Source organism: Osmia lignaria, chromosome 15 (genome assembly GCF_051020975.1).
Source record: "Osmia lignaria lignaria isolate PbOS001 chromosome 15, iyOsmLign1, whole genome shotgun sequence".
Lineage (NCBI taxonomy): Eukaryota > Metazoa > Arthropoda > Insecta > Hymenoptera > Megachilidae > Osmia > Osmia lignaria.
The window spans coordinates 7,417,106-8,557,252 of NC_135046.1; the positions used below are offsets into that span (position 1 = coordinate 7,417,106).

Consider the following 1,140,147-nt stretch of genomic DNA (forward strand, 5'->3'; position numbering starts at 1 on the left):
CCGTCAGAGACCCTCTCTATCATCGTTCACCACGGGATTCCTGCCGTGATTCGACCCCGCAGGGTTATATCTTCTGAAAATGATAAAGAAGAAAAAAGATAACGCAGAGAGCGAGCGAGGCTTCCTTCTTTTCAAAAGGACTATCATTTTGGAATTGTGGAAGCACCTCAATATTTTTTATCCCTTTCGCGTTCGCTCGGAAGAATTCATAGTTACTGAAACTCATTAGAAATCATCCCCTTTTATGGGTAATATTCGAATTCCACGAAATGAAACTTAGGTTAATTTACACGATTATGCAACTGAAAGCTCGTTAAGTTATTTATTTAAAATTTGATCATCGACAAAAGGGAAGCGAGCTTTAAAAGAGTAGACAAACTTGTCAGCTGTCCGTTGCAAGAAACAATTTACGCAACGCGTTCTAATGAACTCTAAAAGATCATATCCTTGCTCGTAGCGGGGGGTACAGTTCGCTTGGTTTTCACTCATAAGCATTGTGTCAGCGTAAAACGTAGCCGCACGAGCAGCGAGGAAAGGGTCGTATCATCTCCAATTCGGTGGAGCGAGTGCTCGAGGGAAAGGGCTATCCTTGAACGTCGTAGCGTGACTCGTACGACTGATATCGGCGCAGAGTAAAGGCTTTGACCGAGGCTCCGTATGTAAATATACTTTGCGGCCTTCCCTGCAACGATGCCTACACGCCGCGTCCCTGGACAAGGGGTTCCCTATCGATCTACCTCCAGCCGAGTCGCTCGAATCCGGTGAAGAAGGAAACAAGCTCGCCCTGGGTCCGCTGAGAATTCGACTCGGATCAACCCGAACGCGTTATCTTTTACCCGCAGTATCTTATACTACTTCCTCCACACTTTGAAGATTTTTTCAATATTTTTGCTACTTTCCAACGGATATCGCGTAGTTTCAGTTACATTCGAATCGCCGATAGTTTGAAACTCGTCGACCAACGCAGATGAAACGTTGTTCTGGTCCAACGATTCATGGGGGCCGATTAAAATTAAACGAGGCCAGCCAATCGATCGTCGGGTTTTTCGCGTCGAAACTCGGCCTTACAGCGTCGATGAATCGCGTCCCATTTACGGTCAGTTTAGAGCAAACCGGACGAGGGTCCACGCAAAGGGCTGAAAAAAAAAAGGAAGAAAAAATAGGAGACGACGTACGTATGTAGCTACGTACATTCGTCCGTGGACGAGGAGGGTTTGGTGTATCCATCTGGAAACGTTGGACGGCCACGTTTTACCCTGCTTGCGTCATTACGTTCGCACACTTTCTTTCGCACTTCCGTCTAATTGCTTTGCTTACGCGCGAAGAAACGGGCATACGCGGTCACGTGCCGGTGGTCTTCTATTACTTGGAACCGCAACGCCGGAAAATCTCGCTCGTTTCCCTTTGTCGAACGCAAAATCGTAGAAACGTACCTTTAGTTTCGCTTCCCTCTATCTAATTTTTCTCCTCATCTACCACTGCTCGTGGTTGTCGCGACGAACCTACGACTCGCATCGATCGTTTCCTATCGTCGAAATGGATCGCGATTACTTTGACACAATGGAATTTCGCGCGATACGAAACCTATGCTACGTACACAGTTCGCACGACGATTAGTCGTACTTAATCGCGAGATGACCGTAACTACCGACGTTGTCACCGGGTCAAAGGACAACGAGAGACTGACTGATCCACGAGCGGTGACCGTCGCTGACGACGCGACGCGTCCTTTGGCAATAAAACTTGACGCACCGTCGGAACAGAAGAATCGCATCCCAACAGTGTGTCACGGCTATAACTATGTCGGGAGTAACCGTGACGGGAGCGGCCTTCCGGGTGAAACCGGACGTTCGTTGAAGTCTATTACCTGGCACTGTTTAACATTGTGCAATAACGTCGTTCGAAGAGTTTGTTGAAATTTAACTGGAACTCGAAGAATGGAAGAAACGGGATGGTATTCGTTCCGAGTATACAGTCGCTAGAGAAACGTACCTTTCGTAATGAGTTATTATTTTTACAAGTGATGCGTTTCTTAATTGAAAACGAATGAAATATAACGAAGTAAAAATAGTCTGCGTAAGATGTGAAAAGCATGTCAAATCTGAAAGCCGTCCGGGTAGATTATCAATTTTGATCTAGACGCGATTTTCTCATCTAAGCTATCTTTTTTCGTAGCTACTTCATCTCTCCCTTAGCTCGCATCGTGCATTTTTCGTTCGCCCCGGACGTTATCCACTCTCCGTGGGTAACTTGTTTATTATACGAAGCCGACGTCTCGCGTCTTAGCGATTCAATCAGGAAGCGTAGAAAAAAAGTATTTTACTTGGCCTGGCTGCCGCCTCTCAGCTGAAAATTCGTTAAATCCGCCGGAGGGATGCTTGTTACGGGTGAACAGAAAGTTGCTACGGTAATTTCTTCATTTTCTCTCTCGGTGAAACGTGCGTTAACCGATATCGTGAGAGAAGCGAGTTAATATTACATGGTAATCAAGTGGAACGTCACCCTGGCCGTTTTCCGTCGATCGTTTAGCGAAAACGAAGACAGAAGAGCGGGATTGGTCGAGGGGCCGAGAAAGATGGTAATAGACACACTGCCGTCATACACACCGTCACAAACTTGACGACAATAGATCGAACTGGCGCGAATGGCCGGCAGGAAGCGCTTCCCATTTCGTTTGTGAATAGATCACACGTACGAGCTAACACGTTTCCAGTTCTTCTCTGTACGTCGAACGAACGTAGCGAACCGGATCGCCCTAAAACCACGTTTCTCTCCAACCTATGTCGTGGAACAAAAAAATCGGTCACTCGATTCGATCATCCACCGCCATTCACACACGCGGCATTCATAATCAAGAACGTCGCGTTTTTGTTCGTCCATCGAAATTAATCGTCCCTCTATTCTCTAATCTCTGATTCGAGCACGTCCTTTGTTGCATAAGACTGCGATCACTGCAATGATTTTGCGTAACCTACACTTGTATGCGAGACGCGAACTGAATCTTGATCCTTCCAAACATAGTCACCTACCTAGGCCGTTGAAGAGCAACGATTCAGAAGTGGAACCACGGAGAAACGGAGTTTTTAAATGCAAACTTGATCGCATGAATAAAAGATTTCGGGGGTGGTTGCAAATGCACGAATGCCAATGCGATCCGTTTGCTAGCTTAACCGCGCGACGGACGGTAATTGTCCAAGTAGAACGACTAAAAACGTGTTTTACAATCGATCTAGTCTTTCATCGCTTTACAATTATTACTCCTTTCCTCGTCTCGAACTCCTTGCGTTCAAAGAGTAAGGGAATCTATAAGGGTCAATCACCCCGCGCGATCCTCGTGCTCGAGTGACCGCGGAGACGAACCGAAGGTTTAAATTGAAGTAATTAAAATCCAGTCATATAGGGGGGTCAGAAAGTTGGCTATTGTCGGTGGAGAGCGTGTGCCTTGTTAAATTTCTCGGTCGAGCGCAGGTCTCTATTCCAAGTGAAGCGAAACGGATGGCCAATGGCCAACGATGACTATCCGTCCTTCTTCCTCTTCCGCCACTTTCCTCGTCCACTTTTTTTCGGTACCCTTTCTGCTTCTTTTTAAGGTCTCCTTCAACCCGCTTTCTCGTCGCCTTTTCCATTCTCCTTCCTGTTCCACAGCGGACAGTATCTCATGGGAAATCCCTTGAAAAGTAAGCATAAAGACCGACGCAACGAACGTACAAAAGCGCCACGATAGACGATGATACCGTGAGAATCTAGTTGCTCGATTTTTCGAATTTTCAAGATTCGTTTAACCAGCCACGAGAACGAAAGAGTGTACCGTATTCGCTTATGGCGACGGGACGATAAATCGTAAATAAGGATAGTCAGAAATTCTCGTTGCTTTTTCACGACGATTTTCAAGCGGCAAGATTATGATTTCGTGTCTTTGCTGTCGTCGCCAGATGACAACAGGACAAGTCGGCTCTCGCGATACATTTCCAATATTCCTCGACGTCTCGTTTGCATTATGTCGCTCGTGGAACTATTGACATCGACAACAACGAGGACGATTCGTTCGCGGTCAAAGGAATCGGTAGGATTGACATCGGACCGTGTTATTTGCTATTTATTATCACCACTCTGAATGCGTGTCTCGTTTTCATTTTGCCAGGCTAAAGTAGACGAGCGTTTATAATCGCTCGAGTTTAAAATAGAAAATGTTGTTGAACTCTTTCATTTTATTCCCTCGTATTTGTTCCCTCCTTTTTTTTTTATTTTTATTAACAGAATCGCAAAATTTTACGTTAAACGCGCGAGTTTATCTGGGGGGGTGATACGAGAAGATGATACACTCTGTGAATATTATTACTCTTGGAATATTTCGTTTTCCAGGCAGGTGGAAATACGCTGGTCGCTCGATATTCGTGCAAATAATGATACCGAACGATCCGTCAGAAATTCCTCGCAGCCTGTGCGTTCGCGGAGGCTTTAGAGGTTAACCCCCTTCGTTTCGTACGCAAAACGGGGGCTTTTGACATCGTGTCATCGACTGGTCGTATCGGTTACACGCACGCATTTGGCTCATTTATAAGCGAAACGGAGGCGAGAAATTCAGAAATGCTAGCCAGTCAAACGGCCGACCGTTGATTTTTGATGCTCATTATGTATTCGTCCGACATTTACAGCGGCGCAATCAGATACAATTAAAATGTTGATGCGTTACCATTCGATTTAAAGCGTTCAAATAAAGACATGCAAGAAAATATGAGAATTCCGGGGAAATTGAAACTTTGTTATATTAATACATCGGAATAAAAAGGAGATAGATAACCTGGAACTTGTTGAACAAAGTAGTATAGCGTGTACAGCAAGACAGAAAGGGACAAGAAACAAAAAGGATATTTCAGTTCAGGAGGTTATATCAGCGCTGTCTGGCACTCTGAAGCTCTTAATTTCATTAATATCCAGCTCGAGATGCGCGAACGCTTCGTCGTCCTCTGTCTGTTTCAGAGTTATAGCATCCATTGATACGATTTTCTTCAAAGCTTCCGGCTGAGGAATCTGTAACAGCGGATAAGAGGATTTCATTGTATCCTTGCTGAATATTATAATACTATGGAAGAAATAGCTTTGCCAGCGATGGTTAATCGAGAAACGAATACATTGCTTCGAAGCTAAATTAGACAATCCGGCAAGATCTTATGGTTTAATTGTTGCCACAATTACCGCTGGATGCTGTTTAAGCCATTCGACGTATCCTCTCACGCTTCTTAGATGAGTAATATCCTTCCAAACTACGTCCATCGTTTCAAGATCCTTCGGCACGTTGTCGCATTGCAACCACCTTCTCTCCACCTGATTATTAGGTGGTACAAATCGAATATCCCAAGGTATACTAGTCCCGAAGGCTTTTATTTTCGCCGGTTTTTGCTCCGCTTTCACATCTTTCATAACGTGTTTCCTCGTCATGGCGAGCTTACTCGCATCGGGGGAGTTCCTTGTTAAAGCCACAGCCGTAGGCACCACAGGCATTTCTCGAATCGATACCTGTTTAAGTATGGCCAAGAAATAAAATATGCTAGTGTAATTAACGCGTTAATTGTCGTGAAAGTTATCGGCGCCTCAAATTTCAAATAATTTAATAATTAATCAAACAATGAAAAGGAAAAATTTGAATAGCAATGCTGTTATACAAATGTAAAGCTTAAGTCTCATCATTCGTTCTTGGTGTTAATTTGACACATTTAAAATAAAAATGAAAAAGTTCTTTCGATCACGTATCTTTACGTTTATTAGTGGAAATTCTCTGGTACTACTTTATATTATACCATGGAACCATGTGCTTCTAATGCTGTTTCAATTATTCGAGAAATTCAAGCATACCACAAAAGGTTCTACGGTTTTCCAGTCCTTCTTTGACATGTACAGCGCCGACTAAAAAACGAGCTCCCTGTTATATGCACGAAAAGCGACCGAGCACAAATGTATACAGTGCACATTGTAAAAAAAGTAGCGTGCAATGCATCTGTTAACAATGTGAATAATCCCATTTCTGAATGCTCGGGAACTTCACTTTTTTATATTCAACAAAATATTAACTGTATACCGTTCGATTACATTGCTTTTTTTTACCATTGTGTTAATTTGACACCAAGACCGAACATTAACTGGGTACGACATACTCGCGTGTGTGACGTGCGTTTAATTAAAATTTGTTATTAAAATACTACCGAACGAGCGACCATGTTACGTCGCTTTATTTTCAACATTCGCTTGGATATGATGTACCCAACCTCACCGGCTTAAGAAATTCCCTCGCTAATGAAAAGAAACAAATCAAACTCTCGAGTGAAAACTATCATGAAAGCAGCACGCAGGGAACGTTTACTGATATTTCTCTTTAACCTGCATCGCTTTGCAAGCTTCCGCGTCGAAATCGATTTCAAACATGTCCCAGAGAGCCTCTTCGTCGATAGTCTTATCCGTTCCACCCAAGGTTTCGACCCACTGGCAAAAATCGTGAAATATCGTATTCATCGTATTTTCCGCCCTCATTTTCAATGTTGCGTCTGGATCGTAGCCCTCCATGTCTCGTTTCTTCAACGGACGCCACGTAACAACCTGTACATACGCGAATTTTATAACCTTTCCCTCTGATTGATTTCCTTGTTGCTGGATTACCCTGGCTATCGGCACGACATTACACCTTGCGTCTTGGTTTCTTCATAAATAGAGCGTAAGGATTGTATCTACGTTGACCGAGTTTCTCCTTGTCACTCAGCGATTCGATGTCTTTCAGTGTCGGTGGTTGCACCTTGATAATTATAAAAGAAACTATCTTTAAAAATATGTAACAAAATGGAAAAACTTGTTAAAGTATTAATAACAAACTGATTAAGTTGCAACCATGAGTTAAAAAAATGATACAAATACCAGCAAGGAGTCATTGTCGGACACAGTCCCATCATCGGGACGTTGCTGATCGATAAGACTCGATTTTCTATCTTCGACCGAGGTTCGTTTTTTCCGATGCCATTCCGGCAATCCCAGCACTGGCGCAATCAGATTGTACGATTTTAGGGGCAAGATTCGGCGAAGGATTCGAGGGTTGCAACAGATCGGCTGATTCGTGGAGAAAAGTAAGTCAGAGGGAAACTTATCGGGGTACAAATAACGTTTAGAATCGACTAACAACCTCGTCAGCGTCGCGATCGTTTTTCTACGTTTCTTTCCATTCAGTTTGTCGTTTTCTGTCGACTTCAAAAGACGTTCCGAAAACTCTTTGCACAAGATTTCTAACATATTCGTTGACGATGACTCTTCAATATTTCCTAACGCTCCGACGATCTCATCTGACTTTGTAAGTGGTAATTTTGAATCAGATTTTGAAAGAATAGCTTTCAACTCTTTTATCGTATCTTCTGACACCTTATGAAGAGTTTCTGAATTGTCAGACTCGAAATCTGTCGATGTAGAAAAATTTGAGAAACTGAAACCTTTTTTGAGAATGTGCTCTTTCTTTTCTGGAGGTGTTTGCATTTTTTCTGGCGTCAGCTTTTCCAAAACGGATTTTGCTTTCATCAAAGGAGGCGGAGGTTTCCCTTCTTGGAGAGTATCTTTTGATACAGATTCTGGTTTCTCTTGAACGTCATCGAGATCGTCGATGGAAGCGCTCTTCTTTAAGGATGATGACTCAAGGCGAGCAATTCGATCTTGCAGGGTGGTCGGTTTTCTGTGTCTCAAAGCTCTTAAGGGTTCTAAGCTGGGTCTGAAAACCGTAGGGGCATGACAGGGTACCAAATATTTCGGCTTAGCTTGCTCGTCGCTGATTGAAATGACAATCGAATCGTCCTCCTCGGAGCTTTCACTGCGAAACGAAGCGAAAGGCTTCGCTTCGATATCCTTCAAATTTTTCCAACTCGAATCATTCTCTTTAATTTTTTTCATAATCGTTTTACACGAGATTCCCGAATCTGTAATACTCTTCCGTTCCGTCGTAACTTCAACTATCTGATGTTGTTCTTGAACAGCTTCAGCAACGATTTGACTTTCAACAGCATTATTCTGCTCGTCAAATGTAACATCGTTGCATTCAACTTTGTCATTCAACATTCTTTCGTTCTCGAGGTTTGCTATGCTAACAGAAGTGAAACTGCTATCCTCCGACGAATCGCTAGACGGTGTTATGCTGACGTTTTTTGAGCTTATGATTCTTTGCAGAGCAGTCCTAGGAAAAGATATCTTTCGCTCTAGCGGAGCTTCAAACGATCTGTACATGCACGGTAAACACCTGTCGCAATTCTTCCTTGGAAACCCGGACAATCTTGGAATCGACGCTAAGACACGAGCGGAAGTACTCTCTCTGCTTTCAGGATACATGAATTCAAGGCTAGGTCCCGACGTGTAACGAGATTCCGAGGGAATCGTCTTTGACGTTGCCTGGTCCGATTTCAAAGTTGCTCCTTCGACATCGGTACCCGTGAATTCTGAATCCTTAATCGACTTTCTTTCCGTGTCCTCACCGTACAAAGATTTCTTGCTGTCTTGTTTACGTTCTTCAGCATCCACCCTCTTAAGTAGCTCCACTTTTTCATCCCCGTTCGTAGATGTATCTTCGCTTAGCTTTGGAAGTGACTTTTCAGATAATTGCTCCATTATTTTCGGCGTGAAGTTCAAGTTTTTATTGCTGGTTAAATGTTTGAGCGCTTTGTAAGCGAAACGGGTGGAATACCTGAGGGAAACTCGATCTGTTGGCAGCTTTTGATCTTTCGTCTCGTCTCGACTTTTTGTATGCTCGCGTTCTTCAGTGTCCGTTTCCGTAGTTTTATTTCTGTGACGATTCTTCCAAGACGTTGCAACTTTTTCCGGGATGTTTCTCTTCTCTAGCAATTTTAAATGTTTCTGTAATTTATTCAGCGTTGACTCGATGCTCGATGTCGCAAGAAACTTATCGAGCATCGGAAGAGCAGTAGAATCAGTGGAACTACTTTTGCTCGGAGCTTTCGATTCATTTTGAATACCAAAAGAAGCACGAATATGGTGATCCACTTTAACGGGGAAAATCCTATCGGAACTGGGTTGAGGACCCTTAGTATCTAATTTTGGGATTCGTACAACTTTAGGCAGCGAGCACCCTCTATCTGAAATTTTTGTCGAAGTTTGCAATGGAGTTTTTAACGCTGCTTTTGGAAATAACTTTGTATCGTTGCAGGATAATCTATGCAAAGAGTTTTCGAACGTTTTATTTTCGTCTGTGTTAACGTGAAACGAAGAATCAAAATTATATGCGTTATCAATAAGGTTTGTATTAAAATCAGGAAGTTCGGAATCATTTTTTGAAATGGAATGGTAGGAATAGCGAAGAAAAGGATTTCTTACTACGATCAATCTCTTCTCCTCATTGTCGCAGAATTTCTTCCAATATTCATTCGATTTTGGAATCGGTTGCTCCCATCTATCAGTTGATGAGTTTTCAATTATCCATTTACACTATCAAAGTATTATTATACGATCCACGTACTTGGTTCCGGTGATTTTTACTCTCCTTCTGTGATGGATGTTCTCCTTACATTTGCATTTGGACAAGTCACCCATGTTGCAAGAATTTCGAATAAGACCGATCCAGGTCGTGACAGGTTTGTAGACTACATCGTGACATCTACTGAGCTCTGCTCTTCCATGGAATTTCGACTATCGATCAAACGAATTTTAACCGAGTTCAGGACATGCGTACGGGGTAGACGTTACCCCTATGTTAGGGGTGCTCGAAGGGTTGTTGGTAAAAATGGCAATACCGTGTGAGGGTATGTTCTTTGAGGTTTCTATTTGATCAGCAAGCGTTTAATACGATCTTCTGCAGTAACAGTAGATTTTGCATTTGAAAAAGAAATACTGGATACTTAGATTTCGTAGTTTACAATGTTAGATAATTAGAAAGTAAATTTCTGTAAATAAGTTTAAGTAGAAATGCTACAAGGTTCCACTTTACCTATTTTTTAAAATTCAATTTGTTCTGTTAAGTTTATAATATGAAAATATTGCATGAATCCTATTTTTATGTTTCTTTAATTTTAAACAATACCATAGACGCCACCTATCAGAGCGCTTATGAAAATAACGAAATAGAAAATTGCATTTTTTCCTAAAATTAATAACTTTTATGCTTTATTAGAGCGAGTAAAACTTAATTATAGCTCAATTAAAGTATTAAAATTGATAACTGAAGAAATTACACATCATTAACACTGAAACTGAATGCGTAGCCAATTTGAATTTGTGACGCGAACGCGGGAACTGCGCCGGTGTTCTGCGCCTCTGCCGCTGGCCGTGGAGCGTCGCTACTGCAGTCGCTTTCGGGACGCCATGCTGGTCGGTACGGGAGAAATTCTTCCGTCTAATCGAAATCGAAATCGGTCATTAGTGTGTAACGAGCGTTTAATAAGTGTGTAATATTCAGTGATGAGTGTGTCATTATCTCATTAGTATTTCACGCGTGTATAACATTAATGTTTTGAAAGATCTGGAAAGAAGTAGTAACGATAGTATGTGGTACCCACGCTTCCATTTTTGTTATTAATCCATGCTCTATTACTATACCTCTACATGTTATTAAGCTTTGATACGCTTTACTTAATTATCATTTATTAAAGTACGCCGTTCGTGTGGAATTATTCGAAAATCAAAGTGTATAATTTGGCGTGCACGTCGCGTACGTTAGCATGTTCCCGCGAAAATGGAAACGTCACACTCGTGTTCCTGGTAGTTTTGGAGTTCTCGTGGAACATTTTGGAGCAGTGCCCAGACGACACCCGACACACTGGTAAGTACACATTTACGTATACGACAGCGGCGATGCGTGACAGGTATAAATACTTGCAAACGATGTGGAAATTTCGGTAACATTACGGTTCGCTGGTCAAGCGGCAGTAAATGGCGGATCGCTTGGAAGCAACGGTGATAGCGTTACGATCTTGCTTCCGGCGTCTCAGCTGCCATCGTTTCCGGCTGAGTCGCGGCGCTCTCTCGCGTTCAGCGACAGGGAAAATGAGACGAAAACGGGCAGAGATTAAAGAGACTCGTGTCAGATTTACTTGTGCGCTGTAACTCTCTTGGTAATTCTATTTAAATGGGTAAACAGATTATGCGTATAGAAGGCGTGACAATTAAATTTCCAAAGTAACTCATTTGTTACTAAGTTTGTAAGACTATTCTTTGCAAGTATTTCATATCTCTCTTAAACTTAGATTTCCATCATATTTCAATTACGTGATATACTATTTTAACGCAATTCAGAATTCTGATCTAGTTTTGGTATATGTACTTGGTCTATTACAGTTAATACTGTTTGAGGCTTTCGACTATAAGCCTTAAATACTTTGGCGATCGATTGATTAATTTAAATTGACAGTATTAATTATCGTAAGCCATCAGAGCAGTCTACACGTAAACGTAGAATCTCGCTACGTAGACAGTATTTGTTTTCAAACACCAAGTTTGAGATTTAATTTGTTATTCTATCCTCGTCCCTTTGCATACCAGTTTACAAAGAGTAATACCAGCGATAAAGTTTCTTCTTTCCCTTTCGCACCCCTTACTTCCAGTACATTTTCAAAGAGTAATTCATGGTTAACTAGTCTTTCGTCGGACGTAAGTTCCATTATATCCGAGAGAAGGGTTGACGAAACATTCACGAGGGAAGGGGACGCGAATTGGCTCGCGATCGGTATTTTAACCCGGTCTCATCTATCGGTCAATCAATCTTCTCCATTCACTCGTTCATTCAGGTGGTTCGGCAATTCTCAAACGTGTCGCTGACCAAGATCGATATTTCCAAATTCTCGTCCGCGGTATGTGTATATATATATATATATATATCATCAGGTCTTTGATCCACACCGGTGTGCGCAGTGCGGGACTACATTGGAATACGTGCTGGAATGAGTAATTCGTGGTTCGGCGGAGTTTGACAGTTCGCTAAAAAGCTCTCTGTACCCGTAGGAGGTGGCTGGCAGTCAGTAGAATGCGTTATGCCGGTGTATCGGTGGCCGTGTCCGTGTACGTGTTCGTGTGCCTTCCCTGTGGCCAGGATTCGATACGGGGCTCGCGTTCTAATGCCGTGTTCACACTGGTCCACGCGGCTAACCGCAAGGAGGCCATTAGCGTACGCGAAATTCCACGATGGGTTCATCTGTTTCGACGTTTTCGCGTCCTTGTTCGGATTGTTATTTCGTTGCATTTCGTCTAGGTTCTGTATGTGCATGTACACGGAGGCATGTTCGTTGCTGAATTATTTTCACCTGGTGTGTAATTAATTAACAGCCCCGTAACGGAGCCTGGGATAATTAAATGATGATTAAACTAATACCCGGCGGTCCGTGTCAATATTAGCATGGTCTAATTAATTACCAAGGTAACTGTCGCTCGTTACGTACAGAGGACTCGATATCGCATCGATCAGTATTTTCGCGAAAGACACTCGCTTTCGGCGAATTTACGATTAGTGTAACGCGCCTGATGGCTAGGGTATGCCTTCAGAGAAGGAGTCGAGTGTTTCGTGAGAACGCGGCTTAAGGCTTGTACGTCGGCCGTAGATACGCGTATAAGCGCGCGTATTAGCGCGCGTCCCAGCCTCTCCGTGAATGCTGAAACACGGGCCAAACGCTCGGCAGAGGGATCCTAGGAATATTAGAGTAGCGAATGTCTAAGCAGCATCGAGTGGGAACGAGGACGTTGCGAAGTTAGTTTGGCGAACCCGATGACAACGATAGCGAGACGATGAGATCGTGTTATCCGTGAAATGACATTCGTTTCGTCCCGCTTTGTTATTGAATAAGCAAACGAGTTACGCTCGAACAGGTAAAGTTTTCACGCGAGAAACTTTCTATTCTTTACCCGGTTGACTTTCCGCGCTCTTCGATTCCGAAAACAAAAATCAACCAAGACACGGGACGTGAAGAGGTGATTTTAATTACCTCGGTAGTAGGTCGGCAGCAGTGGAAGCATCCCTTTAATTAGAATTTATCGTGGAACCGGGACGGTGTGACTGTTATCGAGGGAAAAGCGTGAAGAAAAAAAAATTGTTGTGGTTGAAAGGTTGGTTGAAGTAGTTAGCTGAAATAAAACAACGAGAAAGTAGAGGTAGCCGGGTTTGGTATGCGATATTACCGTGGGCTCCGAGTTAACGTACGGGGCTGAAACAAGGTGAGAGCTTTCGGAGCTCCAGGAGAGCTTTAATTTAACTGCTGCATACGTCAGACATATTAAAGATACTAACTCTCAGACTCGTGTAGACCTCGTCGGTGTTAACCGGTCCGTAGCTTCTTGAAACTGCCTCTTCGAACCCTTTATGAAATTTTACATCAGGCGCCGTTACCAGAACCACCCTCCTTGTCCGGTGGCTTGAAATTTTTTCAAGTAAGCCATGCTATCGTGCCGTTTTATTACCGAGTTCAGCCACAAAGACTTTGCTTCGTTACGTGCACGCAAAGTGGATATCGTTCTTTTTAATTGATACGATACTTTAAACGAGTTGATTAGAGCTTTCGTAAATAAAGAGGAATAATTATCGGTGAAGGAGGTAAATTGAAATTTTTATCCGGAAACATTATCTTCACGCGTATTTTCTCTAAAAATAAGCGAATCATTGTTCAATTTTTCTAAATTCCAATACGATACTATTGTACTCGAACGACATCTCGAACAGCCTAACAATCGTCGGATGAAGAAAGAAAAAGAAGAGTTGTTAATCGAGTCGAACTAATGGTTATTCACCGCGCAGTCGGTAATTAGAAGTTCTCCGCGCTAATGCTAAACCGATTGAGACACGCGGTTTGCTCGTGCCGGTATGCACAGTCTGGCAGAACAAATTTGGGAACAGTAGTCGGTCCTTTCTAAACGAGATTAGAAAGGTAACTTTGTTCGCCAATCAGCCAGCTCAAGAATTCCAACTGTACCGAAGTGGATTCCTCCGGAATTAAGGTTGCTCTTGTTACACGCTCCGTTTGTCTCGATCGAAATAATTCGTTGCAGCGAAGGCGAACGGAAGTAAGGACTATCGCGTCGCGAGTTCGATTTATCTAGCTCCCGTTTGCACAACCCTTCTCTGTTATTTCTTACAAACACTTTGCGCCTCGTATTCACCGTGGATCGGCAATTTGGTAAGCTGTCGCGTACGTTTCATTGATCCTAATCGACCACGTTATTATAGGATCCTGGCAGAAATTAGGTACCTTTATCGCGGCGTCGTCCATAGAAAAGGTAGGTAAGATCAGGGAGTAAAAGTTTGGCGCGGGTCATAAAGGAGGGGGAGTAGGCGGCTCGATTATGGAAAATCCCTTGGTGTCTCGTTGCTCGCCTCAGATATTGTCGTCTTATTACCCCCTGTCCTCGCGTACATCCGAGACATAGCGAGCGACCGGACGTCTTACGCGGATCCATGGGTTGGCATGCTTGCAAGTGGAACAGACAGGGTGTTCTGGCTAAGGGTACGAGGGACAGAGAAGGAGGAAGGGCTTGAAGCAGAGGACGAGCAGAGGAAACGGGGTGGCGGAATCAGAGGAGAATGGACCACCCCCTGTTATCAGCTTGGAGCCAGCCGCCTTCCCAAGCCGACAAATTACTACATCCCCACCATTGCTATTCTGCTACCAAATCAAGCCCTATACCGGACACTCGTGTCTCTCCGTGACCTCTACTCTCCTCTGAAAGATTCACCTATCCGATGTTTCAACCACCAACTTCGTGTCATCGCGGTTACGTCGAATGTTCGTTGGAGACGTGTAACAATCACGCTTTATTTCATCCAAGCTTCTTATTTCGGGATGGTTTAACCGTTAACGTTGTAAGCTTCTAGGCTTGATAGAGGAGTGTTCCTTATCTATTAAGGTACCCGCGGGAATTGGGTTGAATAGTATCGATTACCTTGTTCTATGTTTTGATAGGGAGTCAGGTGTAATTGTGGTATTTCTGGAATAGGATTTAAAATAGAGAAACGAGGGGAAGGTTTTGAACGGTCGTAAGAATTAAGGGTGGTTATCTGAACATTGTAAAACCGCCTGCAAAACAATCCGTTTTTCTTCTTAAGTAAGTAGAACGGACGAAGGGTTTGCATCTTCTCGGTAGCAGTTGTGATTTGCAACCGACAGTTTTGCTCGTCTCATTCGCAGCGTAATGGAACGTTCGTTTCCGTAACAAGAGGAAAAACGAGATTTCCAGCGACAATGGAACACCGGTAATCCGTCCGCCCGTGTTTTTCTTTGTCTTTGCGGATTACCAGTATGGCCGAGACCCATCTTGGTATCCGGTGCAATTCTCCTCGCGAAACTCGACGGAATTTTTCAACCGATAACGTATCGTTAATAAACTCGAACCATTTCTCTCGTGTACGGAGATGGAGACATCCGGTCGCGCGCGCGAGAGAGAGAGAGGAAAGAGTAAGGGGATTAGGGGCGAGGGGTTGCAAAGAGAGGTATGCGGACCAAGGTGGGATGACGTAGAAACATATGGCCGCTGATTTATAAAGGAAATAATTTCGCGAGCGCAATTTCTTAGGTCGGGTATGCGGCAGCGTACAAGCTGAACAGCTATGGGGGCTCATCTACCGTTAAAATTCATTACTCCTGCTAAAAACGGCCTTTAATATCGACCAACGTAGCCGAAAGGTTCTTTTCTTTTTTTTTTTTAGTCAAACATACTGTCCTGACTTAGCGGGAGCTGGCTTTTACGCGCGTATCGAGCGGAGTACGTGAAAGAACACGATACTGTTATAGACTGTTCGCAGAATGTTTGTGTTACGTCCTCGCAACGAGATGATGTGTATTTACGCCGTACTCTGCTCGAAATTACGCGAGAGAAATTGTTTCTCTTTTTTCCACCCGCCGTCACTGTACTTTGGTAATTCAACCGTTTCGGCCGCAACCAGAGCGTCCGCTGTCCATACAATAACTCGGCCGGCTGCACTAAAATTTTTATCGTTCCCGACCAAGTTACGGCAGCCGGCAAGGATAACGAACCAGCTTCGCTCGCTACTAGCAAGCTCGTTCCCCCCTAGGAAACGTTTTCCCTAGGAAAACGTTTATCTTGCGAATGCGTCGGCCAAATCGACCCGCTGTTCTCGCGCGATATGAAATTGTGGGTTAGAAGACGGGGGATGTTTTAATTTTCGAGAGATTCGGTTGTCGTCGAGCGAAAAACGCGTAGCAATTCAGCGGGATTGTCAGTTCAAACGTTTGCCTTCGTGTGCGGAATAAAGACTTTCAAAGCTTTCTAACGGCTGAAAATATTTGCTTTATCAATAGGATCGAATTAACGTAGTATATTGCACGTGGAATATCGCGCTCGGAAAATAAAGTGTCCTTAACGTTGAATTTTTGTTGAAATACTTAAAGTCGCTTTGGACGCCTCGTTTTCGTCCTCGTCACCCTGAGACCAAACAGACTGTATTATAAAAAGGATAACAAAATGGTGAGAGGAACGGGCCAAGGAAAGGAAAAAAGTCGACGTGGACTGGCGAAAGACTGCGGAAAAGAAGGAATAAGAAAGTTGATGAAATATTGGAGAGCGGCTTAGGCGGGACAATATTCTGTTGTAAACCGTTCCTTTCCCGCGCCAATAGATATCGCTATATAGTACTCTACCTGTTCCCCTGTATCTCTTTACCCTTCTTCTTCTACTTCTTTCTTTGTTTCTTCGTTGCTCTCGGTTCTTCATTTCGCTCGATTCTTTCGACTGGTGCAAAATGAAAGACCGTTAAGGAAAATCGAAAATTGAACGAGTAAAAAGCGGTAAGAAGGCGAATGCACAATTTACGAGATGCAAATGTAAGACGATAAAATGGTGGTCGGTTAGGAGAAGAAGGAACGAGATAGAAGCGTCTGTTGGTGCTCGAAAATTTCGAGCACGTTCCTTTTCAGTTTCATCGTCGTCGAACGGACACTCGATTATAGATCGTTCTGCTGTAATTTCATCCGTTTGTCGAGATCGTTGCCGAGTGTCTGGAGTACCATTCATCGGTACGACGATTCCCCTTCGATTTGCAATAAACGGCTGGACATCTCTCTTCGTCGTTCGTCCGCGACGATTCTTTCCCCGCAATTAAATCGCAGGGAAAAATCTCGGGCGAGACAAAAGGCGTCCGGCTTCTACATTCCTTCTTTGTAATTTGCTCTCCTCCTCGGCCCTCTTCTCTTTCGACGAACGAGGATGATGGAGGACCACTTCGAACGAGAAAAGAAAGTCCTTCGAGCTCGTATTTACGTGCCAGTTCAGCAAAGTACTAGTCTTACTGGTAACACCATCGAACGATCAAATGTTCCTCGAATCGTCTCTAGTACCGCGACAAATCGCCCCGGACCTTTCACTTTTTTATCCTGCCTCGAAATCATCGAGGTGGTTGACAAACCTGGCTAGTTAGCCGGATAATTAATTAGAATTTTATTCGAAGACGAGGTTTTCGTGAAATGTTCCCCGCGTTTCCGACGATTTTCATCGAGGTCGGTATGAAAAATTCGAGCCCAACGATGTCGACAACTATGAGGGAACTTTTGCATCCGGAGTTCGTTACTCGTCCTCTCGTCGACCAGCAGAGATACCGAAATTCCTTCGCATAGCTGACGAGAAGAAGAGAGAAAGAGAGAGAGAGGGAAGTAGGAAAGAAATAACGTACGACATTCGGCCGGGGTGACGTTTATTAGACATTAAGTAGTAATACCCGCGAATGGGACGGACGGGACTAGCCGGGTAATAAGGGTGGGCTAGGAGAGCCGTCATACTAATTGTAGTAATTCCGGCATCCACTTTGGATATTTAATTAAGTTTCCGCTGACAAGCATCTACTTAGTGGGGAGAGGCAGGGCGGTTCTTACATAGCTGCGCGCTTACTACTCCCTGCTTCCATCAACCCTCTGCTTAGCTACCGTGTAACCTACCGACCTGCTTAACTGCCGCCTCGAAACCTGCACCGTTCACTAATTATTTAGTATCTCCTCTACCTGCCTGCCTCCATCGCGGAAGAAAGAACGGATTAAGCAAAGTTTATTGCCGGGTTAGCTAAATTGTATCCCGAATCCGCCGCGTTGAACATTTATCACGGCTAAGTTGAAATTTTCCTAAAGTTTGTTCGTCGAAAAGTTTATATAATATTACCGCCACTTTGACGGCTGATTTCACGCATTCGTAGTTTTAACGTTTAACATTTCCTACCGCTGTTCTTTATTTCAAAATTAATCATTTTCTGACAGTCAAACGTTAAAGGCTTGTTCCTAGGAATATGTATCACAAAGGGGTCATAATTAGTCTGATGATTATAACAAGGTAGTTCTAGGTATTCCTACGATCATTTCCCAGTGACTTATGAAGTGTAGATACTGAAGCGAGGGCTTACGACGGTCGTCGACTAAATATCACGACAGACGATCCTTCTCTCGAGCGGTCGAGATGGTATTCCTTCTATTATCTATTGTCAGGGCCAAGATTTTAGTAGGGCAGTATATAAAGGGGGCTAGACATGAATGCGGTCTCCCATTCGATTCCGTAAAGTATGAAGCTATCAAAGCCAATGGTCCGAAAAGGGCCGGTGCAATTACCAATAATTCTTTGACATGCTTCGTCTACGTTTCTTCTTTCACTCGAAACATTTTCGTTGGCCTGGCCTACTACGAATACGTCAGAATTGTTCACGGAAATCGAACTGACCCCTTGGCCGCGTAATAAATGCAGATGCTGTGCACGCGAAATTTTTCTACCGATACGACAGTGGTTCGGACCATTGAATCGTACCGAATCGGATCGTATTCCATGTTCCTACGAAAAGAAAAGAAAAGAAAAGAAAAATATAATGACGGGCAGGGAAATGTTGCTTCACGGGCTGGTAACCGCCTCATGAATTCCTCGTTTCTTCGCAAAATAATGATTCCCACGTTTTCGAATATCAGGGACTTCCATTTGGTGGACCGATCGGTCCTAGGGAACGAGCACCCGACATTCAAGAAGGACGGCACTCTCTTTTCGCTTGGATGAATTTCTCCAGTTAAGTAATCCCTGCTCGTGGATTCGGAATAGAAACAGTGCGAGCGCACGGATAAGAGGGATAAGGATCCTCTAACACCTCCTTTTGCTTTTCCTTCCGCCCTTCCCGTTCGTCTTTCTACTCGAACGAGATCCTTCCTTCCTTGCTTCTTCACGTGCAGCACTAAGCACGCTAGCCTTCCCTAGGGAAAAAGGGCAGAAGCCCTTCTGTTCTTAATATTTTAAAGTTATATCCTGGCATAGTTAAGGAAATTTAGAGTGCAATTTATCCTTCGTCGAGTTAAAATGTCAGCTGTTTTTAGTTTATCCGCACAATGACCTGTAGTTGAATTCAGAAATAGATAAAAAAGAGAAATTGTTTTCGAGGAATTTAGAGAACGGATTATTTGAAGGGAAGGAACGTATCGATGGGAAGAGGAGGATATCGATGGAGAATTAAGAAGACACGTACGTGTTCGTTCCGTGTATTGAGCTCTTTCATCGCTAACAATGGCAAGAGGACCGAACCATTCACGTGATCACTTTATTCGCTTATTGAATGCAGCACGACGTGTGCGCGAGTGTGCAGGTACATATACCATCGCGTGTCATTACCAGTCAGAGGAATGCTATTCTTGTCCCGGAATGGAATACGAACCAATGGAAATCTCTCATTGGATTCGTTCCGATTCATAATTCGGCCTGGTTAAAATCAATGACATTGATCAACAAATATCTCGTGCATTCTGAATATTATATAAGCAATCATTTTTTCATTAGCACCTTGCAAATCAACTAAGATCTCTTTCGGTCATCCAATTTCTGTCAGGACAATTTTATTCTATTCCTCGCAATCTCTTTACATATTAATGAGAATGAGAAAACGTTGGTTGTTCTCAAGAACTAAACACGAGTCGAATAAAAAATTCATTCGATACTTTGATCAAACTTCCTTACGAACCAAGCAAAGTTTAAATAAGAAAAAAAAAGAAGGGATAAGGAGAAAAATAAAATCAGAACTTTGCAGTTACTAAAGTTCACTTGTTAGCTGGTAAGGTAGGACAAGCGATACCTCTCGATATCGCAAGCTTCTCGTTGTTGAAATAAATCTAGAGCTAATGCGATTTGTACATCGAAGCGAGAAGGGTCACTGAGGATGATCGATAGGCTTGCACGGATGAGATAAGAGAGATCCAAGCAATTTACAGCGGAAGACTTCTATTATTTGAACGTCGAGGAAGCTGAAGATTCGAAAGAGATTGCGAACATCTTCTACGAGTATGCGATTACCCGGGAACAAGAAGACGAAGGATCGGACTTTCAGAACCGATAAAATTGATTTCATTGTTCCCCCGGTTCTGTGGCGAAGCACTTAAGAAGAATATACCGCGAGATTACTAAACGAATTTCAACTCACCCCCATACCCGACCACCCCCCCCCTACCACCAACGTTTATCGCTTAACTTTCCACCTTTCTAGTTACGAACTTTTCCAGAGATTGTTGCATACAACTGAACGAACACCGCGTACCGTAAGTTGGCTGCTGCGTAATGGTGGCTCGTTAAACGCTTTTTCGAGCCACTGCATGAGAGCGTAGAGTTTCCCGGTGAATACAATTTTTTCTCGACTTCCAAGCACGCGTACGTCTCAGATCTATTTTTAACTCTTCTTTTTCCACGATCGATAGAAATTTTTAATTATTACGATAAAGTTGAAAATTCGATGATGTTGGGTCGTGGTAATCAATAATGTAAGTAGAGGCGGTGGAATTTAATCAGACATTACTCGGTCGCGGGAGTCAACATTTTTAGTTAGCGTAAATTAATTAAAATTATTAAGGATACCATCCTTAATGATTGCTCTGTTGATTGCTTACTGTTATTAGCGAAATATTAATAACATTCAAAAAATACTAGCGCAGGGGGTTAAAGAAGCGTTTGGAAAACGAAGATTAGTCTCGTGGAAAAACAAAAAGTACTTTGAATCATCGTAGATAGAATTAATTATAGCTATTACGCTCGTGTCGGTCGGAACGAGGTGTACCAAAGGGTGTGTACATCTAGGGGTACAAATGCGACGGTCCTTATGTACGTACAGGCTCCTCCTATAGTCATGCTAAACAACGGGGCCAGCTCGTGCAAGGGAGTTACAAAGTGACGGTGGCGCGTGTTTGGTGTCGGACGTTGGACGTCCATGAATAATTAATTCGTTCGTTTCTCTCACTGTCTGTCGGTTGTTAACCGTTTCTATCCACTCACGTTACCGTTTACCGAGGTACTCGTTAACAATCGAACAGTATGAGCCATATTATTTTCGATCGAATAATTTCCGGGATAACCAGCCGAACGATTGATTCCAGCTATGAAACGTTACACGAGAGAAGCCGTTCAAGTGAGTTTGAATTAATTAAGGATGCTCGTTCGTTCACGATGAAAACTCGCTGGAATTTTCCGAGAACTGTCGAAGTTTCCGCGTACGTATCACCGTTGTAAACGGGCCTGGTTGCTAACGATCACGATTAATCGACGAATAATTCCAACGCGTCTTCCCGGCGAATTGCGCGATTAATTATCCCTCCTTGACGGGAGTCTCCTTGTTTCTCTCGTCCTATCGAACATGGCTACCCGTCGATCGAACGCGATCCAATATGGTTTTCCGTGATAAACGGCGATTCTACGGGAAGATAAAAGCGTCCTCCCGCGTAACCGCAAGCAAAACGGTATCCATAAAAAACGGGACGGGAGGCGCGACAAATCTAGATTGAAAATTTTATTCTTCCAACGGGCATGATCAAGCCCTGTGCAACATGGATTACGGTCATCTCGATCCGAACCCGCGTTGATATATCGTTCGACGATGAAATCGTTCCCGACTGTTGGATAAAATAATAATTTACGATCGTTGCAGCCGGGATCAGTGGTAAAATGATACGTTTGTCTTCCCTGACGATACGTACGTTGCACGGTTCAACTAGGGAAACATCGTAATGATGTTTCACTACCAGAGTTGTGTAACAAGATTCGTATTACACCGAAGGAAATAATTAGGACAGCATGTGCATTGAAATGATTCTATCTTTTGTTACGATATACGTTAGTTCTATTGAAACTGTGAAAGTTACCCGTTTGATAGAAACATATTTAGCGTAGACCGTCCCTTTTATCCTGGATATTTAATTTGTACAATTATAATTTAACGCAAAGCATTTAATTATGATCTTGACATTGCAGTGAAGATAATTTGATTTAAAATCTAAACGAGTATAACATTAATGAATTGCTTTTATGCAATTATGAAAAATTCTTAATGAAATTTGTAATAGTACCACGGAGTTATCAAGAAAATTTTCACGGCAAAGAAAGGTAAATCACGACGGGCAAGTTGAAGTATCGCGCGTTAATTATGGTTACGCTTGAGAATTAGCATTTCGATGGTGGTGCAGGAGTCGAGCGGGTTCCGGTGAAATTTCAAATCGGTCGGCTACAATTTGGACGAGCATTAAGCACCGTCGTATCATGCATAATGCACGGAACATCGCGCGCCGGCTGGCCTTCCAAATATAAGTGGCTCCGCTTGGAAACGCGAGCTTTCCTTTCGTCCCGCTCCATCCGGTCGGTGTTTCCTCCGTTTCTCTTGATTCGTCGTCCCGGGCGCTAAGCACCTTGGGAGAGAACAGACGGAGAAGGCTGAACAAGCTGGATTACGGATTAGGATCAATTTCGAGTAGTTCAGGGATATGCACTGTTTCATCGTGCGCCACCGAATTCATTCTCTCGCGCTTTCCCTTCTCTAAACGCGGCCACGATTTAAGCGTCGACGCTGGATGCTTCCTTAAATCAGCTTGATAGCTCGTCGCAAGCTTTCGGACGGAAACAGACTGACGGGGTAACAATTTGATACGTCTCAAGTCCTTTGTCTCGAGATTTACTTTCGCAAAAACGTTGTTATTCACACTGCCATTTATTATAAATACAACAAAATAAAATTAAAAAATAATTTCGACGTACTATAAGCTATTGACCTCTGTCAATGAAATCGTTTAAAAGTACAAACCTCGCAAACGCAAGGGTTGTTTATCATTTCGCGGGTAAAGCGTGTAACCAGCGGCGTTAACTGAAATCGAAGTGATTTTACGGCGACTTGGCAGGAGGCGTTCATCGATCCAGACGAATAAACTATCGGAATATTGAAACATCGCTTCTCTGTACGGGTTGCGTGGTAATCGTTCGTGGATAAACGTGCACGTGCACGTGCGCAAACGTTCTCATACCGTTGCCACGTTCTTAGCTCCTGTGTGCGCATACACTGCCATAGTCAGGAGAAAAGCAATCATCTCGGCCGGACGCAATCAGCCTCTAACACACATTCCATCGCGTTCCACACATGCTGCTGGCCCGTTCCGTTTTCGACCTATCTAAGTCGTCTCCTATGGGACAGTCGTTATACACTGGGCGTTACTCACAGGCGTACAACTCGTGATCAAATTTTTTTTTTTTTTGTTCCATAAATGTCGAGACGAGGGAGGACAAGATTAGTTGAAAAATTAGATTAATAGCGGATCCAATCTCCTTTATTTTCGACAAGGATTCTGAGGTGCTTGTTTGTACAAGATCATCAATTTCGAGGTTGTCGTACGTTCTGTCAGAAATTTTCGGGCGGGACTCGAGGAGGATGCGATGTCGTTAGCTGCGGAAACGGCTTGCGGCCTGGAACGAAACGTTTCCCTTCGCGGTGGTTTACGTTGTTTCGCTGAAAAGCGGCGAACTGATGCCTGACGCAAATACGGGATGGCTTGTACGCGGGGCAAACCTGCTGGTAAACTTTGGATGACGGCAGTTAACCGAAATCAGGTGGAATCGATTATAACGGTCGGATCGTTGCCGCGAGATAGCACGAACTGACAAAAGGAATTTAATGGAAAACCGGTCGTGTCACACCGACGATACGATTGCCAGCTTTCGTTACTCGTTAACTCGAGTTCCTACGAAATCGACGAGTGGAACAGAGAAATCGCGAAACTTTTTGCTCGACTTGTTAATATGCAAAATTTCTGGAGGAAACGGAGAGAGGGTTCTGCCGGATGTCACGTAGCTGAGTTTCAATTTCCGGAACGCGACCGGTCTCGTAAGACGCGATGAGAGCCTCTGAACCGCACCATCTACGACGATGCTCGTGTACGCTCGAAATTGATTGTCACTGGGTCGAAGGGTGGCAAGATGCATGCCGGTTCCTCGCGCGAATCGATTCTCGGAGCCGCGGGAGGACGAGGGTCGATCGCGGGCCAAATATTACGGCCACCTCGTAACGATAGTGTCGCCGATGCGATGGTATACCACCACGATCGTGTTCCCCTTTTTCTAGCGTTCCCGACGCGGAAACGACGTGACCGGAACACGCTCGCTTCTGAAAGGAAGGGCAGCAAGGAATTAATACCGCGCGTCGAAAGATGAGAAACACTCGGTTTTAATTTCGCGCCGGCGAAATGAAACATCGATTTCTCGTTTTTTTACCGCTCCTCTCATTTTGCTTGTGCATAAAGGACGAATAATGAATTGCGAAAATTTTCCGTGGAAACATTGAAAGTTGTGCCTTCGCGTGTTCGCGATTAACACTTGATATTTGAAAAATATTAACAAAGTTAACGCGTTTCCTCTTCACCGGTTGAATTCGATAACGTAGTTAGGGCCTGTCTGTCTTGGCTGTTTATCAGCATCGGAAATAGCTGTCCCGTTCGACCATAGCCCTGAGCCAGAAAGGTCCAATTCCTCGTAGATCACAAATAGTCGGCGGTATAGAGAAGGTCAGCCGGAAATTTGGAAGTTAACGTAGCTTTCGGGGCCAGGGTGCAGTCGGTTCACGGACATTGAAAAACCGCTGGAAACGCATAATTCACGGTGGATTTGCGATAAATCCAAATCGATGAACGGCATAATACGGAGATCGGTTAATGGATGAGCCGTTGAAGCTAATTTGACGCAGGTACTGGCCACGTGTGCGCTCTATCGTGCATTTATTACTGCAAAATGAAAGTATTATACCGTAATGAATAACGAGTGAAAATCATCCGATGAAATTTTGGTATCAAATTTTATCTTTCAAGTCCGATTAAAGTTTCATTGATTACAACCAATATTCGTTTACAAATACTAATTGCGGATATTTTCTTTCAAGCTTGTTAGTTCACATTCGTCTATGCATGTATAGAAATAATCGATAACTCGGAAAAATGTTATCAGCCCCTTCACTGTAAGATCCTTACTTCGTCCTCAAGAATATGCAGTAACATTCAATGGTACCCGTGCGGTTACCCTTTTTGTAACCATTTCGTAGCGAGATTCAGTTTGCCTTTGTGGCAATTTTAATACAGACTCTGAACCGCCAGGACAGTATCGCGTCGCGAAATAGAGTGCCCGGTGAGTGTGCGGGGTAGATATCGTGTAAGTCGGACTTAAACCTCTCTTCGCCACTTTCGCGGGACAACTTTCGCCACGAACGAGGGGAACGAGCAAGAGTTCGCTATGAAGTACCTCTACTTTTCGTTTAAAAAAATCATTTCTTCTTTTGTCCGTTGCGTTCGATCGATGATACGCTTGCAAGAATTGAATAATTTCGATTTTCTTTTTTCCGGATCGAATCTTATTATCCGTTTATCCGGTACGAATGGGAGTTTGCAAACGCGACGCTTCGTAATAATCTATTTTATCCTGGACATGTATAAACGGTGTTCGCCATTGGTCGTTCCTTTTGATGGATTTGACACGAAGCAGGTTAATAGACAGCACGTAATCACGTGCTGATCATTATTCAGCCCGTTCATTGCGTTATCGTGTCTGTACCGATCCACGATTCAGTTGCCCGGTATCTCACACGTTATCTACAGATATCATGGCGCCAGTAAAAGGGGTTGCTGTTACAGGTTAACGTTCTCGTTCTTCCTTTATCAATGTTCGATGGTAGCTAATTAACTCGCGATTGATTCACTCATTTATTCTATAACGTGTAACTTTGTTTAAAAAGTATCACTTCTTCCATGTTATAAAAATTTCCTAGACGATTGTTATCATTCTATTCAAACAATTCTCAAATAGTGGTTTCTGTTATTTCAATTTATTAATTAAAATAACGAAAGGGCAAGAGAAGTTGAAGCTGTTGGGGATCGCGAGTAAAGAATAAGAGTATCTCAATGTTTTGATCAGTTGGTCTGTTTGCATCAGGCGAGAACTTTTCGAAATAGGTAGAAGGGATTCGGCTGGCAGCAATGTGTACGTACGTACATACGTATTAGACACAGATAGAGGCTAAAATAGCGGTGTACACCACGGAGGTTCGCATTGTTGTTGAGGTGAGCTCGCTGGTAATGAAAAGAACTCCAAACTCTGTCTCTCTGTGCTTTACCCTTTCTCCTTCTCTCTTTCGTTATTTCCTCTGCCACGATTTCACCGTCTCTGTTCCCTATGTAACTGGCGTACTCTACGCTTTGCCCTATTCCGTCTTTCTTTCCCTCTTTCTACCGGCATTATCCCTCGTAAAGCCCGGGGAAGAGAACCGAGTACCTACTCCCGCCTCTCGTTCTCCCGTTCGGCTCGGCCTCTTGTTTTAATCACGGCGCCACAAAGTACGCCATTGTCTTCCTGGTATCGGTCTGAGAAAGTATCTCAGGAACGGTACGTCCATCTGTATGCGCAGTCCGGTGAGAGCAGATTGTAGAAAAATCCGTCTGGGAAACCGCTTGGCTCATCGCCGAGGGTGCACCTGTTTCCTCGCCACTGCTAATCCTGGCCAGATCAAACATAAAAGGGAATCCGTCCTACCTACCTACCTATCTATCGAGAGTTTCATTAAATTTTCCCTCGTTTCCCTCTCGTCACGTCTGTTAAATCGACGACAAAGATCAACCAGCGTGCGCGTTGCGCGCTTTTCGATCGGGTGCGTGTCGCGAATCCCGATACGGCACTCTCCGGTCTATCGCGCGTTAAATCAACGAACGAATGAACGCAAAATCGTGAACACAGATCGCTACGGCAAATATCGACTATACGTGAGGTAAAACGTAAACGTGGCATGAAAGCTGGACGAAAACAAGCACGACGAAGCCGTTGAACGATCTCGGACGATCGCTTCTCGATTCGGGCCTGCTGAACGTTCGATTACCGAGTGCTCGTTTACTCGTCGAATTTCTCGATGAAGCAACCATGAGGTCTCTGCGTCGCGTCGGTTGGCTATCTGTCACGAGAATTATCGAATTGAAATTCTCAGACCGAACCGTGTGTGTTCAAGATCGAACAGACTCTTCGCTACTAATAACCAAAATTGTGTAACTAATCGATTAAAATTCGTTGCTTTTTATCTTTCGCGTTTTGCTTTGAGCTTTGCTGGAAGACTGATCAAAGTTCCATCGACTTGCCGTTAGAAGTAATTTGGAGTTCTTTTTTTTCGAGGAAACGCAACGAGATCGTTGCGCTTCGATCATCGGTGAACGAGGAACATTTTTTTGAAAGTATTAAGATAGCAAGTTTCGCTGGGAGCGTTCGATTATGTGGCGGCAAGGTAACGGGAGAGGCAGCTAGATGCAAGATTCGGAGACAAACGCCTTTAAAGGAAGTATCTTCGCAGTTGGTGGGTCGAAAGGGAAGGAGGGGCGAGGCACAGGTTGGATTGGCGAGAGGGTAGGAGAGGACAAGTAATTTCCTTGGCGGAGGCGTGAGAAGCATACCGAAGGGATGGGTAGAACGCGAGAAGGTGGTCCAAACTAAACTAAATAATATTGATGGCCAACGGAAATTGAAAGCCGTTAAGGTCTTCAGCGTTGCGGTGCGAAACGGCGCTGCTGCATAAATAAGACGACGTGCATTAGGATTAGAACAGTGTTTCTCAACGTACGATGAATCATTTTTTCACCCTTCGATTATATCGAAGAAAATCATTTGAAAACAGAGGTAACAGAACGAAGAGAAGGCAGGATACTTTGGAGCCGGCGAGCCGCAGACACATCCAAAAGTTTCTCTGAACAAGGCTGGAATCGTTGATTCATGCAAATTCGACGTAGACGTATAGCGTAAATGCTGAAAAATGGTCGGCTTAAAATATGCGAGAGTGTACGGCCGGCGATAGGTGAAATTCTAGCTGGCAACACGCGTAATAAGTCGGCCGATGTTTCAGTCGCTGTTCTTTTTCTTCGTCAGGTCAACCGTGAACTCTCTCCCAGTCTCTACTCACCAATCAACAGTTTAGCTACGAACTGGGCAATTCTCTATTGCCTTGGCGATAGTTGGTCCCGCAATAATTCACCAAGTAAATACAGAGAGAACACAGGACAAGGAAATGGTGTTACTTTAGGATCCAGAATATTCGTTGTTAAGGTGCATCTCACAGAAGTTTTATGCAATAATTTCCATATGATTCAAAGTTGCCATGATGTTTGTGCTTGCAAACACTCGCCAACTATAAAGCTTCAAGGATTGTTCAGAAAAAAATGTCACCTTTATTTCTATGCAAATGTGGAATTAATATTTTATATCAGCGACCCGAACCACGTTTATTTCGTAATCGAATAATTATCACATTTTACGACGCGATCGATTGCATCGAAAAAGCAGGGATTTTTTGTTCATCAACAGGCCGGTTAATTAGGAACGTTCGGTTAATCGGCATCAAATGCTTCGTTCACAAAGATTATTCCCCGACTTTCATCGGTCGCTATATCTGGATGTATTTCACAAATTTTGTAACGATCAACAGGTTACGAATGCGCATTTACATTGATACTCTGAATATCCCTGGTATATCGGGTAGCCAAGTTTTCCAATTAATATTCGACCTCCGTTATCATATGTATTACTGTTTAATATTAATTAGAGAAGCGATTCGGTTGCGGTGCAAACAATCGCATCGGTGCGAGGCGAGGTTTCGTTTGCGACGCGTTTTCGTCGCTGGCTACGTGATCCGACGCGAGGTTCGCGTACGTGCTGCCTCGAGATCCAAAGGAATCTCACAATCAGTCATTCGAGATATCGTTTGGGCGCGACGCTGAAAAGGGAGAAATCTCGCCTTGGCTTCATTATCCTAACAATGGTCGGGGCCGTGGTCCAAAGCGCAACCCTCCATAGCTTTCTTCCGATTCGTACGCTACCATCGTTCCTTCTTCCTTCGTCGTCGCTTCTTCTCCGCGTTTACCCCTCGAGCATCGAAAACCATACAGACTCGTACCGTCTTCCACACCCCGAGAGAACCCCTCCCGACCGGCCGATGCACGCATAATAGCGGGCGAAGCTGTGCCATAAAACGGTATCCCGTCATAAAGGCCTCTTCAATCCGAGAACGAGAAGGAAAAGGAGAATCGAAATGAGAATGCTGTCTATCCTTTAACCCCTATTTCCAATCCCCTTCTTCCTTTCCTCTTTCTTTCTTGCGCCCGTTTGTTCGTTCGATTCTCTTCTCCTCCCTTTTTCCTGCTTTTCATCGCTGCGCTCGCGTCACGATTCTGCTTCGGCTGCAAAGGTGGCGCAGGATATGGCATTACGAAGAAGCATGCAGGTCGAAAAAAGAGAAACGCGTGGAGATGTGTAACGCGGTCGAATGAAAAAAAAAAATATCAAAGGAAAGGGTAGGAAACATAAGGGAATTTTTGATCTTTCAGCGAGCTGATAATTTTAGTCATGAGGCTTTCACGGACGTGTCGCGAATACCGTCGAGAACTTGCCCGTTCGTAAGGGGAACTTTGTGTGAGAAAATGCGACGTTCAAAGCGTTTGGAGAAAGTTGTTGTCATCCCCTATGGGGGTACCACTCACGAAACCCTTTCTCGACGAATACATCGCTAACCGCGGAGGATTTTACGATGGCGGCACTCCATTTTCGTATCGACGTACGGGATATACGCGTCGTGCGTTGTGTTTTAATTCCAAGCAATAAAACTGTCGAAGATGTATCGCGATACTGAAAGGAGCTCGACAATAAACGCCTGATAGACAATGGGACACGTCCTTCAGGGTATTATGTCACGAACGAGGGGAGATCAATTTTTATGCAACCGGATAGCCGGATTCGCGAGGAATAAATTCAGTTGGATGGGTTTGAGGCTGTAGGCTCTCGATACAGATCACTCGGTGTAAATGCCGCAACCTTGTCCTTGTCGTGTTCGCAGCACGTGATAAAAAGATCCTGGAATTCGAGGAGAGACGAATAGGCGCGTACATCGACGCGGAATCGTAAGAAAAGAGGAGAAAGACTGTCGTAGCATCGTAGATAGGGAGCGACTTACGAGCGGCTTATGTTTCAATTTGTTCAACCTCGAATAAAATCGCGTTTTACGAGACATCGGGAGACACCATCGTTCACCCTCGTTCTCTTCTACGAACCGTGAACCCCATTTTTTCCTCCGTTAATAGAGCCTCGTTACGAGCGACTACGGTGGAATCCTTGAAATAAATTCGACTGTTAATTGTACAGTAAATTGATCTACCTACACTTTGTCTCTTCTCTTCTCGCTGTTAAAAAATAAACAGTCTCGTTTACGAGGATCTTTTTATGCACGGTTGCACCAGTGCAGTATCTATTCGAAGAAAAAATCGAAAGAATGACGTTGGTATCGCGATAATTCGGTGGGCTCTCAATCGATTCGAAAGTTTATCGGGTCATCGAGTGTCGATAGATATTTCGGTCGTCGTCGTCCATCATTATGAGAATGAACAAGTTGCTTCCGGATGACATAATCGTTCACACTAACGAGGTGAGTTCGAGATGGAATACGAGTCGATACGTCGCTGACAAAAGGGGCAAGGTAAAATCTACCTATCTGCGATGGAAATCGTCTAACCGGAATTCTACTCTCCTCGGAATCTACTCTGAGAAGCGTCGTTCGAAACGATCTCGTTGCGATTTGGATTTCCTTGAATCTCTCGTAAGATTTCGGCGCGGCAGGAGCGTAGTGTTCACGCGAAGAAAATGAATCGCGAATCGGAAACGTCGGACGGGGTAGTAAGCGTATCTCGTGCGAGCAATCAGCGAAAGGAAAGAAAGAAAGAAAGAAAGAAAGATAATCCACGCGATCTCGTAGGCGAAATGCAAGATCGTGGGGATCGTTGGCAGCCCGAAGGCATCGTCGATGATCGGGTCGAAGTACTTCCGTTTCCGTGGCTCCGATACGTATCGATATTTACTTCCCCCACTACAGATATCGTGCCAGTCGTCACGTGTTCATTCGTCTGGACAGATTTAGACGCGAGAGAAACGCTCGATCAATCCGGCTGCTGTTCTTGCATTCGATTTTTCTACCTGTCTATTTCGACTGCGAAAGGGCTTTACGAATCGAAGAGGGAAAACGGGAATGCGAAATGGACGTAAGAAGATGAATACATTGTAGGGGAAAAGAAGGGACAGGATAGAAAACAGAGGGAAATGTCGATCGTGTACTCATCGTTTAACGATTGGCATTTTCGAAACGGCATTGTTTCAACACGAACTGAATCGTTCTCCGCCGCAATCGGCTTGCACTGCCTTCTTCTCTCGATCCCGATTACTCGCGTACCATTTGCTCGGTGATTTAATCGATCGAGCCGAGTGAGACGTTCGAACGTGCTCCTGACACAAGCAGATCGATCGTGTAAGAACGCGAAAACGGTCGTCTTCAACAGGTACATACACATACCTGTCTGTCACGATTTGGCCAACGTACGAGCTGGATTTCGAAAAGAGGATCACGCGCGTTGCAGGGAAATCGTTAACGGGTGTACGAGCGGAATAGAACGAGATCGATTCGCTACAAGCACGAGAGAATCGAGGCAGAATAATAACGAGATAGAATAACGACGTGGCGTGTACGCGCGTACACTACATTCTTCCTTCGTGATCTGGATCAACAAATTCCGGTAACGACGTACAACAGCGACATAGCGGTGCGTGGATGGGTTTCTGTTTACATCTTTTGTGTTTTCGAAGTTACAAGCCAGACAACAAAGTACCTTTTCGGAATATCGCATAGGGGTTAATAGAATCCGACGTAGGATTGACGATATCGCGATGGAATTTATTAAACAGCTCGAAGATACGATGCTCGTCTAAGCGCGGCAAACGAAAGGTTGGAAAGTAAAATGTGGATGATAACGGGGAAGGAAGGAAACAGGTATGGTCCGCAACGTAGAGCGCGCGAACAGTGAAACCAGAAAGTTTATGGGGAAGAAACTACGGGGGAAAAGTCGCGCCGATGCCGAGCAAGAAAATGTCCTAACACTGTGTTCGCAATTTTCTTATTTAGGTGACAATCTAGTTTATCAGGCCGGTATTAACAGTTATTATTTAAAGGTGACGTAGGATTCGTTACGATGCACCGGATAATGAAACTGGGACAATTAAGGTTGTTAGGGTAAAGATAAATCGAGAGATTCTTTTTCTATTGATTTCGTAATTAACCCGTATTTTTGAAGAACTATATAGAATAGTTATCACTGAGATTCATTATTCAATTGGTATTCTCAAACGTTAAGCGTGGTCAATTTATAAAATTCAGATTTATAAAATTCGAGTGATTAAATGGCTAAATAAGAGGTTGGGTCTGTGAATGTAAAAAAAATCGCCTTTATTGATTCGGTTTATTTAAAGATAGTTAACCAGTGAAGTTGTTTAATTATTAACAATAATCAGTGATATTTAACAAAGCGACGTTTAAAACATTTAAGCTTTCAATTGAAAAGGACACGATTAAAAATGTAAAATAACGCTAGGATCGTCGATGACTGATGATGATACTATTAATAAAAGCACTGCAACTATATAAATATGAGGAAATATTTTGCATCGCGATATTTACCAAGTGTTCTTCGTCAATCTGCTTGAATTCACTCGGCTAAATACTCGACTAAGTTCGGTGCCAAGTTGGAGCAACGGTAGATATTTGTTGCTCGCATGATGCCATCCAGAGGAGCTTATCCAGACGAGAAGAAAGGTATGGCGATGGTTGAGTAGAGTGAGGAGAAGGGACAATGGTTTCACGGAGAAAAGAACAGCGATAGTCTATGATAAGAGATAGGAAAGTGGAGAGGGACGGCTAGCGTTTAGCGAGCAGGGAAAAGAGAGGCGGCAGAAAGGACGAGAAACTGTTGGAAAGGAACGGTAAGGGAAGGAAAGGAAAGAGGGGAGATTGGAAGGGAGAAGGCGTTGGTGCATGCGCAAGAATTTCACACGTGAGCCCGCGAATCCGCGAGAGGCTCACCTCCGGCGCTAGACGTCCTGACGGTTCAGTGTCGTGCGCGATTTCGTACGCGACGCTTGCCAACTTCCGGCCGTGACGGGCTTCCTCGCGTAAAGTCGATCGTTTTCGAGTTCCCGAGTCGCGATCGTAAAAGAAAAAAAACACACAGAAGATCGAGAGAACGATTCGTCAGTGAACAATGAGGGGATCGCTAGATCGGACTCTGGTTCCGGCTTCGTGCCTCAAAATCTACCACATAAAGATTTTTTGATTCGCTTATCGATGACGATCAATGATTTTTGAAAAGGAATCGTTTATTCGACATGAAACATTTCAAGAGCACCGAGCTCAACTGTGAGCGATAAAAAAAATCTATACAGAGAGAGAAAAACAAAAAATAACTTGATATAATTAAAATCGTTTGAATAAAACTACGGTAGTAATTTTTCCATTAGAGGAACAGTGGTAACTGGTTATTCTGCCGGCTGAACTTGGACTTCTCGCGCAGCTAATCGTTCTAATCGAACGGAAGCCGTGGCTTCCGGTTGTCGGAAGAGTACGCGGGAAACCGTGTCGAGGAAGAACTGTCGGAATGCAAGCTCTAAATTTACTGTTCGTAGCACGCTTCTGAATCTAATACGCAAGTTATTTCGGGGTCGATAAGGTCGTTGGATACTTTGGTAGCCGGTTCTCGTCATTATCTTCATCGTGGTGCGTATATCGCGCGGAGGAATTATATCCGGCATTCGGCTGATGGTCCGCAAATAGCTGGACACGGTGGAGCTCGGTGGTATCTAGTAGAAAAGTCCTGTGTGTGCGGTGGTACACGGTGAAGTCCTGGTCGTAATGACTCGTAATTGCACGAAGGAGGAGCGAACGTCGAGCTGGAACGATTTAAGGAACACCTAGCGTCACCCTTCCGCCCCTCTCTGGCTATAATGATTAGGTGCACGCGACTTCAAGGTTTAGTCGGTTGAAGTGTGGTGAACCGGGGATAAGGAACCGCGATGTTCCCTATCTGAATACGATTTTGCCAGCCGAGATAGGTTATCACCAGGCCAGGCCAAGCCAGTGTCCTACGTAAATTACAGATCAACCGAGTGGATTCACCGAGATTTAATTAAGGAGTACGTGTCAGTTTTGCGCTAGCGTTTCCTAGTCGCTCGACACGCGTTCACCCCCCGTTCTATTTTCTCTTCTCGTTTCTTTTCCTTTTGCTTTTACGTCCTTTGCTTCTTCTCGAACTCCTTCTTGGTTCCTTTTCACTCGGTCTCGCGTCGCGTGTCTGGTCGGGTTGTGGTCGCGCATCATTCTCCTTAATACCCGTCGACGACCCGTAAATCCCAGTGAAAAACGTACTACCTTCTCGTTCCTTCATCCTCCTGTTTCCACGCCCTCGTCCTTCGGGCTCGTGCACCTCTTTCTCTACCTCGATGAGCTTTGTCCTCGCGTTAACGAGCTCGATTACGCTCGTCGGATCTTTTCACGAGGACGTTCGTGTTCTCGAATCGCTGTTCATATGCCTCAAACGTCGTCCTTTTCACGATTCATGATTTCCTCTTTTTATCTTTACAAAATCAATAGAAAACGTTATTAAAACTAAATTTTTGAATATAATCGGTATCCTGCGTTTAAATATTATCGTTCAGTTAATGGCTCGCTAGACGATCTTTTTTTTCATCAGGTTCAAAGCTCGGCTAATACCGCTCGAAATTGCGCGCTCACATGAACGAGACCGAATGAATAAGAGATACGTTGCAAAGCATGAACTCTCGTTGAAAGATACGTACTTGGCTCGGGATTCCTTCGAAAGCATTCATCATTCCTCCTGTAACAGGCTTCATTAAACCGGTTGAATTTGTTTGAATTCCGTTTCGCTGCCGCGGTCAAACATCCGGTGCAATTGAAATTGAACGGAATAACTTTTATGCCCGGCGGACACGCGTGTATTCGCTTCCATGAAAATATAAATTTTTCTTCCGTGCTGGAAGAGGCAGCACGTTCGAACATCCACGAACCGACGATCAATTTGAACCTATTCGTTTTGCTTCCAGGCCAACATGGACACGTCGCCAACGCTAAGTATCGGCGGCTCGAGGGCCCGTGCGGCCCTTTTAACTACAACCGGTAGCGGGACCGGAAGTGCCGATAGACGTGTTGTCTTTTTAGCGAGTCAACCGACCGTTGGGAGTAGTCACGAGACGAAGACCTGGCCTCATCATTGGTCACCCCACACGGTAAGTCGTTGCATCTATTTTTTATTCGTTAACCCTTTGACTATGCTACGTTCCAAAAGGAAACTTAATATTTTTATTTTATTTTGTACAAATTAATATTAATGGATATGTGAGAGCGTATACGTACCCCTTTCGCGGTCAGACGGTTAAATACAATTGATTATGTTTTATGTAGTTTTAATATCGAGAAATAGGTTTGAATATCGATACGATTAATTGCCAGCTTTTTTGCACATCGATTCAACTGTAGCGTTTACAAGGATCGTTGGGCAAATGACCGCTACTACGATCAGCGTCGCTCGAACAACAGTTTAGCACCGTTTAAAAGTATAAATACTGATTCCATAAAATTGTTTAAACACGACTATTTCATGGATGATGACAATTTCTTGATTGATACGTGGAACTTTTACGAGGCATGGATTTACGGTTGACCGCATGTATGTAGGTCATCGACGGGATGAAAATCAGAACGATTGACCTATCGACACGTTTCGGTCGGCACAACCGTTCGAGTACGCGGAAATATGCGGCGTGTACATGTAACGGCGCGACACGGTGAGATGGATGGCGGATCCAGTGGTAATTGATGCACGGACGCTGACGCTCGAGATCATAACGTTCAGAGACAGCCTCGTAGGTGTTTTGAACAATGGGGCCGTGGTTTGCAAGTGAAATTCTCTTCTTCTATTTTTCCAACCCTCTCGTGTTCGTTGTTTTGCCAGAGAACTCTTATAGTCACGCAGAGAACGTTGCTGGAAAAATGTTCGGAGTCTGTTACACTGCGAATATCTTCATTTGTTTTTTTCTAAACAATATTAATTTCATACGAATCGTAAGAAAATAACTCGATAACACAAGGAAACGCTACAACTCGGTTCTTCGTGTAAGGGTTTAAGGATGTAATATTTCTTTGTTCACAGTGGTTGAACCACTGTACTGCATTTCATCCATGCTCTCTTATAAATAGTTGTACGTTACTTTATTTCTCAAAATTCAGAAGGAAATCTCAAGAAATACGAGCTAGAGGAGAAACCATTCTACGATACCATCTCGACTCTTTTCTTCTCTCGCGTATGTTTTCGTATCAACAGCACGGAAGACCTTTAGGTTCGTATGTTAGATGATTCACCTTATACATATCCCGCATATGATCAACGTACACCGTTTGCACAGAATAGGTGAAAACGATGAACCGTATTCAAAATGGCAAAGCAAAATCACGATACTAGAACGGACCCGTATACTCGTTTAACCATGCGACTGATAACAACCAATACGCTAAACCTTGTTTGATTAAACTCGAGCCACCGATTCGGTTTTCCCGATCAAGTACCCTGTCCAATTAGAATATGCTGATTCCCTTGACTAAACGTCAAACCTGGCTCCTTCATCGATTTTCCATTAAAAAATACGCTCAATAATACAATCGTTACGATATAATAAAAAATACTTGAGCCCGTTTGAAATAACCTTTGTCGTGATATTATTTCAGAAAGCATACTTTTCTTCGGAACAAATATTTCTTTTATTCAACGTTTTCTTGCTTTATCGTAAACATAACAATCGGTGATTTCAACGTTGCAGTTTGCACGATTTTCTTCTGTAAACGGTTCAAACGGTGGAGTTTAGTTCGGACTACTGTAAACGATATCCGGAAAGTCTGATATAGCCGGCTGACATGCTGATTAATTTAGCAACGATGAATACCTAGGCCAGTTTCAATTTCATCGTGCACGTACTCGTGACATAGAGACGTCTCCGGCAGATTGGAGACCTTACCAAAAGTACAGCAACGGACCGTGCAGCTTTTGAAACGGTCCCTTGATTACCCAACCGATTTCTCTTTTGCTTTGATTTCTCTGTTTTGCGATACGCCCGGAAAATCATAGAAAGATGGAAACACTGGTGGATGAAATAATTCTAGTTGTACGCTGAAAGTTTCACGAATTAACAATGTGCAATGTAACGTAGCGTAAAGGTTTGAGCGTAAGTAAAGTTGGCAGGTAAGCATCGGGTGAGAGGGTAATCTTGAACCGGGCGTAGCTTTATGTGCCCCCGTTCCCTCGCAACTTGACCAACAGTATATACGATGTCATCAGAAGTCTCCGCTTAACCTATGGAGAAATTTGCATAGTTATTCGCCATACAGGACGAAGGTCGTTACTGGTCAGCCTGGAGAATTCCAATGGCAAAATTGGCTGGCTCCGTAGTCCGGTCCCTCGGTCACAACGCGTCGGGGTAAACTTTTAATGGCAAATTTGTTGCGTATACCGATATTGGTGATTATATAGGTGCATCATTTTTGTTTTAACCTTCCCCTGTATAATTCGACAAACGAGTTTCGAACCGTTATTCAATACGCTGTGGTCCGATCGTGTTTTTGGTTACGCGTCGAAATGGAATAATATTGAAAATTCATTGTTCCACCGAAGGGGTGAAAAATTTTCCTGGAAAAATGGTATTTTCTCGTCCAGCGCCTGTATATTGTATGTTATTCCTCTGTCAAAGGGTACTTGTACATTTACGATGTTTCTGAAAATATAAATGTGTAACGTATCTCGCTAATTGGAACAAACAAACGATTCAAGTTACGGCCGTGCGGCGAAAGATGCGGATAAAAGTTCGACCCCTGCTGTGCGTTACGAATCATAGCTGGTTGTACGGAAGGAGGGCTTGGTATCGTGTACATAGTTACGCAAACACGAGCATGATAATTAAAGACAAATATTGTTTGCCAGATACATTAACGAGATAACGCGCTTTAAAGCGAAACGTATAAGCTTTGTTCTGCTAATCGGTCATTAACTATGTAACCGTAACTTCAGTTTGTTTCCTTTTCATCGTTTAATCATTCGCGCTGTCTGTTGATTCCTTCGTTATCGAACGAAACAATTTCTTGGTGTGAAAATAATTTCAGTGACTAGGTAGTTTTGACTCGATAGAAATCGTTCGACAATCGTCCGCGATTCTCATTTGCTCACCCTCTTCAAACGCTGTTCTTCTATCACGTTCGCCTACTTTTTTCCACGACGATTCAGCTGGAACGTCAATGAAAGTTCCGATTCTCACGAGTAAAAATTTCCGAGTTTCCGCCACGGACACGAACTTCACCGCACCGATTTCCCTGCGCTGTAAATCAGGATCGTTCGATGACATTTTTCCAACGACTGTTCTCGCCGCCCCTCGTCCCGTCATCCTCTTTCTTTCCGCGATCGCGAATATTTTTTTCCCTCCCCTTTTCACAATCCTCTCATATCTCTTTTTTTCTCGACCCTAGGCTCGAGACTTCTACTCGAGCTTTCTCTCGTATATCCGTCCACGTCCATTCGTATTCCATGGCCCGCTATATCTGCCGGTATCAACTGTTTTGTCAGTTTTCGCCGCGACCGCTGGATGAATGGGTCTTCTTCTTAAACTTCTTTCGCCCGCTGCCACGGCTGCTGCTTCTTCGTTAAAATTATCGGCTCCACACAGTGTGCTGTCCTTCGGGTTATATCGAGCAGCTGGTAATGCAAGAATAATAATCCTATCTGCCGTGCAAATCCGTGCTGAAATTTTCATTTATTCCAGCAAACTCGGGCAAACGTTTTTCGAGTAATTTAATTGATAATCACGAAGCAAGTTTTGGGAGAACTTACAATTAAGGAGAGCTTAGGGACAATCCAACGTACACACCTTTTCTGTAACACGTTCCGCCTAACTGTAGCTCGAACTCGAGGGTAGGGTTAAACTCTTACTTGCTGTCACTCTTTCGAGGATTTTATTCCCTCACCCGGACAATGGGAGAGCATATATCCAATGCCGGAGAAGTTGGACGCGCTCGGCTCGCAGAGACAATGTAAGGTGTACTCAAGTTGATCGAGTTGCTGCGATTTCAGGGGCGTTGATATACGGCCGTCTATTTATTTGGATCCCGGTCGAACGAAAGGCCAGCCTGTCCTTCGTACAACGTTGCTTTAAGTGGCAAAGCTATATACGCGAAGTTCGTTCTTGACAAGGAGACCGGGGGACAAGGGTACTGAATTAGTGCCAGACGAGTACAACTCGACGAGATTGATGATTGCCAGTCGCGTTGGGCTCCTTCCCGGATTAACCGAAGGAAATCGACGTGCCTCAAACGGTGTGAACGTCATGACACTGTCGAACCTTTTAGAGAAGTACAATTGCCCACTTAATGGCTGTCGATCGAGCGAAATGACGATTCGAATATTATATCGCTTTTGGCTACCCCGGATCAGTCGTACAGTTGAGTTTGTAAATCAGGCGTATCCAAAAGATTGCTTTCAAATATTTCATACTTTGATGTCAACAATTTCATCACGAATACCTACCATTCCCTCGTCTGATTGCGTGATTTCGTTAATTTGTTGCAACGAATATTACACGTATTTACAATCAATTGTTAATTCAATTTTCCGCTATGTTCTTTTATGTTTCGAAGCTGATCCTTGCTCATTTATCATGCGTTTTAACACATACATCATCCCCGTGTATTCAAATAAACAAATAAATAAATAAATCCTACTGAAGCGAGGTATTGTCACGCTTGAAATTATTCAACGAATTTAACGCACTGAATTTCGACATTTTCCATCGCCTTTGAAAAACAATCGAAACTATAGTATTCGATGATTCAGTATATTAGCTTCAAAATAATTGGGTAGAGTAAAAGAGTATGTATTGAAAGGGGATGTGCCGGTGAAATCAAGACGATCCTCATAAAGGGAGTGAAAGATAGAGAGGGAAAGTTATTAAGAAGATTATAGACGGATCGTTGCTCAAACTTCAAAGGGCCAATTTCCATTCTCAATTTGCTTCGCGGGACTGATGAACCAAGAAACCGACTCATTCTACTGGTTAGACCATCGCGTATTCTTCAACGCAGAGGTAGCCCATTCAAGGTTTTCTTTCATTGCCAGTTTACGAACGGTGCTAGATAAAGGGTATCGATATTCGCGACATATTTCTCGAAACGCGTTAATTTCGCACAGACGGTCGCACATAAAGAATGAAGCGTTTATGACGCGATATCTTTTTAAAGTTGAAGTATAGAGGGGTTCCGCGAGCGTGAATGCGTTATGGTGACGTTATTCGAGGCGATAAAAGGATCAATAAGAGGAGGAAGACATCGGTGTTCGCCGCGAATTTAGCCCCATCGCGATAATAATGGTACAAGTTTATTGCCACCCGGAAAAAGAATGCAAGAGCATTGTTGTCACCGCGTAATTTCCGGCCCCCTTGTCGAAGTTTCTATTTTCATTAACGCGATCGTTTAGGCAGGCAAATGCGTTCACGAGGCTACTTTATCGCATTTTTAGTCTTCTGCATCAATTATACAGTTTAGAATATTAAAAAGAAAAAAACATGATTTGATTAAACCAAGGAAATAGATTCAAATGATTCAAACGCACAGGTGAATGTTCCTTTCAGTTCTGTATCGATAGAGGTTGAATAGAAACGCAATTTACGGTTACATACGTATCTGAATGAATGGAAATGAAAAAATAATAGGGAATATCGATGAAGGGCGCGGTTAAAAATTGGCAATCTGTTTGACTAGGACGAGCCGGTAATGCGTAGTCTCTTTACGTTCATTGGAGCTGGTACGAACTTTACCCAGCGACAAACGCTTCAAAGTGATTTATTAATGGGTGTAACGTGTGCGTAGCAAGCAGGCAATAGCTGCGAACCCATGTCAACCAGCCGTGCACGGTACACTCGGAAGAAGTATTTTTTAACGAGCGCAACATTTTCTTTTTACTACTTTGCTAACGACTCGACCCGTTGTAAAAGGGTAGGGGGTGAAATTAAAAATGACTTTAGCCAAGGAATGTGTTTTTCTCCCTTGGCCGGCTCGTCGGAAAAGAAACGTGTACCTAGCTAACAACGAGAAATAATGTTCCCAGAGAAATAAGTTCTGGAATAATTTCTCTCCATTTCCAAGGATCACGGGGCGCCTCGTTTTCTTTTTGTTGAATCCCGCGAAATTAGGCTTTCCGATTGCTTAATTTACGATTCCACGGAGGATCTCGCGTTTTTCCATTTCTCCTTTCATATTTTATTCGATCGTACGCGTCTAACCGGAAGCACGGTCGAGTTTCAACGGAAGTTTCCCAACCGTGAGATCTCAACGGTCGATTCTTCTTCTTCTCGTTCCGAGGAAAGGCTGGCTGTCGCGAAAAAACTCGATGGATCGTAACTGGTGCATGCACGTTCCGCGATGCAGCGACAATAATAAAGTATCCGGCCGAGGTGAAGCCCGGAAAATAGGCATCGTAAACTGAATTCATCGCCTGGCTATGCGCACGGACGTGTCGTTAACGTAGCCGGCCCATTACGACTTACGGCTACCTTTTCTGCTCGCGCGCAACGCGAAAACCTCGCGAAACTATGTAGTTTTAAACGGCCCTCCAGCTGCGATATTCCGCTGCGAAATCAACTTTGAATTTCTCTCGGAACGAGGGATTTTCGAGAGTCGCGCGGTGCAGCTTGACGGAGAGAGCGTACGAGTCGATCGGTGAGAAATAGTTGCTACGGTTTAGAATTACAGGAAAGCGTTCGCTATAAAATAGATACGGAAAAATCCATGGTTTGGCTTTTTTGTGTAACCGACGATCGTTTGCGTTCTGTCCACGTTCTATATTTATCGCTATTCAAATCCGTGTCCATTGTACAGTTACGTGGTAAAGGATGTTTGATACAGTGTTTTAGTTTGCCTTTAGACTTTTAAATTTTAATCCAGAGAATTTTTTCCCAGATAAATTGTTACACTGATAGTAGCAAAGTTATCGATCATTCGTCTGTGAATTCGTTCGGAACAGCTTGAATATTCGAAGCGTTTTGTCGACTCGTAAATTATTGCAACATTATAGACGTTCGGAAAATTCGTCGGTGAGGTAGCGCGAAATTTTCGGCAATTCGCGTGAACACGACGACCACGAGCCACGGTTCGCAAAATGTATCGTTAGCGTATAACCGAGCATACAGGAAGCAACAACGGGGGCGCAGCGAAGGGGAAAGGAAGAACGACAGGGAACATCTGCCGCTTCGTATCGCGGTTAGGTAGGAACGGGCGAGTCGTTAATTTCATTTAGCGCGAACCACGAATTCGATTAACGTCGCTGCCTGACAATCGAAATGATCGTCGACACCTCGACATTGGCTTCCATCGAGCCGTCTCTGCTCTCTATCTGGCGTTACCTCAGGGCCTCGTGAACCTGATATTCGCAAAATGTTCTCGAAGATCTATGACGTGTGTTTTCGCATCGATACGAACTAATTCGATCATTAAATGTGATGTGGAATAGTTATTAATAAGAAAAGTATCAATTCTGGTAATATTAATATTGTATCTACCTATCGGATTAATATGCGCATAGAAGACGAGTAGCTAAAGGGTTGCAATTTCTCGAGGAGTGGAAAGACGATGGTAGAACAAGGTACAAGAACGTAGGAGGAAGAAGCTATTTGCACGGGGTGTGCTTCTTCTGTCGCATCCGCTTCGGTCGTCTGGAAAGCGGGCCGAGTCGATCGACGCCGTGCTTGACCCCGGAAGACGGGTCGTTAATTTTTTACACGGTCCGACCAACAGGGTGCTGCAATGCAAGCCGTGTTGGCCCTCTTTCACCTGCCGTGAACCAAAGTGATTAAAGATGCACATGCAAAGTCCTGCGCGGCGGACGCGGAGCTACCGCGCGAAGAATTCCAGCTGGAAACCCTATACACGAGAAGCGCCGTACGTACATACAGACGGTGTTCGATGCTGTCGCATAAATCATTCGGCAATTTGAAACGGGGCTGAAAAGAAATCCAAGCCTCGCTGGCCCGTGATTAATTCCATTCGTTAAGCATGGATGAAGGTTGCTCGATGGATTCGGCCAATTCCGAGGATGGGGGATGAAACGGTACGAGTCACGATACGGTACTCGAACGCAAACGAGCATACTCCAGAGAGGGGTGCGAGGAAGCGGAGATAACCGCAAAGAGGGAAACATATCGCGCGAACACTGGATACAAGGATGGTCGAAACACTTGGTAACCGAACGATTTTCTCTCGTTCCGCTCGGTTCGCGATTCCAATTTCGCGCGTACTCGTCCGATTCTATCCGCCTCGATCGTTTCTTCGTTTCCCCCCGTTCATTTCTTCGTTCGTCAAGCGAAACTGAAACTTCGTTCGTTCGTTCGTTGGTGGTTGCTGACTGCAATTCCACCGAGGTATCCAACGAACAGGAAACGCTGGTTCGATCTCGACCTGAAAAGGGGAGAGAGTTCGACAGCAAGTAGTTAAGTAGCAGCGAAGGGTAGTCAGGTTTAAGCGCCACCTGTGCTTGTCAATTAAGTTTACGCGTCTCTCAGCCCAACATTGTGCAACCCGCCACCCACTTTCCACCATCAACCTTAGTTATTCTCGCTCCCGACACTCGAGCTGTTTCTCTGTTTCCACCCTTCGCGTCTACAACCCTTCTTCTCCGTATTCGATGCTATTGCCCCTTCCTTCGTCTTGGTACATTTTATTTCTTTTTCACCTTGTCGTTTCGTTTCTGTAACCGTCCTCGAGGTTCGAATTATCGACCAGGATCGCGCTATTTTTTTCATCATAAAGGTGAAAATTTCTTCATTTCGAAGAGAAGTAGGCTGCGTTGACGTTCGAGAAACGCGTTTACGCGCGAACATAAACTGTGTAACGACGCACGAGAACAGCTGAATTGCTGCTAGGTTTCTGAGTAAATTGCTCATATTTTTACTTACCGAGACATATTTCAAGAGATAATTTTCATACAGAATAGACGAGAGTATTAAATTATTTAGTAAGAATATTTATGCTTTGCCTCGTTGTGGTAGTTAAGAGCTTTTGCTTTGAATATAATTTGTAAAGTTTCTAGTCTTCTTACGTCTCTGATATTTATGGTACAAACATCCGAATACATTTCATTTAACTGAGTGTTATCTTCTCGGTCAGCTAGCATCCAATTCCATCTACGTTATGACTTCTTGAAAATTTCACGCTCTCTGGAGAAAATATCGTTTTTCTTTTTGAAAATGTTGGATGAATCAGCTTGTCCTTCTGCGATTTCTTCTTACTCCTCTTTGTGTCTTTCGATAAAAAGCGATTGATGAAAGCAAGTGCGATCAAGCACAATGGGCACTGCTTCAAACATTTTATTCTTAAAATTTCTACATTTTGAAAGCTTTTGAGCAAGTATGTGCATGCATCGTTAGCAAATATACCCACTGCTTCATTGTCTCTTTAAAACAGTTCGCGCGAGTATAAAAGCTGCCATTTCCGTAAGTCAACTCGAGCCAAATCGTAAGATACGCGTCTTTTACGATGCGACGTACCTTTTGTATCACCCAAGTACGTACCAAGGTGGTTACATGTTGTTTAGCACTTGATACCGCAACTTTTCATCTCGAGGTATATGCTTGCGTGAAATATGATCCCCTCCAGCTGTATGTGTTGTCAGGTAACTGATTTTTATAGGGTGTAAAGACTCGTGATCCTCGAGTTTTGAAGCGTTTTTAAAATAACAGAGTTCCATTCTGTAGATTTTAAACTAAAGAATACTCGATCTAAATCCATATTTTAAAAAAATCTGGCAGTTTAATAGACAGATATTGTAACGTCATGAAGGACAAAACACGGTGGTCTATAAAGGATGTTGTTTTCCCGAGTCGAACGATGCAGCTAATGTGGTGCGTATTGTAGCTGCGGCATAATGGCCAGCAGGCTGCATCTCGTTTAGTTTAGCGCGACAAGCTGGCTGGCTGGTTGGTGTGCTTGTTTTCTCGTTTGCCCGGTAGTCGGAGCATTCGAAAAATCGGTGTCTGTTATTGCCGAACCGGCATGTATGCACGGTGGTTCTATCCAGTCGCGTGCGGTCTGCCTCGATATTCGGAAAAATGCACTCACAGATATTGCGCCGACACGAAAGTAGCGTTCGTCCCTATGCGGCTCCTCCTCCATGGCTGAGTGCACCGAATTGTTATTGCCGAACAATCGATTTCTGATTCCAGCAGCCGCCGAAAGACTTCTCCCAGGACGGTCCTCCGCCCCCTCTATGTTTCCCTTTCCGATTAGTCTCTTTTCTACCCTCTGTTTCTTTCGTCTCGTATTGCTCTTCTTTGCTCCGCTTGTTAATTCCCCCTTGATATTGCTCCCTATTATTTCCATCAAGAATTAATTACACCGCCAGATCAGGTTTCTTGATTCATTCAAGAATCGTTGCAGCGAATGTAACTTTTTTTAGCGATTGAACAAGTTCGAAACGTACGCGGGTACATTCATATCGTTTAACGTTGCAGTTCCACCCTGTCGGTTTACCCATTTCGCGATGGTTCGTAATCAAAGAGGTACGGTAATGCTGGTAGTTACGATGCGTATTACATTTTAGTTAGTGATAATTCGGGGAATGGAGATTGGATATTTTAAATTCGCGTATTATTCTCTTTATTGAGATTTAATATTACATAGAAAGAGAGAGGCATCGTAATACAATTCAAAATATTCAAATTTCTAAAACAATAATAACGTCAGAAATATGAATATTCTGTCGTCAATTAATGTCAAGGCAATTTCACGCGTAACAAAGTGAAATTCTTGTAACTTGAGAATCGAGCGCAACAAAATTGCCAGCGAGCTTGCTGGCTCGACAATAACTACGTATAATTAATTAATTAATTAACTAATTAATTAATGGACTTTAGTGTCTTTAATTACGACCGTCTTCGACTCAATCAGTGGCACATTGAAGAGAGGAAACGATGGAACTGGTGAACCAACTAAAACGCATCGAGTGTATTCTGCTTTTCGTTTGATTTCAATGCGTTCTAATTGTACTGTTTAATTGAAATGATCAATATTAATTGAACGTTGTTATTTGCAAGTACACCGATCATTAGAGACATTAATTCGGTCACTAGAGAAATTACCTTAATTTACCGGTCTTGTATTTCAGTTACGATGACGGTAATTAATTATATATTAGGAGGGGAACCGAGTGCCTAGTTTCTAAGCCACACGAGGGGACATCAGGGTAGCTGAAAATCTGATAATCCGTTGCCCGAGGCACTGGCAAATTGGCAGCTTTCCTAAGATACGGATTTTCCCTGGCGTTTAATCGAGTCACGTGTAAACAAGCGTTCAACTTATCTGCCGACGTTGGCGAGTGTATCGCACGCGAGAAATCGAAAGACACTCTCGTTCGAACGGCAAACTCCTTCTCCAACCCCTACAATTCTGTTCTGCTGTTCTCCACTTTCTCCGTTGCCGCCACGATTCTCTCTTTCTGGTCCACCCTTTCCGGGCCAAGTCGACAATCTGATTTATTTACATTCGAGTAACGAGAACACCGCGGCACGATCGATACAGTTCGAATGTATGTACACACATTTCCACGTGTACTTACGTAATCGTTCCTCCTAATGCGATATGTACGACTGAAAGTTTAATAATTACGAGAGTTACGAGAGATTTATTATTCATAATATTTATACAACCTGTCGACTGCTTTTCACCTTCTGTTTCATTTTATCGAATGAAACTTTGCGGGTAGTATTCTATAGAGGTAAAAGCCGGATAAAAGTTACAACTCGTTACGATTTCAAGTGAAACTGTGTACCTGTAGGCGAGTGATCGGTGACACGCTCGCTCGACAGAGTGTTTCGAATGCCAGTTAACTCGTTCTCGCACTCTGTACTCGGATTTCGCGAAACGAACAAGTTACTATTTGTTCGCAACGCGATCCTCGTTTCGTCAAAAAGAAGGCGCGCTATCAGCAAGGACGAAAAATATCGATGGCGTGAGTTCGTGTATCCCGCACTTTAGGTACGATCAGCATCAAACTCGATTTCGCTTGGATATAAATCTCGGAGGCCCCGACAAGGTGTATCGTGCCTTTCCAGAAGGTTATAGGAAGTCTTCGTGCCGGTTACACGGTGGTAGTTGTGGCGTCGAAACGACACGAGGCAAGGGGTGAAAGGAGAGAGAAGGATGGCGTTGGAGGAGGAGGAGGTGGAGAAGAAGAAGAAGAAGAAGAAGAAGAAGGGGGAGGGAGAAGAGAGGGTTAGGAAGCGAGCGTACGAATATAGATGGCAGGTACGTGTTGTCCTGGGCGACCAACCCCTGAGCTGCACTCGACTGATTTACTACCCTCGGCTCTCGGGGTATCGGATTCGTCGAAGGTCCGGTCGAGAGGGTGCCAATCGAAAGTTGTATTAAAACGACGATGCCTTACACGATACGCGACCATGGAAATCCTTCTTCCGCTGTCACTTGTCGGCCTCCCATATAACGAAACCGGGGAAAGAAGTTTTTCCACGAGGGGAAGTTTTTTCTGGTTTAGACGATACGTCGTCGCGATCTTCGTCTTCGTGCACGGGGTTTTATTGTGAGAAAACGGATATGTCAAACGGTCAGCTTCGACTTCGCGAAAAATCGAGGATGAGAATCTTTACGACGGTAGCCTTTGGAAATACTTGTGGACGGTGAAGCGATAGTCGAGCAAAAGAATTCTTTTTATTTTTCAAGTATGCTAATTCATTTTTTATTAAGAAAATTTTTATCTCAAATTTTTATAGAAAATAAATTAGATCGTAGTCTATTTGAAGGAACAATATCGCGGGTCATTTCGAGAGGAAAATACCCGATCGCTTTGAAAAGACAATTAAATCGAACGTTGAAACGAGCTTACGTTTGTTAACGCTTCTGAAATCGTAGCAACGCGAATGATCGAACGGGGCGAAAAGGGGCCAACCAGTGTCGTTAAAAATTTGCGAGCACGGTGCAGATAAATGGCGGCGATCTTTATCGCGGCTTGTACAGCCGGCTATTAACAACCACCACAAAAACCTGCAATCTGAGGTCGAAGACAAATCGCACCTCGTTGCGGCTCGATCTTCTGTGTAACTTGACGTAACCGCCATTTATTTGCTGCTACGGTTTTACGTTTCACAGACCGAAAGGATTCGCGCCGGTCTTACCGTAGACCCGTGTCGACGAGATCACGATGCTTCCGTGGCTCGTTGGTAAAAAGATATTGCGGATAGTGGCACGATACCTACTTGTTACAGGAACGTGCCTTTTTTCCTACAACGGGATGAAAAGTAGACATTTTCTTCGAAAGAGTTTTTAACGGTTAAAGGGGTATACATCACCCGAAGTATTTGAGAATAAATGAAATTTGAAAAATTCTTTTATTTTCTTGGTACGAAACAAAAAGTATAGCGCAATTTCGTTCGACCAACATGGCATGAACGTCTCAATAACGCGTTCTGAATATTATACGGTTCCCATAAATAAACTGTGAGACGGGAGCAATGAAGGCGTCCCGTTGCGACGAAATATCGTCCTGATATAGCTTCTGCCAGCGAAGCCAGATTAGAATTCGGATGCAGTCGTGACCTTAACTCCCGTGGGATGTGCCCTCGACGGAATAGGCCGACAGGAAAGGTTCTCCGAGTAAGGTCAGACGTATTACAAAATTTCCACGACCCAGAAGTAGGAAACATTCGTAGCGGTTGACCTTTCGGGTAAGCTCGTAAATAAATCTAGATTTATCTTTCGCCTGCCTTCGAGGCTTCCACGTCGATCCGAAAAAATCGCCAGTCCAAATAAAGGGCAGATTTATCTATTTTCAAATCTATCCATACTATTTTTCTCGAAGTTGTCCGAAAGAATTCGTTAGTCACTTTCTATTTTACAAAATCAAATATTAAACACAACTTGTCTCTCGTCTGTCTGCTCTTTGTTCCTGGTTCGTAGTTATCTCTCGAAGAAGTTTCGGAATCGGATCGTCCCCAAGGATGAGAAACGACGCTCTTTCTCGTAGCCATAGCGTCAACGCAAACAAAGAGGGAGATAAGTATACGTATAACCCTTCATCGGAATGGATTTGTTGTAATACCTAAACTCGAAAATTTTTATACCATCTGCATTCAAAGATTCTACATTCCAAAAGGTATTTTAAATGCAATTTGTCAACTAAAAGAGGGTGAAAGGGATAAATCGAGCCGAAGTTATCTGGATAGAAGGGAAAAACCGCGAATGGTTAGTCCGTTGGTGTATACCTGTGGGAAGCGACAAGATCGTGGAGGTCGGTGTCAAAGCAAGCCAAAGAGGATGCTCGTTGGTACTCCTTTGGAAGTACGCGCATGTCAGGAGTCCGGTCACGTTTCGGGATCCTGGCGCGAGACACGAGTGCACCTCAACCTTTGCTTTCTTTTTTTTTCTTCTCCTACACCACCTTTGGGCCTTCTCTCAAAGTGTCTAGGTGTCTACTGGTGTTCTCGTTTGTCGTGGCTGCATCCGAAATACCATCGGAGCAAGAAACGACGTTGCTTCCCTCCCCGGATTTCCTCGCCAACTTTGGGATACGTTAAGTTTCAGTTTCGCTGGCGGACCAAAGTTTCGGCCGATAGAGAGGCAGAGGCGGATAGTTCTTTCTAAATAAAATGGAATCACGTATCGCGTGTTTGGATTGTTTCGAGCTCGTGATCGGAAAATTCTCCACTATTCTGAAGGAGAATTTGTCGGAACATCAATTACTTCTTTCGTTCGTTAATTAGGAATTAAATCGTTCGGTGTAAAAATAGGATTAATTGGGAACAGAAGGTAGAAATAAATGTCTATTAATCTATATTGATTATAATTAATCTATTATTATATTATTAATCTATATTGATCTCAGTTTGTTTATTAAAATACAATTATAATTAATCCAATTAACGATGTATCGGCTTCGATTCTTATTTCTTCGCTTCCATTTTAAAACGCAGGCACGATGAGTAAGCTATATCCATCAGTAACAAAAGAGACCACGAAATTACAATTCAGAACGGATTCATACGTTGGACGAGAGAAATAACCAGTTTCGGGTAGAATGAATAGCGGCGTTAATTTAGAAATCCGGAAAATAGACGTGGAGCGTGGAGGAGGCTGGGAAAGTCGAACGGTTTTTGGGAAAACAAGGCCGGCCTGCTTGTTCGAGCGGTTATTTAGTGACGCTGGCCGGCCACGTTATTTGAACGGACACCCTCGGTTTGTTTAGCATTTTACAACTGACGGGTCCGCTGCTCGCCGCCGCAAATGTATACGTTAGCGCGGCAAATATCGTGATCGTTCCCCTATCCTCCTGGCCTCATTTACAAAACCTGCGATCGCGGTTAACGGGCATTAATAAAACGTCGGCTCGATAATTAGCCATCTCCGGGTTCTTCAATGAATTACGCGATTGTTCATTCTTTCACGCTTCCACGAATTGATAGGTGTTTGTTCAACTTTGCGAAATCATATTTTTTATTTGCTTTCACTGATTCAAATTCGTATATGGGGATGTACAGGTTTTTGTACGCAATCGACATACACGCTTCGATGAATCGGAAAATAGAATGCTTTTATTTTTTGAAACGATATCGACCACTAAAACGAACTAACTAATTATTTTTCGGTATTTTATTCAATAATCGAACTCAATCAAACATATTTTAGATGCAATTTTTTCATTTTGCTACTGAATCGTTTCGGAGACGCGGTCAGGATTATATTAGAATGGATCAATCGTTCCGATAATGAAATTACCGATCATTGTCAGACTGATTCTAGTGATTAGTTTAATCGTGCTGGTTATACGATGAATTGAAAATGATAGAACTTTATAGGATGATATTTAAAGGGCACGAAATTTTCTGTTCGTGTCATCTCATTGAATTAAAGACGACACAACGTCCGGTGCACTCGTTACTCGGTTCCAAACTTAGAAATGCACTTAGCGAAATCGAAAAGCACGTTCCCAACTTCGTGACTCTATTTTGCTGTTACTTTTCGTTTGCTCTTTCAGCGACGATTCCCTGATAACTGAACGAACGAGTACTTCTTTCTTTGACCTATGATAAGAAGTTCGATACCATTGCTGGAGTATCTTCGTCGACTAATAAATAATGGATAAATTTAATAATCAACATTTTATTATGATTTAATTTCGGTTCGACAATTCATTAATCCGTCAACCCTCGTAAAACCTGATATTCTGCAGTAATAATATTAGTAAAATATTGAGAATTAGAGAATTCGATCACCAATCCTTTCAGCTTTCGTAATTTGTGTATCGATTGGTTCACAAAGTTGAATAGTCCTCTAATTCGGGTCATCAACGGCGGAGAAATGGTTGGATTCATTCGAAGTTTTTCCTCTCAAATTGCATGAAAATCCTATTGGTCGATCGTGATCGTAGCGGGACTCCTATTATCCCTCTCGATACGAAGTTATTCGCGTTAACATCGTAATCGATTGAAGGTAGAAAATCACGACTGAACGATTCTACAACGTGACTGTTGTCTCTGGAATCGCACACTATAAACGTTTCTCTCGATCGCGGTAAACAACGCGCAACATCTGTCAGTCGTTGGAAAAGCGGGCTCGTATTTTACTCGGAAGTCGATGCAACAGTAGCCGCGTTACGGGTTTCCTGTTTTCCATCCGGTAGAAAACGAAAAACAAAAAAAAAAAAACAAAAAAAGGAAGACTCGCGACGACGAGAAAGCAGGGGCGAGGGGATGGAAGTCTGTCGATTCCATCAAAGGGCAAAGGGAATCGCGCCTGCCCTTTTCGAATGGGAACGATTACGTCCGCCGGGAAAATTTGACCGGAAACTCGCTGGTCCGGCGCGGCTGTCGCGCGACAAAGAGGGTGCGCGGGAAAAAAATGCGGGAAAGGTAGAGAACGAGAAGGGACGGGTAAACGAATGAAGCCAACTGGACGGAGGGGAGGGAAAAGAGCGAAAAAAGGGATGGTGGAACGAAGCTGGAAATGAAAAAAAAGGATGTCGCCTCGCGGTGGACGAAGGATTGGCATTCACGGTTAGTGAAGCTTCGCTGGTCGCGAATGGAGGAACGAGGTTTTCGACCGGGGCTGGAAAAGCACCTATCCGGCACGGTCGGTCAATTTAAACGGAAAATACAAAAAGTAAATTAGCCGAACAGAACGAGGGTTCGGTGGTTTGGCCGGCTCGCTCCGCCTAGCCGAATACTAGCTGCGCGTCACCTGTGTCGGATCGTGCGGTACCTGCGGTTCACGGATTTTACGGACACCCGGTATATTATTAGAGCAGTACACAGGCTGGTATAGAGCACAGGGGGTATACACGTGTGCGTGCCAGGATCAAATCACCATACGTCCTGGTGACACGATATTGTTCCTAGTAAAATATAAAAAACAACGACTTGACGCTAGCACGAGGTAGCAGCAAAAATAAAAAAATAACGCGCTTTAAAACAGAAATATCTCGGGGGCTGACAGGGATTTTTATTCTTTGCACGAGCTAATCGTCGCACGGTCGACGAACGGGTTAATAATTCGTTACTCTGGCTAAAATCTTCGGCAATGTTTGTCCCCGTTGTCATCGGGCCGTTGGTTTCCTGTTAAGCACCAGCCTCTCGGAACTTCTATTCACGATATTTCTTGGAGCGCGAGGGATTTTATTAAGAGGGTACCAGACATTAAACATACTTCTTGTTTCCCCTTTCTTTCTTTGTTCCTGCGAGCGTACTTTGTTCTCTGTGAGAAATTCTCTTTTTCTTCCTCCTTCTTTCCTCCCTTGCCAACCTGCCCCTCCGTCTGTTCCCGTTGCGGAAATTTCACGATGCTTTCTTTCGTCATAACCAGGTTGCCGCTTCGATTCCTATCGTTCTCGACGACAGATACAAATTTCTCGCCCCTACGCTTTCATCCCGTCGCGACAAAATGTTGCTGGGTCGCTGGAAAATAGATTACTCCTCTCGATTCGCGGATGATCTACGCCGGCGTTTCGAGGCTGCACGGGAATTCGTTGTGGTTATTATCGTCGAATCGGAGTACGCGAGCAGAGTATCGATTCAGCGTTTTCAATATACTTTCGAAACGGCCGTCGATCTAGGATTAGCTTGAAAACCGTTTAAACGAAAAATTTTTCCTCGTCCTCCCTTTCCATCCTCCGCGTATTTGCCATCGAACGAAGTTTAATATTCTCAATGTAGAGGAAAGTGGGGAGGTTTGGGTCAGTTGGCTTATTTCCATTTTTGTTACGCGCACATCATTTTTTTTCCACAAATATATTATTTGTTGCAGCAGCTGCAGAGGCATTGGAAATTCATTGAAATTATAATGTCGAAAACATTTTTCTAGTTCGTTACAGTTGGATAATTTTGGCAATAGATTGTTGTAATTTTTTTTTTTTTCATTTCGTTTTTCTTTTCACGATGCAAATCACCGATCAATGATTCTGGCTAGTCTGAAAATCCCTCAGGTCATGGCGCATATTCCACGGAGCGTTGCAAAATACCCGCAGTTCTCGTATGCCGTGGTTGTGCGGCGGCCAGGCGTGATTAACAGTCGCTACCCTTGCGCTATTTCGTCTGTGGTTTGCTCGTTACACGGCTGCCATATTTATATTAAAATTCACCAGCCACCAGGAAAGAGGGAGTTTAAGAAAATTCCAAGTGTTGCTCGAGTGTTATTTGTCAAAACGCCGAGTCTTTTGTCAAGTTGAACGAATGGATTCTTTTAACAAGAAAAAGTAACGATACATCTAACAGAGTTCGTTTATATTTAACCCACGAACATTATTCTTGGAGTTTCCTATCAGTTCGAAAGACAGGAAAGACTTCTTTTTCATTCGTCTGATCAGCAGACGTTATAATGGATTAGTCTTTGGTACAAGAAAACCTTCTTTTTCCCGTTCCGAAATCGACTTCCATCGACTTTCATTGACATTAATCGGCTAGAGAGCCAATAAGAGCACGGCCATTCCTTCCGATATGATGTTCGCTGGTATTTTATCACCGACGTTCGGTCCCTCCCTCATGTTACAACGATCTTTTTATTATGTAAGGAACAAACGGTGATAATCGAGAAAAGCGGTGCGAGCGAGCCCGCGAACCGAGCCATTGAGAAAAAGGAAAGGTAAGCACTTGGGCGGAGTAGTTTTTGAAAATTTATTACGTTGCTTCTTAAGCATTGGTAACCGGCAGACGCTCCCGTGGAATATCGCTGATTCATCGATATCGTAAATAGAAGTTTAATTAATTCGCCGCTCGGTTAACCCGGCTGACAGGTCGACGGAAAGGAGAGAAGATTGGGATTACGTTGGCGGTATAAGGGCTTGCTTTAAGCTGCCGGTAATATACCCTGCCTCTTATGTTCGAACCAGTTCGAGAAGGTTGTACGAAGTAGCGGGGTCAGCAGATAGAAGCTAGATCGGATATTACGTGACGGATTTCCTTTGCGTTCCCTTCGATCAGTTTAACCTTTTCGTTGTCGAAGATTTTCACGCAACAACGCGTAAGCATGATAAAATTCATTGAAAGATATAATAAATAATATTATAAAACGAATTTTCGGAATTAATACAGCCGCGGATAGCAACGGAAAGGTTAAGGTTCCCAATCCAGAGATAGAGACTGGCGAATACGTAGTTGAACCGTGACGATAAAATCGATAAGGACATTTTGACGCGCGTGACCCCTTTCCGTCAGTCAAATTTATCGTCTTGGTATTTTTAACAAAGCCATAAATCACAGCAATTTTTAATAAGCCCTGAAATTTATGGGGTAGAATTAAAACTAAATATTGGCACGGTCGGCAACCGAGCCGACCGTCTCACGGACGGAGCACGGTTACCTCTGGTCATTTCACTTTTTGCTGTTTGTACAGAGTGTCCAATTATTCAGCGACATTAACGAAGTTACACGATCGTCGTTATACTGTTTTGACGAGATTAAATTAAGGATGAATCCGTTCCACGGTCTCTTGGGTAATAATATTTATTCAGTTAACTGCCGTCGGCCATCCAAGGTTCTCCATTATTTCTCGAGACAAATGGTTCGCTAAGAGAGTAGTTCATCTTTCACCGATAACCTATCTTTACGGACGTACAGTTGATCAATTTATTCTTTTATTTATCATCCAATACTCTTAGCCCAGCCCACATTTCTAGCGATACAATCGAATTAGAGGAAGCCATGGCTAAATAATAAGATAAGTTTTTGCAACAAGAAGGCAGGGCTTTGTATCGTGTCGATTTGGGGTTACAAATCAATCAGAGTGTAAAAATGAATTTTATCGTATGAAATTATTTCTTTGAGATAATTTGCTGATCAAACCTTCTTGAACAATCGCAATAGAGGTGGGATTGTTTAATTGGTCCCGATAAGTCACAACAAGATTGCTGACAATATCCGTACAGCAGGACCAGCTACTCCATTCTTCGCCATCTCCGAACGTTCTCCTCGAATTTACGGTGTGACTCGATGCCGCGCGTAAATCTCTGCAGACACGGTTCGTGGGAAATTGGAAAAACGGTTCCGCGATTGGTGATTCATTCGGCCCGAACGTGCATCGATGCATATTTTAATGACGAATGGAAAGACCCGATCGTCGCTGGTTCTCCGACAAATCCATCCTCCCGCGTTTCGTTACTTCGATCTCGTATTTCCTATTTTTTGTTTTGTTTTTTATGTTCCTGTCATATCAAAACCACAAATTTTGTTTATAAAACGCTGACAATCGTTGTTATATAAACAGAGACAAATCGGAGAACAAGATTGTCTTTTGATCCGTGTGTCCGTTAACCGGGGTTCAATTCTACACCTTGGCGGACGATAAATTCGTTAACACGGTCATTTACACGCGAGGAGCACCGGTAATACTGTGAATCGCCGATCGAGCACATATCCTAGCCACTGTGTTCGATGCCGGCTTATTGTCGTCGTGGTGCGCTCGAGTTAATCGATAACTGGGCAAACCGTGTTCACAGAGCATCTCTAATATTCCCATTGTCTTTGAAATAGACGTCTGTGTCGATCTTCGGTGAACTAACTTTCTATGGAGGAAGAAAAGGACGAGGTCGGAAGTTGGCAAAGTAAAGTTGGTCCTCGTGCCTAATTTCCTTCTCGTATCGTTGTGTTACGCGTGACAAACGCGAGCCTCGTTTCCTTACTGATTTATCTGTGTACAAGCCATATAATATAATAGAATCCGATATCGTCTTAGCCTAAGTTTCCAACCGCATAGCGTGCTCATGATTAATCCCAGTTATGCGACGGCATCGAGGGAAGGGGCCAGTCGTGAAATCATCAGGAGGCTTCGCTCAACCAACTTCCGTCCGTATTGGTGGAAGAAGCGATACAGAGAGACGGTACACGATGCAACCGTCACGTTGGTAAACTTCGGAGTTGGGACGAATCTGGTTGCCGACATTAGTTGCCTGATGTCGCGATTAAGCGTTGCAATAAGCACCTATTTACCACTGGCGGCGCACGGACGTACATCTTGGACGAGGAATTCAGTCACGTTTTCCAGTGAAAAGTCTCTAGATTAATGTTTCGTGAAACAGGCTCGATTTATCGTGTTTCGAGCAGACAATCAAGTCGATGAAATTACTCGTTTACGATTGAGAGTCATCTGATTAAAAGCTTCTTCTCGATCGTTCAACGATATGTCGTCAATAATTCCAGCAAGCTGGAACACCACGTTCGTAATAGGAGAACGAGAAGGAAAAGAAGAAGAAGTTAATTATCGATCGAACGTACAAGAAGAGGATATTGAATTAATCTCGATCGAGCAACGTCTGCAAAGGAAAGATCTCGAGTAGAGAAGTCGCGTTTCGCGACACGGGGCAAACTTGTCGCTAGTAATCTCCAGATTGCAAGGTAGAACGAAAGAAGGGGAGAAGAAAAGTGAAAAAGAAATAGTAAGAGAGGTTTGAGAAGGGTGGAACGGTAGTAGGAGTCTATCCGTAGGAACGTGCGACTAAATGAAAGGAATGTAAATCATAAAAAGTTACGAGCTTTTAAATCTCCTACAAGGTGGTGCACGTTCGCTTTAATTACCTTACATCTCTCATTCCTCCCTTGGCCCCTTCTCCAGCGTCGAGGGTAGTTCCAACCCGGGTCCCTTAGAACGTTAGACAGAGTCCGACTTCCCTACCTTCCTTCTCCTTCTATTTCTCCATCTTTCTTCCTTTCAAACGAGTCCTGTCCTTCTTACACCTCTCATTTGCATTCCGCGAAAACCAGTATCTCCTTCTCCTCGGTCCTCTTGCTATCTCCTCCCTGCCGTTTCACCATCTACCGAAGCCTTCTCTCACTCGTAGAAATTTCCTAGCCGCGAATAGATCACCTTCAGCCCCGTACGCTCTTGGGGATAATTAGCTACGTGGTCGTGGAGCACTCACGTCCTGATATGCGGTGTGTACCATAGAGGAAAAGGAAGGACGTAGAAGTCGCGTCGTGAGGGTTAGGGAAAACGGACACGAGATACGTAGCAATGGGAAAGGAGAGAAAAAGGGAAGAGCGAAATAGGCAGGTAGTTGGAAAAACCATACGTACATCTTCCAGCTACGTTATTAACGCCATCGTCGAGGGATTTCCTGGCAAATGCTGTGCAACGAAGATATGCAATCTTGCCAGACAGGGGTGCAACCAGCACGCAGAGGATTGCTTTCTAAGTGATCGTGAGATAAGTGAAACGTTCCTCTCCATCACGATCTCTCACCCCGCTAAGGAAATAACTCTTCTTTCTTGATCTTTTCCGTCGATCCAGTTTATTCGGTGACCGAGCTGTGTTCCTAGTGTTTTCCTCATAGAATAGAATTTGCGTACCTTGCTAAAAGTTTCGTGACACGAAAGTAATCGCTATGGTATGTTATTTAAACAACAACGTCCTCGTGTAGTGGGGTTAATTAACGATGTTTGGCGAGGTGGTTCAGAGGACTCGCGTCCGGTAAACTCTCCTCTTGCGTTCAGTGGCTCTAGAAGCCTCGAGGGAGCGAGCAGCTACCCTTGTTTATGTTACGAGGGATGTTCGGGAGGGTAACGCTGTCGGTGTCTCCAATCGGGCATCTTCGAAATTTCATGATGTTACGTAGCATGTTTGCCGACACGTAGGCGAATTGCTTCCCCTATCACTCGCGAAAAGCAACTCAACAAATTTCCATCGAACCACCACCTTTCTTTTCATCCATCGATTGCTGCTTTCCACATTTTTCTCTCTGCTTTTATGAACATCGAACGAGGCCGAAGGACACGGAAGGAGGCCCGATGAAAAATTTCCAGCGATATTTCGTAAGGTTCGATGCTACCGGCACGATAGTTTGCATTTACTTGAGCTGTTCGAGAGGAGATGCAGCAAGGCTCGCTTGCGTGTAATACATGTGATATATAAAGCGTTGTAATACGTTACGGAAATGGTAGAGCGAACGTCGAGCTGGATGGAACGTACGTACATACGTCATGAAGTGACAGGCGGAACAAATGGAATCTGAACCAGCAATCCCCGGTGTAAACTGCTTGTGTATTGAAATCTACTAGACGTCACATACCGATGATCTAATAACACTAGAAGTATCGAACAGTAGGGATAGACTCGTCGAGAAGATCGAAATTATTTCCAAAACCCCAGTTTCATCATTTTATCTCAAAATATGGACATCCCTTCAAACTTTCTTTCGATAGAGTATGTAAGCAAAGTTTGTTCAGTATGATTGCCAGAAAGCAACCCGGAATATTATACGAAAAGAGGCGAATCAAAGTCGTAGTTTGGACGGAAGTGACCTCGTTTTTCGATCTTGTTCGTATGTAGGTTATCCACGGCTTCGAATGTAAGATCCGTCTTCTCCGACTGTCTTTTAATACACTTGTATCTATTTGGAAGCATGGATTCTAATGTTCCTCTTCTTTTTCGTACGCATGTCCGTGGCTGCTACATTTGCTATTAAACAAACGAACGGGCAGGGAAAGGGGTAAAATCGCAATGCGTGCATTCGTGGTAAAATCACAGAACCGCAATATACGATGGAAAAACTGTTTCAACCGGTGTGTTTAAAATTCTCGTTAAAAGCTCCATTTATAGATGAAAAGGAATTTAAAAACAACCATGGAAAACAGGAGTACTCTTTTATTTTGTCTTTTTTTTCTAAATTTTAATTTAAATATTATATGAACAGGTACAAAATAAAATCGTTCGATTCGCTCGGTCGACGCTTGCCAACATGTAAATTCAATAACGAAATAATGAATCGGCTTAAAACGCGTTACAATACAAGCGGCAAACAATCACGAGTAGTCCTTTTGGACACAATAACCGCGTTGAGAAACAATTCCACTTGTGGACCCTAATACAAACCTGATAAACTCTTTCGCTTTCGACGTCATGAAAAATATTGAAGGTAAACTTTCAGACGATTTCGATTTATCGACAGATGAAAGTTTAATTTCTAATAAACGCTTCTTTTTGTTTCAAACACGGCGATCAGAGAACTCTATTAAAGTGCGTATCTTTGCAATCCCCCGAGCAGACACGTATCTAGGGGAGGATTGAACAATTGTCACGAATTAGCGAGGAAATCGTGGTCGACGAGACAATGGATCGCGAGCCGCGACACCGCGCCGAGCGTATAAAAAGGATGAAGCTTTACGGAAAAATATGTAACTTGTTGACACGGCTGATCCCTCTGGGCCAGAATGTGATTATGCAGTCAAATGAGATTGTGGCATATGCATGAGCCCACCCCTGGTTCTCCCTTCGTGTCCTCCACCCGTCCCTTCTCGATTTCACCCTATTCGACGCTCCCACAAGTCACTCTCGTTCTCTCTTGCACCGTTTCGTCTTGTCATACCGTTTGTCTATCCTTTTCCGCTCGTTTGCGCATTCGGTGGCACCTTCGTGTCGGCGAACTCTTAACGACGCACCCAGGTGTCGTTAGAACGGTGACGATCTATGCCCAGGACTTCCTTCCGAAGAATCCTCAACCATGGTTAAGTTCGGCCTGTTAAGTTGCAAGTAGTTTCAGAAGGGGTTACAACATCGCGACAGTTCATTATTACGAGAGCTGTGCACGGATTATATGAAATGTTTGGTGCTTAGGGTGCGTTGCCTCCACTTATCTTACAATTAGAAGCGGTTACTTCGATAAAGAGGAAAACTTGAGTAACTTTAGTTCAACGATTGTTGCAAATCTTCGTTTACGTCTTTCAAATTTCAGTCGCTCCTACCTTTTGGTCTCGTCTCATATAGCATGGAATACATAGTTTACGATATATGCTATATAGTATAGATGGTTCAATTACCCGTAACAGAGAGATTCTAACAGCGAATAGGATTTCCATCGACGTATCCGATTGGCTCGTGTTTTCCAGACTGCATTCGCGGAAACAAAGGTAAACCATGATTTATAAGACGCGACACGAACGCGAACGTGTTCGAAGACGTAAGATGGAAGAAGGGAAGGGAAACGAGGCGAGAGGAAAATCGCATTCGTATCCTCGCGTCCGAAAAGGAGAATCGGTGGAAGCGAAGATACGGTGAGAAAGGAGAAGGAGGCTTGTCACTTCGTGCTTTCATTACGGTGATGTGTCATTGTGACAAACTTACGTGTATCCGTCTGATACGCGTACTTCTGTATTTGCAATCTACCTGCTATTTTATATTTATACGCTGCTGGCTTGATAATTCATGGAATTTCCGATGAACGGGCGAGAAGAAAAGGTAAACCTTGTTGTTCTAGAAACGAGTCGACCTTTACTTTTTTGCTAATTTCTATTGCATAGTATTAATGAATTAGTAATTGCAAGGAATTTTGATCTTTGCCGAATATAGAAGAATCAACGTCACTTTGTACAACTGTCGCGATGTTATTCCAAGGATATATTTTGGGAAGGGTCAGGAGGCCATCGTTCAGACGACGTTCAATTTCTCAGGAAAACAGCTTCGAGAACGTGCCGGATTATTTTCGACACGAGTGTCGTCATTTGTTCGGATTGTCTTGAAAAGGTCTGCTTTCGTGACGCGGACAGGTTATCCTGGATAACGATATAACAGCCAGCATCGATCGAGTTAATTTAACCGATCTGATTTTACGATCTTGAGATTCTTAATTGGAGAACACCAGTATCCCTGGTTGGATCGTCGGAAATCGAAACTTTGGCCGGCCAGTCTTTGTCCATAGTAATGCTGGTAATTTCGGGAGTTCCTCTTGAGCGGAGAGGAGTATACCGAACGAGCAAGAACTTGGCGGGATTCTAAGCGTGCCGACGCGACGCAGCCGCATTATCTAGCGAAGCGAGTCTAAAGTCTTCGAGATTCAAGACGATTCCTGCTACAGATGACTTAGGGATTTCCACGCGACGCCTTTAGTGTCCGTTAGCCAACCGGTCTACGCTGGTATTTCGATCGATCCTTCATCGAGGGACCCTTCATCCAAATTGGCATCGAATTTCTTGTCCCTGGTCTAGTTTCGTTGTTCACGGTCATGAATCAGGACGCGTTTCTTCGGAAGTTTGCCACCACCGTTTACGCTGATTAACTCGAAGGCTTGTTATTCCGCATGAACGAGCTTCATTTCGGTAGTTATTTAGATTATGGACGGCACCTCCGATTTCGATGATTTTTAAATATGTCGTAGAAATCAACATTTTGAACATTTCGAGATATTTTCGAAAAACTGTCGGATCCATTACATTGAATTCTGCCAATTCCTGTGCGTCCCTTAATTATTCCATAGGTAACGTATTCCACTAAAATATTCTAAAATATGTCTAGCTGTGAGAAGGAAATATTTGTCACGTCCGGTTGGTATTACGTCTGTCGAAAATTTCATAAATAATATAAATATGGAACGACATGGAACCATTGACAATAAAATAACGCGATGATTCCCATTTGATCCATTGTTTCGCGGTGCTACGTAAAATCCAACGACATGGAGATATTCGTTGCCGCAACAAATGTTGCCATCGGATTCGCGGTACGTGATTTCCGAGACAACCCTTCGTCTTCTGCGCTGACTGCTGTTATGACTCGTTTTCCATTACCGTCACACTTTGACCGTAACAGTAGAAATATCTACGTGTAGTCAGGCACCTGTACGTTGATCGAACGCTGAAACCAACGACGTTCACCTTCCGGGACGACCTCGCGTACCAGTCTCACCTCCTCTACGTGCACGTACATGTACACGTATACGAAAAGTTTGCAACGTAGCTTGCTAAACACTCGTTCGAAAGTTTGTCGGCTGCAGGTTGTCGCGATGCGACGAACGTACGCGTCGTCGCGCGAAAGTCAACGAAGCGCGAACAGTCGCGAACCAGTAATACGATCTAACGCGAAAACTTCCGGCAGCGGAGTTTAATCAACAGAGGATCGGGCTTGATCAGGTTGATCGATGCGCTTGCAACCATAGAAGCCGGGGCGCGTTTTCGTTCCCGTTTACAAATTCATTCGCGTAGCCAATAAACGGAGAGAGTACCGCCCTCGTTTATTCTCTTTTCGCCGGTTAGTCGGTCACTACAGCAAAGAATGGTCCTCTGTAGCAAAATTTCTCCTCGAAGAATACATCGGGCACGCGAGGTTCGGTAATTAGGAAACCCAGAAGCGTCTGATTACCACGGAGAATGAGCACGAACCTTCCGCGAGGGAAAGAGAGAAGACTTATGTAAGGGTAAGAGAGACCCGTTGAACCGGGAACAGATTCTGTGCCAGTGAATACGGGCATATAAGAGAGAACGGGGTTGGGATTTGGGATTCTACCCGAAGAGAATACCAATAGCGGTTTTAGCCCGTGCTAGATATCCTGGATGGTAAATTTACGGTCAACGTCCAAGTGTTATTATGTCGACTGTTCGATTGTACGTACAACGGGTGAAAATACGGATTGCAACGAAATTTATAATAGTTCGTATACTACATCGGGCTATTGTTTTGACCCGGACTATCGTTCCGCGTGTCTATTTTTATCATATTTCCTAGCGGCCACTTTACGAGACCGTATTCGTTGTTTCCGTGGTTTCAACGGCCAACGAAAGTTGGATAACTGATGAGGAAACCTTTAGCTGATGTTTTTTTTCGGGGTAGAAATCCATTGGTCGATGTTTTTCTTTCTCTCGTTTCTCTATTTGTTCATTTTCCGATATTCTCTTGGAATGTGCTTTCAATCCATATCGACGGATAACACTGTTTACCATTGAATTGATTACTGTCATCTGTTAGAGATGATTTTTCTCAGAGTAGAATGAAAATTGTGCGCCAACGAGACTGGTGTTTGTTCGTTTCCAAATCGGTGAGTTTAGGAAATTAATGAGCAAACTCGTACTTAATTTCATCGTTTATCGATTTTATTCGTGCTCGCGTACGATTTGTAGGAAATCTCGAAGAAACGCATCAGAAGACGAAGTGAAAATACTGTAAGGGGAGGAGCAGGATCATCCCTGGGGAGAGACGACGAGTCATTTCGTACACAAGACCTTTGAGCCCGGCAGCGAGGATGGATACGAGCGATATATCGGTGCGCCAGTTTACATCGCGATTCGCAAACGATGTGCATTACTTATGCAGAGACGCGTTCCGTCTCTTTGATTTGCTCGGGGTTTTCTTTTTAAAAACGTCGCCATCCACTTTCCGTACGGACCGAGTGATTTTTTTCCTTGCTACCGAGATGATAAAATTTCGTTACACGAGAAACAGGTCCTGTGAAACGATCGAAACCACAAGATACGGCGTTTTAAATCCTCGAAGGCTTGATCGAAAATTGATTTCGATAGACGTTCTGTTCAATTCACAACGCAATTTGTCGCCGTTCCACGGAAAGAAACGTGCGAACGTGCAAAATGCACGCTCTGCGACGATAAATTAGGCGGTTGAATAATATATAAGCGTTCGTGAAGTAATAAAGAGGTATCGCTCTCTCGTGTCAACCCGTTGTCAGTCGATTTCGCGAAAATCGATTATCGATATATCGTTTTGCGACACCCTCTACTTGCTGGACTAACTCTTCATTCCTCTTTGTCGCCGTTTTTTCACCCCCTCCTCGATGCTCTCCTGTTTCTTCTTATTCCTTCCCTTATGCGAATTAACGCAACAATGTTGATGAAAATTTTCCCTTAAAAACATCAGAATACGAGTATTTGGAAAAATGTCAGCGTGTGAGGTGTTCCCGTAGCAAAAAGCACGAGTTTGAGAAGGTGATGTAAGAGTGTGCGATTCGGCAGGTGTAGTTAAAGCTAGACGAAGCACGAATGTAGGAGTGTCGAGGCATTTCGCGGGGTGGAAAAGTACGCAAAAGTTTACTGCTGATAGAGTAGCGCATTCTTCGATTCCGACTTTACGGTCAAACAACGAAGCGACAGTAGCACTCACTGCCGGATCTCCTCGCCACCCTCTTCTAACAGCCCCTACCTCTGTCTCCCGTTGCGCGCGTTTGCCATTTCTCGAATAGTGCCGTTCCTCTGGTGCCATGGCGTCACCGCACCCCAAACAACCGGAGCCAGAAGTCTGTTTCATGATATTCCGATACGCGAAACGAACTGAAAGGAATCGAGGCATTTTTCGTCCGGAAAGAACTGCCAGTCTGTTATTCCTTCCGCCCGTACGACTCACCCCTGACCTATCCGCCTCTCTTTTCATCCCGCACGCTCGTCCGCGGCAAATTTACCGTTCAGTTCGTCGGTTTTGCGGCGTATATCGCGCGAAAATTCCCGACAGTCGACAGAACCCGCCGCGTACCGCTGGAAAACTTGTTCCATCAAACAGTTTTATTCAATTCGCGAAATGGTAACGTCCTATTGCAAAACGTTCTTACACTTTCGAAATAAGAAGGAAAGTTTCTGAATTCGGTATAAAAATTTCGAATAACCGCAAAGTCCAGGAAATGCTTAGATCAGGTTTTCCCTAAATTCATCGAAAATCGAAGGTGTACATAAACACCGATCGATAATTATGCAACCCGTTAATCGTTAATTTTATCGACGAACTGGGCCAAGCTGTGCCAGTTTGGCAACAATTCGACGATCTAAAGCGGGCCATCGTGCCAACAGCTTTACCGTCGAAGCGGAAGTAGTATACACGAAGTCGCGCGTACCGTATGTTGTAACTAATGAAATATTAAGATGACGGCAACGAGGAAGCGCAAAGTACGTCTGATGTAGTTGCACCATTAGCACCGGGACACGTTTAGCGTTTCAATGGGGCCGGTGAGTAGCGTACGCACTTAGCCTCCCTTATAACGCTAAACAATGGCCTGACGAATTTGCCGTGTTTATCGGGAACATCGTTTTGCAAGAAGACAAGACTGATCGGTCCAACTTCATCAATCTTCAATTTCTCTTTCGGATGTACGGCATAGGTATTATCATTTTTTTGTACTCTATACGACGCTTTTAATTGATTTTAAAAAACAGTGGTCGGTTTTTTTTCGCCAACCACCGGAACCTACGCACAAACCAACTTTTCACCCTTCCGTTGTATTGTGTTATTTATTGGATTATCTGGCGCGCGTTATATTTATGAATTTAATATCGAGCCCTGTGTTACGAATAGACTAAAACAAAAAAACCAATTGAAACAGCAACAATGGAAAAATATTGTAGAAAAATAAACGGAAAGAAAAGATGGAAACAATAGAAATAATATACGATAACCAGGATTTGAATTGATCGATGTTAATGAACGATTCGAGTGAATGAGCTTAAAAATTTGAACGCGAACCCGACTAGGGCAACGATTTAGAATAGCTATTCAACGTAAAAAGCTGCAGGATTCCCTCGGCCAACGGACTAAGTCAATAATTGTGCTTCCGTCAATGGCGGTCGGCTGGCATCCGGTTATTCCAGCGACGGGAAAAGTCTGGTCGGACCGCGGGGTGATTAACGCGGTTAATTTGTTGCAATTTGACCCGACTAGCGGCACCCTCGATCCACGACGATCCTCCCTTTCACCCTTTCTACCAGCCCTTCCACATTTCTACCCCTTCCACGCTCGCGCTCACCCTCTGGTTGTGGAGCTTCGAGTCGGACCGTGTGTTCGTAAATAATTTATGAGTCGCAATTGTAATTTCGTATCGGTCGTCGGTGAGCCGGTAAAACGCGCGCCACCAAAGAAGATCGGTCAACTAACAACGATCGAGTTGATCCGATCGGACGTCTCGATTTTCAAGCGTACGATGGCCAGACGTTCGTTCGTTCGTCGGTCGATCGACAGGAAGGAAACGATCGTTCGAAAGACGAAGGCTGATAGACGCAAATGTACGATTAAATCGGGACCGATACCCGGATCGATTAAACGGAGAAGAAAATAATGGAGCTGGAACAACTCTGATGCAACGGATCGGACTCGATTCTATTCAACGTTCAGGGATAATAGATTATCAAGTCGTCGATTCGTAGGGAGAATTTGTCAATCGTGGGTCAACTTGAAATACGACCCTCCTAAGCACTGTGACACCTTTGGGCGTGCTTTTAAATTGGATTTGATTCGTCGTACGAATACAATTGTTTCCCTTTTCGTGACGAGGGTGACGACTAAAGATCGAAAGTTTGTCGTAGTTTCTTCGTGAAAAACTTTCCACGAGATAAAAAATAAGAAACTTTCCTCTCTACGAGTTTTACGCTGAAATATTTATTATCTTTTTATTAGCATCGTCGAGGTTCATCTCGAGGCTGATAGAGGAGGAGCGTGCGACGTAAAAACGTCTCGTTTAATAACGGCGCCGTCGTTGAATATCAAGTACATCCCAGGAACTTCAAATAAATATTTTATGAAACGAAGAAATTCTGCAGTCGGTAGCGAACAATTGGATTCGGTTACCCGCGGACAAATTGACGAAAAGAGAACGGAAGTAGGATCGTCGAGGTCTCTTTAAGCGTTCTTCGACCGAATCATCGATCCAACGTTGGATCTTTAATTGCGAAACGTTAATTCCTGCGTTCTCCGTTAGCTTACGTAGAAACCTCGCCAAATCCTTTGGGAATCTCTTTCCGAGGCTCGGATCGAGCGTAGATTCGAAGTAAATCGTAGGAAAAAGGGGATGTTGGTCGAAAGTAGGAAGGAAAGGTAAAATCTTCTCACGTAGTCGAAAGGAGAAAGAGACAGGATCGTAGAAACGATCGTAAGAAAGGGCCCGAGTTCTCAGGCTCATCTTTGGCATTCCTTTCGTTGAGAATTAACTACCAAAACGTGCCTTCCTCGTTCTTTTATCTTTGCAGCTAAATACCTCGATGTTTCGTTATTAATAAGGAGACCAAACGGCATAATAAATGTACGTGCACTATCTGAAAACGGAATTCGTGGAATCGTTTTCGTAATAAATTTTCATTGCGCAATCTCTCGTATTTAACATCACGCCTTCCGCGTAACGAATACTCCCTCGGCTAGTTGCACTTACGTACTGCAATTTATCAGTTTCCGCTGAAAGTTGGCTCGTTTTTTGCCTAGCTAAGAGAAAACCTAATAGTTTGATTGTATTACCCTTGATATCGTGTAACTTTTGCGAATAAATCTAACCATCCAACTTTAGCGAATGAATTTTCCTTTCAGCCTCGAACGACTAATTTTACTTTTTAATTTAATCTGTAAGCTAACCTGTTGGCGAAACAATACGTGTCTCACAGCTGTTTGTTTTTTTTCTGCTTTTCTCAACCAGTTCTGACTCGCAAACGCCCTTTTGGATGTAAGGGATGATCCTTAACGTGTAACTCGAAACCCCGTGCGTGAGCATAAGGAAGGAGCCGGACGAAGACAGCCACTTAATCCGTTTAATCCGGCTTACGAGAATACCACTGGTTATCGTGAACCCCTCTTCGCATTACTTATACCGACTATCCAGCCGTTTCAAAATTCACTACCAACCGTGTACTTCCGGTCGCTTTTGCGGAACAAGGAACGACGGAACAAGGTAACACGATTCCATGTTCTTTTATCGATCAACCCTTCTCTCACTAGATAGCCGTACACACGCACCATAGCGTAGCGAATCCTCTTTAAATAATGCAACCCCAAATTTCACTCCACCATTGCCGCATGATTATTCGATCATTCAAACGGAATTATCGGCTTTGAATGATCCTTTCTACCACTTTTATCACAATTTTCATCGTCACCTATTATAATATGCAATATTAACTTTGTTAATAGAGCAGGCTTGCCTTTCTTAGGTTAGATATTTTCTACCCTTATGAAACTTAACGGAAACGTTTTACCATTCTCCCCGTAATTATTGCGAAAGTCAATACGTGAACTAATTCGAGCGTGGCTATTTAATGCAAATGGCTGACGGTCCAATATCAGGGGTAAAAGGTGGGCTTCTTTGACCAGCATAGAGGCTACGGAAGTAGACTAGTTTGGAATGGATGAAGGGACGCGATTGGTCGTGGAGCAGAGATCTACAGGTTCATGTGTCGTAAAGCTTGGAGGTTGCAAGCCCGTAAGATAGGCATTAGCATGCATAGGTTGGCTCGACGCATTTAGCAAACTATACCCCTACCCCCAGCATGCCGTTCCCTTCTACGCGTCTTCTTGCCAATGCTGGCCAACTCCTCGGCTTGGTAAGTTCACTAGAACGAGAAGCACAAACCGAGGGTTCAGTTACAATATAGGCTGCACCTCCAGTCAGACAGACTTTCATCGCTTTTGCTCCTTGTCTGACCCGGCTAGACTCTTTACTTACTCGAGTACGCGTACATTTTATGCTTGTACAAGTACGAGCAACGACCGTCATCTCTCTCCTCGCTTCTCTCGCTGGAATATCTGCCGCCTTATTAAAGGTGAAACGTTTTGTCAGAGTTTCAACTACCTAACTCTGTGTTCCTTGGAGAAACGTCAAATCGGGAATCGACTAATTCGTTAATCTATTTCAATTGCAAATTTCACGCTCGTGATTCGAAATTTGTGAAATTTAATAGAGGGTTTCTGTTCAATCGCACAGCGGGAAGAGTTTTTTTTTTTGATCCATTTGAATGGATCCATTTGAGCAGCTCATTTCTTGGCATTAATCACAAGACAATACAGATTTCGTCGATAGAAGCGTATTTTTTTCGTCGATCTGATCGAACAACGGGAGGAATAAAACAGAAGACCGTGCGAACGTTCTGTGGCGATGAATCAAAGTCACCTCGATAAATCAAAAAATTTCTTTTCCCTTTGTTTGCCAGCCGATGCATATCCCACCGGATGTCATCCGTCGAGTTATTCGTGACATCGATCCGTGAATATTCGAACTGGTGGCAAGCACCGGCTCATAAGGCTCGAGGAAATGTAGCCGGGTAACATGTGCGGTATAATCCAAAACTGCTCCCGAAGGTGCCATCTTAACCCAATTTCTACGCTGCCTATCCTTACTTCGGGCTGGTTATTCACTATTTCGGTTCTGCCCTCCTTTATATCCTTACTCCATTCCCTGTGTGCAGCCACGATGTTATTGGGTGGTTGCTGATGTGGCTTTATCCTGCGGTTCGCAAGAACCTTCGACGTTTAACCAGTCTATTATGAATCTTTAATGATTTTAATCTCCTGATGGATATCCATCTACCTGTGTACCCTTTTATTAGAAATCGCATAGTTAAATCTTTGAACGATCGATCAATTTTTCAATTCGCTAGTAATTTTTATAAATAACCGTGTTAACATACTCGAAAAGATCCAAGTAACACGGCTAGTTACCGATGGTGCAAAGTTTTGCGATTGTTACGGGTGAGCATGATATAAGGAATGAGACGTTATTAGGCAGTTATAGGTCCCCGTAGGTGCATAGGTGCGTGTTCTAGCAAGTTGAGACGTGCGGCTAGTGTTCTTACGATAGTGTGTACGTGCTCATTGTGGCCGTATACGTGAAACTAAGCTAGTATGCTAATAACGGCTTGACTCCGAGTGGACCCCATACATAAAATCTCACTTGCATTACGAACTTTGAGGCTGAATAATTTTCCTGTTTACATTTTCCTCGACAATTAACAACCATCTTCTCGCTTCCTTTTACTGCTCGAAATCACAATTCGTTGAAATTTTACACGATTAAGTAATGAAACTTAGAATAGAAACGAAAATTTCGATTAATTTAGATTTGTCCAAGGATATTTTCTTGGAAGAAACGTGCATTCTTAAAATTCCGCAAAATTAAGCGTTTCAAGTTTAGAAGATAATTAGGCGTACAGCTGATTACATAATCCAGTCGCGAGGAAAAGTTGGTCCGCGAGGAACTAGGTTTCCATGTTCCCACGGGTGTTTTTCGAACATGTCACGGTTTCGTGTACCCTCGGGTACACCGCCCCGTGCTTTCCAAAGTTGTCGGGAAACTTTCGAAAATAATTTGTTCGATCGCTTCCTCTGTGTTCCGGTGTTCTGAATCGCGGAATGTGCAACGCGTGGAAAAGTCGCGAACCCCTGGCAACTTTGCTGGCAGTACACGTGTCGAGAACTGCGATTCGGTTTTGTTTATGGCGCGAACTGCTTCCTGCAGCCGTATAACTTCCGTATATTTTCACTTCGCCGTTTACAAATTTTCTTCTACATCGAACGATTGAAACTTTCATTGATACTTTGCAATGGTTTCATCTTATCCGCGGCAATTTAAAAGCGTTAACTAGCTCGTTCCAACATTGAAACTGGAAAACATTGTAGCAATAGAGTGAAACGTCATTTCCAGTCTGTGTTTGCCAATAGAAGTCACCGATAGAAGTGGTTAGCCGTTAATCCAGTCGGGCAAGATGATAGATCGACACGATGATGAATGCGAACGAGCGATCGACGAGAAACGTTCGCGATCGGAAATTGTCACTTCCGTCGGACTAATGCTCTTCCGGCAAAGATAACGCGGCCCGTTACGTAATTCGCCCGGAGAATGATGAAGTTCTCCGCGACTTTTCTCTCCTCGAATAGTCGTTTAACCGTTCGTGATAATTTCCAACGGCACGTTTTATCCGGTTGTCTTGCGCTCTTCGCGTCTACTTCTTCGCGGCAATACATTCGTAATTCTCGTTGCGGCATTAAATATTCATCGGTCCCGTGGATTTTCTAGCCATTCTTGCAGAAGTCCGGTATTTGCGAGGTTACAGCACCTTCGAATCGGAACGGAACATTTCAATTTCCGTTCGACGCTACTAGAAAGACAGTCTATAAATACCGAGGGCTATTAAGACTCGAAAAGACAATTTACATTTTTCTTTATTTTCCATCACGGAGAATTACGAGTGCTTCTTTTCATCTAAAACGACTGTGTAAGTTCCAACGACTGCATCGAGTCCAGCGACTCATTAGCGAAGCGGAAAAATTTCTCGTACACGCGCGAGTTTGCGACTTTCCCTGTTGGAAATCAATGGTACGGGATCGCAGGGGCGAGAAGCTGAAAGGTTACATACACATGGTTAGCAGGTGCTCTTTGACCGATAAACGTTCCGAACGCAAAGCGAAAAAGAAGGGAGAAAGAACGAACACGCATCTCAAGATTCGCAAACATTTCAACAAGCGAGCAAACGTTTTGCAACTCGAACAGGGTAAATTGTTTCTCACCTTTGACGTTGCTGTTATATGGTTAAACAAGAAAGAAAAAAATGAAAGATGGAAACACGAGGGGAGAAAAAAAGAAGCAAGATTTTGCGAGGAGCGTGCATAAGCGGGTAAGTCGGACTCGGTCGTAATTAAGGCAATTACCAGACTCTCGACCGTGGAAGGCAGCCGTGAGCTTAAGTACTTCTCGTATGTGCCACCTACACAACTTACAATGTTGCAATTATGCGAACCAACCGCGCAAACCGCGGCTATTAAAACGTCTGCAATTAGTTTGACACGAGGCGCACGCATCCTCGTGATCGCAATTTATTGAAGAACCACGCTTTTCCCGAAAAAACTTGCCACGAGATCGTTAAATAATTTACCTGTTCTTCGATCAAATTTCCGATGGATGAAATTCCCGTGTAAATATTCAAACACAGAGTATTTTTCACCTTCGATGTCGTTTTATTACCTGAACGGTAAAAACACCAGGTACGGTGGATGGTACAGAGATTCGTGGAAAATGCTCTTTCAAATTCGAATGAAACAAACATTGCCGTGTGAAACAGCGTTAAAAGCGCATTTCGTTTATGCACGAGGACATTGCACTTTTAGTCAATTTAGAACAATACTGGATAATTTTCCTATCTGTGCAATGAGAAATGCATTTGTTTACTTTAACTGAGCACTCTGCGTGGCTGATGCTTATCCAGCGACGACAAACACCGTGGTCGAGGCTTTTCTCATGTCGATCTTTAACGCATTTGCTACCAGTATTATATTATCGTGTTCATTAGCAACGCTCCATTCGTCCATCATAAATGGATGTTCTAAAATGAAATAATATTTTACACCCAGATCACAGATATTTCGAATTTCTAGCGTAATTTCAATAATATTCGCGACTCTGTTTACTTCGTCACACTCTTTGACTAAATTAAATTCTTGGGAACGGTTAATTAGTTTGTATCAAAGGTTCATACGCTCGTAATCACAGGAAATTTGAAACAAAGCCCCGAATGAAAATAAAATAGTATGATTTTCTCTTGTACCACAAATTTCGCCGCACCCTTCGTATTCTCTCTGGTAGCGGACAAAGGGTTAAAATATAGTTGAAAGCTCCGGTTTCTGTTTCGAAACGACGTTCTCTCGCTCCACAGAGAAGAATCGTTAAGTGTTGACCTAGATAAGCGTGGCGGTCGCTAATTGTTCTCCTCGGCCCACCGAAGAACCGGAAATTAATAACGACGATTACAACGGTGGCTGGGTTTCTCTTTAAAAGCGCGTATTCCCCGTAGCTACGTTCGTCCGAATCGGGGATATGAATTCGTAAAATGAATCGCTATTTGTAGCCAGTCCGTGCTAGCGCGGATAACTCGGCTTGCTCGAGGTACAAGGAGCGGAGTCGAGGAGAGGAGAGCCGAGCCGAGAGCCAGTAACGAGGTAATTGCTAAAGTTTATCTCGGCGAAGACAGCAAAAATTAATTACAGGCGAATAGCTCGACGTTCACGCTTCAACGTTGCCTTACTTTCTCCCGTTGTACGTGTTACAATCCAACACCGTCGAGCATTAACTCTTAGCGTTACCGTCACAGCACGGCATCGAGTAGAGTTTGCAAATTTCACGAGAAAAATATTCCCCGCGTAATTTTGTTGCTACGTAACGTTTCGGGTAGATTTTAATTATGCCTGTACTCTGACAACAGATAAATAAGATTTAAACATTTCAACAATGAAAACTACCCTTACTGACTAGAATGGTGTGGAGATTCGTGAGTACGCGGCGTTGTTCACAACGTATCGCGAAGTCGTTTAAGCTTACGCGTCGCGTTAAAGCGTAATCGAGCAGGTTCATCTTGGCGTGGAGTGCAACAGGAATTAATTACAGGTGGGATAACCAACCCCTCGTATATTCCATTACGTTCCCTTTTCTTTGGACGCATTACCTTCCAAACAATTCTCCGACCTGCTCGTTTCCATCTTATCTTTGTCTTGTCTCCACGCGTGCAACTTTCATTGTCTTTGTCCCTGTTGCTACCTCTATGCCGTCTATTTTATCTCCGTTCCTTCTTTCTCTATTTTCTTCTTCGTCTCTTACCCTCTGCCAGTCCAGCCCTCATTTCCTCTTACAGCTTACATGCACCTTTTCGCTTCCCTTTTAGCGGCCTTGCCGGTCCTTCTTTGTACTTCCGTCTCCTGTCGCCGCAGGCATTATTTTCATCGTTTATTTCCGTACAAATAACCGGTAGCTTGACGCGGACGCAAAGGGAAAGCGACGTCAAAACGGGAGGAAAGTTATAAAAGAAGAATGGGAGAGAAAATAGAGAGTGGAGCCGGGTTATACGTAATAATTACGCGCAATTACGCACCCTACGCTCTTCGTGAGAAGATTAACTAGAAGAGGTCGTGACCAAACCCTTGACTTTTCGAAACTACAGATGGTGGGATAATAATTTTGGTATTTTAGAAATTTTCTCTAATTCCGGCCAATTCTGTCGATTGATACCACGGTTATAGCTTTTTCTCTTCCGTTTCCTTTTCGATCGTCCGTTTATCAGTCCATTGTTGCGCGTACGTCAAATCACGCGAGCAATTAACATGGACAATTGGCAATTTGGTTAATCGGGTTGTTATCTCCGGGACGCATAACTGTTTTCAGTTGCCAGTGTACCGACGCGCCCTCCTCCCGTACTAAAAGAGGGTTATAAATTACGTTTCGGTTATGTTCTTGTGACGTAATTGTATTAATTACATTTACTTGCGTTTCAATTACCAGCGGTACAACTAATTATTTCGCGTGCACAGACTGCGGTGGGAGCTGCGTTTAATACCGCGTGCCGAATCGATAATTAAACGTCAGCTGTAACTCCATTGTCGACTTCCGGTTTCGCGCATTCCCTTTATTTATCCGGCCGATCAGCTTTGTTTGTTGGATTATTTTCACCCGCCTCCGGAAAGCGTCGACCGAGAAAGAATCCACAGGTACATCGCTTTCCACCTCGAATATCTGCGCTTTGGGAAGGTGACGCATTTTGATTGCCAATCCGATGTCATCAATTTAGTTATAAATTTCCGAGGAAAGCGGAGTGCCAGATTGCCGCGAAGGAAACGTATAGGCGCAATTTTTCTTTAATTAATCGCGTGACGGGCCAGTAGTCGAAATTTTCTTGCACGATCGACCGTTTCACGACAGGAATTTGCCTCGTTTGCACGAGTTTCAACGTCGCTTTACACGTATTAACTATTCGTTAGCAACGTAGTACGTTTTGTAGCCTCATTAGCGAGCGCTACGTACAAGCGTGCACGCGCGTACGGCATCGAATTACCGAGCACTCGTGCGGCTGTAATACAAATTGCATGAAAACTGCAACTGCAACTGCTAGGCGCCGCGTTTTGCAACTGCCACTTTGTCCGCCGCGACGAAATACCGATGCGAACTCGGTAAACGCCAGCTGCGAATAAGTTAACGACTCTGACACCCAAAAAATTTGCATACCCGCACGATTTTTCGAACTTTCGACCGCCTCGTGGGCTCGAAAAGGGAAGAGGAATTCGTTATTTCTCACGATACAGAAATTATCGCGAGTAATTGAGAGAGAAGAGTTTTAAATTGAAAATGAAGGAATCGCATTCTAAATAATCGGCATTAAATAGACGCAGCGGTCAACGTTAATTCGAATCGATACTGATTCATGTGGAAAAGTGGTTGGTCTTGAAACCCCTTGGCCTCTGAATCATGGATATTCTCGCTTCAAGACTTTCCTTGGCTAAATGATTTAGCTTTTACCTGGAAGAGCAGTAATAGTCCGTAAGTAGTTCGGACGGGCGGGAAAAAGAGTCGCAAAAGGGATGCTGGTGGTACCTATCTCTCGATGGGAAAAGAGCTCTCGCTTTAGAGGAAAACTCGAACCCTCGAGCTCATTTGTGTCCGTCCTATCCTTTGCCTCACTTTCTATCGGAGCTGCCTTGTTGGTAGCACAGAGGTAAGCAAATCCTGGTTCAAAGATTCGAAGGCTTTTGCATATCGAGCGACGCTAAATTTTGGCCCTTTGCTTTCCGAACGTGTAGCTAACACGTAAACGCAACAACCGACGCGATATGAGCGGATGATACGATGCACAGTATGCTCGAAGAAAGTGTTCAACATCTTGCGTATATATTCTATTCATGCACCGATCCTACCGAACAGCCAAGCTTCTTTCCTGTATCATTCTATAATGTTGAGTTTGGTTCAAAGGGCGCAAAGGAAATGTATCGTATATGAAGGATTACCAAGTTTGCGTTTCAAATCTCGAATCTAGATGGATTTCCTCTGATACATTTTATAGAAAATAAGGTTTTGCAAGGTTTTAAAATTCGAAGAATTTTTCTAACATTTATAGAAAAACTTCTCCGTCGAAAACCTATCCCTAATCATAAGATCGTATCAACACATTTCGCTAAGAGATTCAACGCGGTAAGAGAAGCAAGCCGTTTCCGGTAGTTGGCGCAGCAACTTCTGGTTGCGTTAGTACACGAAGAGCAGAACTCAGGCACGAGCCAAGGTGTCGGTTGTTTGGCTAGGGAGGTATTAGGTGCTATCTAACGCCAGCGTGGGGGTTTGTCGAAGAGGCCTGTCTATGTTTCCTCAAAGTATGTATCTTGGGTGCTCTGTGTACGAGGTCGCGTTTGTATGTATTATTCTGTGTACTCGGCCAGAATTCGGCGTGTTGGCCGGCACCCCACGATGTCGTTCGTCAGTGTGCGTGATCGGTGAACGGATATACTCGTACACCTACACTCTCGAACACTTGAAGGCGCACGCGTGTGCTCCAAGGGATGCTAGCAATTTCCCTCGTGGTTGTGTACATCGATAGCGAGCCACAGTAACAGAGCCCTGTTATAGCCAGATCGACTCTGTTCTATACACGTGCACGTACACAAATACAGGGGGATATACAGGGTGCCCGATGAGGAGTTTAACCAATTTCTTCGACATCTTTCTACGATTATTTAAAATAAGAAATCTTATATGTGATGTAAGTTAGAAAATTAGAGAAATTAAATTTTTATTTCATTTTATGGTACATTGATCTATAGGTGGTTAAAATTTGTTGGATTTCATATTGAACACCCTGTATAAAAGCGATAGTAGCAGTGGTTAACCTATCTGGTAGGGCGTGAATAGAGCGTGCCACGGAGGCTACACGATGTCGGACAGAACCTCTTGCTGGCCGACACGAAGGCGAAAGGGGATCGTTGAAAGGGGAAGCAGAATGTAGGAAGACGTCTTGAAAAGCTTGACCCCCGGCGAACAATCGCCTTGAACTCGCTACTGGTCGATGCCCACCGTTCGATGATTGCTTGGATTACATTGAAAGGAGTGCAACAATATTGTGTCGTGGACAAATATTGATAGGGAAAATAGAATTCTTTCATTCTATCCGTTCTTCTTTGCTTAATTCCACACGAATAATTTCTCTTTTATCGTTTATCAACAAGTGATCGATTTATTTATTTCAACTGTTGATTGATTTAATTTTAGTTTAGTTTAGACTATTCTCAATAGCAAACATGTAAAACAAAAAAAAAAGATTCATTCTGAAAATACAACGTCAACAAGTAGGAAAACAGAAGCTTGTTCACTGTAAAAATCCCTAGAGCCACATAAAATCCGTTCACTGTAAAGTGGACAAACGGAAGACAGGGCCAATGGAGGGACGTCGAAATTGGTACGATAGTGACCCCCGCTTTATATTCCGCGTAGCGAACGCTGATGCAAGCCTCGACCCGGTGTGCGATCAGCATCGCTTCTACAAGATTTCCACCCCTATCGAACGAAACTGCGCCGGGCAAACGTAAACCAACTTTGATCCTCGTCACTCTCTCCCTTGTTCACGGCGCGCTGGTTTTATTCACACTCTTGAGGGCTGGCACGGACGGACAGCTGAATCAGACATTGTTATACATGGCCAATGTGGCCAATTGTAAACGTCTTGTCCGAGTAACATCGGCTACACGAAAACCTGCACCTCTGTTCCATTCCACTTTTCAAGTGTAAATTGCTTCGAATTCGAAGAATACCCTGGAACGCGAATCAAAAGGATTGAACTAGATCGAAAGCTTTTGTAGAAACGAAACAATGATGACTCAGTTTTGAACGTTTAAAATTGCAAGAGAATTTGATCACAAAGAAGTTTCACGAACCGGGCAATTATTAATCAAACTTTGTGTTCTTCGTTCGTAAGAAGAATCCGAAACCAATTAACAAGTCTTTATGATGTTACTTATAGTTCGTATAACTCAGCCTTAAAAGAATCATCCACTGTTTTCTTTTTCACGAGCAATTATTAAGAAAAGCTGAAAACTTAGTCGATTAAAGTTTTTGCAAGTCGAATATCAAAAAGTTGGGAAATGAAAGTGGTGAACGATCGGAGAGGTCAATTTTCAATTCGCTGCAGCGGGTTTTGAAGGGAAATCGACACGCGTCAACGTATCCAGCCGCGTAATGCTGATCAGAGATCGAATAACCGCGTTTAGGCGAGCGTCAAATTAATCGCGACGCACCGCGCCGCCTCCTGCCTCACGGAAAATCCATTATACCCTTATTCCGTGGGCCGGTGCACTCGCGTCCCGGAACGGTTAGCGGAAAAAGGAGCGGAACGAGCGCGAAAAACACTCGCGAATAATGCCGCGATGCGAAATGCACGGTTCACCGCGCATAATTACGAGTACACGACACGCCGGGAACCGGGGTTCTGGAATTATTGCGAGACCGAAACGAGCATCGCGTGGATCTGAACGAGAGGGAAGCAAAATTGTGATGAAGAAGACCGTGGATCGAGAGAGTGAAAAATGAAAAGAAGGAGGGAAAACGAAAAACGAGCAACCAGGGAGCCAGGGAAAATAATAATATTCGAGGCTTTTGATTCCCCGAACAATTAGCCAGGGTACTCGAGAGGCCAAACAGTTTAAATCTAATAACAGCGGCTCGACCTCTGCCATCTTATTATCCCTGGCCCGATTTGCTCTCCCCTCTTTTCTGCCCCATTCTCTGTCCTTCGTCCCTGTTTTTCTCTGATAAAAGGGGAGTATGGTAATGCTCTAATGGTCTACACTAAAAATATGTCATTTATCAAATTTACTACAGCGTTTGAAAATAGTAATTTTACTCCACTTTCCTCTATTTCGGGCAAGCGTTTCTCCTTTTAAAGATCTTGATCGCGTAAAGCGTAGATCGAATTATTAAGGCTATTTGAAGAATATGCTTCACGGTTATTTTTACGCGATTAAATTGAAACGGTGCATTAGCGAATGCGAGGGGGGTGCATTTAATGGTGGCTTTGCGACGTTTCGTCCATTGTTCACGGGCCTTTCATATCTCCGTTGTATTTGGCGGTGGATTTATAGCGGCAAGTATAAAAGTCTTCTCTGTAATGACAAGCTGCAAAAAAAAACTCTGGTGGTATCGCGTGATTACGAGAGAGATAAAGTTCTCGTCGATGAAAAAAAAAAAAAAAAAAAAAACCAAAAAAAACACGAAAGACAGGGAGAGAAAAAAAACGGGGTTCGAGGCTAGCGGTGGACAAGGGGGTAAATAAACAAACAAACAAGAAACACGGGGGTGGTTGGAGAAAAAAGATCCGTGCCAATGACAGTTCTGACACGAGATAGTGGATTCGATAATCCGTCGGCTATTGAATGGCGAAAGCTGAAAATAAATACGCGCAGCTTTCCCCGAACGAAAGCTTTGTTGGCCGGCGAACCTCGCCTCGAGTAACACGTACTCTACCCGAAACGTCGAAAAGTCAGAATTAAAAAGAGGCCGTTTGAAATGTTCGTTTCTATTGTTCGGGCGATTCGTCCACGCTAATTTGTCGGTTCTCGTGGTAATGAGTCCGTTTAATTTTCCGATCGCAAACTTTTCATTCGCCATCGAGCGGCGACGAAAGAATGAAACGGAACGCGTTGAAAACAATTTCGTTTCGCGTTGTGCTCCAGTTTCCTTCCGACGTAGCTTCTCGTAAATTTCGAGTCGTGTAGGAAAAATGTCGGAATTAAAACCGCCGTTACGATGAAAAACTCTTGCTCGTACACCGAGACGATCAAAATATCTCTCGTTAAATCGTTGATCGTTCTTCAGGCACAACTCTCTTCTGCACTTTGAAAAGTTGAAGAAACCGAGGCTAGGTAGAAACCGCTCGTGCAATCGGTTCTCTCGTTTAAAACTGAAGTTCCGCCATTCTTCGAATGGAACTTGAACGTTTCACGATCACCGTTCTACTCTTTATTGCCAAAACTACGCTCAAACGTAGGAAGACATGTGGAAACAATTTATTTTCAAATCTGTGTTCTCGTTGATAAATGCGTTAACAAGCGTATAAATTATAAATGGTAAAGGTAAGAACGTGTTAATTAGCAGAAATCAGCACATCGGTAAAGTGATAAACGTCGAAAGTATGCGTCCCGGGATGATATGACGATGATGAATACGGTGCTGATCTTCGCGGATGATGGTTCTCTCTAAGTTGAAGAGTAATCGTTCGTGACGTTTCGAGGGCGGTTAAAGGGTGGTTCGCGGCAGAGGAGAGTGAGAAATTAGGGAAGGTTTAACAGTGGCCACAGCGTGGCGGACCAGGCTTTAAGTGATCATGGATTAGCTGCAGCAAGAGGAAATGTAGCAGCGAGGGGGTTGGCAGTGGCGGGAAGCAGTGCTTGGCAAAACCATGCGCCAGCCAACTAATTACTATGGCACGGGCCACCGACGGGCGGTTAGAGAGCGGGTCCGCCAGCTTCAGTCGTGATCGTTACGGCCATCCGGCCACGGAGGGTGAAATTCCCGGCGTTTGCCAGCTCGCCAACGAACGAAGTCAATGATGGTGTACTTGCGCTCGTTACGGCATCTACCTAATGGAAGAAGTTTAAATCGGCGTTACGACTTGCCTACCAGCCAATCAATTCTTGCCTCGGCTATTCTACTCCGAGTATATTGGTAGAAAGAAACGTTCCGCTTGTAAAAGTAGAATTTCTCCTTATTATCAGACACCGCCAGTCTCGACCTATGATTTGAGAAAAATGTTAAAGTCATTACGTTCCACGAATTTACTTCAACGGATCAAGCATCTGACTCATATAACGCCCGTCATTTTTATGTTCGTATTTTGAGCATCGTTGCGCAACAAAAGGTTACAGAGGGAAAAAATGTCAAGGATAGGATCGGTGGTTGGATGAAGCTGGCATTTACACGGCTGTTTCGGAGTCGTTCAATACCCGAAAGGTAATCAAGCAGCCGGATTGAGAGTGTGCAATATCGCCGGAAAGAGAAGCGGGACAGATAGTACAGAGCGTGGGCGAGCCGAAAAGAAAGATTATCGTCGCTTACTCGAGGAGCAGGGAAAATGACTGAGATGGTGCTAATTAACCAGCTCCGGAGTACTCTTCGGTCTCTGACACGAAGGCTTCTCCTCAAAAGATGTTTACGCCGTGAGAGGATGCTTTAATCGAGTTGAAGAGTAACCCAATTAACTCTCTCTTCCGTTACTTCCACACTGCGCTTCCGCCTTCGCCTCTCTCAGAGCATCCCACTTTCTCTTACAATCTTTCTCACTTTTCGTACCTACACGTTTTGCTCCTCTCTGTCCCGTTCGCCTCCGTCAGTTGGCAAGGTTTGCTTTCTCACCGCGAACATAAACGTCAACCGGCTGGTGCATAGCTTTCCCAACGGGAAAAAACAGTTTCCTTCGTTGGCTAGACACCTGAATTCCCTAGGAGCCCGAGATTTCGCTCGATGTTGACGCGACCGGTGACGGGACTAATTAATTCCCGTAATTGAAGGCTGCGCCTCTCTGACGCGACACTCGCTCACGGAGAATTAGAAGTGGTTTTCGATGCTTTTATATTATTAAATCTCCGTTGCTTCTATCATAAAAGTTATTAATTCCTTTAGTAAGTGTTCTTCTTTTTTTCTTTTTGTTTTGAAAATTGTCATGGTATTGCTTACCGTGAACTTTGACGAGTAACAGAATTCAATTACATTTTCGAAACATCATCTACCAGAGTAAACTGATGAGACATTACAAAATGAAATTGAATATGCTGTGTAGTCAAAAACGACAAGTTGATCTATGTAGGTAAAAGAAGGATAGAGAGGAAGAAAATATTGCATCAACGTTCCATGGAAAATGTATACGGAACCGTAAGCACGGCTTTCACGAGTAACGAAAAATAAAAAATGAACAACCCAGAATAATTAACCTACTCGTTCCTCCGTGATACTCCACTGATTAAACAAGTCTCTAAAAGAATACGGGAGCCCCGGCTAACTCGCGGTTGAAGCGAAAACGCGTTTCGTTGGGAAACTTGCTCCATGCCCTGCAAGGAATGCAATAATTATAATTCTCAACGAAATTTTTCGGTGTGGAACGTTTTCCGTAACGTTATCGAGCGAACTATCTCGACTTTTCCTCGTGCTCGTGTTTTCCGAAGAATTCGCACGTTTTCGCCTCGAAACACAGAGCGCACGGTTAATGAATACCTCGGTTAACATCGTGTTCGCGATGTTCCACGCTTCCGGTTCATAAATGTCACGTGGCGTACAATTTTCGCTGTCACGTATGCGAGTTTCGCCGCGGAACGCGCCGCTAAACGACGAGCCGAAGCTAGAATAGTGTTTCTGAACTGCCATTTAGCGATTCGTGAACGCGTTTACCTGCGAGGAAAGTTTCGATCGATCAAACTACCGGAAGACTATAAATTTTCGAAATTTTATGCTATTCCTCTGGATATTATATTTGTTGACGTACGAAAGTCTTTCATCCGGAAATCTGTTCGAAAAATTGTGATGTCATTTTGTAAATCAGGAATCCTAGGTGAAACCTAATTGAATGTATATCTAATTAATTTTCATTTGAAACGTATCTGACAGTAAAGGGTTAATTAATTGACTTGTAGAGAAAAAACGTGTGCTTTCGTGAATACACAAATTTCCAATAATAATTACCACCGTGTATTGTGGTTGCGATTGTATACTTTTCATTTTTCCTTTGTTTCTATTTTTGTTGCGCTTCTCTCCTCTATTTTCACGGTAATTAATAACCTTTCATTCGTGACGTTTATAACGGAGATAGGAATTGTACATTGTTGAAAACAGTTGGTCGACGATATTGTAAATTGTTCAATCTTTTGATACATATTTTGTATCTCTCTCGAACTTTAACGACGAACGCTCGAGTGTAAAATTTGTACAATTTAGATGGATTTCCCGATGATATGAAAGTTGATGGGTTAAAATTACTTCTGACGTAATAATTGCACTTCAATTTCAGTCTAATGAGATTTTTTATCGGATGGTAAGGTTGTTTAGTGCTCTGTGTAAAATTCATGTACTTTAATTAGAACAGTGAATAGCTAGTTGAAAAAGAAAATCGTGGTTTTGGAAATGAAACGATTAATTAAATTGCGGGAAATACGGCTATGCGTCGAAAATGTTGAGAAATATGGAATAAAACGTGTAACACTTCACTCGCCCGCCGGATAGGGTTCGAGTTTTTCAGACGAATAATTTTAATGAAAATTCGTTTTTACTCCTTTCCAAACGACCGTAGAAACTAATTTTACACAAATCGAAAAGTAACATACATCCAGCTTATAACCAATTTATGAGGAACATAATGGTGCAAATTTAATTCAATTCTCTTTCATTAAATTATTTCAATAAAACATAAAATGTTTCAATGAATATTATAACATGTTATAATATTAAACATAAAATTATATTCTCGTAAGCTGAAAATTCTATTCAAAGTCAAAGTTGTATTTGCCATTCTTTTCGTGTCAACAAATTTTTATTCAAAATCAACACGAACTTCAACTCCTTTTCTCACCACTTGGGGCGTTATTTTTCAAGCTTCTGCTTCAAGCTTACACCGTGAAAGGTGCTCGTCGTACACATCGATTGTTTGTCAAACAATGTCTATCGCTTTGCCTTGGAAAACGGCGTTCTTGGTGAAAAACAACGAGCGAGATGACTTGTCCCTTTCCTCGGATTTGTGACGTCTCCATTAACCCTTTTGATGCTAAATACTTTTGATAAAAGTTTCGAACGTTCCTCGAAATTTAAGTGGAAAAGCTCGAACAACATTCTCTTTGTAGCAGAATGTTAGCCTGTGTCTGCGAAAATGAGAGATTTAAAGGGCAACTAATTGCCAAATTAACTGAAAATTTCGTACTCCGTCGTTGCAGCATTCGATGACGGGAACGTTTAGTTCGCAAAAGGATCGTTGCAAACAAAATTCCTGGCCCGCTGGTTATGATTTAAAATGGAATTCGAGTGACGAAGGGAAATCCTTAAAGGAATGCAACGATAATTTCGTTACAACTGTAACGAACGCAACTATATAACACAATTTTAATTGATGCCAACCTGTTCGTCAACCTACGAGTTTCCTTTCCTGTTCGTGATATTATTAATTTCGTAATAATATTCCCTGTTACAACGCGTACTTCGCTGGGTAATATAATTTTCATTTATTCAGAATTTACAGGTTTAACCTTTTTCGTAAAATACAGAATGGAAGAATAGAGAATCGAGTGGAGAGAAATGAGACTTTTAGTATTATTTCAAATAGATTTAGCACAGCGAGTTTTACAAATTTTAAAAAACTTACTGAATTTTAGAGTCTTGCTCGCGTTCCGGTTCACTGGAACTCACTCCAGGACGGTGTTGAAATAAACTTCACCGCGATCTTCCATCGTCCCTTATCGCTTAGATAACAGAGTTTACGCGAAGAAGCGGTCAGCCGGCATAATTATTCGGCGGCCAGGATGCGTGAAAGGGGTTGGAGGCGTTAAGGGTAATCGGCTATTTGCAGTAAAACAGGGAATCTTGATAACGCGGCGTCACCCGCTGACGCGAAATTCTCCGTGAAGCTTAATACTTTCCCGTAACCCGAAATTATTGCTCGGTACGTCAGAAAATTGAATGAAATTGGCCGTAGTTTCGAGTACGTGGATGAAATGGATTGTGTTTACGCGATGAGAGGGGAAACAGAGGAGAAACTGAGAGAAACACCGTTACCGTGGCTTAACCGAATTGCGAGTAAAACGGCTACCAGGGTAACACGGTTATACCCGTTCGAGCTTATCGTCTCGTGACTTTTCTAAACGCACCTGGACCCCGAGCTACGCCGATTAACCCTTTGCACTCGAAACGCCAATCTGCCAGCTTCCGAAACTTTTCCATCTCCGTTCCATACGTGGACACAATTGGTATTACTAACAAAATTGTTATATAAAACATATAACACGCTACAATATCGAACTACTGAAACTGTACAATTTTCTTATACGTTTGATAACGTTACATTATATTTTTTTATTAACTTCCAAGAACGTTGAAGAAAGTGAATAACTCAAACAGCAAATTAGTAGCATATTTTCAAGTTCAATTTAAATCGGGTTTCGATCTCTCCAGAAGTGTCTGATTCGATCCAATTACCGTTATCAATACTTCGACACGTTGCAGAGACAAGTTTCCTCATTCAAAGTACGCGACTAGGATTTCCCTCTTCCCATCGCGCTCGCTCATACACAACTCCATCATTCCATCCGATCGTTTACGTCCATTTGCGATTTCCAGTGCATTCATTCGAATCGTTCTCTTCATTCATCTTCTACACACAATCTTTCCACTCGCTAACCGTACGGTCTATTATGTGTAGAGCGCTGTCCAACAATTAGCGCGTGTAATCTAGAAAGCATTTCCTTTATTCTTCCCGCATGAAACTTCGATCGATCTCAATCTATCAGGTGTCGATAACAAGTGAAATGTACTCGAATTAATCAAAAGAGAAAAAAACTGAGTGCGTCGCCGAATTTCCGGACGGATCCCAGCAAAATCCTGAAGACAGAGGAAATAATGTCCAAGTCCAAATTTGATCTATCCAAGTTCCATTTAATACGCGAAAATCGAACGCGAAAGAAAGTCACGAAAGAATTAGTTTCGAAACGCAGCGTGTAGCCGCGTAATCGTGCGATCCCGTTAACCTATTGCGAGATCCGGTCGTCGCGCGGATAGGGTGCATTACGAGGGGTGCTCGCGTAATCTTGGCATCGGGCGAAATGGGAAAATAATGTCGGCCGTAAGTGCCGGCTAAAGGGCCAGCTCGTAATTACTGTAAAAACGATATGATTATAGGAGAACCCGGTGGCAGCGGGCTAGCACGCGGTCGCATTAACCGGTACGCCCGCGATTCTCTCCACTCTGCTCGACGACACACGCTGTTAGAGGGTGTACACCCGCGTCTACAGTTACGCAGGAAAATACTGTTGCGGTGCTTCGTGCACGCGCCCTTCTTTCCCGGGCGCTGGTGTGCGCGGGCATTAAAGTCGGCCCAGCCTCGGCGATTTGTAGCTGTGCCGGAGTTATGGCCAATAAACTACGCACGCGAATATAACGGGTCGAATGTGCGGGGAGAAAAAGAGGCCAGCATATATACGGAACGCGAGGGAGAAGAATAAAGGAGAGGAAAATAGGGGTGGAACGACTAAGGCTGACGGTGGTCGGGCCCAGCCATAAATGAATATTTAATCTATCTTCTCGCGTGGATGTAACTAATTTGAAAGCGCCACGAGGGCGGTCGACCTCTTAAGCGGTGTGCTAAATCTGTGAAGTTCGCGCCTCCACGTGTGCCAGCACGTACCTCGGCGACCCTTCGTCGCTGCGCAATCTACCGTCCACCATTATAGCGTCGGCGTCGATTAACTATCTTATTATTAAGTGTAACCAATCCGTTAACCTCTTGAAATGGAAACAAATTTTTTACGAGATACAAATAAAACTGTGCTTATCTATAATTAATCGACGAGAAGGGATCGGGAATGCGTGTGGTGAACGAGAAGGGATGCGTGTGGTGAACAGCATGGACAGTCGGGATTATTTTAGCAAATATTCTCGGTCATTAAATTTCCTGGAACAACTCGGTACGTGTTAATAGAAAGGGAAGCTTATCTTTTTCCGGGGGCGGCCATTAACGAGTCTCGTCGCGTCTGACGCTTGAACAGGGCCGCGTCGAGGTTGACGACGAAAAACGTACAATAAAATAATATCCCTCTTAATGGCGCTTAAGTAAAACGCTGCTCGGACGTTGCAGCTAGCGTAGAAACGAGTCGCAAGCGTTTCGTCGAAACGAAATTTCGCCTTCGTCCGTTTCCATTCTTTCTCTTTCTCTCGCTCTTTAACCTTTTACCGTTGGTTGGAGTGCTATTTGCCTAGGAGTCAGCTTCGTAAATTCTGTTGCGCCCGGAAACATGCAAATATTGAACGGGCGGCGGCTAATGTCTATCATCTGACAATGAATTTCGCCTAATGGAGATAACCAGCGGGATTCCTCGGGAAACCTTAACCGTGTCTCGCGACGCGGAAATCGTGCCGGTGATTCTTCGAAATATTCTACGAATCGGAGAGGAAACGAGTCGTGAAATCGCGGAACGCGAACGCTTCTCTCATTATTGCTGCTATTTCGACTGGAATCACCGCGTGTCGTGGTAATTGGAAAGTTTCTCGGTCTGTTCGCAAGAACGACGGAAGGTTGGATCCTTGGAAAAGGGATGAACGGACTTCTGTGCCGAGAGAACGCGATATCGCGTAATTATTGCACAGTTTCGTCGCTAGAAACTGCGCTGAGATTCCTTTGAAGGCTGCCGGAAGTAATCAGAATCTTGAATACGGTTTGTCTAATAACTCGTGGCTCCAAAAGGTACGGAACTAGTAGACGGTTCATTAAGTCTCTCGAAAACTTGCCGCCTGATTAAGATGCTCGCCAAAGCTGACACGGGGTCGCTTTGTTTTTGCCTTGACCAAACATCGAACGCTCTGTAACTGGCGAAATAACTCCGTGGATCGATAGAAACTAAAATCTACAGAATAATAATTAACCGAATAATTTTGACGTTTTACCAAATTACATATTAATAACAGCGGTATTTAGTGTTGATTGAAATAAAGATAGGATTCTTTTAAAATGAAAATTTCTAAGGGTCGTATATACAGGCTTGCAAACTATGCTGCACCTTTTGCCTCGGTATAAAGGCTTTGCATTTCATTTCCATGGAATTTTAGTAAGAGAATAGGTAGGCGGATTTCTAAGAAAGAAGGAACGTATACTCTCAAAAATTTGTTCAATCAAGGTGGTATTTTGTACATGAATAAGTTTTGCTAAAAACTAGCTCTGGAATTTTTCTTAAAGGATGGAAAAACGAATAATAACGCGGTGAATCATTCCTGTGTTGACGTAAAAATCCTAGTAATCAGTTTCCAACAAACATTTCCAGTAACGATCGAACAAAAATTACAAATGTACGCTCATTAAAATACAATTGAACGACAAACATTTCTCAACCACCGTCAACTCTCGAACGCCTCTTTTCTTACGGGATAAAAGCTATTTGTTCTCTCTCGAGAAAACGCTGCTTTTCTTCGATTCTTCTCCTTCTTTCACTCTTTTTTTTCTCATCATTCCTCTTTTCGTCGTTTCAACACGATCGCCGCGTTTTTTTTTCCCGTGGAAATCCCGCAGGAAAGAGGGAAGGATGCGACACGAGAGAATAAAATTTTATTGACCTCCATCGCGAACGGACTACACCGAACGGAAGGGAGACTTAGACGATTGAAAGCTCGCCGTGAAACGACCAGCAAAGTCTTGATATTATGTATTATGTATGCGCCTATGCAACGGCAGCTGCACTTCGGCACGCGAGTCTTGCACGTACCAACGATCGACAATTTCCTAACGCGAACTTGTGACCCTTCGAACTTTCGATCCGACTGATTTTCCAACGACTCGCCCCCTACTTTGTGCACCCCTGCTTCCGTCTAGCGATGCGCTATTCGCTCGTACTTGCATTTATGTTCGCGTCGCGTGTGCAATATCAGGAGTAAAAGCGGTCCCCGGCCCGAACCAAAGGCGTCCGGGGAGACGAAACCCTCTCCTCCTCCCCCTCCACTAAACGCCTACACATCGCTATTTGAAAAACAATACCGTTTATTATAATTCTTGTGAAATCGATATCGTTCAATTTTCAACTTTTTTGCAATAATCGGGGTGTACGTTTCAATAGTGAATATAATTGATTCAGTAAAAAGGGATTGGCACGTTGTTGGTAGCTAGCAAATACGGTAATTCCTATGAAATTCAAATGGGGCGCGATTAATTTTCACCACGTTTTCGAGAGGAATAATCAAAATTTTCAGAAATGCTGTATGCAAAGCAGTCCACTTTGTTCAACTACCACTAGCAAATCAAAGCGAATCTTGTTCCTATTCTTCTTTTTTTACCAAATTTGTTTCATCTTGCATAGAAGAATCTTGTTGAAGTTCACAGCGTTGAATTTGCGCGTTTCGAAGAAACTGAGCCAATTCGTGGGAAGGTGGGAAAATTCTTGTAAGGGCGGGGTATAACAACGCGTACCCCGGGGAGAAAAAAAGTTTCCACTAAGTACGGTTAAATAAATCAGCGGCGCGTTGCGTGCAAGCTTTAAAACGAGTTTTTAATTTAAACGTATCCTGGCGCAAATACGTAATTTCCATGATTTAGCCGCGCTCCTTTTTCTGCGCGTCGCTCGTTCATTTTTTTTTTTCTTCGTTTCGGTGAATGAAATTAAAAATGAATCTTTACACGGTACAAGCGAGCCGCTTCACTGCTTTCCAGAGATATTTCGAATAACAGGCAACCGGAAGCAACTATGCAACCGGATGATTATCTAAAATTTGAAATTCTTCATCGTGGAGGTATTATTACACTAATTAGGCTCTCGAAAAATGTTGTCACCATAAGTGAGAGAAAATTTGACGGATGTAGAGCGGGTTAACGGATCGCGAACGTCGCATTTGCAATGAAATCGATGGCGGTTTTAGCGTAGCAAAACGAACGGAATCGGAATGGGGGAAAAAGAAGGAAGAGGCTCACGCGTGTCCGTGTCGTATGGGCAATGTAATTTGCAGTTACACGAGAATCGAACAATAGAGTGAACCAGTGGCCGCGGGTGGGCTTCTAACGATCTAACGGTGGAATCGAAACGCGAAATGTTAAGCAATTTCTCCGGCTGATTTCAATTTCAAATTAACGCGTTCGCCATGCAAATGAACGTTGCCGATCGTTGCCGCGTCAATATTCATCGACGAGCGTTAAGCGGTTTAGGATTTTTTGTTTTTTATTTTCATCCGTTCGGTTCTTCGAGCAGTCGTCGGTTCGCGAACGCGATCGGTCAACAGCTTCGACGAAATCGTTCCGTTTCCGTTACGCTTGCGAGACGAGAGCCGATGATTCGCACGACCATCTTAATTAACATCGAGATTGACTCGAGACAACTGTAATTAAGACGAACGTTCGGCTTTGAGGTCTTAGCAGTCGATCGACGAGAAGTGTAAAGGAAGAGAACACTAAACGAAGACGGAAGAGGATGGAACTGCAGAGACGAGCAACGGTACAGAGAGATCGCTGACTTATTTGCATGTAATGGCTCGAGTCTGACTCGATAACGAGATTCAACGTTGATCGTCTTGCGGGCTTGAAATGGTGCTTCGTCTTTCTTTCGTTTCGATCAACTTTATTTTTAATAGCCTGCCTAAGATATAATTAATGAAAGAATTTAGAAAATGATAGATTTCGTCCCCAGCGTTGGAGTAAGGGTGAAATCTAGAATCAAAGATACTTTAAGTATAACTCGTAACGAGAGTCGATTCGCGTCAGCAAAGTTTCATGTTATTTTCTCCCAATTAGCGCTTAAATCCTTTTATCGTTGCGCGGTTAGAGAGAGGTCGTGGTCTAAGATCGCGGAACGGTTCATTATGTCTCTGCTCGCGTTTTTGAAGCAGCGCGCTTTTCATCCGGTGATGTCGAGATCTCAAGCACCAAATCCGATTTAACCTTTTTGCGCTTTTCCACTCTGCCTCTCCCGTACCTTACTCGCTCTCTCTCTGAAACACGCGGGCACAAAAACAGCCGAGAAAGTTAAAAAGCCGAAGAAGCCCGAGTCCGGGTGAAAGAGAAACGGAAATCTGCATGAAGTCGAGACTTTAAGTGGGTCCAGAACGAAATTCATCGTTGGAATCGAGAATGAGAGAGACCGAGAAGACGAGGAGAGAGAGAAAGAAACGAGGTTGAACTCAAAGAAAATCGTGATTCGCCCGAAGGAAGAGCACACGGCTTCTGACTTTTTGATTTACCATTCTACGTCGTGCCTTCTTCCTCTAATCGTGTTTCTCCGTCTTTTTTGTTTCGTCGCTGTCTTTTTGCGTGTTTGTCGCTTTTGTCCTGCGTCCCGACGCCGTTCTCGTGCTTTTCACGTCGAACGCGACGCGACGTCGTCGTCGACAGACCGACAGAGCAAAATCCTTCCACTGGAGCAAGAAAATAATTAGACCGTCGAAATTTATTTTTCTTTCTCGTTTCTAATTTTTTTTCTTTCTCGTCTCAATTTGTTTTCTGATCGACGCAGTTGGATCGTTCAGGGCAAATTTCTCTGATTTGAAGGGAAATAAATTCGCGTAAATGGAAGACGCAATTTATCATTGATGATATCGGTCTGATTGGCTGGAACTACCGAGTCCCAGGACTAAGAATTAATTATAAACGATGCAAGAGAGAAGGGGACTCTTATTTCCTTTTAATAGATCGTGTCAGATGTAGGGAGATGCAAAACGCGGAACTTTCAGCACCTTGTTGCTAAGAAAAATAACTATTCTTGCAACCGAGCGTTTCGAGATCTTGATTATAAGTTTCTTCAATTTTGCAATCTGCGAAAGTTTCCTACTCAAGGTGGGAACTTGAAACCTTCCATGAAATATATCCCTTGATGATTACACAAAATTATCAGTAATCTTGCGTGGAATTAAAAGCGAAATATCGAGAAACGTACAATTGGACGTTTATTGGACGGCGATCCTTTGTTCCGACCAATGTAGAATATTTTTTTAAATTGCATCGCCTGTTTGAAATATCGAAAACCACGAGAGGGGGGGGGGGGGGGGGGGGGCGGATATTTGACCCAGATTGATCTCAAAGAGCATAGATCCAAATTGAATGTTCGATCCAATAATCCAATCAATCCTTGAACTTTCCCCAAACGAATAAAAGATTGCTCGACCAAAAGCTCAATATTTCTCCATAAATTTGTTCTCTGAAAGTACGCGATAGACAAAAGTCGATATTCCAAATCTACTAAAAGTGTATCAAGAAGAGAAAGCGAAATAGAAAATAAAAAAAGAAACCAGAAGATAGAGAAATATACGAGGTACACTATACATTGGACGCAGCAATTAACCGCGTAACGATACACGTTGCGTATCTCGTATTTCGCCTTTTCATTCGACCTCTCCACCCCGGCATGGCAGTCCGAGAATGGCTTGGTATCCAGCGAACGTGACTCTCATCAACCGAAGGTGCCCATAGAAATTCCCGATAAACCAGAATCGAGCTTGACGCTGGCTGTTTATAATGGATGCGAGCAACTCTGAACATCCTAGTATCGCGCGTACACTGCCGGCCGAGCAAAACGCGTTTATACTACTAGTTTGGCGTGGCTCGACGCCGCGGTCGTTTCCTCGATCGCAGCTGCGTCGTTGCAGTTGGCGAGGTGTCGCTAATCGAACCAACGCGATGGAGACGCTCGTATTTCACGATATCGAAGTTGCCTTCGTGGTTTGCCCGTTAATGCGTCCGCTAAACGGCCCTGGACGATCATAAAAATCGAAAGCTTTGGACAGTAACGCAGATAGGTGGATTGAGAAGGATTCGTCGTGGGCTTTCGGGGTCAGGAAAAATTGCGAATGGTAAAATGTTATAAATATCGACTGGCAAATGAGGTAAATGAAATTTATTGCAGTAGCGTGGTTAAAGTTTACTTTATGGGGTTTCAATGTTTCGAGAGAGCGGAAGGACTCCCTCTTGGGAGGTACCTGTCTTGGGAATAGCGAAATGGAGATAATACGTTCATATAGTGCAGTAAATAAGGATTAAAATTCAATGAACAAAGAATATTCATTGAAATATCTGAATTTGGTATATTTCGATCCGAAAGAAATTGAATTTTCACAGCTCAGGCTACAGATAATGATGAAACATTTCGAAATGATCATTTGTTGTCGCCTCTCTCAAATGATCGCAGTAGTATTACTTGCTAACGAGCGTGCGAAGCATCCGCAGAATGCCAGGGCCGCGTTATCGTCGCGCACGATTCGCGATTCGAACGCATTCATAATGGAGTCGATCATTGCGGACCGTGTAAATTTCATCGTCATTAGCTGCATGTATATTCAACGGTGGTTCGGCGTCGTAATTCATCAGCCTGTACCCGAAGCCACATTGTCGACCATAATTCATTCGTATCTTCGTTCGCATAAAATATACATCCGCGAATGGAAAGACTCGAAGACGTTCCTTTCGCGAACCAACACACGTACGGGTTTTCATTGAACATTTTCTGACTACAAATGCCAGCTACAGAGATAAAAGATTGTTCTTACCTATAAAATACATGATCCGCTTGAATATTTTTCAAAATTTCACGATGCTTCGGTATTAGGTTGAATAGAATGCGACAGGGAGCCGTAGATCACCGTAACGTTTTGTATTCAAGGTACACACGGTCCCCTTGCAAATTTCATTCGATATTTATCAACACGTTAGGTGTCTGTTCGGCATTGAGAGGCGGGAGTTATCAGAGATAAATTAATTTGTAACCCCCGGAGCTTGATTAGAAGGGTGGAAGCGAATCGCGGTACAGACAGCTCGGTAAGCCCCGATGCTACGTGCCTGCGTCGCGATATAATCATTTCCGTGCCGCGTTTCCGTTTCCCCGGGCCAAGCTAACGCAGCCATTTCATCAACCACGGAAAGAGACCACTAGACGTTTCGACGTGGATCATCCATCAATTGCGTCTGCGTATCGAGCCGTTCTACTGCTTGCAAAACTGCGCGCAACTACGAACGATACGCGGCACGAGGACAGGCACGAAAAATTGCGGGTTAGATCCGTCACGAATTTGTATCCATTACGGACGGCCCGTGTCTCCATTCATTATCACGATGCACCCGTGGATGTGTTCCTACCAGTTATTCGTTTCCCTGATTCTTCTTTCTTCAAACTGTTTAAAAACAGTTTCTTTTATTGTAGGATAGTGGATCATAAAATCTCACATTATTTTTTCAATATAAACTCAATGGTAGAACTGTTGGATCTTATTTTGAAAAATATTTGCGCATTTAAAAACACGTGGTTACACGTAAAAGACGCGAAAGAAAGCGAATTTAAAATGAATTTGGGTCAGCGAAGACTCGACTCTGTCATTCGAGGATTAAAGTAATCGTAAACAAGATGGTAGATTGCGATGGGCTGGCTGCAAGCGAAATTTGTCGCGTGAATCCAAAGGAAAAGCATGGTGAACGGGTACACGGGGAAGGGTGTCGAGGGTAATCCGCGGTGTTTAACGAGTGCATCGTATAAGAGAGAAGGCTGTTCATAGAAAGCGTCTCCATGTCACGTAGTCAATAGCCTCTAGGACGCCGGTGGCACGTGACAGCGTCAACGTGTCAACCCCCTTTATGCTATATTGCCCAGGCATTATGCTACTGTATTATCGAACCTTCCTACAACTACAGCCGCACGTGCCGCGTTTCGGCACATTTCTCACGTACCTGGCCCCTGCTGCGCGCGCGTCCTACACTGATTTCAATCCGAACCGGAAACGCGTCACAGACACACGTACACATACGGGATACGCGCATATCTGTCACCGGTATCGAGGCGATCGGTATCTAGAATCGTATTCTTCTTTCCGCCCCGTACGTTTCACCCTTTGACGTTTCGAAGAAAACGACGGGGGTGTTTCATGGTACCAGCTTCCCCTCTATGAAATTTCATCTTTGTTACCGTCTCGTAGCTGCCTCGGGTAAACACGATGATCGACACGGATGTGTATCGAGACGTATCGAGATCGTCTAGTATCTGATAGGAACGAAGTTCAATCGATCAGATTACTGGAGCATAATTCCAATATAGGATCGACGTACTTTTCCATGGAAAATAGTATCTCGATGGCAGATCTTTGCTTTTAAAAGTTGTTCAATATATGAAATCGCTGTTATTAAAAATATAGTCAGTCGTTCATCGAAAATAAAAAAAATAGGAGAATTACAGTGCACAGTTTCATCTCGAGTGACGTAGTTGCTCAACCTGCTGGTGCAAATATTTGAATAGCCACGGCGTTAACGAGTCCATCGAATTTATTTGGCTTCGCAGTCGCGTCGCGGCGTCACGGTCCCGATCGAGCGTGTATCGCGATTGCCGTACGACAACTGTATTAATTGAAGCGCTTAACCTTTTCTTCTCAATTATTCACGATACAATCGGGGTTCGCGTGACGAGCGAGTCGCTCGTGTGAAACTCGCTAAAATATGTAGCCACCGCGTAATGAAGGTATGTTTAATAAATAGCTATCCGGAATCGTGTCGCTTTCACGGCGTTTCGACGCGACGCGACGAGCTGCGCGCTGACACGCAAACGCGTTCGAGAATTGCGAATGCAATTTGTGTAACTGTTTTGATGTTCTTTCGTAAAATTGTAAAATTGATCGAGTTAATAAATTAGATTCCTTAGAAACTCAATTACCGTTTATGAAAAGTTACCGCGAATTTAAAACGGTAGACAAGATGTTGAAACGCGGAGGTGGATTGAGAAGTATGAACTTCTTCATTTGTACCTGCACTCTACTTCGAGAAGCAAACAACTGACAAAAGTCAATAACGCGATACGAAGCGAAAAATCAATATCTCATTCGACCAGATCGAGTAAACTCATCACTTGAAATTACTAGAATGATAAATTCAATTTCCGTTGCTGTGTAAACGTTTCCAAACGTAATATTAATTCAAATTATCGTGCTCTCCATGTTTCCTATACTTTCCGCGACATTTTAAATTCAACCTTTTCACGAAGTCTTTTTTCTCAAACAGCGACATAATTTTACCAACTTTTTCCAGGAACTCCTGACTCTTTTATCAACTTTTTACTTCTCCGTTACTTTCAATTTACTATTTTCTTTAAGAACAAAAAACGAACTGTTACTTTCTTATATATATAATTTTTAACGCGTTAAATGCCATGGAGGTTGGTACCCGTAGACTTCAAATCAGATTTCGTATCAGTTCGATCATTTCGTTCGAACACTTTCGAAAGATTTATTCCTCGGGCAATTTCTTCGTAGCCTACAGCTTTTTACGATTCCGCTGCAGCTGTTTTTCTCCGAGTCGCGTTTGTCTATTACCCAACACTCTCCTCGAGGAGCTATCGCGCGTACATTAAAAATGAATGTCTCTTTCAGTGCACCGGCTGAAAGTAGGCAATGAAGTTTCACGCATGAGTGGAACGTAATAAAGCAGGTATTAGCGTGGATACCGGTGGCTGGCGAGAATAGGCCAGCACCGTTTTGGTCGGTGGCGTTCTGCTTCGCGTAAACGGCCACCGACATTATTGTGAGCGGTGTAACGAGAGTGACCGATAAAAATATCGATTCGAATTTAATCCGCGGCAAGGTTACGCTCGATAGAGCGGAAAATCGGGAAACGCTTCTCACACCGGTTTCCCAACCCTCTCGCGCCCTCTTATCCACCTCGATCCTCTAACCGTAGAAACTTGCACGGACGTAAACGTTTTGGTTAGCTCATTTCGAATGAGATCGATCACGGGTTTTCAACGATCGTTGTACACTCGATAATCGAGGAAAAAATTGCTTCCATTTGAAATCGTGCAGTTTCACTCCGTTGAACGTAACAGTGTTATTAGGCTGAATGAATTTTTCGCATGCTGGTAATTGGCCAATTAATTGTAGACGATGAGTTTAGAACTCATGAGAATAGCATTGGATTAGCTATATAGCTTCTATATAGAAGGTGGAGCGATAGTTTTGAGAATCTGCCAACGCCAATCAGAAAAAGAAGGAAATCAAAAGAATATAGTCGATAACAGTACGTTGTCGGATATTTACCCCAGGATATTTACCAGTTTGCCGATTGTTATCTCGCCTGGAGGCAACAGTTCATTGGAAAGCAGGTCGAAACGTAGGACGTGTCGCTTGTCGAAAATCAGTCGACGTTCCCTCGAACACTTCGGTAAACACTTAGCCGGGTTTCCTGCGGATGCCTTTCGCCAACAGCGTGTCCCAGGATCCCGGAATTACCGTGGGGAGAAGAGAGAATCCTAGCAAGTAAACGCGGCCTCGCTTGCAATCTCGACCGAGCTCGGCGGCCCATATTTTCGAGACGACCATCGGGAGTTTTTCGCGTTGCGGGCCAAAAGGCGACGAGGAAGCCCGAACGACGATCCCGAGGGAAACAGAAGTGGGAGAGGAAATCCGAAGGAAAAATCTTGGAGCCCGCGGCCTCTGGCATCGGATATGTATGACGTCACCTTACCGATACGTTTCGGATTCGGATCGCCGATGTATCGGATCGAGAAGAGCACCCGTGCGTGATCGCTCGAATCCATGGAGCTTTCTTGATATGCATGTATACCGACATACGACCCCCGATGCACTTCCACCCTCTGCTGTTATCGTCACCAACCAGTCTTTCCGTATTCCTTGACTCGTGCGTTTTTTACAAGACTATTCTGCGGTTTGATGTAGTTTGCCACCCAATCTCGGCGATTCGTCTCTTTTGGGACTTCAATATTTTTTTTATGAATCCTTCGAGCTGAATACTACGAGTATCTCGTGATTAAACGATGACGAAAATAAGTCGCGTGCACGCAGAAAAACAATACACGAGTTCTTCGCATGACCGATTTATACCGTCGCTACCGCGAAACGTCGAATCTCCTTCGTCTCCCTACGTAGGTGCAATTTCCCGTATGATTTGTGCCCCCTCGGATAAAAAGCTGGCCCGTAAACTACAGTTGTCTTCATATATTCCGGAGTTTCTGGAGCGTCGCTGGCACTCAACACGCGGCAAACACGGCGAATTCAGAGCAAAGAGGAGCGTTAATCTTCGTTCACGAGGAAATGTTCGTAAGAAGTATTCTAGTTTTTCATGCTGATGTATACGATACCGCCGACCCCGATGCACGAGCTCCCGAAACCGTGACGATAAAACGCTCCGCGTAAACCCTTCTTCCGGCGATGCTCGACAAAGAATCGAAGAAACGTTCGAAGGATCTTCGGTAAAAAATTTCAGACCCAATGAGGGGAAAAGGAATCGCTAAAGTGGGGATGTCGGTGGGCTGATGGTGTAAGTTCGAGGAACGACCACGAAAGGTGTGCAAGGGGGAAGTTAGTCGAGCAGGTGCGTGACGAGGAGACATGAACTCTGACGTTGCTGAATAATGGGCCAGGACTTTGACACCGGAGCCGTTAGCTTGACTCGGGTGTAACCCGGTATGCCGGCTAAAGCGAAACCAACAGAGAAAAGAAGTCGAACGAGACCCGGTTGAAAGAAGAAAAGTGTACGATAAAAAACTGTAAGGGAAGAAGAAGAGAGATCGCGATTCGATGGCGAGGCGAGTGCCGAGATACCGAGCGAACACCTAGAGAACGTGGAACGAGTGAACGTGATTTATATTCATAAGTTTAATACGAAGCAAGTTGCAGTCACGTCGCTGTGACCCTCTGCCAGCCACATAATTTATGTATTCCTCTTGTGTGCCGACCTTCGAGGGAACGCGGTGTCAAAATGAAATCGAAAGGGTGCGACTTGTCGTCGGGTGAATGATCAAAATACACGTCAGGATAATAAGAAACACGTTCTACCTACTTTGACGCGTAATCAGATTCTTCATTGGTATTCCAAGATTTTAACTTCTCGACGGTTCTTACGGGTAACCGCTAGTCTATGGACGCAATAAAAAAAAAATCCACCCCTTTCACGTGTTTCCGGGAAGCGCGCGCTGTTAATACCCTCCGCGTGTCCAAAGGCGGGCTCGACGCGTTGAAGTACACCGTGCTCCATACATTGTGCAATTTATGGAGTACTAGGGGTGTCGAGGCTCGCCAACGAGCAGGTATCAAAGACGGACAAAAGAAACAACGAGGGTTAAGGGGCGAGGACTAGGCAGGGTATAAAACCTTTATACTGGAAAGTCCCTTCTACGTTCAGCTGTGGTAACTCGAGCGGCTGCCGTTTAATTACGAATTCTAAAGCTTCCGCTTCGCCTGTTACCGAAACACAGCGGCGTTTGTTTGTCCCGGTCTTATTGCCACTTTTACGGTCCACCTTTCGCTGTCTTTGCAATGAAATCGGTTCCACCACCCTTGTCTCACCGAAAGTCCCTATCGTTTTTCGATGATTCGTCGCGAACCGGGAACAACCGCGAAGAATTATTTCAGGAGACTTTTTTAAATGTCTGAGTGTCTTCTTTTAATCGCAGACGAGTTTTTATCATAAGAGAAAGCACTCTTCAACGTTTTGTTTTCGGGCTTTTCAAGTACGTATAACGAGCAAGAGAATGTTGTTATATTTTATTCTTTTATCTGTGTTTATTACTTGAAGCATTTTCTAAAAGACGCAGTGAACCACGATTTTATTCCTCCAGAATTGTTTAATTTTTTCCTACAGAAGGTAGTTTTGTAGGTCAGCGAAATAAATGGCTATCCGATAGGGCAATATCTGGTGAATGGACGAAGGAGGAAAAAAAATTGTTCGACGGAGCTTTTTAAATTTATTTCTTGCCCTGTGATACATAGCCTCGATAAAATTAATGCTGCCATTTGAGCAGGAAAATTTTGATTCCATGTATAATATTATACATATGACTTCACTACGAGTTCCTTCGCTCCAATTTTCACGTATAGCGGTCGTATCTTTTTTAAATTTTAATCAAGCGTCGTTAACATTCCAATTCGAACGAGCTGAAAATAGATAATTAAACAGCGTTGGTGGGAAAGCAAAAGCCAAGCCTCGATCGATATCGTGACCGAACCTATTCCCCTAATTCGGTGAGATTTATCATCGTCGGTTCAAGTGGCCGCTTTGTACGATTCTGAACGGTCGTTGGCGGTCGTGTGATAATTACGAGGTCGTAGATCGACTACTCGAGCACGGTCGAGCAGGCCTACGAGCACCGTTCGAATAAGAAGCGGAAAGCTTTTCATCGGGTGACGGGAATTCCGGTCGTCGCTTAAAACGCCACGGCGAAATGTTTAATTTACCTGCCTTACTGACGGCTAGTCTCGAGCTTCCGCTTTCCAGTCGTGAATATTCGCGAAACTCCTCCGCGCTCGTTAAACAGCCGAGCGTAATCGGCGATTTGTATAACCTTAATGACGACTACCGCCCCACTTTCCTTCTCTTCACCCTCTCATCCCCCGCGTTTCAGCCTTCCTCCTAGCTAGCTTTCGTTTGCCTCGATCGAACGACCGGTCACGGCACTACTTTATTTTTAATTAACGTAGTTGCCCGTTACCTTGAAGCTTATAATGCAGCCTCGTTTCGGCCGAGCAAAGCGGAAGGGAGGAAAGACAGAAGTAGAAGAAGAGGAAGAAAAAACGATGAATGGAGAAAATCGAGAAGAAGAGGGTGGCAGAAGGGAGGGTTGGAGCAGAAAAATTGTTGAAACGTCGACAGCGACGGGGACCGTTTAATCGAAAACTTTACGAGGAATTCAGAGACTTTTTACAAGCGTACGCGCGATAAAGCTCCTCTTTTTCTAGCTTCGTCTGTTTTTCTTTTCTGCCCCCTTCGTTTTTTCCTCCAGTTGGCGTCGAAACCGTTCGCTACATAATTAAAGGCAGAGAATAAGGCCGCGTATCGATGCATAATGCAGCCGCGTCGCGTGCAAATTCCTCGCCTTTCCTCTTCCCCTTTCCGTGCATCGCGTCCTCTTCTCGTCGAGAAAAATATACGAACGCGGCGCATAAAATACGAGTCTTTCAATGTCGTACCGGGGAGTGCTACTTAGCGGATGCTACGAAAGATCAGTGCTTCAACTTCCGACTATTTCTTTCATTCTTTCCTCCCCTCGCTCTCTCTTTCCTCGCAACCTCTCTCACAAACTTAGTTGTTTTTCCATCTTTCTTCGATTCTCTTTACCCCTCGGCTTCGATCTTCTTCTCTTATCGTTTTTATTTTTTCTTCTCTCCCCCTCTGATCGAGCTTTCTTAACCCTCCGCGCCGGCAAGTTGGAACGCAAATGGGAGAGTGAACTTGACTAAAGTTCAATATGCGGCTAGTACGAGGAAAGGATAAGGAGAGTCGGGTACAGGGACGAAAGTTTTAAGGTTACAAACTTGCTGAAACTCGTTGGCCGACAGTTGGATTGATTTTAATATCGACTTTGTTCTCGAAGTTGACTACTGGCCCGCTACTTCCGCGGTTCCTTTTTCCCTCTTCGCGGCCATTCCTCGAGCGCGCATCCTAAGACGGTGTCAAAGAAAAAGACTGCCATTTTTATACCCTCTTCCCGCCGGATATCGAAAGTTGCTGCTCTACTGACATCCGTCATACGGGTCTTTTCTCTTGCGAAAATATTAATTGCCGGACAGAAAATGGATTTTCGACGACCTCGAGCCGCGATTACGTCTTCTTTCGAATCAGTCACCGCGAAAGCTTCTCAGTCGAAATTCCCTGTCCAAAGTAGAACGGGTCGACCGTGAGCCTTTTTCGAGTAAAGGAATTCCTCGAGACCGGTGGATGAACATCCACGATAGAATTATTTATCAAGTTACTCTTGCGTCTGTGCCGGCGAACGAGAGAAAAGAGGTCGGTCGAAAATTGGAAAAAGGTTGAACTTGATTGTAAGCTTTAATGGGAAACATGGAGAAGTCTGATGGTAGAATTTTTTGGGTCGATTTAAGATTAGTCTGTAGTGTCAATTAATTACCTTCTAAACCGTCTTTTTATTCCATTGCTACAGTTACATTTGTTTATTTCATCGTACAATTCTGTTGACAAGTTTAATACCCACGTATCCGCGTTTAATAATTGAATTATCAGCGATACCGTTGCATAAAGAGATTTCCAAAGTGTCCATACAAATATTTCATCCGCTATATTTCCACCGGCAATCCCATGTGAAAAACGTGCTCACACGGTTCCCCATAATTTAGTATGTATCGTTACGCTGTCTACGTTGCAATAGCAATCATTCCCATAACAGTTCACGATCGTTTGCAATTAATATTTCGAACCGGCCCGACTGGATATTACTTATTAATTTGATGCACTCGTCAAATTATTGTCGTTCCCGTGCGCGTATTATTTTAACAAATTACGTCGAAATTACGTTCGTACTCGTTAACGAAGTGCAACGGGAAACATGTTAACTATTAATCGATCGCGTGCTGTCAAATCAATATCATTAACTAATAATGTGATATAGAATGACGCTTTTGTTTATTGCAATGCCTCGCGTCAATTTGATTAGTGGCTCGTGTAAACAGGAAACGATGTAGGCTTCAAAACGGACACGTTGTGTAATGAAACGCGACTTTCATCCCTTCTCTCTGTGTTTTGTCAACTAATTCGTAGCAGAGTGTCAACAAGTTCACTACTGTCGCACACGGGGCTATGCTCTAGTTTCTATGTTTATTATTTCGCTATAATGCACTGAGAAGTGTTTGCTGAGAATAGGGGATGAAAACGAAAGGTAACTTGATAGATAATACTTTGAATTATGCTTGCTATATTAGACCACGTGAATTATTAAAAATATTTAAAATTAATATCTTAATTTTCTTCATTTTTAATTATCAAACCAAATTAAATTCCAAATAATTATTATTCTATTATTAATCTAAACTTTCGGTCTGCTATCTTTCTTTAATTATTTCATTACATTAAATCTGTGGTGCCGGTTACCGGTGACTCAAGCTAGTCAACACGTTCAGAAATGAAAACAACGTCCCGACGAGAAGAAGGGTGCAGAATAAATAGAACGAATGATCCTAGGAAAATAAACCTTCGTCGTGTTTAAAAGCAGAGCCGCGTTATTCCGGAAGAAATTATTTCTAGCTGGAATGATAGCGAGAAGTCAAAAATCATCTTATTATAATTACAAAGATTTGATTTCTAATTATGTCCTCGAATTGTGTTCGATGTTTGCTACATCAAAATACATGTAAACGTCTGTATTCTTCAACTTGGAAATTATTACTGGTGCAACGATTGAATCCCGTTTGTGTATCCACGGATTGGAAAGCGTTGCCACGGTGACATGCGACGAAAACGGAAGGAAGTTTTGATTAGTTGCGGATGGGATTGACGAGGAGGAGTAGGAGCTACAGTACTCCGTGGCTAATTCCGGAAAGTCGAGCGTCGCTGTCGAAATTCGCTTACTTCCGTCTGTTCCGCGAAGATCCTTGGGTTTGTAAGCGGAACGTGTGTCACGGTTTGCTTGTGGCAATTACGTGATTGCGGCCGCGAATGCACCGAGTAACAACGATTGTTATTACGAAAATGGGAAGGGTAACTGTTTTGAGACTATTATCGCACCAGTTACACGATCGTCTCCTTCTCTTTGCCTTTCGTCGGTAATCGCAGCCCTACGGACGTCATCGTTAATCTAGTAGCGAGTGGCTTTCGTGTTGAACTGGTTTTAATCGCGATCACGATACAGTCGAAAGTGATTTCTTTTCTCTCTTTTTATAATATTACGGTATTTGTTAATTCTTATCGAACAGATTGGCTCATTTTTGACTCGGTATCTTTGGAGTATCGCGATGTATTTCATTTCTCTTAGCAACGGCAAGCGCTATCTGAGCGTGGAAGGTCCAAGAAGGAATTTAAGTAGAACGAGTCAACGATTAGTCAGACGCGACACATTGAACGTGATTTTCAGCGATTTACTGTCAAAGATGTAACATTTTGTTATTACATAGAAGTAAAAAAATGATATTTATTATAAAAATGCAGAGGTATATCATAAAAATAAATCCGAAAGATGGAAAAGAAGCGATACAAGCTTGAGGATAGTTGAAGCTGTTATCCGTAGGAAGCTCGGCAAGATAAATTGCTGTTGCGAACTATTTGAGCCTCATTTAAATATCAAATTATGTGAGGGCAAGGGGATTATCGCCCGTGTCTTGGCCAGAAGACACGTGTCGGCCAGGGGAACGGTTGTTGCACGTAATCTCACGGAATAACCGACCCTGTTGGCTTATTTAAATACAACATCGAGTACGGTGTAACTTTCAAATTGGATCCATCAATTGTCCGCCGTACGGGAACGTTGCTAGCTTTTTAGGGAGCCTATGTTACTTGTACGTACAAGGGCGAATATCGAGCCTGCCGGTGAACTAATAGCGAATCGGACAGAACGAGGCATAATATCGTCGAAACGAAGTAACGAGTGGCTCCTTTAACCATTTCCGTCGGTAGATCCGGCATTCGAGGCACGCGCCGCTAACTGAATGTATTCAAATCACAACCGGCGTACCGGGAAGGCAAGAGAAATAGTTTCAGCCCCTCCAGGCCCCTTCGCCAGCCTTTTCTCGGATCGTACGGCGGACTGTTTAGCCAACCCTCCCACGACGGTCTGTCCGTTCCGTCGACCTCCTTTCGGCAGAGATGCCGCACCACCAGCCCGTTGGAAATCTAATAATCATGAGACTTCGTTTCGCAAGGCGACAATCTCGACGCCGATCGAGCAAACTCGATTTTTACTCGTAATTAAACTCGCTTCCTCCGACACGACGTGTCCCGCTATTTCTCTACCTACCTTGCCTTATTCTATGCCGCTTCCTTCCCTTCGCGTCTAGTTTCATACTTGAAATTACGACGATCAAAGAAGGGTCTTGAAGTAGGCCGTGCAAAGGCCGTGCCGAGCGAACGCAACTCGCGTACGTAAAACGGGCATTAACTAGGATTTCTTACCCCCACGGTTTACCTACCTTCATCGCGGCAATTTCACCTACTTTTATTGCCTTTCGCTAAACTTTTTCGCTGTACGAAGTTTTTGAGATATTGTCGGGTTAGAAAGGGTGTTGGTAAAGAAAGAAGGTATCATCGCGATATACGGTTTAATTGCTGAATCAATTTCCTCTCCCCTCGAACTCGTTCTTCGTTTCAGCGCCGGATTTTTCCCTTCTTCTTTTTTCTTTTCCTCGTTCTTCGGTTCCGTGAAAGCACGGACCGAGGGATCGATCGCGGTATTTCTTTCATTTTGAAATTACCCTCGACCGACGAGAGAGAAATCTGGGTCAGGTCTCTGGAATCACCTGTAATACTGGTCTTGCGCTCTCTCTTAAGTGCAGACACTGAGAATAAATGCCTTTAATGGAACGGTCCTCCTTTTGCCGGTGCGATTTCTCCTTAACGTTCGCGGCAAACCAAACCCCTTCTTCGGCGTGATGCATGAACGCGGCGCGGAAAAGAAGTATAAATTACGCGGTTTCAACCGGGTTAACGGCTACGTAATCCGAAAGGCATTAGACGAGCGCTCCGGTTCGCGTTCGCGCGCAAATTAATTTCGTGTCGGGCCGCGTGTCGTCAACTTACAGCGAATTAAACGCTGAAAATTCACCCCTCGCGCTCGTTACCGCTCAACTGTGAACTTAGAATTTATGCTCGATCAGGAAACGTACACAGGATGTTGTAAATTTAATCGTTTTAATTTTCACCACTTACGCGTTATAAATAATATTCTTGTTGTTATTAGATCGAACAGAAGGATATAAATTATTTGAAATAAAAATTCGATTGCAATAGCAAGCTTTCGATTCGACCATTTACGAAACTAACACCGGTTCGCGTTAACGCCTCTAACCGCGTAATTGTACGCTCGAGAAGAACGTAGCCGACAGAGTGCAGCCAGCAAACGACGAATGTGCTCGTTGCCGCGGTTTGACCCCATCCCCGTAAAATTGAAGCAGCACATCGTGGAGTGACCGGGGAAGGGTTGAAACGAGCGCGAAACGAAAGTTAGCCAGAACGGGGGTCGAACTTTTTCACGCGATTCTATCCGCAGCCACGGAAGTGGAATCGTATTATCCGCCGTACGTTTCGTTTCTCGTTTTGCCTCTCCGTTCTCTCTTTCCACGTTCCTCGTCTGTCCCGTCGCGCCGGTCGACTTCTCTTTCTTGACGAGCGAACCTCGTAATTCACACCGTTTGCGAACCTTCGTTCCAGTCGATACAGATCGATTCCGGCATCGGGGTAATTCCCCGGCGGCACCGTTTTTCCTGACATTTTCCTAAACCGTGACGCCACCACGGTAAATACTCGTTCACCGCTAAACGGTTTTTCCGCGTCAGCCGCTCGAAAATCCGCGATCAAACGACGCGAAACGGAACAAGAGAATTTGTCGCGAAACGTGAACGCGTTTGTTGGAATTTCGTTTGTTGTTTCGTCGAGGAAAACTTGCGTGCACGGAATGTTAATAAACAGCAGGGGGTATGTAGTGTTCGCTGAGATAAGAATAAATACAAAATATTTGTATGAACTTTGAAAATCTTAGGTATCGGTACCTACATCTGTGCTCATCGAGGATTAAAATACGTAAAGGGGATGACAGATTTTGTCGCAAAATGTACGGATACATCGCGTGTACGGTTCGGGGTAAACAGTGTAATACAGGAGTCCGATTAGGGAAATTATGGATCCTAATGGACTAATGGTAATTACATTCCAAGTACTCTCGTGTTACCGTTGCTCCCTCTTGCTACAAGCCTCTTATTTCCTCTCGCCACCTCTCGCTTCCTTCTTCTCTCCTTTCCTCCCCGCTCCTCTCTCAATAACGTTTCCGCCGACACTTACGGATCATTAATAAAACTGGAGACACCTCGAACCGTGACATACTCCGCCCCAGGTGTATGAATGTAGATGCGGGATGCAAATTCGAAACCCAACGTCGAGTAAACAGCAGGAGGTAGGAGAATTTGCATACACGGGGTGTCCGTGCTAAATTGATTCAGTCCCCTTATCTCATAATCATTGATGATACAAAAAATGTTTTATATGAAAATTGCATAATAAAATAGGGGATAGAGTAAGGAACGAGTTGTCGAAGGGAAAGTTTCTCAGTCCCAGAGTCAATATTTGTATTAATATAATAATGTAAAAGATGTCGTTTACGAAAACTAAGAAATTCGAGTTATGATCGTGTCACTTCCACATCGGCACCATGCAGAAATCTTAAAAGAAGGAATTTTTCTTACGACGCTCCTTTCGTCTCATCTCACCGCTCTTCCTTTGCCCTCTTTGCTCCGTCAACCCGCCCTTTCCTCTCGATTTGCATACAAGATTGCGCATGATGCTCTTCGGCACGGCACGTTCCCTCTAACTCTATCTCCTTCAACCCTCGCTTGCTTTCATCCTCCTTGTCTTGCTCTATTTTTTTCCCAAGCATAGATACTCTGTCTCGCTCGAGCTACCCTCTATCCCTCTACTTGTTTCCGACCTCCCTCCACCTATAAATGCCCAAAGCTATCGAATAACGTGACAAGGATTTTTAAGTCGCTACACGATCCGTTCTGTCCTCGAGTTCACCCTCGTCAGGCGGCAACGAGCGATTGATATTAGCGTTAGCGGCGATCGCGTTAGCGTCTAGATCGGATTTCTAGTCGTCGTGCTCGTTTTTCAAGCGATCCAGGCGAAGAATCTTAAGGAAGTTTCTTCGTCGAGTTTAATGGGACGGTGAAACGCGTGCGAGCTGCTAAGTATTTTACGTACTTACAGGGGACAGAATTTTCTGATAAAACTTGTACTTTTCATTCGAGCAAAATGAACGATCTATTCGCATCAGAGTATTTCCTTTCTGTTTCTCACTTGTATTATAATACAATTATTGATCCGTTCGAATAGATTACCTATCTGTGTACCTCATGTTCAAAGCGTTTGTGACATCTTATACTGAAAACGAGCAGCAAACGAAAATTGCGTTTCAATCAGGAGGACATTCCCTACATAATTTTTTAAATTTTCGGGTTCAGGATCATTCATTGTAAGTATTAAAAGTATTCTGGAATTACTAAGATTACAAGAAGAAAGAACTTGTCCAAAGCGAGAAAATGGTAGGAAGTAAGCATTGTGGTACAACGTCAGTTCTCTCGTTGAAATCGTTTGAAAGGAAAGGCGAAGGCGATTCAGGAGGAGAATCACGCATACGAGGGACTTCTCGCAAAATGGCTGCACAGCCGTGGAAAATATCAGTCCGCTGATACGGCTTTCTCGCGTATTCTGATTTATTCGTTGAACTCCGTCGGCTGGTTTTTCGTTGTTCTCCTTCACTGCTGGCGCGAGTTGCACGCATTCAACCGGCTATAGTACAGGGCTGTCAGGATGGGCAAACAAAGTATCGTATATCGGCTACGGTGGTGGCAGATGCCGCGAGCATAACAGAACCCCTCTTGCTGCTGCTCCACGCAGTCTCAGCCTTCCTCTTGGCTCGCCTTCTTCGTAAACTCACGATCTTATTTCGCGAACAGGACGAGCGACGCCTTTATGAAAGCTGTCGAGCCTTCGGTATTAGCATAGGAAGTGAGAGGCGTCTTTGCTGACGACTTACGATGCCCCTCTTATCCCTCTTGTCTTCTTCAGCCTTCCTCTTTTTCGATCTCGAGAGCTCGAGAGGACCCCAAGGCGAACGAAATTAGCTGGTTTTATCGTGCCTCCTTTAACCGTCTACTTTCATCCGTGAACGAAAACAGCCAAGAAGAAGTTGAACCGGCCGCATGTATTTTTCTTCTCGCTTGTTTTTCGATACACCAAGAACCTTGCCTTTCATGAATATTTTAATATAGTTTTAAAACTGTTGAAACGTGATCGTGGTTCTTTCGAACATCACCTTTGTTGTAGCATTTGTTAATAAAACTAGACGCGATTACACTTAACGTCGAGGTAACGTCTTGATTTATCAAGACCCAAGCTTTCCACTTACGTTTAAAAGAACTGATACACTTGGAAATAGAAAGAGAACGGGTACTAGGACGAAACAGCCTCTCCAGGTGCGCGAGCTTAAAGATTAATCGAGGGGGTACGGTTGTACCTGTTGAATTACAACCAGAGTATTTATGGGCGAGACGAGGCCGTGCCAGAAAAGAGCGCTTAATCGCGTTCACGGAGTCGTAAAGCCAGACGTGGAAGCTGGCACGCGAGGATTGTATTAATACGGAATGCCGGGGGCTCCGTAAACCGCGCTACTAGTCGATGTTTAAAATGTAAACTTCTGGCGGCAAATGCGCGTCGAATTCTCCAGCTTCGTCTAGAGTTCTTCTCTGCAGACTCTCAACTAACGCTAAACTCAAGAACCGAATTCCATTTCAAGGTACTAGTAGATGTACCCTTTTCAGGAAGAAACTCGAGTTTCGTGCAACTTAATTTTTTATCAAGAATATCATTCTTATGTGTATGTACGTTAACGGTATCTGTAGGCATTGATGCAGTGAAAATTGCTACAATGCGAAATGCGAATTGAAAGAAATAATAATCGCAGTTACAATCAATGCGGTTACTTTAATTAAAATTTATTACGCGACGAGGATATTTCCGTATTTGATAGTGATGTCAGTGAACGATGAAGCACCTGATTCCGCGAACAGTAAGTCAGAGTCTTAATTGCTTTTCAACTGTTCGCATTAAGGCTTGTTCTTACAGGCCCCTAACCATCCATCTGCGCGTTAATGAAAAAGACCGCGTGCACGCCCCGCGGCTTACGGACGACTGATTTTTTCTCTCTGTTTCGTATAAATTTAATTACCGCTAGGTAGATTCCAGGTTGAAATATGCACCCCCTTATTAACGTGTTCCATTAATCCTCACGTCCCAATGGAAGAGATGTCTCCACCTCGAAGATACGTTCACGTCGGACAATGCTTGAGAGAAGCTACCCAGTTTTCGAGTTCCCCTTTCAATTAATATTGATTTTCCTCGTTCGGAGATATGCAGAGTTTTCCTATAGAAGAAAAGAAATGGGTGAAAGATTTTCTTTTAATTAAAACCTACTTTCATGTAATTAATAATACCTCGCGTTCTTCTGCAATCTTTATCTTTCGTCGTTCGGTTCCCTCTTAAAGAAATATTCATTTCAACCAATAAACAGAAGTACTAGAATATTCTGAAGAAACAGGGGGTGTATCGTTACCGATAAGAGATCTCGTTAAAACTGCGAACCCTTAGGTGCCCGCCTTAAAGGAGTCAATTTTCCGCATCGAGACGCCCGGGACATGCGTACGGAATAATTTCCCTTACGACTGGCACTGTTCCACTCTCATTTCCCGTTTGGGAATCGCCCAACTCCTTTTCTCCACCCCCTCCCGTTTACCGCCCCGTCGCTTGTTTGCGACGCTCTGGCCAACAAGCGGAATTACCTCGGGCCGTTCCGAGACGACTGGAATTCCAAAATACTCGAGACGCCTACGCTCGAACAAGAAGGAGCTCGGTAAACGCGAAAAAGCCCTCGATAAGCAGTCTCGAGTTGTTAATGCGAAACCGATCGAGGGAAAACGACGTTTCTCGGGCCTTGGTTGCGTTACAAGGAGACGCGGGTCGCCTGGTATTTTCCGGCGAGTTCACCCCATTAAACATTTTTGCTATCTCGCCGGGATCGCTGTTCGAGGGTAGACACGAGGCTGCAGAAAGAGAGGCAGAGAGGAAGACGGATCGAAGGGTAGAAAGAGAGAGGAAGTGTATAAGCGAGAGAAAGGGAAGGGGTGGTTGACTCGGTAGGGGTTGTTCGCTATCTAGACGTCGGCACCTGTTGCTTTTCCAGTCGGCTCTACTTGTTCCTCTCTCCCGCTACTCGTCTCCCCGTACCTTCTTCTTTATTTCTTTTTCTCTTTCATTATTTTTCTATTCTCCGTTTCAACCGGTCTCCTCTTCTTTTTTTCCCCTTCTGCCCGTCGACCACCCTTAGAAATTGAAACGCGTCTCTCGAGACCACTTACCTGTATACGCAGCTAGAATCGTCGTAACAAATGAAATTGTATGCTTCTCTTCATGAAATTCGACAAGGAATATGAATCTTTTGAATGAGAAAATAGAGGTGTAATACGGCCTCCTTGGAAGTACCATTTAATTTTCCCTTCTGTATTCGCTTTCATTCGGACCGGTGTACGAGTCGTCTCTCGTCTGACTAATGGTACACCGTACCTACTGAATCGTTTGACCGCCAGGAGCGATTGTAGAAATTAGAAATATACATTTTAAAGAAAGCGAATGCGTTCAACTCGGAAAGGAAACAGACCAGTTACTCGTGTTACGTGGGAAGCAATTTTCATCGCTAGATGAATGATGACACGTACGTGTATACGCGTCTCGTTAAGGGGTATAATCCGACGCTCTTTGCACCGGCAGGCGCAATAATCAGCTGAGGGCTCAACATTGATATTACGCGTCCTATATTGCGGTGTACGACGCGCAGATAGTCCCATTCAGTGGTACGAGTCCTCCAATACAGAGGAACGCCCAAATGTATTAGAGGAATACCATTGTGACGTGGCTTGATTATGAGGCTCGTAGCTCGGCTGTCGCCTGTCCTCCTCGCTCCTCGATTGCTCTTCATTCTCCATCTCCTCTGTCCCGTCTACGGCATGTTCTACGAGGGCTCGTATTGCTCGCGAGTAGGCTATGAGCCCACCGGATATCACCGGCGTTATCTCGATCATTACGTAGCGGCAACAAAGGAATCGATAGCTACGTTGATCTTGGCAAATGGACGGGTTACTACGAACGGGAAGTTTGCCTTCCCATTATCGAAACTCGATCGTGGCTCGATTTTTAAACCTCCCTTCTGCTCATGTTCGAACGTTAAATATTTGAGAACGCGTCGTTTAATTTACGCGCCACGATTAATTTGATGCTTGTGAAAAATAGATGGTTCGAATACCTTGGAAAAGATATGTAAGCTACAGTCTGTGATATGCTTCGCGAAAGTGGATTGATTGTGAATTCAGTGCGAAGTAGCCACTTGGGACCAATGCCAGTGCAGTGAATCGTCGATCATTGCCCTTTAACGGCTCGGCCAGACGCGTTGCTCGAAAGGGACGCGATAAGGATGATAAACACAATTTACTCCTTTTCTGAACTATCGAGAGAGAGAAAATGCTTTTCTTGTTTTAAAATTCACGAGTTAAGCGATCACCCAACAACTAGGTCATTTGGAATTTCAAATTTACGACGAACGTAATTTACAAAATTGCTTGGAACACGCGGTGATTTCGAATGGTTGTCACGACCATTTCGAGCTTATACGTGGCGAATGAATTTTAGAGTAGCGTACAGAGGATAGATATACTGCCAGCGTGTATAATGGATAGCGTACATGTAACACTACCGTGGTGAATCATCGATCATTGCCTTTTAATGGCTCAACCTATGCGCTACTTAAAAGGGATCGTGACACTCTATAGGGGATACGTCTAAGATAAATCGTCGTCACTGCCGGCTTAGAGTCAGCTGCGCTTTAGCACATTTCAGCGAGGAGAATTTCTGAGAGGCTGTATTATAGTTCTATGTACGAGCTTTACAAGTATCTCTGTCTCGTTCTATTTCGTGTTATTTCATTTTCATTATTTAAATAATCGCCGAACAGTTCGATAGACACTCTCAGAAGTTGCTTAACTCGTTACTAGTAAGGGAGAAAGCGGCTTTCTCGAGCAGCCGGAGGGGGATCATATCCACGGTTAGATCGCGTCTCCTCGAAAGGGATAAGTTGAAAGATCGGGCCTCGTGGAACAAGAAAACACTTAGGAAAGGAAAGGATGCCGAGTGTCGGATAGTAGAGCAGATGAGTGTCAGGGATCGGGTAGAAAAGAGACAAAGGGCGAGGTGGTAGATGGTTAGAGAGAGAAAAGATCCCGGGGTCGAGATAGCAGCGGGTGGCTAGCAAACGAGTTTCGTCGAGTTTGGACAAGACTTTAACCGTTTAGCAACGGCGCGTACGGGCTGGTTTCAACCCTGGCTGAAAGTGACTGGCGGCAAGCGAGGAGCGTTATCTGATGGTGGTGAACCGAGCCGGTGTAAAAGTGTTGACCGAACGACTGCTTTTAACCCCGGGTGCCGCGTGCACGAGAGACCTCTTCGAACCGAGTAAATACCTGGTGCTCGTTAAGAGAACCGCGTGCACCGCGTTGCATTCCACTTATGACACGGCGGGATTAGCGCGCCAGCCTAGCTGACTGCCATGCCGCTTGCCTGCACGCCGATCTCGTCAAAGTTCTTTGTGGAACGCTTTACACGCGTCGCGAAACCGCTAGGCTGAGGGTCTGCGTTGACGAGGGCAATTCGAGCGTTTACGCTGGCTTGAAAATCTCGACCCCTCGTAGAGTTATCGTTTCTCCGCACTGGTTCAGCACTCTTATGAAATTCGTTCGAAATTAATTAGGAACGTGTAGGTAAATTTTACCTCGTTGCTTCTTCAACTGTACGCGGAGTGAAGGTTCCGTTTCTCTTTTGTTGGTCCGGAGGCTGACGAAAGTCGTTCGAACCAGCCGCCGGGTCGGACTTTCGCGGGGATTAAACGACGCCAAGAGGGACTGTTAGAACGTAACGAGTGGCAGGTAGAGAAGGAGAAAGGAGAGAAGTTAGGGGAGAAGCAGCGTCGGACCAACAGCGGGTTTGTTGGCAAAGAGGAAGAGCAGTCACGAAGCGGCTATAAATACGCTGCGCCACCTGCAGCTAACGTCCACCTACGTACCGACCAGACAGAACCAAATCGTGCCTAGTTGTTAGGCCGGCACGAACCGGAAACACCGACCCTCTTGCCCGAATTACCGCGCGAAACTATTTTTCTTCCGACCGTTTACACACGAAAGAAACAGAGGGTAGTAAATCGACTTCGCTCAAGAGCAGTCAATTATTTCCTTACTACGTGAACGTACGTCTCAATTGTCCAGCTGCAACGTGTTCGCCATTTCAAGAATCAAACTGATAAGAATGCGATAAAAACTTACAGACAAGCGAGTAAAGTACGTGACGATTTCTTACACCGTCATGAATACTTTCCAAGTGTCGTGCCCCGAGTGGTATTTATGATTGCTTAATAAAATTTACCGAACGACCACAGTTGGGGGTTCGGGGAAATAACAAAATTAGGTCGATTCCCGAAGAGGCAGTGGATAACCCGATAAAAGGCCGCGTTAGATCAGGCCGAAAATCATTAAGATATTCATTCTAAATAAAGTTCTTTCTTGCCGCCCGCTCGAAGTCCGATGAATACTAATCGTTCGATCACTCCCGAATCCTCAACCTCCCATAAACAATTGTAAACCCCGATGGGCGCAATATAGGGTCGCGTACCTCGGGAATACCTTCTGTTTTACACGTAACGTCTACGGAAGAGGATCGCGCTGATCAAACAACGCGATAGCGAAACGAAGCTTTATTTTATTCATCCGCGGAATGTACGCACAGAGAATTGCGAGGCAGGTATCGCCAGTGATATAAAGTTACTCGATCCTGTGTGCTGAAGCCACAGTACACGCGATATCGTCTGGCTTTGGTTGAAAAGGATACCATGCAAAAAAAAAAGGAAAGAATAGAGGGACCAGAGAGAGATAGCGGGAAACGAAAAAAGCATAGGATTTGATATTCATTGTGCAATGATATTAAAAGCAGCGGATATCCGAGCGAGCAGTTGCCGCGTTCAAAAAAAAAAAAACAAAAAAAAAACAGCTGACAGAGACACAAGCTAGTACCCTTTTTTCACGCATCGCCTTTTAAATTCGACACCCTTGAGCGCAGATTTTAAGCAAACAAATACCTATCGAATGTATCACGGGCGAACGGGTGCGGAACGAAAAGCAAAGAAAAAGAGAGCATAAAGAGTGTGGCACACAGAGAGGAAAAAGAGAGAAAATAGGGTGAGAGGGAGGGTGGGATAGGTGCTGGGAGTGACTTGGTACGCGGTACAAGGGCAGTTTACTACGAGCGTGTTAATTAAACAAAAAGCCACCCCCGTATACCAAGCTAATTAGAGTGGCTCTCTTAACAGCGCGAGCGCGTTCCTCGTTTCAGAAATATTTTCCTTTTGCATCCTCCGCGTGAGACCAACTTTCCCTTCTTTCCGTCCGCCTACCGCTGCATTTTCCTTCCACTTTTTGCCGCTTCTATTTCCTCTCCCCCTCTCTCTGTATCCTGATTTTTTCAGCCCACTTTCTTTATTCGCCAGTTCGTTCCACGGTATGAACATTCGAAAGTTGGTCGCTCGTACCGCAGCGTATTTTTTCAGACGTATTTTTTCTCGCAAAATTTATTCTAGAGGAAAATACAAGAAAAATTTATCTTGAAATTTCCAACAGAAAAAGGTAGTTCGTCAACGGGCGAAGCTATTCGATCTACCGGCGCATCGCGGCGGACTGAAAATTCAAATCAGCTCGAACCGGGCTGGAATATTAATCGAACACGGATCTCGGTCTCGTCGCGGCCGAAAATCGCGATCTCGTTACCCGCGCGACACGTGAAGCGGGAGGATTAAACGAGTCGCGAGCCGTGTGCCACGTTTTATTCGATTCCAGCGGGTCCGGTCTCACGCAGTGGCAGATTTAGGGCGAAAACCGACCGACCGCGATTAGGATTCGCTAACGCAACCGCAAACAAACACTGCGGTCGAAGCGATGCGGAAGAGAGAGAGAGATAGGGAGAGAAATGAACGAAGAGGGAACACGAGAGCGGCATAGTAACGGTCAGTGGAGTAGCGAAAGGGCGAAGGGAATGGCAGAGATAGTTGAATCGAGAGAGAAACATCTGCGATCGGATTAGCGGTGAACAGTGGCGACACTTCCGGGTGATTAGGCTGATTCCGCATCCACTCTAATCCGGCGCTTACAACGCTCCTGTTCGATGCACTACCAAATCTCTGTTCGTATTCGCGTTACAGTTTCGACGCGCAATCTGGTAGTCTTCTTACTATTCCTTCATCTTCTTAAAGATTTATCATTGTAGACCTTCAATTACGTAATTGACACAATACAGTTACTATTCGATATTTCATATTTTTATAGTTATCTAGAAGTGAGAATACTAAAATTTAGAGATATCGATTTGGAATTGATCGTTGGTTCCCAGCAGAAATTCATACGAAACGAGCGATAAATCGGTATGAAAGCAACGCGATGTCGTGGCAAATTCAATTTTCTCCTCGTGGAGGAAAATTTTAGCATCGGACAATCGTCTTCCTGGAGAGAAGACACCGATGCATTCCGAGCGAAAATAGCCATGCAGATATGCGAGACGAGGAGGTTCGAGCTGTCTCTAGCTTGCTTCCAAGCGTGCACTCTGCTTTCTAGATCTCATCATCTGGCACCTTCTATTTCTTCTTCTTATTAGCGAACTGCTGTATACCGTCAGATGAATTTGTGGGATGGGCTACGAAACTCGGACAAGTATATTAAGAGACGTTGAAATATATTTACGCTAACGCGTAAAGACACCTTGACCAGATAAAGGTTATTCGTCTCTCCGACGAAAGATCTATTCAGAACCAAACAATCCTATTTGTCACGAAATTGTTTCCAAACGCGTCAGTAACGGAGTGACTTCGTTCCGACAAACTTCCACGGGTCATTTTGTCGCGCGGCGTATTTCGGTACACGGTCTGTCGGTGCTGTTTCCATTCTCCTTCCTCGTCAACTGGATCCCCGCCTACACACCGGCTCCCGTGTTCTTCCTCATTCCCGCGTCGAGCGTCCGCCTAGACGGCCAAGATAAACCCGGCGATATCGTATCTCGAGCCAGTTACTTTGCCGAGACAAAACGCGACACGATTTAACCGTCCCCCGTCTGTGAGAAACGTTTGCTCCAATCAAACCGACACTGATTTCCAATCAATCGAAAAGCGAATTATTATACGTGAAAGGATTCTTTGGTGAGAGATTCGCGAAGCACGTGCGATCGGAAAAATCAAGAGGCGACAGCGAGGCAGTGACCCGAAGCTGCAGGATGAAAGTTAGCGAGCGGATTACGAGGTAAATGTTTGCGCTGCAGCTGGGCCGGTGAGCCGCGAGAACGGGATAATAGGCGGAAATCGACACGGGGGAATTGCGAACACGTGCGACTCGTGCAAAACGGGTGACGTTTCCTGTTTTTCTTTCCTCTGATAACAACGCGCGAGCAAGAGGATTGTTGCGATATTCTGCAAATTAGCGAAAGATTGAATATTGTAATAACGGCCGTGACGTAACAACCACCGCGAACGATCGTTTAATAATAACCGCAGCCGCCATTCAATTTCCCTGTGAATCGAAACAATTATTACCATCCGTGACGCGAGTGGGATACCGATAGCCAAGTGGTCGAGCCACGGGCCATCATTGTCCCCAGAAGTGTGGATATTTCCATAACGATTAATACGGAAGCCGTTAAAAATCGTTATCGTTGTTATCGCGATTCAGAAAACGTATAACTTTGATCACGAAACATTTATATCCTTATAAATTTAATTTCGTCAAAGCCACGTCGTGATAACCAGATGAAATAACGTTCACCGGAACGATACACTTATTTCTCGGGGTTGAGCCCCTGCCAGCGGAAATCGCGCGATAAATCGTTTCGCGGAGTCGTCGACGGCATCGGCCGGCCATAAAGCCGCTAAAGAAGACCGACGGTATAAGTTCCTCCACCCCGTGTCTCCCCAACTCGCATTTCCATAGCAATATTCCGCGAATATCGAGTTCATAGTTAACGTCACCTAAAACGACCGAGGTAGCCGAAGCTCGACCGTTCGAAACAGCGGCGTACGAAAGCCGGAGAAAAGCTGAAACGGGGATATATCACCGTACGTTGGCGGCAAAGTAACGAGAATTTATGTCGATTAGAGGGACGCGAAAAGAGGAGAGAACAGGGAAAGGAGAAGAGGAAGAATAAAAAAAAAACAAATGTCAAGGGATCGGGAACGCGGTTGGGTTCGCGGCTCCTGGTTGATACACGTTTCCAACGGGTCGACTCTCGCGTCGTAAATTTCTTCGTTAGAACCACGATTCGTTCGCGTTGCACCGAGAGCAAACAAGCGGAGCAGAACGGGTTATCGACGATGCAATTATATCCCCGATCGACGGGGACGGCTGCACCGTGGCGCCAGTTATTAGCGAAATGATACAATTATCTTGGAAACGATTAGTCCTTTCTCTCCTTTAACTTTGTTCGAACTCCCTCGAAATTTATGTTATCTGACCAATCGATAATATAGATACGAGAATTTTACATTTAAAAAAAAACTTTAGTTCATGCAGACTAACTGGGTATTACCCGCGTCGAAATTGAAATTATAAGCAATTACAAATTGAAAAATTTAAAAATCTAAAAGCCCAGTAGATGGCTTTTTGATTATTTTTCGACACGAAAAATTCCAGTTTTCATGGTGTACATCTATGCTTTGTATATCACACTCGCCAGAACAACGCGATCGGTCAATATCTATCAATCGAGCTGTCAGATGAAACGATAAATAACGAAACAATTTCTAACCAGTGGTTTTCTGCTTTTCAGACCGGGAACAGTTACAAATCGCCCGAGGAGTCGCCGCATTCGGAGCACAGCAGATTGAGGTGAGTGCTGGCCTTTTACTCCGTTACTCGTGCTAGTTTAATTACGTTTCCTCTCAAATAGCATGCACCGTGTAAACCGGAAATGCGTTGAATTTTCTCGTGAAGTATTAGCAGTGTCTCACTTTCGAGGACTGCTAGTAATCTGTGAGAAATAGTACATATGACGCGTTCGAGTCGTGGATCAAGTTATTCGAGGCAATTATCTGGTCAACAATATGGGACCAGAGCTATGAAATCGATTTTATTCATCCCGAAATCTTTTGGTCTAAATTTGTTAAATTTAAAAAAAAGAAACTTTGGAAGACAGAAATCACAGGTTTGAAATTCCTTGTCGCGTATATGGAAAAGATAATACTTTCCTTTCGCTTTTCAATATCGAAGACAAAACAGTGGAAACGAGTGAGAGCAATAAACGTGGCAGCTAAAAAGATGGGACGTTATTTAAAATTGAAGTCGAAGCGCGATTCTGTCCCATAAAGATGAGAGGACGGAAAAAATATCATCGCTTTCGCATTTCACGCGAATGGCGGGAAAGGATTTGGCCGGAGCAAGGAAATCTCATCCACTATACGTTCAATATCGGTTCTTGCTGATGACCGAGTATATTCGCGTCTCGTAACTGTGCTACCCGTTCTCGGGGCCATTTTCAAAATACACTACTAGCTCTACCATTTTGCAATATCGCCGGTCTTCCACTGCCTTAAATCGACGTTTGAACTACAAAAATGCTCGACAGAGCTGAGGTAAAACGAGACCTGGAACTTGTTTTATTGAGATGTTCTACTTTCCACGGATCAAACGATCTGTTCTTTTATTGGATTCTAATCCATTACTTGTATCCCCGGATTATCTGGCTACAAATAACGTTATTCGTACGTCCTTCAAGTAACAATTAAATTAATGTTCGAGACAATTGAAAAGTATTAAATCGTAGAAAAAAAGAAGTAATAAAGTATCGAGTCACGTAGCTCTCCTAAAGGCACTATTGAAGTCGGCGCGATTTCCACGCCGATTGCAATACTTTTAATAGGGAATCGTGGCTTTCGTGTCGACGGCGATGTAACTGCAGCGAAAGGGCGAGCAGACGGTGGCGATTATCTCTCATTACACCTGCGATTCCCAGCTGCAATGTGTTCCAATTAATCGCAACGAGCGGTTCAAGCCGGGACGAGCAGGGGGAAGGGGGAACGAGGGAACACGGCTGGTCAGGCGTGGCACGAGACGCCGGAAGTTACGCGAGTCCCGGACGTCACGGATTCGAACGGTGTTCGCGAAAAGCAAAACGTGATCGCGATACGCGTATAGAATTCCAGTGTCGAGTTTCCCAATGGCCGCTGTGCCGATTAATCCTGCGCCTCCGATAGAAAGGTAATACGTGCGTGGATGTTCACGTTCTGATCCTTAAAGGGTGGCTAAAAATTGTTAAAAATTTTTCAAATGATTCGTCACTTATTATTTTAATATTTATCACTGTAACGCTTATCATAATTTTAATCCGTTAAACGTCTGAAACAATCAACAAATCAATTATGTGCCGTTTAGTATTCTTCTGAGTTCAATCGGTGAAAGAATCGTTGAAAAACAATGTGTTGCGACAGTAAAGGATCACGTTCGAATTCGAGAAGTAGCGAGGGTAGGTAAAATATCGCCGACCAACCCCTTCCGCCACCGCGTCGTCGTCCGTGTGATAAATGGACGAATGAAAAAAAAATGTTACGAGTCCGTGCGATTCTTTCTCTCTACCTTTTTCTCTCTCTCTCTCTCTTGACGCTTCTTCGACTCGCAACGTAGAATTTTTCATGCCATCGAGCAAGGAGAAAACGTTTTGCACCTTCCAGCAGACTCGTCGGTAGGACTATCTAGCAGCTCCGTAGACACCGAATTGTTAAATTCAGGTTACGAAAAATATTGGGTTGTTCAGAAGGTTTGTATTGAAATTTAGCAACCCATACCATTGTCCAAGGTCCGTGTCTATCTCGATTTTACCATCGTCGCATATTCCATCGATGCGACCAATGCAAGTCCAATAGAAGCGAATCAGAGAAGGCACGGGTCGCATTCGAACGACGATTCGGAATCAACCGCGAGGCGTGAACGCGTGAAATTCGCGGTGCGGCGCGTAAACGTCGTCCATTCGGTATTTCAATAGAATCCCCGTCGTGTCGTTCTGGTCCTCGGAATCGTTGAACGAGGCCAGGTTATACACGCCGTTCGCCATCCATCCTACCCTTTCCCTCGTCGAATGTATCCACACACCCTCGGTTCGCATTCGTCGAACGAGAGAACTGTTCTTTTCGGCATCGTTTGCGACACGGTTCGTTTGAACTTGGCAAATGACTGGCGGCAGACACGCGGGTGCTAAATGACTGGCAGACGCAGGCACTCTATCTTCGTGTACCGACACGTCGTGAAACGATCGCCTCGCAGCTGCATTCGAGCCGCTTAAGCGCTCGTCCGCTCAATCTGACAAGCGATTAATTATGAACATGCGATTAGGCATAGGTTTCGGCTGCTTGTCGTCGACGTATCGGTAGCGAACCGGCCTGGAAAGGCTAGGCGCCGCGGATCCTCGTGGAGACCGAGTTAGTTCCTCTAGTGGGCACGTCCACGCAGCTAGGTAATTGGCTCTGCCAGGCTGGGAACTTTTAATTGGCCGTCGACGAGAACGAAATCCCCTTTTTACATCGGTTCGATGATTTTTTATCCCCGTTCGGCCGGAAATTGGCGCGAGAAATAATCAGCAATCGAATCTGACCAGGAAGGTGTGATACACGGTGGTTGATCGTGGGAATGGTTTGTTTTGTCGCAGCATTAATTATATCAAGGGGATTGTAATTAATATGCAATTATTGATAACAATGCGAGAGGATAATGTAGAGAAAATTTCGGGAATATTATTTGCTGGATTAACGGATTACCATGCGATCTCTGCCGGAACGAACGGAACAATTATTCCCGGTTTATCGATTATACGTTGGTCGTGTAACGCCGTTCCTCGTTATAATCGCCTCGAGCGATCACTTCTTTTCATTTTTCTTTCTTCTGTCGCCATTTCTTCTTTTTTTTTATCTTTGAAATCTCGTTAAGAAAGCAATATTTTTTCGCCGGATTCGAAAGTGTCCGCGGCGAGATTAACGAATTTCATGGAACGAGCCACATCTCCGCAACGCACCGATGAAAAACGATTTCCTTGATCCTTAGATACGGAAACGTTGGCGCGCCTTGAATCCTTGTCGGAGGTCGAATTGAAAGAAAATACTCGGACTGTTATTTCAATGGTACCGCCTCGATTTCACGATACGCCTCTGATCTCGTTTCGATCCATCGAGCCGTCGATTAAAGCTGACGTCCTTAATGAGCGAACGCAGCCTCCGTCGATCGAACCCCGTTTAACGTTCGCGTGAAACTCAATTGGCACGTTGTAAGAACCGTACACACGATGCCGTGTTTAATCATCCGTTTTTCTGTATAATCACGAAACAAGCTCGCACGATCGACGATAATTGAAAGGAAAAACGGTTTCCGAGCCAAACGGAATAGCGATGAGAAAAATAATTATTCCTCGACACGGTGCAACAAATCGAAATTGATGCTTAAGTTATAAAAAGGTGTACCGTGTCAACAATATTGTTTGAAAATGCAACCGATCTCGCGATGTATCCGATGGCTAGCTGCCAACGTAAATCGGGCAATTTTCGCCGCCATTCAAATGCTCGTCGTGTTTCGAGCGAGCAGTTTTTTCCATTCTCGTGCATTATTAAAATAGCAATTAACTCGCTAAACGACCAGTTGGTAAGTTCGCGTGGTACAAGGACTCGGTGAGCTTGTACGTGTGTACGTTGTCGAACAATAAGCACGGACGGGCCGGATTTACCCCTCGAAACCGAGTGCTATGGCTTGTTTCCAAGTTAAACTTGGAGACGTTCTCACGAACACGGCAGCAGTAGCACGGATACCAGTATAAACAAAACGTAAATTTAGGCCGCATAAGGCGCCTCCACTTTCTTTCCACGAACCTGAAATCGCTGGAATCGGGCTTACGGTTATGTTATGTTTCCTTCGATCGAAAGTCGTTCGTTTCGGATGTTGTAGACTGTTTCCGGGACGTCTTGTTGCGGCTGTTGCTTGAGATATTGAATTTACTTTGCTTGCTTATTGGAAACGTTTTGCTTTCGGTTAGAGGACGTACGAGATGGAAATCGTACAAATTGTTGTAGAGATTTACGAACATTTTATTCTGTATATTTGAAAATTAATGAATATTGTCAATTTATCATCAGAATCGTAATATTTCAATTTAGCAACGAAAAATCAATTAATGGACTACTGGTCTGTAAATCCTCTCGATAGACATAAGTGATATTAACATATTTTGTTGTGTATCAGCAGAAATTGAAATTATATTAATCCCAGTACAGCGTAAAATCAATTTCAGTAGAATTTTAATCCCGTGTAATTTTCCTCGAGAACCAATCGCGCGCGATGGTTGCGAACGCGCAAAGGGTATTCACGTTCTGGAATTATTATGCAGAATCCGTGTTGATCAACGAAATAAATTTTCGAAACTGAGCTAGTCGGTGTTTCGAAACGTTCTGTGCCCACGGTTCTTAAGCGGAGTTTAGTTTCTTGGGCGGTAAATTTTCATTAGCGGAAAACAAATCACGCTCTTGGGGCTTCGCAGAGTGCTGTTTTGCTTGTTCTTCATTAAAGCAACAAACAATACCGCCAACTTTCTCGCTGATATTCGTCAATAAAGTTTCGCGTCGAGTTCAATGTGCGAAAAGCCGAGGTTTCTAGTTTTCCATTTCCTTTGAAACGCTGGTAAGTAGACGCCTGACCAATGGGAGACACATTCCACTTGCCAGCGTGAACGATTGCACTTGAAGAACTCCAGCTTTAAATTCTAATTGCAGAAATATTAAAGTTTTGATTCTCGAATGAATTTGATTACAAATTATTTAAAATAAAGCGGGAATATTAAACACCTTGAATCTTAAAAATTTGGATCGCATAGTTTCTTAAGTTTGATAGGTCGTACATTTTATTAACAAAGTCATTTAAAAGCTTTAGAAAGACGATAAAGATTAAAATTGTTTCCGAGAGTATCACGATATAGGAATGAGAAGAATCGTACTCGAAGCAGGCTGCTGTTCGAAAGCTCTTATTCTTATTTCGTTAAGTAGAATATGCCTGTTAACTTTTAGACAACAATCCGGAACCGTGAGCCACGCAGCCGAAAACCTTGTGTGTTTTCAGTGTTGCGTTTCACGCGAGGGCCTGCTGAACGACTTAGCCGAGAGTTCCAGTTTATCGCGAAAGGGAACGACGGTTTCCAAGAGTACGCGTAATGAATCACAGAAACTTCGTCGAGTTATGCATTTCCACGGCTACGGGGAACTTTAAAACCCGGTTTTATGGAAGCCGAGTAGTTAGCGCATTTGTATCCATTGAAACGAGCGCACCGAGCGCGATCTCTTTCATCCTATCATCCTGACAAGATACATTTGTTGAACAACTTTAAACTTGGTCATTAGAACAAAGATTCTCGCGATATCGTTACTCATCCGTGTCTCTGTTTAAATTTTATGCTCGCGATACAAATGTAATCGTGTTGCGGCTATAAAACGGCTAATCTTCTCCTGCGAAAATAACGTAAAAAATTGAATATGAAGATTCTTTTGAAATAAAGTTTTTCAGGTCATCTTTTAAATCCTCGAAGAGCTATCAATTTTCCCGCGATTCGATTGAAAATTTTGACCCGATGTGTACGGAATTCAGTTTGCCCCGTTCGCCAACGGAATTCCATACAGTGAACGAACCGGGGAAAGTTGTCGCGTTCGTGGGTAATGCATCTGGCAAATAGGAATTCGCCCATAAGTAAGGTCAACCGTGCCGTGGAGTCTCGCGCGCGCCTTTTCCCCGGCAAAGACGGGGCGAAACTCAGGGAAACTTTGCGAATAAACTTTCCTCTCGCGAGAGCGGAGCGTGAAGAAGGAAAAACTGACAAGGAGAGGAAGGAAGAAGATAGAGGGGAAGGGGGAGAAAAAGCTATCCGGCCTAGTCGACGACGCGGTGTCATCTTGACGTAAAATATGGATTATTCCGGACATTTGCATTCGGAAAATAAGCCGACGAGCCGGTTGAACGTGCAACGAGATCTCTTCTCTCCCCCGCCTTTTTTTTCTCTCGCTCTCTCGTTCTCTGTTCGAGCTGGAGAAACTTGTCGCAAAAGTTTCGCGGTAATTATCGAATCGTTTGCCAATTCATCGGCAATCGACGCGAAAGCTACACCGTTCTCTCGGCCCGTTCGAGCAGGAAAATAAAAATCCGCCGGTTTTCCCTTGAAAACAACTTTCTTCCGAATACTCGAAGCCCTCCCGTATCCCTCTCTCCTCTTACTCGCGAATCTTTTCAACGGTGGTTCCGTTCAGAATCGAGGAGATTCCGTAATTAGATTCCTTGGAACTGAACGTCGACCATCGTGCTGCCAATGTAAGCTCGTAATCGGCGACTGTGAATTATTCTTTTAACAATGTTAAATTATTCAAATGGAATTGAAATTCTATCTGCGATAAAAATCGAACATCATCGGTTAATTATTTTCCTGGCCGGCGATGTTAATCGATCGGAATCCCGGTACTTTCGACGACGATCCGAAAATCCGTCTACGTTAGGTGGCGCATGGGATGACAACGTTAATCGATGCTCTCTGGCGTGTTCGGTTCGAGATATTATTATGTGGACCAGCCTGGTTCGCGATCGACACCGATTGACGTATAGAATTTATATCCTCGAACGCGTTTGCGAAGAGATCATCGACTAATCGTTATCGTTGACGACAGCCGAGAACGACCAGGACAAGATTGCATTATTTGCGTGCTCCGCGATGGCCTCTGTTTTCCGAAACGATTATTTCGGTGGTGCGCGATTCTCGACACCTGTTTTTCCCCTATTTCCTCGATTAACGCAGTCAGCCGGTGCTGGACGAACGCTAAGCGAACTGTCACGGTTCGTTATTTTCTTCCTCGCACTATAGTGATTCGGTTGAACGTGGAACGTGTACGGTGTGATTTTATAGAGCACGAAGGGGATTATTGAAACACGAATTTGGAAAATATGATAGTGGATCGAGTACTTTGAGACTGGAGAGGATTCGATTGAATTGGAAATTAGGTTTTCACTCTTCGATAATGAACACAATTGATTTCAAGAATTTTTTAAATCACAAATGTTTGAAAAATTTTACAATACTCGTATTAAGGGTCGAGATTTCGACTGAAATTCGAACTATTCGAACAATGAAACTCATTAATAAAGCACAGAGGATCGTTCGGTGTCGTTAACGAACGGTTACTATTTAATGTAAATGGCATGCCCAGTTAAATTCCACTGGTAGGGCAGGCTGTTGAAGAGTGGCGTGCATAGCAGTGGTTTCTACGAAGTTCAAGTAGATTTATGCCACTGGCAGTGTATCTCAATTAATTCTACCAGGTATGTATTTGTCGGTTCATATTATAGCAGTCGTCGCGTCAAACGAGCAACCCAGGCCGAGGAAAAACCTTCGTTAACATTTCAACCATCGCGATAACGAGCCAACCAGCGAATGTTCCTTCTCCACTGACTGATTTACAAGTTCGATGAACTTTGCCGAGATTGATCTTTAAGAACCGTATTTCTAAACTTTATAAGTACTTTACCGGTTTAAAAATGTAAAGACGAAAGATTTAGTAGGGGAATGAAAAAGTACTAAAAAACTATTCGTTAACATAAAGTTTGAAAAACTTTTTCGTTTTTCAATTCGGCACAATCTTACGGCGAGCTTTTGTGTCGGCAATCGTGGCCTCTTTTACATTTGGAATCGTGCCATCTAGAAACTGCAGCAGCTGAAAAAAATGACAAAAGAAAATTTTTTTTCCGTACGAACAAAATTGGCAAATGTGTTGATTTAAAGTTCCCCTTTATTATAAAAAAAACAACCCTTCAAAATTCTCACCAATTGTTTCCAATTCAAAGGAAGAACACGTTGCTTCTCCCGAAGGGCAAGTTTCGTCCAGTGATGATTCCTTGTGTTTCGGCAACGCGCATCTAGCCCGTCGAGTAATATCGATACACGAAGAAAGGAGACAGAGGCACCGGAAGCCGGTACAGGTAACCAACGAACGAAAGAAAGAAAATGGTAGCGGAGGAAAGAGTCGCGGTCTGAAGGGAGGGTTTCAAGATAGCCTCGGATAGGCGCTTTGTGCGAAAATGAAAAAGTCACGAAGGCGGAAGGTAAGGGCGCGCGCATGGAGGTACAAATATACGCGTCAGGAGACAGAAAGAGAAATTCGTTGCACCGGGGGCCCGACCCGATACCGTACGTCGAGAAAACGTGCGCCGAGGCCTGAAATCGATGCTCCACGTCGACGTTTCCAAACCTTTCTCTTCCTGTTTCTTCTCAACGTGTAGGCAAACAGTCGATCGATTCTACGGCTATCTTAGACGACCAACCACCTTTTCATTTTATTTTTTATTTATTTTCAAGATAATTATTAACACCCTGCGCTGAAATGTCGCATAACGTTTAAATGTATTTATCTTCTTTTTCTACGATAACGAAATTTGCTGATTCGTGCCACCGGGTAAAGGATGAAAAGATCGGACGAGAGAATATTTTACAGGTGGCGGGACCCTTTGATAACCTATAGTATGCAATCGCTATTTGAGTATCCAGCGCGTGTTAAAAGGCTTCGCGACCCCATGAATATGCAATGTTTCTCTACTTTCGAGTTACGCGTTCTGCGTTCACAATACATGCATAGGGACAGGGAATAAAGGAGGGTTGCCGCTGTTTCCATCGTGTTCATGATTTTTTCTTACGAGCCACGTTCTTTCGTATCAAGAATGCAAGGATTCCTTGAAATCGTTCGGTAGAATGCGTGCTCCTAGTTTTTCATCGTTCAATTTAACAGAATGACTGTTACAGTACACGACATCAATTTTGTTTTTCAAGATTATATCAGCGACTTCGTAAAAATTATCATAACGTCGATTTGTCAGCAGTTTCTCTAAAACACCGTCGAGTGAATTTCTGAATATATATACTGGAATATAGATGAGGCGACGCGACGTGAAAGAGTCTAGTACACGATGCACCAGGTGTTCCTTCCTTTCAATGCCCCCTCGTCGTCGAACTCGAAGACGAAAGACACCATTGCGCGTCGTTTCTTTCCTCACGCACGATTCGTGTTTCACAGAGCGTTCCCGTTTGATCAGAGTCAGATTTTTTCGCCCTCGAATAACATCCACAAAGGACTAGTTTGCTTTCCTGCTCCCGTGTTACGACCGCGTATCCTTCGCAGACGGTTCACGGAGAATATAAAAAGAAGTCGCGAGACAGGAAGACCTCAATCAGCAAACACACTGTCGAGACGTCATGAATATCGGGAAATTGGAAATCGGTTAGCCCCTGGGATTCGACGACAGCTCGCAGCCCGCTTCTGGCGACGGTTTTCTTTGGTTATCGTGCCCGAATCCCGAAGAAATCCTCGCTAGACGTCCTGCGAGGAATCCGGAATTAACGTTCTTCGACTTTCTATCCGTTTCTCCGTCTCTTACCATCGCGTTGCAAACGTGCCCCGCCGTTAGGTCGCTTTCGATATTTGCGTTCCTCGATTTCATCGTAATTGTACGAATCGGATTGGATAAAGAATCCGACGGATTCTAGCCGCGGAAGGAAGTTCTCCTTCCTTTTCGAACACGAACGAGATTCCTTCATGAATGTAGGGAAACATGGAGGACTTAAGCGAAGGTACTGAAGCTTCGTTTCACGAGTTTCATTTTTCTTTTTTTTTTTTCTAATTTTACGTCAATGTTTCATTTCTGTTCCGTACGATCGACGCATTTCTCTCCCGTGTCGATTTACCGAACAACGGAGAAAGATCCTGCTGTCTGTATCGCGAAAAATAGGAGAGAAATAAATGGTGCGGGATCATGGGGTTGCGTAGAGATGCCAAGGAAACGAGGATGGAAAGACTGCATGTTCGGGATCATTGCTAGGAAGAGTAGCTTCCGTTAAATTTATACTCTGCCTCTATTCAGACACGATCGTTTATATTCCAGGAAATAGAAATTCACGTTCGATTCGCGTCAGTCAGACGTTTGTTCGACTCGCGTACACCCAGGTTCGGATACTACGATCCGACAGGAAACGTACGTGGAACATGTTCCTGAAGTTTCGTCTTAACCAACGACTCGTTACTCGCCTCTCTGCAAGACGATCGCTTTGACTTTGCGACCAACTTTGGAAGCGCAAAGTCGAAACCATCCCGAACGTTGTCCCGCGTATCCTGCACCGTTTACTCGAACTTTCTCGCTATGGGTACATGCATAGGGCTGCTTAAAGTGCTCGAAAGCGAGAAACTGATTTGTATTTAACGCAGAATGTCATTAAACCATCTAGGTTTGTTGTTGAAAATTGATTCAGAAACGATGAGAATTCATTGAATTTACTCAAAGTTTAGCGGCAATTCATCGGCATAAATTGCAAGTTTTTCATTTATCCTAGCTTATATTTATTACCTCCGTTTAATACTACGTTCGTGTTCATTTAATGATCCACACCTTGAACATTTACTCCCGTATGCAACAAGCATCCCATATATACCTTACAGCGGGTCGTATCGTTCCTCGCAGACATTTCCCCCCCGATCTTTACGCGCCGACAGTTCACCAAGATGAATCCCGCGAACGATACGGTAGATCTAAAGTCGAAGCAACGCGCAAAGCTGCATAATGGTACACGTCCACGAGAAACGATCGCGTGGACGATCTTCGGCTGGGCAAGAATCCCTTATTTCTTGCTGAACCTTGGGAAGACGTATTCACGAAGCAGAAGGACGATGGAGAGAGGGTAGTCGCGGACGAAAAGGTTCCCGTGGGGCTTGCATTATCATGCCGGGGCATTAGGTAGTTTGTTCGAGGCAGCAAAATCCTTGGCGTGTATCGCGTACGCGTACCAGTATTCAGGTTTACACGTGTATACGACGCGCATTACGTGCGATTTCTATGGGAATGCGGCCAGCGGGGTCGGGTTTGCATTCGAAAGATAACCCTAAATGCCCCTTTCACGTTTTCAACCCCTTGCCTCTCGCCACCATTCACCCGCTCACCGTCTTTCTCTGTCTGTCCCGGAGTAACGATGTCATCCGCAAACGGCCGTGCAACACGGTAACAACACCGGCTCTTGTATCAACAGGACAATCATTTTCCAGATAAATTGTTACCGCTACTACAGATTTCCTCCTCGTACCGATTAGATCCACGTGGGACCCGGTCAGATTTTACGCGACACGATAGCATTACAGCTGGAAACACGAGGGTTGCTCGACAAGACTACAATCGACCCTGATCTCCTCCTCTCACTCTCTCTCTGTCTCTCGATTTGCTTGATTTTAGACGTGGCAATTAGTGCAATTTACACTGTGCAGCAACAGTTTCGCCTGACAGGTGTGTAGAGGTCGATAGAAAAGAAATAGGGGAGGGTGGTGTTGAAATTTATTACAAGAATTTTGTTTTCAATCTCTTATGAATTTTTATTGGCACTAATTTTTTATGTAATTTTCTACTCCTCTAAGTTGAAACAATGAAATAATCTGGCTATTATCTGCGCCATAGTTTCATCGCGAAAGTCAATTTCATCCAGGACGTTTACGATGATTTCGGTTGTTCCTGGTGATTGATGGGACAGTGTTCATCGACTTACATCAGCCTGTCTGGGAAACTTATGAACGTTTTCCTGCTATTACACTCAGACGATATTCCTAACGGATGAATCGTGGCAAGATGAAACTTTGTTACTGCTAAAGCGTGTTCACTGCTAATGTTACTTGTTACGCTTACAAAGCACTCGAGCTGTCTGCGAAATAAGCGGAATTACACGCGAGTATGAATTTACCGTGCAACGTACGCTCGTTGTCCGTCAACGTACCATTTACATTTCGTTTCGCATTGTGTTCTAAGCAGCATTCATTTACGTTGAATTCATCCGATCGAGCAATTAATAGTTGTCGTCGTTCCAAAACTTTATTTCTTTAATTGTCGACCGTCTATTACCATGAAATTACCGAGTCTCTCTTGCAGCGAAAGTAGAGCACCGTGTCTCGGATCGTCGATGATTTGCACACTTTCGAACGAGTGGCTTTCAGTTTGCAAGCGGTACACGTTTCTCGGATAGAAATATTCGTTTGCTTGGAAAAGTTCGAATTTTCACCGCCTTCGTTGTTGATAGCGACGAGGGTCGTACTTTCGAGAGTTTTCGAAAGAACAAGGAAGAAATTAGTTTTTAAAGGCACTCGGAAACCAATGTGCCAGAAGTAACTCCGTATCGCTGAGAAAGTTCTGTCCATCGTTGAACACGGAACACTGTAACGCTTCTTCTCGAAGAAAGGAGTTCTAAGGACACAAGCGTGACGTTCTCGGAAATCAGTTAGCCGATTAGTTTTCCGAGGGTCGTCGAGAAGAATTTTCTCAAGTCGAGAACCGAGCCAGACTTCCAGCAAGCTTTCATCGGTACTTAAATGTTCGAACATGAATCGATTAATTTTGTGAAATCAACACGGGCTATCCAAATAATATTAACGATTCTAATTAGAGGGTAATCTGAACTTTGAGTTATAATAAGTAGGAAAATTACGTTACAACTCCAACTAACTCTAACAGAGTAGTAGTAGCAACGAGTATATCTCAGCCACGGCAATCCTTCAATTATTCCTTAATCACCCTTCAACGTTTCACGTCCACGTTGCTCCCGTTCGCAACTCGCGCCGGGAATCGTCGAAACGACCGATCCATGGTGTCTGAAGGTTATAAATAAATAAGCCAGAAGGAGGATGCTCATTTTTCAAGCGGTTCCAGCCTGGTAACGGGAAACGCTTTCGTCGAGAATTGAGTTAAGCTCCCTAGTCACGACGAGCCACGTTCAAATGGACATCATCAACAATGGTGTTGATACCGCTGGTCTTACCGTGGCCCCATAAACTCGAGACAAATGGCATTTAAGAGTTTATCGTTTCTGGGGTGAGAGAAGACAGACAGGTCGCGAAAAGTGGCGGAGTTAAGGAGAAAAGTGGCGAAGTTAAGGGAAAAAGGAACAAAAGGTTAATGGGTGACGAGTCGAAGTAAAAGACTCATGAAAAGAATGAAACGCGGAACATTCGATGATAGACAAGTATGATATTCCTCAGTTCTTTATCATCGAACGTACGTACAAGGAATTTATACCACCTATGCAAATCTTCATTAACATTTTTATGAGATCACGTAACCTGTCGCTGCGAGATCTTAGGATTTCCTTCGTCGTGTGACGAGCTTTGATAGTGAAATGTTGAATATACTAATCTTGTGGATCTTTGAACTCGTACATGCAAAATAGTATATGTATCTTGATACTGAAGTTGACTTTGCATATAGTCTTAAAATATCCTGTGCCCCAATCTTTAATTTCGCAATTTTCTTGTCGTGTAACGAGGGAAAATAATTTATTTATCAAATTTCACTCAGCGAATCTTATGCTGTGCCTTTGAATTACGGTTTACCATAACATTTCACAAAGGAGCATTCAAATCACCATGTAAGACCGTAGGATTGTCGGAGACGGATGGATGATCTCATAGATCAATTCTGCCCTTTGACGAAAGCCCCTTACTGGATTTTGTGTCTCTCCAAGCCGTGCATTGTATTTTGTGTTGTGTTTGTATCAGAGGGTACATTATGTGTTACGCAGCCTAAACTAGCATTTGTGTATACTATGATAATATGAACATCTGGCTTGCCGCAAACGACGCTACCGGTCAGTTAAGTTTGCCTGTTTTGTTTCCAAATTTTGCGGTATAATCACACCATCCGCCAGAGCGTTGCAAAGACCTCCCTTAATCTCAGTTATGAATTGATACGACTTTCCTTAAGCTTAACGATCAATTAAAACGACGGTAGGTAATCTCACGGGAGAGAAGATCAAATTAGTATCTAAGAATGAACCTACTTATTCTGTAAGGAACCACTATGGTACAACATTCATCTCTCGAAACACGTTCACTGTTTGAAGCAGAAAAATCATCCTCGTTGCTCCGTCTTGACCTCGTGACTTTCGTGGTTCTAACACGCGGTACATCCGACCAAAACGAGCAGCAGACTAACATCCAGAAGCGAAACTTTCCGGATCTCCGGAGAACGAGGACGAGGATACGTCTGTACGTCGTGTATTTCCTATTCTCATGGGTCTGTCTTCCTCTATTTCCCTCTTTTTCTCGAGCCATCCTCTTCCTCCGGCACGACTTTCTCTCGATTTCAACTTTACTCCGTCGTTTAAAAAAGAAGACAAAATACCGTCACGAAAATGCAAGCTTCGTATTTGACGTTTGCGAGATTGTCGACAATGATGCGTAACGACGCGACGTCGCTTCAACGAAAGTGGAAGAATGATCAAATTCCGAGACACACTGATACGGGAGATTCACAAATAGAGGCGTGCAACCCTGTGCAAACGTACATACGTTCCTTTTTCCTCGAACCTTTTCTTACCGTTCTTCTTCCTCTCGTCTTTGTTTTCTTCACGGAACTGTTCTCCCCGAGTTTTCAACTAAATAAACTGCGGTTTGAAAGAGTCGTCGTCGGTGGTTCGTTTAATAATTCAAGTGGATCGAGTGGCGAACACCGTCCACCGAGATTTGACTTTCCACTCGTTTCTTGTCGCTTCAAATTAGAGGCGTTCCTTTGTCTGCCTTTGTTCCGCTATGCTCGCGTGACTCTGTGTTTTATATACTTTTTTTTCGAGAAAGAAAGAGAGAGAATTTGCACGAATGCCGAGGCGATGCATGCTTAATCACTCGTTTGCCTCATAGTTTCGTGAGGTTCTTGTTGAAGAAATTGATTAATCGATGATTTAAGATACCGTGACTTTTTGCGGAAATAGAAATTTCTGCAATATTGCATAAATTTGCATTATATGATGAAAATCTGACGTTACAAAGCGACGCTGGGCAGCTTCTCTGAAAAATATATCAGGGTAATTTGCTATAAATGCCCGTACACCTTTTCGTTAAATCTAATATTTTAACGATAATTAACTGGAGCGGGTTAAAATAAAGCCAGGTTTTAGTTGCGTTTTATATAGAATATTCTGTTGAAAACGTTCATTTATGATAGCACAACATTTATCAATGACAAGCGGTGAATAGGTGAGCAACAGCGCGAGAAAGGGTAAAACAGAAGACGAGAAGAGAATAAACGATCCGTTAGGCAAAGTCATCTTCATCGCTCGAAATTCAAGGCTCGTAAATTTTCGTGGTTCTTAATTAAGAGGCCGTGATTCCCCCGGAACGAGGTACCACGAAAATATGGAACGACTCGAGAGTCTATTGGTAAACGTTGCTCGTCCCGACCGCATTCAATCCCGATTCCGTGCCTCTAAATAATTCGGGAACGGAAACAAAGCGGAGGAACGGGGAGGTTGGTTCTTTGGCGGTGCCGCGTGGACCATTAACCTTTTAAAGAGTTAACGAATTTATACACGCCACCTAATTACTGGTCCGCGCCGCGCCACGGGGAAAATAAAACGTGGCTTCCGGTAATTGAAAGGCCGACCAGGGAATACGAAAAGCAACGGGAAACATTCTGTAATCTGGATTACACGCTGCCGACCGACCACGATCTTTATCAGTTTCCACTTAATGCCTCTGCCGACCACAGCTTTCTCTTTCTTTTATATAAAATGTCGCGTATTTATATTTAACACGCGCAGGAAAGTTCAATATTCCGTATTCCGAAAGGACAACAATAAAATGACGAAAAGTTACGAAGCATCGGTACAATGTAATTTTGTGGGTAATTGTTGCGAATGAAAAATCGACAATCTCGACTAGTTAACTCGTAATAATTGTTCGTGGCCGAGAATGAAAAGAAGGCTCGATGAAAACTTCTCGACTTTTCATTGGGAATAATTGAAAGTCGCATTGGTTCGATGGAAGAACACGTTTTATCCGACGAATCGTTTTCGAGGCTAGCTCGATTTCAACCGACCCTCGACGTTCTCCAATTATCGGTGTGCTTACAAAGGGGGTCAATTCCTCTCGCGATTACAACAGCGTTCGCGGCGATTTACGCGCGGGAGCAAACATTTCAACGATATTTCAATAAGCATACACGACCGATACCAGCGTTATTACCAACGCTGCAATGATCGGCGAATATTGTTGATGCGACGCCGGGAATGGATATATGATGTTTGCGGGAAAGATATACGTTGCTGATGCTAATGAATAGTGAAACGGACCAGCTGAACTCGATTTACGTGTCCGACTACCCTGCTTGCTTTACGTATACAGATATTATTTAGTCCATTGTAACGTGGAGTGTGGTTTCAATGGGCACATTATACGTAACGTGATTTCAATTTTAAAAGAAACATATTTGGTGTTAATTCGGACATTTCAACTTGCTGAACGGAATACATTGATCGCCCTGATCGAGGGCTACTGACACAAAATAACCAATAAAGTGTGAGAGGGTTCCAATCGAACGTTCCATTCGGTACAAAGTTAGACAGTAGAATATTTCGCAGTGTGACAGGTGTGTTAAGAGCGTGTGTCCCATACCCGAACTTTTCGCCGTCACAAGAGGTCAGCAAACGGAAAATCTAAACTCGTTGGAACGAATAACAGGTTGATCGTCGTTACAATTAAATCCTCCACGGAAGTTCAGTCATCGATAAACCATCCTCCGAACGAACCTTCGAAAATCATACATTTTTCAACGATTCAATATATACAGCCGATCCATGATATCAGCAGTTTCGCGAAGCGGAGTAATAGCAACGGGTGGTAACGGAATCGAATTATCATCGAGAAAGCTAAAGTAGCCGGAGGAAGATCGTGGCCACGTATCGAAGCATAGTAAAAACGCCGCGGGTGGTTCGCATTGTTGATCATGGTCGGTGTTTTTTCCCCTCTTTCCATGGAAGGTGGTCGGGATGGTTGGTGAGGCTGATAGCTCAAAGGGAAACAGCTCATCGCCTTTTCTCTTTGCGACGGCGCGGCGTCGAGTAAAAGAGCACTTTTCTATTAGCCAGGCACGCGCATCTATCTACCTACCAACAACGAGAAGGCTCAGGTATTTATTTAATAAAACGCGTCTGGAAGAGGCGAACGATGCACGGGAACGGCGGAGGAGAAAACAGATTTTTCAGATAAAGGGAGAGGTGAAATCGTGATGCCGGACAACGGCAACGCCAAAGAAATTCCCCGTACCTTGTAATCTCTTTACCTAACCTCCTCTATACACCGTCACGTTGTTTCGAAACTTTGATACGCCTCCCCTTTAAATGGCCACTTTTTTATGCAAGAACGTTTGCAGAGGTTTCACGAGAATGTTCACCACGATCAAAGACCAAACAGGGCTACTGATCGTAGTTTTAAAGTCAACGCGTCGTGAAATTCTTTTGACAAATTTTTTCACCAACACGATACTTGTAGAGAGGAGTTTTGATAACAGTGAGCCGTTTAAACAGAGGGAAATTACGCGAACAATGAGTTGACTGTGTTAGACCAATTAATATTTGATCGTACTTGTGAGCTTGTAAACGCAAAGTGGATGGTAAAAGGCTGGTAATTGGAGATAATTTATCGGAGATGATAAAAGATTCGCTCTGCAAATTTGTTGAACCAAAATCATCCGAGTACATATTCGAAAGGGCAATCAAAGATGTACAGATGTCGAAGTAAGTTAACCGAAGAACGAACAGGAGGAACAGAAGGTATGTTGAAAACGTTAAGAGAGGAAAAGATCCGTTCGCCGTGAACGCTGAACCGAACAGCTCGACGTCGCTTTTATCCACGACGAACAACGACTTGGCTCCACTTTCAGTCGGTCGAGTTCGCGTTCCGTAGCCATGAAAAGGCGTCGCGGGGCTGGGACGGGTTTGGACGTTGCTGGAATTTGTCCGTTTCATTTACCACGAGATATTTTCGGCGAGCCGTGGAACAGAAAGGAGAGGTAAAGAGCGGCCCTGGTCGTACGAACGAAAGTTATATTGCATTTATTGCGAAATGAAGTTCCTCGAAAGCGGCTATTCTCGCCGCTTTTGCCAAACCGACCGGCCAACCATCCCTCGACGACGGACTTTCCTCGCTACCAAAACGTTTCTGGCGTCGTCGATACGAGACAACGAACTTCTCTTCCTCTCTCTCTTCCTCATTCCATCTCGATGTTACTATCCTGACCATCCAGCCTTCTCCTCAATCCCTCGTTTCATCCCTTGCCTCGTCCACGGATACTGTATGGCCATTGTCGAGGTTTTCATTGTGCCACGCAGAGACGAAGAAGAGCACTGTCCGAGAGTGGGTGGTAGTTTCTAACGAATTGGTCGGCCGGAAACTGTCCTTCGCCCAGAGCAACCTGCTGGGACCCCGGCTAAATAGAAGGCTTCCTCCGGGATCCGGACGTACTCTGCTATTCTCTCTTTTCCCTCTGCTGTTACCCTTTCTTTCTTTCGGCCTGTCCCGATGGCGGGGCGAGAGACCTTTCCGGTAGTCACGAGAACTCGAATCCCTCGCGACTTCCCACGGTTGTCTGGCTAGAAAACATTTCGTCCAACCATGCTACCGCGCCACTGTTAATTCTTTGTTTGGTTTGTTAATTAACCGATCTTCTTCCAAAGCATTTTCAAGCGAAAAATACTTTCTTTTCAAAGGAACCCGCCTCCAAGATTAATAGAAAAGTAGAAAAAATATCTTACAGTGTACAAGATACACTATCACCAGCTATTTACCTCGACACCGAGTTAATTCTTCGAGCAACAACACTGGACCTCTTAAATAATCGTTTAAAGGCTTCGCCGAAGGCAGCTACTTTTTTCCAGGAGAAACTTTAACGACGTCCTTCATCCACGCCACGCCGCGCCGTCAACGTGGCTCGCCAGTGCCGATAACAGATTTAATGGGCTCGATTTCAGCGACCCTGCGAGGAGCAAGTGTACACACGAGGACGAGGACGCTTAGTGGCTTGCCAACGACTTGTCGTCTCGTCGTCGCGGCGAACAGCCAGCCGAGGGCTTTAGAAAGTTTCCAAAGGCGGGAATATTAGTTCGGCGCCGCGAGGGGCGGCGAGGTTGACGCGACGGATAGAAGAGGATCGAAGGTAGCTGGACCAAGGCGAAAATTGAAACGTCGTATAGCGGCTCTTCTGGGCTTTCGTGGCGCGTCCGTTAGAGATCCCAGAGGTAAAAGGAGGCAGGTTTCGTATCTCCCTTCCTCGATGGTTTCTTTCTAGCCGAAAGAGTAGAAAGCCGGTGTATTTTGTCGCAACACGGGAGTAGTTTTAGCCCTATCAGGAACCGCCACTCTTCTTTTCGTTAGGTGTCAGTGCGCTAGCGCGGTATTGGCAGATATCAGGCGGATCCTTAGCTGGCACCCGAAAGCCTAGCAACCGATAAAAGGCTCTGCGAGATTTCGAAAAATACGTCCAAGAAACCCACGCGGGGGAATTGTTACCAGAGCCGGTCTACCTCGACGGAATTCCGTTTCGAAATCGAGCCTCAGATTCGCGAATCTGGCTGTCCTTGCCTCCTGCTGAAATGTAATTGCTCTTGAGCGTTCTCCAGAAGATAACTGGTTTCGGCGTAATGGACCGACTTCTTGGCTCTGTAACACCGCTTCCATAGCGTCTGCTGCTAGGTATCTAGTCTACTTCAATGACTTCCTTTCCAACTAAAGCTTCTGTTATTCTTACTGGTCGTTGAACTTCAATCAGACGTTGAAAGGTAAGGGTGAGAACCAAGTGCAAATCTAATATCGGATAATCAGAGCTTCAGAAACGAGTGACGATAAGAGTGTATGCGATGAGCAAGAGTTTTCAAGGACACAGAGAGTTCAAAGACGTTATTCAGCACAGGAAGTCAAAGAATACTGAGGTTCTCTCTCTATTCCTATGATTCCTCTACTTCGAATCTAATTTTCGAGATGTTCCTAGCTTAATTCTGCGCTGACACGTCTATCAAGTCGTGTACGAGTAAATTAGCATAATTTCATATAATTTCACGGGAAGATGGTTCATAGGTAAAGTTGTTGAGAGACAGGTAGCTTATGAAAACTAACAGTTCGAATTAACATAAAAGGTGGTAAAATTGATAAAGTGTTGTGATACTGTATAAAAATTCATTCCTCTGAAATTGATCTAAACAAACTAAACGGGTCGCGTCTTATGAAACACAAGCTAGGAAATGGGAGACGAGCAAGACGGCTTACTCTGCAAAAGGAAGTCGTCTAAGTAACAAAGTTTAACACGATACACGTAACAGCGTGATATATGCCATCAGTTGCCTCGTAACTCTCATCCACGGTGTATTCCATGGGGTTTCTCGAGACGTTGCCTCGACGATAATAGAATCACCGTGCACTAGTTGCACGGTTTTACCACGACAAAGAATAAACACACCAGATCGACAGAGGCTGAGTTAAGGAAGGTTGGAAAAAGATAGATAAAGCAAAGAGACAACGGAATAGCGTCGGTGACGAACAAAATTTAAGTCGAATCCTCTTTGCAACCAAACTGGCGTTCAGCTCGACGAGTCAGGCCTAGAAAATCGAAAAAAAAAAAATCCTCAGAATCTTCTCCCTTAAACAAATTACACGATTTCACGTTCAATTTTCTCAAGCCATAAGTAGAAGTAATTACGTGCAAATAGTATTTCGGTGGCAATGTACACCCGACGAAGAAATTTCCCAGGGCAAAAAGAAGGGCGCGCAATTTACCAACGGCGTGTCATTCTTTTCGCTAAACAATGTGCACGCGGACCATTGAGAGACACTCTAACCCGTCCTCGTTAATTTTGCTCAATTACCGTTACGCTGTTGTATAGCCGTCAACGAAGACGTACGTTCCACCGAATGCTGGAAGAAGCGTAGCAAAAAGTCGCAAGAAAACGCGTGCGAAGATGGTGTAGCGGCAATTCTTGGCTGCTCGTTGCGGCGGTTGAATAATGTATCGCTTGAAAAGATCTCGAGAAGAGCGTTTAGTACTCGACGTACGTTCTCTCGTTCTTCGCCTTGAAGCGTGTAAGATGTCACGTTGAGGAAAATCAACGAGTCGTGATCTCTCACGGTGTTAATTCAAAATAAGCTTTTCAAACAGAATTTCAACGCAAGGGATTTAATAGGGTCATCCCTAAAATTCTTTCCGTCACGGTTTTCCTGCGCAAGCAGTTTAGTTGATCGTTCATCTACGGTGATGGAATTTCTGGCGGACGATGGGTGCCGAATTGCCGTAGATAATTAAATTCTATCCACGCGGAGGGAACTTTCTCGCGGAATAATTCGCATTCTGCAGGTCAGTCGGCTGTTAACTTAGCTTCGTTCGCGAGCAAGGAAAGCCGGCCACGAGGGTCGCGAGCGGAGATAAGACGATCAGCAGGCTTGTTACACGGGAGGACGGAGCGAGGAACCGTATAATCCGACGCGCGACAACCAAAAGACTCGATTAAGGGAAATCGAGCAGACACGGCGTCACGTAGAAGAGAAGCTGCCATAGCGTACACCCAGTCTACGGAGACCAAGTCCATCGGAGAGACGAGAAAATCGGCTAGACCGTTACCGAGCGAACCTGCACAACCTTATCTTCACCGTAGATACGTGCCTGTCGGATTAACGCATTACGGAAGTTCCGCGAGAGCTCGGCCGACCTAACAGCCAAGACCTCCGACTGGTGGCAGGCTGCCCTGCTGAGGTTATATACCCACGAGGATCCCAACGCGTCCATGGAACACCGCGCACCACCTCTTCCAGCCGATGCGATGCGATGTTCGCGCGTACGCGAGCCGAATCTTGACATTCCACGCGAGGTACTCGATTGTTGCAGTCTTACCTGCCTGCTTCGGCTGTCTTAACCTCGACGATCGTAATCCCAGCTACGCTAACCATCGAACTCCATTCAAACAGATCGCTGATGGGAAGGTTGATCGCGCAAGCTTTACAAGCTTTAGGAGAAAGGTATTTACATGAAGCTAAAATGTCACAGGGGTAAGGGTCCAATTCTTTTCTAATAGGTCCACTGCGTGACGAAATACGCGAACGAAAGTAAGACGGTCTCATTCTGTCGTATTTTGTTTCCTTTGCATATTTCGTCACACAGTGGGTCTATTAGAAAAGAATTGGGCGGTTTCCCTTGCCCCCGTGACTATATGTACGTGTCTCGGTATATATCTATTAGATGCAAAGAAACTTTTGTTTCTATTTAACACGTTCGTTGCCATCGTCGAAGCTTCGTCGACATAGAATGGGATAACCCGTGGTGCAACCCGTCGACTGTGCTTCGACGTTGCTGGTAGGAATGAGGATATAGTGGCACACAGCATGTCCCTAACATTTCCTGGGTGGTAGCGAACGTGTTAATTATTTCAACATCCATGTGATTGATGTTTTCAAATGTCAGGTGAAGCAAGGAAAGGGGATGGAACGCACAGTGTTGCGTGTCGACCGTTATCTCCTATTCGATTAGTTCCTGATAAAATGATTCCGAAAGAAATATTCGAGGTTTCGCTCTAGTAATCTAGTAGGACTAAACTTTTCCAGGTAAGGTCAAAAGTAAAGGCGGTACGGGTGAAACGAACAGCGCGAGAGCTAGAGGAAACGAGGAGGTTGGAGAGGCAGAAAGACAGAGCGACAGAGGATCGAGCAAAGCGACATCCGAGACGGAACTCAAACATTGGTGTAGCCTCCGACTCGTGCCCTCCTCTTCTGGGTTTCCCTCGTCTCTCGGGCTGTTACGTGTATACACATACTTAGGCACACATTTGCGCGGGCACACCGCCGCCAAAGTCAAACTGTACCGCCTCTCCGTGTCCCGCTAGCTTATATTATCCAGTTACCCGTGAGGCTTACAAGCCAAACAAACGAACAGATAGCAGTTGGATTTTATGATTACCTACACTCTATTCCTTCCATCCCTTTTGATACCATTTCCTTCCCTCCGATTGTCGCTTCCTTCCTCCATCCTTTTGATTCCCTTCTTACAAGCCACCACCGAGGTAATCTCTGAAGTGCTACGGCGAATTAGTCGTTTTCTCGGTACTCGCTGTAAGAAACATTACGAATTCATCGACAGTTTTAACTATTTTGCGGTTGGGAATCAGAATTTGAATCATTTATCAACACGTCACTTTCTGATCACGGGTAAAGCGAATACGCAACGTTGCTTAATAATAAATCAACCCCCGACTGGAGCGCTGTTTTCTAACGCCATGAAAATGAAGGCTTAGAAAAGGTATAAAAAATTTAATATGACAGCTAATATTTATATAAATTTTTGCAAATATTAATAATATATCATTCTTTATTGCAGAAACTGGAAATATCAAATATTTGATGTAGACTGTGAAAAATTCGCAAAATTTAATTAAAAATTGTACTCTCGAAACATTCGCAGTTCAAAGTAATAATTCACTTGGAATTTCAAAGAACTCTCCTCTAAAAATAATTGAACGTATATGTTAAAAAATTTCTGTGAATTTATAACGACGATATCTCAGAAACTCATCCGCCTCGTGCATTGTGAAATTAAATTAAAGGTAAAGGAATTATTCCGTGGGCGTCACGTACGGCCGAAACCTCATTTTGGAAATGTTCTTTCCACTCATTCCGCGAAAACATATACCTTTGTAACTGTTACGTCGTCACATAATTCTTTCCTTAAAATTATTATTCCATTTTCTTAGAATTACACGCTTGTGCACACAGTACATCCGTTTCTGCTTTCGACGGAAACTTTCTTTGTTAAAGATTAAGGAGACCATCCGGGATAGAACGTACCCTTGCAAAATGCACGATAGCGAGAGAATTCGTCGTGACTTTGAGGAAAACTATTCGCGCTTAGTTCTAACTCGGCCCGTCGTACCCCAGGGGTCATTATCTCTCTACCGCAACCACCGGTCCCGAGAGTGTCCCGACTCCGTCCTCCGTTGCCATCTTCATGCATTGAACCTTCAAACAGAAGATTAGTTTGCAGTCATCCGTCTAACTTGACCGTCTTGTTCCTTCAACTAGCTTATCTTAATTCAAAATCTTTTCGTCAACTCCAAATTCCATCTTCTACAAAAATTATTCTCCATCTCGCTTCCCTCCGAATAACGAATCACCATTTCCAAAACTACTCTTGTTAACCTTAATTTAAGTTAAAAATTTCCATTCGCGTTTAATTATAAGGTAGCTAAGAAGATCAATTGGTTTGTTTTAAGATGATCAGAAATTACTCGACGCGGCTAATTAAGTAGGATCAAAGTTCTTCAGCAATCTTCTCCAGCCTTATTAACTGAACATTAACCTCGTTTGGACAGGGGTGGCCGCGTAAAGTGGCGGTATCGTAATTCCAAATTTGACCGGAGCGAAACTACGGTAACAGTTGGAGCAGGTGGTGTCAGAAGTGGGCTAGTCGAGCGGGACCCCATCGAGTTAGGAGACAGCTGACCCCAACTCACGACACGGAATCGCATTATCCGTCAACCAGCGACGCGTTAGCGTTCCAGAATTGTACTCGCATTGTGCATCAGCCGCTACCGGGCAAACTGGACGACAATCCGTTTAGTCTAATTCCGTCGGATGCGAACGTAAACTCGTGCCAAATTAATCAAACGTTACCCTCCCCCTCTACATCCTCCACCTACCCCTCCTCCTCGCCATTTCTCCACTGTCTCCGAAGACGTTGGCCGAGTAAACTTTTCCACGAGTGCCCCGTCTCCGGAACATCGTTCTATCTCGAACGGTACTTACGAAGTCGTTTCTTTCGCTGAAATTATAATTACAATTACTCGAGTTAATTCGCCGGAGGCTTGAGCTCCGCTCGAAATTTGTAATTATAATCCTACCCGTGGGAAAACGCTTTGCCCGTGGTTCCTTTAATGGACGACCTTAAATCTTCTCGTAGTTTTCTCGTGGCTGCTTTTACTTCTTTTATCGCTATTCTTACGATGTTCGTCGATCGAAGCTGATTCGTGGGGAATGCAGAAGAAAAAGTCAACGGTGATTTTTTTTTTTGTAAGACCGAGGTTTGGTCAGAAAATTATGTCGCGTTTGTTTGTATTTTAATGCGAGGATCGGGTAATTAGAACACGCTGGATTTTCGGTGGTATTTAAGCGGTACACAGTTTGGCTAACGTTATTTATTTGGACTTGTATCTAAAAAGAAGGCGATTTTTTTTACACTGCACTGTTCAGCGATCGAACCCGTATCCATGCAGGACGAGCATTTAATATTTCCTTTACGAGCGGACACGATTCCATTAGCAAAGTTTCGGGAACTGACGCCATGGCCAAGAGGGACCGACCTGTTCGTTAACGCTCGCTGTTTTATTCATTCGATTAGTTTCACCGACGAGTAAAGGCACGACGTGGAATTTTCCATGTACCAGCTCCTCTATTCCTGTGTGTGTGTACTAGTCATGTACGCGAGAAATCGAACAGACTGTGCCATTTTCGAATTAATAGCAAATAGGTTCGATTCCGGTAGCTGTTGTTACCAATTTCACGAGATGTTCGAGGCTCGTCTAACTGCTAACTTTTGAAATTAATTTGTTGAATGAGAAGAGTTGCAAGAAATTTTTAACATCTCATATTTAAATAATCAAAACTTTAGTCGACGATTCAAAGTGTCAGCCCGTAAAAGTTGTCGGGACAGCAGCAGCAAATAAACCCCGTCCATTTTCAGCATTCGCGAATCCGTCTCAGCCATTTAACTTGGAAAAGGATTTCACTCGCGACACGATCGTTCAATCGGGCAGGATTTAACGCGTAAACTTCGTCGCGATGGTGGGAAAGGACGAACGTTTGGCGAGGCAGGGTGGTGAACATGCGAAGAGGGAGGATAGGTGAATCGGAACATAAAATATTGCTAACCGCCTCGCGGCCGAATTTAATTCCCCGGTCTGAACTCGGGAAAACGTCGAGGGGTAGAGGTACAGGGATTGTCGAGGGGTGGTTCGTCGAGGAAAAGAGAGGGAGAGGTGGTCGCTGTGGTGCTGGTCTCGTCGAGATAAATCTTCCTGTCGATGGCTCACCACCGCTCGGATTAGAGTCTACATTTGCACCTACTCTACCCCGTTTGCTCGCCCTTTTCTCCGCCGCCCTCTTTCTGATGCCTAGAAGAGAAGCTTGCCGATACGGCCAGCCGTTAGCTCGCACCGTTCGCGAGAAAAGACCATCTCATAAATTCGCCATGGCTCGTTATAAATTCAACCCTCGTACACGAACAGCCAACTGGCGACGAGTCTTGGAGGTCAGGGATAGACGACGCTCGATTTGAGTAGCTGGACGATTGGATAGTTGAATATTATTCGTCTTACATGCCGTGATTCGTTGGTGAAATCGGAGAAAAATAAATCCTGATTTTTTCTTTCAAACGATTATTTCGCATCAAAATATTTCTTCAAATGTGTCCTCCTATAAAAAGTTCGACCAACCTCATAAAAAGTAAACAACAGAGATAACACAATCAACGATAGTTACCAAAAATGTTCTCAACTCGTGTACGCCTGGTGTGCGCACATCATTTGCACGTTAATTGAAATTTTAAGGCCGTCCCTCGATGACACGTAACTTATTCGCAAACTACCTTTAACTAGCTATCACACTTACGGTTTAACGTTCGTTATGAGGCTCCTGTATTACCTACAAGAAATTCAGAATTCTCCATTAAAGTGTATTTCAAAGGTTCAAGGGGAGTAAAAAAATTCTCAAAGGTCCTTTATTTTCTAAAACGATCACATATGACAAATACAAATGCAGCCGTTGTCAGAGCAGTCTGGACTCAGCAGAAGGTAAGATATCTTGGAGATAACGACCTGCCCTCGATATAAAGTGAACATCAAGCGTGGAGTGTCGGAAAACGTGGGGTTGCGGTCTCGAAATGGAAAATGCCAAGCTCCCCAGTTGCCCAATGGGAAATGTCAACGACACCAAAGGCAAAAGTCAACGGATGTTCCGGTGTACCCCGGCAGAGAAGACGTCGTCTTTCGTTCTTCAAACAAGTGGAACACTGTCCTTATTTCACAAGAAGTTCACCGTTAGGTCTATCTTCATGACTCAAAAAAATTGTTATACCTCGCCTTGACGTTGAAGTGGGAGTGCCTTGGAAGGGCTTTCGTACTTTATTATTCATGCTACATCTGAGCTGGGACGAAGATTGAAATTACCCTTCGTCGTTCGTTCCCACGAAGCGTTCCCAGCTGGGATGATGCATAAATTAAAATGGCTGGAAGATCGTTTGATATTATGCAGAGCGTTTCTTGGCACGTCAGAAATACCGATGAGGATTTACACAGGAAGTGTAAGGCTGTTCTTGTTAACGCGCATTCGAATTCATGTTGTTCCAGTGACAGTAGAAAAGGAATCGATCGGTCGACATTTGGAGAATCGAATTCGAACACGATACTGTTCGAGTTGTTTGGATTGTCGATAAACTCCTCTTCTTTGATAATAATACCTGAAGAATAGTTTATTTCGCTTAACTGCTTCAACCTTCACAAATTTTATTAATGAATTATGAAAAAAAATTCTTTCGTACAGGGTCAATTTAGCAATCACCGTATGAAACACATGTAACACGCGGGTAAATCGAACAGACGGAGAAGCTTATTTTTATTTCCCGTTGATTCTTAGGGCAAGGGTGAGCGAAAACGTGGGTTGCGTTAGGGTAGGTTACGGTCAAAGTCGAAATATCGAGTTTGGTGAGAAAAGGCGGCCGGAGGATAAGAACAAAATAGGGGGTGGAGAAGGAAAGGAAAAAGGTAAAGGAAAGAGGAAAGGATCGTCCCTAATCCGTGAGATCGAGCCGGTAACGCGATCAAAGCAGCTCCCTTCCGGTCTCTAAACCGATTTCCTTGGATTCGTAGAAACCTACCACGTGGGTCGATGGATTTTCCTTCACTCGCCCCGAAACTTCCTTTTTCCTCGAGCTTTCCATCCTTCCCCTGACCCTTTCAACCTCTTCCTTTTCCCTCCAGCTTGATATCAATTACTTTACTATCTCAGCGCCTGGTGATATATGTAACAGAATAAAGATAACAATCTCTTAAATTTCGACCGCGGAAACGAATGTTTCTATAAATTTGATCGGATATCGGCTTTCGTTACGTTTATTGATCATTGTTTCGTTCCATCTCTGTAATTGGTAATTTACACCAGATTCATTAAACCGTTAATGGAAGAGTGCTTTTTGAACGTTATTATAATGGAAAAATAACCGTCGATTAAATCGACGGCAATAATTTTGCTTTAAACATTCAAATACTTATGACTTTTGAACGGAAATGTATGGTGTACATTTCTTTTTCTTATTACCATCAATTTATATCATTTTTGAGCATCTCTATTGAAATCGTTTAATCGTTTTATCAAAAGAGGAAAAGAATATTCGAACATTTATTGTCTACACTATAAATCTATTTCCACGAAAAAAAAGAGATTTAAAACGCGTTTCAAACAATGTTTGAACGCACGTCGATCAAGTTTAGCTTCGATTCAATTTTAATACGCTGAAATGGATTTCAAACAACCTCGAATCGAAAACAATCGTTCGGATTTCATGAAATTTGCTCCACAACGCCTTTGGCTATTTACCAGATGTTCACTGTCAAACAGTCCCAGGGTTTTTCGAATTATCTCGCTCGACCGAAAGGCGAACAGCCGCGGTACAGCTTTTTCCTCGCGGCTCAAAGATTCTCCTTGGCATAAACAAAAGCTCCCGAGGAAGTTATGGCGCCGAGAGTAATTGCTGTCCGCGGAAAGATCAAAGGGCGGAGAAGTTTTCAAATTTAGATCCGGCCGACCACGAGTAAAAATAGAAAGGAAATGAGGGTGGATCTTGAACCACGCGGGAAATCTTCTGCTCGGTTTCCGTGTTCCCCGCGATTATTTAGCCGTTCGAGCAGTTTCCGGACGGATATCAAAAACTTCAAGGTAGAAACGTCGACGATTCGAAAAGTGTCGTGACTCTTTGCCCAAGCGATTCGTTTCGACCCTTGTTCCTTCCACGTAATATCTTTAATAAATGCACGAGGAGAAACCTTCACTAACGTAGAAATAATATGAACTTGTTTCGCGATACTTGGCTATTTATCCAAGCACATTACGAGAAGCAGCATTTTTCATTTATCTTACGTTTTAGTTTCCCACGTAAAATGCATTTACCTGCATAAAAGTTCATTTACAAGTATTTACTGCAGTTGAAAATTTTTTACCATATTATAGGAAATTACTGATGGTGTGGCAAAATTGGTGTGACGCTTATAATAAATTCTCTGAAGGAGCTGCCGCAAGAAATTAATCAAAGCTGTGAACAAAGAGACTTTGTAAAAACACACGATACGACTGGCATATAAAAAGGGTTCGACGTACCATATTGGAACGAGGAGGAGGGTCGAACGCAATCGAGCACCGTTATTAACATTGACAGGTCAAACAATACGATGACAAACAATTTTACTCGAAATTTGCTTCTATTCGTTGACTCGATCGAGCAGCGATATACCTACCGACTGCGAGCAACGTTTACCTTGGGGATATTATAATTTTCATTATACGTATTTTAAAAGAGGACTGATAGTAATTATTATTAAAGTCAATCCTCTCTTTCCCTCTTTGATTTTCATTGCATTTGCACATTTCATTTAATTCCGATTGACGATGCGAAAGACGGGGAGAAAGGTTCGATCGATCGACGTGGACTATAGACGATAGAGGAATGACGATGATTGATATTAATGACGGGACTAGGCTGGCCGGAACGAAAACGAGGAGATTAGGCCAGCTTGGGCTGGCGGGTTTGTATGCGGGCGTTAATAATCGCTGCACCTGCCCTTTTAATTTACTTGGTCGGTTGTTTCATCGATAAATCGATGATACAGCCGAACGATTGCCCTGTAAATGCTTATCTCGCCGTTAAACATAAACGTTCTAGCCCGCATCGTCGGATTCGTTGCCGCGAATGGGATCGGAGACAACCGATGGGAGATCGTTCGCGATAAAGTGTTTATTTTCGCGATCGTGTCGATGCTCTTAATGGATAGGCCGTGTGGCCCAGTAAATCACTGACGAATTCGCGTTTCACGAATTCACGTGAATGAGAAGCCGGCGTATTTCACGCGGATTCTCGACGTCCACCAATATGTCACGACGATCGTCGCGAATCGACGAGATCGAAATGGGATTTTTTACTGTGATTTTCGCTTGAAATATAGATACCCATAGATCTGGAAAGTTCTTCGGGGCTTTTATGGAATATTATTTATCCGTTTCCTCGGTACAAATTGAGTGAATTATGCGGTGACTCGAATTCGTTTTGACGATCCAATAAGAAACAAAATTCTTTCAAGTTGCATTGATTACGTTTTCACATTGAGAAAGTGACAAAATATATTTTCAGAATAATAGCAAATAGAGAGGTTGACACGATGTCGAGTCCCCTTCTAGCAAGACCAGTCGATGTTTGATCTCATGATTGAATCCTACAGCCAATAACTGACCACCCTTAAGGGGTTTTCCGAGACCCTCGAGAAATATCCGATCCCTTGATGTTCTGATTCCAGCAGATTCTACTCGTGTCCCATTAACCCCAGGATAGAGAGATATCGAATCGCTAATACGATCAGAACACGAGTGTACAATGTATTTCGTATCTGTGGGCTAATCTTATAATTCGGTAGTGACTCGTTGTCAACGAGTTCACGATTAATCATTAATAAATTTCTATTGAAAATGCGAATTGATAAGGTGGGAACAGAAATCCTCGAGGAGGACGAAAAGAATTATTACGGGACACGCGAATCTGACAGGATCCTTCGTAATTGCTCGACAACGATAATCCACTTTGGAGGAAGACAAGCACAACATTGTCGAATATCAACTGGCGCAATTTTATTTCAATAAAGTGGCCGATGCGGTGAAATTGAAAACGTCGAAGAGGGGTGAACTAACCCGAGAAGGGTAAGCGTAATTTCCGTGGCAAACGAGACGAGGACGGTCGTACTGTAAACGTCTGGCATTTTTCATGGAAATTGCTCGACAATTTCCGCGCTGTCCTGCATTGGGGGAAGAATATCTGAAAAGAAAGAAGGTGAAAGAGAACGAATGGAATAGAGGAGATGTAAAAAGGGCTGGTAGCCAAGCCGCTTGCTTTTCGATACTATGACGAACGAGTCTATTAACGGCAATTTCAGTTAAACTATGTTTGGCTTGTGGCAATGGCGCACCCACCGCGAACCGGAGCCACCCAGATGCCGTGCACCACCACTACCGAATAAGAACCTCATCGATGTTACCAACCGTTTCTAACTAACGTTCCAAATCATCCCGTTCACACCCTTTCGTCCCTGCAAAGACGCCACACTCCTGCGGTTTTCGACTAACCGCCCGATAAGCTCCCAGCTTTTCAACAACAACGCCGTCAGGAAAATAATTAACCTGTATGTTCTTGAGCCACCTACCCTGGACCCTTTCAATCCACGATTCGCTTTCTAGTTAACGCGTTCACGTCGGAAAACTCATGCTTGTGTTTCCATAATACGTCCCTGCGTGTCACGTTGCTCCTTTCTGAAGTAAATTGAAACGCCTGTTTCGTAATTATTTCGTATAACTAGGGAGTTTAGCAAAATTTTTAGGAAGTTGAAAGGTTTTTCTGTAAACGAGAAAAAGAAGTGTAGCTAACTTTTCCAAAGCCTCGTTTAACGAACCTGGAAGTCCTCTCATAAGGATCTAGGAATTACATTAAACCGGACTTTACACAGGATAATCACGTCGAAACGAAATTCCCTGGGGAACCAATTAATCGCTCCACTTCTTCGTTTAACCCGCATGCGTGTTTCAAACATGAACATCCCCCTACCCTTGTTCCCCTTGACGCTTGCTGAATTGATTGCATTACGATGCTCGCTTAAATTACCCGTTACGACGATACGACTTTAATCAGTTCTTTTTTAAAACGACTGCATGGTAATTTTGTGAAAGTAATTTTAATCTTTTAGTACTTTAGCATCTTCCTTTCATTTTTATCGTAGAATCGTTTTTTGTTTCGTTAAATTCACTGTGACACGTTTCGCTTAAATTGAAATCGAAACACTAAAAAACACTGTAGTGTCCTGGACACCTGTCATTCGCATCCCATGGAAAAAATTCTCACCCCTTTTATTGGAATATTTCAGGCATAGGCATTGCGTAATCTTCCTGTGAAATCAAAAATGATAACACTCCTTTCTTATAAAATAAAGATATCATAAATCAGTATGTTTTCATTTCTGAAATATTTTCATCTTCTCCATTGCTCGAAAATTTATCTCGTCCCGGGCTTTCGCGTGTCTCTCCCCTGAACACACACATAATTCCACGGTGTTCCGTGCTGGTAAGCAGCTCAGCATTTCGTTTGATTCGTTTTAAACAAAGCGCTATTTGTCACGGAAGTTGCGCTGCAGGTGGACCAAGGGATGCGACGCCGGACGACGGAAAAAAGAGCATGCAACACGGTCATACGTTAGTACAGTGATAATTTCACGACTTGCAATGCTCTTTGAGCTCAAAACTGTGAAATTATTGTGGTGACTTCGCGTTACATTGAAACTTTCAGAGCTCGTTTAACATATCCTCCGCGTTATTTATAATCCCACAAATATTTCCACCCTTAACTGCAGTGACTCATAATTGATGCGTTACTATCTTAATATTTTAGAATTTTCCTCTCTTTCGTTTGAAACTAACTTTTCGTTACACTGCAATTTGTTGAAGAACACGAATCCTTAGTAATTAGGCTGTCAAGGTCTGTTTGGACACCGGAGATGATTATTGAAAATGATGATTAAAGAGCATCGTTAAACGCAATCTGCGACGAAGGGTACATCTGCGGCAGTGTTTCTATAATCGCTAACTTTCTGCAGTTCCTCTCTAACTCTTCTGTGTTCGTCTGTTCTCTTGTTGAAAATCGTGCACTTTCTAGCCCTGAAAAGCAAGCTGGCGAGTCTCTTTCCTCGCGGGGGCTTATCTTCGGAGCTTTTAATTTCGAGCGACCGAGCTCTTTATATTCGCGAGAGGTATAATTATAAGCAAGAAGGCAGAGGGGTAGCATTGAATATTTTAGCCCTAGCTTCTCTCCTTCCTCCTCGGTGTTTTTCCTTTCCCCGCAGTTGCATTCCCTCTCGCTTTGAAATTTTATATTATTACTACAGTTTTTGGTACTCTAACCTTCTGGCCTATCTATGGCGTTACAGAACATTTGCCATCAGGGTAGATGAGTTTGTTGGATTTCTAAAGAACCGTAACTTTTTTGAATTTGAGTTACGATCCCTGGTAGGAAGTAGATTGGAAAAAAAAAATGCAAGTAAAAGGCGATTCGTTCAATTCGGAGCAGCGAGAGATTACGGAGGAAAGTTACATCCGTTATTTTGCGGTCAGATTTACATAAGTCTACTCAGGTTCTTCCTCATCTATTTTTTTCTCGTTCCTCAGCCTTCGTCGCTCCTTTTAATCGACCCCTTTCTGTTCGTTCATTTTTCATGCACGCGCTCGTCTACCACCGCTAATTATCTGCCATTTGATAATCCTCGGCCTCGCCTCCCTCTCTTTTTCATTCAACATTTTATACGGTGAATTTTATCGTCCCCTATTTGCCACGCTAATTTCGGATTCAGCCTTTCTTCCCGCGCGCCGTACGATCGAGCTTTATTCAGCTCCATGAACAAAATCTGATCTCGAGCGGACCGGCGTTTTCACTTGATAAAAAATCCGCTCCACGTTGAAGGAAATGGAGTAGCACGAGGTAGGCGGATCTTGGAACGCCGGGCACGTATGAAGGAACGGCTCGCGTTTCAAGAGCTGCAGGCTGAAGATCTTGGCTCCCTTGTTTCTAGTCGTTGACCAATTTTCAACAGCCGGTCTGAGAGAGCGTAGCATAAATCGTTGATAAATCATCGGAGTGGAAGAAATAGCACGGTAATTACCGCCTTATTAATAGCTGGAACAATTGCATTTTTGCAGTTAGTTTCGCGCGCGTGCATGCGTCGACGCTTAAAAGTTCCAGCTCTCGTTTGTCGCTGTCAAGGAAGTAGTCAAAGAAAACTCGTAGCTGGCGGAAAATTTATGCAACGCGTGTAAAATGAAAAAAGGAAAATTAGAAGAATTCGCAAATGATGCATGAATTTAATAAAAGGAAATCGATGTCTGATTTCAGGATGTCTCGAGGGCAAACAGGCTGGGCAGACGAGCCGTGCACGTCGACCGGTGGCCGGAACGTGGTTAGACAATCCGCGGGACCATCCTCGAGAAGGACACCTCCCCTTCTCGAGGACCGCACTTCCGGTACCGCGTCCTGCAAGGAAGGGCTGAGGTTAGGCGTGTACGGCTGGAGAAAGAGGTGTCTCTACTCGTTGGTGCTGACTTTAATGATCATCGTGATCCTGAACCTGGCTCTCACAGTGTGGCTGCTCAAAGTCATGGGATTTAGTTCCGTAAGTATTCTATAATTTATTCTGAAACGTGAAAAATTTCAAAGTACCCGAGATACCGTTTAATTATTTCTTTCTATAACGTACACCAACCAAAATCATATACCATGCACACGCATCATTATGGTATAGAAATTTCAATGTATAGCACACTCCTTTCTGTAGAGAAAAGAATTAATATTCAACTCCTTCCCCCTCAACGAAAGCAGCGTTTTTTTCCACGGCGAAAATTATTTCCGAAATTGCGAGCCGTGGTTCTTTGTAAAACACACCCACGGTCATTTTCCCGGACCTTTGCAGTTAGCCGTAGCTGCTTTTCGAGCACGACGTCGCTGTACCGCGCGTCCATTCGCGTTATTTCCTGCTGGCGCGATGCTGCCACGATCGCTGACTTTGATATCCGGTAAGCAGAAACAGAGAGACGTAGAGATGCGCGTACTCGGCTGCGAGGCTCCCGAGTGCAACGCGCTTTGGATATGCAAACCGGCTGGCAAACCGTCATAACTGAAAATCCGTGGCTGAGCAGCTTTTGTTCGGTAATGAAGCCCGATCCTCCACGTAAGATCGTTTCGTGTTCTCCGCCCCGTGATTTCCGCTTGCTAGTCGATGCAAATATCCCAAGCCACGTTTGTTACGTTCGCTTGTTGCATTTATAAGATATCATACCCGCATTAATATAGACATGGAAACCCGTATTCGGATTACAATTGGTCTATATAATATTTATTTCATTACCGAATACAATTACCATACGTTTAACTTCCTTAAATAAAGGGGTGAAGCCCTGAACATATCCGGTGTCTGACCAGTTATAGTTTATTCTACTGGCGCTTGTCGTTCGAAACGTTTGTCTTCATTTCTATCATTTATTTCATTCTTCCTATTATTATTTTTCGCATTTTGCAGTATCTAGACTTCTCTTAATTAAGGGAAAGTCTATTCACCTTACCAATTCCGAAGGCAAACGGAAGGAGACACATTCTATAATTCGCCTAAGTTGCACCCGAGTGTATGCGGATATTAATCGAATCTACCGATAGAAACCTTGTCACAGTTACCCAAATCGTTTCCGATTACCGAATGCTTGAACTTCGAGCCAGCGTCATAACTTGAACGCTCATTAAAATCACCTCTTGTCAAGCGGCTGGAAATTATAATAGTTCTCGCGGCAACAACAGAGCCCCGTTCGTTTGCTGGAAGATAAGATTGAAGTTGCTAGGTCCGCGAACGGAAACGAGAAGCGAGGAGAAACAGGAAGGGGCGGGAGCGATAGGGCGTGTTGGCAAGCTGTTTAATATAATTCGTTGTAATTAGAGGAACATCGTTACACCGGGGTAGAGAATCGTCGTTCGCGCTTCTTCGAGCAAGGTGGCTGGTTTATAATTAACCAAGCCTGGCCCGATGCTAGAAAAGAAGGGCGCGGAGGGTTCGTTACGGGGTGGCAGGCCTGATAACAAGCTCGCCGAAACGAGGCTGGTCGTTAGAAAAAGCCACCGGCCCACCGGTGCTCGTTGTTTCATTATCGTTATTGCCGAAATCCGGCCGCGCAAAACGCGATATTTAATGGCGTTGAGTAATATCGTCCGGAGAGAGAGAGGGGACCGCGTTACCTTTCGGCCCCGACCGCCGCGGATTTATCGCGACCGCGTGCGAATGTCGCGAGCGTAATTCGACGGTTGTGTAATTAACGCTGCTAACGTTTATGCGGAACAGAGGGGATGCTTGATCAACGAACGAGTTTTAATGTGAAACGATAAACTTCGTTACCGGGTCTCTCGTGCAAGGTTTTATTTTGACCAAATTATTGAAAACAGCGTCACTATTACTGCTCTAAGTTTTGATATATGACACTGCGCGAGTACGTACCGCGAAACATTGTCTTTGAGTGGCACTTTTAACATAAAAACAGAAGAATGTTGAAATTTTAAGCTAGAATAGGAGCGAAGAGTGTAGAATAAAGCAAGACGTATCCTTTTGGAAAATCTTCTCACGAAAACCATTGCGACCACTGATATGGTTACTATCTTACTTCTCCATAAGATACCAGCATAACCTTGGTGATGGGCAAAAGTTGAACTGAATATAAAGCAGAAAATAGAATTTATAAAGGAGAATGGAGTTTAGTAACAAAATGGAAGAGAGAAATCAAAGTTCGAGGAGAATTGATATGAAAATTCAAATTCAATTTCTAAGAGAATTTTGTTAACGACGTTGATTCTCTTGTAAAATCATCGATTCCAGATTGAACGGAATCCATCGGGAAGCCAGACGAGCTACCAACAGCACCTTAACTCTGTCGATTAAGGTAAAGACGATGGAGAAATCTTTTTCTATATCACACTCGAACAGCATCTTACCCGTCTATATCCACCATTATCGAATTTATTTGAAATCGAAAGGAGCTGCTGCGATCAGGCGCAACGATCCCCCGATAGGGGCTAAACTCGCTGGAAATTGAGTATCAATCCGTAAGTAAGGAGTCTGCGAGCAAGCAAGGATACCCCGTGGGAAATGTAAGCCTCCGTCGCTTCTTTCTCCTTCGTCGTTCGTCGTTCTTCTCGCAGGCCATCCCGAGCTCGGTATCTCGCCAGTTTCCCACACGTTTTCGCTTCGTTCCTCTTCTTTCTCTTCTTTTTTCCAACCGTATTCTTTGCTTTGCTGTCACTGCTCCTCGAACAATCCCTCCTTGACGCGACACGTGAGTAATGTGTGTCGTTTTCCTGTTCGCGAGTCGTAAATAAAGCGGATGTCCGGGATCAGCGTCATTGTGGAGAGAAAAATCGTAAAGGAAATGTATTCCTTTTTAATGAGGCCAAAAATGAAGATTCCACTTTTGCTTTTGTATTGTGATATCGCATTTGTGTCATACTTCTAACGAGATATACTTGTTAATATCATAAACTGATATTTCTGAATGATACACGTAATCAGTTTAAATTAGAGTTGAATGATTAATCTTCTTCATCTGGTTTCTATAATGGATCGATGCGAAATGTAGAAGACAGCTGCCTCTTAAAATTGAAATCCAACGAATCGATATGGAATGAAACGAACCGTATGGCACTAGTATTGTTTCATGGCTTTAAATAGACAAATTTGATTTGGGCGTGAATTAATCTGTCTCCAGAAACCCATATCGGACGCTACGCGATCGATCACCGTTTATTTCGCGCTGCAACAAAACCGTGTTCCAAAAAAAAAAAAAAAAAAAATAGTGTTATACGGTAAACAGAAACGGAAAATCGTTGGATGGGACGATTTTTATTAATGCTTTATTTAAAAATCAATCTTTTGAAGTGTAATTACTCGAAGGTACATCGAGTAATGTTGCGAAGCAGCGAAATCAATCATCGAGCATGAAATGAAGTCCCGTAGTTTATAAAAATCGCCTCGGTAGCTGAAAGCAAGCAAGGATCGAGCGTATAGATCTGGAATTTCTCGAGACGCACGGCTGATATCCAACCAGAAATTCCTATCCGAGCGAAAACGCGATGCACTCGCGAGCTAGGAAATATTTTATGCCCTCCGTGTCTCTCCCCTTCCTCTATGCATCCATCCTTTATCCACCATTCTTTTCCACCTATTCATATTTGATGTGAGAGTGCCGACCTCCGCGTTCGCGAAACCCTCTTTAACGTGGTATCACGAAAACCCAGCAGCTTCGCTCGATCCTTTTGCTAAAGGAACAACGTCTTCCAGAAATTAGATCGTTTCTTTCGCTTAAGAACTTTCCTACCACGTGAACTCGTTTTTCGTGCTCGCAAACTTGTATTTCAATTAATTATTCCGAGTCGAAGAATTTTGGAGACCATTTGAAACGGAATATTAATGTAATCGGCAGATCGATTGATTGATCAATTTGATTGATAATTTGTGGTTGGATATCAATTGTTCGTGATACTGGCGTTGGTTACTTGAATAGAGGATAATTATCAATTACATAATGATACGAATAGATCACTGAAATTCGTATTATAATTATCTCAGTAGGTAATTCAAAATAATAAAGTGAATTATTAGATTGAGAAATGAATCCTTGATATCTTTAATAATCCATATTACTAGCCATTGTAAAGTAACAAGCATAAATATATGAATGATATTTGTGTTTGTATCTGTGTCGAGTTGTTTGTATCTCGACAACGAATATTTTTAATTAACAAGAATATCACCCTTTTTTATGCAACGTTACGTGGGCTGTTGTCATTTGTATAAGTAATGTTTTTAATTACACAACAGCGTCGGGCTTTCAAACAAAATTAATATCTTAAAAAACGGTCAGTTTGTTGAATAAATGAAAATAATAATTTTTGAGTGGTTGGAGGCACCGCATGAATAATAAATGAGAAGATTCAGAGATTAACAGAGATACTAATAACATTTTATCCACTTTATAAGTTATTTTTCCTTCCGATAACTAAATAATTCGGTAGTTAAATTTTATCGATGCCTTATCTTTATCTCCTATTTCCCGCTCATCCCACAAATCATAAAATTTTGTTTCTTTGCATCGCGGATCTTCGCGATACTCGAGAAACAGAATTTACTGCGCGAATTCTGTCGTAAAATTCGTTCGGTAAGAACGAAATTCATAACTAGCAGCGTTTCCAATATCTTCGACAGATCGAAAGGTCTTACGAGATCTTCGATTACGAACAATATATAATATAACCTGAAACGTTATGTCGGACGGCACCGTATACAGATACTATATTGGCACTAACGGCTTACGTATACAGGCCGTACCGAACAGATTCCCCACCTACCTAATATCGCTCCGAGAACCGACCCCTATAACCCTGGTATCCATAGAGAATTCATCTATATACGTTCCTTTATATATTGCGACCGGGAATACTATCGACACATTAGCTTCGAGTGTCAAGGTGAGGCTCCTCTCTTTTCGTCTTACTACTTTTCCTTCAATTATTCAATTAACACGTTGGCTGTCGATTACCAACGACGCCGAGATGTTTCAAATCTATTGTATACTACAGTATTAACTTCGAACAATTGACAGAAAGATAGATACAAATCCTCGATCAAATCGATCGATTGGACGTACCGAAAAAACCACAGTTTGTCAGGATGTAGGTATAGAATTTGGTTTCCCGTTCTACGAATGTTCGCGAATCAGTCGGATCAATCAACTTGTACAGATAGAATTCGGAATTTCAGCAAGTCACTATCCGCCAACTGTCAAGAGAATTTCGACGTAACCATAGTACGGGGTAGCAAATTTTTTTTTTCTCCCACATTTTTTCATCGTCTATCCAATTATACGTCGCGTGGCCAGGTGGCGAATCGATACGGGACGGAGAGGATGGGTATCGGGAGGGTGGAGTTAATAGCAGGCAGGAAGGGTTGGGTGTCGATAAAAATTCGGAAACAGTTTCCGCGGGTTAAATAAATGATGAAAATTTGTACGCGTTCGCGTGGAGAAATATGAGCGTTACACGGCAGGTCGCCGAGCGAAATTCTATTCGGTGCGTGCAATAAAGTCGGAGCCGCTTTTACGCGTCCCACCCTTCTCGCTGTTGTCAATCGATTTAATCAATGAAATAACAGCCATTGTTTGGGGGGATCGCTGTCCAAACGAGGATTTACAAAAAAATTCGCTGCCCATTTCAAGTGGTCAATATCACTCGCTACCAGAGAGAGGGATCATTTGCAATATCAAATTTCTCGCGAGTTTTCTTCTAACTGAATTAAATATAATGTGGTCAAAGCGTTGATACATGTATTTAAAAAGTCCATACATTTTCTACCCTGACTATATCCTTGGGTCTAGAGTACAGACACACTAGATCGTTGGACCGATGACGTAATTAATAGATCCTAAATGAAAGCCAATCTATCCTTCTGATCTATACAATAATAGCTATATCACAGTTCGCACAATGGATCTCAGGTGAATAGGGAGCAACTTGTCGAGCAAAGGTCATCGGACATTGGGGATCGATATTGATTCATCGGAAAAGTTGTTGTACCGGGCAATAAATGCGTGAGAAATTGCTGGCCAACCCTGTATACATTACATATAAGCGGTGTGTTAGTATTAAAGGATATCTATTATAGCGGGCGGCTAGCAAGTGCAAGTGCAATATACCGGGCACGGCGCCATGAATTTTGAGCGTACACCGGTGCCATAGTTGTTGGCCGCTGGAACGGGGTCGAACAACGGACAGACGAGTTTATCGTTCCCAGGGATTTTAGCTGGAACCCTGCACGAGTTCCTTTCGTAGGTTCAACCTGTTCACGATAACATTTCGCGACTCTTGACAACTTTTTAACCACGTTTCTAAAAGGAAACTGTTCTACATATAACTCTTTCAAAAGGAACATCTTCTGTAGTCTGAGACGAATTTAAGGGTCATTTTTAGAATTTGATTAACCTTCAAATCCCAAATTCTTTGATGCGCTATCTATTGAAAGAAGCTGAATGTTTGGTGTTGTCATGGAGCATCGATGTTCCAGCAATAAAGGAAGGTAGACTTTTAACCGTGAAACCTATTAGTATCGGCGTTACGAGAGTACTAAATCAGCGAGGCGGCATTATGAAGCGCATCAAGCGTAGAAATTTATTGGCTGGTCCGAAATAAAGCAACCGGCGAGAGCGAAGCACGTACGAGCTCGTTGAAAAGCTAGAGAAGTCGGGTTATTAAAAATTATAAACAACACGGTGTCGAAACAAAGTTTGGATACCGTACGTCTCGCGCTGCATCGTTTCATCGACGAGCTATTCCCCTGCTTTTTCGCATCGTCTCGTTTGCCGCTCGTTTAAAATCTACCTTTCTACTTTCCAGCATTTTCTTTTCTTTTTTTTTCATTCGCTCATTTTTAATCCCCCGAAGAGAGAGAGAGAAAGAAAAAGAAGAGAAGAAGGGTCGCGTTCGGAGGAGGTAACCCGGTCGCCGAAAGAGAAGATTCTCTGTCTGGTCGCGGCCGCGGATAGGTACCTTCGAGGCAGAGATTAATTAGAGAGCGAAGAATACAATAAATGATTATAGCGAGGAGAAGAAGAAAGTGGCAAGGCCGGTGACGGAAACCGAAGAGGTCGAGACGAAGGGAGAACGAGACACCTGGAAAAGGCTGGAGCATTATAAAAGGAGGATGCCAGGACCGAGACTGTACCGGCATTAATGATGCCCTTAGGGTGTCCCGTCTCCTAGCATCTTCTTTGTAAATTATATAAAGAATTGTTCCCGTTACAGTAAAATTGTATACGTTTATATGTCTATATTTATAACGTATATAGATGAGATATTATATACTTTCATTTAGATCGCACAAATACACGTATAATAGACACGTACGTGTATGTAACGTTATAAATAAGGATGAAAAACGTCGAAGACAAGGCAGCTTCGTATCGGTTACAGTCCGCCTCGTTATCTTAAGAAAATGATCTGCAAGGGCCGTTCATTATAGAGCACGACCCTTTCTTCAGGCTATCTTTCAGCTTCTATTCTTCCACGAATACACACAGAGGATACACACAGACACATAGGGCGCATCACGAGTGGAGAATTGAAATGCGAATAGAGAGTACGGGGGTGCCGATACCTACCCGCGTTTCAAACAATGAACATCGCGATTGGTTTATCAATAGATTAATAATTCATTTCCCGCCAATGGTAATGATAATTGCATCGTTTCGATCCGTTCGCCCGCGGAAAATTGATTCGACTATTAATCGCGATGGTGGATAGAAAACAGAGATTCGTTTGAATCCCGAACAAAAGTGGGGCTTTATTTTTCCTTTAAATTTAACGAATTTAATATAATATAGGTAGTTATCATTGTTTAATATCAGAAGATCATGAACCGGACGTCGTTTCTTTTTTGCTTGCGAAGGGAAGCGAATTAATCCCGGTCGCTTGAGCAGCAGACGCCACCGGGGAGCAGATATTGCCGTGTTCCAACCACGAAATCATACCGGACGTTACTAAATCCCGGATACCGGTACCGTCTGCCATCGGTACACTCCGCGATTTAATCCTTGCGCCGTACGCGACGTAAAACAACACGAAATTGCAATGTCGTCGCGGTGGCAGAGAGTCGCAGGGGTGGTCCCGTTGGACGGGAGGGGTTGACAGGGCTACGAGTCGGATTACTCGTGGCAAAAGTTAGGCGACTCCTGTCCAGCTCCGGATAATTACGTGAGGTGCATTAACGTGGTGTACGTACCGGCTGCATATGTATAATTACTAGTGCGGTTTACGAGCGCGTGTTCTACGAACGAGAGCCTTCCTCTCGAGGGTTTGCTTGCACCTCCTGTACTCAAAACGCGTTCGCTTTTCCACCTCCCTTCGAGGTCTCCTCTCTCGATACCACTACTGGCTAATACTCGATATTTATATATCGAACAAACGACCCTAGAATGTAGACGAGCTAGATGATACTTCATTTGGTAAATAGAGAATGAATCTGATACTTTATCCCGGCTGAAGTGCGACGGAGCCGTTATCCCGTAACTATGTTTTGGTCGAAATAAAAAAAATGTTTGCATTGTTAGTTTAAGAGATATAATGGCCAAGTTAAATTAATTCCATTAAATGGAACTATATATATATTTTTTTCAGATTATATGATAATTCTTTCCAAGACGAATTTATCAAGCTTTAATGTATACACCGGATTTTAATTAATAACGTTTACAAATTTACCGATTTTCAGTGGAGACGTCTCGGTTCGAGGAGCAAGTCGTAAAAACGGCTCTATTGTTGCAGTAAAAGGATGGTGAAAAATATTAAAGGAATTTATTATTAAAAAAAACAAAAACAGGAAACATACCTTGTTATGTTGAACTTTGCGTTGAAAAACAATCGTAAAATACACTTACTGTACAAGACGGTCCCTAGCCAGATGGCAAAGACCAATAGAGCTAGTTAAGTTCCTTGAAATAGAGTCCACGTTTTCCGGTGTGAAACTATCTACCTTCCCCAGTAATTTCTCTGGGAATACTCCAGAAAACAGCACAAAATTTTCGCAATTGCGAAACTCATCCTACTTTAGCAACTTCAGTTTGTAATGTACCGGGCTAGTAGAAGGATCCAACCACTGACCTATTTTCTCACGAGCGTGCATAGATAAGTGGTAACAATATAAACTCGCTTCGATAGAATTTCCATCGAGCATATTTCGATCGATCATCAAGAAAGAAACAAACAATGTGTGCTAAATTAGCCTGGCCGTGTGAAACGTTGTTCGAAAGCTATAAATAACACGCTTTGCATTAATTTATGGTCGGCGAGCAGCACGGTCCGTAGGCGTCGTTACGATGATATACGCCTGCACGGGGTGTTATTTGGATTTCATTACGCCCCTCACCCAATTTTCCTTGTGAGCACTTTGCTCGCCCAATGGGGACTCCTAAGAATCTCGAGTAGATGGGATGAAATATCACCTCGTGAATCGTTGGTGACGATGTTCACCCTACTCGCCATGAGAAGCGTATCAACATCAGTTACGCATAAATTGGCTCATTAAATTCTTACGACAGTTATGAAATTATCACTTGTTTGAAATTTGAAATAAAATAGAATTGGAATATTTCGTGGCTGGCCTATTTCTGATCTACCTATTCAGATTCACGGAAATGGCAAGGAAGCAATTGAACAGGACCCAATAATCGCAGTTACGAAAATTAATCTATGGACTCGCGATCAGTTCGCTCGCGAACTTTAGTCCATTGTCGAACGAAATTAGCTTCGATTCTCGACACGTTGAATCGAATCCAATCGACCGGATCGTTGTTTCGCTGTTTCCTCGACCGTCGTTCGCGCTCCACTTGTTTTATATCCTCTGTCCGTTCCGACCGATGCGTCTGATTAAAAGCGACTAGCACGCATCGTCGACCACAGAAACAGCAACTTCATTTTTTGCATAGTTTTTCTATAAAATAACTCACAGCAATTTGTCCCGAATTTGAGCATTACCTTGAAAATTGTCCAAATAAAATAAAAGTTCTGGAAATCAACGAATAGGCTGACCATCTTTTCTTTGCTAAGAACAATAGCCTGGAACTCGCTTGAAATGGCCAATCCTCAATCGAAACTTTATCATAGAAGCTATGTATAGGCAGTGAAAAGTTCAACGACATCTGTCCTTTTAGCTTACCGTCGTATAGCGGTACGTTCGCTATCCCTTTCGTACGACGATTCTAAAAAGAAGCCACTGCTATGACCCTCTCGACGCCATTGGGGTTTACGGTTACGGTTAAGTACAGAGCAAAAGAGATCGTATCGTTTTCCGAACGATTTGGCTAATCGAGTGGCGCAAGGAAAAGAGCCGCAGCGATGCGCGTCCGGGCCAACGTAACCGCTTCCGGTTGTGGGAATTTAACTTTGTTCACTCGAGTAACAAGCTATACTCTCTAAAGCATTTTTATCCTTTTGATCGTTTAGCAAATTGCGATTCTACCGCTACAAATTGAATCTTTTTTCCTAATAACTATACATATATTCGGTGTACCATTTTTCTGAAGTTTAATGAATAACTAAAACGTTCGTTAACTTTGTACGAAGATCTTCGACCATATCAGTGAACTCAACGACCAAGAAAAGTTAACCGAGGGTGAAAATTGAAATGGCTAACAAGAAACTAACAAGGAACCTGTTCCTTTTTCCTCTGATAATGGCTACCGTGATTGTTTTAATTTATCACGTGGTTAAAAATTCATTCGAGATCCCAGCAAACGGAAGATTGAAAGTTGCTGAGGGGGATGTTATTAGATTGTCGAGGGTGTGTTATCGATTATTTGTTTCGTAGCGCGTTAACGTGGAAGCGAAGAAGAAAGAGGAATGGAAAGTAAGTAGATTACAGAGAGAACTTTGTTCTCTGTCGAGTTATTGGAAGCGAACGAAGGATTTGTCGATGAAACTCGTGAAAACGTATTTATTCGTTCTTGTAACCGATGGTGCTTCTTTTGATTAGAAGGAAAACTCGTTGGAAGAAACGAGCAGGTAGACAGGTGGTTTGAAATTAACCACGAAAATTAGAGGCGTGTTATTTCGCTGGACGCGAGAGGAATTTTTTGAAGAAAGGAACCAAGAATTAGCTGGCAGACGAAACAAGCTCGTAGAAAATAATGGTCGCTTGAAATGAAGTTTAAAACCGACCTTACCGGCTGGTGAAATTTTCAGAAACCCCTTGTGGATTATGATACATATTTAACAATGAAACGAACGCAAGTGTAGTAATATTTTTCTCCCATTTAACGGAAATAATAATTTCGGAAATCTGGAACTGACCATGTCACGTGTTGTCCATGGGATTCTGGTTCACGATGCACCCCCTCTCTGATACAGCATGGTTTTGGCAGTTTTTAAGCCGTGTTAAAATTTCCACGGTAGAATGGCACGCCTTTAGCAACAATTTTTCTTTTTTTTTTCATGAATTACAACGCAAGAGATATATTTTGATATAGTTCCTGGGTACAGTTCAACAGCGCGAAATTAAATACCTACCACCGTCCGACATTGCCATTTCAGACAAGGTTGAATAATAAACGCGATGATGAGTTGCGCGCCGAGTTGTACATATGTACGTACCATCGTGTCTGCTCGTTTGAAATATCTGCCGCATAATATCGGAACAGTAGCGTAGGCAGAATTTTATTTCGATGGGGTACACGGCTAGAAAGAGGAGGGTAGCTAGCCGTATCATCGAGTGTATCGAGCGGAACGAGAAAGCTCGCGCGAAGAAACTGCCACGGGAGCAAGACGCGAGTAGAAACCCGCCATAAAGTAGATACATACATTGCGGTTGCCGTTCGTAGTCGTCTCATAAACTTGGGAATATTCTTTCGTATACGGTTTTATCCGGTCGCGAGGCAACGTAATTTTCAGGAGAAATTCAATTTCGCGTTACATTAATTGCAGCCAGAACGTCGGAGCCGCCTTCTGGCTCTTGTTCACCGTTCGTTCATCCTGTATGATCGATTCGTTTCTCGACGAACGTCGATAAGCGTGCGGTAATTGCATTTCAAGCATCGACTTATCGTACCCAATCCCCTTCACGATCGGTTGAAAAAAAGAAAGGGAAGACGAAGATCGGTCGGAGTTGAAACGTCGGCTTCGAAAAATCCTCCCTTTGCCCTGATAGAACACTCCCTACATTGGTTTCCGATGATTAGCCACTCGATTGGAAGCAATCGCCACGCGCCGATGTCCATCCCCGTACTTTCCACTTATTATACTTGGGCAGACGCCAATAAATCCACGCTAGCTGATCCAAGTCAGATCAAACAACGCCTTTTGCAATTTTTCTGCTTTTTCGACGATACCCATTTCACCGTGTAATCTGGGAATGATCGAGACGCCCGGTTTCAGAGGTTAATTAACACGTCGAAGCTGTTGATTGTATATTTTTTTAATTTTTATTATCATAAAATATTTTATGATCTTTCTCGAGATCGACGCTTGCTAATGTTGAACACGAGAGGAACAGGGCATGAGAAAAGGGAAACGGAAGCTTAGTTAGAATCGCAGCGAGCGAATTTTAATGCGAGCCTACGGCTTCTATTTTCCATCGACGATCATCCGAGTCGACCCAGAAAAGCCGCGACGAAGAGGCTCGTTTATTTCCTGACAGTCATTTCCTCTCCTTTCAGGAGGGAATCGGCTCGCTGAAGGTGGTGCCCGGAGGGATCGAGCTCAGAGGTCAAGCCGCCGTTCTGGATGCCCTGGTGGCCTCCAGCCTCAGATCCAGACGAGGAAAGAATCTGGTTCTCGAGTCTTGGAGCAACTTCACTGCTTCTGCTAGGTCGCACGATGGCCGACTACTCGCGCGATTCACAGTTGGTGAGAATAACAGCCTTTCATTTATACTTTCATTTAAAAGACAATCGTTTCAGCTTGTAGTTCAATGGAAGAAATTTCACTGCAAGAAAGTACCCTTTACCTTTGATAATTTATATCTGCCATGTCTGAGACGACGTACAGTAGTATGAATTATTAAGAATCTTAATTTATAACTTTTTTATCCAATGTAATTTTAACAGCATTCATATTGGTCTTTCCATCTTCATGTTTTAATTATTCCATCCTTGCAGTAATTGACATATTGAAATCAATACCAATTTCGCCCATTTCCTATATTTTAAAACTTCCCATTTCAATTACGCTTAAATAATGGATCGTCACCACGTAGAATGACCTCGTCCGTCTTATTCTTGTCCTGTCAATAATTGCGCGAATGCTATTCCTATTATATCTGACCCGAAATTTCGGCCACGAATCCGACTTACTATTATAAGACAAGGTCGATACCGTCGATCAGTTTGAATCTTCTAACTAGGATGCTCGGTATAGAGTCGCTAAAATGAATTTGAATTTCAACGCAGTGATAAGAAACCAATGATAAAACAAATTCCTGAAATGTGTTACACGATAAAGATAAAAAATTGTACCGCGACGATCATTATCTTCAAAGTCCTTTCGCTTGAAAAACTTTCAAGGTAAACGAACACCCCTTTTCTGTAATGGAACCAGATATTTTGTTTCGTGTCCTCGCAGGGAACAAAAGAACAAAACCGAACCTCGATAACGCACACCGTTAAATGTGTCTCTGTTAATGGACAGGAACGTTCCACTTCCAGTTGCATCGGCTTTTTTTTTTTACGGCTATGAAACAAATCGTTCAACAATCAACGGAGTTGAAGGTACATCGTTGTCGATGACAATCAGTATTCTAAACGCTCCGTGATCGTGAATAAAAGTTATTCAATTGTCGGAGAAAGACGCGAGAGAGATTCTTCTGAACTGCCATATCGTCTTGTATAATTACTACCTTTCAAACGACAATTGATCGCTTCTGCATTGCACAGAAATAAGGCAGAAGATGATAAGCTAGAACGCTTCGTATCTCTATTAAATATCTTCGACGAGAACATCGAAACTCTTCGGCGATTCAAATTAATTCTCGGTTGTCTGGCGCGTGAATTTAAACGCAAGCAACGCATCAATTCGAAGCACGTACAATAAATACAGGAACAAAATGCTCGTTTATTACCGTCGGGACACTCTTAGTCCATTATCCCCCTCAAACAATCGGTAAAACACAATTCTTGATCCTCGTCAATTCACCGGTCTTCTTCGTCTCCTCTCCCTTTTCTACGAGTTTCATTGAAGAATTTCATTTTTTTTTCCTCCTGCCGCGTTGACAACGCTCGTTGAAGGGAGAATGGTAGTGGATGAGTGTCTTTTGTCCATTTCCAGGTGAAGATCGCGTGGACTGTGTGTCGAGAGGGTTTCGAATAACCGACCCTCGAGGAGGAATCCTCTTCTCGGCGGACAGGGAGCAGGTGGTGGTGGGGGCGGAAATGCTGAGGGTAACCGGTGACGGGGGTGCCGTTTTCCAGGGCAGCGTTCAAACACCGTTGGTCAGAGGGGAATCGGGTCGCGGCCTCAGGTAATCAGAAAAAGACAATTGTTTCTCTTTTGTTGCTTATTGTACGATTAATCAAGAGAATGCTGCTTTTGCTCAGAATAATTAGACCGGTTAAATTAAAATATAATTACAACTTTTGACATTCTAATTTAAATTACTTCACGTAAATACTTGACACAGTCACCCATATACGAATATTTTTTTCTCTCAGACAGTAGTTGTTTTTGTTCTACATTTATTCCGTGCCTTTCTAAACGTGGATTTGACCCAGTTAAACAAATCTCTGGTACATTTTCGATTGGCTTTCTCCAACGTCCCGATAATCATCCTCTATACAGTGGTGGATGCAAACGTGTACAAATAACTGAGCGATTCGAGACGTATTCGATGCTCGTCGACTATAAATAATCGAGCAGGTACTCACACGGGATTAAACTCGTGGTAATGCGTTAAGCCTACAACACTATTCGAAACCGGTCCCAGCTTACGATCAAACGAATTGTGTAATCCGTGGTAACGATTAATTAACCACTTCTCGCAACTATATATTTCCTCTATACTTTATCAATTTCCTTATTGTCGTTTAATGAAAACGATACATATTTAAAGTTTTAATTTTTTCAAAAATTGCGTTTATTGTTTAAACACGAGTTAATAATTTTTCGATATTCGAGAGTACTCTGAACGCGAATTGTAAACAATCGTGATCGAGCATGCTCTTCGTTAAAATTTCAAATAAAATCATCGAGCTATTTGGCTGGGAAATGTCGGTGGCTTGAAACTTCCCGGAAGTGGCCGCGAAAGTAGCAATCATCGCGATCCTAGGAAACGTTCCAACAGGGTGTGTATTACGAGGCGGAAAGTCGGGAATTTTCTAAGAGGACGAAGCGATCAAAGACGGATCGAGCACCGGTACCGCGGTTATTGATAGTGTCGGGCAATTTACAGACGGATTTACGATTACAATAAAACTTTGCTCGCGCGGAAAATTATATTCATAGGATTGGATTTATGCCAGATATGAAATACCGAGGATCCTCGGCCGTGCTGGCGGAGCTTGCAAGCAATAGGTCGGCGAACAGGGGGTTGAAGGGAGGAGGTATCGGAAGAAAGGCACGATCGAAGACGCTGCTTTACCACTTCTTAGAGAGGAGAATCGATTATTGCGAGTCTGACGTTGCAGTCGACTCAATTCCGTATTATTTTGTTGAACGATATTACGGACAAAGCTCTTCTAGACCTATTTCTTCCTTTCCAGCTGCATCTTCGTTTCCCAGTAGAATTTCTTTGCTTTGCTCTCTTATACATAATAATTAATCCTCCGACAATGTAATCGTGTTAAAATTATCGGTTGCAGACTAGAGTCAGCGACCAGATCCTTGAAGATCAGCGCTCCTCAACGAGTGGTGATCGAATCATGGGCCAACGAAATATCAGCTTCCTGTCTAACTGATTTGAAGCTACAAAGCGTCCACGGTGCCATCAAGCTAGACGCAAAGGCTTTGTTCATGAAGGGTCTTAAAACAGCCAGTCCGAGCCAAGGGCACTCGTCGAGAGAACAACAACAACAACACTCCTCCAGGACATCTTCTCATCAGAATCAAAGGGACACGACCATTTATCAGTTATGTGCCTGTGCTAACGGCAAACTGTTTCTCGCTAGATCCGAGGGTACCTGCCAAGCGGACAAATCAATTTGCTAATACCAGACATTCGAGTAAAGCAACGTTCAACCTCGAAGAATCTGATCGAGCAAGATCAAAGACACTAGTATCTACGTGAGAACGCTAACGAACGATGAACTGGTGACGAAGAAAGTGTTGCAAAAGTAGAATCCATGCAGGTGACGGTGTACAGTAGTCGAAAGTCCCGAGATCGCCCAAGGCCTTTGCTTTTCGCTGGTGTTTTCGTGTTCTAGAGGAACCGCGTTCATTTTCTTTTTTTTTTTTTTTTCAATCTCTTCGTGATCCGAATGCGAACAAGAAACAGAACGTGTGCTCTGAGATAGCTCTGAACATATCAGTTTCTTTGAAGGACGCAGTAGAAGTGATCCAGGGTGTTAGAGTTCTTCCAAAACAGCCAGTTAATTGCCTGAATTATCTTGTATATCATTGAGAAACTGTCCAATTATTATTGGTCGAATAATGGCTGGCAATCGAATCATCACCTCGTTCCTGTCTCTCCCTGTTCACTTAGACTGAATCGTTTCTACGCTACCGGGTTTCTTTGCGCGAAATTACGCGCGGCCAGTCGGTAGGCAACGATTCGCAGTTCCTTTGAACCAAAGCAATGAACGATAAGCGTTGATGCGATGAAGAAGTGTGCGAAACAAGATGGTAAACCTTGTCGCGTTTAGCTGCATATGTCTGTTCGCTCGGTTCTGAGTACACCGATTAGAGGAACGTTTATTTTGGTGCGTGTTTTATGGTAAAATGGAGGCGCGAGTGTAGTTCATTGTAAAAGGATCAGATTGTGATCCAGCTTGTACGCTGTACATCGGCCATGTCCATCTATTTATGTATGTGGCAATAAAGTCGTTATTGTTACTATTATTATTAAATGCTGCAACGTCATTGATTTCCTCGTTTGTCTTGGAATCGAGCCGACCAACTGGGCTCTGTATTCGTCGCGGATACAAACAGGTACGTTTATTAATACTTGAATCGTTAATTTGTTGCTTCCGGTGTAGAAGAGCGCGACGTACGAATAGAAAGCAACTTGTATAGATTTCCAATGGAAGGAGTGTCTAGGCGCAGCCGCGAGTCAGTAGTACGATAAACGATAACGGAAGCGAAATTAGGCGAAACGAAAATAGTTTCAAGGGAAGCCGATCTCGCTGCATAATATAGTATATGTCAAGCCAGCTGACAGGTAGCAGGGGCAATCTCACCTAGTAGCCTCTTAAACGGCTCTGACGGCAAGGTAATTTTCTTGGAATTCGAGATTAAAATTGCATCCAGGCTAGAAGGGAACAAAGTGCGCCCCCAGCCATACCGAGGACGGGGGTTGGAACGGAGTAACGGCGATGGGGGATGGAACAATCTAACAAGCAGCTGCGAAAAAGGTGGGGCACGTCGTAAGCGGTGTGAATTAGCAGCAACCGAGTAAAAAGAAAAAAGAAATACTGGTCGGGTGAAAAATGCCCCTTAAATCCCTTTGCATTACCCTAAGACAAGAAGTATCCCGCTACACCGGCTGAAAATGTTCTCCGACCACCGGTTCGGTAAATTTCATCAGACCTTACGCAGGCCTTGTACCCAGTTCTCTCTTTTCTTTTTTACGTCATACCGTCCGAGTTCTTTCTTTGTGTAAATTGTATTCCTTCAAGAGAAATATTCGTCGTAATGAACGAGCTGAATGGCACGATGGAAATTAGCTAGTATGGAAATTAACTATTTATCTTTCTTTCAGTACTTATGGTCAAAACAATAAATTAATTTAAAATGTACTTAGGAACGGATCCTGATTTCAAAGCAAATAATATGCTGATAATTAATTATAATTTTATATTATGACCATAATATCAAACGTGCACGGAACTGTCTCCTCATTTTAGTATCTTTTTAAATCATAACAGGGAGTCTGTGACAATCTCCGCAACGCTCAACGCGTTAATTAGCTGACCAATTAAAAACTCGGCAAATGATTTCAACCACTCTTTGTATATTCAGGTTTGTTAACGTTTCAGACCTTCCGTTCCCGTGATAAAAATTGTGCAGCTGGCGGAACGAAGTTTCGATATTTCATCGCGATGAAAGTTTCGAAAATTTCTTCTTCGCAAAGAATGATTAGACGCGGGCAAGATTTCCTCCGAGCATCGTGGACAGGCGTGGCTCGGTGTTCTCAAAGAAACGGGGCGGATAATTAATCTGGAATCTATTCAGGGGCCATTACTGTGCTCCGACTCGAGATTGATTAATTAACCGGCAGCTTTGTTTATATAGTACCAAGGACTATTAACCGAGTGCTTCGCCAGTTAAATTACTTGCGCGATGCTCGACTGATGCGACACGGTTGCAGTTTTCTGTTCACTCGCTCGAGCTAAGGCGGTTGCCTCGCAACCCTCCCCTTCACGAACAGGGGACGAGCCTCGATGTTGCTAACCCGTTGCAACCTGTCAGATGGATTCTGTGAAGCGTGAAATTGTTGCACGTGGCTGATAAAGCTTTAAATACGAATTAGTGGCACTCGTGCCACGACGAAACCTGCCGCGTTCCGCCACCGTCATACGGGACGCCTCTTCCGCGCACGTGCGCGCACCTATACCTCTGTAATTAGTAGCTGATTTTCGGAGCCGTTTCAAGAGGTACACTCGTTCGGCGACCACCGATAACGCCGTAATTAGTTTTACCCGTGAATCCAGCTAGGTTCGTTGAAAATCCACTAGCGCCAGGGATGTCCCGTTGGCTCGTTGCCCGTTACACGAATTTATCGAGCTCGTAAAGGGAATGTAACGGGGTAGGGAAAAGGGTCGGTTAGAGAGGAGATTGCAGCTACCTCGGCGACAACCAGACAGTGAGGAAGATGTCTTTCGAGGAATATTGAATATCGAATTAGAATACTCGGCTATCTTTAGGTGGCCTGAAGCGTGAGTAGTAACTTGGTCGTTCGAGCGAAGTGGTCGAATTGAAATTCTCTGATGTTAAAAGGAAAAATGATCTTAGGCATCTTCGTGGTCTTCTTCTTAGGTACAAGATTGGATAGTTTTAAAGTTGTTCGAGAGATTCGACAAGCTTTTATAAGATATTTTGTAACAAGTAAAGTGATATGTTTCCTGTTACAATAATCTTGAAAAATCTTGGAAAATCGTGGGAACGTATTGCATTCAATATATCACGATACGTTTCCATTAAACATCGTAGAGAAGTGACATAAAAGAATAATAATACATCAAACATCGTGAAGTAGACGAATAATAATATAAATTTCCTCTGAATCGAGGGTTCGTGTGACGAGAAACGAGACGAAGTAGAAACAAAGGGAACGCTTTGAAGCAGAGAGGGTAGGTGTGAGGTAATTCGATGAAGGTTCCCAGAGACCTCGATAACGTCGTCATTGGCTGGTGTGTTTGTTTAAAGTGTAAATGCAAATTACGGGACCGCTATAACAGGTAGTTGCTTCGCGAGCAGACACGATGGGAACCGGTGGGAGGGTGGATCGAACAAACGTTTGTAAGGAGATTGTGCCGATGGGTAGGGGATGTGCGTTCAAGGGGAAGAGATTGTCTTGAGATCGAAGGTTGAAACACTCTCACCCTGAACAGCTCTCTTGCTCTCCGATCAGACCCGGCAAATGGATAAATTACTCTGCCTTTTCTCGTGACATCATCAGGAACCTTGTCAGCCTTCGAGGTTACCTCTGTCACAGCCCTTGGAATTCGATTTCGAGCTGGTGCACAAGGATAAAAATAATATTAACTGTATTCGATAGAACAGAAAGAACAGTTTGAAACGAGTAATTCGTCTTGACGTTTCAATTCTCCTCTCCAATTTTCTTTTCTTGACTTATCAAAATACTACTCCATATCCGGACCAAATAAACACTATAGAATAAAGAATAATTCTTATTCTATTTAATTTAGCCGACGCATTCTATTTAATTTGTTTCTTTTATTTAATTTTGTCGTTGTAACAGAAACTTCCCAAGTCGTTTTCTCCCTGTTTTTTTATATTTTCGGAGCAGAGTTGGGAAAATGGGACGCGATGAAAGATTCACAGGGATCCGTACGTTCCGTTGCGTTTCCAAGCGACTCGTAACCATTCGCTAAGTTGATGCAAATTTCACGAACAACCCGCTGCGGACAATTTTAATCAAGCGAATAAAAGAATCGACACGTGAACGAATTTATCATTGAATTTTTCTTTTACCTCTAATCAGAAACTGATCCAAATAAGGAGAATCATCTCCGAGAGTTATGCAACTTTCAATACATAATTTAGGATCAAAAATATCCTACCACTTCAGCAAGTTTTTGGAACCCATTTCTGCTTCAAAGTCGACAAAATACACGCCGGAAACGCGTTTGGTTCGCAATGTAAAAGATTAACGAAGTCTCGGTATCGAACGGACCTGTAACACGGGTCAGGTTGCGGCGTTCAAACGTTGCTCTTCCTTCAAACATTCAAGGAGTCGATGGGTCAATCGAAAATTTACGATTCTCCCTATGTTCCGTGAAAACTAAGCTCTCTGTCCTAGGTAGAACCAGCAACGTATTCTGGGCCGATTCGATACAGCTAATCCTGGTTTCTTGCAACAAGGTAGACAGGATCATCGTTTTATCCTAGAAACCTAGGGAACTCTTGTAAGAAGTAACCACTACAATCTTGCTTTCTTTTAAATAAAAATTATGAAAGATAACGGTTGACATTATTCGTCAACCAAAATTTACATTTTTAATGAGAACCAATATCTCCGTTTGAATTTTCAATTTTGACTCACTTTCAGAAGATGGTCCGAGTGGTGGAGGGTGAAGGCAGTAATGTCGCGTCTAGAACGTGTTTATTTGGGTTCTCAAATATCATCTTCTTGCCCTGATGCCCATCCCTGAGCTATAAGGGTAGCGAAGGATGCTTAAAATAGGGGGAAGATCAGTAGGGACGCCGTAATGGTGGCTAAATTCCTGCAACGACCGGATGCAATTTAATGCCAGTCGTCGTGGCGCTATCATCACCTCGCTGATGCAATATCTTTCGAGTTTCCGGCGTCTAGTTAGTGCGGAACGAGCTGTTGATAAATCTCTCCCACCTTCGTTCCCGGTGTCCTCCCCCTTTCGCTACCCATTCCTCGCCCACCTATGGCTTTCCAGGGACTCTTCCACCTACATTTAACCACCCATCGTATGCCAACCGTCCCGTACCCCTGTGCCTCGGTATGTGCAGGCCATTTCTCCGCCGTGGAATTACATCCCCCAAATTGTAATTTTGTCGGGCACCACTCTCTGGCACCACCCGCATTATTTCCCCTACTCACACTCTTCCGACCCCCGCTACCCCCCTTCCCGCGCGTTGGCAAGCCCGTTTTGACTCCTTCAGGGTGAGCCGTGGTGAGCGCTCTCTTTCCAACGGGGTTCGTTCGAAACGAGCGTGGAAAAGGAGCCGGGGGGAAAGTTCATCGAGCACGGAACGACGTCGTTCCCTTTGCGTGACACGTGTCTGTGAATGAGCATCGATTTCCGGTTGCCGCGCCGTCGGGACCACGTTGTTTCTCCGGCGCTTCGCTCTCTTTCCCGACAGATTGCCACGTGGAAAAGGGAATTAGCTGAAGAGGTCGGTACTTACAAAGACGGGAAACTGAAGACTGAATGGAGTAAAGTGTTCAGGGAAAGAAATAAATAGCCGCGAAGAAGACGTTGATCGTTTGAGTTAATTACACTTGGAGAGTAACGTTCATTTGTTTTTAACACAAGTGATAGATATCTGTCACTCGACCAACTTGCTACTTACAATTAGCAAAATTGCCACTTTAGACTAAAATATTTACACTTCCCTTGGTTATTTTAAATTTAGTTCATTGAGTGTTTTATACACTTTAGACATTTCTGGTGTAGATCAATGAAAGTAGGTAGGAATCGTTTAATATTTATAGCAACTATTTCCTACTTTTTTTTCAAATTAAGCAACCTTATGTCAGGAAAAGGAAAATTGAAAAACAAGCCGGTGAAAGCATCTAAGGGGACTTCAAAAGGGATCCCAAGATTAAACTGGTCTTTAAGGATTAGCAGTAAGAGAAGCTTTAACGACGTCATTATGAAATTAATTATTAAACCACACCGATAATCGTCACCGGTCATAGAGTAGCCCTTATCCCCTTTCAAGTCGACTCTGTGAGGTTACGGGGCAAATTGTATTGGATTACCACGAAGGTATCTGATGGCTTACTCTATAGAACCGCTTACCACCAAGTTAACGTTCAGCGACGCGCTGTGCTCTTCGAAAACAATTATCCGTCTTTCAAAAATGACGATTAATTCGCCGAGACAGATGTCAGTTTAAATAGAGAACGTTTAATTGGCTTATTTTCAAATATGCAGAGGATGAACGAGAACAAATTGAATATAATAAATCAAAATCCAATGGATTTAAAACGACAATATAATAACAGAGATCTTAACATTTGAATTTTAAACATTTTGTCGTCTACAAAAACTAAAATCCCTGTTTGAGCCTTTTCTGAAATACTTACAAAGCTTAAAATCCTCATTTTAATATGCCATCATTATGACCATGATTTAGCGACTGTAATTTATTTAGTAGGTGCTTAAAACTCGGACAAACATGGAACAATCGTTTGCAACACATCAAAGTCATTAAACGAAGTTTTGTTAGCCGTCGCTGAAATTCCGTCGAAGCATCGAAGGAATCGTAATTGCATCGTCGTCGAGTCGATCGAAGATCGCGCGAACGACAGAGGTAGATCGTTCGGCAAACATCCGACTTCCGGAGAATTCGCCGGCTGGCTAGATTTTATGGCGATCCGATGGCCGTCGCGATGCTTCCGGTGCGCACCTGCACTGCCTCTATCGGCGAGGGTGCACTGCACCGTGCTACAGCTTTAAAACTTTCGCGATAATTAACTAAACTAATTAACGCCGGCGAACGAAACATTGACATCTCGGCAGAGTGACAGCGCAGACGCTGGATGAGACGGTAACGTCGCTGGTAGCCTGATAAATTCACGAATAAAGCGGAAACTTTCACCTATAGATCATTCCCATCTTTCCTGTCCTCGTTATCCTAGCGTTCTCGAATACGATCGAGCGTGTAACTTTTCGTACTTGAAATTCTCGCTCCTCGTTTCGATGAAATAGCGAAATAGAAAGTTGAAAATTGTTTCTTCGATCTAACCGCCTCTACGGTTCTGCGCAAATTAACGACGAATTTGGAATATTAAAGTAGGCGAATGAAACGAATCATTTTGGTTTTGCAAACTCGTCAAACGTTTGACGATTCGCTCGGATGATGAAGATGAAAATACACGGGACACGAAAACGGGAAAGGAAGAAATAGAAGTGGAGGCTATGAGGACGTTAACGGCGTTATTAGTTCCATTGCGCGAACAGAAATGAGACGAGAACGTCGAGAAAGGAAGAGGAACTGCCGTTTGAAATCGAACTCGATCGTACTCAATCAATCAAACGAAGGCAAATCGAGTCGATGGAAAGAAAGGGTGCCCGGAAGTATAGGGTGAAGGAGTGAGAACAAAAAAATAGAATAGGACGAGGAAGAAAGACAGGAGACGAGGGAGAAGCATCACAAATCAGAGAAACGGTGACAGTTAATTCATAACTCGCAACCCCATGGCTCTTTCGAATTCCCCTGCTGCTTTCATCCCCTCCTCCCCCTTTCCAATCTGTGCACCCTCGGCAGTTGCGTGCAACGTATGCACCTCAGCGAACACCCTTTCCGCATTAATACACGCCGAAAGAGCACATTGTTGCACTTTTGTCCCTCTCTTTCTTTTTCCTACCTTCCTATCCTTTTTTTTTCTCTCTCTCCATTTTTGTACCTATTTTTGTCGTTTCAATTTTCTAATTTTACGTCGGACTTTTTGAATAATATTTCTAAGATAGATGGTGTAATTTAGAAAGTTGAATGACCGCAATAAAAAAAATACCATAAGACACGTGAACTGAAAGACGAGACGACGGTTAAGCAGTACTGCACATCGTCCAACGAAAACGAATTACGAAAGCAGTTTAGCCCTGTATCTTTCTGTCGATCTGCACGCCTGCAGCCGTACGTACACCGAATGGGCGTCCATAACTCATTTACATTAATACAGGCTGAACACGAATGTCTATCCTCGGATATCATCGTACGCGATAAAAAAACGATGGAAAATGAAATATACACCTAGCGGAACTGTGCCACCGCGTATACATCACGTCTTGAAGTACGATTGCCTTCCTCGTGCAAACCGCGACTTTATTGCCGCGAGTATAATCGCGTTTTCTCGTCCCTAACGATTCCTCCTGCTGTGATTAACATCCATGCTAATTCACAGTCGTGATTTACCTTTCGTCGATCGTCGTCCACCCTTTACGCCCGAATATTTCTGAATAAAAGAAACACGACCGCTTCTTTTCTTTTCCAATAAACATCGTTAGTGACGAATAATTTTCTCATCGATCAACAAGTCGAAACTTTAGAACTTTGTCTAATGATACATTTCCATGAAACGGAAGTTGCCCTAATCCAGGGACCGGTAAGTAGTCGGAGGCAGCACGATACCCTTGAAATATTGAACAACCATTCGGTCTGGGGAATACTGAGCCCAGATGCGTCACCGGTTCTAATTCACGCTCGATGATGAAAATCAATACGATAACACGCGCGTACCTACTAATAAGAAACAAGAGCTACGTTTCCTGTACAAGTGACAGGTTTCACGTGGACCCCGGCTCCGTTAATCATCAGCCGGGATTCGAGTAATTCGTCTAATGACCGGCTGTCGAGCGCGATCCAGCGATGCGCGATTGCCGGTGCTTTAAGGGAGCCTAATCGATGCTTGATAGGGCAACGTTATTACCTAACGGCAACCCTACGGACCGTGTCATTATCTTCGCCGACGCCATTACGCACGGTGCCACCCGCCTCCTTTCCATTCGATTCGCGGATTATGCCGTTGAATCACGCCAACTGGTCGCCGATTCCAGGAGCTGTCAAGCCGCCGTTCGGATTAATGGACGAAATTAAACTTACCGGCGTGCTGAAAGAATGACAGCAAGGAGAAATGGCCGGTTGGCTAGGGACGTATGTGGTAGGTGGAAATGATTGTTGCCGAGCCGAGTTAATAACGGAGGTACACGAGTTGAAAGAATGGGAATAGAATGGAAATGGTTCCCAGTGGGAAGCCGAACGAGAAATCACGGCGCCTGCTCGCGATCGGATATATTCGAACAGGTGAATATCTCGTAATCAAATGTTCCTTTCATCCTACCTTCGATTTTATGATAACTTAAGAGCAGTTTGAAATAGGAGATCCATAATACCTCTTAAATTTCATCCTTTCGTTAATCCAGTTTCGTTTCAATCACGTTGAAACAACCTTACTCGACTCTCCAGTCCTTGTTATTTTGGGATTTTAATTTATTCACACGTACCAGCCGCGAAAGACAGCGAATGGAAGCGGACGGAGGAAAGTGAAGCGATACGAATTTTCCGGCGGCACTGGTTCCCGAGAGACGCTCCCCGTGCGTCGACGAGATCGAATGCTAATTCCTTTAGGCGCCCCGGGGCCGGAAATTTGAACGGGATTAGGACGGAACCGGCCGCCTCTCCCCGAAAACGTTCCCCATGAATAACAAAAAAGCAGACCGTCCTACGCAGACCCAACGTAAATTACCTATGCGTCAGCCACTCGAAAGGGGATTCAATTAAGGAACATCCTCCTCGCGATACTAACGATTTTTCTCCTTTCACCCTTCAGGCTATCACCGATTATTTCTAAGTCTCCATTTCCCCAGTTTCTCATTCTGATTCCGAATATCAATTCTGAACGTCTCCCGTGTTCCGTGATCTTAAATCGATTTGCAAGTATCAATTATACCTTATCACGTCCGCACAATTACCTGGTAATCCCTTGGGTCTCCTGTCCGACGTCCACCTTCGCCGCGGCGGCATCTTTCTCGCGTATTTCCCAGTTGAAATCCTGGAGGAAAAGGGGCCGCACGATTCCGGTAACGGATTCGTTTGCTAGGTACGACCACGCATATAATGATTATTCAAATCGTCGCCAGGGGATGTCAGGATTGTGGGTATCGAGGGATCCGGAGACGACGGTCGCGTGCGAGACGCGAGCAAAGCCATCGAAAGGTGCTTTCGTGCGAAAGAGAAGAGAAATTCGGTCTAGGAATCCAGTGATCTGCGGTGTGTGATCCAGGCCATTAGGCAAAAGCTTCTCTCAGTCTCGTTCACCCTTCACCCTGTTTCCCATCCCCCGTTTGGTAGCTCTCGCTGTCCCGCTTCAGGCGTCTGTTCGGCGCGATAACTGAAAAGGACGAAGCGCGCGTTCCCGCGACGGTTTTTGCACACGGAAAGCTTCCATCGAGCTCTTCGGACCTGCTAAGTCGACCCTTGCAATCCCTGGCACGTGCGTTTCGAAGATTCATCCCCTTTCTTCGAGGCTACGATGCCTCTCGCCTCGTTACACCCTCTACACGCTCGGTAATCGCTGCCCCACGGAGATTACCCTTCTATCTACGCTCCTGCTACCAGAGTTCTCCGCTTTTTACCTCTTTCTGACACCGTCTTTTTCGTCGACTGTTTGAGATGCTCCTGAATTCATGGGTATATGCTTAAGCAATTTCCTTGCGGATGGAATTTATTATTTCGAGGGTCTTTGTTAGTTTCAAATTCTCAGAAATTCTAAAGAAATTCAACGTTACCGCCATTTCTTTGATTCAAATTCCCCGAACGGATCTTTAACTGAGTGTAGGATAACGTTTCAAACAGACCACGTTAATTATCTGGTGAATTTATTAAACGTCACTAACAAACGCTTCAAAGGGAATCGTCGTCAAATATCCGGCTTTTACCTGGCGCTGGTAACGCGATACGTAGACAAAGGTGATTCCCGGTAGCCACGTCTCTTTCCCCGGAGTATACCCGTTCATACGTGCGTAAACGATCGTGAACAAACAATTCTTCCTTTTATTTTTTCATTGCATCCCCTTCCGTTACTCCGTTGTTTCTCTTTCTCCCTTCCTGTTCCGCCTGTAACCAACTCCAGCGGCTTTTTATTCTGCAAACTTACCCCCGGGCCACTCGCGTATGCAAAAGAAAGTGAAAAAAAAAGGCGTTTGGTCCCTAATGAACGGCTCTCAACGCGCGAATATTACGCGTGTAAATCGCCTTATCGTTCGAACGACGACGGAAGCTTCATTATCATCGTCGATGTAGCCGCTGGCGCCGCCTCTTTTCATCGGGGAACGATATCAAAAGTCTTTCTTTGTTACACGTAATCATTAATACCGCGCCGTGTTTTCTCTTTGTGAGCGTTGCCAAAATTGGAAGAATAGAAATGAGCGAGAATAGAGGAGATATTTCTTGGAACAATGTGGTTCGATGGTTCTTAATCCTTTCGTTACGCTTGCCTCTCTCCCGAAAACTGTACCCGTACATTTTTGTATTAAATTACCTAACTCGATATTCAAACGTAAAACACAATGGTATTCGAATGAATAAATTATTTTTTGTTATTAGATTAAAATTAATATTCACCTATTTATGCGTGTACACCCTTGATTACTTGTGACCTGTTCAAAATCACATTATGTAATTGGCTTTAATCACATTGCTTGGTGATTCTATTGTTCTGAAAATTATACATACGTACATACATACATTGGTTACAAGTGCATATATAATACAATTTGAAAATGAATTATGAACTAAAATTCAGATTAACCGACAGTTGGTGTTCCATAGGTATTTATGTCAATACTACTGTGCGGACTGCATTAAGATTAGCTATAATGCCTATTGTATTGTCAATTGCATTTACGAAAAAAATGGAAAACATTCTCTTCGTTCCCTTCTGTTTCTCTTATTCCGTCACTGCATAATGTCCAACATAAAATATTCGTTTCGCAGAATTCTTCTTGACTTCCGCTAATTTCATCCCCAGTCAGAAATTCATGGGAAACAATAATCCAGAGACAGGAAATTCGTAATTATTCCAAGAACGTTGGCTCGCAGGTGATTCGTCGACGAAGCAGCACGATAACTACGGATTATTCTCTTGATTATATTATTAATACAGAGGAAGGAAAACGAAGCTACGTTTCCTCTGAACCACCACTCTGTTTCCTTCTCGTTTCCGAACCGTCTACATTGTCATCAAGGAAAGCTTCTTAAAATCTCCCTCTTTATCCCTGATCGCTCTCTGTTAAGACGGTTGCCTCCACGCCGTTTTCTTCCTGGAAGGTCCGGCAACCTTATAATCCCACCATATCCTTCGTCAAAGGGATCTTCTCGAACGATGAAGATCGCGGATACTCTATCGACGCAAAACGTCTCAATAACATCGTCCGTATGCTTTACGATCTCCAGACGCCGTTTTCTAAATGACGTCTGAGTTGCGAGAAATATCGTTATCGGCTTTGTCCTTTCTATACCATGCTTTAAAACTAAAGAAGAATGTTGATCCGGAAGTGAATACGAGATGTTCTACGATTTTCTTTAAGAGGGTGAATACAATTACGATATTTCGACGAAATGTGTATAACTTTCCGAGAATAGGATATTTGCAACACGGATAATTTTCTAACTTTTTGATAAATCGACGTTTAAATTCCTTTCAGATATCGGTTTAATCAAAGTAAAAAATCACACGAACCAATGTTCGTCTGGAACAACGCTCAAAACGAACGATAGAAGAAACAACAGAGACACAGCGAAGCCGTTGGTAAAAAAATACGATTGAAGCATCAAATATAAAGGTCGTTTCGCTTCGATCGGGACACGAGCGTTGACACAAATATTTTTTTTTCTCTGTTTTGTTTTTGTTTTACCGTTTCTGTCATCGTGGCTGCAACCCCGCGGGGGTTAAGTGGCCGAAGAGAATTTGGGTAGGATCTGTGGCCGAATATAACCGCGATCTCGTCTCCCGGTGTTTCACGGCTAAATTGCCGTTTCACAATTGGCAGCCCGTCAACGATTCGATGCTCGAACAGATTCGACCACTGTTATCATTATATGTACGCGTACCGGCTGGATGTCTGTGGTCAGCTGATACACGACACTGGACCGCATAAGCCGACATATGGATTTTTGTCATCGAGATCGCCATTGCACGTGATTCCTATCCGGAATGACGTTTCGGTTAACGAAACGGCCAACAACGGAATCGACAAAAAGGACATCGAGGTCGAAACACGAATCGTTACATCGGATTTACGCGGCAAACAATTCGTCTTCATTTTGAAACGATGGAAAGAATGTTGAAATCTTAACAAAAAATGTATGAAACCAAAATCTGGGAGCATAAAGAATAAATTGGACAGCTGATAAGACAGCCGTTCACAGTTCAGAGGCTAAACGTCCCACTTTACTAACCAGGGAAAGCAACGACCGTCCCTTCGTCCACTTTTTCACCCGCCCTCAGTAATTATGAATTGCTTCATCGCGGATGTTCTTCAACTTCGACGGTCCCCTAACGAGTCGCTAAACGCAATTCCGGGATCGCGATGGTCCGAGGAGTAGCCCGCTTTGAAAGCAAACACTCGCACCCCTTCAAAGATTCATGGAAACGCTTTACCCCCACGGCGAAACCGCCATCGCTCTCCGGCGTTCTTCGCCGAGAGATGCCTGGACGATAAGTCAAGTTTGCGAAGCAAAATCGAGCACCCTGAGAGCTTGCCGTTTCGGTAGGGGTGTTCGCAAGACGAGGCACAGAATTTAATAACCATAGGTTATGACGCGGGGGTAGCTTCGTGTAAGACATGGATGTAATCTTGGCGGGGTAACTCATACGTTACCAACCGGAAGACACATTCCAGCGTCTCTAACAAACGCTGCCAAGCCCTCGGCATGCACTGTCTGCCTACTTTACGTCGAACCACCGCCATATAAGGGTGGTTGGGAACGGCGACATAATTCTAATTTTATTGCCAAGCCAAGATGCGGCTTGCCGAGCTACCTCACGAACGAGACCTCGAATTTATGGGCAATTTTTCTTATTAATTTTCATAAGTTCGACATGTCAGCCGACGTTGCGACAAAGCCACCATCCCCCGCTGCCTTCTCAATCCCTTCTTCGTTGGAGTGCGTCGGATACGCTCAGGCTGACGTGCTGAGATTTTTCTCCTCTTTCTTCGAACACTGTCGTCTATGCCTTCCTGAAACTTATATTAAAACCGAATCTCTAAACTTCAACGATTCTATAGAGGATAAAAATATTTCTATACCTCTGATATTTTGTGGCTCTGCACGATCATCCCGGGGTGAAACACACGTTGAGGGTACATTAAAAAGTTGTTTGGTATCGAATGAATTCGAGGAATTTGTAATTGACGCGTTAACAATGCGCCATTGTGGACTGTTGGGAAAATAGGCGGAGGAATTTCGTTGGGGATGCTTCGCCAAATTTGTGCTCGGTGAAAACTGGACGCATTGTTTTAATCTTGATGAATTCTTGTAATTCGAATAACAAATTCTATATAGATACATATATACATATTTGAAGGAATAACATTTACGAGTGCATAGAATGATTTTGTATTTGAAAGATTTTAAGTATTTTTAATTGCATCCTCCAGATACAAACGATGCGAAGCAATCGTGAATCCAAGAAGGGACAGCAAAGTGGAACGGGTCGTTCGATTGATAATGAACGATCGAAAAGAAGAAAGTTTCGCTTCGATTCGTTCCCGTGCATTTTTCCGTGGCGCACGGATTCGTCGAACGCTTATGAACAAAAGAAGCCGGAGGGTAAGATTGAAGGGGATGAAATTTTTCGGGCACAGTGAAGCGGAAAGAAGCGTCTTCGACGTTTCGAAGTAGTAAATAATGGAGGGTGACGAACGGATGGCTACGGAGGATGCGCGAAAAAAGAATGAACGGACTGAGTGAAGACTGGGGAATGGCGTGGGGGAGGGATGGGAAAAATAAAGGAATAGAAAATTGCACGATAAACTCGTGCCACCGTTTCTACCTTAGCATGGTAAATTGCGAATAAACAGGCGCGGACGGGCACGAGAGAATATTTCGCGTAGCTATGAGGAATTCGCCAAGGATGAATACCTTGAAATCCATGCGGCACGTAATCGAAGCGGGAACTCGACTTAATCAATTACGTTATATTAACTGGCGGTCGTGAAAAATGAAATTTCCTTTAGCTGCGGAATACCTTTCACCGCGAAATAGAAATTCCCGTTTATTGCGTTCGTGGCCCGTACACGGAACGATCGCTTTTGATTCTTGGAATTCGAGAACTTTGCATATTCTTCCGGAGAACTTTCTCCCGGAAATACGCGAATTTTCATGATATTTAGAATACCGTAAGATGCATAAACAATGTTCAAATTAGATTTAAATTATCACTATGTATTTGCGATGGGTAGGTTACACTGGCACTCGAAGGAAAACTTCATTTACATTTGGCAACAACTATAATATGGATTAATTGCTGGCGACATGATGGTTTAACAGACGTTCGTGAGATAGAATTTAACCACGAAAAGACTGGCCAATGTTTAAACTTGGCCGTTGCCATTCCAAATATTCGCATTTCATCCTTTGATGTGACGCGGTTTCGCGTGTAACCGGAAGCCCCCTGTATTTGCCTCTCTGTCCGTACAGTTAACGGAATCAAGTATCGTCGAATTAACCATAAGTGATAAATACGAAAATTTTACACGTTAAATATACGCTGATTATTAATTCAATTCCGGTGTAAAATTTATATCTCGTTTCTTCTCTGTTTCATTCTTTTCTGATATGGATACACTCGAGTGATTTCGACAAATTGATTCGAACATATAAATTTTCCCAAATAAACTGATTTTATTAACTTCGTTTAATTTGATGTAATTGTATAGAGAAGAAGGTTTTAAAGTTTGATTTTTCTGAAGGAAGAATAAAAGGTTGCTGATCAAGGAGATAAAATGAATCTCGAGCAAAAGTTTGAAGTTGTGAAACGCCAACGGAACAACACAGTTGCACTGATTCTCCTGTAGAATATTTCGGGTCATTTAACGAATTAACAATTATAATCTCTGGTTAGGATTCTTGCCATTACCATAAATGACAATCAGCAAATCAAGAGTTTATCTAAATATCCAACGAAGAAACCAGTTTCTAGAAAATCAGATATATGAATGAATTATTAATGATGAAAATTATGAAATTGAAGAATAAAAGATGATAATAATTTTTTGTATCTTGAAAGGGTAAAAACTAAAAACAAAGGGTTGTTGTTCTGCTTTATCCGAGGGAACGGTTACCGATTGCAAGTTCAAGTTCACTCCATCTGTAGCAATATGATTCAACCCTTAGACATTTATTCGATACTGTTTTATCTATCGTAGGAAAATCACCTTTGCTTACTGCTTATCGGTTTATCCGGGTTATTTCTTCCCAAAATGGCACTTTGTAGAGGCTTTGTAGCCCCTCTTTTGTCCAACGAACTTTTTGTCAATTATTTTGCATTACTTTTTCTTTTACATTGCGTTGCCGTCTTCGTTTCATTATTCGTCCCATATTTCGCCTTTCTTCGGTTGCCAACAGCACACGGTCACCCATCTTTGGCGTGATCACATTTTTATACTGGGATAAAGCAGATGGAGCTCGTTCTGGTGGCACAAATTCAAAATCTCTTCATAACAAAGGACATATCTAGCCTTATTGAATCTATAGTTCTGGTACAACTAAAGAAACTTTTCTTTTCTTTTATAAATTATATTGTACTTAATGTACTTATTTTTGGTAAAATTCAGTAATGTATTTGTAGTTTTATTTATCAAGTAAAAATAGTATGATGTATTATTTCGAGAGTATCAGTATAAAGGAAAATGAAGAAAACAAAGACATTAGATTGAATTGAACAATGTCCATTATATTATATATTTTATTCCCACATACACACGGCACGTTGTGAACCTTTTCTTAAATATTAATAATATTATCATAATAATAATAATAATCATCGTCATTCTCGTTATCATCGCAATGATAATAATTTTAATAATAATAAGTAAACAATAATAAACATAATAATGTGAATTCATGAGATATATTTATATTTATGTATATATATATTTATAATAAATCATATAGTAATAATCATCGTATTATAATATATATTTATATGTACAGAGGGGTACAATATTATTATTCTTTATTAGTTTAATATTTATAATCGCAATATTATATTTATTTCTGTCTGTATACATACACAATGAATTAGATTATCGGCCCTTTCTTACGCCACACACACGCGGCGAATAAATTCTCTCACTTTCTATCTTTTTTTGTTTAGCTTGTTATCTTTTTTTTGTTTTTCTTTTTTTTAATCATTTTGTTATCTCCTGCCTCCCGGTTTTGACTCAAGGACCGCAATTTCGTCCTTCGACGGCGCATCTGTTCACTACGCTCGAACATATTCGCGGAAGAAAAGAGCCACGATTTTCATATCCTTCCTTATCTCCTCTTTTTTTTTTTTTGTTACTTTTCTCACTTTTTTTTTGTTTACCTCCATCGAGAAAGGCGTCGTCGAGTTAATTCGAACAATCTCGAATACGCAATCGACTATACATTTCTCTGAACGCGATCTCGGTACAATCCGTGATCGTTTTGCTTTATCTTACAAAACATCCATTATAGTCTGGCGGCTTTTGGATAGAGAGTCGCGCGTTGCTTGCTGAGCCAAGGTTGCAATGAAAATTCTTTGTTTCTTTGACAATTTCGAATCACGATTAATTTAAACAATTTATTGATTACGCGATAGGCAAACACACTCTCTTATTTCTCTATTCATTTGTTCGTACGTCTTTTCATTATTTCTCACCTTCCGTTTCGCGTTCGCGACACGAAAACGCGCGGCTCTTTCGCCAGCAGCGCGCCTTTCATAAATATTCTGTACAACGTTATAATTATTATAAATTATCATTATATCTTATATAGAGCCTTACCGTTACATCATTATTATCGGTAGTGTAAAATTGAAACCTTTACGTACTTATGCAGATTAGACATTAACGTCTGCCGGTGATGACTCGCCCGCAGCCGTTCATCTTCTCCCACTTTTTTATCATTTTTTTTTTTTTTGTTTGTTAATAATTACTTATTTACCATTTTTTTTATCTGCTCATTTTTTTCCCTCAATCGATACATAATCGTATAATTTATTATGTTGCTATACGTATTGTAGTCGTTTATACGATTAGTAAGAATATGTAAAATCGGTATCTCGTCTTAACTCCATGGCTTTGCACGTTTAATTCAATAAATCTCGTTTAAGCATCCACATAATTGTTTAATATACATAGAATGAAAAGTGATTTATTTATTGCTTGTTATATTGCAAGTTTCCTCATTGCAAGCTGTACCATACCGCCGAGCTTCCCTTCGTTCTTTCACGCTTTGCCGCCTTTGCTTGGGTGTCTCGCGAGGTGTCGTAAAAGATATTTTAAAAAACCCTTTCTTCGTACTCCGTGTTACAAAACACAAATAACCGCAACCCCCGGAATTCGTAAAACGTTGTGTAAAACAGAACACTCGGTGTTCCCGGTTATTCCTCGCGACAACAACGAAACATATTATCACAAAAGGTAAGGACCACTACGAACAGTAGAAAGCGAACGTCTCTAAAAGTTTCGAATCAACGAAAGTTTCTTTTCAGACTTGGTTCACAGACTTTACAGAAAGGACGAATGAAGATGTGCCTGTGTATCGGTATGCTCGAGTGCACGATAGTTAGTGTATTTAATCAAATTAACGCAGCTTCGATAATTAGATTATTCGATGAAAAATGAACAGAAACGCTAAGCTACGAAACGATTTTTAGATCTGATAGCGAAGAATTTTTAGATCTCGATTTGCGAAGAATCGGAACGCAAACAAGAAAAACGAAAGAATCGTTTCCCTTATCACTTGCCACCATTGATAAGAGGTTCTCGAGGATTCGCAATTTCGATGACAATTACCGTGTTATCTGTCGACCGGTATCACCGTTCTAGAAACGTAACAACTTTTGCTTGACCGATTTGAACATACTCACGATGGGACGGCGAATTGAACCGAAAAGCGATCGAGAAAGGGATACGAAGCGTTTACCTAACAGTCGCTATCGAGTTTTATTTTACGAGTTGCACGAACAGGTACCGAACATTTGCAATAAAACTGGAACGATGACATAATGGCTTGTACGAAGAATATCACCGAGGAACATCGTGTGATCGTTTTGTAAATGAACGCGATAAGACGCGAAAAATGTAGAAATAGTAGGAAGAAAATTACAAATTTAGTATTATTGAAATTGCTTGTTCGGTAAGCGATTCGACTGACCCATGTAAAAAATCTAACACGCCAACAATGAAATGTTAAAAATAATAACCAATTTGAATTGAAACATTTTTACTGATATTTAAGATTGATAAAATTCAAGTTCGATCGATTGAAAATTTGGTACAGATATTAAAATGGAAAGAGCAAAAACTTCGCTAGACGATGTTTAAAGCGAAACTTCATCGAAGCTCGTGGCTATTTGACCCATTTCTGCACGCAGGAAGAATATTTAACAGATTACAGTGTGTCTGTCCGTTCAAACGTGTGCACGTATAATTACATGATTATATACTTATCATAATGTTTATGCTTTGCGTGCGCTTACGTATATAATATGTATATAATATATACATATATGTATGGGGTTATGTTCACATTTCGTTAAGCTGCAGCACGAAGAAATCGAGTACGGACCGTCCATTTTAATTGTCTAAAACCGAGTGTAATGTAAATCACGATGCTTCTACTTAAAATTCTATTTATTCTTATTCGATGGCTCTGCATATTTTAACACTGGCAACAGAATTACTCTCATTGGCATTCATTTTTTTGTTTTTTTGGACGAGCCAACACGATATCCTCGTGTCGCGTTTAGAAACCTGAAGAAACGAAACGATCACCTCAAATACAACGACGGATTGTATTTGTAACACAGCAGGTTATTGCATTGTGACAAATGGAAAAATGGCAGAAGGACGACATTACAATAATACTAGCCGACGATAACTCGTAATAATAATGATCCACGATAATAACTATAATAATCGTTATAATATAGAGCAACAGAAAAGAGAAAACAAAAAATAGAATAATATCAATAATAACCATTTGTAATAATGATAATAAACGAGCTCTGGTAGCCCACGTGTTCCCGTGACGCGTGAATAAAAATAACTCCTAGGTAGGATAAGTTCACCCTATAAAACATAGCTGCGACGTACCACATGAAATAACGATCACGATCGATCAATTATATTACAACTGACTCGAAACTGGATCGATCGAATCGTACACCACGTTCGAGCGCTTTTCTTTCTGTGCCGCCAATTCGCAAGGCCGTTAGAAACAGCTAAAAATTCATCGAAACACCGAAAAGGTAGTACCAGCAAATTCTAGCCACCCTCGAAGAGAAAAGCGCTCAGACATCAGGTGCAGGGTCGCAACGACGATCTTCTCGTACGCACGAAAACGTTGTTTCGAAAAATTGTCTATCTATCTACGGACTTCTGCGAGTTCATTCCACTCACTCCCTCTCTCTCGTTCTCTAATGCTCTTTTACTCTCAATTTCTCTCGCTCTCGATCCATTCAAATGGCGCACAGAGCGACGGGGATTCCTTTTTTTCTTCTTCTTCTTCTTCTTCTTCTTTTTTCTTTTTAATTTTATTTTTCGAATATCGTGGCATCGCGTCCGCGTTTCCTCTGTTCCGCGTAAAGATAGAACGCATCGTCGCGTGCTCCTGTCAGCTTTTAGTTGAGGAAACCAAAAACGAAACGCGCAGATTCGTGTCGCACAGCGAATATACGCTAAACTAGCCGTTCTAGGAAACATATCAGCAGTCAAGAAATAGAGGGTGCGTAGAAAGTTATCGAAGGATCGATATCGACGAATCCGTGAGACGAAAGTGAAATTGATTCGTTTTCCTTTTTTTCTTTTTTTTTTCTTCGGATTTCTTTGGAAAATTCTCTTCTCTTAATCGTTCGTTCCGTTTCATTTGTGTACGTATACCGATGTGTTCTTGATCCTGTACTTAATATTCGGACGAGTTCGCTCGGTTGTGAAGTGTACAATTGTTCTCGTTGTATCGTAAGAAAACTTATAATAGAGAAATGTCTTTCTGTGTGTGCGCGCACGTGTGTATGTATGCGATACAATAGTGTTACTCGAATGGTGATAGAATTAAAAACGATGCTCGTAAAATCTAAAGTTTCAATCGATTGGGCCACTCTAGTCGGTTCCAAACATGGAACTGTTTAATCGTTAACACTAATACAAGACTGAACATTGTTCCAAAAATGATGAACGAGACCTTGTACGCGACTATTGCTGTTTGAATTCAAGCGTGAACATATCGAACTTTAAATAATGTTATGTTCGTATCATTTTCTCATAGTTTTACATCTTTCCGATGCGTGCCGCGGTTCAAACGCGCTTGATTTTGTCGAGTCGTATCGCTCGCGACGGGTCTCGTCGTTAAATTATTACTCGATATTGCTTTATTCTTTACGAAAAGTCGTAGGATCGACAATTTGGAGTTGCATCCGTGACAATAAGGAGCAACAACAACAAAATGAATATGAATAAATGACTGGTTAACTCGCACCTCGAGTGCTTTAAGTATCGTTAAATGGCTGCTATTTTTACTGCATCTTCACTTGTCTTTTTTGTATACGTATGTGTCGTACCTTATATTATTATTTAATCATTGTGAGGGATCTCTGTTTGTTCGTGTGATTCTAATCTCATTTCACCGTTCAATCACGGAATGACAATAATCGATGACTTACTTGATTAACATCTTCCTCGCACTCTCTTTACAATATGACCTCCATTTCCTTTCTCCTAATCTCTCCGCGCTGTATTAATATATATATATATATATATATTTTTTTTTTTTTCGGTTATCGTAATTATTACTTATTACTTATACGCGTGTATATTTATATTTATATTCATATTTATATCTATATTTATATTTGTGTATACATATATATATATACACAAGTGTATGGTGTCTGTACGTGTGTCCATTAGAAGTGTACAATGTGGAAGTGTGAGCATGTAAATTGCGCGCCGAGTGATCGAGCTCGGTCGATGAGCGTGCGACGCTTTCGAAAACTTTTGTATTTATCCCCCTTTATTGAAATTCATTCGTCGGGGGGTGAAAAAATGTCTCCCTTGTAAAAAACGAAAAAGCATCGCAAAAAGAAGGAAACGAAGACTGGACTGCATCGCACAACGAGCTCGTCCCGATCGCATTTTATTTCTTTTTTTCCCTTCTTTCTTCGAGTCCTACCTACGTACCAACCCTTGTTCTACCCTCACCCACCCCGGTTTGCACAACCCCCTAACCGCTCAGTTTTTCCCTCACGATCGGTGATGATCATCGAAAAATTGTTCAGTACAATAGTATATTAGCTTTTAAAACATCAATAACTATATATACATACAAATGCATAAAACAATGTCTCAATATAATATTTGTTCATCTTCCATAATCCTCATATTTTTTATTTTGTGTGTTTGTTATCTTAATTAATTTTATATATATATATATTTATATAGTTGTAATATATTTCTTGCCTTTTTTTTAATTATTCAATATGTATATTTTTTATATAGACGTAATATTTCAATATTAATGTATTTTTTTTTTTATATTTATAAATATAAACGCGTGGACTGCACTCGCATATATTTTGTTTGCTCTTGTCTCCTTTTTCTCTTCCCTCCCTATATAGTCTCGCGACACCCCTTAACTTTTTCATTTCTATTTTGTTCACTTTTGCGTTAGCTCACGTGTATATTGATCGCAGTATTCATTTATTTCGTTTTTTGTTCTAATTAATAATTGATCGTAGATCTCTTTCGAATATATATTTATAGATTTATATATAACTCTGATTCAGAGGATCCTCCTTGTTGAAAGTCGCCCGAGTTCCTGTCACCATATCTTCTGCATCGATCAAGCAATTTCAAGAATAAATAATTGCAGAGAAGTAACTATAAAACATTATGTATCACATTCGATTATTATTCACGCTGTAACAATAACATTCAACGTCAACCGAAACTATTAATCTCAACAGAGATGATTATTTTTAATAATTAAAGGAAAGGTGAAATCGTCGTTAGGAACTCAGAATTCTTTCAACAAACCTCGTTCATCCTAACTGCGAAAAGTTACAACTTATATACTTAAAAACTTTGTCTTCTCCGTTCCTATTTTCTGCATATGTTTTCTATTTTGCTGTTCTGTTGCGATCTCGCGCGTCAGCGTCCCTTAATCCTACGTACGACGAATTTCATTATACATTACGTTCTTTGAGCTGGTGTTACATCCTCGTCTATGTGTTTCCTGGCTATTATTTTCCTTCGCGTTGAATCCAACTCTTTGTCTATTTGAACAATTAGCGCGGTTTTGGAAGCGTTTCTCACGGCTATTCACGGTTTGCCCAACTCATTAGTTCGTCGAACGTAACGAAAGATCTTCAAGAAGCTACTGAATTGACTGCGCGTTTATCATTTGTTATTTCACCTGAAAAGTAGCCTTCATCTTATGAAATCCACGCAATTGTAGAATATCAAAAAAGATCAGAAGATAGAAATTTAATTCGTTTAAACAGCAGTAGCTTATGTGGTGTACGATCAACTAATAGAAATTCAATCTTTATCGCGTCACACGATTTTTTTCCTGTTACTCGAATTATCCCCCAATGTATCAACCTTTGGTCCGATACGTACACAATTTTTCTTTTTCTTTTTTTTACACGCGTTTATCGTTAATTCTGGGGCGTAACGAAGCAGCTACCATTTTGTTTCGCTTGCAAGAAATCGGCATCGCAGCATCGGAAACACACGCGACCGCAGTTCGTTCCACCATTCGTTCCCACATCCGGGGTTGGTGATTCTTCATTCTCATTTTTCTTTTCCTTTCAACATTTCCAAAACGAACGAGATCACTCGCCGTGCACGTACGGGTCATCAACTTAAAAGTACATAGTTTATTCGCCCTATAATTTAATTGTTATATATTATTTTCTTTTGTTCTTCGATCATTATTTGCCATTTAATCCTTTATGGTCATGACGATGTATTGCTAACGTTCGTAAGAATTGACTCATTTATTTATTCGGTTTCATTCGTTCATTTCATCTTCAGTATTTTTTTTTTTAGCTTTTTGGTATTTTTTTTCATTTGCGTGCACGCACACCCGCGCACAGGAAAACAAAATGGCCGCCGTTCGACGTGACACGCGTCCCAATTAAAGGTCATCCCTTTTTTTTTTTTTGTTTGTTTACCCTGTTGTTGAATACAATAATAACCGTACTAGAATTGTCGCACGTGTAACCGTCGTTTCGTAATTATAATTAATCGCTCGTTGATTCTCACTTGGTGAATTGAATAACAATAATAATAGTATCGTAGGGAACGGGATTGATCAACAAAATGTACGAATCGGTACGCGAGATTGGTAACGCGCTTCGACGGTATCTTGTTCTCGTCCGGAATCAGGAGGGTTCCGGCGTCGCGACGTCTCTAAATCGAAACTGCCCTCCGACGGCTACAAAGTCTAATAAAAGTATTTTTAGCAAGAAAGAGCAACGGACCATGACTCCCTGTTTCCCGTACGATATTTAAAAACTTCACGGTACGCTAAACCTAAATCAATGACGAATAATCATTCTCGCCGTTAGCTCGTCCAATTAACGAATACTCGAAGCGCGAAAGAACGCAAGAATTTGGTGTCCAGTCGTTCCGCGATTAAGGCTACGTTACACGATATAATGTTTCTCTCACGTCTACGTCTTTCCTCGCTAGCCCCGCTTAAAATTTACCATTTTTTTATTTATTTTGTCGCGAAATGGCATTTTAAGATGACCGTGTGTTTAGTAAATCCTAAATGTGTCTTAAATAAACTCTCTCTCTCTCTCTCTTTCTCTTTCTCTCGCACACACATGTCTCTCTCCCTCCCGTTCTCTCACACATCCGGATAACAGACGCACAAAATCTCGCTTCGTGTCGGAGTACCGTTCATTTTTATTTTCTGTAAACGTGCTCCTCTCGTTTCCGCTTTGACTCACGCACTGGGCGCATTTAATTGGCGATACGCGATCTCGCCGTTAACTAACGCTCTGTACATATGCGGACGCACGGTATAATAATTGCATACACATTTATTATGTATGTATTTAATATACTTTTCCTTATTCTTTTAATGTATCTTGTTTCGCGTAACTTCATAGTTTACCTATGGCTCCCTCACCCGCGGTTCTGTGTTCTCTGTTCCTGTTCGTGTAGGTAATTCGTTTAAAAAGCCGCCGACGCGTGTGAAAGCGTGCGATCGTTTTAGGCGTCTAAAACGTGTGTGACAGTGTATTATGTACACGTTGCACGTGTACGTGCGTGTGATTTTTTTTCGTGTGTCTGGCGGTGTTGTATTATACGGTGAACGTGTACGAAATGCGTGTCGATGAACGTCGGGTCATATCCGGCTGACTCCTCCATAGGATCATGCATATACGCCGTTATGGTAAATCAATGATACAATAATTCGTGTAAGGGTAATATGTATATATGTACCGTGGTTAATGCAAGTAATCGATTGGACAGCTATACAATAGCCGATGAAATTCAACGGTCATCGTTTCGGCATCGAACGAGGCCAGACTTTCGACGATAAAACGCTCGGGACACTTGCTCGATCCCCGTCTCGCGACCCTGTGAATCTAATTAAAAATCTCTCCGTTTCGATGACCATGGCTTGCCTTTCCTTATCACCGATCATACGTGTGTATCGTCTCGAAAGCGAATCGCAAACGGATCTTCGCCGATCTGGTCTCGAAGTTTCGCGTCTTCTCTGTTTGTTCCTCGTGCGACAAGCAATGCAAACAGTTTCGCGTCATCCGTGCAACACGCGTCCGTCTACGTCTATATGCGTAGCCTCGCTCTCCTCCCTCTTCGTTCGTCTCCTCGCGTCACTTCCACGTTGCGCACCCGGGAAAAAGGGGAAAAGTGGTTCGACGACGCCGGGGCGAGAAAGAAGTGCCATTCCGGCATTCAGTCGGCAAAGAGCACGCTGACAAGTGGCGTACACGCGCGCGCGCGCGCGCAAAAAAGAAAGGAAGAAAAGAAAGGGGTGGAAAAAAGGGCGAAGCCACTCTGGCATGCATAGTGCCCTCATCATCTTCTCCTAATCCCACCCAACCGCCCTTTACACATCAGGGTTTCAACTCCCCTGTTGCAGTCGACTCGCGACATGCAATTCGCGACTCGCCACATTACTCGGAAAAAATCTCTAACGCTTCTTCCCCGTTTCCACGCATGCTTAGAAACTAAAAAATCCTCAGACAGATTCGCCTTCTCTTCCCGGGTGCGAACGTGTACGCGTCTAATAATTATATTTTTTTTTTATTATTTATATTCATATTTATATTTGTATTTATATTTGCATTTATATTTATATTTATATTTATATTTATATTTATATTTATATTTATATATATATATGTATATTGAGTGAACGCGCTCGTACTTGCATCGCGCACTCACTGCATCCATCAGTTTGTTTTTTGCTTTTGTTATTAATCATTAGAATCCTCATAATGTTTTATATATATATATATATATATATATATATATATAATAACCAGTAATCATAATAATCGTGTGTAAGTTGGTATTTCTTCCTCTGCGTTCGTCTGTCTCTTAAATACTAAAGATCATACGTTATCGTCTAATATTTTATCAATTATTTATATATATATATATTTATATTTTATATATAATATTTTTATATTCTAGACTTAGTCGCTTAATTATTTAGCAATTAATAATATTAATTTAATTCATTATTATTAGATTATTTTTTATTAATGTCGGAGAACGGGCATCAATACGCAGTTTCGGCCGTATCTAGCTGTACGCAGCTTCTGCCCTTCGAAATTTCTCTTACATTCTCTCTCACTATCCGCCATTTTTGTTTACCTCGCAAGCTTTCTGGACGCGTATCGGATGTACAATTTTTACCTTCTTCGTATTCTTTCTATTCTTTTACTCCTCTTCTCTTTGTGCTTCCCTATTTTATTTTTTATTTTTTTATTTTTTTTTATTTTTTTTCATTTTTCCCTGTCAAACTGCCTTCGTCTTTGATTTTGTCGTTTGAATCGTTTGAAGATCGTGTTACTTTTTCTTGATCGGTTACATCGTTGACTATGATCGGTCGCATCCGCAAGCTCTACCGATGAAAACCATTATTCTTCTACCTAAACACGATCCCTTTCGCCCGATGATGGTAAGGTACGTGATGGTCATCCTCTTCTGTCCAGAGATCGTTCATCGTGCAAAATTTGTCCAAGGCATATACATCGTTCATTGTACCGTCAGTCGACCGTGCTGCGCTCTGCCCTCTCGTCCATCCTGATGGAAAGAAAATTTGCCTCTGTTAACGACGTACTGCGATACGATTATAATAGAAAAGCCATGATTGTGAACTTAGCGCAAGCAGATCGTGTTAATGTTCGAGTGCTTGGACGTGAATGACAAGCGAAGAGGAAGATTCTGTTGTGATACGTTTAAGTTTTTTTAATGCGTTGACTGCCATACGGAATGTTATCTATTATTTCTGTTATCCATCATTCCAAGTACCTAGCAAGAGTATCTCTAATTGGATAATTCAAAGAATTTCTAATAAGACATAAAATGGATTCTTATGGAAATCGAGGCATCTTTCACGTATGATACAGCAGTCAACGAGTTCTTTTTTAATTAAGAAAATTAATAAAAATTCACCTGTATCACGAAAGCGTTTCAATATTTCAATTCGTTATAGGAAATTAATTATTTCACAGAAACTTACAAATGTGAACTGATGGAAAATATGTTTGAACGTGTTTGCGTTGCTACTAAGTGAAATGAAAGATTTTTCATTACCGTATTCGCAAGATAATGCGCTAAATTTGAAAGAAAAAGACAACAGGAAACATTATATCAATTTTTCGCTGCTGTTGATTAAAGTAACATGAAAGAAGCGATGAAAGTGCTTAAGTATTACACACTATTCACTTATACTTTACAACAGTTCGAATTTTATATCATAAGGTTCCTATAGCGAGCGATTGAAGCATATACTTTTTTTTAATAACATGAGATATTTAACATAACGATAATAGATTTGACATAAAGAGTAAGGAAATTTGATTACGTACCTGTTATTAGGTCTTAACAAGGCTCAATGGTAGCCATTAGTGAACGCCGCTGGTATTAGAGGACCCTAAAACATGAGGTAAAAGATTTTTATCTAAATTCTTGTACAATTTCATTTAAAGAATACAAGGTAAATTACTGAATATCCTACGTTGGTTTTCTTTCCAATAATGATTAAACTACGTGCAATTGCGATACTTGATCCTAGATATTAGCATCGTTGGGTATTGAAATTCCGTAAGTATCAGAAAGGAAAATATAAAAAAGAGAAAGGAAAAAAAATACGAAATGCAAAGTTAATAATGTATCTGCAAACTGAGAAGCTCAGCGTTCAGAGCTGTTTTGCAATCGAAGCTGTAGCAACATAAGTTAGAAAACTGTAAGAAAATAAAACTTGCATCATACTCTCGAATCTCTCAACTCCTTTCCGTTTTCTTTTTTTTTTTTCAATCTCATTTCAGTATCTTTCTGGGTTACATTTAATGGTTGGAAAAAGTATCACACACAAGTTTAATTCGATGCTGTTAGTACGGTTAGCTGTTGGAAAAGTACTTCGTTCGATCTGGCTCCCTCGACGAACGAAAAGTTTAATTAAAATCTTGAATTCTGTTCCATTGTGGAAACAAATGAAAGTGTTCAACGGATATCAAGTAACAGAACCGACTGCTGCAAAATGGTAATTTTTATTTCCTTTTAAAAATCCCGTGTCTTATTTGTTGTTCGTCGTAGTTTGAAACCGTAGAACTTTTTTTTCGGATATCAATTTCATTACTGAATTATGTTTTAAAAGAATTCAGAGAATGTTTGGAATACGAAAATCACTATTACACTTTCCCAAGAAAAAATCAGTTATAATAATAAGTTTGCAAGAATTCAATATTAACAACATAAAATTTTATATGTTTTTCAAAAGAAATGTCGATTACCCGTTCTGAACGCTCTCTTGAAAGAATTACATTTTTAAATGGATTATTACACTTTTATCTAGTGAGGTAACTAAAATTCAAGTGGTACGAGTCAACCATTGATCAGACTCCGGCCTGTTTGGTGGACTGCGTATCCTGAAGAAGTTACATAATTTTATTTTTATTACTCAAGTTAGAAATATTTTAAATACTATAAAATGGAGCTGAGAACTCAAGTGCTGATCGGTTCTTCTTCATCGAAGGTCAAATCCTTCATCTCCGAAATTGATAACCGTAACCAATAGAGGACTCGTACCACTCGTATCGGTCGACAAGCTTGCTGGACCTATGACGGTGTGAAGGGGGATCGTAGAATGGACTTACGGGACTGTAGTTGAGCGGGGCACGGGACACGGCGATCGCAGGGAACGCGGTCGTAGGGGGCTGCGGGCTAGCTGCGGCCTGGACGTAGCTGGCGACTGCGGAGTCAGCGGCTGCAGCTGCTGCTGCGGCTGCGGCACTTGAACTATACATGTCGATGGGGCCCGGCGAGTTGGCCGCAGGAAAAGATCGGCCCTGTGGCCCACCATGGCCGCCGGCCGCGTGCGGCGACGCCGGCGGAAATCCGGCCTGCGCTGCGGCCGCCTGGTAGTTGTTCATCACTGCAACGAACGCGCCTTCATCTTTAGCATTGTGAGTGTGCTACCACCCCAACGCCGGCCAAACGATTCTTAACACCTTGACTGCTATTAATCTAAAACCATCCTTACACGGCACGAATAACAATTCAACGTTGGATGATTTATGAAAATTTTTATACAATTTCAAGATGATTTCCGCAGCAGTCAACGTGTTAATTGCACTGCTATGTAGTCCTTGTATCTCTGACTAGAGGTTGCCAGAACGACAAAAGGTGTTCCCCGGGCACGTATCGTGTTAGACGTGGTGGATTCTTCGGGGAGGTCTGTTCGACGTGTTCACGAGAGAAGGGTTTCTAACTGTTGGCCGGCGAAACTTTGTTTGTTTTTCGAAGATAGAAGCGATCGAACGGGACACTGGGTGAATTAATCGTGAAACGGATTGGGATTGGACTCGACAGGTCCGAATCGTTTTCACGACCCCAGTTTCGAGGGGAAAAAAACAATGGAACGAACGATTCGATGGCCGATTTCGAGATGCTTTGTCCCGGCAATGTATCTTTATTTTGCTCGAACACATTGGTCGTGCTAAATGCTCGAAGTTTCTGCATGAAACAATTACGAGCGTACAAGTTTGGATAACCGGGCGAACAGGTTCCGAGTGTCCAGCACTTGAAATAGATTTAAAAGAACACGTACAATAATTGTATGTAGAGAATATTTTCAACAGCTGTATGTACAGAAATTGGGAAACAGTGTATGCCTATGCTACGATAGAGTATTAGAGATAACATTCATCAAACATTAATAAGCAGAAAGGAATGTTAGAAGGATTAGAATGGTATGTTTTTAGTTGAATGTTTCTGCGTGTCATTGTTACGGTATGAATGAACATCGAGATCATAAACTTGTTACCACATAATTGTTTCAAACAAATGCAAAAATGATCAGCCATCGGACAAACTGAATAAATTTGAAACGCGATGCCGTATAACTTGTATGTTCGAAAAACTCGTCAACAGCATGCTAAAAAGACAAACATGTGTCAATCAATTGATCTTACAATCATTCAAAACAACAAATAATTGAACCTCTTCGTTTCTACGCTTTCAAAATGTTTACAATAACTATAATATCGCTACATTTACATCCTGCTATCTCGAAACTTATCGAATCTAACTAATTATTCTTAGTATCACTAAGCACGCTTTACAACTTCAACAATAAACTCACGCAATTATCGTAACTAGCTCTTCTGCGCGTGTGTATATCCCGCAGCTTATAAAACGTTCGAATAGCAAGCGATATATTTAAACTTTGATCATTTATAAAAATAAAAAATAAAATGTTCAATCTTTCCATTTGTACCTTTTCCACGTTACATCAACGAAGACACGAATTACACATCGATAAACACTGTACACATAAATAGATCCACAGACAGAGAGTAATAACAGCAACAGGGTCCCTCTGTTGGAGACAAATAATCGTGACACACGTAAAACATGAAAGAAGCAAATAAAAGGAGACACTCAATAAGCGGATTACAAGACAGCTTTGCGCGCAACGAAACAATTGTAAACCGCCAGCACAGATACGATGCACACCGCACCCGTCGTCGCCAGGACAAGCAACGCAATCGCACAAGACGTCAACGATGCAGATTCTTATGAAATTTCGTAGGATGTCAGAACCTAGGCAATTTTAAGAAACATACGTTTAAAATTTGGAAAAATATAGTTGAGTACATTTGGGTAGTAGAGTGTTTCACTGAATAATGCTGAGGCATGACACCATGATCATTATGGAATGCAACCTTCCACTACCCTAACATACCAGACTATGGGGTTTTCCAAATTTGAATAGGCGGTTAAAATTATGATTATTATAGATATAAATTTTGTGATCCTGCGAAATTTCATTGACATCAAAGAGAACCATCCTTCGTTAAATGATACCGGAAGATGAACGACTGCGATAGCGAAGAATGGGGTACGGAAGAAAAGTTTAAGTGGAAGAAAAGCGCGGGAAACGATCGCGCAGAAGAAGAAAACGAAAATGACGAACAGGTACTGAATAGGGGGACGAAGAACGCGAGGAATTTGAAACTCGCTGGAAGAAAAAGGCGGAGGGCGAAGTATGACAAACCGAAAGCGCTCGATGTACAATCTAAAACCCCATTCGGCTTTTAAACTCTTGACAATGGCACCCGGTTACTTCCGCCGGTTCGTCGATGGAGGCGGGGGCAAGCGCGATTCAAAAGTTTGATTTATTTGAAAGGAGATTGCGAACGGCACGGGGACGGGATTGGATCAGACCAGAGCAAGAAAAAAATAAAAGGGTTGCAACGGAATCGGTGCCGTCTTTTCTTCCATGCTCTATGAATTGCTTCACATTTCACCCTTTACCTTTGCGAGAATCTTTACAAGATGCGTTGAAAAACGAAATCTGGCTAGTTTGGAAAAATTAGCACGAACTGTTGGATTGTTTTATAGAAACAATGTTTAAGAAGCTTGGTTTTTTGACACAGGTCTACGATAAAAATAAATAATATTTTAATATTATTATATTCTTCTCCAATCCGTTAAAATTCTGCAGATTCCAAGCTATCCAGGAAGAAATTGAAAAAGCGAACGAATTAAACGTGATTCCTATTGCCCTCTGCCATTTTAGGTTATTTCTCAAAGCAATCGAAGAATCAGTACCAGGTTCCTTGGAGCAAAATATCGTTCGACCAGGGTAATCATATCCAGAGCTAACCTTTGCGAAGTTCCATGAACATGGACGAGTCATGGTTCGAAGCGCGTTCACCACTCAAAGTGTACGGAAGAGCCGAAGCAAGGCTTGCAATTTGTCATTACGGCGTAATGCAAAGCTTGTTTCTATTAAAGCTTGAGAATCCTATCACGAAAGAGGATTGAATTACATGAGTTTCAGTACCGTTGCACTAGGGTAATGCCGGATTCCGTGTTTGGTTATATCGTTACGTCTCGATCTAACATTCACGGAGGCCTTGGTAAGAAGACGAACCATCATCATTTCTCTCTCTCACATACACACACATACACACTCGTTCTTGTTGTTATACTGCTTTCGCTGTATCGCGTGACACGATAATGAAAAGCTATCAAGAATCGGAAACCGTGCGACGTTCCCAGCGAACCTATTGGCCGTGCATTCTGACGTGTATATGTGTTACGGTACCGAGCATGGTTGATTTTCCTGAGGAAAACCTCCATAACTCGCTATGATATTCAAGATTATTAAATCCTACACATAAAAATATTAAAAACTAAGTTTGAAGGTACTAAAATTAATTTGAAAAAAATTAATACAATTTGCAATTATTAAATAGTAGAAGTATCAATAATAAAATTGAAACACGAGTGATGAAAGCTCCGTTTCCTACATCCTCATTTTCCCTAAAGAAGCCCACCATGCTCGGTACTGTACAGTCTGTTACAATAAGAGCGTAGTCGCCCTATCTTTTTATATTCTAGATAAAAGGAAAATATTATAAACGTTTATCTCTTAAGTAACAGACTGTACCTATGTATATATCGCATGTACATATTGTATACAGAGACCTGAGACACTCTTTAAGATGCGAGACAAATTAAGAAGAAAGCGGTAGGATCGAAGCCGAAAAGAAAGGAAAACTTTTAGACGTACCAGAAAGTGCTTGCGTGAGCAAGGGCGTGTTGTTGTTGGGGGTGAGCTGTCCGTTGGTTAGATCCACTGAAACATAAAACTCTGATCACAACTGCTCCGCGCTTGGATCGTAGACGCGTTGTGCGAGCGCTTCGTTCGCTACGTTTCTTTTCTTTTCTTTTTTTTTTTTTTTATTCTCGTTTACCGCCGCTCGGTGAAGGTACTGTCGTTGCTGATTAAAGGAGGCAAAGAGAGAGAGAAAAATAATATATAAACACACACACACACTCGAGCGACGTCAAAGTGACGGCCGAAAGGAAGACGACAAAGACGTGATTTTTCCGTGTGTGTTGCTTTGTCAGGATCGTAGATCCTCGGTGTACATTGTGCCGATGATCGAGAGGAGCCCCCGTTTCCCCCAGCTGCCTCGTTACTCATTTCCGATCCACGGATTAAACGCTCTCTCCTTTCTTTTATTCGTTCGTCTGTTAGCCCCATTTTTTTGCTCGCGATGTAGGCACGATGATCGTCGTTACTCTCTGTTACGAATGCACACGGCTGTGCGAAACGTTCGAAAACGGGGTCGATGCTGTCCATCGAGTCGATTACAGGGATTTGTCTCCTCCGTTTGTTACGTGGCGCGATGTTTACACGAGGATTCCTCGAGGCTGCGCTTCCGCTGCTGCGGAATATCGCGAACGCGTCAAATATTTAGAGCCTACGGTTGTCGAACAACGAGCAGTGTTTCTCGTTCGAACCGCGGATCAGTGAGACGAAAGAGCAGTTTTTCAGGGTTGAACGAATTCGCGTAACGCGGTGCTGTTCAATCAACGATGGGCAATGTTGAATAACTGAACAGAAACAGAATGAAAGAAGAGACAGATATGGCGCGAAGAAAATTGAAGAAAATAACGGAAAAACAGATAGAAAGGAAGAAGATGGCGTGATGCGTGTTTCCAGTCCAAAGTGAATGTCGACTTCATACATTTCTTCCGGAGTGCAGCCCGTTGGACGTGTTGCATCGGTGTCTCCGTATACGCGCGGCTTGCGTTCTCACTTCCGGTTCCGTGGTAGTACACTGCCGGCACTCCTGACATTGATAAAAGAACAAGAAGAGAGCTGAGAATGTGGGAAAAAAAACAAAAACGGGGACGAATTGTGACTAGTGAATGAACTAAAAAAAAAATTATAACGATGCTGATGAATTAAAAATAATGCTGACACGATGAATTCGTCATCTTTGCTTCCTGAAGAATGAAGTTGCTTACAAAAAAATATTTCAGGTGTCATTTCAAGTTCACTTCGCATCATTGGGTCGAAATATGGAACCATATGGAGAAATTTCCGTTAGATTGAAATTTAAGGAAATTAATATATACAGAATTTATAATTTATCTAATTAATAAAGTATCAATTAATTATCTTTGAAATATAACATCAAATGAAATAAATTTCGTTTATACGAAACAATTAATTGTTTCGAGCATAGAATCCTTCAAAATTACAATTTAATTATGATCCGTTCTCTAATAAAGTATCTCAGTTCATTAATTAAACTAATTATTGAGCATGAATTTATATTTATTTGTATGGTAAGAAGTAATATTAGATCATATGATTTCATAATTTAATTATGATCCGTTCTCTAATAAAGTATCTCAGTTCATTAATTAAACTAATTATTGAGCATGAATTTATATTCATTTGTATGGTAAGAAGTAATATTAGATCATATGATTTCATATTCCTATCCAATATTTCAATTTTCCCGGAAATCGTTTCAAATAAAAACTGAGTGAAACTCAACAAATCAGAGGAAGTTTCGAATCCAATGAATTTTTCGATAAACGTTCATATAACAACAAAACGAAACTATCCGATCGATTTTATCGATTCAACTGTCACGCGTTAGTCAATGCAGATTGTTCGACGAGACTATATTTTTATTCGAAATTCGTTCGGCAAAGTTCCAAAAGGAAAAATAATCAGAATTTTCATCGCATTCGCAGCTTTGCAGAAATGGTCGACGAAAAATCGTGAGATTCTTTGAAATCGACAGAACAGAGAACCGTCTGTGCTGTTTTGTATTTTCCGTGAATACACGAACGTTTTGACGTCACGCTTTCCGTGATTTTTCTTCTTTTTTTTTTTTCTCTGTTCCCGAGGCTCGCTTTTCCACGAAATAAACGCGACGTTGCGCGAGCACTTAGCGTCTGCAATCAAAGAAAAAATATCGCACAAAGGATCCCTGTAAATGGGATAAAGTCGTGTCGTGAACGCAAAGGCCGTCCATCGAAAATGGCACATCGTCGCGGAAAGAACGTCACGGGAAACGGAGAGAATAAACAGGACACGAAGAAAAGACGGCCGGTGAAAATGGGAATAACATTCAACGAACTCCAGTCGGACCTGTATATGCAATGACGATGAAACGACCCGAGTCGTTGATTCGAAATCCGAGTGAATTTTGCAAGGATCGAGGAGGATTGAAAAATAAATAGGGACAATAGAAGTTTCAGAAATAGCTGACCAAAATTTTCAAGCGTATCTTGTGAATCTGAAAATACCTTTTCAAGATCAAATACTTTCTGTTTACGACAGAATGATGCACAAATGTTTGATTAACATATTCACTGCTACGTGGGTCATTAATTAACGGAATTACAAATTTAATGGAATTAAATTGTTTTTTCATATACTTAATATTTTCAAAGGGTGAATAAAACAGAAGAAAAAAAATATATATATACTGATCGAATTGAGTAACCTACACTATACAAAGATTTTGAAAAATCATAACTAGCATTATCCTGAACATCCTATGTATTAGAAAATGAAATAATCATAGTCTTAATGAGCATTTTCACCATGGCAGTGAACGTGCTAAAGAAACTATTAAAAAGAGTTTAAATCAAAATCTCATTAAATCTCAATATCTAAATCAAACTATTCGACAGAAGTTTCTAAATATCAAACAAGAACTGAATCAATTAACTTCAAAAAATCGTGCATGTAACTGATTATCATCTAAATAAATACTATAATTAAATGTTCCATCGTAAACCAGAATTTGTAAAGAATTTGAAAAAGAAACATTTACAAATCCATGCTTATATTACTTATTTTAACTTAGGCATCTTCGCAGAAAATCTATGTATACGCTCTTTCGGTTATCTATTTCTGTGGGATAACCCGTATACTGGAGATCTTTTCAAAGCAAGCGTAGAAAGTGTGAAATATACATGAAAGAAAAGATCGATGAGAGTATGTAGCTGAAAGTTTCTACGTAACATAAAACATTACGATACATTGCTAAAGCCAGCTCCAGGTTAATTAGGTTAGTGGTTCTGTGAATACCGAGCTTAGGCGATAAATAGATAGCGAGACTATGGGGGCTAAATGAAATATTGCCAGCCTTATGGGGATCGAAAGAGATGATTTAAATAGATTTCTCGAGGTAGCGGATCGAATACATTATTAATTCAAAGAACGGACCTGTTCGGATCCTATTAAGCATAATAGGTAACCGTGCAAAAATTGTATTATGAAATTTTATAAATTTTAGAAGCTAGAAAACAGACAAAACTTTAGTAATTTAATTTTAAAAACAATGCATTGTCACAACCCTTAAGAAATAAATGTGCTAATTCTATAAATTAGAAATACAACGCGACAGCATTAATAGCACGAAACCCCATAAAGGTTCGAATGCTTCGAATTTTGCAGAAGAAAAGAATCACGCTGGAAAAGCGTGAAAATAGAGAGTTCTCATGGTGGAATCTCGTTCCAGGAATTGTAACCGACGGGACTGATAACGCGATAGCGTGAGAGGGTGAACGAACCATAAATCGCGGATCGACGTGATTTGTATGGGGTATCACGTCGCTTAATGGTGTGGCTTGTCTCTATCGGGTTCTGGCCGGAAGTTTCGAGCTACTGCAGCTACAGAGGAATATTCGCCGTGTTTCTCTATCGCGTGACGATTTACGTGACTTCATATCTTTTTCCCTTTGCGTGGCGAACTAGATATAGTGTGGTCAAAACTGGTTGGTTGCGAGTATCGTTCGACACTGGATTATGGGATTCTCAAGAAACGATAGAACCTATAAAAATAACACAAAATCGCCAGAAGCTTTTCAGAATTCTTTAACTTTCTCCAAGATGTTCCACGCAGAGCGAATCCTATGATAGCGAATTTTCATGTCTCTTGATTCGATTAACTGATAAAATACAAAATTCCGCTGGAAATCGAGGAATATGCAATATGACATTGATAGTGGAATCATTGAATACGTAATACAATCATGAATTGGGAGTTTTAAATTATTCTTCAGAGAAGAAGGCAAATCGTTCTCGAGAAGGTCGATAACTTTAAGGGAATGCTTCTTAGCATTTTATTCGAAAGAAAATACGTTTGCAATATTCTAATTAATTTAGCGATCATAAATATTTCTATTTTTAGAATTGCAATTATTACTTTTAGGACTTGTTGCCTCTCGCTTTGACCGGAGACAGCAGCCTCGACTCGTACAATTTCCTGTCCGGATCTGGTTTACACTTTTCTCCGCGATTAGAAAAATGGTATATCGAAGCTGATAGAAATCCTCGAACAATAGAAGCTCGTTGGTGGTGCAACTTTGAGAGTAGGAGTGGTAAAGGACGAAATCGGAGCGCTGTCAGAGGGATGACGAATGAACCGGAAAACCTCGCCCGCAGACGTTTATCGGACATTTCCGTAAAAAGAAAGGCGGCCATGTGGCGAGATGGCTGGAATGGTTTGAAAGCGTCTGAAATTCGCTGGATTGCGACTGTCGATATACCCGTGGGCCAGTGTCCAAAAATGGTGGCCGCGATGTGGAAGGCGAGAGGGAAAGGGAGAATGAAAAGCGCGGATGCCAACGTGTGTACGAGTATCTGGAAATTCTTAGAGGGCACGATTCGATCGTTTTCATCGAAACGACGGACCCGTAAAGATCTAGGCCAAGAGTTCATCTATTTCGAGTGTATCTCCAGCTGACGTAGATACGATCGAGAGTACGAACAACGGTGGGGTTGCGAGATCCACCGGCGTGATATGAAATATTGGCGGCCAAGAAAACCGTGACACGCTGACAGGAGAACGATTTCAAGCGGGCAACACGAGCTGGCCAGCCTCGTGTCGTTTCGCGAAGGCCAATTAATTCTACGATCCATTTACTGCTGACTCGAACAGCTCGAGAAACGAACGAGGGTGGTAAATGGGATTGCCTTTCCGCTGGGATTCTACTTCCAACGATATTTTGAATATATATTCCTTAAGAGAGAAAAAATAAAGCACCGACCAATTTCGAAGAAATTGGCCGGTTAATTGCGAGTGCTTCTGAATATCCAACTGGTTAATATTCAAGGAATTGTTAGGAAATCGAAAGATGCTCCGAAACGATGGAACAAAGTTCGACAATTTTTCGGTAGCAATTGAAATACAAATTCCGTTGATTCAATCGAATTCATGAATAAACTCTTTAAACGGATGAAAAATGGAAATCGATGGGCGCTATCGCGTATTCTTCCATATTCACGAAGAACGAAATTGTTCGTGGATCGATAGGAATCTCGGTGATTCCTAGAACTGAAGGTAAAACGCACGCGTGTCTCTCTCTATAAAGGAATATTTCTGTGTACCTTATAGCACGAGAAACCGAATCCTTTTATCCAGATAGAATAGGAGAAGATATGTGTGTCGGGGTACTGATAAAATACACGTCTCCTTGAATTATTGACACGAGTTAAAATGGGGATTATTAGTGATTCAAGCGAAAGAGAAATAAAAAATGAACATGGTTTATGAAATGATAAGAATATGATAAAAGTTCCCTATCGTCAGCGTCAAATTAAGGGGAGGTCCAAGGAGGGCTTCAGCCCTAGGGCCTCAAAAATCTGAATCCAGTCCTGATTACCGCTAGTGTTCCACGAGAAATCTTTCTAAAATCATGAATTTTTAATCACGGTTCAATTATTTTCACACCAAAATAAGCACCCAATGTGATCCGAGAAAAGTGTCAAGCGTACTTCGACGAAGCAACACACTGGACAAATCACGCGTTTCGACCAACAATCGTGTCGATTGTTAATGTTGGTTAACTAAAGTTGATTGACAGCGAGCTGTTAGCTGGTGCGCCCTCGTGCAGCGACGAGAACTTGAAGCGTCAACAAAGGAAACAATTTAAACAATGGTTAATTTGCATATCCTAAACTACACACACGTATCCAACGATAATACCGTTTAACAATCGTGAATCTTGAACGTATATATATATATTATAAGATAGGCATATATATTAATGGCGTAATAATCGAGTATCTTCAACGAGTCGAGAACTCTCTAAAAAGACTACGTACGCGTTCAAAGTGTCTCCACTCGGCTAAGATAAACTAATTAGCGTTCTAACACTAGCCAAGTAAAACTCCAACGGTATGTATATATATATATATATATATATAACGTGAGAAAACAGTAACAACGGTCGAGGTGACAAGGTGTTCAAAGTACTAATGTACCCAAAAAACATACTAGTCGCAGGTACAGCGGGTAATGGTCAATTACAATAGAAAAAGGATAATATATGTAATATAGATATAACAATGTAAAGATACGTATTAAAAAGATACGGACAGTTAAGTCTGCGGATATACACACGACACACAAAAGAAAGGTATCACTCTCATACTATCTACGCACTAATCTACTTTACTATTTAAGTTAAAACTAGAAACTATGGAGATAGAATGAAATCGAAGAACGCGATTTACCGATCACGATCTTCAACCTCGCCTCTCTCCTACTACTGTGTCTATAACCATTTAATCAAACTGAGACGACACTCAAAATTCTTGTTCAACGAATAAAGATACTGTTTTACGGCCGGTCGACGTGTTCTATTTTAAATTCGAAATTTTGATCTATATCCTAAACACCGCTAAGCTTGCCAACTGTTTTTGTTCGTTTAAGAATTTATCCAAATTAAATGGTGACACATCTAGAGCGTGAAAACAGAATTCTTATAAAAAGCTACATTTTAGTTGGCAATCTTTAGGCGTTAACTAGATCAATTACTGTAAAACTGTTAAATTACAAGAGTCAAGTTGACAACGAATCTCATTTACTACTGACTGCTTCTAACCAGAGACTATTTATATCCGATTAGCTCGATATTTCTAAGTTGTCTACGATATCGTACCACCACGGAATGATTTATTCAAATAATTTATTATTTTACAAAGAGAGACTAAAATTGAAGGAAATATGAGTTGTATCGTTTCATCGTCCCGTCGTGGTTACACTAAATATCTGATTACTATGATTAATATATAATAATAAAAAACCACTGTTTAAATACGACGACGTTTCTAAGAGACAGTAGGTTTAGGTAGATGGTAGATTACTCGCCCCTAGGTGACTGCATCTTCGAGGTAGTCTTCGTCATCGGTCTCGGCGACAGTCCTGTCCCAGACGTCTGCCCTCCTCTTTACTCGATTCGAATTTATTCGTGTCCGTCGCGGTACAAAGTGACCCATAGCCGGTGCTAAGCGATCCAGCGTTACGAACTGGGAAAAATCGCGTTTCCACGGTGCGAGAACAATGCTTCGTTTCCGAGGACGAGATCGAGCGTTTTCGCGGACGATGGAAGGGGAATGAACGCGTTACGAGCATCGAAAAAATCGTGCGCGTCAACCTAGACGATCGAAAGGCGCGAAAAAAGTGATCGATTTGAAACGAAAACGAATCGAGTTTCATCCGCACTGTTCGTCTATGGGTCGTGCGAGTCGAAAAAAAAAAAAAAAAAAAAAAAAAAAGAGAGACAAACAAAAAATCTTTATCCTTTTTAACCGTGAACTGATTTCAGTTTTCACTAGAACTACAGAAACATCGAGTAAGAACGCATGCATCGTGAAATTCGCGAATAGAGTCAGGAACAGGCCATGATTCAGGACAGGCCATACCTTTGTTACTCGCCGATGGAAATCCCTTTCAGCGTACGGAAAATACTCGAAGATGTTCCCTTTCTTGCTACACACGTATCGTACACAGAGATTGCTCGATGTTTTACGTCTGTGCCGAAGAAACAGGTCTAATAGATGTTAGAGGCTAAGTTCTAGTGAAAACTAACAGAAGCGGCATTTGGGCTTCTTTACTCGTACGAATAGTAAAACTGGAAGTATTGGATAGTATCTATTTACTATGAGCTAGGCAATCATCCAACAGTACGAGATACAGGATTCAATTAATATATATATAATTATAGACATGTATATGTATACGTGTTAGTTAAAAAAGTCTTTCGTTACCATTACTTTTAGGCTAGTCTAGACAAACTATAAAGAAGAATACCACACGTAGAGAGTAAAGTAGAGGAGAAATTTACAAGTTGAGATGGAAACTCTTACGCTATCTCTGTTGTATATATAAAAAGAAAACAGCCATTTGGAATAGTCAATTACACGGGAGTACCAACGCGTGTCTTCGTTTATCATTTTGTAATCTCTATAGAGTAACTCGAGTAAAATTTCGACCGTCTATCGCACCTGGGTCCACTTTTCATCACGAATCGGTGCAACGACGATAAAAATTGCGAGGACTCCCTGGAGAACGAACCTTCGAACGGCGGATGCTGGATTAATAGTGACGTACAAGATTGTTTCGATTAAAATTAGATTAAAATTAAATTTAAATTCCCCGCCGTTCAATGGTCAATACCCGAGGTTAGAGGATATCGGAAATGAAAATAGGCTCATCATCCTGTGTACGCGAGATTAATTTCAACGGAACACGATTAAAGCTTACCGACCAGAAGATATCGAAGAAGCTGAAGTGGAAAAGACATTGAAAAGGAAGTCAAGTTTCGTTGAAAAGTTTCACGAGTCCTGTATCAATTCGGGTAAACAGAAGTCGCTTGGAGAAACAGAAATGCATTACGAACAATGGAACGGGGAGGTAGGACGGTGGAGAGCGAAAGAAGAAAGAAGGGGTTGGCTAGGGGGTGGAGGAGATTGAAAATAGTCGAGGAAAAGTAATTCAAACTTTCGACGCACGGACGAAATCGTTCGAGGCGGCCGCCCCTAAATCGCTTCTTCGATACTTAACTAGTCGCGGAGGGTTCGAATCCTGTCTGAAATACTAATTATACCGGCGATTAAGAGGCAACGCGACGAGATACCGACGGAAGTCAGAAGTGAATAGATTTCGTGATAAATCGGTTCTACTACCGATTTTCTATTTTTATTTGATGCACATAATCTGCGTGGATACTGTCCAAGTTTTTGAATCGATAATAATTAGTATCTTGAATTTTGTGTAAAAATTGAAGATTGATGGAGGAGCGTGTTATTGTTTGAACAAATAAAACAGTGGTCGGAAAAACAGTCGGTCCACGAACGTCTCGATAAATTAAATTTAGTCGAGCTGCTGTGAAATATGTGTTTTCCTTTGGACGCGCGTGGAAAAAGCATGGAAGATTTCGCGATCAACTGAATCGAAAGGACACTTCGCTCGATGTCGACTCGGTTTCTCTCTAATGGAGCCGATATTAATATTCGTAAAACGCTTCGGGAACGACGAAAGTACAGGATGTTCTATGTAATTTTATAAATTTAGAAATCAAAACAGAATAAATCCAGTCGAAGTTTTCAATATCTCCAGTGGTGAAAAATGCAAAGTTCTGTTTGAACAAGTAAATTTACCGATAAATTCAAATATTCCTTTAGAAGAAATAACAAATTGTGTTAAAAAGTAATCTGCTATTCAACATGTAACAACTTGAGATTGAAATTCAGTCAATCTAAACTTCGCGACATTTTCGATCACTTTTAATTATTTTCGAATGATATTTCACTCCAATAGTACTGGACAGTCTGTACAGTGGGAGGCATTTCATAGCTGATTCTTTCTCGCGTAAATCAATGAATCGACGTTATTCAATTACATTAAAAATAAAAACTGGAGCAGCCCGACTTCCTAGCCGCTTTTCTCTTTAGCGGTCTTTCTCTTCCCCGAGTCGACAGAACGTCCGGGTGTCCGTGTCCTCCCGTTCGATTTCCGTCAAAGAATGAGGGAGCGACGCGCGTTTCCTCCGGCCGGTTGCAATTAATTTCTGCCGCGTTCGCGTTTCGTCGAGACACAGCCATGCCTCCGTTTCCCCATTCTTTTCCCATGAATATCCGCTCGAGTCTCGTCAGACAACTGACACGTCCTCGTGACGACCCGTGTTGTCAGCCTCGCTGACAAAATGGTTACAGGCGGAACAACGAACAAAACGGATGCACAACTATTAACAAATACGATTTTCTGTCTCCTAAGCATTCCATAAGAATAATATATAATATATATATAACAGTATATGTACCAAAAATCCTACCAATCCAATATAAAACACTATTGGCAACAATGCTCGAACTATGGGTACCTAAGACAACTAATTGGCAACAACGATTCGTATCCAATTAATTAAGAACAAGTAACGTGGACCGTGTAAGGGTTCGTGATCGTTTGATGATGTTTATTGATGTATGTGCATGTATGTTACCGTAAATATTTGATTGGATATATGATTCAACATCATTGCAAACGATTTCAGGTGATTTCAAAGCGATGAGGGTGGGCGCGTACGTTACCGCTGTACGATCGTTAAATTGAATCATTAATTTCGGGTCAATTCACGATCTGCATAGAGGTCGCGGATTTGTTTTCAGCTCCGGTAGAATCATCGAATGGAACCGATACGATAATTCCATCGTTCTGAAAACTATATTCCACTGGATGGAATAGATACGATATTTTTGAAAAAATATAAGAAAATTAGCGTTTTAATAGATATTAGTTTATTTGATCTAATTTGAAATAGTGTTTTCGAAAAATTTGGAAAGATTTGATAAATTTTCAATATTATAATTAGATTAGCAATTAGGTACTTCAACAGATTCGAATTTCCAAAAAGTGAAATCTTAAATTCTTTGTACCGGAAATTAATAACAACCGAGCCTCAGTTTTAATTACTTTCTCATTCGGTGAATTTTCTATGATTTAAACTCCGTACACATGCAATAATTACCAAACAAAATCTCCTTTGACAACGCCCGACGCGATTTTCAAACGAACGAAAAATAACATCGTTATAATTTCAGCCGGCTAATTATCCTCGTATTTCGACAATCAGCCGATTTCCATTGCACGTCAATAATTACCGTATCGATCGGGTAATAATGCCGCTATCGCGCAACGCTACTCGCAATTAAGCCAAGTGTTCTGGAAAAACTTTAATTACCGCAGCGACGCAGATAGAATAATAAAAATATTATAATAAAGAAAACATTTGGAAATTATTAATCGAGCAAATTCGAATCGATCAGATTGAACGAAACGGGGTTATGTACACGGGCTGTGAATGTGTATGCGAATGTGTAAATGTGTTCGAGGGTGTAGTAGTGTTTGTATACGTGGAATTTGGGTACGTACTACGTACTACGGATTACGGTTACCGTCAACACGAGCGAGAACACGAGAACTTGGTGGAACAACCTGGCACTTTGGGGTTGAAGCTTACCGGTGCAACCCCCGCTGGGGCTCACGGACACTCGGCCCACCCTTGGCCCCACTGCGCGGTACACGACCGCTCCTACTCAACAACAGACATCACCGATCTTATATTATGCACACTTTTCCCCTGAATATCGCGACTATAGAACTTCAATAATCATTTTATGCTAAGGTTAATTATGGAGAAAAGGGCACACCTCATAGATTTCATTGACTTTAGTATACGTTGCCAAGATGAACTTTCTGAGTAATTTCACTTATAATATACAAGGGGTAGTTAAATGAATTACTTAGAACGTTGCCTTTGACAAGATATAAGAAAAGGGGTGAAATATGCCCTTTTCCATATAATTACCATATTAAGATTTCGAAAACAATCAATTTTGTTGCTGAATCAAGTTCCATGAAAGAGAAGCATTTTTATTGTAATTAAAAGCAACCACTTCGCTTTTAAATTTTATAAATTTTAATTGGAATTTAGAAGACCTACTTGATCCAGCAACGTACGTTTGGAATATATAAAAATGACACTTATTCAGAGTAATTTATAAGAATTAATTTGTATTATATGTAATGATAGAATGTGAATTTGTTATAAGAGTGTAGTGTATTAAAGATAAATGTATCGATCACTTTGGGTGATGCCTAGCTCATAGTAACTCGAATTTGAGAAACAATATCCTATGTTAAAAGAAAGCTAAATGAGCTTTCTTTCATTACAAGCGTATTAATTTAAAAAAAATTATCAAAAATATAATTTCAAATTAAACTTTCCTTTCTTTTAACACAAGACAGTATGGATGTTTCTTTAACCCTTTTGAATATCATCCGTTTGCGTGGTAATTTTTATTTATTACAGACATTCATTATTTATAATCCTTAATCATTATAATAATAGAGCTTCAGCGAATCATTACATTGTGTCGTTAATATGTACGCACGTGTAAATAAACTTGTTCTCTCACTTTGCTCCAGAGAGCGATATATCTGATGGACATTAGATGTTACATTATCTCTTCTTTCATTTTTTTTCTTTTTTAACTTTTTCACCGAGTACCCATTGAAACGTTTACAAAACTCTCGTGACTGCAGAATTCCGCTTATCAATTTCATATCTCGTCTTATCGTTGGTGTTTATTAATAAATTGCCCGAACCCAGCTGGATGGTCTCGGAAAAAATTTCGTTCATCCCTTGACAAGCATCGTTTCCAAGGCGCATCGTACGTTTGATCGTACGGTGTCAAAGAAGAAGCGTCGTTTTTTCTTCTTGTGTCTCTTTTAAAAACTTTACATCAAGAAAGATATATATACGCGCATGTATAATATACAATTCTCGTCGGCCAAAGAGTCGAACGTTGTTTGTAAGCATTGGTAAGAAAACTTGAAGTGACTTCCTGAGAAAATTTTCGTGAATATCACGTGTTTCACCGCGATTATAATTAAAAATCAATTTTCAAAATTACAACGCATCAAACAAGAACATAGCAAAGCGTTAGAATAATAACCATACAAGGACGTCGAGAAGTTATTCGCAAACGAATGTGAAAATATATTTACAATATATGGGTGTACAGTATCGAGCATGGTAGACATTCTTAGGGAAAATGGCAATATAGAGAGAGAAAGGTTTACAAATATTAAAATTATAAAAAATGATAATTCTAAAAATTCTAATTTTGGAGATATTAATATTAATATAATAAATATTAACGGTGGTGGTTTCATTTTCTCCTATAATGCTATTTAGAAAAAATTAAATCACTTTAGAGAAAAATAATATAATTTTTAATTCAATATATAATTAAAAAAAAATATATTGCCATTTTTCCTTATGGAATCTTACCGTGCTCGGTAGTGTACAATGAACAACGTAACAAAAGTAACAATGATATACATTCATCGATGAAAAATTGATCGAATCAGCATGAAATCTCTATTTCTCCCATCGAAATCACGACACATAGAACGATTGAATCTTAAACAGAAAGTCGAAGGGTAAATTCGGAAACGGTTCGCGATACCCATTAAACATTTCAACATCATGGACGGTATAATGTTTTGAACGTTTTCCCCAATTTTTCCAACCGATAGGTGACGAGAACGACGCTTGTGTCTTCAAGTATTCTTACAGATGCCGTTTGTCAATTAGCACTTTTGCTGTACCTCGTCGACGCAAATAATTCGGTGAGCGCAAAAGGCGATGATTCCGGATCGGGCAACGTATTATAGAAACCCACGCGCGATCACAGCGATATAACAACAATCTTACGAATAGCAACAATCGGACCATAGCTCGATAACGTTAACCGCGTCGTTTTTTTGATCGAATATCGCGAAAGAAATAAATCAGCACCAAATTTCTCCCATCTTCCCTTTGTTTCTTTCTTTTGTTCAACAACAAACGATATAAGTAGCAAAAGATCGATCAAGGAAACAACGTAGAATCGATGAAACTTCTCTGCAAAACAGTTGCAATTTCTTCGTTTCGTTTCATTTCGTTTTCGTGACAAAGGGGGGGGGGGCGGTGACGTTAACGCGAGCGAACTATAGCCACGCATAAAAGTATCAATAATATTGTTTAAGCATCGTGTCGTTAACATATGTATAAGCTCAGGACAGATGTGTCATTTCTTTGGCGTCAGGCTTAATACGCCAGCGACCGAATAGTTTCTCCCTTTCGTTCCCGCAAAATCCTGTTCCCGTTTCTCTTTCTTTGCTTCTCTCTCTCCTCTCATCTCTTTTAAAACGCTTTCATCCGAGCCGGTCGCTGGCTCTATCGATAAATTATAATTCATGCAAGCGAGCGTTTAAAGACCTGATTTGCTCTCCTCGTGAATCCTCGCTTCTCCTCTTAACGTATCGGTGCAAAGGACAAGGATGGACCACGCCATCCGCATCCTCTTTTTTCTTTTCTTTCGTGCGCACCATTTTTGTATCCGTGTGTACCCACGTTAATTTACCACGTAGACAACTGATAACACAGTTTGCTTTCCCATTCGGGATCATACGATTTCTCATTCGTTAACGACGATTCGAAAACGCAACTGAATCGAAATCGGATCACAGCTTTCGCGAACGTGTGTTACTTTACTACAAGACAGGAGATTCAAGGGTAAAAGATATTAAAGGGGAACGATGAGGAACGATTGAAAAAGCAAGGCTAAAAAAGGACTCGCGATTCGATATTTCACGTGTTCGTGATTAATTTTTCTTATTCTAATTTCCAATTAATTATTGTCGTTGCCCTGCTCCCTGTGACGCGCGTTGCAATATAAATTGTGATTTAGTCTTTATATTAAATTATCTAACACAGCAAACAAATGTTATTTTCTTCATAAACGAGGCATTGTTAAATGTCACTTAAGAAACCAGATAGAACGTGATTGTTTTCGAAATTATTCACCGAGTCACGTATAATTTACTCGACATGCACGACAGTAGAAGGTACGGAAGCATTAAATTGCATTGGCTGTCGGATTAATTAACATCAAGCCTTAATTACTAACGCGCGTGCTTCGCGGGGGTTGATCGTTCTTTGCGGTTCTTTGCGCGACAACCTATTAATTTGTTTCTCGTTATCTCGGTTACACGGGTTGTAATTTAACGTTGTAAATAAAAATATTTCAATTTTGCCAATTTTACACCAATTGACTCTGCGAAATAATACATCAATGATTTCCTAATTTGAAACCTGGATAAATTAAAAAGAATTATCAATTAAAGTCTAATTCGATAAAAACGCGATCGAATCTAAAGAAGCAACGTTAATCGCGACAACAGCGAGCGTAAGGGGTCAGATACGTTCCTTTTTTTGCTTCTATCATCCTTGCTTCTGCGTTCCATTCTCAATGTTCGATAGGGAATTGGCAGGGGATGGAGGCCGAGGACATCGGACAGGCGTGGAAAGTAAACGGGAGAACGATACAAAAAGCACAATCTTCTCGTTAACTGTCTTTGGGCGGTTTGCTTCGGTGCAGTAATCTCTTCTACGAGGGTCGGTACTCTTTTTCTTAATTTTTTTTTTTTTTTTACTTTCGCCTAACTTAGCGGATGCCTTACTCTACGTTTAGCAATATGTAATTTGCTCTGGATAAGAGAGACAGTGGTATCACGACCTCAGCATCGTGCCGATTCACTATATACAACAGTTTTATGTAATTTTCTCTACATCTACGCATCTAGAAAAAAATAATATTCACAGAAATAATTTTAATCAAAAATTGATAAAAGTGGTTCCTATTATTTCACAGTTTCATAGAAACTCTAAACGTGGCTTAATCGATTAGAAACTTACATCAGACAGAAATTCAATAAAAACGGATGATCAGTTTGACACCAAATTAATGATAATTCTAATTTTAATGAATTTAAAAAATCTTACACCGGCAGGATACTTCAGCCTGATAACCCGGAAACGCCTATATCGTTTATATCTATACGACCTACGCTAAGTGTTCTCGATTAAAAGTGTTTAGCTTAGAGATTACATAGAACGTGACTACAATTTCAACCACTACAAAGATCAAACGACTACAAGAGAGAAACACGTTAAAACTTTCTTCCGGATTGACGGGGTCGGTGATAGAATTCGGATGGACAGACAGAAGAGAAGGACGGGGGAACGGAGTTCTTCATTCGGGAATGGAGAAAAGAGACAGAGATAAAGAATAGGGAGGCAGGGAATCGTCAATTGTGAACGTCGATCACGACCTATGCACAATTGTCTTCGAAAAAAAAAAAAAAAAGAAAAAAAAAGAAAAATGATTCTTCGATCATAGTTTGCGCACGAGTGTGTCTACCCCGCACTCTGCGACTACCTACTTGCGTTGTTGTACGTCATCGAACGGACTCGTTTCTCGCTTCGACACAACCTTCCCTCCCCCACACATACGCATGCACAATAACGAAAAGGCAAGAATAATTTTTCTCGCGCTAGATCGCTGATTATTACTTCCACGGGGCTATTGCTGGCTATTTGTTTGGCTGATTGACTAGGCTGTCGCGTGTACCGTTGCCTGACGTTTCAGTGATGAATATAATTATTTCACAAAATTTTCAATAATTTTAAATATCGTTAGTAATGATAAAATTTAGACGCGCGTATTCTAGAGTATATAGAAAATGAAAAGATTCGATGACTTTTAAAATGTCGACGATAGGCAACAGACAGGTTCAACCTGGTCATTGGGCATCCTAGATTCGGACGTGCGTTCATCTCTGTACTCTTTTCCGTTTACTCGTCATGGTTTTCCTCTCGAAGTGACGGTAGAGGAGTACATATTAAACTACCTACGGTGTCTACCAGTAAGAGAGAAGAAGAAGAAGAAGTTGATGAAATGGAGGGGTAGAAAAAAGAGAGAAGGTCGGCAGAGGGAGGCTTGACGTTTCGGGGAACCGGATAAACGCTCACGGCTCCCGTCGTCTCGCTAGCATCGATTTCTCTCTTTTCCCTTTCTCAGTTTCGGTGTTTACGTGTTTTACCCGTTTCTTTCCTTCCAGAGACTTTCCTTCGTTCCTGTCTGTTCGAACGTGAAACTTTTTGCGGAAAGCAACGCTGCACTTTCGCAACTAATCTTTTTCCTCGCATCGCAGCTAGTCTCGTGTGTGCGGTGAGCTGGTGGGCTCGTGCACGTTACGCGTGTGTACTTTTGTATATTGTACGTGTGTCAGCCTGTCCAAGTGTATTTTATATATATACAAAGAGACAGATATGTATGCAAGTGTGAATGTAAGGTGTGTGTAGGTACGGACGTGTTGCGTGCGTGTGCCGTTTCTCTTTTCGATATTTCTTGTGTTTTTAGCTGTACCTAATGGAATGGGGGTAGAGGCAGACGACGCTTTGCTTGACGGAGGACCACAGAGTTTGCCAGCCATGCGTCTGTGAACATTTTTCGTAACTTCCAGTCAAGAGATTCACGTAAGAAGAGGGTGTTGTTAATGGTGTTCATTTTCTTTTTCTTTTTTTTTTTTTTTTTTCATATTTATACATATATTTATTTTTATTTTCGCTCGTCGGTCGGTTTCTGTGTAGACGAGTTTTGACGGATACCGGCGCAATTAAGGGGCTCGGTGATTCGTTGTTGCTCAGCGTTGGGGAAGGCTCGCTGCGATCTTCGCTCGGCTTCATCGTGAAAAATATTTGAACAAACGAGCTGCCCGGGAACATCGCGCTCGTTTGGATGGCAGCATCTCGCTAACGCTTTCCCAACGCTTGCTACCCTGGAAATATCCTGACCGATCGACGCGTGACGAGTGTTTGATCCGGAAAAATGAAATTTTTTCAATCAAGATACAAATCAAAGGACCACCCAGCGTCGATAAGTCACGATCGGGTTTGTTTAACCGGCCGCAAAAAAATTAACGATAGAAATAGGGGAAAAAGCTTTGCTTTGCAGAACAATTGTAGTCGTTTCGAGCGATCGGCAAACGCGTTTTCAAACACGCGCTCGGCCAATCGCGGCTGAACAAAAGCTAGCTTGTCAGTCAAATCGTTTTTTGTAATTAGAAAGCGCCGCAATATCGCGTTGTTTGCGACAACAATGATTGTTTGACACCCGAAACACCCTACGGAAAATCGAAAACAAAAGGGAGACTGAGTATCGGCGATCGTATTTTCCCCCCCATGTGCGAAAAATAAAAAAAGGATTAGAGAGGCCGATCCGACGAATAACGTTGCGTATTACAATAGGCGATACTTAATTGCATTGATCAATGGCGGTTGATCGTCATCGTAGAAACGACTAATACTCGATCGACAATTTACAATACGATCCGTATTTCAACAAATATGAACAACATTAATTTACATAGTTCCCTTTGTATATTTATATTTGTATGTATATAATTCTTCTTCTTATTTATATGAATCGTGTATACATATATATTCTTTTCATGTATATATATATAAGTATGTATATTTTTGCGTGTACATGCCCTGAGTGTGTGCAATGGTAGCATATGTTTGCTTAGCATTGCAAGATCGCTGACTGTACAACAGAAAATAAATAAAACAAAAGTAATATTTAAAATACGAGTTAATTTCTTATTTCAAACCTGTAATTAATAATCTCGAATTTCAGATAAAATTTTAATAGACTAAGTGTCCAACATCATAGAAAAAGGATACAAAGACCACCACAAACCCTTAAATATTTCCCATATAAATGAATATCCAATCAATTACAATAAAACAAACTTTAACAAATTAAATTTCAGTTGAAGAAAACGATGTTGTACAGCCAACAGTTCACAATTTCAGCGCATTTAGCGTAAAATACACCAGAGTCGCACACTCACGCATCTACCGTCAATAAGTAACCGTATAAACGCGCGTATGTACACGCTGGTCCGAAAGCGTCTCAGGTCGCATAAAAGAGGTATCTCGCGTGCAAAGAGACACTTTCGAACCGCCTCCGTGTATTCATGCTATCTCGAACGTATTTGTACCGAACACGTACGAAGACGAGATTCCCTTTTGTCCCGAAAACGAGCGGACGTCGACGAGACGCTACGAGATCCCCGAAACGGCACGTGTCTCCTGTAAGCTTCGAATGTTTGAAATTCTTAGCGCGAACGCGGACCTTTCCTTCGAATTCAACAGCCGCATCGCGAAATATGTACAATCAGTTTCGTGTATACCTGTCTATGCGTGTATAATTACACAACGTGTGTATGGTACAACGGGGTACGTCCCATAAGAAACATATAAGTCAGTACAAAATATAATTCCAAGGGAAGAACAGAAAAAACGAACCGGGTTAACAGGAATAAATTTTGTCTGCTCGAGTAGCAGACAGGGTTGAAGATCGCGGGCTACGTGGAAATTATTTTCTGAAAGTATCGATGCGATTTCTTTACGAGATAACAGACAATACCAGTTTCACGGTGATCGTATAAGCGAGAATGAAAGAATGACTTCAGGTAGGATTGAACGAGTGAGAAATGAAAGGTGAAAAGAAAGCAGAAACTGAAGAAAAAGGAAACGTTGCGTCGAAACGTATCGTACGCGGCGTCTCGGCGTCGACGAGCGGATTTCACGAGAATACCGGTGAAATTGACGCCTGGTTCCTTCCAGGAGCGTATCGACGAGGAGGCTTCAGGTGCGAACGAGAGAAAGGGAGAAAAAAGGGGGTTACGATTGTTACGAACAGACCGCGCCACACGGGTAGCTGGATGGTTGCTACGAGACGCGAGGGGTACCGGGAGCCAGAATAACCCCCGGCCATCCCTCGAACACCCGTTCCCTCCTTGTGCACCATCCATGGTAACGGTAACCGACGATTTATTGCGTGGCGCAACGAGCGCGCACGGTAACACGTTACGGTAATGACTGTGAAATACGACGGTGCACCTCTCTCCTGCTGTACAACCCCTAACTCCCGACCCCACCACACCGGTACAGTTAGGTTACCAATGAAAGCACGGCACTTCGATTTGATATCTATGTACACTCGCACCACGTGTGCACCGATCGTGCATCGATGTGGTGTACCCGTGGAAATATCGTCGGTTTGAAAGATCGTTTCTAAAGAACCACCATCGATCTGCCTGGATTTCTAGTCTATCTCGACCACGATCTGATGGATGATAAATAGTCATGTACAGGTGGGAGTGTCAATCGAAAAGTATCTGCGATGATACGAGAGAGTAAGATAGATATTGGTACATGGGAAACGGAAAATTGTAATTCGATAGATCTATCTTGATGAAGGGTTTTATACTGGTAGAAAATAAGATAATTAAATAGGTGGTACTGGGGTTTCTGTGGATTTATAATAGAAGATTTAATTAATCTGAAATGATGTTATTTAATAAATTTCTACGACTACTTTTCAATGTATGAATATTCTAGAATTTAACCAAAAATTAAAATTAATCTTTTCGCACAACTTTGAAATAATATGGTTTCAATACATTATGCGGAAGGAAATTAATTATAAATCAGGAAAGAAAGGTGAATATGCCTTTTATGAGAAATCGACCTAATTCTCGGTAAAATATTGAAGAACGTTTGATTTTTGCAGAGAGGTGAAGCAAAGATAGTACATTTCGATAATTGACACACTGCATCTCGTTTATTTAACGAATTGAGGTAGCCATTAATTTGCCGCTGTCCGTTGAAAGCGGAAATTTCAATTAGCGCGAAGATTATAAGAATTAGGTTAATACGTGTTCAAAATTGAAACCGATTTACTCCGAATTTAATCAACTCTCGACGTTTCCTCGTTCTCCATACTCCCATGAATATTTACTTGAAACAGATATACGGTAACTACTCGGTATGAGGGTAACTACAGCTGCAACTGTTCTCTTGAAAACAGATGAAAAATATTAAATCATTTATTTTAATAAAAAATAAAAAACAGAAAGGTATGATTCTAATGAATTTTTATTAAAGTTGAGAGTGCCTGATCACTGCAGTGTTAAAACTAGCATAACTTTTTGTCATGTTCCAATATTAATTAAAATTTCAACGTTCAAAGGGAGAAGAGAAAAACAAATCTGAGTGACAAAGTTCTGACTTGTTCCTATTTCTAGAGGCCTGGCTAAAATTCATCCAAGACACTGTGAAAGGTTAATGCGAGACTTGTCTCACTTCAAACGCAAAGGTGCCACAGAAAAAGTAGAAGGAAACTTGTAGCGATTATATTCGAAGAAGTCGTCGTTACGTCTGTTCAGTGAAGCAGTATCGACCCTACGAGGAGTACGAAGAAACCTTGAGTCGCGTTTTTAATCACGGGAAGAAAGACGAGGTAAGCAGCAGTCGGGATCAAAGAAGACGTTAAAATCAACCGGGATTCTGCTACGTTTTATCAAGATATAAGTACTCTCATTCACTCACACGTTCTGTAAGAATATAATTATGACACCGATAATTATTGTCAAAATTAAGCATTTAATACATACAAGTGAGATTTATCCAGATTTCCACCTGTATTCCATAATGTTGGAGGTATGAATAAATTTGGAGAATTATGTTCTTAGAAAAATTCCTTCTTCATCACTTGAAAATGATTAGAAGAGTCATTTTATAGAAAATGACCCAATTAGTTTTGCTAAATATAATAGGTTGCATTAGTAGAGTAAGTGGCACAGTATTAGAATTGGTATACTTGGAGCAGTAGAGTTACGACCTTATTGTTCTATTCTATTCTATTAACAATTAGTTTTAGCACTTCTACTAGCACTAATATACTCTATCATTTACTCTACTAATGTAAGCTAGACCATACAGCGCTCAGCGTTAAATTACAAACGAAACGTTACCAGCTGCGCCCACGAGACAGTCGCCATCACTTATGGGTTTCCATCGACACGAAGAAATACTAAATTCTTCTGAAATAACTGTATATACACGCGTCCTTATCTTTCACGCATCTATAATCACGCTTAGAGCACCCATTCTTGTTCTACATTGTAACTAAGCACGCAAACTCTTGCACGCCCAAATTCAACACTGTTACATCGGTTCGATTTCCTTTTTCGATTCTTGTTTCGGATCTTTCAGTGACTCATTGCTCGGGAATGAAGCTGTGAAGCGACGTGCCTCCAGTGGATAGGGGCGGTAGTCCCAGGGCACCTGAAAGTACCACCAACCCCTAAGTCCCTAGTGTCATTGGACGCTCACAAATTTAGCTTTCTTTCTCAATCTCTCCACAGATTTTCTCCCTTTCTCTCTGGGTTCGATTTAAGACGATCACAACGCGTTCGCTCTTGCCACTTGTCAAAGTTAATTATTGAAAATAGAGCCAAAACCTGGTGGTAGATGCGGTTGACGCGTCGAAACGGAGAAACTGCGAACACGATGTACCATGCACTTGGTTATTCGATAATCGATCATCTAATTGTACGAAACTGTATCTGGCTAATCGAAATTCAGTTGAGAGAGAAATATAATAGGTTTGAATATTCGATGGCACTGAAATGTCTTCAACTGTCAGTGAATTAATTGTAATTCAAGATTACCATCATTTAACAGTGTAACACTTTCGTATGATTTAAATAATTACTTTAGTCTTTTACTATCTAACGTTAAATTTACCTCTTTTTCTATTTTTATATAAGAACCATAGAAAGGTTTTATTTATCTCCGATTGCATTGTAATGTAATGTACTTGCTCAAACTTTGAATAAAAAGCAACTTGTGAAAAATTGAAAAATTACTTATATCATTATTTCCTTTTTCCACGCGTCTGTTAAAATTCATTAATTTAACATTTCATATAAAAATGTGGCAGTGAGCGTTTCATTGTATCAAAAAAAATATATTTCCCATAACTTCATATTTTACAAATTTCAATATTTCTTTACACCCAAGAAAAATCATATTAATTAAACATCTATGCAAATAAGCCAGTGTCATTCACCTTTCCTATCCACTGAAATTTCCTAAAAAATTAGTCCACGTTCGAAGGCATATTTTAATCTTATTCAACGAACAAATAATAATCTATCCGAAACTTCACGGAAAATCAGCATCAACCCTCGTACATTTATTAAGTACCTTTTCCTTCCCACAAATTCACAAGTTTAGTACAATCTACCACGAGCAGTCGGACGAGAATCTCGGTGGAATTTAAAACCGATCGTTTCGATCTCTCCAGAAAAATCTTCTCTTGTTCGAGGAAATTCGTTCGCGCCCGATCGGCCAACCCTCTTTCGTATTCGCGACGGAGGGTGGCTTAACCAACGAATGTTTTTCGGACATTGGGGATATATGTATATACGGACGGTTTCAAGGCGGGTGGGTTTTCGTTTTACGGTGATCAATCATCGGCGGCTGTTATCCTCGTTTTTCCTCCTCTTACAGCCATGCCTCGTGAACCATACACTATCGCGAGAGAAGCAGAGAGGCGCGTGCTCCTCTCACGCGGACCAAGTTATTCAAATGCGTTAAATAGCGGGTAGCGAAGGAAATTGGAAAAAGCGATTCCGGCAAGCATCGAACGCAACGGTCCCTGGAGAAAGGTAAAAATGTTCGGGAAATGTTAGGGTCGTTTCGAGGGACGAGAAAAGGGAAACGAAGAAACGAGGACATGGAACTCTTGGTTCGTTGAGGGATGAGCCAACGTCCGAAAAACATTATGCATTATTTATGAGTTCTCTTTCCCGCCCGTCCACGCGGATTGTTCTAAACGATCGATGTACTCCGACAGGAGAGAAAGAAAGACACACAAAAAAAAGAAATATCGACTTTCAATTGTTTACGTCTAATGCAAATTGCATCGTCGTTCCTCGTCGTTAAACGACGAATCCTCCCTTTGTTTCTTTCTTCCGACTAATTTACACCCGGTCAACGTGCATGGAACACCTGTCACAGTTTGTCCGCCGATATTGTTACTCTTTCGCTATCTTCGTGTCATGCTTAACACAGAAAGGTAATATCGCCGGTTTTAAGGGTGACACACAAGTACGGGAACGAAGAAGTTTCAACTTCACCCTCAAAATTTCCTCTCGAGGTGGTCGCGTGGACAATAGAAAAAAGGAGACCAGATAGAGATAGAGAGAGAGAGACGAGCAAGATAGATAAATGGCTAGAAATGGACGAAAGAGAAGGGAAGAAATGGGCTAGTGAGAGCAACGACCGAGTGGCAAACAGAGGGCAAGGGTGAAATTACAAGGATCAGAAAAAAGCTTCTCTGAAACTAGTATTATACCTGCGAAAGCCCACTGCAGGGGTAGTGTGATTAGTATAATATAATTAATTTCTCCTTTCGAACGTTCGTTTCGACGCAACGTCATCTTGAAACGATATCCAAAATGTAAGTGAACATATACAATTAAAACAAAGAAATTAGATGTAAAATGGAACTGTAAATGAGTGATTAGTAATGGTTACTTTAGGTCGGAAGGCTGCTTTCATGACGCGTCTCACGAGCGGACTGAAGCGAACAATAAGCGTGCAATTCCGGCCCGTTGAAATCCCGTCTGATGGAGCGATGTATACAACGACATGCTCGAAACTCTATTTTGATCATCTTCGTCCATCACGGGCCGCGGATTTTCATTTCGAGCCCGAATGAAGGGCGCTTGACCCCGAAAACTTTGCCCGCAACTGCCTCCAATCAACCGGTTCGATTTAGATCAACCGATACCGAACCGTAGATGCGTTCATTTTCGAAATGTTTCCTATTAATTGCTCTAGCCCTGCACCTGTGTATATCCATGCGTGGAGGGTCAACCGCGGTGCGGTTCTCTCGTATATCGTTCGCAATCGAAACCCTTCCTCCGTCCCTACCTTCATATTAACAATGACATTTTACCCCGTTCCGCGATCGTGCAATTACTCTTAAATTACGATCGATTTAATAGAGCGACGATTTAAATTGGTGTTGCAAATTAAAACTCGAATTTATGTACAGCCGGTTTACAATCGTCACTTTCTCTAGAGCTCATTTTTGATACAATTTAGAAGTACATTTATTAATTGCACTTAACAATGATCGTGAATTCGTTCGGTAGAGTAGCCAATGCTTTTTTCTATCGATTAATTTCATCAAATTTTCATTCATTCAACGGTCGTTCGCGCGAAATTCTTCCGTTCGATTAAATCGATCGGATCCGATTCACGTTTTAACGATTCGTATAGAAAGAGGGTTAAGTGAAATTGATTAATCGATTAGCGGAAGCAATTTTAAAGCGTATCGCGGATCTCGGAGGCTTGATGCTTTGAAAGAAAATCCCGTAACGACGGGGCTGTTTGTTATTGACAGTCGAAGGCACGCGAACCTCTGCTATCGAGCGGACGGGGCTAAGAAACACGGAGGTTGTTTCAACGGCGTAACTTTTCTCATACATCAACCCCTCATTATCTTGTCCCAGTTCGGTGAATTCAGCCTTTTCGAGCTGAATTTTTGCATTTGCGAGTTTCTGCTTACCTAGGTGAACCACGAGAACCAGAATAACGTGAATTATGTTTGCAATTTAAAAGGCAAACGAGTTGTTTGAATGTAATTGTTGAAAGTAAAATATTAGTAGAGTCGTTTTATTATCATGATATGTAATTGCATTTGTGATCAAAATATAGTAACAGATTTTCTTCTTGAACTTTTAATATTTTATTAACCCTTTCACTACTAAGGGTAACTATAGTCATCTATCATTTACTAGTCACTGAAGACGACGCAGAGCTTTTTATAAGTGGAAGATAATGAAAGGGTTAGATGTATAAGTCAGAAAGCCATATTTCACCCTGAATATAGAACAATTTTGTAACAGTGGATTTAGATCGGTAAATGATGAATGAACACATTCAGAGAAGGTGACTGTACATACACTGACTTTACACATTCGTTCAAATACTTTGAAATTTTAAGGAAGGTGATAGTGTCACTTATCGCTTCTAAAATTGGAATGTGAATATTCAATTTACCATGTTCGTATACTCTATAATAATTACTTATTATACGTACCCATCAATTAATATAATGAAAATGATCTGTACAATATGGCATATTATTAAATCATTTGCCACAGCTATCATTATTTAATGTCGCAATTTAAATTTAATTTTGCGTTCCTGCAATATTATTATTATTGAATAAATATCGCAGTAAAGGGCCAAAGCGGTTATTTTATTAAAAATATTATTTGCTATATTCTCCAAATACGAGGAATTTAATTTCTGCAAATCTAAATATTGAATTTTTTTTTCACGATCATTGCGCGCAAATAATAAATATCATAAAGTTACAATTTTTACACGAAACTACAAAAATTAAAATTCATCTGGCACGAATTGACACGATCGTTTCCAACCAACGAACAAACACGGAACAGGGTAGAAAGTTCGCCAAGAGAGTATCTTCTTATCGCTACTCTTAAATCTTAAATTCGACAAGATTATATCGATACGATAACTTATACGATTTTGTACAATGTTCACCATTCCCTTTATATCGAGCTACGCTCGCCAACACGCCAACGATCGAAGCTTTCGAAAGTCACTCGATCGTGAAATCTTGAGCAGACGCTGCTCAATAATGTACAATGTCCCCCTTTGAGGACTCGGAGCGTACAAGCGCATCGTTCTCAAGGAACGTCGACCTGTGAAGTCGCGTAATATCTTATTCCCGACTATTGTCCAGAAAAAAAAAAAAATTCGTCACGAAAACTGTTTTCCAACAACTTACGTACCTTTGCTCTTCTAAGAAACAAGAATCATAAATCAGACGCGAACGAATGTAGCTCTATCTTTGCACAGACAAACGAATCTCGAATTTTCCTGGATACTCGAACTCCCATGAAATTATTCCGCTCTGATTATTATTGACCTTGTTATCTTGAAAAACGAGCTCTTATTTTCGTGGACGAGTTCCATCTGAAGGTTCCATTCGAGAGATCCTTGTGCTGCGCTAGATCAGAGGTTACTCCTCGCTTCGAATCAGACCTAGTTTTCATTAGAATCAGTTCAGACTGATTAATAGCCACGTTTGATTCGTGTTAGAACGACGACAAAGGCGGCGACGAGTAGTGACAACGAGAGCACAGTTAGTTGGTGTAGCAATGGGGGGTTAATGTGTGCGCATAGCTCGAGTCGAGTTGTTATTGATAGATAATAATTAGTTAGTTCACAGAGGCATGGCGTTGTAGAGGTCCAAATTAGGATGGTAAAAGAGCGGTGTGGGGGTGGGTGGATTATGGTGAGGTGCAGGCTGCGCCTGTATAAGGTTCAAGTTCAGGTTCAAGGGCGCGATGTGGGCCGCATTATGGTGGTTAAGGTGGTTAAGGCTAAGGTGGTTACCTGTCGGGTAGGGCAGTCCGAAACTAGGGTACCCAGAATAGCCGCGGCTTGCCGCGTATGCCGTGTACGCCGCCGCTGGGAAACCTGCGAACAAAATGAAATATCATGTCAGTTTTTTTTTTCTTTCATTTAGAAATACTAGTTTCAAATCTTGTAAGAGGACTAAGTTACTTTTAATGCTGAATCATCTGGGATAATCGGGTACTTTTGAAGTAATTCAGTTTACTAATTTCTAATTCTCTTTCTAATCTCAACTGAGCGAAGATTGCTATTTAATTTTCAATCACTGTTTTCATGTATCTACAGCCCATCCAACGAGACGAGACAGTAAATGCGTATAAATTCACGTGCTCGAAGCAGGCATTTGAAGAACTGGAAACAACTGAGCTTCGGCCCTGTGTCGAGCGCGTGAATTTGAAAACATATACTGACTCGTCTCGTTGGAGGGACTTGAACTTATTCAGCATATTGCAAAGGGCATAGAAACATTAATTTAAAATTATACCCACTTACACGTTTATTTTCTATCAACTACTATCTACTGTACGTCTTCTCGCGTAAAATACTTCTTAAACTAATACGTACCGTATTACCCTATACAATAAATTTAATTGAAAGCATTATGTTTGAATTCAAATTCATTTAATATATCACCTCTCTAATACTACGACAAAGTACACGCGTTATTATTGTAAAATTATCAAAAGATGCGTAATGAACATTTCCAGAAAGCTGAAATGTGAGAGTAACAAATAAAAGAATTTCCATTGTCTTCGTAATTGATCGACCCGTAAATATTACAACGATGTTCTTACGTCAAACGTGATTGAATGTTGTTACGGAACGGTAGGCATATCACCGGGCATTCGAGTCGTTTTGTTGAACATGTTCGTGCATATTTTATACTCACCATCGGGTAATCCTGCCAGGGACCACATAAAATCTATAAGGAAAAACAGATCACATTAATACCGAGTCGAGACTGATCAGAATATGTAAAAAATGTAGTCTTTGCATCTTTTGTCGCTCTTTTCCCTTCGTTTACTTTACTTTCTATTTTTTTTTTTTTTTTTTTTTTTTTTTATTGTTGCTTTGATCAGTTAGTGCAACGGTCTCGAAAGACTGAACAGAAATTTCTGCAACTAAGCACGAAGAAAAGTATCGGATGTGTTCTAAAATCGGAGTGACACGATCGTCGATGGGGATAAATAACTAAACAGAGTTTCTAAACTATCAGATGAAAAACTTTCTTGGGATTGGCTAACCGACGATTTCGCGTGCAATATTTTTCTTCGTGCAGGCGAAGGTATGCGTAGACAATTAAATATATTTACATGGAGACAAGTTAAGTATAAAGCGAAGCGTTGCAGAAATTCGTCGGAATAGACGATTTCAGTGTAACTGGATGACTAGGTTCAAACAATGAGAGAAGGATAAAAACGAAATGATTAAAACAGAAAGATTGAAACAAGAAACCGGATTAAAAGCCTTCTAGGTTAGATAGTGAAAAAGGAGAACAGAGAGTAATAGAAAGATAGAGACAGAGACAGAGAAATATAGTGTGGAATTATAGTATAACAGAAATAGAGAGAAAGAAAGGCATCCATGAAATTTCATAATTTTATACTAATTTAAAAGACCACACAACTAAGATTCTGACTATTTATATATGTATATCGCATCGACTATGTAGCGCATCGACTAAATTCTGTGACAAGGTACTAGTAACTACGCGCGGCCGAGGTGTTTCCAATCTACGACAAAATAAACCCTCCTATGATCTATGGTTATTGTAGCCTTCAAGGTATTGGTTAATCATTTACCGTTAAGTAATATTTGCTAGGCTGACTATATAGCTTATTAGATATTAACTAAGGATCAGTAATGTGTCGTGCGATCGCGAGGAAGATTGTGATGAATTTTCAAAATCGAATTATTAAACGATATAACTTTCTATTCGTATAAATTTTTGTAAAAATTTTTAGATTCTTCATTCGTTCTAACGCTTGACACATTATCGACACCACTACCACACTTAGATCGACGATACAATATTTAAAATAAACACCGACCACAATACTACACTACTGTTTCACTATTCTAGTGTCCATATCGACGCTGCTCTCACAATATACGCAGATGGAAAAGTATAAGAGCATTTATTCTAGCCATTAAAAGATACACTGATACATATTAATAGTATTAGTGATTTCGTACCTAATGTCTCTCTACCTGGGCTGGTTTTGATTACGTCAAGCACGCAACAACACTATCATTTCTCAGTGTGATATATTGTTTTCCTTTCATTTTTTTTTTCAGATTTTCTCTCATTTATATTCATATTTCTTTTTCTCTTGTATTAATTTACTCTCTTTCGAATATCCGTCCGATAAACAAAATGAAGAACTTCGCATTCAAATATTATTTGACGTTTATTTAAGTACCATATATATAGATATATTGATTTATTATATAACACGTAAATGGATTCGAATATTAGACATATACGTATAGATTAATTTATTTATATAAATATTTGTGATGTGCATATACTGGAACGTGTATGCATTTCTGTTGTATTTCGGACAATCGTACGGACTTTGTATATTTATTATGCATATATAATGATATAATGTACGTGTACTTTCTCAGATGCACACAAATCGATTTCACGTAGAGCAGCATACGTTTGCGTGCGACGTTAACATTAATAGTCTCTTACAATTTCGAGGAGCGTATAAAGATCGCTTCGCTCGAATTTACGATCCGAGTTGCTGGACGATTAACATTTACGTCACATCGATTGCTTTGGCAGCCTGCAATTCCATCGAGTGTTACTCTTTCGAAATTTTACGATTATGTTCTTTGATCCTTCCTCGCCGTCGGATGCTTCCCAAGAGATAGAGATAGATAGAGAGAGAGAGAGAGAGAAAGAATGTTGAGAGAAACATTTTTTGACGAGGAACACGAAAATTCGTTTCGTCTCACTTGTGTTCTTTTCTTTCATAATTCTTCTGTTTCTTTTTTTTTCTCTTTCTTTTCTTCTTGTTGCTTCAAATATGCTCGTACTTGCGTAGTGTTTGCGCCCGTCACTCTTACGGGAAAGGATAATAAAATACGCATGATAATATTTCTAATCGGGTTCTCACAATCTATAGGCGCAACGCTACGTTCCCCGTAAGAGAAACCAAAATCCGGCCCAACAAAGCATTACAAAGGTGAACAGAAAGATAAACCGCATGTTAAGATCTGGTCTACTTACGAAAATGACACTGTTGAGCCTCTCGGGCAAAGTACGTACTTTCTAGGACACACGTCTCACGCATTATTATTAAGGTAAATGATGCTAAATATATAGCTTAGAAGAGTTAAATACTATGTAAACGAGTAAATAGGGCTTGTTTCTCAGGGTGGGTGGTAGGAAGTACGGGTGGCTGTAAGGTATAGGTATAGACGGGTATACGCACGATATATATTTAGTATATATCCTATAGAAAGGTATAATATTACGTGTAACGTAATATAAACGTACTATGTAACGTAGCTTGTTAAGTAATAGGTACATTGTAAATAGGTCTCTTTGAAGCCGCTGATAATATGTATACATCGTGGAAAATGTTTCGTTTCTCTTTCTCTTTATTCTTTCTATTTATTTCATTTGAATCCTATAGAGATTGTTATTTATTAATACGAATTGATTAATTACGAAAGAGACGGATGAGATGTTCCACGATGAAATACCTAGAATATATTCTAAACTAACGATATTATAGTGACTTCCCAAAAAGCTATAGTTAACTAGTAGTCTCAATGGTAGGAACGTATACATAGTATAGTAATTTGTTAAAAATTATATTCGCTCTAACTAATTCAAACCTAGTTTCACCTAAAAAGTCTCATTAAGTAACTAAGGTATCGTAACAACACAAATGTTTACCTAATTACCTAGATATGTATATATATATATGTATAAATAGAAATATAGATATGCTCCGATATGTATAATCTGTAGTTCTATTACAAAAACTAGAAGGTTGTAATGCGGCTCTCACAAAATATATCGATATCAATATCAAATACTATATTGCGTTTACCAAATACGTAGATACAAAACAATATATATATATATAATATGTATATGTATATAATCTTCCGTTATCTAGAATGGATCATATATATAGATAGAATTTTTTTGTTTCATCTCCCTTTTCTTCTTTTTAGGTACGTCTTGTATATTCATATAATTATACATGTTAATATACGTAAATGATTACGCTATATATATGTATATAAATTCGCGCGTGCATTTATATACATACAGATAGCGCTTTGATTTCGCGTCCCCTTTTTTCTCTAGAATTTTATTTTTATTCATCTTATTTATTTCTTTTTGTTTTTCCTTTTGGTATTCTATCGTACACGCGTACACCGTACACCGGAGTACGTGGCTGTTACGTTCGATATTATGAAATTTCATGAAATTCATTGCGAAAAATACTCTGAAAGGCGCGACGAATGAGAAATGCTTATCGCCGACCATTTGCCGCGCGTTCTCGACGCGCTATCCGCCTTCACCATTCACGGATTATTTATGCCTCCCGACATATCATCTCGTGAAAATCAGAAATTCACCTTCTTCTGGGAATAATACACGGCGTGCCGCTACCTGGGAATGTATTCTCTCTTTATTCCTCCCACGTACTCGTACCTTCCTTTCCCATTTCCTTTTTTTTTTATTCTCATTTTTGTTGGGATTCTTGCAATCTACGATCTCGACGACGGGCGCCCTCGCTCTCGAAATCGAGCGAACAACCTTCACTTTTGCGCTAAATAAAGCGTAGGACCTCGACGAAGATCGATTTTCAAGATTTTATTTTCTTCTATTGCCGACACCATCACGTTCCCGCGAACAACGAGTGCTACCTTAAAAATCTCCAATTCCTAAGAGTTTCTCTAAAAATCTACGAATCAATTGACAATGTGTTGTCACGAACGCGAGTCGTTCCAGGCAGAAATACGTATATGTTCCGATCGTCTAAACGTCCTAACGTGTTTACGTATCCGTCTGATTTTATTCTATTTTTTGATTATTTCTCCTCCTCTAAACAGAGATACTAACAGTTCGATATTTTATAAGGTCTCGATGATTGTAAGTTGCAATCAGGGTTTGTTTTTGATTGTCTTTTTGCAAGCACTTGGCTATTCTACTTGATACTTTGAATGATTTTGTATTGTATCCTAGAGATACAATGAGATTAATTTATAGAGAGGAGGAGAGATTCTTGGAAAAAATATGTTCGATGTATCTGCTCACCGAAACGAACTCGTTTGCGTCTCTACAAATTTGAACACGTTCTTTTATTGTCCTACCATTTGTCTAGTCAACTAGAAAATCACTACCAGTCTTTTGCGATGCGTTTGTTTCGTTGCTATTAATACCTACATCTTTGGCTACGAGAAAAATCAGGCCGCATAGGTGACTAATCAAGTTCTCACGAACGTACCTATGATCAACTACTGCTACTAGTTTATATCTCTATTTTTTTATCTTTCCTTTTGTCTTCTCACTACGATCACAGTTGTACTGAACTGAGCTTCTCAAGCAGTCTCGCGGGAATTCGCCTATTCCCACACTCGGATTCCGGAAATATAAAGGAATGATTCCGTCTAAAGCTACCGTTATTGCACTTCTCGATATGTTCTCAATTTGCCGTCATGCCGAGTCGGAAATCAACTGCAAAACAATTTACTCTAATACTTTCTCGAAACCGAAGGCGACGAGTCTTAATCGAGGAATGTTCGATGTGCCGTGAAAGGCACGTGATATCTCGTTCAATATTACAAACACGATTTAAATAATATTTACAAATAAATACTATACAGTTAGAGACAGAAACGAAATATCGATAATCATCCAAACTATACGAACTTCCATTCACAAACCATCGAATTACATCTCTCAATTCTGAACGCCCTAAAAAAAGACTCACTAAAAGCATCTAAGTTTCCAAATTTGTACCATACTTAATTTTTGGCACAGTTTAATCGAACATCGCGACGTTCATTCCTAACCCAGACGTGACCGTACCGAAAAATAAAAAAAAAGAATGTCCTGCATTCTCCCTAAGTCCAGAAACTGAAGGTTAACGAAACGAGCAAGAAATTGTAAAAGAATCGCGAAGAACGGAAAGAATACTGTCGATCGTACCCCTTTACGTGGAACAGACTACTGAGGCCTGGAAAGGGGCGTGAGTATCGTAGGTCATAGACCGATCGTTGGTATCGGATGGTAAACGGCACCCATGTCGAGACCCTGCACTCCCAACAGGTCGCTCATGGAATAAGTGAGAGTGGCGGCCCGAGATGCTGCTGCGGCCGCGACCGGATGAGGCCTGTAGGAAGCCGCGGCCGCGGCCGCAGCCGCAGCAGCGAGTGCCCTCTTGACATCGTAGACAGCGGCGGTGGTAGCCGCGGCGGCTGCCGCAGGTGCGGTTGCGCCGGCGGCGTACTGATAGGTAGCGGCCGCGTTCGGTGCGGCGGTAGCGACGATCGGGGCGAGCAAGTGGTGGTGGGATGTGCCGGCGGAGGCTGCTGCAGCTGCATGTGCAGCAGCGGCAGCGGCCGTCGGCAGGGGATACGGCGCGTAACGATAGGTGGTGGGAGTGGGTGTTGCGACCATCACCAACTCACCGTATGCGCCTCTGTTGGCCGCTCGCGTCTTCGCCAGGTTCGTCGGGAGCATCACTTCCTTCGGCTGTGCTTTCTTGCACTCGACCTTGAAATTCAAGACAGACCTGTGAGTGAGTCCTGTTCGACCACTGGAGATTCGCTCTGGAATTATCAGGTTCTGGATAACGGCGGGAAATGATGTTTAGGATAGGGGTAGTATTTCGGATGGAGTATCTGAGATACGAAGATGTATAATCGTTGACGTTAGATAATAAGGAAACTAGTCATGTTCGGTATGGATACCATCGTAAGATTTTATTCCAATTTATCAGTCTAATGCAAACAGGGGTTGTTTTATACCGGCAAGTGGCCAATGCCTGAGGAAATCATTGTGATAGTAGATTACTGACAGAATCGAGATCGTCTAGGCGATGGATTTATAGGTAACTAGAAGTGGTATCCGGTAAATCCTTGATCGACGACGAGAGAATTTCAGTGGGGGGTTGACGACAAACAGAACTGTCTATCACCGTAGGATTCGTGTGATCTCTACTATAACGGACTTTCCAGTACCCGCTTGTCGTCTTCCACCATATGATCTATGGGACTAGGCTGCGGTGGTGCGCGTGTAAGTGTGTTCCACGTGCGTGCGTGTCAAACGCAAATAACCACGACAACCCTTCTCAATTATACGGAAAATTAATTCTGCTCGACGCCGTATCCGCAGACGGAAAGCGGAAGGCAAATATCGTTTGATACCACCTCTGTGGGCACGTGGTAGGGAGAGAGTACTCTCTTCATTCAACAAACAGGCTTTGTTGGCTGACTAGTGACTCACCATTTTATTGTTGATTTCGTGGAAATGAATCTCGCAGACTTTGTCGACCACGTCCTCGCTTTGAAACGTGACGAAGCCGAAGCCTGAAACAGAAAGAACAGATGTACATTAATAACAGATAATTAATTTTATTTTGTTCAATTATTCTGAAACATAGAATACTCAACGGATTGTTAAAACATATTTTCGAATTTTAAATTCCATCAAAATAATTTCAGATATTCAAGAATTAAAATTAATCAAACGAAGAAGATGATCGGACGAATCTCTTTCTACTGAAAGTCGTTTCGAATAAAATGGAAATTCTTTCCAGTCAGCGCTTCGGTGATTATCAGAACGAAACGGAATCTTGACCGACACGTTAAATACGTCGCTCGATCCCGACGAACGACTCTTTATTCCGCGTAATTCGTCGCGTTCAAGAACGTCCGAGTTAACGTAACTTCCACGAGTTCTCTGCCACCAAGATAACTATCCCGACGGATCTTCCATTAATTCAGCCGAGTCGGACGAGTTTCGTTTCCTTGCCAACCCTTCAAGCCGAGTCCCGTTCCACTCGAACGCGGTCTAAGCATTTCTGCTCGAAATTTATTTCGCTCGAAGAGGAGGAGGAACAAGAGAAGGAGAAGGACGGAGCAGACGATGAGCCGGCGAAGAGTCATAACTTAATCAAGCATCAAGGGTTATTAAAAACTTTGCATTGGTCTCCAGGTGTTTTAATCTCGCCCTCTTCGCTCCACCGACCGCCCTTCGCGTCGCCTCCTACGCCACGAATCTTTCTCCCTTTCTCTTTCTCTCGCCGGGCATAGTAATTCAAGCTCGAGTTCTCCGCCAGCCGAGCGAGTTATACGAATCCAGCGTGCGATGTCGCCTAAGATAACCGGTAGAAGTTAGTGCTTCCGTGCTGAAGCGGTCTACCAGCGAGAAAGCGAGCGAAACTACGCCGGCTGACTCGTAATTAAACACAGCCGATGGATACCAGAGTTGAATGCGAGTCGACAGCTCGCGATTCTTCGAGCGTTCTCCTTCTCTTAAATTTTACACCGGAAATGGATAGGGGTTGGCCTGAATTAAATTACGCTAGAACGAGCCGCCCACGACGACACGGCCGTCCAACAGTTTGTTCCTGTAATTAACGTCCATCAATCTTAATTTACCTCCTTATTTATTTACGCTGATTCATAGGTAAACTGATGGGTATCAAAATTTGCGTGGATAGAAATATATATATATTCTTTCTTTCACTGTTACGTTTTAAGAATATTAAATAAAATGAAGACTAGCAGATGCCATTTCGCTGCAAATAAAATAGTTACATCTTCCTCAAATATGGTATTTTATAATTCGGTCGTTCCACTTCCATGCACCTTATTCGCCATCATAAATTTAATATCTCATATCCAGCGTAAAATACGTATAACCTTGTAAATGATGTAAAATTAATTGACATAGTAACTCAAAGGGAGGCCGGTAATAATAACTGAGAAACGCAATATAAACCTAATGTAGGTATAAAATTAATTAAAGGAAGAATGCACAGATTGGAGCACCCATTGCTTTCAATATCGCCGAAACTGTGCAAAGTTAATCAACTTACATCCAACAGAACCGCTGCAATGATAAAACATCAAATACACCTTTTCATTCGATTATCAAGAATTGTACTTTGCTTTCAACTGTCATTTTTTACAATTCAATTTTTCTTTCACAGAACCCTCTTTATCCGAACGTCCTTCGCCCTCTGCAGGCACCTCTTTGTCCACAACTTACACTGTCTACCGTTGCCACGACCGTCAAGCTGTTCCACCGGCATGAAAAGCGCCAGTGATTAAGTTATAAACTTGGCAAGACGTCCGTTTGAGCGAAGAAGGGGCATACTTCATTTATGTAATTTATAGTACTCTGCCAGTCGGCTAACTCCACGGAGCCTGAGTACTCTCCCTGCACAAAGGCTTCCTTCGTCCTGACACCGGTAACATTTAACTACTTCCTGTTCGTATCTACTGGGCCTGCACACAACGTACGGACGCGAGGATCTACCAGAGGCGATCGTTCAACGTTACCGATATTATTCCTCTTTTAAAGGGCGCTCTAATATCCTACAGGATATTACGAAGTTGTTCTCCTTTAAGAGGTATTCAAAAGTTACGACTGAGACTTTTCAAGACGGGCCCGCGCCGTGCCGTTCGTCCGTTTCTCGCGCGTGGAATAAAGTTGGCGGCCGAGCGGTATGCAGCCTACAATGTATGCGAAATATCGCATGAATTTATGATAGAACCGACACCGCGTCTACTTGGCCAGGCGAAATGAAATTACATTGTCCTATAAATTTCATTCCGTGGCAGAAAGTTCGACAAGGACGTTCGTTGGAACGCGAGGACATTTTCCAAAACGTTTCTGGCAGGGTGTCGTTTCGAAGTAGCAAGAGTGCGATTCGTGTTTCAACGAAATAGCTTGATACCATGCTCGCGACGAGTCCTAATACTCAGTTTTACGCTTTACGGAATATTATTATCATCCTTCGGGAAATATCGACACGATCGAACGTTTATTTTTATCATTCAGCCACGTGTCGCTGCTGGAAGCGCCTCGTTCAAGGATGTTTTTAAGATCCCCCAGGCAGGAAAAGGACCATTGACTGAACCTTATAGGGTGGTAAGGTCAGTACGGTCAGCGATCTGCGAGCGGTCCAATAAATTTTGAAAGAAAAACTGGCTGCCGAGTTCGAATTTTCATAAGGGGATTTATTTTCGTGGTGGTGGGCTCTCGAAAACTCCATCCTCGCATCAAGGAGGTAAATGCTCGCCAATCGTCTATGCGAAGGGTTCAGAGAGGGAAGGAGATGGTAAAAGATGCGTGCTCAGCTGTCTGACCCCTCATCGGACGCCAGATGCGCTCATTTCAATAAAAAACACACCCCGAAATATCCTTTGCTCCATCCCATAACTGACCCCTCTTATCCTCTTACCTCACGAAACTTCCTTAAATGATCCATAAACGACCCCGTCCGTGTGAAATTACTGTAGACTTCTGTCTGTTATCTGACTATTTCGCGTCACCTTTTCCTACCCTACTCGGAAAATTATGGCTAACTTTATCAACTAGAGGAATCGAATGGAAATATATTTCGGTCAGTGGTATATTTTCAGGACTTAAGATAGGGGGCTACAATCCCCTAGTGCTTTCAAATCTGCCACTCATAAACTAAAAATTAGAATTGTTAAATAGCATTAATGTAGAGTTCGTGTCATGAAAAATATTGCAAGTACTCTAAGGATGATGACTTTTACTTCCTTTCAAAACTAGGTCCAACTCACAGGTCTGGACGAATCGTTTTCCAAGAAGAAGTCCAAGTGAAAATGTTGTTCATCGTCGTTTGGGTGAAGGTACTCGGTGAAACAAGCTTTCGAATCTGGCGACGAAGTTGGACGAGTATCAGCGACTTTCGTTTTAGGGTTAAATTCCCTTGACGAGAGGAAAAATGGAGCTTGATGGCTCCAAGTGGCAGGCGTTGACGGAAGAGAGCAATTCTTCCCTGTTCATCGGCCTTTCGTCTTGCCCCATCCCCCGTTCACTGCGCTAACTCCTTCTCCTTCGTCCTCCCCGTCCCTTTTTCACCCTACGATTCTCGAGCATAATGCGACCCCGCCATTGTACCAGTGGCCATGTTAACGTTTAAAAGCCACGCTGCCGTTAAGCGCGTTTCAGAATTTTACCGTCTATTGAGAATGGTAAAAGGTTTCTTTCAAAAGGCTCCGACTGCCAGAACGATTTGAAACTTGTAAATGGATACGGCTTAAACCATCGCTCTTTCTCTCAATCTCGTTCCATCTCTCCACCACTTCTGTGTCCTACCTGTTAGATGGCCGACGTCTCTGAACGTTTGTTTGACTCCGTTAATCCGACCACGACACGATTATCACTGAGTATCGTCGCATTTATGAATTTTACCGGATCTTCGCGGAGAACGATAGAACGACTTTGATGTCGGCTGCTCTCAGCAACAGGCTGAGTGGATCTCAGCGTCGAGTTTACGATTGTACCGGATTTATACGTCTAATTAAATTGAACGTGGGACGAAGGTCGTAATCTATTTCACAATTTTCTTTGAGGCGGATATTTGCCAAGAATTGGAAGAAATATCTGCGATACAGTGCAGTGTCTTTTAAGAGGTAGTCGTACGGCGGACCATGGAGAGAGCCCCGATTTCAATTTAATTTTGTATTTCATTTAATTTCCATTTTTTAAATTTCACACTGTTCCTTTAAAAATTATTCTTCCAATATTAAATATTAAAGAGCGAAAAATATCTAAAAGTTATTATAACGTTGAACGTATAATTTGTGATTATTTCAATTGAATTGTTGAGGATAGCAAAGGTAAGTACCAAATTTCCATTTCAAGGGGACATCGTTCGCACCGCGTAGATTATCTCCTCGCGTAATGTCGTGATTATTATAGATTGATGATCGCCCTGGATTATTGATTAAGCAGTTTAAGCGCGTGCTACCCAATTACCGATCGCAGTGCATGCCAATAAATCAAGAGCACGATCTACGGGTGCAGAGGCAATTTGTACGTCACCCTCCAAACCCCGTCTTGCTCCGAAGCTAATCGCTTCACGGCAAAGCGAAGATGGCCAAAGTTTCTGCAACAGTACTCACGCCGGAACGATAACATCGTTTCCGACCGTGTTTTCTTCGAGTTGGACGCAATAACGACCGGTGTAAACTGCAATCCTATACGAGAGAACCGATGGTTATCGTTGAAAAGTTTGTTCATAGATATACAGTCGTTAATTGCCTCTTTCGAAGTACTCTGCTTGGAACTGGATCGTAGAAACGCGAATCTCAAGAAGCAAGTAGTACTATGTCACGATTTTACGAATTAAATGTAACAAAGTTAATAAAGATTGAATTTCAAAGAATTCATCAGTTTTGTAATTTTTCGAAATTTCAAGCACATCTCTCTGATTGATAATGAAAAGAAAAAAAACACAAGAATTTGGAAGTTTCAATCGAAAAGCAATTAAAAAGTACGCTTTTGGTATCAATTTTGGAAGCAGCATGTTCCCTGTTACCCTGGATGTCGATTAAAATGAATAAACCACGATCCGATTTAGCGGCACGCCAGCCACTAGATGCTCGTGAACCGTTTTCCAATCCTTCGATTAGTTGCAACTGGAATTTCGCAACGTTAGAATTTCCAGGCGCTCGTTAACGGTCGCTCCAATCGCAAATTCGCGATCGCGAATTTCCGGTGCACTTGCTCGCGCTGATGCTCGGTGTACCGGGATTCGCGCCGGATTACCGGGACGGACGTGCTCCCTGTTCCTGACCAAACTTTCCGCGTGATAATGCGGGAAAGCTGACGTTAATTTTACGCCGGACACGTTAGGATGCGTAATTGTTATCGCTCGAACGGCGGGGCTATTTTCGATTGCATTAGCCCTGGCTCCACGTTTCAGGGAAAATATCCAGTATGTCGTGTAATAACCCAATAATTACTCAAATACAACATACAGTAAGTTATAAAAGCATTCATACTCTTTTCATTAAAAATTCGTTAACATAGAGTATTCTTAATAAAAAAAATACAAATTAAATATTTTTCCAAATTCTATAGAAATGTTATGCAGCAAGAATTTTTGGCACAAGTATTCCTTGAGAAAATTAATTTTGAACATTCGCTGCTACTATGTCATCCTGCGAAACTTTCTTTTCGCAAAATCAATGTTGACAACTCGCCAATAACATTTCTCTTCCAAAACTTCCTTCTCGAGTAAAATCAACGTTGAAAATTCGCCAGTAACATTTTTCTTACAAAACTTCTTTCAGAGACAATCACCGTTGAAACATACCAATAACATTTCCTTCGCGTTTGCTGTCTGGAAACTTGAGTATGATTCCAGCGAACTGGTTTTACGTTTCTACATATGTATTTCTAAATTAACAAACAATCTGCCATTTTATTTTAGTATATCCCAAAATTATAAACATCTTCTTTCCGTGTTCTAAGCCGACGATGATAATAGCTTGCTCCGATATTCATATTGCAGTATTCATGTAATCCAGCCGCCGGAAGCGTTATTCTGTCAGACGCGGTCTCAGTTCGGCTAAGTAACGAACATCAACTTGTTGATTTACAACGGCAGCCACGAAACTGTGGTTCCGAGGCGTTCGAACTCTCTCGGTGAGCCGTCGCTTCCTAATGGCCATCCTAAAACTCCAGAACACCGATGCTTCACCGTTTCAACTCGAGTTACATCGACCGATCTCGCGCGGCGTTTACAACCCTTTGAACACCCGGTTGATGTTTTCGTCGAGTTTGCAAACTCCTTTCACCATTCATCTACGATTTTTCTTTTCTCGCTGACTTGGCGAAAAAAATCGTGAAAACAGGTCGATGGGTATCGAACGTGCTCGCGCATTCTTTGTTGCACATTTTCACCGATTAAAATATCTTTGAATATTCAACCATGCAACGTTATATACAGGTTTATTCCAGTTTAGCGTGTAATCGTTGGATTGGATCAATAACGTTTTATCGTGTGTCGCAATTCTGCGGAAAATCAGCTATTTTACGAGTTAATTGCAAACAAAGGCAACGATAATTAGGTTAAACGACAATGTTATGCTAAAATCGTTGACTCGTTATCAGAGGCTCGAGGTGGCAAAGTTCGCCGAACGAAATGGCGAGAACTTTTTGATTCTTCCTGTTTCGAAAGATTCTCCTGGCACGGTTTAAGTAGGACCCGCTCTGGATTATCAATGCTAATCAAGGCGTTAATGCGACTTTTATACATTGAGAAGGATACGGTGCAAAAGATGGCACGACCGAGAAGTTTTCCCACAGTTTAGCCCAGTTTTAAGCGGTGTCGTTCCATTATTTTATATACACCGAGCCGTCGAACTTTTAGCTTCGCCGCGGCTTTCTTGCCCGATAATACTCGATAATGGAGCGACTCGATTAATTATTTTAACATCTTTTCGCTGGAGTCAACGAGCAACTAAATTGAGTTTAGACCGAAGGCTCTAAATATTCCCGAGCATTATTGTGTCGATTAAAAAGGAATTGTACTATCAACTTTTACGGTTTTATTTTAATTATTGGAAATCTTAAAATAGTTTCTAAACTTTACTGTTCCCCGATTTAATTAAGCTACGCCTTCTGTACCTACTTATGCAGCTGGTGAAAAGTTGAAAAATTATATAAAATTTTTTGTTGGGAGTAAAGATTGTCACGCGAAAGGTCGAGAAAACAAGAGGAACAGGCGAAGGAATTTAATTAATCACGGTTAATTAGATGTAAGCTTCTCGGCTTGATTCGGGCTCCTTTTTGCCGTACAGCTGACAGACTTCATGAGAGATACGCGAAACTGCAAACTGCACTTTACCACGTTTTGCAATTCGCTTAGCATGCAGCTTCGCGTTGCCATCAGCTGGCTGTTCTGTCTTATGCTTCCGTCTTTCGTCTTCTCTCGACGAGCTTCATCCCCCGTTTCTCGTGCGCAAAGCAGATTAAACGAACGAACCAAATTGAGGTACTTAAGTCGTCAGAAAGCAGACAGGGATAGAAAGGGAAGGATAGATGAGGACAGAATCGAGCGAGATAGAGGAAGATTAGGTGAAACTGTGCTTTTAAGTCGAGTTGCTTTATGAATAGATTCGTCTGACGCCCGAAACTTCAACATCTCATCGCTAACGATCAAACGAGACAAGAGAAAGAACTTAGGAATCACTAAACCACATGCTGCGCCAAGTTTACGCCTCGATGAGGCGAGTTTCGAAGCGTAAGCGCTTTGAAAGATTATAACCAATTCCTTCGGTTAATGAGTCATTGTAAAATTGCTATTCAAGTTAAAATTTAATTTTGATAGCCCCATTCCTAAATTCTATACTATTATTTTCCATTGTTTCAATGATTTATCTTTGCTTTTATTAAAAATATTTCAAAATAAAAAATCTAGTGTATAAATTTTTTAAATTTAAAGTTAAATATTATATTTAGAACTCCCCCTTAATTTTGAAATAGTAAATAAATAATATTTCATACACCAACGCTGTCAAATATTCCCTTATAATTCTAGCAAGTAGTATAGATCAATAATTCCACTGACACCGCGCTTGAATAGTCTTTTACATTTATCAGCTCTAATACCAATAAACTTATAACTTTATTTCAAGACATATAATTAACGAATAGTTAGATTTACGAGCCGATGAGCTTCATCACCGTTCAATCCCTTCAACAATCCTATCAAGTCTTTCATCCTCCCACAACTCACTTTTCTGCTCGACAGCTTGACTGATGAGCCGTACAACGAGCAACGAACGATTAATTACTTTCAACCTGCCGTCGATCCACGACGCTTAAATTTGGGCGTCGAACTGTAAGGAATTAAAATTCTTGACTTTCTGTTCTCTCCCAATTTTATCATTAGATATAATCGAACAGAGCATCGTGTTCCTAGACTTTCACCCTGTTTTCCAAGCTTTTATTTCGCTGGTCGAGGGTGACCGCGATTCTTTTCTCGAACCCCCTTCACTGCTTTTTCAGAGGGTTTCCACGAGGTCGCACAACGTCCCGAAACGTGTATCGTATTTGTCAGACGCCGGAGAAAAAAGGGACGAACTCGCATTTCTTCGTACGTAAGCCGTATCGCATCCCTGCCGTTTCTATCTACGAAACTATGGCGATTTATTATCGCTCCTTGCCTGAAAAGTAGCCCATCCCGACGCAGCTGTACGCAACTCTGTACACGTCGAACCATGAATAGCCACCGTTAATGGATGTCTTTCGGAGTTTTTTCCTTCCTTTCCCTATGATCCTTTCTTTGTTTGCTTCTCATTTTGTTTGAGATCTCTGTTAATCACCGCGAAGGATCATTAAGACATACGTTGATTAAATCTCGTCATTTATCATGGAAGTATTTGAGAATGGAACTGTTTTAAAATTTATATTGCGAAATTGGAGCAATTATGTATTTATTAAAAATTAAATTTAATGAAATATTATTACTTCAGAGAAAATAAATAAAGAATTGGGGTCGAGGTTACAACAGAAGAAGTATACTAATTACATGAAAAAGATATTATCGCGAATCAACGTCATCGCGTAACTTAAATGGAAGCTGATTTAATTAAGGAGGAAACAGTTTTGGTTAATGAAATTACTTTTGCTAATCTTGATTTAAATCAGAACTATTATTTCTGCTGGTAAGTCTGATCGTTTAACTCTTAAGCTCTTTCTTATTTATCCTTCACGATTTTGAGAGTTTCCATTCTATCTTATTTTTACGCCTGACATTTTATAAACGTTGCAGTTTATTTCTTCAAGTCTGTCCTGAAACTTTCATTCACTTTTTATTACACGGGAGAGGAAAATAACTCTTTTCCGTTTGAAAAATGACCCACTTAACACAGAAAATAACCATGGCAAAGAAAAAAAGCTGCAGAAACCATCTTCATCTGACAGTTTTCAATCAATCAAGAGGAGTAAACACTCAGCAAAACAGTCCAACCCCAAAGTGAGAAAGAGGGGGGAAAAAAAAGAAAGCAGAAAAACACTCGCGCCTTTTTATCATATTACACCGCGTAATAGAGGGTCAATTTAATTTCAAAGTCACGTCGCGGCAGAGTCCGCTAATGGGATTAAACGGGTTAAGTGTAAGCCTTCGTAAGCGGCACGTGTCTCGAAAACGCTAATGAAACTGCGAATTGAATTAAACTGAACATCCCTCGCGTTTTTCGATTCATTCGTTATCAGATAGGGGACGAAGGAGTGGCGACAAAAGGGGTGAAACGAGGGTGGTAGACAGATGCCATAGAGTCGTACAGTCGGACGAATTCTCAGAAATACCTTCTCCGTCTCTTGGCTTCGTCTCTTGCCATTGTAGCGCGTTGATTATGAGCAATAATGAGACGTTCCGTTCCGTTCCCTTAATCAAGCCAGGGAAAGCCAGCACGCGGCGTGTTCGAGTCGTCGAATGTCGAGCGCGATTCTCGATCCAGAGGTTCGCCCCCGAAATAATGAGTCTCGCAATCAACGCCCCGAGAAATGTTTACTCTGCAATTACCAGCGCAGCCGACGAGTCAGCTGTGAACTGGTAGATATGATAGTACCGTATGTACATACACTACAATTCAAAAGTATACCCTTCTATCGTCCTATTTCATCGTAAAATATAAAATTCTCAAAAAGGATACATTCGTTGATGATAATATTTCAATTGATGTTGTAAATGTTAATATAAAAGGAGAAATAATTCTATTATTTAGAAAATTAGTATTTTTAGTACTCGTGGGGATCACTGCTAATTGGCACATCTAATAACTGAAAGAAAAAAATTAAAAATAATTCTAGCAGTAATTAATATTGAAATTAATATAAAATTGAGGGAACATGTTTTGGCTGAATATTGCAATTTACTTCCTCAGAGCTAAATTGAATCAGAATCAGATTCACATTGGAATACCTAAGCTTTTAGACAAATATTCCAGTATAAATGATAACAGAAAGGGTTAGGTGCTCAATAATTTCTTCCTGTGCAAACTTTTCGATTCGAAAGGATCCCGTGTCATAAATTCCAATTAAAACCTCTAATACCTTAGCACAGCTGAAAATATACCCTCCAGAACATTGGTTACTATAAAAAAGAAAAAAAATCTGATCCGCTGCAATCCACAACAAAAAAGTTCGCAAGCAACGAAAGCACGATAAACTTGGTCCGCGCGCTTTCAATAAATCAGCGACGCGTCAGGAGGATTAAAAAGCGGCTCGGCTTCTAGCGCATCTTCCGATCCATAAATCGCATGATCCTCGATAAAACAACGCTGCTCCACAAGTTTCCCGATAGTTCTCTTTTCCCGTGCATTGCCGAACGGTCGATTTGTTTTTCTTACGAGGAAATCGTCGACGCGGCGATGGTTCTGCAACTTTTCCACCTTCGCTCGTTCGCCAAGGATCTCCATAAAACGAGCTGAATTCGGAGGAAAATCAACGGAGTAGCTTTCCGTCAGATTTGTAAGATCGTAAACCCCCGACCATCGTGACCCCTTATCGCATCGACCATTCTTACCCTTTTTCTTCCGTCCGTTTCTTTCCATCCCCCCGTTCGTCCTCCCTGTTCCCTCGTCTATCCGTTTTCCTCGCTTTCCTATCGGGCCAGCGGCGAACTTTTATTATGAAACAATAAAATATGTGAGAATCCGAGTTTCCCGGGGTCGAGCTTTGATTTACAGCCGAACTTTTATCGTATCGAGTCGGAAGAAAGAGTGGCCCCGCACTTCTAACCCGGTAATATTGCGGCTTGCATTTTACATTAAAAAGTTCAAGCGTTCTCTGACTCGTCGACGTTGTAGAGAGAACGCTGCTTCAAGTATGGAGAGAAAACGGGGGAAAAGTGGAACACCAAGAGTTTTGTCTTAACCGTAATACGAGTATGGTTTCATTACATTCTTTGAATACTTTGTACCTCGATTCAGTTACGGGCGTAATTTTGCAGAAGAATTTTTAAGAACGTATAATATTCACGAATATAAAGGTTTTGTCCTTAATTTTGAGATCCATTCTTTCTAAAATTAATTTAATTTTTCATTACTAATCGTAAGTATTATAAAATAATGATAAATTTTTCTTTCTCTACATTTCTATTTTTCCTAAGAAAATCTACACTGCACTGTACACAGAAATTTCAAACGTTACCAAAAACCCACTTCCCAAAAGTCATCACAAAGAGAAATTTCCAAGGGAATTCGGCTGTCCATACATTCGCCGCGATCAATCGTTTTATAGATTCTCAAATTTCTTCAATTCCCCGGTGTAACGAATCGCGCCCCGTCCCGTTCCTCTTTCCAAGACAAAGAAGATATTAACATTCCAGCTCGAAGCTGGAAAGCGCGGAGAGTCTTGGCGTGATTGATCGTTTCGCTTCGATTCATCGGATTTATCAGCCAGGCTATCCACGATATACTTACTTTCTTGCGCATCACGAGATTGCCCGCGTACTTTCTTCCCTTCTTTCTTTTCTCCCCCTGCCCCACCCCGTCCCGCGGAACGGCCCTTTATCGTCCGAGCATTACCAGGATCCGCCGCAGTGAAAAACTTTCCGGTTTTCACTGGGCGAATCGCGAATCGAACGCAGTGCCATATAACTCGATTACTTGGCTCGGAGAAGGGTGAATCGGTGGAAAAAAAGAAGAGAAAAAGGGGACAAGGGATGAAAGGGAACTGGAAACAGGGAGGGAAAGGTGAGGGAGAGGAAAGACGAGCAACGGGTTCAATTATCGGTCGTGGTGGTAGCGAGGACTTATTTTCTTCTTCCATCTTCTCCGCTTGCGATCCTCTTTCAGCGAGAAAGCAAGGTGAATCCAAGAGTTGCTCGCTACAAGCCCGCTTTGCGATCGCTGTTTTGCCAATCAGGAAGAGGGTAGATGCGACGAGGACGGTGTAGTTATTGTCTTTCAACTAAATGCTCGCCGGGTGGCGAAGTACGTCGGACTTCTATCGATGATTGAACTCGCGGCGAAGAGAAAGGTAATTGCATTAAGTTGAAACATTTTTGAGATTGTAAAGTTTATACCCTGAATTGTTACTCCGTTCGGTTCTACCCTCGCGACTGCTTTAAGTAATTAGAACACGAGAAAATACAGTTAACGAGCAAAATGAATAATCAGTCGAGAAAAAAAATGTTGATTGATGTTTGTTGAATATTTATCAGCAATGTATCGAGCAAATAACTTTTTATGAACATTGAATATGACTTTGAACTTTCGAAGAATGATAAAAATAACGTGACAGCTGAAACCTATCGTAAATGATTAATCAATTCTTAATTACCATACTTATGCATACACTAATTTTTTTGCTGTAATATATTCGTAAAATACTTCATTATGAATTCTTTAGTGTTTTTGTTACAACGATTCAAATAGAAATATCCATAGCAAATTATCTGTAACCTTCGTTTATTCATAAACTTCATTAATTCACCCCGTGAAAATTCCCTAAACGCGCCTTCGTTTACGCGAAGACGAGACCGGACGAAATTATTGGGAAGAGTAATGATCTTAAGTGGCAAGAAACAAAACCGAAAGAAGAAATATCACGTGCGTGAGATCGGTGAGGAAGCGGTCTGAGGGTGGAAGATCAAGTCCACAGGGGATTTCGAACGTAATAGAGGCGGATACTCGAGCGGTACGCATTATTCTTGTTACGGGGCTGAGGCTGAGGTTTATGGCGTGGATGGTTATAGTCTGTGATAGCGGTTTATGCCCCGCATCGTTGCTTTCCACGGCCTTCCAAAGTCGACCGAGGCCGCGAATTAACCCACCCTCGTCGCCTCGTTCAACCCCCTCCTTCGTTCCTTTTTGTCGCAACCGCCTGTCCATCGACATTTTTCTCCTCTTATCGCCGTGACTGCTGCAAGTCATACGGACATCCTCCACCCGCGTGGTACAATAAAACAAAAGTCCATCGGTCGTTACCCGCAAACCCCGTTACGGAGGCTCTATGTGTTCGTTGACGTAATCGGGAACCTGAACGATCCCTTTTTACTCGTCATTTTATCGCCCTCCCGAAGAGAATCATCGAAGACTACATCCTTGCGATTTTTGGTAACAAGCATTGATTTGTAAGAGAAACAATTTGTTGCGAATAATTCGAGGAACGTTTTTATAAAACTGCTAAGAAATTAAAAGTGGTGGAGAAAAATTGGTTATTTAAAATAAAGTCTTCTATGTTATCACAGGTTATTATTATATGAAATTAAATATTGCTTTCTACCCATGGCACGTAAAAAATAAATATCAATTGAACGGGTTAAGCAAATCCCCGAGAAATCTCGTCGTTACACGATTTCACATCCTGCATTATCGCAGTATACGAAACGGAGCTAATAAACAGCTGAAATATCGATATTCGGTAGCGTCGTTATTATTCACGATCATCGGCATCGCGGAACTAATACCACTCGTAATTCACGTAATTTACGTTATCAATTGGTCTGAGCCAGTACACCCCCGCGACCGGCTCCCTCCACCTGCGCAGGGCGTGTCGTTGATAATTTTTCCGACTACGTAATTTCCGTGCTCACCGATAAAACGGTCGTACATATTAAAGAGTTATAGGTAGTATCGAATAATAAAAGCACCGCGCGTCCTAAGCACCGTCGATTATTAATTACTCTGTGACTACGCTCGTTGGCTAGATTACACTGCGCCCACCCCTCGATGATAAATCAACAGCGCCGATGGCCGACGTTGTTTTTCCTCCCATCGAAAACGATTAAAAGCGGATTCAGGGCCAGAATTACGATTTGTGCCGGCAATAAACCGGTCGCATAATTCCCGTGTTTACCGGGATTTTTCGATTTCCAAGATATTTTCTGGAACAGAAGGGATGTTGCAAACGAAAACGCTTCCGTTCGTGACCGACCTCACCCTTCCCCCTTCGTCCTTTCTTGCATCCCCCTGCGCGCACCCCCTCTTTCTCTTGTAAGCGTCTTCCTACCAGCATCATTGTAACAGCCCGTAGGGCGGCATTACATTAGGCCATAGTGGCCGCAGTAATCTCAGCTATGTGTATCCATTTAGCCCCGGGGCACATAGTACGGCCTATCCAGTGTAATCCGAGCTTAATTGCCCGCCGAATCAATGCCACCCCCCGTATCCCCCTGCTCCTTTCATCCGTGCACCAGCCTGCCGGAACTCTGGCACTTATTACGCATTGTGCGTTGCCTTCGTGTGTGGCGTTCGAACAGATTGTCCCACTGAATTATAATCAATGGATCAATTTTTTATTAGATGGATTGAGAGAGAAACTTGGGTCTGAATAATGGATGCAGAAATTGTTTGATGCTTAAAATATCCCTTGAAATTTCTAATATTTCTAATCGTAGTCTGAATAAATATTTGTTAAATCTTAATGTTTCAGTTTTGTGCAATAAGCCTAATTTATAAAATGATAAATAAAATAATTTTAACTCTATTATTTTAAAGTTTCGAATAACGCATCACATTATTTATCATTTTTAATTAAATGTAATAAACAACCTCCTTATAGGTCATTTAATTTTTAATTAAATTGGAATTTAATTAAGAATCCTCTATGAGTAGTGTCATTCGAACTCGAACGGACAACAGTTCCTTCGACACTTGTTGCCAGCTGAAACGTCGACGAATGGAAACAACACCTGTTGCAGTAATTAATACGGAGTTTTATCAAGACGCGGTTATATTTTTACGAAACTCGACTTGTATAATTGCGCTCGGCCTGTGCTTCGCAACGTTATTAGCAGCGGAAACGAGGGTTGATTAAAAACGTGGCTTAAGGTGACGTTAAGGATGGTCGTTAACGTCTGGCCTGATGTACTCGGCAGGGAGACGAACGAAGATGGTAACAACCCCTTTGGGTGGTACGATCCTTTAAGCACGATAATACCCAACGATGAGCTCCCAGCGTACCTCAGGGAAATTATCGAATACGCATTCGATGATGGGATAAATCTCAATTGAGCGATCGGATACAGTCGATAGTAAATTGCGATCCACTACTATTGATTAAAGGACGGCGTATTTGGCAAAAATTTTGCAACTCTGGCGAATCTTCAAGCTCTCCACAATTTTAATAAAAATTAATTATTAATTTGAATTGAAACCTACTTTTGTTCATTTATCACCCAACAAATTGATTGATAATAATTAAACACTTATTGAACACTTAATACACTTTTCACACCCCTTTCATTTATTTTAAATTTTCCGAGACGCCTAATAAAATACCATAAGCAAATGATTATCCCATATCGTACAACATTTTCGTTCTCCAGTTTTAACCGACGGCCGCAGATTAAATAAAAGTGTTAAACAAAAGAACCACAGAGTGTAATAAAAACCGTACTTTGCTCAAAGGATGCGAACAAGCTCTGTCGGACTGCACCGCACTAAACCGCAGAGAACGAAGAGAACAGCGTCATTCGGCAAATATGGATAATAAATTCCAAACACGACCGCAGGGAGGAAGAAGAGAACCGGTGAACCTTTCAGAATTTAACTTTAGACGCGGTCAGGTTTTCCTGGCTGGGTTACTAGCAGTTGTACTTTATCACTCGTAAAATGCAAAAAATTAATAAAAGTGATAGTAAAAGAGGGACCTTGATACAAATGATTAATAGGTACCATTAATTAACAATATTAATAAAATTTACGAAGGATACATGGTAATTCATATGGTAAGCATTTTTACTAAGAATTTTTAAATCTTCCTATTTTCTCGTAAATCAACCAAAAATAAATAACGCATCTACGAAATTTTTTATCTGATAGCTAGTAGTAGTATTACTATCGATTGATTTACCGAACCCTGCACGACCATTTTGGGGATGCTTTCAATTAACCCTTCGCAGAGCCAGTGACAGACGAACTGGAATTCCACCCGTTTCTTGCCTCGCCTTGACAAATGGTCCTCTACCAATCAACCCCTCAAAGGGAAAGGGGGTGGTTGTGTTCGAGACGCGTATCCACGCAATATCGTGCGCGTAACTCTGGCAGAGTTACGAATCCGTTTGGCAGGGTACACCCGCTGATTCTCGAGGTTTTTTTTTCCTCGTGCTTTAAAAATCGCGTCGGAGGTATTTCAGCGACGTCGTTCTCCTCTGCGAATCGGTATTCGGCCGCCGAGCCACTGCGAGTATTCGCTAATTAGCGACATTCATTCGTCACCGCTGACAGACCCGAGTGATTACGTCGTCTGCTGGAATCAGCGCGATTGGGCACCGCCAACCTATTCGCTTCTAGCTGCGGAAAAATTGCTTGGCCGCTGTTAACCCTTCTAATTAATTCCCTCTCGTTTCTCGAATTTTGATCCCGCGAATCCCGTGGATCAGACATAGACACCGAACCAGTAGCGAAGCTTTTGCAAAAAAGATAAAACGAACAAAGGGCTGGACCGTGAAACGGTGTTATTCCCTTTGACATTTGACTATCCACGATGAAACCGACGCGACAGACGCATTTAAGCAACTGTTTATTAGTTACTTATGATTTATGATATAGAAAAAAAAGAATTCCGAATTTTCAAATTGTTTTTTTAATTACTTGATAATCAGAAATGTAATTATTAATCAATATTCCTTCTATCTTCTGACTACATCGTCTTTTAAAAAAGTTGCTCGGTAGCTCTCTTTTCAGTTCTTCTATTTATGCTGTGAACAATGCATTTATCTTCTTCACTTTTCCTTTATTTTCTCTTCCTTTATGTAGGAAGCAGATTTATTATACTGGTTTTTTCGTTGATTAAAAGCTCGTTATAAAAGGACGAATACATTTTTTTTGTTTGAATGCTTTTCTAAGAAGAATTTTAATACAGTTGCTTGATAAGAATAATATAAATTACGACGGTATATTGTATATTGTTTTGTACGATTTTAAATTTTGTATATTGAATTAAAGTTCGTCTTTTAATTTTCTTTACTAAAAACGAACTGCACCATAACGAAAGGGTTAAAAGCTTGCCAATGGTCGCGCGTAAGAAGGTTCGAGCATGAAACAGTTGACGCAACGTTCAATATTAACCGATATCAACCACGTGGAAATATTTGTCGTTCGGATTACACGGGTTGGCTGTTGCATCGTCGCAGCCATCACGCGTCTTCAGACACCGGAATTATTCATGGCTACGAAGGAAACAGTCCCTGAGCAGCGAGGTACACGTGACTGAAATGCTCAGCCAAATTGAAATTCGGTCGTGCCACCTTCGGGACGACCGACGAGTAAATCTGGAGCATGCACACAGTTGCATACACATACATTTAGGGAACAGGTACGGTGCATCATCTTGTTCCTGTTCCACGTGCATCGAGGCGCAACGGTGCTGCATCATGATGCTCATTTAGCCAACGATGTAACGTCAACCATGCAAGATGCGATTTCTGTTTTCACCGTTCTGCTTTCTTGTAACAGAATCTAACACTTAAGAATCGTGCTGATTAAGTAATTGAAATTTTCAGAAGAAAAACTGGGTCAATTGATAATTGCGTAAGTAATGATGAAGAAAGATTATAACTTTGTGTAGGAAATAATGTTGTTTATGGAAAAACTAACATAGCTGACGTGTCTGGTGATGCAAATTTAGCTGAATTAAATTTGCGACACAGATTCGAAAAGAGACGTGAAATTTAATGCAAAAAAGGTACGTTAGCACGAGGTTAATAAATTGACGAGAAACGTAAGATCGTTTCTCTCGCGCGGTAGAAACGTTCTGAGAGAAGGTTTTTAGGGTAGCACGAGTGGCAAGCTGTCAGGAAATTAACATTTTTTGCCATGCATAAAAGCTGCGGAAGTTAGCGGCTCAAAGGCCCGGAAAAGCCGTCGTTGATGCCACTTGTCGTCGACGCCGGTGTCGCCGACGTCGTTTCTAACGTCGACGATGCTCATTTTGCTGGTGTGACGTTCTTATACCTGCACAATAGCCGCCTGTTTCACACACTTTCGTATTCTCCTTTTTATATCAAATTCATTGTATCTACTTTGTACAAAAAAATGTTTCACGTTACAATGTATCTGTTTTATAAAAATAATCTGATTGCAAGAGATTAAGAATGCCTTCACCCGCAATTAATTTCACTTTATTTCATCGAACCTCGGCAGTGGAACGTACACCGCAGTATGAACGATTCAAAAGTTAAATCGCTGTAATTGTTTGCGAAAAAGTTACGAATAACGAGAATACCGTTCGCAGCGGTGAGTATAAGCTAAATGCTTCGCAAATTCGCATTGTTCGAGTCTTCTATAATTAAGCGCTTTCAAAGCGATAATGCGATTTCGATGAACGGCCATGGTTGCGCTTTCCAGTACTTCTTCTCCCTAATTCCCTGATCGAACATTCGCATAATTAAGCGTTCTATCTATACAACTCCTAAATCCCTTTTCGCGTAAAGTCACTCATTTCCAGAAAATCACCCAACAGTAGGAAATGTCAACCTGGCAATACTTGCGTGACAGGGAGCCGCAAAACTCGTGGGAATTCGCAGAAAAAAACGGGGGGGAAAACTCATGGGACTAGATCCGTGAGAATCCTGGGACCATTCCAGATGACATCGAGCGGAGAGATGTTCGGAATGGAGATCGGACAGTATTTCGCCTTGTTCTCAGAACCGTTTCCGCCTTGAGTGGAAGGAAGGAGGTGGGTGCGGGTTCGATCGTGTTTCCTAACCGTGGCACCTCTAGATCCCGGGATTATGCGGAGCTGACACGAGACGTTACTATACAGTTCGCCCGACGGTATAGGTACAACCGAGCCGAAGGACACTTCCGGAGAATTGTACACGGTACTAAATCCTACAGGATCCCCGTACCGCTTCCAAAAACCTTCGAATCCCTATTGAGGACCGCAGGAAGGTTCGATGGCAACTGTACGAAACCGTTGCCTAAGTGGCTTAGAATAAGTACTACGGATATCCCGGTCGCTTTCAGCTAATTACTTTCACGATTCACCGACACTTGACCTTTAATCGGGATCGTTGATGAAACTGAGTGATTCGTTGAGGTATAGAAAAGCACAGCATTGGATTATAAGCTTTCTGATAAATAAGGGTAAGAATGAGTGAGATATGAGAGAATTTGAGAAGAGACAATTCTATCAAATTATATGAAAACTACCAAAAGTAAAAAAACATAAAAATCCTTTTCTTCTATTTCTCATCGCAATGAATTCAATCCCAACTTTCTCTTATCATACAAACCACCATTTCAGTTTCACAAAAAGCCGCAGAGCTAAAAGAAAAACAGACTTTTACACCGTTTCTTGGTAAGCTGAATTCACGCCCGTTCTTGGCGGTCTTTTGACACCGCTAATTCATTTCTCGCTTAGCTGCCAGCGCGACGTACCAACTTTTGCAGGAAAGAAGAAACGAAAACCGAGTGAAAACCGAGAAATAATACGAGTGGCTCGTGAAAGTCGAGTCAACGTGATCGAAATCGCTTCGCGTGTACTCTTGACGTATCTTCACGCTTGAAACGTTCCGATTCTTCGCTGATTTGACAGCTAGAACGTTTCAATTGACACCGTTCCGTTTCCGGGAAAAAACACCGGAAGGCTTCGCTCGCAACACGCGTTGCCGCGGATATCCAAAGGAAGGACGATTGTGAGCTGAAATGGAAATCAGTCTCGAAGCCGCGAGAGCGTCTGGAGAGTAGTGTTGAACAAACATCTTGTTATACGTTCGCTGAATATCTATGCGAACAAAGGCACTAGGGGCTAGGAAGAAACTTGTTGGAACGAGTGGCTGGTGTTCGACGGCAACTACGAAACTCGGCGCCCGATTTCGATGGGTGATCATAAACGAGACACGGAAACGTTTGATATTCTCGTGCCCTCCAGTCGCGGAAAGCAATGGTTTATCGTAGGAATCATGTTTCAGCATTGAAACTTTCTGTTGGCTTCGAATTTGGTTCTTATAAAACCGTACCGAGAGAAAAACGCGAAATTTTCTTCCTGGATGATAAAATATTTTAGTCTGGATCAAATATGAAACAGTGTGGCAGACTTTAAGTTTGATGATCAGTAGAATTATTATAATGAAATATCATCCGCAACGATAAAATTGTTACGTCCATCAATTGAAATAAATTTCAAGAGAAAATATTACGTCGCTTCGCAAGGAATTTCATATTCATATGAATATTCCTGCTCTTCTCGGTAACCGAATACCGTTTGCTTCGCGTTCTATTCTTTAAATAGTCGGAGAATTTTTCTTTACAATTCATCGTACAGGGAATCAATAATCTATGATAAAAAGAACTTCCCTCTATACGTAGAAAATATAAGTCGAACGTATTCAACGCGTTTTCCACGCTGGAATAGGTCGAAGGAATGTTCACAGGGTAGGAAAGTTCTTTCCTCGAGGCTAAAGCACGCTGGCAGAGTTTTGTAAACTTTTCTATCGCAACGGTCGACGTGAAAGCGTTCGCGGGATTTCATGGGGCATTAGGCGAATCATTCAACAGCTGGCACTGGCGTCGAGTAATTTATATCCGCGAGTGCGCGCCGACGTAACCGGCCAAGATGAAGTCGACTGCAGCGATATGAAAATTAATGAATTCTAATTAACGCAACAATACGGGAATCAATGTGAAAGAGCAAAGATAGACGTCTGCCTTTCAACGTGCCATCCGATGCAATAATACCCCCTGGTATTTATATCACTTCGAATAATTTGCGTCAGCAAATAATTCACACCCTGAAAGAAGAACAGACCCGTCATCGGCCCTCGTCATTTATAACCGTACTCATTTTTATTCAACGAATTTGTACAAAAGATCGTAATTTTATTTCCCAACACGTTCGAATATAGAGTTCCGTTTAAAGTATCAAACGAACGGATTGCCATCCCCAGAAATGTCCTCTCTGTTCGAGGAAACCTCACAAATTTAACCGATGGCATTTTATCAAAGAATTTTACGAATGGAATAAAATAATTTTTAACAAAAAACAAATCTGACTTCGAAATGGACTAAAAAGCGTCAAATAATTTCTATTTCATTTATACCAATATTTTGGAATAAAATAAATTCGAATATGTTGGCGAGGAAATAGAACCAAGTGATACGATAAGACGAAACAGATTCTCGTTTAGCTATACAGAGTTCTGGGAGTCTATCAAACGAAATGACGTCTGTATCATTCGAGAGAGGGTTGGTAATCGGTTCCGGTATCACAGGCCAATCCAACGTCATTTAATATGTTTGTCGTGCAGGGGAAGCGAACGCGCCGCTCTCGGTTATGGTTTGTATGCGAATTACAGTCGAGGGATAATGCGAGTAGTCAGCTGTTACGCCAACCCCTCGCTTTATTGTATAGAACATGGCGGCTGCACGCTCTGCGATAGTATAAACAGTACCCCAGAGCTCGATCAAGGCATCTCTCTTGATAAGCAAATTCGCGATAAAGATTCATTATTCTTCTCTTTTTCTTTTATTTATTCGATATAGAGCTGATAATACTTTGATACCTTTCGTCGAAAATGGATATGAAAAATGATGCTTATTTTCACAGAAAAATAACAATAATACTTAACAATAACAGATAATGAAGTTAAACAGAAGAAATAAATGAACTGAATTCTCGACTAGAATTTAAAAGAAAAACAATTTCACAGAAACTTTTGCACAAATCTCTACCATCTTTCCATTCTCCAAGATTTATTCGAACAGACATTGTTGCTTTTAATTTAAATTGTTGTTTGTCTATGTCTATTCTTGCCGCGATGGCAAGAAATTCGAGCAAGAATTGCAAAAACATTTTCTTGGAGCACGCGATGATCGGCGATTTCGCAACGATGCCAAAACTTTCACGAAGTCAAGAGAAATAACCTAACAATCTTGATGCTACGAACCAGAAGGCGTGTAACTTGTATACTTGGCAATTTTCTTTTTCTTTATTCGCGCTGATTCCCGGACTGTTTTTCGAAATTGAACGGGCGCTAAAACGTCCCTTGGTGAGACGACAACGTCACGTACGAAGAGAACACGCTTCGCATGATCGCGCCGAGGGTCGAGGATGATTCGAGGAGGAAGGTCGGAGCCTGCATCGACCCCTCGCACGCGCTAGGGGAAAAATCCTGTTGTCAAGGGAGTGTAATCCAAAATTTCCGCTGCACGCTCAGGCTAAGCTTGCCTCTGGCTGGCGAACAGCCACTTTCCGTCCTACAAAAAGTACGTTTTCCTCTTGAGCCGCTTACAACGACAAAGACGTGGCCCATTCCGTTCCCTTTCTGTACTCGAATGGCCTTATCTTGGCCCGTGTTGGAGCAGCCTTTATCAGCCTTTATATATCAGTTTTTACCGGTACAGTTTATCCCTCGCTCGCTCGCTGACTGTTACAATAGAGATAGTAACAATTTCTTGTCGTTGTTATCGAGTGCCAAGGATGTTCTCGTTACGAGGTTAAAGAAATGCTTATTTTTGATCAAGATAAAAGAAATAAGGCAGAACTGGGACATGCTTGTTAATTTTGGTCAATTTTGTAATATACCGAAAGTATCTTTTTGTTTCTACTTTTTGTAAAATTAAATTGGAGGTGGTAGACAAATTTTCGGAACTCTATAATAATTTCAAGAAATTATATAAAATCACTGACGAAAATGTTTCTGTAAAACGTGTAGTTGGTTAAATATTAAAAGCTCTCTAAGGTATTCTAAGAACTAACCTTGGTTAAAGCGACGGACTAATTGTATGTTTCATTAATGTTAGCGAAATTTCGTTAAATTTACATGAACGTTCTCGTCTTAATTAGTAATTGCAAATATTGAAATGTAAATTTATGTACACTATAATATTTAAATAACGATTTGCAAATAAGCTAGTTACTTAAAGAAGAACATTGAAACATGAATTAATTATAAATTAAAAATATTATTTTAGAACATATCAAAACAGAAATTATTCATTTCTTTTGAAAATTTTGAAATAAAAATGTAATATTAGTAATTAGCACTCTGCAAATAAGTAATAAATGATTCATTTCCAGTCATCTGATTCTATAAAATGAATCATCACGAATCACGAGCATGTTTTTTATTGAGCATGTTCCGTTTTTATTGCAGAGCACACAAATGGTGTCAATATGTACAACAAACGAGGTTGTTTTTAACGAAACAGAATCATAAAATTCATATTTATTATTTCGAGAAGGTATCATAATCATTATTACGTTTTCCTAATATTCCCACAGCATCACCAGTAACAAACAATCCGTATTTGCTCTGTTCATTAACACACGAACGATGAAAGATACTATAATACGAACTCATTTTTGAAATTTCATGCTTGCAAAATTTTTGCACCGAAATATGGAAAAGTTGCTGATAAGATATTGGGTTAAGTTACAATGAAAGTATTTAACAAGTTAATTTATAATAACTTGGTCAAATAATTAAAAAATATATCATCACTCTACACTGCAATTAAAAAATCAATATACTAATTTACACGTTAACGTTAATTCTCAACGTTATTCAAATAAGAATCCATCAACTTATCCCAATATCTGGATAAAAAGCGTTCTCGTAATTAACTTACAATATCCTCCGGAACAATTACACAGGACTGAGCAAATATTTACCTGAAACAGACAAAAGCAAGCGCCTGGTGAGCAAACGTAGCTGCGAAATAGTGAAGAGCTCCGTTAAAGCAAATAATTTCATTGCCGGCTGAAGTTAAAGCCATGGCAGAATAAACGGATTAGAACAAATGCCCTTCTTCCACGAGCGTTACCCAATTCTCCGTTAATATCGAGGATACCCATCGCTGAATTTCCGTGGATACAGGCGTTTATACCGATTCAATGGGTTTCCCAGTTTTCTAGAGAGATAGATTGTAATCCGATAAGACCGAAAGGGCCACGTAGCGCACTTAGTATGATTAAACCTGAAGTGTAGCTATGGATATGGTCTATCTCCACATTTGTACACGAATCCCACTGCACACTTTTCCTTTTCCAAGCGAGATCCTACCAGCGATTCACTCGAGCGTTATCACGATTACATGTTAAAACGGTCATCCAACGGGACGAACAGACAGCCGGATATGCTTTCGTAATATCAATCGTTTGTTCCACTTTTCTCGCCTACAGTCTATCTTTGATATACTCGATTCGAGAAATATGGGTCGACGAAATGAGATTCAGGTTGCTATCGCGCAAACAACTATTTGTCCGATAAACGAGTTTTAATTTCCTTTTTTAATGTACTTTATAATTTCTCCAAGGATGACGAATGACGTTAATTGCCTCTATCATTTTTTTTCTCAAAGAAAACGATATTTCTCGGTTGATTTGATAACTTATCGTTGACAGGATGCGGATAGGATTGCATGATTAATCATTTACATCAGCGGTTTTCAATCAATGATACATGAGGCAGCTGCTCTAATTATTATATTTTCCTTGATGATACTGGAATTCGTACACATTTTTAGAATAATTTCAGAACCGCTCTTTTGATAATTATAGCCATCGCAGAAATATAACGTGGTCTACATAAGCAAAGACTATACCTTATGTACATAGGCCATGTAAATAAACTACATAATGAAATTTCTTCCAGTGTAAAGGATTAATAGCAGAGTGAAGCAGACTTAACATATTTTTTGAATTGCACCATCGTACGATCATTACGTGCTGGATGAAAGCAAGGGTTCCATCGTATTTTCTGAAATCAGCAAAATCGATCGAGCAAAGAAGAGACAAGGGGAGGAGGCGCGAGAAGAGGATCGGTGTATGCGCGACTCTTGACATAATTAGGGAGCGACTCGGTACTAATGACGTGAATTACACACTCGAAAAAGGTGGTGATCGATCGACGTAACGAACGTTCTCAGCGTGTTAATGTTTCACGCTTGTGAGTGAAAAGAGTGAGCCGATGACGTCATTGATTTCGGAAATGAGAGATATAAACTTTCGTAATAGGACACACCTTAAGGGACGCAAAGCAATCAAATTAAGCCTAAGTTTTATATGGCGTTGAGGAGAATTTATTTGTGATAACGGAGTGTAACTTTGAGCTCGTAGTAAAATTAATTAATTAATTTAAAATTAAATACAGTAAATCTATTAATAATCTTCGCTTGATTCAAATTGCAAGGAGATCACTGGAATCAAGCAATCGACAGGAAATTTCGAAATATCACCAGACACGAAGGGGAGACAGTTGGTCAGAGTTATCGTCATTTCCGAGTCAATTTCGATAATCGAATAATCAATGGAGCCTGGAATAGGTATGCCACCCTCGCCCTTCAGACTTTCGTAATTTCTGACGATCAGAATTCGATGAAAAATTAATAGCACACCGATGCCCGCGTCAATGTTAGAATGTTGCCACGGCGATGGTGTATGTAGGACTCGCGGGACGCGTGTCACGGTTTTATCTAGAAAATGAAGATAAATGAGACCTGCCGATTACCGACGCGTTAGAGGAGCGACGGTAACGCTATCAATTTTGGCCCTGATATCTTCTGTCCTCCGTCGATAGTCTTTCGTCGATCTCCCCGATCTTCCTCTTCAGATGTAATCTGGTTTTATTCCAGGGATAATTGCAATTTTAATTGAAGATCGACGAGCTCGAAGTAGAGTAAAATCGTTGAATAGGAAATAGATGAAGGTGCAATGAAGTACAAATAAGAAATTAAATCGAGTAAAGGTGTTCCTTCTTTTTTTCGTGTTTCAAATCGATTAAAAGAGAAGATTCTTTGTAAGGAAATATTTCATTAAGTGAAATTTATGCTTCAGCAATTATAATTAAACCATGGTTCATTAATTTTACTTGGCGTACATTTGTTTTTGTTAAAAAGGTCATCAATTAAAATCTGTGGCTGAATTGAAGAAGTTGTTGATAAAATTACATTGTTAAGAACAAGAGTCTCGTGTTTTGTTTGCGAAAGGCTCCGGTACTTTGTTCTCTTGAAAATTTACTTAAAGAATAAAATTAAACGTTAAGACGCGGACAAATGAAGAAACTCGGTTTTTAATTAATCTTGATACATTTTGTGTAAACTGAAGATAAAGTAGAAGGAAGTATGAAGAGCTAAAAGGCGGTAATGATGAATATAGAAAGTTCAGGATGACAGTATTTCTTCCTAAATTTCATTTCTAAAATTAATATTCTGTAACAAAAATATTCCTTTCAACTCTAAACTTATATCTATGGTCTATGACGTTAAAATATCGTTGAAATACTTATTTAATTTTTGAAGACAAGATTAACCACCAAATGGACCATCGGCTATTATAGCACAAAGCAAAAAGTCGGTTTTAATTCCGTCAAATTTCAGAGAGATAAGAAGATTATGTTACGGCCTGGAAGGCGTAGTCAATGGGTATCAATTAGTGTTCAGCTTGCCTCAGACCATTTAGGAGGAAAAGGTTAATGGACATAGGTATATCGGCTTACTAACGAAGAAAACTAGTATTCTCATCGGCGAACCTAAATTACTCGAAAGCACACCGAAGTTTTTATCATTTCGTAATTTATTGTCACACTTTCCCAATCACTCGATTATCGAACAGATAAACCGATTTATTTTAATTACCAATGCTTTTCGCACGAGATTCGCGCAAAGCACTCCAATTATCCAACACCGGTGCAACATAAGATGAATATACGGTTCGATCAGCCGTCAGATCTGCAAAAACTAGCGCGACTTCAATCTGGGTGACATTCATTAACGCTACTCCCGTTAATTAGCAGCGTCAATACGGTGAGGTCGTCATTACACTCATTGTGTTTTGATGAACCGTGGCTGCACGATATCTCTTATCGACCAACGGATACGGAAGCTCGGGGACTATCGAATTACGTAATTAGCCATCGACAGAGAACGAGAGAAAGGTGTCGACCGAATTATCCCGTCCACTTGTGACGCCATCGCGTTGTTTAACCTCGTCAGAATTCTTCGCGCACCGTTCAAAGAGAGATAGAAAGAGTATCAGCTCCACTTCGGTTGATTATAATTGTAACCCAGTCGAATGGAATACTCTTGTCGTCTATACCCGTCCTCGAACATATTGAATTTGATAGAGACTAGATGATAAGTGAATTGCGATGAAAACCAACCTGACTGATCAATCGGCGAGACACTCGTTGTTTCTATAGCGTTTCGATAGCTACTTGAAGAAGTTTTTCGCTTTGTGACGTGGACATTCGTATTCGACGCTTGTTAGGAACGAATAACGAAAGGCTTTGTTTGGCTTTTGAAATATGCCCTCTTTTTTCGGAACTATTCAATTGTTATCTCCTCGTTTTATGGATAACAATAGATTAGAATTTGCGTTCGAGTATATTCAAATAAAAGACACATTGTTCGACAAATTTTAAATGATAGAATTTCTGGATAGATTAGAAATTGATGGGACTTTTATGATAGAATTTTAAATTATAATTTGTTGTCCGATGAGGATCGAAATGCCCTCTGAAAGCGAATGGCATTATTATCTTTTATGAATGCACGATCGACTACTATATTTCGCTGATGCAGCTTTATTGACATGCAGGCCACAAGTTCCAACGATTACCACGAGATGGCACATGGGATAAAGCAAATTTGTATACATTCTATAGTTTCGCCATACGCCATATTGTGTTGCATGTCTTCTTAACGATAATATTCATAATAACGATAACAAAATCACTGTATTATGCTGGTGAAATTATCATCAAAAATGTTCCTGATTCATGGATATTTCTAAATCAATCTAAATGTGATAAACAGTTCATAATATGATTTATATATGTTTAAAAATTGCAGCTGGAGGAATTGGAATAAAATGGAACCTTTGCTTGAGATAGTTCAAGTTTTCCATTCATAATTTCATGCAATTAAAACATTATTATATGTTTTGTTTTTAGTTACATTGGATCAAAATAACGCAATAATGCTTCAATGAAATATTGAATAAATCACCATATACCACCATAATAACAATTAAACGAGGCTGAATTAAAATTTGCCAGTTTCAAAGGATTAACGGTGCAAATTTGATTGTATACGCGCGTACAACTACCCATAAACATTTCACTATGCATTATAGATTAATCGTGGATTAAATTGTCGTTGAGTACGTGACCTCGTTGCAGACACATATTAATTACACAATGCTCTTTCCGAGTATCACTGATTTAAATCTATCGATTTATCGAAACTGGATTCTGTTTCACCGTACTTTCACAGTTACATCTTTCTGTGTAAACTTTTACCGTACACGTTCGATCACAGAAAGTGTCGATTTACATTGAAATTGTTTTAACTTCCATGTTTCTTGCGCAAGAAAGAAAAGAAACATAAATTTAGAAAATAGAAGAATCATTGTAAATCATCATGTTGGATCCATTTCAAAAATATAGGACACTTTTGCGTTTACAATATTTTTAAAACTGATGACACGAGGTAATACGTTTGTCTGTAACGTTGTATTTCATGTAATATCGTAAGAAGCTAACATGTACGAGCTTTCTATTCTGGCACAGAGCAGAAGCGTTTTATTATTATACATCATATTGCGGCTTGATGTACGTAACATATGGTCTTAATCTCTCAGTATATCAGCAATAACGGGCTCGAAACTGAAAGGGATACAGTGCTGTATAAATCTCTCTTGAAATCCCATATAAACGACCAAGACGATATCCCGACCTATCTCGCAGCAAATGTTTACCTAAATCGGTAGATGATCATTTAATAAATCCATGTAGCTACTGATTAATAAATACTTTATATCATGTTTAATATTAATAACTGTTTACCAATCATTAAGTTGCACAATATTCCCTTAATAGAATATAATATTAATTTATTAAAGGTCTATTATATCAAATCAAAGATTTTATCCAGGCGATATAATGAAATTTATATAAAAATATTTATTATAAAATGAAAAGTGAAGTTTGGATTTCTATTTCTTACTCTTCCGCTAGATATTACATTTAAAGTGAAATTCTCGAAACTATCCGACACGAACCTCCATCGTATCCGGAATAACGAAGACGGAAAGCGATGAACGACCTCGAGGGAAACTTCCGGGCTCACGCAACGCTTCAGGTGGTCTAATGTCTTATCGATGGTAAATGTAACTCGGATAAGCATCCGAACTTTCCAGTATTAATCGCCAGGTGGCACGTGATGGATGCGATGGCGCTCCAGAAGGCTCGGATATTCTGGCGATGGTGCCGTCAGAGGTCCTTAATTACAATACCGATGGCCCTACGTCTAACGTTATACCTATATTCAGGCGAGCGTGTTATTAATCGCCAATTACTCAACCCGAATCTAACCTAATCCGATGTTCGAAACTCGAAAGTCATTGGCGAAAGCTCACCAATGTTGATAGGATAACGGGCTTTGCGAGCGATGACTTTGAATTTCCATTAAGGAAACACACCACCTTGGAAATCGAGTCGTGTATTGAGATTGAAATCTCAGTCTCGTTTAACTCGCTCTTTTTAAACGATGAAATTTCTTAATTGTTAAAATTAAAGAATGGACTACGTCCAATTTTTTCACGGAACGAGCAAACGCTATACGTCTCCCGGGGTGCATGACAGGAAAATTTATGCATGTCCATTTATGACGTACAAACTCGTTCCATTTTACCTATTCAACGAGGCAGCAAAAACAAAGACGATTATGACAACGCTTCAGAATCGCCGCTGTAAATCCCGGAGACAAGTTTCGAGTTTCTAAAGAAAGAATCTCTTGATTGTTCCGCGAAGTATTGTCTCGAAACTCGTTTCGCTGCGTCGCCGCGGATGAAAAACGGTCCCAGGTAATGAGAAGGCCGAAGTTGCCTGGGAATAAAATAAACTGCCGTAAAGTCGGGAAACTGCTGATCGTTGAGAAGCATTAAGCGTAACTTCGCGAAATTGTTATCGAGTTTTAATTGAGATTTCGTTACGATCCATGTGCGCCGATCATTTCCGATCGACAAACCGATACGCATCGAACTTCGATGGTAATTAAACTTTGCAGTTATATTTTTATCTTCGATCTATGAACTCGAGATATTCATCGTTCCACTTTTATACATTTAACAATATGTAAGAGTATTATTATTGTTTTTATCATGAAAAGGGTAATAAAAATTAATAAACCTAGATTTTTAATCTAAAGCACTGATCTAATATTTAAAAAATAAAACAAAGTTCATAATTAAATCTAAATTATTCCTGTATCAATGATTCACCATTGAAAATGTAATAACCAATAAAAATGAAAAATAGTATTCTACGAATATTCATTTCACATAATATGAAAGATCAAACCTTTCAGCAGTCTCGATATTGAGAAGAGGATTAACATAGTACTCGATCTATATTACCGAATAAAGGATGCATCTATCGAGCATCGAGTAGCATAAAGAGGCAGTATAATTGATACCCTAAATGACATCCCATTTCTGAATGAGCAATACCGTTGGTAAGCCAGTTCTCTGATGGTGCTTCGTCAATCAGACGACTCAGTCATCTGGACAAACACACCTCCCTCTCTTAATCGATTCACACTCGGAAAGACAAGGTGAATTTCAGGGACGACGTTCAGGTGAGAGAAACACCGGCAGAACTGGTTGCTGATGACTGGCCTTTAGCACTCCCCGAGTGGAGTCGAGCAGTGCAGTGCAGAGCTGAGCAGAGCTGAGCAACCAGCTGGTGCTCCGTCCGCTGATTGGTAATAGCAATTAACGTCCGGTCCTGATCTAACGGCTCTCCCTCTCTGTCTGGCGTACACCAACACGGAAACTGGTCGTGCTACATAGATCATTGTTGCACGAGATGCCATGGTTACAGGAACTCCGTCAGTCTGTGATGCACGAGGAGGAGGCTGCGGTTTCAATAGATGCCTGAACGTTGTAGCGGATTAGCATACTGGCGTCGACCACAGAGGAAACTGGGTTAGGTTTTAGGAAGCATCGCTCTATGGATCCCGATGAGGTTAGCTTCGAAGAAGAGAGAATGGGGGAGAAAGGAGAAAGGACCAGGAGGGACGCGAAGTACCTTGTCAGTGGATAACGAAGCCTTTTACCAGAACTTAGCCTCCAGGCATTCGCCTTCGTCCATTCTACTGGCTACTCTAAATTGGGGCTCGAGGATAGCCCGATGCAGATACGATCGACACGTCCAGGATCTTCTTGATGAAGTCCTTTCGAGGCGACCTTGACTAATGGCCACCGCAGCCTTGAACCGATGGACTTTCTACGTGATCTCGGCGTTACCCCTTCACGCTAACTACCACGGTTTACCACTCAGGATTTCTCAATAGAATTTCTCGAAAGAAGGTTATAAAGTTTAGCGAATCGAACAATAAAATCAATCTTACATTACAACATGATTTTGAGAATTAAAAAATTCTTCCAAATTTCCAAAAAAATTCTCTACAAAATTAATTCTTCCACAGTAATAACAACAATTTCATCGAATCATCGATTTCTAAATAAATTCGAAAACTGGGGTTAATATGAACATGGCTATGCAATCGCAAAAAGCTTCGCAACAATTAACGACGAACGGGATCGAGGAATGAACTTTAAATACGAATGTAAAAACGTTGAAAGACCCGAACCGCTTAGTTCGTACATGCTCTAATACCGTTTGAAATTCATTCCCGTAGTTTCGAAGTTAGGAAATCACCATTTCTTTCCTTTTTTTTTTTTTTTTTTTTCTATCCCAGGCAGGCTCTATGGTAGCTTTAACCCGGTTCGCACTAACGAGCAAACACAAGCTCCGTTCGTTTGTATGCAATCGCCTGACCCACTAACATGTCCCGGATGAACGTGTCGGTGCTTGTGCGAGAAGGTAAATGGTGGGACGGGCTTCAATAATGACGACAGTGGCCAGGAAGCCGAGCTTAACCAGCAACCAGATATCGAACGAGTTAACGATACGTTAACGATTCCTGACACTGCCACCATCTACTGGTGTACGGTGAACAGAAGCGAGGAACAAAGATAACGTGAACTGGGACTGATAACAACGAACGGGGATTAGAGGCCGCCTGACGTGCCGATAAGGAATACATTGACATTTTCCAGCAGCCTGCTAACCCTGTTCAGAATCGGCTAAGGCTTAGCCTCCAAGAAGACATATTCCCCTATTGATATTATCGAATTTCTAGCTCAAGGTTATATAAATCATTTTTACCACAGAAATGAATTTCTATTTTTTTAACTTGATCTTCTTGTGGATAAATATGAAAAAAAAAAATTGAAGATTTTGAAGATATATGGTACTTGCAAAATTAGGAATAAAGTGTTGATTTAATAATTTTAATAAGCGTTACTTAGGAAGATTTAAAATTGAATTATTTTTTCAAAGTATCTTATTTAATTACTCCATGTGGCGAGGTAAAATATATCAGCATTTACACATGGGTAATGAGAACTTTTACACACAGCTAATATTTCATTTCCAACTGTGGTGTTGAAGTGCTTTCATGTGAAAATTAAAAGTGAAGTCCAGTCAAGCTTTTTTATAATTTGCCCTACCATACATGTTTGCTTAACACGAAACAATTTCTCTCCAACGGACATCAATCATTCTTACACGCGGAGTAATTAGGGTCGTCAATTTTTCACTAAGATCATGAAGGTGAAAGCGTGACAGGAGACCCGAATCATTCCATGGTACGCAACTATTAATAAGCTCGAACGCGTCAAGTCGCTTTTGAAAGTTTCGATTAGGATCAGCTAGAGGTAAAGATCGCTGTGCTGTCTGTTATACACAAGTTCGTTACCTCCTGACTTATTATTTCCTCCTTTCTATCGTCCCTCTGGTTCGTTAGTAACTTTTCAACTTCGTTCTCCTCTTTCCACCGATGTATCTTCGTTTCCAATTACCGCGATACTTCGCAATTAATCACTCGATCGTTAGGTTACAACCGTCTCATTTAATAATGTCTATCCCGCAAATGGTACTCAATGAGCAAAAAGTAATACACCTACAGTGATTCATAATCAATGCAATACGAGGTTTCAACTAATTACTTATATTATATAATTTATCTTATTCTGACGTTCCCACTTGTATATAATTACTTCTTAATTATGTATCGAACATACAATCACAACTTCCGTACCATTTTTAGGACACGTGGTTATCCTAATCCTTTAGGAACTATTGAAAATTCAAAATTGATCATTTTCAATTATCTTCCTTTATCAAAATTCTTTCGCCCATCCACGTTCTCCACTTTCGTTCGAATTTCCATCGACGCTCAGCGTCGCTCGAGGGATCGTCTGTATTATTCACGAAATTATTCGACGCCGAGAATATTTCGTGTCGCCTTTTCGCGTCGGGTCTCTTCTGGAACACGAGAACACGCTGCTTTAGGGAAAAAGCTCGACAGGGTGGAACGCGTGCCGCGTTAATTATCAAAGGAGTCTCAGTCATCCAATTAGCTCGTCCCACGGGGATGACTTGGTAGCTCGCCAAAGTCAAACCATGGTCGCCATCTTCGCGTACGACTTTGAATTTGCATCATCAGCTTGCACGTGTGACTGTTCGTGTTAGTCTTTATCCGTGCGTCGGTGAAGAAGAGATAAAGATAGGGGCGCGGGGGAGGAGAAAGGATGAGTCTTCCGGGTCGTGGACGTAATCCTTTGCTCTACGGCTTAACGGGTACGGTAGACCAGGTCAAAAAGGGACGAGAGGAGAGAGTGAAGGGCGGTTGGTGGTGCTTGTAAACAGCTGAAACAGCAACCACCGATACTGATAGCTGCCCACCCCCTTGTTATACCTTGTGAATGGGTATTGGCTGAGACCGAAGCGTTCTCATAATTTTCACGCGCTCCTCGCCATCCTGAATGTTCCTCTGATCGTCCATCCAATGGATATTACTATTCTTCCCGTGCAATTCGCTACGAATTAATGTCGGTTAAATGTGGAACTTTATACAGGGATTAGATACGACGTATTTGAAGAGGATCCTCGTGACTCGAACTGAATTTAGACCGTATAAAAATAATAGCTGTTCCATTATTTCTGCTGAATCGTGCAATTTTATAGATTGCTCTCTATTTAATCTCTGGATTATTTTAATCGATTTTAATCGATAATTGTGTTTGCCTTGCAGGTTCAAATTCAATGGTGGTGCATTAGAGAAAATAAATTTTTCTAATGAAAAATTGAAATCATCTCTATTTTTTTCTTTTTCTAGGTAATATTGTAGGTACATTTATCATGTTATTATTTTTGGAAGATAATTTCTATATTATTTATGTACTTGATAAAAATATTACTACACCGTATCAGCAATACAAGGAAGGTTTATCGGTCTAATAAAGTATAGAACGTTAATGTTTCATACTATCTATTGCAATCTAAACTTTATGTTATAACAGTTATAAGAAATCGATTCTTACAGTTCCATATCAAGGTTCTGCGCGGCCAAGTTTGGTCGATACTCGGTACGATTATCTTGGAAATTCCGGGAGAAACAGCAGGTGTATCAACAGAAATGATGTCCTATTACGGAATGATATTAAATAACGATTGCAGATCAATCACGTTTACCTACTTCTCGTAATGTCTGAATTCACCATTTCACTGTCTCTAGTAACATCATACAATCAACGATATTGTTGTTAGTTCGTGACACGCCATGTACTTATACATTTTAGGTACTCGTATACTTCACAAAACAAATAGGTAACGATTTCAGTAACTTCGCATGGAATCAATGGCTCTTATAATTTATACCGAAAGAGGAAAATTATCTATGAAAGTTTTTATAACATGACAAAAAATTACTAATTTTTAAAATTGTAATTGGTATGTAATAGAAAAACAAAAATAAAGAAAAATATTACATGTCACAGAATGTAGAATCGCAGAGTTTTGATTCATCATTTACTCCATTACAAAGACACAAATTTATGTTTGAATAACATCGATACACCGTTTGATTTATTAATATTATGAATATATTATTTATTCAATAGTCCAGGATGAAAAGAACGGATCGTCAGATGTGTAAATATTTGCGGGAATTTCGTGCAAATTTTCATTCGAAATTGGAACGTAAAGGAAAACAGCAAAGCTCAGCTTCGTGTATTTTGAGCGCAATACAGAAAATACACGATAATTAAATTAGAAACGTCTGTTACAAAATAGAGAGTAAATGTCGAAGTAACTTTCACCAAATGCAGTGTCAGAAACACGAGATCTAGCCAGAAGTCATGTTCGTGTTGACTGGTCAGTATTAACATGCACATAAACTAATTTGGTGCCATTTTCCCGAGGGAAGTCAACCATGCTCAATATTGTAAACTCTAATTGAAACGTCACTGAATAACCTGATTCATCACAAAATCATTGAATCATTGATACTGTTGCGTCCATAAATAATTATGTTCCATTAAGACCGTTTGAATGAGCACATGATTCCCGAGGCTGTCTCGTGACACGAGCATTGAGTAAGGGTTGTTATCAGGACGGAGACGCGTGAACACGCGCATTAAGTTTAAATGTTGCTCACGAACATGCGTACGATAAGGGTGCTTACGTTCTCGAGGCCTGTTCTACAAGCAACACGTAGCGACAGGCTAACGGGGGCTATACACAGGGTCTGTAATTGGTCAGACGCACGTAGCCTAGTGCAGGTGTAACGCACGATCGCGTGTTATTTATTAACGTCCGGCGGTCGATTGAGATATCACAGATAGTGACAATTCAATATGGTTAATGCGCGTAATCAGGTAAATTACACCCCTTTCTCTGAATAACTTACGCGTACCTCGTTCATTCTGAACTGTATTTAAAGGGATGAACTGCTTTTGCGTTGTATCTACTTAAAAGTGAATGGTAATTTTATCACCATTTAATTCTATAGTGAGAGAAAAAATGAGAGGATGCGAAATAGGAAATTTCTACAACGTTGAAAAATTCAACAACACTGGAATAAAGGAGGAAATTCTGTAGATAAATTCGTTCGATTCGCAATTAACGTCTTCCGTCTTTGATTAAAGAGACTATCTACGACGTCGTTCCAGCAGTTTCGCTTGCCATGCAATTTTTAATCACCCTTATCGTTCGAGAAACTGAGAGTAGAGTAGGGAAATGACGGGGACAATTTGTGCTACAAATAGGCGAGGAATGGTACACAAAGTAACAAGAAAAAAATTAAGCGATCGCATTAATTGCATTCAAAGAAGTCGAGCTTTTTTGCTCTTCTTCCCCTTTCGATGGAATGCCAGGTGATAAAAGCCCATAATCCAAAAAATGTTAAAATCCAAAAATCTATTAATTGAAAATAATTATTATCGCCGGTGCAAACCTATGATAATCCCAAATAAAAAGCCATTTGATCGAAACGAAAAATCCCGAAATGACTGCGTCATTCGTTTCTAACATCGAGTCCAATCGTAGCGCTGTCGATAACGATTCAACGATATAAAAACGAATCACCACAATTTTTCATTGTTCATCGCGCAAAATTCACGGTATCGTATCGTATCGTTCCGTTCCGTTTCGTTTCCCTTCGTTTCTCCACCTTCCTGGAAACTATACACGTACATAAAACAGGATACGATAGCCTAATACGAGCGACATGATAAATCGATTTTTTCGTCTGTCACGGTAGCTAACCAAACGAAATCCATTGCGATTTGCTCTTTAATAGGAATCGATCTGACAGGAAAACCCGATTGGAAGCCGGTCGAGGAATCACGCGATGGATTTCACGGTACATGTTGACTATCCTATCGCATTACGATTAATATTTCAGTAGGAAATAGCCTGGCAATACCTGAATCTAGGTGGAGACGGTATATCCCGCCACTCCACCACCCTTTCGCGATCCCACCAACGTGAAACCACGTGTACGTTAATTGCCTCATTGAATATGAAACGGGCATCGATTTGCATGATGCCGATTGAAATTCAATATTATCGCCTCGGTCCTCAGAACACCGCTATCAGACTGAATTCCGCGATAGCTGGACCAGTGTGAGGAATTCCCCGAATAGTGGGTAACAATGGATATATATTGATCAAAAGTTCAATTAGAAATGATCGGAGTACTCAGATGGGGTAAAAGTTTGTTTAAAATTGTGTCCATCGAATTTCAATTTATTCTGAACTTCCTCTTAAGCATAGATATTAGAGTAATTAGGTAAGGGACAAATTTATGTAAAATTATGAATAAAAATTATGTTAGAATTAAGCAACCCAGACATTTGACATTTTTAATAAAACTAGGAGACCTGATCCATTTTAAATAAAAATCGTACAACTACTTATCCCAATACACATAGAAAGAGTAGAATATGAGAAAAATAAAATTTGCAAAATTATATGTGATTTTTACATTTTATATGTACGGTATCTCATAGAAGACCTAGGCGAATTTCAGCTTAGAAATTATGCAACTTTATTACCGTTAACCCATTACGAAACGATTCTAAGATGCCTTCACAAGTTACTAAGATATTGATTTGCATGAAGTTACGTGACTGATCCTGCATAAGCGTGCTTACATTAATATTTGACCGAACTTCAATTCTTAAACGTCAGAATCGCTTGAACTTTGACCGAATCAAAAAATCACAACGATAACCCAATTCTTTTTAATTCAATATTCTCCCTAATTTTTTAAATACATTTGCAGAAAAACGCATATATTGCAGGTCTTCTTTTATTCAGATAACTGTCAACCAGCTTATCAGCGGAAACTTATAACCTGTCGTTACTCCGATACGCGGGTTCGATGGACGTTAACTATTTTTACGTGTCACAGCCTAGCTCGCTTAACTTCGTCCTCCCGGTACGCATGTCAGGTGAAATTACTGTGGCCTGTATGATTTTAATCCGCGCTTTTGCTGTCACGTTACCGGTCGTTACCGGGCGACGTTACGCGTGAACACGCTCGCGAAACGATCCGCATTCTGTGGCCGTCGGAATTGAGCGGAGAAATTGTTCGCTCGCACGCCTTCTAATAATCGTAACGCGAACGTCAATTCGCGATTTCAGAGAACCGAGATGCTTTGTGTTCGAGCCCGTTCTCGTCGCAATACTGACATCGAGCTGGAAGCTCGCGAGTAATTGTAATTCATGGCGCGGTTTCATTAATGATGTGGGAGGTTAAAATTTTTTATTCGAAATTGAGAAATGGTATAATGACGTTTTGAAAAAACTTAAAAGTTTTCTGATAATCCAGAATAAGAATCGAAAGAATTTCTTCGTTATTACATAAGAAGCTAAGGAGGTGTAAAAATAATGAACTCATTAAATGGAGATAATAAGAAAGTACAACGTGGTTAATGATTTTGAAAAATCTTTACAAACTTTTAAATACCTCCCAAAGTCTTTAGAAAATTCTTCTGCAATAAAAAATAACGCGTTAGTATAACAGAAAATTCCTTGTGGAATAATTTTATTCTTCCGAGAGTTAGTGGAAGGATATGAAATACCTTCGATAGGAGATATCTATCCTCGTTTCCGAAGAAATTGAACGTCCATCGGAATAAGTTTCTGCTTCTCGATGCGTCAATAAGTAATATAGATTATTATTTGAATAAGTTATTCGAGGAAAGCCGAGCATCCCGTCGGGGTAAACTTTCAGAAATTAAAAGGAACTGAATCTCCTTCCGTCCGGGTCTACTAATCGCGAACATTTTTCTTCGGTAAGCGAATTCTATCCACGAATGCCTCGTCAGCTGGTCTTCAGCCACTTTATTATTTCGCGATAAGATTTACCTACTTTTCCTTCGCGACGAAAATGGAAAATTTCTTCATTCTCAGTGGACTCTCCTTTACATAACAAGAACTGCTAATTAACTCCTTTCGTACACCTTTAACGATCGGGCTTGTGTATCCTCCAAATACAAAACGTGTACGAGCATACTAATTACTTAATAAAGATACTTTTTTCAAATATTAAATTATGTTATATTAATTGTTCACCTTATATTATATTTGAAACCTTTTTAACAGAAAATCTAATCTGAAAATAAAATTCATTTTTCTATGAAAAACTTAAACTTCGTTTGAACTATGCGACGATAGTTCGAGCAATGACGCGGGAATCAGTGTCGAAAACGGACATGAAGGATAAGAAGAGTGAAGGAAGAAACGTAGGCAGCTGAATCCGCGTTCTGATCTCGCGGTTACGAATCTGTGGAGCAGGGAGATCGAGAGAGAGAGGAGGCAGAATCGGCGAATTGTTTTAATAAAGCAGCCACGAAGCGTAGGAAGGTAGTTGGATCCGGTAATTGACTTGGAAACTCACGCCCGTCCGTTGAATGTGGACCGTGGATTGGACCCGGTTCACGGGATGGGGAAAACGGTACGAGAGAAATATTTAAATTCCTTCATTACTCGCTCAAAGAATCGCTAATGTTAGACGGGATCGCGTGAAATATAATTATTCTACTATTTTAACAACCTCTACCGTTCACGCGGCAATCGAATTATTTTTCGTCTTCGGATCGAATAATCCTGACATCGAACTAATTGACGCCTTCTCGGAACGCTAATTCTGCATTCAGAATGAAACGACTCTGACGTAACTTTGTGAGATTGCGTGTTCAACAAGATTATGAAATCAATTTGAACGGCGTGTATGTGTGGTTGGTTACCCGAACAAGTGAATGTATCTTCACACGTTACACGCGCGTTGGCATTTGAGCTAACGTTGTAAATATGAAATATATAAAGGATAATATTATTTTAAAATTCCGCTGAATTTAAAAAACAGCATCTCTCATAAATATAAAAATACCTAATATCACCGCAGAACTTACCGCGATTCCTTCAAATTCATTTTGCATAACCACGCTCAACTTGTATCTCACCGCGTAATAACCTTCTTCATTCTGAAACCCAAGCTCTCGTACACGCGACTTAGAAAGCGTGTTTTCATCATAAGCCGGAACAGTGTAGCAACTCGCGCGCTACGAATTAGCCACAAATCGGGGCATTTCAAAAGAACGACGCTGAAGAAGAAAACGGTGAGTGCCGCTCATGGAAACTGGGTTACACCGGAGAGTACCCTTTGTCTCGCTATTTTGCACTCGTCACCGAGCAAATATCAAACGGTTAACGTTAATTGAACTCGGTACGGGTCCGAGGGTCGCGAGCTCTCCTTCCTGCTTAACCGTGGGCCGTCCTTGTTCGTCGCTGCTGCCGTGAACCACAAAAGAGCCACTCGACGAAAGAATAAAGAAAGGAAGAAGGAAACAAGCCAGCCGTAGAGAAATCGTTTCAACGAGAGATAAATTCGTTGCGGGCGACCGTCTCCCCACCCCATTCGGCTTGGACGATCGATGGTCTGCTCATTTTCCTGATATCCTTAAAGCTGTTCGTGTTATTATCATTGTTATCGTTATTCCCATTCTTAGCGGGGCCGTCGGATGAATGGCACTTGTGGATCGTTCCGGGAAACGAGAAACGTTGATCCCGTTTTAATCGGGTCAATTGTTTTTCCATGCGATGCAATTGTTCCATCAGCCTATAACCGTGTGGTACATCCACACACGTACAGGCACGTGTTTCCGGGATTTCAGCGCGGGCGCCATCAAACTGATCACCGCCACACCGAGTGCTATTGATTCTATTAATTTACTGGAGGGCAATCGATTACGCTGTATTGGAAAGTTAATTAAACTTGAGATCCGACGCGCTCCGCGAATATTCCGCTGACGAATAATATCTGGGGTTAACATCGCGCTGGGATGCGGCTGAAAAACGGACACGATCGACAACGATTTATTTGGCAAATTCCACCTGTATTAAACTTAATCCAGATAGTAGAATCCGGGATTACTTCTTCTCAGATTAAATTTGATGGCTTCATAGGTAGATTAAGTTGGAGAAACCTGTACAAAACCGTATACCAAGGCCTGTCAATAAAGATTTGTCATGAAACAAATGTTCTCAGTGAATTATTAATATTTTGCTTTCAATTATTTTGATTTTCTGTTAACAGTAATTAAATTAGATGATTGTATAAACCTTGATACGATTGTCACTTGCAATTTAATTAGTTTTTTCATACAGAAAGACACGAAATAATATTTATTTTACTTTTTAATTTGTTTCCAACACTCTTGTAACATTCCTATGGGTTTATCATAAAAAATAACCTAGTTTGTGTTTGTTTCATTTCTAAAGCTTTTAAAGTTATAAAAGTTTTTTCGTTCAAGCCGTTTTGCAACAGTAATTGTGCATTAAAGTGGAGCAAGTTCTTTTCATTTTTCTTGTATATTTTGTTCTATAGCTCCGAAATAATATAACTCTTATTATTAACCAATATGTATTATATTTAAGAGTGTCCAATGCGTGGTGATATATTCTCCAACCAATAGATAAAAAAAATAACGCCATAAAAAATAAATGAAGTTGTTAAATATAAAAACAGATAAAGTGAAAAAGCTCTTCATCAAATTTAATTTTCTCATCCTTTGATACTAATTTCGTGATATCAGCTGAATTTTAGTGATCATTTCAGCGCGATAGAAAAAATTCCAATTTGCCAAAAATACACAGCAATTTTTCTCTGTAATCTAATTTACTTAACCTGAGAGCAGGTTTGAGAGGTATTCCTCTGAAGGTCCGTTTAAAACTCACGACCTGATTGCATCCAGCCATAAATCGATTAACGCGATTTATTAATTAAAATCGTATTGCGGATATTGACGACGGTTAATCGGGACGAAAGTAATGATGAGGTATGCAAATCAAGTGAAACTGGTTGCAAGGGTGAAGGTAGACGACGGCATGGCAGAAGAGAAACGACGCGAGGAACGAAACGGGTTGACGATCGATGAAAATCTATTAGCGACGGAATCCGACGTGAGCGCGACAAATTAGAGAATTAATTGTATAAATCCCTTGGTCCGTGAAGTAGCAGGGAGGGCGAAGGGAAAATGGTACAGGGGTGCGCACCGTGGCAGGGAGCGGTAATCCCTTTTCGAATTTCCACGGACGATCTCAACCACAAATTGCCGTACAAACCGTCGGAAATCGTTTGCGAAGCGTTAATAATGCAATTTAATTTTAATAACGAGCTGTATCAGAGCGTTGCCTTATGAAAGACGAGCTGCAGTTTGTCCGATTTATCGGCCGACTTGAAAGGAAACCGTTCGAGCAATCTTTTGTTTAACACCTGCTGGTTGTAAACGTCTTAAGGTCTTTTGGTAACATATTTGGCAAAAGTTGTAACCCTGAACTTCATTATTTTTTTCTCGGGAACTGTTCAAAATATTTGAACACATTAAAGTGCATTAAGGTACTCATTAGCTGTACTTCATATATATATATATATTTTTTAAATTTGTATTCGATGATTAAAGGTTGAACAATAATAATTAAAATTTTGAGTGTGATTTTCATAAACAACACCTTGAGTTACATCCACCAAAAAATTAAGAATAACGCTGTATTATCGCTATAATAACGATGTGATAAAGTATAATTCATCTCCATGCCAACTTTATTCATCCCAACTTTGAATACACGAATTTCGAATATATTTGATAAAATCCTCCCTCTTAAGATGAACTTTTCACAAACTTGGTCTATCTTCAAATATTTCACGTTTCGTAAAATGAGCGTTCCCTGTTACCTCGAGCGATTTTCCAGCCTAAACTGGAGCTCGCTTCAAATAAATGGAAAACATTAATCAGAAAACAGCGGTTACAAGTGTCAGGTAACGTTCACCGTTCTCTCTCTCCTCTGCTTCTCAATCGAAGGAGCTTAGGGGGGTCTTGATCTCCACCCTTCGCTCGTTTCGCCATGAAGAGCCGAGTAAAGGGAAAAGGGGGAGGAAATTAATGCGACAGAACTTCAAAGCTTGGCATTTTGACTTGCAGCTTATGGCGGGCATAGGCAAGAGCTAACCGATCGTTGGTAATCAGTGTGCAACGTGTCCGGATTACCGGGAATGGTGAGGCTGGCAGAGAACGACAGGTCAAACGGGCAAGGGGTTAATTTGAGTTAATTCGCGTAATTAGTCGGGATAATTCAAGTTGCGAGTTTCCAGAGGAGAAACCAAGCGTTTTGCGGCGACGCTTTGCATCGTTCTCCGCACGCACTTTGACATGCTAAACCGACCTCTCTGTGCTTTGATATTTCTTTCCTAAAAAGAGAATCGAAGTAGGTTAATCCTCGGAACCGTTTCAGAAACGTTCACAGTCGATCAATATTTTCAAGATATCCTTATTATCCCAGAATTATTCTAATTAGGATATTATTAATACATGGCTATAAAATTTTCCACAATTTTCTTTTCCACTGTTTAATCAATTCCAAAGTATAAATAATATCTTACCACGGAAAGCGATAACGAAATCTCCAGTAGTATAACAACCTCTAACTTTCCAGTTCCTTCGAATTACTAATTAAAACGGTACTTGCCTCCTTTAACGACACAGATTCCAAGCACGGACCATGCGCCAGGTCGGATGAATATTACAAATTCGCTTCGAATAGACACTTTGCCTGTGCTTCCAACGTTTCGGTTAAGACGAATCGTTATTGCGGTCTACGAAATTACTCTTCAGAGTTAATGTGACCCCTAAGCTCGAGAAATGGGCTTTTAATACGAAGGTAAGGCATCGTAAAATCGTATTACGTGTCACTAGCCGCTGGGATTAAGGACGATCGAGCTTTTGTAATTTCATCGGCGACGCTGACGAGTAGCACGTTTTAAATGCATCGTAACGATTACGAAATGTATACATTGTGTCATCTCGGTCGTGGTTAAACATGGAGACGTTTTACGACCCTTGAGGGACGCAGTCTGTATGTACCACTGAAATGAAAAAAGAATGGTACTTTTTGCGACGTGTTAAACTTTACTGCTGAATTTTAAATACGAATGCAATTTTTTTCACATTGTTAGATTTTTCCTCTAGATATTTAGTTTTTAAAACAAATTGAACATAAGAAGGAATCTGATAACTGTTATTGTTCAAGATTGAAAAATAGATAAAAAGTAATCTGTTTATCAAATGTTAACCATGTTCTTCTGTACAGTGAAGACGATTGCAGCGAAAAGGGGTTGATATCATTCTCACGTCCTTTGAGTTTCTTGCACCGCACGCGAAATACGTGTAAGATCAAAAGTCAACGAGGTATAAGATCAGAAAGATGAAGGAAAACGTTGGACGCATAAGGGTTGAACAGTGAAGCGGAATGAATTGCTTCCGTGCAGACGGTGTTCTGTAACTGATAGCTCTGTCTTCATTTCTTCCTGACACGACGGCCCTGTTTCCTCCCCTTTTATTGTCTTCTTTGATTCTTTTCCACCCCACATGGTCTATCTGTATGTTTCTCCTTCTGACGAGAGGAAACCAAGGAACGATAGAAAATCAGGAAAATCCCTACGGAACTTTGGAATCCATTCGACCAAAAAGGATTGAAAGAAATTTTTTGTCTCGATGGCAAACAAGCCATCAGAAATTTAGGAAAATTTCCGGTGGGTCGGTAAGGACTTGGGACCCAATTAATTAAGGTCCTAAATAGAGGTAATGAAAACACTTCAAATCGGGATACATGAGGCGATGCTAACTGACGTTTTAATTAATCGCATTAATAATGCTGGTACAGTGAATTTGTACAGACCGTAGGAAAATGAACACACCGGGTTCTGGAATGAATCATGGATACGCATATAAATACTAGCTCGATTAGGCTTAGAAAGGAGCAGCCAGGTCGAATGCGTGTTTAATATGCAAATTGAAGAAATGGGATTGCAGCATGCTGTACGCAGCCCGTGATACTTTGAAGCCGACCACCGGTCAGGATTATATCCTTGCGAGCTGCCTATATTAATATAATATTATGCAAATCCACGGGGCTCGCCAATGTATCGAGTGCTTTTAATGTCCCTTTGTTTTCGTCGATACGCATCGGGATGATCCGCCCGTGGAACTTTTCGATTCTCCCGATCGACTGACTAAATTATTCGAGCAACGAATGAACCTGTCGTCTGCATTTAATTATTTCATCCGAGGCAAGTAATAATTGGGGCGACTAGCAGTTTCGTAATGAAATGAAATAAAATTGTAATATTGAATGTAAAAGAAACATTTCAAGTCTTAATAAAAGTATTAAGAAACTTTAGTCTACTTTTATTACATGAACTTCTAAATATCATAATTAATCTTGTCTGTTCACTGACATCCTAATCCCAGGATTCCTTTTATTATTGGATCCAAGGTCCAAAATCCCAAACTCGACCATTTTCCTATGACATTCGCCTTCAAATATTCGTCTTTTCTCATTTTTCATACAGCCAATGTTTTTTGCCTGGATATGTTTTTATTTCGAGGTATTGCCTTTTCCCTTTTTTACAGAAAATTTGTTTATTTTTATTCTTTTCCCTTTCATCGTATTGTAATCAGTTTTAAATATTCTTCTATCGATGCTTTTCAAAATATAGAAATTTTTAAATAAAATAGAAAAATTACCAGCACTGGGATATGATATTCAGTCTGAATGATCTCATAATAAAGAACAAAGTTACAAAATGCTTGATCTTTGACAATTCAAGTTTTATATCGTTTGATATTTAAACACAGAATACGAGCAATAAAATAAGTTTTGTTTAGTTGTAAGAGAAATCGCATAATACTCGTTAAAGATCGTAAAACTCGTTTAACCACTGGATTATACCCTCAGCTTTTACGATCCTTAAGCACTTGGAACGAAAGTCCATTCAGAAGTAGTAAACTTTTATCCATAACCGATCTATAATATTTTATTTCCTGTTAGTTCAAGGAAAATCATTAATAATATTCTTTCATAATTTCGAGGAAATAAAATTGTACTTAATAATTTACTTTCTGTATATGAATCGTATGTTCCTTCCACTACTAATATTTTATTTTATGAGATATTCATAATTAATAAAAATCTAATGGAGGAATTTAATATAATGGAAATCCTGTTCGTTTTTATGTTTAAAAGAAACTCATAAAAGTACCTCATCCATTTCTCCGGGAGGTTACTAAAGAGAATAAAAATTTTATTTCCTCTCGCCAAAAATAAAATAGCAGATCTAAGCAAGAAAAAAATTACGAGCAGAGCTATTTCTCTTTTCAACCTTACTTTCACTAAGTTTCAGTTGAATATTCAAAACTGTTTTACGTAAATTTTACCGAAAAAACCGTTGTGCATATATTCAATAAAACATTTTTATGAAATATTTTATTTCCAATTTCAAGCCGACTAGATGAACTGCAAAAAATTCAAACTTTAATCAGAAAAGAGGAAATGAATTTCGAGATGGTCAGGTCACCAGACAGAATCGACTCCGGTCGCGATTCTATGATTTATAATCCCGCCGTCTGATTCGTATCGTTCATGGCACGGCAGTGACGAATGTAGCCGGTTGTATCGAAAGGATCGAGAACGGTGGTCGACTGTTAATCGTAAGAGGAGGAAAAGTGAATCGAACAAGGTATTCGTCTTTGTCAAAAGCTATTTCGAGGCGTACACTGGCCAATGAGAAGAGTCACGCACTCGAAGAAAAGCGGAGAGTGAATTTACGCACGGTAACGAAACGACTGTTCCCGCATTAAGCAGTCCAAATGGGATTATTTCATGACGATCAAAATTACAGCCACCTTCTATTTAGTAGTCTTTTTTACGAGTCCCTTAATCCACGTTTCGAAAATTGCCTGACTTGAGCACTTGAAATCAGTCAGCCTGCTAGGGGATGAATTTATTTCAAAGACATCAAAAGAATGGCAAGATTTGATAACATAAAAGTACCGCTAAATAGCACTTATACTATGTCGATTTGAAGATTAAACCTTTTTTAAAAATGATCACGAAAGAATTTTATTAATGACCAATGATAGAAATTGAATAATTATCAGATCATTGTCTACAGTGCCTAGAGTAATTAATAAGATCACTTTTAGAAAATCAGCTACTTCCAAATTAATTTCCGTAAGTTTAACTCTTGAACAAAGGAGCTTGGGACAATCGTGACCCAAACTTACAAAATACGTACAATGAAGAGAATAAAATTTAGAAGATGAAAAAGATATGAAATACAAAATTAAATTAAAATTGTTGCTCTCTCCATGGTCCGTCGTACGACGGTTAATATATTACCTAATAACATTTTCAACACCTCCAGCATTAGAGTCTTAAGAACGTATTACTGAAATTGACCCATTTATAATTAAACTACAATTTGAAATAAATATATTCTGTGCTCCCACTGCAATGTAATTGAAACCGCTGATAAATTTAATTGCTCGAATTTCGTCTCGTGCTGAGAACTATCAAGCCAGACGTCGTAAAACTTGCAATCAAGCCTTATTAAAATCGTGGCAGCTTGCGAGGAGAAAAGAATGGGAGCCGTCATATCGCGAAACGAGCAGACGTGCGCTGATTTAAAGGCCGCCCCCGTGGGACCGGTGGCGACCTTAACTTCGTTTCAACTGGAGAACGGCACGCGCGCACTTTGCCGAATTTAATATGTACCCTGCGAGGGCAATTTTGACCACGGGACCCCGTGGACCTCGTACGCGGCTCGAAATATAGACAGGGGACGGGCATTTTCGTGAATCCCGCCACAATCCACGGAGACTCGTAACCCGAAAGCTCGTTTCCTCTTTGTGGCTATCCGTTGAAAAGGTCGGCGGACCGTAAAACAGTATCGAACGTGATTGAAACGCAAAGATCTGCTCCGTTTTCGTAGTCGAAAGGAAAAAAAGAAAAACGGGGCTAAGTATTTAATGGGATTCCTATAACGATTTTCGAGGTGTCATAAAATCTGGTTTATCAGAGAACAATTTAATTTATACAGTAATGCGAATCGAGCTATTAAATGAATTCTCAGGAGAGCAATACGTACGAACGATTATTCAATGTTGGTTTCAATAAAAGAAAAAACGAAGTTAATTTTACATTAAATGTAGCGAACCATCAGTGATGTTTATGTAAAATTTTGATTGCCTCCGGGTTAACGATAAAGAAATATATAGGGCAAAGGAGTTCGCAGTTTGGAAGGCGGCAAAGTCAAATCTATCGGTAGTATTTTACGGCTCATAAAACGTAGCGTAGCGGCAGAAAACCTTTCGAGGGTGAAAGAAATCGAGGCCAAGGGATTAGGTGTGGAAAAAAAGCTGCGCTTTATTGGGTGGCTCGTAAGCCTTGAAAATTTAAAGTCCTCCGGCTGTAGAAGTAATTCCGACCCTGTTTCGTCTTTTCTTCGTGCGTCCTTTCACGCGTGTAGCGTTTCAACGAGAAGAAAACGGTAAAGAACGGCGGAAAAATTTATGGGAAATCTTTCGAGTCGAGAACGTTTAATGACAACCTAACAAAACGGACTCTATTTTGCTGAGTGGTAAGCACGGTTTTCGATGTTTCCACCGGAAAGCACTCGCGCTTGTTCCTCCTACGCGTTTCACCGCGCTTCGTCTCGCTTCTACCCTTCTGTTTTTCCCTCGTTCCTCCATTCTCTCTCTTCCTCCGTCGCTCTTCGCGCCGGTTCTCTATCCCGGCGTAGCAGCCGAGTAATCCAGGAATAATGAACAGCCAGCTGTCACTCGCAATACCCGCCCTTCCAGCAAATACGACCCTTGACGAGTTTGCGCAACTTCTGGCCTAGCTGTTCTCCGCGAGAAAGATGAGAGAGACAGAGACAGATATCCGAGAAGAAAAAACTGCTGACCTATGATCGCTCCCGTGCACCACTCGGAAATCAAATTTACTTTCCGCCAGACTTTTTGAATATCCAACTTTTTTCAGCCTCACTTTAGCCCCGCGCGATTCTTCGCCGACGTAAATTCCCTCGAACTTGCGAAACGTTCCTTCGCGACGAAAAGTTTTATTGCATCGGTACTCTGCTAGGAGAGAATCAAGGTCGGTTTAGCTGGCATCGGAATTCCATTTAAGGCATTTAAACAACGTTTCGAACGTTCCTCTTAAGAGTTCCACGCAGTGTCTCGAAACGGTTCTATCTCCTCCGTTTCTGTGTTTCTACGTTTACTTACCAGAGGGGAAGTGAAATTACGTTCAAGATATTGTGTTCTCCGGTTTCATAAATTTCACTGATTAATGTGCTTCAATGGATCTTGCGCAACTATTCGAAGCAATTTCCGCCTCGTCTTTGTTCGCCCACAGTTCTAATCCGAACTTGTTTTGCCGGCAGTTAACGAACTTTTCATTAGTCTCGCTTCTGGCAACGCCAGCAAATTGCTGTTCTCGTTTAGCTTCTGCTCATTTTGAAATTCCATGCTAACCTCCCTTAGAGTCGTTAATATCGATAATCTTCTCGGTTACGAAACCTCCAATTACCTGTGAATGTTAATCAGAGCCCTGCGCCTTTAAATACGCTAGCTTAAATGTCGTCTCCTGTTCCTCTTACTGGAAATCGTTACACGTGGAAGTTCGATTAACTGGTCTAATAGACGGTATGGCGGATTGATTAGATCGGCGATAGTCACGTAATCAACTTCTGGAGGGAAACTCAAGAAACCATATTCGTCTATAAATTTCTACAAGGGCAGTAGTAAACTTTACATGCGCCTATCAGTTTGAAAGTTGTTTAAAAATATTTAAATAATTATACTATTGTAAAAATATATATGAATTTATGTGGAAGAATCTGTAGAATAATTTTTTACAAGAAGAAGTTTTGAAGCTTGAAAATTTTGTTTCTCAAATTGAATTTTTCAAAATCAAAGGGTGATAAAGAAGAAGAATTTTTAGATAAACAATAAGTATATAAAAATTTACAAAAATTACTTATTAGTTGTTAGAAAACAAGATACCTGTTGTACAATGTAATAAGAGTTTCAATATATTGATAATTAGACTTCCAACGTATTAATAACCACTATTATTATTAATCATCATGCTGTTACAATCTACTGTTGCAAAACTGTGCCAGTTTTTACCTAAACGGGACGATTATCTCTCGCTTTTATTTCGTTTCCATGGTAACTTTCAGCGAGCAGGTATAGAACGGAAGACTTTACATTTTCAAAGCTGGGCATAATTTTTAAAGCGGCTTAAACTTTTCGCGCACATTTTAACCTTTTTTTAACATATTCCAGATTTTCTGAACTTCCGCACGGATTTAGATCGAATCAATATCGAATATTTCAATCACTCTAATTTTTCTCTTAATTAGAAAAATTATATTAAGCTTTTCATATCTAAAAGATAGAAAAGTACATGAATGAAATTCGAGAAACGTAAATTAATATGAATTAACTCCCCTCTCTTTTTTTACTTCAATCCTGTATGGAATTAATTCGACCGATTCAACGATTCAATTTCAATCACGCCGTTATAACCGCGAATAATGAACGAGGATGCTGATCGCGAGCATCTGGTTTCATGCCGTGATAGCATTCCCTAAGCTGAAAATGATTGAGCATCTATCGCATATTGCTTGCAGCTAGCTCGACGAGGTCTCGTCAGAACCTGTTAGATAGTACTCAGGACTACTCAGGATGTTGTCGTCTTGGTAAAACGAGTCGAACAAGTGATCGATCTATTTCGACCGACGAATATACCTCGAGCCTCGATGCCGAAGATCGAAGAGTATGCTTTAACGAGGCGCTTGCAGTCGCGAAATGCAATTCCACGTGGAAATATTTGTTCCTCGAAGCTTTCAATTCGAATGGAATCAAGTCGGTATTAAAGAAACGACTTTTGAGATCCACCTAAATCAATACTAAAGTATATCTAAACGTCTAAAACATAAAATTATCAAACAACGTGGAGTATATTTTACAATTTTCATCTGTACCGTACCAAGAGCGAACGCTGTCCAAACAACAAGCAACTTGTAAATCACAGTGTCGCTTAAATAAAGCATAGTAGCGCGACGAATAATTCCGCATTTTATAACTTTCCTGCGAGAGGTGGTGGTCGTCGTCGTCGTGTTTGGTAAAACGAAACTGCGAACAACGGAGGAGCAACTTTTACGCCAGTCCACCGTCGTACAGTCGATGTTGAAACACAACAAACAATTTTTTTTTCGTCGTGCTTCGAGAGATTCAACGGGAAACCTCTTATTTCGTGCTACGTAATCAGTACGCTTAACAACGATTACATATGAAAATTGACTTCATCAATTTCTAGTAAAGCAAACTTTCGAAATGTCCACGAAAAAATCCTCGAACGATAACGAACCGATAACATCGAGCAGCTAAGGCGAACGAGCATCGTGTCGCACTCGAAGTCGTTCTGAAACTCGGCTCGGAATCCCCGCCGCACGAGTGTATCGCGAAATTGGATCAGCAAATAATCAGGAAATTAATTAACAATTCGCAAACACTCGATTCGTGTACCTCAGCCTATCTTCGTTCTACCGGTACATTATTTATCGATAAAACGACGAGGCAAAGATCGTTCGCGGGCTTATGGAAAAAGCAGCGCACGCGGGAAACAAAGAGGAAAGAGGAACGGACGTAACGTACATAGCGCTTATTTATCTGGCTGTTTTTCATCCACGGCGCGGTTACTTCGATACCTTGACAACGGATGACTCTCTGGCACCGTCTGCCACGCTTGACACAGATACACATCCAGCACACTTTTTAATTCTGTTTTAATCTCCAAGTTATTGCTACTCCAGCGCTCGCGCCTAGGCTTCCCTCCATTCATTTCCTATCTCAAATACACCGCATATATGATTCCGCGCCCGACGATGGAAATAATAGGCCGTGGCTCCATACATCCGCCTCTATAATGGAGTCGTTCGCTGATATAGATACTCGCGCGGATACGTGTCTCTTCCTTTTCTCTTGACGGCTGAATTTTTGCCCCGGCACAATCATCAATTCAAGAAATTTCGAGGAAACGCGACTCATTCTCCGAGTTCCGTTGTCTTGAACGGAACAATGCATCCGCGATGGGTGTCTGCTTGATTAAAACTCGGTAGGATTTGGCATCATTGCGGTATTATTTATTTCGTAATTTCATTTATTGTTAGATTCCACAAGAAATCATGTGATTTTATCGTAAGATAAAATTGGCGATTGAATGAATGAATTAAAATTGATTTGCCATTTTCAAAATTGAGTATACTCAACGCGAAATGTAATATAACATCGATGGCTAGCGCGTTCAATTTCCGTCGACGATTCCAGTCTCGTCGTGGACTTTTTCACCCCGTTGCATTAAACCCGCCTGGGGCACGGAGAGACGGAACCGACCACTTCACCCTTCGATCAACAAAGGCCAGCATCAACGAAGCAGGGGGCTCATATGTTCGGCCGTTTGACAGCGATGCGATCGGTTAAGTGCGCCAATCATTACCAGGGTGTTCGAGAGAGTCAAATAAAGTTCGGAATTCGAAACCGCACCGTCATACCCCTACGTGAAATTACGGGATCAGTGAGGGTAAAAACGAGTCTGTGCGCGGCGAGAATCCGCGAGCTCGTAATTTCACCGTGGAAACATCTCCAATACGTTTGTTTACCAGAATCTGGAAACTTTCACTCTGTTCTTTGAACTTAGTTTCTATGGAAATAAAATAACTTTTCATTCAGAAGTTTCAAAAGAATTTATGAAGTTGTAATTTAGAACTTGTTCAATTTTGGAAAAAGCCGTAGATTGAGATTAAGGAATTACAACAATGCACGTCTGTTAATTCCGTCGAAAATTTATAATTGAATTTGGAAATGTTTGAGGAGTGTAAAAATTTGGCGAAGAAAGTGAAAATTGATAGAGCAGGGCGTTTGCAGAAGGGAACGATTTAGGATTAACGCGGTACGCTTACATTGTTTACGCATTGTATTAGGCGGTAATTCCAGCGCACACTCTTCCATTTAATTACACTCTTGCGGCAAGTCTGAAACTTCTTCGAAAGCTTAGCAGGCTGCTCGAACATATTCACGATGTTTGTCTTGTTACATGGATTTGTCGAGCTTAACTTTGTGCACCATTCGCGTTGTCAGAAGTATTCGTATTCTTTCAATTAGTAAATGGACGCGTACGAAATTTTTAGAAAATATAGGTAAGCTTTATATAAAATTAAGAATATCTCTTCATCTTTCGAAATATAATATTTGCACCCATTACTAGAACAACGTCCAAGATCACAACTGGAGAAATAACCTGTCTTCTCTAAACCGCGCCAGTCGCGTCAGTTTCCGAAGTTACAGTCAGCTTTAAAGTCCGCGCGAGTAATACGTATGCCGGATCGATAGGTAGCCGTCTTCATCGTTTACGAACCGCGCCATATGTCTCGAATCTTTAGAGCAGACTCGAGTCTGCCGACTACTCGGAGGACGCTTCCAACTCCGGGGAAGGTTCGGTTCGAAAAGTTCTCGTGGAGCTCGATCGATTCATCGATTTCAGGGGAGCAGCACAGGGTCCAAGCCGGGAGGGACACTTACGAGAAAGCTTTGGCGGATAGGACGGACAAAAGCGGAATGCCTAAAGTCGATGCAAGTAATTCCATTCACCTGTAGCCGCCGCTAATCGACCAGCTTCCCGTGGCTTCTCGCATACGAACGCGAACCTAGACCCGATTACACGTTACTTCGAAACATTCTGAGCTCTATACTACGTACAGGCTGCGATAAAGGTAACGACAAGCGGACCAGGTTCGCTCGTGCGCGATTTCCGCTCGGCATACAAGCGATATACGGAGTCAGAGGATGACCATGGCCGACCTTCCTTACGACAATACCGGTATCAATGATCGTCATCGACGAGCCGGTAATCCCGGTGGCTCGTGTACAACCGCGCAGAATCGATTCCCGGTGAATAGCGGCTGCATACAGGAATACAGTCGTGTTTGGTAATGAATATTTATTGTTCCACGAGTCGGGACTTAACGAGAATCACAGCCGGTGTCGAGAATGCGATTCGGTACGCCCTACTTGCCGCTTTTCAAACCTCCTCACCTTCGACGCCTCGATTTCAACTGACGCGTTTCCTCCTCGCGACGCGGCCGGGTCTTTGAATTATTTAAAGAAATTTCATTTATCGCAGCATCGTGTATCTTGAACGCCGCCCTTATCTCCGACCCTCAGCCGTCGTCGTTCCCGTAGCTCCAGTTACGTCCCGATGAGCGCACACAGCGATTCTCTCTGATGTATCTTATTTTTCAGTCGCGATATTTTTCCTTTGCTCCGGTAAGCGAACCGGGCGCGACCTGCAGGCCATGTAGCTCGAAATGCATACATCCGGAACGACCACGCCTGGAGGGTGCCGGCGACGGCTGCGACGGGGTTGGAAAAGAGGAATTGCGCGAACCAGGACGACGTCGACGACGACGACGACGACGACGAGTCGAGAGGGCCACTTACGTTTGAATTTTAAATTCTCCCCTCTGGATGGAAGATTTTCTGGAGGCGAGGCATAGGGAAGCGGAAAGAAGAAGGACACCTCGGCGATGGATTAAGCTCGCCGAAGCACGAACCAGACGAAGGGGTCAAGTTGGCTCGGATGAGATCAGCATTCTGGATAGCGGCGAACACAGACGGACAGGGAAGCAATGAAAGACGATGAAAACGACGGAGGAGACGCGCGAGACTAGCAAGAGAGACACTTTTGCGACCTTTCGGAGCTCTGCACACCGCTCGAACCGATCTACTCATCCCTTTTCTTCTCGTTACACTGAGAAATCGACGTTCTCCGCTTCCGTCTCCTCTTTCCTCTTTTCCTTTTCCAACCTCCATTCCTATTCCCTGCTTCAACAGCACGCCGCCTCGTCCAGATTCTCCCTTCTATCATCTCTCTCTCTCTCTCTTTCTCACCGAGCGCCGCTTCCTTTCGCAACCCGCACTCGAACGATCCTCTTTTTATCCCTGTTGAATGAGCGCCGATAGATAGGGGCGGAAATTCGTGAGGTAGCTCTCCGATCCAGTGCTTGTAGGTCCACGAAATTGCAGCCGGAGCGGCTCAATTCAATCGCGCGAGAAACTCGCGCCACCGATGCTCCACGTGAGCCTCCGGGGAAGGGATGGAACACGATCTCGTAGGTGGAAAGGGGCTGGCAGCCCGACGAGAAATACGTTTACGTCGACGGGAATCGTGGATTATTCGCCGGATGAAACGGATTCGATAATAAATGTGCGTGATTGTGCGAGGCCCGTTGCGAAATGATGCGCGCCGAAAACGCTACATGAAATGCTGTTAAGGCGCGGACGAGATTGAGAGGAAAAATTGCACGGCAAGAGGGAGACCAGCTGCTGAATTGAGAGCGCGTCAGATTTGACAATGATTAAATCGCGGTAAAAATTTATGATCTCGTAGTTGAATTGTACTGTTAAGAGGGTTTCGGTGTATCCTGAATAAAGTGGAATGGAATGGAAATACGAGGATCCTTCGGTAAATAAAGAACCTGGAAACCTGCATTTGAATATAACGATTCAAATATTTTTCGACGCAATCTTTTATTACAATTATTGATATAATAAGATAGGGATTACGGTGGATTAACGAAATTTAACTTATAGAATTTCAGATTTTTCGAAATTAATTTTCTAAATCTCGGATCATAAGAAGGCAATAGAAAGTGAAGAAATTTACGCTACAGTATCACAAAGATTTCATATTAAAACGGAGAATCGGGCTTCAACATAATCGCGCGCGAAATGCGCGCTGCAACTGGCACTTGGTTAAATCGTAATAGTCCCTCCAAAGGAGAGCAACAAGAAAAACCGAAGAAATGAGAATAAGAAAGGCACAAGACGTAAGATCGAGTGACAGAAAGGGTAGATGGGTAAAAGCGGCTAGGCCGTCTACCGCGTTTCAATATTTCAAAGTCTTTCGGTCTCCCGCTACAAGGATTCTCTCCAGTTCGAATATAACATGGAGGACCGTTCTAATGCAGGTGACAATTGGAGCGTGTCGATGCAGCGTTCTGAGATTCCCATAATAGAATGGAAGGAACAGCATCCCCTATTCCGAGCATCGGTTTTCTTTTATACCGAAAACCGTCCGGATTATGTTTTGCATGCTGGATGTCGTAGCACGACAGTTGCTCGCTATCTCGCTGATAAAGTTTCGCCATCTTGTCGGTAGATCCGGATTTAAGGGAATCACGGTAGCAGGAGAACGTCGATCGCCGGCATGGAAACGCGAGAATCAATTCCGTCTTCGGGGAGGAGCTGTCACCTGCGTTACGAATGATATAATCTGTGGCTCCATTATTCGATACGAAGCTTAGATTTTACGAACTACCTCACTTTTCGATTCGCTTCAGACAGCTCACCTATTTTATTTGAAGCTCCTCTCCGAGAGATTTCATTTTTGACGAATAATCAAATTTCATGAATCGATTGATTCGAATTAATATTACACCGTGACTTTCAATAATAGAGTTCAATAATTCCCAAACAGTTATAATTAGCAATAATCGTAATTATAGAAATTTTACATTGCAGATAAAAATCAACAAAACTGCTTATTCTTATTTCTGTTCAATATTCCAGGAATTCTTGACAATTTCAATGATTGGATAAATCAATCTATAGCGCTCTTCTTGACGACCGATAAAGAGGAGCCGTTCGAAGCTGAAAGGACCGTCGAATTCAGTGGCCTGACGTCAGCTCTAGGAATAGCAAGTGGTCAATAATTTTCCAAGAGTCGAGGTAAAAGGAGGAAACGGAACTTTAAGGACGTATTTAGGCTAGATTCAACGTGAACCGTAAGCAAGCCTCCCGATCCTTTACGTAACATCTGCGACCGGCTACTATCCATCGTTCAAAAGTTTCGGAGCACTATCTGGTCGACTTCCATAACAGAGTTTTCGAAAGTTGTAACGACGCGCGGGAAACCCTATTCTGATAGTGTGCTTCAAGGTAGAGCGGTCGTTCCCAAAAGGCGATGCCTTACGAGTTTCTTTGGCGGACTGAAGCCCGGCTCGGAAAGGTGAAAAATTCTCCGCGACGCAAGATCCTTCATAAAAGACGCGATATTTTCACGAGAGCCAACCGTCGCATCAAGCGTGTACGCCGCGAGGAAAACTTTTTTCGACGCGCTTCGACGAATACTGAAATTTTTAACCCTCCGCATAGTTCAACCCTCTAACACTCGTGCAACAACGTTCCGAGCATTTGCGCGTATTTTAAGAGCGTGTAGCTTCGTTTCTAGTGATACTCGAGCCTTTATGATTTTTTTTCTCCTTGCCCCGAGAAGATATAAATATTTTCTGTGTTAAATGGGAATTTTTTTTTTTTTTTTTAACCGTCGAATGTAGGAGCAATCGTGATTCTATGAAAATGTATATAAGGATGCTTCGAATAAAATTAAGCACTCAAGATTTTTAATAAAACACTTTCATTATGTTGGAAAAATAATATGTTCAGAAAATAGGGATGAGTAGAATCTAAAATTAAATTCATTTTGTAACTATCTCAGCGATTCGCCCTGTGAGGGTCGGTGTAAATTGTTAACACACAATTTGTCAGCTTCTGTGAAAGATATCATGCAGCAATTTTTTTTACAAACTATGCGATACTACTTTTTTCCTGCAATTTATACACCAATTCCAATCAAAACAAATGGTACCACTATAAATGTTCAATAAACGGAATGCACTTCGATGGAGCCATAACAGGACTGAATTTACCTTGCAAAAATAGTCGAACCGCAGGTTCGGCTATAAATAAAGAGAAATCGAACGTGCGGTAGCCTTGAATGCGTTCGGTTAAATGATGTGTCTAAAATGGGCTATCAGGGGTAGTGAAACCAGTGAAATAAACGTTTATTGGGAGCGCAAACCATCTAAAGATGTCTTTAGAAATTTAATCAATTAATCGATTCTCTAATACCTACATTGAAATATCAGAAAATAGTAAAATGAAAACTTACTCACAGAAAACAGAAGGCGATACAGAAATCTTCACCATTTATCTTTTAGAATCTTAATATTACAAATTGAAGCAGTTGCGAGCAAAACTTAGACCATGCATTACCTTTTACCATGATATTCACGTTCTAAACTTCGCATATCAGATCTAACATTTTCGTGCAGTCGTACGCACAAAATCGCCAATAACTCGACATTACCGTTCCGTCGGGACGAACGTTCCACAGGGTTTATCGATCACCGCTACGCAATTACCAATCAAGAACCGGGAACCCGAAACTCTGGTGAAAATCAATCACGGCTTTCCGCTCGACTAGACGCGGACCGACTGATTTCGAGTCGAGCAGAGTGGCTGGTACAGAGAGCCGGTGATCTTAGAGGTTGCACGGGTCCCGGTGCCTTGAGAATCGGCGAAAACCGAACGGACTGCTAGAAACAGCTTGGAAACTATTTCGAACCGATCCGTGGGAAGTTGAGAGCGGGCACTGCAACTATTCGGCATGCATACGTGCCGAAGTTGGGCGGGCACGGTTTACCGCGCACCGCGCGATTTGGCCGGATCTCGAGCGCGAATTTCTCCTCGACTCGCGAGTTCCGAATCGTCTGACGCCTGACCCCCGGGATTACGTCAAACTGGCATAACATATCCGCCGCTGCTAGGCCGGTCTACCGGTTTCCAACTTTCCCCAAGTTCCGAGACTTCGCGGAGATTCTGCTCGTCCAGCCAGCAGGAAAGCTAGCCAGCCCGGAGTAATTGCATCCGCCTGGGACTCGGTATCCTCGGACCAGGAGCTTCGAACTTTCTCAGCTGGACTGAGATAGACGATAGACGAAGATACCACGAGGTGTAATCGAAATATTCGATGATATAAATCCTGGTAAAAACGACGCACGAATCAAAGATTTGGAAATGTGAAATGCTTTACCAGAAATTTACTATGCTTTGTTTGGCTAAATCTCATAATGGCTGAGCTAGCGTAGTTTTTGCGTGAGAGTGTTTTGTACACCCTTTGGCACGACAATACGAGACCACACACGGCTTTAATTATTCAAGAGCTTTTTCAATGCAATTCACTTCCCGTTAATTTGATTTTCAAGAAACTGAGGATCATTAATCTTACGCTATTAAGACGTTGAATGTCACAGTATAAATAGCCATATGTAGCATGGCACACGATAATATGGACTTTTAAAGAAATTAGGGTTAGAAAATGTAAGGTATCGTTTGAACAGTGAATAGTTTGCAGATTGTAACCAGTTCGAGGGTAAAATTCCTTGGTCTACCTTTCCACGATTAAATCCCAAATTTAATACCAAAGACACCCCTCTGTTACAACTTCTAAACAGGCTCAAGTCAAATAACCGTTTCGAAGTTAATGTTGGGACGAGAATCAACTCGTAAGACGTCGTTTGTATTATCTTCGTTTCGGCTCTCCAGAATTATCCTCGAAATCTTGAAAGGTCTCGAGAGTTCCTTTCTAATTATTACGACTTCTGCAAAATTCCATCATTCGAAATATTTCAACGATATCAAAAGGCTCTGCGAATCATCGCGTTTCGAGCAGGATATTCCCCATCCGCGTCGAATCGTTGCAGTCGTCGACGATTCAATGAACGATTGAAGAAGCTGGACGTTCCTTTGACGCGTGTTCATGCGCGAGTAAGCGAGTCCTTCTTTCGGTAGCCTCGCCGTGAGGCAATCAAGGAGGAACGGTTCTGCGGGAACACATACACCCCGTAAGAGAGCAATGTGCCAGCAATTTATGACGAGATACACACACGCGCTAGCTCGACCACGCTTTCCACGTGTAAATACGTGAACGAATCTCGTTCGTGTGGGTCGAAGGCTAAGGTACGGATCGCGGCATGCCTCAGCCTTATAGGTGCGCCCTCGCCCACACCCTCGCTCCCTGCTACGCCGCGTAAGGGTGGAGCTCACCAAGAGAAAATCCTTTGGCCAGCGAAGCTTGGATAATCGCGCCCTCGAGCTATAGTCGCGCCTCTTCACCGGCTACCACGGCAGAGAGAAGACACGCTTTGCTGCAATTGCAGCTTGCCCATCCGCGTGGAAATCATAGCTCGCTGCGGGACTCGAAATTGTCCGGAAACGGTCGGATTCTTCTTTCACAGAGAGACGACTTCTTCGAGGATTTTCGACTCGAAAGGCCCATCCCCGAACATCGACTACGATCTCTCGGTAATTCCATCCGGCAGCTCGTTCCCGTCCTTCTCGATCTTCGCGCGAATCTAAATCGAATCTCGAAGCTTGAAGTATGTTACAACCTTGAATCGAACCACAGACACCGTCGCGTCGTGGAATAAACGACTGCGAGGTTTTTCTATCCACGGAGATTTTTATGTCTCTGATTCAAGGGTAAAGCGATTACTTGGTGTTCGTAGAAGAAAAGATGTTAAACGATACGAGCTCGTGAAACGTTGCAACTGGTCCATTAAAAAGCCAGAAGACTGTAATTATTAAATAAATATTAAATAAATCATAGAAACAGATGATAATTATTGAATCACCCTCGTGCCCATTAATCCTGATGGAAGGTTTCTTCTTTTTTTTACAACCTGATAGAATCAATGGAATTTATGGTAAGCATTTCCCTACGTTATCCATTTACCGGGATCCTTCAGACCATCTCTTTCAACAAACGAGTCTTGCGTCGAGAGAAACACTCATCCTTTCAGTCGCTGAAAATCGCGACCCACATTTTAGCCTCTTCACGTAAATGCAAGGATCCCCTCGAGCTTCGAGGCAAAACCGGAGCTGCTCCACTTGAAATAAATCTCACTCGACAGGTGCAATACACGCGTTTCGCTCGACAACAGCGGCGAGAAAGGGATAGCAACAGGGGAACGAACGATCAACGAATAAGATCAATCGGTGTCCCGTTCGAGCGTTGTTGTTCGCGCAACGTTCGCAGAAAATCCGACGATAATCCCCTTAGGGGTCACAGGCCAGGCGGCTACGGAAATACCATATTGTGAAATCCGCCTGAGAGCAACGATGTTCGAGGTTTGAGGTTCGCAGACTCGACCGACGGGGATGGTATTGGATGTCATCGCGAGAGAGATTACGCGCCGCTTTGAAAGAGCCACCCCTAACTCGCTTCTATCCCCGTCGCTCTCCCTCCTCCCTTCCCGCACCCTCGCCGACCATTTTCTTTCTACAGAGGTACAACCGCTATTTCACCTACTCCTTTCCTCGCTGTCGTCCGTTTGCCAAGACGCGCAACACATCCATCCATCCCCTTTCAGTCTGACTCAACTCCCCTCCCTTTATAACGTTCGAGGTGGTAAGGAAACCCCTGCGGCATCGAACCCAGCCCACCTTTCATATCCCATTTGCCCCTATTTTTCATAAGCGATATTAGAATCTATCACCGAGACCCGCCAGCCACTCCACTGCAGAGCATGTTGGAAGGGTACCACTTTAAAAAAAGATAGAGAGATTCACGATTATCGCTAGAGTGGGGTGTCTCGATCGTTGACGATTATCGACCCCATTGAAGCACCGACGTGAATGAATCCCGCGCTACCGACATCGAGACCCTTGCCGTTCGTATTCTCCTTCCGTCTCCTTACTCTCTCGTTCTCGTCGTAGCAGAACCGCCGTATATATTACATTAGGAGGCTGATATTTCATTCATTCTACCGGTAAATCCCTCGACCCTCGATTGCCTCCACGATTCAACCCACTCGTCTCGCGAAGAGCAATTGATTTTACTTGGGTTTTGTTCACTTTTTAAAGAGAGCTGTGCCTATCTCCAAGAATCGAAATATTTTTTAGTGCCAATTCTATCTGGAAGGATATATACTTATCTTAAATATAAGGGAAACGAATTATTATATTCCTAATTGTACGCAGCAATCCTACATACATATGAAATAGAAATGAAGAACAACAGAAGTAACACGATTTTATTTCCCATATTCATAGTACTTTACCTGCGCTAATCTGATAAGAGAGGAATGAATATGCAACAAGTACGTTCGTACACCGTGGGATTGAACATATGTAACTCTTGCTTTCTATCTTGATGAAACAACCACATACACGCATTAAACAGGAAAGCAGGAAAAAGAAAACAGGAAGATTGAATAGAAAAATCAATTTTCTTTTCCACGTTCTTCGTATCGTAAGAATTTATGTATTCCTATCGTTGCTTATCTCTCAATCTCCGCTATCGTTTTAGTAAGACGGAAGCTTAGGGTGGCGCGCAACACATTCAAAACGATGTTCGCGAACGCAAGAAAGCTCGCGATAACAGATGGTGTTATGGTAATTTTATAGTCCCCCTTTCTTTCACTCGTTCATCGTTCGGCTTCTAATCGAGCCAGGATGAATTTACATTTTTCGTATTTTCCCCCGCGAACGGGGAATACCTTTCGTCGTTTGTACATGTACGCGGTCGGCATGTAAAACATCGGCAGTCTCGATTCCCGGCACGCGCCGCTTCTTTTATTCTTTATGTTAATCGCAGCTGAATAAAAGTCTTCGTAACCGACCGCCATGATCGAGCCATTGTTATGCGTGACGCGATTGCCTGAAATTCAAAGACTTTCGCCGCGTTTACCGCGCCTTCAGCCCTTGTATAATCGACTGTTAACGCGATCCTATCGAGAAATATTCCGTGTCCCAGAGGGGATGAGCTTTCGTTGGACTTTCAATTCTACTTCACTGATAAGGTGTCAAGAAATTTTGCACAATTTAAAGGGACCATCGTCGCGTTAATCTTCACCCATCCGTTTGATTTATTTGATCGATTTTAAATTTAACGATAAATTTTCTTAAATTTTAGGAGAATTGAAAGTTCTTCATAGTCGAACAGCGGGAACATAGTAACAGAATTTCCCTGTTTCATGGAAATTTTTCTGATAACATCCCCCGGTCAGCTTTGAACCGAGCGTAATCAATACCAAAGCGGTATCGAGAAATTTTCCCTATTCCATGGAAACGTTGCATGAAAATAGTCAACCACGAGAGTACGGCGTCAAAGCCGCAAGAAACACGCGTTAACGTTGAATCGTGCAATCACCGTCACGATTAACGCTTCGATTGATCGCGTTGTCGAATTAATGTTATTTATCTTCGACGTTCGTGCACTGGCATCGCGCGTATTACCGAAATCGCTAATTATAGTTTCGAGCCGGCTTGTTAATTACCAGGTCTGCGATACGCGCGAGCAAAATGCCAGTATTATTGACTCGCTAAACAGAGAATAGTCTCGACCATATTTTCAGCGTATTTGCGTGCGTGGCGAAGTTGCACGGCGCGTTGCACACATCGAAATTTTGAACGCGTGACGTCAGCGCTCCTCTTACGCGCGTTTCAACGATCATCGGTGATTAAACAGCAATTACCGGGCCGGCGAATCGAATTATTGTATCGCGGGGAGGGAATTCCCCCCACCTCCGTACGGTGAAAATTATAAATTTCACTCACCTCTGTGCCTGTTGGTCTGCTTGTCGAACATCAGCATGGCATCCTCGATCTGCAATTCGAACAGAAAAAAGAAATATGTTAATTGATGCGATTAAATGTAGAGAGATTGAAAATTTTTAACGCGACGAGCATTGTGCCGAGTTTGCCCTAATATCTGAAATATTCGAGCGATTTACGATGGCGACAGATATTTCTGCTTGAACGAGCAATGAAGCTTTTATGAGCTCTTTAATGCTCTACGCCGTGGATTGAAATTTTGAACTTGCTTAAGGGGTGCAAAATTTTTACTGCCTTTAGGAAGGTGACATGTGCAGACAGACCGGCGATTTTATACGATTACAATTTAAATAGCCGATAAAAGATTATTTTAACATTCGAACAGGATATGATGAGACTCTTTTTAACTGCTAAATGCGAAACTGTTACTATATTACAAAAAACACCCCGTCACTCAATGGAACATTGTAACATCATAAGTCAGCAGTGACTCTAATTCACTGTTACTGGAAAAACAACCCCTTCTACGTGTCAGGATTCTAAAATACCCCGCTGAAAGTGTTATGGATCGTAAACAACCCCGTGGAAGCAGCGCGAGGAAACTTGGGGTGGCGCGACAAATTTTTGAAGGGCGATCAACTTTCCCTGGTAAGGAAATTACTCTTACAAGCTTTACAATTGTATATAAACTCAACTTTGCTGAATAGTAAAACTACTAACAAATCTTGTTATCAATTAACACGTTAATAAACACATGGACTATGCAAAGTTTTCCTTACCTTTTCTTATAACAATTATTCAATTATACATTTAACACATTAAATCTCCACGATCAATTCATATAACGTGTTTCAACTTTGAAAAAAAAAAAAAAAGAAAGAAAAACTCAATCCTTCTTGAGTGGAACGTTAACCCACCCCTGCCAAGCGATGGGCAGAAGGGTGAAGCCCGCCAAATCGGAGATAGGATCGCTCGTATTCTTCCAGAAGGTACATGTGTGTCGTAAAGCACAGCTGGACCGAGATTTACGAAGCACACGGTCGAGAAAGGCGTAGCAAGGGGATTGAGAATAGCAGGAGTTGTAGCAGGTGGGAGGGGATGAAGGGGTGGTGTTGTCGGTAACCGAAGTGCGAGAGGTAGCGGAGAAGCGTAGGAGGCGGGAAGGCGACGCGACCGGCAGGATTTATGGGACAGGAGAAACAATAGGGATTACCTTCACCCCCTTCGCCGCCCTTCGAGTTCGTCCTCGCTTTGTTCCTTCCTGCTTCCTGCGAAAGGACCGCAAGCCCGAAACGATAGAAGTAGCGGCCAGGCGGCACGTGAAAACGGGTCGGGATTATTCCTCGGAGAGAACCACCGACGCGACGACCAGGAAAGGGGTGAAGAAGGATGAAAGAGTGTACCGTAAGCAGCGATGCAACGGGGTAAATATTAGATTATGCGATTAACATTCGATGGACTTCATCGTGAGGGGCCAGCTTTATCCCGTTTGCATCTGTCAACGCAGCGTAATTCTGTTTACCGTTTTACGTAATACGCTTCGCGGTGAAAGTAACATCGGAAGGTCGTACGTTCGAGGAGATAGGGTGGCGTTGATTTAGGACAGCAGATTGAAAATGTTGGTCAGCCGAGGTAAAGATAACCTACAGAAAAACGTTAGTTAGTGGAAAATGGAGTATACGAGAAGCGAGATTGATTGCTGGATACGAGAAAGATCTTATTAGAGTCGCGTAAATTAACGATTATACAATTTGTTATTAGACACGAAATAAAATTGAAAAGAAAATTCATAGTTCTACCTCAATATCTACAAAAATAATGGAACTGTCATAAATTATCATAAGCAGCTCAAACAATGTCAGAGGTAAAAAATTGTAAAATTCTCTCTGCCAAATCGTTTTGATATTTCTCTCCCCTCGGAATTGTCATGTTTATCACGTAGATGGAAATTGATACCAAACACGTTGGTACTTTCATCCTAGCCGTCGTCTGAGCCGTTCTCGACGCAGGGTTTCAGGACGGGTAGGGTTTGTTTGAATATCGTTAACTGTTTCGCGAACGCGTCGAGGGGAACGGGGATTAGTAGCGAAAAAAGAAGCGACCAACAGCTTGTTCCTAAAGATCCGCTTCGTTGAAGCTAACGAGAGAGCAGCCACGTGTAAGGTTCAGAGACATCGGAGTTGCTTGAACGAGGAACGATTCAAAGCATGATCGTTCTCTCCTACTACTTAATTATCTCTGGGGAAAAGAAATAATAAAGGCGGCTATCCTTTAAAAGGAAAGAAACGCGAGCAGAACGGGTTGCATCGCGTTCACGGATGACGATTATTCATCGGAATGATTCAGGTCCCGTTGCTTTGAGAACCACACGGAGCATAGCAAGGAATTGAGTCTCTTAGACGACGTTCGTCCCATTTTTATTTTCAAAAGAACGAGTAATATTATACGACGGAAAGAAGGCCAGGAAGAGAGAAGAAAAGAGTAGGACAGACGGACTGAAGCTTTTAATGAAAACAGAAGAAGCATCGCAGCGTAAGACTGACACCAGGGACCCCTCGCCAAGTCTTTCGCTCCCCCGCTATTTTTTTCTTCCTTTTCTTTTTTCACAAAGTCCACCATCTATCCATTAGTTCCTTTTTTCGTATCACACCTTTGTCACGGCATACGACCAGCCGCTGACAGTTAAATCAAAGCCTGAACATTCCTCGTTTGATACTTTTTCGAATTTTAGCCCCGTACAGATATATCCTCGCAGGTGATGGCCAGCTATAGATAAGACACCTTCGCGTGGGTGTTGTAAACACCCACGTATTCTCAAACTCCAGGGTGTACCTTGTGAAAATTTTAAAATAAATAGAGCGTGGGTGGCAAGTTTCAAACGGAAACGAAAAGCTAAGTGAAATACATAACAGTGTTGGAATTAAATTTGATGAACGCTGATGATAATTACAGTTAACTACAGTTTTGATAGTATTTTACTTAAATTACAGTTTTGATAGTATTTTATTAAACATAAAAAACTGACTGTAAATAAATTTTGTTTAAAAATATATCAAAATACTAAAAGGACTTTTAAATAATTACACGTTCGAATTATACCAGTTAATTGTGAAAATATTTCCAATAACGGATCTCTCAGTTGCACAGATTAATTAACCGAAGAGAAGCACAAACGGTGCATAACAACCTTATCAAAGCTGCTATTCAATTACTCCGCCCTTTATGAGAAAATAAAAATGTCTGCTACAAAGTGTATTTATACTTGCCGCCTGAATGAAAAAGCACAAGACAATAATGTTCCTAGTCATTTAAAATTCTAAAAGAATCAAGAGTTTTCCCGCCGAACATCTCTATACGGGCGTAATTAAAACTAAACAGTAGAAATGAAACAATATAAATTCTTAAAAGGCTTGATCCCTTTGATCATTTCAATATCTGCTTCGTCGCTCCTTGTTCCGTTGAAACAAAGAAGATTGTACCACGTTTCCCGACACGAAATTATTTCAACTTTTCTGCTCTTTTGCCTCTTGCCGGTAATGTCCTCAGGGCAAGAATTGCAAAACCCCTTTTCCGATATACTTTGATGTCCTCAGAGTTGTTCGACGGAATCACCCTCTGGCTTCGAGTCGTCGAAATCGATATTAATCTTCCTCTCGGACTGTTCCTCAGGATTTTCTTATCGCGCCTCGGTGCACAAGTTATTGCGTCCCCTTTAACCGACGATTATAGAAAACGTTTTGTCGATTTCAAGTTTTCCACGAATTCTGCAGCTGGTATTACTGTACGAGGTATCCGCGATACAGAGCTTCCCGATATTTGCATGCAGAACGAGCACATTAGTGGATTGAAAATTAATTACAAAGCAATCTTTATAACGAAAATTTTGGCTTGTTTGTTGGTACAAACGCATTTAAATCGCTGTTCAATTTCAGAAATATTGAATTTCACTCTGTTCCAGCTGTATAACTTGCGTATCCAGTGTTTAATAAAATGTGTGAATGGAAATATAATTTTTCAGAGAAATTCCCCATTGATGTTACGATTATATAATCGCGGTAATGGGAATAATTATCCTTTCAGCGAAGCAGAGTAATTAAAAATCAGAAATTCGAGGAATAAAAGGTAAGGTTGACTTTTCAGTAGTTATGCACTGTCATTAGTCAGACTCTATCCTCTTACGACAATCAAGTTAATAAAAACACTAAATTTCAACACAGTCATCATTATCTTGTTATTCCATGAATCTGTTATAAAAAGTAATTCTATCGCCTCGTTTTCAGTGCAATCCCGAAAGCAAACAAAATTAATCACGCGAAATAATTACGTTTAATCGGATTCGTAACAACGGCACAATTTCTTCGGAAATTCGTGAACGAGGAGAATCGACAGGTTATAGGAAGAAAGAGAGAAACGAGAAAAGGAGGATTGCTATCTCTAGGGAGCAATCGACTTCTGGCGAGTGGGCGAAGTGTACCTTATCACAAGTTCGATTCTAGCGGTGTTACAGCCCTCCATGGACCGTACTGCAGATTGCTGTCTTACCAGCGCCGCCCTTTCTACTATTAAACGGGGTTCCCCTTTCGCGAACACACCTCGTATCATTTCCCGTGGTACCTTTCTTCTCCCCCCGTTTAAACTGTCTTGTTCGCCGGACTAATTTGAAAGGGCGCCCGAAACTCGGTCAAGTGTGTACCCTTTACATGGCTGCTTTTTTGCATTCGGCCTTCCCTGACATTTATAACGTAGTTCTCGAGTATAAAGCATTACCGCGACTTTCAATTAGAGGAAGGTATAAGGATGTACGAGAATCCGATTCGCATATTGAACATACGTTAAGCATTATTAACGTGAAATTAATAATACTGAATAATATATTGAGCTTTATTAACCTTTTGCGAACTTTACTCTCGACTCTCGATTACGAATTTTACTCTCCATAAAAGTAATCAGAAATAAGGATCTCATGGTAAAATGTGTTAAAAAAAAAAAAGGTTTATTAACCGGATGTGCAAATCTCTCGTTGGTAATTTCCGCGATAAACTAAGCAAGTTCGCAAGATCTCGTGCCAAAAACGCTCCCATTTAAATCCCCGTTGTTCAAGAAGCCGCTGCGTCGACGAGATAACCTAACGCGATAATCGATTCCGGCGGGAAGACCGTAATTGCATTTACGGAGACGAACGAAGCATTCTAAAATAAACAGCATTGCCAGAAGAGGATCGCGCGCACTGCCGTCTCGTGAAAGGTTTCCCGCTCTTTTTTCTCTTTTTTTCTTTCTCTTTTTTATTTCGCCGCCAGCTCGTAAAACGATGTGGATTTAAACGAAACGATACCGATTTACCCCTCTGGTAACAGTAGCACCGCTACTGAAGCAGCTCTAGGATTTCCAAAGAATGCTCCCTACCCCACTCTAGCTTGCTCGTTTCCTGTTTCCCTCACTTTCTCTTTCCTTTTTCCTTCGTCCCTTTACGAACGATCGAGGGTAAAAACGAGCTACCAGCCAGGGACTTCGATGAGTTTCCCTTTTTACCCCGGCCATTTCGTGTTTCGCTGTTGCGCCCTATCGCAACTAACCTCTTCTGTCCCTGCAGATTTAGTATGCAACGAGCTGTATTAAATCTCGGTCGTTCGAGGGATTCCAGACTTCAGTTTCAGCCTTGTTTCTCCTGATTTTCCTGCGTGTTTCCCTGCCGGTTCATCGACGCGTTGCTTTTTACCGAAATTCTACCACTTTTTGGTTGGCTCGTTTTCACTTTGACACTATAGGATATTTGTTTCTTAGAACGTGTTTGACTATGAAATAATAGTAGCCAAAAGTAATGATTTGAAATATTTATAAAGAACTAATTATAATAAATTATAATAGCAATGAATGTTCGAAATAAATGTAAAATATTAAATAACACGTAAGAGAGAATTTCCGGAAAACAGAGAAATGTTTTCATAGCCAATGTTCAACAGGAAAGATTGATAGTCGTTGAATTTTGTATAGAAAATTTATGAGGCGAGAAAGTTTGGTCTCCGAGGAGCATGGTTACAATATCGCACAATAGCAAAGTTGATTCCACGTTTTAGAAATTGCCCCTTAGAGCCACCCTTGAATGTTACAACGAGTCGTTGGTATAACAGCGAATAATTTTGGATGCTGCATCTACCGGGATGTCTCTCGCGCACAATCAAGCGAATTTGGTTAGCGACACACTTTTGATGCGACACGTTGATGAAACGCTAATGGGATAAGCTTCTCGACAAGCGAAACAGAGATAAATTGTGCTTTTTGTGTGATAAATGTTGATATCAGTGAAATATTGACTTTTAAATTATAGAAGGAAAATTATAGAAGGTAGCCAGATTTTATCTAACGACTCGAAATTGAAATTTGTCTTCGAAAATTTTATATCATTACTTTGATTATAACCGAGAGATTTTCTTCTCGTATCTGCTTGCAGGATAAATTGGATGACATTTGAAGATTCGCTTACAATCTCTCATAGTTCTCCGTTTCCCGGAGGAAACTCCAAGATCGAGAGATTATTTACGTTAGCTCGTTCAATTACACGCCGCCTTTGAAGGCCATTAGCGTTAATTGAATAAAGTTTTCATCGGGGTACTATTAAATTAATACCAGTGCAATTAAAGTCAGCAGGGCCCGTTTTCTCGTGCGAGAAACGTATTTCGGTAAACCATTTTCATATCTATTCCCTCGGAACGTTCCGTCTTTAGAAATTGCACGTAGCATATTTATCAAGAGAATAATCCACGGATAATACTCTCGTTTCCGACCAACCATTCATTCCTGATCCGCCAAGGTTATAAGCGGGTGCAGCATTTAATTTATGCAAACAAACGCTTCGACAATTTCCTTTGGCCACGATTGCTTTCGTTTTCTCTGTTCTGTCCTTCGTGGCTCGATTAATTATAATTAACCGGTATAATCCGATCGATCGGAATAATAAGGGTTGCAGTAGAAGCTTAAAATTCTCAATAACGCGCGCCTACGAGAGTCATTGGTTAAATATCGTGCAACGAATTTGTTTGGACGGTGTACTGATTTCTGTACACCTCGTCGTTTTTCCTCTCTTCGACGGTATTAATTAGAAATAATAATTATCGAGAGAGAGAAAGAAGTTGGACCGCGGTCGGATATAATAATAAACCGTGGCGACAGTGAGGAAAACCGGCGGTTGGGTTAATTTGAGAGGCGTGCCAATTAGAATTTTTCCGATCGGCTCGGTAAAAACATAATACGTAATCGTGAAGTATGCAGTAAACGAATGAAAGAAGTTTGCGCGACCTTAATGAAATATATCCCGAGTCAACCGGTTAATTGCTATTTCGCTTGATTATTTGCTTTCCTGCCCCCTTTTTTCATTTCATGCCCCCTCATCACAAGAGGTACACCTACACGAAAATACAATGGGAACTAGAACATGAACGTATATGTGGTTAATTTTGTGCCCGTCTACGTGAAACGTAAATCAAACCCATTTTCTATACATTCAGTTGTTGTTTTGTTCACTATTCGCATACATTGTTCGTACATTGTATATGCAAGGTCGTTTGTAATTATTGCATAGAGAGAACATTCTAATTTCAATGAAATTATATAATTGTTCTCTGAATTAAAAAATTGTATTTCTATTGAGAAGACGAGGATCATATGCAAATTGCTAATTGAATAATTTCTATGAATTCATTTCTAAGTGATGATATAACAAATTTTAATTGTAATTTTATTAGCTCCATTGCGAATTTATGTCCATTAGCATGAAACGTATAATTGCTTCTCGCTGGCGTGGTAACCATTGTGACTTGTATACGAATCCTAATTGATGAATTGAGTTCATCTATCGCGTTTCTCGTTAAAGCTGGGTTTTCATTCAAAATATTCCGGGAAATATCCTCATTAACTTTCAACTACCTTCTGCTACGTTCTCAGGTAATGATAAAAGTCATAACTTTTGGCTGGCACTGTGACTTTTTTTTCAAGAGACACATTTTTTGTAACTTATTTGAACCACTATTTTAGAATATCTACAAAATAAAGAAAAAAACCTAATTTAAATATGAAAAATCACTAGGAATCAAATTTGTAACAATTTGGTAATGCAAATATAACTTCAGAACAACCTAAAAAGTTTTTGTCTGTACTTTCTTTAATCTTCCACGTTTAACCATACTTCTTTATTTCTCGCTGTTATTTCATTCTTTGATTGTGGCTTTAAAATCAGAATAACAGAATACAGTTTCACATAATGGAATACTTTCAATGAAAACGAAAAGCTGCCGTCGAAACATAGTAAACCTCACGTTTGTATTATTTTTCAAAATATTTCCATTACCCCATTTACGTTACCGAAAACTTCTCTCTAGTTTGCATATACATTTTTCCCTCTGAAAATAAAGGGATGAAGCGTAGAAAAAATATCAGATTCGCGTGAAATACACCGTATCCCTTTCGTCGATGGGTTATGCACCATCCCACACGTTTCCCTTTCTCGAACACGTTCGCCAAATATTTTGCGCGAGTTTGAAAACCGCGCGAGCTAGCGGATCCGCGCGGAACGAAAATTCGTCTAGCTGCAGCCGCGTTCGCGAATTAAATAGAAGCGAACCGTGATTCTTTCCTCTTTCGTCGTTGCGGAGAAGGAAAGGGTGGAAAAGGAAAAAGGAAAACAGGGACGAGCGTAGACGAGCCACAGTCTGGCCAGGTTAAGCAGAGAGCGTATGCGCATCTCACATAATTTTCCGCGAAAGTTTCCGGCGCGTCGTGCGCTTCTAGCAGGCATCGTTCGGCTTAAATTCATTTTTGAGCACCGAGCCGGAGGTCGGGTTTCCACATCTGCATGCTAGCCCCGTTCCGTTCACCGGCTTTTCTCGTTCACCCGTTCGCTCTTGTCCTCCATTCCTCTTCCGCCGACTTCATCGCTCCGCTCCAACTTGAAAGATAAACTCCGACTCTACCGTGGCCAGAGTTTTGCGGGGCTTTTTCATCGGAACACGATTCTCTTATTCCTTTTCTCCTCGTTGGTAAACGGCAAGCAAGTTACCTACGTCCCTACCTTGCGAAGCCACCAGCAACTTTTGCGAACAATCACCCGGAATATATGATTAACTTTTTCGCTACGGTCGACATTTTTTTATTTTGTTTCTAATTACTCTACAAAAATTTCCATCGCGAGTTTTCTATTTTGAAAGAAGTCGAATCGATCGCTCGTTGATTGGAAACGTTTCCAGTGACTCGAGAGTTGAATTCTCCGTCGATATTTTCGTCTTGCCTGAAGCAACTCGACGAATAATGATGCGAAAAGAAGCGACGCGTTGGGAACAGAGGCAAAGAATTTAAGTAGCTCGCAAAGCGATGCGAGCGTGGCAGGGTTGATCCGTTTATTCAGCGGCACGTAAGCCGACTCCGGCTTCCTCGTCGACACGAAGGGCACGCGGCAAAACTTTCACGGAAAATTCGATGTTTCGGGCAAACAAGTCACCACCGCGGCTATTAATACACGTCGTCGTGTCTATCGTTCGACTTCGGATCGATAGCCCTGTACCGATCGTTGTTCCGGGAATAAGGAGTCCTCCGGCTGAAAACCTCGGCTCGGAGGGATGCTTTTTCTCGCGGGGATTACTTTCCTGTGGCGGAGAAAACGAAGCCGGGACGAGGAAAAAAGAAGGAGGAAAAGGAAAGTTCGAAGCTTTGGGCGTTGGAAACAAGCTCCAACGAATCGTACACGAGCCACCCTTGGGAGTAATCAACCCTCGACTAATTATTCCGACGGAATTCTGAAATTTTATAAGAGCATTCGAGACAACGACCACGCAACCAACGAACAGAATTTTCGATTATTTTCTTCGACTCTTCGTTTTTATAGAAGAAACCCAACGCGTTGCAATTCTAAGGCAGTGAAAAATCGAAATTTTTCTAAATGCTTAAATTAAAAAGCTAGTTGTATAATATTGTGCAGCGTCAATTAAAAAATTTTGTTTCAAATTATAACCTTGCTGATCCATTATTAAAGACGCGGCTCGATTTAGATAAGAAAACGTAGAGGTGGTTAGGTGACAGGAGGGTTGTCAAGCAGAGCATAGAGATTTAATATCGCAACCGAGCACGAAGGATTCCTGAAGGAACGAGGGTAAACCGAGCTCATATTTCAGGGCTTGATACATAAGAATTCTATAACGAGTCAGCGGCAGCTTCGTCTCGCAGCTGACACCGCGTGACCTGCATTACCATATCCTCTGACAGTAATTGCTAGAGTAACAGCGTTTTCTAAACTAGAATAGAAGTTTAAACTTTGATGAAAAGCGTTCTATTCATGGAGAAACTATTAACAGGCGCAGTTGATGCATTTTAATTTCAATTCTCGATGCAATTACTTGTTACTAATCTTAGTTGATTAAATCAATTATTTTCTAATTTGATAGGGATTTTACAAGCGACCCCCAAATTTTATCAACAGTTTTGGATTCGGGATGCAAAAATACATAGAATTTATCTCTTTTCAATTGACATCTCGTTGGGACCCTAATTGTAGACATTTACCAAATATAATTCTAAAATATAAATAAAAACTATAATAAATAATAATGACGGAGCATCGCAAAATTACAAATTTGCATCATGTCAGTAATTATTAATAACACAGTTTATGTCTATATTAATTTATATATAATCCCGAAAAGTCTGTGTCACACAGCATTCAAGAAATTCAATAAAATCAGTATCGCATGAAATATGAACAAACAAAGCAACGCAGTAAATAAAATGAAAACCATGAACCGAAAGTTCAATCGGAGCTCAGAGTTGCAATGTTCACCGTACAGCAATTATTGAGCGTTCGAGCAACGAACGTGAAAACCGGATGAAAACGAAAATTAAAAGCTCAACGAAGAACCCAGCAATAAATTGCGATAGCTGGATCGAATGAAGCACAAGATTTTTTACGATCGCGAAAAACAACCATTTCAGAGCAATCCATATACGTATCCGTGCAAACAAATCGTACGCAGTCGAGATACAAGCTACCATTTTGCAGACCGCTAAAGCACGCAACAACAAACGCCATCTTTCTTTTTCGCCAACTGTTCACCGTTATTCACCGTTTTAGTTTCGGCTTCGAAACTTCGGCCTCGCGTAATTTGCACGCGTGCATTTTCTCTGAACAACGTATTGTCGGTGCGAGCATAAATAAAACCGGAAACAGTTGCCGTAGACTACGTAGGAATTGTTTATTTATCGACAACGATCCAACCAAACGCGAGCTTACCTTTTCTACTCCACGTTTTTCTCCACCCTTTCTCTGTTCACGTTGTTCTGCAGGGTTGGATAGCTAGTTCGTGACCCACGACGTGCCAGGCACCAACAACATCGCGAACACGCGGCATTAGACTGCTGTCTTATGTATGTATTTCACTCGGTATCGAACGAACGGTGTCCTAGAATTTCTCTTGTTGCGCCGCGATCTCGTGTTCAAGTGTTCGATTCACTCACGAGATGTCGCTGTTGCTCTCGTGACAATTTGATATAGAGAGATGTAGATCGCGCACGAGGAATTGGTGGGACGTATATACATATATGCACCCACGCACACACGTATATATGTATCTATAATAACTCGGATTGGAAATGAACACCGTTTGTTCGACATTACGAACACGTCTTGTCTCGAGAACGGCTCAAGAACAACTGAATACAAGGTCGCGCTTCGATACCTCTGCCGTCGCTCGCCGATAATTCGAGTGTTTATGAAAAGGGATTATCTCTTCCTCGATCGTGTTATTAACTCCGGTCTTTGTGCACGCACTGGTCTTCATAAATTCAGGAGCCTACTTCTATATTTTATACACCTTTTTTTTTACCGATGATTTTACTATTAATAAACTAATCACAAAGACGATTTCTTTATCAACAATTACTTCCTTCATAAATTCAAGAGCCTATTTCTATATTTTATACACTTTTTTTTTGCCCATGATTTCATTATTAATGAACTAGTTACGAAGATGTTTCCAACAAATATTTCTTCTATAGATTTACGAGTCTATTTCTATATTTTATACACTTTTTTTTACCCTTCATTTCACTATTAATGGACTGATCACGATGTTTACCATTTCATCAATTTCTCCCTTCGCCGATATCCAAGGGTTCCATGGAACGTTTAATTCCGTGCACCGTAACAGCCCTACCTTTTCCCCGTATGGTCGCCGAATATTCAAAGAGTTGTACGAATTTGCGTGTCTTCCGATGCTCGTCCACGTGCACACACGCCATGCCAGGTGGCGTGCACCGGAAGATTTATTTTATCGGATATCGTTTTCCGATTGACTTTCGGGCTTAACTTCCGACGAGAAGTAATGAAAGTTTGTCAGTCGAAAGTATCGTCATTCGAACGTTTCCCTTATCCGTGATTTGATCGGTTAATTCCCCGTACGACGTCGAAAGTTCACCGCCATTTATCGCCGACCCATTCGTCATGGTTTTCGATAATTTTACGGGGTAATTTTAGAAACTAAATTGGTGTCTTTCCACGACTCGAACTCCTAAAACTCGACTTATTGCCACGTTAATTTGAGAAAATATAAAATAATATAATTATCGAGTAACAGAAATCTGACAACTGGTACGATCGTAAAAGAACACGTATCAAACGTTTTCGTTTCGTTAACACCTGTTCCTCTATTTGAACGCACGCATTAACGACAGTTGCGGATGCAATTACGAAGCTGACGATGGCCGTGCACACGTTAGTTTCCTTTTTTAATATCGCTCGCTGTATACCGCTCGACAGCCAGAATAAAGTTTACAGCGCTGGTTATCCGGTGATTTTTACGATTCTGCGAGGATAACACGAGTGAACAAAAAAAATTCCGGGAACAAGCGTATATCGGGGAACAAGGAGGACAGAGAGAATCGTCAAAACTACGTAACCAGTGTTAAAACGTACAAACAGTGTTGTCGGTGCACTTTGATGAGCATCGTAAATAGTCTGGTAACGATATCATCGATTTTACAGAGCGAATAACAAGAGAGCCATAGGAAGAAATTTTATCGTGCTGTATTAATTTCCCATGTTCACTGTTTCGCAATGGTTTTGTAGGATGAGATTAATTATGGACTTGGAAATAGGTTGGCAAAGTGGACCGACCATACCGAGCATCGCGTAGCTAGCAAACTTCGGTGAACAGTTTAACCAATGTATATTAAGACGCTAACTTTACCACCAATTTGTACAAAGTGCTCGTAAACTGTGGCGTGGTACGTGCTGCGTGTGGATCGAGATCCTCCTTGCAGGGTTGCATTCGAAAAATCTTGTGGATGCCTCGATGCACTTCGGAGCTCCTTCAGCCGTTTAATAATTCAATAGTTAATCGTACAAACTTCAATGCTCGAGTCAATTTCTGAGTTACTGATGGTTGTTATGAAATTATGCGAACACCTTTACCGTCGTACAAAATTTGAAGAAAACTGTGTGTAATTAGATTCACTATAATTGAATTGAATTAGAACACGATCACTCCATTTTTAATTTAACCCTTGAACAGCGGAGCCAAATTCACAAAATATATACAAGGATATTAACCTAAAGTTAATCGTATAATTTTTAAAGGAACAGTGTAAAATTTAGAAAATGAAAATAACACGAAGAACAACATTAAATTAAAATTGAGCTTCTCTCCGTGGTCCGTCGTTCAAAGGTTAATCAAGTAATGTAATAATTGTTTTCTTTCAATCAGAGTGGTACCTTCTTTTAATCCTAATTACGCCAATTAATACCTTCAACCCTGTCCCTACATCCAATCGTAAAAACAGGTTGCTTTATTAAATTTAACACCTTCCACTGATTCTCTCGACGTGGACAACTTGATCGGAAGGAATCCGATTCTCAATCCTTATAATATCATCTTACCGACTGATACTCGTGTTCGGAGCGGACAGAAAGTCAGATCTGATTAGGGTGGCGGCGACAATGTCTCGAAGCTCGTTGGAAACGTCGTCATTGTCGTTGTCGTTGCCGTAGCTTGCGGTGATTTCATCGGGCGTCGTTAAGAGAGAAAGGGTCAAACCGAATCGAAGAGGGAGGCTAACAGTTAGGCGGCTGCAGTCTCTAGCCTTCAGGGGTTTCTTAATGCCATTACATCTGGTTTCGTTCGTTGAGGCCATGTTACGAGCTTCTGGCAAGCAAGAGTTTCCGATACAACGGTGCACTTTCTTCCTGCCTTCCAGCAGCAACACCTCAACGACGGTACACCGATAAACGAGTTATGCGACACGAGAAACGCGTGTCCCTTCTTCTGCGACTCGATTAGAACTTCACTTGAACTTCTAACAAAGGGTTTCCGCCAAATATTAGCCGTCTAATGTGTTCTTTTTCTCCGTAATAAACGTTCCAGGGTTGATATTGGAAAGTTCAACGTGATTGAACAAATTTAATTATGATCATCCAAGGCAATTAATTCGACACGTGAGATTTGCGTTAATAATTTTCACGATTATTAACAGAAAACGCATGGAGACGATTGTCCGATGATTAACGGCATACGCGATAACGCAACGTGAATTTCGACGATAAAAGGCACGAAAGAGCCGTAATTACTAAAACTTCTATTGAATAACCTCGTGCATCGTCGATTTAGCTGGCTCTGTATTGTGTGCATTCTCGTGTTTATGATTTGTTACTGTGAACGTCATCGATTTCTGCTCTATTACCATTGTTATTATTATTCGCTAATAACTTAACATTTATATCAATTATCGAGCCGTACAGAATTTATCATTCATCAGATCCGTTGAACCGTGCATTGTCAGTACAATTCGAAACGGTCTGCTGCGAAATTTACCACTACCCGTAATGCATTTATTTCATCGAGCTAAATATTGTAAAGAAACAACCACGTAAATGCATCTGATTGGATATTGACTGTTAAAAATCCGTACATGGACGATTGCTTAATAGAAAATTCGATTTTGACAGATTGATCATTAACAGAGAAGAATTTTATTTCCGGGAAAATTGGCGATACACGCCTACATTATTTTCAGCTTTTAATACGAATCCGCTAAATTTCTCTGGAGAGAAAGATTTCTTATTTTACTTAAAAATTCGCGCATCAATATATCATACTCCAATCGCTCAATTAATTTATCAAACTAAAAGGCATTCTCTTTCTGAAATGAACAACGTGCGATGGATTCGATACCGCATCCTAGTAGGCCGAGCCACGAGGGATCGACCGATCGACATGGAAAAGATGCAAACTGAGCTCCCGATAGTTCTTTCCGAGTTTTCATTTTCTTTGTTCCGGGGGATGGTTTATTCAACGTACGTCAACCTCGCTTGCCGGCACGGTAAAAGGATAATCGTGTCCTTGCCGGGCCGAGCTGCAAACACACGCGTTCCCGTTCCGTTGGATTCGAACCATAAACTATTCAGCATGCGACAGTGCCGTATGTCGAAGCGGGCCGTCGCTTAAGCAAAGAGTATTACGGATACCAGCCCGTCCTTCTTTCCGTTTCAACCCTTATCCCTAGCAACCGTGAACACGTTTTCGGCTTGTCACGCTAATACCACCTCTAACTTCTGAGTGAATCGCTCATAAAGCCTTTGCCTAAAGTCACGGACGATCGATAACTTGTGGCATGCATCCGATTATGCGTATACGTGTAATGGTAGGGTACACGCGTCGTGACTCGGCATCGAACGACGAGCTTCGGCCAGCATCCAGCCGGAAATCAAGCCCCGCTAATAATGACACTGATACCAGCAAACTCCGCTATATCGTGCAAATGCGTTCGTGTGTGCCGATGGATTGCACGCATTTAGGACGATGCGAGGTTGTCAGTTCGTCAGAATGCACAGCTGAAGGCAAATTAGAAACGATCGGGGTGCATCGAAACTAACGGGGTAATCGACGAAAGGAATTTTTCTATTAGGAAAATCTGACGAAATCTGGCTGGATATGGCAACTGATAAAAATGGTCGGTCGTACAACATTTACCGTTGACGTTAATGGAAAAACTTTCTAGTATGGGAATGCAATATTGCAATTTTGTAACGGATAAATTTGTAATAAGATAAACTCTTTAAACAAGATTTAAGGATCGGATAATGGTTATAGTTTTACGAGCGTCCGCGTCGATAAACGATACTTTACCGCTAGAAACGATGACTTGAGAATGGAAACTGGGATAACCGATGCATATAATAGTTAAATATTGAAATAAGAGGAAAAGTTTGGAGGATGACGCGGCGATGCCGTCGAAATATTGCTGCGAGGGATTAATTTTTACTGCGTCGTAAAATTCTTGGATGATAAGGAAGAGCAAAAGTATGGTGATTTATGTATGATACTCCGGGAGTTCACCTCCCTAATACTTTTCAAACCGAATTTCCAAGAAGTATGGGCCTTCAGAATTTATAGTCGACGGTCCTCGTAACGTGCGACGTAGCGTTGAAATGAAATTTTTTTAAATAATCAGACCGAACACTGGCTTTTATGAAAAATTTAATCTTCATATAATAATCTTTAGCTCTTATCTATTTTTTCTAATTAAGAAAACACGGAAATCTTTTCTTTTACTTTCTCAAACTTTTTCCTTGAAATATTAAAAATATACTTAAATTAATTAAATAAATTAAAAATTTTAATAAATAAATATTCATTACGTCAGCAGTCACCTCTGCATATGAATTTATCCTGGTAATATTTAATATCTTGAATAATCCATTTTATCATGTGTCGCACTAAATACGGTTAGTTCTACTGCGGCCATCGTATTAAGTAGTATAACGAGCTTATAATTAATTCAAAATAAACGTGATACTATAATGCATTTATTATTTGCATTGCTAGAATTCAATCCATCTCATTCAATATATACTATTTCCATGAAGGTACAGTTACATAAAATGAATTATAAATATAGGATACAGAATATTGAACAGAGAATTATAGATTCCGTCAGATTCTGTCAAATTACGTACAAGTATTTATGTGCATTGTTCAGCAGGAGTAATATCAATTCCCTTTGGACTCCGAATACATTTTTCAAGGAAAATTCAGCTCTTTTCTGTACCCATGTTTTACATATTCTTCCGTGCAAACCCAAAGAATAATTCTGGTAAAGCTCGAGACGTGATGTTTGGCGGAGAATAAAACGACGCGAAGTCGTGAATTCCGAACACACGAAATACGTACGTACATCGAACATCAAAGGTCGTAAGCGATAGATTAACGCGGCGTATAAGCTATCGACGAACGGCTGCGAACTCAGGGAACTTATTGGTGAACGGTCGGGTATAAGTGGACTCGAGGGGAACGCTACGAACGGGAATTTGGTCTGGCTCTACACCTCATAAATTTGAGTTATTCTCTCGACCCTCCCCTTTCTTTTCTCTCTTTCGGCTCTGACTTCGCCGTGGCGCCCTTAAGGATTCTTCAGAAAGTGAGTTATCGTCTCCGGCCAAGGCTCTTCCTTTCGTCGACGCCACGAGACCGTGAGCGTTTTCACGAGAAAAATATTAGCAATGATACGGCTGATATTTTATTTCGCGGCTTTTTGGCTCGCGACGTTCTTGTTATTATCGCTTCATAAACGTTGTCTCCAAGAATGACGGATATTATGTGTGGCCAATTGAGATAAGAATGTATGGAACCATCCGAAGATTTCGTGTCAACGAGGAAAATCGTTTAGCGTTTCAATAAAATTGAAATTTAAAAATGAATATTCAATATAATAATATATGTATTCAATTCTGCTCGCGCGAAGTGGTACTTTAATCAAAAGACATTGAAAAACAGACAGCGATTTTCTGATCATCAAAGTGCACTTTCACGGTAAGACTCGTCGCGAAATAGAATTTTCTTGTCATTAGCAATTTATGCGGTAAATGCGTGAGAAAGCATCGTTACTCGTCTATCGAATACGGAGCGAGTGCATCCGTCGTCGCGTCGTTATCGCGAAACGTCTAAGGAAGATGAATAAGCCAGCCCCCTCCGGCATACATCTAGAGCGCAGTTTCATTCTGAAATATGTCGTAGCTGTCACGTGTTCGACGGGCCGGGTGATTCTACGCGAGGCGCGCATTTAAATATGAAAGAGGGTTCCTTGAAAATTTAGAATTCATTCCTGGAAGCCCGACACTCCGAAGGAAATGTCCCGCGAAATATTGGTCAATGGAAATCGCAAGCGTACTCCACTAATGTTTCATGAGATACGCTTCCGACTTGCTCGAATTCCTGCTGCTTTAATTAAAATATTTACAAAGATGAACATTTTTGGACAGTTTCAGATTTATTATGCGAAATTTCCAATTTTAGGAACTGGATCTTAGAAAGGAACTTTCGAACTTACTATTTGAAAAAGTGGAGACGACCCTCACTTTTTTTATTAAAAAAGAAATGCGGAAGAAACAAATTTTCCAACGAATGACTAGCAACGAAACGAAAGAAACATTCCCCAGGAGCGTCGAGCGAAAGAAACGTTTGAAAAACGATCACGTGGTTAGAAGCGCGAGGAGGTATTCAGCCCCGATGAAATCTCGAAACGAGCGGATCGTAGCGTCGTGTTTGCCGATTGGAAGACAAACAGTAGTCGTGGAGGCTTTCGAAGCGCGAAGTTAAGTTGGTTCGCGCGAGCTGGAGGCGATTTCGCGAGCTGCTATTGCAAACTTTCGCAATCTTTTTAATTGTATTGCCGCGAGAGTCGGTGATAGAAAAGTTCGTTCGGTAGGCCCTTCGCACGGAAGCGTATATTCTTTTTCTCTTCCCTTCCAAGTATACTTTCCCATCGATCGGTCTGGCCGCTCTCTTTACCGAGCGTATTTTCTTTCTTATTCTTACAGACCGGACGTAGGTAATCCGCACGGAGTAAAATTGTCCCGCTAATTTTCCGAGTACATCGTCCGAGATACGATTCGAAGCTACGAAGTAGCGCGTTTCACGGTTCCTGTTGCCTCGTTGTTCCCGTTTTTCGAGACCTTGGCTCCCGGCTACTAGTCGAGTGCTTTATGAAGATTTTTATTACTGGATGAGCTTCGTTAACGTCAAGTACGGCAGAGTAGAATGTGTCGTCACGCTACTTACTCTTGTCGCTCGGCACAAGGACGACGTAGATAAGGGAGAACGACTGGAGAATCCAATCTCACGGGATACGAGAAGCTGGTGCCGTCGGTGTTTCATAGGATGAGTATCTCGAGGGTTGGCAGTCGACGTTGGGCTCCTTTGTCAAGATGGCGACCAACACCGGCCTTATTCAACGGCTTCATTTCGCGTCGTCTTTCTACCTCCGCGGCTTATCTGCCGCGTTTTCTACGCTTCCGGTTAACGAGCATCAACATTGCTTCAGCTTCTTTAATTGAAACTGCTTCACCATCTTACCAACCATTCCTTTAATTTAACGTTACGCGTTTCTATTTCCTTTTCGTTTTCTGGATTCTACCCGTCAAACGAGTCCTCGAAATCAACGTTATAGAAAAAAATTCCAAAGGTTGAATTTCTTGTTTCGTCTGAAGTTCTAACGAGCGTGTCGAGTAGCTGGAAACTATTCGAAGCCGGGATTTAATTGGTACGAAAAATTCTGCGAAAGTTGGACGATGTAAGGGTCGAACGTAATCCTGCTACTTCATCGAATATTCTTGACGCATCGTGCTTCTCAGTATTTCGAATCACAATTATACAATCCTGGAACTGTTAATTAGTTCCACGACAACTTCTCGTTTCGTTATACGTAATAAAATTTTCAACAGCGCATAGGAAGTTCGGAATCGAAATAATGTAACGTTGCACGGGATGGTAACTCGATTCGAAAGACAGGTAACTATCATTATCCGAAGAAAAACCCCTCATAAAGCAGTGTACGAGGGATATAGGAAAAAAGGAAATCCAGAAGTTTTGTAGGGGTTACAACGCCTTTGGCGATACATCACGTGGCAATTATAGCGTCATCCCTGGCGACATTTCGTCCCTTACGCGTTCGCTTTTCCGCGACTCGATTCTCCCCCATCAAGCAACCATCACCCCTGCTGCCAATTTCGTCGTCCAATTTATCCGCTCGTGAAAATCTCATGCCCGAGGCTCGATTTCGCAGGGAATTCGCGTTCATAGACGACGCCGATAATGCAAGGGTAATTCGCTTTCGATATTGCTTGTTGATTATTTTCCTAGTCCCTCGCGTGATATCAAGATTAGGAAAAACTTGAGAAAATCTGTTAATTGAACGTAAGATACACCATAATTTCTTAAAACACGTTAATTGTCGCGATAAACATGGATTTGAAACTCTAATTATTAAAAATTTCTAACTTTGGTATTTTACATTACAATAGTAACGAAACATTTCCTATTTTTATGGAAACTAAAACTCTGAGATGTTTCATTTTTCGAACCGGTTCAATTACTATGCTGCAATATTACTTACAGAACTCCTATTCCAAAGGTAATGTCATTAAGATCCTCAAAGCGAAATATCCAACAGAAGTTATTTAATTCATAAATTTATTTGCCAAACGTTTTACTTCGAACAGAACTCATCGACCTGTATAAACTTTCAGTTCCTCAAGAATCATCCCACATCCCTCGTATTCTACTCGAACTTGAAAACGTATCTCTCCCTCCCATTAGGCGCAAATAATTATCGTATGCGCGAAGATGTTCCAGGTAGAATTCGACAGCGGGACGAAATTATCGTCGCGAAAGTTTCTCGTGTTCGCGCAAACGGGGCCGATTAATAAACGCGCGAATCGACGACACGGTCCTTAATTCAGTTTGCGGTCGAACGTGCCTTCGAGTCTTTTCGAAGGTGGCGCAATCTCGGAAACTTTCGACGCCGAGTTTCGGCTGGTCTGGAAAGCGGGGGAGGGGGGGGTTGGAAATACGCGAAGGGTTACGAAGTGGAGGAGACCGCTTTTACCCTCCTCGCTAACGGTAACAGCTATCCTAGCAACACCTGTATCTCGTCGACACCTGTAGCGCACCCCAGCAACCATCCTTTCCCTTTCTCTCTTCCGCCCCTCGTTTGCCTTCCCTCCTTTTCCGACTCGCTCGAAACGAGAGCACGAAAGACGATGCCGAGCGAGGGAGCGAGAGAAACGACAGACAGCAGGGAATATAATAAATTGTGACCACGAGCAGAGAAACAACAGGATAATGGGAGAATCGGAGGATTATACGGTATACCGAGGGCGGCGCGAAAAGGCCATTCTTATACCTTTTTCGATCTCATATTCTTTATAGCCTCCCGTTATACGTACAATCTCTCTTCTCCTTCGTCCCCTTTTCCGCCTGTTTCTATGGATTTCCGCCTCCAGCCACCGACTACCGGCTTATACGTCTGAACTATATTCGTGTAAGTCGGTGAACGACGGCATTCAGAGCCGCTTCGCGTGTAACGCTTGAAAACGGATCGTACGAGACTTGTTAATCAGTGTTTGAATGCAATTAGACGCAATGACGGTGTATCCTCGTCCCGGCGAGTTAATGAACAACGACGGATGGAAGCTTCACGAGGAATTATTCGGACTGAATTAACACGGAAAGACGTCGAAGATCGTACAAACACGGACGAACTTGCATGTGTACGCGAAACGGTGTCAGATCTTTTCAGTGCTTCGCGTTACACAAACGCGATATCAGGAAATAATTAACTAAATACAGGATGGAATAATCGTATGGATAGTTTGATAGAATTTTTAAGTTTTTGATGAAAGATTGTTAAAAGTCATTGTAAAACAAAATTAAAATAATTACTTTTCTTTTCTAACTGTCCTACTTTTTTATAATAAAATCCATAACAAAACTTGTTTATTTCATGCTGTTACTATTAAAGCATAATTGCTATTGACGAATTTCACGAAAAAAAAGAAAAACAGAGAGAAGGGTGGAGGATCGAGTAAGGGTGGCAGAGATTCGACGGTCGCAGCAACATACGTCAAAAACAGGGTAACAAATCATAACTGGGTATATAGAATGGTAGCAGTGACCATTGGCCGCAGCGAATAATAGACGGGCATGGCTGATGTCGAGTATCGATGCGTCGAACAATCGAAACGAAGCGCAGCATGGACCGTGAAAGCGGACTTGACCATCCCCTGCCTAACAGAGAACAGACTGGGGATTGCGATCTCCCTTCTGTATCCTCCACCCATGTGGAACGCGATTCGATTACGAAACGTTATCCGTGTCCTTCTCTATCAGTTAGTAACTATTTCTCCTTTCACTTTATATCTTTCTCTTTTCACCGTAGATTTTTCTTCGTACCCATCCCACCCCCGTCGGTGTCTCCGAATTAAAATTCATTCTGATTGTTTCTCGATTTACGTTCGACTGTCTTAAGTTTATCTTCGATTTGCGTTCAATACTGTGCCTCTCGAATTGAATTTCGTGCAGGGATCTTTGCAATTTTCCAATACAATCGTTTTTATTAAAAGTTTCAATGTTATTTAAAATATTGTAAAATTAATGAATCAAAAAGAGATTTGTAAGAGCGTAGAAATTGAAAATTTTCGTTAAAAAATTTTATGAATTATATTATCGATGAAAGTACTCACAGTGAGGCAGCCACCACCTTTCACCATAATACATAACAATAGCTTACCTGAAACAGAAAAGATAAGAAATAGGTCATTTAATATGATCTAAATTATACTTAAAAGATTTTTGCAATTTAGATAATTGATTATAAAAACGTATGAGTACAGTTTCTGACAGAAGCAACTGCAGCGATAGGATTAATAATATAACTTAATCTTTCCAACTAAGAACCATCAAAAATATACTTATTTCCTCTATAAATTAAACAAACTTTCCAAAAAGAAACTTCAACCCAATATATTCAACATCAACCTATCTAACTTCAAATGCAACATCAAAATTTCCAATAAACCTTCTTAGTCGAAACTTCAGCCAACTCGTGGCAGTAGACGAGAAACTGAGGTAAGTATAAATGTCATCAGAATCGACGGAAAAGTTAGCAGCTCATCAAGTACAGTGCTTCTCGGGTTGCACACCGATGCATAGCGAAATATGCAAATGTTACGCAGCAATGGGGGCAGGTTATGCAGGGAATAACAGGCATAACCTTCGCCATTGGAGCGACGCAGAGTCTGGCGGGAGCGATTCCCCGTGAACCGGTTAGGTACGTGTCATTCGTTGCATGATTAATCGTTTAATTAGCGGCAGTGTTATGGCAGCATGGTTCCAGTCGGACCCCTATCTCCTGCCGGTTGGCCTGCACTGCAGCTACCCTGTCACCCCCGAGCATCCCCTTATCCCACGTCGAATACACTGAACCCTGGATTGCCTGTGGTTCGGCTGGCCTGGCTCTGCTTCGAGTACCGAGCCAACTATTAATCGTGGCACGGCCGTAACCTCTTCCGGCCCGGAAGTTGTCGAGCTGCACCACGCTACGGATGAAGTTGGACAGGAAAGACGTCACGCGAAAAACGGAGCTGAACGAACTCGCGACACGCTGGATATCCAGGCATCCAAGTCTTTCTAGAGGCTGACTAGATAAACCCGGACTGATTTCAAGCTTAAGCCTCCATTAATTAGAATCAATAGTAATGGAGACCCAATCGTGACCCAGGCTTATGAAATATATATGTTACTGGCAATGTATGAAAAGCAAGCAATGTATAGTATGCCTGGTATGTTTAGGTAAAGTATGAAAGATCCTAATTATTTTAACAATATATAAACTTTTCATAGGCGTTATAAAAATTTTATAAAATAATTATTCTAAAAATTAGTAAAATAAAAAAAACTCCTAAAAGCTGCTTAATTAAAAATTTTTGTTGAGGGGAAAATTAATGTTCTTTATATAAGGATTTAGATCGATATTGTATAGGCATTCTATACAATGCCTGCTTCTTATTATACATCGAATAAATATGGAATCGAATTTTGTAACAATTTTACAATGAATAAAGAATAATACAATAATATGAAAAAATCAACAAATTCTTTATCCATCCTGAAACTTCTATTGAAACAAATGGAACAATAGTGTAATAGTTATCGAATCCACAAAGAGATATTTGAATAGGGCGTAAGCAGAATCAATTAGAGCGTCACATTCGCGTGTTTAAACGCGAATCGTTAAAAAAGTTTCCACGTTTAACACTTGTTCTGGAATATCAAATTACGGGGGTACAGCTTTCACGTTCACCGATAAAACTAAACGGATTTTGTTTGCGCAACGTCAACAGACGAATCAATCGGAACAATAACTAAACGTTAAAAAAATTTACAAAAGCGGGTAGTAATCCGTGGAAAAAGGTCGGCCGTCAAACGTCAATCGAGTCTGATTTTTCTGGGAAAATCGTTTTCGGCGTATTTGGAAAAATCATTCTCCTGGTAACTCGTTTCGATAATAAATTTTTTAATAAATATCAAACGAAAACACGCGACGTTGTTCAATGAAATTTTATTAAAAGGGCTATTTACATTTTTAAATTGTTCTGAAGAAAATTGTTCCGTGAAATTGAATAAACCCTCGTAGAATCAGAGGTTTGGTGCATGTTATGTATACTCATTGACGGTTTAGCATTCGAAGCTTATCGAATTACGGAGACGCGTTTAATTGTTGCCCTTTGTTCTATTATTGGTTTCTGGTTTGTCACTGAACGCTCGATCGAAGCTCATTCACATACCTTCCGCTTGATTTCGAGGTTTCGTTATGGGTTTACGTGCTTCGATCGTTATTCCAAATATGATTGTATTCAAGCTTATTCTGAGACTTCTCAAAATGAAAAGATATTTTTCATACTTGATATAGTAATAAAAATCCAAAAGAATAATTTTATTTTAGCCATGGAATATACTAGCATAACTGGCTCGAATTCGTTCCTGAATTTTGCACTCTTGAAAACTTCCATAGCTACCGAACCATATATATTGCTATTAGGTTTATTAATGGACGTTTCGTTAACTGTTATACCCATCGTATCGACCAGCGGGAGCATCGTTTCGATTTCCAATAATCTGCTTTAATTAACATGTATAAATCTAGCATAGGGATGAACAATTTTCGATTTTTATCGACTCGTCGATGGGATTGAGCTGCGAGGAATATCGTTCGATGGCGTTTAAACGGTCGACTTGTCGTTATATCAATAACCAGGGTTAAATCGACACTATTTTCGTTACCGCGGAAAGTGGACGGACAGAAACGTGAATCGGCTTCGATCAAAAGAATACAAAGTCACGGACCAGCCCCATGGTATTTTTGTAATTAATATTTTCCCCTGACGGGCTATGAAAAATGAACATCCTGGGGACAAAGAAAAAATGTGATCGTTGGAAGGGAAACGATCAAATTTGACTGTATAACCAAGGATCGGTATTTTTAAATTGAGGCAATAAAATTAATGAATAAAGGCAGCTGAAACTTTTTCATAAATGAAAAATAAATTCGGATAATATGAAACCTATGTGTTTTTTTTCTGTACCATACCGTGCAATTAAATATGAAACGAATATAACATAAAATATAATTTTAAAAATAATTACATTATATTTTAAATTCATATTAGTTTTGCTTTCCAAAGCAGGGCATAAAAACGAAATGCTCGAAAATCTTTGTTCGCCACTATGTACACGAATGTACCAGTTTGTTCTGCAAAAACCAATAACTCCGCTTCTTCCACGAAAATCTCAAATACCGAAGAAAAGATTGCATCCACGAGAGGCTGTTTTGCATCAACGTTAAGCGGAGTTAAAAAATGAGCGTCAGCTTTTGCGACGGCCTGGTTGTTTGTCCAACCGGAAATTCAATCGACTTTAAAATTCGTCTGCCACATAAAGAGAGAGAAAAAGAGGATAGAGAAGGAAGAGAACGTCAGAAAGGAAAGGAAAAGGTCGGTGGACAGATGGGAAAAGAGTGGAAAGTTTTCAACGACGAGGATGGCGATCGATCGGTCGTAGAAAGGGGAGAGGATAGCACAAGGGGGTTGGAAGCACTTTGAAAATGCGTGGGCCATTTTTCCGTCATGACGACACCGATAATAACGAGAACGGGGGGGGATAGGGGACATGGCACAATGGCGATTACGATCACCGAACTCATTGTGTGCCGGTATTCCACCTCCGCGAAATCGTTCCATTTTTGTCGTTGCCCGGTTACGCTGACCATCCTCTCTAACTCTCTGCCCATTCGCGTAATCTTTCTGCTTCTTTTCCCTTATGAAAGCATTGACCATTCACGCATGCAATCTTCGTTTTCCGATAGATGGTAAACACTTTCAGCAGAGAGAGAATAAAGCGCTTCGAAGGTGGAATTCAATTGTTAATGAACCAGTTAAATATAATACAATCAAAATTAGTTTCGATTAAAAATTCGTCCAAATACTGCAATGAAACGCACAAAGATGAACACCTACGGTAACCAAACCAACTCGAATTAAAATTACGAGCAATCGATTCGATTGAAACGTTTAATTTAATCACGAGTGACATACTTTTGTAACAGGGCTATTTCTACCAGCCAGAAATTCGTATCCGAAACTCGTATTCCCGGTGGAACAAACGCGTTTAAACGTGTCATGTAGAAAAGAGAAAAAAAGAGCGGCTGATGGAAAGAACAGGGGGATTCGACCTAGGTAGACTACAGGGATGCTCTTTCGTATAAAATCAACGTGGTGGCAGTTGTATGCAAAAAATCTTAGAGACGTGTAACTCGTAACTAGAATGGTATAGCGGGTTGTTTTATTTGGGGGTACATGAATATGCACCTGGCCGTGTTGCTTGCAATTTATGTTACCGGTACAGACCGAACTAATTTCGCTAACAACCACATGGGATCAGATCGAATGAACGTCGCTTGTCCTCCAGGGAATCCATTGGCCTGCAGCTACAACCGGAAGCGTTGCCAATACGACCCCTCTACTTTTTGTTTTTATCTATCATTTTTTCTCTTTTTTTTTGCGGGGGAAGTTTCTGAACTATATTCGAAGCATCGAAGCCAAAACACATTGATATTACACGATTCGTATGATTTATTGGATTTCATCGACGACCACGTTAGTACTCCAGATAATAGTGGGTGCTAGATTAAACGGATTTCAGTTTTGATACTTTATTAGATCTGGTTTATTGCGTTTCATCGACGGCAACGATCGTCCTTAATCATTGGCATGCGATGAAGAACATTACCGTTGATGACGGTTCGACGGCACTGAATGTAAAAGTTTGCCGAGCCTCGATGTTCCCGCCTAATCGACTGACGTTGCACGCCTCGTGCGGGTATTAAAAAGCACAATTACCGGAGAATAAAACGTGGCCGAGCAGGAAGTTGCTCGTTTCTGTTATTTTCACGGACAGCTTTCATCACGGCCGATGGAATGGAAAGGCTGATTACACGTATCGATCGAGGATTCACCGGCAATCTGTACAGCTCAAAAGTTGATTTTCTCATTCAGGAAAATAGTTGAGCTTCATGGATAATGGGAATGAAAATGAGGCATATGAGGATAGAAGAAAAATATGAATTTTATCTAATTAGAAATATTTGAAATTATTGATAATGAATATAATGAAATCTAATAAAAATTAGGTGCCTAATCAAATTTTCAAAATAGGCAATGAAGCTGTTAAATATTAATTTTCATCCTTGTAAGTCATGTTCATGAATGTTCAAATAAGAAATTTTCTTGTTTATATTGTGAAATTCCATTGGTATCCTTAGCTTGATCTACCTGGAGCGTTGTTCATAAAAACAATCTTATCGCGCTCGTTGCACGCCATTTACGGGGTTTTACACCATGCCCTGCCTCGACTAAGCGATTCTCTCTATTTCCCCGCAAAATTTTATCGTCTCTTTAAAGCTTTAATATCAGGCCGCTTAAAACCGCTGTGTTTACAACAAGGTTGTGGTTCGAGCGGATTCAACGAAATAACTATTTGCACAACGGAATCAGCCAGCAACGAAGCGAGTTACAATCATCCTCGTCCTCGTCCTCGTCCTCGTCCTCGTCCTCGTCGTCGTGGTTGGTAATTACGCCGGTTGCTTTTGGGAAGCTATTTCGATAAGCTATTTCGGCCGGTTAAGGCGATCCAATTTTAAGTTTCACGGAATGTGAAATGCAGCAGCTGGCGCGAGAAACGTGCACTCAGTGCAAGCCAAGTGCCACTGGCACTGATTCTCTGCCTCTGTACTTTGAAACTTGATAAACTCGTGGCTCGATTATTGCGGTCATGTTTCTGATGAAGATCGATGCGATGCCTGGCCGAAATGCCGCTCGGTTGCACAGTTCTTGGGATTAGTCGGTAAGAATTTTTTGCTTTCGGTTCGAGCGTAAGTTTCTGAAAAATCCTTCACGATGGTTTGGAAATTAAAAATCTGAAAGCTTAGGATATTGAAATCCTTTTTACTTTAAAATGAAAATAATATGAAATACAAAATTAAATTGAAATTGGAGCTCTCTCCATGGTCCGCCGTTCGAGGGTGAAGACATAAATAGAGACCTTTTTCCCTTTTTTAAATTAAGAAATGTTTAAATAACCCAAATTTTTCTACACAAGTATACAATTATTCTTATTATCAAGAAAAATGAATAACAATTTTGTTCTGTAAAATGAAACTATTAAAATTACTTTATTATTGTATTTCATTAACGTTTACATCGCAGCAACTTTATCCGATATCAGTCTCCTTTCTTTAACCAACAGCAGCGACTTATTAATTATTTTTTTTCATACTGATACTTCGGAAAAATTTTGATTAAACTTTCAGGTACACCCTCCGCGCGTAATCACACTGTTTCTAGATGCAATTATTGGATATTTTCGTTGGTCGTGCACGTTTATGCAGCAATGGTATCGACCTCTTGGGAAGTGCATACCGCTTGAAATTTAATTATAACGCTCTAGAGGCACCCTGAGTTATCGTGTTGAAAAAAAAAATGGTTGATAACGACGAAGGAATATACAGAGGTTTTACTGCTACGCTAATGTAAGCAGGAGGGGTGTAAGTTGAGACACGAAATAGGAATACCATGAACATAGTTGCTTCTGCTTACCTATAAGGTAAGAATATTGAAAATGAATCGAGAATGGATCCTATAAATCAATTCAAAATGTTGAATTAATATGCATAATATTTCCACATTTTACTTTTTTACTATTTGCATTCTATTATTGGTATAAAGTTGAAATTGATCACATGAAAAGTTAAGGCATTGACTGTTAGCAAAATAAATGAATTGCAAACGTTTCCTCGATACAGGGTGGAAATTGCTGGCTCATGGATTTAATGGAAAAACGAAATACTAAAGGCGAGAATGACGATAATAGAGTTAACTTCGTTAAAACTAATTTAACTAGAAAGTTTGGAAATAGTACACAAAGTCCTTTTGTTGTAATACTTCTCATTTACTTCTTTGCTTTTGTTTCCGAAAAATTCATCGTCAAGACCGAGCTTTGTAGCGGAAAAAATGTGGTTCGGGCTTCGGTTTTAATTTCCCCAAGTTTCTCCTTTACTTTGCGAACCAATAAAGCTAAAGTTATAAATTAATAATGAAGAAACTTCGGCTGGCTTCGTCTTTCTCTCCTGCTGAATCTAACGTTATCAATTATCGGCTGGAATGAATTACCGTTATTTTTCGACCTCTTGTAAAAGTTTGTCGTGTGACTTTAACGAGCGAGCTCTTGGCTAACGAGTCCCTCAAGATTGAACAGAGAATAAAATGCTTCTTCGATTCTGAACTCGAAGTAACTCGAACAATCTTCACCAAGCAAAATCTTCCCTTATTTCAATGGTCTTTAGATTTTCTTTTTACATCGTCGAAATACATTTGTTACTTTCGTTTTTCCCACAAGTTGCTCCAGACTTTATACTTATCCCTGAAAGGGTTAAATCTTTCAAACTCTATTCCAAAGTAATATCGTTTGAACTTGAAATCTTAACGAGAAGATTAATTTTCTCCGGAATTTTCCTCTACCGGAAAATACCGATTTTCCGTAAGCGTGGCTGCGAATTAGATGCGCGTCGAGATATTTTTACCCGACGAAAGTGTAGGTCCGATATCGTCGACGGCGCATTCTCAGATTGGCTCGTTAAGTGCGCGACCTTCGAGGGTGCGACACGTGGGACGGCATTCGATGGATATCACGGTGCCACAAAGTGTCCTAAAATATCACGGACCCGGGGAGTTCTTGGCGGCGGGTCGGGTCGGGCAGGGGTCGAGAATTAATAGCCAACGACACAAATTGGACGGGGAGCCTGCAGCGCCGCGAAACGACTACGTGATTACGGGTTAATCAGAATTAATTAAGTGCCATGGCATGCGCGTCACTACTTCGTTACTGTGACGCGTCAAGTGGCACCCCGCGCACCCTACGCTCCCACCGCCGGCTTAGTGTGTGATCCTAATGAATGATATGCGCGTGCATGCTTCCGTTGCGAAGCTTCCGAGGGTTTAGCCGTGAGTAAGTCTCTCTCTTGGGAAAAAGCTGGAATAAATGAGCCGGAAGGGATAACCAGGGGAAACTACACCAACGAAGGGAAAGAAAGTGATTTTCTAACATTCGATAGCGAACACCGAGAAACGTTGCTACTTCATTAATGGTATTCAGTTCGATACGTGGTTATTAACCATTTCTCGTCTACCTCATGTATGGATAATATTTGAATTTTCATAGAAATTCTTTGATTTACCTAATTAGTAGCAAATTCTTAATACATAAATATTTGATGATGTCTGCATAAATGGATGTTGAATATTAAAATTCATTGATATTTCCATATTTCATAATTCGGATTGAAATTGAAGCAGTAAGTAGATACGATCATTCAGGTAATTATGATTCATTAAAATCCAAATGAGATCACAAAATAGATAGTGTCAATAACTCTGTAGCATTGAATGGTGTGATTATAAATATTAAAGGTTGGAGCAATGAGATGTTTTACTTGGAAAATTATATTTCTAACAACTTCTATAGCCACCATAGTACATCATAATGTACGATCCATTAATTGAGGGGAGTATGAAGACTTTCGCAACTCGCTGTACGTCACTATCCATTTTCATTATAAATAAAACTTAAGAATCATGAGTATCGTTTCTGCATGATCTAAGAAAAATATTGTTTCCATCTTTCAAGTTCATCGAAGTTCCAGCTATGGCGTAAACAGGAACAAGTAACGAGTGCTCATTGCCGGAACTCTTCATTAGACGACTCGAAAATTGACTTCACCGTTTCCACTTGAGAAAATGCTCGAGCACCAATAGCACAGAGCGTGTGTATATCGCCGTGTGCATCTCTAGAAGCACGGATTTCGAGCAAGACCTGGATTATGGGATTCGAATCGAGACTTCTGGGGTCAAGGGTCTCCTTGTACTTGAAACTACGATTCGCTTCTGACGATGGTAGCAGAGAAAGCGATGGGAAACTCTCGTTTGCCCAAGTACGATCTCAGCGATACGGATTTCGAAGACATATTTCAAATGTAAGAAAATCGTGAAGAATAAAGCAATATTTTATGATAATGAGGATCGTCAATATATTTCTTATTCGTTTATAACTATAATTCAAAATTGAATTTCAAAAGTGAATATATGGAACATTGATAGCTTTCATGGTGGCACTTTGGAGTATTTAGAATAATTTTAATAAAACCATTTCGTTCGCCTCGATTTTACGAAAACGGTACAGCAGCGAAACAACACATTTTGTAATCTTTTTCGCCAACAACGTGCAAATATTTTCTAGCCAGATTTTCTAGCCTTAATCCGGGGAGTCGCTCATTGGCCAGCAGCCAACTTGAACACGTACAGGTCGCATCGGGAATGGACGAGTACCAGGGAGTCACCTCGACGATGCCTAACAATGCCGTGGAAAGGTGTCTAATTAAATAAGACGCCTAGAAATACGCGGATCTCGCGGTTGCCTCGGCTAACAAGCCCTCCCTCTAAGGGGGCGTCGTCGTTGACTTCGTTCACGTTGTCACTGTTGTTGCCGGGTCAACCGAGAAGAAGCAGCTAGAAGGGCTATCCAAGCGGAAGCCAAAAGCTTCGTGTAATTGTAGTGGCGAGCTTACAGAGAGAGAGATAGAGAGTGGATCTTTGTGACGACGAGGATACGGATGTGACTCGGACCTTCTTATTTCTCGCCTTTTCTTTTCTGCTCGCCGATGCGGAACGCTTTGCTCGGAATCTAACAAGAGAAAGAGTGGATGGTGGTGGAGAGTTGATCGTTTGGCTAGATCGTGAGACGAAGATTGGAAGAATGAATTGTAAGGGAGCGTATACAAAAAGGAATAGGAAATTCAATCGTTAAAGATCATCAGAGAGATTAAGGGATTATTTTTTTACAAGTTGACACGAAAGTAACAAGAGAAATTACCCCCGACCACGCACCGCGATTTTGACTCGTTCGATGGAAGACTAATTAAAAGACATAAAAAGTACAATTTATTAAGTATCGCAATTCTTTATGAAATATTCATCACAAACGTTCGAGCGATGTTCGACCAAGAACATCATTTAATGAATGGAAGTACATTTAACGACCGAGAAGAGGATTCGTCTGTGTAACCTTGATGTCATTCGTTCCCCTTCGAAACGCGCCGTTACGTCGAAGGAGAGCCGTCATGGGGATGAAAACATTTCCTCGAGGGGTAAACCCGATACGCGTGCCACGGTGTTTTTACCTTTTGTTCCCTTTCGCGAGGTTTACCCTGCTTTTTCAGAGCGGGTGTAACCTACAGAGAGAGGCCGTTGTACACGCACGCAATCACGCGATTTCCTTGTTCGTCGGATGTGAAATCACGATCGCGTGGAAAGCTTGGATGGCCGGCAACGAGAGAATAGTTTAAGCGTGTCATCGTTGCGTGTTTCGCGCGGAATTAACGATACCATCGACGATGCCAAGGGTGAGAAAGAAACGCGATAAACATTTCCAGCTGATTTTCCACCGATCGTCCGGTGAACAATTTTCAAAGGTAGTTAACAGGACAGGGGAGGACATTGCGTTACGAAAGATTGCTTTCGCGAACAGTTTGCACGAAGATTATTCGCGCAAACGCACAAGAAGATAATGCGATAAAAGAGAGAAACCTTCGGAATTCGAGTTTCTAAGGAGATAGAAAACACCTTCGAAGAGCAGTCACCGATTCTGAAATCCGACTGTTGAAAGGACGACCGTGTTACGGCCACTTGCTACCATCTAATTCCGTAAAGTGATGTCTAAGCCTGCTATATGCGCCACGGAAGCCGAAACTCGACACTGACTGAATAATGCGAGAGATGTGAAGCGGAGAATCGTGCGGGACGTTGCAGGGAAACGGGGCAATCGAAGAACGCGGTCTGTCATTTGGATTACTTAAACGGTCTATCGTGAAGATCGATGATAATACTTCGCCAACGTCGCTCGCACCCTCCGGTATTCCACTGGGATTTTCAGGACATCAAATTCAATTTTCCACAGGAGAGTTGGGAAATGCTTATAGAAACGCTGCAACTTCCATGATTTAACATCTCAACAACAGAAATAATAAACAGGCTAATATTCATAATTAATATTATTATATTTTCCTGTCCCTGATGTTTTATTGAAATTCAATTACAAATTACTACTATCTATCAGGAAGTCTAATTAAATAAAAATCCTTTAAAGATTATTTCTTTTTCAGACTCTGAATACTCAATGAAATTCACAAATTGATAGTATGTGAATCTATTACCTTCTTTTCAGTTTCCCCACGGGCTGGAGACAATAATTTTCTCAGAAACCACCAATCGCTTCCACCGCCCTAAACAATCAGGACATCAAACTCACAAAAAGCGTATCTCGATTCCAATTCCACCATTCCCATCGAACCTATCCCCGATAGACGGGAAAGCGATTCGAAATAGCGTTGAGTAGTCGCTTCGTATGCATGGCATTTTGGGAAAAATTTAAGCCGACTACGTGAACCGAATCGGTGGTTCGGCGTGGCGGCACGTGTAACTGTCCTTCGTGGTGGAAAAATAAAATGCGAAAAGAATGCAAACAACGGGAAAGCGAGGTACACCAAAGTTGGCTGGACAAGGTCGGCTGGTTTACGCAAGCGTAAAAGGGGTGTCCTTCGTGCGAACGCAAAGTCGAGAAGGTTGCGGCATCCAGTCTGAAGAGCCTGAAACGAAACTGTCCCCCGCGGCGGCAGATTCCTTAGCGCCATACTGAAATTCCATGCATCCGGTAAGTACGCTGAAGGCGTCGCAGTGGAATTCAATCATTATGCAGGCCAGCCTGCCGTGCACGCCGCTTTACTTGCCGCCTCGCGCGCCGCGTCGCATTGTTGGTCAGCTCGTGATACAAGTTCCTCCGAGCTGATCCTAGCAGGATATTCCTGTCGTCGTTCCGCCGGCAAATGCGCCCAACGACCCTCGCGAGCTTCGCTTGGCATTCACCACGACACCACGATCGTGTTCGACCACCATAGAACAATACAAACGAGGGTTACCCATCTGGTTTTTATTTTATTTTTTTTTGTTGTCTCCCTCCCGTATAGTCAAATTGTATCTCGATGCGAGTCACGAGTTATAGGAACGCTGTTGCCAGTGACGTGTATCCAATCTTTCGACTCGTAATAGTCTGCTCTTCGTTGAAATTCAGGTTGTTACGTGATTGTAGTATAGCCAGACTATTTGGTAACTTCGTGTAATTTTTGGATTCAAATTTATTACAGAGTTGGAATATTTTTTAATTACTGTAAAGATAGGTTTACGCGTTCATGGAGATTGCACGATTCAAAGCTTAGTTTGCAGACTCTTTGAGTTTGTTAATTAATTTTGCTCGAATCGTCCAAAATATATTGCATAGTCAGTATCTATACTGCTTACTATTCTACAAATTAACAAAATGGGTTAAAATTGGGGAAAAAGAAAATCTTGCTTGCCGTTCTCGAATTTAAAACCTGAATTAATATGTATACTAAATTCGTGATCAAATAATCTTTTTTAAATGAAATAATAAATTTGAACTTAGTACGACGTCCAAATATCAATGCGAATATTGGTTCTGCACGAAATTTTGTGGTTTGGACATCGACAGAATACTGGGGAGTAAGAAAGTAGTACGGTCCGGAAAAGGATGTCGATGAACGGGCATGAAATTTACGCGATCTGGCAGCCGCGTTTCATAGCCACCTAGGAACGTGGCTGTGATTAACGCGCGCTTCGCTTCTCGGTCGGGCTGTGTTCCAGCATCGCCTATAATCCGCGGTTTACAGTAAATTCAACACGCGTTGCTGCCAGCTACGGTTATAACGCGCCTGCATTAAGGCATTGTACACCGCCCGTTACCAGGATCGGCAGTAAATTTTATTTTTCCGCTTATATTTCTTCCTTTCCTTTGGCTCTGCTTGCGCCAGACTCGATGTTGGAACGTCTATGACGCCTACCAGGCCGTGTACAAGATCACCTTTCGCATAGTAGTAAACGAAATTTTGTTTCACTTAATTCGGGAATTTGAAATAAATCCAAGTATACAAGCTTATAATGGGGATTGCTTTGCCAGAAATAATTTAAATTATACTTTGGACAATTTTTTCAACTATTACTCTGCTAATAATTAAGGATCACCAAAAATTCCTGACGACCATTTTAAATGCTGCTCTAAATATCCATCGAGCGCAAAATTCCCCACCCTATCGAAACCCAATTCAAATCAAAGTCATTTAACGATACCGTAAAAAAAAAAGCGGTCGTCCTACTCTGAAAACGAATTCAACAACGAGTTGCAACATCCCTTGGGATATTCGATATATCTGGCAGTAATCTAGGCTGTATATGTACACGAGCGTGGCCCCAGCGCGTCTATTGACATTGATGGGGTGACAAGGAACGGTGATGGGTGCTAGCAAGTCCGTCGTCGTTGGTAGGTCGAGCAGCTTGTATTAGTGGCGGCGGTTAAGGGAGGAAATTGAGGGTGTTGCCAAGTCCTGACATGCCTCGCTTCGATTAATCAATGGGAATGGCATTTCGGAGAGGTGCTAGGCAAAGGTGACGCCGAAGGAGGTGACGAGGAGGGCTCGAGTATATCTGGAGAAGCGACTACTCCTAGACGGATTGAGCGCGATGGAAAACGGGAAGATGAGGTCGGCCTGGACACTTTTGATGAATGGTGTGTACCATGGACCCCCGTAGGCTTCCGGTCTGTCATTTCTGTCTGTCTTTCTTCGTCTGCTCGTGCCTAGCCCACCGTCGCGTCGCGTGGGGTATTCATATCCAAGCGGTGAAACCGCTGAGACATCGAACAGCTAAGAAGCCATGACGTGAATTATCATCCTGTCCTATGGACGTCGACAAGCATTAGGATCGATTCGATTTAAGCCGAACGAGGACAGGCGCAACGCTACTGGAACATGTTCAATATTGTTGAGATACGAGAACGGGTCCATGGTTGGCATGGTAAACGACGTGGAACAAGATTCTCTCTAGCCGAAATCGTTGCCTGCTACAAATTTAATTGTGTCAATTGGCATTGTTGATGCGTTCGAAAATACACTCCGCGGAAATTATCCGTGGAAAGTGGAGCAGAGCTTGGAAATAGCAGCAACTAATATAAGAGAAATAGCTCTGCCATGTTAATTGTAAATATAATGGAATATAAAGAAGTTCAATTATCCAAGTACAACATCGAGAAATAAATGCAAAGGACAAATTATTCTTACACTGTTAAAGACACACCCTAGTAGGTACGGATACCCGTTAAAGGCAGTTCGTTTTTCGTAGCTGCTTAATTTTTCAGGCAACAAAGAAATTCATCCGTATCATTCTTCCTTTCCTGTAATTCACTACAGGACGGAGATTCCGGCTTCCTTCCGAGGCTACGTTTCTTTGGCTTATTGCCTCCCTCCCGGACGAGGACGATTCTAATTCTTCGTTAATTAATGGAACGACATCAGACGCCATGTAAGAAAGGAGAAGGGTAATACGGTTCGAGAGTTTGCTGAAAGGTGGCCTCCATTTATCACTGTCTAGGACAGAAGTAGACGGGAGGAAAATCGATCCCTTACGTGTCATCCTTTTCTCCTTTCCACTCGGTTTCACCAAAGAAGAAGTACTTCCGCGTACGCAGGGATCCGACCTAATGCTCCCCGCGAAAACTTATTTTATATATATTTTATGATAATTGCGTACGGCATTCCGCCGATTCAACGACGGGCATTCTTCTATGCCAGAAGCACGTACACGCGTTATCGTCTCGAAACTTAAAGTATTCCCGTCTGCTTTCGGCTATCGGGGAAGCATCCTATTTGAATATTCCTTGCGAGTTCGCGGTAGGGGGATCGCAACACCGTCTTCTATATCATGCCGTAAACAGAAAACTGGATGTTTGTAGCTGTGTTTCGAAAAGGGTGGATAAACGGTGGAAAATCGGTTCCATTCGCTATTAAATAATCCTTATTTCAGGAAAAATTAGTTTTCACGCTCGAACTAATATTATAAGAAGTGTATCAAAGTAATATAAATAGTAGTAATCATAATTATTATTAGGCGACCAAGGCAGAGAAGGGCGAGTGATGTACGAGGGGAGCTCTTTTCCGTTACCCGCTGCACGAATTTCGATAATAAAATTAAGTGATTAAGAAATTAATACCTTTTGAGAGAATGAAATAATTTCAATTACCACCACCTCTCCCTAATTACCTGTCTTATCAGCACCATACTCTCGACGGGCAAGATTAATTTTAAAGCAAAAATCATCTTAACTTGGCGTAGGTTTGCTCGTTAGATCCTCGGGCCAGATTGCTGTAGTACGTACCAACAGCAATATGGTCCATCATACAATGAACTCCATTCTCGGGCGCTACGAGCAAATTCAACCAGATTCTCATTCCAGTCTGTGCGCTACAGGCAACAGCCGGTTCGCGTTTCTTCGCTGGCCGTCCTGTTCCCTCTAGTTTCCTACGGAACATACAGGATAAACGGGCACGACTTGAACCTCCTGTCCGGCTCTACTTTCCTCCCTATACAAGCTGCGGTTACAGGCTCTCTATCGGCTATCCAACGCGCCGGCAAGAAATAGCGTCGAAGAGCGGAAAAGATGAAACGCGAGGGTGAAAATGAACAAAGGTGGACGAGAAAGAAGATCTCGTGTGAACGCACCCTTCCGTTCGAAATAAAAAAATAAGGATCGGTGGAAAGGTGGAGGCACGTGTTATCGCGAGTTTCCCGAGTTTTCTAGCAGTTATCCGGAGGGTGTTAATTACCAGGCCGTTCTAGACCGGTGAAAGGACGCGCTGGATAGGGAGAGCGAAAGGGGGAGAGAGGAGGTAGCCTTAAGCTATGGAAGCAACGAGGATTGGGTGGAGGTAGCAGACCCGACGCTAGGAAAGGATGGAGACTCCCGGGTGCGAGATAACGTTTTCAATTACCTGCAGGATGTGACGTAGTTATGAGTTAGCTACCTAGAGAACGACGGCAGCTCTAGCTACCCAGCCAACTGGTTCCAGAAGATGATGAGCTAAGATGGGCCGTGGGACGAGGAGGGAGGACGAGGACGCGGGGATAGAGGTAGATACCCGACGCTTGTATAGCGCGTGTCCCCGCGAGATAAACTAAACCCGATTAAAGTATAGTACACGCCGATGGTGTACATACACCAACCACGTAGTTACAGCGCGTCGTGGTGGTCGACTATAGAAGGTGTTTTTCATCGAGCATCCATCGATGACCGTCTCCCGACGAAAACTTTGCCTCGTTTCTCATCGACCCCGGTCCGGGACGCTCGACGAGACAGAATCTGGGTGAAAAATGAGAGGAAAAGGTGCGGAACCGATCCAATTAGCAAACGACTTTAATGCAACGGTGGCAGAAGAAAGGACCGGTCCCTGATAATCCTTCGGGTTCCATCTCCATCGTTCAAACTACTCTCGGTCTCGTCTCGCCTCGCCTCATCTTTCCCGATCCCTCGAATCCCTTCTTGCAGCCTCCTCGAGGGTGCCGCGAATGAATTTGCCGGCGGTAATTTTACGGCGACTACCTTCGGATGCATTTTAGTCGAGGATAAACGCGTCACCGTTCGCGATAGAGGAGGATAATCGCTGACTACGGCCGATGGCTTCGAAAGTCATGCCAGAATGCTGGTGAGGAAATATTGTCACTTCAGACAGGTATTTACTTCGACGTTCATTCTTTCCGACGCTCTTGGCGGTTAACGATGTGTACAGATTGGATAAATAATTTCCGGTTCATCGAACATAAAAATGTTAAGAACTTTAATCGAGAAATAATTAATCAACGAGAATCGTTCGTCAATTTTATTCCTACTCTTTGAAATCAACATTCACGCTTTAAGGACAAGCAGTCGTTTAGCAAAGCCGAAGGATATATTTTTTCTTAACACGTGCTTCATGTCGTTGGCTGCTGCCACTGACATCATATTTATCTCCTTAACTGCACGATTATAGCGTAAAAACTGGCAAGAGAGGAATGCCGGCACGCCGCCGTTCTGCCTGCCTGCCGCTCCCATAATGTATTATAATGTATACGATGGAAACTTCAGGCCGTTCATAATAATGCGAACAAAAATGATGCATAGCGACTGTTCCGGCAGTTGTTATTAATACGCCATCTCGGAAGATAAATTTTGCAGATACTTGTATGTGATACTCTACGCAAGTAGAATCAGGCGTACGATTGATACGATTCTCCAGGCACGGAATAAATGCTGATTGCAGGAGTACTTGGACGGCTTAATTAGCACATTGCAATTTTTAAATACTTCTCAGGGACGAGTAATGTGCTGTATCCTATTTAAGTATCTTTCGTAAAATTTAAAATATTCTAGTTATTAATTTATTTAAAATATTTGTAATTTTAATAATCCAAAGAATATTATTGCCTACTATCCTTATTTCAGTTGATTTAATAATAAAGCAAGTAAGATTAGAAAATTTTGAAATACTCCCTCAAAAAATGCTCTGAATATCACGTCGTGCATCGACACGAAGAAGGTCGACGTATGATCGACTTTGTACGAAGAGAATCGTTGAAAATCGAGGCCGACAGGAGGTCGAGCGTTCGCGTTTCGTGAGCCGCTCGCATCACCTTAATCAGAGAAAAAAGCAACCAAAGGAACGATGTCGGCCGAGGCAGAGAAGGACGAGCTGATGTACGAGGGGAGCTCTTTTCCGTTTTCCGGCTGCACGAATTTCGAGTTACGCGAGCGCCAGCAGAAAACTTTTCTCCGCCTTCAGCCGAGAGACTTTGCTCCGTGGGCTTTCGCAATTTATAACCAACCTAACTGAATTCAACGTCGCGCGGTGTGTTCTTCATTTCAGGCCACCCTTTTTAATCCGACCCGCGACCTATAATGTTCGCTTCTAACCACCGACGCGAGACCTTAATCGCCACAATGCTAACTGACACATCTGTCGCCTTAATTTGCTGACTTTACCCCGGGATGAACCCCATTTTTCGATTTTTTGCACAGATGGAGCTCTCTTTTCCACGATCACCTGAATAGATATATTAGAAAAAATCCTCGTGTTTCAGCACCTTCAAAACAAAGGACAATTGTACTACTCTCCTTAGCTCTAGAATCTTTTCTTTCCTAAGCTATTTTCAATTTAACCCTTTTTTCTCCAAATAGAAGAAGAGCCTAAAGCATCTTCGTAATACAGCCCACTGCTGTATCATCAGTGTTCCACTTATCGAATTCACAATAATGTCGGAACAGAACTGCTAGGCGAGATCGAGCACACTTCATTCTGGTGGTCGCAGGTTTGCTCCGAACGCGCAACGTGATCGCAATGTTCACGCCATATCGATCACGTAGCGCATGCAGATAGCCCATGCATACCGACTTCCACTTGCATATTTACAAACAGCAGACCGCAGCGCCGTCGCGCGCTGCAATAATAATGGCCCGTAACGAGTCGGAACCGAGTCCGGTTCCCATCCCATTATTAGAAATGTCTGTTGAGAAGCAAGCCAAACATTTCGAGACCCCCCGAACTTCAGGGCGCATACAGAGGTGGACAGAGAATTTGACTGGCCACTACAGAGGCACGAAAAGAGAATCAGAAAGTTACAGCTTACGTTTGTCAGCCAGAGAGCAACTTGCACTTCCGCTGTCGAGCACAAGACCCATCGCTAACAACACGTACGGTAACTACCTTTGTTCGACGCTACAAATTACGACGGTCCTTTTGGTCCGACCCAACCATCGCATAGTCGGACAACGAGCATCGCAAACCACACGGAGCTTCGAGCAGCTATAGCGTTTCTTCGTATGCAACGGCGATCCACAGAGGAAACGCGTTTCCCGTGCGTTCGGCAGTCCACACCGGGCACGACAGAAATTTATCCCTGTTTGTCGTGTTCGGGTTACGGCGGAGATGTCGCGGGGAATGGAACGAAGAAGGACGTCGCGTCCTCCGCATCTGCATATTTGGCTAAGGGTAGCTGCCGCGGCAATTGGAATTGCAAAATCGCAAATTGGACTTGTTCGCGGACCGACCCCTCGCTGTTCCCTCCTGATCCAATGGAGACGGCTGTTCGCGAAAAAGTATCCCGACGCTGATGCTTTTTCGTTACGCTTCTCGCGCGGCTATTTTACACGATGCCTCGTAATTTTTATCAATTGATCGTTCGATGCGCAAATAGTAATACATATCGATTAAAAAAATTTCAGTGTCAAAGAGTGATACGATCAAAGGAAATATCATCGTCGCTTTTTTTTTTACTTTAGCGTGAATTTTGTTTTTGTAAACGCAATTTGACGTTTAAACGAACAAATAATGTTACTAACAAACTGATCAAATTACAACACAGAACGCTCTGTAATTGATGGTACAACCAAAAAGGGGTTGATTTTACACGGAAAAGTACATAAATGATAATAGAATAAAATTTTCCACATGAACCTTTGTTTGCCTGGGTTATTATTAACTTTGGTATCAATTGAAAAAAACGTACTTCGAAGCCATAACAGATTTCCAAGCAGCAAACCTATTGATACTTGTACATCCAAGTCGTATGGAAACTTGGGAACTGATTTCGGTAAACTTCGATACCGTCGCGTTCCAAGCTTCTGATGAAGCTTCAGTATCGACGAAACCGTAAGATAATCAGTTTCGAAGTACATACGACTAACGCTCAGACCAGATTAAATTCGAGCCCTGAAAGGCTATAATATCGTGTCGTTCGAAACATAGTAACAGTAATTTCGTACTAGCAGCCATTAGTGTTAGTAATAATAAACATTTAGATATTAGTATTTTTGCGTTAAGCACACCTTCGATATCTAGCCTGTGTTTTATTTTTTTGTAACACAGGTATTTTAGACACTGTAGCTCTCAATATCTCCCAGGCAGAAGCTGGTCGTCGTCAGTGTATCTGCAGCGAGTATCAAAATATTTCAATATTATGCAACACATGTCGACGTGTATCGAGAAACAGCGCCTTTCTGACTTAGAAAGCTGGTACACGTTGAGAGAAGCTCTAACGTAGGGAAGAAAGAAAATACGAGATAGAAGGTTCGGAAAGAAATAGAGGAACGTAGGCACGGTAAGAGGGAGCAGAGGGCATGCAAATGGAAAGTTATACTGCAGAAAAACGAATATTGAATCAGCAGCTGGGTCGGTGGAGGGCGAGTCGAGTCGATGCTTGCTTTTCATCCTTGGTTCAACGTCGGTGGCAGGATTCCTGCGGAGATATGTATGCGGATATGTTTGCGGTTTTACATCGGCCTCTATCCGCCCCTCTCTTTTAACCCCTATTCGTTACGGAAGCGATCGACGAAACAGCACAAGTGGATATCGTTCTCTCCTTCGATATACCAAGGCAGACCATCGGCCAAACCAGCCGAGGGATACAAATATTTGCGCGCTAGGATTTGTCCGATTTGAAATTCTAACTAGCGCCGTGAATCTCTCGTGATTGTTAGTCAAAATTGTTTTTCACTTATGTACTTTATCGATCCTCCCACTGTCTGCGCTTCCCAATTGTTGGAACGGTCTTAGTTATCGTTTGCATTGTACAGCATAACAAAGTGTATTCCTCTCCTTTATTTTATCATTTTTTTATTTTTAAATTTTCATTGCTCGTTTTCGGTTCCAAATGTTTAAATCCTACTATTTTCAAATAAATGATTAGCTTAATGCAGTATCAAAATTGAAAAGATGTTCATTATCACCCTAAAGTACCAATCCCTATTCTTCGTGCCGCTTCTTTTCCAAACAGGCACTGTTAACACGAAGCAGGCTGAATGAAAGAAAAGAGCAGGCCAGTCGTGTAATAAGAGCGAATGGCGAATTGAAGGCAGTACTAACGAACTAGCGCGTTCATTTGAAATCACTCGTGCCGCTCGGTGACTTTTAATAAGGTCTCGTTAATGACGGGACAAAGGGGGCAAAGAAGCAGAACGGTAAGGACAAAAGAAATTTAGGCGAGTCACGATCGAACGCACGCGGCAGCCTAGTTATTCTTTGAAAAACAATAGATATAGGATGGGTGGCGCGAGCTAGGCTTGATCGATCGATCGCAAACACGAGCCAGCGGGTTAGGCAGCCATTGTAAAGGCAGAGGGAGTTCTCGCAAACGCGTGAATAATGGACACCCGTTTGATAAGAGAAGCGCTCGCGTGAGCCAGCTCGATTCGTCGAAGAGAGGGCGGGACAGTAAAGACAAAGAGAGAAAGGGTAGGATGGAGAAATGGAAAGATAGAGAGCGGAGGAAAAGAAAGAAGCGTGGAAGCAACCGAATTATTTATCGACGGAAAGGTCGAAGCTAAATAAACGTCGGGATAGCGGCGCCGATTTCCGCACAGCTTATCCGTCGCATTGCGAACATACCGGCTCCTCTCGATTCTTCTTCTATCCATGAATCACTATTATCTCGGACTAGCAACGACTTCTTCCGTTGCATCAGGATTTCAAACGGTTCTCATCGTTCGGATCGATCGAGAAGGAATTTCTTTCCGAATCATTGAAATTCAATGTTTGCGGTGACGTGCCTCGAAATACGAATGGTCAAAGAAAATGTTACAGTTTCGTTGCTCCGACGAGGAAATACACTTTATCCAGAACGCAACAGTGCCGCGACCTTTCGAACGAAGTTCGACTATAAATGAACTCGGTGGACCAGTAACCTCCGGTTACCTGACCTGAAAACGTCTTGTCGTCGAGCTTTCGCGTTCTCCTGTCGACTCAATCCCGTATAGCTCCGTGAAGGGTTTATAAAACAGCCAAACCGGAACTAAATAACGTACCGAATAACTTTATAAAATGATTTGAAACGTTTATAGAATTTTATCGATAAGTGGGTAGAGTTTGATTGGCTCGGTCAGAGGATCGTTCTGAACTTTCAACTTTTAGCTCAGTTCTGTGTAAGTGAGACCGTGAAGGATTTATAAAAACAGCTATGATAGAAGCAAATATACTGGATTTGAACTAAATTTTATTAATAGATAATTCGATAATTTTCAATTAATTTTGTCAAAGAACCGTCATGAATTTTTAATTTTACCCAACTGCAATTTTCGATGCATTAATTCATTTATTTTTTTTTAAAACGACATTGTAGAAATAAATAAAAGAAAAATTTCATATGATTTTAAAAAAGAATTATGCAGTACAGGGAATGTTCAAAATAGTACAGATAATTATCCGCGAAATTGCCTTATTGTACGATCGAAAAACACTCGACAATAGTTTCGCGATACACAAACATATTCGTTGGAAAAATGCGACAGAAAGAAGCAGGCGAAACAAGTAATCTTAAAGCGACGGTATTTCAACCGGAAGCTACTCTTCTTCCCTCAACAGGTCCTTCATCTGTCAAGGGAACAACTTTCTACTTTTCCTCGTGTGCTCTCCGTTCGCTATTCTTTAACATCCCTCTTTATACAGTTTTCATGGTTTCCCCGCGGTCGTGCATTCTGCTTGGCAAGACACGGGGCTTGCCAGGCCGAATATATAGCTTAGCTATGACCGAAGGCGACCGTTTCCGGCAGAAACCGAGCAAAAGTGAGAATATAAGGCGTTGCCTCGTGACTGCTGCTGCTGCTCCGGGCTAAAGGATTTTCCGAAATTTCCCGGGGGCCCTCTGTCTCTTTGCTTTTCCTTTCTCTCTCTCCCTCTCTCCCACTTTCAACTTCACCCTCACAACGTTCCAGCTTTTCCGCTAATATTTCATCGTAGCCGCACCAGCGTGGCAGCGGCGGCCATCTTGCTTCCGGGCCCGGGCGCGCCGGAAGCGGCCGGATGTGCCGCGACAAAGCGCCGTTGCGGAAAAATCACAGGACTATGAAGCGTGGATAAACAGAGAAGGAATAATCTGTGTTCTCGCCGCCATCCCGACGCCGTTCCGCCGATGAAAAAACACTGACGTAAAACTATATTTATGCAGTTTGCTGCTGGGATTTCGATAGCACGGCCAACTGATTGAGAAAGCCCGAACGATAGCCGATGGAGACGTTTATATTGCCATCGAATCGTCGGTGTTATTGATGCAACGATTATACACCGATTCGTGTATGAAAGATGCTTATTCCCTCGCACCGATTTTTCATGGAAATGTAACATACCAGGGTTATGGGTATAGCCGATTGTATGGAAACCGAAAATTGGCAAGGCAGTATGTCTATGTTGAATTTTGAGGGTGTAATAATTTTGGATCTAAAAAACGTGAATTTTTTAACTTTTCAAACTTTCCAATTTGTAGATGTAATATGTTTAATAGTAATGATGAAAATTAGAAGGCTGTCTGTTCGGTTCTTTCCACGGTTATGAGGAAAAAAATAATTACATTTGATCAAATGTTAACTTGAGTTTGCTTCGGAATAAAATGTTCTGTTCCATCCACCAGATAAATCTGATTTACTACCCCTGCTCTTCTATTTGTTTTGATCTTTGTAAAATTCTCTTAATATAACAGCTTTGACTCTCTGGAGAACTGCAAAATGCAATTATCAAGATTTTTCTGAATAGAATGAGAGTTTCTAAGAGGATGAAATTATAAAATTGTCTGCGAGTCGGTAAAAGGTTGTGGATTAAAACGGTCAATAAAGAATTATTAATGTTGCTAATAAAAAAAATTTCTGCTACATTGTTTACTCCATTTTAAATATGCAGGAAACTAATTTGAAGGTAATTATGCTATCAAATATTTATCAAGAATATAATTCAATACAAGAATGAAGTCCAGATCATTTTGAAAAAAAAATAAATTTTTCGTTTAGGACTTTTATAAAAATATTTTGCAAGCGTTTTAAATGGTGCAATGTTCTTTCGCTGACGCGGGGATGCACCTTTGTTAGACTTACATTATTCACCCTTCTTCCTTATTTCTTGCCGCGTTTCTTGAAGTAATTTCGTTAATACCACGCTGAATTCTCAGGGATAAGCAACCTCCAGCTTCAAACGAATTTTTTTTCTCCACACCCCACGAGAGAAATCCCGGGTCCAGTGCGACCAAACCGGATGGTTATTACTTAATAACTAGCTGCGTTTTAATTTGTCAGGGTTTCGCGGGCTTTCTCATCGTCGAGCTTCAACTGGGTCAACGTATGAAAAACGAGACAGAGAAGGATCTACGGAAACGACGGAGGAAGAGAGAAGAAAGAAAAAAGAAATAATAAAAGAGCGAAGGTAATAGAGCTCGCCGTTGTAATTTGCAGTACTCCTGGTTCGCATTAATCACGCTAGATTTAGCGAGCAAAAATGTATCGCCGCGCACTTATCGCCGCTTGTTTCTTATCACTTTCGCGCCGATGCACCCATCGTCGGACGAATGCAATTTTTGCAGATTTACCGCCTCTCTCCTTTCCTCTCTCTCTTTCTCTCTTCGTTCAACGAGGCGAAGAATTTATTTCGCCACAGAGTTCGTTACGTTTTCATTTTATTTGTTAAAGCGTAATGCATCAGGGCAACGCGAACGGGTCATTATATTCTGTAACAGAGGAAACGAGAAACAGGAAAAACGCGTACAGGTTGTTACTCGATAACAGCAGATTTTATTGCATTATTCCGCACTTGCCGGCAAACAAAGGGGCCAGTCGAAATTTGTTCGGGCGAGCCAGTACCGATTCAATTTACCCGCTTTCCCTCCTATCTTGCTTATCATCGGCAGTTTTTGAAGTAGCTTTCAATAGCGATAAATTGTTTCACGGTCTCGTCGGTTCTCCTGATCAAGACAGTTATTTAATTGTTACACGTAATCACTGACAGCTATTATCTCGCGTTGCAATGTACAGGTGCAATTACGGCACGATTCAAAAATCAAAATCCTTCAACATTTTGCTTCATCGGCGGAATTTTGTTCGATGCAACAGGAAAATATCTATGATGCTCTTTTATTTTTTATATAGAGTAATTTATTTTTGTTGATATATTTTATGGCGTATATTGGAAATCAAATCACTGTTACAAATTAAAACTAATTAATTCTAATTAAGATTCACGATGCTTAAACTTGAAAAAATTGCGAAAAATATGTCCACAATGGCATAATATTTCTTAATGGCAGAATGAAAATATTGAAACGTTTGAAGGAACAACTGTACGAATCCAAGAACGTGAAACGAAAAGCGAAATAATGAAAGATGAAGAATTACGCTATCGAGGTGTTTACAGCGTACACCCGTGATAATATAATCCAGCCTGCATAAATATGCATCCCGTCGAGTTATTACGCTTGGGAACTGGAACATTCCAAACGCTGATGAGTACGAGGAACCGCTTTGTTTGCAAGCAGAAACTTAACCCGCCGGCAACTAATCTTAAGAAGATTCAGCTGCGGGTTAGTCTTATGCAAAGGACGGTAGCATGAAGGGATTCTCTGTTTCTTCGCGTGGAATCGCGTCGGATACGCGTTCCTGTAAATATCCTTCAAATTACTCCTTAATTAGCGACCGAGGATTCCGACAAGTTCAACAGCTTTTCTCCTTCTAAATATTAACTCACTGAAATAGTAAACTACACAATTGTACGCTAGCATAAATTCGCTAAAATTATACTTCCGTCTTCTCTGTGGAAGTATTTGAAAAATATTCAAAATAACAAAATTAATTTTTGAAGGGGTGATTTTTTATCTCAAGAGATCATCAGTGTAGATGGAATGGAGCCATGAAATTCAAGATTAAAACGAATCAAGGATTTCAGATTGAAACACTAAACGGGGATCCAAGAATGTTGCGAATGAATTTACGACGGAGGGTAATCGGACCCTCGGTTTCGTCCCGATGTAAAATCAAGCTAGGGCTGCTGGATGCAGGATACGTCGGCGCTCGGCCAAGAAAATCAAAATTTCGTCATCCGGTTGTAATTTAAAGAACGCGACCCCATCCTCGTTCACTCCCCCTGAGGAGTGTACCAAGCCAGACTATTAGATTTTAACCTCATCTTCGACGGTGGCTTCGATTTCGCTCGACGAGCACTACCTCCGCTACGTCATATCCCCTGAGGAAACTATTTTTCGGAGAGCTAACCTTGCAACTAAATCGACCGTGATCGTTGCCAGAAGACGAATTTCTTTCGACAAAATGGCTGAAAACTGTTAAAAACTAAGAGAAGGTACGTTTGAAGTTTTCAAATTGCAATTTTCATTTAAGAAATTTGGAATTAATCTTTAATTCCACAAATTGTAAAATTGATATTGTCTTTAATTTTATGTTAAAATATTTGAAATTTGTTCATTTCTTTCATAATGTCCATAGAAAGCGACACACGTTTCGCACGAAATTATTGCGTTTAGCATATTAAGCCGTAACACTGGTCATTTCTAACCGGTTTAATTTGAGGGCACACTGGCCCGTGGATGATAGAGAGATCTCTTCCTGCTCGTAGCTTTATCCTGGGGACACAATTTTCCCTGTCATGAAACCATAAACATCCCCCGTCCACGAACATACCTTAGTCGGTCCCGGCTCACTCCATAATCTGGCCGCCGTTCTAACGCTGCTCCCGCGTTTCTAGCGCCATTTAGATAAACTCGTAATCTAGACGCCGTTTCCTACACTGAAATATTCCCCCGAGGGTGTTACGAACCACCGTCGTCCCCGTACACGAGCCAGGGGTGTGAACCCTTCTGCAACGGGAATTTAAAATCGATCCTGCTCGATGACAACAAGCGTAAACGTTCACTCGTGACAAGCAATTGCACTATCTACATACGAAACGATGAATTTCCGTCAGCGAATTTTCGAAATTATAATGAAAGTAATAAAATATTCTTATGAAACGGTGACCTGTTTCCATTAATTTTCAGCAAGGAATTCTATTATATTTTATAGCTGTTTTGGTTGATACGGGATTATACTCTGAAATTGGAATACTCATAGGTGAGGATAAATTTAATTTAAGTGCGAAAGTGTGTCAGAGAAGCGCGAATACCCATTTCGTAAATAGAATACCCATTCAACACATTACTAGATCACTCTGTATTCAACGAATTCAGACACGATGGATTTTCACCGAGTAACGTGAAAATCTACGAGTGGGCTGCCTTTTATGCAGTTGCAGATTAACTAACTTTAAAAACAAGAGGATTATATTAAATTTCTGGTACCGGTCCACTGGTGATTCTCACGAAATTCGACGTGTCGAAGATCGAACGCGTTTCGCGTACAGATAACACAAAGGTTTCGATAGTACGTTGCATTGGAATCCGAAAAGACGACGGATCGCAGGGAGACGATGCATCAAGCGTGCCCGAAGTTTAATTCAAGCCAGGAAAATATATTTCGCGACGTAATGTGATTCACGGGAAGTGTAAATCTGTCGGTTCGAGACGGCGAAACACGTAGCCTTAATGTCGACATGTTTCATTTGTTGCTCGACACCGAAAGGCGTGGGCGTGTTTCTTCAGGGATAAATTCAGCGAAAGAAATTTCACGCGAAAGCACCTGTCGTTCCCTTTTCTTCCTTCGAATCCCTACCTTCTATTTCCATTTTCTTCTCTTCACACGTCCCGCTTACTTTCCCTCCTTTTTCCTTCTTAATTTCCCGTTATAATATAGGAACGGCAGGAAAAAGAATTTCATTTTTTTTTTTTGTAGGAAGATAGAAAGACGGACAAGTCGAAGAATATGACTGCATCGTGGTCGGCCAATTTGAAACACAAATGAACGATGGCAACGCGAAAAGAGAAAACAGGAGATACACCTTTGCACGACTTTGTCGTTGCAACGAATTATTTGCATAAACAAATTTCGACGGAAGCGAATTCAACGTGCCAGAGTGTTTCGCTGTTCCAACTATGCAGAGCAGTCTCTCGTTCGGCTCTCCATCGTCCCTCGTTCCGCTCTGCTCCGCTCTTTCCCAGAAACACATAATGATTTCTGGCTTGTTACGCTAACTTATGCGCAATATTTCGAACAAACACGGCCATTTTATTTTCACCAACGTCGGGGATAGAAGTTCTGGAAGCTCGACCTTGTTACACGGTCTCGACACGGGCGCAGAATGAAAACCACCACAAGTGGAATTCGCGATTTTCGACGAAATTTAGAGATAACTGGCTCTTTCGTTCCTTCTCTACTTATTGATTAACCGAGAAATACATCGTTGGTTATGAGATTCGTGTGAAAGGAACGAGAATTGCTGCGACCCACATATTTTACTCTAATTTTCATTTTTATAACTTAATGCAAATAAATTTTGTTGAGAAAATTGCTATTGCTTTAACATGCATTATATTTGTAGTGAGTAATTATCTTTTTGCAAAAGGATAAAACTGAAAATCTAATATTCTGTTCAGCTATGCCCAAAAACAAGATTACTTATTATTTTAATAATTGTAAATTTATACATTTATATGAAAAATGCATTGTACTATCTAGTATTTTTAAAACATGATTGATAAATATCAATATTTTCCTATGTAATTACCATAAGAAAATTTTGTACATTTAATAAATAATATTGATAATTAAGAACCTTAATTATTATACCTGAAGCGACAAATATAATGAATTTTGATATCTATGCAATATTCCAAATTTGTTGAAACTGTTTCACTCTAGAATCAAAATTTAGAGGGGAAACGAGGCTGGTTCGTTGATTTCATCGAATCATCATCAGATACGATACATAGATACTAGCGAAACGAAAAGCACGATTGGATTATTCTATCGAATTATCACAGTCGAGGAAACACTATTTTGTACCGTAAAATTGCTCGTTTAGTATCGAGACTTCGGTTTAATCGGCCGGTGGTTCCATGGTTGTATCTCCTTTTTTGAGGACACCGATTGCTGGTGGTTTGGGAAGAGGAAACAGGAGGAAAAAGCGTCGTCGAAGCGGTCAAACGCAACGAGCGTCCGGAGCAGACGGTCGAATGGGCAATCAACGATCGAATGCTTCATGCGGACGAACCATTATTCGCGTCCAATCGGTATTGCAACATGAAACACCGACAATTGGCCGATAAAATCATTATACGCCTCATTACTTGTCAGCTGCAAACGTTCGTTGTCTGCCTTTTAATTTACAGTCGATCAGAGTGACATCCTTGCTCGTCAACATAGGATTTCTTTTCATTTTTAACCAGAACAATTAAACCAGCCGTCTTGTTCACTAATTTTATCTCGTTAATCGAATATCCAGCTTTATTCGTTGAATTAAAATCAATCTTTAAACCATAAACTTCTATACTTGTCGCGCGTTTCACGAATCGAAAGGAGCACGCATTTGATAAATTCCGAAAATTCCACATCTCGTTAGGTATTCAACAACGGAATTTTTCGTTTCATTTCCATTTCAGTTGTACAATTTCCAAAAGCACCAAAACAGAAATATCGATACTGTCCACAATGGGGTATTTAAATTAATTGTTGAACTTCGATTTTATCGAAATAATCTACCGTTTCGATAAATTATACTATTGGTAGAAGAATAAAAAAATATTTCATAAATTTCTTAACCCCTTCGTGTTGAAATAACATTAAACCTTCGATGAAATTAAAAAAAGATCGACTTTTGGCCAACTTTTCCATGCAAATACCTCGGTGGAAATCGATCGAACAGCACTATGCGAGCATAAATCGTGGCAATTGATAAATCCTTTCACCGAGATAAACGTCGCAGTAAATGTAGCAGTTATGTCGACTCGCTCTTTGTTTGTCGCGATATTTATTCGTTTGGCTGTCGGTGGCTGGCGATAAATCAGCATATTCGTCAGTCGTATTCGCATTTGGCGAATCGGCGAGAGGCAGCGTCGATAACGCGATTCCACGGCGAGTCGTTTCGACGAATCCCATTCCCACGATCGAGATGGATCGTCTTTTGCAACATTTAATGCACGAGGAATAGCGGTTCCCCGGCGGGCGGCCGTGCCTCCTCGTCGCGTAACTCGTAAACCGCAAGGCACAATACGTTCATTAATGGCATTAATGGATTCCATGCCCGGCACGTAATGCCGTCATTGAAATGGCTGGCGATCAACGCGAACGCTGTCGCATTCCTGCTGTCGTTTCCGATTTGCACGCGACAACAACATTGAAAGCCCTGCTCCCGGCTTTGCCGATAAAACACCGGTTGATGGCCGTCCAGACGATGGCTCGAGGTGTTTCGGGGGCCGATAAAGCACCGGTTAATTGCCGAATGAAATTAAACAGCAGTTAAACCCTCGAGTCTTGAGTAATTATAAGAAGTTATAAGATGCCTCCTGTAGTCTAACTCTCCTGTTCGCTCGCCCCCATCACCCTCCGCCCCTATATTCCTCACCCTATATCTTTCTCGCTCTGCTACGTGCTCCCGGTCTTACCACCTTCATCAACCCGTTGCACCCTCTTCTCTTCCATCCTTCTCCCCCCTTTTAAAGGCACTATCCCTAGGGGCCGTTAACTGCAATCAAAGTTAACCCGGAGTTATAGGGGAAAACTGCAGAGCGGCAGTTAATGTTTAACGGCACTGTTAAATGCAGGCTTTCGCTTTCTCTCTTTCCCTCTTTCGGCTCCTTCCAACCCCTTCTTTTCCCTGTTTCACGCCCCCTCTTCCCGCTTTTCTATGCTCCTTGAAGCCCGACGTTTAGGCCATTTCCGGCTGTGGCCGGGCGGAACGAGTGGCCGATTCTCCCGGAGGTCCAGATTCGACTTTAGTGCCTCGGACCATCCTGTCCACGCTAAGTGAACGACCATTTGGAAGATTGCACAGTCCTTACTTTGGCTGACCTACTTTGTGATCCGATTCCGTTTGACACAATGTCCTGCCGATTTTCTTCTGCTCGCTATACCACGTTTCCTAGTGGAAGGCTTGTCGATTAGCTCGCTATTGAATCCTCGAAATCGAATCTTCTTCGATATACCGGACGATTATATGGTTGGAGATGTTACGAGGAGATGCGAGTCGGAAAATGCTGGTAAATGTGTGAAATGGAGCTCTTTCCTTTTAAAGGGGAGCTCCTATCGTAGTCGGTATTAATTGAATTTTTTAATGGAATAATGTATTTGAAACCAGGTGGAGCAGTAACGGTTTGTGGAAAAACTTGAATAATATTACTATTATGATAGTAATAAAAATTGAAATCTTAGAATGGAAATCTAGTTATTTTTGCCCTTAATAATTATTAGCAACCGAAATATCATAGATCTAAATAATGAACGATTCAAGACGGTAGGAATTTCGCAGGAAAACGGAGAAACTCCTTAAAGGAGCATCGTGTAACTCGAAAACACATCGTTTCACCAGGAACAATCTAATATCGCACTCAACGACTTGCAGAGCGCAACATTCAAAGACCTAAGGAGATTGTCCAGGATAATTATAACGTAACTAGCAAAACGTTCCTCGCTATTGCAAACTCCCTGCTTGTCAGACTAAAGGTCCCACGTAATAACTTATCGCGTGCAAAATGCCGGGAATGCAAGCAGGTAACAATATTTACGGGCGTTCTCGAATATGCAGCGTCGACGGGACGACGATTCCGCGATGCAAAATTAACGAGGGGATAAGGGACGACCAGGCGGGGGTTGCCTTTTAAACGGCGCGAGTTCCGCGCGAAATGGGTTGCACGCCCTAAAACAAGGGAGCAAACACTTGCGCGATAAACCGTTACCTGAGAATGCAAATGACCATCGTTTACGCTTTACTCGACCTTCTACCGACTTCACCATTGTACTCGAATCGATTTTAAATGAATCTCTTCGACTGTTTCCAATCTCCTTTCATCGTTGCCTTTTGATGCTCCAACGAGCTTTTCAAGCTTGTCAGCAATTTATCATAAAAAGCAATTGAATATTTTTATTTCTATACAAATCGAGAATTGATTGTAGAAGAGATTTACTTTTGAAAGGTGCGTTCTGAGCAAGCGAAAACGATTGTATTTTATTATCTTATTTCTTACAGCCTCAAATTTTAGTGTGCTTTTCTTGAACGGAATCATATTATTTTCATTTTCTAAATTTTACGTTGCTCAAGGGACAAAGATGAAATACAAAGAAATCTTTTACTGTTATTGATGAAAATTAACGAAATTCATACATGTTAAAGGGTGAAACGTGTTCTTGGCAATGTTGCCGTCAACGCCGTGCAATTATGAATCGGCGTAACAGATAATTATGGTAATACGAGATTACGAATTAGCGGTAACGCAACGTAAATTTATGTAATTATTGTAGTAATGAATCTGCTAGCCAACATGACTAATGCAACGGATTTCCCGCAACGGACATGACAAATACGTAAATCTGTATCACGATAACTACTGTAATCAAGCAGCCCTGTTCCACGTATTGACGGCGGGCCAACATGGCAAGACCGCGAGAAATCGTTTCCGAAATTTCATTCGCGCGAAACACGTGCGCCCAGCTATCCAGCCTGTTATTCTCCATGTACACGCCAACGCTACTACATTTTACGCAATAAAGTACAGCGAATTAGAGAGGTGCTCACGCTACGTTGCTCTTTGAACGTGATATTAACAAACGAGATACCCACTGACTATGTTTCATCCTCGTCAAGTTTCGGATCATCCAAATTCTATCTGCAAATTGACATATTTTCTGATTTTCGACGAAATCTCTTGTTATTCTCGATACTAGATTTGCACGATTATTATATATTTGTTTGAACGCGTTGATAATTTCAAATTTAACTATAATCGAATTTGTCAACATACACTTAATTCATTACTCTGATAATTACCACGGAGGTACCAATAAACAGATACTACAAATTTAATTCGTTCAAATCATTGAAAGAAGAATAGAAGATTCTATTCGATGAAGTTATAAAAAAAATATATAAAATCTGTATCTGCAGTTGGAATTTTTGAAACACAGCTGGAATGTAACAATAAAAAAATCGACAGTTGCTTATACGTTTCAACCTCTCACGTCCTTGGTCCTCCTTTCATCCGCGAAACCACTCTTCCCCTGAATTTTCAGCACGCGTACTCGCCTGCACTTCTGCCACTTGCCCTCTCAGCTTTTTCCCTCTTGTCGCCACCGTCGCTTCTCCGGTAAGGCACGATGCATTTTTTTTTTTCTCTTCCTTCGGCTTCCGCGGTGCTCGAGCCACGGTGCAACGCAGTCTGTTGGTGATTAGTGTGCTCATTACGGCCGACGCTAATGATGCTTGCATCGCCAGACAAAAGCTGCGACAACCGAGCGTGTACGAGTTGCGAGCTGCGAGCACTGCCGCGACATCTCTCATCCTTTTTCTCCGCGTCCACCCTCGTGGAGTTGTTCCCTTCCTTCCCGCCACCCTTGCCGTGGGAACACGGGTTTCATTCTGAACGAGTTGTGCTGCGAGCTTTCTACGGCGTCGAACGGCGTCGCGACGCGAGGGCACATCCCTGAGACGTCAGATGCGGCGTGGACAATATTCCATTCGCGTTTGTGATCTTTTCACAGAGATTATACAGAATTTAACCCTTTTGCTAGTTTCGTTATCCATCCCCCCAGAACATGTCTATCTCCAAATCATTATCGGTCTTGAGGATTACGAAAACTAAGATTTGTGTAGTTTCATATTGAAAAACGAAACGAAAGTCGATGAATATTAAACGTGGATTTTGCATCCCTTGTTTACTGCACATCGAAGAATGAAAATGGTACTCAGAAAAAATACTCGCACAAAGGTAACGCGAGGAATAAGTGAAATACATGGCGCAAGCAATTCTCTGTAAAATGAACTTTAAGAAGCGAGTATAAGCTGGAAAAGTTAATTGCTCGCCGTGAAAAACAAATTCGCTTGGACTTCAAATTACGCGATTTATGAAATAATTCGCTCGAAGAGCCACAAGGCTGCCCCCTCCCCCCAACCAGGAGAATTAATAGAACAGGGTGTTCGATTGTACGAACTAATTAGAGAATATATGAATAGCGGGGGGAAAAAGCGCGACGCTTCAGAATGTGACACATTTTAATTTTGAATGCAACATTTTAATTGCGACGCTCTGAAGCACAATTAGGATAATGTTTTTAATTTTTCAGCCGGAAATTTCTTGCCGTTCTCACAGTTTCGGTCGAGCATTTTTAATGAAAAGGCTCTTTGACAATAGAATTTTAATCGTTATCGAATGCGTTCGCGCCTTTGTTAATTTTTATTAAATTATTCTTCCGCTGAAATTTCCGTAGTAATCGTCGCTGACTCGACGAAATGTCGGTCATTTTTCCCTCGCGCAATTACAGAATTCGCGTGAAACATTTTCCCCCGTAAAGAGCACCGACGAATTTACCGAATATCGAATTTACGGAAGAAAACGTTGAAACACGTAAAATCGTGTCGAAGTTTAGTAAATAAATTAATAACGAATAACAAGCTTCCAAAGTGAACGTCCCTATCACTACGGGGAATATATTTTCCGTCGATTAAACTACACGAAGTCAGCTTTCAGAAGCCGCAAGAAATTCAAGGCCGATGCGAGATTCTGTCAGCAAAGAAAAACGGGTCTAACCAGCTAAGGAGAAGAAAGCCGCTCGTCAAGGGTGGTATGAGAGGGTGATCTCTCTCTCTCGAGGAGGGGATGAGACATGCCACGTCGCCGAGGCCGTACCGAAACACGAGGAAATTAATAAATTGCTCAAACTTAAGTCGACCCCCTAAGTGCTGGAATAAAGGACCTTCATAAATTTCATTCCACGCGCCCCTGCGCCTACGCTCGGCCGGTTTCCTTCATCCCTGAAGAAGGAATGCTCCAGTCTCGCCGTACAGACGCGGATCTCCCTTCTCCTCTACCCTGGCTCGAGAGATTTCGAAAAAAAACCGAAGAAATTAGTCGAAAGTTCCGAGACGGAGGCGAAACGGTGATAAATAAGGGTAAGATAAGGTAATCGTTTTACACAGGTACAGAGATTAAAATCTCTACTGTTTTTTTGAATCTACGATTAATTTCGTTGACGAGCAGGAACAAATTGTTTCGCCTTTTCCAAACGATAAGGTAATTCGGGGCGTTGGCTAAGAGGATTGCCAACGGTTCAGGTGGCGTCCAAAAATGTTAATGGTAAAATCGATGGAAGGCTGGTCCCATGAGGCAATTAAACCTTGGCCAACCGACGATAACGGCGGATATATTACAAACCATTGGCAACCGACATATTTTCTCGTTACATCGGTTCTCAGCCCGGTAAGGGGGGAAAAAAATGGAAGTGGCAATTTTTTGCGAATAACGCCCCAATTGTTTCCACGGAACGGGTGGTAAGGTCGTCGTAGGACGGGCGCACAATGGTCCGTGATTCGCGCCTTATCGAAGCAGGGCCTTAATTGCGTTTTTATCGCGATAAAAAATGAATCAGGAATCGGACGGAGCGAGCGTTCGCTATCAACGCCGACAGAAACGGTCGCTGGTTTGGTTTGCTCGGTGTTGGTCGTTGGATGGTGGTGTCGGCGGATATAGAATGGAGGGTGACGGCGGGCGAAGGGGTGCCGGAATGAATAGCAACGTGAAACAAAAGCACCGGGTTACAAATGGCGTGTATTCGCGACGGCATTGTTTTAAATGGCTGTCAGACGCCTGGAATTTATCCCGTTTTGCTACGTGACAAGCGCCATTAAATTTATTTATTCATCCACGCAGGCGCGGGCCGCATTCGAGAAATCCCGCCGAAGCCTGCGGGTTTATGGTGTTCTACAGGTGAGAGAGGACCGCCGAACAATTATTAGCCATTCATATAAATGACCGTGCGCCATGTATGCCGTCCACATTATGTTTGCATTATCATCTACGTGCGTAAGCGTTTGTTTTAGCTTTGAAACTCGCTGCTTCAATTTTTAATCGCTTCCCTATTGCCCCTGCTATTCCATCTAGTTAATTAGGGCAAACGTTAATTTGTTAGCCTTGCGGCTATAATTATGACCTTCTTGTAGATACGCGAAACTAACAATTGTGTTAAATTTTAATAACGTGGAAAAATCAAATGAATAGAAACAAAAGAATATTAAACAACAGTGTTATACAATTGCGAAATAACTTGGTGATGATAAATTGAATGTTTTGAAGTAGCCAGCTTGTTTTTCAGGCCAAACTCTAATAGAAAATATCTGGGTCAACTTTGATCGAAAGATCTACGCTGAGAACAAACAATATACTTCTATATCAGAGTTAAAAGCAGAGATTCCGAAGAAATGGAATGAGGTGCGATAAGAATCTCGAGAAATATTAATTGGAAACATGTCAAACCAAATTTTTAAACATATGAAATAAAAGATTAATTTTCCACTTGCTAAATTGCCTATATTGATTATCGCAATTTTCTACAATCAATCACTGGAATTTATTAAACCTTAAATTTCTCGTGACACAAAACGTGCCGCAAATCCACGATAACAAGAATCGTGAGTCGAACAAGTAAAAACAGCAATAAACACGTATAGAATGAGTTACAAAGTGTCTCGGCAAAGTAGACGAAGACTTTTCGAATGACCAGATAAAAGAGCGACGGAAGATGAGGCAAGTAGAAAGCTCGACTCTCTTACTTTCGTCTCGTGTTTGACCAATAAAGTCTACCACTACTCATCCTTCTTTCATAAGCATCTACAATCTACCGCCACAGAAAAGCAGCAACTCCAGTGAATTCTTTTCCATCCTTAACGCGGTAATTATAAACTTGACGCGCTTCGAATAAATGAAGGGATCCGGGGACGATAAGTAAACGCAATACATTACAAAGCAAGTCAAAGTTTCTCAGCGAGAAGTCCCCGATAAAACGAAGCAATCTTCGTGCCTCCAATCGACCAATCTCGATGACGTAATTGCCTTTCAGCGAGCTTAGGGAAGCGAAGGGTAAACTTCCCGAAGGCTTCCAGGCCGGAGCCGGGCCTCCATCGATAAACGATCGCGCGGAAGCAAAGTTCGCTTTGCGGCGTGGAATTAAACGAGCTCGTCGAGGCGATAGTTCGAACGAGAAGGAAGAAAAACAAACAGGAAGGGACTGCTCGACCAATCCCGAAATACGTTAATTCTTCATTTCTTTATGTTAAGGTGATCGTTAACCAGTTTGCTATGAGACAATTCAATAGAAACGTATATTTCCTTTGTAAAGGAAAAGGGTGGAGGTTGTATTTTTAACAATTAAAAATAATTAAAAATAATTTTAATTATTTTATTTACAATTTTAACAAGTTGATAAGTGCAAATAAATTTGCTTTATGTTTTGCAATTTTGACAAATAATTTGCAGAATTGCTGCAACCTCGATAAGAAGGGGTTGGAAATGATCTATATCATGAAAAATATTCCTTGTAGAAAAAAAATTACATCCCCAATCATTACAAATGTAAAAGTTTCTTAATTTGACCCGAATGAAAAGTTTCTCCTCTCCTGTCAATTTCCTTCAATCGGAGTTCTCGATTCATTACTCCATGCTTTACGAATGTAAAACGAGGACTTATAATTCAAAAGGTCAACGATTAGCATTATCGATTACCAGTAATTGCGGCCGAGAGAAGTTGTAAAAGAATTCCGAAAGAACATGGTCGGGTATTGATTCTACTACGATAAAATTCTCGTGTGCAGTTTGTTTTCGCGAACTGCCGTCGAATGAATTGTCGTTTAAACTGCGAAAAGCGCATTACGCTCGATATAAAGCGGCATTTAATCCGTGAAAAAGCGCTTGTTCTTCGGCTCGATCAACAGGATGGATTTATGGAGCAAATCTTTGATAAGGTTCGGCTCCTCGATTGTGTTTGTCTTTGGAACCGACTTTGAAAATAATGTGTAAACTTCTTTTGAACAGAGAAAACTCCACGGTACAAATAATAATAATTTAAATTTATTATAAATAATAATAATAAATTTCTGTTATTATAGCAAAAAATTATTTAAATTCAATGAAAATTAGAAAATATTTAATAATTGTTAGATAACCATTTATGTAATTCTATAGGCGGAAATGTAGAAAATAATAATTTTGAATTCCAACCATCAATGAACGCCAACATTTCCCAAAGCAAACACAATGAATTAAACGCGTTCTCGCAAACAAACGAACATAAATAATCTTTCAAGTATCGCGGACCACTGAAACGTTTCCTAAGGGTTCTGTACACGTGGAAGGTAGTCCGTTTGCAACCCCATGATCACGCAAGATACACTGGTGCACGTGTGTGTGTGTGTGTGCCCGATCGTATCTCCGTATGTGGGTCAGACATAAAAGGGAGGAGAGCTGGAATCGTAGCTAGCAGGAAACTCTGCATTCGGAAACGGACGAGATTTTCAGTACAGAACGAACGAGAAGGTTGAAAAAGGCGGACAAGAGAGGGAAAGAGTTGGAAACTAGAGGTTGGGATGAGTCAAGAGGCTAGGCCGGAGATAGTGCCTCGCTCTGATATCTCAAATCCATTTCTGGCTCGTGCCGCGGACAACCGTCCGCCTGGAGATCTTCCCTACCACTTTTTCCATCGCTTTCCACCATTTTTCCCACTTTGCTCGTGCTTTTCTCGCACGCAAACGGCACCCCGGCGAAACGACGATCGAGAAACGAAGCTTTGTCGCGTTTTCACCGAGTTTTCCAACTAGCCTACGCATCGCGATTGTGCTCGGTGACGGGAAAAGGGTGCAATTTTGTAGGAGAATGTAAAATAATCTTCGAATTATTTTTTTCATGGCTAAGCTTGAATCGCGAATTCGAGTTTAAGGCTTTCATTACTGAGTTTTACGAGTGAAAATGGGGGAGGATCGTAAACTGAAGAGTACCCTTGAAACGTGATTTCTTATAAGGTTCTAAAGTTCTACTTTGTTAGCGAAAAAAGTGGTATGGTTTAAACTATTTCTCGACCCTTTGTATTATCTACTTTTGTTTAAAACTCAGAAAACTCAGCATAAATTTAACTATTTTGTAATAAATTTAGATTGATCATATTACTACTGATAAATATCTGGATTCATATACGTTGTTATACTTTTCCACCCTCTGAAATTTTGTTATTGCTGTGAATAAATCACAGGCAATCATTGAATCTCTTCGTAATTTATCACCAATGTACCTTTGATATTTCCCTTTATAATAAATGTATTATCACAAAAATATCAAAATCTATAATTTAGAGAAATCATTAACATTGTTTTGCGTGTACTCAAATATACCTCGAATTTGTAAAAATATTTATAATATAATTCTTCACAGTGAAATACAAAGGTAATTATGTTTCCCTGGTTAATATTTACGGTATCAGTTACATATTTCTCGGCCGTGTGAATTATATTCCCTCCGATAGGAGCGAAGAGAGGGAAAATGGCAAATCCTGGACATTATTATCAATTACCGAATCGTTAATTCTATTTACGTTATCGCCAGAACGTGAAACGATTTCGGGCGACTGCCACCATCCCATAAATCACGCTCAAGCACCATTATCTGTCTCATACACCGAACCCGATGAATCGCGACGGCTATTATCGAGGCGATAGAAGCTCGAGAAGTTCGCACAATAACGCATAATGGTCCGCGCGGTCTTGCCAAAGGTCGATAAAGGCTAATTAGCAGAAATCCGTGTCTCAGATGGTCCTTCTACCAATTCCTAATCACTTAACCGTTGAGAAGGGCGTCTCGAGTGGTTCGGAAAGTACTTCCAAATTTTAACACCAGGCTAACAGTCTGGTTATAAAACGAAAAGCTTTGATGAATATATATTTCGATTGTGTATATATCATTTGTAGATTTATACCTAAACTAATAGATAGAGATGAAATAAAAAAATAGAGACCATGTGGCATTAAAAAGTAGAAAGAAGGAGGAGCTAAAATTCATTAACAGATTATAGATAAATATTTATAATTAATTCGATTTTATCATATATATAAATTATAGATATTCGATAGAAAATGATACGAATGTATGACTATTGTAATATTTCAATGTAGATAATCAAAACTGCAAACACACACATTAAGTGATATTTTAATTAGAGATAATTTTCAATAATTAAACTCCATCCTGACTCAGAGTTACAATTTAAACAATGAAATGGAATAATACCCCGACAAACACTACGAACCATTTTATTGACATAGAATCAACATAGAAGGCTGATTGTTTAACAGTCCTGCCTGAAATTATACGCCGAAAATGATGGCCCTGTTAGAAGGGATCAGATTAGAAAAGCGACCCGAATTCGAATCGATCGAGTGCACATCATTCATCAAAAATTCTATTCAAATAGTAATATCCAAGCTGAATACGTAAGCGGAACGATCGGGATATTTGTGTTGTTATCGGAGCAAAAGCGACCGCGAAGTGAACGTATTAAAATCTCTGAAACAATAAGCGTTGCGAATCGCGTGGGACGATAGGGAGCTAGAATTGGCCCTGTCAAATTTCGCGTTCCGACCGGATTATAGGGCCGCACGCGCAGGAAATAAGCGGAACACGCTGAATTGTATCGACCGTGCCAGGTTCACCGAAAATAATGATTCGACGGTCTCGCGACAATGATCGCCACCGCTGTCCGCCCGATCCGTGACGAGGAAAAGCACACACGGGATGATTTCGGCCGCAATGACGAAGCGTTCCGACGCAATTCCACGCGACAAACTGTCGGTGATATAGGATCGTGGTATCGAACGCTTGTAACCGTACGCTAAACTCTCTCTTCGTGCTAACACGGAGCGTTTTTTAGAATTAGAAAATTTATTTAAAGATCCGTATTTGTAATTGGCAATAGAAGGTATTTAAATGCGATGATAAAAAAATGCATTAACCTCAGATCAGAAATATTAATACGTTGAATGCAATGGGAGTCACTCGGTGACATGCCTGAATATTAAAAGGAATCAATAGAAAAATATTATTTTAAATAATACTGCTATGGTACAAATAATGTAAAATAGCAAATAGAAAGATGGAAAATTAAAATTAAAAAATTAACTATTTCTATTCTTAATAATTAGAGCTTCGATACATCCCATGATAAATACCCATTTTCACTGTGGCGTTCAACGTGTTAATATCAATTATTATTGCTAATTGTAAGTACTCACCGGGCCGAACTGTTCGAAGTAGTTTTTGACGTCCTCCAGCGTCGTCGGTGCCGATAGTCCACCGACGAATATCTTCTTTGTCCTCGTCACCATCTGCAAACACAAAAAATTAAAATCGTAAGAGATCCAATTTTTTGTGCCAAAAATAACAAACACACAAATAATTCGAAGAACATTTATCAAAAATTTTGTTCACTCCCCAGATAAACGCAATGCAACTATATTGTTTCTAGCGCATCGGACTGCAAACACTTTAAATATAGAAGTCCGAATTTCGCAAACAGCTATTGATCGACGCGTTTATATTTGACATGAAAAATGGAACGAATAGGAAGGAGAAACGATATTTATTTCCTTCGGGAAAATACAACGCGAAACTGTTTATCATATTTTCAATCAATTCTGTTAACCGACCAGTAAAATAATTTTTATTAAAACAGCGTTCGCGTTGAACTTTGCAAACAGTTTAGAAAACAATTTGAGAGAACTTGTTTCGCGCCTCGCGTTATCACTGTTTTTATTCATTTCTGTTAATAATCCTTAAGAAATAAGCTTGCGTTCAAGATATATCCCTCCCTTACTCGATGTCCCTAAAACCAGAGCCAACAATTTTTCCTCGATGAAAGAAACACTGTGAAAAACTTTCCACTTTGATCTTTGGCAATAGACTCTTAGAACGATTGAAACTTTTGGACGTTCCGTGACAATTCCAAAGAATGCGGAACATTCCTTCTCGCAACCGTAACTTTACAGAAAAATTACATTTACACGTAACAATTTGGTCTTTTCAAGTTCGCGAACGTTTCCGGCTACGAATCGAGCTTTGTAGACAACCATAACGGTTAATAAATTGAAGCTTTTGCGGATACCTTGGAAGTATACTGGTGTACGTTCGGAAAATCTGTTTACTCGGTAGATTCGCGGGCAGAAAAATGCGCCGGGCATAATGCTCCTTTCAGAGCGTGTTTTGGGGAGGAAAAGAAGTGTAACGCGCTGGCACACAGAGGGAATATGGGAGAGACGGCTGAAAAATGGTACGGTCGCGGTTAAGAAATTGATAAGGAGGTTGATAAAATATGAATGGCCTGTGTCGGGCACACAGCGACGTTTCCACGGAAAGGATCCTTTCATCGACGACATTTTTCATATTTGTTCGGATCGGTAATGTCAATTCCGATCGTCGTCCTCCCGTGCAATGATTTTCTATAATGAAAGTTAAAGGAAACCTTGTTGCAATAAGTAGACCTTGATAAAATAACTGATACACCCTGTATATATGCCAATTTTTATACTTTGGACATCACATTTTTATAATGTAAAGTTAATTTAAAAGAAGAGGCGCCACTGTGTACGCGAAAGTTGATCAAACTCCTCTCTAAGGTTTCACAATCACACAATATCGAGGAACGTAATTTATTTTAAGTAAAACCCTGTAAAGCAAGCTTGCGCGATCTCTTTGCTTCGCTCGACTTGTATTTTTATCGGGACTCGAGGAAAACTGAACCGATGTAAGAATACAGAGGGGCGTGCTGGAGCTTCCATATTGAAAAGTTTTCCACGAATGAGGACAGAAAAGATATCGGGGGTATAGCTAACAGGAACGCACAAAATGAGGTTTCCACAACTTCCACGTATGATACGTTTTCAACTTCTCAAAATGCTGGTTGATGGATTTTTCTAAAATGGAAGGAACCTAAAACCTTCTTCGATCATTTTCAATGTTTGCATTCGATGCATCGTTTAACAAAATCTTTCGCATCGAGTAACGAAAAAATCATTTTCTTCAAATCAGAGGAACAGCATCGAATCGTGGCGAAACTAATTACCAGTGGTCGCTTGAATTGCGCGAGAAGATCGAGCTGGTAAAGCGGAAACGAGGAAAGAAACATTCGGAGGGAACATCTTAATAACACGATTGCGATGTAATAAAGCTCGAAATATTTCGCTGAGGAGAAGCTGTTCGCAAGAGCCGACTGCAGGGAAAAAGGGACAGAAACATAGGAAAGGATGGGAAAGGGTAGTGGGTGCAAGAGGATACATGATAGAAGGGGAAGTGAATAGAACGGAAACGGTGGAAGAGGTAAACTCTGGTAATTTCAGTGATGGCTGGGCTTAGACCTCTCTATATCCGGTGAGTAACGCAAACCCCTTGGCGCAAGTCCTTCCACCTCGTGGTCCTGAAACTCAACCCACTCATCTCTTTCTAATCCCGGCCTCTGGTTCACGCTCATCTCCGTGCCCCTCTGATTCTCATGGGAGACGGAGAGGATAACTCGCGAGCTCGGTCCGTGGGGCTGGCTAATCAGCGGAGTGTATAAAGTCCCGGGGATGAAAATAAAACGAGGCTGTATCTCGAAAATTAAATAAATGACTCGGCCCGATTCCGTCGGCGAAAAAGCTGCTGGCGAAAGAACTGCTGAGTGACAGACGAGGGATGGAGCGAGAGAAACGACAGGCTCGAAGAGGATCGAGATGGTTGCCGGCGTGGGAGGGGTTGGTCGGGTCGTTTGGAAGACAGAGGAAAGGAGAGCGAAGCAAACGTACCGAGAGATAGACGTGGATAAATAACAAGAGCGAAAGAAGGGGCAGGAGGATACACGAGGCAAAGGGGAACCACTTATTCGAATGAAGTTGCACAAGCGGCAGCTCACTTGCTTCAGCTCGGCCGGAAGTGCCGAAAGAGGGAATTGAAGTTTCCTGATATCCTCTGCTATTGCTATACCGCTATCCCCGCGGCTGTTGCTACCGGACGGGTCTCGGCCTAAGAGCCGGCTGAGCTGCTGAAATTTTATTACGCTTCGCTACGCTCGCTCTCGTTTCGTAATGAGCGCATTGTCGTGCAAACGAGACACTTCGGAGCAACGTTTGCGCCGCGATGCCCCGAGACACCAGTCAATTTCTTCTTTCACCGGCGAGAACTCTTTTGTCCCGATGTTGCAGGGACAGGTCGGACAGGACCAACGAGACAGAGAACAGGGGTCCAGCTTGTAATTGCTTCGACAAAGTTTCGCGATATTTAAGGAACCCGTTCCTCGCTGAACTCGCAGGAATTTCAAGTTCGAAAGAGGACAATCGCGTGGACCGGTTCGAGTACGAAAGAAGAAAATCGAGGAGATTTTGGACTGTCCAGAAAAAGAAAAATAGGGTTGAAAAATATATAAGTCATGAGGGACAGGGGTGAACAGGGAAGAGTCGTTAGCGGAGATAAGAGCGGATAGCCGTGGAATGGTAATGGAAACTCAGAGTTCCACTTATTATGCCGTAGCATTATGTAAATACCGGAAGACTATTACAATTTTACAACTTACCAGGAGTGGCTTTATAGTTTCATCGCCCGGGGTCCTTTTTCCCTCCTTCCTCCTGGTTTCCCTCGCGAATCGAGGAACCAGAGGGCTAACATCGCGTATGCGCTTCTATCTCGATTTCCTTCCCCTACTGTGTAAAATTTCTTTCGGCAAATATCGGAAAATCTCGGAAAATCGGTAAACCTTTATTTTGCCTGTATCTGATCAGATACGCCTGTTTCTAGTGCAACAATGAACCGTTTTAAATAAAGCTAAAATCAGCTTAATTTGTCTTCCATCGGCAATGATAAAATATATCACAGAGTGAAAATACGTCTCAATTAGTCCTCTGTAATCAAATGCTGGTAGAAAAATGAAGAAAGCGAAAGGGGAAAACGAGCAAGGTATCGGAGCAAGGGAAATGGGTAGAATAAATATTGGAATAAACGTTGGCGAGTGGGCGTGCCAGTTTTAGCAGGCCCAAACCGTTAAATCTGCCTGGAAAACACGGATATTGTCGCGTGGAATGGCAAGGAGAACGCTTTGCTCGTTCGCAATTATTGTGAAAGTTTAATCGGCCGCTATACGCCGTACTGATGAGACTACGAGAGCACGGTAGTGTATACGTGTCCGGTGTATCGCGGAAACTTTCGGTACCCGTATCGTTCAGAAAATGTTTCGCAATTTTTGTCCCTGTATCTCCGCAAACAGCGGCAACAAAAAGGAAACAAGAGTTGGGGGAAACAGGGAGAAGAGGAGCGCATAAACGACGCGATACCTTAAACGAGAACCACGTAAAATTATATCCAAAGCGATTTTATTTCCTCATTTATATGCTTTCTGAACACAGTGTCCTTTTAATCGCTTTGAATCGTGCTTCCTACGTTTTCTCGTTCGTTTTAATCAATTTTATGACTTCTTTAATGGGAAAAAGAGAAACGGTTCTGAACGTAAGCTTTCCGTTACACATTTAACTGTCCATTATCACAAATTATCAAATGAAAATTAAATTTTGTTATATCTCTAAGGATATTAAAATTTACCATACCTACGAGAACGTGCAATTCATTAAATCAAATATTTTCATATTTACCAAAAGATTGTTAATAGAATTGTAATTCAGAGTTTTAATTTACGTACATCGCAAATAACTCGATTTTAAATTATAATTAGTACCTGGTAAAGTGGATAAAAATAAAGTAAAAAAATTGTGTAATTTCGAGCGCAGTGAAAGAAAAATTTAATTTTATCTCGGTAAAAAATTAACAATTGCAAAAGTGTATAGACAACGTCAGGATTAGAAAACAAACAAGTGCTATTTTCTCGAGGAGAAAGCACAAAAGAAGCAACCTTCCAAGATTGATACTCCGTGACTGTTCAAAAAGCGTTAGAGGGAATAAAGGTTTGGGAGAAAGACAGTGGTTTTCCGAGAAGAGGCTACGGTGGGAAAGTAGGGCGAAAGGGCGGGAACGAGCAAGGCGAATGGGTTATCATCCCAAGGGTTACATGCTTCGTGTTGGTTATACGTGAAGCCCCTACGTTTCTTTTTCTTGCTTCCGCGGCCCATTTTTTCCCGATCTTGACGTATCCTTCGAGAACGACCCCACCCTTGTTGTGCGCGTCCCTTCGTCCTCTGCGACAAAACAGAATGGTCTCAAGCCATGCAATTTTAACATCCTGAGCTGTCTTTCTAAGTTTTATGAAGGAAAATCATCGAGAAAAAAGAAAATTAATTAACGATGGTAATTAAGAATTTAATTTTGAAGGGTACGATTAAATTCATAATAAATTGCAAGTTAACTGTTTTGAATTGTGCCTTCTTTTTATAATATTCTCGAAGAAAAATATTCAGATTTATTGAATATTCTTTCAAGATGACTTTCCACCCCCAACATCTCGCACGATTCCTCGGTCTCTATTTTCAACCTAGTGAGTACAAAATGAACCAAAATCCTGACCAATAATCCATATATCACTGAAAGGATGTAACAACATCTCAGTGTGCACGAATCCAACACAAGAAACATCAAACCCTCCCTTTGTTGCTCGGGTCTATCTTGTCGGATGCAGGTACAGCGAGGGAGCGTGCTAATTTCTCGCGTGTCTGACGTTTCGGAATTTAAGTTACCGGTCATAAATACCGAAAAGAGGTTATAACATGGGAGGGATGGGTTATCAGCCAGCGGACGGTAAGGCGCTCAACATTCGTCCGTGGCTCGAGGCATTGCTATCGCACTGTCCAGTCCTGTCCTACCTTACTCGGTCCGGCTTTACATGGTCGCGTTATACTGCGATCCTACAAATTCGCCGTTGTACCAGCACCCTCTTGTAGATTATACGCGCCGCGTGCATGCTTCGCATCGGCCGGCATACCCGGGCGAAAACCTTTTTTTCGCAATATTTCAACCCCGATCAAACTAATACGAGGTTTAACGAATTCGTACCTAGGATCAGGGAATTCAAATCGTTTCCACGCTCTCTTTTTATGGTCAAAAGGAATCCATCGACTCGTATGGAAGGCATTCGATATTACGGTATTCGTCGAAAATAGGCGACGATCCTTTTCAGAGGGTTTTCACGCGGAATGATAGCGAAATGAATTTTGCGTAGCGATGCTGCGCTTTTATTTTTTTTATTTTTAATGGCGAACAATAGCGATGCGATCAGTGCGGGTGTGCGTTCGTATCGAGTATCGGAATATGCAAAACGTATGCGAATCATACGGCACACGAAATAAAATGATATAGAATATTTCGAATATATGAGATGGAAATATGCAGAGTGAAAATATGTTTAGCACTTTAAGAGAGAAAATATTCTGCGCAAGTATATATTTGCATAGGTATCGGTAGTCCGCTAATGGATAAGCGTTCGTTTTTTATTTATATGAATAATCCACGTTTTCATTGATAGGTACGCAATTCTCATTGTCAGTATTATTTGCCATTTAAGTTTGATCAGAAGTAGTTAATTAATTCATAGAAAGAAACCGATGTTCGCAATAATTTTTCATACGTCTCAACAATATATATTTTCAATTTCAGAAAACTTCCCTGTTGCATGGTTATTTCTGAAATTGCAAGATAGTAAATTTCTTTCGTCCGTGTCAAGGAAGAATTATTTCTCTTCGAGTATCCGAAAGAGTTTCAACATTTTATCAGCAGGATTCTATTTTATTGTTAACCTCGACAAGGACTGATTGCAAACGAACGACCGTAAAGTAGATCCTTCGATTACGCGGAAACGAATCTGTAGGTTCAGCAAAATACTTCTTATCAATAACGTTGATGCAATAGTTATCATTGCCTTATATTAAACGGTCAGTGATCTCTTTTCCTCGTTAGTCGCCTCGTTCTCGGACCAAAACAATGAAGCTCCACCGGTCTGAATGGAGAACTCATCCCTCGCATTGTACTCCCTTTGAATTGTAATCATCGTACATCTGCTCGCGCGGCAGGACGTGAATGGGCCGAAAGAAAAGACGGGTCGCGGGACGAAGAATAAGTATTTTCAATGGTGCTGGGTTCAAGGTCTAACTAGATCGAAGTTGGCATTCTCTGCGAGAAAATTTAACCAAACTTCTGTTCGAGTTGCACAAAAGGTACCATACGGTTTTTAATCCTTTAATTTCAAAAGAATAGAAAGTCTGTTTTTAATAATGAATTTCTCATTTTGCACTCGAAAAGTTTCATACTCAATGAATAAATAATAAATTTCGCTCAAGTTTGATCAAATTCACTGATCTAATTAGTTGGTAAATTACTGTGCAGGAGGGACGTGTTATGAAGAATCAAAAGTGCGAAATTATGTGTTTTTTATTATTGTTCGAATATCTACAAGCGAAAGGCTATTTACTAATTGAATAGGCATTTCAACCGATTTACGTGCACGTGCCGTCAAATAATTATAATCCGGTCGCATCAAAGGATGCTTTGACGGGATCAAAATTATTCCCATGCTAGAGATTCCCGTTGCAGCGGGTTCATGAAGCGTGCCGTTCAATTTAATAACCAAAAGTTCGATACACCTTTCGCTATCGTCCTAAATCCAAGCCATTACATTCGCCGAAGCGGTTGCGATTTACCTCCTTCCTAGCTACTCCAACGACTTAAACTGTTGGACTTGCGACTTTAGGGGATTACCAGAGAATTTACCGAACTCCCGTTCTCGAGAACTCCCAACGTTTAAACTCCGTCCCGATTATTTCCGAATTATCTTTACGCGTCCCGTGTTACAGCTCCCGAAGAAAATTGCGTTATTTAGATAGGCTTCTTTAAACGAACTCAATTAAATCGAACTAAAGCCTTAAAGCTCTTTATCTTTCTCCAACGCGATTCATCTTCGTTTCACGTTTGTGATTACACTGAATTGAGGCTAAAAGTTTAAATAACTACGACCTTTTATCAAACTATAGAAAACTGAAGGATTAATTTTCAAATTTTATCAATTTAATATAAGATTCCAGGATTCTGAATGAAAATGAGTAATTATAGGTCATGTATATTAACAATTATTATAAAGCCGGAAAAATCACTGATATTAACTACTTGTTTTCAAAAGAAATGTTGCATTAATCAGTATTATTGTTTTATGGAGAAGAACAACGTTGATTGCGATTGTGATTGTTTTTAAATCAAAATGAAAATGTATGCATTTTTAATTTTTGAAGCTGGTAGAATTGTTTTCAGACGAATTTCATGCACCCTTCCGCAACCTAACATGACAAAAGGAAAGGGAAAAAATCTCGGCGCGTAGAAATTCCGCTCTTTCGGGGAAAATTCGATGCTGATGTGTCGGCTTTCGGCAGACGCGCGATACATTTATTGATCCTGTGGCATCAAACGTTTACGAGTCACTCTTTGAACGTGAAGATGAAAGCATCGACGCCCGACAAGTGCACGCGTGGCTTAAGCATGCTTTTCTATTTTTACTCTGTTCGTCTTTGATGCACATTATCAGGTCTCGCCTTTTATTCAGGCGCCCGAAATGTTCAACGCTCTTTTAAATCCAGCTCTACGCGAAAGTTGCATGTTTATATTTTCTTTCTAGTATAGTTGCAGCGATACTCTGTCAACTATATCAAATACGTAAATTCTAGGTATTATTTTTTCAAGTTTATTCATAAAAGAATTGGTAAAAATGGATTATTTGTTGAAATATGACAGGCATTTAATACTTTAACGACTGCACATTCATTGGAATTTAACCTTCCTTTTTGTATTTGCTACATGAGGATTGATCGAATTATATTTGAAAGTTTAAATTATCATACGATGTAAAATTACTGATATTCAAATTGTAATTAATCGATGAAAGATTCAATGTGGTTGCATATTTTGTGTAATCTGACTTTGGTAATTTGATATTCCTTAATGTACTTGATAAATAATTATTAATTGAATTTATTTCAGAGCTTAATTTATCGTATAAGGCAAAATTATTAATCTAATTTTCAGATTGTATTATAATTGGTACCTGATAAAATACCTATATAAAAATAAGGTACAGGGTAGTTATCATTTTTATTTTATGATTTCCTTGTGATGATTTAATAAAAAGTTTACATTGCTTACAACAATGTTTGTGGTACAGTTTGTAAGAAAGGATTGCTTTGGTATTGATCTTTACTTGCTCTATAGAATCCTTGAAACCAGGGAATCTTTCTTTGATAACAAAGAACTCTTAGACGTTCTACATTCAATATGATAGATATCGCTTTGGTCAGCTTTGTAGAACCTGTTTCGTAGGTTCAATGCGTTCGTAAAAGAAACGGAACCATTCTTTGACTCTATTTCAAAAGAAATGTCAAGAGAGAAGCATTCTACGTAACAATGCAGCTTCTGTCTTGAAATTTTAATTATTACTAACAATGACGGCATTTTGCATTCCAATGGATTTTAATCGAACAATTTACTTTGTTTCAATATTAGAAGTTTAATTACTGCCAAATTTAGTTATTTGAAACTATCCATTGATGGTCTCAACAGTGACAAATTTTAATTATTTCAAAGTATTTATAGATGCTCATAATAATGACCATTTGCAGCTCGACGGATTTTCAATTGAGCAATTTATTTCTTTTTCAGCATTTACAGTTTTAATTAGAGCTTTAATTTATAGTGAAATTTTAATGATACCAGAATATTTATGAATAGTCATAACAATCATTGAACTCTACATCAATGAAAAGTTTCGGTCATGCCATTTATACTATTTTTTGTAATTACTTCAATTATTCATGAATGATCTAATTGTACCATTTATTGGTGATTTATATTAAAAATATCTACCAGTTCGAATAAAAAGGGCAATAAATCAGCCAACGAGAAATGTAAAGTGCGTTCGTAAGAAGAGCGATCTTGAGGATCGATCGAAGATCGAATTACGAAACCGAAATGTCGAAATCGAGTGCACGTTCAGAAAATTCTCGTCGACCACTTTACGGCTCGTTGTCGCCGGAACTTACGCGGGGATGTACGCTCGATCGATCCTGCCGCGAGCGTTGATTGAATCGCTCAGGGTGGGCGCGAGAAATCGGCAGACGAAGAAAATAGAATCGAGATATCCCGGTGACCGAGTCTCACGAGTATTAGGTAATAAAAGAGGGTAAGTGGAGCTCCTGCGGGGCGGTTTTTATCGTCCTGCATGCCTGAGATTTCGGCGACTCGTAAAACTCCGCCCTAAAATCTTAGCCTCCCCTCTACGAAGGAGCTAGGCTATTTCATGAAATACCTTCAACTACTACGCGTCCTCAAAGAAGTTGTCTCCTGGAACAGTCGTAAGATTCTGTACGACAGGCTTCCCTGAAATTTCACCCAACTACGAATCACCCGTTTGCGATGCCACTTACGAAAACCGATTCCTTTCAGCGTCGCGCATACGTGATCATCTTCGGTAAGCGGAATTTACGAATTTGCGAGAACAGTTTTACGTTTAGAGGACGACGAGCATTTGAAACCCTGCACGAAATTACGATACGGTTACACTTAACATCTTCTTAATTTTTTTTAATATAAATTGGATGGAAAATATCTCCAACGAGAATATTCAAGAATTTAGGAGTGAACTGAAATTAGATTATCTCATATTAGAAATAATCGGACAAAAATTATTATTTGAAATCGAGTCTAGTGTTAATATTTTTTATTTAAGATTTATATTTAAATAAAACTTTGACGGTATAAAAATTGTGCGAGTCTAAAAGGTACAATTTTAGAATTATACTTGGAACGATGTAGTATCCCCCTGTTTGATTCACGATTCAATGAAGAGGGTCATTCTGTCCACACCTTTTTTTTTTTTACTATAATTCTAATGCATCCGGTGAGGACGTTATTAAAAAGACGTAAAGGGAGATCTCTAATCGTGTGTCCACATCTGTGGAGCACATAGAAATTCAATAACAACGTAAACCCGATCATGGTGGCTAGAAGGGGGTACATTCAAGAACTGCTTACCGTGTCACGAAACCGGGTGAATTGAACGTAAGGATACCATTGTGATGTCCCATTCAATCGCGTACAACAGAAACACCGTTAAGACCAGTTTGCACCGTTTCAATTAAAACGTAAACCAGCAATTCAAACGACATCAATTCGATATAGCACTGCAGCAATTAGATGCTCTGTACATAGAAACGGTTGAAAATGATGGTGACTACTATTTGTAATTTCGACCTATTTTGATTTTATTCGTGACTCATATATTTCCTTACATTTGAAGAAATTGTAACTGAAATTGAAAATTTTAATCAGAAGGAAAATGCAACATTTTGTATCATCTAATCAAAAATTTGCATAATTCATAATATGTTGCGATGTAATCTTTATCTCAGGAAAATTATCTGTGGATTCCGAAAATTTGATACGTTTGAAAATGCTGATATCGAATTTGATATTTTGAAACGGTTAAAACAATTGAAATTCTATAAAACTCTTTGCCGAAGCTACTAACGCAATGAAAATTAAATTTTCGATAGTAAAACATATCGATTTCTACATATAAGAGAAATTCTATTTCAGTATTGAAAGATTAAAATGAAACTGATACCTGAACGAATGAAACATCAAATGTAATCGGAACAGTGAAACATATGATTGTTTAATTTCTATTTTAATAAAAAATAAATAAATATGCAGTTTGAATATTGAAATGGTTCATCTCATACTTTTCTGTAAATTCCAAATTTTCCTATTATCACTTATAATAATCAATTAAATAAATATTTTATACTTCTATTTTTGTAAAAGTAACATTACGCAATCACCAAGGTTTGCTATGAAAAAACAGCCGTCTAATATGTTAGCAGAGGAACGCCATCACCGACACATTGTGATGCCGCGATGTTATCGCGTATTAACACGTCACATCGGAATGGTACGTGTCTACCTTAAATGAGGCAGGCTGGGAGGGGGTTTGATGCAATATGCATTTCCACACATTTTCCATCGATCGGTCGGCCAAACACAGAGAACTGGCAACCAATGATAACGTACGGTCCGCAGGGGTGTGTGTTGCGGATATAAATCACAGCACAATGCGTCATGTCACCGATCGTTGCGTTAATCATATACAGCCATTTAATAGAAACAAAGATCGAAAGCAAATGTTTCCGTTGCACGCGCTCGCTTTGTAATTATGCACGCGAAACTAACAAATCGTATCTGTCACATGCGTGCTAAGAAAACAGACCCGTTAACTGTCGAAGTGTAAACAGTAGGTCAATTGCGACCAAAATTTTTCAAATACTTCCACTAAAATTAAGTACTCAAATTTTGAAAGTTTAAAAAATGCAAATGAAAGAATGTAAAATTAAATTTAAATTGTCTGTAAATGTTATTATAGTCATCCATCATCGGAGGGTTAATGAAGAATTTTATATTTTTAAAAATCAAAGATAACGCAATTTTTATGCCCTTTTTTTCAGAAAGATTATGAAAACAAGATTGGTATATAGTCAACAGAGCACTCAGGTTTTTACCTGTATGAATACAGACACGTTCACCGACATTGGACTCCCGTACGGTACACGAGTCGTTAATTAATCCCTCGTTACCGTGCGTATGCTACAGCGAAGATCTGCGTTAACAGAGGTAACCAGAGGTTTGACCGTTAAATCGCGATTAAATACGCGTCCTTTTCCGTGCCTGTTTACGGTTGCGCGCAATGGATGTCATGTATCATTCTGAAAGATATTCCAACAGGTACTCGAGGCTGATAAAACATGGCACATAATTATGTTGCAAATTAACATAACTCGTATGTTCCGAATGGTATGATTTTAAATTAAGTGCGTTTCCCAGTGTGAAAATCTAAACTAACATAATTTTCATGGAAAAAATTTATATAAAATAATTATACACAAGATAAAATAAAATATATACTAAATACATCATCTTAGTTTGCTTTTTAATTTCTAAGATCATAAAGGAAATTAATAGAAACAATAAGTCTGCAAGCGATCCTACGATCGAACCATTCATTTCCTCAACGATCAGGGTTTACATCGAGGAAAGTGGAGGAAATTCGACGAACGAGTTAATTAATAACGTCGATACTGTTGATCACGCGTTGCACACGAGTTCTCTGACGTTGGAATTGCGTGTATCGCGGCGAAGAAAAAGGAGGAAGCTCGCAGGATAAGTGATGGTACACGAGCTTTGGAAAAAGTACGAGTATCGAATATTGGAAAAATGTTTCCCCTTTTGCGTTACGATAAAATAGCCCCGCGATCACGTTTCTTCTATATTCTCGTTACTCTTCCCGTTATCGTTCTCCGATCGCCGCAATCGTAGCCGAAAAAGAGAAAAAAAAAGGTTGCTTATAATTGTCGCGCGTCTCTCGCCATATCGTCCTGTTAATTAACAACGAAAACAATCCTTTCCAAATTTACGTTTAGCGATCCGTTGCTGTTCTTTTTTTAATCATTCGGATAACCAGCTCGAATATTAAGATGGCGGATTGAACGCCGTCTTGGAAAATTGTTTGCAACCACGGTATCGATTACCCTCGAAGCAGGCCGCTTGAATAATGCAATAGGTAATCGTTTGATTAATAATCCAACAAGCGGACGTCGACGTTTCTGTATTTTACGGGAAATTAGGGGTGTTCGTGCGGTGACGCGGCACGGTTCGGTATGAATAGTAATGTTCTGTGAAATCGGGAATGCGGTAAGCCATATTTATAATTGATTGGTAGATTAACGCGGTAATTGTGCGGTAGTATTGTGGCGTCGTTACGTTTGTATGTTTAAGGACTGACAGATTTTTCTGTCTGTTAAATATCTGATCATTGAATTATGAAGAAGGAGAATATTTACTTAGGAAGGAACAGAAATGGTAACGTAAATATTGATGGATCAGCGCGTTCATTTTGAGCCGAGTATCGACCGATGTGCTGGACTTTTGGATAAAAATAACAATCTACCAAAAATTCCTTTCCCCCCCCAAAAAAAGAGAAACTGTAATTTCCAAATTTAATTATCATCCTAATAGTAATTTAAGAGCCTCCGCATAATAATACTAAATTGTCACGCACTTCAATGTGTATGTACATATTATCTCATACCAAAGATCCTTTTTACTTTCCAAAATTTTATATTCACTCGTTCACGGTTAATCATTCGCTCGCATCTGGTGTTCGGAAGAAACAAATTCACTGTTCCCGAAGCAAGAAAAGCTTTGATCGGGTTGCAATCTCGCACCTTGGGAACAACTTTCGTCGACGTTTGCAGCGTGTTCAGCAAACACACGCGACGCCTCGCGGAATTACATTTCGCGTTTCCAAACAGGAAGACCGTTCGTAAAAAGTGTCAATCCACCAAGGAAGAAAAGACGTGACAAATATCGAATAGTAGAGGCTTGAAAACACGAGGAAACTCGGAGGCTCTCCCTATTTGTTGCGCGACGAAGGGACGAGAAACGAGCACACACACGTATGCACACTCGGTCGAAGGGATGGAAGCAGTCGGTCCGAGTCACCTACTTTTGCATCTCGCTCGTTTATCAACGGCACCAGAGGGTGCGACGTGTTGCAGGGATCTTCAGAACAGGGGTGGTTCGTTCATCGGACTCGACGGCCGGGATTTAAAAGCGTTTCGATGTAAACAGTCCTGTTACCAGCGAATTCGTCCACTTAATTCCTTCGAATGCTGACGCTTCATCGTTTCGCCCTTTCTTTCACGCTGTCATATGCAATTTTTAGGTTGCGTTCGTTAGAAATTTCGTGTTCGTCCCGCAGAGGTAATTAAATACACAAGAGGAAGAATTAGACGAAATCTCTTTCACGATGTTACGCTCTGAATCTTCATCGCAACACTTGAATTTCATCAACGACAGATTATTTTTTAATGGCTTTAATGAAAAGTTGGTTTCAATTTGCAATATTAAGACCTACGATTATAGGAAAATAAATTTGTGTTATTAGAAGACAAAAGAATTTAGAATAAACAAGTATAGAAAATTACGGTAATGTTGTATTCATTACACTTCCATTTCGCTTTATGATCAATTAAAGATGTGTTTCCGTCCATATCGCACGGAACGTGTTAATGGCTGACTCTAACAATCACCTAACGATACCTCACCGCAAGAACCCAGAACCACTAAACTATATACCAGCAGGACTTACCACGAGGTGAAATCTAAAACCGCAAGTTACTGTTTCGCCCACCGCAATGGCGTTCTTCTTTCGTCAATAGGTAATCTCCTAGCTGTTTTTATGGGGCTTCAGACTTCTCGTTTTAACAAGCTTTCCTACAACCCATCCGCATCAAGAAAACCATTCTAAGCAATGACGAAGAAAAACAACTACCTCGTAGTTTCATTTCTTCTCTACCTGAACACAATTCCATCACACCGATTGATCAGAGAAAGTGTTACTTTCAATAAACACTCTTGTACATTCATCGCGAAACTTCAGGAGAAGAGAAGAAAAACAATTTCCAGGGCAAAGTCGATTTCCCTCATCCGATTATCATCGATATCAAAGTTCTCGCCCGAGCATACTCCTCCGGAAAATGAGCGAGTGACGATTCGCGAAAGTGGTCGCTGTGAATAATTATTTGGAAAGCGGATTAACTTCTCTTCCGCTTCATCTGCTTACGACAAATCCTAAGTAGCTTGAACTCGGCGGTGAGACTGTGATCTCTCGATTCCTGGCTCCCTTCAAGGGCCAAGATCCACGGGAACACGTCGCGTTGTTTTAATTCGCCCCTTCTCGATAACAACCTTTCCCAGCCTTGTATATCCAGTTTGCGAATGGCCAGCGACCGGCACGAAATCCGCTTAGCTCCCTTTTGCTCGCGTAAAGCGGTGACGGAACAAGCAAGTCGAGCTTCCTTCGTCGTCGCCGACCGAAATATCATTCGCGCGTGCAACAGGAAACGGCGAATATCGCGCTGATCACGCTTAAAATTTTCCCCTTTTTTATCCGAAACTTAATACGGGGTTAAATTGAAAGACAGATAAAAAGCAACAGCTAAAAGAAGTGGGAATTCGGTACAACTGTTGCTTGTTTGTCTGACAACGACAGGGTGTTACTACTTATTCCTATTTCACGACACTTTCCATAACGATATCTTCGCAGAACTGCACACCAGCCTCGTATAATCGATTCCCCTACGTATACTCGTCGAAGGAGACTCAATTCCCTTTCCTATCTTTCGTATTCGACACGTATTTCCAGTCAGATATAACGGGATTCGCGAACAAATACGGCAGCCCGCGTTTCTACGATATTTTCACTTCCACAACCGATACGGATTCGGGGGTGGGAAGAAGCGCAAATCGGATATTTGAACGTTATCAGTTCTTAAGACACAAGGAAAGATTGTGTCGTAAATTTCAGCTCGCGCGGCTGACAGCCGGACGTCTTACTTTTTGTTTACCCCTGATATACGAGCGAATCTGCCGCTTCTAGCGACAACCCGATAAATATGTCGTCACGTGTCTGCTGGAAAGGATATGTGTTTCGCGCGACACGCAATCGTCACGAATGGAAACTAAGTTAGTCCTGTTGAAATTGAATCGATGCGGAGAAAAGGGTGGGGGAGAAAAAAAAGAGGAAAATTTGTGAATACTCGTGTGGGTGGATGGCGGAGAGGAAACGAACGGCGCGCGGATCGAAAAGATTTCAAGCAGAAGATCATTCCGCGCAATCATCAGAGCCGATACTCTCGACAACACGGTTCGCTCGGTGTAATAAAGTGGAATGGAAAAAAATCGGTCGCGACCTAAATCTCGGCCGCGTTACAGCATCTATCACTCAACGCATCAGCGAGCAGCTCGTTAATGATCGTTTTAATATATGCGATGCGGCTCGATACGCCCATGGAAAGGTTACTTTTTTTTTCCACCGACGAACTTATCGGCTCAGTTGGAATTAATTAAAAATCCCATCGACGGGGCTGTGTACTTTAATCGGGAAACGATTTTCATCGGGAATAAATTGAAATCGACTCGATGAACAGAACTTGCTGCTTGTTTAACGACAGACAGTATCGTCTGTCCGTGATCAGAGAGACACGGGGAGAGTGGGGAAAGGAACGACAAAGGAAGTAGGTTAACGTATTTAAAATCTTCGATACAAAGTGTCGGGATAGATATGTCCCAGAAAGAAAGGAAAAAGAAAAAAAATTGAAAGTAGAATCTCGCGAACGGGCTGAAACGCGAGATCGTTGAAACGAGCGAGTCGCTCGAGGAGAAATCTTGAGATTGCACTTGGATCCGCTCGACCGGCCCGTTGAAAGGGGAAAATAATAATTATCGAGCGGCGGTCGCGAAGCGGGAACTTCGAAAGTAACGATCTCGTTATCGTTTCGCTTGGAGAGCCGAAGGACTTAAGATAATAAGTTTGCTTGGGAGGGTGGAGAACGTAATAAGGAACTAGAGTGCGCTCTCCCCGGCGAAAAGGAAATAGTACTTCCTCCGTCTTCCGCCGTTCGCTGGACCACTCAACTTATTAATTCCATTAATAATTCCTTCATCCGATTTGACGCACTAACACGGCACCGCGATTCTCAAAGAGACCACGTCCACGATGAAAAAAACCCTACCACCGATGGAACTTTCGTGTTTGCGTTTCAACCGGCGGAACGAACCGGCTCCGATCTTGCTTCGTCGAATCCTATAGACTCTAATTTTTCTAGGGAAACCCAAGGGAAGAGAAATTTTGCTAACGTAAGTTACTAGCGAAGAGGAAGGAAGAATGTAACGGAGCAGGCGTTAGGGGCCGTGAAAAGTGCGACACATCAGAAACGATGCCCATCGGATGATGGGTTTCAGAACGTCATCTACACTGAAATGTCATCTACGCGAAACTTTTCGGTCACCGCACACTGTCCAGAGAAATAAACGGTGCAAGAGATAAGGGAAGCAGAGAAAAGGAGCGAGCGGGAACGAAGATCCATCGAGCCGGGTTACAGTCCGTCTTTGTCCGACGGATGACGTCCAGGATCAAGCTCCACCCACACACATGCCTGCAGCTAGCGCACAACGTATTACCCACATTCACTCACACATATGTACGCGTGTACGTGTATATATAGACGATAAATGGGAGCGTGCAAAAACGTCGGTACACCCACACGTTCACCGAGATGCACAACTTCTTCCAGGATGATAGGAGCCCCGTCTCCTTGCCCCACCATATGTATGTGTACGAATAATTGGAGAAAGATTTGAGAATGAACCACCGTACCTTCTCTGGGGTGATGAGCGGCGTGATGTACGTGGTGACCGCCGTTGTGTACACTTTTTGATGACTGCTGGGTGCTGCAGGTCACTCAGTACTGCCGCGAGTACCGAGTGCCGTGCGATCAAAGGTATAGCCTTTCTCCGCGACAGGAGAAAAGGAGGACCGCGAGACCGACGATGTCTCGTGTCACACGCCTCGCGCTTTCTCAGCACACACGCGTATATGAATCTCCCCACGTCTTAGTAGGAACGTGGACGTCACGATTGCTTCTCGTGACAGATCTCGATACAGCTGACGATCGCGCGTCGAGCTTCGCAGATTTTTCTAAGGTACACTGGTGGTCGACAACGATGACAATCACGTCGAATCACAGGTGGTTAACGAACGAACGCGCGATCCTTTTTTTGATTAAAGCTTGCCCGACGAACGGCTGGCATTCGCGCGCGGTTATACACTTGTCGCGTAATCGTGGTCGCTAATCGCGTTACACTGGATCCTACCTCCTGATCTCGCTATGTGCAAGCAAACGGCTAGGCCTCGAGTGACACACTTGCGGGAACAGCCGTTGACGCTGGTCACTTTCGAGCGGTTACTTTCCCTTGGACGTTCGTTTCGCGCGGTATTTCACCACGGGTGTCTTCGCGACGGTTGATCGAGCGTAATTGCGGCCGTTGAAACGGTATTATCCTGGCTATCCTCGTGCTGTCCTCTCGTCGTATGGAACGACGTAGGCGGATAGGAGAGCGAACGGATCGGCGAGAAGATGAAAAGAGAGAGAGACAGATACAGGTAATCCGTAGAGCAGAGAGGCAGGTGGTCGTTGTCGCGCTCCTTGTCGTCGTGCGTCGAGTTCAATGCTGTACGCTGTGATGCCGAGAACGGAATGGGGCGACCGTGGAAGCCCGGGCAGTGGAGCCGTAGCGAGGGGAGGTAGAGGAGCCGCGCGGATCCCGCTGGTGGGGTGCACGTTGAAGGAGCGAGGGATAGAACAGGGAGGGGCCCCTATCCCCTCGCCCTTGCTTTCGCCACTATCAGGTAACTGCTACCCCTCCGAGGCGCGCAGGCGCCCCCGGGGCGCTGGCGTCGCTCGAGGGGGATAGCGCCTCTCGATTCTAGCCGGAGAAAGCTCGCCAGTGCAACCGAGACGGAGACGAGAACAAACGAAGAGGGATTGACGGTGGAAGAGAGTAACGGAGAGAGAAGCAGAGGGGAAGGAAGATAGAACAGAGGTCTGTTTCTCCTTCTCGCTCATTTCCTTCCTTCCTTTGCGAGCACCCCAGCATCGACCGACCCGCCGCACGCCACGCCACGCCGCGTCGCGTCGAGTCGCGTCGCGCTACTTCGTCCCTGCTCCTCCTCGCCACGCCGACCCAACGGGAATACTTAATGCCAGCAGAGAGCCTGACTGCCTGACTGCTCCTCCTCGCCACGCCACGCTCGCTTGACGGCGGCATGGAAACACGTTAGAGAGGGAGAACGCTCGAGCGGCCAACGTCAGAGGGGGGTGTCGGTTTCTGCTCTCGCAAGTCGTGTTGCACCGATGCCGAAACGGTGCATTTTCGGGGCATGACTACTTGTTACGCGTCCGCGAGCTAAACTGCTGCCACGATTCTTTGCCTGAATCCCTGGGTCGCTGTCGGATCTGTTCGTCTATACGACGGAGCATTTTCAACGAGAAACCGAAGGGAGATGAACTTTTAAAAAATTCAATTCCGCGAACCTTTCAAACGAAACGTTCGAAACGTTCCAGTGCGTCGTTCGCGTTAGACTCGAGTAACACTGCAACTCCAGACGAGCACGAACCGTTTCTACGAACCGAAGCCTCGTTGATGCGTGCCACAGAACAGCTACTCTGCCGCGAGTCTCGAAGTGGTACGGCCTCGTGCTCGAGAGGCCTTTGGTCTGACCAATATTGACCATCACCACTTCCGTTGCACCTTGCGGCTAAGTCAGATCCACGAGCTCTCCCTCTGGCCGAAGGCCAGCCTCTTCTCGCGCGCGTCTAGCAAGCCGGCGTAAACGTATCCTACGCTTAACGCCGAAGGAAGGGGATAACCTAACCCAGAAAGATTTCATTGAGCCGCAACGTGACTTGGCCCGTTGCCAATACTATGAACGCTACGCACACCCGCACACGCTTATCCCCACTCGTTTCCTAGGCACGCGAGCCGACAACTCGTGAAAAAACAGACTTCCGGGAAATCAGTGTGTCACCTGATTCCTTCACTTTCGATGAAAATCGAAGAGGAGACTATCTTTGGGACACCATGGCTTTAAAACTTTACAATTTCACCGGAGTTAATTAGACAACTAGTCTATTCAATTACCGTGTCATTCATTTTGTAATTATTCATTATGCACTTATTGCATTTTAAGAAATTGATAAATGTTCTATTTCTTTTTTCACTTTCAATGTCGTTCAGCTTATCAATCAAAAGGAATTCCATTCATGATCTTTAATCTCGTCGCCGTTAGCAATCATAACCAGTGGAGGAACTCATCAGTAAACAATGCGACCAATAACTCGGTCCGGATTTGGCTGTCATAATTGCACTCAGCAACGTCGAGAACAATTGGTCGCGAAATATTGCGGAATAGGGTCGTGACCCGACCTTATTAGAAGTCCGTGTTGCTTGTTGTATAACGGAGCAACGGCAGCAGTGCTAGCGACAACGGCAACATCAACTTGCCATTCGGGGATGATAACGGCGAAGCAACGAGGAGCGGCGAGGTGAAAGGAGGTACTGTTGTATTCAGTATTTGGCTTATATCCAACGGGAGATGCTGAATGAACTTGGCGGGAAAATCACCACTGGCGTGTGCTTCCTTCTGTCGTGCAAAAGGCGCAACTACGACTAACAGAAACGACGTTGAATACCTCCGTCACAAAGGAGAGTCGTTTAAGGTCTGAGGACTTTGTAATTGCTCGATCAAGAATGTTGTTATACGCGTACCCTCCTCGAAGCTTTTATATACTGTTCTAGTCATGGTGTTACCGAGTGGCCAATGTCCCAAGAATTCCGAGAACCAGCGGTGGTATTTTTTTAACACGAATTTCGCAGATAGTATCGGTACACAATAATCGTTCTACACGGACGGTTTTAATTTACAAAGGGTTAGTTTCAAAGGAAAGGGTAAAAACACGTGTTGATTCTTCCTAGCAGTCTTATTTTCATGAGACCCCTTAACCTGGCAGAATTCTTTTAATTTTCTACTAAAATAATTTGCAAGCAGAATTTTTCAGATAAAAGATAATTGGAAGGATATTTTGACGCCTAATTAAATTGCACAAAATTAAAAATATACTTTCTACGTTTTACAAATTTCATTTCTGTAATTGAGTTAAAATGATCCTGCATTCTTCGTACGAAAATTATATCTTGTTTAAACCTTGTTTCGAAGTTCGACCAATAAAATAAACCTACGAAAATTTGATTAACTTAAAATTCAATTTAACCTACTTCAAGCTTATTCTTTTTTTGGAGAATAGGTACTTGCTGTCTGTTTCATGCACAAAATTTTGCATCGTGAGTAAGTGGACGCGAGTCAATGCTACGAACAACTCTCATAAAAGAAGATGAAATTCCACGCCGACCGTTCTTACATTTCGAGTCGTACAAAATTCTTACAGAGCCGGGTGAAGTAAACGAGAAAAGCTCCTCGACGAATGCCTGTATGCAAAAGCAAGCATTCTTTCACGGACTAAGGTACGTCATGAAATTAAAAATGTAGGAACGTGTAATAGTATGTTTCCACGACCGTGAAAATTAAAGAACAAACGTTGAGATACATTCTTCTTGAGTTTAGAATTTAAACGGTCGGACGTGATTCTGAGATCGTTTCAACATTTTTGCTGCAATTCTTATTTAAGAAATTGTCATCCGATAATGCCAATCGATGATCATCAAAGTATCCAACGAGTCAAATTCAATACCAAATTGAAAAATCTCTTAGTCTAGAACGTGTGTGTCCAAAGAAAGAAGCTGACACATTCTTCAAATTCTTCTTTTTTCAACAAAATACCGACTACCAAAAGCAACATCTACAGGAAAGATACGATGTACCTATCGATCAAAAGGGCAGCTTAACCACGGTTTCACGATCGAGCGAAAGCCAAGCACTTTAAACAGCTAAGTGCATTACAAAGCGTGACAAAAACCGTGCTCTAGCCTGTTTACGTAACGGTGGAATCGATAACGTCGTCTCGGCCGCGTGCTCGTGGAAACATAAATTATAAACGAAAAGAACAGTGGAAAAGTTTTCATCCTCCTTGATCCTCCCCCCCTTCTGCTGGCTCCGTGTTCGGTATTTGTCTCGACGACAGTACAAGGGCAGCATGTTTTCGTCGGCGATGAGGAAAACAGTCGCTGAGAGTTTCGAATCCCCCGCATATGGGATGAACGAATGGAAGAGACGGAAAAGAGCAAAGCGAAAGGAGAAGGAAGAAAGGACGAGAGGATGGATACTCGATTGGACCAGCCAACTGCAGCGAAACTCTTCGATGTCGACCCAGTTCGTCGTTTTCCGCATCACGTTGCTGCGCCAGTCGAGTTTTTGGTCGCGATTTTCGAGTTCGATACTTATACCTCAAGATACGGCTCATCCTGATCGACTCACCCTTTCCCTACCTACGCGTTTATTTTTTAACAAACCACTCTTTAGCGTTACATTTTCTTTTTTTTTCAATGCCACAGCTATACGTATGCACGCATAGTTCCTAGGAAACTCGGCAAAATTAAAAGACGTTAACAGAAACTCTTTCCAAACATTGATTCAACCCATTCCTATGAATTCCAGGGGCTTCAGTTTTTGGTTTCGTATTTGGATTTGTTGTTCGCGGTCTGTTTGATGGTTCCTTCGAGATCGCTCGAAGAAAAGGGAGAGTCTTCCTTTCCTAATCACGCTCGGGGTTGGACGGGCAAATAGCTTGAATCACGCGAAACGTTGTAATTAATAGGGTGCACGAAAACAAGCTAGAGTAGCTGCTCTCCAAATCTTTGATTTATTCTTTGAGAAAGCTTTGTATGAGACATTCTATATCAATGGAATGCTTATTAGCATTGGTGCTTATTTGTTGGCAGTAACCCAGTTTCGAACTACTCTAATAGGTATTTCGAAGATGTAAATGAGTCAGTGACGTTTAATCTAGAACACCATTTTTTATCAAAGATTTGTGAAAACAAATTTTATGAAGATTCATGCTTATGATAACTCTAATAATCATGGAAATCTGCGCTATAAACGTGAAGAAAGTTTGATGTGGAAGGAAATTGAAATAAGTAAGTAGAATAGGTCGACGCTTGGTCAGACGAGTACATATTTCGTTCTAAGCTTTTCGATTATAATATTTCTACTCAAAAATTTATATTTTTGATTGATAATTTAAAGTCATTTACCTATGAAAGTACACACAGGTAAAGTTTGTCATTAGAATCTCTCTCGATCAAGATCTGAGGTTGCGTTTCAGCAGAAGAGTTTATATTTGGCCACAAGAAAGAGCAAGCATTTCCCAAACATTTTTCGACAAAATATACAGATAGAGAAAGAGAAAAAAGGGGGGCGCCGGACGGTAGTAAAAAGCGAAAAAGGAATTGGCTCGGAGGTTGAAGTAAATCAAAGGAAGAAAATGAATTTTTATCGAAGAAAAGAGCTGCGCTCCCTAGAGTCTGAGGCGGCTCTTACTTCGCGTAGTTAAGTGAAATCCATGAAAAGTTGCGTGAGAAACAATACGCTTCCAGTCGGCCCCTTTTTCTCGTTTACGCCCTTAAAAACTATCCCCGAGAGAAGCGGACGGGTTCGGTGGATTTCTCGGGCCTTTTCCTCTACTTCTTCTTACCGAGCCCTTGTTTTTCCGCTTTTCCTCTTCTCGTTGAATCTTTACCAGGTGATTAATGGTATTAATAAGAGGGTTAACTTCATTGGCACGCCGCTGAGTTGCCGGGAAAGCACGTCGATTTCAATACCCGCTGCTTAATGGCTCCGTTACTGATTCTTTGAAAAGCTACCGACAACCTTTACCTCGTTTCTCTGCCTTCTTTAATTCAACCATTACTTCCACCACGTGTCTATGATTTACGTTTATGATTAGACGAAAAATTAAAGCCCAGAAGGCGGAAAATTATCGGGCGTCTACTATAGTTTGCTTGAGTTTCGCTTGCACTGCAACCTCGCCGTAGTCTTTAGAGATTAATGAAACTTTCGGCGAAGACCAATGCATAACGTAATTTAACAATGCAGCTGCATCATTTGTGTTTGCTTCGAAAAGGAGCTGGCAGAGGAGTAAACTAGGTGCGAGTATACACGCAGGTGTGTATCCGTGGCAGCACGAAACTCCGTAATCACTGTCGCTCGTTTAGATTGGTTTACACGTAATGCGTTTGAGAATGTAATGGCGTGTACACGATTAGCACGTGACCCGTGCATATTACTTATGGAATTAGGAGCGGATTCCCGGGAAATGCTTCCGACCGATTATCTCGACGTTTACGAATGAATCCAGGAACGAGCTTAATTTTAATTCATAGGGAAATGCGTAATCGTTGAATAAGTATATAATTTATAAAATTTTAGTTTGCAATTTGCAATAATAAATTACTCGAAATATAACAATTGAAAATAAATTTTTTAATTTTCATTACCTGTAGAGTCTGTATATTAGTGAGAAACAATCTTGCAAAATTATTCATAACTTCCAAGTAATAACTTAAATTTTCATATATTCCTTTGGCAAATTTGAAACAGTCTGTACTTGGAATGAATAAATACCCAGGTACAATGATCACCATCGATCTACCTTTTAATTTCAAACATCAATTACGTAGAAAGCACGTATTCAGCTCCTTCATAGTTGCGCTATAGTCCTAGCCCTTTTGTTCGAACAATCATCGATACGCGTTCCGCGTTAATCAACGAGGATTATGCGATTCGTAAAAGTAATTAGCGAAATGTAATTAAAAGAACGTACCGTTTGAACACGCGCTAGGAAATACCGTGTATATAATGTAGCCGCGTCGATAATTAACTGCGAACTAGCCGGTAACGATGGAAATTACGTGTTGCGAAATTTTTTTAATTCGTTCAGCGAGAGCAAGTTGGTCGACGAATTTTTCTCTCGATGACGGGTTTTACATTTCCAACCCGTGTAACAGTAAACCCAATGAAATCGTACAAATTGAACGGGAAAGTTCAGCTACACGATGGTTATATATTTTGCGGCGGTATATATTATTGGCAAGCACTTCTCGTGTAAAGTAACGCGCTTAATACACTCGTAAAACCATTACCCGAAAGCAGCAGCATTAGCTCGGAGATTATTACTTCCCATAATGTACGCGATATTCAATATTTCGACAAATAAAATATTATTTTCCATGATATTTTAGCGGTAATTCAATTATTATTACCTCTTCGTACGTCCATGGTACAGAATTGAAATTTCACTAATTCGATTATTCGATAAAATTGATTAAATTTATACTGTTCTGATTTTAGAACTTGATCTGTAGTAAAATTGAATGTTCAAATTAAGCGAAATATTTTTAGAATTTCATACGTTAATTACCGACGATATTTTACGTATTCTCTTGCATAAATTTATTCATCTCTCATAAATACACGAAAGCATTTTAACTGGAAATTGATATTTGTTCTTCATTTTATAATTTGAAACTCGTTTTCGTCGAAAATTTTATTTATTTTGACAAAGAAAATAAAGTTGAACCGCAACAAAATATCTACTGATATGTTTGTCACAAATAAAAAATCATTTTTAAAATTATTTGCTCGCTATAAAACTGTGGATTTTCGTATTGTAAATAGATCACCCAATTATTACTACCTAAGGAAATGTCTAGCTTGGCCTATGTAATCCAGAATATCGGTGTTATTTTCGCGGTTCCTCGGCCACGTTACTTTTCAGAAAACTTTAAAAGAGAGGAAGAGGAAGTCTCGTCTCGGTTCCTCGTGGCCGCTCTCGTCTCCGGTTTTGACGTGCTAAGGTCTGAACCTCTCGAAAACCTTTCTACCCGACACAAAGAGAACAGCAATGGCAGAGGGGTCAGGGACAAGGGGGAATAGGAGACCGAGACGGAGCCAGAGGAAGTAGGGGAGTCTTTTCGTAAGCGTAATGAAACTGCCTAGTAATCTTAGAAGCTGTGTACATCCCGTCTCACCTCGTCGCGGCAGTCAGCCGGGTTAAATGTCTTGAAATGGATATTCCTGCTGGTAGTAGAGGGTAGAGGATTCGGATGCACACCGGCGACGTGCACAACTTACCGTTTCGGATATTACCACGATGGCTGCAGCTTCAAGTCCCGACACGAATTTCGTGTCTCACCTTAAGGTCGACCGCATCGTCGCAAGAACGACGAGACCGCGTGAAGGAATTCTGATGTTCGCCGTTCGACGATTTTCCGTCTTATAATTATCGTTCATACACCATGGAATCTTCGCCGAGTAATTTTGCTTGAAACTGATGACGAGTGAAAAGTGCCGCGAAAATTTGGGGGGAAAATTTCGGGCGATTGGAAATTCTCGCGATATTAATTAATTAACCGCATCGTTATTCGTTCAGAAAATTGTATCTCCATTAAATTCGTAATTCTAATATTTGAATTTTCACAGGTTCTTATAGCATGATATTTTAAAAATGTTCATGCAAATTGTTTAATTGATTTGCAAAAATTAAGGTTGCAAGATATCGCGGAAAAGGCTAAAGTAGTGCTTAAAATTTTCGCATTTATTGAAGAACGGAAAGCTGTGCCATCAATGTTTGTGCAAAATCTCGTCGAATTTTCGTCCGGCGCATCGAGTAATTCGAAAACTGATTTTATTTCCGATTGTCTCGCCCTCCATCGTCGAATTCGTACCGATAGCCCAAGCAAAGACGGACGTTTCAGCGAGACAGGAAAGAGGGCGTGGACAACGTTCTTATCCTGCTGCACCACTTACGTCAGCACAGATAAGCGCCTCTATTTCCAGGATTAAGGATTTGACTGACGTTGTATTTTCGTCGCGGCATTCTCGGTTATCGGTGGCCACTGTCGGGGAAAAAGAGACTCGTCCGCGAAGAAAAAGGGGGTTAAAGGGCGGGCAAGGATGGATGAAAAGAGATAGCCGAGGAGGGAAGAAGAACTACCCCATCGAAACTCACGAAACATTATTTTCAGCCTGAACGTCACACGGCCCAGCCGGCAGTTAGATCGATAGATAGAGACGTCGGTCCTTTCGTTCCTCTGCGTCAAGGTGCCACCATGCGAAACTCGAATTCAAATATAGAAATGTCTGGCCCAGTGACATTTGGCAGTTCATATCAACCCCCATCGGGGGTCGAGGAAAGTCCGCCGCGCGGCATTCTCGTTACCGATACCAAAAGATCCGTCTCTTTCTACCCATCCGCTTGTCTTATCAATAATTTTTTCACAGGAAACGTAATCGTATCGCGACAAGATTCCGATCGTGTCTAAGAATAAGAGCTTGACACTTTCGAACGACCATCGACAATGTTTATGGGAAAAAAAGATGCTCGGTTCAATTTAAAATATCATTAGACCACTCACCCATCCGATGGACGATAAGGATATCTGTCGACGAACGGCATTCTTACCTGCAACAAGCAACATAACAGACATTTTAATTAAACTGGTAGAGAAACAAGGATAGAATAAATGATTAACGAGTCGATGTTTGCCAGGTAAGTATCTTTTTGTCGAACTGTCGATTGCTCTCCAACTGTTTCAGCCAATTTAACCGGCCACTCGAATTCCTACTTTTACGGTTGACTGTTTCAATAACGCGTCTTCGAAACTTTCCAATTGGCCAATTCCGCGAGCAAGAATAGGAATCTTTCTTGAAGTTTCCAGCTTTTCTTGACTGTATTAACGAACTTGGCTACCTCGAAATTGCACTTGCAACCACGCTATTTTAACCGTTTCGGCGTAACATTTTTCAGCTCGAATGAAAGTTTCGTACGAAGAAGAAATTCGTAGTTTAATAAAGTTGATAATGTTCATTTATTATTTGAACAGTTGCAGCAGTTAATTAAGTCTCACTGAATGAACTTCATTTATTACAATTTCCCATATTGCCATTCTGTAAAATGTTGAATTTTTTTTTCGTAAAGGAACTTGTATAGAATGTGGAGGAAGAAAAAATTCTACATTCAAGCAGAAGGTGAAAACGTTTCTGAGAAGCTCATAAAGCACGATCTTTTGTATAAAAGTTCTGTATTGAAAATATCAAGGTTCAAGGTATTAAGCTGCCAACTAAATTCATGACCTTTTGGTGTACTTCGCTTCAAAACCGCAAATTCTGCTTTAAAGCAAAACAGAACATACCATAAATATGTGAAAACACTATTGTTTACAATAATGCTTAGCTTGATTGAAACCCGTTTGTTGAATTTAAATAAATAATTATGCAGGAAAAGAATTCATTTTAAATTCCTTTTCGTATCAAAAGGAGAATGCAATGAAGATTTATATTTAGAAATTTTAATAATGTATGCCACAAAATTACCAATTTTTTAAATCGAATTAACAAAGTCACAAATAATGATAGCTACCGTCAAAATATTAAAACAGAAGACCGGAATGCAATAAATTCTCGATGCAAGCAAAAATGCAACAGTTGCATCAGGATCATGATTGTGAGCCAATGGATGCATCAATAACAGCGAAAATGTTAAATAGTGTTATCCAACAACTCGTTGCATCACAGCTCGCCACAATCATCAGGGAGCTAGTGTTCGTGGAGACGTTCGCATCGTTCGTTTATAGCGGTTTACCAAGGATCCCCAAGCGTAGCAGAATTTAACCTTGCCACGAATGGTAAGGAACGGTCCGAGCAGGTTGCGCGTGACTCAAGAGCGCATCTATATTCGGTGCGACGACAGCAAAAGTGCATCGAGCCGAAGCGAGCCTCGCCAAAGTGCGCTGTAGCCAATCAATCCGCTAAACGCACGTATTTATCCGCGCCCGTCGTCCGCGCGACGTGCACTCACTCGTTACGCTCCGAGATAAATTTGCCACTGTCTGGTTAATCTGATCCGCCGAACTGACGCTGTTCGACCGGAAACCGATTGCAACAAGACCCGTCGTTCAACTAGATAAAGCTTCGCGCTATTATTCCTTCGACCTGCACCTGCTTTCTTGACATCGAAACAATAGGGCGGATGTAAGATTATATAATATTAGAAAAGTATTTAGTCTATAATACTTTCTTTAGATTCTTAATTCTGGAGTAGTTTCCATCTCGAAGGCAGGACCAGTCGTTTTTCTTTTTCTTCCACTGAAGTTCAAGAAGAAATCGTACAAAGTGCTCGACCTCCGCGAAACGATATGCTCACATAGGAGAAGAAATTAAAGGACGGGTACTTTTTTCATCGGCAAAGATTGAAGTTTAAAGTCCCTTCTGAAAGTTTCGAAAGAAATTTTTCGGCAAAAGTTTTATTAGTTCCAGGGTAAGATGTTAGCTTGCAGACAGTGGCGAGAAGGGTAATAAGAAATTCTTTAAAAACGCTTCCCTTTCAGCGTTACTTTTCAAATTATGAAAAATCTACGGCACGGAAGCTGAGCAGAAACTTGTTTTCTTCGAACTATACAAAAGTTAATAGTAATTTTTATCTAGTCTATCGGATACTAATTGCATAGTGTTAAATTTTACCAGCTACACGGTCATCAAAGTGTCAGTTCATTTTTTTTTACATATAAAAAAACAGTGAAAGAAAAGAATAACTGAACGATCGAAGAATTCTGTTACACGTTGAATTATTTCCATAAATAAGCCAACGACGACCAGTCGAAGGTACACACTATGGAAAGATAGACACAGAGGCAGCATATGTCAGAAATGTCTACCAGTCTCCGCGGGATTTCGATCAAACGATCAACTAATAACCTGCCGAGGCTCTACCTTTCCCGAGAGCCGACCCGCTACTCTCAGCATTGGGAACGTGCTCGGTTTCAGGATAATCCCAGCTGCATTACCTTGATGAGCTCCAGATTCTATCTTCGAGCATGGCCAAGGTTCGCTGTTCGTCTACCCTCCGTGTAGTTGTCCATTACGTGGTTTTCGAAATACGTATTTATGCGTGCAACAGCGACGAATTGCATTGTTCGCGTTCGTTGAAGTGTTGAGAATGCGAAACGAGCGTTGCACTATATGAAAATTCGTAAATTTTTAAGATTCCTTACAAAACTGAGCAAGGTATTAAAAATGTTTCCAGTAGATGTGTGCATAGAAAAAGGGTTAAAAAGAAAAGACAAAAAATTACCCATGTCTAAGCTGTTCACTCTTCTAAATAAAAACGAAAATACCTGTAAAAGTTCCTTAATTCCGTAGAATTAAGTAGCGTTCTAAATTTATTCGAACAAGATGCATTCGTCTGAACGCTTGGATACATCAAGGTAGACACGAGGGGGAGAGGAAACGGGAAGGGCGGTAGAAGTAAGGTTGCATTGCGAGACAGGTACAATATCTCCAGGGAGGCCAAGCGTTTGGATGAAGAACGATAGAGAAAGAGAATCGGCGATGGAAACAACAAGCCGGTGTGCACTCTGACAGAGCTAATTTATCTTATATTGCTACTTAGCGAATCTACCGAGACTTCAGTATCCCAAGGAGAAGGGCGAATCGACTTCCGGTCAGGCTACGCCTTCCGGGGATATGGGATTTCACGGAAATTACTCTTGGTCCAAACAACACGACTAATCGATTCGCGAGACGTAGACGTAACGAGGGAGCTGCGCCTAGAATCAGTCACCCCCTTTTTGCTGTTTAATCGAGCAAATCGATTGGGTGAAACGGTACCCTGAAAAGGGACGACTTTCCTACACTGCCGGGTTGTATGGTCAAAGAAACTCCATGAAAATTCTGGAGATAATGTACTAAATTATCTAGCCTTTAAAAATTAGAATTCTCAGATGATTGTGCTCTCTGACCTTTACACGTCGAAAAAAATATTTTTCATAACTCTATTATATAAACATTAATATGTAAAAAGAAAGTATTTTGTACCTAACGTATACGTCTTAATAAAAGAAGAACACTGTATTTTTGAGGCTATTATAGTGTTGATCCTGTTTAAAGCCAGGGTGAAAATATGTTCATGGCTGAACTTTGATCCCGAAAGACACAGCTGTCGGACGCGAATGAGCTTTCTAATCTTGCTGAAATAGCGAGACGAAGGAGGGATACGTGCGAGAGGGAAGAGAATGAGTGTAACAGGAAGCAGAGAGAAGAGAAACGTTAGCGGTGGCGAGCTCATCTTAGTTGCTCGACTAAATCTCTCTGTAAGCGGAGTAAGCAAGGTACAGTGGCAATTCGTAACAACTATTAGCGAACCGACATTCATCTCGTTTAACTCGAGTTAGCGGGCAGGCGGCGTAAACCGGGTCCAGAGCCGTGTTAGCAAGCTACGTTGCTTAATGTGCACGCTGCCAACGAGAATCGCCCTACTAATTTATACCAGCCGATGCGGCTTATTCACACAGGCGACACCATTAATCAATATCGTTCATTAGATCGATACAACGGGCTAGCTGCGCCGCGATCAATGGCAAAACAGCCAGTTCGGTTACACTAGCCGGCCTTATAGTCGTCCTCCATGCCAGAGAACAGAAATAATTAAACTGCATCCTATCGAATCCGATGATATTTGCCCCGGCTGATTCGTTGCGGGCTCCAAGCCAATCAAGCACGGTTTCGATACTATCAATCGTTCTAGTTCTAATAAACCCTCTTACGGGTTAGTGGAATTTTTGTATGTAGGAATTTGTTAAAAATGAAATAAAGTAAGGAGAGAAAAAATAAGATTAATTGAGTATTTCTTTCATTACATCGCCATCTGTAATGACTGATCCTCTCAAACTCAGAAATAAAAAATAAAATTTGTACATGTTTCTAATTAAAAACATTCACTTAAATTCTGAAACATCTACACAAATTAATTTATCGTGTAACATCTATGAATTCAACATCGATGCTTCATATCTGCTGCGAAGCGTTCCCCCAAATAATAATTCTCCCTATCGCAACAACAACGTCCCTTTTGTCTCGCGAAGCTGCAACCGTCGTTTTGCACCCTTCTCATCCCGTTTCGTCCCTCTGACCAGAATTTCCGACGGCAACACGCTGTGTCGCTTCAGTTTTTCCGCGCGACTCGTGGGAATAAAGAAACGAGGAAAAGCGAAAGAACGGTAGCGATGGAGAAAAAGAGAGCAGGATCACCGAGAAGCAAAAAGAAAAAAAAGGAAGGAGAGGGAACAAGCGACAAACAAGGAAGCTAATTTCATCCTAAATGCTTTGCATTAGCGGACGAACTATCAAAGGCCGCTAATACATCGCGGTGGCTAGCATTCCGCGAGCACAGATTCTGCACGCTGAACATGTCCGCGCGGCGTATTATGTTATTATCCAAGTCAACGAGCGTGAAGCGGTCAAAAGCGGTCGGGGAACACCTGGAGAACCTACCTCTCGAATACCAGACCACCGACTGGCTCGCGTGGTTAGGGGAAGATAAGCTCGTTAACGAGTAAGTGGAATGGTGGACAAATTGGGTAAAATAAACGAATAAACGTCAAACGACTTTTTACGCATTAACCTTTGTTGAACAGTCAGTGGGTATATTGAAAGCCAGATCTGAAAGACTACTGTAATTATTTGACAAATAATTAGTGACAACTAACTGTATGTTTTTTTTGTTATTATAAAAGTGTATCTTTAAGACACTTGTTAATTAAAGGTAGAAGAAACCAGATTTTTCTGAAATAACAAGCTGTGAAGCACGGATCAAATCCAGCTCGTCCAATTAATTTTTTTAAGGTTTCATAATTATCGAGTGAAGGATGATTTCTTCTCTTTTGGATTCATCCCTATGATTCGGTATTTCTCGTCCTTAGAAACAAAAACAAAATGTTGATATATATAACACACCAGCTTCCATTCAGAAGCGGCAAGATCAAAGGAAATACAGAAACAATGAGCGACATTCTGTTTCGGAATATATTGTTGTTTGTATGGAGCCGCTTTACTGTACATTATCACTTGATTCGCTTTAGCGCCATTTTCGCTTTTGGGAAGACAATTTGGTGTTTAAATAGACAAATAATATAATAGTTAAATTCACCGAATTATAGAGAGAATGTCCTTAAGGAAGTCAATTACACGGATTATTTAAAAGATGAAAAATCATTATTTAATAGCCTAGAGATATATTATTCGACTGATTAGAGGAACTATGAGGGACTCGTCTCATTTATCCAGAATCAGTTCGTCTCGATGCTTTCCAATCGTGCTACGGATCCAAATTACCCTTGGCACACTCTCGTTTCCTCGCCCACCTTCGACTTTCCTTGCTTTTCGATTTTCAATTTACGGTACCAGACGCAACCCCGTAGATAAAGACTAATCCGTTCTACGCTTTTGTCGCAACTTCCCTCTGAATCGTTCCCCTCGCCATTGTTTCTCCTGCTCCGTCTTCTTGTTTTCTTCGATATCCAAGGATTTTCTTTCTCTTTCATTCTACTCTTCAGCTTTCACGACCCTTCTAACCCTTTCACTGATGTTCAAGAAAATACGATGAACTTGGTGACATAAAACCACCTTACGCGAACCGCTTATTTGTTCAGTAAATATTTTGTTTTAAATATGAAGTGATATTTCTTTTCTATAACCTGCTTTTAGTATAATTTTTATATTTCATTGAAACTTCACTTAATTTCTCAGACGAACGTGCATATTTACTAAACAAACTGCGCGTTTACTCTAAAATTAACGTTGGCTTAATAATTAGACTCCGTTAAAACTCTGAAGGTACTTCAAGTATCAGGAACGAAAAGATAAAGAAAAATGCTGCTCAAGAGAACATGGTAAGGCACCATAAATTCGTAAAATCTTCGTGACAAATTCACGTTTCAAGGCGATAATACTGGCAACGTATTCTCGCACCATTTAATCAGTGGGTGAACGTTATCTAGAACCGGCGTGATAACAGGCACGTCTACTTAGAGCTTTCTTGTATCGTGTTTTATTAGCGCACGCAGAGTGGTGTTTCGCAAATTTTTATTACTGTCGTTTCGTCGGTATGAGCGATATGTCGCAACCACACAATGCTAAAAGGCACGTGGACATAGAGATTCATTTTTGATGGTCAACAACCAACCAGCTATTTTATGAATTATTGTACGAATAATTTTCGTAGAATGAGATTAATTAACATGGTTTGCATGTTCTCTTAACATCAAGTTTGTAATTACTTCTTTCATTACAAAATACGATAACGAAGGTAAGAAATATTAGATAACGTTTATTAAAAGATGAAGAATAACAAGTTTTAAATTAAAAGATTTTATCTTTTAATTAGTTGTAACGGTGTCTTATGTTTTATGATTTCAAGATATTAGATAACAAAAAAGAAATTCCATAAATATTCATTTTATCACTTATTGTTAGAAAAATTTCCTAAAATTATGAATAAGTCGATTTTTTTTAAATGGTCAAGATTCTATGTTTGACTATGCCTTCTTTTCAAATAAAATAAATTGATTAAAATTCTAAAAATTTAGCTCCTCTTTTAAAAAAAATAATCATGGATATTTGAAAACTAGTAGAATATCCGAAATACCGTGCGCTTCGTATATCCTCCGTCGTTCCAGTTTTCCCTCTGAAAAGGAAGAAGCCGAACTTCATCCAAGTACTTGTAATTGGTAGGTACTTTCCACCCCCACGTGGCACCGCGCACCCGGTGGCCCAATTTAATATAACTTATGCATATTCAATAGTTTCCCAGCGGTGTCGCCGGAACCGGAAGGGGTTATGCACTCCGGCTCGGCTGACTCGAGATGCACCGGAAGGACAAAAGCTGGCCCTGCTCGGCAATTTCCTTCGGTTCCACGGAAAGTTCCCGGCTGAACTAAGTTTCCACCAAGTCACGTTGTACTTGACGATTGTGCCGCGATTTACCGCGACCGATCGCGACGCAGACTTCCGGTTCGAGTTGAGATGCTTCTGCTATCATCTCACGCGTAACGCAGACACGAGTGGTTCAAATCAAATTAGTTCAATCATTTCGTTTGGAAAATTGCTACCACCAAAAATTACAGAAAATCTGCCTTTCTATTCACGGATGCATTGCCACGTAAATGCATTGTTGTTTAAAGCACACATCGTAGAGAAATAATGGCAAGTATTTTATAGGATCAATGGAAGAAGAAGTATCGTATCAATTGTTTGCTTATTTAGTCGAGCGAGTCGCAAACTTCACACCTGAATGCTCTTTGAAACCATCGTTTTGTTTCAGCTGTTCGCATAATAATATAGCCGGCGATGAAACGATCCTAGCAGTCGTCGGCTGGATGACGATGAAAGCGTCGAAAGAGAAACATCCTTTCGCCGTTTCAGAACGTTATCGACTTTGCCGGAATAATATTCTTCGCGATTCTAGCGAGCGCAAAGTCCTGCCGCGAGAGAGGAAACATAGAGGAGGACGAGGCGTTCGGTAACTTTTCCCTTTATCCCGCTCATCCCGACGTCGTCTGCCGGGACCCGACAATGAATGGATGTCAAAAACGCGGCAATTAATTCAGCCCCGCGGGGAACAAAGGCGTAAGAATACCGTCGGTTGTCGTAGTACTCGAGAGAAATTCTTCTTCAACCGGGGAACTCGACGGACTCGAGGATGGAAGTGAAGAGAAGCACGTAAAGAAGAAAGGAGATAACTGGCAGTGAGGTAGCAACGGAAGGGAGGATACAATGGTTGGATCATCCAACTTTACTTTGCTTATTGTAATTCAATTTCACGGGGCGTCTGCTTGTTCCTCTGTCTGCTTATGTCCCCCCCTCTAACATTCGTCCCTTTTCGACCTACTGTACCGCTACGCTCTCCTTCTCGCTTGGTTCTGTATAATTTTCGTCAGACCATGCTGGAAAACCCCTATCGACCGAAATTCCAACGGCAAGGAGGGGGTGGACTTGACAACTGTTTAACATCTTCACTTACAATTCTGATTCCGTGGCAGACGTTGCGATTCCCGTACTTCCGTGAAATTATTCGTGGCTCGCGTATCCGAAAATCCGCTTTGCAAAAGTGCCTCGCAAACGGCGCGCCAACTTTTCGATATCTGATACTTCAAACGAGACGAAACTTCGCGGCAACAACACCCCTTCACCGAACGTTTCCTTACTTTGTATTTGCCGCCCTCGATTTATTCGTCGGATCACGCGCAACCTGTGAATCGTTCGTTTGGAAGATTCGAAAACGGTTGAAAGAGTAAACACATCGACGAGTAAAATGCATTTACGATATTGCACTTGGAACAGCGAGTTCCAAGACCGTAACGCGATAATCACGGCCAAGAGTTTGCGTTTAAGCGACGTTCCAAGTGTCCAAGTTGGCGTGCGAATCGGTGAAGAAGATTTCAGCACCGAAAACGAAGATTTGCAACTCTGTTTTTCGCGCCCTAACTAAGGGAAATCTATGGTTGTAATGGATGAAAATTGAATCATTTTAGAAGAAATTCAATCTCTACTTTTAAAGAATTCTTTGTAAGGATTGATGAGAATTATATGTAAAGATTTCCCACAAAAAGTCTTTAAAGAATTTCTGAAAGAAACGAACCACATTTACATATGGAAATGTAATGTAAATGTCACTTTTAAATTAATATTAGCGTTCAAAGCGATTGATTTCTACAGTTTTTCTACATCTGACTTGTAACGAAGCATTATTTTCAAAAATTATACTGAAATAAAAGATTTATGTGGTACGTCTGACTTATCATACTTTATACTACTTAAAATATCCCAGCCATGTACTCCTATTATCAACAACCATTTCCTCACCACAAAATGGAACGAGTCGATTTACAAGATCATTAAACAATGATCTGAACCTTTATATGGGTAATATAAACAATTTCTTTGAAAAAATTCTAGCACACAATATGAAAAAGAAATTCGCGCAATGTTCCTCCAACAAAAATGCAGGTGCAAGCGTGCGCCTACGTCAGACAAGTATAGTAAACACCGGTAAGAGTCAGGGCGGTAAAGGGTAAGGTGGTTGCATTTCAAAGCAATATCTTGCACCAAATTGTGCGCGGCACGAGGCATCCCTTCCTCGTTCTTGGTTCACCAACTGGGCTTCGTCTAGATGGCTTCGCAGCGATGCCACAGCAAATACGTGAATGTTGACTCAGCCAGCTATCAGACCCGCTACGCGCGCGCCTTATTCGAGCTGACTAAACATGCCAACTTAGATTGCCATAACACTGCGCGATGTATACGTCGTCGGAATCTTCTACTTTGCCACGACATCTGCGAAAGCCTCGACTCATCTTGTCATCCGTTCCGAGCACCTTCGAATCGTACCGTTTTTAATTATTTCAATTTTTCAAGAGGTAATTAATAACACGGGGACAGAATACGAAAAACATCCACAATCTTTAGGAATCAATGTCAATGGATGAGATATATTCGAATTTTAGCAAAATATACAAATTTCACGAAATTTTCTATAATTTTGCACAAAATTTGCCGAATATCCAAGGTTTATGCCTAATATTTTTTTGGCTAAATGTATGTAAAGAAGCTCTGAAATATTTCGCCAAGAAATTCTTGTCGTACCATTGAACACAAGAACAAGGAAAGCCCTACTTCATCCTGACATCGATTCATCTTGCCGCTCTTATCAAGCAACACCGTTTTGACTAAATTCACTGTGACGATTATCATGGACGGGCACAGTTGGCTGGCCTCCAGGAATGGTCGCATTATGTAAACAAAGACGAGACTACCGTCCAGATATGAATCACGTACGACGTTATATCAGGAATTACACGAGCACGTGACCGGTAGAATAGCTAGGGCTGTTCGGTGACGGATGCTTCAACGAAGCGTGATCGTTTTTGAGTCCCCGGAACTCCATTACGTCCTTTGCTAATCTCTCTATCCGTGCAAGTGCATTCAGCGCTCCGCTGGCCACGATTCGAGTTATCTGCGTTACACTTCAATCAACATCGGAACCAATCTGTGCATTTGCCTAGAGAGCCCTTTCGTACTGATACATCGACGACGCTATCCTTATATCTAATCGTTTCCTTTTGAAACGTTAAGCTGGCACTCGCAGAGGCAAACACTTCGTACAGGAAGACTTTGCATTATTCTTCTTGGTCGAAATTAATATTTTGAAAATTACTACTACAATCTCCTGTAACATCATTTCCAACTTTGCTCGACATCGTATATAAAAATGAACAAGAAATTAATAATTTAAAATGAAAAATAAATACTGATTTTTTTCACTGCCAGACTATTTTTCACGATTTTTATTAGACACATCATCGTGATCAAGAAAGTACCTCGGTGTCTAACGATGATTCCAGATCATAATGCGTTCTGAGCACGATCGAATGAAAAAAATAACCATTCGCGAGCATACGTGTGACCAATGTGCTCAGTTATGATTGGCAGAGGGTGACTGTAAGTGCGCGATATAGGATGCCATACGGCCGATCGTAAAACCAACGAACATCCAGGGATCTGGCTCCTTTTATTAGCCGGTTTATTACTTTAATATAATATAACCCGAGTCACACTGACTGACTGATCGCCTCTGGACATCCAGGCTTTATCTGTCGGACTTACCCTTAGGATCGTTTACGCGAAACATTCTTACGTTTCTGCGTTGTCAAAAAGTTCTAGCTACGCGATAATCCAACCGCTTTCGTCAGTTTTATTCCCGTCAAATATAAACCCACATCTTTATCGTGGATTCATAGATTCCGTTGATTCTATACACTGATTTTTTAAGGAATCAGGTAACGTTCATCTCGTATCTCACAGATTTTGACCGTGACGCGACGGCAGAGGTGTCCAGAGATGCAGCTGACGTTTCACACGAACTGTCCTCGTCGTACGAGCTCGCGCGAAATCCCAGACAGTTAATTGCGGTGTCCCGCAGACAAAATGCGTCCCAATTTCTGTAGCCGACACCCTGGAGCGAACGGATTTGGACGTTGCTCAGCATTATCCGGTCAAACATTTCCGATTCAATTAGACAGTGGTCTCCTCGAGACGTTGCCTTCTTTTTTCTTTGCTTTGGTGTTCAAGTAAACGAGTGCGACTTTTTATCTGATTATTGACAGTAATTTAGCCTGTTTTCATTGTTAAACTCCACCGCGATTAAAAAATGAATTGTTCATTTGATCAATTAAAAAAAATTTCGATTAGCTATTCAATTATTGAAAACACGAATCCCGTTGCTTTACAAAGTAAAGCAATATCCACAGAAAGCAAACACATGTATTTTTACAAATAAACAAAGGATTAATTTTCTCGCAACGAACTTCAAAGCATTGCTATCAATGCCGTTTTCAAATATTATTTCGCAACAGGGATACAGATTTTTCGCGCTACAAAGAATCTCGTTACAACTCGTCAGAGGAGTGTCTAGTTGAAAATAAAACAAAAACAAGGCTGTCGCGGCAAGCAAACCCAGGAAATTTGCGCGAACGAGCATTCACGCCCGCGTAGAGTGGCGAAACTTCTGCGGAAAGAAAAATTTTCTTTTCCCGCAATTCCGCATACCTCCAGTTATTTCTTCCTTCTTTTAGACCTTATACAGCGTATATTTCCTTCGGTTATTACATGCACATTCTATTACCACTTCTCTTTTATCCCTGTATTCGTGGCCCAACCCTATATATTATACCGTACATGCAAGTTTAACACCCTCCTTCGCCTCTCTGATCCACTATTCTCTTTCCATTTGTATCAGTCTGAAACCGAACCGGAGATTTAAGGCGGAGGGCACAGCATTCCATTGGGAAATACAGGATATCCGCTCAATTAATGCCTCGGGATCGAAATCTTACTATTTTGGACGCGTACCTTGAATCGATTCCATCAGTCCACCGAAAGAAATCATGAATGAATACTTAATGTAGTTCGATCACTGGCTCAAAAATAGACCTTGTTGTTTCTCTTGATACGTGTAAGCTCGAAGGTGTTTCTAATGTATAAAAAGGTAACAAATTTTATATCACGTGACGACTCGATTGGGAATTGCAAATAGAGGGAACTTTGGGGGATGCGAGATGAAGAGGGTTCGTTTCGTTTATTTGGCTTATTTGGTTGCTGATGAGATTCAAGATAGCGGATACTCAGATGGCAGATACGGGATCATTCAAGATCTAGTATCAGATCTGTCTTGTGTTGAGCTGAAAGTGACACTTGAGTGACATTCTACTAATTGAATAATAATTTAGAAGGAGACAATATATCACAAAGGAAATAATATATGAAACATCGGCACATTTGTTGAAATTAAATACACGCTTTTCCATCGCTCAAGTCTCAGCTTAATTTACCCTGTCCCTTTACAAAAAACATTCGATTATCAGATGACAGATCGCTATCCCGAAGGACAAACTTAATTACGCTTCCAATCGTACTCATACATCACGATACGCATCTGCAGGATGTACAATCAATTACAGCCTAATATTTCTCAAGCGAAAGCGATAAAGCTGTCTTTCTATTCACGCGAAAATACAACTCTAACTTCCTGATTCGTAACAAATGCTGTTATTCATTTTGGAAAGTTCTACCTGCCTCGAAAATCAGTATGAAAGAAAACTTTTCACACGATCGTGTGTCCCATATTTTCAACTTTTGCAATTCTGCGACTACTGTCACTATCATTTTAACCGATGTGAGCGAGAAGCTACTGCTTTGAAACCCGACATAGCAGTTCTGAGTCTATTCTACACATGAACGTCTTATCAAAACGACGTTGCATTCAGCAAGACCATATATTACAATAAATGCGTATCTACCATTTCTACACTTCTATAATCTACCATTATGAATTTCAATGCAAATTATCAGAGCTTTTATCAAATAAACGTACATACTAATCTATCTCAAAAATACTACAAAAGTCATTGCATACAAAGCGTTGTTCATAAATAATTGCACAAAGAATGATTGCCCCTTCCACAACCTACAATAATAAAAAAAAGAACATTTCGATTTATGTTTAAAAAAACTTTACTTTTCTTCACGTTCTCGTTTCTCCAACCATTTACCGACTTAAAATTTCTCCTCGTACCGAAGTCTCACGGCTTTCTTCCTTCTCTCGGAAACAATGAAACTCCCAATCGCATTTGCGATTCCCTAGCTTCGCCGTACCAGTTGAGACCCCGTTTTACTTTCTCTCTCTCTCTCTGCCTCCCGGTTTTCTCTCCCTTTTTCCTTCCTCGGCTCGTTTTCCACCCACGCCTACCGTCGCTGCCTCGAAAACGGCTCGCCTGTGAATCCTTTTACATTTTTATAAAGCAGCTTAATTCGCTGCCAGGCGAGATGGTGTGGCGGAGGCACGGAGCGAAACGGAAACGGGAGCCGCTGTGAACGAAACGAAATAGAATGGGATAGCAATTCCAAGCGCGACGGGGAGCCATGGAATCTATGTAGCGCGTACCGCGGCGAAATTTTGACGAACCATCGATCATTTTTTCATATTCGGACGCTCGTGTTTCGTCGATACCGTTCCACGTTGTTTTATTCATCCATTTGACTTGCAAATTATGAATTGGCTGCCCATAAATCAACGATTCCGTCTTATCAGACGATCCCCCTCCTTTTACCTTAGTTCTGCAACTTCTTTTATCTAGCCCTTCGTTCCTGGCTCCTACTGTGAACTAGAAAATCGTAAATTCAAAACTTTCTTCCTCATTTATTTCACTATGCGACAGTAACTGATACCATACACAAATAATAGAATAACGGAACAACTATTTTAGAAAATATTTATTAAAAATTATGAAGTTATAATTCAATTGTATTAAATTGTATCCTCAAGTCAGATTAAATGTACAAAGCAGGAAAAAGTGAAAGAAATTCTGACTTGAGTCACACATTACGGGAGGACAGCAGAGGTGGCCGGTAGAGGAAAGCCGGAAACGGAAGGCGCTAGGGGGTGGCATTCGGTGGGCGAAGCGTGAACATGGGAATGATAAATCGTGGCCGGTTAGGTACGTTAGCTACATACGGCGGCGCAAGGAGAGAATTATTATTGGGGAATTTATTTCACAGCCGAGAAATTATTGCCGCCATTATGCCAGCGAACGAACACGTGTTTTAACTGGCTAGCCAGGTTAGGCGGCCGTCCGTGCGAAGCTGAACGAGCTGCCGCCACGCTCCTCGGACATAATGGTCATTCCTCGGGAGCCTTGCGAACGACCACCCTTGTAGAATCCTGCCGCCCTGCTTTACACCCAACCCGACAATCATCGCGTACGATGAATCGGTCGTTTCGGAATGTCACGGTGAATATTTTCTAACCTGGTTACAGAAGTTATGTCGAGGACTTTAAAGGAATTTTCTCCTATAATTGCTGAACATAATTGTTTTTTCTTTTGTATATTTTTGATAGCTTTCGGGCTCTTGAAAATGTGTTCCTAAAAAGCTTGTTAAGATTGATAATCTTCTTTAATAAAATTTCCAAAACTCACACTGAAAGCAGGTGTCTACTTTAAAACACCCTACATAATTCCTTTCTTCAAGGATTTATAATACAAAGAAAAATTTAATTACTGTACTATATAAAACAACCGAAAAGCGAATTAACCTTTTGACTGTAAAGCGCTCCGGCAAAGAACGATTAGCATTTTGTAGTACGATATTTGCACGACGGTCACTGGGGATGGATAAAAGCTATCATTATATTCACTGTTAGAAACAAGCATGTAGTTAGCACGACAAAGTGCTTATTTAAGAGTGAGATAGAAAATTAACAATAAATCAATTTGTGCTTGGAATTTTTCTTAGAATATCTATTATGAATCGTTACCGCTGAAAGGAGCTTCAAGATTTTGAAAATTGGATCGAAACGATAGGATATGAATTTCGTTATCGAGAAGCGCGTACGGTCGTGCACCTTTTCGCTGCTTACCCTCTCTAATCAGTAATTAGAATCTGTGGATATACGTGCGTCTATCCCTTCGTGGCAGTCCTTCCGCGCCGCGTGCACCACGCCCTCCCCGTAGACCCTTTCTAGACTGCTGATTAATATTAACCACGTCAGTCGCGCTGTTGTGATTAATATGACGTATCGATCGACGTTATCTAAGTGAATAATTAATTCGAGATTATACGTGCAGTCGGTGCGCGTGTATAGTCGTTACGCAACTGGCACGTTCCTGTATCGTCTTGAATACACGTGTGTCCGCCTGACACAGAGTAATTCGGATTTAGGGTCCCTGTAATTTCACTGTAATTATTAGTGTAACGTACCGGTGCACTGTCGAGCTTCATTATTGTTATCGTCAATTGAATAACCATCTTCAGGACATCCTTGTTTGTTATATGTTATAAAACATAAAATAAAATTTCTTTTTGGATCGGGCCAGATCTTCTAGCTTTATTAAAAGTGTCAATAAAATAGGAAGCGATCTATGATGAACGAATTTTCAATTGACTACACTAATGACGAATATGTTAATTTTTGGTGTAACAAGGGAATCGCCGCAAAAATTTCAGGAACAACGAACGATGTTAAATTGGAACGAGTTATCTGGACGCGACGCAGGAGATTAGCGTAGCCGTATGGTTGAAGAGTAGATTTCAAGCTTCATCGAAAACGGGCCCGGCAAAGTGTATTCGACGGTGCTTTAGAGAGGCCTCTGGCACGCTGTAACGTTGGCGTCTGTTCTTGGGGAGTCGGTACGGTTCGGCAGTCGCGGTTTTTGAAAGCCCTTTGCACAAAATAGACGCGAGGTTGCACACGAAGCCGAGGTATCCGCAACCGACAGCGCAGTAGAGACTGCGGTTACCAGACCGCAAGCTACTACCACCTACGCGAGAAATACAGCAAGGGAAAGGGGTAGTCGGTCGAGGCACCGGTGATGCTGTAAACCCTCTAACGAGCTTACTTCCCCGTAATATCTGGGCGTTTTAGTTTAACCCGGAGCGTCAAAGATAAATTCGTTTGCGATTAATTCGCCTGCGCGCGGCCGACGACAGGAATTTCCTTGCTCGCCGAACGAACAACGTGTCTCGTTGCTCCACTCTTCGGTAATGATGAAACAGTCGATCGATTTAATTGCACAGAAATAAATAGTCCGAGTGTCAATTAGCAATTATTTTTAGAACGAGAACGTTCAACCGCAAAATATAAATAAATGCGGTAAATGCTTGAAAGTTTGAGAGAATTAAAACCGAAAGAATTATGCTTACTCGAGATTTTAATTCAGTCATGTCAATTCATAGCGAAATCTAATCGTCTGGATATTTTAACTAAATTATAATATATACCGGTAACACGTGCTGGAAACTGGGTTCAGCATGACGCTATTAAAAGAGCGTACTGCAGCTAGGAACAGACTGTGTCTAAAGAGTCGATGCGCGAAGCGTCAAGAAATTGCATGTTAGGAAAATTATTATTCACCGACGAAATGCGACCAGCTCGGCAGCGAGAACAACTTCTCGCAGCGTTAGATCCCTCGTAATTTCTTTGCAAGTTGAGGCGTCGATTTGCGACGGGCGAATTCGATTTCAAACAGTCTAGTCGAGGGTACGGAAGAAAGGAAAGGAATAAAACAAAAATAGAGAAGGAATGAAAAAAAGGAGAGAAACGTCTCATCGAACCCATAGGAATTCATCGACAATGGATAGACGGAAATCCCCGACCTCGGTCGGGGCGAGGTGAAAAATATCTTCGACGGTGTCTTGACTTTCGTGGCCCCTTGCTTGCGATTCGCTCGGCCAGGGAACCGTTGTGTTCGCGTACAACGGGAAATTGGCCGTAGAATATTTACGAGGCAGTCTCACCACCCCCCCCACGACGGCTTGAACACCGCCGCCACCAATACCGATACAGCTTCTCTGTATCCTAGACAGCACTTTTTGTGACCGTCGACAGACAATTCTAAGTATGCGCGTGTGTGTGGCTTGCACTCTCAGATTCGAGATTCTATACGACCACTACGGGAATGCACGAAGATAGCGGTGAATAAAAGAAGAACTCTTCTCTTTTACACATCCGCGATGGTAAGGTAAGAGTAGATGAAGATGCGCGGGGAACCGGTGCGTGCGCAAGAGCGCACACAGTTTCATACCGGGACGTCGTTGGCTGTAGCAAAAGGGAAAAGTGGCTCGCTGAAGGTAGGGGATGAAGGGCGAGGGTGAAGAAGGCGGCGAAGAACCAAAGTTACCGGGCGGGGAACGCAATCGAGTGGGATTAAACCTTCTCGATTGCTTCCAACTTCACGCGAGCTCTTCGTCCTCCCTTTCTCTCTCTCTCTCTCTCTCTCTCTCTCTCTCTGGATCCCTCATTGCGGTGAAAAGACGTCTGATGGCACAAGGGAGGGGGCGAGTCGAGTCAATTCGAGTCGATTCTATCCACCGAGCTCCTCGGGTTAATTGGACATTTTTTATTGTCAATTTGTGATTGAGATCACGACGGCCTTTGTCGCGCGATCCGATCCGAACGAGAGAACCCGAAATGGCGCTTTGTCGGGAGACTCGCATTAGGACACCCTTTGTCCCTTATCAGGGCGACAGCAACGCTGCACGGTTTCAACCTTAGAACAGTCGTTTTCCTTCCATCGCAGCCACCTTACGCGCTATTTTAGAGCTACTTTGCTAAAATCCCTTTTTTGGATTTCAGATTGAAACTGGCCAAGATTTTAAATACCTATAGTCATAGGACGTTGCTGTATCGAGTTTGAGAATTTCATTTTGAAAGTGATAGATTTGTTGTAGATTTTAGTTTTTATTAATTTTAGAATTTCACTGTATCCTTAACGTTTGATTTTCAATAAAATCACGCATACTCAGCTAGACATATATATTCCTGCTGTTCTTCGTCTCCTTTATCCTTCTCTCGACAAGATGCCGAGGCTGGCGAAAAATCGTGCGGACACAGTACCGAAAGTTTAGCTTTCCCGGAAAGGGATGTAGAACGGTGCGCGGAGGGCGGCGGCAAAGGAAAAGTAAGACTGAAGAGAGCGACAGGATAAAGCCGGCGTGCGCGCTAGAGGAACGAGTTTCCGCTTTGCTACTTTCGTCAGTGCATCGCAAACACCGGCGAAGAAAGAAAGATATCGCGGTGAAAAGGCGGAACGGCAAGGCGGGGGAGGGTGCCTGGACTCGCTTCACAGGTCTAAATTGCGGACTTTTTTTTTTCACATGCTTACACGGAGAAAGCCCTGAAATATTAAGCGTGCAATTACCAGACCCATTCACCGTGATGCAACGCCGAGACACGCGTCGGTAACGCACAGAGGGAAAGAGAAAGAGAGGAAACGAAGGGGGGGTTGCGAGGCGAGGCGTGGGTGGAAGTCGACGAAAGGGTAGAGAGGCACACGCACACTCTCGGTTCCGTTTCTCTGCCTCCGCCCCCTTTTTCTCTACACGTCGATTCAATGCGATGATAAAAAGCGTGCTAGGCAAAAAATGAAAAGCTTTTTGAGTCGACCGGGCTCGCTTGGATGAAGCGCGCGCGCTCGCGAACCTGTGTGCAGTGTCACATTGTTTCCAGCTTCGTTCACGATGCACCGCTATGCCACGCCGTTCGTCCACGCCACCCTCCTATCACCGAGTCGTCATTCAAGCAGGAGCTATTAAGCATATTAGACCCGCAGTCGACGCTGGAACGTACACGTTTCCTCGGCGCGGTATTTATTGCGCTCGATCAACACGCCAAGCCACGGGCAACGAGAACGGGAACGGGAAACGGCGTTAAATCGTGGCGACGAAACGCTAGTGGAAGAATTAAAAGAATAAGGGAATAAATAAGGTTGGGGCGTTCAACAGGTACAGAGCAGCGTACTTTTTGAATATTCATGAGGTGTCCATTAAACGCGGTGTAATTTGTTTTCTTCGTAGAACGCCGCCTCTGTGCACGGGAAAGTGATCTATATCGGATGCTCGCTTTTAAAATCCCGGCTTAAGTTCGAGAGGGTAAGAACTAACCCTCGTTTCTCTATCTTCTCTGTTATCTGAATTTTCCGAAGATTTTCATTCTCGCCGGGTTCCGAACTCGGGGCGCCTCGAATACTTGTGTCGCGACCGATCATAAATCATCGAATCTGAAACGTCGACGCTCGAGAAGTTGCACGCACAGAACCGAGCGTTCCGATAAAGTTGCAATTACGCCCGATGAAAAATGATTTCGCTATGGTAGGCCGTATTTTTCGGCCGGCACGTAAACGGATTTCTGACGTCGATGCTAATAGAGCGGTTTAAATGGAACGATGTTTTTACGAGCCACTTTTCCCTTCCTGCTAAACTTTGAACTTTCATTCGAATAGCTGCGCTGTACATAAATACGAAGTCGTATTCAAGGGTTGGGGAAAATGCAGGATGACCCTGAGCGGATTTAAGAATAATGGATCGCTCATTTACCTACGGTAATTACTGTTATCAACCTTGGTTTAAATAAGAATAAATGTGTATTCCAGGTCAGAGTGGCTGTTTAATTTCTTATGAAAGAAGATAAAATGAACACCAAGCAATAGTTCGTGTTTTAAAAAGGAAAACACAGATATGAAGTGGCATTTCGACTGCCAAATCCGAAATCGAATAATTCATATATTGATTTCTCTGAACCAAAATCTATCACTTATATGTACAATATAAAAAATAAAGAACATATATTTAAGAAAAAATAGTTGTGATTTTTGTTTCGTCCTCCACAGAGAATTTTCATATTCCCTTATACAAAACATCTCTCCTCCACCCCTAAACGCTAAACCAATTTTTGCGCGTCATGCAGGGCACGAAAGCAGATACTTGTGGTTTAGTGCCGAGCGTCGAACGAGCCGTGGCACGGCTCGAGTCGAGCGTAAAATAACGCTTTTAATGACGTTGCCGAAACAAAGGCGAGACGCGCGAACGACACCGAAAAATCTGGTGAGCACGTTACACGACGGAAGCATGATGGGGGCTCGTTTCACCGAACCACATCCAGGTGTATCCAGCAAGTGAAGTATCGCTACGAAGATAGCTGGCTCTCTTCAGCAAAGGGGGGAAAACGATGAAACGATGAGACGGGGCTTACGTGAACTTGCGAGAATTCGTGATAGAGCAGAAACGAGTATACCGAGGCGACGAGGGAAGCGTAAAAGTGGTGCGAGCGTTTGCCTATCCCACCTACATACGCTTACGCGTCTACGTGTGAGCGTCTCGATGCCACGAGTACGTGGAGCAACGGGTTTGGCGAGCATCACGTACACCAATACATTATCCAGCAGCCATTTCGGTGGCATCATGGCGTGGCTCGCCGAGTTTACGGGCTGCTCCATCACGCGAGAGCTTAGCTTATCTCAATGCGACACAACATATCTGAAGCTTCTGTCTCTACCCGGACCGAGAAACTACTGTCGGTAGCGACAGGTGGCAGTCGCACTGTGATTCCCGGTCAAACGATACTCCACCGAGCCATCGGCGATGCTCTGAAAACTTCTGTCAAAGATTAACACGACGATTCGTTCGGTTGTCCGAGGAGGGTACATTTACTCGAACAACGGGTCGGATCGTCACTCGTACCCGACCGTTTTACGGCGGGGATGTTTGGGCAACGGTTAATCGAGCGATACCTGGTATGAACAGCGATAGCCGAATGCCGCGTCTTTCATCCGCTCGCTTTTCCGCAATTTCGGTGCCAATGAGTCGAAACAGCGAAGCCGAGGGTGCGAGGAATTCGGAAAATTTGTTGGTTATTACTACCCCTCCTGGTAAATAACACTGGCGCGTGCATAGTTGGGATGTCTGATAAATTTGCTATTTACTATGATATTTTAAACGAAACGCTTGATGCGTTATATAAAATACAGTGACACTGTAAGTACATTCGAGAGAGGTTTTCCAGAGATGGCTATATAAGTCGAGGAAAAAGAACAGTGGGGACGGAGTAGGGCAATAAAACTGATCACCTCGAAATCCGCATGATAGGGGGAAAGGCAGAGAAGAGGCAGGGTAGGGTGGAGGCGCATTAAAGTGCTTTGCGCTCAGTCGAGCTACGAATTTCAATCTGGGGCCTTGAAACGATCGACCCTCTCCAGTCAGAATGGACCGGGATAAAAGAGAGATTATCGGTTCGTAGCTTTTGAAAACCGGAGCTACTGAACTTCTCATATCTACGAGTCCGGCGACGCTGTTAAGTGTCTCTGATCAAAGCGAGATACATGTTTGAGTATCTGGTTGAAAACGTTTTCGTTACTAGAAAATAACACTCGATGATGTTCTTGTCGGGCGAAGAACTTTAACAACGTTCGTCAGTTCCCGATGAAACTGTAACGATACCATCGAAGGCGTGTAACGATAAGGAGCATCACCTTTATCGTCACTTTTACACCCTTTCTCGGTGCAGCACGGAACGCGGTATTTTTCTAGCAAACGATAACATTACACCTACGGCTCTCCGTTACCTTCTACCCGTCCCGTAAGTTGGCAGCCATAAATGCACTCGGATCTTGCGGTATCTGTCACCAAATGGCGTGTATGATCCCTGACTCCGGCTGTAGAAACCTTCAGGGACGCGGAACGTTGTACAGACACTGGACGCCACTTACGACGCGCAAACATACCCAACCCCAGTCCGATCCGACCCCTTTTCCGAGCTCTTGCTACATACAGCCGGAAGGCTACTAGCCGTTGAAGAGAAAGTGGACACGTTAGACAGCAGGACGGAAGAAGATAGAGGTTGATGTTTCAGAGGAAGGTTGCGAAGGTCCTCAGGGTTGGACTGTGTCCACAAGGGTGCCACGGATGAACCGTTAAGGGAGGGGGTGTTCTAGAGTACACAGCCGGTATAAGTAACGAGCCGTCGCTTTGAATGACCTCGCCGCGTATAAAATGCATGGGATTTCGGCTCTAATGCCGGCCAGGGAGTTTGCCAGCGAGCGTATTTAGTCCCGAAAGATGAATGTAACAGGTCTCTTTTGACCCGCCCACCAAGAAAGGTAATGGGAGCCAAAAGTACCCAAAGGATGGTAAGCGTAGACGTGGTCCTTGCTCTACTCGGAATCACAAATTGGTCTTTCGGGACAGCTTGCCGCTGTCGCGTGATTCTCAGCGATCCTTACAAACCTTTTACGCTTTGACCTCGAGATCTGGCCTCCAGTGAATCTCGAGAAACGGCCAGCTGTTTATACATGCAGGCTCGCGAGAAACTCGAGAGTACTGACGTTGCGAGAGGAGAAAACAAGACCTTGTAGAATATTCGATCCGTGTATATCTAGCTCGCCTATCTATATAATAAAGGCATATAAACTGACGTAAAAGAAAACGAACGAACTGATGAACCCTACCTCGATCTTGAAAAAAAAGAAGAAAAAAAGGAAAAAGAATGGTAACCGTGGATCCGCGAGGGATCGGCGTCGATACACCATGAACGGCAACGACCAGTCGACTAGTTGGGTATCTCTCACTCGACGAAGGAAACAAAACGACTGCGCTGAAAGAAAGTACGTGGGTGGTTGCAAGGGCACAGAGGTGGAGATGATACTAGACGAGGAGACGAACAGAGAGGGGTGTACGTGGAGGAGCTGAACACCCTGGGGAGCCGGCAGCTCGTTACGCGAGACGTGCTACAGCTCTCTTTCTCCCTTCTATTCTCTCTTTCTCGGCTTTCCTTCACTTACCCATTCTCCCTTTTCCTCTCTCTCACTCTTGTCCCGTGATTCTCTCAAACCTTGATCCTTTTCCACATCTATCTCTATCCTGCTCTATCACTCTCCCCCTTTCTCTTTCTCTCTCTCTCTCTTTCTCTACTCTCGACGCCCCACGTTTTCGAGGTAGCACCGCTCTGAATAATGTCCCACGTACACGCTTGTCTCTCTATACGGGCGTATCGCTACTCAGTAACAAGTGGATATTATTCCGGCGCTGCTGATACTACCACGGACCGACGTTGGCCTTGGTTAAGGGGGTGCAACATTCACGGCGAATCCACTGTAGACGCAGGGGATGTGTTCGTCATCGTTTATGTTATCATTTCTCAAGTTCCTTTTTTTAACTACGCTATGAATTAACTATACTATATATGGAAATTTATAGTAGCATTCTATTAAATAAGGAGAAATCTCATTTTGAACCTCCATGTCTGACTAATAACGTGTCGCTACTACTTGAAAATATAATTGTTACTTGAACTGGTAACTATGGCGAGGATAATTCGAAGGTTAATTAAAGACAATATTTCATTGTTCCTCGTGCAATTCTCATTTCTTTGGTTACCTATACGCGTCTCTCTCGCTCACGTGACAACAGTGTACATTCAACGGTTCAGACAATAGGCGAAAAGAGAAATACAAAAGGAATCTAACCGATGAGAAAGAGGACGTTAAGGCGTTCCTGGAGGACTCGGTAATGACTGTCGCTACTTTTCCGCCATGTCGGAAGCGCATTGCGCCATTTCCGCTAGCCCGGAAGTGCGGTAACAAAGCGCTTCCGGCACGCGGTCTCGAGGAGGTTGTTACGACGGGCTCTAGCGCAGAGACACTCGGTGACATTTCAATGAACTTTGCGGCGCAGCCATTTTCTCCGTAAAGTTCATCGGGCTTAACATGCGTTTTGGGAGGGTTGACGAACTTTTGACGCGAAATTTCTGGCTTCGTTGAGAAATTAGGGGTGAGTAATATCACGGCCGGAACAACAGGACGAGAATTAGAACACTGGCTCGAGCACGTGTTAACATTTAGCAGTTGTACTTTAACTTTCCTCCAAGTGTCGTGAATTGTATGATTAAAATTATATTATCACTATACATTCATGATTTATAAAGGAAAAATCATTATTCTAATTGAATAATTAAAAGAGGAGTGTTCCTGCCAATTATGTTCATTTAGACATGGTTATTTACATCCAGTGAAATTTTAAAATAATTTTGTTATAAATAACAACCATCTCAACCCTTTGACTGCTATAGACGCACATATACGTCAGGTGAAATCAAATAAAAGTTATCAGTGCATATTACTAATTACACACTGTATGTTATCGTATTATAATGATATAATTAAATAATGGAAAAAAGGAATGAAAAAATAAATTAAAAAGAGAAATTATAATTACTCAGCCGTCAAAGGCTTAAGTACAGAAGCCCAATTATGAATCGTTTTTTAATAAATGGATGACTGTTTGTTTGGCAGGGACTATCATCGCGGCACGTTTACGTCCTCATCGAGCGTATATGTGATTCCACAATCGAAATAAAAGGAGTTTTCTTAAGAATGGCTATACGATGACATCTATTATAGCGCGGAGTTATCGCGCCAGACGTGGCAGTATCGTATCGTGAGCGCACCGCTCAGAGCAGTCGCTGGCAGTGCTCCCAAACTCGAAACGGAACGCGTACATTCGTATTACTTTTTCGAACGAGGTCCGTGGCGAACGAGAAGGGCGGTACGAAGAGGAACGAAGAGGGGTTGAGGCCGGTACCGTCACGATTTTATGAAAATTGCACCGCCCGTTCCAGCTGCCCCGAGAGTTCGAGCGAAATATGTTGTCCCCGTTTCGCGATTAATGCTCGTTATTTTATTTCGAATACGCCAAACGTTCTTTTCGTAGCTGGCCATGGCAACTTTTTCCTATTGTGGCGTTGATATTCGCGAGCGAGTTGCTTAACGGCGATTAGCATCGCTGTACCTTGTTTTCTTCAGCAACGATTTTTAGAAAAGTTGAATTTAATGCAGTAGTAGAAAAATTATTTAACGTCCACTTTTTGACAAAGGAGAGGTTCTGTATCAAAGGATGAAAACAGTAATTAAAGCTGGAAATACTAGGTACTAACTCTCGTAACTACGATACGACATATTTTAGTACAATTTTTAACGTGATATTCACTGTGTTAAAGTTCGTCAAAGTAGAAAAATATGCGCGCGTTAAACGTCGAAATTTCAATAAAATATCTCGCAACGCGAATGAAATAATCAATCGACTACAAATCCAACTAATATTGTCCGTCGTCCGTAAACCCATTCCGCGTAAACAAGCCTCTTTCAAAGATTCCAATACCGTGGAACGAGAGTAAATTTCCAACACCCTTCCCCGCTGATCGTATAATAGCAGGAATTGAAGTGGGGGGACTGGATAGACGAGCCTTTGCAACAGAAATAACAAAATTTTCATCGATGCAATCCGGCCGATCGAACGTGCGGCTCGTTAATACGCCAGATACGTGATTACCGGCAGCTGTGCTGAATCGTGATTTCCCGTTCAACAGATAATTTATGCGTTTCCGGCATTTGACGGCGAAATGAAATAAAATTGAAGTCGGCGGTGGTCGCGGGATCGCGCGCTCTCTTTTCACTGAAAAAAATGCAGAAACGTCGCCGCGACGAGACGAGCGCATTGGCGAGAGGGTTGAAAAAAGTCGGTAGGAATAAAAAAAAAAGAAAAAACGATGGTACGAGGTTCGACAGACGAGAGATCGAGTGGAGACGAAAGGGTGGTTTGGAGCCAGGAAAGACGGAAGAAGGGAAAGGGTACAATTAAAATTAGCGCAATTCAGTCACTCGCCAGTAATTCGTGTGCCCGGCATTTATATTATTAAGCCGCGCAAATTTCTCTCGCCTCTCCTCTCGCCCTTCTCCTAGTTACGCGCGAATACACACGCATACACAGGACCGTCCGCTACGCTCGAACCTTCCTAAATGTGTGCGTTGCACTCTGCCTCTTTCCCTTTTGATATCGTTCCATCCTCGTTCGAACCGGACCGTGTACGCTTCAGAGTTTCACGGCGAGCAGTTTCGGCCGTGACTAACGGCCCGTTAGACCGAGAAGAAAATAATTCCGGGTTTCGAAATGAATTACATCTAATTGCTCTTATTACGAGAACCGGAGAGGGCTCTTTATTATTCCCTCTTCAGAACGCGATCCTTCTCCCACTCCGTTCCATTTCTTTTTCACCGTACAAACCCCTTTTCTACCCCCCTTCTTTCGTTAGTCGACTTTCAAAGCTCGCGTCTACCCCTTAGCTACTTCCTGTCCGCAGTCTGGCTTATCTTTTAGCACCTGACTGTTCGACCAAAGGACTTCCTCATGCGTGAAAGGAACGGAGGAGATCAGGGGATGGTTCGAGCGTGACGATTGTCGTCTTTCGTGGATTCGCTGTCTTTGCTCTGTTAACTGGAGAATAGTTCTTACCTTTGGGTGTGTTCTCCTGGGAAACGCTACCTTCGGGTCGATCTGTAACAAAATGAAAAATTTATCTTAAAATTGATGTATTAATATTTATAATCTAAAATTTAAGTGATATTCTTTGAAACATTAAAAATTGTGTAATGTACATGATTAAAATCAAACTTAAGATTTCTATCATTATTTCAGAGCTATGTCAATTACTCATAACTAAATAACGACACGGCTAAAATAAATTGCATTATTATAAAATCAATTTAATTTAAAAAATAATCAAATATTCTAAATCTTACGAGAGCATTCTGGATCTAGAAACATGGAAACAAGCACCGTACAATAAAATACAAAGGAGAAGGAGGAAATCCTGAGAAGAAGTAACAGTGAACACCCATTACAATTAATTACCGAGTAATAAAAAGTAGGTGGCTGAATACCGTGAATAGTGCTGCGAAGGGGTTGCAAAAGGGATCTAACCGGTACAGGTACCGTTCGACCGAACCAAACTCTCGACTCTCTCACCCCTATTCTCCGTTTTCTACGTTCGCCCAAAGGGACGAGCAAGCAGGTCGAATGTAACCGCACCTTACGCTCCACGTGGCTAAAAAGCAAAAACCCATCCCGTAGACGAAGGGATACGGTGCCGCGAAGCCATGGAATTCCCTGTGCAGCCACGACGTAAATTTTCACCACGAAATCGAGCCGCTCGAATGCATGTTCCGGCTTCCCTCGTGGCCTTCCCTCGAACTTACGTGCGTGAAGCTACGCGAGAACGTACGTGATCGCAGAAGAGTCGTTTGGTCGAGCAGCCATTTGAGAAGTTCGGGCTTCGCTCGGCTAAAGCAGCCGAATCTTTGAGAACTCGAATAGCTCTAACCCGTGTCAGAACGGCTTGCATATTTTCTCGGCGTACAACACCGTGAACACGATAGTTCCACGGTGCTTCGAATAATAATACCATTCGAGAGTATTTTCAGGTTTAGTTACGGAAGGCAAGGAGAACTGAGAGTGGAGAATTTGCAAATCGCACGGAGGATGTTTAGGTGTTTTCATTGGTGATTGAATAAATTTCAAGCATATCTTATGAAGAAATGGAGAATTTCTCAAGCTTTTTGTAGATTGTAAAAGTATTCGTTCCATTTAAATAACAAATATTTCTGATATTTAACATTAATTTTATTTATTTGTAAAAATGGTTTTAAAGAAGTATCTTAATAAATTCCTTCAACTTCCTCGAAGTTAAAATGATTTAATATGAATTCCCTTCATTTATAGGAAATTTCATTAACTCTTAAAATATGTACATTTCAATTTATACATAATATATATTTTCTTGGCTACTCGTTTAAAATGAGATGCATTTTGTACTTTTAGATGCCATTGAAGATACCGTCGCTTAAATATATCTCCAATAGCAGTTTGAGGCATACATTAAGCATTTAATTTCCGACCGACTGTCGAGGACGCTGATTCGGCGACTTTTTATCAGAATTGAATTTCTCGTCGCATTTCCAAAAGTAGGTCAACTTTTTTGTCTTTACAGCGTCATTCTTTTTTTATCATTGTCATTCCTAGGTTACCCCCTGGCATCGAGGACAACTGACTTTATTTGTTCGTGTTTCAAGGATTCAGTCGAGGATGCACTCAATTTTTACTGTACAATAAATAATCAACTTCAAATTTTTTTGCTCTGAATAATTAAAATTATAGTGCATTTTTATTGCGGCACTTAACATATTAAAATTCCATTTTATTCCTGGAAATCACACATTAATAACCATGCAGCGTTGCTTTATTTTCTTATAATTTGACGGTGCTTTCAAGTCTCACTCTAGCTATTTGAAATTTTCCATTTCATGGATACTTTAGAAAAATACAAATGCACCGTTAATCCTCCGTCATGGGAAGATGATTTATGATAATCTTGCTTTCATGTTGGATCGGTTCGGTTTCAATTTTTCATAACCACCGATCAGGATCAATTGCCACGAAATCCAGCCATTCTGTACACGTTATTCGTGAAATCTATTCAGCTGGCTGTGATGGTGGTCGTCCCTGCTGTATCGAATAATCAGCGGTTTTCATTACAAATCCTTTCGACGTAGTAACGCGGTGCCGTAATTAAGATGAATGTCTTCCAGATAATCCGAAGCGTTAAAAGACGCTTCATCTTTCACACTGACAATGAGCCATGATAAATGAAACGTGCAGACACAACTACAGACGAGAGTGTTCCGTGTACGGGTTCAAAGGAATATTTCGCTTCCTGAGAGATAATTAACGTTTCGATGTTCTCCTGCCAAATTCAAGGAAACAGTTGTTCAAAAGGCATCTTAATTAATACTGAAAGGCGTTGAAAAGTTAATAACCCATCACCGCTCGTTTACATTTTAAGTGATGTGTTAATTCCTCGTTTTGAAAAGACGTACAGTTTTAAACAATAGAAAATATTCTTCTGTTTTGGAAATTCATTAAAAGAAAATTACATAATATTAAAAATTTAGCAGATATAGCACATCATGAATTTTCAGTCAACTACTATCAAATTCCACAAATTCTTTTCATTCCCCAAAATACTTATTCCGTCGTTTCTCTGGAGATGATCCCTTACCTCATCCCCTTTCCGTAGAACGATTTCCTTAAAAAGATCACGCGATACTCGGAACTTCAGCCTCCTCTTACGATAGGCAGGAGAAAACGAAACGCGAGAGGAAGCCACGAACGTGGTAATGGCAAGCAAGAAAACCCGCCGCCATCCCCGGTGTTCTCTCCGTCCCTCTTCTCTGCTCCCACGAACCACCCCGTTTGCATAATCCCCTACGGCGAAGTTCACACCGGTCGCTCGCACGCCCCCGAACGCCCTGGAGCACGTCAAGCGGCCCGACGTCGACAGCTACAACGACGCGACGAGGGTGGAGTGAAAGTATTTCGGGTTTTCATCGTGCCGCGCTTCTTCTCCTCGCGACTCGTGGAAGAACAGGGACGAAGAGGACGTGGTTGAAGGAAAAGAGGAAGAGGAGTAGCGAGTTTCGTACGGGAACTTCGGTATCGGCCCCTCCGGAGCAAGTTACGGCGACAAGTTCGTACGACTGGTCTAGCTTTGGATAAAATTAGCAGTTTTCTGAGGAATATGGTTAATTTCAGGGTAGAGATTCTTCGACGACTAAAAGTAGCGTTACTTAGCGGTTAAATTGATAATTCTCAATTTCTTGAATATTTTAAGAAGAAGATTCAAATTAACACACTCTCTATCCATGATAATTACATAGCTATTAATTTTTAACTTTTAATTTTTAACTGTTCTATTATTAATTTCCCAATACTAATCTGACATATAAAAATAACATATTTTCCAGTACAAACAAAAGGTGAATAAAAACTTGATCGATTGTAATCAAAGCGTACCGTATCGAACATCACCGAATGCCGATGAATCGACGTCAGAACACCTCAGCGTTCCCTCTGTATCATACGAAACACAATCAATCCCTGTAGTAACGTGCAATAACCCCGGAAGATACGACGTTGCGATTGAAATTTGTCAGGTGGACAGTGAATCGGGCTCGGCCAGTCGATCAACGAGATTACCCTCGACGTTCGGGGTTATTCGATTCGTTGCCGGCACGGTTCCGGCCCGGCCGTATCGCAACGAACGGGACAAAGTCGGAGATCCTGTGGGATAGGAGTCGAGAGAGAATGGTGGTGGGCATTACGGAGAAAAATCGAGAGGCTCGGAGCGATTCTCGCAAACATAACCCAGTTACCGGATATCGCGAGAAATGATCGGCCGCCGCCAAGGATCGAGAGGAGGCACGGGAACGTAGACGATAGAAATTCAATCTGGTTGGCACGAGTGGAAATTGGAAGAGCCAGCTATCCCCGACGGCGCGCTGGATGATTCTATGATACTTGAGGAAGCTCAACCTCGTGGCGGCCACATTTGGAAAAGTAATCCGTGACACCGTTTCCATCGCGTTCTCCCGTTCAACCCTGCTCGGCTCCCTAGGCGACCGGAAGCGGCCTCGTTGCCGGAGAACTCGGAACGGGCGAACTGCAAGCCACAGGATAATACGAATGAGAAATTTCACACGCGAATTCGCGGTAATTCCGGTGTAACTGAAACGCCACCGACTACCTTGCCGGTTAAATTGTTGCGCGAATCGTGTAAGTTGTCGACGAACGGGTAAACGGGCCTCGGCAACGACGCACACCGCCGTGAACATTATTAAACTTTATATTACGTACGCAACGAGAAGCGATTAAAAATGCGTAACGTCGTTGCCCGCGTAGCGCGGCCGCTTCGAATAGTGGTAATTAAGAATGTTAGCCCCTGTTGATGCGCTCGTTATCAAACTGAATTTCTATGAACGGTGTATCGTAAAGGGGCGCGAATGGCAAACGAACCTGCGAACTTTGACGATAAATTCTCGACGTTCTCGCACACTTTATGGCTGATCTGAATGTAAATGGATTTCGGAAACTGGATTGTAGCGTCGGGTTATCGGAGGAGACTACCAGTACGCGTAACACAGTTACTAATTACTCTTTGTACATCGGACGACACCGATTCTAGTCACGTACTAGCTGTAAATTCTACGCGAAGGAAAACATATTGCAGGAATTTGTTTTATAGAGAGCATTCAGTGCTGATCACTCTGTCGATACTTCACCAGCCGACAAGGGGTTAAAACAGATGGATAGGGAGGGAAAACGGGTCCGAGTGTCATTCAAGATTTAGCTTCAGTTTCAGTAAGATCGAAGTAAATATCAGCGAGCTACAAGTGGGAGATTTTCCCGCACTCGAGCAATTCTCTATCCCTTCACGATGCTCGTCTCCCTTCACGTTTTTCACCTCTTCCAATCTTCCATTGCTCTCTCTAATTCTATCCGTCCTGGCGACACGTTTTACTAGTTCCGAAAGTATCCAACAATTTTATCGTGTACATTATGGAAGTTGATAATTTTCTATTTTCTATAAAGAACATTTCTTTGTGCGATTAATAATCTATGGAAGTTGAAGTTGCATTTAGTCTTGTTTCTGTTTCACAGGGACGACGAGGAATGCAATCTTTTTCGAAATAGCAGATGACACGAATATAAAACGGCGTGGCACAGTCAAAGATTCTTCACGTATAACTTAATCCGTTTGTTCACGTCGTTCCCCCATTTTCTCCGGTTTATGTCAATGACGCGCATTTCTCGGCTGGTGCAGACTCACTCGAGCCCGTCTCCGCACGCACGCTGAATTTTAATCGAGCAGGAAAGACCTTCTCTTATTGGGTGGAATGCCAAAGTAATGAGTTTCACCCGCAGCACGACGTATCCATAAAGAAACGCGGCCGACGCCTGTGTGGAGAACGTTATAATTTTTATACCTGAGACTCGCACACCTACCTGGCGATATCGCTTGAGAACGAACTAGCCTAATTCACCTTTAAATACATATTTCTGAAATTAATATTACATTGTTGAATAAATGGTGTTACATTTTCATTCTGACTTCCTACAGATGTGATTAACTACTCTTCAAAGGAAGACATTCGTAACACGAAGTATCTGTGTATACGTTTGGCTGTGGTAATTAGGGCAACAGGACATAGGAGTGCCATATTTTAACGAGCGAAGCAATAGGCCTTTCACTTAGAAATTAAATTTAGTAATATCATTTTATACTTGTATCTATTTACCTTCATATCCTAATTGAACTAATATCTCTGATTATAGAAAGGTATCTAATATTTTTTACAGCAATCGTGGGTTAAAACAGAGCGATACAGAGCAGTTTGTAATTATAATAAAATTATAATAAAAGCTCGTTTCCCTGACTCGTGTTTCTTCTATTCAATACTGAAACACACTATAGTATACAATACTGAAAATTTCTACCTAATTACTCGTTTTTCCAGTCTGTATTTCCCCAGACCCGTCACTTGGTAGCTGTTTAAACCCAGCGCGCTTATAATTTATTTCTATTCAACCGACAGCCGCTTCGGACAGCATGGTATCGGAAAACGAGAAAGAAATCCAAAAAACAGACGGAACAAGGAAGCAGTAAATCGTGAAAGATTAAAACGAACGGAGAATTAAGAGTGATGACAAGAAGCAGAGGAACTGGAGACCGAGGCAAAATAAGAAATCATAATCAGAGAGACCATCGTATTTGATTATATTATCAAATTCAGTACACTGGATTTCTATTAAAAACAAGAATTATTTCGGAAATTGAATTTGAGATATTTTTATGCTGGTCAAATATTTGCTTAATTCGCGCTACGGATTAAAGATAAATAGACGAGAACGATTTCACGAGCCACCATTTACATGACGATTCTATCTCACGATTTCCCGTTGTCCGCTTGTTGTTGTCCGGCGTGGAAACGTTCTCTTTGATCGAGCTCCGTCTTTGTCGCTTATTTTGAACGCCACCTCTTTTCTCGCCCTCTTTTACGCCGCTTTTCTCGCTCGCTTTTTCCGTTGTTTTCCGCTAGCTTTTCCTCGTTATACGCGTTCACGTCGCGACGCGACCGAGTTGTTCACTCGTCCCGCGGATGTTGCGCTCCGATTTCACGAAAATCCGCGACAGAACGCGCAAACGAAACTGCCAGAGGAAGCGGCGCGGGACGAGAGGGACGAGGAGTTGAAACAGGGAATGGAAGATTTCATACACGGGGACTAAAGAAACGGAGCGCGAACCAGGCAAACGAAGCGTCTAAAAGGGAATCGGACATCGAAAAGGTGTACAAAGGGGGGGAAAAAAAAGCACGATACAAAAGGACAGAGAGGGAAAGAGGGCGGAGGAACAGGGATATGTAAGCCGGACAATACAGCCATTGCTTGAAAACTAGGCCAGAAACAATAAACCCGGGACTCCGGGATGCAGCAGCCCCTTTTCCTTTTCGTTATCCCCCTTCTTCGGCGAAAATTGAACTGCGCTATTAACTATTCAACGCTGATGATAAATATATTGGCCTTGGTCCGTTTTGTTACACTGCTAAGAGCGCAATGGCTAAGTAAAATTAAAATGAGAAGCGAGAAATATGAAAAGATCTGAGAAGGAAAGAAAGCATTTCATATAACGCACAAAATATAATGACAGCTTTTTGTTTAATAAAATTTGAAACAGATCTATGTGACATATCTAAATATCAGAGATTAGGCTTAATATTTTAATTAAATTGGTACTTTTACCAAAAAATTTGGAAAAATGTATTCTATAAATAAATTTTTTACAAAAAGTTTTTGAGATATTTATTCTCTACCCTTCAGATATTCAATTGTTATTATATGTTACAACCAGAAACGATTTTTATAAAGAACTAAAATTATCCTTCAGAAATGTACCACCATAGAATCGCGAAAGTACATCAAAGTTTTTCTGGTTTTCTTTTCATTAAAGAATACCTTCACCGGCTTAATGGAGATTCTATTTTGAAGAAATCATAAGTGGCTAACACTTATAAGAAGAATATCAAGCTTTGCTCAAGTCAGAGCATCAGAAGTTACATTATCTGCAAAGAAGACAATCAAAGAAGAGACATTGTGTCGGTAGATTGCAGACTTAAGTACGTGAAGTTGAAAATGCTCAAAGTTTTCTTACGAAAGTAGTAAAGAAGGTTTCGATGAGTTTTTCGTGATATTGTTCCTGCGAAGTCCTTTGGAACAAGCGATCCGAGTGTTTGCGATCCGAAGGACATACGAAGATTCTTCCAACAGTTTTCAATGATTACAACAGCTCGCAGGAGCGTGGACATCGGGAAAATACGGATTTCTCTTAACCATCATCGGAAGTACACGCAACTTGGATGTTCTTGCTGGGTCATAAAGTTTCGCGGTATCCTCGAAACTGGCCATAATGGCCGTCATGACTGTCATTCCTCGGTAGTTCGAGATGTCACCGGGATATAGTGAAACTAATGTAATGTAAGTTATTTGCTCTGAAATGGATTACGATCGGTTGAAGCAAAAATGGATCACGAGAGAAGTTTCCTCCTTCGAGACTCTTAAAGAAAGCCATGAAGAAATAACCAAACAGGAAGCAGTTTCTTATTTTCTAACTAATTATTAACATTATTCTATACTTCCTGTATCACTGAATATTTATCCTGGTCGTAGTAATAAATAATTTAAAATTGCAAACATCTCGAAGATGAAACTTACTGCAGCGAAAAGGACCTTCGGACAAAAGTTGGAACACCGCGTTGGAAATTTATGTCTATACCTTTACATATCCATATCTATTTTGCAGGAAGCTTGGCAGATAAATGTGAAATCGTGGTACGTCAGATCCGTTGAGATAGCATTCGTTAAATTTACAAACAGCTAACGACTCTATAAATTATCGAGCATCAGCAAAAATCTGAATTTACTGCATTCGCAATGGTTTGATTATTATGCAAGTTTATTTTTAACATTTTGACATTTTGACCGAATTACAGAGTCTACAAATTTTTCGCTCTGAAAATGGATGGCAGATAAAAATGGACTCGGTTCAATTTCGATTCGTACTGTCTTATTTTAACCAGCTCGCTGGATGATAATCGCATATTCGTAACTTTCACGGGAACACGAATGTTCGGTCGTCAGGACCGAGCGAGGCTTCGCGGTCGAGAAGAGGATCCTCGTAATTTTTCGCGATTGAAAGGCTCCGGTGTACGAAAAATGGGGGTGGAAAAGCGTCGCGTAATCCGGTTTCGTCATTTAGCAGCACCTAGCAGCTAGAATTTCCCGGGAACTCGACGTTCAGTTACGTTGTAGGATAAAGCGTGCCGCGAGACGAGGATTTTTTCCCTCGCTACGTGCAACAGAAAAATGGGAGCGATGAAATTTAGCTGCCTTCAAGAACGAACCTGTGAATCGAATGAGTGTAGGACAGCCAATGGTATGCTCCAATGCGAGCTTTTTCGTCGTTATTAATATTATAGAAAATTTTATTGAAAGACTATAATAATTGCAGGAACTTCTAAATAAAATTTTAGGTTCAAATCAGAATTTATAAAATCTCAATTTTGACTTCCAAGTCATACTATCTATCTACAGAGAATTTTCTGATTCTACTTTCAATATGAAAGTCCTCATCCTATTAACAAAATATCTTTACAGATTTCACGGGAGCGACTTAAAACGAGCATACATGAGAAAAAGCAAAAATAAAAGGTGCAAGCAATAGAAAAAGAGAACACGTTAATCGATGAAGCGGCACGATTTATTCCGCGGCGCAGCCAGGCGCGTTAGCCTGTTTCGATTTTTTCGCGCACACCCGGCGTAGTACAAGCAGCGAGGGAATTTTTAATAACAACGCTTGTCAGAAATCTTCTCGACAACGTCACCGGCATTCGGCGCCAGCCAATATCGCCCTGCGTTCGCTGAACGTTTTAGCAGCCGGCATCTGTCGACACGATGAACTCTCTTTTTACGAAGAAGAAACCCGGAGACACGTCGGAGAAACGAACGTATAACGACCGGTTGAAAGCGAAATGAAATGCTGCCTGTTAATCCGACTTTATTAAGAAATAAAGGCCGTGTCACTAATCAAATCTTTTTAATTCGTTTAATGTATTTGTTCCCTTTCTCATGTAAATCCTGAAAAGTTGAACGGGTTTGAAGGAGGGCGGGAGATGAAACGAGGTTTATTAGCCCAATGATATTTCAACGAAGATTAGCTGGATATTACGAGAAGCCGGGAAATGCTTTTCCACGGAGCCGCGAGTACGAGCGCGAATTTTAATTAACTATTTTCAGAATAAAAAGATATTAAAAGTGGAATTTACCCTGCCACCGGATGCACTGCAACCCCCGTTTCCTTATTTCACCGATCCCGATCCGCGTGTGTAATCTGTTTCATTATTATCGATGCTTCGTTTGTTTCTTCTGATTATTAATCTCGTCGTTTCAAGTATTATCTCCCATCATATTATTGGGGATATGAGATATTAAGGTAAACGATAAACAGCTTGGAATTAACAACAAATTGAACGTAGAGGAAGGTAAGATTGAATAATAGACACAATTACCTGCGGTAACTAAAAAGTTAAGTAAATTCAAAATTAACGATACTAATTTGTTCAAAAAGGATTGCATCGTATTATAAAAGAATTAGATGAATGTATTTAAATAAAACGAAGCAGAAAATAAATCTGCAATTCCATTAACCGTGTGCAAAAAGCACAAGAAAATCTCAGTGCAGCGATGTGTTTCCGGCACCGAATGAAAAATGCGAGTTAAACTGGACAATTAAATAAATTTTAAGCGTGAGTCGTTGCGATGCAATGTATCTTCTCCCGTTTAACCATTTTCACGAATATTTTATACTAAAGAACGATAGTGTGTTATAAAAGTATGAAAAGGTAACGTGTATTAAATAAAATACAGAAATCCTTTCGTTTAAGTAATACGATCAAAGAGTTAGAATGATAAGCAATGTAAATTTCGAAATTGAAAATTTTTAATAGGAACATTTGCTACTTTTACAAATTTAGTACACTGCAATTACAAGCTGATAGAATTACAGTAGTGAAAATTATTGGAATTTTCATTAATCATATTTTCAAATAATTATATCAGCAAAGAATTGTTAAAGAAAAAAACAAGCATCGTTTTGCTAAATTGCATTTTCAAATATGTTTTCATCCTCGTTATGTAACCAAAACCATTCTTGTTCAACGTGGCCATGGAAAATACCAATAAATGTATGGAATGGACAGATTAAATTGAAACAACGGTGGCAGGGAATTGTAACACGGATTTATTTGTACACATAGGTAATTGAACGTAACGTGCGACGTGAGAGGAAAAAGAAGGAAAAATTGAAATAGGTCACAAGCAAACGAATGACAAATTATCGAGGCTTCACTGCGACTGTGTTATAATTCAAACACTCTGTGAACACGATGGAATTTTTCAAACATAAACAAGTCAGAGGCGGATGGACAATAAAAGCAAAACGTCGGTCAGCCGACAGGGGAACGATCAACATAGACAACGACACTTCTTTTCCATGTAAACCAAACTAACAATTCATCTGTAATAATTCTTCCCTTTCCATATAAATATCTAGTGTCGTTGATTTTTCACACACGGATGAACGCGTACAATCAAATATAAAAGTTGTATAATTTAAATGTTTTATTTCAAAGATAATAATATGAAAAATTATTATTAAGAATTCTTGGGTTCCAGATGATTTTTATTTAATTTGATCTTGAATTAAAAAGACGATAAATCACTCGATGATCACAATAAAAAATCGGGACGCTCCGATTCTGTGAAAAATTATCGGGCAGGTCCTTGGATTAAAATCCCTGAAGTAGCGATTGATTCGTCGCTACCGGTTCCTGACAAATAAAGCAATCATTCTTAGGGAGCAATGAAAGACCTCGATCCTTGCCGGTGCATTCATAAAGTTGGCTTCCACTTACAGGATTTCGAAATCTCGAATTCCCAAGATTCTTCTTCCCCTGTTTCTTACTTTCTGATTCACCCTTTATTCCGGTCTTCGTGTCGACTTAATGAAACCCCTAATATTCTTCCATCCCACCATTCTCTCCTCGCCATCCCTCTACTCCGTTCTCGTCTAGATATTAGCTTCATCGGAGCGCCGACATTAAAGCGGCCACTACAAATTACTAATTAATGTTACGCTTGTTTCATTTTACAAGCGTATTCCACTCTTTTTCTCTTCGCCAGATTCTCGTTAAAACAAACGCCGTTGGTTTGGAAAAATACGGGAACGAGCGCGTGGCTGCATTTTACGAGAAAGTCGATACACGGAATTTAGTTAATCGAATAACCTTGCTACCTTGCAATTTATGCATCGTCAATTTGTTCAAATATCTTAGTACGAAGTTTTCCAAACTTTTCATTTTGAAGTTCAGTATTTTTTTTTTTCATCGTGTTAACATAAATCAAGTCAAACATTTTCAATTTTTTGTAATCTGCTTTGATACCAAAAATAAAAAATGTACAATCCTTTCGTTTTAGAATCTTAAAAAGACTCCACTGTAAGTGCATCTTAAAATCATCAACCCTTTTCTTAATTACGGTACAGATGTTGGGTCCGTAAAGAAAACGCGGATGTACATTTATCAAACAGCAGTAGCATAAAGAATGAAGGAAAGTACGTCGATAAATTTAAGCAACCGTGGGAGAAGGTCCTTTCTCTTTGTCTTCTGGCGCGGATTCAGGCGGAAACGTATTACGGGCACGCTGGAAACGCCTTTATACGTTCTTCTGGCACGCTTCATAAATATGCATCGTTCAGGGAGCAAGCGAAAAAAAAGGAACGACAGGGACACCGAATCGATTTCCCCGCTCGTGTGAATAACTTAAGCAACAGTTATTCCTCGCGGTCCATCCTGCGAGTCTCCGTAGGCAAACAATGGTGTTCCCGGTATCGATTTTCCTAACGTTAGAATCCCACAGATAACTTGTCAAGGGGTAAGCCAGTACTATTCCGGAAACGATCCCGAGCATTCGAGGAACTCAACGAGAGAAACTGGCAGGACACGGAACGGAGGCTACGAAACGGACAAGGAGGACGCGAACGGGGAACAAACGGGACGACGTGGGAGGAGGGAACAGTGACAAAACAATTAAGCAACTCATAACTGCCTTGCACAACCGCTCTCTGGACATCGTTCCCTCTGTCCGGAGTTGCGTCAAAGTGTCACGGACAACGAGGTCCAGCAGACCGAACTGAAATTGCTGCTTGCCGAGGCAGAGTGTACCGGGCATAATATCCCTTCACGAACTCGCGAGCCCCTTCGCGGAAGATGCAGACCGGCCGAATACTGAACTTGTCGAATAGTTACGACGAATTGCCACGAACTGGCCTCGAAATCATGGCAGACGTTGACGCTGAATTTACACCGCAGATCGACAGAACATCGGGCAGTAAATGGTCACGTTAGCTCCGAGTTGATTCGCTAAACTTTAGGGGGATGAATTTGGATTCTCAGGTACTTTTCGAATGTTGTCGTATTTTGTTGAAGACATTAATTTTGGAAGTCCTTTAATTAGATGATAATAATTTATAATTTATCCTTTCATTTTGATACTAAAGGACTTTATTCAAATTTCAGGATTCGCAATAACACACATTCTAACCGAATGAACTAATATTCGAAAAATTTCATTCGAGCGTTACAATTCAGAACGCATGTACAGAAGAATTCCCAAAAATTAAATTCACGCTGCCATACGCTCAAGCGAGCTGAAAAAGAATCAGCCGAGTGTCTACACCGAGCAACAGCGTAACAACACCGAAACAGAAGGAAGAAACAGGGACTCAATTTGCCTCCACTTTGTTCGCCGCTCGCGGGATGCACGAAGGAACTGCGTTGTACGAATGGAACGAAGGAATTTGACAAAGTTAAATCGAAGTGAAAGAGGATAGGCGCCGCGCAAAAGAGGGAAGAAGAGAACGAGCGAAGGGAAAAACGAAAGAGAGAAGCTTCGAGAAATTATCACAAGCGTTTCCTTCCGTCTTTTTCTCGCCCTTTCTTCGCCACCCTTGGTCCTTTTCACGCATGGACCGGTGGCTCGGCTGGCACGTCAATGCTTTCAGGCGATAAAGTGCTTTTCTTTACGAAACCACCATCCGTCGCACAAGCGCGGCCAATCAGGCGACAATGGCTCGTAAATTCGAGCCAATCAAGAGGGAAGCCGAGACGTGACCGCGGCAACGGTGCGATATTGCTTATGAATTATTTAAGCGGTCAGAATAACAATGTCCTTTCTCTCCTCCTTCGCTTCCTCCGCGTCCATCAGCTCCGTGATGTTTCTCTTTCTCCTAGCAAGTGTCTTCATTTTACACTCGGACGTTTCTTGAAACCTCGATCCATTTTACCCTACAAGTTCACGGTCGCGTTCACTCTCGTTCTCGTCCAGACAAAGAGCCGACGGGTTTAATTTATGAAAATCTCGTCGGATCTTCAGCAACGTCTTATCGGCTTACGTGTTTCCAATAACACCGGCAAGAAAATCGAGGGACAAGAAAACGTACTATGCAATTACCTGGAAGGCTTCGACTTCGATAATCGACAACACCCTTTCGAGTTCCCAGAGCCGTCCTACCGGACCACCGGCTGATTCCAAAGTCCCTAACTACTTACTCCGTGGGAATGTGTACACACTGTTCGATTCCTGCTTCGATCATCGCGCCTCGACCGTAATGGAACGTTGCTCAAGAGTGTACTACCGCGAAATTGATTCGCTTGTTACCCACTTGCCGCCCATTTGCCGTGTCATTTGTTTCTTGACTTTGTAAGTGACGCGGGAATTTCGGTGGATGCTAAAGTTTCTGAGATTGATCGACCTGTAGCGATAATTACCGTTTCCTTTACTTTGGAACAAAAGAATTTCTTTTCGTAATCTCGAACAAAAAAGAGCCTCGCAATTGACTTTCTTCGGATAGAAAGTTGATACAAGAAAAACATGTCAATTAAAAATCTACCTAAGAGGAACTGACTTGCATAAATATACAAGGGCACAATTTCTGAGAGAAATTTTTTTATAACTTCGTGATAACTTCATGATAATCAACGAGTAGACATAAATCAACAGGAATGAAGTCACACCTCGGAAATGCTACTATCTTTTTCTCCCGTCGATATCCATCTCATCCACGTTTCCATTTCGAAGGGATGAACGGGACACATTGTCGGCAGAAGCAAAGAACTCGAGAACTCCCTTATCACGGGACCACGGGACGATACTTGATTTATTATGAAACGAAGCCACGCTTCTGTTCTTCAGGCACCCTAGTAAGGGAGAGCCTTCCATCACGTGTCCGAGTACGATTCGAAAAACCTCTTCCTTTGAGTGACAGATTTCCCTCAACGAGTTTTTGAACGAGCCGGTAGACGAAAACACACCAGCTCTTCTTTTTTTTTGTAACCTGTCTCCCAGCCGTGGCACTCATGCGCAAAACGGGATAGATAAGACCCCACGTATTCCCGGGAGAGAGTGAGACCAGGGTGGGACAAAGAGACGAAAATAAAAGTACGTTCAATGATAGAGAGAGAGAGAGGAAGAAGAAGCTTCCTGTATGTACCGCAGCGGAGAGTGAAGTTTTACGCGTGTTTAATCTGGAAATGGATCGCTCGAGAATGTGGCGCTATGAGGCGAGTTGAAGGGACCGAGAGTTAGCGAAAAAAGGGATGCGAGCAGGAGGGTTGGAGGGTTGGAGGGTGGGAACAGTGTATGTGCCAGTCAACGACGCGCTATCTGTCTCCTCGTTATCCTTTTTTCCACTTGTATCGTGAAAACTGACCAGACCCGGTCTCTCTAAGCACTTTTTACGCTATGCTTCCGTTGAATACACACCGGTGAAAAGAACAAAGTGATTTAATTGTTCCTTTTCATTTCATTTCTGACACAATTGCGTTTGTTATTTTCACGATGCTACCCGTAAATCGTTCGTCGTTGAACGCGAGGGGACATGCAATCCCTATAAAACGATGTAACTTGTTTCGTTTGATACGAATGTGTCGATATATCGCCGTTTATTTGATTACATTCCGCTACGATTTTCAATAATCGTTTGAAGCGAACGTGGTGTTTTAACCGTGGAGTTGTTCAACGTGGAAACGTGGAATAATTGGGTTTTGTTAGGAACTAGATCTTGTAAAAAGTTGATTTACCTTTAAATTAGATTAAAATTAGAAATAAGCAACAGAAATGATAAATAGAAACACCCTACGGAGAGCTTTTAAGAACTCACGCGTGAAACTGAAACGTGACACCACAATCCCTCGCGTCTGCTTTGAATGGACCAGCACACACGTCTTGAATTTTTCTCACGCAATTAATTTACCCTCTTTGTTTTCCCAAAGCCTTGTCAAAGTTTGACAAGCTGTCATTCTCAAAGAGCGATTGCAATATAATCTTTGCCCTAAAGTAAACCAACCAACAAAATTTCATTCCCTTGTGTTAGAAGCAAAAAGTTCAACAAAACGCACGACAGTTGCAGCAAATTTACTACGAAATGCTGAATATTTCCTGAACTCGGTGGCATTTTTTTTGGTATTCCTCTTTTTTTCGCCGCAAGTAAAGTTATCTACTTTGGCAGCAATTTTCTCGAAGCGTGTGACATAAATCGCGGGTGAAAAAGCTAATTTAGTGGATAAAATTTGTGGCCGCTCTTGAAATAAAGCCGTGGGTCACGTCGATATATCGCGCTCGGCACACCGGGCCGCAGGCGGCTTATATATCATACTAATTATTTATATTTCATGCACCGCTAGAGCAGGTACCTGCTGCCTACAACGTGTACGCGGTATTTTACACTCATGATACGTCGCCACACACCATGTGCTGTGTGCAAACTCTATCCACGCATGGGCTGGTGACGTGCGTCATGAAAATATCGTTGAACTTCTGCTCATACGGATCACACGCGTTACTATTCCACTATCCGGTGGGCAGGTTAAATTTTAACGCGTCTGTCAGAAAGACTGGTCATTAATAACGGTTTACGGGCTCGCTTATCTAGCCGGTTAGATTATCGCTTATCTAACTTTACTTTCCATTTATGCCCCCAGTCTGACATAAAAATGAAAGACCGACCGATATTTCCACGTTTATTCGACGTTACGAGTCGTGACGACATTTTTCACGATCTAACGATTTGGTGGTCCATGTAACGTTTCAGCTATCGAATGATTTTTTTCAAATTTAATATTCAAAACTGTGTAATTCCTATGAATTATTACCAAAATTAGAAGTGTCAATAAAAGTCGTAATTTCTCCTAATTCATTTACCCTCAGCTGAAGTTTCACACCCTGTTTAAAATAAATTAAAAAAAGACACATTCTTTTCAACTATTATGTTTCAAAGTTTAGTTACTTCAAATTAGCCGAGCATCAAAAGTTAAATTTGAAACAAAAAAAAGAAAACCAATTTCATTCGCGATTTCTTTTGATGATTCCGAACTATCACAGTGGTAAAATGCATTCTCCGATAGATAGCTCGATGGAAAGCAAAAGTTTCGTCGTAAAATATTTAAGTCCCCGTCTCGATGTGATTTATAGGTAAGAGTAACTTTCCCGTCGGGTTTCCCATTTCGACTGTTCAACTGATAGTGACAGTTTACTCCTTGACGAGGAAAGGAATTGGACGGAAAAGTTGCTGTTGATGTTACGCGCTATTAAGGGGATCGTGTTTCCTCGATGCCGGAAATCAGAGGGAATGGCGTTAAGGTCTCCCAGGGAGGGTTTCCCGTTTTATTTTACGTCAGTTATCAGATACCTTCGAATATTTTCAGGAGTCTATTTTACGATCACGAAACGTCTACCTTTCGAGTGAATCGTAATTCGAACGAACCGAATTTATAGATCATTAATTCATCTATCTTTAATCCTCGAACGTTCAACCATTCGTGGAATATTTTTATTAAACCGTAATCAAATAGTTTTACCTTCGAACGAATATAAAATATTTCCAGAATTTAGCGTGAATTTTTTGAGCATTATCATAATTATAATTTACAACGACAACCACCGTAAAAGTCGACGTGGATTAAAATTCCAATTTCGCGGTGCTCGTTACGAGTGAAACACGAGGAAAAATTCACGCGGTCCGCGTAACACCCGATATTTGTAAATAAAAAGATAAATCACCCGGGAAATTCGGGCAACGGTGACGCGTGGGAAAAGATATCCTCGGAATATAAACTTATAAATGGTCATAAAACGCGACGCTGCTTGATTTAGTCGTACGTCCTTGGTATGCATCTTCAGCGCGGAAAAGAAAATGTTGCGGAGCGATATATATCCTGTCTGTTATATCTACGCGAGTTTCCACCATAAAAATGCCACGTACACTGTACAGATGAGAGGATGGCTACCAGTTTTGTTGGGTGCAGATCCAAACAGCGCGAGTTTCAAGTTGGATGTAAATGAGACTTCTCAAACAAACTGATGCTTAACAATTTGAGTAAATCACGTGGTTGCGGTGATTTCGCTGTTGTAACTGCGCGCATGCATGCCAATTTTTCTGTAATTTCATTCCGCAACAGCGAGATACCAGCCGTTGTAGTTTTCACTTGTTTTCGCAGTGATTACAATACGACGCTCATACAATGTTAGCTGTTAAGTTTTAATTTGATGTCTTAAAGGGATATCCTGGAAGGTACCCTTAATTTTTCCCAACAATGATACTTTAAAAATTCTTTTGAATATATTATATTCATGGTGCTAGTGTCGTTGATAACTTTCATTTATATCAAACTGAACAAATTCACCTACGCTCGATTAAATAACAATAATAGATTCATCTTGAAAACACATCTCTACCCGCGCAGCAGCGGCGCAAGTTTTTCAGAAATTTTCTTTAGTAGCAAGAAGACAAAACACATGGCTCACGGAGGAAGAGCGGAAGAAGAAGAGAAAAGAGAAAAATGAAAACCACCACCTGCAAAGGGGGTGAGAAACGAGGCGAGGGCTCGAGAGCGAAACGGTAACATAGATAGAGACAGGAAAAAGTTTGAATTCGAGAAGAAGAAAAAATGCAAGTGAGAAAGCCTTTTGGATAGAAGGTGCGCATGCACGATGACGTTGATAGGTTGTGGAGAAAGGGGGGTGGCAGGCGGAGGGGGAGGGTGGTAAGGCAGACGGTTTGTATTTCAAATTTAAAAGCATTCGACAATGGACGCTTCTCGTATTGTTGACTCACTCGACGAAGGAGAGAGGAAAGAAGAAAGAAACGCGTAGAAGTGTACGACTGAGCGCAGAGAGAAGTGAAGTGAAGAGAAGAGAAGAGAAGAGAAGAGAAGAGGAGAAGAGGAGGAATGGCTGGAGGAAGAGAGGAGAAATTCAAGGGAGAGAAGAAGAATCAGGGGTGGCTGGAGTTTTGTAAAGGACTGCAGACAATTTCCGCAGGGCTTAGTGGCTTCAGGCTCTCCAAATAAATTATTCCGCGGATGAGCGACGCTGTTTATTTTTCACCATTTTCCGAGCCACCAGCAATGGGTGCTCGAAGTGTACGTGAAGCGTTTAAGAAGCATCGGTAACAAGAAACCCTACGACGAACACGTAAAACGACGTTTCCCGTTTATCGAACGAAACACTCTCTATTCGAACTTCGACGGCTATAAAATTCTCAAACGTTTCTGGACAAAGTCCAGATTGTAAAATGGATTTTAAAATCAATTTCACGACGATATCGACTGGAATTCAACTTTTTCATGCTTCTTACAACAGTGTTCTATAAAATTGTATTTTAAAGTGAAGATTTTCTATGACTTTAAGAGTCTACTAAGCTTCACGAACTTTCTACCATTCCATTTAATTTTTCACCATCCTTAGAATTTTCTTTTCACACTTTCAACACATATTTTCTAATTCAAAAATTATATAGATATACGCAAAGAAAAGTATGCAAGTATTAGAACTTTTAATTGGCATATTTATTTTTAATAAAAATGTGTTTCCATCATTCAGGAATAAAAATATTTTAAAACTTTTCTGCAGCGATCTCTCGGTTGCAAAAGCAGCATCATAACTTTTACCATAGTAAAGAGAACAAATTGTAGCTTAAGACTTTGCCGAGGACACTGGACGAGTTAATTTCAGGCTCACCAACGCAACGATATACGAGAGCCGGGGAATTGCACGTACTTGACGAGTAAAATTCGACGAAAACCGATCGAGAGCCCTTTTGACCGTAGGCACGCATATATACATCACCTATCGATCCCATTTTTTTTTCTCTTTGTTCTTTTTCGATGCTCTCTTTTGCAGCGATCGTTACGTGAAAAGTGAGTCAAAGGTGTTAAACCCTCATTCTTCTTCACGGTAGTACCTACTCCATTTATTCGTAAAGCAAGAAAAGAGGAAGTGGCAGATCACGGATCTCCTTGTGAACTGTGTGTCGTCTCGAGAACCTCTGAAGTATTCGATTCAGAATATTCAGAAATGCGGGCCATGCTGACATTTTCAAAGAGCTTTGACAATTTCCCACCCCTTTCACGCCCTTAAATTTAACGAACCCTCTTTGTATTATTTCAAATCAATTTTCTCAGCAATATTCAAGATTAACCAGTTAATCTTTCAAATTCTTCAATTTCAAAATATAATATAAATTTCAAATGGGAACAACTTCGTGCTAGGTATAGGGGAACACGGAAACGATATTAACAGGGACATACTTGAAAGGGTAGCTGGAAGGGAAGTAATTTAAATTCACCTTCATTAGTCGACACGTGCAGAATAATTCGCTGTTGGTTTACTTATCGCCGGTTGTGTTAAAGAACACTTCATCGCGCGACACTTTTTACACGGTGTACGTGCAATGTAATATAGCCAATAATCGCGTTCTGCGTCGGGTATCGCGAGACACGAAAAGAACATGACACATGACATTGTACGCGACACGACGAGAGGACAAGTTCATTCGTGACACCTACACGTGTTGTCACACGACTTCGTATACGTACAACGACATGTGTATAAGCGTAACTACCCTTCCTCGAAACTCATTTCGGAGTTTACTAATCTAATTGCATACTGCAGAACAGGAAGAACGGGCAAAAGGGTAAATGACTCGATTGTAAATGATATTTCAACGGTGTACCAAATAATAGAAAACGATAGAATTAGCGAAATTAATTTACAACTATTTAAGATTTCTTTCATATCATAAATGAAAATATTCCAAATAAATTTTGCGAAATATGATTATGGTACTTGTAAAATGAAATAATGAAAATATAAGTCATTAGGGAAAAGAAACGTTTGTTAATGAGCTATTTTTTCATTCTGCCCTGTTTCTCGTACAAATAGTTCATAAATTCAGCTATTGTTGATACGCGTGGCAAAATTGAACAGATGGCAAATGAGGCTGCACCGTTGCGGCATACGTGATTCGTGGATTTTTTAATCAGAATCCAGGCCCGATTAAGCGCAATCTGACGGCCATTCTGATCGAGCGTAGGCGGGTGCTTACGCGGCAGCTTGCGAAATCATTGTGTTCCCGGACAAATAGAGAGAAACAGTGTAGCTATCGATTTGCGAAATCGCTGTTGCGTGCTTTATCGCTGATTTTCGACAATATTAAATGTTCTTGTCGCCTGTCAATGACATGTACACCCAACAGAAATATCCCCTTCGCTGTGTCTCTTCTTTTGCTACTATATGATAATTCACGAGGTAATTGTTCATATCAAATGTTCAGTCGCCATAATGGCTGCAAATGATATTCAATAATAAGTCAGGTCAAACGGAAGAAGAAACATACAATTTTACAAACTCAACATTAGATTCGTTGTTTAATTTAGAAAAATATTATTTTGAATATATAGATATTATAAAGATTGAAAATATTCTAACATATGTTTAATTGATTTATAGTTATATGAAATAAAGTAGTCTGTCCTAAAATCCTCATTCTGTATATTGTACATTAAATAATTTTAGAATTCCAGAAGAATGAACGAATATCCTTTCAGAAATAAATAGTTTCATTACTTCCAATTCAACGATACTCTCGATACTATATTTCAATTTCAAACTTCATTCTGAAATACGAATAGCTTGATCTCGATTACCTATGTATATCCTTCGGTATCGTCGTCGAATACGTGAACATTTTATCATGTTCATAATTCAAAGTAAATAAGAAGAAACGAAGGAGGGAAGTATCCTCGAGCGAAATATAAAACGACTGAAAGTCAGCGAAGTAGGTAATCGTGAATTGTGTTTGCCTCGAGTCCCTTTTTATTCAACAAAAGCCGCGACAAATTTCATTCAACGCGTATTTTTCCGATACGCTTCGAGACAGTAGCGAAGAAGCCGCGATGGAAGAGTTGTGACTTCCGGTCTGCGTCTCGATCCGCTTCTCCTCTCACGTTTTGTTTCGTTTATTTCTTGTCGCGCTGCAACACGACCCAAGGACCTCTCCAGAATTACACGAGAGCGTTCGTTAACACGGACGGGAACGAACGATCTGCTAATTAATGTGACGAACCTTGCCGCGCTTCTTCGCTTTCTGTCTCATCTTGAAAGTATATGATTGAAAAGAGGACAGAAAAAATGTAAACAGCGGGTAGTTGTACAGAGAAACGCATCTTTTGCAATTCACTATATGTAACCTAGAACATCGTTACTTTCGAAAGTAACATAATTTACCCTTAAATATCTTGAACATGAACTCGCCCTAACATAGTCACAAGAAGGAAAAAAATAGCTGTAAGGAGATAAACAGGAAGAAGAGAGAAGAGATAGGTTGGAGGGCTTAATAGGATGCGGCAGATTGCGCGCGCGCGCGTCGCTATCTCTTTCCTTGTGTGCTATCGAGGAGGTGTTAGACTGCGGGCGTAGCGTGCTCGCAATTTGCATTAGGCGAGCGAATTACGCGAAATTTATGTGAGTCTGGATATACCCATGGCAACGCCGCTGCTACGGTTAATACGTATTCAGAGTACTTACGGAAGCGGCCGCACAGTCGTCGTACTTATGGTTCCGTGGACAGCTAATGTCCGCAACTATTTCTCTCTGTCCGCCCGCTGCTATCCACTGTTATCCGCCGCTACCTTACGATATTATTCCCACCGTATTGTCTCCTCGAGAGCGAGGCGCGACAGCAACGAATTTGCCAAACCGTGCCACGTCCCGGCGCGGACGATTAATCACTGGCGAAAGCATCGTTCCGGTCAATGCGAGGACCAAACGAGGCGATTCGGCTGGATTCGTCAGCGTTCGTAATTGTCTAAGCACGCGTGAAACGACCGACCAAAAGTTTCGTCGTTGAAATCGTTGCCTTTCGTGACCACGTATGTTTACACCCGTCTCGTTACAACGAGAGACTACTTCGTACTGAAGAAGGTCGCTTACTTACACGGCAAACGAAACATTTGTTTACCCCCTCTTCTTTTCGTTTAAATTTCAACTACAACGGTGTCCTTTTATCTTTGAAATCATTTTTATATGTACAAATAAATGTAACATAATTACTTTATTTAGTCCTTATCGTTTCTTGATTTAATCGTTTAATTTTTATACTTCTTGTTATTAATTAAATACTCATGGTAATCCAAACCGTTTATGTTTTTGATTTTTTTTCCTTACTTTTTTTGTTTCGGTTACTGCTGACCACCAGGGCAGCGATCATGTTAAGATACGTTAATGATAATTAGGGGTTGATTAAACGGATGTACATGTACAACACGATCGCTAATTAAATGGCTAGTAGTATACCAAATAACGAATGTGATTCACGTATCTAAAATTTTCCTCTTTCGTCATCCATATTTTATTATCATACATCAGCCAAGATTTTCTTATCGTGCGTTCTGTTCCGGTATCCTCGAACGCAATTCCAATAACCAATCAATTTCTTGCGCTAGCAGGTCGAGACAAATATCGAGCGCAGGAATCCAGACACCGGCAATATTTATCTATCAGCATGATCAATTAACCGAGACCGCGGTGTATCAATTATCTCGATCAGGAACTACGCGACAGTTAATTGCTCTCGCGACACACATTTGATTGCGAGAATCGTGCGAACCGATTTTTCTCGTCCAGCTGTCTTCGTGCGGCAGACAATCGATACATCTTTCTTCGTTCGACTCTCGCCTGTCAGCTCTCTCGTGCCGCGTCTCATTACCTTTTTTCTGCTTGTCACTGTTTCAACGTGCCTCTCACGGCTCCGCGAATGGATATCGCCGACCTTAAGTGGTCGTTACGTACGGCGAACTAACGATCCCCTAATTAGTGCGTAACAGGACGCCGCCACCAAGACGTGCCCGCTTTCCAACAACCTACCCGCGTTCGATAAGTATCTCACAGCAACGTGCAAAAGCAGTTCGGACAACGGCGAAGTGATTACACGTTGCTAGGAAACGAAAAAACGATGGTGCGAGCGAAAATGCTCGAGACCTACCGACGGAAACGCGAATTTTCATCGTTCGCGAGTTTCTGATTACGAGCACTATTTGATAGTTTCGATAAAGATACGGGAAAATTATTTTTCAGTAGAACAAATCATAAATTTTTTTAGTTATAATTTGGAGTACTTACTTTCTTGCCGTCTAACTCGTGATTACCCTGTGCCAGCACTTTGTCCACACTCGCGGGATCTGCGAACGTGATGAATCCAAAGCCCCTGTAACATAAATAATTTTATGTTAGTTTTATAAAATGTAAAAATATACTTGAAACAATATAATATTTCAAAATTAACAAACAATTCCACGTATTACCAACCCTTCTCTATTTTCATAGAATGATAACAAGGATTACATGGCACCCATCCCACCGAAAGTTCACCCTCAACAGGATTAACAGCAGCCTGCCACGTAGTCGGCCGCTAGAATGCCGGACAAAAGTCACGACATCGCATTCACGGAATTATTTCGTTCCATGCAGTAGCTCTTTTTCCGAACCGGCAACCATGGCAAACACGAGGCGAACATATAACACCGGACAGAGTTTAAGGCAAGCGGAGGGCGAAGTCGGCCCTCGAGTGAAACAAATATCGGCCGGCGTCCGGTGCCATAAATTTCACGCGGGACACCGTGTACATACAGATATATTAAAAGATAGTTTGCCGAGGAAAGCGTAGCAACAGCGAGGATGGAACGGGTGGGCTGAAGAGGGTGGTCTGGCCAATCTAGGGTGGCCCGAGGAGGGTCGGAGGAACGGTGCCGGGTGCAGCCGTGTTACGATAGCGTGGCGAGGACCGGACGCAAAGCGGTTTGCATTTTTCATGCAGGCTCTCGGTGTGCAGTTATTGAAAATATTTACATGTTATTTACGAGGCATACATGCTTCAGGAAACCAAACGCGCCAATTCCTCCGACGGGTCTCTCTTCATTTCACCTCCGTTACGTGAGTTTCCCTCGCTTTTTCTCGAGAACGCTCTAGATTGCACAATTTTTCGAAACGCTTTTCTTTCCCTCGAACACGCGTGTGAATTGAATTTTTTATGGACTCGATGCTGTTTGTTCATCCCCCGTCTACGACTCGATCGTTTCCCCAACATCGAACCGCACGACTTCCATTCGTGTATCAGGTTCGAGCACGCGACACGTGAATCTACGAGGACGAGCTACGACCGGAATACGAGCGGAGGAAGCGTTAGCTCGCTGGAATCGGTGTCGCGTGAACTTTGCCCATTTTTGTCCCTCGTTCGGGGGAATTTACGAGCCACGGGACACGGTATCATGGATTGCCGAAATTGGCAGATTCTCCGGCTTGTTTGCGGAATCGAATGTCACGCTCAAGCTGCTCGACCGCGCAATCTGATTTACGCGGATCGTTCGGGAAAGGCGACTCACGTTTTGAACTGAATTTCTTGGCTTTCATTGTACAATTGTTTAAATGTAAATTTAGACGAAATGAAGCTGTACGTTATATAAAAATTTTGATGTAAGAGTATGTTTTTTAATCCTTATTAACAATAATATTTTCTTGTCATCTATATTAGTTATGATATGAAATATTTACTTTTGATAATAATGATTTACGCTACGAATTCATAATAAATTTAACGCATAATTGAGATGTCTTCTCACTTATTGTACGAGTATCGTTTATCATTTTGAGAAATCTTTGTTTCAAATTGAAATGCACTGACGAATCTGTTGATGTACCAAAGAGATTGCTTAAGCAAGCATTGTTCCATCAAAATTTCCGTATGTGTGCATCGTAGTCGAACCGGCTTTCATATTCAAGCGTTTACTTAGATTCATACTGTGCACACATATATCTCAACTGTTCAGCTGGTTACGTGACAGTTTCATAGCTTCCATAGATCCCTCCTTATAATAACAATACGCCCCCATATACATGTCTCTACTCAAGCAATAAATCTATTAGCCGTGATAAAGTGAGAGTAACTGGGAACAGTTGAATTTACACCAGCTAACTAAATCAGCTTACAATTACAAATTTTCACCACGTATGTTATGCCGGGCACAAATCTGTGTAAATGCAACCTCGCAACTACGTAAATACCGATTAAAACAGAATGTAATATCGTAACTGTTGAAAGGGTTGTAAATAGTTATACAGTAGAGCTGTACATTTCGCACATCATTATTTACAGTCGTGAAATAGCAATTTCAAGTTTCGATTGTTTGGAAAAGGTATTCTTAATTGAATACCGATTGCATTACTCATCCATTGCTGGAAGTTTAATTTTTTTTTTTCAAATTTATTTTAACACTTCGACTGCTGCGTTAAAAATAACAGAGAAGATTTGCGAAAAATAGAAACGTGAAATAAAAATTGTGAAACGGAGTATTAATGTTTGAAACGGAATAAATCCATCCACGTTTCCGATTTTGCTGACGATCTATCCGCGTATGGTTACGTTGCTCTAGTTCGCGTACGTGGATGCAGAATTTTGAAAATTCTCGCTCGACCGCGACCAGCGTCGAAACAACAATCGCGGCAAACGAACGCCGGCTGAGTTGGCAGTGGTCCAATCAACATTAAAACACCAAACAGAGCGATACCGAATACCGTGAGAAACATCGACGGTCCTCCATGTCCATGCATTTACAAACGTTTCTACTAGCTATTCTTGCACGTTTTATCACGCGGTGTTTATGACGTTATATACGAAATGGAATCACAAGCGTAGTGCTCGCGATAAATTTATCGATCATGTAATTTCACACAGGTTGCATCTGTTTCTCGTTGAATTCTAAAGTGACAATATGCAGCGCAATACCTTTCGATGCTTTACAACAGCCCTGAAGTGGACGCGTAAAGGATTCAATGCCTTTCGAATTTTACCGAGATTTTACTTCCTCTGTGATTCGTTGCCAATGGTGAAATTTATCTCACAATATTTTAGAACGAATTATTCAAATTTGTAAATCTGTAAATATTTTATAAAATTTCTTATAAAGCCTTGGTCCATTTGGTTGTAAAATTTACACTAATAATTCACATCGATCAAAGTTAATTAATTGAAATGAATGGTTGCATGATAAAAATTTTTCGAATGCACATTATTGCTGCTGAAAAACCAACGATCCATTTATCATGGCATTTGCTCAACAATAATCCCGTCGGAACCGTCATCGAAAAATATGTACATAGACTTCGAAATTGATCGTTTAGTTATCTCTCCTCGCCAAGTCACCTATGATAGTTACCTTTTCCGAGGCAAGAAAAAGTCGAGATTTCCCTGAATGACGAGGATAAAGGAGAGGCGTAGATTCATGGTTTCGAGTATCGTGGCCCGCCACTTGTCACTCGACCATTGTACGTGAATAATCTATAAAAAGGCTGAGTAGAAGGATGACGGCTGACGTGTCCCTTGTCTACTTGAGCACGGCTTCTACTTTAGCCAGCAGCCTCTTCGCCTTAGCCGCCCTTCTCTGCGCTCGCCTTCCTCTCTCTTTGCCGAGGCGAACCAACTACGGAAGAGTGTCACGCCGGGCTGACGTGGTGCATTTGTTTGTCACACCCTCTCTACCCTGTGGAAAAGAGCTCTCGCCTTGTAAGGCCAGCCGAGATGGATGGGGCGGAAGCGAATCCGCGGTGAAATCAGGTGAAGCCGCGTTTATTTGAACGGTAACGTTACGTCGGCCGACGCGATGATTGAACGATTCGACGAACAGAATGAAACTCGCGCTATCGTCGATGATGGAATTACCCTGGTAACGTACTTGGTGGTTTCAGAATCACGAGAAGCGGCGAAGAGTTACTTCGGGACTTAATAGAGATAATCTGTAAAGGATTTATGGATTATCCATCGGATGATCCTATTATTATAGGATTCATAAGGATGATCTACGGGAAACTAGATTTCCATCGTCATTGAATGTTGCGTTCGATTGCAAGAAACAGAGTCATTGACAATAGAAATATTTATCATTGGTAATACGTAATTGACAGATGACGAAGTGTTTGAAAATCGATGAAGTGTTTTAATTCGATCGTTTTTCAGCTGGCAGCCGACTGAGTTTTCCGATCTTCGACGTAGGAATTATGAACGATAAGTACAGCGTACTATGATGGAAGGATAACGTCATAATAAATCTGGAGAGTAATCTTTACGCCGAGATAATGAGATTTTTTATCACCTTTAGGCGAATGGAGTCTTTGTCAGAGATAACGAGCTCTGAAGCGACAGGAGAAATTATAGGCTAAGGAAAGGAATTTTACTTTAAGTTCACTAAATGTGAATAGAAAGAACCTTCGTCTTCTGCGAGGCCACGGTTCCGTGAACACCTTTTAATCTTTAAGTACTCATTGCTGAGTTTGATGCAGGGATTATTAATACAAAAAGCTGCGTTCATTTTCTTCCAGCTTCCCTTTCCGTTTACTCTGTTACTTTTACTCTTCTTATAATCCTTGTACAGATAAATCAGAATCTCTTCATTGCGATGGTACGTTGCTGTTTCTAAGATCGAACAAACGATATCAAACAAATTTCATCGTTCATTCAAAATAATCAAACAACAGAAATTAATAATGAATTCATTACCGGTGTCATACGATGTTTCATTAAATACCACTTCTCGACGAAGCCCAGTCAGTTAATTAAAAAATCAATTAACCACGATCGTAATTTACTCGCTCCACATGATGTTATGGTAAACAGGATGAAATAATTGAATGAAGAAGAGGAAATAATGAAAAGCAACCGTATGACAGAAATCGTGCGCTATCGTACCATGGCGAAAGGCAATGGTAGAGTCTCACACGGCGCGGCGTTGGAATTTACCGCAACGAAGGGGTATAGGGTATATCATGCAGGTTGCGAGCGAATACGAGTGGATCGCTGGCTGTGGAGCAAGGGAAAGGGTACCAGTGTATTAGGTGTATTTATGTAGGCGGTCTCATTGCGCGCGAAGTTACTGTAAGTACCAGCAGTTACTTAACTCGACAGTTTCTGCTATTGCAGTAACCGTGGCGGTAGCAACAACGACGGGTGGCATATACCTACTCGAGGAGCGCTGCCTTCCTTGTCTTGGAACTGAAGCTAGTTATGGATCTGGCTAAGGGTAGGAGTAACTCCGCGTAGCTTCTACAGGCACGATTCAAGAAACCATCTCCTTTTCCACTTTCCAACCCCTCCGAGCTAACCCTTGTTACGCCTTGGCCGGTTGCTTCGTTGCTCAACTATATGGTAACTGCTCTTTAACCAACCGCCTTAATCCGCTTTTCTCTCTCCGAGGCGAAGACAATCACCCTCCTGAAGGAACGAGTCCTTCGATCTTCCGTCTTTCGACTGAACCTCTCCGTTTCACTTCGTTCTTTCTACCATAGCGTTTCTTCTTCGATTTCCCGTTGGATTTCCTCGCCCCCGTAAACTCCTTATTTCGACGTCTACTGGATATTTAATCGCTGACAAGCGACCGTGAATTGATGTATGCTTTCTTACGAATTATTGCTTTAGGGTGAAGAATGGTGCTTTGTAGAATGACTCGAACGATAGTTATACGATTTAATAAAAAATTTTTGTTCAAACAATTTTGTACTATTTCTTATAAGTGTTTTGAAAAAGTCAAAATTTTCACCTTTTCTGAATAATAAAAAACAGATTTCTCAATTGGAATAAAAATAAAAGGGTTAACCAATAAAACATCTGAGAAGTGGATAGCTAACACGAAGGCCGTTATCAACAATAGTAATTCGGCATACTAGGCAGGCTCGCATGCAGATAACCGGGAAACGTAAAAACGTAAGCTGGCTAGGGGCAATACAGTCGCTATTATCAGGCCGGCATTTTGAATCGAATTACAAGAAACCGCGAGAGCGCGTAATAACGGACCGACTCAGCGTCGAGCAGCACGAGCTTTTATACACCCTTTCTACGTTCTCCCCCCCCGACTTCACCCCATTCCCCGTTCTCGTTCTCCTCGCCCTATCTCTGTCTAGCTCGCCTTAATGACCGGCTGAATATTTATAAAGTCGACATCGTCTAGGTGGTCGGTAGCAAGGCCGTGAAAGCTACCGCGTCCCATGGAGTTTCATTGTAATTGCCCTGTTCTTCTTGACTTTTCCTTGAAACGGGATCCCGTTGAATTGCATTATGCAAATCGCAATCTCTCTAAGTCACCTCGTCCGTCCGCTGCAGGCGGCCCGTGCGACGAGTGGCAGGAACGGGGCAGGGAGAAGAAAGAAAGGAATGGCCAGATCGAGGAGGAAAAACGAGAGGAAAATCTGGATGATCCGTTCCACTGGTTTCGCGATACCGTGCTACGTCTACGTGGCTGCTTCGACGGTCTAACGACAAAATTATGGTCCGCATGCATAATCGAGTTGCGTTCGCGAGATTCCAATTTTCCCTCTCGCCACTTCGTAATTAAGCTCGCCGGTTGGAAAGAAACCAAGGAAAGTTGATTTTCCTTTTTCTTTTTTTTGCGCGCGCGGGGAGGGGGGAAATCGTTTAAAACTACGACGAATTGTTAGAGGTTTGCTCGAAACGCGCGAAACGAGCCGGTGCTTAACATTACCGGGAAACTGTTTAAAGTGTTCTTAGAGATTGTATCGTAAATAGTTTCGCAAGAAGCGGTTTAAGACGCTCGGCTCAACGAGCTGAATTTTAGCCAGCTTGGTTTCATTAGACTTAGAGTGCTTTTTCGTATAGCGTGTTTGTACATTCAATTTGCAACTAGTATGAACGGCTTTATGCGGAATTAGTGAAAGCTCTTGTACCTGGAAAATTGTTAACGAGAATGGGAAGTAAAGAAACGTTTATGGAAATTGATCCAGTAAATACAGTGTAATCCTATGTTATATAGAACCAATTTTCTGTAAGATAATTACACCTTGCTATGAAACATTTAAGCTTTGATTGTTCCCTTCACAAACTTACGACAAAATGACTAAGCTGTTGATTCAAAGGGTTAATTATACAAATAGAAAGGTTGGTTTTTTAAATAATGTAATAGTTTCAAATATGAAAAATGACACGTGGGTTATATTAGCTATGTGGTTTACTTGATAAATTGTGGAAAAATTTTCAGTCTTTTCTTTCTTCTTTAGTGGAGAAGGATGAGACGGAAGGGCAGAAAACGAAGTTAGCAGGATGGAAAGAAACGAAAGCGAAAATTTGTAGCATTCGCTCGGAATGATGAGCGTACGTAATTTTCTAATTTTATTACATTTTTAACTCGTGACAACTTTTTCTTGCCGCTGGCAGTGCCAGGATGAGGGGTGCACGCAGAATAGCAGAGGGAAGGATATGAATATTCATCGGGCATTTAGGCCGCGACGTAACTCAATTAGCGGCGGAATAATTGTCCGCTGTCCGACACAGAGTACAGAACGAGCTGCTACGAGGAGAAATCCGGTCCACTCTCTATCTGATTTGCCAGCAAACTTCTTGAGCCGGCGAATCTCAAATATGATTTAGGAAAAACTCGTCTGGTAAAGTTGCGAAGCACGCACCTCCTATTATCAAATATCTCGTTCACCAAAGAGAGATAATTTCCAGGAATAAACGGAGCATGAATGATGCTCTAATTTTTACTTTTTCTAATATTGAAAAATTATTTTATTTTGACTTTAATTAATATGCATTAACAGTCGGAGGCAAAACTGATTTAATGAAATCATTTAAAAGATTATTATTTATCTACATATGTATGTGTATATAATAAAACAGAGTAACAAAAAAGCTCAACCTTTAATCAGAATTATTATCCTAATAAATCACCATATTTTACACTACAAAAAACATTATTTTACTAAAAATACATACATAAGGTTCATCGAATCGAGAGATTCAATTACTCTACTTTTCCTAATTACTGTTCTAGTTTGTAGATAATAACAATGAAACGCCATTCGAACGACCCAGAATTTTATCGAACAAATCTCGGAAAATATGATATCACGCGTCACTCTTCTCTTTCAACACTCGACTCCCGATAAATAATTAATGCCGGGGGGCAGGGCATTACAGCAATACATCGTGATAAGGGTGGAAAATTAATTTCATTCCCGGATTGTCACGCACACACAACCAGAGTCCAGTCGATCCCTTTTAAGTCCTGTCCGTCCCGCTATGCTGGAATTCGTTAATATTCATAGCTGCGGGGGATACTCGAGTCGGATAACGCTTATCTCGCCACTGAAATAACTCGATAGCCGCGTGATCCTGACTCGGCTCTTTCTCCCATCCTCGCTTCGATATTTTCTTTCTTTGACGCGCGCACTCGACGCGATGTTTTTATCTGTCCCTTTGCAAAGACACGACTGACTGAAATTTTTTAGGTCACCTCTGAATTTCCATTTGTCGAAACGTTTTCTCTCTGTGCTTTGTTAGCAACAAAATTTGACGAACGCTCGTCGAATTCGAACATGTTCGATTCCGGTATACACACTTTGTCCAAATTTCAATATGACCGCCTTTTCTACATTTTTTATTGACTTTCCATTTTGTGACGAACACGAAGACAGATGTATTGACAACGTTTGATAAAAATTTCAATCCAGTGATAGCATTCTATCAATAATAACTCCGTCAAAAAGAACAGTACGTTTCCATGTTGAATAAAATATAAATTGTAAAATTCTCAATTATTTTTTTCAATTTTTCTATGATAGAAATCGAGCTCCTTTGTAACCGAATACACATAAAAATCACAAACACAGTTGTCAACCTAATACAACCACAGGAATTCATCATAGAGTTACAAGTGGAATAATGGGTTAACCCTCCATCTGTCTGCAAAACCAACAGCAAAATATTCCACATCAGCTCAGAAATCGTGTAGTCGGAGGATTGCAAGATTTCAGGAATCCGGGCGAATACCGAGGATATCGTGAGACACGTAAAGAGCTAGGGGCAGAGAAAAAACTGCTGGATGACCACCTGTTGATGCGCTCCTGAATATTCGCTGTGCGTCTTGCCGAGTGATTATTGTAAATTTTTGGTACGTCCCCGGTTAAACGGTTTACAGTTCCCGTCCCGTGTTGAAAACGCGGCTAAAAAGTGATACACGCGTAGATTTACACTGTCGTTATGAGAAAATGATGATTGTCAGAGGACGGTGTCGGTTCTAACTTCCATACCGAGGAGGATCGCAATTTGATTCTCGAACACGGATGCTCGAGTGGAAGCGAAGGATTGAGAACGTTCCCAGGAGTATGGTCGAGTGGACGGATCGTTCTATCTATCTTGCCTTGCCTTTCTTTCCCCCTCTGACTCTTCTGGCTGCGACGCCCTCTTCAAGTCTCGAGCAGACACGAAGTAGCCACTCGCACGATTCCGCCCCGCTTCGAATTCAGTCACCCTCCTGATGCCAACACTTTGATCTCTGACTTCTCTCGTGAGAAACGTGCCTCGCTGTGACGAATCTCTCTCGGCTACTCTTTTCGGTCTCGTTTTTTCCCCGCTCCCCGATACTGATTAGCAGCATTTGAACACTTTGAAGAAAGGAATTCGAACCTGTTGACTTCTATAGATCCTGTAACGGATGATCGCATCCTTAACTGGAAATCTTGGATGATTTTCCTTGTTCTATTCGAAGCTCCGGACTATACGGTAAAACTACCGACTAAAACTACCCCCTGACGGTAAAAAGAATTGATAATAGGAGACGAAGCGAAGGGGAGCTCGAAGAATCGTGGCGACGCTGAAGAAGAAGGCGAAAGGGCAGACGAGACGCGTAAGAGACAGGGCGAAAGTAGAAGAAAAAAGGAGGTGGAAAAGGAGAAGAGGTTGCAGGACGGTGCAAGAGAATCACTTGACGCAAGAGAGCGAGACGTCGGGTGCTTGCATCCGGGGAAATGGAAGGGTAGGCTCTGGCTTCCGCCTGTCTGTTGCCATAGCGACCTCGGCCGCCCTTTAGCCGAGCAAAAGGGCCAGAGGCGGTAAATCTCTTGTACGTACAATAATCCTGCGTTGCTGCGGCTTGCCATTTTGCAATCCAACTTTGCATTCCGCCACTCCTTCCTTCCGTATTCGACACCCTCCTTCCTGATACCGTAACACTTCCGCCTTCAGGAAGTCGATCGTGTAAACGCATGGATGCAACGCATTGCTTTTTCTAAAGCAAATTTATTTTGTAAAATAAAAATTTAATGTAAGATTTTACTTGTGACTTTCCTGGTATTCTATATCCGAGGTTAAAAATCAAATTCCAATCTTTAATCTTCAAACTTCATATCCATCCTGAAAGTTTTATTGCATCACCAGTAAAATCATCAGAACCTTACGCAAAACCGAATGAACCGTATGAATCTACTTCCTCAATCCGCCATCTTAATTCACGAAACATCTAGGCGCTCCCTTTCACCGACGGCCGAATACGTTCCAGTTTCCGGCGGTAGAAGCGATTCGGAAACGAGGCATCGGCACGAGGCTCGTCCACGAACGGGAGCAACCCAATTCCCCGGGGGCGGGCCTAACACGAGGGGGAGTCTCGGTGTTCCAACACTTATGCGACTAGTGAAATTCGTCCGAGCGGCCTCGCCGTTCACCCTCCGGATGGCCGGAATGCAATTTTCAGATTCTCGAACGCGCAAGTGCTCCACGTCCACTTCACAGGGCGGGCCGCTTGTATAAATGCTCTCGCATAGATTCGGATAAGGACCGCGCATTCTGTCACCGGAAATGGGGGATGCCGGAACCATAGCAAACTCTCGCGAGAGCTACGAGCTGCATTAGCGCATACTTGGAAGCGTAACACCCTCTTCCTTCGCTACATTCTAAGACGCCACCTCCGTTTCTTCCTTCAATGGGCGATAAATATCGCGGCAACAATTTTCATTGTTTTATCTGACCTTCGTCCCCATGTTTATATATTAATTTTCAGCAAACTTTAAGGTTTTTATTGATACAGTATAAGCTCTCTTTTGTGATACATTTATGTCATATCTTATTATGTCATATGTTATTGTTTGCTGTGACTGACAACCAGCACATCCAGTGGATTACATCGCGCTGTTTTTATACAGATTGCTTTAATTCTGTCCGATTATAAAGGGGTATGTTTCGTGTCGAAATACGTGTACCGAGCTGTTAAATTATGTAATGAAAATGGTGTTAAGTGAAATCGCCTTCTATATTTTTTAACCGTGATGTTTATTGCAGTATTGATCGAACAGTGAAGCAATTTTTGAATTATTTTTCATTGTTTTATTTACCTGGTCGGTTTCAATGAAACATTACGCAAGTAATTTAAAATTCCATAGCGTTAGCGATATTAATATTTATACGATTTTTAAAATATTTATAATAAAATTAAAATGGATTGTGTTTTAATAATTCAAATATTTATTCATATTTTAACCGATGTAAATTCATTCTTGCTTCATCTCTAATTTCTTTACAGCTATATAAAATATAAAAGTGTTAATAATTTTTTATAAATTTCAATATTTCGCTGTGATTTTGAAGGATGCAAAAAAAATGTTATAAAAATTTATAAAGGAACTTGATGAGAAAAGTTCATAATGTGGTGACGTTTAGAAGGCTCTGGTGTGTCATAAGGGTCGACGGAAGTTTCGGTCGATTTGAAAAAAATGAGCATTTTATTTCTCCCCGCCTAGTGGACGATATTCATAAACTGAGGATAACGGTTGCACATATACCCCGAGCCCTCGTTTCAGGAAACGCGATAACAGTGTAGCGATGTGCAAAAAAGGTTGCCATGAAGCGAACCGCACGCAGGAAAGAAAAGCTAATGTTATTTCTTTTGGCTCGATGACTCCGGTTATTTCCTTATCTTGCCGCACATCGTTTCCTCGTGAAGCATATCTGAATATTTCGCGTCTCGAGTGTTGATACGCAACGATAAACATAATAATATCGCTTCCGTCTTTTGATATCGTTGCTGAGCACAGTTTATTAAAACTCCTTTGTATGCGCACTACGAAAAAACCGTATGACATAGTACCCGCGTTTTAGTTCTGTGCGACAACATAATATTTTTCAGCGTATAAAATTTTATAGGAACACCTTCAAAATTTAATCTAACCCTTTCTTTGCCATCTTCTTGCAGCAGTGTGAACATAAATACAGAATAAGCAAGAAATCTGAATGATAAGATAATATAATGAAATGATTTTTAAAGATTTAATATGAAATAGGCTTTTCTTAGAAATAGAAATTGAGATTTTTTGTAAAAAAAAGAAAAATAGATTTCGTAATAGATTCTAAAATTTACCCCGCATTTACGAATATTTAATAAAAGAAAGAAAGTATCGAGGGGAAACAAGAAATAGGTTACTAAGAGAGGGTAGAACTTGATATTCCGCAGACTTTCATCGGAAATGGATGATGTAAAAAATCGAATCGAACCACGGCACACTCATATATCGAAGTAAACTTTTCCTGCCTCGGGCATCCAGGATGCACTCTGTACACGCAGCATCCTTTTAAGAGGAAAACATTCGCGCGACACGTGAAAATAACGTGACGCGACTGTCACCGACACGTGTGTGTTTCCATCCCGCTTGATCGCCGCGTATCTTCGGAAATAAACAAAATACCATTTTCTCTCGTTTTTTAGTTTGAAACAATTTTGTTAACACGCGGCGTTGATTCATGTCACCCACTTTCAATTGCGTAAAATGCATCACTGTTTTCTTTGTTCAAGCTCGAAAAATGCAAACATGTTGACAAATTTCAATGAAAATTCATTTATTTATCAATTATTTCTATTACGACTAATATTGTTTAAAATTTTCTTTTAATTATTTAATTATATTGATTTCGTAGTGCAAATCATCAGTGCCTTTCATGGCAGTCAGTGTGTTAATTCTCGCGGGAAGTAGTAACAAGATGTTGATCAATCTCGTTGCAAGTAGTAATAGTGCGTTATTAATCAGCCGTGTAGAAAGTAGTAGCAGTTTATAAGTGATAAATCTCACAGCAAGTAGTAATAGCGAGACATTGATCAGCCCTGCGGCAAGTAGTTACAGTGCCTTGTTAATCATCCCCGTGGCAAGTAGAATCAGTACGTTATTGGTTAGCCGTGTGGCAAGTAGTAAGAGCGTGTTATTAATCAGCCTCGGCAATCGTACTGCAAGCGGTAACAATTCCGTTAATTTGCTTCTTAAATCAAACCCTTCATTATAATTATAAATAATTAATTATAAAGAATAAAATAATTAACACACTATTTAAATATATTTTTCAATTATAAATAAGTAACTATTTATACCAAGATGTGATCATGATAAATTCCATATGAATATTCAAATTTCTCAAATACTCAAATTTCCATATGAATATTCTAGCAGTTCTCAGGTATTCGGTATTAAAAAAAAAAGTAGAAGGAAGTGCAGTGTCGCACAGTGATTCTCTGTTAGAGAACCGTAATCAAGGTTTCCTGGTTGAACGCGATAAGCATTCGCTAACTTAATGGATCTCTTTGAGTCACTTTTTAATTAAGATCCTTAAACGTCGCAATTTCTTTCTTCGTCTGTTCCCTGTCTTTTTCTTTCTCTCTTTTACTCCTGCACGTAACCACGATTCTTTCTTCTCTCTCTTTCACGATTAAATTGCGCTGTTCCTCGAGCGAACCATAACCAAGATTCGCAGGAATAAAAGCTGCAAGATTCCGAGTTACGACCCTCAGCGGATATTTCGAGTCATTTTTTAATTACGACCACAAAACGCTGGGATTCTTCAGCTCCTCTCTCGCGCGACCCAACTGGATTACGCTTGTTTTCGGCGCGTACTCGCGACTGAGAGAGGAAAGCATACGAGGAATCACGAGTACGTCGCTGTACCTGCGATACCAGCCGCGACACAAAGCACTCTATTTGCATTTTATTGTTTAATATAAGTTTATACCAGCTGCAGAGAACCAGGATCGCGTTACAGCATAGGATACAGCGTTCGTGCAGAATGCAAGTTGCGATGCGTATTCTATCTACGTGTCTTCGCCTCGTAAATGCTGACAGGTATATTGTAATTTTGGCAAATAAGAACGAACAGCTTTCAGGGATGGATCGTAGGCAGGGAAATGTATCGTATTTGCTTGGCTGTAAACTCCCTCGGGCACTGTAATTTTCAAATGTATAACCGTACCATACGTTCAGAATGTAACATTTGTGTAATGCGCGATGTAAAAATTTCAGCCATAAAACGAAATGTGTCATTCCTGTTGTTTATGTTGAGTTTCCATCCTGTTTCGCTGAAAGTTCATTTAATACCGGTTGCGTTTTCCAACATAATTTGACTGGTTACGGAAAGGCGCTTTGTTTATTATAGCTTGTGGAATTTATAATTATGAAGTAATGAGTATACGAAATGTTTCTGTTATGATTTTCATGAATAATGAAACCAGTAATTATACAACATATTTTTCATTATTCTACGGGTATCCACAATGCATGTTTAATGATTTACCCTCGATACACCTACTACTCCTCTAACTTTTTTTTAGCAATATGCATTAACTTGAAACCTACGAAAACCGACTGTAATGCCACGATATTGATACACTTTTCAGCAGTTACCTTTACCTCTGTGAACTAAAACGGAGAAAACTTTGAAGCTCACCACCTTCAATATTCGAACATTCTTCAACTAGCAAGCACGAAGAATCCGTATTTCCAGAAAACTCGCTGCAGCCTTTTGATCTCGCCCGCCGTCCTACATAAGCGAACACTGATTTTCATATTTCCGCAAACTTTTGAATAGGAACAGGGGGGTGTAGTAGTGAATCGAGGACGCCTTCTAAAAACCTTAGGGTGGTCGGGCATACGTGTGCGCCCTCGATGAAAACGTGAAAACCCTATGAAAGAACATCCTCTCATCCTGCGTTCGATGCAGTGAACAGTTTATTACCTGCATGTAGGTATAGAAGTGCACGTGTGTGCCGTTCGCAACAATACGACGGACCGTGTACGCTTTCGACCCAAGGGACGCGTGAAACGTGTTCTACTGGTCATCATAAAAAAGGGATGCGATAATGTTACGATATAGACGTCCGCGTAATGACGTTCTTTTCACAGTAAATTAAGCGGCAAAAGAAGGGCTCGTCCTGTCGGCTACGAACCCCTGAATTTCTCTGTGAACGTGAGGATTCGGGCGGTTATGTGTGTGTGTGTGTGTGTATATACAGAGCATGAAACGGGAGAGCCGCCTGTTGTACGCGCAAGCTTCCTTAAGCGTTGCACAGAGGCACTTACGCGTCGCTTAAAGCAGGCATTACGAGGCACAATGGAACTGAAAACGAAGGCTGAACGGTCTATCGCCTCGCGTTTCTCAAGCCTTCTTTCGGATGGTGCTGAAAGGTTACTTGGTGATGGGTAAAAGTCACGAGGAAACGAGTTAAGGATAAGGCGAAAGGATGATTCGTGGCAAAATCTCAATTCATTGCCTTAAAACGTGTCTAATAGCCGATTATAATTTCTTTAAGTTAATTAGAATGAACGATTGAAATTTGATGGTACGCAGCAAAATGACTAATTTGTGAATTTTAATTAACATTTTGGGTAAGATATATTTTCCGATTTTAAGTCACACATTTTCCATCGATCCAAGGAATTAACAGGGAAATAGCTCACGAGTGAGGAGGTTTTTTGTCACGCAGGATCATCCTTTCGACGCAACAAATAACGGATAGAGTTCTCTGGTGCGCGATGTTCGCCGAAAATTGGTGGATTTACCTCGCTCTTCCTATCTAAATCTGCCAATTTCCAATGAATACAGCGCCGCCGGAATCCCGGATGTTTACTCGTCGCCAGCGGTGAAAAGCGACGACGTTGAAAATACAGAGAAACAGAAAAGCGTTGCAGTGACGGTAGAGAGACGGCGAGTCGACGTGGCGGGGAGGTATGAGGAGAAACGAAACAGACGAGCTGGAAAAAAGGAATAGAGAAGATGTAAAGGGAACGAAGGAAAAACGGGTGGGAGGATGGGGGTGGAGGAAAAGAAGGAGGAGAAGAAGAAGAAAGCGGATTCGAATCTTTACCAACCACTCGGTGAGACACCTGCAGGAGGGAAAATCTTCTCTGCCTTTGAAAAGCGAGGAAGTGGAGAGGTTTATTGAGTCCTGGGACACGTAGTCTCCCGAGGACATGCCGGAAAGTGCGAGTGAAACGTCTTCTTCACCCATTCGTCCCGACCTACCACGCACTACGTACAAGCAGCGCTGAGGGAAAGAGGAGAGAAAAGTGTATTTACTGCTCGTTGTCGAGAAAGAAACACGGGAACTTTTACCTTCTGGGGCGATTCTAAGAAAATACGAGCACTCGTCTGGCATGCGATTTAAAATAGAAGGGACGCCCAAGGGGGTGCAACGTAAAGCGGGACGTTGCAGGTAATTCTGGCGGGAAATGTGTGGCCGTTTTTTTGAACGTGCCAACGCGCGTGGATGATTACGTGAAAGAAATGTGAAATAAACGTCTGGGCATAAATGTTGGGAAAACGGAGATGTGCTGGTGTAAAGCGATCTTACGCAGCGAGTGCTGAAAAGAGAAATTTTTACTGAACTTTCGTAAACGAAATTCCCGTTGAAGAGTTAGATTTTACCCTTCTTGTTTTCCAATGGATTTAAATGTTCCTTTCTCTGTTTCGAAGGAAAGTTTCTGGTTTGTTTTCAAAGTTAATTGTAATGCGGTAATAAAAGAGTGCGGAAATAACTGCTGAACAAGCAACTGAATTTTATAACTTTCTCAATAAATATACATAATAAAAGGAACAACTTTTGCTGCAACCCTGGTACGAAAGTGTTTTGCATTGTAAGTGAATTACCGAGCATAAAAGAATCGAATTTCCTTTGAAATTTGTCGAAACGAATTTACTCCGATTGTATTCTTCCACATTTGATGGAATGGACGAAACCTGTTGATAGCTGGGACCACTTCCTGAATCCGCCAATTACCTGGACCTTGTTAAGCTCGCCTGTTTCATACACGAAGGTTGACATCTTGAAATAGCTAACGATCTAGTGACACTTGTGGAGTTCAAGAGACGATTTCATTGGTGGAAATAGAAATTTCACCAGGAACGTTTCAAGATCGTTTCATTTCTTAAATTAAGCTATCCACTTGCTACCTTGTGTACATATTAATTCTCTTTCATTTTTTAATTATCCGATAATATTAAATTTCTGATTCATTGAATGAATTGATATCGATTGGACTAATTAATAATTAAAAGTATGCTTGATTTAATATTTTAAAATACTGAATAAATAGAATATTAAATCAAGCATATTTTTAATTATTTTAAATTCTCAGTCATTGATGATCGACTTGGTGTAAGTGTGTTTACATTAACGCTAATTAAAAACTCAATCGAAAGAAGAATAAACCATCAAAACACGTCCATTCGCGTTTAGAAATCGTCGAACGTAGACGAAATGCGAAGAGCACGTAGAAAAACACCGACGCTGGTGGGGGCAGGGGGTGGCAGAGTGTGGTAAATACAGGCAGAGCCGAAAGTTCTCCAGGGGTTAGTGTTGGTTGGCTGACTGGATGGCTGGTTGGGCTGTCGGAACGTAATTGGATATAATTTTTGCGGGCCGACTAACCGAATTAGACGGCGGTGTGTTTGCGTTACTGGCGTTGCTGCTTCTGCTGGCATCGCCGTGAAATGGGTAGCGCGAGAGCAAAAGGGAGAGGCAGAGGGATGAAAAGCCCGCGGGCTAACAGCCGCCGCGAATTATTAACAGAACCAACGGCGTCTCCAGTGTGCGCCCTTCGAGTCACGCGGTGTGGCAAAGTAAATCAGCCCAGGGCGATCGCAGCCGAAAGAGGGAAGACTCGCACCTAAATAACCCTCTTCTTCCCTTTCCTACACCGAATAAATCGGGATGCGCCGAGTCGTCGGAGGATTACACCTGCCTGTCGGCGCCACGAGTTAACGTTACGTGTGTACCATGTAACGCGAATATCGGATGGAGAGTGTTAAAAGGATTAAAGTAACCATTTGGATGCAATAATGTTAGACTGTATCCTCAGTGATCCAGGAAGACAAGAAAAAAAAAGCTACCCTAAGTTACAGTGGGTGATCAAATTATTAGAGGCACTCGCATAAATTGACGATTTTACATATCATTTACATAAATGCATTAAAAGTATGCCAAAAAGAATTAAAATTGTGGCTCTATTTCTACAAAAACACGAAAAACTCATTTTTCATACCTTGGCTCTAATAATTTGAACACTCATTGTAATCTAATGCAAAACACATAGATAAATACATTTGAGTTAATAATAGGTAGAAGGTAAGAAATATGAATAACTTCATTTCTTTCGAAGAAACAGTATCAGGTATAAAACATTTTCATGAACAATTCAGCCTTATATCCCTCGTTATTAATGAATAAAGCTCGCTGTAAAGTTATTTATGCAATCTCCACGAGTCGCTTTGTACGCAGTAAAAATGACCTTAAACAAAAAGAAAAGAACAGCATCGCAATACCTCCTATTTTCATTTGTCATTGAAGTATGTCGTTTCTACGTTGAACTCTTACTCTCGGAAAGTATTTTCCTTTAGTACACGCGATAAATTTTTGCCGTCTCATTGGTCGTTTGTATTTCCAGCAGTATAACTCCGCTTGATAACTTCGCAGCGATGGCGATTTCGCTTTATGGGAGTTTAATTCCCGTCATAAACTGATTCCGTTTTACATCCGCGTAAATGCAAGATCGTGCGTGCTTCACTTTTCCACCCTCGCCGTTTTCACCAATTCGAAATGTCCCTTAAACCTTTTCGACGTTCTATCCAAATTTTGAAACACGACAAACATGTAATTTTTCAATATTTAGTTGAAATTAATCAACACGAGGACAGTTCCATGTGAAAATACAAAAGTCCTGAAAGTTCAAGGTTCATTTGCAAGAGGACAGCGGCGGTCTTGTAGTTATGGGATCTGATTGTGACAAGTTTCAAGTACCAGCCGATAGCACCATTCCAAGGTTACGGAGGCTCTTAATTGCGACGACCTCGGGAACCGTGGGAGGACCTCTCGAGTTACAGAGGTCGATAGCCATAGGGTCGTGGAAAGCAAAAACTCTCGAGTCCTGCTGATCCTTGCGAGAGGTGCCATTAATTTTCACCAGTTCTGAATGAAAGAACGAACTGAATAATGAACTATACGACTTTCTCGAATCCTTTTTCTTCAAACCAGAAGATCTATTTTTTCTAATTCATTTGTCTGTAACAAGATTTTGCTGTCTGGACTTTTATTCTTTTCAATGTAATACCTTTTCATTTCCATTGCTATTTATATCGTTGAAACTTTATATAAATTTTTATGAGATTAATAAAGCAGTCTCGGTTCGTTTTATAGCCGGCAATCGATTCTCGTGCCGTCGATGGGACACGAATTGTCTCCCTCAAGTCAGTGTTCCGCTCAAGGCAATCTTGGTCAGCAGAAATTTAATTAAGAAGCACGCACGTTAAGGAAACGCGTGGTCGTTTAGCTTCCCCTGTCGTACGCTCTTTCCTTCCCGGTTCATTTATCAGAAGACCAACTCCTCCAGGGTGCAATCCGTTGATTAGAAGGACCGTCACTAACGGCGATCAGCTTGTCCCCGAGGTTATGGCACACTTAGTCAGTTACGGTAACGGTAACGTCTCCTTAGTCAGGTTTCGAACTATACCGAGTCCGTTCAGTCGTGAATATTTGATGTTAATTAATAGGGCACAGATAACGTCAACTATTCGAAGATAGCCTTTAGTGGTAATTTAGCTATTGATTTTAGTTCGTTGCGGGTGAAGTGTATAATAGACTACGTAACAGCTACATGACAGGACAGATTAATTTCATGATTAATAAAGGTACGTTTTATATTAATAAAGGTTGAATAAAGAAGAATTTTAGATCACCTTCCTCAAGATAGAAAGATCTTAGCTAATGACACATTTGTTACCTACTCCATCACACAGTAGATAGAGGATGGAATCCTTAGAAAAAAGTTAAGTGAATCTGGAATGGCCATTTGGGGTAATTAGCAAAGCGCTTAAATCACCCGAGTAACATTGCTAGTTGGCAGATAAACTGTGCAGCTTGCGGGTACCAGATTGTTGTTGCTTCCGAGAAGGGCGAATCTGAGGAAGAGGGTGGCAGCGAGAGAGGGAGAAGTGCTGTCAAATTTGAGCATCTAATAGACGTGGGCGTTAGATGTACTGTTTGATGTACTGAGGTTCATAATATACACCTCTAAAGCGAAAATAAAAATAAGATACAGTGGTACTTTGGTATACGCCTGCTTTGGAATACGTCCTGTTTGGACGTGACAAATTTTTCTCGGTATACAACATCAATTTTTTCTGTGAATTTTGCATCATTTTTAAATAATTATCTCAGAGGAAAAATTAAATTAACAATCAACTGATTGATCATACAAATAAGGAAAAGGTTTGAGCCACGCATGTTTGACGCCTCAATGAAACTCATTGTCAGGAAAAAGAAAAGAATGTATCAAACGCGTCGAGTAAAATAGAACATGTGTCTGTGCACACGTATCGCTGTACCTCTTAACCCATGGGTCATAGAAAGCACATATAAATCCGACAGCGGTCGGTCGGCTAGGCGATCCGTGAGAGAGGGTGCATCTATCGCGGTAACGATATATAAATCCGCATCGGCGGTATATCAGCTTTTATGGTTGCGGTAGTTATTTACGCAACGGATAAAAATGCAGGTGGAAAATGGTCGTAAACGCGTCGAGAGGGTGGCTAGCGTACGAGCAGATAGAGTCGAAAGCGGATTGCCGCGGGGAAGGTGAAAGATAAAAAAAAAGCCGTCTGGGTAAAAGTAGAATTTTCCCTTTTGTAAGAAAGAAAGCAGTCTAAAAGACAGAGAGGAAAAAGGAGAAAGCGGAAAGGGTGAAACGATAGAGGAGAAGGGATGCAAGAGGCGATCCGCATAGGTTTTCGTTGGTAACAAATTTATACGAGTTCTCCTGATTTATTGGCCGCAAGTTTAACAACGGCCGATCGGACCGCTCCTGTCTACCTCAGAAAAAGGGGTGTGGTGAGAGAGTGGCTGCCGATAGCGAAATTTATGACGCGCTTCCATGGATCCCTGCATCTCCAAGTAACTCGACCATCTTCCACCGAGATACATGGTACACTCAGCCAATCATTGATTCAGCCCCAATATATGATCTCCGTTTCGTGCACACAGTGTATCATAAACGTTTTACGTGGACGCGCGGAAACTGGATATTTATCTTCTCGCGTTCGCGCAATTCCCTCGGCACATGGGGTAAAACTGGAAGCGTTTCGCCGAAACTTTCGAGCACGCTCTAACAATTATGAGAGTAACGTGTCACCTAAATATAATAAAGAGTGTCTTCCATTCGTGTACACAGCAGGAAATACGTCCGAAGTTTTTGTATTGAATAATTTACCGAGGTAAATTTTTAATTCCGCCCCCGGCCATGCGGAGTTTTATTTATTGTTAGCAAAAGTTATTTAATTGGCTATACGTAAGAACTGTCAAACATCTTGTATTTTACTAATGCACGATATGTTTCGCAACAATGCGCGATGATACGCGGTCTGATATACAGTCATAGAAACAGAACCGCAAGATGCACTTCAAAGATTCAACACGATGCAGCGAAACTTTCGCGTAAAAGTTCGCCACTGTTGAACGTGACTTCGTGGCAAATAATTTGCCCCGGCCTCGAACGGGAACCGTTTTGCAAATAAACGATCCTATGTTAACGGTGAACGAAATTGGTTGTTGGCTGGACGGGTAAACCCTGGCTGCGAGGGTGGGTAACGTAGACGAAAAAAGAATTGCCTCGGTTTAAACAGTCCGAAGCGAGGTAAGTAGATAAGGCGTGGCGTGGCGCGGCGAGGCGAGGCAAGGGATGCGAGTTGTTATTTCAGACTGCAGCACGACGCCGAGGTTCCTAGTTAAGAATTAGCAAAGTAATTAAGAGTCAGGAAATGGAGCAAAATAAGGCGGGGAGCTTATATCTGGAACTTATACCAAACTTGCCGGGGAAAGAGTCTAACTTAGCTCGGCCAGGGGAACGTGGTACGGCTCTTTTCCGTTCGAGAATCCAACAACCCTCCTTTCTCCCTTACATTCCCACAGTCCACCTCCGCTTTTAGCCAATTCCACCGCCATCTCCTTTCCGGTTCGTTCGTTTCCTACGAATCTTCGACTAGAAACGTCGGAACTTTCTTTCAAAAACTCCGAACGACGGAAACGTCGACGAGACGGGTGAATGACTAGCCAACGAAATTACCTGACGCTTTCCACCAGCCCGTCACCCTTTCTTTACCGCGGTTCACCGACGTTATTAATCAACCGCGTTCCTTCAATGCGAATACAGATTTTCGGTTCACGATTACGATTTCAGATTAACGTTTCACGCGACGATCTTTATCCTTTAAACAATGCAATTCAAATAAATTATTTCAGTATAATATCAACAATTTTATCTTCGCTGATTATGAATATTATCTTCAATTAGAAAGAAGAAGAACAATAAACAGAGTAATATCATCAGAAGTCATTAGAAGTATTAAAAGTAGATTAAAACAGGCACGGGAGAAACGAAGAGGAAGAAAGAAAGGTTTAGGGGGTAGGAGTAAGAATAAAAAGATAATCGGAATAGATATCAATGGCCAGTGGTGGTGGGACCGTCAAAGACATCTGGTGGCTTTGTCTCCGGGCCAAGACACGCCTCCTTTACGAGTTGGCTTAGCTCTATAAACGCTTTCCTTAGAGGCAATCGGTTCTCTTTCGCGATTTACCGTCCATCGAGGATGGTATCCTTGCGCCAGACAAGCAAAAGGACACCGGAATCGCGGCCGCGCCCTTCCGCAGCCAAGAATGTCGCGTGCTCGGAAGAAGAAACGACCGGGAAGGCTATTGGATGCAGCCAAGCCGGGCATGTCGAGAGCGGCAAAAAGGAAGAAAACCAGAACGAAACGGATGCGACATGAAAGGGGTGATGCTAGAAACGGGAACGTGATTTTCTCGCGTGTCGTTACAGCTGTTTGCTCGTCGCCACAATGTCAAGCGACTGACGTACGCTTGGTTAAAAGTGTCGACGAGCAAACTCGCAAACGAGATGTTGGCCAAATTAGCCACAGCTCCGCATGGTCACTTTTACAATTTATAATTTCCATTTATAATATTGAAATTCTATAAACTTCCGTGTAATATCTCGTACAGTTGCGTGTACCATTCTGGAATCTGAACTAAAGCGAGGGGCGGTTAAACGAGGGACATATTCCAGCAGCTATAGAACGAATTTTATGAGCAGCGCGAGTTTTGAAACTGTCTCATCGTCGATAACGGAGAATCGTTTCGAGAGGATACGATATATTCTATCAGTTGTTTCCGAAACTCCTGACATTCGGCCAAGTTTGATTGAAATTTGGCACCGCATCGGTGGCACGCGCGACACACTGCGAGAGCTGCCGTGATCTGATAAGAAGGATCGTTATTGCCGAAGCGGAGCGGCATCCGAGAATCCTGCGATTCCTTCGAGCATCCTTCGCCCAAAGGAAACGTCGGAAAAAAGGAAAGTAGCTGCGAAAGCTCGGGGAAACGAGAACGAGGAGGACTTGGTGTTCGGACGGGAAACGTCCTACGGTATGCACGAATCGAACAACTTTCGAGATTTGAAAACGAGCTGCCTGCAGAAATTCGATTACTTCATGGCAAGGCACGCGAAGGGTCCAGCAACGGAAACGAGGGCGCGTCTTCTGATTGGTCGAGTTCAGAGGAAATCGCCTCGAGATTGGTTATTATTACCCCGTTAACGCAGTTACCGTTGCCACCAATCGTGCTTTCAATCATCTTCGTTATCGAACTCCTCGCGACGAAATCACTCTTCCATTCCTATTCTCTGTCGTCTCTTTCTTTTATCGGCTGACGTTCATCTATCTCGCTCCCCCGACGGCCCGTCACCCTCTTTCTGTTTCGTCAACCCCATTTCCTCTCGTGTCTCCGATTATTCTATCGACTTTCGGCAACCTGCGAGCCTGAATAAACGAACCTCTCCTTTGATTATCGATTTACTTACCCCACCCCTGTATTTCATTGACAGTTTACACGGCTTAATGCGCCGCCCCGAGGAACAACGGCTGACTGTGTATTCTATGGGAATTAAAGCTCTAGTACATTAGTGTTGACATGGAAGTGTAAATTAGCGAGCTAAGAGGGATCTTTGTTTTTTCATAAATATTGATCCTGACAGAAGACTGTTGCACTCTTTCCAGTAATAATAAAGCAGGGAAATAAGACCATAAAACAGAAAAACCTACTTGTTCCATCAACTTTAAATTCTTAAAGAAAATAAATTAAAAAGAAGGAAACCGTCACGATCGGCCCTAGTGGTTAAAGCGACAAACATAAATTAAAAAGCTCCGTTCCAGTAGCAAAGAAAGAAACGTCCACGTATCTTCGCCATAGGTTGACCTCGTTACAACATCGTTGGCAATTTAAAACTCACCACGTAGTCATTCCCCATTAATATCGAAGGGCCCGCGTTTCCGTTTTCCCCAACGACCGACAAGGGGGGGCATGCGGAGGGGGCCAGGAGGGAAAGAGACAGGGACAGAGAAAGAGATTTATGCCCGGCTACGTGACAAAAGGCGACCAACTCGAGTCTAGTTTACAGCGGCGGCGTTGCGACGGAAATCTGAAATATTCAGGGGACGGCAAAAGGTATACGTGGGAATTCGAGTCTGTCTGCAGTGTGTAATAAATTGAAACGTGCATATCTCTGGAGGCAAAGCGTCGCCGTGGTATACCAACACGAAGCTGGTGAGCAGAGATAAGCAACGACGCGGTAATCCTCGGACACACTGTGTAAGTTAACGCTGGTAGACCTTGCGTGTTACATTAAAGTTCAACCGTGTTCAGAGTGTGAATCAGCCTTTCGGCTAAAGAAAAACAAAATTACGTAGAGAAAAAAAGAGACGGGGAGGAAGGGGAGAGAAAAAAGCGTGGGAGGAAAAGGACAGGTTTGAAGATAATTCAGAAGGGTTGCTGGTTTTAACCGGAGACAAGCTACTATCCGGTTAAAAGGTGGACCGTACGCTTAAATGGTCGGCGTGGTTACAGGACGTGGCGTTAAAAGGTGCAAATAGCCGAAAGCTTAAAACGCCCTGTCGACTTCGCGCGCAAGAACAGCCTTAACTGTCCCCTGAAAATATCCACCTGTGCGTGATATTAAAGTTAGGTCGCTGTTCAACGGTATAGGTGCCTTAGGGCTGGAATCGTGGGATGCCTCGAAACAAAAGGCATTATTACCTTTTTGTAAAAGGAAATCCCACAGTTTGTAACGATATAGTTACTGCAAGTGATGATAAGGTTAAAGCAATAGTGGGAAGTTATAAGGGTTGAAAATATAAAAGATTACTTCCTATATTCGTGTTATCACTTCTGTCATTGCTAGCCTGAGGCTTACATTCAAAGCAGACTGGGACCTTCTAAACCTCCAAGGCATCAGGTTGTCACGTCTGCCTTAAGGCATCACCCAGGAAGTGGGTTCTCCTCGTCTGATACCTCAAGGCTTTATTCGGGATGAATGTGTTAAGATATCACTGAAGTGTCTTCTGGTCAGTGGTCGATGTTTCTATTCACGACTAAGCTGACATGTGTACTTTGAAGAATATTTGGTAATAATTTCGAACACTTTTAGAAATTTTGAGATATAAACACTTTGGACGACTGTAGTTACCTAAAGTAGCAAAAGGGTTAAGTGGTTGGTAACATTTGTATTTCACGAATAATAATACTCTGAGTTATTCGAAAGATTCGTTAACATGATTTACTTCCATTTAAAGTAGCATATAAATATTCTAATCCTTCTTAAACTTATTCAACATTGGCTACCTTTGTAATGAAAGCTTAACCAAGCTTCGCGTGAGAATTACTGCACGGAACCAAATGAACAGGTTCTAGCTTAAGTGTACGTTAGCGGTTGCTGAATTAAAGAAGACTATAAAGTTAGTGAATTTATTAAAACAATAAACCGGGGTTTACGGGTTTCCGTTACATATTGAAATACGTCAACTTTGATTACGCAATTTGACTTGGTGATTTTATGGCTTCTCGAATGAAAATTTGAAACGATAAACCCGTTGAATTTGAAACGTTTGAAAACAGCAGAACTACTCCAATTTCTATTTACAGTAGTTTTGCGTAATTTTTGAGAAACGAACGAAAAACAAATGAATTCTCTGGATCAGATATTTTAAAAATAATTGAAAAAATGGTACCGTTAATTTCCTCTAGAAGAAGTATCTTTCGCGTTCACCTTACGTACGATCGCCAGCATCGAGAAGAAACGCAACCGATTGTTTCGTATCAACGTTGTCCAATTCCTGAACCCGAGCAGAAGTCTATTATTCTGTCAGAGAACGTCGATACTAATAACGACAGTAGCGACCGAGTACGTTGTCACAGAGGAAAAAGGAAGGCAGAACGAGACAGGATGATCTCGTTATAATGAAACAGAACACTACAGACCCACGATGGCCAGAGAACGAGGTGACTGATGGTAACAATATCGGTACGATGAAATTGAATTATAATTAGCCCGTTTCTCAGCGAATAGCGACGAGATAGCAATGGTCTTTTGTCCTCTGTAACGAGAAACGACTCTGCCGACTAAAAAAAAAAGAAAAAAACTGATACCAAATACATAGAGAGTAACAACGACTATGTAGTTTGTTTTATTTTATCGGCAAACAATGGAACAGACGGTAGAACGTAAAAAGCGTGCACAAACACGATATTCGGCGCATGAATAATTCGATGCTCGGATTGTACGCATTAGTTGGTGCAATCGTAAGAACTTCATTAATTTTCCGTTCATTAGTCGCGAAGAGGAAGAGCGAAGCACGCTTTAACATCGCATGAATTTGTGCATGATCAATATACAAAGGTTTCTTCGTTAATTAAATTTCGATACACGATATAATATTACATCTAAACAGATCGATTGTTGCTTATTAAAAATTTTCTTCTGTTTCAAGGCGATCTTCGCCTTTTATGTTTTTCAGCTGAAAGTGACCAAGGTTAAGACGAAACATTTCTTTACCCTCTAAAGGGGAAATTTATTTAATCGTTAATGGCTGGGACGGTTTGGCGTTTCGATAACAGCTTAGAAAACACTTAGCTACCCCCGGGTTACACGCGAACCGTCGTTAACTCGCGTTTGCCGGTTCCTTTACGTCGTTCCTGGAAAATGGACCCCCGTCGACGAAGGCTGCGACTTAGCGGGGACCATGAGCCGAGCTAGCAGCTTTCATGCGGCGTAATTTATTCCGACGACGCGGGCCGTTATCGAAAAACATAACTAATGTCCTCGTCATCCGCAACGAATTTTCGTCGGTGCCGTGGAAGAAAAAAGCGTTTTCGTTCCTCACCCCTTTTCCCTGGAACGTACACCGACAAGGGCACCGTCGACGACTTAAATCGATATCCAACGATGACGTGCCTCTCTTCTAGGCAAAGTCATCCTGAAGAAACGCTGGATAATTAATCATTCGGACGCCGACGAAGTTCGTGATAATAAACGCGCGAGAAGCCTGAGTGCGTGCGCCGTGAGACCGAGAGGAATAGATAAGCTGCGAGGGTGTGACACTTCCGGATAAGGTGACAATCAAAATGACGACGCGTATCCTTTGCAGCTCGATAATTAGTTTCCTTTGTTACACACGACTATCCTCTACCCAGTTACCTGCAGTCGCTTGGAAACCGAATGACACGAAACAGAAGATCGCACTGGGTCAAAGGTTAATTCAACGATATTGAGACTGTATGGAGAACGTTTAAGTAATTAGTGGTTTTAGTTTCATCGTCAGATTCATGGTTAAGACCTGTGTTTAAAATACAAAAGTATTCATCGAAGCTTGTAAAAATGATAGAGCCAATGCGTTATAGATATTGTCCCATTTTCAACGAAAAGTGCGAGCATTTCGATTAGAAATTATTTACTTTGCATATAACTCGATATCAGTTTGAAGCGGAGAGTTTAACGGCGTCGTTACGTTTTATAGAAACGATGATAGCAGTAAAATCGCAGATTCCTCGTGGCGTTATGGTCTAAATACGAGTGGAAATATAACCCTAATCGGCTCCGACGGACCCACGGGAGATGCAATAATCGCGAACGGTCTCTGTACGACCATGAATTAATTCCGCGAGGATAATTCTCCATTATTCAAGCCGCGAAATGATATTTCGATCCTACCATTGCAGTCGATCCGCCAACTCCCGAGTTTTTCCATGCTTGCATCCCGTTTCGCGTTTCCCCGTGTAATCCACGATAAAATTGTTCATGGCAGATCCATGAATTTTGCACAAATGCTATCAGTTTCTATACTTCTATGTTAAAACGAAAACCGTGAATTTATGAATAAACGATATCGTTTAAATTGAAATGGAAAATAAAAAAATTTAGCTGCTGTGTCTGAAAAAAATGAACAAGTTTGCTTGAATTTTATGAACACATCCGAAATATTGTATTCTGTCCATTGTACCATTTATGTATAAAAGTTAATGCGAAGTGTTATAAAATATAATTGCTTTATAATGTGATTTGTATGCTTAAAATAATTTCCCAAATACAATTTTGCACCATTCGATGACAAATAATTCCATTTATGAAACTAAATTTCTATCACCTTTTCTTCGCTCGCTATGATTCTTGTTACACGAAAGCAACCGATAGTTCAGTGGTACAGCAACGGTACCGCGGTTTTAATACCGCGGTTTTAATTACAACGAGCGGTGGAAACAGCGAAACAAGCGACCGTGGAAAAGAAGGACGAGACAGGAGCATAGTCGGTCTCATAAACCGTCGACGTCATTATGCTTTTCGCGGTATAATTTCTGTCGAAAGCGTCGTTGCAATCAGCGATCCTCGCGGTACGAAGCCAGGGGTGGTAGACGGACTCTGGGCTGGGGGTAATCGCGGGGCCAAACACGCTAGGGTTGATAGGGCGACCCGTAGAGGGCGAGATAAATCTCAGAATTTAATATCCTTCGAGGAGGTATGTAATATCCTCTAAAAGCCTTCCGCCGGCTTCCCCGATTTCACCAGCCCCGAGCCTATCGCCGCGCCGTGTAAAGCCACGTCCTTCCTTTCGTTTTTTTTTTTTTTTTCGCCTAAAATCGCCGAACGAATAAACACGCGGTTGTCGTCTTCAGGGTTGATGGCGTGTGTTGCGCCAAGCCGAGGCTCGAAAGTACGACGAAAGATTATTGATGGGCCCAGATAGCTAAGATGAAGGCAAGCGAATCACTGCCGGTGTAATTACGAAATGGCTGTTAGGACGGAACGCTGCCGTTATTCCAGCACGAACCGATCCATCATCCTCGCTCGCTATGGGGTGATGGGGCTGTAAACCCTCGGCCACTTTTTTTCTCCTCGTGTTCCCGGCTGATTTCATTCGCGCTTTAACGCCTTCCAGATGATCAGGGGATCGTCGATGTAATTACCATGAAGTGGCTTTCACCGTGCTGCGCCCATTTGATGCTCTTAAGGTGAATTCATTGTTCGCGGGAGGAACGGCGGGACAGCCGTATTGGGAATCGATTATAGATCACCGATGACATCATCGCGTCGAGACGACTAGGTGTTCTCAAGCCGGAAGAATCCTTGCCGTGACAATTACACGGCAAGAGCGTGACGACGTTTTAATTTATTTACCTGGATTCGTGGAGCGAACTGCGAAAGTGACTTTAATGCTCAGTCTACGGATTTTATGATCGTATTCCGTGATGAAAAGAGGCGTGTTGAGGAAAGTTCCTTGCAACAGTTCACATTCGGCAATCGTATACGATAAGGAAACAGTTATTGTTATAACTTTCACCCTTTCAGTGCTCATTAAAATAGGAGAGCAGTGAAACTTTTCTATTTAATATTTTACTACAGCTTGCCGAGTAGCTATAAATAATTGCAAAGCACTTAATAATGTAAAGTACAATGTAACATCATCCAAGGAATTACCAAAGACACATTCTTATACAATTATCGCATTGTATGAAGTTGCACCTAAATAATTTTCAGTAAATTGAAAATGAATTTTGATCGTCTTCACGCGACTCCTATTTCCAGTTTTAATTAAGATCCAATCAACTGGGTCTAAAATCCACCCACGAATCCGTTTCATCTGCTTCCTCGAAGAACAAGGAAAGTCCCGGGATTCTGTGCGCCGCTGAAACTTCAGCGTTGTCACCGATGGCGGTGCAAAGTAACTGCAGCAGTGGGTGACGTGTTATTTACCGCCTTGCTGCAATCTCAGTTCGTCGCTCGCGTTTCAACCCCTTGCCCGTCCTCTTCAACGATTTTCTTTTCCCATCTTACTGTGTCTCTCGCTCCCTTCGTCTACCCCTTTCCCTTCGAGCTTCATCCACTTCCGCTCGCCGTACCGTTTCACGGTTAAAAGTCCGCTGCTCGTCACTTGCCGCGAAGTCATCGCTCGCATCTCGCAAGTATCGCCTCAACGATCGTGTCTCCCATCTTGTCCCTCTTCCTTTCATTCTCTTCTTCGTAGAAGCCTTTGCACGAGCATAAACATAAGGCTTTCGCGAAGATGGCCGTGGAAAATATATAAGAATCCAAGTGAGAACACGATTTTATTAATAGTGCATTTTTTTTAAAGATCCACCAAGCAATGATCTTGAGATGGGACGGATAAATAAAAAATGTCTAGCATTCAAAGATAGTAACATTTAATTCGACACTAGACGAAATTTTCCAGAGAGAGGTAAAGAATCAAAGGAAATTCTAAAGAGAGGATATCCTTCAAATTCGTTCGTAAGCCTTGCAGAATCGCTCTCGATAGCTTGAAGAATTTTCAAGGCTCGCATCGAATAGCTGTAGCGCGGAAAAGAGGTTTCCCGGACCTACATTCATATAAATTTCAGAAGGCTGCATATTCAAGAGCTGTATTCTTTGAACACAGAGGTAGCCTCTTTTGAAACAGTATAAGCTTGAATAAACACATGGGGCTCACCTCAGAGAATTTTCAAGTATATTTCTTATTTTATTTTCAAAATCATTCACTTGCATCAATTGCTTTCGTTCCGTTGAAATACGAATTACTTTAACGATGAAAATTTTGATTAAGAAAAATGTCTCTTGGACGTTGAATGAATGGACGTGGATTTTTCCGAGATTTCGCTTCACTTCGCTGTTGGATGTGCAAAGGGAAAAGAAAATGGAACAAGCGGCGAGTTCTTTGTCGAAGTTTCAGATTCCAACGGAACGGATTTCCTAAAACTGTTTACCGTTGACGTGAACGTTTCCAAGCAAATAGCGGCTACACGGAAATATACTCGTCGCGTAGCGAAGATTAAACTTCGTCTCTTTTCTCGATCACGATAAATAGTTTTAACTCTCTATCCAAAATCCTGGCCGCGGCGCGGAAACAACGCATTCCCTGGTTGCGTCTATTTGCGTAACAAAGTGACTTTTTTCATTTGACGGAACGTCTTACTTTCGCGAGAGCGAATCGAGACACATCAAAGGGAAACTTTCTTCCCGCGGAATAAAGGAGGAATGTGGATTATCGTTCCTTTTTTACAAAGTGCCCGATATATTTCATCAGATATCTAAGTTTGCACGCCTCCGACTAAGAGCGTTTCGCATCTGGCAAACATTTTTGCTCCAGTCACGATATCTTTACCTTTTAGAGATTTCAATATTACTTTCTGTTATTCTTGGACGCAATCAAATTACTCAAAGTCAACTCTAGCCTGGATGAAAAGCTACTGCATTGCATTTCAATCAGGAAAATAATTCTATGAATTTAAGTCGTGGATGAAATATTAAAGTCTGTGGGAAATGACATTAATACAGTTCTTATCGGTTTCTAATTTAAAGAAGTTTCTTCCTGCATAAAATTAACCGAAAATTTTTGTCACATTTTCGTCGTCACGATAAAATTCACAGCAAGGTTTCAAATTGGAAACGCCCACGGTCCCACGAATTTCCCGTCACGTCGAACATTATAAAGTATTAACCGGGCGTTAATGTTTTAATGGTTAGCCGGGAGAATGCTCGAGGATCCGCTTGGTCTCCGAGCTATTCGCCAAAAACTGCCCGATAAAAGCGCCGTTATTGTTGCTCGGCCGAGCGTTAAAGTTCATCGGCCATACTGCAACAGTTTCGCTTCCACAAGCGGGTATAGCCATTTTCAACGGTTTGGAAAATGGATTCGTTGTTGCCAACCAATTTTCCTGCCTTTCCACGGTGTGTACACGGTGGTGCGTCTCGCGTTTTTTGACAAATTTCGAACACAAACGTGGCCACTCGACGGGAAAGAAATTGAAGAGTAGCGAACCTCGATGAAACCGCAAAATGTTTGTGTTATTAAATTTCTTTAATTAAACAGAGAAATTTTAAGAAATTTCAAACATTCATTTTTTTGGGTAATGTACCAAGTTCCAAGTAAAATAATATTTGAGATACGAACACGTTTTAATCAAAAATCTCTTGCATGCTTCTGTAATTTTTATGTAACGTAACTTTCTATTGTAAATTAAAAATTTTGTTCTTTGACTTTCTCACTGCGCACTATTGTAGCTTGCATCGCTGTAGCAAGTAGCTGATAGAATAACTAAACAAACACAGCGCTCCACAATTTCATGTCCATTTCCTTGAAAGAACAGAAAGATGATAAATATCTAATTAAAAATCGGCATAAAAATTCAGTTCAAAATTCAGCAGGGTAGGTCATCGTAAATCTCAAACGTTCGAGGCGAAAGAAATTGAACAGCAGTGGAAGGGCCGCACGAAAAATCAGGAATGAAAGTTCGATTGCCAGGCAGGAGCCAGCCCATCGAGTTCCAAAGTATGGCAATATTTTAAGCTTCCAAACTTTCGGTTAGTTCGATTCAGATTTCCGGCTAGCGATTCGTCTATTTTTCGACGCCATCTCGTCTAAACGATCTTCGCGGCGAAACGTTGCTCGCAGTAGATTAATCGTCGATCCGTGGACGGGAAAGGGGGTGGAGGAGTTTAGGGGGCGAAGAGAAGTTCGGCAAAGCTTTCAAGGATACTAGTAGGCCAACGAAGGAGGCAATTATCCTCGTATCGAACGTAGTCCTTCCGTGGCTGATTGTACGCGTGGCCATAGCAAGATTTACAACCCCTAAATCACTGCTCGGGGAGGAAAGTTGGAAAGGGCAGAGTAAAAACGATGCTAAGAGAGGGTAGGCACCTGAACCAGTGGAAAAGGGACGAAACGAAGGAACAGAATGAAAGTGCAACAGAGAAGAGCGTACATAGGCATACGGGCTATTCTTCCCAGCAATTTCCCGTCTAACGGCGAACGTTTCTACTTTAACGGTTCGCAACCGCGGCTTCGGCTCGCTTAAGCCTGGTTCCCAGTTACAAATATTAATTCCCAGCTTCGTACACCCTGGTTTCCTCGACCGACAAACCCAGGGAGGCGCTCTGCCGAGGCATCAAACGTTTATCACCATCGCTTATTTCAGGCGATACCAACGTTGCTGCACATAAGTCAAGATGATTAACATGAGAGGCGTGCGTGACTGCTTCTGAGCGACTCGAATTTATTCACTCTTCTCCCTCTCTGACCCCGAGATTCCATTTCCCGTCTTCCTCTTCCTGCTCTCGTTATTCCGTCTTCTTCGAATTCTTCTTCCAACCTACCCTGTTTGCATTCCCTTTTCGTCTTCTTCTTTAACCTTTTGCCCGCCACCCACATCGACCGCCAGTTAAGGTCATGGGGTTTAAACTGCCACGTGCTCGTCGCCAATTAGAGCACCCTTCTTGTATCGTAGGTACGTGGGTGTTACACGTTAAGAGGTTTTCAGGCAACTATCCAGTTTGTATTAAAAGTATTTATGGAAGATTTATATAATCGTAGTCTAAGAATATAAAATGATTCATTTTTTCTTAAAAAGAAAAAAGAACCATCTTCGAACTCAGTTTAATTTTTCCGTTATAAAAGAAGGAGACAAGATAAAGAGAACGAGTTACAGTGTACCCTCAAATCCCGGATAGTTCCATAATCCAAGTGCAATCTAGATCCTTTCCCGGAAACGGATGCCGGCGAAGCAATCCAGCAGCAGCGAGCGTCATCAAAAATCCGTTCCTCCGAATTCGTCACAAAGGGTGCACGGAGGTAAACCGTTTAATCGAGCACGCCGTACGAGGATTCTAATTCTCGCACAAAGCAGAGGCGGACGAATCGGTCGGCTCGAACTCGTCGGAATAAATCGGTTCGCCTCTCTAAACCCGTGTATTGCCGGTGTTTTCTCGAAAAATGAAATCTCGTTCATAAAGCTCCGTTGCCGTGGCGAGCCCACTCCGTGCCGGGATATGGAACTTTTTTTTTCTTTTTTTCTTTTTTTTTCTTTTTTTTCGACGGCCATTTCGATAACCGTTAATGGCGTATGGCACTTCATGCGCCGTATTCGTTTCCATGGCGTTCCGCGTCTCGTGTGCACGAATACGATAATTCCTGGCGTGCTCTAACACACGCGCGTAAATTTCAAAGGCTTTCCCAGACGCGACGAGAACGGTCTTTGGCCTCGTAAATACGAGCTGTCGCGAGACAGCTGCTACGCAACGAGAATCTCGTGATTTTCTGTGAAAAACTGGATAGGCAAATTTTCGATAGAATTCGTTCGCGATAAATTTCACAGTCTGACAGATTTTATGGAGCAACGAATAACAGACAGCACAAAGTTCGTCTGTATAATTAAAATAAATTAAAATCCTTGGATGATAGAACAGAATTTTTCATAGTATTAAGTCAGTGTATGAATTGAAGTTGAAATTTAATTTTAACCTTCATTAGAATAGATGGATTTTCGGCGGTCTTGATTGAAAATGAACGACAATCATCCTACGAAACGGGCATAGATAGATACTTAGAGCACACGTGTTTCTGAGGGTCTTTTACGAGCGTTTTACGCGACTTTTATACGCGTAGCAAGGATTTTGTGCATTGTAACGGAGCGCGATAAAACCGTGGGTTACCGTTTCGATGATAGAGCGACGCGTTCACCGCACGAACTTCATCAAAACTTTATTACTAGCCCTCGTCATTTTCGAAAAGCTCGTCCCAACCACTCGCTTTAAGCAGAAAACGCGACTACCTGTGAATTATGGATAAAGCTGCGCAAAGACCACCACTGTCAATATTAATACATTCATAAGAGGGAAGAATATCGTATAACGTTGAAATCACTGTCGAAATATGGAACAAAAACAGTCTAAATTTATGAAGATATAAAGTTTCTTTTGTTAATTTTATAATACCGTATTCCTGTCGAATTATTCTTATTATTAATTATGCAAAATTTGAAGCGTCCGTTATCAGTTACCACCAGTGAAATCAATGTATTAAACGAAATTACGTATTCATCCTCAATTCCTCGTAATACCAAACACAAACGGTGAAGATAAATCTTTGAGTATCTCGTATGATTTATCGTTGGATAAAGTCAAAGGTGAGAGACGAACGGGCGTGATAATCACAATCGAATTCTGCGGATACCTGCGACAACCGCGTACGATCTGATCGGCTCATCCCACCGCGGAATATCTGTCTGGTATTTGCTTAATGCATAAGCAATTTCCGTGTCGGAGGCGGCGCAGACAGCTTCCCATAATAACCCACTTACGGAGTCGAGGATGAACTATTGTCGTTCCCTCGGCCAACGCGATTTCGACTCACGATCGAGAGCTCGCGAGATCGCTCGAATCATCCCGGGAATCTTTTTCGCGGAAAATCCGATACGAGCCGACCTGGCGCGACGCGACGAACGGGGGAAAAAATGCGAATTCACGGAAACTTCGTTATGGTTGCCTCGAGGGAACCGCGACGACAATAAATACACGGTTAACTTGGAAACCGCGGTAGGGAAGTGGAGATATTAGATGGCATACCGCGAGCACGGATTTACAATGAAGTTTGATTGGCGTTTGACTATATCGCGATTGATAATAGGTGGAATCTCGTGTTATCTGATTTCTAAAGCACAATTCGATCGCTAAGATGGCTTATCCACGCGGTATACGTTGAAATTTGCCAGTCGGAATTGAAGCACGAACGACAAAACGAGAAGCGTTATTAGATATATGTATGCTTTCGTGGGAATTGACAGCAAATTGGATAACTGATATCAACACCTCCAGTGTTAAAGGTGAACGAATGAAAAAGGAAAAGAATAAACTATATTGTAATCCTTAGATATCATTATTTTTCCTGGATCAGTCAGTCTGCTAGTAGATCTACAGAAAAATTTTAAGAAGGTCTGACCAATCTTGTACTTATACTACTTCGAGCGTACAGGCTTAAAAATAGATATAGTCTTTTCGAATTTATTATGTATGTCACAGTAATGAAAATAATAAACTTTTAATACCATTACACTGTTGATTCCCCTTAATTATTATCAGTCTCATTAAATTAAAATTTTCCTCTTATTTCGTACAATTCTATGCACCGTTAATTCATAAATATGTACCTTTTTAAATGGCGGAATTTTTGTTGTAAATATCACGGGTATTTTCAACGATTCGTGAAACTTGATTGTTTTCTACGTTTTATACCCTGCAAACGCAATTTTTTATCCATTGTTTCATTGAATCGCTATACAGTTATTTACACTGCAAATAGCCAGGGAAAATGGTAGATTTCCCACGTAAATTATTCTCCAATTAACGTTTATAGGCAAACATTTCGTGGTGAAAAATATTTCAAATTGTTCCTGAAATACGTCAATTTTTCTACAAGAAGAAAAAGAATTTTCTAATTCAACGACAGTTATTTAAAACGCAGTTGATTTCATTCTTTATAAAATATTATGAACCTGACATTTAGCTGACATAAGAAACATTTAGAAACCTTTCATTATCACAGCACAGCCTCTACCAGAGTAGTAACATAGACGGCACGAAGTAATTTCCTTCTACTGTTATTTAGGAAATATTTAGATAGTAATAGGAACCGTATTCCATCGTACAACATTAATATTCCATTCTCCGGGGCTGTATAATTTACCCTGTTTTCAGTTGCGCCTAAATCTAGGTTAGCGATTCAGTGAAACAACCCTTTCATCTACACGCGCTGGGAACGGCGATACACGCGAACAGCCGACAATGCTGGATGAACTCAGACACGATCATCGTCGACACCTTAACACGCGTGCTACACGTTTCCTCGTATCCGTCCAAACAGCGTTATTGGACTGAACGCGACTCACATCCGGTGGCAATCCAATGAATCCAGATTATTCTCGCGAAGACGAGACGACGCGCGGTTTCCTTCGAGATTGAGAAACATAGGGGTCTATATGTATCCAGCTGAGGATCGCTTTCACGGGTCGTTGCGTTTCATAAATTAGCCGTCGGTTTCATTGGCCTCGAACCAGTGACGAATCCGCGAGAGTACGGTTCGCTTCAACCCACTGGACGAACCAACGCGTTTCACCTCGTTTCCAGCAAGCAACGGAGATGGATGTTGCAACGATGAAAGAAACAAGATAAAGATAGGTTGCCGGCACGAAGTAGGGGATCGTGATGAGCCGTCGTAATCATCGGCACTCTTTACATATGAAACCCGGCTGACTATCCGTGTTCATAACGCACGGATAGCTCATCAGGTAAATGCACGATCGATATCGCGGGGAATAGCGCGGGGGAATTGCAACTGCTATCTAATAACCCTGCAAATATCGTATCTTAACCTCCCATCCTCTCTTCATGGTACATCTCTCTCTCTCTCTCTCTCTCTCTCTCGATATGAATGTGTGTGCGACCAAACGAACGCAACCATCGTGTTTGTTCAGTCGATGTGATTCGTACCATAGTCCAGCCTGCCATAGTCCAGCCACCGATAGCAAATCGATAATCAATGAATCGACAGCTGGAATGACATCGTGGATGTTATACGCGTACTCGATCCAATCCGCAGCTGAACGCTGCTCCCAGCGTGCTCGGATATACGAAGCGCTGATGATTCTCCTTTAGATTCGCGATTGTACCGAGTTTCGTGTTAGCCGCATTCTCAGCTCGAGCAGATGAATTAATTTTGCTCTATGAATCGCTGCTTCCTCGCGAATTGAACAGTTTGGCCTGGGACGTCCCTAACTTTCCGACTGCCTTTCTCTACTGTGATTAGTTAGACTTTGTGTTTTATTCAAAGTGGACTCTGTCGTTCTACGTATTCCTAATGAAATACTTTGGAATCTAATTTTTGTTATACAATTAATCTGAGTGTTTCGTGAATTTTGTTTAAAATGAACTCCGTTATTCCAAAATAATAAATAGAAACACGTGCTGCAAAGCAAATAATTTTCAATGAAAATCACAAGGGTTTATAAAAGAATTGTAAAGAAAATTGCGTTACAACGCAAGATCGATAAAGCACACATCAAAACATCACTTACTATTTTCCCATATCGAACAGCAATTAACGAGTGATCGTTAATTAGCGTGAACAAAGTTTGCGTCACTCGCGAGATATTACGCTTGATGAATGACCATTCATTCGTTAATTTTAATTGCAATGTAATAACCGCAACGCTGATGCTTTCTCGTTGATCATTGCAATCGATGTGAAAAGCAAACCAGACACGTCCATTAGCAATATATTTCTTTTTTTTTCTGTTTTTAATAAATGAACGTGACCGGTGATGTGGAAACGAAGAAAGGAGAAACGTGGCTGCAATTTTCTATCACCGGTCATCGTTATATGCGTAATCAGAAATGTAATCAATGAATGGATAAGTTTCCAATGCTATGTCACGGGATGCACAACTGACCAGGCGGACAACGCTAATCACTCTTCGTAATAACAATCGTTGTCATCGTGTTATCTGCGCTAGCTATTATCCTACGATAATCACGGACATGATTATAACGTAGATTCGTGGCCGAGGTAAATTGCGGCGTGTCATTAGAGTCAACGCTTTACATTTAGTGATTTCATAGCTGGATGTTTGTGATGCTTAGTATTCAGCATGATTAACAATATATTAATACAATGCATTATGCTGTATTAATGATATATTATACGATTATAACAATATTACGTTACATGTGTCATGTAACTCTTATGAGTTATAAAAGATAAACAGAAATAATACAGATGAAAATTTATATTAGATATATGATAAATCTTCAAATTTTTCTATTTAAATTTTGCAAAATACTGAACCATTTAAATACAGAAATTGGATAAATATTTTTTAAACATTCTCAAATATTATAGAGCTGAGATATTCAAGTAACAGTGAGTAATTTTACTGGTTTCTAAAAAGAAATTTCCTTATCTTAATTTACTTAAATGGGTGAAATTCACGAAGATAAGCGACACGATTTCCGTCAGTCAGTGTAATCTCTCCTTGATTCTCCCACAATCCACAGCAACTGCTGGAGACCGTTTTCACCGACAGTTTACGAAGTCCTAGTTCATTATGACAGTTGGTGAAACCGGCTGGCGTATGCCTGACAGAGTCAGAGTCGCGTCCCAGGGGGGCAAGCAAGAGAATGGCATGCTGTCCGGTTCGCTTGCACAGCCAGATGATGTCCACGTAGCCAACGATTGCCACAGCCATCACACATTTCCCCATACGCACGTTATGATATTGCTATATTATGCTAATTACGCGGTGCCGACTCATGGTCAATGGTGCATACTAATGGCCATACCCGCGCAACGAGGTGCCGTTACGATTGATCAAAGCTGCTTTGGTTATGCTAATTCCGCTCAAGCTGGCAAGCGCGAGCCAGCAAAGGGAGCCGGCAAGGGAGAAGAAAGAGAGGGTGCTACAAGAGAAAGTAACAGCATGGGGATTTTGTAAAGTTCCTGCAATCGAGGGTTAAACGCTGTGTTACGATAAATGAAACGAGATTGTTCAGGATAATTCCTCGGGATTTTATGGATAATTTTCTCAGATTTGGGGAGAATTTATTTACAAGCAGAGAGTCTTACGAGGTATCTTATAGAAAATAAAATTTTATCAATTTAGGGGGACGTAAGAATACTTGGGAGGATTGAATGTTGAAATCCTTAGACAGATCCTTTTAATTTGAATTGAAACATGAATTCATCTTGGTCCCTGCGTGACTATGCTCCGGAAATTGCAAACATATTAATAGACAGGGACACCGGTAATCCAATGAATTTATAGTTAGGATCGAGCTTCCCCAGACGCGTGGTACATACTAATCCTAAACTGCATCACATGCCTCCTTGTACGCATCTATTCATTCGCTCAATCGCTATTAAGCCCTAGATTTATGTAAACTGTCCTACCAGTACTTCTGCAGATCGGAATCGCGTGTGCTTCTTAAAGCCGAAATCGTTACCATCGTTTCTAGAAAGAATTTCCAAGATCCGAAAACAATTAAATTCCTGACACTGCTCAAAAAAGATCTAGCCAACAGAGAACAATAACACGGTTCTTTTAATCAGATTCTTGATAAAGAAGACGATTCGAAACGATGTGGCAGTCCGAAGCCACCCTAAGAGATAATGGTCCAGGATAATAAATAATCTGGATTTCATTTGTCATGTGAAAGACGAAGGCGCGGGTATTAATAAAAAGGGAGAAAGTGATAAGACAACCCGACATATAGATTCCGTGGATGAAAAAGAAGTAAAGGATTTTTTTATAAAAATCTTCTTTTAGAGTTTTTTCAGTTAAAAGAGAAAATCTACAGGGAGAATACGAAAAGTTAGTATTACGTGTTCGATGTTATTTGAATTTTTAATTAACGTAATACAGGGAATAGCTTAATAATTAATAAGTCACTCGACGGAGGGTACAGAGCCTCTCAATGAACACCGCGTCACCCAGTCATTACTGGCTAATTGAAAATGATGATGACAGCAAAGTAAAGCCACTCAAGTTGAAACAATGCGAAGCACCGTGCCACTACGCGGCTTCCCCTAGCTGGGATCGTGCTCTCCTCGTAGTGTCGCACCCTTTACCACCACCAGCTTCCCTCATCCCTTCTGTATTTTTCCCCGAAGCAAGCACGAACGGCTGCCAGTTAAATGAGAAAGAATCAACGGCGATAACGTCAAAGAAGACAAAACCTCTGGCAAACAATGAACGTTGTCTTGTATGGTGCAGAGTGACAAGCTGAACCGAAATCTGATGTATTCGTGTTTAGACACGTGGACCTTGTTTGTATGACGAGGTGTACGTACGTTTGTATAAGAGATGTTGAAGAAATAAGAAACGTTTGAACAGTACTTTCTTAAATTTAAAAAAAGTAGTCTTTTGTTCAGTGAATGAGGTCTTTGTGAAAAGAAGCTAGAGCTCTACAAAATTATATCACCACTCCAAATTGTGAAATTTCAATATTTTTGAGTGAATCTGAAACTCAGGAAGCATTTCCATATTTTTAGAGTGCTACAAAACATGGAAATGCATGCTGAGCTCTAGAACCGCCTCAAAATTTAGATTGGACGTATACTTTTGTGGAGAATTGTATTGCAGAGAGCAGACAAATACTAACTGGAATTTTGCCAACATTTATATGTTAATTTATTTATTTTCAAAATAGAGACATGTTATATTCTCATTTCATATATTTTTCGATTATTGAATTAAGCGAATTCAGTTTTTGTAAGACACCTAATTTCTAATAAAATTATTTTATAACAATCGTATCGTCAAGTTTCCAAGAAGTTCGATGATTAACAAACTTGCACGAATATAATTAAGAGAACACGCCAGAAACCCGTCTGAACCGCTAAAACTGGGTATTTTGAATAAATTTCAGAGGGGCTCGTTTGGATTAAAGTCAGATTGGCCTACGGGACATTTCAGCTGATCCAGCGGTTACGTTATTTGAGAAAATTCCGAGGATCGATGGCCGCTCTTACAGGGATTTCTAAGGCAGGAAAGCTAGTAGTATACCCTATGGTCGGGCGTAATCGCGTTTACGGTCCTGGCTGGAGTTCGCGGAATCGGGCGGTAAATATTTGAAACGACCCGTCATTAGGCATTAGCTAAACTCCGCCAGCGAACCGCTCTTAAGCTTCCGGTTTCGAGGAGGAAATCCCATCCTTGCGAATGAACGCCATACATCCTGTAGAAGGGCGCACGTGCGTCCAAGTGGTCAACGCTACTAATGTTACTGTGGCCATTTAAGGGGAGTTACACGTCGAGAAGTCAATAACCGGTCGGTAGTAAAATAACTTTCGGTAAAATAGCCGCCCCACTAATGGGGATGAGTTTAAAACCTGCACTGCTACCACCGACGTGTTTACGGTTTAATCCGTCGACCACGATGAATTTTGAGCAGCTTCACCATTCACTTCCTCTTCTCTGAACTAGGAAATTTCGATTGAAAACTAAGATGAATTTCGAGCGCAATAATTCGTTTGATTTGATGAGCTTGCGGAACTGAGTTTCGCTTTACTTTCTAATCAATTTATGCAATGTTTGTTCTACTTCTATTTGTTGATTAATCTAATCTAACGAGTACGTTTGAATTTGATACAGTTAGGAATTGAATAAATGGAATCAAGTAGGAATAGGATCATATTCAATCCTGAATACACGATCAGAAGCTATCCAGCCATATGTTAACAGTTAAATATAGTCATGCGTAGTAATCACGCTATAATTGCAATTATTCAGATTACGATTTCCCAATTAAAATGTTCGCTACGTTATGTTGCAAATCTGCTACATAATACCTTTAATATGAAATTCTTGAAATTTTATATAATACTGTAAATTTTTAATAGTATAGAATTTCTTTTTAAATAATTTTCTCAAATAGAATAATATGTTTTACCATACTTTTCTAATTAAAATTTGATTTAATATTACTAATAATTAATATTATTGATTTGAACATGAATCTAAAATTAACAGAACTATCACTATGTAATAGATGGGAATGTGAATTGGTGTTACCATTATAACATATTTGTCGACTTTAAATTAATATTGATACCCTTCAGATAAAATATAGATCTTTTTTAACCTCAGATGCAATTATGAAATCTGTTTTAATTATTGATTAATAATTTCCGATTGGAAATACGAGTCAAATTAATCAAAATTTAATTACCACTTTGAAAGATAACTCGTTTGAACAGTTTCAATAACGTTGTATATTAGTAAATTTGTAATATCTCCTGGAATTAATACACGTCGATGTTTCATAAATTATATAAGACTTCACAAGTACTGTTATCATTTTACATTCACTTTAATCGTTGTTTGTAATAATTAATTGGGTAGGTACAATTTCATTGATTTAGTTCTAAAATTGTAATAAGATGGTAAATAAATTCATCCAATAGTTTCAACATTTTGAATATGAAAATATTCTGAAATACAACAAACTAGATAAAACTATGAAACGATACATTTTTATCAGTAACGTATCTCACACAATGCCCCAGTGACAAAAACGTCTTCTATTGTTTGTACATTCGTCGTATCTAGAGAAGATGAAGGTGGATCGTGAAACAGAAGTTCGGATAGAATGTTCCAACAGAGGAATATATCGAAAGAGAAAAATACAAGAACGCAAGAGCGAGGAAATAACCGCAAGGATAACGTAAGGGAAGGAAGAAAGAGAGGTCGAGGGTTAGACAGTTCTTGCACTGTCAATAACACTCCCCCGGGGCGTGATAGATTGGTCCACCCTTACTATCCAGTCACCATTTATCTACTTTTTATCCTACACTTTCGTTTTGTGGCCACCATAGCGGCCGGTCGGCAGTGTTTACCGTCATCGTGGAGAAGAGAAAACTAGCTCGTACAGAGGTTCTCCCCCACTTATCCTTCTTATTTCCTCGACATCCACGAAATCTCTGAGCTGATCTCCCATAGTCTACCAAAAGGATCAACGAGACTCCATTTATGGGAATCCGCAGGTAAGGAATCTGATTACATCGCGAAGCAGACTAATTTCCATCCAACACCCTACAACTTTTCAATTCGATTGTCTTAAAAAAGATATTACTTTCGCGTAATGTTTCCTTTAATATACGAGTTTGTTTCCTATCAAATAAAAAACTGACAAAAGGATAATAAAATAAAAATCAGGTCAGCTAACAAGGTAATACGGTAGACGAAAGCACTTCATCAAGGAACACTTGATAACAGCAATCGACGATCACTGTCCAGCTACTTTCAAGTTGTTCATAAAATAATGAAAATAGTTGGCCAGCACTTTGTATCTATTATGTTCAATGCCATCGGTGGCACGGAATCGGGGAAAGGTCGCCGATTGAAAAAGTTTCCAAGATCGTCAATGGCGAAGCTTTTGGGGGCAGCGGATAGATATCTCGGAAACATCGAAGGCCATCGGTTTAGAAAGAAAAGGAAAAACGCTGAGTGTAACTTTGCGAAAGCTTCCAGGGCGGGACTAGTTTCGATAGGAAATCGAAGCATATCGAGACCCTATCGGCGACCTGACCTCCACAATTATATTTAATTAAGAATGACTGGTCCGTTCTTTTCTGTTTCTGCTTTTTCCCGTCTTTCTTCTACCTCTTCGCAATCCTCCGAGACTTTTCGCATTCGAATTTCTCTCTGCGCTTGTATTTCGCATCAGATTAATAAAACCTAACGAGCCGACCCGCCAAGGTATTGCCAACCAATTACGTTATTTTCCACGACCGTGACCACTTCTATGCGACCCTCTGTACTACCTGCGCTCCCTCTCACATTCGCCCCCTTTGCACTCGTTTTTCTTCCTTTCCCAGCTTGTCGAGGAAAATTGGAGGCTTCGTATAAGGCTCAATTCATATTCAAACAAATTTCGATCATGGTAAAAGTGTCCCGGAAATAACGCTGTATTCGAAGCCTTTTTTTTTTTAATTTAAATCAACACTTTGACGATTGCATATTTAGAATTTCTATTGTACTGTGTTATATTTTTGAATACTACTGTAGAAATTAACGAAACTTTACGAATATTACTTCGTGAGTTGTTAATTATTCCATTGAATTTCTTGGTAGTTAGAATCTTACGATGAGCTGCCTAGACACAATCAACGGAACAATTACTTTTTACGCTACATTACCGTACAGAAAGAGGAGAAAATTCATAGCCTGGGCATTGAAAACGGCTGCTGGTTGTCGGCGTGCCGCCAACTTGATAATTGGAAATTCATGAGATTCCTAAACTAAGTTGTTCTAATCTATTCTGCCGCCTCTCGTATGGTCGGCTGACCTTTGAATACTGCTCGTAAACCGAGAAAGATCGGCAACCTGAATTATCCTCACCGTTCTGAGTTTCAGAAGTCAGTTAATCAATTCACGTTCAGAATATTTCATACGATTTCTATATGTACAATTCTACAGACAATTTTTCATGACTGTGACAAATAACTGTTTCTAGTTACGTAACTAATAAAAGAAGATACGGATGAAAATTATTGATTACGATACAGCAAAGAAAAATTAAAATATGACTTTAAAAATCATTTAAATTCACAGAAGATATTTAACTGGTGGCACAAACATAATCGTAGTCAAATCATGCAGTAAGATTCGACCAACGAACGCGATTAAAGGAGCGGTTTAGATGCATACAAGATTTACTGAAGCGATAAGTCTGAAATTTTTAGATTCTTCCCGGAAGAAAGATCGACCCCGGCAAAGTTAAGAACTCGAAAGGTACGCTGCAACAAGCAGCGATAATCTCGGAGATAATGGAAAGCCTGAGACCGTATTGTGTAGGTCTTAGCCCATTCGCAATCGAGAACAATGGGGTAGCTAAGGTTAATGACCAATCTCCAGAAACCAGGCGAAATTTCGATAGTCAGCTCGAAGATAGCTGGCGAAGTTGAGATGCATTTCAATCGACTCGTGAAACATTCGCAATAACGGAAGGTTCTTTTCAATTTGCAAATAATTTACATTCTTTTCAAAATTCGCAGCAGACGAATTAGTTAATTGAAAATTTCTTATTTATGTAGTCTTCTTTTGAAGAATTCTTATTTGCAAGACAAGTGTCGGCAGAATTATCAGTATATTGAAAGAGCATAATTTGCACCGTGTAAACTTCATTTGACTTCATTGCAATGCAATCTCGAAAGGTTCGAGTACTGGTTGCGTGAGCGTCTGTACGAATACCTGAATGTGGTTCGTCGTTAAAGAACATCCGACGATGCAGAAAGCGAAGGGAAAACGACAGAGTTATTTTGCAAGCAATCCACCCCTTTGTATACTCGGTTGCGACGTCGAAAGAACGATGTAAAGCCACCCATCATAACAGCACCGTTCGTGCTGAAAAACATCTCCCTTCCTTTCTTTACCTTGACCAACAACGGTGCAAAAAATTTGGAAAATATTTGCACAAAGCATTTAACTGCAGCGTAAAATATTTCTAAAATTCTCGAAACATTGGCAGAAAAATTTTCGCAGAAAGGGATGATACAAATTGTCAAGTTTGAAGAGCAAAGTAGAATTAAAACAAAAACACGGGTCGCGGATTTTCAACGTTTGCCACATAGTTGCATAAATGAATCCGCGAAGTTATCGCGTACTCTAATCGACATGATTCGAGAGAAATCGTGTAATTAAGCGTATAATTTAAAAAGTTCTTGATCCGAAGAGACCAATCGAAAAGAGGAAGCAAGCATTTGAACCAATTACCGCGAAGTTATCGTAGCACAGAAGGATCCATGAGTCAGGAACTCTCCACGTCGAATGGATCTTCCGGACAAGAATGGTCGTTGTGAGGAAAGTTCTAAAATGAAAGTGGACAGTGGATGAGTCGCGGGATGGAGCTTTAACTGAACCAGATCTCGACTTAATTCTCTAACGAGTGGCTCAACAAATCCGCGCTCTAGCAGCGGTTACCATTTATTGACCGTACCATTTCCCCTTAATGTTCCACAGGAACCTCTCAAGAAACTCGTGAAGAAAGGATTTATGGTAGCAACTTTGAAGTAATGGTTTCTTGTTATATACCCTCGGAATTTATAGAACAGATAGTGTATAATTTTCGAAACTACGATTACGAAATTCGACTTTCTTAAGAAACCTAATTCAGCCACAAGCATCTAATTTATCCGCGATTGAACGATAGCGTAGCGTTGTTTCTTCTTCAACTGCGAAACATTCGTACAGCGGGAATAAGGAATGAAAGAATTCCCTGCAATTCCCGAAATCGTCTTCTCGTTGGTCGGAATCGGTGAAGGAGCAGGCGCGCACGCGGCGCGAGATCGCGTGTTTCAGCTTCGATTTCGAAGGGATGGAAGCGGGTCTCGGTGCCAGCCGGTGTTCCTAGAACGGTTTGAAGTTGCTGCCGGGCCATTGGGTATTCATGAAGCCCCCCCGGTCGAAATTGAGAGACACAACGAAGCGTTACCGGGATAGGCGACCTATCGATTGTCTGGCAGTTACTTCGTCGAATACCCTCGTTTGCTTGCCCCTTTTCCCCTCGCGCGGATACCGATGATGGTAGAAAGGAAAACGTTGTCCCCATCCGGTAAATCATGCGACTAGCGCGGTATTCTGCGACGAAAAGGATGGATGAAAGAAGATCCCTTCGAGAGAACCAGCACTTGGACAATTACCATGCAAAACTGGTTTTAACCTTGCGAAATACGGCACTGTACGATCGCGTGCAACGTTCCAGACTACAAAAAAAATGGTGGGTTGATTATTGAATAAATAAAGTTCGAGTCTGAATACAAGAGTTGGATCTCCTTCAACATCCAGCACGGTCTTACAAAATTTCTCCGGCAACCAAGTTGCAATTTTCATATTTTATTAATTTTCACAGTGCACGCGAGCGAAAGGGACGAAAGGTCAAGCGAGACTGAAAACACGCGGGCGCATGCTTCGTAATTCGCTCGTTGTTCGTCGAGTTGCCACATTTTAGCGAAAGGTAAGTATAGAGTAGAATAATGTTGAAAATATAGGATGCTTCGTGTACGATATTGTTCATGCATACGAAAGTGGCAGTTGTTTTCATTTCACTGACTTTTTAAACGAAATATCAGTGTTTCAGAATGATGAATGTCAGCAAATATTGCGAACGACATTCATGGAATTAAACGACTAAGTGATCGCTGGCAGCAGCAGCTTTCCCACAGAAGAACGTTCTTATTCTGCAATCCCGATGTGACATTTACTATCAATTTACGACGTCGCGGGCTGTTAACCACCATTCCTGCCACGATATATTCGCCTCTACACGTGCAGCCGCGCCGCCCAACTGCTACACGCTAAGCTTCCATTTCATGTGTTAGTGTACATAAATTATTTTATTTGCAATAAAACAAACCGTGTGTGTATCAGACCGTTTATATTTCCCAAAGATAACGAGCATTTTTCTTTTTAACACTTTGACACACGCCAAATAGTACCATGTATGAGGGAAATAGAGTATGTCTGACCAAACGCTGACTAGTACTACTTAATTCTACCGTTTCAGTGAAATTGACGGGATTGATTCAACATGTCTGATTAACTTCGTCTTCGAGATACATATACTGCTCTTCTTAACTGTCTTAATTAACATTTTAACAAATGAAAAATGATAGATGGGATATTTTAATTAAAAGGGACAGTATAACTTTCTATTTCAAGAAATACAGCATGCAGAATTTTGTCTTACCAATTTGTAACAAAGTAGAAGCGGTGCTGGGTACCAATTCATTTACGTACATACCTGGAACAAATACGAAATATTTGTAAGATAAATAAATCCTTTTTCTAATTTTTTAATCAAAATTTATAAACAATAAACGACTGCCATTCAACAAAATCTATGCTATCGTACATTTTCACAAAAACTGTACGAGGTGTAAATTTTCTAATTTAAATCTTCAACGTGTTGCCTCATATTTTTAATGTCACGCTAAAAGTGGTTTTTTATTTCACTTTTCTTAATCACTCGACTAACTTAGTATCGTGTTACAAGGATGATGACATTAAAAAAGCAGTCTGTAGGAAGTAGCTCTCCGCGATGCATCATAAAATGAAATTTCCTTAAATCTATATAACATACTTTAATGAGACCTGTCAGAAAATTTACATGGAAATATCATTCAGCCCGTGGCACTGATGGACTATTATATCGTCGGTACTCTATTAGCTGAATTATCTCTAACCAAGTGTTCTACAACTGCGCGGCATTGTAACGAATCGCTTGATTAACGCTACAGTCTAACCGGCACGGCGCTATGTAAATGAGAACATTATTGCGATTAATAATTTTTCGAAATTAATTATCGTACGAGTTCGGACCGCCATGCGCGATTCTCTGCGTAACTGACGGCAGTGATTGATGGGGCTCCATTATGAATCGCGCTGTGAAATTAATCGCCTCCCCTCCCACCCCCTCGGTCGTTCCATCTCGCTCCTTCCCTGTTCCATCCGTTCGTCGGGTCTCACCCCATTCTTGACCACACAACGGGTTAGGAATGGACCGACGATGAATACGTGATTTCCAGGTTTGCACGAGTCAACGTACGGTGTTGTTGACACGCACCTGCCTTCCGGTACAGACGCCAGTTTCTCGTCCCTCGTTAAACGTTTATTATTCTCACCTACGCTTTTTTCAATATTACGTTGAATTTTCTCCTTAAAATTCTGGTAGAATTTCTGGTAGAACAACTGAGAAAAAATAGAAATTAAATGATGGAGAATTCCTTTCGGTAGAAATTTCAAACAGTATTGACCAAAGTGACGCCGTGGTTAAACCCATAAGCCTTGTAAAGTATTGATGGTTAGTGAGTAAAGGCTAAACCCCAAAGGGACTTCGACTGCAAAAGGTTCCAGTTCTGGATAACTTAGGGCAACTTGTCAAACATTACAAGTTTGTATTTGATGTGTAAATCTAGTTCACCAGTACGAAACTTAGTCCATATAAACTAGTATGCAACAATTTCAGCTTTGATTTCTAGAAACGATTGTAACACGTACTGTAAGCCTAAACCTTTTTACAGATAGTCATGGAACACATGATACCGCATCGAATCTACAGTTCTAAAGAAATAAAGCAAAATAAATCTTCTTGCTTTTAAGGGAAGAATAATGTTAACGTGCTTTGATACAATTTATAACAAATATATTGAACATTGTCAAGAGACTGCAGGCAAATGACAGTATAAAATGTACCCGGCCCTCAATATCAACCTCTAGCAACGCGCAGTGCCTAATAGAACTACACAAAAAAAAAAAAAATAAATTTGCAGGATACAAGCGTCACTGACGATGCACGGAAGCGGACAACTTTTTATCAAATTTTTTATAGCCGTCCAGTCGTGTTGCTAACGATAACCCTATCCTATCCGTGGTAGCGGGTTTCGTTTTTGGGACGATGCGGTACGATCGCGATACATCCATGGTATTCTAGCCGGACATTTGCAGGACATCGAAGCCCCTGGAGGGTGGCTGTCCATCGTGTCACGGCATGGGGCGAGTAGGCGGCAGCGAATTTCGTACAGGACGAGGCGGGACACGGGGGAAAAAGTGGCGGCAGAAGGGGGGGGGGGGGAGGCGATGGGCGGACATCGAGGGGTTGCGGGACTTTGGGGGACGCGAGAGCATTTAAGCGTAAATGGTTTTTGTAACTGGGAGAGCGTAAAATTGCCTAACCACCCCGTGCACCTCCTGGCGCTTTTGGACGAACTCATCCGCTGCATCCCCATCCTCTGCCACCCCCCTTCAGCTGTCCGCCCATCGGCCTACACCCCCGTCGACCCTCTCCCATAACCGACTCCCCTATCGCCGATTTCTACCGAACTATTTTGCCGCTGTGGTTGTAGGGTGGACAGATTGGCCGGTATTTTGTCGCTCGTGAAAGCGGCAATCCCCTCTCTACCCATCCGGCCGAACGATAAATGAAATTCGAAAAAGAGCAACCCCGACTCGCTGTTATCAGAAAGAACGGCTACGTAGGCGAAGACGATCCCGAGTTTTCACTTACAATTGAAGATAAAAACATTTGTATTAAATATATAGATTATATATTATTCACAGGGAATATATTATTCGTACCGCTACGCGGAGTAGATAAACACAATGGGTCTTCCATGTATCGCGATGGAAAACCAACAAAATGTTTATAACCGATCGTGTATATAATGTTTTATTCTTATTTTTATCTGCAAAATATACGTCCGTACTTTGTTTGGAAAAAACCCGGAATATTCCGTGTAGCTGTACCAGTTCGTCGATAATATAGTGAAATTCGATGTAGTGCAAAGTTTAAAGTTCAAAAGGTTATATCCGAATCGAGTAGATACGAGAAATGAATTCTAACGTGTTTAAATATTAATAAAGTATCTATATTGGATACCTCATTGTATGAAAGTAAAACTATCGTGAAATGTATTCATAGTGCAGATAACTTGACGGAAAATTTATGATAATTCGCATGAATCTCATAAACCGCACTCGGTTAGCAACGCTTCACCTCATCAGCGTTGGCCCGGATTCCCCTCGAAATTCAGTGTTCAGTTCATTAATCAAAGTCTCCGCGTCGATCGCAGCTCCTCGAGGAAAACACCTCGTCGTCATCGTTTATCCGAGACGGGTCCCCTTCGCAAGATCGACGCACGTACAGGCGGAAACAATTTTCAAAATGTAAGCCCAATAAAAATTCTGCGGTGAAGCTAAAGCGTCTTATTAGATAAATTTCCGATCCGCCTGGTTGTACGGAAGTTGTAGAAGATTACGAAAGACGCCATTTCGCGAGCCAATAGGGGAACATGACCGAGCATTACGGATTGCGTCCTCGTTCGCGCGCTCCTTTCCTCTTCGCACCATTTTTCCCGAATCGCCCTCCGTCTCCGTTCCGCTAGCAGGATAATCCGGCCGATTACGTTATGCTTAAATATTTATCGGGCTGCATTAGGGAAACATGAGCCCTCTCTATGCATGGGAGCGCAGCACGTGGGATCGCCATCCCTTTCGCACACTCCGCCAGCAGCCCCACCGCCTACATCGCCGGTACACCGTCGGGCTTCCTCTCCTGTCCTCCGTCGACCCGACCCGACCACCTATCCGCGCACACCCACTATCCAGCATCGGCGACGATGCCCACACGTACGCACCTATACCCGCGAATCGCCTACCACGAACCGGCAACTAAATTCTCGGCAACGAGTCCGCCGAGCATGCTCCCAATTACGCGGTGCTCGCGGTACGAAATTGAACGACCGCGGCGTTTTTCGACTCCTACGCTCATACCGACCGCCCTTCTCCGCGTACCGCTATGGGAAACAAATGTAGAACACGAAGACGGGACGGTTGGACTAGGAAAAGGTTCGAATTTTTCGAAAATCGTCTCGGACAAAAGCCACTGTATTGATATCTAATAGTTGAAGAGTTTAATGTAAATTGCATCCCCTTTGGAAGAATCTGGTCAGAATTTTTTAACATATTGCGGCTATAGGATGCTATTGGTGATATTCAGTGCACGTAAGGGAACATGGTATAGACATGAGAGATATTATCGCGATTGCGATACGCCGCGAAATGCCAGAAACGCGCGGCTCCCACGGAACCAGGTAGACACGTGGATAAAGAAAGAAAGGCGGACAGAGACGAAACGGTAAGGTCAGTGTACCGAAGAGTACCAGCCGGTAGAGAGAGAGAGAGAGAGAGAGAGACTTAGAATGTGTAGGTGTGTGGGAGAGGGAAGCTCCTGACTTATCGCCCCTCGTAAAGGAACACGGAGAACGGCGCGGCACAAATTCGGGACACAAAGCGGCGCCATTTCTCGAGGGCCTTTCTTGCTGCCGCTGCAGCGATGCCTGCTCGTCGCACGGGGTTGGAAAGCGAGGGGGTGCTTCACAGAGGGTTCTCGTAGGCGCGACAGGGTGGCCGTGAGAGGGAGCAGGGCTGTGCACCGCTATGTACCTTACGCTACAGAGAACGAGCGGGTAGGTGAAATCGAAAGAAGGACGAAGACAGCGACAGATGGCAAAGGGTGAGGGTTGCGAGTGAGACGGAGATAGAGAAAGAGGGATGCGCTTTGACCGTAGGTATTCATGAACGTAGTCCGCCTGCTGGATTAGCATGTGAAAGAACGCTTTGCTCGTCGCTTTCCATCCCGTGCCTTCCTACCTCTTTTCCGTTCGGTTCTCTCACCTATCGCCTCATATTTTTCACGGGGCCTCAGCTCCAACGGACCCCATATCCGTTTGCTGGCTTACATTCCGATTCTCTACTCTGCAAGATCACCCCGTAGACAGAACCAAAGGCAGAAAGAACGTAATACGGGCGACTTAATAAATTTACACTTTGATTAACGGAGCGTATCTCATGGATTATTATTGATCTACCACGAAAATGATTGAATCGACGATACTTGAACAGCTCATCGCATCCGCAACAGTTGCCATTGCCCTTTTATCTCTGAGCCTAGAACGTGTGATGCTTTGAATTTTTAAATTCCTAGCAAGCCGATGCTATCGTCAGTCGACGGATCCCGAAAGAAACAAGCCGCTCTATCGACTTCTTCGGGCGAGGAACGCGGCTTGAATGCAGATGAAGCGAAAAGAAGCGGTCGTACGACTTCTTCGGCTCGACGTGTCACTTTGTAGCCGTGGGTGTTCCCGCAGCCGGATCCTCTCGACATCGACACCTACTCGCATCATCGGTGCTTTAATCAAATTATGCGGCTCGAGCGAGGGCGAGCATGTCGCTAAGCTTTTGCACCGACCTAATCGAATGAGAGAGCTCTCGCAGCCGTCTATCCGCCTCGCACGCAATTCGGAACGAAGCGTAACGCTTCGATGTGTCTGCGTCTTGTTCGCGTGCAGATAGCAGAGAAGAGGCAGAATCGGCAGGAGGGAGTGTCCTTTGAGGATATTCATGAGAGGATTACCATGTGAAACGCCTCAGCTAACCTGAGCTTCTTCTCTTTTCGCTAGCTTTCCTCCTTGCCCCTCTGGTCGCAAGGTTTTTAGGCCGTTCTTTTCGAGCGTACGAGAGCTTTGGGAATTTAAGTTGTTCAGTTACCGAGACAATTTACAGCTCCACGCGAGTCTAAGCAGGGCTGGATCGTGTTTTGAGCAACCGGCTGAAAAGCTCTCGACGATCGATTCGATAAATTGCCGAGTATTTATCCCGAGGAAGCAACCCGATGACATGTTTGGCTCTGCTCGAGTGGACGAGAAAAGACGCAGCGGAAACGAGGGTGGAACGTAAGTCTGATGTCCGAACGGAGATTCAGTAACGAATGGAGTGGATAGATAGTTTCTCATCGATTGCCACTGAAGCCGAGTCAAGTATTTGCGGTGTACTTTCGCGTTTCGATGGTTCAGGTTACATTCAGAAATCGTTGTTATTCTCCCATTGATAAATTATATAATAATTGGTACTATAAGTTAAAACTCTATTTTAGAGAGTCATATATATATTTATCTCTATTATTTGTAAAGACATAAAAGAAGTTTATTCAAAAAGGTATTTTTATTTCAATAGAATTGTATACCTTTTTCACACCGTTTCACTTTTTCACTAGTTCACGAACAATCGATTCTTCGACATTGTATTTAAGAATCGAACAATCGAGAATGAAAAAGCATGTAATTCCATTCAGCACTTTGACGATCACGAAAAAGTGTTTGAAAATAAATAAAAATATGTATCAATTTTGTACTATATAACTTGTCACACAAAATATACTACTGTAGTCAGAGATAAATAAATTGTATCATCCACGTGTAGATTTTTTTCAACTTTCTTTTCTCTTTCCACTGTTGAAACTATAAATAAACCTTTATTCGCCACCCTCCCTTTTGCGCCACCATTTTCTTCTCTATGCTAATACCGTGTACTCATTTCTGCACGCAAAATTGCCGCACTAGCCCATTTTAATCTCGCAATGTCAGTCGTAATACCGCGACGCTATAAAAGCAGCCACGATACCGTCTACCTAATATCATTCGGCTGTTTATGCTAGAGCGTTAATTTACCTCGCAATATTATTACAGCCGTTGTCTCCCCGTCTCTAGAGACAATGATTATGGTCCCTTTTAATGGACAAGCTACGGAGGCGGGCGGTATCAAGTCCTTTTTCGTCAATCACGCCCGGAAAGAGAACACCGGAAGACATTCGGTCGATTCGAGCGTGATGAACGATGAGTTTTCGCTTCTACCTTATCAATATGCATTAGAGGAGGCTGGCCGACTTACCTACTCCACGTCGACTACTTTTCGTGCTCGCTCGTCAAGTCACAGTTTTACGGTCTTCCCTTCTTAAGACGAGATTTCAACGCTCTTCACTTGCCTAATGAACACCGGCGTTATGCAGATTGAAGCGCTAGCTATAAGCGTCTTAATAATTTGATTAAAAATAGCATTTGAAATATTTTCAACATTTTTTCGAAATTAATAATTAAATATCAACAATTCATAAAAATATTGATACGTGCTGATAATATTTTTGTCGCGAGTCGAATCGTTTATGGTTATCAAAATAATGAAAGGACTAATGGATTACTGATCCACCCTGTGTTTCAATCAAATCAAATTTCTTAAACTTTACACACCCTCGTTACGATTTGTCGGTGAATTGGCCTGCCAGGAAATAACGAATCACTGCAGGGAGTCAGCACACAGACGACGCGAAATTGTGGGTTATTACGTGTAATGGTTTTCGGAATCGCACGTCACAATTCGGCCTCTAATAGAATGGATCGAATGGGAGCCTGTGTACGCATGTGTTTGAAAGGCGTGGGTGTAACCGAGGAGTAATAGAGTGTACAAATAGCGGCTTGCATTCGTGCTAGCAGGATGGGACACAATGTGAACGGCGAAAAATAAAATTCCTCCGGGCAATTCGGCTTTTGATAGAGAAACGTTCGCGACGGAAATCGAGCTAACTGTTTCCAGACTACACAATCTGCACGTATATATTTTTCATTAGTTACTACCCGAACCTTTATGACATTTTTAAACTTGACGAAGTCTATTATTTTTTTCAGACAAATTGAAAAAATCTCATCAAGTGTTAAGGATTTTTTTTTTACATTACATAAGGGAATGTTGAGCTCACCTATGAATGAATAAAACGATGAAGGAATCAGATGAAACAGAAGCAAAAATGCAATCTCGTCTCATGAATTATTTAAACTCAGACATCTATCAATTCCCATGAAAGGAATTTCCTACGTTCAATGCAATCATCCGGCGAAATTTCAAGGAAAAGGTTACGATCAATTCAAAATGCCACTGTGAGCTATCAAACATAAAAAGAAGCAACATTCGCAAGTCAAAGCTAGTTCATTTATTAAATGGATTCACTTAAGGAAATTCTTCTCTGTTGCAAAGAAAGAGATGACAATTTCTTAAAAGTGATTGTCACTAATATTGTAGAGTATTTCGGGCGTTGTGCACCCCTTGTTAATATGCATTAGACAACTCGGCTCGATTTACTCTCTCATTGTCCGCACGCTTTGCTGACCAACCAGCCTCTTTGACAATTCGATTTACCTCTTATCACTTCGTTCGTCCTTCTTTCTCTTCCAGTTTCTCTTTCACCTCTTCTCCTCTATCAAGCTGTATTATTTTTCAGTAAAAAAAAAGAAGTCCAACGATCTAGCGACGAAAATTTGCGAGCTAAAGGACACCGAGCATTTTATTGAGCGTTATAAAGTCAAATGTGAGAAATCTTCCTCCGGCTAATTTCAAAAATCTCTTTGACTTTTCAGAATTTTCCCTATTGGCGATTTTTCACGGATGAAATTTTAGACAGAGGAATGTATAACAGATTTTAACGATTGCATATTTTAGCAAGGTGCCCGACGTTTTGTAGGAAACATTTGCTATGAACACTATATTTCACTGCTCATAGCAGCTCTATGGATAAACTTGGTATTAAAGTTTCAGAAACTGTCAGAGCTATTTTAGAGCTTTCACCAGCGAACAAAGGAGTCGATAAAATTCTTGAAAATGAATTATTGGAAGAACAATCAAACTCTCTGAATAATGATTAATTAACACTTTAGCTGCAGTGTCATCTATATCTGGATGACGTATCAAGTTCCCTAAGGATGTGCCACTAAAGAGACTAAAAAGGGTACACGAATAACTTCTAACAAAATAGTCAGGATCGATAAATCAAAAGGATGTTCCACTTCTGTAAGACAATGCAAAACCGTGCACCACAAATGGAATCTGTAAAAAATGACCGAACTTCGTTGGAAAACTTTAATTCAACCTTCATGTTCGCCCGGGTTATCTTTGTCTGATCATCATCTATTCTTGGCTTCAGAAAATTATTCAACAGATAAAAGTTTTCCAACTCGGGAGTTACTAATTTTTATAAAAATAGCATTCAACATTTCGGTTTAGATTGAAAAAGAGGTTATTAATGAAACTTTTCATGGTTACCTAATACTATACATACTATTAGTGTTAGAAACCACGTTTGCGTTAGTTGATGATTATTGCATAATTTCGTTCCGCTTTTCGCAGTGACCAACTGAAATTTCACTAATGGCATATCACTGTTTACTATTTCATAAATAATCTGTATCCAAACACAAATGCGATTTAAAGGCAACTGCTAATTATATTGATCAATTATCAACAGATTTTGAATGGTTTGTATTGATGTTAATGCTGGTTATCTGTAGATATTATTAATTTTAGAAAGACCTCTATGTGGATAATCTCATATTATCGTATTATGAATATTCAGTTTCTAATGAAATAATCACTCCAGATTGTAAGTGAAACTATGAAAACATATTTTTTTAACATTTCGTCCAAGAACATTACTATACCAATTTTAATTTCTTTTTAACTTAATGTCCTACCTTTTGCATTCTTTGGTGCAATATTAAAAAAAATTTCTCACTGTCTTAAGATGACACGTCCTGTTCCGTAACAATTCTCACAAGGGAGGATAAATTGAACGAGGTCGAAAATTCAGGGACACGTGTCCCGTTTTTCGTTGGGGCGGTCGTAGTTGGACACGAAAACGAGAACGATCATTGGAAATTTCAAGAGCGAGGGAAGAGATTATCTCGAAACTAGAGGGATGCATCTCGCGGTGGTGAGCTGAAACTCCGGAAGCCGAGGCGTACATCGTACGTCCGTTCGGGGTCTGGCTAACAGTTTCATTCCGACCAAAGAGCTAACGATCGAATTCCTTTTGTTGGTTCGTCGAGCGAGAGAGCACGGTGTAACTGCATTTCATCGTTTTATCCGAACGACAATTCAAGTAAAAAGATCCCAATCCTCGGGGCAGCAGTTTTCACTAACGAATTCCTTTTCCGATCGCTTTCTACCCTTGCCCATCGCCCTTCATAGCCGGACCTCGAGCGTACTTCTGCTCTTTCCCCTTTCTCTCTTCATCATCTGTTCACCTTTATTCTCGCTGGTATCTTCGAAAAAACCTGATGGATTAAACCGCAGAGAACTACAGCGACTGTTCCTAGCACGCAGCCACCCTTTTCCTCCACTGATTTTCTTGCCCTTCGGCTCACTGACCTTCCCCAGAGGTGGGTTACACCGAATCTCGGGGACATATCGCTTTATCTGCTCGGAGGAAGGGAAAAAGATCGAAGAGAAAGAAGTTCTGAAGGAGACACATCGAAGGGCTATTGGCTCGACCTAATCCGCAGACCCACTGTCCTCCCTTCGTCTTCAGATAGAAGACGTGTCCCCGATAGAAGAGACATCAGGGATGGAAAGAAGAAAGAGAAGGGGGATGAAGGATATCACGAATCTTGACCTTTAGACGAGTGTCACGAAGGAGAAATCAGCAGAAGGGAGAGAAAATTAAGGAGATAAGGGTTCGTAAAGTAACGATGAAGAAAGGTTCTTAAACATGTAGGAAGGATATTTCTCGACTGATACATAAAATTTTTAATTTCCATAATTAATCAACGTAGAATCATTCTTGCAATTTTCAAATAAAGCTATTAAAATCCTTCCCAGAAAACGTTTCTAATTTCTTTGAATCTATAAGTTTATCAATGGCAAGTCAATATCGACGAGTGAATGGTGCAAGTTTGAAAAGGACACTAGCCTCGACGCGACGAGTGGCCAGGATCATTGCGAACGTTCCTCCGCCGATTTCACGAACGAATTTTTCTGCAATTCCTCGCGCCGAGCATCCAGCGAAATCCTTGACAATCCCAAAGAGAAAGCTGGCTTAAGAAGAGCTTCCAGCGTGCCAGGAAAATCCTGGACATTTATGTCTACCGAACGTCGTCTTCGCACACGTATACAGAGCAACGAATTCCACGATACGTAGACGCGTATAGAGGTCCGTTGCGAACGGTCTCAGGGATATAGAACGGCACGTAAGGTCAATCCTACCCAATGGTTCCAGCAATTTTCACTTTGCTCCGGTTATGCCCACGTACGTTTGCCCCGGCTTCCTGTTTACCTTCTCGCTCCTCCATTCTCTCTACTTCTCTTCGCTTTTTAACCCCGTCTCTCTCAGGCTCTTCCAAGAATGTATACATCCTCAGTCACCGAGCAAGGAGAACGATCAACAAGGAGGAGAACGAAGGAGGACGGAGGAAATTTACTGACTTTAAGAATCACCCTGATTTTCCACCCCTGTGAAATTGCCTCGCCGGCGCACCTTCTCGACGATTGACAGCTACTCTTTCTCTCTACTTCCTCTACACCTCTCCAATCTACCTCCTTACGTCGCTCTCGTTTGCTCTGGCTATGCTCTCTCCCCGCCTCATTTCTTCAAAATTGGACGACCCCTGCGAAATTCGCAGTTCACCACTTTCTACGCTCCGTTCACCGTCCTATCTTCGCCCTTCCCGCGAACACTCGAAGAACCCGTATGCGAAGGGATTTTTCGAAGGCGAAATTTAGGGCACGCGTAAGGGTACGACGTGAAAGTCGTTTTCGAAGAATCTACACCGCTCGTGCAGTAAGAGTTGTGAAAGACGTCGCAGTATTCTCGCGTATAAAACGTTTATTAAGATCCTATGAAGTGAACTTTGCTCGAGGGAAATGGTGCATATAGGTAAAGTAGCAGCTGGGTGTCCATTTTTTCTTTTCTTAAGTCTTCAGCACCGATGTAAGGGTGAGATATACCGAACAATTTGCTTGCGATCGAAAGTATAGAGTTATAGAGGAAAGAGAAACGAACGATGGTGCACTTGCGAAACGGTTAGAGCGATGAGAATGTTCGATATAATGTTATAGAGTAATTTAGTTTTAATAAATCTTTTGTACTTCTTCGGTGAAGTATTCAACAACGATGAAACATAAATTTCAAGATTTTCTTGTTAGTCTTGCATTTCTTGCAATCATCTTATAAACATCAAATAATCATTTTCCGCGAATTCTATGCTATATTAACGTAGAATTTTTCTTGACAAGAAGAAAATGGAAAAGACTTGTACGCGCTGGATGACTCGTTTCCGTCTCGTTTGCGTTAAAGCGCGAAACAGCGAGCAAATATTGAGCGTTTTCGTTTACCTTCGTTTTGTTTATATCTCCGTCGAAAGAACTAACTGGCCGCTCCCTTAAATCCCGTCTACTTCTTAGCACGAAACGAAAAGCTACCAGAACTTCCTCAGACATAATATTTAACGAAAATCTTCCTAGCTTGTTAATTAAAACTGATCCAAAGCCGCAACTTCTGGATACCAGAAAAACGAAAGAACAAACTTTATCCTGAATCATGAAGAAACTAAAACCGAAATATAACTTTTTCCCTTCAAATACATCAGTAACATTTTCAAAGTAAAACATACAAATTAAATATAAAAAATTATAAGAAATTCTGAATAAAAACTATGTTAGAATTCACGTAGTTCGCTCAAATATACGGCGAAAGAAGCTCTCAAAAGGTGATCCAAACTGCTTTGCATCAGAAAAAGATTTTCTGGTACCTTGAAGATGGTCAACCCAGAAGGAATACAAGGATGCAGGGGTCTCCCCAAATGTCCAGGGCGGTTATCAAGTTTTCCATGCGATTCGCAACAGAGGTGAATTTTTCCGAGGGACGAAAGATGTAAGGAGGATGCCAGGCGGAGAGGAGGGTCAGGAACACGAGGAAAAGCGTCGTAACGATGCCAGTCTGGGCAGCGTCAGGCGAAGGTACGAACGAAGGAGTCGCAGAAGGTGAAATAGTAGGTGGAAAGGTTGGAGGAGGAAGCGTATTACCAAGTGGACGTCGACGAGCCGGCATGTCCCTGGGGACGCACGGTCAGGAATACGGAAGGTAATGGTGTCGGGTGTGCGCCCGGCGTCGGACGCGGCAAGAGTCTGGCATCGTGCCCGGACATACAGGGCCCTTCCTTCGTGACGAGCTTGTTAAATTTATCGAAAGCGTCAAATTAGGAGAGAACCAGACCAGCCGTCCTCTTCTCCGCTCCTTCGACCAATCCCACGTCTACCTCTACCGTCCTCGTCCGCCCCGCCTACGAGCTCGCGGATCCACGCTCGGACCTCTCTTGTACCTTCGAATTTCAAACGGACGGAAAATACTCGATCACGAGAGCAATCCTGCTCGTCTAATTTTGCTTCCAGACACACCTGGTCACGCGAGCATTAGCATTTTTTCGCTAGAAAATATCGCGAAGAATTGTAAATTTCAAACGTGTACAGAATTTCGAATTATAATAAATTAATATTCGACAGAAAAATTTGTTCTTTCTTTATTTATCCCAACGAAGAATCAATCAATTATTTTATATTGAAAATATTGATGCAACATTTATATAGTCATTTTGATTGAATTTTGAATTTTAAACTGGTCTGCCAGAAATGCTATTTTGCGGTGCTTTTATTTCATCAAATTGTGTCAGGTTTCACATGCTTCAAAATCGGTTATTGTTTGCTATAACTAACAACTAGCTACATTGTACTAAAAACGCGAATGAAGGATTTGTGTAGTTATTTTCATCAAATTGATATAGTAGAGGTGTTTTTGCGATAGTTTTATGTCATCAAATTATGTCAGCCTTTTTATGTTTCAAAATCTGTCATTTTATATGTAACAATCCTTTGTGAATACCTTTGTAATTTATCTAATGAAACTGGCTTCAGATTATTAATTGCCTATCGATAATGAGCTGATTGATTAAAAAGTTAAAAGGAAGATAATTTCAAAAATCAGCAATGACAAAGGAAATATACATCCCATTTATTCCTTTATAACCATGAAAGCAATTGGAATTTGCTAATAATAATATAACACGGAGTTTATTATATTTTACCTTTAGAGTAATGAACAATGTATAACATAAATTATTGTTATAAAAGCACATTATTTCCTGCAATAAGAGATTCAAAATTAAAAAATCAATTCGTAGTAATTTTATAGAAAATCTCGCGTTTATTGAAAATTTAATTACTTTGCAAAATTTTCATTGAATAAAAACAAATATTTGAAATCATATTTCAGAATTTATAAATCCGTATATATTTTTTCGCCGTATTCCGTTACATTGAAAATAAAGACCACGCGAATCATTCATTTTATTTTTCTCATATTACTTAGCGAAACCATTTCAAATATCGATTTTATATTGACATTTCACCCAATTGCGAATTTCCGCTGCTGACCAACGAAAATGATAAAATGAAATAAATTTCTTTAACATTAAATTTTAAATACGAGTCAAATTCTCAATTTTAATATTATCATTATTAAATATGAACCCTATTCCATTGGCTGAATTTTCAAATAAATATTGGTGTATAAATAGACCTACGATTTGGATACAATTTCGTATTATTTTACGAAATTTAAACTAAAATAATAAAAAAGAATTTTAATTGTTGCTATTTTCTAGATCCATCATACTACAATCTCCACCCTTTTATATGCATCTAACAATTATTCTCAGATTAGCGTACACCACTTGAAAATAAAAATAAAAAAAAAAAAAGGAAAATAGCAAATGCGTTTTCTCTTCAGAAAAGTTACAGCTCGTTCAAGCATGACACGTCCAGTTTTTATACCTTCAGTCGCACAAGTTATTAAATTACAGAAGCACCGTAAAAAAAATAGGCTGAAGGAAGAGAAACATAAAATACAGCTGATGTTTCGTTTTACGCTTCCCTAACGAACTCTGACCGTTCCACGTTTGCTCGTGATTTATGAAATGTATAACGAGAAAGAGTGTCGCGATTTTATTAATTAGTTGTTGCCGTTCTGAAATTATTTTTGCGGTTAGTCGCGAAACTATCGTTCGATCGGCACGTTTACACGTCCATTCGATCGGGCGAAGGTTTCGAAGGGCTCGAAGTATGCTGTCAGCGTCGGCTTGGTTATTTTATAAATTGTAAAACGTCACGAGTGAGTAGACAATACAAGTTACCGGACGTTCGCGCTCGCCCGGCCACGATGATTTATAATAATAATTACAGCTACCGCTCGTCCATCAATTTCGGCGTTGCTGTGTATTTTTAATGCGGATGGCCCCGTTCCAGGTAACTGCACGGCCTCGTATATCACCGACAGTTTTGTGCAAGCTGTTACGAAGCGGCAGAGTTGCGAAATAAAATTTTCCCTCCACTGAATCGTGGTGTCGTAGGGTCGGGTGTGGCACGGGATTGTTGTTCTTTTTTCTTTCGCGATCCCGTATAACGCGTTGCATATTTAAATTTCGGGCAGCAATAACTTTATCGGGAAATCAATGAGTCTCGTACCGGTAACAAGGAAATTACACTCTCTGGAAAAATTATGACACCGAATTTTCGTCGCATTTTCTACTTCATCCTTTCGTTGTTAGTTTTTCGTGTTTTCAATGACAGGAGGTGTTTCGCTCTTGTTTCTACAAAAGCGCATAATTGCCAGTCGAGGAATCACCGATGCGTTTCGCGCGAGCCGTCAAATTGCAGCCGATTCAGCAGGGAATGGCAGGTTGCATCCGCGATCCTCGACAACCGTATATTTACGTGCATCGTTATCGCTTAATCGCGTGATCCCAGAAGACGCTAGTGATCGGCACGCGAGACAAGATCGTCGGTTGGCCGGTCGTTAACCCTTAAACGACGGAAGTGTGTGTTGGATTGTCGTGAAAAGAGAACGTTTAACTCTTTTTTTCTATCACAAAAAGTAGATAAGTTATTTAGTTGACCTGTTTTATACACGTCATCCTCATAGGAGCTTTTATTTCAATTATTTCATTTAAATTTATTCAAAAATCTAATTCTCTTAATTGTCTGAGTAAAATAATTAATAAATTGTCCTACTAAATATAATTCTGAAAATACAATTCCCTTCAAACTACAAAACCCTTCAGCCACGATCATCAGCAACTATGAAATTCACGTCAGCCCTAGATTACAAATAACCCAATCACCGTCGAACAGCTATTAAACCAGCCAGAACGATACCTTTGTCAGGAAGCTACGGTTTCGAATTAATCGTGCCCGATCAGGTGGCAATCAGACAAATCTCCAAAGCGATCGTTCCACGGGCGAGCAGTGATCGGGGCATACCAGGACAGAGAAGAGTTGCCAGCTCGATGTCAGGTTGGCTCGCAATCTCCAGTGATCTTAATGAAATTTACGGTATCGTAGACGCCCCGATAAATGACCGAGCGTGGCAACAGTTGAATCGCTTAATAAGCGTTATTCGTGACAAATTACCGAGCCGTAATAGGTCGGTATGCTGGAAATCGTCGTCGCCAACAGGCAGAGCGGGGAACATGGCCGAAAAGGTCGGTTCGAGGTTGCCTTCGGTAACGGATTGTCGTGTTACTGGCACGACTAACATACGACACGAAACCAGCCATCAGGATCCACCGACTACGACCTGGAATGACAATAATTGATCCCCCATCCCTGCCACTTTCAACCCCCGCTGTCTCCGTTCTTCTTGCACCCGTCGTTTCCTCGTCTTCCTCTCTTCATCCAACAGATATCGTCCAACACCTTTCTCTCTCTCTGCTTCTATATACATCTCTCTGTTCCACTCTCAGCCGCTTGCAACCCGTTCCACGACGCTGTTGTGCCGCTCACGCTGGTAATTTCATGCTCGAACTGACAGGGTCGATGGAAACCACCAGTCAGAAGGATCTTCAAGCAAGGTGACGGCGCGTCATCTTTCATCATCTTGGCTAGCGAACAACACCTGCCACCACCGTTTCCGGCGGAAAAGCCTTGATTTAGAAAGCGTTTCGTCGCTTCGAAATCGCAGCTTTCGAGAAAAGCCTTCTACCATCGCTGCGACTTTGGAAATATAAACGAGGAAAAACTGAGTGAATTTTTTTAACGATAGAACGAAGGGCTTAAGGAGACAAGTACTAGTGTATGATACTCAGACTATCAAGTATTAATTAAAATTATCTATAAATAATTAAATAAAATCGTTGTCACTAAATTAAGTGAAAATTCATACATCAGCCAAATATGTGAAATATAAATACAATTCAGAATTATTATTTCCTTGTTTTATAATCATTTTGCCACTTAAGAAATCAATATTATGAGCAATATAGTTGTAATAAATAAAATTTCTTATACCATCCTCGAGTAATATCGTTGCTTCCAATCAATTTCCTTGCGAGCAGACAAAGTGTTTGGAAACGTACGGCGGACAAGGAAGCGAACGGTAATGAAATTTCGGAAGTTCGTCGGGATAATTAGTGGGATAATTCGGTCGGGATTAAATTGGTTGCCGCGTGTGTTTCCTGATCAGTCGCGTTCCCGAAGATTCGATAACGAGCGAAGGGCCTGCGACTTAGGGACCAGCCCTGAGGGAAATGCTAGTTCCTGGGTTGCGTCTACTTCGCCTCTGTCTGTCGACGATACACCTCGTTACGCGGATAATCACATTGTCAATTTTTCGTAGACGATAACCTGCTGGGACCCAGTCACGTGGCCGAGCCGACGAGACGCTTCAGAGATCAAAGGTCAAGGAAATGGGGAGAAAGTGGTACAAATCTTGCGAAACGAAGAAATCGCCAGCCTCGCGTTCATATTTCGCGAGAAATAAGATTGGGTGGAGAAAATTTAATAAATTTTTTCATGAATTTTGAAACCTGTACGTTTGATATAAGAAAGTGTTCAAGTGGTGTTAAATAAAAAGTATTTAATAAAATTTCAATTTCTGATATAAGATCCTTATAACGTGCTAATATATCTCTGAACTCAAATCACCACCCTTACACTATCAGCAAGGGATGACAATAATTCACCGTATCGGTTGGATGATAAGTTAACGTGTCGAACTCAGTTAATGGACAGGCCAGGAAATTACACCGGATGGTCAAATAAATCAGCCGCAAGTTCGCTAAAAGGCCGAAACATTGAGCCCTATTAAGGCTCGCCGATGGCCAGTGTTACAGGGTTACGGAAGAAATAACCCTCTCTATTAAGGGGATAGATGGCTGCCTTTGAACTTTACGCGTTAGAAAGCACAAGGTTGATGACAGGAAGCGATCAGAAACAGAAGAGAGAGTATTGGACTAACAATAACGATTAGAGACCCTTAAAGATAAAGTTTCTTGTGCTTTGGCGATTAATATAAAAAATGACATTTTCGGATAAACGACGATAAAGATTTAACAAGGAACTTTCATTTGACGCGTATAATACGTAAGGATGGTTGTGAACGTGGTTGCCGTGGTCTTCTTCGTTCGGCTCGCTTCCGGTTGGGGGCCAATACCTTAAAAGCATACCTCTTTGCCCCGCTTAACCCCCTAGCAACCGCTGAAAACACCCTCCGGAACAGTCACTATCAGATTCGAAGCCCCGGCGCAAGATAATCCTTCTCTTACATCTGCCTTGAACCTCTCCCTTCCTTCGTTCATCCTTCATCCACCTCGGCATGTCTTTCTTCTTCTTCTTCTTTCTCTCTTACTCGTACTTCCTTCTAGCCTTAACCGTCGCGTGTGAATCGACGGTTTTCGCTATCAAGCCGGGCTTATTCGCAGGAGATGGATCCAACCCCCTAACGCAGACGTGTGTATCACACAATTTTTCTACTCGTCGATCCAGCTTCACGGACGATCGGTTCACGATGTCTCCGCCACGCTCTTTTTCCCCTACAGTCTGTCTGACCGTTTCGTTTTTCCTCCCTTCCGTTCGACTCTTCTTTTTGCCCCTCTCTCCTTATTCGATCCCTCAAATTCCAACCCCCGTGGGACACACGTCACACGAGCAGCTTGAGTCGGCCAACCAGTCGTAACTTCTTTGTTTTACTGGTTACGAAAGTGTAAGAGAGATTGTTTCTTTATTTTTTGATAGTTTAGTTGGCGTTTCGTAATATTTAAAGGGGTATTTAACTTTTATTTGGATAGATAGCTTCCGGAGACCATTATTTTGTTTAAGTACCATTTTATCGAATTGGTAAGATAGAAGTCAGCCATCGGTGGTTCGCGTGGCATTTAACGTGTTCATTGCTTTTTCAAAATAAAATGAATACGGTAGTTTAAAATTCAAATGAACTGGTAAAATATTAGTAGATTTACCTCTCTATGCTCAGGCAACTTCATTTCTAGGTGAAAATATGCATCTACTTACTTATAGTTATCTTTAAGTAGTATAACTCAATAAACGGTCAGCCCTATAGTTTTCTAGTACATCATACTATCACTACAGAACAGAAAAGTTTTTATCTATTATAATATTATGTATTTCATTACTAGACAATATTTATGAACATTAATTAAAATAGGAATATTAAAAATATACTGATTATTAATCAATATTTTTAACAGATTACTCCTCTCACTCTAAATGAAAATTATGTCTGCCCTTCTAAAGATACCAACGCATGAAATTAATTAGAGTTATCAATTATAATCGTTAGCTATGATAACAGCTACGATCCTTCGTTCTATTGATACCGCGGCACCACTGATCGCGAATCGTTTGAATCGGTTTAAGCGGCGGTAACGGGCGTGTTAATTAAATTATTTATACACTTTGTCGCTGATAAATAGTGTCTTTGAGGGATCGTCGGTTGGCGTTAAATTTTCATTGAACTCGAATGAAAGTGGTAAAGTTCGGCGGTCGATCGAGCAGAGAGGAAAATCCATTAATTGTTACCAATTCGTTCACGGTCGAGAGACTTACCGCATAAAAGCGATTTCCCCACGGAACGAGGTTAACGGTAAATTACTTACCTGAAACAAAGGAAACAGAAGGATAATGATGAGTGATCGAATTACAAACATCGAATTACAAAATAACAAGGTCGACAGAACGTATATTAGCCGTTTTCCCTGAAACGGAACGCGATTCCGTCGTAATTAATGTATCCTTTAATTACTGTTATTCTTCCAAAGAGACTGTATTATAATATTAAAAGAGATTTTTTCCAATAATTTCAAATGCTTCAAACGTAACAAATAAATATTGGGAATATAAGATCCTCTTTTTCAAAGCTTTATAATAATTTTTCCAACTTAAAATGCTAGGAAAATATTTTATTATCATTTAACTACAGACAAGAGTCAATGACTTTCCAAGACGAGACTTAGAAGCATAATAGGGCTACACTAATACTTCAATTTCTTTACAGTTTCCTAATTTTCAACTTCTTAATGAAAACAATTTCTTTAGATAGTTAAAAATATATAAAAGGCCCCCAAGAATGAAATCAAACTGAAAATTGCTCGACCAATATCAACCGAGATCGTCGTTCGCGTTAAAATACGGCAGCCCCTCCGGGAAGAGTAAAAAAGAGAAGGAAAAAGTTAAAAAAACGGCGGTAGGCGTTCCGTAAGCGCGGTTTAATGATAGAGCATATTTCGTCGGCTACAAATTCAGCTTTTCCCTTCGACGACATCTCGGGGAACGTTTACTTTGCTCCACCCATCCTACCCCGAAACCTGCCCCCTCGAAAGCCAGCGAGAAACTCGAAGCTATTTTTATCAAAGGAACGAGGCGAGTGTCGCGGACGATAAATCATTCGAAGGTACCACCTACTGTATCCACCCTTCCGAGGCAGCTTCGTTTCGTGGCACGAAGTAACGAGTACCTTTCATTGGCCGCGCAGGACGTTCCGGGATAAGGTAAGAACGATTTTTCACCGTTAGCAACACCTGCGCTAAATGAATACGAATTGATTCAAAGCCACGTACCGGAATCTGTCTGTTTCATTCTCGGCGTAGCTACGTTCGTGCTCTCCTCTCTTTACCGTTCGTCCCAGAAATACGTCACCGGGCCAGACCTACATTTCTACGCGTTTCAGCGCAACCATTCGTGAATATGCTCGAAGGTATAGAACGCGATCCGCAATCTCGGTATATTAAAATTTCATACCGGATGCGTGAAAGTCAGAGAATTAAAGGGATAGAGGGAGAGAGTTAACGTCGTGCCGGCTATTGAAGGTGTTCGCGTGTCGACAAATCAAAGAGCGGGAAAACGTGAGCATGGAGGAGTGCTTTGATCGAAGGGAAGATGAAACGGAAAAAATAATGGCTGCAAGATGCTGGCTTCCGTGAAATCTGGGTTAGGAAAATCGTTGCCGTAGTTGACACCCGTTTTCCTGGGAATCTATCCCCGTTTATAGAAATCGGCTTCATGGGTATTAAAGATTATTTATTTTTTTTTGGGTAACTAAAAGTGGTATTCCAAATAGAATAATTAACGCTCTCGGATGACCTTTATAAAGATGAATAAATTACGCGAAAGTATTGAAAAATAAATTGCTACCGTCACAGTTGGTCCAAGATTTTTCCATAATACCCGACGCGCAATGTTGCGCTGCTCAAAGGCTCATTTCGCTAGGAAAGAGCATCCTAAAGCGGCGAGAATCATTTTTTTCACGAGAAGGGACTGTAGACACGGACCTACAACTATGGCCAGTAGTTTCACCTCGAATTTTCGCAGCTGCAAAATATGCTCACATCTGCGGGAAACTCGTACACGCATGTGCATATAAGGAATAATAAATTCTCGCTTCCATGGTCCCTTTTTCATAAAATTTGGAGGTACACCTTTCGCGAAACCTATTTCTTTTTTATTTTTAATAATATCCAGGTGAAAAAGATTTAGTCAGAATATACCTACAATAATTTCTATGGACTTACAATTAATATCTTTCTACGCAAATGACATAGTATTTCAAATTCCGTATAAAGTAATCCCAGTAGCGGATAAAGCGCGATAAAGATTCATGGTCGGGGTGCGGAAGTTTCATACGCAGAACGTTCCCGTCGTTATTCACCGGATGCCAAAAAGGGACAGGAAATTTTTTAATGCGTACCCGGGAATAATTAAAATGCAACCGGTATGCGTGTGACATTCGAGGCCCAATAAATCAGCGGCACGTTTTGCACAGTCCCTACCGTAAAATCTACCGGCCGCGTTATTTCCTGCTCATGCACGCGCCACCAACACGCTCCTGTTCCCTTAATGAAATTGTTTCCATTTGATCTTGCGGTTCGACTGACACGCTGGCCATCCCCGTGTACCTAACAACGCGTCGTCTCTCCCGATAGGAGCAGCAGTCGGTTAAAAATACATCGTAATCCGTTTCCGGCGTTAGTTAGTATCAGCCGCGTTAATTGTCAGCTTCGAACGAGCGAGTATCATAGCCGCCTCGTGGAAACCTCGCGTTGCCGGTTAGTTTGACGTTAAATAAACGGCCGCCCTTTGACGTCCAAAGTTACGTTGTACAACAACCGTCAAATAACGAGACAACTACAACTGCGGCTTGTCCCTCTAACGAGGCACTTCTTATTTTTACTGCCCGCCATTCGCTTATCCCTTTGACGAGTAATTCGTCGGAAATGCGAGAACCCGTGACGATTAGCTCGGCTTGCAACAACCGTCGAGTTTCATGGTTCTGTTACGAATGAACGGTTGAGTGAAAATGTGAAGATTGTATGATACGTAACTGAGAATTCTGGTAATAATTTAATGTTATGGTAAACAAATTAAAAACTGGAATGATAAATAAAATATTTTTTGAACGATTTAAAATAATAGAGGTTCTCTATTTTGGAGAAAAATCATGGAATATCAAGTTTGAGTTGTCGGCGAAGGAAAACTGAACGTTATTTTCCTCTTTGTACCCCTTACCAGCCTGTGTAGCTTTATATATCGTACGTTTAAGCTTCTTTTTACCATCGAAACGGTTCCTCGCGCTCGTACCCGAGAATATTCATACGCCTGTGGGAAAATAACAGATTGACGAGGCGTACACGAGCCAGCATCGAGAAATCTGGGCGCGCGTTCAACTTTCATCGCGAAAAATTCGAAAGAGAAGAGCTGGCTGCCTCTCAGAAAGATTTACCCACGAAAATCACCTTATTTCCGAGATTTGAAATCTGCTTAAAGGAAATCAGTGATTCCGTGAAAATATTTAAAATTGAAAATCACCGTTCCCATCAAAAGAAAGTTTCTCCTTTCGTGTATCATGTTGAACGTTTAAATAAACATTTGACAAAACACACAAAAGTTCCTATTTAAATAGCATTCAATCTAATGACCAGAACTACAAACTATTAGAAAACAATAGAAAAATATTATTTTGAATTAGAATTACTATGGTACTAATAATGTAAGATGACAAATCGAAAGCTTCAAATGAAAAATATCAAAATTTATCACTCTAAAATTTATTTATTTATTTTCCCAATGTATTAATAACTCGTATTATCGCGTAATGTACTAGGTATGATTGATTCTACCTTGACGGTCAACGTGGTGACACCTAGAAGAATCTTCTTCAACCCAACTAATCCAAACTTATCATCCCTGAAGTACAATAATTCCTCAAAACGTTCACAGCAGAATTGTTCAGGAACCAGGTCGACGTGTCACGACCCACATAATTTTCCCATCATCGATTATTTCCGAGTAAGGGGCTCAGGATGTGCCCAGGACATGGAGAAGCTTGTGCTATTCCATAAATCATCGTGACGCGTGCATAAACGTTTTCTAACGTCCAGGTCGGGCAAACGAAATAATTTGATAACTAATGGCCATTGGATTGCCGGTGCTCTCCACGGTGGGTGCGTATGACGAAAAGTATGAAGAATTTTCGTACGGAATCGACGAAGGATGTACCGAGAAACGGATAGATCCATCAATCTGAAATGGCGCATTGCGAATTCGGTTGTCATCCAGGGGTAAGGATGACTGATGGGGATCGGTCAGAGGCGTTAATGACGCGGGTTAGCTATTCGATGACCGACAAAACATCCCTCGTTAATGGATACCGTGTTACCGGTACAGATCGCTGGCCTGCCAGAAGAAAATGTTTTTCGTCGCTTCGAACCAATTGCTGAAATTCTACAGCCACGAGGGAGCGATCGTTCAGCTTTGAAAAAAATATTGCTAGCGTCAGAAGCTCGAAGTGTAGGGACCGGTTATTCTGTGAATATCACCGAAAAGGTCCCATCCGTCCGTAATGATTGACGAAGACTACTTGAACGAGATTCACGCGTAGATAGAGTTCGTGGAAAGATGGTAGGTTAATTGAATGATTCTTGAATGCTTCTTTGACGTTCATTCTTGTTACGAATGGATACAAATGATGGTACGCGAGGATGTACTGCTCTAATTGCACAGGAGTGGTTGTTTTGAAATGATTCCGCCGGATTCAGTTCTTTAGAAACTATCGTTATGTGAAATAATTTAAATTTCCTTTAAATAAATTTTGATAGAAATTCATCAACAATGTACATAGAAAAGTTACAAATTCCTGACTTTGTTGAAGCAATGGACCTTTCAATCTAAGGGTGGATGATTGAGTAACGTAATTTTTGAAGATAACATCAAACTGAAGATTGAGGTGTTGAGAAAAGAAAAATTGATGGGAAGGAAATTGCAAATGACAAGGGTTACCTAATTTATGAGACGAAATATGTTTTCACGTAAAAAGTTTAGTCTATTGAGAATTTTCCTTATTTTCTTCAAGAAAATTTATAGACGGTCTTCTAAGTTGATGGGTTATGAAATATGTCGTGCAATTGTCATGCATGAATTGTTACTTAATACTGTTCGCATATGTTGAATTTTTTTAAACGATCACGGGTAGGGGCAACATTCTTTTTTTTCGTATAAGATTCGTTAGGTAAGTGTAGGGGTAGATACGTAGCTCCCAAGGGGAAAAAATGGATGCTCTTTTATTTCTGCTTTAAGTGGGGTAATATATAAACGTCTGATCCTCAAAATGGGCTAGGTTAGGCTGTTCATATGTAACAGCATGTACTCTTCTTTTATTAAAATGCCTTCTTTTATCTTGAATAGCTAAAGTATTATATCGCAAAAATGTTCTTTCTTAGAAAAAGATAAACTGTCAAATGAAATAACTACATTCCTCTCTAATGCTACAACTATCCGTTAATAATTATAAAAATGGTAGTAATTTCTCTAAAAATGAACCTCAGTTTAAAATTAAATTCAAAACTTTTTCTATCATATAAAAAAACTTTGCCATACAGCGTTTAGCACTATAAATGAAACACCTTGTTATCTTTTCCCTCGAAGCAATAAAGTCAAGAAAGGAGGCGGGGGAAAAAAAGTAAGAGAAACCCAATTCGCTGTTATCGTGTAATACCGCGGATAAAAGAGAAGAAAAAAACCAGAAGGTACAAGAATTTCAGCAGGCAATTACAGCACGAGTTTACGGAAGAAACTTCCTTAATGCAAACCGTCACGAAACTTCAGATTCTCGGGATCATGGTAACACGATAATAAGAGTCTGATAATATACGGGCCCGACGGGGGAGCCGAGCGAAATACTCCATTAAGAGCGTATTTCGATAGAGGGTGACCGTTCAAAGGAGCCGATCCAGGTAAGACAAACTTCATCTGACAAGGAACGATCAAAGTCGAACAAAGCCAGGCAAAACAGCCATTGTTTCCTGATAACGCGACGGATCGAACCCATCCAGTTGAATCGTTCCCTATCCATCGATGGTTGACGTTGGACCGAGTCAGCTTTTGCTAGTCTCAAGTCAGCCCACGGAATCCAGTGAAACCTGGGACTACCTACTTTACACATTCATGAACTGGTATCAAAGGCCGTCAAGATCGCTGCCTCTGCTGAGTCCCGACAGGAATTGAAGCGAACCGTGTCCCGTATGTTTGCGGTAACCCTAAAACGATCGATCACCAGTGAGCTTACGAGGTGACGACCCAAGAATCAATGTTGTTCACGACAATACCACCGCAGATACCTACTCGTACACGTGTATCGTAACAGCCGTCCTACGACAGGCTATCGCGAGGCTACCGATTGATCAGAGTTACTTTTCCTCCAATTAAATTCTGTCGGTAGAAATTAAAATTTTTAAAGTATAATATAATCCTTGAACCTTTCAACAGGGAGAATATTGATATTGAATATTTAATATATCACTGAAATTTTCTCTGTATAAGCATAATTGTTGCCACGAGAACGATCGACGAAAAAAAAAAGTAATTTTTCATAGGGGAATGGTCTTCCGGCAGCGAAAACCGCAACTAGCATCCGCAATCACTTTTTTTCGTCCGGTCCCCGCCGCGTCAGGAATTTCTCATCGAAAATTCCACGCGACCCGAGGGTGGGACCAGAGAAAAAGGTAACAAAGGGTGGAGATAGGCCGATCCGCACACTTCGTTTCGCAAAAAAATTCGCCGGCCCGACGACCAAGAACGGGACAGCGAATGGAAGGGGTGACGGAGTCGCGGAGGGGCAGGGGGTGACGGAAAAACTCGTGGAAATTGCAATCGCGCTTAGGACACTATCGCAAGGTAGTCAGCAAAAACAAAGGCATTTCGGTGTTCGAGGGTGAAACGGACCAGTGAGGCTCGTTAGACGCGTGCTGACTACAGAAATGAAAACCGTTGACAGAGGGACGGTGACAGTGCTTCCCCTACGCGAGAAAACCATGGGGATTGGAGAACGGATGTGTAGATAAATGAGCACAAAAATTTGGACAAAGCAAACCAGCTTCGGCGCATACCGAGAATACCGGCTGAATTCTTCTGTTCTTCTTCGTCTTCTTCGAGACAACCATCCGCTTTGTCCTCGCTCGTCAACAGGGTGCAAACGATACTTAGGACGTAAGAAACCGGGAGAAGTCTCGGTCTTCGAATAAACGTCCTTATTTTTGTCGTCTAGCGCGACGAAATAAATGACGACACGGAAACGTACCGGTGAAAAATACTGTTAATAAATTATCCCCTGCTGGGTGCACCAAAGTACATATTTTTACCTTCCTGTGCGGAACTAATCATGTTTGAGACGATTTATTGGCAAGTTTGGATTCGCTAGAGCTGATAGAGATAATTAGTAATAATTAGTTCTCATGAAATAATATAACAAACTATACATCAAATTTCATCTCATATAAATCAAGGAATTAATTTTATTTATTAATCTAAACTTTAACGAAAGGTGAACGCGAGACTTGCATATTCGTGATCGCAGAACAGAGTTCAGAGACAGCTGGTAATCGATGGCGGAAAGGAACACGCGCGTATCTTCTCGAACGGACGATATCAAAGCGAGCCGGAGCGCATAAAACAATTTCTTGGAACAGATCGCATAAAGTCTCACCCAACTACCATAAATTTCTTTCCCGGTGCGCTGCAATGCTCCTCAACTTTCAACCGTTTCTACTAAAACCTTCGGGCCCCCTTGAGTACCGTGAGCTCTTTCGAGTTGCGCTCGCCGAGGATCGATCCTCGGAAGCATTCAAACAAAAATTATTTTCTCCGGGAACTCGTGTAATCGTCAGCGAGGCGAGCGATTCCGAACGATATTTCCGAAGCTTGATTCACCGGCGGATAGAAGTTCGCTCGGTTTCTTTTCCACGAATCGAACGAGATTCTTCGAGGAAAAGCAAACGTGTCACGCGCTTCTTCTGACAGAGGAAAAGTTACGTTTTCAATAAGGATCGAATCCTGAGCAACGGTCGTGGACCTGTCTCTTCAGCCACTTCAGCTATTTATACGTCTGGAATGACGTCTCTATGTATCTTATCAATAAATTACCTATTTCAAAATAAAATAAAATAAAATAAAATAAAAATATTTAAGAAGCAAGTGATATACAGGATACTAGAAAAATGTTAGTTGCAGATGTTTCTTCGCGCTACTTCAAGAAAGTATCGTGCTTATCAAACACCTTTCCATACACCGTTGTCCGTGATGATTGTCTTTTTTTTTTGTAGGACACCGCAGTACCTGGTAGACTCGTAGAACGAGGACGAGGAGGACGCAATATTCAAGCCCTTAGCTGGGAATCCGTAGGCGGCGTGCACCCTCTCCAACGCTTAGCCACGCTCTCTTCCTCTTAGCTCGTTCCAGCCATGCCGCTCAGGGCTGATCCATATGTAACACGAATGAATATTCAACCCAGCTACGAGTCTGCACCCACCATCGGCACCACCGCCATCGCCACCGTTTCCTATCGCCACACCATCGTTCTCAACGACGTCGACGTCGCAACTGCGAACCATCGTCCTGCTCGTTTCTACGCTCGCCTATCGCCTAACTACGACCTCGAGCTGCTCTTCAGCTTTCTCTCTACCTCCTGGACCCGTCCCACCGATCCTCTCGCCAACCGCAAGATCTTAAGTGCGCTGATAGCGCAAACGACGCGCTATCTACCAACGTCTTTCTTCTCTATCACCCTCCTACTACTTCTTCCCGTACGCGTCGTCGACGCGCTCTTTCCGCGCGGTTTCGTCGCCTCTTTATCCTACCTCGCGTACCCGTGACCGCTGAATAAATGGGAATCGCTGATAGAGATTGCCCAGCCGAGAAACTAGGAAAATCGAGGAGCTGAGGGTGAAAAGGTCGAACAGAGAGAGAGAGAGAGAGAGGACAGGGATTTGGACGTGAAGAAGAGGAAGCTGTAATTACGGAACGTCGGATAATTAGAAGACCGCGTTAATAGCGTAGAAATTAATAATTCAGATTCGGAGGAGTGCGAATTTTACTAAAGCAATTTACTAAACTAATTTTATATCAAATATTTTCTTTTTGCGAATAAGTAATTTTCATCTGCGACGTACATAATCTGATGCTAGTATGGAAATGAAACAAACGGAAAGCGACGGGAATACTAAGAGAGCGAAGACAAACGGCGAGATGTGATTTAATTGATTTTTTTAAGTCGGCACTCGGCTGCGAAGCCGAGGGTTTTACTCTGAACCCAGTCTGAAAAGTGCGGTCAGGGTAGAATTTGCATTGGTTTGCAATTCGTGGCAAACGCGAACGCCCGTAAGAGTTTTCCTCTATGCTTTCAGCTATGTAAATATTTCTTTGCCTCGAAGAGATACGAGATTTCCTCGAAGAGCTACCGCCAGATAGTGGCTTCAGCTTCTTTCCGTTCCTGTAACAACGTCAAGACGAATATGGAAGGTTGAAGATGAACAAACGCTCTTACCGTTTTACCTAAGATTTATTATTTTTCCTTCTTCCTTACTGATGATGTTCCTTAATGGCGTTCGACAACCTTGTTACGCGATATCAGCGAGCTTGTTTCACCAAAGAAGTCGGGTAAAGGAAAGTGAAGCGATTCTGCGATAAAACCTTACTTTTTAAAAGTGTATTCCGAGAACTTCCAAGATAGAATTTACTGCGATAACAAAAAGTGTTTCAAGATTGCAGGTTAAAGTATGAAATACAAGGTAGCTTTAAAATTTGAAAATCAAATGGAAAGATTGGAGTACTTTAATAAGATGAAAATATTAAAAGAAGAAATTAAGTTTTCACCAAAAGATATTTCAGTGAATCTCATCGTGATGAAATCTTTTATGGCGAGAATTCGCGCGTTTGCCTCGACTCGTAACACCTCGAAGAAGAAACTTCAGCTATCAGAATGCGCGTAGAGGTTTTTGATAGAAATCACGGACCATCGCTAATGGTTTATCGCTAAAGTTCCGGGGGTTTGCGTTAACGCGTTCAAAAATACTTTTATGCTGTTCACACCGGAAGAATCGGTATTTTCAAGTTTGCCAAACTCGACGAACGATCTCTCATCGTTAGCATCGAACCGTGAAAGAATTGGCTGCGCTTTAATCGCGCTCGCTTGGCTTAGAAAAGATAACACGATTGCTAAACGATCCCGTACCAAATGTGTTTACCGTGAAACTTCCCCGGTGAGAATCCAATTTACATTCGAATATCGTGTTTGAAAGTCGACCGACCGAAATCTACGAAGAAGCTGCTTTCCTGTTAGCCGTTTCTACTAACCATACATTCCCCCTAATGTTTGCTCCGTTTCACAGTTAGACGTTTGTTCAAACTTTCATCGTACAGTTCTATTTCCACGTTCTAATCCTTGCATAGGTGTCTCATTCAGCTTCCCCTGGAAACGTTTCCTGTACATTTGTTTCGACAACTGTTACCTATGCCTCAGGCGAATTGAAACAATTCTGTAACTCATTATTGAAAAATAGTAAATCAAAGAATTATTCGAGCACATATGGATCCAAACATAATTATCATAGTAATTTATAATTCCATACATATTGTATTATATTTTAAATACAAAACAGAGTTATAAATGTAGACAGTAAAGATTTATAATATATCCTTTGAATTACTTCTTTTCTCTGATTACTTCGTTTACTTTAAATTAATAATACTCTATGCAAACTTAAAAATTCTCCGTGCCGAAAGGTATCAATTAGCACTTGGAATATTTACTGATCATCAGAGATAAACAAAGTTCTTCAGGTTCTAAAATTATTAATTATGCAACAAAGTGAAAACGCAAATAACAAGTAATAAATGATACTTTGAATTTCCTCGCAATTAACAAGATATAAAATTTCGGTTGATAGAACGCGAATGAAGGATAAATTCGTTTAAGGAGAGCCTTGGTGCATCCGGTTCAGGTACTACGATGGCCATGACTGCAGCTTGATAACCATCGAGAAACTTAACCGGCATCAAAACAGAGCCTAAGCCTGACGCTCATAAAGGCTGTTCCCGTTTCTCTGCTGGTTGGCCAAAAGGCAATAAAGCTTACTGCTCTTAATGCCTTATTGACGCGCGGAATGTTTAGAGCCCTCCGTGGCATGATCCCTGTGCGTCGTGAGCCCTAAGTTTATTGCCTACGAACCCTCATCCCTGTCTACCTTTTCTTTATCGGTTACCTTCGTTACAAGACAGCTAGTGTAACGCCTCGAGCACCGCTAATTTAGTTTTACAGCGATGAATTTTTGTCACAATAAATTTGCTAGGCGTTATTAACGAATTCTTTGATTTTTATCGCCCTTGCACTTTGTTTTTGCTGTGTTACAGAGTTAAGTCTGAACAGTTTTGTATTTCTCATACTAGAAATTAAAAAATTTTATTATACAAGAGGAAAATTTTTGGGCAAAGACCTTAGATCCTCGTTAGACCCGTGTTAGACCCTCGTTAAACCCTTGTTGTATGTTAATTACAGTCAAATTATCTTTTCGTACCATATATCAAATTTTGGCGTTTCTCGGGAATTATTACCATTTTGGTGACTATTATTATAGTTAATTTCTTTGGATATTTTTAATTGTGACAAATTTTATTTTCAAACTGTGACTGACTATATGTCGAAAAAAGGTTTCGAACATTCATCACGGTGAAATTTTGTTAAAACTTTCACGACTTTCCTTCCTTTTATAGCCGTACATTTCAATACAGTATTTTTGTTCTTTAGGGAATACAACGTTGAGCTGTTTGCCTTTGTAAACAAGATTATCCAACACCTGAGAGATACGTGACTTCGTCACTAGGTATCGCTTGAAACTTATTCGCAAGAACGCATGTTTTGTGTCAAGGGTTTATTCGATTCTTTGACTAACCATAAACTCTTTTGGAAAGAACTCTTCCTAGTGTTCTCAAAATTTCATGTATTATTTATGTGAAATTTTTAGAGGGTAATAAATATACTCAAAAAAGCATAAAATTACTAGATATTCAAATAAGCTACTATTTCTACAAAATTACTAATAACAAAAGGACGTTCGTTTGATTCTGCAAAATTTTCCTTTAAAGAAGATACAACCTTCATTTCATATGTATAAACCACGAGGAAACAGATACGTGATTCTGCAAACCACATTTCATCATAAAAACAAAAGAACTGAGGATACTTCTAAATTATAATGCAACAAAAAGATTTATAGATGCAGTTGATAAAATGGTCACAACTTATACAACCAATAGGGAAACTGGCCAGTTGCCAGACGTAGTTTCTTCAAACATGCCGGATATATTAGCATTGAATTCTTGCATTCGTTTTTGCAAAATATAAAGTGAATAAATATATAAAATTCGTATCTAAGAAGCATTTTTAACAAATATATCAGACTTATTCGGAATTGATAATTTAAACAAAATATATTGTAATATGATAATATATCATATTTTATTATTTGCTCTATTTTTATGTAGCATAGCAGTTGTCAACTGCATTTTGGAAATTACTATTTTCATAATGTGAATTAATAGAACTTTAGAACTTGTTTAATTATTTAAGAAGGCAAGTAAAATAACAAAGATCGTAGACTCCACGAAGTTTGCGAACGTCAAAGTGTTAATACGTAGTTAAATTACAATTTTTTAATTAATTTCTATTCAAACTCGCCGTGAAATTTAATAAATTTTACGACGTTTACTGTACAGCATTCCACTGGATAATTAATTAACGCTGAATTCACTCTTTTCGTCATAAATGCGAGAATAAATTTTCTAATGAAAATCAAGTTTTCCTTTCTTACGAAATTGACGTAATATTTTTACTTGACAAAAGTTTCGAATATTCTGGAATATTCAATTAAAAAGCTGAATAATTGTCTCTTAAGAAAATTGCCCAAGATTGCCTTTTTTAAGAATCGTCACACCGTGGAGACCTCTCAAGTTTTCTGGTTGGATATTTCGGTCGAGTCGATAAATAAAAGCTCGTCTCATCGATTCCCCGTTCGGCATTTAACTTGCTTTGACGACAGGGTCCTGGCTTACGGAATCCTCAAAGCACGGACCGCGTACAAAGGACGCTTGGATTTCCTCTTTCTGGCGAGATCCGTCGAAAGAAACCGGAACCACCGCGTTCACTGTTCTACTCGCCTCGCCTTTGTGACGCAAGGGACGTAAATCCGTACTTCTTGAATGTCCGTTATATGGTCCAAGGAATACGATTGTTTCCAACGGAGCGGGGCTTTACGCGATCGCTTTCGCTCACGCCGGAACATTTTTCTTCTTTCCTTCTTAAACATCCTTTGTAAGCGCCTCAAAAGGATTGTTGTGCGGCGCGAGCTACATAGAGAGTAAAATAATCGCATCGATACCCGCGGAAAGAAGCGAAGTAATAGGTACGATATTTCGTTACGATCGACGGGGACGTTCGAGATCTTCTGAACAATATAATGATACCGTTCCTATCCCTTTCCCAAAGTCAATTTTCTTCAAAGTGTTGACAAAACCTGATACAGAAAATAAATTTTTACTTCTGAAAATTATTTAACAATAATTGCACGCATGATTACCAATAACGTTCTGCTGGGAGGAACCTTCGGTTTTGTCTAAAATCGCGGCGACACGATGCGGAAACAAAGCTCAGCCGTCGCGACGATAAAACAATTAAAACGCATGGCGACCTCATAGTTGTTCTTGCTCACAATCAGTTCAATGTACAAGTTAAATACTTTTCTTCCCATCGCATTATCTTTCGTCTATTTACCCGTCCAGTTTCGTCCGCGTTGACGCTGCAAACGACGCGGAAATAATTCTCGCGTGGCCGTCGAAGAAAAAAGGAACGACAAGTTTTGGCCCGCAAGCATAAATGGTGAAAGAAACGCGAACTCGGATTATTTGCCGGACACACGGCCAGCAGAGATTAATCGCCGCGTTGTGTTTGCGTGATACGCGGGAATTTTGTAACAGGATGATTGAAGTTGCACCGAATGATCGACTGCCGAGCCGGTTTTTGTCGCGAGCTCCGCTTAATCGGCAGAGACCGTGTGAGTTATGGGCAACATAACGGAGGGGAGGAAACGGTAAAATATTGACAAATGCGCGAGAAACTGCGAATAAATGCGGGAAACGGAGCCACGGTACTGTTTACACCGAATTTTTAGGCGTCGCGTCGCGCTAATGCGCGTTTAATGAAGTGAAATGCAGGATACAGGCTGAGGTAATTGCAAATACAAAGCACCTGAATAAACTGTCTGTCTGCAATGTTATAAAAAAATACTTCAAACAAATGTAATTTAAATTCAAAGGGAATTTGATAGCGAAAATAATATTGTTAAAATTAGGATTCTGAGAATTCCTGATTCTCCTATGTATATTGTCATTTTTCCCGAAGAAATCTACTTTGCTTAATACTGTAGAAGCATTTAAATAATTTACAAACGGTATCATAAAATTCAGAATTGATTTTCAAGCGTTTTGCCGAAAACACTTCATTCTTACTCGCGAACGGAAGTTGTAACTGTGCCGTACAACGGCGTCGCGGCGTCTCGTTTCGCGTTCGATAGCGTAACTCGATATCTCAAAATTTTATGCAAATTGGTGTATCGCCATCCCCCGGCCATCGCTCGAAAATTTTCAATTCGCATTGCAGTTGTATTACATGCAAATTAGTATTTAACAGAATCGTTACGTCACGGTCGTATTTCCTTCGATTTCACGCCCTCCCGCAAAAATACATTCGCGAACGTAATCTAGGTCACTTGCGAACAGAGACACTCATGTGTGTTTATACGGATGTAACGGCGAAACGGATACTTACTACGGATAAAAGTGGGCGGGGGGCCGCCACCGGTGGGCGAGTTAATATTTTACGCAAAGGGTCGAAAGCAGGGATTGCGAGGGGTAGCTACCACGAAATTGATTGTAGCAAATTCTTACACGCGCTCCCCCTTTTCGAGCTGCTTCCCTTCGAAGCGGTGTCGAGCTTGTTAAAAGTAGGGTGATCGTCGCAACCGCGTGCTCTAGTGAATTCTATGTTTATGGTCGCTATCTACCATTCATCTTGCTATCAAACATGCTGAAATCACGCGAAGGTATATTTAACCCCTTCCATTGAAACGATTTCTCACAGAAGTTATGCATTTTTAGTATCAAACAGAATCAACTTAAATTTGCCCAAAATTAAGAACAAATATTGAAAGGTTCATCCCCCTCCCTAAAAAAGCATCGCATTCGCAGTGTATATCTACTGCCACGTCATTTAACAGGAAATATAAGGGAAGAAAAAGAATCATTAGAAGTCACCACCCTTCGTATTCTCGGAAATTTATCTCCTATATATTTCATGCGGATCATAGTTTCGCGTGGATTATGCGCATTTATGAAAAGAGAAAGAGAATGATCGAAGGGCAAAAAAAGAGAGAAATTCGGGTACATTTTCAGAAGAGGTTTTAGTAATAGCTGGACAGCATATTTTCTTGAAACACGAGAATACTCTATAGATGAAAGGGGATGACTGTATTTTATCATCGACCATCCCTTTCGTCCCTTAAAGTGCGTTACTCTGTTATATTTTATTTACTTTGCAATATTTCTGACACAGCTGATTCAATTTTTCAATGTTATAGTCTATTAATATTAATAATATTATTTTAGTAAAGACTGTACAAAATGAATGCCTAATTAGAAGGTGGAATACGTTCGCAGGAGAAGCTCGTTAAGACGAGTTTCTTTCCACTTAAAAAAGAGAAAACAAAGTCTGACCTGTCCCTAATACTGTACTCCATGCTGCTGTCATACGCGCCATTCGTTATTATTCAAAAAGTAGTTAAGCGGATTTCGCAGTTGTGTTTCGGAGAAGACCCTAATGGCAAAGAGTACTCCGCTGACCACCTAGCAGCAACTTTCGCCTTTGTATTCTGGTCATTCTCTACCTGATCCTTTAAATTGCACAACAGAAAGCTGCTGAACTAAAGAGTTCCTCTGTTGCCTTGTTTTCTGAAACGAGTTCAATTTTTAATTAAGTGCTCGCTCGATCTTTACCTCATTCACTTTTTGCTAAATTCTCGTTTCAACTTTTTCTCTCTTTCTGTTACTGGATTTGTTGCAGCAAAAGAAGAAAGGAGTGCAGTCGTTTACACCTTTACCGTGATGATATACTTTTTTTTAAATTATTCTTAAAATTAATATTTTCAAAATTAGAATTTTGAGAACTTCCATACATTATTTAAATCTTAATATTTTTATGGGGCCTCTTTCTGTTGCATCGCCTTGTTACTGTTGTGCCCTTGACGTGCACATATATTTAAATGGCGCATCACCACCCTAAATGGTATCCATTTCGGTTTTCCTAACGTTTCTACCTTCTGTCTTTTGTTCACGATGAAAATTAACGCTTCGAATCTACTACAAAGTCGAACAGTTTCGCAAAAACTTTTCAAAGGTGTAGAAAGAAATAGGTCGTTGGAAGAGGCTTAAATGAAAGGGGTGCAGAAAAACCAATACGAGAACTGAACTAAACAAAAGTCGGATGTAAAACATGATGCAGAAACGAAAAGGTAGAAGGTTCTACCGATGAAAAGGGTGAAGGTAGCAAAGGGTAAATAACAGAAAGACTACAGTCTGTTAATCAAGGTAGAAAGTAAATAAAATGGGTACCTGCAGAACTTTGATGCTGCCACTAGGGGCAATACAGTATTTACTTCAGTATTTATCTGAACGAATGCATTAAGTGTTAAAAAATAATGGCCAAACAAATACTTTCTTCTTTCTCTCATTCATTCCGCAAATACTGTTTCAATACTCAACGGGATTATTTGGGACAATTTAAAAAATTTCTGTCCCCCTGTGTCATTTTCAATTAACAGCGCACCTCTACGATCTTCGTCGAGCTGTTTAATCGGGGATGCCGTTAATTTCATTTTTAACCAGTTGTAATGCAGCAATTACGATGGCCCCGGCTCATTTTAATTTACACGTGGCGAGCCGGCCGTTCGCAATAAACGTTTCACTCGTTTAATTTACAATCGCCGCTTCGTGACGCGCCCCTTTATCTCTCTCGAGGTGCGAAATTAAAATTTTATGACGTGCTCTAATTTCCATTAGTCGAATACGGTAAGTGCACGAGTCGTGTTGATCGAATGTTAGGCTCTTCAAATGTAACCCGTTAATCAAACATTGATTTAGGAAAGCCAGAGAGCAATGTTATCAGTGTCAATGAAAATGATGGCTAATTTATTTCTACGTGGTTTCATTTTCATTAAATTACCGTAGGAAAAATTTGAAAAATTCCTTTAGGTACCTTCAAAGGCTCTTTATAATTTATTTTTAAAATTCTGGTGACGGAGGGTTAAGCGTATCTTTAATATCTTCGTTCTACAAAATTTCTAATGTATAAAATGACTTGATTGTATCTAAAACAGCAAAGAACTTACTCATCAATAATTACAACGCAGATTTTCCAATACTTCAACTTCTTCTCGGATTTTACCGATAAGATCAAGGAAATAGACACTCTATCAGAATCTTTAAATGACGTGTTCTCAAACGTCCAAGAAAATTCCACCTGCATTTCGCGACCAGTTACGTAAGGAAGCAGGACAGGACATCGATGTTCGCCTTTTATGAATTAAATTGGAATCGAAAGGCGATAATTACAGCGGCTTAATGGTCGCTTTAAATACGGACAAGCACTCGATCCTTTTCGTTCTCTCGTTCTGTGGCACGGCGAATAATGTAAACTGACTGACAGACGAAGGAGAGACCGAAAAAGGGGTTGGGACATACAATGGCTTTCGATGCCTCGAAGGTAGACGATAAAAGGAGTTGGGGGGGGTCAGCAAATGGATCTCCTCCGCATCCCGGGACCGGAAATGAACGAAATGGCCGCTAAGCGAAAAGGGTTCTCTTCTTTGAACGGTTTAGGGATGGACAGAACGAGTCTCTGATAACTGTTGCGGCGTGAAAACAGAATTCTGATGGCTAATGTTTTATTCGAACGTTTATTCCTTTCTCTTAAAACAATTTGTCTATATTTATTTTGCATTTAATATACATTTTTTATTACTTTAATTATTGGGCAATATCTTGCAACATTAAAAATCAGTTATGGTTTTTTTTCAATAATTTTAGAATATAATTAAAGAAAAATTGTTAATAAAATGATCATCTTTGCAGTTTCAAGAAATTGTGTTTCTTATATTCCGTCACTAAATTTTAAAATCACTTTTGTTGATAAATTCAGAGCTAAAGAAGCAAAAGTTACCTGACAAAATATATTTGATGTCATTTCTGAGACTCGACTGTTCTTTTTTTATTTTATGAGACCACGACCAGCCGTTTTATGCACAAGAGGGGAGTAATGACTACAATAAGGCCTGAAGATGATATGGCATTAGTGTCGAGTACGATGGCTCGCGTATTTGTCAATAGGTGGCTGTTAATGACAGGGCGCCGTCCCTCGTCTCGTAATCCACCCCAGATCCACCCCTGTTCTACTCACCCTTCTGTGCTTCCCTCTTTCTCCCTCTCACTACTGCACGCTATCCTCCTCTTCCACCACGTTAACCCCATCGAACCGACTACTTATCTGTCCGATTATAATCCTTCTAGGTTTCAACTTATTAATTACGCCAATTTGAGGGACAGCTGTCGAAGCAATTTGCACGACCATCCCCTCGTATGAAATACCTATAATTATTTGTATAAATTTCGAATATTCTGCTATTTATAAATTTATTATTTCATTGAAGGATTCCTATGTATAAGTAAAATCAACCAAGTAAAAAAAAAAAAACAACATTTACCAAAAGAACTTCGAAAGAAGGCAGTATCGCGCGATACACATAAATTACTCCAGGTTTTACGAGTTATACTTGCAGGCTGTAAACAAACAACTCCAAGAGATACGAGTGAACTTTGACGGTAAGGAGGATCGCGAGTGCACGAAGCGTTACGTGTACGAGTAGTTAAACGAGAACTTTCTGCACGAGTGTAGGTGAATCATAGGATGCATCGAATGCATCGTGAAAGGAGCTGAAGAACAGAGTAAAGACTGAGAAGAGAGAAATGGATGAAACTAGAGAGAACGACCAACAAATTATTTTTATGAATAAATAATTAAAAAAAGGTGAAAATAAATGATAAAAAAATTATTACAAGATCCATCAGAAAAATAGATAAAAAGAATTAATAAAATTTTAAGAAAGTTGACAGAAGCTTAAAATGTAATTAGCGAATGGATAATATCATTCCAGTTCTAATTGTAAGAATAAATTCACTGCAGTTTCGTCCATCTGCACAAATCAGTTGTATGTTCAATCTCTTAATGCTGCAGTTCACACGTGTCTTCAAAAGTTATACCATGCACAATTGCAATTTCGCGTAGCTGACATTTACTTCTCGCCCATTCGTCCAGTCCATATAATCTTTAAACTATGTTACAACCCATGCTGGAGCGGGGACCTGTTACCAACACATATTTATCGTTCCAATAAATTTTCTGCCCAAGCATCTTGCTTGAGTTTCGCTAATATCCACGAGTAACATAAAAAGAGGATCAAGTACAGTGTAAATAATAGTGTTGGGGATAAAGAGAAGAATGCATGTGAAAATTACAGAAAAAGCGAAATAGACGACATAGAATATATTCATCAGGGTGATACCTATTTTCTATCTTTTCTTTTAGGATGTTAAAGCACCACTAAACACTTGACTCTAATGAAGCTAGGGGTTCCAATTCACCCCATACAAAAACCCTAGGTATGCAAATGGGTACACGTATATATTTCGACCATAAATAACGTCAAGTCAAAACATCATAAACACATTGTATATTAGATGACGTGTACCATTCAATTCGTTGTAGATGCAGCTCAAGCAGGTAGCTGCAACGACTGTATTGTTGCACCGCACCGCGTGCAGCACCCATGTGTACCACCATGGACCACCATGCACTATTCATGACCAGTTCGGCCAAGGTTTACCGGAACAGACAAACGTTTATATGTGTGTGTCTACGAGAAGGGGGAAAGAGAAGGAACGACGACGAGGAAATGTGGTTGTAGCAGCGTTCATGGTTTCCAGTATGCATATAACGTTACGTAGCATGCTATGGTGTACTGTCGGTACGGCAGTAAACACATTATCTTGGCTAATGAAACGCCATACGCGCTTCGACGATGTTTACGAGCGGGAGGACCTCTTCTGTTCGGACAGAATACGCGCTGCGTTAACTTTAACCGAGAATTCGGAATTATGGAGTTGAACGGTGAATCTGAATTTATAGGCAGACAAATTTCTCATCGAAAAGTATTCAACTACTTTTTCGTTATTAATAAGCTGTTGGCAGAAAATTCAATATGAAATAAAAATCTGTACATTGCGAGAAGAAACCAGAAACTTTTGTATAAAACGTAACTGCATTTCATTTCGAAGAATCCCACAGTAGAAGGGTTAAAGCTGCATCGCCGTTACATCATGCATAAACCATTCGAAACAAGTACGAGAGCAGAAGTTTGCTCAAAAACGACTCCATTTCTCGATAAGTATGAGAGTAACGTTTGGACGCATCGCTAAAGCAGGACTTATCTTGCAGGCATTTTCAACGGCCGAAAACAACCGTGTCTGTGATACATTTTTCATTTACACTCCGTTCTCGAGGGTCATTGAATATGAAATGAAAATAAATTCGGTGCCGAGTGGAGACAAGCCGAAATCCCTTAAGAAGGTTTAAAACACGCACCGAGAGTAGAGGATGCGATGGTTTCTCTTGCGAACCGGGTCAGAATGTGTTTAAATTCCCTAAGTCAGAAGACGAAGGAAACTTTGCCATTTGCTGTTCGCGCGATGCGTTGCAGGAGGAAAAAGAAGCCGTCTGGAAGGCGCGTCGTCGCCGGACGGATTCTCTATTTTAAAGAAATTCAAATCCTATCTGATATGAAACAGAATCAAGTACGCGGCGGGTGGTTGTCGGTCGCGTCGAAGCGCAGGAAGTGAAGGGGTGAGTCAGGGGAGGACGCATCGGGAAAAGAAGCTGACACGGCTGAATTGCAGAGCCAATCGGATAAGTGCATTCCTATAGAGCCGAGATGTCCCGTCCAATCAGATATACCGTAGTCTTTGACGTTTCTCATGTCGTATCGCGCGATCTTCCGCGGCCTCTTCCACCCTCGTCTCCATTTTCTTTTCGTTCCCGTTTCTCCCTCGATTTCTAGCACTCAACCAGGGAATCCTGACCGCGGTGCGGCGCCTGCCACCGATCCGCGAGGGCTCTGTGTAAAATGAGAAGAAAAGCCGCGGGAAATGAATCAAACGTCCCCGACGTTTCAATTATTTCTTACAAGCGCGGCTGGCCCTTATCTGCCGTCTTTTCGACGCCCCCTCCTTCCATCCAGCCACTAGACTGCCTTAACCGTGCAAATAAAAGGCGATTCAACGTTACGGCCGTCTTATTCTACGAACAAATGCGTGACTGCCTCGTTCGAGAGCCATTCGATGCTCAGAGTAGCTCGGGAAACGACAGGAACTGGTTCAAGGAGGATTACTTGACGAGGAGTGTTGATCGGAAGCTTTAAATCGATATTTGTTTTTCAAATTAACTATGGATACACATTTCTATTATATATTGAATGTCAATAGGTTCCTGCAGCATTCAAAATGATCGGAAACATAAGAAACTAAACTTTTCTGAACGAAAGATCACAGTATGGACCACGCAAACAGCAGAAAGCGAGAGGATACTTGAGATGCAAGATAGAAGAGACGATCGAGAAGTACAGAGATAGACAGAGAGATAAAGGGAGGAGGGTGCGGACACGATGGCGCTCCGTAGGTAGACTAATCGGATAATTAAGTTCTGCGAATTGGAAGGCCGTCGGCCACTGAAAGCATCATCGCTATTCTCTAATTAACGCCGCTAATCAGAATCGCCAGGGTAACGCGATTATCCTCGACCGGGCTGCTACGATTCCGACGGTAGTCTGAATCGACTGATTGACCGTGCCCGCGGAACCTGCTGGCGTCATCGGTTGATCGTAACAAGCCGAAATCATACGATGCTGCCTCGTAGTTGATATGAACGTTCATTATCGCTTGCTAAGCATCCTGCGCGATGCTTAATCGTATCACCATATTGCATAATTTCGAAGTGATCGCGCGATTTAACTCTTTCAACCCTCAGAAAATAAGCAAATCAAAATGTTAGAGCGTCTATCGTGTAATTGTTGGTATAAAAAAAAGTTACGATAATTCTAAATGTGTATATTTTTAATTTACGATCCCCTAATTAGCTTCTTTGGGGCGGTAGAGAACTATCTCTACCTCGCAGACCCTCGCAGGGACACAGGACGAATTCGGCCCACCCCTACACGATTACGTACCCCGAAGTGGGCCCCGAGTTTCTACCCTTCGTCGCCCTCGAGAAGAGAAATTAGAATCCAGGCGTCTTAGAAGACAATCCTTCAAAATAAAGTGGATACCTATAACAAATATTCAATACAACGCGTACAATTTATTTAGACCATCTCCTACACACGATAATATGAATCTACTTCTTACACTGAAGATACTTACTCACGTTTATTTTAATTTATACACGATCCAGCTCAGTGTGACGCGATCGAATATCGTTCAGCACACAGCCAGCGCATTTTGGTTGAAACACACCACAGCGAAAGGGTTAATGGGAGACGCGATTACGCCGGAAAAATGGTACTGTTCCATCGGACAGGAGTAGCGTTACGGCTCGACGATGCGTGTTATTGGCCTGGCCAATGAATTCCTGCACCACTTTAGACCTTAACAATATTGGAACCACTGCGGGAACACGTTCGTTGGTAACGAATGGTATAACGTAGAAGTGGTTAACTCTACATCACCGAAGTGAAGCACTTGTTACGTAATTGGTGAGATCGATTTGATTCTGATTAAAGGATCTACGGACAGAATGTGTGTTTTGTCTAATTGGAAGTTCAAGTATTATAAAGATTTAGCGAATTGTCGACGAACGATACGTTGCATTTTTATGTATAAAATGTTCAATTTCTTTTATATTATATATAAAAATTCGACAATCGAAGGTTTCCTTTTCAAAAAAAGATTGAGAAGAATTTATGTCGATATTCTGTCATGGGTGGACCCATGTAACTGTAAAAAAATAATTGTTGATAATTGTGATTCCACCAGAACGTTGTTATATTCAAAATACAAAACGTGCCACTCGATTATCGAGGCTTCGAAAGGCGGAAACAATTTGCAAGCAATTTATGAGAAGGAACGTAGGACTTGGTTTATTCAGAAAAATGAACGCGAAGCACGCGAAAGGTAGAAAAATAGAACGGGATACGGGGGAGGTGCAACAACCGGCTCAACTTGACGTATAACGCCGATGCGGAGAAAAAGTTTGGCATAACCGTGGCGCAATGTTTGCAAATGAATGAGTCTATAGATCAATAAATCGTCGACAGTACGAAAATCTCAGGCGCCTAAAACGCTCTGGGTAACACTCCCCGCATAAAAATGACTGCAATAAAAAAAAAAGAAACTCTTGTCCGACTGTGTACCACTTTCTGTCGATTCTGAAAACTGTGTCAACAAATCGCGTTAAACCAACTGACGGCTCTCTGTTACAACGATCTTGATGTGTATCAAATCAAGATTTTCTGTGAATATTGTTTTGCAGTTTCGTTTCGAACCGGAGATCGACAGCGTGGCCAAGCAATGATAAAGAGAAAATAAAAAGAATAGAAAAAAATAGGAGAGCGAGAAACGAAACCAATACGCATCTGGCGCGTTTGCTCAGTTCGGTTTGTCTACTCTTCGTTGACACAGACTCCGAATCCTCTTCGGTCGTACTAGGCGCTAGTGGACACAGAGGAAAAAAAGAGGGTTTATTTTTTCGTACAGTTTCCGCTGCCACGTTTAATTTATCCGTTTCAATTTCTCGTGTGTTTAAAACACATCTCTGCCGGTCCGCTAGCTTTTAATAGGCGTTGCATCGTACGAACGCGGTTGTGCACATTTGGTAATTAAACGGGATGGTCACCCCAATACTAAAACTGAAAAACGTTGTTTTCAAGAATGGAACATTCAAAACACGAAATCAATTTATCCTCAGTCATTCAACTATCTTAAAACGCGATAATATCATAAATTATGACATTTGTCCGGCTTTTCGGTGCAAATACCCCACTGCGCGACGGTCAATCTGCACCGAACCACAATACCATACATGTTTGTAGTATCAACGCATCCCTTGACACAATACCTCATGTGTGCATTAGTAATCTAGCCGGTCGATAAATCAGACCGATAATACTAAATATCTCAAGGAATAAGTCAACTCCTTATTAAGTCCAACCAGTTGCCGGCCCATTAATTTGCGCCGGAGATGGTGGACAAATTACCAGAAAGAAATAACCGCTTCCGTAAATAGAATGCGGGGAGCATCGATCAAGCAAGAAACCGGACGGAGAACAAAGCTGGTGCGATCGTAAATCAAGAACAGAAGCACGGGTTGATGGTTGACAGTTTATGGCGACTGTTAAGTTCCCGCGGGGGGGGGGTTCACGCGTAAACACTATCACGTATTTATGTCCGCCTGTCGTCATCGTACGCGGCAAGTTTGTGCGTTCACCGTGGCCAACACAAATTTCCTACTTCTCTGTCATGTGGCCCAACAATTTCCAAGCGGACAAGGGGAACGCTCGGCCACGAGTTAAGCAAAGGATCACAGAGGGTTGGCTGGGGGTTGGCAAGGATGTTATGACGTATTACACTGCGCCGTTGCTACGAAAACAATGTGATTACTTACTGTAATTGTGTGCAGCCTAGGTTTATGCCCGGTAACCGACCCCGTCGACTCGCCCTTTATCCTCCCTCTTGTGCGTCCCTTTTCTCTTCGCCGCCCACACCCATCCGAACCGCCGTGACGCGCGTTCCTCCGCTCACCGTCGCGTATAATGGAACTCTCATCCATTTTCGCGATACCTTTGTCTTTCCGAACACGCGAACCCAACCCCCCACCATCGATTCCTTTTGAATATTCTTCGGTGAAAATTTTTGCCACGCTCAGCCGGTTTTAATTAATCGGAACGCTCGATTTACCGTGCACGATTCGATGCCGTCGATATTTTGCTGCTGATGCCGGTTTTTCGTAGCCTTATCTTTGTAATTTGTTGAAAGATGCATCGTGAAAATTAGCTGTTCGTTTTTTGTATTATCTTTTTTCTGATAAACAGAACATAGAGCGATTTGATAAAGTAACTTTGGATTAATTAAAAAGTCGTAACTCCGGCGCCGAGAATCGAATGACCCCGCGGTCACGGAACATACCGTAATAGTAGCAAAACTCCGAGCCGAAAATTCACTGGAACGCGATCCCGCCAGTATCGTTCGTCGAAACCTACATTTTTACGAGTTCCCTTCGCGTCGCCGGTCGCGCTCCTCCCGTCGATTTAATTAGCAGAATTACTCCCCGGACAGCGGCACGAAACACGGCAAACTAACTTAACAACGGGTCCGCGGCAATCTATCCCACCAACAAGCTAACACGCTGATGTACGCGACACGTATGTACAGACACGGACAGCCTGTCTGCCAGTCGAGCTAGTTTGCAAATACCAGAATGGAGGATAGTTCTGGACGATGGTTCGATGGTAGAGAAGCGCAGGCTGACCAACCGGTTAAATGGCTAGGCCTGCAGCGTCCCTGGCACGCGACGCTTTTCGGCTCGATCGCAATTAAAACGTTAAGCCCAACTGCCCTTGCTAATTTTCATTGTAGTGTGGGAATTTTATGCTGGTTTGGAAACACCGCAGGCTGGCCAACGATAAAGTTGTACCAGAGATTCCAGAGGGTTACGAACACAACTGGGCCGGGTTAGGTCTGGCCGTTTTCGCATTAATTGTGGAATACTTGATTAATCTGTCAAGCTGGTAATTGCGCATTGACAAAATTAATCGCACAGACCTTGATTTATAAAATTCCATAGTGATTTAATTGAAATTTCACGAAGAGAAAACTGAATATTTTTTAAAATTTTGTGATTGGTTTAGGTACTTTTGAGAAATTTAGATAAATTAAAGTGATAAAATGTGATTATTGCTAAGGGTTCTTCGTCAATCACGTTAACGATCAATTAGAAATTTTTCGCCACCGTAGAGTAGAACGCAAGTAAAGATAGAGGTTGTACAACACGAAGGCTGGCTTGTTAAAGTTTCCAAGTTACAGAGTATCTTGCTCTCGAATATGTTCGTAACTCGGCACAATGTTCTTGTTTTACTCGGTCAGAAATAACGACACGAGTCATTAGAAGTTGTACGTACAATTTCCGGCGTAACTTAGCTTGCTAAGTAAGGTTCTGACGTTATGTGAACCCGCAATGTATGTATTGTACGAGATCGCTTTAGACTAGAAATTGACGATTAAATCCAAAAATTTGTATGTTGCGAAGGAGTTGATTACTTTCTAACGAAAATTACGTACCTAAGGTATTTAACTTCCAATTTAACACTAATATAATATTTCCTCCTTCGTAGTCCATTAATTAACGTATAATATTATAACTATAGAAAAAATAATTTGCTCTACAAAAATATCGTTTCTCAAAAGGTTAATTCATGGCCGACGATGAATTTCCCGAAGAAGAACAACGAATATCGTTCCATAAATCGTTGGTGTGCCATGGCCTTTGCAAAAAGTACAATCGTATAAATTTATCGCGTTCACGGTGGCGGTACGTAGGTGGCGAAGGGTGGCAGAAGGGGTGTAAAAGGAGGGACGAGGAAACGAGAAACCACGGTCTGGCATGCTCGATGGAGCGAACACCCATTAAATTTCAGACAGACCAGTCCGCATGATTTGCTTAATGACGTTGCCGACTGCATTCATGCACTCGACGCGTAACGATATGGTGGCGGTTGGTATTTTCAGGAAAACGCAGTTACCAGGTGTTTTGCCAGATGTTGTAGAATTCGTGCTAGTAAGATTGCTGCTTTTTTTTTTAGACACACCACGATTCCAGACTGTCTGCTTCGTCGAGTTTCGTTCCATTCGTTTCGATTTTAGTTATTCGTTTAATCGTGCCAGACACCTTATTAATATCGTGCCTTTAAATATGAAGGCGTAACGTAGTCGTGCGATACAGGAACGCGGTCACAGGTGTACCTTTCACGAGATGCAGTCGTTTAGTTGCATCTTTGCGCTCCTCTCGCGGGGAATTAATTGATCCCGAGGAATTCCGCCGCTTGATTAATTTGCGTTCTGAGTAGTTGGGCTTTCGAGCATTCATTTGTGGAAATCACGTTATTTTCATATCAAATATTACACGTCAGCTGGTGCATATTTTGACGGTGATATGCGAGTACAAATTGTAAAGAAATTATGATTAATTCGTGTTACGATGAATCTTTCACGTATAAAAAATAGATACCGTTCAAAGGTTCACTTTTACCAACAGAGAAACTTTTTTACACTGCAAAAATGTAATGAACACTCAACGAGTTAAAGTAGAAGGAATTTAGAAGAATTGTTTGAAAAGTTAAGCTCAAATATTGCCAAATCCTGGCACGTGAATCGCTCTCTGTGGGTTACAATATGCAAATTTTATTCATTTTTATCTTCTTATCGATGTTTCATATTTTCTGGAGAATAGCTAGCAGAGTTGAACAATATTTTTTATCGAAATTACAATATTAATTGTATAATTGAAAATATATTTATATACTGCCAACTTGGTTATATGTAGATGCAATTTCTGTTATCAAAAGTTGAAAGAATAAGCTGGTGTTTTTAATTTTCAATAAAAAGGTTTGTTAAAATTTCACCCACAAACGTTGCGGTTTTGTATAATTACGTTAACGCTGTGTAGCGTTTCTCGTTCGCGTACAGAGTAGTTCGTTTCCTGGTTTTCGACGGCGGGTCCATTAAAAGAGAACAAAGTTCGGCTATTCAAATGGAATATCCGTGAATACTCGGCGAGTCTTTCGCCGGGGTTCTATTCCCGAGATCCTTAATTTATAATTGGATTTGCGGCATTTTCCGCCTTACCGAGATGTCGGGTATTGAGGTCGACCGGCTCCGTTCCAGATTTCCCGTTGAAAATAACCAATGGAATTGCTTCACAGGTAACTGCACTCTAATTCAACTTAATTAGCTTAGCGACCAACCGCGACCAACAGTAACAATTGTACCGACCGATTGCTCAAGCATTATTGGCATGTTTCTCAGTTGAACAAATCCTGTGACAGTTTGCTTAAGATTTATTTATACATCGTTGGACAAATTTATAAGACACTACATATATTAACAAAATCACTCGAGTAAAAAATTTGTGAGATAATTAATTATATAACTTGAATTAATCGAATTGTAAATATAAATAAAAGATTGAAACTGTATAGTCTGATAATCCAATAAAATACAGCAATTTTCCATCCAAGGACTGCAACGGTATCATGAAAATTTATAACTTTATGAACACCGTAAAGAACTCGTATTCTCAAAAATGGTTCGTCAAATAAATCATCACCGTTTCGTCATTGCAAAGAGACGAATCACCAGACAAACTATGAGATTTACGGTGTTGCAGCGTATCCTCGTGGTTGACACCCCATCTGAGATCAGTATTACAGGAGAACGCTATAAAGGCACGTTGTTAAACAGTCGATAGCTTTGAAACGATGCACGGGGTTTCCATAAAGTCCCAACCCTCCTGCTCTATGATCCCAGCAAACTCTCCGTGGTGATACTCGCGGGAAATGCGAAGAAAAGTTTGCAAGTTTCGTGTAGCAATTTGGTATAATAGAGTATCGCGTTTAAAAGCGTATCGTATTGTGTACTTTCCCCGGGAAGAGAGAATATTCTGAGAAAACAGCGTCGAGCATAAAGCTCTTTCATTTCGTTTTTGCGGTTAATTAAATTGACCTTCGAATTGAATATTCCGATGAACTTGCTAGTGAATTGCGTTTCATAATGGAAACTAGATGCCACGTTGAAATTATATCCTGCTATATTTTAATGGATAATAAGCAAGAAAATTACGCGGATGAAATAAGCGCGAGGAATCTGCTCTATAATCGCGTGCAGCGGTTGCTCGTGGTAAACTCTTAATTTCCGTAGGGTTAAATTTAACAGCCGATGCGTGCATGCGTTATTAAACGCGGCTACATCTGCTGCACGGATCGTCGAAGAATAAATGAGGGTGGATATAAGGTAGGTACATACGGTTGAGCGAGGTCGAGATAGCACCAAGCCAGCCAGCGTGTTGTACGCGCGTTCACCGAGCGGACGAGTCAAGGGGGTTACGGGACTTGAAGGGTGCCTCAGAGAAGGTGGAAAAGATGCGGAGGTGGGTTAATGCGAGTCCGCGCGAGGACACCCGCTGTGCTCCGCGGGAGTTAACGCGGCAATCGCGTGTTCCCGCCACGAAACACGGAACACAGTCGAATGAAACGGCAGAAACAGAGTTCCAACTGACCAGAAGAACCTCTCGAAGAAAAAGCGGACCACCGTCTTATGTGATTTTCACTCCTCTTAGAAGCAACATAGGCCTTCCTCTAGTTTTTCCTGTAGAATGACTGGTATGGACACAATCACGCAAAGCGGACAGCTGAAGCAATTGGATGTAATGAATCTCAGAAACAGACGTCATTGAAGGCAGTTAAAAATCTTAACGATTTTAAAGTGTTAGATTCGTGTGGACTAGATGGGGATCCAACTAATGGAATTTAACCTCTTCGCCTATAATTCATTTCTTCAATTGTAAAATAAAAAAATAAAAATTAGACCCCTAGTTTAAGTACCTGAAGATGTATGTCATTGACTGCATAGCAAATTCTATTATCCACTGTCTACTATCCAAATTCTATTATCCACAAAAGAAGATAAAATGATCTACTTATCTAAAGAAGGCTTTTACTACAACCAAAACAACAAATAGAATATAAAGATACCAAAAGGAAATTGTGATATTGTTACAATCAATCTTCCTTCTAACCTTATCAATTTTCTCTATTTCTGTTCTGCACGTATTAAATGCATAATACGGAATCAACGAATTAGTTCATGGTCTGTTCGCAATCAGAAGTAACGAACTAGTTTCCACTCGAGTTATCCCGTCAACAACACCTTGCTCGCGACTAAAGTTTGCAATCGCGAAACGTATCGTGCAAGAGAAATCAGTTGTCCCACGTTTTATGCCTGCCAGTAACAGATACCAGATTTATGACGTTCCATTGCTGTCGCGAACTATCTAAGAAGATTATCGTGGCTAGCGCAATGGGGATATGATCACCCTTGGGACTCCTGCTGGCCAGATAAGACTTTCACGCTACGTTGATCCGCACGTTTTACCGAGGAGAACTCGTACCATCGCAACCCACACCTTTCACGCTCGCTGATAAATTACTCAACACCTTTCTCATCCATCGCTCCCGTGCTAGTTTCGAGCTCGCGCAAGCCTATCAACCGGAAAACCTTATAACCAGAGGCCAAGCTCCTTCGTCCTCGTTCAGGATAACACGGAAGAAGATGCTCGAGATACGGGGCCAACATGAGTTACATCACTCAAAATGACACGTTTATTACATGATTATAGTTTATCTTCTTTTGAATTTTTTAAAAGAATCCTCGCTTATTTTCTTCTTACATTTTACGCTGAAAGAAAAATGCAAACGAAACATATAAATTTTTCAATTCCTACTTCAACGTGCATAAAAAATAGAAAGCATTCTCATTAAATATCAAAGTAGGAATGCTTCGAAATAGAAAATGAAGATAGATAAAGTGAGACAGAAAAAGCACAACAGAGACGATTCAAACCAGGAGCGATGGTTTCCATCGTTGCAACGAAGTGTATGAAGATAGAAGAACGAAAGTTGCACGATGACGTTTTCATCGGCAATTGAGGGCTAAACTGGGACACGGGACAGGGAAGGAAGATCTATGATCTAGCAAGGACCTTAATAATCCCGATTCATAAAGCCTAGTATCCAAACCTCGATACGTTAGCGTCGACCACGAGTGGTCTGATAAAGAATGACGATCGTAAGGGAAGAAAGTTGCAGGGCGCTTATCGCCCAATAAATTCTACTTCAGCTGCCACCACCCCCATTTTCCACCCTCTCCTTCTTTCCCAGCCGTTTCCTCTTCCGTTCCATCTCGTCTCGTTTTCAAGCCCCGCCGTTGCAAAACCTGTGTAATTATCGTCGGTAAGTTCCAACTAAATTTTCCGTTAACGACGATTTACGATCGAATTAACAGATTGGCCGGCGGGAAGACGCCTCTGCAATCTCTAGTTTTCTTCTACCTCTTCTGCTTCGGGCGTCCCTGATGCGCTTCCGCTTTCTTTTCTCCCCCCCCCCCCCAACTAAAATTTCGTACAGCAGCGGGAAGCAAGTTTTCCAAGGAATTCGCTAGACGAGTTCGGGTTCGTTATAAAGCGAACGGACACGCGAATTAAGTCCGATTCGACTGTCGACTAGTCCCGTTGAATCTCCACTATCTTCCTTTGCAGCGACCCCGCTGTCGAGATGGGACGGGAAGGAGGTAATGGGATTTTCTGCAAGTAAGATGAACGAGCCTGTGATTGAAGTAATCGGAGAAACTATCGAGCATTCGCCGATTTTAAAATTGCTTTCTTGCTGACGGATAGCCCCCGATTGCGCGGAATTGTTCATGGGAAAATTCTGATCAGAGATCGTCAATTGTCATTCAAATTGAGGAACACGTTTTTGACGTAAAATGCTTTTTAATTACAAATTGATGCTATTCAAAAAATTTTAAAGAATAATGTGGAGAAAAATTATTTCCAACAAAATTGATTCATTTCTTCTTTCAAAATGTGTAATTCCATTCAAACCTAATCTACGTCGCTTTCAAATAGAAATCCACCTCTTTTATTCCTACAAAATGTGTCCCCATTTGATTTCCTGTAACTCGAGTAGCAAATAATCCAGCATCTCTCCTCTTTTGTCCCAAATAAAATTCACCTACGAAAACTAAAATTCACCGTGCGGAAGAATGGATTCTCGAGAAATGATTCAATAAAATCTCGTTTTGAAAATCAGTCTTGTTCTTCTATTCTACACAACGATCCCCGACGACTCGTAGAAATCAAAAGGAAAAACAAAGAACTGGTCGAAATCAGATGACGTTTCCAGGCCAACCAGCTAACAAATTAAGACCAGAAAGAAGACGTCATTTCTAAGTGTTTCCGATAAAGCGAGTCGTACAAGACAAGAGGCACCCCATTGAAGGGTTGAAAAAAAAAGGTAAAAATGAGAGAAGGAGGGATAAGGAGGAAAATGGAGGTTGGGCATCGCGTAACGGATACATCGGACTGAAATTGAGATTGGTTATCGAAGACTTCCAACCTCCTGGAAGTTGATGGGAGGAGTATGGCGCCGGCAGCGTGGCGGACGATGCGGTTGGCAGGGCTACGGGGCTCAAATCGGATAGTTTGTTCATTAGAGATATTTTCCGATCGCGAGAGAGACCGGCTGAAAGAATGGGCGAGCGTGTTCAGCGTGTATTTGTCTTGATAAGTTCGAAGCAGGAAATGAGACTGTCGATAGGAGAACGCCTCGTTCCACCTTTCCCTTGTTCTCTCGCTATCTCAGGCTCGTTTAGAAGGGGATGGTTAAAATCGCCAGAACTGAGGATTTCGATTCATTTAACGGCGGAATAACGATCGCTTTCAGGTACTTGAAAAGTACCGTTCTGCCACTGAGAAAACTTCTTCGAGATTCAATCGCTGTTCGATTGCGATTTCCACAACTATCCCGAGATCTGAACCGATCGTAAAAATCGTGGAAGCGCGATTTAGTGAATCGTCGACCACCGAACGGTATGACGATCTCGTCTAAAGGAAACCTTTCTTTCTTGTTGAAGCAACGCCACACGAAATCAGGATGGTTTCCGATGCCTTTATCTCGAGTTACTCGAAGACCAAACACCATAAGGGACGATCGCAAACAACGTTGCATCGAGGAAGCTCGTTTCGCGTTCCAGGGAGTTCGATACTAAAGTTAACTGCCTTCGAGCAGCCGGGATGTTTTGCGTGGACCGTTTTCCAGGCTCTGGTCGCTATCCAGAAGCCGCTGGTATAAATCGTATTTCGCGTCCCGAAGATGCGACTAGCTCGAACGAGACACTTTACCTTGCGGAGCATCGATTATGGAAGAGATAACACGGCAAATGGAGCACGACGGGGTGCGTTCGAGCCGGAACACGATAACACGAGAAGCGTGGACAAGCGGGTATCGATTTCCAGGCGATCAACGAAAGAGGGAGATGGTTTTCGTGAAGCTCTCGTATCAGCGTGCAAGATCCGTTTGACCTAGCACACACGCCGCCCATAGATCAAGCAGAACCCTTAGGACGAACCCCCGTGCCACGGGCTAACCATTAATTTACAACCCGCAGAGTAACCCCATGGTTCACCCCCTGCATACAGGATCCACGTCCCTTTGCGGCAGATATGAGCTACGACGTGCCGCTGAGGGATTCAGCCACCCTTGTTCCCCAACACTATAGCGCCGCGACGTTCCTCCCTCTCTCCTCCCTGTCCTCCTCGTTCACTCTTCCCGTCTGGACGACCCTTTAAGCGGCTTCTACCTGCCAGAGAAATTTCCCAGATCTCCTGGGAAGAAATTTAAATCTATCGGGGACACGTCCCGGTTAATACCGCGTAACGTGCTGCAGACGGGAAACACGCTTGTCCGAAAGTAATTGGACCATTTCCAGGGGTGAGCTTCTTACGCTCGTTTAACGTTTGATTATCCTGTACCGTCGAGATACTTGAATGCGATGAATGCGACGTTTAATAAAACATTTAGGAAACTAGATTTAAAGAAATTATAATTTCTCTACATTTGCCAAAATTGATCATTGAACCTTGAAAAATGCCGAAGAATAAAATTCACTTCCAACATTGCTCGATAACAACTTTCTATCAAATATTCAGGAAATTTCGATATTTCTTTTTTCTGTACACGTAAAAATTCCAACTTCTCAAGATGGTAACGTTCGAATCGAAGAAGATTTCCCAAAAGTGATCGCGAAACGTTCTCCAGATATCCGAAGCATGTTCACGACCGAGGTCCCTTTAGAAACGTCGAAGACTGGAATTTGTAATTGCCATTGGACTTCCGTTATCTGTGAGAACACAGAGAGGTTCGAGATCGAAGAAACGCGAAAGGAAAGAGGGTCCGCGTTTCGATTCTACGGGCTTTATATCCGCATAATAACCGAGTGTGAACAGGCACCGCTGTTGCTTTTGCTTTATAACTCCGGCTCAAGTAAGTTGTCCCGTGTTTCGTTTTGTCTCTTGCTCTCGCTCGTTCTCGCGGGAATGAAAGGAATGAATAATTAGAGAGAGAGAGAGAGAGCCAGGGCCGACGGTTGAAAGTTTCTGGCCAATTAATTAAACGGAGAAGAGCAAGGCAGCGGAGAGTAACCGACGCTAGAGCAAACGAGACAGGATAATTTAAAGAGTTACGCGACAATTTAACTGTGATTATCGCTGTACAATCCCTTTAACAACACGCCGTTATAGAAACGCGCCAATTAGCAGCGTAGTCTGGCGTTAATGAATTTCAGATACTGTGTAAGGTAATAGAGAATGCCGAGATAAACGTTCGAGGAAATAATTCACTGTTCGCCCGTCGCGATTCTAACGACTCCCAAGGATACTAATTATTCCCCTTGTTGCTCGATCATGAATTCCGTAATCTGATGTTACTCGCCTTCGTTTGACTATTTGTATAACTTAAGCTTTTTCTAAGCTAATTTCTGAATAAAATCAATCGCACGAAATTAATTCAGAGTATGAAATATTTCTTATCTCTCTCGGCTATAGTGCGATAAAAAACACTCTAATTGTAAGTGACAAAGGGAACGAACAGAGGATGACACGGTTTCCGCAATGACACAGCAACGCATAACGTGTCATCAAATCATGACAAACGGGATTCGCGTTCGCGATAGTCACCGTCTTACCCTTCTTATTCCCGTTTCAGTGTCAAGTAATATGTCAAAGTGTCCGGGACTTAATTCCCCAACAAGCGAAGCGTGATGACGGTTTTGGCGCGTCGAACATTCCTGGTAGTTGCATGTTTATACTGCGCTTTGATCACAAGCCATTCGAGGATACATCAAAAGGAAGACCGTCTGTTTCCTGCTTGTACGGCGTAAGCGTGAAGTACATTACGCTAAGTACGACATGACCAATGTAATGAATTACCAAGACAACGGTGTCGGTCTGGAACCCCTGATATTTGGAATGTCTGCTGCACAATAGGATAATGAGATGAATGAAGTTTAATATAATAAGTAGATAACTGCAATTTAACCCTTTCACTACGAGGGGCAATTATAATCGTTCGTTGCAATAAAAAAAATACGTGTTGTGATTCTTGGAATAATTTTTTAAATTTAAATTCACTAAGCAATAAAAGTGATTTTTCCAATTCAAGAAATATAAAAAAATAATGGAATTATCTGCATAATTATTATAGTGCAAATTATAATAGTTTACTATCGTACTCATAAAAACTTAAAGCAAGTTTCCTGAACTGTTGTTGAAACGTAACTGTGGCGAAGTGTATCGCGTGGTTGAAGGATTTCTCGAATGATATCCACTTTCGAAAAGCACTTTGCACTTCAAATTCAACCTATTCCCCTCGCTGCTGTTACACAACCACCTGTGCTGCCTCGACGCACCCTCGTCGTCGATCTCGCCCCTACTTTCGACCCTTGTCGTCGTGGCGTTCGTTGTCGTCCCCTCGTTTCCTCCACTTAAAAACCGGTAATTACTCTGATGCCAGTATTTAACGTTCGTATCGTCGTGTGGATTTTCTGTTTGCCAACGTTCAAACTATTGCTCGATTTCACCTTTTCTACCTCCGAAACACCTATTTTTGTTAGATCACTTCTAAGTCCATACAATCCGTGAAGCTGTTACAAGATTACCGAATAACACGATAACAGTTGTATCTGGAAACTTGAGTGGAACTTTGGGTAATTTGCATCGGTTGCTGAGACCCTATTAGGATGAAATTGGAGGAATTGTAGGGGGATCTGAATTAACAGAAAACAACTATCTCCTTGGGAATTTGAAGATCATTAAGGAAATGCAATCTACTGTAGTACATAAATTATTCAATTAAAACTATTGCAAACATGTTAAAATAATTAACATGCAGGGTATTCTAAATTTTTGGAGAAAATAACTAAAAGCCAGAAGAATGAAAAATTATATAATTTTGGTAAACTTAAACCAGAAAAGTATTTAGATCAACTTTTAACATCAGCAAACCAGTTCCAACACTAACAAATTTCTAATGTACTTTTAACATTTAAACAAAATGATTCAGAAATCAATTACAAGTGATATACCTTTCTAAAACAGATGTATCAATTTACAATCCATTCAAGTGATGTGTGTTGCATCTTTTCAGTAGAATCATCGGAAGAAACATTTCCCCCGCGCGAAATGAAAGGAAAAATTCCTATAGAACTAATATTTACGCGTGGATGATTCACAAGTTTCCTTGCTTCGTTCGATCATTCGAACAATATTTCCACCCCGGCAGAATGTTTCCATGCTAATTGAACAATCCGCGTGCAATTAAAAGGAACGCGGTGCGCAGTCCAATGCAAACTAAAAACGCAGTCGATGTCGGTGAAGAAATTTACAAAACATCTATCCTTCCGTTGCTTGAAATTCCTTTGTTATCAATGATTTCTAGGGAGTAAATGAAAAATAAGCTAAAACATTGCGATCAGCTGGACGAAATCGAGTTAGAAACATGGAGGGTGCGTTGTTTCGCAAGTCATGTCACGCGAGAGTCGTAATGAATACATTAGTAGGGTAATAAACGGTACAAAGGGATTATGGTTCCGAATAAAGTTGATAACTGCTCAGAATAAATGAAATGAAAACGCCTTCAAGCAATAATTAAATTTTTGTCAACAGCTGACGAATCATTTAACGATCCAAATTTTCGTATTAAAATTCAGGTTACATAAATGTTGGAAGTAAACCTTCGAAATTCTCGAAATCACTGAAATTTAATATTAGTATATCAAACGTCGGCTCAATGGAATTCGAAGTTGATTTTGCTGAAGTTAGAAAAGCAGGGAGAGAATCGCGTGAATGTTTGAGACTCTCGAGAGTCTCTCTGTAAAACGAACACGTTCCAGGTCTAAGGAGTCGCTGAGAAGCGTCGAGAGGGTAGCATTATTTATAGACGTGCCAATCTTCGTCCTGTCAATCATTCTCGCCATTCAGTATTAGCTGGTGTTCTCGTTCGCCTATGTCAAGAAACGAGGCAGAAATTCTCCGAAGTCACACGTGGCAGTGACGTCATCGGTATCCGTGAGAAGATTATTTTAGCTTCCTCGCTGAAAACGCGAGAAACAAGAGACTTCTGAAGATCGTCGATAAATCGGTGTTAGTTGGTGTGCTATTTAACATGCCCGAGGTTTGCGACCTTTCGACCATCTTGGATACCGATGCTTTTTACATCGATAAACTTCGCGGTTTTACCGACGACTGAATATCTTTACACTTTCCGTTTTGAACATCTTTATACGCTGGGCGTGTTCGAGCGTGTTGCACGCAATATTTCGTACTGAAACAGTCATGTCCAAAAGGCGCACGAATATTTGTCAACGCGAGCATGTACATGAACTTACAGTTATTTGTAACTTCTAGAATTAGAGAGGGTAAATTTTGAAGTTAGTTAAGAAATACTTATTCTATCTTTCGTTGCGGGTGAAATCCGAACCATCACTGGAGGCTAAGCAGCGCTAAGAAGGTGTGAGACGAAGGTCTTATTTGGTTGGGTGCTAATGACCCATGGCGACGAATTTCACAGGGAGACCACTTGAGTCCAGGCTGCCGAACAGATGACACCGATCCATAAAATGAAGTTATATATTCTACGAGATACATCAGTGTTTCCGCCGTTTATTTGTCGAAATCTTTGTCTTTCCTACACTTTGAAGATGAGACTATGAGGCTAATAATAAATTTGAAGATGTTAAAATATCTATGCTTACGTAAAGTTTATGATGGCATAGAGATATGTGTATCAATAGAAAATTTGGAAATATTTCATTCGAAGAAGAAATAAATTATTTAATATCCTTACATTGTATAGTTCTTATTTCTAACAAAACTTCCTCTGTTCTAAACACATCAAAGATTCACACTCCTTACCCCACATAATTTATTTAGAATATTACAACCCTATCCTGACTGTTCTACAAAATAACATAGTAAGCTACAAGCATCCCACGCACTACTCATAAACAAAGCTGACAGAAATACTTACTGTACTTTAGTATAGAGACTGCTCTTTCAATAACTTCAAAACTGAATGAAATACATGTGATACTTTTCCATGACAACCTTACAAGTGTACTAAACTGTAATACTACATTATGAACTCTGGTCCATAAATACAGAAATCTTATCACAAATTATTTTGTCTTCCCCTTTTCTGTAAATTCGACTCTACTTACAAGTATTGTTTCCTTTTTTTTTTTAATTATTCAATCAAATTTGAACCTAGTCGTGACTTATTCTCATTGCAAGGATCTTTCCTAAGTTGTCGCGCAATGCACTTATAGGCGTGCAACACGCGCAACGTATCCGAAGATAGTGGGGTCAGATGCGTTGGCCAAGAATAGACTTATCAGCCAGATAAATGTGACAACGAATGCGAGCTAGCTTTACCTGTACGACCCACGACGCGATCCAAAGCGCCCATTATTTCCTTTCGCTATCTACCGCAGATGCATCGCACTTACCAACTCGCCGCTCGCTGCACCGGATAGCCCGGTTGCATCTGTGCGCGAACGGATTTCGTGCCTGTTATCCCTTCCCGCATCTATCGCAGGACATTATCATAAACAGTCCGACCGACTCGAAAATAGGTTATCGGCTCGGCCTGGAAATTCGATTAGCAATTTCCCGGAGACGATATTCCTGCCTTGACGACCATTATTTGCTGAACACTGGATTCGTAAGCGCTTTCTTTCCGCTCTATAGATTCTTATTTAAAGTTTATACTGTTCGAGAAGAATCATTATTACGAGCATTGAATTGTTATATCTAATCGTGGAAGTTTTTAAGCTTTAAAATTAATTTGCAATCAAACTTTTAATTGCTTTAAGAAAGTGTCATCTGAGATAAAGTTCAATTACAGGTAATTTACAGATAACAAGGCTCTCATTTGTAGCAACACATTCAATTAGTCGATGCAGTTGACAACTGGTTTCTCAACTTTCCTAATATCTTCTTTTCGATCAACTTTGCAGCCATTAATCCATAAAACATCGCTGTCATTCGAGCCTTTATGACTCATTATCGCGATTAATGACGCGCGGATTCGGTGAGGTATTAAAACAACTCGCTATCGTCCGCGACGATTAGCATATTTAATAATCAGAAGTATCATTAAATATGCGCGGCTTGTACGATTGCAATCGAAAGGGAACACGAGCAGGCAAATGCAGAATTCTGTTTCGCTCCTAATAAGAGGTTTAGGAATTCGTAGTCGACGGTCAAATATTCCAGTTATTCAGAATCAGAAAGGAACGACGTGCCGTAAAACCACGATGAGATAATTGATCGTGAATACTCTCGCTTTGCTATTAAAACACTAAATGCTTCTAACATTGTTGTCATTACTTACCTTGATCGTCGCGTGGTGGGATCTTTCATGACCATGACTTCTGTGATGTCCCCATACTTGGTGAAGTACTCCCTGAGGCTCTCTGAAACAATACAACAATGTTCGTTAGTTTAGTTCCATTTCAATAAGTATCATAATCAGGCCCTAATAATTAAATTTAATTTATGTTTAAGTGTGCCACTTCAAAGTAGCGAATAAAAGGTAGATACATAATATTCATCAAAATGTTAAAAGAGAAAAGAATGCAAGAACAATGAACTTCTCAATGAGTTCTGCTTTGCAGATGATTTATTGCTGTTGGTTATCTTCGCGAAAAGGGGGTCCATTTTCGGAACGCAGCCCGGCCGAGTCACCAATTACATGGAACATAATGAAACTACCAGACCATTTCGTGAATCATATGATACGAGGAAAATTTACGAGTGCCCGTTTCCTGTCGGTTATCGGCAACACCACGCTCATTACCTCTAACCTAAAGAATAATTTTAGCAAATCAGTCGCTTGTGGAGAGTTTTCGTTGAACCACTACTGGTGTGCCATTGCCGGGGAACTGGATTTCAACAGTGAATAATCGCGAACCCCTTATCTGTTCCCCGTTCAGAATCGCGGACGTTCGCGAAACTGGCCAGACCTTTTGTGAATCAAAGTAGAAACGCCGAAGCACGCGAACGTAAATTCTTTATATGCTACGGAATGGACAACTAATTTCTGAGAATGGTAATTATTTCACCATTTTTTAGAACTTATTACATATGTAATAAGTTTATCCTTCATTTCTAAATTACTGTTAGAGACGATAGTTTCTCAATTTTTGATGCTGACGAAACATTTGCATTCACGCTGGGAAATATTGGACCGAATGCAATGTCGGGATTCGTTAATCCTAATTAGAATTATGAGATAACAATGTAAGTCGACGGCACCGAGCGTAATCCCTGCCATTTATGAACACGCTGCGTGCGTCCATGAGAGAGCTTTGGCTTAACTTAACACCGTAGAAAATTAATCGTGTCTGATAGGTTAAGCCGCGACCTGTAATTAAGAAATATCTCATATCGATTTTTGCTTGATACGAAATTTGTTCAATTCCTAACGCGGTGAAATTCGAGAATTTGTAGTGGAAATTCACGAGATATGTGAAAAATTTCATTCGAAAAGCGTACGAAGGGTGCAAATAATAACCTTGAACGAAAAAAGGGATGACGAATGGCGTGCAATTTTTTGATGTATGATGCGGAAAATCAACGCACAGGTTGCCGTTCTACATCATGTGTTATGTACAAAACATTCTCTGTTAAAAATGTACCAACATTTCCGTGTCATTCGTTCTCTCATGGATTACAGTCACTCGTGGAAGTATTCATAAATTTCATAAAAAGGTCATTTAGTAATAAATATATTAGAAGTTATATTAATATTTTGCAGGGCATCCTTTCACATGTGACATCACACGAACGTTTAACGACACGTGTAATAATTCTCAGAAAAATTTAATAAAATTCAGTAATTTATATCGTAATCAATTGTGAACATTGCCGAACACGTTCGCGCTATCCCTCGGAGGAGGCACCCTGTTGACCTCCTTTGTAGGTATATATCAAAAGGGTGAAGTCTGGCCGTAGGCCAACATGGACACGCTCCAAATATATATCTTACACCCTATCTAATTATACGCTATTTTATCCAGATCGTTGTGAAAAGCTCGTAATGCTCGGCAGTTACTTGCCTATTCGGTTGCGAACGGTCTTCGACTTCGATAAATTGCAGATACTCCATTGCGATATTCTAGTAGGAACAGTACCATGCATACATACGCGTTCAACTATTTTCCTTTGTTTATTTCGTTCGCGTTTAATGCTAAAAACAGGAGCAATCAGAAAAAGAAGAGTTTCACTTTATTTCTGCTCGAACGAAATCTTCAGGTTCGAACTCTCCTGTTTGAAACGGCGAGTTTGAAGCACTCTCCAAATTACAATCAAGAAGTAATGAAACTTCCTATTAAGTTAATGTTTTTACAGATATTCGAAGGAAAAAAAAATTACATTTCCAGCCGTTGCTTTCAGAAAGCACTCGAGTAGTCTGTAATGAATTATCGGGGGTATTTTATTAAATTTGATTGTTATGTACTAATGGGGAAAGGAAAGAGAAGGCGAAGGGTGGCAAAGTGGAGTGCTTATTGTTTATTCAATAGATGGCGTTAATCAATGAATTATTGGTGTTCCCAGGTCATTAGCCGCTGAACACAACCTGTTTGGTAACGAGCTGTTCGCATAAATTACATCATCCTACGGAATTAATTAGAGATACTTAATTAGTATTCTCGGAAAATTAAGATGGCTCTTCTTTGCCGGTAACTAACGACTGGTACCTAACGATGTTGAAGATATATTTAGAATATGCAATCAAATTGTTTCCTTCTTTCTTTTCGTACAAAATATTAAAACAATAAAATACAAAATTTCCTTAGAAGAATATTAAACACAGCTGAGTGTAAAAACATTAAAGCAACCCCTAGCGGAGAAGAATCCCAAGAAACAGAGGAAAAATGGATTTTCACTTTGTCATTTTTTCTCTGTGTTTCTTCTATCTACGATTTTATTTTGCATTTTTATCGAGTTCCACGACGAAAGACTGTTCGTTTTTCTAGACTATGAAAATGTCGTTAAACTCGAGAAGGTCAGGACGTTCAAGGATGCTCTTTTAATTTGTCTCGGATGCGGATTGATGGAAGCAATTACGTCGTTCCCGAGGAGACAATTTTAAAACGTTACCGTGACTCACGAAAATATACGAGCATTATTTCCTTAATTGTTCCCGGGTAGAACTTATTTTTCACGCGGGGATTCTCCATCGATGCACTCTTTCTTGTACCGTTCTATTCGACGCCATGAATCTAAAGGAAAAGCATCGTACTTCTTCTTCCACGAAGGTATTTTCATTATTACCGAAACAACAGTTCTTCTAATCGATCTTTGATGTTAACGAGTGTAGTTTTAAAAAAAAATTTTTACCTCGTAATTCATGCATTTAAATGTGAATAAATGAAAAACTTTAAATCCACATCTACTTCAAGATACAACAGATCAAACATCCCTTACACAACTTGTTACGATCATAAAAAATCATCTGCACACAGAAGCTCTTAACTCAATTCCATTCTCGAAACCCGGAACGTTTACGCGTTATTCAAGATAATCTCACGAGATCCCTATCCATTTAATCTCTGCTGCTCAGACAATTTTCAATTACAAACCTCTCCATCCACCGCGATCGCAATGCAACACAGTCGCCGAAGCTCATCATCCCACAAACCAGATCACCTCATCCTGGACTCGATCTTTAAACCGTTTAGCGATCGTCCGATCTCTTTCTCTCCTTCTGCACGCGGCACGGCGATCAGAGGATGAAAGAAAGCCACAGGTGTTCCCGACAAGCGACACGTTCGCTTAGCGATCGCATTCGCGTAGAAAACGATTTGCAATCGTTAATCTGGCGAGCATTAGCTACTCGTTCGGTACACTCGACGGGTATAAATAACCGAGGGAATTATTTTATCAACGGAGAAGAGGAGACGATAACGAGCAGCAAAAGGAAACGATGAAACACGTCGGAGAGAAACGAGCTAGAGGCTTTTCCGCTTGTACCGCGATTACCGAAGATAAAGTCAATCGCGTTACTTCGCGAAACACCTGACGCGCTCAACCATCGCCTGGGTTAGCCGGTGGATTCGTCAACATCTATCAGGCCTATCGTGTTTCCCGGCAATGAAATCCTTGAAATGGATGAAAGAGAGAGAGAGAGTAGCGCACGTCGAAATCGTAAATCCGCGAAGCGAGGCAACCGGCTGGACGAGCCAAATGGTACCAATTTACTTGAACGGCAGAATTATGCGAAAGGATGGACCACTTAAATATTTTAGGACTCCGTGACCCGTTAACTGTTCTCTATCGGGCTAATTTTATAAATAGACACGCGGTATCGAAAGACACTCGCGTTGTTAATTTCGCTAAGTTACTAAAGAATTTAAAACGCGTTTAGCAGCTCATAAACAGCAATGATCCGCTATTTATGAGAACTCGAATGTCGAGGGTTTCGATTCTATCCCGGTTACACTGTCACGAAAATACAGTCGCGTGTCGACCGATCGTTTCTCTTCCACCCCCTTTTTTTAATGCTTTTTATCCGCGATACGGAACGAATTACTTTGCCCAGAAAGTGCCTTTTCCGATCCGTGATTCTTCGCGTGCTCATAGTCCGGACGAAATAATTCAGCAAGCTCTCGGTTTTCGAGCGCTCCTCTTCGCGAGAATCACGGGCAAAGATTGCGCGCCGCGCTGAAATATTCAAATCCAGAGAGTTGCCGTGTCTCTGGCCGCGCTTCCCGCCAGCAATCCCACGGGAATACTACGTATCTGTCCCGAACGGATCCCCGAGGCGAGCGCGATGCCTTTGTTCCCCGTGAATTTTTCTCTTATTAAAAAGGTGTAATTTGACGAACAACGGGTCGGTTTAAGGAAATTACGTGGCACGGATTTAGATAAGAACGTTTTAATATTTCAACGGGAAAGACTGAAGGAGATGCCTAAATTTTCTTCATTGCAGTTACGAGTGCAAATGAACAGTTATAATTTTTCTTAAATTTTAGTATCTCCTTTTATTTAAGAAAAAATCATTTTTATATACTATCATACGTCATAAATGCATAAATATCTTCGGTTCAGTGATCGCAATTCTGATTATATTGAAAGGCTCTTGTAAAGTTTTATCGTATGATATTCGACTCCAATTGACTGTACACGACCCAATTCAGCCATCGCGTTTCACAAGATATATGCTCGTATTCCCGCGAATGTATTCCTCGTAAATCATCGATAACAATATTTCGCCGGAAAATTCACCTGTCGTAAGCGTATAACAAAGGGTCACGCATGATTCCCACTTTGCCGGTTATCAATCCTGAATCGAGCCAGGGAATACGTAAAACGGTGCTATCGCTTTCTCCATTCGTACACAATGGATATGTTGAAGAAAAGGGGTAGGTACTGGCGTTATTTCACGTCGCCTCCACACTCGGGCGCAGTTATCAATTCGAGAGTCTCCAAAAAGATTGCCCTGCAGAGGAAATTCGGAATTACCATCCAGCCCGAGGATGTTGGTTCACAATCTTTCCTTTCCTTTCGTTCCTTCTTTCCTTCCTTCCTTCCTTCCTTCCTTCCTTCCTTCCTTCCTACCACCTTCTTACCCTTCTATTTGCCCGTCCTCCTCTCGAAAGATCTTCCGTCTCGCATCATAGAGCTCGACTACGTGAAATCGAGTCCTCAGAACATATTGGTTGGTACTGTCGAGGAGCTGCAACCTCGGCTACCCGGGCGATAGTGAATAGAAGAAAAAGGGATGCCAGGGTGGTGGGTTTCATTTAAATGAGATCCAAGCTAGAGAAGTAACCAGGAGGGTAGCGAGGAGTGAAGAAGGGTTACACGAGAGGGCAATAGCATAGAGGCAGGCTAAGAAGGTAAGAAGACGGTGAAAAGAAGGGGATAAAAAAAAAAGAGATGGCAAGCGTTGGTCTTCTCGAGTGTTTTTCTATTCAGAGAGGACTCGCATAAAGTTCTATATACCGAGTTCTATCCCATTCTATAGCAAGAACGTGGATACCCTAAGAGAGTAGGGATAGGAGACGAAGAGAGAGGTGCGAGGGGTTGGTTTCTTCATTGAAACGAATGGCCTTATCCATTCCTCTCTCTCTCTCTTCCACCTTTTGTCAGTCCCCTTTCTCTCTCTATCATTCGCGATTTCCTCTCTCCCTTTCTTTCTTTCGTTCCTTTTGTCTCTCTGCTTCTTTTTCTCGTTTAGTCTTTCTCTTCGTAACTCTCGAACGCTTTCGGTTCTTTTCATACGATCTTTCTTTTCTTTCCCTCCGCTCGTTCTTCTCTCCTGGAGACCCGATATCTCCGCTAGGATTACTTATCCTTCGCCAAAGGACGCCTCAAGACTCAACCTAAAGCATCATTTGAATAAACGCGGAGTTACTGCGCCGCGTTAGGTCGACGCGCAGAACGGATAGATAGATAAATAGACGGATAGAGAAAGGGAAAGAGAGACGAGCGAGCGTGCAGCGAGTATATTAATGGCTCGAAATGTCCCCGGGCAAAAAGGGGATATTCTGCTCTGCGTTGCCCCGAGGAGAGCAGCCTCCTGCTGCTCTGGATAATCATTTCTTCGCGACGGATAGCGTGGTTCGTGATTGCGAATTAATCAATCGATCATCCGTTAAAAAATTGAATCATTTAATGGCGATTTACTAGGTAATAACCGGAAAGAAGAAACTTTCAACTGATAAAAACGCTCAAGTGGAAATCAAGTAGATTCAGCCGATTTAAGTGGAACGTATCGAGCGTCGAGAGGCAGGTAGAGGTAAATCACGATCTTCCGTGCTGACAGAGTTCAACAAACCCGGCCACCGGACGGACGGGCATGCTGGATTTCGTCGAGTTGTCCGAGGTGGACGACAGCAATTAGCCGACGACGCCTGCGTGTCGTGTACACCGTATAAACAAATAAACATCGCCTCGTTGGCCGGACTAGGAACGCAGCCAGTCACTTTACCACCATATCCGTTCACCTCCGGCTATATTCCTCGAGATGGCCAGCAGACGGCGAAGAAAGGGAGTCAGGGGCGAGGTGGGTCGACCAGAAACAGTTTCGCGTTGCTCTCGTTCGCGTGCCGGTCTATTTCGGCGGATACACGTAGCATCCCAAAAAGACCATGCTACGTACACCAGCCGGATTTTACGCCGGACCATTAACGTCGTTGTGGGTATAAACTTAGGACAATCCAGCATTGACCGCGTCACCACGAAATGAAGATCGTGAAATTTGCCTTTACTGATTCCACGATAATTACTGAATGGGTTTAATGGGACTCTGCGTAATCAGACACAAATGTTTCACGTGAACTCTATTATGTATGTAGGAACTATTAAATAATAATTAGTAACTGTCTATATTTCTGGTCTTTCTTTTTATCTTTTAAATAATACTGACAACTTTTATATTAATTCATGAATTCTAAAATATTACGTACTTTAATTCCTTGCATAAGACACTATCAACTTCCTATCTCGCTATATCTGCTAGAAATTTAAACCATCGTTACCATCCCTAAAAATTCAGCGATCCGTACGAAATCTGGCAAAAGAAGGAGGGTCTGTGGCGAGGGCAGCTCGTTGCCAGTGAATGGATGGAATTTAAAATAAAAAGAAGATCGCTAATATCGGTAATGGTAGAAAATTGCGAGCAGCCGGCCACCGCAAAAAGATAAAAGCATTCGCGTGTGCTTTATGCTCCGTGGGCTTTGGTGAACCACCGGGAAGACACATTAGTTAGTCATTTTCCTCGAGGGCCGATCTGCATAGCGAACGGGGAGGAGGGTCAGGGGGCGAACAGGGTTGCTTGATTTCGTAGGAGAATATAGGCTGGAACGTAGTAACGTAGGAGGGATGACAGAACCTGGAGCTTACCTGGCCACGAGCCAACCCCACTCCCAGACCCTCGTGATAGTGCATAGTCGGTGCATAGTGAGAGTGCATAGTCGGTGCACAGTGGGAACCCGGTATCTGCCCCTCCACTAGGCCGCATGGGTGCCCGCAATGCAGCTATGGCCCACCATCCTAATGATGGCAACCACGCAGGTACAAATCTACCCACACCCCCTTTCGCGCCCTCTCGTTCCGTCTCTGCCCTACCGTTCCTTCGCCAACCAGCGAGTCCCTCTGTTCGCGCGATTTTCTGCTGACACTTTGCCCCGATACCGCTCTTTGGCACCGCGACACTTCCGCTTTCGCTCATCGAACCCCCGCTCCTCTCTCGGCTAACTCTTTTTGCCTCGTCCACAGCTTTCGTACGGTATACCTCTCTTTCCAAACCGCTCTCCAACCGTTCGTTCATCTATTTGTCTGCTCGATTCCGCCATTCGTGTCTGTTTCGTGGTTAACCCACTTTCGACCCATTTTACCCCCTTCTAAACGGACGACGAATGTCGATTTCGTGCGATTTTTTATCAAATCTTTTAAGTACGATACCGACAAAACGAGACAAAAGTTACGTTTCTACAAAATAAAATGCAATATATTCTACAGGTAGAAAATAAGATAAACCACACGCATTCATTATTACAAAACGACGTTCTTGTACGAGGTTATAAACTTGATGTGTATAGTACGGAAGTTATTACTCTACGAAGTTCGTGTAAATTTTACAGAGTTTCTTCACGTTAGCGAAGAATTTCTTCACCTCTTCGAGTGAAGTTACTTTTGTATCGTAAAACTTTTGTTTTATAGTTTCCCACATATAAAAACCGAGAAGTGTAAGATCTAAATGATGAGCTTGAAGACGAAAACAATGATTCCCAACGTCTGCTCTTAACATTTACTCATAACTTTGTAACGAAACATTTATAGCCGACATTTTATTACACTCTGTCAGACCAGAACCCCTTTTATTTTTGAAATATTTCTTGAAAAATGCATTTCAATTAAAATACTTGGTAAGAAAATTCAGCAAAGACTCGATCGCTTAGAAATATAATTATTTAGTTGCAACAGGTGAACGAGACTTCCGAATTTGAATCGTTCCCCTGCAACCTGATCTACACGTTTCCTCTTCAAAGCGTATCTCATTTTACGAACAGGAGGAAACGACCGGAGGATATTTCAGTGGTGCATAAAATTGATAGGAAGGGTACGAAACCCAAGAAGACTGCCGGAATCTCTCGTATTCTCGTGTATCCAATCAGTGAACGCATCTGATTCAAGGCAGCTTATCCGTTTAAATTCAGTTTCCCTTATCGCAGATTTCCGTCCCCGAATCAGATCGTGCGAGCACCGCTGACCAAGGTTAATCCTATTCGTAATGAGACGGCTAAGTATCCGGTCAATTTCACGGGTCGGGAAAACCGTCAGCGAGGAAAAGAGGAGTCAAGCGGTACGGAAAGCGGCAAGACGAAAGGAGAAAGAAGAAAGATTTCGCTCTTGTTACTCCTGGGGACATCTTTAATTCATCGAATACGGATTGCAGGCTGAATCCTTGATGAGCTTTATTCCACATCCGTGCGCTCGAACTATTGGATCCGATGAGAGATTCTCATACGATAATGCTCCTCGCTAAGCCACTCTGTTCCACGTCTCACTTATACGCTCTCTCTTCTCCTTTCTCTTTCTCCTCTTTCTTGCACCGCCACCTGTCACGACCACCAACTTAAGAAGCTCCTAGCCGAGCTTTTTCGACTTCTTCGATCCTCCGCTTCTTCTCTTTTCAGTCCGACGATCGTCCGCTTTCCGTCCAAGCGCCAGCGTTTCGCTCCAATCTCGGACCCTCAATCCTTTCTCGTTTTCTCGCGGGAAATCGCGCGGAAAACTAGCCAGTAAAGATCCTCTGCTGCGCGTTTCCATCGGACGCTGCCCGTCCGTCTCGACCCGCTCGTACATCCTTCCTTTGCTGGACACTATTAAGGGACGGTCTACCTTCGGACGGAAATTCCAACACGCTTTATCTTTCATTCGTTGAATAATAATATTTTCTGGCAAAGTCAGCGGGATATTGGCGTTTAGAGATTAAAATCCTTGGACATTGAAAAAGAATCTAGGACGGTATGAATGAAATTCAGTTAATGATGCGAAATGGTAAACCGAGGAATTGAAACATAAAATTTTTAAATAAATTATCAAGGGAAATTTTGGAAAATTTGCAACATCGAAAGCTGTCATTGACGAAATTGTTTATCGCGTTGTTTTCTCTGTCCAAGCACGCGTTCGGGAAAAATTTTATAGAGACTCGCAATTTAACTCTTTCGCGTGGTCGGCCACGAATTAAAATCATAGCAATACGAGCGTTCATCGATCGAATTCATCGACCGACAAAAGCACGACAAAGAACGATTCTTCCCTCGACCGTGCAATATTTTCCAATTTATTTGATTCAACGACGAACCGTGTAACCCAGGCCAAAAGAATAAACGAATTATTACAAAACAATGCAATCGCTGTCCGACTCGGTGAATCGGTGACTTCGAAAACGGGACTACCGTGAATCAACCGGGCAAGCACAATGAAATGCTGGCAACACAGAGGAAAGCTACGGCATATTATATCGCGACACGCATTAAATGCTTCATCGTCGACAAATCCCGTTTCGCTTTCAAAATGCTCGTCTACGCTCGAAAGCGCGCCGTTACAACCCGAGTGAAGAACAAAGCAAACGAGCCACGATGAAATTCGTTAGACCAAACGGCGGATGGTTGATCCGACGGTCAAAAGTATATGCGTATTCGTGCCACTGGTCGTCTATAAATTCGTTGTTCGTTCGTTTAATCGTCGGTCAATGGGATGAAACAGAAACAAAAATGTACGCGTGGCCGCTTACGATTTACATCCGTTTCTATAAATCCACGAACGTTTGTTTTAAGCGCGGTCTGTAAATTAAAATACAGATATAACGGTTTTATTACTGTATTAATCTTTGCAGCGGTAATGACCATCGTTAATATGCCAACGATTAAAAAACCTAATTAATGATCAATGAAATTCTATCTTATAATTATTGATATTAACCCATTCTTATTCGCTATGAACTAAAGGTTACGGAATCGAAGGAATAAGCGATTTCTAGTAAAATACATTGAAGTAGATCGTCGGGAATAAGCAAGAGCGGTGAAATAGGAAAGAGGGACATCCGCAGGATATCTTGGTGGCTTCGATATTACACTCGTCCTGTCCGTGAAATATCCGACTCGGAGCGTAAAGCGTTTTTCGATTTTCAACGTCGTGAATGAACCGAATGGACTCTAACCCTGGGAAAAGTCGACGAGAGATTCGAGAGCTGCCCGTTTCGATACTCGACTGTCTCGGTTAAATTCTCGAGAAATCGACGATGGTTCACGCTACGATCGTACTGATTCGTTTTCTCCCCTTGCGATCTAGCGGTTTCATTTTCAACGGGACGATACAATATTAGCCCCGTAACTGACTTCGAAATGGTGGTATAGAGGGTTGGTTAGACGACACGGTGGACGGAAAAGCGATCGAGGGGAAGAGGGTGAAGAAAAAAGGGGCGCATACGGTGTGGCGCGACGGCAGCGATTGCAAAGAAAGTCTCCGGCGCCAAGGCCGGCTTAATAATTCAAATCTCTCAGTACTCGAAAAATTGAATTTAATAATTCAATCCAATAGGAAAGCCCGGACCGTTACGAGCCGCGGAAACCACTCGACCGGCAGAACTCGATCAAAAATGCAATATCCAGCTCGATTTCTTAATCCGATTTCACTGGCGCGCCCTTCGTTTTTATTTGCGTTTCAACTCATTCTGGCCTTTTCTCTCGTTTCAACTGCCACCCATCCGTTACCCTGTTAAATTATCCTCTCCCCGATAAACGCGTGTATAATTACAAAAGCTGTAACGATTAACAGAAGTGATATGAAAGTTTTAGAAATTAAGCGATTAATTTTCATTTTAAACACTTTTTCCGTATAAAAATATTAAGACAGCCTCTATAACGGGATAAATATTCGATTTTACGTTCCATTAGTCATTAATGGAGGATGCAGACATTCGTACCGATACGCTCGAATTAAAGCAACGTTTTGACGTCACCGATACATTGAATTCAACGAGACCGAACGGTCGGGGTTAACGGAGGTTAACTTGAACGTCTATGCACGGGTTCAACTCGACTCGTCTCTTTTTTTCTCATTCTTCAATCAGTACGGTATATCTGTTCAATATCGGTATCGCAAGAGTTTCGAATGGAGAATCGTGATCTACTGCATCATGTATTTAGGTTGACTGTAATGCAGAAACGATACTCCATGAAGGAACGTTTCATTCTTATCTTTTAGCTCGAATCTGATTATACAGGGTGCCTCAGTTAAACATCATGTTAATTTTGAGTAACATTAGAATTCTTTTAAATACAGTGAAATTGCTCCAAAAGAGAAGTACATAGATACTAGACATTCGTCCGGAAGAGATTCTGTCTCAAATGGAACTTAGATTTATGGACTTCAGTGTCATTAGACTGATAAATTGGGCCTTTTTGTTTCAAATTAGATAAAGATTCTATGAAAAACAAACCGTTTCAACCTAATTCAAATTTTTCTTTTCCATCTCCACCCTTCTCTCCTTCCTACCCACAGAAAAAACGACAAAAAATTTGTCGATACCAGTGTATTGAACATCAAATCCCTGCTCATTTCCATTTTCCGGCATCAAATATTCAAGTCAAATTTATCACCGTAATCGCTGGAATCCTGTCTCCCCTCGTGATCCCAAGCCACTGACTGATTCGTGGCTGGTAACAATCGGGGTATCCGATATAAATTTCCATTCGCGAATAACCAGGAATCGAATTCGAATTCGACGAACATCGACTCACAGAGCAGAAGGGCAAATCGAATCGCGTCGCGTGTCCAACGAGAAAGAAAAGGGGAAACGGTACTGTCAATGCCAGAAAGTATCGGCCCGGTGTCCAAACATAGATCACGTATAATTAGAAGCTAAGGGGAGGCCTGAACTCGCTGCGTCACGAGCAGAGAGAACTCAACGCGAGCTCGCATCGTTCGTGGACGAAACTATGCCAAGCACACTTGTGCAACGTGATTCGCGATCCGTTAATATCTGTGTAACGAGAATGCTCCAACGACAATGATGGAGCGATTCGTCCTGTTGCTGATGAATGATTTCCACTACCGATCTTGGTTATACTTTTCCCTCCTTTTTTAGATACCCTTTTCTTGAGCAGTACATTTCTTTTCAAGTAATTAAATAAGAATTTTGGTACACACCTATGAAACATGTTCAGTGCTTCGATTTAAATTGAATAAAAAGTGGTGCCATATTTTAATTAATCCACGCAATTATCTCCCCAATTTCTTCGTTATTTGATAAAATCTCTCAAATAAAACTTACTCCAAGTTGGAACCCTACCTCGAAGAAAACTTCAGCAACGAAAACATACGTAATCTACTTGACTTTATCAAAGAAACAAAATTAATAGACAAAATTTAATGAAGTAATAACTATTGTTCAACATCGCTAATAACTTTATTGTTGATGTGACGTAAAAATATTAGTTAAAAAAAGAAAACTTTTAAGTAGAATTATATATGTAGTTAGATAGATTGATTTTTGTTAAGAAAATCATGAAAGAAAATTCATGAACATTATATGAAATACCTGGAGTTTTTGAAGTGTTGAGGTTCCTTTCGAAAAATAGAATAGCAGAAATCTAATTAAGAGCCTACAGAAGTCGTCGATTCATAAAATGGTATAGAACAACTAGATTTAGCTTGGCGAGTGCGAAGCAATTCGAAGATCATTGCGATTTCTAGTGAACGATCAATTTGCGAGCCTCGAGGGGGGTGACAAGCTTTACCTTAAATAATCCACAAGGCTCGAAGCGATTTGGCAGCGGTAGAATTACGGTCTTTATATATAGAGGCCGGGGTTCGTTGATTAAGAATCGCGATTAGCATTTATTTCGGTCGTGTTTGGGCTGGATTCCACGCTGCTAAACTTGGCGTGGCTTGGTGGCCTGATGCAACCTACTCTATTAGCCCCGATAATCCTTCTGTGGCATGATAAAAAAAAAGTTATAAGCTTTGTTCGAATTTTATAACAGGTTGCTGGGTTATAGAACTTTAGCCAATTTGAATGGCAGAATTCTGATTATTCTGTGATTTTAATTTTCAATTCAGCTGGAGTAATCACAATTTTTTTTTTTTACTTTAGAATGAGCAAGGCCAGTAGCATAATTAACAGTTTGTGAAGAATTAAATATCAATTTCATATTAAATTCAGAAGCAATGCAACTTAAAAGTCAATCTTCTCATCAATATTCTCACCTTCATTTCAACTTGTTTGTCTCGATTCTAAGCTACGTGCCACGAGATGAGACGCAATCGAGATCGTTTTGAATCTGAGATATCAACAAATTGCAGTTATTAATCACTTTAATGTAATGTATCAGGGAGCGTGCAGTTATTACCACCTAAATACCACCGAAATCATGAAACTTAATAAATCTTCGTGGTTTTGAAATACGAGAATCGTATATCATTTTCTCAATGAAACGATGTATCCTTTTTTGTTGTAAGATATCATCGCGTGTATTATTTACTGCATTCTGTACATTCTGTGATGAAATTCTGGAGAAATTTAGAAAGCAAATTGAACTTTCAATAGTAGAAGTAGTATTCTAATTTTTAGTTACGTTTAGAAATTTAGTTCCAATTTCATTTTACATGGAATGCTAAACATAAAATTATTTTTATCGAAGAACTTAAAAATTCCATCACTTTGTTTCTTTACTAATTTCTCTATACATATTATCTTGTTCATTTAAATTAATTGCTTGTCGGTGTGTTTACAAATTCGAGGAGAAAGAAAAACAGAAGTGATAGATTGCTATAAGTGTGTCTCAATAACCACTTCCCGGTTGTACCAGGCGTGGCATAAAGATATATGTACGACTACCGAAACAAACGAGAATGCTCTCTCATCGCGTGCCTATTTTGAGTCGTTACAGAGCGTCCGTTTGAAAACATTCGCCAGCCATGAGTCAAAGCGCTGTTCATCATTATTCAAACGAAGCTAACAAAACTCTCGAGCAAAGTATCCCTAAAAACAAAAGAACAATTATTCATAAAACAAGTTATACCTACTTTTTAATGAATGCTTCATATTTGACAGTAATATCCCATCTAACGTCGATACCAGGGCGATAGGAAAGTAATAGAAAACAGAATTCATCGTTAAAATATGTAATAAATATTTTTCGAATTTAATTTAAATTAAAAAAAAAAAGTGAAATTAGATAATACTATAAATAAAAAAAAATTGTATAGAAGTTCAATCGTACGGTGTTCCATCAAACACCATCAAGACTGTAACATCCCAAGCCAGCAAGGAACCGGGTTTTCCTGTTGGTAGGAAACGATTAACCGCGACGAATGTACTATCGCGATTCTCCCTCTTTCACTGTTTTCATTTTCCTCTTTCCCCGGGAAAAACGAGCAAGAGGAAACTAGACAAACTTGCGCGTTCGCGTGCAGCGGTTTTAATTTCCAACGTATATTTAAACTCCTTAAGCCGGTTGTTTTTGCGTGCGTTGTCGTTCGGTCGCATCACCGACCCACGAGCATTTTCCTTTTTCTCCTCTTTCCCTCGTGTTTGCCCACTTTGGCCCGCGGCGAGCAAGAGACAAACTCCTCCATACGGAAAAGGAAACTTCCGTCCTGTCGGCGGAAATGAAACGTCGAGGTTCGGCAACCTCCCGGCGTAAACGCCACTGTTCTCATCTTCCTGCTGGAATTCTGCTTGTTCGCTCAAAACTACTCCCATTCTACGGTTTTCGATTCACCGCACCGTTCCGCGACGAAGCAACAACATCGTCCTGGTACTCCGTTAAAGAGAAGAAGACGGAGAACGCGGGGTATAAATTACCAAGGGATATTATTATCCACCCGGGGATGTTTCGAGAAAAGTTTGAACGTCAAATTGTAGAGACGATGATAGGTATTTTACAGACTCGCGCGATTGTTGATCTGTTCATTGAATTTTAACCCTTTCACTACTAGTTATCTAATACTAAAACAGATAATTCTAAAATAAATTTTAGAAATAAAAGCATCTACGTTCAAAAGATTCTCATTATAAATAAGACTTTATCCACAGATGCAGCATAACAATATAATCGAGGACGAAAAATTCAGTAGAAATGAGAAAATTAATTAGGGCGCCAATTAATTACGAACCGCAAAACTAAACAAGGGAACAGAAAACGAGGCGAAGAAGGGTCTCAAAGTTTGAAAACCGATGTACGAGTCGCTAAATCGTTTCTTAGATCGGCATTCAGGAACCGCGGAACGGAAAGAATTCCTAGCTTTCGCTCTTCTCACAATTTCTCGAGCAGAGCAAATAACGAAAAACCGAGCGAAAGAGGGAATTCGAAGCAGCGGCAGCGGAGAAAGGGAAAAAGGGCGAGAATGAAAAAGGAGCAAGAAACGGCGAAAGCAGAACACCGGTAACGACTAAAAGCCAGTACTGGGTGACGTGTATTCAAGAGGTTAATTCTTTCGTGGCGGTTTCGTAGCGGAACGAGGGCGTCGCAAGCTCCACGCCGCAAGTTCGAAAGCCGCGTCCCTCGAATAATGCAACAATCGTGTTCCAGGAACCTGAATCCCATGTCGGTGGCCTAACCGCCATCCCTAACCCATCGTGTGGATATTGTGGAAACATGTGGATGCAGCCGGAGCTGTACAACTTAATGTAACCACCTTCGAGATGGATTCGAACGAGGAATCCTTCGTATCCGCCCGTGACCCGGCACCGATCCTCTTCACCCACACGTCGCCTCTCTGTTCCAGTTCTCAAGCTTTTCAGCATGGCCTGCCTGATACCAGTCGATATCGTTCTATTTCTGTCACTTTCTTGCCGATACTCGCCCGCCTTTCACTTGCCACTATTTTTCTTCCCGCACTTTACTGTTTGTGTTTGCCGTCGCAGTAAATCAAAGCGAGCCGTGCTTGCGATGCGATTCGTACGGTTCGACTTAGTTTCGAAACCCGCCCCGCAACGAGTGTCCTCGAAACTTACAGGAACTGGGTTGCTTCGCGTCAAATCCTGCCAGATGTTTCGTGTCCACCGTGCTCGAAAAAATTCACGCTGATGAACGAGATCCAACTCTTGATTTCGAGCGACGTTACTGTCGCGTGTTTTTATTTTTGTCAAATTATTACGTTGATTCGAAGTTAAACATCGTTAATTTCTTAGAAACTTTGATGGAACTCGTTTGCTTTAGAGAATAGAACACGCTCCTCTTGATTGTCAGACAGTTGGAAAGTTCTGCAGTAAGTTTTTCAAGAAACTGAGTTTCTTGGAAGGGAATGAAAATTGAAGTTTAAATTATTAGCACAATCTCACGATCTGAGCCTAATGTTCCTTAAGAAGATAAGTTTTCGTAGTTAGTTCTACTTACGAATTATAGAAACGAGACCAACCCAAGATTCACAGGACCCTTATTAACTTTTATAACGACCACTTCAAAAACTAGTTAACCGATAAAGATAATTCCATTAAAAAAAAACTATTTCCTCAATCAATTGACAGAAAAGATATGAGCTACCGAAGAAGAGACATTTCAAATCGCGTTCCAACAGGTTCGATGTTTTACCGGAACATCCGCTGGCATTCGAGCTCGATTTTCCGTTCGGCTGTTCTTCCGAGCGGGCCACAAAATCGCGGTCCACTGCGGATCTAAGCCGACCAGTGTTTGACCCTAGCAGTGGGCAGCGAGGTTCACGAAACATACGAAATGTTTCCTCGTGACCCGACCAGCCCTCGAACCGCTACCTTTCACCGCCCCCTTACTTCAGGCCCTCGATTCGCCCGCAGTTTTTACTAGCCACGAAACCTCAAACGTACAAAGGCGATAGTCGAGCAGGAGGATCCCCGAAAGCACAGCACGCGGCTTTGACTCCGCTATGCGGGCCGCAATTCCACGACCACTCTCTTCGGTCATCCCTCACCCCTCTTCAGAGTGCCGCTACCGCTGGCCGAAACTCCTATCTAGCAGCAGCAACGATTCCGGATAGTCTGCATTTGGCCCACGCTCGGAAAGTTTTTCCAGCAACTTTTGTGCCTGTCCACGCTGTTCACCCTCGTTGGCAATGCGGAAAAACAGCGCGAGAGAGCTCGTCGACCGGCTCCCGAAGCACTAGACAAGCAGCGTTCACAGTGGCTGGCGAATCAGCGAAAATGTATTTTAGAAAGTCCACGCTGGACATGCTTTCATCCCCCTTGCCGTTTCTTCGAGTTCGATCGGAGATTTATTCAACATCGCCGGGGTATCCGTCGCGTCGAATTTCCCTGATGATCTGTCGGGTTTGTTACCGGTTTGATCATTTGTTGCACAGGACTGAAGAATGGGGACAACTTGTTACGGAGTAGATAAAATTTTAATTGTTTCATTTTTCTTTGATTATAGAAGAGAGTAATAGAATAGAACTTATCACAATTTTCAACTAAGTTTCAATTAATCACAATTCCACATTTTGCACAAACTATTGTGTAAAGTCTCTAAGTATCTCTATTCAAGCCAAAACGTTCTCATTCAACTTGGTTCAAAAAGTAACAAAACAATTCCGCAATACTCTATACTCTCTGTGCTGCACAAACATCTATTCCGCTAATTCGCGTCCGTTTCATATCAGAATAAGTTCATCGCTCTCGACGGAACCGTTTCCACGGAACGACCACGCTCTCTGTGGCTCTGTTTACGGTTTTCTCACGAAATAACTGCAGCAAACCGTTTAGAGTGACATACAGTCGGAGCCTGCCGCTTCCTGCGTCGCTCGTTTGTACGTTCTTTCTCCTCTCTAGGCGAATTTTATTTTTTTTTTCTCCAGCGTCATTTGCATTGTGCGCGTCGGTTGCGACGTTCGACGTCGCGACAATGGACGCGACAATGCTCGAGCGCGAAGCGACGGTTAAACGACGACCGAGGTCTAGTTCGAGCAACGAGGGTGAAAGAAGACAAAAAAAAAAAAATAAATAAAACGAACGGGTTGCAAGGTAGCGAGAAAAGGTAGAGACGGTGCGCGTGACGGAAGAGAAAATGGTGAAGGTTAAAGGGGCGACAGAGATAGGGTGAGGTAGATACGGTGAGCGTAGGGCGAGGGGTGAAACGTGTAAAAGGGGTGACTTTGCGAGCGATTGCCGGCGTGCAAACCAAACCCTAGCTGTCGCGAATATTCGACTTTTGTTTCCCGACCGAGGTCGAAGGGCGGCAGAAAAGGGGATGGAAAAAGGGTGGGCCGACCGCGCCGTTTGATCCGATTAAATGGCGTTTGATAAATTCGCGCGAGCACAAAACGGGTTACACCGACCGCCAGAGTGATAATTAAAACGTTGCAACCGCTCCCGCGAACATAACTCTTATTATTCCCTTCGGCTTTCTGCGCGGCCGATTTTTATCAGAATCCCCGGACTGGCAAACTGCGAATGCAAATATACGGGAAACGAAACGCGAATGACAAGAACGTGGAATTCCGATACTATTCAGATAACGGAACGCGTTAAAATTTAACGCGATCCGATGGAATTATCCTGTTACCGCGCTGCAATACGGTATGTAGAAGTTGAACAAAGTTACAGGTATCGATCAAAAATATGGGTCTGTCTGATTTATTATTGACACCTGAAGTAGAGAGACGTAAGGGGATTAGGCATGGGCTGATCATCCCAAGCCTGCATTAAAAATTAGCACTTTTTAATAGTTGATTCCTGACAAATTATTGTATCAATCAAATATATCGAGATGTCTGATTTATTATTGACTGCTGCAGTAGAGGAACGTAAAGAGATTAGATTTGAAATCATCAGTCGAAGCTTTGATTGAAAATTCTTGTTTAATAACTGCTTTCTGGCAAATTATTTTACCGATTTGTTAATATAATAAATTAAATATCTGAATGGAGAAATCCAAGCTAATGTAAAAAACACAACGCCTTTTAGTTACACTGAGATAAGAAGTATCGTTAAGAATATTCTCTTGTTAATCATGCTAAATATTTATAAAACGGTATATTGTGTTCTAACAAAAGGATAATTTAACAATTTTGCCTGACAATAGATCATTTTTACGAGGAGGTTTACGAAGCACATTGGACGGATAATTGGCTACAATTCGAACAAACGTGTACATTTCACGAATCTCCGTTATTTGTGTTAAGAAATATAGGGAAAATGTCGGGGTCCAAAGGACATTTTATGCAAGGAGAGCGGGAAATGAAAGAGACAGTGCAGACAATGAATCTCCATTTAAACGAGACATCAGATACCATTTCAGCAAGCATAGTTGTTAGGAACACAATGTGACGAAGAATTTATCTCGCTTAATTCCTTCAACTTCCGATAATCATTTCGTCGAAGCGACAAATTTTCCGAAACAATAGCAACGAGTAATCCACCTAATGATTATTTGTTTCCTCGCAGCTTTCAACTGTAATGTTGCTTCTTAGCGAATTCTGGCAGTGGATAAATATTTCAAATGAAATTTCAAGTGAAAAATTACCATTCAATTATTAATACCAAACATATCATAAAATACGTACCTACATCAAAGGATTCTCAATAAAATTTTCTAGTTAACTCTTTTTATGCGGTTTGCAGAATCCAATGAGTTTCAAAAATATACACTCAAAGGAACGGAAGATAAAGTACTGTTCTCAAAAACGAGAGGTTTTTCCTCTTAAAACACTCGACCACGTGTATCGACTAATCACATGTAAATGCGAAACGACCGCGTGTAACCACAGGGTAACCGTTACATCCCACAACTTTGCAAACTTTTAGTGAACCTACTCTACTCTCTACTTAACCCTTTTGCTACGGCAATAATTACTCAAAAAGTACTCCCATTATACGAACGTATATGTATAATACAATTCTTCCTACCTACCATAAAAAGTCATTCCAGTATAAATCCTAGTTCGTTGATACTTTGTACGTATTTAAAATTCTGGTAATTCTATGCTTCGTTTTGCGTACAGTAATGTGAAATTTTAAAGAAAAATTTCACGTTGCAAATAAAATTTTAGTAACGAAAGAGTTAAATATTTTTCTCATCGCAACACCAGGATAATTTCTCTCAAAGCGACTAGTTTACAATCCCAACTTGGCGAGAGAAAAGAAGGAAGGGTTTGACGAGTCACTTGCCATCGTTTCAAGCACAGGAATAATTTCAGATGGACAATTTGTCCAGACGAATGATTTACGAGCTCGGTAGCACGAACGGGAAATTATGGCTGATGGTATCGATACGGATCGCTCGGCATTATTCTAGGTGAAATGGAAAATGCGGATGTCGATAAAAATCTCTTTAAGAAAGCTAGTGTAACCGGACAGTGTTAATGACGCGATACCTGCTTGGAAAATGCAAATAAACTGCTATTCTTTGAAAGAGACGTGAAAGGGTATAGTGCAGACCAAGTGATAGATAATGAAAATGGTACGTGTCAAACGGAAACGTTGAGGGATCTCTTTCAGGGCATAAGAATGAGTTTGTTACTTATTATGGAATCAAATTATTACATTCAGAAGGAAATATTAAACTGGTGTATAATTATTCCCACTTATCTTCAAAGGGTAATTAATCATAATTAGATTTCTTTCTGATTTGAATTGCTAGTTTGATTGCATGATACTTTTAATTATCTCGAAATAATACATTTGTTCTTGAGCTTAGGTAGGGAAAAATAGAAATGCAATTACAGCTGTGAAAGAATTGTGCAACCCATTAGAGGAGAATGTATGAAATAAAAAAGAATTCAATAAAACTTTAAAATCTAAAAACTGTTCGAATCGTTTATATCTAACACCTCATTATACAAGAAACTGTATACCTAAACCAGATTAGCAACAAATTTCACCCGTCTCCGATCGTTTCGATGCAAAGAATAGAATACAAAGCGTGACGGTGTCCATCGATAAATCTACACCAGCGGCCGATTACGAATCGCCCAGAGTCGCATTTATCCCGGCGAATAGATCAGTAAAGTTCCCGAGGAAAAAAGAGAATCCCTAGTCCCTGGTTGTAGCCATGAAAAGGGACGAAGGACAATCCGGAAGACAGATTGGCCTGGAACAATCGTCCCCGGTCTCCGAAGTAGTTTTCCCTCCCCGGCTTCGCTCGTCCTTAACGACGCGTTCTTCGACTTAACGTATCGACGTAACGAGTCTAATCCGTCGGCTCGGTCCAAGAGCGGAGCCAGCCGAGACACCCCCTAGCTCGTTGGCAAGAAAATGAAAGAAAGGGGACCCGGTCCCGGGAGGACGCTCTGAATTCATCAGCCAACCTCTAATCTCGATATCATCGATAACAATGTCATCCGTGGACAATGGGAAAACGGATATTCGGGCCTCGGTGGCTGCTAGCGGCAGCTATCCTTTAGCCGGCCCAAGGATCGGGGATTGACGAGCAGTCCTTTCTCAAAGAATAGGATGAACCTCGTCCTCGAGGCTCTCTCGCCTAGCCTCCTTTCGAGTGGCGATTGTCTGCGTACGCGACCCTTGAAAAAAGGGCTGCCACAGGGCTGTGTTGGTGGGCGCAAAGAGCGCAGGGAACGGCACAGCACGTGCCGAGAATGCTTGAAAAACTAGGAGAGTATCCCTGGCGCGAGCGGGACGAGTTCAAGGGAAATTTATAAAGGCCTACGTGCTCTCCACCCGGCTCCTGCCTCTGTGATACTTTATGGCAGTGTTTTGTTTTCAAGGCGCGGGGGGGCGGCGACAAGGGAAGCCGGTGGACCTCTAAAGCGTCGCTCCCAGTCGGTTTACAGGGTTCATAAGACGCGACGTGAATTTCGCCGTGGCACTCTTGCAGGCCGTGCCACGCCACGCGGAGAGCAGCGCAGTTTATTGCACGCGCAAGATTCTTCGAGCTCCGAGGGACGCTCGTTTACATCTCCCGTGAAAAACAGCGCGCTGCATTCCAACGGGTGCGCCTGTAAATTAGACGGTTCCCTTTTCTTTTTTTCCACTTCCTCCTCCCGTCGCGCCGCGCCGCTCGCGCTCGCGAGATTCAACCCTCGTGTAAACATGCGGCTAACGTAATTACGGCGTAATAAGTGTCCCCCGGCAATGAGGGTAAAGTGATCGCGCGAAAATTCGCCGCCCCGTCTAACTGCGAATCGGGATTACTTCTGATTTATCTACAAGTTCTTCGAAAGATTGAAAAGTTCCTTTCCCTGTTCCTTTTTTCCTCTTTAAACGAGCGCAATACACGCCGAGAGCAATTAATTCGCAATCACTGAACGACTCGGAGGAAATTCAATCCTGAGACGCAACGGATAATCGATTCGATTAGAAAACTTTCCTTCTTATTTTTTCTCTAATTAAAATCCATTCTTAGCTAGCACAGATACGACGTTCCGAAAAATACGCTAATTATACCGGATGAATAAATAAAGTCAATCAAGGCGTAGAAATCAGATGGAAAGCTATCTTCCTCCGGTTTACGAAACGCAACTGCATTCCCTGGCTCGTTCGAAGTTACTTTAATACGGGTTATAAATCTCCGACTCTTTCTCATGTAAATACGAAGCTAACCAAGATTCAACCGGTCCAAACTCTCTCTTTTCCCATCTTCTTCCTTGTCCTCTCTATCCAGCGTCGAACATCGTTCTCTCGTCTCGCTCGCTCTCGCAACCGCCACTCACAATTACGCAATTTAACCAAGCATTAAAATGATCCTCAATTCCCCGATCTACTTAACTTCGTTCGTCTACCGCCATCAACCGGAACCCTTCTCGTAGATCCGTTTTCCCCACCTTTTCCCCAGCGAGACCGCTAAATTCTCCGTGCTATTTCGACGGATCGTGATGAAAGGGAGGAAAACAGAGGGCTGGACGAAGAGGGCGGCTAGAACGGTGGGAAAACGAGTCTACCCAGCAAGATGAATCTCTTTGATGCGATCTCCGTGTCATTGATTGTAACGATGTACGTTTCGCGCAAACGGGTAGATGTCACTCGCCATAATCGACTGCTCTTCGAGGGGAGATGAAACGTGATTTCAGTCGGCTGAGGTTAATTTCAGAGCGTTTGAGAGGCTGTTTATTTCACCTCGAGATAATGTTAATATAGTAAGTTTCAAGTTCAAGAATTGAATTTTACGTTTCCTTGTATATGTATAATCTGTAGTTACCCTAATTTAACCCTTTCTCTGCAATATACTCTAAATTACAACCTTTCACTGTAATTTGAAAAGGTTCTCTAATTAACTTGCTTAATTCATTTCAGAATTCTGTAATTATTATTTTTGGCTATTCTAATAATTTTCCTCTGCTTTTCCTAGCTCGCGTTCACGAAGATATCTAGGCAAATCTTTCGAGCAGGAAGTCAGAAGGAAGCCAGAAAAGCAAGACATGTTGGCGAGTCGCGACTAAGACTGATGATACCGAGAATTCGAAGATAATGAGCCAAGTGCTTCTCAGGGCGGAGCTCGCAATTAGAAGTTACTATGCTCTTACAATTTGAACAGTTCGCGGGAGATTTTAACGATTCGTTTAACCGCGTCGAAATTAGTTCACGCGTGAAGAGTCCGGTTCGTGTTCGTACGTCATGGATCGCCATAAATCCTGGGGGTTGGACGTCGTCATTAAAATACCACACGTTTCGCGTGTTTCAGGTAATTAATCCTGGATTTGTTTCTTGCGCGCACATGCGCCAGACTGATGCTAAATAAGCTTCGCGAAGAACAATCAACGTTTTATAGAAAAAGAAATTTGTTTCCGAAAAGGGATCACTGTTCCAAAAGCATTTTAAATCTCAAAGATTTAGGAAAATTGAGAAAAATATTATCGATCATTGGAAACTTTCGGGAAGAATACAAGGCTACCTTATTAAATTTAATTAGCACAGTTCAGGAATCCCTTTCGACATTGAAAGACCACGCGATTGAAAATCCAGAATTCCCCTCGATTCAGCCCAATTTCACGCGCGACCACAGAATCCGTAGCGGCATTGTATCTGTCTCGGTTCCGTCAGTTTTGCGGGAGCCGTGTAATTAGCCGATGTCGTAACGAAAGAAAGTGCACGCTCGGCCCGGTCATTCTTCAATTACGTTGCAAGAAGTATTCTTCAATTACCGGGCGGCAAGGTCGATCGTTCGGCCCGCGGAAAAACACGGTCGGAGCACGATGTAACTCGGATTCCGCGGCCGATGGCGAAACATCCTGACCGTGTCCTAGCCGCGCGATCAAAGAGACTTCCACCGACCAACTTAACAAGGCATCCGGTTAACGTAATGCTTTTTGCACTGGCAGCCTGTATGCTTGGCAGAGCGTGTCCGTGTATCCATGGCTACTTGTTGACTGTGTTCTTAACCGTGGCCGATGCAACTCCCACTGGCCGTCCGGTGAATTATTGTCCGGCTGTGCCGGAGGTCCTGCTATCTCGCGGACGAATCTGCGGAATTTATAGCCCAGAGCCGCGAATGATACGTAATTACGGCTCTTTACAGATATATCGAGCCCGAGAGATCGCCGGGATTGTTACTAGATAGGCCAATCCACCGGCGAATCTTTGTTTTCCCTCTCTTGCTTCGTTACGATATATCGATATAATCGATGATCATTGGGAGCCAGGTGGCGGGAAATCTCTATTGATGCAATGAACGTTTTATAACCTTGAAATTGCAAGTTGTTGTACGAGTCGTATGGGAATTGAGACGTTGGATACGTTGAAAGATGCTCCGGGCGACGAGCAATGATTTGTTGGATTCTTCACGCTTTGTAACGGGTCAAGCTTGACTTTGCTTGTTGTTAAGTGTCGGGAAGATTTACTACCAACGTTGAATTAGCCTTCGTTTAAACTTGGCTGTTGCGTAGGTACCAACGAACGGGACGGTTTCTTGCGATTGATACAATTTTTGATAACAAAATCAATGGCATTGAAAAATTGATATATGAATTCCATTTCTTAATATGAAATTTCATCACAACGTAATTATCTCGGTTTTACGATTAAACTTCCTTGATCAAAGTCACCTTATAATAGTTCAATTCCCAAGAATATGATTCTCGACTCTCCGAAAATTAACTGAATCTCGGTTACCTCTTAAATAACCTCTCTTTATCCTTGCAAGATGCAAAGAGCAGCACATTCCCGGCCGTTCGAGCGAATATTCCGCGACGGACGGTTAGATCAGGCGATTGCATGCATTAACGTCGGTCCGCCGCGGCCGCGAAATAACTCGCGGAGCTCTCTATTCATCCGCTCGTAATTCTGCCATCAATTTCGAGAGTTATTCGAGACTGGCGGTGGCTTTATCCGGCGCAGAGATCGGTGAGCCAGGTGGAGGGCGGCAGAGACGTCGGAACGTTCCTTATCGCGCCAGGCCAGTCGCCGTGCTATCAGTCCGGCTCTCGAGGCATAATAAAACCAATTAGGCGTGCCGCGAAAAACGGCTAGAAAGAAGGGAGACGAACGAGCCGGAAGAAAATCGGCCCGCACGATTGGCGCGACTCCAAATCGATTTAAAAACCGTTCGCTCGCGTATAAATCGCGGCTGCTGGCCGCCGCTGACGCGAAATCCCCTACGTTGGAGAGTCATTATCGCGGATCGAGCGGTGTAATGACAAGTGGAAGAGAGCCGGCTGCCAGGAACGACTGAGAAGGAAAGGGAGGCGGTGTCGGCCGGAACAATTAAACTCGCTTCATAATTTCTCGGCCGGCGTTTAATGAGAAATGCACGTTCACTGTGATGGATCGATCTACCAGAGTTTGCTCCTTCTGCTCGCGTGTTTAACGAGAGAGAAAGTAGACAGATCGACGGAACGCGTGTCCAGAGTTTTGCCACGCGAAGAGACAAGGTTACGCGATATCGTGCTGTCAGAAACAGGAACGAAGGTTACATATGCCAGTTAGAGGATCGAAAAGTTTCGCTGCATGTCCGTATGAAAATGGTTTCGTTCCCTTCCTCCCCCCTCGATTACGACCAGATTTAATGGGAATACGTCGAAAAGATCGGAACGGATGACTTTGACGAGACAACTGGCTAATTATTCACTCATCAGTATGCTTCCCGGCGATTCTATTAACCGCGGATTACCTTCCGACAAACTGGACTTTTAGCGCTCTTTCAACCTGGTAATCGACTTTGTCAATTTTTAAATCGCTGCTTAGATTCAAGCGAACCGTTTCATTTCTCGAACGATGTAATAGTCGAACACATAGAATTACAGAGTCACCAATATCATAAACTACTTCTGCATGATTCATATATCCGCACGACTGACGCTGCTTTCACGAAGCTATAAATCTTTTCTCCGTATGGATTCCAGTGTCTACCACATCCTGCTGCATCTTTCTCTTTGGTTTACATTTACGATTGCAATAAAAACAGTTTACCGCATCCGTTACAACACCGAGTAACACTTCAACGACCGCTATGTTTTTTGTTTAATAGTTCACAAGATACTTAGCCATCGTGCTCACCGGAGCCTCAAATTTTACGCAATTGAAAATTTGAAGTTATAAAATTAATCGATAGACATCTGATCGGTCATCCGTTTCCTCAAATTCCTCGAGGAAGAATGTCGATGGTCGAGAAAAGGAGGAAACTTTGCTGTTCGAGCAGCAAGTAGCCGCGTCGCGTCGTCGACCGCTATCTCCGGTGCTTGCTTCAAGGCTGCGCCATTGAAGACGGAGGAATCGCCACGAGAGGCGGAGGGACAGCATTGTTCTTCGAGGGTAATTTACATGGGCTCCCGTTTTTTTTCTCCTACGCAGCTACCGGTATACAATGATGCCTATGGCTGGACGGAGGGGCGAAAGAGAAGCGGTCGAACGCGAGAGAAACAGGGAAGCTGGCCAAAGAGGGAAGCAGAGAAACAGAATAGGAGCAGCGCGGCGAAACGAGAAGAGGCTGTTGAAGGGAGCAGGAGTTAAAGTAACAAAACCAACACGAGTAGGAAACCGGCGTAGCAGCCAGCTAGCCAGACGGCCGATTGCTAACCGTGAAGCCCTGCAGCTCGCACGAGGCTAAGTTTACTTTGCGAAACTTTCGCATGTTACACGAGGCTCGCTCGCCAATGACGCTTAAACTTGACGCGGTACATTGCAGTCGACGAATGCACGCACGTTTTAGCGCGGCGAGGCATCGCCGTGGCGGGAAGCGAAGCGAACTTTTTAAAACGGCAAACACTAACAACGTACAGACGAAAGTCACGAATAGTTGGCGAACAGAATGATGAATGTTCAACGAACCTTACCGAAACCAGAAGAATTTTTACACCGATCGCAAATAACGTTTAACGAACAGAGAATGCGAAGGAGAATTTCAACGGTGTTCAACTTCTACTGAAAATTTACAAACATTTCCTAGAAATATCGATGATTTTCAAAACTTTCAGAGCGATCAAGGTAACAGGAATCCGAAGCACGGCTTCGCGATTCGACTGCGATGCAAATGCAGAAGCGAGCTTCCAATTTCCATCGATGTTCCCAGCGACAGCCAGTTTCCATGGGTGCTAGCCGCGTTTTCCGGTGCGCGACTGCACACAGAGGAGCGCGAGCAAACACGCGGGTACACGAGCGGCCCTGAAGCTCGCGAGAAATGGAAGCGGCTCTGTACGCAAGCAACACGGCAATAAAGTTTATTGCGGGAATGCATTAGATCGAATTCGTTACACGCCTCCCCGTCAAGGGGTAGCCTGCAGTTTCGAACGTTCGAGGCTCGATAAAGCCGACCGAGCGCACTCGGAGTCGAATGTAACCTAGCTTCGTTTCTGAAGAATCGCAACACGCCAGGCAGCGTGTTTTGCGGCAATTCCACTTTTGCTTCGCCCGGCTTCCTCCTTGACCGTCCTTTTTGTCCTGTTCGCTTGTAGCTTCTTTAAACCCCCTCCCTTTGCATCGCTGCACGATACGAAAGGACGCGAGTTATTTGGCACCGATGCTGCTGACTTCGGTGTTCCTCGGAGGGGATACCGGAAACGTGCGACGAGATATTAAGACTCGAAATGGAGGACACGTTGAAAAGGTTGAGATGGATTTTAAGTTTTATTTATTCTCTTCAAGGTTGAATATAGAGTTCCTATATAAAATGTCCTCTCGATTATAGCTTGCTAGAAAACCGATTCACGGTTCCTTTTTTCTTTTGATTCCTATGCGACTCATAGGTACATCAGAGTAGACACGTTTTACGCGATTCCATAAAATCGAAGAGCTATTTCATCGGAACGATTTTCTCCTGCACACGGGGGTAACTACGTCGGTAAATTCTTCTTGCAAGGAGAACCGTCTCATATTGGATATCAATTCTTCTGAATTTTATTTTGTACTTGGATTTCTAAGAAGCTTTCGAAAGGAAAGACAGAAACGACTGCTGATGTAACGAACGAGCAGAAAATGGAATCAACAATCTCAATCAATCTTTCTTCTAGAAAGAATACATATTTTCCACGAAATTCACGTGTTCGAACGTTCGTGAATCGAACAATGGACGTTGAAAAATGAATTTTATTTAAAGTTCAGTATGCAGAAATACAAAGGATCATTCGTCGCGAGGAACGACGTAAGATGGACCAAGGAATCTAAACGTTTCGAGTGCAATTTTATCGTTGAACGAGTGATGGAATTCAACGATGGAAGAAATGGAAGGGGGTAGGAGAGCATAGGAGAATAAAAGAATGAGGTGGAGATGGAGGGGTATGGTAGGGTTGTACTCGGTATTGGGGTAGGTGTAGGTAGGTACTATGTCGGGGCATAATAGAATAGATAGCGGATAGGCGGGAAGCCAGGCCCGCCGGTGCTTCGGGAATACTTTACCGAGCGTATAAACGCTATTTATGGCTGCATAAACCAGCGATAGGGGATATATAATACAGTCACACACCTACGGCAGCCCAGGCTGTTTCGCTCTCCAGGTCGCGGTGTATCTACGTGTATCTGCAGAGAACGATCGACAACACGTTCCGCCTACTATCCCCGCCGGTTCTAGCCGGCACCTCTACTCTGCATTGATTTGCATGAGATTTCAAACAGGGTTCCTTCTTATAAATCTACCTCCACCACCCTCATCGACCGTGGCGAAAGGAAACGAATCGGCTCCCTCTTTCTTTTCCTCTACCCTCCCGCCGTTCTTTATTCCATGAAACGATCCGATGCACTTCCCTTTCCGCCGATGAAAACCCGTTTCGATGCCTCGAACGTAGCGAGAAAAGATTCAGGATAAATCGGCCGATTTCATTTTTCAACCGATACGGAAAAGCCCGCAGTTCAGGCGTTCATCTTCCGCGTAATCGTCCCGCATCACTGACCGATCTCAATCAGCTCGACTCCTTCGCAATTTTTCTTTTTAAAACGATTTTTCATTTACCAAATTAATATAATATTAATTCTATTTGAAATTCTATCCGTTATTAAATTGTAACACTATCGCAGTGCTACAAAATATTTAAAATGGTGGCAATTTTTATTAGGATTAGCCAAAAAATCATCCCTTGTCTTCGACCAAAATGATATACCTATCACTCACAAAATTCCAGAATACATATAAGATCATCGAAATTGGTGTAGCTAGTATCGATGATAGGAAATGTAAGAATGATTGGAAATAGCAAAGGAAGGGTTCCGCAACTGGCAGTTTAATTCTGAACGGGCCGTTCCGCGTTAACAGAAGCGAGGCGGAAACGAATGAGGGAGTTTAAGTTCGGCACGCGAATGCGGCTCTCATCAATCTATCTTCCCGAGCCGGCGTCTGACAGTCGTTTCGAATGCATTTAAGCCTCCCCTCGCGCTCCAACGGTTCTGGCTTCTATACAGCTGAGAACATTACTCGGCTCGATCCTCCTTACATGACGAAGTGATCTCGCTTGAGGAAATTGCTCCGCCTTCCTGCTATCCAGAGACAGACGGCTGCTGGATGATTTGTCGAAAAATTCCTCTCTATAGCCGCTGCCTCGTTGAAATCGAGCGGGATTTATTAAGACAAAATTACGTTGATGGTGCCCGCGAGCGCGTTCAAACAGATGGCTGATGTAGCCTGCTGACTTTCAACGAACAAGTTTCCTCTAGATTTGCGCAATCATCCAGAGGGAACAACTTTGCATCTTCTTTAGAAGATTATGTTTTCCTTGATTTGTTTCCATACTCGAATTACTCGTTACATATCAAGTCGGCACTTATATTTTCTTATTTAACAAATAGGTAAGAATTTTTTTTATAAAAAAGGCACAATATGGCACACAATGTCTAATTAGACTCATTTTCTAATAAAATTACCATCGATAGAAAAAGAAGCTTGCGATCTTCGTTTTATTCCTTCACTTCGTTAATCTATTATGCACAATTCTGTACACGAATTAGCTGAGCTACAAAGGAACGAAACGAGGAAGGTTTATTCTGTCCGATGGAAGGATTCCAAATTCAACTTCTTTCTCTCGGTTCGTTCTCTTTTCATTTCAAGTTATTTCTACAAGTTTGCGAGCGTACACAAACTCTGTGAATCGGGAGAAAACATCGAAAGGTTGAAAAATCATCGGCTCTGTTTGTAAGGGGATGAAATCCGTTTTCTTTGGATGGTATGCTTTTCTAATTGCTCGCGAAATCTCGGCGATGCGATGGTATCGATTCCGCGACGGGGAATCAGGTCAATTCGATGGAAAACTCGCGGCGTGTTAGGTCGATTAAAATCTCACCTTTAATTATTTCCGTTGCCAAGATTATTCAGAATTGCTCCACCTTCGAGAACCGTCGTATTTTCGCGCTTCGCCCCTCCGTCGCGTCTCGTCGCCCGCGACTCAATACCGATTCAACGCCATTATAATACCTAATTAGCCACTCGCGAGACTACGAGGCATTAGCCGACGATTCAGGGACTAGTTTCACGTCGACGACAAACTTTCACGGTGCAGCCGGGTCGTTGGCGAATTAATTATTTTGCGTCTTGCCTCGTACTGCCGTGATGTTTATAGACACTTAGATGCCGCCTTAGGAAACGTCGCGTTCACGATGCACCACTTTCAGTTTATTCCCTCTCGGGATCTTCGCTATTTGGAACTCCGACTCTCCGTCTTCCTTTTACTTAAATCTCACATTAATTTTATTTCGCCTAGCTTGAAGTAAGCGAGGCACCCAGATTCGTAAACGAGGTCCCCTGACGCGAATTTTATCAGCGAAGCTGTTAAGTCGATCACGGTGAAACGGAATGGAAAATATGGATTTTCTAGCATGCCTCCTTCAGATTCAATATCCTACTTCTGTAGGAATTTATTATTGAGAAAATTGCTCGTTGTAATTGTAAGCTTTTCAGTTTCTATCGTATTTTGCTGTTGAACTTGGTACATCAATGTTAGATAAACTTTGACTGTTCGCTTATGAAATAAAATTATTTAAATATAATTTCTTTGTTTTAAACAGAAATTTTCAAAATATTTTTACTTGTAAGACTATAATTTAATTGATACGACAAATTAAATTATAAAGAAGACGGTCCTTTGACTAAATAATGATTAATTTGCAGGGTTTCTTGTATAATTTTTGCACTGTATATCATTAATTCAATGAAACATCATTCTTTTAGAAAGTAACTATTAGCTTCATGTGAATAAATGTATAAAATACAGAAGTACGTTATTTAAAGGGAAAAGGCGAGGTTCTTGAATTGATTTCAGTGAATTGAATGAACGATGTTGTAAAAAGATTCTGTTGGATGTAATTGGATCTAATTAACGTGATCTTTCAGCGAAAAATTCGCTGATGCTTGTTCAACCTTATCAGACTTCATTTATTATGATTACGTCGCTATTCGGTACAATAATTATTGTACTACATTCTTAATATTGTTCGCCCCGTGGTATCTTATTACAACCATTATAAAAATGTTGGAATATTCAATTTCAAGAAGATATTTTCACAAATATGAAAAATAAAAAGTTAAAATTATGATCATAAGAAATAATAAGCGAAATTTTACGTCTGTTTCCTTTAAAGAGAAAACATTAAATCTAATTCAAAATATCGAACAAGGAAGTCGAACAATTGCGAGCTCGAAGGAAGCTCGAGTTGCGAATCACGTGGCGCGAATATAAATTAATATTCCCGTGCAATTCAAGGGTCACGGGGAAATAAAGCAACGTTGGCTCGTAACTTCTCAAGCGTCTTTTAATCGTCACTCGGTTCGCTAGTCTCCGCAGAATCTCGTGAAACGTGCAGAAGGACGTTTTAATCTCGACGGCCACTTAAAAACTCGCCGCATAGATCGCGTCCCTATCTCGACGGTCAGATCAGGGTATTCTAGGAAAGGAATAAAACTTCTATGAAATTTAATAAGTTCCTCTTGGCGGCGCTCGTAAGTTTTCCCATAAACGACGGAAACAAGCGCGGCCTCCTCTTTGCGCACGGATTAAGTCACTAAATTTAGGGGCGTTCCTTTGCATCCGTGCTCCACTCCAATTTATCTGCTTTACAGAATCTATTAAATTGGGCACACGATTACCCTGTGTAGATATATTTCGGAGGATCGTGCGTGCTAATCGAATATCCACTTCGTCGACTCTGTTTAATCGCGAGAAAAATTATGAACTGACTCGATCATTTCTTTAAACTACCGAATAGATGAGTAATTATAAGTAATGAGAATTCTTCTGAGAACGGATGACACTTGATTCTAGACAAACATAACGAAAAAAATCTTATTCGCGTAAAGAGGAGTGTTTAATTTTCACTTTCCACTGCATTCAATCTCCTCGTTCCTTCAAATGTTCCCAAAGGAGCAACCATTTCCCCTAAAATTTGATAACCTTCCGCTAGTCAAGACGTTCCTCCGCTTAACGATGCTGTTGCGCTAATTCTCCCCAGGCGAGAAAGAATGGCACGAATAAATAAGCGTAAGCCCGGAAGAAATTCGTGGACGAGCATAAAGCGTGTCGTGGACGTGCTAATGGAAAAAGGTAGCGAGTATTAGGAAACTTGTTCTAGGCAAAGCTGGCGCTGGCACGTTTCGGTACTTTCGCGAATATCTTAGCGAAGGAATGTGACGAAGTTTAAGCACATCCCGTGGCAAGAAGCTCGTAAGACCGTGCAGCAGTTAACCGAGGAATTAAGATAGTTGTCGAAGAGCCCTTGTTTTTAATAATAAATTCCTCGAGCACGCGGCGAACTCGAGTGAGAGACTTTATCTTTCCTTTCTCGCCTGAGCCGCTTTCCTTCTCGACCCCCGTTCTCAGCTTGCGAAGCTGTTAAACGGGAAGCCGTTTGTTACGTTTCCCGAGACCTCGCCGAGATTAACTCTCGATGAAGCATTCTTTTCCTCGCGGCTCGATAAAAAATCCTCCGCGGCTCGCGAAACTTTGTAAACAGAAGGCAAAACCATCTCGGCGTTCGACGATTCTTTCAAAGCGGATGGATTCAACGGAACGGTGTCGAGAATTGTGTTTACACGGAAGGGCGGCCAACGGAGAGAAATTAAAATGGAATTTCAGCTCTTACGTTTGCTCGTAAAATATTGAACCTTTTTATTTTTCAAGAGCTGCCGCATTTTTCTGCGCTTAATAAATTAGAGTAACGAGGTAAATGGGACCGCGATCATTTCAAAGTAACTGTTTGAGCAAACACATGGTAGATTTACGAAATAGCTCCATCCCGTCAGCCACTTATTACATCTTATATTTGAAACTGTTTATTATAGTGTTTGTTGCAAATGATAAAAATGAATTAAATGCTCGAGGTTAATTTCAGCTATCCATTCAATCGATTTCAATAATGGTCGTTTAAAAGGACACACGAGCCCTTAGTAACTTCAGCGTAACGGTGATAGGAACGGAATTCGGTATCTCGTTGCAAAGTAATCGCATAGTGTAAACTGCAAGGCGAGATAATACGTGGTTGGCCATCTCGTAGGAAACAGAACCTAATCCCGCGAACGCGCGTGACCGGAATGGTTGCTCGATTTTTCTTAAGCTACGTTGCTGCTGATTTTTCTTCCGTCTCCTTTTTTCCCTTTAACCGTTTCAACCGAGTCGCCTACGGTATTCGAGACGATTCTTTGTACTTCACCCTCCCTTCTCTCGCACCCTTTTATTTCTATCACCTAGAGAACGTTCAGTTCGCATCGCTATTAATCACCCACTATCACGCTCCGCGACATGTCCGAAGCGTTTGTATTCTAGTTGAAAAGAATAGGTCGAAGGATAGAGATAGAAACAGAGGAGATTGCTTCTCTGATTCTCTTTTCAAAGAGTTGCTTAGTGTTCGATGATTTCGCGAATGAGACATTTCTGAAGCAGCTTAATTACCTAGGCTTTCTGGGAAAGACAACGGGTTAGATAGGAGGGAAATAGAAAGAGGACCCAGGTGCGCATCCTAGATCACCTCGATTTCGCGGTTGCTTTGGGAAAATTATAGTCAGAGTTTGGGAAACAACGTCGACCTGGTTTCTCAGAATCTGTTAGATCTAAGGAGAATAAATGGGATATTTGTAAAATGAAATGTCAGATGCCAACCCCTTAAGTGAAATTCCAGGAGTCAGTTGCTGAAAATTTCATTAGGTAGAATTTTTATTTCGAACAAATCTTATCTATTATTTTCCAAATATTCCAACTTATTATTTTCTAAAAATTTCTCTATTATATTTTGAAGAATCTAAACGGTGCGAAATAAATTCATTTGTAAATAATTGCCGTAGAAAAATATTAAGCTAACAATATTCAACACGAGCAAAGGAAGAAAACAAGTGAAATATTGAAAATCACGAAGGAAAACGTAAGTTCGCGTGAAAATCGCGTTGCGAAAAGGAGGGCAAAACATGAATCGGCACTCGGCGATGGTGAAATTCACTATTCGAGGCACGATCATGAAAATAAAGCATACGCTCTTGAAATAAGATCAAAAGGCACGGTCAGAAAATTTCTAACGTGTCCAGACATCAAATTTTCTTCGTTTTCGTCTGGATATACATCGAGATACCCAAGAGGTCACCGTTCTTGGCTCTGGACCAATCGTCACGTCGACTCACCCGAATCGCGATAAGGTTTCTGGCTATGAGCGTGTTTCGCCCCTCTAAATGTCCTGTAGAGTTATTCTGGACATCACTCGTCACTTCCGGGAGACCGTGCTAGTCAAGGTACATCTGTCAGTTATAATCACCTGTACTTTGTTGAAAACTACAGGTCCGTCGACAACATGCCCTCTCAAATCTTATGTTTCTGCTACAGTTTAGCTACATTCTGTACCGAATTAACATTCAAAGTTTACTTCGTTTGTGTTTCTATTCAAGTGTAGACAATGTAATTTGATCTGCTTGGTTGCTTGAAATGACGAGAAAAGCAAAGAGGACATAAACACAGTAATCTTGACAGAGGCTATATGTTGTACCTAAACTTTGTGAACATATTCTAATTTTTTGACTAATTATTATCTTGACGTCATGAATCTTTTTCTAAAATTTACTGTGAAAAACGCTACACCGAATCAAAGGGGATAGCACCTCTAATTGAAATTAGAAAAGCATAAAAATTATGCAAAAAGAAACCTAAGAAACATCGTCTCCATGAGAGAGACTTTCAGGAAAATTATGTTACCTCGAGGAATCAAGCTAACGTTTCTGCATTCTAATAAATGCACGATCTAATTGCAGGGTCGTTGCAACGCGTGAACTCGGCTTCACTTAATATACGAATTCCGACTTGATTTATCGATGGCCTCTGCCACGGGGTATTCTAAGAGCACCGGTGCCAGAGGTGCTAGCTACTTTATTACGCGACGAGTGAGACCACTATTTAAGACAGTCGAATCGTAAGAAGAGTTCATAAATCGCGTTTAAATGGCCCGTTGGTACCAGGTGAAATATTAAAAGTTGTACATTAAGCAGATTTACAGGTTGCAAGGACCTCTGGATCGGATTAAATATCGATGGAACACTTAGGATCACGTTCTAAATGAATACCTGACGTTCACGATATTTATCACCCCTTTCGGATGGTTAATGTGGAAACATGCCAAATTGACGTGTTTTATATCGGGACAATTTGGCGAACGTTCGTCCCTTTTCTGCGATATGACGAACTAAATCACAGCTAAACTTTAACCAGCCTGGTACATTTAAATCTAGATAATTGTGGCTACTGTGACGAAAGATCGTTCGGAGAAGGAAATGCCAGAACATTGAGATTGTAAATAAATAACACTGTAGATAAGGATCCTTAATGATTAGCACATAAAATTAAATCTAAACGATCAATGACCCACCGTATTCATCTCCTAAATAGATTTCTGGAATTTTCAAACGAGTTTAAAACAAAGGCACCGTGTCGATAAGTGATTTCTAGCATAGCTGCTGGCTTTTTAAGGTGGCAATCGATACGTAACGTTCGTTTAATGAGTGCCATTAACGAGCTCGTAACCGGAACAGATCATTACATGTATCGTAATTTCTTCCCTCCAAAGGAGAAGAATTTCCATTGAACTTAACCACTTTCCGTCATACTGATCTTTTCGCAGACGCGGATCCATAAACTAAACTCCCAATTTACATTTCCGCGCCATCTCGCTAAGTATTCGCGCTAATGTGAACTAAATATTTCCATTACTAACGCTAATGCTTCACGCTCCGTCACACCTGTGTACGTTCGCGTCCTGCTTGAAATATTACCACCGGCAAGATACAATAAATTCCGCTTCATTTCCGCTCGTAATTCAGCAAAGGGAAGGCAGTTTAATGTAAAAAGGCTAAGAGGAAATGTACGGAAAATTTGGAGACTTTGCTCTTAAAATCTAACTTGTTATAGAATATTCAGAAGAAATACTTTTTTCATTTAACTATTCTTGAAATTGATAATTAAACGAACAGCTACCTTGCTCGCTACTGTAGCTATACATTTTAAGACTTTTTATTATACTAAAGGAAAAAGCTCTTAGTTTCACAGTTCGAGCAAGGAATTTACGAATTTCCTCCGCCAACAATGGCCGTGCCGAAACTTTTGAACGTTCTCAACTGTATAACGGCGTCTTATCAGCACGATCCACTTCTACTGACGCTTTCTTAACCGGATCTTTTGGTCGGCTTCTTTCGAATCGAGGCAAACCGAGAGGCTGCACGAAGACGAGCCACGGGTTTCAATTAACGAAAGACAGTGCAAGGCGTTAATCCAAGAACAATCGGTCCACGGGGCCGGCGATTAAAGGGGGCAAGTTCGACCAGCCGCGAACTTTGAATTAATTAAATTCCCGTAATTTCGTATCTGGTTTCCGCACACGTGACCCCGGCTAGCGGAAGTTCGATCGTGGAAAATATCGGCCTGCTGGGAGAAATGAAAACCATCGGGGTCGGATGAGATTTTGCAGAAAGTGCAATTGGCTCGCAGAAACATACAGATGATGTACCGTGTACAGAACGGGCTTGATCTCGAAAATTCGGAGACGACCGATCCGCGAAATGAATTGAAATCCCCGGCAATTAAGCGGAAATCGAGATTTAAATAATTTCACGTCTATCGTTGGGATTAAAGAATGATCGTTGATGTGGAACGAGCCGTTCACCACCGCGTAATATTCGATTTACAGACTGTCGATGGAAAACGTTTTCCAGCCGACCCTCCGCCCGTTCCCTGACATTTGTCATCGGTTCGCTCCTGTTCTTTTTTCCTCTCTGCGCTGTTTTAAACTCTAAGCGACGAAATTGATCAGTTTCCAGACAGGAAAATTATTCTAACAGAGTTTTATCAAGGTTGAAAATTATCCTTCCACGATGCAATCATTTTTAACCGCTTGAAGAATAATATGGTGAATTTTAAAATCGAATTATAATTTTATTTAGAAAATAAATATTAACTATTCAACGAAATCATTTCATGAATTTAAAATATCAAATATATTACTCTTCTGACGCAAATAAAGCTACTAAACTTTTTAATGAACAAAATATTAACTCTTCATTTTTAACGGGAAAATTCACCGGTATATTCTCTTCTGCTTCCGTTTTACCATCTATTCATTTAAATTTCTATTAAACGCGTAAGCTGTATAAATCGCGGTAAAAAATGAACGGAAAAATGGAAACAGTAACATTTAATTTGTCCGATTCCGACATTTGTTTAAACTCATCCACGAAATAGCCGGCGTCTCAGTCGCAATTTTCCATCGCGGAACTGTCCGCCGACGGTATTATTTCCAGCTGGACGTCACATCGAGAACACGATAGTCGCCGTGCACGTTCACCGGACGACGTGTGCAATTTATTCTTTCATGGATACCGACATGCATTCGGCCCTACAACACGACCGCGTCTTAATTTACGTAAATAACGTGGCCTGGCACGCTCTTATAGGTTCTTTGAAGAGGATTGCACCTCGTTGCGGATAGTTCGGCCAATGTTATTCCTCGACGAGTCTGAGTTTTAGTACCTCCGCAGAAATTACAAGCTCGCCAGAACCACCCTCTTCCTTTACCGAACAAAAACTACACCACCCCGTGCACTCTTCGTCGTTTCAGAGACCATAAATACTTCGTTTTCCTTCGTGTCATCCCTTTATATCCCTTATATCCCTTAATGTCGTGTGACATTGAGATTATCAACTTGAATTTTTCGAACAAGTTGAGCGAAATCCTGAATTATTATTCATTTTAGATTTAAAAGGTGTTCTATGTTAAGGGATAATACTGTACTGTAGACGTGATGAGGTGTGTATTTAATGAAGATTTAATTATTTATGATTTAATAGGTATTTTAGTACCACACCGAAGAATTTCCCTCTATTTTGTTAATAATTATCCAATTAGTAATTAGATGTTTTACCATTCTTTTCTTTAATGAATTGCAACGATTCCATGTAAACGGAAATGTTAAGTGCAATAATAAATTATAGGAGGGATAACCAGGTTGAAAGGGGAGATATACATGTTCATTACTTTAAAAGCAGTCACGTTGAACGGTCGGTGCAAAATATTCGTGCTTGGCGTGTTTCGTACCCAGACATGCCGAGCACATTTTTCGTGCCACGTTAATTCTGTGAATTTGTTACATTCCCGCAAAGAGTAGTTTCAGAAGCGCAGGTACATTTCGCGGGCCACTCAGACGTCGGAAAAATCACTCGGTCGCAACGAGGAAAAACAGAATCTAGCGCGCACTTTGTTATTCATGGTTGCTTTCAATCTCGGCCGAACAGAAGAACTTCAAAGAATTCGTCAGCCGTAGAAAATACCGGAAGCACTATTCGGATTAAAAGTAACCGCTGACGTATCGCTTTGCATCCTTCGAGAAGAAAAAATTTAGGAACGAAGAAAATTTCTTGGGAACAACTTTAGTTCTTCTGAAGCCAGCCATTTCGAATATTGGACTTACCGGAAAGATGTTACCCGATACAATTTTTCTTTTCCTTGAAATATATTAAGCACTGCAGTTTACAAGATACATGTCTGATTTAAACTATGTGGCATAAAGATTACAAATTGTCATTTTTTTCGATTTCCTTACCATTTGCAAAACTAATATTAATTTAATCTTCCCCTGAATGGTGATTTATCAACCAAATATTAAATTTTAACCAAATCGTTTATTAATTAAGTAGATCCATCCGAGAAGCAAAAAATTTCAACCCCAATCTGACTTCAGCAAGTCGATCGTCCCCACCTCTCTCCTTCCATACGAACTTAATTCTCCTGTGATTTTTCGAAAGCAAATTTTCTCTATTCCAAAATTTGTAATGCCCACGCGAGGTTCTCCTGAGCCGAGGGACGAGGTTCTCGTTTTAAAGGATGCGCGCAGCTGAGACCGCGTAAACATTCCGTCAAGTCGCAGCGTGTAAGATGTAATTCCGTCAACTGTCTAGTCGCTGCCAGCCGATGCCATGCGAACAGAAACGTCGTTGAATCTCGTTCGAACGCGCCATTCTTGAGTTATAAATAACCGAGTCGCGAGACGTGGAGCAGGTCCACGAGAGAGAGGATCGGAACGCGAACACGGATGAATATACAGGTAAAAGAAGAGGTGCCGGGAAAGGAGATGGGCGACAGAATGGACGAGTGAACCAGCCACCTGACCGCGTCGCTCATCTCATTGAGATTCTTATAACAGCTGCATCGGTCAATGAGGAGAATCACCTCGTGGATTGACCAATTGTGGCCCGGGCTTAAATTAGCCGCACCAATGACGGCGGCGCTGTTTTAACGTGGAACCGCTCGGACCAACCGTGCTCGACGAAATTGTTAGAGAAACTAGCCGTTCTGGCCACGTTTCACCCCCGTCGCCGTCCCGGCTGGCCTGCGTGGAAAATTCATTGGAACCGCGAGCGGCTCCAACTATAGTCCGCAACTTGCCTAACGATGCCCGATCCGGTTCACCGCTCGCTTGAACCGCTTTAAACGCTTCCCCTATGTTACACGCAATGAGCTTTAGATGGATACTAAGCGGAACTTGTATGCACGAAATATTCACTGTACCTACTGACTTTGTTTTCTGTACGCAGCTTTAGAGAACTCAACTTCGATCACTCAATGGTATAGAATTCCAAGAAGAATATGAACCATTGACACAGGAAATCGAAGTACTATATATTCATTGTGAAAACGTAAGTAGATTAGGGTAGAAAGCACTAAAGCCCAAGGTATTTTGATAATACCTATGCATTCTAACTGAAAAATTGTAAAGAGAAGACACAGATGAAACAGAGATTATGGATTAAAAAACAAAACTATGGTATAGCAAACGTGAGGTTTAGATAAGACTTGAAATTGAAAAAAATATTGTTCTGTAGGTTGTTTTGTAATTTAGATACATCGGATGAAATTGATGAATCCAATGTAACTACGCTCAGGCAGCAGAGGATTTTCAGCAAAAAGCGGATTTTTTGTTTATGAAAAACAAAACCATGCGAATTAAAGAAAAAATTGCTGGGATTAAAGCAAGGATATTTTTAAATAAGTTCGTAGAATCTACTGGATTTTCTACCGAATCCTCATAAATTAAAAACATGACATTGATTCACGCTGTCTGACATAGTAACGGTTCAAAATGACTAATTCAAACCTACATGATAACCCACCTTTCGAGATTACTTCTCATTCATGGATAATACCAGCCGTTTTTTGAAGCAGTAGTTGACCCACTTTTCAAACTACACGTTTCAGAAACAACGAATCATTACGTTTGAAAGGGGCTTTATCCACGCTTAAAATAGGACGGTATCATGTGGGATTGCATTTCAACGAAATATGATAAATTTCAGCAACACAATCTTTATTATTTTATTAATTCAACAACTGAAAAATCATACTCATTTCTCATCAAAATCCTATTAAAACACAAAATAACTATCATCGCTCACCAAATATTAATCCCAATTTATTTCAAGATTTACACGTATTACCTACTGTTTGCATAAATCAAAATTTTTAACCTTTCAGGACCACCCGAAAAAATGTCCAAATCCTCTGCTCATGATCCAGCTATATTCTCTAAAATCTCTGTACGTGTCGGATAGGTAACGACAATTAGGGGGGCTCTCCTAGAACAGAGCGAAACGAGTTGAAACGGTGGGCAGCGGAACGCGACGGAAGCGTAACGAACGGTGCAGCGGGGCCCAGTGTTATATAAATGCAGCGTTGCTAATGTTAAATCGCCAGTCTGGTAATTACATGCAAATAGCGGCGGGCACTGTTTAAACAGCGTTGCGTTTGCAGCCGAGCGTCGATCCTCGTTTTCGTTTCGACCGACCATCACCGTTTTAAAAACTCCTCTTCCCGCTTCATTTTTCCTTGCAAATACGAGCGTTCGTTGTGAATTCATGGATTAACGGTAAGGTGGTATCTTTTGACACGTTTGAAACGCTACGCGCAATAGGACAGATTCCCAAAAAATAGAACAAAACTTAACGTAGGTATTACTTTCTGTGCTCCAAATGACAAATACTACAGTATCTCATAATACTAAAAATTTTACTTTCTTTTTATTCTTTGGGATTCCGCCTCACTGTGAAATGGCAATTGGAGTTAATTTTAATCCAAACCGCTTGGTAATAAGTTACATATAATAGAAAGCTTAATTACGGTACTGACGTAATTTGAATGGACCACAAGGGAAATTGTATTATCTCAGCTACCATTATGCGAATGTTCTGAATATTCTGTTGTTTGAATAGTTGCTTAGTAGATGATTAGTACAATGTATCCAGTTAATTTCTTAATTAATATGTTTTGTGGTATTTGATTGGCGTGATCTAGCGCAATCTAGCACGAATCGTGAGTAATCGATAAATTGAAAGCCAGATCCTAATTTCGCCATCGCGCAATCGGTGCCAGATGAACGGATCAGGGCGGCAAAGTTATTTTTTGATTTTGACTAATAGTCCTGACACATAGAGCGCGCAATGCGCCTATTTCAGCGAGCGTTTCGAAGGTAACCGTCTATAATTATATTCGCAAAGTCGTATTTTCTCGTCGAGAGACACGTATGTATGTACATGACGTGAACAGCTTTTCTTTTTCCCTCCTAACCCGCGGCTACATTTTCATGAAACTTTCCCGAATAAACACCGGGGCGATAGCCAATTAAATTCGCGCGGAAGCACGGTGGCCGAGAATTATGCATCGGCGCAGAATATTCATCTCTTTATCCAAAACTGTCGGCCGACAAAGCGACACAGCAAAACGAATCGCGGCGTGTAATAACGCGCCATAAATCTGACCAGGGCCTGGGACAATGGTGAAACAGAGAGAAAAATGCGAAAAATACAAAGAACGCGAAGGCACAATGGGTAAGCAAAGGCTGAGAGGGGAAAAAAGGAGGGGGTGGAGAAAGGGAAAGGGCGAAGAAAACAACGGGGTCTGTCGTGAAAGAAACGAAAACCGCAATCACCAGTTCGTTTCTTGTATCAGCTCGAGATTCTTTCGTGACTTACGCGACTTCTTCTTTACTCTGTGGTTAATAAGTGTCGCTTATTCTATGGCCTCCGCTGAAGGTAATTATTTCCATCAAGTTCTCTCCTGTCCGCTGTGGAGAACACCGTTAGGGTGACAGTTTTGGGACAACGATGAGTAATCGTACGTGGTGGGTGTAGAGTGTGCGTACAGTGTAGAATTATGATGGAAAATTTTGGAAAGTGTGTGAAAATACTTAAATGTGATACATGAATTATTTAGTAAATCATAAACTATATAAAAAAATTTTTTAAATAACAATTTCTAAAGTAATTGTCTTTGAACTCTGCTTAGAACTCAATCCCAAATTATTCGAGAACAATCATGAACCAAGGGGCACAAGTTACCCAGCCCTGTATACAAGATATAAAAATATGAAAAATCAGTGCATGGAATCGACAGAAAGCTGGCAAGGATCGCGTAACACCGGCGGAATAGAGCCATCCACGGTCGTGTAAATCGCAGGAATTTATAGAAGCGTTAGCATCGCCGCGGCTGAACGCGGTATTGGCAGCGAGGCAGCGGTCGGTCCGCGTTGCGGTAAATAAATGGACAATATCATCGTCGTCGTAAAAATAATTGCTAGCCGCGTGCACGACCGCGGCCGATTATTGCTGCTAGTAGCAATTAGTCGTTACGAGTTGATGCGCCGTGGTAACACTTTATTGCCGCTTACTGCGGATTTTTGTCCCAAATCCACGACCGCCTCCCAATGCATCCAACATTCTGCCTCTTATGCACCATCGCGCTCGCGCGTTATTACGCTGCTCTCGTATTCCGCGAAATGACTGCTGTTTCACCGCGATACCAACGGCAGCATCTTGTTCCCTGCCTCCTATCGTGATGTACCGGCTTCGAAATGCAAAAAGTTCGCGGTAAATATTTGTTAGTTTTTAATAGCGATTTTGGGGGTGCGCGAAACTTAGGATATAGAAGTTTGTCAAAGGTAACGTAGTCAAAGACTATGTTAAAATGGTAAAAAAATGTACTTTGTATAATAATTTTTAATTAAATCATCATTTTAGAGTTCTTCATAAATGAAACTCCAATTATAAAGAAATTTATAAAATCCCAGATGGAAAACAGGAAACAGCTCTCTATCATTCGAAAATTCTGTCTGCCTTTAAATTCTCAGCTAAAACGAAATAAAAATCAATGTACGGTAGAATTAAAAATTGCAATTTATATTCCAATTTCCATGAGATTTTCTCTACGGGAGAAATGTTTTTTTCGTTCGCACATAGAAAAATATACAAATTCGAATTTCTGATTCATTTGAAAGCTTCAAAGATGATCGAACGTTCGGGCGTTCACACGATTTATATTCGTTACGTTGGAATGTAAACGAAGCGTTTTAATCATGGCCCGCGTTCGTTTCCATTATTCGTCTGTCGACCGCGTTTAATTTAATTCCGCGCCGCGACAAGTCCGAAACGCCTCGTTTTTGCTAATTACGTATCGGTATTAGTTGTTTCTGGGGAAATTACGTTTGATTTAATTTGTGGATCGATGGGGAAAGTGGAAAAACGAAACGGACGGTAATCGACATTAATGCTCCCAGGGAGATCTTTTCGGACCTCATCGATTTTTCACGCTATTGTTGTGTGAAAATTCGGTTTTCACTTTGAGTAGCTGTTACATATACGCACTGCATATTCAATTTACAATTTAACAATTTAAATATCGTCAGTTACTGTTTGATATTTTATTCAGTCTATTTGGCAGAAAAAGCATCAGGTACTTGAAATTTTACAAACCTTTTATTTATGATACAAAATGTAGTTTTTGAATTAAACATACATTTTAATTATTTGTCATGTATTTTTTAAAAATACCAGTTTTATTAGAATTAATATTCTTTTGCAAATATCATAATATACTGAATGGTTCGATAATTTTGATCAATGAAACTATCTATAATTAGAAAAATAAAAGCTCTGAATAATTAAGAATAAAAGTGCTGAATACTGTTAAGATTAAATATGCAAAGATTCAATGTTAAATAGAATAAAATGAGGACTCTTACATCACAAGAGATTCTCTAAATGGCATTCGTTTGCATCAATGGAACAGTGCTATCGTCCAACAGCCGAAAGCCAAACTTCGAACTTCAAACTTCATTAGCAATTAAAACCGAGAAGTTGTTCGAACAGAAGTTCCAATTTCGGATAATGAATTTGTCATGAATTTGTCATTTGTCATTTCGATGAGTTGAAACGTCGGATCGTGTTATAGACGTGGATTAAACGTCGTTGCAAAATTACCAAGAGGAAGGTCGTGCAAGGTCTAGTGAAGCGTGTCGCTGCTAGAAGCCGAATGCGATCGGACAAAGGACAGAGGATAATGGACAATGGTCACCATAGTTTACTCCAGGTGAATTAAACTCGTGCCGAGCGTGCCGAGTCTCACCGCAATTCGCCTTCGGTCGTCGCGAAATCAGTCGGAATTGAACGTGTACCCTTGTTGCCTGCCTCCTATAAACCGATGATTGTTCGCACAAAGATGCCTGAGGTTTGACTCACCCTTTGTTCATGCAATAAATGACACTCAGTTTGATTAACCCTTCCCTTCTGACAGATTACAACGTACAATTTGAAGGTGAATTTTAAAGGATTTGTAAAAATACTTAGTGCTGATCTCTTTTCTCACCAAACGCATCGAATGACTAATCTCCTCCAGCTATCCTCTCTATCGTAGCTCGTATATAAACGAGGAAATTATATCAATAACGTATCGAGGAGACTGATAAATCTGGATTTTCGTGACTGATAGCAATCGCGAGCCGGGCTTCCGCTTCGATACGCGCCACTCACATCGAGGATTTATCGCGATAGCGCAAGTTCCGCGGCTGCAGCAAAGTTCGCGCAAAGAATTTTCCAGCGCGAGCACAGCGAGGATACAAGCGGTCGTAATTCGAGTTGAACCGGGAATCGCATGCACATAAGTCGAGTCAGCGATTCCCTTGTGAAAGATTACAACGTAAGGGAAATAACGACGTAGATAGTATGGATAGCATGGAGTATGGGAGAGGGTGGGGCGGTGGAGAACAGGGAGATATAATGGGTTAAGTTTCATCGTCGTGCTTCGACGAATTTCCGGGTCGAGCTCGCGCTAACGCGGTACTTCCAAGGGAGTACCAGAGGCTCTTCTTGGGTAACCAAGTTAAGTTGTTAATTTCCACTTTACACTTGGCTTGAATTTCTTATGCAACCCTGATATGCGCAGTCTCGTCCTGGCTACGCGAAAAAAAGCTCGCCAAAGCTTTGCGTAAGGAGCCAGCCTATGAATATGCAGCTTCGTTTATCTCAGTTTAGAAGAAACACTTTGCTAATTCCCTGTCAAGAAATCATTTCTCAGATTATTTCTCTGAGATTGATGCTGAAGAACAACAATTTAAATGGAAAGGCTGTCGTTCATACCTTAATGCGAGCCACCTTTTCCACATTATGCTGAAATTACCATAATTCTTTGCGTAAAGAAAAAGAGGATAATATGCAACAAAGGCTAATATCCATTACATCACGTTGAAAAGAATATTGTGAAAGATGAAAGAGCTTAAACCACCAACATAACAATTTACATGATTTAAATAAAATTCCCAAACTTTGTAAAGAGGAACTGTAGTTTCACTACCAAATATCAAAAATCCATAAAAAATGAATTAATTTTCCTTTATCGATAGTTATTCCGAACATGCAAAAAGTGCATCTGGAGTGCAAATAAGGGAATTTCGAATAAAGCGGTCCACATATGTCCAAGAATGGATCTGATCCATGGGGCAAGGCCACCTTCGAGTTAGGCAATCTGGTTCTCCCATCTGGGTACCATATCCTTTAATCGTGCCAGGTAGTAGGCGATCGAGGAACGATCCCCGGTAACCAGCACCCGCGTCTCAATGGTGAAACAGGTTCCCCATTTCCTTTCTTCCTTCATCACCCTTAGTCTCTCTTTCGTATCCACGCATGAATGCACACGTGTTCGCGCGTCTCCTTATCTCTTTCCTTTTTTTTCTCTTCCATCGTTTCTTCGCCGTCTCTCCGTCTCGTTTTATCCCGCTGCCGCGCGGCTGTCAGCACGGTGGGCGGCTGTTATGTCGAGGTTATGGGCAATATTTGTCACGTCTTATCGCCGGCACGCATCTTAAGCACGGCGAATTAAACGTGTAATCGCGCGGTTATTATCTTGTTAACGGCGGATGCGAGACAGAGTCCTCTTGGCGCCTATAATGCCGGCCCCCAGCTTTCAACCGAACCGATTTCCAGCGATCGTGCCCCACGTCCCGAGATACGTATCCAGATGAGCAGGCCTCGTTAAGCGGACACTTGCTCGCGGATCGATTGTAAAACACGTCGACCGAACAAATTGCTGGTATACGTTGCTTCTGAAAGAATTTTTACTGGCCTTTAAAATGGATATATAAACGCGCGAACGACCATCGAGGGTGCTTTAAAGCTGTCGACAAAATTGTATCATTTGCTGTACTTCTATCTTAATAACGGCGATAGGTCGTCTTTGGTGCGATGGAATTGCTGAACTAACTAAATTAAATTAACAGCATCGATCACTGATAATCTTCATAGGAGACGACTTGTTAAATTGACAAAAATCAGACTTGAAGCGCTAATAAATATAGCTCGCTTCATTTATCAAATCTTCCTTGTAAAATTGAAATGCCTACGTCAAATATCGTCCGAAACAATCTTAATTCCCCTAAATCAGCCTCATTCGTCACGTCGTTATAAATACACGAGTAGCAAGATGCGACGCTTATGACGTCTGGCCAACGACGGTAGCATTCTACTAGCGCGTTGCGCGCACGAAACGAAGCGGCGTTACATCGAGAAAATATATCGCGTTAGCCCGTTAACAGATTTAGCAACGTTCCGGCGAATCTGAATGGCAACGACGCGGTTCTCTCCGTCTCGAAACGTCGTGCTAGAGGATCCGCTAATACCCCTGAATCGAGTCTACCCCTTCCAACGAAGACAACGTGATCCGATGGCAGCGCGGTAATTGGAAGGCAGAAAAACGGAGAAAATTAATTCGTCGAGCTCGGGTCTGCGGAAACTGCGGGGACAGGTCGTGAAGAGAGATAGCGAAGGAATGGGAGACAGAGAGCGAGGGGACAGATAAGTTCCATTGATTATGAGGCAAGGCGAGCGTCGTTAATGGCTGACGGCGACATTTATCGCGTCAATGGACGCCGGCCGTCTATTCCCACGTGACGACCTCCGTTACTCCGTTATAAATATACACCGTGAGCCTGTGTTCTCTTGCTCTCTTCACCTCTGTCAACCTCTAGTCGACTCGGTCGTTGAACATTTTCAAAAGCATAGACCTGCACCAATCGCCTTTCGCTACGGAACGATTTCGCGGCTTCTTGAACCCTTTAAGCGTTAAAAATCTATGCGCCACGAAAAACTGCGCTATCAACCTCTTTATGAGTTCTTGAGCAACCATTTGATATAAGCTACGAACGAACCTCCGAATTTACCTATAATTTGAATTTTGAGGGTAATTTTCATCTTTCTAAAATGAGATTTACTAAGAAAAATGAAAAATTAACAATGAATCATTTTCCGATCTACAGCATCCGGAAGACTACCCTTGGGCCCGAACGGGGCGCAATTAATATTGAAAATAGCGACTCGTTAGATTTGAATTAATCACGAGCAATCGAATACGTCCGCGTTTCGCGAAGCCAGCGAATATTAGACAAACGTGTATATAGAACGCGAGTTAGTTACTCGATGGTCGGTTACACTGATTAGTGACGACTACACCGACGAATGAGAACGGTGGGAACTCTTGGCAGCCGGGTTACATCGTAAACTAGTTCCGTTGCAATCTGCCACCCCTGCGTTATACTGCAGTCATACGCGGAGTGCACGCGTGCCAGTGATATAGGTACATATACATCCCACAATGGCGTGCGGTCGCGTTACCATTCTACCAAATATGACATTATATCATCAAATATTGCAAATGATGGCGCGTCGATTGTTACATGCTCGACGCGCCAATAAATTCGTTGCTCGCGAAAATGCAATCTGCGCACTGCAAAAGTCATCCCGTTTTAATGAATGCATTGATATGTATAGTTTAACAAAATATTCACTATTGATTGTCATTGACAATTTTGCTTCCATGTAATGATTAGGGGAAACAGATCATCAGAAATTAAAATAATAAAATGAAAATTTTAGATGCTAAAGTAATACTAAAATTAATTCACACGAAACAACAGGGAACTGTACTATTATAAATCTCTGTTATTAGCAAGAATTGAACGAAACAGAGAACAGGCGAGAAACTCTCAAACAAAGCTGACTACAGAAGTAGAATGTTTACTAAACGAGTTAAAGGAAACTCGATTCTCCCCTGTTTTTCATTCGCAACACCGTGGCTATAATCAAAGAGCGTTGCCGAAGAAGCGAAGAACTGAAACCGTATTACCACTTAATTTCTTTTCTTATATCACAAAGAAACCTTAAATTATAGCGTGAGACTGGACGTTAGAACATAAACTAACAATTAGAACATGAAAGAAAAAAAAAAATAACTGGAATGTTTTTGTAAAGTTTATGTTAAATCACAATGTAGTCACAATGAATAAACAAATGAACAAACATAGAATATTATTCATTTACAAAAAGAAAGTTGACCTTAATAGTTTCTGTGCAAGAAAGTTTGCGGGACGTTTTCATGAAAATCATTCCGGCTCGAGAGAAGAAAGATACATACAACTGGTTGCAACGAAACCGGAAAACGTCCGTAACCTAATTTCTTTCCGGACCGTTCATCTTCTTACGTTATTCCAGGGACATGTCACGGGGCCGAGCGGACAGTCGCAGCTGCCGCCAGAATTTTTCTAGCTCGGTCTTACTGAAGCGGGCCATGCGTAACGATGCTACAGTAATTAAAACTAACCCCTCTGTCCGCTCCTCGTCTGTTCGTACCACGCCGAGCCGCATCGCGTCCCATCCTGGCTTCTGGCCGTCGCTAAAGCTCGTCGGGCGGGTACGCGCCGACGGTTTTTAATTGAAAAAATTTCCACGCCAACTTTTTTACAGGCTGTGCTTTTGCTAGTGGTGGATGCCTTTCACGCGGACCGGCAGACTTTAACAGCGCGTGCGCGGCCTTCAATTAAAAAACAATAACTGTCGCGGCACGAACGCGTCGCAGAATATTCTCCGATTCTGTCGGCGGGTTTGGTGAACTACGACGGCTGGAACCGGAATGAATAATTGCGGCCACCGGTCCGGACGAAGACAACGAATACCGTCACCGATGTCATCGGTACGATGAACATGGGGTAATTTCCGCAATCCGAATTGGCACTCGTCTTTTAAAATCTGATTTTAAAATCTTCATTTATGATTAATTATCGAGTTTGGAAAGACATTTTGGACTACTAACATTTTCTATTTTCCCTCTTTGTATAATTGACATCCGTTTGTTCTTTTGAATAAAAATGAAAAAAGTGCAAGGAGATATTTTGAAAGAAATTTTGATGTTTCTTAAAATTGGCACCTGTTAAAAAGTTCCTCTTTTTCAATTGAATTATTCCACCGAAGTTCACCCTCAAATTATCCATTCATTCTAAAACTTCCTAAAAATATAAACCATTGTTTATGCAGTTCTATAAAACAAAGACGAAAAATAAAATGGAGAGGGAAAAAAGCGTCGCTGATAATTCACGGTACGGTTAATTGTTTCACGGAGGTGGAGTAGAAATTTCAGTTTGCAAAAATACGAGAGGGGGTGCTGAGGATGGAGGAGGAGAGATCGATCGGTGGATTAAACCTAACCGGCGTGAAGCGTATCGATCGCGAGCGGCATCGTTCGGCCGGGCAATCCGGTTTTTGCTGAACAACCCGGTGACTCGTATTTCAGGGGAGAAACGAACCGCGTTCCGAGCACGACGACCGCGATAAAATCGGCCGTAACGACGAAGCCCCCTATCCCCCATATCAATCCCATGAACGAACAAGAGCCGGCAACGCGATGCTTCGTAAAACACCCGATGACAATCAACGCTGCCACCCGTGGACTTGGCTTTAATGGTTCTCCGTTGCGACGTCTACCGCGAACGACGTAACGACCACGCTGAAAAATCCATCTTTTTTTCCCCTCTCTCTCTCCTTTTTCCAACTTTCACTTGCTTCGATTTTTAATAAAATCGTAAGACTCGGCTCGACATAAAATAATACGATCTTTCCCGTGGAGTCTATATGGACAGATTGTCCAATTTTTATCATATTCTTTGACTATTTGATCTTCTCGAAGGTACAGGGGTGAATATGGTTTATTTCGAGGATTATAAGGATCTTGGAAATAATATAGATATATTACGATAGTGACGTGAACGTTGTAAGGAAGATGGTAATTACAATTATTTGGTTAATTGAATATTTAATTAATAGAATTCATAGAATTCTCTACGGTGAACCACAGAAAATGCACAAAATGCTCCAACAGCGTACATAATTAAATTCAAAAGCATTCTGGAGGGAAGGAAAACCAGGCGAACCAAAACAAGCGATTTAAATGCGTCCACACGGCGGTCGACATTGCGGAAAAGCGGCGTGAGTTATTTCCGACTTCCAAGCGAACGGGATCCGCGAGCGCGTCGTGTTCACCGAAGATAAGGTTTTAAGGTCTTAATCCTTCGAGGCGAAAGAGAATAGAGATGACGGGGTTGGGGGTGGATTCTCGAACGAATAGCTCGATAATCTGCATTACTTTCGACGATTGCGGGCAGCGGATTAACAGGCGACCAGTGGTCGAGAAAAGAAACGGCACGAACGAAATGACAGACGAAACTGGACGATTTGTGAAAGGAAAAGGTCAGGAGAACGGTAACGACAGGGTAACGTGAATGATGACTAGCAGTGGTTGCAAAATTTATTTCTATCCAAGAAATAAGAAGAAATAATTATTTATGGTTAATCTGACAAATAGAATAAAAAAGTACTAAAAAGCATTTGTTTTGTCGACGTTTCTTTGAAAGTGGAACACATTATCCACTTTTATCCTACATTAATCTTTCTAAATTCTTTCCTGTACCTATTCTCTGAACTGTATGCCAATAAATTCATCGCACGCGCGTCAATGGAGCAACAAATTATAAATGAAAGCCCCGGCTGACAATTTGGAAGAGTCACCAAACTCGTTAATCCCCTTCGACGAAAACAATTTATATCGCCATCGAATTACCGAGCCATGATTGTTAGCTGTCGTGCACCAAGTATAATGAAGCACACGTTGCTTCTCCAAAAAGCCCAGAAAATTGATGCCGCTACCAGGACGACACCGTTCGGGGGATTTTCCCGTCGGACGGTTCTTTTCTGGCCGGTTCGATGATCCGGACGTCGAAGATCGATGATCACCACCGTTTCACGGCTGATCTCGCGTCAGTTGACTGCCACTGCCCCAAATTTATCGCGTTTACGCGAGAATTCGCGTCGCGGACGGGAAAAGTGCCAGGATGAAAAGTTGCCTAAGCCGCGGGACACATCGTTTCACGCGAAAAATTGTCATTTACCAAATTTAGACACCGGACAATTGCTAGCCAACTATTGAAAACAGGGAATAGTTACGAAATCGCACTATATTTTTCATTTGGTGCTAATTTGTCATGAACGTTAAAATCTGTGGACGAAGCCCAAGTCCCAAATTTAACAAGGGGATCAAAATAATTCCCTGACTTCATAATAAATGAATTGCAAGTTTATCATAAAAATATTTAGAACTGTCTCATGCATGATAAATGTACATACAATTCGATCGCTTATTACATAACAACCTAATAAAACGTATTTTAACAACCTTTTTATATTTGTGTACTTAAAAATGATCCGTGCCACAATGCTCGAACATTGTTTAATTTACGAGTTGGAACGACGGGTCAGAGTACACGGTCTATTCACGGCGGATTATCTGGGTCAGAATATGCGCGGTTATTATTTCTTGACGATAAATAGAGGCGTCCGAGCGTGCGATCAATTTTAGCAGGGACGCTGGAAAAATAGCTTGTAGCTGCGAACATCCCAATGGACGAGTGATATATCGCGGCGCGTATTTCACGCGAGTCGCCGCTTGAAAATCGAGCCGGCAGCCACGAATTCGCGCACATAGCACTGCCTAGACGAGCTCTCCAATATAAATATTTGATTCCCGCGGATTTCAACTGTGACGATGGCGCATACATACATACCGCGATCGGTGGATCGACACACCCCGAAACGACAGCTCGATTCGCCACGTTTCGTTTGCCTTTCCAGAGAACGTGGTTTCGTTATCATACCCGAGATCGTTGTAAGTCGATAGTTACATTCACGATTGAAATCGAGACAGTGGAATATTTTATGGGAACAAGTTACTTGACGGATTTGATTTTACTGCCGAGTGTCGAGTTTCATTGGACAAATTACTAATTAGATCAAATTTTAATTCTGATAACTAGTTTTTATCATAAGCGCAAAATTGTATAGTACTACTCTGTTACAATAACCATATTTTGAATTATAATTAATTTTGCACTGCTTGTAAGTTACAGAAATAAAGTGTGTTCATTTTAATTGCAAGGAATTAAATTAATAAACACCGACAAAAAGAAGGAGAATATTCTTCTAAAAAGGAATGTAAGAAGATACAAAATTAACAGCAAAAACAAAACGATTCCCTTTCGTGTAATTTGTACAAATTTAAGTTTATACAAATTATCGAAGTTTTAAACGAAACTTAAAGAACTAACAATACGTCGGATAATATATCAACTTAAACGAGTAAATGAAAAAGTTACATGGCGTTATGAACAACTGAATAAACCGTTCGTTAATTTAAACCAAACGTGAAGTCGTTTAAACACCGATCGTAAGTGGTTTCCAGGAGGAAATGAAAATCAAACGGACTTTTGTTTGGCTTCGCGAAAGAGGAAGACGGTGTCAAAGAACGAACAGACAGAGTGAGAACAGTCGATGCATGAATTTACACGGTTTCAAAAGAGGGGTGAAGTTTTTGTTTGCTCGCGTTTTTTTGACGGGGGCGTGAATAAATATCGCGTCCGGAATGCCGACGATGAAAAAGATTTGTTTTTTCCGGTCGGTGTCCTTCTCGCGGTAACGCGTTGCATGAAAATTCATTTCAAGGCGGGTTGAGCATTTTAATTTCGCGCGATAACCCGAAGGAGAGCAACGGGACAGCTTTGGGAAAATTGAAATAAAAAGCGAGCCCAGTTGGGCGACACGATTTTCTGTTTAATTCTTTTAACTGGCCGATCAGAGTAATTGGTTTAAACGCGTTTTTCCAAGCGCTACAACCAGTACGTGGCGGTTCTATGCTCGCCCGGAAAATGGGTGAAACGTGTTTCGAGAAATTCCACACGAGATATTGCATAATTCCGGTTCGAAATAATGGTGAATTTTCTCGTTTAAACCGTCTAATGTAACTGCGAAAGATATTTTAAATTCTCTAAACGCAGTTATTTCTATGAAGCGTTCATAAGGATGCTTTGACTAAAATTGTGCAATTAAGCTTTTGTTAACGCAGATGTTTCCGTTACTAATTATTATACGAAAATTGCATTCTTGCTGGTTCTAAAAGCTTTACATCGGATTATTATAATATGAAAAAAGTTAAACATCACTGGTATGGATCCCTGTCCAAACAATCGTTCAACGTTTGCCGTAAGCTCGACAAAGCCTTGTAAAAAGGAGAAGGTAAGAAGAGAGAGGTGGATGGTAAGAGCGCGGGAGGTAAATCCTCGAGGACGAGGCGACAACGTGTTCACGTGGAAAGTAAAGGAAAGTGGTTTTCCTGGGGTGGCTGGTACGAGCTACGAAAACGACACTGACTGCTTCTCCGAAGCAGTAGTCGGTCGCTTAACCTGCCGGCTTAGCGCAAGAGTTCCGCAGGATAGATTGCTTTAATTTAAGTGGAGTTAGGCTAATGCATCTCCGGTACACGTTCCGCGAGTTGGGTTATGGGTCGAACCCGCGTCGGGGTTCGGCTTAATTCGAACCACCCCCGCTGTTACTTGGTCGTCGCGCTTTCTCTCCCTTTCCTTCAACCTTTTCTCTTCTCCTTCTCTGTCTCGCGACAGTCAGGCTTAACCCGAGATTAGTCGTACACTTGTGCAAGCCAGAGAGGAATGGAAGTTCCCTGGATCATACCGTATCTACTCGCCGCGCCGTCGAGGCAGAATCGAACCTGGCCGACTGCGGTATCCGCATCCACTCGACCCCCTCTTGGAATCTGCCAGCTATCGCGGTTTACGTCTTTCCGTCTCTCTTTCCCTCGGCCCGTTTCCGGCCTTCTTGTTTACCTCCCCTCGTTTCTGACAGTGGTTGTCAGCGGCCACTTGGAAAGCTCCACGCCAATTTGCGGAACGGGTTTGCAGAGATGGATATCCTGCAATGGCTGGAAAATAATCTTCGAGGGGCAGATCCCCGGCTACGAGGATGCGAGAGCCCAGACGTTGATTCATTCGACGGTCGGATCGCGGAATTGGAAAATCCGCGTGTTTGAAGACCTCGACCAATTGCTCGGCCACGTTTGCCCACTCGTGAATTCATACAATTTCGAAAATGTAAATTTCATTCATTCGGATTCGCGTTTTATTGGATTAATAAAATTGGTATTTAATATTTCACACTTCCCTTGCATTGAATCTTTTTCCTTGCACTGAATGGAAGGTCACATTTTTCTTTATAAAAATTTATGAAAATTAGATCAATTTTTAAGTTATATTAAAATTCCTACACAGACATAATACATGAATAACGTGTTAAATAGTGTCACCAAACTTTCCATTTTTTTTTCTCAAGACCCACAAAGCAGTTACACATTTCCATCGACGTTTTCCTCTCGAAAACACCGCAAACTTTGTCGACTCATTAAATCAGTCTCACAAAGAGAACCCATCACTCGTTAAGGGCATCCGTAGATGCTACAGCTAATCTAATCTGGCGAGTTAGCGTGGCCATTTCACGCGGAGAAGCAGAGCAGCGTATCCATGCTCGCGGATTAGTTAGCTGCCGCGCAGAAATTCGGAAATCAAGTTAGCGCCCGTTACGCGAGCCGTCGCGACGCGACGCGTCGAGTTAATTCGCAGCGGCGCGCGAGCGAACGGGTGAGAGTAACGTTGAAGCGATTAAATCGCGGCCGAATACCGATCTGAAATTACACACGGTGCACCGGTATTACTGGATCGCGTCGTGTCGGATTACGGCTGCATTTCTCTCTTACTTGTCTTACCCGCGACGCGAATGCAACACGGGAACAAGATACCGGGATAAAGGAAGAGCAATGGCAGAGAGCCGAGAGTTGCCTTTTCTTTTTCAATCCCACGAAGACGTCGAGAAAGAGGAAAGAGGACGAGGTTGCGCTTTGATGCTCGATACTGGTGGCCGAGTCTTCTGAACTACTCTCAAAGATTCATTAACGACTTGGATTCATGACAAACTAACAGAATTACTTAGCGTCCTCCGACACTTGTAACGTAGAATATTTATTGATATTTAAGAAAATTCATTCATTTTAACACATTATCCACCAGTCGTAAATGAAATAGATACGCACTACTACCTTATGATTAACTATAGATTAAAAGGTGAATTGAAGTACATCTAACTTTCATTATTTCGACTGAGTTATATATGAATTTGTAATAATCAAAAGGCTATTAATTGGTTCTTCTTCAACAGCTGATACTGTCAAAAAGCCTATTAATAAGCTTCCAGTAGATAAGCTTGATTTTAACATTCAGAGTTTTTATTATAAATTCCCTACAAGTACCGGGGTAGATATCGCTTCTTCTTCATTGTTTCAATTAGAAGCAACTAGATCAAGAGAAACGAAGCAGCGGAGAAAGCATGATTCGCGAATAAATCGAAAGCGACGGGGTCTAAATGAAGAACTTAGCTTGTTCTACCCGCGAGCTATGTTAATTACCTTGGACTGTCGGCAAGAATTCATTTTACAAGATCAAGGCTTTATCTTGAATGGTAGACAGTAAAAGTCATGCAATAAAGAGGAAACAAATCTTTAGAGCGTGATGTAAAATTGTATTAAATAAGAAACGATGAAATATTCTACTTCAATTTTAAAATAAAGTTTTTGAATTACGAACAAAATTTGTATCATTCATTTGCATATTTGATATTTAATGAAACATAACGATGTGCCTCTATCGTGATCGTTTAAGAAGAATATATTTAGCAGGAGAACGAGGAATAGAAGAGAGCAGGGAATCCCGTTAAAGCATGGAATCGGGACTTATTCGTATGGGTTGTATGCCAAGAAAATATGCTCGTACATCAGCGTGGCGGAATCGAATTTTACTCAAGAAATCAAATTAAAGTCACGACGGAGACAATTCGATTTCAAAAATCGTCTTAGCAGACCCCGATAGCTATTTCCATATAGATAACAAATGGAACTTCGTTGGAATCGAGTTACGCTTTATCGATTGGAGTTTCGGTTTAAGTTTCTGCCAGCGTAGAAAAGTATGCGAAACATCTAACCTACGGTACAATTTAAACGATAATTTCCATTGTTGAAAAGTATGTGGCAAAATTATGCAACAATTCCGATCGTCGCTTTCGCGGAACACTCCAAGTTTCTGTTGAATGCCTCTGGCGTTGCAGCAATGGAAACCGACATTAAATTGGAGCAGTGTTATTTAAAATTTGATACGATTCGGTATGTTGATTTATTCATAGAATATAATCGCCGATGGTTCGCAAATCCAATACGTAATTTCCTACTATTTTCGACGAAAAGTTCCGCGATATAGATTGTAATTTATGAGTAAATGGGATTCGATTGAAATTGTATTCAGTATGATCAGCTATTGTCAGAAATAATTGATAATACTACTGAAACGATTATCAAACCACTTGAACTTTTTATTTCAAATACAAATTCTATATATTTACTATTCAAAGTACTACTTTGTAAAATCTTTTCCAATTTGTTAATCAAGGAATATTTTAATCGTTTCGGAGCGAACAAATTTGATAGGAAAAAAGATAAGGAGGTCTGAGCAGTAAACGATGAGCCGCGCAAACTACAGTGCAATCAATCATGCAAATCGTGCTCGTTGTAAAATCTCGCAATTCTGTGTCGAATTCTATATGGTAATGCTGTTAATATACGATTCGTATATCGATATACACAACGGTAAGCGTACGTACATACTCTATACACGCGGCCACCGCTCCATATTGGAAACAAAGGACGAACTGCAATCTGGCTGGCTCCAGCCGTGCACCACTGATTATTTATTAACGATTAATTGGCTCGTATTGATCTTTGCACACGCGCCGTTGCGAACTCGCGTTACTGCAACGTCATTTCGCGCGATCATCGAAAAATCATCGAGCCAATTCAGGTCAAATGATCATCTACAATCACCCTCCGGATCTGAATTCGCATAGGTCACGAAACGACCGAAACTATCCATGTAACATTCACCAGAAATTATTTTTACTGCCTCGATGATTGTAAATCATCAACGCGTTAATTTAATTTTCCAATTTAAATTAAAAAATTTTCTGACCGAACGACTTAACAGCTGATACGCCACTGATAAACATTATCAGGGAGACAAATAATAAAAATACAACTGATTTGGAATACCAGCGTATCGAATACTCATTGAAACCCGACAACTCGACATCGCTGTCGGACGAAACGAACTTCAATCGAATTAATTATCGAGTGTTGTTAATTATTGGATTTGGGCAACGCAGTAAATTGGGAATAGGAAGAACGAAGAGAAAATGATAGATAAAGTTGGGTGTGTTGCGCGTGGGAAAATTTGCAAAACATCGAATTTCAATTATTTATCGTTTGTTCCATGAGAGACAAAAATACTCGAAGAGGAATGAATTATAATTACCAGACGGTATATTTACATTGGACGAAAAATGTAAACAAATTAAAAAATTGTAAATGGCAATATAAATGCATATTTCTGATGATTGATACAATTTAATGAAAAATCGCAAATTGAGCAAATTTTAAGGGATGATTTCGGTAAACAAATTTTGGAGCTCGATTCCACCTAAAATTAGGAACTAGAAATTCGTCTCGCGTTCTCGATTCATGTAACCTAACGACACACACATTATCCACATAATTATTCATCATTTTCGTCTTACGGCTGGTTGCACAAACCCTTGCGTTCCTATGTAACGCGAATTATGATCGTAGAGGGGATGAAAAGCGATTCGTTGATTGTAATCGGCGACCTAATTGCCGCGCATTGTTCGCCATGAGTCGGTCGCGATTTCGTTACACAATCGTGGCCGATGTCAGCGCGATTGTGAATTCTCGACAGCTAGAGTTTTCAAGCGCGCGTCCCACAAAAAGAGAAAAGGTAGAAAAATACCGAAATCCAGCTAGCCGACGACGCAGTATCGAGTCGATAGCACGTACACTGGTGTAAAAAAAAAAAAAAGTAATTTCTGTTTGCGTGCATGGTCGACCAGCGCGAATACAGAAAAAATGATTTATTGCTGACTAAATTTTGGCCAAGTAATCGGAACTGAAGGCAATTGCGGCACGCGTTTCATACGTCTAAATCGTCCTGGCTAATGATCGAACGTTTCTGTTCGAGTGTACAACTGTGGGGGTCTGGAAATTTCGAGGGAGAAACTGACCAAATTGCGTGGGTCTTTTGTTTGAAACGAGTGACGATTGAATAGAGAAAGGCATTCCAGAGAGATAGGAGAAATGTATGAATATAACGAGCTTTTCGGACTTTTTATGCCGTAAAGGCATAAATATTTGAGGATATTATTTTTCAAACTACATGAATTTACATTTGCATAATTTTTCATGAGAAAATTATTGTACTATATAGTTTGGACTATAAATTAAAAAGGATGCAAACCAAGTGTCCTCAAATTTTAATAACATTTAAATATCAATGTACTATTTACCAAAAATAATAAGGGGGTGAGAAAGGCCTTTGAATTTAGTGCTTTAAAAAGTATAAGTTAATACATGAATTCATATGAATTTAAATTAGTTTATCCTGTCACGGTGTAGCGCATTTCGATTTCAAAGGAGTCGTATCCTGCGAGGATCAGACAATCAACGTCGGCTGGATGTAGCATCCAATTCGGAGGGTAAAAAAAATAATGGAGCAGCTTTTAAATACGAAAGCGTACGGTACTGCCATCTACGCGCTGACGTGGAAAACTAGAATCCACGAGGAACGACAAATTCTCTGAATCTGTGTATGTACGTGTCGTGAAAAGCTGGATTTCCCTCGAGCCACCCTTTCCCACAGAAAAAAAAAATCACCCTCGAGACGCGTAATCGTTAAGCTATAACACGGAACTTTGAAACAGAACCTAACTGTCAAGCCACAGTTGTTTTCCAACGATTCTTGTAACAAATTATAATTATATTTAATAGCTGTGATTGACTCACCGATTTTGTGATAGATGTTAAAAAATGCAGATTGCCTTACCTGTAACAAAAAAGAAAATTTATGTTAAAACTAAGTTTGATGATACAAAATGTAATATGGATGTATGTGTGAAATACACAATTTTCAGTTTTCCTTAACATAATTATTTTTCATTTTATGAGATACTTTAACCTGTTAAAATGCTTATTTATAGTCTTTTACAGATTATATAATAGTTTGTGTGAAACTATTTCTACAGGTGTAAATTGATGATAATTCATTTAAGGGTTAGTTCAATCCTTTCACTACTATTGGCACTCATAGGTTATGATATAGGCGCTTTTTAGATTCTAACTAATTTTATGTCAACAATTTGTTGAATACTTACACCTCTCATTTCTTCTTTTAGCAACGAATGATGATTATTGTAAATCGCGCACTAGGAACATATCGGTTTGAAAATCAACTCCGTTTATTCAACGAGTACACTTTCCGATCACGCAGTGACTCGAGCACGGCAGAAGAGGGAATTAATGTACGGTCGCGCTTCGGCACATCTGTCGCTGCTCACCGATAATTCGAGTATTTATTTACTAGGATTATCTCGTTCTCAAGCGCGGCAGCACCTATGCCGATTTGTTTTCCCGTGCACGTACTAATCTTCATAGACTCATTGTCAGCCCTTTTTCTCTGCACAAGTTTATCAACAAATTCTACGAATGAAAGTAAGGGGAAAATGTCATAAACATAGACTCCAAAATGCGTTAGAATTATTAGAAAATTGTACAATTAGATCCCGAGCAATGTTTCTCGTGGATTCGAGGTAGCTCTCAATCTTGTGTACTCGTTTCTCGGTCGACTTCGTAATTCGCGCCTATCGAAATCGTCTCGAAACAAGAACGATCGCTATCCGAGGGCCCGCCGTAAATCACCGGCCGATTCGATCGCAGCGAAAAGCTCCGCATCATCCGTCTCTGACAAAGTGTAGACCTGCCAAGGGATCTTCCGCTGTTGGGAACTTCCGCTCGTTATTTACGGTCTAGATTGTCGGGACTTCGATCGAGTTTCGGCGCGAAACGTGAGGTCGAAATCGCAAATTGATCTCGACTCGTTTCAGAGCAGTCGCCTTTTATCGTTGCCCGCTCTTCGTGCCGATATTACTCTCGAATCGTTTCTTCGGGACGAAAGTAATTTTCGTGAAGTACCACGTTATCTATTGCGAGCCTTGAATACTGAGATTCGGTGTTAATATACATAGGTATAAGAATAATTGAGAAATAATTCTTTTAAGTTAAGGGTTTTAAATTTAATATTTATATTTTTGTTTCAAAAGCATGAATATAAAATGAAAATAAATTGTTCTTTCGATATTTAAAAAACAGTGGTTATTTTGCTACAGTGAAAATATGAATAAAATTGAACATAAAATACTTTTCCATCCAATTTGTATAATTATATGTTATAATATGATGAAACTCCCCTGATGTTAAAATATTGCTGAATTTGTAATACATGTAATTTAAACAATGTTACCTCTCATACAAATTATATTTTTCCTCGAAATTAAATAAAGCTGACACATCACAAAATAAATTGGTTACATTACCTTGACTCTTAACCCTTGCATCAACATAAAACCTTTTTCAAAACAACACGCTTTTCAAAATGTAATTAATCTTCAAGTAAACTACTTGAATAACGTCAACAAAAGAATGCAATAAGATTCTAATAAGATTTCAATCCTAAAGATTCGAATCTTATTGTGTGTTTTCCTCCTAAACATAAAGATTAGGATCTTCAAAGGGCGAGCAAAGAAAGGTGGCAATCGAATGCTTGATTTCCGCTTACGCGTAAAATCCGTATCGCGCTGCGATCGGCATAAAATTCTCGACGTGAAAAAAATCATAAATAGGGAGCGGAGGGTAGCGTATAATACCATTAGTCGGCCTTATCTCTGCAATCAATGTGACCCTTAAAAAAAGATTTCAATAAAGCCGTACGGCGTGCAGGTCGAAAAGGACGTAATTCAGGGATTCTTATCCGATCGCGGCGCGTCGATCGATTTTCCCATGAGGCCGTGTAACGTATCGCCTTCCCAAGAAACTTCTGGTTAAACATAAAACTTTCATTCGATCGAACGGACACTCATACGTTCCAGATGATTCCAGGGAATAGAACAAGGGAAAGATCCAATCAAACATTAAAACGATTATTAATTGTTTATACGTTTGGGGATTGGAATAAAATGCAAGTGGTAATAATTTTACGCGTGGTAATAATTTTACAAATCTACAGTTTCAAAATTTCAAACCTGTGATTTATTACTTCAGAATAACACGTAAAGACGTTTTACAGCATGAAAACAGTCGAGCTATTAAGTGCTGAAGGAGAACATTGAATAACCATAAGAAATCGCTCGGTCTCACAGTACGACCTAACTCTGCACACTGCCACTGTAGGTCAGTCATGAATTCTTGATATCCGGAGCTTCGACTTAAACCACAGACATCGGGTCTCCAGTCTGCACTGTGCAGTGCTGCCGACCGCGACCGCCACCCGGACAATCCCGCGGTATGTTAACGTCAGTCCACCGCCTGTTACCAACTCTCCTCCCGTCTAGTTGATCCGGACGCAAAGAGAACGGGTCTAACGTAACACGCACGCGTTCCACCGGCTCCTGTTTGCGTCGGATGAATCTTTGATACTGGCCAGTAAACCGCTGGACAACTTTACGGACGAAAGAGAGTGTTAACCACTGTGATATGGCGGTACAGAAACTCGATTTCGACTGTGTAGGATGAACTTGTCGTCGAAGCAAATGAACAGTCGCTTCAGGGACACGTCAAATATGTAAGAGTAGAGTTTAACAATTCTAAAAGTTTCATGGAAATATACGATTCAAGGTAGAGTTACGGAACATTCTGTAAGGTATTAATTGAATTTCGAATTTTGACATATCCAGTAAGAAACCACTTTACACAGCCAAGCAAAGCTTATAAGCAATTACCGAATGTTGGTTGAAGCCATTAACGATTCGTCTATTTGGTGGCTGGCAATCGGTTTCATCGGGATCGAGGGAAGGAAGCCATTGCAGGATCGACGGCTAAGCCGCAGGGCAGTGCACGCGTGGTCCAGTTACGCGCGATCCTACGTATGCATATATCAGAGGAGCAATTGATATATTATCCATGGCCACGGGGCCACGTGTGCAATTGCTCGTACACCGAGTTTACATGGCCGCTTGGCCGTCTCGCTTCGCTTCGCTCACAATCAGCGTATCTATCCTATTTGCTGAAACTTGCCGTTCAGAGGTGGATGGCTCGGTCGGTGACGATGTTCCGTTGCGCCGTGGAAAGGGAACGAAGAAGGGGACGGCAAAGGGGCTGCAGCTACAATTGGAATTATCCTCGAGAGCGGAAGATCAGTTCCCAATAATCCACGGCACGCGCATTTACATCGGAAACGAGGTAATAAATACAGCGTTTACACGGAGACCGAGCCAGGTCCACCTGCACCTATACCAGGAACGAGAGTAAGGGAAAGGGATCGGATAAATTCCTGGCCACGGTCCAGCGTTTCCAGTTCCCGAAGCCGTTTTCCCCGATACAAATGGACGCCACCGGCGAGCACCTCCGCCACCGAAACCCCGGGAAACTGCGAAACTACGAAACTACCCTAGTAAATGAACCAACCGCCGTGGAAAGGATTCCAGTATAAATGGAAGGACGAAAGAAGGGGCGCGAGATCTGAAGGGAAAACGATACGCTTCTATTATCGCGTATTACCTGTGATCGACTATTCGCCGTCCGTTCGAGTGGAGCACAAAGGCCAGGGAGTTTCGGGGGATACAAGGGAAGAGATACTTGGATCGATGTAGGAGATAAATGGACAAGTAGAGAAATGGTTTGATTATGGTTAGTTACCGAGAGATTGGATTGTAAATGTAATAAATGTTATCTTATATGACATTCTCAGCTCTGAGAGCAAATCATGTTAACTGAGGTTTATGATATAAATTGTAATTATTTTATGACAAAGTTGTAATACTGTATTAAAAGCAATTAATAAATATTTTTTGGAATAATAATTAATTCTGAGGGAGGTTCATTTATTACATGTCTTTATGTACTGTTGGATGTTTGACAACTTTCTAAAATTCACACGGTACGAATACAAAATTAAATCAATTTAAATATTAGAGTAATAATAAGAATTCCGTGTAATAGACGGTGGTTAGATGAAAAGTTATTCGCCCAATTTCACAAAATACGGAAGAGATCCCAGGAAGATAACTTTTGTCTAAAACACAATGCTAATTAAGTAATTTGTTAGGTAGCGGTTATAAAAGCCGATAGCATCGGTCGTAGAAGAAAAAGTAAAAATGTGCTCCGGGTAATATAAGGGTACGGATTATATCCTCTTGAACGTTATGTGTATATTACTCGATTTCCTAAAAGCTCGGCTAATCATAAATATCTCATCTTATCGAATTACTTGTGCCGCGGCATTACGCGAATTATCGTACGCGTAATCGAAACCGCCGTAAATAGAGGTGTATCACGAACGTTTAGCATCGGCGAAGTCGATACGCAATAAAGATAATAAGCAACCGGGCAATTAGCAAAAAGCCACTTAGCAGCGTATTAATAACGAACGAATATTCGCAGATCGTAGGTAACGCCATTGCTTTAGACTTGCTCGCATGTTTTCATGCATCGATTACAATTTATCGTTGCACACCCGGCTACCGTGTAATTACATGCAACTTTACGACGCACAGAAAAGCATAAAAGGAAGGCCACGTGAAATAATTTGAAAGGTTACACTTCACCGACGCCGATACGGTAATTAACTTCAAATTAACCGCAACGTTTGTCGAATATCGTCGATTGCTCGTAATGATTGCACTGCACTCTGATCGCTTACTCTTTTTACCTTTTCAGTGAAATTTCAATTATTTTATACCGTTATTAAATCATTTCTATTATGGGCTAATAAAATGGTAACAATTTAAATTTAATTTCAGACAAAGTAAAATTTGCAATTAATAAACTAGTTTCGCAGTAATTTTTATAATGATAATATAGTACATCGAAACTAGTGCAAACAGAATGGAAAACAAACTAGCAAAAAGCTCTGACAAACACCGGAAAGGAAAAAAAAGATTTAAACCCTGAAATTATCGGGGATTAATTAAAGCGTTTGATAATCCATGCAACTAGTATCTTGTACAGGTGCACGGTTGAAAAAAGTAATTAAACAAGACATCAATTATTCACCGTCATGAGATACCAGCGCTTCGGTGGTAATCACAGTTCGCGCAAAATGTATTTATGACTTACGATAAGAAGAGATTAGGACGGCAGAGGATAGAGAGAGGAAGCAAGACAGATAACGAGTGGATTAGCCGCGGTGTCAATGCAAAACGCGAGAGGGGACAAATCACCGGTCGCTTGAAAATTCCACAGGCCATTAAACGCGGCCCTTATCAACGCGTAAAAACAATGACACCCTCGTATCGGCCATTTCATACCCTTCGTCCGTTCGACGACGTTAGGGGCTCGCGTGTCGGGCACGCTATCTCTTTTAACGCGTGCGTGACGAAGCCGGTGAAATCGCGTTGTGAATCAAACGATGCCACGGTTGTCGTACCGCTGTAACCAGAAGACACCTTCGTGGCAATGATTTCGTGCATGACATTACTCTGCTTTTAGATCTTTCATGCTGAATTTGTACCACTAAACAACAATTTCAATTTGTGAAAGTACCTATAATATCGAAGCAGTTTAAAAAAAATCCGTTCATTTTCCTTAAATTTATCATTTCATTCTCCGTTGACTTCCAATTTGCAATCAACCTATTAATACGCTTAGATAAGAACTCAACACATTTCATAACGCTCAGATCCCACGTAACACCGTCATTTTCACGGCACTCTCAAGCACCATTCCCATCTACGAGAAAGCCATTTCTATTTACAATTCGATTCCCTTCCGAGCCAGAGAACTGTCTTCCGGCAACGCAGTTGGCGGAATATTATACGACAGGGTTGTGCATAAAACTGCGCGAGAAAACGAGGAGGAAATAGGAGAAAGGAGGGAGAAGGAGGATTCCGCCGGGTCCGTCGGACGAAAGCAGAAAATAACAGAGCGAACAATTTGAGAGATTACAGAGGCCTGTGCTGGTTTCCAATCGGTTGAACTCGACCGACCGCATACCGCGTGGCCTTCTCTTTCCGCCTTCCTGGCCGACCGCTCTTTTTCCCTTCGTTGCTTCGTGTCGACGTCTACCCCGGCGTTTTGCATTTTGTGTTCGCCGTTTTGCGTTTTGCCACGCGCCCTCCGCGCCGCCCCGAATCCCCGCCCCCCCGCCGACAAATTTAGCGTAAATAATGCGAGCGTTCGCATTCCGCCGCGCTGCACCGCGCATACGCTGCTGCTAGCTACCAGCGTTGCACCGCACTGCAGAACTGAAAAGGCTCCCGATAACTTGGAAACACGTATGGATCAACGTAATGTACGGACGAACCTGTGTGCGGAATCGTGAGTGTGCATCACGTATGCAGTTACATACGTATGTGCACGTGATCAGAACAGATATAGGGTGTCCTCGAACTACTGGCGCAATTGAAAGGGTATTGATTACAGATGCGAATATAAATTGGAAATATGCAGTACGATTTTCTCAGGAAGGGTTTAACTTTTAAGAAAAATAAATGCATGTGTATCTGACAAACATTTAAGGATATTTTTCTGAAGTCTGAAATTTTCGATTTACGTTTCGATGTAGAATCTGTAATTCCTGGATTGCGCACATCAATTCGAGAACACCCTGTACATCTACCAAGCGTTCACGGTGCGCGCTTGTAGACGGAGATCCTGTAGATGTTTCCTCGCTCCCTCTGCCCTGCAACCCTCGGTGCATCCAACCCCGGGTCGGTTGTAACCGGTTATAGATTTGCACGCGTACACGTGACTGCGATTGCACGCACGTGCACGCGACGCGCCGGCTCACGGCCTCTGACGTACGAGGATTCCAGGCTGATCCGTCTTGATTTAGAAGCAAGCTAACGCGCGCGGCCGGCTCTCGCGACTAGATACCGACCCGCCGAATTGAATGCCGCTTACGGAATTAATTCGAGCCGCGTCCGTTTGATTGCGATTCGATTGGATCCGGCTCTCCTGACTCGCTCGAAATATTATCGCTGCCTCTGTTCAACGGGCTAAGATTACCGGCGCGCGAGCCGTGGCTCCGCGATATTCTAGCCCACCAGTGGTTACGGCAATATGTTTCGAGCGTTTGGTATTTTGGCAAGCTTGGAACGCTCGCAGAACGATCTACCTGATGTATCGACCCTCTTCAACATCCAAAGGCTCTTGCTGGTTACTCGATAAGTGCTGAAGGATCAGTCGATAGAGAGATTGAAATAGAACGGTAATGGACGAATATACATTCCAATTGATGAAGTGTTGAATAATCGTACTTTGCAGTTTTCAGATATATATGATGTAGTTAATTATTTCGTTACTATCGGGATAGTCATTAAGCAGTATTTTTATTTTAAACTAATATTTCTAATTAGGGGTGGGTAACGGGAGAAGTTGTTTATGCAACACTAAACAATGTAACAGTAGGTAAGGAATGCGTGATCAGACGAAGAAAAAGAAGGAAACTAGGACTAAACGAGTACGCGGGACACGAGAGCGTTTCATCAACATTTCAGGCTTCAAATCGGTCGCGAGATTTCCATCTGTCACGAAAAGATGCTGGCTAAGAGGTAACGGGGGGCCAGAAACGGGGAAAAGGAACGCGTAGGCGAGAAAACGTTTTCAAACATCCGGCGTAGCCTGCATCTCGAGCAAAGTGAGACGTCTTAGCTGTTGACGGTGGATGGTCGTCGATGTGGAAGGCGGCACGTCTGAATCCTGAGGGAAGCTCGAGAAAGCGTAGGAGGAGGGTGGAAACGAGGCGACCAGGGATTCCAACGGGAAAAGGAACGTAAGACAGAAGCGGATGCGAAAGCAAGAGAGGTAGGCCCCATGAGAAGAAGCCACGTCGACCGTGGGGTAGTTTATTTGGACACTGATTTGAAGCGAACACTCGGAAATTTGACATTCCCGTGAACTTTCCACGATGTACGCGGCTTACTGTACGCTTCTCGAACAGACTACTACCCGCTGGGAACAGGTTACCATCCCAGATATTTCGTATTTTCAGCGTGGAACGGCTGGCCTAGCACGAATCTTCGAATACGTAAACGGAGTTCGGCTGAATTTTAGAGAGTCGTCAAACGTCCGAGTAACGGCTACGAACCATCCCCTCCTTCTAGTAACTTTAGAAAAGTGTTTCAACATAGTTCCGAAGAAATTATGCCGGCGGTTATGCCGACGTTACGAGCGACCTGTCACTAATTTACGGCCGAATCGAGGAAAGTGCTTCTGAATGAAATGCACGGGAATTCGCAAACACGTATCTTCACTATTTAAAGTGCACTATAACATAAAATTTTGAAATTGATATTTTCTGAAGTCGTATTATTTTATTATTTGTAACTTTTAATTAATTTAAGATTCAAGATGCAAAGTGAAGAAATTAAAATTTATTAGAATACATAATTAATACGTATAGAAGAGAAAAATTGAAGACAGAATTTTATGCATTACATTGTCATTCTACCCTTTGCTGATTGACCAATTCCATTCGTTATTTCATTCACTGTTGCCGCGTAAGTGACCGGAGCAGAAAACGACGAAGCAGTATGTAACGTGACGAGTCGAGAGGCCGCTATAAATGTAACTGCTACGATAGACTTCCGTGAAGCTTTAGTTTTCTTTCTCTAGATGCTCGCTCCGTGGAAGGATTAATCGGCCCCGAAATAAATCGGGAACGCTAGGTTAAGAGATCTTTGCACATCAGAGAAACTCGAGACATACATAGAATCGCATGAACGTCGACGAAATTTTACTTTTTAAATCCATTTACATGGAACATCCTGTACAGAAGAGATGCATAAAAGCTATCGACAGCTGTGTATAATTCATTGTACAGTTTCGTAACACCTACAGAAAATGTGTGGAGTGAGAATAACCCACAAAATCGTGAAAATCGTTATCGGCGTTGTTGCAAACGCGCAACCGGCGTTGATTGACTTCCGCTCGGCTCATTACCGAACTGACACACACGGCTGCGCCCTGATAACGGTATTACCGACATTTACCCCATTTGCCCTCTCTTTGTCCAACTCTATTGTTCGTGTTACGCGTATTCTCTAAATCCGTTGTTTATTTTTTCTCGCCTGATCCGAGAGAAATCGAGGAACCGTTCTGACAAACGCTCGTTGATCAGATAAAAATGAAATTCCCCATAGGCTGAATACGGTTTGATACATAGCCAGAGCCGAAATGTTGGTAGACCGCGAGACGCGAAGATTATACATGCGAGTTCGTGATCCGATTACGCGTACATGAATTAATTCACTGCCGCTAATCCACGCGCGACGAATTCGAAGGAGCGAGCGTGAATATTATTTCTCGCTCGCGGTCGAAACGCGGTTAATTAACCCCTCCGACCTGACGTTTCTCACAAAACTTCATTACATACAAATTGTCATACTTTCCACGGTGTTTGAAATTCCGAACTGTGGTTCTCCCGATTATGATCAAAATAGTCACTTATTATGACGTAATGAATTGCTTTTGTACGATAAACTTCCAAACAATTTTATCACTTAATGTCATCTCAAGTTTTCAAAGATGTCATTCTACAGAAATAAAATCCACAAATTATCATCATGTTGGAAAGAGATCATTAGCAACGATGGAAATCATATTGTTCAGTAAATATTAATAAATGTATTGAAAGTGTATTATTTTCTTTTAAATTTAGATCTAATACTAAAATTAACCCTTTAAATCTTTTATGAATCTGTTTTCATTCAAAACTATCGTATTTACATATTACCATTGATTGGGTATTATACTTTATGATCTTTATTGAAACAATTTTGAAGAAAAGATCATAACACTCTATGAGAAGAAAAACGTAGCCAAATTTTCGCATTCATTCATGTTTCTCACCAGACAGAAAGCAGCCAACGCGATTGTATAATACATAGCGATCGTAAACGTGAATTCGAGGGAACTAACAGGTGCTCTTTATTGATGTACGTGTAGAAGCGAACCAGTTACCAATTCTAATGCATTCAATGGCACATCGAGCCGATACTCCAAATGGAGAAGGCACGAGTTTGCACGTTCGACGCGTATAATTTTGAATTCTCTCTAACTTGCGTCGGTTCGTCCACGTTTGCACGCAACTCGCATCTGCCACGAAGTCAATCATGCAACATATTATAATTTCCATCGTTCAATTCACTAAAATGATTAGATGGCTTCTGATAACAAAATAACCAGCAATTGCACTAAAAAAGTGTACCAGTTGAAAAATAATCATTCATGGGAAATGTCTATTTTTATCGAAACATGATCGTTTCGTATCGGATAGATTTTCACCGCATGAAAAGCGCGTACAAAAATTCGGTTAAAATATTATTTCATCGTCGTCCCATTGTGCAATTTTATCGGACGAGCAACTTTGCTTTCGAATACGAACGCAGTTTTTATGTAGTCACGAACACCAGCCACGGAAAATCCTTTGCTTCGTTTTTCTTCGATCTCTGATAAAGGTATTCGTATGTTTTTCCACTCGGCGATATATACTTATTGTGTTTTTTTTTGTTTTTTGAAAATCCCGTACCTTAAAAAAAAAAGAGGAAAAAGAGGGTCAGTGTTAGAAATGAGCAAGCCGCACGAAGGTAGAAAGTTAAACGCTCGTTGAATTTACAATAAATCTCAACAGAGCTTTTAGTACTTTCCCGTAGATAAGGCAAACCGCGTTAATGGATTTTTCTAGCGGTTTTTATTTTTGCTGGTTTCAACCATTTCCTACGTATCGATACGCGTAGCGAATAAACGCGATTAGTCTAATTCCAATGGGAAGCAAATAAAAAAACAAAGAGAAAAATGCATTGTCCTATTTTTATTTTATGAAATCGATCCCAAAATTCTGGAGCACACATAGACTTTCGCGCTGAAATCTTTTGCAAGGAAGTTCCTATCACGGTTTGCAGCGTACGACGACAGCATTGGAAATAGTTTCGGAAGAAGAATACGATGACGAGCGACTATCCCGTCTTTACGAATTCGCTGTGTGAAGGAAAGCAGAGAAGAGAAAAAATATATATATATACTGATCGAATTGAGTAACCTCCTTCTTTTCGAAGTCGGTTAAAAAGAGAAAACACCTCGGTGGAATTGCGATTCGAAACGTTCAACGTAACATGAAGCTGTGCGCAACGACGAAAAGATGGTAGCCTAGCCAGGGGTCGACAAAAGAATCACCTCTACTGGCTAAACAATCAATTAGCAAGGAAAGTTTGGAAAGCAACCGGAATCCGTTCGACGCTCTTTCCTCGAGTCGAAAGCCGATTTTTGCGATCGCTTTCGAAAGCGCGAAGAGAGAAAGAGAGAAAACGGGACGAAAGGATCTCGGCTACTTTAAACGAACTCCTGCAAAGTTTCTCGTACGAACGACCATCCCTCACTCTTCGAACCAGCCGCCGCCACCACCTTGCGACCCTCCAGCCAGAGGAATTGATTCGTGTTCCGTACTTTGCGCGATTACGACGATCCTCGAATATAAATCGACAGCCCCGACAGAATCGACAGAGATGGCTTTTAGCCGTGGCCTGGCGTGTCGTGGCGCAGGATCGAACAATCGCCGATGGGACGGGGCTGGTTTAATTGCAGAGCGAAAAAATTGACATGCGCGACGATTTCGACGTCGTTACGGAGGATCGAGGAATCTATTGGCTGCCGGGCTATGGCGACAAATAAGTTTTACAGCTAGAGAGAGCGAACGGGATTTTCTTTGCCTCGTTTCGCTGGTTAAGCCCTCAGTAAAAGAAAAAAAAACAAAAATCGTTAAATCCTATTATTTTTTGTATTGTTACCGCGACAGGTGCGTAATAAAAAATGCTCCTCGCTTGTGATTGCTACCATGTAGAAAACACTGATTGGAAGATTTATATGAAACGATGTATGTATTATAAAAAGGCTTCGTCTATTTAGTTTTACCCCCAAAAATCTGAAACTACAATTATTACAACAACGCTATCAGAAACCGAAGGACCTTATATATTCAAAATACTAAACTGTAGAAGGCAATTTCAGTTCTGAATTAAAGGGAAAGAGCAAGCATAAGCAAGATCCGAAGAAAGTTTTCCAGGCATTTAACCAAGAAGAAGCAGACGAAATCAGTAGTCGCAAGGACACATAGTATTCCGTTCACGGAGCCTAGTTCCAAACGGATGCCGACTTTCTTGGTCGGCCGAGTTTATCGGGGAACGTCGTTAGCGCTCGGTTGAATTGGGACGCTTTAATTAACGTGGATTCCTTGGTGGTGGAATTTCAGGAAACGTGGAAGCCAGACGAGAAGAGGATACGGTCGAAAATGTGTTAACGAGCGCGCAAATAGCGGAGCGGTTCGCGGATGTGCGAGCGCTAAGTGCCCAACGGGAACGAGCTTCTGGCAAATGTAATCGAAACTGAATGTTCCTCGGCTGGATTTAAACTGAGGCGGGAAAGGCTCGTTAACGGGAACAACTTATCGAACGATTTTCCACGGTTGCGTAAGGAAAATATCTCAGAGACTAGAAGCGTTATCTGTTTACACTGCTATCAGGATTTAGCTCGGTTCAAGCATCGAGCAATCTCGGCACGCTAACCCAGAATGATGATGCAGACTCTGCTTTAGTTGAAAGTAAAGAAGTCGAACCCGCTCGAGGGCTTTCGACATTTTTTTGCCAAGAGACGGCGGGCATCGTCATGAAATCGCGCTATTTTCCGGAATATTTTCGCTCGAAAACGCACGACAGACGAAGAAACGTTCCGGTTTCGTCGAGCACGATAACGTTCCGTTTCCTTGCTGCTTTTCCCTTCTACCGAATCATACCGTATTCGAGTGTTTTTATCTTCGCTACGATTTATGTTTCAAGCAGGGAACAGATGGTAATTGAAGGAGTCACTTCAGAATTGTGTTTAAGACGATAACAGGCAGTATTTCAAAAGACTGAGGAAATTTATTTTTTTATTACAAGTTTCAATAAAATAGAATAAAAACTTTCCTAATTTTTTTATTCAATACGTTGTTAGTCACCCAAGAGAATAGAAGAAATAAAAATTAAACAGAGCACAAAAATTCGTCACCCCTTCTTTTCACAACCCTTAATAAAATTCAAGATTCCTATTTCAAGTTCATGAAATAATAATCATGTTTAACATTATGCCTATGATACGGCGTTTCCTCCGGGATTTAGATGATACAAGGGCCTCCAAGGAATTTCACGTTACGCTTTCATGAAAAGGAGGAAGATGGACGCGCTTGTTCCTCGTTACACTACTTGTTACACGAGACGTGTCCAAAACTAAATTTTCCCTACATGCATAGCGAAACATGGCTTTCATACAATGGAAGCACACCAAATCAGAGATAAGTGGTGGCTGGCGACGGAATTCTGACGTGCCTTAGCGAACAGGACAAGGCGTTTAATATGCGTGGAGAGGAGCGACGACGATCGAAATGCCCTTCGCTCTAACCCTTTTAATTTATGCAACGTTTCGTGTATTCTCCTATTCTACCATCCACAATGAATTTGGGTTAATTATTCCTTTGAGGATTCTCTTGAGATTGGATTCGACTGATGTTTCATTCTCTGATACCTGATGGAAAGGTCAGGATGATTTTGAGAAATTTGAATAAACCTTTAGTTCAATGTCTCTTTAATTGTAATTAAGTAGCATTTAATTAACTCTGACATGATAACTTCAGATTCTAATAAAATCATATTTCTGCTGAAATGTCAGAGTTGGTAGACGGAAGTTGAACGGAAACGAGAAGAGACGTAGAGTTGCGTTTGCGTTACCAAGGCACACGATCGCGGTTCATAAACAAGGTGTTATAATATATATATATCGATTACGGTGTCAGCTGTAAGTTGCACGACATTCCAGAAAATCGATCCGTCGAAACCAAGTTCTGGCTTCCTGAAGTTGAGCCGTCGACTGGAATCTCGATCCGCTCCAAGGTTATCATTATCACGCGAAGGAGAACAGAGCACGACGCTGTTCTTCCACACAGTATGTACTTCAAAGAACAGCCTCAAGATCCAGTTACGTGGTTTAAGTTATTCCGAAGTATCGAAGCGTGGGCGGCTGTACTCAAGAACGCCTTCTCGGGTAACACGCTCGGCTACTCATAATCTTGTCTTTTCTTGCGTTTGAAAAGTGATGCAAGTCAATATTTCCATTATTTTTTTTTTTTTTTTGGTATAGCCGATACCTTTGAAATGGATCTGCAATTGAATTTGAAAGCTATGATGACATAGTGTCATGTTGCAAAAGGAAATACAAGAGGTATGGTTGTTTATTGTAGATGGATATTCTTAATTTATGACTAATAATTAAAATTAAATTCATTATCATTTAATTAAAGACAATTTTCTGAATGCAAAAACAATTAACTCCATGGTGTAATAAAACTATATTTGTGAAATACGAACATTCCATATTGATTGAACCTATTGCTGCATTGTAAAATTTGTAGCAGCATAAGCTTTCATTGAAATAATTTTAAATTAAGGCAACAATTTATTGCATACAATAAAGTGTTGCAGAATTGCATTGATACTAAGCAATTATAAATCTGCACTGTACGAATAAACATTACATTCGAAACAAATACCTGCAGATTGAACCAATTATTTAACAAATGAACAAATAAAAGGCACAGATCCATTTTATAATTTTGGAATATAAAGGTTTCAGGGTATGCAGGAAAATAAATTTCCAAATTCAATTCATTTAACAATGCGCACACGATAAAAGAATCAATCAGCATTTTGATTCCACTAAAAATGACGCGTTGGAACGGGAATATTTTATTATTTGCCACTTTATCAACCAGAATAATTCTCGATTTATGTTATTGATGTTGTTCGCGTTGTAAAAGTAAAGCGAATCAGCGCGCTGCAAATAAACACACAATAAACGGTTGATGCGGCCGCGCGCGTGTCTTGCATGTTATTACATGTTCAAATAACTGACCGCAACGTTTCAACGGAGCCGTTACCTTTTTATTGGACGGATTTACCATGGTACGAGCCACGGTAGATAGGTAATATTTAAACGTAAATGTTTATTATTGTCGGTGAATCGAAACGATAGACGGGAAATTTTCGCTTGACAAATGGGAATTCGAATTTGGTCGACTAACGACGTTACGACGCGCATAATGATGCGCTGTTCCATCGATAATTTAATGGCGACGTTCCACGAAATCGTAATTGAAAACGTTTCCCTTCTGTGCAAATTTACACGCGTCCAGATATTCCGGAAATTCCGCCTTCCAAAAAGTTCCCAAGCACGGATGATTTTCGAGCAAGGTAATCGTTGATGAAACAAAAACAGTTTGCAAACGGCAAACAAACCATCCTGATCGATGAAGAGGGTTCATTCTTTCGGGCAGACGAAAACAATTCTCATTGTTACTTTCGAGACAAAGTCTTCTTGCCAGTTCGGGGTTTGCTTTGGCAGCGTCATCTTAATAAAGACCCGGCCGGGTTTTTGGGCGCAAAATAGACGAATCGGACAGCGTTTAATTAAGCCAATTGAATCCGTCCGCTCGGCGAAAACTTTCCTGACGGAGCGAAGTGAATTAGTTTCGCCTAAAAAGTTTCGAAAAGGCTGATGATCAAGCGTCGAACGAACCCCTTTTTCGTCTCGGCACTGTGGAATTTCAACGGGCCGGTCCCGTAGAATGGTTGGATTTTATTCCGAACAAGGATTAACCAACGATTTTATCTTTTGTGATAAACAAATGAAAAAGGAACGAAGAAATAAAATACAAAAAACACTGCTTGCTTCGTTGGCGTTTAAATAATCTTAAAACCTAAATGAATGGCTGTCTGCAACGACTTGTTAATTACGAAGTGAAAGGGAAAATTCACGAAACTTCGACGAACCCGGACAGTTCAATGAAGATAACTCCAAGAAGCAGTACGAAGGGTGGATCTGTAACCGTCGACGTAATCTACCCTCGTTAAGGATGAACAGCGAGGAGAAGAGGTCCACGAGAGAGTAAGGAAGCTGACTGGAAGTGCTGGACGATCTTTCGAACTCCGGACTCGCATCAATTAACGCCAAAACTCTGAAGGGGACTTCAAAGAAGATGGCTGGTCCATTATTCGACCATTGCGACCTATCCCTTGCTCCTGTCGTTTCCGGTTCGGCTTTATCCGGCTGAATGGCATCCACTCCAGAAGGAGAGTCGCTTTAGACAATAATCCGAATCCGCATCCTTTTACGGTCTTATCACGGTAACGATTGGGTCTTCACCATCGAAGACATGCGGGAGAAAGACGTCTTTGGACCGAAGATGAATACTGCCTTTGATTTTGTGGTTTTGTACGAAGATTCATTGTCTTTCAATTTTTGACATTGTACAATATTATGAGTAAAATAAGAAATTTTTTTACTATCCGAAGAAAGCGTAATTTTTAAAGTACTAAATAAAAGAATTTTGTTATCTTTCCTCATACACACCAGCATTTGGAAATGACATCCCGAAAGAAACTGAAGCAAAGATTTCGACCAGTTCCGGGATGTAGAAAAAGAAATCAAGAGGGGCGATCAGACGGATGGACAAATAGGACCGCCACAGGGCTGTTGGCGGTGGACGAGAAAGAGGAAGGAAAAAAGTGAGGGGTGCACGGTGCCAGAAAAATCGGCCTGGCGAAAATAAGCTTAATCTCGCTGAGTGAAATCGCTGCCAAATGTAATGCGTCTCCTGTCAATGAGAGAGGCCAGCCCCTCTCCCTATGAGCGAATCGACAACGCGGCTGGTAGAACAAGCCGTCACCGACTCTCCTCGTTCCCTTTAATCGAACCTTTCCCCCTTAAAACTCTCTCTCTCTTCGTCTCTCATCCCAGTTCCATAGTACTTCTTGCGTCCCTTCAACTCACACGACCGGCCAAGCAATCTCGTATCGGCGGATTAGCGAGCCTGGAATCGCGGCGAAAGGGGGTTGAAACGATGCGAAAGGGGTTGAAAAAAGAGGCATAACCGTTGAGGAGAGACGGAGAAATAGGAACGAAGTCCGCAAACGGCGCGTGTTTCAAATATTTGATTTCTGCTTGCGTTGGCAAAGCCCGCGAACGTTAGCGCATCTTTATTCGACTGTACGTTCTGTATTTCTCTTTTATAGATAGCAACGACCGCCAATAAAACTGGGCTGGCCTGTATCGACGAAGGCAGGCCGGCGTCGATCTTTTGATCGGGAAAAATCTCGCCAAAAAGGGGACGCGGCACAGGGTCGGGGGCTACTCCATTTACGTCCAGCTTTATTCCAGGCACGGACACTTTGATGGAGCAAGATATCGAAGCCGTGCACGTTCGCCGCGGACCTGGCGATAGTCTTCACGATTTTCTGCGAAATTAGCGTTCGCGAGTCCCGGCGTAAACCGCGACGTGAGCAGCAGACGAACGGGCTCCAACAGCAACTGCCAATAAGCAATGTTTCCTCTTTGCGCGAGTTAGTTTTTGAACGTGGAGCAGAAATTCGGCTGCTGCGTCTGAAGTCTTAGCTTGCGACCTTAACTTTCTATGCCACTGGGTAATTTTCAGGCAACCTATGAAATTTTATCATCCTTTTACGTGGGGATGGAGAAAAATTTACATAAAATGTTTCAAATGATGCAATTACTCAACTAATAAATTGCTAATGAGGTACCATGATTTTTTAATTAGATAGCTTCCCGTCTTAAGTTAATTATGACATCTTTTTTCTTGTATGATTTTTTGCTATATATATAGATCATAGAGTAAGTGTTTCATCGATTACACTGATTCTACTTCCACAAAATGGAATATCGTCAATTATATGAAACATCATTCGCGTGTTCCTATTCCGTTTGGCGTCTATAAGCTACTCCTTGAAGGCACCGTCTACCACTCGATGGTATCTACTAGAAAACGGTGCTCTTGCAACATTGATACGTTTACATCGGCACACGATATAAATACTGCACAATCTTGCTATAGACCCAGAGACCTGCTAGCAAACCGCTATTTATGACCGTATGTCGATGTGGACTCGTTATTATCGATGAATTTTCTTCGCGTCCTCGATATGCAAATTTTATTACGAAGTATATTTGATAGATTGGATTATCGAACAAATTGTATTATGAAATATGTAGAAGAAAATCTATGTTCGCTTGGATTTATGTTCATCCGAATTAAAATCAATTTTCTCTCTACACCATGTATGAATCATTTTGCGACCCTCGTTTTCTTTTGAGAACATTTTCGATGTGGCCATTTCAGAGTACCATTTCTAAAAATTATAGCACAGTGAGTACTTATAAAGGACCTATATTTAGAGTTCTGTGGGCGAAAGGTGAAACGTCTAATAGGATTAAAGAAAGATGACGAGCTAAGATAATTAAACTATGCAAAGTAAATTGCATAAGATGTGTAGGTTGCGAATACCGTACTCACATTTTACGTCACCAAATCTACATAAAGTTCTATCTATAGCAATCTGCTTAATTAAAAAGTTGACATAGTAGGACAATTTTAGCTGCTACTAAAATTATATTAATAAGTTAGATTATTAAAAACTAATTTTCAATATCGTTAATCATTTATCTTATAGCGTGTCGCACTATGTATCGATATTTCTACTGCGACGATCAACGTCTGATTAATATCTATCGCTACTGTCTGATTACTCTACTCTGCAATTATAAGATTAATAAAATAAAGATGTTAATTAATTTACAATATTCTCAGAAGCAATTACACAGGATTGGTTAAATATTTACCTGAAACAAACAAAAGACATGTTCGTTAATCTCAAATGGCTTTAGAAATGAACAAAATTGTAAAGATACATTACAATATTAAATATTATATTTCTTTTGATTTTTAATTACGGTGATTCATTCCTATACATTTTCTGTTTTTCACTACAACGTCAGTTATCCTGGTATTGAATAAACATTAATTCAGAAAACTAATAAATTCGTAAGATAAAGTTCCTACCGACATGAAAAGTTACCCGCACGTGCTATAAACCCAATTACGAAAATGCGCGCTAATTATTTATATCCTATTAATTCTTCCGTAACTTCTCACTGTTAAGCCGATAAAGCTCTATTACACCGTCTTCTAAATACACTCTCGGTGTAAAACTGCGCGCTAAATAGAACGGGAAAACGACGGATGTAACCAGTGAAAACGTTTCAATGCTGCCACGAGTTGTTTGCGTTAATTACGTCCGGCGTTGAAGCCAGACGTAATATGTAAACTGGAAACGCCGACGAAATCGAATTAAAGATCAAATTCCGGGAAATAATTATGCAGTTTACACGCGATTTTAATCGAGTAAATTAACGAGTTACAATGGCACAGAGATTTCCGCGTTTCATACTTGCCCCTTTCCTTGAACCGCCTGTGTATACAACAAAATGTCACAGGTTTATTTTCACATAAATGCATGATTTAACGAGGTCGAACAGAATGGTAAAAGATTCCGGTAGAAATTTCCAAATTTCTACTCTATTTAGCCTGTAATACATACACACGTGGATAAATATTAATTTTAGTCTAAAAAGAAGCGAGAGACGAATGAAATATGGTAGGTGAATTTATACGTGAATTTGCAAAAAAAAAACGAAGAGCAGTGCATTATACATATACATTACTTATGGATTCTAATATACCCTAAAACTCGTGTAATCTCTTTCCCTGAACTTATTCAGTTAGTATTGATTCCACGTTTCTGTTACGATGATAACATATCGATCTCTCAATCTGTTTTATGAACTTCCACCATACGTCTTTCCAAGAACTCGGTTGAAAGCGAAAGATAAATATAACAAACTTTGCTAGCAATTTCATTCGATACTGTTCGTCAATAATGTGATTTTCATTTTCCTTATTTTTGGATTACTTCTTTATTCGAACGTGAGGTACTTCACGCGCAAACTACCAAACAACATTTTTACCGCTATCATAACAGTGTACACTAACGCTGAAACATCCACCCATCTTCTGCGTCCCGGAAAATCCGATAATTCTTGCCGCAACGCGAAATAGAGAAGGGTGGATAAAGTACGAGCGAAAATGGGCGAGAAAAAAAAGGAGCAGATGAAACAATTACACTGAAGCTAGTTCGTTTCGGTAAAAACATAGAATTCTACGTTGTTGCAGGTGGTGGTATGTTGCAAATTAAACGAGAAACTGCCACAACAACGCATAATATTGTTCCCGACGACGATATAAGCGGTTTATCGTGGCAATTAAAATGTTTTGTGTTAGCACACCAATCGCTGAGAATTTAATGAATAATTATATCAAATTACAAGAAGGGAAAATTCATAAAATGAAATGTAATTTATGCGCTTTTGTAGTAAGTGGTTTGAATTTTAAGATAATTCGAAAATAATTACTGTAATACAACGAGCACAGAGAGAAGAATTTGACCATGTAAATTTACTTTATTTCGTGCGATTCGCAGTAGAATACTATCCAAATTGCTCGGTAATTCAAGAATTATTACTGTAATTATACCGGATAATGAAAAAGAACAGGATTTTTTAATTTTTCTTTTCAAATGAGTTACGATGCTCATTTACATTTTCACAATCTCCACTATTTTCCCCGCGACTTTCAGGATAATCAGGAAAGAACTTTCTTTTCGTCCAGTTCCGAAATTAGCCATTTTCCATCATCCGTGCATCCGAGCGCGTTCCGAATGGTGAATCATCAGTCACAACACGAACTGTTCAAACACAGGTGCGCTTTCAGCGTCGGAATCTCTTCGAATAACTCCAGAGATCGTTCTCCCTAACCAGCGAATACGTTGCGGGTTCTAGCGCCTAATAACCCGCTCGTCGATCGCAGTTCCGTGTAATTATGGATCTACCGATATGCGACGGCTGTGCTGCAGCAGGCACACAAGCAACCCTCGGGACGTCCGTGAAACCGCACGCTGCAAGCACACGCGTCGACGGAGGAACGAGGAAAGCAGGCAAGGTACCTTCGGCATACGTAGGAGGACACTATCGAGCAGCAGCAGACGTCGTTGAAGATGTGGCAGGGGTTGCACGAGAGTTACCGCCGGTTCATTTACCGGTATTGTTGCTCGCCACCCTTCCCTGCTTCTCATCGTGCCTGCACCCTAGCGAGACCACCCTTCTCGTGTCCCTTTTCAGTGCAACGCACAAACTCTCCCTCTTTCTGCACCAGTCGTCCTGCGCCCTACGACAGCCCTACGCCCGTCACGATGCACCCGCAACAACCGTCGACGTTTCCACGCGACACGCGTCGAAAGATACGACGCGACTGTGACTGGGATACTCTGCTGTGACAGGGATTGTTAGAGACGATGGGCTCCTGTCGCTTGAAAAGGATTTAGCTGTTTGTTTTAACGGGATGTTCCCTGTAAGGGATGAGGAATCGTAACGAGCGTACGCGAGAATTTTGGGGACGATTATTAACTTCTTGTTCCTTAGATGTTAATGGATAATGTTTTATATTGACGTTGAAATTTTTTTTGTGAATTTAGACATTTTTGAGGTGCTATGCATGGAAGCCCAGTTGCAAGTTTCTAACTTCGACTTTTCTGCATTTGAAAAAAAATTGAATCATTAGAAATTTTAAAGTGCATAAACACACGAAATACATTTTTTTGCGGCATACGAAGTAACATAATGCAAGTAAGCTGTATTGTCGCAGAACTGTAACAGGATATATCAAAAGCACATTTCACAATGAAATGAATAACAAGTAAGAGCAGCCAACATCGAGGCGGACGCAGCACTCAAACCTGCTAGCGTATCCGTTCGTTCTGAAAGAAAGAGAAGCACGGGTCGCAGCATGTTGTCAGAAGAATAGCAACAGAGACAAAAAAGCGAAGGTTTTTATTAGTGACAATAATTAGCGTGCTCATCGAGGCGTGCATCAAAGCGTGCATCTCCAGCTCGGACCGCGTTGCATGAATTTAAACTTTGTCGCACTCGCGACGCGCTCGCCTTTTCAAACGCTGAAAAATGAAATGAAAGCGTCCTCGAAAAACTTAGGGAACGGAATCGCGAACCAAGCCACGGAAACTGTATAATTTCCTAGAATCAACTGCAACGCGACAGCAGTTGCTAACATTTTAAAATCTCGACTCGGGATATACTGGCTTGGAAACATTGTTTTCCAAAAATATTTAAAAAAAAAAAGAAATGTATTAAGCAAAAAAATTAGAATTAAAGATTGTTAATTCTTCATCAACTCTTATTTTATAGATACATTTTACAGTAAGTTGTTTATCAATTTATTAATAATTCTTATCAGAATAGTTATAGTTACTTGACAATTGTTAAACTCAATTGCAGTTTCACTTTATGTAGTTATATCTCTTAAAATTCCGAACATTCCATTCTTCATAACCGATTTACATGGCTGCACTCGTTTCGTAAGAGCCCATATATTCAGTGCAATCCTAATGGACGCGTCGACTGAATTAAACGCCGTTTCAATTGCCCCTATATTTGGATTACGTAAATTCTCTTTATCGAGCTCTCCGTTTCCGCGACGCTGCACGTGGCTCAGCTTATCTGAATTGTTTTCTAAGCTAACACGTCCGCCGGTTATTGTTTTCCACGATACACATCCGAGCAGAACGTTAAGTTTGAATAATACCTTCAACAGTTTCGAGCTTCATCTTTAGAGATGATATTTTGTTTAGTTGTGCGAAAATATAGGTATCTTTACTTCGTTCAAACTATTTTAAGTTACAAAGTATTCTAAGATCTTGGGAGAATTCATTACACCTTCAGGAATGCAATATATGGTTTCACGGAAAAAGTGGAAGAACGATATTTTATGTCGAACAACTGAAAATATAGACTTAAGCGGAAGTTAAGGTCTGCATTTTCCTGAACCCTAAGTAAAGGAATTCGTTTACATGCGGAAGTGCCTTTGCTTTCCTTTCACTCAATCTTCTCAAACTCCCCTAACCCTTTGACGAAGGAATCTTCGCCCTTGCTAGCTTGTATCTTTCTTATGTTTCGGTTTTCTAATTATGTTTCAACACTTTGAATAACATGTTATTTACGCGTGAATTATGTATGAATTTCCAGAACAACCTACATACTTTGGAAAATTCTTCATTTTCTTAACTGCATTCATAATTGAAGGTACAATCGTATTATAAACTTACGGGTACAAGAATGCAAGGGATGCATTTTACCATTGTCGAAAACACTGCAAAATGCTATTTGCCCTTTAAATCGAGAAATCACGACTTGGTGATTAACAACAACGTTGCAAAGCAAGGAATTTCAGGATCGTGGCATACGTAATAATGTTGCAAATCGAGAAAGTGCATACATTATAGAGAGGATACTTTCTGTAGACATTCACGATACTCCATCTGCGTTCACGATCACAGCAACTTGTTTTTGCATACGCAAATCGTCCTTATGCTCGGCCATTTGTAATTAAAAACAATTAATTACATCGCCGCTCGTTGTCGTCCCGCCCATCGTTTTTATTCGCCTCCTCTGGTCTCGCTCGCGTATACAGCTCGTAAGCACAAAGCCAACATCGAAAGAGGAGAAAAATAAAAGAAAAAAAAACAAGAAAAGAAAAGAAGAATCGTGCGACTTTGCCAGGGAATGTTGAAGATACTTGAGATGCTCTCGAGCGGTTTGGGATCCGCGTTCACGCGCTCCAGCGAACTTTATGAATGCCGGAATTCTTCTTCCACCACGGGAATCGTCGTGTTTTCTTTCCTGCACCGACTTCTTCGAACGTTGATCCTACCCCGAACGGGCAGTTTTATCCTTCGACCATTCGTTAACGACTTCTAAGCCACGTGAATTGCAGCAAGCCTGCAAGAAACTATTCGTTTAACTTAATACTTCTTTCTTCATTTTCAATGTTCAGAAAATTGCAGACGGCATGATTAATTACTTGATTTTATAATACTTTGATGATCGCCATTTGTTTTAATTAGCAGAGACGTAAATATTCAACACGAAGTTGAATAAAATTGATAAAGAATCTCTTTTTCAAAGCAACATAATTTCTAAAGCGTTCGTTTCGTTAAAGCACTGCCTGTCAACATGCTCCGTTTACATTTAATAAAAAGATTTCTCACTTTATCAAGAGGAAAAATATTCGTCGACTTTTTAACGTTACAAGGTTACCGACAAACTAATTAATATTCTTTTCTTCGAAAATAATTAATTCGTCGTCTAATGGAGATGCTAAAATTTCAATGTGTTGCGATAAAAATAAACGTAACAAATATGAGAGAAAAAGAATGATCATCCCTTTACGGATGATAGACAGCGTATTAATACGATTCTCGCAAAATTTCAGCAAAGCAATTCGTATTATTCCCTGCAACAAATCGTAATAATCCGTTTTCGCTGACAGACACGGGCGGCGGTGAATATCACACGTTTATTCGGGAATCAATCGAGATTTCGCGGTTACACGATCCTCGCCGCACTGCCTCAGCAGTGCTGGCGATAAATAATTCATGAGGAAGCTAGGATAACGAGTTTACGAAGAATCGGAAACAAGGGAAGCCTGAAGAAAACGGTTCTCCCGAATCCGCGTGCGGACTCGTTGAAAGGTTCGCGAAATAGGCAACGACGAGGGTGAAACGGAAGAAGGAATGAACAGACAGATCGGGAAAGATTTCATGAAAAAGGAATGATCGGCTAAAGAGAGAATAAGGGCTCCAGCTAAGCTATTAATAATCCCTGTTACGGGGGCTCCATTTTCTTCCTGATTCTCGACGCTCCTACGGTTTCCTTCCAACATAACTACCCTACAAATGTATATTATCGAATATATCTGACGTGTTACAAGCGAGACAGTCTCGTTTTATTAGCTTACACCTGTCTGACGTAATTTGCGAGGATACTTCTGCTCGTTTGATCGTTGACAGTTTCAGGATGAAAGAAAGAATGCTTGTCGTGTACACCGGCGATGGATTAAATGAAAGTGTGTTAGAAAATTCAATAAGACTTGATTGGAACAAGTGAAGGATTAAGAAGTTATTATAAAGACTGCTTCAGTACTGATGGTACATATATGAAAAGGATGATTCTATTGCAAAAAGAAGTAATAATAGAATAAAATTTAATTACCACAAATTAATAAATGTAATTATTAAATTGATTATGTTTTTCTTTTATCTTTATTTTAATTCAATATTAAAAAATGCAAATGTAAATCCAAATTTATTCATTTTTTTCCGTCGGCCCGTGGAAAAAAAGATTTATTCATTTAATATCGCTTTAATTTGGAGAATATTTTAGCTGAAATCAATTTCTGTCGCTGGCATACAGCTCTATACGGGGTGACATTTGATTCAGAGCAGTAATTGATTTTATGAATACATCGTCGCTTACGCATTGATTAAGCGTAGTAATTGACATCCAGCTTAATGGGAAGGTAAACCGATTTACGATAAAAACATCAAGGAGAAGAGGTATTACTCTGCCTCGATTAATCAACGCACCTGTTTCGCGCCAAGGATCGACGCCCACGTGTTTTACATGTAAATGGGCACGCGTCCATGGCACACCTGTCCACGGGTTACTTGTAGATTCGTCTTAAACCCGTTCTACCGTTGATAATTGAAAAATCTGGTGTAGCAAAATTATACGGGGTGTAACATGACTTTTACGTCAAGGTAGAAGAATACTTGAATATTCAATAGTATCTCGCCTTTTTTAAAACAATAAATATTAATAAAGGACCGTAATAAATGCTCTGAAATATGTAGTGAAAATTGAAAGGGTAGATGAAAAAGATTTTCTCCAACCTTTCTTCTGTAAATCACGATCAAACGAGAAACTTTTGCACCTTACTACGTACTATGCACGAAGTCAATCGATTTTCTTGCTCGTTCGTGCATCAGTAAAATATAGACCAGCCAATAAATAAGCACCCCGGCAGGGCCGTTTATCTAAATTATATTTTTCATTCTAGCTACGTTTGCTCGACCGACTGAAATTATTGCCTCGCTGAATCGATACCTTCTTCACCATTCTGACGTATAATCGCGTAATGACAGATGACGAGGCGAACTTTCCGCATGAATTTTTCACGTAATCGGCTTACCGTGGCTAAATATCTGCCCGCAGGCTAGCAACCGGTCGAATTTTTATTTGTCGAGATAGAAACGTATCGAAGTTTCACCCCGAGTTATTCTTACCTTTGCTATGACACTGCTTGGTCAATCGATTCTCCGCATGATTACCGTTCGATTAATGATACCGTTAGGACACAGAAATATTGATCGACGATCCAAATGATTCGACGCTGCAGATATTGCCTGATAGAATTTCATATTCGGTCCTGATGACGCGATGCATCGGTGATGGCCACTTTTGGGGTAATCGTATTTGCAATTGTGAATAATTTGTCGTTTCATATCTGTTATATCTACTGCTGCGTTATTCTGTCATCGTACTCCATACTTTGCTCTTTTATTCTGACCTAATTTCAAGACACACGAATGACTAGCGCTACAAGTTTAATTAGGTCAAATAATTAAGACATGAAGAATGGTACAGAATATTACAAAGATCATGGTAATAATTTCAGCTAGCAAATTGAAGCATTATATTATAAATATTTTAACTATCTTTTAAACAAATTCTTTTAAAATAAATGAAGCTTATAATTTGATCTAATCAATCAATCTTCAATATGTATCTAACAATCGAACAGCAAAAAGTACAAAGAAGTCATTTATATTTAATCCTGTTTCTTCAATCAAATAGCCTATACCTAGTGTATCTATAATGCTGTTTACAACAACTTCAACTTCATGATATCAACTCGTTCCTGTCTCATTTATTTCTGATAGAGATCTTGATTATGAGTGCTTTAACCAAGTACAGTTACGTGTACGTCATGGCAGCAGTCGTCTTGTTCGAAGCAACTCAGCGCTGAAAGACGTAACATCAGCACTTTTCTTTTTTTCTTTTCTCCCTGTACCTGCTGCTGCGGTCGAAGCGTGTAAATTAGTAATAAAGTCGGCAGTAAAACGTAAACGAAGCTGCGCTTGCACGAAGCCGTTGTTGCAGGTACGAAAAGTTCGCGAAGACGAGAAGAAAGACGAGAAAATAGGTCAGAGGGTTGGTAATAAGCGTGTGTACGCAGGCAGCTTGGATCGTTACGCGCTTACCGCTGAAAACTCCAGCCCTTTTTATTCTTTGCCGTGTTTCCCTTCTCCGATGACGCTCGGTTACGCGTTGTTTGCAAAAGTCACGGCCTCCTTTCTGTCCGCTTTTAATAGCTGCCTTCTTCAGCGAGGAAAACGCTGACGGAAACGGAGAAATTCCCTGCAATGTGTCTAGTACAATAACGATGATTGTACAGTGTTAGAAGAAAAATGGTCTCTAAATTTTTAGGGCGAATTGTACTCGTGAAATGAAGTAAAAATATTTTCAACCATTTCGTTGTCTACCCTCTATACGAGCTACTTATAAGATCAAGGCTGTGAACACTTTTAGAACGTAGGACGTAACATTGAAATTTTTATTGCTGTCGAAATGTAACAATTAATCTATGTAATTATTAAGGTATTAATTAGATAAAGAAGTGTAGATTGTTTAATAAAGAAATAAGTACAAAGGAAATATACCTTGTTCCAACTACAGTAACCAAGTTTAATCAAGCAGAATTTCGACAGAGCATATCGAGGGAGGTCGATACAATGTTCCAACAGGTTCTAAATTTACAAGCGCAAAATCGAGGTCTGGTACACTCATTGCGCGTCACCTTAAAGCTATTTAGATTTGAAGTGTGTGCCCAGTCGTTCCTATAATTAACCGAAAGCTACTCCGTAAAAAGAAGTCTCTCGAAACGGTTTTATTCCCGCGGTAAGTAAACATTGTTTCATGTATCTCGTGCAGCAACACCTTTAGAACCGTTTAAACGAATTTCTAAATTTACTCGCTGAATAATGAGCACCGTGTTATGAACTACAACTGTGGCTAGCAAACGACGCGCGACGAACGTTTCCCGCGACGTTTAGAAGTACCACGTGTGAAGGATGTCGGAAACAACTTTGATAAAATGTCAAAACACAGAAATGAAAATTTCTGTGGGCAGAAAATTTTATAAAAAATATTTTAAAAAATTTATATTTCCTCTATCTTCTATTTCTACACTTCACTTTGATACCATATTTCTGAGTATTTAATAAAAAAAGGAAAAGAATCTTTGCTTCTTAATATAATTATTACAAAGTTACAGAACGCACGTGTAGGACACCAGAGAGCATTAGATAATCATAGGGAGGTAAACGAGTGAGTACAGCGGCCAGGACGAGGGTGCAGATGAGAATGGTTTCGAAGTTCGAGCTTTCGCCAGGTAAAACCGGAATCGAGGATCAAAGTTCTCGGTTCTTGGGAGCTGCTTTGAGGAGCCTCGATGGGGAAACGTTACGGTGAACACCGGAAATGGAGGGGAACCACCACGGATACGTGGAACCAGACGAGCTCTCCCTGCTTCGCTCGAACTGTAACTCGATGCGGAGAAACTTGACGGGTCCTGCCGCTGATTAGAAGGGCTCCAACGTGTTTCTCCTTGCCAGGATTAGGCAGAAATGTCGAGAGAACCGGGTAAGGCCGGGAAATGAGGCTGACAGGGGGTAAGGAAAGAGGAAGTTGCGACATGTAAACCGGTGAATGTTATCTTATCAGCGTATGCAAATCGACCGGCTCTGGCTGCTTAACATATGTGCGATCGTAAAGTATACGGTGTTTATAGGATACATTAACGTCAGAAAATGTGAGCCTAGCGGTGGTAATTGGATAAACTTCAGCACCTTACTGGTAGAGCACTGTTGTAGATTATATAGAGTGGTTTAAAGAGAGAATTTAGCATGATACAATGAACTCGGTTGCTTTACGTTGACTTTATGAAATTAGTCGATCCCTTAATTTTTTTATTTCTTTTTATATCGACAAGAATATTGGTGAGAAAATTATGTAAATATGTGACACCGGGTATTAAAGTGTTAAGTCATTTGCAAAGCTGATTTGTCAAATGACTTGTAATTCTAATGCAATCAATTCCGCCCGATGAAATTATGCAGAAATTGAAAGGTGAACCTTTACCTAGAATTTCACCTATCGACGAAAGCCACAGGAATGTATAAGAGAAGACATTTTAGCAAAGACTTACGAGCTGAAACAGAGTTTTGAGCGGCTCGTTATCGATTGCAGATGGAAGGAATGCCGCACCGTTCTCGAGAACGTGCGCTATTCGTGTTTCAAACGAGAAGAACGAAGTAGGATTCTTCTGTCGTGAAATTGGAAAGTTCGTAACAATACTTCTCGCACGAACATCAAGAATTCATTAAGAAATGCCTGGGCCCGATAGAAAGCCGTGAAACAGATGCCAGTTTAATTTGTCTTTGCGAACGAGCACGACTTGGCACAGCGTGTAATTATCGTTTGAAATTCCACCGCGGTAAATTCTTCAGTTTTAAGTGACACGACCTTATCTGTCGCATACTTCCAGTCGATCTTCACCTTCTCCCTCGCATGTATCACCGAGTCGAACAGGATATTCTTACAGGTTCGATCGTGATCGTTACGTTTATGCAAATTGCGTACCGTCGAGGTAATAATAAGCATTGAGGTCTCATCGGTGAAAGTTATGCACTCTGTTAGCGTAAAATCTTGATACGCTCTACAAAGTTGAAGTTGAAATTGCAGGGACGATTCGAGCACGGATTACCGTGTTCTGCTATCGTGTTTCCTGGAATTGAAACAGTGAATTGCGAGCTGTAGAAAGTTGAGTTTAATACTTCCTCGTAGCGCCATGAGAACCCATTAATAGGTGTACGTGTGCGTAGCAAAATGGTAATAAATTGTTTATTGAAATAATACCATTGTGTTTCTTGATTATAAACCCGCTGTATTGAAAATTATTTGTTTCTTGACATTCGGGTCGAATAGAATAACGTAAAGTAGCAAATAGAAGGCTTGAAATTTGAAATTAAAAAATGAATAATTCCAATTCTTAATAACATTTCTCGGTGTAATTGCAGTACAGAGAAAGTCACGAAACGACAGGTCTAGTTAATGCTAGTCAACATGACGAATAGCAGGAATTCGTAGGGGGTCAGGTTAAATTCGAAGTCACGTTATTTCGTGCTAATTCATTCTCGTACACGACGCGTCCATTTTGCTGCGATACAGCCGGGTTTTAGCCGCTTTTCTAACGACACTGGCAACCGATTAAATTGATATTATATTCCGACGGTCGGCGAACAGCAATTTATCACGTTTTAACGAGCTTCACGGTATTTACGGCATCATAATATTTCCTCAGGATCCCATGGGGCACCGGTGTTTCACTTTATTCACAAACTATGTAAAGCGACGACGATGGCGATTCCTTCGGTTTATTTCTCGCGGATTGTCGCCCCGTCTGGCGAACTCCTCCTTTCTTTCTCCCTTGGATCGTTAATTCGCTGACTGAAGACAAATGCACAATGCACTTGCATTTTAGTAGATGAATCTCGAATTAACGATTAGCAAGCGGCGATAACAATGGAACAATTCTGTTCGCAGTGTCATAATAACTGTTGCTATAATGTTTAGAAAATGTACTGCTTACTGGCGCATTGAAATATAAATACCACGAGACGCATGCTGTTTCATTTTTAGAAGAGAAATATTATTAGAAATATTATAAGAAAAACAAAGTCGGGCCGCGCTAACTCTCTTAATACTAAACTCAAAATTGATTTATTTAAATAAATACTTCACTCACTAGATGGTCTACAATACTTCTCTAATGAGATAAGTCATGGTATCGATACAGAAGCTTATTTTTTTAAAAATGGCTACTATACGGCTATTACAAGGCTTCATCCTTCTTCGGTTAAAGTCAAAGCGCATTACCCTTACACGCGTAATCGCGTCAATGTTTCAGCGAAATTTCCGATTGGTTCGGTCTCTAAACGCCTCTAAATGCACGTCTGGCGTCCGTATTAATGGCGACGGCGTGCATAATGACCGTCGACGGGTTTAATCAACAATCAAGATCCAAAGTGACGGTCTCCTTAATCACGGACACTCGCTTTGGTACACGTGGCACCGTCAATACCGGTCGACGTTTCGTCGAGGATCTCCGTTAAGGACGAGGGGGGAACGGAACAAGGAGGAGAGGGATCATCCTAATTTCGTAGTCCTGGTGGATAAATGGAAAAGCAATCCACGGGCCGACGAGCCGAGGATTAGGAGCTATCTTCCGCCGTTACGTTTCAATTCTCATTACCCCTTCTGGTTGGAAAGAGGCAGGGACTTCCGTGAAACTGGCGGCCTCTTTGCTCGTCAAGGCGAGCTCCTCGATAGATGACTATGGATTCAACCAGGATGGAATAGACCGCCCCTCGAAAGGTTACAGGGCATTGTGATAAAAGAGACGACTGTATTAAAGGCAAATGGCGATGGAACAGCTGAACGAGATATCATAAGGTGGAAAATTCCGGAAAGCATACGATTTCAGGTAATTGCGGATTGATTCATGCATAACGATGATTAGTAATTAGCTGAATGCAACAATTTAAAATACGATCAGAACTGTTGGTTCTTATGATGTTTTGAAAATGAAAGATAAAAAGACATGGCTCAGTGGTGTCAAATTAAATAAATAAACTTATTTATAAATATTCACTCCAACAATAAAAAAATTCTGATCTCCTAAAAGATTCTTAATTAAATTATTTTTCCTTGCGATAATTGAAGATGATTTAAATGAGTATATTACTGAAATTGCTAATTATTTAAAGATAATAGCTGTGACGATTACGAAATAAATTGCTTCAAAATCGCGCGGGCACATTCGACCTGTCACACATTTAAATTCCCCCACGTTCGTTTTTTAACTTTTAAACAGAGCTGAACCACGAAGGCTGTTATATAAGTTTCGGTTAAGTTGATTGCTCGACGTCGATCTTTGCTGGCCAGTCTGTAATTAAAATTCGCTCCGTTTTGCGAGTACTTTTCAACGATGCGATCGATATTAAGTGAAAATCAATCGACGCCCGATTAAAGCGTGCTCAACTATTCTCATCGTATTCTTCTTTTTTGCACCGGCTCGACTCTCTTCAGTTTCTGTTTCTTTTTAATTTTGTAGCAATTAAAAGACCCGACATTTTTAATTTCTGCGAACTTTAACCTCGACCGCAACTTGGAACAATTTTCCTACCACCAAATGTTCCAGAATAAAGCAGATGGATTCAATTCTTTCTGTACCTTTTGAGCTGTACATTTGAAAGAAAAAAGTTTCAAAATTCTGACAATTTTTCCAATATACTTTCACAGACTGATTGCAATTGTTGAATTTTCTTTTGTAAACATACATACTCTTTCAATAAATTTTCACACACCTTTTCAATACCGAAAACATTCGAAAAGAACTAACCCAGAAAGAAAGTATATATTCGGAGGATGCTGAACGCGGATCGCACTGTCAGAAGTTGACTTTTTAATCTCACCCTACGTTTCCCGTGTTCCCACGAATACTGCGCATCAAGCGGAAGGGAGGAAGTCAAGAAACTATCTCCTTTGTCTGGTGGCAGCCGGGAGGAGGTCGCGCGGCGTCAGAAACGGATGGAAAACAAAGTTTGTTTCTCGGCGACGACGCGTGCGGGTTTAACCGAGCAACCTTCTGGCCGAAAATCAGAAGGAAAATCGTTCATCCCTGAAAAGGGTCGAGAGGGTGGCTGGGAAGAAAACGTGGAATATCGAGCGCGGTTGCCTGGCGAGATGAGAATGGAAGCGTATCGAAGTCTCAATTTCGTTTCAATCTGAAATAAAAGCAAGACTAAATGCCAACACGCTCCGCGATCCTGAGTGGATACCCCGATGTGGAAAATTACGGAGGGGCAAGAGGACACGTACGGGATCCTGGCGACGTGGTAGAGGAGAAAGAAGCGGCGGCGAGGCACGGGGCGAAGATGAAAGGAGCAGGACGCGAGGAAAAGACGATTGCGAGGATTCAACGGTGACAGCGGAGAGGGATGAAAGGCAGGGTGCTCGTTTCTATCGGCTCCCTTTCGATTTCAACCCATCCCTCTTCTTCCTACATCCTCGTTTCGCTCCTTTTTTTCGTCCCCGCGACACGCAATCCATCGCGATATGTCGAGAACGAGATATAGTTGTCGAAGATAGAAGCCGGATAAGTCCATCGATCTACCGATAGGAGTTACCAGTCGATATCTCGTCAGAAATTCCACGGGATCATCGATTCGTGATAAATTCGCGGTGAAATTTTATTGGACGAAAAAGTAGGAAATAACGGAACAATTGATTGCACTGAGTTTACGATGTGAACGTAACTCTTTGCTCTTGTTGAAATATTAGAAAACTTCATTAGATAATTACTCTAATTTCACAATGATTGCAAATTCAATATTATATATAAGAAATCAATAAAAACATTTGGAACACAAAATAAAAATGTTTTTTTTATTTTATTCCTTTTTATGATCCTTGTCCTGCTGAAAATAATGATCCTTGCCTAAATACAATTTATCAATATTTAATCACAAATGAGTTCATAATTAGTTCAAATATTGCAGTTTGTATACAAATGTTATTATACGTGACTCATAAATGGAGGGTCTATATAAATAGATCATGCTATATCTCTCTTCTACTTGCAATTAAAAGTAAAAGGACATTTTCAGGAAATACACTAAACTATACATTAACACATTGACACTCGTTGTTCGTTATTCGGCTTGTTACTAACTCGCGCAACGCTTAGTCACGACGCCTAATTGTGCACACATTTCAACGAATTGGTCGAAATTACGGACGGCTAGGGTGAAAGTTCGATCTGACAACTGTAATTAAAGCTACCCTCCATTCGAAACGGAGAAGGTGAGAAATTTATGCAGATTAAATGGCGAAAGTTCGAAGCATGGAAAAACGAGCTGAAATGGAATGCGAAAAGTTATCCCTGCGTGTTTGACTAGAACATCCGCGAAACTGTATACAGATATAGTGGCGAAAAAGTGAGAAATTGAATAATGAATCACATCCATTGAATTCCTGTACTACACTTATTTATAAATTAATTTTTTGTACTCAAATTTTTATGTGTATTAGTTACGAAAACATTCTACAATAATGCTCATTATTTTTAGTGTTATCTTTTTAACTGTGTTTAATTGACAAAAAAATTAAGAAAAAATATTTTATCTCTATAAAATGTTCAAATTCTTTCTTAATTAATATCGTAACTATATTTCCCAAAGATTCCTCGTTTGACCACATTCATCAAACTCCTGACAAAATAAAAAAAGGAGGCGTTAAACGTTGATCGTACAGCGTCGTATTTTACTTAAAATTAAACAAAACGATCGCCGTTCGAACAGCAGCCGTACTGATTGTTTTCATAAATCAAAAAAGGGATTTCAGCCCGGACAATGCACGAGTCACGTGAATCAATCACAGTTTACAATACCTCTCGTTTCGATGACAAGCGAGATATCGGTACCATATCGGTGCGATTCAGTCGGGAAAATGACCAAAGTAATTTCAACCGAGGAACATCCTTACGTTCATTAATCGTCGCGTGGCTGATAATTTTGTTTTACGTGACCACGGCCAGCGGGTGAACAATGATCGTCCCTCGAATTTTTCGTCGAGATCAACAGGTCCGCGAGTGAAAGAGCCGCGTCATCTCGTCGCCAATCCCTCTTTCACCCTCTCTCGTCTTTCATCAATCCCCTTGCCGCCACACTCAGAGATAGACGCGTACTGAATGCAGGAAAGGGGTAGTTGAGAGAAGTATTAGATACAGATTTGTAATTAACGCGTTAAACGTGGTAGTGGAACCAGAAACATGTACCTCTTGCACTTTGCATAAACACTACAATTACCAGAACGAGTTTCAAATGACGTAAAACTAGGAATATATTTTTATGTGAATGTTACAATTTTTAACCCTTTCTGTATTTAGTCCATGCATCATAGGCAATTGCAAGCTATCACATAAAAAAATAAAAAATACAAATGCAACTTATTTCAGCTTAAATTATGCATCTTGAATCCGGCTCATTACTCTTCGCGATTAGGTTAACGAAGCACATAATTCTTAACCCATAAACTGGTCGAGAAAGCTTGATAATAAGGCGATATCTGATTGGCATTTTTACGATTTCGTGAATCAGAGAAAGGGAAGTAGACACACGATGGCTAAGTGTAGCTCGTGACTTTCGGCGCAGCTTGGGGTCATTACGATTTGCATAAAGGGCGTCGGGATAGGGGGAGGATGGGGGACGCGTACGTGTCACAGGCTACGTAGAAGGGCTTTTCGCACGTGCGTGCTCTCTCATTACGACGGAATCGCGATGCGAGGAACGCGTTGCAGAAAAACGTGAGAGGCACGCAAATCGCAGGCTTCACGTGTGCCGTGCTCGTCGTCGCCCTTGCTTGCTTGTTTCTTTGGCCCGCCGGCTGTGCGCTAGATGTTTCTTAATTCCGTGACCAAACTCAGCCTGAAGGAGACGTTAATTGATATCCCTCGCTCTGAGAGAAATTCCCGACAAATGAATTACCCTTATTCTGCTACGAATGCTTTGCTGGAATTAATTCAATTGCAACATGGAATAATTTTCTAGACACCTCAACCCTTTACTTATCGATTCATCTATAAGTTATTGTCAATAAAAATTAGCTATGCTAAAATTAAAAAGAAATTGGAATTAAGGGTTACTTTTTAACCCTTTGAGGACGGAGTATTTTTAAGCTTGCATAAATTATTATTAATTTAAAATAAAAGAAGTGATAATTCCATCCTTCGAAGCAAATATTTTAAATATGTACTGTCTATACTTATAGCTGTGCTTTGTATTAAAAATATGATGCAATATATACAAAAATTTGGACAAATATATGCGTCGATCGTCCCAAAATGTTTAAAATGAAAGTGGTCAAGTTAAACCGATAGTATTGAAAATCCAACATTTGGTTAAAATAATGTTACTTCATTTGACCTATTCATCGTAGACCACTTTTCTGGCATCGATCCATGAAGTCTACGACTACCCACGATGCAGGAATGAATAAGTGACGTGCTTCTTATCTGGCCGACCAGGTGACCGGTCGTTATCGTCGCGAAATTGGATTTAAGCGAAGTTTTAAATCGAGTGACACATAATCCGAGCGGAACAACCAACGATGCAGTGGCTCGGTGAAACTCGAGTCTCGTGCCGCAGCTGGAAATTGAATTATGCAACGCGCGGACATTCCTATCGTGTGTTGTCCATAGGTACGTGAAGAATGGAACGACAACCCCGATACGTATCGATCGCATTATAAGCGTGGAGATTCGAGGCGGGCAAAGAAACCCGCGTTACAAGTGTACTCATTATACTGACCACGACGCGGACTGAATAAATGCGCCAGAGATACGTTTCAAGAAGATAGCTCTATCGGAACCGAGCGAACACCGATCTTGTTATACTATCGTTCGAATAAATAAGGAACATCTTCTGCACGATCGATGCTTTACTTTTTGGACTTTAAAGATCTATGATTAATCATGGTCAACGACTACGTTAAATAAAAAATATGACTAGATATAAATCTGTCTAGAGAAACAAAAATGAATGAACAGATGTAATGCAATTATTCAGAATACCATTGTTTTCATTTTTCCATAGATAATGAGTTGAATATAATTGGAGAATTAAAGGAAAGAAATGAGGTTGGTGAAGAACATTGAAATGAAAATTCCAGTCTATCATTTAGCTGAATGGTCTCAAATGAACAATACTATTTAGTAGCACGTCTAATTAGAGAATTTCTAGCGCATCATTTTCCACCTTGCGCGTCCTAGAGACTCCTTCAAGCAATTGCATCGATGAAAAGACTGCCCGTGCTGATAAATCATATTTAATGATTCAACTTGCCGCAATTTCTCATCTACCATCTCTATTCTATTATTAATTCCAGACGCTACATTGCTCTATTAAGGTATGGCAGAATTTATCATGTTCGTAGGATATATCTAAACTTTCAGTTGTAAATTTTCTGAAATTCAAGAAGTCAAATAAATTCAATTTTATTTATTTTCCCGCGGGGGCTGAAACTTTTTTTATTCGTTTCCCTTATATGAAGTTAATTATGCAAATATAAATCAAACCATCGGAAAATTGATATTCTCATGTTTATCTTATCGTTATATTGTATTAATTTGATAACGAAGGACAAATTAAATCGGAAAATTGAGAGAGGGGCGGGGGTTAAATAAAAGCGTTCCAACTTCCGGAAACGGAGCGGCGATAATGGACGGGGCGTGAAACGCCGGCAATCGCGATGAATCGACGCCGTCCGGACGAGGTTTTCCGCTTGTTACCGCCTCAAACTCATCGCGGATACGTTAATGCAATTCGTGCAGCTCGAACTCGAGAAGAATCGTTTCATAAACGACCAAAGTGTCCTCGCTGCCGTTCCCTCCTGCCGCTGAAAATCATCAGGGAGATTGCTTCATAGGAAACGTGGTATACTTCTCGATGAAAAGCCCGCTGGATTACCAAGGTCGACGGTTTCCCAGTCTGCGGAAGGAATAAGTCCTTCCCTCTTTCACCTCCTTCTTCTCTTTTTCTTCGTCTCGAGGATTTCGAGTACGACGATTATCGTCGTGAAAATCTCAGAAGGAAGCCGAGGTCCTGGGTTCTCATCGACAGATTCTATCTATATCCCCCCCGGTAGCCAGTCTCCACCCTTCCTGCAGGCTTTTTCTTTCCCTCCTTTTATACTTCTCTCTTTTCTCTTCCTTACACCGAGCCCCATCCATCTCGCCCTGTCTTTCTCGCTCCTTACTTCCTCCCCCACTGTCCTGTCGCCGTGCTCCTTTTTACCGCGGCTCGATTCCCCGTGAAAACCGGTAGAACTCGTTCAAAAGGATACCGAGTGTGGTGGCCAAGCGGCAGGCCGGAACGAGAGAAGAAGCTGAAGGAAACGAAAGAGGAAGCAACACGAGACAGCGAGATCGAAGAGGGATTGTAAGACTATGAAACGCGAGACGAGTTTCATAGGACAGTAAGCGAGCTGAGAAGGAAGTTAGAGTCTGGAGGGAAGATTTTTGAGTGCTTGGTATCGCTTTTCGTTCTATAAATTATTATATAGGAAGGAAAATATTCTCCGATTTTCCACTTTATCAATTAACCCTGTCATATGCGACTATACTCGTCATAAGGGTTGAATTTGATTTTTTTTCTTTCAGAAGTATATTATAAATGATCACGATATCACCTATGATTCAGAGATACATCTACCTCGCAGACGTCAAGAAAAGGAAGAATCATTCCATCCAAAAAGCAATCAATATCCTTGACTAGGTAAGCTCTCTGGCTTCGCCAGTAAGGTGTCAAAAATATAGTAAGGAAATGCAAGGAACCGGGTCGAAGGATAAATCCTGTGCAGTAGCAGATAAAAGGAAGAAAAGGCGCGAAACGAAAGACGACGTGGCTCGCCGTGGAGGCGAAGCTTATATTATGCAAAACATGTGTTCGCCGGTGGATTTATGGCGGCCGTTTCGCTACCGACCAGCGCGGGTCTCAGGTCGCGTTTCAGGCCTGGTGTACACGCTGATGCAGCCGTTTTTGCCGCCTTCCACTCGGAGTTTCGTCGAAAAAAGCTGGATAATCCAGAAGTTTCGTGGCAAAGTGCAGTTCCGTCCGTTTCCTCGAAACGCTCGGTAAGATTAATTGGAATGCTAATGCGTCCGATGCATATGGATGCGTGGAAATTATCTTTCGCTTTCGGGACGGGAAAGCGAGGCTGCCGATTCGTGGATTTCGAGTTGAGAAAGTTTCGAGGGGACTCGTTCGCGGAATTTCCGCACCGACCGACGTCAACTCGTAACCGAGCGAATGAATTTCGATGAAGCCGCGAATACGAAGAGACGGCTTGCGAGTTTCTTCGCGGCGGCACCAGGAAGAAGGAACAAGGAACATTGAAATTCGACACCGTTTTGGAAAGTAGGTTACAGGATGAGGGGATGCATTGAAACCCTCTTCCGGCGGATCGTGTAATTCATGTAATGTGCCGGAGAACGCCTCCCGGGCGTGAAATATTATTTTTGGAACGCCGCTCGTATGACGATTGTAAAGTATGAATGGGAAGAATAGAATGCATGAGCGGGTTGTCAATTTAAATTCTGATGGCAGAATTAAAAATATTTCGACTTTCACAGCGTCTCATAGCGAGCGTAATGTAGACGAATAACTTTAAACACGGTTTTCCCGGAGCGCTTTTCTTTCAACTGAAGCGCTTTTCCTTTATTTTTCCTTAAATAAAATAAAAATCGTTTGAAATTTTAGCACGTTATTCTAAATATTACTGTCTCTTACCAGATTTATATCTCTACGTAGAAAATGTTATATCGTGTACACCAAATGCAATTACCTTCGCTCAAATATAAATATACATCGCGCGATCACGATTTTAACAGTGATCCAATTTAGAGCAATGCGAAAATAGGTTGACACATCTGAAATCCATAAATTCGCGTCATTATCTAATGAAAAAGCCTGTCGATAGGAGGAGGGTCGGACGAATGTTAAACGAGTTTCGTAAATTAGCAAGGGTCGTAACAGGAAAATTAATATCTCGAATTGATTGGTGATCACGCGTAACCCGGCAGCAGGTGTAAATCTATTCACGTAGACAGGCGTCGATGCGGCGCGATTATAAATGTATTCATCAGAAACTTGTTACGAACGTACGCGTATTTATATGAGCAAAGTGGCCGGCCCTGGCCACGGCCCAAACGAACAATTTGATTATTTCGAATGACGGTACTCGCGTAATCCGTTTTATCCAGTTAAATGTCCTATTAATCGTTTTAGAACGTATCGTTAAATATTTGCTGTCGATCGAATTTTCCGCTATTCGCTCTATTACCAGAGCATACGGAATCAGAATCGTGCAACGGTACAAATGAACGTGACAAAGAGTGGCTGATGCCAATTTACCAATCGTGTGGCGACATTATGAATGCAAATTTTTCAAATTCCGAAGGACATCGACGTGAACGGAATATCGTGGATCATGAAAAACGGGGCCAAGAGTGAAAATAATATTTTTAATGGGGAGGATGAACAGCGAGAACGCGATTTAAACATCCAATAAGGGTATCCCCTAGTTTCGATCCAGAAGAACGGTCGTGAGCTGGGAAAACATTCCCTACTCCACGGGCTGCTGTTTTTTCACGATCGTGAAAATATGCAAAGGACGGGGGCCAAGCAAAAAAATGAAACTTCCAGCCGGCGCGGCGTCCCCCTTTTCTCAGCGAGAAACGAGACCTCGAAGAGCGAGTTGACGGGTGAAAGAAGAAAGAGACGGCGATGAAACGAGAGCGAGAAAGGGGACGGAAAAAAAAGAGGGAAAAAGGACAGAAGCGTTGGGTGGAGATGGCGAGAGGAAAAGAACGACGCGTATTGTCTCCCGCAGCCTGTAATTAGGCTGAATGGCGCTTTTCACGGAGCGGCCCTTTTTGAAATTAATACGGGCCGACGCTGCGGCGAAATATTACCGAGCGATAATTAACGCGTTATCGCGTCAAAACCGGCCAAGCCACGGTGAAAATTTAACCGTGCGATTAACGAATTTCAGCCGTGGCCGCCCCCGGCTACAGCCTGGCTGAAAACGGCGACATATTGCATTGCGCGTTTGCCCGCCGTCCGAGTGAACCCTCGCTAAATCGCGTTTCGTCGTTGCAAACAAATAAATTATCGCGAGCGTGATAATTGATTCAAAATTCTCGCGAGATGGTGGGTCTTTAGGGTCGTTTAAAATAATCAGAGAGATTGCGCTCCTCGACAGTCGAGGGGTGAATTAATTAACAAGGATCGAAAAGAAAAGATATTAAAGAAAATTCTGAATCTCATAACATACAAAATTAAATATCAACATCACGAATACTTGAAAGTATATTAATTATTTTTCTTTCGTGTAACTGTTTGTGAAAATCGTAGGTCCGTAGGAATCTTTATCGATGAAATTTCCGGAAGAGGAACATAAAAGAATAATTTAATTCAATATAAAAGTTGATGCTGGACAAATACACCTGCTTCGCAAGCTTGCGGGTCCGGCACAACAATGGTAGGTGCTAAAGAAAGTTCGGTAGCCACCGAACGACAGCAAATAAATCTCGGTTCGTGATCAGCGAACAAAGGATAGGAATGACTTAATGCTGCTCGATTTTCTTCGTTAGAACTCATCCCCCGCTAACGGAGACGATATCCCCGCGACGTGGCCCCTCGAAAAACAGAACAATTTGTATCCCAAAGAGTCGCTGGAAGGCGGAAGCTGCAGCAGCACCGGCCGAGCCATAAATCGGCTCGCTCATCTTTAAAATATGGGGATGGAAATATTTGGACTGTGCACGTCGAATCGAGCAAGAAGCTGCCGCTGCAGCTTTTTCGAGGGGTGATTCTAGGAGGGTCACGTGGACGAGCAGTCAGACAAGCAGGAAGTTGCAAAAGGTTGTAGTAAAGATGCCATCTCCCTGCCGTGGCGGTGAGTTTATTTGCAACGTGCACGAGCGAGCCACTGCGTTTTAACCCCCATCCAAACCCGGACCTACTACCCTTTCTCCGTAACTGTTCCAACCCCCGTTTCTGACGTCCGCCGCTGGCCCTCGTAAATTGCACGGCAAATAATTGATAGGCGAAGGCGATGTTTCTATTCTGTTGGCAGCACTTGTAAAGGAGCCGCGATTTATTCCGCCTCACCGCCTCGCTGTCTGCCTTCTCCGGTATAAATGGCCACGTCGGCGGTCGTAGGGATGGCTAACGAAATAAAAAAAAAAAAAAAAAAGAACGAAGTCAAGGAAAGGAAAACACACAACTCGACCAGTGGAAGAACCAGAACACGTATCTAGGATCTAAATGCAATGCATGTGTTTTTAGAGAACAAGGAAAAATGATTCTGGAATTCGGTCCGGTAAGTGGGTTGTTTGTCTGATGAAATTATACGACCCAGCAGTTAATATTATAAGAGCCGACGAGTTTTTCTAAATTTATACATATACAGTAATGGCTGTACCATTTGTTTTTGATTTTTGGAGAATTATATAACAAGAAATTATCGAATAACTATTAGTTACGTAAAATAGTACAGTTGAGGGGTAAGATTTACATTCAGAGTTCTCCAATTTTCAAGGTAAAACGGTGGTTTCATAAAACACTTTAATATTTCATCGAAGACCTTCTCAAGCATCGAAAGACACTTAAAATAGGATGGTCGATTCGTTGGGGTCTTTTTCAATCGATGCAGCCTTTTTAATATCGGTTACCTTACCGATCTCGTCGATAGCCTCCCTTAATCAAAAAGGGCTTGCGTGGATGGTCGGCTGGGAGGGTTACTTTTCCCTTGATCGATCAAGAGAAAGGCGGCACTTTTTCTATGGGGTAATTCCAAGAAAAATGAAATGCTCCAGGGCTATGATTATACGTATGTAAATTTAGCTTGGCTGTAATAATAATAGGGGATACTTATTACATTCCTATCAGCAATATTAATCGTATGGAACATTATTTTTAAGTATCGAAGAATTATTAAATAAAAAGTGTACTGCAATTTGTAAGATTCATGGAATAAAGATAACCTTTAATTCTACAATTTATTGTCAAAGAGAGAACGTAATTTCGTTATCAAATTCCTTGATCAAATCGTCCCCATGTAAACGATTATCCTGTTCCTTAAATCTCGCGTGTGGTTCCCATTTTCCAGGACAACTTTAATCACGTCGTTTAATCGCGCAGATCTTTCTTCGCAGACGTTTATCCAGCACGATGTCTTACCACCGAATCGAGTCATTTTTATTCCCCCGATCAATGAACACAGAAACTGCTGTACAGTCCAGTCTAACAAATTGTTCAATTTCATCTAGCACCACGCATTAATCACCGCTCTAAACTACCGGAGTTTGTAATTAAACGAAATTTTTATTTTCTATCTCGGCGCCGGTTTTAAACTTTGATATTTCGCAGACTCGAGATAAACCGTCTAATCTGGCCACGGTAAACACTGGTGACGAACGAGCTCCTTTTGTCTGAAATTTTCAGAATCATCGCTAACTGTAATTTCGTGAAACTGTCTCCTTATCTCGGAAGGCGTCGCGACGCGCGGAGAAAGGGACGCGTTCGTCGTCGTCGTACGGGAAAGATTCCAAAGACACAAAGGGGCGATTTAACGAGCGCATTTTTCCCCACCTGCCAGAATTTTCATAACGGAAGAAACGGGGCATTAAAATTCTTTCGCGCCTCCACCCTCCGCCCAACCCCTCCTATCCGTCATGGCCCCTTTTCCCGCGAGAATTCTTACAAACGATCCATTCCGACGCAATATCTGCTACAATGCGCTCGGGATTGCGGAGAACTTCCGGCTTCTGTATTCGCCAGTCGATTCAACCGCGATTTTTCCGCTTCTTTCCTTTGCCTCGTTGTGCCAGGTGTCATCGACTGGAAAACGCTTGCAAATGGGTTGAACGAAAAATTTAATTTTTTCGAAAAGATGAAAATTTTGAAGACGCAAATATAATATTTGCAGCAACTTTTACCGCCAGATCAATCTTTTAGACCTTTTATTGATGAATCACTTAAAGAAATCGTCTCATTAAATTCGAAACGTCTGCTTATTTGAAAATATTCATAGCGAAACATGATAGAAGGGAAAAGTAACAAATGGTGGATGGGAAGAGAACGAGGGATGCCGAATCAAACGATTCCTCGGATCCGTGGAAATCTGGAACGAGAAGCCGCGTTCGTGTTTGTAAATAACGGTAATGGGCATATTCGCAATTAGCAACGGTGCTTCGAGCAACGGTAAGGGCGAAAAAAAAAGGCAACAGAAATGCCGTTTGGTAAGCTCGCGGCCTGCACCAGTGTATGTACATATGTGCGTGTGTGCGCGATTTACCAACCGAGCCAAAAGAGGAACGCTAGAACACCAATGGTGAAGAACAGGCTGAAAAGAAAGGAAGAGTATGAAACAAAAGAGAACAAGGGGATGCAGCGTTATAAATGAACCAACAGATACAGGGAAAATAGGAGGAAAAGGGGAGAAAAGAAACGAAGAACGAAAATATCGAACGAGGAAAGGGATTGGTTTCATTAATTCCTGAAAAATTTTTTAAATTATCTACTTCTTCTTAATTTTACTACTGTATGTTACAATTTTACTTGCATAATACCGAATAACATTGAATCGTGCAAAACGACAAGAAAGAAAGAAGAACTAAAATAAGATAAAGTCGAAAAGAATGCGACGAAGAAGGGACAAAAGAAAGGTCTGAGCAAATGGGGAAAACTCTTGCAAATAAAATGCGAAAAGGGAAAATGGAGCAAGAGGGACGTCCTAGCTGTAACTAGGTGGAAGGTGAACTGTGGCTCGGCACAGGGACAATAGCCTCGTCGAGCAGACGAATATTACGCGCGGAACATGTGCGAGGCATGCTCGCGAGGTTTATTTGCGTTATATCTGCAAATACGTGCGGCAATGCGTGTCCGTCGAATGCTAATGCGCCAAGGGAGAGAGAAACTGCACTAACGTCCGCTTGGCCATACAGTCGGCCACGTACGTACGAGTTTCTGCGTGCGTATGCACATCATAATTGCACGCGTGCACCGCTTTGCTCGCGCCTGGCAAATAGAATTCTTCTCGCGACTCGATGCGAACTCGGTGAAACTTGTAAAGGGTAGTTTCAAAACGGGTCACAACTTCGCGAAGTTTGAAGGTAGAGAGATATTAGGTCATGACATTGCTCTCGTTGAAAGGGTTGAACTGCATACAAGTGATTAAAATACCTGTGAAACAATGTAATTGCTGTTTTAATGCACCGTGACGGTTCAGTTCATTTTCCCTCTGACAGTTAATATGTTAACAGGTGCGAACAGTCTCGAACGTTTTTCATTAACTCGCCCTACATACGTTAATTGAATAATTAGCATGTTAATTACACGTCAAGCATAATTTAACATTAGCTGAAATAACAGCAGGAGAAAACGATTATTCGCCGGTGAATTCCACTCGACTGCACAACGAAAGAACAAGAAAAATCCTGTGAAAGCTTGAACGATTGTCGAGGATAAAATTCCACTGGAAGAAGATGGAAATAATAGCAAATCCTTTCTTCTCTTAATGGCCGGTATAAAAAAATTCCTTCACGAAACGTCTTCTTCGTCCGCGCTGTCGTTTACGCGTTCTAATTAAATAGGACACGAACGTCAACAGGTAAATAGTAAGTGCATTTTTCTCGTGCTTTAGCCTTCAGCGAAGCTGACGTACCGGTGACATTAATTGCGATCGCTGCGAGATCGTCGCAAAGTTTGAAGATGACGGCCAGCGGGCCGCTCGTAAAGGATAATTAATGCGAAAGAAGACAGCTCGATGGTTGTTGCTCGTTTGCAACCGTCAATCGAAACCGCTCGTATTCGTGTTTCTAAACGAATTGCCCGTTAAAGCGACAGTAGTAGCGAAGAATAATCGCGAAACGAGCGAATGTCGGTGAGAATGTGACAGAGGGGCCGGTGAGGAATGTAAAAGTCACACTACGCGACGCTTTTTCACCAGACGTGCTTAAAGTTTCAAGACCCATACGTTTCCTCGTGTTCACGTAATCCCCCGATCGATTTCCTACCGGCTCGACCTACTACTTTTCTACCCACTTTCAATATACCGGAACAGTCACGGAACGCATCAATCTCAACTTCATAAGAAGTGACGAATTTCGACTTGGCCTCTTTTCTTCTGCATTCCTACTACTCAAAATTCGCTTACATCGATCTACACTGGAGAAAGGGTAAAGAATAGAACGTAACTACAAATCTTGAAGCATTTTTGCCTTGGAGAATTTTAAATTAAGATACAAGGATACTCGTACGTTACATCTCACGCGAAAGGCAGGAAAGTAAAATACTTGCCGGAAAAAGAAATAAGAATAGGGAACGAGCAAGAGTTGAAGGCAGTTGGTCAGGGAGCGAAGGGCCAGCTGAATTTATGCATATACAGTGTCGTGCGGTCACCTCGAGAACACGAATTCAGTAAATAAACGTCGCGGATAAGAGGAGGGCCAAGGAATATCGTGTAAGGGCAGAAACGAAAGAGAAAGAAAGATGGAGAGGGCCGAGCCTCCGCCGGTTCTCCAGGAAAGACTTGTCCAGCCCGTAATCGACCGGAAGAGGTCGGCTCGCCGCGCCGGTGGTTTTAAATTAAGCCACAGTACGTTCGTTAGCCGGCTTGACACCATTGTCGCCCGCCACCATACGAAACTATAAATTCGTTCGAAAACGAATGGCCGGAGAGCTGCAGCGATCGCGCAAGCCTGCGGTTGTTTCCACGGCTGTTTTTCGCGCGCCCCTTTGGCCATGCGAAATTAATCGAGCCCGTGGCTTCCGCGAAAATATTCCCGGTGACGTTTTTACAAAAAAGAGAACTACGTGAAAGAACATCGCGCTGCGGACGCAGGAATAAAATCACGTAAAATTTGATGGACGAGATTGATATAGGATATCCCGAAATCTTTTTCATCGAACCGTATGAGAAGGTGAGAAAAGTTAATTAATGAAACAGTATACCTAGAACATGAGTTCAGGCTAGTAGCTAGCGGCACAAATTCAATTAAATGATAGCAAAGCAAGAAAACAAGGGGAATTGTAGTATGTTGTTTCTTATACAGAATGTCTGAAAGAATCGATTTTCGTAAAAAAAACTTCAAAAATTCGTTTTTAAAAAAATGCATGTGCATCGGGCAAGTACTACATTTGATTTAAGATATCTCTGAAACTATTCAGTTTTCAGCATTTTACCACAATACTTTCTTATACAGAATGTCTAAACGAATCGACCTACGTAAAGAAAAGTGAAAAAATCGATTTAAAATAAAATGCATGTGCATCGGGAAAGTGCATCGCGTCATTTGATTTAAGATATCTCTGAAACTATTCAATCTTCAGCATTTTACCCTAATATTTTCTTACATAGAATGTCTAAAAGAATCGATCTACGTGAAAAAAATTCAAAAATTCGTTTTTAAAAAAATGCATGTGCATCGGGCAAGTGCATCGCTACATTTGATTTAAGATATCTCTGAAACTATTCAGTTTTCAGCATTTTACCACAATACTTTCTTATACAGAATGTCTAAACGAATCGACCTACGTAAAGAAAAGTGAAAAAATCGATTTAAAATAAAATGCATGTGCATCGGGAAAGTGCATCGCTACATTTGATTTAAGATATCTCTGAAACTATTCAATCTTCAGCATTTTACCCTAATACTTTCTTATATAGAATGTCTAAAAGAATCGATCTACGTGAAAAAAATTCAAAAATTCGTTTTTAAAAAAATGCATGTGCATCGGGCAAGTGCATCGCTACATTTGATTTAAGATATCTCTGAAACTATTCAATCTTCAGCATTTTACCCTAACACTTTCTTATATAGAATGTCTAAAAGAATCGATCTACGTGAAAAAAATTCAAAAATTCGTTTTTAAGAAAATGCATATGCATCGGGCAAGTGCACTGATACATTTGATTTGAGATATCCCTCAAATCCGTCAAACTGTTCTGTTTATAACATTTTGCCTTTATATGTACTTGTTTGATGAAGTGAACGAACAACGGCTAAGGGTGAAACAGGAAGCGTGTTACATCGCATAAGCATTCGCCGCGTATAAATCAAGCTAAAAAATAGCTCTGAATCTAATCGTTGAAATTAAAAGGAGCAGGGCACACGGGCCGACGGGAACGTACGATTATTTGTCGGTCTGTTCTGACGGCGTAATAGGATTGCTGCAGCTACCAGGCTGGAGAGTAGCTGCCGTGACGTAAAAAGTCGTATCAAAAGCGTGACACGGAACGAGATTACATCGGGGACCGGGCGCGAAGCGAAAAATCAACGAAAAGTAGCAACGGAGTGCTCCGATAACGACCCTCGAAAATGTGACTGGTTAATTTGGTGTACATACGAGGCGCGTTTCGTTGTGGCGGTCCGCGACACACGCTCGTTGTACGCGAAAGCGTCGCGTCGGCAGAGAAGTCCGGGGAAAAAAGGAAGATGAAAAAATGCGCTGGATGGAAAAATCGCTGGGTTGCGAAAAAGAGAAACACCCGATGGGAAGGGAAAGTCGATAAAAATGGAAGGAAAAGGATGGAGCTGGTGTTTCGACGTGTCTGTGCTAAAGGGAGATTTTATTACCCAAGGCTAACCCAGGCGGCAGTTTTAACTAAGCTTATTATCCGGTATCAATGGTAATCATCTGGCGAATTCACATGCGTTCCGATCTCGGTTTCGGCTTCAGCCAGCGTGGCACACGTTACGAGGATGCAGACGGAATATAAAATAACGACGAATCCAATTCGTATGTACCGACCACTTCTAATTAACTGCCAGTTTAAGTCGTAATTATACGACTTCCTTCTCTGTTTTCTGCTCTTTTTTCATTCTTTAGAAAGAAATGTAAATACTTTACAATTTTTCACATCAATTTATATTCGCCGATTAGGATTCGCTTTTTAAATCCTTGTGATCCTTTCAAATTATCTGACAATCGCTAAACATTGTTTGATACTGTGCACAAATTTTGACAGAATTTCAAACAGGATAGGAAGGATAAGTATGCTCTCCACTCACAGACATCTGCTGAATTCAGACTCGATTTCCAACGAAGTTCTGATTCAAACTTGGACAACGCTTCGATCAGGATCGGGCCGGTGAACGGCCAAGAAAAGTTTGCGAAAGGAGTTTTAATCGTTACACGGAGGGCGCAAAATCCACGAAACTTTTGATGGATCGAACTCACCTCTTTACATTTTTGCTTTCGAGCAATTAATCAAGCTGTAAAAATTCTCCCGGCATGAACGGGATTGTGAAGTACGTTCCACTGTATGCAGGAATCAAAAACGATGGCCGTTGAATAAAAATAGAACGAAAAGAGAACGTATTGTTCTCTTAATGGATCTGTTAATTCTCAGTACAGACTTCAGTGGAATTTTTCCAAGATAAAAGAGAACGTATAATAGACAGAATGAAAAATAGCTACTCGAGCAATAAGAATATTCGATCTTCGCGATCGATTTCTCATTTCAATCGTTAGCTTTTGTAAGGAGATTACTGTTCAAGAAAATCATAAGTCTTGATTTTCTTTCTTTACATTTTCCAATAGAAGTTTGGATATTGTGGAAAACCAATTGCTTTTTTAAGCAACAGAGAAAAGTAAAGAAAATGCAATTAAATAAAAATTGGTAGTAATACCTAAGTACATCTGCCCAATATCTTCCTTCCTTTTTCTCTTTTTAATTACTCAATTATTTCAAATTGTAATAGCCGGTCACCAGTGGTCTCCACAGTAATCAGTCAGCATAATTTCGTGATCCAAGGAAAGAGCTAATATATAATTAATAAATCGCGGGCAGATTGGGGTTGAGTAACTGGTTTGTGGCCGAGGGTAGATAGATTTGGTGCAGAAGCGAGCAGGGGGCGGGGGGGGGGGCAAGAAACACGTTACGAACTGATTACATTACGAGATCGTGTTCCGCGGGAATAACGACGAAGAAATTAATATCCACGAGCAAGGAGCAACGTAACCAGGATGAAAATGGCCGGCAGACGAATTAAAATTCCAGCTGGTCTCGTGCGCCGCGGGCCACCGTCGCGGAATATTAACTATTTACCACGCGACACTAGGAAGAAAAGTTTAAATCGCAACGCGACAACGAAGGAAAAACATTTTTCCTGCTCCGCCGACCGGATCGTTCGTCTTAATTAAACCGTTATTTGCTAATTTGTGAAGAATGTCTAATTGGATTTATTGTCACAACGTGATTCGTACTTTTGTTCTCGACTTTTGAATTTTATGGAAGCTTGACAATATTTTGTTTAAATTTTTAATATATTTATAAAGAGATGAATATTTATTTGCTGGCACATTGCGAACCATTTAAATACTTGCTCTTTCTGAGCTGTGGACGACGTTTCTAGTGATAATCATAAAACAGAACTGAGTAAATATTAACGTCCTTATGCAAATTTCCTACTTACCTCAGTCAACATCCAATGCTTTTATTTACAAACTGTAAACTAGTAAATTTGTTTACACGCATCATTCTAGGGAAAAGAACTGTGCTTTCAGGGAAAAGAATTTTTTACTACACTAACCATGTAAAATAATAAATGAAGAACACGAATCTAAAAATTAAATGAACATCTTATTACCCTCTTCTTTCAATCGAATAATAAAAACTAAAAATCGTTCAGCATTACGCTTTCCTGTACTCGCAAATTGATCTTGGAGAGGTACACTTGATCTTGAATAAGTCGTATGGAAGCGCGATCATTGCATGAACTTCCGGCAGCACCGAATCCACCGGAAGATCATCGAAGCTCCGAGCTGGGTTCGCGTCTACAGGCGATCCTCCGCATCCGGTCGAAGCAGGGGCCGCTGGATCGGTTCCAACCACGCCTCCGTTTCGTCTATAAAATTTCGCGGTCTAACAGGAGCGCGTGTGCGCGACGAGCAACGCATCCGATTTAATAAAGGCAAATAACGTCGCGAAGGTGTGCCTTTCGCGTACCCTATCCCCGTTGGCCGGCTGGTATAAATCCCTGGAAGAGGAGCGTCAGGATAACGATACTCGCAGAGCTTAGCCGAGAGAAGATAATGGAACGACGGAGTAGCACGACGGAGAACGGTTGGATGCCGATAGGAATATGCGGAGGCGATTGGGCGGCAATCCAAAAGCCATCGTCGACGAGGATCCAGGGATCCTCTTCCTTGAAGAAGCGGTATAGCTACGAAATACTCGTCTCGACTCTTTGAGAAGAGGCTTCCAAGGCTGTTGGACCAATCGGTGGCCGAACTTTTTTGTACCGTGGTTTAACGAAGCGTCTCTAAATTCTGCCCGGTGCAAATCGATCGAGGGACAGAGAAGGCTGATCCCGCATCAACGACCGTTCGTAAATCGTCCTTTGGCCAGCCTGCAATGCGGGCGCTAGCTTAGGGAACGTCTCTATTGGCCTATCCATTCGCGCCTCGTCTTGGAACGAGCTGACAAATTCAAAGAAGGAAGATGAATATAATCAAAAGATTTGCTAACGAGGAAATATGCAGATTATAGAAATAAGAAGTAAGACGAATAGTTTTCTAGTAGAAAAATTCTACGCGAAAAAACCGTGAAAATTCAATTTCCCAACGCACCGTTTCCTCGATTTTTTTCTCGAAGGAAACCGCCTCGAGGAGATACAAATGAATTTATCATGCCGCTCGTTCGATGAAGTGCTATCGCCGCTGGAAGCGTTTTTCATTAAACGAGCAACACGAACGATTTGTTTGTCTCTCGAAAGGAATGACGGGGGCTGCAGTGAGTTCTCGGTGGAGCGCAAGAGAGCCGCTTACGGAAGAAAGAGGAGGACTGTAAGTTTCCTCTATCCGGTCCTGGGTAACCTCGGCAAGCACCGGAGTAAAGAAGAAGAAGGAAAAGGATGAAGGGAGAAGAAGGGTTTCCGCGGTTTCTTTGCGCCCGAGTAAAAAGAGCAAACGAAAGAAGAAACGGGTATAGACCCGGAGATGAATAATTGAAGCTCCCGGATTCCGAGCTGCGAGGCAAACTCGAGGTTCGCCGCCGGAACGACGGGAAAGTGGTCCTAATGCCTAAATTGATAATTCTACCAGCTGGAAAAACACGTTCCACGGAAAAGATTTCGAAAGCTCGTGAGTCGTTCGAGCCCTGCCCCAATTGGCCAGGAAACTTTCCACCATTTTCCATTCTACAGAAGAGTGTAGTCTCTTCTTCTACTTAAAATTCTACTTAAAATTTAAATTTAACTAGAAATTATTGTAACAATACGTGTTTCGATCTCTTCTCTCATAGCCAAGTCGATCATTTCATCAACCGGTAAAAACAGTCTCGCTGCATAACGCTAACACGCGTGCATACATAATTCATCTTTCGCGTCAGCAATACACGGACGTATTTTACATATTATATTCCGAGAGACAGGGAGTTTGATCGGGGAGCTCATAAACGCGCGGGGTATTCACCATGAAACATTTTGTATACCTATTGTCGAAAACGGTCGATCCAAAACACTAGCAAAAGACCCTCTTATTCAGTGTACAATATACTAGTAGCGGTACATCTGAAGCCATGAATCGAGCGCGGCTATAAAACACGTACGGATTATTTACAGCGCACAAATCTTGTGCTGGTGTGTCGCGTGGCTCCCAAGAGAGCGAAAGAAACGAGCAAACTGAATCACTTTGTCTGTCCAAGAGAAGCGAAGACTGAAGAGAAAAGAGAAGTACCGAATGAACAGGATCTTCCTGACGAAAAATAAAAGCAGCGTTAAAGATACACGAGGCAATAAAGATATATTTTTCATTGTACGATGAAAACCCTTTCAGCCAAAGTCTCGTCGGAAAAAACACAAACCAATTGAAAACACAGAAAGGTATTCAAAACACGGAACGGTTAGAGGACGATTTCCTTAGTTGAAAATGAAGACTGAATACGTTCGGTTCAGCCCCCTCACTCTGTCCACGGGAGCTCAAAGCGCGCATTTTCTACGAGATACGACGAAAAAGGCGACGAGCATCGACGAAGGAGGGATTCGGGGAACGATTGCTGCCTTCGAAAACGGAGGCTGAATGCTTTTCATCCCACGGCACGCTCTACACCGCGCCGAAAGTACCACTGGACCTGGGCCAGGTCCGCCCACTTGTCCGTTCGAATTCGGGATTATTTGGGACACGTTCCTCGTAGGCGTGCACCCGATCTCCGTCCAACGCCGATGCACAACCCCGTCCTCTTTTGCCTCCTGCCTCCGCTAGCCATCAGGGACAAAAAGAACCGGGTCTACAGCCGCTTACTTCCGAATTCTCCGGATATTTTCGCACACGTCCAGCCTGGAATGATTTAAGGGTTCGCAGCCCCGCATTGCCGCCATCCCGAGCGACTTGCAGAGGTCGCAGACGCGAATTGGAAATCGCGTCGCTGCTTCTTCAACGGCGAGGAAAAATTGTTTTTGCTACCCCTTCCGAAAGGATAACCGTGGAAGTTTTCTTGCTTTCTTTATCTTCAGGCTGTATAGTCTCGATTCGCGAACCGAATATATGGCCGGCTGAAAAACGACATTCATTTAACGCGTCCGCGGACAGATCGTGAAACGGATTCGGGGCTACTGAAAGAGCAGATTGAATGGGTTTAAAATACGCTTCTGCATTCATGAAATTTCGAAGGGAGTTCTGTTTTGGTGTGGTCGAAATGGAGAATTTGTGTTGTACTTCCTTTCATGAGAGGATTTTGTATCAAAATGATAAGGTTCATGTATTAATCTAAAAAATATGTTACTTTTAAAGAATTGAAGTTAAGCACTGCTCTTTAGTTTTTAAGGATACATTACATTACCACATTTTAATTAATGTTTAAGGAAAATATTTGATTCTATATAACTAAGCAAAGGTATAGGAAAATATAAAAACCTGTACAATAAAACATTTCCGACAATGAAATGTACAAAATCTCGGCTTTGTTCTTCCTACAATATTTCACAATTATAATAAGACAAATTCAGGATCTTCGTTACATTAAATAATTTGACCCAGATAATTTGAATACGGAAAGCCAGCAATGCAACCAAGTTCCAGAATAACAATTTCCATGAAGAAAACAAAAACTGTTTTGCAATTAATTCGTGAATGGCGAACAGTGAGGGTGGTTATTCGGTCGGCTTTTAAAACCGTGAATGAGGGTTGAAAAGAAGGGCGGAAGACGAAGTCGATCGAACGAAGGAGGAGGGCTAATACAAATGCGAGATTAAAAGTGGCCGAAAACATTGGTAGGAATAATATCCTGAAAGCATCGAACAGGAAGCCGTGGAAAATACGCGGTCGAGAGGAAAGCCAGCGAGCGGAACGGCGATTTTCTCTCCCTGACAGCGATTATGCATAAATTAAACATCATAATACACGCCGGCATCATCTAGAAACCTTTATTCTAACGTGTAAAATGCGCGTTCAGCTGTACCATGAAACGTGGTTTAATTATACGATGAATACAAGGGGAGTATAGAAGCACAAAAAAGCCTCTTGTTCCGTAATGTAGCTTTTGGAATATCAGAAAATTGATGTTTCCAGAATATATAATTAATTAAACTTTTGAATAAAATTTCTACTGACCTCGATCGCTACAGTGGTGTTACTTTTTACACGACAAATTATTCACTGAAGAATGAACATTTACAAGCTTATTTTTTTTTATGGGATAGTTACATAAAATAAAAACAATGCAGTAAATAATATGTTAGAAAAATTCAAATAATAGTAGCTGCAATTTATTAAAATTACTCTCATTAATTTTAACAGTTTCGATTTTAACTTCATCGAAGGATTGATTGTCTAACAAGTTCATAATAAATTACTTTGTTCTTCATCTTAAAAGTTTCAACTTTCTATTAAAAGAAACATCGATGATTCGCGTGGCGTTAGCGGGAATCGAATGCGGTGTTGCAGATGAATTAATCGCATCAAACGCCGCGCCGATTAAATACGCACGTTCCCTTTATGCCGGCTACGGTTTTGACGTCAAAACTGGTCTGCTAATATTCACCGTGATTAAAGGTTTGCGGACTCAAAACCGACCTTGAATAATGCATCGATGATCCCAGGAACGGGCCCGAAACTGCGGTTAATGCGTTCACCACACACATACACTCGTGGGAACGGCGCGCACCAGTTACGCAAATCGACGTTGAAATTGCCAATGTAACAGTCCGCGAGCTACGGATTTAATTAACCCCTCTGCAACTAGGATTCCTCTTTGAATTTGAATTATTTTTCGCGACCCGGAGAGAGAACTTCAAACGATTAATCTCTCATTACTGCGAATGTTAGGAACGAGCTGATTTATTAACTGAGAATTCTGAATTTTAAGAATCTAGAGTATTCTAAAAAAGATTCTAAAAAATTATTTAATGATCTAATTAAAATACGCCACCTGTTTAATTTTTCGCGTTGCTTTTAAATTCAGAAGGACTTAATACGATGCTTCGTTGGTTCCCACGTAAATCAGAAAGTTAATAAAAATAAATAGCTAAAATCTTTATTACGATGTACCTACCGTCGCGTACTTTTTAAAAAATGCAACTAGATTGGGAGATAAGCATCGTGGCGAGACGAAGCGCGCGGTATTTCCATTAAGAACGTCGCACCGTGCAAAGTGCATATCCTGACACTTTTATGCTCGCTTTTGTCCACAACGATGCTTCCTGACCTATTTATTACGGCGATTTACATGGCTCGTACAACGCGAGCAAATTCTATCTTAACCTGGATGTGTCCCTTTGTGCGGCTCACGAAATTGCTAAGCATAAAAGACACTAATTTCACAGAAAGATTCATCGCCTGAGCAAACGGAGAATTCAAAATTATGGCGCAAGTGGGCAACATCCACTTGCCCCGCTCGAGGTCGGGCAAATTGCATTTGTAATGCAATTAAAACTCGCCCGAGATACTTCCAAGTCGTTTCGAGGTACGGAGAAATAATATTGCACCTGCTCAGCCGTTTACAATACCATGATTCCTTAAATCGCGCATGAAAGACACGAATTGTTACATGAAACTATTTTCATATTCAAAGCAGCACGTTTCTGATAGTTTCTAGAGATTTTTAATAATTTTATGAATGGATTTTTTCTTGAACCTTTTTTCAGACTATTCAAATTACAGATTTCAATAATTTATTTCGCTTGCAATTAGAAATAAATACTTTATTATCTTAAAAATAAAATAGAATTAATCCGTAGCTTGAGTAAACTAATCATTTTCATAAAATTTTGCTATGTATCAGTTAATAAAAGAATTTTTCTGAAAAAGTGTTTATGTCACTTAGCAATAAATTTCTGAAAATACAGTATATTTTCTTAACCTGTCAAGATGGTCTAATTCTTTAAAAAGTGTCCGATACCGAGCACCTAATCGAGCGCGGCTAATGCGTTAATAACGAGCACTAATTTTCGCTTCCGGTCTATTGCCACACAAGAAGAAGAAGAAGTTCATCAATCAAACACAACGAGCGAGAGGAAAAATTCCAAAGTTTCAGTGAAATTTTCAAGCGAGTTGTGAGAATTATCCGGGGTGAAGTCCGTGCGCGAAATTTTAAACGAGTTTCAATGGATCACCTTAAGTCGAGGCTCGAAAGTTTCGCGAACTTTCGGCAGATCGATCTAAGCGGATTTCCAAGCGGATGTTTTAATAGACTGCGATCCGTGCACTCGTTGCGGGCCCGCGAACAAATTCTCGATCCGGAATCGTTTGTATCCCAGAGTTTATCGGCGAAACGAACGTCGTAAATCTCCCTCGGGGACGCTCGATGCGCTTTCTTCTGGACGTTTATCGTTTTATTCGTTGTTGCCTTTGATTTCTTCCTGCAACTTCCACGAGTCTACCGCTAATGCCTCGGAGAAAAACAAAATCATCGCGTCCTGACGTGAGAGAAAAAAGGGGAAAGATGAATGAGATAGAGTCGTTGTTATGTTTGCGATGTATGTGCAACTAAAGTCAATACAAGCAGGAAAAGCGTAAAAATTGCAGCCACTACTGATGCGACACCGGGGAGGGTAAATAGCCTTGTGCGTAGGAAAACTTTGTTACCAACTATAATCCTTCCTCATTAACGCGAATTTTTTATGTTCTGTCCACATCGTCTGAGGGGAAACAAACATCCTTTGTATAGCACAAAGAATTATAAAAATTGTTAGTACGTTAATTGTAACAGTATAAACAACTATGGATTGTTAGCACATTAATTAACTTGAGAATCACCAATGCTTGATACTAAAAATTTAATACACTCGAATTATGAAGGAAAGAAAAAAAAAGAAAAAACAAACCCCTTATCTATGAAAGAACAAAGGGGGTTGTAAAATATTTATTCTTTTCAACTTTCTTTAATTAAGCTGTACGTCTAATTTTACTGTGTCTTTAGATTTTTAAAAAAGCTAACAGAAATTCTGGCAAAACATTCAGGACCTGTGCCCAAAAACCTCAAACAGTATTAGATACTATCTTTAAGTTAGCTCTGATAATAAACATTGATCAGCCAAGTGGAGTGACGTCAGGAAATTCACAAGCACCCCTAATAACTTTTCTATCAGACAAGTGTGCACGAGTTGGAACACGGGGGTGGGTTGGAATTGTGACGCGAGTTAGAATTTGTCGGAGCAACGGAACGCGTGTAAATCATCGTCTATTAAATAGAGGAGTAGGAGCACGGTCGCCTAGCGAGGCCGGTGTCGGATGATACCCGAAGCTTTTGCCTGGTCTCTGCACAGCCTGTCACAAGGTTGTGCACCCCTCGTAAAAGCACACGAAACGAGCGAGTTTACGCGCCATAAATCCAAGCAATCTTCGTTACCCCGCTGCCGGTGCGTGGCCAAACGAAGCACACGCTTCTTCGATCGGTAGTTGCAACGATGTCTAGAAGGCTCGCTGCAACGCGAACAGTAAATTCTCTAAACGTTGTTTGCTTCGCGTTGGAAGTGTGCACGAGGAAAGTTAACGGTACATCGCAGGAGATTGATAAGCATTGCTGTTGCGAAGAGCTGAAAATAAGTGTTGGGAGATAAAAGGAAGCTTCTATTCGTGAAATGGAATGTCGATTTAGAGCTAAAGAATGAGCACAGGATGAATCTGACTATTGGTGGTATTTGTAGAATGCTTGCAGCTGCATTTCTTATGTCGAAGCTGTGAATGCTTATGCAAATGCATATTTGTATAGAATACATTTCTTTTGTCATAGAACGATTCTAAAAATATATTTTTTATTTCTCATCATTTTTCATAATGCATATATTTTGCAAAGTGCACATTTTGTACACATTGGATATTTTGTCATAAATTGTCTTCAATTTCTTCTTCTGTTCTTAGATTATATTAAATTTGTGATGCGATGTCGATCATTGATAACACATATAATTGTGACGATTTTCATTGAATACAATCTTCTCTAATTGTCTCTAATTGATCCTGGGAAAGACAGGAATGTAGGAAAGCGGATCACAGAGAAAAACTCGACGTCTAGGCTGTGAAAGAGGAGGAGAAACTGCATTCCGAACGAACAAATGAATAACATCGGCAACCGGAAGGGGTGGGGCAAGTGACAAGCCCTCGTTTCCGTGTTCCGGCGTATTACGGGTAATTAGATTGAATCCCGTTTGTTCGTCTCTTTCTCTTTTCCCTTCTTTCTCTTCGTAAACGAGTCATTTCAAAACGATTCGCCGTTGGTCGCAATTATACAACCAGTGAGTCAAATGCCTCGCGATAATTATGAAATGTCGTTTAATGGCAGGACTGACATTGGTCAGACTAATATAAACAGGGAATATTGTTCCCTTTCTGGTATTGTTTATGAATACACTGGTACGTGAAAATGAACAGTGCAATATGTTCACAATTAAAATACAATGATTTTAAAAAATTTTGACACACCACGCTTTCTTGCACTTATTTTATTTAAAAAAAGCAAATATTGTCTTGCATTAGATTCGTTGCATAATAATTTTTATATTATAAAGTGAAGTTGATTTACATTGCTAATATTAAATTTTTATTCATATTGTAACTTGTTTATAATTTACGAAAATGTGTGGTTTACACATTTTTTAAACGTGTAGTGAATGGAAAAGTTGATTTGAAAAATCGAACGATCGCATGTACAGTAATTGTGAAGTAATTATAACGTGTCTGACTACGTGGCCCTTTCTACTGTCAATCAACGTGTTAAATATACGTCATAGTGCAACCATGTTAGACATTCAAAATTCGTATTTGCAAACAGTACTATCGTTCACTGAAATAACGAATGCAATAACAGTGGGCGATTTCAATTTGCGAGAGCTGGAAAACCGTCGAAGATCGTATCTGGAAGCCAAAAACTGCACACGAACGCTTGCGACTCGTATCGAGATCGCGATTCTCGATGAGTTTTCTCGATAATAATTGTAAACAAACTCGCATACACGTTGCATAGCAACGATATTGAATTTTGCTGTTGGCCGAAAACCAAAGCCGTACAATATCATCGAAAATTATAATTAACTTCTGTCATACGCGATAACGCATTATGGGTGCTAGATAAGTAGTCAGTTTTGCATCCCAGCGATTTTTATGAATATCAGTTGTTCAAAAATAAATAATATTATTAAGATAGCAGATTATTACGTGATTTAAAATACGTTGATCAAACTTTGTTAGATCGGAATAAAAATCCAATAGAAAACTTTGTTTGCGAATGCGAATTCAAAATCGAGATATTTCATATGAAAAATATTGAAGTACCTATATTTCACAAATATTTTGGTTTTTCTGCATTGTATCTCCATATTCTGTTACACAATAAATTTCAAAGAGTTGATACACGTATGCAGTTTCATTTAGGAAAAAGTGCAATTGCATTTTTCACGTGCATGGTTGCACTTATGGAAAAAGACTTGTACATTCTTTTCAAATCAAATTCGAGATATAAGTCATCCTAATTGTATAACAGCTTTGCAAATAAACTTTGCACATTTTAGGCCAAGGTTTCGATATCGTAGAATAACAAATGTAAAAGCGTGAAATAATGTTTGCTAATACTGTCAAATACTAAAACGATTACCATTCCACGTGAAACCAAGCAGCGATCGAGAATCAACAACGAACGCGAGGGAACGGTGGAAGCCGTGTGACAATTAATTTGCCACAGGCCGCCATTAGAGGCCTAGCAAATAGCTTTCTACCGCGATATGCTCGCATACAGTGCGTTCGCACAAATTGCACGCGTAACGATGGCTAATGATTTGCGGTGGGTCGATCACCGTGCGGCTCCGTAGAATCGAGGTTGGTGAAACCGTGGAAAAACACGCGAGCAGAAAATGCAAATGGCCATCAATCATCGTCGATCGTTTCTACGCGTTAATCATTCGTGACTTCAAAGGGAGCATGAAAAGCGGTCGGATACTCGAAAACCGTGTAAACGTTAACACGATTTCCGGGCACGTAACGACACCATGATTTCGTATTTACGCCGAAACGATTACGTGCTGTGTTAAACCGTCGTTTCGCGAAACAACTTCGTGTTTTGAAGAACACAATTACGGATTGAACGATGACTTTGAGTGCGTTTGTATAGAGAACGGAACTGTGATTAGAGAGAGCATTAGAAATGCAAAGTACATAATTATATGAAGATTTATTCAACTATGCTAGATCACACATGGATTGGAGGAAATTTCAATCAATGCACATCTTTCAAATTCCAGTCCTTACATTTTATCTTGTTTCATTCCTTTGGCTACTGTCTACGACAAATTTAAATACCAGTACTTCATGTTAAAATCAGATTACATGGAATTTTTCTGAGAAAAAAGAGGAAGAGCTAACATATTATTATTGACGATAAAGTTTACAGTATCATTTCAATTTTAAAATGAAATTATCAAATGACCAAAATGAACAAAATTATTTTAATTAAGCTTGGATATTAAATAAAATAATTGAGTATAAAAATATATGAATATAGTTTCCGTTAAAGATGATTGTAATAAAAGGGTTAATTGAATAATTCATCAATAATATTACAATAAACATTTCCTACGACTTTTATCACGATTGCAACAAAACTACTTATCGGGATAGAAACGTCTATTAGCCATCAGAAGGTTTAAATTGAAACGGACCGCGCCTCGAATTGAAGCTGCATCCACTCGATAATTAACAATCCTATTTCCACTAAAGAGCTGTCCTCGCAATCCATGCGGCGATACTAATAATGCGAGGTATCAACGATGGAAGAGCGGAGTGGCACGCAAAGCAGCATGGCGATCATCGACGTGACAAAGCGTGATTTGCGCGGATGCGATGAGAGGACAGCGATAAATGGCTTTCTGCTACGACAAGTATTACAACGTTTACACGAATCACGAGGCTGCTGGCTGCGAGAGCTGCTCTCAATTGATAGTCGGCAGAGGATAGGCCGATCGCTTTCCGCGTGCTTCGCTGTTACATGTAAATCACGAAATCGCGTTCCGAATTCGGCTACGTGGCCGAACATATATCTCGATGATTTGTCCATCGACTGTTTATCATCGCCAATACAGCTGTACGTCATAGTTGGTAAACGTGACAACGAAACTTGACAAAATCCCGTTCCCCGAAATCGGCCGCGGTTTAAATCCTTGCTCGATAGGGTTGCTTTGCGGCTATTTTTTATGGGATTCTGTCGGATCGTTTCAATTCATTCTCCGTGTAAATTTTCAACGTTTTTTCAACAGTATAACATTGCAGTTGGAATTTTTGGTAGCAAGTTTTGAATGGTATATGAAACAAATAAAATAAGGGTGAAAATGGGTCCAACATGGTGTTCCAGTATTAATGGTAAATTGAAAAGGACATGATATTTTATGTAGAATGAAATTGTATAATATGCTCCGCAAATAGATTTTAATATGCATAATTTATTGTTCATGCAAATGCATTATGACGTTTGTAAACGAATTTTGCATCGCAATCTATTGCTGCACTCCTTACACAATCTAATTTTACGACGTTCCTCTTGAAATACTTAATCAATTTTACTAATTATATAAGAAGCAACGAAGCTATATCCTGGTTAGAAATTCGTTTTTAATTGGATTTACGATCCAATAGAATTCAGAAAAAGGAGTTGGAATAAGAAGAAAATAGAACAATCAGAATGATAAATGCGTTCGCAATAAAATTAGATGATTTGTAGCGAAAGATACGCTATGTTACCCGGCTAGATCTGAGGAAACCGAGACAGTATTATCTCTAATGAGCGAAGTGAATGGATGCAATAAACGGTGCGGGAGGAAAGTATCACGTACTTGTGGCCGAAAGTGATAGAAGTATAGTTCAAAGAGCTTGCTGTCTAAAAGCGTTTCTTCCACCATTCTAACTACGTGACTACGGCGCGTTTGAATATTCACGTATTTATAGACAGGATAGAGAATAGCCACGACGCCTCTGATCGTACATTAAATCGTCCATTAGGAGACTTGATTCTTAGCGAGGTACGAATGGGTAAAAGTGAAAGAGAAATCTTTGTTCTTAAAGAAATTAGGTCAAAAATAGAAACAGATGTTTAATGCATCATGCTATATACTAATTTTTAAATAAATAGGCTAGAAATAAATATGTACATTGAGTCTGATTATTCATAGTAGTCAAAGGGTTAAAGAAATTTTAATATGTTAACTGCCACAAGAATCATCAATATACCAGAGTTTCATATTAATATAATCAACTAATTAATAAGCATAAAAAAGCATTACCACTGCACTAATTATTGAAGGTAGCAAACTGAAAACTTTCATTTGAAAATTAATTAATCAGATCAATGATAATTAATATTTCAATATACCAGACTACACATGTCCATTTTATTATGGTAGTCGGTGTTAATAATTGAAGTGTTCTTTTTAAAAGAACCTTCATTCAGAAATCAACGGGTTCAAATAAGATCAGCTGAAATTTTTAATCAACTTAGTGATTCAATATTTTAGACTCGCTAATTGTAAAATTGTCATCGATCTTCTTTCAATCTTCGAATCTTCAATCTCGAATGTCAGCAGGTATGACAAATTGTTGAAAGAAGGATGATAAAATCGTCAATTTTACTGATCGCGATGCAGAACGCTATAAACACGCTACAGTCTGTGCAAAGGCGAGCAAACGATACAATTTCATTATTGAAATGTAAAGGCGTTATCAGGAAGAAAAAACGTGACCGGAAATTCATGCTTCGTTCACTGAAATCGCGTATATCATCCAGACGGTATATCTTGCGGATTTAATAGGTTGAAAGTGTTGGTAAGGGAGATGGATTTCATCGTTTACAGAGGCTGCACTATAATTGAGGCGATCCGATCAACGTAAGAGGATTGTTCGTCGAATCTTTATTAATACGCGCTCCACTTGGTTCGTGAATCAATAGTACGAAACAAGCTAGACGATGATGTATAATTTCAGAAACCATTTACAGCTTTTGATATCAAATTGTACATATTCAGTTCCAATAAGTGCATTGAATCCTTAAATAAATTCAGGAAATTGTTTTGTAATGATAAAAAAAAATAAAAAAATAAATGATATATTACTATAAGTATAATAATCATCCTACGCAATAATTCATTGAAAATGTAACTAAAATTGTTAATAATAATTAGGGCTTCTTTCGCCAATTAATATATCCTCTCTAGCATTTTTGTTATATGATAGTAACATTTTTGAGAGCTTGCCACATTCGAAACCCCAAAAATGATAACAGATTTACATTGGAACAAGCAGCATCTAAATCTGTCATTCACCGGCGTAACACGTGGAAAAGTTATCGACAACGCAAACCCGCTGGTGGACGCAGCGCGGATCGATAAAATCGAACGCAAGTAACCGTGTAGGTACGGAAAATAAACAAAAAAAAAATATAAAAAAAGGCTGCACGCGTCGAGGAAACGCAAATATTGTTCGAATTTACGGCGCGCAATGTTATAAATGACAGATATCGCGAACGTGGATCGCGATAAAGCCGGTCACCGCCGAATCGGAATTAAAACGCAGCCGGAGATCGCGTTTCGCGGGATCGTGTTTCGCGACACGAAACTTAATCGAGGCTCGTTCGAGATGTCGTTCGAGAAACTCGTGTCTTCCGCGGTCGAGGCCCTCCGCGGTGTTTCCACCCTCTTTTGCGAAACAGGAAACAGACGGAGGAGGAACAACACGGGGGAGTGCGAGAGGCCGCAAAAAGAGCTGCGCCCGACGTAGGATGGCCAGGCTCGTAGATCAGGGCTAAGTATCTTTCGGGAATGCCCCCGGCGAGATTAATCACTGCGAACCTGGCGCGGGAGGGGATAAAGAGGCGAAGGGAGGTAAAAGAAAAATCAACGACTAGGTAAAGAGGAAGGAACAGTGTGGGAACAGAGAAAAGTACAGAGAAAGGAGAGAAACTCCGTTGTCGAAAAGAAACAGATAAATATGGAAGGAGAGATAAAGAAAGAGGTGAAAGCGAGACACCGAACGACGTGGGAGTAAGAAGAAGAAATACAGAGAAGGAGAAAAGACAAAGGGAAGAAGAAACTTTAGATAAAGAGAGAGGGAAAGAGAACAGAGGTATGCCGGTACCTACAGACTCGTGCACGGGCGCATAATTCAGGACGGAAGAACGCGGGTGAAAACACGAAAGCGACGTCCCTCGTTCGCTCCTTTACCCCTCTACACCTCGAACGACCCATCTTCGGCTGAGCCCGGTGCAAGCGGACCACCTACCCACCCTGCAGCAGTTTCAGCCTCGCTATCCACTGGTTTCCGCTTAAAAGCTACGAAGTAGCCGGGAAAAGTGACTAACTAGAGGTAGACACGCGCGCGCGAACTGCAACCTAACGATGCGACGCGGGACGTGGGACGATAGGCGAATCGTTAGGCAGCGGTGGAATCAAATGCGCGCCAGGGAAGCCGGTTAGAGACACGAAAAGGTGGGACGTGGGTGGTAAAAGGGGACAGGAGATCGTACAAGCGTGGAAAGAGAAAGGGCACCTTTGGGGTAAGAAAGAGAGGGTTGCCAAGCGCACGGTAGCGCCGGTGCACGCTCCTGGCGCATTCCACAATCCGGAATACTGCTCGCGCATACATATTTATGCTACATCCCCGGGTGATAATTCAGCGATCATGCGACGTGGTCGTGCACGTCCAACTTGGCCGCCATTCCGCCGGCTCCGTTCTCTGTACGCGAGTTTGACTCTGTCCCGCGATCTTTCTTTGCTTCGACGCGCTTGAAATTGTTCGAGCCGCGCGGATCCGCCGGGGCGGGCCTGTTGATTTATTCAACGCTGTCGGGAAAAATAAGGCGGACGTGTCGGTTCCCGTTGCACCGCCAACTGAATCGATTATAAAAGCTGGCGGAGGGGAAATTTTGTTTGTCGACAATGGCCCTTCGGTTGGCCGTGTTGCGATTTATTAACGGCACATGGCCATTTTCTATTCCCTTCAATTCGCTGCTACGGATGAATCCGTGCGAGTGAATACGAGTAGGTACCATTGGTATAGATATCCATGGTCAGGATACCAAGTAGAGGTTTCCGGGAAAAAATAGGTAAGTACTTTTATAGAATAGGACTAGGACTGATATTTAACCCTTCTACACGTAGATGGATCATTTTTTGATAAATTTCACGAGTTAAAATTCAGAACAGATTGTAAATTTTTTTAAATATTTATAGACATTTAGTCAATTGTATACTATTAATAATGAATTCTCCAATAAAATGCTCGAAAAAATATGATGTATCGAGGATTATTTAGATCGTTCGAGATTCATTCCTTGAGAATTGATAGCACTGTATATGTTAAAATCGGCGTCTCTGTTCTTTCTTGTAATCGAGGCCTTGTCGTAACGGTTACGTGAGAAAGCAGCCGATGCCCCGGTTCCCAGGTCAGAGGTCACTCGATGCCTACCTCCCGTAGAGGAGGATTCAAGACTGGTTCTTGATTCTGGTTCTGGACGTGCCGTATCCCAACAGCACCCGATACATATACCAGCTCGAAACTCAATCGATTCGAGCTGCCATTGTTACAATGTTTCTCCAATGAAAATCACAATTTACTCGGCTATTGTTTCCAGAAATTTAAAAAGCATCAGTCAAGATTTTTTATTAATACACGTAGTGTCCCTCGTAACTAGGTTAAACTACAGCTTAAAATTGGTGGAAATAAATAGAAGAAATTTACATTACACAAAATTACCTTTGCCATTTTAGAACTATGACTTTGACCAAGTAGATGGAGCAAAATAAACTTTGAATTCAAAATAAAAATCGTTTCATTATTTCTATCCATTTGCCCTTTGTTTATTTTCCAAATTCTCACTGATCCCTGCTTCATGGACGAACACGTTTCATAGAACGAAAAATGAAAAATAAAAAATGAATTTCGAAGTTTCTGGGTTTGCTGAAACATATAACGAAAACCGCTTAGATTGAATTCAATCGCTTTCGCATCAGAAAATCCGAATATGTACCTGCATATCATACATTTTTGAAAATACGTTCACATATCATCTGCGAAAAATTGATTTTGAATCATAGAAAATTCTCCAATTATCCTACCTCTAGCAAACTCTACGAAATCATTCTCGGTCATTGTTTGTAATAAAAATGACTTGTTATTTCGAATCGATAGACATGTCCTAGAAAAGTAGCCAAGAAGAAGGCGAGCGAAAAGTCGAATGTCGATCGTGGTCGAAGAAGGAAATTGGTCGGTCCAGACGAGGCAGCGAGTTCAGGCAGGAAATTAAACGAGTCACGTGCTCATAATTATGAACATTTTACGGATGGGAGAACGTTCCCGGCGTCTTTCGTCCCCGGGGAATTGCAAAAGTCGCGGTGATGAATAATAATAATTGTTGTTTCGGACGGTTGGGCAAACGTGAGGCGAATACACGTCGGAACGTAGCGGTAGAAAACCGCCAAGGATAATTCGAACGAGAAAACCATGGTTCTTTCTCCTTCGTATACACTTTTTGCCTCTCCATCTCACGCCGCGCTGAATGCCCTCTCATTAGCGCCTCTATTAAGATTTGATTAGTCCTAGGTGGCGCGAGATGCGCGTCTCCGTTAAACAAAATGACATCCTTCGTTCTCTCTTGTCTCGCTCTTTGCTGATACAGATGAGACATTCCATGATTTAAATCGAAGTGCTGCTTAATATTAAAATACAGCATGGCTCGTCTTTACTTCGACGAAACGTTAAATAAATACGCGCACAGAGAAGGTTCCATTGTAAAGAGGATCAAACCAGCGTTTTACTGCTTAGGAAAATTTCAGACCTGTTCCTTCGGTTGTAAAACCTTTCGGAGTCCTTTTTTACGTCTCGCTAGCTGGTGAAGAATAAAGAAGGCAAGTTCTTCGAGTTGGACAGCCCGTCGTTTTTTACGATACCGTGTCGAGTGCGACGAATCGCTGATAGCCACGAGCAAGCAGATAAGACCTGTCTTTGCGATTTCCTATCGAAATATCGCACACGCGAAAACTAATTTTATTGTCACGCAAGAATTTCACGAAAGACCCTTTACAAATTTTGCTTGATGTAGACCATTAATGATTTTGATAACAAAGTACAGTACCAAGCACGATAGATTTTCCTATGGAAACATATTCTTAACATATTTTAAAATTCAAGAATACTGTTTAGCATATTTAATTTCAAAGATGAATGAATTCATAGTAGAATTTAAGTCAGCTTCAAGATTTCTTTACAATTAGTCGACTTCGCTAAGCAACAAGTGTGCGCTAGGAATAATTACCATATTAATAAATATTGTAACTACATTGAATTCTCTAATATGTAAATGCATACTGTTTACCATATTAATGACAAAGGACTAAACTTATAAATTCATATTGTTCGAAATGAAATTAACAGCACAGTATACTGAAACACTGTCCTTTATAGAATATGTGCATTAATTTACATTTCTAAAATAAGGTACCTACTCGCCGTACAATCTGAACGCACAAAAACAGCAAAGCAGTAATCCTTTAAGTTCGCCCTAAGACAAAGAAGAAATGAAAGATTATTAAAAAAATTAATTTCAGTAATTTCCTAAGTATTAATGGAAACAACTGTGAATGATCATGAATTTTCGAACGGTAATGTAAATCCATATTTCGCGTGTTAACAGTTGCAATTGGAAGCGTTCGAATGTTTCCGCGAACCACTGTACCTCAAAGTTCCGCGTTAATTCCATTCGGATATCGGTCAACGAATAAATCGGGCAATTATCGAGCTCAATGATATCCGCGCACCGAAATAACACGAGAACAATCGTTAGAGCGCATTAATCGGGAAAATCGAATCCAAAACGTGAATACTGTTATTCTAATCGATCCTCGGTCGGCATGAAATCACCAGATAGCGACGCATCTATCTGTTTATCGTAGCGTTACATTTTATCAGCGCGGCGGCGATGCACTGAACAGCGGCGTTTACTGACCGAAAATGCGATCAAATCCAATAAAACAGCAATCGACATCGAGATATCATGAACCCGTCTTTTGGTAATTCGTTGCCGGGTTCAAAGTGACCATAGTCGCGCCTACGCTTCTCATTTACAACCTTCCCTTTTTTTGTGTTCGACCAACGGAACGAGGATTTCGTTAGACCGGAAACGGTATTGTCGGCGGAAACGCAGCGATCGTTCGACCGGCAAGAAAGATCCTGTCGCAACGATTTTAGTCTGTGCGGTAATAAATTATTTACCATTATCGGCATGGTATTTTCTTGATCAATTTGTATCTTATTTTGTGATTTGTGTAAATCTATTCTCGTATCATTTCCATATTTCTTTCTACAAATTCAACCAGGCATTCTCCTTTCCAAGATTCCCGCTTAAATCACTCGTGTCAGAGAATCGAGCGTTCTGAATCTCTGCGTTTGTTCGAGAATCAGTAGCCTCGAAAGGGATAGAAACAAGGAAACGGTCCGACCAAGAGAAGACTGAATAAGGAAATTCAAAGTGATCGGAGGGAGGAAGAAGGAACCGCGCGAAACGTGGTAGCACGTCCCGATTCTAGTCACGGATTCTCTTACAATGCATCGAGGTTGCACCGTTTGCGCCGGATGCAGCGGGACCCCGATCGTGTGCCCCCTAATCCCTCCTCTGGATACGGCCCCCGTTGCCCGTTCCACATCCACCTCCACCGTTCCCGGTCCATTCTATACACCGTCGTTGGTGGGTACAGTCGTCTTCCTGATTTATATACTGCCACCGGCAGCAGTCGAGCAGAGAGAGACACGAGCTGAAGGGAGGAAGAGATGGAGAGGGCGTGGGTTGCACAGGGAGAACGGTTCCATTGTTTAATCGAGACCGGCGAAACGCTGTTCGTCGTCGGTAACCATAAAAACACTATTTTATGCGTGAACACGGGGCCCGTTTGTTTGCTCGGAACTCAACGAGTTTGCTTGATCCGTGACGCACGATAGAATGAACGATAACGAACGACAGGGGAATAGCATGGAATGCTCGAAACGCGATAAATAAGTTGAAGAATCAGGAGCGTGGGAGGGATTTGATCGATGAGCGCGATCGACACATCACCCTTTTTGGTCCGAGTCAAACTTGGGAACTAATGTAAAGAATTATTGGAAAGCGGACTTCAAAAAGAGGTGGATAAAAATAATGTACCTACTAGATTTATTGGAAAAATGAATTAAAAGTTGACGCTTAATACTTAAAAGTTTGAGCAGTAAAATCGCTGTTTTTAATTATTCCAAATATTTACCATCGTTAAATAATGAAATTTCAGCTCATTATTCATAAATCTAACTGCACGACACCGACGTTGAATCACGTTAAATAAAACGAAGTAGAAGTACTGTTTTATTTTATCTTGGACGTTCATTCTGAACAAACAATGGAACAGTTGAAAGGGTGGAACAAAAATCCAATCGTTGTTAACAACGAAAATTTATTCGCGCACGGTTGGTTTGGATTAGTTAATCTATATCGCGATTCTCTCGTAGTTTTTGAGGAAGCTCGAAAGTTTAATTATCGGATCGCAGCGTTCAGTTGAATTTAACCCGATTTATGAATTTTGCAGTTCCCTGCACTTGTAATAAACAAAATCATTAGCCTAACAAAAACAGAATTTCAAAAGGCATGTGACATATTAAAAAATGTCAGTTCTTATCAAATTATTAACACTTCGTTAGTTCTTACTCGAGTACATTTACTAAATGATACCAATTACCAGACATCTTTACGCGACCACAGTGCAGAAGGGGTTAATTTCAGCGATCTAGCGCCAAGCCAGTTGATTTAATTCTAAAAAAAACACCGATCTCCTATTGCAAAAACATACGGTCGACATTTCGTGTTCACCACCCGATTCCTTTTCCATCGTGTCGGTCCGTTCCTCCGGACCAGGTTCACCCACCCTCTTCCCGTTCTTCTCCCGTTGGCTAGCAAGCCAAGGGGGAAACCGCGACGGACCTGTTGCGGGGAGCACGTCGTAACTCTTGCGGCGAATGGCCATACACGTGCACAAGGACGCGAAATCACGCGGCTACTCGCCTAAACACGTACCACGGGGCGAAACAACGCGAGAGAGGCAGCCCTGACGAGGCAACCGAGATGCAGAGGAAAAGGAGGCTGTGCAGGGTCGAAGGGAGAAAGCGAACGCGTTACAACAGCAGGGAACGAATACACACAGCCAAGCCCTAGGCTTGTATATATCTCGGCGTGTTGTTCCTCTATACAAGCGAAACCAGGGGCAGATCCGGCAGAGACAAAGGGAAGCTAGCCAGCCAACTCGTGCGAGCCGGGTAACAGTACTGGCAGTTAGCGCTGGTAATTACGCCGCTACGTTCCCCGTCAGCTAAAGATGGCAACGAAATAGTCATAGCACCAGGGAGTCGAGGATTTCAGGGACAAAACGTGTGTGAGCGCGCTACGAAAGACTCCGCCGGGAACGATAATAACGGGATAATCACTTTTGTCACTCGACCGCCCTAGTTTCGGGGAGACTGCTGGAATTTCAGCGAGTCGGATGCTCTCTCCTCGATGCTTCGCCCGTTTCCCGCGGCTACAGACACTTCACGGAGCGTCTGGGGCAAGTTGATTAACGTGATTATTTTCGTAGTTGCCGAAACGCGGGATGTTTGGTTCATCAGGGAGTAATTGGTTCGTTGGCGGGTGACATTTGCTGGTACATTTTGGAAATGGGATCAGAGATGTAATCCGTTGAAAGGATGACGTTAATATTGAGTATTGTTACGATTTGAAGGATAGAGCTTGGATTTGAGATGAATTATGTCCCGCGATTAATTGATTTCAGTTTGACACAGTTGTATGTATTTCTGAATTGTTAACAATTTTCGTAGTTAATTAAAGACTTTTGATGTTTCGATTCGTAGCTTTCGCTGCCCACACATAACCGGGATAATTATCTAGCAGAAATGGCTCATTATTCGTTAAAATCAATTACCGAACGTTGATTGGTTGTTCGACCACCAAAACGTAAATTCAGATTGCTTTTAGTTTTACGGAAATCAACGAATGTTAGTAGATGAAAAAATCAAGGAAATGGGAAAGGTTGCGTTCGATAAACGCTCCACATACACATTCCACGAGTGTTGCTATGTTCTAATAAAAAGAACAGTTAATTTGATCACACGTCGAAAATAACTCCTACGGCGAAATGTTGTGGAGGTTAAAAAAACGAGACGCGTATCGAAATAACGGAACAAACATCAGATAAATGGAGGCAATACACAGTCGTTGAAACTAGAGCAAATACAGCTATTTTTCAAACGTTCGCCGTGACAATCGTTTAAAGAGCAAAACAGCGTGCGCACTGTTAACGAACGAAAATAGTTATGGGACACCGGTCGCTGAAACTTTACAGCTTGCAATCGGAATGTTACGCGACTGACCTTTTAGGGGGAACATGGAAATTCAACTCTGCACTATACCACCTATTGACATCGAACAAACAATTGGGATACCTTGCTCTAGAGACGTGCACACACGCGTGAACGTGTATGCCACGAATACCTATGCGAAGCAATGTCGTTGTTCAAGAAACGATACGTTGCAATCGGTACGTGCTACTATCGATAAAATATAGGTTACCGATACGTATCACTTAAATTAATTTAACGAGGATAATGGACAAGAAGGACAAAATATATTCAGTATGGTGTAGATACAGAAAATGCATGGTTCATGTAAAATTAACAAAATTGAATTTTGAATATGCTTAAAAATTTTTAGAAATTTAATCCTTATTCTGAACAAATTGTTCAAACTGAAATAAAGAAAAGTTTCTTAGAAAAAATAGGATTACAAATGTGCTAATAATTTGAATTAAATTTAATTAAAAATAATGGCTTATCCCATACGTTATATTGATAATCAAAACTATCCAAAATGGAAAGGAGCGAACATGATCGATGCATAAAGGAAATGATATTGAATTCGAATGAACGATTCATAGGAAATGTAACATTAATGATGATTAATTGCTTCAAATGAATGCAGCATAGCTACAGGTAACGCGCCAGCAACGTGAATATTTCATATGAATAAATGATGATGGTATACTAGTGAAAACAAATCGTGCCTCCTTAATTTTTAGCGCTCAGTACTTGACTCTACTATGAACTCATTTTCCTTGTACTCCAAGGAATTCTGACACATTTAATTTCTTCCACGAAGAAGAAAGAAACCATCTTATTAAACGGAGAAAAAAAATAGAAGCCATTGTTAAATTTTTATCTGAAAAGATTTCGTTCGATCCATCTTGAGTTCTCTGGAGAAGAGCGCAACTTTTATCCGGTTCATTTTTTCTGAAAATAAAGTGTATCCCCACCGTCTTTCTATCATGCGTACCCAAGGAAATTTCAATTTGTCCAAAGCATCAAGAGGCAAGGTATAAAAAAAGACGAGCGTCGAAAAGGGAATTAGAAGATAAACCGTAGCGATCGCATGGGTGTAATTTTCCCCGGCAATACATTTACAAACGGAGCTCACGGAAGGGTTAATTACCATAGAAATGGAGAAAGAATAATGGAGAGAAGAATACGGAAGTCGTTTTCCACTTTGCTCGCCTCTGAATTACTAAACCGCCAACCTGGAATTAAACGTCCAGAGGCGGCACGTCGAAAAGAACAGAACAAGAAACAACGATGAAGGAAATCGTGGAAAATGAAAAGACGACATATTGTAATTGAAATAACGCATCACGATGATGACGTTTCTATTTGAAAACGTCCCATCGGGTATCCGTGAAAGAGTATTAACTAAATGGCATTTACTGGAACGTGAATAAAATTATTTTATTTATGATGAGAAATTTAATGAGAAATAGCATAAAAATTAGAAAATGAGACTAAGCTTTTCCTAGAGATACTGCTGCGTCTCAATTTCGGCGCGTTTAAGCGGCGGTGGTGAATTCTAAAGAGTGTGCCGGCATCCTTCTAGTCGTCGAAGAGTTAATTGGTATCGGAAAAACGTGGTGATCAGGTTTAATTTCCCTAGATTCTACATGAACGCAAAAGCACGTAACGATCGAGGCTAACGGCACGGTCGAGCAGCTTGCGCTGGTACACACAGGATGTCGCCCTATTAAACGGTATCCAGGCGGAATCAAGGAACCGCTAATAATTAATAGACAATCTGACAATGCAGTAATTACCAGGCCTGATTGCATTAATTAAGCCCTAACGGGAAATACATGGCGACGTTTGTTTCTTCCTAGCGGACGCGACGCGACGCTTCGGTTCGTTCGTTCTCCAACGGGTAATTAAAACATCGACGGGTTCGGTCTCGTGGACGGAAGCGGCCTGCACAGAAGCATCTCCGCATTGACGTTCAGCGTCTTGGCTACACGCTCGTAAATCTTGCCAGGAATTAACTGTCTCGCATAAAACATCTTGCATTGTTTGCCGATCCCACGATCCGTGGAACTCGTTAACGCCAAGCAATTACATCTTACGATTACGCCCACGGTACCAATTCAAAATGTATTATTTTGTGTTTTCAAGATGTGTACGTGCAAGCTTTCGCAATTTCGTGACACTATTTCCTACATCATCGAATGAACTGAATTAATTTGAAATCGTGGTTTCACGTTACACTACGTATCTCATTACGAAATCTGGTTATTCTACGCACAGCGTTATACAGTTAATCAAATATTAGTCTAAATAGAGTAAACAGAATCAATCGATATTAACTGCATTCATCCTGCATCAACTGCAAATATACAGGTATATTTAATTTTATCTCTTTTGGAGTAACGGAATTCACCGTCACCAGTTGTCGCTACATAGGATGCATTTTGTGTAAACTGCATCTTTTCAATAATGATGAAATAATAAATCAACGTACAAGTATAATAATCTAAATATGTTTTATTGAAATAAGATGCCGTATTTCTATTGCTCTCAAATGGCTTACAAAATGGACGATCACCACCCCATTGAGACAATTGATCTCTTTATTAAAAATGAATTTCCCTGCTCTTACTGTATGGCAATCGATCATCCATATTCTGTAATCAATTGTACGTTGAAAATGGCAAAAAGTCCGGCGGGTTCCGCGCTTCAGCGTAGCCCCATTATGTAATTGTCGAGGATGTAGGGTAAATGTGCATTTGAGTCAATTGACAGGGCCAAGCGTGCCTAGTTACGCGGCGTGCGTGTGTGCACACTTGCATGCGTGCGTGCATAGATGCATTTACGTTTGATCAGCTGCATCACAAGCCTACACCACGTGTGTGGTACGTTCGTTCGCCGTTGCGCAACCTTCGCCACAAGGTTGCTGGTAATAATTCCTGCCTCGCTGTGTTTCGTCTTTTACGTGGCTACGCGAGCGAGTACGAGAGGAAACGCGCACGCCTGCACGCGAACGACGCGAATTCACGGTTTAAAGAATTCTTTTTACTGCGAATCGCGGAAAGAAAAATAGTTGTTTAAATGAACGAGCCACGAGAACTTTCATTCTGAATATCGATTTTTACGATACGAAATGATTCTAGAATACTGGAATAAAATCACAATTTTATAATAAAGTAAATATTTTCATATTTCGTTGTCAATACATATAGATTTCTATCGAGTAAACGATTTCACAGCAAAGATTTTTTTAGCTCAACACGTTTGTTACCACCGTTTCATAATATGCCACGCTTTCGATTTCCTATATGAGATCGTAAATTTTTCTTTTATGTACTTTAAGACGGATGAAAAGCAAACTCTAGCTAATTTAATTCACACAGTCTTAAAATATAAAGTCTTAAATATTTTATTCAAAAAAATAATAATCTTTGATGAAAGAATTTCAAACTGAAACGCTGGTATCGAACATGTTAATTGCATTTTCCATCCCAAAGTCTATAATCATTTATCATGAACATCCCAGTTTTCCTGGATTCGAAAGTTAAAAATAATCATGCAGATAAAACCATCCCTCGAATCACGATCAGGCGCAACCTCAATTTCATTCAATCCCCTCGTGTAAAGACTTCAGCCTGTGTTCAGCAGGTGAAGAAAGCATCTTCACGACAAAACAGAGTGGCGCAGTGTGACGCATCGTTTCGAACAAACCTTCCAGATTCTCAACGATTTCGCGAATTCCCAAGCGGCGACTTAGCACGCGGCGAGATTTAATAAATCGTTCGATTTTACGAGCAATTAACCAGGTCGCGTATCGTATCGAGTAGCGAGCATTGTTTCGCGAAACGATGAAACTCTTCCCGTGAATACGAAGCCACGCCACGGAGATAACTCTATTTTTATGGCACCGAAGTGACTCGCAATAACCGTTGGCTAACCGCCATTTCATTTGCTCTCGTCCCCGCGGCTACACGTTCGCCACCTCTTTTTTTTTCCTTTCCTCCGAACTTACCTAATCACTTTATCGAATGGCTTCCACGGAAAAGGTTCCTGCGAGACGAGTAAACCCGTCGGAATATCATCCTTGCACCCCCTACGGTCGCGCATTATTTCACCCGCGATCACCGCTGTCAGAAACGGCCGACCTTTCCTCACGGTCGGAATACGAAAAGGACCAGGAAGTTTTTCCTTCCAGGGAAATCCTTCTTATTCTCTGGCCTTTCGTCTGGGAATATTTTGTCGTAGTAATTCGACGTCGACGAGCAATAATTTTTAGAAGATTGAAAAAATAGTCAAAAATTGAAAGAATGTAGAGTCTTTTTAAGTTAACATTATCAAAATGAAAGAACTGGATGAAAACGTGGACCAATTGTATGTGACATGGTAATGAGAGGAAAAAAAGATAGAAGAGGTATGCGATTTGATTTAGCAAAAACGTCGGAGTTCGAAATTAAGCACGGTTCATTTGAAGCTGGCATAGGCAACCAGCTTCTGAATAATATGAACTCAATAGGTAGCTGATCTGTGCCGCTCGAATACGCTAACCGTACTTTGTTCGACTTTCTTAACGCGAACGTATAATCAAGACACTGGTCTTCATTGACACAGTTGAACGAAAGATAGCAGAATTTATTCCAACATTTGCATTTTATGTCAGTCGATACAAGGTAATATAAAAGTTAATTACTGTTCACAAGCAATAAACAGATCGAATGAAAATGAGTGCTAATTTAATTTAAACTTTTATATTTAGATATTCTTCATAGAATTGTGTGTACAAGAAATTGTCATGGTGCATTTATTACTGTATACCAGAACGTTGCGTCGTGTTGTAACTGATGTTAATTAGCGTCACTGGTGTAATTAGGCAAGGGACGGAGTGGGCTAAACTCACTAAAATACGAGTTAAACCTCCCAGAAATTATTTAAATAAAAAACCTTCGTCAACTTGTTAAATAAATATGTACTTGTTGTGTTTGAATAAAATAAATTTTCTATACATTTATCCAAATAAATTTCCCATTAAAACGGTTCAAACTCCGAATAAAATTAACTACAGAATTGATCCAACATTCATTTGAATTTATACAGACAATCATTCTAAAGGTAGAATGAAATTGTTTTGACCATCTCGTATCGCTAAACATTCAGCATCCGAAGCGTTACTCTATTTATTCGAACTTTCCCAATCGATGTTTCGTAACAATCGCCGTATGCGCTTCCTGTTTGTTCGCGATTCCAACCGACCGTTTTCGCGTTGGTTTCCAAACCGAGCCGAGTAATATTCGAAGCAACAACAAGGCTGACACTTGGCGTTCCGATCGGTCCCCGGTACAGGCGATCACTGTTCAGAATTTCGATTCGGACGGCTTGGAAACCGAAATTCCACGTTAACGAAATTCCGCATCGATGTGCGGCCGGTTGGTCGGCGGCGTACTTTATTGGCCGTCATATCTGTCGTCCACAGAGACAGGCTTTCGAACGATTAATTATAAACAACCGGCCGCAACAATGGCTCCGCGTAATTAAAGCGAGCGGTCGCTTCCTTTCCCTCCCCTAAACCCAGCAACTGCGCCACAAACCTTCCTGTCTGACCACTGTGCCCTCCTACTGATGTCAAAGCAGACCGTTGTCAATCCACCGCTGCCCATTCCACGACGTTTAGCTTTGATCTATCTGGATCCCCGACTAATCGAAGAATACGAAACAGAACATGGAACAAATCATCGATTAGCTTTATCTATTGTTTGTTTTCCATCACCATTTTACATCCGTTATCCGGTGAAATTTATCGATGGCTATTTTGTTATTTCTGAAGATATAATAAAATTCTTGTAAAGAAAGTTAATATATTTTAAAAGAAAAATTGAAACATCCTTCTGATTCTATCGCAGCAACTGAATTGCAGGTGAGAAATAAATTAGAATACGTTGCAACTAAGCAGATATCAAGAGAAACTAGGTTAATTGAAGCTGTTTTAGTTTCCATCTAAACGATTCCTTTGAGAACGTGATAATTGTAACACGATTATCATAAATTGACTTGTTCATTTCTAAAGAATTTAACTATCGATACGTCGAACAGTTTTCGCGAAAGAGCGCTATAATGAATGAAACTATCGTCCTAACCAAGGTCGACAAATCAACATAAATGTCACGAGGTAATGCGGTTTTCTGGCTGACTCTCGTTAAAATTCGTTTCTTTCTTTTGTCGTAAATTAGAGAGCTCGTGGTTACGGAAGACATTACAATATCGTAAATGTCACACTGATTATCGAGCAAGTGCGAAAGAACAAGGCTGTAATACTTACTGCTTACGAAACTACGCTAAGAACTTTTACGTTTCTCGTTTCAACGTTTGTACGCTTCTTACCTGAAACAAAAATAACAAAGAACTGGTTAGACCGCTGTTCCATACATTTACTTTCTAGTTAGAACGCAACAGTTAATTTGTTTCAATAATTTAGATCGTACATAATAAGTGAATGCTGTAAGTCAACAGAAGATAAGTGATGATGGGACACTTAGGAAATTGATAATCTAAATTTTGTACAAAATAATTAAGCTGACAAAATATATCTTTAGAAAGTAACAATTTAATATATTAACTGAAACTGTTGAAAATTTAATACAAATATGTCTAATTAGACATGTTAAGGAATTTCTATTAATATGAGTGATGAACTACGATGAAGAGGTGCTTAGTTATGATACAATTCAGTGAAAATTCTCGAGTATAATTAACTAACGTTCGTTCTCAAGTCCATTACACAAAATTAGTGATAATTCAGTCGACAGAGCAGGGAAGAACACAAAATTGTTAAACGTTGGGTGCGTCTTCAGGGTCTACACGTGGTCGCAAAACAGTCGCTAAAGTTAAAACGACTTTTGACCAGACGAAGTTGCATATTCCACCATAAAAGTCTCGTTAAGAGTGGAGACGCCAAGGGAACTCGTAAGATTAACCATTCGGGGAGCACGTTTGGAGCGTTTCGTTCCTTGGAATGGAATGCACTCTCTTAATAGTTTTGCTCATATAAACGCTTGAGAAATTGTTTATTGTTCTACCGTTTGTTCTTCGTATCGAACAATTTCTATAAATGCTAAAAAACCGAAATACAAGGGCACAAGAATAGGTCTTCTGCAAAGTCTTAATTAAAAATGACAAACAGATAAGCTTTTACTAATTACCTTCCAATTATTTTAGTAATTTTTATTCTATGCAATTGCACTGGCAATTGCCCTAGTGCCCCTTTTTGATATACGCAGTCGGATAACAGTCGATTTAGTGAGATTTCACGCGACTAGGGAAATATTGAAGAGAGGTATCAATTTCAATGGTACAGTAACGCGATATGACAGGTTTCGTTGTAAAATTGAAACGCCAACAAAAGTATCGTTTCGCCACACGCGAGTCTACCTTTACGAAGCCACTTGTACCGTATTATGTCAACTTCTTTACGCGCGCAGGGGGGCCGAAGCATATTTACGAACAGGGTTCTCCGACACTGCCACAGAAAATGAGTGCTCTCGATTTGTATGCCAGCAGCTCGACCCCGTTGGCCCTCGGGGGATTCTTAACGGGGCATTACGCTCGTTAACGTCAAAACACATGAGCATTCAATAAGCTCGCGCCCCTCGTGTAAGTAAATCAGACGCCATACTGGTGCTGCGTAAAGGGACTTCTTTTTTTAACCGGTACGCCAACCAGTATTACGATCATGCGGTATTATGCTCAAATGCAATGCGAATTCCAGCATAGAATGTCATCCACGTTCATGCTCAATTTATGAACAATTCGTGAGTGGATGATTTTTATGTCTTTTTTCAACCCGATTTCAGGTGCACTCTATAGACGTGTTATAACTGGTAAACTGTTTTTAAACTGTGGATTTTTATGAGGAATAATTGGTATTCAATTTTTAATGCAATATTTTATTATTATGAAATATTTAAAATTTAATTCTGTGATTTAATATTTTATAATCCTCTTTTCGTTAATCCTCTTGAATGAAAATTTGGTAGATATATTTGAGGAAAAGATTTATGAAGATTAAAATAATAAAAATATTGATAATAGCATATAACTCGTAAGTAAATATAATTTTTTATAGTTACTTACTTAAAATTTTATTAGAAAATCCTAGCTCTTTCTTCCCACAATTACTTCAAAATTAAAAATAAAAGAAGAAGAGATGAATTGAACTGCGAAATGTTTGTCCCTCTCTTGGACCGCCTGAAGCCGCAGGTAATCCTAGTGAAGTATCGCTATGTAATCATTTGGATGGAATCGTTCCTCAAAGTAACGTGAAATGACGTAATCTCATCGACAGTTCCATGAACGCGAACAGGGAACACCTGTGGTAGGTAGGTAGGTGCGTACGTATGCAAATCAGCCAGGTGTGTATACCTGTACGCCGGCCACGTTGGACACCAATCTCACCCCTCTCGCGTCACATATGCAAACATACACGTCGCGGTGTACGTGTGCCTTGCCGATCTGACAAATTGCAACGTCATTACTGCCAATTTGTTTACACGCCGCTGGGTAGCCAGTAACACGAGGCAAACGACTTGTTCGCTCAAGTCAGGGATTCTGTGTATTTATTAGTTGCATAAGTCAAGTCGATACTTGTTCCTGTTCGTAACACTTTGCTTCCAGGCGATCTTGCTGAACGAAATTATTTCAATTTAAATAAAACTAGATTGTAAGATTGTAAGACTCTATCTTCGAGTAAACAAAACTATGAAATGTTTTCATTTTCACCCCTATTTGAAATTTTTATCAGAAAATGCATAAATATTTGATAGCTACTTTTCGACAGTGCATTGAATACTTCATCTCTGTTTGAATTCATAAAGAGACAAGCATCGTTTCCAACAAATCCTTGATTAGCTTACTAACTTCATCTCAGCTGTCTGTTGCGCTTGAATTATTAAGCACGACAAAGTTTATAGTTCCATCCGTTGTAAGTTCTTTGTAAGCGACTTCAACTTCAGCATCTCATGATTCCTTCTAAATCATTAATCACCGTTTAACTCGACAACATCATGCTGCTTAACTCTTTCAGCCAAACGTAACAGATAAATCATTCATTCGCAACACAAGTACACGATTCACGCCAAAGTGATAGTGTTTAATCAATTGAAATAACCCAACGATGGATGTCAGAGGAGAAAGATAAAGAGCAGCGAAAGAAAGTACGATAACAGGTTTCTGCATCATCGTGATGATGATACAGAATGTACAAGTGATAAATGCGAAAGCCGTACGAAGCTCTCCATCTAGAGTAGTTAACCGTGTTGCCGAAGGGTTGAACGTTGATCGCTTTGTAATTAAATAGGAAGCAGACCGGGGTCGTCGACGATGCATACAAATACGATGTCATTCTTTTCCGCTCTCGAATCCACGTCCCTCAAGCAAGTATACAACTCTGTCGCCTATCTTTCTCTCGATATTGGCGATTAAGCGGATTATCAAGCACCATTCCCCGATGAAAATTAATTTAATACACGACCTCGCGCCTGGCCGGCTCTCGAAAAAAGCCTCGGGCGTTTTCAACCCCCTGTTCACGGCTGGCGAGTTCGATGAACGAGTCAGTTAAAAAGAAGGCTCGCGGGAAGAAAGTGACGCGTATATATATATATATATTCGCGTTGAACGAGACGACGTCGGCGTCGGCGTCGGCGGCGATGAAGTAAAAAGAATTTCATGGAAAGAAACAAGGCTGGAAAGCGGGTAAGGAAGAACGGTTAGAGAAGGAGAAACGGGCGTCACGACTTAGCGACTTTTCAGTTAACAAACTGCAAATATCTAGACTGCGGCTGCAGGATGACGTTAATTAATATTGCCGAAGGATCGCCGTGAGACGAAGGGGACAAGGAGAAAAAGGATAGGGATCAGGGTTCGAAAGGACGAGGGCAAAGGACGGAGAATAGGGTGGGTTATAGGCAGGGAAGGGAGAAGGAACGAGGGAAGTCTGAGTTTTTATCATCTCACCCTCTCAACTCGATTCAGTTAAACTTTGAAATAACCCCTTAATGAGTCTGCCGTGCCGAGTAGACCGGATGCCAACGAAGCTCCCAGATTTTCCTCTCTCTTTCTCCCTTACTCTCTTCCTGTCCTTCTTTTTCCTCTTTCCTTCCATTCCTACCACCCCGTATCCACCCTGCGTCACTCCTTTCTCCTTCTTTCGCCCCCAGCCGCGCTCCGCTCGGCCGAGACTGCGATCTCGATTATTGCAAGGCTCGTGTCGCTTTATGAATTCGTTTTATGCACCCTGTACGGTTAAACTGCATTAGGTTCGTTCGCGACAGACGCGATTTCGTGTTTGCTTTGCGCGTTAACGACCAGCCGGCAGTTCTCGTGCGAGCAACAGAGAGAAACGTAGAGAAAAGTAGAGTGAAAGAGAGAAAAATCGATGATGTTGTCTCTGAGGAACATAGATAAAAAAAATCAGCGAGATCCAAGGATGAAAAAATAGCAGAAAAGTGGATGCAATTGTCTAGGATGATATTCGTATTTCTTTAATTTCGAAATTCGAGATAATTGTAACATAAATTGTGCTGGTTGTTACGCAACGTTTCGCGAAAATGTACCAGAAAAGTATCTTCTCTTTTCCTTTTTTTTTTCAAGAGTAAAAAAATTATGGGACCAGCGTTTTAATCGAGATCGCGTTCGTTTATGCATTCTTTTTGCTTCCTTGCTGCTTCGCTTTTCTTTCTCCCTCGAAAATAAAGCAGATGGTTGGAAAATTTTGTGCGTAATGTAGTTAAACCCCAACGAGTTGCACAATTTAATCACTATACTGCTTTTACCGTGACATATCCTTTTGTTGAATTCTTTGAGGGACATCGGTGAACAAAAGCAGGGACTTCGAGGGTGTAATTTAATAAACGTGTCATTTATTGAACGAGCTCGTTCAAATTTTGTGAATGCAATTTTGTATATCGAAGTACAAAATTCCGCTTAAAAAAATGAAGATCGCATCTGAGGGTCGAAAATGTCGAGAGACAAAGAAAAATGATCGCGATCGCGTGCTTTGTAAACACGTAACTTCGTAATCGAGGCCTCTCAACAAGGAGCCACGTTTCTTCTCGTGTATTGTTAAAGTTAACATGGCACAGATAAATCCCTGCCACGCAACCGAACAAACTCGCATTTAACTCGGCGAACGCGCGACAATCGAACAGCCGGAAACGAGTGGAGAAGACAAAGATCGTGGCCACGCGTCAAACACAGAAAGCCCATTAAGTAGGAGCTCGCGTGTCCAACGAACGTCTCTGTAACAATGCGCCACTCTTGCAGGACAAACAAACCGCTTGGACAAACCCTCTGTTCGCCGTTTACGTGACCGTAGAATCTTTACCCCTTTTCACTTCCATCGGCTAAGAGTCTCTTTTGATAGTTAGCTGCATCAATACAACCGCGAACTGAAAGGGTGAGCTATATCAAGAGAGCAATCGTAAAAATAATAAGATATTCTAAAAATAATACACAAGATTTGTCAGCTATTTATCACTGATTAAAATGAAAGCTCCCAGAACCTCAACGAACCCCACGACAATTCCGGCTAATAATCAAACGAATTACCTACCAGTTGAATCGAGTTATGCAAACATTTCCACCTTCACCCAACGGAAACACGTGCCACTAATTCAAGGGTGAAACACACCCTTCCGCAACAAACACAGCCGACCCTCTTCAAAATGCATGAATCGCTTAACCGAACCGACTTGACCCACAATTTACAACTTATCGCAACCCAGTTACATGCGAAAGATAAACATACAAACTGCACCCTTCGCACCGAATAACCAGCCCGTAACCCTTCCGTCGCTGATGATAGCAGCTCTACCACCGTGTTTGTCTGCGATTCCGTCTGTACCGGTTAGCATCGGCATTGCTTTGCATTAATTAGACGGAATCCGTGACGACCTGGGTCTGATGGGTCTCGCTAATGGGCCACTGATTTAATTACGCCGAGTCCTTTAACCCTCCCGCAGCAAGGATCGCGAAAGAAGGCCACGACGAATAATGAACCCTGCTTCTCCGCCCTTCTGCTACCTTATGCGAACGGCGAGTCAAAAGAGAACGCGTCGACGTTCGATGAGCGATTGTATCTCGACTTTTGATCGGATTTACGATCGGTCAGAAGAAAATAGCGATATCGAGTGACTGTTCCTGCTACCTGATCGTTTCTGAACCCGTTGATGAAGGGGTTCGAGATCATGATCGAGGATTCACTTGGTCTCGTTGCACGCAATATGGCTTCTGAATTATTAGAAGTTTTAAAAATGAGAAAGATATAATAGTAATTCAAGGCTGTATTCCGAAGCATTAATATCATAAATTTATAATTTAAAGCGTTAATATCATAAGCTTATAGTTAAAGCATTAGTATTATAAGCTTATATTTTTAACACACCTTTTCACCGAGTATGTTGTGTATAGTTTTTGCTCGTTAAAAATTTCATTTAGAGGAAAGGAGTATTTCTAGCGGTGGAAGATTGATGAAGACAGGGAATTAGTTTCCTAGCAGTTCAAATTTTCTTTTTAAACCCGGATCATGATCCATCAAATTAAATGCTTTAATACTCAAGTGTTGATTAAATGCCGTAGAATATTTTTTTTCTTTTTCATGAAATTCATACAGAGATGCAATTGCGTTGAAAAATCATAAGTTATAAACCAACCGTATTAGTACGTCTGACTACATATATCCATTTCCACTGTGACGGTGAACGCATTAATAATGAAAAATTATACTAACAGCGAATGCACTTTTTTTGCATTCCTCCGTCGTTCATCTCTCTCTATCTTGATCGTTCTTTCTCATGGCACCTTTTCTCGTTTTGCATTGCGGTTTATTGTGCAACGAGGAGGCGAAGCCTACGACGTTCTCCCTCTCGGCTTTATTTGGCCCTGATTTTTGTTTTGTCTTCGTAGCGACGCCGGAAAACGAGAAGCCTCGAGTACAGGCGCAAGCAGCACCGGCACAATCATCAGCGAACAGGCTGGCGAGGTGGAGAACGACTCTGGCAGTCGTCGACCAGCCTCTACTCTCCCCCGGGCGCGTTTCATTTCGGTTTTTGGCAACAGAAGCCGACTAGCTCCTTCTCCTCACCCTCTGATTTCTCCTTCCCTTTCTCTCCGCATCCGGTCTGCATACGCGCCACAGATCTCGTTGTAACGTAACGAAAGGGCCGGAGAGAGAGAGAGAGAGAGAGAGAGAGAAAAAGAAGGGCGTCGAAGCCGCAGGACTCGAGGGTGCGTGCCAACACACCGCACGGCCCGATCTAACGAGCTGCTCTGCGGCCGGAAGCGGAAGCGCTAAGTAGCGGCGAGGACCATTCGTGTCGCGCGGCTTTTCCGAGCCTCCGCACGCAAATCGGAGCCAAACGGTCCGTCGGGAAAAACGCGAGCTTACGTAACGCGACGCTCGCTAAAACATACCGAGTAAAACCTTCTGTCTGGTAATACCGGCGACGGCTAGTGCTTCAAGTGCTGCTCTCTGACTCTAGATACCCCCTCACCTCTCCTTCTTCTTGCTCGCTTTTACAGCTGTTTTCATTGCACCGTGCTTTTATGGAATCTGATTTGCGTAAAGAGATTCGTTACGAGAAACTTTCGACGAAATTTAGTGAGCATTTTCGGTACGCTAAGAAATTTTAAAGAATGCTTCTAGAACGCGAACATTTGATGTCCTCGGACGTTAAGTTTTGATGGTTTTAAGAGGGAAATGAAAAGTATAATTAAAATTTCGAAGGAATTTGAATTCTTGATACGTTGAAATGATATAAAAATTCTTGATACATTTCGAACGTGTTCAGCTTATTTGCCGATAACAAATACGCCTATGGGCGAAACGAATAGGACGCTAGACACCTGAGGCGAAAAGGGTGACGAGGAGGCCGCGTTGAAGGGTATCAAGGTAGAAGCGGTGACGAAGTAGGTATGGGAGAGTGCGGTGTATAATCAGACTCAAGGGTGTCTGGACCGAAAGCGAGATTTGAGAGCGGAAAGAGCCAGGCCAACCGTTTTCTGGTTCTACTCTAATCCGAAGGTGCTCAACTTTAATTCGAAAATATTCCTGGTTACGCAATTTCATCAGGATATCCATAATTACCGATCAAATGTATTCAGCATAAATCTTTTAGTGCACAAAATAAAAGATTCAAAAAATTATTCGAAATTATGCCGCGCATGGAAATAAATTTGCATCTTCAAATCGATTTTAAAAAATAATACAGCATTCAATTCGTTCTCGAACGACACGTGTGCGATTACTACCATAGCAATTCTTTCCGCGAAAAGAAAACATTCTCGGACGACGAGCAGCTGCACCGCGATATTAAGTCGCGAAAAGTTTCGCGGACAAAGGTAAGTCTGCGAGAAAAGGGAGCAGATAAAAAGTTCTGAGGCGCGTTGTTCAGTCTTGACGAAGGGTTTCCCGAATCTCGCCGAGATCTCTCCACAGAGTTAGAAACGACTTAAACGACATGAATCCTTCTCGGAAACGAGTGTACGTGGCTTTGCCCGGTCACGTTATCGTCAACGCCCGTAATTAATATTCTCGGAAGGGTAATAATATCGTGTTCTGTCACCATGAACCCGGAGAACCTTCGCCGACGCGCCGGCGAAGCTTTGGACGCCTGTGAAAGCGTGCTAAATGTTGACAGAAACGAGAATCGTAAACTGCAGCGTACACGCTTTTTGTCGTTGATCCCTTTTTGCGTGACAACAACGAGACCAATTGGTTCGTTTGTTGTAAGAAGGTCGGGGATCAATGAGCTGCGTTACGCCACACAAAGAATTGTAGCTCTTAGGATAAGCTGCGTTCAGCTAAATACTTGATGTCACGGTAGTAAAAGAGTAACAATATTCTTGAGTTTTTTATTCGATTTTACTTTCCCCCATTATAGAAGTCAATTTAATTAATTTTATAAAATGAAAAGTAAGAAAAAGTGCTAACGTTACAACAAAATACATTTGTATTTGACGAAATTATTACTAAAAGAATCAATACAAGTAACTGAAATTTTTATCAAACTCTGTCCAAGATATTTAGCTTTGCAAATATTTATTTGACATCAAAGAGAGAATTCATGAAGAATTTATAGAAAGCTGTCACACCGGAATTTGAACAGACTGTGTATTAATAATGTTATCCCGGAACATAGAGAAATTTGATGAAACGTATCTATTAAAAGATAGCTTTCCACGACACTTTTATTATTGCATTTTGATGCCACCCATTCGTTTCGTACCAACAGTTCGTGTGTTTAATCACGCTGCTGCAATGCGGCGTGTTTCGTATTTGTTGCAATCAATATTCCGTATAGTAGGGCGGCAAGTTGCAAATCCGTGTATTCACGCTCGGATGGGAGAAAAAAAGCTACCAGTCGGAGGAGCGCAAAATAAAAAGGAGAAATCTTTTGTGAATTTTAGACTTTTAAATTTCTCCCGCGACAGCTTGCTCCGATTCCGATCTTGTTTCCAAATGGAACCAGCCTGGTAACAAGGACTCCATAATTGCCTGTTCTCTTTCACTGAAGATATTTAAATGCAAAACACGTTTCACTGTACTCAGTACTCTAGGTGCATAAACACATTTATGTCAAATTTATTTTCCGCCCGAGAAAAGATAGAACTAGCTGATCCGAATGAAAGAGAATCGTTTAAACGCGAATATCTTTGTACGTATATTTTTAGAATATTACAGAAGATTAATGACACCGATGAATAAACGCAACTTAAATACATACATAATGTTTGTAATGAATATTTACAACCCGAGAGTATAAAAGAAACACGTTCTAAAGAAACGATGTTAACATCTTCAGATAATTAGTGCCTCCGCAGTCGCACTTCGTTTAAAAAGACTTCACAACTGACTTATTCGCTATCTTTTCTCTTTCTTCATTTTCAGATGAAAATTCTTTATTTAGGCTAGATATTAACAAGCTGAATTGAGCGTGGGTTATGGGTAACCCATGGAGTTCATTAAAACCATATTTCTGTGTAATGCAAATCAAAGTGAAATAGAATTGTGATAACAACTGTAATATAATTGAATTTGGCTAAAATTAATCGCTTTGTATTTATTAAACATTAACCAAACACGCCCCGATCGTCTCTGAATCAAAAAGCGAAATAGTTGAAATACTTTGCCAGAGTTGATCCTCCTTCCGTAGGAATCCGCTCAAACAACACGAACAAACTTCACGAGGAAGTCAGACGGCGTGTAAGCGCGCGGCGTCGGAACAGCAAGGAGGAAAACGTCGACGACGAGGAGCTGGTAACGTCGAGAAAATACACAGCGAACGGTCCCGAGAAGCGACGAACGTGAAGGTAACGGGAAGACGAAGCGCCCGCGGCCGTTATGAATGCAAATCCGCGTACGGAACGTACAAAAGATTTGCAAGAACAAATACACGGTCGCGTAGCTCGGCCACGCTCGAAGGACTAGGGCAGCCTCGAACGGAAACAGACTCGAAGAACGTTTCGCAAGACGGAGACGAAAAAGGGCAAGGGAAACGAGTTACGAGGATTCGGTCCCGATGGATTCAAATGAGGATAAATATTTATAAAAGAGCGGCCCGATAGAAGCTACCGTTCGAATCCCACGGGATATTCGTGCGCCTACGGGAAGCGGATGGTCCGATACGGAGCAGAAACGTGCGCGTCACGAGGAAATATTGGCGGACGGGGCGAAAGGGTAAAGAAGAGAGAAGGAAGGTAGGAGAAGGAGGCGTGAAACGCGTCGAGAATACGCTAGCGAGTTTTCCGTTTCCGTGATCAACGTGAAAAATGCCAGGGAAATTCTGCCGGACGGCGCGTGCGAGCAAACCAGCACAAGACACCGGTTATCGCTCTGTGTTTGACCAAGTCTGCCTGGCAATTTATATTTCAGCTCTCACGCTGCGAGAGGAATTGCGAGCGGCAAGCTTTCCACCGACTTTCCGCTTCTTTCACATTCTTCGCCGTGTGAAATTTGGTTTCCGCGGTTTCGACAGCTTTTGCCGGGAAAAATTACACGCTTCTGCGGGAAAGTATTATCAGTGGATCTTGCACTAAATTTAATTGTAAAGAAGTGAAAGGTATTGATGGAAAGTGATTGATGGTTTTAAACACGGACCATGGAGAAGGTTTGCCAGTTTTGGATCTCATTATTAGCAAAAGACTGAGGGGATTGTATTATTCTACTGAAAATAACTGATTTAATAAATTATTTAAAACAGCAGAGTTCTTCAATAATTGTTTACCTTTGCTGCAATGAATATTATTTCTGGGAAAATATTAATGCGATGGGTACTCGATATCATACATAATCAACGCCAAATTAAATAAACGATGATACAGATCATTACAGCTCAAACATGAAGTGCATATTCGTTTTATGTAAATATTTGCTTACATTTAAGAGTATTTATAAGCGCATCTTGTAGCGAGAGGGTTTTTATATGATTCTCTAATGTATACAAGAGGAAAGTGTTTATCTTTCACGATTCACTTTTAGAATTAATTTTCATTATTGATGTCTTAATATAAAGGAACAACATATCTTCTATACTTATAAATGCTAATTATTTAACTATTTATTATAACGCAACAGTAGGTATCAAATGTTTACACAGTGAATGTAAAACGCAAGGATACGATAAACAAAATTGTGTAAAAGGTATTGTGAATGTAAAGACGGATAAAATGGTTTAGTAAAATTTTCCGCAAGATTTCTGTAATAATCGGTGGAGAACAGAAAAACCGGCGTTATTAAGCGGAACAATCAAATCGCATTAAACCGATATTAAGCATCTGCTTATCCGCGATTCTCCGCAAATAGAGCAAGGTTTAATGCGGTAAAGAGGAAAGGGATTAATGTATCGCCCATTATATTAATAGAACTTGCTCGTAAGTTCGTTTAAATGAAAATGAGAACGAACAGAAAGTCTAGCGTTAAATAACAGAATGAAAGAAATTTATTGTTCCGTGCGTTTTACAACAGGTGCCTCCACAAATGGCTCGTAAATCCCGTTGGAATTCAATTAAAGTTTAAACTTCCCTTAAAGAAAGAAACAGCATTAGGAAAATTACGCAAAATTTCTACGTCTACGGGCGATCCTGTCAATTTGATATTTAGGAAAGGTATCTGATAGTATTCAATCTGAAGAAAAATTCAAAACGGATTCAGTCATAAATTTAACAACCTGTTTAAAAAAATAACATTATTTTTCTGGAACAGAAAAGAGCAATATTCCGTAAGTTAAATAAACGAATTTCGTTGAACTTTATAAAAGACACACGTGTGTAATAAACTCAAAAAATATAAGAGAAAATATTAAAGCGCCATTGTGCAATACAGAAATAATAATAACTGCAGTATGATCGTGATAGGAAGATTTTTCATCGAATTTCCTCAATATTTGCGTGTATCAAGACTACGTTATTTCACGCTGTTCACGCTACATTTTGAATTAAAAAAAGAGAGTGGTGCAGCACAAAGGATTGGGGTTTATAGCACGATATTCTAGATGAAAGTTATTCAGTGGCGTTTTCCGTTGGTTCGACAAAGGTGAAAGGAAAAAGCTTTGGAGGTAAATGGAATCCCGAAAACCAGTGATCTCTTATCACCAAAAAGCGTCGAATCAATGTATAGAGGTAGCCGCTAAAGGAAATGGAATATTTATTATTCACAAAATATGCTACTATATCTGAAAGCAGACTTTCTTCCAACACGAAGACGCCTCGCGCTTCTTGCCGAGGCTGAAATTGTGCATCTCCTATGCCAAGTGTACGCGCATAAAACGGCTCGGGTTAACTAGCATAAGCGTTTAGGTCGTTAGCGCAAGTAGCCGCGTTATTATTAGAGTTACGAGAATAACATAATATTATCCTTGTCTCGCGAAACGAATGAAATCAAATCCGCCGCTCCCTTGTCGAGTGCGGAGGTTAAATAACGAACGGCTGTGGCGGGTTTCAAGCGTCGTGGATTGCAGAGGGATGCAGCGAAGGGGCGAGGGAGGGGTTGAAGAAGGAGAGAACGAGTCGGTTGGAAGAGGAGGGCAAATCGAAGGGTGGTAGAGCCGGCACAAGGGTGGAGACACCCCGACGAGTAAATGCGAGTGACGTTAATGGGGGCTAAATAATTTCCTTTACCGTCTCGCACCCTCCGTCAACTTCGAATACTCGCGAATCTTATTGTAAGAGGATTCCGGACAGAAATCTTCCGCGATTTAGTCGGCGATAAGGAACACCGCTATCAGCATGTTCCTCCGTCGCATCCGCTCCGATCGAAGACGAATACGCTCGGCTCGTTTGTCGAAGGTGAATATTAAAAAAGTTACGGGACAAGCTAGACACGAGCCGGGCCAGGAGTTACTTCGGCACGATAATATCCCACTTTCTGAACGGACCAGGCCCGCTGAGATAATATATTCTCACGTTGATAGAGCAGAAGTTCCGAGGAGCTGCTAACGGTCGGAAGATAGAGCCGCTACGGAGGAACTTGTTCCGCTTGTGTTTATTGTTCAAGGTGTTACATAATTTTCAGAAAAATTCAGAGAAGCATGAAAATGAGAGTTATTTTCCTCGTTTATATTCCACGTGGTTTTGATACGTCATCGTTAAAGGAGTAGCCAACACCTTGACCTTTCGATAGATATAAATCATCCCTGTTGACGTATCTGATCGTTACTAATACAAAATCAGGTAGAATCGCCAAATCACGATCCCCGAATCCTCGACAGTAGTTCCATAAAAGGGAGATTCGACGCCATGCGCGACCAGCAACCATTTCTTTGTTCCATCGGAAATAATTAGCTTCGTCGATGACGCTCGTCAAGCAGACTAATCACGGTCCATAACCCAAGCCAAGCACCCCGCTACAGGGTGGGCCAGCTGACACGATAAAAAACATTCGTTTGTCCCTCGAAATGCGACTCGCCTTCCCTTTGTTTCCCCCACTACGATCGCGTTTGTTCCCTTCGGAGCGGACTCTGCGCCGAATTGCGGCCATTCTTCGTGAAAGCATTGATCGTCCCCGTGAATTTGAGAAAAACCAGCCAAATCCTATTCTCTCGATGAACGATTCACCCCCCTCCCTCGTTTGGTTCAAAGGATGAATCCAAGATGGGGTTGCTAGTCAAGGAGCTCGATAGTTGGAAGTTAACCAGCAGCACGGTGAAAAAGCGAAAGCATACGACTAGCACTCGCGCGAACAGATTGCTGCCTCTTTCTTCCGTCCGGTTATTGCTCGTCTTGCTATCGTAGCTACCTCGAAAGCACAACGGAGAACAGCTTCCCTCCATTGTCAAGAGGATTACGATAATTGCTATGACCTAAAAAGCGACGCGCCGTGTAACAGGATTCGAGCGATCAACGAACGGACCCTCCAAATGAGAAAACCGAGGAAAAACGAGAAAGAGGAGATAGCACCGGCGACCGGAATGGACGATAAAAGAAGTCTAATGTCGAGTACTCTTTTGAAGGACTCATCGTGAATCGCTACGTATATTTCCGATCGCAATTTAGTAAATTTACTGAAAGAACGTGTGTTCATTTTAATTTCTATAGCCCGATTTCCGACCCTTCATTGATTTTTGAGTTTCAAGAAAGAAATTCTTTTCTTATCTTCGTTTGATCTTAACGAGAAGTAATTTGAAATGGGATTAGATGCGATCCAGTTTTGGAATTCGAACAATTATAGATCGCAGCATCGAGAGATGGTTGTCTGGTGCAAGGTCACGAGGTCAGACGTTCGAGGGCGGCCGGAAATGAAAATACGCGAATCGGCGAAGACAGATGGGTCCGAAACGCTGTGCTCGCCACTCACAAAGGAGCCACCCCCATGAGATACCGTTACTCTTTCTGGCGCTGTTTGCTCTGAACCGGAGTGGCTCACGGTCGAACGCACGCCAGCAAACGGATGAACAGGAATATATCGAACGACCGAAGAAAATTCCGGTGCCGGTTCAAAGAGTAGGGCGGCACACACGGGATCGCACAATATACCTGAAAGTAGACACGTTCGCCGAAGCAAGAGAAGAGCCACGGGAATAACAAGATCATTTGTCACCGGCCATTTGCATACGTCGCATGGTGTACCGTGGCTGGCGTGTGTAAGGTTCAATTGAATGAACCTTTGTTGAATATCGGATGAAAAATAACGAATGCTACGGCTATCCTCTCGTCCCTCTATCTTTTTTCCTTCTTCGACAACGTTTATACGCTCTCACACCCAGCGGTGACTCGTTTTTATTCATTACCTCCTACCTTTTTTTTTTCTTTTTTACCTTCGTGACACGGTCCAAGAATAAAACCGTGACGCACAGGAAATTACACTCGTCAATCTGATTGTCCGTTATTAAATCTCATTGGGAGAGCTCCATAATGTGGCATGAAGCCTGGGAAGTAGCCGCTCGAAGAGCAAAACTGACAGCCGCTAAAGTGTGTCAGAGAGTTGTAGTGTTTCACCCCTTCGGGAAGCACCGGATGGAAGGTAAAGGTGGCAGAAAAGATGGAAGGAAAAAAAGAACGTGAAAGTAAATGAACTCTTTGGGCGGTGGAGATGATTGGACGACTGATCGTGAAGAAGAAACAACCGTTTTGGGGTAGCACGGAAGATCGAGTGGGTGTTTATGGACGTTTCGAGAGGGTGAGATATCAAAGTTTAGAAGGATGTGGAAAAATTTATGGTATCGAGGGAAGCGGGTTCGAATGAATCAAAATCTATAAACGGTATTTTATACTAACAGCATATTTGTGGATATTAAAAAATGTGATTTAAACAAAGATGTAAAATATCAAAAAATAATATAATTCAAGCTATCATAAATATTAATTTTTAAGTTTTGCTACATGTATAAAATTGTCTATTTCCCATAAATTCCAAGATTCCTAAGTTAACAATAAATGTGGCAAACTAATGTGGCAAGAGAAGAGAAATAGAATTGAACAATATTCTTGATCGTTATACCAATGGTATTCGAATTGTAAGGGAGATCGTATCTCTGGTAGAACCTTCAGCGAAACGCTTGGAGAAAATTTTAATATTCGAGATAGGAAAGGGGGAACCGGTCCCGAGCGAAGAAGGAAACAACAAGTCACAGTAAGTAGATAGAAAATAGATTCTATTTGCATAATGTTGTAAACTTTCTCAAAATCACAGTTACGCACGTGTATCAAGAACTATAATATCAAACTGGGAACAGGATCAAATGCATAAACTGTTTCGAAATGTTTATCAGAGATTAAGGCAAATAGCGTAAGGAAATGGAACGTGCAACAAGTTCATTGTACTGATAAGCTGTACTAATTGATATCACATATTTAGTCTCTATTTTATAACTAAAATAAAAATGAAATTATTAATTTGAAAGCTTACGTTTGAAACTTAACCGATCGTATGTTAAATAATTAATATCCACTGCGATAATTAACGTGGTAAGCATTGATGATTGCACACGCGACATCGCGTGAGCGACATTGAATGCGTTAATTATTACCCCGTGTTTTAATTTATTACACAACCGCCTACAATCATAAAGTAATCATTTTTCTTATCCAGCTCGCAATTAGAATCGCGCGGTTCACGCAGAAAATTACGCAAAGCAGTAACCGCCTTTTTAACCGCGATACACGGCAGAATTATGGCTACCCTTTCGAACGATCTTTCCTCTCTGTGTTCCACAATCGAAACACGAAGCGTGTCGGAATTTAATCCACGAACAGCAAACACGCGAACGATCGATGGACTCGCGGTTAGGCTGGAAGTCGTTCGAGCGCATACTTGCCGAGAAACGGGGCGCAATTGCTGTTATCTCGAAAACGTAGAATAACTTTATGGTCAGCCGTGGTCCTTGTGAAAACGAACCGTTGATAAGAAACTTCTTAAATAAAAAGCAAACAAACGGCGCCTTATCGTCCCGCCGTTGCATCGAGACAAATCGTAACGAATGTAAAACAGCAACTGGGAAGGAAGTTTGTCGCGAATTCATGGCCCCCGTACGTAATCAACATTCAGAAAAAAATGTCCGTGTTCTTGGTGAAATTACTTGCTCGTGTGCACGGATTTCTTGTTCTTTTGCTTTTGAAAGCTTGCTTCAAATAAAAACCGTACTACCTTTGCACGGATAAAGTAATTCCGATCTCTTGCGATGCAAATTAAGTGCAAGAATACACTTGTTCTTGGCAAAACGATAACGAATATATTTCAATTATTTATTATTTAGAACACTGAATGAAATATGTAATTTGAAAAACTAGGAAAGTACCCTTTCGCTATTATGAGTGATAATAGTCATCCAACAAACAAAAATAATAGTATAACGCCTGCAATGTGCAATGAAAATTTTTGCATTGCAAATAAAATTAATTTTCTCCTATCGTGTTAATTATCAAACGAAACAAAATTGAATCTGATGCTAGGTACCATCCAACAATTACATTTCCCTGAAAAATATCTTTACCCAGCTAAATGACAAATCCCTGAGAGAATCCTATTTACAGATCCACGTTCAGGAGCAGCTCGCAAGCAGTTGATCCGCCATTAGATTCTCGCGCGTCTTTTACCCTGGATGGACGGTCCCTTGGTGCAATACGGACTACTTTCGAGCTAATAAGCTCAACAATTCCCTGGACGGGCTGCAGCGGAGGTATCTAACCAGCCTGGCCAACAGCCGCTCACCACCAGCACAAGGAACAATGGCTTGCTGTGGTTACTGACACACGGCTCGCGTGAACCGGTCCAAGCTAGTTCGGCCGACAGCGCATTGACAGAGATATAATTAATGCGACATATATCCGCCAGCCTGAATAGAGCCGCACGATGCAGCCTGACGCGTATATTCCAGCGTGAAAGCGTCCCTTGCGAGAGGCCTGGCTCAATAAACGGGCCATCGAGAATCTTTCAACCCCACGACAATTCCTTCCCGACCCACCACCGTGAAGGATTATTACCCTGCGCCTTGCTGCTTCGAAAAATTTGTGACCTCCCCTTCGACGAGGGTTTGCCTCCGCGATTCAATCGGTCGCCACGAATCATCGATCCCGATGAAACGAAAATCGACGGGAATTTCGAGCGACCACATTTTTCGCGAACAATTTCTCGAGGGTGGCTAAGATGAAACGATCCTCCAAGAAGGGGATACATTATAGATTAGATTGTTATGAGAAAAAAATTTAATTCGTTACGGTGAAATGATTCTTAGCATTAACGTTGAGTCAATTTTGTGATGCTAGTCGATTATGATAATTAATAATTTAATTTTCTAATAGTATATAGTAAATGGGATAAGTGATACATCTTCGAAAATTTTCGTAATACGAGCCAGATTCAAATACCTATTAATCCGAATGCTATCAAACAGGGTTTGAATGGGTCCGAGCCCCTAAACGTACGTATTCAACTCGAAATGCAAATCAGATCTTATCGCAAATCGTTTAACGGCTTAGCTGCGCCGGCGATTGTCTACGGAAGTTCCAGGTTAGAGCAGAAAGTTCGGAATCGATCCAAGTTTCGATGGTTAAACGCGTTAATCGGGTACTTGTTAATGATTAAGACGAATAACGATGCGATTCGAAGTTTCGATAGCTAATGAAACGATCAAGATATCAGGGGAATCTGACGATTAGCGAGGGTGGTAACGAGAAAACTTTTTGCAGGGTTCTTCGAGAAGTTTGCCATAAGCCTCGATTTTTCCCTTATTAGCTCGGTAATTAGCAGTTCAAAGGACAGCTTCACTTAGAACAGTTCCGCTTAAAAATTTCAGAAGGCAAACGAGCTCCTTACGGTCTTCGCTTCTCGGTAACACTTTATAAAGAAACCAAAAGGCACGGTATAAAGCTTCACAGAATATCAACACACAGTTTTCTTCTTGAAATATATACGTTTCGCGATGAAAAAGATATTAAATAAATATACGAAACTGAGAAGTTTGGAACGGTAGTGTTTTAGCGAAGAGCTTAAGCTTTCTTTTAATCCACCTTTTAAGAATCTGAAGATTTTTAAAAGTTACAAACCTTGATGTTAAAATAATCTGGATTTATGATATTTAATACACGTTTCATCTATGTACTGAAAGTTACGAAGGATCAGAGTCGAATTCAAGATCGTCGTCAGTATTTTGGCTTGGAACTGAAATTCTAGGTGTAGGTTTGAAAGAAGAATGATGAACTTGGTGTCTTTACGAATTACCCTTCGAAACTTCCTCTTTATCATCATCGTCGAACGGATATTCGAGTATTATGGAAGGAAAACCAAAGATGGAGCCGTAATGTCATCCGCGTTCTGTGCAGGAACGCGCGTATCGATTTCGAGTGTACGGCAAGACCGATGGCGTACAAAGTAACTGGCGAAAAACCGTGGGCGGCTGCTTCGCGGATGGTTTACCCGGATAAGGTGGAAAAGAAAACGGGAATGAAAAAGAGAAATCGAGCGGGTGGAAGTGAATTGGCCGGTCAAAAAACGTCTCGGGATATTTCCTTGCTTCCACGGTCCCTTCCTTCTTCCAGCCCGCTCCACGGCACATCCTCTCCAAGCCACCCTTGCGTGAATAAATTTCCTATAGATCCCCCTCGGCTCTAATGCCTACCGAACATCTCCGCGAGCCTCGATTCCCGGGGAAATGCATTTTTTCGGATTAGCTTCCCCATTCGAACAATCGACGGAAACGCAAGGCCTAACGAAATATTTCCCTTCGAACTACTCGAAATTAATAAGGATTGGTAACGTAAACAAAATATAAGATTCTGTGGAATCTTTGATTATTTATAGAATTATTTTTGAAGGTTTTTAAGAGCTACAAAATTATTAATTACAATTAGTACCTAAACTGTAATTTGTATTTAACACTAGACTAAGTTGTAAGTATAATACCTCCTAGTGTTAAATATAATTTTTTGCATACGATATATTCATTCATCCAAATATCACTGCAATCCTAATTAACACTGCACTCCATTTGCTCCTAGAAAAGAATTCAGCTTTATTGTATATTATATTTAAAATTGCTTTAAAAATTAAATCTTTAATTCAATTTCTTGATTGTATACGGTAGATATCAGAAACAAATTTTATCAAACAACCTGCCATATTAATTAGGAAAGTAACACGTTAGCTAATAAGTAAAATAATGTAACTTCGGCTTAGAAAAAATTGTATGTAATGATAGTGAACGAGTTAATAAAGAAAATGCAGAATTATTCGACCAAAGTAATGGAACTTCAATTGTGTACACTTTTTATTCCATATCATCGGCAGCGTGTGAAAGGCTTAATTGATGCTTCTCAGCAGGTAGCCATGCGTTAACGTTGTGTATACGAGCACGCTTCCATTCATAAGAAACTTTTGCGTGTATATTATAAGAGCAGAAGCTCATTTCTACCAGCTGGTCATTGTTAAGAAGCTGATCGTTATCACGAAGATATATTCTCATCGAGGTAGTCTATAGATTCCAGCGTGATCTAGTATCTGAATAGTGAATCGAAGATGTTGAAAATCGTGTCGACCAACGAGCTACGATTTCGCGAGTTAACAAATCGTCGCGTTTGAATCGTTGAAAGTAGAACATTTATTGGCACGATTGAGCTACATTCTCGGCTATAAATCAAGGGACACCTTATCACTTTAGAATAAATTTGAAGCACATTGTACATTCAATTCTGAGGTAGTTAAGCAATTCGACTGGTATTTTATAAAAATTGCAAAATAATTACCAAATGAACAAATTTCTCAAAAAATATTTTTCCGAAAGTTAATCAAACTTTCATAAAAATCAAAACAACAGCTTTAAAATTTTCATATCACGGTTTCATTCAGATGCGTTAGCAAATAAAAAAGAAATCACAAAGACCTGAAACATTTTATCACGAAAATCCCCTGAACATCTGTGACCTGAATATAAAAATGCTTCAATATTAATAAATGAGCCGTCGATCGATCCTCTTTAAAGAGTAACAACCTGTCGATCAAGCAGGTGAGCGATATCAGAATCTTTCCACGATTTAACAAAACGACAAACGAGAGAGGGACACGTGATTCAGTGGTGTGACGAATGCAAAGTTTTTGCTGATGACTTGCTACCACGACCGGGTTTCCGGCCTCTGCGTAAAGTAATACAAACTCCGAGTTTCTTTTCACCGTCGTCGTTTTTCCCCGCTAACGTCGTTGAAACGATCGTTTCGCGTAATTATGTTTCTGGAATGCGCCGATACTCGAGTACCAACATTTCTTGGTATAACTTTACCTAACTACAGCCTTGCGTTGTTTACCGCAGGATACTACACACTGCATTTGTGATAAATGGCATTTGCCATTGCACCGTATAATTATCCCCCACAAATTAGTCGAAGGTAACTAAATAAAAACTAATGAAATATTAACAAATTAATAATTCTACGTACAAAAGCGACCTATTCGTCAAAAGTATTTATTAAATTGGGTTAAATTGAACATATTTTCTAGATACGCGTTTCGTAGGAAAAGGGTTAAACGTTATCCATACGGTTCATAAGGAGCGTCAAGACCGGTAAGTTTCATTAACGTGTTTCGGGCATGGTCCTTACTCGGCGAACGAACCGGTGCTTGGTTAGGCAATAAATTAGAGACAGGTTCAACAAGGCACCTTAGCAACGCCGTCGTTTCGCGATATATCCGGTAAGCGGACGTGTCGTGCACAACCACCAGATCTTGGACGATGGATGGCCGCAGCGATCCGTGTGCAGCTGGCCAACCCTTAACGCTGCCCGCCGGCAATAAAGAGCGCAAAATCGTGTTCCAACCGCGTTATTAATGCGGAGAACTATCGCGATGAGCGCCGTTACACCACCTACACCCTGCTTCCGTTTTACTCCTTTTCTCCGATTACCCTTCTTTTCGTCCTTGCCCTAATCCTTATTAACCCTTCAAAATCTATTATCTCAAATGTTAAATATTGCGAAATAAATTCGTTCCTAAACTAAACAATGATCCTAAGATGAAGTTCCCTAAATTTTTGCATCACGTTCAAGAATCCTTTGCGAGAGCTTAAATTCCTCCATCGTCCAAATGAAAGACTAAAACACGAAAGTCCCCTTCGCCAGCGACTCATTTTAAACTACCGCTGTGGAGCTGAAAAAATTTGCAATTCCTACAGGAGGAACTCATTCTGCGGCAGCTCGGACGAATTTAAAATCCCGCTTAGATCCCCCGAGAGTTAGAACAGTTGTGTTCTATTCAAGAGCACTGGCAGACCTATGAGATCTTGAAGAGACCAAGAGAGACTCAGCAAATTCGCCGGGCAAACTTATCCCAGGGAAAGGACGCTGGAATTTAACGAGTCCGGCTGCGTGCGTCGCGTCGCGTCGTGTCAAACGCGTCTCATGAATATTCAAGAAGTTCACGGCTAACAGAGCAATGGCAGCGGGAAAAACGAACTCGTCAGAAATATGTTAATAGCTGTCCAATCGCGCCTCTCGGAATTTATAGGCCGATTCCGGAGCTTGTCGAATGCAAATTCGTGCCGAGCGGCTGACGTATTAACGACCGCGAGTATAACAAAATGGAAGTTCACGGTGTTTGTAAGTCGCGTGAAATCGAGCTAGGCCAATGAATCACGATCGATCGAGTAACGTTTGTAATTCCTGGGAAACTTCATCGATCCGTTCGTTTAATAGAGTCAGCTCAAGCCGTTTGAATGAAACCGCTTGATTGCTGTGCTTTTAAACGGACCGATTCAATTTGCTGCCTCTAACTGGCAAAGATTTTTCAGGGAGATTGTGTCTTCAACCCTGTGAGTGTGACGAGCCCTTGCACCTACCGACTGTGTGTTTTCGCTCTGAACATGGGCGAAAATTCAGAGTAAATATTGTTCAACCGTTCAGCTTCAACTGATTTCAGAATGTAAAGAGGATAAAATAATTAATCCTAAGCTAAGAGCTACGTCTAATTATACACTCATTATCAATTTAATAAGTAAGAAGAATTTTTCAGAAAGGAGAAAGAAATTGAAGGCAAACAATTGATTCGTCAGTCTTAAACACAAAAGTATCCGCGAGTATGGACAAACGTTAATAACACGGAGAGCAGGCACGATGCGAGCTCCCGAACGCAATTAACGCCCGCGTCCGTCGTTAATAACGCGAGAACCGGCAGGAAACGCGTAATGCGATGACACCGGTCGCTCGGGTGTCCGATGACCCTCGACGGACGGGACGTCATCGCGTCGTGTCGCGTCACCAAACGATCAGCGTCACGGCTTGCGAACAGAAGAGAGTGGGGTCGTGATGGTCTGGTAAACGGTAGGTCAAGGGCAACGACCCGACGTGCTCTCAACAGGATGCTCTTGATCCGTCAACGTGCTACCCTAACCTCCGCGGAATGGTTGCCATGGAGTCCCCTTCCGATTCGAGTTCGCTCTTTTCCCCGCGAACTGGATCTGCACACGCTACTGCGTGCACCAGGATAGACGAACGAGCAACCAGCTCAAATGTCACCGCAGGAGAAATGACGCTCGGGAATTGGAAATCGTATCGTACACGCGAATCTCTTGCTCAACGTGCTACACGTCAGAGGCTAACGCAATGGAAGGAACCAACAGCAACTACGTTCCAATAAGGTTCCGCGACAGCGTTCGAAGCTACCTCAGTGTCACCAAGATTGCGAATCGAATTTTAAACCCGCAGATATGTGACTGATGGAGCCTTCGTTTCACGTGTCTGAGGTAGGAGGATGTTTTTCGAGTGGATTAGGAAGAAGTCTGATTGTTAGTTAAATAGGTGTTGTCATTTGTAATTATCGTATTTTTCTTACTACACTGTCCATCTACCTCGAAGGGTGTTGATCAGAAACGAAAATTCTAATTAACCAGAAATTTCGCAAAATCACGTCACGCTTTGGTTCTCCAGTTTAACAGCGAATTCCCGAAACCGTTCTCGACAAGTTAATTCGAGAGTCGTCATATTAATCGCGCAAACGCTGTCTAATTATCGAAAAGAGTTAACGGGAATGCTATCATCGTGCGCGCAACACGCAGCCGTCGAGCGGATGCACGAGGCAAACTTCTGAACAGCACCGAAATGTTACTAATTTGTTGGTTAATTAGCTAACGCGACCGCAAACCGCGACAGCATCGACCACCCCTTTCGTTCGCACGCCTCGATGAACCGATTGCGTCGTCAACAAACGAAACTCGACTATCGAATCGAAACTGGTTATAAAGCTGCAAGGTAAACAAGAGACGTTGCTTTCGCCTGTCTGAATTGTTCGCAACATTTTCGACCGCGTGCAACGCTATACACCATGGTGCTGTTCACAATACGCTCGTCAAACCGCCATACAATGCGAATTCGTTTTGTGGCTCTCTAACGCGCGTGTTTGGCGATATAGAGCAAACACAATCGTAAATCAATGTAAACTTGGAAAAATGCAAGATACATCTTTTCCTTTTTGCTTTTAACGCGTTGTACGAGGGTACCGTCAAGTTTGCTTTACACGCGATCACGAGAGCAAGGATATACAGTGATGGCGGGTTAACATCTGAACGGAAATGAACCTGAAGACGCAAGGTAGAAGATATTCATACTCCGTAATGGTGTATCTATCGTGGAACATGCAGTGACAAGCACGATAGGCTTCCCTAGGGGAAAAGACGATGTAGGGAAAGGAGGTCCCGCTTGGTTTAGTATTCGAGAGTTCCTACGCATTATGCTTCGGTTAAATCTGGGTCAGGTTATACGAGACTATCATTTCATAATGGTGAAATGGGTGATTGGTTCATCCAATGTAACGTGTCTTATGCATAGACATAACTTTCGAGTATCAGTGGTGATTCATCACTAGTGAAAGCCTCTTTCCTTAGGAAAAAAAGACTATGTAAGGGAAGAAACTCCATCAGTAGATTTAATACATGAGGGTTACTACGCATTATGCCTAGGAACAATACCCCTTAGTTGTTTGGCAAATGAATGTCGAATCAAGTCTATTATTCATTTTACTGAATTATTCAGTAATGCATAATGCATAGTAACTCTCTAGTATTGAGGTGAATGAGGTCTTCTTTCCCTACATCACTTTTTCTTGTAAAGAAGGCTAGTCTACTCGTCAGTGTTCGTTATCAATCAAAGAAGGAGAAAGGAATTTGTTTGCAAAGATAAAGATATTTTTTATTTTTGTAATTCCTTTTTTGTTAAAAAATTTATTTTAGTATTTTCGAATCTATAAAACAATGCGTTGCCTTTCTCTATTACCAAAGTTCCAGCTGTCTCAGACTCACGACTGGTTTCCAAATAGAGATTGTATCTTTATGCATGACGGAGCACCATGATATAAGTCCAAGACTGTCACCAAGTTTTTAGCCGATCAGCATATATGAACCTTGCCCAGGCTAGGTTATAGCTCTGACATAAACCCCACTTGAATTATGAGTTATAGCGAAGAGGAGGATCTAGTAATGCATCATAACTAGAAAGAAAGCTTGTTAAAAAATTACTGCAAGACCTTAATTGACAGCAAGTCGATTGGAAAATAAAATATTTAAAAATTCTAGAGTTTAGAACGAGGAGGTATATCCATGGATATTGTAGAATCTATATTGGACTTCCTATAAAAATTAAGAGTTTTTAATTTTAAACGAAGTATAAATTATCATACGTATGAAACTATATAATCAACATCGAATAGTCGAAATAGGAATTTCCAAAAGTTGTAATTACCTAGAACAGAACTTAACAGAGCATTTGAGGTGCACGAAATCCAATCGATTCGATTAAGTATAATCACCGAGCGATTGGTAATTACATTAATGAAGTGGTTAAAGCAATTTCATCGCGGCGTAAAACGATATTTTGCATCGAGGATGGTCGTGGTAATTGTCGGATATCGTTGGTATTGACGTTCCTTTATTATCTCTGCGTGTATTAACGGACGCTCGTGTACGTTTTCCAGCGTCCATCGGCACGGCAGGGGCATCAATGAAAATTCGTGTCCCGTTCTAATGAAGCGTCGCGCGTCGAGGTCTCGCCGTAATTACCGATCGCGCCTTGTAATTTAAAATTAACCGCGCGCGTCTTTCGTCGCGTCTCGGTTCGCGACATATGCGCGAATTTAATAACAATCCTTGCGAGCGGAGATTACAGAGGATGCTCGTTATTCATCTTGTACGAGATCGCAAAAATCGGCTAGGTGAACGTACCAAAGGTTCGGTAATTTCCTCGATGGACAACGATTACGAAAAATTCGGTTGTACTCTTGATGGAGGGGCACGCGCTGGCTAATATCCGATCGTCGTCGATCACAAATTGATGACTGTAATTTTAAATGAACCCGGTATCTTTAACATTCACTTTTACACCGGCTTGGACAGACATTATATACATTAGGTATCGTGTGCACCGAGGGACTTAATGCGATCGCGGACAGACCACCATTACGAAATTCACTTACCTTTATTACCCAGAGGGGAGGTTAACGAACGTAAATGAATACCAATACCCGATCCCTAATCGCGCATTGACCCTTATGTAATTTAAAACGGACTTGGCGCGCCTTTCACGACCTTCCTTCCTCCTCGTCCTCCACATTTCACTCGTCCTCCTCCACCTTCGACCGAGCTACAAATTTAATAACATCGGCCACGATTATAAAATTCAGTTAGAAGTCGTGGTGGTTTACCGTGGTCGTGGTAAGTTAACGAACGAGTCGGCCGATTCCGTACCCCTTCGAGAGGGACTGGAATTATGGTGGATCGAGTTCAAACGGACCCCTCGACGTAATCTACAATCCGACTAAAAATTAGGTTCGTTAACCGGCCGAGAAGAAAAGCCACGAACCAAGTCACGACGATGGACGGGGGAGGAGGTCTTTAATTAAATCGCATCGCCTTGGCGTAGAAGAGAGGATCGAGGGGAATGGTTTTTCAGGACACGAAAATCCTTCGAGTTGTCCACGGATTGCGTAAACCGTACATAACTGCATCTGAATACAAGGATGATGACTTCTTCGCTTAACTTGGATTTCCTTTTAACCCTTTTGCCAGGGAAGGGTTAGATCTTAACAACCGGAGCCTGTAATAACGTCCTCCTACCGCTTCCCGCCTTATTTCGCGCTGGTTATTAATTTATTTTAATTACACGGATCACCGACCCACCGGTAATCATTAATTATTGCGTACTACCCACGGCCGAGTGTTTACATCTTGGCTACCTTCTGAGGAACCAAAAGATTCGTGTCATTTTGCTAAAAAAATGTATAAATCTAATATTTGTGGAAGTTGATATCTCTAGCTTAGAAAGTGCAGTCATATTCAGTCACCTAAACGTGAAATTCGAAGTGACACGAAAATGACAGATAACAGTGTAAGATAAATTTCATAAAAGCAGGAAAATCCCATAAATGGCTATTTCGCCTACACCTTGGTCAAATTAATACGTCACTTGTCATCCTTCATCGTATATCAAATACGAAATCAAAATGACAGGAAGATTAAGGTACAATTACCATTATTGCGAGGAAAAGTAGTACGACCCAGAGATTCTTGATCATATTACCGTATAGAAATCCGATCTTGAACATTTCACGTTCCATGCATTGTATCAGTCACCTAAACGCGATATTCGAAATGATACACAAATTGCGGTATGATAGGTGTCTGGGGCAGGGATCCTCCGTTGTCAGTCTCACTGACGAATCTGACAGACGATCCCGAGACGAAACGCCTTTTTCTCCCCTTTCCTACACGTCAAAACGAGCAATCACGAAATTATTATATCTCTTCCTCTAAATTTGACACCGAACGGTAGCGAGCTACAATAAATCGTGATGCGTGAGTGGTGGCACCTGCGTGCACCGGGTGTAGCACGTCACACGCGAATCTCCCGGTATTAACATTCTCGTTGCACGATGCATCTGCGATGACAGCGATGACAAACGATCGTGTTGTTCTTATATAATTCACCACGCCTATGCTCTTTTTTTCACGCAACGCAACGTGTCAGTTTAGGGGGTGGCCGGTTAGGGTTAATGTATGATCAGATTATTATCGATCTCTGACCGTAAACGATTGCTGCTTGTTCGCGGCAGGATACGTAATTCGATTTATGAACGAAGTAGATTACGTTTAACTGATTTCGGTTAATTGTTGTTGGCCAATGAAGAGGGAGTTAACTCTTTTGCTTGCCATGCGTATTGTATCCGATCGTTGACAAGGGGCTGGAATTAATTTCGTTTGACCGGACGCCGGATGATAAATGCTGCGCCGATATTAAACGTTCCCGATATCGCCGTTTTTCACGTTGTGAAACGTAATGTACGTTTGCACAGTGTAAATATAAATATTGGAGATAAACAGTGGTTATCGAAAGAAATAGACTGTTGAACTTTGATAGAAAGAAAACCTTGTAATCGTTTGTGGAGAGTGAAGGGTTGAATACGATCGCTTGTCGAAAATAATTTTCATGGAAACATTTAATAAGTAACCGGTATTCGATAACCACCCGCTGGAGTACGATTTCAAGGTGTTGCATAAATTTCGTATTAGATGCTGCGATTATCAGAAACTGCAACTTGAGGCGCGCTTCTTCCGCATTCCAAAGTCACTCTTTCCAAGGAAAATTGTATTCGTAATGTACAAATTTACATACGGTAATTATACTACTACCAGGTCTTCGATTTAAAATAAAATTAAATGTTTAAAAGTTATCGGGGTTACCAAGAGTGACTTTGGAGAACTTTAAAAACTAATTCGAACCAGACTGTTGGGAATCGGGGGAAAAACAAATTCGGACTGCAAAGGGGTTAAAACTGTCCGTGTGTGTGTGTTTGCCGGAACACCCCGGGAACCGAGAGAGTTCTGTACGTGAGCGAGCAGTCAAAGAGCATTCAGGTGTGTAGGTTAGTCGAGACAGGCTTGCCAATCGCGCGTCCGTCGACGCAACGCTTCCGAGCAATTAACCGACGATCCCGACGACCTCCTTCGTCATCTCGATCAATCTGTCATCGATTGATATCCCAGAGTATTCCATTTCGAGACTGTCCTTCGATGCAAACGACTAGGTGAATCCAGCCAGAAGACGAAAGAAATCAACGAAAGAAGAACGCGAACAAACAATGTAATTATTATTTACATAATTTTCATAAATGAAAATATTTACTTTGGAAAAAAGTAAATTTGAAAATCAATTGATTTAACAAGAATCGTAAGAGCTATAGCTTTCATGAAATGCTAATTACATTTCTGAATTTACCGTGATTTCCACCAAACTATCTGAAACCGTCTTGATGCGAGAGCACGTTCGAAGAAGAAGAAACGCGGAACAAGGCACGGGCCACGAATATGACAGAAGTGATTAATCATGACCGTTTTAGTGAAGCATACGAGCGAAGGATGAAAGCCGTACAAAAGGCGAATTAATTCGACAAATTTATCGCCTGGCAGCTTGGATACTGGTCGGATCTACTGGTGTCGTTTCCACGAGAAACTCGAAACGACAACACCGTCTGTGCCAAGAAACCTTTGACACCAGAAGCAACGCACAGTGGTGCATAAAGGTTTCGTTTAAGCGGGGGTTGATTTATGATAATTAGCCTGCGATGCCAACTGTTTGAAGAACTGTTTGTCCACCGTTTGTAATCAACAGACCACGATGGTCAACATCGACCCTCTGCTCGCTGCTTAATGATTCGAAGAATCGTGCGGATCCCCGAGAAGAAACCGTTCCAGACGCGATGTCTTCTTCCCTCGCCACTGTTTTAGTCTAGCATTCTCTCTTTTATCAGCTTGCTGTTTGATGATCACTGACGCCTGTGCCTCTTTAACGTTGTTTCGTATTTCAAGTAACAGTGTTTCGTCTTTCTGATGCTCTGTCAGATTTATAATTTAAGCGAGAGATTGTAAGGATACTGTGACTGGATTAAACACCTTGGTTTATTTCGGTGTCAAATTGAGAAACACCCATGGGGTTTCACCTTTTCTTGTTTGAGAAAAGGTGATTCGAGCTGCATTGTTCTGAGAGCTCTGAATGGAATGGCTTCAAAAGGTGCCTTTAGAAATTCGGTTAATCAAAAGGCTCGTTAACACCGTTATATGAATATAATTAGTACGGTGAAACTAAAACAGAAGAACATTTAGCGATCTTCTAGCAACAGCTTCCACACGTTTTAACGAGTTTATCACTTGTGTCATTGTAATTTGCAAGGTTTAAGTCCGAGATATTTATTATAATAAAATTGTCTATTATTTATTTAATTTAAGAAGATCCTAAATAAGTATAAAATTAATCCTTTTTCTATGTAATTTTCATGGTGTTTTATATCTTTGTCCATCAGTATATTATTATCCAACAATAAAGCAATCTGTTAACAATGACAGAGTGTATTACAGACAGTAACAAATTGCTGTTTCTATCATCAAAATTTCTCCCTTTCAAGCATAATAATCCAAATATGAAGCAAATTACCCGCGATGCTTATAAGAACGCTTCAAGAACCAGTTGACGAGTGCTCAAAGACAACTAACGATCCGTGGAGATGGTCTCCCCATGGGTCACTTCTAGCGGCGACGTTAAGTGGCGTATCCAGCGGTTTGATTTACGAATTAGAAACGCCAGCTAATTATTCAACGTAGATGAACAGTTTTCGTCGGCACTCGTGGCCGATTAACCGTGGATTGGTCCGACGAACCATTAATCTATGACACGAGGCATCAATGTCAGCGAAGCTGTCGACGGGTGAACGTCGAAAGTTGCTTGCACCGGGAACCCAGCCGGAAGATGGCCGGTAACGGTGCTGTTAAATCGACGATTGCTCCTCGCTGAGAGCAACGCCGGATCGCTAATGATTCCCAGAAGTTCCTTGGGAATATTCCGACTGGTCTTTCCCTCTGCTCGACCGTCACGACAAAACCACGTTTCAGAATCGACACTGACTTATACGATCGACGCATCGCTATGCGCCCTGCAACGCCGTTATTGGCATCAATTAGTGGTTTTATAGTTGCCCACCGAATATGTGGTGTACATGCGCAAGCATGTTTGTTATTTATATTAAGATACATTGGACCGCGTCGCTTAATTACTGTATCAGCGACCTAGTCGATTGAGAAATACAAGGAGAGAACGTGTCCTGTTTTTCGTTAATTAATTATAATTATTTGAAATTAATTTATCGTTCTTTTCTATTAATTCGACATCCCCATGTTTATTCGTTCTTATAAAACGAAAAAATTAATTAAAATCATCACGTGCTACCACAATTTAAAATTGTTATGATGTACTTGATATCTTCGGTGACTAAATACAAACAGGATCAGAATAAATGGTCAAATAAATGCCCAGTATAACGCCATGGATGCAATATATCAAAATGGTAATGGCATTAAAAAACAAATCGTACCAGTTTCTAGCCAGCCTCCTCTTTCATTCAAAGTTTAAATTGACGCCGGATCGGCGGGGATCTAGGAACGTTGATCCGTAGAATAATCGTCGAGGGATTAAATTGTCGGCGCGAGTCGACGCACGTTCCGTAGCATTTCTTTGGTTCGAATGAAAAGCGAGCTAGAGGACTGTTCGCACGTATCCAATCGTTTCCGGTTCGATCGGGCCGCTTCAGCCGCCAATAAAACTTTCAGCCGAAAGCGTCCCAAGGAAATCGGGCTCGGTTTCCTTCGCTAAGCTTCGCGTAAAAGTGAGCAAACACAAAAAGCGTTAATCAACTATTTCCATTTACGCTTCGAGTAAAATCGCTTTGCAAGCCCGGTCAAAGAATTTCAATTCAATCAAGGGCGGGGGCGGCCTCGGGTTAAAGGGGATGAAACGCGAGCTTTTTATTTCCCCGTAGGAAACGCGTGCTCCACTGTTCGAAGTAGGACGCTCTTTCTACGAGCAAACGTTTCGAGAAACGGCTGGCAAAGGGGCAAAGAAAAAAAGAACTGTCATCATCCAGTGATCGATACCCTGTTACCCTGATTCCGCGAGATTTCGAGTACGATCTTCTTCAGCATCGAGCGATCTACAAACTGGATCGCTAGGAAACCGGTTCGCCGTTACGTTTACTCCAAGATCCAACGCGTGTACTTTGATTAACAGCTTTTGTTATGTAACGATGACTCATATTCAATCCCACTGATATTTCCCTGAGGCCATCATCACCGATGACCGTTGTATCAAGATTTTTCAAATGTAATCAAATAATTATCATAAAAAACCAGAAAAGAAAAGAAGAAATTGAAGAGAATCACTATCACATTAAGAATACATCGTTAAGTACATTAAGGAAGTGGTATCTCCTCTATATTGCCATTTTCCTCAGGATAGTCTAGCAAGCTGTGTACAGCAGTTAACACTTCAGCAATCTTACAATTTCTTGCGTACTAAACCCTCCGTTCGTTTCTGCTTCGCATTTAATCGCCGTTCGGACGCAGCCCGGAAGTGCTTCAATTATGAACCCTCTTCGAGGTGAAGGACGAATTTTTTTCCCCCGTCCGTGGACGTTGCCACGAGAGCAGAGGTTCGCAGAAACTCCGGGTGCGTTCACGTTTGGTCGGCTCGTACGTAATCTGTCGTTGATGAGCAGAGCGGATCGATTTCTTGTGCCGGAGGACCTGCTGAGTGATTGTCGCAAAAACTGGTCGATCCTTTCGATCCTTCGCCGAGGACGCGGTCTCACCGCTTGTTAAGAGATCAGCTCAGACTCTACCTTCGCCGGCTAACATCCCCGGTGCGTCGACTCTGATGCTAATAGCCCCGGCTTTCTTTGCTCCCTCCGGGGACAATATCGTGTAGCAAGGTCGTTCACCAACTTCCGCGAGTGCGCGTCACTTTTTTTCTTCTTGTTCCCGAAGAACGCAGCAACTTGTAACGCTCGGTTGATCGTCGTTGAATCGCTTCTCTCTTCCTACGACTCCGCGATTCTCTTTACAACATCGATGTCGTTATTTCGAAGCGAACAGTAATGGTTTCAGATAGTGCACACAGCAACGGACCAGCGGACTGTGTGCGCGCGCGTACGTGAAACTAGAGCAGTATATAGTTCACGTCGATGGCACTTCTTTTTTATTTACCATGTCGCGGTTGAATTGTTGCGACAGTAAGGCGTCTTTTTATGGAACTAACGGTCGCTGCTGTTTAACCTTTCGTATTGCTTGACCAATGATCAGCGTATTTAGAGTGCAGGTAAAGGATTAAGTAGGTCAGAATTCCAGAGCGCTGTTAACGCGTTGAGCGACGAGCAGAATCGTTGCTGATCGATATCATTTTACATTTTTAAATACAGCAGAATCAATTATTCTAAACGCCAAGTTAATAAGTTCCTGGCTTAATTAAGGCTGTCATCGATCATCCAAATAACACAAAATCTATTTATTATGAAATTACATTAACTAAAATAATAATTACTCCAGAACGAAAGCATCAACGGGGATTTGACTCATATTCTCTCGAATATCGTTGCTCTTAATCCGGAGAACACTAGAACTCGCTTAACCACCGCTCTGTATCGCGAACGAATTTTACATAAATTACTGACACTTCAATGCCACTTCCCGATCGGGTGAACTGTAATTCAAGGCAGCAGCCGCGAACCGCACACCGCACGCACCGTCGCGTCGTATCAGGAAACACCTTTCATTATTCAAATTACCCCGGTTAATCCGTAGCATTATCAGGTGTGCGATCCGTTTAGAAATATCTCGCCGTTCTGGGCGCGGGTTGGCGCGAACGGTCTATCGCGCCAATAAATTCGGTTTACGATCGAGCTGGTCCGAACGATCGTTTACCTTGGATCGACGGTTATGACGGTCTATCGCGAACCGAGGGATGCAACGCGAATCCGAAGAAAACAGAATCGTCGAGAAGAAGGAGGATGAGGAAGAAGGAGAAAAAAGAGGCGGAGGAGCGATGGCGAAGGCGAAGGTTTATCTTGATGGTGGGCGAAGCGTCATAGGGAGTAAACCGTTCGACCAAAGGCTCGCAACCGTCTGGAGATCGAACGCCGCGATACCGCAGCGAGTACACAGCGATACCAGTTACACAATGAGGCTCGAACACCAATTACCGTCAAGAAAAAAATGTTCCGCTCCGCGAGTGGTCCCGCGCGGGTTCTGGCCCTACTTTGCGCAACATCCCCGTCCTCGTCTTTGTCTTCTGTCCGCCACCAACTGTAAATAATACCCGACAGCGAAACTCGTCGTGGTACAGCGATTTTTCGGGAATTAACCGGTTCAGTTTCGGGGACCAACCCGGAGGATTTAAGGAAGGCGCAACGAGAGTCTAGAGCAATATCACTGGCACTGACAGTGAATGGTAGTGGAAAGTTAGTGGGTTGAGAATAAGGATGTGGTAAATGAACCATGCGGTAAAGGATAAGCGCGCTTGATCCCGTCAATCAGAAGTTTGTAAGTGGTTCCCTGCTGCCTTCGCGAACTTGTCTCCCGGTATTATTAGTCACATGACTGCGTGATATGGTTAATTATGCAACATCCGTACAATCTGGCGCAGTTCCGTTCAAGTCGATCGAAATGTTCTATCGTCAGATTATATTTGAATGCTTAAGACCCTTATAAAAATTGTTACAAATCGTAAATAGTTCACGTGTATGCTTGATTTTCAAAAATATCGAAGGTATAGTGCCGATAAAAGTGCATTTTACATGAGTTGCAGGACCCTAGGCATCCTTAATATTTCTTTCCCTCGCTTTTTATCTCTTCTATTAGACATCGCAATACCCGTTTTGTCCAATAACGATCGCATCAGAAAATTCTTCAGTGGTAAACGTAAATAATTCCGCGGTAACGTCGCGCTATTTCGAAACGCCTGTTGCGGCACGTCGAGAAGCAATTTGTCTAGTCGCGTATTTCCACACCGAAAACGATATTTCCTGCTCGCTTATCGTTCCAACGAACGAACCTAACGCAACTACGTTTACCACGTTCACCTTTTTTCTTCTTAACTTGTCGTATCGTTCCTGGTTCGTCGTTATTCCGCGCACTTAGCACGAACGATGTAACGAAAACCGAGCTGAGCGAAGCATTGAAAAGTCCGCTGGAAATTCGCCGTTATCGTGGAAGCTCTAACGGCTTCGCTGGCTTATTGTCCGCGAGCAATAGACGACGAGGCGCGGTGTTTGCGGTCCGCAAGTGCGATAACGGGTTGAAGCGATCGGTCGATCGGCCGGTTCATTGTTCGAGCAGCAAGGAGAACAGAGTCGAATCGAATTTCCACCCCCGTGCGATGGTCACGCGCCACCACGAGGACTCGATCTAAACAGGGCCGAACCGGAACAAAGAATAAATGGAACAAAAACGCAATTATCGGGAACAACGGATTAATTAGAGGAATCAAAAATCGCAAACAAATGTGGAATTCGATGGTTGTCGGGTGTCGCGAACGATTTTCGCGACCGCGCGCACACGGGCAATCGCCATTGAACGGCACTCACCCATTGAAATCATCGGGCGCGGGGATTTAAACGCGCGAAACCGGCCGCAACGAACTCCGCAACGAACAATAGCCGCGCCCTTCGTCCGATAATTAAACTGACGCCAGCTTTTGAGAGAGCTCGTGGCAAGTGACGGAATCGCGTTAATTCGCTTGCCTACAGAATACGCGCGAATCAACCCCTGTTCACGACCGCACTCGAATTATTCCCGCGACCGGAAACTACCGGCCGATCCGTTACTTTTCCCTGGAAACAGGTGCCTCTTGTTTCCGGGCAAACGCGAGACAATTACGCGCAAACAGACGTGTGAATTCAATTGGAAAATTGTAAGAAAAATTTCTTTAAAAATATTTGGTATCGTTAAAATGATGTAATGAAATTGGTGTTTTTGATTCCATAATATTCCTATATTTTCCACCCAATTTCCATCAATTAATTTTTAAATCAATTATTCTTCAGCAATCTCCAGACAAGTATCGCAAGAACTCTTCTAACTTTGATGAAATTGAAGTTTACGGAACGAAAATAATTTCGCTCAAAAGCGTCCACATCTTTGAAGCATCGACGTCACAGGTGGCTCTAAAAGCTGTCTCGTGCAAGGTTTTTAAATTTCACTCTAATGAAACAATTTGACGCCCCGTGCACGAGTCGGTGATTAATATTCATCGATTTCCCATTAAATCGCGTGCCCTTCCAACCGGATTAATGCGCCTACCTGTAATCGGAAGGACGCCGCTTTCCATAAGAAACACTCTAATTGAAATCAAAAGTGTAAAAACGAAAGTTAACAACGAATGGTTGCACAAAAAAAAAGAATTGTGAGCATTTCTTTTTTTGCGAAGCGAGCATGCATCGTAACTCGATCGTCGAGCACAGGACGGTTTATGAATATACAAAACTGTTCTGAAATAGAAACTGAAACTGATTCGATAAACAATTGCGATGGCCAACAATCAATGTTTAAACTGTGGTCTTTTGTACTTACAAATGGTAACGGAATCACGTTAATTCGACCATTTCCCGCGAGTGCATGCCGGCTAGCGTTGAAGATATACAAATTACACGTCAATTTTAACCATCATCCCCGGGGAATACGATCGACAAACTCACGGTATTATTGTGCGAAATAAAATTGATTTTCGCCGACGATATTCCATCTATACAAACAACTTTTGTTGAACTATAATTTAATTGTGTATCATCGGTAAAAAATGTCGCAAGAAAATTTTATATTTTAGGAATGTAATGGTAATAATTATTATTCTTATTTCTGGCATTTGGAACGTGTAATATTACTTGAGCTGAATTCTTCTTCTCGTCCAAAATAACCCAGCAAATTTATCTAAAAATAGTTCTTACGGCATTCTAGACCTAGGCAAAATATCCTGGTTCAAAATCAATCATGCCCAAAATAAATCCTCTGCTGAACAAAGAAGCAATGCTCTAGATTTACGTTGCGCGTTCACTAACCAGGGTCTCCCAATACATCGTCAGAATATAACAAACGCATAGAATTTCGAAAGACAACCCTTCGATCGACGAATCCGAGCTACGACCCTCGTCACGAACGATCACAATAACGGAAGGATAGATTCGCGGGGCAGCGGCCTGTCGCTTTACCGATAGCCAGCTACGGGCTCGGCCAGCTAGCGGTGAAAGCGGTTCGCGTTTATCGCAAATCGTTGGATTGATACGCGATAACCGGATGCAACCGCATGCATGCGCGAGCCTCGGTTCGATTCGCCTCGCCGTACAAATCGAATCGGCCCGTGTCCGGATTAAAAGCGAGCAGATGCGACGACGCGACGTACGTTTGCCAATTCGCGTTTCTCGCCGAAACGGTTCGACGAACGAGCAAACGTGGACCAGTCGGGCGGCATTTTAATTGCTAATTTAATTAAACGCTTTACGAGAACGAACGACAACGTAGCGACGTCGCCGCCTTTCGTCCTGGTCGTCTTCGTCGATCGCCGCAATTAAAACGTTATCGCCGGGCTGGTATTATTAATTAATCTATAGTGAGCAGTTACCGATCGCGTGGCGACGATACGCGCTTTCGTGTACCCGTCTCGAGACAGGAGAAATTCGAGATATGGTAATCGACTCGTCCGGAACTGTACACGAGCATACGTGAACGTGAACGATCGCTCGTGATCGAAGGATTTATCGTCGGTCGAGATTTCTCACTGTGAATCGTGCTCGATTTTTTTTTTTTCTTTCCGGTAAATTTGAATGCGGCACCGTTAACGAGCCTCCCGTGGATCCGGTTATATAGATTTTCGACCGGAGGAACGGCCATTGTCCTTTGATGGACGGAAAAGGCCAACGATCAACCCAGCCGGTGGGTGAATTTTTGGAGCGATAAAATATTCTCTTTTTTTATTTTTATTGGAATTTTGTTATTCTCTGAAATGGACATATTTAAAATATTATTGAAGATTGAACTAACTTCAACCAAAAATTTTAGCAAATGCTATTACAAGATCTATGTCACTAAGTTGCAAAAATGAAAAATCGGACAGGTATTTGAAGAAAATTCTTCGAGAGCGGTTTGGGGTTTGTACGAGTCATGATATTGCAAGAAGGTTCGAACTGCAGCGACGCTCATTGACAGCCTTCAACGAAGGAACAAGATTGAAAAGGTAGTCCATCTAACTGGAGCGTACCCATAACGAAAGCCGCGAAGGGCGGTAAGGCACGAGGAAGTGCTCAAGGTTAATCGCATCGTGGCGACGGAAAGCTATTGCCGTGGCGGAAAGTCGAGGAGGAGACGACATCGGATGAAGAGGGCTGAGGCCATTTATTCGATTCACGGTAGAGCGAATACGAACCTACGTCTAGACGTACAAACGGCCCTGTCTCCTCCTTTTCCTCTTCTCTTCTTCCTCTTCCCACTCTTCCTTCCACCACTTTTTTCCTCGTCTTCTCCTTACCGACTCATCTTATTCCGCGCCTCTTCTATTTCCTCACGATCGGTTCTTCCTTCCCAATACACCATCAGCTGGTCATTTACCGTGGTACCGAACCCTCCTGCCGTATAACACATGCACACGTACATACACAGAGATACTCAAGGGTGTATGCGGTAGAAACGTGTTCCGGATCAACGAGACCGGGCCCGTGGACTTCCGCCTCGTCGAGATTCGATCGACGTTGAACCTGGTCGGGAATTATTATCCGATCTTTGGAGGAACCAGCGTCGTCACGCTCGACCTGTGTCCCCCCCTATTCTAGCCCTCTCGACCTCTTCTTCCTCGCTCCTCTTATTCTTATTCTCGTTCGCTTCTCGTCCTTCGGTTCCAGCCAACCTTTGTTACGTGGAATCAACCTCGTTAGCCTCGATCGTTACCTGCACCGCGCCCTCAAGGCTCCCTTTTGCGACAAACGCGTGCTTTATTTTCAAAAATCGGCTCCTTAGACGTATGACGTCGAGTTTGCTCGCCTGAATGCTTCGCATGGTCCATCGAACGATTCAGAAATTGGGAGATTCCTGGGGAGGCTCGTCAAGGAAATTGTATAACCTTCGAGAGCGATTTTCGATACCAATATTGAATCCATTTGAAACTTTATTTCGCGTCCTCGATTATTAATAACGGTGTGTGTTAATCATTTCGGTCGCTTTGTAAATCAGCAGACTCTGATGCTTGCAAGGGACTCGACTGGTCTCAAAGTGTACACGATTCGTGGCAAATATTTAGCGACTCTTATTTTCACCCTTTTCTGGGTATCTTGTCGCGTCGAGCCGTTAGTGTACGACCGTCGACAAAGGCGAGGTGTGTTTGCAAAAGCATGTCCACGCAACCGACCACAGACCACGGATGCACCGTTGCCCGGAACGGCAACACTCGCGAGTATACGCAACGCGCAACCGCAACGTAAACGTCGTACCAGCTAATTTACAACTATTTTTCAACGAGCCTCGTTTTCGACAGAATCGTAAATAAGGAGTGGCAATTCGCGAGCGGTTTTCGCGCCTCGATACGCGCCCGAGATAGCGTGCTGCTATGCACTTTGAAAACGCTTCGCTCGACCGCGAGAACTGCTTCTAAGAATAACAATAACACCGTGAATTTTGATAGCCAACGTGGATAATTTTATAGATGAAAATGAGCTTAGGTTGCCGGATTGTTTTTCTTGCTGCCCGCGAGAGAGAAAGTTAAACAAACAGTTGTTATGTGTGTTAAGGTATGAAATAATAAAATTGTTAATTGCTTAGACCTGTGTAATTAATTGAAATTGAAGGGTCATCATATCGATACCACGTTACTTGGAGAATCTTTAATGGCATCTAGGTCTTGTAATAAAATACAGAAATAATTATAAGCTTCAGAGGTAATTATAAAATTACGGTATCAGAAATATTACTCTTATCAAAGGTGATCAACTATCGGATAAAAACCATCGCGCAGTCATGGCAATATACATCAAGATTGCTTGTCAATTTTTTATATCCAAGAAACGAGACTCTCAATCGACTGATACGCGTCTACTGCATACGACCAACGCGTGATTTACGAAACATCTTCTTCCTGTTACGAGTGCATATGCAGATCAGAAGCCTGTAGATCTTCACTAGATCGTGACGCGTTTTACATCGTCTCACAGTGCGTCATGAGACTCGATTATACCATGACTACCCAGGCAACTTGCAAGTAGGTGTAAATTGAAATTCTCTCGTTTCTCATCTTCCTGTTCGAAGAAAAACGGAAAATTCGATGCTGTTTCAAGGAATTCTCGTGCGTGTTTTCAGATAAAAATTTTCAAATCTTGGACTAAAAATTTCAATTAAAAATATTTCTTGATCAACTTGACATTTTTCCATACGTCTTTTACCCTTCACCCTAACGTCACCCAACCCTTCGATTTCTTGGTTCACACATTGTTCTCATCTTTGTTGATGATTTCTTTTTCTTTCAATCCACGTGCAGGCGTATACTGATGACAGATCACGTCGCTTTCCCCTGTTTCGAACAGGCAACCAGCTCGCTGAAGAATCCGCGGCTGTTAATGGGTGCCCGAAGGCGAGCAGACATTGTGTCCATCAAACAGCAGCGAGCTCTTCCAGCAGACAGGGGGACAGAGGTCGTGGCGAACGATAAAGGGAAAGGTTAGAAAGGTCTGGTTTGAAGAGCCGGCTGGCAAGAGGTGACCGATGAAAAGGCTGGCGCAGCTCCGCTTTGACGGAAGGCGTTTCGTAGCCGGAATCGCGACTCGTGACAGACGGAAAAGCGAACAAACTCGGTGCACGATGCAATTACCGAACAGAACGAGAATCGTCGTTCGTTCGGACATTGTTGCTACCCGCTCGCCATTTACCGTGCGGAAGTAAGCAGGATGAGCCGACTGCTAATCGACGAGCTTCTGCCCGGACTTTGTTTCTTTCCCGCGAAATTACACGGACCCTGCCTGTCAGCCGATAATTGTCTCGCCAGATTATTGGAGTACCTTGGCGGTCGTTCACTTTCGAGATAACGAGCTTCGAATCGTAATTTGCGACAGCTGGACTGCGACTCGTGTTTCGTCGCCGTTTCTACGACCAGGCTTGACGGACAGTGGAATATTACTCGATGGAAGACGCTTTCAATTATTCAAGATGTTTCTGAACTTTCGTATAACTGTATTGTATTGTATATTTGAATTTGCGGACTGTTAGTATCCAGGCGTTAATTATTACAAGTAGAAAAAAACACATGCGGTCAGACACGTTATAAAATCACAATTATTTAATTTTTTCATACGATCTTTAGATTTATTTTTCTATATTGTTAATGGAATAATAATTTCTTTTATTTTACAATGATTCAACGTGTTAATGAAGGTAAATTGTAAGAGCAGCCTTGTATACATATCTACATATGGGAGTGATAATTAACCGAGCTATTTCGCAATAAAAAAATTATCTTTCTTCTATGAAAAATGAGAGAAGATATCATTGCTAATATGAACGTAAATATTATCACAGACGTAAATGCTATTCTAAACATTAGCCACTAAATTGACGAGTAAAATAGAGTTCCTCAAATAACAGATTAAACACAACATATGATAAGATATAGTTCAGAAATAGTTTAGAAAAAAGGAACATAAATAACGATCAAGGGATAGATATGATTAAGATAATAATTATTTTAAGCTAGACCTCGAAGTGAGTTGAAATAAATAACTTTGCTAATTGAATAATTAAAATAATTGCATAAGAATTACTTGGAAAATAATAATCATGTTGCAATAAATATTTTAACTACACGGTTCGTACATAATTATTCCCATTTACTGTATCCATTAATCACCTTGGTTTAGAACAATTTCATGCAGAGATCTTGAAAGATACCACCCACATCAGAAAGCAACGTTCAAGGCGAAGAACAAAATAGCAGTACTCGGCAAACAAGCCTTCGACGAGTGTATAAATCGTGAAACGCCTTCACGGCCGGATGTACCTCATCTTTTCAAGCCCGTCGTCGTGCAGGTATGATAAATCGTTTATATTGTAATCGACCGACGTGAAAGTTACAAAAGCGATACTCTCGTATGACTTACGAGATTGTCGACCGCTATCAATGCGCATCGGCAAAATGTGCAACAATGAAAACGTCTTAAGGTTCAAAGAACCGTCATTTATCGGCCGTGATTGGTATTTGTTTGATAGATCTTGCGCGATGTAAATAAAGGTGATTACCTGCGTGCGGTCACGTGTAATTGTATTCGAGCACAATGCATGCCGCGAATGCAAATAATCCATTCTATCTCTCGTACCTCTTTTTCCATCACTGCATTGTTGCCTTTTTATCTCTTCTCTTTTTGTGTATGTTTTCACATTCGTGTTCGATACAAAGAGCAAAAAAAAAAGGGGGGAAAAATTGCTCGGCACATAAATCCCTTTATTCCTACTGTCAGAGAGCGTCTTCATTGAATCCCGATGGATTTATTTATCGAAATAACTTTATCTATCATAAAACCGAACGTCCAGTTTTGCAAATATCGGCTACGGTTATCTGATCAGCTCTCGCTTTATTCTTTGATAAACCCATACGCTCGTTTTGTTCGCACGTTTTTCATTTGCACGCGACTTTTTCACACTGTTTCCTCGCGTTACAAACTTTGACCGAGTTTCATCAATCACCTATGCTGTGATTAAACGAAAATCGAATTTCATAAAGGGGAAGATTCGACGAACTCGTAGCAGGATTATTCGCTGCGATATTTTCACTTTGAATGGCGGTTACTTGGCCGTGTTGTCTTCGGCAACGAACAGCTGTCATTAAACGCCCACCGTCTCCTTAACCTTAACATCATTTCCAACGGGAACGTGGCACGAGCCTAGGTTTTAATGACTCGCTCGATTGGGAGCGGCACTTCACGTCGTGACAATTCAATTCTTTATCGTGCAAATGCAACGCGACGCGGCATAGAAACCGTGGGCACAATGGGTTTTGAATTTCGCTACGACGCAATCGTGTTAATAGCCGTTACCGTGTCATCTGCATTGAAGAAGCCACGCTCTCTGGTACGCGTAACAGTTTACATTTAACCCTTGTCCCCGATACCACTTCCCTGCTTCTGCGACGGTATCTCGGTTAATTGTGGAGCAAACCATTCTCTGTCATTCCGTGAACTATGCGGATTCTGATGGTTAAATGTGCGTTACGTGTTCACGAATACGAATGTAAACACCGCGGTCATTGATGGATCAATTAATCGTCTGCTAATTGCTTAACCGTGTCTGAATGATTTCATATTGGTACTTTCGTTCGCGAATAAATTTCACGACTTTACCGTTGCATTCAGAATTATTACAATTTAAAATTCTAATAATTTGACGAAGTTGAAATAAAATTCTTTCCATTCAGAGATCAATTTTTCCTAAATGAAATTGATGATTTTCATCGGTTCGGTTATTATGGCGATGATAGATGTGTTTCGAAACGAAAATCATCAAAGAACTGATAAATTGAAATTTCGATAAAAATTCTACAAATACAATACACCATTGTTACTCAATAATTATTATCCCCCGCTGGGAGGAAACATTTGAAAAATACCTGTCTTTAAAAACCTTCACCTTTTCGAGTGTTCTCCTGCCGCACAATAAACGATATCGAATTTAAAAGCATTTTATAGATGTGTAAATGAAAAATCAATCCTACGGAATCAATACACGCAAAAGAGAGAAAGAGTTTCGAACCCCTTGAAATTAATGAAATGCTTCCAAAATAATGGACAAACTTAGGTGGTTGCACATTGCATTTTTTCGAGAGACACGATTACGGTAAATAACGAACGAATAAAGCCAAGGAACGGCATAATTTCGTGCCACTTTTTTCGCCGGATACAATTAAATACAGCACACGTTGAATACGATTGTTTTTCGCCGGCTATTTAAGGAATTAAGCTCGCGAAATCGTTGCCCGTGCTTGGAAGGAACAAACACTCGAGCGTGGAAAGGAAAAACAGACGAAACAGGAAACTCGTTAACCAGATAAGCTGCACGATCTTACTTGACCCTGCAATCAGACCGGAGGCCAGATAGAGCTCAGCCAACAGCATTAGGAACCATAAATATCTCTGTAATGCGTAAATATCGGTCGACAATAGGTATGAAAAAAAAAGTAGTGTCACTGGGTTATCGTGTGAGGGATCGACGTTTTTTAATTTCTTTGCGAAATAACGTCACGTCGTGGAACAACATCGACTGTGGCAGTGAAAACAACCATGTCCAACATGACATACTTTAACATCAGCTGTTTGATTATAGTATTGCTCTTAAAAATAATTTTTTTTTTTATCTTCTTTAAATTATTCGAGTATACTTAATTTGCGGTATTTTTAAAAAGATTCGTCGGTGGCTGTTATCACTGAAGATTGAAATTTATTTCACAGGCAAGCGAATAAAGGAACCTGATTATTCTGAGATACTTAAATCAGTTTCTTCTTCCAACATGGTACATCCTTGGCCAAATTGGCTACGTTTCGATTCGTAGATATTGAGCTGCACACGTTCTGGAACTCTGCTTGAATTCGTTTCTTTTAATAAAATGCATTCGGCAGGGTTTCAATACGTAAGAAAATATTGGAGCTGCATTTTTCATTTTCGACTATTCCGCAAAATTCGAATGCTATCCTTTCAATAAGCTGTATTCACCTAATGTGCTCGATTTAAATTTATAAATAAATGTTGAATAAGCTGATTGTATACTTGAAATTCACAATTTGATAGTGTCTTTGTGACTTTTGTGTTGATTATAAAGGATGAATACCGTCTGTTTCGAGAAACAAAAGTTTTTTAACCCGCTCTTGGCTCGATGGTCAATTTTCGAAGAAAATTTCCAAACTGGATCGGAAACAACCTAATATCTGAACGATATTTACGATTATCTCAATCGAATATATCGGAGTAGTTGTTTCCTTCGCGACGATACGATGCAGGTCAGTTTCAAGGGAGACAGGAAATCCGTAGTGCTCGTGAACTTTTAGTGGAACAGGAAGAAACGATGAGGTGATTAAGGCTACAAGTTTTTGAATCACATTGAAACAGAATAGCGAGAAATAGTATGATAGTTTTTGCTTTAATCTCTACCAATTTTCTCTCTAACAAAATGTATTTAGGAAAGATTCTTAGAAGAATTCTATTACCCATCTAAGCTTTGAATACTTAAAAAAAATTAATTAACAAATCAATAAATCAATTTACTTAGAACTGGAAATGGTTATCACTGTCGAACTCTGTTAACAAAAAACCTCGGATAAAAACTCCACTCCACAATTTAATCAAGCTTTTCAATTATCCTCTAATTCTATTTCATACATGCGCCCGTTTTTAAAACAAATCCCAAACGTACTCGAGGGAAATGCATTGAGAATGCTGTAGAAATGTGTATAAACGGTGTCGTTGTCGTAAACGATTTAAATGAACGACTGTTCAAAAGCAGGGCTGAGTATCAACGAAAGTATCCGCAATCCGTGTCTGGAAATTAAAACGAGCGTCGGTTAACCGGGCGGTCGCGCGGAAATTGTTTTGCATTAACTCAGACGTGGAGCACGCGTCGTTGGGTGCTCGTACCGCGTGGACACACTCAAACACGAGCACCCTATTCCAAAGAATTTCCCGCATACGGACACGCCTATGCACGCATTCCGTCGTAAATCCGCTATGAATCCGGCCAAAACACCGGCGGGCAGGAAAATGTTATTCGTTCGTGGAATGCGACGCGTTTCGACAGACTATTTTTCCAGCAGGTGCACGTGACACCGTGAAAATAAATCGCGAGTGACAAAAGGCAACAGACTTTATAACAAACTAAGAATCTTAATGATCGATTAAGAAAATTTATTTGTTTTGTTGTAGATGAGTGATAGCTTTATGAGTGATAGATTTATTAAAATTAAAATTCTGTAATGAAATTTTCAATAGGGGCAGTCAAGGTGTTAATACAAGTATTTCTAATTAGATAAGCAAAGGAAACCCATTATAACTCTACAAATGAAATTAGCCTGCAATTTTGTATAAAAAAGTAGAAGAAATATCCACGGTGGAAGAGTTAATAACCTCCCCATGTTCAAATATTCCACACTATCTCTCGTACGTTCATTTATCTCCATTATCATCGCGAACCATGATCCTCGATTGCCGCCCGAAAATTATTATATCAAGCGATACACTTTATTCTGCCAAATTTATTAGTCAGAACGATCATGGAGGGCGAGAAGGAGAAAGTAGAGCAGAGTGAGCGGGACAAAGAGTAAGGGAAGAAAGAGAGAAAGGCACTAGAATAGAAGAAAGAAGAGGGATAGAGGGGCGCGGTATGATCCGGCCTGAAACCAGAGTTCCGACGTGTTAAATTTTCATAACCTTTCACTGAACAGTGTCTTTCAGTCTCTGGCATTAATAATGAAAATCTCTTTACGGAACTCCATCGGCCCGCTCTCGTAACTGCTGCGCCCCATAATAGTCGGTCGGGTCTTTGTGTACTTTCGAGTCGTCTACACAGGCCACGAGCTTCGAGCTGCCTCGATATAAATTATAATCGCGGATTCCGAAAGAAGATTGCCTACGAGATCGACGATTTTCTTCTCTATGCATCGACCCGCAAAGTCAACGACATTAAAAGGGGATTTTCGTTCGAGACCCACTTCATTGTTTGCGTTTACAAGAGAAACCGTCGCGATCTCGATTCTACCGGATCCGATAACTTTGACTTTGCGTAAGTGGAAGATTACCAGACCGGGGTTTTGTGTTCGTTAAGCAGAGCCGTTAAATCTATAACGCGAATAGACAGTAAAAACCAGGACACGTTGACGCGTGTGCATCGGACATTAAGCTTGACAAATGTCCGCATCATTGCAGAGATTTTCGTGTAATTTAGCCGAAGAATATTAGCCGGACTGGCAACTGTTCAACGGGATACAACACTGTTGCTTCGCGGACCGTCTAGCTGGCATTTCAACAATCGGAAACGCATGTTCCTGGCGTAGGATGATGGAAAAAACCGGACGAACCGGTGGCTACCTTTCTCGTGAAATTACACCCCGCGTTCGTATCATTCCGGTTCGCGTACCTCCTTTTACTAATTACCACAGTCTAATGACTCAATTTACGTACAACTTGTAATTGACGGGATACCGCTATCTGGGAGTGCGTTTTTTCGTTCATTATATTCACTTGGGTGTAATGATAATTTAATAACTATGTAACTCAATACGATTACGTTATATATATGTTCGAATAATTAGTGACTATTTTAATTTATTGTATTTGAAATTTAAAGAAAAATAAATTGAGATGTAATAAAAATTTTCAGTATCATATACACGTGACTATTTTCACAGTGACAGCTAAGGTGTTAACAGTTGGATCACGAAATCGTGACTTCGATACGTCTCTCCCTAAATTATCATTCTTTTTCACCCTATTAGCACATATTATATCGCTCTCTAATCACAATTTAAAAACCGCTAATTCCTAAACAAACGGTACGAAAATTCTCAAATATAAACCTATTAAACTTCCATTTACATATAAAAGGGAAGAGCGAATAACAGGAATCATAGACGCCACGAAACGCCGCGACCGTCTAGGTGTTAATGATTCTAACATTTCGGGTTATTGACTGAAGCAACGATACAGCAAACTATATTCAACTCAAACAAACGTTGTTCAAACCGACGAACGAAGATCCCGTTGCGCGAAACTGCGGCGACGGAGCAACAGATAGAAGGGAGATTCGGTAAATCGCACTCCGAAGTCGATCGGATAATGTAGTCGTTACCGCGATCTAATTCCGCGTTTTACGGACCGTTTTATCCGCCGTTATTCGTCACCTAATAAATCCCCGACATTCACCGATTCTCACCTATCAGCGGAAGAAGAACGAATCAGAGCAACTGGGGAAAAACGGTGGCAACATCCGGCTTCGGCAAACGGTTCAGGGTGTCCCGGGGATTTACGAGGTGCGACATTACTGTTACAGCGGGAAGCCAATTTGCGAGCGATACCAACGCTTCTCCGCGAATTAATATACGCGTCGAGGAAATTAACGGGACGCAACCCCGTGTCCGGGTTAAGCAGCGCTGAACAAGGAAAATGGAGCAATAGGACGAACCATGGAAGACTAACAACCAAGCTCGTGGACGAACTGGTTTCTCTACCGCGATCTCCTGGCCTTTCTTCAACCAGGGCTGAACAAACAAGAATGGAGGTTCGATGACGTGCACCTTAGATCCCCTACCGGGTGGTCCAATCTTCTCCAGAGGGGATTCGACCCCTTGGATCATGCTATCTCGCATGAAGTGGCTGCATCGATTAGCGAGGCTATTTGAAGAGCCTGATAGACTCGCCATGTCGCAATTTCAGAAGAACGTTTAAGAAGTAATAGATTGATGCTCGGTTGATTAAGAAATATTCATTCTGTGGGTGTTCCGAGGCAATTTAATTACAGTTTAATTGGTGCTGTTAGATGTTTAAAAGAGATAGTAAAGGTTAAGCAAGTTCTTGGATACTTTTAGATTTCGCAAGCTTTGGATGTGGTTAATGATCGTATCTAAATATTATTAATTTAATTGCACGAATTTTTATTTTATGTTATTAGAATGATAATTATTCGGTCATCACTGACTACTATAATAAAAATCACACACTTTTTTGTTTTCTTTGCTTGTATCCTTATTCTTTCTTATTTCTTATATCATTTGTTGTGCTCTTTCTTTTCGATCGTTATTCTGCTCAATTGCTGAAGATCATCGATTTATTGGGCTAATAGAATTTCGTAACGTTACCAGCTAGTATCGTACAATTTACTACGATCATAACAGTCACCGAATAAAAGGTCAATACCACAAATTGCAGCTGAGACTAGGAATGACCGAATAACTGTAAAACCGCTATGAAGACTGCTCGAGGCAGAACGATGAAAGGATTAATTTCAACGTTTTTACGTGCTTCAACGATACCCGTTCTCCTAGCGTCACCATTTTTATCTACTCTATCCCGGTGGAACTTTACGAAATTGCTCAAGTTCCGATCCGAAGCGGAGAGAAACATCACGATATGTGTCTCGAAGCTTGGACGTCGTTTCTCTGGAAACGCAGTTTTTCACAAACTTCCCAAGAGATATATTGGAAAAATCGTTCGACATGTTTGTCGATGATTTCGAGGAAGTTGGAAATACGGTTCAACTCGCTTTCCATCGGAATCATCGAAGTTCATTCGACGAAAGTTCATTCGTCGGAGGGGGAAAGTTTGCTTGTTTTTCAAAATAAATACCGTCAAAACAAAGTTCGACGACGTTCACGTGGAAACGAACGTGGAGTACACGTCGAGTTCTTGTTTAATAGAAACGAGCGCGATTAACGTTTCCGCCTGATAAATACGCTTGCTAATTTTCATCAGCGTTAAATGCTCCGAATCCTTTTAACGAACCGATCGCCGTCGGACGGATCCGCTTACCTTTTTACCTACGTATTCGAAACTCCATTAATTAAAGCGCCTTTAATTACTTTACATCGTTGCAACCTGTTACGCGTCACTCGAGCGTTTCCATCATTTTTATAACGCGTTTATTGAACCGGTGCTCCCGATTGCGACACGTGCGAAACATAACCGTCTCTGATGACGGAAAGAAACACTTTACGCAAGGCACACGCGTAATTGGGGCAATAAGAGTAACCTCCACAAACTATTTTCCCAGCTTATCATGAATTACAGCGTCTACAGATAAAACAACCGACGATGCTACGAGGAAAACGTGTAATATTGTTGCGTATTAACTTTGCTTATATAAGAAAAGGAATATTCAGAAAATTTTAAAAATCAAGAATTTATGGTATTCTCCTTTGCAAGATATGAAGAAAATCACCTCGTAACACCTTAAAACTTCATCTCGAAAACCGGTCACCATTATATCCCACTAATTTAAGCAATCCAGAATGCTTATTTTCAATCAACATCTTATGTACCACGTATTACATTATTCCACGTGCTCTCATTCATTATTTCATCATCGAGGCGAGACGAGCTCAGTAAACGCTGAATAACAATTTATCGTCGAATCCCAGACCCGCGATTCTATCCTGCGATCCAGCTCCGCATCAAAATATCAAGAATGACAAACAGGAAGAACCACGAGTCCGTTCCACGAATCCTAACCCTCGGGCATAAGGTGACGGCTCGTCAAGCTTAGATAGTTAGATAGTAAGAACTTTTAAATTCTTAGGAAAAGTCACTTACATCGTGCACATAGAGCGGTATAGTAGAAAAGAGATCGTTGGGGGTGCAACGTTCCCATCGATTTAATCGGTGGCGGGCACCGCCCGAAGGGCGTGTCGGTAACGACCGTTGGACATCGTTATTAAGCGCATATAAATTAGCATATAAATTGTCCTGCAGTCGGTGCTCCGCGAGCTAGCTAGGGAGCCAGTCGTCTCTTTAGCAGCTAGCTAGAGTCTAACTCGTCGTTAGTTCGTTTCTCTTTCAGCCACGCGGCTATCGCGAGCCAACTGTTCGCGCGTGCACGCGTCCCTCTTGACCTTGCATCCCTCTACGTCCCTCTATTACCTAGTTCATCCGCTTCTCCTCGTCCCGTCGACGAACAGCGAGAGGGATGAAACGAGAGGGAGCGAACTCTCGGCTCTGCATAATCCGTAGAGCTAGCTACTATCCTGCGCCGAACGATAGCGCCGCCGTTTCGAGCCACCCTCGAAATACACGGCGCGGCGCGTCCCCACCTACCGAACCGTCTGAATGCTGGATGTGACCCATACAATGTCAACCACTCACCTACACGCACACACGGCCACCTCATCAAGCCACAATGGCGGCCATTACCGATGCAACGATTTACCCTTCCTTGTCTCCGCCACCCTGCCGCCACCCTACCGCTACTCTCGACCATCTCCTTCCCCTTGTCTTGTTCCGTTCCAAGGCTCCTTTCCACGCGGCTCCGTCATCTTAAGATGCATCGTTCAATTGTACCGAATCTCTGATGGACCCGAACGGACTTCGATAACGAATCAGAGGGAAAAAGCAACGAGAATTAATTGCGGGGTATGTATATTAGGGGATGATGGAATGCGGATGGAAATTCGAATCTTATGATTGATTTCAATTAGGCTGCGGGTTTGAATTTAGTGGTGCAATCGGAAAGGGGTGAAGAGATATGAAAAAATGAATTGAAAGTGTATGTACAGTGACATTTTTTGTACGAGGGTTCATTTTCGAAGATTGAATATAGCTCAGTATCGACGTCTGACTTGAAGACTATAATAGCTATCGATAAAAAGAGAATCATTTTGATGAAATAAATTCACTTGGTATTTTGTTACAACGAATCTATAATCAAAATAACAAAATATTCATGAAAGAACGGCTGACTATAATCAAGAATGAAAAAGTTCTTCTTTTGGTTCGGACGTACGAAGATGGTCATTCGAAAGTTAAATGTAATAAGGTCCTTCCTAAGGTGCGGTACCACGGGTATACACACGAAGGGAGGGAAAAATTATAGCCTGCAGAAAGGAGTGGAGTGGTTGCCCTCGTTGGGAGTCGAAAATCCACGGGAGCGTAGGTTGAAGTTCCCAGTCACGAAGCTCGATAACGGTCGCAAAGCTCGAGGAACAAGGCTCGGTATGGCTACGACAGGGAATATTGCAGACGGCGACGTAGAACACAAGCGGAAGAACTCGTTGCGCTGAGGAGAGCCGAGCGGAACGGTGCTGAATTTCGTTCAGCCGCGCGCGGAGTGCACCGAGACGGGAAGAAGCTCGAAAGTTGGTGGTAAACAGAGCCGCAACGAGCGTGAGAAGGAGACGTCGAGGGGCTAGACGAGGGATAAAGAGAAGAAGGGTGAAATGGAAGGAATAAGTAGAAAAGGTGGAAAAAATTTGTACGAGTAATTGAGAAGGAAAAAGAGAAGCGGGGGATTAAAAAATCTTTACTGCGAGAAAAACAAATTAATGAAAAGTGATGAAAGAAGAAATAAAATGAAAATGTAACAAGAAATTGATTAAAAGAGAAGAGAAGGTGAAGTTAGAAAAGGGTAATAAAGACAGGATATAAAAGCAAGAAATAAAGAGGCGGGATTAGAAGAAAGGGAGAAGGGTAAGAAAGAAAGACGGACGGAAACGAAGACGAGTTAATGGCAGCGATAGCGGTAGAGAGGGCGCTGAATCGTGGGGTGGTTAAAAACTCAAGTGGTAGAGTAACTCAAAAGTTAGCCGCAGTTCGCGATGGGTTCGCGGATAATTATTTATCGCCTTATCAAACTTTTATAATCCCGATGCTAGGCGGTAAAGGAAGAGCCGTGCGGAAAGTAGTGCGGATCAAGGCACGAAGGATAGAAGGGACGAGAATCTATGCCCGTTCGCATCGGCCAACTTTTTAACGAGTTTTTAAACGTCATAAATGATCCCGACGCAAAGGATCACGGGCCCCAACTAAAGTGGAGTCCGTTTCCTCGCCGTCTTCCTACTTTTGCCTTCTTAACACGTGATGAATTTTTATCGAGTCGTTGCTCGCCGGTTTACGACTGGTATTACGTGGATAAATTGCGCATCGAAAAATCGCCATTTTTTGAAATTAAAATATTTATAGTGCGTTGACTGCCATAGTAGAAATGGCCAAAAGCTACAACTCACCCTAATATCTACACTAAACCCTAATGAGCTGGACCTCGTTAATTACAATATGGCATCGATGATGATTAATAATATTTTTAGTCACATTATTCATTTCTAACTCGCTAATAAATTTTAATATAATAATCAATGTCTAAGACTTAAGATGTTGAAAATTTTCAAAAATGATATTTGAACTAATTAAAAACGATTGGTACGTATACATGATTTTCACGTACAAAATATCTGCACAATACGAAGGAAAATACGAAGAGGAAAATACAGTGAAAGAGGAAGGGAGGGAACAAGCGTACGAAAAGAGAGCACGCGTTAAATAAGAGAATTAATCCGGCGGTTGTCGAGCGAGGGAGAGGCAGCTTTTAGACGGTTTAATTGATGTTAAACTGCGCTCCCGAGGCCTCATAACGCCATAAAATTTCTCGACGGACGTACGAACCGTTCGCTCTTTTGTTCTCGCTTCACGGTATAATTTCGCGACCTGCCGACCGCAAATCCCCATAATCCAGAGCGCCCTTCGTACACTAGCCCCGGCTCCAAGCACCACCGTTACTTACTCGTAAACCAAGCTTCGTATACTTGCACGACCGCAACACTCCTGTGTTTTTGTCGTTTTCACTGTACGAAAAATATTCAGCTAACCGACTAAAGTCGAAAGGGTGAGCAACGAGACTCGTAACTGTTACCCGTGTCGAGGTAAGCAGCTTCGCTTCCTGGAAAAGACGAACACAGTTTCGTAATCGAGGTCGATATATCGGCTCGAACCGAAGACGATCGCCATTACGCGAACTGTTCGTGTTTGAATAGCTTCGTGAGCACGATTCGATCATACAGCACCGATCATTTTGGATGGTGACGTTATTACGAACACTGTCCAACTGCACAGCCAATTTAATCGTAGCAAAGACGCGATTAATTGGTAGAAACTCATTATTCGTTTTGAAGGATTTATTCAATGTATAATACTGTTCAATATTTAAAAGAAATTTACCTGGATGAAGAGTCTGAGAAAAATTAGAATGTTTTATTCAAATGTTTAGAAATTTATTATATAAATTATTTTTTTTATCAGCTTCGAATAGAAATATAGTTTTAGTTAAAAATATTTTACTATTTTAGAAATTTATTTTAAGAAAAATTGTGTAATATTAAAAATTTTCATTATTATGTAAAATATGCTCTTAATTACGTACTTTAAAAAGCACGTACCTAACATTATCTTATTCGTTTCTTCTCATGAAATACGAGCCAATCTTCCTGTGAAATACCCAAATTTAAGTTCCCCTGTTCCAAAATACCTGTACGAAGTGGACCTAAAGCAAAACCCCTTGCAAGTTTCCCGCTCATCGTTGCGTCTGATCGACTTTCACAACTAACAATGTCTCACCGTAATAACCTACGAACTTCCGATCCAGCCTCAGGCGGGATAACTTTGTTCCAAGTTCTTCTTCGCGATTATAGATCACCTGAGTTCGACGAATCTGGTCGCGAGGGAAGGTCGTTTAAAGTAAAAGTGGACAAGTCAACGTCTCTGCTCTACGAAATACCGATTCTCGTTAATCACTAAACTTAGACTGCGTTCAATCTACTTGAAACTTACCAGCCGTTACATGAAACGTTACTCTTCAATTAATTTTTCTCTTCGTTAATCTTTCTTGACATTTCGTGAGTAGAATAAAATATGAAATTGTTTAATGAATTTGCTATGAATTTGAATCGATTACAAAGCTGCTACCAATTCAAGTTACGTGAAATGAAGTATATTTAACATATAACAGCTACTGACGTATATGGGTTAGGTTACATGACTCTGGCTATTAAGTTAATTTACTGAACGATTCCTGGGATGCATCGATGATGCATTTAATTCACTTCCAATCTTCGTTTGATCTCTCGTTGATTATTTTAAATCGGCATCAGATTACGTAGACAATACCAAGTTTGAATCGTAAATAATTTTCTCTAATTCGAGCTAATACAAAGAAATATTTGAAACTCATTAGACTGTTTCGATCGTTCTAATATTTTTTAAATTATACTATCAAAAATACCGATGAATTTTATTTTTTTGATGAATGATCAAACGAAAAATTTGTCGATAGAAAAATCTTCTAATGAAAAATTTCACGGATGTTTCGCAACGCCAAGCGGAAACGCATTTGGAAATCCGTTTACGGAGCGGCGGGACGCACTTGCACGCAAACGAACCAAAAATAAATTCGAAGATGCGATCAAACGCGGGTCCGATATCCGCGCTACTTTAACAGGAGGGTGTAAAAACGACGCAGATCGCGGTGAAGCGAGGATTTACGGTAAATCGAGCCAGAAATAGCTGGCAAAGGTAAACCGTGCAGCGACAAGTTCATCCGTATAAACCTCGCGCTGTTAGCCTTCCTGCGGAGGAAGAGGAGGGGCATTTCCGTGACACGCTGGAATAAATACGTGAACAGATGAAAAATTGAATTTTTTCTTTTTTTTTTTTTCGAGCTAGTCACGCTTGGAATGAACTGTGAAAATACACGGAAGCTGGGGGCTCGCAAAACCAGCTACGCCTAAAAGCGTATCCGACTTTTTGTCGAACTCGGTACATTGGGGCTACACAGCCAGCATAGTGGAAAAACAGTTGCACCAACGACACGATCACCGTTTTTCTTTCTTCCTCTTGTACCTTTTCATTCATTCGCGTGTCCCGTTAAACGTGCGAGAAACCTTTCGTATTGTTTCAAGTGAGAGTAATCCTTTCCTTACTTCCTTCGTTTCGATCTAAAGTTCATCATACGAGTCATTGACCTCGCTATACGTTCTTTAAGGTTCACTTAATTTTACGTTTAAAAGGTTTGCCATTGTTTCGGATGAAAGCCTTTTTGTTCATTTGTTCTTTTCATTGTAAATTTGTTCTAAAATTGGACTCTAGAATTTAGTTTCAATTCTAAATAGAATTTAGTATCAAAAAAATGTATGTCAAATTTTCTAAATAAACGCTACGTGAAGTTCAATTAGATTCAATGAAAAGGGGAGACGTTTTAACACTACTTGACTCGAAAGTAATACATTCAGGAAACTTAACCGATTTATGGTCACAGAATTCTCGTGGGAGGGATGGAAACGATGTTACAGTACCGTCGAATATCCATCTAGTTATTGCACCACCAAATATAGCGGGTCTAAAGCGCAACCAGATCGCCTTGCAGAGAGAACGGGACCAGTTGCCCGTTGGCTTTGATCGACAGCATATTATCGCACCGTGTCTCGCGCTGTACCGCCCCACTAACGAGGCAATTATCTCTATTAAGTGCCCCCAAGTGCCCTACGACCGTTTGCCTTCTATACCCCCGAGCTAACAGGTTAACCCCGGCAAGCGGGATCCGAAACTGCAGGAATTCACAACGAATTCGAACGTGTTCCAGTTATTCTCCGCATAATATTTCTACCCTTACCATGTGTATTTTATCGAAAATATATTATTTATCATAGCAGTAAATGGAGGACTTGGAGAGCAGTGGAAAATTTACTAATTTATCAACAAAATAATTAAATTCTGAAGTAGAAATGGTATATTATAAATGTACGGAGAACATTTCAAACAGATGACAGTAGGTAAGCATAATTTCACCACTGGAGGATATTTCATTTTCCCAAAGAGGTCGACGATAACGCGATGGAACCAACGGAGATGAGCACGTTCGAGAGTAAAAGAAGTCTCGTCGCCTCTACGGAGTTATGTATGTTTATGGTCGCTTACATAAGCATGCAAGATTCTAGTGTACTCCACATGCGCGCCCCTGCATCGTTCTTTATGAGCTCGTTCTCTGTCACGGTGATTCTCTGTCGACGGTATATTAAACAGGGTATATTAAAATCCGATGGTAAACACTCGTTTGGCCGCGGGGCATCGACACCGTCGGTGCTTGAAGTTAAATTACTTCCGTGACGTTTGAGACACGACAGAATGAAAACCACTGCTCTCCAACATGTTTGCCAGGCACAGTAGGTGGCTTAATGAAGAAAGGAAGCTGAATCTCATTAGTCTTCCAACGAGATTGTCTTCATCGCGACCTGTAAACAACAACGTTCGCCTTCTATTTCAGCATTTGTCCCGTTCAGTTTCTCATCTTTTGCCACGATACATCGTTATATTGTGCAACCCTTTGCGAGGAAAGAATGAGACGCTGAAATTCGACGAGCATGGTATTGCAAAAAGAAAGATAATTAGCTGAACTTGGAAGCTGTTATTTCTAAATAAATTGATTTCTATAGTATACGAAGGAATTATAATGTATCAAAATATCTCAAATTTCTTTGCTCATAAATATTTTCTCCAACCCTCGTTAATCCTGAATTTGCTTCCTTCTTCTTCTCAAACTAACTTACAAAATTTTAAATTTCCACCTATCGCGAAATTCTCTCGATCTTCCATAATTTTTCAAGCGTTCCTCGCCGAAAAGCATTCGATAACGCGCACGCCTCGGCTCTCGCGATTCCCATAATCCAAGCGGAGCCAGAGTCGAGCACGGAATAAGAAAAAGCGGCTGCATTCGAATGCATCGTCTGTCGAGACTGTTACGAGCGATCAGATAGCTCGACGGTAGCTCAACGACCACGTTAACCGTGTGCGTGTGTATGCGTGAATCACATGGTTTCACGAAGAGGAGCCGCTTACGCACCACTGCCACTTGCCTGCCGGTAAGCACGAGAAAATTTACTTCACGCGGAAACGTCGGCAAGAAAAGATCCCGACGATCCAGCAGGCTGTTCTCGAATAACGGCTCGACGATATTTATACCGGGTGCAGTTCGCTCCGGACCTCTTATCGCGGGTCAAAGATCTGACAAACTTGGCCGCGCGTTGATGAACGTGCCCTGTTCACGATAACGCGGCAAGACGTATTTAATGTCACGCCAAAATGCAAACCGAGATGCAAACCCACGCATTTCGATTTGCACGCGAAATTAACACTTTGATGGCCGCGTATTTCACTGGACTTACGACTCGTTTGATTTTATGTCACTTTGCATATCCGAAATGAGACAATTGAAAGATATATATCTCTCTTAGTAAAATTATCACTTTTCAGAGCGTAATTCGTACATGATTTATGCGAACAATAATTATTATTAAAATTTATTCGTTTTCACATCATTTTGTTTGATAAATTTCACTACAAGATTAATGTAGAATAAAATTAACTTAATTTTCGATGATTAAATATTATAAAATCTAATATACAATGCTATTTTCCTTAAGGAAGCCTACTATGCTCGTTAGTGTATATACGAACGAGATAGTCAACTATTTAACCACATTAGACTTTTTCACAGACACGGAACAGGGTAAGTTTCGCAGATCTGAAACCGTGATTTCGCCTCTTAAGCTAGGGGGCTAAAGCTCGTGTAACGCGAGACGACTTATAATCAAAGTTAAATGGAGCAAAAATCGCTCTGCGGGAAACACGCGATAAAGGAGCAGTGATTCGCGGTCGGATATACTTGTTTGCCGTGTAAGAGGCCAGATTTTGCCAAGACAGAGAGAAAGGATGAAGATAGCCTTCTCTCCGCGTAGTAGGTGAAAGAAGGGAAAGAGAACAACGGCCAGTCGACGGTAAAAAGAGAACGAATTTGGCTTTTTCTCATCGTCTCTCGAGTAAAAGAACTTGAAGATCTCCGGAAACCCTTGATCAAAAGGGCCGCGTTGTTCCTTCGAATCACATTCGAGTCGCTCGGGAACGATAATAGAACCGGCTAGCTTATAGTATCGAGAGCTTTAAAATTGGACCATTGTTATCAAGCACGATCCTCCACGATGCTCCATGCAACTCGTGGGTGTAGAAAATCGAAGTACCCTTCGAATGGATCGACTAGCTGGAAGTAATCGATCCATCGATTCGAGGAAATTTTTCCTAACTCCACTTTACTTAATTCGAGAATTATTTGATATATAAAGTCTTATTACATAAGTTGTAAAATCTGAATAATAATTCCTCACTTTTTATCACTCGACTCGATTATTAAATTAATTTTCATCTCTACAGAGGAATAAAATAATTATTTACACTCGCCATCGAAACCCCGATCGGATAAATGAAATCTTAAAACGATAAATTTTCATAAAAACTACCAGATAATCGCTGATCGCAGAGAAACCGATCCTCAAAAGGAATGAATGGCAGATAAAGATAAAAGAGTCGACCAGTTCCCCATGGGAGACCATCGAAAGAGGCAATTATGAGTTTTCTATTCCAAATTGCTACTCTGGTTTAACGACACTTAAAAGTAGTACATACCCGATAGCCGGTGGAACACAAGGGATCGCATACGAAAATCCAGCGCGAGATAAACTTGGCCCGAGTCCAACTAATAGTAAACATCTTGACATCTATATTTGCGCCCGTTTAAATTGCGTTTCGACCACCACCCAAGCCGAATTTTCCATTTTCCCTCGGTTCCCGGAAAACGTCTTGAAACGAAATCAGGATTTCCATTTTCCCTCGTTCCACCCCTCGCCCTTTCATTCGAATCGCGTTCTTTTCTATCTACACGCGCACACGATCTCCTACATCGTTTCTTTTTTTCTTTAACCCCCGTGTAGCCTCTGGCTTATGTTTTCGTATCGCGATGTTACACATTGCGGTTCAACATGGGATTAAGGAAGACGAAAGACTCACCGGGATTACGGCTCCGTTTTTCTCTGGCCAGTTTATACAAAAGGAAGAGATTGCTCACCTGCAACAAAAAAATAAGAGAGAATTAGTGAGTTTGTTCGTTCGGAATAGTAAAAATACTATAGTACAAGTATAACATTTCATTCTCCATTCTTTCCCTTATTTTTCGAAGAATTCATAAAGGCGATCATCCGTGATACCTCTAGCAGTCAACGTGTTAATTATGACCTTGCCACCAGCTTAACACCGGCCAATCCGGATAAAAGCGTTAATTCAGAAGTATCCTCATAAATATTGCTCGGGAAATTTGTCGGTTGCGCACAGCAACAGCCTCGGCCGCGAAGTTTTGATTTACCGTCGCACGTGCGCGATTTAACATGTTAATTTATGTCGCTATGATTTCACGATAAATCTCGTCAGATGGAGAGCCTTAAGTACGGCCCGGAATATGCGTACGCGGGTAAGGTAACGTTATTCGTCTCGTTCCCGGAAACCACATCAATCGATCTTTCAATGCGAGCTAACGTAACGAGACTTATGACCAATCGATTCCCCGCGCCGGACAGGAGCGATGGAAATGGCGCGATGCAAGCGTGAAACGATTTTCCTTCCGTGAATCGGCCGGCGCGGCGCGTGGTCTGATTCATCAGAAAACCTTCCATCGCTTCGACGGACGCGAAATTCCGCGAATTCTAACTGGTACGTGTTAGTGAAATAATTACATCCTCGGTATTACCGCGTGTGTAAACACAGAGAGCATGGAAACCAGCGGAAAAATACCGGGAATGCGTCGAACGTCCTCGCGACACTGAGTTGATTGAAGATAGGTAGTTGAAGCGTTTTGAGGGCATATAGACAAGAATTTCTAACGTGCCTTTGGAGATCTTCTGGGAAATGGAAGATTGCTTAAATAAGAGGAAAAAGTTGACGTATTGTTAATAAAATCAGTAATAAAATTCAACGCTGAATTTCCTTCGTTCTTGCAGAAATGATTTCCCAAAATTCCACGATATAATTTAATCTACCGTTGCTTGAATCGCAGCTACCAAAACAATCCTAACAGTCGAAACAGAGGCAGCTGTTTCGAATTTCTACGGAGCTGCCATCGTTCCATTACTCTATTCGATGTCTGGCTGAAGCGTTCGTACGAATTCCCCATGGAACGCGTCGCAATCGCTCGGCCAATATACGCAAATGAAGCGAGATACGATTGACCCACATCCTCGATGGGTGGTCGCTTTTCCCACCGTGGTTGAGCACCACTGCCACCGAACAAATGAATGAGTGTAGGCGAACACGTGACTAGGGATCCAAGCAATGCCCCACCTTTGTCGCTCACCCTCTGTCTGTCTTTCTCTCGCACCATCTGCCCCTTGCCACATCCTCCCGCAGCATAAATGACTCTCGGCTCTGCCTGTGCCGTATTATACTCCGGACATGTTGTGTGCATTTCGATGGTTAGACGAGGTTAGAACAAGGCCATAGCTTTGCTGGGATAGATTGTGAGAGGTAGAAGTCAGAGAGAGGATCCGGCGTAACCAGGACTCGTTCGATTTTCACGGGGGTCTATGCTTCCTGCTACCATCGATCTACCATCGTATCTTGCCGATGCAATGCGCTACTTCACCACGAGATTTCAGTTTCTTGGTTAAATTACAAGTTGTTAGAACTTAGACAATGCAACCGGTGCTGTACAACTTCTGAAGGATTCTGGATAAAGTGAATTTACAGAGTTGCGACATGAGTACATTAGGGCGATTAAGAGTTGAGTTGAGTGTGAATTTAGATCTGGAAACTTAGATTTCCAAATTAAGTATACGTATCGTTGTTAAGTAGTTTCGGTATGTATGACTAAACGTGTCCACTTTTACTGTGGCTCAAGGTGTTGAAAGTCTGCCTGACTACCTTTACTCGAAAAACAAAACAAGTCATTTGATGGCAACACCACTTTAAAGGTATAATGTAATCACTTCCTTTCAAAGATTTCTGCCCGAGTTGCTCTTGCGGTCGTGAAGATTGCCATTGTCTCGACACCAAGAGGACAAAATCCAATCATCATTTAATGACGAAAAGGTAGGTAGAAGAAAAAAATGAAGCTCTCGTAATTACGTGATTATCCCGAGTACTCGTCTTCTCGGTGTAATTGCTCGAACGAGCCCCGGTATATTGAAACAACACCTGCACCCACGCAGGATCGAGGAACACCGTTAGCGGCATTAACATGGAAATTATAAAACTTGTAGCGGCCTTGCAGCTGAAAGAGGATAATGGGATATGAAATAGCACGAAAGAGGAAACGGAGTTCAACGTTCGCGAAATTATAGCCATTAAAATCGTTATACCATCTCGTCCCTGTTACCTCCGCCCCGCTAATCGCGAGCACCAGTCCATTTTTCGAGCGGTCCTCGTTCACAAAGAAACGGTGCACATTTATGTAACACGTGCGCGCCAATTGCAGCGAATAATGAACATAGGAAAACGAAAGATCCAATATTCGGCCAGGTATATTCCATTTTCAAGCAATTATCGGTTTATTTAATCGAACTATTAATTGCACCGTTCGGTAATGTACAACCGTACTTGAAATTAAATGGAATAAATGCCTGGAAGAAGCTCCAGTCATCTGTCATCGCTATCTTGAAGGGGATTATCATGAATCTTTTAAAAATTGAGTTTATCCGCATATTTTCAAATTGACTTATCATGTAGATCGTTGCTATGAAATTAATAAATAATTTTCAAATTTCAAAATTATCTCAAGCGTGAATATGAGAAATCTCTGTTAATAACTGAAGAAATTTTGGAAATTTTAATGAGTAATATTTCCAACAGTAATTAATTTCAATGCTTTCACCTGGAAAGCAGTGTTTTAATAATAGAAATAAAAGTTCGAAATAAATTTTAAGGCGCTTTTGTTTTAACAATTTTCAACTGTGATTAATGGTGCACTACATTGCAGATATTCCTGTTCTCTTTCTTCCATACACAGTGTTCACCCTAATGCTACGTACAAGCCACCAGGAATTTTAAATATAATAAAAAAGTTATGCAGAATTTATCTATTCTGAGGGGGAAATATAAAAAATAATGAACATTTAAAAAAGTATTCCAGTTAGTGGTAACAAGTGGAAAGAATTTCAATTGCTCAAAATCATCTTATAATAAGACCTTGGTCTTTTATATTGATTTCTACTGACTAATAGTGCAATAAATCGTCAGCAACTACTAGTAAAAATTCGGCTCCGTGTCGATAAATCGATGGCCCAGGGTAGCAAACGATTCAGCCATGAGGCAAACGGTCCGAGTGTAAATACCGCGCGATAAAGGCCGTTCCCCGTTCGGCCCAAATTGACCTCGAATTTCGAAAAAATCCGACACGCCAATCCGTAGGATAATACGCGTGGACGAGCAACGCCAAGCCGACGCCTTTCCAGCAACGGAAATTAATTGCCCGCGGCTGATCATGCGCATTTTTTGGACGATCCACTGAAACCGGCTAAAATATCTCGTAACGCTACCGACGAGAGGACGTGCAATTAACGAAGTTCCGCCATCAAACTCGCTGTTCGACCGTTGGATTTCAAAGGATAAAGGGAAAGGGTGCTGCAATTTATTGAAGACGTTATTGACCGTGTCAGGTGTCGATGATCGATTGAAAGATACCACGAAATTGCTCGAGGAAGGAAAATATTACGTGCAGTGACAAATCTGTAGAATTGTATGAGCTTAAGAATTATCGTCGCAATTCAGTCGAGTTCGGATTTCGATGAAAGAAATGAAAGAACTTGAGAAAGAAGAGAAAACGATGATCAAGAGTGAATTAAAGTAAAGGGTTATTGCATTATTTTGCGACAAACGAGTCATGATTACAATTAATCAGGTACTTTTACTTGTAAGAAGAAGAGATATAATATTCAGCTGAACGAGTGAACTCTGATCTTTCGCTTACAAGGCTCTAATTATTCAATCACCAGACCACCAAAAATATAATCTTCCTAAAGTGTTTAGTGCATTTGACGTCATCAGTGACCGACGATAAAAATTTAATTCGATCAAATAATTAACAAGGAGCAATCGTTAATTATAGTTAACCTAATTTTAATTATTTCAACCAAATTATAAATGAATCAATGGTACTCAAAGATCATAATTACTATTAATTTTCGGTTTCAACCTATTGGACATTCTTGATCAAGCTAAAGTTCAAAACAGCTATTCGACTCCAATGGAGGAGTAAAATTATATCGGCAAAGTTTCTCCTCGCGGCTGGACAGATTTACAGCGAGAAGCCACGAGGTCCGTGCAGCCGGCTCGCGAAACTCGTCATGCAGCCGAGTGGCCGTGCAACAAACTTGCTCGCATTAGGAGAACACGTAAGTCTGAGACAGAGGACGTACAGCTCATAAAAACGGTGTAGCCGGCCGCGGGAAAAACTGGGAGAAACTTCGGCGTTTAACTTTTACGCACGCTCCTCTTTGCCTTTTCGTCGCTCGTGCACGATTCCTCCGGCATTGTAGCCGAAGAAACGAGATATAATCGCGAAATAAAAACTACAAAGTATACAAGTTTCCCGACGCTGGCGATTTATGCGCGAAACACTCGTGATACACCCACCACCTCGCTCCTCGCGTGGCAGCTTTACTTTTAACGCGTGCTGGCTGCCTTACGGATGAAGAAGTTTGTCAAACACGGTACACCGACCACCGTCACACCGTTGAAATGGGATTTAACGGCGTAATACTGTTGGGATGAGTTTTAATCGTGCCAAGCGTTGCTGGAAGAAACATGTGGCAGTCTGAAATTCTCTTTTTTCTGCTTCCGTAAACGGTGGATAGCGCACTAATTATCACGGTATTTAAGATACGATTGTTTAATTTTCCCGTCATTTTTCTTCTCTTTTCTTGTTCCTTTACTTACACGATTATGTTGAATTTATGATACCGGTTAGCGATGGCCTCTGCGACAATGCAGGTCTTAAGTAGATTAAGGCTTAGGTAAGTTTCTAATCTAATGCTCCAGGTTACTAATTTGAATTACTAATGTGATTTTAATGTACACAGAATATTTAAGTATAGTAGATAACTGTATCAAATCAATGATCATATGGTTGTCATAAAATATAGTATTTAGGTGATATCTAATGTTACGAGTAGTTTTATTTTAACAGGATACGAAATATATGTAAGATATTAAAAGTCTCTAATACTAATCAATATAATTATAGTGCACTTCAATTTTAGAATAGTCCGATGGTTTATATTCGAATATTGAATATTCGAACCTAAAAAGCAAGAGGCACATGAAAATCCCTCTCTCGCATGAAATCTTCGGAGTAGATCCAATAAATTGAAATTGATTTTGCCTATGCTTGACGAAAAAGAGAATTTCACTGGGAAACAATCGAGGATACAAGTCGACGCAATCATCGAACATCTCGAACAAATATTAGAAGTAAAAGCGTGCGAACGCGAGACGGGGCTCTATACTTCGATCCTCGATAACCGTTTTCCACGGATCGAAGCAACCCACTAGCTCACCTGGCACGTAGCCCAAGATCGGTCGATTCGTTTTTTACCATCAACACCGGCGAATTGAGTCGTGACGAGTCCCACCAGTGGTTTCAGTCGCTAGATCTCTGAAAATCCCCGGAGGGATCGTTGACCTTCTCTCGAGCACTCTCAAACTTCCCAAGTGGCTGAAAAGAGAAGGTGAACGTCCAGGGGTGCACGCGGATCATGAAGAGCAACAGAGACAGGTGAATCGAGCAAACCAAAGAGGGAGAACAAGAGGAAGAGGAGCAGGAGGAGGAGGAGGAGGAGGAGGATGAGGGAACATTCCATATCGATACTCTCTCCTGTTCGAGCTATCCTCTCGCAATATCCTGCCGTATATCGCCATCACGTCTGATCGAACTGCTAGTTTATACCTACACGACTCATAACGATTCGACTGAATGGAAAAGGAAGCAACGATGCTCTTTGCACGACGCGACTCTTCTCTTTCCCGCTTTTCACCCGATCTTTTTTCATCCCCTCGTTTCAATACTTCGTTTCTCCTTCTCTCTTGTCCTCCATTTCACCCTCTCGCCGCATACTATTTTACTCCTCGTTCGGTACAGTAACTAGCACGGTCGGTTTCCTTGGAGAACATGACGGAGGAGGGAAAGAAAGACCTACCATTTGTTACTAATACTTTTCATTATGAATAAATGCATGAATAATTAAATGAAAAAATAAAAAGATAATTTCCATCATGTGAAAAGTAGAACTCGCGATGTTTGGGGACAATCAACACGTATCAAAGATAGTAATTAATGGGTCAAATTATAATTAAATTATGTTAAACAACATTCTCTTGAATAAGTAAACGTTTAAAAGATGAACTTTCTTTAGTAAATTCTTCATCCGATTTAGAGATTAAGTGGAAAACAGCGATGGGTTCTATTAGACAATCATCTCGTAATGTTTTCGAAACGACTTTGTCATTCTATGAATCCTGCAATTTATAGACGGTATTAACCTTGCCTTATTTGAGTTAATTGGTTTTAATCTGGGACGCAGCATCGCGCGGCTAAGCCGCCTCGTCTGAATCGAAAGCTGCTTACAGTCATTCAAGACATATAAAATATGTTACACTTAAGTCCTTGCAGCTATTAAAATGAAGTAGAAACATTTTTCTCTGCCCTTTATCAAAGCAAATAGCAGAGAAAATTTTACACCCTTCTTATGTAAAAAAGGAGAAAAATAAAATATAAAAACCTTTCCTTCGCTTAATAAATTTTCGTATCTGAATCGTCGCACCTGTTAAATGCAATTACATTTTCTTCAAAGCGGTTCTTGCGTGTCGCAAAATTAACCGGAAGTATTTTAAGCAGCTTATTTTAATGCTGATCAATATTAATATTCCTGATCGAGACGTGTTTCTTTAGTTCCGTTTAAATCAAGTTTCTCAAAGCAAAGCATCTAACGATAGCACTCTTATAATTCACAGTCCATTAATTAAAGAAAGGAAAAGGAAGGGAGTTCAGTGTAACTGTCGAATACAATTAGGAACAGCATCGGTGCAACGAAGATCAATCACAGCCGGTTAATAATCTCACGAATTGACAGGACGCCATAAATCATTGTCCGTCAAAGTAAAAATGAACCGGTCGCGGCAGATCCTCTCACAACCGAGGCGAGATTACGGTAACAGGCTTCCAGGTGAAAATCAATTAGATTTGTGCTCAAGAAAAATATTGAATATCAATCAGAGAACCATACTAATATTTCTTCAACCGTTTGCAGTCTGAACTTCATTTCCCGAATATCAATATCCTCATCTGAATTCATTTTTAAAGCTTTTCAAATTACCCTCACTGCAATTATCTAATTACTCTTATCACCGACGAAGAAAATACTTCAGAAATAATTAAATATTGTATTGGATCTAAATGAGAGAAAGGATTGCTCCGTAATCTGAAGTAATTCATCTGTAGAGTTAATTATTCTAGGGACAATTAAGGGGGTGGTAAATCAAAAAATATGTAGAAGAGAAGACACAAAAGATAGAATGTTAAATGACAGCATTATACATAAAACGCAACGAGTCTGACGCAACTTTTGAAACTCAAATTCAACAACCGCCCCTGGCAAAATATTAGTCTACCTGGTTTACCGTACACTGCAGTAGCGCATCGTTGCACCACGTGTAGTTACGCATTCCCTGCAACTTATATTTACGCGCATAAAAGCGTCCCACATTGCAAAATTATTTAGTTCCTGGCAAAATCGGTCTCCACCGGATTTTACTTCACAATTTTAACCCAGTTTTTCTCTCTCTCTAAAAAAAAAAAAAAGAAAAAGCGACAGCAACAAAATTACCGAAATGCTGAATACTATTTCAACCAAAATGTTCATAATATCGCAAATTCTTTTTTACACGTTACTAAATTTAAAACGAGATCCTAAAATAACTCTCTGTACTGTTGCACAAAATGAAAACTCTTTTTCTTTATAACAATAGGGTTTAAGGTTTCGCCTGAAGAGCTTCGTATAAAAGCAGAGTATTTTTTAAAGGATTTATAAACTTCCAAGCAAGCTGGTGCACGCGAAGCTTTTCAAATTTCTCGATCTTGACAAGCATCCATTGTCGTTTCGCTGTACACGCTAGGAACGTCTCCCTGTGGTATCTTGGGAGCCCCTTATAAGTTGTAGACAATTTTCTCCCATTCTATGACCACTTCGTTCACAGTGGTCGACGCGTGGGTGTAACTGTTGGAAACTTGTGACGAAATTCCGGGACACGATACTTGCGTACCTGTTCCCTACCGAAACTATAAAAGTTTTAGCAAACTGAACTTAACTAAACTCATGTTACACTCGATGATGTTCCACACCGAGAAGATTTGCTGCGCGACAGTTGTCGCGAAAATTTCCTACTGTTTCTACGAAACATTTGATCGTCGTCAAAATTTAAGAAACTAAGAAGTTAACAATTCTGTAATCCCATCCCTTATTATTTCAAGTAACTTATATCCTTTGAATCTTAATTATTGCAATTACAATCGTTCTTATTGTGAAAAAAATAAAGTCTAAAAAAGATCAAAATATCAGTCGAAACGTAGCTAAGAAATTTCAAAGCAAGAACTGTAAAATCTAACCCCCCAATGAACGCTGAATTTTAATCACATTAATAAATCATCTTACATCGTGACATATTATATGAAAGAGAAGAGGGACGAAGGTCGAATCTGCTGCATCCGTGAATTTCTAAACAGCTTAAATCCTCCTACAACCGCGTATCATGGGATAAACAATTATTAGTTATTCCCTTAGATTTTGCCGAAACTCGTGTCGTGTATACGTTCATTAAGTGGCATCATAATTTTCCCCAGGGTGGTCTCGATAGGTGACCACTTACACGCTCGTTCATTACGACGCGTTGGTCGTAATTAAATACACGGTTGACTTTTGGAAATGAGCCGGAACCGCGAAACCGACGTGCCGGGGGAACAGATACGAGCTCCATAAACCATCGTCGAGCCTGCCATACGAATTCCAGTTACGCCATGACGAATCGCGAAACGATCAAGCGAACATACACCAGACATAATGTGGAAAAGAGATTTCGTATCGTTGCCGTACCATTCGTCGGAGAGGAATTCCGAAACGAGCTACAACCGCTTTACAACGCGTTCTCCTCAAATCAAACGTCACTTCCGCGACCCTATCTTCCTTCCCTTTGTTTATCTTATTCCCACTCCCCTGTGTTTTTCCCCCTTTTCTCGTGCGTCCTATCTGTCGTTGCTTTTCTCCGTGCTCTCATATTTTTCACGGCCCATATCCCGCGGAATATTGCGTCCCCGGGCGAATCCTTTGGCAAACGTCGAAGCGACTCCTTATACCCCGCTTTCGTTCCCCTTAACGCCAGAATTCAAAACTTTACCGTGCCATTACCGTCGCGTTCATTCTCTTGCGGTCATGCAGTTGCGCCCGGCCTGAGCCGAGCTTTTCGACGAGGACTCGGTTTTTAATGATTGCTTTATACCGTGCGAGTCGACTATTTAGAGGGATATTAACACGGTGACCGGCGCCGAAAATTATGCATACCTGAATAATTAAAAGAAAATAATTTTTAAATTTGAAAATTATCTATTTATATTCTTAATAATAAGAGTTTCAATACGTCCAACAACAAATGCCCATTTTCACTGAGGCAGTCAACGCGTTAACTGTGTATAAGAGTCACATAAATCAAATTTATAATTTAACCGTCGTTCTAATCAATGCACAGTAATTCTGCTGATACAACTTTATGAATGATAAAACGAGCATGACATCAGGCAAATAATGACGAAACACTTCATGATTTCCGGAACAATACATCCACAGAATAGGGGTACGATAAATCAATCAGTGATATAATAATTGTCAATGTTTGTTCTCATAAAGAACAGTGAATTAATAAATGCGAGAATGGAGGCTCGTTACAAATGGCCTAATGAATGACAGACAGATTGCGCGAATGACGATTAACGAAAAGCTAGCCGGAAGATCCATGGAAACGCATTGAAGCCGGGACTCGTACGGCGCCGTTTGAATAGGCGCTCAGGAGTAGATTGCGAGCAGGCAAAGTGTTTTAAATACAGGGCCCCAGGAACGGGAAAAGATTGTAAAGAGTCGTACGCGCGGCCTTAATACGTGGCAGACGTGTTCACGCATTAACGCGCACCTCACCATGTCCCGGATTGAAAAACGGGTCGGAGATTTTGCGATGAAAAAGAACCCGGAGAAAAGAGCGTAGGAAAACAGAGAGAAAGAGGAAGGCCGAGGGGAGGAACGAGGCCAGTCACTTCGAATGGCCGATATCCGTGAACGAGGACTGTTGATTTCGCAAAGTAAAGACTTCGAGAAATAAACAGGCTGGAAATGTGGCAGGAAACGACGAACGAATTGCTCTAATTTCATTTTAAATCCCGGTCGCATATTGATCTCTTCATCTCGTTGAGGAGGTTGCGTTCCTCGCGTTTACTTTACTAGCTACCCTTTTCTTTTTTATCACAGTCTCTTCACACGTCCGTTTCTCTCTTTGAGTTTCCGGGAAACTATGCCACGGGTGAATTCCTTGACAAAGGAAGAAGATGGACCAAGTTGCGTGAAAATTGCTTTTAAAAAACGACTTCGGCAGAAATATTGATTTTTCGAATATAATAATTAAAATATACGGGTTAAACATCCAAGTACTTTAATGAATTTGATGCACATATAGTGCATTTTCAACTACCTCAGTTATAACAAATTTTTCGCAAATTCAACGTAATTTAGTTCCATTTAATTAATGTGTCCATAAATTTTATTATTATACCTTCCTTGCGTAGAATACTTCTACACGAGTACCCTCCACAGAAATGGAACAGAATTTTGTAAAAATATTCTGTACATATTCTACTATACAGTATAAATTTGTTCTGTCACAGACAGAATACTACATTTCCATTAATATTTCGGTGGGCACACAACATGCCCATATCAAAATTTCATCCCGCAATTTATCTACCACAGTCAGAGATAAATTATTGAGTAGCAGACAACATGTGAGTAAACATTTATCAAAACGATGATGTAAAAATTAATTATTCGATTAATTATAATGCGGTTTCGAAATGGATCTGCCAATTTAAAATGAAAGAAAAATCGGATTTACATGCACAGAAACAAGAAGAAATGAATTGAAACAAAATTATTTAGTTTAATTTTTTTCCACCTGTGCTTACACTTCTTCAAAAAATTCGTATCACACCTTGCTTTGAGTCGACCCAACACGAACGATAACTACTTAGCTTCTCGACTAAATGTTTTGAAAACGCTTCTGATCGCTTCGATACAGATCCAGCAGTGAAAGCAAGATAAATTATTTTGCAGAATATCACGAATGCAGCCACTTGTTAAAGCCGCGATGAATTACGTGTGAATATTTCACGAGTATTCATTTCAACCTGGATTCGGAATTTCAAATGAAATAATCATGCTTCATAAACGATCAAACACAAAAGCCAGCTCGATGTGTTATTTGAAAATAAATCATCACCTTTTATCAATGTTCTACCGACATTTTCTACGTATAGTTATTTTAATATCTTATAGTTATTTTAATGACATCATCGTATTTTTAGAAATTTTTCCTATAAAGTCTGAAATATTTGAAATTAAATTCTCAAAATCTTTATGCTTGGTACGACATTCCTCTACTTCAAATTCTCTAATGAACTACTGCTTCTATGAATATCATATTACGTTCGATTGATACCAAAAAGTCATCGTGTAAAGAGGAAATAATTCCCAGAAACAATTTCACAAACAACAGGTGAGGCCATGAAATTTCCGAAGATAATCGATAGCGTCTCCAGACGTTCGTTATTGTAATACCATGCCATGCAAATGCATTTCATCGCGGAGTCTGTAACCAACGTCGTGTAATAAAGGAACAATACGCGGCAAGAATTGTAAGTAGTACGTTGTTATTGTCGATATACGTAACTGCGACAAAGAGGAGGTTTTGACGAGTAGATCGACGGCACTGAATCGTTCCTACGACAACAGGTTACCTCAGGTAGAACGCTTTTTTATGAATCACGGATCAGTACACGGACATCTTGCTATATTTTTCCTTTGTATTCATGCCGGCACTTGCTCTGTGCACCGTTTCAATTCGATGTCGTTCGGTATGCATAGCAAATCCTTCGTGAAAAACGTTAAAAAAAAAACGATAAAGAGAAAAGAAATCTAAGACTCGACCGTGGACGCACAATAGATTTATGAATGTCATAAATGTTACAATCGCCGAGTTAATATTCTTACGACAATACAAGACATTGCAAATACTTTGTGTATTTAAAATGAAATGCAATCTGTTGAAAAAATATTTCTATATATAACTGAAAAATTGATGCGACGCCGTACGACGCTTGCTCTACCCCTGTTGGATGGATAGCCGAAGCGTACGCGTCACGACGCTTCGATAGGCTTCCCTGACGCGTCTATGACGCGATGCTTCATGGATGAACGATCTTTCATTTCAACGTATCGCACAGATTACACTGATATTCTGTTAAACAATTCTTTGCGCAACCATAATCGGAGTTTCATTTTCCTCCCTCACTTGAATCTCTGTTTCGAAAATGAAATTTCGCCTGGGAAAAATTTTCCGTTTAAAAGCCACACGAGAAACAGGACGAAGATATACGATTAAAAGAAATCGCAGATTCCTCGCTGGCGAAGTAACTTTTCTAAAACTCGATATCGCATAACTTGGCGGGTTAGAGGGGCAGAGAGAAATAGCTAGCAGACTTCTTAGATTTTCTTCCGGGACGCTCAAAGAACGCGTATTGTTCGACGTACTCGCAATCCAATCAACTAGATCACGGAAATATAGTTTGGAGTTGTTCCGCATCTACTCCAATCTCCACCTTCCACGAGTTTCCTTCGGCTCCGCGTATATTGCACTTACAATTTCTCTTTCCCGCGAGATTCCCGATACTTTCCCGTGTTCGAGCACGGTTGTTGCGTAATGGCCGGGAAGTCGGGCAGAACACGCGAGAAAAACACGGGAACAAGGGCTCGACCGAGAACGAGAAAGAAACGCGGCTCGATCGAGACATTCGAGCAATTAACGAGAACCGGCCTCGAATTCCTGCATGCAGCTTGAACTTGCTACGCTCACAATGGCACGTTTCCACGGAACTTAGCGACACTTATTTTACCTTTTCTCTTTGCTTTCCTTTTTTTCTTTCATTTTATGCGGCAGACGTAGGACAATCAAACGTGACTTTAACATTGAAACAACCACCAGATCTATTAAAATAATTTTTGGAACAACGAAATTTCGAAAATCTTTGTTTCAAATTCGTATAATTACGATTGTTCGCACGAGACCGAAACTTCGTTCGGGATTTTCGTCCAGAATGATTAAACGTCGAATTGTTTCCTGGCTCTGAGAGGAATTGAAACGAGTCACGGAACGAAACTGAGGCCAACTTCGGTTCCACCCTCCCATATATGTCCGGACACGAGAACCGTAGATTTTCGACGGTGAATTATACTTATACGCTAATAAATTCCAACGCAACCGCTTTATCCGCGGTGATATCGAAGCTGCGGGATCATAATAATTACCGGGAGCGACAAAAATCTAGGGGATAATATTTTTCAATGTTAAAAGCCCAGCCATTCGGGGGCGGCGCTTTTTCGAAAATACTCGCTCCACCGTCGCGGAAGTCAATATTCCTGAACGGCACGTAAAACCTGACCCTTTCAGCTGCATATCTGAATATTCCGTGTCAGCGTCTACGTGTACGAGCCGCTTAATCTTTAGAGTAAATCGACACGTCAGAATATCGGCATATTTTCCAACGAAAACCCCGTATGCCCATTCCATGTACCTCATCATCCGCCGACGAAATTACGCTGGTCGCAGTTTCACGTGGTATCGACGCCAATAAAAATTGCGTATCCTTTCCCATACACCCTGGACGTTTTCTCAATGACGACGATATTACTGTTCGCGATTCAAATTGAACCCTCTCCCGCTACGGGAAAACGATATTTTCGTAGCCGAGTTTTATAGAGATATAATTTCCAAGTATACTATCAAAAGATTGTAAACGAAAAATCGTAAGGGTGAACGAACGTTTCGTGTTACATGCTGCTGTCATTTACATGTAACGAATCATCAATAAAAACTGTCGGTCAGATCACGAATGAACACTGAATTGTTTGATGCAGAAGGAATGAAACACCGTTGCAACGAGAGATGCTGTCACTTCCGCTCAGATAACGAAATAACGTGGCATTCTAGTTCGCCAACAAACTCGATAAACATAAACAGTCTAACCTCGATAAGATTAGTCAGCGGTTAGGCCGAACATGATAAACGATTTATCGTATCAGATAAAAATTAATAACGCCACTGGAGACACTATTTATAAGCGCTTGGAAGAGTTGAACACGCGTTGCGACCAACCCGCCACCGTTCAATGTCACTTCCGATGAAGCTCGTGATCCATCAAGAACCTCGTTCATTCAAGAAATCGTGACCTGCTCGTGTCAGCGCCTTTTGCCTCCAGTATGGAATTATTAATAGTGATGCAGTAACGGATACGATGATAGCTGATGAGTAAATATCTATGTAATTTGTTCGGCAATAAATTTTAAATGGAATTTGTAATTAAAAGGATAGATGTGACGAGGAATGAATGTAAAGTAGATAAATATGAAAATATTTTCTGAATCAAAGTCTCGAGCGCGTGACACCGGGTGACAAAGTGGTAATGGAATTCCGATAAGTCGGTCAAACAATCTTTATTCAGTCAGAATAAAATTTCACGGACGGATGAAAAGCTGAAGAATATTTGTGGAGCATTAAGAATAGGGGTTTGCATTTTTATAAATAAACCTACGATTGCGTATCTTTATAAGAGCAATATAAACCGAAAAGGCTTCAGATTATGTTTGCACGCCAACTTCTTCCACGTTTATAAAATAAGTCACAGTGTAAAGTACTCGGCTGATCTTTTTCCATAATTACAAGATGCGTAACAAGCTCATCCCTTTAATTACGAAACTTGGTAACGCGTAACAAGCAGCGCGATAAATCCGCGATAAATAATGCGATCGTCTCATTTAACAACCGTATCCCACCATATTCGAGCGAAAACGCGTTGCATTACCCCTGTCGTAGTGATAAAACTTTCCACGGAAAGAATCGGCCCGATTGTAAGTAAGACATCTCGACGTAATTACTCCGAAAAGATACCATTACGGAATAATGGAATGTCCAAGAGGGAGAGATACTCTTCGGCTACAGGAAATACTGATCAAACAAGAATCAAAGAATAAAATTCACATCGAGAAAAGACATTCCGAACTATCGTTTCGTTTGCCGCCGTTACTCGGGCGCAGCCCACCCCCGCACGCGCGTCCTGCACCGAAACCGACCGAATACTTCGCAATGTACGATCGAATCGATGCAGAACGAACGATCCAGAAACGATCGAAATAATCGTTGCTTTTCCCGGCAGTTATTGCCGATTAAACGGAAACGAGACCCGCCGTTGTCCCCTCGTCTACCGCCCACCACCGTCCGCCAACTTCTGCCTCCCCCTGTGCACGCGGAATACGGGGCTGGTTGCTCGCGGCACGGTCGGTGGAGTGCGAAAATCAGCGTTGTCAGCCTCTCGTCGGCCTAGCTCGCTGACTGAAGTGGACGCAGAAGAACGTTTACACGCGCGAACGCACGCGTAACTCGCGCGACGCGATGCGCATTCCTCTCCCGATTCGTGGCCGTGTGTTTGCACCCAGCACACGCAGATCTAACCCGCGATCACGCACGTGCGAACGGAGCGTGCAGCGAGTGCGCGACGAAGAGGGACGAAGGTGGTAAACGCGGAAACGGAGGGTCGAATAAGAGGAAAAGAGGGTGGGACGAGTGCATACGAAACGAGAAGGACAGAGATCGAAAGTGTTTCCGGGTACGGGCGAAAGAAGGAGAAAGCGAGAAAGCCGGAAGGCAGGAGGGTAGAAATGAGAAAGACGGAGCAAGAGAAGGAAAGAGGGAAAGAGAAAGCCGCGAAGGATCGAAAGTGGAACGAAGAGGCCGCGAGTCTGGCGGGAAAAATCAATAGCGGTGAGCCGGCGAACCCAACCCGTCCAACCCTCTCCTTTCTCCATCCCTCTCTTTCGCAAACACTCTCTCTTCGTCCTTCTTTAACTCTCTCCTACTTCCTTCCACTTTCCTGCTCTATCCCCGTCTCTCTCTCGGGGTCGAACCGAAACCCACGCGCCCACACGGTCTTCCTGCTGTAAACTGCGACCAAGCCTAAACCTCGTCCACCTCCTTTACTGTTTGCTATCGCCAGAATCCTCCTCATCCTTCCTTCTTTCTTACCGTTTCCGTCACGAGGACGCGTAGAATCATCGGGTCTCCTTGAACCCCGAAGAAATCGCATACTCTCTTCGTTCAGGGACGGTAGAAACCGATGGGGAGGATTTCACGCAGCTAGCAGCACTCAACAACGATCCTCTTGTTCTCATACGAATCGATTTCTAACCCCAGCATGATTCCATCAACCACTGCTGGAAGCTAATCGAAGGTCAGGGCTAATGGAAATCTTGAACGAGGTTTGTAGGAAAAACTGAAGATTTCCACTAAACGCGATAAATTGTTGGAGGTATCAAATTATCGAATTTTTGAAAATCAAAATTTTCAGAGTATCTAGCAATCTTGAAAGTTCAATTTAAATTTAATCGAAAGCATGTGGGATTGGAACGCATTTCTCTCGATCCACTGACCACACTCATGACTACTGGAATGTAGATCAGTGCTATTTTCGCATCATACATTCACTCGTATATTCAGATATACAAGGAAGAGGAGGAAGTTCTCTATGCAACTATTCCATTATTAAATGTGAATTAGAATATTTGTAGAGAGACAGAGAGTCTATTTTTAGGAATAAGCTATAGCCTTTACAGTGGCCGAGTAAATGGTAGAGTAAACAAGTCCAGTGAGGAAAATCCGTTTATTACACTCATGTAAACGACTGGGCAAGTAGCTGGCAGAGTAATGCTTCGTTTACATTGCTGGAGTAAGTGGTAGAGTATAATAACGCTAATAAGAAAAATTCGTTTACTATACTCGTGTAAATGATGAGGGTAAGTGGTATGTAGAGTACTAAATCCAATTATTATCAGTGTAATAGAGTAACTCTAATAATAGCGAAAATAGGATAGTAGAGTAGTCTAGGTCGATTTGTCCTATTAAAGAAATATGTATCAAAAATCGATTTCCAGGGGAAAAAAGTACGCGAATGTAAAATGGAAATTCGTCGAAATACGAGCTGGCTATTTAACTGGATCCACCGCGACGTGACCACCATGTGCTGCCTTCAGGCACTGGCTCTCTCCGTTCAGTTGGTACACGCTTGTTCTACAAGTGTTCCGCGCGTGCATCGAACGTCCAACGCTACGGTAAGATTTGAATACAATGAGCTGTTTTGAATTTTTATCGCTGGCCAATTGTGACGGCCGCGCTGTACGAAATGACGCGCCGTGCCTGTTCGTCTAGTGCAAAACCCTGCAGCAATTAAACGTTAATCACACTACCGGTCGTTTCCATTCGACAATTCCAACACCTTTCATCCTGGCTCAACTCTGAATTAATCATTCGTACGGAGGTTCCTTTCATTGCCAGTTACCGAGGATCGAGAATTTCTGATATCATCGAAACTTAGTTTGATCCTTTACCTTGTAGTAATTTTCTCTATAATTGTGTCCGGTAGAATTAGTTATTCGTTGCTTTATAAAGAATTTAATTTTCATTGAAATAAAATAAAAACTATTTGAGATTAGTCAGATTTCTTTATTTTAAGGTAAAGTCTACTTCATGATGTTAATTATGGATCACAGTATCATTCAAGTGACACTCTCAGCTTAATCACCCTCATCATTCTAGGGAATGAAAAAATTTCACGAAGAGGGGACATCAATTGGCCACCGTTAGACGTCTTTCTATGAATTAATTAAAGTAGATTTTATGACAAAATAAAGAAACCTGATAAATCTCATTGACCGTGCAAAGAAATCACAATGCCCAATTTTAATGATTGGTTATTTTATTTACGGAACTTAAGTGGTGCATTGTCGTTTGGATAAAATCACGAAATTATCGGCGCATTTATGCTTCCAACAAAGCACGGTATAACCTTTTTAATTGCTCCGATATCGAACGCAGGTTCAAATGTATTTTCACGTGTCTTTTTCCCCTCGCACAGAGGGAATAACGATAATGGTGGCCGAGTTAATTAGATTGATTAAATGTTCCTGGTAAATCATGGAAATGAAGACATTTAATAAATCGTTCGGTGTTAGAATATTATTGTAATCAGGAATAATAATGTTGAAGAAATACACGACACGTAACTCAGAAATGTTACGCGACCTTATTTTTATCATTTGTTATTGATAAACAGAATGGTTACCTTATTATCATTCTGTATCGCTTAAATATTAATGCTACAAAATGTTTCACAAACTGATTTCAATACTTCATTACTTTGTTTAGGAAGTGAAAAGCGAAGCGAAAGGAAAGGAAGTTAATTATTGAAGTTAATTATTGTGCCACTTACAGTTCGCGATAGCGTAATTACTATACTTTGACACATGTATCACACGTTGACTGTCACAATAGAAACAGATATAGCTAGAATTACATGGATTATTAAAGAGATCCAAAATGAATTTTTTAACATAATTCTGGACGGTCTACTGCTTTCATTTTTTAATTATGTCACCAAATTAAATTCGAACACCGACAGCACTGCACGCGTTAAATAATTCAGTGGAACCTTGAAAATTAAAACAGAGCTCGAAACACACGTTGAAAATCACATTATCACAAAAAGGCTTATCGCAACTACAGTTCTCCATATTCAATGACTCCTAGAAGCAAAGAACTTTCTCAAACTGCTATTTTTTATAATAGTGCGAAACTTAATAATTTTTATAAACTTATCCCAATATGAAAATCAGCAAACAGTTAACGAAAGTTTTCGAATCTGCGCTTCTAATTCTTCTTCTGAGCTACATTTACACCATTTATACTGGTGCCATTGAATTCCTCGTCGAATCAATTATATAACTTTCAATTAGACTAGCGGCGAACAGTCATCTTGACGACAAGTTGTAAGAGTATCTAGGATTCGTGTAAATTTACGAACTATCCGCAAACACGATTCCTACCCTGGTTCCTGTTGGAATTCGATCGATCCGAAACGCCTGGTTGGAACGTCTCTCGATCGAATTCTGCGGTGAAATTCTTCCCGACCAGTCGAATTAAATATGCGCAACTCCACCAAATCCTTTGCCAGTTTCTTGTACAGTTAGGTTTCTCTTTAATCTAATCACTTTAATTGCGCGCTCAATCTTAGGAATCTTCTCTGGCGGTCGGATGAAACTTAAGTGGATGCGAGAAAATTGACTTCAATCTTAACAAAGCAATTTGAAAAGTAATCTCGACGAAACAGAACGCGAATTCGTACGTGCTATTCAAATCGGTCCTCGACGAAGACAGCACACGGGAAACTACTTTAACATTGCACCGCAAAAGTTTCCGGGAGGGAAGTAAAGTGGCGCAGTTGATTGGCAACTAGCAGAAGTTTTAGTTGAAAATGAGACACTCAGTTTTCAGAAAAATTCGATGCTTTCGTTGAATTTCATTGCAATGGTTCCTCGTGAAATGATCGCTGTTTTTTTTTTTTTTGAATTATTTCCTATCATTATTATTGAGCCATTCTTTCATTGCAAATATTTCGATAGGTAATTTATCTTTCACAGCGATTCACATTTAAATGTAAATATTATTTTTAATTCAGATCGAGGCTACCAGTTAGAAGATATATTATTTTAAAGAAGACTGAATGAAACTAACGCTCATTAAAAGAAGTACGTATTTTGTCGACGACTTAGAATAAACGTAATGAAACATGTCATCATAAGACTTTGATAATGGAAACGGTAATTTATGTCGCTTCCTTTCCACAGTTTCTTCGAGAGAATTTCATTATCTCCTGTCAACGCGACTATTTTCTCTCCTCTTTTCGCCGATGGGTAACCACTACTTACGATGCATGCAATTATTTCGCGGCCAGAATGCAATCGTCTGTCAGACGATGTTCCCATTTGCCTATTTCCTCTTCAACTGGAAAGCAACGTTTCCATTTAACAAATTAATATGTGATTGCGCTCCTAACAACCTGTTGGCTTACTTTGTGACGAACTTTGCTGAAACCTGGTAATTGTTCAATTTTTCAAGAAACAATTATTTTACTTTATTTTCTCGTAAATAGTATACTATATTAAATATAAATATATTTAATTATTAAAACAAGAGTTAATGTGTGCCAGTTAGATAAAATACAATTATATCAATAAATCTTCATGTAAATTTTAAAAAGTGTTTGCATCAGATCGGAAACATGAATTATATTGATTAACTATCAGTACGTCAATACGTGTCATTCTTATCAAGTTATATCTTCGATGATCTTGATATTTAGCTAAAATGATAAAGAAGATCACGGTTATCGTTCAAATGCCTTTGACTTGATTACACAACTGGTACATGACAGACAGAATGAAAAACAAATTTTTCACGTAATATCTTTTGACATCCATTCTACAGAATAGTTTCACCCTCGGTATTTCTACAAATACCAACAGTTGTGATTCTGGTGCTCACCGAATGTCTAAACGATCAACGGTCGGGAATGATCGACGAAGATTTCTATTTTCACGAAAATTTCGCCACAAACACGGCCGGTGGCTGATGTTCGCAGAAAATTCAGGTGGCGTAACGCAATCGCTTGACGGAAACGACGTCGACACGTCGGACCCAGACGTCGGGAAACGAGTTAACGAAAACTGACGTAGACGCCGCCATGCGGAATGACCAGCCGTTTCTGAAGTTCTGACATAAGGGAATCGTATATTTAGACGACAGGAAACGGTGCTCTAACGGTGCACCGGCACCTTTAAGACGCTCGGTTGAGCAGAAATCGTGTGACGAAATAGAGGAAGTATCACGATGTGTAACTCCAGTCCAGGACAGATTTCAACAATCAGTTGCGACAAGATAATTAAAATTGAAAAATTGCGTGCGCGTTAGAGTTCCTTGCTTTCATGGTTTCGATCAGAGTTAGGGAAAATTTAAAATTTAAATATACGTGCGAAACGTTATTCCAAAATAAAAGAAATTTTTCAGCGTTGAACAAAACACAACGAATAATAAATATTATTTCAGATCCCCATTTTTTCAACTCTGGTTTTAATTGCAGATGTGAAATAGAGAGAGGTCATGAAATAAATGTAATTGTACTGAACGTAATAAATATTAATAGTATTAGAGATGAGATGAGAAAACAGATATTAGTCATAATTTAATTACTTAAGAGGCAATGTTTAAAAAAAAAAAACAATATAAGAAGTGAAATCAGTGTGAATAGGAATAATTGGATTTTGATAAATAAATGAAGAATATATTATAAAAGGTTAAAAAATAAATATTAATTTCATTGCTTTGCTTGTAAGCATTGAAATAGTACATTCATGATTGAATTAACTTTTTCTCTTAATTACTTGTTTTGTTGCTGCGTTATATCGGAAACTGTTTAATGATCTTAAATTATATGATTATTAATAGTTTCAATATTAATGCAATAATAATGCCTGATCTTATTTTCAGTAATAATTATTGTACACATAAGAATGAGACTGAAATAACAAGATGTTTAAATTACAAGAATAAATGTAAAGTTGGAATGATTTAAGAATAATTCATGAAGAGTAAAAATATGCGTCCACTCTCCTTAATCTCACTGATTATATTCTATATTTTAATTAATCCGGTTGGTTATTTTCCTGGCATGTTATGAATTTAAATATCCACATTTTATATTCCTACACGACAATGAATATTAATAAATAAAACCCAATGATGGAATTAATTCTTCAAACTGACACCAGTATATTGTACCGACACACCAAATTTTGCTCATTACATAAATTACAATTTGTAAAATTATCTCAGATTTACTGACTGTAATCAGAAAAATTACAATCCAATATTGAAAATATCTTGAAAACTAAGATAATTTATGTTGCTCTAAATTTCTACTGACCATGGAAAACGCTGAGTCAAAGGGGTTAATTATTTTTCAGTAACCATGAAATAGAAAATAAAAGAGGAAATATTCTATGACACAGAAACACAACAGCGTGCTTGTATAAAAAGCCATACAAAAGTAATTAAGGTCGAAATAAACTACCAATTCGAGTTAATTGCAATCATTCGTTATTTCTTTCTGTCGGCCAACAGACCGAAAAGTGTCATCGATTGACACTTGATGCGTATCAATGGGAATTCACGTATAATACTTTGCCAGGAATAAATTACTCGACTTCAGCCAGCTAACTAACGATGTTAATCAACAACGGTGTGTAACCGGTCGCAATTAAACTTCGGAAAAGCCATCAGCTCGTCTGGGATCACGTGTCCACTCGTGCATGTGCCTTCTATTTGATACTTCACACGCGTGCACAAGCTACTTCGTCGATTAAAACCGACGCTGTTTCCCATTAAACTGGCAAATTAAGAGGCATGCTAAAGATTCATGAAGCTGTCAACGTTCATAGATGGTTAAAAATTCAACTGCACGCAGAAAGTGTTCAAAACTTTGATATATGGAGAACTTATGAATAGAGCGTTCAAGGAACGAGCATGAAACTTGTATGGAATTAACGAGCGAACGGAACCGTGTTTGTGAATGGACAAAGATATGAAAACGTTGTGAGTTATATAACGAGGAAATGGGTTAGCTAATTACGATAACTGGCAGAGAACAAACGCGTGAATAGAAATGTTCGATAAAAATTTTTAAACCGGTATAAACTATAAAGCCATTGATGTTTACATGAAATTTTATAAGCTTTTGAACTTTAGTATCAACTTTCAGGTACCTTGTCATTGATCTTTTAATCTGATCGATCGTCTCAAGTGCTTCTACGTTATAAAAAATGTAGATTCCAAAACAAATAAATAAAATCACTCGTACATTACGAAATCATTGAAATTATTATATTTGAAGGTACTGTTATCACACATTGTAGAATTATCACTGGATAAGGAGACCATACTCATCCAATGAATAAAAATTATTTTCATATAAGACCTATCAAACTGCAAAAGTATAAATATCCGAAAAACGAAAAAAATCGACAAATTTTAAGGGATGATTTCATCCCCTAGAGTAAATTTCTTTGCATAAAATTAGAATTTTCTTTTCTTGTGAATTAAAATAAAATTCAGATGTGTTCTAGTTAGGAGAGCCCTGACAAGGATTACCCCTTCTAATTTTCACTTATTATTAAGTTATATAAAGCAATAGCGCTTATCCACTTTATGTACGAAAGGTAGTGAAGGTGTTAAGTCGGAATGAACTGGCTCACGTTCCTAAACATTATTTCCTCGTAATAGTGCACGCGTTGCATCGCCGTGAAATTGAATCGAGCCATATATTGCAAGCCATTACGTGGCCACCGCTAATAGCGATAAAGATATAAGTAGAACGGTGGTCGGTGCATACGAAAGCAATTTGTAATCCGAGCGACGGACGCTCGTAAAGATTATCGTCGTTCCGGTTGTTAGTGTCAGAAGGTACCAGGTGGCAGATCGAACGTACTACCCTTACACGTTCCTTGTACGAACGTTGGCAAGGGTGCGCATAAATTTTTATGGGGTGGCACGGGAAACTTCCAGAAATTTCCAACTGTCGACAACTGCATAGGATCGCTAGGATCGTTTTAAATTTCCCGAACATCCGCCCATTGACTGGTTGTTTTACTCGTAATCGTGTAAGAAGTGATTGGGATAAATTTTAATTAATTTCCCATGTGTCATAACTTCGAATTTAATATTTTGCGTTGAAATTTCCTGCAACGAAGAGTTTAAAGATAGCAATATCGACTGTTCGCTCTCACAATCTTAGTTCTGAAACGCTTATTTCGTTTCTTAACACCGTAGCAATTTTAATTGCCAATTATCTTGTATTTTTAGAAAGACACAATACAAGTAATTAATAGATACGTGAGATATACGTTTTACTATATTTAGGTGTTTTAAATGCGACGTTTAAATGAAATGTATAATTTTAAATAATTAACATGAATGACATAGAAGTTGCCGATAATAACCACCGCAAGTTACACATGCTTGAATAATTAAAAGAAAACAATAGACAAAAATTGTCTTGAATAATATTGCTATGGGACAAATAATGTAAAATAGCAAACAGAAAGCTTGAAATTTAAAAATTAACTATTTCTATTTTTAATAATTAGAGCTTTAATCCGTCCCACAACAAATACTCATTTTCACTGTGGCGTTCAAGGCGTTGAAAAGAACTGTTCGAGGATCATTTATCATCGGCCGCAGATGCTCGCGGTATCAGTGATATCACGCCGAGTAAGAAAGTACCGCATTTAACCATCGCATAATTTATTTGACAACATTAAAGTACGTACGGTCTTGCCTTACGGGAGCACGTGTAACTGTGATGAAATTACATAACATTGTGTTCGCTCCCAATTTCCGTAACCTTCCACGGTGGCCGAGTTTACGAGCAGTAATTTCTGTATCTGTCGGTGTGTCTTCCTTCGTCGCGCATTCTACCCGCGCGACAAGCCACGTTTACTCTCAAAGATGTTGCACGATAATTCCTGAACTTTCTCCCTTTGTTGTCCGTTGCGCGGGGAACTATCTATTGACAACCAACCGCACACCCAGTTTCCTCGATTATCAGCCGTTTCTGCCCGCTTTCCTTGCGAGGCCTGTTCATTAATTCGCAGAATACCACCTGTTCTATTATTTTTATACGACCATTCGAACCGATAGATACAGGAAAATAAAATAAAAAAGATGATTTTAATTTTCAGAGTAGAATATACCGTTCTTCTCTTGATGCGAGGTCATTGATATCTAACATGTGACATGTACCTTTTTATAATTAAAAAGTGAATTTTCTAGTTGTTAAATTTTATTGCATAATAAAGAGTAATTATTCAAAGAGGGCCAAAATAAAATTATTGAGAACACTTATACAAAATTTTTTGAAATTATCCAAGTACCTAAGTGATATGCAAAACACAATACTCTTTATATTTATGAGGAAAAAATAATTATTGTGGGAGCTAAAAACACAGTAACAAACCCATGAAGCGTAAATGATTTTAAAGAAATGAATTTCTGAATGATAAAATGATAAGAAGCTCCATGGTTTCTTGAAACTGATTGCGCGAGTCGGTTGTATGGCGAAAGTAAGAACGTATGACAAATTACGGTCAAAATTAGCTGCGAATTGCGTTGTTACGTTGAACGTTACACATTCTGGACCGACAGTAACGCGTTCACAGTTCATTTGACTTATTATCGCGGTAATTATTACAGCTTCATCGTTATTTAGAATTCTCGCGTGGCGTACATTCTGGTACCGTTTCCAAGCGCGGTTTATTTTACCGGTGTGGCTTTTCAGCCCATTCCGTTCCTCTAATTTCATTGCACGAGTATTCTTGTTTACTTTATGCCCCGATTCACTGACAACCGAGAGAGCTAGCTGACTGAACAATTTCCTCGCTTCCTGCGTTTATCTCTTGCCGGATATCGTGCCACCGTTCCTTCTTCGCAATTTATTTCCACGACGAATTTTGCCAACACACGCGTGCTCGCGCTACTATTTAACTCAATGATACTTATCCTAACGTCGGTAGTCGCGAAAAAAAAGAGACCTAAAAGGATACATATAGTGGTACTCAAATTTAAAAGTTAGGACACTGATAGATACGACAAGTGAACTAATCTCGGTCAAATATTTTGATTGTCTGTACATTAATTTTAATTTAATACTGATGCAAAATAAATAAGACTCCTCCAAAATATAACATAAACATTTTCCTTTCCAATAATGATTGTATTCGATTTAAAAACAATATGTCTAAAAAATGTAGTCTTCATTTTATCTAACACTAGCTTGTATTTTGATAATTGTGAATTCCAAAAATCTGAATTGAATGAACAATAATTTATTGGAATAAGAATATTTAGAATTCCATTAAATTAAATGAATATATTTTATAATACGACTTCCCTCTCGAGCGTGTTAAAATAGTGATTGGAAATCAACCACATCGCTTCTCCGTCTACAAGAAACTAATTCCCTACAAGTCGCAACTGCTGCGGAAAGGATCGTTCCCATCTTGCCCTTGATGTCCAGTTTTCTGGATTTCTCGAAATTTATCGCCCAATAAAGCTTGTTTGCTCCCTTTCGTTCGATTCCTCGATGCGAGAGCATCTGACGAGCGAGCTGTCTCGCCACGATTCATTCTCTAACCGGGCGTATTTCTTTTAACTACAGCTCGCAGTTTCCTGCAGCCGTCACTCCGGTTACAGTTCGCCAAGCCACGTTTACTTAGCAGCTCGTATCTTGGTCTGCAATCCGTTTCTGGAGTTACTACACTCTTACAACCATTCGTCGATCAGCGAGAACGTTAAGTGACTAAACGACTCCCTCGCTCCCTTTGCACGTCCCTTCCTCGACGTTGCGTTTCTTTTCTTCGCTATTACTCGGTGAATTTCAGCTATCGTCTTTCAGTATTCTCGTTGCAAACCTTGCGAAACAGAGATTCTGTTGACAATTCTATTTAATGGCTGCTCTCCTCTGTCCATGGACTGGCTCGTTTCAGATTAAACCGAGTACAATTCCTTACTTTGATTACTTCTCAGTTGGTTGAAACAGGAAAATATATTATTTTTTTGAAAGTTTATGTAATTTTCTATTATTTTATAAAGTGTTTAAATTATTTTATTTGCGTTTTACCCAAAAATTATGTATTAGCTTCATTAAAAGAAAAATCAACGTCCCAGATACCATAATCACTTTTCTTTTTCCAATTTCTTGGTAATCTTCTTATTCCATTAACGTGTATCGACAATTGATTCGATAGGTCCAGTCGACGAAAATTGTTTCAAACAGATTATTGCGTATCGATCGAAAAGTCGGCTGTTCGTATTCCGCCTTCGGTTCTCGAGTTTTCTTGCTTCCATTCACCGGGTAATGAGCGCATTAGCGAGCGGCGACGATTCTCGACTTTGCCTATGTTTTTTTCTCCTCTTTTTTCGCAACGACTTCCTTCCATTCTTCTGGGTTTTGATCCCGACGAATGGTCGCGGTCATTACTCTGCCTCCTCCCTGGAAGGCTCGCTTCACGGACATTTTCATTTTCCTATTCGGCCAACGTAGACGCGAGAAACACCCACGAAAGACTATTTCGAGCAGGCAGAACTAACAACTTAACGCCTCATGACGAAAATCATAAGCAAAACGGTGAAATCTAACTAGTAGATACGTAATTGTAACATCTTGTAAGCTGCGAAACATTTCATTGCGAAATGTCAGATATATCATTTTTGTTTTTGTTTCACTTTTAAACAAATTTTTCATACGTCTCTAATATATTTAGGAATTTTTTTTAATTTTTTTTTTAAATCTATCATCTCGTTAAATTTCATTAAACTCCGCACAGTATACAAGACATCGATAGATCGTCTGCAAGTTCCCAAGAATTTTTCATTTACACAGAATCGTGGCACGCTTTAAAAACAAATCACTCGGCAAAGGGCGGGAGCCGTTTGCAGTCTCTTTAAAATATCGATCTAGAACGAAGTCGTGGCTCTTTTCTCTCTCGGTTTCACTGTTCGGCGAGCCGACATCGAGGCAGTTGGAAACGGATCTTTGTGCCGTAGGGTTATTCGAGAAGAAAGAACGAAAGAGAAAGAGTGGCACGGCATAGGGCGCGAGGATGAAAATAAAAGCTCGCCAACGCTATTGGGCGAAGCGACGGGCGAACACAGGAGACGAGAAAGAAACGTCAACATTCGCAAAAATTGGAATAAAGCTGTCGGTTGGAAAATTTCATCGTGGCTAGCGATGCTGATACGTAGGAAGCCTTGCTACCACGTTGGTCCTCCGCTTCTGGCAAACAATCGAGCAACAATAGCGCGGAACGAAGGTACATCCTGACGAAAATTGCGAAGTTCATGGCGCGACGAATAATTCAAAAGGGTCGCGAATCGACGGAGGAAAATTGTAACCGGTAGCGAGCACCTTGTAACGGGATTCCGAAATAACGCGATAGAAGAAGGAGCAAGAATTTGTCTTCCCCCTTCGAACGAGGACGACGTCTCCTGCGGCAAAATGCGGGTAATTTCCTAATTACCGGCTTAATTCGATGAAACCGAGTCGAGACAAGTTTAAGTACGATTTAAGTCCGCGATATCGTGTTTGAGTAACTTGTTTCTCACGAGAGGGGATTTAACTTCATATCCGTTTGCTAACTAAATACTGGAGACTAGCTTGAAAATTGTTAGTCGTTAAATTGTGGCTAGCGTGATTATTTCATTTAGAGAACGAACACGCGAACTCTGCGTTATACTTAATATAAAGCAATTTGCTAATTGCTGAGAATTCAATTATAAATGTAGCATTAATTATAACGTTATATGCGCGAGTTAGTATCAAAGTGGAAACACAATGTAAAATATCTTAAGTGATTTAGGCAAACGTTAGCGATAATTTAATAGAAATCAAGAGCCAGGTTATAGATCCCATGTTCGTGCATCGGTTTGCGGAATCGAACATAAGGAACACAGTTGAATCCACATAGGTGTAGCAGCAGTGTTCGCGTTGCGCCCAGCGCGGCGCAAGAGTCCTTTATTAGCATATCGAGCTATGCCAACGTCTGGGGTGGCGTCGATAAATTCCCGAGTTATGTCAACACAGATATATCGTCGGTCGATCGATTAGCATCGATAGTCGAACCCGTAGGAGAGTTAGCCGTTATTGTTGCTCGTTGTTCGCAGCAACGATGCCTCGCAATCCATTTACTAGCTTCTGTTCCAATTCGAAACTGCTACCTCTAAAACGCGATTGTTTCCTAGGTGGCACTTAATCCTTCTACGATTTTCAAAAAATAAAAAAATGCGGTATAAAATAGAAATAAGATTAACGATCGTCCCTTAGAATGGAATAGAAAGAATATTCTTGACTTATGCACCGTAAGATTATTGACAACGATGTCTTTTAATTAACGAACCGACGCATTAATTAACACTAAATCCACATTATAAACTTGACGTTATTGCCGCCATTTAATCGAGGGATTCAACCGCGGGGCGGGAAAGAGGGGGAGGATTAATAACTTCGCCGCGGCGAACCCCATTCCGAACCCTCCCAGAACGTCTAATCGATATTCAATTTTACGCCATGTGCTGTCTAGCATGACTGGCGTCGCCGTTCCGATAGCATCAATTATCCTAGGCATCGGTATTTTGATAGATGGCATAATTCCGCCGCGTATATAATATTCTGGCCCCCATAGCGTCACAGAGAAATAGTGCTCCTCCGATTCATCGGGAATAGCTCGGCTTGTCTAACCGCGGTTCACTGAATGGATATCCGGCTGAACGGGAATTCAACTTCGCGACTGCCACGTATTCAGCTACCGGCTTCGGCAAACTGATGAAATTAATGTTAATGCAGTTCAAGTAAACTCTGCACCCGCCCAATACCGAGCATGTTAATGTCTTCTTACGAGCACAGCTCAGGAAGTTCCTGGGATACGAGCTGGCACGATGACACAGCAAATTGGGATTACAGTTAACGGTTACGTGTATGTCTTTGCGTTCAATTCATTTTATGTTGTTTGTAAGAAATTAGGATAAAAAGGATTAAAATTCTATTTGCTCTGTATCTTTTTAATTTATCATTCTTTATTCTATTTCTGTGATCCGATCCACCTTCCAATTTATCTTCCAAAGATAAAGACAAAAAGATTGTTCAACGAGGAGTAAGAAACTCTCCGTTGAACGATCGACTATGAACGTTCGATTCGTTCGCGCAGGACACTTTTACGCTTACTTTAAGCCACGAGAAAGTCTGAGCAGGATGAGAGGGACGAACTTCCGACTGGCGAACGACGGCGCAGCCGGTAGCTTTACGGTCTAACGATAATCACAATGACAAGGTTTTAGCGCGTAATAGGTTGCGGATAATTATCCGTAATCGGTCTTCGAAGGTAGTGGCATTAGGGGAGGGAATAGATGCGCGTCGAAGGGGGACAGAGGTGGAGAATTTGGTCGAGGGTCGTGACAAACAGAGAAAGTGCGTCTCGGATGCAGTGACCCTTCCAAACAGGAACTGCGCTGTCTAGTTTCTCTACCAGTCGATGCTCGACGTGTCTATTCACTTCGGAAGGCTATCAAAGGTGAACTGACTTTATCCACGCGTTCAATCGAAACTGATATTTAACACTAGATTGTCGGAGCGAGTCAATTTTCTATATATAGGAAAACTGAAATAATTTTTTCATCACAAATACTAATTCACTCCTTAGTTCCAAAAATCCATTCGTGCTATACCTATTTTAACGGATCTATTTGTCCGGTAATCTAGTGTTAACTGTTGTGCAAGTTGAGTTCCCTAAGTTCCCTGATATTTTTCTAATTAATTTAATGTAATGTTTGCATTTTGATCACCAGTCACCTAATTCCCAATAAATCATGCAGTTTGAACAATCTTTTACCAACATGCTTCCAGTAAGCACATCACGTGCAAGTTGGAGAAAGTTCAAACGACTAGCTAAAGTTAAATCCAAGCAAAACTATCGAAGATCGATGAATCGTTTTTGCCTTCATTTATCAATGAAAGAGCAGCTCTGTATCGACGCAGCTGACGCGTTGTACTTACAATACCCGGCTAGTGTCACAGACAAACATTCACGACTTTTCCCGAGGTAACTTTGAACTATTCTCGAAACGTGTTGCGCAACGATGTTCGTGTCTCGTTAAAGAGGAGAATGCAAGCGTATTTCGATTCCCTTTTTACAGGTATCATCGATGTCCGCGATAAACGTAAATATAACTGAAAATTTTAATACACGTCCCGAATTCAACTATCCGAACGTATCTGTATTCGCAAACTTTCGGGATTCCGAGCCGAGCTCAAACAATATTCCGCATCCGACCCAATTGGTAATTTCGGCTACCCGTACATTACCATATATTCAAATACTTTCTAAACGCTATAAATTTTAATTATTTTCAACGTACGAATGTTCTCTATAAAATACAACCTGAAAGGCGAGTGTTTTATTGCAAGAATATCCAGTGTATTTTCTGAAGACATTTACAATTACACCGATCCGAAGCCGCTTTCTGAAATATCGTGCTTTGTACACCATGGCACTGTTTCCGTGCGCCATATTTCACGCCGATTTATCTCCGACCACAAAGGTTAAATTCGATTCCCAGGCCGAATCATTTATGAATAGCGGTTAAGACGACACTTTCTCCCTGGCGTTGGTGGGCTACGCCGGCGGGAGACGATCCGCATTAAGAACGTCTAATTAGAGGCAACGCTACATTCATTAAGAACACAAGACGCCAGAGAGTCCCTTAATTCTGCGCTGCAGTTTCGTCTGATTTACGTCCTCGTTATCGCTGCTGCGAGCACACCGTTCCTGCGACTTCCTCTCGCCGTCGTCTTTACCGGAATAAGCCCCCAATGAGGTTACTGAATACAATTCAGTACACGACCTGCCGGCATGGAATCGCTCGCGTACCTAACAAACGCACCTAACCCACCCCCTCCGCGTAAGCAACGTACTTTAATGCCGATAACATTCAAGCTACGGGGCAAGGGTGCCTCGGCGTTAGCCCAAGGAATGCGTAACATCGCTTCTTACGGCTGCTCCAGGGGATTCATTACGTATTTTATTGCCTTCCGTGCCCCTTTTCTCGAATGCTTTCCGAGAAAGTGTTTCCCTCGTACGTTCGTGCTGACCCACCGAACTTTGAAACCAAGTATCGTTTCAATAGTTCGCTGTTTCCATTGTTACCAATGAGCGCAGACTTCTGAACCATCATTGTTACTTTAGCAAATGTGATTCACATTTGGAGAATCGAAGACTCGATAAAGAACTTACATTGTTAGCTAATTTTAGTTAACTTTGTGAAAGAAGGTGAAATGAAATAAACCATCCAGCTTGTTGCAATAATTGAAAGAAACAATTGCTTTCACCGAGTATTCCAACAAATGTTTCCTTAAAGAAATGAGAAATAATCAACTACAGAGAGATTTCAAGTCAGAAGAAACAAAACGCGCTTGCAAAGCTCTGTAATACATGAACGTTTCTCGTTCGAAATAACACAGGAATCGCAAACAATGAAAAATACTTTCTAACAAAGAGACAATGAAACTTTGTGAGTCATAGTACTTTCTTCGAGCAAGGAACTGAAAAAATCCCGTTCCTGTTTTGACGATTGTAAGAAGAAACCAGGAGCTTCCTACGCCAAGATAGAATCACAAGACGTTTCGTCTAGGCAAAACGTGTCGATCTATCGATCCCGGGGTCAGGAGGATTTAGCCATCCTCTGAGGAAGTGGCTAGACAGACGGGTGTTTGAGGAAAACTCCCTAAGGGCAGCAATATCTCTGTACGGTATGCAAGACGATGGTTGACGACATCGGTTAGACGAGGAATATTTGCCCTACTATTACGTTACGTTTCATCGGTGGTGCATTTCGTTCCCTAGCGATCAACAAAAGACTACACACAGAGAGAGAGAGTGGTATCCGGTTACCATAACCGGAGACGCTTCCCTCGGACACCCGGTATATAAAAGAGAAAACGTCGCTGTATATTATACTCGTGCACAGCCAATAAACTGCTATTTACACGCGCGAAAAGGATCGTGCATCAAAGAAAAATATTCGCGGAATTTAATCGCGCAATTGCAATCTGCAAACACGACTGGACGCGGTTTAACACAATTTGGCTTCGGATACATATGCAGATGCAATCTCGTTAGGCGGGCGCAGATGCAAATGCAATCTTGAGGAGGCGCGCAACCACGTAACGAGTTAAGATCGATTAACAGACGAATCCGTGGAATTCATTGCAAACTCGATTTCTTCAATACTTTGGAATTATATTGTAAAGGTCTGGTAAGGTGGTCTGATTAACATTTTTGAAGCCCCAGGCTCATTTTGATCCTTGCCTAATTACTCAAATCACATAGATAAATTTTTCTACAACGAACGTCTTTTTCAAACAATTCTGTGTTCCCCAGCCTTACAGGGAAATCCTTGAGACTTTTTCATGACATAGTCATTTTCTCTTCATGACGCGACACGTGACTGCGCGCACAGTGCATTGCAATGCAACATCGTGGTAGGTGACACGCGACGATCGATCACGCACACGCGCGAACCAGTTCTCGTGACTCGTGACATACCTGTCCTCTCACATGCAGACGGAATAATGTTCTTGAACCAGGTAAACGTGCCTACGCTCTACGTCTAACTGCCCGTCAATTTCACGCGGTAATGACGCGTTGAAGAAGGAAAGAAAACGTTAGGGACAGACATCGTGACGCATACGAGTTGCATTACATTCCGTAGCTTCGACAAATTGCTCTGATCTCGTTAGAGACGATCAATTTGTCGCGTTTCGAACAATACTCTTTTTGTTTGCATGTCACAATTTATCGCTTTACGTCGATCGGCACCGTGAATGTTTGCAACGATCGATAACGACATTAATGATACGATAGTCACACTCGACAAGTATTCGATTTTGTATGACCACCTACGTTGTAATTATCTAGGAATTCTGTAATTCATTAACGAACGTGATGTGTGTTCTAATTGTCAATGTAAGTGGATATGTAAATAAAGCGTGACTCATTGATAATATGTTAACTAGAAATGTGTGTGCTTTGAAAAACAGATCAGCTCAATTATGAGTGAATAAGCTGGATAAACCATGATCGTGATGCAAATAAGATGAGATGAATTCTAGTATTTAAAATAAGTTTAAAAATAATTCAAACCAGTAATATAATTAAGTTGAACCTAGTTTTGTACGTTTACTCACGTAACATGTAACACATTAACCCCTCGAGCCGTTACATAATTATGCACAGATAAATTTATAGCATTTTAGATATATTATATGACATAATTTACATGAATTCATTTAGTTTTATGATGTTTTTTTAAGCTTTATGAAGCTAGAACTACTCAGTCAATTAAGCACGAATTTTTAAGAGAAATAAATATTAAAAAATCCAAATTCCAAATTCGCTGGATAATAAGATGAAAAGAAAAAAGAAGGATACAAAAAGTTTCCTTCTGAACGCCACAAATTACTATCGCTTCTTTACCCAGAAACCCCTAATTTGAACGTTCCGTTAACCTGCTCTTAATCCCTTCATCCTACGCATAACCACTCGCCCTACAATTACAAATTTAATCACGGCTGTTGATCAACGTATCAAAGGATTACCATCGAGAGCGTCTCGCAACGTTCCTGCGCTCGGCAATTAAGCTCCTATCGGACGCTTTCGCAAGCGGCATCAAAACGGCCGCAAGCATCAGCTGATCGTGCTGAGCTAGGGAAACGCCTAGCATCCTAACGAAGCTCGATCTCTTTTCGTCTCGACGACACCGTAACAACCGTGCGCGTAAACCGTAACACGTGACCGGGTATATACTATCCAACACAATGCAACTGCGGTGGATGGTGTACAAGGGAGACGGGCAACACGCGAAGATCGATCACGCACCGATGTAAACACACCCATTCCTCGTCGGTTCGCTCGTCCACCGGTGCATACCGCCGCTTCCTGCCACCGATGTCACTCTCCCGTACACCGGACATGCCTCGTTTGCAATTATTTCTCCGTTTCCTTAGCGGATGTCGCGAACTGATCGCAACTACGTGTTGTACGGAACGCGAAAAAAATAAAATTCTACCTAGTTAAATATTTTAATTGACGCTGAAAATAGGTACGCATTGTGTGTACACGGCGTAAGATAATGGTATTCGTGACGGGCGAACGGAATTCCTATTCGATGATGCGTCCAATCTTATTCGCGAAAATAACGTGCTGATATTGTCTGAAGTTGGCGAATCGTTGGCGGTATGATAGGGAATGTTTCAATTTGCTTTATCGGAGCTGAGCGTTTTTGAAGCGTTCCCCTAATCTTCCAGCAATATCTGGGATAACTCGGCGCAGAAAATGGATCGTAACAGGGAACAACGTAACGAAAGCCAAATAGGAACTTTCATATCTCTATAAAAATAACGTATTATCGTGGAATCTCTTGAGCCGAAATTGTAGCTCCGGAAAAGTGTATTTCGAGAGTGCTATCCTTTAGAATGGAACGATCGTATGATTTTGAGAAACCTATTTATTTGATAAGGAAACTGTCAATATTTTCGAATATTGTACTTATGATCATTAATTAATTACAAGTAGTGCCTACATCCAAGATTCCTAATCGTCACGCTAGAGATGACTCTAAAATACAAATGGATGAAAAATTTGAATCCTCTAACCAACGAACGATTATTAACGATTCGTTATGTAATAAATCGAACGAGAGTTCACAGGATAATCCAACGGTTAATTACGGTTGAATTTGTGCGCGTAAATCACGTTATCTGGCGGCTGTGCAACGACAATTGTTGAAGAATTATCATCCACTGTCAGATAGGAAGGGGATGGTGGAAGGGGTCGCGAGATCATAGGGTCGCGATCAGAAAAAGAAGCGCCGGTTGACGGACGGGAATTGATAAACCTCCGCTCCTTTTTTCTCACCTGCCGATGTGCAGGAGCTTCTCTGGAGAAGCGGCGACTAGCCGATGCCGATAGTGCGGAGAGGACGGAATAGTGCACCGAATGCACACGTAGTGTCTGCCATATTGATTGGCTTGCTCGGTATTACGTAATGTCATTAACACGTCGCTTACACATGCGCTTAACTTCCCCTGCCTTCCTCTCTTCCTCTTTCCAGCCAACATTCTCGTTGCATCCTCTTTTCCCTCTCGACGATCCTTCTCTTTTCCTCGCACACACGTTCGCTCTTTTTCTGTTTCTGTTGTTCTGTGTTTCCTCTACCAACCACAGAACGAGCGCGCACGAGCGCGATAAGGAGAGAGAGTTGCGGGAGCAGATGGGTTTCATCGAGCGGAACAGAGAGGAAGAATAAACACGCGTGCAGATACGAATCGCGGTCGCATAAACCATCGCAAAATAATGCATGTGACGAGTACAGAAGGCGTAGGTAATGGCGAACGTGTACGCATGCCTCTTCTCTCTTCGTTCCGTACGATTTCGGCTTTCCCGGTCGGGTCGTGCTTCTTCATCGGGCGCACGTGCACGCGTGTACACGCTCGGTATTCTCCAAAACTGCACGCTGCTCGTTGTGCAGGCGATCAAACGAACACGTGACATCGGTTTGCCGACGACAGCTACGCAGAGGTTGCACACCGGGTGCACAGGGTGCACCAGAGTGCACCGAGGGATGCGACGCACACGGCCCGAGCCGAATATAATTTACCGTGGATATCGGAATATTCGCCGGCTGATCACCGCTATTAGTGGATTATAAATTCTAGAGGAAGATGTACAACACGAGGGTTGCTAATGCGCCACGATTTAAAACCCATCGTGGATGAATTATGCAAGCAACGATTTAATGGGGTCACCGAGTAAGGTACTCAAACGCGTGCGACGTAAGTTTATGAAACTTCTCGAAAAAAATTATGGGAGTTAAGAAGGTTTAGAGAAAGTTGATTGATAGTCGAGAATCGTGCATGAATTTCATTTAGCATCGGTCTGTTAAAGTGACCGAGAAATAGGATAAACTGTACGATGATTGACATATTATATTACCATAATTATTTTCAAAATTAATTTTAGTTTTTTCTATTTTCGCTTTCCTTATCCCATTTTTTAAAAACTCTATTTTCTTCCTGTTTAATTTCCGGTTGTTCTGGCTACCTGATGACGTAGTCGCAATGCGCCAATGATGGACATCCGTGTTTCAAAATAACTCAATGCTCTTTATTTTTAGCTTCAAATACGTTTCTCTTACTTTACTGAATGCATGAATACGTCACGCGCATAATGTCTCTTCAGAAGAGGAGTATTCAAGCTTCTAAGCAGGCTGCCGCAGTTAATATATTCCAGACTGAGCGTCAGTCAGCAAATCTGAGCGTCTAAACGGCTTTATAAATAAATTCAGAAGCATGATTTCTTCGACTAACAGTAAGCAGAGAGAAACGTGTCGCGTGAGAAAGTCGATCGAAACACGATCGAGAAAAGAATCGAAGGATCGATGAAACAAGATCAGTCTGGGATATCGTTGTTCACGGTTAATGCATTCCCGTTCACCAGTGTACCCTTTGCAAATTTTTCCAACCGATTCACGGATACTGTAACCTCGAACGTAAGGTTTCAGTCAACGCTCGAACTTTGGTTTCAACTCTTGCCGAGCGAAAACCAGGTCATTTTTTACCCACCGCTTTATGACTTACAGATCGCGTAATACTTATGCCAGAGAAATGCAAAAAATTCCGAGAACCGCGCTTCCAGTTCGTTAGAAAAAATACGCTCCACTTGCGTAATTAGAAAATTTCAACGCGAGAACTGATTTTAAGATTTTATTCATAAAGTCGATTAAACTTTAAGCGTTCTATTACGGTGGTAGTTTTGTAATAGTAGAAAATCGATTTTTAAAACCTAGGAAATATGCTATTTATAGCGCAGTCCTATAGATGAACTTTTCGGAATTAAAGAGCAACTTTTATAATCACGCTGGAAAATTCGATAACATTCGGAGCTAATGATATGAAATTTCAACTAAATGATGAAAAAATTTTAAACAAAAATATTTTGATATTAATTATTTACTATTTGCGCAAAGAAATTTCAGTGCGACGTTAAAGTGCAGTTGAAACTAGTTAATCATCACACTGTCTCCATGCCACTGCCTTGCTTGTTCTATGATTCATTCTAGACACACTGGAATTGCCATCACAAATAACTCCAAGAATACACTATCCGCCCCTATAATAGGGTGTATTCGTAAATAGCATTACGAAATCTACCAGTGTTCAAAGTTACAACGAAATCAGTGACCCGAAGGCCTTTTATTCCCCTTGTAAGAAGAAAGCAACTTCCTAATCAGAGTGACCCATTTTCCATCTCACAAGAATCAACCAAGTACCGAGGAATGAAACACTAAAGTTTTTTCCCGTAATTAACTGAGCAACAAAACCTATACCTATCTAATATATTACCCAATCATTCATTACCTCAAATATTACAAACCCCTTTTTTTGAATAACGATTATGAAATAAGTGAAATTTTGCTTGTGTCGTTATTGACCTCGGTTGTTCAAGAAGCGTTTACAAAATGTTTGAAATTATTCTTTTCCGAACTGTGATCATACGTCAAATCGTTGCGTTTACGCGTAATCCGGCACAAAATACCGCTGCGGTTCGTCCCGTAATCTCGTGCGAACCACAGAACCGTCAACGCGGCTTTAGCAAAGTTGCGGGTGACTACGTGGGCGGAAGATATTTTTGGACGCTTTCATGAACCGCAGGCCAGCAATTTATGCGGACAGCAAGGAATGTGTTCGCGGAAGAATTGAGCGGGAAGAGGAAAAGAAAATGGGTAAAACCGATAGAATGGAAATGTTCCAGAAGGATATACACATAATGTATCCATGTATACGCATAAAAGAGATAGCTTTTTCATCCAACGGTTTCCCGTCACTATTTCTCTTTCCCACTGGCTGCTTTTTCTTCGTCTCGCGCTCCAGTCCACCTCTGTCTTTCCCTTAGCTTCTCATCTACTAAGTAGATTACTCAACAAGTGGCGGCCAAATCCTTCGTGGCCGCCGACCGTTACGGTTTTAAACGTTGTAACGTCGGCTTGGATCATCTTCCGGCTATTGTAAGTCGGGCTATTGAAAAACAAAAATCGCTGCTTTCGTTAAAGCCTCCGTTTCTTTGTCCCATCGACGCTCGACGTGCATAAATTATACGTGGTGTTTCTTTTGTGGCACGTGTACGGTGACTCGTACAGGAGAAGTAATTTATTTTAAGAAATTAAGATTCGTATACGTGGCAATCATTATCCATTCTAAATAATGTATAGTATCTTTTTTTTTGCGGCATGGGATTATTGAGTTTCAAACTTTGTCCCGCTACAGAAAAAACTCATTATTAACGTACATAGTTTAAAATTCTGAAATTTATATACGCATATGAGAAAGTTCAAGATTCCTCTAATATCTGGTACGTGGCTATTATTTTCAATATAAAATTGGGTTTCAAATTATCCATGACTGTTTTATTAGTGATTGAAATGAAAGATCTGTATATCGTTAAAGATATTTTTAATTATTCCATCATCACAATTTTTCTTTTTCTTATGATAACTATAAGAACTCCTACTTTGCGTAATAATAAAAACTTGTTACATAGGGTATACACCGAAGCTAATGAAAAGTCAATCGCGAATTGTGGAACGACGTACTGCATCAGCAGCTCGGTTACGTATATACCTACCGTGCGCCATAAACTTTTATCATGAATATTGTATACTATCAAACACAGTATAACGATTCTTTCCACTGGCGCAAAGTAAACTAGGCTGCACTATCGGTCATATAGGCTCAGCGAACAGAAAACGTTGGATCCAGCGTTAGAAATCCAAAGAAGAGATACCGGTACAAAACATCGTCGAAGTAGCACTCTTAAAACAAATCTCTCCCTTCCATCTGTCCTCTTTTGACTCGCACTTTTCTCTTTCTCCAGTCCGTGGTTCCACGCCGCTTTCCTCCCATTCTCTCCTTCTAGACCGCTTTCTAGCTGCATAGCTTTTCATCTTCTTATTGTCTCCATTTTTTTTCTTTTTTTTTGGTTACCTTCCTTTCGGCCTTCCTCCTTCGCCTCTTCGTCTTATTTCCCTTTGTCTCTCTGACGACTAAACACCCTTCGGTCCCTCACGGCCGCAGCCAGCCAAGACCCTGTACATCTTTTTGCCACGAGACTTCTTCCGGTACAGTCAGCGACAAGATGCCCCGCTTTACCTTGTCACCTTGTCACGCGAAATTTCCTATCTACTCAATTTCACGGCTGCTCGAGAACCACTCGAGCCACGGGCTAATATACGCGCGCTGCACGCTTCGAACGTACGGCAGATGCTCGGTAATAGAACGCGTAGGTATGCACGCCATAAAAGCGTTCCTCGAGATTAAAAACCTCGAATACTGCGAAATGCCCGCCAACAAGACGACGATAACCGTGGGACATTTTACTGCGTTAATATTCTATTTGAAAAAATAATCATCGTGGAAAGAGCTAGTCGAATCACGGTGGAAATCTATGAGTCTATTAACACGTTGAAGCTTTTGAAAATTTTCTTAAGAGGTACTTTTATTTTCATAAACTCCTACGAAAATTCAAGGGTCAGCTGTGATATCTGTATATTCAAAGAGTTACATTTTTTTTACTATAGATAAAATTTCTATCCATTCTGGCTTTTTTACTACTCACTACTCGACCCTAGATTAAGTACAGTTCGAATGGTCCGATGGTAGACGAGGTTCAAACTAAGTAGATCAACAGCAGTTAATCCCGTAACGTGATAACGAATCATGTTACTTTTCGGGAAACAGCGATAACCATTGATAATTGGTCCTTTCTTTTTCTAACTAAAACCGACTATTGCTTAAAAAACCTTCCCTCACAATTGATAATGATTGTTGCAAGAAGAATAGAGATAAATACTGCATCAATTTAGATGGCAATGATTCTTTGATAAACATCGTATTTAAGTTATCTCGATGGTTCATTAAGATCATTAATAAGTAATCATGACGATTTGGAAAACAATTTAAGTAAACAATGAATTAATGATCATTATGTATACTTTACTATTAGCCAAGAAAGTAAGAAACGGATGACAAGTTTCCAATTAACCACGATATCATCAAGGATATTGTTTCAAGATCTGAGCACAGAGAAGAGAACTGGGATTCTGGAATACTGATTTATTAACACCACAGTAAATCGAAGCAATTGAAATTACTGCTAGGTGAACGAAGCAACAAACTCCATCGATCAAAGCAACACGTTGCTTCTCTTGACCGTTTGTCTCTCCCTATCAGGATCGTTATCTTTGATATCTGTCATGATTTATCTTACCAATTATTTCGTCACACGGTAGACTCAACTCCTATTCTCGGAGCAGAACGCGCACACCTGGACGATCTATGCATAAAGAATCCAAGAAGTTTCACCGCGGCGCGGGTTAACCATGATTTCAATATTTGCTCGTTCGATACGACACAAAACGTTCTCCTTTCACTTCGCTGGCAAAACGAAATCGACATTCATGTTATTTCGTCGTCCGAATCGGTCACGAAAACGAACGCCGTTGTCCCCTTGATTTTCCGCAAGGGAAAACTATAACGACATATTATGAAAAGTGGACGATTCGTGATAGTCGGGGAGGTATTTACTGGAAAATAGCCAACTTGTCCGCCACGGTGAAAATGAAATAGACACATAAGTGAGACGAAAGCGGACAAGGCGCGAAATTTGGCACATCTAGTTCGCTATGGATACGTTTGCCGTGCGTACAGTACACTTTTTGTCCATTTGTTAACCGCTTGAGATATGTTTTTGTGAAACGAACGGTCCACTATCCGATCATGTATTTAATTATTAATAATTTAATATTGTTATTACATTGATACTATATACGTGTATCATCTAAGTATTTATTTTATTATTATATTCTGTTCGGTTTTAAATGAATTTTTTATTATTCATTTCCACGTAATATCATTGCTTATGATATCGAAACTCTAGAAAATTGTAATGCTATAGTTATGCTCCGCAGTACAGGTGTACCGGAGGCACAGCAAGAATGTGTACCCAAGACACGGACTTGACCATGTAATAGACGAGCACCACGAGTCCATTAAGAAGTAACCGCTGTTCGACTAACTGACTCGACACACGAACGCAACACGGGCCAGTTTATCCGTAGTACCGTGTGCATAGCCGATCTTCCATGTACCCACGTATCCTTGCTTGTACACCAGACTCTCGATTCTACAGGCTAACCTAACTAATAGTCTGGTATCGTTACGAAAATGCGATTGGTAACGGTTAATACGTGCACCGTGATTTCATGCAGCAAGTAGCAATGTAGTCGAACAAAATGAACGCTTTATCCGATAAACGGCGAATTTATTAAAAATACCTGTACAGGAAACGCGATTCTAGAACAGGAAGAATTGAATTCGAAAGAAAAGCAGGTGAATAAATTTTTAGAGTGATCTAATATCAAAATTATCGTTAATTAATGCGCTTAAGCTAGTAAAATTTAAATTTACTCAGTTTGACTAGGTTACTGGCTCTAGTGTTAAAGGAAAAGCTATGTAAAAAGTACGATACAGAGGTGAAGCAGCTAGAACCGGAGGTCTTCCCGAGGACTGATACGTATTCGTGTCCGGAACGAAGCAGGCCTGGTAATCTTATCAGGATCATCCGAAACGACCTATTGTCAGTACGTGGTTAACCGTGACTATCTAAATTAGAATCGGTGTTGACGACACACCAGCTTTTCTCGCTTCTTGCCATTGGTGGTAACGAATATAACGGCGCACCGTGCATAGAAGCCTCTAATCTTTTTCGAAGTAAGTTTTATACCGGGGTTGAATCGGCCCTGTCGTTGGTTAGAAAATTCCTGACGAAATCTATGTTTTCATAGGGTTCACAACTCTCGTTTGCTTCTCGGAGCGAGAAAAACGAGAGTGCTATCGTTATTCCTAGGCGATAAAAAAAGTCGCATAGTCAAAGCCCGTATAAGAAAGCGGCAAGTGGTAGCTTTTATGCTGACTGAATACGAAGATAGGTTCGGTTACCGTAAAAAGGGACGCGAACGTGAAAAAGATACGCAACACTGGAGCGATATAAAACATGCGGAAAAGAGAATATGGAAAAGCTGAAAAGAATTGTTTCGAGAATAAAACTTTTACGTCGTTTACCAGGCATTCTGATATCATCAATGCGTTAAAATAAGAGGAGCATAAGAATAGAAACTGCATTTTCAAAGGCTTGTAATTTTCATTATGTGCATAATTAATGAAAGGGTAGTTCTTACTTGTCATTTTTAAAAATTCTTCGCAATTTTTCCATAATTTACAAAGCATACTATATTAGCAGCGTTTATTGTAATGTTCATGGAACGGTAACAAAATAAATAAATTGATGAAAAAACAATGAAAGCTCAGCTGTGCTAAAATACATGCACCTAATTTAACGATTCGTAATTGAAAAATTTCGAAACACCTGAATTGAAAACTACACAATTCAATCACACGTCCCTGAAACCGTCTGTTGTTCGATTAAGTTCAACCCAGTTCAATCGCCATTCACACAAACATTTTGTACAACGAATTACTACAAGCCGTATCGATGATGAATCACTGAAAGGTTAATCGTGAATTAATTAGAGAACGTAGTGTAGCCGATATTCGGTATACGAAATTCGATGTACATTTCCGTCCACGATTAATCACGACTGTCACTATTACCTATCGCGGATGAATCGAAGTGTTCGTTTCCTGTTAATGACGCGCACTGAAGTTTAACAACCTATGTATGAACATAATCTCACAAACACGTTTATCTTCTTTAATTATCGGACGATATACATATATTAGACGCAGACCTACGATATGAAATTCTTGCGATATAAAATCGAAAGAAATAGTTCAGAGTATAGAAAAAGAAAATTAAAGAAACAATCTCAAATTAAATTTAAATTATCTGCCACCCAAGAGTTAATACACCGCGGATAAGATACTACAAATCTACGTTCAACGAAGTGTACAATAAAGTAATTCAAGTGCAGTTGACAGAGTTACAATTTCGCATGCAAACGAGAGGTTATCAATAGGAAATCGAGTTTCACCAAGTCCCACTGTATCGTCCCAAACGATAAACGATCTGAATGAAAATCTCTTCGCCAAGGAGAGGCGGACCGGGAAGAGCTTCCGAATAATACGGAGTGGAAAATGCTAGTGAGCGTCGTTTTAATAACAAGCGTCTCGGTCGAACGCAGTTCTAGAACGTGCGAGAATACCGCATCCATGGTTCGGAGTCACACCCCACTGACGACGCAAAGTGGACTAACCCCTTAATTGGAAACATTGAATGAATTCGAGCGTAGAGAATGCCAGCGAAAGAGAAAGAACGGAGGAAGGTAAAATAAAAAGAGACAAGTAGGTTTGCGGTGGGATAAGTCAGACGGAGAATGAAAGAGTATGACTGGCGTTCTTGGTAACTGTAACCGCGGTCCTCCGATATGGAATAGAAAATTCTTCCGATTCGTGCAATACATATTCAATAATTTCGTGCCATATAATTCCCTGCTAGCGTCTCGTATTTAGATAAACAATGGATGTATAGCCGTGTCGCGTTTGTGTTTCCTTTGCAATTAAAATCCAGGTGGTTTGTTAATTTAATTAATGCTTAAGCACAAGAGACGATAGAACACGATACCATGAATTTTTGAATGAACTCTTGTTCTCTAAATCAATGTGTCCAGCATGTATCTATTAAACAGCTGAACAACACTAGACACGTTACTCTTCGACTGCACTTTTTCTTTCTTACGCCATTTCGTTTCTCCTGTTCGAGTCGCAATGATACCGCATCCTTACAGATTTCACTCTCCATGAAACGTTAAAGAGGGTCGAAGGCGGTAACCCGAGTGACGTTAAAACGAATCGATGCTACTCTTCCCTAAGTAGCACAGGCCATTATGGATCCAGCAACGATGCTGTATCGCCGGGAATCGAAAATTGCATGCCGGATCGGAGGAGGAGTAATTTTACTGCTTTGTTTTGCTTCAAGGCTAGCTTCGAATCGCGAAACCTTTAATCGTAGCCTGTATTTTTAGCGGGACGATTATCGTTTTGCTCTCGAATCGCGAATATCAGAGGCATCTTTCAACGAGCAGGAAATAACAGATCAAAGCGCGCGCGAACCGAATGGCCGAGCGGAGAATCTCGCGGGTCGGTGCCACATCAGGCCGAAAGTCTATTTTAGTGCGAGGTCTCTCTTGAAATTCGCTTCGCGCACCTTCGTCTCGCGATCATTTACTTTCTTACACTGGCGGACGTAAAATCACATCCGGCCCCGATTGACGGCCTCGTTGCGCCACGCGGTTCAAAGACGACCGATAACGAACGTTATCAACCGACAAGTAATATAAACATTTATGCTTGCATCAACGTCATCTTCCTCCGCGCTCTTACTCTCGTTACATATTCAATTTTCTCGCTCTATGTTTTTCGCTAGACCTGAACGAGCTTCCGTTTCTCGGTCAAAAGCTACGGGTCACGTAAATACGGGACGAAAAACGGTGGGCCACATCTGGCGTGTTCGAAGACAAACAAGGAGAAACGGGTGGCAAAAATCTAAAGGTTGATTTGAAAGTAAATCGATCGATCGAAGAGATTGGAAATCACAGCTATGTTGACCCGAAAGTAGAAACATTGGCTAGCTTCTTCGAGCAAAATAAAAAATATAAACAGAATTATTGTTTTGCTAGATTTTGTCCAGCATCGGGTATTATTCTAATAATCCTTGAATAAAATAAATTTATTCAAACGTAACGAGTAATTTTTTATATAATTCAAACTGTTAAAACATCAAATATTTTATTTAATAATAGTCATTCAAATACAGAACATTCCAACTATTTTGATTAACTGTGCTAGTAGCGTTTCACGCAATATGATTACGAGGATCAAGAAGTGAAAAGACGACCGTAAAAAAAATGGGAACGTAAACAGAAAGCAATTCATTGGATACTTTTGACTAAAATTGAAACCAGTCGCTTATCGTTCAAAATAGAGAAATCAGTAGCGATAATGACAGAGTTCAAGCTCATGTCACGATCTGGATCGACGACTTTATGTAAAGAACTAAGCAACGCGAGACCGTATCCTTATTCTTAAATAGGAAATCGTGAGATGATTTTGTTCATCATACATAATTAATATGATAAAAGACGAACCGCTGAGACAGCGATAATATAATTTTGATTTTAGATTATTTCTAAAATTGCTTCTTTTGAGTCTAACTTTATTAAAATGAAGAAAATTTTTAATTTGATTAGAAATTTGATATTTTATCTAAAAATATAACTTAAGAAAGTGTCTAGAAAGTTGTTTTCCCTATTCAAAAATAATTCTTTTCGAAATTTACATATGCGACCCTCTTTCTCTTCGCCCCGTGACGAAAGGAGGAATTTCCGGTGCTTAACAAAATGCTTTTTTATTATTATTTATAGTCGATTTTATCTACAAGGAACAAAGAATAAGGGAAGCACAACGATGCAAGTGTATCACGTAAGGTCGTTCGATAAAGCAACCAACATAGGTGCTCACGAGATTCTTGCTTAAACATACATCACGTATCAGCACAATGCGTGGTTTGTTTGGGACTTCTAATCCAGAGATGTTTCTGGATAAGAATGTTCATCAAGCGTGCGAATTGCATGCATATTCAGAATCGTCAAAGATTTGAGATACGCGAAAATTCATGAGGAACGTAAAATGAGACTTTTCACGGACATTTCGGAAATTACAGATACACGATGAGTTGATGAAAAGAGATTAGAGTGCTTGAAATCAAAAATTTAAATCAGAGAATGAAAATATCTTGAATTCCTATAAAATCTATGAATTTGATTGATTTTTGATAAGATAGAAGGTTAACACTTTAACTACCAAGCTGCAGCCACTGAAAATTTCGGATATTTTTATTTCTAATAAATTTCACGTATTACTTTCACAATATTTCTCTATTTTTATTATTTGTAATTCCTTCTATGTAGATTTTTGTTATTTAATTAAAACTATAGAAAGTAATATAAATTATACATGGATATGAAAGTACTGTTCCTAAGTGGGACTGAAACTACAGAGTAATAATTGAAAGTACTATGTTTAGAAATCAAAGAAGGAAGTACGTAAATTCATTAATAATATTTCCGAAGTATATTCTCGAACCAACTTTCTGTCTAATAATAAACAGTTTACATCTTCACTCTCGTTCGCACCCCCCATAGTAAAGTGCTATAAAATCGAAATTAGAAGCATCGTAATTCGGTTCGTTTGTATCATGAAACCGTTTTACAAGAGAGTTCAATAACTCAAGCCTGACAACGATAAATAAATATAATTCAGACGTAATGTTTGCTCCGTTGTGTAAGACGAATGCGTGACTGGCATCTAGGAAGGCGAACTATATTCCAGATAATAATCCTTTATTTAATCAAACGAGCCAACAGAGTGCACACGCGACTACACGAGCGTAGATAAAACGTTTGAGGTTTTGAGAAATTCAGGAGTTAATCGTCCAGTCTTTTATTCAGAAAGCAAGCGGGTACACGTGCACACGGATGCAATGAGTTGTAGGAATCAATAAAAGTGTCACTCAGAATGTCCAGCCGGTAAGAGTACATAATATGCATATCTTATTTAAATTAGTTTCGTTTCCTTTCTTTTTTTGTACATAATTCGCGTGCCGGTAAAAATAGCGTGCCGCTAGTTGGCAACCACTGATTTCAGGCATGCAAAGTACTCCGTGCATAGTACGGTTTGGGGTAGAAATAGACTAAGTTGTGCGCGAAGGGGAATCAAGAATTCCAAGAGTCGTTAATAACGTGGACCAGCTTTAATAACTTAATGCTTTCCATCTTACGGTACAACGTTCGACTATAAATCTAACAATTAAAAGGGAGTTCGACACACGAAACCATGCATGTTTGTTGTTCACCAACGACCATTCGAAATCTAGTAAATCTCAGCGATTTATATGCAATATTGTACGAGTTGTAACAACGCGACCAAACCGTCGAAACTAAACGGAATTTTACAAGTGGACAATGTAACAAGAGTCTCGTTTATTCGAACCAGCACCGTGTCCAACTCAATTCATTTGACTGGTCACGCTGTGGGTTGACAGCATACAAAATTCCAATGATCTATCGTGACACGAGCACGCGCCTGTTCCTCTTTCGAAACGGCTCTTTCACCGCGATGTTTCGCGTGACGCGAGCAATGGAAGAAAAAAAAAAAGAAAATAGAGAAAAAGAGAAAGAAGGTGAAAATAAAAGAACAAAGGTTGGAACAAAACGTGACGCTGAAAACGTAAACCAAAACGATGTCACAAGAGTCATTGACCTGCCTTTATGTTAACAAATAAGCTGCGCTAACAAGCAAGTTGCCGCGGAGAGGCCCGCAAGCAGTCACCTACGTCGCTGGAAATAAATTAGACGCCCCTTTCGACCTAGTTGCGTAATTAAGGCCCCCTTTAGCGGCTTTCGGACAAACGAGGAAGAGCGAACGACGAACAAGGACGACCAGACACCAGTCAGCTGACCGATCTAGTCCCTCTTCTTTCCGTCTCCAACCCCTCTCCGCCATTGCTCTTCATCTTTTACCCTTTCCATACGACGGCCTGCCATTTAGCTCTTTTCATTCATCCCATCCACGAAACCATCGAACCGAAAAAGCTCGGCTAATTCCGAGATAGTTCAACTTTTAAGGTCATCGTTTCTGTTGCGTTGCAACAATGGCTTCGTGAAACCAACGGGTCTAATTAGAAATTTCAGAGAGTTCGAATCGTTCAACGCTGCCTTTTAGTGCTGTACTTTAAGTGGATAATAAGTTTGAAATAAAATTCCACGCTTTTTGTGTAGTTTCTCAGATTCAACAAGTTTTATTATCGTATTACCTGCAAACCATTAAAGGATTATTTACGTAATTAAATTACAAAAAATTGACATTTGTTTTTTGCCTTTTTGGAAGGTTTTAATCATTTGACTCGAAATTTTTGCCAATTAACAGAAATAAACATAATTAATGTATTTCTAATTAGCAAATTGAAACTTCACAAGTTTGTATAATTGTTCTAAAATTCAGCACTTGTATCGTGTTCATTACATTTAAGAATAAAGAACAATTTCTAATTATCTTATTACATGGAATTGACACCCCACCACTTTGTACAATATTTTCTCACCACACCATCACCCGGTTAGTACGCAACTTAACGCTTACCCAATTCAACCCAGACCTACCTAATAGTTTATTTATAGTATACACTACGACACTAATTGGCGTTAGTTAAAGAGTGGCTGTGGAACAGCGGACAAGATCCTGTGATCAACCGCGTTCGAATCTCTCCGTGATCATTTTCTCGCGTTTTCATGTGAAAAGAGACTAAATATGGAGAACCATAACGAGACGAAATACGATCCTGGGAAAAATGAATTCGACCTCACTGCTGCTACCATTTCGTTGTTTATCAGGACAAAAATTTTTTTCATAAAAATCGTCCAGTTTTTCGTTAGGACGTGAAACGCAGACGGAAATAGAACCGCGTCATTCGGGAAAGCTATGAAAATTCGCATGATCCAGAATCGCTCGTTAACGCGGAAACATCCCCCAAAGACGGGCTAACAAATTTTCATCCCGCCTTTATCCTCGTCTTCTCGTCTCCATCTTCGTCCGTATACTAGCTCGCCCATTAAAACGGCCGGCTGCAATTACGTTTAAAAATAGCGAAAGAGTCGAGGAGACTCTCGTTACGCTCGATTGCATCAGACACCACGACTACGAGGACACAACAACGACGACGACGAAAACGGCGACGCGACAACCAAGTCGGAAAAACGTCAGACTTTTGCTTACCCGGAGATTGTAATCTAGTTTTTCCTATCGACGATGATTACGCTTCCGTTCCTGTTTCAGGATCGAGTAAGACGTTTAAAATTTCATCATTTTCTAACATTCATTAACAAAATTCCAAATGAAACACTTCAGCAATATAAAAAATGTAAATAATTATTTGACTACTGAAGGTATATTACCTTGGAAATAAAAATTTCGAATATTTTTAAATATAAGGATCTGCGAACAATCTTTTAGAAGCATCAAACGGAAAAATACTACACACAAAACGTCGATTATGACAAAACGTCATATATGATGGCTGAACCATGACTGTACCTTTTCTACTTCACGAACGCTCACGAAGCGGAAAGAACAGTAACCAGCTGTGAAATTTCGTTCGCAGATCTTCTGAACCAACACTAACGACGATCAAATACGTTTCTACGTATTTCAAATCGTTTTTCCTCTTTCTTTTTTTGTTAATGCGCCAGATATCAAAAGCGAAACGAAACGAAAATGGAACCTTGCGTCAATCATTTGCTGTCGTCAGTCAAGAAGATTATTTAAAATTTTAAAAATAAATTATACGTAAACTGGCGATGAATGGTGCTGAAACGTTTTGAGGAAAAGGCAATCCGAATTAGATGTGTTCGCGTAATCATTTTTCGTTGATGCAACGTAGCATGGTCGTTAACCGAGCAGGAAAGTGTCGAAAGTTAGGTGCGAACTGATGAGTGTTTGTAAGCTTTAACCACATTGTTTCGACAATACCTGGAACCGACCCAAAGTGCCAAGCAACGATTTGAATGACTTGAAATTTCGCGACGCCCGGTAATAAAGACCACGTGCGTGTAAGAACGCCGGATTGTACGATAAATTCTCTACAATGTGCAAAAAAGATCAATGACGAGCTTTGTCCCCACAAAATTCATGTTACATCGACATTTATGTAACCTCCATCACTCTTGTGCTTTTCAGACTAACACGAAAACTAATGTTAATTTATACGCGGGCGAATTTGGCATCAAAGGTGCTTTGTTAGAGATCAAGAGACTGAATCAATTGCTGCAGCATTCAATCTAAATGAACAGACATTTCTTCCGAGTAAATAGTACATTTTTTCATCCTAGATCAAACAACTTATGTTCTAACATTGTTTAAGATAAGAGTTTTACTTTGTTGTCGCGATTAATTGCTGTAATATATCATTGAGGAAATCTTGGATACGTCATTATCTCAATAAAATTCATTTTGTTTCCAACGGACCGTGGAGACGTTTCCATGGTCCAGGATAATTTTAATCCATCCGGTCGAACGCTCGGAGTTGCGTCAAATTGAAGGGTCATCGATGTTGAAAACTATCGCGCTCAAGATCTCCGCAAACTATTTCCACTGTAACCGCTCGGAAATGAGAAAAAAACCTTATTCGATGATACGCGAGCGAGTAAAAGCAATATTTTCGCGAGAAAACTTAGCGAAGCAACCGAGAAACGCCTTGCGATTGACGTAAAGCGACGGAAAATTTTTGAAATCACGGAAAACAGTGGTAAACGTATGGGTAAACGTAAAACTTGAGGAAAAAATGGCACATATCCTAAATATACCTGAGCGCCGTGCTCGTGTTAAACTGTGACACCTGCACGTATGCACGTGAATCTACCCGATAAAATCATGGACTGCAAGATTATAGCTTAAAACGACGATAACTCTGGATACGATGTAAAGAACGGGACAATGAAAAATGTAATTGCTCGAAAGCGTGACTACGTGATATTTGAGACGAAGGCGGTGTTGAAAACGGCTCTCAGCGGATGAAAATTAAATGCAAACACTTTCGACAGTGACATTAATTGGAAATATTAAGAAAGAACGATTTTAAAATAAGAGAACTATCTAAGCAAATGAATAAACTTATATTTTAAAGGAACAGAGAGATATCACCAATCAGTAGAAAGAATTAATTTCTATCTCTAATACGTATATCTCTGAATGTTTGAAAACATTTCTTTATCAGTAGGATTAGCACATAAATAAGCTTCACGATTGTAACGTGTCTGCTTTAATAGTATAAGTGCCTTTTCATTCATAACAAGATGTCACCGAATTCTAGTTAAGCGCCACGTGCTCCCTCTCATCACACTTGCTACGTGAGACTGCACCATACGCAACCTACTATCTAATGATATCTCTAATTCCACACGTGGATTGTGTACCTTCAAGCACATCGCTGAATTCAGAATTGAATACACATAATTTTCATTTATTATTCGTAAGAAAATAACCATTAAAATAAGGATAGTCGTTCTTGTTACTCGATAAATTTTTACATTTTTGGAGGAAATCATCTACGTTACATTATTGTATTAGATTGGCAATTGAATTTGTAACTTTTGTAAAATATTTTACATGAAATTTTACCGCAAAAATATAGAAAATTTCACGCAAATATGAGAAGAGATGATTAATTTAAGGTGAAGGTTAATTGGATTCGGAATTTTAATAAATGACTGTGTAGGGTAAATATGAAGATCGCGAATTTAAAAAATAAATGAAACAATTTTCACATTCACGTTTTATCTTCCTAATTATTCACGCGTTTCGTTCCGCTCGAACGAACGAAATGCAGTCTCGATCGGCTCTCGATCAATTTCTCGAATAATAAATTGCAATCGACGCGCTCCACCACTGGCAATGTCAATGATTAATACGTAATCACTCTTTGCACAGGCAACCGCGTTTTGAAATCGCATTACCTGTAATATATACATTGATACGCGCGCTACGAATAACTGATTGAATTCGCAAACAGGGCGTACGGTTAGAAATGTCCGTCGTTACAATGGATCGTGCCTTTCATGGGCATCAAACATAAATGAGCGCGCGGTCGCGATGATTGAATTTCGAGCAGAACACGAGTTAATCTCTTCGGCGTGAAATCGAAAACAAAAAGCACTGATATGCCGTGATTTGTCGAAATATTGAAGAGAAGCCTCTTTTTCAAAAACATATTTGTGCGATACAAATGTACCACGTGGTAAATATATGTATTTTTTTAAATTACACTTCTAAAAGCAAAACGATTATTATCAATTTATGCGATGCAAAAATTCAAAATTACCCTTGCCTATATGGAAAATCTAGTTTCGAACTCTAAAAGTTAAATATTCTCGTACCACGGTACCATTCGCGTACCGCGCAAATAATTCTGCACCGAAAGCAGCGATTTCGTGAATTCGCAAGTCTAAAGAAACTTTGCGAATCTTGGATTTGCGATCGGCGAACCGAACTCGAGTTCGAAGGGCTTGCGAGTGTTAAATCACAGGCTGTGGTGTCGCGACGCACCGTAAGGTCTTCCATGCACGACGCCTTGACGGGAGAACGTGGACACGCCAACGTGAACAAAGCGACAAGAAAGTTTCTCAACGTGGCCAGCTAGTCCGTCTCGCGAACGTGAGAGGTCTTTTTTCATTAGGACAACTATGAATGTACGAATAAATCCAACGACATATCTGATACATACTGATTCTAAAATATCTCATTTTAATATTACAAATTCATGAAGTTACCGAAATACATTTAGAACACACTCTACTTTTCCGCTTGCTGGATAAAACGGATCTCGAGTGAACAAAGCTATTGTTATTCGACGCAAACAGATTCAAAGAATGTGTAATTTTATTCTGTAAAAGCACTGCAGAGAAACGGCATGAACTTTAAATTCCTAGTACATACTTTGAAGGAAGTATTCTCCGACGAAAACAGTTCTAACACATTTGCTACTACAGTGAAAATGAATGTGTGTCGCAAAATATATTGAAATGCTAATTAAAGATGAGAGCAATAATTACTTAAATTTTTTAATGTGACTTTGATCATTTATATGAATACTACATTCGGTAAGAAATAAAGGATCGCCAAATTTGTTGTAATGATTTCTAAGAATATAATTATTCCGGTGTATTGTTTTAGAAGCGAGTCGTTCCGTGCTGGTGGCTAAACGTTAGTCGGCAACGTGCTGCTGTAACGTTTCTAGGTGCTTTCCCACGGTTACCGTGCAATACACCGCATCTTTCTACCTATGAACTTTTGCGGAACACTAGCTTTCTACCTATGAACACTAGCACAAAACACACGCGACGGTACCCCGTGCAACAACCGGACGACTGCTCCGCTTTTTCTACTTCAGACACGCTTTCTCGCAGCGTCATCGATGAAAGGAAGGCTAACAACACCGATGGAAATAGAGCGCGAACTTCACTGATCGATTATTGTTCACCGATAATTCGGCCCTCGACTAGAGCTGTTAATTTGAGATATCCGGGTACCCGTGAGATACTTCCATAGATGAGATAGTCAGGGATTTCAATTTGTAGATCGATCGTTTTTTATTCATTTTTAACAAACAAATATCCCTCTAATTAAACTAATATTATCTATTAATGAAAATTTAAATTAAACAGAAAAAGAATCAACAATTTTCTTCTAATTTGTATAGAAAATGAATAATTATTAATGAAAGATGATTGAGTTTGAAATTGAAATTTTCGAGAATCCTATCTGAAAGTGGAAACGGTTTGTTGGGATTGCGAGACTTTCCGCTTCGAACCGGCGCAACGCGTAAATTTGAACAACAAGCGTGACCTTAATGAGAAAACGGACTCGTGGCGAAAAACGGAAACAACTAACTCTTCTTGTTTTTTTTTTCTTTTCTACAATTACGCGGAATCGACTCACGGAAAAGGCTGATTGACACGACGAAAGAGGAAAACTAGAGAGGACGAAACGAAGCTACGACTTACGTAACGACAGCAAGTAACGCTAATGAGCCTACCTCCGCCTTCGTTCCTCTTGTTCTTTTTTCCAGAAGTCGCTTCTCGACGCCCCGCTTACGAAAACTATTCGAATGACGGACAATTGAGAAAAAACAACCGGCTTGTTCCCGAAATATTAGTATTCTAGATAAACCGCGCGTGGACGTAGCACTCAAGATCAGCGCTTAAATAAAATAAAGATAAACCTGTGTCTTCCAATTAATTTTGCTCCTAATATGTTACAGATCTATTCAATTCGAGGTCAGTGGAAATGAGATTTACGAGCGTATCAACACCTTCACGGTAGTAAACTTCATGGAATCTATGATTTATAATTTTATCTACCTCCTTATGGGTAATCAGAGCCTACTAATAGAGTTTTATATCATAGATATCGTTAATACATGTCATAAAATTTCTAATTTCAAATTGCAGTTAATTTACTGCTACACTAATTTTAACTTAAAGTTATTTAATTAAAGGTTCCTATTTATAATAACATAGTATACAAAATAAGTACGTAGCGATCATGACGAGTTTCATTGTTTCGAACGAGACACTGGACACTCCGCGTGGCCAGACAATGCCAAGTAGTATTAGGTGTGGTAATCAGACCGTCTTCACGCCTCAAGTGGAAGTTATCAATCAATGACGCGAAATATCAAAGCTTATAATTCTATCATAAGAAACTCAATTCAAATATTAATTTCAAAATATTTCCGTGTCTTACACGTAACACACATACATGTCTCTGTGATGCCGAAAGGATTAAATAGATCAATTTAATAAATAACTGTGCAAAGTTATATAAAAAAGTAGCCATCAATTAAGAAGTTTATAGCACTTACGCTATTAAAGAAGTGATATTATTCGGTGCTAATGAAATATCGATCGTTCGAATATTTTATTGATTTAGCAACAATATAAAAAAGTGCAGCGTGTAGGTACTACGTGTAGCAAGAAAAACATGTCAATTAAATATCGTGAAAACGGTAAAGCAAACACGTGGTGCAGCGTGTTTTCTCCGCGAAAATTCCGTGGAAGTGCTCGCACACTTCCCAGTAGTTTAGAATCGTTTCGCAATAACGCTAGTCACGGTCGCGTGGCTCGATTATTTCCATTCAACTCACGCAAGAACATCTTTGTTCGTGCGATTTAAACGCTGCGTTTCTTTCGACGCGACATCATTATTCCCTGCCCCTGCACGGTTTCACGAAATTAACGTCGATTTCATGGAAAATCAAGCTGCCGTTTCATCCTGGCCGATCCAGCGCGCAAGAACGGAATGCATGAAAAATAAAATAAATGCGAAAAATAAAGGGGGATTTCTTTCGGCTGCATTTGAAAGGTTAATTAAATGTCACGTAATTTAACGCGCATTTTTCTCGTACACCAATGGACGGAACATTCCTTCGTATAATTGAATAATCCAGCAGAAAGATCCTTTAATTGGAAGCGACCGGGAATCGTGTAGAACAGCGTAACATCGCGTCGCTAATTATGTCACGAATCTATCTGACTGTAATCGGAAGTAATTACTACTCGATCGACGGAGAATTTAATCCAATGATTCGGCAAATTACAGTACAGTAACGTTGAGTGTTATTATATTACACAGGTTAGTAATGGTACAACCATCGAACGCTAGATAATTCCTTGGAAATTCAATTTTCGAGATTGATGAAGTGCTCATGCACTTGACTAAGAATCGATCCGATGTTATTGTATGATTCGATACTCTTATTCGTTGTCTGGCTTTGTTAATATCAGGAATGTCGATATCGGTGAATAATTTAAATCAAATGAACCTTTAACTGCTTTATTTATTCATTAATTCTGTCTGTTGCTGCCAAACGTTATGTTAGCTATCTTGTTATCTGTTAAACTCTAATAGAAATATTTATACTGTAGGAAAATGATTTTTAATAAAATCCACCGTGAATAGCTTTCAACCTTGATTTTCTCAGAAACTGATCCTTGTATAAATACTTTGACTGATATACGATGGTTTTAAATAAAAATTTTATTCAAAAATTGCCTCGAATTTAATTTCACTTTACTAGAATCATAGTACGTATTTAATCTTCAGAGAAGATCGCGAAATAAGGCTTAATCATTTCAAAAGAATCATCTCAAAAAGGAAACCTTCGCGTTCTTATTCAATGATCGCTTCATGCTTATTGAGCAACGATGATCATGCCATTTCCTTCTCCGTTATACATATAAAATGAGCACGGTTTTTCGTTCGATAAAAGAACACGATCCAGCACGATTTCTCTCTTACAATTCCACGTGACGAATGATCGCAGAGTTCGAGCACGCGAGAGCGTGTCGCGTTTTTCGTTGCTCCACGTTGGCAACGGTGATTTCTCAAAATCGCACGGTGCACGGGTCGCAGCCTCGCGTATCAATTATTCTCCCGATTCTTATCGCGTCCGGAGCGAACACGCTTTATGCAGGCCCATTTTTTTCAACGGGTCAGCCAACGACCACCGAAAGACACGCGTGACGTCGTCTTACGACCATTTGCTCGATTATCGTTCCGCGTTCCAGCCCTCTCGTTGGCTCGTTTCTTTTTTTTTCCTTCTTCGTCTTTCTCTTTAAGCCGGCACGAGTCTCTTAACGAAGATAAAAGGCCTGCTAACTCGAGCTGCTGACTCGAACACGCGAGCAAACTTCGAAAGAGAAACGTCTCGAATTTGCACGTGCTTCTCGTCAATGGCTCATCGACTCACGCACATGCTCCTTTCCTTCTTTCAAACCACTTCCTTTTCGCGTGAGAAGGACCCTTTTACCCGTTCCGAATATTTTATCATAATTTTTGCGGAAATTTTACCCCATTTCTCAGCTTCTGACGATAATTTCGCGATACCAAGCGCGTGTATTGAAATACGGCTCAAATATACGGGTAGCATGGAACTAAATGTTTTAATGGATGGTTTGTAAGTTACAAATTAGGATCACGAAAGAAGGGTTTCGTTTAGGTAACACTTTGTAAGCTTGTAACATAACCAAAATTAATAAAAAAGGGTAATTCAAGTTTAAGAGATATAGTTTTCCTAAGAGTTAGTAGAAAAATTCAATTATTTATGTTAGCAATTGCATCCTGATTGATTTTAATATTTTCATAATAGACTCTATTATCTATTAAGTAGAGCATATATTACCAATATATGCTTAGTAATCAGATTGCCTTTGTGGCTCAAGCAGAAACTATCAATTAATTAAAATCAATTCAAAATTTCATAGCTATGACTTTGTCATCGAACTATAACAAGATTACAAACTTATCTGATTGCAATAAGTCAGCTCAAATATTCGAATCTCAGCTACACAAGATGGCCGTCTGCCTAACATGCTCCTGTTTTGGAGCGTCGACACAAAACTGATACAGCGATCGATACATCAATGCTACTCTATATCTTATATACTAATTTCTTCCTAAAAAGCTATCTAATACATTATAGTGTCATATAAATCGTGTTTACACATAATAAATTGTGAATTCGTATGTATCCTAACCGCTTGACGTGCCGTCGTTTGAATGACACGAACAATAGCAAAAACAATTACTATTAACTTCGTTTAATTAATGTCCATGTTAAAATAAAGACAGTTTTTAATCCTACCTTAACATTGTACGTCTCAAACAGCTTGAAGACACCCGACACAACACAAAACTAACACGAAAACTCTGGACGCGAGGTACTACCGTATGCACACGTGTTGATACTACTGAAGCGTTCGTAAAACTAAACATGAACGCCTGAGGCGCGCGCCAATTCAAAACAAAGATCGAACGCGCAGAGGAGCACGCGATGTTCCTTAAGTAATATATTGTATTATCACATACCTGGACTGGTCTGCCAAGATAGACCACCGATGAACATTTTCCTAGAAAAAGAAAGATGAATCCATCAGCACCGGTGTCAGGTCTCGCCGCCAGCACATGATGAAGGAAGACAGGGGAGACTGCCGGCAGAGGGTAACTTCCGGTATCGTGACCCCCTGTGCAGTCTCCATTTGTTGACGGCAGGTGTCACCACACATCAACCAACAACTGAACAACTTTTGGCTAATTTTTCTTTTTTTTTTTTTTTTTACTTTAGCTTTTCTTTCATTACGAGAACCTTATTGAAACACGTCGTTTGATTCGCGATTCACCGTATCCCTTTGAGAAAGAAACCAAACGATTCACGCGCGAAACACAACAAACACATGTTCTCCTCGAACCTAGGCGCCTTCTTCGTTCAATAATTTGATTATTATAAAGAATTTGAATAGTCGAAGGAACGAATATTCACGTTACACGTTCATTTTAATTTAAACATAGAAGTGTAATTAAATAGTAAAATCGTTATCTATTTCCTGAAATCTTGGGAGTTTAATAAAGGCGTCTTAATGGAAAATAAAATGTCGCTTCCTCTTAATCGATGAACGAATCAAGCCTTGAGTTTACATCACTTGGTCTTCGCCGCTTTGCTGTACCGGATCGTACCTATTAACTAGTTTACGAGAAGTGCCATTGTCATTGGTATCGTAAAAGGTTTTACACGCTGATTCGACCCCCGCGTATTTACGAGGACAGTAACAAGGACGTGATCCTGATATAAACATATTTTAGATGCGAATTCGTTTAGATGGGCAACATTTAAATTAAACTGACAATGAGCTCTTTAAGCGATAGGGAAAAATTATCCACTATAATCATCCTCAAGTGTTGTACTGATCCGATACCATGAATGTTAGGACTGTCACTATTTATGAATGCAATTTTTACGGTAAACGCGTTAAATCTGTCAATGAACTTGAAAGCGCAGATGCTAATCGCGTAATGCAACGTGAGGTGCGAAGTAAGTAGACCGTTCTACGATACGTTGTGATTAACAGAGGCATAGAGGAAACGCGTCCAGCTTTCCCTTCAATGGTTTTTGTTTTTGTTTGTATCGAGAAAGAAGATCATAATGCGAGTAACGCAACGCGCTGGCATTGCCGGGAAGCAAAGATTATCGCGTTCGACGGTATATCCACGAAGATAACACTCTCGCGTTGTGGATTTAATCACGTGGTGGCGCATTTGCACATCGATTTTCCGTGACACGATATAATCTATTCTCCTCGCCCACGTATTCTTCCCTCTCTATCCTCTTTCCCGCCCCCTGTTCCTCCCTCTTTAGGTATTCGTGATACGAAGAACTGGAGTAGGCTACTGGTCTATACCACGTTAATAGGTTCAAAAGAATTAATAGGACAAATCATTGACCATATGTCGTCGGGATCGATCTCGAGACCATACACCGGGCAACGTTACCGATCCGTTCAACTTCCCACGGAAGTATCGAACGTTAATCACTCCCCATGAAACGATACCAACGTGCACTAGGTCTTGTTATCGAATATGCGATAAACATTGCGATTACATCGAAAGAAAATGAAACGGCACGATAAGTTTGAACTAGCAGCTAATAAACGAGCCGGCTCCTTTCTGTTTTTATTCGTGAGTCACGTGGAGGGTGCAAGACACCGTAGTTCGACAAAGAAAAACTTTCACCACCGCGCGACGTATATATCTACCCCTTCGAAACACGTGTTTCACGCTCTCCGGAGCGTAATCTTTGACGTGCTTTTTACTTCTACCGGTTATCTATCACTTGCACTTGACGTCATAATTCGCTCGAAATTGGCGGCAAATTTGAACATGTTAAACGGTTTCTCTTTCCCACCCCTTTTTTTACTCCATTCTTCTCGAATCTCAGCCGTTCGACCGTCCCATTCATCTAACTTTCCCCCTTGACTCCCTCCTTTCGTTACATCGAGTCGAAAGAAGGCGCGTTGAAAGAAGGCGCCACTGGTACGAGGAGAGCGCGGTGGCACGCATATTCACGCGGCCGACAAACATAAACACTACCCGTTTCCGTAGATTCGGAGGTGACAACACCGGTGGCAACACCGATACGAACGACAAGCGGCAATAACGAAATGAATAAACCGGTAACGTTGAAGATTCGCAGGTGAACGGCTGGTATCACCGTTCCGTAACCGTATAAGAAGCATCAACAGAACAAACACTGGCACGGAGCTGGCCAACGAAAACACAAGATTTCAAGAACACGGCCCGCGTCGAGCGATTGTTTCGCGCGACATAAACACACTTTTGCTCCGTTTCAAAGCACGCTTTATCGTTGGTGGTGGATGTAGTGGAGGTTTGTTTTGGGGTCAGTAATATCCTAGTTTCTCGTACCCTGGATCATTCGGCACCTCGGCTGGCGAGCCGCTCGCTACGATTTCCTGGTTTTGGGGCTCCATAGCGACGCGCGGCGCACGGCTCGTTGTTATGGCAACGCTCCCTCGCGTGTTCGGGATTGCAGTAGCAATGCTAACACTAGTGCTAGTGGCAATGATAGCCGATCTCGCCGATAGCCGTCTTGGTACTCGCTCTTCCGCCTTTGATCTTGTCGTCGGACGAACGACGCTCCGTTTCACTTGTCGATGGCAAACAACGTCTCGATACTGGTGTCAACGCTTCCAATGTCACGACACGCACTTTCACGCAACTTTTACGCTCACGGTTTCCCCGTTGATCCTTGTCCCTTGAAAAACTACTCTCGCGCCTCTTCTCCTCTGTTGTTCACCTGTCTCTTTCTATCTCTATCTATCTATCTATATATCTCTCTCTCTCTCTCACCCCTGTACGCTTCCCTCGTTGTCCGAATCTACTTGCCGCTTTCGGAGGGTGCGCGTATACTGGTTATCGCGCGAGACAACACACGACAACGAGCTTCTGCACGATTGTCGACGATGAGGACGGTGGTACGTGTCGGAAACGTACGCGCGTACGTTTCACGCTCGCACTTTTAAAACAAATTTTTTTTCTAACGAGTCGACGGAATAACCGCGTTGGTCGCGTCGAGCCGGATCACGACGACGGCGACCACGACAACGACGACGGTGGTGGCGACGGCGATAGCGACGACGACGACGACGACGACGACGACGACGACGACGACGACGTCGGCAACGACGGCAACAAGGAGTACAGATCACAACGATGAAAAACCGGGCTGTCGACCTCTCGTTTCTCCCTTTTTCTCAATCGGTTTCTCGTTGTTCCTCTTCTGTTTTTTCCTTCTTTCACTTTCTCTCCCTCTCTTTCTCACTCTCTCTCTCTCTCTCTCTCTCTCCTCTTTCTTTCCACACTCTCCCCTACTACTGACTACTAAAAACTAAGGAGAAGGTGAGAGGTTACGTGGCTGCGCGGTACGGCGACTACTGATGACGGGCGGCGGCCAGTACTCGGACGTGCGACGCGCTCTGCGAGAGGTTCGACGCGACACTGCGCTCTCGGGGCGCGGGGCGGGGGAAGGGGTGCCGCGGGGCGCAGGGGGGAACAGAATGGAGGGGAATAAGAACGGCGGTGGCGGTGGCGGCGGCAGCGACGGCGACGGCGGCGGCGGAGGCGGTGGAGGCAGTGTTGGCGGCGCTGGCGGGGACACCGTTTCTCTCTCTTTCGTTTCACTAGTTTCTCTTTTCCATCTCTTTCTATCTTCCATTTAGCTTATCCTGTTTCTACCACCCCATTCCGTCTCTCTCAGCATCCTCCGGCTCAGAGTGGGGCGGAATGTGGCGCTTGCGCCTTTGTTGCCCGCCGGACCAGCCAAAGCGGGAAGGGGAAGATCGCGACCGCGTACCCGCCTCCGACCACGCTCTACTCGCCTGTTCGCCCGTTTGCTTACTCGCTTGCTTCTCGCTTCGAAAAAGTCCGACCACCCGCTCGCCTGTACTACTTGCACGACTTACTTGCCTCCTTCTGACGCGACAAAACCTCTTCACCGATCAACCAAACGCGACTACCGTGCGAGTTTCTCCCTGAAGAGCAAAGCGAGCGAACGAGCGGCCGAACACGAGCATGCCAATAACGTGGAAAACGGCTCTGCTGCTCGCTTTTCCACCGACCGATCCACGCGTCAGCGATTTTCACAGCGTTATTCTCTCACATTATTGCATCACCTCGTTTACAGCTAAACGCTTGATCTTTTATCTGATTACAGTCTTCTGACCATGCTGTTTGGAGAACATCCTTCAACTGGCCAATCTTTCGGTTGGATTCTTTTTTCGCTTACCCCGAATACACGCACCTTCAATCTCATCGCGTTTTTTAACTCGAAATAATTACAACGTTGGAGCTGTTTGGAAAGAGTGTAACTGTTTACATTCGCCGCTAAGGTTTCCGAGCGGTTCGTTACATCCGGTTACCGTATTTTCACGCTGCAGTTTACTCTAATTACTCGAAGAGGCCAAGTAGTCATCCTATGAGGGACTGTACCTCCTCGCTCTTTTGCTACTCTGTATCTTTAATTTATGTACTCCCGAAAATTTTAAATAATTTGATACACAGTATCAACAAACAGTATCTCAAATGGAAGATAGTTTGGAAAATTGTTCGCATAAAGCGCAACGCAAATGCGTTAAGTACAAAGCTCGCGAGGATTTAGAGGAAAATATTGAATTCGCAGATTTACGGACGGCGATAAAAACGAAAGAGCACGGCAAGTTAGCTCTTTGTGACCCAAATTCTTTGTTTCCGCCGAGCTAGTTTTAATATTAAAAATGTCCCAACAAGGCCGACGATGTAAAGAAGTGTAGGAAAAATTGAATAAACGATCGTACCGTGTCTTGAACTTCCCTGAAGTTGTAATTAGATGCACATTTTAAAGACACGAAATCGAAGTTCCGAGCACACGAAGATATGAAAGACTGTACGAAAGTTACTATGGCTTAAAACTATCGTATAACGATATGAAGGTTAGAGGAGGAATTCCATTAGCGCCACTTTATATGCGCTTCGAACTATACGGTACTTGAACGATGATATAATACCGCAGTATTCTATACAATGAAATTTGTTTTTCGCACATAACAGGATACCGCTTTGTTGATACCATCTTTCTTTAGGATAATACAATCGTGTGTACGGGACTTCACGAACAATGAAAAGCGAATGTACGTAAGTTTGAACAAAGGTATAACTTGATTTACAACCGTGTGTTACGAAACCTTTCCAAACAGTACATTTGCGTCAAAGAATAATTTACACTCTCAAGTTCTAAATGAAATTTCTAATTTATATAATTAGATAGAATTTCTTATATTTTTTAAAGTATGATGAAAATGGAACTGTAATAGAAAATTTCATTCTATTTGGATTAAATGGTAATAATGGCATTTTGTCGAAAAGTCTTAATAAACGGATACATACTGTTCCTTTTACGGTGAAACAGCTTTTTATTAGTACAAGACCACCTCGAAGCGGTGTGTTTCACAGAAAAGGAAAATCCCACGACCTTTCAAGCACTCGTATATACGAACTCTGCTTTCCTTCTTATTGTCCCTATTATTGCGGTAAGATAAAATGACTGAGATATACTTTCATATGGTTGCAATATCAACAGTGACGAACATTTTGCTGGAGGACTTTACTCTTATCGATTAATATGCAAACATGTGTTCTTCGCATGAATAAATTTTGTATCTTAATTAAAGTTAGAAGATCAGATTTTATGCGAACACTGCTAAAATTCAAATTAATATTAGTTATTGCTTTTAATTATGCGTTATTTCCAAGAAATTAAATATTAATCCCAGGAAAATCACGAAAGCAATTATGTTTATTTTTTATGTTATCGTACTCTAACGTAGCAAAATGTCTTGCTGCCAATTAAAATTCCGATTCCATTCTCTTGAAAGTTGGCGCAGCCAGAGAGACGTTGCTTTCGAACTTCGTATTCCGACGCTTTCGACTTCCTCTGCATAATTTCGCAGGGCAGCATATCACTCTGAGGCGTGTAAAACAGAATAACATTACAGGTAGCTTTGCGCATGAAATATGTAAGAGCCGATATCGAAATTCCCTGTGTCACCTTGTTTCAGTACAAATACCTTTTACAATCTCTTGAACCTCACCACTGAACTTCGGCTTTTGCAAAATATAAAAAAAAAATCTTACGGTGCAATCAATTAATAGCAAGAATATTGAAAAGTCAGACCGACATTTCATCAAATTAACGTTCTATCGATCATCGGCGAGCAGCGGTGCAAAAGCGTCTCTGAACGATGTTCGCAGCTCTCCCCCAAATAGAAGTAATCAATTGTGATGGAAAACGGTTGGCGTAGGAGCCAACCGGCCGAATCGAATCAAATTGGCATTCATAGAAGGTAAGAAATGATTCCCCTGGTTCGAATCTGTCGCAGTCACGCTGGTGCAGTTCTGATGACAGACCCAGAGGACCGTCGGGGACCTGCCAATCACTATTCGCCGATTTTAGTCCCCCCTGCATCGAAGCCTGGACCAGCACGTAGCCGAAACGTTTCCTAGTTAGGCCAGCGACCAGCTATCGTCATTAGTTTACACTCTGGTCTGGTCAGCTTCGGATCATACAACTGGTGGCTGCAGCGGATTAGCATAATTCGAGAGGAACTCTGTACGCACGAACTTCTCCAACACGTGCACCACATCGTTCGTTAGATGGGCGGACACGTATGTACGCGGTCTGATCGTTAAAAATCTGGCTGGTAAGGCATCCACGGGAAATTAGATTCTATCGTTCTCTGACAGCGATGCGTACTGTGATTTATCGAGTTTCCTCGATGCGAAGGGAAACTTTTATGGCGCCTCTGAAGGAAGGAAGCTAGAACGGTGGGAATCGCGAAACTTCAAGCCGGATAGGTTTCTAAACAGAGAAAAACGACGTTACCGTTGTGTAATAAAGAAGCACGACCAGAGTGATGTGGAAAAATACGGGATTGACGATCCGTGCTTTAAGTGAATTGCGAAAATTGATGAAAATTAACATTGACTTTATTTTATGATACTAGATATATGTATAAGGCGTGTGCTCAAACTAGAAATTTATCAGGCTTCTATTAACATTCCATAGAGGCTTAAAATTAAATGATTAGAATTGTTAAATATTTAAAGGAGAATAGACTTTCTTCGCATTTAACGCAATGAGATATGCATATGATAACAGACGCCTGCAATAATTCATTCAAAACCGTAATAAGATTATTAAATGATTTTCAAATTTCAATTTTCAATTTGATACCATATTATTTTTCTTTTACCTTCTTTAATTACTTGAAGCGTTGACCATCAATGACCCTGATAGCAATCAATCAAAGATTTCCTGGAAATGGTGACAACATTATTTCAATTTGTCCCCGATCAATCAGGACGCGAAGCTCCCTAACTGCTGTCCACTTTTTTCGATCAGCTGTAGTTTTCCAAGCAGCTGATCGTGAGTTGGCCGGATTCGAAGGGCATCGATACGCAAAAACCTAGTGACCAATAAACGCGGCTGGTGTGCCGGACAAGTGGATCATTTCGAGAGTCTTTCGAATCGGGGGTGGAGGTTGGCCGGCGTATTGAATAAACGCAGAAAATATAACGAACGTGGCTGGAAACGGTGAAAGATCGACTCGTTGGCGTTGCCAGACACTTCCTCGCACCCGACGAGGAATCGGTGTACACGAGAAGGAATGCGACGATAGGCCGACCGGTAGCGGGACTACGAGGGGGAACAATTAGTTAATCGAGTTGATCGATGAATTTCGTTCACACGATGCGCGTTCCAATTCGACGTCTGATTGAGAGCTTCTATTCACTCCCCTTTCTATGTACGCGAACTGGCTTGGTCGCGGCATTTCGCACCAAATAAAAGCCCTCGTTGCAACTAGGGTGAGGCTTATATGTAGTTTAGTATCCCTCAGGCCGTTCCAGCTAATATGAAAGCCAATGTCACGAGCTTAACCAACGAAATTTTGATAACGTTGCGCGTGATGCACGATCCGATCTCGTTTTAAATGCTATCATTTTTCGTCGCGTACCCTTCGCGACTGGCTGTTTCATTCGAAACAGCAGCACCGGCTCGTGCACGCTCTCGACGAGCATTTGAAATTAAATCGTACCATTATTTAAGCGTGAAACAGTTACTCGCGTCCTGAAATTAACCCAGTTTCGCCGGCAAATAATTGTTCATATCGCGAGAGAATAATCAAGATACGGATCGACGTCCCTAACGACTTCCGTGGCTTGCTTGTTCTTTCTTCTCTTGACATGCTTCGAGGTTCTCGTACTAGCAGCGTATTAAACACCGAATGGAAGAAAATAAGCGACGTTAAAGGGTAACAAGCGCAACCGTGTCTCGGTTCGTTAGTCCTCGCGCTTTGCATAAAATCGTTCATTAAAGGATAAGCAGATTTCGTGATTCGAAAGAATATCGAAGCGTTTCGAATAGACCGCGGAGAAATCGGGTAAACACGTATTATCGAACGGCCAATCTGAAAGTATCCTTATTCAATTCCTCCCTATCTGTGGAATCAGGTACAAGGGATTACAGAAACCCGGAGCTCCGTATCGCTGTTAGTCCCTCCGAATTTGAATAGTCGATTCGGTAAATCTCGTATTCAAACTCGGATAGTTTCTCTTAGTAACCTCATCACCTGCACACCGTCCCCGGCTTTATCGTACCGTTGCAGAAACGAAGATAAATTTGGCGATGAAATTACGAAAGCTTGTTGAAGAGGATCGATCGCGTCTGCACGCGTGTACACACACGCTCCTGTGGACGACACGTTCCGTTAATCCAGTTTTAAAATGCGCTGCAGACACAGTAATAAGTTGAAACCAGTCAATTAGCACGCTCGCTCTAACCTACTTCATCCAGTCCTAAGCAAACACTGGCAGGTGTTTGAACAACGTAGCTGGGAATGCGGATCGCTTCGATGCTGGGGGAGAGAAAAGGGTTCCCATCGAGAAAGGGTGCTAGCGTGGGGAAGCTCGCTGACAAAGAGTCGTAAATGGAGGTGACTATGGAAAGAGAGGCCAAGGGGTAAGGGCCAGGGATCAACGTCTTATCCTGGGTCCAAGTGAATGCAGACCACTAGGAAACTGTTTTAAAAAAATTAACTATCCCTCGAGGAAGGTTAGAAATAAGTATATTAAAATTTATAGAGTGTTAATGGAAGGGGTTGGAACTATCTACTTTTTCATCGTAACATATATTTTTGTCATTAAATGGTTAATGATTAAATCAATTAAAAATTGTTATATTTAATCCATGTATGGTTTTCTATCGATTCAACGGAATCTAAAATTGATTTCTTACTCCCGTCAGTTGGTACGTTGACTTAGAATGAAAAGTTTCTAGAGCATAGCGGCAAGTTTGAGAGGAAAACCGAGCGAATCGTTGGCCAAAAGTAACGGAGGGTTGTGGGAAACACAAAGGCCACGTTTCCCAACGAGATGGAAAGCTTGTAAGAGACACCGTGGTTTCTCTGCCACGTTATCGGTTGACCGAGGCCGGATGGTTTAAACCCCATTCTCGTGAGACCTCGTGGATCAAAGGGATTCTGAAGATCGCCGGCTAAGCACGTTTAACTTTGCGACCTACGTTTTCCGCCGAGTATATCAATTAGTCCTGTCATTAAGGGCGAACCCTGTCTAACGGATTCTTGGTGCTTTCACGCGTCGCGAACGCATCTCAGGATCGAACGGTAATCTCGTTACTTGCCGCAGAAAGGCGTTTCCAACTCAAACAAAGGCGTGAAAAGTAGATTAGAAGCGGTTATCGCGTTGAATGAAACCGCGTCAGAGATGGTAATCGACGCGATTATCCCCGCTCCGCGGCGAGAAGAAGATAATCTGCTCGAAATAGTTTTACACTAGCTATCGCGGATAAAGAACGCCACTTTCGCGTCAAATGCTGCGAAATATTGGAAAAGGTTAAATAAAAATGTCACCCCGTTTACGAGCCTTCTGGGAGGATAACAGATATACGTATTCGATGAAATACAAACATCCTATCTTATTTCACAAGCAGGTTTATTATTCTTGGAATGACCTACATTTGTCAACGAAATAATTCACAGAATTTTTGTCGTAAAAAGTGTCAATAAAAGGAATAACGAGGAAGATGTAAACCAGTTGACATTAATTTCAAAAATGATCAATCAACAAATGTTCCTAATCAAATTTTAATCTAAAATCATTTAAATTCATTTGATTCGAAATGTTGAAAACTTGCAGGTTTTTAAAGGACCATGAAGAACAGCACCTAGTTAAGCTAATGGCGGTGAATCCCTAAACTTTAAGGTTTAAAGGAAGACATCCTTGAGTGTGGTGTTCGGAGCAACCTAATGACTTTCTCGTGCTTCGAGAAGGGTTAAAGTCTTCGATAATGCTAGTCGACTAAAGTACCACCACACCGACAGATTCGTTTTCAGCTATAATAGAATATCATTAATCAGAGCTAGCTAAATGTTCGTCACTGTCATCGCTTCATCGGTGATTTGGACACGTGCGGCAGGCCATTAGGTAGCTAAAAACGTATTAGTGAGCCAAGGGCGTTTTTGTCGATTCGGAAACACGATATGAGTACATCTTGAAATGATCTATTTCAAAAGGAAACGGAAGTGGTACCAGAGTATGTTCATAGTGCAAGTGGCGTCATCTTTGTGCAGCAGATGATACTATAGGTGGTCTTTGCCTCGAATACATATAGCAATTCACAGATCGAGATCAAGTGCTTTCCATGTATGACATTATTTCACATTCAACTAATAGGCTATAGAGTTGCTGCTTTATAATTCACCATGGCAGTTCTGTGCCGAGTACAGTATACAGGGTGTCCCGTGCAACTGGGCCAACAGTAACTTTAAAATGATATCAGATGACAATAGAATTATGATTTAATTTTTTTAATTCTCTACAAAAATGTATTAACACTCTTGAATCGAAAATTCATGAATTTCTTTCCAAACTTCATTTATAAAAACTGTATAAACCACTTTCCACTGGTTTGATAATAGACAGAAAGGAGGTAAAGCAGATTTATTTTATTCAATAAAAAAGCTCGAAGAAACAGATACGCGAGTTATCGAGGACGAGAAGAATAAAGTGGTTACAGGCAAGCTGTTATCGGTGAAAACCGCAAAGCGACGACTACCTCCGAGACGGAAGCCGTCGGGACGTAAACGGTAATGACCGAGAATACGTAAGGGCTGACACGAAACGAAATAAAATAAAGGAACATAACGAAGTAAGGCGGATAATAGATCTCGTCTCTCCGGCAGCTTCTCGGCACCTTCGAACTTCTCGACCGCTGACGAAGGAGGGATAAGGGCGATGGGATAGCCGTTCTAACGAATTAATCTTCGAAATGATGCGAGACATCGTCGTTTCGAGTGAGACGAGAAAAAAGAAAGGAGAAGGAGCATGAAGCTTGCAGAACGAGGGTGAGATTTTCATAGAAGCTGGCGAACGAGCGAGGGAAAAAGAAAATTAAAATTTTCCGGGAAGACATGAAAAAAGAAAGCGGAAGATGAATTTGTATTACTTAAATATTTACTCATAAATTACCTAAAGAATTTCCAATTTTTTGCTTTGTAATAAAACGCGTTATTATTGTAATTATTTTAATATAGGTAACAGTGCAGTTCAATAGTAAAAATGAATGTTCTTAAATAATCTTGCATTTTAATACCACAGAAACTATCTCATTAATGAATAAAGTGGAAAGAAACCCGATGAAAACAGGTGTCAATGAATCTCTATTGAACGTCGAGGAAGTAGTCGAAATTAAAGCTGGAATAAGCCAGTGAGGAGGTAATGATATTCATCCTTTTATAGAGAATCCTTTTTTCACTTCTTCAATGTAGCTTTCCTTTGAGTCGGCAGACGCTCTCCACCGTGGTACCGCTTCATCCTTTCCGTCCTTTAGGTTGCTCGTTCTACCACAGAAGTGCCGAAATCCCAATTGAAGCGAATAAGCGATCGAGCATTCCGCGGTATATTCAGGGATTGTACAGAGGGTAGAGCATCCGCCGAGCCTCTCGATGCCTACTGTCGTTGAAATATGTTCGACGAGGGTGAAAAAGAGCTGACGATATTCATAGCCGATGGGCGAGGAGGGCAACCGAGGGGTAAGGGGTAGAGCAGGAAAGTCGGGTGCAGTCGTAAGGGGATGTCAGGCGTTTCCCGAAGTCGTCAACGATGAAAAAGAGGGAAAGAGAGAGGCAAAGGGTAGTGAAAAAAGGTAAGAGGACGGAGGGTGCATATCCTGCTGTACTTCACGCCACGGCAAATTCGCGAGGCGACTGCAACGTCAGACATTTCATCGACTTTGATGGTGCTCGAAGTTTCGCTGAAAAACAGTCACTACCCTTTAAAATGAACCTTAAATCGCTTCCCGTGTTGTTGGGTAATTGTCGCGGGTTCAATGTCTGTTTTCATTGCGGATTTAATAAATGACTGCTTCTTTACCAGTCGTGGAAGACATACAATGAGATACAGGATTACTTTTTTAATAAGTACTTCTGGTAATAATACTTGACACTGTTAATAAAGCTAAGACACCTGACTCATTGCAGATAAAAAATGTTTAGTTACGCCAATGTGTACAATCTGTGCAATTTATTTTTAAGTCAGGGGTGAACATTATGTGGAAAAATTGTATTTATATTTGGAACGTTTCTGTTGATTTCCATTGCATATTATATTTTAACACATTTCCTGAAGAACATATTTCAATTGAGAGAATCAAGCTTTCGAAGAACCATCGGTCGAGATATAATGAACGAATGCAATTAATGCAATGAGCCAGAATTATCCAGAAAATAAAATGAATTGAATGCGAATGATGCAATAACCAGCACAAAAGTATTTGAAAAATGCGATGAATAGATATGGAAACGTTTAGCTGCCGTAAAGAACGCCGTTTTATCATCTCGTGAATATCGATTGACCTGCTCCTCGTGGAACTATGCAATCTTTCAGGTTGTTCAAACTTCGAAAATAACGTTAGACTTAACGTTCGGCTGATAGTATCTGCACTACAATCTAATCACTGTATATATATTCGTAGCAATTTTTCTCTAGTTTACTAGAAAAGCAGTTTTCAGAACAAATTTCTAAGCCACAAATATTACATCTCTCCCACGATAATCCTCCTCAATTTATATTCCAAGCACAAGCATTAGGCTTAATTGAAATGTCCGATCCCCGTAATCCGGATCAGACGGATATTCCGACAAGCGTGGACGTCTCGCCGTTAATTTATACGAAACGAAAGATTATGGAAATCTCAAGTTTGCTTCTATGAGATCAGGGGTCCAAGGTCATTCAGACTCTAACTCTTTCGTTCCGTCAATGTCCAATTAAAAATCGCCTTATAAGCGTGATTATGATATACGGGTAATGAAATTGTGGCAAATTGTTGCGTAAAATTCTGCAATTTATTTCATTATAGACTTCAACCTGTTCAATTTATTCTATTACATTATTTCCATGGTTTATTTTGATTTATTTTGTCTTCTTCTGTTAATAATAAAAATTATTAATCTTGAATTGTGTACAGTTTTTAACTTTGCATTCAATAGGGGTGATAAGTTCTTGGATGTTCTTTTTACATGCACAGTATTTGATGAGACACAGGTGTCTGACAAATACCCTTTGCATCGAAAGGGTTAATATTCAAGCAACCTAATGATTATACCGATCAGTCCGGAAGAAATCGAACAACTTCGATCGCGGTCCATTTCGCCATCCCATTACACGTAAGATCGATGCCAGCCACGTGCCCATAATATTTTTTGGATAAGACACACCCAGACCTAACTCTGTCTCCTTCTCCTTGGTGTAGGACGAAAGCGAGCGCCCTAGGCCCGCCTTATCTTTGCGTTTCCGGTCCAACGAACCGGAAATGCGTAATAGAGGAAAACGTAGCAGAGGGGTGGTGTGCGGAGACACCGTAAGAAAGAATATGAGATCGCCGTGGTGAGGCGCGAACGGAAAACAAGCGTTGAAGCTGTGGCTAGTAACGGCTTGATCTCTTCTGGAAACTAATTTGAACTATTGCTGATAAAGCCTGCATCGTATCAGTAGAAACTAAGACATCCGAAGCGAGCTTTTGAAATTCTATCGTAGAAAGAAGAGAAATAGAGTTGAAATCTGCTTTTTCTGCGTGCCCTTTATTCTCTTTTCAACTTTTACCCTGTGTTATTTCTTCATCGTTTTTTTTCTACTTTTTGCATGCAATGGATTCGAGAAGTTGTAGCTGGTACAGTTTGAATGGTGCCGCAAAGTCGAAGTATTTCCACGTAAATGTGGTTGGAAGTTGTTTGAAAGTTTCAGACTTGTTGGAAGATCAATTTATTCCATTTGGATATTTTCTATTGCTGAATATGGAGTCAATGAAAAATATTGTTTTGAATTTATTATTCTCTCGTCTCAAAGGAGAGGAACGACAGCTAATGTATCGCGAGAGAAATTCTTACACCGAATCGGTTCCAGCAAAAATGAACGATTACAATATTAAGCGAAGAAAGAAAGAGCGCTAAAGTGGTAGAGAATATAAAAAGCAAGGGAAGAACAAAATTGGCTTCGATACCAATAAATACGTTATTACAAGCTTCCGCCGCAAGCAGAATATTAAATACATGCATTTCACATTTACGAATACTGCAGTTTTAATGCACCTGCTATGTTAAATGCAATTATGGATGTATTTGAAGCTTTCAACCCTTGATATATAACTCCTTTCTTTAATAGCGTGATCCTCTGTAATTTCACACCAGATATCATTATATCATTTCATGAAGATATCGGATAAACGATGGTAATCGCTTAATACCGGTGTTATTGGATAATATTATACATTACGGTAAGTAATATTATGAATTACAATTTGAAAAACGATGAAAGAATTAAAATGACAGATACTAATTAATTAAGGTACAATTTAAAAGAGTACCTGGTGTACTTGGACAAATTAACAGAGAAGTGAATACCGAAAGATAGTTGAAGAGGCGTTGTTATGCTTCATCTGAAAGTACCCATGAGAGAATAACCGTGGCGCAACGTAAAAATTTCAAACGACGTTTTCCTCCACCTCTATCTCGGTCTACACTCTTTTCCTTCACCCCTTACCTCTGGTTCCGTCGGCAAAACGCCGCGCAACCCATCGTGTCTGGTGCTACGGATGAAAGGAAGTGTCTACCCAGCGTTACGGCATTCCTACAAAGGGAAGATGCAGTCCCTTCTTGGACGTGACCCTTCGCTCCCAAACCCCGATCCGGATTCTGCTTCCACTCTTCTACCCTCATCGCGGTTCTCTCTATCCACTCATCAACCACCACCCTCTCCTCCCCCCCAATTCCTTTCTTAAACCTTCTCGCTTCAACTTTTATCCTCCGGTTCCCTCTCTCTTTCTCTCCTTCGTCTGATCATCCCTATTCCTCTCTCGCTTCTCTCTTCGATTCGTCTTCCTCGAGCCTTACCTCCCCCTTGCAACTTCGCCAAAAGCGACGCTCTCTTACAAGATGTAGGAACCCGCGGAATTTAGTTGCCATTGTCTCGCAACGTGCCCGATCGCGTCGCGTCGCGTCTCGTCTCGTCGCCTCCGCGTACCGTGCTCCTTTGGTCCGGGAATACTTGCCAAGAGCTGACTAACAGAACCGTGCCGCGAATTTTATTCGCACCTGACCCATTACCCGCGCGCATAACACCATTATCCGAGCAACGCCTCGTGAATAACATGCCGAATTTCTCGACTCGGTTAATTCCTTGTCCCAATACTGAACTCTATCGATAGAACTTAAACGATCTCTTTTAGAACGCCGTGATTAAATGATTTACGTTTATGTATGATTAAAGAAGGAGGGAATAAACGGGCACAGGCGACAAGATGATCGAAAGGTAACACCTTGGCATGGACAGATATTCTTCAAACGGAGCAGAGAGAAGCAGAAGGATTCGATGTCGTCTGGAAGACGTCGACGAAGATATTGGGTCGAGCTTAGCTTCAACATAGTTGGAGAGTGCTGCATAAGCTTATTAAGGTTGGGTGCTTTGCCACGGTTCCACGTCACCGAGCACCCTGCTAGTGCGCTCTTTCTACCCTCTTCCCCTTATTCCCGTCGTCGTAGAAGAAGCTGGAAAGCGGCACAGCCGGTGGGAAGAGGGTAGAACGAGGGTAGAGGTGAAAAGAGGAGAGAGCCAGGGATGCGATTGCGGCAGGTAACTACTGTACCGACCACCGTGTCGCCGATGCAACTTGAACGGTGGTAGCGGGGTAAGCTGGCGGATAGTTAGATCAAGGGGGGCGATGTGACGGAAAGGGGGCACCGGGAATAGAGGCGCCGAGGCGAGGGAACGGTTGCAGACTCGGCCGAAAGGGGACGGAGAGAGGAAGAAATCGGAGCGACGGGGGTGTTAGCTGGGTTTCAAGGGGAAAGGGCGAAGCTGGAGAAGCGAGGAGCCTCTTGAGAGACAATGAGGCCGCTCACGAGTGTCGCAACGAGTGGATGCTCTCCACTATTGCCAACTCAGGCCCTTCAAGCCTTCCAGGCTTGCACCACCACTACCCTCACCACCACCGTTCCCGCTATCCTGCTGCCGGCTGCTACACCACTGTCACGTTGCACTACAACTACGCGACTCGACGAGCACGACGACGACGACGATGTCGTTGGCAATGACGTTAGTGCGGTCGACGGGGTGCAAGCGAACCTCGAGTACTGCCTCCAGGCCCGACACACCCATGGTGTATCGCAATTTTTTTTAATTTATATCTTTCATTAGATGGATGCTCGCCAATTGAACCAGTTTTTAATCATTCTGTAAAAGATAAACCACGCACGTAACAATGATTTGATTGAATTTTATAAAGCTTCTGTTGTATGGTATTTGTTTGACTGTTTACTGTTACTGTTACTGTAACTCTCACATGATAGCTGGAGAATCGTTTTAATACAACTAGAGATATCAAATGTTAAAATACATACAAAATTATATCTTTTTTATTCTAGGATACTCATGGTAAGGAAGAGGGGGTATAACTTAAAATTCCATGTATCACTGTAAAGTAACGCAGCAATCTCCATTTCCATTCTCCTCCTTTCATCGTACTTAGGGATGAAAGTAAACGACTGACCTCTTTTGGAGAAATACTCTGACGATCCTCGACACTTCAGATACCATTGTGTTCGACTTACCTAATGTTAAATGAAGACAGAAGATAAGATATTAGGTGTATTCAATCTTACATAACACCTGATGAGATGAAACTTAAAAAAATGTAACGTGAATTTATATTTACGTGATTTCACATTGTAAGTTATTACTATAAAATTCTTTCACAGCAAAGCTTCGAAGAACATTCCAACTGAATTCTTTGTAATTCAGAAAAAAGGAAGGGACTAAAGTTCAATAAAACGTGGTAAGAAATGAAAATGCAAAAAACATGATCTCGTCTTCGTTTCAGTTACTTCTTTCATCGTAGTTATTCGCGAAAGGCCGATTCTCCTTTCAATTTACTATCAACCGACAAGTCACGCGGTTAGGTAATGCATCTTCATCCTGCTCGTACTTAACTTATACGAAAGTTTATCGTCAACTCTGCAAGAAGCAGCCACGAAGCAGTCGTGATACACTGTTTCCCTGTGCCTTTGCTATTTCACGAGTTGGACAGAGACGAGAGCGTCTTCGTTGGGTGAATCGAGGCCCTCAGCCTGGCCATAAAACAACCTCGACGCTTGGCGTCGTCGATACACAATTGCAGAGCGTGCTCTCTTCCGCCGAGAAAAGTTGTTGCGTCCTTTCGCCGGAAGTGTCGCGAACTGAAGCACGGCTATGAAGCTGACATTGTCGATGCCCGTATAAATTCTCCGCGACGAAAGAAAGTTTGAAAAGGATTTCGCGAAAGCAAGTTTCCCCTCCTTTAGGGCCGGCAAAAAGCGACAGGAAATTTTTATTCCCCTTTCTTTCTGTCGCTTTAACTGTTTTCGACACGTTGATGGTTTTTATGAAGTTTTACTAGCTATCATTTTTGCGCCCCCTTTGCCGACCACGCATCACCGAAGTTGTCTTTCTTTTACTATTTCTCAACCGAGAACTTTAAGCTCGGTTTTTCTGTCCTTCTTTTCTGGATAAACAGAAATATTTCAAAATTTCACCTTACCAGTTACAAGTGAAGCATCGTTGCCTGGAACACCTGAAAAATTTGACAATTTCTAGTACAAGAATTATAAATAAAAATTTCTACAATTATCTTCATAGCTTTTCTTATTTTCAGACAGTACTTCAAAGGAGCCATAAACAGAATCGACTAAATCCAAATGAATCGTACAATTTAAAAGACATTCCTTCAGCCATGATTTCCCGTATGAACGAATGAGAACAGCTTCTCATGGACGTGTTCAGCAAACAATATCAAACTACCAATCAATCGAAAAGCCCACGAGAGTTTTACTCGAATCTCTTCAGAGTATCTCTTAAAACTTTAGTGGAGCAACACGAATTCGCTGATGGCAAACAGGATGGGGCACGGGGATGAAAACTCCTAACGTCGAACGTCCGTCCGAGGCTGTTTCATTATAAAAGCGAAATTGGGTCCAGTTATTTTGTTTAGTAAACATCGAGAAAAAGCATTATAAAACGACGAGTCTTTTAGAGAGACGATCGGGTCGGCCATTGCCACGACCATCGTCGTCTACTATTTAATTTCGGCTCGATTCCTCGTGATTTTGCATCACCTTTTTCCATCTTGAACATTCTTAGATCCTCACCCCCCGATATTCTCCTCCCTTCTTTTCCTCCCATTCTTTTTCCCCGTCCTCGAAAACAAACAACTTACGGACGCCTGAAATAGCCTGGCTCGTGCACCTCGAACTTCGTCTTTGGATACACTTACACAGTGGTCTAGGCTGGTAATAGTTGAAACTTAACGGGACAATAGCAAACTTTTAAACGCAAATTTTCCCATACTCACCCCCTATGTGCTCAACCCTTTTTGCTTTGAAATCAAAGCACCAAATCGCGGTTATGTTAGCAGACAGCAGTGTATGCCGTTCAATGGCCACTTGAAAGCATTCCGGTGGTTGCAATCAAATATCGATTATCGTAAAGCTTCACTCGTTGATCCTGGCTGATTGCAAAGAGATTTGTTTTGCAATACGCTTTCTTACTTTCCCTTTGTTGTGGCAGCACATTTGTATAGAGTTACATTACTGTACGTGTCGTATTTTGGAGATAATGGAGTTCATGGATCGAATTTGTAACTTAAGGATAGATTAGGCAACGTTTAGGACGTTGAAAAGGATTATTCAATTTTTAAATCTTTCTTTTCATGTAATTGCATCTATTATTAACAGATAATATTTCTTTAACTCGTGTTTGAAGGGATTGGTCAAATGCGAAACAAATGCGTTGTAGATCTGAATAATAAATATCAAATCATCTGAAAAAATCACCCTTCACGCGTTTCATAACTATTACATCATACTTCAAATAAGAAATGAACGAAGCAAACTGCAAACATTCTGACACGATAGCCATTGGGTAACTTTTTAATCACGATGGCGGCCCAGCACGGAGGAGAGGATCGTAGGAAAAATAAAAGCGGCCAATCTCGTGGACTGATCTTGATGGAACCGCGGTAGCAACCCCGAGCCAGTTAAACTCGAAAAGATCGTGCAGGTTATTTATGGGGACAGCCGATAGCGATAAGGATAGCAAATCGAGTGAACTTACAATCGGTGCAAGCTGTATTCAATTCCAGCTCATAATTGTTAAAGTGGAAAAGTTTCGAACCGTCGTATCGTCTCTCCTTTTTCTAGTTCCGTGGAGCTGTCCACCCTCCCGGACCGCCTGCTATTCCGCTACCCTTTCCACGGCAATCTCTTCGCATTCATTTCTACAAGTTCCGACGGTCGCACGGTCCTTTCGCCAGTTCCCGACTTCCGCCTATATAGTACACGACCAAGTTTCTCCGTTCTGCCGCTGAGCATCGGGGAATTCGAAGGTGGAGAGAAAGAGAACGATGTTACGTTGATTCCCGATAACAGATGTAATACAAAAGAATAAAAAAGAAGAAAAGAAAACAAAAACAATAACAACGGAATAGGAAAAAGATGAAGAATAAAAGGAAGGATAGGTGTTTATTTTTCCTTCCCCCCTTGGTTCGTGTTGCTTAACGCATTCGACGAAGCACCATGTCGGAATTCAGAGCGAGTATTCCATTTCGCACGGGGTCGATCGAACGTTGGATTTCGTTCCGTTGAACGAATAACGAAAAGAAATGCACCGAGAAGATCGCTCGACAGATGCTTCTATCTCGGAACTTACATATATCTTATGACACAGCGGTACTCGTATATTACGGCGAATACCACGTCACTTCTTACCTTGCCCTCGCGTTTCTTTCTTAAACAGATACTATAACTTAAACGTTTGTCTCGTTATTGACAGGAATTTGCCGGATAAGCGAGCACAATCGGTATCCATGGTCGCGCGACTATGATTTATCGTGCAACCTCTGCACCGTTTCATCGATTATTCCTTCAACTATTGACTCCGCGACGAAACAGATGGTTATTACCGTCACCTGTCTTTCTTCCCTTCGTCGTTTCATTTGTAAGTATTTATCTGTTAACACCTTGAGAACTGTGCGAAGTACACGTGATTTTATTATAAAATTTAAAATTGTATCGCAAGTGATGAGTTCGTCATCGCTATTTCATACCATCAGTCTTTATCTCTTGAAGGGTTGCCAAAGGGTGATATTTTCTCCCACGCCCTACTAACATAAATCACGTTTGCTAAATGACCTATCGAGATCAGTGGAAAATTTAAGTAATAAGCTATTTTTACTTTAACTAACTAATTTTTGACAGCATTTATCTGAGATGATTGATTCTCCACCTAAACACGATAAAGTCGGGTATTTATTTCCCATCATCCTAATAGATAAGAACGTTACCAGCACATTTATTTTTAATCAGGCTCGTAAAACTGTGGTTAAAGAACGAAATCATTATCTTCCATCGCGATTGAATATTACTGAAATTGGAGATGTGTAGAAAATATTAAGAACGCTAGGGAAACGATAACAGCTGTACGGTTTGCACGTTCGCAATCAATCTCTTGATGGTATCCCACATTCTCCGCAAGTTTTACTTATTTCCATTTTTTAGGTTAAAACGTTCCCGCGGCTGTGTTTATAGTCGATTCTTTTTAAGCGATTCACATTGTTTTTCCCACACGACTCTCCCATTTTTCGAGCGAAATAAAAAGAATAGTATTATCGCGGCCCATAACAAGCAGGAAAGTGAACGTGTTATAATTACAAGTACATTCTTTTTCACGGGAATAATGTTGAAACTGTAACTTTTATTACCAGGAAAATTTTACGATTATAATCTTCAAGTTACATCAAAATTATAACTATCTCATTTATGTATATTTTTTTTCGTAAAACGAATCATTTCATTCTGTCCAAAATTATTCAGAATTTTATTTTTAATCCGGTTAAACATACCATTTTTCAAGCGAAAAGATTTCATACAGTGGAAAAATGAAAATAAAATAGAATATAAAATTAAATTTAAATTATCATCCATCATCCGAGAGTTAAAAATGGGAGTAACAATGATTAGTGCAGTGTGAAAACTAGCATCGTTCACCTTCCTCTCGGATGGTTTTCATTTTTAAAATCGCGCGAGCATTTTACGCGAAGAAAGAATAGAACATTCGAAAAAACGATTTCGACTTTCCAATAGCACCCCTTCTGCCGATGGATCGAGACTGGCTGCTCAGCCACCGGTCAGCATCAATACGAAAAAAATATCAATTTCAATTGCGGCGAGACTCGATCATCTCTATTACAGGAATGCTTGCGCATTTCGACATGGCCTGCGACCAGTCTCCATATCCATTTCGGTGGCTATGGAAAAATGTAGGTACGCCAGGTTATTGACCCGTGCCTTCTATCGGACCAACGCTCTCGTACCCTCTACTGGGTGATTCGAATCGACGTGTGCAGATTTACGATCTCATAGTGGCTTCTGTTCGTGGTCTGCCTCGACTCTGCGTAGCCTTCCACGTTCAAAACAATGCGACTCCTGCTTCGAGGTATTTTTCATGAAATTCACTCGCACGTCCGTTCGTTCACGCGTACAAAACAATTCTGAAACGATGGATAACGTCGCGAAAACAGCGGCCTGTTCTCTGTGAATAACAGGGGGGAGAGAAAAAAATTTGAATCCGACCGAACTGCACAAACAAGCTCGGCGGAAGCTCGATTATTTAAACACCGATTTTCCGTATGGTCAATCATCCGGATTCTTGAAAAGCAATAACGTGAAACGATATAGACGGTGAACTGATCGAAAGAATTAAAAAACAATGTTACTCTGACACTCTGAAACATTCATTGTACCAGGGGTAGTTATGAAAAACTATGAAACATAAAAAAATAATCCCATGGAACTATTCATTTTGAAGGATATAATTCAGGTAACGATGATCCTATTACATTCTCATTAAGATTTAGTAGTAATTGCTTTTTGATTAAATATAATGCTAGAAACGTTCTGTGTAAGAAAAAAAGGGATGCTTACCTAAGGAACGTTTTCAAAGCGCACGTGTGCACCTCTAATCGAATAAACCCTAGCCATCGTTGCTTGGCATTCGCCCAAGATGAGATTCTTTTCTTTGCTTTTTTTCTTTCGCATAAATCTAGTCAGCCTATTCTGTTCCAATTACGCCCTACAGTTAATCAGATTTCACGCATTCAAACACTCGTCCGGCTACGTTCAATTCGTTATTTGCAATTAAATGCACCAATAGGACGCACTTGAGGGTGGTACCAGACTACAAACTCTAGTGTGAAGGCCGAGCTTGGACAAACAACAAGATGGCCGCCAGCTGCACCCCTACATACACTCTCACCCCGATGTGCCAGCCAACCACCCCCTCTAGAACCTATCTGCCAACAAACCTACGTCCCACGACGCCAGCCTGCCCCACGAACGAAAGGGTTGTTTTGCAGGAGCGCGTACCTCGTCAATTCTTTCCAAATGTCTGGCCGTTTGAAATATTGGCCGGTCTGACCTGGAAAGCGTATTCGGTTCTTCCCTTTCGGTGCATGGGATCGTTAAAAATAACGAATATCCGTGATCGGGGATCGAACGTTTCGTTTTTCCTCTTTCTTTCTCTCTTTTTTTATTATTTTTAATTACTTTACGCGTCGATTGAACAATTGTTTCGATGGGAATACAAGAGTTACCGTGGCTACTAGATAACACTTGATGAGCTGTTGTTCAGCGAGGGCTCGTTTTATCGAGAATATAGTAAATGATATTAATATCGATTATTTCATTCGAAAACTTGTGCTATTGTGATATTAAAATTAATATACATAATTGTTAAGACACGAATTGTTAAAACGCGATGAATTTTTAACTTTCCAAATCAAGTAGCAACAAGGTTATTAGCGTCAGCACGAATCCTCATAATATTCTTTCGATTCGAAAGTATCCTTATCTCCCAGACTATACGTGGGACGCATCAGTTACTTGCGATATTTATCACCGTAGCGTGGTAGCAGGGCGTGTCTTATCTTCATCCAGGCTTATTCTGCTAATTGGAGAAATCTTTTCATCGGTCGCCCGACCTAGCATTAAGTTTCCAATTATGATCCACCTACAGAAGAGAAAGGCAAACCTTCGAGCATTTCTTCTTTTATCTTCTGTTCTAATAGCGATTTTCAACGAGACTAAACTGTCGCGAAGCTCGTGAAAATATGAAGGATCCAACAATTAAACGAAAACTATTATATTTCATAGCGAACAACAATTTATTGTTCATTTTCGGTTTGGGTTCCTTGCCGATTTATTACGCACCCACGTCGCATCCCTCGCGTGGTCGACACCAATTAGTGTATAATCGGAAGAGGAAAAGAATGCCGATAGATCTCTTCTACAATTAGCCTCCTCGGCCAATCATCGTCCCTTGTGCTCGCCTCTAAGGATACAAAAGAAAGCGGAACGACAGAGGTCGGGAGGGACGTGCACGGCTTGGGTGCCTTTTAAAAAAATCTTGGCAACACAGCCGCCTTTCATTAGTCCTGCTACTACGGCCAGTGTCTCTTGAGAAGCTTAAGAAGAGGGTTAGGGTGGTGTCACTCCCCTACCTAGGTCAGTAACGGTATTCAGATTTCGAAAACCCCTGTACACGGCCTGAACTTGCTGCATGGAACAAAGAAACAGATACTTGTTTCTCATAAAAGAATATTTTAAGTTTATTTGTTGCCAAAAATAATGGGATCAGTAATTAATAGCTAATGAGAGTGGATATAATTTTGAAACTCAAATTTTTAATGTTTTCTAATGTTTTTTCATGCTTCGTGAACTTCTAAGTAAACTTTCCTTGGGCAATGAAACGAGAGAAAATAGCTGTTATTTCAGAGATCATAGAAATTACAAAAACATGACTGAGTTTAATCTTACTAGATCCAATTTGAATGAATTTCCATATCACAGTAGGTATTTGATTAAATTGAAATTGATTCAATTCTCTCCACTGTTCCGATTTCCCATCATCCACATTGTCTTTATTATGAATAATTAAAATGTACGATTAACAATTAAAATGAAATACACATAATCTTCTAACACCTGTTAGTTGAAATGAAAGTAACTTCTATCATTCAAGTGCCTCGTTACTAACCAGATGAACTTAAAAATAGAAATGAAGAATCTCAATGGAAGCATCAGAACGAAGTAACATGAAAAAATGTGATACAGGAGGCATGATAACGGCAGATGAAATGGTCAGGACAATTTTTCACACATTAACAAGAGACTTCTCCTTTCACAAGCTGACAATGAGCAGAAAAGGGTGTTGCACCTTCGTGTTGCTGACATTACTGCGTCCCTGATGTCACACTTAGCAACGTCAGCAAAGGTAAAAAGAAAAGTAGAGTAAGAAAGAGGTAGAGAGTAGGATTCGCTTGTTTCGAGCACGTCACTCGTTCCGTTTCTCTTCCCTACCATGGTTTTAGCTCTTTTTTCCTAGCGAAGTAATCAGCAAATCGCCGAAGCAGCCTGGCAAGCGATCACGACAAGCAGAAGAGAGGAACGGAGAGAAAAAAGCGGAGAAAAGTCAGGGAAAGAGGGGTTTGGTGAACGCGAGAGAGATGTCGGCGGTAAGGGAAGAAAAGAGAGAGGTTCGATAAGACGTCGAATAACTCGATTACTTGTCGAGGAAGTGTCACTTTGCCAGGCCGTGCATCCAAATGCGAGGGAAATTTCGTTAAGGCGCTTCTCACGAACTCTTGCCATCCCTTGCTTGTTTCTCAACGCTTATCCATCCCTTTTTTGCGCCAACCTCGTGCTGATTCCAAGAATTTTCCAAGGGTTGAAGGAATTGTAATCGTCGAGGTTTAGGTACACTTGCATTCGTCTACCAGTTGCGTATCAATCAAAGAATCTTTGAATCTTTGAATCTTAGAATCCTAGAATTCTAGTGCTTTAGAATTTTTGAATTCTACAATTTTAAAATGAGAAAGGAACCAACCCACACTTATGGGGGTACAGGTTCACGATGGCAATATTAAATTTCTCTACCAATGTTTCTTCTCATTCTTTATCATTGAAGTTTACATTGCAGAAATTGCAACTGCATAATACCCAGTGCCTAGAAGAGCAGATAATCTGTCGATTTTTCACAGTGGAAAAATACAAGCAACGATGCGTACCACTGACCATTGGATAAATACTACGAATTTAGACAAAAGCAATGAATTGCTGGTGGCGAATGGTTTGGAACTTCAACTTCTAACCTTGTTTTTGAAACGGGAAACAGCAACAGCAGCAATTTCGCGAGGTAATCGTGAGGAGCACGGGAAGAGGCGAGGGCGGTACAATTCACTAAAATGGAGAGGTTGAAAACTGAGTGAAGCAGCTACGAGAATCGTCTGCTTCGTTGGATGACAGATTATAACGGGTGACACAATTAAAATCTGTCCTTCCTGACATTCAAGAGTAATGCAGTTTGTAAGTCCGCAGTTTACTCGACAATGCATCGTCTTCAAGCATTCTCGATCTCTGTAATCTATTTACATCTCCTAGCTGATATCTTTGTAGATATTTGGACGTCTCGTACTTTGAGATTAATGAATGCAAAATTAAAGCACCAAGACAATGAAAATTTAAATTTAACATAACATTTTCTTTCTCTTGCTATTTTCCAAATCTTATACTGCTTTTATTTTTTCAACATACGAAAATATTTTATTTAAAAATTTGAAAGGAGATTCTACCCAAAGTATCGTTCTACACATTTTATAGGTCTAAGACAGGACTGACCCAGATTCACCGTTCGAAGGTTAAATTGCAGCTGTACTATGTTGCAAATGGTTTGTGATCAAAATTGTACGAACATGAAATATGTAAAAGGTCTGAAAATATTTCTTGAACGTTTTTGGAAGAAAAATCTTGAATAGTTAAATCATGATTTATCTAATATAATATCACTCTGCCTGTACTTTGCGGCTGCCATATTAAGTATTGAGAATATTAACGTTAAAATTTTATAAAAACATTAGGTGATTTAATAATGAAGGGATTACATGAACAGAGTGGCAGACCCTTTAGAAGATTAAAATCCATGGGTATATTCGATGTACCCATTTGCATTAGCATACCCGGTAATCCTAAATTTCATTTTTTGATACGAACCTTAAATGAAAATTGACTTTCAGCGCGACTGCGATTGGAAACCGAACAATACTCTTGGAAAAGATAGGGAAAACAGTCGGGCTTGATCAGACAATTGGGTTAAGTAAGTCAATTGACTACAAACGTTTTATTCTCAATACTTAGAGTTGATTGTTATACTTCTTTAATCTAGTTAGTATAATTATTTACAACGAAAATAAAAAATAATAATAATTATTTGAAAAAGAGCCACTTTCATTTAAATTAGATTATGATATTTTAAGCTTTAATTAATTTTCTTATGCCCTTGTAATTTAGGTAATCGAAACCATCAGCAAAATTTAAAAGCATAGCGTACCACTTCAAGGATATATTCAATACATTTTATATCAGTGTTTCAGGGTTTTTCGTGCTGTGGCCGAAAGGCTGGCTCCAATATCGTAAACGACGTTCGTTAGTTTATGCCGTATCCGCGATTTCCATAATATGCGTTGAAACTGCAGATCGAACCTACCACAAATCAGTTCAATCTGATACCACCTAAGTAACCTGGCATCAGAAAGCAATAACATTTACCGAATTGCAGCTGGAACTATTTACCAATTGAACCTTCTTCCCTGTATATTCCAATTGGTTTGTCAAAAAATGAAATCAAACATTTTTCAAAAATTCTAAAAAATAAAAATACTTATTTTATTTGTAATAAAAGCAAAACAATTATCTGTGTAAAAACATGGGGTGTTTTTTCCCTATTATATATTACCTTTTCAAAGTTATTCCTTTTCATCTTAAATTATTAATAATTGTTAATATCTAAAAGTATACTAATTCTTTCCTGATATTTTGCATATGTTAAAAAAAATCGAAAAGAGCAAGCATTCTCCATCTAACAATCAGATTTTGAACCTTCTACAGAACGAAAGGGTTGACTGTAAGGGTCGGTAATACAGATTTCTATAAAAGAGGAGGTACATCGAAGGGATGGAAGAGCATCAAAGTAAGCCATTGTTGCAAAACCAAAAGGACTTACGATCGCGACAGTGGGACGACACATAACGAAAGAACATTGTATTTTCAACAGACTGCGCAATACTAATGCATTTCATGGAGAATTGCTTTTCCAGATATCTTGCGGGCTTCGCTTCTCCCTGCTTTGCCCTTTGCAGTGCAATCGCTCCGGCCAAAGCTCGTTGGAACCGCGCCACGCCGCTTCGTTTACCAACGAGATGTAACAACATGAAATACATTATGGTTACCAGGTAAAAAAAAAGTTTTGATTCGAAGAGCTGAGATACACCGAAGCGTTCCTATCCCACATGTATGATCATTCATGTTTTGCACGAGGTTAAGCGGTTGTCCTGATAATTAATCCTTAAAATATGAATCCTTAAAAATATGCTATTAAATTTTACAGTATATCCTTAAAGAGAGTTATCAATTTTTTCTTCATATTAATAAAGATTTCTCAGTCCAGTAAGAAACGCACTCTTCTTATGCATCGCTGCTATTGTCCCAACGTTGATTAGCAATGATAGAAAGCGAAAAAGAGCTCGTGTTCGATAAAATGCGGTAATTAAAATTTAATTCGATTGGCTGATCGCGCGCCATCAAACGCTACACCAGTCAGACGTAATTGAGGCATTACTTTTCAATTACGCACAAGGAAATAAGGAAGGAATGCAAAGGTAAAAGGTAAACGGGTACTGGGCAGAGGGTTGAATCGGAGAGGGGAGTGGCTGTCGTCGGTGGAAAGCGATGGTAGCCATGTGATGGGATTTAAATTAGCGGCATGGCCCCATGCGACAGATGTCGCAGATTTCCATTAAATGTCGCTCGCTCCATGGTTACGATCCTTGTAGGACAAAGCAAGAGAACAACGAAGGGTAGCTAGACGTAGAAAAGGAGACGGCTAGAGGGTGAGAATGTCTGAGAATGTCGGCAAGGAGGAAAGAGAACGTGGAGGATGAAGGAAATTAGCAGTACTTGATAAGAAGGACTAATCTATCTCGTTTATTTCTAACGAGGGATCAATGGAAACGGCATCAGAAATTAATAGCACAGGTGCTAAATAACGAATCGAAAGAACTTTTCCCTTAATCGAGTATCAATGATAATAATTAATATATTCAAGCTCCTTTCCTTTAGATGATACAAAGTACAAGTAAAGAAAAGTGGTGAGCACGATGATTGAATTATCTGTTATTAAATTACTATTCCATATTATTAGCTGCTATATGATCATTGAAAATTAAGATATCGACATTTCAGCCTATCAAGCCGCGTCGAGAAAATTGAAGTTCAGCATTGATTGCGTTTATAAGTGAAAAAAAAACTCAGGATTGGCTGAGGATGCTTTCTTTGTGTACGAAATTGTAAAGAAATTGTACGAAAAGAAACGTAACCGACCAAAAGAAATGTACTTTTCGAACGATCTGGTCAAAGCAAGAGCAGCTTCCCTGTTTCGTTTCACAAGGCTTTTTCATCCTCCATCTCAAGTTGTCATCAGTTCACCATTTTATTTCGTACAAAGACATTCCGACACCTCGTACCCTAAACTCCGCAACGAACAAATAAGACCTGTAATTGAATTATACTGAACGAGATTAAAGTTTCAGATACCATTGGAATAAATCTACAATATAGGGGTAATTGTAATAAATAGAGCTCTTTAAACTACAAAATATTTATAATGCTGAAAATTAACAGTGGCTAATGATTTTGATTGTAACAATTAATAGAAAGAATTCAAATATAAAGTCCAAATGCAACTAATAAATTGATTTTATAGTCGTTCACCGCGTCAACTGATTCGAATCGTTAAAATTATTCGCTCGACTTGTCGCTTTCAAAAGCTATTATACACCATCGATAGAACGAAATGATTTAAATGTTAAAATGCATTTGAACTTCGTTGCGGACCAATGATTTCTACTTGAACATACAATTTTGAATATTACGCTCCATGCAATTTCATTTTCAAATTAAATATGTTTGAAATAAATTACTAGCAACAATTTAGCATTATTATTGGTTTTAAGCAGAGAGATTAAAATGTAATAAATGGAGTTTGCTTAATTTTCCTTCCAAACACCCAATTTGATTGACTTTCTCCACTAACTTCCGGTTCGGTATTTCGCGTTTCCTGCGTAGCGAAGTCACTGTCGAACCGTGGAAGATCAGAGAGCGAGGATTAACGATTTCCGTTTGAAAGGATACCGGTTTTTTGCGAGTCTCGCTACGAGGATAACTAATTCCCGATTCTGGAATGAAGAATACGAGTGCATTGGCTAGAATGAATTTCATCTGGAGGATCAAAAATAGCATCGAGCCAGACTTCTTTTTCCTAGGTTCGCCGACTGGCGTCGTCCAGCTCGCGATATCGGCGCGTGCACGGAACATTAAGCTTCTTTCTAACCAATGCGTGTAACAATATTTTTCGGAGCATATATCCAAGTGATAAGAAAAATTGCGCATTTTTGGCCGTCGTTCGACTATTCGTCTTTTCTACTTTTTCACGTTCCTCTTTGTGCTTCGACACTTTCTGTTAGGTATACAAAGTTATTCCTGGCATATTAGTACTTTTCTATTTCAAACATTTCTGTTATAAAACGAACAATGAATGTCCCTCTTCATTGTGGTAATAAACATATCAAAATAGTTGTATAAAAATTCAACGAGAACTAATAAGACAAGTAAAGAAGATGTAAATCAGCAGATGACTATACATCACAAATTTTCTTAAACTGCATAAAACGTTGCAGCAACATAGAATAAAGAAGTTTTCACACCACGATCTGCATAACGAATCGGTACAAACATATATCAGACGATAAGAAAAATCTCTCGAAGTCGCCAAGCACCTCTCCGTCCCTTCCTCCTCTCTGTTTCCGGTGTGCCGTCTTCCATCTTCGCTTTTCCTTATTACCCCCTAGATTCGCATCGGTCCAGTAAGCCGAAAACTCGCTACCATATCTCTATTCCCGTTTCCTGGTCTCGTTTCCTCGTTCCTTCCTCTCCTGCCCCTTTATCCCTCCCTCTTTTTCCCTGTCCAGAGATTCAGCTACTTTTTTCCGACCGCTCCTCGTTCCTCGTTATTTGTTATTGCAACGAAAACTGGCCACGTAATGAAATATACACGAAACAGCCGCGTCGAATGAAAGAGAGCACGTCGCGTCGGCAGTGATTCATAACGCGATCCTATCCCGCGTAGAAAATATTGCGATTCCACGCCATCGCCTTAACAACACACTGCCGTACACCTCCTTTCCAATTCCACCCTCCTCATCCCTCAACACTTAACCTTCTCTTTTTCCATCTCTATCCACGCTTCGTTTTACTTCCCTCGCAAACCTCCGACCAACCCGAATTGGATCCGAACCCCGTGTTTACGCGGTTTTTGCAACCCCCCGTCTCGGATGGTTGTTCGGGTTCCGCGTGGAACAAAGTGAATTCGAGTTTCTTCGCCGTGTTTGAGTGTACGTCAGTTTTTCCATTTCTCTTCACGATACACGTCCCTTTTGCTGATAATGTTAGAGAGACTTTGGAATAACTTCAACCCCAGATGCATAATATTATTTCGAGACTCTTGATATGCAGTGGACAAATTTTCTTCATTCAATTTTCTCAATTCTAATTTTTTGTTTCTTTTTTGTTGATAATATGCTCTATTACACCTTGACGACGTAAGATTTTCTATAAATTCAAACTATACGTTTGAAGGGTAAGAAATTAGTTGACGCTGGCGGATAAACGAAAAGAATTGTCAAGAAGACGAAAGAAGAAATAATAGTTGGCGCGAGGATAGCGATGTTGAAGAGCGAGGCGAGATGGAGTACGTCATAAATCAACGGGAACACAATTTCACGGGAGGCTGCGACGGCAACGTGGTCCGTCGCACGCTCGATCGACCGGTATCTAATTAATGGAGACGTCGATTCTTCCAGCCACGGAAGAATGTTTGCTGTCCGAACTGTTCTGTCACTGTTTCTATCTAGGCGCCGATAGAGCCGAGATATACCGAACTTATGAATTGCCGACTACGTTCTATGAAACTCGATTGGTCCTTTAAATGAAAGTCTTCTTTAGTTACTATTTAACTCAAAATAATCGAGAAAAGGGTTGTTTCAGCTCTTAACAATTGAGCCGCCCATTTGTTAAGTCGATTAACTCCAAAAAACAAAGAGTAAAGAAATCGATAAGATATAGATAAGCGTTAATCAAGTGCTATGGCAATCAAATTTTGACAGATTCAAAATGTGGAGTTAATCATTTTGGCCTCTGAACGGATTAATTAGCATTATTAAGGAAGAGCGTAGAAGTTGTAGAAAAGCAAATCTATATAAACGACTACAACTAGAAATGCTACACATAAGAAAAGGAATCAAATTCTATATATCGCAAAATGAATCATTTTTAATATATAATAGACACTCCATGCAAAATTTTAAATATCAATAACAACCCTCTCAAATTTTTAACCATTTAAAACCAGGACAAATAAACCAATCAAATAATGCCATTCACACTTGATTCACTTCAGTGTTAGATTGCCATTCAACCCTTGATGATAAGGACTATCATTAAGGATTGAAATATTAGAAAAAGCATTATCCAAATTTTCTATACGAAAAGCCAGTTTGAAAAAATAGAAAGGAACGGAAACTATATTACCTTCGCAAGATAAATACATACATCTGTCTTTTTCATTTTGACCCAACGATTTCTACTTTTCCTGCATGCGGTAACAATACAACTTTTTATAGTCATTTATAATTTTAAATTTAAATAATTTAACAAGAATGTTTTCAAAATTTTTAACATCTATCAATAGAATGGTATATTTTTATATTAAATCTTTGTTAAACTAACAAAGATGTTTCGAGAAAAGTAAACGAGTTTCGCTGCCCTCAAATTTTTCACGCACCCACAATTTCGTATACTTTCACTTCGCCCACCACCCGAACAGATTTCGGAACTTTCTCCTCAAATAACGAGGGACCCATTTTTTATGGAAATTTACGACAGTCTGCAATTCCCAAGAAAGAAAGAACAGTGTTTTAAGTTAGTTTGGAACTCCCTGTGTTTTCTATTCGAGGACGTTTTAATCATAATTATGACTAGTAATTAATGCAAACAGCAAGTAGTCCCTGGCCTATTGATGCAAACTACTCGAACAACTATGTCGCATTATTTTTTAGTCACAGTCGAATGAAAGTGTACCGAGCAAAGGGTATACATAATAATGTTTACGCCACTGGAACGTATAAAAAGAATTGAGTAAAACCTTCTGTGTTTAAAATAACTCTTACGTTCTTCTTTCCAAAGTGGAGGTGTAAAATGTCTTATTCACCTTTATTCCTTCTTTCGGTCAAAAGACCTTTCTTTGTTCGTAAAAATTATTTACAAAATGTACCAGTTACATTAGTTAAGTATCTTTTGAACACGGTTGCATAATAGCTTTCGTGTACAAAAATGAAATCGAGAACGTATACAAAAGCAAAAGTGCAAGACTGTACTAATACATATACTGTCTTAATTGAAATGCAATATTAATTTCGTTCACCTTCTAATCATTTTTATACTCTTTCAATTGTGTCAGAAAATCTGTGTGAATTTAAAAATCATGATTAATGCGTGATCATTTTAAAGAGTACTTATGCAATTATAGTTATATAATAACCAAATCATTTGAATTTCTTTTCTCAATTTAAACGATACTAACCTGGATGTACCTCTTTCGGCGTATGGGAATTGATAATTAAACAAAATTGAAAATTTTATTAAATCTATTACATATATCATTAATTTCATATTTTCTACGCTTTCTACCAATGTCCTAATTTACATACAAGATCATTTGTATGCGTACTTTCTTTTCTTTTTTATCAATATTAGAACTTCTAATAAGTATGTACTTGATACATTTCGGAGAAAAAAGGAACGTGAATTTTTAGTATGTAACTTCTGCTTACCTTTCCATTAGTCCTCGTTACGGATAACTAACGAAGGAATACTGCGATACCGATACAGGTTTACAGCCAAATTTTCACTCATTGAAGTTTCCAATGGCATCCTGATGCACTTTCGCAACTTTCCATAAAATGCACTCTTTCCACATTCTCGGTGTGTATATTTTCAATTCAAATTGGAACACAGGGTTAATGCTCTAGATACGAATTTCTCAATTGCATTTTATCTTTATAGGTTTCACATAAACTGTTAGTGGGTCACCAATGGCCCATGGCTATAAGTACATCTTTAATTAAAAACGAAGAAAGGCATTCTTTGATTAAGTTAAAAAGAAAGTATAATAAACATAACATTATATTGCAATTTTGTGTAATTAAGCATTCGAAATTAATGAGGTGATAATGAAGTTGCAAATTGATAACTGAAATAAACAAATTAGGTGTTTGTAAAAACGCAATACTTACTTATTTCTTCCACGATAATAATCTCTGCCCATAAAACACGTGTTTTCCAAATCAAAGAACCAAGTTTCTCTACTTGTTTATCAGCCTAAATTCGTGTCATCGTAATACCGGAAATTAGTATAATCAAGCTAACCATTCATATCGAAAGCGATCGATCCAAAACACAGGGAGTACTAATGACCTTATGTTTCATTCACCTTAATCACCCGTTCACAGCCATTGGCGGAACTCACTCCCCTACTTTCCCCTTCTACCCTTGAATCCCCAAATTTTCTAACGGCCGCCGACAGGTGAAAAAGGTGGGAGCTCGACGAAGGACAAAGTGACACTCGAAGAGTCACCGTGCACACGATCAGTTCTCGTATCGTGCAGTAACGACGAACGTCTCTGAAGAGCGAAATGCTGCACTCAGCATTGAAATCGTCATTAATTGTCTTAATCGCGTGTGTCCTGGTGGTTCGCGGCTCGACGAAGACGACAGCGATAGGACCGATCCAGGAAGCGATTCAGAATGGTGATGCTGCACAGTACAATAAGGAACAGTGCGTATGGAGGCGAGGAAATGATAGAGACTCCTGCCCTGATCCCGATGTAAGGGTATTCCTTTACACGAACGATCGACCCAGACGAGAATTAGATTCTAGAGAATCAGACTGGCTACGACAGGATTATGATCCAACCAGGGAGAACGTGCTCCTTATACATGGATATGCAGGTATGCAATAATTGTTTGACAAGGTTTCGATAAATAATTTCAGAAGATTTTGGAGTCACAGCTGTCGACATTTCAAAATTTTTTTAAACAAAAACAAAAGCTTGAAACTTTTTAAGAAAAAATGCACTTTCATTCAAATAATAGCAAGTGCAATATTTAGAATATCGTGAGTATTCAGAAGGCAAAATGGTTTAGGTAATTCCCCGAGGGGACGCATACCCTTGGCACTGTGAAAAGAAAGACTGTTCAAGTATTTATTCAAGGAAAACTACTCCTTGAATTCAATTGATTTCTTTTTGTTTGAAAGGGGAAAGAATGTATACTGCATAAAAAAACTATTCAAGTTGTTTAAGTATAAATGAATATGGACTTTTGATTAATTGCTTATCTCTGTGTCATCTTTTTGGTCTTTTCTATCCTTCGAACATCCTCATGAATGATTCTTTTTTGGTAATTCGTTTGTAGTCTGCGACCTTCTAACACATGCGCTTTTCAATCGTTAATTATACTCGTTGATGCAATAATTATAGACTTCACGACCAATAGCAATGTCTGTAATTTTCATAACCAGTGGATACATATTAGCTCTGTCATTGAACGCACTTGCAGCAATGTAAGCTGTAATTTCAACCATATAATTATGCTGCTGATCATTCTGGACATTTTACGTTGAATTCTTTTTCAACCAGATTAAACAGTAACATAAAAGATGGTCAAATTAACAAATAAAGTTCTCATCCCTTTGTCACTTCCAGGCGGTGACGACACTCTCCCAATAGCTGTCCTACGGGACGCATACCTCCGAAACGGAAGTTACAATGTGTTCCTCGTCGACTGGGGTGCTCTGTGTGCAGCACCCTGTTATCCCGCCGCAGTGTCTAACCTCCGTCCTGTGGCTCGTTGCCTGGCGGCCACTTTGACCACCCTGAGGAACCTGGGTCTACAGATCCCACGGACGACCTGCGTGGGCCACTCGCTGGGCGCCCACATATGCGGCGTCATGGCGAACTTTCTATTATTCAGGATGCACCGAATAATTGGTTTAGATCCCGCCAGGCCATTGATGCGACCAGGCTACGTGAATCGTTTGGACAGCGGGGATGCAGACTTTGTCGAGGTGATTCACACGAACGCCGGATATTATGGAGAGAGCGGACGCATGGGTCACGTTGACTTTTGCGTGAACGGAGGCAAGGTGCAGCCTTTCTGCGAAAACAAACAGAATTATCAGCTGTGTAGTCACGTCTGGGTCGTCTGTTACATGGCTCAGAGTATCGACAATGGTGGTAAACAGCCTATGGCAGAGCCTTGTTCTAGAAGATGTCCTTCCGGGCCTAGAATCGCTCCCAGAGCCGGTGAATATGTACCCATGGGACAGCACACACCTTTAGGTACCAGGGGTTCTTTCTGCTTCACCAGCAAACACCCACCCTATTGTCCTAAATATGGAAATGGACGGGGGGATGAAAGATGCTGCGTGCCGGAGAATAAACCTGTTACATTCTAGGAGGTGAGCTATGAAGGTGGAATATTTTTGTACCATGATAGAGTATAAGACTGTATAGGAATCTGTGGAACTTCTGGTGAGCAGTAAATAGAGTAGCTGATAATCTTAATGAATTATTGAGTTTTTACAAATTCAGTCATTTATATAGGGATACTGAATGACAACAATATTAAAATAGTAGTAATACTGTTCCAAATAACATTTTTCCATTTATCAAGAATTCTTGTTGTATCCTATAGAACATGAAGTCTCAATAGCTAAATATATCTAATTTGTAATTAGTCATACGACATTCAACGTGTTAAAATAATAAGAATTAAAGATTCCGCGAAATTTGAAACCATCTAAACGTTAAGTTAGCCATACCACATAGGACCCATCACATGTAGCCAAATGGAAAGTGGTTTAACCACTTGTCATCATAAGACGTAACACAGGATATTTGCTCAAAGTAATCTGCTGAACGGACGAGTGTGAACAATGTCTAGATCGAAGAAATTCTTCTTCGTTACCTAATCGATTAAAACAGGTGTACAGATATAAGTGGATCTTCATACGGTACAATGAAACACGCGGTTTCAATTCCGGAACGCGATTGCGTATTCAAAAGCGGTACGCATCGTCCGGAAAAATCTTGCGTCCGTGATCTATCGACCAATCAATCCCGTTAACTGTTCCACTGAACCTCGACAAATATATTCACGACAATGTCCAGCAAACAGACAACTGTTCTTCGATCTTTCTTCACCGAGAGCCGTTGTGCAATCTGTTATCGCAATGATTTGCACGTTAAGGAATGATAAGCGGTTTCGTGATGAAACACAGTAGGGTAAACTTTCTGGTTGGCAAGTAAATTCGCGACTATTTTTAATATTTTTCTACAAAATTCTATCTTAGAGCAATAAACAATTTATCGTATTAGATTATTAATTCAAGTGGCGTTTACTTGAATTGAAAATAGTAATTTGTGAAATAAAAACTTTCAATGATTGAAATTTTACAAAGGAAGATTGGAGATTGTGATGCAAATGCAGCTTTAAGTTAGAACTATTTTTGTACTGTTTATTACTAGATTTGAAAAATAGTATTATTATAGCAAAATACGTATTAAAACCGATTAGATTAAATAGTACTAATATTAACGCGCTACAACTAATACACTGTCATAATGTACTGTATTATTCAAAAGCTATTATGCACTATAATAATTTGAAGTATGATAGCTCTGTATAATATGTAACATAATATTTAGGATAATCGAAATAAATCTTCTTTATTATAAAGTGTACGAATGCAAGTTTCCTAAATGGCAATTTCAAAATTAAAAATTCTTCTAATTACTAGAGTTATTATAGTAATCCATATCTCTTCAAAAATCGAACAATGATTTATTTTCCCAGAAAATCTACATTTTTATCATTTTCATATCAAGAGCGATCTATTTTCGTATTTTCTTTGCCTTCTGTTTCCAAAGTTCACAAGATACTTCAACTATAACAATAACCCATATCTCTTTCAAAGTCAGACAATGATTTATTTTCCCCGGCAAATCCCTACTTTCGTAGCTTTCGTATTTTATGATGTCTCACTGCAATCCTAAGCTCTCGACGCCCTTAAGATTCGGCCGGTCTGCACGCAGTTTAGAGTATTACAATGAGCAATTTCAGTTAGAAACTTGAAAGAAAAGTTATTAAGAGGGCCTATCGTTACACGGAAGCTCATTGACAAATCCAGACATCGCACAGTAGCCGGCAAACCGGCGCCCCGCTGATTCAAAAGTGTTTCGAGAGACATCGATACTAGAAGATGGTGGGATCCTTGGAAAGGCGACACGTAGACGCGACATCATGCTCTACAACAAGAACTCGTGTCTCCACAGATATTTCCTCTTAAGAACCATGGTTTTCAAAATTTGCCTAATAGCCAACAACTGCAGAAAACCATATGTCTAATTTGAAAGATCCTGTAAGCATTTGGCAATTAGTTTTCACCATATTGTAGCCTTTGTCAATAGAACTTTGTCGCAAGCGGCATAGGAAACTGTAGATTCATTTACGTTATATTCGAAAATCATTACCAATCATTTTTTATCATTTTCATATTTAATTATAAGTAGAAATTTATATACAGACGTATAGAGCGAAACCGGCCAGGAATATGATTGAACCTCGAAATGTACACATTTCAAGGACGTCTAGTTTTAGTTAAAGGATTTAATTTAATATTTAAATTGGTAAATCAGGGAATTCCTGGTCAATCTGTATGGTTTACGTTCATTAATATTGTTGGTGTCAAATTGACGAGTTAACCTTCTTAATCTTTATGAATATTAATTTATAAAATGTTTTTCCTCGTGTAATATATATAACATCAAAGCTACTTATCTTCGATGTAATAGAAATTTTTTTAATTAAAAAGACGATTATTTGTTTAGAATGAAATAGGAGGATATTGTAGATATTTAAAAGGGGATGATTTTATGAAATGTTGAATTTTTGTATAAAAGACAATTTATTGCAACGATAACGCACGGTAGAAAAATTTCCTTAAACTATGTATCTTAAGTAACGGTACAGTTGGTAATAATATTTTGGTGTATTAACCCTTTGACGGCGGATCGCACAAGCAATTTAGGTTTTCATTTTAATTTCATATTTTACATTTTACACTGTCTTTAAATATTATTTTTTTCGGCGTATGAAACACATTCGTTTAAAAACTGATACCCCTGTTGTTTTGGAAATTTGGATCACAATTAACGCAGCTTCGTCGTTCGAGAGTTAAGATCAGAGTGTGTAAATTTATCAATAAAAACAGATGTATATAATATACAAAAATACATGTTTACAATTACATAATTCATATTATAGCGTTTATAATACTGTCAGACTATTTCTGTATATCCTTTATATTTGGAGCACGATAAGGAACCCTTAATAACAATGATACTTACATTAATTATAATTACATGGTTGTTCATTAATCGGTTCCTTTTATAAGGCACTAAATTGTACTTATTTACATTCACACGAATAATATTTACGGTATTAGGCACTTGCTTTCATTCAAACCTCTTTCTTAATTATTAATTCTCGATCATTATTTCGTATCTTATCACGAAATTTCTTAAAACTAAAAGAATTCAACTACGGAAAAATAATAATAGAACAAGAATATCATTGATACTATTGAAACATAAGAAATAAGGATAGCTTTGATCATTTGGAATACATATCTTTGGTCCTCTATCAACAATCTAAATAAAAGTAATTACAACGGAGTTTTATTAATATTCCATTCACTATTCACATTTATATATTCAAATATAAACACTCCATAAGATGATATTTATCTAAACAACCTATACACCTACCAGAAGTGTAAATTCTTTCCAAAATAGCAATCTTTTTTTCCTTTTAAATATTTTCGAACGAGCCTTCAATATATCGTAGAGAGTTCAATTGAAGGTATAACTTAATCTAATCTCGTTGTTTGTAAATGCAGAGAATCTTTGGTCATTCCTGTAATGGTCTCATTTATGGTCCTTCCCCTATATTGTCATTATCATGCTCAACAATTATTCCCATTGATACTTCGAATTCACTATTGATTGATATTGCAACCTCATAAAATCTGATTGCATCGCGATGGAGGGATGAAGAAAGCGAAAGTAATACGAATTCAAATCACTGTAAGGTGACGATAAACTCGTCGAAGAAGAGGCCATCGAGGAAGATGAAAATTCTGAAGACGAATCAACCCATGGCCTGTGTAATCTTGGCTGTGTATCACGATCAACATCCCTGGAGGGTGAATTCTGATGAATTGAAGGTAAGGGTGGACTGATACCTCCACAACTACTGACACCACTATCGTCTAAACTTCCTGTCTCACTAGATGCTGTTTTTGGTCTCTGTGCAACAACGTCCAAATGCGATGACCTATTCGATTCAGATTCTGATGACATATTTCCATCTTCTTCATCGATACGGCTTGTTCCTTCACCATCTGTTTGCTGAAATTTTCTCTTGCATCGCGACTGACCCGTTTCCCGGAAACCTTTCGCAAATGGATTATTATTGATCTTCAGTTTCGTGATATTCTCGTTCTGAAAAAGATATAAAAAAGGATGTAAAGAAATTTTATAGGAAACAAGAAATATTGCCTTTCTCTTTATAAAACAAATAATTTCAATGTAATCATTAAGCTTACCTGATAAGCAGTCACTGCAATAAATTCCGTTTCGTTGAATTGGAAGGAAGAAGACGGATGGGTGTACAAATCACTCAATCTGGTCACATCATCACAACGAATGATCCAAATTCGAGGAATGTATTTGTGCATTGATGTAAGGACCACCTAGAAACAAACATCAATAACGTTATTAAATTGTATTCACAAAAAAAGAATTTCACGTTGAATCGAGTAATTTTTTATGTGAATAAGCAAAGTGACAAAGATTCCAACGAATATCTCTTCTTTTTCTACCGCGTAATGTTCTCTTTACGTCAGTTGAAGTACAACAGGGAGGATTTTATTAAATTCGTAATTAGTTTGAAGAATCGAGTAAAAGGGCGCCGCTTCGTCAAGATAAGTTGGCGCCTCGCTAAGGATGCCGACGACGCTGGAGACAGACGCGATTCTCGAAAACCAGACTGGCCCTTCAACCTTCCCGGAATCACGCACTGTCGACCTATTCAAATCTTATGTGAACCACGACCTTAGTAAAACTTGGATTACATCATCCGATGCACAATTTCTCTTGTGACGTGTTGTTTCTGACAGTTAGGTACATAACAACATAGACAATATGCTTATATTTCTTTCATTTTGTTGATAAATTGAATTACGATATTAAGTGTCGCTATTTTTTAAATTATTTTCTCAATTTTTACTCAGAAATTTCAATATGGGAAATGAACATGTAGCAGAGGGTTTCGTTTAAATAATCACGCGTACTTGAGAAAATGCAGTGGCGCGTTCTTCAGGTACTCAGGAGGAGGCAAATCCGCAGAAGTAATTTCGGAAGTTTCCGTGCAAAAACATGAAAGAACTGGCAAGGGGCGCCGCAACGAAGCCAGCTGCCAGGATTCCTCCTGTCAGGGCGTAAATAAACCCACTAGCCGAGAGAAAGGGAGGGTATATCGATTACAGGGTGTTGTGGAGCGTGTTAATCTCTGTTCTTCACGGACAACGTCCGAGACCGACCTACCCGGCACCGTTTTGAGTAGCTTAAGTCTCCGGAAGGTACGGAAAGTGTACACGCGGTCTCGACCTTTTCCCTTCAAGATTTTAATCCCGGCTCCTGGACACGGGATTCTTAGTTTGATCACCTTGACCAGTTAACGGGCCCCCATACTAAACTATTTTAGTCGGGTTTATGATCTGATATATTGGTGACTCACGTTAGAAAGTGAAATTGAGGAATTGCTTCATCGATGTGGTTTCGGTTTAATAGAATTTCATGGAACATGATTTGTACAGTGACGAATTACGAATAGAAAAATACAGTGCTAAACAAAATTACATTTAGGTTTTTATACAGAAAGAATCAGAGAATTAACAGAGTCATTCGTGAGAAGAAAATCAGGAGCTAATTGACACAAGACGAAGTATCGTTGGGAGTCTCCAATTGGAGGTTCACTTTTTTTTCGTAGAACCTAATCGGAAGTGAAACGAGTAGTTAAAGAGGGTAGATCCGTGTGTGGCGACCTCCCGCATACGGCCCAAGCTTGGAGAAACGTCGAAACCAGAGACACAAGGAAAAAGAAGAGGCATTTAAGGACACGCTGGCTTGTCCAAACACGGGATATCTAGATAAATGGAATGCCGCGCCGCTACCGCTCCTAGTAAATCGGTCACTTCCTTTTCCGAATATCTGTCAAGCCTTTTCGTAACACGTTTCTCCTTCTCAAAAACGATTGACATTTGAAATAACTGAATACTACGTAATTAAATGAATATTTGTTCAATTATAATCCAACTTGAAAATATTTATTTTTATTTCAGGTCGAACTCTGATGGTCTTGTACTTTTCTTGTTAGGTACGAAGTAAATAATTCTTGTTAAATAATAATGATTACTCACGTTAGTTCTAGGATCCACAGCATTGTTAGTCAACTTGAGTTTATGGAAACTAAGAGGATGTTGCATCCAGTGTGCACCGGTGGCAGGGCTTTCCGGATGCAGGTAAATCCTTCGATCAATTCGTGGTTGAGGTTCGGCTGGACCAGCTGATGTCCATCCTCTTGCGTTCCCACAGGCTTTCTCGACACCGCCACCAACATACTTGTGTCGACGATTCGACGCCGGCTCCACTTCAATGAGGACGCAATAACGAGCACGACGCTCTAATCCTGTGATAGTCAGCTGAATCGACGGGAACATCCGTCTGTAACAAAATAATAACAACTTTGGTTAAATAATTTTATTGCAGATCTGAATTGAACATAATAGAAATATTAATTCAACTGTGAAATGACGAATGCTATCTAATCTTCTGAAACATTCGAAAGATTCTGTCGTCTTCGATTATATCAGAGAACTTATAATTATATATAGAAATACAGATCATAGTAATGTTTGCTCAGAATGAGACAGATCATTTTTACAAAGAAAAGATTACGTGGTCATGATAAATCGAGAAATGATGAGAACAGTAGGTTAAAGATCAGCGTATAGATAGACAGTGAAATTTAACGAGAAATATTAGAATCATCTTATTAACATCATAAATTTATCAGAAAGTGTAACTTCTTTACGTAGATATGTGAAAATTAAACAAAATCGAAAATTTTCACATGCCCTTTTAAGTTTTCGTTGTCATTCAGGAGAAGTCAAGTGTGCTTTTTGCACAGGTAGCATAAGCAAACCGTACGAAGACGAAGGGACAGAAAATTCCCCAGTCATTAAGGTGCTGCCGACGAATGGGCGTCGCCGAAAGGACTCAAACTCCCTGTTAACTCCTGCGACTCTTTCGAGGCATCGCAACCGCTATCTTTCGATCTTGACAGCAAGTTTTCCCCCTCGGGTAAACATTTCAAACTCGCGGATAATCCCGTGAGTAAACCTCTAGAAGTCAATCTGCGATGGGTCGGCCCTGTTTGCATACCTAATTGCGGACTTTCCAACGCCACTTTGTTCCATGTGTCTTTTACCCGCTTCCGGTAAAATTCAGTTAGAGATAAACGAAAAAAAGAATTTGTTTTCCTTATACGTATCTAATAAGTACATATAACGTACGCACTTTGCATTGCAAAGTTCGATAGAAGTACTTAGAAGTTAAATCCGCAAAGGGTTCGTATTTAAACCTTCGACTACAGTGGTACCTGATTTAGTATTTAAAAGTTAATCCGCAGAAGATATCTATCTTAAGTAATGGACGCAATTAACGACGGAAAGTCCAATCTATATCCTCAAAGTGCACTCTGGAACTTATGCTCGATTCCTCGAAACACACTTTGAGCCTCACAAAAGAGCACGTACACTATTTTCTCTTAATCACTATCTAAAACCGTAATCTTACCAAGAATTTCATCCAAATTGTACAACCCAGTATTAAATCGCCAGTGATGCGTATATTATACGCAATCAATGACATAACGTTCGAATGAAAGAGTCATCGGTATTTCCAAGCGCGTCAAATATCCTTAATCCTTAAATCTTACTCAATCTGGGAATATCAGAATTATAGTAGTTAGCTTTATATGCAAGTTGCAGAAAGCGATTCTCCGGATTCGTTCGACGCCACAAACCGTGTCGCTGAATCCACTAAAAGTGGCGCCTTTTTAAGTGGAGGATTACGCCGTCGCGACGGCTGCTGGAAGACCCGTGCGCCGATGATTCGAGCGTCTGGTCCTTTTAAAAAGCCTCTCGAGATTATCAAACAGCCAGATAATACCGTAATAGCACGATATAACGCGTGCAACGGCAGCACGCGCTGCCAGTTTTCCTTTCATCTCGCAGATTAGATGAATCAAAAGTCGCGTGGCGTTGCTGAACTTTGTTGTAGACGCTTTGAATCTAAATTCTAACAGCTCGATTTATAAATGTATTTTTAACGATGGCTGTTTTTCTTTTTCTCTCAAAGACACTGATAATTTCATCTATAAAGGATGCACTCGTTTTTCAAAAAGATCCACTTCTAAAAATTCGAAAGCAGAAAATTATCGAGCGTCCACTGTAGACTAAAGATTACAAAAATTAGCTGCGCTTTTATTTTTGCTCAAATCCCAACTAAGACTACCGTAAACTCACGAAACCGTAAAGTAGCTCGAAGCAGATTGGCATTAGGCGAATCACGACGAAACGTGAAATTAATTATCCTCGCTTAGAAGGAGTCCCTTCTAACGGAAGAAAAAGGAAGGATGAGACAAGGTCGGTGTTGCACTTCTGGAGTGCACGTTTTTCTCTTCGTGTCTGTTCGTCGGCTCTGACGCAAGGACATGGGGGGTAAAAAGGGGAGAATACTGATCGAAGGAACGAAACTCGCTAAAAGGATCGAGGAAAACGAACGGGTCGATCGTGTCACGGAATACTGATTGGTTCACGTAAGGCCTGGAACTGAGTGCACGTGGTTGGCACGTGGTGCTCTCAGAAGGGAAGAGTCGTCAGCGAACCGGAAGGCACGGATACACGGACGACCGAATACCTTTGTAACTATTGTAAAGTGTGCACCGCCCACGAATCGCCAGTGTCCAGTCAAGGTTTTTGCAATTTATTTTGGTATCCTGGTTTGTGTCTCTCGAAGAGACAAGAAACGGATCTTTTGCAACGTGATACATTTCTTGGTACATGTGCAAAGGATTTTAAGTCAGTTGCATTCGTTAAGTGTGAAGTATTTTACAATTATATAAAAATAAATGTTAGGTATTTTATTTATTTATCAAGAAAGTCCTAAAACAATAAGTAAAAGTAATTATATGTATATATTTGTTCCGCGATGCAACTAATTTCCTAATTTTCTAATTTTCTATTTTCCTATCTAGTTAAAATTGTGCTTTAATCTCATATCGCATGAATGTACGATTCGTTTCAAACGAACGGATATTACGAAACATTTGAAGAATGTTACACATTCTTGTTACGTTGGCGTTTCCCTCCCCTTTTATTTCCGTGTTCAGAACGGTACGAAAGCATCTGCCTGACATCAGCGAGTTATCTAGCGCGAGACAGCGCGAAATTCCTAGTAATCTTATCTAAGATAGTTACGGCCGCGTATCTGAAAAGGAGTGACCGGTAGCTCAATCGTTTCCGGTGAACAGCCGCCGGATGTCGTGATTCGTCCTGCATCCGTCCGGCCTATACGACTTTTCCCGCAAAATCTACCTTCGTAAAATGATTCGAAGATCGGTGGCGTCGATAATACCGGACACGTTGTCACGACCTTACTTTTATGACCTTCCTCGACCACCTTCCGTGAAACTAATCGCCCTGTCGTCGCTCGAAAGTATCCCCTCGTTAAAAGCATCTACATGCCTACTTGGATGACGTGCAACTATGCACATTACACGAAACGTTTACGTTTCTTATGGAATGACTATACAAAAGTAGATGTATGATATTCTGTAGGAGCGCAAGTCTGTGCGATTCTAATTGTAAGTATCAAAGGATAAAAAATGAAACTTTGAATTTATTTGGCAGTAGATATCTATAAGTGAAAAAGGTGGTGAAAAGTTCTTTATTTATACAAAGTGTTGATATTATTTAAAAATTGCGATAACGAATGAAGTATACAAGTAATGGAAGTGTAAATTTGGCACGGCACTCGACGTGTTAAGAATGAAAGATAAAAGTTTGTTAGTAGGTGAAAAGACAATTCTAAAACAGGTCACATTTTTCAGGTGGTCTAAGGGTTTCGACAGCGACAGAGGGTGTGGCCTTATGGCGCCTGTCAGGCCGTTTCACCCCTGATGGAATTCAAGGCAATGAATTTCAGCAACGTTCTTTCAAGAAAGTAACAATAGATGTAAGAAAGAATGTTTATGTAATTTTCGAAAATCTAATTGACGATTAATCTAAGACATGAACCTTGCTTCCTTTTTTATAATAAATTATTGCTGAATTATTCTATCGGCTTTACATACTTATTTAAAACGAACTCATGAAATTATGAAAAATGAAAATAAATTATGCACTCACCGGCCCACCTTCGTGATTACCATTTCCGTGGTCTCCGCATGGAACTGTTGCCACAATTCTCGATTTTCTAATTCAACCTTTACTTCGGGAGGCAGAGGAGGTCCTCCACCAAAGCGTGGTATGGGCCATGCATTTGGATGCGGTATATCTTCTGCAAATCAAGAAAATAAAATACAGTGCACCATTGGAATAAAATAGAAGTTGCTTTCAGTCTAATCGAAACTACCCTAAAATTATAGAGAACATAATTACCATTAAAAAAAAAAAAAAAAAACAATTATGGGCGAACCAAGAAACAATCACACTTTCGCAAAGCAAAAAACAGTAAGGAAAAAAAGATTGTCATCTCCTTTCGCATCTTTAATCTTTTCTCCTCATCCAGCTAGCCGCTGCCGGACTCGCTAAAGAGGGACAAGAAATTGTGCGGATGAGGTAACACGAATGCCAGGAAGAACACCTTTTACAAGTGGATCTATAGAAACGGCGTCGCTTGCTCGCATGACCGATTCGCTCTGCACTTGTCTCGCGGTTCTGCGGTCGGAGCATTAGGTCTAGGGCCAGGATAATTGCGGCCATCGGCTCATCTTCTTTCTCTTCCTGCCGAGAGGACGGCGGTACCGAACTGTTGTATAGGAGCAGATAACGATTGTCCGCTCGACCGAAAGTCGGCGCCTTTCATCTTAGAACGAGAGATGTTCGCGCGGATCTATGTCGCCTACGCGGCAACTTGTCGCGTATTATATGCACCATCTCCCAGGACATCCTCCCTTCGACTCGTGGGAAAGAAGAAAAGTTGAAAATATTTACGGTAGATGAACGATTCAGATCTTTACGCGGTTTCTTCATTGCGCTCCATGTGACTTTAATTGGGTGAATTGAGATTCGCGTTGAGATCGAAGACGATAAAACGAAGGAGTTATGATTTTATAATTTACTAGTTTGGTTTCATTAAGTTAACGATCACAGTAGCTGATATAAATATATGAGGCACTTAGAATCAAAGGGATGCAAGTGACTTCTTTGTTATTTACAACATTAAGTTTCCTTAACGAATTTCAAAAAATATTATTTGCATCCCTTTGATTTTTAGTAATTATCTGATAATTACATTGGTAGTAATTAAAAATAATTTTCAAAATATTAAATTCTCGAAAAGTAAAAGTTTAATTTATATCACTATTAACCTTTAACTATCGTGACTTATAAATTATAACTTGACAGAAGATGTTGAAGTTTATTAAAGTATTTCTTGAATAATTTTTGAATAGAAAAATTAGAGATTTAATTTTGGCAGTCAAATCTGTCCCAACCATAATACTTAAGGGTTAATGTCAAAACAATAAGCAAGGAAAAAATATAATATTAACCTGGTCTGTGTCTGCGAAGAACGAGTTGTTGTTGCCGGAAGAGCATTTGTTGATGCAGTTGCAATTGCAATTCTGTGGGCATCGCCATAATCGAATTCATCTTCCAAAAAAGGCACTCTATATATCACTTAACTAATTTTGCTGAAACGTGCACAGAAATACGGAAGAAAACTTGCCACGTTTGACGCTGTCCGCATTAAAGCCTAATGACGACTGAGGATGCGTTTCGGAATTGCAAAGACGACACTCCGTTGCAACGATCCATCGCTGCACTCAACGGCTAACTCCCCTATTGGCTGATGCTCTCTCCCCACCTCTCTAGCGCCGCGCCCACGCTGATCCTATTGGTCGATGCAATTCTAACTTCCCTATGAGTAGACAATCGAAACACGCGTGATGCACTTGCATCCTGATGCAAGTGATAAACGGAACGTGGACAAAAACGAGTTAATCCTGATGAATATTAAACACGATCAAGTAAAACGTGTTTCATACTTGAAAATGATTTTCCTTTATAAAAATTAAAGTTAAAACATACATAAAAAAAATAATTGTTCATTAATTTTTAGATAAAACCACTTTCCAGTTTTTTCAAAATTATGTTAGATATAAAAAATAGAAAGAACTATTCGCGTTAGCGTAAAATGAATGAAAACATATTTGTCAGCTAATTAAAATTTTATCACGATATAAATAAATATTTGAACAGAAATGCAATATGCAATGAAACTAAGCTGTAGATACTTAACTAAATGAAAAAAATTAAATATTTGATATTTTTAATAAAACTAGGCAACCCAGCCCAAGCCAGACAAAAATTCTATTTACGCCAATGCTCGTAACATTAAACGATCTGACGTAATTCATAAAAGGCTCGGATTTGTGGTGATCGAGCCATTTGACTCTGGCACACGATCGCATTAAGCGAGGATGCAAAGCGTTAGGTACTTACAAAAGCGAACGAATCGTCACCATAAATTACGGAATCCGGCGAGCGGGCGGTCGTTAATTGTTTGTTCTCGAGTCTTGCGACGAGACGAGGCGAGAAGATAAAATCAAGAATCCTCGTCCGTGGTACGTCGGCGGTCAAAGAGGAACGGAACGAAACGCAGCGCCGCGAGATACAAATCTACGCTTTTCTCGCTCCCTTATTCCCTTTTTTCTCGTAGGCACCGCTTCTGTCGTCGCTTCTTCTTTTTTTCCAGCATAAGAAAGCGTCCCCTTGCCGCCTACTACGCCGGTCATGCCACCATTGTAGTGGGTTCCGGATTGTGGATTAACTGTAAGCGATACCCACAACAAAAGCGTGCGCACTTTACCTGACGGCTTTGGCTACCTGTATTGTATTGCTTTATGGCAGTATTGTAGTGTCTCTCGATCGTGTCATCCTCATCGTTTCAGCATCACCGCTTCAATTGCGCAGTAATCTTTATTAGTAGGGAGGAGCAAAATTGAACCACTGACTGGAAGCTTGCAGAAATTTATCATTTATTTATACTAACCATTTTTAATTTTTTTTTCTCAACAAATAATATATTTAATTAAGCTTATTTTTTTTTTAATTTGAAGTCATTTCATACTAGACCGCACTGTTGACCGCTGTCATCGCTAACATTTTAAGTACCATTTTTGTTTTTTCACCTGCAAATATTGGCATTGAATTCTTTAACATTAAAAATAAGAATTTTTTAAAAATTGTGTTTCGAAAATGATTATATTTAGGTAAAGTAATAAATAGACTAATTGTAAGTGGTACTTTAAATATGAATTCCCAGGAAATGTCCAGAAAGAGTAGTAAAGTATATAGTGTTTAAACCGATGAAAATGTTTCCAATAAAGAAAGCCAGGAAACACTTTCGTAAAGAAGTACAGCTGTTTTTGGGAAAGGGCAGAATTCCAAATCTGGCGGAATCTACAGTTTACCTACCAGCCAAATGTTTTCTTGCACACCCAAGGATACATACACACGTGTTTTCCCCTTCCTTTCTTCTGTAAAGATAAACGTATGATTTATTTAACGACCTTTCGCCAAAGTATCCGTACGACGATAAAAATATATGTAACTTTCATGGACGATCATCCATGAAAGTTATATTATCCATGTTAACTGCTGCAGTGAAAATGGATATTTGTTGTTAGATATATTGAATTCTAAGTTCGATAGAACTAATTCGATTTGAACTGTAATATAGGTACACAGCATCCGAAGAATTAGGTAAACCATAGTATTTATCGTAGAAAATGCTATAATCCCTTTCTAACAATAAAGGCTCACGCCTGCTGGCAGGATCAGTTTCAAGTTTCATCAATGGGTGGTCTCAAAGAATTTTACGTCCTTCAGTGTCTGACCATTTATCCCTAACAATTAGACAAACTATTAAGACTATTCTTCGTTTCCCTTCTAATCCTAAGTACCTAATTAGGTGTCAAGCGTTATTAACCTAATAAGGAAGGGTTACAAATGATTAGTAAACCATTGCATTGAACTGACACTGAATTTTTCATTTTTCTTCTGACATTAATTTAAAATTTTATTAACAAAACGGTTAAATACTATTAAAAATTTTAGCAGAAAAGTCGATTATGGTTAATAATTAATTTTATTCCTGTTAATTACTGTCATCCTTCGTCACGATAGAGATTTTTACGCAAAGCTATGGAAACGTGCGTAATCCGAGCTGAACTTAAGCGTTGAAAGCTTTCAACAAAGAAAAGAGGTACTGTTAAGGGGAAAAGTGGGTAAGGAGAAGCCGACAAATAGGTTTTACGGCTCACTTCCTGTCCGTCGCACGCGACAGTTATGCGCCCCATAATAACACGATGATTACTTTCCGAGACGGCTGGAATTACGGGGGAAGAAGTAAAATCATAATTCATGTTAAGCCTATCTCCGAATTGTACGTGTTTCATTTCTGTAATTTATTTGCAACATTAAAACAAATTGAAGTCGTCATTTAAAAGTTTCAAATAAACCAGAATTTTCAAGAAAATTAGTATTGGGTTAAAACTTAAAAATTTGTAAAGATTAAAATTGTTTATTTCTTTATTGCAATATTATATAAATCACGTACCTTTCATATAATTTATAGAAAAATTAACAGTACAAATAATGATAAAAGTAACAATATTAAAAATATTAAAGTAAATATAAGAAATAATGTTATAAATGTCCTGTTTTGTTTCCTAACAATTGAACTTCCGTTTTCTTGCTACAAATCACAGAATACGAAGAACATCGTGTTGAAGTATGTACTTTCTGTACAAGATCTCCTACTGCAGAAGTCTTTAGAGGAAAGGATAAACAGAAGCAAGGATATGTAAGTAGACTGTCTCTCTTATGGCGTTAAAGGACGAAAACGAGGACTTTCGTTTTCGAGTGGCCACTCTACTGCGAATGTTTGTGCCACTAGAACGGAAGTCTTGTTCGATCGTTTCACTATTATTTATTTATTTGTTATAGCCAAATCCTTGACAAACCATTCAGCGATGAGCATTAAACACTCGCGCGTTTCTAATAATGTGAAATGTCCCAATACTTATTCAGAGTAGTGTATGTAATTTTTTAATATACACTTGAATTAATCTGTCATTTAGATTCTAGAAGCAGCAAGCTATTGTCTCGGCAAAAGGTATCGTAAATCGCAGTCGGCTTATGACAAAAGAAGCGCGCGAACACGCGAGCGGAAAGTGTGCAGATGCAAGCGTTCAAAGAGGATGCCCACGCGCGAAAATCCATCCGGAAGCGTCACTTTATGTTCTTTACGTGATCGCGAAGAAATTTACTTTCCTCTTGTTGACGCTGACGCATTCCTGATGGACTTTTTTTTTTAATTTCTTGTCCTCTTGTGTCAACGAATTATTGAAAATATTTTTTACTTTTTAGTATTACTTTGCAGCCTAAAATGAATGATCATATACCAAACGTATTAAATTATGTAATATCAATATTAAAATCAGGATTTTTAAGGAACTAGTAGAAGCTTGTTCAATGAATAAAAAATCAGCGATAAAACTATTTGTTTCAATAGTCTCGGGCAAAGTATCGCAGCTGTTTCGTCGCATTCGTGTGCCACGTTCACGGCACGATGCGTTATCTGTCCGTATCCTGAAAAACAGAAAATTCGTGTCTCGAACATGTTTATTCCCATCTGTCCTGAAATAACAATACCCTTTAACCACTTCAACTGACAGTTACATTTTATCTGACAGTTTATTTGATGTATGATGATTTCATATTTGGTGATTCGAAGTTCTTGTGAAACACATGTTACACGGTTGTTAACATCTTTCGGATATCCTCGGAGATAAAAGGATGACAAATTTGATAAAATCGAAACGTAATAATCTAACATTTTTATGAAACATTAGAATTTAATGCCTGAAGCAAAATAAAATTTAAATTCAACTATATATTTGTTTCTGAAAATTCATTTTATGGAAATTTTAATATACACCTCAAATAGTTGATTTCACAATTTATTTTTATTTATACATTGTTTCTCCACTTCTTTCTATAAAGGGGCAAGTAACATAACGAAACGTTCAGTATGAAAACGATTCGTACACAAACTATTGATCGCTGTTCACAACGCGCTAAAACACTATTTTATATTACAAGAAAAAATATTTTGTAATTGACAGACTATCGTACGTGAGTGCATATAACTCCAACTTTATTTCTGTGAACTCTTTCAATGCCTGCCAAACGTGTTTTGTATGTGATACACGATCGACATATGAACTAAATATTTTCAATAAATTCAACATTCGATATTTGCAATTTTAACTGAAAAATAAAAGCGTTTAAGCTGAATCTCATTTACCAAGCAGTCACTGAAAGAATTTACAAATGAACAGTTTCGATCACGATGTTAAATTACAAAAACGACTATGTTGAATTCGCAGGCAACTAAAATTCATCGGTTTTTCGAAAAAGCTACAGGAGATCTTCTAAAGCACACTGAAGTAGCACATTGAAGATGCTCGTTCGCGACTATACGAACTGAACGTAAGTTACGAATATCTTATAGTTACACCAGTAAAGACGATATCACATAACGTGATAACTACTTTATACGTGATAACGAAGATAACTACTTTACGTAGCTACATATAAATCTCTTGTGAGCAGATAGTTTTTTTCATCGATCCTTTCATCGAATCTTAATTCATCTTCTATCAAATCGCCATTATAAATGTGTCGTATCAAAGTCCGTTCTCTTCTATATATATCCATTCGCATTTCTCTAACGACTAATATATCAAAGGAGAAAACTGAAAACTAACACCTTGAAGTTTTCAGTCTTAATGCTGCCTCGTATGTACAACTATATACGTACCCTACATGTTCACACGTACATAAACACATAGGTGTACGTACAGGGTGTTCAGTTATGGGTGGGCGTCTTTTAAGGGGGTGGTAGTTGAATTATTTTAGCTTTTGAATTAATGAAAAACACCGTGTAATCAGAGCGCGCAGACTCTCAATCAACCACAGGAGTGTTGGTTACGAACCGAATTCAACCGAGGCTCTGAACAAATTACTTGGCAGGGCGTCAAAGTCGGTTCGTAGCCGACACTCTTACGGCTGGTTATGACTTTTTTTATTAATAATTCGAAAACTAAGCTTTAACGAGCAATTTGGTAAAGGGAAAATTTGTTCAGAATCACCTCAGTTACCATCCCCTCAAAGGATGCCCAGCTGTAACTGAATACACTGTACATAGTATATACGTAAGTACCGTGTACATATTTTTTATGTGTGTTCGTGTGTATATACATATACATGGAAGTTGACAATTATAGCAGACTAAACCCATTTCGAAGAATTGTAAGAGATTCGACTTAAAAATATTAAACGATACAATCAACGGTTCAATCCTTTGGCGATCACTGATCGAATTACCCTGAATATCTTACTTCTTCACCGACTCAATACGACTAAAATCACATGTTCGAACGTGAACTATTTTGTACAACACCTTAAGTCTCTTCCGTAATATTAATCAGAGCTGCTTAACGTAAAAGGGGAAAACAACTTGAACAGAAAAGAAAAAATGAACACTTTTAAGAATTAGTACGAACTAAATCATAATTTCGCTACTATCTATAAATGATTGAATAAAATATATACAATTAATCTGATATGGCACCAACTAGAAATTAATTCTGACAAACATTGCAAGTGTAATCTAAGAGAAATAAAAGAAAAACATAAAATTAATCTACTTTGACTGCGAAATTATAGTATAAATACGTATTATATACATCTATCATCTAATTACTAGTACTTTCACTAATAATATTGGTTCGTATTTGTAAATCACATTCGCTGTCTTATCGCGTTACAGACAAGGATACCAATCTACTTTTAACACGTTTGGTGGCCGTGCACAGTTAGAATATAATGTTACTGATAATAGTAAAAATTTTGTGAAATGTATAAAGCCAGATTTTAGATTCATATCCCTGCCGGTAACGTTTTTACAAACATTGAAAATTGATCGAAAATCTGAATACAAACGCAAATCACAATTATAATGTACAAAGATTACATGATGATAATAATTAATCGATACAGCATATGTACTAACACGTTGAATGCTAGCATAAATTAAAAATTACTTACAAGGTTCCATTTCTCCAATTAAATTGAAAAGATAAAAAAAAATTAAAATCTGTACTGAAACGCCATAATTTTGTATAAATTATTTCGAAAAATATCATACAGAACGACTGTAATTAAACACTTTCGTGAAGTTTATCCTGCTAATTATATTAGTAAAAACATTGCCATATCTGAGTGATGGAATCATTTTAGTACCATTTACTGACATTCAACGTGTTAAATACTATAAAATATTTTTATAACTAATTATTACGTATTTAATATTTTTTGCACAAATACACCTTAAACAAACAATAATATTAACGTACAGTGTTGTTTAACTTGGTCTATAGTTACAGAGGAAACTTTACAATGTAACTGAAACTCACTCTATACTGCTGGCACTGCCTATCACATATAATAATTGATAAAAAGATTTAATCATATAATTAATATAGGATGCACGCAAGAAGTTTTTGAGGTGTGAGATATGTACACGTTTGAGTTAAACATTATAATTATTATTGTTGTAGTTACTTAATTGCATATTATGTAAACTAAAAAAAAAATTTCTTTAAGTGCAAACCTGTATCAGTTGTATGATAAATAACAAATTTGAAATTATACAATAAAATCCCTTTTACACGTAGAAAACAAAGAACAATACGCTCCGAGACTTATTCCCATTTTCAATGCTATTCTTTTATATTACAATCAATATTACAATGATTAATAACAATAAAAAAATATAACTCAATGTAAATTATTCAACTGAAAAAAATTAAATGGAATATTAAATTAAAACTTTTTCTATATAATAATAAAACAAACGTGTATCTCTATTATAATTCGTTTGGAAATATAACACAATAACATAGGCCTTGGGATTAATATAAAAACACGATTTCTATACATGAATTTTAGAAGACATGTAAGTACTTGAGTTATTTGAAGGTAATACAATTTTGTAAAACATAAATTGTAAATAAAATTTTTCAAAACTGATTCCAGTAAAATTTTTGTCTGTAAACCGTATCTGATAGTACTAAAAATTCATAGTGCGTTTTTTATAAGTACTTTTTGTACAATATAGAACAAAGTACAATTCTCTATGGAAAATGGTCGTTACAGGAAAAGCAGGAATCCTCAAAATCTTAATGTTGACAATATTAATATTGAAGTGGTGGGGAGTCCCAGACCTATATATAGAGGGTTCTGAGTTTGAGGGAACATATGGGGCGAGGGGAGACTTCCACAGAGAGGCCTACTTTGCTCGATACTATACAATTAAAATAGACGAAATAACCACTATTAACAAATCTATATAAACACAATTTTTAGCAATAAATTCATCCGTACTATCTATTACGTAAGTACGATTATGACAATTATGCCAAGAAATATAGCACCATTCTGCGTATTACTTTGGATATCAAGGAATACTTAAGGACATTAACATACATTGTACAATTATCTAATAATTTACAATATGATTTCCGTTGTTTTTTCATCGAGTAATAGAGTTTGTAATCATTTTTAATTAGTTTTTTTAAACACCATATGTAGTTCTTTTCATTAATAGGTACATGTACTTAACATTTCAGTCCTTTTACCATTTAACCGTAGATACAATGATATATTTAAAGTGCTATAAGAAACGTTTCTACATTTATATAAACAGTTTGGAAAAGTGATTGTAACTTTTTCATTTTGGATAACTTGTTCGAAAAGGAAGAAAAAGAAACAAAATGGTACTTTAGACACTTGTATCAAGCAATGATTCTGTGATAATTTTTGTTCTTTTAATGCGAAAAATTAAGTAACTGAGATGAACTATAAATTTATTGTGACTAGATAAAAAGAAAATAATTGGATCAATCAACACTTAAAAAGTTAAAATATGTTCCTACTTTCTATTAAAATTTAAAAAACTTAAAAACTTCGTATCAATTATTTATATATCAGTTATTTAATTTGTGTTCAACGTTTCCTATTTTTATTAAGTAATCAAAAATAAAATTAAAAGAAGACATTTGAAATGCCATTTAAACAATTAAAGAAATAAATTAATCAATAATTATTTTGCTCTATAAATTTTGTTTATACTTAAAATTTATAAATTTTTGTCCATAATCTACAATTTTTCATAAGCATTAATACGATCAACAAATACTTATGAAAAATATAAAAATATCTATTTTAAATTAAAAATGGTTTAAAATAAGACATTAAAATATTAAAATATTTCTTTTCGATAATATGATTTTTACGAGCGCAATACAATTTCTTTTCCAGAACATGAAGCTTTTTCTAATTTCTATGACCGACATCAAAGTTAAAGTTTTGAAAAATTTTTTATTAATTTTAGGTATCGTGGAATTTGTAAAAAGCACTTTTATGTGATCTTTTCGACTATTTTACGTACAATTTAAAGAATCAGTATTACCTTCAATGTTTATATCTGCTTTTTCTTAACAGCTGCTTCAAATGACCTAAGCTGTTAAGTATAATTAACACTATACTTTTGTATATGTCACTGTATCGTTAAAAGAGAATTATCGGTTATAATAAGTACTATGTATATACATATATATGCAATTGTATAATCACATTTAAAAAATAAAAATGAAATTAATAATTGAATAAGTACTATAAATAAAACATTTAAACATATTTAATTTCCTAAAACATGTTAAAGGTATCCATCCTGGTCTGTAATATTTTTATACGAATATAACATGTAATTTACCAATTGTTACTATTTGTATAATTACTTTAAATACTATCATAAATATTATAGAAAATAAAGTCAGTTACAAATTTACAAATTGTTGAACGATTTTATCGTGGTAAGTACAAGAGCTTAAGTCGCATATAAAGAAACTGTTGATATCTTTTTTTTCGTACACTCCTTACTTATAAAAATGCTTGTAACTGTTATTGATATATTTCACCTTATTATAAAATAATGATCTTTCTCGTAATTGCATCGTATCTGCTCATTTTCAAATCCATTTCTTTCTTTATACGTTTCTCGTATTAAAAAAAACCACTTTAGGCATTATACTCTTTCATAAGAGTTTGAAAGTGTCGACCTTGCAAAGAAAATTTTATATTTATCTAAAACAAAACATTGCAAAAGGAGGTCAAGATTCATATATCAATCTTTGATAATGCGGAAATATTTCCCATGTTGGAAGATGTAAACCGAACTCTAACGCCACCAAAACAGCAAACTCGGATGTGATTAAATCCTTGCGATTTAGCCTAAATACACTTTCAATTCTCTGGAATTTATTGAAAAATTATTTAACCCAAAACTGTTTCACATTTAACATTTAATTATAAAAAAAAATAATTCTTATATTAAATAAATACCTCGATCAGTGATTTCAAAACATCACCCTTAACATCATTCAATTTTGCTGCAAGTAGCAAGCATGCACCAGCACATAATTTCCGAGTCTGTTTGGTGACAACGTTTCGGAGAATAAGTTTCTCAAAATATACGTAAGCCATTGCTACTGTCAAAAGGTCAACACCATATTCCATTTTTGCAATTTTTCTCATTTCTCGTTTTAAACTATGTACAATATCGTAACATTACTAAATTTTTTATACATAATATCACGTGCTTATAAATATTATCATAGTTATAAATACTGACCTTCTCAGTTTGCTTAAAGTGAGTTGAATGTGTGGAAACTTCTCTTTAAATTTATCATTCAATTCCTTTTTCAAGTCAGATGGCCGGACATAATCGATAACTGATGCCTGTATGAAGAAATACTTCAGTAATCATCAGTTATTAAATAATTATTACACTATTTCATTTAGAAAGATAAGTACCATGTATGATGTAAATGTAAGTAATGTCCTATGCTTCCCAGCGATAAGTTCTGGATCATCTAACAAATTGGGATTATATTGCAGTGACTGTTCATCCCAGTCATAAACTACAATTAAGGTGAAGTTAATTAACATTACCGTTGTATTAATACCCCCCATGACTAATTTAGAAATGCTTTATTAATACTACTGTATGCACTGTTCCTAATTCATTATCATACAAATATACCTTTAGAATCCGCATTAAAGGACAACGGCGGAGATTCAGGTGTTAAATGCTGAGCCCGATGAGTGGCTGTATCATAAGATAAACACCTACAAAAAGATTATATTGAGTAACAAAAAATTACTTTAAGATTATACGTAATAAGCATATTTACTTTATTTTAAGTTTTCTAACATTACGTGAATTCTAACGGGGATGAAAGTTGCACACGTTATATAATGCATATGAAGGTCTATTAATGAAAATGCAAATGATAATGTATGTATATGAATGAGAATAGGTAATATTCCAAACATATCTTACTTATATCATTTGTATACTATTTTCACGTTAAACAATTTATATTTTAATTAAAGATATTGCATTTACTCCAGTTGTGCATTATTCATATTTAAATCTATTTCCTAAATAATAATTACGTCTGTTTCAAATTGACTTTGTAATTAACTATATAGCAACGAGCATGGTAGGTTTCTCTAAAGAGATGAGGGTTCTAGGGTTCCGGGGATCATGGTTTTCGCCATAGGCCCCCTTGGATTCTCAAATTTCCGGTCCTCCCCGGAAGTTCCCGGACTCCCACACCTCCGCCAAAGCGATCCCAAGAGAACGACAATATATGTACCAAATTTTATTTTTTTTCTAAATCACTTTTAATATTAATATCGTCAAAATTAAGGTTTTCAGGATTTATGCTTCTCCTGTAATGCCATTTTCTCGAGAGAAGCGTACCATGTTCGGTACTTTATACATTAAAATATACAAAAGTTTATATACAAAGTATTCCAAGGAAGATTGTATAATTTGAAAACTGTACATTTTCTATATAAAACAAATCCAAAGTGCCGTTTCATTTTACAATTTGCAATTTCATTCTCGAGATAGAACCGCGGATTATAAAATGGTGAATTTGCTAAAATGGACTTTCCGATTTATTTTAACTTTGAAAATCTACAATTTCCGAATTGTATAACCTGTTTGGAAAATCTTGTATTATAATTTCAATGCATAATATTTATTTAATAAATTTAAATATAACACAAATTTAAAACTTTTTCCTACTACCAAATTATTATATTTTTTACCATTTTGAGTGATCCACATTCCATGTAATAGTTTTTGTCCTGAAAAAATATGTTCAAAAACTTCTGTTAAAAATTAAAAAAAAAATTGGTGCATTTTTATACAGATGTATTAATGAAAGGAATGAAGATGTTAAGGAAATGTAATAATAACATTAATATTTGCGAAAATGTTAAACAATAAAATGTTATGAAATTTATCTACTTACGTAGCTGAAATAAAATATTATTAATAGTATAAAAAAATATTTATTTTACAGTAAATACCTTGAAACTATAGGATGCTTGTTAGATACAAGTTCTATTGCCTCGTTTTCGCTAAAATGTGATTTTTTATCTTTTTGAAATTGCCTAGATGGAACAAGCAATTGTCCATAAGATATTTCCTAAAAGAAGTTTTTTAAATATAATTGTGAAAGTAATTATACTTCATTTATTTTACACTTTCCAATACGAATAGATACCTGGCCGTCTTTAGCTCGTTCTATACCCAATAAACCAAAGGGATCAATGTTATCATTAATTGCGGACAGTGGCCGCTGTGCCGAAATGTTTTTTCTTCTACTCGTATCTTTACGTAATTCAGACCTATAAATAAAAAGTATTCGACAAGAGTAGGTTCATATTATTTTAAACAATCTTCTTCTAATTTTCATAAATTAGTTTGCAAAATATTATCGTACCAACTAGATCTTTGTCCTTTATTGTATGGAAGAGCAGAAAACACTAAAAATGGCACATGTTTATTAGAAACCAAAACTAGTCTATCATCTCCGAATTTGTAACCATTCACAGGGCGTTGCATTAAACGCAATTCCCTTGTGACTTCTGGTATAATGCAGCTGTTTGTACCACCAGATTGTGTATTACTTGATGCTTTTGTTTTTGACTTTGTAGATTGTGATTTAGAACGTAAAGAACCAATACTCTCATTGGAACTATTATACTGATGTTTTATATCCTCAGAAAGTGTGGATGTTTGATGAGTTATGCGCTTTTTATATTGCAAAGAACCTACTCTCCTCTCAGGTAACGAATATTCGCTGCCTGTTGTGCCAGTACTGAGAAACAGAAGCATACATTTTATTTAACAGTACATAGATCAATTAAATATACATCTATGATTATATAATTCTGCATTATACAAACTTATTCTTTCAAATATAAAATTACAAAAAACAACAAAAATAGTATTTATAAATGATTGCAATTATGGCCATCAAAAGTGGGAATCATTTCAGACATTTATTGTTGAATATATTGACTTTCTATAGTTATTACATGTATCGCTTAGTACATAACATACTTAACATGTTATTCAATATTATTTATACTATTCACCAATTAAATTAGATGAATAACATCCAAATAGAATTACAAAAATAATGTATATATCTTATTAATATTTATTAACTGTATTTTTTTATATCCTTATAGTAATTTACATACAAAGGCTATATATAAATTCCTAATGCTGGTTACAATAATTATGATACAATTATGATACAAATAACGAAGCAGAAGTGTTTAGTATATAGAAAATAACAAAGTAAATGACAAATCTTTTTGATATGAAGAATCTGATGTCTGTAAACATACCTAAAATATAAAATTACAAGAAATCAAGACCTAAATTCTTTAACAGTGACGTTACAAACTGAAACAAAGTATAATATATTTGCAAACAACTATTTACCGTTCTCTGAATGAGCTATGGAATCCAGTAGAAATCTGTGGATAATTTCTTTCTTGTTCAAGAAAAACAGCTACTGCTGCTTTCGCAGGAGTTAATATCCCATCAGAATTTGAACTAAATGAATTATGTTCACCACTCTTTGACACTAGCTGTGGAGAACTTGTCTGCTTCACTGATGAATGTATTAACTGCTCTTCTGTGCTGTCATCAAGGACTTCTTCAGATGAAACATTTAAGTCAGTTTGACGGACATCAACTTGATGAGCTTGACTGTCGCTGAGGGTACGAGTATGAGCAACACCATTCCGCGAAAGAACGGCTAACTTGGTATCGCGGTGGCTGCCATCGAGAGAGATGTTCGAAAGAAACGTTAGGGCGGCCAACCTTCTACGTGAATGATTCTTTTTTAAGGCTGCTGCCATTCCACGGTTGACCGTGTTGACAAAATGATGTTGAGTACCAATGTAAACGACCAGGAAAGAAACGAACACCTGGCAATTCTGTTCTCAAACGAGGACGACTACTAGGATCACAATTCATTGTCACCAATCGTATACTTAGTCCTGACATTTCCCAGCAATGTTCCCGCACAGCGCACGTAATAACGTGTACCGGTGTCACTCGTCATCGTACTGTTTCCTTTCGTAAGATTAAAAAACAAATCCTACTACCAATGAAACAACCTTCCTTCCTACTACATTCCTACTACGCAACACTATGACCCATCCTTCTTTTAGCAACTAATATCTTCTATCTTCATCTGCGACTGCGCGTACCCTTACGTCTATTAACATTGTAGAAGTGCATAGCAGTTTCTAGAAACACTGCTTTTGTTTAAATTTTACTGTATTTTCTTTGTATGAAGTTATTACTCCAATAAATTTTCTAATTTTTGTCATACTTTTTATATTTTGCACCTATCTTATCAATCTTTAATTTTTACCATCTGATGGTATATGCGATGTTAGGATGTAAGTATATACTTACATAGATCAGACAAAGTGTAGAATAGATCAATCGCAAACTACTTACTTACTTAGGTAGTAAGTAGTACATACATACACCAGTGACTATAAAATTGGACATGCCTTTGTTTCCAAAGAGTCTTGAATTTGTGCCATGAAAACGAGCGCCACTTGCTCTGTCCTCGTATCAAAATGTGAAACACTTCGTACTGCAACAGTCTATAATGCACGTTGACGGTAACAGCAGATTACTTCGATATCAACGACTATTCCCCACCACTCACAATCAGTCAGTATCTCGAGTTCGGCGTTGTTATGTGCTAGTAACAAAGGCATGTCCAATTTTCTTGTGGGCCTCCTATTTGTGTGCTTCGTGGGGACCACCCTTCCAAGTCATTTATTATTTTATCCCTTTCATTAGGTCTTGAACTCGCTCTGCATACCCTGATATCATCTTATGGTATTAGGGATTCCGACGCGATGCGACGGCGGCTCACTCTACATATCGACATGATATCATCGTGGGATGTTAGGGACCCCGAAGCGCCAGTAACACTCTGCATACCGATATTATGGCATCCGGGGTATCAGGGACCCCCTAAATCACGAATCCTCGAAAATAAAGGCATGTCCAGTCTTCTATATTTGTAATCACTGACATAAGACTGGAGGTTTTTAATAACTACAGGGTGTTCGACAACAGGTGGGCAAAATTTTAAGGGGTAATTCTAGGGATCAAAATAAGACAAAAATCAAGAATAACGAAATAGCGTTTGCAGCTTTGTTTTCCAGTAATTAACGTTTAAAAAAGCGCCTGAACGCTGCAATCCGCCCAGCACCGACGACTGAACGTCAGGTCAGCAGGGGAACGTACAGTTATAACCAAGAATCGTTGAATAGTAGAAACCTACCGCGTGCTGTTCTGTTTCTCGGTACTGCTGTATTTGGCTTCGATTCTTGGTTATGACTGTACCGACTCCTGTTGACCTGACATTCAGTCGTCGGTGCTGGGCGGATTGCAGGTTTCAGGCGCTTTTTACTCGAATATTTAAACGTTAATTACTGGAAAACAAAGCCGCAAACGCTATTTCGTTATTCTTGATTTTCGTCTTATTTTGATCTCTAGAATCGCCCCTTAAAATTTTGCCCATCTGTTATCGAACACCCTGTATAACCAAGGTTGGAATAAATTTAGTAAAGATAGATGTTGTTAATGTAAAATAGTGTAAGAAAAATTCTGGTAAGGTAATTGACATATTTTATACTTTCTGTGATCTAAGATTTAGGTGAGAAATTACATGGGTAAATGGATTTCGTTTCACTTTATTCATACTTTATATGAAACAATTGACTATTTATTGTGACTTAAGTATACGCGACTAGTACAGTATCGATCATAGTGTCCGTTCTTCTACTGAAAAAGCACTGACCTTGGAGTCCAAGTTTAACCACAGCAAATAAATATTTTAAAACTTTTATCAGATGATTATATTAATTATTTTAACGCTTTTATCAAATAATTAGATTTATGATATTTGCTGCGGTTAAACCAGGACTCCAAGGTCAGTGCTTTTTCACTAGACGAACGGACACTATGATTGATACTGTACATACATGTAACATGTATCTTTTCATCGTAAGGTAGACGTGTCTTGTGCAAAATCGGTACATTTGTTTAAGAAACAAATCGCATTACAATCGTTGTGAGAATGTGATAGATTTATGTTTTTCTAAATAATCGTGTACCTTCATTGAGTTGTAATTATATTATTTTTGTTCTCCATTCGAAAACGATTTTTATATGATCTTATACAATATAGTTATTGGATCGCTAATTATCAGTACTCTAATTATTTTCAAAATTATTTGTTGTACGAACAGTTCCATCTGCACTTCATTTTTCTGTTTTCTTTAAATTTGAGTTCACCAATAAATAATAAATAGAGACTTTACTCCAAGATTTCCGGTTTATTGAAACGATTTCTTCCAAAAATAGATATTATCAATCTTTATTTAACAATTTTTCAGAATCTTTTATAATTAAATTGAAGTACTAATAATTATTGATCCATCTGGTATATATTTAAAATGACCAGCGCAATTTTTCTTAAGAAATATCGCTCACCGATTTAAAACACAAGTCACTGAAATCACATGTCTCTGTTGCTTGGCCGACATTAGTTACACTTATTAAAGAATGTGCGTCTCTTTAATTGTTCATTATTTTTTGTAGAATATGTCATCTCCTTTTTAGTACACTGTCGATTAATTACACTGTGACTTTCATCTCTGTTTCGACGAGGTTGCAGAAAAGAGACTCCTGAACATCACTTTTCGAACTTGTTCATTTTATTATACAAATCTTAATATTTTTATTTTAGCGTCAACAGTTAGACTTCGATTCTTTATATCAATCGTTCGATCATTATCGATTTTCTGTTTAAAAAAAAAAAATATTCGACATCTAATTAATTTTGTTCTGTAATGAATATTTAATATCTATTATTCAAAGAAGATTGAACAACATATCGGTGGTTAAAAGTATGTTTTTTTTTAAATATGTAATGGAATTATATGATATTAATAATTAAATTAGTGTTAATGACGTGTTTTGATAGCCATTAACACATAAGTCCTCTTGCAAAATTCGGTATTGTCAGATAAAATCAGAATGTAAAATAATTAACAATATAAATATTAGAGGTATGTAAAAGTTTTAATCTCCTTTTTAAGTATCTCTTTATTTTCATATTATATTACTAATTCTGATATATTATTTTATTCTTAAAAAAAAAAACTAAAACTTCTTCATACGTTTAAAACTATGGCTTTGGTATGTAGCATTTTGTTCTTAATTAATATTGCACAAAGAATGTTTTATAAAACTTACTGAAAATTGATGGAAACTTGTCACATCGCTTGATGATCCTTCTTTTTAATTCAATCATGCTCTTGTTTGTCATTAGTTTAATATTCCTTTTTAATCCGATACGTATAATAAACATTCACATTCTAGCATTTATTTCCAGCTTACTCTAACAATCAATCGCGTTCCCGGAAGTCGATCGACTATCATAGAAGATAATTGAATTTATAAATTCATGTATAATAGTTAGGGTGTCAATTTTAATTATAGTTATATGACATTAGCTAAACGAATTAAATAAATTTAAACAATAGAAATTTTAATAATAATGCAAATATTAATATATCAATAGAAAATCTTTAATACCACCGAAGCAATTTGAGAAAATAAATAATGAGATATGGATATAAATAAGAAAAAAAATGGACTTCGATGAACTTCCGGAAAAACGCGTTAACAATTAATCGAGATGTGCCTTGGGCACACGAAGCTCGTTCGTTAAAATACAATCTGTCTCGAATCGCGCCACGTTATATCCGATTATCGCGTAATTTACAATAATATCAATATCTTAACGTAGTGATATTCTGTACAAATTCTACCTGTGCTATCACGTATGTACAAGGTTCTATAATATAGAATTTCTTACACGTTTACTTTGGCATTTTTGCGTGAGAGAGGTGACGCGTGGTTTTCGCTACTTCAAATCCGTGCATCGCGTTTTTTCTGTTGTTTTTTCTCCTTTTCATTAATACACTTGTTATATGTATATTTTTATCTGCAGAAAGGAACGTCATAAAGAAGCAAATTTTAGTATAATTTGAGCATCCCTGCTCAAAAGTTATAGGACATCTACTAAAATTTGATAGAAAACTAATTAGAACGATTAAGAAGTAAATTTATTTAAAATAATTTTAAAGCTATCAAAGGAATTTATATTTTTAATGATCAAGAGGAATTTTGTTCAATTTGCTTTTTTGCAAACGTTCCATTCTGCATATAAATTTATGTATATATGTATGTATAATATTTACATGATCTATTAGACTCTTACAGGTAAAACGAGTGGTATACACCAAGTGATTTTCAATATATATATGTATATTATATATATATATATATATTTCTCTCTTCTCTGATCTGTATATCTCTTATTTCCTTTATATATATAGTTATATATAATTCGACTAGATTGCTGAATTCCAAAATGCGATTTCGTACCATTCATTATTTTTCGATTACGTTCCTGTAGAGGTGTCAATTGTCACCGTGTTTATTACACTAAAATTTCGAATTTCGGAAAAATATTTTAGAAAATTCGATTAAATCGTTTTGGAATTCTTTCATTTATCGATCAACACATGATGCTCGTGTTTAATTTTGCAATAACGAACTATTATTAACAAATCACAGTATTTTTCAATTATTTTTCAATAATGATTCTTAATTAATGATAAAAACACTACAATAAAGAGACTTTATAATTTTTAGAATGATTACATTTTATGATAATATGAATCTCATCTTTTGATTTTAAACAAAATTCAAATAATATCATTGAAATACGAGCATCATCGATAATTAAATGACGGATGTATATACACACATAACGAAAACCTTAGGCTCGTTTTTATAGTTTGTTTTTTATTCAACAGGAACGTATATGGACACGGTATGTTGAGCTCGTATACTCAACAACCGGCGTAAGCGAGGAGTATCGTGAAGAGAATTAGGATTCTTGTCTCTCCTAGACCACTTCCGGTCGAGGAATCGAGCACGTGGTTCGGAGCTGGCGATGGTCCACTCTTATGAGTATTCGCGATAACTGATTGGCTCCTCCATTTCATTGTATATTCTGGCGCAGTTCTTCCTAAAGCTTGCAATCTATAAACAAATTTTCGCACCCGTTTTACGAATCTGTTTACAGCAAAAACTGAAAAACAAGTTCGGGAACAGGCTAATTGCATGAAGGTGATAGCATTGTGCCTTAACTACCAGGAATAAGAAGAATTAAACCAAAGAAACAAACAGAAGACTGATGAAAGACATACAATTACTTATATAAAATTGCAACTACGATACTACAATTAAACTAAATTATATATACTTTTTAATAAGTTCCATAGCTGGGTAATAAAATATAGCAGCAAGGAAATATATAGCAATATAAAATATACAAATAAGGATAAGGATAAGATAAAATAGGATATTAAGCGTGTAATAATTCTGGAAAAGATTGTAATAGAAACTAGCCTTAGTATAATAAAGGAACACATTCATACTTTATTTCTTTTTTATTCCTATATTTAATTTCAGATTATTTTAAATTTATAATTAATTTATTAAAATACTGTTCAATTTACAAGTCTCCAAATTGAATGTTCAAGAATAGTTTAAGTAGCTTAGGAAGATTATTTGTCTGACCACCCGTCTGATTATACATTGACCTATTCTACTGACATCGTATCCAAAACCTACAGCTTCTCTATGGATATAGATAAATCATTTAGAAAACTAAAATCAATCTAAAATATACAGCTATTTCCTCAAATGAAGTCAGCAGAAAACGGAGAATAGCATTTTCTCAAAACCAACTTTCCCAACATTTCAAAATTTCTTCTGCATCATTGCGTTCTAGCAAAGTATACTACCACAAAAATGATAAATGTAATTTCCTACTACAGTTATCGTCCCCGGATAATTCTTTTCGGTCGATCGATTTTTAAACTGAAGGATATTCGCACAAAGCGAGATCGTGTCTTATAAATCGCCTCTATAATTCAGCCAGCGGTGTCATAATACCGCAGTCAAAAGTGTCGCGAAACTGTCGTTAACGAGAGTCGATAGACGAAGTTCTCTTCTCTACTTACCTAACCACCACGGTGTTCGTTTTCCAAGGCAGAGTGAAATTTTTGTGCGTGTCCCGTGAACAGAATGTGTGCAATCTCGGTCCCGCTGGATCACCGTTCTTACTGTATTCGTGTATCGTTAGATTCCAGGCAGTGCAAGGACCTGAAATGAGAAAAACGAATGGAAAGCCTGGAAAATGTGTCTCACTAACAGGCTTCCAGAAAATTTTCAAACTATAAGAGAATCAGAAATGTTTCATGCATCGTATTGTTTCTTCTCGTGTAACATGTTCCAGGTCAGATTTTTCATTCTGGGTTCTGATTTTGAAAAATGTAATTTGAAGGAGAGTAGGATGGAATAATAATTAATTCAGATTCGAAATTTCCTTTTTGTTGAGTAAAGAGCCGAACACATCTGTATCATCGAACAACCAATTAACGGAGGCAGTTTCACAATTAATTGTCGCGGATACAAAATTTGAGCATCGATCGGGATCGATGTATCCCCAATTATCGGGAGAAGTGTATAATTGGATGCGATTGGTTCGGCAGCCTGGTAACTGCATAATTTTCCTCGCTTTCCTTGCGGTTCAATGACTGTCAGAGATGCATGAAAAATAATAAATGCAACTTTCTTTTTTTGGTATATAGGTATATTTGGTTTTTTATTTGGAGGAAACAGATTTTTTGGTTTATAGTTCGCGGACATTTCAATGATTTTATGAAAGTATTTGAATATCAATTGGCACGTGAAGGGACTTTTGACGCGTGTACCTCCAGTACCGTGTTTTTCCTAGCGGATTTTGCCCGCGGTTATGGTTTTGCACTGTTTTCCCCTTTTTTTAAACAGCGAACAACGCTTACAATACAGCTTTTTTACTGGAATATCGAGTTACTAGGAATATAATGCATGGTTTATCACAGCTGCAGCTCTGGAGAACACAATTCGACGGATCAATTGAAAATTTATACAATCCAAGTTATCAAAAAACAATGCATCTGTATCGTTATAAATACAAAAATTGGAGATCGACAAAAATATTCAATTTATTATTAACAGAAGAAGATAGAATCCTTTTCCAATTTTTTTTATTTCTCAATACAGTTTATAACATATTTTTTAAATCCATTTTTATTAGGATCTTATAACCAGTAAAATTTGGATGAATTAATTAAACAGCAAGTATTCTTTAATTACCATTCCTTCGCTAATATCACTCTACGTCTTCAGTTCAAGATATACATCATTTAATTCCTCTCAGCAATATCAGAATATATCCTTCAACAGCTGATGCGTTAATACCATCTTTACACACCATTTATCTCAAACAGATAATTACTTTCTTCGTTGATTCTTGATTGAGACACATCAAGCATATCGTAGCTCGGTTATTCAGCGTTCAAGCGTAGAACACAGGAAATTGCTTTCTAATCCAACGTTTCCGTTGATCGTACAAGGTACAAGGGATCAGAGGTTTCCGAAAGGGAATGAGAAGGAAAATAAATCCAATCTGGAAAAATGGGAAGAGAAGGAAGACCTTCAAAGCGGATATCTAGCAGGAATGGAAGATACGGTGGTGCTGCTCATCTCTGTGAAACCGGCGTGGCGAACGTCGACGATTCGTAGGAAAGAAAGAAGGAAGGAAAGAAAGGAGAGCACGTTGGCCAGAATGGAAACAGAGGCTCAAGGCGGTGCGCAAAAGCCATTTCTGAGGTTGCTCGGTCCATTGCAACGACTTTGCTTCCGCCTTTGCCGTATCGCCACGTTGTTTCACAGCCAGAACGGCGGTGCGAGAAACGCAGATAGCTGGGCCAGAAAAGAGAGACGAAGCGTCTCTCTAAAGACTCGAAACGATTCTCGTTGTCCTGGCGAGTCCAATAGTCTCTTTAATCTTCAGTCCTGTTGCCAATTCGTTGTCGAGGCTCTTGCTTTTACGGAAGAAACCGTTCCGCTCGATCTTTCCGGCTCTTCTGTTCACCTTTTGCTTCCGTTCATTTCGTCCTTTCGTAAAGAAACTCAATGGACCGGATCGAAATTCCAACGAAGTAGCTAAGGGTGGAATTGAAGGGAATTTCAGTGGTGTCGAAGAAGGGATAAAGTATCGTTTCGTTGAGTAGTCGCCTTTTATTTGCTGTTGATTCACTGTGAATTTTGTTGAGTACCCTTTTGAGAATCGTGACTGGAAGATTTATTGAATGCTACACGATTTACACCGGATTTTAAAACGTTTACAGCGAATATACACGTCCCTTCAAGTGTAAAAATTATCGATTGGAAACTAATAAAAGGAATGCTTTTTTATCAATTTATAAATTGAACATGTTTTAACGAAATATATAACTTTTTCGCGCATTTTATTTTAAAACCGTCAGAATTCAACTGCAGAGGGAATGAAAAATTACTGCAAACGTGGTAGTGGTGCAACGAGTTCAGCTCGTTGCGACTTTTTCGCAAGAACAATAGACAATTTTTAAAAAAATATTCTATCTCGAAAGTTGGTAGTTGCTGAAAGTTATTAGGTTGACAACTAAATTCGCGAGCTTTTCGCGTATTTTGCTTCGTAATTGTGCGAATTCAGAGAAAACGAAAAGTTTACTATCACGAATGACAATTGAATTTTTATTTGGGGCCCGTTTGTAAAGAGAAAAGAAAATTATTTTTTGAAATTTTTCATTGAATATTTAAAAAATTTCACCTTAGTACTAGGTAGTAACGTACCGATACTTTTGATCTGTAGTATATGTTCGATACAGGATGTAAATAAAAATTCGATAAAAATGATAGAAGAGTTTTTTTCTTACGGCTTTGAGTGGATTTCACTTCAATGGTGAGTTGTCGATCCGTCAACGAGTCCAGGATCCACGTGCACTTTTGCTGATAGTACTGATTGAGCTTTAAACCACTACTGGCCAGGTCACCGCCATTGACCTCTCCTTCCGGTTTGGTCGTTGTATGGTCGCCGCAGTAAGTGTCCTTGATAAACTCGTAAGCTGCACGGAAATTGAGGCCTGCCTTCGAGGACCTCGACCATTCGATGTACACCGGTGTCCAGCTACGAATTCCAACAGGAAGCCAATCCTGTGGGATACATTGCGGATAATAGTACCACGTATCGCACACGAAAAATAAGTTTTTTAAAATTTTTTCCTTACAATTTTCACGTGAGAATTTCGTGCTTTAAAATACCCATATAATAATTGAGATCCTTGATTATCGCAAACGCTACGAATTTTTTTAAAAATCCAATGATAACTTCAGGATTTGTTTGGTCAAACGTAAAAAAGGCGAGAAATTATTATATGTCCAATGTGTACAATGCATTAACCATAAATTGGACTCGTTTATGTTTGTTTATTGCGGTAGCAGTGATATGTTTAAAGGTCGCTGTTTATATTATGCGGTGGGGGGAAATTTGGTTTACTGTGAAATATTTCACAGAAATTTGATAGAAATTCATTTTTGTTCAAGTGGAACTTTGCTCATTTAATATCTAGTAAGAAAATGAAGCGATCATCGGTCCCATGGTTAAAACCGAACAAATCCCAGACTGCCTTGGAACGCTTTAAGATAAAAGATCTCGAAAAAGCAATTTAGAACCGGGTACGTGTTCATCAAAGCGCATTTAGTTCTCGAGTGTGGCGCTTTGCAAATCGTTCGATAGAGTGTCCTCGATTCTGCGAAAAACAATTTCTCCACTTTGTCTACTTGCCACCGTATGCACGCGGCGAATTATTTGTTTTATTCAAGCGATCGGTGAAATCGTTCGAAGTAATTCCAGACCGGTTGATGGAGTAGGTGTTGAACAGAACGGGAGAGCATTCAATGTCCAATACAATCGGCGAGCATGCTGGCATTTGTCTGTGAATGAAACTTGAATGAAACGGTGGCAGTCGGACGTGAGCGGCAGAAATAAAAGGGAAGAAAAGAGAACGGCGGCCATCCCGACGCTTGCTGAGCATTTTTCGAATTAAACGATCCTGGTTATCGATGCGCTGCTCCTGTTTTTCCCAGTTATCATTTCCAACAAGATCGTATTTCACATTCAACGATACAATTTTTAGATTATTTTTTGAAAATAAAATAGAGTGAATGTATAATAAATATTGATAGGATATTTGTGTTTAAACAAATATAACAACTAATTCAGAGGTTTGTACAACAAATAGTTTGGAATTTATTCCTATGTTATATACGTGTTGTAACTATTTACCAACAATCCAATTTTTCAAATAAAAGACCTAAAAATGGTGAAATGGATTTTTACAATTATTTTTAATTGGCCATTTCAACAATTTCTATTATTTTTAAAAAAATCACGCATTCAAGACTTAAAACTGACAACAACATGATAATTACGAAAGGGATTTGATCGGAGATTCGAGGAATGATTACAACCGGGATTTCCAAGAAATTAACGAGCTTTCTGTTCCGCGATAATTCTCACGGGAAAGAGAGGGTGGAGTTCTCAGTGGGTCTTTCATTTACCTGATAATTTCCGCAGAGACAGGTGACGATGTGGCCGGTTTCAGAGACGAGCAAAAGGTGGTCCATGTTCTCCAGGGACTTGTTGCTGACGCAGTGACAGCCACTGTCTCCACACTTGGTTTCGCAAGGATTGTTCGGGCTCTGTTTCGAGCTGCTCTCCACCTTCGAGTAAAGCAACAGAATCTTGTTTACGATCTGCCATTGTATGGCACACGGTAGACGGAATGCCTGGAACTTCCTATAGTTCCAGGAATTCCTTTTGCGATATACTCCTCCTCTGCGACAGCTACTCTAAACTATTTTTCCCTAACTTCGATTAAATTGGTTCCAAGATATTAAAACAGTTTGTGAAAAGAATTTTCAAGACCTGCATTTAAAAAATTTGAAAGATTGAAATTCGGTAACAATTTCAATGTCTAGATTTTTCATTCGGTGATTAAGCATCGATCGAAGGACTTACGCGAATGATGACCGACTGATTAGCCGCTGGAATGAAATGCTGCCTGCATTTTATAGGCCCCTCCATCGCGAATAATCGGTGAGGTTCCGGATGCACTACGGAACCCTTCACCGGTGACGTCAATCCGTAATATTCGACGTCGCACACGCTGGCCGGTTGTTGAGTGCCACCCTCTCGTTCTGAAATATCGACAAATCGTCGTCTGTACGAATTCAATTCGTAGTTCTCATTCAAAGGATTAAAAATATTTCCGATCTTCAACATTTAGATAAATTGAAAGACAAATCGTTTCATTGCATGGCAAACATTTTTTTCCAATACAAAATATGAAATTATCAAAGTGTTCAGAATATTCGGATGTTGTTTTTCAATCGTTATTATTTAAAATTTTATACACACCGAGGAAATATATTAAATTCGAATCTTTAAGCTAGTTTCGCGAGGCAATTTCCCGTAATCCAGCCAGGAGGTAATTCGCGTCGCGACGATTTCATCATTCCCACCTCGACGAGATGCTGGCTAAATTGCCGGTGCAATTTCAGCGGCGCGAACGATACGTCAAACAGGAGCTCGTCGCGCGTTGTTCTACGGTCTAACCAAAATTCCGCTTTACGATACGACCCGGACAAATAAACGCGAGCGTCAATCGTGAAATCGTTCCGCGATTCTGAAACGCCTTTAATATACGCGAAAAGGTAATTGCTATAAACTCGCGATTTAACCGTAGCGGTTACCCTTTCGTGTGTGCAGCTGGAAATTGAAGGTTTCACGAGCAATAGAATTTTTTATCGGAAGGTTATCATGGCATTTATTAAATATTACAAAAGTATAGAATGGAATTTGTCAATGTTTAAATTATAACTTCCTACGGGAAAATCGTATCGATGAATAGAATTTTGTTAAATTTTTTAAAATACACGCTTCCTTAAATGATCATCGCTACGAGTGCATTAAATATGTATAAACAAGCAGTATCTGTGAAACGGAAGTTATCCGGAACGGAAAGCAGCGAAGGAAAAGGCACGAAGTTAAGAGAAATAAATACAGCATCGAAGCGAACTCGGGGCGAAAGTTTTCTTGTTTCTCTGCATACCGTGAAAAGAAACTTCTATAAATAGATAAAGGAGAAGAAATATTTTGTTTGCTCGATGGAAAGCACGTATTTCACTCTTTCTGATCAAATATTCGTGTTTTCTATTTTAAAATATCGTTTCGATTGGATTCGATTAAATTTCATTAAAATAATTCAATGAATAAGGTGGAGCAAATAAATCTCGTTAAGAATTCTTATGAATACCTTTGCGTGCAACCTAGGTTTACATATTTGCCTTTTTACAACAGATACGAGACAGTACAACGAACTTGGTTATTTTAGTTGAAATGCAACAAAGGTTAATCAGCTTAGAAGTACCAAAAGAATGACTCTTTAGAACTTCATGAAACGAACAAGTAAACGGTGGTACATTTAACCCTTTGTAGTCGTCCTTAGTAGCGAAAGGATTTGTAAGAATTATCAAGAACAAAATCTTTTCACTTTTAACTACCTTGCGTAATACGTTCATAATTCTTAAGTATAAGCATTATTTAAAATCTACTTTATTTCAACATTTAATTAAAACGGAATAACAAGAGAAGGTAGAATTACCTACACATGTGATCTTCAAACTCTCCATCTACGTTAATTAAAACAAAATGTTTTTTTAGAGTACAATTCGTTCCAATGTCCATGTTATTCTTCAATTGGACAATTTCAGAATTTAAATAAATATTTATGGGAACAGTATTCTTTTATTATACCACGGACGTGAGAAATTTTCAATTGGACCATCTTCTAATGTATTTCAGTGGACCCTGTATTTGCTCAGGAGTTCCCTTTATTCCGCTTATACTGCCACGGAAGCGAAATGTTCACGTTTCGTTACGTATGCGAAAATTTCGCGTGGCTATTCGATTCGCGAGCAAAGGTCGACAGTCAGCCGATGGGTATTCCAGTAAGGAAATCGGTCTCTCTGGATGACATAAAATTTTATGCGCCGATAGATTGTCCGCCAGTATTACGTTGCCTTAGTACCGAAGGGAGAATATACCATGGGATCGAAATTGCACGCTAGTGTTCGTAGCCGGCCAATATTCAAGGTCCTCTTCAAAAGAATATTCAATTAATCGAAGAGGAGGATGGTCGATGTTCGCATAATACAACGATCAAATGCATAAATGCATGGACTTGTGGTTGATCGATCAACCAAATGTGTCTTCATCAATTGTTTCATATTTCAATACATTTCGAGATAAATGCGAAGGAAAATGAGTAAATGAAATAGAGTTAAGGTTTCAAAAAAAAGTTTCCTCTGAAAGCTCCAAAATTATAATTAAGAACTCGAGAAACACTAATTAGTTTTGTAACCTCCTTGATTGAATACGAAACTATATTTTCTATAAATGAATAATTAGTAAATTAGTGATTCAAAAAATGACACATTAGTTTTTCAAATTCAATTCACTTGATTTTTCAAGCTTCTTCAAAAAGTTTACTTTTGATATCCACAAATGTCATCGAGTGGCTTTCAATTTTCCATCGGAGCTTTCAAAAATACCAATTTCTTACGCTGGAACGGACGTTCAATCGTGACCGATCCAATCGATTTGTATCATATCGGTCTTCGAATAACAGACAATATGATGCGGTGTCATTTTGTACGCCGTGACGCGGTGTCATTGGAACAATGACGGCGAGCGGAAAAAATCGTGATGCATTAAAAACGGGCAAATGACGAGAATGGAAAGTCAGCTCGGCGACAAACTGCCGGCATCGATTTGACGCTGATTGACGGATGTCCCCGTCGTTCGTCAACGTTATTACGTTTACACGGTGTGTACGCGTGCCTGAACACGCGACGTGCTATTCGATCGATAAGGCTTCGTCTACGGTTCCAATTAGAAAATGCAATCAACAACCAAAAAGACTGAAACAAACCTGGCATGAATTTCGCGTCTCATTTTATATTTTTCATTTATTTCGGCAACGTTATTATTTGGTAAACGAATTGATTGTCGTGGCGGACATTGATTGTCGTGGCGAAATAATTGAATAATTAAAAGAGAAAAAAATTGTAAAAAATTTTGCATACCATTTATATATGAATTACGTAAACGTAATTTTTCAGTTTTATTACTGCTCTCGTAAAAAATTAAAGCTGCAGGAAAATACACATTAAATAATTCTATTCTATCCCCTGTCATATTTTCATCTTTCTGATATAAACTGCATTTAATTATTATTGCATCACTTTACACGCCTTTGTAATTCATATTTGAAAAGTTTTAAAAAGCGAGCCATATTAAGGTTTCAACTAAAAATTCTATCTTTTATATTACTACTTTTACAAAATGCAACGATTTAATTACATTACTGTTAAAAATTGGAAGAAACAGTAGAAACGTTGACAAGTCACCAGAACCATAACTTTTACGGGAAATATCGTTATTTGATTGGAATTTTTCAAGTACCGAACGAATAAAACGATATAAGTGGTTTTAATTATTTCGAGCCGTGAATGAACGTTCCACGTCGAGGCTCAATTCGAGAACAGATTCACGAATTTCACGAGAGAGTTATAATTGAATTTATCCAAATTATTTCGCAATTTCGCCCAATTTTATTTGTCCTCTATCTCAACTAGCTAGTATAAAACTTCACGTGGATATTTTGAAACGTGTTATCAGAATTTCGTTACGATTAACCCTGTTGCAGGTTGCCCAGACGTGACTGGAGATTTTTATTAAATTTCTATCGGAAACGTTCGACGATTTTCATCGTTTACCATTACGCGTTCGTATCGTGACGGTGATTTTTCGACTGGTTGCGTTTTTCCACGCGACACGCGATAAATTTACCATAGTATCGACTCTTGTTCAACGGCAGCCTCATGAAGAAGCAAATAAAATTGGTCACCGGATAATAAATGCCACACGATTTTTATATCTGTTTTCTCGGCTAATTTCATTTAAAAGTTTAATTCGAACGCATCAATTCATTTTCCGCTTTGCGTTGATTCATCGCGTTGTAAATTTGATCTTTTTAAGGCGATACATTGACCCGTTGATCACCTGAGTGAACCTGTTATTTCTATAGAAATAAAGAATTTAATCTTTTTAAATTGAAAATTTTTCAATATTTGTTTTAACAAGAATTTTTATAAAGAACACTCCGCCCTTGGTATTGAGATAATTAATATTCTTCAGGCTAATATTTGAAGGGAAGACGATTTATACGTTGAGGAGTTTCTGCTCAAAGTTCTTGTCTTCTATGGTAACAACAAAAGACGTAGTATTACGTCAAAGGTTTGTATCTGTAGCTTACTATAAAGACGCGGTACATTGTTAAAGATTCTTCTGCGGTTTTAACAAAAGATCTTACATCGTCTTTATGCTCGAAAAAATTGTTAATAGCTTCTTAACGATAGCTTCATTTCTCTATTGAGTGTTTCGGAATAAAGAATCGTTAAGAAATGTTAAATTTACGAGTGATTTTTGTATATAAAATTTACAGTGAATCTATAAATTTCTTTGATCTTGCAAGGCTGAGAGAATGAATTTTCCCGAGGGATCGGGTATAGAAACGATCTTTCAAGGAACGAGGCGTCGATGGAGGCAATAAAAGATTCATTGGTCGTTCGGTCGACGCCATCGAGCTTGAACTTTTTGCCGGAAAGCTCGCGGTAACATACTGTAAATGCACCTTATGGATAATTCCGCATTCTTGGCTGTGAGCCAATCGAGTTTCAGGATTACCGAGCGAGGACGCATCTATATTCATCCGATTAAGGGCTAGGTGAGCTTTACCGTCCGATATCGCAGTTTCCGGTAATTAGTCGTCCGTAATTAGCAACGGGCCAAGCAGCGAAAGCTTAAACGAAGAATCGGAGCTAAAATAATTGGCGTATTGCGCTGACCACACTCGATCTGTTTCGTCCACGGTTATCGATCGTTCACCGTTTCCGGTTAATCCATGAAATAAAGCGAGACGCTCGATGCCCGTTTACGTATTCGTCGTTTAATTAAATTTTTCATCGATTTTCTTTTAATTAACCACGCGGAGAATGGATCGGCCATTATTCGAATTAACGGACTCATTGAAATTTCGACACGATCGATGGCGTTGTTTCGTCATAATCGCGTTTGCGTTTCAACCATGCTAAATATAACGAAGAAGTTAAAGCCAGCGGTTAGATCGAATAATTCGCATCGTTTCATGTAAATACCCTTTCGCGGTAGTTTACGTATTTAACCACCGAATCGCATAGCAATCAGTTGCATTATGCGGTCATTAGTCTCATAATCCGGCAATTATGTTGATTATGCTTCACGTATTGGCCCGTTTTAATGAACGATGTTCACCCAGCAAAAATTGTTCCTCAGAATACTGATACTTTCCTCTTACAAAACAAGGATTCTATAGAAAAATCTACTCTACGAACCATGTTACATCAGAAAATGAATTTTATGATATTTTACATTCAACTGTCTTTTAATCTGGCAACCTCCACAATTTGAATAATCCAGGCACAAAGGACGAGTTGCAAGCTATCTAATATTCTGTTCTTCAACGAGATTGCTCTGGCGAGGTTAAAAATAAACAATAAACGATTGTTTCATTTCAGAACGAGTCTGACCTTTTGGAAAAATAATTCTGAATCAATTTCATAAATCCTCGTTGGGAGGAGGGACACGATATAACGAGATAAGAGTTCGTGATACTTTTAAGATCGTCTTACTAAATATAGTCGACTTACCGTCGTGGAAGTAATAAGAAACGTCCATATATTCCTCGTCGGTGGGGCTATTTGAAGCTCGTCTCAGAACGACCGTTATATCTCGGCCATTAGACGAGTACCTTTTCGGCTCAACGTACCTGAAAAAAGAAAAACGGAGAAAAACGAAAATAGAATCTGCTTTTATACGGCCATAGACAGCCGGCAATAATTCGTAATCCAAGGCGTGATGTTTGCGCCATTTCTTGGAGGAAAACACATCGTTCCGTTGAGACCAGCTGTAAATCACGCGTTTGCCATCAGAAATACCGTAAAACGCGCGGCTTCATCTTCCAGCCGATACTTTGGAACGGATGTTCTTCGGCTTCAACGATCTGGAGCACGGATTATTCAGAAACGTATAAAGATCCGGATCGCACTTAGATTCCGATAAACCTTATTAAAAGTTTCCAAATTTTAAGAGCTCCAGTTTTTCCAAAAATATTATTTCAATAATTGTACTATATCTAAATGTTATCTTCGATTTGGTTCACGCTGGTAGAATCTGGTTCGGTGAATAATAGAAACCGCGTTTCGTAGGTTTGTTCGCTATTATGAATAATGTCTGGTTCGATTTGTTCAACAAAGGTACTGAATAGATTTTCCAAGGATTTTCCTAGCTGCCAAGGACACACGTAAAAGTGAACTCCTTACATCTCTCTCCCGTCGTTTCTTTCCTTTATCGCTAAGTCGAAGCGCCCGAAGGAAGTTTCCCATGAATTATGAAGCCGGCGCCTTTATGTCAAAGAGTACGCTTCACCATACTTGACAAGCTTACGTGTGCACAGCACGGCTGGAAGTTGGGCAAGTGGTGGCACAAAGCACCATGTAAATTTTCCACGTCGTTCACTTCCATTTTGCTCGGCAAAGTTGTAAATGGACGTCCTGGGAACACTGTCTCGCGATAACCTGAGCCTGAATCCTCTATGAGACAGTGTACAGTGATAAGTCAATGTTTGCCCCCTGGATTTCTCTCCCTAGATAACGCCTTGCGGCGGCATCCGATGCTTATTAATAGATGGAATAAATTAAACCTGCTTTTTGACAACACCATAAACCTTACGCGAGATGACATTTCGGGAAAATTAATTGTCATATCGTATACTGTCACACTTGTCAGAAGAATGATACAGAAGGAGTGTTGAATGTAAATTTGTTTTCAGATGATATTTCAGATGTTCTCAAATTTAGAAATTGAAGTAAAGATATCGGGATCTTGAAAGTTTTGGGATTTTCTAAACTTCGCAGGATCTTCAAATATTTGGAGGGTATCGAATTTTCAAGATATCTTAAATTTCACTTCATTACTTCACATTTCTAAGATTTCTTGCAAAATGATTCGAATTTTATCTTTAGCAATAATTAACTTGAAGGATTCATCGAGCATCTAAAACTTAAAATGTTTATCAATTAATTTGTTAGTAATTATAAAATCTCTAAAGTTTTCGGATTAGTATTCTAGAAATTCCTTTTCTTATTTACCTTGGGAAATAATTTTGTGATTATAATAGGTAGTTTTAATTAGACAAACAGCGCCGTCGTGATAATTATAGTGCAGTGAAACCACGAGCGTACGAAAGGGGAAGATTAATCGCGTTATCGACAAGGGACTTGCTCGGTATTTGCGAAATTGGCGAAGTTATAATTTTACCGGCGGCTGTTCGTAATCTCGGCGAACGAAGGAAGCCGAGGAACGGTTTCCGGTTTCGTTGATTAAGGACCCGGAAAAATTTCTAATTGTGACGTGGAAACGTTTGTTAACAAGCAGTGAACGAACATAAATAACGACGGAAACTTAATTCAACAGCATTTGACGTGTGTATGTATGAAACGAGCAAAGAATCATTAGGAACAGAAAGAAAAATGTAAAAAGGAAAAATGGAAACTGAAACGAGAATTTCATTTTACCAGGAATACAGAAATTGTATACGAGCGAACTATAACGAAGCAACAGAAGTAGCTAGAAATTTTATATTCATGAATATATATGTATATTTAAGTTCCAACGCGTAACGATCAAACGAATTCCAATTTTTATACCAAGAAATCATTAAATTTCGAACATTTTCTGTCATAATACAAAACTGAATTCATTATCCCGATAAAATTTCAATATTATTCAATCAAATAAAGTAAACTTCTTTCGCTTTTTATAAAAAATTATCAGAATTTTTAAAAATTTGGGTTTTTCATGTAAATCAACACTTTCCTTTGTAACGAAGGCCAAATTGAAGGTTTTTTTACCAAATTATAGATCAGAACCCTCCAAATATTTCCTTCGAGTATCCAAATAATTTCTCGTCCTTTTCATTCATTACGTTAGTGTGTGTTCACGTTCAACAAACAAGATGTGTCAATAATTGGATTCGCTTATTTAATAGAAAAATCGATCGTCGATCAATTTCTTGGAACGAATCGAGTAACGTTATTACAGGGACAGAAACATTCCATTCGTGTTTTGGTAGGGTGCTCTTTAAAGCGAAAGATCAAGCGACCCAGTTGGCTCATACTCAACTTTCATTCGCGGATTCCGAATATGCGAACGTCACTCGAGCAGGAGAATCAGTGTGTACTTTTCTTGTGCAAACCAGGTCGGACGGGAAGAGCATAGCGGAGTCAGACTTTTCGAATACCTTGCTGAAAGATTTTTCAGACACCGATCGTGGCTCGTACGTTGTTCAAATGAGATTTTAACGCGTATTGTATGGATCGTGTGTTCTTGTTCGCTTCACCTATCTCATGAAACTTCTTTTCCAGTTACACGTTGAGCGAAAACTTCTTTTCAATAGTATAAAAGCGAAACGACTTTGACTGTAAAATGAAATAACTTTTGATGTATTGAGCAACAATGTTACATGGCTATTTTTATTACTGTTACCTTTTTTACAATATTTAAAATACTAAGGTGTCTCATAATCTATAGATAAGAATGTAAACGTCCCAAAGCACACGTTACTCTAATTACACAACAAATTAAGTGCTCGCAGTTCGGTACTTCTATCACTATACCTGTCTCTCATTTTCACCGCGCATTAACGAGCTACGAATCCACGTCAAAGTAAACTGTTCTAATTCGAATTGGAAACAGTAGCGACCAAATCACGCTGTAATCCAGCATTCAATCGCGCTTACACTGATCAGACGTACGGCGATCAACTGTTATTGACTCGTAGGCTTGAAATTATACGTGTTGATTTGCTGTATGAATAGTGTCCACCGAGCGAACTATAGACGGTAGTTATAATCGGTATTCTAAACGGTCGATTCCACACACGGGACAGTTTGTTTTATCAGAAGTCGATTTGATCCGCTTCATTAGTCGTTCTCCAATGGGCACAAGCACGGCTTTTAGTTGGTCGCAGCGTGTCGGCCGATTAAATTACTTGATGGCTTCAGCCCCTGGCTTGATCCGGTGTATCATGTCCACTTATGGATGGCAATTAAACGGCACTACCTACGCTCTATTCACCGTGATAATAGGAAAATTGATACTCCTTAGATAACTTTAGGTAGCTTTTATTTCATAAGAAAAAGTATCGTGCAGTAGATAATCCGGTATCTCATTCGTTCCATATGTTTATCCCTCCGCGTTTCTTCTTATCTTGGATAATTCTAACTTTCCAACTACACTCATCAAAATATGTTCTGGCCGTTTCTTGCGTCCGACTAAAGTTCTTTTAAATGCATCGCGAAAGTCGGACCACAGATTTAGCGGTTCCGCGGAACAATGGAAAACATGCCTCCGGCTACGTGGCAGGAGAGGACAGATGAAACACGAGCGTTGTTCCGCATGAATTTTTACGAGATTAGCCCGCATAAAACACACGATAGTCCCATAGGCATGCATGTTCCCTGCATCTTTGTAATTGCTACTGAACGTAAATCTTGTCCGACCGTCCGACCACGTTAGAAATTAAGGAAGATTAAAAAGCATACAATGTTCTACAGTTAAGAGACCGTTTCCCCTTGACAGAAAACAACCATCATCTTTGCAGCGTTAAACTGGCTTCTGTACACTTGAATTTATCATTTTGATCGTTTGTAAATAATATAATATATAAATGTAAAAGTTTTGTTTCAATTGCAGTAAAAAAAATCTATAATGCAATAGCTTTTCTTAGATAAATTCTTGAAGAGTTAAATTTTCACGATCAAATTTTTAACTGTTCTCAAAATGAATTTGTTTAATTCTTGGTAGCGATCCGTTTCAAAATCACTTCTGGGAAATGATCAGCCTGTTTCTGTCCGGGTTAGTCGTTGGGTTTTTTGTTCGAGGGTATCGGTGTGCGGAAGCCCATGGACATTTTGCGTCCGTCTGCTTCCCATCGCTTGCATAATGCATACAGCGCATCCGTGCACTCAAGTCCCTTTTGCACTTAGTTCCGCTACCGCCTCGTACACTGTCGGCTTCACCTCCCACGAGGAAAGTTGCGATACTTTGTTTGTCGTCCTGGCTTTCTGCTACCTCGTGCTCTTTCCATGGCCGGCTGACCATCATCATCCCCCGAGACTTTCTTGCCCTCTTGGTCCCACATATCTCTCGGAACACTGCGAATCCCGTGACTCGTCCTCGAGCATATCTGTTCGTGAACATCCATCTCGTCGACCCTTTCAACTTATGATCATCTCTTCAAAATTTCAGAATTCAAATGAGACTCGACTTTTTATTTTTTCATTTATTATGCCCGTTGTTTGTTCTTGAAAACATCAGTTGAAATTTTGAGACAATTGCTGGATCGAAGAAAAATGTTAACTATTTGATATTTTATAAGTATTGATCTCTGTTGAAATTCTGAACGAATATTCGTTGTTGAACGAACGATTCCCTGGATAGAGAGGCGAACATTGATCGCAGTTGAAAGGATTTGGAATGTAACCCATTCGGATCGTGGCCCCCGATGCTGATCAATATGTGTGGGGAAAAGTCTTTCTCCAGCTAGGTTTCCCGTCACGTTTCTAGCTGGAGATACCTCTATTCTACTATGCGTGATTCTTTGCGGAGCCATTTTGACACTTATTTGATTAAAATCGAACGATCTGTTCCCTTTGAAGGTAATTCCTTTTGAACCCGTTATTTTAATATTTTATTTCGTGATCTTTTCCTCTTTCCAATTACTTGTTTTAAATGAATATAGGATGTTAATATTTTCTTTCCAACTTCGAAGCTGTTCTTTTCTATACGTAAAAGAGGTAGAAATTTTAATTAGATAAATGTAAATTAAAATTAGATTTCATTTAGAGATACTTAGATATCTGCAAATATGCACTTCATTTTTAAATCAATTATAGCCTTTGTACAGTTGCTGAGAGTATTCAGTGGATATTATTTGAGTGATTACACGAGAGCTTCCTTCCTTTTGTACACGTATATTGTTTTATTCTATTTGTCTGACCACACCAACTTCTATTCTACTAATTACGAAGCTAACAAGAGTACAGGTTGCGCGTATTTAAACTATATTTTCCTAAAAGGTATTGTACAAAGGATAATTTAAATTTTGTACACGTTACGTTACAAAAACTTTCTCTCTGATACTATAACAAATATTTTCCATTGAAATTTAGCAAGTTGAATGCGCTAGAATAATTAATAAAGACAAAAAGTTACAAATCTCTAATTTTTCCAGTAGATAAATAATTAATTAGACCCTAAGAAAACTTTAGATGCGAATTTCTTTCTTTTATTTTAAAAAGCTGCGTCCTGTTACTGTTCAAAATTAATATTTTTGGACAAAGCTGCAGTCCAATCGGTTTCGGAAGCCGAAGTTCCGTTATTAATCCAAGCCCAGGAAAGAATTCTCGTTACCATGCGCAGTCGCCGTTAAAAAGTCGTGTAACAAACTGGAATTACAGTTACGATATCGTGCGATGGCGGCAAAGGGAAACGAAAGAGTTCCGTAATAAAGCACCGTGTCTCGTATAAATCGCCCACGAGCTGATATTCAAATTCTGTCTGCCGCTACGCGTACGCAAAGACGGGAAATTCGCGATAGCTGTATCCGATATATCCGGTGCTACTCCGCGGCCGCTGTTATTCCGCGTACTCGCAAACATCGCTATTAAACGTTTACGACATCGCGCAAGGAAACGGTGTACCGTGATGCAGCAACCTTTCAAACGTTCGCGAGAGAGCTGAACGCGTATCCTGCTGATACGCGGCCACGAGGAATTCAACCGGACAGAGTATGCCTTCTGATATTCTGCCCATTGGAAACGCGTGCACTCGGTGTAAATGCGAACGTGTATCAGAGAATATATCGCGGCAGTCATCTTTCATACTCGACTTCCGACGAGATGAACGCCAGCCTCGACGTTCCAAGCGTATTCTCTCGAGTGGACGCGCCAATGACGGATAGGTAGAGGCTGTTTCCTGATTACGTGTCCTCCATCGAGGTTCGTGTTTTCAGATCGAAACTCCCCACAGCCTTTTCGTTGTCGACTCTTTACACCGCTTTTATTAGATCGAACAGAGATGAAAGAAATGGCAGAGAAACTGGGCTATTCATTCGGAGGGACTGCGTTGAGACTCGGTTGAATGAGACAGTAAATCGAACCAGGACTATGACGTACGTTTCTGTTCATAAGTCATGGAACACTTTATCATTTTAGAATTTTAGAATTTTAATCGAGGAAGAGAATCATCGGAAATTTTGTGTTTATCTGTAATAATGATTATAATGTTAACTGTATGCAAAAAATTAAATAAAAATTATCTAGATTGAATCTAAAATCCCATAGATTCTAACTGGGTTGTTTGAGGAACGAAGTAAATTTTCCAACTTCCTCATATAAGATGTGTTTCCTGCTGAACGTAGCACGAACTTGCCGATCAACAGACAAGTTCTCCGCATTAATTTCGGGAAGTCGAGCAAGATATGCCGATTCGCGAGCGGATAGTACGGGCGGTTTGCATTTCGCGTCATGAATCGAATGGAATCTCAAGGACTTCTTAGCGCAGTATCCGAGTAATAAGCAGTGCCGTAGACGACATCGGCATTTCTCGTCTAATAACTAGAGAATCTACTTACGTATCTTGTTGGACGAATTCCCGTGGAAGACTCTGCGCAGGGCTGCAAATTCTCTCGAGAGATTTCACGGTACCGAGCATCCCTCCATCTGGGAGGCCGTCGAATATTTCTATCGATGATTGGCACGTTTGAGCGCTGTAATTTATACAAGAAAGATATTCGTCATTATCTTACTGCAATAATGTAACAAAGAGATTTAATTCACAATTCTACTGCCCTTGGTTATCAGAAAATATTAATGGTACTTGGAATGTCTACTTCTCCTATATTATAATTATTCTGCTTTTTTTTGCGATTCAAATCAATTTTGCGAGTCAAATGGTTTTTAAATAAAAATCTGTTTTCTGTGAACAAATGGACCTCGAGCGGAGCGTTGGCTAGCAATTACTTGGACCATTCAGCCGAAAGTTTTTAACAACTTAATTACCCATTTAAATTTATTCTTTTATTCGGTGCAGGGAGCGAAAGCAGGCCGCGATGAAAGGGCATCGAGCGTAAAGCAGAAGCAGAAACGTTGCCCAAAGGTATATCGATCACGATAAATAATGCAGGTTAGACGGACCGGTGATGGTTCGTGAGGTTGTTAAAAATTTCTGTGTCCAGCACGTAGTTTTTCGGCAAATGAATATTCGAGGAATGAACTCTGCCCGGACAAAAATCAGCGAGACGACTGTTCATGAAATTATTCAAATGTCCTATCCCGCAAAGCATCAAAATAACATGGTAACATCTTTTTTCTTTCACATCATATATTAATTTCTAATATTTCCTGAAGCATCAAAGTGGTCTTACCAACAATTCACGCAGTTATTTATCGCCAATCACGAACTATGAACTTACTACGTGGAACACAACATCCAGCTCAGATCCGCTTATGCGTGTAACATGTATTGTGTCAAACTTGGGCGAAGATTAAGCTGAGTATTGATTCTCCAGGATGTAACAAATTGGGCGTCAAATATGGCGTGTGTAATCGGATATCCAAAGTGATTTAGTAATTCGTCGGCCTACTACAACCTAGGTAAATAATAATCAAATACACCAAGGAACGATTTCTTTCGAATTTTTAATTCTGAATCTAAAATTTTCAATGACTATTATTTGAACTTTCTAAGAAAAAAATTATAGAATTGATAGGAAAGCAATGTTACAAAGTAGAAAGTGGGTAAACCGCCAGGTAGGTGTCAAGTAGTATAAGTCAACGCATGGTCAGGCATGTCGGTTCTACTGCCCGTACGACATGCTACATCATTGAATTTGCTCTTTCCACCAAAGAATTTTTGAATTTACAATATTCTATTGAAAATTGACTTTGTTTTCAATAAAAAAACCCTCCATTCTATCTTCTGCTCTCAGCCTCTGTCCCGTTTCTCTCGATAGTATGCGTGTCTTCTCTTAGTTTATTCCCGGATATATATCTGCCGTCTTAGACCCACGGGGTTACGTTCGCTCCTTGGCTACGGTTCGCCCGGCTTCGTCGAAGGGGAAGGGGTTTCCAACCCTCCCAGAGCGTGTTCCATCTCTTACAGGAACATATCTACAAAGCCACGAATGCATGGTCCGCGCGTTGCAGCCATTGTGCATGATAATTGAAAATCCCAGGGATACGAGCCAGCCGCATTCCCATGTGATTTACTGCTACTTCGTATCTATTACTTCCGAGAACAGGAAGTAAAGCTTCTGTTGGAGCGTTTCGATGAGTTATACTGATTGATACGTGCGAACGGAAACCCAGATCCTTCGTAATCTTACTCTACGCCTTTCGGTATAATGGTTTGGCGATGCGTCAAATCAACCGTTCATTAATCATTAAAATATTGAAGTTACAAAATTTTATATTAATTTTTCACGAATCCTTACAAATTTTCTTAATCTCGATGCGAGTGTTTATCGAAGTTGACGCGATCGTTCCTCGATACAGAGAGCTCAACGGAAACGTGCTCGACTTACAGAACGCGACACGAACGTTTCTCGATTCCTAAAATTCGAAATAAAACCCTGTGATGCGTAAAATTCGATACACATGACTTCTGGTTGAAATTTTGCACGAATAACACGCGAATCTCACGAATATTGATTTACAAAAATGCGATGCGGGTAACTTTCGATTTGCTCCAAATTCGATATCGATTACCTATGGCTGGTGTTATAGAATTTGAAGTACATTTCATTTTTGTTCGAATGGTTTTGATGATAAATCTACTTTCAAGATACTCTTTGCAACATATTCTGTTACAACGAAAACTTCATTTCAACGATATATTCTTGTACATATCTTGATTGGATGTTACAGTATTGAACTATTTTCGGTTATTAACTTGGGTATAATTTGATACGAAGCATTCTACTGAAAGAACTTCTTTACCGTAGCGATGAGTAATTAAATTGAAGTGTTAGTTAAAGATCATCAGCACTTTCAATTTCTCATTCGATCTGGGTTCAGAAACGTTTGCAGTGGAGAAGAGTGAAGAGTGATCCAATGAAAAAGGTAAATAAATGAAATGGAATTCTAACCACGGACCAATGGCACATCGTTCTCTACGTGACTACATTTTCTAGCTACTTTTTAATTTTCTCTTTATGATTGAAAACGATCGTCTAGGAATTGTATTAGAAATTCAAGTTTCTTGTTCGTCTGCGAATAAGTACATAGAAATGTATGAAATATTTCACACTATATCATTTAGAATATTATTTTGCGAGAGAACAAATGCTGTTATTCTTAATAATATATCGATCGATTGCATTAATTTAATGAATATTATGTAATCGTTTGAATGATATTAACAGGTTCGCGAATTATTAAATCATTGAGTTGCAATATTGTAATCCGTGATATTAAAAACCTCATAATGGTTTGCAATCATTTACAATTCAATACATCTGCAGGTATCGATAGAATTAATTAATTTCGGCGATGGAACAATAGATTATGCAAAACGCGTTACTTTAGTATCAGTAAATTTTATGAAATCGTCGCATGAATATTTGAAGCACCCAACTCTTGTATAAAACTTAATCAAAATATATTGAGCGGTTAACGCTTTATAACCTAAAGTTTATTTACCTAAGAACTACTTTTTCCTTTTATTAAAAATATTTATATCAAAACAAACGATAAAGGTAATTTAATGAAAGTAATAAAGTATCCTGTAAGCTTCCAACACATAAACGTTATACTTTTCCAAATATGCTGTTAATAATACTCTATACTATACTAGTACTGAGGGGTTGTACAGTTTGTACAATACTGTATTGTCTCAGACCCTGAAGAAAATAGCTGCAATACTTGCAACATTGGAACAAAGCTTTGTGTAGACATAGTTCACACTCATCAGAGTGAAAAATATAAGTGTGAGCAAGCAAGATTCCGCTAGTTCGTCTTACCTAAGATTGTAGCTGGTTAGTGAAACGTGTCCAGTGTCATAAGCACGCCCACGTAGCACTAGTCGACACGTGGTAGATTTCAGCTTTCCTCTCGTGTCATGATGACCAGCACGTACTTTCTCACCGCTGACCTCGAGATCGCAACTGCTCGACGTCGGCCCCTGGTCCTTGCGATGATCGTGAAGATCCCGGTTACTATATCGTACGTTGTAGCCAACACTACTGATCGACTTGGTCGTGTCCACTGAAAATTGGTGGAAACTATCAGTCCGCAAGGGTCGAAGCAAGGGTGACCCAGTTTCGAAACACGGCCCCCGATTGGAATTGAAATACACTCGGGATCGGAATTAATTATCTAGGGAAGACTGTGATGGAGATTCGTTTTTTAGCAAGACCGAGAATTAATGTGGACAGAGGACTGATGAGAGAATCACTTTAGGGATGGAGTTTGAGGTCGAATCGTGATGATTATTAATTAATCATTGCGCACGATTGTACTCTGTGAGTTTTATAAATTAGGAATAAATTAAAATTGAACGATCTATTCGTTAAATCATCAAATTTTTGATGTTTAGGTTTCCACTTACCACTTTTATTAACATTTTCTGTGGTTACCGTTGTCGGTGCCTCAGTGGTGATTTCTACGAAATTCAAACTTGCGACGAAACCATTGTAAGAAAACGGGGGTAGTTCAGGACCGGATCTGAAAATATAATCTCTTTCTGTATAATGTTTAGTACCTATGGTAATTAGATACATCCTGTTACTAATAATAAAGCCACGGACCATTTTATTTTTTTTTAATTGTATAAACTTTACACGTTGATTGTTACGATATAATAATGAAGATTGTCTCAAAGGAAATGTACAAAACTTTACCTGAACTCGACCAGCAAATTCTGTCCATTGTAAGTCAACGAAGTTTTCTCTTTGCTGCAGAGCATCTTTAAAAGAGGACTCGATGTTGTTGGTCCTGAATACACGGCAATATAGTTGCTGGTGCAGTGACTGGAACAAATACGAATGAAACACATTTTAGTCTGAACGTTTGTGTAGGTGGCTCGTAAACTGGAACACAATTCACCGGATAGCGTATCCGGTGTTTTAGTAAAATTAACGGTTTTCAATTTTTTACCGACATATACTTACAACGATGTACAATGCTTCTGTACAGAAGTTTTTCCTCAAATAGAATAGGACAAGTTTGTCGTGACATTAAGTTAATTGAAGTTAGTATAAGCTGAGCGAAACAATAACAAACACTGTTTTAAGGTTGAAATTTTTCTTTTGTGTACGTAAAGTATGACTATATGAGTATTTTGGAAATCGTGCACTACCCTTATCCGATCAACAATAATCAAAATGGGACGCAGGGTGAGACTAAGAAAGGATTGAAATCGAATAAAAAGAGAGGAGCAGAGAACTCAATGTACTGATTTATCAGGGAGTTCATCAAGATGAACAGGAGTCGGTTTTCCGTAGAAGTTTCACCATTAAGAAAATATCCAATATTACTGGTAAGGCAGAGGCGGCTGCGCCGAATTACCACGATGGGATGGCCTGATTTATTTTACGAGAAAAGTTCCATCGCCGCTTGCCTACCAAGGTGATTCTTCATTTCGAGGATCAAGGAGATGCGATTTTAATAATCTGCTCAAATTAGGAGAACGTCTCGGAGACTTGGGGGGGGGGGGGGGGGGCACGGATACTCGACCATTAAGGTGTAATTTAGAGTTAAGATTGGATCCACTGTAAGCGTGCAACGCCGTGAGAAAAAAAAGTATAATAAAGTATCACGTTTAATAAATAGAGTTTCCCCTGAAGGTTGTCTGCCATCAAGAAGAAATGACAGAATCTCCAAAGAAAATTTTTTTTTCTCTCTGCAAGTTTGTTACTATAACAGGGAAATATTAAAAAATATGGGTCGCTCGAATTTTCTAGAAAAATAATATTTAAAGAAATGGTATAAAATTAAACTTAAATAAAGAAATGTTTGAATTATTTAAATATACTTAACACTTTGTAAATTTAAGTTTTCCATTTAGTTATGGAAATTAAAGAATGAAGTTGTTGCAGTTGGAAGTTGGCTGGCATATAAAAATGATAGAGGACCAGGAATTTTTAAAACCAATTTTCCCGCGAGCGAAGCGCTCCGCGAGAAACTTTTATTCCATGTCCTCGATGTATATCTTTATGAAGAACATCGCTTTCTAGGAGATGCGTTGTATATTCTGTTCTGTAAAAGCTCACAGGGACCCGAGGAATATCGAATACCCGTTTGTCCTCGTTTCCGTAAGTCCTCGACTTCGAAAGAACTTTAAATAAGTTCAAGCACACTCGGAAGTAGCTTATGGTAACACGCATTAAATGTACCTTATAACAACGTTAGCCATAATGTTTCCACGTTATAGTTTGTTAAAAAAGGTATTCAAATTGGTGTAGATAATAATTTCCTTTCTAATTATTTGCTTCTAATTGCTATTTACAATTATTAATTTAATTTTCGAGCTATTTGAATTTGGATTTCTTTCATAATTTTCTAATCGTTTGATTTAATTTAACTGCTAGTGCTGGCCACTGGTACTCCCAATCCCTCAATTTATTAAGGATTAATTTCCAATGGTATTACGAAAAAGCATTACAGATCAGTTGATTATAAATCTATATTATCGGATAGAGAGGAGCAAAATGGGTGAGGTGGGGTGCGATTTAATCCTCATTTTGTTTGGTGGAATTAAATGAAGAGGGGCATTGTTTGAAGGTGGGCGCAATCGACAGATTCGAATGGGAAATTTTTAATTTACTCCGTCGGATTTACGGATGAGTGATTCCGGGTCATTTTATAACAGCTTGAATGCACATAACACACCATTCATCGTGGATCCCAAGTTTTATATTCATTTTCCTCTTTTTTTGGACCATGCAATTATGTGTTCGGATCGAACGAAATTGAGCTGAAAAATCCAACTTTCTAATATTTAATCTATTAAAATGTACACCAATTATTTTATTTTCAACGTTTGCATTAATAGCGATCAATCAATGGTTATTTTACTTAGAATTTTTCCACATATCTATCCAAGTTTTGGTATTAAAAAATAAAAAAATGCTAGTTATGTTGGTCTATGTATTGGTTCCACCTTGATAAGGTTGTAATGAAAAACATTTTATTAGTCGGAAAAAATAACACGATCATAACAGCAGCATATTAAGCGTTAGATCGTTAAAACGATTGCATCGGGAAGGGGAGGATTGCAACGAATGCAATTGCAGTAATAATCCGGCGGATGGCAATAACTGGGCAGGCGAATGTATTAGATGCGACGGTGCAGCAACCAGTCCCGCATTCGTACCACGTAATCAGGACCGTGCCAACAGATACTGTACGTAACTGCGTGTAACTAATGTAGGAATCGTACGCGCCACGTTAAATTAATTCACCGACGGTTTCTGTTCCACCGCGATTAATGCGTCACGCTTCCACGGGCATGCTTCCGCGTGACGCTAGATTGTCTTCGTCGTTGGGGGAATTGCACCCGAACCCCTTTGGAAACGAAGTTTATCATCCAAGCGTAGAATGAGGTCACACTTCTTGCATGAATGTATACGAACACATATGTACTGTCATGTAACTGGTGATGCAATTGCAAAAATGGAAATTTTAACATTGAAAAATGTGGAACAAGATTTCTTCATGCGTGACTTCATTATTTAAGAAAACTCTACTTTGAATAATTTCTATTTGATGAAGTGAAAATTTTTCAATACTTAATCTAATCTTTGATCATAATTAATCTGTCCTGTTTGCATTTATTGGTAGGAGATTGAACACAACTGCGTTTAATTGATATTTAATTAAATACTGGTTTGAACTCAAACATACGTCTGATCATACGTAAACCTGTTCTACTTACTGGACGCCTAACTATTACAGTTGTATCCTAATTGCGCCTAATAGTACCATCCTACGATATTTACTCAGCATCTAATCACAAACTACCCGTGACGTAGATACACACGATGTCTGACCATACATGGATCTATTATGTCTACACATGGCTGACTATATATGTGTCTGTATCACTTGGTAAATGTATTATACTTTACAATATAGTTTAGATATAGATGTCCATGTTATTTCAATTCCTACGAAAATAAATAATTGTAATTATTCAGAATATGATTGTCTGTATGTAATTAATATCATATCAATGCTATTTAAATTTTCTTTCAATTACTTCATTATTTTAAATTCGTGCTGTCAATCACTGATAACCCCCCAATGTTGATAAGTATCCTGATACATTTACATCCCCATTTGTTCTTTCACAACCCGATAAAGGTATCAAGAAGACATTTCAGAACAGTGGAACAGTTCAAGTACATTCGGGGAATCATGGAAAAATGTTCGTTCCAACAGACGGTCCGATAATCCGATGGCCTGAACCTCCCACAACCGCCATGCGACATGGTTCGCTGCTTTATCGGCTTCCCGCTTTCGATTCATTCTCACCAGGGTTCCCGACCGAACGAGACCTGGAGGAATTGGTTATCCTTAATAATGGTTTCCGCAGAAGCCGAGCGTAACTTAGCATAGAATAGAAGAAGCGGTTGGATCATCCTTTCGCGAGCGAACGTTAAATCGTGGCTGAAAGTTTTCCAAGAAATCTGTGTTTACTTATTGCTGGAATTAGCATTTCTTCCCGGTAATGGCTCGTTCCAAATTTCTTTTCTCCTTAGCTTCAACTGCAGCGCCAGAGAGTTTCCAGCTCCCTTCGGAACTCTTATCAAGGAAAGTTATGCTTCAAAGTTGGCGCCAGAAAGAAAGTGATAAAAAGATGCGAAAGTAATCGAGTATTTTAAATACTCTGTTGTGCTGCTGGTATTTTCGCGAGATTTTACTGTACCGCTTCACGAACTGTTCAATTCAGTCGCTATGCAAATTGAAAGGATACAGATGTTGAAATTCGTAACTAGCACGCTGAACGTTCTCACTCGACGGATAACATCTTCGCCGGGCTATTGAATTTTCACCGAAACAACGTCAATTAATAATTCATCGTCGGCGGATGGGCATTCGGTGGAAACTTGCTCGTGAGTTTCGCGTTTTAAGAGCTTCTAAGCGTCGATACGCGGTTATGACTACCTCGGGACTTAATCCGCTACTTGTTATCTTGTAGCAGCTGCAGCTGTTGTCCTGGGAATGAAGTAGAACAAGATTTCTCTTGCGGACAAACTTGTAGCCGTTTGCAAATGACCCATCAGCTCGTATCAAACCCACTGACTGAATTGCATTGTTACTGGAGATTGTTTTCTTAAAATTAAGATTTTCATTTTTTCTTATTATTTACATCGTGCTGTTGTACGTTTAAATTAGACTGAATATCGTTTTATTGATAAACAAAATTGTACGTGGTATATTCGCAGCCAATAAACAAGGATTATCTCGTTGTATACCTGATTCTATTCACGTACATGGTCGATAAAATTTTTCGAATACCTAAAGGACACCTCAAATTACAATTTAAACGATCCTGAAACGTTCAGTGAATCCCCATACAGATGTAATTAAAATCGATTCACTGGTAAATGAGTTATTCTCGCAAATTGGAAATCTAGCGATAGAATTTGTTCGTCCTGTTGATTTCGTTACCTATTATTGACATGATGATTGAAAAATTAGGTAAACTCCAGAAGATTCGATAAAGTAAGTGGACGAAATTAAACTTCCTGCAGTTTCTAACATCGAAATTTCTTTGTGTACATTCCAGATATCGAGTAGGAAAATAATTTGCTAAGAGTTCTGTGGACACGCGATTACTTTGAGTTTTCTTTACTGAATTGATTAAATGCATATATTTATTTTATTCATTAACAGCTAAAAGAAAATGTTGGTGTGTTTCTGTTGATTTATTTCATGAAAAGGAACTCGATATCTATTTAAATGAAACTGGATAAGAATTTACCTCACGATCAGATACTTCCTATCTCGTGCAGAATATAAGTACTTGTTCGTTGAAAAAGTAAACACCTGGTCACGATTATTCCTTTTGAATCGTGCTATCGGATTTGTTGGAACAGGATTGCCGTCGGTACAGATTAAACGAAATTGAACGTAAATCTCGTCAGTGACGGGCGGTCGATGTTAAAGTATAATCAGGATTAGTCGGTAAATTCAATTGAATCACGGCCACGATTCCGCGTAGCCGCGTTCCAAGCGTAATACGAAATTTATACGAAACGGCGGAAGACGAGCAACAGGATGTGCCGGATATTATTTTACGGCGGGGCTGTGTAAAAAAGGAAGAAGGAAAAAAGAGGAATGGAAGTCGCCGGTTCGCGTTGTGTTTAATTTCATCCAGTTTCGACCGAGCTTCATTTCCGTATTCCTGTTTACTTTAATACCGACACGGTGAAACAACAAATAAACGAGATAGAGAAATAGAAGAATAGATATTATGATAAAGCAAGTATTGAATATAGTCTTAATTGCTTAGGACAAAAAATGTTTGAGAGGAACACAATTTAGTGCACGAAGGAAATTAAAGTAAACCAGAATGATAAGATTACGAATTAAACAGGAGACCAATATATTTTATAACTTATTCTAATATTAATTTCAGTACTGAATGCTTATGGGAATTTTTCAAATTCCTTATATAAAGTACCACCCTCTGCCTCAGTGGATGTTCTAAATGTCTTTCATACCACTTAATTCACACTATAATATGCTCTAATGTTAATTAACATTTCTCTAGAGAAATTCTTTAAATTCCTTTATAGAATGTATTTAGCTCTTACCAAAATTCATACATGCTTTGAATCTTTTATAGAAATTAAAATTTGATCACGAAGCAAGAAAATGTGAGACGCTTTAAGAACTTTCTTATAAATTACAAAGTAGAAGAAAGTACACTTAAGGTACTAAAATTTTAAATTCTATTTGTAGATCATTAACTGATAGTCTAGTGGAAGTTTGCATTTTACACACAGGATTGTCGTTTCCGTTGGTCTCCTTAGGGTGAATTTTCAAGGCGGCACGATCACGGAGGTGGAATGGAGCATGGATGATGTCGAGTCTGGTAGCTAGTGCACGGTTAGAAGCATGCCTTATCTCTAAGCTTTACACTCTATTACGTTTATTAAAAGCACCGCTGGAAGAAGTTTCACGGTCCGAGTTTTCGCGGCAGGAATGAAAATGAGTTAGCTAGTGTTACGTCTTCCGGAATACCTTCAACGTCTTATGTTTTCGTTGATAGATTAGGAATGTAACCTCCTTAGTCTAAATTGTAACATTGAACACATTCTTGGTTGCCTCTAATTACTGAGCAATTTCATCACATTCAGGATGTACAGTATCGAGCAAAGTAAGAATATAGGAGGAGCAGGAATTCTCAAAATTCTCATTTTTACGATATTGAAATTAAAAGTGATTTAGAAGCAAAATAAGAGATACCATTTTTTCTAGGGAAGCCAGATGTTTCATATCGTACATGGTTTCATTTTCAAGAAAACTTACAAATATTCCCATTTTTTAATAAATTGCTGTCTAAATTTTTGAAAAAGTTTTAAAAGTAATTTTCCCTCTGGTGTGTTTAAAATGATCAGCTTATATTTCAACACCAAGTTCTCACTACTCACCCCATAAATTACATTCTCTCAATACATTGAAATACTTGTATTTGCTGACAGTCTGATTCAATTCAATGCAATGGTATTCGAACATTACGACTGAACGTGAGGGAAACTAGTTCCATCGCGTCAACACGACGGGATGGAATTATTGAAACGCAAAACCCATTAGAACTCTGTAACGAGAGAAAATCAGACACCAACGCGACGGTATTTCATTCTTTATTAATGTAAAATTCATTGGGAAAGTGAGACTCGCGTACAGGAGAACAGGAAAGTCGTTTCGCCTTTCCTTCCTGTCTCGTTATCACAGTCAGCTTTTCTATTCACCGAAAGGGACACAAATCCCGCGTCGAGTGTTTCTCAACTTTCTCGACAACAGAAAACGTAACTTTCGCGACAAGCTAGGGCCGAGCAAACGAACTTTCGCGCCGCTTAAATCCCTTCGTCGACCAGCAGGGGACTTATTTCCTCATTGTTACAACGTTTCGTTTTGTCTTGCGATTTAATTGCAGGACACCGTCACCGACTAACATGTTCAACAGGATTTGTATCGGCTGTAATCGTACTTTAACCGCAAACTGTTAAACGGGACAGAGAGGTATAAAAGTTGGGAACGGTCGGGGACGTAGTTTGATAATTAAATTCAATGATACGACGATCGCCGAGAGGAACGCGAGCTGCCTTTTGCTTTTCTCTACGCTCGCACCGCGAACTTTCTTACGACTTTTCGACGGAAGTTTCGCGCACAACGCTGCTCGTTATGTACCGTTGTCGCTACATTTCATGGAAAACTTTTCCGCCGGATCAGAAGCATGGAAATGCTAGTCCGAATGATTCAGCCCGGTACATTGACTTCCCAGGCGAAGAATTTCCACCGAAAGCCCGTTTGAAGAAAGTCGAAAAGTCTCCTCCTCTCTATACGGTGGGAAGATCCTGATCTTCTCGAGTGTTTGAACGCGAGTTAACCCATTTGATCTTGTTGGTATATTGTAGCACGAAAAATGTATCAAAAATTTTGGTCGCAAGTAGTATGAAATTAATTTTAACTTCATATAATAAAATGAAAATTCATACAAATTTGAATCTGCGAATAATTAACAATTACTAGGATTATTACTTAATTTAAGAATTTTAATTCTATAATAATTGAAATATTGTGTTTTAATTTTTAAATTTATTTTACTGAAATGTATGAAATTTATGTGTGATTTTAATTCATATTATCATTTTACATGCAGCGGGGATCATAAGGGTAATCTACTTGTTGAACGTCTGACACGCATTCACTGTCCTCTACTTAAATCGTGTCTGACTATGCGCGATTGTGTTCTACTTACCGCGCCACACTCCCAGTTCGACCCTATTTTGCTTTCCGGATGTCCGACTATACACAACCCTATTGTGTTCCTAGACTGGTCCATTCTACCTACTCTCTAATCATACATGAGTCTAATATACCTGTCTGTTCCTCGACAACACGCTGTCTGATTCTACTCTTGTGCTCCTAAATTGTAGACCAATTTCGCCCGAAAATTGAATTTGCACACTAAAGGAGAAATTAGTGTACGTTAATTAAAGGGAAATTCAGTTTTTTCTTAAATTTAAATAATTAACACTTTGATGGTTGTTGTTGTTGTTGTTATGTAACTATTTATGCCATTATATTTACGATTAATCATATGTTTATTTATCCTATCTGCGAAATGTGCGGAAGGGTTAATTTGAATATCAGAGACTTTTACCTTTTCATAAATACTGATATTCAGAGTATAGAAGTCAGGATCACGTTGTATAGTTTGACCGAGTAATATATAGGAATCGAATACAATACGTTTTAATTTATATTTCAAACGACAGAGAGTTTCAGCTTCAATTTCATCTGGTTGTACGATAACAAACGTTTGTGCCATACGATTTATGTTACGATTCTACACCTTTCCTCGATTTCGCTTGTCACCTACATACGCGCAGAGAATATAGAATTTCGATTTCAAGTAAAGTGTAGAATCAATTTTGTCACTGCTTTTCTGGAGAGAAACAGCAAAGAGGGCCAGCAAATGCGAAAACGCAACGTCATACACATAATCTCGTTCTGGTATCGTCTTTATCTTCCACTCTTATTTTCTTCTCGCGTCTCTCTGTACTGGAAGTCATCGTCGTACTCCGACTGTTTCTTTTTCTCGGACGTTTTTCGAGGATCCTCGAAAAAGAAATCGAGTAAAGGCGATTCGTGCGACTGAGGTTCGAATAGGGTAGAGAATAAATTCGTGACAGCCGCTAGAGGAGATCAGTTCGCTCTGTTTCCTTGGGCGGTCATTTCGGTTCGTTCGATTGCACGACAACCAGATAAACGTATTGGATTGGTTAGAGAAATAATTTAAAAGATAAGAAATAAAAGGTTAACGATATTTTCTTGATAAAATTTATCATCCAATTTTCACTGAAAGAAAATTTAAATTTTCCTTAGTACTTCAAGTTTAAATTCTACTTACAGAAAATTTAAGTGAAACATAACCAGATTATCTTTCAAAGTTATTAACCTAATTAAAATGTAATTAATTCTGCAGGAACAATTAATTCAAAAATGGAAAGTAATCTGATAAAAGTTCACTAAAATTCTCTTTGAGTGAAACTGAAATTTGTACTTAAGATATTTTCTTTCAAGGCATTCAATTTTTCATTATAGGTATGCTCGAAATATTTGCCTATGTTTTCTGAACTTATTCAATAAATCACGTAAGGAACGTAGTAAGGAACATAGACTGCAGTAGTTTTTTGTCAATAAGCAATGATTGATTTCTCGTTCATGAAACTTTAAGGACATAGGGAAAAAGCAATCGTAATGGCAAAGTTTTTAGAACAGTTCGATATCTCGTCCACGAGAAAGCAACGATCGATTTAATCTGTGAGTCATGGGTCCTCCTACAGGTGATAAATAACACCTCGAATATGGGAATGCAGTGGAATCAGTAGCTTCATTGAAATAACATCGATAAGCCAACATTTCAGACACTACTCGTTTTTATTAAACTTTTATAAAGAATCTGAGCAGTACTTATCGAAATTGAAAAATTGCATTTCGAGTCAACAAATGGTATTTCATAGTATTAAATTCCAAATATTATTGAATTAAAAAAACCACTTAGTCTCACTGTATTATTTTTGCTACGTGGATCTTGGAGTAATGCTATTCTTACGTAACGATCTGCAATAAATTAAGAGGATTGGGAAGGGTGCAGTAAAGTGGACAGACAGGCGAGTTCGAATTTCTGGCATAGCAGTCGAAACGAGGCAAGTGGCGAGCAGGATCGATCGTCTCGCAATGGATGACTATGCCCGGGGTTTGCATTCGAAACGAGGACATTAAGTCGGCCCGTCGTCACGAAAAAAACCGAGAATTTGCGATGGATACTTGACCCCTCGCCCGGGCTATCACAGCATAGAATACCTGCGTGTATTCACCACAGAATATTCACCACAGAATATACCTGCTGATATTATGTCAGATCGCTTGCCACCAGCAAGATGAAGCTGTAGAATATATTCCCTTAATGAATGATTTCATTTAATATTACTACTTAACACCGTCGATGGGAGAAGATGTATGAACGTGGCGCGTCTGACTATACGCATGGTTGAACTACATAGGAAGTAGTTAACTTGTTAACTACAGCAGTCAAAATGAACATACATGTAATAAGACGTATTGAAATACTTATTAATATATTTTTGTATTATAATCATGAATATACTAAAACTATTTTCTATATATTTATTAATTTCAAACATTTAAATAACGAAATTATGACTATCTGACAAATAATGAACAAAGTTTCTAACAAGCACCCAGATCATCACCTACGGGCATTATTATGCAAATAACGTACAACCAGGGTATTATTATTTACAATGGGTAATCGATAAGCTGTTCATAACAGAAATATTCGACGATCGTTGACAGATGAAAATTACGAATTTATAAGAAACTCGCGACGAGTGGAAACAGACTGGTGGGATGAAACGTAATAATGGAAGATCTTAGTCAGCCTGGAATGAGAGGAACGTCAGGGAAGTTTAATGGATAATTCAAGTTGACCTCGGTTTAACAGCCGGCGAGTTCGTTTCCACCACGGTGATATTCGATTATCTCTTAATTTAAAAGCAACACCCGACAAATATCCAAACAATTTCACTCTTCGTATAACCACGATCGAGTACCGTGCTCCGAAAGTTTTCCAGCAATTCTGAAAAGTTAAGTCCGGGAACACAGTCGGATAGAAAGTGTTTTACCATCGAGCTAATGGAACCCTTAGGGGATGAACTGAGAAAAATCGTTTGCATGCTGACGTAACTCGTCGATCGTCGAACGCGATACGTTTTTTGCAGTCGAATTTGCAAAATGGGATACGGTGATATTTTTCGACTTGTGAAAGAAAAAAATCGCGTCAGACACGGAGTGTGAGAAACGAGAAAGGGAAACGATAAGCATACACGTGATGCTGATCGATGCTTTTGTTCGACTGTGCCAGATGCGTGCTTTGTCTTCTTGTTTTGCACAACGAAGCTTGATAAATCTTGCAACAACGCCGCTTTGAAAGGTAACATGTAATAAATAAAGATTACTACTAGTCAGACACGGTGTTTTGATTTATTTCAACCAGCAAGCATCGAACGAACACCATACGAGGCGGATCGGAATTACTTCCGCAGAAATGAATCCTTGTAACCCCGGGAATGGTTTTTCATCGTAAACTGCAGCAAACGAAAATTGTGCAATGTTAGATTCAAACATAAAGTGTGTTGTATGACTGTGAACATTCTATTTTATACAGGGAATTCGTGTTTGTAATTTGTTCTACGCAAACATCATTTGTTTTTCATTCAAACTGCGTGTACCATCGATGACCGCGTTGGTGACATAAAAGTATCGCAAAATAACAAATATACCATATCAATTGGAAATCTACAATTTGCTGAAAATTTTAATATAAAATGGCTGATTCTAATTTGTATCTAGAATATTAGTATTCGCAAACCATTTACACTTTACAACAATCATCGCTAATAACACCTGTGGTAGTCAACGTGATATAAGTCACGAATTTATCAGTCAACGCCCGATTTAATAACACAATGAAATATTGCATCGAACAAGTTGTGCGCGAAAAGCAAGAAAGTGTGTTCGTTTGGAATGAAATCAGGTCGCGTGAAACGTTGCTGAGAAACGAAAGAAGGTAGCGTGAAACGTGAACTAGGGTATCCAAGAGGTCGACGTGTTAGGTGGTATTCTATTCTTATCGCGTCCCTATTCGGTCGCCTCTTAATTTAATGAAATATCTGGCGTACGTGTAGGCCAGCATCTCGACAGCCTGTCGGACCGTGACGGCTTCACTGAAACGCGACTAAGTGTCGAGAGTGCAAATGAACGCGGCTGCTAACCGATGTAGATTAAACACGCGGGAATTCTCGTGTGTGTCTGCTCGGAGCTTTTCATTGTTTCGCGAGAGGCGACCGCTTTGTACGTTTCGATCAGCTGACGTTACTTCAAAAGGGTTGAGGGCTGGCCCGCCGCGAACAATCAAACGCCAGTTTCCTTCTACGAACTTCCAGCGGGAATAGAATCGATTACCGATTTTCTTAACTATTGGCGATATCGCTATTCCTAATTACTTTAGTGCACGGAGCGCGAGGATTGGCCAATGTGTCGTAACAGAAATGTAACTTACCATGAAACTGTCTTGGATGGAAATATTAACGTTCACATCGGTAATGGATGAAAAGTTTGTACAGGGAAATTGATTTTGTATTTCACCAGAATAATTAGAAGGATAAATTGTATCGTTCGTTTGTAAATTAATTAATTTGCAACTGAACAGTGAATTGTAAAGTGATGGATATAAAATAAATTTAAAGTTACTTTTAAATTCAGTTCATGAATTATTTCCATGAAGTATATCAACATCATTCGAAACAGTTGCATTTAGATACTTGCTTGATTATTCCCTAACGACACATCGTTATATCTCAGACGTCATAATTCTTGGAAAATATACTCCGTAATTTATAACCAGTTGCTCGGTAGATGAATAATTACATGGAGCAATTCTTGCCTACAGCTTCGCCGTAATGCATTAATCACGAGTGTTCAGGATTATTTCATCCCCTAGCAATCATCCCCTTGAAACTTGCGTTCAGTCAAGTAACACTGTAGAATGTACTTATTAGTTAATTACCACCTTCGAATAATTCAATTGTCGCTGTATCATGGTTATACCGTTTATCAGTGTGTCTTCCATGATGGAGATGATTGAAAGCTCTCCAATGGTAATTAAGTAATTGATTAATACTCATAGACATTCCTATCAGCTATACGGTGTTCCGTTCATTTGCCTGTTCACATCGAGATGCAATTAGCGGATAATCGCAATGGAAATAATGCTTCTATTTTTAAAAATAATACCTTCACTAAATCAAGATTATTTAATAAATACTGATAAATAATTTCTTGAAAATTTTGTATACCAAACAAGTAACATATTTTTAATATTTCTTTTTATGATTCTATAAAGATATTTTGGAGAAGAATTAAAAATTTAATTACGTAATAGTTTAGCGTTAATAAATTTGTGTTCTACTAAAAGAACTGATATTCTTGGAGTAATATGTTACCATAGGCTTTCGCTTCATTAACTACATATTATCTGATAATAATTCCATAAGTCTCTCCCGGCGTGGTTTATCGCTAAATCGCGACGGTATTATGGAAAGCAAGTTTACCGTGACATAAAGTACGCTCGTAAAACCGCCTACAGCATAAACTGTAAAATAGTTAAATATCATTTTACGCGTTATCTTAAACAAATATTTACAGAAAAAAAACTAAAATTATAATTAAGTTATTGAAAATTTAAAAACAACATAGTTATTAACATAGTTTTCGAATCGTAGAGCAACATCAGCATCGTCCATTCTCCACATGTATTTCCACTTTTCATCGCGCATTATAAACCTCATCGACGTTTCGCAAATATTTATTTCCACTCTCGAATGCGCAGCAAAGGGGTCGACGAATAAACAAATTCGTACGAGTTGGCAGCGTCGGCAACTTCATTATATTTTCAGGCAGGAGTGTACGCGCGAAATCGTTACGAGCGGTAATAACATCAAAAACACACCGAATGCATACACGTACGAGCGGTTATTTACTTAGGAAAAAAAAATTTCTCTTTACTTGCCGAGCGGAAGCGGATCCACCGAGCGAAACAACTTTACGCGAACGGCCTATTTTATTCGTCTATGAATAATTTATGCCTAGCTGCGTGTAATCTCTCTGCGTCAAGTACAGTTACGTAGAATTGCTCAACGATTTGGTCGTCTTAGGTTCTAAAGTCTCAGAGTCTAAAGTACACGGTATTTACCGAACCTTTGATCGACGACTTTCTTCTCAATCGACGACTTCAAAGAGGATCGCCCGGCAAAAGGGATCGAAATCGAGTTAACGTTACACTGATCAGTTTCATAAATCGACGAAACCAAGCAGCTCTTACGGGCTTGCACGATGTTAATATGAAATTGCGGCGATTAATTAACGAGCCGAGTGATCGAACGCGCTACTGGAGAGACGAAGATCTGTGCGGATGCAATTTACAAGTCGTCGGTTGCCTTGCCACACTGGAACGAAGGTGAATGAAATTTTCCGACGAAAGCCAGAGATGAACGGGAGTAGCTTATGCAAATTAGATTTTCTCACTCTACTTCCCTTGCTCTCTCATTTCTCCCTTCCTTTTTTTTTTTATAGAACAGAAAGAGGGATGAGTTTCATGTCGCAATGGTACAGAACGTACCGCAACGATTTATTCTAATTTTCTCCGTGTGTTACTTCATTACCGTTTTAGTTTAATTCGAACTAACCCACCATGCTAATCCGTGTGTAATGTTTCTCGGCATTAATCGGGATCATAGCGGATTATGAGGCTCTGTCTCACGAGATTGTTTGCCAAACGGCGATCTAGAGAGTCGGTGATGACCGAGAGCGACGATTATATTCAATAGAAATTTGTACAAATTTGTTGAACGATGATGGTAGTAAGAAATTACTTTGAGTTATTAAAGATCTACATCTATTATTCGGAGGTTAAGCAATCGTGATAGTCACACATTAACCGAATTCTATTAATAAATACCACGATTGTAATTTAATTAAAGCAATGTTCCTGGTATAGTTTAATTCACAAGCCAGTGTATCAGCCAATGAGAAGCTATTGACGTCCATTATGTTATGCATTACCATTAGATCCTGTAACCACAGTGTCGAGAATCAAAATGGGATTACAACGGATCATCGTGGAGGAGAACTTGCTCGCGCTTGTGTATCGAGAGGATACCGCGATTCCTGAACACGAACGGATAGCGAAAGCACACATTACTCGACGATATCGGGGCTAGGAAGCAACCGGAAGCTGTTAGGAAGACTTGCATTCGATTCACGTAACGTCGTGGCAAAATCAATCCGGTTAGTAGCTCGACACGTGCGATCGGATTGATCGGTGAAACGTTGGCAACGTATTAAAAGGGAGCAGAAGTCACCGATGAAAATAAATTTACTCGAATTTCCTTATCTTTTTCGAATCATTCAGTCCAGCAAGTTTCTTTTTCAGAATATGTAACCTTTGTGAACTGGGAGAAGAGTATTCAAATGAAATTTTGTAAAAAATAATAAAAATTAATATTTTTGCATGCTTCAAAGCTTCACTGATACAATGAGTTACACGATCAATTAGATGGCAGCAAAAAATTTCTCTGCTAATATTCTAAGATTTTGAGCAATGGAGAGACATGTTTTCAATTTTATGATTGATCTGAAATATTCTTAACGTGCTCAACATCTGGCGTTCAAAGCACTGCTACGGCCAGAGAATTTATTAAGAGAAGCAGCGAGCTGGTGTAGGGTTTGGTTTTAACGAGTAAGTCCCATCTCTGCCTAAATGGAGATATATATCTTCCGTTGGGCGCACTTATCCGTTCTTGGCTGACACCAACACGTACGAATTAATGGCTTTGCTCGAACTCTCTTCTTGCTGGCCATAGTGACGGCTATAAACCACTCGCGGTTTTCTGTCGACTCGTTGATCATGATTTCCTTCGGAAGATTCACCACGATATGAATCAGACACGACGAAGTCTTGCTTCAAATGAAAATAATCAACAATTGATATTCAACATTCTACTTATACAGTGATAAAATAAAATAAAATAAAATAAAAACCCAGGTGTTCTTTTAATACACCTTTAAGACCTCCAGTACTTTCCACCCCTTGCAACTGAATGAAGAGTTTAGAATTCTCGACGGAGAAGATGTACCTTGCCTTCGATGAGAAGAATCCATCTTTCCCTCCTATCCTTTTTTTTCTCTTTTCCATAGATTACTCTTTTCCATCGGTCGATCGTCTCTCGATCAATCTTCAATTACGTAACAGAACCGATCGCAGCGTTGACATACCTCTTAGGGTCTTAATAAAATTTTCTCGTCCACAAGGCGCGGGAGGGTAGCTAATAACAGTCCTTCATCATTCTCCTCGATATCTGGTAGCTTATTAAAGCCCTCGAGGCTCGATCTTTGGATTATTTTCAGGAGATTTTCTGCTACGGGGCTGTCGGCGTTAAACCACGCCCGCAAGGGTTGCGTGTTAATTAATTCTGTGGTACGAGGGGGTAACCAGGTCCACGAAGTGGTGGACTTGGTGCGGTTTAAGGTTGTCTGCGCCGATGACCGCGGCCAGGGATGGTGAGCGTGGAAAGGTTGCATATTTCAAGAGGGTCGGCTTGGCCATTTGGCCGGAATTAAAGAAGGCACATCTTGGATAGTTACGACTTCACAGCGTTGATAAATTCTCCGAAAATTAAAGTTGAGTTTATTAATTAAATTCTAGTATCAGAGTTTGATGAAGTCAAATTCTCTTGCAGCTAGAAATGTTCGAACAAATCAATGTTTAGACACCTGGTTACCAAACGCCAATTCGAAACCGACGTTTATCCCATTCTAACGAATCTCGCGTCTCGTCACGCGTGACATTTGCCTATCCGATTTCAAACATCCTCTCGACGGAGGGCGTCGAAGCAGAAGTTATCGTCCGACAGATTGCAAGGGCTCGGCAGGAATCCACGGTGTTATCTCGTTTCCCCGACGGTCTTATCCCTTTTCCATGGGGTGCCAGGATATAAATCAATACGTCTTGAGAACTCGAGGGGACGTGGTTGCGGCGGATGCGCAAGGGGATGGGGAGGACGAAGAAGAAGAAGAAGAAGAAGAAGAAGAAGAAGAAGAAGAAGAAGAAGAAGAAGGAAAGGAGAGAAGGGGATGAAATGGTAGGACTAGACGGACCTGATGAACCCATTCCCTTTTCTTGAGATCCGTCCCTCCCTCGTCACCGTTGAAATCGCTGTCAGGCCCTCAGGTGAGATTCGCATTAGCGAAATTGTCGCCGTGGGTGGTGCGGTACTCTCGTCGCACAGGCAAGCCGAGAGAGGGTAAAACGAGCATTTACATTGCTTTGACCAATCAGGCGTCGCGACGATTTAAATAACCGAACTACTACCACCGAGGATACCGTTCTCTTTATCAGCGACTTGCTGCAGCTGTTTCTCCAGGGAGACTCTCCACTTTTCTTTCATCCCCTTCCAACTTTCTTCCGTTTCGTCCTCTTAGACACCCCTTTTCTTTCGAGCCTGGATCGACGCGCCACGGGAGAATGCAAACTAGCCCGATTATCAGTTGGCAGCTTCTTCATAGATATTTTCTTGGCCGTGGGGATATAATTGGATCCAACAATTCTCGTTCCGACGACGGTAATGTAAACCGCCCGGAGAACGCATTCGCAATATCACCAAGTAGAGATGGGATTATTGCCTGCTTCCGTTTCTTCCTTCCTTTTTTCTTCTACCAGAACGTAATTGTCTGGGACAACGATACTTTTTAACGAGCATTCCTGCCGCGAGGGGGGAGAGGGTGTAACGCGATATTAAAGGCAAACAAATATCTGCAGCGGGGAAAAATGGGATTTGAAACAACGTTTATTGGAAGTCGTTGGAGAGGCGCTTAAAGGGGTGCTGTTACTTTGGACGCTGGTCTTATGAATTTTTCTTGTTTTGATAAGATTAAGTGTAGTTAATACTGAAATAACAGACGTTGAATGTGCACTCGGCTACGGTGCATGCTTTTGTTGGTTAATGGTAAGTGTATTTGTCTTTGGTTTTAAGGGAATCCAGGGAGAAACCAGAGAAAGATTAGGGAGCGCCTGAGGAGAATCTAAAAAGACTCTAAAGGAGAACTTAATCTGGAGTTTCCTTGTTAAATAAAATATTTTGTTTTTCGTTAGAATAAAAAATTTCTGAAATCTATTACAAAAATAATCAGAATTGCTATAATGAAAATAAACCGTACGTCCTACTAAGTGCATAAAAAATTGGAGATAATTAGAAGCATCGTTATTGCAGCTAAAATTATTGTAATTGTAACGCGTAAGTCATTACAGCGACGCGTTTCGACGCAATTAATTGTTCGGAAAGAGTTAATTAATTAGCTATCCTCGTAGCTGCGGCAATAAATTCTTCTATGAGCCAACAAAATCCGTTTCATCCTCAGCTTGATGAATTACGCATTACAATGTGCTAACGTTACCGTGATGCGTAATGATATTTACATGTAACCAACACGCAGCAACATGCCGGTGTATTAAAATGAATTAGTATTCAAAGCCGGCAGCTTCATAATTAACGTGGACGCGGAGCGAACCGCGGCGACTGGGGATTAATAGGACGGGGCTTTTTTAAATTAATTAATCCGCAACAACGCGTCCCTTATTAAGTCGAAATATACCGATCGCTTATTAATAACACCGATACAGATGGCAATTATGTGTAAATCAATTCGTAAGCTATCAAAGTTGGCCAAAACTGGGAAGCGAGATTTATAAATTATGTCAAGGTGTTATATGAGTTAATTAATGTATTCAATGTTTCACCGCAACAACGGAAATCAAAATGAAATTCCGCACTTTTGTTTACCTATAGTGGATAAAATAAAGATCCACAGAATAATGGTAGAAAACCAATATTGGATCTTGACACAAGCAACAAATGTCTGGAAAATGTATACAAAATTAATGAAAGATTATTACTAATAATTAATGTTAGTTATTAAAGAACAACTTCTCATCAAGGTTGTTAATTTAAAATAAATATTACAATTTCTAGTCTCATCTAAATGACAAAATCTTGAATTGGCATTCAGCATAAGAAAAGTGAAAAAACTATTAACTGTGAATGTGTAAATACGACGTGAAAAAGTGAAAAGCTAAACAAAAAGATGATAGAGAACAATTGAATGAAAATCACGGGTGAACAACTAGCTAACGGACAAATAAATTTACAAATTTTCGCCAGTCTTTGGGGAAGATTTTGGTCACCGTGTCACGGCTGGACGGCTCGAGATTTATATTTGTATTTTTGTTTGCGCCCATCGAACACGGAATTCGCTCCTATATTTTTCTTTTCCATTCTCCTCTGTTGGCCGCGTATTTTTCCCTTTTTTTTCCACAGTCAAATTCGGAACGAGAGTTTCGAGCCGCGTGAAAATCGCTGCAGTTTGTTTAACCACGTTTCGACTTGATTTATAGCGTCCAGAAAAATGCAACTGGCTACGTAATAGCAAAGTTGTTATTGTTGGCAATGTATCTAAAACGAAGAGTCGCTTGTTCACTCGAATGTACGTGTAACTCTTTTTATTCAATAAATGCCGTCGGATGATTTAAGAGTAACGTAGAATAGCGCTAGTTTATAGATCCATGCTTCATTCATAGATACTTTACAGAATTTATATGATAAATGGTCTATGTATCAACACAAAGAGGGAAAAACCTTATGCCAAGACTGGTACTATTAATAATTTCTTTTTATACTATCAGTACAACAAATCAGTACGACTTCGCAAATGAAAATTAAAAATATAAAACTGTAATACACTTTCCCAAAGTACCTTGACATCTTTTTTTTATTATCCTTTTTACAGTTTCAAAAGGGATTACGAAACTCTTATACGGATAAAACGTTTAACGAAAGGACAGGATCATTGACAAAATTCCAGAATACCTTTTAAAATGCGCTCGGAATCGCTTTCGAAGTTATCGCAAAATCCTCCACAGAGATTGTCGGCTGTTATTACGTCGGCAGAAAAGTTTGATGATGCCAGTTCGCCGAACGTTATTGCAGTTTCGTCCGATAGGAAAACGCATCTCTCTCTCTTTCGCTCTTTGCGAATTGACGAGGTAAATAAACGTATAAATATCGCCGAAACTCACGGGAAAAACCTGGTCACTGGGTCGCTCATGAATATTCGATATTAGGAATACTTTGGCGAAGGATCGATGAATTTTTCTTCGTTTTCACGCTCTCGTAATTTAACATAATTAACTACATTAAGCTGTGTTACCGTCTGTCGAAATAATGAACGAACTTATTTCCACGTGAACGACGCGAAAGCAAATAAATTATCCCAGCAATTAAATACCTTCGTAATTTGTTGCATTTAATTGAGGAATTCTCATTGATGAGGTAGATAAATGGTCACGCTGAGAATTGCAATACTATATCATTTTTAAAAGTTAAGAGACTAAATTTCGAATAAATTCAAGTACAAGAGCTTAATTTTGTTGAATTAAGGAGTTAAGACAATGCCACCTGGTGCGATTGTAAACTGCCTCAACTTATTACCATCTTCCATAAATCTCGCTTGTTAGTCTACGCAATGTTTCTTTCGGAGAATTAATCGAATTCCTTTGACAGCGTCGATTTCTCATTCACTAGTTGCACGCTAATCAGCTCAAACAAAGTAAACTACCCGTTCACAACGAAACAAACTATATCCTATTGTGTAACGTAAAGCACCTGGGGCCTGTTTTGAACAGGTCCGTACAGTAGAAAGTCCTTAGGGGCGAGTCGACCGTGGCAAAAGGGTTAAAATGCTTTGAAACGCTTCGCGTGTATCGCTGTATATTCAGCGTTGTTGTATACATATTCGCCGAAATAGGTATTCCACGCGTCCGGAAGGTAGATTTCGTAGCTGAAGATAATTGCCACATGCGTTCCCTGAAATATTACTCTGCCATTCTACAAACTTCCCGCTTTATTCTTTCCCGAATCATGTGCATCAGTTCAAAATTCCGCGTCCGAACAACGCCGTCTCTGTTCTTTCTTTTGCCAACACGTTTTCCGGGAAACGGGTTTAATTAGCGAAATGAATTCTTGATGGTACCAGCTCGCGACATCCGATTCTCTCGTAAATCGGTCACCTCGCGACGAAACTATGTTTCCTCGTTCCACCCTCGCTTTTACATCGCCGTGTAAATCGTTTTTCAACGAACGAATTTGCGCCCCCGAACAGCTACGATTTATCGCGACAGCTTTTTCCATGTCGAATCCGAAACTTACGATCGTTCTGTTTCATCGGGCGCGATAAGATTTTAATCGTGCGCGTTATGCATTATTCATCTGAAATCTAATGTAATCAATGACGCGTCATGCACGTGTCGCAAAGAGATTTATGTTGTCAGGAGGCATTTGAAAAGCAGTTCAATTCTAAAATTTACTGTTCACTACCACTGTCTTTCAATTTTAATGGAACAATTACAAATTCTGTCATTTATCTCTGCTTCAAAAAAAAAAAAAAAAAAAGAAATTTATTTGTATTCGAAATAATGGATACTGTAACTGGTTTCATGATTACAGCCCGGGACGTATATCCGAGTGTAAAGGAATAACGCATCGGTTAAACAAATATTAAATTTTTGCAATACTTCCGGGCAACAGGCAGCCGCGTAACCCGATTTTACCGGTGAAATTGTACGTGCCGTACTCATCAACGTATCCGCGTATAGTTCGATTTTCGTGACACTTCATTAATTACCGAAACATGTCGGGACCGGCTAATTTAATTAATGTCGCGCCGGGCCGCGAACGAAAATGAATTCGTTAATAGTATGTAAATTTTTTGCCCGACGCATTTTTACGACGACCACCACCACGGTGCACGTAAATATCGGGCGTAAAATCGAACGATGCGTCTAGCGTTACACGAAAAACGCTCGAATTTTCTCTGCTCAACTTTTTCGATAGCTCGACAATTGGCTGTCGTTCGTCCGACGTTATTACATTTTTCGACCAATACCGTGCTGTGGATGCATCGCGCATAAAAACTCTGCTCACCATGGAAATATTTAATTAAAAATATTCACTATACGTTACGGACACGAGAATTGTTTACCGCTATCCCATCGCTCGTTCCCGCTGTTAATCAGATTTTTTCTTCCCTTTGATATCGTGCAATTTTTAAACAATTCAATTTTTTTATTTTGGTTTTCATTTTTCCAGAATTTCATTTACGAAATTGTTTGTCCTTCAAACAATATAGAAGCAAATATTTCTGGCCGACAACAAATCCCGGAACAAACGTTGTTCATTCTCAGTCTCCTCTTAATAGATCGCCTTCGGTGCGATTTAACGTTTCGAAGATAGGCAAACGTAGTTTCAGTGACAAGAAAAACTGTATGGACCCAATAGCGTGTATATACGAGCAGCCAATAGCGAGTGTAGGTTAGTGATGCTAGAAGGTTGGTCGCGAGGGTAGCTGACTCTGGACGGGAGTACAAAAGCTTTCAGCTCCTCCTTCTCCCTATTCCTACCATTTTACGTGCACACATGTGTGCGCACACGAGACCGTACACACACGGTCGCAGCTCGCGTGTACGCGCGGGAAGCCGTCTCGAATAAACGGGAATCCGCCCTAACTTTATGCGGCTCTTATTAAATTCCAGCCGACGAGAATCGCTAAGGACGACGCGAGGCGTGCCATTATTTTGCGCCTGCACCATCGTTCAACCTAAAGATTTAATTCCGCCAAACGAACACGCTGCTTATCGTCCCCCGTGATCCGCTTTTCTCTTTCTAAGAGCCTCGTTAACCTGTCGGCTGAGAAAAAATGACTCAATTCATAATCTGATCAGAAAAGTTTCTTTGGTTCTAGAACAGCATCGAACACGTTATTTGAAATAATCATTTCGGCAAAGCCACGAAAATAGTATCGAAATGAGGGGGACCGGAAAAAGCGAAAAGGGTCAAATAGGAGAAAAAATCGCTGTCTCGGTTTCGGTATTGTAGTTGGAATAATTTCGACGTTTGCATGGATGAGGATGGTGGAGAGTCACCATCCTAGTAACCCCTTTCGTTTTGAGTTCAGGTATAACTCCTTGACTTTTCCCCCGCGTAAATTCAACAGACGATCAGCGTCTTTCAAACGTTAGGGCGAAAGTAAAGATCTGAATAATGAATCGGAACGAGAAATAGAGGGCAGGGTGCCTCGTACGTTTAGCCACTTTGGATCCTTTAAGTCTGATCCCTACGAGATGTTCGAGCCAGTTACTCGCTCGTTATCTGAACACCGGTTTACATTCCACTCGGGAAAAAGGAGAATTCAAATGGCTGCGACGTGTGGAACATATTGTTCTTTCTTTGAGCGGGGATCTGTTTCCCGTTAAATTAGCCTCTCTGCTCTGGAAAGAGCTTGGTAAAGCGAAATTTCGGCTAAACTGAGATAGTTTCATTAGCGTAGATTCTAAAGTGGTCATTAAAGCTCTTTCTTAACTATAGCAGGAAGTTTATTATTGGAACATCTGCAAACTATTATCTACAGAGAATATTTCGATATTTATTTAATTTTGTTAATATTGCACTGTTAGTTTTGTCAAATGGTGCATAACATTAGTATACACGATTTATCAGTGAACATCCGTTTGTGAAATGGTAATTAAAAAAAAGAAATTGAGAACAGCCGAGACTAGTCGCGGACGGAACGATAATTACAAAGTTAACACGATCCTGATAAACGTGTCAGAAAACGTGGCCGGCTAATTACGAAACTTGTAATGGCGCACAGGTTGTCTATTAACATGAACCAGCTCGAAAACGGCATACATGAGTAACGTTAATTACTGTGCGACACGTTCTGCGTGGAGGATGCTGCGACTTTCGAGTCACTACGCTACTCAATACGTATATCCAAAGGCAAAACTAGGTTAATAACTGACATCGATCGGCTTCTTTTTATAAAACTCTCTTTTCTCTTAGATTTAATAAATTTATGCAATGACAGAAGAAAGTTTGAATAATGTTCTTAGATAATTATTCATGATATTTATATTGTGATAGATTTATGAAAAATAAAAGATACTTTTTCTGTGATGAATATACGCTTTTATATAAACCCAGAATATGCACTAATGCATATACGTCGTTTAAATGAAATATGCAAAACGCATTTATTATGAAAAATAAACTGTAACAAACTTTTATGAAAATATTTTACATCTCTATTTTTCCCTCTATAAAAGTATGCATTTGCAAACAGATTTGTAGCCCAGTTATTACATCTGAAAAATGATCGATTGAATATTCCTACCAGTGGAATTATTTACCTTGATTTCAATGTATTCTCACGTTTTCACATCCAACACAAGTTCCACTTTGGAACTGCGAAAAAGCGCGATAATCTGTCCCGGAATTTTCATGAAACGACGATATTGCAAGACTCGCGGATCAGTTTCCAATTGTTCGCAATTTCTGCACAGTATACAGAGAAAGTGCGATACGCGGCCATTGTTGTCTCGTCCTGGAATACGATTAATTGTCGTTTAAAACTGTCGTTTACGTTCGCCCAGTTTTTCGCTCGGTTTTTCACGAGTCCGCGTATCGTTTTGCTCGTTTCAATTAACATCCGAAGGGAAAAAAAGAGAAAGAAGTTGCCAGCCAGCCAAGCCATCGCTGGAAAAAGTTTAAGACAATCGCGGTCCCGCCGCAAATTGAAACTTTCGTTCAGTGGTTTCGCGCAATTTTTGCCGCGTTCGTAAACGACCAAACAATTACCATCCGCGAAGCGAGCCGGAAAAATTGTTATTATTTTCCCCGGGGGGTTGCACCCCTTCGCTGAATGTTTTCGCGACGCCAAGGGACACAGGGAGGGTGTGCGAAGCTGTTTAGAATTTCGATCACGTCGGACGAAAGGAAATAAGCTTCATCCCCGGGGATTTTCCCGACTCGACGAGTACCCGTGTTTATTTTCGTTGCAAATCAAGAAGATCTGAATATTCTGTTAAAATTTATCGTGCCAGGGGTAGATGAATGTCCCATAAATACGTTATCTTCCGATCGTTACTTATAACGTTAAAGAACTGATGATTTAAGAGAATCTCATTTGAAGGGATCATTTTTCTGCGAAATGGTTAATAATTCATTTTGCAGACAAAATACGTCCCGAGTTTAATTGTTAATATTACTGTGAAAGCTACTTTGTAATATTACTTTCAAACGATACTTCGCAAAATGTCTCGCAACCGAGGTGATAAAATAATATTTACTTGACACGAAGACAGACGACTCATTTGGGGGTAGTTGTTTACGTCGCTAACGAGGGTGCTGTATAAGCAAGCGTGTCGACAAAGCGAAGGGACGGATTGTAATTTCCGTACGGTGGACCGAAAACGAGAGGACAGGATGGAAAAAGGGCGACGTAATCACGAACGAACATCGTAGCCAGCTGCTTTTTTCCACTTTCTTCGACGTCTACGACTAGGTTTTTACGTCGCCGACTACTCGAAAACGCTTCCATATGAAGAGAAAAACGTGAAAAGTGCAGCATCCACCACTTTCCCTTCCTTTGTAACGCGAATATACGTTCCATCTTCCTATCTCTCAGCCCTTTCGCTTTCTCTGGCTTTATTCTCCGCTATGATGGACAAAGCTATGAAAAAGCGGAGCTTTAATACGTCCAAGACTTTTCGCCGGAACGTTAAACCGGATGTATCCGACAAATATTTCAATCTACCGTCGAGATATTTCCCTTTGAGACATATCTGCGCTCCTGTCACGGTATTATTTTCATTTTATATAAAAAGTAAAGTTGCCATAATTTTTATGTAACGAAATTTCTATTAGCCGGTTGAAGTGTCTTAATGCAGACCAGTGTGCATAATGCTTTCTAGTGTAAGGTTCACATATTGAATGACAAAGGGACGACTCCTTTACACCGTTAACGAGCAGAGACATGATACTACGTCCAACTAGTTCGTGATTCGATAGCTTGTCACTGTCATTTACCAGTCGGCGTGATAATTCTGCTACTCCATCGGGTATAGTATTATCATAACTATGGTAATCACGCGTACACATACGCGCGTTGGATAACGAAGTAAAGTTATTCGTCGCGGTAAATTGTCGAAGTTCGAAAACAAGCGGTAACGAGTACCGAGAAAGGATGCTTTATACATATTCAACGTCTAATGAAATACGAAACTAGTTAAGAGTAGGCACACGAGTGAGATAGAGCCGAGAGGAGATGCATGCCGAATTGAGGATATATGCATATTCCTTTCCCCGTTCCGTAATTAGAAAGCGAGAAACGAATCGGTGTGTATTCGATGGTATACCCTGTTGGTTGAAAATTGGGTAAATCGAGAAGTAGTTGAATTAGTTTGCACTCTGTCGTAGAAATTAGTTTTGAGTGTAGACTCATTTATCCTGACTGCGGTGATTCGGGGATAATTATTCATAAGTTTTAAACGTGTTTTGGAAACGACGTACTTGTGTCTGACTTAACCATTGATATTAACTACTAGTATTTAATATCATAGCGAACCTGTGAATTACTTGTTATTAAATAGATTTTTTTGTTAACTTGAATGAATGAATTGGACAATATCTTTCGAATGCCGCACTAATTATCATTACTCAAACATGATTCACCGAAGTTATCGCAGTCACGCGACGCAGTTCTAGATTAACCCGTAAAGTACCGCTGCAACAGCAGATACACTATAATTCCGGCAAATAGCATTTCCAGTCGACGTCAGAGACTTCTGGCGTTCGACGCGTCCGCAAATATTTAAATAACACCCTCTGCCTGGCGAGTGCCGTCTTCTTCCGCGAGGGAACGGCCTCCGTCGCGCCAACTGTACGCGTTTTAATGTCACACGACGACGAACGCGGGGAAACCAATTTCGCGAGGGCTCCTCGTTCGCTCACCCTCTGGGCTTGCAGACTCCCAGGGACGCGGAAGCGTTTCGCGAAAACCGGGAATGCTGGAATGTCCCGAGTCAATACGCATTCCACTTTGCGCTCACGCCGAGGGTTGCGCGGCCCTTTGTGACAACTGGAAGAAGGCCCGTATGAAGTAAAGGGTCGCGACGACCGGGATTGATAATGCATCCTGTGTCGTCGACGAGCTCACGCCGTACCTTCCATTTATCTCGACATTGCTCGAATCGTTCTTACTCGAAGGAATATAGACTGAAACTTTTGTTACACCGTGTATCGTATTACTTGTACCGCTCAAATCCTTCTTATCCACCCTTCGAACGATTTAGAGGTGTACTTTAGAGCCACTTACTTTTCAGACGGAAAGTATTTCTATGTACTTTTGTCGATGCTGAGTATGTTTGGCTGAGGTAACTCGACTTCTTTACAGTATACGTTGAAAATGAAACGAGCGTAGCTTTTGCGTTTAATAGAAGTCGAGTGCAAATTTTTATGATGAATAGAAATAAAATACTTAGAAAGGGTACTTACTTGTAAGGGAGAAACACGTTGGTGAAGTTAATCGCGATGGACATTCGCGGGCCGGAAGTAATTAAGTATCTACAACGGATGTTTGAAGGATATTGGCCAGGATATCCGGGACTGGCTAATACGCATCCGTCGTGACAGTCAGTGTCCTCGTAAACCCAGTCACATTCTAAAAACAGACAAAAATATTATACATTAGTTTGGATAATTTTACAGGAAAGCAATCATATTTTTTATATATAAAAAAATTTTCAAATAAATATCTATGCACATACAAGAAGTTTTAATTTCTACCAATCTTCAGTCGTTTTATTAAACACAGCAATGCAGTTGCATTTTTTGGCTACTGTATTGACGCATCCTCCAACAACAGAAGCAATCTGAACGCGAATGCAAACCATGAAGGGAAACACGTCGCCAGACGTTCAATTAAAATTCGGTGAACACGACTGGAAACGTCGCGAAGTGTTCGCTGTAAATTTCGCCATGTGCCAATATCAGTTCGCGATTTAATCGCGCTGCCTCGGTACTCGCACTGCACGCGGACATTAGAGAAAAGTTATGGACTGAGGGTGGCGCAATTCGACGCCTATCGATGGTTAAAATACGCCACGATGATTGAAAAAATAGGAGATATTCGCGTGAAATATACTGGTCGAGTCTGGGAGTCTGAATCACTGAATTATAAATTGAATACGATACGATGGAGGACAATTTAATCAGGAAATTTAGTATTCTAAAAATATATTACCGTTGAGGACAGAAATTTCGGATTGCTCGTGATTAAGCTGTAAAAATTGGTCTTCCTCTGATTTATCTTTCGTACGGACGGAGTAGGAAAAAAATGAACAACGACGGTTGAGAAAAACACGAGCGAAATTCAGAGAACCGTGAGCAAATTTAAGAGTGACTCTCGAGAAATGGCCGGCGATGCAGACAGTTGGAGGAGGAAAGCAGCGTCAGAACGCTAAAATAAATATTGTTTAACGAGCATAGCGTGTAACTGGCTGCTGTATATTTGCGAACAGTCACTCAGTTGCTTCTACTTTTATTTTACGGCTGAATGCACAGCGTTAGACTCACGAATATGTACAGGAAGCAATTTTCCTCTAACATTTTTCTTGAATAGTAGGTAAAATTATCAACTATAAGTCTATTAATACAGATGCGACTAGTAAATTGTCGAAACGGCCAGCATATCAGAATTCTTGAATTAGAATATTTACAAGGTGAAACGACATTTCGCAGTAACTTTCTTTGGCGCCTCATTTTCTTCGCCTTTTTCTACTTTCGCGAAGGCATATCGTTGTTACGCTTCGTTGTTCCCTTTCTCAGCTCCATGTTTCTTGTTTAGTTTTATATATCCGGTGGATGCAATTGTCATAATGGGTGGACCCATTAGAGATGGGACGCGTCTAGCCCCAGGTCTCTCTGAATTTATATAATGCCTTCCCCGCCCTTGCAACTTCTTTTTTTTCCACGCCCTTTAGCATATTTTTTTACGCTCGAGCCCACCTTTTCGGCTCCCTGCACTGTATTCTGTTCGTCCCTTTTTCTTTCCCCCTTTTTTTTTATTTTCCACCTAATTGTTCGCGTCCGAAGCCGCTTAATTCCATTCCTTTCTTTTCCGTTGCTTTTGTCCTTTTTGGCGCGGTTCAACATGTCCTCGTAATTAAACGGGCTTCCTGCGTTTGTTCTGCTCCCTCATGCTGGAAGGCGGCTCTCGTAAAAAATCGTTGAACGTCGATGAAATTTGGACATTTTTAATATTCCGAGGGCATAAATGTATGAATGTAATTCACTTATGCTTAATTTCCATTCTAGTCAGTTTATCCGTTACACGCAGACGAGAATTCAGTATCGTGATGGATAAAAATGTTCTGAAACTGTATTTTTAACTTACTAAATTTATAGAGGTTTTTCGTTAAAAACTTCTTTGCATCATAATTAAAATTTTACAATATCCTATACTGTTGAAAAATTATATTTTTTTCAATTTTTAGACGAAACTCTTTCATTATTTTATCAAGGGGTATTCAGAAGTGACCCATAAGAGTTTCTCAAGTTTATAATATCTTTCTGCAATTAATTAAAAAAATAAATGCAAGTTTTCATGAGCGGATCTATATTAAGTGTTTGCCTGATCACTAATTATTGACTTATACTACTGCGGCACGTTGCAATTACACATTGACGTATAGGTTTCAGTACAAAGATCGATGTTTCAAAAATAGAAAATTTTCGAAAAGAAGATTACTGAACCATGAGTGGGTAAACTGTTGCGGTCAAATAAAGCCAATTTATTTCACTGACGATTGCTAGGGGTTAACGCTCTCTTGGCTGTTCACTTTATTTTCGGTCCAGCCATTTTCCGGCTTTTCCAGGGTAACCGTGTTGCAACAGCATAGCTTGCAGAACCGGGAGCCGTTTTGATTTCGCATACTTCGCAAACGTTTGTCAGGTCATCCGGAAGATACAATGTAAACTGTATATGTGCGGATACTGTGTATACTGGGTAAGGCTTTTCCTTTTTTGGGTTTTGTTGGCACGAAAATATTTTGATAGCGAATGAATCAAACGCAGAGCTTGTTTTTTAATGATTGGAAACATTCGTTATAATAATTTAACATGTAATTTAACAACTCTTTTAAAAATATTTTCATTCTTAATTTTAGGGGTTCAAAATTCAATATTAAAAGTTATTTTCATTATTTAACCTATCATGTTCAGAGCACACCTCCACACAGATTTTTTTAAGCTCTTTACATTTATTCTGAAAGTATTTTTTTCTACCCTCCTGGAGTTGTCTGCTGTGAACGAGCAAACTCGCTAGAAGAGTCTGGAAATGAAATCTGACAAATGTTGCGACATGACAACCTCTTTGAGAAGAGAGAAGAGACATTTATGCAGCAGCTTGTCGAAGAATCGCGTGTTGCGAGGGAAATATATCCTCGAGGAGCTTTGAGAAGAAGCCGCGTGAATCTGATAGCTACAGAATACCCTTGAAATGAAGTTATGGGAAGCTTAAAAAAGTAATAAACCGTACAGTTTGGTATAGTGTTTCTTCAAGCACGATTTATCCCACTTGAATATCGTTCTTCAGAACAGTTCTAGCTTGATGACCCTCATCGGATACCGCCCTTGTAAAAATTTCATCAGTTTTATTCTATTCCCCCTCCCCATTTAATTTTTAAAACTTCAATGAAAGTGGTGATACATTTTACTTCTCAACATAAAGTAATTTTTTTTTATACAGATAGTTTCATTTTTAAGAAGAACGATTTTTAAAATTAGTTTAGTGTACATGAAACATTATAGCTTCTAAAAATTTTCAAATTAATAAAATATAATCATTCCTAATTTCTAAGTTAATAAAATCAAACTGTTCTTTCGATAGAGAAGGTAAACGAAGACTTTGATAAAAAGTGCCGTGCAATCTAACGTGGGATTCAAATGTAACTTCGTCTCAACAAATCGCTAGATAAGAGGATCGCATACATAAAAGCTGGCGACTGATCTGTTTGTCAATCGATTGATGGTTCACCCCTATCCACTGCATTCCTTGCACCTTCCACTGATTCCTTTCAACAAATACACTGTCTGATCTGTCAAATGATGTCCCGGCTGAATCGGCCGGACTATCGTTGACTTATATCACTTATAATGCCCAGAACATTTTTTGTATTCTATCTGTTATCTCGACAATGCCCAAACCTTACATTATTTACTAAGAAAATACCCTTATTGTATTGGAATGTTCCACAAGGAAAGAGTTAAAGACGAATTTAGACGATAGAGAGAGAAACCAAACGATTGATCTGTTTGTCAAAGGTACGGCTACATTTCCGCCCTCGTTTTTCCTTCATTCTCGCCGAGAGTCTTTTTTCCCAGATCCGTTCCTCTTCCGCTTCCGTTTGAACCTCAATAAAAGGGAACCGGGTGTCGGCAGCGGTTGCCAAAAAATCGAACTCATCCGATGGTTGGAGTCACGTTCTGGGGAATCGTACGTCTCTCGCATATGGAAGGGCCTATCCTTTCTCCCAGGGATAATCGAGAATCGTTGTCGTCTCGTTATACATGGACGGTTTGTGTGCACCGAAAGCTTTCACCAAGACTGCTTTTACCCTAGCGGATTCATCGGTTCTATCTTTCTTATTGGTACTATACAAACCACCAGTAAAACGAGTGTTGCGTCACTCCATTATCGATGGAAGCAGTTTCTTCGTTGCAAAAGAAACCTTATGTCTTTCCCTCTGTATGAGCTTGCAGCTAGATGAAATTCGCTTTTATCCGACTTATTGTGGTTTGGTTGAAACATCGAAGAGCTGTACAGATTGCTCTTTTCATTATATTTTCAAGTGTTCTAAATTACTAGAAACTTTTTGTTTGTTCGTGTCACTACAGTGGCTTCAATATAAATCATATTTGGAACTAAATTACATTGGCTTCATTTTAAACGGTTTTGAGATGAATCGTTCATGTAGTGGCTTCTCTTTTCTATACAATTTTGCTTCGTTCATTTTTGAAACATTTTTATAGATAATTAATGATTGATGAATACTTCCAGATGAAAAAAGTATAGCCTTCATAAGCGACTATGTGCTAGCCAGATGTATTTAAATTAAGCATTATTCGAATAAATCTTTCTTCGCGTTGGAATATTTCTGTACGAACTGTATGATTTAGCTTCTATACATACGTCTTTGAAATAATTTACTCTCGCGAGGATTTACTGTGAAACGGAATTGAACGCAATTCCGCCGCAAAATGGACGCACATTCGTCAAGCCGTTTCCAGGAAACAGCGAGTCGTATAAAAAAAGTGAACTGGAACGTCGTAAAAATGTTGCATCGGTGTAACTACAAGTTGAAACACTGATAGTTTCAATACCGGATCATTTTTTCTACTCTTTTTTTCTTGCCGCGAATGTTCGTATCGTGATCCATCGATTGCATCATTTTTAGATAGAGCGGACGAAGTTCAATTTGACGCGTTTGTTAATAATCCGCCGTATCGATCGAACTCTCTCGCTGTCGGCGTAAGGCTCAATTTCGGTCTCCATAAATTATTCATTGTTCACGTAGCGAGGCGCGACGTGCGTGTAAGTAATATATATGCCGAACACAATACGGAGAGATAATTGGCACGCTATCGGTGCCATAGATCCTTCGATTAAAAACGTAAATCAACCCTTTCGACTTTCCTGAAATCTGACACTCACTGGTCAACCTTGCCGTCAATGATAATTATGCTCGCCTGAATAATTATAATTATAACATGTTATGCTAGATACATCAATCTCCACTGCAGTATTGCTTTTTACAAAATAAAATCGAGTATGAGTCTTATAATTTCCAGAGTGTATAAAATTATCTTGATTCCCGATGCACAAAATGTACGTTAATGTGCTCTATACATATATGTATATTGGAAACATTATCTAATTAAAATCATTTACATAGAAACTTGTTTCTGAAATGTAGAGGTACTTCTTAATTTGGAATATGTACCTTCACTTGAAATGTTGATATTCATTCGATATTGCCGAGGATTAAATGATTAATTAAACTTGACAAAAAAACTGTATTACCTTCGTTCTTGGAAAATTTATTCGTCTCTGGTATTTTAAATTAAATTTTTTTTACTATAACTGATGATTGGAATACTTCGATTTATCAAAAAAATTCCAATAACCACTGAGATTTTTATCCACAAAGCTGAAATATATATATATATATATATATATATATATATATATATTGGACCGCTTTTTACAAAGAAATATATTTGACAATATTTTCTACTTTCAAGCATGCCAGAGACGATGAATAAAGCAAACAGGATAAACGAAACACCCTATAATTGAATCTTAAACATAAATTTACCAAACATAAATCCGATCTTACTTATAATTATCTCCTTAAACAATCAAAACCAACTATTAATCCGCTACCTAAATCCTCGACAGTTTCGCCCTTCTCACTTACAGAAGTTCACCCACTCCGTTTACCATTTTCAACTCGCCAATGCCCCTAGTCGTTCGAGCGATCATTACCATCTGATAATTTGCTCGATGGTTCACCGGTGCAATTGCGAATGAATTGCCAGCAGCAAACGTTAGAACCGTTAACCTCCATACTGGCTGTTACACTAGCGTAACTGAATTTTCAACCGAGACACAGAGACAGTCTCACGGGCATCGAATATCGCAATACCACTTTTCAAACTGGCGATTCGCGGCTGATTCCATGGGATTGGTGCGGTCCAGGTTCGTGTCGTTAACGTTTCGCCTTCTCCCTTTGACCATCGAAATTCTCCAGCACCCTAGACTATCCTTATTCGGTTAAGCCCCGAACTGTCCTGCACTTAAGCTCGCATAATTTTCGTTTTAACTAGGCAGAAATTTCGCCTCCGTTCTGTTTGCGCAAGGAAATTTCTGCGTCCAGCAGCAACCCCTATCACCCCCATCCACTCGGCTCAAACCTTCTGTTCCTCTTCCAGCATCTACACCCGGTTTCCCGACCGTTCTGGAATTAACGTCGAGTGCAAACGTTCCCTGAGCACGAGGGTCCTCGAAACCCGAGCCTTTCTCACATTTTCTCACCGGATTTCACTCGGCAAAAGAATGCCCTTATCCCGACGGCTCTGTTGGGGAAACTCTTCCCTTTTTCCTCGTTTCTTTTCGCGTCGCCAGACTTGAATCTTGTGGACGATCAACGAGATGTTTCCCTGAACGGATTTCAGAGGTAGACGGTGACGATATTTGTAGAAAAAGCGAGGGAAAGTACTTTCGAAATATGGTTAACTCTTGGACCATGATTAATTAATGCAGGAATGATACAAATTTAATTTTAGACTGATTATCAAAATAAGGAAGATTTCAGATTCGCGAACCTCTTTCACGTTTATAAGTCAGTTACACGAGATTGCTTTTTTAATTTCGATCTATCGTATCAATGTACATGGATCGTGGAACAAGATAGGGAATTGATATCGCGTATCATTGATCGCGTGTATCGGTCTATTACGAACGAAAATGTACTCGTTAATGATACGATCGCATAATATCCTGCAGCGAGATAAAGTTATCAGTAACGAAGCCACCAACCCGTTGGATCAATGTTTGATCTGCTAGCTGGGACAGTTTCGTGTACTCGTTCAATTCTGCCCCCGTTCGATACTGGATTCGAAGAGATGAGTTTACGTAACGATGTAATACCGTGTTGTTCCATATTTTGGGCGCGTTTCATTTGATATATAATTTTGAAGAGAATTTTGAAGTTATTTTAACGTTATTTCGTTTCAAAATTAGAAATAGAATGGAATATAATGAAGGAATAAATTAAAATCTTAATAATTGTTAAATCGAAATACAATATAAGAAAAGTACTCACCAGTGTTATTTACAGGATCTCCACCTTTTACAGGCCAGCCAACGGATAAGCTTGCTTTGGAGGAGAAGCTGAAATACGCCAGAAACTGAGACCTCCTGGTGTTTTCGTTTATCCTGAAACAGAAAAAAAGAATTATGTTAGTATTAGATGTTATATTACTTATGAAAGGTATCGAGTGAAAAACTTTATGTATTACATGTAACCATTTTTACTGCGGCATTCAACGTGTTAAATTTTATAAAATAATAAAAAGGATATAAGATATTAGTGATGGTAGATTCCGCAAGTCAATATTGACAATACCGGAACATGATGCATTGCTTTGGTGCTCTTATGTCTCGAGACCCGATACACTGATGACCTCAAGGATTTAGCACTGGAAGCTGATTATCCGAGGGCATGAAACACGCTATAGCATGTATTCCCAGGGAGGTGAAAATGGTTTGGCGGTCGTTGGAAATGCTACTGACAATTATTGGATTCAACACTACTAATTCCTCAAATTACATGACGCGTTAATGATGACACCTGAGCTTTCATATCTGATGTTAATTCTTGGGTTACCTGATACGATAATGAACGTAGAATCTACAATTGATTGATTTCTAGATAATAATATCAGCAATTTCATTATGAAATGCCAAAGTTATAAATATTGATCATTTTAAATTCATTTGGATTGATATGAATTTCCTGAACAGCCACCTTTAATTACATAACTGAATAAAAATCTAAGGTGAAAAGGAACTAGAAACTAAATTTTCTTATCTTCTCTAAAAAATTTCTAGTTGCTATTCTACCATAATTACAACCGTTTGTAAGCCGAGTTACGCACGAACTCGCTAGAAACTGGAAGATAACTGGTGGACAAGCAATATGTAGACGTAGACGAAGAAGTTATCCCTGGGGCGAAGACGATTCGGACCTGGGCACACAGCGAAGACAAGAAGCGTATCCCAGGATTCCGTAGACACGGGGCAAGCACATCGAGGACGATGTTTCTAATTGAATTATTTAGTTAGGTCAGGTTAGCTCCAGTCGGGTTAGCGTCAGCCGGTGCCAGAGGTTACTCAAGGCACTCGTAACTCCTAATTCTATTTACTTACAATAAATCTCCTTCATTCGGTCCTATCTCAACCTCGCGATTTGATTAGCTGCCAATCCGCCTGCAGCTTCGTTTGTCGGTTGTGACGCGTTCAGAAACTTCCGGTGCTTCTTGAAGCTGAACCGAATCGACTCAGTCTTACTCTTGATTTATAGAATGCATCCCGATCAAGGGATACAAATCCCGAACAATATGTCGTTGCAGAAATTCTACGAAAGCAAAGAATGTCTCGGTGATTTACGAGCGACTCTTCGAAACTCGTTCTACCTTGTAGCACTCTAAACTTTCCTCTCGTTTCACCCTTGCAGGCCTTAAAACTTTACGTTGATTCGGTTCTAAATCAGGAAAGCCCGAGTTATTTACAGGCAAACCGGTTCGGCCAGCTTTCGAAAGAGAGAATCGATCGACACCTGTACGAGAAAATCCATCGAAACTGTCGTAACAATGAGATGCGGAAGACCCTCCCTCTTGTTAACATCAAAACAGCTGACAAAGGGGGTGGACTCGCCTCTTAACTTCACCGAGCTAGACGGTGAATAACCTTCTTCTCGATGTGAATGGGAGGGTAAAACCACCAAAGGTGGGAAACGATTTTTGTCCTTCCAATTCTATCGCTTTGTTATTCTTTTCTGTAAGCGAAACGTCAGACTAATGGAAGATGAAAGGGATCCTTGATATTACAGACGGAAGTGGAAATTCGCTTTATCGAAACACTCGACGAATTAAACAATTTTTCCGGTACTGAGTGAAACTCTGATTTCCATTATAATCTTCGTGCATTGTTCAAAAAATACAGTCATATAATATTTTACTCAGATATTTTTATTAAAAGACAATAGATTTCACGTATATATAGTATTTTTTGAAAAACGACGATTAATAAATTGCACGACACTGCAGGATAAATCACAAAAATGGTGAATAACGCGATTGGACCGAACTATAGTTCATTTTGATTTTAGATGAAATGATAAAAGAAAAAGGCTACGTGCTGTATTTTTATGAAGATGTTTTTTTAAATAGAATTCTATATCAATTCTATATTAATTCTTTCGAATATTTACAGTTTCTCAAAAACAAAGCCAACGATGGTGATTTACAGATTCTCGTCAGCGAGCCGGTTCCATCGTGCTATCTCGAAAGGAAATTAAGAACAGCCCGACTCAGGGGGGAAAAGGTTTTCAGGGCTTCGTTACTGTAACGAACTTCTTTCCACAAACGTATCCGATTCGAATACCGATCACGTTTCTGGGTCCCCGAAAATCAGCTTCTCGCGAAACATACTCTTTCACTCTTCACGCGAAAGCTTCCCTTCGATCTTTTCCTACGTACACGATTAAAGGAACCGCCATCCTGATTCCCGTCACGTTTTTCGAACGGCAGCATTAACAATCGAACCTGGCTACTTTCAAGTATTTTTTTAACGGGATGGAGAATAATAAATTTTCCGTGATTTCCTTCTCGTCAGAGATGAATACAGATGGAAGAAAAAGAAAGAAGAATGACCGTAACGCGAAGAAGAATCGAGCAAACGAACTCGTGAATCACTTACTTCGCCGCAAAGAAAATCAACCTCTCGCCCTTTCCACCCTTCCAATTCAAACTTGCAATCTCTCCTTTCCCTTGAACCCTATATAAAAGGGTAGTTATTCGCTCTCACAATATTTCCCTTTTCTTCCTTCGTTTCTGCTACAGTGAATTGGCTTTAAGGTGCAAGGTTTCTTCTGGAACGCGTTCATTGGCGTAACTAGGTAAGGACCAGGGGTAAGCACCCCTAAAATACCGTCTGGATTTTCGCCCTACCAAAAATTATTTGTCTATTTTCTAAATTCTATTACTATCCCTTCGTGTTTAATTTAAATTTCATAAATCTGGATCGTTATCGACCTGATCGATATCGTTCAAAGGTTAAGTAACACTGAACATTCAACACTTTTAGTGAAACTAGATCTGATCTACCTGGAAGAAAAATTCTACTTACGCAAATGAGCGCTTGGTTCGTTTGCGAGTGACGAAAACGAAAAAAAGAAACGACGTGGCTCGATTCAAGCCGGCTTTCCATGCAAATCGTCTACGAAGATACAAGTAAGAAGGGAAATGGCTAGGAAAGCTCGGCTGTTTGCGGTAAAGAACGTTATCTCGACCATATTCGAATCTCTTAATTGCGTTATTTGCATGGAGACGAGGCCCGACTGTAGACAGGGGGGATAGCGAGGGTGCGAAAACAACTAGAGAGTTTTTCTTGCGAAATTTCGCGCGGATTAAACGGACTGGGTCCGAGGGAAAAAAGATTGAAGAGCAACCACGTTAAGCTGTAAGCCCCGCTTCTCGACGCTTCTTTTCCACCGGAAGCATGCATTATTTATGCGACGGATTTAGAGTGCGCGTACTTTATAAATTTCGAACGAGATTCGCTGTTAATGTGGAACACCCGAACGACTTTAGCCAAAGAATATTTCATTAGTTGTCTATTTTGAAAGATTTTCGTCGGATTACGATTTAACGAAGAAATCGGTCGAGCTGACGGATTTAGTTGGATCGATTTTAGGATAATGTGAAAATCACGTGAGGATTTCTATAAATGTGTTATTAGGAGATGATACCAGATTTAATTCACTGCTTAAAAATAAAAAATAAATTTCTTACCAAAAAGAAAAACATTTATCTAACGATGTGTGCAATCCGGTCCCCTAGAAAGACAAGATTTCCCGCGTCAAGGTTCCAACAAATCTCCAAACGCTCGACCAGAAACAAGAATATCGGCTCAGACGTGCATAAAAGAGGCGCTCGAGGGTGAAATCTGTTTCCTTTCGGAATACACCATTTTCAGGGATTACAAAATACTTCGACAGTCGGTTTGCTGTGGGGAAAAAGTAAAAGCCTGTGATCGAAAGGTAGTTCGGATGTAAAGGAAGAAGCATACGAGAAATTTCACGTCTCGTTCCACGAACGAAGTCAGACCTCGAAGAAGCTCTGTCAATTTTCTACCTATTCCGAGTGTTTCGTCCTTCGCTATCGAGTCGTGAACCCATATTTCCTCGACCAATACTTAAGCAAACAAATCTCTACCGAGACATTATACTGCCAGTGGATGCAACATGCTTCTTGAAATTGCATTCTTATTGACATTTGGCGACGCACATGCTATTCGAAAAATGATATCTATAATTCTTTACAAAATTCGGTAAATTTTTCGGAACTGATCATTGATAACTTACAGTACTTAACTCGTTAATCCTCAAAGGGTACACGAAATACGAAGGTGCAAGGGAAAAGAAAAAGAAGAGTTTTTTCCGAAGAGTTTTTTCCCACGATGTCACTCGATTTTGATCGATCGAAGTGCCTCGCATCGTTTTTCCCTTGCCCTGATGGAAAATACGTTTCTGTTGACCCAGATATCCACCCAAGGAAAGAACAAAACAGGGACCATGTGAACGCACGTTGAGAAAAAAATTTGGAGGCGTGACCCTTTACAACATCAATCAACAGAAATAATTATCAAGAGAAATTCGGCTTGGGACAAATAACAATTTTACATTGAACCTTCCCTGATTGTTTAATTTTACTTTTATGATATACATTTGAATTCAGAAATCGTATTAAGCTCTCTAAAGATGTTTCGTCTATAATGGCAAGCGTACGAAAAGGGGAATGTTGAATTTCAGAAAAGCGTAATTACCGAAGGTGGAAACAGTGGTGTTCGCTGAATGTTTCATCGAGAACCGTGACCTCGACGTCGGCTTTTCAACTCATTCCATTGCTGGTCGTTGTTTATTGTTCGATAGGAATCGAGTCGGTAAGTGGGCCATCCTCGACAACGAAGGCGCGCAACCCGTTGACAGGGTGTCGATAACCCTCGAACCGAAGGAAATGGAAAGGTGAGGGTGGCTGGGCAAATGTGGGTGGAAGGCAGGGCTTGCAGCAATCGAACTCGTAGAATACCGATAATATCTACCTTTTGCCGTGATCGTTTCAAGGTGGAGAAGAGGGTTGAATTTCCAAGCATCCCTCGATCTTCCCTGTCATAAACAGTTCACGTACAGCGAACCATCTCGTCGTTTCGATTCTCAAAACCGTCACGCTAGAGTCGATATTAAAACTCTGACCAAGTACAGGGTTCTCCTTGAATTTCGAGAAACCAGGGATTTTAATCGGCAGAATTTCAACCCCTACCACCAAGATTCCCCGTGATCTCGGCTCCTATTCCGAACGGTGGAACAAGTTTTTCCGACTTCCGAGGGAATTCATTAAGGGAGCACGTCGTGCACAACGTGCTACTACGATGGGGTTATATTACTTCGTCGATAGTATGGTTTTACCGGAAGTTTATAGAGTGAGCTGCTCGTTGGAGGAGGGTGGTAACTGTCGACGGTGAATGAGGATGAATAACACTTAAAAGTATCGATGTTTATACAAAGACGTAGCTACTGGTAGATGTTGTTGAAGTTGTGAAGTGAAATTGTTTTCGGGTAGAAAGTTTCAAGATAACGGGTGTTGTAAGCGAGAAGAAATTTGTAAAAACATAAGATGTTTCACGAAACTCATTAGAGATTCAAATTTTATCTTCACAAATTTGAAGTTTTTCCAATTTTCTGAATTATGTTTATCAGAAGCTTAATTAATTCTTCTAAGAATTAAAAATTACGAACAATCAGAAATGGTACCAGCGCAAAAAAGAAGTTGTAACAGATATTTCCCATTTTAGCATCGTTAAGGTATCGAACGCCTAGGTGTTCTAGCTTCATTTGCTGGCGAACGCTTCAACTTCGAGGTGTTTCCAATTTACGCCCTGCTTCCTGGAAGTTTGATGAAGTTTCGGCTTACCGATTCAAGCCCCATAACTACCGGACCATATGGTTACATGTCGAATCAATTTAGACCGATCACATATTTGACGCAATTTGCGGGAGTACCTTCGACGATCGATACGATTAATCACCGTTGCGAATGATAATGGGCCACGCGCGATATGGGATTTTGGCAACTGCCGCTATTATGTTCTTTCAATAATACGGGACCCGGCAAACCGATACAAACGATTCCCCTTTATTTCGATTCGCCGGACCATCCGTTTCCTGCTTAAATAGAGCGTATTGAATTCTTTGAACCATTGAATTTCGTAATCAGACCAACTAATAATCAGCTACGTCATTATGGTTTTAGATTTACAATGATAGAACGCGTATATATTGGTCTGTTATAAACGATTCCTATCAGTAAGTTCTGATTCAATTGAATTCGAAAAATAATAGCGAAACAATTAAAATTATTCCACAAAATGCTAAGTATCTTTCCATCCTTAAAGACTAACACTTCTTCGTAACATCAACATCAAAATACCAATTGAAAGCGTTAAGATACAATTTACTTCCTCATTTAACGATCTTTAAATAATTCACTTCATTCCAGTACCAACAAATGTACTTAATTGTAAACTCAGATCAAAGATTCCTTCAATATAGCTTTTCTCTAATTAACTCGGCGGCAAAAGCGTTCATAATAACGTCTTCAACGACAATTTGAACAACTGCCAAAGTACAGTTTACGTAGAATTTATGATCGCCCGTTTCGCGATTAATGTTTCGCGGACAGGGGGAAATGGAGCCGGCATTAAAATGCATTCACCAATTCTGAACGTTTCCGTACACGAAGCCGGAACGGAAAATCCGGGAAATTAAGTAGCCTACCGCCAACATTTCGTGTTCTTCCTTTCAAGAACGGCTTTTGGTACTGTCGGTTCGAGCGAAATTACCTCACCGTTCGTCGTAAACAGGGATACTTGAGAGGGATGCCGGATTATAATCCCAAAAGAGGACTGATTTACTCGCGTAAGCGCTGGCCAAAGTTAAATGTGATTTCCCGTTGCACAGGGGAATACGAATTGCATAAGAGTTTACGTGTTTTTTTACATGCGCGCTGCAAGTGCAACACTGCCAGACCAGTGGTAACGGCGTTGTAACGCTCGAACCACGGTGTTTATATTAAAAGGAACACGAGCTGGTCGTACGAAAGTAATTTCGTCGCTGCAACGGAGTAACAAGCAACATTTCGCACGTTTCCAACGACGGTTCTGTTGAGTACCACCAGCAAATATGTATCTTGTCTCTTTGACGTTTAAACAACTATCAAAATACCGTGCGACTGGATCCACGAAATAAAAAGTGAAGAGCATTTGAAAGTTTTGAAAGCATCATTAGAATTGCACTACTAGAGATTGAGCCAGTTTGGGAATTTATCACCTACATTTTTTTTTTTTTGAATTAACTACATTTTAACTAGATATCATTTAAAATTATAATTTCTGAATAAGTAAAGTGTTCATGAATTTTTAAACACTATTAGAGTTGGACTCTCGATAAGATGCCAGTGACTAATTTACCATTGCTGTTTCGTGGTTCAATGTGCTCAATATTTTGAAAAAAAAAAGAAGCTCGAATATTCCCGAGAGTTGTTGGAAAGTCGACAGGTAATATTGTGCCGTTTTCGCGAGCGCCCAGGGCAATCTTGAAATAATAGACGATGTCCCGGATCTCCCTTCGTCGTTCCATCGTTCTTGGAAATCGCTCGCGACACCCTACGAGCGAACTGTCATGACGATCCGTTCCGATTACACAGGGGAAATGGGACTCTCACGACCCTTATCAGACGTCGATAAGCTCATCAGAATATTTCAACGCGGTAAGAGCGTTCGCCAGCATCTAGTCAACTTTTTTCAAGCTGAAAAGTACGCCCAAGGGATATGACTGAAATGAGCTTGTAAATTATCTGTCGTTTCTCTTCAATCAGATACGATCACATACCTTTATTCTATGACATATTCTTAATTAAGCACGTTTATCGTTGTTATACAATCGACTAATTAATAATAAAAGAAGAAAGCAAATTTTAAATCTAAAAATTTAAATTTTAAAATAAACCCGTTGTATTCTTGATAATTTGATAATTTGATCTTAAGAAGAAATTGACAGAATTTCTAATCAAGTGCTAATAGAAAATCTGTGAAATATAAATGATAGTCGACTGTGAATTCGCCATTAAGGTACTTAATCGATCTTCCATTACAGAGCAAACGTATTTTTACCTTCTTGCTTAATTGATCTGAATAGGGTCGTTAGAGTTTTACAGTCGACGGATGTTCTCGATTTCACCAGACAATCTCTAATGTTGGATGTTATCCGAAAACACTGTCTGTCTGATATAACCGGTAATGGTGATTCGCAAAAGATATCCATCTCGCGATTTCGTCGTTGGGTCACGTAGACGCGGTCTAAAACTGGTATGGCTTTCATTTACTGCAAGCTGAGACAGCAACGGTCATCCTTTATTCCTGAGGCCGCGAACAGATTTAGAAACGACGAAACGTGAACTGGAATAACTTGATCTGTCGTGGATTTTTACTCGTTCCTTCGTGACATCGTTAAGAATACTAATCGATCAAAAATAAAATCCTCTGTTTCAACTTTTGCACATTTTCAGTGCATCTTAACATTTTTGACGTTCGTTATCACGTTGTGACTTTGATACATGCAAATCTCAAATTCTAAACTTCGTGCTTTATATTATTAATATAATAATAAAGCTATTTTAAATTTTAAATTACAGAAATCATAGAAAGTGTCATTCAGAAATTTGTTAACTTGTTCGCATTAAAATTTTACCGTTACTGGCAACGCTAAAGTCGATTCGTCCAAAAAACATGCCAACGGTCGGAAGTTAAAGCTGTTCGAAAAAATTACGACAATTGGAGTCGTTACTGAGGGAGCTCTACGTGATTGGCGTGACAACAGTCAAGCATTTATGGTCACCAAACGACTCGTTCGCACCATTTCGATCGCTCGCCAAACGGAAGTCGTTAGTTTACAATCTACTAACTTGTTATTCCCTCCTCTATTTCCACCGTTCAAAAACTACGTCCAGAATAAAATATACCATCGTTATACTCGACGTTTGAAGTGCAGACACAATTATCCCGAAACTTCTAAAAGAAGATCTTCGTTCATGAACATCCGAATTGCTGTTTTCGTGTTACCGATATCCCAAATGGAGGACGTCGTGATTCTATGCAAAAGGGAGCAGTGGTGCAACCTGTTTTCCAAATGCGAAAACTTTGCTCAAAGATAATCGTGGTTTTAAAATGACCGAGCAAACAGAGAAAGTGGAGGCTTCGTACAAACGTGGGTTTTAAACGTTTAGAAGGTACTCGGAAGTGGTGTAATCCGGGTGATCAGCGGGCCAAAATGTTATCCAGAGTATATCCAGTATCCTCGTCTTATGGGAATAGCTCGGTTTCTCTCTCTGGAGGATGGAAAATGGATTTCCGGTGGTTTCGAAACGCCCAAGTCGCTGGAAAGCTCCTGGCTAGCCCGCTAACAAGAACAACGACGCTCTACAATGACGTCGATTAATGCTTGGGACCAGTGGCCGTTCCTCGTGTTGTCCTTAGCCACCGCTTAATTGGATGTCTCACCTTCAGATTCACTGTTCCCAACAAATTTTGCTGCTTCCTCTATAAACACTGGCGACCCTTTAACGCCATCGTTTGTTTATCCTTTAGGATGTAATTAATCGCATAGCGAAATTATTTTACTAATGTCTTATAATTTGAATTATTTATACTAGTCCCTAGTTTAAATGTAAATTTAGTTCAATTGATCAAATTGTAATGACAGTAAAAATATAGGTAAGGAGTGTTATCTAAGTCGACTTAAAGTGATGTATCTTCTGAATTCGTAGCTACGATTGTAAGAGTTTATGAACCTCTTGAAAGCCACTTGAACGATGGCCGCACACCTGTGTCAAGCATCCTCCAGGATCTCCCGACCCGTGCAACCTTCGTGCACGACCCTTGAACCCGCCTCGTTTACGTTTTGCCCGACTTTACACGGACTGCCACTACTTTCTACCAACCGTGGCGTTGAAGAAATTAAAAGATTCGAGTTTACTAGAATTTAGCACATAAAACGAAGTATCGCATAGGAGTGAAGAAAAGTTTTTAATGAATCAGAAACTAATTAGCACTTTAATACTTCGATATATGTTCATCCCTAACGAAATTGAAGGAAAAAATCAAACTATCAGTGTTTCGTGTCTTTGTCTGGAAAGCCATCGATCGGTATCGGCGTCGATTCAGACGCCCAGATGCGTCGCGGGGAACGCACGATCCATTAACGACGGCAATTTAGCTGGTGCGGTGGTTAGTCGTCGGCGTAAGCAACGACCGGGTCCGTTTCGGACGAGGAAATTTGCGGGTTCGCTTATTTGTTCGCGACATTCGCTACGTATCACTGTACGGAATCGTGGTATGTACACACGTGACGTTATATCGGCATCGTGTTTATTAGTTCGTCCGGTATCGAAACACATCGACAGGCAGCCCAGCTCGAGACCAAATATCTGCCGAGCAAACTCTAATCGGAGTTGTCATGAATACCGCGTCGGTTGCTGATGAAGTTTACCGGCCCCCTCATTAATTCGGCTGCCGATCGTCGCCATGAAAACGCGTTCCATACATCCGTACACGCTAGCCTTGTCCTTACGGATCGTTACGCTGCTCTGATTATCTAACCAACTACAAATTAACCAGCCCCCGGAAAGATGTAGACACCGGATCGTGTTCACGGCCAAAGGAATCGCGCGATTAACTTTGGACGTTATGTTAGTTGTGCAGAGAATTAATGATTCTTCCTGGATATAACTGAAAATTCTGAAATAAATTTCATTCTTATTTTATAATAATTATAGTGAACCATCTTTGTTAATTTTTGCTAATATCAAATAGCGGCTATGGCTTATATACCACTAAAATAAAAATAAAATAAATATAATTTAAAATTAGAGCGATCGACTGTGCTAAAAGTACCCGCAGTTAAAAGATTAAAGAGAAGAATCATACTAACAAAATCATCAAAATCTATTCTAATTTAAAAAATATGAACGACAAAACATTGTACATCAGAGAATACATTCAGACTTGTCAAACATGTCTCGAAAATGAAATCTTCCTCATAAGTACTCGAACGTAGCTGGAAATCCTCAACACCCAAACTCGTGCAACCTCCTTTGAGTTGATCCATCTTTCATCCCCAGACAAACTCCACCGAACGAATCCACCGAAACAACGGGGAATCTCTTGATTAACTTTCGAGAGGGTAAACAAAACCAGACTAAGGAAAACAAAGATTTCCTTGAATCCGATCTGAAACTGAATTCGTATGATCGCGAACGAAAGGACGAGGTTAGAGATTGAATATATTTAAATTCGGCACGAAAGTGTTGAAGGAAAATTAGTTTTGGATAAAAGGGATGGAAGAAGATCGGTGATGCATGAATAAAATAGTTTTTTGATGTACTTAGTTCACAGCTGAAATGATTGGAGGTATGCAAAAGTTTTCGACAATTTAGTTTTGGTATGAAGTAACTCTGAAATTCCGTAACTTATATGGTCGGCATTTTGTTAAGTAGATATATAGTATATTACGATTTACAGGACCTCACAGAAAAGTTAAAAAATTTACAGATTGGTAAATTGTTTTAAGCCTGTTTCGATGAAGTATTAATCAGTTCGCTAAAACCTTTATTCACGAAAGCTCTTACGTTTTCTATCGTGCGCTCTATCTCTCTTTATTTCGCCGCTTTAATTTGTGTTTTGTTAACTTCGATGAAGTATTAATCAGTTCGCTAAAACCTTTATTCACGAAAGCTCTTACGTTTTCTATCGTGCGCTCTATCTCTCTTTATTTCGCCGCTTTAATTTGTGTTTTGTTAACTTCATTGACGTTCGTCCAGGAAATTCCAACTTTGTCCTGGTCATTGTCGCTCACAGTTTCGACCCACCTCGCAATTTCTACTCCCCACACGTTCACGGACCACCGATCCTTGAAATTTCCCCGAGTTTCTGAATACACAAGCCTCGCGATCGAATGTTTTAACACTTCACCGAGCGTACGAGTCGCAGCCAGTCACGATCGTTAGCTACGCTCTGCCACTTTGTACCCCTTATCTCCGGCACGGAATTTCGAACGATTTGCATTCCCTTACGGGGCGCGAGATCGGGTTGATTCATCTTTGATTTCCACCAGGGGACAAGATTACCCCTCTCTGACAAATTCTGCGACGTTCTTAACTCGAAGCGGATCGAAAAAGATAGCGATCCCTGATCGTTCTTCAACATGATAATGTTTTCGAAACGTCCCAGTAATGGACGAGAATTACACGTTTCGACATTTATATTTAGATTTTCTGTGATTCATATGTTTCTTCTGTGTAAAAAACTTGGTTCATTTTTTATTGATTTAATTAACATGTAAATATTGTTCAACAAGAACGTACATCTACCAATAAAAGTGTAGTATTATATGTACCTTTAGTAAATCAAATATGTTTCTATCACCTGAAGTTGAAATTCCATTGTTTATGCATATATTTACTTAACAGATTAATATATGCATACATTTGCTATAACATATATTAATATTGTAAACTGAACATGATAAACCTGGTCAGTTTCCACTGGCCGTACTTCGATGATTGATACAATGAAACAGATTTCAAATTCAACGTCGCGAGACTTGAAGCGATAACCGGAAAAAGGGGTCAAAATCCTTTCGTCGCGACGAATCTGTCCGCTTAACCGTGAAGACGAACGCAACCGGACGTATAAATAACCGGGCGGGCCAATTTCTCAGGCCGCAATCCTTTTAACGCCCGGTCTCGTAGCTGCAGCCGGAAGTGGCTGCATTAGGAAAGCGAGAAACGATGTAGCGTAACACTTCATTGCGAAAATTACGCGATCCCGTTCTAGGAGCGTCGTCGTAGCTGGTTAGCCGAGCGGAAAAGCGAACGAAGAAGATTCACGTAGCCGTTTGTACGTGTGCAATGCTCTCTGTACGTGAGCGTGAGAAGGAGGGTTGACGGGAGGGGGGGATGAAAGGGAGAAGAGGGCACCCAGTAGATCTAGAGTGTGCAAATTACGGGACTATGGCGCTAATGTTAACTACACGCTTTAGTAGCCTCGTTACGAGACCATCCTGATGCAGTCGCTTGCACCGAGAGGGAACAGGATGTCGTTAATCGTGCTACTTTTAGATACCATTGTGCCATGGCACACACTTCTTTCGCGTGTTCTCCTGCCTTTGAACGTGCCAACGTCCGCGGAAAGACAGACATTTTCAAAAAAAAAAAAAAAAGGAAGAAAAAAAAATAGAAACTGAAATCGAGACTCGAGTACGATGAAACTGGAACGTTGTGTCAATTAAAACTTCTTCTTTTAATAAAGTGATAATACCGTGTTAGATATTTTTTTTTACAGAATCAACTCTGATTCGAAGTAAGAAATATAGAATTTTTATATTATTAATCATTAGCATTGTACTATTCTTAATCCTGGATCACTGTCTAAATTAATAGTTTCCCTACTCTTCTGTATGCAACAAGAGGAACAAGATTGTTGGCACGCGAGATTAAACGCTTCACGGTGTTCGAAAGGGGAGAAAAGTGTTCGATTCGAAGTTACAAAATGATACGCCCCGTCCGAACGAGGTCACGGCACGAAATACCTGTACCGAAGATAAAAGCTCAGGCAAACACAGCGGGGTCTTAATCGCGAACTTTTTGCAGTTTACCGGTTAGCTCTTTATTCCTTTTATATAACTTTGTTACGCACTCATTAAAAGTTCCGGAAGCAGCGTTTATCTTGGCTTCTCGACCGGCCCGAACAGAGTTGATCTACGGCAACTTGGTTTCTTGAACGTCCGGAAAGGCGATACACTGGAAACTGATTGCTTCTTGAACACGGTAGCTGGTTTTGAGAAACATATACGCGAAATAATTTTATAGAAACGAGATATGTAATTTATATGCTTATTTTAATGTTAATTATTCAAAGCCACCAAAAATATAACCAGAATGACCATTACTTTTTAATTTAAAATATTTGCATGAATTTGAAAAGTTAATCTCGTAGGGGAACCAGTGAAATATATACATCTATCTTGGAATTTTTAATATCATTAAAATTGTGACTTCAAAAAGGAATATTTCTCCAAATCTATATTTGAATCCTCATTTACTAATGAGCAATACCAGGCAAGTAGAATGTCCTGTATGTAGTCAGACAAATTCTGGCCAGTAAAATAGAACCCTACGCAGTTGAGCAGGAGAATAGGTCCGTATGTGGTCAGACGAACTCCGCAAGTAGAATAGAACCGTATGCAGATCGGGTGTACACAAAGCAGTAGAATGTATACACGGATGGTCAGACAATGATATCGCGAATTTAAAGCGGTGTTTTTGAGAATTAATTTTGAAAGAAAATTCCCAAAGATGCAGGATTGTTTGAATCACGCGAATTGGTCTACTTATTTAACAAAATTAATAAATTTTACAAACTTATCAGTTTTTAAATTCTTGAAGATCAAGAATGAGAAAACACAGTTGGCCACGAAGAAAATATTTCACCCCTATTCTGAAATTATGGAATTCTATTCAAATTACTCTCGCTCCTCGACGGACCACTAAATTTCCACCTGGAATTTGGCAAAATCTTATCACGATGGAATTCGTTTTGCCTCCTCATAAATCAAACTAATTGGTTAATAAAGTATTCGTCAGTCGACGTCCAATAAATCGCAAGCGTGTAACACTCAACGTTCGCGAGCCAGCGTTCGAACTCGATATCGTTCGGTTTTATCAGGACCCATTTCGAGCTGTCCTGTGGGAGTTCCGACGGGAAATTATCTCGAAAAATGTATCCCGGCGTTCGAGAAAGAGGGCTGCTTCATCGAACGCTGGACATATCGCTTTGATCGTCTTCGTTTCTGCTTCCTCTTCGTCTCCTTCGTTGGCCCCATTAAGAACGTATCCCGGCTTCGTAAGTCTGACCTGGTTAATCAAAGGTCGACCACCAATCTAATTTCTTCGGGGTGATTAAAGTGGATCGGAGAACGCGTCCATTCGATTGTTCGTCTCGCCTAGAATCTGACGTAAGACGGGTAAATGCTACTTGAACCTGAGGTGATCCGACTATTGGGTGACACTTCTGTCCATGGTATTTCAAGTGATCGGGTAAAGTTTCTTTTTCCTAGATCACTATTTTCTCTAGAAAAGTATCACCTTCCTTAATACTATATATATAATCTTTGAAACAATCTATGTATTATTGTTTTAACTGCAGAAAAGACCATCCACAAAGATTGTTCGAATCTTCCAACAGCAGATTCATGGATTCCGTAAAAAGCAACAGCGAATTTCCTGCCCGGCGTGTTCTCCAATTGAATCGAAATGCGGTGACGGATCATAATGGATTGAACTTCAATTCGTTCTTTTCTTTCGATCCTCTTGTCTTCCACGGCTGGCAATTTCGTCGCGCGACAAATTCGAGGATCGTGAATCGAAAGATGCAGACGTGGCCCGACCCGCATCCATCCAATCAGCGTTGAAAGGAAAGCTCGAAAAACAGTGGAGATACGATGTTACGCGTGAAACCAACGCCAGGATTCGAAGGATTCGAGGATCAGTTTTTTATTTCTGTCCTCTTCCTCGATGCCCGCAGCAGGAGTTTCTTCGTCTCGACTTTCATTTTGTACGAAACGCGTCGCGTATTTGCTTCAAGCGTTTCGTATTTTCTCTGCTAAAGTCGAGCGTTCCTCTTTTTGAATCTTCAACGTTGCTTTCTTTCCTCGTCCTGACTCTGCTCGTAGCTTCATTTATTCTTTGATCATTTTTCCTTTTTTTGCCTTTGTTGTGAAAGCTCAGACCTTGAAATAGTCGCTTTTAATATGGTAAGACAAAATTATGAAAATTTAATGGAAAATTGTGCTATATCTGGAAGATTAATAATCAGAATTCATTTGTAAATCAAAATCTGTCGAAATGCAGTATTAAATATTAATCAAGTTCCAAGTCTTTAGTGTTAATTTAATTTAACTAAATTTCAAAGTTTCTCTATCAAAATAATATCTCAAAATCTTCGTAAACTCGATACACACGTAGTTTTTTACGAGAACACTTTTTACACGTGGTTTTTTTTTATCCCCTAAGAAGCTGATGTTAAAACGCTGAAGAAGTTAAATAGAAAGCCCTGCGTCTTCTCCTTCTTCCTCGTCTTTTGATTCCTCTAATGGATCGTATAATGCACGCCTCGTCTATAGTTGGAACCTTTGTTCAGATATCGATCTTATTACAGGACATCGAAGTTTGTAAGAGTTAAACACAATCGCGTGATCGAACGAAACGAAATGAAAACTCGATTTCAGGCGGGCGGAAAGACCGCTGCGTTCAAAATTGGAAATTTATTTCTATTCTTTATGTTCAAAGGAATATCAGCGAGGATAGATTTATTGGTATAAACAAACGCCATCTTCCTTAATTAAAATTTTCTGTTTACTATTTTTTCATCTTTACGTTCTAATTACTTTTCGAATAGTTTTTTTATTTTTGCCATCGAGATAAGGAAGGTGGAATATTGAATAAATGGAATCTGGAAGGAGAAACAAAAGCGAGAATTATCGTCGAAGATAGTCGAAATTCATTGAGGAAATTCGTGCCGGCTACTCTTAATTTATCCCTCCTTAGCTCCATAAATGGTTGAATATAAACTATCTTGTAGACAGCGATTTCGTTTCGCTGCGCTATAGAATCGTGCTTTCGTGCCAACGCGCCCTCCCCTTCGAAAATCCACTTAACTTTTTTCCCTCGTGGTACGTAGAGCCCCGTTGGAAAACCAAACCAGAGTAATTCCGATGTCCCGGTAATAATAGTAACTCGCGGCTGCTTGTTCCCAGTCACGTAATCGCACGGATTTACCGGGGAAAATTGCTGTTGCATTGCTCTTTAATTTGAAGCATCGAACTTCTTCAACGATTCTTCCCTACGAATTTTTGTATTCCTTCCAAAGACGATCGTTGTGACACATTTATGCCAGCTGCATGCCACCACCGGTTTGCTACGTTACATTCAACTTTTCAACTTACATAAATTTCGTCGGCTGACCTGGCTATCTTCGCCAAAAATGGTAGACGTTTTCAGGTCAAAAACTTCCATGCTCATTTTCAGCTCTACTTACAGAATTCAGTGGTAGAATATGAACGTGTACTTGATTCGCGTCAACTGATCATTCTTATGCTAGATTTTCAGCAAGTATGATACAGACAAGTGAAATAGGTCGACGCGTGATCAAACATAACTGGTCCGTATGCGATCAGACTCATTAATTAATTAATTAATTACTTTTTTAATATTTACCTTACCCCAATTTGGCTAAAATATCCCGCATGTGTTATATTATATCGCAACAAATATTTATCGATTCAAGTTGGTTTTAGCAATCGACTGAGGAAAATGACACTTTAGTGATCACCACTTTGATACACGCGAACCCATCAGACCTAATGATCGACGTTTGCAATTTCAAACTGTCATATGAGTCCCACACCGATCTCAATTATTCATTTCCATCTTCGCTGACAATTCGTGGTCAGCCGCGGTAATCAAGGCCGCGTTACAGTCGTTCGATTACCGTTCTAATGGTGGCGATTGGCAATTTTACAGACTAACAATTTCGAGGTCGACTTCGATGGTCCTCGAAATAAATAAATCGACTTGATTGGGTGTGTAATCGGACTCGGTATTGCGGTCTCGCGGGATTCGTGCACAACTGCACGACAGTTCATCAATTTCATAAATTGTTGCGTGATCCACCGGCGGATCCGCGATAATTAAATTCCTCATTGATGGACTTTGTTATCGTTCATCGTTTCGTGGCGACACTAATTAGGAAGAGGTGTGCTATAAATCGCCAAACGTTTGAACGTTCTTTTCTAAAAAATAATCCTTTGCAAAACAGAGTTTTTAATAAAAATATGTAGAGATCGTCGAGAGTAAACAGATCTAAATACGAGACAACGAGGTAGAGAAAACAGTATCTCGTTTGAGTAGAGAAAACAGCGACAGAACGGAAGCTGATTGCGAGGAAAACGTTCTCGAGAATTGAAAATGGTAGAGTGCTCCATCTGGCAAGAAAAGAGAATCGCAAGGGTCGAAGAAACGTCGCGGACAAAAGGTACAAGATGCGTAGCGAAAACGCTGATGTTTTATGTATACGACGACGTTCGTCGAACGCGTATACATTGCAAACGGTGATTCCGTCATAAATATTTAATAAGGTGGTCGTAACGAAAACGTTCTCAGACAATGTAACTTTCGACATTGCTTCTGCTTTCACCGTGAGCACCAATTAAAGGACACAAATAACGAATGCATTTTGTGTTTAATTCTCGAACTTGAGTTCACATCTTTGCTTAATACCCTTACGTTTCCTTCGCGTCAATCAATTATTCAAATGAAACGTTCTTTTTTTTCTCAAAGTTATTTGAAGTTACTTGAACGAATTTTTGTACCTATTTTCTATGTATAGAAGGCAGTTCTTCTATAGACAAAGGAAATTTGAAAATCTATATTAATACAATCTTAACTGCAAAAGATATACTTAGAAAATTCTAATAACTTCTCAATCTTTCAATTTTTATATAAAACTCATGAATTAAAAGGGTTAATGACAATTGAACACTTCGTCGAGAAATCACACCACTTCTAACGATAAAATATTGGAATGAAAAAGATACTAAAAAATTCACAAAAAAATACTACAGCTTTCTTCCAGCAAGAAATATTAATCGCATTAAGAGGACGTAATTAATGACGATCGAGGAAGATGATTAACAATGTTCCCCTAACAAGAAGTAATCGTAGAGTAGAAGCAGTCGTCGTATAACAGACCGATTCGTTTCGTTTCGTTTCGCGAGAAGGTAAGTAAATTAATTTGCATTTAAATGAAGCCACGCAAAAACGTCGGGTAACGTCGAGTAACGTCGTGTGAACGTTGGACAAAGAGAAAGGTGTCAATTAATTACAAGGAGAAATCAGCATGTGCTAAATTCCTTGAATATCTTTCACTGTACTGATTATCTTAATTCTTTTCGCATGAAAAGTTTTCTCTAGTAAATTTCGAGCCGATACGAACGGTACAAAAGTTGTCAGATTTTCAAGAGAACTCGAGAGAACAACGAAGAGCAGCTCTGTTTTATTTCGTATCGAAAAAGGGAAAGAGAGCTGACGGTATTTAAAAAGTGCAACTCGATACGCGAATGCTTTCGTTGTTCGTTCGACTGGAATGAAACGGTGGCGGATTGTAGTAGTAAGAAGCACTTAGCCAGGTACGTGTTCCTGTTTCGTAATGGAGCCCGAGTTCTATCTCTCTTCTAGTGTATCGTTGTCTGCTTCTACCCTCGCATCTACGGTAATTTGCAAAACGTCGTTAAATCGATTTCGCAAAGCTGCGATTCATTCCGATTGCGCTTTCTCCGTTAAAGCAGAAAGTCTGCAGATAACTCGAAATTGTACCTTCATTTCAAGAAATTTCTTTCCTTCTCTCAATTTTTAATTATTCTACTAAAAACTAACTTTAAAAATTGATTACTTAGTTATTAACAGGAAATCAAGAATTTAATATCTTGAGAATAAAGTTTCCTCCCATGGAGGATTCGATAGATTATCGACCATCAGTGACTCTTATATAATCAACTAGAGCGCCACTTCCTCGCGATAAAAACTGTAGAAAAAGGGGCTTAATTAAAAAGCGAATCCCCCATGAATACGTTACACATTGGGATCCCTGGAATCGTCTTCGTTAAACGTGAAATAAAAGAGGCGAATTTAAAATATATTTCGAGCTCAACGTCTGGTTTTTCTTTTCCCATTGCATCCGCATTGAAATCGAACGAGAAAGGTGTTGATAAAGGGTTTGTATGTTTGTACTCACTGCATGTGGAGAATCGGGATCGGTTTGTCGGAGAACATCACGACCGGTCGATCAAAACGTTCGTTGCGACCGCAAACTCGAGCACCGCCTTCGAGCTGAAGCCAACCACCCTCGCACCTGCAACAAAAAGACGATACACTTAGGTAACCAACCATTATTCCATGCCGTACAAAAGCATCCCTTTCTCTACTCCCCGTGAGCTAATTAGTTTTGGCAATCTTCGAACCAGCCATTTTCCTTCGTTTCTCGTGCACACATGACTTCGTTACACTCGAAACCACGACAGTGATTGTCGTTCACTGAGTGAGAGAAATTTATCGTGTTTTGGATAATTCAATTTTCGCAACCTAATTTTGGCATTGTCGCTCGAATTGCGAAACATGCTGATAAAAAATTCATAGACAAAGCTGTTTTGGAACAATTTTTAGAGTGTTTGATTAATTGTAAGGTAAGTTATGCTAATTTTGACATTAATCACTTACAGTTCTAATTTTAATAAAGATTTATAAATATTACATATTAAATATTATTTTTTATGAAAACTTTAATATTACTTTTTACAGCTCTGATATTGAAATTGTTCAATACCAAATCTCACACATTGTTTAATTTCTAAATCAGGAGTATTATAATTATTTATGCTCAATTTTAATCTGCACTTCGCAGAAATTCTTGATTTCTTTCTCTCTTAAAGAAATGAATATTTCCACAGAATTATGAAGCTCTGAATTCATTGGCAAAGGAACATGCACAGAACAAAGTATTCCATGAAAACCTATGGGTTGAAATTACTTTTTCAATCACGATCGACTTCAAAGGAATGAGGAACACTGGGATACCTTGATAAATGCCAACGGATTCAAATGACTACGAAATAACATCCAATAGACGAATTATGCTGATTCAATCGTACTTGCTTTTCCCCCGCAACAGGGGACGAACTACCCTATAACACGATTCGCTGATTATTATCTAACATTTTTTAGCGAAATAGGAGTGAGGTATTAGAACAGCTACTATTGATTCGAAGTACCAGGCTATATATTGCTCAAAAGCGAGAAAACTTTTGTGACCTATTTTTAAATTTTCAAAAGTTTTCAAAGAAATTATTAGAACGAATTTATTTCGTTTCAGTCCAGTTTAGTGCTAATTAACAAAAGAGTCACTTATCGCGTTGCTAGCAATTATTTGCAATGATTCACCAGATAATACGAGAAAGAACGCAATTCGATAATTACTTATCTTTCCTTTCGTTGGAGTGTGAGAAAAAGGGAAATGCCAGCCGCAGGCGGCTGCAACTGCGACCCTTTACGGAATTAAGATAATTATGGAAATTAATTCTTTTGAAGTCCTGCCGCCCTACAACCGTGCCGTCAGTTAGTTAGGCGGTACATTGAAATGAACAGTAAAGAAAGAATAAGAGAATCGATTGTGTCTGAATTTGCATGATTGCTTCTGCCAAGCACGTCCTACACATAGACCAGTGGATTACATAAGTTCCCTACGTTACAGATGGTTAAAAAAGAAAGAGATTAAAAATTAACGAAGAAGAGAGTTTCCACTAAACTTCTAAAATTATGCTAATTGTAATCATAAAAATGCTTAAATTGTTAGTGTTTCTATAATAACATAGCAGTTTAAATATTACGATTAAATATTTCGATTCGAGACATTTCACTTCTTATCGACGATAACAGCCAGGAATCGATAAATTTAACAAATAAAATTGGCGAATAGCTCTGCTTTTTTATAACATTTTTACTTTTTGTACATTAAAATATAAAAGGATATACCGTGAAAGAATTGAAACTGTTCATTTAGCGCTTAACTACGAACAAAATTTTTCAACTTCGCTTATTTTTACACAAAAATTCTGTAACACGTTTCTCGATCAACCAGAAATAGCCAGCGAACGAGCGCGGTAGGAAAACCAAAACGAAAATGGAAGAAGAAAAAACAATTGTTTCGTACGTTTCGATAAAAGTCACGTATCCTTCGATAGCCAAGGCTGCTCCAATCGGATTACGCGCCGCAAAATACGTCTGGCATCGCGAAGAGTCCGATAAAGATAAACGGTGTGCTCGAATCGAAGCTACGAATCGTCGATGGTGGACGGCAATTAATTCAACACCGTACGTCCGATACAATGGTGAACCATGGGTCCACGTATCCGACTCTTGATGCGACAATGGAACGCGTACGTCCGTACATGCGTGCTGTATCAAGATTTGAATGAGCTAGCTCAGATATAGGGAATGCTCCCGGATCGGGTAAAGGCATTACCACCGGGAAACCCGTCTCCGGAATTGTCTCGTTGATATGTTAATTAACGTTATTGATGTTGCTGCGGGTCGTGTTCGCTTCGAACTGGGACTGTCTATTAAATTCAACCGAATTTCGGACGATGTCTTGATCGTTGTAGATTGTAAGCTGTTCAAGAGTTCGCTGAATCGATCCGCGAAATTTCATAGAATATTTATGATCGGAATTGTAAGGTATACACGGCGGAAATTAAAATAAAACTACATAAGATGGATTAAACGAAATTTCTCTAGACAAAAATGTTTCAAAAGTGAATAGATTATAAATTCTTTCTACAGAGTCAGTATAGTTGCGATCAAAGTGGGATCAAAGTAAAGAAATTCCAATAACAATTTTCTTTCTCTTCCATCGTTCGTTTTTTAGAAAGAAAAATTTGAATTATTCCATCAACGTGATTAATTATTTTTATTCGACTTCAGAGCGATTCAATAGAAATTATCGGCACAGTGATTAATTAGGGTGAAGTATCGTGTTGACATTTGTATCGTGCTCGTCGACCATGTTTCACCGGTTTTTCAGAATGATTTAAAGTATGGCGGTGACGAATGCAAATTTCCAACAAGTGCATGCAGCTACGCTCGTGCTCCGTTGAAATAAAATAAAAGTACGAACACCTCACAAACACTGCTGTCTACCGCAAGCTCGATGATTTGAGTTTCGACAAAAATATAGCCGCAACATGATTAATTCTCGTGTGACCCGTTTACACGACGTCGAACCACATGAATGCAAATGCGACGAAGATAATACAAGTACTGCGACAACATCGAGCTTTGTTGTTCGTTTAAAATGACATTTACAAATGACTACGCGAATCCTACATATTCTTTGATCGTATCATTTAAGCTTGCCATTATCGATTCGACACAGTTCATTATAAACGAGTGCGTGGTCACGAAATGAAAGGGTATAAATAAGCATGTTTTATACGCCACATCGAGTAACGTAATTGCACGCTGGACGATTGCATGTTCGATTAATTGACCGTTAATTGCGCGTTTCACGTGTCATTTTGCAGAAACACCTTTTTCGAATGTTTTATCCCTAGTAGATCACGAATGGAAGCCGAATCAAATTTTCAGAACGATTCCAAAAAGGAAAGCGTTTCAGTCTGCGATATTTCAGTCGAACGATAATTTATCTAAATATTCAGTAATCATCGAACGATTTTTTTCGTAACTAGAAAGCATACAAAAACGAATCAGAAAAAATTGTGCCTTATTTAGACTATCAATATTGCTGGTGTGCAGTGTACAAAAAGAGAGATAAAAATTGGATATGACAGCAAGCGGATGTCAGGGTGTGTAAAAAGTGCGAAACGACAAGGGCGTATCGCGATCGTTGGCAGAGGAATGACATAAATAATTGAAACGCTTGTCGCGTTGCTTCGGGATCGAGAAACCGGAAGCTGTCCGCTTCAACGTTCGTCTTCGCGATGAGAGCAGAGCCGCGTGGCTCGTTACATTTCACTTTAGCTGGTGGATTTGGCATCGCGCGTCCGCTGATAAAAGCGTGAACCAACGTTCACGTTCAACCTTTTCTCGAGGTCGAGCAACAACCATAGAAAAAGAGAAAGAGTATGGCCGAGTCTGGTTAAATCCGGCGAGTTATCCCCAGGAAATTGGATGCTTTTATTTCTCGCGATCCTCCTACCACCCTCCCTTCCGACTGGCCAACCCTTTCATTCGTACCTTCGTTCATCAAATGAAGTTACCACCCGAACGAAAAGTCCATTCGATTTCCCATAAACGTCATACTTTTGATAGAATGCAATATTTTCCTCTTTTTTTAATCCCTACCTCTGTTAAAATTTTGAAATTAATTGGACAAGTAATTTTCGTTTGATGGAACGAATAAATTTAATTAATATTTTGTAAATCTAGATGTAAATGTTAGATTTCAGCAATATCTTAACAATTTCTAAACGCACGTAGAAGCACGAATCTAAAACTGATGCCTCGCAAACTAAATCGGGAAGAAATTCAAGCATGATGGCAGCATAGACCTCGCCGGTAACATTCATGAAGCCAGTTGCCAAACGATACGAAACGCTGAGGGAGCGAAACGAAATAACAGGATAATTAGTAGAGCTCGGCATCAGGTAATTACTCTGGAATAAGTTTCGTGTTCACGGTGGTAAAACATCGCAATCGGGTCTCTCTTTCTCCGCCTATCTGTAGGTGGAAAGGACTGTTTGACGAGATCAGTGCACTGCAGAGGGTTCGGCACCGTCTCTTCGAAATACCTTGCAATTTGCCGCGTCTTGTCGCGGAGTAGCTTAATCACGTTCGAGGCTCGAACGAGAAACGGAGTTGCAGCTTGGCCATGCACGTTTCTCCATCTACCGATCTCTCCTCGAGGAGAAAATTCGTAGTGTGTTCGCATAAAAAACGGTGTTTGTGTGATTGTATTTAAGGTGAATCAAAGTGGAGTGCAGAATTGTTAAAAGATTCCCAATTTTTAGAAGAATTTTTCATACCCTTCTCGCTCGAGAAAGGCGTAGAGCAAAGCGAGCGAGAGAAAGCTTGGTTCCGAGCAATGATAAGCAACCGATGTCAGTCAGTCGACCGGAAATCGCTTACCCTTCTCTCGCTCCCTTTCCTTTTGGTCGTTTCGTATTTTGCATCACTCTTTCCGCGATCTGAACCATACTTCTCCGGCTTCGACGCTTTCGGTGACGCGCAAGACCCAACTTATACTGCAAATCAATTTACCAGATCCATTCGGACGGAATCACGTTGAGAGCGGATTATAAATTTAAATGTAAACCGACGCGGCCCTGGGGAAAGAACGAACAACCGTTTTCCGCTCCCTTTTCTCTCGTATTTTCTTCGCTTTCTCGAGGAAAATCGAGCTCGATGGCAAGCTTCAGGTGAGGGAAACGTTTGTCAAGTAATTACAGGTTACTGATTCCACGCTGTTGTTCCAACGCGAAATGTGGAATCGAAATTCTCTGGGTGGTAGTAGAGGTTGCTGTTTCTAATGATGATTCTTGCGCGGGAATCTAACGAATAGAACGCTGGATAGATGTTTTAAAAATATTTTTAAAAATGTGTTGAAGGAAAGCTACTTGAAATACAAAGTTGTATATAAGCAAATATGGTCGACAATACATGTGTATACCTTTCATGAAAAAATATTGAGAATGGACAGAGTGGCTCACGAATAATTGAACGGTAAGTAAAATCGAGCCAGTGGTACGAAATGAAATTAGTCGAACCGGTTGGAACGAAAAACGAGGCAGATGTTTTGTCGGAAAACTTAAATAAGAATTGTTGCTGCTGCATAATAAGACAATAAAAGTACGGGTCTTTAGCTGCTCCAAGAAAACACTTAACTTCACGGGAAACTTGGCAACTTTCATCCCTCCCCAACTCTGTTTTTGCAAACCTTTTCACCTGAACTACTTTACGATGCATTGAAAATCTTCGTAAGCTTGTCTTACGAATGAATTAATAGCGAGCAGCGGACTTTCGGGAAACCGGGACAAAAATTCAGATTATATTTCTGAAACGAACAACCCCAATTGTACATTTGCAAGCACCTTTGTTCCCTTAGAACAACCAACGTCGCCTGTGTGCCTGCTTTTAATTAGAAATAAAATCGAGAAGCAAATAAATGAAGAGTGATAAATTCACGTCAAATTCACGTATCAAGAGGAGAAAGGTCTTGGAAATGGATTGAACGAAAAGACAAGGGTCAAACAGAAACGGTGAAAGAACAGCTGGTTTGGAAATTTGTTTCCCTATTTTCGTTCGTTGCCTCGTTTCTTGAATTCGTAATAACAGAACACGCAAGACGGGGAGAGGTCGGATTTTCGTTTGCACCTTCGTTTCTCTCGAGTGACTTCCGCTCTCGAAGCTTGTCGAGAACGCGTCAAACTTCCACGTATGCTTTTGGCATCTGACATTTCACCCGGCGCGGCGTAGCGCCACGGCCAGTTCTCGAAAATGCTGCTCGAACCTCGGTAACGTTACGACATGACAGCTCCTGAAAATCGCGGCTGATGCTCAGACCTGTCGAGCCGGATTCGCGTGATTTCAGATAATGACGTCCGGAGGAGCATCGTGGGCCAAAGCTGTTTAACAACGATGCATAGAAAACGAATTTCCAGCGAAATGCGCTTCAAACCTGACATCGATTTTTCGAACGATTCAATCTCCCTACGGATCCTTTAATCCAAACAGATTGCAGAGTTCCTTTTTTTTCATTTTGTCTATTTTAAGTTTTTTGTATTATTATCGCTTGAATTATCTCTTGTACTTAGTTAAAGTGGAAAATAATTTAAATAAGAAAATTCAATGAGAAAATATTAAAGATCCTATAATTTCATAGTTTACGCGAAAGTAGAGAAAACATGGTAGATGGAATTCCTTGCACAACAGACTAGCTCACATTTCGACGATCCAAATATAAAAGAGTTTGGTAGAGAAAGGAATTCAGTCGGGAGGCGGTGAGTTGAATAATTGGACCTCGTCGGGTTTTATTAAAACATCGCCAGCTCGACGGCCGGAATCGTGTGAAATGTGTGTATGCAACCATCGGTGATTTATACGAGTTATTTCGCGTTGGCGGTGTGCTCGTTACGCCACCTAGATACGAAAGGTAGCAAGAGAAAATGAAAGGGCGGAGGCCGCACATTCACATAGGGTGGCTCGAAGAACATAATCACGAGCTTCCGTTTCATTTCGCGACGAGCACAAAATATTTTCTAATACCGTTTCTACTATATTAGTAACGTGAAAGTTTGAATTAAGAAACTAATTAGTATAGAAGATAATATATTGCACTATATTCTTCACGATGATAATTAACTACACTTTTCTTCGTTATCTTTCATCACATTTAAGATTTATTTTGTTTAAAGGTGAATTGATAAAATTCCTATGCCATGCGATTCACACGATATAGGCTCGAGATCACAATTTCCATTTCCTCGCGTTATCTGCTCGCTGGCGTTGAACGTAGTGACGCAAAATCGACATTAGCCACGCGACGAACCATTTCCGCGAGCACGATCGTTCGATCGAATCTCTGTCTGGTCGGCGTGTATTTCGTCGTTACAGGCTACTAACTTCGATCAACTTACGAGGAAACTCGAGCGATCATTTCCCGGGCTCAGCCCATGTGCAAACGCGTACCAGCCTATTTTCCATACTCTCCGGTGTACCGTTTAACATCAACAACCGATCGTGTGTACGCGTGTAACGTGTGCAAGAGGACGTTATGGATGCGGCCAGCGTGAAATCAAATTTCTAACGATCGAAACGTTTCCGGGTGCAGCGGGACGCATCACCCTATGAACACCATGAAAATCGTGATCAACAATCGCCTGTCTGCCACGTCGATCCCCCGCTTCGGTTAATCCAGCATCGTTCTAACTCGTGAAAAATCGCGACAACGCAAACAGACGAAAAATATCATTCTAGGAGTATTCTTCAACGATGGATTCGAACATTTTCACAATGAACATTTTCACAATGAACATTGTCACATGGATTCGTTTTTCATCAAACGAACCTTCCCGACTGATAGGAAATTACATTCTAGCGAATGTTTGTGAAAAAATTCTTTTATCGATGATTGAACGAAGTAACTCACAGAAGAAGTTGGGCATTTCGAAAATTTCAAAAAATATTTGAAACATCCCTTTTGGAAGAATTGTGAGTTATATAAAATATTCAAAAAAAGTTAACTTCAAAGTTGTATGGTTTTTGACATCTCACATTACGATGGCAAAGAATTAAAAAAAAAAAAAAAACATTGATCTGTATTCTACGCTACCCCATCTCACACCTTTCCGCCCTGTTCTGAAATCGATCAATCACGAAGAAAAACACGATCGATTTACTACTGGAAGCGAACAAGGAAAAACGAGGAAAGTTAAGGCAAAGTGAAACGCAGGTTGAATCGAGCTCGCGCGAACAAAGAATACGTTGATCCAGACTCTCGATATATCCAAACAGGGGGTGCAACAAATTTCTCCTATAACGCTCGCACGGCCACAACAATGCTCGCTCGATCCGACTTTATTTTCCTCTGACCGCCTCGTCAATTACGAACCAACTATAAATTCCACGATTTCCACGCTGACGTAGAAACAGGAATCTTTTGTAACGCTTTTATATTCGAAAAATTAGAGCATAAAATTGAAAGTTACGCATACATATATTTTATGAGAAAAATTCAAACTTTTCATTTAATACTCTCGAACTTTACTTATTTTTAAACATTTTGAGGTGGTGAATACTGTTACGGCGAACACCTATACCGGTGTAATTCACCGATAACGAAGCGACACACGCGAGTGTGTGTTGCAACTTCGATAAAATGCGGAAGCGGTTGTGGTGTCGAATTGATAAATTTTCCAGCATGTGTGAATTATTGTTTCACGATGAAATATTTACTGTATGTATTGTGTAATAATTCCAAATAGAAAATTAGTAATTTCAAGACGTACGTATCAAAGTTCCCAAACGTAATTATTCTAATTATCACTTTTCGATATGAAACGAAATATGAATTAACAAAAGTCAGAGATTTCATAAAGTATGCGGCTGTAAAAGTATTAAAATTCAATAAATATCCGTCCATCTCCAACACGGACCTTCATCATTTACAGAAAGAAAGATAAAAAGAAAAAACCTTAACGTCTGAAACGATCGTATTCGTGGGAGTAAGAGGTCACCAAACGATCCATTAACTAATTTATTTCCGGCGAGACAAATTTCATTCAGTCGTGGAGCGTGTAATCAGCGGTAGAGCCACGTCTGTCCTCTTTTCTCTGGCCGACCACTCTCGACCTACACCCTCGCCCAATCCCCAAGCCCTTTCTCATTTACCGCCGTGCTCTCGATGAATCCTCGAACTCAGACGGCATTGTCGTAATGCGGAAAGTTTGGGAATTGGATTCGAAGTTTTCTGAAAACACCGTACCCACGGTCCAAACTGGTTGTTCGGTGAATTCTGTCCTCCAGTCGGATCAACGGACATTGAATCGAAAACAATGACGTGGTTGCTGCGATACACGCCACGTTTAATTATTATTCGATTCATCGAAACTTTCAAGAATTGATGCACGTATTATATATCTATGTGTTAGAGAATACAAGCATTCACAAGTATTTAGATTAGATTAGAATTCTTAGTGTCATCACGTTAAAGTTCGCTTGTACATTGGATGTTTCATTTAAATTAATTATCGCGAGTACCTCCGAAACTGTTGATGGCAGTGAATGATATGTAGTTTTGATGAAAATTGAATAGCTTCAAAGATACATAAACCAATTTAACTTTCTTTCAAAAAACATATAAAAGGCAACTTTTTGTTTTTCGATAAAATTGTACTTTTGCGTTAATTGATGTAGCTTTTATATTTTCTATGAAAAAGTCATTTACATATTTATACGTTTAGAAATTTTAACGTATTAATAAAAATAAGAAAGATAATTTTGCTGTCTATAAATCTCGTTTGTATATATTCTTTAAGCTCCCCTTGTATCTAATAATACAATTTCAAAATATCTATTGATCTCACCAATTTTCGTGAGTAATTACGTATGACTTTAAATGATCGAGAAAATGCAATTATTATTCTCCTCGCGAAAAGGAAATCAATTTGAACAGTCTGTCTTTTTCAAGGTACATCGAGACAGAGAAACGTTAGGCAAAGCTGACAGGACAATAGACAGGATGACAATTGATCGAGTCAAACAAATTTCGTTGGATCGATATCGACGGCCATCCACGCGATGGCCTCTCGAAATAATGCAGCTGCAAACCGGTCACCTCGTGATTTTACGATCGACTGGAACGGACGAAACAATGGTTCCATTATTTATTAGCTAGAATCTCGATGCATTAAGCGGCTCGAATTGGCGAATCGCGTGAAACATAACGATCGCTGCGACGATTTATCTGTAGTTTAGAATCCCGCCTCTAATACCACAGTTTTGTCTCTCTTGTTTTCAGGGGTCCAATTATCAGCCGTACTATTTTCCCCATCGTATCATCATTCATAACTTATTAACCCTTTTTCTGTATTTTGCAATGAAAATTTATTTTCGAAAATTTCCATTACACGATTGCTCTTTTGTCACCAATTGTAGGAAAAGAGTTAACGGCGCACGGCTACGATCTTTTTAATTTTGAAAATTTTCGAAATTTCTACGCGAAACACCCGTCTTTGCCGGATCGACGGGATTTTTAGGTCAGGAGCTTAATTGGAAGCGCGTTGGTGTCGAGTGCTTCTTTCGAACCGAATATTAACGGGAAATCTCACGAATATGACGGGAAATCTCAGCTGCAAATAGAAATCGATAAACCATCGCGTACCTCATGAAATCATCTCTCTACCCCTTCGTGACGTGGAAATCGCACTGTACACTTCAACAACTCGAAAGTTTCTTTTGTGCAAAAATAATTACCTTCTCCTTGTTTATAGTTCTTCTGATTCGTTAGCCACTTATCAAGGATATTCGCAAAATTCCATTGTGTTAAACACTTTCATCAACAAACTTTGTACAATACTTTGTAGACAACCATTCAAAGTTATATTGCAAAGACAAAGAATTTTTCGTATTCTAATTAAGAGACATTGTGCCATAATTGTAACGCGTAAATAATAAATATTGGTATTTTATTATTTGTAGATTACTTTGTTAGTTATCGGTATTTGTCGAATGTGTCTAAAGGCGATCAATTCCCAAATGAATTTCAGATGATCAATATATTGTCAATATTTCAGTACTGTCAATATTATTGAACATTCGAAATAATAGATCGATCTATTGTCATTGTTTGAAACATTGATGAAATGGTTTGATGAAAACTGAAATATTTTTATTATTGGTGTCAATAAATATTAACCGTATCAGATAAATGGAGTTTCTCAATAAATATCCGATAGCGTTGTCAATATTGTATTGACAATATTTATTGATTTCTGAAGGCTTCTGGATGGGTAGCCAGCTATCTTAAACGAACAGCTCTATTTTAAACGACTGAATGAGAAAACGAAATCGTATCGCGGTGTGAAAATTATTTGATCCAATGGGTCGCTTTGTCGGACGATGCACGCAAGGTTACAATGGTGGTCGGTGGCGAAAGCCGCCTTTCAAGAGAGGCCAAAGCCACCCCCTGTGGATTAGGTAATCTCGCCGTAAAAGTGACGTAATTTATGAAGCTACTTAAGCCCTGGCCCCGGTATAATACTTCCCTGCACAACGAGCCCTTTCACGATGCCTGAAACGAGATGAACTCTTCGAACGGAAATTATCGTTGCACGGCTCGGGCCGAGTTCGTTTTTTTCGAGTGCATATGAAACAAATGGCTGGCCGAGCTTTGCTCATATCGGTGAGATTGCAAGCCTCGTTTCGCTAAAAATTAAATTACCTTGGAACTTTAGTACGCGTTCCGAATGGTTCTTCCAAAGCGGTTAACGTTTATTTTTTATTTTCAGTTCCTTTTTTTTTTCACAAAACGCATGTGAAAAGAAATTTGTAGAAATGAATTTGTTTATTAATTTAGCAGAACAAAATATGGAAAAGCTCGTTTTAATTTCCAGTTGTTTTTTATCAAGTATTTATAGTCGCGAGATAAGAATTTTGAAAGTAGGTGTATGTTCTAAGAAATCAAACAATTAATCTAAGTGCACGAGTAATATACTTTCGAAATTTCATATTGCTAACTATAATATTATATAATGAACGACGATCTCGTGACTGACACAATGGTCGCGAAACAAAGAAAAGGACCCGAAACATATTGAAACGGAAAGGAAAACGAGTTTAATAATAGCCAGAGCTGCCACGAAACACGTTACAAACGGACGGTGGGGCACACTGAATTTAAGTATACGTGGTGGTATTTTGCGCGGAACGTTAAAGCTGAACGAATATCGTACATGGTCCTACACGTTTTATCGTCTCCAGAAACGTTCACATTTTTGACCAGCTGAATATATGCCGTTTTATGCATCGACTCGGAACGCTGGCGCCTCGTGCTTTTCAAGATTACCATCATAATGCAGAGCAGAAAGAACCACGGGCGCATTAAGCATCAATTTCCTATCCTTTCCGTGTGCAGGCTTAGCTGCTATTCTAAAATATCCTGCGTTCCGATCTCGAGTGTAAATTATGGACACTTAGAAAAATTTGAAATGATTTACATGAAACATAGATTTTACATAAAGCAATTGATATTTTTAGATAACAATATTAATTCTATTTCGAATTTTCCTTGATTTTTGTTTAATTTCTTTCGGTTTAACAATTGAAAAATTCATTCCCTGGTTTATACTTCAGCATAAATATCGGCTGAAAATTGTTGATCATCGGTATTATACGACGTTAATAAGCTTTCGTCGTTATCGCTTTTAGAGCTAGCGATCTTGAACCGACACGAGAGAAGAAACGATTAAAAAATGCAGGCAAACGGAAGAAAAGAAGGCGCGGCGACCGATGGTGGGGAACCGACGTTACAGGATCATGAAAGAAGCCAGCCCTGAGCGATTTTCATACAAATTCCCGAGCAGCCGGTAATCATAGCAAAATTAAGGTCATCCATCACCCACGGGGCTCATTCTATTCCACCGGCTCACTTAATAGTATTCTGCTGAGCGACGTAATTTCACTCCGCGCGTATGCAAAGCGAGAAGGCTGAAGAAAGATCGACGGGAACGGTGCGCCTTACGTTTCAAGCAAAATTTACAAACCATGGCCCCTTGCGCAATGAAACTAATCTTGTAAGTGAAATTTTACAAGTTAACAGTACTAATTAATTCTCTTGCAGAAGAACAACAAGATTTTTAATAGAACAAGTGAAGCCCTATTTGTATTATAATTCAATAATCAGTGCAAAATTAAGACTGATAGAACAAAGCTCTTGCAAGCAGAATACACGTAAAAATGAGTAAACATTTCGTCGAAGACGCTCAGAAGGATGAACAATTTAATATATTCTTAGAATAGCAATTTCCTTAATGTACAGACGCTTCTGAAAAGTTTATAGAAGAGTTTATAGAACAAGACTTTCTAAGTAGAGTAGATGCATGTGTGGTCAGACATCGCATAAATACTCGAATAATGTTACTGTATTTATAGAGCCATTTTCATAAAATCTGAAACATTAAATAATATGTAATAAGTACCATTTTGCAGTACCTTTATGTTCTCAAAATATATCAAATAATCTAATACATCTGTCCTATTACCCTTATTTTATCAGCATATTCTACTCTTCTAAGTAAATACCTATGTACAGCACCGATAAAGCGAAGTGGACGAGGCACATACAAGTGCAAATAACTTTTACTTTCAATTTCACGTTCGCAATGGGACAGGCATCGAAACGAGCCGAAACGATAAACTTTTACGGCTTACGGTCTCTGCGAAATTGTGTTCCACGTCGTATCGTTATGTCTAAGAAAAACTTAGCCAGCCGAATTTCTTGGTACTTTTAACGATCGTCTCCACTGGCAAACACGACGCTATCATGAATTCCGCGACATAAGTTTACGCTGATGCAGTCAACGGACCATTAACGTTTCCTCGCTCGAGGAATACCTTGGCGCGGAAAAATGCCGGTTTTGCAATCTTTCTGTAGCCTCGGCAGTTTCTTGGACGGCAACGTTCAAGGAACAGGTGAAATGCGAACTCTCGACTGTGTACACGTGGCTCTAACAATATTTCTCAGTACAAGCGCGAGGACTCCTTTTTCCGCTCGTATTCGCTAACGGCCAAACTTCAAGTGCGTTTCATTTTTTTCTTTTTTGTATTTTTCACGAGTCTATTCGGGGAGCTTTTAGTTAGAGGAGGACAGGCGAGCGGTGATAAATCGTTCAAGTTTGAAAAATAAAGAGGCCAGAACGAAAGAGGGATGGCCGTAATGAACGGCCCTGTGAATGCTGAATGTTTGCACTTCTACACCGAGTTTCAGACTCCGTGACCGTTTATTAAGCTTACTCTTTTCTTTTACCTTCGAATCGAGAAGAAAGCAGGAAACGGTGAAAGCACCGAGAAATAATTCGCGAAATTATCGCGGCAACGTTACCTACGAACACTTTTTCAGTGAAACAGCTCCACCATTCGACGGACTAAGTGCTCCTCCTCTCGATGTGATACATCGAGGTTTTACGGCGATGAACGTCAGATTGCGGTTATCTATGGCGAAAAGCACGAGGCAAGTATCGAAAAGCCATAATGCGTATTCCTTCGGCTTATCGAGTTCAGCCAAAATTATTCTTGTTCGTACAATGGCCGAAACTTCTAACAGACGGTTATTTTTACGTTCCTCAAAATGTGCAGTAAACTCTGCTAAACCCCTAATACCGATTATTCCATCATAATTTTTTAATTCATTACTGGCGCAAAGTTATCGGACGCAGTTCAATCGAAAAGAGATTAACCCATAGTATTTTGGTTCTAGCATATACTGTAGTAAAACAATTCACACAGATCTATCTCGTTTTGGTCCCTCTGTCAAAGAACAACTTGCACATTCTTTTCTTTGGCATCGATCTCTTGGAAGATCGATTAAAAGCCTTCGACGCGGACTTGCAAATTTATTTCGAGGTCTATTATTATGCGTAACCCGTTCAGCATGATGGACGGAAACTACTCAAGCCCAAAGCACTTCGGAACGCGGCGTGCATTCGTGTTCTAAGCTCTACTTAGACTCCGAGCGAAGAAAAGAGCAAAGGATGGGGGTGAGTTTCGTTCAGAAAAATTGTCAGAACTTTCGCAAAGCTTGTCGAAGGCCCTTTTCGCTCACCGCGAACTTCGTTCGCTATCTTGGCCAAACGACGGGGGGTGAACGGGGGATTTGGAAGACGCCTCTAGAAACAGTAATTTTTCTTTCCGGTTCGATCACCTCGGCTGCTCACTCCACTCTGTCCCATCTACACGCGTTGAGAGGGACTTAAGTGTAGCGGCCGATGCAAGCACCGCAAGACCGGAAGTATGACAAATTGAAACGGCCATCGACACGAGCGATCTCCAATCATATTGGCCTCTATAAGCCTTCCTTCGACTTCCTTTTCTAGTCAGAGGATCGGCCCATAGCTGGACTTAAAAGCAACAGCGTTCAAACGTTCGCAATTTATGATGTACCTAATTTCTAACGTCAATTTTTCTTCCTGTTGTTTTAGGAGTCACTTTAATCATGCAGAAAAAGGCGATGTTCAGGATTCTTTTCTTGCGAATGAAGTAAATATTCTTTATTTCGTTCTGTTAATCCTCGAAAGGCGAATCATCGCGATAGTAATAACAGAAATTAAATTTTATACTTCTATACCTACTAAATTTCAAATTTTTATACTATTATTCTGTGTAATGAAAAGTATTATCTTAAACAGTTCGTTAGCATTACAATTAACATTTGTTGGTCATTGGTCCAGCAAAATCGATCATACGTACTCTAAATAATGAAACACCAAATAATGAACACTCTAAATAATGAACACCATCGCGCAACAGGGAGCATTTTTTTTCCATTTGTTGTTACAGATTCTGTGTCAAGTGGCACGTGCAACGAGAAATGGATTGTTTTACGCACGAAAAAAGAACCGATAGAACGAACACCGAACGAGATTTATCGCAATAACAATTTTCAAACTGACAAATCGCACTTTGGCCAGAACACGAACATGGACAATGTTAATTTAATCAAAACAACAGAGCAACAAAATAATGGCATCGTTACGCTCGTTCCAAATGATTAAAAAACGTTTTTGAATACCCTTTTTGACCACGGACGTGAATATTGTTCCACGGATTCACCTATGGTATTACATTAACGAAACCATTATAGTCATTGATTCGACGAAACAAAGAATATTTTCCATGTTTTTGTATAAATAAAAAAAAAAAATATTGTGACTTTTGAAAAAAATTAATTACTACAATGCCAAAATTAATAAAAATGGTATTTAAAATGTATCGGAAATAAGCGGATAAAAAGAATCTTTAATTATTATTAATGATTTTGAGGAAACTCCACGCATAAATTATATAGATTTCGTATTAAAGCATAGTTAATATTAATATTTTAAGCCTTCATAAAATTTTAGTAGATATCTTACGACTATTAACGTAAGGAGTATATCAAAGTGTAATAGTACTTACGCTGTGCCATTGTGACGTCCAATGGAGATTAATCGGTATATCTGTAGCTCGACTCGTTGGCCAGTGTCAGGTACGAATCTGTAGGTACATCTCGACGGTCCTTCAAGGGACGGCGACTTTATTTGTCCGAAACCACGACCCGATTTGCTGAACAACTGTCTGCTGTCCAACGTTATGTTGCACACTGAAACAAAGAAAAACGAACGTTCTGGTGAACCCAGTACAAAATTGCCACACGATAAGAAATTCCTATAGTATGCATAAAGCTCAAAACATTGAACAATTACATTGAACGAACTATCTATTTTAGATTTATCCAATTAACCACGGCAATAAATTATTTGCGGCTAATATCATCGTCCACCGTGATAATCCAGCTCAGATTAAGCGTAATAGTAGCGGAAATAATGTTTTATCGGTCGATTGAAATGCGGGTTTGCTGAATTGTTTACCCTCCTTCTACAATATATTTGTAACGTTTCAGCTGCGTATAATTAATAGATTGGATTGGACGCGTGATTCAATTCGATACCGGATGAACATTAATCTTTCTGTTATTAAGGCTAATCATAGCCACCCACCATGAACACTGGTGATAGAATTAATCAGAACCTAAACTTATAGCAATATTTATTAAAATTACGCACTCGAAATAAATTAAAAACTTTTATATATTAGAAATATAATATCTTAATGAATAGTTTGTAATTTAAAATTTTAATAATATGCACAGTATCGAGCAGAATGTTGTTTATCGTCGTAGAAGAAGAGTTAAACTTATGCAATCTACGCCCGAGGAAACTTGTTTCTCGTTGGCAGTTTTTGGATTTGGCAATCAGCCTTTGCCTGAGTTGCAAAAAACTCATTTCTAACGTACACCTGTTGCACTCGACCACCGATAAAAAAAACTTATTCGCACCGAACCGATGTTAATTAAGTATAAATAATCTAAAATTCTCTCGTTAGCAACTATCTTTGCTATAACTTATCTGATATTTAATTTGACGCGTAATAAGTTCTGATAAATGTAATTAAATTATAGAAGAATTACTCTATAATATTTTTCATAATAACAGAGGATTAGACGCTCGTGAGAAAGAAAAGGTGCCTGTTCAACTGTCCCCTATTATTAACTGTCCATGCGGCCATTGTGACCTACACAATAAATGATCCAAGGAATCCCGATTTTGGCAAGTTTTCGCCTAGTCATCGATTCTTCCGTCCTAATGCCGTATGTCCTCGTATCTGAGTCACGAATCTACTAGGGAAGCTTATTAATGAACCCACTGATTCGATCAAGATGAAAGGCCTTTTCCCTTTCCAGCTCCCCTGCCGTTCAGAATATTTAATGAAACTATGCTTCGATGTCTTTGAAAAGAGGGAATATTTCACGATTAATAGAAGATTACTTTGTAACAGCAAAAAATTTACCTAGATTTTCAAATAATATTCTATCAATATTTGAATTCACAATCTTTCTATTTAACACCGACTGAATTCTTCTACAGTTAAAAGGGTGAAAATGTGAAAAATTTACTACCGTCGCGTCGGTGAAATATCTCGGTAGAACGAGCTGTTAAGACTGCTCGCGATCTGCGAGTAAATAGAAAGGAAACAATTTTATCTACCATTGTATCACGTAGGATCCCATGCTGAAACCCGGAATCCCGAACGAAGAACCATTTATTCGACGCGTTCCTTCGTCGGCCACGCGGAATCCGGGTCACATGAAAGCGCAACACCACCGTGAAAGAAAAATGCTGCGTCGCTTATAACGATTTTTCTTGCTTACGTCGAGCCGTCGACGCCCGCCGAGGCGAGACGGACCTTCGTCTTTTCATTCGAGGCGACGAACAGTCGCGACGATACGCAACCTTCTGACTCGATCCATCGAATCGTTTCTTCATTCATTTGCAGCACGAAACAAGTATTTCTATTTCCTCATTAACATTTACATTTCGCATTGTGATGAAACACAACATACTCCGCCATTTTGAAAAATAATATTACTTCTTTATTTATAATGCCTTCCTCTACCACGTTTACCGTTCTGCAATTCATTGTTATTATAAGCTCAAAGTTTTCTATATGTTTTGTTATCATTAATATAAACATTTCTTGGATTAGAAATAATGTATTTCATCTTTACTAGGTGGATGACATATGAACGTCACAAATGAAATTACAGTAACATTTCAAGAAATTTCTTTCCGCTAATTAATTACATCAAAGCTTCCTTCAACCCGTCCATCAATCTACCTTTTCGCGTTAATTACGCGAGACGTTATTACCCTTACATCCCATCCATCAAACCTTTCTTTGAGACCTTCTTATACACACGGACGAAACCTACATCCCTCTTTTAATCATTGCGAGACCCTTAATGGCTGCTACCTTTACGTTCTTTACGTTGATGACTGCACATGACGAATGGTCTCGTTCGTTTTGTGAAAATCGGTTTTCTAGTAAATGATTCGAACAAAAATACTTTCTTGAATAAAAATAAATTCGCAGACAACGTTGCTTCGTTACCAGCTTTTTCCTGTCGTTCGAAAAATAAACTTTTCCCTACTCTACGTCTATTCACGGGAACGTTCGCCGATCCATAATCCAGCCGAGCAAAGAGACTTCATTCGACACGCTTTAATTTCCATTTGTTCACGGGAAACGGGACCGGCAGAAAACGCGAAACGGCGACAAAAAGGGAACCGAGGCTGGCTTAATGGCGCAAATCCTATTTCTAACGACGATCCAGACTCAAAGAGATAGCGGTTGCCTCTTCGACGCGACGTAATTACATTCGGTGGAAGTAAATACGCGAGTTAGAACGATTGGCCAAGCGAGCTTGTATCGACGAGACGCGACAGTACTGGCCCGACTGCCTAGTTGGATCGCTAACGAGTTTAATGTTGAAAGCTCTAATTAGAAGTGGCAGGCTTAGGCGACAGGAGATTCCCGCCGAACCGAAGGCTTGTTGTAAGGTCCTCTCTTGCTTATTTGTGGAAAAGAATGTTGATCTTCGGTGAATAAAATATGAGGAAAGGGAAAGGATCGAAAGGTTATTTACATCGAAATCAAATATGTAGAGATTCGTGAAAAATAGAGAAACTCTGAAGCTATACTAAACTATCGTATCGCTAATAATGCCTACATACCGAATAATAACCGTATAATTAAAACAATCGATCGTAACTGAAACGGAATTAACTTATGAACGGTTTATTTATGGATTCTGCTGCGAGCATCGTTAATTCGCGTTAATTTCTTCGATATTGATACAATTATTTGATTTAACATGGAAAATGAATAACTATGCTTTGTTCCGTTCGATTAACCGTAATCGTGCTTAAATATCGTATAGCTGATATCGCAATATCTTAAATTGAAAATAAACTAATAATTATACTTAAAAATTCGCGAAAGCGAGTGTTTCCAGATACTATGAAAATTTGAATTCGGTTTTAATATTTGAAATGATTTTCATCCACGAGTTGGAGGTAGACACAGCTGTGTAGCTTAATTTGATACGGCGAATATTGGGACTAATGGTTATGAAACGTAACGACGGTGTACTCACTGTTGGCGCAATGTTGCTCTAAGCCGCACTGAGCGCATCTGTCCGGCGATGCAGCGCCGCAACTGCATCCTCCTGACGGGACGCAGCAAGCGCATTCGTTGCTGGACGAATTAAAACTGCAGGAGCAACCCTCCGTCGTTTGTGTCCAAAGATCCACTTGACCTGGAACGAGAGGTGAACAGGTTAGAGAAGTATCTCTTTGAAAGATGCACGCAATTACGAAGCGGTAAACGTAATCCGCAGACTTAACGAGCAAGCTTTCATCCTAAGATTTACTGTTTTAAGAAGAGAACGGTGTATAAACGTGCTAGAAAAGGTGTTTATGATAATTCCGAAGTAGTTGGTTCAACAAGGATGATATTTTTCGATATTTTTCAGTTCAATGCATAAGTTAATAAATAGTTATGTAAACGTAAATTAGATATAAGCTGTTAACAGAAGATCTGTATATAAATTCTAAATAATCCTCGTAATGGATTCACGTTCAAAAAAATTAAAATATTAAATATAATAATATCATAACCGAATCCAGCATCATACAACAAATGCGTGTCAGATTAAATTCTTTACCAATTCATCGACGTACTAGACAGCGGTGGTATGCGTAAGTGCACCTCTGCCGTTCAATGATAGTCGAACCTATTTACTTTACCGTCGTTCACGGACTTCCGTTTCAACGTACAGAACTGCTGTTAAGCCGTTCAGAAAATGCAATTCTTTTCCCGTGACGCTGTGGAACGGCGTGGCCTGTCGCGTTTTCCGCGTTCCTTGTACCGATTGAAATTGCAGCTCAAACGATTTTCCCTGTTCGCAAACCTTTGCCTCGTGGCTCCGCCTCGCCCACACGATCCGATCCGCCTGTTTCTTGCCGAACATTCCGATCGTACTATTACGTTTTTTCTTCTCTCTTCCCGCGGTTACCTTTGTTGCCTCGAAACCCCTCGTTCACCCGTTCTACTCATCCGCACGCTTTTTTTGCCCACTTCTGCTGCACCGTCGCGTCTCTCGACACCGATAAATAGAAATGCAGGGAAAAACAGAAGTGGAGGCGGAATATAAGCCCCCTGGACGGCCGATTGCTCACCGTTTTTCCTGCCGTTTGTTTTTCTTCCAATTTCTATTGCATCCGTCGCGGAGCGCCACGACGTCGTGCTCGCAAACGAATCGTGACAATTAGCAAGCTGTCGTTCTATCCAGATAACCGACACAGCTTTGCAACTCTCGTGCACGGAAAGCTTCCACGGGTTTGTCGTGGACGCGAACGAAATTGGAACTTGCCGTCAACGATACGTATGAGTTTAGATTAAAAATGGCACGGTTCGAGGGTGGTGATGGAATAATTTTTAAATGGGTTACGTAGGGAGAAATTAAAATTCTACTGTACTGCAAATACAATCCAGCTTCGTCACGTCTGAACTGTAAATTGCGCTCGGAACGTGACTCGATATTACAAGGCAAGGGGTTAATTGGACCATCACCTGCAGTGAACCACTACTGTAACTTGACGTGTATAAACAATTTGGACATGCAATAAAGAAAATTAGTTTCTTAAATATGAAATTGAATCTTCGTTTTCGAAATGTATCACTATATATTCAAAATGAAACAAAAAAATGTTTACTTAAAAATTTCCAGTGTCGACGAATGTCAAAGATAGTAAAATACTCTACACATAGGCAACCTCCTGGTTAAAAGTATTTAATATCGAAAGAGTGAAACGATTATCTACCCTATCATTTTTCTACTGATAATCACCAATCATCGCAAAGAATAATTTATAACGGCAACGTTATCACAATCGCAATGCCGATGCACGTTATCGCGGATCAATTGGGACTGATGGAGCCAAGTGAACGCGTCAAGGAAAAACCCGTCCCGATTCAACGTCTAATAGAGATTTCCGGTTGATTCTGCGAACGGGGAGATACGCGTGGGTGATTGATTGTCTTCTTTGCCGTCGTTGGAATCGGTAGGGTGGAGAAGAGAAACAGAAGAGGAAGAATGGAAGGAAGGAGAGAACGAAGCAGTGAGAAGTATGCGGGAGGAAGTGGAAAGATAAAAGAGGGTGCGGGCCAAGAAGTAAGCGAGACAAAGAGTCGGTGGAAGATGTAGATCGGGCTTGAAGAAGGAAAGGAAAGAAGGGTAGAGCCGGGTTAGATCGTCGCGTAGGAAGAAGACATAAATTCCGTGGCAGTGTAAAAAGGGCGTTAAGAGGAGAAGCTCCGGCACCCCCGATATGTCAATATCCCGAGGAAATACGGGGCGGTACTTGGCCAGAGGGGTAGTAAAAATAAAGCAAACTTTATTGCCTGTACCACCGCCACCACCACCACCACCACCACCACTACCATCGACCCGTCTCTGGAAATGTATTTCAGAAAAACATGGGCGAACGCTTTAGCAGCGTGAATGTGCCGGGATGGCGGTTAGAAGGATTCGCGGCGTTCCGGGTGTGGAGTGCAAGGGATTTCACGACGGTACGGTGGAAGGAGGTATGAAATAAGAGGAAGGCGGATACTTCCAATTGGATTCTTAATCCATCGATTCAGGCTCGATTACGGGGGTTTGTTTAATGTCGATAGAGATCTCGACCACCCCTACCAAGTTGATCCAAGGTCGAGAGGATGGCGATACTTTCCGTCGGAGGAGAGAAGGGTTGGGGGGGTGAAAAGAGCAATGCGAGAATCGAACGTCAAAAACGAACGAGCCAGATGGAGACGACGAAATCAGGGACAAAAGGAATCCGATGCAAAGAAAAGGCAAAGACCGTCCACTGTCTTCGTGATTCCTTTTGCTACTTTGTTCCCGGAATCTTTTTTCGCTGGAATTTCTGCCACGACCGCACTTTCTTCTTCCTTCGCTTCACCTCGGCCCGTTAAAGTCGGCGAGTATGGTAACCGTTTACGATAACCCACGTCGTCAGACGCATGAATCACGGAATAAAAACGCGCGCCTTTTGTTGGTAGAGGGTTACGGGGCTGCTACTTTTTATGGGGGAATTCTTGTTCCCCTCTGGAATAACGGGATTTGTTGCTTTGCCTCGGCGACAATGTAAATCCGTGATCTTCGGATTCGGTAGGTGTATTTTATTTACTTTTTCATATTGTAAATTGAAGGGGGTGGTTTTGAAACATCAAATTTGATATTTAGAATACAATTCCAATATGGTATGAATTCAATGTATCAATTTAAAATATTATATTGCTAGTTCTTTTCCTTTTAAAGATAAAAAGACAGTTGGACACAAAATGTCACTCGGCTGTTCGTTTGAGAAGTCCATTCGCCTCGGAAATGAATAATACGACAGCAACGTTAGAGCAGGGACATGAATTCACAGACGAACGAAACGACAGGAACACGAAAAGATCCACTTGGAGTTCTCTTTGGCTGACGTTAAATTCTAATGAACCGGACGCCGGTCAATTTCACTTAGCCACCTTCCGGTGGATCGCGATATTCCGATCCGAGCTGGCAAGCCATCGCGTAATGGCGTTGGATACAGTTGGCTCGGTGCGGTCCACCCCTCGAAAGTGTCTAATAATTTTCGTTGAAACGCGCACCAGCTCGGATCTTCCGTGCAGCTGCTCACTGTGGACGAAGGCATTACCATGGTAATAGATGAAATGGCGATCGCTGAAAGGGATCTGCTTCTAGCTGTTCGTTATCACCGATATTAGATGAAGAGCGACGCCTATCCATAGAATCTTTAATGAACGGCCTGCGATGACGTTCACGTGATTTTACGATGATGATACGAATGGAAACTTACGATGTGACATCAAGTCATTTAATCAGTTCTTGCGTACCTTTGTTATCAACCTCTTCTTTTAATACGTTAAATATTGTTACAATTTTATATAATTTTCTCACGTTGCTAATATAAAATAAAATTTTTCAATGATCTATGATTCTTTAATTACGCCAATTTTAGAAATATTATTGAATAATAAAAAAGAATGTATGGATAAGAAAAATATTAGAGTTTAAAAAATTAGAATAAGTCATCTCACAGTTGTTTATAAAAGCTAAAATTTATGAAATAAATATAGAATTCTTTTTTTTATGAAAATAATCCCAACGACGATATTTCCCACAACAGAGAGAACAAATAAGAGATCTCAGCTCACTGTTCAACACGAATCATCGAACTATGGAACGAACGCGGTATCATGTTTCCGCGGAATTTGTACGAGATATAAATTTCAACGGGTATCGGTATAAATTTGATACTCGTTGATACTCGAACGATGCACCTCATTTTTCACGTTTTTTGGTTTCGACTGAGTGTGACATATTTTTTTCACCCCATCCTATACGAAATTCATCGCTATTAATTTATCAAGTTCGATTCCGGCATAACATTGGTTACTGTGTTTACTCGCTTCTACGATATTGATGATGATTCGATTTGTCACGATCGTATTTCCTGTTGGCTTTACCCGCTCGCACGCTGCTAAAGTGCCTTGCAACCGTTTTTACTCGGTCCATGAAACTTTCCCATAAATCATACGCAAGTTAAAAACCAATAGGTAGAAAGATATTTTGATCTCACGATAAATAATTAAAACCTTAAGCTCCTTCGTCATCGAATCCTATCAGACTTTCTATATTGCAATTATATTAAAAATATTATAAATTAATTGGAACTATATTATAAATGGCAAAATATCTTTGATTGTCAAAACTATTAATGCCTTTGCAGCATTTACCTCGTTGTATCTAATTACCATCTAAAGTCTCGTTTCACGAAATGCATCAAATGCACCAGTTTCAGATTTATCAACTTTCTACCACTCGATCTCGTTTTTACCCTCCCTTCTACCCTCTATTTTCCTTTACCGAGGGTGCAGGAGTGGGTGTCGATTAGTTGGTGCAGGGTTTCGGTTTTATGACGGTTTCCCGGTCACTGTGCTGCTTGGAATTCCATCCACATCTCCATACATTTGCACTTTAATTGGCTTCGCACCCGCCTCCTATCCGTTCTATATCTCTTTGCCCGCCATAAATATGTATAATACAGGAGGACGCGTGTGCACGCGACAATACGCCCGAACAGCCGGCAGCCCGTGAAGCAGCGCATGGGGAAGGGTGCAGCGAATCGTTGGCAGGCAACTATTTTCCTCGTTAGGCAGTCGTGAAACGCGCTACGCTTTCGAAACTCATGCGATCCAACGGACGTTGAGTGATAAATACGCTAGCAAAGTGAATCGGTACTGTTCGCTTATTCGCCCGTGTTAGGCACCCTCCCTTCTGTGACAGTGTATCGCTTTGTTCCTAATGATTTAGTGGATCCGCTTGAGTGTTAGAATTATCGGGCCGCTGTTCCGCGCGCTGAATCGAGCGGCATGGAGAACAGGTGTGAGTACTCGGATTTAATAGCGAACCTGATTAACTCTTTGATACGTTTCACTTGATGATGATAGAAAAATATTGAGCAAGGTGTTATTTTTAATATCTCAAAGAATTATGAGTTCTGAATCTCGACAAATCTACTCGAATAAAAAGCTGGTCAATTGATTAAACTTAAAAGCCTCGTTTGACAATTAATTCTAAATCGCAGATAATCAAACGAACAACTGATTCATGCATGAAATATCGTTTTGCGCCCGAGCAACACGAGCAGCCTGACGCGACCACAATCGTCTCGTTAATCGAGCAAAGATTGTTAAACCCTCCCCGCTGCATCCACGAAACGTAGCATTTCGAAATGTCTACGGCAAACAGCTGGCGAACTGGCGCGAATTAATCTTCACCGACGTCGGCGCAGGATCTTGTTAATGCTTGAACAGATTTGGTAAGGTTGCTTCTCAACTATCGGGATTCACGCGGACTAATCTCCTTGATCGGCACGAGCAGATGCAACGGGGTAAAATTACGTCCAAGGAGGGTTAGCTGGTAAAATTAGCAGAGCCGTCCAATATTTAGGCGGTTCGATCGGCGAAGCGTTAATTGCTGCCACGTGGATTCCACAACTAACGTATCCACGATCCATCGGACGACACAATACACCCTGCACGAGCACGAAATTCTATTCCACCGTCAGGTAGACACCGATGATCAACGACCACTTCGAGCAGAAAAGCTTCCTGCCAAGTTTTCCTTCCAATCGATTTCCACAAGTTGCCTTACTTTTGCATGGCAGATTAATCTCGCGCCAGATGATTAATGGAGTAATTAATATCCTGACATTCTTTGGCAGACATTTTCTGTGCGCGCTTCAAAAAATGACGTAAGAATGAAGCGTTGTCGTTTAATAGGTGACATTAATTATCGAGTGTTTAATAACTTTCAATCAGGATCAGCTTTATAATTAACCAATTGTGTGTCGATGACAGTTCTTTTAGACACGTCTTGTCACAATCAAACTTGTATCTTCGATTTATTGATTAGTAATGACGGACAAACGAACTTCAAGTATTGAAGTTACAGGACTTTTGATTAATAGCCTTTGATGGAAGGAGACGAATAGGCCGCAGCAATTACCGTCATCGATTCTGAGAAACAATTATTACCGCCTTAGACCCCTTATAACTGTCGAAGATGACGCGGACGAGTTATCATAATCGGCTTTGGCTCGATGCCGAATGAATCTGTCGAAGCGGAAATCCGATTTCGGTATCGTCGCGTTGCAATTTGCGAGCTGACCTCAAAAATATGCGCAGAACGTGGAACGTAAATTTCTGAGGCGTGGAAATTCAACTTTGAAATTATGAGAGATATATACAACGGTGATTACTAATAAATTTAGATTTTAACCATTCTGTGGCTGGTGTTTTATGATACTTCCTAATTTTTTAATTAAATCATAGGTTCTGTATAGAATCTGAGAATTTCAAATGTTATAATTGAATGCTTAATAATTTCTTGAATTCACGAGATCGTTAGTTACCAAGTTTTAATACAAAAGTTAGTATTTTCAGGTTTCGCTGTAAGTCTTTTGAAACTAACGCGATAACTCCTTGATTCCTCTTTCATTGGCTCTTTCTGAGAGATAGAGAAGAAGGGAAGGAGAGTGCGATAATATTTGTCCTGTAAATCGATTTCTATTTCTTCCTTCAAAACCTTCTGGATTTATGATGCGATTGCTTACCGCCAGGAAAGAGGAGAACGAATATAAATCTTAGGGCATAAACTTTCTTAGTGAAAACGTTTTTCCTTTTTTATTATCACGAAATGCACATTGATTGAGTAATAAATTCTTCATCTAAATTTAGCTATATTTTACACTCGATTTCAACGTTTAGAACAAATGTATATTTTTTTTAAATCGTGTGAAATTTGTTGGTATTTCTGTTTTGAAGTAATAAAAATTATGTTACACGAATCCAATGAAACTCTTATGAAAGAAATAGTTCGTAATTCATTTTTTATGAGGATGCAATCCATGGACGGTATAAAGCAGAATTTACATGTTTGCATAAAAGATGAGTGCCTGTTTATGGCCATAGTAAAAGCAAGATCATGGTAAGCTTACATCTGACGATGTAATAGCGATCCTATTGAATTCGAAAACAATATACTACATCACAAGAACATGCAATCGAATATTACAACTAATGAATAAATTCTTCAACAACCCTAAAATACACAACTAAATTTTGAAATGGAAAATTCATTTTTCAAGCTTTTAATAATTGTTGCGATTATATTAATAACTATCATGAACTATCAGAAATTGGACGTTTAGCGAGCGATAAGTAGTTAAAGAATCCCAATTGAAGCCATCTCGGGGAATCAATTGAATAGGAAACACAAGAGCATCCGTATCGGGCAAAGACAATCATCTTCAACGATCCTTTCAACCAAAAAGCTGGAAAAACATTTCGTGGAACGTCAGAATCGTTCCCACGAGAGGAGAAGGGGTTGAGAACTAAACTTGGATCGAGCGTCTGCGTGTGTGTTCGCGCGTATAATAATCGTGGAACGGTCGAAACTTCCCCGCCGAGATGCCATTAAGGGCACGATCCTTCCCCCGTAGGGGGTGGAGACACAGGCTAAGTCTCCGGAAAGTCGGTTCGGGTCAGCGTTCACCGTTGTACCGTTCACCAAGCCGCCTGGGGATCACTGCTATAGCGATTGTTTTTAAACCGGCACGGCACACAGATAGACGGATCCGCCGCAAGCGGTTTTACACAGCGAGAGGAGAAAAAGGGGGTTGGAACGTGTAGGTGAAGCGGCTGATGTTGGGTCCAGACTTGAAATATCGCGCTCCTAATGCACCGGAGCAAAAACTGGCGAGTACCGCGCCTGCAGGGGTGGTGAACAACTCCGGGGACAGAGGGCAGAGAAAGTAGAGGTCGTCGGCGCAACAATACTCACCATATATCAGACCTCTCTCTACGAGAGCTGTACCCTCGGCTATGAATCGCTAACTAAGTAAATCAACTTGAACGACTCACAGAGTGATAAAGATTTTTAGGAATCCTGTTGTCGCTGGATTCATTGGTACCATTGAATCTGACAGATCGATTTAATTCATTCATTGATATAGGCGTCTATAGATGTCCAAATAATGTCAGTAATCCTAAGTAGACTGTTGACTGTTTATGGATTTATGATTCATCATAATATGCAAACGTAATAGATGGACTTTACGAATTCAATTTTAATAAAATTTAGAAAAAGCTAAGGTAAAAGTAGAAATGGACGTCCAATTAACAGCCTATTAACAGGCTTTTTGACAATATCAAAGTTACATCATTTAATCTTTAGTTATTGTCAATTATAAAGTGGTAGTGCGTATCTATTTTGTTTATGGCCAGTGGATAACGTGTTAAAAGAATTAATCCACTTATAGGAAAGGGTTGATCAAACAAATTAAACAAGACTGAACAAATAGTAGTACGATGTTAAATCCATGATGGTTGCAAGAATTTTAGGCAGTCCGAGAACGTCTGTGTCCTTAATCTTTACAAATGGTGGACCCTTTATGGGCTACTAACCCCAGGCCTGCTCCCGCATCCATCAAAATCACGCGAGCCCGGATCCATTTCTCGTTTCCCAACGGAATACCTGCCGTCCCTCTGCCACTTCCATCATTTTGCCGTGTGCGTACATCGGCCGAGATTATTCATCGCCGTCCGCATTAACGCGGGCGTTCGTTCGGCGTGCAAACCGTTGTTTCCTCGTTCCATCCATATCTCTCGTCGACAATTCACCGTACGCGTTTGAAAGAACAAAATCGGGGCCAATTTGAATTCTACGAGCACCTATGTTACACGGAACATTTAATATACGTTCCAGCGAAACGATCCTCGGCTACTCGTCCAGAAAGCCATGAAATCGTTCGCGCGTACCAGTTTCACGAGAAGTCGTATCATAGATTCCAATACGTAAGAGGCTAATTCTGACTAACTTTTCGTTCCATCTTTCAGTGAAAAGGCGACGACGAGGGTCGAGAAAGAAGATTCGAATTCGGAACGCGTGCCGTACCAGTTTGCCATTCGTTCGGTGCAAATATGGCCAACCGAACTCGTTTCACGAAGGCGTCAGCAACTGTAGCTACAGCTCGTTTCAAGGATATCTGGTATGCAACCGTAGTCGACGGGCATAATGCAGGTTTGGTCCGCGCATAATGGCAATAGTTGGCTCCGATCCCAAAGGCCCGTTCCACTCTGAACCGTGTTAGCTCTACTTCGTCCTTCGTCCTTCACCCTGCCATCCACGTTTGCTCTCCTTCCATCCCTGTTCCAGGACGACTTTGCTCGCGTCCCTGTATCCCGCAGTGACACGAGGACGACAGCAGCCCACAGGCTTGCTCTCTAACGAGCGGAATCCGAGACTATCGATCTAGTTACGTAGAATTCTGGCCCCAAGTAGTACTGACGCACGACACGAACGGCCAGAACGTAAATCTCTGGTTTCACTGTTCCCGATTTTCGTCAGCCACTCTTTCCACCCTGCTCCCGCGTCTCCTCTCTCGCTAACATTTCGGCACTCTTCCAAAGCCCGTCGAGCTATTCCGTCGACCGGCAGAAAAGTTTCGTCGCGAGCAGGCTTGGGAAATTTTAATGCGGCTTGTTTGTTGTTCACGTTTTTTTTTTTTTTTTTCGAAATCATATTTTCAGCTTTGGGTTCATCGTGCCCGGTGTTTCTGGTACTCGTTACCTGCTTTCAAAAATGTTTCCAACGGAGGATAAAGTTGAAAGTTTTGCAGAGAAACCGGCGACGTTGCACAAGGACAATATCAAACTTTTAATTATAGTTTATAGTTTATGTTTGTTGTAAAAATTTGGAACTCTAATGTCTAATACTTGCATGAATAAAAATTCTAGTTTCCCAGGAATTCTGAAGGAGGCAGACAGGGAGGAAAGAAAATTTTTATCTGAAAATAAATTATCGAGGGCGTTTCGATAAGGTCGACGATTTTCATAGGCAAAAAGAGGGGGTAATAAGCCAAGTGCGGATTTCCGGGCGGAAGCCAGTCAAGTTCATATTTGACGGCAATTGCCGGCCAACGATGCGACGCGCCGGCATCTCTCTCGTCCCTTTTCCTGCCTTTAAATATGCTTCCTCGACGTCGCTCGTGAATTCTTCCAATGTCTTCGCGAGACGCTTCAAGGAATTCGATTTTAATGATTCACCGATTTTGCCCCTTTCTTTCAACCGGCACGATTTGATGCAATCGATCTGTCGACTGGCTCGAAACGCAGAGGGAAGCTGGGGAGGAAAGGGCATTCTTGTCTGCTCTCTTGGAAATAGTTCCCGGGTGCTTCCGCGTGGAAACTTACTACCGAGCTTCCTTAATAACGTGGCTTTCGCGGAGGCTGAGTTTCCGGCTATTCCGGGCTTGAAATTCCGCTCTCCGTAGCGCGGTCACATTTTTTAATATTCCTCTGCCGATACTGCGTTTCCGTTTCCACGATATCGTCGTGGGACTTTTTATCGTTGGCCAACAGAGAGGAGAGGTTTTGAGTAAAAGGAAAAAATGATTTACAGCGGCTGATTTAAAGGGAGACAATCGCCAGAATTATGAAATTACAAAAAAAATCAATTTATGCGGTAAAATAAAGTTACTTTTGATAATATTCAGAGGTCAGAAGTAAAGGTTAGATGCCAAATGATAAAATACCTTTTGTATTTACTTTTTAACACGTTGATTGTCAATTACGATTTAACTCATTTAAAATTATTCATAAAACGAATCGTAAAAATTCGTGAAAAATTCATAAAAATTTTATGGAAATTTGATAATGCGACGGCAAGGAATTGGGTGTGAATTGTTAACGACCTAAATCGTCAGGCGATTTTCCAACATAGAAGAAAATGGAATCGTTAGGGGCAACGTGACATCGTTCAAAAACAATCCGAAAATCATGTACCCCTGTGTCTGATCGATATTCGACGCATCAAAGCAAGCTGTTATTTTCGTGAAAATTCGTGCAGGGATGTTGGAACCAGTGCCTAAAGCATAAATTGTTTTCCATACGTGATATACTATCTATCGATATATTACTGAATATGAACTGAAGATTCTTCGAAATAGTTGATATTAGATGTCAGAAATTATCGAAGATTAATGAAATTTAAATTATACAATCAATTATGTATGCAATTGATAATGATAGGTATAATTAGTATAAATCATTCGAATCCCATTTATAAATTAAAATATTCCTGTAATTAAATCGTAGAGTTTAAATCATTAAAAATACTACTAAATATTAAATTATATAAATTAGAAATATCTTCAAATAATAATCCAATTTTTTAAAATATTTCAAATATCAAAACTAGAACTGTTTTAATAAGAAAAATGATGCTTGAAGCAATCGATCCTTTAATTACTTTCACTTCAAATAATTTGATTAAATACATCCTCTATTTACTAAAATTAAATTTTATCATAACGTAGAAATTGAAATATTTCGACGAGTGTGGTGGAAAGTTTAGTTGTCAGTACCAATTGAAACTGATTGCGCGACTGCAAAGAGCGTTTGAATTCAAGCCGATTATCAGCAGTTGCAGGAGAGAAAATGGCGTACCGACGTTTCATCAGCGCATCCCCGTGTCGAAATATCGGCTAATAATGAGCTTCCACATCCGGCGAGTGCCGCGTAACAGGAAGTCGATTCGCTGTTTTTGGGAAAATCGCGTCCAACCTCCCTGGCTCGTTTAAAGTGCATCAATTATTCATTGACCGCTATGCGGCCAGTATTTGCAAATCTGTTTTCCAACGAAATAATGGCAGGTATAATATAGAAGCAATCGTGCGTTACATTACGGACCCCTCCTCCTCTATGTTCCATCCGTAATTCAACGTTCTAACAATATTAACGAGAGTATTAAAAATCAATGAAAAACGATAACAGGCGTTTAGCCGTCGATTATTGGTTCACTATTAAACAGCATATCGATTTATCTGATTTTCATCGCATAGCTTTCAAATAGAAATTTTCCAACGATGAACGTATGAATTTTTTCAACTGAAATTGAAAATACTCGATAAGTGAATTAAAATAGAAAATAAATTACTATTTGTAATATCAATTAGCTGAAAATGATCTTGTCTATGGACATATATAAACACAGGGACGAATTATTTCAAAATTACTTATTTCTGTTCACTTCACGCGCGTACCAACGCCGACTAATAATTAAACTAAGCAATCATCGCGTAAAAAAGAAATTAACCTGTTCCTCGGGGCTGTATCGTTTAATAATTCCCAGGTCTTGCGTCGTGCCGTGCTAAAACGCTACTTTTCGTCAAGGCGTATAGGCAGGCTTAAATATTCAAGAAAATGTTTAAGCGACGAGCGGCGGAAGGCCCGAGTATTCTTGTAGTCGCGTAAGTAGTGTGAACGCAGAAAACGAGGTATTAATTAATGCGCTAAACGCGGTGCATGGTAATCGAGAAAAGTAAATTCCAGAGCAAACGAGCTGTTCTAACAAAAGGGGAAGCGTGTCACCCTTGAACATTGTCTTCCTAAAGACGAAGGAATGTTTTCATTAAGAGATCTCTTGGTAATGACAAAACGTTTTGATAACCTGACAGAATGAAATGTTCCGTTCGGTAATTAGAAATTACTGACGAAGCGTTTAAGACATCAGTAATTAACAGTTATTAAATTATGCACTATTTATTCGCCAAAAGTACTTGAGATCACTCAAAGTACTGTCTGACTATATTCGAACACATTCTACTGAATCTACCACCTGCGGACTTTTGCTTGAAAATACGAAATGCGCAATCCACGACCTCGCAATATTCTTCACCTACTTCCCCATGCAAATTCGTTTCAGAACGTTGACGAGCACTCGCAAAACAGCCTGTACAAGAACAACGAGCTCTCTGTTTCACGAGAAACGTCGTCAGCTTGCACCTTTCGTCGCTTCCAGTGAACAACGAAAAGGAAGCGTCTTCGAGTGAGCCAAACGTATTCCTGAAAAATTGTTTCGAGGAGCAAACGTTTGCCGCGAAGAATACGTCGAGCAGAAACAGCCGGCTGAAAATAAATAAGCAGAAAGAAGGCCGTGACGAGAACGTGTTCGTAGAAACGTGACGACTTTGCGGGAACGTCGTAAATAAACAACGGGAAGAACCGACGAACAACGCCGTGCCGAATACGAGCGCGGATTTGAACGTCGTACAAACACGACCCTGCGATTGACGCATCGCGTCGATGCATCAGGAAACTTCTTCGTTAGCTCTTCCCTCATCCTCCACCTACCGCGACTCGTTGGCATGAATTATTAAAAGGCTGTTCGTTCGTAACGATCCGCTTGCCGGCCTCGAAACGTTACTTTGGTGATGCTGTATTTTTAGGGGCGAGGCAGAGGAATCGAATTGTACACTTGAAATTAACGAAGCACAATTAAGGGCCTCGCGTGCGGGCGTGAATTAATGCCGAATTGAATGAACCATTCGTGACGTGGATGTCGAGAGAACGCGGAAGGAGACCGAGTGGTTGCGCGCAAAGGTGAAGAGAACGTGTTTCAAATGAAACGAGTGTTTTAATGAAAGTAAGTTGAATGTGGTTTACAGAATTACCTAGTAGAAGTGTGCAACAATGGTGCGAATGAAAACTCTTCATTATCGGACGACTAATATCATTTCCGTGCCTTGAATTTCCTCCGCGCCTGTTTGGAAACTTTGGTAACGATCATTTTTAGCGAATTCGCGAAATTGTACAATATTTGGTAAAATTAATCAACACACCTGGCAAAACGTAATTGCAAAGAGTAGATTTGAAAAGCAAATACGATACACAAAACTGTTTCACCTGCGATACTTTATGCTTCCATGCCAATTATCGAGTTTCGTTCCTTTGATATAAATTTTTCAGAGCACCTTGTTTTTTCCGGGAGCTCAAACATTGCTAGGCGCGTGCTTTATTTATGGTGAGTGGTTCCGGGATGGGAAAACGAATTCTATGGGGATAGTTCGAGCTGGGTCATCCTAAAGCCACATATCTGATAGCGTTGTTAGTCACTTCGATGGCTCATAAACCTGACAAATCGTTTCTACTTACAGTTACTTAAGTCTGTATGCACCGAGGGATGAGATGTCCGTCGCGGTGTTTGCCGAGCATTTCTTTCGTACAACCACCACTTCGTCCGTAAATTCGTCCCATAAAATTCGATTCGTCCTTTTCAACCCCCCCAACTACCATCGAACCCTATGATTTAGACAATCTCCACAACCAGAGGGAAGTGCGATTTATTCGAAGGATCACATCAAAGTAAAAAGCTACTTGAAAAAAAAAACGAGCGTTCAATGTAAATTTTTTAAAATAATTTCTATTGCAAATGAAATAAATGTTATATACGTATAAATCTCAAGAAGGTTTCACCGAATTTATGATATTGCTACCTCAGTTTAGAATCTGCTTTTTCTGCTTTTATTAAGCCACAGAACGTTCTAGCGTAGTTGCAGGACGAAAAAAGTAGAAGATTCTTTATTCTTGCGTAAGATTTTTGCAGTTATAATTTTACCGGACCGCCGTTGTTCCGGGCATAATTGCTCCGCTTGTTTCTCGGCCGTAGAAAAACGGTAAGACAGAAGTGTATTTATGTATCTCTGTTTCAACCCACCTCGCTAGAAGTCCGGGCACCAAAGCAAACAGTAAAAAGGCAACTATTTCACGAACCGAGCACGCTGCGGATGACTCCGAGTAGAGGTCTGCTTTTTTCATTGCCTCGAATCCAGCATTCGGAGCTACAAATGTAAAGATCCAGCTCTATTGTAACAATAAAATGTATTCCGATTGTAGCCTGCTGTTGGGGCACGAAATAACATAAAACTTTAAAGTAGAGAAGAAAATTTGAAATTTAAAATTTGCGATGTTGACATAAACAGAATTTAAACTAAATTACAATTTGAAATTATCCTGAAAGGTGGATGAAGCTTGAAAAAAGTGCTAAATTTGTAGTTAGAACAATTTTGTTGCTTAACGGAGTTTTACATACCATCGATAGAAATGGTATAAAACCAATAGGATGATTTCATTTTCAGAAGAGTGTAAAGGGATAAAAGTCAATGAAACCTTAATGCTTCGAGCGAACGAATGAAACCTTAAATTAAGAAACCGGACTGCTAATGAAACCTGAAACGTAACCATTAAAAGTTAATTAAAGAACTTGATCGTTTAACACAATCTAAATATCCAAGGAATTTCATTCTGCTCGGGTATTTTATCAGCCACCCTCTATTTCATGAAATCTACCCTGTTATTTAAACATCGATCCCAGTCTTCCAGAGCGAGCGATTAAACCCTTTAATAAATCTTTCCCTCGATTACAGCTTATTACGTGCAGTCTCAATTACAGAGCGAAACGTTCGGTCGCATGCACTGGCGCCGTTATCAACGTTACGACCATTCGATTTCGTTTAGCCCGCGTTCTTGAAGCTGAATTTTCAAGACGAACCTTAACCTCGGAAAACGGTAGGCGGCGCGTGCTGATGGCCTCTTTAATAATCCTAGTATCACTCCTCATTATCTCAGCCAGAGGGCAGGAACAGAACCCATTACGTTTCCGGCCAACGAGCTTACATCCCTTCTCTCTCTCCTTACCCTGTCACCCGTCTTCCTCTCTCTCTCTGGTTGGGTCTTTCCAACCCTAGCAATATCTGCTTGGTAACGTGCGTGGCAATGCAATACCATGGCTTATGCATGAACGATGCAAACGTGGCCCGTTCGCGAAACGATGCCACCTAAACAGCCGAGATCATCCACGCTACGATTGCTCGGATAAAAGTACTTCGTTACGATCACATCGTCTTAGACTACGCCGACTCCGTTCAATTGCATTGCGGTTGCTGGCAAAAAGTGAAGACGCGATACGTTGTAGAAGTATTTACTGTTTTACATCATTTTTGTATAATAAAGGTTAAAATTTAGAGAGCCACGTGAATTTCTTTTATTTTATTTTCCAAGTTATAGAAATAGCAAATTCGTACACTACACAACGAATCCAACGATCTGACTCGAAATTCGCGATCTTGATTAGCGAATTACCCTCTCAGCTCCATAAATCTCAGTCACAACGGCTGGAATGATGTAGTGGGTGTGGTGGCGGAGCATATTCCTCGGAGAAATTCTCGAATTTCGCGTCCGAAACACCTAGTTCATCGTTCGAATCGCGACGTTCACGGATTCCCGTGTGTGCAGCTGCATGATCCGCATCGTAAATACCCGGCTGCCGATTCCCTACGAAACTGCAATTTATCCTTAGCCCTACAAGCAGCCGTTGTAGACCGAACAGCAGCTTGTCGATCGCTGCTGGTCTTCGAGTGAACGGTTTCCAATGGTAATCCGATCGGTCGGATGTATATACGCGATCGTGTAAACGGCGTCATCGAGCCGGTCGTCGTAACGACGCGATTGAACATGCCCTTACGACGAGGCAAGCTGCTTTAATTGTTTCGCGATTCACTGCAAGATCGTTATTTCCCTCGTGTACATTTTCAGGAACTACCTAGTGATACCCGTGACACGAATAATCCGCGAGGGTTAGAACGCGTTTCCAACGGACAAAACTAACGACGCTATGAAAAAAGTATCTTTCGGAATTTCTTAACCTTTTCTAAAGAAATATTGAATATCAAGACGGGTGAACAGATGGAGAAAAAAATCGGGAAACTTTTATACCCCTGGAATTTCCCATGGAAGGATCTTTCCAAACAGCGTAGTATATCACCAAGCTTTCGCAGAGAAAAGAACAAGGGTAAGTTCAGCCTTTCTTCTCCCATTCTTCCCGGTTCAGGACTTTAGCCAGTAACCCCTTGAAAGGAAACGGTGCCATTTTTAACGCCTCTAATTAATCGCGGCAGAAAAACTAGCCAAAAAGGAATCCATCCATTCTCGCTCGCTTTTCTTTCCCTCAACCGCCTCCACTCTTCCTCGCAGAATGAAATTCACCTAGAGCGAGAATACCTACTGAACACGCCAGGATCAAAGGAATTTCCGTTCTAGAAATAAACGTCACTTTAGCTCTGGTAAAAGCGTTTCACGCGGTCGGTCTTTTAATTTGTACGCGTGCTAAGAAAACACGCTCGTCCCTTCTCTGTTTAACCAGCAGCGACTCGTGTTCCTTAGCTACTTGCCCTCGAAGCGAACAGCTTGTAGCGTAACGCCACATGGTTTTCATGGGTGCACTTTTAACAAGCTAAGCGAATAAATTGCCAAAAGAGAAAGAAAAGCGGTAAAAATAAGGAGAGGAGAACGAGAAGGTTGGGTAGAATGGATGGGGATGAATGAAAAACGAGAGAAAGCTGGAGGCAGAGAGAAGGGTCTTAGTTAGCGAAGCATAGGGAAGTTACTAGGGCAAGATGGAAGGTTAAAGTGGAGTTTAGTGAGACGGAACTTTTAATCTTCTACGGAGATGATCGTCAAACCGTTCGTGTTCTTTACAAGGACCAATTTTCCATCTCGATCTCTCTTCGTGTATTTAGACGACGATCGATTCGAAAGAAAAGAGTTTTCTTGTCGTTCCACCACAGTTACCCTCTTGTAATCTGTTCCTTATCTTTTCTTACAATTCACCGACGTTAACGCTTTAATAGGCGACCGATTGTGTCAACTTACAAGCTTTGATCCATTTGAAAATTGGATTAATCGACGTTCTCGATTCTCGTCTCGCGTTGACGTCCACTATGACGCTTTTCGAGAGATCGTTAACCGTTTCCTTTGACAGATCGAAGCTGATCCCGTGAACGTTTGAGGGATAACATAGGATTTCAAAATCGTTCAATGCAGCATATCTGCGCGTTTCTACAGAATGGGACATCAATAGTCGACTTATAATTTACAAATTTAGAAATTTCGGATTACGACGATCCAAATTTTCGATATAACACCCTGTATTCGTGTTGTTGACAAACATGCACATATGAAGTTACTATGCGAACAGGATCCAATACGATTTCTTTCGGTATTTCCCATTTCCACCGACATATCTGGCTTCCTTTCCATCTTTCCCTATCCCCGTGACGATAGAAACCGCTTCGAAATACAAGTGTCGATCTCTTGACGGAAAGAGAAGCAATCCTGGATGCATTAGAAAGTACGTATTCATCGGAAATGCTGTCATTATTCTTTGTAAATAGCTGTCGAAGAACCCGCGAATTTTACTAATAAATGTTGAAATTGGATCAAAAAATAATATACAAACGTGAAGTATTTGATGTGTTTTTAAAAATGTTTGGAAAACAAACTTGAATGAATTAGAATTTGATGTAGGCTAGATTGTGCTTGATTTTGTGTTTTAAAATTGTATGATAGAAATGATTTTTATGATGGAAATAGATATGATAGAATGGCTATTGCATAATAAAATTATGACAAAGTAGTTCGAGGTCTGGACAGTATAGATATGAAGGCTGTATGCATTCCATTTTTGAAATAGTCAAACACGTAGAGGATGATTGATATATGAGGACAAGAATAAATTTTAAAGAGAAAAGAAAAATTAACTTGCTGTCTGTGATAGAATACCAAACTTTCATTTACTATACAAAGTAGACACTGCTTTCAAACTACTCCACGATATCATTTTAATTTTAAGAATACTTAAACAAGTGAAAAATCACAAAATACAAAGTTGCATAGGATACCACAATTCAATCAATGCAACCAAAGCCAGCACGAATCGATCCAACGATTTCGTGGCCGGTATCCATTAATCAGAAGGCAGCACTGATTTCATGGGAAGGAATCTCAGAGAAGCTGGCATAAATTAGTCCCGTCGAATCTAGCCGTTTCCGTAGTTCAATAATTGGCTCACCCGAAGACCCTCAACTAGACAATAGGGAGAGGAAACTGGTAGATGCAGACAGATACCTTGGCGTGAAACTTCTACGTCATCGCCAGTTCACTCGCATTCATTGGTTTCCAATTAATTTCTACAAAGCGGCCGAATTATGAAGCCACTAATTGCAATCCACGCCGAAGATCAGATTCCAAATACTTTCGCTTATTCTTTGGACGTTTGTCAAATAAAGAAGTTGAGCTTTCTTTATTTTTTATAAACACACTGTTATATTAAGGAAAAATTTAAGGAAAATCTTAAGACAAAGACTTAATTAGCTAAATGATTAAATTTCTTTCCCGACAAAGGAAGAACATAATTTAATTACAATCTCAAAATTAATTAGTTAAATTATTAACAAGTGAACTACAGAGTTATCTCAATTAAAATGAAAATACCAAAACTTTTTCAATTTTAGACAGATAAATTACCAACATGTTTCATCCTTGAACAATTCAAAATTTTCAGACGTACAATTATCTCGTAAATAGACGGAACTCGTAACGAGCGAACATATCGAAATCCTGGATCCTCTCTATAATTTGTAAGCACCGAATATATTTCTACAAAGGTCGTTCCATTTCACCTGTATTTTGCGGCCTGAACAGTTACCCCATCCCCGAGGATTAACCGACATTATATCGAGTTTCCAACTTGATCGAGCAGATCCTCTCGCTTCCAGAGGATGGTAGGGGCCATACGCGGAGAATGTTTCGCGCATATTGACCATCAGAAATTGCTACCGCTTTGTTTGAGCAGATGTTGCGAACGTAATATGAACCGTGGTTTTCGAGTGTTCCGACTAGCGGTGGCCTGTACCGTCCTACACTTCCGTTCTCGTTTCCGATGCTCGTCGCGTGCTGCACCAACTTACCAGCAGTGTCGAAATAGCCGGCTTACAGCTTCGAGAACGAGCAAAAGGAGAGAAAGCAGGCAACGCTTGAACGCGATTTTATATTAAAAGGAACTTCTTCAGGTTTTTTTGATGCAGTTCATTGTTTCAACGAATTTTCTTACGTTGTTGGTATAATAGAATCTCGATGCTTGCGAATAACATAATTTATCAAAATCATCTTTTAAACATTTTATTATTACATTTGTACGCGACAGATGAAGATACATATTTGCATACTCTTGATAAGACAAAGCGAAGGACGATGAGAATGCTAACGAACGACAATGGAATCATGTGAACAGGAAAGGGAAATAAAGCGAATCAAAACTCAATTTCACAGTTTCGCGAACAAAAGTGTCACGATGCGTACGGTAAACGGGAAAATTTCTGGAAACGCATCGAGCAACTCTGATCGGTGGTCGAATGCACCCCACGGTGTTCGTTTCGCCGTGGTAAACACATTTTTCCCAGGTCAAAGTCGCTGGACGCTTGATGGAAACCGAACTGACCGACCGAATTGAGGGCTCGATTGAAAACAGGAACGCGATTGATCCGTCGGCATCGATTGCGCTCGAGTTTGAGCACTGAACAGTGGTAGAATTGGTATCGAGCTACAGTGGGTGATCAAATTATTAGAGCCATGGTATGAAAAATGGGTTTTTTGTGTTTGTGTAGAAATAGAGCCACAATTTTAAGATTTTGTGTAACTTTTAATCAATAATTCTCCACTATTAATATACAAAAAAATACTTATAAAAATAAACAAATACATTTAAAAGAGTATATTTACACATGTATGTTAATATTTCGTAACGCCGCATCGCCTTTTGCTGCAATCATCAATTTATGCGAGTGGCTCTAATAATTTGATCACCTGCCGTATTCTATCTTTGAAAAATAATGCTGTTAATTTGAAAATGTTTCTACGATCACTAAAGAAAGAAATTTAAGCCGAGATCGTGTTTGTAAATTCATTACAGATAACGAAGAATTATGTGGACTGAGTAAACTACGTTAATTCAAGCGTTTATAGGAAAGAAGATCGATTACGATGTTTGCTATTCTGAGTGAATTTTGTCCACAGAAGGGAATCTTCTGTTGCCTCCATTAACATGTAATTGATACAATGTAAACCATGCGAATGGTGAAGTAAATCCATTGAAAGAACGAATATTGCATTTCGAAACGAAGTTTATTTTAGTACTATAAATGCTACGCTAAAATTGTAAAAAATTATTTCCTAATAAATCTGATAACTTGTAAGTAGTTAATTAAATTATTCATGCCACGTAGAAATTAGGGATATGGAGTTTCAAATTAAATGAAAGTAATAAAAAAAAGAGAAAAAAGATTCAGTAATAGTTAATACCTATAACAGAATGAATATTAATATTAACAATAAAACGTAATTTAATAATTTTAACGTAATAATAAGTGGTTGCCAGCAACAATGTGTTAATTAAAATAACGAACCGTAATTTTAACTGTGAAAAGAAAATGTACATAACTACAATTTCAAGTACCAAAAAAAAAGAAGACAAACAGAAAGCCAAAATAATTCACATCATAAATTTAATCTCTACATATAGACAGCATATCAAATATTACCTGCGAATGATTATTAATTAAATCATTCAATGTTTATAATAAACGAGGCAATAGAATATTCAATCAGTCTCTATTAACGACTCTTTGTACGAGGCTCATTCTTCGGGAACGACATAAAAATTTATTGCAACGTTTCGAAAAATCGATATTCAATTACTGATGGTAACTTTCTGTCGATTGCGATTCAGTCGATTGGAAAACAACGTTTCCCAATGTGAAACATGAGACGTTTCCTGTTTAGAACGTTGTCAAAGTACTTTCTGCTATAAATTGAAGTTTATTTATTTTATTTTTCATATCATTGGTTCAATTTATGAAGGGGAAATATAAATATTTTTTTTCTTTCAATTTTCGCAAACCGTAGACACTACGTTTCCAATATATTTCTATTCTACGTAATCCAATTTATTTTTTCGTCCGATTAACATCGTATTTGTTCACTGAAACACGAGACATCCCTTATTCAATTGTTGTATGATATATCGCAAAGCAGGAAAATTTCAAATGATTAATAATCTGTTAAACTCAGAAGTTTGCGTTTCGCATGTATATTCAGCGGTAACAGGATTATACGCTGTTTACTGCAACCAATGTATTAACGTTCTGTCTCGTATCAGACATTATTGTCCATCAGGGAGCTATTAAAGTAGTGAAATCGTGCGTACAGTCGTGTACCCACAAACGTTTGGCTGTGTTTAATAACGAAAATTTTTGCAAATCTAGCCACATGAAGAGACGAAAAGAATCAAGGAACTCGCCTACACAGTTGGATGATTTCTACGAGGAATCAACGTCGAAACGAGAATTTTAACAATGATGCTTTTATACTTGGATAATCGTGGTCGTTTTAAACGAGCGTGCCAGCAAATATTCGCGGAGTGCTCGACTTCAAAGTTTATCTGTAAATTTAACTATCTTGTCATCAGCTTGGTATCAAGTCGTAAAATAAATACTTAACCCTTTCAATATGAAAGGGTCGAACATCATCGGAGATAATTTCAACCAGGCTTTCTTAATTTGTAACTTTTACACGCAAGGATGTTCATTAAATCTTGATCTTTCATTCAAAGCCCCAAAACTCCTGCCGAGTTTGAGAAATTTTTCCCTGGGACATGTCTGTCACTGATTAATCGCGTCTACATTTGTATTCAAAGGATCGTGGCACGTTCCATCGCGGTGGCATAATAAATTATTGCCAGAATTCTGCAATTTCGTCGTCGAGAATTATGTATGCAAATGGGCCGTCCGTCGTCACTTGAACGTGAGCGTCATTCCGCGACAGGGGCGATTAAAAACTCTGCTTGGCAATTGGAAACGGGCAACCGGAAACGCGACGAATGGTCAATCGAATCGCTCCGATTCAAGGAAGCTCCTAATTATCAGCCCACCTCTCCGCCAATATTGGAAAACTATTCGATTTAGCGAGGCTGCTTTCAGATCGTCGAACCCTTTCACCTCGACGTCAATTATCCGAGCAATTATTATTTCCAAATCCTTGTGCCCAAGTATTTAAAACCGAGAAACTCCGCCCTAATGCGTTTCGATTGTCTTCTACTTTTACTCTGTTACGTTAATAATTAGTGAATTGTATCAATCAATCTTTGTCTTTTTCAGTCAGACACTAAATTTCATTTTACTGACAAAGAAATCACTCTTCAAATTTTAACCCCTTCGATTTAACCCTTGAACTGCACACGGGTATGTTAACGACAATTTAAATTGAATTTTAGAGCTCACTGTTAAATAATTTAAGTGTCTAATTTTAATAACATCATAACCAATAATTCTACAACCAAATGAGTCTTATAAGAATTTTTTAACAGTGAACAGAATAATGATGCAATTTGAATTCTATGTACGCCTTTTATCTTTATTTTTCGTCTAACGATTTTCCAGACACGAGAAAATTTATTTCGAAACAATTGCTCACGATGTTTCGATCGATTCGTTGGGTGCACGTTTCGAAACGAGGCGACTCGACGCCTGCTCCCTCTTTCTTATCGCTTTCACGTGTTCCGAAAAAGCTTTCCAAGGAACGGCCATGGTTAGAAGAGCACTCAGCTCTGTGTAGCTCGATAACAGGGTGCCACTGATGCTTCCATGCGAAATTGTCCGCCGTGATACACGTTTCTATTCCTTTTCTTCCTTTATCCACCCCTTTTCCTCCCCGTTCTTTCTGCTCTCGACTGGCGACGAAACGCAAGTGGCCATCCGCGTTGCGGTACCTTTCTATATTTTTCTGAATGAAAGAGACAGATGTAACGAAAGGGACCCGCTCGGACAACGAAGAGGACGAGTCGGAAGCTTTGGAACAGGAGAACACGTTTCAACATCGATGGAGACCAGACAACCAGCCACTTTGAAAAGCTATCAAAGACAGCTTGTTGTTGTTGTTGTTGTTCGAATTCAACAGATTTGTTTACTCAACCCTTCTTCCGGTTTCACAGTATTATTGAAACACTGTGATGTAAATATTGTGTTGCGCTCGTTGCAACGGGAAGGAGTTTGATTAGCTGTTCTGATGCTTTCCTCCAATGAAAACACAAGACAATGAACTACATGGATGTTCAATTTTGTTGATGTTTAGACACAGAACTGAGTAGAAAACTTAAAGCTGGATTTACAATAATAAAAATGTAGGTTGCCTTTATTTAAGGACAAGAGTGAGAAGAGCCTCCCTCTATCTATTTCTGATTTCGGAGAAACCTAGTAGAAACGTAACCTGGACCCTTTAGCAATTAAGCTGAATGCTCCCTGCTTTTTTACAAAATACCTGTTGGTAGATTGGAGTGTTTAAACGCGACCCTTCATGATCGCAATCTGGAAACGAACACGTTTCTTCCAAACCGTTTTCCCCATTTTCGCACACGAAAAGACAATGGAACAGCAGGGTAGCAGGGTAATAACGTGTTTCCCGTCACGATACGCTTAAGCATTCAACTGTCCGCGGGAAACCACTTCCGAAACGAATCTGCATAATTACCAGACTCGACTTAGACTGTCGCTTTTCTCCGTGTATCGCGTGTGCTTCGAAATTGACTTTCGACAGGAACTTTCGTCAAAAACCCAATCACTCATTCCATCCCATGTTAAAAATGTACTTTTAAATTATTTTAACTCATCGTCTTCATTTCGAAACAGATGAATTTGCTATTACACGAAGCAGATCAAATGAAATTCCCATTATGAATAGTATGATTAACTCCAGTTTAGAATTTCACAATACCTGTGTAACGTGAGTATAGAACTGCAACGAAAACGAAACGGGGGAAAATTGCTACGCATTGACGCAGCGTTTGTTCGGCAAGTGGTAAAGGAATTCAGAAACTTGACACAACCACGAACACTCAGAGATACAAAGAGAAAAACAGAATAGAGATGTTTTTTTTGTTTCCTAAAGTGGTGTCTGATACTCCTGGATGAATCCTCTTGAGAATAGCAGATGGAATCGAGCGACCAAACGACGCGTCGAGCTTTCACAGCGCGAGTATCGTGACAAAGGCTTCAATTCGTGACTTGCCGGGAAAAATATTATTTTAATTCTTGTATTCTCGTTTCGAATTCATCAAATTTTTAATACGTTTCGTTGACATATTTTTTTTTACATTTCAAAAATTAGAGGGATTGTATTCATAGTGATTTGATTCGAAATTAAGTAAATTAATTAATAAAAATTGGATAAATTAATTCTATTCTAAATATATCAGCACGAAATCTAGAATTTAGGTTAATAAAGTTTAAACCCCATTTCAGAAAACCGTATTCACGAAAAGTTATTCCCTCTATGATAATCCATTCACGTTTATACAACTAAGTGCACAAGAAGAAAGAAAACAGTGGACCAAATGGTTGCCAGATATCGCAAAGGATGCAGCATTCTACGGAATCTTCGTGGTAGAATGGCTCGAGACGGTCAAAGGATTTCCCTTGGCCAGAAATTTTCGTTCTAAACGAACATTGCTAACGAGTTCCAAGCTTTCGTACCGATATTTTCTCTGCTTTTTCAAATAAACATCTCACGCCTCTTTTTGATCTCATGCAAAATCGAGCTTTCGTTACATATCGCGCGATCCACTAGGTAAATTTGTCGAAACGGTTCAGAGCATCCTGGTTAGAAGAAAACATTCGAGACCGTCTAACGGCAAACTCTTCGTTTAATCGACGAACCCAAGTTTACGAAGCTATCCTCCGGCGAAATGGAATCGCGCACGAGAAATGGGTACCACGACGTTGCCTCAAGATTCAGAAGTATTATTTCCTCGAAAATCGCGATCGACCTTTCACGTTTTCCACTCGCTATTTCTGGCTACTCGTTGATTATAGATTCGATGGAAATTTCGCGTGTTTTGGTATGGAAAATCGTTGTGCAAAAGGAAACAAAATTAATCGAATTATTCTCTACTATTCATTAAAATTACATTATATTACCGAGATATTTAAATTATCTATTCTAAATCTTTATTTCAATTTCGTACGTGTAGATTTTATTCTACTTTTTATTTCATTACCTTTTATATTAATTTGCGTTCGTTCAAAGTCCTGAATGTTAGACTTGACGTGTACATACGCGTTACACGTGGCTCGTCGACCATACAGCAATTTCTAGTACCGTAAGTCGTCTTCCACGAGTTGGTCCAGATCTGAATGGTTCAAAAGGAGTTGGTCGGTGGCCATGATATGGTTTCAGGTAGAGATGCTGGCTAGTATTCAGTGTCTGTGTCTTAATTCGGCCTAAGTCGCTGGATGCGCTTTTGGTACTTGTCAATATTCTCGAATCTCGAGTCCATTTCATATTCCACGTAAGTCACGATCCAACTACGTTTTGACCCAGAAAGACAAGGACCATGTACTGAAAGACACTGATCACTGATGATACTCCCATAAATAGGTTGACAGTCAATGTCGTTCTTAAGATCAATGTTCTGAATTCCAAGAGTGTGTAGCTAAACAGCTGACAGCGTTGATAGTTTATATCAAGAGACACAGATTCCCGTAATATGAGCAGTCTATCTCATACCTCGTTTGTGGCTAGAACTATGTATAGTATACAGAAAAAAAAATTCTTCAATATAGTGATACCGATAAACATCAGAAGAGAATATGTCCGCTCGTAAATGAAATACTGCCGTTTTCAGGGTGCAACGAGCGAACAGCCTACTTATCTTTATGCATCAACAAAGTGGCTACTCGCTGCTTCCTCTCGGGTATGGGTGAATGGATATAAATCCTGATCAAAATCGACCGATCAGATTTTAAAAGGAGGCGGTTTGCCTACGTTTCTTTACGATTATGGAGAGATTTCGGGTTTACCCAGAAACATTTTATGCCAGAAAGGGGAATTGTGGGTCAAAGTGATCGGATTGGATCTACTTTATCTTGATTAAAAGAAGTAAGAGGAGTGAACGTTTTATTTGACGGGATACGTAATTTTATTATGAACGTCAATGATAAAGATTCATGGAATTATCAGATTTTTTTTGTTCCTTATTAAATAGAACATAGAATGTTCTAAAATTTCGAGATTAAATTTATGACAGTTTTTAGAGCCAATTTAAAAGAATACGTAATATTTTGTTAATTATTAATACTAATATAATAACATATGAACTAATCACCATTGAAAGAGAACAAAGACTAGAGCCTGAATAATCAGTTTACTCACAGTAAAGAGTTAATTAAAAGCGGCACGTCGAAGCAACAAATCCAAGGAGAGTGTAATACGGCTTTTTAGTCTGCGCTCTGATTAAATACACCAGATAAATCATCGTAATCCTTTCATTGTAACTGCAACGGATTCAGAAACAAAAACAGTATCAACTGACCACCACAAAACACTGTACAATTACGTATTTCTTCCTTATTGAACGATTTCTATGTACGCTCATGTCGTTGTAATACATTATATGAAACATAGAACATTCCATTTTATGAAACATGGAACAAAATCCCTTTCAGTCCATTCAATTTAAATTAATAATCTGAAAATGCCCATTGTTCAAACGAATTTATATTTCGAAGAGTAATCTATTTTAATCATTTTAATTTAAGAGATATCAAATAAATAGAAAGTTTGAAAATTTATATCGTGAAAATTCGAATGGAAAATGACTGTGGATAAAAATTGACCCGACGGATAAAATGTTCGGTGGCGTTTCGTTTGCTATAAGGATTAAGAAGGTCGTGAAACTCGTCGACTATTTCGGTACGGTGCTTTTGGTAAAAATCGTTTACCGTACGAATAAACACGGACCCCGAGTATATTTGCGGCTTCGTAAAAAAACGTAAGCAATCTTCTCCCGCGCCACACCGACTTTCCCGAATATCACACTGGGATTCGGGAGCAAGGAAAGAAGTAATCTCGCCCCCGTTAACGCTCCTCCAGCTTTTTTTATTGGACCATCATTTAACGTGGAATGGGACGATGCTCGTTCTCCTTCCAGACTGTGCTGGAATTAAAAAGCAGACGTCCCTCGCGATTGCATTGGTCCCGCCAGACTTTTCAGTGATTACTGCTTTACGAACGTGTATTGCTTTAAATCGAATGTCAAGCTAAAATTCAATATCAAAGAGCTAAGGGTCTGGTGCAATTTATTAGAAAAACTTAAGTCTGAAATATTTATAAAATTATTATTCTATTTGCCCTGAAATTATAGTTGTTAATTAAATTATAATGATCATTTCGTCATTTGAAATTTGAACAATTTTAAAACAGCATACCTCGTGTCCATGAAAGTTCAGAGAGAATTCATTAAAATCTGACGAACAATGCTTGCAAAACAATGCAATAATATGAAATGTAACGCTGTAATTGTACGCTATTATCCGAAATTCTCACTCAAGAGTCGTTGAATTAATACTAAATTGAAACGAGAATATTGAAATAACGTCAATTTAAAACGACTTCCCATTTCATATACTACAATTTATTCAATCATCCTTTGTTTAATGATCTCAATAAAACCATTCATGGTATAAAAGAATATTGCAATACTTTTCCATATATTAGCAAAAATTCATTATTATACGTCTACATGAAATAAATTTTAGAAAGTAGCAATAAAATTAGCGATCTTATATTAAAAATCGTTGAGAGAAATTTTACCAAGTGATAGAAATGAATCAATATATGTAAAGGTAAGAAAAATTCTTATTATCCGTTCGCATCAATTTTTCCTCGGCTCTGACTTTATCCTGGCACTTTGAATAACATATCCGAGAACGTGGCGCAATCTTGCGCGTTTTACGGCGGCTATTAAGATTCAAATTCAACGATGCAAATGCACGCTAAATTAAATCGCGACGACTTTGTTGCACAGCGTACACGTTCCCGACGCAACGAGTAAAAGAGGGAAATTTAGCCGGTAATCCGTGACGCGTCCGCGCGATTTTTCATCCCTACGACCATCTCGTCTCGGCTACCATTTTATGAACGCAAATCTTGCAACGTGAAATTCAAAAAAAGTATTATGATTTCGACATAATTCGTGAGACGAACATGTCGTGGAACAGGTTGCGATGCATTAGCTTTATCACGCTAGAACGAGGCTGAAATTGAAACGTAACCTAGACCGTGTTCCTAGCAGTTCTCTCCTTATCTCGACTCTCTGTTCCATAGTTCACTGCTTCGTTGCACGTGATACGCGCTGATGTTGGTTAATTTTCATTAAACAGCTAGATTATTCGTCGCTGCTTCGTGGCACGCGGCTGAGAATACTTGTGAAATGTTCGAACGTGCCTAGCTTAGCTTTGTTTGTTAAACGAAACGGAATATCAATTTGAAAAATTCAAACATCGTTGGAAAAAATATAATGCTGCAATATTTTCTCCGCTTTTTTCAATGTAACCCTTTCAATTAATCATTTAATTTTCTTCCGTTACATCGAATTACAACCATTCGATAACCTTTTCTTTTTATCGTTCATTGCCATCGAGTGTACGCGATCGTCGAGCGAGGTGATTCAACGTAAAAAGTGAAAAATGAAAGAGTTCCTAGCTTGGTATACGCGCATTTATAACAGCAGCAAGTGGCTCGATGCAGTTCCGGAGATTTCGAACAATGTCGCGTTGCAGCTGCGAGCAGAAAGTTGTACGAGGGTGGCAACTCGTCGCTGCGACGAGAATCGCGTTCGAGCACGAAAAAAGGGAATGACGGGACGAAGGGAAAAGGACGAGGGCACGAGTGCTGCTGGGGACGAGCCAATTGTATCGCCCTCACCAATTCCACGAGGCCGTGACTAATTGTTCTCGCCCGACTACGAGTTACGGGCCAGCGTCGAGCGATGACGAGCACTCGAAATTGTTCTCTTCGGCTCCGGATGCTGACCCCTATGGTCCATTTTTCCGAGCCTTTAGATCTCTTTTTGCTCATCCGTGATATCGTTACTATTTCTGCTACAGCTGGGATCTGACCCTGCGTCGAGATGACAGCGAATGATAAAGAAAAAGATTTGATACTGATAGAATTGAAAAGTGAGGGTGCAAATTTTTGTATTAAAAGAATGAAGATCGAGATATGGAAAGTTTTTAGAAAATCTATATCTTGAATATCTACTATTAGAATAGAATAGAAACTTATAAAAAAAATTAATAAAACGAAAGCAAATCTATTTAAAAGTTAACAAAGTCGAAAACAGAACCCAATTCGTTCGTCCACATTGAACCACAAACATTAGAGAGCCGCTTGGGACCTGGTCCCGGCCTATTTTAACCCTACACGAGATTAAGAGGCAGATTAGTTGAACGTGAACAATGGACCGCGTAAATAGTTGATTGGATAACACCAGCTAGCGATTAAGGACGATTTATTATAAGGCGTAAAGCTCTTGGCGGTCAGGGATGAGACAAATTATGCCCCGCGTATAATTGCCGGCGCTATCTGGCAGGTATTATCGTTGGGAATGGTAATTAACATCGCTAAACAAATTAACAGGCCCAGGGGCCAGATGGTTCGAACGACTAAGTTTAATTGAATAATGTAATTTCTTCCCGAAAAGGATTTGTTAATTAGAACAAGAAGTTCGTGTGGTGGTTATTGCGCCCTAGGCAGGTCACCCAGTTCGTTATTATATTTCAGAGATAATTTCACTGGTATACGGGCTGAATGATAACGAAATTACAATGATTACCATATGGTAATGTGATTCGCCGAAGGACTGGCGCCAGTCACGTGGCAAATTACCGCGTTCTATAATCTACGTTCTACACCGATCTATCCATATGTATACTCGTATGCATTATCGCTGTACACAGGTGGGTCACGGCTTACCCAATGCATCTGTACACGATATATTGAGAGTGATTTATTTCGCTAAAAATAATGATTACCAATGAAGATCCTTAAAACAACAGAAACTATAATGTTGAAATGCATGGTGTTTTCTTCATTGTAAGATGATGGTATGCTAAACATTAGATAACACTACACGATGGAGTTTCATTAAGGAACCAACAATGCCCAGGAATTACTTTATTAGCCGGCGGCGTAGGATAGACACCTCGTAAACTAGGCTCCTTGGAATAGGTTCTCTTGGGTACAATTTTGCTCCTAGCAATACCGTTTCGTCCGCAATTTCGAGCATTCTCGAACAACTTTACGATTACGGAATTTAATATCCGATCAAATATGAAAATCGTTTCCTACGTGGAACGTAAATATTAATCAATATCATCAAAGTTTTGATACAGCAAAAGTGTCGTTTTGCATCAAATCAACGAAACTAATACCTAAAAACGTTGGATGACATGTCCCTGCGTTAGTTTCTTGATTCATAAGACGAAATAAATTATATTCATCATCATACTACTCGTGCAGCTACTTAAGAATTCACGACACGGGATGGTAAACGAGCTGAAACCGCAAAGCAACGTTCTCAGAATCCGTCCTTAGCAATCAACGTCGTTAATTTCCGCTTAAGAAGCAAGACAAGCTTCGATGCGGTCAGATTTGCCTAATCTCTCTCGGCTAAATTTCAAAAGCTTCTGGAAACTGAATACCGGTGGCGAAGGGAGGAAGCTACGTATCGAAGGAATCGTAACGGCTGGCCGTCTACTGCTTTGCCAAAGGAAATGGAGCAGAGAGATACAGAGGAGGACGAGAGGAGTACGGTAAGCAGCGAGGGGGCGAGAGGAAATGTGGCAGAGTGTTGGCTGCGGAGACAAATTGTCGAACAGTGCTTGCGGTCGGACGTACACATGTCCGCCAAAGTTGGGTCACATTTAGAAAACAGGATTACAGTTCGCTTCGAAGCGTTGCTCTGGCTGCAGCCTTGCCTCCAAGACTATGAAACTGCAATGCACCTGCACACTGAGCGAGCAGGTGGCCTTCCGGCTTTGTCCGCTTTGTTTTCGCTCGTGGTTTCGACGCGAACACCAAGTTCTCGGCTGTTCTTGAAATCGCCCTGTTCCGGCTCGTCGTTCTATTCGTCGTGTAAGACTCTTCCAGGTGTTTGTGATAGGTCTTTCGAATGGAACTTGACAAATTTTTATTTAAATCAAAAATGTAATCAATAGCAAATAATGTTTCTAAGATAATTCCAGTCATTAGTTGATAAATTCAAAAGAATTGTCAGTAAGAGATAAAAGTATCTTCAAAATGTAAAGTAGCTGGCACTAAAGAGACATTTTGCCAACATTTAATGACTTTGTTCGAAAGACATCGAGCATTTCTATTGGATCAACTTGTTTCCTTTTCTTCAGATTCGTTGACGATGCCGTATGGCTTCTCTTCAATTTTGCGAGCACGTTTCATTACGAATACAAGAATTGTTGGTACGAAATTGCTTATGGGTAAAGGTTATCATCAATATTGAATTTCTCTATGTACAGACATGCGCTGGAATACAGAAGGACAACGTTTTCCCTTTTTCCGCGTGCACAGAGTCTACGTGCTTTCCCTTTGGAAAAGCAAACGGAGCCAGCCGTGTTTGCTTATCTAAGGCAAGCATTTTCGCAAACTTTCTGAATATAACGTTGCACCTCGTGCGTTCTCGCAGCAAGGTACAATCGTTCTCCATCCTTTTACGATTTCAAACTACGTCAGTAATAAATAATATACTCTACCAGATGAAGTACTTATCATTTTAATCGATAGTCTCTTTGATTACGATATCATGGAAACTTGAAGATATATTCGACTCGCTAAGTGCACAGCTTTTGATTTAACAGACACAGAGGAAAGTAGAGTTTCTCTCGAACTATCCTCTCTGAATGAATGACAGGTAGAAAGGCGCGTGGATAAAGGGCCGTTCAGTTTCGTAAAAACTTACGAGCAGTCCAAAATGGCCTCAACATTCGGCCCTCGTTCGACTGGACTGACTTCTATTGCGGCTTTACGACCTGTTCTCCGGCAACTTTTTTTTTACGGCCAGACTTCATTTGCCAGGGGAACTTTCCGCCACGGTGGTGAACGCAATTGCGCGCCACGAGTCGTTCAACTTTCTCGAAATTTTCTCTCCCGAGCCGATTCAGCGAGGACGAAAATCAGCCGGGAAATAGTGAAATTCAGGACTGAATTCCGTTTCCTAATGAATACGGTGAACCTGGTTCCCGTGAACGATCGATCACTTTGTAACGTGCCGGAGGATATTGAAATTGAAAGGCACAGCGAAGTAAATTATGTTCAAAGTCATTTAACTAGTTTCTCTTCGTACGACTATATTTTGATGGATTATATTATTTCTTTTTACTTTTCACGTGTGCTATTTTAATATAAGATTACATTTAAGAAAAGATTTTCAAAAAATCCTTTATGTCCTCGAAGGAGATTAATATTTCACCGAGGATCCTTTGAACCGATTAACATACAAGTTTCAAATACTGAAGCCTGCAGCGAAACTTCTTATTCCCCCTTAGCTCGATTATTTTCTAAAACAGCTTAAATTTCCTTCGAATTCGACGAAGGAGTAGAACACGCAACAGAGCGTCTAACAAAGGGAACCCTACATCCCGTAATTAATTAAAAACATTTAAGATAAACCCCCTGCAGGCCAGATCGATAGCAACACGAAGAGCGTCTTTCTCGTACTATAATTCTCCCCTGTTCCATCCTCGCAACGGATCTTCACCTTCTTTTTCTGGCAGCCACGACAGAGATTCGTTCGTCTTGAACGCGAATTATTAGAACGACTCTCCATCTCTCTCGGGTACCCTTGTTATCCACCGTTAATTAGAGTACAGTCTACTACTGACGACAAGCAACTGTAAAGGAGAATCTTCACCGACACACCCTTTCTTCCCTACACTCCACCAGTTCGTCGCCCACCCTTAGCTTCCGTATAGCTGATCCGCGCCACCGCACGATGTTTGTGGCTTCAATTACTCCGGTGGATCTCCACAAAACCCACTAGTGCTCTTTAAGAGACTTCGCTGTGAAACTTACACGGTGGAACAGTTATTTCTGAATTGTTCTCCAAAATTGTTCGAAATTTTTGGTGATGAAAGGAGAGGACGAAGAAGAATGATTAAAAGGGCGTTCGAGTGAGAAAATTAAACTGAACCAATTTGTATAAATTTTCAAGGGGAAGGGATCAGTGATGAAGATTCCATTTTTATTCGACCCTCATTTAGGACCCTAACCGAGTTTCCATCTACAGCATATGTACATGAAAAACGTGAGCAGGAATTTCATTAAAGATCCGAAACGATGCTAGACCGTCTGGCAAAGTGACGCAATGTGTTCCAATGCAAACGAGCCTGGCACGGATTAATCGTTGCACTTGACCCGAATCACCGGTCGCTGATTAAAACAGAACCGAGAGCAGAGATTTTTCTATTTGTCAGTGACACGTGCCACCTCGTTCGCTAAACTTCCTTTTTTCCGGCAAGTTATTAGCAAGCTCCGTGTTACGAATCGAGCCGACGAGAAATCCGAGATCCATGAACGTCGTTACAAATCACCCCGTTCTACCTGCCACCCTTCGTCTATTCATTGTCATACGCCATTAATTATACTCGTTTGCGAACTTGCGACAAAGCGCTGCGGCTCATTAATAAACGCGATCAATCCGGCGCGGCGCTTTGACGACGATCCTGATGATCGTAGATTCTCTGATTGAACAACTTCGAAAACATGCACAATAGGCGAACGTGATACGGGCTTGTAAATCGAACTAGTTCGACTGCAGGAGAAGATTTGAATAAGAAAGTTCAAATAATCGTATAGTTATCAGTGAAGTGAGTTTTTAAAAATTATTGTAATATTAGATTAAAAATCGCAAATTTTCGTCTAGACCTTCGACATAAAATGCAAACTATCTGTCGAGTTGGAAAAATATGTAAACCGAATGTTTCCATACAGGTATTTGTAAATCAAGCAGGTAGCATGCTAGAAGCCCTGCCGTTTCAAGATCAATCTAAGGAAAGAGAAATTGCCGGCACGTAAGAAACCTTTCACCTCTGCCTCTTGATCTGAATATGAATCGTGCAAGTTAACTAGAGAAAAGAAATTGTATTATAGAACACCGTATGAAAATATTCACATAACTTTGCACATATTTTTGTATTAACATTTACGAGACACATCAATTAGACAAATCGTGTCTGACTACATGCAGTCCAATTCTACTGTCAAGTTCATGCCGATCTTGATAGAACGTAGTCGGTCCCATACTACTCATTTGACTATATCTGACCACAGAACGCATCGTTCTACTGGCTTAGTTAAGTCCGAGCACGCATTGATCTCCACTACTGCCCGAGGTGAGTCTGACCATGTACGGGCTCGTTCTACTAGCCACGTACAAGCGTTCTTAATACGTTGACTATCACTATGGAAACGAGCGAGTGTGATACGACATACTACAATTGTAATTGCTCAGAATGTTATTGTTTAATTTGTTAACTTAATTTTTCCTCTAACTTCTGTAATTAACTCTATTGTTCTCCCAGCTTTATGTAACTTGAAAGAAAGATTTCTATGGGTATTGTATTTTTAAATATTTCTCTTAATTATTTAATACATTTAAATTTTGATATTTTCAATTTCTTTTATAAAATACTAATTTTACAATCTTTATTTATTCAGTTATTTGATAACAAATTAGGTTGAACGCGATGTTTCACCATGATAATCAACGTGTTAATTATAAATAATTATAAAGAATGTGAAAAAGATGTACTCACTGTATGTGCCAACGTAGATCGGTGTCCATATGACTTGAGAGCGGACGAGTGTCACAGCCACGAAGAGAACAGCGCCGAACCACACACTCAAACGCGCGGCACTCATTTCACTAACAGCCCCAACAATCGCCATTTCCCTCATTTCAATCAGTTCTTTGCCTTAATATCATCTTCACCGGCGTTTCACTTTACTGTCTCTTTTTTCTTTTGTGCACCGTTCCGCCGTGTCTTTAATTTTCCTCGTTCTTTTCCCGAACGAACACACAACCACCCCTCGGCGGCGATAATCTGTCACGATTCAACGTTAATTTTCAACCTACCCTTTAACTCATTTTCGTACGATCAATTATTCGCAATTAAGGATACTTCAAACTGTAGAAAAAGCACGCGAACTTCGCTCGAGATACAATTTAGACGAATTGCCCGCAAACAATTAGTCCCGCAAGAAACAACCACCTCTCAAGATAATTTCGCCCAGATAGAAACGAACAGGGTTAATGATCCGTGAACAAGCACCTGTTTTCGTTCGTTTCAACGTTAGCGGTTAAATTGTCCGTGTCATTATCGGATCGTCGCGTTCTCGTGGCCAAAGGGAAACTTTTAAAATTAGCACCTCTTCAACCCCCGTCCTTTATCACCATCGCGTGTGCCCCGTTGCATAAAATCTCGTATTCCTTTCTGAATATTCCTGATAAAATTATCGTATACGTGTCAATTTTAGCTTACGCGTTTTATGTTTCATAGTCCTTTGAACTCGTACACGCCCTCATTGTCGATGAAGACCACATTTTTCCTTTGCACCAGCGCGTTTCACGACCCCGAAAAATGTGTACTGCGATATTGAAGATCTAACTAAACGCGCTCGATTTCAATTCAACCCTTTCGTCGAGGTTTTTATACGAGAACCCTCTCGTAGTCGAGCCGGGTCTTTTGTCTGAACTCCCTTTGCTTCTTCACAAGCTGGTGCCCGTGTAGAACAACCCTCTGTTCAGAATTTCAGGCCACGTCTGCAACAAAACAGTTAAAAATTTTGTTAGAGAAATATTTTAATGCTTAACTCTTGTAATTTTTATTATCTTAAGTATGATATCAATTTCGGAATAACCTTCTGTTTAACTATGGAGAAATAACATTGTTATAATAGAAAATTACAAATAGTTTTCAATATTGTTATAAATATTTTTTCCTAATAATTTTCCCAAATGCACCTATGACAAAAATCTTTCAAACTCCATAAAATTCAACTCTATACTCTCGAACGAGCCGAATTTATAATTTCCAATTATTAAAAGCCTCCAGAAGCCTCGTTTGAATTATTCTCACAGTGAGCAACGACTATCGAACAACATTCTCCGCTCGGTAGTCGAGTTTCGTGCATTCGTTACAGCGCGGTGAATCCGATCCAAATAAAACGTCTTCCTAACATCATTCGCGACCGGTAATGAGGAGGATCCGTACAAAACATACCGCTCCGAATGCACGTCGTAACAGAGATCTCTGAGCCCTGCGACGTTCGCGTTTTCATCCCTCGGCAAATGTCGTCAATGTCTCGTTAGTGTATCTTCATCGGTGGCAAGCGACGTGTAAGCACGATCCTTGCGTCCATTGCACCCTCACTCTCGCAACAGTGTGACCGTGATGCAGTCTGAGATAGGAACGGGACGAGGGGTTCCATTATGAAATGGAACGACATAGAACAGGTACGTTGTCGAGCACAGTGATCTTCCTTAGGGAAAGGGCGATATAGGGGAAGAAGACCCCATCACTCGTCTTAGTACTTAAGGGTTACTATATTTAGACAGAATACCTCTTAGGTATTCGACAAATAAGTATCGAAAAGGGCCCATCAGACTATTCTACTATGAAAGTAGTAAACTAAGCGTGAAATATCGAAGCTTCCTAAATCTGAAATATTAGAAAGAGCGAGGAAGTTAGAAATTCCCTAAGGAAGGCCAGCATGTCCTATAGTGTAATATCATAACGTGACAAGCCAAGAGCGAGGCTGCCGGTTCTACCCTGTTATTTACTCGTTATCTCTAAGCTTTCGACCCGACGTCTGGCCAGCAGCTATGAAAGGCGAGCAAAGAGAAGAAGACAAGTTTGCAAGGAACTCGCTCAGCGTTCTCCACTGATCGCTTTATCCGCTACTTATCACGCTGTCCTGCTATTCGCTTCGTTATCTATTTAGTCGCTGATCGAGACTCACTATGAAACTCCTGCATCAGCGGGAGACACGGTCCGAGATTAAAGATCCCTCGATACTTCGGTGCGACAGTGGCGAATGATTGATAGGCTCGCCGAGTGGAACTGCGAGCAACGTTTATTTATTAACGCGGTTGATTAACGAGCTTGTCGTAGTCGCTCGATATACGTTTTCTTCTCGTCCTCGTGCCGCTTCCATTAACCTCTTCGGCAGGCTTATTCTATAGACCAGTCGAGCGTGCTCGTTCCCGGTTCCAATTCGTCCAATTACAGGTCGCCGCGTCTATTGGTCGTTGGACCGTTTCCACGAGCCAAGTGTCTCTTTATAGGAAGAAGATCCCTTTCTTTAACTGGACGTACCTTTCTCCTTTCGGTCACAGCTCGAATCAAACGCGGTCGCGGCGAACGAGCCCATTGAAGAGGCGTCGATGCAGTTAACTTAATCCGACGTCGCTGATTGGACACGCTAACCAAGAACGGTGCTAACGAAACGCGGCAACCGGAACGGAATAAAAGGAAAGTGAACGAATGGAGAGAAGAGGAGGTAGGGGATCGCATAGAAGGTAGGAGCAACGAGACTATGGTTGACCTTAATTGTGCCACGCAATTATGGCCACTTCTGTTCGATGGAAGTAATGCACCGTTAAAAAAGAAAGTCCCGATAAAGGGGAACTCGCAGTTATGAGAACGTCACAGGCACAAAGGCCTCCTTTTCTTTTCCCATTCCCGTCCAATAAAAACCTTCCGACACTCTTTCCCCGTTATTACGATTACGTGTCCTGTCCTTTTCCCATTCGCCTACCCGTCGTGTCGATCGACAGCAATTAGACGTCCTGCTCTACTGAAAAAATAACAGGAGAATCCTTTTTCTAGCCTCTCGACGTTCCATTAATTATTCGTAAATTAACACGTCCTTTGCGATTGGTTAAGAAATTAATTTTATAACAATGTTTCAAGTCGGCTTTCGTCTTTCTTTTTACCAAAAGACACGTAACAGGCAGGTTGGCTATTTTCCAGTTAAATGATAGTGAACACGCTATACAGCAGTTAACGTATACGAGTAACTACAGTTTTGTGTGACTTAGAACATTAGTGTAGTTGAGTTAAAACTTGTTTCGAAAGTTTCTGTTTCTGATAAGGAAAATACGGAGTGTGGATTCAAGAACATTAAGAGTTGCACGATAGATGTGGACTTTGAAGGTTAATCAAAGCTGTCAGATTTTATATGAGGAGCGATGAAGTATTTTTTCAAACGAAACTTTAATATGTACCAGCGATTTCCTTCTATTTTCTCCTTCCCTTTTCGCAAACCAACGGCGAGCTACATTTTTTATCTTCCCGGTAGAATTGATTTTTCTTTTGAAGAGAAAAACTTGCCAAACAAACGGGTTGCAAAGCTTTTGTAGGAGCCTGGAAACGCTGTTTGAAACGGTAATTTCGAGGTTGTGCAAGATACTGAAAACACGGAAGCATGAATTCAGAGAAGTAATTACTTCCGAAATTTGCAGTTCTTTAATCGCTCTTCGTCCGGCACACCGACTCGTTTGCTATTACTGTAGCAGGGAGAAACTATTATTTCATTTTTATTTTATTTTTCATTCCATTTCTGAGGCCTTCGTAATTGCGTTCATTCTCAGTTCTCACGTTAAAATAAAATGGAAACGTTTCAGGTGTAAACTGCAATGAGCGAAGGCCACCGCTAACCGACGTTAAGAATCTAATTAAATTTTATAATAAAAAATAGAAGCGAGCAAAGAGGAATTCTGATTATCGCTATAATTACACTAGTAATTTGATATTATAAACTGAAATAATTGAATTCAAAATTCAATTCTTGATGCTCTTGATAATTCTTAGTATTCTATGTCGTGCTAGGTATAGCCATCTCGATTATGGCAGTTAACGTGTTATAGACGTCAGATTTCGTTCAATTAACACCAAAGGAGAAACTGTTTTGCAAATTACACTTGACCGTCAGACGTGCGACGGACCGTTGTAATTATTAATCGACTCAGGCATCAATTAGCCGGAATATCGATTAATTACGTACCAGAGGTGTCTTGACCAATATACATCTGCAATTTCGATAGTCTGTGGCTCTCTCGATGACTGTGCGTTTCATCGTTCGATTAATCAAATGTCGAGATCTTGATCTTGACGTCGCTTAACGTCAAATTTCATTTACTTTATCGTTATAATAAATCATACTTATATGTAGCTGAGAGATTATATTTTTCATAAAATTCTATCCAAGTCCTACATTAATTAATACTTCTGATGACTTAATTAAAGCACTTGAAAAATATTCAAGTTCAATTTCTTCGCAAACGATACGGAATATAAAAAATATATTATTTCACATTTTCCACTTATTTTCTCTCACAAACTTACCAACTTCCTGTTTGAACTACATATGGTGGGGTGCTGAGTATTCGTTCACACGGTGCAGCTGTGAAACAATATACGTATATGAATGCGATACACAGGCAACATCGAAATCGTTTTGCTTTCTCCTTCGTCGCCTGCATAATGTCTATTTGATCATGCTCGAACAATTTCAAGCGTGCACACATCTTGTTGAAACATTTGAAACCGGGATCGTTCCCTATTTCGGTTGAAACGCGCTTCACCTCGAACATCGGAATTTATACGTGCCGATAAAGAGGCACGATAGAGGCTGAAACGCACCGTGAGTTAATATTCTCGACACGAGTGGTTGAAATTCGAGATATCATGAAATACAGGTGTGTTCCGCAAACCTTTCGCGTACTCACGGCTTAATACCTTGCCATTAAGTTTCCACTTTTTCACCGTGTATAAAACGGATTAGATTCTTTTCGTCGGCGCATCGCGTTCATTTATTTTGCCCGACTTTTCGCCGCGAAATCAGATAATCCTTTAGTCTCTGGCTCCTGAGCGCCGAGGATCGCGACAGATTCCGTTTCAAACTACGTTGAAACAATTTTCTTGCTCGGACGGTTCGCTTTTCCAAACACTCGCCTTGGAAAATGGCTAACAATTTTCCATTTGCTTAGCATTTTCAACGCGCCCGATGACAAGGATTTCCACTGGAATCGCGATCAGTCGCTCGTCGCACAGAAATCATCAGATTTCCTCTCTAATTTATTCCATGGTGAGAGATAATCACGTGTTCGTTCCGCGGTGTCGAGTCGCAACTCTGAAATGTCGCAAACACAGAATTGGTATCTGTCGAACCAGTCAGTTGACGGTATTTGTTCTTCGCTCGGCCAATTCAGGCAAATATCTGAGACGGTGTTTACCGAACTGGAACTTCCGGATACGAGGTGGAAATCACGGAGACGCCATATCGAACGTCCTCGACGCTTGTGGAACGAACGCGTGAACATGTGAACCTCTGAATCAGTCCGAACACGTCCTCTGTGATTTCGCCTCCCTTTCGAACTTTTAACTTGGCACGCGATTAGAACGATCCCACCGACTGTAAATACTCCAGCAGATTCGCCGAGTTTGCCACGTATGGGAAATACGATAAGAGAATGTTGGGAAAACTTCTTGGTCCCGGCAACGGTCTTCGTGGAATTTTCCAAGCGCGTAAAACGAGATTTGAATGAAAGATGAAAGAGTTTAACGACTGTCTACCGCTGTGGGTATTCGTGAAGTATTAAAAATTCAACAAAATTTATGAAAATTCATAATGTTGTATTTCAGAAATATAATTCCATATCGTCGTATACCTATCATATTAAAGAAGAAAAAAAAATTAAACCCAAATCATTCACAATTTCGAACGAAATCCACGAAAAAGATTCGATGCTACGTTCACAGTGTGAAAAGCACTCGCAACGAGTTTGCAATGAGATTCCATCACAAAGCGACCAACTGGAAAAGCCAAGGCAAGATGAGCGCAAGTAAATGTGAACCTCACGTGGTAACACGAGACGCTAACAGTTTCCGGTATCTTCACCTCTTGTCCCAATTTTTCCTATTCTATACTCGCTATGCTAACACGTCGCATTAATAAAATGTATATTTCATTAAGCCATTTTCGTTCCACACCGTGGATGCTTTTATTTTCGTGTTTATTTAGCTACTAGCTATTTATTTGGTGACATGCTATCGGTTTTCAGACGTCGCGCAATTTATTAAATTCAACTCATACTGCAATTTTTCACAGGTAGACGTTATTAAATAAAAAAACTACGTTCTACGTAATTATATCAATGTCATTCTTTCTGTTTTATTTTTTTTCGATTAATTTAATCGGGACTCGCATAACGTACTCCAATGATCCCGTTTAAGTTTAAGCAACCGCTATTTATCGAATCGTAACCTTAATACCAATTTCAATAGCCTCTCGACGATCTATTCAACCGTGAGCGTTTTCAATGAACGCTTTAATGCTGATTAAGTCCCTGCTCAGATACTCCACCCTTGAAACCGAGCTCGAAACGATACGCTTCCTGTGCAAAACTACCCTTACGCGTGGATCTTGCCCTCGTTTGTACGATCAGTTTAAGATTCGCGATGGAGTTGTACGTGAATAGAGCTTTTGTGTCATTCCAATGCTTCGGATAGTATTTCTTGAAACTTTTTAATCAATTATTTTAGAGAACAATTACTAATTGCTTGCGAAATTATTAATTAATTAACGAAACTAACGTGCACGAGCCCATATTCTCATTAGTAGAACTTACAATGGTTATACAACGACAATAACAGTAGTCTGCCTGGAACAATCAGATGTAAACTAGCCTGGTACGCGATGTTATGTCACTGGTACGTGTAGAATCGTCGGATATCAATTCAGACATCGATCACAGTCAACGCAGCTGAACTTTAATAATTAGATCAGAATCAGTGCCACTCATTGAACGGAATCCTTGATACTCGTCAATCCGAACCGATCGATATCATCTAAGCGTTACGATCGTCCCAACCCAAAACTTTGTCTATCAAACCAACTGCTTTCCCTGCAACACGATCCTTGATGCGCGTCAACTCGAAACGACTGACGTTATCCAACTATAATCAACGCAACCTAACTTCGATTATCAAACAGAAACTAGTGGCTCTTGACACAAGTCGATTTTACTACATATGTGACACTGATCGAACACGGAACCACCGTCACAACCGATGATATCCTGTTGATTTATCGTCACGATTTAGTACCGTTTAATTAATTTACAATCTACCAAGGGACCCATATGTGACGTTATCATCGTTGAATATAAAGCTCAACGAGAATTTGACGCAGAGTCAAAATGAAGCAAATAAACGAGCCAATCAGCAGATTAAAATGAGAATTTAATTTTTTGATAATAAATAGCTATCGGTAACTACGAATACATTTTACTGTTATACGGTAACCATGGTTCGAAAATAATTTGCATTGGTCGTAACGCTGGCAAGTGCTTCCATGAAACGCATTTATGAAACAAAACGAGACCGGTTACAACGGCGTCGCTTAATTGGGCAGGACAAAGGTGTAAGTTACACAAAGGGGTGAAATACAGGCTGGAGGAAATCCGCGAGATACGTGAAATTTCGAACGAAGATAACGTGTGTACATCAGCTTTCACCTAATTAAGTTGGTTAATTCATCATCATCATTATTGTTTAAACGGGACAGTGTTAATATTACAAATTCGAATTCAAGATAAACATCTACATTCATTACCTACACAATCGAATTCACATTTGCAAGTACGGTGAAATAAAATCAATCGCAAATATAGATCGATTGCAAACAAATTATGCTTTGATTAACGGTGCTAATTACAATTCAATTTTAACCCCATACAATCTGAAATATGACAAATATTGTAGCTAAGGTTAAATTGAAACGTTAAATTTAATTATAATTAGCACGATTGAAAATCATTAAAGTACTTTTGCGTAGTATTTCAATTTTTTTGATTGTATTATTTATTAATACAGTTTGGTCTCTTTTATTTTAACTTCTACCAGTGAAACGCCATAGCGACGACCGGAAAGAAAATTATTTTCCAGAAAAGAAAGTCGCGTCGCTTTTGCATCACGTTTCGTCGTCTTGGTATAAGATTGAGGCTTACTACAGTGTTCTGAAGTGTCTGGCGAAACGTGCAGCATTGTTCGCGAGCGACAAAGGTGCAAGGAATTCTGCAAAATGCACACTGCATTCAGTCAAGTGCTCGAGCTTGTCCAGAGGGCTTTAACAACCACGTACGAGCTGTCGGAGACGCAGCAGCCAGATACACGATACCGAAACGATTTATCATCGTGACAATTTCGAATGTACACAGCTCAGGAGCCGTTTTCGTTGCCCGTCCTGCACCACCCCAGCGACCATTCGTTCACCGTGCCATCGCGTTCGAGAAATGCAGCAAAAGTTGCTTATATGATTAATAGAAGCTTTCCGTTGCGACCGGCATCGTTCCAAGGTTGTACCTTCGATTCCCGCCCTGCGATGGCGAATAATATTTCAAATGGTCAGGCTGCATTGTTACTTCCGGCCCGTAAAGTAGGTACTTCTGAAGAAGGCACTTAGTTGCAAGGTTTACAGTGCACGGAAAGGATTGATACACTTGATAGAGATCATTTATTTTTGAAATATACGACGATCCTTACATGAGTTATAAGAAGATTTTCTTTCATTAATTTATTAAGTTCTCAAGCAGAGAATTAAAATACATTTGAGAAATAATATCTAAGGGAATACTAAGGGGTTTGTGCGATGCAATTTACAGGATACGCTGACATCGGGGAAGAAAATCATGTAGCGAAATAAATCTTCCGGATAAGAGTAATCCCAGGGTAGAAAGGATTGGTAAAAGTTTTTTTCTAATTGGTCCTGCGCGAATAAGAGACGAAGAGGCAATGGAACGCGGCAATGGTCGAGTCGAAGGAATCAGGGGAACCCTTTTTACGAGCTTTCTGGACGAGCAAGTGTCGTGGAAAGCTCGTGGAATCTTCCAATTCGACTAAGAAACTCGAATGCTCCTACAAGCAGTTTAATCGAATTCCACTGCGGAGACAAGAGCTCTTTGGATCAAAGCACGATATCTACAGCCGGGATCCAAACGAATTATAACACGAAGAAAAACAATTTTCATTTCTGATCGATACTAATATTTTTTTCAAGAAGAAATGACTACATAAAATGTAAATAACAATAATAAAAACTTCCATTAAAATCAATAATATCAGTCAATTTATCCCAAATTTTTTCTTCGAGGTTAAAAATTGTCGCTGTCAAAGATAATTAACGAAGAACCATTTTAAACTCGATTCATTCATTCTCGACTTTCTGCATCTCGTTTCCTTACGTTTCGGCATCCGGTCGCGCTGTTGAAGCGCATCTAATCCACTGTACCACGTCAGAGGGACAAAATAACCAAGACCACAGTTCATGGGACCTTTGAAACGCTCCCTTCGGTTGGTTTACCCGAGCACCGAGTCATGGTAATTGCTTTAAACGCTTATATACATTCGTAAGTGTGCAACCTGGAAATAGGTATCCAACAGTCGCCTTCGTATCGAATACACCGCCTCAAACATCTTTGCCTGAAATAACTTTTCTCCTCATTTCTTTACGTCAAACGAAAGTATTTAACGAGAACGGTCACGGTTTTCCATCGCAAAAGCGCGCTACAACTTTCTACCTTTCCTATTTTTTTTTCTTCAAAAAAGCACCTTCTCCACGAATTAACCACGCAAAAATGAATAATTGAAAGGCAACGCGGTTCACAAAATGCGAATATTTGAATTCATAATGCATTTTTCTCTTTCGAATTCATAACACGAAGAGATTTCAAACGTTAGGAATGTTATTCAACGTTTCAGCGAAGCATTTGTGAACGATTCAAGTAGGAATCGTAATTCTACTGGGATTAGTTTGCCCTTACGTAAACTATTGTCGAGATGAACAGGAAAATTATTGTAGGAATGTTTAGTACAAGATTACAGCTTTGTACGAGGTAATCTTTTATATTAATAAGTAACCTGCGGATGCTTATGCATGTGGAATATGCAAAGATTATATGAATATATGCATACACAAGGTTTGTGAGTAATTTGTTTAACATAAATTTATTGCAGAGAATATTATGTAAATTAGGATAAGAGGATATTTAACGACTCTGTTTTAATTAAAGATTTAATTAAGAATTTATTTTTAATATCTACAGTAATCATTGCTTGCGTTGCTTGAACTTTGAGAACAATATAATAATAATATTTAAGTTTAATGCAATTTCAGACAATTAAAATCTGTATGTCTGTCTACATGTCGAGGAAAAGAATTAGACTCTCTTTGTAGACCATCATGCGTGCATTTGACATGAAAAAATCCTGGAAATTCTGTCGAGAAAATCTACATTTTTTGTATTCCAGGTGGAAATTCAAAGAGTTTTTAATTTCTTTGCTTTTCGCAGTTCTACAGAAAATATCAAAGACAAGGTCTGACACGTGCTCGAGTGTTCGTTTAAGTCTGTAAATATATTCTCGCGGTACGTTTGTAACGAAGTTTACTGAAAGGACCAAGGGAGGGCTGCGGGTGTCGTCGCGAACGAAGTTAAGCTCTAAAGCGGAAAAGTTAAGAGACGATATACCGCGCCGCCTTCAGAATGACGACGACAAAGCCGTAGGGTGAGCCTGGCGAGAGGAGTTTCGGGTAAACGAATTGCCTTCCTGATCGGCCCACGACTCGCAAGACATTGAGCGCAAAGATTTGGATGCTTAAGAACAAAGGTCTTTCTAAAATCAACTAAATTCTTTAAACTAAACAGTTAATGACCATTTAAAATATTTTTAGAAAAAGGATACTCGAAAGCCCATAATTCTTAACCACAGATCTGTAGGGAACTGCTTTAAAAATAAATACTTTCATACGAATTTCAATTAAAGTTTGATTAATTAAATTTCAACTTGGTGATTAAAAAAATTCAAACTGGAGATTAATAAAATTTAAATTCCATCCAGTGACACCAATACAAAATTAAATATTTCAAGCGGAGCTACATCCACCCACACCTTCATCCAACAAAGCAAACAACACGAAGAACCTCCCTTATCGATCCGTCTCAACGAATGCTAATTAAAAGCACATTCGTTAAGAGGGAGGACGAAAATTCACGCCCAACCGTGTGCTCGATCGAAGCGAAGCGCCTCGACTTCTAGTTTTCCCTTAAACAACGTGTCACGAGGCCTTATTACGCCAGAGGGAGACGGATAACGTATCACAGGCGCATTCATCGCGGCCCAGTTCATCCGTGGATAAACTAATATTCCGGTGACCGTTATCTGTTAATTAGGATGGCTTCTTGCTCGCTCGATTCCTCCCTTAAATTTCCACAGCACGTATGCGCCGTTCCAGGGATGCTAACTCGTATCCGTCAGTGTGAAACCACCCCCTTCACTGGCCAGCTCGCTTCACGTATGTTAATATCTGCCCTAACGCATTTCGACGATGATTTTGACCGTTCTGGACTTGGCTAGATCTGTTAGGAGATGGCATCTACGTGTAGCTTCATAGAGAATTTTGAATTTGATCTACGAATTGCACTGATCGAAGTTTAAATTAAATGTATACCGTATTTAGGGGTTGAAGTTCTGGACATTAAATGACTTTGCTGTCCAAATTTCTTTAAGGCGCAAATTTTCACTCGTATTACTATAATTAATATTTTTAATTAAATGCACTGTATCATAAAGCAAACTCAGAAATCAAAAGCGTTTAAAGAGGAAATATTGTATAAAAATTTTAAGAGGTTCTTAATGGATATTCACTGCCAATTTTCCGTTCATAGCGATCACTGTCTATCCTCTAAATCTTAAATTCTCTTTCAAACATTTGTAGAACGTCGTCGCATAACCGTGCTCTCGAGTATATAAAGGTGCGCTCCGGAAACCTCATCACTCTAGATGCATATTCGTCGGGCATACGTCCCCTTTCAACTGGTTGCTCGTAATCTGGCCCGATTATCTACCGACGAGACAGAGGCGCGTCGTATTAAAATAATTCCAATTGAATTTTCCGGTTCCTCTGATGCCACTGCATGCCGGTTCGATAAATATGGTCTTTGTTCGCCGGAATCGGTTCGTAAAGTCATCGTATTACTAGAACGCTTCAATTAAATCACGATGCCGTGGGGACTCTACGGTTTCTGAACTTTAATTGAAAGCCTCTGCCTCGAACAGTGTTACGTTTCATGGTGCCATTTAATCGTGACAAATATGAATTCCGTAGCCTTTCTTTATGGTGCCAAGAATTACGTTTTCGTGGCTTTTATCGTCGCGAAAATTAGAAAACCCGGTGTTTGAGAATTATCGATAGTACACATGAATCGTTTGCTCATTCGACTCCGTTTAAGAACTTCGCGAATAGTGACGCTTTTATCGGAGTTTTACGCTTTCATCGTCGCGGAATAGAGTGTAGAACAGCCTTTACAATAACGCTCGTGCGAATCATAAATATTGTTTTCCAGTTTATGGTCCTCACGCGGCTGTACCATTTATATCCACTTTATTTTACGCGATCGTAAACTGTAAAACTCTCGTTCGTCAGGAAACACTTAAGCGGGCCCAGTCCGGTCCCTCGACGAACGTTCAATTGGAACGTTTGTATCGCTCTTTACCTGGTCCAAGGTGAATTTTTTAAATCTTCTGTCACCTCTGGCTCGTTTACTGTCCTGTACTTTCGATTGATAGAATTGTATCGATATCGAACGTAGCGTTGGAAATGGAGACAAGGGCTTCGTATCCGCAGGTTAGATACCCACTCTATCAGCCATCAGTTTACTGCCATTTCTGTTTCTACGATTTTATTTTTTCACTTTGACAGCAGCACATTTCATGGAAATCGATAATACCTCTTCGATAATAACTTTATATTTTTTTTTAATAATGTAAACGCCTTACAAGTTCACAATTTATCAAGTGTTTACCATGACAAATTGTAAAATTGAAACAGAGTTAATAAAGGAGAAACGAGCTCAAAGTTCCATCGTACTTGCACCATTTTAAAAGATGCAACAATCGATTGCACGTGACGTTCCATTTTGCGGCGGATTCTCAAAACATTCAACGTTAGCTACGAATCGCTTAAGTGAGTCGGTTCCCGCAGATATAATCCAAGCTTTCGGCTCCGTAAACTGGCATACACGCCACTATCCACCAGGAAGATGGTTCGTTCTCCGGTCCAGGCCGAGTTGCGCTCTGAATACGCTTGTGTCTGATGTAATACGTGTCGTTGTAATGCATAGGAACACGCTCGGGTCACGTAGCGATGTGTAAACGGAGAACGAAGGAACGTTCGGCTTGAGAAATTACACTCCGCCAAAGATTCGTGGAAACTCGAGCAGGCAAGCAGGGAAGGGGGCGATATTAACCCGAGACACGTTATTAGAATTATTTATAACAGGTCGTGCTGCTTGTTAATGCCCGTCGCGGAAAGAAGCACGCGGAAAATAAATTTTTCTTCCTCTTTCGCCCACGGTGAAGAGTAAAAATTGCCGTGTAACGTTCATTGTGTTGCAGGGAAATTCAAGAGAATCCAAGACTGGGTACAAGAAGAGATAAAAATTACAAATATTCCCTCTCTCACTGAATTAAATGAAATTAAATAACATCGAAAATTAATTTTAAAAAAGTTTATCTCATAAATGCAAAATTATAGCAGTAGTCGAATATAAACCTGACGAGAGAAATATTAATTTACCATCCCCTGTTTTCATCAATTCCTCATTTCCCATTTATCTGTATCATAAAACATCCCTAAATGTCAAATGGTAGAATTCTGGAGAGGCAGCTTCATAAGAGTATATCCCCAAACAATTGAAAAAATTAATCAAAATCAAATAACATCGATAGTTCATGTTTCTAGATGATAAACAAAGAATTATAGCAGTAGTAGAACATCATCCTGGCGAGAGAGAAATATTAATTTACCATCCACTGTTTCCATCAACTTCTCATTTCCCATTTATTCGTATCATAAAATATCCCTCGTGTAGCAGGCTTCGAAACGATCAGCTACCCTCCAGAGAACATCATCAGTCTTTTCATTCGGTCTTCTTTTATTTCTCCTTTCGACACTTTACACCCTCGCGTCAGAGGGAAAAAAAATGTTCTCCTCGATCAAGCAACACGTTCCACTTGGCGTATAATTACCGCTCAAGGTTGCCTGATCGCCTCGAAGCAACCATTAATTCAACAGAGGTATCGGTAATCGCAAAGTTTCGCATAGTTCCGTATCCATATTGATTTACGACGTTCGCGGCTCTCCGCGGAATAACTTTCCGCTACGTGCTCCAAGTGTCAGAAATTCGTGCGATCGTTCTTACGATCTGTCAGGTGAATCGAAACTTCCGCAGGAGAAATATTTCTCCGCCCTTTATCTCACCCCGTTTCCCGGCTTTTCGCGAGGCATACGAACGAATTCATCCAGAAAACATCACCTTCCGCTCGTCGAGCACGAATCGGGAGAGACCGCGACAAAACTCGGGACCACTCGTGGCTACCAACTTTTACGGGCTTCGAGTAAATTACGAGAGGTTCCCGTGCCGAGCACACATACACACACGCGCCATTCTCAGCTTTCGAACGGTTTTCCCGCGACTCTGCGTGTCGAGTTAAAGGCAACTGACCCGCGAGATGATAAACGATCCGATGGATCGAACGAACATAAAATTCTCCTAACCCACTGCTCCTTCTTTCCTTCGAAACTTGCGAGAAAAAAATGTTCTGCTTTGTACGAAGATTATGCGAACTTTTAATAGGTGAAAGGGATCGCTAGATAGCGATAATTCAAATTTAATTTAAGACCCTTTCTCACATTTTCATTTATAAACTTTTTTATGCAATTTTATATTTGTATTTTTCACGTATAATTCATCTAGAATTATGAATAACTTTTACGTGCCTGGCCAGTTATTCTCGTATTCAGAACGGGTATACAACATGCATGTTTCTTTTGATGCAATTAAATTAGATAAACATCGCAGCAGCTCCTGAGTTTTGAATACAGAAGTTATGTAACATCTGATATAATGTAATATTCTATTACGGCACGGCACGGCACGAAGAAGTAGCACAACAGAATGTACTTTACTTTTCTCTCTCTCAAGAAACAGCATTTATTTTCCTGCAAACACCATTCTCTTAACTTCAAGATCTACTCAACATTTACACGGTTCTCCTCTCCAGAGCGAGCCTCTCTAATGCTATGAAAATGTAGAAACTTCATTTCCAAGAAGCTACGGATTCTTAAACGTACAAACTCGGATAGGGAATAAAACATAAAGATGACTTTAAATCTGAGCGAAATCGTGGAGACCCCACGTTATACACAAATCATCCCTTATCTGGTTTGAGTTACGCTCGAGATACGTTATCGATCAAACACGCCACTCTCGTTATTCGTTCGATACGTTTCCTGGTGGAAAATCCGTGTCGCGAGAATATGGCATCAAAAATGGGCGAATATGAAATAAGTCGAATCTTGAGGAGCACGATGACGAGAGCAGACAGCAGTTTTCCGCTCGAGAGTGCAGTCGTCCGTATTAATTCGATTGCGAGAACGCCCAGCCGTATATTTTCATTCGCCCGGGATAAACAACGCGCAAGAAGTTGTCGAGAAGAAGAATTAAGTAAAGTATGCTGCACGTTTCTGGTTATATTGTGTATACGATGTTCCCGAAGCGTGTAACGCGAGCAGATTATGCCTCCCGCTTGTCCGCCACTGCCGATTTATTCCTCTGTATTTCTAGGAAAATCTTCCCTAACTATCCAGCAGTGAATTACTTCCAGGATTTTTCGTAAACAATTAGCAAAGAAATTTAGTTGCTAATTTTTTATATTAGAATGTATTAAAATTATAAAATCTTTACGAAAGCTTACTCCCAAATTTTTAGAACACTAATTTCTGCAAGATCGTTCCACGTTTAACTTACATTTACAAGTGTAATTGGTATAGGACCAATAGACAGTTCTATAGAGAAATTTCGTTACAAGGTTGTTCGAACGTGAAACACCGAAAATTTTGTCAGTCAGGGAAATGTTAAACGATTAGGGAATTCGAGTTATCCTAACGCTAGGAATGGAAAGTTAAACACAGCTTCAGCACGACTGACTTTGAAACATGAAACAGTCGATGAACAGCTTGTTAAGCTGTAATGACTAACTACGTACACCAGTTCCAGACAGTTGGAAATTTTCTGTGAACCGGCCCAATAAACGGGGAACGACTTTATTAAATACTTCAACTCGTACTGAACGAATTAACCGTTTATAATTATAAAATAAAATGAAACGAAACGACATGGTATCATTATCGAAACGAGATTAAAAGGAATATTATTGTAACCTTTATTCTGTTAAACATACGTCATTAAAATGAAAATCTACCTTCATTCGTTCAATTTTTCGAAGATAAAATAAACGCCAGTGTCAGCGATGAGTCATCGTTAATATCGTTTCGTATTAAAATAGCAGGTTTTATTGGTCGTTATTTTAATTACTCCCCGTGGAGATAAAATCGTGATAATACTCGAATAAATTCAAACCCGACGCAACGGAAGAACGACGCTCGATCACGCGAAATGTTGCGCGCAAACAGTTCCGAAACTTCATTAATTTTTCAGTTTCGATTCGAAACCGAGCGCACGACATCCGATCATCCCTGCTAACTTTATTAAATGGTCCTCGATATCAAATTTTACGGAGCATCGTTTAAGCAAGGTAGACAGAAGGGTTCGAGGTAAAGTTTACATGCCTTCTAATCACTTAACCGCTCTGAAAATTTCATACGTTTTCCCCGAAACTTTTGTGGGATACTTTCTTGAACATGCAACCCGTAAATCAGCGGTCGTGATAGAATTTGAAAATGGAATTAAATTTGAATAAAAATTATTTTAAATAACAGCAATTTTATTATTTTATCAAAAATATATGAATTAATCTATAGAATAAATATTTTATTATTGAAATGTTTTTAATCCAAAACGATTGTTTTGAACATTATTTTTTTTTTAAATAAAATAACACAATTGTATTTCAAAAACCAAATAATATTTCAAAAGAGCTCAAGTCTCAATGTAATAACATTATACAATTTTAAAAATATCAGAAACCACCCCTAACCTTCGATTCTACCCCTTCGGAGATGAAACCTAATCAAAACTAATTCATGAAGCTGGATTCTTTAATCATAATAAGAGCTTTTTAAATAGCTAGAATTTCTTCACTTGCCATTACATATCTTCCTTAAAAGTTAATTCGAAAAATTCACTCCAGAGACACTGTTCGTTCATTACACCATTCTCATTAGGTGCTAATTACCATTAGCACAGGAACGTTCCTGATGGTCGTAAAACTCTTCCACGCCTAGTGATCCCTTCAAAATATTATATAACGAAAAACCTTGAAACTTTGTCGCTCGACCCATTTCAAAATTGCCATTGTCATAAATTACCAAAGACATTAGATCGTTCTAATGGCGTTGAACGTCGCATTGATCGTGGCTGACGTTGTAATAATTAAATGTAAACGTTGCATACAAATAAGGCGAGTTACTGTTGGAGATTCTATCCGAGGAACGGTCACGATTTCTGCATAAATATTCCTCGGTTGCAAACGGCCTCGATTCGCGTAAAGGACAAACACCGTACGTGAGCGAACACCATAGATGGGGAACAACGTTTCGAGCTCGCTAATGGCGACAAGAGCAATTTCGAGCACGAAGAAACGAGATAGGAAAATGGTGACTCTGTTTGCTTCGACAACAGCGTGGTTTGGTCAACGTAACGTATTAAAACGAGCTACGATAAAACGAGCTATCTGTCAATCGACCGCAATTGCCGCGCGAACGATACTTTGCCGACAATGCACCGCTATGAGATAAAAGTTAATAGACTGTGGGACCGATCTATTAAATTAATTTTCTCAGCTGACCGCACACGCGTCGTCGACCACCCCCTTTCCGCGATATTTTTCGTAATTACCAGGGTAAAAAAGAAATCGCGATCGATGGATGTTCGTTCAAGCGGCGATCGATCTGATCGATTGATCAGCACGGTGAAAGGAATATCGCGAGTGTAACTCGAGGAAATTTTATCGGGAATAAAACGACGTGCTATTCATTATCCTCTCGTGAATAATACTATTCGCGGATAATGGTTAACAATGGATTTATTCGATACCTATGAACAATCGATTAAATTCTTCTCATATTGCTAAATTACTACTATAAATTGAGAACCATATGGTTTTATATAGTGATAATGAAAATTTAACTATTTGCTTCGGATCGAATGAAATGAACTTAAAGAACGGGGGTAAAAAATGTGCAAAATTTAAATAATAGAAAGAATGATAGAGGATCAAGATTTAGCAACAAGATTTTTACTTCCAACGAGAAAAATAAGAATAAAAAAATGTACCCATCGTTCCCATCGACCGAAGCAAGAAGAAAATGACTGCAGCACAAAAAGCGATCAAAGTAGATTTCATCCTTGCAGAGGAGGAAAATCAAAATACCTAATGCGATTTTGATACGAGTCCTCGTTCGTGATACAGCAAAAGATTCGCAAGAAACACGTTAAAACAAAAACAATTTGTACCTCTGATCAACCTCTATCAACACCAATCTTCATCAATGTTTTATTGTTATATTTCAATTCGATTATTTAATTTAAACCACGTCACGCGTTTATCGGTCAACAATAACGCGTTTAGATGACTCAATGGTCGCACTGGATACACAGGGCTGTTTATTTTCCACTGGTCAATGGCACGTGGAATCGATACAGAGTGACTGCATAAAACGCAAAACGGTAAATTGAAAATAATATATTTCTTCGTGTTGGTAGAGGTTCATCCAATGTGTACGTGCCTGGATTGTGGCCGCACGCACTCGTAACACGCCAGCCCACGCAACCTGCATTATGTAACCAACCGCATCCCGCAGGAATACGGAAATAGAAAATTCATAATACATTCAAGCGAGTTGACAAAACAGCGAGGCATAATAACCAACCATTGGTTCCTTCGTTTATCGACGTCCATATATTCCTATTAGGGTTACCTACCACCATTGTGAAGGGATGCAATGCATTGTCAATTTCAAAAGGGTGATGTTCTTGGAGAATCCCGAGGCTCAGCGAATTGATATTAATATATAAACAGATAATATAAATAAATACGCTATTATTGTAAATTAAAAACTTACAATATAGAAGAAAATTTGTGTTATTTTTTTTTATTAACAGACCTATTATCAAAAAATTCTCCTTATCCGAAGTACATCCCTCGATTGAATCCAAAAAATCAGTTATCAATATATCAAATCTTTTTTCACAAAACTGTACCCGCGATGAAACAATAAAAAAATCAAATAAACACGAAATTCCTATTCCTGGCCAGTCTTCTCGAAGAATAACCAATACCGATAGATTCTACTAGAATATTTTAAGCGGAATGTAATATATCTTCTCGGTCCATGGGTTCGCGTGTATATGCACTTTGACCGCGTAAAGGGACGCAGGGGGTGAAAGAGGGTTACGGGGTTCACCGGTTTCATAGATGTTCCAGCTCACACTTCCATCGACACCGTACACGTGCAGCATGGTGTATGAGCGAGAGCGTATATTTGTGACCCACGAGGGCATCATAGATCATTATTTAGCATATCCTCGTCGAGGTGGTTAGGGGGTGGAAAATAGAGGTGGAAAACAGAAGCGAGAGGTACGCGTTTATGTATAGCAGGTGGCTGATCGCCGTAGAAAATGTAGATGAAACAGAAACACCGACACAAGCCTTTTTCTGGTGCTGCGACCCGTCGCATGGCTACGGTGGCCTCCGTCATCTCGGTTTCACCGAACCACCCTGACGAGGATTTATTATCATCGACGTCGCAGCGACGTAAAACATGATGAATCGAGCTACGCCACGTTGTACATTTCCGTGTGCCGAGCTGCTACGACGACGCACCCTTATAATACATTTTAATTAATCGCTTCGAGAGGGATTAATTTGTCATCTGTACGTCAGACCGCGATGATACTTGCCGATTGACAGACGCAAGATTAAAAAAGCTCGATGTCGAGAAAATCTTTAGGGTGTCAAATGATCATTGCACCCTGACCGAGAAAAACGAAAACAGCCACTATGAGTTAATTCATTGTTGAAATGGGAAATGTTTAGGGGTGAGCTATAGATTAGCCTTCAATTTCACTTTCCCTTGCAACTGAAAGTGAAAATGGCTCTAATTTGATTGTAAATCGTATCGAGTATAAATTAATCACCATGTCAGGTTGCCAACAAATCACTCTCAATTGTTAGTGTCTAATCACTGTTATCAAATAATTTATTGGTGAAATTCCAGAGTAGTATCGATTATCCCTTTCAAGCTGATAGTATTAAATGTTTTCACTTCAACTATCAACCTCCTACAGGTCGTATAATACATATTAATTTTGTTCTTTGAAGAGAATACCAATTCCTGATTCGTTAAAACCAATTAAAAATAACCGATTTTTCGGTGATCAATGAAACACCTTTGCAGCGTGAAATTATCTGACCAGAACTGGGTCATCGATGCTCGAACGACATCAAAGCCTTCAAGGCGGAATATTTATCGGGATTTATCTGGCCAAGCTACACGCTTGGGCGCAACCACGTGCACTCGAACCCGCCGATAAACGACTCCAATTGTTTATAGCGGGATGAGCGATCCACTATTAAATATTTAATACTTTAATCGCAGGTTCGCGCGGCCAAACGGATAAATTGTGAGCTCCAACACGCCATACCATCCATCCTATTCTTCTGTGCGCGCATATCGAACTGACCATTGTGAAAATTTTTAATGGAAACCCGCTGTTGTTCTCCATCTTCTACTCTTCCGCCTTTGCTAACTAATTAACGAGAGTTTCGAATAGCCTGTCAACCGCTGGACAGCTTATAATATCCGCAACGAAGTTCTTCACGTCTTTTGTTATTATGGTAATTATAACATTCTTAGCACATTATTTACTGCTCGTAAATGAAATGGAAGAGTACATTTATCTTTCATTGAGACAGAAATCCATCGAAACATAATGATTTTTTTAGCGATGAAACAGGATATATCAATCGCGTTTCTTATGGTACGAGAAGGCTCGAATGGATAGGAAGCCACGGACATTTTCCGCAATAATTCACTGGTCTTGTCATTTTTATTTCAATACCATCCCAACACCCTCCCATCGTACGCTTTGTTCGCAGCCAGGATTTTCTATTCTACGGGTTCATCCATCATCGTCTACCTAACCCAGACCCATTTCGCTAAGAAGGTTGCCAAACCACCGAGGTCGAGCTCTATATTGCATTCAGCCCGTCGGGTATATACGTTTACAAAACAATACCCATTCTTCTTGTATAATTAATAACAAACCTTGATGCGCCCAATCAGAACGTCCATTTCGGATGTAATTAATCAAGGTACCGAGGACTTCAATTTAGTGGAAACTAATGCAAGAATTAAAGAAACTTTCTATGCTCATTATAATAGCAATTATTACAAAAATATGTTTTGTAATTGAAGCTTCATTAACACTGTAACTTTAGCGAGGTTACACGTTGCAGTAATTATACAACGAATATACGATAAATTGTATGGGAGAATTCTATGTAACGTGAGATGAAACAAAATATACACTGATGAAGATCCAAGAGAACACGAGATAAATTATACAACACAGTAGGTGCAACCACCGATTATAATTAATTTTTGATTTGCCAAATTGTTACTGAAATTTGTACAACTTTTCTTTGACTAATTTTGTCAAATGTTATGAGGAAACAAAATTCCAAGATTCCATGATACATTGATTCCTAACAATACATCAGACGATTACCTTCAATGATACCATTTAGTCTGGCTTGGAAGATGGATAATTCACAAGGTGCTCGTATAATTAACCCGTGCGTATCTCTGATCGTTAGAGAATTAGGTTGGCCAGAGGGCAAGGCAATTCGCGAACGAAGCGTCACAGTTGCTGCTGACATCCGGTCGCACATGAAGGTAAAAGCAAATAGCTGGGAAACAGAGGAAGGAGATGCTGTTCGAGAACGCTTCTATTCCCAAACAGAGAAGATCAAACCATTGTATTCTGAAACGTGGCATTAACGGCTCGCACCGGAACGGATCTGTTTACAGAATGCCATAATGGATCCTAGAAGCTCTTGTTTCCCTGGTTTGTTCTTTGTTCTTTAACAGGGATAAGAAGTTAGTAATCGGATATTCAAGAGAACGTTCAAGTTAGTAGGAGACTTCTCTACCAACGGCTTGTTGTCCTTTTGACTCAAATTATCCTTTGAGTCCTTTTTTTATCCTCAAATTGTGCTTTCCCTCGATTTGCGATACTATTCACCCGTCACCGACTTTATTGGATTTCACGTTTTATCGGCGGACACCGGTAATCTCGTGAGAGCAGAACGCGGTCGTTTTAAAAGGATTCCAATGGATGAAACTTCTTAATCCTCGCTGAATTCTCCTGCCCGACGAATACAAGCGTCCGTATGGATGTTTCAAGGTACACGCCAAGGTATGGGGCAGGTTAGTAAGTTCAAAAAATTATTGACCTTCGAGTCTCTCTTATTTTCACGAGTTACCCTCTGTAGCGGCTCCAGATGAAACTGAGGCGAAATTATGAGACTACGTGTCAAATAAAATCGCGTGTAAATCGACGACGTCGTATACCAGAGACTGAGGAGAAAATAATTTCGCTAAAGCGCCTTTGTAGAAGATCGATGTCACTAGATGAACAGTTTTAAATTAGCTCATGAGCGAAGAAACTTTCGTGGATTTTAAATATGCATGGATGTTAAATAAGCAAGCCAACAACGATGCTCTATATGAATTTGCTCGCTAAACGCTTAGTTCAAACTTAGTCTCTCCCTTGACACTAAACTGCTCGATCGTAAGAAGACTCACCCTTATGCGTGTATACACATATACAAACTGAAATCCACCACTTTGGCTGTCTAACGGAAATACACGAGCTCGATGCATCTTCATTTTTAAACGTCAGTCAAGTCTATTTTCTAACAGCGGCCGCGTTTCTGCGCTACTAAATTTCTCACGATTTCATTTGCAAACTGGATACTTACTCCCAACAATTATTTATAGAAATAGAAATTGTCGAGGGTAAGAAATGTTCTGCGAGTTGATGCAAATAAAAGAATCAAAGGATGTGTTAAATGTCGATTTGGATTTGGAGAGCTGAAATTCGAGAATTCGAGAGTCACAATGATAAATTCGATGGGTTCTACGATTTAACCGTTATCCAGTCTAGTGCTGGAAGGGTGCATACGAAATTAATTTCTTGCGCGTGTATGAGTCAGCAGGGACGATCGATAGTCGACCCGAAACGACGGCAAAGTATACTCGAAACGACGTGAATATCGCTGATAAATTATGGAGAACCGGTGTTGAGGGAGGGACAAAAAGAGAAAAAGCATCGAAAGTGTAAATATCGTAGTAGAGAGTTCGTTCTTGGAGAACGTTATAGCTTGTCATGAATTCCGCTTGGAAATTTTGGGATAAAAATATGCATCTGAAAAACTATGTCGCGGAATCATAAAAATATGAAGAAATATAGAAAATTCAGGATACCGTGAACACTGTATTATAAACATGAGGTAGTAAACATATGTATGTTAAGTCTTATGACCCAACATTGGTACACTGTGCCAGCAGACAAATTTTCATACGCTACATAAACAATGATTTATAAAATTGTCCGAAAGTTTATCATATGAAATTTGAGTATTCAGCACAGTAAAATTTAATATTGCAAATATTCAAGACTTCAAATAAGGATTCAATCGTTCCCTGTCTGCCCTGCTATGGTCCCATTCTACTGTAGTGGATCTCGCCTGACCAAACGCTGACCTATACTACTGATGGTCGAGCAGCGCAACTTTTCCTCCAGCATCCTACATTTGTATTTTAAAGAGTAGCAAAAGTATTTTGATGTTTAGTTTCTCGTGTCTCATTCAATGCACTCCAAGATATTATTTTAGCATCAACATGTATCATGAAATCTGCTCCAAGAATAAAAGTTCACTCAATATTCAATAAAATAGCATTACGGATTCATGCATTATTCAAACGATACTCGAATCGAAATTAAAGTTCTATCCGCGTTCCTCATTCCACTATAGTACATCGTAATAATGTGAAAGAGAGCTTCCTGAAACGCGGGTCGTTTCCTTGTAACGGAATACGCAAACTACAACCATTACAAGGGGAATTTTTCGGTGCTGGTCCTTGTACTTATCGTGAATCAAAGGTCGTATCGTGTCGACGTTTGCCAAGGGTGAACGTCGAGTTATTACCATGGCCTATGAACACGTGAAAAACACGACAATGAATATTTCAATAAACTGCGACCCCTCTTTTTCGAACGAAATTATGAGCTCGACGAGTCATAGCTTCTGGTTGGTTCCCAATAAAAATGGTTGCCATTTTTAAAGGGCCTGTGCTATTATGAAATGTTTAGACTTAATCAGACATGGAAATGAAATAGCACCAAAGCTTTGGAATATTCTGTTCATAAATTTTATGAATCATCTAAGGAACAAAGGGAGAGGAAGCGTATTTTAATATTATGAAATATGAATTGCTTTATAGGACTGTTTATTCGTGTTCAATCTATAGAGAATGAAGGTGGTTAATTTGATTTTTCGATATGAGTAAGCTAGTTTTATTAATAGTCCATTAACAATATGCAGCATAAAAATGCATAACAATATTACTGTATTAAATTCACTATATGAACCATTTATTGATTCAGTTTGAAAACATTTTCAATATTCCACAATTTAGCATACGAATTTTGTACTTTTAATCATAAATCGGATTATTTCAGCGGTGTACTACGATCTGCAAATCCTGGTAATCGAGGTTTTTAGAGAAAATTCCCTCCTTCGGGAATATTTCTCGCCGCTACTTTATCCACGGTTAATATCCCGTTAATGCATCGCATCTTGCTAATACCTTTTTAATGTACAAGTTCGCTGCGAGTTAAAGCTAGATTAAAGTCGCTATTCCTGCATAAACAGGAGAAATATCTTTTCTTTTCGAATTACCATTTTTGGGTAAAATATGAGCCTTCTATTCTTTCATATATGAAATACACAAATACTAAATAACAGTAAATTTACCTTCAAAATAAATCATACATTTCGTGTCATAATATATGACAGCAGAACATCATCCCAAGGTATATGTTCCATAAAAAACCAGAACACAATGGAATTCGCGTCGAATGAAGGTTCATGAAAAATGAAATTCACGCGTAACGCCTAATACCCCGTTACGATACTTTGTCGTACACGAAGATTAAATGTCTCGGGGCGTGCGATTTCGTGTAAAGTTCTCGGCGCGCCTTTCACCGTAATCCTCTTTCACGAGTCGTCCCGTTTGTAAACTCGGTCGCGACGCCGGGCGTCACCGTCGCCATCGGCGTCGAATTTTGCACGAGCATCACGAGTGCAAAAAGTTCCACGAGCAACGCCAACCGAAAGAAATACACACGCGTGAAAGAGCTGCTATCGTTGTGGTAGAGGGTGGCTTATTGAGATCAAGGTGGGGGAAGAATTTTGGAATCGTGTCCGTGATCGTGGTCGAGCTTCCAATTTGCGAAATTGCCCGTGAAATCGCGCGTTTATGAGCCGAGATAAACGACCGACAGGCCGAACCTCCGACCTGCTCACCCCTTGTTGGCCACCCCTGATCTCTATCGCTTCTTCGTCCAGTTCGAACCCCTTCCGCACTTCCGGCTTTCTCGGCCACGGCTGATTAACTGTCAATACTTGTGAACAAGCTGTATCAAATGTCAATCATCGATCTATTTCATGGGTGTCGATTTCGCGAGTTCAATTCGATGTTAAGATGCTTGATTGCTTTTGGCCGACCTATCATCGACTGTTCCACTTTTACGCGGATTAATTAGGGTTGTATGGGTAAGTTGTTATTTAATTGTTCCACTAAGGCCATTTCTGGAGGTTTGTTGTTAATTACAATCATCAGCAGTAGCGAATGGACTAATACAACGCAAGTGAGAAAAAGCGTGAATAAAAAAGAATCAATAGGAAAGCATCGAGCAAATGATTCGGAAAATTGGCATCCGGTAAATCAACCGATAGCATTTTCAAACTAATTCGTGAACGCGACAGCTATGTATAAACGATTAACTGATTCCATTGAATGGAAGAATTTGCTTTTACAAATCGATATTTGTGATTGAATATAGGAAACTGAGCTGTAAACGCCAGGAAATTGAACGAATAATCGGCACGATATGCCGATGCAGAATGATTTTTGCTGATTGCCGATATCGACAGCTTTGATTAATTGCGAATAATAATGAACAACGGTTAACTTCTCCTAACGATCTTTTTCATGCTAACAGGATGAATAAAAATGTGAAAATGATTTCAGTAGCAAATATCATTCAACAATTACAATTTGAAATATCTCATAGACTATTGATTTTTAAAAATTCTATCCTTTTTATGTAGAATCTTCTAAAGAATTAATCTGTATAAAAAAATGATATACCATTCCCTTTAAGAAAGGCACGATTGTCCTTTTCTACGTCTCCATCTACCCAGAAGAAAAGAACACCCTCTGGAGTTACTTTAATCAAAACACATTGTTGCATGAAGAATATTCCTGGGACTTTTCGTACAAAATTAACTAGCGTATCTCGAAATGAAAGTATCCGAGTACAATGGGTCTCGTTTTGTCGTCACCTTTGCTGGAACATTATCGCCAGTGGTCTACCCTTGGGCAACTTCTAACAGAATCTGCATCCCGGGCTAACTTCCATTCTCAAGTTTCCACCGGTTCCCCGGAGGGATTAGGAATTCAACAGTGAGAGGGGAAAAAACGTGGCGAGCGAGTGCCATGGGCGCTTTGTTGTCTGCATGTCCAGCTCCGCGAGAGGGACGAAACGAATTTGAACCCCCGAACTTTCTTGGCTTCCATTAGCCGCTCCCACTCGGGTCCTTTACACACATACTGCCAGGGTTAGCTGAATCACGAGTTTCGCTTGAAAAGCGAGCATTGTACAGAAGGACTGACTTGCGTTCCTTTCATCCCCGGAATTCGTTTGATTTCTTGGCTAATTCCAGAGTTATTTCGAAACTGTCGATTGTCCTTTATACATTGAACTGATGCATTGTATTTACTGCTCACATAAATCATATTGATTCAAACAGAATAAAGAGCGAAAGAATTGAAGAATGATGTTAATTTTAATTAAGAATCGTCAGAATATTTAAATCTCATAAACGTTCATTTGTCTTGTTATTAATCTCAACAGTATTAAATTCTAAAAAGAAAGTACCTTAAAATATCTTTAAAAGTACCTCAAAAAGTAAGAATTACAAAAAGGGCAAGAAAAGATCGTCTCCAGCTATGAAAGTTCTCTTTTCAATTGCCGACATTAACAAAAAGCAATAGAATTATGTTAAGACGCGCACACGAACGAATACCCAGATAAAGTAACGAGTATTACATTTTTAAAATCGTATATCTCATTTCTTCTCGAGCTTCTATAGAATTAAATCGGATCGCAGCCCGAGAAACTTGCTCGATCAAAAAAAGTAGAGACTCGATCTCGGATCTTCCGTTGCGAAATTTTAATTACCGTCTGGAATTTCCACGATCCGTTGCATTCAGCGCGTCCAATTCGAAATATCTTTCAAGACTCGCGGATCAAAGTGGGTCGCTTCGTGTAAAGTTCGAGCTTTCATAAAAGCGAGAACTTTCGTTCGGTTCCTGTCAACGATCGATTCGAGCCTGCCCGTTCGAAGTCGTTAATAAGTTTCGACTTTTTAATTGGCCGGCAGCTAGCAATCGTTTGTTGGTCTGCGAGATAAAAATTGTACGGGAGACGCGTTAGTGCGCGGCGAGAAAACACGAGTTTGTGGAGAACGAGGGTGCGAAGAAAAGTTTATCCTCGTGTCGAACAAGGAATAAGTAATTCTTCGACTAACGTACTGACCGTTCAGTTACCAGAATAATTGGTTCACTAATTAAAAGTTTCTTCCAAGCCGAGAAGCGAATTCACTTCGCGTCTTTCTGGAACCATTCGTGGTTAAATATATTCTGTTTTCCTTAACACTTCGACTTTCAGAATTAGGTTCTGACTTTATCCTCTAAAGACTTCTGTTTACCTCTTTTCAAAAAATCGTAATATATTTTAACGTTCAATAGTTAAATGTGTACCTCAGAAGCTGATGAATTAATTAATTATTGAGCAGAGATTACGATACCACTTATCCGCCACCTAGATTCCGTGCTAACGAGCTATCAATCTGGATTACTAACTTGATCGATAACAAGATAGGTATTAGTGTAACAATTTTCCTTTTAATGTGCCCAAATCTTGTACGTTGTAAAATCAGTCGAAAATTCAGACGAGTAAGATTACTTAAGCCCTGAGAATTATCATTGTTTACAGCGTACAATTTTCCTGTGTGCTCGAGTGAAAAGAAAGGGCAATTGTAGAGGGAAAAACAAGAGTGATGAAGGTGTATTTAACTTGCCACAGTAAAGTACAGTGGATCGTAAAAGCGGCACCTTTTGTAAAATATTCAGCGAGAAAGAAACGAAAGATTTACTACATCTTAATGAAACTGATACCACTGAGAATAATTATGCTATTACCTACTTAATTAATTCCAACAGTAATCCAATGAAAATTGCACAGAAAATATCATGGTTTGTTATCTGATTTGTGGTAAGCCATTAAATTATTCACAGTTATCAAGGTATTATTCTGTATTTACTAGCATCTAATTTGTAAGATGCGTGGCTGGATCATTAACAGGGCAATTGCAATAATTGGGGTAGCCCGAAATTCCACTCGAACTTCCTAATATGCACGTTACATCTCATACCGAAAGTTCTGCAGACTTATTAAATCTAATTATCGCTAATTTCGCGATTCTCCACTCCGTTCACCAAACCATCCGAGTTTCGGGACGATTATCGAGAAATTGGGTGAACGTGATTTCCGTGTGTCGACAAATTCAACGACCGATCGAAGAGTTCTATCGTTTGATGATTGAAAATATCTCCATTACTGTCTGCATTCCATAGTTCTACGTAATCTTCTTAATCGCTATTATTAACATTTTGAATATCATGGTCGTCATCAATGGGATCATTTCATTCTGCAATTTAATCATTCTACTTAATACCCCTTACAACATTAATCATTACAAAATTTTCTTTAGTTTTTTTTATTTTTCAGTTACCCCATTATAATAAATTTGTGGTGCTGATTACCGATGACCATCACGATGTTCAATGTATTAATAAAAAGCAATTTGTTTCACGATAAATTTAATTATCTACACAAGCCAGCAATTAGGAAAAGGAAAATATTCAGTTAAGTTGGTTTCACGAGGAAAGCGTGATTTTCTATTAGCAGTCACCGAGTGAACGAAACTGCTACTCGATGAAGATACAGCCGATCCTGAGACGCTACGACGCGGCGTCGCGTCATGGCAAATTGCAACTCGACGTTGCGGGACTCCCACTAGGTTTATTAAATCTAATCATCGCCAATTATGCTCGTGCCTTCTCGCTACGCGAAACATTCACCCTCTGATCGACCTCCGACGCCTTATTTTCCTCCAACTTCCACCCGATTACACTCGCGAAGCCTTGGAAGAGACTGACTCGCTAGAGGAGCTTCAGACACCCCTTTCGCTACGTCCCTTCTGGGATTAAGGTGAGCTTCGTGGCTGGTAAACTAGCCAACCATCGCATGTTCATTATCATTTTGTAAAAAAAGGAACTCGTAGTCTTCGATCCAATTACTACCAATCATCGGTTGCCAAGGGACCAAATTCAATAGAGACTGAATATTGCTACGTTAAACAGATAAATTTTAAGAAAATACATTTTGAATAATGCACTGAAAATTGCGTTAGTATTATCTTCTTCCTTGAGAAACATTCTATAGAAAGAGATAAATAACCGGAACGCACTTAATTCTTGTTAAAGAAAGAACGAACCACTCGATCTAATCGAGATAGTTTAACGGGGGTTACAAATCCACGTTAAAGGGGACGATTAAAAATCTTGCGTAGCCGGTACTCGTAAAACATCCTTATCCACCGATAAAAGTCAGTAGGCAGCTGCCAGCGATGGATAGAATGAAACGATCCGGGAGATTTACGACCACTAAATATCTTCGTTGCGACCCGCGGAGCCTCGAGAAACTTTCACGTTATTCCGCGGGAGGGAAGTTCCGCATACTCTATCGCATGAATTACAATCCATTTAGAGATTGCGTAACATTCGTACAGTCAGAATAGTTGGTGCAATTTTTGCGAAACTTTCAAGTGCGAATACCTTTCCATTTAATATCATCACCTCCTTTCCTACCTTTTATATGTTCTTCAGAAATGTTAATCCGATGTATACAATTACGTTATATGGAATTTTCAAGAATTTGTGATTGTCGAAATATTATTCCAATGAAATTGAAAAAAAATATTGCAATTTGAATGTATTTCACTTACCAGTGATGTCATAGAGATCACCAGTGACCTGCAACAAAAATACAAGAAAAGGGGTGAAAATTGTGGAAAAAAGAAAACTAATTATTATTTCTCTAACTTACATATCTAAAATTGAAAAATTTCAATGACTATTAAACTTTCCAATAACCCGACTATTTCCTTCAAAAACAACAGTCCACGAATGTATTCGATCATCCTGTTAGCATGCATCTGCGATGTAGCTATACTACCCAGGATTCCTGGCCGGGAATTATTGCACCATACGGTGACAAGAGTGTCACGTTGTACATTATTCGGTGGCTCTATTCGAAGGTAAATGATGGGTTCAGCCCATTCACATTCGCGTTTCCTCTACGTGTCCCAATAGCTTAACAGACCATTCGTGTAGGCTCGAGGAGTTCCCTTCGAGAATTGATTCTCGAAGAGGAGCATCCCGGATGCCTGCGTCCGCCTGCTTTTCCGTGAGCATAAATCTTTCATGAGCCGTCTTAGGTGCGCTAGATATTTCGTGGGTGTCGCATGAAAAGAGACGCTTGCTGAAAGTTCGACATATATCTTCCGCCGTGTCGACTAGACACCGAGGACCTAAATCCTTCGCGGCTTCGTATGAAAATTGGTAAGACCCTAGATATGTCTTTTTCAAAGATGATTTGCATTCGAATCGTGCTGCTGCTTCTCGCTGTTGCACGCAAGTGTACTGTATACCCCATTGCAAGTTGTTAAAGATTAAGGCGATTTGTAATTTAAGCCCTCTATTCAATTACCAATACAGACACAGGGAAAGTTAATGAACGTAAAGGGGCCGCTTAAACGTAGTGATCCATTAGCGCTTACGAAATTTTCCAATTTTCCTATTAATTATCCATTCCACGAGTTCATGAATCGCGTTCGATGTCCTCGTCGAAAAGCGTGAAACAGATAAAGACGAATCGCGGCGAGCGTAGCACTCGAAAGGAAAGGCGAAGCAGCTTAAAAAGTTCTTTCCGCTCGTTTAACCTTCCTCTATCCCAGCTTTCAATTTATAGCCACCCGTAATTCTATTTCAACGAATGATAAAGCGGCTCTACGCGTATTCCTCGGCTCACGTTCATCACCGTGAAGAATACCATTTTCGCAATTATTATGCAGCTTACAGCGGTATCGTAGCCGGATAAAAGGGACGATTTGACGAATGATTGGACGACGAATGCCAATGACTTTTTCCGTTTGACCGAAAATATCTACATTAGCCTGACATGCGACCCTAACGCTTTACTCAAGTTTCCAGATCAAACACGGTTTATGAGGGTTGAAGGTTTTCAAAATTCGTTCCTGTTAGAATTTAATTTCAATGCAAGTCACCGATCTAGAATTTCATTTTTGACCTGCAGTACCTAGTTTTCAATTAACCGATACAAACTGGAATTTAAATTTCGACTCAGGTTGAAACTTTGACCACGTGCCGCGCGTTTGATCGACAGCAGCAGTCGACATCGTGAACTTGCCCATAAAGCCGGTTGATTTCTCTCCAGTCGACGGACCACGGGTCGGTGGAAATTCTGCAGAAGCCAAATTAGATTAACCTGTTGTAACCAAACTGCGCGGAATTGTCCCGTCACCAATTTGCCAACTGGTACCGGAAGCAACGTATTGCCCTCAGCTTGTCGTAGCTACGTTTCGAATTTGCATGGAACCCGTGTCCTATTCTCGTCGTTCGCATTTTTCGCGCCTCCTTCCATCCGTACCCGGCACGCACGAACGCTTCTGGGACGACGCTGGCGAAATCACAAGAACGTTCGCGAATACTTGGCCGGAATACAACGACGATAGCGGAGGAGAAGCGGACGAGCAAGCAGAAAATATGTCTTCCTCCTGTTATTTCGTTCGCCGACGACGCGTGTTTGTGACCGTCGCGACGATTTTCCGCGACACGAGAGAAAAGTTGGTTCCCGTCGCAATTACCCCTCCTGTTACAGAGATTACACCGAGTCCTGTTCGTTTCTTAACGCGAACTATCCGCTCGAAGAAACCAGTCACGACGGCCGGCAAGAGAACACAATGTCGTTAGCTGAAGAAAGACGTAATCGAATCGTACACGATGGGAGAGTCAGAGACTAGTTTCTTCTTTGAGAAAGAGACAAAAGGGATGGAAAGGACGATGCTGCGACGACGATCGGTAACTCTGTATCGATGTAACGGTTTATTTTCGTTGGATTAACCCGTTCCAACGAAATAACTTTATTGGCTACGATGTGATAGGGCAGATAGAGAAGAAACGAGGCGAGAAAAAGGGGTTATCATATTCTTTGGGATTGAAGAAAACAGAGTGTTACATTTGAACACTCTAGAACTACTTGAAAATCAGACAAGTAGTATAAGTCGGACGTAATGTCGATGCAGGCACAGAATATCATTACAAATAAAGCTTCCCGTGTCTTTAAGCCATAATAAAACAAAATTCATTTAAAAAACATTAACATTTATGGCATATCAATTTAATTTTTTCAGTTTGCCGCAAATGATCACATAAACTTTTCTCCAAGGAGGTAACTTCATTGGCTACGATGCGATAAGAGAAAGAGGAAACAAGGGAAGAGAAACGGTTATCCTATTCCCTGGAATCTAATGAAAGCCGTATTTCTTGCTATTCTTCCCGATTTACTCGAGAATCTCGAGTATTAAGACTCACGCCCGTTCATTTGGATTCGTTAACCTTTCATTAAGGCTGTTTCAACTCGCCCTTGGTGAAATTTTCGAAAGCCAAGATATTTGTTCGCCGTTACGGCTGCCCGTTTTCGACTTGAGCGAATGTTTTTCGGGGAACGCAATTACAATACGGGCAGAGCTGATCGTAAATCGCGCGGCCACCGTCCAACTACTGTAATTAATCGCGTCTGTTCGCGAAATTGAATGGATCGTATAATTTATTTACTCCCGACTACATTAACGCCGTTTCTTCGATCACGCTTGTCGTTCTTGTTTGCCTCTGAATCGCATTACGATGCGTAATTATTTGATTTAATATTAAAATCAGTATTTCAACAATAGTGAAATATTTCAGAGAATCCCAAAATTTCAAACATTACAAAAATAAATTACTTATTATAATTCCACTGACAGTGTGCAGAAACTGGAAGCTTCATTTCGAATCGTAGCTTCATTTCTGGCGACTTTGGTCTTTAAGTTGAATACACGTTAACGTTGATAAAACGAATGATTCACGGTTGTAAAAGACGACATGTTATTTTCTCGTGCACGATAAATCGGTTTTTCCATATGACTGTTTCATGATATTGGCCAACATGAATCTTCCCGATCTGCTTTCTGCGCAATGTAACGAAATGATACGCTGGACGTATCATTTGTTTTGACTTGCGACAGATCGACAGCAGACCATTTCGAGAAAATAGCTGTGCTACGGACTTTTGTGGTTACCTCTGTCAACAGTTACTGCTTTGAAACATAGCTTTCCATGACAATGACTGAAGGATTTTTCCTGCCATTGTGTTATATTCGAATGTGGGAATGCTTAAAGATTAGACAAGTAGTATAGATCAGTGTATGGTCAGACGAACAGAGTAAATAATGAATTCCTTATCAGTTTCAAATATTTATATATTCAATTTCTTCGAAACTTAAGCTTCAAATAATATAGGTACCAATATTGCTTTTTTTATGTAATCAAATCATGTCAGAACAGGCATAATTCAAAAACCACCATCCGATATAACCCAGCACGTAGATCAATTTGTATTTCATTAATTTTTGCTCGCGCACGACAAAAGAACCGGCTTTATACGCGAACCTCGCTACGAATATTCGCCGTCATGTTATCGGCTACCGATTCGATCCCTCTAAACTTTAATTGACGCAGACGCGCGTGAGTATTAAACCGCACGGGCGTCAATCACAAAGGGCGGACGGGCTAGTCACGGCGCCGGGGACATGAACTAGAATCCAATAGGCGGTTACCTAGCCGACTGTACTTCCGCAAAAGTGGCCCGCCGAGTGTACACTCTTGGTCGCATTGATATTCACAAAGTGGTCCCTGTTCAGGCTTAACGCGTGGCTGTCACACCACAGCCGTGTCACTGCCTGTTATTTCACGCGGAAAGTGTACTTTCGCCGATCAATATCGCTTATCACGTTTCCTTCCAACCATTTGTCGACGATTTTTATTGTTATTGTTGTTATTACCACGAGCTGACTTAATCACTTATATAGAAGGTGAATAATAAATACCTTGTCCGAGGGTTAAGGAAGTACACCCCCTAGCGCGTCGAAACAGATTTCAAAGAGTCTTGCAAGAATTCTCATTGGAATTTTTACGTCTCCATTTTCTGCCTGAACTTTCCAAACTCACTTTGGAAAGCTAATTAGAATCTTTCATTAAGCACCGAATTAAATTAGGCGTATTTCAACCAAAAATCTATAAACACTTTCGAACTATAGAAGTTATGCAATCAAACGAGAATATACAGAGAATGGAGAACGGAATTCACCGTCAATAATGCGGCAATATTTGTCGCAGAATTGGCTCGTTAAACCAGTGATGCATACCGGCGAGGTCGAATCGCAGAAAGCTTGAATCGAGAACGACTGCTCGTTATTTCAATAAAAAGAACGGACACGAATGGTATCAAGATCGGCCTCTCTTCTATAACTGATTTCCAACCGATATTCCTCGTCGTTGAACCATCGACACGCCGATCGTATTTTTGCATCATTAATAACGTTATTCCCTCTCACGGTATTATCGGCGTAAATCTGTCCAGATTAAATGACGATTTATTCCCGATGCAAAATCTGGCCGAGATATACGCCGGTGACAAATTAACATCCCCGCCCAAACACATGACAAACATCCTCCACCGGTATGTAGTACGATTTTTTCAAGGAGGATTATGTTCATTGACAGTTCCGACCAACTACTTTGGTTTAGGTAATATTAATTGATGTACAAGTTGGCAAATTTCCAACTGGCTTCGAGCGACGAAAATCACGACCGGGAGTCTTTTTCTTCCTCAAATTAAACCTGCAACAACGCTCGCGACACGAAGCTGCGATTAAACGCCTGTCTCGTTCAATTAAACGCCCGATCGCGTTTAATCGCCCATTGGAATTCTTCTCACGTTGGTCGGAAAGTGTTTTCGAAGTTATTTTCTCAGCTTTATCAACGAATCAAGTAATTAATTGATACGAATAACTGTCGAGAGTTCGAAACTTTTTCTTCGCCGAGTTGTCTTTAGTAGTTTTATTTAGCACCTTGCAAGAAATAATTCAGTTTCGCAAATTATTTATGTACCAGCTGAACCATCTACAGAAACATCGTTTTATAATTTCCATTTTCCGGAGGTGACGTCCAGCGCTGCCTCTGAATTGTGCGATATTATTTCAAACAATTTATGAACCCGAAGAAACAAGTTCCAGCGCATAATGAAACAAAGGATTCTGTCAAAGGGTCAGAGAAGCGTTTCATGTCGATAAAACCCGCTACGAAAATCAACAGTCCTCGAACTTCGTGTAATTACAAATTAATCGGCTAATTACGAACTGTGCAAACTTCTGTCGATGGTTATTTAATGAGGAGCACGGGAACAAAAGCCTTCAGGCTTTCAGCGGCAAGCATAGGTGAGGGGTGGGTGAAACATTGGCTCTGACACCGATTGCAGAAATCGTGGCGAGGCTTCCTTTGTTTTCCACCGCGAATCCTCGTTAATCCGTCAAACCGCCGGATTACTTGGCAATTAAATCCCTCTGTACGCTTGTGAATGAACCGTGTAACGCGGCACGGCCTCCAATGGCTCGCTCGAAACTTAAACGAGCTAAGTTTAACGGCTACGCTCCGCGTTACTACACTTCCGGCCGACTTTTTACCCTCCGCAAGTTTTCGCGGAATCGCGGCTACGTTAATTTCTTTCTTCGAAAGCGAAAAAGTTGCTCCACGCTCGTAGATCTGCGCGAGATTAACCGACTACGTGTGAGAAGAGTCTGCCTACGAGGGCGATTGCTTTCTCGCTCGCAATCTTGAATATTTCATCTTAATTGATACTTTTCAGATGCTTTCATATCATTAGATTTCAAAATTATATTTTCAAACGTAAATTATTACTCTTCACCAAATATTTGAGCCTTTTTATTCTCGAAAATACCATTATCAAATATCGAAAGGATTTATACGTTTTGTTTTTGTGAAAAAAAATCGTGCATTAAAGGATTAAAGAAAATTTATTTGCGTTCAGATTTGTTCGGAAAGCTTGAAACATTAATTCGCAGCGGGTTATTGGAATTCGGGTAAATAAATTCGGATTGCAAAGGGTTAACGACAATATCGGTTTCCGGCGGAAAACGATGTCGGCAGGCAAAGAATTTCGCAAAGTTATTGAGAACCCTTTGACTTTTAACAGAGACCTAGGTCGCAAAGAGTACTCGCGATCAGGCTTTCTGTCACGCGTTCGAATCCAGAGATATTCGCGTGCCGGTCTTTGCGACGATCGTTCCCACTGACAGACGCGTTATAAACTGTGCCTTGCTTTATGGATAAACGCTTGCCACGTGTCAAACGAGCGTAGAGTGTGCTCTACGCGATCAAAATATCGATAGTATCATCGAGAACGAGTAATCCTTCGATGATACGTTTGTCTTTCCTCTGTTTTGTCAGTGACACGTAGAAATGATGTGACACGAGGCTGTCAACTTTCTGATGTAAAAGCGACAGTGCCATCAAATATCGTCGATTGTTTTCAATTCCTACATGTCACTCAGTGATTTACTATATCTTCTCGTACCATCATTCGGAGTAACTTAACATTCAAATCCTTCTTGTTCGAAATTACATCACAAAATCGTGAAACTGTAGCTTCATAATATGAGAGAGCTGCTTTGAAAAATCGCAACGTCGAAATCGGATGTTACAAGGACGGCTTACATCTCTTTAATTAAAAGAAACGACGGCTGAAACTGACTGGCTAAACGTACCTCGTACATTTGTACCTGTTAAACGAGATCGTTTGAAAACTCTAGAAATTGGAGTTCCACTATAATAATATTTTAAAGTTGTAAGAACAATTCTTGGTTTGTATTTTAAACATGGTTTGAAGTTTTTCATTTATATCTATAAGAAGAAAGAAACCAAGTTTCGTTAGAAGAAAAACTGATTCGTTTCCGTGTAATTTCACACCTGGGTTCACCAAGGGAATTGAAAATCAAGCGAGACCGGTTTCGCGTTATAAACTGATAAACGTCGTTCCTATCTATTCACCATTTACTCGATTCTAGTTAGTACCAATTGACTGTGTAATTAGCAATTACCTCGAAACGACATCGATAGCTCTATTTCGATTCTAACTTGATACGGTTGGAAATTAATCCACTCGCGGGACGAGAACGCGATTGCAGTGAAGATGATCGATCCGATGATCGGTAAATGATTTGAAATATGAAAGTGTGCAAATTATTATTTAGGAAGACATTCAGTGCAATACTGTTCTAAATCCAAAAATTTTTAATAATTAGGACTTAATTGAATGACAACTAATTTTTCCGTACTTTTATGCTAAGAATACCATTTCCTCATTTTTTTTTTTTTAGTTGTATCGCCTCATTTCGTATGCTAGCTTCGAGTCATCAAACGCGTATTCCTAAATGAAAGAGCTAAATAAATCGCGCTTACAAAAAACTCGGTATGTATAATAGTTGCTAACATCGACATCAAACAGTTTCTACCGAGATGGATGAAATTGCAGTAGCCAAGAAGAGGTAAACCCGAAAGCAATAACGATTATCAGGAAATCACAGGGACTTCGAATGGCAGCTCGGTGACGACGGTCGAAACTTCGCGACACGTGCGGGCATTCCCGAAAGTGTTATGGATAGGAAGTTACAGAATCGGGGCGAAACTCGGTCACTGCTTGCTATGGCGAACTGACCGCAGGTTATGGGGTACGTAGATGAAGACGAAAAGTTACTGTATTTGATATTGTGTGCAGGTGCGCCTTCCGCTTATGTATAGGACCATACAGGTACATGTGTGCAGGGTGGCATTAGTGGCTATCGAGCCTCTGTTGCTGGGCTGACTTTATTAAGAAAGTTGAAATAAAGCTAATCAAAGAACCTATGAGCTTGAGGGTGAGAAATTGCAATCACAAAAAACTTTCTTCTTTGGATAATGTACAAAACTCTGTAGACGACGGTTATTACTTTATTATTATGATCCTAAAACTTCACTAGTTCCCTCACCTTCTATATAATTAAACAGCAAATCAGTGGATGTCACGCTAATGTTATAAGTTGATAGTGTTATTGTTGCAAAACACTGTGCAACTATTGTGCCTGACAGGAGAGCTAGACAATAGAGATTCCACTGTCTCGGTCGCTTCTTGTTTAGGTGACTATTATCGGTTTCTGTGTACAGTAAGAGCTTGATTTCGAGGGTGACTGTAATCGTTTTTGTTCTCAAAGGACATTTCCTTTCTTATAACTATTTTCATAATTTTATGTATTGTAAATTGGTGCATTTCAAATTATACAATATGTGATTATATAAATCTTTCAGATTTGAATAAGCTCTGGTAAAAGAAATAAAAAGAAGAAAATCAGTAGCAGGATGGAGGTGGTAATTCAAAGAAACGGCACGATCTGTGTCGAGGGTAGCACACACACACACTTTTTCGTTTCGACTAACGTGCATTAAATTCGTCACGGGACCGAACAAATTAGTCCGTCTCTACGCGAAACCAGCTACCATGAATTCCCGGCAAGATTTCTCGAACGGAAAGTTGCTTAATTGCAAGCTCACGCGAACCCTTCAGCGTTTTGACATCGACACGAAACTCGAATTTCTTTTTCCTCAATTTCGTCCCGGCGAAACTTCCCATTTTAATTGAGAAATAACACGAGCCAGAAAATCACCTGCCAGAACGGTCGGCGACTAATGAAACGGTGCTAGACGTAGAGCACTTAAAAAATCTTCGAACACCCTCGACCATGAAATATGGGTCAACGAAACAAAAACGCGACCTTCCGTTTCTGGTTCCGTCGCTAACGAACCCTTTTATCATTAGCTTTGCGCCAACTTATTCGAAGAACTTTGAAGCTCGTTTCCCCACTTCTTCTAAATACATATTGATCAAAGTACCGTTACCAGTTAGGCAAGATAAAATTTTCAGCTGTTGACTTGATGATACGCGAATCTTTTTTTTCTTTTTTTAAACATAACTATCTATGAAAATCTCAAAAAAGAAAAAAATATTTCAAAGACATCTTTAAACACAATTTTATAATTCATATTTGTTCCAAAATGGTATATTATCTCATCGTGAAAAGTGTATATTTCTCTGTCCATGAAAATGTTGAAACAAAAGCTCGAAGAATTTTTCAATCGCAATAATAGCCACGAATCACAGCGGCAAGCAGCTCGTGTTTCACTTGAAGCCACCACAACTGTGTGTATATTTAAACTATCACCTCGGTCGACTATTGATTCGCTATTGGAGCCAAACGTCGAAGCCAACCGATGCAACAGCAGAGTTCACGCTGGAGAGTGGAATCGATGTCGCATCTAGTCGCATTCATCACGCGGACAGCGAGCGGAAAAAAGCTCGGCAAGGGGATGCGGGACGTGGTCGTCTGCTCCCGTTTTTCCAACGGTTTTTAATCGATGCACCCAATTACACCGGCCGTGTTTCGCAGCTAATTTCTCGTTATCGTTCGAGATAAAAGCGACCAGCCTCTACCGATTAACGCACGGAATTGCACGGATCGAGGCATTAAGCGTGCGACTGTATAAACTGCGTTTATTCCCATCGTTCGGGTTGCACAGCTTTAAAGCTTATGATCCACGCGCAGTTCGTGACCATTTTATCTTGTTTTTCTTTGTTTCGATACCCTGGTTTCGAGCCTGCACGTGATGCGTTTATCGGTACGTACAAAAAGGTTTTATTAACTGTACGAATTTTTCATTGCTACGTGCATTGGTCCGGTTGAAAAATGAAAATTCTACAAGATGTTGCCTTCGAAATATAAGTATTTCGAAAATTATGATAATCTATAATTGCTGGTTTTCATAAATGTGTAACAATTACATCCATATGATAAAATATACAAAGAATTTTCGTCTCGGTTGCAAAGAATCAGAGAAGTAGAATCGTAAAGGGAATTTGAAAAAATTGCGTGAAAATAAAAGGAACAACGATCGCGATTTATAGGTTCGGATGATTTTTATTGCTCTTCAAATCCCTTTAAACGCGTGTAATCTGACGTGCAAACGGACGTGGACGTTTTTTATCGTCGATTTCAAATGTTTTTCGTCAATAACCGTGCAACTTTAATCCGTTGCATAGTTTGTTCACAGACGATATTTATATTACCCTGTCGGTGTCGTACCGTTAACGGACAGATTTTTTGAAAACTACACGATGCTATCAATTACACAAGAACTAATTACTGAATTCATTATCCGTTAAAGAAACATTTGCAGGAAAGTTTCCACGATTAACACGTTCGCTCGTGCGGTCGAACATTTCCTGCTAAATGCTCTTCGAAAATTTTCCGCTTTTCGCCCAAGTATCCGATAACGACCTGAAATCATTTGCTAAACGAGCGAAACGATAACGCGGAAGAATTTCAATTTGAACGTATTCATCGTGATTCGTTACGCTGTTCCACCGTAAAATTGTCGGCTCCCGTTCGGAAATCGTTCAAAGAAACACCTATATGGAGTGCTTATCGATCTCTACTGAATTCTGTGAAAACGTTTAAGTCTCGCTCGTAAATCATCAAATTGTATACGAATTGTATCAAAGCTCTGTTGAGCAATAAATTTTTGTCTTGGAAACTTTCCTTTCCAATATTCTCTATCATCCCCCTACAATTATGTTCGCTACTTCCTTAAATAAACCATGAAAATTTATGCATTTTTTGTTTTTTTAAACGATGTAACAAAAATTGAGAACATCAAAATATATATCAATCGGTATATACTCACCCAGGCTTTTTAGTGTGCCAGTAGCAAGCAGCCACGTGACGGGACACAGACTTCCCATAAATTATCTAATCACGACAAGGACATACGTTCCTCACGGCGTTGCATTAGCGTGCCGGCAATTCATATTCATGCGACACAGCCTCCACGGACCACGCGTTAATAACGTATGCACGTAGGTCGTGTCAAAAACTGCAGGTCATCAGGTTGAATCTGTTGCGAGCCTTTCGCTGGGTCGTTGCTAATCTTGATCGAAACTTAACGACACGCGAGATCGTTTTAAAATCAACCGTTTACTCGCCTCTCGTCACCGTTAATTAATCGTTCGTTACACGGCTTACCTACGCAAACCGCTTAACATTATGCGAGAAATATTTAATATGCAATATTGCCGCGGAACGGCGCGGCACGACGCCGGGGAATCGCTTAAAACGCAATTTAAACGGCCGTCGCGGCGTAAATATTCATGTAATTTTGATGCACTCCGTTTAATGGGGGCGCGATTAAAAATCATTTAACGACGGCACGGATTTTCAGAGCACGCGAACGGGTTCGCCCCAGAAGCGGCGCGGATCGAAATAAATATCACGGCGAAACACCGGCGCCCGATAATTGCTTCGTACCTCCTCTAATAACGAGCTTAAGAAAAGCCCGAAAGGATAGGACGGGGGTCAACGACGCGCGCAAACTGACTTTCGACCTCGCTCAGAACTTCCCTATACTCATAATTGTTCTAAAAGCTTTTAGATCGTTATCGTCGTTCCGTCAGCATCGACCTTCGAGTGAAATTCGGGGATGTACTTATCGCGCTTAAGTTACCGGGAATGAGAAGAGAAAATCACGGAATACAAACGTCAAATTCAAAAAGAAATACGATAGAAAAGACAAGTGTATATCGACATAGTCAGAACAACGACGTCGTATAATGTTCAATTAAGAAACGTAAGGTTGAGAAAAAACGAACTGAGAATACAAAATAGATCGTGTATCCGATAGTATAGATATGCTAAACATTTACTTGGACTCCGATGACAATGAACTTTGCGGAACAACGCGCACACAGGACGTGTGTGCCTGCGGCGTGAGCGTGAATGCAACCGGGCGGCGCGACGAAAATTATGTTTGCATAATTTTCAATTTCGTCAGCGCCCCGCGGCGGAACGGGGCAGACAACGGCGCGCCATACGAAGACTCGCGATTACAAAAAACTAACGACCACCGTTTGTGTTTCGTGCGACCAACGCGGAGAGCTGCGAGCGAAAATCAACGTGGCTGGCAACGGGAAACGTGGTTAACTTCCGTTCTGTCGTTACTGGTACACGTCTGTCGAGCACACGCGGCACATTCTCAATCACGAGCCAAACAAAGCAGATATATGAATATCTTTGAACATTCTACCGTTCAGAATCCATCGACAGTTTTCGTAGAGTTTCTTGAAATCGAATCCAAGAAATTCATTTCGCTAGTTCTCTGTTATTCGTCATTTAAAGGTGAAATGCACAGAATTGATTAATTTCGGTACTTGTCACTCGAACACGTGAATATTACGAACTGATGGATTTTGTTCTTATTTGATTCTTAGTTGAAGGATCGCACACTTCGATGATTGTATAAAACGTAACGAGTCCTCGACACGTGAATCGTCCAGTCTCGTTCGGATCGCTGGTGGACTCTCGATCTAGGTTCGAGCGCGGATCGCGAGAACGAAGGTCGTCGCGTCGCGAATTGCACTGACTCTCGCAGATTCTCCGTTTCCCGCAGAAGCTTCCAACACCCCCCTCCATCCTACCACCCTAGCCGCTTGGCCTTGCTCAGCCTCGCTTCAACCCCTCTTTCAACCACCACCGCCACCCTCACCGTTAGGCGCTTTTAGCGCAAGCGCCTCCGCTTTTGTCCATACTCTACCCTATCCTAATTCGTATTCGCCTAAGTACGCTTACGTCCAGCCGGCAGGACAACGAAAATTTCTCCTTTTACCGCTTCGTCTCGCGGTTTTCACGGATTACGAGGCTGCTGCTCCAGCGATCGTCCGCACTTTTTTATACCCTCTTCCCAGTAGCGACGTGTAAAATACCCTCCGACCCTTGTCCTAGCTGGCAACCGGAACGATTGATTGTCTCGCTTCTTCTGTCCGTACCTCTTTCACTTCGCGCACCCCTTACCCAACAGAGGAACTCGGCATTTCTTCATGCACCGAATGCCTGCGGTCCCTCGTGGAATTCTTTTTCAGAAGAAATTGAGACATCCCACTCGTCCCTATGATTTCAGATTACTTTTTCACTATGCTGCACGAACTTCTTCAGATTTGCTATTGCAAAACAGTGTATCCGTATTTTTTGTTGCTATTTCTGAATTTATATTTATTTAAATTTTTGAAAATTCCACTGTCTTTAATTAATGAGCTCTTCTAACGAACAAAGAGAACGTGTTGCACCTTGGAAATTATTCTACCGGCGGAAGTTATAGTTGTACACATTTACACAGTCGCGCGGATAATGAAGGGACATTATTCATCGGTGGAGTTAGAGAATGCGACTGACAACGAGCCCGGGGTCTTTTATTCGGCAGCGTAACCGCACGAATCTGGCGGATAAAAAGCGGCGTCCGCTACGGAAGCGCAAGCTTGAAAAATCAGACCGTTAAATTGACAAATCGAGCGTAGCTGGAGCGCATTATCCGAAGTCTTGTAAACAGGCAACACTAATGAAGCATCCTCACGGGAACACGGGCGTGGATGTGCGCGCTACATTTTTCGCTCATCGACGACGGGGGGATGATCAAAACTCGGCTTCGTCGAGAGGCAATGCCTGGCAAATATGAATACACCCGCTGACGGCAGGCTGGTCGAGAATTAAAATTACCCTCGAGAATGCTCATGCTGTGGCTTAGCTAGGCCTTCTCTTTCCACATTCCCCTATTATTTCCCGGCTAGAGTAAACCGTTTCCCTCTTTCATCGCGCGTGTGCGCATTTACATGCCACTCTACCGCTCGTTCCCTTTTCTCTACCTTTTCTCATCCTTTTTTCTCGCCTACACCTGTTCGCTGTTACGTGTTTATTCGCTCTTTCACCTTCTCTATCGCTCGTTCACCTCCTGCCACGGGCGTACTATCACATCCACGTCTACCGTTGTTTCATCTTGCTGGCCGAAAACACCGAGCCCGCGGCTGATAAACCTGGCCAGAATTGTTCCGGCTTTCCAACGAATTTCACGAGTTTTAATTTCCTTCGACACACCTGCATTGAAGCGAGCATCGAACTTATTGCGGATCAACGTACCACAGGTGGAGATTTATTGGATCACTCGATGGCTCTTTGATTGTCGAAATTAAAAGTCGTGAAAGAAGTTGGGCATAAAAGCGTTTTTCTCAAAAATAAAATCAAGTGTCCATGTTATAATATTCTTTTGAATTTGATCGTAAATCAGTCGTTGCGAGATGTACTAATTCTGATTGTTATGAAATTTTTATGGAAATAACTGTTTACATCCACGATCTTTCTCTTCCGTTGTAATGATCATAGCAGCAAAGTACTCGAAATCATGGACCGATTTATCGTATGCAATTAAGATGCTTTCCGGGACATATCGACGACGAAAGCAGGAGAAACGCGGAATTCGATGCAATTTCGGAATCGTAGTTGATTCTGATAGTCAATTCGGAACATCCTCGAGCGATCGCCCATAGTTGAGCGGAATTAGAACGCTTCGAAGCATACTTCGATAAAAGTTTACCCTTCCTCCCCCACTACGGTTTCCAGCATCGTTCCGCAATAAATGGTCCGATGCGCGTGTAATGAAACTATGACCAACAGTTGTGTGCGTTAGTTTCGCGTTTAGAATAGTTTGGAAACCTGGAAATTGGATAATAACATGCCACAATTCTCGAGTGGTAGAATTTCATTTTCTACGTCTTTGAATTAAATGCATTAAACTTCGATACAAGAAAACTTTTTCAAAAACGTTTGAGTTCTCTTGGTATGGTTAACAAACCGCGGAAAATTTCGGTCGTTTCCAGCATGGAAACGCGATTGAAAGTTAGAGGAAATAAAAATCGAGTAACCTATCGAGAAGAAAAGATGAATGCTTGAAAATAATACCGGAAGCTCGGCAACGATGGGTTCGTAACAACGCGGCAGGCGCAAAATATAGTATATCAGATACCCGGCCGTATTTGATCTACGGATCTGAAACTCTGCCAGCTGGATGAACTTACATCGAAATGAATTGGAGATTGAGTACGCTTCGCAAGGAATTTCGCCGCGCGCCGCGCCGAGCTGCCGGTGCTCCTTCATGAATTTCATCAGTACCTTACGAGCTTCATAAATTCCCCAACAATCTCTAAATCGTTCGGTAGCTCCGCGTTATTTGTTTCGAAACTTCGATTCGAACGATCGTATCCGTTGCGAGCTCATCCTTGCACGGCAATCACGAGAAATTATTTCTTTTCGTTCGAGATTGTGGCCGCGTTTGGACGCGGACGAGTCGAGAGGCGTCGTTCGTTACCCCGACTCGAAGAAATCGACGGGGCAAACGATTCTTCGATCGACTTCGAAACAATGCCTTTTCGTGGACGCGGTTTACCCCCATCCCTTCGTCGATCAGAAACGCGGAAACCTTGTTTCTTTTGACCCGATAGGATCCGATGCTTATTTTCCGTTCATAGCGACGAAAAAAGATAGAGGCACCGACCTACGAAACCTCTGCTAGAGACACGCCCGCCCACGTCCCGGTCCTTTGAGAAGTATTCGAGCTTTGATCACCGATAGCTCGCTCTCCCTCTGATTGTTTCGCCTTTCTCGTTCGTTTCGTTCCCAACGACCGAGTCCCTTTTGCCGCATCTGATCTCCGACACGAAACTTTTTCTATCAAAGCCTCGCTCTGTTAACTTTCTCGAATATTATGGTAGAAAAACTGTACCGTCTAAGGAAATTATACCGTAATGATTCAGTACATCTATAACTACTTTCTAGAACCTGGTGTATTCGTAACGAGATTTGAAAGCAGCATAGATACGAAGAAACTTTAATTCATTTGAATTTAACACACAGCGGGTATCCATTCTTTCGGGTCATTTTGTCAATGCGATGCAAACTCGATCTCACTGTTGACCGTGACGATGCGAAGGAACATCAAGCGGCAAAAAGTGTTTGAAACTAGTTAAACTCGTTCGCGGCGACCCCTGCTGGTTAATTTATGCTCCTCACGCGCTTGATTCATCCCCGAAGTTACTCGTTCCGTGTCAGTTAATTCCGCTCAACGAGCAAGCGTTGGGACGTTCGAATGGAAGATACCCGAACAAGGGTAAGGAAAGAGACGGAGAATTAAAGAGCGGAGGATCGCGGCGTTCCTGTCTGAAGGCAATGAATATTCCGTTGTTCGCTGTACCGATAAAAGAAGCTCGTGACCGGTCGAGATAGTCCAACTTTGTGACGATCCCTTCGCGCTATCTGACCCGTTATTCGGTTACGTTGTTCGTTACCTCGACCGAGACTTTAAGAAGCACGGAAAGGAAAAGTCGAAAAGGAAGGAGGACGCTGGAAGACGCGAGATCGCGTGTAGAAAGTTAAAGAGGAAGCGCGGCTCGAGTGCTGGATTCTCGTGATGTTGCAGATGCTGCATAAAGTTTGATTAACATCGTAGCCTGGTAATTGCAGCCGAGCGGTGACTAACACGAGATGTAATACCGTTTCTGAATCTTGTTTATGGCGGAATGTAACAGCGAACGTTACTGTACGCAATGGTGCTAACTTTTAGATGGAAATAAGAGGAGCTTGAGTATTTACCTCAGATTTAAGAGAAACTTGAGTAGATTACTGAGAACCTTGCTACAATCCTTTCTTGTTAAATAATAAATCGAGTAATTCGAAATATATACGAGTACAGGAGAACATTGATAAATTCCTCAATTATTTGTTAAATTTAATATCCCTAACGTTTTCATTTCGCATTTATTTGATTAAATTAGATTTATACCGACGTCGAACGTGTTAATTCAAGAGAAATAACGCAACGGCGCCAAACAATACTGGTTAACTAAACCGAAAGGATGCGGTTCGTCCCTACGCGATCCCTTTTATCAGGTGGCTGCATTTTTCTTCCGGTAAGTGGCGATTCCCTTATCTAACCTCCCTCCAACGACTCCCTTCTCCCTTCGCTCGCTTCTACAGCCTGGTGCCAAGCAACGTAACCGCTGCTGCGATTCTCCGTTGCTTGTCCTGTCAGGGTTCAGTACTTTCAAGAGAGAAAGAAATCGAGAATAACTGGAAGCGAGAAGAAGAACGAACGACAGGGACGAGCCAGAGGTAGAGAAAACTAGGATTTCAACGAAACAGAGTAGAACGAGCATAGAATGGGAGGAGCGCCTTAGCAGCGACTTTATTTAGCCGCCAGTGTAAACTTTCTTCCGGTGAAGAAATGTTACAAACACGTAGTATTTAAAGGTGTGTCGAGGAAAGGAAGACAGATGCATCGCCTGCGAGAAATCTTTAGAAGAGTATATAAAAATTGCGGCGAATTTTAATAGTGGGTCCGGATACACTGTTTAATGGTTAAATTATTGACTGTGTGTAATTGGCAAAACAGATCGAAGCGGATAGGGGACAGGAAATCGAACGAAGAAGTCTGGAGGAGAGGTTCTATTGAACCAGTCAGGTGTTTCATCGGCATCGAGAGGAACTGTACGATACATTGAAGAATTCAGTGAAAAGATGGGTCGCTAGTCAGCCTTTCAGTCTGCACAGTAGCGCGATTCAAAGCGATGGAGAAAAAGCAACCGCGTAAAAATGCTTTGCCGTCAAACTCGAAGTGGCGTGGTTCACGCATGGATTACTGGTTATTGTTTCGATCCCTGGCCGGACGAGGAAAAGCGTCCGCGATGAAAGCAAGAGAGAAGAAGAAAATGGAAATGTAACGGAGAAACAACGTTTCTAGCTGCGAAGAAACAGAAGATCTCACTGGAAAACGGTCAAGCTTCTTCAGAAACTTTCACGAGGAGGATTCGTGCCTCTACTGTCGAAGAAACTTAAAGAATTGAAGCGTGTGCTGTTTTGAAGATCTCGAGGAATCGCCGAATAAAAAAAGAAAAGAAAGGATGTTGAACAGTGTAAAAAGCGGTTTTGAGGAAAGTTTTGAACGACCTGCATGTTGGACTATCCATTGTCTATTTTATCTTCACGAACCATGGTTCCTACTATTGAACGGCAAAAATAGAGATTAATTTGAACGAGAAGAAATAAAATACTTCATCCTTGATAGACATCCAACATCGATGTCATGTTCTTGTCAGAATTACGCTATTAAATATCAAATTCTATCCGTTTCGGCGAGATATGTATTTCAAAATTAGAGAAAAGGTGACCTCTTTATTAAGGGTATTCATGAATTACCCACTTTTTTGTCAAATTTAGCATTTATTTATAACGAAATCATTTTGTTCTGTAATACTTAACATCGCGTCTCCAGCTAGCTATAAATTCCTGCTCGAAAGAAAACTTAAAATTATTAAGTTTTAATTAATTAAAATAAAAATTAACTTATCGACCATTCAACCATTCACTGGTATACCTGATCACTCTAATATTATTATAAAAAAAGTAATACACCAAATAATCGTCATGGCACTTAGCGAAAATACTATTTCAGTCTATTTTTTCCACAGTCAATCTTTTCAACTTTCAAGTATACAACGTTACCCATATGATCTCGTACGGGACAGATGATGGCATTCGCAAAAATTGAAGTGACTCGGTTGAACGACGAAACAACCGTAAAAATAATAATCGTTATGGGCCGACTGGTCCGATAAGGAACTCTCATGGAATGTTTAAAGAAAAAAAAAAGGAAATAGGGTGAGCGTATGAGACGAGACGAGACGAAAAACGTGGTGAAACTTTTCCCCGGCTGTTTTAGCGACATTGAATGGGAATATCGGCTACGCCGGCGGCCATCGCGAAAAATATATAGGTGGGATATAAGATAGGAAATAGAATAGGCTCTGTCCGTTATGTGGCACAGTGTGTTGCGTGATTCGACTTCGTGAGTTCAATTTCACTCGGAGTTGTAAGATTGGAAAACTTGCTTGCACTTCGTTTTTTTCCTCTTTCTATCCCGTTCCCCATCTACTTGGCGCTATGCCTTTGGTCCACTTTGTAAGAACACGGTATCACGATCCTGTCCTTCGTTAACATCTGTCCAATTATTCATTTAATTTCCTGCTTCTTTTCCTTTTATTTATGATCGCTTCTGCTGATGACGAAATCAATTGCTTTCGGCGCAATAAACTCGCTTTACCCATTTAGAATCCCTAATAGAAATATTAATGAAACCAGATATTTGTAGCAAAAAATATTTAACATCAAAGTTATTCAACAGCTACCCAGTAAAACCAAAATATAAGTCTGAAAATAAATTTCCATTGCGACTGCTATTTATCCACAGACGAATGATTGCAACCGACAAAGAAATATGTAACACAAACTTCGCAAGACCGTTTCAAAGTATTATAACAATGGAGTTTGCTACGGTGGGAGTTCCCTTTAAGAGAACCAAGACGGATTTTGAGTGCGTTTACGGGTGAAACGAGGAATAAGCAACTCAAAAACGTTAACCGGCGAAATGGTACCCCATTCAACTGTACAGTTTGTCAATTTTCCACATACGAATTTGCATTCGGCCAACTTCCCAAATGCCGAGTCCCTCATGATGAAAATTAACAACGTAGCTACAGCTTCGAAACTTCCTGACTGTCGGTCCCTATTGAGACGTTTACAGGAACAAAGCGCGAAACTTTACCAAATAATATGATTTTAAATCAACTATGAGACAGCATGACTCGCGATGTGTTCAACCGTCCCAAGTGAATTCTTGCAAACTTTCTACCTGGGTTACACTTCGCTAATAAAAACGAACTTGCTCAGACTTTCTGCGTTTTAAATATGCACGTAGAATCGTCGAATCGACGCAATCGCGTCGAATAACGCGCATCTGATAGTTCCCCACTCTTTGCTTATCGTAGTTGCTTTTGCATTTATTAAGAGACCTCCTTCTTCCTTTTACCGTGCGTCGTTTCCTGGACCGACTCGACGTTTGCCAAGGGAATTCTTTGCATCCAAGAAATCTCACGGGTTCATTTGGCAGTCTGGCTCTGTGTTGTGTAAACAGAAGCCAGAAACATCAAGGACGAGACACGGTTTGAGCACAGCCAGCCACTATCTAGCTTCTGCGGTATTTTGTCCTCCTCTCGAAGCAACGATTGTTCGTGGCAAGCTGAGGAGAAGAAAAAACAACCCTCTCGATCCTAGATTCGACGAACCGTTGAATATTTAATCTATACATAGCAACTGTTCTACGTAAAACGGCTGATTTCGCAGCGAACGGATTTCCTCGGTGAAACATGACGATTACAAAACGTGAACCCGTAGCTGAACGAGCATTTTTATTTCGACCATGTTCTACTTTTTTGCAATAAGTTTGCAGTATTCTGTTATTTGCATAGGATGAAATTTCCGCCAGTCGTTTCGCGAATGGATCAACTTTTCGAGCGGATGGAAAGAAGAGTGTATACGCGGTCCGAAAACGACCACGAGGCTTTACCATCAATTTTTCCGACGGACGAAATCGAGGGAAGTTTCATGAAACGGAAAAAGAAGGGAAGAAAAGAGAGGGGTTGAATGTAAGGCGCAGCCGATCCAATCGACAACCGTTTGACACTTCACAGAGAACTTTGGAAAATCGAAATGAAACGTCGTGCTGAAGAGAGGACGCTCCAGGCCCATAAAGGGACGAGCAAGAGGACAACGTGGAACGAGGAACGTTGCGCGAAAGCAAAGGGGAAACAGCGCGAAAAAGACAAACAAAGGGACAGATGAGAAACGAAGAGCGAGGGTGAGAGAAACAACGTTGGTGTAATCAACGAAGCACGCCGATTTCTACCCTCGAACGATTCCCGTTGGGGAAACGCGGCATTGTTAAAGGATCGGGATAAATAAACAGGTCCTGAAACAATGCCGAGCATTTGATAACAGTTGAGGGAGTCGAAGTAGGCGTCAAACACGAGACCATCCTCCTACTCCTTCTCACCTTTGCATTAATTATCGCCTCGAACTGTTACCTTCTAAATTATTTTCAATTCAAAGCCACCGTTGCTTTGTCAACGTTTCCGTTCAAGGCGGAAACACGAGCATCTTTAACGACGCGACGCGACGTCTCGTTACGCGATGCATGGCGAACGGATCAGAAATATAACGACTTCTCAGCGACATGGTTCAGTGTTGTTAAATTTACCAGCAGACTCTTTACAATTCGTATTCTCTATGATGGAAACATACATTTGAAAAACACAACAGTGCTTCTTCGACGAATTAATTTATTTTGAACACGAAGGATGCATTCGATGCATTCGCGGGTTCAATCCAAATATTACGAAAGAGCTACGCTAGCATGAAATTGTATCGAAGAGAGAAACAGACGACGATCGATCGATGGAGAATGAAAAGCAACGTGGTATTGTTAAACGACGCGCATCGTGCACCCATGTCGCTTCGAAATAGCTCCATTGACTTCTTCCACTCTGTATAATCTCGGTAGGGAGTCAGGGTCTTTGGCAGTCGCTGCCAATTTGCTTTATCCTGCGCTGCGCTTACATAATGCATGCAGGATCAGTGGTTGCAGTTGCAACTGTGCATGATATACCTTTGGTGAAACGCGTAAGACGATTTCGACAGTTGACGTCTGAACGCGTTTTGTTGCTGGACAATCAACGCGATGAATTATTGCAATCGATCGTGGATACGGATTGCAGAGGTTCATTTGTAATTTTGAGATATACTGTTGGATGAATTATGGCAAATCTAAAATTGAAAATCTAAATGATAGCACCCTTAATAATTTTTATTAAAATACACCCTGCTAGAAAACATATCATGTAGAGCATTTTTAAGACACTCTAAGTAATAAATGTATAATTAAAAGAAATTTGTATTTGTAATGGCAAAAGCTATTCCACTCGATCGTTAATTTTATTAAGATAGTTTACTTAGAAGGGCACGGGGTTCATGATTGAAACGTTTGCATTGATCTTCATCCTGTTTCTTCGGTGATTGGCCAGTTGATTCGATCGGTGGAAATCCAATATTATTCAACGGGTACGAAACGCGTAAGTGAGGGAAGAAAACAATCCAGCTAGTTTCTAGTGGTTACAGTGCTCGTCCCAATAAAGGAACGGAAGCAACTGTAACTTGATTTATATGGGTGTTTCCCCTTTCAATCGACTACCCTCCTTCCTCGACCCTCATTCCTCTTCGACGTCCAACCATGGTGTTCCGAGTCCCCATAGATCCTCGGTAAGATCAGATAGAAGTACGCGGTGTGATATCTCGATATACTTTAATTTCGAATCGAGGGTGGATCGAAAAATTCGATAAACCCTCTGATGTTTCTTGACAACTGAATTACCTAGCCGATCTTCCGGGTTCTTAACAGAATTTGACAAACACGAGAATTATACGAGATTAAAGGGAGAAGATGATATAACCATTTGATGAAGAACTGGCTTGAAAAGCCGGATAAAGTAGAAAGATTCAACGGGTTTATTGCCTGATCGGGCTACTCCTCATCCCTTACCTAGCTCCATTGTTTCCAGTGGCAATAAAATAACGATCGATAACGATATAAACGTCGAAGTAGACGGACAACTTTATACTCTGGAATACTCCGAAAATTGAAAGCTCGCTTCTTACTTCTCTATAAACATCCCCCGTGCGAACAGCAGTTCAATTAGAAATTACTTAACTCGATGATAAGTTCAAGCATGCAAATATTTCTTTGAAATTTTCCAACCTTCGGTTAAGATCTTCTCGCCCCTGTTTCTGTTCGCTTTACAAGACATCTTCTTTCAAGAAAGTTAAATTTATTTACGGTATTGGAATTTTCATCTTAGCGTTTCCGAGAAAAATTCCAACCGCGTGGAAGTACGAATCAAAGAAGCTAATTAGACCCTCAATTTGTTCGATAAATGGAATCCGTTGCGTTTCGCGAATGTTATTGATATCAGGTATGAAATTTTGCTACATTTCCAACTTTCAAGCAACTTTCAGGTCAGAACGCATTTCGATATCGCATATCGAATTATACAAACTGAGGGAAACGCTGCGGCCCCTTTCCATTTTCACAGAAAAACGAACACGCGTTCGTCTATAAGCAAAAATGAAACAGTCGATTGAATTTCGTTGCATTTGCCTTTCATCCTGGTAAATACATTTCATACGTTATGAAAACATATCGCTTTATTCCTTCTCTCTTCTTGTTCGTTCCAAGTAAAACGAATAGCTTATCGAATGACTACGAGAATGATTAAGTTACGATTAAATTCTTTTTCTCCAATAAAGGAAACACCGATTCCAACGATACGATTAATCCGAACGAATACAAAGCGAAGCATTCTCCGAACGAATATTACCGTTTTGTTCATTTTATTGAAAAGTAGGTTCAGCGTTCGCTTTTCCACTCCGATTCTGAGGAAGGCTGCTTTATTAAATGCGAGATTTCAATTATTTCTACTTGACGTGCTGAATGTATAATTTCATACAAAACGATATTTATCCTACCTATAATTCGACGACGCACCATTTTCCTGACGATGAATACTCTAGATTTATATTTGTCGTTCTCTAACGACTAAGCTGCTCTCATCAAATAACGTTATTCTTTTAAACGAATCGAATAAATAAGAAAATTATCGAGAAATTAAATTCAAACAGACGAAATACGCCCTTCGGCGTAGACAAACGTTTTCACGACAGCATGCACTCAGACATGGCACGCGAAACAAGGAAATTCGTCGCAGAGGAGTCGCTGCTTTTCAAACGTTTTCCCGAAGACAGAGGGGTCTAAAGCGACAGGAGGCGTAAAATGTCAGAAGCGTAGGCTGCGAACGTGGAATGTAAACGTTGCGCCGCACAAGGCTGAAGTGCACTTCCCTTCAGGCAGCCGACATTTCGATTCGCTCTGCGTAAAAATGAATCGACGACGAGGAGCGAGCAGCGACAGCTTCGAAACTCGAGCCAGCAGAATGTTTCCGAAAATACGCTCCTCCTCGACGAAGAAAGCTGAGCTTTTTCGAAACGATTCCAAACCAACGCGTGGAATTCGTTCGATCGATGCCGATATCTATTCTCCAGAGGTAGCGTCCCTGGAAAAACAGATTCTCCGAGGATTCTTTCATAAAAATGAAAGTAATATTCGCCAGCGAATAAAATCGATTCTTTACTTCTCGTTTTCCCGAGCATTGAAATACGAGAACTCGATCAACGTTCTCGAAAATCGACAACTCCTCCTCCCAACTGTACTTCGGCAAATCGTTGTAAAACAAAAGCTAACGTTTCCGTTGGCAGAAAATGGTAGGACGAATGAATTCTGGCGAATCCTCGATGCAGCACCGAAGAACCAATCGGCGATCCCCGAACCCCGACATCCGCGGGATGATATAATACGATGTCTCAATTTTTTTCAACGTCCAAGTAGCCCAAACAGCCACGTTTCGAGGCCAGGGTTGCTGGACCTACCCCCTCGGACGCTCCGAAGTATCAGCCTTTGGAATTTTATTTCGCTGTTAGCGGACGATAAAAGTGGACATACTTTGTCGATCGAGAAAGATGGCTAAAAACGATTGCAGCTACAGTTTCGAAGAATTGCAGCAGTTTCGCTAGCATTGCCCATCCTTCTCTTCGCTCGGCTATTTTCCACGCTGTTCGACGATCATCCCCTTGTGTCCACGCGTCGTTCGCGTGAACCTAGCTGAAGTTTTCGCTATTATCGGCCCCTTTGCCCGACGAGAAGCCAGAAAAAGCCCTGCGCCGCATCACTAGTTACGAATCACTGCTCCGGATGTTCTTTGATTGGCTTTCTTAGTCTGGCCTCCGTTTTTCCTGCTATTTATACGAGCTCCTGTTTCGTTACGTTTTGATCAGTATCGAAACGCTTGGCTAGCTTCTTTTTCTGTTAGTCGCTCGAGGAAACGTTATAGAGACAATTAGTTACAAGTCGACTAATTGTAAGATTAAAAGGTTTTATTGTGCTATTCGTTGAACCAGACCTTCTGATATATCTAATTTGTTACGCCAATCAGCGATCGAAGAAGAAACCGATCTTAATGAAAAGTAATTCATATTACTTCGGTAAGAAGAAACCATCCCTAACCCGAGGAAGAACAGAAGAATGAAAAGAATGAACCAAAGTGAACCGTAAGAAGCGGAGTTTTCGGGAGCATCGGAAACGAGCCGATGCCATTCCTGAATTCTATCAAATCAGATTGTTTATGCGGAATATTCATCGACTAGGGAGTGCAAGGACTCTCAAAGGGGTGTTCACCCTTCCTTGCTTCTGATCGATAGCGGAGAAACGACGGATGCTTCTCAGACAAGGTTGCCGCCACCTCGACGTCACTCCCTTTCCAACCCTTGATTCGCATTTATCCCCCTCGGGAGCCCCTTAATTGCATTGTTCTCTCTTAATGAAGCTGCTTTTGTTGCGCAATAAAGTTAATTGGAAACAGTTTCCGTCACGAAACGCAAAACGTTCGATTTCCTGCCTTAACTTTATACCTTCCGTCGATTTTCTTGCTCGTTTTCGGTTTTTCGTCACGCTACAACGCTTTCACGAGAGACAGGATGTCGTTTCTCGTCGTAAAAATGGCAAGCTGCTCGCAAACGCGTCTGTACTGCGTTAAAAATACCATCGTTCGATTCTGACGATCACGGTGGTCCGCTAAGGGACCTCGATCCATCCTGCAGGCAATAAAGCCCCGAAATTTCGGTTGTTCGGTATAATAGGAACATTTAGAAGCTGGTGCAAGATTCATGGGGCGAGAGTTTCGCGAAAGTAGAGCGTATAGAACAATGACGAAACCGCTGCGAGTCATCGCGATACCGAAGCAAAATTTATTATCCCATTTTCTTGTGCCTTTGCACAGTGAGCCTAGGTAAGTCGCGCCCTTTGACCTACGGGCCTCCATCGGCGCCTTTGATTAAAATACTGAGCACAGCTCGAAGGCAATGAAAAGACTGCTTTATCTATTAAGTATATACATTAGCTTTCGTTTGAATGCTTTCAAAATCTTGTAAATTTTATTTACCAATTCAACTTGTATAATTTTATTTAATAAATAAATACACGACAAACAATTCACTGAACCCTTATCAAAATCAGAAATTTTATTAAACGATAGCGAAAAATGGAATCCAATGATTCTGTCATTTATTCAGGAACCGATACTGTTTTTAATAAAAAAACAAAGGAGGAAACGTTGAAATATATTATCGCGTAACGAACGGGCAAAAAATCGTTCGACAGAATTATCGTCGATATAGCAAGCGGACAAAAGCACCGAAATCTGCCGTTGGTTCGTGACGTTATTTCGCATGGAGCTGCTATTATTTTTACAGTCGCGGTCTAAAATTACATTAACGTCGGTGGACACGTTCGCAAAAGAAAGTAAAAACGCAAAGGCCACCGATGGCGCGTTGGAAACGCTGGGAAGTTCGCGTAAACTTTGAACACAGTCAGAGCAGACCGGTACCGTGCTAATCTACTGCCAGCGGCTATCAAACCAATTTCTTCCTATATCCTCTCTTTTGTGCCATTAAAAAATCAAGCAAAACTCGCAGACATTTCAAAAATTGTCCCGCTACCCGATTACGAGATTTGTCTCGTAACGTTTTCGCATACGGCTTTTACAGTGTCACAGATCAATGTTCTCTGAATGAGACTCGTTGTTATCTTGTCTGTGAATAAACAAATATAATCTATACGGACAGATTTTGCAACTGTGCATACTACTGAAAAGCTCTGAAAAGGTAGAGGATGCGTGTAGAATAGAACTTTAGAAACTGTGATTGATTTCTCATTCGATACTGTTGATGTTGAATATAATATTACTTAGAATTTTTGTTAATTCTCTTTCTTCTTTTAATTTCTTTCAGTTCTTCGATTATATTAAATTTACGATGCCAATCGTCAATGACATTCACGACACTTAACGCGTTAATCTTCAAACCATTAACTTAAATGCCTTATTTTCCTTTCGCCAGTTTCTACCATCACTCGATCCTCAAGCGACTATAATTCCCTTAAGGAAGTGAAATATTGAATAGACGAAATGGACATGAAAAAAAGATTAAGGAGTCGCCTTAATGTGGCTGTAAGAGAAGGCCATAAATTCGAATTAGGAAAGAAAGGTGGTGGGTAAACGAAGAAATATCGAGATCACGTTAGATCGTACATGCTTGAGGAAGATTTTCACGCGTGTCTTACACGGAACCGTTTACCTCGACTTTCCTATGAAACCGAGTTTCGTCTCGGACTTGATTTCTCGACTTCGAGCGAACTTATAGTTGGTCGAAGTCGAGACATATCTATCCGATCCGAAGAAACTTTTCCACGAGCTTTAAAGTTGCTACTATTCCGCTCGAATCTCTTGACTGGGAACATCGACTCGAACATCCAACAGAAATTCACGCAGATAAGCCATGCACCCTGCGAGAGCTTGGAATTCGATCTACGGAAGTCGCTTCGACGCACGAACCCGTGATATCTTCAACGAGTATTTTTTGGCGAATTCTCCTCCCTTCGGGCCAGCCTCGTATCACTCGAAACGGCAAAGCTTCATCCACGATAAGCGAATCCGGTGGTTTCGACCTCTTCCGTTTCCTTTTATACTTTGTTTTCTAAGAAATCTTCTGCGAGTACTGTCCTTCTTGTTTTTTTTTTTAAAGAGACAGTTTCCAAAGTGGAAGTTTCGAAGAGACAACTGAACTTCTAATACATTTGGTCACAATAAAATCAGTGATAAAGACAATTCTCTTGAGTTGGATCCTTTTCCAGGATATGGTACGTGAGGATTTCTTAAGGAAAATTGCAAAAGGGGGAAAAAAGGCGCCATCATATACTATAATATTCGAAAATTAATTTTCAATTATTAAATATCATAAAATTTAATGTACACCTGAAAAATATTAAATGAAATTTTCCCAGGTAAACGTGACTAACACATGACTAAAATCAACTGGAACGATCAATCAATATCTTACCCCACAAGATCTGCAATAAAATTTGTCGGATTTTACAAGCCTCTATGTTCTCCAGACCATTTTCACTGAATTCGAACGCGGAACTTCAAATAAATTGGGATTCGGATCAGTGGACCCGGCAGATGAATTAAAACTGTAGAATCCCCGGGATCAATATCTACGTTAAGCGCTAAAACGGCATGCGATAGAATGGAACGCGATTATAATTGAGGAATGGATCATCTAAAAACGACGATCACTATTCTGTTCGTAATGTAACGAATGTTCGAAAGTTCGATGAATCCAATTAAACCATCGTAGAATCGTCCTCTTAATCGTTGCAAAAAAGCTTGCGGTTTAATGAATGTGACGTCACATGGTACAAGAATAAGTATCGAATCATTTAAAAACGAAGCAATCAACTGCATTGTTTAAAGATGCATTTATTGTAACCAAAAGAAAACATTTCGGTGGGAAAAGCGAACATGAAATAAATACACACAGTTGAACTTTCAACAGTTTAAACGTTTTTAAGAGATCTTCCATTCATGGATATCTCAGTATCTTCTATTTAGTTGACTATTCCTGGAATAATTTCTACAAGTATTTTATTTTCTTTATAATTATTTCTTGTACTTCTTTCATGAATTTGTTCACACTAACGTTTAAACAACAAGTTCTTCAAAAAGCAACCCTCTTATTTTCTCTACGAAGGGGAAGTCAAGGTTCTCGGGACCTTGACGGAAGAAAGACGTAAAGTGGCTTTGAAGTAACTCGACGACGTTCCGCTGTGGCTTCTACTCTCGATGCCGTCGCCGTCACGTAATTTTAATTGCCTATATCCATATTTCCGGCAGCGGAAATACCCTCAGGGGATGAAAAGTCATTTCACCCGACCCTCGACCATTCTATCCAGTCGCACGACTCGACTCGCTTGCGTCTGTTCAGACGCGAGGAAATGTAACGACCGGGAATCAACCGTCCCCATTTCGCCTACGCTTCTCTAGAACCAGCGCCATTTAAAGGGGGATGCTAAAACGACCATCGCAACCTCGACGTTTCCGCGAACTTTCCACGCGAATTTCTTTTCCCGCCGGGAAATCCAACAAGGGCGACACACAGCTTCGTCTACGATCACCTTTATGACTACTGACGAAGTAATTCACCGACGAATTGCGAAAACGTTTACCCGTCTCTTTTCTCCGCGAACGGGGCGACACGAGTTATTGAAAATACCTCGGTACACGTCACCGCGAGATTTACACCCGTTACTATCTAAATGGATTGCTTCTTCCTTTTTTTTTTCTCTGGGTTTTACGAAACGAAATTTTGCCACCGCGACTATACGTGATTTATGTTGTAACGCTCTGATTGAAAGTTTTTAATCTGTCCAAATTGATCGTTGTAAAAAGAAAGAAAGAATTTAATATGAAAGGAACGACAGAAATATATGCTGCTTTTGTTTCACACGCAATATGTTCTGAGAGATATAAATATTGTTACGATCGAGAACAGATACCATTTATTTACCAAAATTTCAACGACTCATATTTCAGAGTGATGTAATACGAAAAATGTAGGGAATAAATTGAATAGTTGTTCCAGTAGCATTCGACACGACAGGGTGAACATTTATTTACTGTTTGTTTTCTGCGAGTTTTCGTTCCCTTATTTTTACACCACTTTAGAGGCAAATTAGTACTACAAATTAAACACCCTGCATTTGGAGGAAAAATAACTCGTTTAGGGGATGAAAATGAGGTTGCGAGTACAAATCTCCTCGTTTCAAATCAGCTTTTCTCGTAATCCTGTCGGTGCGAACAGCAACCCTCGTGAAACGATACTGTGAAATAACATGAATAACGATTCTTCGCCAAGCATCATCCACGATATCATACCTCGTACACCGGGAATAATTTTAATCATCGTTATAGAATACTCATGCAAACATTAGCAAATTTTAATTTTACAAAAGTAGGATTACCTTATAAAGAGAAGCAGGATTTCTTTCATTATATCACGCTTTTTATGATTACAATACAAGAAAAGCTATGTACCCTTAAATCTACAGCGTGTAAAAATTCCCATTTCTTTATCAGACGCAGACTGTGTACGAAATAGATCACGAAGAAGGTATTCCGTTCTCCATTGATCTCGAACGTGTTACCAAGAAGGCAGCGGAACGAAGTCGTAACCATCCATAGTGTCACATAAGGATAATACGTACCGTAAAGAAAAATTTACGACCTAGATACGCTGATGTATCCAACCTTTCTGTAGCCGCGAGATCGTCAATTTTCACAGGTCCACGTTCCCGTCATACTTCCACTGGACGTTCCATCGTGCATGAACGCAAGACGAGAGCAACTGCTCGTAATACGGTCGATGCGAACGTGACTTTACGAAGGAACCGGGCTTTCCAACAACGCGACGTTGAGCTACGGATTCGTGAGGGAAAATAATTTCGATGATCGGACGTAGTTCCTCGAGAATCGTTTTCGCGACGTTCACTGCCGTATTATCGACGTTAATTGACAGCCCGCCGCTTCTTCCATTAACGCTCTTCCGATGCAATCGCGAACGCGCCCAACGTCGAATGAATTTTGAAATTTTAATCGGTACCCTTTGCCTCCCTTCTCCATCTCCGCTTCCAATTCAACATTTCTGAACACGGACGAAATTAATTAAGCGAACGTTTCGACGCGTCGCCGTTTAACGGGTTTTGCGTAATAGTCGAACATATTCAATTAGCGAACTGTAAATAAACCTATGATTGTCGATAATTTCAAACGAATGTATCTTTCTGTTTCAGGTCTTTTCGCGCTTTATCGAAATTACTGAAACAGTTAAACCATCGGCAACAGTTCACCTCTGTTTTTGATAAATCTCTTTCATTAGAGAATTTCATCGGACGTATTTGCGAATTTTCAACCCTCTTGCCAACTGGGAATAGACGCATACTCTGAATCAAATTAATTATACAGATGGTTCATCAGATTATTATTCTGATTATAACGATTCGAGCAATTGTATGATAATGCTTGTGAGACGATCGTTATCATTATGGAAACAATTAGAAAGATCAATGATCACGAAAATATTTGGAAAACCGTATTGATTTTGAAATTTAAACTCTGTTCATTATCCTTTCTAGGAATTTTTAATAAGGATGATTATTAAAATTGGCATTGTTTACTGTAACTATTATTAAACTATGATTTAATGATTTAACGTTGATTATCAGTAATAATGGATGAAAAGTTTCCATGGAAAGCAATGACGCAGCTTCACGACAGACTTAACATAAGACAATAACGAATTAATTAGCAGCGCGGTCAAGCTTTAAAGACGTATAATTAAATTTTTATAAATTAACAGACTGCGCTCAACCGTCCTTTATTCAAGCAGACTTTTAATTGAATCCTTAGCGGTAACAGGTGGTGCAAGGTGAACCTATTATTATCTACCAGCTCTGTTTCAAACAGTGCTCATTCATTAAAATGCCATAAACTTGTGTATTCTAATTTCTATTTCGTTTTGCTAGCAGAGCAACGAAAGCTCGGTTATCATGTTTAACTATTTTCACCTGCATCGTACACTCGATTCTCGTATTTTGAGAATGCACCATGATATTAATTGCGGACGTTCAGTTCCCTGCTACAAACGAATTCCCTTCCCTTCGTGTAAGCGATCATAATTAATCGTAATCCAGATTTAGACAAGCCATACTGCTCCGACATCGCTAATTTCCAACAACGCACTATGCTATTCTCTATAAACATATTTTCTATCTTGATAATGTTCTATTATCTGTTTTAAAGTTTTACCCATGATCTACTGGAAAAATTCCAAATTCTATGATTATAGTACCTACTCTTAAAATTTTGAATAACTTTAAAATACTAATCGTTTGAATGATGTTACGACAAATTATTTTCAAATCAAGATGATATCCTGACGTGGATCTTTTGATATTGAAAAAAACATGCCTTTCTAGTTTGATCCATGTAACATGACCGACGTGTTATCTTAAATGCTGAAATTCTCGAATTTCAAACCCAGAAACTCTCAAATTCAACAAAATCGTGCCACCAGTCGACCCATCGAACACGGTGTTCGAATTTTACTTACTACATCGGTTACAGCATTCAGTCTGCTACGAGCCGTGGACAAACTGTAAACAGTCCTCTGGTTTTCCAGGTTTTTTTCAGCAAACAGGCCAGTTCCCGTGGCCATGCCCCGATCCCGTTGTCATGCGAATGCACCGACACGGTTTATTTCCGTCGTGTACAAGTGTAAGCGGCGAAACGCTGATTTACATAATGCTATGCATTATGCGACAATAAACATGCGCGGCGTAGATTCGGAACGGCGTATCGGTCTGGCCCATCACGAGGCCAGGCGGGAGCCGATCGAAATTTCGAAATTTTCTTCCTGCGACTGGGAGCGATCTGTGTACGGCATCTACATCCTGATTGGTCGACAACCGTTTGTCCAACATCACGAAATTTACGAGCTGTCGCACAACGTGCCGCATATAAATAAACTACGGCTGAGCAGAGTTGTTCACGGATGATCGCAACGATGTTACCCTGCCCGCGTGTCCTACCCTCGACGAATGTGCCAATCGCAATTAGAATTCTGCGCCCGCCACGATTATTGGTTCGTGCAGCTTCAAAACTCGCCCGACGTCAGCTCGATTTCACGCCGTCAGAGAAACAACACAATGATACGTGAAAAATTGCCGACGTTGATTGGGAAAATCAGAGATCACCGGTAATCAATTTGTCTTTCTATTTCGTCGATGAAAAAAATGAGATACTTGTTAAGGCAATATTGCTCGTTAGATTGATGATCTATCGAGAAGGTAAAGCACTTCATATTTTAGGTCTGGATTAGACAAGGTTATATAAATGAAGGAAAAGTCATAAATCACTGGTGAAAGATTTCTCTTGAGTTAATTGCCGCGGTGAAAATAGACAGGTGTAATCGCACGTACTGAAATTCTAATTATTAATACGTTGAATGCCACGAGCGGTGAAAATTTTAAGTAACATCGATAAGGAGATTAGAAATTAATCGGAAATTAATCACGGATCAATATTAGTTGGCACTTAACTCGAAAAATTATGCTAGTAATACCGAGACAACGCGAATTAGTTAGGATTTTCCATTTTGGAGTATGTTCAATTACTTGGATCATTAGAGACCCCTCTAAATTGGCTCGTCTTCAACGTCGGGTCTAAACTACCAAAATGACCTATATATTTTCCAAACAAATGAACACCCGACGACTTGCAAACACCGCTCTAAGTATCTTACACCGGAGGCATACGCTAAGTAAGCGTTTAGCAATTATACTAGCTTACATTGCTGAAGGAGGAACAGGAAGCAGCTTTCTGGGCGGGTACACATCGCTCGTTTACACTTCATTACATCGAGCACGTGAAAACACCGGCGCACAGTTGAGGAGTCGAAAACTTGCTCCCTCGTGTAGCACCGAGCAAAGATGATATTGATACAAGTGTAATCAAACGTATAATTAATGAACAAGACCGTTTACCTGTACACGAAAATTTCGGTCACGTTGGAAAGTACCTGATGTCTGTCAGACTTTCTTAGATAATAACATCCAAACCGCTATTAGCACCCGCTATGACATTGATTAATTACGCCATGAATCATGTTGCTTGCGAAATCAGCCGTGAACATCTTGTTTTGGAAGTTTGGAAAATTACGCGAGGAAAGTGTCATCAAAATCTGATTTTTGAAAGGAATACACCATCTAAAATTATTTGACTAATGACTTGATTTATCATTGAAGCATTGTTATTTTTACAGTAGTACCTCAAATATAGTACTTTTGAATGGAATAATTTATAAAGTTAAATTCCACGTTACTCGTACATAAGTCCCTGCATACAGAACTATGTTGAATCTTTTAAAGATCTCCAAAGACTATTTTGTAAGCCAAAGAAAACAGTTTCTACATCGAGTCAACTTTATAACGCGATAAAAAGCACTATCCTGATTTTCATCAATAATTTTCTCGCAGCATTAAATTTCTTTCAGACCCGTCAAAGTATTTACAACATCTGGCCCGAACGCCTTTTGCTTTTTCTCTGTCGCTAAAACGTAACCGTGTAACACGTGTTCCGGAAGAAAAAGCCTCTGTAATATTTCAAGGGCCATCCAGACACGCGGTGCACCATCTCCGGCAGGATGTGCATCCCGTTTCGAGCGTAACCCGCGCGCGTGACTCTTGCCGCCACGGCTGCTGCATTTCTGGACACGTTTTTCGAAAGACAGCGACAGCGTAAAAAGACATCGCCTGGTTACGGTCGTTCGATCAACCAAACGACGTCGAAGCTTCAAATAATAACGTAACAATATTCTGACTCACTCGTTGCACGGAATAAATTGCGAATTCGACGTAGTCTTCAAGAAGAATTTTATTGACTTACCATTTCTTCACTGCCGAGTATAATTCTGCTTCAGGAGTTCTTTGACAAACTGACTGCAACTCGAATCAACTGTAACACAAAGTTACCCTTTGATTACACTTTGATTACACAAAAGCTAACATTTTCAAAATTTACTAGAATATGCAAACGAAATAGCTTGTTTACTCTAAAAAATGTCAATAAAGAGACAAAATAATTTCTATAACTTCGAATTGTAAAAAAATTATATTTTCATTAATATATTTGCATTTATCAATTTTAAATTTCTAAATATTGTATTAGATTATTAGTAACTCATTTTGATTAAAATTGGCAAATGTATAATACACTGTTTGATGTAATTGATATTCAATAATTTGTGTTAGGCACATTAACACGCTGAGTGCTACAGGAAAAACAGTCATAATAATATATAATTGTAATGATCACTGTAATTGTAGCTTCATTGTTCAAGTTAAACTGAAAATCACCCTACATTATTGAAACTTCTGTTGATAAAAAACAATGATTCAATATTGTACCAAGAGAAAACAGTATAAAATAGATGCGTCTACAGAAGACCAGAGATCTTTTTCTCTTTTCTCGGTACAAAACCAAGATCGTGATGCGACTCACGTTTCCGGGACGCACGAGGCGGAACACGCGTCGCGTCGGCGAACAAAACGTAAACGATGTCGTTAAATTAGCTCCGTGTTACGGCCGCATTAAAGGATTTAGCCGGTGGACGTTAGGTCGTCCCGTTGTTCGCAATTATGCGCGTCTTTCGGCACCAGCAGCGACGGCGGAAAGCTCGCTGGATGTGCAAATTTTACGACGAGCAGCGTTCGCTGAAACGCTATCGACCGGAACGTTTCGCTGCCGATCTGGGAACCGTTATTCCGCGAAGATGATAACGAACGAGTGGAACTGCGATATCGAGGTGAAACTGCCGGATCAGCATCAGGATTTTCCCTCGATTTGTCCGGCGAAATAATCGTCGCGATCTCGAGTTATCGTTATTATCGACCATTCGTTCGACCGACCGTACAGAAACTCCCTGCTACCCTTTTCCATCCGCTTTACCCGAGTTATTTCTATTTCTTTCTTCCGTCGCGACGCCCACGTCGTTCGCGATACAGACGGAAAGGAATTCAAGGTATCCAGTGAAGGCGTGTCGGATAAATAATTGAAAGCACGAAATGGATACGTCAGTCTTCGTGATTTCCGTTGAAACATTGATGCCTAGTCATTCGCGGGAAAGGTTCGATTCGTACGAGCAGGCAGCCTGCCTAAACGCTCGTCCGTCGCCGCGGAGAGTGCAGCTTTCGAAGCAGTACGGCTCGACGCCCTCGAAGCAGCTCCGAGCGAAAGCATCGAAAAGAGAGGTGCATGCATTATGCAGGGAACAAGCGGCGGCGTTGCGGGACGAGGAGGGAAGTAAGGGGTCCTATAGAGCGGCCAGAAAGACGAGCAAAGGGGATAGAAGAAAAGGAAAGGGGAGGACAGGTTGAATTGAAGGGAGGCCAGGAATGGGAGGATATTGCCCGGATTTGCATATCATTTTATAAATTCCGAACAGTGTACCGGGACAGTTTCGTGCCTATCGTCTCTCGGCGTGGCATCGATGGAATTTGTAAGAACGACGAACAACGCTACGTGTTCGCTATAGATTTTGAATCGGTGTTCACGATCGTGCGTCAGTTTTCCTGTCTCCTCGAGGGTCGTGAATTTGAATCGTGGCTCGAATTAGCTCGCCAAAGAGGGGACACCAACGGTGGGCTGAACTTCGTAAAATCGACTTTGAACGATGATCCATTCCGTTCCCCCATTTCCGATGATTCAAAGGAAAATCGTTTCAGGAAGATTGGCCAGATGGTTCCTTGAAAGAGAAAGGGAATCCGCAAGCTACGAGATTCGGGAACTCCTTTCAAGGAAGTCTCTCTATTTTTTTCCCTCCTATGGGATTCGACGTTAGGGTGACTGAGGCAAGGGCTCAGAAGAGATCAAGACCGATGAAATACATCCCCTCGTAGATGGTCGCGTACCGGCGACAGAAAATATTCCCGTTAAAATCGAAATTTTCGGGGCGGGACTTCATTACAGTCGGATTTTAAGTAAATTGTCGAGGAAGGAGGCTGCCGAGCGACGACACGGATCCTGTACTTTGGCGGTAAGACGTTCCGTTTCCGAGATGTTATACTTTCGAAAGCGGTGCGTCGAGTACTTAAGAAAATGAGAAGTCCCGTCCTCGCTCCGTTTTCCTTTCTCTTTTTCTCCGTTTCATTTCCAGACGACAAGTGAACGATTCCGACTTTACAGTTTTCTTCCCGTTCATTCGCGGCCCTTTCCTTTTTGAAATCTCCTCTTTCGCGTCGAACCGTTAGCAAACGGTCGCGGTATTACCATAAATCGTGACACGAAGCCGCGGGCCGTGAGCGAAGTTTATCTTGTAACATTTGATCCGTGAAGCCGTGGACGAGCGAGATCGAACGTAGCCGTCAGAATGAAAAATCGAGACGCCGCAATATCCGCAACCGATTGATTTATCTTGAGTTTCGTGGCTCTCTTAAAGAAAACACCGAAGCAATCCAATATCTTTCCCCTGGCTGGTAGGTGAGGCAACGCGTCCGAATGGACCCGGTCGTCTGTCGTTTCGACAGATTTTCATTCCATCCAGCAGGTGGCCGTAAATCAAAGAAATTGTCCGACCGTTTCTCCCGTTGGAGATTTTTCCAACCTTATTTCGCTCGTTTCTCCTTCAGTTAACTTCCGTTTATCGAAAGTATACATCTCGTCCGGCGATTCAACTCGCAAAATTTCCTTATTTCCCGAAGCGAAAACAATTTAACGATCGATTAAAAATGCGACCCAGTTTGTTCGAGTTGGCGGACACGACGAGGCAAAAGGCGAAGCGTCGGCAGCTACGAAATGCTTTTCGAAAATTACAAGACGTAAGCTTCTTAGCGCCGGGTATTTAAATAGTGTCAAAAGTTTTCAAGCTGCGATTGGTTTGAATGGATGAAAAGGCAGCGCTCAGTGAAAAGGGCCGGGGCTCTCTTTGTAGCAGAATTTAAGAGAACGAAAGAGAACGTCCGTCGGTTGTCTTTTTGCATCTTTTCAGAAATCCCGCCTGAAAAAACGGCCGGAACTTATTCGCCCTTACGTTTTCATTCGTGAAAACGTTTTTTACGCGTCACGCGTTATTTACGTTTTTCCCATCGAGACCGAGACGTCCGCATCACCTCGCGATAATGAACACGCGTGTAATTAACGTTGAAAATTTTACGGAAATACATCCCGAGCGAAACCGTATACGAAAAGAAAAAACAGTTTACATGTACGTTTCTTTTACGATGTTTAACGCTATCATTAACTAAAATATTTATTTTGTTTCCTAAAACACCGTGTATTTTACAAATGGAAATACACTGGCATACGAGCAGTCCTATACCGACAACGCTCGGCAAGCTTTTACGACGAATCGATCATAAAAATAACGAAACGCAAAAACTGTGTTTCTCGTGACAAGACGACGTCTTGACGTCTTACTTTTTACGAGCGCCCCAAACACATCCATCCACCCTGATGTACAGTCGTTTCCGTTTCGTCTGTACGTGTCGCAGCGTAGATACACCCTCGTTACACAACGTCGCGATATAATTGAACTCGATAAGATTTCCGTCCTCTGTTCCCGGGCAAACATTTCTCATCCTTTCTCATTATCGAGCCGACGTCAAGAGTGTTCATTTATTTCCCTATCTAATCGCAAGAGAAATTTGTCAGAAGAAGATCTGGTGCAGTGAGCGACGCGAGTCCCGTTCAATCTGACCATTTTACCCGTCCACCCACCTCGCCCATTTCGTTCAAAGATTGCATCGTCGAAAAGAGCGAGCAATCCTTTCGCGGCATCCTTCGGGAGTCTCGCATTCCTACCTCTTCTGGGCCATTAGTATCCGTCTTCGGGTATACAGGCACTGCGGGAAAGGGTAAAGAAAGCAGAGATCGAGAAGAAAGGGAAAAGAAAGCAAGCCACGAAACATCTCGTGCTCGTAATATCCGACAGTCTCGGTTGTACAATGCGGGTTTCGACGAGACGCCGTGTGTTAGGTTGAAGTTTCTTTTTTCTCCCCTTTTCGTTCCTACCACCTTTCACGAGCGACCCTTTTTCTCCGTGCTATTTGTCTTCGAGCTGCTCCATCGTCCTTTTCTTAGCCCAAAGAAACAGTGGGTTAAAGAAAAAACGCGAACCGAGCCGGTTACGTGGCCTAGTAATGCAAGGAAAGCGGTTGTTCATGTTCTTGCTTGGTAACCGTGCAAGAAACCCGTCGTGGGTAAGTTTCCACGAATTCTCCGAGAGAAAAAAAATGCGAATGTAGCGAATTACGGTCTGTGTCGGTACTGGAGAGACGTAGAAAGGTGTGAACCATGGAGTTTGTATCGAGAAATGGTTGGTTGAACCAGGTGGTTCATCCTCGAGCTACCGTGCACCGAGTGTCTGACCATAGCGCGACAATACTACTTACGATTAGTTACTGAAACCGACTGCCTAAACTATTCTACTAAACGCTTCATTATTAACATTTCCATTTTTCTCTTATTTTAATTTACTCAAGTTTCCGGAATGTGAAGTTGATGTCTGAAAATTGAAACTTTATATCCACGATCTCTTCAGTCTATTCAAAGTATCATTCTTCTCGAGACTGAAAGTAGACAAAGTCTGGACTACGCTCGCGGCATCCATTATTCCAAACAATATTTCATCGCGGAAATAGGTTTTGTATTAAATACTTGAACGTTCAGCGAACGAAATGAAAGTAAACGAGCGGTTCTTTCGCTTGGTCTTTTGTCTGGCGGCGCTATTTTCGCCGCATCGATAAGTCGCCACGATTTCCGTCACAGTTCCCTTCGACGGAACGAGGCTGAAAAGCGCGAAAAATTCCTCGCGCTGTCATTATTGCGAGATTCGACGGCTCTTTAACGACCATCCTCTCTCGCCACTGTTCCCTTCCGACGATTCTTGCCACGGCTTTAGTTTCCTCGTGCCGAAAAGGAGCGGCGGATGCATCTGAATAGGCGAACGGAGAGCCGTTCAGAAACAAAGAACATATTCGCCGAACGAAAGAGGGAAGCAGAAGGTGCACGGAAACTGCGGCCGAGAGCAGACTCTGCTGCTTAAATGCAGCAGGCAACACCAGTAGCGAGAACGAGCAAATGTTGCCGGTGAACATTCAGTGAGAAAATCAACGGTGCCTCGCCGGCAATTACCTACCAGCTCTTTCACCTCTATTTTGAAATTATTCAGTGCTACCGCGACTACTACGCCAGTTCATTTTTAAACGCAACCCCTTCTTTGTCTTTCTTACTTCTTCCTTAACCCCTTTAATAGTAAGTAGTTTTTCAAATGTATTCGTCGAGGAAGTAAGTTTTTTTTAGTGAAATGAATAGCTTTTTATTACATAGCTTGGCAAATTTCTGTCCTTAAAATTTTCACCCCTTCCGTTAGTGCAATCAGTTAAAAGTGACTTAGATCTACGTTTTCGACCTAATGTGGGAACAAGTGCCATTAACACCATTTCTGTACGAAGACACGGGACATAGAACAGATGTATGCATCCAAAGAGATTCAACGAGGGGTTGGTCGTTTGTCTCGAACCATCGACAACGATTATCGCTCGCCTGGAGTGCACTCCGGGTCGCATTATCTCGATGACTTTGGACGTGACCCAGCTTTCAGCAAACGAGAGCTCTCTATAACCCAGTTCCCTTTTCTTAGGCGCGTATTCGTTTCACCTTTCGGTCCGAGACTCAAACAGAGCCAAATTGTTTTCTGAATCGTCGCTCGGCACCGTCAGTCACGGCCCGTACGCTCATCGTCCGTGCAATCGATCCCGGCAAAGCACGCCCCGCTGATTTTATTTGAAAGCCGGAAACCGATGGAACATTTCGAGCCACGGGAAACGACGGAAAACCCGGTCGCGATTGCGTTTCCCACGTGTCTCCTTTGTTGCGCGCAATTACGCCAACCGATCGTTCGACGCGTTTCCCTTTAAGCGTTGCTTCAATGTTGCATCGCGTGCAACACAATGGTTTCTTCGCGATCGTTATAAAAGAAGAGCAAACGTTGCGAGAAATACGTTTCATAAGAAATCAGATATATTCTCCGTTTCTCGTTGCGGGTTTATTGCGTAATTCGATGAAAAACAGGTGCATAATTAAGTCGGACCGCGAAATAATAGCATTTCGACTAAAGGTATAACGAGAGGATTTCATGCACATTAGGCAATAATATTTACAGGAAGAGTGGAAAATTAAATTCAAATCGTCTAAACATTTCTAATTATAAAGCAGAGGAAACTCGTCTAACAAATAAACATTGCTTGATTTAGAAGCATGACGCAGTTGTTGGATGATTCATGTCAGGCAATTGGCCGAATAATTAGTTGATCGAGTCGAATGAAATGGCAGCATACCGTCCGTGTTAGTTCATCTCCGGTTCGTCGCGAAAATTTTGATGCAACCGTGCAAATTATGCAAATGACATTCTACCGGCTCTGTCGCGTTTTCGCCTGGCTCCTTGCCTCCCGTGATTTATGTTCTCTGTACAATCTGTAGATAATCGCCCGCGGCAGAACATGCTATTCAACCGTCCTTCAAGAGCGCTGCACCGTTTCACTGTTCATGGTTGCATTATGAGTGAGGGGAATTTTGCGAAACCCTCATAGACAAAGAAATAGCTCGAAGACGCGGGTATATCCTCGACGAACGATGGCCACGATGATAAAGTTAACGATATTGCGGCTATTAATTATCTCGGTTAGGCACGACAGCGAAACTCACGCTTGGACCGGAAGTACAAAGCGTGCTGCTCGCCACCAGACGTAAATCGTGCAACGTTATGTCATATCCGTGTATGTACATTATTAAACAGTGGGTGTAAATGAATTTTCGAAACATTGCCTGCAAGTACACCGCGCGAGTGATCGCGATTCGGTTGTCGGATCGGCGAGTTTGAGCGTGCGTGGTGAACGCGAATTTCGAAAGTTTTCAGAGTTTCCACGGAGTTTGTTATCTGGGTCAAAGCTGGGACTTTGGAAAAGTAGATTTGCTACAATATTTAAGGTAACCCTTAACTATTTTCAGAAGTTTCTGATTGCTTTTGTATTATAAATGAATAATTCACACTTGTTAAACTAAACGATTTGAACTAAGTACTAAGTAGGTAAATTTGACTATTAAAAATAAAATGCTATTATTTAACTTCGTAAATAAAGTATAAATAGTTCCTGATTGTTTTGCATGTAACAAATTATTAGCTGAACTAAATTCCTGAAACCTTTAATCACTTTTCCTGGAATAATTTCACTTGTGGAAAATATAAAGAGCGTGTGACAAGGAATTGATAAATTTCACGTTGAAAGATCTGATGCTTCGTTTTAATAAAGCGTCGTACAAGGGGTTAATTGCTTAAAGAAAATTGTTCCGTATGAACACGCGGCACGGAAATGAATTCTCTGTTTGCGAACGCAAGATGAAGGAGTCTCGAAAAGTTCGAAACATTTTCTCAAAGTAGGTAGTTCAGGAATTCTGAACACGGGATACGAGTATCGCTTCGTGAAATTATCTCCGAGTTTGCCGTGTTGTACGTCGGATTGCGCTTTTCGTAGCAGGTATACAAATAATTGCTTGATTTACAAGTGGATTTGGACGCTCTCAATGCACACGAGGCTCGTACGTTCGAAATTAAGATATTCACAGGGAAAATAATCTCCATTGCCGGCGCTGCAGAAACGTTTCTGGCCATTCGTGAAACAGCCACGAGTTCGTTTTATAAGCCTCGGATTGCTGAGAGATTACGCGCGAATTATGTTCTTAAGACGCGGTAACGAGCAGACATGAATAATGACTACCAGCAATGCCGCGGTAATTAATCTTGCGATAAATTGCATTCGATGAATATTAATGTTCTACAGGAAGCAGTGTCGTTAACACAGCGAGCTTCCGTTTTCAAACGCAACGTGTCGCAAGATAGCGTACCAAAGCTGTCGTGAATTGATAAAACAATATTTCCATCCCGTCCGGCAAAAATCGTTCGACGATTTTTCGTTCGTTGACTGTTCACCGGAAAACGCAAATAAAAGGTTGGCCAGCCGAATCAGCCAAACGGAAGATAATCAATGGCCAATAAATCGATGAAAAAGGTCATTACGTTATTACAGAAGAATATGTCGCGTTGCAAACAAACCGAACGACACCGAATGTGAGAACTGCTACTAAATTTTACAAAATTCTACATTTCTTTTTGGAAATTGAAAGAATGAAACAATGTTCTATAAAATACATTATTTTCGCACGATTTCATTATTTTTCCTTATAATGGATGACAGGTTACAGACATAAATCTCGTAAAAACGAGCGAGTTTGTCGCGGTTTCTTTATAAACAATATCGATATTCTTGCCAGTGAATAAACCTAACAACAGAACCCTTCAGCTGCTTACAAATTAGTAACTTCAGTCGTTTTTGATAGGATCCAATACGTTCATTATTATAATAATTGAAACCAAATATGAGCTAAGCGATAGAATGAATATTGAGATAGTTTATACAGTGTAACAGAGAGGTAAAAATATCATTATCAACAAAACACCACAGTTGTCTACAAAAAATATCATGAAGCAATGAAAATACTGAAGCACCTCAATAACTTCAACAGGCATTCCATCCTTTGGATTCCTTAGAAGTGAATGAATAATCAAATTGCTCGATAAAAAGCAACGTTACAAGTTACGCAGGTTATTTGAGATTAATTATTTCATTGCAGAAGCGGCACGATGCATTGTACTGAAATATTAGATGCAGTTTCGACGAGCGTCGCAAGTCGAAGGAACCAATTTCTGACGGATTTCCTCGCTACCCTTTAAAGTTTTCCCTTCCTATTACCTTATGCAAATGGAACGGTGCAGGCATACATATTTCGTTGCCAGTTATAATACCCCCATTCATCTCGTTTCAATGACACATTTTCAATCGTCAGAATTCTCAATCGGGACAATGCTAGTTCCAAAGAAACTTCTTTGTCAAAAAAAGAAACAACTTTTTCATCTGCCATGTATCATCATCAAAATACACGTTGAGTATTTGCCTTCGAATCTGCACTATAATTTGTAAGTTTCAAAGAAATGATTCAAAGTGTTTCGCGCAAAAGAGAAATACTACGACAGTCGTAAACCACCGATTCAATTTGGGGAATAGCTTCGAAGCTGGAATTTCATTTTGTCTGTCGAAACGTTATAGATTAGGTGTCATCTTGCCGGCTCGAAATGCAATAAATGATCGCGTACAACTCGGCCATTCTATTCACGGTCAAAATCGATGCTTTATTAATCCAACTATGCTCTCGAGAGTTCGGCACTTTCATTCCGGCTAATCGATATATCGGCTACGTTCCCTGCGAATAAACGGTAATGAACGACAACGCTTTTTTTTTTTCATCTTTCCGTGATAAAGATCCTTTTTTTTGTTCAATCTGTGTCGTTCCATGAACGGAAACTACGTTTACATTTCGTTTTACGTGTAATATAAATTGTTATCTATTATTATTATGTAGTACATTAAATACCTCAGTAGTCATGAATTTCACACGTTAAATCTGTAGAGATCATCGACGATCGGTATTACAAATGAAGTACAATCAAATAATTATAGAAATTGATTCAGATTAAAATGATATTGAAACGTTTGTTTGTTTTTTTTCCAAGTTTCGTAGCGTCATCGATAATTTCATGCACTTGTTTTAAGCGTCCTGTTAATTTGCAGCATTGCATTCGGCTGCACGCTGCATTCAACGAGCTGCATTGTCGATCTCGAAACTGAAGTGCTCGTATGTGGTATAACCAATTATGGTTTACCAATAAGGGGTCGGTCTAGTTATCTCTTTATGTGCTATTCTCTACAGCTCTCCAGTAGGACCCGGTAAAATTAACCGGATCCGTTATAACATGGAGTGGATACTTGTATCTAAAGTGCTATAAACTGACGTTTAGGCAACGTTAATATTTCTCTGTATGCTTTAAAGATACAAAGAGAAAAGTGGAATATCAGATCGTTTCATTCTGCAGATTACGAAAATTTCTAAATCATAAATTATAGTGAATGATGCTTCTAATTTCTTCAATATATTCTTCTTGAAAATTATTTAAATTCTACAAGAGGTACATATAAAATTTGAAAAAAGTATGGAAAACGTTGCAAACAAATAGAAAAACGCGAGCACGATCCCTTGATATACGCGAATACTTTAAATCTTTCATACAAGTTGGGAAAAATAACATTTATTTTACTTTATTGATTATTTCAACACCTAAAAATTTCACTATCGGAGTATTTTGATCGAATCATAGTAGAATTAAATTCTTCAAAGGCTAAGGTAGATGTAGTGGTTACTACCAAATAAATATGACAGTCGCCGTGTAGCGATACCGATAGCAGAGATGGTTTCAACGTGTTCCACTCTGACACGTTATACCGTGGATAAACGATCCGGAACACGCCACGTACAAAAACCGTACAGCAAACCTAAACAATTCACCTGGACAGGGATCCGTTTATGTTTGTGGACTCAATACTATACAAAAACAAAACAGACGAAACATTGTTACCTTTCACCGCGATAAATTCTTTCGAAAAATATAACGGGGCTGTGTATTGAATACCAGCTGAATCCCTTGTCGAAAAGCTGTATTCAATTTTACTTTATAAATATCCGATTTAACAGATTACACTTTACAGACGTCGTTCATCCGATTTGTAAAGCTAGAAACAATTCTATTATTAAACAACAGACAAATAAGACTGAAAAAAATTTTCAACGTGAAATTGAAATCTTTTAAAATGGAAGATAGAATTTTCCGAAATGTTCAAACCAATATTTGTCACGGAGAAATAAACAAACGAAGCTAAGAAATCTGACAAAAGCCTTTCAACGAGTACACATTCGAGAAATCCTTAATCTGCATTGAACGGTAATGTAACTAAGGTTCTGCACCGGAGAACCGTCTGAACGTGGAGGGTCACAGGTGCGCATTTGTTTCCTTACGTAGGCGAATAAGCATCGATCCGACGTTTCTCGTAGCGACGCGACGCCAGCAAGACGGAAGCCTGACGATGTCTTTATTAGGGGAAATCGACGAGCTCGGTCGACCGGCTACAAACGCATTAACATCGCGAATATCGCGCGGCTGGCATATTGAAACTGAGGATTGCGCGGCCTCTAATTAATTGCATTACTTGTCACGCGCGTTTGCGTTCATTAATACGGCAAAGGCATCCGCGTCAGTGATACGCGTGCTGCAGTCGATCGGGCCGCCGATTGATCAAAGGGGCAGGTTGCGACGCGTTCTCGATGCGTCCGCGAATCGTGCAAGATCGATAGCGGCGCGTTATTTGCAAATATTATATTCAGCGGTATGCAAACCCGACTACAAATCCATCGGAAGTGCAGCAGTCATTGGTAAATGTCCGGTCTGATTCAGCGGAATTCTACTCGAATTCGCAGCGAGACCAACCCTCCACAATTTTCCATCAACCAAGAATCTTCCCTGTCGTCCGCGTTATTGACACCTTTCGAACTCGCTAATTACGACGCTTAACGAGACTCGTCGACGGCCAAGAGTTTGACGAACCAATTAAAATCGGTCCCCTTTAAAAGCTAAACCTTTCCCTGTTAGACGCGGCCAGTTATCGTCCGTTCCGTTCCGTTCCGTTCGTCGATCCGTCTTGGACGGTGATAAGTTTGCTAATTAAGATGCGACACCGTAAGCGTTTCGACGCGTGGGATTAACGAACGATAAAGTAGGCTAAATCGATGCGAACTATGTCGCGTTAAAACGGCCAGCAGCACGATGGAACGTCGATTAATTGCCTGTGGATTTTTGAGACCTGCGTTGATCGCGATCGCCGACGAGTACCGAGAAAATGCCTGCACACGCTCGAAGGCGCGTCGAGTGGCTCGTACGTGAAATCCAATATCCAATCTGCGTTTCTCCTAACAATGCTGTCGAACGAGCTGCTGGGAATCGTGCAAAATGGCGCGCAACTGGACGAGCGCCAACTTGGAAATAAAAATCGCCAATTCCGTTCGTTAACGTTATCGACATTTCTATGTTTCGCCGAGTCCCGCAATGCCCGGTTCGATAAAAATCAGACCGGAGCTTTTTGATAGGTCCTACCACTTCGAAAGAGCAGAGGAAAAAAAAATGGGCTCTGTTCATGCCTGTGAATCTCGCGCGTTCATTCAGGCGTAAAAGCAACGCGTAACCGTGTATTACATAAAACTACCCTGTTTCGTTTCGGTCCACGCATCGGGAAATCGTTGAAATTCGATCATTATAACACATAGAGGAAACCATCTCATCCTAAATTCTGATTCGGAGAATCCAGAACAATAGTGCTAAACGTTCTCGTACTCTGACAAGTTACGAAATGAACACTACCGAATCTACATTGACGTGTTTGTACATTTAGATCTAGTTGTACGATCATTGTATCGTGAGATTCTGGTCCCACGATTTTGAGGTCATCGGTCTAGGATATGACATTTCCATGGTCGTTGCTATCTGTTGCCACGCCTGGGGGATGTCTGCATTGGCTCTGGTACGCCGAAGTTTCGTGGAATTCCAAGGCAAATAGCTCTGTGTAAGCATAAGTTTGGAAACTCAACCTCTTCCGACTCGTCCCGACTGCTACTTCACGAAAGAAGCAATTTCGGGAAGAATCGTTCTCCACTCACGATAAAATCCCATGAACAATTAAGGAACATAAAACGAAGCAAATCCGTGCGAATCGGAATTCGATCTTAAATGTACGAGATATTTCTTTGCTGAAGAAGACGTATAAGCGTTCTTCCATGTTAAATTTCAACGGGAAAGAATTTCGACAGAGAATTCTTCCAGTCGACTTGGCGCGAATCTATCAAGAAAAACCCTCAGCCTAACTCTAATCGCATAAGTAATTCTACCGGTCGAGGAGCCGTTTGAAATTTCCCAGAGATCAAGCTGGATCACAAGGAGATTTAACCTGCGCCAATGTCTCGACTCGGTTCGCGGGATCGCGTGTTGCAAATTCCATGCGAAACAAAGCGGCGCTATGGGTGACAAGGGCGAACTATTTTCAACCATTCGGAATCCATTACCGCGGTACCATCCTTCTGTGCCTGAAGTCGACTACGGGGCAATGCATCATCCGTAAGTGAAGCCACGGACCGGCGATCGTTCCCTAACTCCTCGCTGTGCTGCTTCCTTTTCGTTTCTCCTCTTTCTCTACCACCGTTGGTCCCCGTCGTAGGTTCTTCTATTCCGTAGAAAACGAAGCGGAGGGTGAGCAGGTTCGAACTCACTCCCCTTGACAACTCTCGCAGACTTATAAATCAAACCTCCACGAACAAATCGCTACGAAGATCCTGCGGTGCTTTCAAACGCTCTTCTTCTTCCTCTTCTTTCGCTGCACCACTACCCTCGTCTCGAGAAACTCTTGACCATCCCACGTGTTGTTTCCTCAGATCTTCGATTCGACCTGTGTCTTCTTTTCAAAGACTTTTTCCAACGGTATCCACGGTTTTGCTCGAGCTTTTTAACCCTTCGTCAGTGGTAACCTTGAAACTTCCGCCAGAAGTTACTCGTTACTTCTTGCAACGAGAACGTTGCAGCTTGCCAAACAACGGTAATTTTGGTCATCGAATTGGCCGTAAAGAAATTCCGCAACAATGGCTTTACGTTTTTCTTCGTTAACTAATTGTAAGATTGAACGAGGATTCCGTAGAAACACCTTCGTTTCTACGATTTCGTTTTGCGAATACGTTTCGATGTTCTCTACCATTCCACGAGGATAAAATTCGATTCTGCATCGAGCTGTTCCATCTTCGAGTTCGTCTTTCCAATATTTTCCCCGTCATCGTTTACAATACAGATCACGGCAAAGTTCGTGGCATGCGGCATTCAAACTGCAAGAGCTGTCTTGAAGTTCGTCCAACTCGAGTACGGGGCAAGTTCCGTTCCTCTTTCGTCTACAACTTCCGCTCACCGTACCCGTTCCCTCTTCGATGCGTATCTGTCCAGCAGCTCGCGTGTTTTCGTCGTACGGTGCTGTTTGTCCCGTGTTGGCATGCGGTTAGCTGTTTCGAGAGCCATCAAACAGTCATTCCCACGAGATGAAAACTCGTCGTGAAAACGACCGTTTCTAGGATTTAACTATCCCAGCCAATTGTAACTTGTACGCGGACGGACTGGTGAATGGAGCGTGCGAATTCATTTCCATGGAATCGTGTGTCTTTCGCGGATATCAATCGCGAGAGACGTATAAATAGCGTGAAACCGAGCGAGCTGTAAGGCCCATTCGGCTAGAGTTCCGGCGAATCTGCAATTCCAACTCGACTAATTGGGAGGCACAGATACCTTTGGAGAATGCCGGTCGACTGATGATACGTCGCGTCGGTTAGTTAGTTAACGCCAGAACGGTAACTATATATCTGTCACGTCAACTTACGTAAACATAGCCAAGGGAACATAACTTCTCCGGCATGCCAGAGGTACGTGTAAAGTAACTTTAAGGCCAATTTAGGGATCAGCAATCAATCTGCAGCCGGACGTGCATGAATGTTAACCGAGTCGCGCTTCAGACTCGAAACGGTTCCTGAAATTTCTATGGGACCCTCCTACAGCATACCGCGATCCAAGCCCCATTATTCGATTAATTAATTACGTCAGACGGGTTGCCGATAAGTGGATGCGATTTAATCTTGAGTGTATAGAATCAAGACCAAGAAAATATAATTAAGTTGCGGATGAATATCGAGGAATTTGTTAGGGAGCAATTTAATCATGCAGCTGTGCATTTGGCAGTTCGTCGACTTGTCGGCGAGAAAACCGTTTACTTGCCAAGGCAAAGGCACCCTCGTAGTGGCGCAGGTTTCAGGCAAGATTTGAATTTATGCGAAATACCGTTTCCAGATCTCAATCGTATTGGCAATGAACCGAGAACTCGGTTCCGATTCACTTCCGCCTACGAACTTAACGCACTTTGCGACCACAGATCCGTGAACCTTCACACATACCAAGCAATCGTGCGAGCTCTTTTATCGTATCACGGATACCTATTGTCGAGCCGGGAAAGAGAAATTGTAATTCAAGCAGGCAATACGCTTCGTGAACTGAATAATGACCCGAGCAACGATATAAAAGAAGATTTAGACTTTCGCGGAGAAAAAAAATGCTACTTGTAACAGTTACGTATTGGAAAAGAGATTGAAGAACGAAATTGTTAGCTGTATGCTTAAATCCTCGAATTCTTAAAAATTTTGCGATGAAAAATAATATCAGATGTTCTACATTTCTAAATTCTCCAAGTCTCTAAATTATTAAAGATTCTGTTTACGATTAGATTTCAGATCATCAACGCGCGATAGCGTTTTTACAAGGATTCAGTGACGTGGCCAGACGTTACCGCGATGCTTGGACAGGGGAGAGCTCGTAAATCCTTTAAATTGAGAGTGACTCAGGTGTCCGATATGTCAGCTGCTTCCACAGACAGTAGAATGCTCCAGTGACGCGATCTGAATTCTGAGCGACGCGACGCGACGTGCCGTACAGCGCACTCGATACATCGGTATCTCTCTATTCCCATCTTATCCTTCCTCCATTTTTCCTTCTGATCGCTCCTTCTCCCCCCTATCTTAACCGTCTCTTTTCCGCACATATTCACCCTAATCCTACGGACCTCCCTCATGGCTGGTACAAACGTGAAACGAATCAGGTCAGTTCATCCCCGAAGATATTCTGCTTAAGGATTTAGAACTTCTATTTACGCTTCCATTACAAAGTGGAAGGAGATCCGTGGCAGGATCGAAGGAAGATTTCGAATGCGGTGCTTGAAAAATTCTCATCTCCTTCCGTTACAGTCGACCAGATATCTCATCTGTTTTTCCTGCAATCCCCTTTTAGTTTTACCGCGTTTCAGATAAAAACCGTTCTAACGTGAAATATCAGTGATGATGCATTTAATATTCGATGACTTTTTTGAAAGTTCATCTTGATTTATAAATATTAATATTATATTTATATTATATTTATTTATATCATATAATTATATTTATATGATTTATAAGTATTATTTTTCTGACCACTGTATTACTGAAAATGTTGAAAATAATCTCTTTCCGATGTTGTAAAAACCTCTGAAATCCCTTAGCTATCAGGATTATTGGATCAACGAGAAAACAAGAATACCTTCCCTCGATAGCTGTTAGGAATGAAAGGGTTTAGAAAATAAAATTACAAAAAATTCTGTACATTGAATTCAGTATTTGATGGGTTGGCATAGATTGCGTGAACAGATAGTGGAAATCAATTTCAGATACGAGGAAATCGGATATCTGCATAGGTGACGCACGAAGACGACTAATGTTCGCCTTTGGCAAGAGGGTCAAGTGCACTATCTTGCCACTCTGCGGGATTCACAAACACTTTCGAAGATGGATGCGGTGCCAGGGAACGCAAATTGCATCGACCTAGCCGTGATCTACGACCTCGAGGAAAATTACATCTTCCCGCTAGTTTTCCATCGCTTCGAAATTAGGAGCGTAAATTAACGATCGACGATCGATGCTTCATACCCTCTTGCGTTTCTTCCTATCACAGAATTCACCGGACCGTTTTATCCCTTCCCTTGATCTGTCCGCACTAAAGCAGTACCATTATCCATCGTACATTATACCCGACCTGTTAAAACAGAAACGAGCCATCCACGCACCCATAGTTCGTAAGTTTCAGAACGAGGGCAACGTGGAGTAGTTGAAACTAGGGGGATGGCTTGGTCCAATGTCGAATAACCGACCCTTTGAACTTTTAACACAGTAATTTCGAACGGCATTTCACCGGCACAAGATCGCTGGCTCGCAGCAATGAAGGAAACGAAGAACTTTTTACGGCACACTCTAGCTAGTCTCGAGAGGCAGGTTTCGCCAGAAAAGCGAGTGAATGCCGACGGTATGAAGGGAGGAAAAAGCGGAAGGTTCACTTTCCCCTCTTCAACGGGCTTTATAAGGTAGCAGGCTATTACCCTTATAATTACCCGACAGCGATGCATTACCATGAGATTTTTTAATTACCTGTCCTTCATAGAACGATTCCGTTCTTACGTGCCGCGACTACGTGCAGTTTTATGTAAACGTTAGTTCCGGTTGGGTTTATTCTTCGATCGCGAATCTCATAAATTAGGGAGGAAAAGGGGAGGAAGAGGGGATCAGTGTTTATTTTATATAGGAACACTGTTATTTTTTGAAAATTATGGAATCTATAAAAACGATTGAAGATTGGAGAACGCTTTTTCATTGTCAAAAGAAGAATAGCAATTAATCATGATTAGTAGCAAATAATACCGGAAACGTTTGCATGATCGATCCAATCCGTTTTGCAGCGTGTATTTTCGCGCAGTGGTATCGAAATTACGTTAATTGCATCACGGAATAATTAATCCGCTTTCGATTATCTGCGCGCATTGCATCGACGAGTATCCTCGAACATGGTAGTCGCTAAACACGTGCCATAGCAGTTTATTTATCTTTGCCTCGGCAGAATAGCGCGCAATTATGCCTTAACGGATGTTTAATGTACCCCGCGATGCGGATTTTGCGCAAGTGGAACGTGCTCGTTGGCTCGCTTATCGCGTTATTAAATCCGTAACTTACTAGATGAAAGAAGAAAAGAAAGAGTTTTACTAGAATTCCATGAACTTGGTATAACAGTAGTCTTACGAAAACTGTAAAACGAGAAGGAATTACGGTGCACTTACCAAAGGATATTATTAAATTTTTAATACTTAATGAATCGACCAGTTGTCACTCGAATTGTTTTTTTTTTGTATACTACATAGCGTTAATTGCTTCAAAGGAGACCAAACTGCAAGTCAATGACCAAAATCTGTCAATCTCAATTAAATACCAATTCTCTTAGAATCTCAAGTCCTGATAGAATTGAACAACTTTCTTGCAACGAACACCAACGAGCTACAAACTATATGAAAAGTAGCAACGGTCTTTACGGAAGAACTTTCGACGAAAGGAGCAACAATGTTCGCTTTTGATGAAAGTTACTTCGGTCGATTTCCGCAACGCTTTATAGAGTTAAGTGAAACCACGCTATTAATCCGACCGAGAGATACTTCCAAGAACGGGATCGTCGATCAAACAGCAATTACTAATCGATCGAAAGTGGTAAATTTTGCCCGTGAGTTTCCTCGTTGATTAGGGGCACGAAGTTTCGCGGAAAATCGATCGTTTCGCGACGAAGAAATCAAAGAAGGAAGCTGAAACGGCCATGCGGCAAAGGCAGGCCGTTATAGGTCATGGTAATTAATTCGAGTCCAACTATCTTGGAAACTATCTTCGTGCTAGCTCTCTCTCTACTTCCAGCAGGATGCACGCGTCGCAGTTGCAGCAATCTGTCTGCCGTTACTTCCGTTCTAAGTATGGCCGGTGAAGTTACTGGGAGATTAGGCGTCGCGCGAACCAGCGACGACGTATTCGCGTCGCTTAACGCTGCTTTCACAGTTTAAAGCAGTGTTTAGACCTACTGTCGGCTAAATTATCAACAAGAAGACCGAGCCGCCCTGAATGCTTCCCATTCTTTACGAAAGTGTCCTTAATGTATGCGCAAAGAGATAGCGTGGAAACTTCTCCAACATTATCCGTTAATATTAAAGCAACGGCTTAACGAAGAAAATAAACGTTGTTGCTTGGATAAGAAACGAAGGAATGGCTAACTTTTATCGAAGTAATACCGTTGTCACAGGCGATGGGGTAATTAGCAGTTCTGATAGAACGTCTATCATCCAATGTCCTTTGAAAATATAATACTCCAAGAGTAAACAAGTCTATCTTTGTAATTTTAACTTTCATCAACGAGGTGGTTTATGAACTTGAATTATAGATAACAAGAAAAAGTAAAAGATTCTTTTCATCAGAAACCAAGAAAAGATGCATTTGAACTCATCATTAAAGAAACAGATGGAAGCTGCTCTTAGAAAATTAAAAGAGTTAAATTAATGTCTTGCGAAGTCGTATGCTGCCATGAGATCAAATATTTTTTTCAACTTTCGTTCAATAAAACATTAAATCCGTTCGATAAAATATTCTCTTTACATCTGATTAAATCGACGGCAATCGCTTGACATCATAGAATTTCGGAAAGAATATATGTAATGCATGTGTTGTTACCAGAAGCCACGATACGAGAAACTCATCAACAATGATCGCAAATAACCATGATTACTCGCACGATACCTGCACGTTACCATTACTTTCCACCACGAATGCGATGCAAGCACTTCCACCGAAAGTTCCGTTTGCCATTCACGGGAAAAGATCACGCGATCGCGTAGTTTCGCGGCTGATCCGAAAAGCGCACGATCTTTGCATCGCGGGTTATTATCCTAATTCGAGAGTAGCGTGAGCCGTGTAAAATAGAAAATCGAAAGATTCGAAGCGAGATGTAGCGTGTCGCGAGGGTAACTTATGGCCGAACGAACGGTTCCTGTTTTCCTTAGCGGTTTCCATCGTTAATCTTAGGGAGGCGCACCGCCAATGGCACGCCTAGGCGAGCAAACGGAATTCGAGGTTGTGCACAGGACAGCTTGCTTGAATTTATCTTCATCAAGGAACAACCATGAACCGTTACGAATGTTTTTCCTAATTTCGTTATCCCCTTCCCGACGATCTTCCTTTGATCGCTCTTTAAATTTTCCTATACTTAAATATTATTCTTATTTCCCTACCATGTTAGAATAACATCGAAAATTTTATTTGAAAAAGAAACATTAAACGCTGCTATATTTTTAATTCGTGAAATAAGTCGTGAAAAGCACAGACCGTTACAACGATCGATTCCAAGCAATATTTTGAATCTATGAAGTGGTTAGGAATCCATAAGCAGCGGTCCATGAAACGGTTTCTCCCTGCTGCGCTCGTCGGTTTCGCACTTTAGAGGAGTGGCGAGGAAAACGTATGGGACGCTAGGGAAACATTCACTTTGATAGTAGATTTTAGCCACCATCCCCATGGTCTCGCTTCCCCCGAGCCAACGTGGCTCTCTTTCATTTTCCTCTTTCTCCTTCGACTTGGTCTTACAATAACAACCGGCTAACAACGTTTGCGCTTTATCATACCTTTGAACTCGATCGCGAGATACTGTGTTACGAGTTCGCTGGAGTACCTTTCGCGAGAACTTTGTCGTCGCTGAAGGGCTTCAAACTGTCGTAACATAAAATTCCTCGCGGCTCAATCGACCGAGTAAAAAGAAAGAAAAAAAAAGAAAGAAAGAAAGGAAAAACGGTGGTGTAACCTCGCTAGTCGACGATATAACGTGAGAAATACGATTTTCCCTAAAAACCAATCCTCTCGACGTAATGGTTACGCGAGTGGGCAAGCTAGTTGGTTGCTCGGACCACGATCATGTTATCTGGGAAATTTATTCGAGATCACGTTGGCCCGCTATGATTAAATAAAGATATCACGTGCGAGCTGCTCGTTAAAAGCCTTTAGGAGACCATAACTTTATCACACCTTCGGGATAGTTTCCGCGATAAAGGACGGATACCTTGCATTATGTACACGTAGCCAGCGGAACTGGGCCACGGGGCCATTCGTTAGCTTAATGTTTTATCCGCGGCTGATGCGCTGCTGAATGAGAATGTCAGGTTTAAGCCGTTCGCTTGAAATTCACGGGAGGGAATCGAGGAACGAGCGTGCTCGAGAGAAAAAAAAACACCTCTCTACGTTGCCAGAGCGATACTCCTAGAAATTCGTTCGCGTCAGCCGAAAACTATTCGCTTGGATTAGTTTCCATTTTCAAGAATTAACCGAGTTAAATTTTTCTCTTCAGCTTCACGTAGAAATTGTACATTGCTAATTCTATTCTAGTTTCTATTCTATTTTCCTATTCCATTCTAGTATCAACCTAGAAGCTCTTAACCTACTAACACGTTGACTGTTGCTAAAACTCCAATTATTGAATTTTCAAATTTAATTTCACTCTTCAATTTCAATGCCTCTAAAATCTCGAATACTGAAAACTGTCTCTAATGGTTTGCTTGAAGCATTGAAGTTACAAGTGTCCTAATACTTCATGAACAACCCTCTACATCGCGACCCTCCCCAAGTGCGAATGTGTCTCTCGTGTTTCAAAAAGTTCATCCATATCCTACGTTGCACCAGTAACCTTTGTTTTACACGACGATACTCCTTTCTATTGTTGATTGATATAGAAAGCTAGAGACAAAAGTCGCATTGATCATGCTGCTTTTATGTAGCTGAGGTACGTACAAAACGATTCGTGTGTTTCGCCGAAACTTGTCGATACTTTTGTATTCAAACATCGTAATGGAATACTGTATATGTGTGTACGTAGAAGTCGGTAGTAGATACTTACGCGTCCAGAGGGTACACGTTAAGTTGTAAACTGAAAGCAGCACGATTCTCGTGAATCTCGGTAAGGGAGAGTAACGCTTGGGTGAGTTCAGTTTTCTAACGAACGACTTTCGTGTGAATGTTTAACGATTCGAGCATGTCGCCGAGTGACACGCGCCGCTGTAAAAACCTCGTTACGGTTTGTAGAAATGGAAATTCGTTGGAATGGAAATAACACGCGTCAAATGGGAACCTGTTCTTTTCCATATGCATACGTGTCACGGGTGGGTGCTGTTACTCACGACTCTTAATTCATCGTTCCAAAGGTAAATGAAAAGTGTTTCGACGCTTATCGTGCTTGTCGGTGCATTAAAATGCTATTACGAATTCAGAAATTTCTATTCTATTATGAAATTGAAATCGTTGATAGAATCACTGCAACGAACATGAATTTAATGGTACTTTTGTTCTTCCATAAAGATTAACCTTTTAATCGCTACGGTGGTCATTTTAGAATGAAATATAATCCCAGGGATTTTCTCGCGAGAAACTGAAGCGTTGCGCGAAGAAATATGCATTTTCACGAGTACATGACTCGTTCAACTTTCGAGAAGAAGAAAGATTTCGAATGAAAAGGAACGCGTTCGCTCTTGCTGCCAACTGTATTCTCGTTCTTGCTATTGTTAAGAGAATCCATAAATACGTCGTCGTCTGGCTCGCAAATGAAAAACGAAGAAAAGAGAGTGACGAACTATGGTGAGAACGGTTTGGCTCCGTTTCCCTGAACGTATTGCTACGAAACCTTTCGAATGTTCAACAGTATTGCAAGCATTGCAAATTTTAGGAATTCAATCGACGTTATTTGCAATAGGGTTGAATTCAATTGTACGTTTTAAAGTATCAATAACTATATGCAACAATAACTGTTATAAACATTTTAACCTTGATTTAATTATCTACTAATTAATAATTCACGTAATTTACAAAGGAAAAACTTAAACCCGGAAAAATTAAAATTAAAAAAATTTAGAAACCTTGCAAATATGTAATTGAAATAAAACTAGAAAAATATTTTCTGCGCTTCAATTTTCAAACTGTCAGAAAATGAAACTCAATATTATTACTATTCTTCCTCTCTTCATATTGGTATTCCCTGAAAAGTTTCCAATTTGTTACATTCGAAAGGAGAAACATACGTACTCAAATAATGGTTCGAACGTAAAATCAATATTGAAATTAAACCACGTTAAGATCTGTATTCGTCGAAAACACGAGGATGCATTAACAAAGCGTTAAACAGTATAATTACCATCAAGTATACTTGCAATTAACACGGAGCTTGGGGAACGAAATTCACTGGACACCGATTGTGCTTAAAATCAGAGTGCAATCGACTAACGGACCAGCACCGAATCAGGAACGCGTTTGTACATCGATCAAAGGACCATCTGGTGGGTGCGAACGATTAAGCTTGCGGATTCTGGACACTTTAACAATCACGTCAAACCGTCGTAAGAATCGGTGTCAAAATAACGTTTAAGTAAATTAGCTTCTAATGCTATTTTATTCTTATTATTAACCCTTATAGAGTATAATTAATTTAAAGTAAAAGGAGTAATAATTCTATTCTTCAAAGCGTATATTATAAATCTTTACCGTCTGCATTTATAGTTATGTTTTGTATCAAGAATATACTATGTACGAAATTATAAATTACTATGACAATTATATTAGAACACGTATGCGTCGATCGTCCGCAAAGGGTTAAAAGATTGAAATATAATTCTATTTTAACCCTATATGTATTGCTTAAATTTATTGTCACAGTTCCATGAAATGCTTTGTATAAATGACTATAAATTATAAATAGTATGAGATTAGTAATTATAAATAGTAATTATAAATTTCTTTTCTTACCTTGAGATGTTTCACGATGTAAGAACGTCCCCCAGTTGCCAGTAATAGATCCATCCAGTATAAAATTGTCTATAACACACATTAACAACACTGTTAAAATAATACGTTACATCGCAGAACAATTATGCACGAACAATTACGTAGAACAATTATGCAATTATGCATGCACGAATATTTTATTTCTAATTAGTCGATGTTGATCCAGCGAAGCTGACAAGTAAAACTGAAGATTACAAGAATGCATTAGCTCACGGGGCGTGTTACATAGCAAATTTTTGCGGGCATCACATTTTCGTTCTTTTTTTTTCCCCGTTTCTACTTGGCGACGTTATTATGAGCGTCGCGTTCCTTTGTTTATCGCACATGACGTTCGTGACGTTATTGCAATCAAGCCGTTCTTTTATCTACCGCTGCACAATGTTGTCGACATTATTGCAACCCCTGTATCCTTCTTTCTATTGTACGGACCGTTGTTATTCCCAGCTTACGTGTTTTCATTAGCTCTCGCGCGACCCCCTTCCCTCTGCTCCCTTCCACCGAAAATCGCATTATCAAATTATTGCGCGTTTCCATGAAAAATGAATTTCATTTGAGCCGCGCAGAACGCGATCTCGATGAACAAATATTATGCTTTCCTTTTATTCCCTCGTTTTTGTCCGGTGTCGTTTTATTGGCATTTTCCATATACCGTAAACATTGTTTCATTTTAGGTCGTGCACAATTTGAACCGCAGAATTGATTACCGATTCGATTTGCTGAAATGTTAATTGACGCGATGAAAGATGTAACATCCGGTGGTGGCAAACTTGCGAACGTTGCGTGCAACTCGTGTGCGAGATAGCGGTTTAATTTAGTGCGTGGAAGATTACTTTTGCTGAAGAAAAAAGGAAAGAAAGCAAGAAGAAATGGGAAAACAAGGAAGACGCTCGAATTAAGTAAAGGAACGGTGCTCAAGATATTGCCTTATCGCAAGAGCAATTCATTTGTTCACTTCTAGAAGTAGTTGACTTTGCTATGTACGTACCACGCGTCTTTCTGGCTTCCTTATTTACTCCAATTGGATTTCGAACTTGTACAGAGACAGGGGTTTCTTATAATAGAGAACTAAGGATAAAAATTTCTTTCGCGTTTGATATAACATTCAACTAAACTGATTATCTAGACGATATTTAGACCCCAAAGAGATAAAACCCCCTGGAAACTAAGCTCTTAAAAGATCCACGTCGCCAGCATTTAGCCTATTAGCAAAATTCCGTTAAAAGGATTAACTCATCGATGGAAGCAGTACGAGGTGCAATGAAAGCCAAGGGCCAATCCGCTTTGCATTATTACGCGGGGCATCTCGATTACGCGTTTCACAGTCAGTTTCACAGGCAACAGCGTTCGCAATAGCGCCGCATAATCCGTATTTCATGAGAACGCAACATGAAAAGGGACGAGAAACGTTACGGACCTCCCTGCTGTTTGTCGTAATTATATTATCGCGATTCGTCGGGCTGCAGTCGCACCAGCGTGCATTAGTAGAGCAACCACGTCCTCCCTAATCATGATCGAAAGCTGATACTGCCTACCATCAGTCTACGAGTATCGGTCGCGTCACGCGAAAGAGGAAGCTCTCCTACGACCGGTAATTCCGTTCAAACGTGACTAGCGCAGCTATTTAATCCTTCTCTTGTAGCAGTTGCTCTTTGTGTTTCAGCGAATTTCAGGTTAATCAGCGCGATTTACTTCGGTAACCCAGAAATCGGTAACGCGATCTGACAATGAGACAAAGAGATTCTTCCGCTTCTTGAAAATCAGACGAATTTCTAATCAGCTGATTCGAGCAAACGAAATCTTTCAATTAAACGCATTTACACTTTCTCCAATGGTTTTCTTAAATTAGAAGCGAATATTTTTTTTCGAAGAATATAAAAACTTTCAACTGCGAAAGATCAAAAGTCTATCCTATGTTTAAAAGAAAAAAAAATCAATTCAAGAGAAACATCTGCCATGGCAGAAGCTCCTCGCACTTTTCCACGCCCCAACCATATTTGCATTCGCTATAACGCCATCCCCTCGCGCGCCGGCACGTAGTACGATCGCGTCCCAGATGAGAAGAGCTCCATCTTATCCTCGTAAAAATTCAATCGCGTTTGACTTATCACCGAGTCAATCACTGCGTGGCGTCCGACAGCGTCTACGTCGCCCGAGAGTACACACCCGGGGGGGGTTGAAGCGAGTCAACCCTCCTCGCAGACGGCAACGATTCGAGTACGTGATATTTAAGCGAATGTTAAACGGCGCACCGTGCCAGAAAGAAATTCGCGGGAAGAAATAGGGAGGTCGTTTGGTGTGCGGCGAACAAGCAGATCTGCTTTGAAAGCGACGAAAAAAAGCAGCGGAAAAGAGGACGGAAATCGCGACGCGTCGGGGACGCTGACTAGGGGGAGGGATCATAAATCAGGAATTATAAAGCAATTTCATGGAAACCGCAACAAAACTTGAACGAGTAAGTTCCATTCGTGTCTACTTCCAAATACGGGAGAATGGAAGGCGAAGGGGAAGCGCATCGGACTTTAGCAAACTATTACAAACGGCAGTCCGCTTGTCTTAATCGAGCATTACTCTTTCTTCTCATCCTCCGTTCTAGACGATGATACGCGTCCTCAACCCTCGTCGCTCCGTGTATTTTCCTCCTCGTAACTTTGCCCGACGAGTAGCGTTATAGACCGAGCGGATACATTACACCGAGCGGAACTCGGAAGAAGCGCTTTCGAAAAGTAGCTGCTGAATGTTTCTCGAGATGATCGTTACTGAAAAGCTGCGATTTTGAGCGAGTAGATAGAACAAAGAGCGCGATTAGAAACGTTTTTCTGCTGTGAAATATTTCAGTTTCGATTCTGAGAAAGATTCGACGCCGTTAACTGTTTATATCGCTGGCATCGGACTCGACGATGATAAAACGCTGGGTACCGAAGACCCGACGACGCTTCGGTTACTTAGCATATTAATATCTTTTGGCCCCGACTACGGAGTAGCATGGAAATCCTTCGACCCCGATATTCTAGGGGAAATCCACAAAGCGTGGCCCGTTCGTTCGAGTTACTCCACAGAACAAATTATCGATAATCTTAGGATCGGGCAGCAGGGCCAACCGAGATCTGTTTATTCGATGCTTTAAACGAAACGACGCTGGAACACGAACCATGATGAAATACGAAAGGAATCATTGGTTTGGACATTACGATTTCGAAGGTACAAAACTTTCTCTGATACGCACCCCTTTAAACAGCACTATATTCTTAGCTTATATTTTTCTGTTCTTTTTTCTCATCTTTTTTTGTTATTAATAATTCATGACGGCGCTGCGTCGAATTCAAGTACAGTGTAATCACGGATAAGTTATGCTCACGATGCTAGAGGAAAGGTCGTAAGGAGAATTAACGTCCCCCTTCGCATGGAGGTCGCGGAATGCTTGGAATTTGCCGAGCAACACTGGACCACGGAATAATGATAATGGCGGACCCTTTTTCTTCCCCGCTGATCGTTAACGTTCCTGTGATAAACATCGCGAACGTATGGTTTCGCCGATAACGCTGACAAGAAGATTTTGATAATTTAAAAATAATGGCTGGAAATTCAATTATCGTTGGAATGCTTTCATCCCATTCCTCATGTTTATAATTGCATTATAATTAATTGTTGTACTAGTAACACTAAAATTGTGTAACAGCAAATCGCTGTTAATAGAAATTACTACTATCGCGTGTTCCGCGGATCGTCAAATGATACCGGTTTAATTTGCAACAATTTTCACGGTACATAAACCGTTCCGGTATAATTAACCAAAAGGGTTAAGAGAGATTCGGTAGAGTTTCTAATTAAATAACCAAAACTGTCCGCGTACCGAACAGCACATGAGCACGAAATGATTCATACTGTATCAGTAGCTGGGCGTAACGCCTTTTACTTCGCCTCTTACTCGTAACAGCACAATTAAAGATAATTAACTGTATGACGCGGATCGGTGAAGTTTTTTTCGTGGCCGCCCGTTCCAGTGGTCGCAAGTTTGTGATTCTCTCGTCATGGACCACGATTTTACCGGCTCGTTGTACAATGAAACTTCTTCTCGGTCCGCGGTGCGCACGTAACCGTAAGAAAGTAAAGTCAGCACGTGGAAGAATTTCGTAATCTGCTTAAATCCGCGCGAAAGGAACGCGACGTGTAACGTGGTGGCGTTTAACGGAATGTTGCGCAACCAGCGGTATTTCCACGCGATGTAAACGAACGTGAAAGTTAAATAAAGCGGGGCTCGTTTCGATCCGTCGAGCAGTAGGCGTTTTCACCGGTGCGTCGGTGATACGCTTAAGCAACAACCCCTCCGCTTGGTCCGTTGCTACTCGATCGTGTTAACGCTTCGACTGTCAAGCTAAATTCACTGAAAGTTCCCCTCGGGCATTAATTTAATTGAATCGGTGAGTTGGACAATAGCGCGAGTCCAAAAACCATGTTTCAAGCTTTGAAACGATGTTTCGTTTGAGATGTGTTTCATTAATTTGGTCACATCTTTTTTGATTTCAAGATAAATTAAAATTTCGATGAAATTTAATGCACAATCAACCTACTAATCGAGAAATAAACGGACCAGACGGCGACGATGGATTGGAGAAGGAACCGGGTCGAAGAATAAGAAACGCGGAGGATGGTGCAACCGGAAAGGTCTGTAGGTCGGTTGGCAAAAGATGGATGGAGCGTCGATGCAACGGAGTATCCGGTATCTGATGGTGGTAAATGCAGGAAACGGAAAGGGCGGACCAGTCTTAACGAATATGCCTTGGGAATGGCAGGCAAACAGGAGGATGGTCTGATACTTTTCGGCCATAACGAGCTTCGACGTGCATTTGTTGGATCATCAGAACACAAGCGAAAGGTACGTGAGTTCGTGCCGTTTCGAGAAAGAAAGACGGGAATCCTCATAATCCCGGTTTAATGGTTTGGTTCGCCTCCGTTTCCTTGCAAACACCGTTCCATTGCCCTTCAAGGTTTTAATCTCGACGAAAAATTAGCTTCGAGTAATCTCTCGTTAATGAGTTTTCAACGAGAAACGAAGAACCTTCGGGAGGGATTCGAGGCTACACATGAACGCATAAAAATTTTTCCAGGTATTTGTTGATCCTAAAAATCTGTCGCTTGGACGCTGAGCACCCTTCTCGTTGCACGGGGTAAAAGCGTTTTTGTTTTTATCTCTTTTGTTTAGGTTGGACAAGCGTCGCGCTTGTACCGTTTACAACGCACGTTTTTCGATTTGCCTGGACGAGCACGGGTTTCGCAATGAGTCCTCCTCCTTACCCGCTCGGCTGAAAACTTTCCAGATTATCGGGCAAAATTTACGGCGAACCGAGAGAAACGTAGCGGCGTGCCAAATCTATTTGGCCCGGACACGACTATTACTCGAGCTCGGCCCTCTTCTGGATACCAAGGTCGACTTCGAAGGGTTTTCAAGAACCGCTGTAATCAGCGTGTTATCACTGCAAGGAAATCGTAACCCCGAGTACCGGGTATCCTGAATATCCTTATTGTTTCCCTAACAATGCCTATTATTTCTCGAATAACGTTATTCTCGATTGCATTATCATTCACATGCAACGCGAAAAGTTCAACGAACCGGACTTTTCCTAAGAAAACAGTTACGTGAGAAATGAACGACCGATATTCTACGCTTTGATTCCCATCTGGCTGACGAGTTAACGCCAGTTCTCACCGCGTTGAATAACCGATGCACTTTTAACGAATCCTCCTCGAAATTGTTGCGCGTTCGGTGAAATCTGTATCGAATCGCAAAATGTTCCATATTTGCCTGGCTTCGTTTCGAGGCCCCGTGAAAGATTAAAAAGCCGCACGAGTTATTTCATAGCGATGGAAGACGCAGTTCCGCGAAGTGCGACATCACGTTTTCCCTGGATACGATATTGGGCTCGAACGATTCGCGAAATTCTGCGAATGCAAGCACAGCACTTCTTGGACACGAATGTAATCCGAACAGGATGGTTAATATTCCCCTGGAAACGTAGTCCATGCCATGAGTAAGATTTCTCCAAGGATTCAACGGCTGATGATTTTAATTAAGTGGCCCTTGTACTCTCGTCCGGCGAGTGTCACCGCAGAAATAGCGGTTCCCGCAACCGTGCACGACTGGTGTGTGTCCGAAACAATCGAGACTGGTGGCTTCGAAAGGTAATTTCTCGCGGAGAACGAGGAGTAGAGTGATCGAACACGGTGCCAGAGGGACGAGGGATCTCGAAGGAATCCTTAGAGGATCGGGATGAGGCTCGGGAAAGAAAGCAAACGGGCTATACATAAGCGCGTGCAAGCGGTATTGCGGAAACGAAAGAAATGGCAAAGCGAAGGCGAATGTGTGTGGAAGGTATTCCGCGGTAATACGTTCGCCTGCAGCGGCCCTGCACTCTGTTTACCCCCGACAAATCCCACTAGACACGATATTATCCCTCTTATATACCCTCTCGTGCCGTCATCCAGCGGGATTCTACGGGAAGAAGGCTGTGCAGCTTTCCGAATACCCGGCAAACGATTCGTAAAACGACCCGCATAAAGCTTGACATCGTGGTTTGCGACCTTGTTGAGATCTATGCGATTTGAATCGCACGAAAGCGGAAAGAGCAAAGGAGGAAGAACCGACCCCGAGAACCCCTCTACTTTCTACAAAGGCGATAAGAAAAATCGCCCCTCTTTATTACCGTCGAATTATTCCATAAAACGGTACGTTTCCTTTTTATGTAGGAAATAAGAAATTATTATATTACCGTACCACTCGTGCTGAGAAATGGAAAATGCGACAATTTCATGGAACGATATCAGTTGTACCGACAACAAAAAAAGAAAAGGTTTGTTTTATCAAAATTGTGAGAGGCTCGAGTACAGCGAATATTCTCTATCGATTGACCCATCGTTGGATAAAAAAATGACAAAAAGGAGAGAGAGGTGAACGGACGATAACGATGCAGGGAAAATAAACCGATAGCTAACAGCGATGATCGAAAAGTTGTTCACGAGCGACGGTACCTAGACCAGACCAGCGGAATAACGAAAAGGTAGAACATACTGAAACGAGCCTGATTTGCTGGAATATGTAACACAACCCTTCTGGCGAACGCACAGGCGTCGAATTAAGTTGGCGTGGTAGCTGCTCGGAGGCGAGCACTTTACAGGTGGTTTACATCGCGTTTAAAATGCCGGTGTACTCGGTCAGATTTATCGACGCGAGAGAACGGTCCCTGGCAACGTGCCCCGACCCACAGTTTTACCGTCTCCAACTTGTATATTGCACCTAGAACCGACAGGGATGAAAACAATATGAAATATCCCATTAAACTTGACGATTCATGGCTGCTCTAAAAGTGCAGTAACGATTTTAGCTATATATGACAAAGAAAGTGTTAATACCTTTTTTAATGGAACTACTGTAATTAAATGAATGAAACATAGACGCTGTTGTGGTATGAAATATAACTGAATAAGTAATAAGTAATTTAAAGATTGATAATTATAAGAGGCATTGATTACATTAAGTATGCGACTATCAAAGTGTTAATACAGATCAAAAGCATGAATTGAACTCTGAAGCGCTATCAATGTATTTAGGGTATCAAAAGCAAAGGCGAATACTAACGAGCCCTAATGATAGAATGGTCCCAATTAACTGACTGATTAATGACAAGGTACCAAGTATATATCCTCTCTGATTTCCAGATTCAAAGTGGATGATTAACGTTGGTAAGTTAGGAAGGCACTCGATTCAAATCCCTTTCATGTGAATTCTCATTATATTTTGCGTATTTAAGATATAATTTGTATATCAAATAACTAAGAATTTTTTTAAATTAATGTGGTACCAGAAACATTAAATAAAAAATAATATAATAACGAAGGAGCATAGAGAAAACGGTAAGCATCGTGGTGGAAATTTCTTGATAAACAACTGCATTCGTCAAGTAGAAGACTTGGTTCGGAATTACAACTAACAGAAACACTTATGAAAACGCCCTAAAGGGTCGTGTCGCCCTTAATTTCTACCGTAAGACTCTCCAACCTTTCAAAACTTTTCACACCCTTGGCGTATGGACGTGCTCGAGTTATCGCTAACGAACCTCCTAGCAGGGAGTTTAAAAAGTTGATTCGTGAACTGGTCCCCAAGGAAATTTGTTTTCGGTTCAAACACCAACGTGGTTTAACTTCAACCGGCCAATTGTCGCAAATATGCTACCGCATCGTATTACTTTGATATTGTACACAATATAAGTTTACGTCTACAATGAGATGAATTTTGATAAAATTTTAACAAACTTTTGACACATTTTTGACAATATTACTTTGTTAGTGATCAATTTATTGATCAAGCTTAAAGATTTATGACGGTCTTTTCAGCGTGCAAAAACGACAGTGTCAGCAAGCCATCGGCTTAAGTCGATCGAGTAGATACTCTTCGAGCTTCTCGTGATTGAATTTCACGAGAAGAGCTCGTTACCCTGACGGTATTATTTAATAGCCTTTTATTGAATGGTTAGGCGAGGGCACCTAAACGTATCAACACGTAATATTGTTTTGTTGTTTACCAAGCTGAGGGAGCATTTTGCCGTGTTGCTTCACGTTACGAGCTTTAATAGAATAACTAGCAAATGGCTAGTTTGAAAAATTGCATTGTACGTTAAAAATAAACTAGCATTCCGTTAACAAAAAACTAGGTAATCGTATTATTAATGTTTGTAATCAATAACGAAACAATCAGAGAGAGTAAGTAATTTTAATCTGAAAAGAAGGCAATCGTTATTTTATAAAAGCATTCTTTCTCTTTCACTTTTATACAATAATTTACTTTATTGTTATTATACTATTATTCAACGTTATTGTCCTCATACATGAAGTTCAGTAAAGAAATAATCCCTTCATTATGCAGTCAATTTCCGCAATACCGTCCAATGTAAATTAAGTTCACTTAAGTTACCAAACAACGGAAAGGTGACGCTTTTATAAAGTCTCTGAAATAAATAGCCTTTGATTAAGAAAAAAGATAAAAAGAGAAGAACACTTTTCTGTTGAAACGAGAAGTTTGTAGGGAGTATAATAATTCTTTCAATTTTACAACGCAAAAGCTTCGAAAAATAAAACAAACTGCCCTAAAACTTTAATGTTTTGAGGTCTTTCATTCAAAATATGAAAACTGTGTTACTTTTTCACAATATCAATTGTGTACACAGTGTTAGTAACGTAAAATTTTTAATTATGAAAAGTGATACAGAACCTTTGACATTAAACGACCAAAGAGAATTAAAGAGCTACAGCGTAATTGTATGATGGATGTCGGGAAAGAAGAAATTAAGAAATCGCAGATTGCTATTTTAAATACAATATATCTTTCAGAAGTTCCTTTGTGAGGTTCCACAAAGCAGAAAATTAGATTCGTTATGAGTATGTGTATAAGTCTGGTATAAAATAAACGCTTCCACAAAGCACTCTTAATCTTTCGTTGATTGCATTCAATTTTAATGGTTGATAAGCGTTTATCCTGTAAGATTAGTAGGCTAGATTTCTTGTTTTAAATTAACTTGAAGATTAAAGTTGAATTAACTGATATAAATCTGATATAAATCTTACCAGGATCTTTTTCACCAAACTAACAATATCTTCAAAACAATAAAGTTTTAAATCTTATTAACTAATGCAAAGTATTAAACATTACAATAATTAATTTTTAACATTGCAATTTGGTTTTCTAATGTAATTATCTAAAGTGTCTAAAAATCATGGACCATTAGGATAAATATCCCGTGTATTTACTCGGGATATACATTACTTTTAGTCGTGTCACTGAATCGAGTTCTTAGAAACTTTAGATACAAAAGAAGCAGGATAAAGAATGCGACCAACACAATTGAAGAACCATAGAACCGAGTACATACTACTGCGTATTTGTGGAATCTATTGCAAACAACTCCTACAATTTACTGAAAACACCAAAGCAAACACCCGATAGAGACGACCCGATACGAACTCGTGGAACTCAATACAGAGGCAAGAATATCCTTAGAGTACAATACACTCATGGAATTGTGGTCTTCGTTTGAAGCAGAAGCTCGAGTATTCTTAAACTTGTACGACTTACAGAAGTTCTTAGTATCGTAAATCTATCAAAAATTAAGTCAAGCGATATCAAATATAAGAAATTATTACGAACCCTTATCATAACATTCTGAGTAGATATTTTTAAATCTTCTCTGATAATTTAAATTGAAATATTACACGAAATGTATAATCATCAAAGTGTTGAAATAAAAAATAAGCTACTGTATGGAATTATGTGTACAATAAAAATATTAGAGGATCATAGCTTATAGCAAAAAGTAGGTAATCTTCAAATTGTCTTCGTAAAGTCCATCCCCTGAAATTTCCAACTACTTGTTTTACGATAAAGCAAGAATTCTTGCGGAACTTGTACGAGCTCTTGCGGATCGGGCCAAATAACTTTCCCCTATCGACGACATTCTACACGCCATCGGGTACAGTGTCTCATCACACAGCACCGTGTACGTGTGCTATGTGTGACTTATAGGTGGGCCCTTTCCAAGCAAGTGAACAACCAAAATCAAACTCCATGGCACGGCATTCGTAAAGAATGTTAAGCCGAGGAATTTATCCGTGAAGAAAGTCCGACCGTAAGAAAGTCTAGCCACGATCCGATAACAGCGCCGTACCCTATAATCTTACCTTTTGTTCGCTTACGGCTATCACTACATAGACGATTTCGATGCTTTTGAAAGAAAGATATAAGGTCTGAAAAATAACGAGCGACAATGGTACACTTTTGATCGTTTAAAAGTGAATTTATTATGTAGTATGTTTTAATTAGTAAAGTAAATGTATTTAAAATAGTCAGGTGGCTTTCAGAGATAAAATTTAGCTCTATATTCATTAAATATTAATCTTCGAACGGCAGTAGCCGCGTCAATCGTGACCCATAAATCTACAGAGCATACATAATGATGCATCGATTAAAATTAGGAGCTGGAATTTCCAAATGAAAGACTTTCATGTATTGGAACATCAGTGTCTAAAGGAAAACAAATTTAAAATTAAATTTAATCTCTAAATCATGAATTGGGTTTGCAAAGAATCTACTCTGCTATTCCAGAATTAATTGCAGAAAAAACTAGGGAATGTAAAAAAAAGTTCCACAGTGGAATCGTTGAACGAGAGAAAAAAAGATGCGATTACGTGAAAAGCATTACGCGTTGCCTAATTAACCCCGTATTATTGTGCGAACTCCCCCCACGTCGAAGATGTATCGTTATCTCGAACGCAATTAACTAATTACAATCCGACCACCAGAGAATCCTGGATTTCCACATCGTGCCAACGGTCCTATTTACGCTTTCGTGGTGAACGCGTTTCTACCAATGGGATTTTCGTAATAATCCGACACTTTCGAATTGTGCATATGGCGAAAACTCGGTTTGGATAATTGAAGCGACCCAATTGTTCCTGGGGTCGAACCGATCGATCCACCGAGCCATCAGGCTGTACCAGGATTCGAAACGTTTTCGTATGAAAGTTACATTTGGCAAGGACATTTTGGAAATGTTTTTTCCTCGTTAAAAAAACAAATTTAATCGACCCGAGTAAATAAAAAATTTCTGGATGGAAAGTATCAATTACCCGCGAACGATTTTCGTGCAATTTTCATTAACGCTTCGTGTCGCTTATAATAAAATTTTCATTGTACATATTACCGTGCCACCTGTGTTGTTCGCCGTGGCTTACGCGTCCAACCACAAAAATCGATTTCTCTTCCACATACCAACAGTTAACCGAACTGCATAAAGAATCGCGATATAAAATGCACTGAAAATATTTACGATATCGGTCTGACCATTCCTGGCGAAATGAAATATTTCTTGAAAGTTTCGATTTCGAGAGATAAATTGTTCGGTGTTTAGTATTTATAAAAATTCCCCATATTTTATCTTGTAAATCAATCAATTCTCATAAATTTTATGAATCAATTACTTACGGAGCAACAGTTTGAATCATGAAGCGAAAGATTTTATTTAAATTGAGAGGATTTTTGCCGAATCGAATTTCCGAATACACAAACGTATCCTACGTGTTATTTAAATTTTAAAAATAATAACTCTATATTTAAAGATTTGGAAGTTTCAGAAATTCATTTAAATTAGAGTTTAAAATATAGGCTTATAATAATTTTCTATTACTATAACTATATCTACTTCTTATAATTCAATCTCAAAATAGAACACTCCATTTCTCGTAAATTAATGAGGATAATTTGTCTTGAAATTACTAGAAGCAATTACCTAAACAGTGTAGCAAGTATGAAAAGTTTGGACTATTAGTCAAAACACTTTCATAAGGTAAGCGTCAGGTTAAATGAGTGAAATCAATGAAACAGAACATAACAGGATGTAAATAAAAAAACTAGTACCATTGAAAGTGATTCGTTCTGCAAATAATACACCGTGAGCTTTCATTCAACTCGTTGATGAAATCATAACAAAAACAATGGCAAAGAAATAGTGATTTGAATTAAGTGCTCGCTGACGCAACCATCAGAGTCACGAACAGATTGCAAATTAACCATAAATACATGGTTAGCTGTTTCAGCGAATTTGCATGAGAGCTATCGAGCCCGCTATAGTCATTTAAGTGGTGATGAATTACTGTTACGATGGAACAATAAACGCAATTATGAAAATGTGGGGCAATGTATTTATCGGTTAATGTTGAATCAAAGCTACTCCTTGCACTGTGCTTCCCTAGAGATGCTAGGGATCCTCACCCTCTGCTTCCCTAGAGATATTATGAATGCTCACACTATACTTCCTTAGAGATACCAAACATCCTCGTATTATACTTCCCTAGAGAAACCAAGAATCCTCGCATTATATTTCCCTAAAGATACCAAGGATCTTTGCACAATGCTTCCTTAAAAATTTTAAAGATCCTTGTACTATGACTTCCTATAAATACCAAGTCCTTCTCCCCCAAATATTGTCCCTTTGATTAAAAATTTTATATAGAGTTACCCACGCGAGTAAAATAAAAATAAATGCACCAGTTTCAGAGAAATTCGAGGCAACAAGAACAAAGACAACACATTGCTTGATCAAATAGAAGCTCAATTTCAATCAGTCGCCATCTAAAGGCACCAACCGCCCGGTATAGATGGTAACTCGCCTTTGCACATGTATTATTCCAAACCACCTGAAAGCTTTTCGTTGTTGAAAAGTGTGCGCGAAAATCTCAAAAGCTTTCGTGCAAATCGTAAGTCATTGGTCTGGCCGCAAGCTCATCGATCGACTCACCAAGAGCAGAACATTTACTCAGCCTGGCACTTGCGAAAAATTATAAAACCGAGAGAATCCTATCATCGTCCCCTTCAAGAATCGTGCGATCCTCGAGGGAACAAGCAACCACAACCAGCGACTGAAACTGTATCTTCTTAATCGTTACGAAACAAAGTCCCTCCTCTTATTATTTTTCTCTTTACCGCAATGAAAAAAACAAAAAAACGTGAAAGGGCACCTTTTCGAAAGGAAATCAAACTGGTACGTGTCTTGTGACCACTATAATCGAGCACCAACGATCGTATTACGTGAATGCTGATTAATTCTTTTTTATTCCGTGAGGCAACAATGTACAAAGAAATGTGGTATTCGTGGCGGAGAATGTAGCAGCGGTGAAAGGAAAACAAAATTGAGAAAACCGCTAAGTTTACTCAAAACCGTGAAGAAGGCAAAGATTTCAATCAGAAGTAAAAAAAAAAGAAGAAATATAGAGAAGCGAAGAAGGAACAGATGAAAATGGGAAAAAGAGCAGAGAGAATTGCCCGTTAAAATGAAAGATAATTAAATTCTCCAACATGCTCTCCATCGTGAATGAATAAAACATTGAAGCTCGAAAAATTGTTCTGTCGAATCGATGTGCAGATACGTATATAGAGTTACATCTTAACCTAGTTTCTGCTTAATTCTGAAATTGTTCCTAGCTATTCTCGAACCACGTTTCAAGCGCAGAATCCAGATATCTGCATAGCGCAGACGCCAAGTTCAACCGATCAGATAAAATTGAATGTAACAGTCGGAAGTAACAGGTCTACCAGATAGGATGAAGTATAAGATCACTGTAATCATGTGAAGTCGACGTAAGTTCAATTTGCGGAAATAATTAGTAGAAAGTCGTTCCCATTCACTGCACTGTTACATAGTAAGATATACTGATGCACAATGCCAGGCTCTCATTGATACCAAGGATTATTCCAGATGAAACGGAACACTTTACACAATAGAGAACCTTGAAACCTAATGAAAGTTCATGTATAATATTAATCCTTAATACCAAGCGAAATTCTAATGCTTTTAATTAAAGAAAATCGCAACGGTACATTTACTGTTACGACTATTGTGAATATCGTGTACCTATCTGAGACCCAACGTCAGAATTGTTATTCAATTTCATGAAATTCTAAGAAAGAGAAACACAGAAAACGATGGTATATTCTGGCTCATTTGTTACAATTATTGCAAAGGCAATCTTCAGAGATACGAAACGATAAAACGAGAAAAAGAAAAGAGTAGTCATAATGACGGTCTGAGTGCTTTAAAGACTTCACCATTCTTTTATCAAGACCTACTCCCTTTTGTTTTAAATCATAACTCGGCCCTTTGTTCGCGATGAGCATTAACCGAGCATAATAAGCGAATCGCATTTGGAAAACTATTTCGCAAGTTGGATGGCTCTTAGCGAGCCGTTGCATTATCGTATAAATCTTTTAATTAGTGACTCGGAATCACGGGTGTGTTATTAATGTTCCTAACGGCGCTAATTACGTTTGCGGACAAATTACCTGCGTCCTCCATTACGAACGCTAAAGGCAGAGTGGTTTCTCACAAATCGTGGGCTTTATTTCGAACTACTGAAACAATATCTAGGATACAAATGTCCTTGTGCTACCACAGAATCCTGTTAGCCGCTAATACTGCGCCACCCGTATACTTTGGTTTAAGTATAACGAGCCTTTGAGGTAACCCCCTAGTGTCTACGAAACGGAGAAATTTTATACGTTCGCCCTTTGGAAATTAAATTATTTAAAATCCTCGTGAGTAAGTAACAAATGCCGACATCAAAATTGTATTTCATATGAAGGGTAATATAATATAATACAGTAGCTGATCAAAGATTAGTTAAGAGTGCAGACGAAACTGCTCCGAAAACAACAGATTTTATCTTCTATTTGAACAATTAACATTTGATACGACAAAAGCTAGCCAAAATTGTCTTCGCTCTAACAAATGTTAGTAGATCGAAATCATCTGTAGAACGTCCTAAATACCCATCAAATTATTGATCCTGGAGGACAGGGTCTGGAGATATCAGCATGCGGCGCAGCACAGCTGTAGCCCTCGGCCCTCGCGAAATCGGCCCGATCAGAGACATAACGCGTCCGTTAACAACGGGCCACCGTGCGAACCAGGCTTAATATATGATTTACGTTTACGCTAAACCTCAAGCTCATAGATCCTAGATACACATACGGCAAACGGAAGCGGATAGGTAGAAGCGTAGATGGAGAACCGACGCTTCGTCTCTCGGTATCGCAGACCCGATGCTATGAAAACTATTTCCGGAGAAATTGCGTAGCTTCCGGCGGCCTGGAGTAATCTTTTATTGCTCCCTGTGCAAAAGTTACGAGCATGCCAGCGAAAGGAAAGAGACCGGGCCGACGACTGGCCACAAATCTAACGAAGGACTTTGGGGAAGAGAGAAGTGAATTGGGAAGGTGAAACGAAGTTCGATGGAAGAACGAGAGAAAGGAAGGAGCATCGAACGAGTAAACGTGGGTCTCTCGATAATTGCTCTATTATAGTTATGTAAACAAACCCGTTTATAGTAGAGCGAGCTTAAAGCGAGTTTATAGGCAACAAGGAAGGAGAAAGAATAGAAAGGGGGAAGACCGTCGGTACTCCTTTCGCCTACGCTTTTTCTTCATTTTCCCGTCTTTCTTCCTTTTTTAAGCTTTCTCCTTGCGACTTGTAGGCAATTGAAATCTCGAAATTTAACGCTGACGACAAACAGCGGGACGGGGGAACGGCGACAGCATCCTTGGAAAGTGACTTCCAAACGATCCCAACTGTGTAAACGCCCTGAGTGTCGAAGCGTTCGTTTGACGAAACTTTGCTAATTCCAGAGTATCCAACAAAGCGTTGGACTTGTCTGAGGTGCTTCTTCGCGCACAAGGTCATGGCACTCTGACAACATTTCGTGGATGTTTATATACGATCGGAAGCAATCGAGCGCAGAAAACTCGTCGAGTTTCTCGTTCGTTTTCTATTTATGAGCCGATGATTGTCCATTTCTGGCAGTCGGGGATAAATTTTCAAATTATGAACAAAAGGGGATCGTTACTGTGGCGTAAAAATAAAATTATCGCAACGATAAGCAGTAAGAGAGCAGCGATTTCATGACGGTCTCGCGTAACAATTCGAATAACCGGTAAAATTTATCGGCTTGGTAATTTTGGGTACACTTATTGTAATAGTCTCTGTGTTGAGTAACAGAAAGGCGATTCGAAGTAGTTTTTCTGCGGAGAAAGGTACATAGTTTTCGTGCTGTTCGCCAACTTAAAGAAATATAGGCGTAACGAAACATAGTTCACGTCAGAAGGGAAAGAAACGGTGGAAAAAGTGATGAAGTTTTCAAGGATTCTGCCCTTGATTTACGAGCACGTAAGATACCGGGCGAAACACGGAAATGGTGCAACAGTGTGATACGAAATGGTACCGAATCAACTATGACTCATAGCCTTCGAGTAAAATGAAAATCGGATGGAAGAATGAACGGAACCATGAAACGATCATGGTTTTCGTAATATGATAATTATAAATAAACAGAGATATCAAGCTTCGGTAGAAAAATGACGAACGTGTTATCGACCAGCAATGAGGACCCTCATCAAGACAATGTCGCTTTTTTATTGAGGATGTCTTACTAAAGAAGTCAGTGAAGAGATATTACGACAAAAAATTGTCAGAAAGACAAATGATGATAAGTGGATAAAATACTAGTAAAGATGGTTATGAATTATATGTATGTACTTGAATTATCATTCAGAAGGACTAATTAACAGACACGTAATTAAGTAAAACTAATAACTGTGCCCTTTTAACAACACCACTTGGTTCATAATTAAATGGTATCACATATTATAATTTTATAGTCCAATTACCTCAAATTTACATAATTGAAACATCATGAAACTGGTTGAAAGCAGAACGATTTTCAAAAAATCTACGTTATCATAAAGAAACATTGCATTTCTCCTTTTGCTATTAAATTCCCTTGTAATTTAAATGTTCACAACGGTAGAAAGCAACGAAGACATCGTTGCTATTTCATTTTTAAACGAAAATCCACGAGCAGATCGACCGAAGGATAAAGTAATCTCGTTTCACTGTGGAGACACGTTAAAAGTAACCATTATAACAAAACGTCATTCTCCTTGTGAGATTAAAAGGGTTTCGAGTTCCATGGGATTAGAGGAAACGGGACGAAGCATCGTGGCAGTCAGGCACGAAATACATCTGGCCTAGGAATCTTGTACAGTTTTGCCAAAGTAAGATTACAGCAGCCGTTTCTCCGTTTATTTCTCTCGCTATGGTGCGGAAAATTGACGACGAGTTGCACAAAGTCTCGAAATCGCGACGGAACAACGGAGCCCGAGCACTTACGATCTTTCTCCTTGCTCTCGAAACGAAGGCAATTAAGCGAGAAACGTCGATGATCGTCGCGAATAAATCAACGTTAGAGCGTTCAGAAACGTAAGTACGTAACGCTCGCCGAGGGGAGGGAAAAAATGATGAAAGTTGCAATCTTAATGGCACGTCATAGTCGTTCGATTTGAAGAAACGTTTGCAGGACAGATCGATCGATATAAGTGGGACTTTCACTTTGCGAAACGTTCCACGCGTACAAGGAAAATTACAGAACGGTAACGACGTTTTTGCGTCGATGCGTGCAATTTCTGGAATGATGAAATTAAGAAAAACGTTTCCGAGAAATTAGCGGATAACGTCAGGAAGAAACGAGGGGAGAATTAATGGTTAACACGTGTACACAAGTTGTTCTATGAAAGTTAGAATTAAGCTCTCTTACGAACAGCATGGACGCAGAAGAAAGATCGACTGACCTTTACCTTGCTTCCGGAACACCTGATTCACGACTTGGCCCCTGATTCGCCACGGACCACGACTTTTCTGCTCGCCTAAGATAGATTCTAGTTCACCGTGAATCGAAAAACCCGTGTTTCGCAAGTGGAACAGGCGACCAACCGTAAGAGTAGATCGTACCGTTTAAAACACCGGATATTTGTAACGGCGACATCCTCGCCAAAGTGACGAGACGTCGCGTGTTTCGTCTGTTGTAAAAACGTCTGACGAATTTTTTCGTCGCCTGGTCTTGAGACGAAGTGCTTGAGAAGACAGAAGTACGCGACAGATGAAAGAAATTCTATGTCGATCTAACGCTTTCATATTGTGAAATATTTTCCACATAATTTTCTACTATTTTATATATAAATAATATAATAATATATTTATAATAATAATACAAATAATATTGATTATCATTTAGTAACCGATCGAGTTTATAACAATTAGCAGATCGTTCATAGTGGTCGTTCGGTAGAATAAATTTGCTGATATGATAATTGGTAATTTCAGTACTCAGTTTTGATCAGATGTAAATACGTATTTAATAGGAAACAGCAATATTTGCTGAAATGAACGTTTCATGAATATCAGATCTGTTTCGTTCATAAATGAAATTTTATACACACGACTGATAATTCAGTGTGATAAATACTCGAGTTTCGGAATACGACAGATTAGTTATAAAATGATTCCCTTGATTATAACTATTCAATTTTCAACGCAATAGAATTGAGAACTCGTAAAACTGTCGAATAACTAATTACTCAGTTCACAGAACACGCTTTATTACTAGAAAGCGCCGAGGAATCGAGTAGAAATACAGCAGCATTCAAGAGAAATTCTAATCGTTATTTATTACGAAGCGACGACGTCTAGGAAGCACAAACGATTCATAGAAGGCGAAAGGTGTCTCCGGGTGGAGATTGGAATCATAATTTAATTCATAATTTGCATTTCGTCTTTGTATTACAAGGAGAGGCGTGTGAAACGAAGAACAGCTAATGAAAATCTCTCGCTTTTAATTAAAATTCAGACATATTTTTGAAGAATATTTAATATACCAATGCTTGTGGTGTTCAAGCACAGGCAGACATCACAAATTCAAAAAACATAATATTATTCGCTAACTCGCAAGAAAAACACATGAAATCAGGTCGATTACTTTAATCAACATACGTGAAACGTATAGACATCGTTTAATAATTTAAAAAATTTATTTTCCATACAAAAATATAATCATTATATACAAATATATGAGTGTGGATGAAGATCTCTGTCGACGAGTTTCATCCTTATCTAATGGTGCAGGCTGAGTCCAGATAGTCCGTGACCACCAAAACTGTGTCCACCTCCGTAACCACCTCCGTAACCTCCTCCTCCGTAGCCGCCACCCAAACCGCCTCCGAAACCACCACCGTGGCCACTGCTGACCAGTACAGGATAGGATTCTTTAACGATCACAGGGACCTTGACTGGATAGGGGACCTCCTTTTCGATCGGGTATGGAACCTTTACCGGTACGCTAACCGGGTAAGGAACCGACACGGGTACTTTGACGGGCACGTTGTACGGTACCGGAACTGGTTTCTCCACCGGCACAGGGATCTGCTTTTCTACTGGGACTGGATAAGGTTTTGGTATGTGGACCGGAACTGGACGCTCGACTGGAACCTTAACGGGGACTGCGACTGGTACGGGTATGTTTCTCTCGACCGGGTACGGCTGTGGTACGCGTACTTGATTCTCTCGGTGGATGGTGATTCCAGTTATGCGGCCATTATCACCGCCGCCGCCGCCGCCGCCGCCTCCTCCGCCGCCTCCACCTAGACCTCCACCTAGACCTCCGCCTAGACCTCCGCCAAAGCCTCCTCCGTAGCTTAATCCTCCATAGCTCAGTCCGTGTCCTCCCAGTCCGTAGCTCTCATAGCCACCCAAGCTCAGTTCCAATCCTCGCTTGCTCTTTTCTTTCGTCTCCACAGTGGCTTTCGTGTCCGACTGCTTTGCCTCGCCGGCCAGGCTAGTCGCCACCAGGGCGAGTATTATAAGCTTCTGAAGGTAGAAAGTCGTTAGTTGTACCAGCGTGAATCGTTTACTTTGCGGTGTTGTACCGTGTCCACCGTGTATTTGTTCTTTTCTCCGCGTCGGTTGTGATTTTTCAAAAGTAACATATGTGATAACTTAACGGGAGAAAGTACAGTGTGTGAAAGCTATGCGAGACCCGAGCGATAAACGCGAGTGAATCATGATAAACGATATCCTGTTACGATACTATCGTGCAGATTTATAGTTATTACTCTACATACGGGTAGACCAATCAAAGAAGGAAAGAGAACGCGCCAGAGAGAAAGAACAATGAGAAACGAAAAGGTTTCGTTCGACAAAAGAAAATATTCGCGACAACGCAACCATCTATCGTTACAAAACTTTCTCCGCCTTCTTACGTAATCCCTATCCCTTGATCTACGTTCGCAAACGACAACCTCTGTGTTCTGTGTAAGTTGGAGGACCGCGAGCTCACCTGTGGAGTGCTCATGGTATCGTTCGGAGGTGCACACTGAAGCTACACTGCGCCAATCACTGGCATATATACCGGCACTTTCGCCGTGGCTACTGGCCCACTCCCCGGAAAATCCTACTCGTCCACCGGCATTAAAGTGGACCGATTGTACTACCACACCGTGCAAAGGCGTTCGTTCGGCGTTAAGCCGTTTTCCCACGGGCTACCGAGTGGCCGGTTGATTACTACCGGATCTCCCCGGATCTGCCGCACGCGTAACATACCCCTGCCTAACAGCTTGCTCGTATTCAAACTGTATCGAATCGCGTTCTCTTGTCCGTTCACTTGGCGAGGAGGAGCCTGCAATTTAGCGTGCAACCATCGCAGCGGCCAGTCTTCTTCGGTGTTTCTTTTTCTTTCACTTCGGAAGGAGAAGCATGATCCGCCTCGCCTTCGATTCCGACGTTCGTGCCTGGTGTCTCGTAAAACCGATTCCGGATGTAATTCCGCCCGAGACTCCCGACGTCTTACGCAATGCATCGCTCTCGGGATATCGGCGTAACGTTTTTCGGATCTCTCCGAGGAAAGGAAGAAGTTTGAGATCGTGACTGTGTAAGAGGAAGTGGTCGTTCTTGCTTACTTTTCATTGTCAGCTTTTCGACCAGCCGTTCCCTTCGATGTTACCGTTGCACGCGTTGCGTCATTCCGTACGATTTCTCGACATCCAACCGAGCAGATTTCTTGAAGTAGATTGATTCGTTGCTTGCTTCGATGAGCTAATCCAATATGATTGAATAAATGAAACTCTTCGAGGAGTTTGAGGGTTCATCAATTTGAATTGATTTTATATGGGGTTCGAGCGATTACGTAATCGGCAAGGCTCGATAAACGGAAGGCAAACGTGAGAAAATGAGTTTAATCGATGCGTACCGTAAAATAGATGCAATTAATGGCTTAAGTCGAGTTTAAAATCGATCGATCGTCGATTACGCATCCCAGGTTACTTTCCTTCTTTCACCGACGCAACGTCGTTACGATCCGATCTCATAATGCAGCCGGGCACGTTCCAGCTGCTCATTACGCGATCAAAAAATGCCTCGCGACAAGGAAAGTTTTTGGTAACGCACGTAACACCGGTGAAAATTGCCGGCTCATTATTCCCGTGAAGGGAACGGAACTTCCGCGCGTGCCACTCGATATCGAGCTATCCGGTAATTAATTATGGAACATCGACTTTTCGTCGATTTCGTAATAAAATAGCAAAATTTTAAAATGTTCCGCGTCACAAAGGGACGCGCGACTTCCAGCCAACTTTCTCCTCTCGTCTCGGACACGCGCGCGTTATGTACTTAATTGACTGATTCCCGGCATCATGCTTGATGCTCGTTAATTAAAAGATAAACCCACGATACTCGGAGGAAGTTGTTAGGCGTCACGGTGAACGACAACATTGTCATCAACTCATTTCTAACGCTACCGGTCGTTCCGAGGCATCTCCCTAGAATTTAACTGAGATAATCGCGAAAGTAAGTCACTTTATTAATCATATAACGTACACGAAAAGAATCTTGGCCACTTACAAGTGAAGTATTTTCAAAATCATTACGTCGTGCTAGAGGGTCATTATGCCATTTGGCCGATTACCTCCCCGTAACGAATGATGATGAATTACAGCTGGATAACTCTCATTTGAACGCGGAAATGATTAATTAACAATGCACACCGGTCGGGTCAATTAACGAAATGCGAAGATATTATTATAGCAAGTTCAAGCTCCAAGTTCCATTTTATATCAAGGTCAAAAAGTAGAACTTTTGAAGTTCTTTTATGAATAAAATTTCTAAGGTTAAGTGCACTTAGTTTCGAATAAACTAATAAATTAATTTAGAGGTTCAAAGTGTTTTGGTATAACTCTGAACAGTTCCCAACTCTGCCATTAGAAGGTGGGACACATTTGCTTCAACTTGTCAATAGTTCCCGATAAATCAGATCTAAATGAAAAATGTCTAGAACTCTTGTTCCTGTATTAACGATTAGTAACGAAGCTACCAGGGCTCGTGCGTTCATAATTCCTCGGCACACAGACGCTTTTTACCAGGACCAGTTTCATAATCGTTTCACAGACGCTTCAGTAACATGCGTGACTCTCACTCGAGCCACACTGGCCAATATTTTAACCGCGTTCGCAAAATTAATGCGTCGCGATTTAACCAGGACAAGTTTCGCTACAAGGATGTTCGCCAAAAGTGAGATCCTGTGAACGGCGCGTTTATACTGGGCGTTCCGTAATAAATGAGAAAATAAGTCGAAAGTATGGAATTCTTCGAGATATTTGTGACACAGATTTATTTACGGCTACACAGATGACAATTTCATATACTACGGGCGACGATTTATATAAGTAAACACATTTCACTCGAAAGAAAACACTCTCAATTGTTAGCGGAAAAACAATGTTTGAATTTAACGAGATAGTCTTTTCGAGGATGAGAAAATTTCCAAGATCTTGTTTGTTAGCATTCGTAACGATGAAAAAGGAGCGAGGAACCGTTTGCGAGAAATCGGAATAATGAGAAAGCGAAGTCGACGGTGAAAGGGAAACAAGAGAACTCGTTTTCGGTCCTTCGCCGACCACGTACGAGATCGGGAATTATGTTCCGTTTGTAGAAAGGGAGGAAGCCGCAAAAAGGGCGAGAATAGAAAGGGCGTAACTAGAAAACGGCTTGATAAACACCTTCAGCGAGAACATCCATCCATATATTCATGAGAGTCTTGGTCTGGCCGACTCGAAAGCCTTTCCCATTATTGCATAAGGTTACGTTTGCGGTCGCTCAAGCAGAAATGCAGAGTTCGCGAAAATTCTGCTCCTACCGTCTGCCTGTACGTTCATCGACCACGGGGATTTGCCTGCTACCCTCTTTAGGCTGCATTTTCGTAAGCGTCGAATCTCGAACGCAAAAGCTCCTAGGGCGTTCGATTCGGCCGAATATCACGTTCCCTCTGATTCTATGGATAATGGTCGCGGAATAATTTGAAATTGAACCGGGATACGTTGCGAAAAGGCGTTTCCACGTGAACACGATAGTAATCCGCGAGGCAACATTGATGAAAGATCAATCCGTCGATAAGAAAAAAATTTTTCGCGGCTTACCGCTGATCGGAAGTCTACAATGTGTGTAGACTCTTTATGTAATTGCCCTGTTACGAATAACGGCGGATTATTAGAAAGCAAGAAAAAGCAAAATACAGAAACGGCATGGACAAAAATCGTACATAATAGATCCCGCGCCATAATACGACCTCGAACACTTAGAAAGGTTCCGTGTTGTACGTAATTGCATCCAACTCGTAGCTGCGTAATGAAATAAAAGATTTCACTCGATTATAGGCTTCGCCTAAAATGATTTCCCAATGCGTACCTTTTCGCAGGAACGCTTTCAAACAAATGGCCTAGCAATCAAAATCACGAATCAGTGGTCCGTGCAATAGGTTCCAGAGCAGTGGCTCAATGTTGAATTTGAAAGAAAAAATAAAATGAAAACAAGACTTGAGAGAAACCAGACGTATTTGTTGACGCAAAACTAAATGCTGGTCTATTAACCTGGCAAAAAGTGGAGGAGCATGCAGATCACGTATTTCACGGACCTTAACGCCTTTCACACGTTTTAATTACCAAAGGGTAAACGTGACGTAACGGTGGGGCAAAACGCGTTGGTACAGAAATCACAATTGGTCACAGACAAAATTGGTCACCTAATAGCAACGATGCGTGTCATTACCTTCAAAATCGACTGAATAAAACATCAAAAAGATTCTCGCAGCAGCACTTTGCGCAATTGTCGGTTACCTGATTATCGGCGTTTCGTTTAATTAATGAACATATTATGTCCTTTTTGCCTCTCTAGCTGGACATCTATTAAAATATCGCCACGTCAACGAGTTATAAATTTAAACGGGTTCCATCCAAAGTGATCGCTTTCGCCTCACCGCGAGGTATCGATCTCCTGTAGCCGAGCTTCGTTCCCGTATGGAAATCGGTCCGCAGTCCGAGGAGATTGCGACCACGGCAAATCACTATAAATTCATCGAAAACAATTTAATCCGGCTGGAAGGTGAGACAGAAACTATCGACAAACATCTTCCTCTCGCTTTTCATTCGGTTCGATCGTACCGAGCCCAATCGAACGGTGGTTTTGCCGGCCGGAACGTAGCGCGTACCGCTTAGCTGGCTAGGAGTTAAATCAATATTTTCAGATTCAAATATGGAGATTCAAATTTAGATATATGGAAATTTATTCCCGCCGATAAGCCTGATAAACCATGGATACACGGGATATTCTAATGCTCCCGAACAGGCGGGATCGGGGCAGAAAGTCATTCCAAGATTAACTGCGCCCCAGGGAGGCCGAAGTGATAACCAAAAATCGCTGCGATCCCGCTAACTTCGAACAGATCGCGAATGAACCGCGAATAGCATCCGCTCGATATGCCTATATCGAGTACGACTATTGCCTTCTCTTTCCAGGATAAGGCTCGTTTTATTTTCGCCCTCTTTCCAATCGATCCTCGTACGTGTGTAGCTACGTCTTCGAACCAGTTACAATTCCGTTTCAACAGAATCATTAAGGAACACTAACTGAATTTAACATGAGAAACACGAAACGAGAAACGTTCTATTTTATAAATCAAAAAGTTTCGGATGGAATGTAGGTTAAATTCACGTACATAGACGTTAGAGACTATATAGGAAGCGAAGTTCCTGCGAATCGCGTTACAACGAAAAAAAGGTGCAAAGATACCGAGGATGTAGCTCGAATAGGTCGGAGGAGCCCTAATAGTTCGTTTTTCGCTTTAATTAAGCTCTTAATATTAATGAAGAACTCGACGATGTGAGTTCAGAGAGATGTAGGAACGTATTGTGAGAAGTAATCGGATTAAAAAGAGACACCGGAGTTGAATCCGTATTAGTTGCTTCGGTTCGCTTCGATGGTTCATCCGGTAATTGAAAACTCGCCAACTCGAGGAATGTGAGTAAGTAAGTAACTAAGTAAGTAACGAGAAAGTTCGAAGCCGATCACTGCGTAATTCTCTAACGAGTGCAATTTAAATTGAAACACAATCATCAACCTTTTCCGTCCTTGAATTGAATTAAATTGAATGAATTTCGAATAATTTTCAAACGAGAATACAAACACCATCTGCTCATTGAAAGAAATTAAGAAACGCTTCAAAGGATTTCTTGTGCCGTTCAAGAAACTGAAGCAGCTTTGAAAGCTCGAGCAGTATTAAGGAAGAAATTGAACGAAACGCGAAGCGACTTGCTAAATGTTGGCTGACAAAAGCTGAAACCGGAGGAAAGCGTCGTCCATGGCGTCGTTCTCTTTCTTTCTTTCTTTCTCTTAACTTCCTACTCCGCAACAGTTTCAGCGGCACGCTCGAGTTGCCCGCCACACTGGCCGTTGCGTCCCCTATAAAAGCGGGGGTAGACCATCGAGGAATCAGTGTGCTCACTGTCGACCAACATGAACAGCACAGAGAAGCTGAAAGTGAGTAGCTCCTGTAAGACGGTTACTCGAATCCCCGTCACTCGAGCCACGCAAACGTAACTGGCTCTAACGTGTTACACCGTACTGCATGCAATCAGCTTCGTCCTTTCAAAAACAATTTCGTGAATATTTCTCTCTCGAACGATCTTAAACAAACACTAATGTAGTCTAATCATACCAATTGCGATCTTTTTGTAGCTCGTAACAAAAGCTATTCAAACTTCTTCCTTCGAAACTTCAAACCCATTTTCGAACGCACACAAAACGAGCCTATTAATTCGAGACTAACGATCCATAATTTACTCTGTTTAGATCTTACTTTTCTGCGGCCTGGTACTATCGGCCCTCGCAGAGGAGACGAAAAAACCAGCTGAATCTGAAAAAGTTCAGCCAAAGGAAGAGAAGACGAAACGTGGCTTGGAGCTGAGCCTAGGAGACCACGGTGGTTTCGGAGGAGGCTACGGAGGAGGTTACGGAGGTGGCTACGGAGGTGGCTACGGAGGAGGTTTGGGTGGCGGTTTGGGCGGCGGCCTGGGCGGCGGCGAGCAGATATCCGCGGAACACATCCAGGCAGTCACGGTCACAAAGACCGTTCACGTTCCTGAACCGTATCCAGTCGAGGTCCCAAAACACGTCCCCTATCCTGTCAAAGTACCGATTAAAGTACCTATTGACAAGCCCTATCCCGTCCATGTACCCCAACCTTACCCAGTGACCGTCGAAAAACACGTACCTTATCCAGTCGAGAAGCCAGTACCTTACCCTGTCAAGGTACCCGTCAAGGTACCAATCAAGGTGCCTTACCCGGTCAAGGTACCAGTCAAGGTGCCAGTTACGATTTCAAAACCAGTGCCCTACCCCGTTAAGGTGCCCTTGTACGTGAAGGAAGCTGTACCAGTTTACGTGAAAGAGCACGGATTCGGCGGTGGAATCGGCGGTGGATACGGTGGTGGATACGGTGGATTGGAGGGTGGAATCGAGTTAGGTGGACACGAGTTCGGTGGTTACGGACATCACTGAAGGAAAGACTTCGTCTCGAAAGAGAATCGAAGTCTTTGACCTTGCGCGTCTTGTTCAATGATCGCTACCAGACACGACAACCGATTTCATGAAATCGGTATTCATCACGATCGTCAGATCGTTTCACGTTCGTACGCGAACACCGCGATCGAAGAACAAGCGCGCTGCTCGTAGTAGACGTCAGTCGAATGTACCAATTATTGTATTCACTCCGTGATCCTGAATTGTATTGTATTATATGTTTTTTATGAACGAATAAAGCGATATTTTTTTATACATAACAAAACGATTACGTAACCTTGGGAGACACGAGATTGCGCTGAGAGGAAGAGAATCGTGTGCTGACGCGATTACGCGAACGCGAGGAATCGCATCGAGACTTTCACCGGTTAAAGTTACGAGATACACCTGTTCTACCGCAAGCAAAGTGTTAGAGGGAGAAGGATGCGGACGATTTGTACGCTCGTTAAGGTAAATGGTAAAACGTGAAAATTAATAGCCGAGAGGAAAATTGACATTTGGTTGCGTGAAAATCTATGCTGCCAAGTTTCGCGATGCCATTCTCTTTGTGCAATCTCGACGTTTTCGTCATACCTTCCTCTTCGATCATCCGCGCTATTCCATTCAAAGTAGAAAATGACGAAGTAAAAAATTTCCTTTCTAACGGCGAACTTCGATGAACAAATTAAAATCATAATTTTGCGCGATCGCGAGGCGAGGTTTCATTTCCGCATGAAATGTTCGTTTCTCCTCCGCGCGCACGCTAATCTGATAGCAGCTATGTAGAAACCGAAAGTGACTCCGGACGTATGAACCGATTTTAAAATCTAGGAAAGTGGGTTACGTCGAAAGTGCAACTTGAGTATGTTACGTGTGCACGGAATCAGAGAAGCGTGTCTGTACGTGTACGCGACCACGATTCAGGTGTCGCCAATTCGTCAGATACGAGGAGTCGTGCTTGCGACAATTTCGAACCATTCACGAAAATATCCTGTACGAATATCTAGTGTGTCGACCTTGTCCAACGATCAAGGTAAATTGCATCGATGCGGCACGGTTACATTTTGACAAAATCATCGTACCGTGAATCGGTTGATCGTGTCTGATTGGTAAAACCAATAGCAGCTGATTATACACGGTTCGACTTACTACATACACTGCGAACAAAAAGTCGAACCATAATTGGTTAACCTGGGTACAAAGTAGTTCACGAATAACACTGAATTCCCGATGAAATGGAACGTGAAAAGGGAAAGGCTATTGCACGTTCCTTTTTAAACAGGTAATTTATAATCCGCGATGAAACTGGAGTTTGTAGCTGTTTGATAATCGGCGGGTCGTTAAGATATAATAACCACTAGCCAGGTTTATCTGCTAGCGACCAGGCGAGTTTTAAAAGGGGGCTAACCGATGCTTTCGTATGTACCAAGACACGCAGACGTAGTTGGATAGCAAATCCCGTTATTTAACGTGCTGCAAGCCTGGTAATCATATTTAATGGCCTAGGAAGTTCGTATAAGAACGAGAAAGATTTCTTCGATCAATCGCGGTCCCCGTATGGATAACGTTCACTTATAAAGTAGAACGATGCAGATACGACGTTCCTCAGTTCTGGTTGTGTCGATTGCATACCGCCGACTACGTTTCCGTCAATTGTGATGTAAACATTGTTTATTCCTCCGGATACGTTATTTTGCTCGGTACATATGTTAGGGAAATTTGCGTCTGCCACATACGCAACTCGAAATATTTATAAAGATCCCGATATTACTGCAGAAGGTTGCCTGTAAATAGCTTTTAGAAAGCTATCATTGACTGTGACTAATGTTTCCGATATCCCTAACCATCTTATACAACCCATCGTATCTCTTACACTTCTTACGTCGCATAAGATTGCGGATAATTGAAAGTATATAGCTAAAAAATTCGGATTATCATAAGCCTTTTTTAGTCTTTATTTTAACGAACGTCTATAATTGTTCGTCCATTCCCAAAGCAGTGATTCTTTCTTTGCGATTCCCTTTCCTGACTCTCTAACGAGCACGTAAGAAAATTCGCAATTATTCATTGGCACGGCACAGCACGGACAGCAACTTCTACGCTTCCTCGTTCCCCAGAAATTGGCGCGAAATCGTTGAACAGAAGGCGTTTCCGAGAAATCAGAACGTGCCCCAGCTAGGAGTAGACGCGTCTATCGCGGCGTTACGCAACACACGGTCTCCGGAGTGTTTCTTCTTATTTTTCCCTTGCTTTCGTTTTACAATTTAAAGGATCGTGACTTGGCACTTGCATCAATCTCTATTGTGCCCTCCGTCGAACACCTCGGAAGGGATGAATAAAGAGGTCCTTTCACGTTCGCGCCACTTTTTATTCCGATACACGTTACGTGGAAAATCGTGTTACATCAAGAGCTTCCCACTGTACGCACCGATTGCGACACAATGTTATCACACGATCTTGTTGCTTTATTACCTCTACCGTTTATTCGGCTTCACGACCAATTAGACGTTTAATTTACACTGTACGAAATTTCAATAACGCGTGGAAAATGGTACTTTTTACCACGTACCAAAAAAAGAGAACACTTGCGTGTTTGTCGATCGTGCAGTAGCGCAATACCTTTTTTCAATGGTCCTTTTTGCTCTGAACATCCAACTACCGTGAGAACGTTCTTTCGTTTTGTTACTTGTTTTGCAGCAACCTTTTCCCTCGTTATCTGATGTTAGATTAGTAAAAACGTACGAACAGTTTTTGTTACGAAAACTTTTAAATGCTCGTTTTACCAGACGCAGTTAGAAAAATCTCGGCAAAAAATAATACATACGTTTCGAACAAACTTGATAACAAATTTGAAGAGAAAATGATTTACTAACGTAGGTACCTTTCTCTTTGGGTAGAAAATAATCTGTCACTATGATTATTATCAACAAAGTTATTACATGTACAAGGAATTATGTTTTGTTCGTTTAAATAAGAACAAGCGAAAAATCGTTTTCATTCGTTAGCTTTACTTGCTTACATTGCATAATAGCAACTCTATTTTGCTGAAATTATATCCACGAACAGTGTATCAGTAACCACAAGCATAATGTTATTCTACTGCATTTAATCTCCAGAGTTTAAGTAGAAACATGTAAACAAGGTACAGCGAGAAAGACAAACGCGTCTAATTATACGACCTCGTTACTTCCCTATTACGCGAAATCTCGTAAAGAAACGCACATGAGTAGCTTCTAGATTTATTGTCGTATTAACCAGTGTACCGTATCGCTGAGAATTGCAAATGTAACTTTCATCGGAAGTGGACCACCTAAGAAATTCCTGGTGTTACGCAACCCTACACAGGATTATACTCATTTAAATTCCACTCGAACCCTGTCAACAATCTGTCTCGCATGGTGCAGAACACCATCGACCGTTTCTGTTCCCCTGAAAAAGTTACCGGTCACCCTTCCCTTTTGTATCTCTTATTTGCATCGTTGCAGAGAAACTTTCCAAGTTCCACGCCACCGGAACCACCCATTGGGATCGAAAGTTCCCTGTGCCAAGACCGTGGAGGTTCTGAAAAATCTGTCCACCTGTATATGTGTGTGCGAGACAGTGTCGTAATTCACAAAGTCGATAAGATTACGCGACCAACAATTTCTGCACTTCCTAGGTCGTGCGAGATCATTTATGCGTTCAAGTGCACGCGCGTTGACTGAACGTTCAATCGTCACTTCCGCTTCGTGGAAAACATTTCGTTTGAATTGTAATAAACGCTGCTCGGGCATGCGACTCGGAAACGAAACACGCACCTTCTTACTAATTATAAAACTGGATCGAGATATAGGAAGGAATAAATCTGTATTATTGGATGACTTTCAGTATTGGCGGAGTTGAAACGTGGTTTTAGGAAGCGTCTCTACTTAAGTTTAAAAATAAATGAGATTGTAGAGCAACGGAAACTTTCCCCCTAGGTATGAACGATAAAAATCGAGAAACGAAAGTAGAGAAGGGAATGGTCAGAGAGTATGTAGAATCCTCGAGTATGTGAATTATACATACACTGTCTTTGAAATACCTTCTTACGGATAAACAGCGGACACTGTTTGATTATAAATGTCGAATATAAAAGTACCCCAGTAAATAAATTTTGGCATAAATTTTTTGAAATATAAAAAAGGGAACACTGTATTTACTGTAATATTTTTAATTATGTACATATAATTATGTATACAAATATTCTAATTATTATTATATAAAAAAGTTATATCAAGCAGGGTTCGTAACATCAGTTGCGTTATCGTTCGTAACTATCGGCTTATCGATAATTGCATTATCACTTAAATTAATTTTCGTCTCATCGTTTTGATTTTCAGAATGCATACTTGCGTCATCGCTCTCAATTATTTTATTTGCATCCGTACAAGTATCGGTAGACGTTTCACTATCTTTTAATACATTGGAATCATCGTTATTAGCGTTAACATTAAGGCATGTAGCATCGGTATTTTTTAGAGCCAAGTACTCATCCACCGAACCTAATGGATTCTGTTCTGTAATTTTATTACTCGTACTTTCCGTCGATGAAGATGATTGTAATTTTTTATTTGGAGGTGTACTAGCTTTCGAAAGCCTCTGACGTTCTCTTAACCGTTTACGAATTTCCGATTGTATCTTTGATTCTTTTATTACGTTTTGAACATCATCTGTCTGATAATAGCGACTCGCCCAAGTTTCAGTTCCATTCGATTTTTTTACAGAACCTACTTCAGTTTCAAGTTTATCTTCCTTGCCTGTAACTTCTTTATTTTCGCTCTCCTTGTTCTCATTATTCTCCATTTCCTCCATATCATCGCAGTAATCATCCAGATCAATTATTTCGTCTAAATCAATGGATTTCTCTTCGTCTAAATTTATATTACTTGGCGTGCCTGAAACTTCTTTTGATATACCGTTATTTTCACGTTCCTTTCTGTTCAATTTAACATTTGCTGACGAACATTCGTCATTCTTTACACCCTCGGTGATTTGATTATCGTTCGATGATTTCGTATTGTGTACATCAACCTCGGAACTTGGATCTTTCGATTGCTCTTTCGTATGCGCCTTTTTCTTCGTTTTTCGCCTTTTTCCACTCGATTTTGATTGAGTATCCGTTTGAGATACATTGTTACTATGAGGTCGTTTAGAAACTTCAGTTTTATGCGCATCTGATTCTTTATGTACTTCTGATGTATTTGCTGCTTTCTTTTCTTCGACATTTTTCATATTATTCTTGTTTTCTAAAACACGTTCATTCTCCAATTTTTTGTTCACCCGTACCCCACCGTGAGGTTCGTCTTCACTATCGCTAGATAACAACTCGATAGTTGGAGTTGGCTGAACGACTATCACTACATCTTCATCCTCGCCAGCGCTATTCTGTTGAGCGCTAATAATCTTTTCTAATTGCCTTCTGCAATTTTCCTTTTCTTTCATCTCATCTTGTTTTGCTTTAGCTGCGGCATCTTTATTCAAGGCATTATTCCCTTCATTAGATTTAGATGTATTTGGTATTATATCCTCTTCTTTCCTAATTAAAGCTCTTATCGCCCTTGCACGCATTTCTAATTCTAGCAAATCTAACAAACTATCACCTTCTTTTTCTTTATTAGCTGTTACTGGTTCCTCTTTTGGTACTGGTACATTTTTAGAAACATTATTAGAAGCTTTCTTAGGATTAGGTTTACTATCATTCTTTCTATGCAGCTGAGATTTTACTTTCTGTTTAGTCCTATCTTTCTTTACCTTCCCTTTAACAGATCCCTCCTCCTTTACACATATATCCTCATCAGTAAACCACTCCTCTGTATCTGAGATTATTTCCAAAGAAGGTCCTATTGTTATGAAAATAAATATAAAACACCCATGTGAACTGCAAAACTGTTAGTAAACGCTAAGCTTTCCCATACCTGAATCATCTGATTCACTTGTGTTTGATGAATCTAACATAGGTTTCCCATTTAAGATAGACAATATACGGCTCTTTGACATACCACTTAATTCATTAGCACACCACTTTTCTAACTGCCCTAAATCCATTTTCTACAATAAATATAAGTAAATTTGGTAATGAATGCTATGAAAATGATCAATATCCTAAAGATATCAACAAGCTCACCCTCAATGTTTGAGGTAACATCATTTGTATTTTTTCAGCTCTGACAGATTTAAAAAGCTGTCTAGCTAATTCTCTACGATCTGACAAATACTCTTTAATTGGTTTTAAATCCCTTGCATCAACCTCTTCATCTGAGGATATCGATGAAGATGAACCTGATGAACTACTAATTTCCTACAAAATAATGTGACTGTCATGTTGATACACTAAACAAATATTTCAAATATTTGCAGGAAACAAATAACTCCTAAACTACAACGAACTAAAAGAAGATAATGCACAGAGGTTAATTACCTCACTTTTATGAGTATTCCTCCTGACCTTTGCCATATCTCCTTACCCTTACCAAATATAAGTTTATACAAGTGCTATGGATAAATGATACTCAATTTCAACTAACATTTATTACTCTTTAAACCTCACATCTTATTTACCACTAAAATTACAGCAGACACCCAACAACAAAAACGTTCCACAGCTGCGTGGCCGATACTTCAACTACGTATGAAATGAAGCATCGATAAAGAAGAAAGACCAAACCACACACCTTTTATTATTACCTATTTTTTAAGTTTTGATTATTTTTTGAATTTCACGGAGATTGCAAAATATTCTACTTGGCTCAATTAAATATAAAAAGCGTTTATTCTATTAAAAAAGGCAATTTTCTATTACAAGAGACTCCCTTCAGCGTTAGATGACACCAGCGGTATCATTTTAAAAGCGTACAATATAATATAAATTAAAAAACATTTAAACATAAGGTTTACGCACTATTTTCAGCTTATTAAATTAATTACTTTTTCAAGAACTAAATATTCAAATGCTTGATTTAAATAACTAAATGCAATTCTAGTCTGATAATCGAATGTACAAGGAAACTATTTCTTCTAAGGATTCGAATTAGAATTTTGATTATTGCAATAAGTTTTTCAGAGAGATTATGCATTAAAAAATATTCTGCATACATAGGTAAAAATTGTAAAGGTTTGTATAAATTCTATTGAACTATTTTATTATAATCTGTAAATCCTACTTCACATAAATTATTATCAATGCAACGCATTAAACATTGGATGTTCTCCAAATTGTTCCTTAAGATTAAATTTAATTTAATTAGTTATACGTGCGGTAAATATTATAATCCAATAAACTATCTTTCAAAAATAAGATACTTTATCAGAATTACCGGTACTGATGACATTGACACAAACAGAAATTGAAGAATTTTCAAAAGAAAAACAAAAAATTAAAAAACGAGTAGGTATGTACGCTGATATTATAGGAATCTTACACTGTTTTAATGAATATGTGGAATAATTTCCAAGCTAATCCTTTTTGTTAGTATTATAAAATATTATATAGTTATTTTAATTCAATTTAATATTTTATTCAAGACAAAATATAGACAGAAATCAGTTCAGGTGATTAAAAATCGACAAATGGTGTCGCTATATGAAACAGCTACCTGATACTCGTGTTCAAGATATAACCTATTTTATTGTTGACAATCATTTTGTCAACAAGATGATATCGGTTGAACGAAACATAAATCTATGAATAATTTAAAATATAATGATTTCATTTCTGGGCATAATGATATTAGAACTATAAAGATAGCGTTTCTAATGTGAAGTTAAGTTTGTGATTAGTTACTGACAGATGACAGATAACCAAACAGCCATTAAAATTTTGCAGTTCCTTCTTATTGCTGGTGTTGTACATACATACATGAATGCGTTTTTACAATCAGTATAAAGTAAAGTATAATCAAACACTATCACCAGATGTAATATCTTTCTTTAAATATAGATGTTATGCTACAGTTTATTAAATTAATTGTAAAGTACAAATCTCAGAAATATTGAAAAAAAAGATGCTGAACAGATTTAAATCAGCATTATTGAATGCTGTTGGTGGAAGTGAACTTGGCATACAATATCCTAGTGATTCAGATAATGAAACATTAACAGATTACCTTAATTCAAACATTAGTGCAGAAATAGAAAATAAACCCTATAGTAGACCTAGTTTCCTGGGATTAACAACAGAAGAAACTCAAGTATGTGATTTAAATTATCACTATCATTATTATGATATTGTGATTATAATATGGAATAGTGATTATTTATGAAATTCATAGGTAAGTGCTGATCACAGAGTAAGACCTATCATAGTTCCAAGGGATTTGAGCCGATTGCCATGGTGTGCTGGTTATGCAGAATGTATCAATGCTGGTAAAAGTGCTTGGAATGAGGATCAAACCTCTGCAACCAGAGGAGATCTTAAACTGGCTGATGTTAATGTTACCTTGCCTTATGTTATGTTCTCTATGTTTGATGGACATGCCGGATATCAAGTAGCTTTAACAGCAAGATTACATTTGCATAGGATAATTCTTGTAAGACTAATTCAATATACAATTTTACAGAGACCTCATACCTTATATCTCATATATGAATCTTTTTCTAGGGAAGATTAATGGCAATACCTGGAAATATGTTACTAAATGAAGATGAGGATGAACTCATAAAAGGAAGAGATCTAGTTATTGGTGCTATTGAATTAGCATATAGACAGATGGATCAAATGGTAGAAGCTCAAGCTCAAGGAGGTGGTGGAGGTTGTACAGCAATCACTATTTTATTTCTCAATGGTAGATTGTATGCTGCAGGTGCTGGAGATTCAAGGTGAAAACTCTAATACCCATAACTCTACTATAGTTGATAGAAGTTAGAATAACTAATAAAAAGTATATGATGAACAGAGCCGTATTAGTATTGAGAGAAAGTCAACGTGCATTGACAAGAGATCATACTCCTGACTCAGAATCAAATCGCGTCAGAGCACTAGGTTTTCTAAGAAGTAACGAATTACTGAAAGGTCACTTTACACCACTGGAGTTTCGTAAAAGACCGCTGCAAAAGGAATTAGGATCATTGGTTCTCTACAGAGAACCTTACATGACAGGCTGGGCATATAAAGTATTAACTAATTCCGATTTGAAACTACCTCTCATTTCGGGACATGGGAAAAGGGTAATTATCTGTGACGTTGGTGTAATAATTACTATACTTTTACTAGAAATTGATCGTGATTTTGTTATATAGAGTCGAGTAATGGGTACTATAGGAGTAACACGTGGATTTGGAGACCATGGATTAAAAGCAGCCAGTACTGGAGTTAACATAAAACCATTCCTATCATCACAACCTGAAGTACAATCCATAAATTTAGATAGTTGTAATCTAACCGAACGTGATTGCGTCATTGTAGCTACAGATGGACTTTGGGATGTTGTATCAGATAAAACAGCAGCAAATGTACTTAGGAAGACACTTGCCCCTGATACTCCATCATTAGAATACAGGTATTCTTTTCGAGGTCATAATCAATACCATAGAAATCAGAATCATGAATGAATTCTTATTACAGGCTCACAATGAGTGCTCAAGAATTAGTACAAGCAGCAAGAGGTAGGTTAGTTGGAAGAGTTTGGGTTGGCAAATCAGAAAACCTTGAGGAAACAGATGAAAAGTTTTCACCTGTGGCATCGGTTGATGATATCAGTGTTTTAGTGGTTCCATTATATCCTTATTTATGCGAACACAAGCAATGGTTGAAAACAACTCAACAAGAAAGAAGATACTCAATGGATTCATTGCACATATCAGTTAACAATTCTGTATAATGAAAGATTTAAACTATAGGAAGTGATTACATTTAAGTAGGAATGTTGGCAGTTGACATTAAGTGTACATTCACAAATTAGTATGCTAATCAACCACAGATATACAATTGCTTTTACATTACTTTTAATAAATAACATTTATATATACTGAATTTAAACTATCTAACAATTTCCTTTGGAGTGATAATTTATTATGTACTGCCACTTTTTAAAAGTGTAACTTAAAAATGCCATGATTACTTAATTGAACATTCCAGTTGTAGAGTGTTGAATATAATGTAAGTAAATTAATTTTAAACATTACGCAGCATCCAAAGTAGAGGTAAAGTTTGTATACCTTCTCAAAGTGTATGCATAATTATGAGTACATTATGAGAACAATAAAAATAAAGTAAAGTAGTAACCATTTGTATGGAAATAACTATTGAAGTATTTCATTCGGTGATTTTATCTATTCACCTTATATATTTTCTTTCTAAAGTTATTAAACTAATATGTATGGAATTATTGTTAAGTGGTTGATCCACCTTAAAGGGATTACAAATAAAAGATACATTGCTTTATTTTTAATGATATAATAAAAAATGTTTGTTTTATCAAATCTTTGTATTACTTATCTTCAATCTGATGTAACCAATGTAATTAACAAAATTAAATAAACGTTATATTATATTTATTAAATGATTTCGGATTGATTATAAACTATTAATTATATCTCAAACTGCATATATCATTCATTTCGAGCTTAAATTCCAATAAAATTGACCTCAAATTGTGGCGTCCTACGTGCTAGGACAATTAACAATTACAAGAGAATTTTACTCACATTTGCTGAAATTCCAATCCAGGATGAACTCCAACTTATGTATCCATTTTGCGCACATAAATCACTTCACTTACACATTAATTTGACTACGTAAATCACTCGGAAATACGATTTATCACAGATTTCGATTAATTTAGCACGACGCGTTGCGAGACCGACGCTTTTCAAACGGTTACACATAACCGTTCTGCGCATGCGCTGCGTTAGTTTGAAACTACTACAGCGCCAAGCTTTCAAATATGAAAATTGTAAACTTTACTATTTAAAATTATTTAAATTAAGTATGAGATAATAATACATATTGTTTATTTATCAATTAATACAATGTACATTCATAAAAAGGTAAATAATGAAATGTAAAATTTCCACAAACTTTAATAAATGTTACTTATTAATTAAAAAACAATATTACAAAATTTAAATGGAAATTAATTTATTTCAAACATTTTTATAAGTATGTTTAGTAACAAGAATATACTTAAAAAACAAATAAAAAATAATAATAATATCATAATTATGACATTTTGTTATTTTTAGGCAGTATTTTGAGATAAATATTGAATCTGGTTTCTAATGTTTTATGTACGATGAATGAACTAAAATTATAATCTGTTGTATAAAGAGACAGCACATTCATAAACCCCTCTGATATTTAAAAGGATAAGTGCATTTTCCCGTCATCAGGATAGGATACCATTCTAAGCATTCAACGTTTATACATTTAATTATAGCATATACGTAACTGAAATGGATGGTAACGATTTTTATCCGACAGGATCATGAATTAGTTAAAACGCTTTTTGGTTCACGAGGAAGATTATTAATAGTAATTTCCTGGAAGTGTGGTCGTGGCTTTAAGATTATCAGCCTCGATTTTATATCGCATCTAATAGATTAATTATTTCTATTAGGCAGCTGAATTTATGAGGAAATAACGTCTGGAAATTTCCATGAAACGAACGGCAATAAAGGTACAGATAAATTTTAATGCGTCGTCAATGTCGTCCTAGAGTAAGAGCGACAGCATAAAAGGGCAGAAAGGTAAAAAGCGTTTGCGAATCACCGTAGGAAAGTGCTCTTCTTCCCGAGAAAAAAACTCGCACCGTCTATGGAAACTAAAGCTAGCTTGACAGCTTCTGTTGACCCCTAGCGTCGTTTAGTTTTAAAAACTCACCGCGGCTTGATGTGACACTTTTCCAAACTCTGTCTCGAGCCATCAAACTTTTCGTCCCTCTAAAAATATCATTTCGAGCCGGCTTTATCTAACGTTTTATACGCGGTCGAAAGTCTTCTCTTATTTTGAAAAAAGTAATTCAGATTAAATGCTTTCTAGTTTATTGACGGAGAACGAATGATGTTGCACATTTTAACCGATATAATTCACATCCACCTTTTGATCGAGAAACTAGTATGCGTTACTTTTTTAACAAACGTCAGACCTTAGATATGTTTTTTCGCAGCGGCGAGTTATGACAGGCTATCTGTCACGGTCATCATCGGTGGTAAGTTGGAGGATACCAAGGGACGTAGTACCTACTTCTTCTGGTAAGGGTGGCAAAAGAAAGGGTGAGAGAAAGAAAGAGCGAAAGAAACGGTAACTTACGGTGTATCGAAACGGCCGCAAGTTAAGGGCCTCCTGCAACCTCGATACATCATCGTTAGAGAACTTTGGACGGCTTCCTGGTTACGCCATTGATGGTTTCCTCCGATAGGACATGATGTATCTGCCTCTCATTGCTGCAACGTGGAAACAGAAGTCGGATGCAATTTGAAAGTAAAAGCACGAATTAAGCGGTGGTAAAACATTTGTAAACGCTCGTGTTTCTATATCAATCATATGAGTCATACCGTGTCATGACAAACTGCTTCTAACTCAAGCTGGTGCATAAATTTTCATTTAACGCAGCCTTAATAATAATGACGACAAAATTCGATCAAAGGGGTGATAACAATTCGTTTGATTATGCATTACACTAATTCTGTCCTCTTTAATTAAAATGTTCCATCAAGATATTTTGATATACCTACGCTTTCCATGGAATTTTCCTAACAAATTTTACCTCTCACATTTACCAAGCGACAGAGTCAGTTCCTCAGGTGGCTCGTACCTGTTGTCAACTCTCTTAGAGCCTCTCAAACCTAATGTCCCTTGGCTAGGAACTAACGTCTAGTTGCCGAACGTGATGTAACAGATAATGCGATAAGTTTGTCGTCGAGGGATTATGCGACCAGCTCTGTGTTTGTGTCCCCTCGAACTTTGTGGTATCCATATTTCAAGAAAGTCACATATTATCCTTCAGTAATATTTAATCCAATGAATTTGAGTTTGCTATAGATATTTTTGAAACATTTCAAAAACGCCTTACGTATAAAAGATATTTATGTGGAAAAATAAAAGTCTTGTGTTGCAATTACGATATAACTTATATCAATTACACGAGTTTTTCTTTGTCAATATGAAGAAGTAACGCGAACGTAATCGCAATTGAATGATTACGGAAAATTTTGGAATTGATTGTGTTGCATTCTCTGTGGTAACAAAGTGAAGAATAAAATAGGAACTTCCCTTCTTTTTCTCTTTTTTCTACCTTACTTGATTCATAGGTTTTTTGCAACCATTAGTTATTTTTTCCCGAAGGATAATGGTGTCCCCTTATATCGTGTGTAGATTAAAAAACGATTCCAGCATGGATTTTCTAAAAAAAAACTGCTTATCCACAGGGAATGGAAAGGTAGAATGATTACCCGCATGTCGACGCACGCGGATACACGTACAGGTTGAACTAAATTAAGTTTTTATTTCTCCTCCACGTTCCCTTTATACAATGTTACGGAATTAGACTTCCATCCGTTCCTTGAAAACTATTCTCATTTTCTGTCATAAATCCAGCCCGAAAGGAATGTTTGCGACAAGCGAACAAATTAACGTAACGACAAACGTTTCTTGCGAAATACCAAAAGAGTCACCATTTCGTTACACGCAATGGTCCTGTTAGTCCGTCAATTCTGAAAGGATGATTTTTTACGAAGAAGTTTGCAGTCAAATCTGAGCCGTTTTATTCATCGTATTGCATAAACCAAGCTTTCAAAGTATAATAAAATTTGTAGAGAAGTTCACCATCAAATCGCTTTTCCATCCTCCATTTATAGTTTACGTTCTTTACTCTTTCGCTGTTGACTGAGTAAAGTCAATAATCATAAAGTACTAGGAAAATGATCATATCACGTTCATATATTTTATTATATCGGCGCCTACCGTTAAATTTCAATAGATTTAAATCTAATTTCCATGAACTGATAGATGTAATCTTTATTTCCTGTTATAATTCAAAAAAAGATTAAAATGTTTTGCTTTTATGAAGTAATGAAAGATATGATTGATTGACGATATGTTGCGTGATAATACAATTCTTCCGATCTACGAACGTCATTGCATTCTCGTAGGAAATTAATATGAACGACGAAAACAAGTATGTTTATCTTCATTAATTATTCACGGATTTGTCGATAAAGATTCTTTTCACGAGATTCGATAACGTTTCTGTAGATTGTCCGCATGACCAATCCAGCGCTACGTTGGCCGGATAGCAAATGGATAGGTGTTACCTAAGTTAGTTACGGATCCTTCGATAAACACAGACGGACAAACGTTTCCTAATTGTGCTGGCAATTGTTTACGCTACCTCGCAGCACCTTCCGGCTTTCCTGCGTTCATGGCTATTCCGTGTTTGTCTTGCTGCTTCTTGCTCGTCTGTGTCATGTCTTCCGGAAGAATGGACGATGCGAATTTCGTAGAAGGATCAAGCGACGGTAGCTCTTAATTAAGTCGTTCGCATTTGGCTTTCCGGCGACGGCAACCTTTTTCTTTGTTACGCGACTTTCTTCGAATCGACGAAAATTTCTAATTTGTCACGGATGATGCTCAGACAAATACAATCTCCTTCTAGTTTTAAGGGGGAGGGTTGTTTTAATTGGCCTGTCGTATCGTCTGCATTGGATCACTATTTTCTCTATTTTTAACCAACTTCGAAAAAGGAGGAGATTACTCCATTCGATCAGTATTTTTTTTTTCTATACTTATCATCCAAGACAAAAATCTTAGTTCTAATTAATCTTCCAATCGAAGAATTTCAATGATCTCGAGGAGCAATGTCCGTTAATCTGTGGTATAATGGTTGAATAGCGAGCACTAATCCTTCTCCCCCGATTCTCTCATTTTTCTGCTTTTTATTTACATCTCATCACGTTGTCAACGCAACATATACGCATCGATTTATTGCGGTTTTACAACTACTCCAACGCGACTGCCGGTTTTAACGATGCATAAAGGTGCCGGCGCGTAAAGAGGATATTCGGGACGACTGTAGGATGGACGCGAAATAGGATGCACGACAGGTGAGGTGTCCAACAAATCGAGACTGGCGCTTCTCGAGTGAAAAGAAAAAGGAAACATCGGTCGTTTAACACCGTCGAGATCGTAGCCAACGAGACCGAAACAAGACGAATTATTAATTCGTGCCAATCTACCAGGATTACCCGCGCAGGGAAAAGGGCTACCAGGACCTCGTTCGACGACTTACAGCCACACACATCGTCCTTTTAAAAGTGCATTAGCGTTGTTATAGATCGAGCTTCTAGAAAATTAAATAGAAATTTGAAAATTTTTATCTACGGCACAATATAATTCACACTTTTGTTTTGGTAAATGTAAATCAAAAAGGTAGATATTTAGTTCAAAAATCTTGTCATTAACAAAAGGAATATTGTAGAAATTCGAATGGAAGGGATTGACGGTGAGCAAGAAATCCGATGTATTACAATGGTTGTAATGTAATTATATCGGCGAATCGATTGAATGTTTAGAATATCGGGATTTTGGTTAATGAGAGTAACTACATATTTAACCTTATCGTAGAGAGACGAATGCAAATTACGTGTACAAATGTACGCGAATGATGCATACAACTCTGCAGGGACGATCAGAACACCGTAAACCAAAACTATCGTGGCCAAATACAGCTGAATTTCTCTTCATAATGTATCATCAACAAATAACATGATACACGATTTCGATTCGAAATATAAACATAGTACCGAATTGCTTAATTGCTTACATAACAGTTACTTTCTGGGATCAATAATTTTATATTAATTTACTTGATTGAAGTTATAAAAAATATAGCAAGTTCCTTACGGATTTTTACACGAAATGTCAGTCAAAATTAAATATCTTGCTATTTAAATATGTATCTTGCACACGAACGTCCATTCAGGCGTTTCTGTTTGAACAATATGATAAAAATGCGATAAAATGCATTTCATTAGTTTCTGTCTGACGTATAAAAGTCTGCCGTGTCAGCCATAGGTCCAATATAATATATTAATTCACGAAAGAGTACACGGAGAGCTTTGAGTAATGGAGAAAACTAGTAGCTGTCAGGCGATCAGGAGGCTACGGAACTGCAATGGAACTTTTCTGTTCGCCTAATTGTCCTAACGGTTGACCTCAACGCTGATTATCCCTTTATCTCTTCCTTTGCTTTCGCTCTTTCACGATATTTTCCTTTCTTCCTTCGTGAAACGATATGCGTTTAACGCTGCTCCAGGAAGTTATCGATCCCGCGACTGGCGCTCCAATTCATCCTTCTTATCGTAATCCAATTAAATTTCATCGTAACACGTTAATTACTGAACGATACGCGACCCGGATGTTCGATTGTCACGGTACGTTTGTCGAACGTTCTCAAATGACCGAGAGAAAATCTGTCGCGATTTCGAGAGTTCGCGTTTAACAGCGGACAATTCGAGTGGCTAGGAAAGCGGATTCGCTGTTGGATCAGCATTACCGGATATCTTGTTAAGACGCTGAAATCGAGCCGTATCTCGTATTTCTAAAGTACACAAAGGGATAATTAATGGTAAAAGCAACGCTGATACGCAGACTGTGAGAGCATCTTCTGTTCGGTACGCTCGAGACAGGTGCCAGAGATCGAGTAGTTCCGTGGTCAAGGTTTGTCCGTCGAATGAATAATGCCAGTATACTTGTATCGTACACCATCGTTCAGCATGTAGGATGGTAAAGTCGAAGCTATCTGGTTGGATATTTTACAACGGTGCAGCTGTGTGCGAGCATGTATCGCGTCGGTGGAAGCAGCTGAAAGTAAAACTTCTATGATGCTGCTCTCCTGGAATATGCACGCGTACACTTCGAAACACGAAAGTGACCCTGCTAGACATGCACTGCTACAACTTTACAAGCACAAACATCTTTGCACTCCACCACCGGAAAGGATCAAAATGAAACTCACGTTCATCGTTCGTTGGGTTGTTCCATAAGTGCTGCCTACTTGCTTTAAAACGGAGAAACCTTTCATGCAAACGAATATGCTCTTCCTTATGAGTTTAGAAAAATTTCGAGCAAGTTCAACTCGGAAGAAATTGATAAGTACTTATGGTCAACACACGGCTGTCAATAGATCTTGCACCAGCGAACGCATTTCATAGCTGTTACAACCGATATTCTGTCATCGTGTATCCAGCAATTGACTTAATGATCCGTGTGAATCTACTCTCGATGCAGGACCTAAGTGCATACAAGAGGTAACATATTGGATGCTCACACGGTTAACAAGCATCTGAGCAAACAACCTGCAACGGCCTTGACAAAATAGCTTCTAGTATAATGGATCATGGCGGTGTAGGGCGTCAAATACGAAACTTAGCGATCTGTTGTTTCATGCAGCGAAGTCACACGGAAAAATGATTTAATAGCGCACACAGAATGGGTCCGGGGGATTGCAAATATTAGTTGGCAAACAAATTTAACGTTAGATATTCGGTGGGTCAATTATACGGTATGGGTAACATTATTAAAGCTCGGATAAACAAGCTTCGCGTAGGAAAATGTTTTCCCCCGAGCATAAAGTTACTTCTTGTCAACGTAATTAACAACTTGTACTATTTTCGTTATTTAAACGAGTATAAGTTAAACTGTTCGATAACGCGTTACGTGGATGCTTTCAAAGTCCTGGGTATCGTGAGTTTGCGAACCCAATCTATCGAAGGTGCATAGAATTTGGCCTCGTATCGGCGTGTATGCAACGTACAGAGTACACACAACAGGATGCGGCATTAGATAGAGTTGGGTTGCTGCTGAATTATAGAGATCGCCGTCTATTATGAGATTGAGGCCAAACACCTTACGCACGGTGGTCTATCGTTGATAACAACGATTATCGTTTGTATCTGGAAAGATATAGGTAGATGAATCGTTTCGGTGAATTATTATGTTCAACGAGTTTCCGTGAAACGGACAATTATAATCTAATATACTTGTACAAATGAAT

General features: G+C 40.8%; 11 protein-coding genes across 28 annotated transcripts; 4 read left to right on the forward strand and 7 right to left on the reverse strand.

Annotated features, from left to right (window-relative positions):
* Positions 1 to 4,503: 4,503 nt before the first annotated feature.
* Positions 4,504 to 9,623, reverse strand: LOC117600093 (uncharacterized). Its single transcript, XM_034315085.2, has 6 exons — positions 9,491 to 9,623; positions 6,904 to 9,424; positions 6,677 to 6,784; positions 6,376 to 6,591; positions 5,197 to 5,517; positions 4,504 to 5,031 (listed from the first exon to the last, which is right to left on the reverse strand). Exons 1-6 carry the CDS (start codon positions 9,562 to 9,564, stop codon positions 4,879 to 4,881), a joined length of 3,393 nt encoding a protein of 1,130 aa, XP_034170976.2. The 5' UTR covers positions 9,565 to 9,623; the 3' UTR covers positions 4,504 to 4,878.
* A 708-nt stretch (positions 9,624 to 10,331) lies between these two features.
* On the forward strand, positions 10,332 to 169,538 carry Scgdelta (sarcoglycan delta). 4 transcript variants are annotated; one of them, XM_034315073.2, is made up of 7 exons: positions 10,332 to 10,789; positions 35,212 to 35,394; positions 118,057 to 118,115; positions 152,343 to 152,619; positions 165,233 to 165,422; positions 166,839 to 167,031; positions 168,368 to 169,538. In XM_034315073.2, the coding sequence occupies exons 2-7, from the start codon at positions 35,218 to 35,220 to the stop codon at positions 168,711 to 168,713; spliced, it is 1,242 nt and encodes a 413-aa protein (XP_034170964.2). In that variant the 5' UTR covers positions 10,332 to 10,789; positions 35,212 to 35,217; the 3' UTR covers positions 168,714 to 169,538. The 4 variants fall into 4 exon arrangements, with proteins under 4 accessions (XP_034170964.2, XP_034170965.1, XP_034170967.1 ...); XM_034315074.2 differs by lacking the exon at positions 10,332 to 10,789 and adding an exon at positions 33,202 to 34,284; XM_034315076.2 differs by lacking the exon at positions 10,332 to 10,789 and adding an exon at positions 67,836 to 68,087 and having other exon boundaries at positions 35,252 to 35,394.
* Positions 169,539 to 188,434: 18,896 nt separating this feature from the next.
* On the reverse strand, positions 188,435 to 809,035 carry Rbp6 (RNA-binding protein 6). Of its 6 annotated transcripts, none has more exons than XM_034315147.2 (16): positions 807,932 to 809,035; positions 805,544 to 805,584; positions 549,399 to 549,480; positions 442,160 to 442,244; positions 418,154 to 418,195; positions 364,032 to 364,124; positions 300,684 to 300,732; positions 236,952 to 237,034; positions 236,135 to 236,219; positions 230,355 to 230,387; positions 229,445 to 229,528; positions 203,119 to 203,223; positions 202,155 to 202,220; positions 198,229 to 198,506; positions 196,942 to 197,006; positions 188,435 to 196,153 (listed from the first exon to the last, which is right to left on the reverse strand). In XM_034315147.2, exons 1-15 carry the CDS (start codon positions 807,994 to 807,996, stop codon positions 196,965 to 196,967), a joined length of 1,233 nt encoding a protein of 410 aa, XP_034171038.1. In that variant the 5' UTR covers positions 807,997 to 809,035; the 3' UTR covers positions 188,435 to 196,153; positions 196,942 to 196,964. The 6 variants fall into 6 exon arrangements, with proteins under 6 accessions (XP_034171038.1, XP_076548679.1, XP_034171039.1 ...); XM_076692564.1 differs by lacking the exon at positions 198,229 to 198,506 and adding an exon at positions 747,112 to 747,169; XM_034315148.2 differs by lacking the exons at positions 805,544 to 805,584; positions 807,932 to 809,035 and adding exons at positions 610,311 to 610,350; positions 610,679 to 610,834.
* Positions 809,036 to 840,021: 30,986 nt separating this feature from the next.
* Positions 840,022 to 843,164, forward strand: LOC117600126 (phospholipase A1). The gene is made up of 2 exons (XM_034315132.2): positions 840,022 to 840,390; positions 841,146 to 843,164. Exons 1-2 carry the CDS (start codon positions 840,075 to 840,077, stop codon positions 841,895 to 841,897), a joined length of 1,068 nt encoding a protein of 355 aa, XP_034171023.2. The 5' UTR covers positions 840,022 to 840,074; the 3' UTR covers positions 841,898 to 843,164.
* A 1,360-nt stretch (positions 843,165 to 844,524) lies between these two features.
* LOC117600125 (T-box transcription factor TBX6) lies at positions 844,525 to 853,834 on the reverse strand. The gene is made up of 5 exons (XM_034315131.2): positions 853,405 to 853,834; positions 852,038 to 852,188; positions 847,985 to 848,288; positions 846,110 to 846,256; positions 844,525 to 846,005 (listed from the first exon to the last, which is right to left on the reverse strand). Exons 1-5 carry the CDS (start codon positions 853,502 to 853,504, stop codon positions 845,475 to 845,477), a joined length of 1,233 nt encoding a protein of 410 aa, XP_034171022.1. The 5' UTR covers positions 853,505 to 853,834; the 3' UTR covers positions 844,525 to 845,474.
* Positions 853,835 to 861,528: 7,694 nt separating this feature from the next.
* LOC117612040 (CDK5 and ABL1 enzyme substrate 2) lies at positions 861,529 to 867,921 on the reverse strand. 4 transcript variants are annotated; one of them, XM_034340684.2, is made up of 10 exons: positions 866,862 to 867,921; positions 865,849 to 866,226; positions 865,630 to 865,753; positions 865,433 to 865,551; positions 865,169 to 865,207; positions 864,090 to 864,175; positions 863,861 to 863,919; positions 863,679 to 863,785; positions 863,390 to 863,594; positions 861,529 to 863,298 (listed from the first exon to the last, which is right to left on the reverse strand). In XM_034340684.2, the coding sequence occupies exons 1-10, from the start codon at positions 867,281 to 867,283 to the stop codon at positions 863,158 to 863,160; spliced, it is 1,680 nt and encodes a 559-aa protein (XP_034196575.1). In that variant the 5' UTR covers positions 867,284 to 867,921; the 3' UTR covers positions 861,529 to 863,157. The 4 variants fall into 4 exon arrangements, with proteins under 4 accessions (XP_034196575.1, XP_034196573.1, XP_034196576.1 ...); XM_034340682.2 differs by having other exon boundaries at positions 863,861 to 863,967; positions 866,862 to 867,920; XM_034340685.2 differs by lacking the exon at positions 865,169 to 865,207 and having other exon boundaries at positions 866,862 to 867,920.
* Positions 867,922 to 869,088: 1,167 nt separating this feature from the next.
* Positions 869,089 to 1,132,968, reverse strand: LOC117612027 (uncharacterized). Of its 7 annotated transcripts, XM_034340653.2 has the most exons (21): positions 1,132,802 to 1,132,968; positions 1,094,799 to 1,094,867; positions 1,071,453 to 1,071,521; positions 1,036,969 to 1,036,996; positions 1,006,942 to 1,007,222; positions 1,006,216 to 1,006,503; positions 970,347 to 970,508; positions 966,770 to 966,953; positions 950,325 to 950,441; positions 930,406 to 930,518; positions 923,015 to 923,180; positions 895,592 to 895,720; positions 895,300 to 895,415; positions 894,713 to 894,956; positions 891,326 to 891,460; positions 884,280 to 884,398; positions 878,488 to 878,666; positions 878,028 to 878,189; positions 876,344 to 876,620; positions 873,563 to 873,704; positions 869,089 to 872,576 (listed from the first exon to the last, which is right to left on the reverse strand). In XM_034340653.2, the coding sequence occupies exons 6-21, from the start codon at positions 1,006,355 to 1,006,357 to the stop codon at positions 872,384 to 872,386; spliced, it is 2,580 nt and encodes an 859-aa protein (XP_034196544.1). In that variant the 5' UTR covers positions 1,006,358 to 1,006,503; positions 1,006,942 to 1,007,222; positions 1,036,969 to 1,036,996; positions 1,071,453 to 1,071,521; positions 1,094,799 to 1,094,867; positions 1,132,802 to 1,132,968; the 3' UTR covers positions 869,089 to 872,383. The 7 variants fall into 7 exon arrangements, with proteins under 7 accessions (XP_034196544.1, XP_034196549.1, XP_034196542.1 ...); XM_034340658.2 differs by lacking the exon at positions 1,006,216 to 1,006,503; XM_034340651.2 differs by having other exon boundaries at positions 1,006,216 to 1,007,222.
* LOC117612031 (uncharacterized) lies at positions 1,114,152 to 1,115,701 on the reverse strand. The gene is made up of 2 exons (XM_034340662.2): positions 1,115,595 to 1,115,701; positions 1,114,152 to 1,115,125 (listed from the first exon to the last, which is right to left on the reverse strand). The coding sequence occupies exons 1-2, from the start codon at positions 1,115,607 to 1,115,609 to the stop codon at positions 1,114,373 to 1,114,375; spliced, it is 768 nt and encodes a 255-aa protein (XP_034196553.2). The 5' UTR covers positions 1,115,610 to 1,115,701; the 3' UTR covers positions 1,114,152 to 1,114,372.
* Positions 1,121,069 to 1,122,419, forward strand: LOC117612032 (uncharacterized). The gene is made up of 2 exons (XM_034340663.2): positions 1,121,069 to 1,121,119; positions 1,121,432 to 1,122,419. The coding sequence occupies exons 1-2, from the start codon at positions 1,121,096 to 1,121,098 to the stop codon at positions 1,122,137 to 1,122,139; spliced, it is 732 nt and encodes a 243-aa protein (XP_034196554.1). The 5' UTR covers positions 1,121,069 to 1,121,095; the 3' UTR covers positions 1,122,140 to 1,122,419.
* On the reverse strand, positions 1,126,320 to 1,128,784 carry LOC117612028 (uncharacterized). Its single transcript, XM_034340659.2, has 4 exons — positions 1,128,579 to 1,128,784; positions 1,128,285 to 1,128,458; positions 1,128,076 to 1,128,208; positions 1,126,320 to 1,128,000 (listed from the first exon to the last, which is right to left on the reverse strand). The coding sequence occupies exons 1-4, from the start codon at positions 1,128,612 to 1,128,614 to the stop codon at positions 1,126,394 to 1,126,396; spliced, it is 1,950 nt and encodes a 649-aa protein (XP_034196550.2). The 5' UTR covers positions 1,128,615 to 1,128,784; the 3' UTR covers positions 1,126,320 to 1,126,393.
* On the forward strand, positions 1,129,573 to 1,132,580 carry LOC117612030 (protein phosphatase 1H). Its single transcript, XM_034340661.2, has 6 exons — positions 1,129,573 to 1,130,346; positions 1,130,428 to 1,130,685; positions 1,130,757 to 1,130,974; positions 1,131,052 to 1,131,322; positions 1,131,395 to 1,131,654; positions 1,131,720 to 1,132,580. The coding sequence occupies exons 1-6, from the start codon at positions 1,130,161 to 1,130,163 to the stop codon at positions 1,131,973 to 1,131,975; spliced, it is 1,449 nt and encodes a 482-aa protein (XP_034196552.2). The 5' UTR covers positions 1,129,573 to 1,130,160; the 3' UTR covers positions 1,131,976 to 1,132,580.
* Positions 1,132,969 to 1,140,147: the final 7,179 nt, after the last annotated feature.

Bases quoted from the DNA above. Each gene is read 5' to 3' on its own strand.
- LOC117600126 (XM_034315132.2), top strand. From the start codon at position 840,075: ATGCTGCACTCAGCATTGAAATCGTCATTAATTGTCTTAATCGCGTGT. The intron at 840,391-841,145 runs GTATGCAATAAT...TGTCACTTCCAG, and splicing joins CCTTATACATGGATATGCAG to GCGGTGACGACACTCTCCCA.
- LOC117612040 (XM_034340682.2), bottom strand. From the start codon at position 867,283: ATGGCAGCAGCCTTAAAAAAGAATCATTCACGTAGAAGGTTGGCCGCC. The intron at 865,552-865,629 runs GTATCTATTCGT...AACTTCTTTTAG, and splicing joins AACGAGCTAAAGACGGCCAG to GAAATATCTTATGGACAATT. The intron at 864,176-865,168 runs GTAAAAAATATA...ATCTTTTTGTAG, and splicing joins AATGTGGATCACTCAAAATG to GTGTTTATCTTATGATACAG.
- LOC117612028 (XM_034340659.2), bottom strand. From the start codon at position 1,128,614: ATGGCAAAGGTCAGGAGGAATACTCATAAAAGTGAG. The intron at 1,128,459-1,128,578 runs GTAATTAACCTC...ATTATTTTGTAG, and splicing joins GGAATACTCATAAAAGTGAG to GAAATTAGTAGTTCATCAGG. The intron at 1,128,209-1,128,284 runs GTGAGCTTGTTG...TATTTATTGTAG, and splicing joins TGTTACCTCAAACATTGAGG to AAAATGGATTTAGGGCAGTT.
- Scgdelta (XM_034315073.2), top strand. From the start codon at position 35,218: ATGGACACGTCGCCAACGCTAAGTATCGGCGGCTCGAGGGCCCGTGCG. The intron at 118,116-152,342 runs GTGAGTGCTGGC...GTCTGATTTCAG, and splicing joins TCGGAGCACAGCAGATTGAG to GATGTCTCGAGGGCAAACAG. The intron at 152,620-165,232 runs GTAAGTATTCTA...CTCTCCTTTCAG, and splicing joins AAGTCATGGGATTTAGTTCC to GAGGGAATCGGCTCGCTGAA.
- LOC117612030 (XM_034340661.2), top strand. From the start codon at position 1,130,161: ATGCTGAACAGATTTAAATCAGCATTATTGAATGCTGTTGGTGGAAGT. The intron at 1,130,347-1,130,427 runs GTATGTGATTTA...TGAAATTCATAG, and splicing joins TAACAACAGAAGAAACTCAA to GTAAGTGCTGATCACAGAGT. The intron at 1,131,323-1,131,394 runs GTAATTATCTGT...TTTGTTATATAG, and splicing joins TTTCGGGACATGGGAAAAGG to AGTCGAGTAATGGGTACTAT.
- Rbp6 (XM_034315147.2), bottom strand. From the start codon at position 807,996: ATGGAGCCCCAAAACCAGGAAATCGTAGCGAGCGGCTCGCCAGCCGAG. The intron at 442,245-549,398 runs GTAAGTAATGAC...TTTATGTTACAG, and splicing joins CCCACCACGCGACGATCAAG to GGGCTTTGGATTCATCACGT. The intron at 229,529-230,354 runs GTGAGTATAAAA...TTTTGTTCGCAG, and splicing joins CCTGGCAGGATTACCCGATG to GTTTCCCAGCGGCGGCGTAC.
- LOC117600093 (XM_034315085.2), bottom strand. From the start codon at position 9,564: ATGGGTGACTTGTCCAAATGCAAATGTAAGGAGAACATCCATCACAGA. The intron at 9,425-9,490 runs GTACGTGGATCG...ATCAACTGATAG, and splicing joins GTAAAAATCACCGGAACCAA to ATGGGAGCAACCGATTCCAA. The intron at 6,592-6,676 runs GTGTAATGTCGT...GCGTATGTACAG, and splicing joins TGAAGAAACCAAGACGCAAG to GTTGTTACGTGGCGTCCGTT.
- LOC117612027 (XM_034340653.2), bottom strand. From the start codon at position 1,006,357: ATGAGGGAAATGGCGATTGTTGGGGCTGTTAGTGAAATGAGTGCCGCG. The intron at 970,509-1,006,215 runs GTGAGTACATCT...CTCTCGTTCCAG, and splicing joins GATCTACGTTGGCACATACA to GTCAAGTGGATCTTTGGACA. The intron at 950,442-966,769 runs GTAAGTACTATT...TTTTTGTTGCAG, and splicing joins GGACGTCACAATGGCACAGC to GTGCGAGGGTGGTTGGCTTC.
- LOC117612032 (XM_034340663.2), top strand. From the start codon at position 1,121,096: ATGAACAGCACAGAGAAGCTGAAA. The intron at 1,121,120-1,121,431 runs GTGAGTAGCTCC...TACTCTGTTTAG, and splicing joins ACAGCACAGAGAAGCTGAAA to ATCTTACTTTTCTGCGGCCT.
- LOC117600125 (XM_034315131.2), bottom strand. From the start codon at position 853,504: ATGAATTCGATTATGGCGATGCCCACAGAATTGCAATTGCAACTGCAT. The intron at 846,257-847,984 runs GTGAGTAATCAT...GTTTGTTTCTAG, and splicing joins CTGTGGATCCTAGAACTAAC to GTGGTCCTTACATCAATGCA. The intron at 846,006-846,109 runs GTAAGCTTAATG...TATCTTTTTCAG, and splicing joins TTGCAGTGACTGCTTATCAG to AACGAGAATATCACGAAACT.